At 42.5% G+C, this 941,293-nt stretch overlaps 30 protein-coding genes, 6 long non-coding RNA genes and 4 other non-coding genes across 65 annotated transcripts; 26 read left to right on the top strand and 14 right to left on the bottom strand.

Annotated features, from left to right (window-relative positions):
- Window positions 1-10,381: 10,381 nt before the first annotated feature.
- capslb (calcyphosine-like b) lies at window positions 10,382-19,937 on the top strand. 2 transcript variants are annotated; one of them, XM_040026864.1, is made up of 6 exons: window positions 10,382-10,598; window positions 15,137-15,274; window positions 16,426-16,603; window positions 16,898-17,107; window positions 17,262-17,378; window positions 19,679-19,792. In XM_040026864.1, exons 2-5 carry the CDS (start codon window positions 15,138-15,140, stop codon window positions 17,361-17,363), a joined length of 627 nt encoding a protein of 208 aa, XP_039882798.1. In that variant the 5' UTR covers window positions 10,382-10,598; window position 15,137; the 3' UTR covers window positions 17,364-17,378; window positions 19,679-19,792. The 2 variants fall into 2 exon arrangements, with proteins under 2 accessions (XP_039882798.1, XP_039882797.1); XM_040026863.1 differs by lacking the exon at window positions 17,262-17,378 and having other exon boundaries at window positions 10,386-10,598; window positions 19,679-19,937.
- A 2,308-nt stretch (window positions 19,938-22,245) lies between these two features.
- il7r (interleukin 7 receptor) lies at window positions 22,246-29,564 on the bottom strand. Its single transcript, XM_040026862.1, has 8 exons — window positions 29,389-29,564; window positions 27,105-27,246; window positions 26,862-27,019; window positions 26,506-26,657; window positions 25,778-25,934; window positions 25,573-25,693; window positions 25,422-25,494; window positions 22,246-24,697 (listed from the first exon to the last, which is right to left on the bottom strand). The coding sequence occupies exons 1-8, from the start codon at window positions 29,474-29,476 to the stop codon at window positions 24,296-24,298; spliced, it is 1,293 nt and encodes a 430-aa protein (XP_039882796.1). The 5' UTR covers window positions 29,477-29,564; the 3' UTR covers window positions 22,246-24,295.
- A 14,874-nt stretch (window positions 29,565-44,438) lies between these two features.
- Window positions 44,439-93,858, bottom strand: myo5b (myosin VB). 2 transcript variants are annotated; one of them, XM_040026858.1, is made up of 40 exons: window positions 93,718-93,858; window positions 75,029-75,139; window positions 73,960-74,131; window positions 73,343-73,487; window positions 71,811-71,967; window positions 71,210-71,353; window positions 71,046-71,127; window positions 70,632-70,739; window positions 69,239-69,348; window positions 68,897-69,162; window positions 68,726-68,807; window positions 68,500-68,640; window positions 65,945-66,067; window positions 65,197-65,280; window positions 64,788-64,922; window positions 64,617-64,714; window positions 63,520-63,606; window positions 63,125-63,236; window positions 62,263-62,474; window positions 61,832-61,988; window positions 61,060-61,299; window positions 59,859-60,095; window positions 59,407-59,500; window positions 58,185-58,315; window positions 57,285-57,404; window positions 56,809-56,943; window positions 56,635-56,700; window positions 56,261-56,518; window positions 55,159-55,253; window positions 53,689-53,766; window positions 52,842-53,040; window positions 52,652-52,745; window positions 52,421-52,564; window positions 51,854-52,005; window positions 51,679-51,768; window positions 51,443-51,593; window positions 48,792-49,086; window positions 47,724-47,898; window positions 47,555-47,635; window positions 44,439-46,313 (listed from the first exon to the last, which is right to left on the bottom strand). In XM_040026858.1, exons 1-40 carry the CDS (start codon window positions 93,745-93,747, stop codon window positions 46,161-46,163), a joined length of 5,544 nt encoding a protein of 1,847 aa, XP_039882792.1. In that variant the 5' UTR covers window positions 93,748-93,858; the 3' UTR covers window positions 44,439-46,160. The 2 variants fall into 2 exon arrangements, with proteins under 2 accessions (XP_039882792.1, XP_039882794.1); XM_040026860.1 differs by lacking the exon at window positions 53,689-53,766 and having other exon boundaries at window positions 93,718-93,857.
- An 883-nt stretch (window positions 93,859-94,741) lies between these two features.
- Window positions 94,742-101,901, bottom strand: cfap53 (cilia and flagella associated protein 53). Its single transcript, XM_040026861.1, has 8 exons — window positions 101,310-101,901; window positions 100,162-100,391; window positions 99,448-99,621; window positions 98,770-99,073; window positions 98,277-98,495; window positions 96,835-97,051; window positions 96,623-96,725; window positions 94,742-96,545 (listed from the first exon to the last, which is right to left on the bottom strand). The coding sequence occupies exons 1-8, from the start codon at window positions 101,376-101,378 to the stop codon at window positions 96,296-96,298; spliced, it is 1,566 nt and encodes a 521-aa protein (XP_039882795.1). The 5' UTR covers window positions 101,379-101,901; the 3' UTR covers window positions 94,742-96,295.
- A 10,984-nt stretch (window positions 101,902-112,885) lies between these two features.
- Window positions 112,886-114,213, top strand: LOC120730449. The gene is made up of 2 exons (XR_005695112.1): window positions 112,886-113,203; window positions 113,940-114,213. It is a non-coding gene; the product is annotated as an uncharacterized LOC120730449 (long non-coding RNA).
- Window positions 114,214-116,264: 2,051 nt separating this feature from the next.
- Window positions 116,265-124,865, top strand: LOC120730535 (scavenger receptor cysteine-rich type 1 protein M130-like). The gene is made up of 4 exons (XM_040026986.1): window positions 116,265-116,743; window positions 121,766-121,876; window positions 124,297-124,329; window positions 124,441-124,865. Exons 1-4 carry the CDS (start codon window positions 116,737-116,739, stop codon window positions 124,863-124,865), a joined length of 576 nt encoding a protein of 191 aa, XP_039882920.1. The 5' UTR covers window positions 116,265-116,736.
- Window positions 124,866-129,113: 4,248 nt separating this feature from the next.
- LOC120730446 lies at window positions 129,114-131,122 on the top strand. Its single transcript, XR_005695110.1, has 3 exons — window positions 129,114-129,151; window positions 129,405-129,539; window positions 129,826-131,122. It is a non-coding gene; the product is annotated as an uncharacterized LOC120730446 (long non-coding RNA).
- Window positions 131,123-131,501: 379 nt separating this feature from the next.
- LOC120730432 (deleted in malignant brain tumors 1 protein-like) lies at window positions 131,502-522,046 on the top strand. The gene is made up of 32 exons (XM_040026837.1): window positions 131,502-131,623; window positions 132,864-132,890; window positions 132,987-133,286; window positions 138,024-138,329; window positions 138,407-138,697; window positions 140,980-141,285; window positions 141,364-141,654; window positions 146,413-146,718; window positions 146,792-147,082; window positions 149,280-149,585; window positions 149,664-149,951; window positions 151,008-151,313; window positions 154,226-154,513; window positions 157,632-157,664; window positions 157,749-158,045; window positions 311,846-312,151; window positions 401,586-401,867; window positions 402,215-402,520; window positions 456,913-457,200; window positions 459,788-460,093; window positions 460,172-460,441; window positions 462,254-462,559; window positions 462,638-462,922; window positions 467,477-467,782; window positions 467,859-468,143; window positions 499,460-499,765; window positions 499,844-500,143; window positions 509,334-509,639; window positions 513,525-513,815; window positions 518,212-518,538; window positions 520,902-520,990; window positions 521,077-522,046. Exons 1-32 carry the CDS (start codon window positions 131,572-131,574, stop codon window positions 521,218-521,220), a joined length of 8,391 nt encoding a protein of 2,796 aa, XP_039882771.1. The 5' UTR covers window positions 131,502-131,571; the 3' UTR covers window positions 521,221-522,046.
- LOC120730436 lies at window positions 160,620-183,728 on the top strand. Its single transcript, XM_040026846.1, has 6 exons — window positions 160,620-160,966; window positions 167,535-167,582; window positions 174,247-174,278; window positions 174,707-174,774; window positions 177,304-178,776; window positions 180,794-183,728. The coding sequence occupies exons 4-6, from the start codon at window positions 174,764-174,766 to the stop codon at window positions 182,364-182,366; spliced, it is 3,057 nt and encodes a 1,018-aa protein (XP_039882780.1). The 5' UTR covers window positions 160,620-160,966; window positions 167,535-167,582; window positions 174,247-174,278; window positions 174,707-174,763; the 3' UTR covers window positions 182,367-183,728.
- On the top strand, window positions 203,062-209,186 carry ppp1r3b (protein phosphatase 1, regulatory subunit 3B). Of its 3 annotated transcripts, none has more exons than XM_040026849.1 (2): window positions 203,062-203,319; window positions 207,139-209,186. In XM_040026849.1, exons 1-2 carry the CDS (start codon window positions 203,297-203,299, stop codon window positions 208,010-208,012), a joined length of 897 nt encoding a protein of 298 aa, XP_039882783.1. In that variant the 5' UTR covers window positions 203,062-203,296; the 3' UTR covers window positions 208,013-209,186. The 3 variants fall into 3 exon arrangements, with proteins under 3 accessions (XP_039882783.1, XP_039882784.1, XP_039882785.1); XM_040026850.1 differs by lacking the exon at window positions 203,062-203,319 and adding an exon at window positions 203,326-203,984; XM_040026851.1 differs by lacking the exon at window positions 203,062-203,319 and adding an exon at window positions 206,262-206,610.
- Window positions 222,271-236,082, top strand: LOC120730434 (NACHT, LRR and PYD domains-containing protein 3-like). The gene is made up of 7 exons (XM_040026843.1): window positions 222,271-223,691; window positions 224,683-224,965; window positions 225,321-227,130; window positions 227,219-227,392; window positions 228,542-228,715; window positions 228,887-229,042; window positions 233,996-236,082. The coding sequence occupies exons 2-7, from the start codon at window positions 224,692-224,694 to the stop codon at window positions 235,245-235,247; spliced, it is 3,840 nt and encodes a 1,279-aa protein (XP_039882777.1). The 5' UTR covers window positions 222,271-223,691; window positions 224,683-224,691; the 3' UTR covers window positions 235,248-236,082.
- Window positions 240,109-272,910, bottom strand: LOC120730437 (scavenger receptor cysteine-rich type 1 protein M130-like). Of its 2 annotated transcripts, XM_040026847.1 has the most exons (11): window positions 272,113-272,910; window positions 270,882-270,914; window positions 270,472-270,768; window positions 269,189-269,515; window positions 260,190-260,516; window positions 258,638-258,922; window positions 242,899-243,204; window positions 242,536-242,823; window positions 241,993-242,319; window positions 240,409-240,500; window positions 240,109-240,329 (listed from the first exon to the last, which is right to left on the bottom strand). In XM_040026847.1, the coding sequence occupies exons 1-11, from the start codon at window positions 272,204-272,206 to the stop codon at window positions 240,183-240,185; spliced, it is 2,523 nt and encodes an 840-aa protein (XP_039882781.1). In that variant the 5' UTR covers window positions 272,207-272,910; the 3' UTR covers window positions 240,109-240,182. The 2 variants fall into 2 exon arrangements, with proteins under 2 accessions (XP_039882781.1, XP_039882782.1); XM_040026848.1 differs by lacking the exons at window positions 269,189-269,515; window positions 270,472-270,768; window positions 270,882-270,914; window positions 272,113-272,910 and adding exons at window positions 261,567-261,863; window positions 261,977-262,009; window positions 263,196-263,455.
- Window positions 285,453-379,858, bottom strand: LOC120730433 (deleted in malignant brain tumors 1 protein-like). 4 transcript variants are annotated; one of them, XM_040026840.1, is made up of 18 exons: window positions 366,333-366,483; window positions 364,022-366,150; window positions 363,412-363,444; window positions 363,006-363,290; window positions 361,074-361,379; window positions 360,712-360,996; window positions 344,024-344,329; window positions 343,664-343,945; window positions 333,188-333,493; window positions 332,830-333,111; window positions 332,397-332,702; window positions 332,029-332,319; window positions 289,664-289,969; window positions 289,305-289,586; window positions 287,745-288,050; window positions 287,380-287,667; window positions 286,673-286,705; window positions 285,453-286,572 (listed from the first exon to the last, which is right to left on the bottom strand). In XM_040026840.1, the coding sequence occupies exons 2-18, from the start codon at window positions 364,095-364,097 to the stop codon at window positions 286,256-286,258; spliced, it is 4,290 nt and encodes a 1,429-aa protein (XP_039882774.1). In that variant the 5' UTR covers window positions 364,098-366,150; window positions 366,333-366,483; the 3' UTR covers window positions 285,453-286,255. The 4 variants fall into 4 exon arrangements, with proteins under 4 accessions (XP_039882774.1, XP_039882775.1, XP_039882776.1 ...); XM_040026841.1 differs by having other exon boundaries at window positions 364,022-364,188; XM_040026842.1 differs by having other exon boundaries at window positions 364,022-364,125.
- Window positions 291,399-297,430, bottom strand: LOC120730444 (CD5 antigen-like). Its single transcript, XM_040026857.1, has 4 exons — window positions 297,276-297,430; window positions 293,065-293,168; window positions 292,734-292,766; window positions 291,399-292,615 (listed from the first exon to the last, which is right to left on the bottom strand). The coding sequence occupies exons 2-4, from the start codon at window positions 293,105-293,107 to the stop codon at window positions 292,278-292,280; spliced, it is 414 nt and encodes a 137-aa protein (XP_039882791.1). The 5' UTR covers window positions 293,108-293,168; window positions 297,276-297,430; the 3' UTR covers window positions 291,399-292,277.
- On the top strand, window positions 299,178-311,295 carry LOC120730450. Of its 2 annotated transcripts, none has more exons than XR_005695114.1 (3): window positions 299,178-300,094; window positions 311,062-311,094; window positions 311,217-311,293. It is a non-coding gene; the product is annotated as an uncharacterized LOC120730450 (long non-coding RNA). The 2 variants fall into 2 exon arrangements; XR_005695113.1 differs by lacking the exon at window positions 299,178-300,094 and adding an exon at window positions 309,595-309,837 and having other exon boundaries at window positions 311,217-311,295.
- Window positions 382,883-383,490, top strand: LOC120730445. Its single transcript, XR_005695109.1, has 2 exons — window positions 382,883-383,237; window positions 383,322-383,490. It is a non-coding gene; the product is annotated as an uncharacterized LOC120730445 (long non-coding RNA).
- LOC120730442 lies at window positions 395,981-397,094 on the bottom strand. The gene is made up of 2 exons (XM_040026855.1): window positions 396,672-397,094; window positions 395,981-396,422 (listed from the first exon to the last, which is right to left on the bottom strand). Exons 1-2 carry the CDS (start codon window positions 396,958-396,960, stop codon window positions 396,067-396,069), a joined length of 645 nt encoding a protein of 214 aa, XP_039882789.1. The 5' UTR covers window positions 396,961-397,094; the 3' UTR covers window positions 395,981-396,066.
- On the top strand, window positions 403,352-407,431 carry LOC120730441. The gene is made up of 3 exons (XM_040026854.1): window positions 403,352-404,211; window positions 404,422-404,736; window positions 406,477-407,431. The coding sequence occupies exons 1-3, from the start codon at window positions 403,971-403,973 to the stop codon at window positions 406,644-406,646; spliced, it is 726 nt and encodes a 241-aa protein (XP_039882788.1). The 5' UTR covers window positions 403,352-403,970; the 3' UTR covers window positions 406,647-407,431.
- LOC120730448 lies at window positions 418,834-420,247 on the bottom strand. Its single transcript, XR_005695111.1, has 3 exons — window positions 420,099-420,247; window positions 419,957-420,023; window positions 418,834-419,429 (listed from the first exon to the last, which is right to left on the bottom strand). It is a non-coding gene; the product is annotated as an uncharacterized LOC120730448 (long non-coding RNA).
- Window positions 522,047-522,619: 573 nt separating the features above from the next.
- Window positions 522,620-525,559, top strand: LOC120730532 (zinc finger protein RFP-like; the record flags this gene model as incomplete). The annotated part of the gene is made up of 1 exon (XM_040026985.1): window positions 522,620-525,559. A coding segment is annotated over one exon (1,413 nt), but the record flags the coding sequence as incomplete, so codon positions are not given.
- A 2,835-nt stretch (window positions 525,560-528,394) lies between these two features.
- On the top strand, window positions 528,395-555,808 carry mfhas1 (malignant fibrous histiocytoma amplified sequence 1). Of its 2 annotated transcripts, none has more exons than XM_040026845.1 (3): window positions 528,395-531,832; window positions 552,932-553,228; window positions 553,958-555,808. In XM_040026845.1, the coding sequence occupies exons 1-2, from the start codon at window positions 528,877-528,879 to the stop codon at window positions 553,060-553,062; spliced, it is 3,087 nt and encodes a 1,028-aa protein (XP_039882779.1). In that variant the 5' UTR covers window positions 528,395-528,876; the 3' UTR covers window positions 553,063-553,228; window positions 553,958-555,808. The 2 variants fall into 2 exon arrangements, with proteins under 2 accessions (XP_039882779.1, XP_039882778.1); XM_040026844.1 differs by having other exon boundaries at window positions 552,932-553,261.
- Window positions 555,809-558,245: 2,437 nt separating this feature from the next.
- rpl17 (ribosomal protein L17) lies at window positions 558,246-562,437 on the top strand. The gene is made up of 7 exons (XM_040026856.1): window positions 558,246-558,281; window positions 558,660-558,709; window positions 558,888-558,928; window positions 560,190-560,324; window positions 560,507-560,605; window positions 561,813-562,004; window positions 562,356-562,437. Exons 2-7 carry the CDS (start codon window positions 558,670-558,672, stop codon window positions 562,401-562,403), a joined length of 555 nt encoding a protein of 184 aa, XP_039882790.1. The 5' UTR covers window positions 558,246-558,281; window positions 558,660-558,669; the 3' UTR covers window positions 562,404-562,437.
- Window positions 558,752-558,821, top strand: LOC120730553. Its single transcript, XR_005695131.1, has one exon. It is a non-coding gene; the product is annotated as a small nucleolar RNA SNORD58 (small nucleolar RNA).
- LOC120730550 lies at window positions 560,360-560,427 on the top strand. The gene has a single exon (XR_005695128.1). It is a non-coding gene; the product is annotated as a small nucleolar RNA SNORD58 (small nucleolar RNA).
- Window positions 561,471-561,537, top strand: LOC120730552. The gene has a single exon (XR_005695130.1). It is a non-coding gene; the product is annotated as a small nucleolar RNA SNORD58 (small nucleolar RNA).
- On the top strand, window positions 562,219-562,286 carry LOC120730551. The gene has a single exon (XR_005695129.1). It is a non-coding gene; the product is annotated as a small nucleolar RNA SNORD58 (small nucleolar RNA).
- Window positions 562,438-562,962: 525 nt separating the features above from the next.
- Window positions 562,963-572,149, bottom strand: LOC120730440. 2 transcript variants are annotated; one of them, XR_005695108.1, is made up of 3 exons: window positions 564,653-564,959; window positions 564,160-564,464; window positions 562,963-563,877 (listed from the first exon to the last, which is right to left on the bottom strand). XR_005695108.1 is itself a non-coding variant. In XM_040026853.1 (3 exons), exons 1-3 carry the CDS (start codon window positions 571,883-571,885, stop codon window positions 563,638-563,640), a joined length of 873 nt encoding a protein of 290 aa, XP_039882787.1. In that variant the 5' UTR covers window positions 571,886-572,149; the 3' UTR covers window positions 562,963-563,637. The 2 variants fall into 2 exon arrangements, 1 of the variants encoding a protein (XP_039882787.1); XM_040026853.1 differs by lacking the exon at window positions 564,653-564,959 and adding an exon at window positions 571,319-572,149 and having other exon boundaries at window positions 564,160-564,225.
- Window positions 572,150-580,806: 8,657 nt separating this feature from the next.
- nkx6.1 (NK6 homeobox 1) lies at window positions 580,807-583,830 on the top strand. The gene is made up of 3 exons (XM_040024918.1): window positions 580,807-581,524; window positions 581,643-581,815; window positions 582,447-583,830. The coding sequence occupies exons 1-3, from the start codon at window positions 580,984-580,986 to the stop codon at window positions 582,693-582,695; spliced, it is 963 nt and encodes a 320-aa protein (XP_039880852.1). The 5' UTR covers window positions 580,807-580,983; the 3' UTR covers window positions 582,696-583,830.
- Window positions 583,831-690,157: 106,327 nt separating this feature from the next.
- Window positions 690,158-711,334, top strand: LOC120730431. The gene is made up of 3 exons (XR_005695107.1): window positions 690,158-690,464; window positions 709,281-709,352; window positions 709,748-711,334. It is a non-coding gene; the product is annotated as an uncharacterized LOC120730431 (long non-coding RNA).
- Window positions 711,335-741,424: 30,090 nt separating this feature from the next.
- On the bottom strand, window positions 741,425-749,798 carry gpat3 (glycerol-3-phosphate acyltransferase 3). Of its 2 annotated transcripts, none has more exons than XM_040026825.1 (13): window positions 749,556-749,798; window positions 748,247-748,419; window positions 748,068-748,134; window positions 745,808-746,096; window positions 745,312-745,386; window positions 745,146-745,235; window positions 744,971-745,064; window positions 744,746-744,861; window positions 744,158-744,213; window positions 743,930-744,015; window positions 743,702-743,830; window positions 742,515-742,594; window positions 741,425-741,953 (listed from the first exon to the last, which is right to left on the bottom strand). In XM_040026825.1, the coding sequence occupies exons 2-13, from the start codon at window positions 748,388-748,390 to the stop codon at window positions 741,824-741,826; spliced, it is 1,356 nt and encodes a 451-aa protein (XP_039882759.1). In that variant the 5' UTR covers window positions 748,391-748,419; window positions 749,556-749,798; the 3' UTR covers window positions 741,425-741,823. The 2 variants fall into 2 exon arrangements, with proteins under 2 accessions (XP_039882759.1, XP_039882758.1); XM_040026824.1 differs by having other exon boundaries at window positions 745,694-746,096; window positions 749,556-749,674.
- A 1-nt stretch (window position 749,799) lies between these two features.
- On the top strand, window positions 749,800-754,043 carry abraxas1 (abraxas 1, BRCA1 A complex subunit). The gene is made up of 9 exons (XM_040026835.1): window positions 749,800-749,995; window positions 750,927-751,017; window positions 751,102-751,138; window positions 751,216-751,282; window positions 751,350-751,546; window positions 752,278-752,397; window positions 752,474-752,558; window positions 752,643-752,754; window positions 753,373-754,043. Exons 1-9 carry the CDS (start codon window positions 749,915-749,917, stop codon window positions 753,618-753,620), a joined length of 1,038 nt encoding a protein of 345 aa, XP_039882769.1. The 5' UTR covers window positions 749,800-749,914; the 3' UTR covers window positions 753,621-754,043.
- Window positions 754,044-754,643: 600 nt separating this feature from the next.
- mrps18c (mitochondrial ribosomal protein S18C) lies at window positions 754,644-756,001 on the bottom strand. Its single transcript, XM_040026836.1, has 6 exons — window positions 755,859-756,001; window positions 755,711-755,763; window positions 755,550-755,633; window positions 755,234-755,291; window positions 755,095-755,154; window positions 754,644-754,766 (listed from the first exon to the last, which is right to left on the bottom strand). Exons 1-6 carry the CDS (start codon window positions 755,917-755,919, stop codon window positions 754,690-754,692), a joined length of 393 nt encoding a protein of 130 aa, XP_039882770.1. The 5' UTR covers window positions 755,920-756,001; the 3' UTR covers window positions 754,644-754,689.
- Window positions 756,002-756,100: 99 nt separating this feature from the next.
- helq (helicase, POLQ like) lies at window positions 756,101-776,396 on the top strand. Its single transcript, XM_040026817.1, has 19 exons — window positions 756,101-756,462; window positions 756,937-757,137; window positions 757,382-757,943; window positions 758,050-758,228; window positions 765,719-765,919; window positions 765,994-766,066; window positions 766,158-766,255; window positions 766,683-766,781; window positions 766,943-767,088; window positions 767,172-767,411; window positions 767,569-767,710; window positions 769,413-769,517; window positions 769,992-770,193; window positions 770,674-770,831; window positions 770,920-771,018; window positions 773,729-773,902; window positions 774,011-774,124; window positions 775,460-775,594; window positions 775,795-776,396. Exons 2-19 carry the CDS (start codon window positions 756,961-756,963, stop codon window positions 775,876-775,878), a joined length of 2,988 nt encoding a protein of 995 aa, XP_039882751.1. The 5' UTR covers window positions 756,101-756,462; window positions 756,937-756,960; the 3' UTR covers window positions 775,879-776,396.
- Window positions 776,397-777,161: 765 nt separating this feature from the next.
- Window positions 777,162-785,770, top strand: hpse (heparanase). Of its 2 annotated transcripts, XM_040026818.1 has the most exons (12): window positions 777,166-777,422; window positions 778,385-778,515; window positions 778,753-778,881; window positions 778,953-779,126; window positions 779,331-779,502; window positions 779,982-780,029; window positions 780,900-780,993; window positions 781,076-781,182; window positions 781,512-781,626; window positions 782,066-782,190; window positions 783,056-783,202; window positions 784,951-785,770. In XM_040026818.1, exons 1-12 carry the CDS (start codon window positions 777,196-777,198, stop codon window positions 785,108-785,110), a joined length of 1,629 nt encoding a protein of 542 aa, XP_039882752.1. In that variant the 5' UTR covers window positions 777,166-777,195; the 3' UTR covers window positions 785,111-785,770. The 2 variants fall into 2 exon arrangements, with proteins under 2 accessions (XP_039882753.1, XP_039882752.1); XM_040026819.1 differs by lacking the exon at window positions 783,056-783,202 and having other exon boundaries at window positions 777,162-777,422.
- Window positions 785,771-788,538: 2,768 nt separating this feature from the next.
- Window positions 788,539-807,916, top strand: ppp3ccb (protein phosphatase 3, catalytic subunit, gamma isozyme, b). 4 transcript variants are annotated; one of them, XM_040026821.1, is made up of 14 exons: window positions 788,539-789,123; window positions 793,846-794,043; window positions 794,287-794,411; window positions 796,662-796,773; window positions 796,853-796,998; window positions 798,011-798,150; window positions 799,669-799,746; window positions 799,878-799,972; window positions 800,091-800,216; window positions 800,305-800,382; window positions 802,618-802,702; window positions 804,446-804,543; window positions 805,378-805,404; window positions 806,252-807,916. In XM_040026821.1, exons 1-14 carry the CDS (start codon window positions 789,072-789,074, stop codon window positions 806,425-806,427), a joined length of 1,536 nt encoding a protein of 511 aa, XP_039882755.1. In that variant the 5' UTR covers window positions 788,539-789,071; the 3' UTR covers window positions 806,428-807,916. The 4 variants fall into 4 exon arrangements, with proteins under 4 accessions (XP_039882755.1, XP_039882754.1, XP_039882757.1 ...); XM_040026820.1 differs by having other exon boundaries at window positions 806,243-807,916; XM_040026822.1 differs by lacking the exon at window positions 788,539-789,123 and adding an exon at window positions 790,139-791,981 and having other exon boundaries at window positions 806,243-807,916.
- A 1,168-nt stretch (window positions 807,917-809,084) lies between these two features.
- Window positions 809,085-824,347, bottom strand: dmtn (dematin actin binding protein). Of its 9 annotated transcripts, XM_040026833.1 has the most exons (18): window positions 823,909-824,347; window positions 820,143-820,231; window positions 819,886-819,984; window positions 819,082-819,130; window positions 818,656-818,736; window positions 818,081-818,224; window positions 816,974-817,030; window positions 815,153-815,261; window positions 813,855-813,899; window positions 813,640-813,774; window positions 813,450-813,550; window positions 813,263-813,368; window positions 813,114-813,169; window positions 812,593-812,638; window positions 812,329-812,336; window positions 811,159-811,224; window positions 810,643-810,723; window positions 809,085-810,375 (listed from the first exon to the last, which is right to left on the bottom strand). In XM_040026833.1, the coding sequence occupies exons 4-18, from the start codon at window positions 819,088-819,090 to the stop codon at window positions 810,262-810,264; spliced, it is 1,158 nt and encodes a 385-aa protein (XP_039882767.1). In that variant the 5' UTR covers window positions 819,091-819,130; window positions 819,886-819,984; window positions 820,143-820,231; window positions 823,909-824,347; the 3' UTR covers window positions 809,085-810,261. The 9 variants fall into 9 exon arrangements, with proteins under 9 accessions (XP_039882767.1, XP_039882763.1, XP_039882764.1 ...); XM_040026829.1 differs by having other exon boundaries at window positions 819,886-820,036; window positions 820,143-824,347; XM_040026830.1 differs by having other exon boundaries at window positions 820,143-824,347.
- Window positions 824,348-825,999: 1,652 nt separating this feature from the next.
- Window positions 826,000-830,920, top strand: pbdc1 (polysaccharide biosynthesis domain containing 1). The gene is made up of 6 exons (XM_040026816.1): window positions 826,000-826,109; window positions 828,679-828,744; window positions 828,917-828,976; window positions 829,268-829,408; window positions 829,506-829,617; window positions 830,460-830,920. The coding sequence occupies exons 1-6, from the start codon at window positions 826,080-826,082 to the stop codon at window positions 830,549-830,551; spliced, it is 501 nt and encodes a 166-aa protein (XP_039882750.1). The 5' UTR covers window positions 826,000-826,079; the 3' UTR covers window positions 830,552-830,920.
- Window positions 830,921-833,679: 2,759 nt separating this feature from the next.
- On the bottom strand, window positions 833,680-858,101 carry xpo7 (exportin 7). Its single transcript, XM_040026813.1, has 28 exons — window positions 857,989-858,101; window positions 851,435-851,581; window positions 850,547-850,640; window positions 850,112-850,278; window positions 849,669-849,734; window positions 848,852-848,956; window positions 848,096-848,261; window positions 847,913-847,986; window positions 847,713-847,832; window positions 847,490-847,636; window positions 847,135-847,307; window positions 846,645-846,838; window positions 846,465-846,570; window positions 846,240-846,375; window positions 842,038-842,111; window positions 841,847-841,927; window positions 841,416-841,479; window positions 841,180-841,288; window positions 840,779-840,885; window positions 840,396-840,484; window positions 840,191-840,298; window positions 839,678-839,760; window positions 839,377-839,591; window positions 839,142-839,280; window positions 838,835-838,992; window positions 838,663-838,761; window positions 838,450-838,577; window positions 833,680-837,330 (listed from the first exon to the last, which is right to left on the bottom strand). Exons 1-28 carry the CDS (start codon window positions 858,019-858,021, stop codon window positions 837,237-837,239), a joined length of 3,276 nt encoding a protein of 1,091 aa, XP_039882747.1. The 5' UTR covers window positions 858,022-858,101; the 3' UTR covers window positions 833,680-837,236.
- Window positions 858,102-858,202: 101 nt separating this feature from the next.
- LOC120730420 (histone H3.v1-like) lies at window positions 858,203-868,065 on the bottom strand. Of its 2 annotated transcripts, XM_040026815.1 has the most exons (3): window positions 867,812-868,065; window positions 865,684-866,285; window positions 858,203-860,403 (listed from the first exon to the last, which is right to left on the bottom strand). In XM_040026815.1, the coding sequence occupies exons 2-3, from the start codon at window positions 866,248-866,250 to the stop codon at window positions 860,269-860,271; spliced, it is 702 nt and encodes a 233-aa protein (XP_039882749.1). In that variant the 5' UTR covers window positions 866,251-866,285; window positions 867,812-868,065; the 3' UTR covers window positions 858,203-860,268. The 2 variants fall into 2 exon arrangements, with proteins under 2 accessions (XP_039882749.1, XP_039882748.1); XM_040026814.1 differs by lacking the exon at window positions 858,203-860,403 and having other exon boundaries at window positions 863,349-866,285.
- Window positions 868,066-919,231: 51,166 nt separating this feature from the next.
- LOC120730418 (protein ANTAGONIST OF LIKE HETEROCHROMATIN PROTEIN 1-like) lies at window positions 919,232-923,484 on the top strand. The gene is made up of 4 exons (XM_040026812.1): window positions 919,232-919,572; window positions 919,931-920,096; window positions 922,043-922,158; window positions 922,422-923,484. Exons 1-4 carry the CDS (start codon window positions 919,414-919,416, stop codon window positions 922,752-922,754), a joined length of 774 nt encoding a protein of 257 aa, XP_039882746.1. The 5' UTR covers window positions 919,232-919,413; the 3' UTR covers window positions 922,755-923,484.
- Window positions 923,485-941,293: the final 17,809 nt, after the last annotated feature.

The following is a 941,293-nucleotide window of genomic DNA, read 5'->3' as shown; positions in this document are numbered from 1 at the left end:
TATACATTTTCACTGCTATGCACATGATACCCACTTTATGGTTAAACCGCCGGGATGTCTTAGACACATAATGAGCTTTAATTTCTGCTTCTAAGTTCAGAACTGAGGTTTTGTAACGGGGCGTAAAAATCTTAGAAACACTGTGGCTAACAAGATCCTTATGGATGGCATCGTCTTGAGCCGCCTGTTGTAGTGATTTGGTACATTATAAGTAAAATTGAAACATACAATCCCATAGCACAACATCAACATTTATTTATATACAAAAATAAAAATGCTTTTTCAGAAAAGAATTGTAACTTCACAATTCATCACCGATTACGTGGGTACATAGGGTAAGTCCTCATCATTATCCCATAGCTGTTCCGGTAATCTCTCAGGGCCTTGGAAGGGTGGCCTTGTCCAGTCTACCTCATCAATGTCGGGAGAGTCGCCAAAATACAAAAAATCTTCCTCGTTATCAGTGTCCATAGTCCACAGTTGTGGTGGTGAGGGGTGTGTGCTCCACTCTGACACTGGTGAATACTGGGCATCTTGACTCCAATCTTGAAATGTAGGGTTCGTGGCTGGATCTTCAGAGACTAAAGATTGCTCAGTATCCCTGGTACCAAGTACCAAATATGTACCAAGTTCTGTCACTCTGATGGTTGATTGAGCAGAAGGGCTGGAAGATGCCATTTTCATGGAGAATTTCAAGCCCAACAGATGGGAATTACCGTTCTTTTCCAAAGTTGCAGCTGCTAGAGACACAGTGGCCAACTCTACGGTTTTTGAAAATTGCTGCCACTCCTACCCGCACCCTTTAAGATCAACCCACTTCCAGATCACGCCCCCTTCTGTTATTTTAAAAAGAAGACCGCCGTCTCATTCCTTCAAACCTTTTTTTTTTAGCTCAAAAACAGAGAGAAGTATGGCCTCTACAGCCCTGCGCCACCCTGCGGAGGAGGAGAAAAGTTCTGCGGACGAGGGCACAATATTACCTGACACGCGCGGTTCCTATCGCCCCTTGGAAAAGCAGCAGCAGCAAGCGGACGAGCTTGACGGTTGGGCATCTTCTTTGTTCATCGATACCGTGAAAACCGCGGTGTATCATCTTGTCAACCTAGTAATCAACAAGTACCTCACTGACGAATGCAACGGTTGTATGTCCGATCAACCCCGCCAGAAACAGCACGAGTGTACCCGAGTGTTGGAGGATGACTTTTACGCTGAAAATTATTACAGCATCAGAAAAAGACTCCTCACCCCACGTTTCATTCCATCCATTCAACGGCTGCTGATTGCTCGCAACATCAAAATGGACGACGTCAAAGTCTGCATGGTGGCGGAAACTCTCTTGCACGAACTGAAATCGGAAAGGAAAGTCTTTGACGCCATCGCCGAGGCATACACCAAACTGGTAGGGTTGGACATGGTGAAAATCAGACAGCTACGGTCGGTCGCAGAGTGTTACAAAGGTGGCTGCTAATTTTTTCTCTGAAAGACTGATTTTTTCATTCTTAGAACGTGTAACCAGCATTTTACCAAACCATGTATTCTACATTTAGTGCATTTAAAAAAAAAAATGTACCCACGTAATCGGTGATGAATTGTGAAGTTACAATTCTTTTCTGAAAAAGCATTTTTATTTTTGTATATAAATAAATGTTGATGTTGTGCTATGGGATTGTATGTTTCAATTTTACTTATAATGTACCAAATCACTACAACAGGCGGCTCAAGACGATGCCATCCAGAGTAAGGATCTTGTTAGCCACAGTGTTTCTAAGATTTTTACGCCCCGTTACAATAACCTCAGTTCTATCTGAACTTAGAAGCAGAAAATTAAAGCTCATTATGTGTCTAAGACATCCCGGCGGTTTAACCAATAAAAGTGGGTATCATATGCATAGCAGTGAAAATGTATGCTATGCTATGCCTTCTAAAGCACGTATAATGTAAACAAAACTGGTCTTTGCACAGAAGCCTGTGGAGCTTCATAATTAACCTCAGTGTGTGAAGAGGACTCTCCATTTAATAATAGCTGTAATAACATGTTATGGCCAACGGTGTTAAACGCTGCACTTGGGTCTAGCAGGGAAGATTTCAACCTTTCAATATGAATGAAGGCTGAAAACTGATTAGATTAATGTCTGATGATCTTTTCTGTGCTTCTTCAAGTTTGTAACACCAAACATATTAAAGGATGATATAAGGTTCACAGGAAGAGTTTAATTAGACACTCATTTACTATTTTTCTTTATACTCTTTCTTTCTTGACATGTTTAATATGCTTACTATCAGAGGAGAAAATGACCCTTGTGTAGTTTAAAAAAGTTTTATTTAATCAAACTGTAATGTTGTTGAACTCTGACGGACGTGTCTTTTAATCTTGTCAACAGTCCTTAATCACCTAAATGTGCCATTAATCATCTTGTAAAATGTTCCCTCTGCTTCTGTTGCACATCTCCCCGGACACTCTCTGCTTCACCTGTCCTGTGCAGGTGGTCCAACCCCTGCCTGCCTCCTTAAACTGGGGTGTTTAAATCTCTTTACCTCTGTTGTGAACTTCACACAAAGTTTGTGGTAACAAAATCAAACTGACGAGGATCTCGTTTGAAAAAAAAAACACAGTCACGAGACAAAATAAAAACAGACTGCTCAAAGCAAAAGCAGAGCCCTCGCAGCTGGTAGTACAAAAACACAGTGACAACATGCGTATCAGATACCCTCAGTGCCAAAAGCATAAATATGAAAAAGGTGGGATCACCAAGAATATCCTAAAAATGGCATTGAGGTGGGTGTTACAGTGAAAAAAACAAAAAGCAGCCAAATTTTCATCTGAAAGTGTTGAATTTTAGTAAAAACAATGCTCTGTAGTTTGATACTGTCGTTACAGACAAAGCGGATGTTTAAAGCCTTTGGACGCTCATTTGAAATGCACTCATTCTCCTCATCAGCTGGAAACATTAAAGCCGTAAAATGACTTTTTCGAACGGATAAAAACTATTGAACAGCAGCAATGATGAGCCTGTTCCAGAATTTGAATGTACATGTGTTGAAGGTGCGGGTCTTGTTGAATTATTAAACATACTTTCTTTAATTTTTCGAGCCACAAAAACAACAACTTTTAATTTTCTTCTGCTTGAGTATCGGCCTCGGGTAGCTCTACTTATCATTGCTCAGTCAGTTGTCTGTTTGTGCTACTTTTTTCAAGGAGCAGTGGATTACTGGTAAGGGTGACTTTATGTGTTTAGTTACTTAAGTGGAAGTACTGTGGATAGTTTTACCTTACATACATAGAACTGTCAGTACAGCTTCTGAGGTAACTGTTTACAAAATGTTATATTCTATCCACAAGTGCTTTGCAATTTTACATTGATAAACATTATCCTTAACACATTTGGCCCACATAAAGTACTATGGCCATCACACTGTCATTTAGAATTGTTTAAATAACTCGTGTCTTAAGTCCTTCCATCAAACAGAAAATAAAAAAAAGTCACATGGTTCACTTTTATATCACAAAATGTTAGAAATATAAGTCGTTCATAACAAACTGAAAGGCTGGGAGTTTAAAATGCAAACCGATGGAAGCAGAAGTAGAAGACTATAATGTCACAGAGCACACGGTGTCTATTATTGTGTAGACATTTATAAATAAGAGCTTAATAAAGATGCTTAATTTCTTAAGAAATAAACAGGTGGAGTGATCTTTATCAAAAGTGGATGTTGCATCTGTGGCTAAACCCCTGTACCCAAAAACTTTAAAAATCTAGTGTGTGTGAGGCTGTGTAAGTAAAGCTTGCCCTTCACACCCGCGTGTAACAAACCATTTGTTGGGGGGTTGTGGATTTGTCACCTCAGCATTGTGAAAGTGGGGAAACATGTTTCTGGCTGTGCATACGATTTCTGCTTACAACTTAGAATCTCAGTTCTAAATGAAATTCAGATGTTTTTTTTAAGTATGGCTAATGTATTATTTGACTTCTAAGACACACACACACACACACACATACACATACACATACACGAACAACAACAACAGCAACACAGAGAAGAAGAAGAGGGGGTCATTTTACTACGCATCATAAAAACACAATCATTCATCTTCCAACTGTATCTTTCTGTTCTGGCTTTAGAATCATTGATTGTTTACTGAGCCGTACTTTGGGAGTCATACTGTTGTGATACTGGGGGGAAAAGGGTAAGGTCTGATAGACTAAACTCTTACACACATAACTTGAAAAACCTAAAGAGTGTGTGAGACTGCTAACTGTGTTGTTCAGCAATAAACTCATCTACAAATGTGTTAGTAAAGAGTGACTTGTACTTCTGTCCCATTAAGCAATGGTTTAACAAATTTCACTGCAAACTATAAAAGGAATCTGGATTTAAATAGAACATAGTAGTGCAGGAAACACTATAAGGTGTCTATGGAACAAATCTCCTTCAGCGTTCAAATGACCAAAGTGAGGCCTACAGGCGTTTCTCTCAGTTGGTTGTGTTCAGGGAAAAAGCAGCTAAATACACTGAGACTGCTCCACATTGTTAGTGAGTTAACTCTGGATATCTGTAGGTTTTGTCAAACTTGGAGTGAACAAAAGCAGAAAAACAGTAAAAGATGCAGACGGTGAAAGTCTGGTTTATTTCATGAACACAATGAAACATTTTACAGTCCACAGAGCAAAGTAGCATACATGATAAATAGATACACATAACACGGACAGTGAGAAGTAAAACTCGTCGTCTTACCACATGTTATATTCTGTAAACTTAAAATAACCACAGAAATTAGAGTTTAGTGTTTTAAAGTCATTATTAAAAACATGACTCAACATTACTGAAGTGACACTTTAACGATGCTTCATATCACAGTCTTTATGATGATAAAACATGTTCTCTCATTAGTAGTTGTCTGCGCTGTCACTTGTCATGAAAATGTCCTGAGTCAGGGTTCCTCTTCAATCACCATTGATCATTAATAGGACGCACAAAAGATTTGTTACATTATCCCCATAAACAACACGCTTTTATAGAAATCATTGTGACACAGATATTTAGATTCTTGCTTCACAATGTGCACGAACTCAAAATCTTTAGCTTCATATTTATAAAGTATCGCAAAGAATACATTTATACCATTGTATGAGCTACACTTCTTGTAAAAAACTGATTGGTAATGCGTTTGAGAAAAGCTCCTGCTGTGACCTTCCTTCTGTGAGGGCACACACACTCATGCACACACACACACTCACGCACACACACACACACACACACACAGAGAGAGGGGGGAGATCATTAATACAAAGGATTGGAGCCGTTTTTGGATTTTCACTTGTTGTTGGCTTTAATATGAACAGTCACATGAAATTCATTCCAGTTTTTTTTTTGCCTTTGCTTCAATTAAGATGTTTCTTTAAATCTACAACAGCTTCCTTTTCAAAAAAGTTTACTGACATAGTAAGGAAGTAGCTAGGGACCTCAGTAAGTATGAGCAACAATAGCTTAGGGACAGTTTCTACAATAAAGAGGATTTCATCATCTGCTGTTCGTCAAAAAGTGCCATTAAAACAATTCAGCAGACCCTCAGAGTGCGGATACAAACTGTTTTCAGCTGTAGAGGTAGAGGTACGCTTCATGTACTTATCAACATACAGTTTAGCGGAGTGGATTAAAAAAAAATAAATGTTTGTTCCAGTTCTATGAAGCTTTGAGTATTTTGGATTAGTAGCACTGCTGTGTTTGTTGCATCATATTGCTGTAATTGTTTATATGCTTTATATATTCTGAGCTAAGTTGATCTATAGTGTTACATCATATTCTATAAGGATGTTATGTGTTTGTATACTTTCTGCCCAGTTTGACCCATTTAGCAGAAGTCAGCCTGTTTAAGGCTCTGATATCTATTCTGTATGACTTAAAGCAGTTATGACATGGTCTGATTTTCTCACCCAATAAAGGAATATTTCATATATCAGTCTACTCTTCATTTTATCAGAAACAGTTATCACAGCTTGTACATTTTCTTTTTATAAATATATGTAAGCAATGAGCCAAATTTAGTAATGCCAACATACTGAAGGAACAACATTTGTCTCTTATATATGATACACCTATATATGCACTGTCAAAGACAAGTATCTTTGACAGTGAAGATTTAAGGTGATAGGACATATAAATAACTGCAACTTGAATCTGTACTGAAGCTCAGTATTTGACACAGAGTTCATGTTCACTGCTGTAATAGCTAATAATGATTAATATAATAACTATAATATTGGCCCTATTATATTTACATTACCAAAGTGATATGACTTTAGTCTCATGAACAACATCAGCTAATTGTTATTTACTAACTAATCTTAAATAACTGTTCAGTACAGAAATGAAGCCCAAAAATCATGTTTTACTGTCCTGTGGTCTCAGCCTCAGATACTTATCAAATCACACAAAGCTCTTGTAGAAACAAACAAACAAATGAACAAAATATGTTCTCCTTCATTTCTGTCAAATCAAGTTGTATGACACATTTCCAGCGGTTAGTATCATGGTTGCTAGGCAACCTGGGAAGCGCGACGGAGACTAGACCGTCCCATACAGACAAACTTGCCGTTTATTTTGCAAATCGAGCTCAACACTGCCCCTAGCGTCCTGGAGCACTTCCATTGTGTTTTGGAATTTGCATGTGTTTTTTAGTTTGCAAGTGTTTTGGATTTTGCAAGTGTTTTGGAGTTTGTACGTGTTTTGGAGTTTGCATGTGTTTTTTAGTTTGCAAGTGTTTTGGAGTTTGCATGTGTTTTGGAGTTTGCAAGTGTTTTGGAGTTTGCATGTGTTTTTTAGTTTGGAAGTGTTTTGGAGTTTGCAAGTGTTTTGGAGTTTGTACGTGTCTTGATTCTAGGGGCCACTGTAATAACAAGCTTTTTGATCCTGCTAAACCAATCAACGGGAGGCGGCAGGGGATGTTCTGATACGCATAAAGCACCTTTGGCAGTATACTCATTTTGTATATATTAATCCGACCAATTAAAGAAACTGGTAGAGATATGCATCTGTCCACTATCTCTGTTATTTCTTTAGAAAGTCTTTCATAGTTATTTTCCACGATCTCACTTAATTTGGGCGAAATCATTATTCCTAAGTACATAAAGTCCTTTACTGTCTTAAAATGAGATGTTACTGTGGGTGGGTTTTTCCTTTCTTCTTCATTTCATAATAAAACGGATGATTTAGATTTGTTAATGACATACCCCGATATTTGACCAAACTCCCCTATCAATCTAAGCAGAGCAGGTATAGATTGTGTTATTTTAGAGAGATATACTATTACATCGTCTGCGTACAACAAAATCCTATGTTCTACTTCATTTACCATAATTCCTGTCAATGATAAACTCGAACGTACGGCTATAGCAAAGGGTTCCATAGCTAATATAAACAACAGTGGGCTTATCGGTGAGCCTTGTGGACATCCCCGTTTCACCCTTATTGGTTTAGAGATATTTTTGTTTGTCAAGATTTCAGCAGTTGGATTTGAGTGTAATAATTGTATCCATCTTCGAAACACATCTCCATAACCAAATCTAGTCAGAACATCAAAAAGATAAGGCCACTCGACCCTATCGAATGCTTTTTCAGCATCCAGTGAGAGTAAGGCCCTCTCTGAAGAATTGTTTAGTCCGTCTATAATGTTAAAGACTCTTCTTACATTATGTAGACCTTGGCGCCCCAATATAAAACCGTTTTGATCTCTATGAATTACTGAGGGGAGAGTATCTTGCAGACATGTTGCTAATATTTTACCCAACACCTTAAAATCAGAATTAAGTAAGCTTATCGGCCTCAAATTTTCACATCCATTACTCGGTTTTCCTGGTTTAGGTAACAAAATGATTAGTGAACCTGTTACTGATTTAGGAAGACTTCCTTTGCTTAATGATTTGTTGATACATTTCCAATAGTGGTTTCATTAATTTACTTTTAAATTTTTTATAAAAATTAATTGGGAATCCATCTGGTCCAGCTTTTTTACCTGATCTCATATTGTTAATTGCCCTGCTTATTTCCTCTTCGATGATTTCTGCATCTAATTGTTGTTTTACGTCGTCAGCGATAGTAGGAATATTTATTTTATCCAGAAATGCATTTCTGGAGTTTTGATCTGATCTATCCTGGGATTCATAAAGTTTTTCATAATAGTTTCTAAATTCCTTGTTTATTTCAATCGGATCCATTATCATTTCCCCTTTGCTGTTTATAATCGATGTTATATTTTTCTGCACTTCCAATTGTTTAATTTGCCATGCCAATATTTTTCCAGGTTTCTCTCCTTGTTCATAAAAAGACTGATTTAATCTCAAAATGTTCGAAGCTGCTCTATCTGCCGATTCTTTATTATATTGTGCTTTTAGTATTAGCAAGTCTTTCTCTATTAATGGGTCTCTACTTTTGAACACTAGTTCCTCTAGTTTTTTTTAATGTTCATTGATAATTTTAATAAAAAATTAAAATATTTTTACTGAACATGCAAACATCTGCTGATGAAAATGTGTTGATTTATTGGTCTGTTATGAAGAAATTGCTATTTCTAATCTGTGTTTATCACTTTCTGATGTTTTATTAATTAAACAATACATGTATTAATTGTTGTGTTATCTATAGCTATAGTATTTACAAATATTTATTTATAGTATAGTAGAAATGTTTAATTATTAATGTTTAAATGACTAATATGTGACATGTATTTGTAGTGATGTGGTGTTGGTGGTTAAAATGCCCTTTTGTCTTTTGGTATATTACGAAATGGCAATAAACCATTAATATATGTCTATGCTGTGCTCATATTTGTTTTACTCTACTCAAATTCAATTTATGATACATTTTATTTTGAAAGATTTGAAATGGTTCTTCAAAGAACCATTTCAAAAAAGTTTCTTTAAAATGTTTTTTTAAAGAACCATTTGAAGGACCTTTTTAAAAATGGTTCTTTAAAAAAACATTTTTAAAAAGGTTCTTTGAAAAACCATTAAAGGTGCCCCAAAGAACCATTTCTTGATGGTTCTTTGGGGCACCTTTAAAGGTTCTTCAATGAACCACTGAAAGAAATGGTTCTTCAAAGAACCATTGTTTAAAAGGTTCTTTGTGGCACCAAAAAAGGTTCTTCTATGGCATCAGTCTAAAGAACCACTTTTGGTTCCAGTTGGCACCTTTATTTTTCTGAGTGAGATGCCCTTTCATAGAACCTGGTGCCTGGTGCTCTCCAAGTCAGGAAAAGAAGACAGATGATGACCTTTGTTAACATTTTATATGATTCACAAATGCAACAAGAAAAAAAAGATGAATGTTTCAGTCATCAATGATTCACATCATTCTATGAAAGAGCAGCAGTTCTTGTCAGTTTCTGTTATTTCAGCTGTGGCCATAATATTTTTTGTAACTTGTGATAAATTCAGCTTAAAGAAATATTTGCTTCAGTGATGAATATGAACAAATATGGCCCTCAGTTATATTCTTACTCTATACCAGCACTCAATGATGAATATAATGGGAATCCCTGATGTGACATTTCACATTTTGTCAAAATCAAACTGCTACCAAACAAATAACTTTAGTTTGATATTGTGTCAGAGGAGCTGGCCCCATAAAAAAAGTCAGCTCACGTAAAAAAAGAAAAGCTGATTCCGAATGCCCTGTTTTTAACAAGATATGGCCTGCTAAATATTTCTTTACAAAAGTCAAAGGTAAAGCCATGTTCTTAGTTTGTGGTATTCAAGTCACTGTGTTTAAGGATTACAATCTCAATTGTCACTACATGACCAAACAAAAGGAGATATACAAGAACTTAACTGATGCAGAGTGTGCAAAGGAGTTGGAAGCTTTGCTAGCCAGAGTTGCAGCTGTCAAGACAAGTTAGTTGTAAGTTGTAAGTAACTTTTACAGGATTAGTTTCCTCTTTGACATACACCACAATTCATAAATTTACATAAATATCTACATATTTTTCTCATTACCAGTAGCAGCTTATAAAAATATATAATTTACTGCTTTTTACAATGGGAGAATTTAATAATGAGTAGAATTAGGTAATCATGGTTCGGCCTTCCAACACAGTGCGCCCTGTAGAAATTAATTGCCCTGCCCTGGATTAGTAGATGACCTGCTAGAGTGAAAAAACAAACAAACAATAAATAAATACACCTAAGAGTTTAATAGAGGAAGAAAAAGAAATGTCAGTAAAACTCAGGTTACATTTTACAACTAATGGCCACAGCTGGATCTCCTTATTTTACCGGATATAAACGTCATGAACTTATCATACACTTCCGGTTGTAGTGCATTTACTCAGAAACACCGGAACTCCTCCCACTGAGCATGGGAGAGCCAATCACAACGCAGAACAGAGCAGTGTGTCTCCATGGTAACGGATTATCGTTTGGGGAGGGGCAGCCTCGGGGAAGCGAAAATCTAAAGGTTAAAGCGTTAAAACTCCTCGCTCGGACTCCTCTCTGGGCTCACACTGATCCCCCTCATACTCCTCTCGGGCCTCCTTCTTCCTCCTTCAGCCTAACTCTGAGCTACAGACAGCGGACAAACACCTGTGCGTCACTCCATCAGGACAGGTAACACACCTTCAGATCCTCCATTACGCTTCCATTTTCTCGCTTTTGGAAATCAGAACCTTTGAGGATGAACAAGAATCAACAGGAAGTGTGGAGGTTTCAGAATAAAAACACGGACAGGACACAGCAGTGAGAGCCTCACACTGACAGCTGGAGCCTGGACTATTGTTGGTTTGTGTGTCTGTGTGAACTTCTGAAGAGCAGCTGCCGTTTTCACGCAGTTTACATGTAGACAACATAAATACACACATTTATGTTACCATACACTGCGCACACACGTAATACCATGATGTCATCGAGTGGAAGCAAAGCAGTAATCTTAAGTTGGCTGAAGCTTCATTTAACATTCAAATGATTTAGTGTGACTACAGAGCAGGAAAACGATCCTGCTGTCTGCGTTTGTTTAACGCATGTGGTCATTTTGCTGAAGGTAGCTGCAGTTGTCAGAAAGATGAAGGAAATCTGAAATATTCCACTTCAAATCTGAAATACTTGTACTTTACAGTTTTTATTTGTATCAATAATTTCGTAAATAAATAAATATTTTACTACATTAAGTGAAACTGCTGCCGATATTGTTTAGAACAGATATAAATATTAATTATTCAGCTGTACACACCAGTGTTGGGTAAGTTACTTTAAATAGTAACTTAGTTACATTCAAGTTACTCGTTACTTTCAAAGTAACTAGTTACTAGGGAAAGTAACTTGTGTTGCTTCTGTAACTGGATACCCAGCAAGATTGACAGTCTTCTAGTTTGCTTACTTGCCACAAGTGCACTGTGTCACCTACCAAAGGAAAAAATAATGTGCATATTTCCACGAGAGAAATCCCACGCCTGGACCGTCGTTGACCACCGCCATGATTCTAGCCTACGTCACAGCGTCATGTGCGCTTTTTACATCCAACACGAAAACTGCAGTCGTGGTGCTTTGATTGTACTCAGAACTTGGAAATTCTGCCTTCTGAATAGGAAGATGTAGGTAACACCAGACTGCAGATGAGCTGCATACAGGGCTGGACTGGGACAAAAAATCAGCCCGGGCATTTTGACTAGAGGAAAAATCATGAATGAAAATAAACACTGTTGTGTCAGTGATGTATACTGTCTTGATGGTATACATGATTCAATCTATCAATCGTTTGTTGTAAGATTCAGATAATTATTTTTTAAAAGTGAGACATTTTAAATGAGAATAAGAAAGAAAAGTATTTCTTTGTGCCCCCCTCTCCCTGTTAATGTCCTACCTGCCCCCCTGGCAACACTTTGCTAGATCCGCCCCTGCACAGTTACCAGCTGTCAGCTACATTTAAAAAAAAGGATCCTGGTGTCATTTGTCTCTCAGAAACAGTTCAGAACTTCCCTTCAACTCATTCTTGTCACCTAAAAGGTAAACCTGTTTCTCCATCACCTGTTCAGCTCTGATGATCCAGTAAGGACATCTCCTGGTTTCATCTTCATGTTTCCCTCTCACCAGATAACCAAACCGACATCATGACCAGCAGCTTTTACAGCTGTGGCTCCAGCAAACATCAGCTGATACTAGAAATTAATATTAAATAAATTCTGATCAAGCTTAAAGGTGCTGCTGTTGTTTAACGCGACATCCGCTGGTTTCCTCTTTCTGGCGCAAAGTGGGCGATAAACAAGAGAGAAAAGCCGATCAGCTGATCATTGATCAGTTTCATGATTGAAGTAGAAACAGGAGAGGGAGGGTGAGAGAATGAGAGAAGAAGAGGCAGCTGTGCAGCGTAAACACAGAATAACTGCAGCTTTGTGTCTTTTTCATTGTAGCTGTAGTCCGGGACAAACTGTTCCTTTTCACCTCAATACGAAACGCGTAATATTTTCTCTGAATACGAGACGACTCCGTTTTTTACGGGACGGTTGGCAACTCTAATAATTAACCTTATGAACAAAATAAAGTTCAACATCAGTAACATCATAGCACCCACCCAGCTGTATAGAAACTCCGTCATGCTAGCTAGCACGCAGTATGGACAAAGTCAGAATAACGAAAATAAACTCCACCTAAACTTGGTTCATATCTGACCCAGAGAGACTGCAGGTCATAACTTCTTACCTGAAGTTCAGTTCACCTGACACTCAAACTGGCGGCCGCCTCGGATCTCTCTTCCTCTTGCGTCCCCTTTCCCTCATCCACCTGCTGGCCTCCACCACTTGCTAATGTTACTGAATCTGTGGAAGCTCCGCGACAGCCACCACACCAAGTAACGAGTAACGAGCCTATCTAAATCCCAGTAATGACTAACGTGTTCCTGATTTTGGCATAATAACTAGTTACTGTGCTCGTTACCACAATAATAACGTAGTTACGGAACGCGTTACTTAATAACGCATTAGTCCCAACACTGGTACACACACTGGTGGACCTGCCCTCTCGCTCCATTTTAACTTCTTTCTTGGAATGAAATTAAAACTTTTCCTTCTTTAATTTTTAATGTTCAGCCTGCAGGTGCTTCCAGCCTCCAGAATAGAATAGAATAGAATAGAATACTTTTATTTGTCAATTTCTTCAAATGTACTTGCCATACAAAGGAATTGAAATTACGTTTCACACTGTCCCATGCGTAGGCATTGACAACAATAAGGTGCAGATGCACAACAAAAACAAAAACAGCCCTAACAATAAGGTAATAAATAGTAATATAATAATATAAATAGTGCTAAAAGAATACTAAAAATATATATATAGCAGCAGGTGAAGCTGTTTGTCTTTGATCTGTGGATCAGGTTTTTTTAAGACTTCAAGCTGTTATAAATCTGCTTCTGGATCAGTTTAGACACAAACTCAGCCTCTCTTAATTCAACATCTCTCATCCAGGTGAGTGAGTTTAAAATAGCCCTAGGAGAACTGACAGCAAGACAAAGTGTAATATGAAAAAACAAAATAAATAATAAAACAGTACAAGTAACGTGAATATAACATTAACATATAAGAACAAAAGGATTGCAAAAGGCAACAAAAATGAATAAAACAAAACAAATGCTGAATAAAGCAGATAAATTAGAACAGAAAAATGAAATAGATTTAAATGTATTTACATGAAATCTAATCAGTTAATAAATGAAAGTAGGGCTGAATGAAACTTCATTTAAAAGCCAAAACAATAAAAAATAATACAGAGGGCTTTCACAGTTTATTTTAATTTCTTTGATGTTTTGGTAAAATAGCAAAATAAATAAGTTCACAGAGTCGGTGAACGTGTAAAAAGAAAGATTACAAAATTGTTTGCATTATTTAAATATTTAATATTTGTGCATTATTGATAATATTGATATTCATTTTTTAGAATATCATAATTAATGTCAGTATAACCATGTCACTCTTCTACTTATAAAGATAAATCACAGTAAATAAGACAAATGAAAGGTTCTCAGTTCAGACTGATCCAACAGCTCAGAGAGAAAGCTGCGTCCTCATAGAGTTTCATCCTGCACTTACCTGCAAATCACCAGCAGACTCTGAGGCCCTCATGTGCCACACTGGTTCATATGCTGTCAGCATGTGAGAAATTCATAATGGACAATGAAGTACTGATATTAGGGTGATCAAGTCCAAAGCAGAATTTATGCAACGTCGAAGACAGAAAATAACTAAATCCAGACAGCTCAGAGAAAATCATAGGGAAATGTAAAATACAGAAAAACGTAAACGTAATAAACTAAAAACTCTAAACGACCAAACTCACTACTAAAACCAAAACACCGAATGACTAATAATTAAAAGTAAAGAGTCCCAAAATACCGATCTGTAGTTCAATACTCAGATCTGTGACATGATCTTCAAAGAAATAAGAAAGAAATGAAGAAACAGTTATCAAAACAGACTATCTGACCACAGCCCTCATGTCCAAACACACCTGAGCCTGTAGACAGCGCTAATAGGGGGTCAGGTGTGGTTGTGGCCTCAACCTAAAGTCTGGTCCTGCACACAGTAAGAAGTGAAGATAATCACAGGGATAGAAAAACATCCATGGATGTGGTTTTCTGGAGCGTCCTGGTTGGCTGATCATGGCGGTTCAACGGATGACGCTTAATGTCTAAATATGATTTAGGAGATATCTGTCACACCTCCAGGAGGTGATGTTGTGATAAATGATACACACGGGCTGTTCTGTGCTAATGCAAACTTTTATTGTTCTCAGCAGCTCTCTCCTGTTGTTTCGGCCCAACAAGCCTGGGAAACAGTCACTCCCTAGCTGTTCAGTCTGTCTTCCTCCGTCTCCCCCGTCATATATCCAAACAGAGGGAAAAGAGTCATTAGGCTGAGCACACACACCTGCGTCCCTGCCACACCTCCGCGCCACCTCTGAGCTCACTGTGTCGCCCCTCGCCTGCAGCACGCCAGGGACCACACCCCAGCCACAAATGTTTAAAAATTGTTTATTCAAAATATAACATTTCATATTTTATCTGGCTGAGGTCAGACAGACACACGCAGCACACCGTAGGCTGAGTTAAGGTATAGATCAGCTGTCAGAGTGAAACCTGATTGGTCTGTGTTATGTCAAGGATGGCGGGCACATCGAGACACGACAGAGAGATGGCGATGAACGCCAAGCGCCAGCTGTCTGAGTGTTCAGACCCCATAGAGAGACTCCGGCTGCAGTGTCTGACTCGAGGCTCATCTGGGATCAAAGGTTTGGGCAGGTGAGCTCCACCACTTCACACACCTGCTCACACATTCAACATTCCAATCCAGGGCCTATTGTCCCTGTGTCGTTTTAAAAAAGGAAATTCTGTGTTTATAAAAATGTTTTTACCACTGTGAAAAATCTAGAAACAGAATCAAAATTATTAGAAGTTCGCAAACACGTAAAGATGCCCGAGCTTCATCATCACACTGAAAAATAGACTCCAGTCACTCGTTCCTTTTTCCATTTTATCAAACTGAACAACAAACGTCAGCTTCTACAAACACGAGAACCTGCTGCGAAGCTGCTAATTCTTCTGTTGTGTTAGCCCCCCTAATATAAAACCCCTGGACCATTAAAGAAAAAAGATACTTGTCACTTCCATCTGCAGTTGTCTGTATTTGTTTGGGGCCCTCCCTTAGTTCAATTCATGACTCAGGCAGACATTCTCAGTTATTCTTTAATGCAGTGGAGTAAATGTCGTGGAGTGTAGGTCCTCTGCCGGCTGTGATTTGTCCCTTTAATGCAGCGGCGGTGGGTTTCGGGGTCAGATGAGAGTAATGAAGCACTCACATCGATGTTTACGCTGAGGTTTTCCTGTCAGATCATCGCTGAGTCGGCACGGCTGCAGGATGTTGTTGTGTTTGTCTTTGTCGTGTTGTTGCTCTTCTTGTGGTTTTTACTCCGCTGATGTTCAGCTGTACACTCTGCAGTAACCTCAGGTCCTGTAATACGCACATTTACTCCCAGCACTGCAGTACTGGAGTACTTTCAGTTTGAGCTGCTGCATACTCTGCTGCTCTACAGCTGGATGATGATTTAAAAACACGAGTCTTTTAAAGTTCATAAGATCAGTTGGTGAGCTGCAGTCACAGTAATGACATTGTTCATACTTCACACATCAGATCTGAATCCTTCATCCAGCGCTGACTAAAGGAAACAATGTTTCTTTTTTCTAAAGCTACATGAAAGCGGTAAAGACAGAAGTGAAACTGTCTGTTCTGAAGCAGCTCAAATATCAGGGGACTCAGGACTAAAAATACAGTTTACTACTTATTTACTTTAACTGACATATAGACAGTTATAGTTTTTTTTAAAATAAAGTTTTACTTTTCAATGGTATAAAACTGAAATGCTGCTGTCTGATTCGCTGATTTTGTTTGTCAGGACCTTCAGAGTGATGGACGACAACAACAACCGCTCGCTGGACTTCAAGGAGTTCATGAAGGGGTTAAACGACTACGGGGTCTTGATGGAGAAGGACGAGGCCACAGCTCTGTTTCAGCAATTTGACCGTGACGGCAGCGGGACCATCGACTTTGACGAGTTCCTCGCCACTCTCAGGGTAAATCAGACCAACGATGAGAGCATGAGATGAGATCGCCTCCTATCAGTCAGCCAGAACTAAAAAATACCCTCAAAGTCCTCCTTCCATACGTTTTTAACAACTGTGGTTTCAGTGCTTGTGTTTCAAGGTAAACAGCTGCTTTGAATAAAAAATAGTTGTGAAGGCCCCTAAATGGCATGGATGTTTTAATCTGCAGTCAGCGATCGTCTGTTTCAAACTACTGAATGATGTGTCATAAGCTGGACTGAACTGAATCTTCACTCCTTTAACTTCCCCTTCTGTTAATTGCAGCCGCCAATGTCCAAGGCCCGGAAGGAGGTGGTCATGCAGGCGTTTCGGAAGCTGGATAAAACGGGTGACGGGGTGATCACCATCGAAGACCTGCGGGGTGTTTACAACGCCAAGTACCACCCCAAGTACCAGAACGGAGAGTGGACGGAGGACCAGGTCTTCAGGACATTCCTGGATAGCTTTGACTCTCCGTATGACAAGGATGGAAAGGTAACGAGCTTCTGACAGGAATGCCAGACAGGCGGTGTCTGTGTGGGTGGAGGTCAGTGACTGTGGCCCACAGACCAGTAGCTCCTGCACTGAAACAGACTTTAGGTGTGAAACTTTCCTCAGCGTTGATGAAACTGTATGCTCCTCTCTGAAGGTGACCCAGGAGGAGTTTATGAATTATTACGCTGGTGTGAGCGCCTCCATCGATACAGACGTCTACTTTATTGTGATGATGAGAAATGCCTGGAAACTCTGAATTAGCGGCGTTCTGGTAATCGAGCTCCGTGGTTTTTGGGTGGTGGTAGGAGGGCGGCGAGTATTTCCATTTTGAGGTGTTTTCCATTGTAGAAAAGCTGTGATTAAATTTCCTCACTGGGGAATCTGGTAATGTTCTGCAGGGTATGTTGTATGGTTTTACTTGTAAATGTGTTCCAATGAGATGGACTCAAAGAACCAGACAACATACAAACTCAGCAGTGAAATCGTTCATTTAGCGTGTTAGTCCACGCACTGCAGGCTGCTTCACTCTGGCTTCTTACTGTGGTTCAACCTAACCAATCAGCTTTTTCTCTTTCACTTTCTGGATGTAAACAAACTGCTGTGTAAACAAACACAGCCGCGCTGTTTCCATGCAGATATGAAACTCGCGCAGAGGTGATCAGTTCTCATCATTTCCTGCTCCACATTTTTATTCTTGCACTCTCCCAGAGCAGCTCTGCATGATTCACACTTCAAAATCATCCTTCTTTATCTTATACTGCGCCTTAATGCAGCCTGCAGTTCAACCTCTGTTTGAAACAAGCTGCTTTATCTCCTCCTACTTTTAAATCAGCTTTCTTCTGATTGGATGATTTGTGAAGTCTGCCTTGGTTCAGCACCCAGTGCTCATGAGCTGTAATATTTACAAAGATATTTTGGCTCATAGGGAGTATTTTTACATATCATTACCTTTATATTTTAAACTTTAGCATGAGCATCTGACACCATAATATCATGCACATGTTGGAAAATGTGGGAAAATAAGGTGATGAAAAATTAAACATCTCTTAAAAGTTAAGTAAGTATACCCCAAGTAACATGACTGTAACACACCCAAAGAAAGATTCTAGGTCTGACCAACCGTCTCAGTCGTGGGCAAAAAGATGACAGTCAATAAAATTCTAAAAGACAATTTATTGACAAAAAATCAACAGACAAAGGATAAAACAGTCCAGTGTCCCATTTATGAATCAAATAAAAACACACACTGGTGGTAGAATTAAAATCTCTCTTTTAGCCTTGCCTTCTAAGCAACAGAGTGTTAATTCTGCTCTAAAATCTACAGGAACTCCTTGCAAAGCAAATGTTGTCTGCAAATTACTTTTCCATTCACCTAGACTAATACTGAATCCTTCCCTCTAAATTTAGTTGTGACCATATTAAACATGGGGATCATACCAAAGGGCCTAAACCCTGCACTAGAAACTGATGCTTCTCTATTTGGGCCAGACTGTGATTCACTCTGATCAGTCATCTTACTTTTGCCCACTACAGATTATGGTGGCCAGACCCTGTCGACAACGCCAGTTGTAACACACCCAAAGAAAGATTCTAGGTCTGACCAACCGTCTCAGTCGTGGGCAAAAAGATGACAGTCAATAAAATTCTAAAAGACAATTTATTGACAAAAAATCAAGAGATAAAGGATAAAACAGTCCAGTGTCCCATTTATGAATCAAATAAAAACACACAGTCCCAAGGCCAGAGCCGGCTATGCCACAATGCCAGTTGCACTCCACGTGTTGCCTTTAACAGGGTTAGAAGTTGTCCTCTGAGACCCGCCACCCTGCAAGCATATAGCCAGTGGTCACTCCAGCCTCTGCAACTCTGCTGCCTTTAGGCTGTGGCATATAGTAGGCCCTGGCCTGCACAGAGAGACAAAACGACACTTTCACTATAGAATTCATAGCGCAAAGCCCATCCATCCCAAACATATCTGATTTCATCACATTACTCTCTTTATTTCATAAATGACTTCATATCTATCCATAAACCTGTCTTTAAAGATTTACAGTTAGATTCAGATGACCTCTGTCTAAAGAGCCATCTGACTGCAATTTAATGTGTTTACAGTTTTTAGGGAATTTCATAACTATTAGAAATGTTACCCCCATACTTTGCTTCATTTAATTTTTTTGTACACAGAACACCTCGAGATTATTGCCTTATTTTGATTTGAGTTTTTTGTTTTTTCAATAATTTTTTGTGCAAATCAAAATGGGCCTATATTGTTACTTTGTTTTTCCAATTTTAAACAAGAAAAAAAATTGATTATCCTGTATGGATGATTGGATGAAAGAGTGGATGGATGGATGTCAATCAGGTGAGGCACCTCATTTTTTTAAATTTTCCTTTTAAACTTTAAAGCCACACAAGAAGAAACGGGCCGCTGTTTCATTCTGATCTAACCGATGAAGTTGGCCCCTTCCTCTTCATCTCTGCTGTTTGTCTTCATAGTAACACTTTGAAGTACTGTCGTGTTTGATCTCTGTATTTAAGCTGTCATTAAAGCAGGTTTCTTGTACTTGACAGGTGACCCATGATGAGTTTATGAACTATTACAGTGGCGTCAGCGCCTCCATCGACAGCGACGTCTACTTTATACTAATGATGAAAAATGCTTGGAAGCTCTGAATCACATTAAAACTCCAGAATCTAAGCACCTCATGGATTTCCGACAAACAGAATTTGTTTTAAATGATCATAATGATGTGTCTGATCAATTCTGCAGCCTGAATTCTGTCATATTTTCAGTTAGAAGTCATATTCTAAATAAATGCAATTACACAGATTGGTCTGACTTTTATCATTTTTGTATCGTGTGCACATTTTTCATTACTAATTACATCACAGTGAAACAGCAGGATTTCATTTTCCACTTTATTACTATATACACTGATATGCATTGTGATTAAATAAAAACAATTCCACGTTACATCAACACGAGTACATTTAGACATTTCCATAAAGTATGTACGTTGTATTTAGTACAGATTACAGACTTCTTGTTTCTGAGTATAAAGCGTACATTCCTGTTTTTGTTTCAGCCATTGTGAGGTCGGTTGTGTCAGATATTGAAGCAGCAGCATTGGGTTTAGCATCTCCATGACTACAAACAGAAACAGTTGCTACAGCAACGCATCCACAACCCGCCTACAGACAGCTGAGCGTGCGTGGACATGACGTACACATGACGTACACGACTGCTCAGAAGTTGGAGATCACTTTGAAACGTCATGTTTTCAAGAAGAAAAGCTGATTGAGAGAGTCATAAATGGATGTTAAAGTAGAAATACTGATTAATTGTGTAATTTCTACCTAACTAATCATTCTTTTTATGGAATATCTATGTATGTGTAAAGAGGCCCATTTTAAGCAATCATCTGTGTTCTAATGGCACATGATGTTCTCTAAAGGAGTTTTATAATATTAAGAGGCTTATTGATTATTAGAAAAACCTTTTCCCACCACGATGGCACACCTAAAAACTGCTATACTGATTATAGATGTACTAAATCTGGCTAGTTGCATCTCTGGAGCATTTCTGTGTAGATGTGAAGCTTTAAAATGGCCAAAAGAAGAATGTGTTCAGGCTGTGTTCGTGTTCTAAGAAATGAAGGTGATGCCTTGCAGCCACAAGAAGAAAACAAACCAAATAACACTGGTGTGTATTACTCTCAAGAGAGCACTGCTAAGACCGGTTGGTGGCAGGCCCCCAGCAACCACAGGTTGCTAGGAGAAAAAGGTGTATTCCCCAGCCGGCTGGCAAGTGGTTGCTGTTGGTTGCTGGCAGTTGCTGTGAAACTAAAGCCACAGTCATACAGGCCTAGAGACCAGTGAGTTACTCACTGTCAACCAGCGGCTGCTCGGGAAAAATGTGTATTTCCTACCCGGTTGGTGAGCAGCTGCTGAAGGCTGCTGATTGTGACTGTGGCTTTGGTCACTTGCAGATTATCGCGGCCGCCTCAGTTTCCATGGAGGGTGCTGACTTCTCTGCAAACATTTACTAACTACTTGCCGAGTAGAAGTAAAACTGTAAAAAAAGTCAGACACAAACTGGAAACAGCGCAAGTTTCCCTTCAAAATAAAAGTTTTGCCTTTTGAATCATGTTGATTGAGGCACAACTTTTACTCTGAATTCAAACATTCTCCGTTTGCAGTTTGTGTCAGACTTCATTTTCATTTCCACTCAGAAAGCAGTTGGAGAGTGTTTGCAGACAAGTCTGTGTCTTCCATGCAAACTGCAGGTGACCGTAGCAGCCTGCTAGTGACCAAAGCAACCATGCAATTGATTTCACCCAGCAACAGCTAGCAACCACTTGCCAAACAAGTGAATATGCACATTTTTCCCTAGTGGCCTGAGGATGTGAGGAGATTGCCAGTGTGTAACTACTTAATTAGTACAGCACCTTTACTAACATGATTGGACGGTTTTTCCAACAATGAGTCAGCCTTTTAATGTGATAAACCTGCACTGCTTGCCTCTGATGTAGATATTCCAATAAAAAAAAATTTGTTTAATGATTCAGTTAGTTATTATTTATGTTCACTTAACTGTAAATTAAAGCAAATTAGCTTTTCCTTCAAAAACATGGTAATTTCTAAGTAACCCCAAAGCTTTGAGTGCTGTACTATGATTCAGATGAGCTTTAGGAGGCTTTACATGTGATCCTGTTTGATATGCATGGTGAACGCTGCAGCATGAGTTTCAGTTCCCAAAGAGTTTAAGTGCAGATGAGTTTAGATACAAGCAGCTTTAAATGACCTCACTGGTGTTGTTCGATTTTTTTGGTTCAGGAATGAGAAAAAAAAAAAAAAAAAATACAGATGGTGAAAAATTGAAAAATCTGATAAACAGGTCTTCTTATACCAGACTAGTTTTTGTGAGATGGAGCACTGAGAATTTATGAGTAAATCCATAAGCTGAAGTTTAATTAAATTCATTTCTACAACACCTGGAGAATAAAAAGCAGGTCCCAAGAGTTCTTCAGGTTGTGGTCATGTGACTCAAGGACTCAAGGTTTAGGTTGTAGAGATCTTACAGGCCCTTTTAACCAATAACAATGTTCCACAGATTGTTTAGGTGGTTCTTCTGTATAGGTCTCTTTGTGGTTCCTTGTTTAATTGTAGTGGCTCCTTTTGGACACTGAGAACGTACTCAGGTTCATTTACAGGGATCGTGGTTACACAGGAGGTATCAGGGATGTTTTATGTGGTTTTAATGGCCTCCAGTATGAGCTTCTAGTAATATTTTTGTTATTTCTTGTGGCCCTTTAGATGGATAAAGTAGGAGCTTTGATCTAGCAACCAGTTAGGTGCTTTGAAGGCTCATTCAGTTGGGTGTTTTGATCATTTAGGTAGTACACTGGGTCAATATAGATGTATTTTGGGGGTTTAAAGGGTTTCTTTAGATGAGCCACACTCTTAAATATCAAAGAAACTTTCATTTCTCTCTCATCTGTCAACTGAAGCTGTTCACCACCTCCCAGGCAGCCAACACGATCCATAATGCTGAGTTAAAAGATAAAGTGATCACTTAGACGCTGGGATGCCTGGAAGGTAGTTTTATCTGAAAACCACTATTCTATGCTATGTAGTAAAACAGGCAAAAACACAGGTATATATATGATTCCTCCAACGACAAATGACTACATGTGGAGGTGTGTCAGTAAAAACATGAAAACACACTTGGCCTCAAAGCAACAAAATAAATCCTGTATTTCAGAGCTGCAGGTCAACAGCCTGCTCTACTCAAAGCTACATTTTGGGTTCAAGTGAAAGATTAAAGCTAAAAAAAAAATAAAAAATCTGTTGGTACAAGCACAAGAATAACAGCCAATTTATCACTTTAAAAATAACAGCAGTGACTAAACATATTAAAATAAACCCGATTATAAAGGAGCAGAACTAAGTTCATATTGTTAGAATAACGTGTAACACATCGTTACTTTAGTTGTCTCAAATGTTTTTTGGTTTATGAGTCACAAAAATTAACCACAGGCTGTGTTTTGCTGTCTTTGAATACAAGCTGTGAGCAGCTCCGCTGCACAAAAACGTTTGTTTTTTTCCTTAGCAAGCCTGTTGATGGCTGACTGTCCAAGAAAATGACACAGGAAGAGAGAGAAACACCAAAGTGAGGACAAATTTACACGTTGGTGATTTTTTTTTTTTTTTTTTTAACGAGTCAATGATGGAGACTCCCCTCACCCCCAACCAGTCACAGCAGATGGCGGCACATGAGCCTGATTCTGCCGAGGCTTTCTCTTATGAAAAGGGAATTTTTCTTCACCCTGTCACCAAATACCAAATGTTGTCATGTTGTCTATTCTCGCTTTACAGCCTGTAAAATGTGACACTCCCACTAATCCTATCATGGCTAGCACTTCAAAACCTTTTTCTTAAGTCCCAGCTAGGAGCCAGCTTCTATACAAAGATGAGACGATTTATTTTGGGTTAAAATGCTGGTGCAAAAGATGCAAAAATATGTTCATGAATCAGAAAAAGAACCCATTCCATGTTAGTGGCAATGGGGAATAAGAGTCTCCACTCATGTTAGCAGCTTGTTGAGGCTGCTACGCTTAAAAAACTCTGCTAAACTCAGAGTGTAGCAGAGACAAAGTAATGGATGTGTAACATAATGAACTGAGGATGGTGTGAAATTACTAAATGTTATCACTGTTCATCCTGATGGGAACATCTGAACCAAACGTCATAGCAGAAACTGAGTAATTCTTGTGTATATTTGCTACAGAACTCCAAGATGGAGTTAAAATAAATGTCAAAAAATGACAAAACCTAAAAGAATTTATCCTCTTAGGTTTATGCGCAAATGAGAATCCAGATGAGATACTTCACCAGTAAAAGCTTGATTTCTGTAAAGTGAACCAAACTTCAGCACTCCATTCAGTGATTTTTCTTTTGGTAATGAATGCCAGATGTCTGGTTCTCTGGACAGAGGTCCAGCATCATTGAAATCCAGGTGAAATGTAAGTGGTAGATAGGCACATCCGGACAAAAAGGCAGCATGTTTGTCTTTCTGTTCTTTCACTTTGCTCTGAAGACCTCGTGAAGTTGGAAGCTCTTTGCTTTAGAGCATCCTGAAGTTTGATAAGTACAGTCTCTGATCCTGTTTGCTCACCACTGCATCACCTACTTGATCTTATAGAAACTGGACATGGTGACGTAAGCCTCCTCCTGTCGATTTGCTCCAAACACCTCAAAGTCATTGACTTCAAATTGTTGCTCAGGCTGCTCGGGTCTTTCCCCAAGCTGGAGGATGTCGATGGGGGAAGGACTGCAGCTCGACAGGCTGTCCTCGGCTTCAGACGAGCTCCTGCTCAACAAGGCAGAGAGCTCCAGCTCCTCGGTGCTGGCGCTGGCAGTACTCCTGCAATCTAAGCTCTGGGTGGAGCAGGGTTCGCTCGACTGAGTGCTGTAAGCAGCAGCAGATGCAGGACTGATCGCAGGCTCTGTTTCTTCACGCGCTGTCGTCTCCACGGGGTAGACTTTGAGATCACTGAGCACCTCAGGTCTGAAGGTCAGCAACAGAGGCTGCAAAACCAGAATGACATCATATTTGTCTACAGCCAATCAAAAGCTCCTTTGTCATGTTCTTTGTCTTAACAATTACAAGTAAATGCACTGGTTTTAACTGCCCTACGGTGCAACAGTTAAAAGCAGCTTGATCTAGTACCTCTAAAAAAAAAAAACTCATCACAATGTTAAACAGCAAAAACCAACGGGCTGTGCAGAGGCACGCCAGAATTTCACACAGTTAGTTAAATGCCTGCTGCAGACAGCTAATTTTTGTGTTTCTTATTAGTCAAACTGAAAGTTCCAAAGATTCATGTCAAAATGAGTTTCATGAACCTGTAGTGCCTGTTTGATATCTTTTGTACCAGAGAGGTCAAGAGTGCAATGTCAGCATTAATCAGTACAACCGATGCACCGCTCACTGTGCTGTAAAATCCTGGTGTCACATCAAAAAACAAAGCAATGCTTGAGGTTTTACAAACTGTGTTTATAAGCTGATGTGCTCAGCATAGCTCAGCAAGTTGGTGAATAAAAAAAGTATCATCAATATGAATGTTTATGTTACTATGTTGATGCCACAGTTTTGACTACAATTGCTCTTTGGTAGGGGTACCACCAGCTGAAATCTCATCTAAGTAAGATTTTGTGTTGTGATTTCTACAACTGGTCCTGTCGCTCACACGTGACCTGATGTTGCTTTGCAGTGTTTTTTATTTTTTTATCTGACAGTAGAATAACTCACATTGTTTGGCTTGCAGATCTGCACCAGAGTCTGTTTAGGATGCGGGATGCTTGGCCACATGTAGGTAAATATCCTGTGGAATAAAAAGGAAAGAAACTTAGTGAAGGGAACTCACTACTCAGATTTTTCTGACAGAAAGTAGACGTCATACTTGTTTTTCCAGAGGATGATGATGATGATGATAATAAAGGTCACCACCAGCAGAGAGACCAGAAACACTCCGACTTGGTACGGTTCCACCTGTACTCCACTGGTCTGCTTCTGGAGGTTTTCTTCAGGAAGGAGAACAACACAGATCATTACTGATATCAGTGTTTAAAAAAGGTTGTGCAGCAGGACTAGACTATTGTTCTTACCAGGGGTAAGGAAAGTGAACGTTTCACTCCACTCACTCCACGTGCCCTGAAAAATCTTTGGGAGTGTTCGCGCCCGCACTTTGACATAATACTTTGAGCCTTTTTTAAGGTATCCCATGTTGATATTTATGAAGTCCTGGGATGAGGTGTTCTGAATCTGTGGTCAGAGAGAAAAGAAAACATTTCAGTCATTGCAAAACATTGTATGATATTGTTGATGTAAAACAGTCTTTTTATGTTGAAGCACGTCCTCATACAAGATAGGACAAGTATTAAATTTCAGATGACCTGTAATGTAGCGCTGGTCCCTTTTGACTCTACTGGGACTACAGTTTTCAAAAGAAACAACATGTTTTACACAATAAGGTTTAAAACTGGTGATTGGAACCATTAAATTATCAGGAGAGTGCTTAAAATTTATCATTGTGTGAGAAACTGGAAATCAGTTTGACCTCGATTGGAACCAGGTGCATTCTACCGGAGAAAAGGTAAGACGATGCTCTCAGATTTGTCTGCATTACAGTTAATATCACAGGAACTTCAGAGACTACTACTGGGCAAACCAAACACTGAAAGATTTACTCATTAGATTGTTTAACATTAAAAACAACCCACAATACAACAGTCTCTCTAGGAGAAACTATGTCTGATGTTATAGCGAAAACCTGAAAGTCTTGAAGTAGAATGTGAGATTGCACTTCTGAGCTATACTTTTTAGATCACTGTACCATGATTTCCCCAGCTGTCTCGATCTGAAACTGGAATTCCTGGTTCTTCACTTTCAGGTAGTCCTTTTGGTACGGGATCTGAATCCAAATCTTAGCCTCGTTAGACTCTTCTTGGAAGGTGATGTTAAACACCTGAGGACTCATTGGTTTAACTGCAGGGACAGCACACAGAGAGAGGACAGTAATGATAGCAGCTTTGGGCAGGCAGAATTCAAGACTTTTACATTTCTATACTGGAAAAAAAGGAAATGAACATGAAGTCTGACAGGCAGTGCAGTGGTGACTCTTCACCAGGCAGCTACTGATGTTTAGAAGCATTTGTAAAGTCTGAAAATGTAACCAGATGACATGTTTACCTATGTTCTTCAGGTAGAGTTTTTGTGAAATCCTGCCACCACTCTTTAAGTGGATGGTCAGAGTGAGTTTCGACAAGGGCTTCAGGTCTGGGGAGCTGAATGTATCACTGTATGTCTCCATGCACTTCATCATTACGTCGCTGTCATAATTAAGGTAGCTGAACAGAAGAGCAGTGACCTGCATCAGTATCTGAATTTCCTCTGACATGCAGCACAGTACTGAACGTTATATCAAAGGTTTACCACAGGGTCATCCTCTCAATGCTGTTGCCTCCATCACCTCCACCCTCTTCATCATCCTCGTCATCATTTCTGCCTTCAAGCAGCTTGCAGGTCAAATTGCATCTTTTCATCATGATGTGAGACGTGCAGCTGATTCTGGGCTCTGAGATGAAAAACACTTTCAGACATTTCTCCACTTTTTGAGTATTACACTCTTGTCTTTTAACTTTTTTTCTGTCAGTTAGCAGTATATATATATCATATACTACCAAAGATGTCTAACCACAGCTGATTTGCAGCCCATGTGCCTTAAGCTGATTCAAGATTAAGCTTTACATACAACATGTCAACACAGACATGAAAACAATCAGGAAGGGAAACAGCAGTGAAATAAATGCAAACTACATCAAAAAACTTCCATGTCACTGATCAAATATTTGTCTTTATCATTAACACCAGTTTATGCTTTTATCTCTGAGTGTTTCAGATCTTTAAGAGTGAAAAAAGACTAAATAAATGTTGTTTTGCTTGTTCAAAGCCCCACTGACTGTTCCTGTGGTTAAGTATGTTGATTAAGTAGATTGTGGGTGATTTAATTTATGAAAATGTAAAACTTTGAATTTCATGGTGATGCCAGTTTATTATCTTCTGGTCCAATATCTTGCATCATGAACACTATTTATTGCTGACTTGTTTAACCCAAACAGTGACATAGCATGAAAGGTGTGATAGACTATATCCAAATAGCTGAACTGATTTCTTTCTAATCAGAGGTTACTGAGAAACCATCACATAACTCAACAGCACACTGGAGTCCCTCCTGATACGCAGATAACTGCATCATCAGCATAATTTTGAAACCCTGCCTCTGCAGCTGCCTGTCACTACAGTATGAAGTGCTTTGAGAACATTTTTTATTCCAATTTGTCACAGTATAAATAACTAATTCTCTTTGATTTTAGGGATGCAACACAAAAATAATTATTCTGTAGTAACTTGTTGAAGGAAAACTGACTGTGCATCATCTGCATAAAAATGAATACCGAATTTTCTTCAGTTTTTAATTATAAGACTAATTGGAAGCATTTAAGCAGAGGGGGGGGGGGGGGGGGGTGCAGAGGTTAGCACTGACTACCTGTAGCAGCCTCTCACACTATGACAGCTAGGTTAGGCTCCAGACCCCCGCCCTCACTCTGGCAACCCCAGGACGTTAAACTAGGTCGCGAGAAAGGAGAAAACGCTGAGGCTGTAGATGTCTCTGTTTACCAAACACAATATGCTGCATGACAAAATCTTACCAGTGACTTGACATGTTGACCTTACAACCATGTTCAACACCACAACACTTTGAAGCTGCCAGCATGATTAAATCGTGTTATACAAGTTGTTAAAATAACCACAACTTTTCTTCCTGACTTTGCAGTTATTTATAGTCACTGCTTTACTTCGCATTAACTGCCTGAACGCCGAACAGTGTCCTTGCTCACCTTAAATACGTGCATTTAACTTTATTCATACCATTGCTTATTATAAACTGCTTTTATGTGTTTTTACTGCTAAATGGATGGCTTACGTAGGGTGTTGCCAGTACACTAAAACTGCATGCACTAAGCAGAACCTCCAAACTGTCGGCTATGTGTGAAGATTTAACCACAGGAGGAATTTTAAGCATCTGATCCAGTCCACCGCGGTGCAGAAACTGAACCGAGTGAAGCTCTGATGGAACAAAAAGCAGAGCATCAGCGGAGCCCCACGAGCACAGAGACGAAGCTGTGTTTACTCCCAACTGTCACGCTGATAACATCACTGCTTCTGATTTTGTTTGTGCCTACGAGCCGATGTGCACGAGAAGGCTGATTATTAAATCAATCCCGGATATCGAAAGCTGATGATGGGACTTAACAGGTGTCTCATTTTTCTTCCGAATTTGTGCCCCAAAGCTGAAGTGAGTGTCTCATAAACTCCTGAAATGATGATTATTCACTTGTTTTTGTCTTAAGAGATACAAATTGTTCACGCTTCTTCGAAATTAACGGTAACCACACTTGAGCGCAAAGTCATTTAAGGATTTTAAAGAGTCTCTTCATGAAGCTTTTTAATTTTGAGCCATTATGCTCAGGTAAGTGCTCCACAGGTGCAATAATTCATCTCAGATAATATGTGCTGCAAATATAGCCCCCATCAAAGATCCAAACTTTACATTTTCTAATATTTTTTCTGTATTTGTATTTCCGTGAAAGATACTAATGTAAAAGAATCACCCCCAACATTCCTGTGCTAACCGCATGTTTTAAAATCTTCTTACCCATGTCGGGGTCTCCATCTCCGCTCTGAGCCTCACACACAGCTGGCAGCAGCAGCAGCATCACGGCGATCCTCCAGCCGAACTGCATCTCATCACCGAGTCTCCGTCCAGCTGCACACACGCTCACCTGCCGCTCTGCTCTTTCATAACCCGCCGTCACACCAGCTGAGAGCTTTTCTCGTCAGCAGGCTGGGAGAGAGGAAGGAGGAGTGGCTAGTCTGCAGAGGAAGGAGGAGGAGGAGGAGGCGGGGGCGATGCTGGGTAGTTGAGGTCTTACAGGACGCTCTGTAAATCAGAAAACATCCTTGATTTGGAGACTGCGGGGTCTGTGTGGTTAGAAGGCTGACGGACAGTTAACTCTCAGATGACAGATTATTAGGAACGTTCAGGGCTCAGTCACATGGACACAACAACATTTTTTTGACACCAAATGAAATTAAGCCCACATAGACACATTTAGAGCAAACATGTTTGAGTTCATTTATTTTTGAGCAAATGTAAAATAAAAAGCCGCAGATCAAAGAACAATTAATATTCCTTTACTTTATTGTCTCGGACAGGAGAAAATCATCTTAGATCAATCAACAAACATCACAAAAAACAACAAACAAACCAGACAACATCAAACAGCTAATAGCCTATTAAAAAGCTTAAAAAAATATTATAAAAACAACACAAGGAAAAAAAATACAATAAACAATCAGTGCTCAGTCTGGTGTAAAAGTATGCTGATGTGTAGAGACTCGGTCCCTCCACAGTTTAAGAGCAGAAACAGTGACAAGCTGATGTTTTATCCTGGACCTCACTCAGAACCATCCACCCATCAGACCTCTGACATCTGTGGGAGCGTGCAAGTTCAGAGAGCAGAGCAATGAGCGGGTGCAGAGTAATGACTGGAAAACAAGCAGAGAACTCTAAAAGTGACTGGAGGTGAAGAAGCAGTGTTTGGACCAGCTGCAGTCCTGAAAGAAACCACAGACTGACACCCGAGCAGCGACCACACCGCCTGAGATGAAGGTGTGAAGAAAGTGCTCAAAGTCGCTGATGGAGGAAAACAGCTTCTTCTTCACAAGCTCATTAAGGTGAAAGTTATTAATACATTCTTAGCATATATTTAAACCACGTTTCCCTCTGGTTACATTCACACATGCCAACTTTAGTCATCTAAAGACCCCCTGAGCAGATCCCCCCTCCCAAATCACTCCCCATCTACAAGCCTGCCCTCAGAAAGTCCCCATAAAGTCATACAACCAGAACTGTGGCCAGGTTCATGAAATCCATCCCACCTGTTCATGTGTGATCTCACTGACTGACAGACATAAAATGTTCCTCCGCAGAGGGCTGAGACTTGCCCCCAAAAAATGAAGAAATGAGCAACGCTGAAGTTAAGTCTTGAACATTCAGACTCACTGATGATTTAATGAGCGATGGAGCTGATCTGGGGTCAGACAGATGCTGCAGCAGCTCGGTGATGATTCCAGGTCACTGTTTTTGTTGTGTTGGCAAGAGAATAACAGCAGAGATGGATGCATTTTTGCTGCTTTTAGAGTTCGTGTTCACCTTTAAACCAAAACATCAGCAGCTCTATACAGGTGTGCCACGGGCAGGGGGATGGATCCACGGTATGGCACAAGTGTTTGTGTTATGTTGTATATTGATTTCAAATCAAATGTTCAGAGTGTCAAACTTGAGTGTCCTGGGAGGCGGAAAAGAGTGAAAACAGGAATTCTTTCGATAGTGATGAGGCGATGTGGAGCTTTGTGTCTAAGGTTTGTTTTGGGGGTTTGTTATTCGTCCAGAGTTAGAGCTGACAAAAGCTGCACAGACTATAAACGTATCTGCTGTATAAATAAACTCAACGCGCCGGATGTAAAGAGCCAGAAGGTAAAAATAGCAGTTATCAGTCTGTGGGAAATGTTCTCTCTGCTGTGACCAGACTGTACACTTTTTATCTTTTCTAGCCATCTTTGTGCGCAGACCTGTTGTTTTCCAGACTTTTGAGAGGGTGAAGTTTGTGCAGCTCTGAGCGAACCTTTGCCAAACAGCAACCATGGAGCTGAAAGTCTAACCAGTAACCTACAAACCACTTCCTGTCTACTCTGGTTTGTTTTCAAATGAGGCCAGCATCTGTTTTAGTTTACTACGAGCTTCAAATTCAGAGGCAAGGTCGCCGATCACCCCGAACTTGGTCATATGTTAACACGCCATTATTTACAGAAAAAGTAAAGACATCAGCTTTGACGTCAGGAGTTCAGATTTCTGTCAGTTTGCAGTTTTGCTTCATTCCCCTCACACCAACAACTTCTCTGTTTCCCTAAATGAGTATTTAGTTTCTCTGCAGCCCGCAGCCTCAGCGTGGTTTGCTCTGTTTCCTTCTCAGCTACAGGGCCAGACGCACTGCATGTTTCAGGTCGCAACACAGGGCATGCTGGGAAAACTGTGGTGCAATACCTGCTGCCTCAACCTCTAATCTGTAGAGTCGACTGTATGAAGGCAGCAGGAACTGCACAAACACCGCAGTCGGAGGAGAAAAGGGGTTAAAGTTTGAAGCAGCACTGGTTTATTTTAAGCCTCCAAAGGCTTCAGCAGCACAACTCATGAGGTTCAAAATGCACAAAACTGGAAAAATCCAACACTAATGACTATTCAGAGAGGCTCAAGGAACACCAGCGGGGTTTAACCTCCACAACAACCAGCAAATCTGCAGTTTGAAGTTACAAAGTTGCAGGCATGGTGGGAGATGACAACTGTGCAACGAAGACACAAACTGCAAAAAGAAGACGCTTCACAAACCTCTTCAACCCTGAGCCTGAGAAACACTAAATGTAATCTGTCGATTCATGTTTTCATGAAGACAAACCTTTATCCATCAACATAAAATCCCATTTTAAGAAGGGAAAATCCATATTCTAGACACTTGCACTTGTGTTCGTTGGCTGGTTAAGTTTTGGCACCTAAACGAGTCACTCAACAACAGAAACAAGGTCACGGTTTGAGTTGTGATAGAACAGTTTCCTCTTTTTTCACGACTCGAGTATCCTGGTGCCGGCATGAAACAACATTCAAACTGAAATAAGTTTAGTTTGAAAATCATGTTGATTGCAGCAAAATACAAACGGGGAAAATGTATGTATGTATGTATGATGGATCTCATCTCTGACTGAACTAACACTTCAGACTCAGTGTATTTCACAGTTTTGTGTATTTAACAACAAAATAAAAGTGTGCTAGACTGAAAATCACAGCTGTTCCATCGCTGAGCCATGAAAACTGTCATAGCTTCAAACAACCTCCCAGGGCAGCGGTGCGACCGTGGCCCCAACAGGAAAAAATACAGTTTGTTGGTAGTTTGATTTGATCAAAATCTTTGATTGTTTTTCCATCCCACAACAACAAACTTTATTTTTATCAGGGCTTGTTAAAACTGTGAGCCACGTTTCTGACATCCGCTCACATCTGCCAGTGATGGAGAAGGAGAGGATGGCTGTCAACGGGGTGACCTGCAGTTAACATGACACCTTTGTTTGGGTGCCTACTCTCCTGTCAACAAGCAAAAATTACCTCAAAGCCACAAGCTATGCAACTTTATGCAGAAGATGATAGAAACTATCACAATGAAAAGGAAACACAACTTAAATCAAGACCAGGGAACTACTGACTGGGTGAGGCTGGGTGGAAGGTGGCTCCAACAGGGGTTTTACCCTGTTTGACTTGAATTTATTAAGGGGGGAAAGTATGGTAGGAGGTGACAGAGCACACAAGAGTATGACTCAGAGAAATGTGCTGCTCAACGGACGCAACCAATGATTAGAGCAAACACTGAACATGTTAAAAACTGAACAGGAGAAGAAATCAGACTTTAACTTCCTTTAAAGATTTCTGGATTCATCTGCTTTCTAAAAATCTCCACGGGAGGGAGAACCTGCTCATTTAGCAAAGATAGTTAGCTGTTACGCTAATGTTATTTCATCTTTTTTGTCATTAAGGTAACGTGTACAGGTGCTGTATTCATGTTGTATAATAAACAGCTAGGCTAAAAATGGGCTAGCTTCAGATGAGGCTAGCTGTGGCCACTGGTGTTGGGTTCTCAGCAGATATTTGGCTCCTAGTTTGTTGCACTGACTGTGTTTATATGCTATTTGTATTTGTGTATCATGAGGCAGTGGTGGGTGGAGATAACACCCGGTGGGTACGAAGGTGAGGTGTTGGTGGGGCGTCGAGCTTTCGAATGCATCTGTGGGTGGCAGCTGTGGTTAACGTGCAGTTTTCGGCTTTTAGGAGGCAACCTGGAGAAAATCATGGAAGGAAGAAGGAGATGGTGCGATCCTTCGACTGCAGCGACACAAGGCGGGGCAGTAGCAGCTGCCTGCACCTCCACAACATTCATGGAGGTGAAGATTTAAGGAAGCTGCTGTGCTGAAAGAGCACAAGTCTTCACTCTTAGGACGGTGCTGCGCTCTCTCTGCTGCACCTTATCTGGGAGAAGAAGCTCTCCCCCGCCCCCACCAAACCACACGCCTGAGGTTCCTATCTCCGCTCAGCATCGCAAAACATCTTCAGCTGTGGTTTCATGTGTTCAGTCGCCTCCCTCTGAGTCGCTGATGGGAATCTGATGAGCCACCTGTTTACGCTGAGTGCTGTGGTTCTGAATCCTGGGGGGTTCAAGATACTGGGAGCAGCGAAGGAGGGAACTCTGCATCACCCGCACGAACACAACATAGAGAGTGTATACGAAGAAGATAAGGATGTACACAGTCAGGCTGCTGCTCTGCCACACAGCAATGACACGTGAAAGATGGCTTCAGGTCTGAAAGCTTAACTTCAGGTTAAGCTGTTCTGCTTTCCTCCAACAGAACAGCTTTGCATGATCCACAGTCCTGGTTTAATTCATACTGCTCCTTTATGCCGCCCTGTGTCCTGTGTCTTTAATCCTCACAGGGTTTACCTTTACAGGTGGCACGTGACCTCTGACCTGTAACTTTATATGTATGTATGCATGATGTGTATGTATGTATATAAACATGAGTATATAGGATAACAGCCTCCATTTAAAATGTGTACACATTGATAAGTCTAATTACTCTGTGACTGAATGTAAAACTGAACTGCCCCTGATTCAACCTGAGTTAACATGAGATTATGGTTTTGTTTTTATGACTGTTTCAACACACTAAATATAAATCTATAATATAAAGTCGTAATTTTAGTTAAAAGAAAAAACTGCAAAGTAATTAGAGAATTCGCACTGTGCTGATTAGCTGTACTTGTATTAATATATGTCACTCACATATTCAAAATTTCACCTGTAATAGAAAAATATCACTTTTAATAAATCAGCATCTGGACAACAGAGTTGATTGAAAGCTAAATGATGCAACTGTGAACGTTAAATAGTTTAAAGCTGTTTTTGTTTGTAAAATGACAGAAATGGAAAGTCACAGACACATATGTCCACCTAACAGATAAAATGAGGAAATAAACTGCCTTTATAGACATTTAAAAACATACTTACCTCAGTACAACATCGTGTTATAAACAGCAGTTCAGATTCTGATTTAAACAACTTTATTTCCTTCTTTATTACATTTATTTTGAAAATCATCTTAAATATAAACTGTACTTTGTTCTGACATATAACCCTGACATGTAACCCTGTTTTCTTCATGCTTATCTAACAGCCCAGAAGTACAAACACATGAGCTTATCAGTTTATTGTAGTTTGACTTTATCTTATTCTAATGATATAAAAACTGATTGTATGTTTCGGGAAATGTCAGCTTGCACACATGATTACTGCTGCTGATTAAAGTGTGTCTGAAACTTCAATAAAATTATAATAAAATCTTTGTGTTTTGTCATTTTGATCTAACCTTGGAGTGCAGTTTGCATCGAAGTGGAGGATAAACATGTAATAAAGAAGTTATCATGTCTAAACTGTACAGTTGTAAACATTAACAGACAAATGAAAACCTGAGCTGTCAGTGATGTGAGATATGGACCTCACTGTTTTATTTAATATGTTAAAAGATGGATTTTTTTCATCTTTAAAGTGTAAAAATTGAGGTGATGAACTTAAATAACACCTGCACAGATTATTTTCATATATTAACTTACCACAGCAAAATAACGTCACAGCAAAGACGACACTCAGGGGCCCATGTGAGGGGACCGTGGGCAGTTGACTGTGGCCCATATTGCCAAGAAACGTAGAGATATGTAGAGCACATTCGGTTCCCCTAGATATGTTTGTAATTTTTTTTTGCTGATTAGACTTTGTGTGCAATCGTAATTTAAGAAAATAATACTAATATCTTTCTGTTTTGTCACAGGTGCAGAGCCCAGATGTGCTCCACATTTCATGCTGCTGCACAGACGCTGAGCCCATCTGGGTCCCACAGCTCAGGTACATGACCAACATTTGCTTGTATGGTGCGTGGACCATAATGTTACTCAAAAAGGGGAAAAAAGCTACTTCTAGCCACTCCCTTATTCACAGGGGGTTACTACATTGTTGGTTTGGCAGATTTTTACACCAGATGTACTTTAAACTGAATTTATTTGTCCTTCCAAACTCAGACCAGGGATTCTTTGTTTGACAGTCAAATACATAAACCACTGTACTGTGGAGCATGCTCTCAAAGGAGGGATGAAAAAAAAGGTTTTTTTTAGTCTTTTTAGAAAATACAGTGCAGCCTAGAAGGGCACAATCCACACTTATTACATTTGGGCCCCAAAGTGGGCATGAGCTGTCAGCAGTTTTGCCACTATGGACGGTCCATAGAAAACTATCATGGGATTCAGGGTTTTCTTTGGGCAGTCTATAGTGGGACAGCAATAGACTTGCTTAATAGCGTTCCAAAAGGGCAAAACTGCTACGGGGCCTACAAGGGTTTTCTGTCAGCACACCAAATGGGGTCCCAAAGGGCAAAACAGCTGTTCTGTGTGGTGACACCCACTTGGAGCACACATGGGCTATGTTGTTTTGTCCTGCCCAAACAGCTCCACAGTTCACCCACTGCCAATGCTGTGGGCCAGCACAGGCCCATAGCATTGGCAGTGGGTCCCATTAGGGCCTAACTGTAACATCTAGTGTTATCAGCAGCAGTTTACAAAGACATCAAATTAATAGTGAGGAGAAATGATCTTATCTGGTTCCAGGTTCTCACGTGGCCGATCACTGTCATAAAACTGATCAGATTTTATATAAACTCCATGATCATTAAAGCTTTCTGAGATTGTTTTTACTGAAGTAACCGCAGCTTTCAGATAAATGCAGAAACATGAACTGCTGAGAGGGTGAAAGCTGTAAAGAACAAACAAGTTAAAGTTAAAGCTGGGTGCTTTCTTTTTTCTGTTTCAAGTAATAAAAAAAAACCCTCCAGCGTGGCGGTATTACCTATTCTGAAGTGAAAAACCTTGGTCGCCAATCATCTCTAATAACTGACTGATTCATAAAGTTTCATGAAAAACTGAAAAAGGCCCAGAGTGGAAACAAACAGTTTAAAGTGTAGAAAAGTTTCATTTTACCCTCAAACATTTACTGAACTACCAGTGAATCAGTCGCTCTGATGAATGAAATGATGACACGAACCTCTGAGGCCTGTTTTCTCTGCGCTTCTGTGGAAATGATGGCACCTGCATGTATAGGCGCCCCTGAGGAGGTCACTGACTGCAGGTCTGAGACACTAAACACTGCACGTTCAGGATGTCTTTCCCTTACATATACATACCTGCCTCCACATATACCTACAGAACGTACAGCTATTTATGTCTTTACACCTACACCCATACATGAAACCACAGTGTAAAATCTCATGGTGCTGAATTTGAGTGAAGCCACACCAAAATGAGTGAGTCTTTGAAGCCGGGACTACAGCAGCCACATGAATGTCTCCTCCGTACAGCCTTGGTACAAACGCTGCTTCCTGCTGCTCCTCGTGTCTTGTTTGTGCTTTTTTCAGCCCGACTGCTTTTTCTTCTTCGTCCTCATCACTTCGGTGCGTGTCAGTGTGAGTGTGAGTGCACAGCTAACAGTGAATTTCTGTAGAAAGGTGTTGCACGTTGTGCAAGCAGGGTAGGGTTAGGCTTGTTTAGAAATGACTTGTCACCACATCCTTTTCCTCCCTCATAATTTGTCTTCATCCTTTTGAAAACAACAAGCAGCTGAAGTGAAACATGAGTGCAGTGAAACTCCTCCGAGTCACTGGGAGGATTTGCTGGGCAGAGGATGCTGACCGGACGAGCTCGCGTACAGGTGCAGGTTTCATTCAGCTGCAGGGAGATGCGCTGAAGGCCGCACGAAACTTTCTGTTTCTGCACCACAAACACTGAAATAACTGATGATTCACACAGACTGACAGACAAAAGAGGTCTGTCAGGAGGCTCTTACTAAAAGTCGATCAACTTTTTCATGAGGTCTGATTTAGCTGTAAATGCCCCGAGTGCTCCTCCCAGTGCACTGATACGCTGACCGTGTGTAACTCCTTAGTAATGAACATGATTTTATTAAATAAGACGTACCATAAAGCAAACCAACACAAAACCACAAACTGAAAACAGCAGCAGTCCAACACCGCATCCTCTCAACAAGGCTTCTGGAATAGATATACAAGTATGCAGAGGCCCATTTTCAGCAGCTGTCACTCCAGTAACACATTAACTAATGCAAGCTAGCATGTTAAAAGACTCAGTGATAATTAGAAAACAGCAAGGTAATGATGATTACAAAAGCATAGATACCTGCAGAATCAGCCCCTGTGGGTTTGACTGAAGCCTAAAAAACGAGACTGTTCCGAGTTCCTGATCCGAGAAACGAAACTCTATCTGTGAAATTACTACAAAAAGAAAAAGAAAACAAAAAGCAGAAAGGGGATTTCATGCACTGGTATGTGTTCCTCCCTCCAGAGAAACTGGCAAACCAGATCCACCTGACACTGCATTCCTGCATTTGCCTCCACTACAAGCACGAACTGAGTCCACACATGAGTTTGTGGTTTCAGTGCACTCTCAGGGCATTTCACGATACAGTCTCAACTTCTTATCTATTGTTTCATCTTCTTGGATATAAACTTTGATCTATGTGTTTGGTCTCATCTCTCCCACCAGAGACCACAGTCCACCACACACATCACAGATTTTCATACTTCCTATTATTTCTCATTAAAAACTGCTTGGTTAAGTGTAGACAGAGCTCATAGTTTGGCTTAAAATACAGCCGCTGATGTTTCTTTTAAACCTCTACTTTATTGGTTGCCATGGTGATGGGTCACCGCTGAAAAAAATAGGCCTACGCGCTGCCAATGCCTCATACTGCTCTTGCTGAATAACGTTACTTACAAAGTAGAAAAAAGTTGTTTCCATGACAATAATAATTGTTAATGATTTGAGATTATTTCTAGATTCAGATCAACTCCAAGAATTACTCACATGCAAATTTCCACCTTCAGGATATTTTCATGTAAATTACTTTTAGTGTAAACTTAACCAATCATGAACAACCTCCGTTCCTTTCATGCTACTCCTGCCATTAGGACACAAGGAATGTCAACCACGTGATGTCTTAATCAACAATAACCTGAATTCTAAACACTAAACCTGTGCTATTATAATACAGATTTGTTTTCTTTAGTAATCAGTTTTCCTGAATCTTGGTCAAAGGACCAAAAATGAAAAAAATTTCATTCCTTCAAACTGAAAATAATTTCTTATTCAAAGATCACCTCCACCAAAGGTAGTGTAGAAAAGGGGAACTCAGTGGACTCAGTGGAAGTCCGTCATTTAAAACTAAAAACCTTTATATAACAAACTGCTTTCAGTGCATTTTTATACTGTTTCTTCCCATGGGTGATGTCAAGGTGCCTGTGTTCAGTTCTCCTTCACAGTATGTGGTTAAAATCCAGGGTTTGTCAACCCGCTCATCCTCCTCCACCTCATGGCAATTTAACAACTTGTGAGATTTAAAAGAAAAACAACTTTATATAAATAAAGTTCATGTCCAGAGTAAAAGCATCTGTAAGCTGCTGTTTTTATTATATGTTATGATAATAATACAGCTGATGTATTTGTATTATCCTGTTGAATGCAAGACTGTAGAGGATAGATGTTCTGATGTTTTTATTGTTAACCCTTTTGAGCCCACAGGTGCGTCCACGCTCCGATTTGCGTAACTACTTTAAAACTTATTTGTTTTTGCAAAATAAACTGGGGGAGTTGTACTTACATATCAGTCATTCCACTTATCCCAGGTCGGGGTTTCCTTCCACTGATGGCTTTGTAAAAACCACGTAAAGACCGCTTGCAAAAACAAAAAGATTAAAACCTTTTTCCAGGTAACAAGACAATCCTAATTACCAAATCTAATTTTGGGTTCTCTGCCTGCATCCCAAATTTAACTAAAGTTACCGTCAAACGTAGTAACAGAAGACTCTGGACTGTGGCCAGCTCCACGTGTCAATCCAAAAGGAGCGCAGCGATTCATAATAGAAAAACAAGTGATCCAAACTTTCAGTGTTATTTTCACAGAATGTACATGTGTTCACATCCAGGTTAAATTTCAGTCTTAGGAATTCATTGGTTGGATAAATCTCATTTTTGACTTTAAAATGAACCTCTTTTGTTTTAGGGGGAAGGGGAAGTGAAATATGCTATCTCTGTGTTGCCTTAACCTTCATGGCCTCAAATTCTTTAGAATATAATTTCTTTTAACCGGGTTAGGATAGATTTAATTTATTAACATATTTCTGATCGCCTTGTTTGTAAACCTGCTGTCAACAAAGTCAGCACCAGCTATGCAGAGCTGCGTCAGTCCAGGAGAAATTTTAGAGTGCACAATATCTTCTTTAATCATTGATCTCAAAGGGACTGGGATGGCTGTAGCTAGTGTATTATAACTCGTAGGGACACTCATGCAGAGCTAGTATCTCACATGTTTTTATATTCAGCTGTTGACCTGAAGCTTTGGAGAAGTGGTTGATCACCTGTAAGGCTAAAGGAATCTGGTCCAATCTGGTATCATCTGCCAGCTGACTTATTATTATTAGTTGACCCATACTATTTAACCCGTCAGTGTGACTGTTTTTAATCTGAATAGATAAGAGCTCAGCATGATAAACAGAAGTGGTGAGCTGCTGCAGCCCTGCCTTATTCCTCTAGTAACCTCAAACCTCTAACAGGTGCCATGTTCCAGCAAAACAGAGCTGTTGATAGAATTATAGCATCCCTTTCACACTGATAAATTCTTCTCCAAAACCAAAAGACTGCAGGGTTTTTAATATGAACTTATGTTCAATTGACTCAAATGCTTTTTTAAAAACCCCAAAACAGGATGTATCCCCTCTCTTGGATTATGTCACTGTAATCAAGGAGAAAAGCAGCCTAATATTATCAATTAGTCTTCCTTTCAAAAAACCTGACTGTCTTTCACTAATTATGTTTGAGATGCCTTTCTTCAGCCTCTCAGCTACAGCCCCTGACAGGATCTTATAATCAGTGTTTAGTAAGGTGATTGTCTTAAATTGTCTAAAATTCTTCTGTTTTTACCAGAATCAGTGTAATTAACTCTTGTTTCATACTTGGCATCAGTTCTTTCTTTTCTATAGCTCCTTTTAACGCACCAAATGGCAAGGTTCTTAAGTCCTTCCAGAAGAACTGATAAAACTTAGCAGTGAGTCCATCTGTCCCTGGAGACTTGTTTAAGGCCATTTTAATGACCACTGAATCCAATTCCTCAGTTGTAAGGTCAGAGTCACACAAATATTTAAATGGTTTGTCAATATGTCAATACACGGCACGAGACTGAATCTTATTACAGAACCCGTCAGCATCAGCTGAATATTCTGGGGAGAACAACTTGGAATAGAAAGTAAAGACTTCAATCTCTCTGAAATCTTTGCATTCAGTCCCATTTATCAGTAGGCTTGTAATTAAATTTCTCTGATGTCTACTTTTCTCCAGCTTACTAAAATATGATGATTTTTTTTCACCTGCCTCAGTCCATTTGACTCTCAATCTAAAAAGCAACCTGGGCCTTCTCAAGGCAAAAATCATCTAATTTAGTCTGTGCCTCCATCAGTTTATTTTTCTCCTGCATGTTCCGTTTTTTTTACTACAACACTGAGCTATTTCCCAAAGTAAATTACTTTCATATTCTTGTTTTTTCCCATTTAGTTCTTTGCAGAATTTTATAGTAAATTCTCTGATCCTGAATTTAACAAATATCTTCATTAGGTTTAAACCACAGATAACTCTTAACTCCAGGATTCACATGTCTCTAAATGTCTATGAAATTATTATCACAAGCAAAGTTCACAGCAATGTTATTCTGCTGCCTCCTTCCTAAGTGAGGAGGCCATCTGTCCATCCATTCATCTGGTGTCATGTTCCAGTCTCCTCATACTACAGTATAATCTGTGGGGTACATAACTTTAAACTCTCAAATCACATTTGTTAAGTTTTCCAATAGACTTTTGACCTCATTATTGTGACTATAATGATTTTTGACAATTAGAAATAAACCTTTACTCTTCAAAACTACTTTTGGGTGATGTCTATGCTTTTCTGTGTAGTTCCTGATGCTCAGAACTTAAACTGCACTGTCTGAAATGGTTTATTTTGCTGCACATGCTGATTTTTTGCAAATTGTGCACAACAATATTTATTTTCATTTTTGCTGCAGTTTACAAAAATTAGTGTATCTCGAAAATGAAACTATGAAGACACTCAAAATAAATTTCCTGTGGTTGGAAATTTTGTGCAACTCGTTTTGAGGGATAAACCTCCGAAATTTCTGTAACAAAAGTAATCTGTAAAAACAACAAAAAAAATAACAATTTTCATTTTCTTTGTAGTTTATTGCGTTTTTTTTAGAATTTTATGTAGTTACTATGGACTTAATGTATACATATTATAAAAAGTTAGGATAGAGCGGTTGTATTGATGAATAGGAACTTGAAATGCTCTAAAAAATACAGCATGTAAAAATGTAAAGGCTCTGGTGGACTTGTTCTCAGGGCGGCTGAAGTTAAACAGGACACAACTGGTGCGTTTGTTGAGGAGACTGTTGTAAGTTATGCACTCTTAGAACAGACGTGTCAGATTTGACACAACAAGCTTGGTTTTAAAATGTTAAAATAAATGCTTATTATTTTAACACGTCCATTATACATGTGTGGATTATGATGACTTGTCTTTCCACACACAGTGAATGAATGGTTAAAGCAGCAGTGGGACAGTCACAGTAAAAGCTGCAGGTAACTGATGATAAATAAAGTGCAGGCTCAGTTCTCCAGGTAGAGGAAAATGGTTTGAAACTCTTGTTGCAGTTTCAAGATGGAGTTTGTTTCAATGGGTTTTTTTTCCAGCTTTTATAATATTATATTTGGTTTTTGTCAAGCTTTAAAATAAAGAAGAAGAAACCAAAACTAAAGACACTTCCTCTAGTTTTATATTTAACTTTAAGTGCATATTATTATTTTGGGTAGTTTCCAGTTTTTTAAAATTCAGTTTAAATTCTGTTGCACAATTGTTTAGTTTTGTTTTAGGTCATTATGATAAAACCTGAACAAACTAAAGATGGTGAATATATTTTATTAAATACGACTGTTTAATTAAAAATATTCACTCTTTTGCCCGACAGTGACTCAGTGTTTTATTAAGCCTGCAGTCACAGTGTGTGGGTAAGAGTGTGAAACAGATCAGTGGGCGTCCTGTGAAGCTTTGAGCCACCTGAGCGACAGGTAAACCACGGACGACCTCGCAGGCCGACAGCTGGCACAACTGACAGCGAGCTGCTGTGGGAAGCAAACCAAACCCTCGTTCACAGAGCTGCTCTTCTTCTTCTCTGCCAACAGTCAGTGCAGACTGTGGGGACATTTTTATAGTATTTATTCACTTAGAGATCAGAAACATTAGAGAACGTTGTAGTTTTAATTCAGGGTGATAAATCTTATTTTCCTTCAACATCAGTGACGTGTCGAGCACCAAAGTGCCTCATCGTCAGACTGTGTTTGAAAACTGGGTTTGATTTTTCTCCAGTTTGAAGAAACTTTGTGATTGTTGAAGATGAATATGATGAAATTTGATTCTTAATGTTGAAGAATAACAGTTATTTGAGGATAACGTTAAGTTAAATGCACTGAACAGGTTTATTAATGAGGTTTCATTTTAGTCATGTTTATACTTTGCAGGTTCATTTTATATTCAGTGTTTTTCATTCTGACTAATTCAGAAAGTATTTTTGGAGGAACACGTCAGGTGAAGCATTTGTGATGCTCAAATCTCTGTGTTGGTTCATTTGTTTGACCAGTTTGTAGCTTTTCTGCAACACTTTAAGGTAAACATTTCTTCAGAAATCAGACACCAGGTAAGTATGTGCAGACATGTGCTGCTCTCAGATGTTTGGAATCACTTGTAAAGAATGTTTCTTACTTTAATATTTTCTCTGAAGACAGCACACTGAGAAGTTTGTTTGGCTGCTTTAGACATGAAAGATTAATGAACTGACATCAGGCTGCTTTTGTGTCTCTTGTTTGGGGAAATAAACTAGATTAAATTTGCATTTAATCACCATTTCATTGTATTTTGATTGAAAATTAAAAATAAACAGAAATGTCCCTGAAATGTTTGTAATTTGTAAAAGTTCTCTGCACATTAAAAACCTGTCAGACTTTCATTTTTAGTGATGAGCTTATTGCTGTGACTGCAGTATTGAAGTCTGAACTGAAGTTTACACCTAAGCCTACAAAGTGCATTTAGCAGTTTCATATTCTCAAACATTTTCTGTTTTTAATTTATGCTTCAGCAGTTTCAGACTGGCACTATAAGCAGTGAGACATCAACAAACACACCTGTAAACATGCCCTGGCTGGGACTTTGGGGCAGAAACAAGGGGCTCGGCTCTCTGAATGATCAGAGCAGCTACAAGTGTGTAAACTTGGTTAAACTCCCATCAGCTTCATCTAAACTGTGGAAATAATGTTTATATGTTTTTGCCAGAAATGTTTCAATAAGAAATTTCATTTCATAAACAAAGAAGACGCGAACAGAACATCAGCAAGACTTCAATTCCAAAATATATTCTTTGAGTTACAGTGACCGACTGTTTCATCCAGACTCAAACATCTGAAACTGAAGAGCTTTACTGCAGAATAAAACCAAACATTCAGCTACGTGTGAAGTCAGCACAAAAATATCCAGTTTACGGTTTTTGTATTATGAATGACCTGAATTATTAAACTTGTGCACAGCAGGTTTGCAGTGAAACTCTTCACATGTTAAACTTCATTTTATTACATTTGCACTTCATAAAAAGATGAAGATGAACGGCATCCAACAGAACACGATCAGAAACATGAACATCATCAGCGTAGAATGGCACGTGGGTTTGGAGGAAAAGGAAAAATGTGAGGGTGTGATGGTTTGCAGTGTTATCTTGTGCATATTTAGTATTTTACCTATTAGTGTTTCCACGTGTGGTGCAAAAGAGAGAAACAGAAGAACAGAAACAGTAAAAAAAAAATAACTTCCCACAGAAATAAACGACATTACAGAGAAACGAAGTGGAAGTCCTGCACAGACTCTGAGAGGAGATCAGAAAAAGTGTTGATTTGCGTTTTACAGACTGCTCTGCACCAGCTGAGTGAACAACAAGGTTTTCCAGAAGTCAGGGGGAGAACAACCTACCTGCTCTTTAGCTCATTAACTGCTATCACACTGCCAGCAGCTGTTATTAAAAACGACACCGTCTCATTTTCATCGTTTCATTTATTCGTCTACATTTGAACATCTTTCTGTCTTTAAATGCAAAAAAAAAACAAGATTCACGTCTCTGCACCAGCAAACCTGAATAACCCTGACGTGTCCCAGCAGTTAGTTTCATGTTAAACATTTGCTTTCGTTTGCAGCATTATTTTATCATTTTGTTTTTTTAATTGGCCAAACGATCACAGGAAGACAGATCTGATAACTTCTGATACTTTCTTCTGACACGTTTGGGATCCTCCACAGCTGACTGTGTATTAGGAGCAGCTGAGAGTCACATGATGACACATGACTGGAGGAGCAGGAGCGAATATGAGATTAAATAACTGTTAACAGCTTAGTTTTAATTTAGTGTAATTTTAGTGTTTAAAGGTGTCTTTATATCAGTACAGAAGCAGATAATCAGCCTTTTAATGCTACTGAATAACTAAATAAATAAATACGACCCACAACCTTCAAGGCTCAAAGGAAGTAAAGAGTCTACAGAAATCAACATGTTACTCCTGACACAGCCAACCAATCTCATGCAATTTTGACTGATTGAGCCTGAACTTTTAAATGCTGAATATTGTCAGTTATTCGGGTCGCTGATGTTTGTCTGCGTTTGAAATCTTCAGAAACCTTCACGCACATCTAAAAAAAAAATCTTGTTTTTCTTCCGAGTCTAAATGATCCCTCTGAACTTTCCTCCTGACCTTCTTCATCCTTCTGCAAACCTTTCTGCTCCTTCTGTTAGATTCTGTGTTTCTTTATCTACTCAAACAGCAGCACAGTTTACTGTCAGAGAAGAACAACTGATGTGGACTCCACAGACTGGACTTCTGCAGGTTTTTTTTCAGAAACGTGGAGGATTTAGTTCAGAGAGACGTGAGGAGATGAACTTGTTTGGCAGAAAGGCAGACGTGCTGCTCTCAGGAAGACATGGAGACAGAAACAATGATCAATAAGAGGTGTCAGGCAGCAGACGCTGCTGGGAAACAGTCAGATTAATGAGAGTTCGGATTAAAAGCAGGTCATCAGACTCTGACGAGGAAGTCGATGTTAAGCGAGGCAGGAATGTGCAGCATCTCCAGGCTGAGGGCAGACGGCGAGTAAGGGAAGAGGACCGGGAAAGTGTGTTTGGTATCCAAAAGAAGCTGAGGAGGGTCATTCCTCTCCTGAAGGCGATTCTGGACACACAGAGACAGAGAGAAGTCAAACATGAGGCTGACATCACTGACATCACTGGTCCCGTAGAGGCAAAGTATTCATACAAAACCCCCCCAAAAAGAACAGACATCAGAAACCCGTTTATATTTCATGCTTTTGCTGTGTAATGTTGCACACAGCTGAAATGACTGAATGCAGACAAACAGAAACCTTCTAGTTTCTGGAGGCCGTGGCTCCTGCTTACTTTCCTGTTCCAGGACAGTTTGTGACCTGGATTCATGAACTTTGTTCTACTACTGCCGTGTTACCGGCAGCAGGACCAAGGCAGCTGAAAGCAATTCAGCTGTTTATAGTTGTGCAACCTTTAACCCCCTAAGACCCGAACTCTTTCATGGCATGATTTTTAATTTCTCTTTGTCATTTTGGCTGATTGGGACCTGATGAAAGTAAAAACAAAGAATTACCAGATTTTTTTTTTTTTTTTTTACCAGATTTTTGTTTCTGAGAAAAATGAGATAGAACAGTGGCAGTATGATGTCCTCGTAAGTGGATATCAGGACCTTGTGGAGCAAGATTTAGTATTTTGGTCTAGACAACCCAAAATGTGATGTCCACGTATGTGGACGCCCGGTCCAAAGAGGTTAAATTTGCTCTTAACGCCAAACAGTTTCAGTTTATCCGAACACAGCAACATGGTTTTTTGCAGAATTTACATTATTGGATATGTTTACGCATGTATGTATGTTACGTATGTTTACACTTGCCTCATCAAACTGAACGTGGGCATTTTATAGGATTCGTGTAAGATATCAGATTTTCCTGAAAACTGCTGGGAGCTCCTGGTTTTGTTTAGCAATGCAGGGTTTTCTCAAATATCTACATTGGATGTGGGCAGTACAAAGTTAAAGAGACACTTTGGTAGAAAACAGAAGTAAAAGCAGAGGTGCTCATACAGAGCCTTTTTTCTTTTTTTACACCACCAAAGTGAACTATTTCCAAAGCAGAATAAGAAGCACCGAAGCAAAAATAATTCTGCAGTTCTGTTTTTAAATGACCTGATTGGTTCAGATCTTCAGATTTGGCACCAGCAGCATGAGGTGTTAAATTTTCTAACATCACATCTGCTGTAAACGGATCTGACATTCAGATTCCACCTTTTATGTTTCAAAATTTTACATTTGTTCTTTTCATGTCCCAGAGGAATCCTCCCTCTGGTGTTTGGTAGAGGTATAAGCAGCTAAACAGTCTGTGTGATTCACACCTGAATGTTTCTGATGAAGGACACAGTGACTCGTTCTTCAAACTCGTTCAGAGGCGTGTAGAGGTTCAGGATTTTCACGATCTGCAGGAGACAGCAGGTTAACATCCTGTCATTATCTGATCGGGAGTGTTATTGATCGCCTGCTCGGGCTCAGATGAGCTGAGCGTACCTGCTGCATGGTGAGCGCGGTGCACAGCGCACAGATGGCCTCGGCGTCCTGCGACGTTTTCTTCTTGACCTGCAGCAGCTGTGCAGCCTGAATGATCGGCTCCAGAGTAGCTGCAGCTTTACTCTGATACAAGTTATTTCCTCTGAGCCACTCCTCCAACTGACTGGTGTTGTACCTGTACACACACACACACACACACACACACACACACACACACACACACACACAAAATTCAAAGTGAGGGTTGGGGTTGATGGGAGACCCACAGAGTTCAGGCATACAAGGTTTTAGCGACGTGACGTTAAAGCCAACCTCCATCTCTCTGTGCGATCCTTCTCCTGAATCTGAACACTAACAACAAACCAGCACATTATGTAACAAGTTATGGTCAATGCTCTTCTTCTACCAGTGCTTCTTTGATTTCTTGTTCTTTCTTGTCGCCCCAGAAAAATCCAGATTATTATTGTAATAATTTCACTTCTTAAGTTAATTTTTTAAATTATTATTTTGGACAGAGCGCAACCTAAAATTCAATTTAAGCTTTCATGATATGAATAGAATAGAAAATCATCATAAACTTGATGTTCTATTCCAGCCTTTCTATTCAACTGACAGTCATGTTGGATTGAGGTGATGTGTTTTTGTGTACTGCATGAAAAAGCCAAAAAGGGCAGCCTGTAGTGATGGAACAGCTGGCTGAGCTCAGCGAGCTGTGAATTAACTGTAATTCGTGACCTGTTTGGGATGATTGTTAGGTTTGTTGATAAAAATGAGTCATTAACCACAGCTGAAACTATCTGCACCATTCATCTCTAGAACTTGTAACTAACGAGGGAAGAACTTCAAAGAGGAACTGAGCTCACTGACGTTTTTCTTTAGTTCATTTAACTTCCAAAGAAATTTTCACTGGATTCTAATTCAATGAAATACCTGCAATATAAAGTATAAAGACAAAATAATAAAATATATATGGTACATAGTTCACAGATTTTAGTAAATTTGTTTTGCATTGTAATGGAGTACAAACTATAAAGTTGAGCTTGTGGGTGTCGGCTGCAGGTTTAGTACCTGAGCTGCATGCCGGTGCTCCAGGAGCAGACGTCCTTGCGCAGCAACAGGTTGTTAAGGGTAACAGCGTTGATGCAGTGGAAGAGCTGCCGGACTGCCTGACCTATGATCTCAGGGTCCAGACCGTGGTCTCGCATGATGTTGTGGAACTGCCCCAGCTGCTTGATCAGGGCCTGCAGGGTGTAGCTGGTGGGGCCGTCGGCGTCCATGTCCATGCTGGACGAACGGTTCCTGTAGCCCATCGGCTTCACGCCTGCCAGGCTGGGGATGCTCTCGCTCTCCAACATGGCCGACACTGGATGGCAAAACAGAAAGGAGAAAAAGAGTTCAGACATACAAAGAAGAACGTTTATTGAACAGATGGGAAGGTACAGACCTACACCAGTTACACAGCAACAAAATGATCTAGAGAAGAAAAAAAACAACAAAAAAAACACAAAAAAAAACACAGGATGGTGCTATACAGACTTAGTTCCTCCAACGCTTGTTGTTTTGTTCTCCAGTCACTTTGTGGTTTTGGCTTTTCTCCATTTAGACTCCAGAGTTTTCAGATCTTCAATGAGGTTGCAGCTCCAGGTATGTTGAGGCAGTCTTGAGCAGCACTTTGCTGCCGACGTTGCTCGCTTTAATCTAAACCATGAATCCATGTTTTCTGTTAGCTACTTCAATTCAGTTTTACTTTGCTCACTCCAAGAACATCCAGCTGATTGTGGTTGAATTCCTGCAGCAGCTCAGAGACTCTTTTGCTTTGGTGGAGGGTATATATTCGCCAAAAAAAAAAAAAAAAACCCTCCAAAACTCATCTTTCTTCAAGCTCTGGACCGTGTCTTAGGTTTAGTCTTTGATTTGACCCGAACTCATCCGTCCACTGATAACCGTCCTGCAGCTCTGAGGGGATTTTTTTAGCTTGCCTTTACTCTGTTCGACTTAAAGACTTCTGGTAGATAAAAATACCTTTAATAACGATGAAGTTCACACTGACCACAGCTCTGTGGTTGCTGTGGTAACCACTGTGCACAGTCCAATAGCAGAAAGTCACATGATGACTCATATGGGGACGAAATGAGTCAGCTGCTACCTCAGAGTGACGTAGTTTCTGAAAAAAATTCCCCAAGTGTTCAACAGACAAACTCAACGAAAACTCAAACCAACACAAAAAAAGAGAAGAGTGGGACTAGAAGATTTCACCATGGGGTTGTTGTGATAACCTGCTTCTTCCTCATGTTATGACACTTGACCAAACACTACAAATGACCGCATTTATCATTTAGTTTAGCATCTAAATAATGCTTCGGTTCCGTTTCGTGCTGCTCTCATTACACAATGATGGTTTTGCTGGACGGTAAACCCCATTTTATTTTTCTGTATAATTGTAACAGGACTTCTTGGGCGGCCCTCAGCTCCTTTGATGATGCGGTTACAGCAGTGAGTTCAAATAAGTGGTTCAGCTCTGAATTGAGAACACAGAAATGTTTCCTTGGACAGAATTTGGTTTGGTTGCACCATCAACCTTTGCATTAATGTTTTGGCTGACAGCAGATGAAACGGCAGCTACTAGTGTGGCTCATATCTAAAATGTCACTGCAACACAGAGCAATGATCTGTGAAAGCCAAACATCTTTGACAGCCACTCACTGACACGCTGCATGTTTTATAAGACTGAAAGTGATGTCTGCAGATTCGGGTTGTGGTTAAGTCACTCAGTTTTTCATATTTAAAAACAGACATGAGGCTTAATGACACAGCTGCCCTTGTCATCATTTTATCCTGTTGGCTCCAGAAGTCTTTATTTTCACTTTCACTTCTTTTTCATTTACCACCAGACTTCTGTCCATCTGGTTTAAACACACTAACGGATGGTTTTGTCAGCTGTTTTCAGCACAAACATGTTTGTGTTTCTCATAAAGGGACTCGGGAGGAAAGTACCTCTTTCCCCACAACTGACTCTATACCCACTTCTGTCGGTATGTCAAGCAGCTGACTTTCTCAAGGAACAGAGTTACATCACCTGAACACACAGTCAGCAAAGTCCAGCATGTTTTCATTTTTTCAACGACTCACGCAGAAATTAAAATGCAATTTTCCATTTTAAACGTGCACAATTTTACAACCCTGGTGGAAAAAAAAAGTCAAACAATATATTACTACCTTCCACATCCTTAAAGAAAACAAACTCAGGGTTTTCAGATTAAAGATTAAAATTCTCACAGGTTGGGGCCTGTCTCACAGACAGGTTAAATATCCCAAATATGTAGTAGAAAAATGTGAAATAACTTTTCAAGAATTTTGTAAATGAATCTGCTGCAACAGGAGAAAGGCCATATCTCGAACAGTTTCTAATCTCTTTCTCCTGGCTGGATATTTATCCTTCTAGAAATCTGACTGATGAATGCAACTCATATTGTCCAGGACATTTGACCATCCAGCAAGAGAGGAGCTTTGCAAAGTTTTCTATAAGGTCCCGAGCTCTTTATTTTTAACTATGCTGAAATAACACACCAAGCTGAATGAGAGGCACCAATTAGAAAACCACATAAATATTTCTTTAAGCAAAATAAATAATAACCAATGCATCATGTGCATTTATGCATCTTGCAATTAAATGCATCAAACCATAAAATTCTCCTTTTTGGTGTTTCAGGCAAACTCACCGATCATGGGTTGAATGATGCCTTCTGCCACTTTGATGAGTTGCTGGTAGATCTGGATGGAGAGATCGCTCAACACCTGTCTGTACTCAGCCAGGTCAAAGTTCTTCAGACAGTGCTCGTTCTGTTTGGGCGTGTTCTGTGTCATAAATGCCTGAGGAAGAAGATGTCAGGATGTGAGAGTGGATAATCGCTGCTTCTGTCTGCTCATTCATTACAGATATCGATCAGGTCCTCACCTCCTCACCGCTGTATTGCTTCAGACAGTGAAGCAGTCGGCTGGTGTTGGCCAACCAGAAGGATGTCATCTCAAAGTCATCGTTGTTCTTCTGCAGAATGAATAAAAGGACTTTCAAAATAAAAGAACCTGTGTGTGGAATCAGACAGGTGGGCTGTGTGTGCAGTAGCACCAACCTTGAGGACCTTCTTGATTGCGTTGATGGTGGAGGTAAGCAGAGACTCCACCTTCTGGTCATCATTGATGTAGTCAGCGTGGCGGATGCACATGAAGAGGATGTAAGCTGGCAGACAGGGCACCGTACCCGACACGTTGTTGGGGCGGATGTCTGAAATCACATGTTTGTAACCATGCAATGGGTGAAAAAACTCTGGTTTTATTATCCTGAGGACATGCATCCTGCTGTTCGTCTTGTCATCACATATTTTCAACTTCACCTCCAGCTCAACTTTAGTGACAGTAAAGCCGTCACTGTGAGGGACGTTGGGGAGCTACAGAAACAGCTGGAAACCAGACAGCTTCTAGTGTTGCTTTTTCTAACTACCAAATGCCTGATTTAATAAATATTTAAGTTAGAATATTTGTTCAGAGCTTCCGTTCTAACTTCTGAAAGCTGTGGGAGAAATCTTATCCAGCATGCGGTTTGAACAAACGCAGTCTGAGGTGGATGGGAATACCTCACCCACAATATGAAACCTCATGTAAGATAGAAAAACCACATGAAGCTGGGGCGATGTTCTTACCATTGATCAGGGTCTTGACCAGCAGCGCCTCGTTCTCCTTGTTGTACTCCAGCATCCCCTCAAAGTCCTTCTCCTTCCTCTGGACGGTCACCTGACGTATCAGCTCAGGTTTGGACCTGCTGCTCTGAGCTGCTGCTTGAGCAGCTGAAAAACAGACACATGGACACACACACACTTAGCCTCTGACCATCAGGTGCAGCTCTACAGAGCAGCTTCCTGTTCTCCTGTTACCTTCCAGCTCCTGGACCTTCTTCATGTAGATCTTGAGCTGCTTCTTCAGCTTCCTCTCGTTCTTCTCCAGCTTCTCCACCAGCTCTTTGAGATCCTGCAGGAAGACACAGAGCAGCGTCAGAAAACGGAAAACAGAAAACAGGAATCAGGAAGGGAGTCCGGCAGCAGCGGCAGCTGCAGTATTGCTCACCAGGTTGTCATTGGTGAGCCGCGTGATCTCCTGCTGGACGCTGTACTCCACCTGAGCCTCTGGAGACAGAGACATCATGTAGCTGAGCTTTTCCTGCTTATCCTCGATGTCACCCTTCAGCAGCTCGATCTGAGTGTGAAGGGCCTCCAGCTCGTCTTTGTGCTGCCTGGACTGAGTCTGCAGCTGAGCCTCCAGCAGCCTGGCAGGACCGGGAGGACCAGAGTGTTACTGACAGACACCGAAAACAACAAAACACCAAAACAAACAAAAAAAAAACAAACAAAAACACAGCAAAACACCGCACAGACAGATCAGTGGTGATACAGCCAATGTGTGAAACATCCTCTGAGGGCTAAGACACATTTTCATTAACCTTCCCATGAAGTAACATCACACTGAAGGTTCATGATGAAGGTTTACTTTGTTTTATTTTAGAAGTAATAATTTTATGATTTTTGCTGAGTCAGCACTGACATGTGAACGTGTGACTCACTGAGTTAATACTGATGCTGATGTTTGGGTATTTTAAATGAATGGTGTCCTCTTCTTCAGGCTGCATGAATATTAAACTGCATATGATTCATCAGCAACTCTCAAACATACAAAGAGAATATTGAGGATAATCGTCGCCGTAAGCTGAACCATCACAGCTGCTTTCTGGGCTCATAAACAAACTTCAAATCCAGATTGAGTTCACATGGCGGATTTTACTTAGGAGCTGAGAGCATCCTCATATTTCACACACTGGGTGTAGAAGCGGCCCTTCACGAACAGACTGAGGTCCAGAACATTACAGAGATGATTTTTTTGAAATGAAAGGAAGCAGAGGAAATGAGCAAACAGAAACCTGGCCACTTGTTTGAGGCCCTGGTAAGCCAAGCCCAGCTCTCCATCTTCATTCAGGTAACACCAGTCCTGATGGTTACTGGTGTCCAGCAGCAGCAGGCAGAGGACACAGAGAAGCAGATAAAAGCAGCATGTGAGGAGCAACGCAGCGAACAGAGAGGAGGAAGAGCAGCAGAAAGGTTAGTCGCTACATAAACAAGAGAAAAACCACAACTTCAGCTGCTGCCACTAAAACACTGTTAGAGCTACACTCGTTATTTGTGATGATCACAGCCCTGTGTTTTGGTGAATCCGATGAAAAAAGGAACGGCACAAAGGTGTTTTATTTTAACCCAAATCACTTCTGTGAGACTGATTTTGGGTTTTTTTGCACTTTGAAAATGTAACACGTGCACACGAGGAGATATCAGACCAAAGACTGAAATCAAAAATGGGGAAATTCATTTCTAGAAACACAACTGAACAGATTTGATGTGACTAAGCGAAATGAAGTGCAGTGAGACGGTGCTGGTTCAGCAGGAGTGTCTATGATGTCTTCTGAAGCTACATTTCTCCTATATTGGCTTCCCCTCATTGGCTCCCTGTTTAATCCAAAACTCAATATCCTGCTGCTCACATACAAGGTTTTAAATAATCAGGCCCCATCTTATCTTAATGACCTTGTAGTACCATTAGAGCACCTCGCTCTCACACTGCAGGCTTACTTGTTGTTCCTAGAGTATTTAAACAGTATAATGGGAAGCAGAGCCTTCAGTTTTCAGGCCCCTCTTCAATGGAACCAGCTTCCATAGAAGAGCTCAGATCAGCAGTGATCATGCTCGACATGAAGTCAGGTCAGTTTTGTTTTCTCAGAGTTTGTGAAATTTCAAGTTGTCAGAACAACAGTCCCTCTAGAGACAGCAGGGGAGCTGGATGTGGCCCAGATGTGCAGAAGGAGCCGAATTTAAACCAGCTGTTGGTTATTTTGTTTGTTGTCTTTTTTTGTTCGTTTCTGTTTTGTGGTTTTGTTTCTGTGTTCAGAGGTAAGGAGCTACCCGTATCATTGAGTAGGTTTGGGAAAAGCCTCAAAGTCTTGTGAGACTCTCAAACTGGACATTAAAAATGAGTAGAGACTGAAAATGTGTGAAGGAAACAGAAATGTGATCTGTTGAAGCTTCAGCACAGCTGACAGAAGTGAATGACACGAAGTCTGCGACAGACAGTCCTCGTGTTCGGCAATCTGTCGCTCTGAAATCTGATTTAAAGTCTCAGAAAGTTTCAATTAGCAGGATCATTCATTAGAGAAGAAAAGAAGGATTTTTTTAATCAAATACTTGAGAACAGCCAGAGCAAAGTACAAAGAGTGCATTCAAAGCCTTTTGTGTCAACAACTAAAGAGGAGATCAGCTGACGTGACCTGTATGGAGGATCTCTTCTGCCCAAATACCTCACTGTGGTAAAGCTGGCTGGTTTCGGTTCTTTAGTCACTTACTTTTTGGACTCACACAGTCCATGGTAAGCTTTGAGCGCCTCCTCTTTGTCCACAGGCTCTTTGCTGTTGTTCACCACAGGAGTAGAATCAGTTTCCTGCTCAGACACAGAAAGAGCATGTCACATCACCAAAGCAACAGCTCACTGACCTCATTTTAATATCACTCTAACACACAGACAGTTGACACATGAACACGATAAATTCATATACATCCTCAGCCCTCTGACTCATCCACTGCACTGCAGACTGTGCGTTTATCTGAAAGCAGTGGCAGCAGGTGAAAGACTTCATCAAGAAAAATGTCTAAAGCAGAATCCAGCCCGTTGCTGCAGCCTCGTGGGAGGTGTTCTCTCACATTTTCAATCACTTTGAGCCAACTGTTACTGAGCCTAATGATTAGTAATATTATAACATAACCTTGCTTCATAAATAAAAGTCTTAAAATCCCCCCTTTGAGCTGAAACTCCATTTTCTGTTGGAATCGGGCTGGACAGCGCTTCCCATCGAACCTTGAGACCGCAAAGCCTGTTTATACTCATGTCTGTATGTGGAAGTAGGTCGAACAGTGGCAGTGAGTACACCACTGTGCAATACGAGTTAAATATCAAATGATTCAATATTGCATCACTTTGCAGTGACCTCATTACTTTTGAATAAGGAGGAAATAAGCAGATTTCCACCTCTGTGAAGCTGAAAATCCTCTTCTATTACTACCTAAGGGCAAACCACAAGGTTTGTCTTTGTTGTAATAGTAATAATAAAAATAATGATAGTTTCCTTTAAAAGAACCTTCTGTCACAAAAATCGTATTCTTTGACAAGAGATGAACGTGTCTCGAGAGCTAACACAGAAACACCACAGAAAGAAATTGTCTTGGCTGCCTTTTAAAATGCTTAAACTGACCTCACAGCCAAAGCTTATTTCACTTTTCTAGACATGCAGACACGCTGCCAACACAAAGCTGAGCTTCTACACTGATAATGTGTTTTACCAGAGAGAACACGTGAAGCTTTGGTCCACCTATAGTGTGTGGAGTAGCATGATGAATAACAAATACAAATCTGGCCTCCTCATAAGGATTAGAACTTTGTTAATGTGATACCGTTGTGTTCAGGCTCAGGATATTCTCGTTCTTCTCCTGCAGCTGGGCCGCGCTCACAATCTGCGTCCTGAGGATGAGGACTTCCTCCTTGCGAGCATCCAACTCCTCATTGGCTGATTTAAGCTGGCTCAGCAGCAGGTTGTAGCTGTCCTGTAGCTCATTGGATGAGCTGTTCTGTGAGGCTCGCTCAGCGACCGTCTTCCTCAGCTCATTCAGGTCGTTCTTCAGTTTCTTGTTCTCTGATTCCAGCTCTTGCCTCTGCAGAGACACAAAGTTCACCGTTTAAGTTTTAGATGTTGATTTGTTACACACTAGCTTCATCTGAAAGGACAGAGAAGAAGTCCTGATGCCATGAAATGGTTTCAGTTTTGTACCTTGAGATTATTGTAGGCCAGATCAGCCGTCTCCTGCTCAGAAGTGGAGAGCCTTGACTCAGAGCCCTAAAATGAAGGAAGCACAAAGAAAAATATCAGAACCTGATTAATTTCCTGCAGATAAAAACTCAGAGGAAACAGCTGAGCCCCTCTGATAAATCCTTGCTCAGTCACCTTTCGCTTGGCCAGCTCCTCCATCTTCTCCACTGTGAGCTGCAGTTTCTTCCTCTCCTGCTCCAGCTCTCGGACTCTCTTCTGCAGCTTCATGAATAGACTAATATCCATAGCGGCCTTGTCTATCCCCATCTCCTGCAGACCAGCATGATCAGAGCTAGCATTTAACACACATCTCTGAACACAGAATCATCCAGATGTACTCTTCATGAAGTGACTCAGATTTAAAACCAATGTTTTTCTTTCATTCACATCACATCAGCTTAAATGAACAACTGGATATCCTGCAGCAACACATTTGAACAAACTTGCATGCACTTCTGGAGAATCTATAATCACACTTCACCCACATCATTACTGATTTAAATCCTGTTAGTTGAACGTCACTGTGTTGAACGCCCTCTATTTTTCCTTCTCTGGCTCTTTACTTGTGATCTGATGCCTGCTCTGTGCAGACAAAGTACAAACTGACTCACGTCCACCAGCTGAATGGAGTCCTCGGTGTCTCCAATCTCTGAGGTGGAGACAGACGGGTAATTAGAGTCCGACTCCAGGCTGCTCTGATTGGACGGGTTCCTCGTGTGGCCAGGCTGGAACTGCAGGATGACAGGAGGAAGAAAGTCACCACAGATGTACTAAAGTCGCTGATATAAAAGGAGAAAATATAGACTGAAGGTCTCGGAAGAAAAATTAGAATAAACCATAAACTTTTAGAAAACTTCAGAAGTTCTCAGATATAAAAATTCTGAGAACATCTGAGTTCAGATGCTGTGACGATTGTGTCGTAGAGCTGTAGGTTTTTAAGTCCGTTTCAACTCTAACCTTTCCCGATGCCTTCATCCTTCTGGTACTAACAGTTTTCTTACTGATAAGATCAGACTGCAAAGGACACCTTGATTAGTTTATCCACTACATCTGTGCAGGGATCAACCTTACAGTGTTCTCATTGCAATTTAACACTTTTACTTAACAAAATATTTTTTCTTTTCATAATGGTGTTATTAGAGTGTTCTCATGAAGCCTTTAGGTCCCAGGATATTTTTCTGAATGAAACAAAAACTGAATATGATCAGTTAGATCTCCACAGATGTGAGCACCGAACTGAACAACATCCAGCTCTCTGCTTCAAACACACTCGGAGGAACTGTGAAATATCAGCTTTTTTTTTGTTTGTTTTTTTAAAACATCAGGTCAGAAAGAGGGCAAAAGATTTGCAGGAAAGAAAAAGATATTTTCACTTCTCCTAATTCAGAACTCTAAACCAGAGAATGACTAAAGGACTGCACCATGACCTGGAGTTCATTGTTGCCCTCCAAATATAAATGTCAGTGTGTGAGTGTGTTTGTGATGACATCTCTCTGAGGTCAGGAGGTCACCTTGTTGAGCGACATCTCCTCCTTCAGGTTGTCATATCTCTGCTCCAGCCTGGAGAACTCTTTGAGGAGGTTCTGGTAGCGCTCCCTCTCCTTATCCAGCTCCGACTGCAGAGACACACTGCTCACTTCCTCTGAAACACACACACGTCCATCAATGAACGGCAGCTTTCAGTGAGTAAAGCTGTAAACTCTTCACAGCCTGCTTCACTTCAAAAGAAGCTGAAAAGAAAAAAAAAAAAAAGTTCCCAAACACGAAGGTGCTAAATTCACATCGATGATAAAGCTCTGAACTTTAACTGAATGTTCTAACTGTGCTTGCTTTAAGTTCTATAAATGCTCCATAAGAAGATACACTTAAACACTTTCCATTTAAAACCAGGAAGGAAAAGTCCATCACCAGGACACAGCAGGTCCATCACGAGAACACGCTGAGCTGTAGAGCTTCCTGTGGTTTCAGCAGTAATCGCTCCACTTGGATAAAAACAAACAAAACTAAATAACTAAGTAAATAAATTTGATGCATCTCCAGTCTGGTTTGTTTTTCCTGCACTGCTCGCTGCCACCAGGCTGAAAGAACTCATTTAGTGAAAGTACGAATGGAAATAAACTGTGAAGACTGTTTGATTGAAGTGTGTGTGTGTGTGTGTGTGTGTGTGTGTGTGTGTCTCCCCGTGTGTGTAATTGTGTGAATAACCACACAATTACACACAGTCAATACATCTTTGTGAGGACCAAAAATTTGACTGTTACTATACTTGTCGTGTCGGGCATTTTTGAGGCTCAAAATGTGGTTTTAGTCTCAGGGTTACAGTTAAGTTTGGGCTAACCATAACCTGGGTTAGGCATTCATTTTTGATGGTTAGGGAAAGAATTTTTGTCAATTAGATGTCCTCACTAAGACTTACAAGGCAAGTTGTGTGTGTGTGTTATAGTCATCTTTTAGTCTCTGAAACTTTTCGATTTTATTCTGCTTCCAGTCGGACTTTCTGACTGAATTCACCTTCGTTCCTACTTCCTGTTTCCATTGGCCACTGAGAAGCAAGCCTGCAGGAAGGCATCAATAAATCATTGTTCTCAGCTTAAAGACAGTCACGGAGGAAAAGTGACTCACTCAGTCTGACTCGTGTTTCCTGTTGCAGACAGAGAGACTCTTGTGTGAGTGTGTCGCTTGCACGTATGCTCGCACACATCTTAATCCAGGTGTGTTTTCCAGGTAATTTACCTTCTGTGCTCTTTGAGTGCTGCAGGATGCGTCGGTTCATTTCCTCCTTCTCGCTCTTCAGCAGGGAGTTTTCTCTCTCCAGCTCATCCACCCTCTGAACCACACACACACACACACACACACAGAGTGATTAACACACAAATGTCGCTGTGTGCCGGTTTTACAACAGTAACACTGAATCAGTTTAAACACCTCTGATGAGTCAAAGCTGGAACAGCGAGCACATTGAAATCCCACCGAGGAAACTTTTCTGCAGTGAATACTTTTACTTTTACTTTTAATACTTGAAGTAATATTTTCTGATCATATTCATATAGTTTGACTTTCACTGCAGGACTTTTACTTGATGTGAGTATTTTTACTGTGCAGTATGAGCACTTTTACTGCAGCAAAGCCTCTGAATAGCCTGACAGGACGTGTGCTGTGTCTGTCGGTCTGTCTCCCTCGCCCACCTGTGTGAGGTCCATCTTCTCGTTGATATGCTCCTCCTCCATCTTGTTCCTCAGGGTATGCGCCTCCTCCAGCTCCTTCCTCAAGTGCTCCAGCTCCTCCTCCAGCGACCTCACCTGGCCTCCGTCCTCCTGCTCACTGCGCAGCAGCTCCAGCTGCTTCTGCAGCTTGTTCACTTCTGAGCCCAGCGAGGTGTTTACCGTCTGTAGCTGCTCGTTCTGAGTGCGGAGCTCTTTGGACTGAAGCAGGCGAAGCAGCAGTGAGGTTATCATGTACATCACAGCCTTTGTTCCAAAGTAATGTGCACTGGTCCAATACTTCATCATAACTCATATTTATTGTCGCTAATCAACGACTTAGACTTGGATCGTTATATCCTATTCATCAACATGTTTGCTGCACACAGGAGCTCACACGTGATGATTATTAAAGGATTATAGTAGAAAAATAAAAATAATTGTATTTAACAGACTTTTCTCCTGTGTGCTGATTTTAGATTAAATTATTTAATAAGCTCTTTACCCAAAATAACTTCACTGGAATCCTGGGAATCTGCTTCTGCTCATCTTTTTGCATAGTTTTAAAACATGATTCAGAGCATCTGACATCAGTCCGCATGACTGTTCACAGACAAAAAATAAATAAAGTAAAAAGCATTTTAAAGCAGTATCACTGCACAGGAGAGGACATGAGTGGAAACATTATGTTCGAGTTGTTTGGAGAAACGCTGTCTGTGTGTAGTCACGTAAACATAACGTCACAGATCGACTCTGATCTATAGGTTTAATTAAAGAGGTGCAGTTTGTGAACTTGCACTTACACTTGCTTGTCACTAGGGGGAGATGTGGTGTACTCTGATGTACTGTCCACTGAAGACACTTAACAGATCTTAGAGGAAGCTGGTGTTGGGTGGGACAGTTCAAAGTCTTATAAAAACCCACTTTTGTATCATCAATACACATTTCTGTTTATCTACCATCTCTTCACTCCGACGACCTAAACTAAAATGACCTTTATGCACCCCATGTTCACATTATTACAGAAGCAGCGTGGACACCAACTCCTGAAGCTGCTGCTCAGCTAAACCTTTAGAAGACTGAATATTATCAAATAGGACGACCTCCATTTTAATACAACTCGGCATGTTTTATTGTGTGTAATTAACAGACTAGCTTCAGAATAAAAAAACGCTTGGTGGCGTACCTGGTCGTCCATTTTCCTCTGCAGCTGAACGATCTTGTTCTCCATGCCCGTGTTGAGCTTCTTCAGGTGCTCGGCAGAGCGAGCTTCGATCTTCAGCTGCTTCAGCTGCCGTTTGGCGTGCATGCGTCTGAAGGCGCACTGGATGGTGATGGCGGCGTTGCGTGCTCGTCTAAACTGCTTCCTCTGCATCCAGCCGCGTACATTCTTCTGGATGATCATCGCCTTGTGATGCAGCAGGAACTGTAGAAGCAGATGTAGGAGATGGTTGGAGGACTAACAGCACGCACAGACACACAAATCCATTCACTCCGAGCGTCCGCCTGACCACATTCCTCCTTTAACTTTGTTTCCAGTTTAATGAGACATCAAAAACTGAGCCGCTTCTTCCCAAAGAATCGGCTTTAAGACTCGAAGTTGATACAGAGTAAAGAACGGGACAGAAAGTCCAACGATTACATAACAAACACATAAATTTATGAACACATGTCCCAGCTCCATTCAGGGGTTTCCTGTAAAGAGGAACTTTCATCCACAGCTGCTTCATGAGGCACTTAAAAGCTGCATGTTTAACACTTAACACCCATGTTTGTAAGAGCAGATATTCATATTTCTGCTCACGGCTTCATGAAAACTTCAGTAAAGTTAGATTCAGTGTTTAATGAAGCTGTTTTTATTTTATGCAGATTTCTGTCTCTGTGCTTGTTTATTTGCTTTTTTTTTTTAACACTGCAGTTTTGTCGCTGCTAACACCGAGCAGTGATGGCGGCTGTACCTCTTGGTAAATCCTGCGGGTGAACATCCCTTTGGCGTACGCCTGGATGGTGACCACTGCGCGTCTCACTCTCAGAAACTCGCGTCTCTCTCTCACCATGCGGTACTGCTTCTGACAGATGATGGCCGCTCGTGTCTGACGCAGGAACTCAGCGTACCTGCAGGACGAACATTCATTAACATCACTACATGATTCGCTGCAATGTGACCTTAAACATGGCGGCGGTGAAGTTTCAATTTCTGATTGGCTGACACAAAGAACTTGAAAAAAAAGAAGCATGGATTAATTTGATCTTTACACAGTAAATTAAAACTGTTTAATTCCTGGAGTTCTGGATGATCATTAATTATATGGGCTGATTGAAGTTTAGCTCATTTTCTAGCCTCTTCACTGAATCACTCCCAGAGTTCCTGGTGTGGGTAAAGGCTCACCTGCGGGCCATGTATCCTCGGCCGTATCTCTGCAGAGTGACGGCCATCTTGCGGATCTTGCGGTATCGGATCCTCTGCAACCAGCCTCGAACCGTCTTCTGGATCTTGATGCAGGCCGAGCGGAACCTGTCAGTCCGGAGCTTCTCCAAGTACGCAACCTGACCCGCTCGGAAGAAGATCTTTGTCTTTCCAAACTGGAACATGTCAGGCTCCTGAAAGACGGATTTAAACGAGGGTGAGGGCCGATTAAATCAGAGTAATTACCAAATAAATAAATGTGTGAGACACGTGGAAGCACACACGAAAGAATCCCTCTACATGAAATGCAGACAAGTTTAATGGCATTTTCGTTAAAGTTGACCTTCTAAAAATTTGGTGTGCAAAATGTGAATAAAAGCTTTACAAACAACAAATTATCAAGTGTTGAAACAGAAAGTTTGTTATATTTAAACATACAGGCTCATTTTTATTTAGGTAGAAGTAATGTGACTAATTTTATATCCAACTGTGTGTGTGTGTGTGTGTGTGTGTGTGTGTGTGTGTGTGTGTGTGTGTGTGTGTGTGTGTGTGTGTGTGTGTGTGTGTGCGCGCGTGTGAGAGAGAGACAGGCTGCTAGAAATAAAGTGCCTAAAGACAAAAATTAAATTTTAAATGTAAATTTGTGTGGACACAACACTGGTTCATCCCTCAAGTCAGGGGCTGGTTTATGTTGGGATCATTCATAGGTCAGAGTTAAGAGTTGAATGGTCAGGTGCGAGGTCCAGACTGAGAATGAAAAGACCTTCAGAAAGTCTGGACAAGTATTGTTTTGCACATCACTGGGCTTTAATGAAAGCGGTGTGTATGCTGCTGTGTTTCCCACCTTGATCAGCGTCTCCAGCAGGTTTTTACACACCAGCTTCTTGTCTGCTGTCGTCATGTCTGATTTCTTCATCAGGACTCGATACCTGTTGAAGAAATCTGGGTACGTCCACCTGGAGGAGCGACACACGACACATGCGGGCATCAGTTCTGTGAACTGTGATTTCACTTCACGTCGTGTTGGTTAAACTGTCAAAAACAAGAGTTCTGTTTCTCGTTCACATGACTGGTTATTAGATTTCAGATCATTATGGCGGCACAGACTTCTCCTCAGGCCTCGAGGAAATGGAGCAGACAGACAAGCAGAGAGCTGCTGGATTTTCCTACCGCTCTGACCATGAAACTTAAACCAGGTGAGGGGGTCACATGATTGAATGACAGCTGAGCTGGACTCACCTGGACGGATACCCGGCCGCGCTGATCCGGATCGTCTCCAGGACTCCACAGGCTCTGAGTTGCTGCACCGCTCGCCGCGAGTCAAACCTGCAAAACAAGAAACGCGTCAACCCCCCCAAAACAGAACGATTTAAAGTCCCGCAGCCCAAACTCTTCCTCTCACCTCATCCTCTTCATCGGGACGGCAGCAGAGTCAGCTCACAGCAGACTGAGTGAGTTGGTCAGCTGAGAGCCGAGTGGGAGTCAGACATGTGACTGAGGCGCTTTATTTAATTTACCCGCGCTGACACAGAGCGGTTTGTGCTGAGCAGCATCAGCAGACACAAACACGATGACAGCTGACAACTGAACTTAGCTGAAAATGTTCACAGAAATGTGATTGTTTTAAAAAAAAAAAATAATAACACGGCTGTTTGTAGTCGGTCTGAATCCTAAAAATGAATCCTGTCATTACTCAAATATAAACCAACATCGACACAGTGCACAGAAGAACCTATTTTAAGATTAAGTGGAGCGGATTAACAGACTGCTACTACTTCTAGTAACAATAATAATAACCTTTTGATGTAAACTATGCAGCATTAAGTTTGCGAATTAATTTGAACTGATGGACATCTTTTAAGTAAATTTGCATGTTTATTGTGAGGCACACGTGTTGTTCCTGGTGTGTTTGTGACTTGTAGGAAAACGTGCTTTAGGGGGAATCCCTTTGGTGTAAACATTCTGCGGCGCTGCTCGCTGTGACGGCCGTTAGTGAAACATTTATTTTTGAAGTGAGCTGTTGTGGAAGAATGCGGCTCGCTGCGTTTGGAGAGAGAGGAGCGGTTTGGCTACTGGTTTGGTTCAGGCTGTTTTTTGGGTTTGTTTTTTTTTTTGCTTGAATAAATAAGAATTTAGTTGGAAGTGGATCCTGTTTGAGCAGGTCGATGTTCTCACGCCCATGCAGAACCTGTTCGTCATGACCTCTGTGATATCAGACCTGCTCATCCTGTTGGGCTGCGCCACAATGAACTCGTCAGCATTTTGAACTGACTCAGCGTGTACAACCTCAGATCACTTCCTTTGATTCAAATAGAAAACGAGACGAGCTGACTCACGAGAAGGCCTCTTTGAAGTCGTTGGGTTTGATGCAGCGCACGTAGTGAGGAGTCGTAGCATTCAGGGTGTCCATGAGCAGATGCAGAGACGTCCGGAACTAAAAACACAGAAATGTGTGAGAACAGCAGCAGGAAGCACCACAATGCTCCTGAAAGTCCTGCAGAGCTCACCTGATGCCCCACCGTCTTCCTGTGCTCTTTGTTCGGAGCTTTGGGAACCGTCTTCAGTGCTCGGACATTCACTCTGGCAGACTTTGCAGGGGTCACGTCGTCTTTGTCACTAAACAGGTCGGCGACGAGCTGAAACTGAGGGGAAGAAAAAAAAAAAAGAAAAAGGAGGTCAAAGAAATGTGACATGCATAATCTTAAGATTCAGGTTCACCAGTTCATCAGAAACAAGCAAATTGAATTCCTGCTACACCAACAAACTCAGATAAAGGTCAAATAAACCAGCAGGAAGGACAAAATGATTATTTGTTATCACAAATTACAAAAATGTGCAAAATGTGCAGCTTAAACAGATGACGCGGAGCTGGAGTCTCTGATCTCACAGGAAGAAAGTCCTGGTTCTGGTTCGTACCTGGCTGGCCTTCAGGATGTTGATCTGCTCCTCGTAGACGGTGTCTCTGTTCTTTTCCAGGAAGCCATCACACTGGTACTCCACCTGCAGAGAGGGCAAGCTGAGCGTCAACCATCGGATGAAGATGAGCAGATTGACTCAAACTGTAAACTCACATACAAACAAACGCATATCTAGATATTTCATAGTGATCATGATCAAGGCTTTATTTAGTCATTCCAAGCTTGACTGTAAGTGTGAAAGGAGACCTGCCCAGGGTGTATGCTGTCATGTATTTTAAAATACACCCTATTAGCCAAAAGGACCTTAATACGATTTCTCCAATTCTAGATCTGTCCAAGTGATGTAAATATGAAACTTTTCAATGTTTTTATAATGTTATAAACAGCTGGACCACAGCCTGAGGAGACTGTTTAAGGAATCCGCGTTCCTGTGAAGTGAAACCCTGAGGACATGAGAAGGACTCTTTTTAATACCCTCTGCAGGGGGTGAACGTCCTCGGCTTTAATCTGTCAGTGGAGACAACTCTGCCTTCAGATGATCACTTTCATTCATTTCCGCCCCCAGACTCTGGAAACTTTAAAGCTGACCTATTCTGCTTATTTTCAGCTCTGTTTTTCGCTCTCGCTGACATCCTGTGAAGTTCTGTAAAACCAGTAAAAAGATCGGGTTTCCTCTGAGAGTACAGTGTTTGGATACTCAAACTCTGAACCTCATCAAACAGCTGGTGGAGGAGTCCTTGGCTCACCTTATCAGCGAAGTGTATGATAATGAAGGAGATGTTGGACATGCGAGGTTTCTGGAAGTGAGCGCTGCTGGAGTGCTTATTGTAGAGCTTCTGGGCCCAGTTCTGATCCGTCCCCTTTGGCACCTGAAACACAAACAGATTACACAACAGCTCATGGAGGAGATCTATTCAGGCTACCTGAGCGCTGAATTACACATTTACTTCCTCCTCCAGTGCTGTCCCACATTATCATCATAACTTCAAAGACAGAGAGAGGATGAATAAATCATCAGCTCTGATCTGAGAGATTTACACCAGATAAACACACAGATCAGCACCAGAGAGGGAAATACAAGAAAGTGCAGCACTCAGCAGAGTTTCCGACACTCAGTCTAAACACGGCAGCAGCTCAGGAAAACTGGAGCAGACATGAACCCCATTTCATCACAGCCCTAAGAGTTAGGGTGCCAAGGATCATCAAAATCTAAATATTACAGGAAAGTTCTCCATCTTACATTTTCCACACAACCCATTAAAAAGGACAAAGTGTTTGCAAGTGCTCAAAAAAATAAGGCAAGAATAAGATTACAAGCAGATGTCTCACATCTGTGGAAAAACTTTGTTTTTATGAGTGATGAGCTCAGACTTTCAATCTAAACAAAGCATATTTGATACATGAAACAAAGTTTACGATTCCAGGACTCGAAAATGAAGCCAGCATTGACGCCAAAAACCGCACATCCTCCAGTGTCCACCGGAGGCTCCGAAAGTGAACAGAAATCAACAGTTTTGATCGCTACAACTTATTTTTAATAATAATAATAATAATAATAATAATAATAATAATAATAAATTGCATTTATATAGCTTTTTTTCGAGACACTCAAAGCGCTTTACAATTCCACTATTCATTTACTCTCACATTCACACACTGGTGGAGGCAAACCACAGTTGTAGCCACAGCTGCCCTGGGGCAGACTGACAGAAGCGAGGCTGCCATATCGCACCATCGGCCCCTCTGGCCATCACCAGTAGGCGGTAGGTGAAGTGTCTTGTCCAAGGACACAACGACCGAGACGGTCCGAGCTGGGGCTCGAACCGCAACCTTCAGATTACAAGACGAACTGCCAACTCTTGAGTCACGATCGCCCTTTTTCTCCTTCATAACAACTTTACAGGGAAATGGATGGGTGGAAATGGTTGGTTCATTTATAACTCACCTGTTCAAAGTTTGCACTATTAAACGCTGACTGTAGTCGTTAGCTGTCTGTTATTCTTCACCTCAGCTAAGTAGTCTCTGAACTGGACCTCTGGATTGTTTTTGTGCTGTTGGAGAGTTTTTGAAGAAGTTTGAACTCTTTATCGCTCTAGCACAAATGGTAACAGAGTTACGGTGACTTAAAGAGCCTTTATAAAACAGGCCAGCTACCAGGTGATGGTTTAAAAATAATTATCGGACCATTAATATGTAAGGAAGTCTGAAATTCAGTTCATGTGAGCGTAACTCTAGGATTTTATTATTTACCTGCATTTGTGGATACAACAACCAAGCTAGCAAGCTAGCTAGCATTAGCTTATAACTTAACATTTCCTTCTGGCTCCAGAAACCCGTTAATAGTGCCTTAATCCCTACGAGGTATCGAAACGGCATGTCTCACAAAAGTGCTTAGACAGTGTAAAATGCTGGATGGATAAACATTTTCTCATCTTAATGAAGAAAATACTGAAATTCTTGTTTGTGCTCCGGAAAAGCATACAGCTCTAATACTGGACCCCTGATCTTGGTCCATTAGCCTCTTATGCCAAGTCTTCCATCAGGAATCCTCAGGGTAAATTTGGACTCTGGTTTTACTTCAGATGGTCACGTTCAGTCATTCATGTTTTTATCACTTAGGACATATTGTAGTGGTAGTAGTAGTAGTACTAAGTAGTATTATCTCACAAGCAAAACTGGAAACTGTTATTCATGCTTTTGTTTTTTCAAGGTTGGATTACTTTAACTCATTATTCACCTGCTTAAACAAAGCATCACTGGAACATCTGCAGACTGTACAGAACACTGCTGCCAGACTTCTGACCAAACCACCAAAGTTTTGTCACGTCACACTGCTACTCGTCCAGCTCCAAAGTACGCGTCAAGATCTTGGTTCTCACTTGTAGGGCTCTGAATGGTCAAGCACCAGCATACATCAAATAACTTTTATACCTGTATGTCGTAGCAGGTCCCTAAGGTCATGTGACCAAAGCCTGCAGGTCGTACCATATACAAGGCTGAAAACTGAAAGCGACAGAGCTCAAAAGCAGCACCTGGACTCTGGAAGGCTCTCCCCCTTTAGTTTGAGTCTGCTGACTCTGTTGAGCTTGTTAAAAAGCAAAGCAAAAAACTCATCTTTTTAAAATTGTTACTTTTTTTGTTCAGCATCCAAAGACAACTTTGAAGGTTTTCCTTGATTCCATCCTTTAGTAGCGTCAACACAGCAGTTTTGTGTTCTTTTTGTGTTATAGTTTTATTGGTTTTGGAGAAAAGAACTTTAATGTCAAAATCACAAAAATATGTGTGTGACGGTCAGTCTTACTTTACACTCCTCGTCCAGCAGGTCCAGGATGCCGAGCCGAGCCTCGATCAGGTCGATACACGGCTGGTTATCAGCAAAATCGATCAGAGTCCAGGGGATCTGCTCCTTCATGTACTCCTCCTGCTCCAGCTTGAACACATGCTGAGGACGTAGGAGGATAACGGTTTGAATCAGTGAAATCCTGAGAGGTGAGGCAATTTACATTAAAGTTCATCAGAAAACTCACAGAGTTGAACTGCTGCTGGAGTTTCTCGTTGGCATAGTTGATGCAGAACTGCTCAAAGCTGTTCACCTCAAACGTCTCAAACCTGATGAAAAACCACAGACACCTTCTTATCCAGGTCAACAAAACAAACAACAGCAGGTGAAGCAGGTGGTTAGACGCAGGGCTTCGTACCCGTAGATGTCAAGGACTCCGATGAAGGAGTGCTGCTTGGTGGACGTCTGCAGAGAAAGGTTAATGTGCTCTACGATCCAGTCGAACATGCGGGCATAGATGTGCTTGGCGAGGGCGTCGCGGGCGTTGGTCGCCTGCTTGGTGGACATGGTCTTCACGTACGTCTCGGAGGTGGTGGCAAGCTTCCTGTGGCAGAGCCAGTGCTCCATCTGCTGCAGCTCCACACCCAGCAGTTTGCAGAAGTGCTGCAGGTGGACGTCCTTCCTCTGAAACACGAACAGAGTCAAAGTCAGAGCGCCGATAAAAGCTGAGAACAGACTGAAAGAAAGGCCGCAGATGTACCGCAATGTGGCAGGACTCCCCGTCTCGGTCCGAGCAGATCTCGACGTTCCCAAGATGAAGGATGGACGCGATGACTTTAAAGATGCTGTTCTGACTGCTCTCCTTTATACCTGTAGATCAAAAACATGACTGAAGTGTCTGTTTATGGGAGTCACAGGAGGGCCAGCAGGTCTCTGTTAACGCTTCGCTGCATCTGAAACCAGCACATGGTGAAAGCTCGACCATCAGCGTCACACTACAACTGATCCAGAGTCTGAGTTCTTACTACGAGCAAGGAGACGAAGAGCAGTTTTAAATTTAAAATCCTTTTACTTGTTTTTAATAGCAGAAAATGATCTCATTGTCATGCATGCGTCCCACATCTTAATGTTAATTAACTTTATTTATATTTTTATTCTGTTTTATTGTTTTGACTTTCAAGTTAAGGGCAGCACAGTGCTGCACTGTTGCCTCACAGCAAGAAGGTCCTGAGTTCAATTCAGCCATCAGGTCGGGGTCTTTCTGTGTGTTTGCATGTTCTCCCTGTGTTTGCGTGAGTTCTTTCCAGGAACTCTGGCTTCCTCCCACAGTCCAAAGACATGCATTCAGTGGGGATAGGTTAATTGGAAACTCTATATTACCCATAGGTGTGAATGCGGGAGTGAATGTGAGCGCGAATGGTTGTGTATGTGTTAGCCCGTTGACAGACTGGCGACCTGTGCAGGGTGTACCCCGCCTCAGGCCCTAAGACAGCTGGGATAGGCTCCAGCGCCCCCGCAACCCTGAAAAAGGATGAGCAGAAGCGAATGGATGGATGGACTTTCAAGTTTTTCACTTTTGTGCTTTATTCACTGATGACTTTTTTTTGCCAATTGTGCTTTTTGTCCCACTTTTATTTTACTAGTTGTGAACAATTATAACTTAGCGTACACAGGATTATTTTAATTTAGAAAACACTTTATTCCTTCTCTGGCTCCTTGTAAAATCCATAATCCAAATCCTTCTCGTCACACAGACCCTGAATGACCAGATGGATGAATTAATCGAACTGAACTGAAGTCAAACAGACGTCTCAAACTGCCCTCCCAGCTGAAGCTTGAATATTCGCTGCTCCTGACTTCAATTAAAGGAACATCCACACAGTAAGAGACAAGCTGCTGTGTAGAATCAAGTAACTGTGAAAAGTCAGTGAGACTGAAACAGACAACAGGCTAACAGCAAATTAAAACGTGCTGTTTTCAAATGGTAAGGTGAGCCAATGAAGAGGCTACGAATGAGAGCGAGAGTGAAAGCACAAACACCGGAAGAGTCTGGATAGTCCACCAGCGACCAGCGCTCATCTACAAACACATGCCTGAAGAAATGAAAGCTGAACCACCAAACATGGTGTTCGGGACAGACTCGTGACTCTTACCCAGCAGCGTGAAGGCCTCTCTGGTCTTCTTAAAATCTTCGGCGTCATTCACGCCCTCGATGAAAATGTTTTCGCCTAGAGACGTGTACGTGAAATCCTCTGCACTGGCTGAGGGAGGAGAGAAAGAACCGATCATGAGACGAAAGTGAATATTTACAGGCAGAATAAATACTGACTGAACTTCCACAGCAGTGAGCTGAATCCTGGTAACATGAAGAAGCAGGAAAAGACTTCAACCTTAACTCTAAATAAATTTTTTCGTTCAGAGATGAAAAAATGATCATTTTTAGACCAATAATCCTCAAACGATTTGACCCTGAGGCCGACTTAAAGAAGCGCAACTTTAGACTAATACTTTATCCCATTTAATAATAATAGTCCAACCAAAACACAGCTCCCAAACTTTTGACTCACTGAGGGTGAGGTCTTTGAACTCCGGTAAGCTGGCAGAGGCGCAGAGCTGGTAGAAGATGTGATAATTCCTCTCGTCCTCAGCCTGAGAAAGAAACAACAAACTCTTTACACAGATGAACCAATCAGGTTCAACCAAACATCCTGAGCGAGTCTGTGAGACTGACCTGAAACACGACGCGGGACTTTTCCAGCAGGTAGGTGCGCATGTTGGCACCGATGATGTGGTAATGTTTGTTAAAACCGATCTGGATGTACTTTCCAAAGCGACTGCTGTTGTCATTGCGAGTGGTTTTTGCATTTCCAATCGCCTGATGGAAAAAGAGACAATATCATCCATGTTCTTTAAAACTGTGCAGCAGCTCCTCCTGCTGCATGGATGCAGTTTTATTTCATGTGAAACAAGTCGCTGTTCTCCCCTCCGCAGCCAACTCTGGACTGCCTACAGCACGCTCCATCGAAGTTTTTGAGGTACAAAGTAGATTTTTCTCTACTTCTATTCTCTGGTGTACACCTGCTCAGTACTAAACCTCCAGGATATCATTAAAAAAATATACATTTAAAAAAAATTCTAGCAGGGGTCCAGAGATGCACACCAAGTCAAGGGAAATGGGCCAATTCACACAATTTTTTAAATCCACGATTCTCTGACTACAAAGTGTTTGGAAGGAGGTTTATTTAACCTGCAATTTGGTGATGGATATAAAAAGAAAATTAAAGTGCTGTTGGCATCGTAATATAATATGAAACAAGGCTCCGCCCACTCACCTCCATAATGGGACTGGACGCCAGAACTTTGTCCTCCACGTTGGTGTCGCTGGCTGAGCCGCCCACCGTGGCAAAGAACCGCATGGCGTACTTTGCAGAAACTGTCTTCCCTGCTCCGGATTCTCCGCTCACGATGATCGACTGATTCTTCTCATCTCTGACAAACACCACAGATGAAGAAAATGAACCACACCGCCTCTATGGTCACAATGCAGGACTTTAATTCGTTCTACTAAAGTTAGCAGATGCTTGGCCCTGAGAGAATGATGAAGAATAACAACAACAACAACAACAACAACAACAACAATAATAACAACAACAATATTAACTGATGTAAATACCAAATTATTCACTTTTCCATTTGTTTATCAAAATATTTGGATTACAGTCTTTAACTTGTTTGCAAAATACAACGATTTTAAGGTTTTTAGGCTTTTTTTCCTTTTTTGTTAAAATATTTAAACTTCTTTTTAAAAATTTCAGACTTGTCTTTATAAATATTAAAATTATTTCAGTTATTGTAGTTAATGAATTTTAATTTCCAAACTATAAATCTAAGGATTAATTTCCTTTTTCTAAACATGCCATCAAAGCACAAATATGTCTACATACATAAATCTCACATTTAAAAATGTAAATCTAAAACTTTATGTACATAGATATGAATCCTTCAGGTGTTTTCCAAGAATCACAACAAAGAATTTTTATTGTGCAAACTGGACAAACACAGTTAACTGAGACTGTTGGGAAGAAATATTAGAGGATTCAAACAAGTGTAACCATAAACCCCAATCTGATTTTCATTTTGTACAATAAATTATATTTGTGATAATACATCCACTTACATTAGATAACATGAATATTATCCAATGTTTCTGATGAGAACCTCCCAAGCAGCTCATATGAGTGCTCCTGAAACTGCTCCAAGTCACAAAAATACTGGAAGTAAATTATAAAATGAAATTATCTTTATCCTTTACTTGTGCTCTTAGTTTGAAGGTTATGTAAAAGAGAAGAAACTGTCCCTCTCTCAGACGGTTGTTAAAGTATTGTGAGTATGCCGCTTCCTTAAAATGAATAAATAATTCATTGAGATTCAGCTGAGAGTAGAATCGGCTAAGATGTTTCACAGCAGCTCTGGAAACACTCTGCAGATGTGAGTTTCACATGGATGTGAGTTTCACATGGATGCGAGTTTCACATGGATGCGAGTTTCACATGGATGCGAGTTTCACATGGATGCGAGTTTCACATGGATGCAAGTATTTCATGCCGTTTCACCATCTCTGCGATAAACTCAGCAGATACAAGTCGTTTAAAGAGAGCGTTTCCTCCCACGTATCTCGCCACGCTAACCAGCTGCCTCGCACACGCTGCCTGAGCAGAGGCGTGACTGTAATTAGACTCCATCACAGAGAAAGTGGGAGTTTTTCCTCAGCTCTGTAATCATCGTGCTCCTCCAGCATCAAACCGCAAATGTCACAGAATAGGACGCACTCGTGCCGACGACCAATAAGAACCCACAGTCTCACCTGGCCATCTGCTTGTAGGCCTCTTCGGCCACAGCAAATATGTGAGGGTCCATGTCGCCCATGTTCTGCCCGCTGTACGCATTGATCACCTCCTCACCATAAATCTGCAGCTGCTCGTACGGGTTGATCGCCACCAGCACGATCCCTAAAGAACACACGACATAATGTTAAATGAACAAGAATAATCTCACGGTGAGTAAGAATATGAACAAAGTGTTGATCTATAAAAGGCAAATAATAAATACATGAAACTGAAAAAAACAACAACTCCTTAATTAATAAAAAAAAAATAATGAAATACTAATATATATATATATAAACTATTAAGTTAGTCAACAGATAATGACAATAATTTTTAATGACAATTTAATAAAATTTATAAATATTCAAATAAACAGACAAAATAAGCGTGAAGGTAAAAAACATTGAAGAAATGAAAAATTATGTGATATTAAATGTAGGTAAAAGGAGAAAATAGAAGATATACAAAAGTAATATAATAAAAATAGTAAAATGGAATAAATAAACATCTAATAACACAAAACAACACAAATAAATATTTCTATGATATTTCTAATAATCCTGCACTAAGTGAACCACAGGAAGTGCTGACTGACCGCAGTACGTGTAGATGGAGTTGGACTCAAGGAATCGCACTCGCAGGTTGTGCAGCACGGCGGGTTCGTGCAGGTAGCTGAGCGCCGTGAGGTCGTTCTCCCCCACCAGGATGTCAGGGTTACGCAGGAAAGGAAGAGGGTTACTCTTCGGTCCCACGGGGTACTCCAGAGGCTGAAACGGGATCAATACGCCATCAAGACACAATCAATACGTCGTCACACAGACTCAGATTATCCCACAGACACTGAAGCCTGACAGAGGAGGTATCCTTTAAGTCCTGACTCCCTCAGACCCTGCAGGCTCTCCTGTTACAGATGTGTCACCGACACACAGCAGGACAAACATCAACATCTGGACAGAAACCAGAAACTTCGCCTCTGCCTTAAACCATCAACCACTTCATGATGTGACATCAGAACATGAGGTAAAAACGACGTTGATGGAAATTTTAAAAAGTACTTCTGAAAGAAAAACACGACTCTTTTAATTGGATTTAAGAAACAAATTTAAGATTTAGTGCGATTTTTAAAACACACACCTAAAGAGGAACTCAGTGGAGAGATGCAGCAGACCTGATGAATACACCTGTGTGCTGTTCTCTCCTCATTAACACTCAGTAATGACTGATCATGTTCCTGATCAGCTGATCATTCTGGGCTGAACTCTGATAGATTTACTCATCAGCAGCTTCTTATGGATAAACCACTATGACAGCATCATCTACACAGTGAACCGTAACTGTGCTGTGATCAGTTTGACCCAACATGATTTATTTACTTTAAAATTGTATAATTTGAACAAATATTCGTTTCCTTCCCCATTTTCTCCCCTTGTGAAATGTGAAAAGTTTACAAAATTAATCATGTAAACTTATTTTATGTACAAAATGCATTAATCCATATACACTCCTCTCTGATCAGCGGAGAAGCACACAGTCTGATGTAAATGAGCTGAAGAGCAGCTGAACATTGTGAGGCTGCATGAATTTACAAGCAGGAGTGCAGATTTGTTTTCCGATTCCTGCTGAACACTCAAACTGGCGGCGGCACATCTGGATCTGTCTGTTACCGTTTCATCCTCGAGTTTCAGCCGAAGGACCGGGTCTCCTTCTTTGTAGTCTTTGACGATCTCTGCAGCCTTCCAAACGTCCTCCGGGTCCGGGATCCAGACCCGAGTGTACTGAAACACATGAAGAAGAAACACTTGAGTGCCAACGTTTCACTGCTGTCAGTCTCAGTTTAAACATCAGCTCTTCATGAGGGAGGAGACGACTGGACAGAGACACGTTCATCAGCTTTAAACATGGTGACATGTTTGGGACAGACAAATGTGAGAACAAGCAGTGTAAATGTTTGACTTAAGCAGTGTGTGTACGTGAGTGTGGAGGATATGAACCTGCTGAAGGATAAACTCACAGATCCTGAACTCAGAAAAACAGAGTTTGAGAAAAGTGAAAAGATGGCTGAAGGTTAAAGCGCGGCCACTCCGAGGGCACGCGGCGTGATAACGGGGTCGTCTTTACCGTCAGTGTGAAGGAGCTTGTCGGGATTATCAGAAGTTCCTCCTGGACTTTTATCTGTTCCTGCAGATTAACACGTTTGCACTTCTGATCAAAGGAATCATTAACCGATTATCAGCGCTGTGGAAATTACCGCAGACGAGCTTTCATCTGAAATAATCCTGCAGAGGCATCATGACAGAGAGAGTAGCTCAGTCACATGACGGCATGAGACACCTGAACATACCTGGGTCTTGTATTAGAAGTAAAATCATTACTTTAGAAGAACAGACTCTGGGGACCGTGCTTCACTTTCAGGAGGAAAATTAGTTCTTGTCCTACTTTTGGGAACTCTTGGATGTTTTCCTGTTGGTTTGAAGCTGCTGAGCTTCTCCTCCTTTTGTTCCTCACAGACTGTCAGTGAGCTCCTCCCTGTGATGAGATTCATGGTTCACACAGACTCGTAGCAGTAGAGGGATCGTAGCGCCTCCCCACCTTCAGTGTGGTGACTCCTCTGCCTCTTTGTCAGTGCAGCAGAGGTTACAGGTGTCAGCACACCTGAGGTAAAGGTGAAGCAGTGTTCTCTCTCTAGACAAAGACCACCGAGCAGAACGACCCAGGTAACCCTGTAAAACCTGAACCATGAAACCAGCACCAGCACATGTATTAGTTATGATAGGCGTTTGTGCTACGATCATAATCTGACATACACCAATCCAAATGTTTCCAGATCCAGGCTGGTACCTGGGCTTCAGGTAAACTATGATCCTGAGCGCTGATCTGATATTAGAATCAGAATCTGTCTTCATGTGTAAGATGACATCAGGTCCACTTAAAGCTGGATCAGATATAACCAGCACAGATCAGCGTCTGTGTTTATTAAGCACATTTCAGGACCGCTGACGCAGCACCGGGTCAGCGCTGCTTCCCTCTGTTTGTTTGAAATCTTTTCAAACTTGACTGCAAACAGTGTTCATGACTGAGAAACTGCTGATGCTCACCTGTTTCTCTCCGTCTCTGTTTTGTTTGCATCATTACAGAAACACTGATTTTTAAACTCCCTGCAGCTCCAGTCTGTGTGTGTGAGGAGGTGCATCACAGTGAGCCTGAGGGCAGGGAAAGAAAAGCTCAAGTTCCTGTAAGTAACACAGGACTGTTGGGTTGTTGTATCCTCAGACAGCTGATGAAAACACATCAGGGTTAAATCAGCCCACAGCTGCACAGATGTGTTAGTGCTGATCAGACTGACATCAGGTACAAACACGATCCTGAGCAGATCTTGTCCCTGTCTGCCTCTTTGACCCTCTGAACCCAGTGGACCTGCAGCGTGACCAGCCCAATATCATCGTTTATGGTTTGTGTTTGTTCCTGTTCTTCATTCATCTGCAGCAATATGGTGTCACTTCCTCCTCTCAACAGACAAACTCAGAAAAATAAAGGAAGCAACATCACAGCATCTGCCTGCATGCTGAGTCCATTCAAACAATCTGAGGTCACTGTGACAGAAACTAATGAGAGCCGAGGACAAACATTCCCGCATTACATCACTGCCTTCAATGCAAATGCACTGCTGTGCACCAGAAGCTCGTTTCCATACAGTTTGCCTGTGTGACAAACAGGAATCACACGAGGTCACATGACCCGAAGCCACTGAAACACTCATGAGAGCAGCCCGGGAGTTCAGCTCTACTGAAACACAGCATACATTAGCACAGAGAGCACGGGGAGGCAAACGGATGGAAATCTCTGACGCCAGGCAGAAGGCAAATCAGTCCTGATGACATCATGAATATGTACATTACATAATTGAAGCACGCTCTGGTTACTTTCCATAGAAACAGGGGGAGTCGACATGTTCCCAGACATCCCACACAATCCCCACACAACATGTTCAAGGTTCCTGTACAGCGAGCTCCTGCCGTCTCCTGGCAGGTAAACCTGTAACTGTGGATCAGTCCATGTTCAAAGCATGAAGCACACCACAGGTGCACATGTGGAGAATTGACCCTGTGCACGAGAAAATGCTAACTTCCTGGTTTGAGACCGGATGTGGGGTTGTACATTTCCGGTAGCTTTACTTTGCGGTCAATCGCTACTGCGAAGATATCCTCCAAAATCATGTCCAAAACTCGAAAACGGAAAGATCGCGTTAAGTTACAAAGAGCAGAAGGTGGGAACACTCACCACTGTGTGTCATAAAAAAATCTAATGATCAATTTTGACATCTAAAGAGTTTAGATCGATCAGTTGTTTACATCACTCAACACAAGCAGAACTGCATTACTGCAGCAGAAGACACATCGTCCACATTCAGAAGCACATCTCTGTATAGTGACTGGTCTTATGATTTAAACAGGCAAATGTTCAGCATTCAAACTACAGGTGAAGAATAGTCAAACCAGATGTTTCCCCCATTATGTTGATATCAGCTAGTCAAGTACACACCTACACAGCATGTTAACAAACCGTGAAAAAAGCCACACAAAAAATGAATGATTGCTGGTAACGGTTTCTATACGTTAGTATTTACGAAGGGTATGTTGTGACTTACCTTCAAAATTACAGCGGTCCCTCGCTATAACACGGTTCACCTTTCACCTCCCTGTTTCGCAGATTTTTTAGTGCAAGTTTGCATGCTTTTTTTTTACGTCACATTGTGTCCTGCGTCCTGATCGCTGCAGACGATCTCCTCCGTGACGTCTCTCCTGTACAGTACAGAATCGCTGCATCGATCGCTAGCAGTGTGACTCTGTAGTGCAGTACTGTATGTCCACGATGTCCACCAAACGTTTTGCACCGTCAAAAAATAAAATTGTCTACTTGATTTCACCTATCGCTGGTTATTTTTAGAACATAACACCCGCGATAAACGAGGGACAGCTGAGAAATATAACATTTGGATCCCTTTTCTCTTTTGCCCTGAGGCACGGGGAAAAAATATCGACAAGTCGATGAACATCATTTACAGATATATTGGGTAAATGCCCAAGACATCTATAGAAATGTAAATCGCCGCTTGATTCATTCATTTGCTTAACTTGTCTTGGACCGTAAACAGGGCGCGAATAGGACACCGGAAACAAAGCTCCCCACAGGAGTTTCCGCACCGGAAGTAGCATATGCTAACGTGCACATAGTCAATAACATGCAGGAAGTTCTGTAGCCCAACGTTTTCTGCCCACACTGGAGAGCCATCTTGGGGTTAAATAACATCAAAAAATGATTATTATGAGAAGCAGCAGATTTGTATAAGAGCTTACAGTTCTCACTGCTGTGATTTCAAAGCCAGCAGAAGCACTGTCCTCGCATCCTGGAGCTCTGATCTTCATCTGTGTGGCAACAGGCAGGTAAACTGTGCTTCAAAGAACCGAAACCAGCACAAAAATGTCGATTCAGGCTTTTTCAGCTCTCCCTAAACAAACAGTTTCTCCTGCTCTCCGTCACCACATGCTTCTCAAACCGGAATACTATTACACACCATTTAAAGCATCCCGAGACTGGGCAGGTTAACATTTCAACTGAAATCAGGACCACAAATAGAGAAAAAAAACCAGGACATTAAAATTCATTACAATGCTGCTATTTTAACGTGAAGTAGTCCCATTGTGCTTATGCTCCTGTTCTTTATTCTTGGACCCTACTAAATGAGATTTTCATGAGTCACGGCTCAAAATATCAGAATCAGAAAGGGTTTTATTGCCAAATGTTGAGCAGGTTTACAACATTAGGAAATTGCTGCGGTGCTTCAGTGCAAACATACTGTCATTATAACGCTTAAATAGACATGAAAATAAAAATAAGAATAAGAATTAAAAGTGCTAAGTAGATAGATATATACATGAGTGCAGGTGGTGAACAGTGCCAAACATGGAACGCTGCAATAAATATCTGATACTGAGTAGATGGAGCAGCCTGTCAGTTTGACTTCAGTCTGAAACAAACCGTCTCTGCTGCTTAAACATAGAGAGTGTGAACAGCAAATGGGCAGAGCTTCTACACCTTCTCCATGACAGCATCCAGATCCAAGAGCAGTGAAAAACTGACAAATGAGATGATGATTATTATTAGCATTATCATCATCATTAGAAACTTTGGTTTGTTTGATGTGAACAGGGTGTGACGTGTAACAGAATAACAGAAAGCTTCAGTCTGCAGACATGAACTGAAGGACGTCTGACACAAAGTATGCTGTGAGCTCGTGTGTGATGGCATGATCTCTATCAAACAGTGTGTGAGTGCGGTGTGAGTAGTAAACGTGTGTGTGGTGTGAATGCGTGTGTGGTATGTGTATGCTGTAAGTTTATCTAGGACACCATCAGTAATTATCCAATGACTGAGAAGCATGAAGTCCACATGCACAGCATCTCAGCAGGAAACTCAGCCAGTAATGAGGACACACACACACACACACACACACACACACACACACACACACACACACTTACACTTCTAAAGTTGATTTGTTGTTGTTGTTGTTTTTCCTTCACGTCTCTGCACAGGCGAGCATGTCTTCAGCGGGGGAGGGGCTGTACATGTATGTGGACAGTTACTCATTGTTTGTCCTTTGAACTCTGATAAGTTTCAATTCATTCAGCCGAAAGTAACACAACATGACAATGAAGTGAGGAAGAGCAGCTTAAAAGCACGTCTCCACAGACCGAATCTGAATCGTTTTACCCCCCAAAAAGTCACTGATCAGGGCAGAGCTGAGCCGATTTGTGAAAACATTTTCTTTCCACCAAGCTCTACAAGTAATCTGTAACTTGCCAGTGTCGCGTTAAAAAAAATACTATTGACCAAAAACAGCTGCTGGATTCAACTCCATGTTCAAACAATGTTACATCTACCCACAGAAATGCACAACAGAGAAACTGCACAGCGCCAGCATTATGCTAAAGCTCTCTTCCACATCTTTACAAAATTTAAAGCTGTGGCTCAGAATCAGAAAGCATCTGTGTAAAAACAAATACAGCAGGTCTGATTTCTGAACGAAGCTGGGTTTAACTCTGTATCTCAGACTTTGTTTTCCTTCTGTGAGTCAGAAACGTGGACGGACTTGACATTCCGCTGCTGTGCTTTGTTTTGGGGGAGGGTTTAGGGAAAGAAGGGGACCAGCAGTGGAGGACAAGTACAGGTTTGGAATAAAAGACGAGCCTGCAGGGGAAGTGAAGGTGTTGGATTAGCACACACAAAGAGCTGAAATGGCTCTGAGTCACGGGCAGAGTTCACAGGCTGGTATTTCACTCTGAGCCTCAGTCTGACCTGAAGAATGAGTTTGTCTGTTTCTACATGCACAGATCAGGTTTCCATTCAGAGCTGCACAGGTGAGCGAAGTCTCCGCCCAGTGACGTGTCAGCACGGTGACATCAGCCCCAGGGTGAGTGCTGGGTGTGTCCTGCAGGAAGAAACAATACGACCTGTCGAGGAACTTTGACCTGCACTGAAAGCTCAGAGAGAAGAGAGGCCGAAGGTCGTACATATCAAACATTCACCCTGACAAAGCACATTACGACACTGCGTGTCCTTCTAATGTTCTCTAATCACACACTAGTGTGGTGCTAAAGCTAAAGGGAGTCTCCCTTATTGTTGCTACAGGGAAAACGTCCTCTGAGGTTAGGCAATAAAGCACCACACATATACAAACACAGAGACAACAGCTGCTGACGTGATCCACAGTTCAAGCTCAGCAGGAGTGAGAGACTTCAGGTTCAGTACTTTGGTCCATTAACTTTTCAGTTGTGATTGGACAGTTTCAATGACATCACCCTGCATCATGCAGGTGGGAAAAACCCAATATGACTTCAGAGTTTCCATCAACTAAATGCAAAACCGTCTCACCGCGAGCACCTTTCAGTGGAGGTGAGGCAGCAGAGGTTCCCCTGACCAGCTCACCTCCTGGGTGTTTTGGCCATTTCCAACTTGGAAAAAGCCCAGCGGCAGAGCCAGGAGAATGCCTCACTGTTCAGAAGAGCTGGAGGAGATTGGTGGGCATGGTGGGAGTGGGAGTCCTGCGTATTTCTGTTCAGACTGCTGCCCCAAGACTTGTTTAGAAAATGGGCGGATGGACATCCTGAACTAGGGCCACATCCACACTAGCCCAGATAACTTTGAAAACTGCGTTTTTGTATGAAAACGCTCCGCATCCACACTTTCGTTTCCAGTCGTTTTCACAGAGTTGTGCGTCCACATTGAAACGGACGAAAACGCTCACGATCCAGTACTGCGCATGTGTGAAACGCAAGAAGATTCGGCCTGCCTCATTTCTGTCTGCCGTTTATTTACTTTCCAGCTCTTTGAAACATCGTGGCAAAATGTTGAAGAAAAGCACCATTTTTAAATGGACTAACATGAGGTGGAGTTGTTGCTGCGAGTAACACAAAAGTACAAAGTTGCAAAAGCAAGTGAGAATTAAAGAATTTGAAGAAAAACTCTCTGGAGCATGTACAGACTGATATTAATCTTTAATAGGACTGTCAAAACAGAGCAAGCAAAACAACTGCTGTATAATGCCCTCTGATAATGCTTTAGTGTAATTGGTCACATGACTGCATCACATGACTAAAATGCGTCATCGGATCGGACCCACAACTCTGTGAAAACGACTGAAAGCGCTAGTGTGGACGCGGAGTGTTTTCAGACGAAAACACCGTTTTCAAATCTATCCGGGCTAGTGTGGATGTAGTCTATGATGACAATGTTTCAGTGTCTATCACACCTCCCTGACTCCCTGGTCCTTTCTAACAGCCTGTGTGAAGGACTCGTGATGAAGTTCACACCAAAGTCAAAAGGACGTGTCACTGTCGCCACAGTGCTTGCTCATAGAGGGTCGTATGATAGGGCAGTGGTTCCCAAACTTTTTTTGCTGGGCCCCCCTTTGTTTTACAAGAAAAATCTTCGCCCCTCCCCGCACAAACACATCCTCCAACCACACACATCCATATTTTGTTTTCAAACTCCATTGCGTTCATTTCACACCTCAAACAAACAAAAGTAAACTGCAATAAATTACAGGTAGCAATATAATAAACTACTAACTCTTTTACGCTACGTCCACACCTACATGGGTATTTTTTGAAAACGCAGCTGTTTTTATGTCATTGGCACTTGTAAACGGCGTTTCGAATCACCGAAAACACAGATTTTTTAAAACTCAATTTTTGCGTGTACGTGTGGACGAGGAATACAGAGTTCATCACGCAACATCAAAGGTATGTGCCTTTTTTCACGTCACGCTGTGCGCCACGTTATTGTTTACATGAGATGAATTGCAGATAGAGACAAAATACTGTTAATCTGACTATCTGCAGGTTTTACACGCTTACATACACACAGGCAGTTACTGTCCCTCCATTTAGAAAGGCAGAGTCACGGTGTGATTATTTTACCTGTAGTTGTTTTTGTTTTTTGTTTTTCAATGTGTAATAATATTCAACATTGCTATCAATACATTTTTCAAAAAATGTCTCTCTGTACAAAATCGGTTCAAAAAACATAAACAGCTGTGGGATCCTGTTTGTCCGCGATTTGAACCGAGGGAACAAATCGTGGCAGGATCAGCCTGATATTATTTGTATCCCACTGTAACTTTACTGTATAAAGAGCTAACATCTCCAAAATGTCAGGAGTAATTAGTCATTACAACAAGTGTTTGTGAACTAAAAATCAAGAATGTGGGATACTGTTTGTCTGTGATTTGAAGAGCCCAGCGTTGCTCCCGACGCAGGGGAAACGAATTCTGTCGCAGAGACCTACCTCGGCACTTGTGCAGGTGAAGCCAAAGGGAAGATCTGCTTCACCATATTTTCTAGTCTTTGGCTTGAAAGGAAGTTGGTTTGGAAACATATTTGGTGATGCTTCATCTCTGCTTTGCGTTTGTGTGGGAGCCCCGTCAACAACCTGTCCATTATGCTAGCAGTGTTCAAGCGTTCTTTTTTTTTTCTTTTTTTCCCTTTCTTTTCATACCGCACCCCCCCCTATGGCTCTGTGATAGGGGGTCTGTATGCATTATCATAGGATCTCCCTTACAATATAAAGCATATACAATACATAAACCTTGAGGCGTCTGTCGTTGTGATTTGAGGCTCTATCAATAAAATTGAATTGAACTTCTGCTTCCAGCCTCATCAGTGAGGAACAGAAGTTAAGTTAAATTGGTTACAGGATTAGTGGACTCGGTTTTCAAACAACCAGCTTCCTCCACCTCAAACTCCATGCTCGGAGAAAAACACTTTTACACACACAGACAAAAGTTACAGAAACCATAACCATCAGTACACCGTGAAGTGTACAGTTAATCAGCAATAACAGTTCAAACATGGTCACCTCAACTGTCAGCATTCAGCAGTTCTGCCTAATGCTAATAACAACATTAAACTGAAAGCCTTTAATTATTATATCAAACAAACATTCACCGAGTTCAGGATGACTGGATTCTGTCACTACAAACTTAAAGGAAACATTTATGTTTGAGAAGCAAACATCAGAACAAAGAGATAATAAATCTCTTTGATAAATGTGACAGAAGTCAGATCTTTGTGTAGAAGTTTGCTCTGCCAGATTTGTTAGTTTACCTGCAGGAATGCACATGGTAAAAATGATTGACACGCAGGTGGAGATGCCTATGACAGGCTAAACTGGACAAACGCAAACACTTAGCAGGTTAAGGTGAATGATAGTGTTAGCTTGATTGGTTTGTGACCGGAGGTGACATCATCAGTGAGCCACCAGGGTGGAATGAGACCGTTTATTAATCATGCTCTGATCTTCGTCCAAATCATCCAAAGACAGGTGGAAACTCTTCTTATCAGGCCCCCATTGAGGTGGGCGGGGTTCTGACAAGAAGAGTTTCCACCTGTCATCTTTCTGGATGGGTTATGTGAGTGAACATGGCTCTCTGCTGGCAGAATGTAGGGATCTACAGACGCTCCATCCACCTGCAGAGAGGGTCTGTTGGCAGGCTGAGGCAGTGTCCAAAACATAAATCAATAAATATTTTAGTTTTTAAATACTTAAGTGCACTTGATTCATCTAAGAGTTCACCTGCATTTTGTTTATAATATGTGAGACAGGTGAGTGCAGAGGTTTAGTGCTAATCACAGACACATTCATGAGTCTTCAGGGTTTCTGTGAGCTGGACAGCACGCTCCATTCATCCAGCAGCTGCAGCGCTAGCCGAGCGCTGACAGCGGTGGGAACCAGAGAGCTGCAGCTCAGGAGGAGAGAGATGCAGTCTGTTTGTTTCCTGCTTCCTCACAGACCCACAGCAACATGTAAATCCACCAGCAGGACAGCTCCACCCACATTTATCAGAAATCACACAGACTTCTTTCCGGATACAAATAATTACCTGCATGTGTAACAGTCTGTTATTAACTGCTTCAAAACAGCAGACCAATAAATACATTTAACAGCTGGAATAGCTGACTGACAAAACCCCAAACAGCAGCAAACAGCAGAACTGAGTGAGACAGACGCCGGCTCTGGTAGGGTTTATGTCACATTATTAAAAAAAATAAATAAAAAATACTCGACTCCAGGGAAAAAATGAAAATAAACCCACAATGCCTAATGAACAAAACTCTGAATCACTAAATATTGAGGTGCAGACAGACTCAACATTTTGTAATGAAGACAGCAAACATAACAAAGCTGCTTCATCACCTCAGCGGAAAAAACTCCAGCCACAACCAGCACCAGAAAGATTTAATGAGAACTATTAATATTCACCAATGAACAAAAGAAAAATGATCAAAATATCAAAAATATCGATTCTGAGTCCCAAGAGTCAAAGTTAATATGAGATGTGTGGCCTACTTTAGTTTGCCAATGATAATAAATAAATTACTGACATGGCAAAATAAATGTGTGAAACCGAGTCTGTCATCTTTCCAGAATCTTTATCCCTGTGACCCCTGACCCTTCGGTACCTGATGCAGGAACTCAGTATTTTTGATTTTACAATCTGGATGTATGTAGTGTGAAGATGCAGCTTCTTCAGAGATGGAAGGATCCAAAATACCAGTAATGTAAATTCATAAAGACTTTCAGACTTCTTGTTTTAGGTCATTATGGAGCCATAATCACGTAATCAGCTGATCAATACAGCTTAGTGGGAAATGACTGAGCTGCTAGAGAGAACAACAAGCATACAAAAACAGAATAATAAAAGTCCGACATGGAGCGAACTCACTGCTGCCCTGATCATCAAAGTGCTAGAAAAAGGAGAGAACCGTCCGAGTGTAAACCGCAGCTCTCTGGATTCTGGAAGACACTCTGACCACTTGGTGATCAACAATTGTTAAGATTAATCAGATTGTCAATCAGATTAATGAGTAAAGAAACTCGTCCCACTGCAGGCCTGATCTGCTCTGACTCAGCAGCCTCAGCAGAGTCCTGGATCTGAGTCCAGCAGATTCCAACTAGACCAGCATCACTCTGAGATCACCCTGATAACACAAACCCTCTTGGAGAGCCCAGCAATCATGACTCAGCTGAGCACAGGTGGAGCTGCAGGTAGGGCTGCTCAATTAATCGAATTTTAATCACGATTACGATCTGGGCTTTCAACGATCATTAAAAATGACTGAGCCGATTATTTAGCCCCTCCCTCATTTATCCGCGACACCTTAAAGGCCGGTCCGTGAAAATATTGTCGGCATAAACCGGTCCGTGGTGCAAAAAAGGTTGGAGACCGCTGATTAAGAGGACCCGAGGGAAGCTCGGAAAGCTAAGCAGAAGTTATTTGGAGAGTGACTGCCGTTGGTTGAAAAGAGAGTTTAAAAAAAAAAAAAAAAAAAAAAACTTCAGTGGTGTTGCACACTATTTTATATTATTTTTTTAAAGTCATTGTTAACCCTTTAAAGCCGGTCAGAGCAGCACGCTCCGTTTTGCGTAACTATTTTTAAATCCCTGTAGAACCTGAACCGTGTAAGCTAGCGCAATAATTTGTTTTGCATATGAAACCGCAGGAGTTGTACTTACATCTTATGCCATCAGCTTGTCCTCGGTCACGGTTTCGTTCCACATAAAGCTTTGCAAAAATTGCATAAAAAGCGCTTGCAGGAACAAAAACAGAATATTCCAGAAACACGCTTTGCCGTTCCTATCAGCTGTTCGTAACACTTCCCACAGTGAAATGATGCACATGCTGTTTTCTTTGCAAATTTGCATCATAGGATTGTTTTTTGTTTTTCCTGCAGTATATAAAAATTGCTGTATCTCCAAAATAAAACTATGAAGACACTCAAAATAAATTTCCTGTGGTGGGAAACTATTTTTTGCAACTTTATTGTATTTAAAGTTTTGAGGGATAAACCTCTTAAATTTCTCCAAGTAGAAATATATGTAAACAAAACAAAAGCGATTTTCAATTTTTTTTGTAGTTTATTGCACTTTTTTGCAATTTATGTAATTACTATGGACTTAATGCATACATATTATTAAAATATGGGCTATAACAGTTGTATTGATGTATAGCAACTTGAAATGCTCCCACAAATGGCACTACAGCATATAAAAAAAATAAATAATATAAGCTCTGGTGGACTTGGTTCTATAGTAGGTCTTAAAGGGTTAAATAAATATCGTCAAATAATCGTGATCTCAATTTCAGTGAAAATAATCGTGATTATCATTTTTGCCATAATCGAGCAGCCCTAGCTGCAGGTGGAAACCCTCCCCCCAAATACCAGATTACTCAGTCTGATGAGGTTCAAAGTGGCCCCACTTAATGAAGCGGACCACCGAGCCCAGGAGGAGGATTACAGATCAGAGCTGACTCACACACACACACACACACACACACACACACACACACACACACACACACACACACACACACACACACACACACACACACACACACACACACACACACACACACACACACACACACAGAGGTTCAGTCAGAAATCTGCGTCTGATTCTAATCTGAAACATACGCTCACGCTGTCCTCGGAGCAGAGCTGCGACTAACGAGCTGTAATTAATCTCAGCTAATCCCGGCATGCACAGCAGAAGACGACGACTTCTTCTGAGTGAGTCTCCATCATTCAATCTAACGCTCCTCCTCTGCAGGGTGGCAGGGGGGTGGGGTTGCATGGTGCCTGTCCTCGCTGGCTTTGGGTGATCACATCTAAACAGTGGCAGTTTCTCAGACAGGGGTTAAAAAGAGAGGTTACAGCTGAATGTGGAGGATGTAGAAAAGTGCTGCTGTCAGAAATGTTCACATGACTGAACTTCACTGTTTGTAAAACAATATTAAACATGACCGACTGAAAGCTGAATGAACTTCAGGGTTACGCCTGCACGTGTGTTGTTATTTAGTTTTTACTTTTGGTTCCATTCCAGAGATGTCGTGATTGTTTTGGTTTATATTTTGATAGTTTCTGTTAATTTTTACGATGTGATTGGTATTTGTAAGACTGAAAGAAAGCCGGTGCTCCTAATCGCAGGGGCAGCGATCTAAGCAGAGAAGCCCACCCTCCTCCTCCACCCTTTCTAAGCCAGCAGGGAGACATAATCTCTGCAGCGTGTCCTGGTCCGTCCTGGGGTGTCCTCCCCGATACATGAAAAATAACACCGTGGAGGTGAACAGGAGGCGTGCTGGTCAGATGATTTAGCCACTTCAACTGCCTCCTTTCAGTGTAGAGGAGCAGCAGCTGTACTCAGCAGCACGTACACATGGACAAGCTTCACAGATCTCACTGTTACTGCTGCAGGAACACAGACTCTGTGCTCACAGGTTAAACATGTGAACAGGTGTGATGACAGGTGTGCACCTCTCTCCTGTCCTCTGAACATACCTACAGCCTGCCGTCATTATTTACAGTTAGCTTTTTAAAATCTAGCTGATCCAGCGTCCAGCCTACAGGTGCTGCTGCAGCTCATTTCCCCCTTTTTTCTCCCAGTTATGACACCTTTAAAATGAGGTTTTCATCCTGACACCAACATCTGTTACAACAACTGTCGCAGTCAGAGTTTGTGACGTCACATAAATTAAAAATGATGAAAGAAAAGTGTTTCAGTGACTCAAAACAACATAAAACATGGAAACTTCCAAATGTGCTTTTTAGTTAGAAGCTACGGCTATATAAAAATGAACTGTGGAAACGTCCCAGCAACACAATTTGAAGATGTAGGCTAACTTTAGCCTACAGTCTTACCTAACCTAAGCTGCTAACTTCTCACAGATCCTGCTGTCACTTCCTCACAGTCCACATGAAATGTTGCTTCAGTTCAAACTGAAAGGTCCAAAAGTCAAAGTGAGTTTGGTGCAGAAGAGCTCTACAAAATAACGACAGTTAAAAGTACGTCTGGTGTCAGAGTCAAGGCCATCATTATCAACAGCATGTAATAAAAGGAAGTATCATCAGATTAAAGTTGGCTTCTGAGTTACTTTCTTCTCGTAACAGCATGAGGAAGAAGACTCACTGAACTCCAGCACAGAGAATAAAGCCGAGACCAAGATCACAAAACAAAACGTCCTCACATTTTAAAAGCTTTAACTCTCATCTCTCACAGAAAGATCTCAGAAACAAAAAGAACAAAAGTAAACTCATAACTTTCCCCCTGCTGTGAACGCTGACGTAACAAGACACTTTTCTGCCTGATTACAGTGGTCCAGGAGACGGTACAGACTGAAGGACTGCAGGTGGGACTACAGTGAGTTCTGCTGCAGGAGGAAGCTCATTTAGTCTTTGCGTCTCAGATTTCAGACAGCCCGATTGAGCAGAGGTTTCACTCAAGCTGAGGCGAGGTTAACAAGTTCATGAACATTCAAACAGGTTCCTGCTGAGTTAATAAAGAGTCACAGATTAGACTGGAAGCAAAGCTCAGATTAAAGAGTAGAACACAACTAAGTCCAATCCTCGAATCAAAGAAATCCAACCATCAGAGGATGACCGGAGCCTGGCCTGACTGAACCCACAACACTGCTGAATCCTACAATCCCCACAATGCATTAGAGTCTCTCTGCTTTTATCCTTCTTTTTTTTTTTTAAATTTTGTTTTGTTTTCGTCTGGGCATTTTCTTCCTGTTGCTCATCAGCTGTTTTATGTTTTTTATTCTCTCTCCCATTTCTGCCTGTCGGTTTATGATGCTGAAGAAAATTAAGTTGGAAGACAAACAACAAATTTAATGATCTGACTGCATGTGTGTGTGCGAGTGTGTGTGTGGCTGAAGGATGAAGACATTAGATAAGACAATGACTTCATCTCTAGTGTAATAATGCTGCTTTTCCAGGCTGATAACAGGTTCAAACAACCAGCAGAAAACCAGCTTCCGGTCTCGCTCTGAAGGTTTATTCAACCAGTGATAATGCCCTGATCACAGAAACCGTCCAGCACGGCCTCACAGACAGCCTGAGTCCTGTGAACCACTCTGAAATCCAACACGGGTCCCTTTTAACTCAAATCTGCGCCTCCTGCACCTGTCCGCTCAGCCGCACGCAAGACTCCTTTCAAAAATTAGCCATTTTACACTAAAGTGTGCACTCTGTGGAATTTCTGAGGAAAAATCTCTTTAGTTTGCGTTATCCAGGCTTTACCTGTTCGTCTCTTACATTCAGGCCAAATAACCACATATAGCTCCAACGTTACTTCACTCTCCACCCGCAGCGCCATGAACTAATGTTCCAACACTAAGTCCCAACAGGTGACTCATCTCTTTAAAATCTGAATAAACACCGTGATGTCTGGTTTGTGTGTCGGCTGTAACATAAATCATCCTCAGAGTTTAGTGCAGGTGAGTCCTGAGCGTCTAAAGGCGACGTAAGTGACGGGGTTCGGGCTGGAGCTGCTCCAGCAGGTGCGCGTTTGTCTGTTCCAGGTGAAAAGTAAACTCACCTTCGTGTACAGCTCGTTCACGGACATCGTGCCTCCCCGGTGGATCAAACTACACTAATAAGCTCCTCTTGTGTCCATTAATGATCCATTAGAGTCCCTCTGCGCTCCGGTTCGGTCCTAAACCAGCAGAGACTTTCCAGTGCGCATGCCCCGCAGCAGGTGTCTGGCCGAGTTTCGGTCACTTTGTTCGGTGTAGCGTCGGTCCGAAGGAGCGCGCTCCCGCTGCTGTTTCCTCCGGTAAAAACGAACCCTCGGGTACTTCAGGGTAAACTCAGAGCCGATGAAAAGGGTTCTAACCGGAAGAAGGATCCCGAAATCCAGAAAAACGGAAACGAAAAGCCTGAAGCGACCCGCAGGTGGAGGGAGGGAGGAGGCCTGTTCTTCCTGACAGCCGTGTTTTCCCCACACTGCCCGCTGATTGGCTGATCCCTGGCTCCAAGCCAGGTTTCAACCACACACACACATACATACACACACTACGCAGGGTGCTTCAACATGAGGCGTGGAGCCCCACAGAGGGTCCTGAGAGAAATCTGGAGGGTCCATTTAAAAAAAAAAAAAAATTCCCAAGTTAACATTTTATTTGAATTTCTGTGAATACCATCCCTGTAAAAGTATCAACACTATGACAGCATCTCCAAAATTCACTGCCTCACACAGTCAGATCTGGTACAGATCTACAAGACTGATTCTGTTTGTGGATCCAGTGGAAATTGGCAGCAATTCCACTGCCTGTTTATTCCAGTATATAGAATTATTTGTATGGGTCTAGGTGAATGGAGCAAAACCGCTAAAATAATCACTCCCACCTGCTTCTCTAAACTAAAGTCCCACTTTTATTTCACTTATTGCAAATCCAGCATTAATCATCTGTATGAACTGTAATAAAACAACATATATGACTTTCAGTCTTTCTCACGGTAATTCAGAGCCATCTATGGAGCAGGAAGGAAACCTCCAAGTTATGAGAAGTTCATTGGTAACATAAATACATAAAACAAAAACATACTTTTTTCTGCCTTCTCTCCAATATTCTTCCACTATTCACCAAACTTTGTATATATTATAATCAAATGACCTCTAAAAACCTAAAACGTCTTTTCTGTGATTAGCTGACACACCTTTGTGGGTGTGGCCACTTTAATGGTCAAACTTCTGTAATTCTTTAATGTTTCATCTAGTTGCAACCAAATCTGTTTATAAAGGTCAATATTCCAAATGCAAACTACTGACCTTGTACCAGTTTTACCACTAAGGGATGCTAATTCAATAGTAAATAAAACAATATAAACAGCGATTAGTTGAATATAATAAAAAAAAGTAAAAAATATAATTAAAAAACAAACAAAACGAAATTGGTGGTCTAAGTAAGCATTGCAAAATATTGGAATTGTGGTGCTGTCACAATAGCACCATCATTTGGTCGACAAGAGAACTACCCTCAGAGGAACTTTGATTTTGTATTTTTAATCTTTCTTTTGTTTTGTTTTTTTGATTATCTTTTCATGAAGGCTTCAGAATGACAACCAGAATGTCAAACAATCAGCCACAAAGACAAGACGAACAGACATGAAAGCAAACAGGCTGCACACTGTGAGAATTAATCATTTAACGCTCGTCCACGCCTCCTCACCTGACAGCATTCATCCAAACGTGTCGTCTCATTCTTTCCACACCTTAACCTCTTAAGCCCCAAGCCTAACTGATCTCCAGCCTTTTGCCCCCGTATCAGGGGGCGTTGGGGCTTAAGAGGCTTTGTTCCACTTCAACTCTTTGTGTTTAAATTGACCACAAAAACTGAATGCAGTGGAACCAGAAAGAGGCCAGACCAATCAAAAGTGCAATAATGAGGTGGGATGTAAATAAATCCTGTGTTAACACCTGGTGTGTACTTAAGAATTTTTATGTTTCTTTCTATTTTTAAATGCAAATCATGTACTTTATTAATCCATTTATTTTACAGTAGGAGTTACACTGTAGGCTGAAACCAGCAAACATGTCACACCAGCTGTAATCCTGTAACCTGTAACCTGTGTATGTCAGTTAGCCTGCAAAAAAACAAACACAAACAAAACACCATTAAACCTTATTTTGGGATAAAGCCTTCAAACCTCTGAAGCTTGTGGACTAAAGACTGTGTAGTTTTTATGTCTTGGTGATCACTGATGTGGAATTTCTGTTATTACTGTTAATTCAGTCTTTTAAATAACTGCCAGGAGGAATTTCCTAGATTGTGGCAAGAAGAAGCATCAGCCTGCACAGCTGCAGTTCCCCTAATGGCCACTTGAGACTCCAGCATTGAGTCAGTCCCCATAGTCTCCCATGTTAAAATGGTTGGCTTTACTGCAGAAATAACATGTTTACAGGCTGATACAGGAAACTGTTTTGTTACTATAACCTTGTTGACTTTGTGAAGACTGTTGGGTTTGATCTAATTATTACAGTTTGCTTTAATATGGTGGGGAGGGGTGGCTGTAGCAGCTAGCAGTCTGCTAGATAACAGGACCTCTGTGTTTGTGCTGTTGGAGGCAATTATCTGGCCAATATCATGGCTGCTGTGAGGTTAATTATTGTCACAGATCGGCCAAATTCAAGGAATGTAACTTAGTGCTAACATGCTAACTAGCATTAGCTGGTCTGTTTGCACTCCACCACCTCATCTAAATGTGGTCACTCCAGAAACAAAAAACTAACACAGCAGGATTCAAAACCAAAGGGTGCCTAAAACCAGTCTGTGTGTGAGACTTTGTAGACATAAATCTAAAAATCTGAATCTGGAGAGAAATTATGTCCTGTTATTACAGATGAAGCATAGAAAGTAAATGAGCTCCAGTCACATTATTAAAAATATAGTACTTTTGCTTAGATGATAGTAATACTTCATCGCTGAAAGAGCACTACGCTCTAAACTGCTTCAACATTTTGGGTCTTTGTCAATGTGAATGTTTTGCTTCAGTGCAGTAAGACTATCCAGCTGCAGTATGGGAAATGTAGGATTTTTGGCTGCTTTCTTTGTGTCTCATTCAGGCCTCAAAGAATCCTTCAACTAACTAATTTATCCTTTTCTCTTCAGACTTGTTGATAAATCTCTCACAAACAAAGTCAAACTAAAAAGTCTATCGAGCCAGAGAAGGATATTTGACCTTCATGCACCACCACCCATCACATTTATATTTCCTGTAATATCTCCTCACAGACATAAAATTTGAGAGTATAAAGCTGGTTTTACATAAAATGTTCTTATGTAAGTCAGACCTTTCCTTCTGATAACACATCAGTAAAGTGTGTCTGTTATCAGAGATGTTGTGTAATGCCGACAGGCTGATAGTGAACGTTATAGAGAATATTTTGTGTGAACATTAACCACAGATATGAGCTCTTACAGTGAGTACAGAGGCAATAACAGGTCCTTTACCTTGGAGTAGGGGTAATAATCTCCGCTCATCCTCTCCAGCTGATAAATAGATCCTCATGTGCTGAAATAAGCTGCATTAGATCCTGTGACAGTGATTGTGGGAAGCAGCAGCTCGTCTCAGACCTGTCTGAGCACAGCTATTATTCTTACTCAGCTAATGAGTCCACTCCCAAACCACTCCTTCTGCTGGTATGAGGTGTTTACCTGCACATGAGTCTGACAAGACGCCGGTCCACCCACAACAGGCCTTATCACGCTGCCACAGCCGTGAAGGCTGTGAAACACAGGCGTGAAAAAGAACAACAGAGAACTTCAACAGGCTGCACACGGAAGAAGAAATCTCACCACAGGCTGACAGTCCTGTTCCTGAACCTGTGCTCCTCTGACATCAGTGAAATATAATGTGGCACTAGCATTCATGTCACTGTTTTCCAGCTTTGTTTCATTCTGGGAACAGAGGAGCTGTGCACTATTAACAGTTCAAAATAATCTTTACTGGTGCTGCACAAATCACTGTTCAGTCCTGTGGTCAGTCTGTGCAATAGAGACACGGTTAGTTACACAAGAAAATGGACAGTATAAACATGTAAGCATTTTTTACTCTTTGACTCTACAAGCGTAGCTGTGCATGATTCAGAGCTTTGGATGAGCTGATTTCTTTCACCAGTTTTCAGAGGTGTGCTGAGGAACAGCAACAAGTGTTTCAAGCTTACTTCTTAGCAATTTGGCAGCTGCCATGTTACTTTCTGTGGGACCAGAAGCAACCATATTTAGAGGAAAGGGTGGAGTTTGAAGAAAAATTCACTGAGGTCAGAGATCAGGTGAGCAGTAGACTCATTTTGTCACAGAGTTCTATTCAGTCAGACTCCTTTTTTACTCCTTTTTCCTGCATAGTAGGAGGAATGCAATGCTTCACTTTACTGACCTATATGCTGTGTCCATCTTTGATATACAGTTTATGTTTGGTTTACAAACACGATCAGGTGAAACAAAGATGAACTGAAATAAATGAAAATATTGAGTTAAATATGTTATTCAGGTGAGTTCAGGCATGCAGAGACCGTTTTTTTAAAGTCATTTTGAACTTCAGGTGATTGTTTTGCTATTTCTCAGCATTCTTAAAAAAAAAACAAAACCCAAAAAACGACTGTGGTCATGCTGAGGTGTTCATGTTATTCTGTCCATCCCACCTCCAGCTATGATGTAATGATTAAATGATGCAGAGTTTATTTGTGCTTGCACAAGTTTACCCATGAAAACCTCAGCATGTGTCAGAGTGTGTTAGTGTGACATTTCCTTAAGATGATGATTGAAAAACTTTATTAACACAAGCAGCAACAGTATGTTGTTAGTAACAGACTCTAGTGTACATTAAATACTCATTAACTTCTCCAATTAGTGATTTGTAACAATGATGTAAGCATATGCAAAGTGACAGCATTACAGTAGGGCCGGATTAAACGCTAAGCATGGCCCCGGGCAAAGAGATGGTTTTGGGCCCCGCATAAAGGGAACGTTAAAGGAAAACTAGTGTGAACGATTCTTGGACTGACTTAATGGAGTCAGGCTTAGGATCTTAGGATCGAGACATTTTCATAGTATGTAATCCAAACAACACAGCAGATTATTAATGACAAATATATGAAAAAGAGGCCGGGTACAAACTCCGCCAGAAGAGCAGGTCACATGTCTACCAAAGGTAATGCAAAAGCCATTTGGAGCGATCTTCGAAAAACAGTCAAATAGTTTTATCCATTTATTCTGCTTAAACCTCCCATCCTACCTGAATATAGTCATGTAGGATGAGGTTCGAATAAAATAAGCACTTTATAACGAAGAACCAATATGCTGCTAATAAACAGAAAAAGAAAGGTGAGTATGTGCACCTTCATGTTAAGTGTTACCTGTTCATTAAATACATTAAAGACGTGATGCTTGCTGAGCTGGAGCTTCATCCGGAGAGTCTTCTGTCAGCAGCTTGCAGTGATGTTCATAAAGAAGAGTCATTTATAATTATTAGAGATGGTTTACAGTGAGTCACCCAGTTACATCAAACTGCTGCTGTTGCTTATTTTCTTTTTACCACATGACGATTCTTTCACAATAAAAGACTGAGATGTTTTGTAATGTGGCTCTCTTCCCTCTCCTTCAGTAAATATTACCCAACAGAGAGTGTGAATCACAAACAGGCTCCTCTGACATCACCCACCCCATCAGTCACTTCACAGTGAAGCATTTAAAGGGCAAACCAAAGCAGCATAACTCTGTCACCTGCTTCAGGTGTTTATTATCATGATATAAATAAAACTGCTTCAGAGAACCGCTGTTATTAATACCAACATGAGCTTAGGTACTTAAGTGTTATTTTTCTGTATTCCAAACTTTTTTCAGCTGTGATTCAATTTCTTTAAATTGAAATAGTCTGAACAGCTTCACAGAAACATAACCAGACTAAAACTTCTCTTGAAATCACTCTTTTTAATGAATTTTGTGTGTTAAATAAAAGAGAAACATCCAAACAAAATACACGTGGAGGAAACCTGATACACACCCCGTCCCCCAATTAAACTGTGGAGGTTCAGTAGTCTGTAAGCCGGGTCTGGGGTGCAGACCTGGAGACCTCCACTCTCCTAAAAGGGTGGGTGCCAGCACTGTGGGACATAAATCTGGACAGTATGTGCTCTTTCTTGGCGCTGAGGAGCTGCTCCAGCAATAGGCCCTGCTGGTGCTCCCGCTGCTCCTGAGCCTTCAGCTCTGAGTGGAGCTGCTGCTGCTGCTGCATCTGAGCACGGAGGTCGGCTTGGTATGCCCCAGCTGCCTGCTTCTGCCTGCGGGACGGACAGACAGTAAGTCAGACACACGGATATCAGACACACGAACAGCACTCGGCCGTTTGCTGACCTACCGTCTCTTCTCCTCCTCCTCCTTCTGATTCTCCTCCTCAATAACTTGCTCCAGCTCCTCACACTCCTTTTTCACCTGGGCTTGTTTCTGCAGATTAGCATACACTGGAGTGCACAGACACACAGACGCAGACACACACACACACACATTAAGTGAGCATTTAAACAGTGAAACGATTAAAGAATTCAAACCAAAGTATAAAAACTGCCTCACATTTGTTCTGGATCTGCAGGTGCTGCGCCTCCATCACCTCCTCTATCAGCCTCTTCCTGGCCTCCCTCTCCAGCCGGCTCTTCTCCTCTCGTTTAGCCCAGACCTCCTTCAGCTGCTCCTCTATCAGCTGCTCCATCTCCTCCTCCTCTTTCCTCTGTCTCTGCAGCTCCTCGAACAGATACTCTCGGTACCTGCGCTGCTCCTCACGCAGCTCCGCCTGAATGCACACACACACACACACACACACACACACACACACACACACACACACAAGCATGCACGTGGTAAATCAGATGAGTGCGTTCTCGTGTTCATTCACAAGTGAAAACTTTTCTCTTCGCTGCTGAAAACTGCAAATACTGTTCTCCATCTTTTATCTGAATTTCTCGATTCTCATCACCTCACAAGAAATACGTTTTATTTACATTTTTTCCAATTTTGAAACATTAATTTAATCTTTACTCTGTGTTAGACCATACTGATTAACTTCAGCCTATAGGCAGCTTCAGGTCCTTAGTAAATGTCTGACCTGCTTCATCAATGTTCACTCTTGTGTCAGCTACAGCTGACTGCAGTGCTCTGAGGCCCCCTGCTGGTCTGAATGAGGAAGTGCACTCACTGTGGCTAACACTGCCTGAATATTTTCATTCTTCCACTGAAGTCGTTTGAATTTGTCTGAGAGGATCAGTGCTAAGAATCAATCTGTCACTGAACCATAGAAGGAACTGCACAGAAAACTCATCCACCAATCAAATAATGTTCATTCATCTTCTGAGTGCTGTTCCTGAAGTTCAGGTCTCAGGAGCAGTAGTCAGACCCCCCAGACCTCTGCAGTGTGTCCTGTGTCTGCACTGAGGCCTCCTCCCAGCAGGAGATCGAACACTTAAACCCGGTCGTGTCTGAGCCTCCTCATTCCACCTCAGCCTGATCCTTTTGATGCAGGTGAACAGCTCTCAGCTTCATTCTTCTGGTCTCTACCCAGAGCTCGTGGTCAGCTTTACTTTTACACTCAGTTCTCTTTTATTACCAAAGCAGTCTATCATAGCATCCACCTGCAGTCTGCTGCGCCGTCCTTCTCTCACTGAAGAACAGGAGCAGAGACACTTATAGCAGAGTGCTCTCTGACCTTTTACAGCTGAACACATGACCTCAGACATGTTAATGCTATTTCCTGCCATAGTGCTAGTTTGAGGCCATCCCTTAATCAGATCAGCAGAACTACATAATCGGCACAAAAAAAAAGAAGTGGTTCACAAACTCAGTGATAAAAAGCGCCCTGACTGAAGTCCAACAGCCACCAATCTAAGTCTGTGAGCATCCTCGAGAGGACACAGATCTCATCTTGTGTTAAACCCCAGTGTTACAAACAAGAGAACAATCATTTATAGAATTGATTTTACATTTCCTGGCTCAATCCGGCCTTGACGTTCAGGTTCTCTTACCTTCCTCTGAGCAGCTCCTTGTTTCTCATCTATTTCCTGCTTGAGCAGTGCCTGCAGGATGCTCATGTCCAGCTCCAGCTCCTCGCGCTGTTCCCGGGCCAGGCGCTTCATCTTCAGCCTTAAACCATGGTCCAGCAGCCGCCGCTGGCCCTGCTGTGCTTGGAGCTTCTGCTGCTGCTCCCGCTGCTCCTGCAGGAGGCTCGTCTGCCGCTGCTGCGCCTGCACGCCACACAGTTATCATACACTCAGTTACCACGTCTGCCAAATGTGCAAAAGGTGAATGTGTCACTGGTCTAGGTTGGAACTGTAGACAGTGTTATGTTCAGAAGGAGTGTGGAATATGAACAGGAGGCTCCTGGGCATGCTCAGAATGACCCTTTAAATCATCTTTCAGGCTTCAGAATGATCTGCAGTGGTTGTGTGTGTTTGTGAGCTGTGTCTCCCCCTTGTGGTGATTTGAGATGAGTGCGACTGTAATGACTGAGGAACAGACCAGAAGCCGGGCCTCCTCTTCTTTCAGCTCCCTCTCCCGCTGCCTCTGCTGCTCGGCCGCCTCCATCTGCCTGCACAGGATGCTGCGCTGCTCCTCGTTCCTGTGTCGCCGGCTCTGGGCTCGAGCGCTCTCCAGCTCCTCTTTGGCTCGCCCATCACCCGCCCACAGTTCAGAGAAGAGCAGGTCCTCCTCCTGCTGCCGCCGCTGTTGCGCCTGCCGGCTCCTCACCTGAGCGGTTCGCTCCTGGGACACCTGCTGCTCCGTGAGCCTGCTGCAGATGCTGCGCAGCTCCTCACACTGCTCCCTGAGCACAGCAGTAACCACACAGCTGAGACTATTCATTAAAAATTAAAATGATTTTCTGATGTTGGTTACAGGACTGCATCAGCATTTTCAAGTCTAACTTTCTGAACTTGTTTTTAAGCAGCTTCAGTTCAGGTAGGCCAAACTAGCTTCCTGCCTCGAGTTGTGCTCCCGTTTAACTTGTTCCAGTGTGAATCAGTAGTTTGAAATGAATTCCTTCAGGGGAGTTCACTGGCTCTAATATTAATGATTTATCTTGGGAATGTTTGTAATTGAGATGAATATTTGTAACTGTTTTCTGCTGTTTAATTAAAGTGAATCACCATCTCTATAAGACATGCTGCGGTGGATGTTTAGGTGGAGGGTGCAGGGTACCTAAACTGCTGCTCCAGTTTCTCAGACACCAGCTGCTGTCGCTCGCTCTCTCTCTTGTGTCTCAGCGCTTTGGCTTTCTCTCTCATCTTTGCCTGTTTCTCTAATGTTGTCTCCTTTTTCTCCTCCATCTCCTGCAGGAGCTGCTGCTCCTCCACCTCCAGCAGCTCTGCCAGCCTGAGGACACGATTAGGGTGAGAAAGATGTCACAGCAAGCACAGACTGTAAATACTGTATCCCACCATCCACTCAGCACCCTCCTCTGTCACACCAACCCTCTGCATGTCCTCCTTCACTACATCCATGAACCTCCTCTGAGGTTTTCCTCTCCTCCACTCTGCCTGCACTTTCTTCTTCACATCTTGTGCACCCTTGTACATTGGATGGTTGACCCCAGATATTTAAACTCATCCACCTTCATCTGCTGCTTGCATGTTTATCATTCCACCTGTGTGCTTATTCCTCTTCTCTCCAGTTCATCTCATCTCCAGGCTCTCCTCCGCATGCTCTCTACTCTCACTACAGCCGAGGATTAAAACTATGATGCATTATTATTCTGAGCTTTAATAATCTCTGATTTTAGGTGGGATACTGGATGATGAAAACCGGTAAAAAGTCACTTGATTAGCAGGTACTAAGGTTACATGTGTGTTGTGTAATCAGAGTATAAAGTAATCTGAGTACTAAAGGTGCTGTGGGTGGACTTTGTCATCAAACCTGCGTCTCCTCTGCTCGACGTCAGTCTCGTGCTGGCTCACGGCGGCTTGGACTCCCCTCTCCACGGCTCCTTTCAGGAATCGCTGCTCCGTGTCTTTCAGCCATGACGTCTTGATGTTGCAGCTCTGTTGGTACTTGGAGAACTCCAGCACTTTGTCTCGGGCCGCGTCCTGCCTCTGCCTCTGCAGCATCAGCTGCTCTGCAGGCCTCAGAGCAGGAGGCCGGGCTCTCTGAGACACCACACAGATCCAGAACAACAACCACACAGACAGAAACTGACATCAGTAACACTGCAGTACTGTGAGGAGTAGTATTCATATTTTCTACTCCACCATGGAGAGCCTTCTGTCCTACTGCTGCACACTCTGGTTCAAGTGCTGCACTTTGGAGGACAAGAGGAAACTGCAGCGGGTGGTGAGGGCAGCAGAGCTGGCAATTGGCACTTCACTAACCCCCTCAGAGACATTTATCCTGGCAGACTTCAGAAGAAAGCCAGCATCATCCTCAAAGACCCCTCGCAACCTGGACACTCACTCCCACTTACTTACGCTATTGTGTATTTCACACGGAGAGATGCCAAACTGCCTTTCATTGTTCTTGTAACAGTGACAATAAAGAGCTATTCTATTCTATTCTTTTTTAATCTAATCTATTCTATTCACTGTAACTCACAAACATATCTTACGCCACTACTCCTGTTTAGTTACGTTGCAGGTTAATACTGAAGCAACAGCAACTATAATACTTTATAGATTTACTCTGAAATAGGACACTTTGCATAGTAAATGGTAAATGGACTGGTGATTATGTAGCACTTTCTTCTCTAAGAGATCACTCACAGCGCTTATACCTTCACACTGCAGAAATTGTACTTTTACTTAACAGCAGTATAAGTGCTATTACTTTAAATGTTGCCTTTACACCGCTGCATTCTGTTGTACTTTTACCCTGCAGTAAATTTACCTATTTACCTTACTATTATGGACCATTTTTACTAAAGGCGTGGTGCTGCTTCTTTGTTGGTGTCCCTCTTACTTTTTTTTTTTAACTCTTAAAGTATTTAAGTAAACAAATTTAATTTAAAGTAAACAAACTTACATATAAAATGTACATACACTTACAATTGTAATTGTAAGTGTCCCTCTTACCACAGCCACAGAGTGGGGCGTGGGTCCGGTGATCTCCCTGCACCTCGTTCTCCTCTGACTGAGCAGCATCCCGCGGGATTGGGCTCTTGGTGTCCGGGGGTCTGCCTCTGCTCTCCGGTTCACGACTCTTCGTTTCAGCTCTCGGAGCTCCGTAAGTCTTAGTAAAAAGTTAAAACACAGAGGAGACCTTCGCTTTCCGTTACCATGGAAGCAACAAACAGAGAAGACGTAGGTCACAGCTCACTGTATGCGCATGCGTCACCGCAGCCGACATGCTGCTCCGGTGCGTCAGCGGGGCTGCCCCGCCCCCTAAAGCACGAGAGTGTAACGTGTGAAGTTTTGGAGTTTTTTTGTAAGTTCTTTTTATTTAAAACGTTTTTTTTAAGTGAAAAAAAAAAGGTTTTTAAATCATAGTATGGTAATTATAGCACACAGTTTGGTTTGTTTCAAAGTTTGACTTAATGCGAATCGTTCAGATCGTTCTGCCTCCTCTCTGCACACCCACGAACAACCCTCTGCAGGGCCCTATTTCAGGAAGCCGGTTTAGTGCAAACTCTGAGTAAGTATACCCTGAGTTAACGAAAACTCTGGGTTTTCGGTTTCACAAAGCGAGTTTAGATTAATTCTGAGTGAGTTACTATGACGACACACTCCGTGAAGCTAACCTGCCCCCTAGCAGGTTTACTTCAACTAACCCTGACTTTCTCCGCCTCTTTGTCAGAAACCTGACTGTAGGAAGTGTCAGACATGGCGTGCTCCTTCCTTGAAGAGCCAGTAGATGTTGAAGCCCAAATTCTCCGCAGAGCTCTCCGCCGGGAGAGAGTGATCAGAGCGCGTTCGGACATTTTATCATTTCCTGATGATTTTCTGTGTGAACGTTACCGTTTTTCAGCACAATCTATAATTTATTTGAATAACATCCTCAGGCCTAATATTGCTCATGTGACACATCGCGGACATGCTCTCAGTTCTGTACATATTATTTGTATTGCACTTCGGTTTTTTGCAAACGGGAGCTTTCTGTATAATATTGGTGACGCTGAGCACGTTTCCAAGGCTACCGTCTGTCGGGCAGTCAGGAATGTTACAGTTGCACTGAAACGTCTCCTGTACTCGTTTGTGGTGTTCCCCGGTCATAGACCCACAAGATTTATCAAAGAGGGATTCCACAAAATTGCAGGTATCAGGATGACCAAAACGTAATTTATGATGTGGTGATACTTTGAACTACTACTTAAATTTTACATTTATTTTCAGGGTTCCCAGGCGTGATTGGCTGTATAGATGGCACTCACATTCCAATCATTGCTCCTTCAGTAAATGAAGGAGACTATGTGAACAGGAAGTCTTTCCACAGCATTAATGTACAGGTACATAGCTCCCTGTAGCATTTCAAACTAACAAATTATTTCATTATAGTAATGGATGCTAATTTGTGTTCTCTGCACTGTGAAGATCATATGTGATGCTGCCAACATGATCACAAATGTGGAAGCCAACTGCTCAGCCTCTGTGAGTGGTGGTGGTGGAGGACCCCCACCTGTTTTTCGGGCCTCCGCTTTTTTTTTCTGTTGGCTATAATGGGTCACATTTGAGCATACAGAGTAAGCAAATATGTACTTGTAATGTGCTCAGATAATTTCAATAAGTGCTTACAGAGGGGAAATTAATGTAGCCTCTAACTGCAATTGATTGACATCGGACAAACAGACCAAGCACTATGGCTCATAATACAATTACACCTTACCTGTTTGGACTATATTTTTATATTTCATTTTTACTTGCTGCCAGGAACGTTTGGGGCCTGTTGGGTTGCACCTGCGCTCACATCACATCACAAAATAAAATGTATAAAATGAAATATAATAAAATAATGTGTTAAATGGGTGGAAATCCCTAGATCAATGTTTAAATTAACACTCACGCATTGACTCTGTCGGCTTTGTTTTGCCATGCATGCTCCCTTTCTTTTGCAGCTGAGGCTGTGTTACTTTTTTTCCGCGGAATTTGCGTGTTATCGGCATATGCTGCCATCAGAATTTCGGCCTCAAGCGCTGTAAAATACATTGACCGCGCCTTCTTTCCCTCCGTCTCCATGGTGACTCACTTAATCTGTGCTCCACTAATCAGGGCTTTATGTATCCTCGTGCGCGCGCTTAACTTGGGGTTAAAGCAACTCCGCGTTGACTGAACTAATTGTTATCAGCCTTTCTGAAACCGAATATTCCGAGTTGGAAAGTTCGGGGTTACTCAACCGTGGGTGTCGTTTTTCACTCTGAGTTTTCTAAACCGGCTTCCTGAAATAGGGCCCAGGGCCGGCAGCGACGCTAAACTTTATTTGTTACTGTGAGTCACCTCAGCCCCGTTTAACACTTTTGATACTAAGGTAATTTAGATGATTTAGGATGAGTCGACACAGTGAAATATGTGGTGATATATGTCACTTCCATCATCTTTCATCAGTGACTTAAATTAAAACCCTCATCTTGTTTTTCTTTGCCTGACATGATCCACAGTCAGCTTTGTTTAGTGAAAAAAATTTATGAAACATTTTCATAAACTATTATTCAATACTGGAAAGTTCAGTAAACTTTACTTGAAATTAGGTTTAATCCCCTGTAAAATGTGATGTGTAGAAAAATGTTGTCTTTAGTTTTAAGAGTAATGCACAGGAACATCTCTATGTTTCAGCAATTCTTCTAAGTCCATAGCCTGAAATCACAGCCAAATACGGTGTTCACAAGAATGAACTTTTAGAACTTACAGATAGGCCTGTGTGCCACAAAACATTACTGCAAAGATGAGAACACTTCCCTCTGAGTGACATTTAACAATACACTGACTTGTTTTTCAGCTTCACTCATAGGCAGGATGTTTTTAATTTTAGTGATACTGATCAGACAAGAGGAAGCAGTCCAGGTTGGAGGTTCACTTAAAGCACTTAAGTAAGTAAATGTACACAGTGGTCCTATCGACATGCTCATTCAAGACAGTGAACGTGGACAATATGTCCTCATTTTCTTAACAAAAAGTCATTGTTACACACAGGTGCAACATAAAAGTGATGCACGTAAACTGATTTGTACATTTATCATTTCATGTTCTCTTTAAAATCCACCAAGTCAACAGTAAACAGCTGACGGTTAGCTTTAGGGTTGGGTGTGACTTAAGTCACAAGGTAAAAAAGGGAGATTTTCAGAAACTAGAACTTTGATTTTAAACTGAGTCTAAGATATTTTGGCAACTTCTATTTGAGTTTAATAAACCCAACCACTTCCCCTAAACCTATCAAATACCTGGTGGATGTGAAAAGGTTATTTACGCAATCATATACTGATATATGACCCTGGGAAACATAGTCATGATTGCATTCACATTCAACTTAACCCAAAGAAATGGGTTAGGTGCTTCTTTTGTGGTTCGGACGCCTTCTGACATTTCTTTGGAGGTGGAGGAACACCAAAGTAATTGCTTAAAGGAGCTTCTTCGACATCTTTAAGAGTTCTAAACAAATGTCTGTCCTCCTCCAGAAAATCTTATGTACGCAAACGCACGTTGCAACTTCTTATCTTGTGGGCGTCTTTTATTTTGACAGCGCATGTGCACCTGCGGACCACTTATGTGCAGCCCTGTCTATAACTACCTAAGTTATTTAAAAATTATTATCATTTAATTTACCCCCCTTTCCCAGCATCTTCACACTAATAACCCTGCACTTTGAAAAATTACCTGCAGGTGTGTCAAACATCAGCTTTTCTGTAAGTTGGCCATATAAGCAGGTTGGCATGCCACGAATCAAAACAGCAGAAACAGAAAAAAAACTCTTCAGTCCAACTCCAGACTTGTTTTATCGACTGCCTGATTTACACTGTTTTAAGTTTTGTGTGTTTACATTTAATAGTAACTTATATTTGTATCTGTTCATCATCCTGTGTGGCACCTGAGGGTCCAGACCACCGGTCAGAAGAAACCCAACTGATCCTTCTCCTGGAACCCTGAACTGGACATTAGTGTGGTTATCAGAGTAAAACAGTGAACATCATCCTGAGCTGCACTGTGGTTTCTTAGCAAGCGTTATCACTCGTAGCTGAAATGAGCTGTAATCCGATAAGAGCATCTCAGTGAGGTTGTCATGGTAACTCAATGGCAGCAACAGTGACGTTCAGGTGGGACCCTTCTGTGTGGATTTTCGATGTTTTTCCCTGTGCTTGTCCTGGTTCCTTCCGGAGCTCCGGTTGCTCCTGCATTGAAGGTCGTGCTGGGTCACTGCTGCCGGTGTGACTCCAGGATACGCTCACATCAAACATTCTTAATCTCAAGCGTTTCAATTCCTGTTTAATGGAGAGGTTAAAAACCACAGCCCTGTAATCTGACAGCAGCTTCTTATCAAATTACAGGTTATCATCAATTTTCTTTAGAAAATCTCCAAATACAAACTTTATCTTTATGTTTTTTCCAACAGGAACAGAACTGTGAACCAGCAGAAACCAGAAACAGATGAAACTGCTCTGCCTCACTGACCCCTCATGACGAGGTCTGACTAAAGCGGGCTAATATTTCATGTGCTGCACGTGAGCATCTTTCTGTGTGAAGGAAATGAGACAAGTTTTTCTTCATTTAAATATTCTGCAGTTTCTATAAAAAGGCTGTGCGATCATTTTCAGTGGAGTGAAACTCAGGGAATAAAGTAAAATAAATAAATAAAATGATGGATTATAAGAGAACTAAAACCAAGAAAGGCAAAGATTAGAATTAGGAAAACTAAATGAGGCATAAAATAGAACCTTGAATGATGTGAATGAAGAACAAACCATGCAGAAAATATAATAATAACTAATGACTAAAAAACATGCTTATGGATAACAGGTTGTTTTGTCAGAGGTCTAGGCGTTCACTTTCAGTGGGTGGAGTTCCTGTCCTGACGTCTTGATGCATTCTCAATCATCCAGGAACCCCTTTTGGGTTCCTGTCCTGACTGTGATAACAGAGCTCTCTGCATATCAGTCATGCTCATCCTCCTCACACACACTCACACATTCACACATTCACACACACACACACACACACACACACACACACACACACACACACACACACACACACACACACACACACACACACTGTTTAAATAAAAGAAGTGCTACATTAAAAACAAATCATCAGATCCAGAAACTGTGTTCACTCCGCAGTTACAGAGGAAGAAGGAAGATTTCATCTAGTTGTTAGCACACAGTTTCAAGACCTGCATTACGGTGCACACTTGTGTATTTGTGAACTTTTACCTAGCATGCATATACCACTAAAACAATACCATCAGTAGGGTTAAACAGTTATAAAGTGCTTGTAGCTTAGGCGATAGAGCAGGTGATCTATTTATCTTAATGTTGGCGGTTTGATCCCCGGCTGCTCTGTCTGCATGCCAAATATCCTTGGGCAACATACTAATCCCGAATTGCTTTCTGATGCATGAATCAGAGTTTGAATATTAGATAGTAGGAAGTGCTGGTATGAAAGAGTCATGTTGTATAACACCAGTGATTTGAATACCACAATGTGAATGTCACTGCTGATTATACACAGCCCTTTTCTGGCTTGCTGCAGCATAATAATGCACCATATTACAAAGGAAAAATCCATCCATCCATTCCGCTTATCCTTTTCAGGGTCGTGGGGGTCGCTGGAGCCTATCCCAGCTGTCATAGGGCGAGAGGCAGGGTACACCCTGGACAGGTCGCCAGTCTGTCGCAGGGCTAACACACAGGGACAGACAACCATTCGCACTCACACTCACTCCTGCATTCACACCTATGAGCAATTTGGATTAATCAATTAACCTATCCCCACTATGGAAAAAATCCAGTTTGGCTAAAATAACAGGTATCTGGCTTCTCTAGTCACCCAGACAGTTCTCACTCCCAAGATGTATGCTGAGATTTTGTCAAAGCCACGGGCATAAAGATATGTATAACATCAGGTGTTGTAAACGCTTGTATCCATTCTTCCTACTATATGCCATTTTTCTTGGGAAACAATCCAGGTAGTAAAAATGATTAAAATGGGGAAATGAGTGCACCTGAAAGGTGGGAACAGCCAATGTTTCAGTTAAGTCTCTCTCCATTTGTTTGTACATCCGTTTGTTTTGTTTTGTCATTCTCACACCCCACTGTATTTTGGTTTAAACAGAACTGAATAATTAAACTTTTTTTCTTTTTTTTGAGTTACAGGGAGGCTGGAGCCTATCCAGGCTGTCTGTCGCTGCCTCTTAAGTTCCAAAACAGAAAAATAGTCCACGAAAAGGCCGTGGGTGGCAACAGGTGGTTTGTTTCAGAACACACTTCTGACTTCTTTGAAAATATATGGCGTTTATTTCGTGGTAAAATACAAAGAAAAAAATCAACCCAATAATGTCTTACAACTTAAACATAAACGAAAGTTAATTTGATTATATTTCAAAAAGTGGTCAACAAATCATTTTAAACCCTTGTCCCAACTGACATTTGTTAAACAAAAAAAACCAAAACATTTCCACCACACCCCCTAGTGTGCTCTTAATCCCTTAATTAATGGGAGGGTCCAAAAGTTACCAAACTAACCACTTTTCCAAAACTTTCCCAAAAGTAAAATTAATTACAGACTGACAAAGCAAACTAGGATATTCTTATTGTATTAAAGAAAAATCAAAAATAGATACAAATTGTTTCATAAAAATTCAACAAAAATAGCCACAACACTGTCCTAGGGTAAGAGACCAGGCGCATACTTACAAGTCACTAGTGGCTGGGCTAATGCAGAGTGATGGACAGCCACTTACACCCACATGTATATGTACAGCCAAATTGGACCAGAGCCATACTGATATATCAGTCATCTGTGTCAATATTTATACCAGCTGATGAATGAAACTTCAAAAAGTAAAGCGGAGGGAGCAGAAACACCCTTCACGCATGTTTTGAGTTTTGACACTGCATAGTTTGTCCACTAGAGGGCGCTCTGCTCAGATGGGCTGGTTGTTGCAGGGCGTAAAAGACTAATTCATAACTTGCTGTGGGAATTATAAACAAGATTATTTTTAAGCTTCATTGTCATCAGTTTTGTGAGGATGAGTAAATAACTATACATAACAAATGTTTGGGAAATATGTTTTGTGTGTCTGAAAGCAAATAAATATTAAAAAAAATACTCAATATTGTCTAGTATCAGTCTAAAAAGTCCCACATTGGTCGGGCTCTAATTTAGAATCCCCATAAACCTAACAAGCATGTCGTAGTACTCTAGGAGAAGGCTGGAGCGCTTGGGGAAACTTCTACAGGAAACTCTACACAGAAAGACACCCCTCCCACCCCCCGACCAGTTCGCAGATCTGAACCCAGTGCTGAGGCAAGAGTACTGATCACCGCATCACTTATATGTTTTTCTCCTTACTCAGTAAGGCAAGGAGATGAGTCCCAGGTGGACTCTTGCTTTAGATGTCAAATGCCCAGCATCCACCTGACATGACCTCCTCAGGAGAGGTTGTCAGGAGAGAAGTGACTGGAATGGTACACCTGTCAATCTACAATTCAGGTGTCCTAAGATGAACTCAGAAAGGACACGAACCTCCCCTGAAGAACAAGAAGGGCAAAAACTTGCTTGGTCTTGATTTCCAGTATGAATATGAATGAATGAATATGAATGCAGTGGATAAATCTGGAGAAATTATGCGATGCAATCATGTCTACATGGGGCAGAAGCTCAAAGGAATCTTTCTAATGACTTGTAGAGGTAAAAAAGAAAAAAAAAAAGTAGATTTTACCCAGTATCATTGTTTAGATGAACTTTTGACAACTCTGATAAGGTTTTAAGGTTTACTGACATAACAGGAGAAACCATAGAAACCTTCGTTTTTTTTTCTCACTGTAATAAAAATAATTGCGTAAAGCCATCCTCTGAGTGCTGATCTGATTTGTTTGCAGTCATTAAATTAATCTGCTAATGACTGCTTTAAAGATTTATCTACAGTGACATTGCTAAAAAGCACCTTGAAGTTTGATCTGCTGTCATTTAGGAACAGCAGTAACATCAACTAGATTTTCCATCGTCCGTAAATGTCACTGATGTGTATCACAACTGAACAGGGGGGCGAGGTGGGGGTGTTTTATGACTTTGACACCGTTAGAGTAATGTCAGATCTGTCTTTGTCTGGGCTGCGTCTTCATGTGTGTTCTAGCTGAATATGTAAAGAAAGAGACAGCAGAGGGTGAGAGGACGTCTGCTTGCTTTCTCCACAAGTGTAAATCCTATGTTTCTTTAGTCACTGGATTTTTGCATAGAAACCTTTTGATACTCTGACAATTGAATGTTCTCATTTTTTTCCCCCAAGCAGCATATTAATGGACAGAGCATCAGTCCTTACTGTTTGCAAGCATACATCACTGTAAATCACTGCATTTCACCTGCTTTGGTACTAATGACAGTGAAAACAGGTGCACTGGAGAGGCAACAAACAGGCGACTCCCAAAAAGTGATTTTTCTAAAGAACAGCACAACAGAGAGGCCTCCCAGTGGCGTCCGCTCTGTTCACAAATAAGAGCAAAAATGAGGTGTAAGAACATTTTGTCCAATTTAAATACAGCACTGTTTTGTTCTCTAACAGATCATTATGAGCCTTTGGTAGGGACAGTGGCTGATATTCAGATTATTAACAAGAAAATATTTAACTTTTATTGTTTCCTCTGGTTGAGAAGTTTATGGAATTAATTGGAGTCAGAGCTGATACAAATGTGGGGCCGGGGGGGCGCTGCTGCGCTGGGCCCCGGTCTGGATGGGCCTGGGCCCCCTTTCCCTGGCGGGTCGCGGAGTATGGGAGTGCCTACTGGGGTCAGCGGGGGAGCTGGCCCCAGGGAGGGGTCACCTGCCCCTCCCTTCCTTCCCTCCCCATCTCCAGCTGCCTCCCTCTTCCCGCTCCACCACAACCACCCACACATGTAGGGCCTTGGAGTAGGGGTATGTCACCAGGGTGCAGAGGAGGCTACCCCCCCCCGTCCCCTTCTGGCTGCCTCTGCCTCAATTTTATCCCACAACTTAGACATTCACATTACTCACACTCTCATTACGCATACATATAGGATCTTGGGGGTGGGCACGATACACGGAGTCAGAATTACCATCAGGGTGTACACCTCACCCCTGGCGTCGTTGCCCACCTCTCAATTTTGAATACACGTAGACATTGAGGGCTAGCAGGAGGGACTATGCGCTTACCTGCTGCTCTCTGGCAGGTAGCTCCATGCCCTCCTGGGTTTTAATTGCACCTTAGAACACACATGCATCAACACTACAATGAGCGGGTGGAGGGAGGTTTGGAGTCTTCTCTCACCCCCGTTCTCTGCGGCCTGCTGGAGCGGGGGGGGCTAGGAGGAGGAGTTGGCCGTCCGACTGCGGTCTGGAGTGTGGGGCCTCCCTGCTGCTGCGGAGTCGGGGCGGTCTGCCTCTCCCCACCGCAGGGAAAAGGGTAACACCACCTGGGTCTGGGTGCAGTTCCCCCCTCCAGGGGCAAGGGTACCTAGACCCGGTTCGTAGAGTACGCTTGGGGAGTGTGACCGTGTGTACAGCGTCTCTTTATGTCTGTCTCCATGTTGGTTGAGTGTGGAGTAAGTGCATATGAGAGCATGAGGGTGGGAATGGATGTTTGTGTCTGTGTGTGCCTGTATGTCTGTGTCTATATGTCAGGTTGGGTATCAGACGCCACCTCTCTGGGGACATCTCAGGCCCTCCAAGGTTTGGAGGCCTATCTCCACCCACCACCACTTCCCCTGCCAGTGGCGGACTCCCTCAGGTGTCGGTGCGTTGGTGGTTCTTTGTGTCTGGGGGTGGGCGTCCGGGTACACACTGGCTCACTCCTTGGCGGCCGCTTATCGGGGCCTGGAGCCTGGGGCTCGCTCGGGCCACTTCGGAGGTGGGGTGCCCCCGGCCTCTCGGCCTGGGGCTCGGTCACTCAGGCACAGCTGGCTGCCGGCGGAGCTCACGGGCGCGTCACTGCAACTCCCCCTGGCTTCTGCTCTGCGGCTGCTGAGTGAGCCCTCATCTGGGACTCTCCTCAGCTCTTACTGGGACAGTGGCGCGGCTGCCCCTCTGTTGGTCTTCCTTGGTCTCTTGTGTTCTGGGGGCCTCTGGATGTCTGGAGTTTTGATCTCCTCCATACCTGCTTCATGCCTTGGAGGACGGGGCTGTGGCCCCCCCACACCCTCTAGCAGATTATTACATGAAGGAACCTTTGGAATGCAAGCATGCTGATCCACACAGGTATGCACATAGGTGTACACACGGGTATTCACAGACGCGGACTACAGCTTTCTTGGCTGCTGCCTCAAAGCACATTGTGCGCTGTCTATCTTGCGTGCTGCACAATATCGTTTATTATTTAGTATCTACTGATATCTACTGCTAGCTAGTTTATTGTGATGGTGCCGTTTTTTTTTATTTATTATGTTGCTCTTTGTTGTTTGCTTTCTCTTCTGTTTTTTTTCTCCATACAGGTGACCCAGGAGTTTTGTTCTTTTTTTTTTTTTTTTTTTTTTCTTTCTTCCCCCCCTTCTCACCGTCTCTTCTCCCATTTGGTTTTCTTTCTCTCCCTCTCTTTCTTTCATTCTTTCTCCCTGTCCTATCTTCCAGTCATGTCTGTCCCATTTGTAGCAACTGAAAATAAAATAAATTCATAATTATAATAAAGGTCAATCAAATGGACCAATATGGCAAGGCCATGACGATCCACTTGGTAAAATAAATCCGCTTGGCATCTTTCTTGGCCTTAAGACAACAATTCTGATGGCTATAGATCCAAACGGGACACAAAAAAAAAAAAAAAAAAAAAAAAGAGCTGATACAAATGGCTTCTTGCAACGCTCAGTTAAATCAGCAAATCCACTGAACAATCAGCTGCTATGTAATATTTTTGTTTAGCTAAAAAAAAAATATCAAGGAGAGATAAAAAGATAATAGATTATTTTGCCTTGAAGATGGAGCGAGTGATGTTTTGCTCATATAAAGCCACAATTCTAAAGCCTGCATATGACAGTTCAAAGATGAGTTTCTTTGAATGTCAGTGGAAGATGCAAACAAAGATGACGCTGCCTTGACGGTCGGCATGTAGAACGCAAAACTGAGAAAATGAATGTCCTTGAGAACTGTGCAACAAAAAAAACAAAAACAAAATGACAATTGACTGCACTCCTAGAAAAGTTGCAAAGAAGCATTAACAGTGCGGTAAATCTCAAACAACCAGCAGTGAGCAACTGTAATATGAAGTTGAACCAGTCTTGATAACTACACCCTGTCAGCCATCAAGACAAGCTGAACTCTCTGTTTTAAGCATTCTTTAAGCTATCTCAATACAAAACATCCACCCTCCATCTGTCATTCATATTTTATGAAAACCCATAAATTTACCAATAACCTCAGAATAAAAGCGGTATGATCTTTGAAAAAGGTCAGAAGGATGTAGTGTCCTTTACATGCCTTTTATTATGTTTGCACTGTGTGTTTCTTTCTAAGATATCATTGATTTTTAAAGTTGTCCCTGTCAAACAAAGCACCTCTCTGTTCTTGTTCTCATGCCGCGTAGTGCTCATGCATTGAAAATGTCTGCAAATCCTCAGATTGTGGTAGTATGTGTGCATTGTTAAGTGAATGCAAGTCAGCTGGTTGGAGTTTGAGGGTGCAGCTGTCTCTGGAACCGGCTGGCCATTAGTGATAATGTTTTCCCCTACTACTCACCAACGTTGCTTCTGGAATGACCTAAGGGAAGCTCCTCAGGGACATTGTGAGTGGAGTTAATTACATCATCAAGTATTATATCAGATTAAACTTGCCAACCATGTGACAGACTAGAAGAAGACTCAATCTCACTGTTTAAAAAGGTTCTTACTCAATTTATTACCCTCTAAATGTTTAATGTATACATCTCTTTTACTCTGTGTAAATGACATTAAGCCAGTGCTGTGAGAAAGTTTTTGCCCCTTTCTTGGTTTTGAAAACACCTAAATTTTATGGTTCCAGCTTTTAAATATAATGTAATGTAAATGATCTCTGCCTTTCAGTAATTTTGATAAATCTAGAAATTTGCACTGTTCATTGAAAAGGTGTCATTTTGAGCTTAGAGTAGACTCAGTTAAACCATTTGTGCCATCAATCAGAGCTGTGAAATCACAATTTAGTTTAGATATAGCCTCCAGGTGTGAAAAGAGTCTCTGTAAAAGGGTCAAATGTTTAATTTTTCATTTTGTCACAGAAAAACTTTGTTCGGTTTGGTTTAATTATAGGTAGGAAGGAAGGGCCACACAACATCCATTTGGGTAGTTACCCGCGTTTATGTCTGCATAAATTAGGTACCATAAACTGTATGCTTACATCTCCAACATGTCAACACTAACTAATCCAAACAAATTCTAAGTTTTCATGTTCGTCTCTAAAGATGTAGACAACCTTAAATGAATTATGATGGATCTACAGTTATATAAAAGAGATGCTGCTTTTTCTACTGTAAGCATGTTTTAGAATAAAACTGAAGAGATGTTGAGAGAGAGTGATGTTTGTAAAAAAGTCATTAAGACAGATAAAGAGCACTAACCCACCTGTTTATTCATGAATATGTAGATAAAGGGATTGATGACAGTGGACAATTTGGCCAGCAGTGACGGCATGATGGTCGCCTCTGGTGTCAAAAGATCATGCGGGCCGAAGGTTGCAAGCAGAGCTGCCACACCATAGGGCAGCCAGCAGACCAGGTAGCATACCACCATTGTGACAACCATCACCAGCACCCGCTGTTCTCTGCGACGGGTCACCACTGAACTCACGCTGCGGACCTGACAAAGAGGAAAAGACACTTTACTGATCTACTGTCATGATGCCAAAAAAAAAAAAACAGTGGTGCTGCAATTTCAGCAGCTTGTAGACTTTTCTCCCCCAACAGTGGCTTTAAACTCTGCTTTATTATTCCCTACATGTCTGTGCCTCCCTGACCAGTTATAAAGCTGCCATACCTCCCCTCCAAAAGCACAACTCAGAGCTGACTTGTGTAAAAACACACCTTAAACCAGAATGCAAACATTAGTTTTCAAAAACCAAAACACCTGATGCACAATAACCTAAGACCATAAATGCAGGCAGCAGCGCAATGAACATCAAATAATTCAATCAATTGGCGGGACCCACAGAGGCCTAGAGCAGTAAAAGCAATATTCTTTTAGCAACAACAGAGACTAATCTGTATGGTTTAATACGCTGGAAATCATAAATAAATAATTTCTATCATACATAAAAGAAGATGAGATTTTACTCAGGTAAGGAAAGAAAAAGGAGAAAACATCATAAAAAGTTACTTTTTTCTTTTTTCCCCATTTAATTTTCATCAAACTGAATTTTCAAGGTGGGTTTACAAACTCACAAGAAAAGAAAGAAGACGTCCTCAGACTGAGAGTGCTTGGAGATCAGTAAGATTTTTATTTAATCTAATGAATAATTAAGTGTTCATATTCTTCTCAGTATCTAGATTTATACTTATTTTGTTGATGAAACCTTAAAAAAACAACAACACAAGTATGGCTTTCTTGTGTTAGTGAGTTTATGACGTTATCAGTTAGTGCCAGTGAACGCTTTAGTCACTGGGGTTAAATCAGAACTGAAGCATTGTCTGTGCTGTTAAATGTTAAATGGACAAACATTAAATACTGGTCTCTTGTGGCATGTAATTAATTTAAACATGGACGTCATCCAAGATGTCAACTATTTCCAGGTTTAAACCTGCACTTGGCACGCACTGGTTGTATTACAGACAACACAAATGCACTTGTGTTTAGGCACTTGTGCTTGTTTCCATTATGTGTCAACTGCTGAAATTTCAAGTAAAAAAATGAACATTTGGAGAACAAAATCACAGCTTCCACATTACTCTCAGCAAACTGTAGCCTCTCAATCCATGTGACAGCTGCTGTGTCAGCTGGACGTGGAGGATGTTTGAAGATTATTTCAAGCCTCTACCCCCTGAAGCACATTTTTAAGGCAGAGTGTGCTAGAAAAACTAAGATATGTTTGGACATGTGACAGCATCAGGTCAGACATAGCGCACAAAGTGTCACACGATCAAGGACATGTTCCATCACATTGCTGGGTTGACGGTTGGAGTTTGCATACAAGCAGAATGTGTGAGCATCTCTAGCTTTTCTTTGGAAATGATGAATCTGAACTAAGTTATAGATCTTAAGTAGAATGATAAGTAAAACATGGGTGTCAAAGGCTCCTAGGTAACTCATATCAAAGTACACAGCAGTGGACAGAAGCTCAAGACTTTCCCTGATGAGTTTTTGCAGGAATCAAAATCTCATCAGTACTAAGCTGAACAAACATTTGCCATATTTCATGCCTGAGAGATTTAAAGCATGTCCTACAGACCTCATCTGGTTGAAAGAAGAGTACATCTGGATCTTCTCTGTAAATAAATATTGTCTAATGTTATGAATATAAATGATTTTTAGTTAGTTAGTTAGTTTGAACTAGTCTCAAAGTAAAAAGTGTTTGTACTGTGACACAAAGGGCAAAATTGCAATTCAGTCCTTCTGGTCATTTGTCCCAGACAAAAGCAATTCAACAAGCAGTCTATGCATCCGTAATTCCTGAATGGAAGGAAAGTCCAGACCTTACTGTCCAATATACTGAAGGAGCTGAAGGATGAATGAGATTAAATGTGTACAGTTGTATGCAGAGCAGAAGGTTCAGTGTGCATCCTGAATCTTAAGTCTGCAACTCTTCACAAGGAGGAGATGAAAAGTTCTTGCCAGCCCATAAAACTGAAACTCTAGGTAGCACAATGTTCTCATCATTTCCTAATCAAATAGATCAGTTTTTATGGACATCAACTTCATTTTTATAAAATCACCTAACAGATGACAGCACGGGGATGGAAAAAAGTATTATTAAGCAAGCTTTGCGTAAACCAGAGGGACAGATGCAGAAAGGAGTGGAGTAGTCAGATTACCAGATAAGTAAAACTGTCTAGAGGCAAAATGTACAGCTCTGTGAAAAAGCATTCTTCTTAGTTTTTATATTTCAGATAATCAAACAAAATTTAATATTAGACAAAGATAACCTGGGTAAATCCAAAATAAAGTTTTAAAATGATGATTTCATTTATTAAGGGGGAAAAAAGCCATCCAAACCTACCTGGTGCTGTGTGGAAAAGTAATTGCCCCTTAACCCTAATGACTGGCTCTGCTACCCTTGGCAACAAGAACTGCAATCAAGGAATTTGAATTAACTGACAATGAGTTTGTTGACTAATGTACCCCAAAACTTTCATTTTGGTTTTTTGTCCTGCTGCCGAACCCAAGCACCATCGAGCCTCAGGACATAAACCAGACATTATCCAGCCCCGGACTATCACACTACCACCACCATGTTTGGTATGATTTTCTTTTTATGAAATGCTGTTAGTTTGATTTTTTTTGGAAGGCTTAATTTCTGTAACAGATTAGACTTTTTCTCATCAGTCCACAGGATATTTTCTGTGAGTCTTTCTGTTCGTCTTGGTTAACGGTGGCTTTCACCTTGGATCTCTTTCTTATTGTTGAATCATGAACTCTGACCTTAACCAAGGCAGCTAATGCCTGCAGTTCTGTAGATGTTATTCTGTTGCTCATTTAACTGCATTTTGCATTTACTCGGGTCACCATTGTCTAACATCAAACTTTGTTTGATGATGTGAAACATTTAAAAGTGAGAAATACTCAGTGCTATTGAATATTCTGACCTCACATTTAGTCCTATTTTGGTAATATAAATTATTACAAAAATGCCAACTTAAAGGGGTCAACTTCAAGGGGAGGTATTAGATTTAAATTATTTGCTCTAATTGCATTGATGGATGCTTAAATTAAACATAGATTAAAGATGGTTTAAACAGGTTTAAGCAGAGATGGATAAACTCGCAAAAAATAAGGTCAGCCAAAAGCTTAGGCTTTGTGTTCTGACCTAAATGCTTTAATTTAATAGTTTAATTCTTAAAACATTAACTCAATATTTTGCTAAAGAATTGGAGACAAATAAATGAATTGAATTGAAATAGCGTGCAGACTTGTTCCCCCTTTTAGAAAGATGACAAAAATATATTAAATGGTGCACCCACCATTTAAAGTGTATGACTATTAAATTTTATCAACATTAAAAAATTAATTCGCATCACATCAAACTTTGGCAACTGTTTAATACATCTCATAAGCTGAGGGTTACATTAAGAAAGCTCCTTTTAAAGTCCTAATGGTAGTTATACAGAATCTCCTCAAAAAGACAACCCACGGTGAAATTTCCTGTCTGTTTCACCAGTTCCAAAGTATTAAATTTAACCATATTAGTAAGACTGTTACACATAAAGCAAGCCAATGGTTTGAACTTCCTTTCACTTTCAGTCTAAGAGTGGTGAGGTTACTCGAGGCTGTCACTCTGTTTAAAGTCATCAAGGTTGCAAAGAAGGTCTAAAAGGTCGGGGACAAGGGCACAGAGTTCCACAGGAGGCAACAGTAATGTTGCTTTTTCCACTCACTGGGGAGAAAGCTGTCGCATCCCATGTCAATTACAGTTTTGCAGACTGAGTCTGAGTTGCTCACCTTAACAGTGAATGACTTGCAAAACAGCTCTACTTGCTTTATCTGCAAAGCTTCTGCTGAGGTGTTTTTCAATGCTGCTACCAAATATAACCTGCTATTACTGGAGGGATCTTCTCTTTTGGTCATTTGTTTACATTCAGTGCCAGTACGTACACTCTACTCTTTCATCGCTATGTTTGTCATTTTAGCTTATTTTAAAGCCTCCTTTCTACTTTCTTTTTCAGTCGTGACTGGTAATCATGGGTACCTACTACTCTTTTTCTTGTCTCTTCATTCTGAATAAGAGAAAAAACTGGAATCCAATAGCTTAATTTGCATTCAATAGCCAATTCTTGCCTTCTGCTGGAGGCCTCTCTATCTGTTGTGTTAAATGAAGAGAAACAAACATGTCTTTCATTTCGTTTTCTCCTTTCTTTCTCAGCCACTCCCATTGCTCTGACTGACACAGCCACATAGACATCTCCAGATAGTCTGTGGAGATGCATTTCATCGCCTTCCTCTCGTCAGTCATGTGTCACATTGTGCTTTTTGTTTTTGTTTGATTTGAGGTGCAATATAACTTTATTCTCATAGAATGTCAATCAAAATTTGATCCAAGATGATCGTCATGTTTTTTTTTTTTCAAGCTAAAATAATTGTGCTTGCCTTTGCATGTTTGCAGACTGAGATTCGGAGTTATTTTTAGTAGTAGCACCTGTAGTATCAGTTTATAAACCTGTGCATCAGCAATCAACCAAAAGTAACCTAATAATAGAATAAAATCTATATAGGCAGAAAACAACAAGTACATTTAAAAAAATATATTGATATATATCATTATGATAATTAATGCATAAAGATTTGATGACAAGTCTTTGTGGTACTTCACACACAAAAGCTCCGTCAGCTGAAAAGTATACACCAGGTTCTTGCAGTACACGTATTCTTAAAGAAGCTTTAAGGCTAAGAAACAGAAACATTTTAATAAATATGTTTGAAATCTCTGACGGGCCCCATGAATAAAACAGATACTTTGCTGACTTTGTTTTTCTGCCAGTGAATGGGAGTAGTGCATTTCAGTAGATTCTCATTTTTTTTTCAAGGTTTAACATATCAGCTGTCAGTGTTGTGTGCTGCAATAGAAAACAGCGAAGTGTTTACAGAACCAGGATGCTGTGTTTGTTAAACCAAGAGCGCTTTAGTTATGAGATTGTTTTAGAATGGGGAACACTTTCTGATTAATTTCACTTAATTTAGCTACTTGGGGATTAAACTATTTTTATTACATATTATCAGGCACATTAAGACTATGAAGGGAGAATGATGGTTTTTGTTCTTTAATTAGTGGCAAAATTAACCAGCTTTAAACTGCATCTTTAGCCACTTTGTTAGCAGTTTGTCTTTAAAACCCCCCCCACATTTATTCATATAATTATGTAGCTTAATCTGTGAAAAATGCCACAGATAATACAGTTTGACTGGCATTAAACGGTATTTCTGCACCAACAAGGTGATTCCCAAAGAACTATTGGTTATTGTCCACTTGACATCTCTCAACATGGTGTGGAGAGAGTTTAAAGAAGTCTGAAGAAATTGAGTGGAAGCTCTGTCATGGTTAGGGGCTGCATTTCAGCCAGTGGTACTGGCGATACTGGAAAATTGAAAGAATTATGAACATAGAAAAGGCCTGCCATGCAATATCAACTGGCAACAGAATTTGCCTCCCCAGATTTCAACATTATTAAAGCAGTGTTGGATCATCTTGACAGATAAGAGAATAAAAAGCAGGCAATATCCAAAAAAAGAGCTTTGAATGCATCACACCAGTTGCACCTTGCTGCTGTCTGTGAAGGTTGTATAACGTCACATCAGTCACACAGATTAGAAACGCGCTGCTGTCACACCCGTCACACTGCCCGTCACACCTGTCACACCGTGCTGCCTGCGCGGTTTAACTGGCAGCTTGGTTTAACGGGTATTACAGTTTCACGGGTAGTGTGTTTTCACGGGCAGCGCGGTTTAACAGGTAGCGCGGTTTAACGGGCAGCATGGTTTCACGGGTACCACACTGTCATGGGTAGCGCGGTTTGTCACACCCGTCAAACTGCGCTGTCTATGAAGGGGTATGTTGTTTGTGTGAACTGACCATGTGAGATCCTCCGCCAGATGTACAGCTAGGAAACGGAAGCTGTTCAATCTTTCCACAGCAGCGCTGTTGATGGTGATCGGGTATGTGCTTTACTACACCTCTAGAAGGTCATGGGCGACTGTGGCTCATGGGGTTGAGAAGCGCATCTGTAACCGGACGGTCGCCAGTTCGATCCCCGGGCTCTCTGTCCTGGTCGTTGTGTCCTTGGGCAAAACACTTTACCCTACTGCCTACTGGTGTTGGCCAGAGGGGCCGATGGCGCGATATGGCAGCCTCGCTTCTGTCAGTCTGCCCCAGGGCAGCTGTGGCTACAACTGTAGCTGCCTCCACCAGTGTGTGAATGCAAGAGTGGCATTGTAAAGCGCTTTGGGTGCCTTGAAAAGCGCTATATATAAATCCAATCCATTATTATCATTAGAAGTCCACTATCATCTCTTCTGTTTTTGTGACATTGAGGGTGAGATGGTTCTCTTAGCAATAAAGTTTAAAGGCACTGAGATCCTCCTTCACAATAAAATAAGAGATACTAGTGGCCGTGCAGTCGTAGGTGTAGGGTGAGGACAGGAGAGAGCTCAGTATACACCCCTCACGTAACAACGCGCTGCCATCTGCAAAGGCTGCGTAACATCACACCAGTGACATCGGATACATAGGTCACACCTCGCTGCGGTCATACCCGTCACACTGCGCTGCGTGACGTAACACTGTGCTGTCTATGAAGGTGTATGCTGTTTGTGTGAACTGACCATGTGAGATCCTCTGCCAGATGTACAGCTAGGAAACGGAAGCTGTTCCCTCTTTACACAGCAGTGCCATTGATGGTGATTGGGGCATGTGCTCTTCTACACCTCCAGAAGTCCACTATCATTTCTTCTGGTTTTGTAATATTGAGGGTGAGTGGTAGTCTTAGCACTGGAGTAAAAAGGCACTGACATCCTCCTTGTAAACTGTCACCCACCATTGTTGTGTCATCCGCAAACTTGAGAATGAAATTTTAGATTCCAGTGGCCGTGCAGGCGTAGGTGTAGAGTGAGGACAGGAGAGAGTTTAGTATACGCCCCTGACGTAACACCGCGCTGCCCTCTGCTAAAGCTGCATGACTTCGCACCCGTCACATCGTGCTGTGGGACGTATACAAGTTCAGAATACACCTTTGACGTAACACCACTCTGCCGTCTGCGAAGGCAGAATGGTGTTACACCGCAACATAGCATTCACACCGGTCACCCAGTTCACACTGCGCTGCCGTCACACCTGTCACACCAGTTGCACCTTGCTGCTGTCTGCGAAGGTTGTACGACGCCACATCAGTCACACAGATTAGAAACGCGCTGCCGTCACACCTGTCACACGGTGCTGCCTGCGCATTTTAACTGGCAGCTCGGTTTAACGGGTATCACAGTATCATGGGTAGCGCGGTATAAAGTGCTTTGGGTGCTCCAGCAGAGTAGGAAAGCGTTATAAAAGCATGAGCTTTTTCCCCCTACCATTTGAAATGACCACAGGTGTTTATACCCACAGGTAAATGAACAGTTTATTATTTGTAAAAAAAAAAATTGTTTTATGGGTTATGTGATAGTTTCCAACATTGCAGACAAAAACAAACACCCAGGAAATACTGAACATGTGTCAGTGAGGTAAGGCCACTTCCTATTCATGATAAAAAAGCAAATGTGATTGGTCTCTTCCTGCAGGCAGATACTTACTGAGGACAGCAGGTTTGATGATCAGAGCAGCGAGCAGGCAGAGAGACATCTACCTGGACATGGATCACCTGCTGCTGCTGCTGCTGTTGTGGAGCTCAGGTAGGACTGGTTTAAACATCATCTGTAAGGTTTCACTGATCTGACTGGAGGATTTCACCAAATGGCAGTGAGAAAATTATATACATTATGATTTTGCTGTATGTGTGTTTGTAAGTCCCTTATCTCATCCTAGACAAGTGGACCAATCATGATGAAACTTATAAACATTGCTGAGGCCACTGTGAGTGCCAACATTATGATGTACACAAATATTTTTCATGCAATTGTATGTATTTGTACATCTGACAGGTCAAATGGTGACATTATGATTTAGAATTGTTCTGTTACATTTACCAGTATATACTGTAAATCTTCTGTCATAAGCTCATCTGATAGTGACTGTAATGCTTTGTGGACTTAATAAACCCCAAATTACATGTAGAAATAAAATTATTAAACTTCAATATTTCTAACATGTTTAGTGTTTAAACAAGCAAAACCCACATGAATGAAACACAGAGAACATTTAAACATATACTTACTAACATGAAAACCCATGAAACATTTTATTTAATCCCAATAAAGAAAAATGCATCATTCTTTATTTACCTAACCCCAAAGCAAACACCATGCATAGCACAGAGGTTTGCTGGTACATTTAAACATTTCTTTAACCAAATAGTTTATTAAAAATAACTGTAACATAAACATCAGAAATCTCAGTGTAAAATTTGGTGAAGAACTAAGTTTAAAAAATCAACACTTCATAATACGGCTTGTCACTAAGGACATAATTAAAAGGAATTTTCATGTATTTTCTTAGAAGTTACAAAGTAATTATGTTCACATAAATTGTATTATTTAAAGGTAGGGACACTAAAATAAGGGGGTAAGTCAGATTAAAAACATAAAATGTACTGTATGAATAATGAATTATTGCATTAGTCTTTATTAATGTGTAATCTTACACAACACATGAGTAATTTTTAGCATAACACCATATATTTTACAGGAAATGATAAATCATACTGTAACTAATTTTAACTGCAGCATAATTTCATGGTAATTTTGTGCAAAGACAATATTTCAGCATCATACTTTGTAAGTATGGCGTGTGGAGCGGATTAATATTGCCTTTTTATGTCTTTATTTTAAAAACTTTTTTTACATGATTAATTTGTCTTAAAGATTCTTTAAGGTTTGTTTGACGCCAGATACATTTTGTGTGTGTGTGAAGCAACTGTTTTAGATGCTGTCAAAATAAAAGTTGACATGGATGATTCATTTTCCACATACTCTTCTTGTCACTGTCACTGGCTCAGCTCCTCAGACTGCTCAGAACTCATGGGAACAGTTTAAACTTAATAAAGATGAAAGAAATCCGTCTATCACAGTTTAAAAAGACAGTTGGTAAAAACACGATCAGTAACAATTTCAGATAAGCACGTTAATTGAAGTTTTAGTGCTCAGGTTATGAAATTAACTAGACTCAAGACTTCTTTGGTTTCCAAGTCTCTATTACATGATAAAAAACGAATTATAAATTCAGATTTGAATGGGTACTTTTGTTCATTTTTCATTATTTGCATCTTTCTCTCGTAGATTTTGGCTTTACAGCACTTTGAACAGACTCACACACCAACATCACACACATACAAGCACCCATACACTCATATCTGACGATCAAAGGAAAATAACAGAAGAAACTCTGCAAAATCGGTCAATTTGAACTTAACATCAAACTGTGATGCTCCTCTCACTGTCAGGGGGATGAATGTGATGAGCCATAGAACGCAGGGTAGACAGAGTCTCTTCTCTCACAGATTCACTGCAGAAAATTCAGTTACAGGGAAATCAAGCAGCACAGCTCTGAATGGTAAATGGACTGATTCTTAGCTCTTAGTACTCAAAGCGCTGTATACAACATGCCTCATTCACCCACTCATACAAGCACTTCTAAACACAAATGCAAACTAAAGTACATTCATACACATTGATACTCCGATGAATGCATCGGAGGGCAACATGGGGTTACAATCTTGCCCAAGGATATTTGGCATGCAGACTGGGGAAGCCAAGGATCGAACCACCAACCTTCCAATCAGTAGCTGATCTGCTCTACCACCTGAGCCACAGCCACCCCACAGCCACTGAGAGCTCAGCTTTTGGCCCAAAGAACGAGGACAGCTTGTCCAGTGCTTCACATTCTACCCCTGGATGGATGTGAATGTTTCAAAGCGTATGTTTAGAAAAGTAGTTTATTGTGCAACGCTTTTAGTCCGATGTGCTGGGTAATGTAATGGATTCATGCATTCATGAATTCACCTGCCATCTACCTCCATTACTCCTGCTGCTTTTACCCATTATTGCCTCCACTCATGATCATTAAAATGCACTATTCATTCCACACATGTAGCTTGCACTTATTGATCTGGCACATTTGGCTTCAAACGGATGGCTTTCTTTGGTTTTCTCTTCAGGAGTCCAAGCTGAAGGGAAACACAACTCAACAGGTGAACAAAAAACAAAAAAATAAAATACTGACTCAGAATCAGCAGGAAAGGTAGACTTTAACATTTTCAGGAGTAAATTTCTTTATTGATGGCTCTCTGCTTTCTGTTCAGAGTCTGATGATGTCAGATTGGTGGAAGGACCCAGTTTGTGTGCTGGTACATTGGAGGTGAAACATCTGGGAGAGTGGAGACCAGTGAATGTCATTGACTGGACCCTGAAGGAAGCAGCCGTGGTCTGTGAACATCTGGACTGTGGCTCTGCTGTTGCGTTCGGATGGAAACCGCAGATGCCTGCACCTTTGTGGAAGATCAAACTTGACTGTGTTTGGTCAGGATCTACTCTGAGGGAGTGTGCAACACCAGATAATTCTTATACAGCCCTGATTCTCACCTGTTTGGGTGAGCTTATTAGTGACATAATCTATGTCATTGTGTTTGACATTAATTCAACAGTTTTCTTAGATGATGGTTTTCAGCAGCAGCATTTTTTTCTTTCTCCAGACTCTGTCAGGCTGCTGAATGGTTCCAGTTCCTGAATTGGCCTACTTTTCCATCCTGTCTCTCTAAAATCATTAGAACATTTTTTAAATAGAAGATTTTTATATAGGTTGTATGTGTAGAGCAATAATTGTTGAGTATCAGAAGAGCACAACAAAGAACTGCAGCTGTTTTGCCATCATTTGTAAAACATCAGAAATCAGTGAGAGCCTGTCCACTGTATAAAATGTAAATGTGATACTAACATGTCTCCTGTTATAAAGATGTGTTCTGTTGTTAATGATGAAGTCATGTTGAGTTGTGCTGAGTTTGAGTCAGTGAATAGTTGTTTGCTGCCATCTTTTTCTTGTGTGTCTGCTGTCTCTGATCTCTCTGTTTGATCTTCTCTGATGTCTCCAGACTCTGTCAGGCTGCTGAATGGTTCCAGTCTGTGTTCAGGCAGACTGGAGGTGAAGTCTAACCAGAGCTGGTCCTCAGTGTGTGAAGCTGACTTTGACCAGCAGGATGCAGAGGTGGTCTGTAGGGAGCTCGGCTGTGGGCCTCCTTCGGTCCTCCAGGGGGCGCGCTATGGAGAAGTGGAGGCTCCAGTGTGGAGCAAAGAGTTCCAGTGTGGAGGCCATGAGTCTGCTCTCCTGGACTGTAGAAGCTCAGGCTCAGCTAGAAACAACTGCTCACCTGGCAAAGCTGTTGGACTCACCTGCTCAGGGTAGAAGAGGAGCTGCAGCTTTGATTTGGCTTTGATTTTTTTTTTAAACTCACTTTGTTCTTTGCTGATGACTCTCTGCTTCTGTTAGAGCCCGTCAGGCTGGTGGGAGGAGCCCATCGGTGTGCAGGCACACTCAAGGTGAAACATTTGGGAGAGTGGAGACCAGTGGATGTCTCTGACTGGACCCTGGAGGAAGCAGCTGTTGTGTGTGAACAACTGGACTGTGGCTTAGCTGTTTCTGTAGGACATAGGGTGGAGTCCTCAGACTTGCCAGTGTGGGTGATGAGACCTGACTGTGTTCAGGTTGGATCATCTCTGAGAGACTGTGCAACATCAAATGACTCTTCCTCCATTGTGAATATCACCTGCTCAGGTAAGCGCACCATAATCTGTGACATAATGAATAACACTCATGTGTCCAGCGACAGTTAACGTTTTCCATTGGAGTGAATCGAAAAGATTCAAATCCTCCATGGACTACTGAACCTCACCTGACATGACACACCTTTCATTGTTATCTACATCATCTCTGTCTACTACAGACCTGCTTGTTCAGCCAGTCATTTCTTTGTCCTCCAATGACGGGGTCTCTGAGGCCCAGCAGCAGGGGTTTCAGGTATCCAGAAGTTCCAACTTCACCATCAGTTGTTTCATCCAGCCACAGTACCCTGGAGGCTCCTTTCAGCTTACCTTCAACAAAGCATACAAATACACCCAAGCAGCTGTCAATCACTCTGCCCATTTCCTGTTTCCTGCTGCAGAACCCGCCCACCAAGGAAACTACAGCTGTGTTTATCACGTTCATGTTTTTTTTCATAACGTCTCCTCTGAGAGCCGACTGCTGTCTGTCGTTGTCTCAGGTAAGCTGAAGCTGACATCAGCCATCAATATCAACATGAGTTTGAGGACAAAAGCAAAAGAGAAAAAGGAAAAAGACAAATACTTGACAAAACATAAATTTTGAGGTGACACAGCAAAAAAAAAATCTAATTCACATGCATATTATAAGCTTCAGTTTAACAAGCAATAAAATATCTGGAGACTAAAAATGAAGATTAATTGTAAGAGTGTCCTTTGCCAAGAGGCAGCAGCGTTAATTGAGCTTGTTAATATTTGTTAGGTTTCAAAGGTAACTGACTCAAACAGGTTTATTCTGTTTTCATGTTGCTATAGCCTGAGCTGTTGGACTCATGATGGTTGTGATGTGTCTGATCAGATCACACAGGTCTTACCGTCAGAGTGATCCTCCTGCCGCTGATTCTGCTGTTGGAGAACATTGTCTTATATTTCTGCTGTAAGGTAAAGAATAAATCTTTTTAGCAGCAGGAATGAAGTCTGTTCATTGAACTGAAGTGAGGAGCGATGCAGTCAGTCTAATCTGTGTGCCACTCCAGAACAGGAGGAAGCAGAGGTCCAGCAGACAGGAGCACACTGAGATGGTGGACGGTAAAGTTGGTGTTTGTGGAGACGAAGGAGCTCATGGAGAACAGGAGGACGTCTGAGCAGCTCACCTAAAATCTTGATTAATCTGTCAGCAGAAACACAACTGACCATTATCTCAGTGAAAGATTTTACTTCCCTTTACTAATAAAACTGGAATTATTCTGTAGTTTTCGTACTGTGTTTGAAACAAATCTCTGCTCTTTTCATGTCAGCATGAATACAGTTTGAATCTCACCTGTTCACACATGGAGACAGTTTGTGGTTTTTCTTCTATTTCTGATCGTCACTAGCATCCAGAGAGTCCACAGTCTGTGGGAGGATCTTAGCTGATCAGCTTTCGAGCACAGCCTGAAGTAAATTTTTTTAGTTTGTCCTCTTAGTGAAGCGGAAGTCTTTTGTTTGGGAGGTTAGACACCTTTAGTGAGCTCCCCTCCCCACACCTAGAAGGCATTGAGACACAGTTTTGGTTTTCAGTGAGACATTTCTGAATAGTTTGTAGCATCTCTGGGTACTTCTCAGTGGAGATTTCCTTTGTTTACCTTTTTTTTTTTTTTTTGTCAAATATTATAATAAAGTACATCTGTTCTTGGTTTTGTTTGGGTTTCAGCTTTTCTTTGTAGCTCCAGATTTATTTATTTTTTCCCACTGATTTGTTAAATAAACCTCTGAAACTAAGTTAAAAATATACAATATATATACAAATATTTATAAAAACAAAACTTATTTGAATTCTCTTTTTTCTGAACACCCAGAACTCGATTCTCCAGTTTTTCTTTCTTTATCTCCCTGACTATCCCACTTTAAATGCACTTCCTTATTCTACCATGAAGTCTCCATATCATCTAGCCTCTGTCCAGAGGATAGACCAAAATCCTTCTTGGTAGTTTCCCTGAGAACTACAGTTGTATTTTTCAGGTGTAAGGTACAGCTTCCCAGTCATTCAATGACAGTTTGTGTTTTTTGTGAGTCGATACAATCATGATGACATGTTTGATAAGCTCACATGGCTCACAGATGGTTAGATGGGTCACTGCTGTGTATTTATGTGTTGACCTGCATGGAGCTTAACACATCTTTATATTACTTTTTTAGTTGACACACAAAAAAACTCCATAAAAAAAATCTTCGGTCCCTCAGGCAGCACTGCTTCAAAAACAGGAATGATCCTGTCATGTGAATCCATCTCTGTGAAAACAGTTCACTTTGCCATCCACAAATGCAGGCTGGAGCTCCATCATGCAAAGAAGGAGCTGTATGTGAAGCTCATCCAGAAATGCTGCTGATTCCTTTGCAAGAGCAAACATTGTGTTTCATCTCTTCTACACAGCACAGGTCAAAGCACCTCCAACAAGCCTCCTGGTAAGATCACACTAGGTTGGTCTGTAGGTAAACCTTTTCACATTAAATATTCACATAAACACTTACAGTGTCATATCTCCAGTGTTTCCTCGGAGCGCGCTCTCTGCACCGGGGCTGTGATCGACCGTAGCTGCTGGGGCTCTGGGGGCCCTCTCAGCCTGGATGGGGGGCTTCTTTGCCTCCCTCCTGCTGTGTGCCCGGCCCGGAGGCTGCGGTCTGTGACCAGCTCCCGGTGCAGACGGCTCCCTGTTATATATATATGTGTGTATTCACATTGTTTATGTTAATGAGAGTGTGGGGAGTGAGTTGGAGGGTGGGGTGGGCTGCTTTTAACCATGTAAAGCACTTTGTGCTAGATTTTTTTTGTATGAAAAGTGATTTATAAATAAAGATTGATTGAGATTGATTGAGTAATAATAGAAAAGTGCACAATAACATAATTAATGTGAATTTGTCATTAAATGTCAACCTGTTTGTTCTGTCTTTATTTAAACTTTATTTAGACTGATCTCTGTAAGTTTCCAAAGACTCCCCTAAAAACTGTGTATACACCTACCTGTTGTACAAGGTAAAAATGTATGACACTTCTAAGTATGTAACTTTTTCTTTGTGAGCAACTTTTCTTGTTTATTTCATAAATCGTTTAATTGTGTTGTCTTCATTTGTAAAATGATCTGTGTTTTCAGATTCTCATCTCACATGCACACTGGCATGTTGGTTCTGTCCTCGACTGATCTCCACTCAGAATTGCTCTTTATGTTCATGAGTTTTCTCTCATGTCCTCCTCAGGAGCCCAGGCTGAAGAGAAGTCAACAGGTAAGAAGAAGAAAAAAGAGATTTAAAGAATTGCTGGAGCAGAATCTAAGTTTGATTTTAATATTTTCAGACATAAATTCCTTTTCTGTTCAGAGTCTGATAATGTCAGGCTGTGGGAAGAGCCAGTCGCTGTGCAGGAATACTGGAGCTGAAACATCTGGGAGAGTGGAGACCAGTGAAGGGCGATTCATGGACACAGAATGAAGCGGCTGTTGTCTGTGAACATGTGGACTGTGACTCTCTGTTTCTGTAGGAAGAAGAGAGGATGCCCTGAGGAGATCTATGTGGTTGATCAGTCGGGACTGTCTTCTGTCTCGATCTCTTCTGGGGCAATGTGCAGCGTCTTGCGAACTGTCACCTACCAGCATCTTTTGACATACCTGTTCAGGTAAAACCATTTAACTAACTAACTGGTGCTAAGTAACAGAGTAATAAAATAGTAGATAAAAATATTAGGATTGCAGTCACTACAAATGAAGGACAAATGTCTTGGGTCACACAACATTCAGACCTGCCACATACTCGCCTGTGTGTTACAGTCCCCAGATTGTACTTGTTTGCAGTGAAGTATTAAAAACAATAAATAAATAAGAGAAAGCCAAATCAAAGAGTAAGAGTAGGAGAACACTGTTTGAATGTGAGTGATTTACTACTTTTACTGTTTTTACTTTCAGACATGAGTGATGCAGTCGGTCTGATCTGTGTGCTGTCATGTCTCTCCAGGCTAGCAACAGTCAGAACTGACAGGAGGGCGCTGAGCAGGTTTACTGGGACCTCTGTGTTTGAGCAGTTTAAGAGGACAAAACTCAGGGAGCAGAGGATCTCCAAAGAGCATCATCTCATATCCAAATGAATTTCTGCACTAATGCTCAACCAATGATTACACACTTTTCCTGTTCTGTATCAAGTTTTCTTTGATGTGCATGAAAATAATTTGCTCTGCTTTTTGTAATGAGCCAATTAAATGGAACAACTTATCATTATCATCTAATAAAGTTCATACAGACAGATCATTTGTTTGGAGGAATGTTTGTGCCTGCAAGTGATTGTATGAAAAACACGGCTGCAATTCGCCTTGAGATATTTATCAATGAATATGACTGGATGAAGTATTTACTAAAGATTTACTAACACCAGCTTTTAACAAAAATACTGTAAAATTGTTCTAAATTTTAAACTCTATTTTTTCAAATATTGTATTGATTAATTGATCATAATTTCAATAAAACAATGCTAATTTTATTTAAGATCAAAGATTTCCAACAGGATGTATCCCCTTAATGACGTCCATTTCCAAATAATAACTACAACATATCTTACTGCAGATGTTTGAGTGTAGCAGTAACAGAAAAATGACTGTGTGTTTGAGCTGGTTGTGTTTGTCAACAATGTGAACTTAAATTGTAAAAAATGACCTAAAGAGCTCTGTGGAGTTTTTGTTGATGTCTCTAATATATAATATAATATAATATAATGTAATGTGATGTAGTCAATCCTCTTTTTTATTCTCTTGCCTGGCTTGCCTTAGACATAGTGTACCAAATATAAGGTAATAATGGAAGTAGCACAAATAGAAATGAATAAATAACCAGCTATAAGAGGAGGAACCGATAGAGATTCTATGTAGCTGTTCTTGTTTGGCAGCGCCACTCATTCAGATCACAGTTCTGATTGCAAAAGCTGCCTGACAGGAAGGGATCTAGGATCTTCATACACACCACTTGCATGAAACATGAAAGCCAGTGGTTAGTGACCACCAGGTTCTGTGTTTCAAGTTTCAGGTGTTTAGTTTATTTTTACTTGTTTTTAGTTTCCTCCCTGCTTAGGTTTTGTTAGTTTAGTCATTGTATTCCTGCATCTGGGTCCACACTCTTTTCACTCCATACATCTGTCATAGATGACGTGACAATCCAATGCTTTTTGAATAATCAGGACAGAAAATGAGCTGGATGACAAGATCCATGTAAAAAAATAAAAAATAAAAATGGATTATCTCAAATTGATTATTTTTGTCTTTACATCACACTTTTTAAGCAAACGGGCCAGGGGGCAGGAGTCTGAGTGTGGATAACCATGCTGAAAGGTCAAAGGATCACTTTACACAGAAAGAAAAAAACACACTGAAGTTCAGTTCATTTATTTTAAGAACAAAGTGCAGGTTAATATTTACTGTAGGAAAACAGTCAGTATTTAACTTCGTTCTTCTTGTACTACGTTACATGACCATAAATGGGAATGTCAGAGGACTTACGGGAAGTCTGCTGAACACAGCCGGGAATATGAATGGGTTCAAATGAGGTCAACAGATTTGAAGATGAAATGACAAAATTAGACACAGTGGACTCAAGTCCTGCCTCTCCCTACAGATAAATACTGAGCACAGCACAGAAGACCATCAGAGACGTCTGTGTACATGGATCATGGATCATCATCATCATCTGCTGCTGTTGCTGCTGCTGCTGTGGAGCTCAGGTAGGACTGTACTTTAAAAATCCCCAGTTAGTATTCACTGAGTTGACTGGACCATTAAAGAACCTGATCACACACACACACACACACGCACGACATGACATGACACAACACACATAACATGCTGGGTATCAGCTGGAGTATCCAGAGGACCCTGCAGGCTCACAGAGAACGTGGCAGACAGCAGCTATGAGCACACTGCCCTCTTGCTTTGTGGTCACCGTCTAAAGCACGTTGATTAAGAAGACTGAGTTGAATTGGTGATACCAGGCGGCAGAAAAGAGAACAGTGTGGTGACCTGATGAAAGTGGTGCAGAGCTGAAGGAGCCTTTGTCTCTGCTTGTTTGAACTGAGCAGCCAAAGGACAAAAGTCCCTACTTGTCACCTTGCTGATACGTATGTGGGTCTTCTGATTCTGCACTGAATGATTAAACATAAACTCGACTACGCCGATGCTGGGAATGATGATTTTCTCAGATTAATGGTTGATTCTAACGTGTACATGAAGCTTTGCTCTGAGAGAATAACAACTGACTACAGTGACTGACATTATGTGCTGCCTGGATTTTAAATAAATCATGATGTTAACTGCTTCTGATACTACACATTGACCTTGACTATAACTCTGTCGAGATAACTCTCGTGTGCTTTGTAGTTGATGATTGATTCTGTAGGGTTACCACAAATTTTGACTTTGTACTTTCTTCATGAAGACTGATCTCTGCTTCCAAAGACTTCACTAAAAACTGTGTAACTGTTAAGCAGTCTTATACACTCACATGTTGTACAAGGTAAAAATGTATGACACTTTTAAGCATGTAACTTTTTTTATTGAAGGATTTGGACACAACTTGCTGAATAATTGGTGCATAAAATTAACGTCAGATACAATTAAAAGTAAGAATATCAGTATTATATAATAACAGAAGGAGAAGTTGTCTCTGTCGGCCTCTGTGCTGAAGGCAGACATGCTAGACACGCTTCTTGCTTTCTTTGTTTTTGTTGAACCTGCACGTTTGTGGGTGTTCAATAAATGTGGCAAAGAACATTTTTTCTTTTGTTGATTTTCAAAAATCATTAATTGTGGTGTTTTCATTTGTACAGTGAGCTGTGTTTTCAGATCCTTAATTCACATGCACACTGACAAAACATAAAGTTTACTGGCATGTTTGTTCTGTCCTCGACTGATCTCCACTCAGAATTGCTCTTTATGTTCATGAGTTTTCTCTCATGTCCTCCTCAGGAGCCCAGGCTGAAGAGAAGTCAACAGGTAAGAAGAAGAAAAAAGAGATTTAAAGAATTGCTGGAGCAGAATTTACCAAGTTTGATTTGAATATTTTCAGACATAAATTCCTTTTCTATTCAGAGTCTGATGATTTCAGGCTTGTGGGAGGAGCCAGTCGCTGTGCAGGAATACTGGAGCTGAAACATCAGGGAGAGTGGAGAGCAGTGAAGGGCGATTCATGGACCCGGAAGGAAGCAGCTGTTGTCTGTGAACATCTGGACTGTGGCTTTCCTGTTTCTGTTGGAAGAAGAGAGGATGCCTCGAGTAGACCAACAACGTGGTGGATCAGTCGGGACTGTCTTCTGTCTCGATCTCCTCTGGGGCAATGTGCAGCGTCTTGGGAACTGCCACCTACCAGCATCTTTGACATAACCTGTTCAGGTAATCCCATGTTTGCTATCATCTTTTCATAATATGTGACAACTAGTCTGTGTATTTATGGAGAAAATCAGGGACATTTCCATTGTCGCAGTAAGGCTGTCCCTCTGTAGTAGGAATCCTTTTGTTTTCTTTCTGAGATTATGAGGAGGAAAACAATATTTTTGAAAAGTGTGTTGAAGTGTAAATATGCAATATAGACTAAATGTGATGTTGAAATAAAACTTCATGCTGCATTTAAACTCACAACCTTCACCACACAAGGCTGAGGGGAGTGAGTGGTAACTCTGCCACTAATCCACAGCTGAGAGAGAGGCATTGCTCCCCATTCAAAATGATTGGGTTTCTACTATTAGAAAAAGTGGACTATTTCACCAAAGATACAAAATTATGAAATATAGGCTTGTAACACATAATGGAGCTGGTTATTAGTATGAACAGTCTGTCTACAACAAACAGTGTCAGACTAGTTAGTCGGTGAAAAGAAGTAAAACGGCCAATGACAATAACCTATTCTGGGATTGCTGCTTTCAAAAATTCTCCTATCTTCCACCATCTTGAAGTGATATTATGTGTTTATATCCATCATGAGATAAAATTAGGCTTTGGATCTAATGAATTTGAAAGACCAGTAAACACCATTAACCTTCTACAATGACATCATGAGTTCCCATAGCTGTGGTAAGGATTTCAGAGGTTTAGGAAGAGTGTATGTAGATCCCCTCTGTAAAAGATTTCTTAACTCCACAGTGACATCATTGCACCTGTTGAGTCCCAGATACCACAATGAACTTTATTCACACTTTCCAGACACGGTGATGGGAAGTTTAATAACTAGTTTAATGACATTGTAATCTACTATGGGATTGTACAGCACACGGATAGTGGATAGCAGATAGTGTCTCAACAAATCAGAGAATGTCTACCCCCCTCCCTTGACCCCCACCAGTTTGCTTATTGAGCATGGAGGATGCCATCACCATCATCCTTCACAGAGCACTGAACCATCTGAAGAACAAGAAGAGCTATGTGAGGATGGACTACAGCTAAATGTTCACCACCATAAACCCAGACATCCTCACCACCAAACTGGACCACCTTCAGGTCCCCCTGCCACCTGGTCCTTGATCAAAGCCATCTTAATCTCCCCCCAATTGTCACTCAGCACTGGATCCCCACAGGGCTGCATTCTCAGTCCCTTACTGTAAGCCATAGGTGTCAAACTCTGGCCCGCGGGCCAAATTTGGCCCGCAGCCTAATTACATTTGGCCCGCAAAGCCAATACTAAATTATTATTAGAGCTGGCCTACTGGTATTATACAGCTAATATATATATTGTTTAGTATTAAGCTTTGCTTGTTCCATATTCACTTTTTCAGCAAAACTTGTTTGAGTCCATAAGAAGAGATTCATTCATAAATCTGGAGGAAGATTTTTTTTTCAGTAAATATTAATGTTAGCCCGCGACCTTGTTCCAGTTTTGAATTTTGGCCCACTGGGTATTTGAGTTTGACACCCCTGCTGTAAGCCCTGTACACCTATGACTGTACACCAACCCACCCACCCAACGTTATAGACCAGTATGCCGATGACACCACTGTGGTCGGGCTAATTTCTGATGGAGATGGGACAGTATACAGCGTGGAGGTAGAGAACTTGTCCCACTGGTGCTCAGAAAATAATCTGAACATCCTTAAAAACAAAAGAACTCATAATGTGTCACAGACAGTGTCACGGCCGAGGCCGACAGACAGAAGGACTCAGAAGCAGGACTCACACGAGAAAGTGTGATGAACAAGATTTTATTTAGAAGACATGAAATTGCAAAATCAACTAGACAGTGAACTATGAACTAAGGTCTACAAGATCAGTGAGGCTAAAAACTAGTGAAACTATGACCAGGGAAAAACACAATGACACTGAATATGTGAGAAACTAAATCTTCATCAGGAATGCTTTAGCTCAGGGGCATGGAGAAAAGGCATGGGCTTCAGGGAATGCACCCAGGAGTCTCAGTACATCTTTGAAGGCGGAGAAATGGCAGGGGGGAGGTAGGTGGTCCGAGTAAGGCTGCTGGGTTTCAGGAGCAAGGAATCTGTGAAGAGCAATAACTGTAGCAGGAGGGCAGGCAGCTGAGTAAAGCTGACGGGAGCAGAGATGAACAGAGCTGCCAAAGAACTCTACTCAGACTGAGCTCCTGATAGGGGATCAGTATGAGAACAGAAAACAAAAACTCCTCAGCACAAAAGCACACGAATCTTCACACCGTAACACCCTGAAAACACGTGACAAGCAACAGGGGTGGGTGAGCAGGGTTAGAGTAAGCCAATGCAGACAGCAGCATCACATGGCGGCAACTCTACGCGTTCCAGTGCAGAGATGCGCGTCGGACGAGGGGCAAGCATCCGGGGTGTGTGTGTGTGTGTGTGTATCCTGTGTTCAACTTGAGAGAGAGTGTCCTTCACCCGGTTAAGCAAAAGTCAACAGTCTTCAGCCAATGCAGGTGTACTTGAAAGAGACTAAACATAGTCCCGTTATCAGGGACAAGAATTCGTTGTTCCGGAGCTGCATGAGTGAGGGAGATGATTGTTTGAGTTAGTGCAGACAAGTGCACCAATTTTGCAGTTGTTCTTAATGTCCATCACTGGTCACCGGGTCTATCTATTTCCCATTGCAAAGCCGTGAGCTTCTCTACAATCTGTTTATCCCAGGTAGGAAGGGGTTCACGGGTTTCAAAATGTACAATGCCATCAATCTGGTCAATGAAACCATGTGTTTATTTAATGCCATATGGGAAGATTGTAGAGAAGCTGAGTACTCAGTTCAGTCTGAGTACTCACGGCTTACCCATTATTAAACCCGATTCTTTGATCCCCATGATAGAACAGAGAAAACCCGACTCAGAGTGGTCAAAACATCTATAATTCTTTATTCAATCATCTTCCGGAAGAGGGAAAGCCCTGCACAGCCCAAAGCCAGTGGCAGGATCTCTAACATTAGAAGCTAAAAATGTGTCTCATATAGGTGTTATTTTGGTCCTTTACACATAACATACAGCCTCGATACAAACAACTCCTTAAATGTTACTAGTTCCTCTTTCTGTCTGGTTTCCTGTATTTATTAATATGTCTCAGACTGAACTTCCTGTTTTTCATTTTGGCTAAGCACTTAGTCTGTGAGTCAAAACTGGCCTTGCTTTACAAGCCTTTATTGTTAAAATACATAAAACAATATAATCAGAAAACAAGCACTAAGAATACATATTTATTTTGTAACACCATCATCAATTATTTCGGCCAGCCTAGTGGGGGATTTGAACAGCTGTAACCGCTTTCTTTGTTCTTCAATTAGTCAGGTCCGAGCCAGCTTCGATCAGCCAGTAGTCTGTTATCATGGTTCTGAATGGCAGATGTCGTTCAGTGTCCTCCACTGAGAGTGTCGCCAGGCACATGACACATCGACCATCGAGTATCCGGCAGCAAATGTCTCTGGAGGACAATCAGGGCTCTCCCGAGCCCAAGCTTCTCGTCAAGAGTAGAGTGTCAACTTCGTTAAGGGACCAGTTGATCAAATCCATAATTTTTTTGGTTTTAGAAAACAAGACTGAGAGACTCTCTGAGGGTTAGAGTTAGACAAGACATAGAAGCCAAGCAGGGAAGATAAGGGAGGGAGAGGGTGAGAGATGTGTCCGCCTCCACCAAGAGCCAAAGTAGTAGTATAATGTAAACAGAATCGGTCCTAGCACTGAACCCTGTGGAACTCCATAATTAACCTTAGTGTGTGAAGAGGACTCTCCATTTACATGAACAAATTGGAGTCTATTAGATAGATATGATTCAAACCACTGCTGTGAAGTACCTGTAAAATAGGATAATAGGATATTATGGTCGACAGTATCGAACGCTGCACTGAGGTCAAGCAGGACAAGCACAGAGATGAGTCCACTGTCAGAGGCCATAAGAAGATCATTTGTAACCTTCACTAAAGCTGTTTCTGTGCTGTGATGAGCTCTGAAACCTGACTGAAACTCTTCAAATAAGCCATTCCTTTCAAGAGTTTTTAAGAAGGAAGGAAGGTTGGAGATTGGCCTATAATTACCTAAATCCACTGGGTCAAGAGATGGATTTTCAAGTAATCGTTTAACTACTGCTAGCTTAGAGACCTGTGGGCCATAACTGATTATTAGAGATAGGTTGATCATATTTAAGATTGAAGCATTAATTAATGATAGGACTTCTTTGAGCAGTCTTGTAGGAATGGGGTTTAAAAGACCTGAAGTTAACTCAGAAAGATCAATTGGAGAAAAAGACTCAGTGTCAGTGGCATCAGTGGTACTGTAAGTAGCTGTACATATCTGACATGATTATGATTTTTTTTCTCTAATGTTTAAAATTGTATTTCCAAACAAATTCATGAAGACATTACTAGTTATCGTTTCCAACATCTCTGCTGATCTCACCTGGACCCCTGGTAAAGAAGGCCCAGCAGTGGCTTCATTCACATTTTCATGGGGCCTCTTTTTTTTGTCTTTCTTGATGCTGTTGTCTACTTGACTAAACCCAGCCCGGTCCAAGTCTGTGCAGAACAAACCAAACAGTTTCCAGTTTCTTGTAGGCAGGTAGTGTGTCAGACCCCCCCCCTTCTTGAATTTAAATCAGTGAATAGTTGTTTGCTGCCATTTTCTTCTTTTGTGTCTGCTTTTCTCTGATCTCTCTGTTTGATCTTCTCTGATGTCTCCAGACTCTGTCAGGCTGCTGAATGGTTCCAGTCTGTGTTCAGGCAGACTGGAGGTGAAGTCTAACCAGAGCTGGTCCTCAGTGTGTGAAGCTGACTTTGACCAGCAGGATGCAGAGGTGGTCTGTAGGGAGCTCGGCTGTGGGCCTCCTTCGGTCCTCCAGGGGGCGCTCTATGGAGAAGTGGAGGCTCCAGTGTGGAGCAAAGAGTACCAGTGTGGAGGCCATGAGTCTGCTCTCCTGGACTGTAGAAGCTCAGGCTCAGCTAGAAACAGCTGCTCACCTGGCAAAGCTGTTGGACTCACCTGCTCAGGTAGAAGAGGAGCTGCAGCTTTGATCTGGTCAAACTCACTTTACTCTTTCACTGATGACTCTCTGATTTTTTTCCAGACGGTGAGGATGTCAGGTTGGTGGGAGGAGCCACCCACTGTACAGGAACGGTGGAGCTGAAATATCTGGGAGAATGGAGACCAGTAGAAGCCATTGAGTGGACCCGGAAAACAGCTACTGTTGTGTGTGAACAGCTGGACTGTGGTTATGTTGTTTCTTTAGGAAAAAGGACGGGTGCATCAAGCAGATCTGTGTGGAGCATCAGTGATACGTGTATTCAGCTTGGATCTACTCTGCAATACTGTGCATCAGCTTCGTTTTCTACGTCCATTTTTGATGTAACCTGCTCAGGTAAAATTATTTGTGACAGTATACATGATATAATATGTGATAGCTGGAAGAGAAGCAAACTATCCACCAATCGTGACTGGCTCTGTTCCACAGCATATCTTTGTTTTCTCTTCCTCCCCTCATCCCCAACAGGTGGACTCCTGGCCTGTTGTTGTGATAGATGTAGATCTAGATACAACTGAATTGAACTGAATCATGGCAGAAGAGATGTTTAGTGTTCTCGGGAGTCAAACTAAAGAGTCCCTTCTTCAGTGCTATAACTTTCTGGGCTTCCTATTTCTTAGCTTGAGTTTCAGTTCAGTCTCTCCTCACTCATGTATTGCTACACCCTGGGACTCATTCTTAACAGTTTGCACAAAGAAATCTGGGAAACTTTTGAAACAGTTTTCTAATTTTCAATTTTCCTTTTCTAAACAGATATAATATTCAAAAACATAAAAAAAATAATTGGGCCTTAATTAAGAAACAATTGAAAGTTGGAAATATATACAAAGCAAGTTGGCAATGCTACAGTCTGTACTTCTCCTAGTTCACAAGATACTGGAGGGTCTTACCCTGATAGTCTCCTGACTGAATATACAGAGCACAGGACACCATTGTAGACTTGCTTAAGCTGGGATACATAGGATACATTCATTGAGTATCTTCAATGTTTTGGGGAGTATGAGATCACAGGCAGAATTAACTCAAGATTCTCAATTTCAAAAGGTCCAGTGATCCTGAGACAGAGCTTCTTTGAGTTATATTGTAATGGAATGTCCTAGAACATAACCAAATTTTCTGATCTAAGGTCTGAAGTTTGAAGCTGAAATCTGGTGTTAGTCTCCCAAACATTTAGTTTTCTCTACGGCCCTGAGGAGTACTGTCTCGGGGCATCTCTGGATTTCTTGACGTAGGTCGTCGTGTTGCATGGAGTGAACCGCTGTCTCACTGTCCAGCTTTGGGAACATAGAGTTCAGTAGCACAGAGAGGACTCAAATAGACATAACCCAATGGGAGATGAGGTCATGGTGTTGTGTACCTACTCGTCTGCTTCAAATGGTAGGTTTGATAGCGCAACACAGTAGAGGGCAGCTTATGTAGAACAAAAGCTCTTCACACTTGTGAGGTGAAAAGAGTCCCTCAATCAGAGATTTGTTTCAAAATCATATCATTTAATCTGAAAATACTGAACCATCACTCTACATTAGTTGTTTGAGTGGAAAATATATGTATAGAAGTTCCTAATTCATAACAGAGGACAGAAAAAAGACATTTCATACACACCAATGATCATAGATATTTACAAAAATGTTTACATGCATCATTGTCATACACTAACACTTAAAGACTAATTTTTTTTTTTACCATTTCACTCACCAATTTTCACTATTTGTAGTGAGTTTCTCTTGTTAAGCTGAATCTGTGGTACTTGGTACTGGTCTTTTACCCACTTCTTCCTTTTTCTTCAGGTTTATGTTAAAAACATTTTGTTCTACTGAGCTAATTTATTTACTTTTTAACCTCAGCTATAGTATCAGAGGAAGCAACATACACAAACTTGTTTAGTGAAGCCAGAGCCCAGTTTTAGTTTACAAACTGTCAACCTTCCAAAATGGCTTCACCCTCAGATGCTTTTCTTTACATTTCATCAGGTGGAAATTATTAAGCTTTTTTATGTAGCAGTGCATATTTGTCTCTCAGAACAACAAATTGAGCTAAACATGTTTTGTGTTTTAGATTAGTGGCGTCACTATAGTTTGCAGATTGCAGGTAGTGAGTGTTGATTTACAGTGATTCTAGTTGACTGATTTAGAGAACGTGTACATAAGAACATAACAGACTAGTGCGATCGTGGCTCAAGAGTTGGCAGTTCGTCTTGTAATCGGAAGGTTGCCGGTTTGAGCCCCGGCGCGGACAGTCTCGGTCGTTGTGTCCTTGTGCAAGACACTTCACCCGGTGCCTACTGGTGGGGGTTAGAGGGGCCGGTGGCACCAGTGTCTGGCAGCCTCAAGTTTGTCAGTGCACCCCAGGGTGGCTGTGGCTACAATGTAGCTTGCCATCACCAGTGTGTGAAGGGGTGGGTGACTGAATGTAGTGTAAAGTGCTTTGGGGTCCTTAGGGACTAAGTAAAGCGCTATACAAATACAGGCCATTTACCATTTTAACGGTATTATACTGTCCCACCAATAAATAGACAAACAGTCTCATCTTTGAACCAGTGAATAGTTGTTTGCTGCCATCTTTTTCTTGTGTGTCTGCTGTCTCTGATCTCTCTGTTTGATCTTCTCTGATGTCTCCAGACTCTGTCAGGCTGCTGAATGGTTCCAGTCTGTGTTCAGGCAGACTGGAGGTGAAGTCTAACCAGAGCTGGTCCTCAGTGTGTGAAGCTGACTTTGACCAGCAGGATGCAGAGGTGGTCTGTAGGGAGCTTGGCTGTGGGCCTCCTTCGGTCCTCCAGGGGGCGCTCTATGGAGAAGTGGAGGCTCCAGTGTGGAGCAAAGAGTTCCAGTGTGGAGGCCATGAGTCTGCTCTCCTGGACTGTAGAAGCTCAGGCTCAGCTAGAAACAGCTGCTCACCTGGCAAAGCTGTTGGACTCACCTGCTCAGGTAGAAGAGGAGCTGCAGCTTTGATGTGGTTCAAACTCACTTTATTCTTTTACTGATGACTCTCTGCTTTCTGTTCAGATAATGATGTTTTCAGGTTGGTGGGAGGATCCAATCAGTGTGCTGGTACACTGGAGCTGAAACATCTGGGAGAATGGAGACCAGTGGAAATCTATGATAGGATGCCACAGACAGCCGCAGTTGTCTGTGCACATCTGGATTGTGGCTCTATTATTTCCATAGAACAAAACCATGAGTCTTCACATAGATTAACGTGGGGAATCTCAGCTGACTGTGTTCAGGATGGATCTTCTCTGAGGCAGTGTGCAAAATCAGATGACTCATCTCTCATAGCAAAACTTCACTGTTCAGGTAAGTTGATCACAGGCAGAGGCGGCAAAAAGTAATTATTTGGTGGACATTTCTAGTAATAATAAGCTAACATTAGCAGATGTAAATACATACTTTATTTCAGTGTACATTTTAATTATAAGTAATGAACTCAACTTGAGTCATTTAAGCAGAACATGGGCAGAGAACAAGATGAAAATATAAAAAAATAGCTCTATGTTCTGTTGACTACATAGAGTGCGGCTTTGTCTCTAAACAGGGAAATGAGTTTGGAAACAGTTACAAACTGATTCAGCAGGTGGGGGAACCCTAAAATCAGTTGTAGTTGGCTCAGTGTGGGAAAAAGAATCACAGCTCACAATAATTTTTATTGAGAGCTCCAGTAGGTTTTCTTAATATACAGGCTGTGATCAGCTGATCTGAGCTACTGTTGCTCTATGGTATACTGCTGTATTCAACCAGATGTCAGCAGATGTTTCATGAGTTGTCCTTGCTGATTTTGATCTGCTACGCTGACAGTACACTGTTTATGCTGTCTTTATATTAGACTTTATAAAGTGGTATAAAGGTAGAATTCAGTGAATGAATCTCAGCATCATCAGCTTAACTTCAAATTCATCTCTGCTACACTTGATGTAACCTACCACTAGGGCTGCACGATTTTGCATAAAATGAGAATCATGATTTTTTGGCTTAGAATTGAGATCACGATTCTCTCACGATTTTCTTTTCCAATATAAATATCTATTGCACTTATTAACTGCACATCAACTTCGTAACAGTTGAGACTGAACATAAAAACAATAAATAAACATAAAAACAACAAATGTCTCACGTTTTGTCGTTGCCGCAAAATGTTGTACTGCTTGAAATTCCATCTCCACCGTTGCTCGACACTGCGTGTATAGAGCAGGTAGTGCAACAATAGAAAAATAGTTGCGGGATGGCACTGTGTAGCGTTTGTCTAGGGCATAGGTGTCAAACTCTGGCCCGCGGGCCAAATTTGGCCCGCAGCCTAATTACATTTGGCCCGCAAAGCCATACCAAATTACTATTAGAGCTGGCCTACTGGTATTATACAGCTAATATATATATTGTTTAGTATTAAGCTTTGCTTGTTCCATATTCACTTTTTCAGCAAAACATGTTTGAGTCCATAAGAAAAGATTCATTCTTATATCTGGAGGAATAATTATATTTCAATAAATATTAACTTTAGCCCGCGACTTTGTTCCAGTTTTGAATTTTGGCCCACTGTGTACTTGAGTTTGACACCCCTGGTCTAGGGTGTTGATCATTTTCCTAAATCCCTCGTTTTGCACAGTGTTGATGGGAGCCATATCTTTGGTCAGGTGATAAGTGATAGCCTCCGTAATTTCTTTGTGCCTGCGGGAGTTCGACGTGTATAGGGAAGCGCTGTATAAGGTTCCCGTTATTGATGTTTGGGTGGTTGACCGGGACGAATTTTCTCCTGTCACTTTCTCGTCATCCCTGACGTGCTCTCCGTTGTTTTTTCCCTTGCTAATTTTAGCATCACACGGCACAGCTTCTGTATCACGTGGTATAAGGCTCCGCCCTTGTCATTTGTTGAGCAGGAAGAGTGAGCGCTTGTTTTCATGCAGATTACGTCCCGGATCAAAATGCGGTACAATCGTCGTCTTTTTTTTCTTTTTTTTTTAAATCGTTGTCATTTGGAAATGAGATCGCACATAAGTATGAATCGAGATCGCGATTTTCTAACGATTAATCGTGCAGCCCTACCTACCACTGACCATGAAACCACAGCCACTGTGCACCAGTCACACACTGTTTTTTTTACTTTAAATCCATCACAGTACAGCAAAATAACCTGTTTATCCTGCACTAACCTGCAGTGGATTTTCATGCAGCCTTTAAATAACATAGTTAGTTTGTCTCAGTTTGATTTGCATATTTGACAATACAGTGGGGCAAAAAAGTATTTAGTCAGCCACCGATTGTGCAAGTTCCCCCACTTAAAATGATGACAGAGGTCAGTAATTTGCACCAGAGGTACACTTCAACTGTGAGAGACAGAATGTGAAAAAAAAATCCATGAATCCACATGGTAGGATTTGTAAAGAATTTATTCGTAAATTAGGGTGGAAAATAAGTATTTGGTCACCTCAAACAAGGAAAATCTCTGGCTCTCACAGACCTGTAACGTGTTCTGTAAGAAGCTTTTCTGTCCCCCACTCGTTACCTGTATGAATGGCACCTGTTTGAACTCATCATCTGTATAAAAGACACCTGTCCACAGCCTCAAACAGTCAGACTCCAAACTCCGCCATGGCCAAGACCAAAGAGCTTTCGAAGGACACCAGGAAAAGTATTGTAGACCTGCACCAGACTGGGAAGAGTGAATCTACAATAGGCAAGCAGCTTGGTGTGAAAAAATCAACTGTGGGAGCAATCATCAGAAAATGGAAGACATACAAGACCACTGATAATCTCCCTCGATCTGGGGCTCCACGCAAGATCTCATCCCGTGGGGTCAAAATGATCATGAGAACGGTGAGCAAAGATCCCAGAACCACACGGGGGGACCTGGTGAATGACCTGCAGAGAGCTGGGACCAAAGTAACAAAGGTCACCATCAGTAACACACTACAACGGCAGGGAATCAAATCCCGCAGTGCCAGACGTGTTCCGCTGCTGAAGCCAGTGCATGTCCAGGCCCGTCTGAAGTTTGCCAGAGAGCACATGGATGATACAGCAGAGGATTGGGAGAATGTCATGTGGTCAGATGAAACCAAAGTAGAACTTTTTGGTATAAACTCAACTCGTTATGTTTGGAGGAAGAAGAATACTGAGTTGCATCCCAAGAACACCATACCTACTGTGAAGCATGGGGGTGGAAACATCATGCTATGGGGCTGTTTTTCTGCCAAGGGGACAGGACGACTGATCCGTGTTAAGGACAGAATGAATGGGGCCATGTATTGTGAGATTTTGAGCCAAAACCTCCTTCCATCAGTGAGAACTTTGAAGATGAAACGAGGCTGGGTCTTCCAACATGACAATGATCCAAAACACACCGCCCGGGCAACAAAGGAGTGGCTCCGTAAGAAGCATTTGAAAGTCCTGGAGTGGCCTAGCCAGTCTCCAGACCTCAACCCCATAGAAAATCTGTGGCGGGAGTTGAAAGTCCGTGTTGCTCGGCGACAGCCCCAAAACATCACTGCTCTCGAGAAGATCTGCATGGAGGAATGGGCCAAAATACCAGCTACTGTGTGTGCAAACCTGGTAAAGACCTATAGTAAACGTTTGACCTCTGTTATTGCCAACAAAGGTTATGTTACAAAGTATTGAGTTGTATTTTTGTTATTGACCAAATACTTATTTTCCACCCTAATTTACGAATAAATTCTTTACAAATCCTACCATGTGAATTCATGGGTTTTTTCTTCACATTCTGTCTCTCACAGTTGAAGTGTACCTCTGGTGAAAATTACTGACCTCTGTCATCATTTTAAGTGGGGGAACTTGCACAATCGGTGGCTGACTAAATACTTTTTTGCCCCACTGTATATAAAAAAATAATGTCACATGTACAGACCCCATATCTCATTTAAAAACACGAGGACTTCATGTAAGCTTTAAATGAGTAGTCATTCCCTTTAAATCTAACCTCTCTTTTTCCTCTCCTGTCCTGTCTTTCTTATCTCTCTCCATCTCTGAGTGAAGTTAGCTCTCTTTCTGTTCTCTCCCTGTGAAATACAGCAGCTGGACCTTTAGCTAGCAACACATTGTGAGACAAACTGCACACAAACAGTTTGTGTGTTCGCTAATGTTTGTTGAGCTGATAGAAACACTGAATTTGAAATTACCTGACACACAAAAAATGTCACTCTTTTTATGCTTTATGTTGTGGTCCCTGCCACACAGCAAATCAAGACACTATCTCCTGTCTTTGTGATCTCTGTTTAGTTCAGTCATGTTAGTATATCTTAGTCCTGGTCCTGGTGTTAGTCATTTACTGTTTCATGTATGTTGTGTTGTGTTTTACTTCCCCTTCCTCTATTAGATTCAGCTCAGCTGTCTTCCAGTTTGCTCTCATCACCTTGTATATGTATTCTGTCATTTTTTCTTGGTTCTTTCTGATGTCCTAAATGATTCCTCATATTGCGTGCTCGTCCATCTGTGCGCTTTCCTCTAGTCCTACTTTTTCTGTCAGTTTGATCCTGCCTTGCCGTGGTATTATTTTTGCCATTTTGTCAGTTGCCAGCTAAGACTGTGTTTTAGTTTATTTCCTGTTTTGGGTGTCCTGCTTTGGGGTTCAGATTCTGCTTGCGATACAATGGTTCCATGACATTAATCTTCGAGCACACCCAGTGAAGCATTACTTTCATGAAAGCAGGTATGGTTGGAGAATATTGTGGTCAGTTGAGAATTTTGCAAAGAAGGCTGACTCTCTGAGTACGAATCATGTTGCTCAATATTTAATGGGGTCACTATGCTTTGCAGATTGCAGGTAGTGAGTGTTGATTTACAGTGATTCTAGTCCACTGTTATAGAGAATGTGTACATAAGACCACATGGGCTGATACTCTGTTTCGCTAATCTCTGGGTCTCTAATAACCCACTTTTCTCTGCTGTTGTTTCTACCAGCTCATCCTGATATAACAGCATAATACTGTCCCACCAATAAATGGACAAACAGTCTCATCTTTGAATCAGTGAATAGTTGTTTGCTGCCATCTTTTTCTCGTGTGTCTGCTGTCTCTGATCTCTCTGTTTGATCTTCTCTGATGTCTCCAGACTCTGTCAGGCTGCTGAATGGTTCCAGTCTGTGTTCAGGCAGACTGGAGGTGAAGTCTAACCAGAGCTGGTCCTCAGTGTGTGAAGCTGACTTTGACCAGCAGGATGCAGAGGTAGTCTGTAGGGAGCTCAGCTGTGGGCCTCCTTCGGTCCTCCAGGGGGCGCTCTATGGAGAAGTGGAGGCTCCAGTGTGGAGCAAAGAGTTCCAGTGTGGAGGCCATGAGTCTGCTCTCCTGGACTGTAGAAGCTCAAGCTCAGCTAGAAACAGCTGCTCAGCTGGCAAAGCTGTTAGACTCACCTGCTCAGGTAGAAGAGGAGCTGCAGCTTTGATGTGGTTCAAAGTCATTCTCAATGTGACTACTTTCTGATACCTGTTTAGATGTTGATCATGTCAGGTTGGTGAGAGGAACCAGTCATTGTGCAGGCACACTGGAACTGAAACATCTGGGAGAATGGAGACCAGTGGAAGCCATTGACTGGACACTGAAGACAGCAGCAGTCCTCTGTGGATATCTGGATTGTGGCTCTGCTGTTTCCATAGAACAAAACTTGAGCTCTTCAGTTCGATCTGCTTGGGAAATTACTGCTGACTGCGTTCAAAATGGATCTTCTCTGAGGCAGTGTGCAACATCAGATGACTCAATGTATTTTGTAAAGCTTAACTGTTTAGGTAAGTCCATCATTAGTGACAACATATATGCCATCATCAGAGCTTTACTCCGAACTCTACTTAAAAAAAAGAAAAAGACAAGTGCAGTTAAAATATGCAAATAGATATTTCCTTTTTTTTTTTTTTTTTTTTTTTTGCAAATAGATATTTCCTAATAACATCTAAATTTAGAATAATGTATTATACAGCAGTGGGGAATATATTTGATTACAGTAGCTGGCTTTTTGAAAGTGCTGTAACTAAGATTAGGTGTTTAATTCCTCCACTGTTGTCTTCTTTTAATATCATAAGCTAACACAGTAGAGAGCAGCTACCTAAACTCCACTGCCAAAGAGGTCGATTATCTTGTTAATTGTGTTACATCCTCATTGTGTATGACTCCTGATATTGTGGTTTCTCTGTAAAAGAAAGCCTCATATCAGATGTGCTTGACTTCTTGGTTTAACTCTCAAATATGCCCTTTAAAGGAGTGAACTCATAAGCTGGATAGAGTTTTACTGTAAGGCCTGTACCTTACAATAAAAGTGTTTTGATGTAACCTTTGCTATGATTTGGTGCTATAGAAATACGACTGAAATGAATTAAATTGAAATTCAGTTTCATGAATTTAGAAGATCTTCATTTTTAAAAAGCCCCCCATAAAGCTAGAGCATCTTATTATCTGTCACTGATTTAAGAAAATAAGAGCAACCTTGAGTTTCATTTCAGCACTGTAACCAAGTTGACATAGACTCAGGGCTGTGTTGAGCCAAACATTCATTTGACCTTACCTAGTAATGACTTGAATTTGTTGACAAATAAAATTTTAACCATTAGATAAAAATTTTTTTATAACCACCACTGAGATGTGTTATTATATACAACGACTTTAAAAAATACTGATATTCATTTACTCTTTCACTCAAGTGGATCTTTCTGACTTAACTTCAGTAATTACTTTCTCTAATCAATAGTGTGTCTTTTAGACCACATTCCTACAAGGCTGCTCAAAGAAGTCCAAACAATAGATAATATTTCAATCTTAACTCATTCACTGCCATTGACGTCTATAGACGTCAATGGCAGTGGGGAGTTACCTGATTTGAAAATGGCTGGCAGTGAATGAGTTAAATGTGATCAACCTATTTTTTTTATTAATAGGCTACATACAACAGGCTTTTAGGGTTGCAGTAATGATCTTCTTGACCTCAGTGCAGCATTCACTAATGATGACCATAATATTTTATTACAGTGATTAGAGCACAAGCTTCAAACCTCTCTGTTGCAGTATTTGAATCATATCTAACTGATAGACTTCAATTTGTTCATGTAAATGGAGAGTCGTTTTCAAACACTAGGGTTAATTATGGAGTTCCACAGGGCTCAGTGCTAATACCAATTCTGTTTACTTTATAGATGCTTCCCTTAGGCAGTAGATGACACTAAACTTTATCTATCTATGAAGCCAGATAACACACACCAATGACCTCTAACTTACTGCTTCTAGATTCAGATAAAACTGAGGTTATTGTATTTGGCCCTGAAAATTCTTAGAAATATGGTATCTAACCAGTGACTTGCTCTTGATGGCATTGCCTTGGTCTCCAGTAAACTGTGAGGAACCTTGGAGTCATTTTTACCAGTATATGTCCTTCAGTGCACATATTAAACACATATGTAGGCCTGCTTTCTGTCATTGGCACAATATCAGAAAAATCCTGAGCAGTTTTTTTCAGCAGTGCTCAAAGGAGCACTGCTGAAAAAACTAATTCATGCATTTGCATTGATGTAGCTGTTGTTCTTTATTAATACATTTGAATGGAATTGAGTTATTACTTTTAGACTGGACTACTGTAATTCATTTTTATCAAGATGTCCTATAAAAATCCTAAAAAGCCTTCAGTTGATCCAAAATGCTGATTCAAGAGTGCTGACAGGGACACACACACACACAGAGAGCACATTTCTCCTATACTGACTTCCCTGCATTGGCTCCTTGTTAAATCCAGAATCTAATTTAAAATCCTGCTCCTCACATACAAGGTCTTTTGAACCTTACTATTACCATTTTCTTAGTATTATTATTCAATCTTTACTTTACAACATAAAGCATCTTGAGATCACAGTTGTTTGCCTCTAAATACATTTATTTGAATCTAATCATTTTCTTTTTCTGCTGTCTCTGATCTCTCTGTTTGATCTTCTCTGATGTCTCCAGACTCTGTCAGGCTGCTGAATGGTTCCAGTCTGTGTTCAGGCAGACTGGAGGTGAAGTCTAACCAGAGCTGGTCCTCAGTGTGTGAAGCTGAGTTTGACCAGCAGGATGCAGAGGTGGTCTGTAGGGAGCTCGGCTGTGGGCCTCCTTCAGTCCTCCAGGGGGCGCTCTATGGAGAAGTGGAGGCTCCAGTGTGGAGCAAAGAGTTCCAGTGTGGAGGCCATGAGTCTGCTCTCCTGGACTGTAGAAGCTCAGGCTCAGCTAGAAACAGCTGCTCAGCTGGCAAAGCTGTTGGACTCACCTGCTCAGGTAGAAGAGGAGCTGCATCTTTGATGTTGTTCAAACTCGCTTTATTCTTTTACTGATGACTCTCTGCTTTCTGTTCAGAGCCTTATGATTTGAGGTTGGTGGGAGGAGAAAGTCGCTGTGATGGAACACTGGAGGTGAAAATGGGCGAATGGAGACCAGTGTATGCCTTTCAATGGACCCTGAATGAAGCAGCTGTTTTCTGTGAACGTTTGAACTGTGGTTCTGTGCTTTCGAAGCAAGAGAGAAATCAAACCAATTCCAGAGGCACCTGGTGGCTCAGAAATGATTGTATTGAGTCTAGTCCTGATTTAAGGGTGTGCGTAACATCAGGAATCACTGAACTCATCCTGCATCTTACCTGCTCAGGTAAGCACATTAGTGATATATGTATGAGGTGAGCAGAGGCTTCTCGAGTTGAATACAGCTTATCAAACATACAAAAATGAGGTACTGGTTGAAGTGAGCTGAACAGCCTTTTGTAGTCTGGACAGGCCACAAAAACCTGTCCTACTTGGAGAATCCTAGAAGGTTGAAGTGCAGGCAGGCTAAGTGTGCTCTGTCTTTTAAGTGGTTTAAATTTACCTTTACATATCGCCCAAGGTTTAGAAATCAGAAACCAGATAGTGCTTCCTTTGGTCAGTGCTGCTTTCCCGAGGTGTTGGGTACTCGATGATTCTGAGGTGCATGGCCAGATGTTTTGACATGATTGCTCCCTTGGGGTTGTGGTCTGGCTTAGCTTGGGCCTCCTCAATGTGGGTTGCAGAAGGTTCTGACAGTTCCTGGGTTTCTGTGACTTTGTCCTCAGCACGTGCTGGGATGGATGGCTCCTGAAGAGACTGGTTGACTGGGGTTCTGTCTAGGGCCTCCCTCTTCCTTCCATCAGTTTTTCTTGGTTCTTTGTCATGTCCTCCCTAATCTCTCATATTGCATGCTTGTCGATCTGTGTGCTTTCTTCTAGTCATATTTTTTTTCTGTCAGTTTCCTCCTGCCTTGCCCTGGTATTATTTTTGCTATTCTGTCAGTTGCCAGCTGAGACTGTATTTAGAGTTTTTTTTGTTTTTATTTCTTGCTTTGGGGTTCAGATTCTATGACGTCTATCTTCAGACACATCCAGTGAAGCATTACCTTCATAAAAGCAGGGATAGTCTCCGAATATTGTGGTCAGGTGAGAATTTTGCTTTTGGATGTTTTTATAAACTACAGTCAGCCTATGTTTTAAAAACCACTGATCCTTTATTTCACAGATGGTTTCATTAGTCTTTTTACACAGCTAAACAAAAATGTTAAATATTCAGTGAACAATCTCAAAATCCAAAGTGACCATCAAAACCAATCTGAAATAAACATGAAGGACTTATGATGTACTGAGTGGGGGCTGACTCTGAGTATCTCTCTCTGTTTGATCTTCTCTGATGTCTCCAGACTCTGTCAGGCTGCTGAATGGTTCCAGTCTGTGTTCAGGCAGACTGGAGGTGAAGTCTGACCAGAGCTGGTCCTCAGTGTGTGAAGCTGACTTTGACCAGCAGGATGCAGAGGTGGTCTGTAGGGAGCTCGGCTGTGGGCCTCCTTCGGTCCTCCAGGGGGCGCTCTATGGAGAAGTGGAGGCTCCAGTGTGGAGCAAAGAGTTCCAGTGTGGAGGCCATGAGTCTGCTCTCCTGGACTGTAGAAGCTCAAGCTCAGCTAGAAACAGCTGCTCAGCTGGCAAAGCTGTTGGACTCACCTGCTCAGGTAGAAGAGGAGCTGCATCTTTGATGTGGTTCAGACTCACTTTACTCTTTTATTGATGACTCTCTGCTTTCTGTTCAGAGCCTGGTGATATCAGGTTGGAGGGAGGAGCCAGTCGCTGTGACGGAAGACTGGAGATAAAACATCTGGGAGAGTGGAGACCTGTGGACGGCTCTGACTGGATCCTGAAGGAAGCAGCTGTTTTCTGCAAACACTTAAACTGCAGCTCTGTGGTTTCTGTAGAAGTGAGAGATAACTCCTTTTACAACCAGACGTGGTTTCTCAATCAAGGCTGTGTTCGGTCTCGATCTGATTTAAGGGCGTGTGCAGCATCAGGATTCACTTACAGCGTCCTGCATCTTTCCTGCTCAGGTAAGCACATTAGTGACATCTATGAGGTGATCAGAAGTTTGCTGAGTGGTAAACAGCTTATGAAACACACTTCAGTAAATGTGCTTTTACAGATGTGTTTCTACCGAGACATCAGCAGCTTTCCCGCTCTGCTGCATCTTTCATTATTTCTTTGTAAAGTGTCACTACAGAGTCCGTTTGTTGGAAAAGAAAAGTTCTTTTGGTAAAAAAAGCAAGTCCTTACCTGCACCGTTTTGTTTAGGATGACAGCATGTCAGTGCATTCTATTTTTTTGCTCTCTGCACTGTTTACTGTCAGTCTGTATAATGGCAGGATAATTGGAGCTGTCCTTTCAACACGATAACAGCTTCAGGCAGTGATGGCCAGATGAAACCTTGTGAGAATTTAACGTTTTTCATCCAATTGGTTCAGAAAAAGGTTCTTTTCTCGATGCTTCATATGCACACCACACCCCCTGCTGGTCAACACCGTAATAGTCATTGGCCTGCATGATGCAAACAGAGTTCTATTAATGTCAAAAACCTTGTCAGTGTATCAGTCAATGTTTGAATAATGATGGTGTTGGTTTTTTAAGAAATAATATTTTTCCACTGTGCTTGGACTCATTTTCTCTTTTTGGTAATAACTTCTCTGGCTTTGGAGAAATCGTGAAGGTGAACACTGACACGTACATTTTCAGGGGTCCATTGCGCTTTATTTTATTGTTCATAGATCACAACCGCACTTGAACCAATTTGAACCAATGAGTCTTCAAACCTCATAACTGATGTCAGTCACATGTAAAGAAGCAAGCCTCAATGAGCGCTTCAGTAAGCATTTCCTGGATTTCTCAGCACATGCTCTGAAGCTTCATCCCATCACAAGTTTTATGATAACCTTTGAACATTTTTAATGTGTTTTTGTACATAAATGGACACTTTTATATATCACAGTATGAAATACTACATTTTGTATATATATAAACCGTTATGTGTGTTTCTTGCTCCATACTAAAAAAGTTAGTGTGACTTAAATGTCTGTTATGGGTGTTAAAGTGGCTGTTTACGGCATATTACTGTCTGATAAAGTGCAGCAGAGCTGAAAATGTTTTTTCAGACTGTATGAGCTGTTTAGCCTTTTTTCCATGGTATCATTTGTTTATGGTCAATTGCAATATATTTAGTTAAAAGGCAATTAATGTCCCAAACTGAGGAGGATGGGACACAAGCACAGAATCCAGAGGATAAAGTGCAGTATTATCAAGAGAAGGAGAATGGATTCACATAAATAAAGAAATAATTTAAAGTAATTATGCTTCAAATTGAAGTCAAGTTTATTAAAATGGGTTTTAACAGATAAATAAGGAAAGCCTGCATTTTTACTGTACAACCAAATGAATATATAGAAAATATAACATCACTCCCAAAAAGTAAATACTACCCAGAGCGTGAGCTGCCTTGATGGAGTGCTTCCTGTCAGTGTGTTTGATCACATGACACAGGTCTTTCTGTCCTGCTACTCACACTGTTGTGTATTTATACTTGAGGGCACTGAACACATGAGTGATGATTGAGTGATGCAGTGGGTCTGATTGTCAGTCTGACAGTGTGCCGTCATGTCTCTGCAGCCAAGCAGCACACAGGAGGACCCTGAGCTGACTGTGACCTCCATGTTTGTGCTGCTGAAGATGACGAAACTCGGGAAGCAAAGGAAAACCTCTAAAGAGCTCATCTCATGTCTCAATGAATTTCTTAGCTGACAAAAACCCCATAATCTTTATGTCTGATGTAATTAGCATTTTTGGACATTAATTATTCACATGATTCTACAGTTTTCCTGTTATGTAATAAGATGCTTTTGCGGTCTAAGAAAACAAACTCTGTTGTTGCAGTGAAAAATGTATTTTAATAAGCAAAATAAAAACATAAACAAACAGTATTTCCCTTCCCTTCAAGTGAAATTTTGCAGCAAATTTGAACAAAACTACTTTAGTTTGGTTTGTTTATTTTAAAGGGAACAAAGTGCAGGTTGATATTTGCTGTTGGAAAACAAACAGTATGTAACTTTCTACCTGTGCAAGGTTATAGGACCATAAATGTAGGGGTCAGTGGGACTGTGAGAGGACTTACGAGAAGCCTGTTGATCAGGAACCAGGAAAGGCAAACAAAGTAAAAATGACAGAATCAGACACTGTGGAGTCAAACCTCGTCTCGTCCTCGCCTCGTCTTTCCTGAGCTGAGCATCATGGATCCCCGTCTGCTGCTGCTGTGGAGCTCAGGGTAGGATTAGAAATCAACTGTCAGCATTCTGTGATTTAATCATCAAACAACCTGCACACACAGCAAGATCATCATAACACACAGATATGAAAGGATCAGAGGATGAACTGCTCTCTCCAAGTAAAATCCGTCTTTATATTCATGGTTTTTTTCTTATGTCCTTCTCAGGAGTCCAAGCTTGCAATGAGCTCATATCAAAAGGTAAACTAAAAAATAAAAAATCACACAAACATAATTAACAGTTTCACTTTAATCTTTTCAGAAGTAAATTATTTTTCTGTTCAGAGTCCGTCAGGTTGGTGGGAGGCGCCAGTTGCTGTGCAGGAACACTGGAGCTAAAACATCTGGGAGAGTGGAGGCCATCGGTGTTGTTTGTGTGGACTCCGAAGGCAGTCACTGTAATTTGTGAACATCTGGCCTGTGGCTCTGCTGTTTCTGTAGGAAGGAGAGAGAAGGCTCCGCACAGGTCAATGTGGTGGATCAATGGTGCCTGTGTGGAGAAAGCATCTGCTCTGTGGAGTGTCTGTGTGTTTCCTGAACCCTTTCCCTTTGCCTCAGAGTTAACCTGCTCAGGTAAACCCATTTGTAGCATCAATGATGATGTAATATAAAAAAATATTATGTGACAACAACATGACAGGCTGATGCATTCACCACCTAGAAGAGCAGCAGTCATGAAAGAGTTTCAGGGGTCTCTGAAACCAAAGGGCTGCTGAGCTCCACAGCTCATTAATAACTTACATATTATTGTATACGTATTATTGTATTGTATGATAGAAAACACCCCAAAGGCAGCTGTTTTTGTAATTTGCTGCAATACAAGTTAAACTTAATTTAACTTAATTGAACTTTCTTGGCTTCTAGTTTCAGTTGATGAAATTGAAACTAGAAGCCAAGAAAGTTCAGAGACTCCATGCTGAACAGCTCCTCAACAGTACGCAGTTCTTGTTTTTTTTAATTTGGGTTACAGATCTTCTCAGAAAAGTCAGAAAGGATGAAATGTGTTGTTTGGGTGGAGAAGATGATCAGCAGGAACAGAAGAGAGAACTCTGCAGATGATGATGATGATGATGATGCTGTTCTGACGTTAGAAAATAATCAGGGGCCTCATTCTCAAACCTAAGTGGAACAAATTCACACAAATTATTGTTTCACCAATATTTTCTTACATAAACCATCTGCAATCTTTAAACTGAATGGTGTTATACTACTACTACTAATAATAATAAGGGGAGAAACCTGGGAGGCTACTAGCTTGGTGTCTTAAACAACCGCAAACAGAAAGGGCAATTCATTCAATTAGGAATATTCAAGGTGAATTAGTAGTACAACCACAGGAAATGAATGTAGATACTTTACAGGCTACCTTTCTAAATGATCTTGAGTTTCCTTCTATTCCAGATGACCTTTGGCCTACTCTTGACACTAATTTAACAATTAAAGAAATTCAGGAGGCAGTTGACATTCTGAAATTGGGGAAAGCTGCTGGGCGTGATGAGCTGCCTATGGATTTTTATAAAAAATTTCAATATAAACTCTTAAAACCGTTGCTAGATATGTATTCTGAGTCCTTTGAAAATGGTTTGCTTCTGCCCTCTCTAAGAGCTGCATTGTTTACAGTAATCCCTAAACCTGAAAACTCCAGAGATGGTTGTCAGTCCTGTCGGCCACTTTCTTTATTGAATGTGGACATGAAAATTCTTAGCAAGATATTGGCCCTGCGATTAGAGAAATGTCTCCCACTAGTGATTAATTAATACAGATCAGAATGGTTTTGTTAAAGGAGAACAAGGGTCTCATAATGTGAGGAGATTAATAAATGTCCTCTATGAAAACCGAGATGCTTGTGATACTGCAGTTCTGTCGCTAGATACCGAAAAGGCCTTTGACAGAGTTGAATAACTCTGTCAAAGTTTTTTGAGTTATTTACAAAGTAAATAACTCAAAATCCTCTTTAATGTTGCTGAATGAAACAGAGCGAGTTAATTATCTCAGCTCGCCTCAGACATTCAAACCATCGGAATGCCTGACTTACTTGGGAATTCGTATAGTACCAGATGTTAGCAAGATAGCCGACGTTAACTACGACCCTACTTTTCAATCTATTACGGAATCGATAAAAAGGTGGGCAAATCTACCCATATTGACTATTTAGCAGATTAATATTGTGAAGATGAGCGTACTCCTTAAACCTCTCTACTTATTTCAGAATATCCCTCTACCAGTACCTGCAGGTCTCTTAAATCAAAGAAAATTATTACCAATTTTATTTGGCAAAATCGTCGCCATCGGCTTCGGTATATCTGCCATTTGACAGGGGTGGGCTTAAGGCTCCTAACTTTCAGTCGTTGCGCAATTTTGGGCTGTACAGTTGCGCATGATGATGTACTATTTCTCATCTGATGGGTTTAAATGGAATTGTTCTTACTTAATTCAGAACTGCCCTTGAGTGCATATTTGTACTCAGCGCCAGTTAAAACTCGTAAAAGAAGCATAGCAAATCCTATTATTTTGAACATGATCAATGTATGGCACAAAGTACATGATGTTTTGGGAGTAGGGAAACCCCTATCTCATTTTAGTCCGATTCAGGGAAACAACCATTTTAAACCTGGTATGATCGATACAGGATTTCGAACTTGGACTAGGTCTGAATAAGATTGAAGACCTTTTTTGTGATGGTGTAATGATGTCATTCGAACAGCTGAGAGTTAAATTTAAGTTTCTGACTATCCTTACACCAAGCGGCAGATCTCATATTTGTACGATATGTTTATTTCCAGTTCTACTAAATCCTCTGCTGGCCGGCTAAACACGTGGAAGAGCGATATAGGAACAGATATATCTTTAGAAGAGTGGAAATCAGTGTACTTAAAAGCTCATACTCAAACTGTTAACACAAGATTGCAGCTTTTACAGGTTAACTGGTCCATGCGAACTTATCTAACTCTTGTTAAGTTACATTCATTTGATAATAATATGCCGGATACATGGGTGAACTGTGGTATAGAAAAGGGAACCCTTTTCCACTGTTTATGGGAATGTGAGGAGATACAGAAGTTTTGGAGGGAGGTAACTTTAGCAATAAATAGTATGGTTAATATAACTCTAAATCCAGACCCCAAATGATTTTTATTGGCACTTTATCCACCATCTCCTACAATTCAAAAAGAGATCAGGACCCTCATAAATATGTGCCTCTTGCATGCTAAACGTTTAACTGCATTGTATTGGAGAAAAATTGATAGACCAAAACTGGGGCATTGGTTACGGGACATGTCCTCATCTCTGGCTATAGAAAAGATAACCTATATTTTGAAAGGGAAGAAGGAACTGTTTGAAATTGTCTGGACACCTTTTATATTATACCTGGAGGGAGCGGACCTTTCACAAGTGTTGGTGGAGTCCTGGGAACCTGGAGTCACATCATTTGGAGAGACATAATGTGATATAACCATGAGGGATATGGTGGAATGACACTTTGTATAGTCCATCCGTTTGTTTTTTTGTTTTGTTCTTTTTTTTTTAACGGGTTTTTTTCCTTGATGACTATTCTTTCATATATCTGTATACGATTTGTTTGACTTGCTCTAAAAACTCAATAAACATATTGTTGCAATAATAATAATAATAATCGTTTGTGCTCCAGATAAAAGACTTCCTTGTGATTTTTCTCTTGTGCCCTCCTCAGGCGTCCGAGCTGAAGAAAAGCACAAACCAACAGGTAAACAGAGAGAAACAAAGGATCACAGAAGCAGAATCTGCTGTTGAGTTTCACTTTGATATTTTAAATGTCTTCTCTGTTCAGAGATTGTCAGGTTGATGGGAGGAGCCAGCCGCTGTGCAGGAACACTGGAGCTGAAACATCTGGGAGAGTGGAGGGCAGCAGTGGTCTTTCCATGGTCCTATAAGGCACTTACTCTTGCTTGTGAACATCTGGACTGTGGTGCAGCTGTTTCTTTAAGAACAAGAGAGGAGGCCTCACACAGGTCTGTGGTGCAGGTCAGCGGTTGCTGTGTTCAGGCTGCTTCTGCGTTTTGGGGTGTCTGTGTGGGACCTCATTACGAGTCCTTTCCCATCCAGATCCTGGATCTGACCTGCACAGGTAAAACTTTTTGTGATATGTCATACAGTGGGATGCAAAAGTTTGGGCAACCTTGTTAATAGTCATTATTTTCCTGTATAAATCGTTGTTTGTTACAATAAAAAATGTCAGTTAAATATATCATACAGGAGACACACACAGTGATATCTGAGAAGTGAAATGAAGTTTATTGGATTTACAGAAAGTGTGCAATAATTATTTAAACAAAATCAGGCAGGTGCATAAATTTGGGCACCACAAAAAAAGAAATGAAATCAATATTTAGTAGATCCGCCTTTTGCAGAAATCACAGCCTCTGAATGCTTCCTGTAGGTTCCAGTGAGAGTCTGGATTGTGGTTGAAGGTATTTTGGACCACTCGTCTTTACAAAACATCTCTAGTTTATTCAGGTTTGATGGCTTCTGAGCATGGACAGCTCTCTTTAACTCACACCACAGATTTTCAATAATATTCAGGTCTGCAGACTGAGATTCCAGAACGTTGTACTTGTTCCTCTGGATGAAAGCCTTAGTGGATTTTGAGCAGTGTTTCGGGTCGTTGTCTTGTTGAAAGGTCAAGGTAAGGTCAAGGTAACTTTATTTATACCCATAGGCAAGGTAAATTTACTTTACAGAAAAAAAAATGACAGCATTTGGCATCCCTTTAGAGAGATCCAGCCCCGGCGCAGCTTCAGCTTTGTCACCGATTCTCCAGGATCTGCTGATACTATGTGTCCCTCAACTTTGACAAGATTCCCAGTCCCTGCACTGGCCACACAGCCCCACAGCATGATAGAACCACCACCATATTTTACTGTAGGTAGCAGGTGTTTTTCTTGGAATGCTGTGCTCTTTTTCCTCCATGCATAATGTCCTTTGTTATGCCCAAATAGCTCAGTTTTAGTTTCATCAGTCCACAGCACCTTATTCCAGATTGAAGCTGGCTTGTCCAAATGTGCTTTAGCATACCTCCAAGCAGCTCTGTTTGTGCTGTGGGTGGAGAAAAGGCTTCCTCTGCATCACTCTCACATACAGCATCTCCTTGTGTAAAGTGCGCTGAATGGTTGAACGATGCACAGTGACTCCACCTGCTGCAAGATGATGTTGTAGGTCTTTGGAGCTGGTCTGTGGGTTGACTCTAACTGTTCTCACCATTCGTCGCTTCTGTCTATCCGAGATTTTTGTTGGTCAGCCACTTCGAGCCTTAACTCCATTTTCTCAATATGCTAACTGTGGAAACAGACAGCTTAAATCTCTGAGACAGCTTTCTGTATCCTTCCCCTAAACCAGAGGTTCCCAAGCCCCCCCCCAAAAAACCCCCACTTCCTCCAACCACAAACACACACCCATATTTTGTTTTCAAACTCAGTTGCAGGTAGTAATAAAATACACCACTAACTCTTTTATGCTGCGTCCAATATTTTTGAAAACGCAGCTGTTTCATCCACACGTAAACGGCGTTTTGAATCACCGAAAAGTGAGATTTTTTTAAAACTCCTTTTTTGCGTTTACGTGTGGACGAGGAATACAGAGTTCATCATGCAATGTCAAAGGTATGTGCCTTTTTTCACATCACGCTGTGCGCCACGTTATTGTTTACATGAGACGAATTGCAGAATGGCAGATAGAGACAAAATACTGTTAATCTGACTATCTTCAGGTTTTACACGCTTACATATAAACACGCAGTTACTGTCCCTCCATTTAGAAAGGCAGAGGCGTCGGGGTGTGATTACTCTTTTTTTTATGTGTAATAATATTCAATGTTGCTATCAAATCAAAAAATGCCTCTCTGTGCAAAATGGGTTTAAAAACATAAGCAGCTCTGAGATCCTGTTTGTCTGTGATTTGAACTGGGGAACAAATCGTGGCAGGATCAGCCTGATATTATTTGTATCCCACTGTAACTTTCCTGTATAAAGAGCTAACATCTCCAAAAGTTCAGGAGTAGTTAGTCATTACAACAAGTGTTTGTGAACTAACAATCAAGAATGTGGGATACTGTTTGTCCGTGATTTGGAGAGTCTAGCGCTGCTCCCGATGAAGGGAAAACCAATTCTGCAGGGGAGACCTACTTTGGCACTTGTGCAGGTGAAGCCAAAGGGAAGATGCTTCACCATATTTTCTAGTCTTTGGCTTGGAAGGAAGTTGGTTTGGAAACATATTTGGCGATGCTTCATCTCTGCTTTGCGTTTGTGTGGGAGCCCTGTCCATTACGCTAGCAGTGTCCCCCCCTAGGGGGCGGGCCCTACACTTTGGGAAGCTCTGCCCTAAACCATGATGGTTGTTTTGAGACCCCCATGTTGCTACACTTCAGAGAAAATTAAAAGAGGAGGGAAACTTACAATTGACCCCCTTAAATACTCTTTCTCATTACTGGATTCACCTGTGTATGTAGGTCAGGGGTCACTGAGCTTATCAAGCCGATTTGAGTTCCAATGATTAGTTCAAAGGTTTTGGAATCAATAAAACGACAACAGTGCCCAAATTTATGCACCTGCCTGATTTTGTTTAAACAATTATTGCACACTTTCTGTAAATCCAATAAACTTCATTTCACTTCTCAAATATCACTGTGTGTGTCTCCTGTATGATATATTTAACTGACATTTTTTATTGTAACAAACAACAATTTATACAGGGAAATAATGACTATTAACAAGGTTGCCCAAACTTTTGCATCCCACTGTATGACATAACATGTGAGAAGACTGTAACAACACACAACCACAATAATAACAATAACTTGGAAAAAAAAAACAAGCGTGCACATCTTCTGTGTACATCTGGGTTGTGGTTCTGCTGTTTCTTTCAGACAGAGAAAGATACCTCAAATAAGAGCTGTATGGTCTGTTTTTGGTCATTGCCTTCTGACCACATCTGCTCTACAAGATTGTGTATTCCAATATGACTCTGACAACTCCCTCTATCTCACCTGCTCAGGTAATTAAGAGGCCAGGAATCTCTTAGAACCATTCTCTCTAGGTCAAAGAAAGAGACTTTTTTATGACTCAAACTTTATTAGATTTTAATATACAACCCCCCCCCACCCCCCCCCCCCACCCCACCCCAAAAACCCCCCAAAAGATAGCAGAATAGCAGAATGGACATTCCCAGTAACAAAAACAGAACAAATTGAGAATCAATGCATATTTCCATCCCAAAAAAAAAGAGAAAAAAAAAATGATGCCAACATTTCACATGGACCAGATTACAGCTATCCTATTTAGTCCGACCTTAACTACTTTAGCCGGATACGTCACTGACCTGTATGTAAAAAGTAGTTAGCCCACTTATCATTATAGTCGTCCAGTCTATTTAGCAGTCTATATGATAATCTTTCGTAAGCTGCCACTTGTCCCAAAGAGGTATACCACTGAGAGAAGGTAGGAGTCGATGAGGCCTTCCACTCTTTCACCAGCAGCTTCCTCCCCAGCATAATAGCCGTTTGTACCCAATGAGCTAGAGAAGTGGATAAGTGACTCAAAGCTGAAGGATCTCCTAATACATAAAGACTGTTCATAAATGGGACCCCTTGACCTACAACCTTCTCTACTACAGTGTGAATATGAATCCAATAATCTTGGACTTTGGAGCACCCCCAAAGCAAATGTAAAAGTGTGCCACTTCCTTGCTGCCATTTCCAGCATGCATCATCAGTCGCTAGACCCACCCTATGCAACCGTGAGGGTGTCCAGTATACTCTATTTAAAATCTTAAATTGAACCAATCTTGAACGCAATTCGCGTGACATTTTTTTCAGATTCCCGAGGATGCCATTCCATTCCTCCACTGTAAAGTTGAGATTTAAGTCCATTTCCCACGTTCTTTTGAGGGACAGTGTGTTAGGATCAGAAGCTAATAAAAGCATTTTGTAATAAGCTGATGCCTCTTGTCCACGCCCAAAGGTTTTTTTTATTTCCTCCAGAAAGTCGCAGCTTAAAGGGAACTTTGCGAATGAACCACATGTATTGGCCATCAAATGTCTTAGTTGCAGATATTTCCAAAATTCCTGTCTAGGTAAATCAAATTCTTCTGCACGTTTTCCATATGATTTAAATATACTATTTTCGTAAAGATCCCCCAACACTGTTATACCTCTCTGAAACCAGAGCTTCCAAAAGAAGGGTAGTTTAGCAATAGAAAGTTTGGGGTTATACCAACTACCAGCAGACTGGTTAAGATATGGATCAAATTTGAATAATTTGGACATTCTTTTCCATACTTCTTTCAAATGAGAAAGTACCGGATGTGATTGGATACGGGGGCACAAATTAGTTGATAAGCTATATAATGGTGTAAATGGCGAGCAAGCAGTACTTTCAATGGAAAACCAAGGAGGCGCTTTCTCAGGGGGTAAGAACCAATGTGCCAAATGCAGAAGAGAAAAAGCATAATGATATAAAAGTAGATTAGGCATCCCTAACCCACCTTTGTCCACTGGTTTCTGCAGTTTTCTCAGATTCAATCTAGGCTTTTTATTATTCCATATAAATGACTTACAGAGCTGGTCAAACTGTTTGGTGTATTTCAAAGGAACATAAATTGGTAGAGCCTGCAACAAATAATTGAACTTAGGTGTACATACCATTTTGATTACGTTTACCTTTCCCCACATTGAGAGATACATCTGAGACCAACGATCAATATTAATTTTCATATCGCTGAGTAAAGGTTCAAAATTTATCTTTATCAGGTCTGACAAATGAGGCGGGAAGGTGATGCCTAAATACTTAATGCCCTTCTGAGGCCAGGAAAACATACCGGTTTGAAAAAGTGACCTAGGACAATAACTAGTTAACGGAAGGGCCTCTGATTTGGTCCAATTCACCTTATAACCAGAAATAGCTGAAAACGTATTTATTATTGCCTGCAAGGAGTTTAAAGACTTTTCTGGGTCTGATATAAAAAGCAAAATGTCATCGGCGTACAACATCAGTTTATGACAGTCTCTCCCTATACTGACACCTGGAAAATTGGGCTCCCTACGAATAGCCACTGCCAGCGGCTCAAGGGCCAGAGCAAAAAGAAGTGGAGAGAGGGGATCCCCCTGCCTGGTTCCTCTACCTAGTTCAAAAGAAGGCCCTATTATTCCATTTGTGAGTACTGATGCCTTGGGGTGTACATATATAAGCTGAATCCAATTAATAAAGCTTTTGGTAAAACCGAAACACTCTAAAGTAGCAAATAAATATCTCCACTCGACTCTGTCGAATGCCTTTTTGGCATCCAGCGAAATCGCAGCTATGGGAGAATGGCTGTCCTGAACCGCCCACATAATATCAATTAACCTCCTAATATTATCAGCTGAAGAGCGTGAGCTTATGAAACCAACTTGATCTACATGTACAAGAGAGGTTATTACCCGGTTTAATCGATTAGCCAGAATTTTAGATAATCTTACTATCATAGGAGGTCAGACTTATCGGTCTGTAGCTTTTACAGTCAGTGGGGTCCTTATCCTTCTTTAGGATAAGTGTAATGATGGCTTCAGATAGTGAAGGTGGGAGCCTACCCTCTTGAAAAGATTCCTTATAAGTGTTTAAAAGCAGTGGCGCTAGATCTTCTGGAAGGGATTTATAAAATTCAGCTGTATAGCCATCCAGGCCTGGTGCTTTATCAGAGGGCAGGTGTTTAATAACTCCCACTATCTCTTCAACGGTAATGGGAGCGTCCAAATATTTCAGTTGATCCACTGTCACCCTAGGAAGATTTAAAGATAACAAAAATTTCTTTATATCACTCTCTGAAATGCTTGATTCCGAGCTATAAAGATCTTTATAAAAGTTACTAAATATTGTATTAATTTCTTTAGGTTTAAAGAAAAGACGTCCATTATTATCTTTAACAGCTGAGATCATAGCCATAGTCTCTCTCTGTTTAATATATCTTGCTAAGAGCCTTCCGGCCTTATCCCCTTCCTCGAAGTGTTTTTGTCTAGCACGAAATAGAGAAAATTCAGCTTTTTGTGACAGTATTGCATTAAATTCATATTTTAACTTGGTCAATTCATTCAAATTCAATGAAGAACAATCATTTTTAAATTTTAAATCAGCAAGTTTAATTTGACGTTCTAGATTTTGAAGTTTAGTAATATTTTCCCTCTTTTTAAATGAGGCATACTGTATTATATAACCTCTCAGGAAAGCTGAGAAAGAGCAAAGAAAGAGACTTAATAATTTTGAAGTCACCCATTGGTATTAACACATCGCCTCCAGTTGTTTTTCATCACAACTGATGATTTTCGGGGCAATCGTGGCTCAAGAGTTGGCAGTTCGTCTTGTAATTGGAAGGTTGCCGGTTCGAGCCCCGGCTCCGACAGTCTCGGTCATTGTGTCCTTGGGCAAGACACTTCACCCGTTGCCTACTGGTGGTGGTCAGAGGGTCCGGTGGCACCAGTGTCCCACAGCCTCGCCTCTGTCAGTGCGCCCCAGGGCAGCTGTGGCTACAGTGTAGCTGCCATCACCAGTGTGTGAATGTGTGTGTGAATGGGTGGATGACTGGATGCAGTGTAAAGCGCTTTGGGGTCCGTAGGGATTTACCATTTTCAGGAGTTGAAAATAACACAGTTTACATTAAAAGATTTAGTGTTATCAGCTAATGAGTTTGGTTAATAAGTTGTATCCAGCAACTCCATTGTGCTCAGTGCCTCTTGGGAAAGTCCCCCAGCAGCTAAACTAAAAGGGGTGTTATACTTTGTGAGCATGGTCAGATTTTCTTGGATTTGAGTGATGTCATTGTTGTTATCAAACAGTGAGATTAAGGCTATGAGCATAAATTCACAGCTTGCAATTATTTTTGACCTAGACTCTAAACTACAATGTAAACCTCAAATAGAAAAAGAATTGTAACAGTGATGACTCCTTGTTCAGGGTCACCTGATCTAGGCAGGTTTATCAAAACTAGAAGTCTAAAGTGGCTCCGTGGTTCTTCACTGCAGTGCTGGAGGACAAGGTACTGTATTCACGCCAGACATCCGAAGCTTCATTTGGTACTTCACAGCTTGAGTACCTGATTCAGCGGTTTATAAGGAAGTGAATCATTGGCAGGATTTGTGTTGTGTTTTGGTAATTTTTGTGAGTGATAGTGAACCAGTGCGCAACATGAAAAGACACATAGAGCCGTATTATATATATATATACATACACACACACACACACACACATACAGTGCTCAGCATAAATGAGTACACCCCCTTTAAAAAGTACGAAATTAAACAGTAGCTCAATGAATGAAAGAACAATATCCAAAATTTTCACAAGGCTGAGTTTTACTGAACACTTGTTTAACTCCATAACATGAAATTAAGCTTAATAATGTAACTTAGATCATAAAATCTTCAGTTTTACTCAAATTGGTTGAAGCAAAAATGAATACACCAAGTCTTCTAGGCATGGAATGAACAAGTTGGTGACATATTGCAACGTCTATCTTTTTTCATTCTTCAAGAATAACCTCTTTTAGAGCCTGGATGCTGGATGGGGAGTGATGCTTAACTTGTCGCTTCAGAATTCCCCACAGGTGTTCGATTGGGTTCAGGAGACCTACTTCACCCTTCAATCACCTTCACCCTGTTTTTCTTCAGAAATGCAACAGTAGCTTTAGATGTGTGTTTTGGATCATTGTCATGTTGGAAAAGTGCGTGACGACCAAGTTTACGGAGTGATGGCAGCATCTTATAGAGCAGTACATTGTTGAGTTCATGATACCATCAATGAAATGCAGCTATAAACTATTAGTTCCAAAAAACAGTGATCTTTGTTTCATCACTCCGGTGTATAGAGTCCCAGTAGTCTTCATCTTTTTCAGCATGAGCCCTAGCAAATTCTAGGCATGCTTTTTGTCCATGGTCTTTAGGGGAGGCTTCCTTCGTGGACGATACTCATGCATGCTATTCCTATTGAGTGTGCACCGTATGGTGTCACGGGAAACAGTCCCTCCAGTTTGGCTTTCTACTGCTTTAGCTAACTGCAGTGAACTTGCATGGTGATTTTCTTCAACCCTTGTCATCAGAAGACGCTCCTGTTGAGATGTTAACTTAACTTGGACAGCCTGGACATCTCTGTACGATGGTTGCACTTCCATCTTTCTTAAAATTTTGGATCACTTTTGCTACAGTATTTTGACTGATATGTAAGGATTTGCTGATCTTCTTGTAGCCCTCACCTTTTTGTGTAAAGAAATGATTTCCTTTCTCAGATTTTCAGACATTTCTCTTCCATGTGGAGCCATTGCTGACAGCATGAAATGGGAAGGGCTTTTATTTGTTAAGTAATGCCCTTTTATAGTTACCTGTCAGCTGGACACCTCTTAGATGAATCATTAGACTCGCTTGTGGTTTAATGCCTGTTAATTCGAATTGTGTAGTCTTAAGTGTGGCTTTTCTCCTAAGACTATAATTGGGGTGTACTCATTTATGCTGAGGTGTGTGTGTGTGAACAAACATCAAGAAGTCACATGCAAAGGGAGACCACACTATGGCACATGTTTAAACAGGGAAGGTTTATTTATTAAAATGATTTATTAATTAAATAGATCTAATCAGGGGCGATTCTAGGAGTGGAGCTTTGGGGGTGCTGAGCACCCAGAGAGCTGCCCAGCCAGGCAATAAACTTTACTCGTCACGATGAGACTTCTTCCCTGGCTCTTTCAGTCCCTGCATCCTTATATGTCTCCAGTTGTCCCGAGTTCTCTCTGACTGTCTCCTTGGTGCATTTAAACCCCTGTTCCTCCCTGTGCTCGTCATCTGTTGTCTTCGTCTCTGTTATCAGTCATCAAAATTTTACCATCTCTGTGCAAGTCTGCAAATTTCTTTATTAAATCATAAAAATCATAACATTCTTAAATTCATCAAGTCTCTCTGTGCCTGGGTCCTCGTCAGAAAACATGACATCACTGTTTTGTACATTTTCACACAATTGAAGAAAACCAGAACACTTTTTTGAAAAGTCTGTAACAAAACTATCAAATCTGATAAAGGTTATTTAAATGCTGCAAAAGAAGAATGGATTGGAATTAAAAAAAAAAAATACATATACTAACCTTAATTACTGTGGGGGGGGGGGAGAGATAATGAATGACGCCAATAGTGAGTAAAAAGTAAACAGTATAATACAGATACATAAAAAAACACTCCCAAAACAGGATAAATTATTACAAAATATTAATAAAAAATTATAAAGATGGAGGCAACTTTGCCTGTGGTAGAATGTATAGAATGTATGAAAAATCTGTATTGCAGATAATTTTACTAATTTAATAATACTAATTTTGTGTTGTAAGATTTACGAGTTTCATGCTTTCATAGTGGTACTTGGGAGAGCTTGACATTTTCTCACACTGTAAAAAGTTTGAGAAACACTGATAAGTATGTGTGCTTTTGGAAAACATTTAAATCTGCTGAACCACATAAAAATATATCATTAATTTTAATCTCCCCAATCAATGATAATGTTATGTTGGAATGTTGTTAAAGAGGGTCAAAAATGTTTCAACCCAGTTTGTTTTGCAGATTCTGTACAGCAGCTTTAATATAGGGAGGACACAACTTCCAGATTGTGTAAGTAAAATCAGGTTTTTTCTCTTTGTCAGTTTAATACAGGGAGTGCAGAATTATTAGGCAAGTTGTATTTTTGAGGAATAATTTTATTATTGAACAACAACCATGTTCTCAATGAACCCAAAAAAACTCATTAATATCAAAGCTGAATGTTTTTGGAAGTAGTTTTTAGTTTGTTTTTAGTTTTAGCTATTTTAGGGGGATATCTGTGTGTGCAGGTGACTATTACTGTGCATAATTATTAGGCAACTTAACAAAAAACAAATATATACCCATTTCAATTATTTATTTTTACCAGTGAAACCAATATAACATCTCCACATTCACAAATATACATTTCTGACATTCAAAAACAAAACAAAAACAAATCAGCAACCAATATAGCCACCTTTCTTTGCAAGGACACTCAAAAGCCTGCCATCCATGGATTCTGTCAGTGTTTTGATCTGTTCACCATCAACATTGCGTGCAGCAGCAACCACAGCCTCCCAGACACTGTTCAGAGAGGTGTACTGTTTTCCCTCCTTGTAAATCTCACATTTGATGATGGACCACAGGTTCTCAATGGGGTTCAGATCAGATGAACAAGGTGGCCATGTCATTAGTTTTTCTTCTTTTATACCCTTTCTTGCCAGCCACGCTGTGGAGTACTTGGACGCGTGTGATGGAGCATTGTCCTGCATGAAAATCATGTTTTTCTTGAAGGATGCAGACTTCTTCCTGTACCACTGCTCAGGGCTGTGCAGAGAGGTTTAAAGGGGCGGGTGCTCAAAGTTAAAAAGGGGCACATTGAACCAGGCTGAATAACAACAACACACATTCATCAAGAATCTAATATGGGCAACAAGGCAAAGCAAACGTAGCCGATGCTTTACCTGATGGGTACAATGTTGCTGTTGAGAGGTTGCTGTGGATAGTGCTGGAGGGCAGGGCTGTGTTGATCTGAGACTGTAAACATTAAAAAGTCCATAGGAGAGATGGTAGCTGATTAAACAAGTGTCATGAGATAATAACAAAATGCAAAGATTGGTGACAGCGCTTGGAACCATAAGGCAACAAAAAACTGTGAGAAATAATTTAGGCTCTGCCTGTGATTCACTCTTTGCTTCTCTTCTTCCTTCCATCACATCATTTCATATATCACTCTCCACTTGCTATGTGAGAACAAGGCACAACTTGGTATTGCAATAAACTATAATCTAATTATCCACACCTAACAACTCTTGCACTTAATCTATAATAAAATGATGACAGAAAAATGTCATAGCACTGCCTTTAGTAGCCTCACACAGCTCCTACTGTTTCCTCCTCATGTCCTTACCAGCCATGTCTGGACAATGTTATATCATGAGTAATATTTTTTTTAAAAATCCATCTAAATAAAACACACACATGCACGCACAGACAGGGACATTTTAGACCTTCTTCAGAATACTGTATATACTATGGGCATCATGGTGCTGATTCAGAATCTTTTTTTTTTTATTATTTATTACTAGAGCTACAATAATAAAGCAATGAGGAGGGGGAAGTAATAAATATGAAATAATGTATTTATGATGATTCCATTTGTTTCACTATCCACTCTGTGCAGGGGCAAAGCTTATTACATTTTTAAACTGTAGAGATACAATAATTTTACTGCTGTAAAATCCAAATTTTTTCTTATTTAAAATATAAATCTAATATAATCTGCTTCTTAATGTATGTTCTTTAAAATACAGCGTGTGTTTTTAATATATTATAATTATAATAATGCATAATTATGTGGACATGCATATTAGATCGTTTTTAGTGAAATATAATCCCTCCAGAAAGGCAGGAAAAGCCCGGAAACTTACTTTAAAACTAAATATGTTCTAAATACTTTAAAACTAAATATGTTCCCTAAAACGGTGGACAGAACTACAGACCCATGACAGCCTTACACAGGTAGCCAGCAGCTATGACCAGCACTACTTGTGCAGTTAATAAAAGGACAGGTAATGTTTGTCGCGCTGTTGCACACACAGCACGCTCGTTTGTTTCAGTTCGTCAGTTGCCACAAGACAACTTACCAACGTGTACGTAATAAGCTAATACTCCTGTGTGCTATACACTACAGTGCACGCTGTACACCTACTTACTGGTTTTGTCGCATCAGTCCGTGTCTCTGAGTTAACTTGTGTTTCTCCTACAGCTCCGGACCGGAAAAAATGCGCGTGCTCTTTGTGAGCTCGTAACCAGCGCGTTCTGCCGTCAAGGGCGATCATTGGTTAAATGTGATCATGTGACTGATGCAAGCCAGATCCTTTTATTTAGCAAAACTGTGATTAATAGTTAAATATTATTGTTGAGGGGCACAGACAGGACTCCGCACGCACACACACATAAAAAAAAATAATATATTTTTTTTAAAAAGTTGCCTCAACAAAAGGGCACCTTGGACACCCATCAGGAAAGGGGCGGGTGCTCAAGCCCCTCTAGCCCCCCCGTCTGCACGTGCCTGCCACTGCTTGAAGAAGGTGTCTTCCAGAAACTGGCAGTAGGACTGGGAGTTGAGCTTGACTCCATCCTCAACCCGAAAAGGCCCCACAAGCTCATCTTTGATGATACCAGCCAAACCAGTACTCCACCTCCACCTTGCTGGCGTCTGAGTCGGACTGGAGCTCTCTGCCCTTTACCAATCCAGCCACGGGCCCATCCATCTGGCCCATCAAGACTCACTCTCATTTCATCAGTCCATAAAACCTTAGAAAAATCAGTCTTGAGATATTTCTTGGCCCAGTCTTGACGTTTCAGCTTGTGTGTCTTGTTCAGTGGTGGTCGTCTTTCAGCCTTTCTTACCCTGGCCATGTCTCTGAGTATTGCACACCTTGTGCTTTTGGGCACTCCAGTGATGTTGCAGCTCTGAAATATGGCCAAACTGGTGGCAAGTGGCATCTTGGCAGCTGCACGCTTGACTTTTCTCAGTTCATGGGCAGTTATTTTGCTCCTTGGTTTTTCCACACGCTTCTTGCGACCCTGTTGACTATTTTGAATGAAACGCTTGATTGTTCGATGATCACGCTTCAGAAGCTTTGCAATTTTGAGACCGTTGCATCCCTCTGCAAGATATCTCACTATTTTTGACTTTTCTGAGCCTGTCAAGTCCTTCTTTTGACCCATTTTGCCAAAGGAAAGGAAGTTGCCTAATAATTATGCACACCTGATATAGGGTGTTGATGTCATTAGACCACACCCCTTCTCATTACAGAGATGCACATCACCTAATATGCTTAATTGGTAGTAGGCTTTCGAGCCTATACAGCTTGGAGTAAGACAACATGCATGAAGAGGATGATGTGGACAAAATACTCATTTGCCTAATAATTCTGCACTCCCTGTAGTTTCTGTTTTGCCTGTCACTGTTCCCTGTCTGTTTTCTTACCTGGTTCTTCCTGACCTTGTACTTTCTCCTCACATTCTCCTCTTTGGACTGACAATCATACACAAATAGATTCAATTAGGTGAAAAATTACATTAATATGAAAAAAATTATATTAAGATCGCTAACAAAAAGTCCTCTCTCAGTGTATTTTCAACCAAAAGGCAAATAACCAAACCACATGAACATCTAATAAAAGATATAAATATTGAAACACTGATCCAACATTATTCTTGATTGACGGATCATTTGATTTTACACTTTTACCTGAATGTGGCTCCTTTTAAAAAAAAAAACAAAAAAAAAAAACTTCCTTATATCCATTATGAACCTGGCTGTCTCTCTGTACACAAACACACACACGCACAATGGGAGTTATATGGGCATTCAGTCAGTTAGCTAGTTAGTATCCATTTCAAACAGGACAGTGGTAACAACAATAGGCTACGGACAATTTTAAGTTTTAGATTTTAAATAGGCTGTATACATTTCAATGGGAGCAACAGGACGGTCAAATGTCGCTGATTTTACTACAGAGCAGGACGGATTGCAGGGTAGCAAACATCGACGGAAAACATGTTTTCAACACTGCAGGTTACCTGGTGTAATGTTTTTCAGCTAAAAAGAAACATGGCCTGCCTCCTACCAGCTATATAAAGAGTAACTGAAGGTAAAATGCAGCTAATATATCCTGTTTTAAGCCAGGCACTTACACCTCTGCTCCGCTGCGTCTCAGCCACCATCGCTCTGGCAGGGGGGTATCTATACTTTTGTTCTTAAAATGTTACATCTCAACCAAGTACTGTATGCTTCTTATATTTTTAGTAGTAAATGGAGGAAAAACGTTGTTCTTTAGCTCCACCTGCTGGATATCTTTAGGATTATTGTTTCCAAATTTTAACCCAGTGAAATCTAAATGGTCATGGTGAGGACCAAAACCCCAACCCTATTTTTTGCAAAGTGAAAAAGGCTTTTTTGGAAGAAATGTGAACAGTTTTTGATGCATGTGAGAATCTTTGTTTTATTTTCTTCGACTTCTTTCTCAGTTCTGGTTGAACCATGTCTGTGCAATGACTCTATTTCATTTAAACTTTAATATCACTAAGTAAAACGGTCCCAGGCATAAAGAGCAATGAAAACTAAACATTGAACACATCCACCTTTGTGCTTCCGAGCTGACTGCAGCTGTAATTGATCCAGCATATCCCGAGGCTTCTTGTCAGTATGACCATCTGGGATAATCTAGGAGATAAACTCTCAGACCAAGCATCAGAAAGAGACCGCAGGTAGGAGTGAGCTTTTAAAACAGAACACATTGAACTCAATCAGCAGATTACTCTTCAACAAGCTCCCAGAGAAGAAAAGGCAAAAAACTATGGAAGCTTGTTTCTGCCACAGAAATCTTCAGTGCTGCCTTTATTACCTCCTTCAGCAATGGATATACTGGAACCATTTATTAAATTTATGAAAGGACAGGAGAAAAAGCCATCCCATAATTTACAGCAACGGATCATCCAAGACTTCAATGAAAACAATCAGCAAAACTGACAAGGTGGTGCATGGGGTGTGATGTCATACCATAAGTTGCTAAAATGTTTATAAGTTCCAAAAACAATAATAAGAGCTGGACACAAAACTCAACTTTGAACCTCACACTGCTGGAAGAACATCTGATCAGCAGTTTATTTGCCAAGGAACCAATTTACAAAGCAGGGCTAATTATTGTAATGCCAGTCGCAGGGTGAGCGACAGGATTAGCATTGATATACAAAGACCCAGAGAGTTCATTAATAACCAGCTTTCTGCCAAGAGCGGCTCAAAAACCAGGGACAGAGTGATGCAGGCCTGATAACCAAAATAATGAGCTCAGGTTTTTACACCCATGTTTCTCTCTGAAAACAACAAAGCAGTGATCAATATATTTCTGATTTAAGGGTTTATTTCTGATAGAGGTCGCTGGTATTGTGTGAGGTCCTGAAGTATGAGGCACACCCAAATCATGTGTCCTGTGCTGCGTATCATTGGTAACCATCACCAGATCACCTTAATAATGCAGAAATCTTAAAAAAAATTAGAGGATTATTTGGCGAATTCTGTTACTTAACCATTTCTGCTTTAATAAAATTAGATTTTGTTAGTATCAAAATAATCCAGCATCATAATATAAAGGAAAATGTTAATAGATGAAATGAAATACTGAAAATGCTAATACATTTTTTTCTAAAGAAAAACAAATCATAATATTTTAAATTTGGCTGAGTGTTACTAAAACGAATGTCCAAGAAAATCCATGTCATGTGTCGCTGTGTGCAGGAAGGAGTAGTGGACCCAAAGTGCAGACTCACGGCAGGGAAAAGTGTACTTCAAACTCAGCTTTTATTGCTGGATGGCGTAACGTAATGTAACGGCACGCACGCACGCACGCACGCACGCACGCACGCACGCACGCACGCACGCACGCACGCACGCACGCACGCACGCACGCACGCACGCACGCACAGCATAAATGAGGGTAGATCACGACACAGACACAGAGAAACACAGGGCTTAAATACACAGAGGAGCAATCAGGGAATGGGTAACAGGAGGGAAACACAGCTGGGGCAAATCAGGCCTAACGAGACAAAGGAAGCAAAACCAGACGCATTTACATGAGACAGGAAACAGGAAACATAACACAGACTGAACTTACAGACACAGACACAGACTCACAGGCAGGCACTACAAAGGGAACAGAGACGTGGGACCAGGGCAGACACAGACACGGAAATATAGCCGACAGGGGAGACAGCAACTAAGGATTACACAGAGACATAAACCATAAGACAGAACTCTAACAAAGAAACCAAAGACTAGAAATTATAAATAATAATAAACTCAAAAACCCTGGGTCAACGACCCAGGCATCCTAACAGTCCACATTTCCTTATTTCTTTAGAGCTTGTGAAGCAATATGAACATACAAGGACAAGACTCAGCTATTTAAGTGTTTGATCTTTGCAGGCATTGACCTTAATGATCACATAACTGGGATTATAGTAAATAATTGAAAAGGTTGAGGTAATGTTTCTAAACATACCCCACTGCCACCTACGGGTACTTTTTCAAAGACCTGTGAAAGTCTTCATTTTGAAAAGTAGGTACAGCAACTCCTGCCGTGACTTGCCGTGAGATCATGTGATCACACAGTATCTGTCTCTTCCTGTCAGTATAAAAGCTCTGAACACTCACGCCCCTCTGATCTCTCTGCCTCCTCAGCATCAGAGAGCTTCCTGAAACCAAGACAACAGGTAAGAAGCTAAGATTCAAACTCAGACTAAATAATTTCACAAAAACTGAACCAAATTATTCAATAAATGAATCTAACAGTGTGGAAAGCAGGAGAAAAGTTATCATCAAAAACTAAAATACCTTTGAATTACAGAAAACTTAAAGCAGGAAAGCAAAATATAAATGTGATTTATATTTCTATTTATAGATCTACAGATGTATTCATGAGTGAGCACAGTTCATTTTTGTACAATAAACTGTAGAAACCTAGATGAAGGCAGAAAGAACAAACTCTCAGTCTCTCAGTATGACAGAATCTCTCTGTAATTCTGACACTGAGTGATTCTGCACTCAGATGATGTGAGAGCGTCACAGAGGGGAACAAACACAGGTTCTGTATTTAAGTGTCCTCGTCAATATCAAATAAACACTCGATTTCTTTCCCTAGAGACCAACGCCTGTTTAAGCATCACTGTGTGAAGACTCCTTCAGCCACATAATCACCATGGCAACAGAGTGAGTGCCCACAACACTTCATTAGCTGATCCCTGGTAGTTACTCGCCTGCTGTTGTTCATCTTTAATTGTGGTCAAACAGCTTGTAGATGAATTACTGCCACCTTTAGGTATCAGTAGAACATGACATCCTCTGAGGTTGTAAAACAATGACAATACAGACAAAAAAAATAGATTAAAAAAACAATCAGCACCTGACCACATGCACATCTCAGCTGCCACCACAGCTTTGAGTTTCCTGGACCAGTAACTCTGTTAAAAGACAGATATTAAGCAAAATTCAAATGTGTGGCACACCTGAAGGTGGAGGGTTTGTCCACCTTCAGCAGATCATCATCTGCTGTTTGGAAATGTATTCAGCCAACAAAAACATGCAAACTCTCGTATAATTTATGCATGAAGACCAAGAAAAACAGTGCAGAGGTTGCTAATGTGAATCATTCAACATCGGCTCAGCTGCTCATTAGAGACAGACTGTTTTTGAGCTGTGTTTATGCAGCTCAAAAACATGAACAGAATCCGCCTGTACTTGGGAAAAGATTTGTGTCCACAAAATATAGTGAGTGTTCAGGAAAAATGTTAACATCCTGGACGAAGGATTATCATATGACACACTTATTTTACACAGTCGAAAAGCCTACACTGTAAGCAACATCAGCAGGCAAACTTTTCCAGATGACCTGAAGAGCTGAGCTGGATCATAGTTTACAAGTCAAGAAACACTCTGAAGCTGATGTTGGAGACCATGCAGGGAGGTGCTCAGTGTTTGTGATTGTCACGCAAGTAAAGGTTCAGTTTACAAAAGAATAATGAAAGAATCCATCTGCAGCCTTCCTGGTGGGTAGTAGACACTCTGTACCAAGGAAAACAGTGTTATCTTTACAGACTGCATACACATTAAGATTGTGTTATTCTGAAGCTGTCCTCTCAGTGGGAGGTTTTTGTACTTTGGAAAGCGATTATGTTCACCCCCTCATACTGATAAGGGTATTCTAATACAGTAGTTTGCCCACAGCAGACCTTTCTGACCTTCACATGGCTGCAGACATTGTTCTAGACAAATGTCAGACTTTGCGGTCAGCACCAGAATTCAGTCATCATGTTACAAAGCAACGGTGTTGTTTTAATGCACACAGAAGCTTTAGTATGCACAAGTTAACCCAGCTAAGAGTGAGAAACCAAATCCTTCCTGTCACGGCTCAGAGTGGGTGAAACTCAGAGCTGACTTTGCCAGGTGATTTTTGGGTTTGTTTTTTTGTTTTTTAACTGACATATGAAGAGGCATGTTTGAGATGCATTTCAGTTTTTAAAAATATTTCATTGCAAAGGGTACCATGACTCAAAAACAAGTTTGCAAATAATAGTGCACGTGAAAAACCAGGTAAAGTGTTTCCAGCCTTTGTGAGTGCTCACCACATCGTAAACCTCATCTCTGCATCTCTGCATATTTGCTGCTGTAAAATTTTTCCAAATCATTTAAAGTGCTATTAACATTCATCCTACCAGCTGAGCTCTGTGCAGACCCCAGTGCTGTATTTTTAATCTCAGAGGTTTTGTTTTTTTATTGTTTCACTTTTTTTAACGTTAAAATCAGTTTGTTTGCAATGATTTGCCTTCTTGTGTCTGATAAGCTTTAGTTGAGTTTTTTGTTGCAAATTCTGTGCTTCTGTTGACTTTGTTTATTTATTATCTTCACCTTATAATGGAGCAGTTTGCAGGTGAAGCACATGCAATGAGAATCAGCACCTTTAAGTCTGAGGCCACAGGTCTCAGCCAGAATTGGGCAAAGTGCTCAAGTGGAGGAGTTTGAGTAATTTTACTGAAGTTAAGGGTCTTGTTCTTGAATGAGGAAATAGCAGAGCAGGAGGTTGACAGGTGCAATGAAGGGAGGCTCCGAAGTTGTCAATTTGCAGGTTGAGCGATATTTGGATCAACTATGGGCACAAGCACTGGGAAGTGGCTAAAACATTTCGATCAAGGATACTAGTGCCTGGGTTCTCCCTTAGAGATGGCGTGAGGTTCTCAGTCATTCAGGAGGGACTCAGAGTATGACCTGAGTCCGTTCTAAGGAGCCAGTTGAGGTGATATGGGTATCTGATATGGGTTCCTCCTGGGTGAAGTGTTACGGGCAAGTTCCACCAGAAGTAGAGGATAAACTCTGGGGGACGCCCAGGACATGCTGGAGAGATGACATTTCTCGGCTGGCCTGGGAACACCTGTGTTCTCCAGATAAGCCGAAGGAGGCCGATGGGGACAAGGTTGTCTGGGCTTCTCTGGTTAGGCTGCTGTTCCCATGACGCAGCTTCAGACAAGAGGTAGAAAATGTATTGATGGAAACTGTGTTTTATCATCTATTATATCACTTCTTTACCCCAAACATGCAGTGAGATCTACGCAGAACGATTAGTTTTAATAAGCATATAAGTTTGTATAAATTAAATAAATTTAATGAAAATGAAAAATTATGTACAAACACAAATGATGCAGACATATAATTTCATACTGAATAAATTGTTTGATTATTCTGCAGGATGAAGAAAAACTCATCGAACAGTGTGTGGATCAGTTCAGGACCTCCTGCTGTCTACAAGCTGAAACCGCAGAAAAAGAACTTTGGAACATTCATAACAGTCACTGTAGGTATAAAAAATCCAAACAAGACAAATAAAACCATCTTACTTGTGGGTGAAACAGGAGCAGGAAAATCTACTCTGATCAACGCTCTGTTTAACTACAGCATGGGAGTGAAGTGGGAGGATAAAGTCTGGTTTGAGATCATAGAGAAGAGCAGTCAGACACAAAGTCAGACTTCAGATGTGATCGTGTACGAGATCTTTGGTTTTGAAGATAAAACTCTGCCCTACTCTCTGACCATCATTAATACTCCTGGATATGGAAAAAATAAAGGGATTAAACATGATGAAATTGTCAGGCAAACATTGTTGGACTTGTTCCGATCAGAGGATGGGGTTCATGAAGTTCATGCAGTGGGTCTGGTGGTGAAGGCGGGGGAGAATCGTCTTGCTGACCGACTCACGTACATCTTCAACTCAGTGCTGTCTTTATTCGGAAAAGATGTGGAGAGAAACACTGTTGTTCTCATCACACACTCGGGGATTGGAACACCTACAACTACACTTAAAGCTTTTGATGATGCAAATATTAAATGTGTCAGAAATAAGGAAAATGTCCCTGTTCACTTCCTGTTTAATAACCAACAGAACCTCCTGAGAAAAAATGAAAATGAGTTTTTTCTATTGCACGCATGGAAAGTAACAAATACAGAATTACGTCGATTAAGAGAGTTCCTGGAGAAAACTTCACCTCAACAACTGGAGACATTTATGTTGAATGAACGAATCAGACTAACAGCCTGCATCCAAAACCTGCACGAACGAATTGAACTGACTGAACTGAAACAGTCAGAAATCCAACAGTTTCAACAAGCTCTGATGAATAAAAACCAGGAGAATAAGAAGTTCACTGTTGAAATTGATGAGGTCTACAAAGAGAAACGACTTATACGTGGTGGGTTTTATGAAGGAGCTGTCTGCTGTATGGTCTGTGAGGAGAACTGTCACTATCCTGGATGCACAATTGCTTGCAACCCTGAAACCTGTGAGGTTATGGAAGAGGGCCACTGCACTTCATGTACTCGTAGGTGTCCTACATCAAATCATGTGAAAGACAAGTGGAGGTATGTGACCAGTAGAAAGAGAGTTCAGGGAACCAAAGAGGAAATAAAAATGAAGTTTAAGAACAAAGGGAAACTTTTAAAACGTCTAAATGAGGTCATGAAAGTTCTAACCAGAGAGAAGTCAGAGTGGCTGGATGAGTCCTACCAACTTGTTGTCACACTGCAGCAGAACGTTAATTCAGTGTCAGCTTATGTACACGTGGAGTTCCTGATTGAGAAAATGAAGGAGAGAGGAGACACAGAGAAGGTCCAGAATCTGGAGGAGATGAGAAGCAGAGTGGATGAAAGAACCAGAGCAGCATTAAGGTATGTACATTCAACTAAAAGCACTTCAATAAGGAGAAATGATCTGAGAGATTTATTTAAGTATAGAGTTGAAGTAATAAACTGCTAATTGACAGACTGGAGTCCAACAACTGAAGGGACGTAGGGCAGGATCCCAGAGTCTAGATGGTGTTGGTAGAACTGAAGTAGCTGGACACTTAGCAGAAACTCTCTGTTGTGAGCCCTGAACACTGAGATTTAAAGCACAAACACCTACAGTTGATTGGCTGTGAGACGGTGGGCAAGAAAATAAGTAGACTAGAGTGAAAACGACTCTGGTCAAAATGAGCTGAATTTGACACTATAGGAAAGAAGAGTGAAAGACCAGACCTGCAGCCTAAAGAGCAGGAATGTATGCAGCTGAGTAACTACAAATTAGGGCTGGGTATCGTCTCTGATTTCTAACATCGTTTCAATTCACAAGGTCCTGATACGATTCGATCCCTGATTTCGATCCGACTCGATTTGAATTGGGGACATTTTGCCTCAGACAGTCAGAAATATTATAATTCTGATCACTTATCAGTACATATTCATAATTTTCATATCTATAAAAAGAAACCTGATACTTGTGAGAATTCATCAGAGGTGTAAACATCACAGCAGATGCCTTTGTGTCAAAGTAACAATAAAACACAGAAAAACATGAAGGAGATTTTCCTGACCTGGCTTTTTATAGCAGATAACCTTAAAAATATTCTGCAGTAGAACAAAAATGAAAGAAAACCATGAATCAACATATCAACAGTAACTGATGCTGCTGAAGTGAAGCAGAGTAATGTTACAAATGTTTTTTTAGACACAGCTAAGAGTTTTGCAATTAAAAAGTCTAAATTTCTTTGGTATTGAACAGCAGAAATGAGACTTTCATTTTTCATTTTTGAAAAAAAAGCTGATGCGTAATAAGCGAGGGAATAATGCAGAAAACAGAGATTTGAGATGGGAAACTGTTTTAGTACACTGACAGAGAGAGAGAGAAAGAGCTGTGCAGGAAGTGTGATTTTATCATAGAAGCAAAACAGCAAAGATAAGAAGAAATTAATGACGATATTTATCAAATATGCAGCGTAGTTTCGATCTTCTTTTGCTGCTGGTTCAGTCAATTTTGGTTGGAGAGTGATGAGACCTGCAGCATCAGAATCTGTGAGATGTCAGCTTTCAGCCCCGACGGCATGTCTGCGTACATTCTGTCAGGTGAGAAAGCCGACATCTCACAGATTCTGATGGGTCGGGTCCACGCATTGTGTTTACGTCTTTGTGTGGAATTTGTTTACCTGCTCTCTCCAAAAGTTGATTCTGTTCATTTGGACGTAGAGTTTTGTGGGAGAAACGTTTCGTCAGTCATCCAAGTGACTTCTTCAGTCTCAGCTGACTGCAGGTTTCCCCAATCTTATAAACAGTACATTTGCATAATGACTATGCAAATGTACTGTAGCCGAGCGTCTCAAGAGCCTACGTAAGGTTGAAGCTGCTCCATCTCTGGACCTGTGCCACTGTTTATTTTTTAAGCTAACTTCAGTCACACAGACTTGGAGAATGATTTCCCTAAATGAAATCTGTCGCAAAGAGTCTGCTTACCCAGAATCCTGCTTGTGATTGGTTTGGTTACTAGCAGATTACTGTGGTCATCCACAGGTTGTCTGGGAGATCCTGACTTTTCTATAATCACTCACCAACTGAGCAGCAAGACAACTTGCAAAAGTGTCATTCAAACCAGAAATAGAAAAGGTTCACCTTCAAAGTAAAAGCTAGGTCTTTCATTTCAAAAGCAACAACTTTTACTGTGAAGGCAACATTCTCCATTTCTGTTTTTTTGTAGCACTCAGCTATTATTAGTTGGGAAGTGTTTGGAGACCAGTTAGCACTTCTTGTGCTAACTGTGGATGACTGTGGCAGTCTGCTCATGGCCAAAGCAATCACAAGAAGATTTTTTTGGACTCCTGACATGTAAATAATCACTTTAAGCAAGTAATGAGTCTATTTTTTTTCTTCTATGCAGGATCAGTAACAGATTATCAGAGGATGAAAATGTTGATCTGATCTCTTCAGGATTTCCTGCTGTCTACCAGCTGAGACCAAAGAAAGAGACATTTGGAACTTTGACAAGAATGACTGTTGGTGAAAAAAATGTGATAAAAACAAATAAAACCATCTTACTTGTGGGTGAATCAGGAACAGGAAAATCTACTTTGATCAATGCTCTGGTCAATTACACCATGGGAGTGAAGTGGGAGGATGAAGTCTGGTTTCAGATCGTTGAAAACGTAAATACAAGTCAGACAGAAAGTCAGACTTCAGATGTGATCGTGTACGAGATCTTTGGTTTTGAAGATAAAACTCTGCCCTACTCTCTGACCATCATCGATACTCCTGGATACGGAGACACCAGAGGGATTGGATGTGATGAGATTGTCATTCAAAGATTATTTGACTTGTTTCGATCAGAGGATGGAGTTCATGAAGTTCATGCAGTGGGTCTGGTGATGAAGGCGAGTGAGAATCGACTGAGTGACCGACTGTCATACATCTTTGATTCAGTGATGTCTCTGTTTGGAAAAGACATGGAGAAAAGCATTGTAGCTCTCATCACACACTCAGATGGAAGACGTCCTAAAAATGCTTTTCAAGCTCTTGAAGCAGCAAAAATAAACTGTGCCAAAAATGAGAAGAACCAGCCTGTTTACTTCCTGTTTAATAGCTGCCAGCATGAAGACCGAACAGAGGAAGGAGAATACATGAAAATTGCTGGTCAAATATCAGAGAAAGGAATGAGAGATTTCACAGATTTTCTGGAAAAAACTTCACCTCAAAAACTTGGCAAAACTGTGGATGTTCTGAATGAACGGATCAGACTGACAGCCTGCATCCAAAACCTGCAAGAGAGAATCAAACTCACTGAACTAAAGCAGACAGAAATCAGACAGATTCAAGAAGCTCTGAAGAAACATAAAGAAGGGATGAAAAAACATCAGAATTTCACTGTTGAACTTGATGAAGTCTACAAAGATAAAAAACATATAAATGGTGGAATGTATTTAGTTTTTTATAGAGGAGCTGTCTGCTGTAAAGTCTGTGAGGAGAACTGTCACTATCCTGGATGCACAATGGCCTGGTATGCTAAACACTGTGAGGTCATGAAAGATGGCTGCTGCACTGTTTGCACTGGGAAGTGTCTTGCATTAGATCACGTGAAAGAAAACTGGATCTATGTGACAAAGACAAGAAAAATTCAGAGGGCTATAGAAGATGTGAAACAGAAGTATGAAAAGCACAAGGCAGAAAGTCAAAACACACTGAGCTTGTTGCAAAATCTTGAACGTGAAATGAACCAACTGACAGCAGAGAAGTCACAGTTCCTGGATCAGTCCTACCAACATCTTGTCAGACTGGAGCAGATCGCTCTGAAAGCTGATTCAGCGTCCACTATTGTCCACCTGGACTTCCTGATTGAGAAGATGGATGAGGAAGGAAACACGGAGAAGGTCCAGAAACTAGAGGAGATGAGAAGCAGAGTGGATGAAGGAACCAAAGTAGCTCTGCAGTACAGTTATAGTATGATCAAAAAAAAGTGAAAAAACAAAGATTCACTAAAGTAAAAAAAAATCTTTTAATTTTTGATTTTGAGCTGTGGAGATACTTTAAACATCAAATCATTCGCTTTTTTGATTAATTTTTGTTTGATAAATATGGAAATTTGCACAACAAACCACACTGGTTTTTTTTTTAGGTCAAGCAAGATTTGTCAACTTAATAAATAAACAAATATAAATTTCTCTCCTTTCATCCCAGACTGCACCGTTATTAAGTTCCTCAGTCCTTTGCATCCATCCTTTACATTACTCCCATCTTGTGTCAGCAACCAGCTATCGATGCTGAAAGCACTTGTTTCATGCTCATAGGAAACTGTAGTCTCTGTTTTATGGGTTTGTCGATATCCAGGACCTGGGTAAGCTGAGAGGTCCGCAGCTGTTTTCTGGTTGTTTGCACGTGCACTTTGTGGATAGAATGCTGATCTGTGCTTGTAAATCCTTGGTCTGTGTTCACTTCTCTGACATCAATTACTGTCTGCACCATGTGTGGAATAAACGAGATTCAGTGATTTTTCATCCCAACAGATGAATTTCCTCTAGTTAACCACATTTACTAACATGTGTGATGTAGAGTTTGAAAAAGTGTTTGATAACTTCTTTAATATTATTATATAATTAATTATATAATTAATAATATTATTATATATTATATAATATTTCATATTAGCCAGGAAGGTTAATGATGATGATGGAGAGGGGAGCATGTCTTGTCTAATAATACAGGCAAGTTAAGCAGGTGCAGGCTCAGCAGCACTTGTCTAATATGACACCATGTGAGTGATGTATGGATGTTGTTGTTTGAAAAAAACTCCACCTTTAATTTTTATTCATATTTTAATCTTCCAATAGCTAATGACAGTTAACCGTATCACATAATGCTCAAGCCTTTTAATTCAGCAGATTGTTTTTTCTTATGTTATTAATGCATTTTAATATTCTTAAAAATAAGCATAGTCTAGCTTTATGTAAAAGTCACTGCATGCAATATTTTAAAATTGTGTTCAACTAATAATACACGATTAATTGATGTACAGTAACAGTAGAAAGATCATTGCATGATGAGAGAGATGGGGACTAGAAATCCAACTTCAGTGTTTGTGAAGAGTCCAGTCCTGAAATCTGATCTTCTTTCATCTGATTGATACCTTGGATTCTTCATGTGTGTTCATGCTCTGAATGACTGCTTGAAATATTTCTGATGACTCAGGCTGAGTGGAAACATTTGGATCCTTTCATGTTAGATTTGATTTGTTCAAATTCTCTCTATTCTGTTGTTCCACATAAAATCATCTCCTGCTTGATGCACTTTTCTGTCAATCCTCAATAAAATCTCTGCTCCATTCAGTAAGTCTGCTCATAGTGTCTTCACTGGATCATCAGTTGTTTCTCTTTGTAGGTTCTTAAAAGTCAGGTCCACAAATACTTACACAATAGCACAGTAGCACACCTTTTGTAATTTGGCCTCTTTATAGCGACAAATTGTTCAAGTTAAACAACACTTTTTAATTCAAGAGGATGAACAATGATTTTGCATTAACTGTTTATGATGTTTACTTCTGTTAATCTTGTACAGATTTTGTTTTGTGCTATGGTTAATAAATTTAAATAAACAGTTTCTTGTTGTATTCATATATTTCTTTTAGATAAAGTTATTAGGGACCGAGAACTGAGAGTGCGAAGGCCCTATTGTATCTGCTTCATTTATTATTATTATTATTATTATTATATGGCAAACTCTCCTGCATACAACAAGTCAGCCTTCACTTTACTACAAAAATATTTACTTTAGATGTCCTGGGGCTGAAATTGCTCTGACAGCATTGTCCCACATTTATTGGTTTTGTTGAAAAGGCATAATAACGGTGTGGGAGCATGTGAGGTTGTAGGAGGGAGGAACTATCTCATGAAAGTTAATGTGCGGTGAGCTCCAGTCCTGCTTCACATACAGTGAAATAAGCAGCAGCTGTCAAACATCCTGCAATGGCCTGAATGCAAACAGTAAAAAGTGTCGGTAAGAGCTCTGAGTTTGAAAAGAGGTTAGTAGTAATTAAAACTGATCATTATATCTGGATGAAGCTTTCGAGATGAAACATTTTGTTTTCAGTGCTGTTCAAAGGATTTGAAACTGTGACTCAGCAGCTTACAGCACTGCTGTGTCAGTCTCACATTTAACAGCAAGAAAAAACTGAATCACAATTAAACTTTACACTGGGTATTTGTGCTTTGACAGGTGTAAATCCTGTACCAACCAACTGATGCAGACTGTTTACGGAGCTCTCAAACCACTTCCCTTTCTTTACTTCCTGCATGCGTGCGGTTTGATGTGAAAAAAACTCAATGAGAACAATGTTCTCTGCTTAAACTGGCTCTGTTCACAGTTTGAAAACAAAGGATCTCTTAGATTTTCAGAACCCTTACCAAACAAAAGTGTGGTAGCAGAGTGTGCTGTCTACTTTACTCATTTTTGAACAATGACTGGCACAAATTCTTCTATAGATATTCTCTGGCTACACAGACCACAGGTTAAATATTCAGATTATCTGATCAGTTCCCAGATTAGGCACAGATTAGGTGCAGGCTGATACGGTACAGGAATTTAGCAGCTGGTAGCAGCTGGTGGAGTCCTGATGTTGCATGATGCTCGCTGGAGAAGAGCCAGAACTTTTACATGTTTTATATCAATCACAGAGACTGAGTACATTATTTTAATACACACAACCTACATATAATATATAACTATAACATTATATATAACATCAGTTCAGTTCTCTATACATAATACTTACAGTATAATTCTTTTCTGTAAAATATAAACACATGGATATTGTCTGCAATTCTTATATTAGTGACACGGACCTGTGTGTTTTATGTATTTATGTGTGTTTACAGTTTGTAAGCAGTTCACAAAGATCACTCTGATACCAAGAATTCGTTTGTGCCACCACAAACAAATACACCACCTGCCTCCTTCAATCGGCTACAGCTCAAAAGAGTGGAAAAAACTGCAAGACTACAGAAACCACAAGCTCCTGGTTACTGAGTCTGCAATGAACGCTTAAGTGACAGTGTGCACAATAAACAGGAAATATATATATTGAATAGCTAATGACAGTATCACATAATATACAGACCCTTTCCAAAAAAATTGAATATCATGGAAAAGTTGATTTATTTCCATAATTCCTTTCAAAACATTAAACTTTCATAGATTATAGATTCAGGGCCCACAACTTAAATGATTTCAAGCACTTAGTTGTTTATTTGTACATAATTTGGGCTTCCAGCTCATAAAACCCATGAAAACAGGATTTCAAAGAAATAGAATACTATGAAGACATCAGCCCAAATTTTGCAGGGCATGAATGATTTAAACTGAGTGTCACACATAATTCATCTACTACACAAAGAACCTGCACAGGTTTTTCCAGGTGTCATTAAATTGCTTCACTTTGATCCAATTGTTTCAGTTAGGTGCAATATGGGGAAGACTGTAGACTTGACTGACCAGAAGAGCATCACTGATACCCTCCATAGGATGGGTAAGCCACAAAAGTTCATAGCTAAGGAGGCTGGCTGTTCACAGAGTGCTGCGTCCAAGCATATCAATGGAAAGTCTAATTGAAGGGCAAAATGTGGCAGGAGCAGATGCACCAGCAGAAGAGATGACCGTGGCCTTCAGCGGATTATCAGACAGAAGATTCAAGAATCTGGTAGAGATCCAGAAAGAGTGGAATGAGGCAGGAGTCAAAGCTTCAAAACCACTTCTGAGCCTGAGCCAACGTCGCAAAGGACTCAACTGGGCCAAGGAGAAGATGGACTGGACTGTTGGCCAGTAGTCAAAGGTCCTCTTTTCTGATGAAAGTAAAGTGTGCCTTTCATTCAGGAATCAAGGTCCAAGTGTTTGGAGAAAGACAGGTGAGAAACAGAACCCAAGCTGCTTGAGGTTCAGTGTGAAATATCCATAGTCTGTCATGATTTGGGGTGGAATGCAGGTGTCGCGGCCTTTTACGTTCCAAACACCAAAAACGTCCAAGAAAAGGCCGTGGGTGGCAACAGGAGGTTTGGTAAACTCTGCTTTCTTAAATCCAAGGTCACCGCAGCAGTCTACCAGAATGTTTTAGAGGATTTCCTGATTCCTTCTGCCGAGGATTTGTATGGAGATGCAGATTTCATCTTCCAGCAGGACCTGGGCCCTGCCCATACCGCCAGAAGCACCAAAACCTGGTTTGATTGCCATGCCATCACAGTGCTTGACTGGCCAGCCAACTCACCGGACCTAAGCCCCATTGAGAATCTATGCGGTATAATCAAGAGGAAAAAGAGGTCCACCAGACCCCAAAACAAAGAAGAGCTGACAGCAAGCATCAAGGAAATCTGGGCTTCCATAACTACCAGGCAGTGCCACAGGCTGATTGCTTCAATGCCACGGCGCATTGAGGCAGTGATTAAGGCGAAGGGATTCCCAACCAAGTATTGAAGATTGACATATCATTTTGAAAATATCACATTTTGATTAATTTGATGTGATCCTAATTTATTTCTTTTTTTCCTGCAAAAATGAGAAGTAAATGGTGATGTCTTCATAGTATCCTATTTGTTTGAAATCCTGTTTTCATGGGTTTTATGAGCTGGAAGCCCAACTTATGTACAAATAAACAACTAAGTACTTGAAATCGTTTAAGTTGTGGGCCCTGAATCTATAATCTATGAAAATTTAATGTTTTGAATGGAATTGTGGAAATAAATCAACTGGGCTAAAAACACCACAGCACTTTACAGGAAGGGCCAGTTTTTTCTCTATTTCTTGAGGCGACTGAGGTCCTTCAACATCTGCCAGAAAATGCTGAGGATTTTCTATGAGTCTGTTGTGGCCAGTGGGATCCTCTATGCTGTTGCATGCTGGGGGAGCAGGCTGAGGGTAGCAGATGCCAACAGACTTGATAAACTGATCCCTTAGGCCAGTAATGTTGTGGGGATGGAGCTGGACTCCCCCAAGGTGGTGTCGGAGAGGCGGATGTTGTCCAAGATAAAGACAATGTTGGGTAACACCTCCCACCCCACTCCATGACATGCTGGCCAGTCACAGGAGCACGTTCAGTGAAAGACTGAGATTACTGAAAAGCACCACTGAACGACACAGGAAATCTTTCCTGCCTGTGGCCATCTCCCTGTACAACGCATCCACTTAACACACTGGTTACTGCAACAGCTACACCCTTCTTGCACATGTTCTTTTTCAGCTATTTATTAATAAGTGACTTTTATGTACAGGGAGTGCAGAATTATTAGGCAAGTTGTATTTTTGAGGAATAATTTTATTATTGAACAACAACCATGTTCTCAATGAACCCAAAAAACTCATTAATATCAAAGCTGAATGTTTTTGGAAGTAGTTTTTAGTTTTAGCTATTTTAGGGGGATATCTGTGTGTGCAGGTGACTATTACTGTGCATAATTATTAGGCAACTTAACAAAAAACAAATATATACCCATTTCAATCATTTATTTTTACCAGTGAAACCAATATAACATCTCCACAGTCACAAATATACATTTCTGACATTCAAAAACAAAACAAAAACAAATCAGCGACCAATATAGCCACCTTTCTTTGCAAGGACACTCAAAAGCCTGCCATCCATGGATTCTGTCAGTGTTTTGATCTGTTCACCATCAACATTGCGTGCAGCAGCAACCACAGCCTCCCAGACACTGTTCAGAGAGGTGTACTGTTTTCCCTCCTTGTAAGTCTCACATTTGATGATGGACCACAGGTTCTCAATGGGGTTCAGATCAGGTGAACAAGGAGGCCATGTCATTAGTTTTTCTTCTTTTATACCCTTTCTTGCCAGCCACGCTGTGGAGTACTTGGGCGCGTGTGATGGAGCATTGTCCTGCATGAAAATCATGTTTTTCTTGAAGGATGCAGACTTCTTCCTGTACCACTGCTTGAAGAAGGTGTCTTCCAGAAACTGGCAGTAGGACTGGGAGTTGAGCTTGACTCCATCCTCAACCCGAAAAGGCCCCACAAGCTCATCTTTGATGATACCAGCCCAAACCAGTACTCCACCTCCACCTTGCTGGCGTCTGAGTCGGACTGGAGCTCTCTGCCCTTTACCAATCCAGCCACGGGCCCATCCATCTGGCCCATCAAGACTCACTCTCATTTCATCAGTCCATAAAACCTTAGAAAAACCAGTCTTGAGATATTTCTTGGCCCAGTCTTGACGTTTCAGCTTGTGTGTCTTGTTCAGTGGTGGTCGTCTTTCAGCCTTTCTTACCTTGGCCATGTCTCTGAGTATTGCACACCTTGTGCTTTTGGGCACTCCAGTGATGTTGCAGCTCTGAAATATGGCCAAACTGGTGGCAAGTGGCATCTTGGCAGCTGCACGCTTGACTTTTCTCAGTTCATGGGCAGTTATTTTGCGCCTTGGTTTTTCCACACGCTTCTTGCGACCCTGTTGACTATTTTGAATGAAACGCTTGATTGTTCGATGATCACGCTTCAGAAGCTTTGCAATTTTGAGACTGCTGCATCCCTCTGCAAGATATCTCACTATTTTTGACTTTTCTGAGCCTGTCAAGTCCTTCTTTTGACCCATTTTGCCAAAGGAAAGGACGTCGCCTAATAATTATGCACACCTGATGTAGGGTGTTGATGTCATTAGACCACACCCCTTCTCATTATAGAGATGCACATCACCTAATATGCTTAATTGGTAGTAGGCTTTCGAGCCTATACAGCTTGGAGTAAGACAACATGCATGAAGAGGATGATGTGGACAAAATACTCATTTGCCTAATAATTCTGCACTCCCTGTATATATATGCCTGTATATATTGTGCTATTCTTAGTTAGTGTATTGTCTGTCTTTGTTAATGTTTGTTTATAATGGAGCACTGTAACGAAAAATTATTTCCCCTAGGGATCAATAAAGTATTCTGATTCTGATAGATATGATATGAAACAAACCACTGCAGTGCAGTACCTGTAACACCTACAGCGTGCTCTAATCTCTCTAATAGGATATTATGGTTGACAGTATCGAACACTGCACTGAGGTCTAGCAGTACAAGCACAGAGATGAGTCCGCTGTCAGAGGCCATAAGAAGATCATTTGTAACCTTCACTAAAGCTGTTTCTGTGCTGTGATGAGCTCTAAAACCTGACTGAAACTCTTCCAATAAGCCATTCCTCTGCAGATGATCTGTTAGCTGTTTGACAACTACTCTTTCAAGGATTTTTGAGATGAAAAGAAGGTTGGAGATTGGCCTATAATTAGCTAAGACTGCTGGGTCTAGAGATGTTTTTTTTAAGCAAGGGGTTTAACTACAGCCAGCTTGAAGGTCTGTGGTACATAGCTGATTATTAGAGATAAGTTGACCATATTTAAGACCAAATCTATCTAAATAATGTGAGTAGAATAGGATGTGCTTAGGTTTACTTAGCTAATGGGGTGTAACTGTAGATTAGAAGAACAGGAAATATTTCATAAGTGTGTTCTGTTAGGATGACTTTGTCAGCTCCTGTTTAGAGGACAATAGTGGACTTTTGTTATGTTATATATATATATATATTTTTTTATTTTTTTAAATGTATTTATTTATTATCACTTCTATTTGTTGTATCTGCTCTTCTGGGTTTCCTTTTAACAGTGAGTGCAGCTATTTCATAAAGTTTTAAGCAGCAGATATGTTTGTAAAATAGCAAGAAATAAAAGAAGGAAACCAACAGAAGCCATGCGTCATATCTGAGACAATAACCAGGGTTAGACCATGTCTGACACCTCAATCATTTTTATTGTGTAACAACACGGCAGCAAAGGACATTTTTATTTTGTCCCGGGAATAAATCACTACTGTAAATCACAGGACTCAGATCAAGAGACGGTTTACTCCCCAGAACCAGAACAATGTGCTGCGATCATGGTGGACGATAAATATTCATCACCAGAATGATGAGACAGAAACACAGAAGAGCCATTTGTAAAGGCAGGAGGTCACTGAGAGAAGGTACAGTGTTAACAGGCTGCAAGAAATATATATACAAAGTCACATCTGTCTCTATCAGTTATTATCCCATATCATACAAAAGATATGATACATATGTACAGAGAAGTGTCCAGGTTCATCCTGACCATCCACCTTTCTGACTGAAGATCGTTTCTGCCAGCAGGATCTTCATCAACGCCACAACACTTAATGCCAACGCTATTTAAAGGGCCAGTTCTGTGTTTTTAGAGTTTCAGCTCACTTCATATTAATGTTATAAACTACTGCTTCATAAAAATGTGACTAAAGAAATCCCCCAAAGATCACTGTCATGGTTTCTTATTGTTTTTCCTACATTCCAGGCAGCCTCAGTCAATCTTTCAAAGTCAATCTCAATCTTTAGTTTCTAATAAATACATTCATAAGCAGCTTGGTTTAGGAATCAATACAAGCCCACAATGACTTCTGGGGTTCCTCAGGGATCTGCTCTCAGTTCTTTATATTTCCAGTTTATTTTAATGTAAACAAAAACAAATATAAATCTAACAGCACACAGATGAAACACTGCTCACTTTACATGAATAAGTCAGCAGGTTTAAACTTGAACTGCCTACTTAGGATGAAAGAAACTAACGTTGGTTGCCTGGAAGGTAAGAAAGACCATCTGAAGCTCTAAAACATGACAACTGTAATAATGACCAGCCCAGCGGTTACATCTCTAACCTAAAAACTGCTTTTTAAAAGGTCACTTCTCTTTTTCTTACTTCCGTAATCCATGTATGAAGCAAACACCTGTCAATATTTCCTTCAACAGGACACAGTAATGTGCAAAAGTCTTGAGCTGTCCTTAATTTGTTTATAATTTGCTTCAAAGTCAAAATTTCTTGTAATATTTGAATGTTTTCTGAACAGTATGTTAAAGTCGCGTCCTTAAGAAACAGTTCAGCAGTGACCTGAGAGATATAACACAATAACACCGTCAGTCATGGTCTGATCTTCTCAGAGCACAGAACGACATAAAAAGAGTGGCATCATCATCATCATCATCATCATTATCCACAAAAGGGAGAAACATCCAAAGAAGAGCTTTGAATGTCCTTCAAGGAGCCTGGAGAAATGTTCCTGTAGATCCTCACAGAGTTCAGACGGGCTGAAGGATGAAGGTCGGACCAAACATTCACTTTCAAGCTCGTTAGAACTGTAAAAACTGTTTGCCTCACATTCTTTATTTTTTTTTATAAATATTTGCACATATCAATGAATCGCTGCACCTATTTCCAGTTTTCCTGCAAAATGTAAAGAAATGGGGCAAATGAGGGCTCAAGACTTTTGCACAGTGCTGTGTGTGTGTGTGTATATATATATATATATATATATATATTTTTTTTTTTTTTTTTTTATTTATTAAGTAAAACTGGATTCATTCCTGTTTAAACACAGTGAAGTTGTTGATGGTCGATCAGGTAATTAATCACAGAGTTTACAGTGATCACATGGTTTCAGATACCACCACCTCCCAATTAGCTTTAAATTACAGAGAAATACAGACTCAATTAAACTGCACATTAATCCCATAAACATGAAGCCCTGACCTCCAACATGACTGAAGGATTTCAGGTTTATCAGTGACTGAATCAGCGAATCCTAACAGCTCCCATCATGACAGACAGTTAAATAAATCTACAACATTAAAGAATAAACACTAGAAATTAAATATATTAGCAGGGCCTCCATGAAACCTGCGGATAAAGTGATTCACATTCATGTGCTCTGACTGCCTCTCCTGCCTTCATGACATGCAGTAAATTGAGGGTTTGATCTGTTGAGAAGCTCAGGCCTGCAGTCTGTCACATGCTGAGTAAATTTAATATTCCTTCAAAAGTGCTTTCATGGACCTGCAGCTGCATACAGAAACGGATGCAAATTGTTTATGTAGATGTTTGCAGGTGAGAGAAGTTCACCTGAGCGACTTTTATTCAGTGTGCATGCCGAGTGCTGAGAGAAGGAGGTCATGCTGCAGGTGGACGTGTGGACAGTGATTCAGACTTCTCTTCTAGACGTCGTCAAATATTCGGCTACGAGATGACGACATGGACAGGTACCGTCCTCCAGAGTGCCTGAAAACACAAAAACACACAAGTTCACACATCTCTGGATAGGTCAGTGCAGACACATTAGAAACAGGTGTGCTTTACTCCAACACATTAAAGAGCACTGAGGTCAGCGCTGAAATGAACAAACTGACAGTTATTTATCAGAAAACTTTATAAAAAAAAAAACCCTTTAAGTTCTTTAGCAAAACTATCCACACTTCTCTGTCTCCACTTCTTCACCTTTTCTTACTGAATCCACCCAAAAAACATCCAAACATTTAAATATTATTTCTTCCTTTTGCTTTTTAACAACATTTTGGTTAGTTAACCCTTTTTTAAATATTTCTGGCTGGTGCATGCAGACATCAACCCTGCAGGTCACGGACATTTTACATCCCACCAACAGACAGGAGCTAAACATGAGCAACCAAAGTCAAGTTATCTGCGTTTGAAACTCTATCCATCCATTCGCTTCCGCTTCTCCTTTTCAGGGTCGCAGGGGTCGCTGGAGCCTATCCCCTATCCCCACTAACTACATGTCTTTGGACTGTGGGGGAAGCCGGAATACCCGGGGAGAACCCACGCAAACACAGGGAGAACATGCAAACTCCACACACGCCCTCCACTCCCTGATGGTGAACTCAGGACCTTCTTGCTGTGAGGCAATAGTGCTAATTTGAAACTCCTCTTTAAATCTATTGGGGCAATAAAAACAGCAGGTTAGGGGTCAGCAGGAGGATCTGATGAAAACCGCTTCACACGTACCACCAACACGAGTGTTTGGGTGTCACGTCTCTGCTGTGTTGGCTTGGGGCCATTAGTCATAGACCCACACCCCTTCTCATTATAGAGATGCACATCACTAAATGCTAATTGGTAGTAGGCTTTCGAGCCTATACAGCTTGGAGTAAGACAACATGCATGAAGAGGATGTGTGGACAAAATACTCATTTGCCTAATAATTCGCACTCCCTGATATATATGCCTGTATATATTGTGCTATTCTTAGTTAGTGTATTGTCTGTCTTTGTTAAGTTTTTTGTTTAAATGGAGCACGTAACGAAAAATTTCCCCAGGGATCAATAAGTATTCTGATTCTGATAGATATGATATGAAACAAACCACTGCAGTGCAGTACCTGTAACACCTACAGCGTGCTCTAATCCTCTAATAGGATATTATGGTTGACAGATCGAAACTGCACTGAGGTCTAGCAGTACAAGCACAGAGATGAGTCCGCTGTCAGAGGCCATAAGAAGATCATTTGTAACCTTCACTAAAGCTGTTTCTGTGCTGTGATGAGCTCTAAAACCTGACTGAAACCCTTCCAATAAGCCATTCCTCTGCAGATGATCTGTTAGCTGTTTGACAACTACTCTTTCAAGGATTTTTGAGATGAAAGAAGGTTGGAGATTGGCCTATAATTAGCTAAGACTGCTGGGTCTAGAGATGTTTTTTTTAAGCAAGGGGTTTAACACAGCCAGCTTGAAGGTCTGTGGTACATAGCTGATTATTAGAGATAAGTTGACCATATTAAGACCAAAATCTATCTAAATAATGTGAGTAGAATAGGATGTGCTAGGTTTACTTAGCTAATGGGGTGTAACTGTGAGTAGAAGAACAGGAAATATTTCATAAGTGTGTTCTGTGGATGACTTTGTCAGCTCCTGTTTAGAGGACAATGGTGGACTTTTGTTATGTTATATATATATATATATTTTTTTATTTTTTAAATGTATTTATTTATTCACTTTCTATGTGTATCTGCTCTTCTGGGTTTCCTTTTAACAGTGAGTGCAGCTATTTCATAAAGTTTTAAGCAGCAGATATGTTTGTAAAATAGCAAGAAATAAAAGAAGGAAACCAACAGAAGCCATGCGTCATATCTGGAGACAATAACCAGGGTTAGACCATGTCTGACACCTCAATCATTTTATTGTGTAACAACACGGCAGCAAAGGACATTTTTATTTGTCCCGGGAATAAATCACTACTGTAAATCACAGGACTCAGATCAAGAGACGGTTACTCCCCAGAACCAGAACAAGTGCTGCGATCATGGTGGACGATAAATTTCATCACCAGAATGATGAGACAGAAACACAGAAGAGCCATTTGTAAAGGAGGAGGCAGGAGAGAAGGTACAGTGTTAACAGGCTGCAAGAAATAATTATCAAAGTCACATCTTTCCTATCAGTTATTATCCCATATCAACAAAAGATATGATACAATTACAGAGAAGTGTCCAGGTTCACCTGACCATCCACCTTTCTGACTGAAGATCGTTCTGCTGCAGCAGGATCTTCATCAACGCCACAAACACTTAATGCCAACGCTATTTAAAGGGCCAGTTCTGTGTTTTTAGAGTTTCAGCTCACTCATATTAATGTTATAACTACTGCTTCATAAAAATGTGACTAAAAATCCCCCAAGATCATGTCATGGTTTCTTATTGTTTTCCACATTCCAGGCAGCCTCATCAATCTTTCAAAGTCAATCCTCAAGCGTTACCAGAAACTGGCAGTAGGACTGGGAGTTGAGCTTGACTCCATCCTCAACCCGAAAAGGCCCCACAAGCTCATCTTTGATGATACCAGCCCAAACCAGTACTCCACCTCCACCTTGCTGGCGTCTGAGTGGGACTGGAGCTCTCTGCCCTTTACCAATCCAGCCACGGGCCCATCCATCTGGCCCATCAAGACTCACTCTCATTTCATCAGTCCATAAAACCTTAGAAAAACCAGTCTTGAGATATTTCTTGGCCCAGTCTTGACGTTTCAGCTTGTGTGTCTTGTTCAGTGGTGGTCGTCTTTCAGCCTTTCTTACCTTGGCCATGTCTCTGAGTATTGCACACCTTGTGCTTTTGGGCACTCCAGTGATGTTGCAGCTCTGAAATATGGCCAAACTGGTGGCAAGTGGCATCTTGGCAGCTGCACGCTTGACTTTTCTCAGTTCATGGGCAGTTATTTTGCGCCTTGGTTTTTCCACACGCTTCTTGCGACCCTGTTGACTATTTTGAATGAAACGCTTGATTGTTCGATGATCACGCTTCAGAAGCTTTGCAATTTTGAGACTGCTGCATCCCTCTGCAAGATATCTCACTATTTTTGACTTTTCTGAGCCTGTCAAGTCCTTCTTTTGACCCATTTTGCCAAAGGAAAGGACGTCGCCTAATAATTATGCACACCTGATATAGGGTGTTGATCAGTGGCGGCTGGCCCATAGGGGGCGCTCGGGCTCCGCCCCCCCAAATGTGGAGGAGTAAAAATATATATTTTTAAAAAATTCATCAATGATAGTTTTACTATGTGTGTGCCCATATACAGCCAGGCGTATTTTAACATTTTCACCAGCTGACTCATTAAAGTTCAACCAACAAACGGTGTTTTTCTTCTTCTGGGGCGCTCGTCAAAGCGCCCTTGATATGCAGCGAAATAGCCTATCATTAAATGGTTGCCAGGGGAAAATAATAAATATTTGACCTATCAGCGTCGCTGAATTAAATGGTTTGGGGGCGCTTAAAATTGCGCCCCTGCAGAAAACGCGCGAAGATTTGCTGTTCTAGAATTTTACCTCAGTCAGTAGCCTAAGTGAGCTATAAGGTCAGAGAGAGACGATGGCAGCGGTATTGTTAACGGTTGAGGCACAGCCTCCCCCAAATTCGGTTAGATCGCTTCTAACCTACCCTTTTGCCAGAAGGACAATGGCAGAAAAACTGCAAGTTAAAGAGTTGGGACCTGACAAGCCCGAAATTCAACTAACCCAGGCAACGAAGGAGAAGTCAAAAGCATACAACAGGACTTTTTGTCGGAGTTGGTTCCAGCGCAAGTCGTGGCTGACAGGCTGTGCATATTGATTTATATGATGCAGCCGGCTTTATATTGTTGCTTGATTACACCACACAACATTGGATTGATGTAGCCTAAGTAATGAGTAAGTGGACACATTCATTTTTGCTTAAAGGCTACTGGATGCTAATTTCTTTCGCTTTCTACCTGTAACTTATGTAGCTAGAGGAAAGCTTTCTGTTGTGTGTTGCCATCTAGTGGGCATGAGGTATCACTGTATGAGTTAATCACCTAGCAACAAATTAAAATTGTGTTGTTTGATGTACTCATTAAATGGGTCATTTTAGTCGATATCATAAAAATTGCCCCCCCTGAGATTTTTTTCAGGAGCCGCCACTGGTGTTGATGTCATTAGACCACACCCCTTCTCATTATAGAGATGCACATCACCTAATATGCTTAATTGGTAGTAGGCTTTCGAGCCTATACAGCTTGGAGTAAGACAACATGCATGAAGAGGATGATGTGGACAAAATACTCATTTGCCTAATAATTCTGCACTCCCTGTACAGCCCATTTACCATTTACAATATTATAATGTTGCAAGCAATCACAACTATATTCTCTTTAACTTTGAGGAATCTATTCTCAACACCACCTTATCCCATAGTCCAGCCAATCACGCGATTCACATTTGAATATACACAGCTAATCAGCGTCGTTGACAGGCTATGACAGCGTCCTTATGTGCCAACGCCGGTGTTTTAGCTAGCAAAGCGGCTGATGTGGAGTGAAGCCACGTTAATGACAATGTGTACAACTATTGGAGATGTGAGCAGGACAGACGGAACAATTGACGGAAAAAGTGTGGACTTTATACCAGTTTTTAAATTGTGTTGATAGGCCACGTAAAACCAGAGTTATGATAAAAATATCTGCAATGTTTGGTTCTTCCTGAATACTGTCGTTGTTTATATTTACTGCGGGGAGAAACGGTAAAAACGGCGTTTTATACGGAAAACGCTCGAAAGCCTGTGAGCAAAAACAAAACCAAAAAACCCCGCCCTTTCCTATTGGTTGAAAAATGTACCATGTCGACCAATCAAAACATGGTATTTAGTTGTTTAGGGAGGGGGAAGTTTTAGGAGTGACGGCGGTGTTTTGAGATGTGAGAGATTTGCGACGTTTAGTGCTAATCTTGTGTAGTTAGTGTGTAGTGTAGTCAATAGTTTTGTTGTGTGTGTCAGAACAATGAGGCGACTGCTGAATGTTACAGGAGTGATACATCTCCTGTTGTCAGGCCTGCAGGTATCAGGCTGTTGATCTCCTTTATCTCATAGAAATTATTTTTTGCAGTGGCACAAATAATTTCTGTGGCATCAAATTTGATGCAGAACAGCTGATTGTTCTGTAAATAGTTTGAAATGTTTATTTAAAAAACGCCTTGGCTGCATTTTTAGGTAAACAGCTGCAAAAAACTTTGTTGTTTACAAAACTCAGTAACTTTTTTGAAGAAGTAACTATATAATTAATTGCCCAGCACTGGTCATTATATACTGTATTCTGCACACAGAGAGTTACAGGACTCTCTCTCAGACCACAGACTCATAATACAAGTCAGAGCTTTATAAAAATAATAATAATAAAAAGTTGTGTTTTCAAAATTGGAGTTCAAGTTATTTTTACTTCCAATAGTGTTAACATCCTACACAGGTCATGAACAAGATTTTTTTTTTTTTAATCTTCATTGTAAGTGGGCTAAAGCAGTTAATTAAAAGTAGTCTAACATAAATGTAAAGGCTGTAATTTGATTATTGTAATAAACCATGTAACTTGGATGGATTCGATGCTGGCGTGACCACAGTGCACACGTCTGCTGTTGCTCACAGTGGTCCAAGAGACCGCTCAGGGAGTTTGTCTGTTCGCTCAGACACGTGAAAAATTAGAGGGAACATTCCTCTTCATGTTCTTCTGAAAGCTGCTGATGCTGATCATCCCCGCTTCCATTCAAGTATTCATCAGAGAAAGTTCTCATCACTCTGCTATACCGAGAGTTCAAGAAATGAAATAAAGTTTAAATAAAGAACAAATAAACAAGAAAGAAGAAATTAAAAAAAAAAAAGTTAATAATACTGAGGAAAAAACAGACCATGAAAAAAATAACTTTAAATAAATAAATGATTCAAGCTTTAAAGCTTGAAGTTGATACATTTTAAATCACATTTAATTCATAATTCATAAAGAAATTTATTTTTAATTTCTACATTTTGTTGAGTTTAGGGAAATGTGTGAGCCACATGATGAAAACAGACGTTAATAAAAACATGAATAAAAGCAACAAAGTGCTGATAATTAATCAGCCGTTCAAACACATCTGGAGTCTTTTTTTTGTCTGTGTCAGCTGCTGTTATTCAACTTCTATAAAGTTAAAAAAGTGAAATTATGAATTACATAATTATTTAACATAAATTAGACATTTCGTTTTTTAATCTTAATTAATTATATCAGATTAATTAATTTTTAAACATTTAATTAGAATTATCCTTCAAATAAAAAATGCATTTTTGTCTTTTTAATTAACAGACCAACAAACACATTTAAATCCACAGAATCAGGACAGCAGAGCTACAGGAACTGTATCATAAATGTTTTAAAGCAGGGGTGTCAAACTCAAATACACACTGGGCCAAAATTCAAAACTGGAACAAAGTCGCGGGCTAACATTAATATTTATTGAAAAAAAAAATCTTCCTCTAGATATAAGAATGAATCTTTTCTTATGGACTCAAACAAGTTTTGCTGAAAAACTGAATATGGAACAAGCAAAGCTTAATACTAAACAATATATATATTAACTGTATAATACCAGTAGGCCAGCTCTAATAGTAATTTGGTATGGCTATCACTTTAAAACATAGGTGTCAAACTCTGGCCGGCGGGCCAAATTTGGCCCACAGCCTAATTACATTTGGCCCGCGGGCCAGAGTTTGACACCTATGTTTTAAAGTGATACATCATATGAACAGGATCAGCTGCCTCAGTATAACTACACAGAGCTGAACCAGCAATAAATCATATACTGTGTGTGTGTGTGTGTTTGTGTGTGTAGCTAATTAAGACATCCTTACCTCTGTGCTGATGCATTTTGCAGCTTTCATATGTAAATCAGGCCCATTGTTATTTAAATGTAATCATTTCTTCTTCGGTATTGTTCGCTGATCGTTAACGTGGAGGAAATGGAGCAATTATTCCCACAGCTGGTGGAGTTTAGGTGTAAATTACAGATGCGTGCGCTTCTTCTGGTTTCTGCGTGAATAAAACTTAAACTAACGAAAGCTTTCACAGTTCCCCCAAGCTAGACAGAGCAGGTTAAAGACATGAGCACATCCATGTACAGCGGAGGTCCCATAATGGCCTTAAACAAGCAGCACTGATTGATTTGAAAGGTTCAGGATCAAAGCCAAAGCCACTGCACCTCGTTCACACGCTTCACCTGATTTCAACTTTTAGCTGCAGAGTCCAGAACACAACTCAACACAGCACTGCACATATACACAGTATGTATACACTGTATATATATATATACTGTACATACAAGTTGCACAGGGACAATACTCATATTTTTTTTCAGGATCACTGCCAACAAAATCTCTTCTGACCAATTGAGATCACAGAAACAAACTGCTATAACTTAACATGACATCGCACATAAATGTTTAAATATTACATGCAGTAAACAAATTTGCACTATTAGTCAAAATCATGTGACCACCAATCAAATTTTTGTGTTCAGTCACTTTAATATTTATGTCTATTCACAGCAGATTTTGTCCTGTTTTGCTCTGTTTCTGACTTCATTTAAATTCTTCCACACCGAGAATAATTACTCTTATTATTCCAGCTCATATAGTGCTGATAAAAGACCCCTCCCCCCAACACACACACATGTCCAGCACAAACCGACTCTAAACTGGAAGTGATTGGGAAGCAGATGATGGATTTCTGTATGTTTTATAATTTATTCCCTGAACAGTAAACTCCATTTCATTTTCATCAGCTTCTGACTGAATCCACAGAGAGTTAGAAGCCTTAGAACACAGCGTGTTCAGCTGTGATTGACTGCCGTGATTAACATTTCACCTTTGTCACAGCACAGCTCGGTCTATTTTCAGGTCATGTGGTGCTGCGTTCAGGGTCCTTATCAGAGAGCAGAGAGCTGCTCTCTCTGCTCTTGAACCCCAGCGTTCAGTAGGTTGAGTTCTGAACAAATATTTACATGATACTGTGCCAGAACAGCAGCAGGTTGTTTCCTAACGAGGCTGGAAGGCCACCATTCGTGCTGACATCATTTCATGCTGCAGCTGCTGGAACACAAAGTATCTCTGCAGGGACGTCCTGCTGCTGTCTGAGGTGCTCTGCAAAGACTGTATTTGTGTTTTATGTGATGTTTGCAAAGATGCATAAAGAACAGAATTAATAAAGTTCCTTTTTCAGCTGCGGACCTCATTCAGAGCCACGCTGCAGACACCTCAGAAATCTATAAGAGTTTAATCTCATGCTTCAGGTGTTTTAGGTTAACGTGTACAGAGGGGAGAGTTTAAGACTGATCCTGATTTTTTGAGCACTTTACTTTCGGTGTTAAATGTAGTTTAGGCTCAGTTTCGTTTTCCTGTATTTGCTCAATTAAGTTTTTTTTAACATGAAGGGTTTAATTCAATTTTTTACTAATTTTGGTCTTTGTGATTATTAGAATATGAAGATTATTTATCAGAGTTAAGAAATAAAACAGGCATTAATTCAGTTTAATTCAGTGTTATTTATATTGCCCTAATTCAATATAGGGCAATATAATATAAATATATGCTTTATATTATAACATAAAGATATCTTCTATATCTTCTTCTGATGGAATTAATTTAATAATAATAATCTGATAACTTTATCAACAACAACAACAACGCAAAAGGTTTAGTTTGTAAAAACAAAGAAATTTACAGTCAAAGACGCCAAAAGTGACAATAGTTAATATTTAAAACCTTTAAATATGTGAAAATCATCACTAAAGCTGCAAGAGCAGAGCAAGGGAAGGTGGAGGAGTTTAAATAGATGGGGTCAACCATTCAAAACAACAGGTGGTGTCTGAGAGTGGAGGCAGGGTGGAGTGGGTGGAGACTAGGGTCACGGGTGATTTGTGCGAGAGTGAAAGGGACGGTTTTGTAAAGTCATAAACTTCACCAGGAACTGTCTTCTCAGATAATCAATCAGCTGTTTAGATTTAAAAAATTAACAATAAGTAAAGATTATAATCTCAGAGCGGATGTGGGGATGTTTTCAGTTCTCCTGTTTAATCACACCACCAGTGCAAACTCCACACACCTCACTGACAGCACTGAGGTGTAACCTGCGCCTGTGTGTGTGCCAGCTGTGCTTCATGTGCTAAGGTGAAGCACCAAAATAACACAAAATAACCTGGGATCGTGTCCCGAATCAGAGCTGCTGTTTACAAAGCTGTCAGCTGTTCAGCATCATGGGGGGGGGGGTTGTAGTTTCCTACAAAACACAAAGCACTGTTACACGGACACAAAGTGAGCTCATGTTAGAAGAAAATCAATATGAAAATGTCACGTGTGTTCATGTTTTTAGAAGAATTACAGAAAAAACATTCAGTGTGTCTGTGCTCGGGTGTAAAGGTTCAGCTGCACATGCAGCCCACAAGTGCTGCAGCAATGACCCCAAGACCCCCACTCATCCTAAACCCACAGATGCAAACAGAGGCAAAGAGACCCACAGACATTGCAGACACAGTTTGCTGTTACATGTCTCCAGCTGTCTCTTACAGATGTTATTATTTTTTTTATTCTTTATTTTTTTTATTCTTTATTTCAGATATATACCACAAGCCAATATATAAACATATGTATACTTGCATTTACATGTACAAATACAAATATATATATGTGTGTGTATGTATACATGCACTCATGTATGTAGTCAGGTTAAAACAAAACAAAAATATATAGGCAGAATCTAAATGACATGAAATGTTATACATGTTCACACATGTTTTGGCCCAGTGAAGACTTGAGTCTCTCCTCTTTTTTGTAAGCAGGTTTTGCGTCTCACTTTAGTTTCTTCTCACATAAATATACAAATTTTATTGCTCATTTTTAAATTTTACACCAAAGAAAATCTGAAAAAACAAACATGCACATATTGAAAACTTAAGAGTTTAAACTAAAGTTTTAAGTAGAACTACTTCACAGGCTTTAAGAGAAAACTGTTAAAATCACAAAAATATGAGCCTGAACTCTGTAAAACAGCTGCATCATATTTGATCCAGTTTGAGTTTTTTAGAGTTCTACGTCATAAGTTTACTTCCTCCCGAAAAATAGGTAGTAGTAATAATAATAATAATAATAATAATAATAATAATAATAATAATAATAATAATAATAAATAAGTTTCACAATAAATAAATTGGAAAACAATGTCGGATGTAGCAAATGTGATATAAATTATAAAACATACATGCAAATTAATATATTTTCAATGTATTTATTTATTCCAGGCGTTTTTTAAAGGTATTTTTGTGAAGTTTTACCTTTACAGGGTTAATATTCATGCTTCCAGGTAGTAAGCGGATGATGTTTGATTTAATCTACATTTAATTTACTAAAACAGCACGAGGCGCTAAACTGGGCCCTACGAACCACGATAAATAACTCAGATTACGGCTTTCTGTCAATCTTCACACGGAGAGACGGCTCTGACAGCAGGGCGCCACGCCGCCGACCACTCCGTCAGCGCGCTCTCTGATTGGCTGCGGACGCGTGTCCACGTGAAAGCGGCGTGGCCGTTTGAAGGCACAAGAAGAAGAAAAGCGGCTCACCGGTTTTAGTGTGAGCCGAGAGTTAGCGCCCGAGCAGAGGGCTGCTGCTGCGGAGTCCTTAGAGATCTAGGACAGAGACCCGGAACCAGGACCAGACCGAGGACCAGGGCACAGCGCGGTGACGGCACAACGGAACCGGACAGACCGCAAATGGTTCTCGGCAGCAGCTCCAGGTAAGACCGTGGTGCTGAACGCTGATGGTACTGAAGTTCTGGTGTGAACACTAGAGTCCGGAGCCTTAGAGGCCCGGTTAGGTTCTGATGACGTCATAAATGAAGCCTTTAAGAGGCTCTGGAGCCATCGTGCAGTTACACTGTGAAGTAAAAGTTCAGATACAGCGAGTTTGTGTGTCTGCAGTTCTTTTTCATGATTGAGGTTAACAGTGTACTGCTTTGAACCAAACTCTGAGTTTAAAGTATTAATATTAATGGTTTTCAGTGTTTAAAGACGTAAGACTGCAGTTTATTTATCTTCTTTAACTCTTTAGAACAAAACTCAGACTGTTCGGTTCTTTCTTCGTTCTTTTAATTTCTTCCTGTTTGCATTAACCTGCCGGTTCTCTCGTCAAACATCGATACGTACTCAGGTGTGTGTGTGACGTAGCGTGGGCCGCAGAAAGCTGTGGTTTTACAAACGTTTTCACGCTTTTGGTAAGTGAATGAATGAAACCCACGGACATGGCGGAAGGTGACCACAACGTGGTGACTTGGAGGGGGTGTGACGTGTGGCACCATTTATCGTGCAAGACACGGAAGTGTGACGAAACTTCCGCTACACCTGAAGGTGAAGCGTCAGAGTGAGTGTGCTGCTGGTGTTGACCTGAAGAGCTTGCTCGCAGGTAAATGTGTCTGTGGTGTGGAGCTCCTGCTGCTCAGGTGTTTTCACTGAAGTCCGTTTCACCTGATGAGAGGGGGCACCGCGAACGCAACTGTGTTAGTGTAGGTTTTATGTTGGCGTTTTACTAGGTACACCTGTCCAGTCTCAACGAGTTAAATACAACACGAAGAGACTGTTAAGGATTTATTTTTCGAAATTTAAAATATTTTCAAGTATTTTTGGCAATTCAGCCATGTTTATCTCAAACTCATAATTGAAGTTGATATTAGAGCAGGGTGATATGACCAAAAATATTTATCATGATAAACATTTGAAAATTTGCGATAACGATATAACTGACGATATAATTGACACTAGACAAAATACTTTACAACTCCACAACTTTAGTGCAAAAAAAACCCCCCATCAATGTATTTTCATTTAAACAAGCTGCTGTTTTTTATGTGTATTGAAGTTATATAAAAATTAACAGTGCAAATGCAAATTCCTTGCTGACAGTTTAACCAAAATGCATTTCCAGTGGAAATTGGCTGACAGATCCTCAGTATAACCATGTATAATATCCACAAAACTTAAAAAGAGGTTATACGCACAGTACGTATCACTCCACGAGGCTCCTGCCTACGATAGCAGTAATGCTCCGACAATCCATCAAGCGGTGCGGGTTTGTAGCTTAGCAAATTCGTACTCATTTTGCGGTCAGTAAACACAACCAGAATCCAAACATAAGGCACACGGGATTATAAGGGGCACTGTCGATTTTCAGAAAAATCAAAGGATTGATTTTAAGTGTGCCGTATTTTCCAAAAAACACGGTAATAACGACGGCCCCAAGCATGCTCTACCAAAATAGTGCTTTGTTGTGTGTCTGACGGACGAAAGCTAAACCAGTTCCACACCACTGAGGTTGCAGCATTTTTACAAACCAATTTTGGTTCATCCGTTTCATTCAACGATCCGCTTTCGCCCTTCTCGTTCTCCGCCGTGCTTTTTCCGCCATGTGCATATGAAAACAAAGGCACTGCGCATGCGCCTTTTACCCATATTCTATCGCAATATTTCATTTTCTTATCGTTGCCCAGCATTATACCGGTATTACCATAAACGGTATAATATTGCCCAGCCCTAGTTGATATTAAATATTGTCATTCATTGTTTCTTGTGTTGTCCTTCTGTGTACATAGACTAGGGTGTCAGAATATTAGAAACACCTCAATAGTCTGTTAATATGCATCACATTCACAGTGTGATGGTTTACTAACAGTCGGTGACAAACACTAGTGTTACATTCGTTCACATCAGCCGATTATTCTCATGGCTAACTGATGTTGCTGTTTAACCGTCATGCTTGGAGGTTTAAAGGACACTCGTAATTAAAGTGCTTCTGTGCTGCAGTCAGATTTAGAGGTAAGCAGATTGGAGGAAGCTAAAGTTTTCCTCCTGATGGATAACGTTTGTTTCACTGATGCTCAGTTTTTTTTTTCTTCTTTTACCTTAAGCTGATGCGCTGTGCTACTTGAAAATAAATTCTAATGCTGCTTTTGCATTTCTGTATTTTGAAAATATATCATGCTGTGATTCCATATCTCATCATCTGAAGTCTGCTCAGACTCTAAATGTTTTCCCATTAATGAAGGTCGCCAGCACAGACACCTGTGTACAGGTCACCACCTGGATGACTGGCTGTATCTGACCCCAGACTCTAAGTCAGTCACTTGGTCAAAGGTTGTTTCCTGTGTGTTTTAAAGACTTTAACAATGAGATGGTTTAGGTCACAGCTCCTGATTGAGGTGTCTGTCTGTGTGAGAAGGATCAGAATCCCAGTGTTGTCCTGACGTGGATTAACGAGGGTCAGATTTACTGCAGGGGCTCAGGCAGACGAGCGCCACCTTTGTCTTCACTGACCTGATTAACTGTTTGTGCAGATAAGATATGCTGGATATTTGCAGTCTTCACGGCTGTTGTCACTGTTTGCTCTGCTTCAGATGTTGTCAGACAGAAAATTTACTGGATGTGATATCAGAGACTCAAGAGAGACTCTGCTCCCCTCTTCCCAATATGGGCATAATTCATGACCGATATGAGGATTGTTGCTGTTATCTGTAGTTTACACCTGTTTCGTGTTTAGCCTGAAATTTTGACAATTTCACTTCTTTTTTTTCTTTTTTTTCTTCTTTTTTTTCTTTAAAAGATATAAAGATAGATAGATAGATATACATACATACACACACACACACATACACACATACACACACACACACACACATCAGTAAGTATGGCTTTTGAGTTTGAATCTTTACAGCATCGTCAGGTCAAATTTAGGAGCTTAGAACTGGTGTTTTTTACTGCATCTTAATTATAATTTTAAAAAAGGGCTATTATCAGTTTGCAGTAAAATGTGGTCAAGTTGGAAATTACATGCACTACAACAATACAGTGATGAAATAACACATAGGAAACTCACATTAAAGACTTGTATTCAGAGCCTCAGGTACAGAACACACTGACACAGTTGCTGCAGGACTTAAACCACTAAAGGAGCTTTTATACAGAAATCTAACCACTTACAGCAACGTGGGTCACCTGTTCCACAAAGATGCATGACATACATTACCATACAATTACAGGTAAAATGTGGTGAAATCTGTGGTGGTCTCACCATGACACACTCTGTTCAATCTGCATATAAATGATTTGTACTCATTGATTTTCTTTATGTTCACTTTTGTTACAAAAAAATGATCATAAAGTTTAAACTTAAACTTTTAAAATGTACTTTTTGAATATGATACAGACGGAAGACATTCTTGTTGTGCTGAGAACTTTGTACTGTGACTTAATCACATCATTTACTGTAAATGATGGACTTGCACTGTTTTTCAGTTTGTCCATATGACTTAATTTGGATATTTGTCACCTGTAATAAAGTGAGAGTTTGTAATGTGGAGTGAGCAGCAGAAATTAAACCACTTATATTTCCATAGAAGAATCCAGGTTTATCTGCATTGACTGATCCTGTTGCTCTGTAACTAACGTCCTGGTGTTACAAAGAGCAGACAGTTTGAGTCAGCTCTCAGTGTAATGATAAATATTAAAATGGAGTAAGATTATTTTAACGATGTATTTTAACAGAAGCGCTCTTTCCTGTGTTTCAGTGTTCTGTGCGTGCTTCCTCCAGAGCCCACCATGCCGATCGACATGACCCTGCCCCTGTACCTCTCCAAAGAGGACTTTTCCTACAGGAAGCCTCGGAAAACCTGTAAACCTGCTCTGAGGTTCCAGCACTCGCACCTCCTCGATCAGTCCGAGCTCCAGGATGACAGATCCATTAGCAAAAACGGGACCAAAACCAAAAAGCGTGTAACTTTTGCCGACCACAAAGGCCTGGCTCTGACCCGGGTGAAGATGTTCTCTCCATTCAGTGACCCCATCGACATTCCCATGAACATCCAGGAGCAGCTGAGCTCAGCTCTGTCACTCAAAGCTGAGGATGACCAGCTGGTGTTGGGCTTCGCTCAGCCTGCTTCAGACTACCTGCTGTTCCGTCAGCGCTTGGAGGAGAACCTCGTCTGCCTCGAGCACTGCCTGTTGAAAGAGAAGGCGTTCGCGGGAACCGTCAAAGTCAGGAACGTGTCTTTCGAGAAGTCAGTGAAGGTGCGTGTGACCTTTGACTCGTGGAAAAGCCACACGGATGTGGACTGTGTGTACATGAAGGACTCCTATCCCAGCCTGCACCACGACACCTTCTCCTTCGAAGTGTCTGTGTCCGGCGAGCTGAAGCCGCATGAGCGCATCGAGTTTGCCGTCTGCTACCAGGTGGATGGCTGCGAGCACTGGGACAGCAACCAAGGCAACAACTATAGCATCACGTGGTCCTCGATGAGGAGGGGCCATCAGCAGGCCTGGAGCAGGCCCTCCTGTGACTATGGGGTTCACTTCGACCGATATGGCAGCCCCACGTGTTCACACGGGATCTTCCCTGATTGGCCGGGCTATGCCGGATATGAGAACATCGGCCCGTACTACTGAGCATGCTTGCTCTGTTTTTAAAGCACGCACTGCCATGCTGCACATACATGCAGAGTCACTTTTACAAACATGCATCCGTTAATGCCAATGCTGAATCACATTAGATTCACATCAGTGCTACAGGAGGGGGAGGGGGGAGGAAGTCTTCCAAGAGTGGATCTTTTGGGGGGGGGGGCTTTGTGGTTGAAGTGATTCTTGTCTTTAAAACATGAACTTTAGAAATGCTTCAAAAATAGAAACTGTTCAGAAATTGCCAGAGAAAATTTGTGTTTGGGTGTTCTTCAGTTTTCTTACAATCTTCATCATGAAGTTATCTGCTTCACTAATCAAAAATTAAAAAAAAATAGGAAAAGGAAACAAAAAACTGAAGCAACTGAAACAAGTTTAAAGATGAAAACTAGCAGCTGCTTAACTTTAGGATGACTCAGATTTCCTGGGGGGGTAAATCTCAAGTGATGTGAGGGAGCATGTTTGAGGTCAGGTGGGTGGGGTCTCAGCTGCTCCTTCTGGCAAGTTGGATGATTTAAAAGAATGATTTGTGAAAGGATGACCTGCCTGCAGATAATCATCAGTTTTATTTCTCACTGAATTAAGTCTTAATGACAGATTTTTGTCTGGGTGACAGAAATGAGCTGCTTTTAGAAGCTGACAGTCGGTGGGTGGTCTGACTGTGGGGTGGATGGCTGCAGCTTTAATGTTTCTGCTTTCTTTCACAGTAATGCAAAGATTTGCACATTAGTTTGTAGGAAAATGCTTCTGACATCAGTCACTGATTAATTTAGCGTCTGCTCAGAGCAGCTGGTAAGGAAAACATAATTTATTTTTTTAAGAAAGGTGACCTGGAAAATGTGATTTTTACCACCTGTGCTGTGATGAGTGGTGTTCATGGATTAGTTCTCAAACTCTGTTTAAGCTACATGTTCATTTAGATGTGTGTAAGTGTGTGCATCGATTTCCTGTTTTTAAAAAAGTATTTTTGTATGCGCCGCTCAGTGTTGGAGGGAATCGTGTGTCTGAAGTGAAGAGTGTGTGTGTTAACGAGGGTTTTAAGGAAAGCCGGTGAATAAAGTTGAATGTTTAAAGTTGGTGTAATGTGACGGTGAAATGTTTTCTGTGGCAACAGCCTGCTGTCTTACCCCTGAGTGACAGAACAATAAAATGTGGATGGTTTTTAGCTGGAGTCTGGTTTATGTTTGCACACACACACCTTTCCAAAGAGCTGATGACCTGCAGCTAAAGACATTCAGTCCGATCTGAACAAAGAATCAGTGAAACGTGAACAAAGTCTCACCTGGATTTTATATTTAAAAAAACAAACAAAATGCTTGTCAGCCTGCGATATCTATAAAGCAGTGTTCAGCATCATGACCTAACAGGATGTTCAACGTCACGGGCGGGGAACCCCAGGCCTCAAGGACCGGTGTCCTGCAGGTTGTAGATATCACCCTTTCTTCAAAATTTTTTAAACATGGGACATGGAAGCTTCTCTACATAGATGTCACATTTGCATCATTTTCATGATGTACACAATGAAACCTCTGAAAGAGACACTTCTGTTTTGCGAGCTTTCAGGTTAAGCTCTCACAGGTGTAAACAGCCATTCACACATTCTTGATGAAAGGTTATAACATCTGTGCAGGCCAGTCTCACCTCCTAGCACGTCTTGAAAGACCTCCTGGCAATTATTTTAACTTTACCACAAAATACGTTTTAATAAAGCACTCAGGTGTAGGGTGGATACAGACAAGGAAAAGAAAATACAGGGTGGGCCATTTATATGGATACACTGTAATAAAATGGGAATGGCTGGTGATATTAAAGTCCTGTTTGTGGCACATTAGTATATGTGAGGGGGCAAACTCCTCAAGATGGGTGGTGACCATGGTGGCCATTTAGAAGTCGGCTATCTTGGATACAACTTTTGTTTTTTCAATAGGAAGAGGGCCATGTGACACATCGAACTTATTGATAATGTCACAAGAAAAACAATGGTGTGCTTGGTTTCAACATAACTTTATTCTTTCATGAGTTATGTACAGGTTTCTCTGTTCACAGCCATTGACATGTCGAAGAGGTTAACACGTGAGGAGCGGATCGAAATTGTGTTGATATCTGGTGAACGCGGTAACCGGGTCATTGCAGCAGATTTGAATGCAATACACCCTACGAGACCACACATCTCCCATGCTACAGTCAGCAAACTGCTTGCTAAGTTTCAGTGTTGGATTTGCCAAAATGTGGACGCATGAAAACTGTCACTAATGAAGAAACATCAGTGGCTGTCCTAGCTTCATTCAGCAAGAGCCCACAGCGTAGCACTCGCCGCATGTCACTGGAGAGTGGCATTAGTTGAACATCCCTTCTGCGGATATTAGCTACTCTCAAATGACACCCTTACAAACTCCAGCTACTGCAGCATCTCAACGAGGATGACCCAGATTGGCGCACAAAATTTGCAGAATGGGCAAAACAAAAATGGGAACAGGACCCTCAGTTCACGCAGAAGATTTTGTTCAGTGATGAGGCAAACTTTTATGTGAATGGTGAAGTTAACAAACAAGACCACCGCTATTGGTCTGACACTAACCCACATTGGATGGATCCCTCCAAGACTGTTGGAACAACAAAAGCGATGGTTTGGTGTGGTATATGGGGTACAACGATAGTGGGTCCATTCTTCATCAATGGAAACATCAAGGCCACTGGATATTTGAAATTGCTACATGATGATGTGTTTCCCTCTTTATGCACTGAAGCTGGCACGTTCCCTGAGTTTTTCCAGCAAGATGGTGCACCACCACATTATGGGTGCCAGGTCCGAGCATTCCTAGATGAACAGTTTTCTGGAAAGTGGATTGGTCATCGTGGGCCAGTTGAATGGCCCCCAAGGTCTCCCGATCTGACCCCCTTAGACTTTTCTCTTTGAGGTCATCTGAAGGCAATTGTCTATGGTGTGAAGATACGAGATGTGCAGCACCTGAAACTACGGATACTGGATGCCTGTGCTGGCATTTCTCCTGCGGTGTTGCTATCAGTGTGTGAAGTGGGAGAGGAGGGTTCCATTGACAATCCAACACAATGGGCAGCACATTGAACACATTTTATAAGTGGTCAGAAACTTGTAAATAACTCATGAAAGAATAAAGTTACGTTGAAACCAAGCACACCATTGTTTTTCTTGTGACATTACCAATAAGTTTGATGTGTCACATGGCCCTCTTCCTATTGAAAAAACAAAAGTTGTATCCAAGATGGCCGACTTCTAAATGGCCACCATGGTCACCACCCATCTTGAGGAGTTTGCCCCCTCACATATACTAATGTGCCACAAACAGGACTTTAATATCACCAACCATTCCCATGTTATTACGGTGTATCCATATAAATGGCCCACCCTGTAGTTTCTGTAATCAGCTGATTTTTGGATGTCATGTGATTGGCATGTGGACAACCTTTAACCCGTCTGCTTGTACCATCCTCTCGTTATCGTGGCCCTGCAGCGTCCTTCAACTGGCCCTGCTGTGTTTGTTCTGCAGGTTCACTTACGTAACCACACTGACCCAGGATCATAGCCAGCAGCTGCTCTTTGCATCTGCCACAAACATGCAAACTTTATCATGAGAGTCCTCTGAGGGGAACAACAAAGCTCTTAATAAGGGGTCATCCATCTTTCCCACAATCATCTTCTAGTCCTCCACTAAAACCACCTGCAGTCGTTTCCATTGCTTAAAACTAAAAATCAAGAGGCTATAGTGTAAAGCACAAGTGTAAGGTTTACACCACAGGATAAGATTCATTCGTTTCACCTGGTACTCAAAACTGTGGAGCAAACAGGTGTTATGTTACTGGTTCAGAATAACTGTTGTTGTTTTATGCATGTTTGCACTTCAGTCATTCACACATTACGAGACATGAACAAGAACAAACCTTCATTCAGTCATCAAGTCAGTAATTAAATCAGCAGATGTAAAAACGGTGACGTGCTTTCTGAGCCTCTAATGGGACCAAAATGTACAACTTCATGTTTGATCCAATAAGACTCAAAATAAGCATCTCAGAGAATAAATTCACCAGGAGAGGGTTTACTGACTTCACAGTGAGCAGCAGGATCATGTTTTCATGGGCTTTTGTACAATAAGGCTTCTTTAGAAAACCGGAGGAGTCGTCCCCTGCTGGACTTTACAATGAATAGCAGTCTAAGGCTTCAGTTTTCACTGACTAATAAAGCTACTTCCTTCTTTTATTAAATCTTTTATTAGTTAAATTAAAATATTACAATCAAGTAAAATGTTCCTGAGTGAAGACTGAAAGCATTTATCTGCTGTCTAACCAACGATGTGTTAGAATAAAAACCTTAGAAGGTTTAAAAATGAAATGAGTGTTTCAGTGTTGGGCTTTTTTCAAGTGGACTATGAACCTGCAGCTCAGATTAGACCATCTCATTTAAGGAGGAGCATGTTCAGCTGAACTTTGAGCTGTCCCACCTTCAAGAAGGCGGAGCGGACCTTGGGCCGGATTCATATCACGTCTTTACACGTAAGTGTGAATGAAGCAAACACAAACAGGTAAAACGATCGGCTTCACTTAAATATTCCAGCACAGAGCCGGGAACAAACCTTCATCCAGAACCAGCAGAGCATCCTGAAAGTGTCTTTACTCAAATACTACATGTAAGTACAAACTCGGAAGAACTGTAGCTTACTTTAGTCATTCAGTTTTATTCCATTTAATCTTCAGCAGATTTACAGAGTCACATGCTGCCAAAAGTCTGCAGACTACTGACATTTATTTTCACAATTTATTTCTTACAGCTTTTGTTGCATTTGGATCCATTAAGGCTGAGTCAGCATGGTGCCCTCTCAGCAGTCATGTGTATATTCACTGCTGTATTAAAAAAGATGTGCACACGCTGAATTAGCTGGATGGATTTGAGAATGGATTCAGTAGATTTGGTTAGGAAGGTTTCTGACTTAGTAAAGTGACTCTGAAGTGTGTGTTTGAATCCTCTAAATACTAAAAGAAGGTTGCCTGGAGAAGTCAAAGCTCAGAGTGGGAGTTCTGGGTTTTGCAGCAGGGGGCGCTGTTGCTCTGTTTGTGTGCAGCATTGAAGGCGCTGCTGTCGTTTCTTTAAGACAGCGGTCCCCAACCCCCGGACAGGTACCGGTCCGTGAGTCGTTTGGTACCGGGCCGCGAGAGTTGAGGCTCAGGTGTGAAATGTATGGTTTTCAGGGTTTTTATCGGTTTTCAGCGTTATTTTGTTGTCGTTTTTATCGTTAACTCGGTTTTCCTGGGTCTTTTCACGTGTGTTATGAATAAATCTTCTTTTTTTTCGGTACCGGTACTAGTTTTATTTTGTTGTATTTATCCGCGACACCTTAAAGGCCGGTCCATGAAAATATTGTCGGGCATAAACCGGTCCGTGGCCATATCAGACCATATCAATCAGCACATTTCCTTTGTTAGAAAATAATAACACATTATTTATTCTATTTTTTGTTTTAAATCTTCTTTAATTAAAAAAAGGAACACTAATATCATCACCTGCTGCACCATTAAAAGTGATGAATATGACTGCAACAATAATAGTTTTGACACTTGTTTCTCATAGAGCCCTGATCGATGTCAGCAGACTGCAACACAGTGGAAAACATTCACTTCAAAGGACTTTCAGAAAATGGAATCAAGAGTGAGGAAGAGTGGATGGAGCAGAGAACTTCCTCCTACGTTTTCAAACCTTTTAAAGACACTTCCTGACTCTGCATCTTCGTTCATCAAAACGTTTAAAAGGATGTTGATGATAAAAATAATAAAATAAGAAATGAATAAAATGAAAACAGACAGGGTGAATGAAAAGAAGGATGGTTTTGAATCTGTTATCGTGCAAAGATCTAAAGACTGAAAACAGGGCGCTGAGCATTAACCTGGAGTCTGTGGGCTCTGTGTCAGGATCACAGTTTCGTGCTTCACTTTGAGCTGCTGGAGCTGTTGGAGAGTTTAAACAAAGTGGATCAGTCAGACTGTCCACGTGTTCACCTGCAAAGAGATCTCAGTCTTTTTTTCTTTTTTTTTAAGCAGGGTTACTTATATCACTGTGCACATGAAAGCACACACATAAAAACCCAAAATGATTTGAAGTGCTGTGAAGAGCAGGCCAAAAAAAGCTAGCTATATAACCTTAACCACGAAGAAATGCTGGCCAATCAAAAGCCTTCAAACAATGACTTCAAAAAAAGTTTCTGATCATCTTCACGTTGGCTGAATTTCTGCTTTCAGCGATTTAAAACGCATTTACGTCAATGATGTGACGCGTGAAACTGTCCGAGTTCAGGGCTGCATCCTTTGAAGGAACTGGCCTACTCAAAGATTCTTCATTATGCTAACATCTGTTCTACTGGATATTTTTAGTGACATAAAAACCCAGTACTTATATTTAGAAGTTTATTTTTGGACCGCTTAGACTGTCTGCCATTTCCCCCCAAAACATTCTTCAGCCTTCGATTCGCAATGAATCCTGTGATAGGGTGGGCCACAAAGGATACGCCAGACCCCTCCTTCAAATCTGGGGAAAAGGAGGACGCATTTGTGGGCCGCATTTGGAGCAGCCTTCAAATTTTGGACAGCCTTTGCTGTTGTCAGGTCATGAAAATGTCATTCTTTAAAACAATGATTCAAAAAAATAAAACCTGCATAATTCTAAACAGGAGTATTTATTATATGACGGTATCAATTCAATTCAATTTTATTTATATATAGCGCCAAATCACAACAACAGTCGCCTCAAGGCGCTTTATATTGTACAGTATCAGGTATGATTGACATGTTCAGCAGAAACTAAGAAAGAAAAATGTTCAGATTATTAAAGACTAACTGTGAACAGCGAACCTCAGCAAAAATAACATGAATGAGGTTTTCAGCTGTTTGGTAACTCAGTTTATACATGAAATAATAATGTGAGAAAAAAGCTGCTGTTTTTGTGGTGATGACCTCACAGCTTTTCAGGTTTTCGAAGCGCTGAATAAACAAACTCAAATCCCGAATGTCTCACGGACTTCACGGTCATGACGTTTGTTTTACACGTTGTTAAACAAAAAAGCTGCCATTCGTTTTTTTCGTTTTTTTTTTTTTTTTTTAAATTTCAATTAACTCAATAATAAAGACTTCAATAAAAGACTCGATGTGTTTTCGTTTTAACGCCCCCATCTGGGTTAATTATGACCAATCACATCCGCCCATTTCATACTGACAGATATCTAATCAACCTGAGTAAACACATTCCTCAGCAGAGGATGAAACTTTTTTTTAGCTTTACTCTTTATAATAATAATAATAATAATATTAATTTATTACTGCTACAGTCTGAGGGTGTGCTTACACTGACGTCAGAGAGAGTAAAACTGAGAACAGTTAGAAATAAATCTCATGTATATGAGGATGTGTTTATTTTGATTCCTGTGCGTGAATGAGCAGGAATAATCCTTCAGTTTCTGCCCATATAGCAGAAAAAACCCCTCAAAACTCAAACTCAAACTTTCTGCATGTTTTTTATGTTTGAAACCACGGACATGTGACCACTGTCCATAGGCACACGGTCATGTGACCATCGTGTTTTGAACCACACTTCTGAGCTGTGTTTCGAAACGTCCGCCCTTCGGAAGTTCTGCTGAGTGTTGAAACGTCAGTGTCGACCATCTTATTCTCAGTTAACCAAAAAACAGAGAAAAAGCTGCGATTACCTAAAACACCTGTGTACCTGTGCAGGAGCCTCACTGGGTTTATCCTGATGCAGGGCGCCTGCTGCTGTGATGGACATTAACTGAACTGTAAGTGAAACGTCCTGTCTCTAGCTTGGATCTGAACACTAAATCTTTAATTCATATGTATTAAACTACATTTTCTATGATAGCCGGGCAGAGCTGTGGCAGTGTGGAAGTGAAATCATTAATATGAAACATCAAATCAAAATTCAAACTGAAACTTCGCTGCAAAGCATTTTGTTTCTTTTGAAGTGAAGCAGCATTAAGAAATCCTCACATCCTGTTGCAGAGGACAGAGTGAAAGAGCAGCTCAGGGTGAAGGTGATGAAGTAGGAACATAATGACTGAAACTTAAGTAATCTCATAAAGTGATTGTAGTCCACCGTGTGTGACAGGTATAAACCTGTGCTGGACATAAGAACTCACACAGAGAAGTGTGCAGACAAGTTTCAAGGGGACAATGCAAAGCAAATGTAGCCTATGTTTTACCCGATGGGGTACAATGTTGCTGTTGACGTGTTGCTGCTGTTCCTGCTGCTGATAGTGCTGGAAGGCAGGGCTGTGTTGATTTGAGACTGTAGACTGTAAAAAGTCCACAGGAGAAATGGTCGCTGATTAAACAAGTGTTATGAAATAATAATAAAATGCAAAAATTGGTGACAGCGCTTGGAACCATAAGGCAACAAAACTGTGAGAAATAAACTAGGCTCCTCCTGTGAATCACCCTTTGCCTCTCTTCCTCCATCTCCTCATCTCAGCTATCACTCTCCACTCGCTGTGAATCTGAGAAAAAGGCACAATTTGCTATTGCATCCATCTATTATTTAATTATCCACACTTAAAAACTCTTCCACTTAATCCACAAGAAAGTATTGATAGAAAATGTTGTAGAACCAAAACATTGCAATTGTGTTTATTATTGTTTTTTATACTGGAATAACTCTGCAATGCAAAAACTATTACATATGTTATTGCTACCTGTGCTCTTTTTATTCCAGCTGGTGAGGGATCCACTGCCTTTAGCAGCCTCACACAGCTGCTAAACATGTCCTCTAAGGACAAGTCTGGACACATTGTCCTTACAGTACATATGTGGACAATGTTATATCATGAGTAATAATAAAAACAACAAATCTATATACATAAAACAAAAGTAATACATAAAAGTATTTATGATGATTCAATTTGTTTGACTATCCACTCTGTGCAGGCAGAAAGCTTATTAAATGTTTAAATTGTAGAGATACAGTATTGTTGCTGCTGTAAAATAAGCATATTGTCCTATTTGAAATATAAATCTAATATAATCTGTTTCTTAATGTATTTTCTTTAAAATACAGTGTTTAAATAATAAATAAATCCATAATTATGTGGATATGCATTTTAAATATTTTTAATGAAATATAAGCCCTCCAGAAAAGCAAGGAAATGCCCTGTAAGTTACTTTAAAACTAAATATCTTCCCTAAAACAGTGGACAGAGCTACAGACCCATGACACCCTTACCCAGTTAGCTAGCAGCTATGACCAGCACTACTTGTGCAGTTACTTAAAGGACAGGTAATATTTGTCGCGCTGTTACACACACAGCACGCTCATTTGTTTCAGTTCATCATTTGCCACAAGCCAGCTTACCACTCTTGTGTGCTATAGACTACAGTGTATGCTGTACACCCTACTTACTGGTTTTTGTTGCATCAGTCTGCGTCTCCCAACTAACTGTTTCTCCGACAGCTCTGCACCGCCCAGACGGCAAAAAATGTGCGTACTCTTTGAGAGCTCTTTCCTGGTACGTAACCAGTGTGCTCTGGCGTCAAGGGCGATCATTAGTTAATGGCAGTCATGTGACTGATGGACGCCAGATCCTTTTATTTAGTAAAATGTGATTAATAGTTAAATATTATTGTTGAGGGGCGCAGGCAGGACTCCACACGCACACACACTTTAAAAAATAAAATAAAATAAATAAATAAACATTTACCTCAAGAAAAGGGCACTTGGGGCACCCATCAGGAAAGGGGCAGGTGATCAACCCCCTTCCACTCCCCCCTCTGCATGTGCCTGGATATACTGCATTATCATAAGCAGCCCATTAAATGTGTGAACAGCATCCATCTGTGACTGCCATCGAACACACTGCACCTACCAGTGGCCCCCAAATAGACAGAGGGGACAATATTCTCTCTCTGGGAGAGAGAAGACAAAATTCAAGGATGTTCAGTGGTGGCATGTAAACACATCAGGATGGAAAAGAAGGGAATGGAGGGGAAGTGGTGAATGCATCATGAGAAGCCTGAACCTATACAAGCATAACTACGTTTTGGTTCAGCTTTACATAATTCAGCTCTAACTATACGTTTTATCAAAAAAGAAAGTTTTAAGCCTAATCTCAAAAGTAGAGATAGTGTGGTGGACCACTGGAGGGCTCCACTCACACCCAGTTCTCAGGAAGTGTTGTTGCTGTGTTTTGGAGGGAAAGTGTTCAGTTCTGTGGTGATGAGTAATAAACGAGCAGTGTTTATCGAGAGCTCTCGTGTCGTCTGTGTTTACCTCCACATTGGTGACCCCTGACTCGAACATGCTGCAGTCCGATGGTGGCGCCGACTCCGCTCTGGATGCATCAGCAGCCGCCAGCTCTCTGCCTCCGGCTGCAGCTACGTTTGCTGTGGCGCTCGAGCTGCCGGACTTTGGCCCCGTTGTGGTTCGTGCACGTGGAGGCTCAGTTCGCCCTTCGTGGCATCTCGGCTGACGACACGAAATATCACCATGTGGTGGCTTCTCTCGACCCGCTAGCCACCTGTCGTGCGTTGACTCTCCTCCGGGACCCACCCACCCGAGGGAAGTACGCCGCCCTTAAGGAGCTGCTTCTTCGGCGCTATGCCCTCACCGACGCAGAGCGAGCCGAGAAGCTCCTCTCCCTCTCAGGCCTGGGTGGCGGTACGGCTCTCGAACTGATGGAGCACATGCTATCCTTTCTCGGACCGGACGACGGGGGATTCCTCTTCGTCCACATCTTCCTCCGACAGCTGCCGGCGGCCGTGAGAGCCGGCCTCGCCAACTCTCCGCTTCTGGGCACGAAGGATTATCGCTCCCTGGCTGAGGACGTGGATCGTATTCTCCTGGCTACCCGCACTTTCCACGATCACGACCTAGTTCCAGCCTTGCCGGCGGCGCCTTCCACTTCCCCGGTGACCTGCCACGACGTACCCGATCCTTCGCTGACGGCAAAGATCGCGGCACAGCGACACCACGGACGGGACCTCTGTTTCTACCATCAGCGTTTTGGCGCCGGAGAGCGCTGCTGCCTGCCGCCTTGCGCTTTTCCGACCCTGGGACATGGACCCCGCCAGCGCGCCGTAGCGGCCGCGACCGCTGGCGACAAAGAAAAACTGCTCTTCGTAGAAGACTCGCGCTCTGGGAGACGTTTCCTGGTCTACTCCGGCTCCCAGAAGAGCCTCCTTCCCCCGTCCGGAGCCGACAGTTTAGCAGCGGGCTGCGGACCGCAGCTTATTGCGGCTAATGGCTCTCCCATCGCAACGTTCGGGGAAAGGTTCGTGACTGTTTGTTTTCATGGCCGGGATTTCCAATGGACCTTTGTTGTTGCCGCTAGCTCTGTACCTATTTTGGGCGCTGATTTTCTTTGTGCCCACGGCCTGCTGGTCGATGTGGCTAACAGACGCTTAATCGATGCACTGTCTTTTTCTTCAATGCCCTGTTTCACTCGCGCCATCGAGCCCCTGAATCGGGCTAATTTAGTGACTTCAGGGAATGTTTTTCAGCGTTTGCTCTTGGAGTTCCCTTCACTGACTGTTCCTAATTTCTCGAACACGGCAACGAAGCACGGGGTTGAACATTATATTCCGACGGTCGGTCCCCCGGTGTTTGCACGCGCGCGCCGCCTTGACCCCGCGAAACTCTCCGTCGCTCGGGAAGAGTTTGCCGCAATGGAGCGCCTCGGCATAGTGCAGCGCTCGAATAGTGCCTGGGCTTCTCCGCTACACATGGTGCCCAAGTCAGACGGTCGGTGGCGGCCGTGTGGGGATTTTTGCCGTTTGAATAATGTCACGGAGAATGACCGTTACCCCATTCCCCACATCCAGGATTTTTCCGCCCACCTCGCTGGCACCTCGATTTTTTCTAAAATTGACTTGGTGCGGGGGTATCACCAGGTTCCCGTGCGCGCTGAAGACGTCCCCAAAACTGCCGTTATTACCCCTTTCGGCCTGTTTGAATTTTTGCGCATGCCATTCGGCCTGAAAGGCGCCGCCCAGACTTTTCAGCGGTTGATGGACTCTGTTTTGCGCGGGCTGCCTTTCGTCTTCGTGTACCTTGACGATATATTGGTGGCCAGCTGCTCTGAGAGTCAGCACGCGTCCCATCTGCATCAGGTTTTCCAGCGCTTGGCGGCACACGGCCTGATCGTCAACCCCTCCAAGTGCCAGTTCGGCTTGCCGGTTCTGGATTTCTTGGGCCACCGCATTTCCGCTGATGGTGTGGTTCCGTTGCCAGACAAGGTCCAGGCCGTTTCGGCTTTTCCGCGTCCTGCGTCCATTAAAGCGCTGCAGGAGTTCTTGGGGATGGTCAATTTCTACAACCGCTTTCTCCCCAGAGCTGCGCACCTGCTGCAGCCTCTCTATGCTGCCTTGAAGGGTAAAACAGCTAAGGACCCAATTGATTGGCTCCCTGAACGCATCCAGGCATTTTCTGGGGCCAAGACCGCGCTGGCAAACGCCGCCCTGCTGGCCCACGCCGCCCTGCTGGCCCACCCGTTTCCGTCGGCGGAGATTGCGTTGACCTCCGACGCGTCGGACGTGGCAGTGGGCGCAGTGTTAGAACAGCGGGTCTCCGGTGTCTGGCAACCGCTCGCTTTTTTTAGTCGCACGCTTAGAGACAGTGAGCGCAAATATAGCGTTTTTGACAGGGAGTTGCTGGCCCTACACCTCGCCACACGGCATTTTCGTTTTTTTCTCGAGGGTCGGAGCTTCACCGCGTACGTCGATCATAAACCTTTGACATTCGCGATGTCCAAGGTCTCTGATCCATGGAGCAGGCGCCAGCAGCGCCAGTTGGCAGCCATTTCCGAGTTCACAACGGACATTCAGCACGTGGCTGGTAAGTCCAACTGCGTGGCTGACTGTCTATCCCGCGTGCTGGTTTCTCCTGTTTATGTTGGCATAGACTTTAAGGCTATGGCCGCTGACCAACAGGCCGACCTGGACGTCCTTGCCCTTCGGTCTGCGCAAATGGGCCTTGTACTGGAGGACAGACCCGTGTGGAACGGCGGGCCTAGCCTGCTTTGCGATGTTTCCACCAGCCGTCCACGCCCTGTAGTTCCCCCTTCGTGGCGTCGTCGCGTTTTCGACTCCGTACACGCCCTCTCTCATCCAGGCGTCCGGGCCTCGGTCAAGCTGGTCAGCTCTAGGTTCGTTTGGCCGGGCCTTCGTAAATCGGTGAAAGACTGGGCAGCCGCGTGCATCCCATGCCAACGCGCTAAGATCCATAGGCACACACAGGCGCCCCTCGAATCCTTCCGCGTTCCAGGGAGGCGTTTTGATCATGTGCATGTGGATCTGGTTGGTCCTCTGCCGCAGTCACAAGGTTTCACGCACCTTTTGACTGTAGTGGACCGCACAACCCGCTGGCCTGAGGCAGTGCCTCTGGCGTCCACTACAGCAGCAGCAGTGGCCAGGGCATTTTTGTCAACGTGGGTTTCGCGTTTCGGTCCCCCCACCGACATTACCTCAGACAGGGGCCCCCAGTTAGTTTCCGAGCTTTGGTCTGCCATGGCTGACGGCCTGGGGGTCAAGGTCCACTGCACCACTGCGTACCACCCGCAGGCCAACGGGATGTGCGAACGTTTCCACCGGTCGCTTAAGGCTGCGTTCCGTGCTTCTCTCACAGATGGCAACTGGGTTGACCGCCTTCCATGGGTTTTACTGGGGTTGCGCTGCGCGGTTAAAGAAGACCTTGGGGTTTCCCCGGCTGAACTTGTCCTTGGTCAGCCCCTCCGGGTCCCCGGGGAATTCTTGCCTGAGAGCCCACCCCCGTGCTTCGCTCCCTTTGTGCTGTCTCTCCGTCCCCCAAGAGACTCGTTTTCTCTTCCTGGCCCAGTGCACCATTGTGTGCCTGACACCTTTGTTCCGAGGTTGTTGGACTCTTCGCAGTTTGTTTTTGTCAGGCATGACGCTCATAGGCCTCCGCTGCGTCCACTGTATGACGGCCCCTTTCGGGTTATTCAACCGGGCCGGAAGCATTTCCTTTTGGATTTTGGGGGTCGGCAGGAGGCTGTTTCTATTGACAGACTTAAACCAGCACATGTGCTTCTGGATGACCAGGTGGTGCCGGCTCAGGCCCCCCGCCGTGGCCGCCCGCCTTCCACTGGACTGGACAACCCTGCTTCTTCCTCTGGGAGCGCCCCCCACCTGGCGGGGCCCGAGCTATCTTCAATTCTTCCCGACCGCCCGTGCCAGCCTGGCCCTCAGGCTCGTTTCCCCTCTGCCAGCTCTCCACCTCCCCGGTTCAGCCGTTCTGGACGTTTAATTAAAGCAAGGGTTCTGGATTAGGGGATGACCCTACTGGGTGTTCGGGGGGGGCATGTGTGGTGGACCACTGGAGGGCTCCACTCACACCCAGTTCTCAGGAAGTGTTGTTGCTGTGTTTTGGAGGGAAAGTGTTCAGTTCTGTGGTGATGAGTAATAAACGAGCAGTGTTTATCGAGAGCTCTCGTGTCGTCTGTGTTTACCTCCACAATAGTGTCTTTCTCTTGAATCCAAACTGGGAGTTGGTTCCACAGAAGAGGGGCCTGAAAACTGAAGACTCTGCCTCCCATTCTACATTTAAATACTCTAGAAACAACAAGTAAGCCTGCAGTCTGAGAGTGAAGTGTTCTGTTAGGATAATAAAGTACAGTAAAATCTTTAAGATAAGATGGGGCCTGAGTATTTAAGACACACTGTGCAGGAAGAATTTTAAAAACGTCCTGGTCAAAAATGACTTCAAGATTCCTCAGTGTTACTGGAGGCCAAGTTAATGCCACCCAGAGAAAGCAACTAATTAGTCACCATATTCCTGAGAGTCCTAAGGCCAATTTAGTTTATTCAGGCCTTGATGTCTTTAAGACAGGGGTGTTGCTAGGATCTTGAAAATTTGTGTGCTTAGTCCAGTCATGAAATCTTTTGGAGTTTCATTCAAATAACATTTTTTTAAGTTACTTAATATATCTAACTTTGTTGGATTTAAACATGTAGCAAATAAACTCTCACATGATGTGAGAATATAATTAAACTGATTATCAAAGGGAAATTTTGAGTTTTAGGCTATTTGAGCTATATATGTTAGCTGGCATAATTATGGGTTATAAACAGCTGTTATTATTTAGCTGGCATGTTGTCAGCTGTCCAGAAACGAGAGGGTTGCATGTCTAATCCGCTGGCAATAAGTACCTACGACAGTATTGGGAATAAATCAGCATTTTTATGCCCAGTTCAGGAGATGAGGCTTAAGGTGAGGAGGATATCCAGATGCTAATCACATCTTTTTGAGATGGACATTGCTGTTCTGTACTCATGTTTTATGTTTGTGGCTAGAGACTGACAACATACACTATATTGCCAAAAGTATTCACTCGTCCGTCTTCAGATGTATATAACTTGAAAGGTATCCCATTCTTAATCCATAAAATCCAATATGATGCCATCTCACCCTTTGCAGCTATAACTCTTCTGGGAAGGTTTTCCAGAAGGTTTAGGTGTGTTTATGGGAATTTTTGAAGCACATTAATGAGGACAGACACTAATGTTGAATGAGAAGCCCTGGCTCACAGTCTCCTCTCTAATTCATCCCAAAGGTGTTCTGTTGGAATGAGGTCAGGACTCTGTGCAGACCAGTCAAGTTCTTCCACACCAAACTCAGTCCAGTCCAGTGGTGGTGAGCTTTACACCGATGCATTTGACAAGTTGCATATTAAACTTGGATGTGGCTGCTCGACCATGGAAAGCCTTGCCTCAAGCCTCCTGCACTGAAGTCAGGGCTCTAACACAAAAATTGCATAAAAATACTTATTTATTCCTGATATTGTCACAGTCAGTTATTGTGAGTAGCTGTCTGTGGTTATAGGCTGACATTATGTCACCTGTCACATCGTATGACAGTTTATTCACAAAGTGTCCGAGTCCAACAATAACATTTCATAGGCAGTTTCACTAACACTAGCTAACTGGAGTGCTTACCGACAGAAAAGTTCAGCCAACTCTGAACAACTCAGCATCATTGTTATAGAAATACTTATGACAAAGGATCCAGCGGATCCAGTCTGAAACATTTACCACAAAATATTTAGTAGATTGTATCAATTTTGTCCTTATTTATTCCTAAATGTTTTTGTTTATTTATTTGTTTGTGTGTTTTTGCGACAAACCGTATTAGGACCATGCTTTAATTGGTAGGGGTAAAAAAGCAGAACTCAATTTACTGTAATCTGCAATCGATAGACATCTAGTGGTAGAAATAGTGCTCACTGTAACTCACTCATTTTGTTTTTGTCACATTTATTTCTTGCACTTTCTGTTGTAAATTTCTTAATTGTTATTTTATTAGAATTTTTATAATATTTTTGTGTGTTAAAAGGTGACTGGCAACATTTCTGAATTTCACTGTACAGTGTAACCTGCTGTATATATTTTGACTTTAACTCTGTCCAAGGGGAGCGATATGCTTTTTATAGGCATCATAAATGTTCTAATTTAATAGCTTATTTACAAACACATGGTTTCTTCCAGTTTTCAAGTATTTATTGTTTTTGTTTTTTTTATAAAACAGCAGTTTAGGATACATGCAGAAAACTGCAGGTTTAAAAGTGATCCTACATATGAGTGAAACTGTTTTTTTTGTTGTTTTTTTTTAAATAATCTTTGTTCAGGAGGAAACAATGACTAGTAAAGAGCTGCTTTTGAGGACACTGGAAGAGTTGGGAGATGAAGAATTCAGTGACTTCAAGTGGTATTTGGAGCAGCCACACAACCTGGATGGCCTCCCATTTATCCCAAAGAGTCATCTGGAGAATGTAAAGAGGACAGAAACAGTAGATAAGATAGTACAGACCTACAGTCAGCAGTCTTTGGAGGTGGTGAAGAAAACTTTAACAAGGATCAGCAGAAATGATCTGACAGAGCGATTATCAACCATCAGCACAACAGCACAAGGTAAACTGCTGGAGAACCACACATGTCGTCTGGTTATCACTCAGGATCAGACATGGTCTTTACGGCTGATTTTGCAGGTGACAGGCAGATAACTTCAATCTGAAAATGCAAAGAGTGGATTTATGTGTATATGTTAACTTTTTAATTGCCTTAAGAGACTGTAGACCCTCAGTTTTTTAAAATGTTTTTTTTTTATCTTTTGGTAGGCACATTGATTTACACATAATGAAATATGCTATGTTACTGAAACTGGCACTGACAGATTTATTTAAATAAAACACAACGATTTTTACTTATTAAGTCTGCGTGGAATGGAAGTTTAAAACTTTGTTCTTTACATGTTCATGTCATACAGATGTGAAGTCTCCACGGCCCATAACACGTTACAAAGAACAGCTTCAGTCAAATCTTCAGGTCAGGTTTATGTGCAAACAAGAAGGATGGACATCAAAGAAAGATGAAAAGAACCTGGATGACATCTACACTGATCTGTACATCACAGCTGGAGGAGAAACACACACCACCAGTCACTTCAGGCAGATTGAAATGGCCTCTGGAAGGCCTGCAGGAACTGAAATTAGCAACATCTTCATACATCCTTCTGGCATTAAAAAGAATATAAGAACTGTGCTGACTGCTGGGGAAGCAGGAAGTGGTAAAACCTTCCTGGTGCACAAGTTTGTTTTGGATTGGGCTGAAAAAAGAACCAATCAGGATGTAGATCTGTTATTTCCCTTCATGTTTAATGAGTTGAATTTGCAAAAGGACAAAGAGTACAGCTTTGCCAAACTCATCCACATGTGTATCCCTGAAAGTGTGCACATCAAAGAGGAGGAGCTTAACAGCATCTTCACAACACTGCAGACATCAGGAAACTCAGACTTTGAAAAGAGTGAATACAAACTTCTGTTTGTGTTGGATGGACTGAATGAGAGTTGCCTTCAGCTGAACTTCACTGCCACAGAAAAACTACCTGTCGATGTGACCAAGTCCACCTCAGTGGATGTGCTGCTGACAAACCTCATCACAGGTTGCCTGCTTCCCTCCGCTCGTATCTGGATGACCACATGGCCTGGAGAAGCAATCTCTGCTGATTTTATTGATATGGTAACTGAGGTCCGAGGGTTTACGGAGCTACAGAGGGAGGAGTACTTCAGGAAGAGATTCAGAGATGAGGAGAAGGTCAGCAGAATCATCTCTCACATCAAGTCATCACCAAGCCTCCACTTCATGTGCCACATCCCGGTCTACTGCTGGAGCACTGCTACAGTTTTGCAGGAGGTATTGAAGAGCAAAGAGAGAGGAGATCTGCCGGAGACCCTGACTGAGGTTTACACAGAGTTCCTGAATGTTCAGATCAGAAATTTGAAGCAAAAATATGGCCCAGAAAAAAGCCTTGAGTGCATTAAAATGATTGGAAAACTGGCTTTTAACCAGCTGGAGAAAAGCTGCCTGATCTTCAGTGAAGAACTAACAGAGGATGAAAGCACTTTCACAGAACCCTTAAAGCTTTCAAATGCATTCATCTGGTTCTTTAAAGAGGATCATCAGCTGAAGAAGGGCAGGAAAAAAGTGTTCAGCTTTGTCCATCAGAGTGTAGTGGAGTTTTTGGCTGCTCTGTTTGTGGTCTTAGACATTATCACTGAAGACAATTTGGCTCAATCACAGACTTGTTTGAAGAGACCTGGAAATGTTTTCAGCCAAACACATATACCAGAAATCTACAGTAAAACTGTTGACAAAGCCATAAAGAGTCTGGATGGACATCTGGACTTGTTCCTTCGCTTCCTCCTGGGCCTTTCACAGCAGACCAACAAACCTCTATTACAAGACCTGCTGCAAACAAGAAGTAGCTCACAGACCATTAAGCTAATAGTAGAACTTGTGAAAAAGAATGTCAGAGAAAATCCATCTCCTGAGAGAAGAATCAGCCTGTTCCTCTGTCTGAATGAGCTGAAGGATGGTTCTCCAGTGGAGGAGATCCAGCAATTCCTGAGATCGGGTACAGTCTTAGATGACCTTTCTCCAGCTCAGTGGTCAGCTCTGGTCTTCATCATATTGTCATCACAAAAAGATCTGACTGTGTTTGACCTGAAGGAATACTCTGGTTCAGAAAAGGCTTTTCTAGGTCTGCTGCCAGTGGTTGAAGCATCTAACAAAGCTCTGTAAGTGGAAGGAAATGTATTGAATTGTTGTGCCCCTTTATCCAAAGAAAACAATATCACTTTTACAGTTTTTCTTTTTTCACTTCAGGTTCAGTTGCTGTAACCTCTCAGAGAGGAGCTATGAAGCTTTGTGTTCACTTCTCAGCTCCCACTTCTGCAGTGTGAGTGAGCTGGACCTTAGTAACAACAAACGGCACGATTCAGGAGTGAAGCTGATTTCTGCAGTACTCAATAATCCACACTGTAAACTGCAAACTGTCAGGTTTGTCAGACCAAGTTATATGGTACTAATGCTCTCTCAACTAAGAGAAGCAGCAAGCGTGAGATGAATAATTTTCTTAGCAGCACATTTAGTCTTGGCACACTTCAATAGAACAACTTCCAAACCAATCAGGAATCAGAAAGTCCTGGCAAATGTCAGAAAAACAACAAGGCATATTCAACACATTATTACTTGTATGCAAATACATGCAAATTCCAAAACATATAGGCACTAAATGGGAATGGAAATATATAAAAATCATCAACACAGTAGCTCCTATACAGAGGGGTTTTGAACTAACTGGTTCATTTATCTTATTACTGCCTCTTGACATATGCGTTTGCCAGGTAAACCATAAGCAGAGTAAGCACAATTACTATAATGTTACATATATAGCTATGATATCATAATATCATAACATAGCTATGATATTAGCTATTTTTGACAACTAATGAAAGAAATGTAAACACATACTTGCATAAATCATCAACAGTCTATTGTAGTCTGTTCATTTCAGTCTACTTTGCATCAGCAAAATCAACATTAGCAGCTGACCAAAGTCACTCTTTAAATTATAGGGTACTACCACCACATGGTGATACTCATGCACTGAGAGTGGTATGTAGGTTGAAAGCATGATCCTGTGAGGCTGAGCTCAGGGTTAAATAATTTTTATTGCTCTACACATCTCCAGATCACAGCACTTTCAAATCTGACTACAGTTTTTTTTTTTTTTAACATACTGACAAATCTGATTAATCATACATTCCAAATACACTTTGAAGGATTCAGGAGGAGGCCAACAGTTACTGACAGAAGGTTCAGCAAAGAAATTTTAAATGTTTAAGTACACATGCTTCATAACTGGAACACAATACCCGACTTCAAAAAATAATAACATGTCCTGGATCCAATATTTGATATGTTGTCTTACTATTTTTTAATTTAATTTAATCAGTAAATGATTTGGAAAATATTGCTTTCTGCTTTTACTCATATTACATTTACATTCCATCTGTATCGAGAGTATCATTAACATCTGTGTGAAATTTTTGTTTAGTTCCTCAGTTGGCTACATGAGTGAGTGTGTGTGTGATGAGTTGTTGTTTTTTTTTTTTTTTTTACATTCCTTCTGTTTCTGTTTTAAAGGCTGAATTGCTGTAATCTGTCAGAGAGAAGCTGTGAACCTCTATGTTCCCTTCTCAGCTCCAAGTCCTGCAATCTAAGAGAGTTGGACCTGAGTAACAATAAGCTCCAGGATTCAGGCATGAAGCTTCTCTCAGCTGGATTGAAGAGTCCACACTGTAAACTGGAAACTCTGAGGTCAGGATTCAGCTGTTTAATCAGAAGTTTAACACTGCTACATTAGATTATTAGCATTAGAACATATGGCACTATGGCAACATGTACGGCAAGTAAATGTTACTGATTGTTTACCACAAATATTTCATAAATGGATTGTAATGTGTTGTTATATCTGCTGCTCTGTTTAAGGCTGAGTAACTGTAACCTATCAGAGAGAAGCTGTAATGATCTGTTCTCAGTTCTCCGCTCCCAGTCATGTAGTCTGAAAGAGCTGGACCTGAGTAACAACAAGCTGTGGCTGTCAGGAAAAATCCTGCATGAAAGCTCTACAAAGACCATTGTCTGGTGAGATTACACATCTGTTGAATGTTTCTGCATTCTCAATTAACCCTATGGGGTCCAGGGTAGAAATTGGCCGTTTTTGACTACTTTTGATTTTACCTCTATATTTCACCTTTAAAAGATGTTTATCTTGCCTTGTTTGGTATCATTATTTTCAGCACAACCTCAAATATCTGAAATACGAGTTATTTTTTCATGTTGACATACTATATTAGCACAATTGATCTAAATTCAGACAAAAAATTAAAAATCCGAGTAGAAAAAAGGTATATTTTTTACTGTAAAACCCACAAACATGTTTAACGAATCATTTTCATAACTTGAAATGCAAATAGAAATTGTACATTTCTAAAAATTATGCACAAGTTTTGCAAACAACAAAGTTATATGGTACTATTTACCTAAAAATTCAGCCAAAGCTTCAGGCGTTTTTTATATGACCATTTAAAACTATTTACAGAACAATCAGGTGTTCTGCATCAAATAAGAAGGCACACAAATTATTTGTGCCAGTCCAAAAAAATTAGTTTGTGTTCAGTAACAGCGTTTACACTGGAATCTGCCTTTTATGGCTTTTTTTGGAGAAAATGTGAAATTCAGCAGTATAACTGACACACAATACAAAACAATAACTACACAACACACTAACTATAGCCTCCAAACACGCTAAACGTCACTAATGTCTCACATATGAAAACTCGCTCTCTCTCTTTCTTTCGCTCGCCCACTTTCAGTCGCGGGTGTCACTCCTAAAACTTCCCCTTCTCCCTAGACAACCAAGTGCCACATGTTGCCATTTCATTTTTTTGATTGGCTGACATGGTAAACTGTAACACCAATAGGGAAGGGGTGTTTTTTCTTTCTCCTTTTTCACTCGCAAGCAGAGAGTGTTTGCTAGCGCTGTCCATAGAAAACGCCGTTCTTCCCACTGTAAACACCACTGTTTTGTTCAGGAAAAAACGGTGCGTGTATTTTTTATCATAACTCTGGTGTTACGTGGCCCATCGACACAATTCAAAAACTGGTATATAGCTTTCGACCCAAGTTCAAATGGAGACTCTGAGTCACTTCATCTTGTAGCTGTGTCGTCTTAAATTGGTCATGTGATTTTGATGCGCCGGCGCATCCGTCGACCCCAGAGGGTTAATACACCTAGGGAGTTTCAGTCACAGTGCCAGCAGAGACTTCTAAACACCCTCAGGCACTGTTTCTTGCTCTGATAAAAAAAGACCTTCCACATTTCTGTGTGAAATTTGTCATGTGACCACCTTACATGAAGCAAGATTTAGTTTATCAAGTTTGCACTTATTTAGCTTTTAGAGTTTAATTTCCAGTGTTTTATAAAGTCAGTGTACACTTATCAAAAGTTAACATCGTGGCCACTGACAGGTGAAATTAATAACATTAATTATCACTTTATCATCGCACCTGTTAGTTAGTGATGTGTCGGTCACGAATGAAACAGCTCTTAGAGCCGGCTCTTTGAAATGAACGACGTGAGCCGGCTCCTTATTGGGAGCCGTGGGTTGTTTTTTTTTTTTCTTTCTCTCACCCTCTCTCTCGCACTTTTTTTTCTGCTTCACTCGCACGTGAGCCTTGTGCTTTACACTAGGAAGAGGGCGGGTGGGGGGGGGCAGTAGTTACACTGGCAGTAGCACAGAAACAGAGCGGGAGGGAAAGAGAGAGAAAGAAAGCCAGGAACAACAACGTCACATTAGAAAGGTATAGTAATCATCCACAACTATTTTCAGTTGTGGATGATAAAGGATTCAGAAAGTTTATTCATGCAGGCCCCTATGACAGAGAATGTGCATCTTCTTTTCGTTTTCATGTTTTAATTTATATTTAATTGTGTTGTGGTTTGCAGTGTTTTGTGTTGTTTCACTTTAAATTTGTTTAAAAGGAAAAAGATGAAAATGTAAATAGTTAAAAGTTGAAATGTGAATAGTTGGTTTTTGTATTATATGATTTATTTATTACATTTTATGTGGAGTGATTAAATAAAGTACATTTACAGTGGCCCCTACAGACAAAGGACGTACAAACTCCAAAACACATACGAACTCCAAAACACGTACAAACTCCAAAGCATGTACAAACCCCAAAGCACGTACAAACTCCAAAACACGTAAAAACTCCAAAACACGTAAAAACTCCAAAACACGTAAAAACTCCATAGCACGTACAAACTCCGAAGCACATACAAGCCCCGAAGGACGTACAAACTCCAAAACACGTACAAAAGATAACAGAAGTGCTCCAGGATGCTAGGGGCAGTGTTGAGCTTTTGTTACCTATGGGCTACACAAGCCAGAAAGTACCAATGACCAGATTTGGTGTGTGGTAGGAACAGGTAAATGAACATCCATCCATCCATCTTCATCCGCTTTTTCCGGGGCCGGGACGCGGGGGCAGCAGCCTAAGCAGAGAAGCCCAGACCTCCCTCTCCCCAGCCATCTCCTCCAGCTTATCCGGGGGAACACCAAGGCGTTCTCAGGCCAGCCGAGAGATATAATCTCTCCAGTGTGTCCTGGGTCTGCCCCGAGGCCTCCTCCCGGTGGAACATGCCCGGAACACCTCACCCAGGAGGCGCCCAGGAGGCATCCTTGTCAGATGCCCGAACCACCTGGCTCCTTTCGATGTGGAGGAGCAGCGGCTCTACTCTGAGCCCCTCCCGGATGGCTGAACTTCTCACCCTATCTCTAAGGGAGAGGCCAGTCACCCTTTGGAGGAAGCTCATTTCCGCCGCTTGTATCCGCGATCTTGTTCTTTCGGTCACTACCAACAGAACCACATCATCCGCGAAAAGCAGAGATGAGATTCTGAGGCCACTGAAGTGAAAGCCCTCCGCCACTTGGCTGCGCCTAGAAATCCTGTCCATAAAAATTATGAACAGAATCGGTGACAAAGGGCAGCCTTGGCGGAGCCCATCACCCACCGGGAACGAGTCCGACTTATTGCTGGCAATGCGAACCAAGCTCTTGCAATGGTTGTATAGGGATTGAATGGCCGATTGCCCGACACCCCCCCCGAGCCACCCCCGAGTGGATGGGCCTTCCCAGACACCCCCTATCACCTCCCTCAGCACCCCCCGCAGGACCGTCTGTAGGGAACATGTCGATGCTCTCTCTCCAATTCCCAAAACACTTTAGACTGGTTGGGCAAACTCCTATGCACCCCCTCAAGTAGCTCCTGGAAGGATAAATAGGCTGTCCATGTTCCGTGACCAGGAAAGAAAACCGCATTGTTCTCTCTGTATCGAGGTTCGACTAGCAGACGAACTCTCACTTTCCAGCACCCTGGCATAGACTTTCCCAGGGAGGCTGAAGAGTGTGATCCCCCTGTAGTTGGAAACATCACCCTCCGGTCCCCCTTCTTAAAGATGGAGACCACCACCCCAGTCTGCCAGTCCAGGGGTACTGCCCCTGATCTCCACGCAACATTGTAGAGGCATGTCAACCAGGACAGCCCTACAACGTCCAGAGCCTTCAGGAACTCGGGGCGGACCGCATCAACACCAGGGGCTCTGCCGCCAAGGAGTTGTTTAACTGCCTCAGTGACCTCGCCTCCGGAAATTGGCAGGTCATTCCCCTCATCCCCAGACTCTGCTTCGTCCTCGGAAGACGTGTCAGTGGGATTAAGGAGGTCCTCGAAGTATTCCTTCCACCGCATGACAATTTTCTCAGTCGAAGTCAGCAGCGCTCCGCCAGCACTATACACAGTGAAGGTAGAGCACCGCTTTCCCCTCCTGAGACGCCTGACGGTTTGCCAGAATCTCTTCGAGGCAGTCCGAAAGTCTTTTTCCATGGCCTCCCACACCCGAGTTTTTGCTTCAGCCACTGCCCGAGCCGCATTCCGCTTGGCCTGTCGATACCTTGTCAGCTGCCTCCGTAGTTCCACAGGCTAACCAAGCCCGATAGGACTCCTTCTAAATGAACATTTTTCTTTTAATTATTTGAATATATATGAGTGCTTGTGTATAAATACACAAACAATACACATATGCTTTCAATTGTGTAATTTAAGTGATCTAGGTAGCTCTGTTTTGGAAGTTCAGTTAACGCTAGAAATGTGTTTTGGAGTTTGAACGTGCTTTGTCTCTAGGGGGCACCGCCTATATTTATATATAAACATATATAAATAAAACCACTTTTTTTATTTCCATTAGTAATTCCTTTTGTGCATAATTTTATATTATTGTTAATAATAAATTAATTAAAGCAACAAAACAACCTGAAGAGCCGGTTGGGAACCAAAAGAGCCGGCTCTTTTTAGTGAGCCGAGCCGAAAGAGCCGGTTCTCTTCAAAGAGCCGGAAATCCCATCACTACTGTTAGTAGAGCAAGTGAAAATTTTCTTTTCAAATCTGATGTTAGAAGCAGGAAAAATGAGCAAGTGTTAGGGTTTGAGCGGGTTTAACAAAAAGGCAAATTGTGATGGCTAGATGACTGCATTACCGCAGTCACTAAAGGAGTCTGAAAAATATAGCGACAAAGTCGCTAAGTTGGCAACACTGTTACCATACCTTTCTAATGTGACGATTTGTCCCTTGTTGTTGTCCCTGGCTCTTTTTCTCTCTCTTTCCCTGCCGCTCTGTTCCTGTGCTACTGCGAGTTTAACTACCGCCCCTCCCCCCTCTGCTCAGCGCAAGCACAAGGCTCGCGTGCGGAGTGAAGTGAAAAAGCGCGAGAGAGAGGGTGAGAGAAAGAAAAAAAACAAAAAACCACGGCTCCCAATAAGGAGCTGGCTCGTGTCGTTCACTTCAAAGAGCCGACTCTAAGAGCTGTTTCGTTCGCGACCGACACATCACTAACAGTAGCTGTAATTTGACACAGTACTGAAATACAGGTGCCTTAAAATCCTGCAAGTAATACAGATAATAGAGGCACAGACATGACTACTCAAAAACATTGTACTTCGATTGTAACTTCTGATTGAAACTCTGCTTTTTATGCAGGACAAGTAACATCTCAAAGTACAAGGACATCATCTCCAACAGTGATCTGACCCGTTCAGGACCTCCTGCTGTTTACCAGCTGAGAACAAAAAAACAGAAGTTTGGAACTCTGACAAGAATAACTGTTGGTGAAAAAAATCCAAACAAGCCAAATAAAACCATCTTACTTGTAGGTGAAACAGAAGCAGGAAAATCTACTCTGATCAACTCTCTGTTTAACTACAGCATGGGAGTGAAGTGGGAGGATGAAGTCTGGTTTCAGATCGTAGAGGAGGAGAAGAAAAGTCAGGCAGAAAGTCAGACATTAGATGTGATCGTGTACGAGATCTTTGGTTTTGAAGATAAAACTCTTCCCTACTCTCTGACCATCATCGATACTCCTGGATATGGAGACACCAGAGGGATTAAACATGACATCATCAGTCAGCAATTATTGGACTTGTTTGGATCAGAGAATGGAGTTCATGAAGTTCATGCACTGGGATTGGTGATGAAAATGTCAGATTATCGACTGAGTGACCGAGCGATAAATGTCTTTGATTCAGTGATGTCTCTGTTTGGAGAAAACATGGAGAAAAATGTTGTAGCTCTGATCACACACTCAGATGGAAGACGTCCTAAAAATGTTTTTCAAGCTCTTGAAGCAGCAAACATTAAATGTGCCAAAAATGAGAAGAATCAGCCTGTTCACTTCCTGTTTAATAGCTGCCAGCATGAAGAGCGAACAGAGGAAAACGAAATTAGTTTGGAATTTGCATGGACAGTAACAGAGAGAGGAATGAGAGAGTTCACAGCCTTTCTGGAAAAAGCTACAGCTCAAAGACTGATGATAATTGTGGAAGTTCTGAATGAACGAATCAGACTGACGACCTGCATCCAAAATCTGAAAGATAGATGTGGCCTGACTGAACTGAAACAGTTTCCAAAAGGTCTGAAGAAAAATAAAAATTATAGGAAAAGAACAGAGAATCTTTTGGGAAACCCTGAAAAGGAAATTATCCAACAGACAGCAGATGAGTCACAGTTATTAAATGAGTCCTACAAACTTGTTGTCAAACTGGATGAGCAAGCTCTGAAAGCTGATTCAGCATCTTCCATTGTCCACTTGGACTTCCTGATTGAGAAGATGAAGGAGAAAGGAAACACAGAGAAGGTCCAGAAACTGGAGGAGATGAGAAGCAGAGTGGATGAAGGAACCAGAGCAGCTCTGCGGTTCAAACAGCAGCTGGGAAAATATTTAAAAATGGACTGAAGAAGGTTCACATTCATTTGTTTTTTAACAGTGTGATATTTTTTAATACCTTAACACAGAGGTTCCCAAAGTGTGAGGCCCGCCCCCTAGGGGTGAGTGCAGAGCCATTGCAGGGGCGGGTGGGGCGGTATGAAAAAAAAAAAAAAAAAAGAACGCTTGGACAATGCTAGCGTAATTGACAGGTTTTTGACAGGGCTCACACACAAACGCAAAGCAAGAGATGAAGCATTGCCAAGTATGTTTCCAAACCAACTTTCTTCCAAGCCAAAGACTAGAAAATACGGTGAAGCATCTTCCCTTTGGCTTCACCTGCACAAGTGCCAAGGTAGGTCTCCCCTGCAGAATTGGTTTCCCCTGCGTTGGGAGCACGATCTGAGCTGATCCTGCCACAATTTGTTCCCCCTGTCCGAATCAAAACGTCAAAAAGTATCCCAAATTTAAATGATACAGCAGCTATAATTTTACACGAATATATGAAGCCCACAGTGTGTTTCTGTGACTGTGCTTTAACTGAAGTGAGGTCGCCACCTGCTGTTTAATGATCAGTACAACAGTGTGTGAGAACAGCTCCCTCCCTGATATCACAAATTAAACACAAAGTCAGTCTGTGTTCTTCACAAATACATGTGTTTCTGTCACGTTGTTCTAATGTTGTTCTAAAGTTGTCAGTGTGAGCTTGTTTCTGCTGCTCCTCTCATGGTGACTCAGTGTTAGTAAAGTGGTTGTGGGAAAGGAACATGTCACTGACATGATCCAGAAACAGTCCAACATGTTGTTGTCTTTCTAATCAGTGAGTAAAGGGGATGTTAGAGACACTGAACTCAGACACAGTGTAGAAATGTTCAATCCAACTTTGACTCTTCAGTGTTTGTGAAGAGTCCAGTCCTGAAATCTGATCTTCTTTCATCTGATTTAAGCTTTTTATTTATTTGAAATATTGCTGTTTCTTAACATGTGTTACTGCATTATCTAAATGTAAAATTAAATAAAACAGCAAGCCATCAATATAAAAATGCTGCATAAACCAAAATAACACACGCTGCACTGCTTTAAAACAACCTGCCTCTGCAAAAACATCAGTCTGTCCACACTCTCTGTTGAGAGATAAGATGTACTTGTAGTATCAATGTCATCCTCTCACTTGGTGCAGATGTACCTAGAACAAATGGCCTTGTTCTGCTAGCGTAGCTTTAATCTTCTTATGCTTGTAGTTTTTCCACCATGCGAATGGATCTGTATCCAGAGGAAGGACTCTGTTGGACAAAGGCTTAGATGGGGTGTCAAACTCATTTTACATGGCGGGCCACATACAGTTTGCAGAAGTTCCATATTTAACTGTTCTTCTAAATGATAAAGAAAAAGCTGCTGTGACAAAGGAAAAAAAAAATCTGTCAGCACGACTCTGTGGGCTTAAAGCAGGGGTGGGCAATCTCAGTCCACAAGGGCCGGTGTCCCTGCAGGTTTTAGATCTCACCTTCGGTCAACACACCTGAATCACATGATTAGTTCGTTACCAGGCCTCTGGAGAACTTCAGGACATGTTGATTTAGCCATTTAAATCAGCTGTGTTGGTTTGAGGACACATCTAAAGCCTGCAGGGACACCGGCCCTCGTGGACTGAGATTGCCCACCCCTGGCTTAAAGTGTAAGAAATAAATGTGCTTTCAGCACCCCCAAAATGAATCAAAGCACCCCCAAAGATTTCTTACTTTTTTGGACAATATTTGCTGTTTGTGTGACACACTACTAAAAACATAAAAAGCATACAGTACTTGGTTGAGACATAACATTTTAAGAACAAAAGTATAGATACCCCCCCCCCAAAAAAAAAAAATGGTTTGTTCCAGCTCTCCCTTGCTCTGGCTCTAGCGCCCTTGCTGCCAGAGCGATGGTGGCTGAGACGCAGTGGAGCAGAGGTGTAAGTGCCTGGCTTAAAACCGGGCATATTAGCTGCATTTAACCTTCAGTTACTCTTTATATAGTTGGTAGGAGTCAGACCATGTTTCTTTTTACTGAAAAACATTACACCAGGTAACCAGCAGTGTTGAAAACTTTTCGGTTGATGTTTGCTACTCTACAATCCGTCCTGCTCTGTAGTAAAATCAGCGACATTTGACCGTCCTGTTGCTCCCATTAAAAGTTATACAACCTATTTAAAATCTAAAACTTAAAATTGTCTGTAGCCTGCTGTTGTTACCACTGTCCTGTTTGAAATGGATACAAACTAGCTAACTGACTGAATGCCCATTAACCTTATAACTGCTGTTGTGTGTGTGTGTGTGTGTGTGTGTGTGTGTGTACAGAGAGACAGCCAGGTTCATAATGGATATAAGGAGGTTTTATTTTTTTTTAAAAAGGAGCCACATTCAGGTAAAAGTGTAAAATCAAATGATCCGTCTCTCAAGAATAATGTTGGATCAGTGTTTCAATGTTTATATCTTTTACAGTTTTTCTCAAATGTTAAAACACAAAAGCCAATCCTGTAACCCAAATGACCAGTAGTCTAAACACATTTACTAAATGTAGCCACCATATTCCAGTACCATAAACACATGTCACATGAAGACACAATTCACAAAACACAACCCTCTGTACTCATAAATCTAAACACATTTTTCCTTGCTAAAACACATGTTGCAAAACAACTCTGCTCATATTCTCAAATGAAAGCCCATGTGATGCAAAATGCTTGCCACAGTCACCAATCTTTGAACACAGGGAACACACCTGGCGTCATTCACTACACACAATGACTCAAAATTGAAGACACTTGTTGCTAATGCTGTACCCACATGTAAAAGCAAGTTCAGAGTGCACAGTATGCTGAAGATTCCAAACAAACACAATGGATGAAGGCAGAGTCAGGGGAAGAGGAATTTGTTGCAGAGGAGGGAGAAGAGCTGGCCCTGGAAGAAGAGGAGCAGGCCAATGAGGAAGAGGAGCGACCAACGAGGAAGAGGAGAAGGCCAACATGGGAGAGGAAAAGGTCCAGGAGGGAGAGCAAGACAACCTCGCACCATCATTACGGACGAGATGCGAGCAACAGCTCAGCGACATGATGCCGCACAGTGATTGTGGTGTGTGTGTGGTGTGAATAACGTAAATAAAAAAACTTCACACCCTGTTCATGTTTTCAAGATTACTGTTGTGTGCAATAGATTCTGTTTTTGCATTGAGTTGTGTTACAGTAGTGTACGTACATGCAGGATTTTCTATAGATTTATACTACTCATATGAAACTCACAAATCTAAATGCCTAATCCTCTGCAGAGATCTACGACGATCCGTTACTGTATAGTTTCTAAAATATGCATTGGCAGTTATGAAACAAAGAACCTTCTCACAAATTGAGCATTGTGTTTTCAATTGTTTTGCTGTAGTGTGTAATGCTGTGTATAGTGTTTACAGTTTTGACAGCTTCGAGCTGCTCTCTTGGTGTGGGAGTTTGAGTTTTGCAGTGGGAAGGTGTGGTTGTGTTTATGTAGCTTTGGAGAAGGGCGTTGTGTTTGGACATTGGGGGACCTGGTGGTAACGTTTGTGACATGTGTTTTAGCATTTGAGAAAAACTGTAATAGATGTTCATGTGGTTTGGTTATTTACCTTTTGGTTGAAAGTACACTGAGAGAGGACTTTTTGTTAGCGATCTTAATAGTATTCTTTTCATATTAATGTAATTTTTCATCTAATTGAATACAATTAGAGCGAGGAAAGAGGGGAACGTGAGGAGAAAGTACAAGGTCAGGAAGAACCAGGTAAGAAAACAGACAGGAAAAGTGACAGGCAAAAAGAGAAAAAAACCTGATTTTACTTACACAATCTGGAAGTTGTGTCCTCCCTATATTAAAGCTGCTGTACAGAATCTGCAAAACAAACTGGGTTGAAACATTTTTGACCCTCTTTAACAACATTCCAACATAACATTATCATTGATTGGGGAGATTAAAATTAATGATATATTTTTATGTAGTTCAGCCACAACTCTACTAAAACCTCAGCCAGTAATAGGTAGGCCAACTTTTGGACCGTCCAGTTGTCTGTATGACTGCTGCAGTACGTACATCACATTTGCACACTATCAGAAAGAGCCAAACAGAGTCCTGGTGGAGTGAGGAGCTGTAAAGAGAAGTGCTCTGTTTATATTCTAAAAAATGTTTTAAGCTTGTTTCAAAGATTCTGTACAGCAGCTTTAAATGTTTTCCAAAAGCACACATACACTTATCAGTTTTTCTCAAACTTCTTACAGTGTCAAGCTCTCCTAAGTACCACTATGAAAGAATGAAACCCATAAATCTTACAACACAAAATTAGTATTATTAAATTAGTAAAATTAGTGTCTGCAGTAAAGATTTTTATTTGTAATAATTTATTCTGTTTTGGGAGTGTTTTTTTATGCATCTGTATTATATTATACATACACATTAAAAGTGAATCTCTGTCCAAAAAATGCACTCAGTTTACTTTTTACTCACTATGAGCATCACTCATTATTTTCCCCCAGTAATTAAGGTTAGGATATGTATTATTTTTTTTTAAATTATTCCAATCCATTCTTCTTTTGTAGCATTTAAATAACCTTTATCAGATTTGGTTTTGTTACAGACTTTTCAAAAAAGTGTTTTGCTTTTCTTTCACAAATGTGGGGATTAAATTGTGTTAAAATGTACAAAACAGTGATGTCATGTTTTGAGACGAGGACCCAGGGACAGAGAGACTTGATGAATTTAAGAATCTCATGATTTATCTTGCCTGGCTGGGCAGCTCTCTGGGTGCTCAGCACCCCCAAAGCTCTAATCCTAGAATCGCCCCTGGTTTGTTGGATGACGTGCTTTCCCCTCTAGTTTTAAATGAAGCGACACATCAGTGAAGTGAGTACACAAGTTTATATTCAATAGAAAACTGTTGTGTTAACTGTTATGATAGTCATTTTTCAGAAATTCAATTGGATTTGAGATGAGCTTCTTTGAGGTCCTCCTCTCCTCCCTGGCGACTTTCATCTTCAGCTGATCCTCCTTCTCCGTGATCACTGTAGTTGTAGTAAACCACGTCAGTGTCCTTTCTGCTCAGCGTCTGCTCCCTGCTGGCCTGCAGAGACATCACAGATCAGACTGACTGCATTGATCCTCTTGTCAGTTCATTCTCAGCAACAAAGATGTTTCAGTACCTTCCAGCAGAAATAAAGGGCAGTAATCACAATCAGGAGAATCGGCAGCAGGACGACTCCTGTGATGGTATGAACTGTTGGAGCTGCTGGAGCTGTTGGATGGAACAAAGTTTAATGAGTTCAGTAGTTTAAATTACACTGAACCTGAATAAAATATTTGATTGATCTCTGAGAAGAAACTGAGTCATTTTTACAGCTGTTCAGATATAAGAATAGTAATATAAGAATATGTGAAATGAAAGAAATATGTTAATCAGACTAAAAATAGTGATACATCTCTAATTATTTGTTGAAAGTGCAAATATATCTTCATTGAAATATTACAAATATAATTTGAGACACTGTACTGTAGTATAGAAAAAGTATTTGGACAGTTTTGTTTCAGTACACCATCACACGGGATGTTTAAATGAAATCATCAAGTTTAGCTAAACAGTAAACTAAAGTATTAACCAAGTATTCAATTACAAACACTTTAATCCATATTTTCAGAATGCTCACGAATTGGTCAAATATACAGATTGTTTTTTTTATACTCATAATAATCCTTTGCAGTCACTGGCTGCCTGAAGTTGAGGACCTATGAACATCACTCACTAAATCCTGGATCCCCTCCCTGAGATGCTCTGCTTGTGGGTTATTCTGAAAAGTTCCTCTGTTGTGCTGACATTAGGTGGCTGTTTTGGTTGTTAAAGAATCACCCATCTTTTTTCCTTTAGAAACTCTTGGGTTACTTTTTCAGTTTCCTTTGGCTCATTATCCATTTTCACCGTGAAGCACTTTTTGGTTTGTAGGGATTAAGTGAACCTAAACATCAGTCCTGAGACCACTGCGGTTTTGACAAATGAAAACTCTGGAACGCAACATCAGGTGTGGGTCTTCATGCACGCCAGGATGGCCCTATGTATCATAGTAACAAAGTGAGTTATTAGCAGATTAACCCTGGTTCTGGGTCCTGAATGAAGTATCTGAGTCTTAGCTAGGTGTAGGAAGTACACCTGAAAATGGCTGAGGGGTGCATGATAGATGAGATGAAGCTTGTATCTTTCTCACAGTTGACCGCACTCAGAACCAGACTTATCCAGGTGATGAAACATGATCTTTGCTCTAATTATAAGGCTCATACACAAAAATGAGATGCTATAATTTTTCCCGTATGTGAACTTGCCATATAACCTACACACACACTGAGCACGTTAAGTTTTTACAAAAAAAAAAAAAAAAAGTATCCTCAGAAAGCCCACTGTGCGGAAAAAATGGAGAGAACATCAAGCGACGATGAGCTAGTCCTGATCCTGGGTGCATGCCATTCTCAGGAGAAAGTGGCAGCAGGGAGAATTTTCTGGTCTGATCCAGCAGTTGAAGCTTTCATCCATATTTCAGGATTTCAGTGGGGTAGCAGATTTGGGACAACACATGAGAAGGAAGAGAAATAATCTCAGAGACCTGATTGTGAGCTATTCTGTGACACAACAAACAAGTGTTCCGCCATGTTGAATGCTTTGACTGTTTCACTCTCTTCAGTGCCGTGATTGGTCAAATGTGTTTATATGCATCCAAAAAAATTAGAAAAATTCAGCTTACGTGAAACAGCAACAGACAGCTGGCGGCTCTCGGAGGAGAAGTTATGAGAGAAAACGTAGATGTGATAAACACAGCTGTAGTTTCCTTGGTGGGCGGGCACTGCAGCAGGAAACAGGAAGTGGGCAGAGTGATTGACAGCTGGCTGGGTGTAGCTGTATGCCGTGTTGGAGGAGGTGAAGGTGAGCTGGAAGGAACCTCCTGGGTACTGTGGCTGGACAGAGCAGCTGATGGTAAAGTTGGAGTGGCTGGACACCTGAAGCCCCTGCTGCTGGGCCTCAAAGACACCATCCATGGAGGATGCATGGATGTTTGGCTGAACCAGCAAGTCTGTAAACACACAGATTCTACAAGGTCACCTTACATCAACCTTTCATTCAAACAATGAGCACCAAACACAGAGCATAATGCTTCCTGCAAGTGTGTCCTGGAGGGTCTGAAGCTTTCTCAGTCTTTACAATCAAGACCACTAAGCAAACATTATATTCATGACAGAAAGCATGTGACAGGTATAACTGTCATGAATGATGTCAGTGGTGAGCCTACCTGAGCAGGTGAAATTCATAATCATTAAAGAGTATTCTGATGTTACACACTCCCTCAGAGCACATCCAGATTGAACACAGTCAGGTTTGAGTCTCCAAACAGATCTGAGCAAGGACTCATTTCTAGCCTCCACATAATCAAGAGAACCACAGTGCAAATGTTCACAGATAACGGCTGCTTTGCCCAGGATCCACTCAGAAGCTTCCACTGGTCTCCAATCTCCCAGTTTCAGCTCCAGTGATCCTGCACAACGACTGGCTCCTCCCACCAACCTGAGATCATGAGGCTCTAACAGAAAGTAGAGAGTTATCAGTAAAAGAATAAACGAGTTTGACCACATCAAAGCTGCAGCTCCTCTTCTACCCGAGCAGGTGAGTCCAACAGCTTTGCCAGGTGAGCAGCTGTTTCTAGCTGAGCCTGAGCTTCTACAGTCCAGGAGAGCAGACTCATGGCCTCCACACTGGAACTCTTTGCTCCACACTGGAGCCTCCACTTCTCCATAGAGCGCCCCCTGGAGGACTGAAGGAGGCCCACAACGGAGCTCCCTACAGACCACCTCTGCATCCTGCTGGTCAAAGTCAGCTTCACACACTGAGGACCAGCTCTGGTTAGACTTCACCTCCAGTCTGCCTGAACACAGACTGGAACCATTCAGCAGCCTGACAGAGTCTGGAGACATCAGAGAAGATCAAACAGAGAGATCAGAGAAAAGCAGACACACAAGAAAAAGATGGCAGCAAACAACTATTCACTGATTCAAACTCAGCACAACTCAACATGACTTCATCATTAAAATGTTAGCATACATTTACATTCCATAATCCAACGGCTGTTATTGCTGCCCTAGCCTATTGGGATTCTCCTTTTTGGATGTGTAGTACTGTCCTTATTTCGCTTGTGGAATTCAGTAAAATGAGTGCAGCTGACTCCACTAAGCAGTCAGCTCTGGTACCTGGCTGATGGACAGGACATGGCCACAGAGAAAACAACTGACACATTACATTTAGTGCTTCTTTCTTTCTCCGTGGTGATAACATCAGCTTGGCTGTCTCTTTAAGTGTCTGTTATTTTCTTATTCCCAATTCTGCCTCCTGTCTTTTTTTTTCACTTGGACACTTTTATGTTTGTTTTTTACGTTTTAATTTTGTTGTACCAGTGACAATGACAAGAAAGATTCTGGTTCTGAGTCTGATTTTTATTTCCCCCGTCCTCAAGACCTTTGGATGATCTTCAACATATTTTGAAACTAAGAGCGAGGTCCACGGCATATTCAACTTTCTTGAGAGATCTGCACAGAGGCCACAGTGCAGGGAATCTAAATGCCAACTGTTATGAAGCAGTACAACTCAGACTAAGCACGGTGTGAGTTTGATGATGCTGAAAATCCAGGATCAACTGATCTGTTCAAATTTGTGGCCAGTAAATGGTAAATGGACTGGTTCTTATATAGCACTTTTCTGCTCTGTCTGAGCACTCAAAGACCTTTACACAACCTGTTCATTCACCCAAGCACTTTCTTCTAAGAGCTTCCTATGTAACATTCACACATGCATTCATACTCCGATGGATGCATCGGAGAGCAACATGAGGTTAGTATCTTGCCCAACTGCGATCGAACCATTAACCTTCCGTTTTCTAAGTGCTCTACTACCTGAGCTACAGCCACCACACAAGTCATTAGTTTCTGTCATGTTGACAACCAAAGAATCTTCTATTGAATCGAGGAGCTCAGAAACTTATTGAGCTGAAGAAGAATTTAGAGCAGGTTGGTGACTGGTCCCGAGGAATCCTGAAACTCTGCTCTGTCACAATTGTAGCTGGTGTGTTTCTGAATCTGCAGTTTTACAGTTTTGTGATATATAGTGAGAGGCTCACCTGAACAGGTGAGATCCATGATAGCAGAAGAGGAATCTGATGTTACGCATTTCATCAGATCAGATTCAGACTGAATACATTCAGAATCAGAATCAGAAACTTTATTGTCATTGTCACGAGAACAACGAAATGAAGAATGGTCCCCGATCATTGAATCATCCCTAGCAATCAAAATATAAATAAAACAATAAAATTCAATAAATAAAATAGATAGAATACTTAAAATACTAATAATCAGAGTTCATCATCCACATAGATCTTAATGGGGACTCATATCTCCAATCTACAGAAACAGTAGGGCCACAGTCCAGATGTTGACAGATAACAGCTGCTTCTTTCAGGGTCCAGTGATGCCCTTTCACTGGTCTCCACTCTCCCAGATGTTTCATCTCCAGAGTTCCTGCACAGCGACTGGTTACTCCCACCAACCTGACATCATCAGACTCTAAACAGAAAGCAGAGTCATCAGTAAAGAAGTGAACATCTGAAAAAAATAACTTCAAAGTTTACTGCTGGTCTGTATTTACCTTTTTCCGCTTGATTTCTTTTTACCTGGAGAACTGTGTTTTCCTTCAGTTTGAAGTCCTGAGGAGAAACAAATCAGCAAAAATGTGATTTCTAGGAGGTGGAGCATCGACTGATCAGGTCAGTTTTTTTGACCCACAGCTCCTCCAGTCCATGTGTAACTGAGTAAAATACTGAACCCCAGATTATTCTGATGCATCCATCAGTGTGTGCGTGTGTAAGATAAATCAAGCTCTGTAATAATGTGTGTGTCACTGGGCGATTCTGGCTTGCAGGGTAAAAGTGCTCATGAAAAATCTCGACATAAACACAAAACACAGTTTCTGTCCTGTGCACTTATAAATTTGTGAATGTCTTACATCATTTGCACTGTGTATGGTTTCTGTGCACTGAACCTTGCAGGGCTTCATAGTGTTCAGTTTGTGTTAATTGACTAATGCAGTAACTTTAACAGGTTAGGGGGGTTAACTTTAACAGAAATAAATGGTAAATGGTAAAATGGCCTGCGTTTGTATAGCGCTTTACTCAGTCCCTAAGGACCCCAAAGCGCTTTACACTACATTCAGTGATTCACCCATTCACACTGTAACAGGGCGGCCCTTAGCGGCTGGAAACACAGTGAGACGGACCAAGGCAAGTGTAGTGGAACAAAGTATTTATTTGCTATACAGCTCTCCTTACAACAATTAATTTGTTGAGCTTCTTCACAGCACAAAAATCCATCTCTAATGACAACTGGCAGCCTTAAATATGTTCAGCTGTCACAGACTTAACCATTATTCCACTCTCAGGTAAATTCTTAAATCCCAACCTTCCACCACAGTATACAATATATCAATAAGAATAAATAAATAAATAAATAAATACATTTTCACATTTACATATTAATAAATATTTCACACTTTAATGTTACACCAAACCCAATATTATAAAAACCCAGAAACCCAAGCACAACAAGATTCACCACACTCTCTTTACCAATGGTCTCTCCCGGAACCTTTAAATGGTGTCTGGACCCCTGGGGAAACATTTGCCCAAACACCTTGAAGAGGACACAGGCAAGAAAGGTGAGTAATCATTAACTTACAAACACTTATTTGCACCACTTTTATCCCTAGATTTCACACACACATTTGCATTAATTTTCCTTACTGGTAAACCTTGATCACAATCACCATTCTTCTCTCCTGACAGACAACCACCACATTCCTTGATGAGGAGCAGCTGTGCCGGATCTGAAATAAGGCTACCAACTGATTTTAAAATTCCCAATAAATAGTTAATAAATATTTAAACTTCTTGTGTACAACAAATCCATGCTTAAAGTGCAATGCTAAATAAAGTGCTTGATAAGGTGCCTTTAATAAAGTGAGAGGTGTGCTCTAAAGTGCTATACAGATAATATAATATAAATATAGTAAGGGAGTCCTCTTCCTTACACACACACAGGCAATGGCAAGCTACATTGTAGCCACAGCTGCCCTGGGGCGCACTGACAGAGGCGAGGCTGCCGGACACTGGCGCCACCGGGCCCTCTGACCACTACCAGTAGGCAAACACGGGGTTAGTATCTTGCCCAAGGATATTTGGCATGCAGCCAGGAGGCAGCCTGGGATCAAACCACTGACCTTCTGATTAGTGGCTGACCTGCTCTGCCACCTGAGCTACAGCCACCAAATAGATGCTCATAAACATGAGGATTCATAAATGTGGTGACCTAACTGTAGCATGGGAGATGGGTGGTCTCGTAGGGTGTCCTGCATTGAAATCTGCTGCAATGACCCGGTTACTGCGTTCACCAGATATCAACACAATTTCGATCCGCTCCTCACATATTAACCTCTTCGACATGTCAATAGCTGTGAACAAAGAGAAACTTGTAAATAACTCATGAAAGAATAAAGTTACGTTGAAACCAAGCACACCATTGTTTTTCTTGTGACATTACCAATAAGTTTGATGTGTCACATGGCCCTCTTCCTATTGAAAAAACAAAAGTTGTATACAAGATGGCCGACTTCTAAATGGCCACCATGGTCACCACCCATCTTGAGGAGTTTGCCCCCTCACATATACTAATGTGACACAAACAGGACTTTAATATCACCAACCATTCCCATGTTATTACGGTGTATCCATATAAATGGCCCACCCTGTATTTATCAAACAGAATTATTAGAAATAGAGTCTAACCAATAAAACCCTGCTAGTAATTCACTCTTCCAGTCTAGGATTGTGGATACTTGTTGTAGCTCCCGCTCGATGAGATCAGTTCCTAAACTCCACAATACAAACCCAGCACTTCCTGTTTCTCACAGAAACTCTTAATTTCACAATAAAGCTGTTATTCTTCATATCGTGACAGTAGATATTTCCCCTTTTTATTTTTACCCTATTCAAAGTCTGAATGTGCAGTGGTTACTGAGCAGGCATTAAGTGTGCTGTGTAGTAGATAACATAGTACATCAGTTTGTGCTCCTGTCTGATTGTTAGAGACTAAAATCAGCTCCAGTTGGTGGAAACAGTCTTTAGGTGTCAGAGATCAGATGAGATCAGGGCCCTGTTTCAGGAAGCCGGTTTAGAAAACTCAGAGTGAAAAACGATACTCAGGGTTGAGTAACCCCGAACTGTCCAACTCGGAATATTCGGTTTCAGAAAGGCTGATAACAAGTAGTTCAATCAACGCGGAGTTGCTTTAACCCCAAGTTAAGCTCGCGCACGAGGATACATAAAGCCCTGATCAGTGGAGCACAGATTAAGCGAGTCACCATGGAGACGGAGGGAAAGAAGGCGCGGTCAATGTATTTTACAGCGCTTGACGCCGAAATTCTGATGGCAGCATATGCCGATAACATGCAGATTTTGCAGAAAAAAAGTAACACAGCCCCAGCTGCAAAAGAAAGGGAGCATGCATGGCAAAACATAGCCGACAGAGTCAATGCGTGAGTGTTAATTTAAACATTGATCTAGGGATTTCCACCCATTTAACACGTTATTTATTATATTTTATTTTTTATCTTATACATTTTATTTTGTGACGTGATGTGAGCGCAGGTGCAACCCAACAGGCCCCAAACGTTTCTGGCAGCAAGTAAAAATGAAATATAAAAATATAGTCCAAACAGGTGAGGTGTAATTGTATTATGAGCCATAGTGCTTGGTCTGTTTGTCCCATGTAAATCAATTGCAGTTAGAGGCTACATTAATTTCCCCTCTGTAAGCACTTATTGAAATTATCTGAGCACATTACAAGTACATATTTGCTTACTCTGTATGCTCAAATGTGGCCCGTTATAGCCAACAGAAAAAAAGCGGAGGCCCGAAAAACAGGTGGGGGTCCTCCACCACCACCACTCACAGAGGCTGAGCAGTTGGCCCTCAGCCAAAACAGTGGGCGCCCTGTGGCTGAAGGCATCTCTGCGGGGACATCCTGTGAGTCAATAACCCCGCAAGACACAAGTGCCTACATAGGGGGTAAATTCAAAATAAGACATGATGTGCATACATCCTTTCTTCACAGTCACCTTTGCAGTGCTGCTCATTCATTTGATAAACTCTTTACCATAATGGATTATTTTGTAGTGACGTTATTTTCCTACTGAGTTTGCCTTCCCTCAGTCTTGGCTGTCTTTGAGAGCAATATGACAATGAAGTGTAAGCTGATTGGTATGTTTGTTAATTGCCATTTGGTCCCTTGTAAGTTATAAGTGACCTGTATAAACCTCATATTCTATCAGTTGATGGTGGTGGTGTACTGCATCTGGTGCAGCCTCCTGTTGAGCCAGACCAACATGCAGTTGTGAGTAATACTCCACAGATTACATGAGTTTACAGTAGAACAGCAATGTTGTTTATTTCTTTACTACAGGAAAATAATGAAGAAACATTGACAGCTGTTACAGAGGAGGAAGCAACAGAGACACTTTATGAGGTTTACATCTTTTAATACTGTGTGTACAGGAAATACAGGCGACCAATAAAGCCAGTTGAACAAAAAATCTGTTTATTCTTCTTTCAACATGTTGAGGTGATGGGTCAAAAGAAATGATTGTGACATATGGTGTCTCTGACTGCGCTTCCATCTTGTATGTCCGTGGGAGGGTCAGGATGTTCATGGTTTGGATCACTGCTGATGTTTGGTTCAGAAGGACAGTGTTCTCCTCTAATTGTGGCAATGTTGTGAAGAATCACACATGCCACAATAATGTCACATGCCCTTTCTGGGGTGACCCTGAGTCTTTGCAGGCACTGGAACCGGGCCTTAAGCATTCCGATAGTCATTTCAATTCTGGCTCTTGTCCTGCAATTAGCCAGATTATATCGCTGCTGTGGGCCTGGTTCAGGGTCAGGGTAAGGGGTAAGCAAATAGGGTAAACATGGATACCCCCTATCACCAAGCAAGTAGCCAGTGAACTCTCCTAAGACAGAAGGATACACTTCATTTCAAATGTCCCTGTAGCAATTGGTCTTTATATATTTTAAAGTATTCTCAACTCACCATGTCCACATTTTGTGCTCAGTGTACATTCACGGAATATTTGTGAGTCATGGACAGAGCCTGGCCACTTGGCTTCCACATTTGTGATAATGTTGGCAGCATCATATATGATCTTCACAGTGCAGAGAACACAAATTAGCATCCATGACTATAATGAAATGATTTGTTAGTTTGAAATGCTACAGGGAACTATGTACCTGTACATTAATGCTGTGGAAAGACTTCCTGTTCACATAGTCTCCTTCATTTACTGAAGGAGCAATGATTGGAATGTGAGTGCCATCTGTACAGCCAATCACGCCTGGGAACCCTGAAAATAAATGTAAAATTTAAGTAGTAGTCCAAGTATCACCACATCATAAATTAAGTTTTGGTAATCCTGATACCTGCAATTTTGTGGAATCCCTCTTTGATAAATCTTGTCGGTCTGTGACCGGGGAACACCACAAACGAGTGCAGGAGACGTTTCAGTGCAACTGTAACATTCCTGACTGCCCGACAGACGGTAGCCTTGGAAACGTGCTCAGCGTCACCAATATTATACAGAAAGCTCCCGTTTGCAAAAAACCGAAGTGCAATACAAATAATATGTAATGAACTGAGAGCATGTCCGCGATGTCACATGCGTAATATATGGCCTGAGGATGTTATCCAAATAACTTATAGATTGTGCTGAGAAACGGTAACGTTCGCACAGAAAATCATCAGGAAATGATAAAATGTCCAAACGCGCTCTAATCACTCTCTCCCGGCGGAGAGCTCTGCGGAGAATTTGGGCTTCACGATCTACTGGCTCTTCAAGGACGGGGCACGCCATGTCCGACACTTCCTACTGTCAGGTTTCCGACAAAGGGGCGGAGACAGTCAGGGTTAGTTGTAGTAAACCTGCTAGGGGGCAGGTTAGCTTCACGGAGTGTGTCGTCATAGTGACTCACTGAGGCTTCATCTGAACTCGCTTTGTGAAACCGAAAACCCAGAGTTTTCGTTAACTCAGGGTATACTTACTCAGTTTTTCCACTGAACCGGCTTCCTGAAACAGGGCCCAGAGCTTCCTGAGTTACTTTATGATCATAAGTAAAGGAACTGTGACTCCTCATCAGTGAAGGAGTCTTACAGTGAGAGCTGCTGCACAGAGATCATCACTGAATACAAACCCATCTGACATGGAGATAAAAGCAAAGAATGAATGACAAAATATTAAACATGGCTTTGATTTTACAAAGTCTGAAGGATTCTAAGTAGAAGGTGTTTTTAAAATCTGAACTCTCTCTCTCTCTGTGTGTGTGTGTCCTGCCTGAGCTCCACAGCAGCAGCACTAACAGGTGATCCATCTCCAGCTACACGTCTCTCTGCTCTGATCATCATGTGCTGTCCTACATGTATTTCTGCTAACAGGAAGGGATGGGATGGATGGTTGTGTGACCCCGGCTTTGGGTCTATGACTCTACTTGAATTTCGTGCTGAATCACAGTTTTAGAAACTGACATTTAGCTCAGATTGAGAATCAGGTTCATTAAATCATCACCATTTAATTTGTAAATTTACCAGTGTTTGAAAACATCTTTTAATCCTCACTGCCGGCCAAATGTATGAAAATGTTAAGACAGCGAATTCTGGCGTAGAGTTACAAACTGGAAATGGATGAAGAGGTGAAATGTTATCTTTTCTTTCTGACTACACAAAAACAAACAAACAACAACAACAGAAGAACAGTGTCAATGTTTGCAAGGGCAAACCGTGTGGAGCTGAGAGGTGTGGACCAAAGCGCAGACAAATAGACAAATAGACAGAGGTATAAAGTGAAAGTGAGCCTTTATTTGGTGGCTGTACAAAATACTTCAAAGCACCAAATGAAGGGAGGAACTGAAACAAAACCTAAACTGGGAGAAACTAAACAAAATAACACGGAGAACATAGAAAACAAAGCAAAAACCCTGACACTGGGAACAAGGAACCTGAGTCATGGAAACACAGAGGAGAAACACTGAGGATGACAAGCAATAGAAAATGCAGATGAACCGACAAGGAACAGGTGAAAACAGACACTATACACATACACACACAGAAGGAATGGCGGACAGGCAGGGAACACAGCTTAGACTAATCAGACAAGATGAGACAGAGAAGAAGCAAAACTCCAAAACACTGAACAAGTCACACAAGACTGTCAAAGGAAATACATGAACGTCCTGACAAGGATGACAAGAGGTAACACGGGGGACACAAGGGAGGCACAGTAAAACCTAAACACTAGAAATCATAACAAATAACCAGAAAGTAACTAAACTGAGGAACATTAATAATCACAAAACATAAAAAAGGAGGCACTAGACAAATGAGATGACATAATAAATCATGACTTATTTAAACAGCTGAAACATTAGACACAACCTGTGGTAAAATATCTTAAATAAAGCAGAATATCTCAAAAGAAATACAACAGAACAAATTTATGGTAAATGGTAAATGGCCTGTATTTATATAGCGCTTTACTAGTCCCTAAGGACCCCAAAGCGCTTTACACAACCAGTCATCCACCCATTCACACACACATTCACACACTGGTGATGGCAAGCTACATTGTAGCCACAGCCACCCTGGGGCGCACTGACAGAGGCGAGGCTGCCGGACACTGGCGCCACCGGGCCCTCTGACCACCACCAGTAGGCAACGGGTGAAGTGTCTTGCCCAAGGACACAACAACCGAGACTGTCCAAGCCGGGACTCGAACCAGCAACCTTATATAAATATATAAAATCAGAAATTCCCCACTTTCCCTCCGGGCACTCTGGGCCCTTCAAGCTCGGGTCATCTACCACAGGCGTAGGAGCTTGAGGGTCCTGTACAGTATCTTTGCTGGACAGAGATCCTGGATGTTGTTTCTGGGATCTGCTGGAGCCACTCACCTAGCTTGGGACTTCTGATTACTACTGTGACCATTTTAGCCGTTGCCCTCCACATCTTCTCTAACTCCTCTCTCATTCCTTGGTATTTCTCAAGCTTCTCATGTTACTTCTTTCCAATGATGCTATCAGTTAGTATAACTACACACTGCCTGCTAGCATCTTGCACCCTGCTGTTATGTGCTAGATTGTTTCAGGGGCATCTTTACACAGCTTGTACCTCAGGTCTTGCCTGGTGTGGCAGAGACCAGCCTCTATGAATCTTGTGGTCAGAACTTGTTCTTGTGCTGCCATGATTAGTGCCTCTATGCTGTCTTTCAGTCCAGCTTTGTCCAGGTACTGGTAGGACTTCTGGATGTCAGCCACTTCCTCTATCTGCTGGTGGTACATACCGTGCAGTGGCCTGTCCTTCCATGATGGCCGCTCCTCTTGCTCCTATTCTTTCGTGGGTTTCTGCTGCCCGAGGTATTCACTAAGTACACTAGTGTACAGTCACAGAGTTTAATCTCTCCATGTATGGTCAGCAGCTTCCTTGTTTTGACGTCAGTTGCTTCTATCTCCTCCTTTGGCCAGTTTGTTATCCCAGCAGGGTATCTGACCACTTCACTATCACACTATTTTATCCTCCACAGGTATTTGGTGGTTGCAGCTTTCCTAGCAACCTCTTAGTGGTTCCCATTTGCCTTTGGGATTCTCAGGTACTTGTAGCTGTCCTCGATGTCTGCAATGTTGTATTCTGGTAGTTCAATCCCCTCTGTTTGGACTACATTGATACTCCATAGCAGTGTGGAACAGTGAATCAATGTCTCCTTCACTCTTGGCATACAGCGTGATGCCATCCATGTAGAGGAGGTGGCTGCATGTGACTGACTGACTTTCCAATTAGTAGATGATCTGCTTCATCTCCTGAGGCACAGACACCTGCTGTTAAACCTACTGCTGTTTATTCTGCTGATCAAACAAAATGAGACTTCATTTGAAGATGATGTTAGTTAAATATGACGTGTTTATGGGTAGGACTTTGTGCCATCAGAAACTGAATTTGAATAAGTTAAATTTGAATTTAAATTGCTCAGACTGAATAAAAGCTTCTGAAACTGAATTTGAATTAGCCTAATTTGAAATCCAATGTATTGGTTTGAAAATGATCATCACTAAATTGAAACTGAATTTTATATTTTGAAAATGAATAATTTAATTTGAATTGCATTCCATCCTTCTTTAAATTTAGCTCTTAAATGCTTTCAGTTTTACTTTGCACCATTCAATTACAGCTCTGCAGTTCAGTTTTTGTTCAGGGTCATACGAGGTCATTCGAGAAAGCAAAGAGTAATCGAGCGCCAATTAAAAGAGCTGTGTTTTACCTGCGGACCCAGTGTTACTGAGCGGACTTATAGCATCTTGAGCTGGAGCGAGGATCCGATTAAGTATTCACAAGTCATTTGTCAAATTAACCCTCATCCTCCATTTTTACGCTGTTAATTTGTTTATATTTGTCTAGCCAAAATGTTGCACATCATTATATATCAGCTAGCTGAGCTTCACTAACACTCCAAATGTTCCTGCTATTTAGGTGACTTTTTTTTATAGCGTCCAACGTGAGCTGTACGATTTAGATTTTTAGGAAGACTAAAATCAGAAACTGGTATATCATCTTTAAATGGAAACTAGAAAGCTAACTTCCTGATAACTTCTAATTCCACTAAAATTTTTAGATCCTCATTTTCATTGATGTTACCTTTTTAAGTCTTAAGACATCATGTGGGAGAACAACACAATGATCATTCTAATTTAAGAATTTGGACAACTTTTAAAATGTCAGTGAAACCTTAGAATGTGTTTGCTTTGCGAGCTGAGGAGCCTTTGGACCTGGAAATGAGTAATGTAGTCAGAATCAGCAACTGGTTCCATTGCTGTTCACTCACATAGGAGATGTCAGTAACTGTTTCATCTCATCTTATTCAAACCATTTCTGTCCTTGAAGACTGTCAGACTAGACTTTTTTCCCATACCTGGAAAGTGTTAAATTGTACCTGAACTGAATCCTTAAGGCTAAGCAGTGTCCTTTAGTGATGTGCATGTCTACAGGCAGGAACCTTGAGTTTTGTATTAAATGTAATTCTCGTAAATTCATGTGTTTACAATTTTTAAACCTTCCAAAATGATTGAAAACTCTCAGTGTGAAGAAACCTTTGCTATCACTCTGCTGCAGCCGAGTCCGAGCAGGGCAGCACAGCAGCATGTGTCCACTGGTAAAATGCTGCCCCCTGGTGGTGAAAGGTTTAATTAAATTCTGCAAAAAGTACCTTTAATGAAGTAGGCATGCATAAAAAAAGAAGAAAAACACAATCTTGCTTACAATCAGCAAAGCATTAGCTTTATAGGAAACTAGTACACCTCTGAACTTATCAAAAGAAATAGTTCCTTTGTTGATCCCAGCAGGTGGTGACAACATGCAGCAGCGATATATATTTAATGGCATTTGACATCGGTAGCATAAGTCATGGCAGACAGGAAGAAGCACTGTTACATTTGGGGAAGAAAGATCATACAGTGCTAGTTTACATGTCTTCAAAATGATTATTTCAAGTAGGGATGGAAACGCCAGCAACATTTTTATCATGTTCTTCCTAAAATAAGTTAACCTAAAAAGGAGTTTTCTTGTTTGTTTTCTTATTCTGGATTATGTGATTGTTTCAATTGCTTCTATAGTTGTAAATATTCTTTCTTTATGACTTGGATGTAAATTAAAATACTATTTTGGTATCTCAGGCAGATAACCTAAGCAAGAAGTATGCTTACATGATGTACATACTGTGAATGCCTGTTTTTGAAACCTTAATAAAAAAATATAAATAAAAAAAAAAAAAAAAAAAAGGAGTTTTCTGAGGAGGGGGGGGGGCACAATGGTTTGGAAATGTATAACTGGATGTTTGCATTCCATTCTAAATATTCACATCTGTAGGGAGATCACTAAGACCCTAAACTCAAAGTATAAACCCCTGAGGAGAGAGAGTCTAATCATCCACCTAATCCCTGCTGGCGCCAGGGTGAAAAGGACAATTTAATAAAATAAGAATGTCTCAAAGGCAGCCGACAAGCCTGCCTCTAGACCACAACCTCATGTGTTCCATATTTCAGTCTTGTTCCCTTTTTAGTAAGAGTGTTGGAATTGTTCAAAGGCTACTTTCTTGTATTCACTTACTCTCAGTGTTGAAGACAGTTTAAGAAAAGGTGCATTAAAATTTAACATGATGCAATGAGCCAACAGACAGACGGAGACGTGCTCAGAGCTCTGTGTAAACTGTAATCTGCACTGAAGTCACTGACCTGTAGGAAGTACTCTGTTCACGACATCAGATAATGAAGCAGATGTGTTGACACTGAAAATCTGCAGAGATGAACTTGTTTCTTGTTACACAGCTGAGTCAAATCAATCAGCAGAATTAATAATGGATTCCCAACCCTAATCTCAGACCACCGAGGCAAAAATTCTTCTGCTTATTAGTCATCAAAGAAAAAGACTCAGAATATTTTGTGGTAAACAAAAGGTTCAGAAATTTAATTTCATTTTTTTTTAACAAAATAATTTGTGGCCACTGAGTGAAGTTCTTTACAGGTGATATTTGCTAACGAGTGTAAAGGTGATGGCTTGTTTTAAGCAAGCTTCAGTAACACTGCTGAGAGGAACATGATTCCTAATAAAGGTTTTAAATCACAGATTTGTGTGTGACGGGTTTAAATATGCAGAAACTTTTGATTATGAACAGAAATCTGTCTGAAACACATCGGAGCTGCTAATTTATTAAAATGAATTATAAATATGACATGAGCAGGAGCCATGTACAGATTTAAAGAGACCTACCTAAAGAAAAGATTCAGAGGAGGAAATCAGACTTTTTGTTTTTGTAAACCAAGATGGTGGTGTGGAACAGTGAACAGCCCAACACATTGTTCCAACTGTTTCACCCTTTAAATATTCAATAAAAACAAACAAACTTTGCGTAAAGCAGAGAAGATGTCTTGGTTTGACCTTCAGGTCTCAGTGCTAACGTCACTGTGCTGGCTTTGTTCCAGTGTTCTTCCTGATGGCTCTCGGTCTGTGTGTTCCTCATTATTTGGAAACAATCAAAATATCATCCATTAACATTGTTGTGATGTCTCTGCACAGCATTTCATAAACATTCAGTTTAACTTCCTGCTTTTACATCCTACATTATCTCTGTCCTCTTATCACCTTCTGTTTCCTTTCCTTCCACTTTTCCAAGTTAAAGGTGGAGAAAATAAAACATTTACATCCTTTTCTGTCCCTTTTTCACACAGTTCAGTGATGATTTTATTCAAACTCTACGGTTTCAGTGACTCTAAACTTGGACACATATAACCTTTATTCATGTCATGACATGAGTGATTTAAACCTGACAACACATTAATGCTTCAGAAAATATTATCTCAACAGTTATTTTTCCTGAGAGTCAGCTCTGGGGATGTTTCTGATAAGATGGTTTACATTACTTAATCCTTTGCTAAGTTCCAGGAATACTGCCCCTTTGAATTTCTCAGATTTATGTTATTATCATATTTACACTGTTTGCAAATCTTATTAATGCACCCTGCAGCAGGAACTGGAAAGGACCAAAGTAAAAAACATATATAGGTTTTTCCTTGTTTTCATATTTATTTTCTGTTTTCTTCCAAAACTCTACGAGAACAAACAACCCATCAACCAGCTCTTGAGTGAGGACGGGTACTTTCTAACCCTCCTTCTTTCCCTCACTTCCTGTATCTTTTTCTTTTGTCAAGCTCCTTCTTCTCCCAAGTTTTACGGATTTGGTTCTGCTTTGTCCTCAGACAGAGAGGAGAGACCTCCTCTCCTCCTCTACCTCATCCAAGCTTACCACTTTGCTGCCACTGGTTTTCCAGCTTTCCTTCTCTGCATCCTAATCTGTAAACTGATCTTATCAAGATATCAGAACAGATTTCTATTTTACTAAGTCTGGCCTCAAGGCTTACACTATATATTGATATGTAAATAGACAATAATCAGCCCAGTCCAATCCAATCCAGTTAGCTTCTCCCAGACTTTCCAGTGTAGTTTAAGATCAGGCGATGAGGGTTTGTGTTCAATAGAAAACAGCTGTGTTAACTGACAGGATGGACGGCTGTGTGTCAGCTAAGAAATTCATCTGGATGTGAGATGATCTCCATGGAGATCCTCCTCTGCTCCCTGAGCTCCTTCCTCTTCAGTCGGCTCTCCTTCAGCTGAACAAACGCTGAAGTTATAGTAAACCAGCTCAGTGCTGTCAGGTGCACTTGGCTTCTGCCCCCTGCTGGCCTAGAGAGACATGACAGCACAGGTCAGACTGACTGCATTGATCATGTCTTCAATGCAATAAACAGGCTTCAGATCTTTTCAGTACCTTACAGCAGAAATATAGAGCAGTGATCATAAACAGCACAATCACCAGCAGGACGACCGCAGTGACGGTAGGAGCTGCAGGATCTGTTGGAACTGACAAAAAACAGTCATCTCAGTTTCATGAGTCCAGTCTCATTAACAGATGGTTTCATTCAGTCCCAGTTATACCAGCTCATTACACTGAACCAGAAACATTTTATTGACCCCTGATAGGGTTATGCAGTTTAAATGAATGAAAAATTAAAGAAAGAAATATACCACTGTATAAATGTGCTTATGTCTACATAAAAATAATAAGTGAGAACAGATTACTGCGGGATATACATCACAGCAGAAAGAAGAAGCTTCTTCGTGTTTGGAAATTTCTGTTTTCGTCTGGAAATGATAAAGCATTTTTTTTGCTTTCTAAGGAACCGGACCCAAAAAAGACCATGAACTGTAAAACACATAATCCAACCACACCTGCCAAGGTTTAAAAACTTAAACCATGAACTAGTGGACTGAACCCAGCTGGGTCCAGATTCTCAGCTTTCTGCTTTGAACAAGTTCAGATTCATTCACAAGTTACCAAAGCCAAACTTTGTGTTCTTCTTTTTTTCTTGTAGGGTAAAACGGGATCACTAATCCACTCAGTGTCTCAGATTAAAAGTCCACTTGTTGTCATAGCTACTGATGGAAAAATGCAGTTTGTTAGAATCAGTCTTTTTACTTCCAGTAAAATTAAGAAATCTTTGACTGTTTCCTTTTTGTATTACATTTTGACACATTAGGTCACTCTTTATAAAAAAAATCCATGAACTTTGTAGTTCAGCCCACACGAGATCACCGACTGTTTCAGGGACAGAAAACATGACTGTCATAGAGGAAATCAGTGATCAGCACCTGAGCAGGTGAGATTCAGGATGAACAAAGTCTTTTCTGATGTTGAGCACTCCATCAGAGCAGATCCAGCCTGAACGGGTCTGATCTGCCACACAGATGTTTGTGAGGACTTTATGAGTCCTCCATAATCAAACGGGCCACAGTGCAGGCGTTCACAGACTTCATCTGCTGTTTCGTCCAGGATCCTGTCAAACACAGACACCCGTCTCCACTCTCCCAGATGTTTCTCCTCCAGTGTACCTGCACAGTGACTAGCTCCTCCCACCAACCTGACATCATCAGGCTCTGGACACAAAGCAGAGAGTCATCAGCAACTGAAAAACATAATTTTGAACCAAATCAAAGCTGCACGCTGTGAATGGCGCCCGACGTAGCATCTAAAACATTCTGCAATAACTGATATTAGAGCAAATAGATCCCTTGATTATAATGTGACCAGAGAGGAGGATCATTAAGTGAAATGAATGTTTTAGCAAGCTAAGCTGAGTCTAAAGTCTAAGTTTTCAGTGTTTGACACTGACAGTGTCACTGAGGTAACCTTTGCTGAACATATCACATGCTCATATTCAGAGTTTCAGTTTAAAATCTGCTGGAAGCACCAAAGTTTCACTAGTTCTTTGACTTCCTGATACATCCTGATATAGCTTCTCTGTTGAAGGAATGTCATTTATATATGCAAACAGCCACAGCAGCACAGACTGTGCATCATATTATCACTGACACTCGCATGTATTTGGTCCTAATCTACTGCTAAATCTCTTTCACATAGTTGGAGCTGCAGATACTGGAATGCACTTTAAGCCTCTGACAATGTTTAAGTGTAGTTTAAAGTCTCACAGATGTAATGTTAATGTTAATGTAATGTACTGAGAATATGCTGAAGGCTCAGATCTCTATCAGATTTATTACATCTAAAAATTTCCCATTCTCGCTGAGGGCGGTCTATCCAGCTTTGGGGTTATTACCACTGGGCCCACTGTTACTCAGTGTAAACGTATTTACCATTTATCACAAATATTTATGTTATGTATGCTGAAGGCATTAGGAAGGGTAAAAGTATTTCCTGAATGACAGTTTGTGTACTGTGTACTAGTACTCGTAGTAAAAATGAACAAATCTATGCCATGGTTATTCAAAGAAACAGGATCATATTGCAAACACAAAATAAGCACTAATAACACAAGGACATGGGAATAAGAGAAAAACTTAAATTAAAAATACACATAAAATCTCATTGTTGGAGAAACTGCGGTGAAAGAAAATTCTTTTTATTGTGGAGTGTGTGTGAAATTCTTTTTTCACATAATTTACATTTTTTTGGCAAAATGTAAACATTGTTTATGAGATGAACTCTGGAAAAGAAACAAAAATGCCCTGTTAGGGTTTTAGGGATCTTATGACAGACTAGGTGGTAACGTCTGTGTTTATTATAGCTGAGTCCCTTACTCGATGAAGTATTTGGCTGTCTGTAACAGTAGTTCACTGCAGTTTGAGATGATTGTCAATGATTGTCTTTTCTTAAGCTGTGTGTAAACAGAGTGTTTCAGCTTACCTGACACAGTGACGGTCAGCTGGTGGCTCTCAGAGGAGAAGTTATCAGAAAAAATGTAGATGTGATAAACACAGCTGTAGTTTCCTTGGTGGGCGGGCTCTGCAGCAGGAAACAAGAAGTGGGCAGAGTGATTGACAGCTGGCTGGCTGCAGCTGTATGTTGTGTTGGAGGAGGTGAAGGTGAGCTGGAAAGAGCCTCCTGGGTACTTTGGCTGGATGGAGCAGCTGATGGTGAAGCTGGAGCCCCTGGACACCTGAAGCTCCTGCTGCTGGGCCTTGAAAACCCTGTCCATGGAGGATGCATGGATGTTTGGCTGAACCAGCAGGTCTGTAAACACATATAAGATGGAAGGTGAGCTGATGAAGTGTTTACAAGCCAAAATAAATGAGGAGTTTTGCATCAGGAAGACCTCGAGCGTAAAATCAAACGTCAAAAATCAACCCATCACACTTTTATATTGCACTCAAATTAAACTTATAATTTCACATGAGGATTTGTCTAACATGTGACTGTTTTTAGTAGCAGACCTACACACACACACACACACACACACACACACACACACACACACACACACACACACACACACACACACACACACACACACACACACACACACAAACACAAACACACACACACACACACACACACACACACACACACACACACACACACACAAACAAACACATACACACTACTCCATTATGTTAATAATTGTTTTTGCTAAATAAATGGAGTAAAGCTGTGTTGACTCCTCTACCAGCAGCAGTGTCAAAGTACAGAGATCAATCATTCAGATGTTTATGATTCCTTTTATCACTCAAACTGAGTGATAAATATATATACTTTAAAATATTGTAATGTGATTTATGGTCCTGCGTCAGAGCCTGTCAGTTACTAAAGCCTGTTCCCATTGAAATGCCTCTGGTTGCCACCTCAGGCCTGCATTTACAGTTTTTTCTGATGGCTTGAGCACCTTTTTTGTAACTATTGGCTATTTTTGCAAAACTCTACACACAAATAAGAAAACTCTTCACCCAATCAGCAAAACATTGTAGTTTTCTTGTAAAAGCGAATAACCCTTGCTTACAGTTTTTTACAGACGCTAGGACACATTTCTCAATACTTAGGTCACTTTTGCAAAACTCCTCACACAGTGAGCACAACAGAAGTCTATGTGGGCTAAACTGAGGATCAGTTATCATTGTTTTGGAACCCATTAACCAGTTTCACCTCCACCAGACTTTGTGTCTGTACTTGTCTATAAACAGCTGCTGGAGCTCTGACATGTAGGCGGCTGTTCTAGCTACTATCTGTCACAGCTTTTTACATCTCTGTCATATATGAAGTCATAGATGATTACATCAGAATGATCACCTGAACAGATGAGTTTAAGGATTTGGTAAGAATAATGTTTTCTTGTTGCACAATTCCTCAGAGGAGATCTGGACAGAGCACAGTCAGGTGTGATCGACCATGCAACTGTGCGTGAGACGTCTGCCTTTTGTATAGAAACAGCTGAGCCACAGTCCAGATGTTCACAGAAAACACCTGCTTCTTTCAGCATCCAGGAATCATGATAGGCACACAGTGGACTCCATCCTCCCTGATGTTTCACCTCCAGTGTACCTGCACAGCGATTGGCTCCTCCCACCAACCGGAAATCATCAGGCTCTAACAGAAAGCAGAGAGTCGTCAGTAAATAAGTGAATTTACTTCTGAAAATTTTAAATTTTAAATGACTGCTGCTCTGTGATTCTTCATTTCACTCTGATTTCTCTTTTTACCTTTAGATCTCTGCTTTCCTTCAGCCTGGACTCCTGAGGAGAAAACAGTAACACTATTCAGTGTGAAGAAGGAATTTGATTGGAGCTCACATGAGAACAGAACAACCTCCCTGAAATTTCCACCAGCTCAAAAATACCACAGTAAGCCAATATTAGACTCATTGATTTGTTTTCAGTGAGCCTAAAATGAAATAATGTCAAATTTTAAAAGTCCAGAGAGTGCTTCACACAGGCTGAATGGAGCAGGAAGCAGGTTTGTTGATACATTTTAGAAAAATGTCAGCAACAGATTTACTTTTAAATTCATTCAGTTATATATAATCTTGGAACTAAAACAAAGTAGTTCTGAAAATAATTGTGAAAATCAAATTCAGAATTTGAAATAGCAACTTAGAATCCATGACTCACTTTAAAGGTGATTTAATCCTGAGGAACAACCACTACATGAACTGTCATGCAGACAGTCTCAGCAGGCAAGGCCAAAGATCCTTATGTCCTTTGATTTTTCAGCCACTGTGATTTTATGTAAGCATCGACGTGTGAACAGATCCTGACCGCCAACAGGCCACTGGGCCCCATCTCCATCTCAGCTGGCCCAGCAGTATCTGCCATTTTTATCACTTCAGAGAATGAGGCATTTTCAGGAACATGTTCCTGATATTATGACAGTAATTTATTTTTGATTTGTTAAAAAAAAATATGATGAGAAAATGAGATTAAAATCAGCTCCAGCTGGTGGAAACAGTCTTTAGTAGGGATGGGCCCACCTACTATCCTTGGAAACGTTAACATGATTGGCTAGAATCTGAAGTGTATCACATCTCAGGAAAAAAAGCACCGAAATAAAGCACCGAAATGTGCGCTGCGTTTCGGTCTGGTTACTACCGTTTATGTCATAATGGCACCGGATATCGGTACCCATCCCTAGTCTTTAGGTGTGTTCAGCTGGTTGTTCAGTTCCAGCTTTAGAGAAAGATGAGATTCCCTTTAAAACTGGATTACAGGCTGCACACTTCATTCTCATTTCTCAAACTACTTCTAATACTACTACCCATCTCCCCTCCCAGGGAATGGGCTGCCAAACATTTCTCATGAGTAAAATTAACATGAGTCTGAATCATCATAACTTAATATGAACTCATCTGACACTGCAGCGATATCAGGATAAGTGACTGTGAACAGAATAAACTTTTTACCTTTGTGTGTGTCAGAGTCCTACCTGTGCTCCACAGCAGCTGCAGCAGCAGCAGCAGCAGCAGTAGGTGATCCATGTCCAGGTAGATGTCTCCTTGTCTGCTCTCTGCTCTGATCATCAGCTGTGCTGTCCTCAGTGTTTACCTGCTGCAGGTCACTCCACCTGAGTGCAGAATCACAGACAGTTAGCTCTGATGGATGACCAGCTTCTGCCTCTTTTGCCTTTCTCTTTGAGCTTCATAACATTTCAATAAAGTTGAGCCGCTGTGAGGAAAACCACAGGAAAAAAGAGGTGTTACTGTTGATCCATGACGTGGTCACGAGGGAAATACCATGATGTGTTGTTTTTTGTTTTATTTTATCATATTACATGAGCCAGCCCATTGTTTCCTGCTTCTTGTTTAAAAGCTCACTAACTGTGCAGCTAAGAACGAGAAAGGTTGCTCTGTGAGTGCACAGCTGAAGATAGAGCTTCAGAACTTTCACTTACTTTCATGAGGACAAACTCTGAAACCAGCAGATACGTCAGCTCTTTACTTACATCAGACACTTTACAGATTTAGTCTACAGATTAAATAAAATTCAACCTTTGAGTTTCTTTTTGTCTTGGTGCAGATTGACTCAACATGTGCTCCATCTATCAGTGAGAAGACACACTCACACTTCTGAACACTACAATCTACCTACTTGTAGATGTGTGTCTACAACAGACACACATTATGCCCCTATCGTGGTCAAAACCTCTGATTGGCCATGGTCAAGACATTCCTGTGGTCCTTCGTGTGTACGTTTGAAAGTGCAGGTGGATAGAGAGAGGTGAGTAGCTTGAATAAAGTGACGTTGATTCATTAAATCCTGAATCAACTTTTAAATGTATTTTGCCAGAAATGCCAGAAACGCTTTGTGGTCTTTTTTTTGTACTCAATTCTGAGCTGCAGGTTTTGTTTCTCTCCAAAATTCACTGAACCAGCAGCAAAAGAAGATCCAAACTACGATTCACATTTGAGAAATCTCGTCATTAATTTCCTCTTACTCTTGTTTTTTTTGCTTCCACCACGATAAAATCTCACTTCCTGCACTGCTCTCTCTACTTCAAGAACACTTTCCCATCTTAAATCTCCATTTTCTGCATTATTCATTCGCTTACCCGCCAGTCGGTCGCTGTCTTTTTTTTTCTTTTTCTTTTTACTTAAATGTCTTCAGACAAGAAAGCCTAATTTCTGCTGTTCAATACTGAAGAAATGTAAACTTTTTTAAATTATGCAAAATTGCAGAATGTTGCAGAAAATTTTAAGGTTATCTGCTATAAAAAGCCAGACCAGGAAAATCTCCTTCATGTTTTTCTGTTTTATTCTCAGTTACTTTGACACAAAGGCATCTGCTGTGATGCTCACGATTCTGATGAAGTCTCACATGGATCAGTACTGATAAATGATCAGAATTATAATATTTATGTCTGAGGCTAAATTGAATCAAATCGAATTGTGACCTTGTGAATAGGAATCAAATGGATTATAGAAATGCGGTTGAAAAATCTGGGTGCGCCTAACTTTTGCGCTGATGCGCCTAAGAAAAAAAGTTAGGCGCACCAGTGCAGCCATGGCAAAAACTTAGTCTAGAGCCCTGCTAAAGTTAGTTTTTTTGTTTTTCTTTAATAGGCCAGTTTATTTTTTTCTTTCTTTGCTACATAAAACAGTCAAGCTTCTAACATGTAAACACAACTGTCCGCCATCTATAATCCAGTTTTGAGATCCCTTCCCAGACGCTTTAACGCCCACTCACATCATGGGCCATCTGACCTCAGGAAATCACATTGATTCAGAGATGGTCTTTCCCTTTTCACGTAAATGGCCTCCTTGACTCCGCGCTCAAACCAGCGTTCCTCCCTGTCCAGGATGTGTACATCCTCATCATTGAAAGACTGTCCACTGGCCTGTAGGTGTAAATATACTGCAGAGTCCTGGCCTGACGAGGTAGCTCTTCTGTCTTCAAACAACCTAAGTCCAGACGCTTTTCTTTCCAAGCTACTTAGACTACGATAACCTGGATGACTGAGAACTTTCAAAGACAAACAACTTGTTGTGGAAATGTCTTTTATTCATTACTTTTTTGTTGTGTGGTTCTGGCTCATTGCTATTGTCTGTAAAAACAACTTAATCTGACCATGCTGTGTGTGTGTTTGTGTGTGTGTGTGTAGTTTTTTTTTTAATGTTTTTATCTTTGATATAAGGCACTGCTACATAGAACAAACCAAAGAGCTTCCTTAGTGTCTCACAGTGAAACATTAAGAAGCAGTGTGTCCTGGCAGCTTCCACAGCCTGAAATGAGCGAGTTCAGATGATGACAGTAATGTGTAAAGGAAGTAGTACTACCTGCTGACTCAGCAGGACCCTGAACAACATGCAGTGTGTAAGAAACATGTGGAGTGGAGACCAGATGCTGTTTTTGTCAGATTATTAGAGAAAGATATTGTAAGAAAATTACATTTAAATTCAATAAATGTTTTAACCTCAGAGATAATCTGAGTTTTGTTTGAATACTATTAGCATTACAAGATGCAGTGTCTAACTACAGGTCAGAATAACATCGAATAAAATGATGATATTTGTTCCCATGAAGCTGAGGCTTTCATCACACAGGAGATTTAAAACTGATCACATGCTAATGGTTATAAGTTGTTATTTAAACAGTGGCAAGTTATTTTCCTGAGAATTTGTTCTGAGGAACTTTGAGATAACATTGTTAACTTCTGTCCTACACTCCAGGAACACCACCCACACCAACTCCCTTTGTTTTCCTATGAGTAGGGTTTTTTTTTTTTATAGTGGTCACACTGTTGAAATTCTTCTGGTGAAACTCTGTAAAATGAAATGGGAATATAAAGAAAAAGGATGAAGGTGAAAATTGATTTGATGTTTAAGTGTTGAACAGCAGTGAGTGAGTCTTTATATTTCCACAGGTTTGCAGACAGTGGCAGCTCGGTGCTGCAGGATGCAGAGTCAGACGCTGAAATATGTCTCTCATTTAGTATAGAAGTGTTTCTTTATCGTGTCAGAAAATTGAGCTGCTTATATATTTAAATATATTATTAAATGATCGACGATCCTAATCTGTAAACTGATTTTATCAAGATATCAGAACAGATTTCTATTTTACTAAATCTGGCCTCAAGGCTTACACCATATATTGATATGTAAATAGACAATAATCAGCCCAGTCCAATCCAATCCAGTTAGCTTCTCCCAGACTTTCCAGTGTAGTTTAAGATCAGGCGATGAGGGTTTGTGTTCAATAGAAAACAGCTGTGTTAACTGACAGGATGGACGGCTGTGTGTCAGCTAAGAAATTCATCTGGATGTGAGATGATCTCCATGGAGATCCTCCTCTGCTCCCTGAGCTCCTTCCTCTTCAGTCGGCTCTCCTTCAGCTGAACAAACGCTGAAGTTATAGTAAACCAGCTCAGTGCTGTCAGGTGCACTTGGCTTCTGCCCCCTGCTGGCCTGGAGAGACATGACAGCACAGGTCAGACTGACTGCATTGATCATGTCTTCAATGCAATAAACAGGCTTCAGATCTTTTCAGTACCTTACAGCAGAAATATAGAGCAGTGATCATAAACAGCACAATCACCAGCAGGACGACCGCCGTGACGGTAGGAGCTGCAGGATCTGTTGGAACTGACAAAAAACAGTCATCTCAGTTTCATGAGTCCAGTCTCATTAACAGATGGTTTCATTCAGTCCCAGTTATACCAGCTCATTACACTGAACCAGAAACATTTTATTGACCCCTGATAGGGTTATGCAGTTTAAATGAATGAAAAATTAAAGAAAGAAATATACCACTGTATAAATGTGCTTATGTCTACATAAAAATAATAAGTGAGAACAGATTACTGCGGGATATACATCACAGCAGAAAGAAGAAGCTTCTTCGTGTTTGGAAATTTCTGTTTTCGTCTGGAAATGATAAAGCATTTTTTTTGCTTTCTAAGGAACCGGACCCAAAAAAGACCATGAACTGTAAAACACATAATCCAACCACACCTGCCAAGGTTTAAAAACTTAAACCATGAACTAGTGGACTGAACCCAGCTGGGTCCAGATTCTCAGCTTTCTGCTTTGAACAAGTTCAGATTCATTCACAAGTTACCAAAGCCAAACTTTGTGTTCTTCTTTTTTTCTTGTAGGGTAAAACGGGATCACTAATCCACTCAGTGTCTCAGATTAAAAGTCCACTTGTTGTCATAGCTACTGATGGAAAAATGCAGTTTGTTAGAATCAGTCTTTTTACTTCCAGTAAAATTAAGAAATCTTTGACTGTTTCCTTTTTGTATTACATTTTGACACATTAGGTCACTCTTTATAAAAAAAATCCATGAACTTTGTAGTTCAGCCCACACGAGATCACCGACTGTTTCAGGGACAGAAAACATGACTGTCATAGAGGAAATCAGTGATCAGCACCTGAGCAGGTGAGATTCAGGATGAACAAAGTCTTTTCTGATGTTGAGCACTCCATCAGAGCAGATCCAGCCTGAACGGGTCTGATCTGCCACACAGATGTTTGTGAGGACTTTATGAGTCCTCCATAATCAAACGGGCCACAGTGCAGGCGTTCACAGACTTCATCTGCTGTTTCGTCCAGGATCCTGTCAAACACAGACACCCGTCTCCACTCTCCCAGATGTTTCTCCTCCAGTGTACCTGCACAGTGACTAGCTCCTCCCACCAACCTGACATCATCAGGCTCTGGACACAAAGCAGAGAGTCATCAGCAACTGAAAAACATAATTTTGAACCAAATCAAAGCTGCACGCTGTGAATGGCGCCCGACGTAGCATCTAAAACATTCTGCAATAACTGATATTAGAGCAAATAGATCCCTTGATTATAATGTGACCAGAGAGGAGGATCATTAAGTGAAATGAATGTTTTAGCAAGCTAAGCTGAGTCTAAAGTCTAAGTTTTCAGTGTTTGACACTGACAGTGTCACTGAGGTAACCTTTGCTGAACATATCACATGCTCATATTCAGAGTTTCAGTTTAAAATCTGCTGGAAGCACCAAAGTTTCACTAGTTCTTTGACTTCCTGATACATCCTGATATAGCTTCTCTGTTGAAGGAATGTCATTTATATATGCAAACAGCCACAGCAGCACAGACTGTGCATCATATTATCACTGACACTCGCATGTATTTGGTCCTAATCTACTGCTAAATCTCTTTCACATAGTTGGAGCTGCAGATACTGGAATGCACTTTAAGCCTCTGACAATGTTTAAGTGTAGTTTAAAGTCTCACAGATGTAATGTTAATGTTAATGTAATGTACTGAGAATATGCTGAAGGCTCAGATCTCTATCAGATTTATTACATCTAAAAATTTCCCATTCTCGCTGAGGGCGGTCTATCCAGCTTTGGGGTTATTACCACTGGGCCCACTGTTACTCAGTGTAAACGTATTTACCATTTATCACAAATATTTATGTTATGTATGCTGAAGGCATTAGGAAGGGTAAAAGTATTTCCTGAATGACAGTTTGTGTACTGTGTACTAGTACTCGTAGTAAAAATGAACAAATCTATGCCATGGTTATTCAAAGAAACAGGATCATATTGCAAACACAAAATAAGCACTAATAACACAAGGACATGGGAATAAGAGAAAAACTTAAATTAAAAATACACATAAAATCTCATTGTTGGAGAAACTGCGGTGAAAGAAAATTCTTTTTATTGTGGAGTGTGTGTGAAATTCTTTTTTCACATAATTTACATTTTTTTGGCAAAATGTAAACATTGTTTATGAGATGAACTCTGGAAAAGAAACAAAAATGCCCTGTTAGGGTTTTAGGGATCTTATGACAGACTAGGTGGTAACGTCTGTGTTTATTATAGCTGAGTCCCTTACTCGATGAAGTATTTGGCTGTCTGTAACAGTAGTTCACTGCAGTTTGAGATGATTGTCAATGATTGTCTTTTCTTAAGCTGTGTGTAAACAGAGTGTTTCAGCTTACCTGACACAGTGACGGTCAGCTGGTGGCTCTCAGAGGAGAAGTTATCAGAAAAAATGTAGATGTGATAAACACAGCTGTAGTTTCCTTGGTGGGCGGGCTCTGCAGCAGGAAACAAGAAGTGGGCAGAGTGATTGACAGCTGGCTGGCTGCAGCTGTATGTTGTGTTGGAGGAGGTGAAGGTGAGCTGGAAAGAGCCTCCTGGGTACTTTGGCTGGATGGAGCAGCTGATGGTGAAGCTGGAGCCCCTGGACACCTGAAGCTCCTGCTGCTGGGCCTTGAAAACCCTGTCCATGGAGGATGCATGGATGTTTGGCTGAACCAGCAGGTCTGTAAACACATATAAGATGGAAGGTGAGCTGATGAAGTGTTTACAAGCCAAAATAAATGAGGAGTTTTGCATCAGGAAGACCTCGAGCGTAAAATCAAACGTCAAAAATCAACCCATCACACTTTTATATTGCACTCAAATTAAACTTATAATTTCACATGAGGATTTGTCTAACATGTGACTGTTTTTAGTAGCAGACCTACACACACACACACACACACACACAAACACACACACATACACACACACAAACACAAACAATCACATACACACTACTCCATTATGTTAATAATTGTTTTTGCTAAATAAATGGAGTAAAGCTGTGTTGACTCCTCTACCAGCAGCAGTGTCAAAGTACAGAGATCAATCATTCAGATGTTTATGATTCCTTTTATCACTCAAACTGAGTGATAAATATATATACTTTAAAATATTGTAATGTGATTTATGGTCCTGCGTCAGAGCCTGTCAGTTACTAAAGCCTGTTCCCATTGAAATGCCTCTGGTTGCCACCTCAGGCCTGCATTTACAGTTTTTTCTGATGGCTTGAGCACCTTTTTTGTAACTATTGGCTATTTTTGCAAAACTCTACACACAAATAAGAAAACTCTTCACCCAATCAGCAAAACATTGTAGTTTTCTTGTAAAAGCGAATAACCCTTGCTTACAGTTTTTTACAGACGCTAGGACACATTTCTCAATACTTAGGTCACTTTTGCAAAACTCCTCACACAGTGAGCACAACAGAAGTCTATGTGGGCTAAACTGAGGATCAGTTATCATTGTTTTGGAACCCATTAACCAGTTTCACCTCCACCAGACTTTGTGTCTGTACTTGTCTATAAACAGCTGCTGGAGCTCTGACATGTAGGCGGCTGTTCTAGCTACTATCTGTCACAGCTTTTTACATCTCTGTCATATATGAAGTCATAGATGATTACATCAGAATGATCACCTGAACAGATGAGTTTAAGGATTTGGTAAGAATAATGTTTTCTTGTTGCACAATTCCTCAGAGGAGATCTGGACAGAGCACAGTCAGGTGTGATCGACCATGCAACTGTGCGTGAGACGTCTGCCTTTTGTATAGAAACAGCTGAGCCACAGTCCAGATGTTCACAGAAAACACCTGCTTCTTTCAGCATCCAGGAATCATGATAGGCACACAGTGGACTCCATCCTCCCTGATGTTTCACCTCCAGTGTACCTGCACAGCGATTGGCTCCTCCCACCAACCGGAAAGCATCAGGCTCTAACAGAAAGCAGAGAGTCGTCAGTAAATAAGTGAATTTACTTCTGAAAATTTTAAATTTTAAATGACTGCTGCTCTGTGATTCTTCATTTCACTCTGATTTCTCTTTTTACCTTTAGATCTCTGCTTTCCTTCAGCCTGGACTCCTGAGGAGAAAACAGTAACACTATTCAGTGTGAAGAAGGAATTTGATTGGAGCTCACATGAGAACAGAACAACCTCCCTGAAATTTCCACCAGCTCAAAAATACCACAGTAAGCCAATATTAGACTCATTGATTTGTTTTCAGTGAGCCTAAAATGAAATAATGTCAAATTTTAAAAGTCCAGAGAGTGCTTCACACAGGCTGAATGGAGCAGGAAGCAGGTTTGTTGATACATTTTAGAAAAATGTCAGCAACAGATTTACTTTTAAATTCATTCAGTTATATATAATCTTGGAACTAAAACAAAGTAGTTCTGAAAATAATTGTGAAAATCAAATTCAGAATTTGAAATAGCAACTTAGAATCCATGACTCACTTTAAAGGTGATTTAATCCTGAGGAACAACCACTACATGAACTGTCATGCAGACAGTCTCAGCAGGCAAGGCCAAAGATCCTTATGTCCTTTGATTTTTCAGCCACTGTGATTTTATGTAAGCATCGACGTGTGAACAGATCCTGACCGCCAACAGGCCACTGGGCCTCATCTCCATCTCAGCTGGCCCAGCAGTATCTGCCATTTTTATCACTTCAGAGAATGAGGCATTTTCAGGAACATGTTCCTGATATTATGACAGTAATTTATTTTTGATTTGTTAAAAAAAAATATGATGAGAAAATGAGATTAAAATCAGCTCCAGCTGGTGGAAACAGTCTTTAGTAGGGATGGGCCCGCCTACTATCCTTGGAAACGTTAACATGATTGGCTAGAATCTGAAGTGTATCACATCTCAGGAAAAAAAGCACCGAAATAAAGCACCGAAATGTGCGCTGCGTTTCGGTCTGGTTACTACCGTTTATGTCAGAACCGGTGCTATAATGGCACCGGATATCGGTACCCATCCCTAGTCTTTAGGTGTGTTCAGCTGGTTGTTCAGTTCCAGCTTTAGAGAAAGATGAGATTCCCTTTAAAACTGGATTACAGGCTGCACACTTCATTCTCATTCCTCAAACTACTTCTAATACTACTACCCGTCTCCCCTCCCAGGGAATGGGCTGCCAAACATTTCTCATGAGTAAAATTAACATGAGTCTGAATCATCATAACTTAATATGAACTCATCTGACACTGCAGCGATATCAGGATAAGTGACTGTGAACAGAATAAACTTTTTACCTTTGTGTGTGTCAGAGTCCTACCTGTGCTCCACAGCAGCTGCAGCTGCAGCAGCAGCAGCAGCAGGTGATCCATGTCCAGGTAGATGTCTCCTTGTCTGCTCTCTGCTCTGATCATCAGCTGTGCTGTCCTCAGTGTTTACCTGCTGCAGGTCACCCTGACCAGCTTCTGCCTCTTTTGCCTTTCTCTTTGAGCTTCATAACATTTCAATAAAGTTGAGCCGCTGTGAGGAAAACCACAGGAAAAAAGAGGTGTTACTGTTGATCCATGACGTGGTCACGAGGGAAATACCATGATGTGTTGTTTTTTGTTTTATTTTATCATATTACATGAGCCAGCCCATTGTTTCCTGCTTCCTGTTTAAAAGCTCACTAACTGTGCAGCTAAGAACGAGAAAGGTTGCTCTGTGAGTGCACAGCTGAAGATAGAGCTTCAGAACTTTCACTTACTTTCATGAGGACAAACTCTGAAACCAGCAGATACGTCAGCTCTTTACTTACATCAGACACTTTACAGATTTAGTCTACAGATTAAATAAAATTCAACCTTTGAGTTTCTTTTTGTCTTGGTGCAGATTGACTCAACATGTGCTCCATCTATCAGTGAGAAGACACACTCACACTTCTGAACACTACAATCTACCTACTTGTAGATGTGTGTCTACAACAGACACACATTATGCCCCTATCGTGGTCAAAACCTCTGATTGGCCGTGGTCAAGACATTCCTGTGGTCCTTCGTGTGTACGTTTGAAAGTGCAGGTGGATAGAGAGAGGTGAGTAGCTTGAATAAAGTGACGTTGATTCATTAAATCCTGAATCAACTTTTAAATGTATTTTGCCAGAAATGCCAGAAACGCTTTGTGGTCTTTTTTTTGTACTCAATTCTGAGCTGCAGGTTTTGTCTCTCTCCAAAATTCACTGAACCAGCAGCAAAAGAAGATCCAAACTACGATTCACATTTGAGAAATCTCGTCATTAATTTCCTCTTACTCTTGTTTTTTTGCTTCCACCACGATAAAATCTCACTTCCTGCACTGCTCTCTCTACTTCAAGAACACTTTCCCATCTTAAATCTCCATTTTCTGCATTATTCATTCGCTTACCCGCCAGTCGGTCGCTGTCTTTTTTTTTCTTTTTCTTTTTACTTAAATGTCTTCAGACAAGAAAGCCTAATTTCTGCTGTTCAATACTGAAGAAATGTAAACTTTTTTAAATTATGCAAAATTGCAGAATGTTGCAGAAAATTTTAAGGTTATCTGCTATAAAAAGCCAGACCAGGAAAATCTCCTTCATGTTTTTCTGTGTTTTATTCTCAGTTACTTTGACACAAAGGCATCTGCTGTGATGCTCACGATTCTGATGAAGTCTCACATGGATCAGTACTGATAAATGATCAGAATTATAATATTTATGTCTGAGGCTAAATTGAATCAAATCGAATTGTGACCTTGTGAATAGGAATCAAATGGATTATAGAAATGCGGTTGAAAAATCTGGGTGCGCCTAACTTTTGCGCTGATGCGCCTAAGAAAAAAAGTTAGGCGCACCAGTGCAGCCATGGCAAAAACTTAGTCTAGAGCCCTGCTAAAGTTAGTTTTTTTGTTTTTCTTTAATAGGCCAGTTTATTTTTTTCTTTCTTTGCTACATAAAACAGTCAAGCTTCTAACATGTAAACACAACTGTCCGCCATCTATAATCCAGTTTTGAGATCCCTTCCCAGACGCTTTACAGTTTTTTACAGCCGCTAGGACACATTTCACAATACTTAGGTCACTTTTGCAAAACTCTTCACACAATTCTCCTAACTGACTTTCAGCTTGGCAAAGCAGTTCATTTCACATTCAAAATGCACTACAACTACCAAAACACTTTATTCAGGCCTCAAATAAACTCATTCTTCCAGAACACTAGCAAAGGTTGACAGCCGACAAACACACTTTGTCACCCACAAAACAATGACCTAAAAAACACTAACAACATGTAGCATTACACAGTGTTTTCTTGTGTAAAACAAGGACACATCTCTGTTTATAATTTCAATATATGTTACTGGAATGAATCAGACATCATGCAGAATTCGTTACAGTTTTTTCTGAATGCTTAAACCCTAACTGTGATTCCTGTAGCACAATCTCTAAAACTATTCAGACTTATAGCAAAACCACTCACTGAGTTTGCAAAACTAAAAGCACAAAAACTGCTTTGCACTCAGTTTGCAATTTTGTAACACACACTTTGCAAAACTGTAGGCACAATTCACTGCACAACACTCAATTACCAAATTTCCAACACACTCCTAGCAAAAGTATACACATGTATGGCTATCATTAACACTAATTTGCCAACTGTCTGGCACACTTTCACATGTGAAAACTTTTTTAGATAATTAGTTCACTTTGCAATCAGCCTAAGCACTATAATACAGGTAAGCTGTGTGTGCGGAGTACAATGGAGGGAGCAGAAAGAGTGAGAAGTAGAGGAGGCCGAGGAAGAGGACGTGGAGGTGAAGAAGTAGGATGAAGAGGACGACAAGGACAAGGAGGAGCAAGAGGAAGACGAGGAGGGGGAGAGGAGATGAGGAGGGGGAGAGGAAGGGTAGGAAGAGTAAGAAATAGAATTGCTGATGACATCAGAGCTACAATAGTGGACCATGTAATCAACCGTGGAATGACCCTGAGGGTAGCTGGCCAATGGGTCCAGCCTAACTCGAGCCGCTACACTGTAGCAAGTACCATAAGGACATCTTGAAATGAGAATCGGTTAGTACAGTCACTTCACACAAAGATTTGTAGCACTGCCATATGCCAATGAGAAACACACCAATACCATTGACGTAAAAATACTGAAATTGTTACTTTACAGAATTGCTAGATGACCAGATGCTGGGGGCAGAGGAAGCATGTTCACTGCAGACCAAGTAACCCATATAGTCATTATGGTGATTGCAAATAATCCTATACTTGGAAATAAACACTTGTGTTTGTTTTGATGTGTTTGAATAAACACCAGTACTTGAAGTTTGGATCCCTCTATGCTTATGGATCTATGACAGAAGTATGAGCTCAAACTGACATAGCCTACCTTGTGCACAGAGAAAGCAAAAGCCAGATGTGTTTTGTATTCATACCATCAGTGTGCAGTTGGCGCATTGTGTGCTTAGTAGATGATGGCTTGTGTGTACTGTTTGATACGGAAACACCATTTTTACGAAGGTGTGAAGAGTTAATCCAGCTGTGTTTGCTTTTGCAAGAGAACTACAATGTTTTGATTATTGGGTGACAGGTTTTCTTATTTGTGTGAAGAGTTTTGCAAAATTAGCCAATAGTTACAAAAAATGTGCTTAAGCAATCAGAAAAAACTGTAATATTTGTTTATGTATTTTTATTTTTTTGCACTAAGTAATCCCAAAATACAAGAATTTGTATACACACCATCCACTGATACACATACAATAGTAATGCTAATCTACTCGGTCTTCTCCATTTGGCCACAGGTTCTCATCCACATCACATCTTATGTCATCTAGGGCAATACACCTAGGAAAGAATCTTCTGGCATGCCAGAATTGAAGGAGTTGAAAAATTGAAGGAGTAACACCTGTGTAGATGTTCATCTACAATGAGAATCAGCTGTGGCTGGTTAAACTGCATTTTTAGATTTACAGTTTTTTCTGAATGCTTAAACCCTAACTGTGATTCCTGCAGCACAATCTCTAAAACTATTCAGACTTATAGCAAAACCACTCACTGAGTTTGCAAAACTAAAAGCACAAAAACTGCTTTGCACTCAGTTTGCAATTTTGTAACACACACTTTGCAAAACTGTAGGCACAATTCACTGCACAACACTCAATTACCAAATTTCCAACACACTCCTAGCAAAAGTATACACATGTATGGCTATCATTAACACTAATTTGCCAACTGTCTGGCACACTTTCACATGTGAAAACTTTTTTAGATAATTAGTTCACTTTGCAATCAGCCTAAGCACTATAATACAGGTAAGCTGTGTGTGCGGAGTACAATGGAGGGAGCAGAAAGAGTGAGAAGTAGAGGAGGCCGAGGAAGAGGACGTGGAGGTGAAGAAGTAGGATGAAGAGGACGACAAGGACAAGGAGGAGCAAGAGGAAGACGAGGAGGGGGGAGAGGAAGATGAGGAGGGGGGAGAGGAAGGGTAGGAAGAGTAAGAAATAGAATTGCTGATGACATCAGAGCTACAATAGTGGACCATGTACTCAACCGTGGAATGACCCTGAGGGGAGCTGGCCACGGGTCCAGCCTAACTCGAGCCGCTACACTGTAGCAAGTACCATAAGGACATCTTGAAATGAGAATCGGTTAGTACAGTCACTTCACACAAAGATTTGTAGCACTGCCATATGCCAATGAGAAACACACCAATACCATTGACGTAAAAATACTGAAATTGTTACTTTACAGAATTGCTAGATGACCAGATGCTGGGGGCAGAGGAAGCATGTTCACTGCAGACCAAGTAACCCATATAGTCATTATGGTGATTGCAAATAATCCTATACTTGGAAATAAACACTTGTGTTTGTTTTGATGTGTTTGAATAAACACCAGTACTTGAAGTTTGGATCCCTCTATGCTTATGGATCTATGACAGAAGTATGAGCTCAAACTGACATAGCCTACCTTGTGCACAGAGAAAGCAAAAGCCAGATGTGTTTTGTATTCATACCATCAGTGTGCAGTTGGCGCATTGTGTGCTTAGTAGATGATGGCTTGTGTGTACTGTTTGATACGGAAACACCATTTTTACGAAGGTGTGAAGAGTTACAGTTTTTTACACACGCTAGGACACATTTCTTAATACTTAGGTCACGTTTGCAAAACTCCTCACACAGTGAGCACAACAGAAGTCTATGTGGGCTAAACTGAGGATCAGTTATCATAGTTTTGGCACAAAATGCATTCAATGACTACATCTCTCAAATTTCATGAATTATTGTCTCACTCAGACACAACAACTGCCAAAAATCTTTGTACGGACAGGACATTTTGCATGTGCTTACATACTGTTTTCAAAACTGTTAAACTTATGGCCAAAACAATAACACAATGCAAAACTTGAAAAGACAGCAAAATCCAACAGCAATATTTTATTGAAACATATTTTAAATCTAAAAATGCAGTTTAACCAGCCACAGCTTATTCTCATTGTAGATGAACATCTACACAGGTGTTACTCCTTCAATTTTTCAACTCCTTCAATTCTGGCATGCCAGAAGATTCTTTCCTAGGTGTATTGCCCTAGATGACATAAGATGTGATGTGGATGAGAACCTGTGGCCAAATGGAGAAGACCGAGTAGATTAGCATTACTATTGTATGTGTATCAGTGGATGGTGTGTATACAAATTCTTGTATTTTGGGATTACTTAGTGCAAAAAAATAAAAATACATAAACAAATATTAACGAATTCTGCATGATGTCTGATTCATTCCAGTAACATATATTGAAATTATAAACAGAGATGTGTCCTTGTTTTACACAAGAAAACACTGTGTAATGCTACATGTTGTTAGTGTTTTTTAGGTCATTGTTTTGTGGGTGACAAAGTGTGTTTGTCGGCTGTCAACCTTTGCTAGTGTTCTGGAAGAATGAGTTTATTTGAGACCTGAATAAAGTGTTTTGGTAGTTGTAGTGCATTTTGAATGTGAAATGAACTGCTTTGCCAAGCTGACGGTCAGTTAGGAGAATTGTGTGAAGAGTTTTGCAAAAGTGACCTAAGTATTGGGAAATGTGTCCTAGCGTCTGTAAAAAAAATGTAATCTACAATGAGAATCAGCTGTGGCTGGTTAAACTGCATTTTTAGATTTAAAATATGTTTCAATAAAATATTGCTGTTGGATTTTGCTGTCTTTTCAAGTTTTGCATTGTGTTATTGTTTTGGCCATAAGTTTAACAGTTTTGAAAACAGTATGTAAGCACATGCAAAATGTCCTGTCCGTACAAAGATTTTTGGCAGTTGTTGTGTCTGAGTGAGAAAATAATTCATGAAATTTGAGAGATGTAGTCATTGAATGCATTTTGTGCCAAAACAATGATAACTGATCCTCAGTTTAGCCCACATAGACTTCTGTTGTGCTCACTGTGTGAGGAGTTTTGCAAAAGTGACCTAAGTATTGAGAAATGTGTCCTAGCGTGTGTAAAAAACTGTAACGCCCACTCACATCATGGGCCATCTGACCTCAGGAGATCACATGATAGGGTGGGGTTGGGTTTCACAATGAGCTCACCCAAAACCTTGGCTGGTTGTGACCTACACTCGTTTTCACACGCTGGCTCATATGATTAGGTAGAGGATCATTAGGGGGTCCATGTCCGTCTTGGGTACACTCCCATAGGGCTTAAATCTGTGACTCTCCACCATTTAACCCTAGAACTGAAGAAGCTTCTCAGATGCGAGGTGAAACGTCTTCAAGCAACTCTCCAAAAGTTGATTCTGTTCATCTGGACGTAGCATTTTGAGGGAGAAACGTTTCGTCACTCATCCAAGTGACTTTTTCAGTCTCACCTGACTGCAGGTTTCCCCAATCTTATAAACAGTACATTTGCATAATGACTGAAACCAGCCCAGTGACGGAACAATGGGCTGGCAGGTCAGTTCCTTAATCTTAATTATGCAAATTCTCATGACCAATGATAAACAACCTCTGATCAATGGCCACGAGTAACATTCACAGAGAGTTGGGGAATGGCTGCAATCACAGGATTGTAAGATGGTGAAAGATGTACCCTTAGGCCCCCTCCTTGATTCAGAGATGGTCTTTCCCTTTTCACGTAAATGGCCTCCTTGACTCCGCGCTTAAACCAGCATTCCTCCCTGTCCAGGATGTGTACATCCTCATCATTGAAAGACTGTCCACTGGCCTGTAGGTGTAAATATACTGCAGAGTCCTGGCCTGACGAGGTAGCTCTTCTGTCTTCAAACAACCTAAGTCCAGACGCTTTTCTTTCCAAGCTACTTAGACTATGATGACCTGGATGACTGAGAACTTTCAAAGACAAACAACTTGTTGTGGAAATGTCTTTTATTCATTACTTTTTTGTTGTGTGGTTCTGGCTCATTGCTATTGTCTGTAAAAACAACTTAATCTGACCATGCTGTGTGTGTGTGTGTGTGTGTGTGTGGGTGTGTGTGTGTGTGTGTGTGTGTGTGTGTGTGTGTGTGTGTGTGAATTACCCTGTATGTCATTTCTGTGAACATAGTTTTTTTTTTTATGTTTTTATCTTTGATATAAGGCACTGCTACATAGAACAAACCAAAGAGCTTCCTTAGTGTCTCACAGTGAAACATTAAGAAGCAGTGTGTCCTGGCAGCTTCCACAGCCTGAAATGAGCGAGTTCAGATGATGACAGTAACGTGTAAAGGAAGTAGTACTACCTGCTGACTCAGCAGGACCCTGAACAACATGCAGTGTGTAAGAAACATGTGGAGTGGAGACCAGATGCTGTTTTTGTCAGATTATTAGAGAAAGATATTGTAAGAAAATTACATTTAAATTCAATAAATGTTTTAACCTCAGACAAATCTGAGTTTTGTTTGAATACTATTAGCATTACAAGATGCAGTGTCTAACTACAGGTCAGAATAACATCGAATAAAATGATGATATTTGTTCCCATGAAGCTGAGGCTTTCATCACACAGGAGATTTAAAACTGATCACATGCTAATGGTTATAAGTTGTTATTTAAACAGTGCCAAGTTATTTTCCTGAGAATTTGTTCTGAGGAACTTTGAGATAACATTGTTAACTTCTGTCCTACAATCCAGGAACACCACCCACACCAACTCCCTTTGTTTTCCTATGAGTAGGGTTTTTTTTTTATAGTGGTCACACTGTTAAAATTCTTCTGGTGAAACTCTGTAAAATGAAATGGGAATATAAAGAAAAAGGATGAAGGCGAAAATTGATTTGATGTTTAAGTGTTGAACAGCAGTGAGTGAGTCTTTATATTTCCACAGGTTTGCAGACAGTGGCAGCTCAGTGCTGCAGGATGCAGAGTCAGACGCTGAAATATGTCTCTCATTTAGTATAGAAGTGTTTCTTTATCGTGTCAGAAAATTGAGCTGCTTATATATTTAAATATATTATTAAATGATCGAAGTGCCCTGTATGGACCCCACGATGTGAAATGAGTTTGATATCTCTGATGTAGGTGAAATAACAAAATATTTCAAGATAAACCTCAAAATAAAATCAGTCAGTATCCTTTCTACATATAATAATTTTACTGTGTCACTTCCACGGTTAACACAAAGGTTTTATAAAGCCTTTAGTCTAGTTTTGTCTGTGGAGAGTAGATTTCATCACAGTAGCTGTCTTTCTGAAAGGACATAATTCACCCACTGGCATCTTCTTCTATGCTTTTTATCAACACACAGCAGTCAGGCTATTTTAAAATATATTGACTGAATTATGATATTCTGGACCTTTGTCCAAGGAAATTTTCTCCTTAAATTATAACTGAACACCTCTGAAGTATAAGCTTAGTGAAATGATGGTTATAAGTGATGTTCTTTAGAACCTGGGTTTTAAATGCACCTTAGAACACACATGCATCAACACTACGATGAGCGGGTGGAGGGAGGTTTGGAGTCTTCTCTCACCCCCGTTCTCTGCGACCTGCTGGAGCGGGGGGGCTAGGAGGAGGAGTTGGCCGTCCGACTGCGGTCTGGAGTGTGGGGTCTCCCTGCTGCTGCGGAGTCGGGGCGGTCTGCCTCCCCCCACCGCAGGGAAAAGGGTAACACCACCTGGGTCTGGGTGCAGTTCCCCCCTCCAGGGGCAAGGGTACCTAGACCCGGTTTGTAGAGTATGCTTGGGGAGTGTGATTGTGTGTACAGCGTCTCTTTATGTCTGTCTCCACGTTGGTTGAGTGTGGAGTAAGTGCATATGAGAGCATGAGGGTGGGAATGGATGTTTGTATATGTGTGTGCCTGTATTTCTGTGTCTATATGTCAGGTTGGGTGTCAGACGCCACCTCTCTGGGGACATATTAGGCCCTCCAAGGTTTGGAGGCCTATCTCCCCCTACCACCACTTCCCCTGCCAGTGGCGGACTCCCTCAGACATCGGTGCGTTGGTGGTTCTTTGTGTCCGGGGGTGGGCGTCCAGGTACACACCGGCTCACTCCTTGGCGGCCGCTTATCGGGGCCTGGAGCCTGGGGCTCGCTCGGGCCACTTCGGAGGTGGGGTGCCCCCAGCCTCTCGGCCTGGGGCTCGGTCACTCAGGCACGGCTGGCTGCCGGCGGAGCTCACGGGCGCGTCACTACAACTCCCCCTGGCTTCTGCTCCGCGGCTGCTGAGTGAACCCTCATCTGGGACTCTCCTCAGCTCTTACTGGGACAGTGGCGCGGCTGCCCCTCTGTTGGTCTTCCTTGGTCTCTTGTGTTCTGGGGGCCTCTGGATGTCTGGAGTTTTGATCTCCTCCATACCTGCTTCATGCCCTGGAGGACGGGGCTGTGGCCCCCCCACACCCTCTAGCAGATCATTACATGAAGGAACCTTTTGAAAAAACAAGCGCGTCCATGCTCACAGGTGTACACACGGGTGATCACACCCACAAACTACACCCTTTTTGGCTTCTACCTCAAAGCACACTGTGTTATGTTGATCTTATGTGCTGCACAATAATGTTTAATATTTAGTATTTACTGTCATATTCCCATATATCATTGTGATGTTGTTTATTCTATTACTCTTGTTCTCTTCTGCTTGTTTTCTTTTTTCTTTCTCAGCAGGTGATCCAGGTGATTGATATATGCATTTTTTTTCTTTTTTTTTTTCTGCTCATTCTGTTGGTTTTTGTCTTTTGCCCTTCTCCCCCGTCCCTCTTCTCAGCTGTTTCTCTTTCCCTCTTTCTTTCTCCCCTTCTTTCCCCCAGTCAAGTCTGTCCCGTATTCAGTAAGTGAAAATAAAATAAACAATAAAAGGTGAATCAAATTGACCATTACGGCAAGGCTGGGATGGTCAATTTGGTAAAGTAAATCCGTTGGGCATCTTTCTTTGCCTTTAGACAACAATTCTGATGGCAAAAGAGCCAAACGGGACAGGCAAAAAAAAAAAAAAAAAAAAAAAAAAAAAAAAAAAAAAAAAAAAAAAAAGAACCTGTAAGAACCTTGATGCAGATCCAGGTGAGTATTCTGTACTGCCGTGTCTTGCTGCCTTTGACACAGTTGATGACGGTATCCTGACTGAAAAATCATGTTGGCCTCTTTGGATCATCTCAGGAGTGGTTCTCTTCTCATTCACAGCAGTTTTTCCTTTTTTGCTGCTAATTTTGGATTCTCTCCTGCGGTTCCCCCGAGGTTCGGTCTTTGGACCTATCTCGTTGGTTCTGTACACACTGAGTGACATTGGCCTCATGAACAACCCAAGAGTGGATATGTGGAAAAAAATGAAGGATGGATATTTTGCCTTGTATGTTTATTTCTAATGATTTGTGAAGTCTGGTTCATGTTGTACTCAAAAAACTATGGAAAAATAAGCAGTCTTGGCCTGTGATGGCTTGGCTGAGCTTCATTCATGAAAATCACACTTAAAACTGTAAAAGTTAAATGTAAAGCTGTTATAGAAGTTAATGCTTCCTTTGTGTTTGTAAGCTACTAAAATCAGCCAAAGCACTTATAAACATGATGATAGTCATGGCTGTATAAATGATCCACGTTCCACGGTTACTTCAGCTGTGCATTATTTTTAGCTCAACTTACAAAATCAACTCATACATGAAACTTTTGGATATTTTTCAGTGACAATTCTTTGATTCACATTCACATACTAATGGTCTCATTTGTAATGGATGTGTTAGTCAGGTATGTTTACAGATTTGTGTCTTTGGTAGAAAACTGAGTTTGACTGAGCTGATCTTAAGCTGGCTATGATGGGAAATTCATGTGGATGTAAGATGAGGTCCTCTTCTGCTCCTTTAGTTCCTTTCACTTCAGCCGTCTCTCCTTCATGTACACAAACACTGAGAATGGAGTAAACCAGCTCAGTGTTTTCCCGTCTGCTCGAGCTCTGCCTCCTGCTGGCCTGAGGAGACGTGATAGTGCATAGATCAGACTGACTTCATCACATACTGAGGGCTTCATTGTCAAACGAAGACTCAAAAATACTCAGCAAAACAACTATTAGAACAGAACCCAACTTGTGTTTAAGTTAGAGTTACAGTTATATATAACACCCAAACACTTTATTCTTACTTTAATTGATTGACATCCTTATGAAATTCATATGGAAAGTAAGAAAATTATGAGTCTTTTGAAAATCTCAAACTCATCAGAACAATCTGTCCACTTCAGACAGCGTCTCCCTGCCCTCCAGCTTTGGCATCTGATTCACCACCCGTATGCCTAGTTCAACCTTCCACATCTGGAAGCCCACTCTGGTGAGTTAGGGAAGAGTCAAAGGTTTCTACTACATTGTCATCCGGTCACCAAACCCAATTACTGAATAAGGAGTGTAATTATTCTAACTTTGAGGAAGAATCGTCCCCTAGTGTTTGATCATTCCCTTATCCCCGACGACACTTCTGATAGGTTGCTAAGTTTGAGACATCATGAGGTTTGTTTTGCACAGTTTAGATGATCAAGTGAAGAATGAGGTAGCATCAAGTGATGACACAGAAACATTTGAAACATTGGTTTCTCTGCCTATCAAGACAGACAACTGCCTGCAGAAAAGAAGAGTAGGTGAGAACTCCAGATCCCAGCTTTCCTTGAAGACGGGAAGTGGCATCACCACAAAGTGTCAAATCGTGGTGTGTGGAGAGAAGGAAGAGAGGACCTTCACTCGCAAGCTGGTGAAGGATGGTGTTTATTGTGGAGACAGGATGAACAGAACAGGATAGAGACTGATTGAATGACTGAACTGAACCAGAAACACACAAATCGATGATGACAAGACAGAAAAGGAGAAAACTAAGGACTTAAATACACAGGAGTGATGATGATGATAAGAGACAGGTCAGAACACAGCTACAACCAAATCTGAATAATAACACACAAGAAGTAGAACTAAACGCAATGCATGGAGACAGATGACTAACACAATAAATCAGGAAACATGAACATAGAGAAAATAAACAGAACATGTCCATTTACTTCTCTGATACACTGTGGCATGTGACAAGATTTATATATCACCCAGGTAGGGGGGGTGACATGTTTTTCTTGGTATCATTCATGGCATCCTAATGAATATAGTCTTTGAACGTGGCCATCAATTTACATCACAGGTATGGAAAGTTTTCTTTTCAGCCTTAGGAGCACGACTGAATTTATCTTCAGGTTTTTACCCCAAATCGAAATTAGATGAAAGAATATATGGATTAACGACTTATCTGTAAATCCTTGCAAAGTAATCCTGTGTAAGGGACTGAACATAATCCCTGTAAAAATTACTCAAGTTTACCATGAAGCATTCTGGGTCGTTTTGATGCAATAAACTCATCTTTAACCTTTGTGGAGTGTCTGCTCTGAGGTGAGGTCACATCCATCCTGTATTCAAATAATGGGTTAAAAACAGTGAGTACACAGCTTTCCCAGGTGTGTCCTGCCAGGTAAGGTCTATCAAGGGTTTTACCAAAAATAACCACTAACTGAAAGTGTGACAGAGGGAACACTGGATGTTATAGATGACCTACCTGAGCAGGTGAAATCGAGGATGTTGAGAGAATAAACTGATGTTACACACTCCCTTACAGCAGAGAAAGACTGGACACACTCAGGTTTGATCCTTGTTGGAAGTCTGGCTAAGGACTTTGTTATCATTCTCAAAGAAACAGCAGAACCACAGCCCAGATGTTCACAGATAACAGCTGCCTCCTTCAGGCTCCAGTTGGGGACAAAGACTGGTTTCCAATCTCCCAGTTTCACTTCCAGTATACCTGCACAGGGACTGACTCCTCCCACCAACCTGACAGACTCTAACAGAAAGCAGAGAGTCATCAGTAAAAGAATAAAGTGAGTTTGAACCACATCAAAGCTGCAGCTCCTCTTCTACCTGAGCAGGTGAGTCCAACAGCTTTGCCAGGTGAGCAGCTGTTTCTAGCTGAGCTTGAGCTTCTACAGTCCAGGAGAGCAGACTCATGGCCTCCACACTGGAACTCTTTGCTCCACACTGGAGCCTCCACTTCTTCATAGAGTGCCCCCTGGAGGACCGAAGGAGGCCCACAGCCGAGCTCCCTACAGACCACCTCTGCATCCTGCTGGTCAAAGTCAGCTTCACACACTGAGGACCAGCTCTGGTTAGACTTCACCTCCAGTCTGCCTGAACACAGACTGGAACCATTCAGCAGCCTGACAGAGTCTGGAGACATCAGAGAAGATCAAACAGAGAGCTCAGAGACAGCAGACACACAAGAAAAAGATGGCAGCAAACAACTATTCACTGACTCAAACTCAGCACAACTCAACATGACTTCATCATTAACAACAGAACACATCTTTCTAACAGGAGACATGTTAGTATCACATTTACATTCTATACAGTGGACAGGCTCTCACTGATTTCTGATGTTTTACAAATGATGGCAAAACAGCTGCAGTTCTTTGTTGTGCTCTTCTGATACTCAACAATTATTGCTCTACACATACAACCTATATAAAAATCTTCTATTTAAAAAATGTTCTAATGATTTTAGAGAGACAGGATGGAAAAGTAGGCCAATTCACTTCCATTGCTGAGGCAGATTATCTATGGTTGTAAGGTCTTCAGTGACAGATGCACCAGTCACTCCTGAAAAGACTGTGATAATCAGATGTAAAGTGAACGGAAGAAGGAGTCCTATTGATTGGTTAGCTTTGGTGCCCAAGGAGAGCTGGGAGAATCACTGGGGCAAGCTAAGGGTAGATTTAGTGACTAAAGAATCAAAAACCTAGGTGTGGTTAAAGGAACAAAAATTTTGGTCAGGCTGAAAAAGATCCTGGAGAGTTGGGTCCATCTAAGGAGAGCATGCCACTTTTCTGTACACAATCTAAAGAGTGAGGAGTTGGCACTTAGGAATACTTTGAGGATATCGCAAATCTCACTAACACACCTTCTGTAAATGGAAGCATAGTCTGGAGACAAGGGCACAACTCACTTTAGCTGCTGTGTGCTGCAAGCTGTTACTGTGCCATACATGGTGTCATAAATATTTTTGCCTGATTGGCTTACCTGAACAGGTGAGATCTAGGACAAAAAAAGACAAACTTGAAGAGACACAATCCCTGAGAGCAGATCCAGACTGAACACAATCAGGTTTGAGCTGCCACACCAATGTCAGTGACTTCTGTCTCTGTTCTACTGAAACAGCAGAGCCACAATCCAGATGTTCACACACAACAGCTGCTGCCTTCAGTGTCCAGTCAGATTCTTCCACTGGTCTCCACTCTCCCAGGTGTTTCACCTCCACCGTACCTGCACAGAGATTAGCTCCTCCCACCAACCTGACATCATCCGGCTCTGAACAGAAAGCAGAGAGTCATCAGTAAAGAAGTGAATTTACTTCTGAACAGATTCATTGAACTTTCATTCTTTATTCTCTCTGATTTCATCCTTTTACCTGTAGCATTGTGTTTTTCTTCAGCCTGGAGTCCTGAGTAGGAAACCAAAGAAGAAAAAACCCACATATTTAAGGTAAAACATTGATTGGAGCTCAGCAGAGGACAGAACAAAATCTCAGACCGGTTTTTGAGGAATTTGCTATCAGCTCACATATTATCAAATTCACCATGAGTCATTTTATCAGTCTGCTTTCAGAGACATGAACATGTGAAAAAACAGACCAGAGAGTGCTTTACACAGGCCAACAAGTGAATTTAATATAAAAGTAGACCTGTCCCTTGACCTGATCCAGTTCTCCACAGGGCTTTTGTGAATCACTCTTTATCTGACACCTCAATCAGGACCAATCTGTCTTTGGAGACTCTATCAAAAGCCCAGGAATATATCACTGGGACACCCCTACCATTCAACAATGGTAATGTGGCAATCCATAGAGGGGTATTGTCACTATTATTACTATCATCAGTATTAGTATTAGTAGAACCAGTTGTTAATTTCCAGCTCTTTAACATTGGGAATCCTCTGTGGTTGATAAATTGTTAGTTACATTCAAAGGAGATAAATTAAACTCATGCCTTGATATTTTTACTCAAGTTTCCTATTGGCTTAAAAATTAAAGTTATGTTTGTATAATTACTCTTACTTCTAATTGAATGTTCAATACAACAATGATCAGCTCAGAGAATGTGTCACTGTTGTTCTTACCTGAGCAGGTTACTTTCAGGACATTGGATGAATAACCTGATTTTGCACATTCCCACAAAGCGGATCCAGGTTTGACACAGTCAGGTCTGATTAACCACACATTTTTTTCTGTAGAGTCTTCAGATTGGGCAGAAACAGCAGAACCACAGCCCAGATGTTCACAAACAACAGCTGCTGCCTTCAGGTTCCAATGACGGACAAAAACTGGTTTCCAGTCCCCCAAATATTTCAATTCCAGTATACCTTCACAGTGACTGTGTCCTCCCACCAACCTGATACGATCAGGCTCTAACAGAAAGCAGAGAGTCATCAGTAAAAGAATAAAGTGAGTTTGAACCACATCAAAGCTGCAGCTCCTCTTCTACCTGAGCAGGTGAGTCCAACAGCTTTGCCAGGTGAGCAGCTGTTTCTAGCTGAGCCTGAGCTTCTACAGTCCAGGAGAGCAGACTCATGGCCTCCACACTGGTACTCTTTGCTCCACACTGGAGCCTCCACTTCTTCATAGAGCGCCCCCTGGAGGACCGAAGGAGGCCCACAGCCGAGCTCCCTACAGACCACCTCTGCATCCTGCTGGTCAAAGTCAGCTTCACACACTGAGGACCAGCTCTGGTTAGACTTCACCTCCAGTCTGCCTGAACACAGACTGGAACCATTCAGCAGCCTGACAGAGTCTGGAGAAATAATATTAAATACTTTTTAAAAAAGGAGGACTTTGTGTTCTTTGAAAAGGTGAACAAAAACAGCATACTATAAGGGGAAAAAAACCTTGCCAGATTGTCTTTTACTTTTTGCTGTTAAGCCTTCCTGTAATGTCTTGTGTTTATTCTTTGTTTTTCCATTTTTACAACCTTACTGGATTATTTAGAATATTCTCTTTCACATACCTTTGCTGGACTTCGCTACCTGCCTTCATATGTAAGCACAATTAGCACTCTGACAAAGTACCAAAACAGTGACAGGACTAGTCATACAAGGTGAGGGAAAATTATGAATCAAAGAAACAGCAGAGTAAGGAAACACGTCTCAAATTAATCAAGACAATCACACAAAGGAAGTAAAACTCAAGACAGTACACAATAGACATAAACTCAGTCAAACAGGACTAGAGACCAGTTGACCACCACCTCACAAACTCTGCACCATTGGGAAAAATGTGTATTTCCTAAGTGACTGGAATGTGGTTGCTGGAGGTGGTGATTGCACTGGTTACCCACAGATTTTAGTAGTCATGCATAGTTTGTATGAAATACACCAATTTTTTGGAGCTACTGTCTGTATTGTAGTAAAAGTAATAAAAAAATCAGCACAAACATGAGATGGAGAATGTTCATCTTCAAAGTAAAAGTTGTCTTATGATTGCGAGCATGATTGTAACAAATATACACACCGATTTTGTTTATGCAAAGAATTCATCCTCAAAAAATGCAAAACAAAAAGTTAACTTACTGAAAGTTAAGTTTGGCTCAACAAAGCTCTGACTCTGAGCCTGGCAAGAGTCTAAAAAAACCAAACCTACAACAAAAACTATTTTTCAGGCCAAACGAAGGTCTTAAAATGAGTGAAATGTAATTAGGCGTCATACACAGTAAGGATGTAACAGTATTAACTATACAACCAACGTCTGCTGGAGTAGAGTTTAGGTAGCTACTCTGCATTTTATTGTCACATGACATCGTAAAAAATGACAGTTAAGGGATGACTTCTTTAAAATTTGCTACAGCAGGTAAGTTAAAATCAGAGTTGTAAATATGTCACCCAAATCCTGCCCCGACTAGAGACTGTAAATAACTCTTTGTACCAGCTCCTCACTTAGTAAGCAAATACTATTTCAGGTGTGTATCACTTATTTCTCTTTACTAAATAGTTCAACTTATTATTCAGTAAGCACTTTTGTGCTCTGAACTTATTTTTTTAACCGGGCTTACCTTGGCAGGTGAGATGCTGAATATAGAAAAAGAGATTCAGTCTTGCACACTCTCTCACAGCAGATCCAGAATGAACACAGTCAGGAGTGATTCTCCACATAGATCTGAGTGAGACCACCTTCCTCTGGCCTACAGAAACAGCAGATCCACAGTCCAAGTGTTGGCAAACAGCAGCTGCCTCCTTCAGGGACCAGTCTGAGGAACCTACTGATCTCCACCCTCCTTGTTTCACCTCCACTGTACCTTCACAGTGATTGGCTCCTCCCACCAGCCTGAAAGGCTCTAAAAGAAAGCAGAGAGTCATCAGTAAAAGAATAAAGTGAATTTGAACCACATCAAAGCTGCAGCTCCTCTTCTACCTGAGCAGGTGAGTCCAACAGCTTTGCCAGGTAAGCAGTTGTTTCTAGCTGAGCCTGAGCTTCTACAGTCCAGGAGAGCAGACTCATGGCCTCCACACTGGTACTCTTTGCTCCACACTGGAGCCTCCACTTCTTCATAGAGCGCCCCCTGGAGGACCGAAGGAGGCCCACAGCCGAGCTCCCTACAGACCACCTCTGCATCCTGCTGGTCAAAGTCAGCTTCACACACTGAGGACCAGCTCTGGTCAGACTTCACCTCCAGTCTGCCTGAACACAGACTGGAACCATTCAGCAGCCTGACAGAGTCTGGAGTCATCAGAGAAGATCAAACAGAGAGATCAGAGACAGCAGACACACAAGAAAAAGATGGCAGCAAACAACTATTCACTGACTCAAACTCAGCACAACTCAACATGACTTCATCATTAACAACAGAACACATCTTTATAACATCACACACTGGACACTTTTTAGCATAATAATAATAATAATAATAAATTTTATTTACGAGCGCCTTTCAAGTCACCCAAGGACACTTTACAATAAGAAGACACATAGTAAAACAATGGCAAGATAAGAACAATAAAACAAAAGCACATGATAAAATTAACAAACAGTGGATTCACAGTCAATATGCAGATTTGAATCAAGGACAGTGCGTAGACAATTATTATAAGATAACAACAAATCATCAGGAGTAGAATAGAAGTCCGGAATCTGAACATTGTCCAAACTGGTAGTGAGAATGTCCATATCAATGTTCTTGATGTTGCGGAACGAGATGAGATGGGTTGGCTTGGTAGAAGAGCAGCAGAGAGTGAGGTTAAATGAAAGGAGGAAGTGGTCATTTACAGTGTTGGGAAGGTTACTTTTAAAATGTATTCCATTACAGAATACAGAATACATGCCCCAAAATGTATTCTGTAATGTATTCCGTTACGTTACTCAATGACAGTAACGTATTCTGAATACTTTGGATTACTTAATATATTATCATGCTTTTTACAACAAAGTGAATGTACTATTGCTGTGTGATTTATTACTGTTACTGAAGGTCCGCGTCTCCGAACTGTAGTAAAGGGACCTCTGACTATTACGGCGGGGTCCCTGTCGGCTGGTAGCTGAAAAATAGCTTTACTTTGTTGTGTGGGTCAACTTTTCTTGCGAGAGACAGAGAGAGGCGTTGAAAGGCTGCTCCAACGGAACTTATTGTTTCGGAGGAAAACACGAACACGGCGTACAGTTGAGTCTTAATAGCTTACTTACAACTGGGCTCGTCAGGCACTCTGCTTGGCTGAAGTGGTTATTATTATATTTACATGCTTCCAGCTCCCGTTTCTGCTCGATGACAACTCGTACCTTTCCACTCCCCTTTTTCTCCCTCCTCGCGCTCACAGACCCATAACGTGTATGGCAGTCCATTCTCCCTGCAACACGGACTACACTGCCCATGATGCTACATTCTTTAGAGCTATGCTTGTAGCATTCTGCCTGTTAGCTTAGCACAACAACAACAACAACGAAAAGGCGCTCTCTCACCCAGGAAACACACAGTCGCAGAGAGAGAGAGCGTCGCCCTGTAACCATGGCAACTGTAACGCTGCCGCCTGGAACAACAGAACGTAGCTGTCAAACAAAACCCAAACAGTCCTGACCCGCGACAATATGAAACAGGAAAGTACCGCAGTGTAATCCATTTATTTCAACAAAGTAACTGTATTCTGAATACCACCTTTTTAAACGGTAACTGTAACGGAATACAGTTACTCATATTTTGTATTTTAAATACGTAACGGAGGTACATGTATTCCGTTACTCCCCAACACTGGTCATTTATGGGGATTTCAGTAGCTGAAAGATTCGAGGGAGTAAGACCAGAACAGCAGACCAAGTCCAGGGTGTGGCCTTTAGAGTGAGTGGGAAAGTCAATAAATTGTTTAAATTCAGAGCCTTCCAAACAGGAAGAAAGGTCTCTGGTGAGCAGAAGTTCATTATTGTCCATGTGAATATTGAAATCTCCCACCAAGATCACATTTGGGGAGAGAGATGAAAGATGGGTTAGTAGATTAGCAAAGTCACTGAGGAAGACAGGGTTAGGTTTGGGGGGGCGGTATACAGTAGCTATGATGGTGGGAATGGGATGACATTTACATTTAACACTGGAGCAGCTCTCACTGATTTTTGAAGATGTTCAAAATGACGCCACATCATTACGACCTGCAGATGTCTCTATTATGTTCCTTCCTTCTCAGCAATAATTTCAACAATTTCCGTCTTTTGCATTTCTATGAAAAGATTAATAATTCAAAATAAATAATTTTAGAACAAACTCCCAAAAATCTTAATCTAAATCTAAAAAAATCTAACTGGATCACTACATTAAGGAAGTGCCCAGAGTGAAGGAGGTTGTCTGTGTGTGGAGATACTGATGAACTCTGGTTGGACAGAATTTGTGTCTCAGATTTGTGTCCAGGTGTTCTTTGGTGTCTTTTTATGAAGCTAACCAACAAGTTTCATTAAGCTAAAAGAGGAGTTCTCCTGGGCTGGCTGGTAGTTAGCTCAGAGGAACTCTGAAGCTCTGTTCTTCATGGCTTCTGGGCAGTCTGCTGCTAGTCTATCTAGTGTGTGTGTGTAAACCAGGTACATTACTACCAATCATTGACTCGCCTGAGCAAGTGAAATCCACTATAGAGGAGGAGGATCCTGATATTACACACTCTCCCAGAGCAGCTCCAGACTGAGCACAGTCAGAATTGATCATCCACACAGATCTGCCTGCAGACTCTTTTCTCTCTTCTACAGAAACAGCAGAGCCACAGTCCAGATGTTCGCAGAATATAGCTGATGTCTTTAATGTCCAGTCAGACATGTCTATGGGTCTCCACTCTCCCAGATGTTTTATCTCAAGTGTTCCTGCACAGCGACTGGCTCCTCTCACCAGCCTGGCAAACTCTGAATAGATGGCAGAAAATCATCAGTACAGACGTAAATTTAATTTTCAAAAGGATGAAGTCAAACTGCCCTGCTTATTTTGCTTCTGTGGCTGTTTACTTCTTTTTAGGATGATTACCTGTTGAGTCATGTTTTTCTTCAGCCTGGACTCCTGAGGAGAAAGTTAGACAAGAAATATCAGTCACACTCAGCTGTGGACAGAGCAAACTGCATTCCAGCTGTATACAGTGTGAGCAGGAAGCCTCTTCCCTTTCCTGAATGAGGTTGACTGCTTAGCATGAGACAGCAGTGTGTGCTACAATTTTTTCATTCTGATAAACACACTTTATCTGACATATTACTGAACATGAACCCATGTGATGCTGCTGAATAAGGGGCTCTGAAGTGAATACAAATTCCTTTGATATGAACTGTGCGTTGGGTGATGCAGATGTGTAGGCCAGTCCTACCTGAGCTCCACAGCAGCACCACCAGCAGCAGCAGTGGATCCATGTCCAGGCAGGCGTCTCTCTGATGATACTCAGTGTGAGGCGGAGCTTCACTGGGATCTGATCTGATTTTTAAAAAATTGGTTTAGTGTCACATGATCAGTTTTTCCTGTGTGTCAGGACTGAATGAAAGTTCACCTCATGAAAAGTTCATGAGGTGAACTGCTGGCTGCTGTTCACCTTTGTACACTAGGTATACCACTAATAAACACAGACACTTAAAAATGATGTGTTATTAAAGCTAATAACACATCAAACTGAGGTTATTGTACTCGGCCCTGAAAATCTTAGAAATATGGTATCTAAGATTCTTACTCTGGATGGCATTACCTTGGCCTCCAGTAATGCTGTGAGGAACCTTGGAGTCATTTTTGACCAGGATATGTCCTTCAATGCACATACTAAACAAATATGTAGGACTGCTTTTTTCCATGTGCACAACATCTCTAAAGTTAGAAATATCCTGTCTCTTAGTGACGCTGAAAAACTAGTTCATGCATTTATTACTTCCAGACTGGACTACTGTAATTCATTATTATCAGGATGTCCTAAAAACTTGCTGAAAAGCCTTCAGTTAAAGCAAAATGCTGCAGCAAGAGTCCTGACAGGGACTAGAAAGAGAGAGCATATTTCTCCTGTTTTGGCTTCCCTTCATTGGCTTCCTGTTAAATCCAGAACTGAAATCAAAATCCTGCTCCTCATATACAAGGTCTTAAATAATCAGGCCTCATCTTATGTTAATGACCTTGTAGTACCGTATCACCCTATTAGAGCACTTCGCTCTCGCTCTGCAGGCCTACTTGTTGTTCCTAGAGTATTTAAAAGTAGAATGGGAGGGAGAGCCTTCAGTTTGCAGGCCCCTCTTCTGTGGAACCAACTTCTGGTTTGGATTCAGGAGACAGACACTATCTCTACTTTTAAGATTAGGCTTAAAACTTTCCTTTTTGCTAAAGCATACAGGGAGTGCAGAATTATTAGACAAGTTGTTTTTTTGAGGAATAATTTTATTATTGAACAACAACCATGTTCTCAATGAACCCAAAAAACTCATTAATATCAAAAGCTGAATGTTTTTGGAAGTAGTTTTAGTTTGTTTTTAGTTTTAGGCTATTTTAGGGGGATAATCTGTGTGTGCAGGTGCTATTACTGTGCAATATTATTAAGGCAACTTAACAAAAAACAAAATATATACCCTTTCAATTATTTATTTTTTACCAGTGACACCAATATAACATCTCCACATTCACAAATATACATTTCTGACATCATACAACGTATACCACCTTTCTTGCAGGACACTCAAAAGCCTGCCATCCATGGATTCTGTCAGGTTGACTTTCACATCACATTGCAGTGCAGCAGTCAACACAGCTCCCGACATGTAGGGTGTACTGTTTTCCCTCCTTGTAAATCTCACATTTGATGATGGACCACAGGTTCTCAATGGGGTTCAGATCAGGTGAACAAGGAGGCCATGTCATTAGTTTTTCTTCTTTTATACCCTTTCTTGCCAGCCACGCTGTGGAGTACTTGGACGCGTGTGATGGAGCATTGTCCTGCATGAAAATCATGTTTTTCTTGAAGGATGCAGACTTCTTCCTGTACCACTGCTTGAAGAAGGTGTCTTCCAGAAACTGGCAGTAGGACTGGGAGTTGAGCTTGACTCCATCCTCAACCCGAAAAGGCCCCACAAGCTCATCTTTGATGATACCAGCCCAAACCAGTACTCCACCTCCACCTTGCTGGCGTCTGAGTCGGACTGGAGCTCTCTGCCCTTTACCAATCCAGCCACGGGCCCATCCATCTGGCCCATCAAGACTCACTCTCATTTCATCAGTCCATAAAACCTTAGAAAAACCAGTCTTGAGATATTTCTTGGCCCAGTCTTGACGTTTCAGCTTGTGTGTCTTGTTCAGTGGTGGTCGTCTTTCAGCCTTTCTTACCTTGGCCATGTCTCTGAGTATTGCACACCTTGTGCTTTTGGGCACTCCAGTGATGTTGCAGCTCTGAAATATGGCCAAACCTGGTGGCAAGTGGCATCTTGGCAGCTGCACGCTTGACTTTTCTCAGTTCATGGGCAGTTATTTTGCGCCTTGGTTTTTCCACACGCTTCTTGCGACCCTGTTGACTATTTTGAACGAAATGCTTGATTGTTCGATGATCATGCTTCAGAAGCTTTGCAATTTTGAGACTGCTGCATCCCTCTGCAAGATATCTCACTATTTTTGACTTTTCTGAGCCTGTCAAGTCCTTCTTTTGACCCATTTTGCCAAAGGAAAGGACGTTGCCTAATAATTATGCACACCTGATATAGGGTGTTGATGTCATTAGACCACACCCCTTCTCATTACAGAGATTCACATCACCTAATATGCTTAATTGGTAGTAGGCTTTCGAGCCTATACAGCTTGGAGTAAGACAACATGCATGAAGAGGATGATGTGGACAAAATACTCATTTGCCTAATAATTCTGCACTCCCTGTATAGTTTGGGCTGGATCAGGTGACCCTGAATCCTCCCTTAGTTATGCTGCAATAGACGTAGGCTGCCGGGGATTCCCATGATGCATTGAGTTTTTCCTTTCCAGTCACCTTTCTCGCTCACTATGTGTTAACAGACCTCTCTGCATTGAATCATATCTGTTATTAACCTCTGTCTCTCTTCCACAGCATTTATCCTGTCTTCCTTCTCTCACCCCAACCGGTCGCAGCAGATGGCCCCGCCCCTCCCTGAGCCTGGTTCTGCCGGAGGTTTCTTCCTGTTAAAAGGGAGTTTTTCCTTCCCACTGTCGCCAAAGTTCTTGCTCATAGGGGGTCATATGATTGTTGGGTCTTTCTCTATATCTATTATTGTGCGATCTACTGTACAATATAAAGCGTCTTGAGGCAACTGTTGTTGTGATTTGGCGCTATATAAATAAAATTGAATTGAATTGAATCATTCTGATATGTGTTCTTTTTGCATCCTCTGACACAATTATAGTTACAGACTCTCTCTCTGCCCACACCTATCTTTTGATCATAAGTAATTTACCTAAAAAGTGACAAAACAAACTCAAAGTTCATTAATTTGACTGAAATGGGGACCCTAAATATGGATTTTCAATGAAGAAATATCATTGAAGTGATTTTTTTGCCACAACAGCTGTAGTAAATTCTGATGTCATGACATCTCTCAACCACACAAAGCTGAAAAAATGAGCAGCCTGATGCTTTAAGAGAATGAAGTTTAATTCTTGGCCTGAATTATTGATCATTGTGTTCTTGATCTGAGTGTTCACTGTTAAGTGGAGTCAGCTGTGTCACTCCACACAGCTGCTCCATCAGGAAGCAGGAGGGTGGAACAGGACCAGAGAGTACCAGCGCACACACCCAGCACTGCTTCACTACTGCATCAGCAGATGAAACATCAGCTCACATTTCATGGACTTATTGCCTAAAGCAATGAGTCACAGCAGCTCAGTGCAAAGTCGTCCTGAATGAGAGAGAGCTCTTCTTCCACAGGTCAGCTGACTCACTTAACAGTTTGATGAGTGTGACAGGTGACATGTTGTGGTCTTCACATTCAGCAGAGCTCACCTGTGGGCCATGCTGGAGCTTGGTGGACCCCACTGCTGGTTTTGATATCTGTATTTTTTGATATTAGGCTATTGGATTTTAACTGTGTCCTATTGGCGTGCACACTTTGGATCAGTAACATTAAATACAAAATATGACCTTTTTTTTTTAGCAATTCAATATTTGTGAGTATTAATAATAAAATTATAGTTAATTTTGTTTACTAAGTGTTTATTAAGTGTTTATAGAGATCCACTTTGCACAAAATCCAGTGAGGAAACGAGACATTGGACATGTAGATGCAATACACCATGCAAAATTCATAACTTTTTAAAAGTTATATGAGCCTGTGTTATGAATAAACATATTTTACCAAATTGCAACTGATTTGCAAACATGATCATTTCATTGTTAACAATAAAACAAAAAGTACTATAATTCCAAAAGATCTCATAAGTATTGATCAGTTCTCTGACTGGTACAATTTAAACCAGCATTGTTTAACTAACTGTAACTTTTTACTTCATTTCACAGGAGTGACGACCTGGAGTTACGGTGTCTGAGGCTGCCGGACAACTAAAAGACAGACAAAGCCAAACTCTCCAACTACTCACCTGTGGAAGCAGAGATTCAAGGAAAAGAGATCAGAGCACTTCTAAGGTTTACAGGGAGCAGATGAGTCTTTGTCCTCAATTTGTATTCTGTCTGTTCTCTCTTTGTCTGTCTCTGTGCTGGATCTGTGGACCTTTCTGTTCATGCAGCAACAGAAGAACACCAAAGCACCACCCACTAAAACTTGAGTGGCACCTTAAGTGTCATTTGAGCCTCATCTGAATTTTAGACTGGGGGGCTGTGCATTTTCTCCCCTTTGGACTGATTGGTAAATGGACTGATTCTTATATAGTGCTTTTCTACTCTCCTGGAGTACTCAAAGTGCTTTATACAACACACCGCATTCACCCATCATCTAAAATTGAATCAAATGAAAAAAGTCTCTTTTTAAAACTTGCTTTATTAGTTGTAATCTTTTAACTTAATGCACATTGCATCAAGCAAAAACTAAATTATATGCAACAGTCTTTGCCTTGAAGAAATTTGTTTAACATTTAAACCTATTTTCTGCATATTCCAGCATATAAAATTTAAATATTGTTTTGTGTTTACACTCACTTTAAAAAATAGATGCATATAAAACACAGCAGAAAATAAATAAAATCAAAGGCTCAAGGGGACTAAGTCCTGTCGCTCTTAAATCTATTTTCACCTGTTTAGCAGGAGTGGGGGTTTGCCCGGTGCCTCGGCGGTGATGTCAGTGGGGGGATCCAGGGGTTTCTCTGCGAATTTCACATTCCTGTGCGAGGTACTTGCTCAGGCGGTGTTTTTTTTCTCTGTAAAAAGAAGTTTTCTTCCCACAGCGGATGCTGTCACTTTCACTTTCACGCTTTAAACGCTGCACAGTCACTCTCGCCCACACTCGATATATTATCCATTTTTGATCTGCACACAGCTGTTACCACGAAAGTCGCACGCGCTTACGTCATTGTCATGAGACACTCTCAAAAACAAAATCACAGTTTAGTAATGCAGTAATGTAGCGTGCTTAATCTAATTACTTTTTCGCAACAGTTATCCCTTACTTTACTTGTTACTTGATAAAAGTAATCAGATTACAGTGGCGCGTTACCTGTAGCACGTTATTGCCCATCTCTGCAAAGAGTGAATGACTTATCACATTTCTCTTTTTCTACGTCCTGTTAGTAAACTTTATATTATTAATTGGTATGTATTATTGTAGCGTCTACCTTACAATATAAAGCACCTTGAGGTGACTCGTTGTGATTTGGCGCTATATAGATAAAATCAAATTGAATTGAAAAATTAATTAATAACTGATGAACATATTGATTTATTCCTCCTACAGTTACCTGGTCACAGCAGGATGAATCTGCTAGTTTAAAACGAACACATTTCTTTTCAGGTCTATAGTCAGGCTGACAAAGAATCGGAGCTCTACTGAGCCAAGGATTCCTTTAACTTGTGATGACTTCATGAATTCCTTTAGTGTTAAAACTTCATGCTGTGTGTTCTCTTTTTTCCCTACTTCCTACCTCTGCATGCCAGACTTTTGTTTTTTGGGGGGAATTCATGCAACAAAGCTTTTTGTTGGGTCCATCGTCCATCTATCTTCATTACATACCGCAGGCTTTTGAAATGGTGATAATTAAACTTTTAGATTTCTAGCCTTTTCATGTCAGAAATCCTTTAAAGAGCAGTTGTCAAACAGCTGACTGATAGTTAACAGTTTATGTGAAGTGTTTCAGTCAGGATTTGGAATACAGCAATCCGAGCATAGAGGCGGCTTTAGCGAAGGTTATTAATGACCTTCTTCTGGCCTCTAGCAGTCGACTCTGAAACTAGATGAATACCCCAATTACTTAAATGGCAGAAATGTCTTACAGACATAAAAAACAGGATGACCTCTAAAGTTCAGCTTCTAAATTCAGATAAAACTGAGTTAATTGGACTCAACCCTGAAAATCTCAGAAACATGGTGTCAGATGCTTGCTGTGAGGAACGTTGGTGTCATTTTTGACCAGGATACGTCCTTCAGCGCACATATTAATCACATATGTAGGACTGATTTCTTCCATTTGCACAATATCTTGAAAATTACAAAACCATCTGAATATTTCTTTTCCTCTTTGCCTTGGATGTCACCTGTAAAGAATCATAGAGTCTAGTTAATAATGGTGGGGAAACACAGACTATGCTGGAGACCAAAACCATTTTTTTGTTCGTTTGTTTTTTTATATCAGGTGGTAAACATGATATTAAACTTGTAGCATTGGAAATTTTAACATGGGAGTCTATGGGGACTGCACCATCTGGGACTGTCAGGGTGGTCTCCTACCCAGGGGATCATCCCACCTCTTGTGAACACACCCTGCTTACCATGAAAAATGATCCTCTCCTTCTGAGAGTGGAAAAAAGTCTGTTGGCTGAGTGTGAACAGTTTTGGTTCCCTTGGGTGGATGTTTCACAGATGAAACCTTTAGCCTCTGATTTCTCTTAGAGCTCCAAGTGGGATCATCAGTAGCTGTTCAGCATCCTGCAGTTTCTCAAGTATGTCAAAGATAAAATGAAGCCCTAAAGCTTGTCCTTCACATTGTAACAAAAGGCGGGCACAATGCACAGCTATGCCTTCAGCAGGAATCCACACCAAAGCTCAGTTGAGGCTCATATGAAACTTCTGTGGTCACACATAAGTGGGTGGTGGTTTTGCCCTTTTTCTGTTGCAGAATGAGTGAAAAGGTCCACATTAAGTGCAGAAGCCTGAACATGAGGATTTTCTCTTTAATCTAAAAAACGTTGTGCTCCATTGAGCTTGGTCTGTCTGATTTTGATGTTTTGCTGATAACTTTCTCATTCTTGGGTAAGTACTGGTTCTATTTTGTCAGCCTTCTCTGTGTGTTTTGTTCCTGATTTGTGCAGAATGCACACAGTTAATACAAGCTGTTACAGGCCAGGGTCTGAAGAGCATTGCAGTTGGTTAAACAAATAACACTGAACTTGAAGAAAGACCTCCAACTAGTTAGGTCAGGTCCTTCTTAGTAACAGCAGCTTTATAGCAGCATTATAAAACCTGTGTGTTGGCATATTCAAGTTCATGAATTGGAGCCTCAGACGTTTAATGTATCTGCAGTGAGAACTTCACTGAAGTTGTTCATAAAGTTCTGGAAACAGATCCTTAATATTTTATGTACCTTTAAATCTGCAGGTCCTGCTAACTTTACCCTCTTATTTTGAGTTCCTTAAACTTAAACTGCATAAATAACAGAGACAACAGCATCAGGCTCTCCCACACTGCCTTTATTTCATCTCAGAGCTGACAGATGAAAGCAGAGAACATATTGCAGTTATTACCGACAGTATTTCTCTGCCTTATTATTATTCCTACAATATTTGTTTGCTTGTTTTTCCAGATGTTTTGGGGGGGGTGGCACATGGGGACCATGCATTTCACTGTGGCAGAGGTGGCAAGACAATTTTATTTCTAAAGCATCTTTCGGAGCTAAATTAGATGCTTCACAGAATAAAACTGCATTAAGATTTTCTAAAATACATAAATATCAATGAGAAAGGGGTAAACTCAAACAAGTTTAACCTGCCCAAACAGCACTTTTTTTAATGTATGCCTGTTGTGTAGTGGTCCAACCTTTGTCTAACAAGTGAATATTCCCTGGTTTGAGCCTATGTGTTGACACAAATCCCTCAGGGTTTGCATCGGAGAGGGCAGGTTGTGTAAAAATCTACCAAATCGAATATGTGGGCTGTTTGCTCTGAGGAATAAGGGACTAGCTAAATACAGCCTTTGTTTAAGTGAGGTTCTGCACCGATATCGGTGCTTTTCACAAAAAACTTGAAAAATTAACCAAAGGGTTGATCCTGTACTGCTAGTATCAGTCTGTTACCAGTATCAGGGTATGGATCTAAATATTAATAGCTCCTACTCCTACTGGGGAACAGTAGGTGGGATATCTGGAAAGGTGGGGCCAGTGTTGAAATAAACATTGCTCATATCACGTTGGGTTAGGCAGGACTCAATTGCAGGACTCATACCTGTGCAATCGAAGGAGAATTTATGTACACCATGTGAGATATGTACATATAAACAGTGATCAAGGGAAGAGGGCTCCAGGGGTTCCAAAGGAAGGGTGCAGGGCAGTGATTAACACGCTCACACTCCTCTCACATGAGCCAAGGTGTGAAAACGGGTGTGAGTCACAATCAGGCAAGGTGAACCCATTGTGAAACCTAGCTGCACCCTATCATGTGATTTATTGAGGTCAAATGGCCCAGGATGTGAGTGGGCGTTAACCCTTCTGGGAAGGGATCTCAAAACTCGATTATAGATGGCAGACAGTTGGTGTCATAAACCACCACCTCTGTTCAAAGATGGTTGTTCACACTGCCGAACAGTTACACAAACTCCATGGCATTATAGCATACACTGACACAAACCTCTAAGAGCATCTTTTCAAACCGTTCCAAGATGCCTTAGTCTTAAACAATTACTTGCTGTCTCTGCTGTTCAGTGTTTCTTTCACCACCATTCTCAAAAGGTTCAGACGTGCATATTTCAGTGCATCACTATCAAACACTAGATTTCTGTTCCTGGTAAAGAAGCATTGTTAGTGTTGTATTGGAAGTGGCATTATCTTACTGTGTTTTTCATATTGGCCAACATTTTGTTTTGGTCTTCATTTTCTGGCATGACACCTGCATTCAGGACATCTCCATGCTGAATTTTTGCACTTTCCTGAGAATTTCTAAGCCCCAGCTAATGCTTTGCATGGACTCTTGTGGCTTTCTTCCTGGAAACAGGATTTCAGTTCTGGATTTTTTACCAACATGTGGGATGAATTATTGGAGCGTGACTCATTTTATCTGAATGTGCTGTCTTGTGTTGTTTTCCTCTTGCTATGTTTTATATTAGGCATGTTGGATGGTACTTTTTGATCCAGCTAAGGCTCTTGGTCCTTGATTTCAGCAACTCGTCTTATTTCAGCTCAGTTGTTTTTCTTTTAACAGTTATTGTCCTTTTCTGTTTGCTTCCAAATCATTTTCTGTGCTTTAAGATGTGCACAAACAGAGACACAGAAGACTTTCTTCCATAATCAGAGTTTTGAGACTTCCTAACCTTTGACATGAGATATGTTTTCATTTATCGCATATATCATTCTCGGTCTGATGTATCTTTTATTGACTGTTTTTTGCAAAACCAAGTTACACTTTATTAACTGTCAGCAGTGAATTTCACCAGTGTGGTCTTCCTCCTGTTTAAAAATTTTCAACTGGACTGGGGGATAATCAGAAATGCTGACCTATTACGGGGTGGGTGGAGTTTATTCAGCCCACACAAATCACCATTTTTACAAGAATATGACTGCTGCTTTGAAAGAACTCAGTGCTGTTTCCTCTGTCTACATTTTTCCATTACTCAGTTCTGCATTACACATGGCTCTGATTGGTCAATCTGCTCATACTTGAGCAGTCCAAGTGACTTTTACTAAAAGCCTCCTTCACTTAACCACACACAGACACACATATATTTTATTTATTCTGCATCTATGTGCCTTGTCTAACATTCACATTTACACTAACACCCAATGACTGCATGAGGAAAAACTTTCTTTGGTGACTGTTCTTGTCACGGTCTGGCTAGGGCAGACCATATGTTGCAGGGAAGGACTCAAGCGCAGACCGAAATGAGATATGAATAACAAAACAAGCCGTTTATTAAGGCAAGAAACGAGGGTACAAAATAATAGGGAATCGATGAAAACTAAACAATGACCTAAACTGGGTGAACTAAAACGAAACATACAAAACTCTAAACATAACGAACTGACAGGGATACCTGGAGCGGAGACATAGGAACAACGGAGCAGTACAACGGACGAATACAACAGACGACCTGACAAAGAATGACTGAGAGCACACAGACTAAATGGACACAGGAGGATAATGAGGGAAATGGCAACACATGGGGACCCAGCTGACACATGAACATAATTACGTCACAGGGGGAGAGTAACTGAACATGATGAACACAGACACGCCAGACCTCTTCACAATAAAACAGGAAACACAGTGAGATATAGACATGACAACCTGAACTTGACAACATAAGCCACAGACATGAAATACATGAAAAGCAGGGGAGACTTAACATAGTGGAAACACGAGGGGTAAAAATTAACTGGAAACAACTAGGCATGATAACGATGAACTTAGGAAACCTGAAGGCTACATAAACTAAACACAAAACGCTGGGTCAGCAGACCCAGGATCATGACAGAGCCCCCCCTTCAAGGGCGGATACCAGACGCCCAAAACCTCGAAAAGACAAAACCAAAAGGCAACCCACCAAGGGTGGGCGGCGGGGGCCCAGGACGGAGGGCCAGAAACAAGGCCACAAAACAAAACGTCCATCAAGAGCACAGGAAACAGTTCGCAACACCTCAGGGGGCCGACCCGGAGGGTGACGGTCCAGAAGTCCACAGTTGACTTGAGCAGGGGGCCGGCCCGGCGGCGGGCGGCAATGGCGACGAAGGAGACCACGGAGCAGTTCAGGGGTCTGGTCCTGTGCCCGGTGGGCACAGGACCAGACGAAGCCGGACCAGGCGGGGCTGCAGAGGCTGAGGCCGGACCAGGCGTAGGCGATGAGGCTGAGGCCGGACCAGGCATAGGCGATGAAGCAGAGGCCGAGACTGAAGCCGGACCAGGCGTAGGCGATGAAGCAGAGGCCGAGGCTGAAGCCGGACCAGGCGTAGGCGGCGAAGCAGAAACCGATGACGAGGCGGCCACAGGTGGCGGCTGAACGGGCTCCTCGGGCCCTCCAGCGGAGACGGGTGGCTGAACGGGCTCCTCGGGCCCTCCAGCGGAGACGGGTGGCTGAACGGGCCCCTCGGACCCTCCAGCTGACGTGGCATGAGGCTGGACGGGCTCCTCGGGCCCTCCAGCTGACGAGGCATGAGGCTGAGCAGGTGATGGAGCAAATGACTGAGCTGCACAGTGGGTTAAGGGCTGGGCTAACGGAAGCACAGGAATGTAAGCTACGGACCGGGCTGCTAACAGAGCTAACGACTGAGCTAATGACTGAAAGGCATGCAGTAGCAATGGCGGTGTGGATTGCAGACCGAATTCTCCTGAGCCCTCAGTAGAGACAGGGACGGGTGCAGGAGCATGCCGGACACTAGCCACTCCCACCCGAGGAGTAGGTACGGGTGCGGAGACGGGCTGTATCCTGGCTGCCCTCACCCTGGGGACCGGAACAGGTACTGGCAACGGCTGGGCAACTGCCCTTCCCACCCGAGGAGCAGGTACGGGTGCAGAAAGGGTCAGAGCCTCAGCCGGCCTGGAAACCAGAGCGGGAGCCAACTGGGCCTCAGTCTCCCCCACCCGAGGAACAGACACGGGTGCAGAGGTACGCTGGGCCCGAGCTGCCCCGGGGGGAGAAACACGAGCAGGAACGGGAGTAGGCTCAGAAAAAACAGTCGTAGAAACGGCAGGCTCAGGGTCAATACATACGGGGTCGACAAAAACGGATCTATCAAAAATGAACCCGCCGTCCACTTCATGCTTAGCAGTCTTAGCATTTGCAGTCCTAGGTTTAACAGCTTTCGAAATCCGTGGGTTAGTGGTAGCAAAGCGGGTTGACTCGGGGATAACTGAAACGGACCTGACAGAACCCGAACAGACGGAAGCGGAACCGAGTGTGTTTGTCCTGGTAGCGTAATTAACAGTCTTTCCTTTAACCGTATGTGTAGGCTTAGGCGAGCGGGAATTGTCTTTCATCCCTCCCTGTGTAGAGGGAGTAAAACAAAACGGATCCTCCCAGTCCACGTCGTCATCCATAAGGGAAATTTCCCATGGATCGGAAGTGAGCTGATTGTTGTTAGCATCAGACGGGACATGAGGGTAATAGTCAGAAACATACAAAACTCTAAACATAACGAACTGACAGGGATACCTGGAGCGGAGACATAGGAACAACGGAGCAGTACAACGGACGAATACAACAGACGACCTGACAAAGAATGACTGAGAGCACACAGACTAAATGGACACAGGAGGATAATGAGGGAAGTGGCAACACATGGGGACCCAGCTGACACATGAACATAATTACATCACAGGGGGAGAGTAACTGAACATGATGAACACAGACACGCCAGACCTCTTCACAATAAAACAGGAAACACAGTGAGATATAGACATGACAACCTGAACTTGACAACATAAGCCACAGACATGAAATACATGAAAAGCAGGGGAGACTTAACATAGTGGAAACACGAGGGGTAAAAATTAACTGGAAACAACTAGGCATGATAACGATGAACTTAGGAAACCTGAAGGCTACATAAACTAAACACAAAACGCTGGGTCAGCAGACCCAGGATCATGACAGTTCTTTACCCACTGTCACCCTTGTGTTAATGAATTCAGCAATAGTAACTGAACAGATGTGTATTCACTAGTAAAAGTTGGAGATTTACACCTTAAACCAGCTGCACTGAGAGACAGTTTCCTCCTGGATAAGATTGGCCTTCAAAAGATGGCGCCGGTGAGGTCGGCTGCCGTCACGACTGCTCCGACCACTTTTTCTTTGTCTTTGTTTTTTAAGTTAGTTTTCAGCGTTTCTAAATCGGCAAAATCACCACCATTCGGTACATTAGGTATGACAGTGACACTCTTGTTTCTATTGGTATACAATGTACTCACAATTCGAAGTTTTTAACTCCGGATCCGAGCTGGCCGAGTGTGATCTTGAGGGAGAACAAAGGGAAGCGGCGGCAGCCTAGAGGGAAGCGAGCCGGCGTCAGGAACAGGCTGAGAGCTCGTGCACACCGCACACCTCTGCCTAGCATCCTGCTCGCCAACGTCCAGTCACTGGAGAACAAGCTTGACGACCTCAGGGCCAGGGTAAAGTTCCAGAGAGACATTCGGGACTGCAATCTCCTCTGCTTCACCGAGACATGGCTGAACCCAGCGGTGCCGGACCACGCCATCCAGCCGGCCGAGTTCTTCTCGGTTCACCGCATGGACAGGACACGGGACTTGGGGAAGTCAAGGGGAGGCGGCGTGTGTTTAATGGTGAACAACAACTGGTGCAACAGTGCGAACGTTGTTCCTCTCACACGCTCCTGCACACCATCATGTGTCGTCCTTTTTATCTACCTCGGGAATTTACATCGGTCATTGTAAGTGCCGTTTATATTCCACCACAAGCGGACACGGTCACCGCCTTATGCGAGCTGCATGAGGCACTCACACAGCACCAGACACAACACCGGGACGCTGCGCTTATTGTGACGGGGGACTTTAATAGTGCCAACCTCAAACGTGCAGCGCTGAACTTTTATCAACACATCACCTGCCCCACCAGAGGTGAAAGGACACTGGACCACTGCTACACTACGGTCAAGGACGGCTACAAGGCACAATCCCGCCCTCCTTTTGGCAAATCTGATCACGCCGCCATCTTCCTCATCCCAAAATACAAACAAAGGCTGAAACAGGAAGTTCCGGTTCAGAGGAAGGTCGCGCGCTGGACGGATCAATCGGTGGCCGCGTTACAGGACGCACTCGATGACGCAGACTGGGGCATGTTCAGAAACAGCTCCGATGATGATGTCAACGTGTTTACGGAAGCGGTTGTGGGATTCATCGGGAAACTAGCGGATGATACCGTGGAGACAAAGACTATCACAACGTTTCCCAACCAGAAGCCGTGGGTGGATAAAACCATCCGCGACGCTCTGAGATCCCGCACCGCTGCCTACAACACGGGACTCACGACGGGGGACATGGACCCGTACAAAGCCACGTCATATAACGTGCGGAGGGCGGTGAAAGAGGCGAAGCAGCGCTACGGGAGGAAACTAGAGTCACAACTCCAACAGAGTGACTCTAGGAGCCTGTGGCGGGGACTAAGGACAATAACGGACTATAAAGCACCAACAACCGGTATGACGAACGCGGCCGTGACTCTGGCAGACGAGCTGAACACTTTCTATGCTCGCTTTGAGGCTGCAGCTAAGGACTCCAACGATGCTAGTGTTAGCGGCGCTAACGGCTGCAGACAGGAAGATACTGCCAGCACCGGAAACGTGCTCGTCATCTCCGAGCATGAAGTAAGGAGAGCCTTCAAGAAAGTGAACACCAGGAAAGCAGCAGGCCCAGACGGCATCCCAGGTCGTATCCTAAGAGACTGCGCATACCAGCTAGCTCCTGTGTTCACTGAGATATTCAACATCTCTTTATCTCAGTCGGTGATCCCCACATGCTTCAAAGAGTCCATCATTGTTCCTGTCCCGAAGAAACCCCACCCTGCTTCTCTCAATGACTATCGCCCTGTAGCCCTCACCTCAGTAGTGATGAAGTGCTTTGAACGCCTGGTCAGAGACTTCATCATTTCTTCACTACCAGACACACTGGACCCACTACAGTTCGCTTACCGTCCAAATCGTTCCACAGACGATGCCATCTCTCATCTCCTCCACACATCACTCACTCACTTGGACACTAGAAGGGGGAATTATGTTAAAATGCTCTTCATAGACTACAGCTCTGCATTTAACACCATAATTCCCTCCACACTCACCACCAAGCTGGAGCATCTGAGACTCAGCTCATCTATGTGTCAGTGGATCTCCAACTTCCTAACTGGCAGACCACAGGCAGTAAGGATGGGCGGACATGTCTCAGCCTCCACCACTCTCAGCACTGGAGCCCCCCAGGGGTGTGTTCTGAGCCCCCTGCTGTACTCTTTGTACACATATGACTGTGTGGCCACTACCAGCTCCACCACCATCATCAAGTTTGCTGACGACACCGTCGTGGTGGGCCTGATCTCTGATAACAACGAGACGGCCTACCTGAAGGAGATTAGGAATCTGGAGAACTGGTGCCAGAGGAACAACCTCCTTCTAAACGTCAGTAAGACAAAGGAGCTGATAGTGGACTTCAGCACTAAGCAGGAGAGGAACTACCAGACCCCTGTCATCAACGAGTGCCCAGTGGAGAGAGTGGACAGCTTCAAATACCTCGGAGTTCACATCACGCAGGACCTGTCATGGTCCTGTCACATCAACACCGTGGTGAAAAAGGCCCGTCAGCGTCTCTACCACCTCAGACGCTTGAGAGACTTCCAACTGCCCTCCAAGGTGCTCAGGAACTTTTACTCCTGCACCATAGAGAGCATCCTGACGGGAAACATCTTAACCTGGTTCGGGAACAGCACCATGCAGGACAGACGAGCTCTACAGAGGGTTGTGCGATCAGCTGAGCGCACCATCCGCTCCGAGCTCCCTGACCTGCACTCAATCTACAGCAGGCGGTGCTGGACCAAGGCCAGGAAGATCGTGAAGGACCTCAGCCATCCCAACAACAGACTGTTCTCTCTGCTGAGGTCAGGAAAGCGATTCCGCTCCCTGAAGACCAACACAGAGAGACTGAGGAGGAGCTTCTTCCCGCAGGCAATACGGTCTCTCAATCACACCACCACACAGTACTGACCCACACATACAGTTCTTACACACACACTGGACATTCTGGACATTGTTTTCACTTCATTACTTAAATCACGCTGCTGTTATTGTGTATATGCTGCTGTTATTGTGTATATATTTATTTATATTTCTTCATACATTCTTATATAGTTCTATATTGTGTATTTTGTTGTACAGTTATTTTATTTTCAACTTTAATTTATATATTTTATCTTATTCTCCCAGTTAAATTTACCCTTCATTCTAATTTGTGTTGTACAGTTATTTCATTTTTAACCTTAATTTATATTTTATTCCTTCCTAGTTAAATTTACCCTTTTTAATTTTTCATATTTATTTCCTATCTTATTCATAGCCTTTTCCTTTTTTGTTTTCTTTAGGTCACGAGCAGTTGTCCAAGCATTTCACTACATATCGTACTGTGTATGACTGTGTACGTGACAAATAAAATTTGAATTTGAATTTGAATTTGAACTTTGAAGATTGGTTTGGTGGTTTACTCGTGGACTCTGGCTGCTGGATTCTTAATAATTTCAGCATTAGTAATAACTGAGTTTATGTTTTTACTCTTGTGACAGACTCATACAGAACAGAGAAAAGTAAACATAAACGATGGGAATTCTGATCAGTGTGATGAGAAAGATGAGATTCTCTTGGCAGATACACACAACTCGCCTCCCTGTGCTTTTGTTTTTTTCTTTTAGCAAATTCTTCTATTATAACGAAACTAGTGTAACCTAAATTTATAAACCGGACAGCATGTGATGAACATAGCAGAGCACAGACAGAGACACGTTTATCCGGACATGGATCAGCTGTTTGTGCTGCTGCTGCTGTGGGGCTCAGGTAGGACTGCTTTGATTTGTTTTTATTGCACTAATGAAAAAAAGTTTGAAAGTCAATATTTGGTGTCAGCAGCTTCATACTTCAGCTCAATCTGAGCTCTCTGAGCAGTTCTCTGTCATCTCTTCTTGAAGGACATTCAAAGCACTTCTCTTGGTGTTTCTGCCTTTTGTTTTGCTCTCTGTCAGGAATATTCAGGCTCTGGGGAGTCCAATCTATGACTGACAGTGTTCCACTGTGTTTGTCTGTCTAGGTATGCTGTTACTGCAGTGTTTCTGATCATTGTCATGCTGAAAAACATGTGCTTTTGTCAATCAGATGCTTTACAGATGATATTACATTTTTTATAATTTATCATTCTCTTAATTTTGACTGCATCCCCAATATTGTGCTGCTCTCGTTTGAATCATAACTATCTATGCTCCATTTTTTAAATGTAAATGAGGAGTTTTCTTCACATACTATGTTTAATAATTCAGTTAAGTTTGATTCAATTTTATTTGTATAGCACCAAACTACAAGTAATAATAACCAGTAGTAAATAATAATGGTGTCATTTCCAGTTGGAAACTGTTCATGCTCTTCAGGGATTTGATTCAAGATCAACATGTGTTTAAAAAAAGTTTACAAGACTGCATCTGTGAAAAACAAAAGCAATACAGCACCTTGAGGTGACTTTTATTGGTATTTAGCTATATAAATAAAACTGAATTGAACTAAATTTTATTTGATCACGTTGTTCATGCTTTTAAATCAGTCTTTGACTTCTGTACTCTGCACTCTGGTTATTTAGATATTATATAAAATACTGACAGAAGATACTAATCAGACAAAACCTGAGTTTTGGGTCTGCGCTTGCAGGCCCTGCTGGTTCAGAGACTTATCACCCGTGAACAAAGCAAGACAAACATCGATCCGTTTTAACTTGCAAGGGAAGCCTGGTCGGATCAGGCTGCAGCTCTTCACCCGACCTCAAATGACCGACCCTTCCCTGCAGCCTTTTATTCTGTGAATACACAAGCACCACCCATTGTCAACCCCTGTGTGTGCGTGCGTGAGCGTGTGCGTGTGCATGTGCGTGCGTGTTTGCAGGTTAAAACCCAAATAAGTGACTTCCTGTTGATCACAAAGGGTCATCTCCCCTCACCCTGTAAATGGCTTAACCCCTTTAATGGTACACCATACACAAGCATAGGTGAGGCCATAAAGGGCAGCAAGTTTACTAAATAAGAAAACAGAACGTTTACATAGAATGTGCCTGCAGTTAAACACTGTAGCTTCCCCCACCATTCTACATGTAGGGGAGGACAATAGAAACAGAACAATGTCTTTAATCATACAGTTTGAAACAAGGCTACAAATTTAAGTGCAAGAATGACAACTATAATCAAAATGACCCTAACACTAAGAGTTATTTCCACAGCTGAGCTCCACAGAATCCTGCTTTATGCTGATGGTTCTCTGATTTTCTCCTCAGGAATTCAGGCTTATGGAAAACAAGATTCAACAGGTACACAGAAAAATTAAAGTGAAATGAACAATCACTGAGGGAAAATCGTGACTCGCATTTGTCTCTCATCGTTTCAGAAGTAAAATTGCTTCTTTACTGATGACGCTCTGCTTTCTGTTCAGAGTCTGATGATGTCAGGTTGGTGGGAGGAGCCAATCACTGTGGAGGTACACTGCAGGTGAAACATCTGGGAGAGTGGAAACCATTGCAATTCATTGACTGTACCCTGAATGAAGCAGCTGTAGTCTGTAAACATCTGGACTGTGGCTCCGCTGTTTCTATAGAACAGTCCCCACAAAGCTCAGTGTGGGGGGTCAATTCTACCTGTGTTCAGTCAGGATCTGCTCTGAGGAACTGTGTAACAACAGAAGGCTTCTCCTCTGCCGTGGAGCTCACCTGCTCAGGTCAGCCCATCAGTGACACTGATGCACCAGACACAAAGACCAGGTAGAATAGTAGCACATCATCTGCAGCAGCAGAAAAGCCTGAAAAGACTTCTTCTATCAGTCCATCTGTGGCTCATCAGTATCCTGACACCCACACAGCCACCTGTAGTCAAGGCACTTCTTAAAGTAACCCTTTTGAATCTTTGGAGTATTCTCTAAAATAGTATCATTTTATTTTTCATACAAAGTAGAAAATTTAGCAAATATTTGCTGATATTGACGCACCACAAAAACAAATCACTGACAGCTGAAACATGTCTCTGCTGTCTCTGATCTCTCTGTTTAATCTTCTCTGATGTCTCCAGACTCTGTCAGGCTGCTGAATGGTTCCAGTCTGTGTTCAGGCAGACTGGAGGTGAAGTCTAACCAGAGCTGGTCCTCAGTGTGTGAAGCTGACTTTGACCAGCAGGATGCAGAGGTGGTCTGTAGGGAGCTCGGCTGTGGGCCTCCTTCGGTCCTCCAGGGGGCGCTCTATGAAGAAGTGGAGGCTCCAGTGTGGAGCAAAGAGTACCAGTGTGGAGGCCATGAGTCTGCTCTCCTGGACTGTAGAAGCTCAGGCTCAGCTAGAAACAGCTGCTCACCTGGCAAAGCTGTTGGACTCACCTGCTCAGGTAGAAGAGGAGCTGCAGCTTTGATGTGGTTCAAACTCACTTTATTCTTTTACTGATGACTCTCTGCATACTCCCAACACATTTTATGTACATATTGGCAGTATACCTCTGCTGTCAGGTCCCTGCATCCACATGCTCATGTAATAAACCAGGGGATAGGTATGTTTAAATGTAATATTGTAATGTATATGTATATTTTTATACATTATACACATAAATGATCCTACCAATCATTTAATTCTTTGTAATCCACTGGATCAGGCACCATTAAAGGGACGAATGAATCTTTGGACATCATTGATCACCTCACTCTGGCCAGACTAATGAAGCCTCGACACTGTGCTTCTGAAGCACTGTGTAGTTGTTTTTGCACATATGCCAGAGCTTCAGCACGGATTCCTTTAAGCCTGTTTGAATTGAAGAACTCTGTCATTTTAACTCGCCTACGCTCTCAAGCTGGTTACCTCATTTGTCACTCACCTGCCTGCCCAGAGACAAAGGCAGAAGGACAGAGACAGAGAGACAAGTCTGTAGACAGATACAGTCAGTTTCTTGGACCTGCAGCTATTAAAGCTATTTATATAGGGTTAAAATGTCCAGTGGAGACGAGGCTACAGTGTCTAAATAAGCGTTTCCCAGTTTACCTTAATTGTTGCAGACTGGAGGAGGAGAAGGAGGAGAAAAGCAGAAGAAGGGAGAAGAAGTGAGGAAGAACGTCCTCCTCACACAAGAGGTGGATGAAATTGGACTCAGAGAGCAGGCTGACGGTTCTTTGCTCTCTCAGAGTGTTAAATAAGTAAACATAAAAGAGGTTAAATACAGTTTTACTTTGGTCCTTTTCTTTAAATTTCCAGGTCGTGCTGCAGTGTTTCATCAATAAGGTTTAAAAACTTTTGTGTGGGGAAGAATTTAACAACATTTATCTCAAACTTCTACTGAACAGATTCTCAGGGAAAACAACTCGGCACTGTCAAAATAATGACTTATGTAAAAACTCTGCTTTCTGTTCAGAGCCTGTCAGGTTGGTGGGCCAAGCCAGTCGCTGTGCAGGCATGCTGGAGGTGAAAGTGGGAAAGTGGAGAACAATCGATTATTTTGACTGGGATCTGAAGGAGGCACATGTCGTCTGTGAACATTTGGGCTGCGGCTCTGCATTTTCTATACAATGGAAAAATGAGCCCTCTGAGATTTCTGTGTTGAAAATTGAGCCTGATTGTGTTCACTCCGGATCTGCTCTGAGAGAATGTGCAAAATCATCTTCCTCTTTCCTAACCCTGAATGTCACCTGCAAAGGTAAGCAGAATCATCTATCCACATATCCTTATCTTATCGACTTTGCAGGGTTTAGTTCTTGTTTGTCACAATCACTGCTCTTCTGAAATATGTTCATACTTTCTGGGAAATTTTATCAAATGCTTCATTCCATTTTTATGTCAGTTATTTATTATCTGCTTGACCAGTAAAGACACCTGAATTCCTGTATTTCCTTTTGCCTGTCTCATTTAACTTAACCATCTCAGACTTTTCTTAAATGGCAAAAAGAGTTACCGTCTGAACCCCGAAAGACAAAATCTGCTCAGTTAGCTGATACTGAAGTAGCAACACCAAAAAAGTATCTGGACATAATTAGTGGAATTATTTGTATAATTGTGACATGAAAACTTTGCAAACTAAAACTTAACACATATTAATACCCAATGTCAAAAGAAAGCCATTTTACCTTGACTGTTGCATCTGTTGTAGACAATCAGTGTTCACCAGCAAATCAGTTACTAACTTAAAATGTAAGTTCATCTCCAAACTGGTTGGAAATAAAACAGACAAGTCGGGATGAGAAAGGAGATAAAGAGCTGCTGTGACTAAAACAACCTGAAAACTGAAACAAATTGAATAAAGAACACAAACTGTCCACCAGACGGGAAAACTGGAGGTTAATGGTTCGAGAGAGGGCTCGAGGAGCAGACATATGCTCTGCTGTTTACAGTAAATGATTTTGGAGAGAGTGCACCCAGCTGAGATCCTGCTTCATTTTTTTTACAGAAGGTAGATGTGACCTCACCTTGCATCATCTCAATGTTTACAGACCTGCTGGTTCAGCCAATCATCTCTGTGTCCTTCATGAATGGGGTCTCCATGGCCCAGCAGCAGGGGCTTCAGGTGTCCAGGGGCTCAAACTTCACCATCAGCTGCTCCATCCAGCCACAGTACCCGGGGGGCTCCTTCCAGCTCACCTTCACCTCATCCAACATGGCGTACAACTACACCCAGCCAGCTGTCAATCACCCCGCCCACTTCCTGTTTCCTGCTGCAGAGCCCACCCACCAAGGAAACTACAGTTGCATTTATCACGTCTATGTTTTTTACCATGACTTGTCCTCTGAGAGCCCCCTGCTATCTGTCACTATGTCAGGTAAGTTGAAGCAGAGGCTGCTGGGTTTGTGTTCAGGTCAGCGTTAAATAACAGAGAGGTTCAGGTTATGAGTTATGGTACTACTACTTTGATGCATACAATGCAGTAGCCTGAGATACATAGAAATATTAACCATAAATATGCAGTAAGTATTTTTGTACTTTATCACATGACAACATGTGGTCTTGAGCCATAGGTCTCCAGCTTTTTGAAGGTCTTTCACTGTTTTTCTTTGGACATTAGCTGCTTTATCACTCATTTTCAGTCCAGTCCTTGTACCTGACTGATCAACCAGTGTTGTGTCTACACATAACAGATAACTTGGCTCAATTTTTAATGTTTCTTTAATCAATATTGTAATAAAAACCTGCCACCAAAGTGCAGCAATTTTGACATGTCTTAAGTTAAATCTATGAAAAATGCCAAATATGATACAGTTTGAGAAGCACAAAACCAAAAAGGTTTTATGCCTTTTTTTTCTTGCCTTTCAGTCTCATCCAAAAATCTGATGAGACTGGAAAAGCAGAGGAAAAAATAAAAAGTGTGGCTGGCCTAACAAATTATCTACAGTAGATTAACAGTATCTGAATGCCATGTTATAAACATAAAGAAGGAGTGGCTGAAAATGTTTTCAGTGTACTGTACATGTAATAGATAAGTCCCCTGGACTGAGTCATCTCTTTAATGATGCTTGATGACTGTGAATGTGTCTTTATCAGATCCCAAACAGTCAGACGTTGTTAAAGTTGTTGTCATAACACTGGTCGCCCTGCTGGTCATTGTACTCATGATCCTTGGTCTTCATCTCTACCGTCAGGTACTGAACATGTTTGTTGCTGAGAATGAAGCCTTAGCCTGTTTTTTTTTTTTTCAACTGAAAAGAGGAATGATGTAGAAAGCCTGATTGCTGTGTTGTTATGTTTCTCCAGCTCAGCAGACAGTAGAACAGTGAGCTGACTGACCCTACATGCTCTGTTTGAGCCATTCGAGGAAGGCCAGGAACAAGTTCAGCCAGCAGAGCAGGACCTCCAAGGATCTCGAAAGCATGTTTGGACGGAGCATGGTCTCATTTCTACACCATCTCTTTTGTCCTCCATCCTCCTGATTTTGAACCAGAGGTCCGGTCAAAGCTCCATCCTGAAGAACTGTCAGTTTTCTTTGGCAGCTGTAATCAGCTGGGCTGTGCAGAAATTTCTGAGGGGACGGGTGCTCAAAGTCAGGGGCGGATGTAGAAGGGTGTCACTGGGGGGCAAGTGCCACCCTAAAATGATCTCTTGCACCCCAAGTGCCACCCTAGTTTTGCATATGACAGTGTTGTTTATTAAAATAAGATAGCATTAACAGTTTGAGTGTAGTTACAGTTAACAGTGAATATAAATACTAAAACTGAATATGTTGCATAGTTTTCCCCGCCTCAGCCATTAACAAATAGTTCAGCCCATAGCAGGACCGGCTTTTTTCTTGTTTTCAGTAGCTAGCAATGCTTATGATTGTGCCAGAGCACAGTTTGAACAACATCATGGGAATTTCAGATTTCACACAGGTGGTTGGTTGTTGCACTCTTGAAATGGAATGAAGATGAGTGTTATTAACCCTCTGTGGTCCACGGACACGCTGCACCTCCAAATCACATGATGGATTTAAGCCGATATAGCAACAAGTTGCAGCCACGCGGAGTCTTTCAGCTCGTGTTGAAAGTTCGCACTTTAAAGTATCACTGGTTTTTACATTTTAATTACAGGCCAGTAAAATAAATAAATATGTATATATATATATATATATATATATATATATATATAATATATATATATATATATATATATATATATATATATATATATATATATATATATATATATAAGCCATGCTTTTTTCTAAATACTGTTGTCACATTTTTCTTTTTTTTTTGAAGTGTTTTCTAAGGACAGTGCAAACACAGTAAAGAAAGGAAAAAAAGTCACCTCTTTCCTATCGATGGAAAAATTTACCATGTCGACCAATTTTTTTTTTTTTTAAAGTCAACACGTGGAATTTGGTTGTTTAGGAAGAGGGGCAAGTTTTGGGAGTGACGGTAACGGGAGCGAGACAGAACGAGCGAGTGAGAGAGAGAGAGAGTTTTTAGATGTGGGAGATTTCTGACGTTTAGCGTGGAGTGTATAGTTGGTCTGCTGTGTAGTCGTTGATTTGTGTGGTGTGTCAGTGAGGGCATTAATCAATGTCACAAAGGCAGATTGCAATGAAAACACTATCACCAAGTAGCAAACCAGCGGAGTGATACACCTCCTGTTGTCAGGCCTGCAGGTTTATCCCTGTGCTGTTCTCCTCTGTCTTGTGGTGGACAAACATTTATTTTTTACTGGCACACATCATTTGTGGGGCATCTTATTGCAACACCTTATTGTTTTCTCATTTTAGTTATAGTAATATTTTTAATAGGTTGTACATAATTTAAAAAATGGCGGGCGTATTGACTGCATTTATAGATAAATAGTTGTATATGTTTACAAAATGTGTGCATACATTTTCAAAATGTGCAATTTATAAAAAATAATTTACTCAACATGTCTGTGGTTTTTACAATAAAAAAATACTACTAGGATTTTATGTTTTTTGTGTGATTTCAGATCAGTAATATTAATACAGTATGTCAATGAAAAAACAATTAATTCAGACACGTGAGGTTGAGCTGAAAAGAATGATACCAAGCAAGGCAAGGGGAAAAAATAAAATAAAACAATTTGAAAGTGAAATACAAATGTAAAATCAAAAGGTGTCAAAAATGGTTATATTTTGGACCTCACAGGGTTAATCCAACAAATCATGAAAAATTAGGTTTAAATTTTTGTTCACGACAGTGCAGATTTCTGACAATTTGTTTATTTTAAGCATGTAACAATTAGATTTTTTTCTAACAAAAAACAGTGTGAAACTTAAGTTAGACTTGTGTTGGTAAATGAACCAATGTTGGTGTTGAGGGGTTGCTGCTGCTCCTGCTGGACAGCAGGGCTGTGTTGATCTGAGACTGTAGACATTAAAAAGTCCATAGGTGAGATGGTATCTGATTAAACAAGTGTTATTAGATGATAATAAAATGCAAAGATTGGTGACAGCGCTTGGAATCATAAGACAACAGACTAAAAAAAACTGCAGGAAATAAACTAGGCTCTGCCTGTGACTCACTCTCTCACTCTCTTCCTCCTTCCATCTATCACTCTCTACTTGCTAATCTGAGAAAAAGGCACAATTTGCTATTACATCAATCTATTATTTAATTATCCACACTTAAAAACTCTTGCACCTAATCCATAATAAAGAAATGATCTTCAGATCACATATTGCTGGCAGCAGACATGTCTGCACTCTGAGGGTGAAAGAAAAGAAACCATTATAGTTCAAATTCACTTTATTTTTATTTATTTTTTTAAAGTATCAGTATTGAACTCTTAACATGTGTCTATCAAACGTTTAGAGTTATTGCTTGGGATATTTTCTTTCTGCACTCAATTTTCTATTGGTTCTTAAACAATGTGTGATGGACATTTTGGTCCCAAAAAACTACCAAATCTGAGCCTAAAAATAAATAATTTTTAAATAATTTTTATTTAAAATGCATGCACTCACTGACAAACACGTTGTGTTTTTTCTCACTGCTTCACAATAAAAGCTTCCCTCTGCTTATCTGTTATTCTGAAAGAGCTACGGGACATAAATAGTGTGAGAGCAGGAAGTGATGAATAAACAGTAATGATAACAGGAAGTGATGAATGAACAACATTAAGGGCAGAAAGCATATATGTTAATGAGAGCAGAAAGATATGAATAAACAGTAATAAGAGCAGGAAGTTTGGAGTTAGTCTGAAATCCAAAGCACAGATTGAGTCCACAGTCCTGAGCAGTGCCACAATGAGACTGTTTCAAACAGCAGTTCAGTATAGAAGATCTGTGGCAACATGAGCAGATTTCCATGGAACCAATGTGACTGTAATGAGTCATCATGAAGTGAACAGAGTGAACTGAAGATTTGTGTAGAAACAGGAAATGTGATCAGCTGCACTTCTGACTGTTGCTGAGAGAAACCTGATGGACTCTGGTGAGTCTTCTTTTAGAGACAAACAGGACTTGACTGCAGCTCTCCTGCTACTCTAATCACTTTAACTTTTACTTCTTAGAAATGATGTTGAACTTTTTGTTTTTCAGTTATTGTTCATCCTCTACCTGCAGCTGTGTGTCTGGTTTTGGTGCCTCTTCCTTTGGAGGAGGAGGAATCAGCTGGTTTATACTAAGTAACAGGGAGCGAGCACATCTACCATGAATTCATTCCTTTAGTCATGATATTGTCAGTGCTACACTGAAACCTTCTGCCTCATGTAATGCATTCCACCCGCATTCCACATTTCTGATTCGTTGAGACTCATGTGACTCTCTCAGGTGACTCCTCTTCTCCTACTGCACCTGAAGCAGCTGTTCTGGTTCTCCAGACTGCTCAACCTGAGCTGTTCCTCTTATGTCCTCATTTCTAATCCTGTCCTTCTGCTCACTCCCAATGAACACCTGAAATCATTTGACTTAATTGTCTTCAACTACCTCAGAGGAACCAAACACAGGACTTGGAGACAGACTGAAGCAAAAAAAACAAAACTAAACAAAAACCTTTCACTGAGGTTGGCGTCAGTTGAAAATAGCAAATCCATGAGGTGGAAAAACAGGCAGGGAACACACCGGGCAGGTTAACAGCCGCTCAGGCTGCGTCCACGGGTATTTTTGAAAACACAGCTTTTTCCGTGCGTTTGGGCTTTTCATCTGCACGTACACAGCGTTTTAACTCACTAAATAGAGATAGATATAGAGATTATTAAATAGAAATAGATATTATTAAAAACTCCTACAGGGTGGAGATTTTTGAAAACTCCCTTTTTGCGTGTGGATGAGGAAAACGGAGCTCTTGTCACGCAACATCAAAGGTGTGCATATGTTTTGAAGTCATGCTGTGCGAGAGTGAGAGCCAGTGAGACAAAATCCAAAATACTGTCTTTAGTTATTAACATTTGAAATGATGAAGGAACTTGAAAAGTGACACGAAATTAGCTGCCTTTCCAGAAAAACAAAAAAAACTTTTCAGAAGTACTTCAGGTTTTGTTCCACACAAAACCCTGTTTACTCTTTCCCTCCCAGGCTTCTAGACTTCTGATTGGCCAACATTTCTACAGGGTTAGGATTTGGCATGTTGTTGACAGTGTTTGACTTAGTTTTTTGCATTTACGTGGCGATATCATCTGAATTTCAGGAGCGGGACCACTCCTCCTTCACGTCCCCTCTGGCCTCAGGCTATAAAAGCCCCCCTTCTCCAATAGCTGCTGTTCTCATTTTCATGCCCCACCCTGCCCCCCCTTTTTTCTTTCCTCTCTTCTCCTGTCCTCTCCTCTCTTCCTTTCCTCCCTTATTCCTCGTTAGTACAGGGGGTTCTGCCCGGCCTGAGAGCCGTCGCCAGTCCCCTTCAAGGCCTTCCCCAAACCGCAGCACTAATCACACTCCCTCATCCCTCATTGCTCATCGTTACCAAGGGAGTGGTCCCTGCTAGTGAAATGTGGACGGAGATATTTTTCCAAAACTGCACGTGTGGACAAGATTTTTTTCTTTTTTAACAAAAACAGAAAATGTCAGTTTTCAAAAATACCCATTTACGTGTGGACATTGCGAAAGACAAAGAGAAAGCTCTAAACACAACAAGTTACAAGGCGACACTAATAACCTAAAATACAAGACTAACAAACATACTAATGGTACTACATTCATAAAGCACTAATATCACTAATCAGTAACGCGAGTATCCTGAACATAGAAAAACAAAATCAGAGCAGAACACAAAGATTTCTTCCTTGGCTCCAGCTTCTGTCTCTTTGTATTCTTCAGCTTATTTTGTAACACACAAAGGAGTGATACATACAGCGTTCTGATCTTTATTTTTGTTCTGCGTTGCTTTTCTACTGCCTTCTGCTGCTCAACACACAACACAGAACTCCCGGTCAGAGCCCAGCATCCTACAAGTGAGGCATGATTAGATGATGGAGATCAGCTGGTCAGCCTCCCCTGGCACCACACCCTGAGCCCACTGCTCTACTCTCCAATGTCTTCAACTTCTACTTCAGCCTCTTTCTCCTTTTTGTTTTTCTCCACCTCTCAATCCTTTTTTAGAATTCTTTTGTTGGATTTTGGGGCTCTTATTGGTTTTAGACCTGACTGTTTAATAATTTTACTTCTGCTCACTCCTTTTAACTCACTGTAACTATGTTTTTTTTTATACATTGTGCTGTGTTGGCTTATTTATCGACTGGAAATCCAGTTTTTTATTTGTGTAGTACTGAGAAACACAGATGAGTAGTTAATGGAGTATGTTTTATTTATTGCCTCACTACTTTTAAAATGTTTAGAATTAATAGTTCAAGTAGGATTATTAAAAGCAGAGCAGTGTACAAAATATATTTATCACTGACTGAAGTCAGCTTAAAGTACAAGTATTTGTAAGTGTGCAAAAGCATTAACATTTAATTATAAGTGGGGCTCACAGACATATCAGAAATGGAACTCACAGAATCACATCAAAATATACTTTAATGACATGATTTAATGTAAACTGCATGTTTTACTATCCTGTTATAAAATCCACTGACCTCTCTAGGGCCTCATAATTAAAACAGAAACTATGTCAGTTGCTGAAAAGCTTATTTGTATCTCTAAAACTGTTGCACTGCCCGTTACTGCAAACCTGCATGGCCAAACGTATAGTTAGCATGCACTCATCTACAATACACACTCTACAATATCTTCAATTCCCACGTCCATTAGAACTCTGATGGTATTCCTAGGGAGGCTAGGGACATTTACTGTGAATAAACCATATTCTGCACCTGCATTGTTGAGGCGGCTGCACAGAGCTGTGGCAGCACAGTGGTTGGTGCTTGTCATGGTGGTAATCCCCAAATCAGATAGTGGACACTGGAGGTGAAGGGAACCATTAAACTGAAGATGGAGTCTTATTAGGCCTGTGGGAATCCAGAGTCAGTTGATGGGTACCCCCAGACCAAGCAGAACTCAGATGTGGGAGGAGTTTGGTGAGTTCATGGAACCAGACTTTCAGTCGGTCTCTAAGCAATTCCAGCAAACCGTCAGCTGACTCAGAAGGGGAAAGTGGTGCACTACACAATGTATAGAGTAGGTGGGGTGCGGTTGAATTTAACTGAGGATATAGTTGGGTGGGGTGGAGATCTGGGGTGGGGCCTCTGTATTGGTATTATGGAAAGGTGGTTCTAATCTTTAAGGGGACTGGAGGATGCCATAAAAGGGTGGAGAACTCACTCTGGGTCAGGGATGAGTTGCTGCCACAGGTGTAGGAGTTTAAGGACATCAGGTTTATGAGTGAGGGGAGATGACAAAACGCTTGGGGCAAATTGCAGTTAGGATGCTGTATTGGCATGTTGTGGTAAAAATAGAGCTGAGTGCAAAAGCGAAACTGTTGATTTACTGGTTGATCTCTGTTACAAGCCTCAGCTATGATTACAAAATGTGAGTAGAGTGAAAGAATGGGGACTGGCCTATCCTTTACAGATAAGATGAGGAGTTCTGTTATTTAGGAGGATGTTTGTGAAAGTACAGCTGCTACTCCTCAATATCGAAAGCAGGCAGTTGAGGTAGTTCAGCATCTGACCGGGTTGCCTGAACCACCAGATGTTCTGGGCATGTGTATACCTTCGAGTTCCCGAGGTACACAAAGCACATGCTGGAGAGATTATCTCAGCTGTCTCTCAGCTGACCTAGGAACGCTTTGGTGTTCCCCTGGATAAACTGGAGGATTCGGCTGGAGAGAGGGAAGTCTGGGCTTCTCTGCTTAAGTTGCTGCCACTGTAACCCAGCCTTCAGACAAGCAGCAGAGAAGGAATTGAAACACTTATATGGAGTGTGTGTCTTTAGTAGAAAACTGAGCTGATGGTCAGTCACATCAGCCGATAAATTTATGTGGATGTAGGATGAGCTCCTTTATTTGCAGCTGGCGTTCCTTCAGCCTCACAAACACCCCGATTACACTCAAGGAGCTCAGTGTTCTCCCGTCTGCTGGATTTCTGCCCCCTGCTGGCCTGGAGACACATGACAACAGAGAGATCAGAGTGACAGCATCACAGGCTGAGGGCTTCATTCTCAGATACAAACACGTGTTCAGTACCTGACAGTAGAAATAAAAGGCAGTGATCACCAGCAGCAGAGTCAGCGGTAGGACGAGCATAGTGATAAGAACTGTGAAATCTGTTGGAGCTGATAAAAACACATTCAGAGTCATCACACAGCATCTGTTATTAGAGTTGGTTTAATGCAGTCACAGTTATTTCTTCAACGTAGCTTATTATGATAAACCTCAATCAGAATTTTTTTTTTTATCTCTGAACTTAAACTGGGCCATGTTACATGAGGGAATATATGAAATACTGATTTAAAATGAACAAATTAGGTGTAAATTGTTACAAACTGCAGCTCAATCCACTACTTAAGAATATTTTATTTAAAGGATGACACTGCCCTGACTTATGTTTTTGTTTCAGAACCAGTTAACATATACACCAACTAATACTTTATTTGTTCTTTTAAAACACGAGTGATTTCTATGCATCCATTTTCTTCAATCTTTCAGTCTCCCGCTCCCTTCTCCTCACACTCATGAACAAGACTCTGAGAGACTTAACTCATTAAAACCTACAGTACCAAACTACCATAACTCTTAAACCATTGGTGTGATTTTAGAACTTTCCAAGGGTTCCTGAAAGCATCATCTCTGTGCTTTTTCAGTGATATTGGGGTCATTATGATCATCCCAGGCAGGGCACCACATCCAAATCTTGGTAAAAAACACAGAAAACAACACCAGCAAAAGGAGTTGATTCTTATTCCTGCCACTTCGCATTCAGCTGCAAACCACTCCAATGCAAGCTAGAGGCCACCGTTCTGTATATAAAAGCTATGAACAGTAACAAAGGGCAGCCCTGACGCAGTTCATCATGTCCTACTTATTGTCATACAAGGATGTGCCTTGAATGCCTTGAAACAAATAGGAGATGGTTAGGAGGCATCCTCCACCTAAGACCAAACCAACTCATTTGGGTACTTTAATAGAAAAGGGTAATGGTTCTATGGTGAGCTTCTTCTAAATGAGTGAGCTCCTCATTTAGGTGGAATCCAGTTTCTGTAACATCTGTGATATGGTTCTTTGGGTCACTCTCTTACTAATTCAATTTGGACTTACTCCTTTTCAGAACTGTAAACAGTCTTCAGAGTCTCTGCTTCAGCTCACCTGACACAGTGACAGGCAGTAGGCGGCTCTCAGAGAAGAAGTCATGAGAAAAAACATAGACGTGATAAACACAGCTGTAGTTTCCTTGATGCGCGGGCTCTGCAGCAGGGACCAGGAAATGGGCAGAGTGATTGACAGCTGGCTGGCTGTAGCTGTATGCTGTGCTGAAGGAGGTAAAGGTAAGCTGGAAGGAGCCCCCTGGGTACTGTGGCTGAATAGAGCAGCTGATGGTGAAGTTAGAGCCCCTGGATACCTGAAGCCCCTGCTGTGGGGCCATGGAGACCCCATCAGTGGAGGACACCGAGATCATTGGCTGAGCCAGCAGGTCTGTAAACCCAAAGTTGAAAGATGAGGATGGGATAACCAAAGTGTGTGGAAAACACTTTACTACAGGCGTGTTCCGTCAGCAGAACAGAAATGTGTTCTGTCAACAGAAATGAATGTCACAGTGACAGAGGAAACATTATCTGGCATCGATGACTTGTACATGGTATCACCTACCTGAGCAGGTGAGATCCAGGTTGTAAATCGTATAAGCTGATGTCACACAGTCCCTCATAGCAGATCCAGGCTGAAAACAGTCAGGTTTCACATACAACACACTTCTGTCTAAGATTTTGTGGGTTTGCTTCCCTACAAAAATTGGAAGGCCACAGTTCAGATGTTCACAGGCAACAGCAGCTTCCTTCAAGGACCAGCCAAAGAAACCCACACGTCTCCACTCTCCAAGATATTTCACTTCCACTGTTCCTGCACAGCGACTGGCTCCTCCCTCCAACCTAAAAGGCTCTAACAGAAAGCAGAGAGTCATCAGTAAAGAATAAAGTGAGTTTGAACCATATCAAAGATGCAGCTCCTCTTCTACCTGAGCAGGTGAGTCCAACAGCTTTGCCAGGTGAGCAGCTGTTTCTAGCTGAGCCTGAGCTTCTACAGTCCAGGAGAGCAGACTCATGGCCTCCACACTGGAACTCTTTGCTCCACACTGGAGCCTCCACTTCGCCATAGAGCGCCCCCTGGAGGACCGAAGGAGGCCCACAGCCGAGCTCCCTACAGACCACCTCTGCATCCTGCTGGTCAAAGTCAGCTTCACACACTGAGGACCAGCTCTGGTTAGACTTCACCTCCAGTCTGCCTGAACACAGACTGGAACCATTCAGCAGCCTGACAGACTCTGGAGATATCACAGAAGATCAAACAGAGAGAGATCAGATATTTCCATTCAGAGGGGAAATATTAAAAAATCGAGGGGGCCAGAGGCAAGGTAAGCGACTCATGTTGTAACTGACGTCAGACGCCGGAGATTTTGGCGGAAAATTAATGCCAATGGTAGCTTAGAATTGAACAAATTCCTTTTAAACGTCAATTTTACCAAATACACTTATCAATTCTCTTATAACTAACAACATTTGTCTAAATGATCTCCAACACCCTGGAGAACGACGGGGAGAGTTTAGAGGCTCTCCAAGATTACATTGATCAGTGCTTCCAGGATCTTGTAATGAAGAAGGCTCAGAGTCCATCTTCCCCGGCCAAATCTGAGACGCCATCATCGAAAAGACTTTAAGGCAGTCACCTGGCAGATTCCCCCGGCACAACATTGCCAGCCGGCAAAGATATTGCAGACATCCTAGAGTCAATCGACAAACGATTGTCCAGTTTCGATGCAAGGCTGTCCTTGGTGGAGGTTCTACACCGGGAATTTAAATCTTAAATCTTTGTGAGAATCCCTGGAGTTCAGCCAGCAGCAGGTGGAAATGCTCGCTGCTGAAAATGCCATGCTAAGGGAGTCCATCAAATGTCTTACTGAAAATGTTACCCAGCTAAATAGAGAAAATAAAAAAATAAAAGAGACAGTTATTGATCTACAAGCTCGTGGCATGCGAGATAATCTTGTATTTTCTGGTATTCCAGAATCCGCTGGAGAAGACGCGGAGACTACGGTGAAAAGCTTCATCAAAACCCACCTGAAGCTGCCGGAGGAGCTTCAGGTGAAGTCATATTGTGGCCAAATTCGGCCACTTCAAACAAAAGGAACAGGTGAAAAGTCGCGGAAGGGAATTAAAAGGAACAGACTTCAGCGTAAACAATCAGTTCCCCAAAGAGATCCTGAAACGACGTAGGGTCCTCTTTCCAATCCGAAGTGGCTTCATCCAGAAGGGCTCCTGCGCTGTCATCGCTGTGGACCGGTGTTGTGCCAAAAAGTGATTGTCTGCCAAAAACTGATTTCCGGTATTTGCCAAAAACTGATTGCTCGTATTTAAACTTCTTTAAGTAACTTGTTGGGCTATAATATGTGAAACATATGTCAAATGCATCCCTCATGGATGTCATAAAGTCATCTTGAGCCACAAACAACATTCGTGTAACAAGGTAGAAGCCGTAATCAGTTTTTGTCAGTGACTTTTATATAACCTCTATTTATGCAGTTAAAAAAAAAATCTCATCAACATTAAAAATCTCTTTTGTAAGAGTAAGTTGGCCAAGAGCACAGCAGAAATGGGAGCAAATATTACAATAGTTCTGTAAAAATATTTTAAGTGGCGATAAAGGAGTCATCTTATCTGTAAAGGACTGATAAAGTGACATTTCAGACACTGAGATTCACCCTATAGCTGTCAGCGATCATGCTCCTGTATCTTTAACACTAATACATAAGAAGAACGCTATACCAAGTAAAAACTGGAGATTTAATACATCACTGCTCAAAGATAAAGACTTTATTAAATATGTTAAAAAAGAATGGACTCTATATTTAGACTATAATGACACTCCCGGAACATCAGCTTCTGTTCTATGAGAAGCAGGGAAAGCTGTGATGAGAGGTAAAATAATTTATTTCTCATCACATAAAAAGACAGAAGAAAACAAAAATATTCAGGAATTAGAAAAAAACACCAAATCCCTAGAAGAAGCCTACATGTCACACCAAGATCAGGAAACATTGAACAAAATACGCAAAACAAAACTAGAATTAAGTGAGATAATTGATAAAACAACAACATTCTTAGTACAAAGACCACGCTTACAAAATTATGAACATGGTAATAAATCCGGTCAATTTCTAGCAAACCAGCTAAAAATAAATAAATAAAAAACAACTATATGTGCTGTTCAAGATTCATCTAGGAACACAATATATGACCCGAAACAAATAAACAACATTTTCAGGGATTTCTATAAAACGTTGTATTCATCACAAATGAGCCCGTCTAAAAATGAAATTGATCAGTTTTTGGACAACATAACTCTTCCAAAATTATTAGATACTCAAGCAATGGCACTGGTGTTGGCCAGAGGGGCCGATGGCGCGATATGGCAGCCTCGCTTCTGTCAGTCTGCCCCAGGGCAGCTGTGGCTACAACTGTAGCTGCCTCCACCAGTGTATGAATGTGAGAGTGAATGAATAGTGGTATTGTGAAGCGCTTTGGGTGCCTTGAAAAGCGCTATATAAATCCAATCCATTATTACTTTTTCTCCAAAACTCACACACCAATCTCTCTGGGGTAATTGCGAACTCTTTTGCAAGAATATCAGATTACTCAATTAACTGGTCAAAATCTACAGTCCTTCCTTAATTGCTCCTTCCATAATTCTTCTTCTACACCACGGACCACACACTGTCTCACCACTTTTAAATCACTACTCAAAACCCATCTGTTTAGAATTGCATACACCTGATCTGTCTTAGGCCATTTTTACCTTGCTCAGTTTTTATATTTGCTTTTATACTTTTATGACTGTTTATGTCTAAATTTTATCTACCATGTTTGCTATGTACACATTTTTCTTATGTTTTTTATGGTATTGTTTACGTGTTACTGTAAGGTGACCTTGAGGGTCTGAAAGGCGCCTATAAATAAAATGTATTATTATTATTACCACTGCAATTGGGAAATATACAATTTTTAGGTATTAACATTTCTCCCAAGCTTGCAGATCTAACTAAATTAAACCATATCCCACTTTTAAAGAAGGTAGAAGATGATCTGGCTAGATGGAAATGTCTACCCATATCACTCATGCGAAGGGTTGCCGCTATAAAAATGATGGTCTTAAAAAAAATAAATTATTTATTCTCAATGATTCCAACTAAACTGCCACAAGATTGGTTCAGATATCTAGATTCATGTATGTCCAAATTCCTTTGGAAAGTAATACACGTATAAGCATAAAAACACTACAAAAGATCAAGGATAAAGGAGGATTAGAACTACCTAACTTTTCAGCACTACTTCTTAGCGAACAGGCTTCAATTTATCTCAGGATGGCTAAAACATACCTTCTTAGACGAACCTTGGCTAGATGAGGAACAAGCACTTTGCAATAATCTAGAGATTTCAGACCTACCATTTATCAGCTCAAACATCCAACGACATGAATGCTTCAAAAGTGCCAACATCAGCTCTTCTCTGACAGCATGGTGCGAGTTTCTAAAAATGACAGAGTCTTCATTAATCCCATGCAAACGTACACCTATCTGGAACATCCCTGACATATTACAAAACAATAATATGATAAACTTTCCAGATTCCATGGTTCGGTTGCACCTTCGCTGTTGTGATTGGTGTGGGGGTAGGGACAGGCTTGTTGCGTCGGGGGATTCCCCAAGAGCGTCTTCCTTGGAGGGCTAAACCCGGGGTTCCGGTCATGGCCTGTTAAGGGCTCTGTTGGCTCTTAGGTGATGGTTTCCTCATGGCTGCGTGCAGCGGGGCTAGGGGAGGGTCTGTGCTGATGCATATGGGTTACTGACCTGGTAGCCTGTCTGCCCCTGGGTGTGTCCAGGGCGGGCGTGAAATTCTGGGGGTGCTCAGTCTCCGGGCTGGTGCCCTGGCTGGGCCTTGTGGGCTTGGGTCGGGGTTGGTGTGTCACCGGGGTTGTGGGTGGGTGGGTGCATGAGGGCTCAGCCCTGGCAGAGGGTGCCGCCAGTGCATCGAGCCACCTGGTGGGATCTTCAACTGGTTGACGAGTATGGGGGTGCCTACTGGGGTCAGCGGGGGACTTGCCCCTCCCTTCCTTCCCTCCCCATCTCCAGCAGCCTCCCTCTTCCCGCTCCACCACAACCACCCACACATGCAGGGCCTTGGGGTAAAGGTGTGTCACCAGGGTGCAGGGGAGGCATTCCCCCCTCTGTCCCCTTCTGGCTGCCTGTGCCTCAATTTTATCCCACAACTTAGACATTCACATTACTCACCCTCTCATAACAAATACATATAGGACCTTGGGGGTGGGCACGCTACACGGCATACAAATGACCATCAGGGTGCACAACTTCACCCCTGGCGTCGTTGCCCACCTCTCAATTTTAAATACACGCAGACATTGAGGGCTACCAGGAGGGGCTATGCGCTTACCTGCTGCTCTCTGGCAGGTAACACTGTGCCCTCCTGGGTTTTAAATGCACCTTAGAACACACATGCATAAACACTACATATGAGTGGGCGGAGGGAGGTTTGGAGTCTTCACACACCCCCGTTCTCTGTTGCCTGTTGGGGCGGGGGGGCTGGGAGGAGTTGGCAGTCTGATTGGGGTCTGGAATGTGGGGTCTCCCTCCTGCTGCAGAGTCGGGGCGGTCTGCTCCTCTCCACCCCAGGGAAGAGGGTAACACTACCTGGGTGTGGATGCAGTTTCCCCCTCCAGGGGCAAGGGTACTTAGACCTGGGGTACAGAGTACACTTGGGGAGTGTGATTGTGTGTACAGTGTCTATTTATGTCTTTCTCCACGTTGGGTGAGTGCTGAGTAATTACATATGAGAGCATGAGGGTGGGAATGGATGTTTGTATCTGTGTGTGCCTGTATGTCTGTGTCTATATGTCAGGTCGGGTATCAGATGCCACCTATAGGGACATCTCAGGCCCTCCAAGGTATGGAGGCCTATCTCCCGCCATCACTCCCCCTGCCAGTGGCAGACGCCCTCAGACATTGGTGCATTGGTGGTTCTTTGTGTCCGGGAATGGGCTTACAGGTACGCACCGGCTCACTTCTGGTGGCTGCTTGTCGGGGCCTGGCCTCTCGGCCTGGGGCTCGGTCACTCTGGCACAGCTGGCTGCCAGCGGAGCTCACGGGCACGTCACTACAACCCCCCCCCCCCAGCTTCTGCTCCGCGGCTGCTGAGTGACCCCTCATCTGGGGCTCTCCTCAGCTCTTTCCGGGATAGTGGCATGGTTGCCCCTCCATTGGTCTTCCTTGGTCTCTTGTGCTCTGAGGGCCTCTGGATAGCTGAAGCCTGGATTTCTTCCATGCCTGCTTCACGGGTTTATGGCTCCCCACACCCTCTAGCACAGCGGTCTCCAACCTTTTTTGCGCCACGGACCGGTTTATGCCCGACAATATTTTCACGGACCGGCCTTTAAGGTGTCGCGGATAAATACAACAAAATAAAACTAGTACTGGTAACGATAAAAACGATAACAAAATAACGCTGAAAATAACGCTGAAAACCGATAAAAACCCTGAAAACTATACATATCACACCTGAGCCTCAACTCTCGCGGCCTGGTACCAAACGACTCACGGGCCGGTACCGGTCCGAGGCCCGGGGGTTGGGGACCGCTGCTCTAGCAGATCATTACATGAAGGAACCTTTTAAATACAAGCACGCTCATGCTCACAGGTGTACACATGGGTGCTCACAGACACAAACTGCACCCTTTTTGGCTCCTACCTCAAAGCACACTGTGCGCTGTCGATCTTACACGCAATAATATTCAACAGTATTTACTGTTATATTCACATAGATCATCGCGATGAGTTTGTTTATTATATTGCTCTCTTTTTTTTTGCTTGTTTTCTCTTATTACGTTCTCAACAGGTGATCCAGGTGATTGATATATGTATTATTTGTCTGTTTTGTTGGTATTTGTTTTGTTTATTTTACCCTTGATCACTGTTCCTCTTCCCCGCTGTATTTCTTTCCCTCTTTCTTTCTTCCTTTTCTTTTCCCCAGTCAAGTCTGTCCTGTGTTTAGCAAGTGAAAATAAAATAAGATGACCAATAAAAGCAAAGGTGAATCAAATAGACCAATACGGCAAGGCTTGAATGGTCCATTTGCAGTGCAAGCTAAAAAAGCATGATGGGAACTTCAGTCCCATCATGTTTTTTTATAGGTGGAACCAGTTTTGCCAAAGTTCAAATAAACATATGTCTGTATGGATTTGTATAAAGCTTTTCCATTTCAGTGTTGTAGAGAGATGTCTCATATGTGTTTCAGATGTTCTGCTCTTTGGAGAGAAAAGTATGAGTAGCCATTGTGTACTCAGAAACTAGATCACTTTCAACTATATATATAATCACAGTAATTAATAGACACACACAAGAAAGAAACTTCACCCGTGCCTCCTCCAGCTTGAGTTGCTCAACTCATTTCAAGATATAGTAATTTTGGAAAATCTCCTGTAAGGTACCAACATGAGAATGAAAAAAAGACACTTTTAATTTTCCAGAAGTGAAGGAGAGAAGTGACTTGGGGTCTTATTCACCAGTTTGTGAAAGGGGAGCGCATTGGTGTAGCGTCACAATAATCCCAGAATTATACTGTGTTGCTTAATTACATTTTACCATCTCAGTTTGTCTGACTGTCATTTCACTCACAATAGTGATAATCATGTTTCAGTCCAGCTCATTATGGCCAATTTTGAACATTTTTCATATGATTGATATGTTTTATACCCCTCAGCTCCAGGTTTCCAGGTTTCCTAGGACCTGAATTCCTTATGTAAGCCCAGCTCCTTTCCAGCCAAACGTCCCCAGTCTACCTTATGTCCTGCTCTCTACTTCTGGTTGATTTTACCTCCAGTTAACCAGTTTTGCTCCAGCCTCTAAGAAAGAGGCTGGTTGGAGGTTGGCTCTGAGGACTGAAGCTCCGACATGTCATGATTGGTGGAAAGATTCAGCTGATGTTCCATCTGCTGTGTACCTCAACCTGTTAGAGTACTGTGATACTTCTTTTTTTGTCTCCAATTATTTTATTTATTCATACTATTTGTATTTATCTATTTGTACATATTAACCAGCATCTGTGTGTGGACAGAAGAGAAATAATTTCATTTTACAGAAAAATGTTTTTCTTTGTACACATGACAATAATTGCTTTGAAATCTTTAAATGATGTCGTGAATGATGTGACTCTGACTTACGTGAGCAGGCAAGATTCAGGATGGAGATATCATAATCTGATGTTGCACACTCTCTCAGAGGAGATCCAGAATGAACACAGTCAGGTTTGATCTTCCACACAGATTTCATTGAGGACTCTTGACTCCGCTGTAGTAAAACAGGAAAGCCACAATCCAGATGTTCACAGAGAACAACGGCATCTCTCAGGGTCCAATGAAAATCATGCACTGGTCTCCACTCGCCAAGATTTTTCACTTCTAAAGTTCCTTCACAGCGACTGGCTCCTCCCACCAATCTGACATCATTTGGCTCTAACAGAAAGCAGAGAGTCATCGGTAAAAGTATAAAGTGAGTTTGAACCACATCAAAACTGCAGCTCCTCTTCTACCTGGGCAGGTGAGTCCAACAGCTTTGCCAGGTGAGCAGCTGTTTCTAGCTGAGCCTGAGCTTCTACAGTCCAGGAGAGCAGACTCATGGCCTCCACACTGTAACTCTTTGCTCCACACTGGAGCCTCCACTTCTCCATAGAGCGCCCCCTGGAGGACTGAAGGAGGCCCACAGCCAAGCTCCCTACAGACCACCTCTGCATCCTCCTGGTCAAAGTCTGCTTCACACACTGAGGACCAGCTCTGGTTAGACTTCACCTCCAGTCTGCCTGAACACAGACTGGAACCATTCAGCAGCCTGACAGAGTCTGGAGACATCAGAGAATATCAAACTATTATTAGTTATAGTAGTAGGAGAAGAGGAGGAGCAGCAGTGGGAATGGTAGGGCTTTGATTCAGAAATGACTTCTATGAAAATGTTACTCATGGCCTTACCTGAACAGGTAAGGTTCAGGATGTGCCATGAATAATCTGATGTTGCACATTCCCACAGAGCAGATCCAGATGTAAAACAGTCAGGTTTGATCCTCCAGACAGAATTCACTGATGACTTATGGAGCTTCACAGAAACAGCAGAGCCACAATCCAGATGTTCACACAAAATAGCTGCTGCCTTCAGGTTCCAGTCATTGTAAGAAACTGGTCTCCAATGCCCAAGAATTTTCACCTTCAGTGTACCTGCACAGCGACTGGCTCCTCCCTCCAACCTAAAAGGCTCTAACAGAAAGCAGAGAGTCATCAGTAAAGAATAAAGTGAGTTTGAATCATATCAAAGCTGCAGCTCCTCTTCTACCTGAGCAGGTGAGTCCAACAGCTTTGCCAGATGAGCAGCTGTTTCTAGCTGAGCTTGAGCTTCTACAGTCCAGGAGAGCAGACTCATGGCCTCCACACTGGAACTCTTTGCTCCACACTGGAGCCTCCACTTCTCCGTAGAGCGCCCCCTGGAGGACTGAAGGAGGCCCACAGCCAAGCTCCCTACAGACCACCTCTGCATTCTGCTGGTCAAAGTCAGCTTCACACACTGAGGACCAGCTCTGGTTAGACTTCACCTCCAGTCTGCCTGAACACAGACTGGAACCATTCAGCAGCCTGACAGAGTCTGGAGACATCAGAGAAGATGAAATTGTAGCAAGCTGTTGGCTTTGTCATCTTTTATTGCTTTGTGCTTTTAAGCAAACTAGAGAGGAATGCTACAAAAACTGAACAACTAATCACACAAATAAAACAGTAACAACGAAGAATAAGGTTAAAATAGCACTAACACATTTACCCTTGTGAGAAAATTGCAAAAGCACATTCTCACTTGAGATACTTCCTGCTTTGATTTACTTACCAGAACACCTTGCACTATTTTCAGTATAGCTTTCCAGCAATTCCTAGTGTTGTTTGTATTTCCTGTGGGGTTTTTTTGTGTTTTGTCTTGTTTTCTCTCTCGTGTTCAGCCTTTGATTTTACTCATGTGTTATTCAATATCTGGTTTTGAATGAAATATTTGAATTTTGAACTTTTACTCTTGTCACCCTGTACCCTGCATCTTGAGCCACCTCCTGTAGAAATCACAGTAGGAGGTGCTCTGTGATGAATGAAGAATTGTTAGAACGGTCACCCAGGTCAGACTGTAAAACAAAAAAAAGGCTTATACCATTTCTACTGTTTTGCCTATTTTGAAATTTCAAAATCACAAGAACAAACTTATTTACCTAACTCTGACAGTGGAAGATGTTTTAAGGCTCAGAGACAGTTACTCAATATAGTAAATGGTTACCACAACAACCATTAGGAGCTCTGGAACAAATATCCTGGAGTAGAGCTGAACTCTATTCCACTCTGGAGTTACCCTAGCCGAGAGGTTTTGAGCCGGTATGCATACACCTGTGTCACCCTGGCTCCTTGGCCTGGATGTTGCATGATTTCTCTTGCTTTTCTGCTCATTTGTTCTTTCACAATAACCATCTGGGATTTGATGTTGGGGAACTTCAAGTTTCAAATGGGCAATGACAGCCAACCTGAAGGACTGCGTTTAGAAGGAAATGCCTACGTGTTCTGAACTAAAGTGCAGTTCTGTAGCTGGACTGTGCTGAAAACAGTTTCCAACACTGTTTCAAAATAAGACTGCTCATAGGTGCACTTAGTACCAGGGCACCCTTTGCCATGATGCTGGGTCTTTGACCCAGCATTTGGAGTTTATTTTTTTAGATTCATGAATCTTTCCATTGCATTTTAGATAAGATAAGATACCTTTATTAGTCCCACAAGGGGAAATTTCATGTTAAGCCTGCCGACCTATTGCACGCAATGGCGGCACCATCTTACATACATTACACAAAAACAACACATGGGGAAGACCAGTCAGAGAGGTATAACAATGGAAAATGTACCACATGAGGAAAGATAAGGGAAAAACAGGGAGATCAGTTTGAGAACAGAAAAAAACACCTCTGCACATAGCACATGAAAAAAAACCTCTTAATACACCAAAGAAACACATAACAAGCAACGGTTGATCTGATATCCTCGTGTCGGTGTTGTTCCCAGATCATCATACTAAATGTTGTTCCAGGATCAACATTGCAAGTGACCAATCAGAATGTTGTGACGTCATACTTTTGCGACTTCGGGAAAAACCGGCGTAAAACAAAAAACTGTACTTAAGCTGCGTGAAACCGCCTCTGTCCGCCGATCAACGGACCCTGACCCTAACCCTAACCGTAACCCTTTAATAAACAGTAAGCAGAATTGATATTGTCCTTGCAACATTGGAATTTCATAAATGCACGAATGGCTTGGCGCGCAAAAGAATAACGTCACAACAATGTGATTGGTCACTTGCAATGTTGAACCTGGAACAACATTTAGTATGATGATCTGGGAACAACACCAACACGAGGATATCAGATCATCCGACAAGCAACAGGGATGGGTAAATGGTGAAAGATAGCCAATGTAGACAGTACATCCGGGCCTACAGCCTATGCGCTGGTCTCCTTGATCCACCGTCAGCATCAAAGGCGTTTGGAGGGGGAGGGGGGATGAGTGTACGTCAGCATGTGTATATATGTCTGTTTGTGTGTATAAGTCCAGAGTTCAGCTGAGACAGTGTCCTTCGCCCTGCCAGGCTAAGTAAACAGTCTTCCAGCCAACCCAGGTGGCCTTGCATGGAATGGGAAGAACAGTCTAACACAGCCCGTATCAGGGTGTTGTTGTTCAGCTCCAGCCTTGAGACCGCAGCTGGCGCCGAAGTGGTATCCGCATGAAGTGATGGTGGTTTTTACTTTAGTGCGAACAGCTCATATGAATTTCAAAGCTGTTCAACAGTCCGACACTGGTCTCTCAATCTCCCGTTGGAGAGCCGTGAGCTTTTCCATGATGTTATTAAACTTACGCTCTGTAATGTTGTCATTCTTGTGCTCAAAGAGCCGATTCTGAGAACTCATGACCGCAGTGAGCTTCTCCAAGATGTAATCCAATTTGCGCTCAGAGGTGTTATTCTGAGTATTCACGGCAGCCGTAAGCTTCTCCAAGATCTTATCCGTGTTGCACTCAATGAGCCCATTTTGAGAAACTCACGCCTCGTCCCATCATTTCAATCCCAGCGGGCAGCCTTGTGGGGGTTTGAACAGCCGGTTCCGCTTTCTTAATTCTTCAATAAGCGAGGGCCAAGCCAGCTCCAATCAGCAAGAACCCTGTTATCATGGTTCCGAATAGGTAGATATCTTCAGCACTCAGGCTCACCCAAGCCCAGACTTCTCGTTGAGAAAAGGGTGTCAATTGCATTCAGGAACCAGTTGATCAAATCCATAATTCTCTTTTAGGTTTTAGAAACAGACTGTGAGAAAGTGTTCCAGGGAAAAGTAATACAAAAAACACGAGACTAGACAAGGACACAAGAGGCTAAGCAGGGAAGCTAAGGGAGAGGAGGAGAGGAGAAAAGTGTGACCGTCTTCGTCAAGAGCAAGAGAGAAAAAGATCAAGATCAAGATGATTTAAGTTCAAGTTTTATGTGGTTTAGTCTTCAGTTTAGTTCTTTTACCATCTCTGAGTTTATTTGCATTCCTGGTTCATGTTTTCTTGTCTGTCGTGTTCTTTTTGTGCCTTTGTCTCTGTGAACTGATGGGGACCCACACAGTATTCAGGTTGCTTGTTTCATTGACATGCACACTGTTTTGGTTCAGCACACCATTTTCTGTGCCTCCTCGGCTTTCCAGTTCATTCCCCACTCTCTCCTATCCTGGTGTCACTAAAAAGGGAAGACACTAATTATGAAGATCAGGAACAGCTGCCGCATTAGCCTCCCTAGCACTGCCCCTCAAGCCCACTGCTCCACCCCCCTCCCCTGCAGTGGACCCCAAATACCACTTGCCTGCCACACACCCCATTCGTCCAACTGAGGCTGGGGAGCCATCTGGACGAAACTACTACCCCCCCCCCCCCCCCCCCCCCACACACACACACACCCCCGTTCTGTCTCCTGTGAGTCTGTCTTATTGTCTGTGTTTACGTACGTTTCCCAAATCATGTCTCTGTTTGCCATCTCTCTCTCTGTGTCTTACTGCCCCTCTCTGGATCTTACTCATGTCTTTAAGTTTGTCTTCCTTACCTGTTCCTAACCCGTCTCCCCAGTCTGTCGTTTGTTCCCATCTAGGTGTCAAGCTCGTGCGTACTTGTCTGAATCTCCATGTTTGTGCTACTTCTTGTGTTGTTTTCATTTTTGCTTCCCCTGTCTCATTATGTCTAATTTGTTCCTCCTGTGTTCCCCAGCTAGTTCCACTTCCCTGATTGTCCTGTTGTGTATTGATGTTGTGAGTTTTACAATTTTTCAGTTCTTCTACTTCTGTGTTCTATGTGCAAGGTCTCGGGTTTCATGTTCTTGTTCCATTTTCTAGTGTTTAGCTCTACCCAGTTTAGTTTATTGTTAGTATTAGTCTAAGTGACCTTGTGCATTTTCCTTTGTATTTGTGTTTGGTTTTCTCCAAGCCTAACGGCGTGCTTTTTGTTAAGTTCAGTCATGTGCCCATTGTCTGCATTTGGGTCCTCTCTCACTCCACTCCTAAGCAGCATGTCTGCATTTAATTAGTTCAGTAGAAAAAAGGAGCTGAGCTGCCATCTGATCAGCATTCAGAGGTAAAGTGGTCTGGGTGGCGGGGGACAATACAAATACAAGTGTCTTGCACAGTAGTATGGAGTGCCAGGACTGCCATAATGCATTAATTAAATACACCATTAAATAATTAATTAAATGTGGCAATAATTAATTAAAATTGGAATTAATTAAATAAATAAATAGTTATGACACATGTAATTAATTAATTATTGACACATTTAATTAATTATTTATGTATTTCACATTTTAATTAATTATTGACACATTTAATTAATTAATTATTGACACATTTAATTAATTAATTATTGACACATTTAATTAATTATTTATGTATTTCACATTTTAATTAATTATTGACACATTTAATTAATTATTTAATTATATATTTATTTATTTCATTTTGGCAGTCATGGCGCCTGGCTCTCATCATGAAATAATTTTATCTGTCAGCCTCACCCATCAAACTCAGGGGGCGGGGTTAACGCTGATCGAGTCAAAACCATTGCTTTGGCCTGGTGGCCATTGTTTCTAGCACACAACAACCGGCATGTGGAAGCTAACAGAACTGAACTTTGAAAAACCCTGTTTGTGTGTCACCAAATACCGTTTTAATATTTTTTTAGCCGAGAATGTAGTGGTTTAATCTTCATGTGTCTGGTCGGTTTGTCAAGATACAGCCTCTTTGCAAAAGTGCTTCGATGATTTCGGAGATGTCTGCCCAGTCTCACGGCAAAGCGTGGGATAGACCCGCTCGCCTCGCAAGCAATCCCACCGACAAAGCGCAGGCCCCGGTACACAGCTGTAGTAAACCCCGCTGACTTCTTTTACTGAGGTTATATTTATCGGTGTTTTATTTCCTGATGTTCTTATGTGTCCTACGTGTTTCAGTCGCCAATTCTGAATTATAACTAACATTAAAAACATGTTTAAGGAGGAGAGAGAGCAAATAAATCTGTTTAACATCTGATCTTTGGGTTTTTGTTCAGTAATCAGCGTGACCTGTGTATAAACGCATAAAAGAGATAACGTTGGTGTTTCTGTCATGTAGTAACTGCTGGCTTTAACTGTACAAAGGTTGTTCGACACTATGAAACACATACAGACTTCATGATGTTCGGCTAATATTTTTATTGTGAATATTAATCATGCTGACCTCGCTCTGTACACCACGGAGCGAGGTCAGCATATCCACGATATCCTCAACTCCATGAGTTAACACAAAGTTTCCCAGCTGACTATCTAACTTCCAACTATTCCAGAGACGTGAAAATATACAGCATAAAGAAAAGTGTAAGAGACTCAGCAGCAGATTAGAATAACAGTTATACATTTAATAAATCACCAAATGAATCCAAGAAACGAGCAAACCTGTTCCGACAATTTGAGTTTGTATTCCCTCAGCTGCAGACTCGCTGCTGTTTAAATGTTTGAAAAGGAAGATTAGATATAAAAAACGTCAAACATAGACTCAGTCTGCCTTCACATTTGATATGAGGCCAGCACGTATAGTGGCTGTGTCCTGTTCTAAGATCATACATGTAAAATTGTTGTCTGACCTCTGTCGATCCAGCCGCTTAGAGTCCGTGGTTACCATGGTTACTGCATAAGCAGCTATAATGTTAACAGCTGGCACTGAGGAAACCTACACCAGCATGGGTGTTTATGTTTTTCATTGCAAAAGAACCGTCTGAATGGTTAACTGAAGTTAACTTGGATAAATTATAGTTAAGGAGTTTCACAGATAACGCCTACGTGAGCGACTGTTCACCTGAAATCAGCAGGCTATTACTGAAATACATGTGCTATATCATAAACTATGATATAAATAGGGAGGTCCTATTAACATGTTTAGTTTTAAAGGACACCTTCCTGCCTTTAGTCTCCTTCATGAGCAGTATTAGTTTTCTTCTAACATCCAGAAGTCTGCACCATGTGTTTCATAGTTTGTAACAAGCCTTTGACAGGTAAACATAACATGACCGAAAAAGAAAAAAAAAGAAAAAAAAAGAGAGAGAGTGTTGACATAAGAAGAGAAAATGCTCTCAATTATGGAGACAGGCACATGGTTCATTTATGTTTGATGTGTGTTTATTCCTCCCTAAATATCGTCGGTGAAGTTTGCCATGCACGTCAGATTTTCCTGCGCATTTTTATACGTCTGCCAACAGAGAGAGAAAAAAAATCACATTCTAACAGACAGCTGGTGCTTAGAATACAGTTGAATGACTATTAAAAAACAGATGATATTTAGATGATAGTTCAGTCTAACACATGTGCCAGTGAACCATTAAACGTCTGTGAAACTATGCAGTTATGAAACGTAACTTTAACCTCAGCCAAACCGATTTGCTCAGTTGTAAATAAAACAGCGAAGTAAACGTGACCCGACAGACAGAACCTGAGTGAATGAAGTCCAGCGTTTAACCACTGAGAGCTAAAACTCAGCTGAGGTTTCAAAGCTGTGTGCCGGTGATTGGACATCAGCCGCTGATGAAGCTGCTTCGCCTATAAAGTGCTCTGTAAGGAAACAAGCTCCAGCAGCTCTGCGCTCGGGGAAAACACTATATTTACTTATCTTGTGCAGAAAAATGCGCTGACATTGCTTTATATCGAGCACCGGCAATCGATTATCTAGGATCGACCTGTTTTGACTTACTTTGCACGGCAACCAATCAAATGTTAGAGAAGCTGCATGGGCAGCGTTAACCCCGCCCCCTGAGTTTGATGGGTGAGGCTGACAGATAAAATTATTTCATGATGAGAGCCAGGCGCCATGACTGCCAAAATGAAATAAATAAATAAATCATTAAATAATTAATTGTGTCAATAATTAATTAAATGTGTCAATAATTAATTAAAATGTGAAATACATAAATAATTAATTAAATGTGTCAATAATTAATTAATTACATGTGTCAATAATTAATTAAAATGTGAAATACATAAATAATTAATTAAATGTGTCAATAATTAATTAATTACATGTGTCATAACTATTTATTTAATTAATTAATTCCAATTTTTTTTTTTTTTTTTTTTTTCTGGGCAGGTGTGGTTCATAAAATATAGAGCTTTTTGGCATTGAAGATTTGCACTGATCACACCCTGCTGTGACTTTGAATTGACACACTCAGTACCTGCTGACAGCGATTATTTCATTATCTACTCAAAGTTACACACCCTGAAGTGCTGCGTTAAAAAAAATCATACATGATCGGACAAGCCAAAATCTTCTGAGAGTCATCCAGTAAAATCAATTTTATACTTTCATTATTCACATTGAAAAAACTGTTTCAAACGTGAGGCTATCTGCCTGACAGCTAAAGCTTGGAAGAAATTGTCACGCAACAGGACAATGATTCCAAGCACAGCAAAGTTACTGAAAAAGGAAACAAAAGATCAAGGTGCTGAAATGGCTTAATCAAAGCCAGACTTAAGCCTGATTGAAATGCTGTAGTCGGCACTTAAGAGAATACCCACAAACCTCCATCAACTGAAGCAATGTTGTCATGAAGAGTGATAAAGTCATACATAAAAATTAAAGCTATTGCTGTAGTTGGTTCTACCTGTTACTGAATAATGGGTTGTACTGATTAGACCAGGGGTAGGGAACCCCAGGCCTCGAGTGCTGGTGTCCTGCAGGTTTTAGATGTGCCCTTGATCCAACACAGCTGATTCAAATGGCTAAATTACCTCCGCAACATGTCTTGAAGTTCTCCAGAGGCCTGGGAATGAACTAATCATTTGATTCAGGTGTGTTGATGCAGGGTGATATCTTTTTTTTTTTTTTTTTTTTTTTTTTTTTTTGCCTGTCCCGTTTGGCTCTTTTGCCATCAGAATTGTTGTCTAAAGGCAAAGAAAGATGCCCAACGGATTTACTTTACCAAATTGACCATCCCAGCCTTGCCGTAATGGTCCATTTGATTCACCTTTTATTGTTTATTTTATTTTCACTTACTGAATACAGGACAGACTTGACTGGGGGAAAGAAGGGGAGAAAGAAAGAGGGAAAGAGAAACAGCTGAGAAGAGGGACGGGGGAGAAGGGCAAAAGACAAAAACCAACAGAATGAGCAGAAAAAAAAAAAAGAAAAAAAAATGCATATATCAATCACCTGGATCACCTGCTGAGAAAGAAAAAAGAAAACAAGCAGAAGAGAACAAGAGTAATAGAATAAACAACATCACAATGATATATGGGAATATGACAGTAAATACTAAATATTAAACATTATTGTGCAGCACATAAGATCAACATAACACAGTGTGCTTTGAGGTAGAAGCCAAAAAGGGTGTAGTTTGTGGGTGTGATCACCCGTGTGTACACCTGTGAGCGTGGACGCGCTTGTTTTTTCAAAAGGTTCCTTCATGTAATGATCTGCTAGAGGGTGTGGGGGGGCCGCAGCCCCGTCCTCCAGGGCATGAAGCAGGTATGGAGGAGATCAAAACTCCAGACATCCAGAGGCCCCCAGGACACAAGAGACCAAGGAAGACCAACAGAGGGGCAGCCGCGCCACTGTCCCATTAATTCCAATTTTAATTAATTATTGCCACATTTAATTAATTATTTAATGGTGTATTTAATTAATGCATTATGGCAGTCCTGGCACTCCATACAGCAGCGATGTGTCGGTCGCGAAAGAAACGGCTCTTAGAGCCGACTCTTTGAAATGAACGTCGTCAGCTGGCTCCTTATTGGGAGCCGTGGGTTTTTTTTTCTTTCTCTCACCCTCTCTCTCTCTCGCACTTTTTTTCCACTTCACACGCGAGCCTTGTGCTTTGTGCTGGGCAGACGGGGGGAGGGGCAGTAGTTACACTCACAGTAGCACAGGAACAGAGCGGGAGGGAGAGAGAGAGAAAGAGAGCCAGGGACAACAACGTCACATTAGAAAGGTATAGTAATCATCCACAACTATTTTCAGTTGCGGATGATAAAGGATTCAGAAAGTTTAATCATGCAGGTCCATATGACAGAGAATATGCATGTTCTTTTTGTTTTCATATTTATATTTAATTGTGTTGTGGTTTGCAGTGTTTTTGTTGTTTCGAATTAAATTTGTTTAAAAGGAAAAAGCTGAAAATTTAAATAGTTAAAAGTTATAATGTGAATAGTTGGTTTTTGTATTATATGATTTATTTATTACATTTCATGTGGAGTGAATAAATAAAAGTATATTTACGGTGGCCCCTACAGACAAAGCGCATACATACTCCAAAACACATAAAAACTCCATAGCACCTACAAACCCCGAAACACGTAAAAACTTCAAAACACGTAAAAACTCCAAAACACGTACAAAACACACAGAAGTGCTCCAGGATGCTAGGCGCAGTGTTGCACTTTTGTTACCTAGTAGCTACACAAGCCAGGAAGTACCAACGACCGGATTTGGTGTGTGGTAATAACAGGTAAATTAACATTTTTTTAAAATTATTTGAATATATATGAGTGCCTGTATATAAATACACAAACAATACACACATGCTTTCAATTGTGTAATTTAAGCGATCTAGGTAGCTCTGTTTTGGAAGTTCAGTTAACGCTAGAAATGTGTTTTGGAGTTTGAACGTGCTTTGTCCCTAGGGGCCACCATATATATTTATATATAAACATATATAAAGAAAACCACAGGTTGTTTTTTTTTACATTAGTAATTCCTTTTATGAATAATTTTATATTGTTGTTAATAATAAATTAATTAAAGCAACAAAACAACCTGAAGAGCCGGTTGGGAGCCAAAAGAGCCGGTTCTTTTTAGTGAGCCGAGCTGAAAGAGCTGGTTCTCTAAAAAGAGCCGGAAATCCCATCACTAATGCACAGACCTCTAGCTCCAACAGAAATGACCATGCCCTGCATAGGTGACACTGCTCAGTGGAAAAAAAGATTAGGTTGAAAATATTCTGGGAGACTGTCCAAAAACACACCTTCACTCTATCCACACTGTATACAGAGACAACCCCCCCCCCCCCCCCCCCTCTCAGTAATTGTGTTGGTGAACCTTCTAGTGTTGCCGCTAATTCCCCTATAACTAAACATGTAATACTTGTATACGTTAATTGAAGGAAATACTTTTACTTTAGGAAATTACTGAAGGAAATTACTTTTACTTTCATATTTCTCTCAGTAAACATGTTGACCAGCATCTAAATATTTCATTAATGTGCTTACCCATGCAGGTGAGATACAGGACGGATGATAAAATGTAACTCTGCGTTGCACATTCCCGCAGAGCAGATCCAGAATGAACACAGTCAGATTTGATCCTCCACAGAAACGTCCCTGAATTACTTTTCGCTCGTACTGAAACAGCAGAGCCACAGTCCAGATGTTCACATACAACAACTGCTTCCTTCAGTGTCCAGTAAGAGTGACTGACTGCTCTCCACTCTCCCTGTTTCAGCTCCATTGCACCTGCACACCGACTGGCTCCTCCTACCAGCCTGACAGGCTCTGAACAGAAAGCAGAAAGTCATCAGTAAAAGAATAAAGTGATTTTGAACCACATCAAAGCTGCAGCTCCTCTTCTACCTGAGCAGGTGAGTCCAACAGCTTTGCCAGGTGAGCAGCTGTTTCTAGCTGAGCCTGAGCTTCTACAGTCCAAGAGAGCAGACTCATGGCCTCCACACTGGTACTCTTTGCTCCACACTGGAGCCTCCACTTCTCCGTAGAGCGCCCCCTGGAGGACCGAAGGAGGCCCACAGCTGAGCTCCCTACAGACCACCTCTGCATCCTGCTGGTCAAAGTCAGCTTCACACACTGAGGACCAGCTCTGGTTAGACTTCACCTCCAGTCTGCCTGAACACAGACTGGAACCATTCAGCAGCCTGACAGAGTCTGGAGACATCAGAGAAGATCAAACAGAGAGATCAGAGACAGCAGAGACACAAGAAAAAGATGGCAGCAAACAACTATTCACTGATTCAAACTCAGCACACAACTCCAACGTGACTTCATCAGTAACACATCTTTATAATAGCACACCCTGGCGACATGCTAGCATGACATTTACATTTTATGCAGTTCAACAGGTGGCGAGACTGGAGACTTAAAAAAAATCCATTAACAACAACAACAACATTATTATTGTTAGCAATAGTAGTATTGGAAGTAATTATATTATTAGTGAAAGTTACACTGACATATTTACTGAAAATAATTGTATTTAGATGCTTAAGAACCAGTGTTGGGCAACTTACTTTAAAAAAGTAATTTGTTATAGTTGCTAGTTACTTCTACTTACTAGTAACTAGTAAGTAGTTACTACTAGTGGTGCAATGGATCAAAAGTCTCACGGTTCGGATCGGATCACGTTTTTTTTGACTATTAAGTTGAATGTTTTTTAATAAACATTCAACTCAAGACTCATTCCACGCAATTATATAAAAACAAATTAAGGTGCAATATAGGGCAGTACAGCGCTTTCTGTCTACCACTCTGCTGTGATATAATGAGCGGTCACGGTCACGTAGCTTTCCGTTGCCCTGGAGGTCCACCCATTTGTAGTTAGGCAAATGGGTGGACAAATGGGTAGCCCATTTGCCCCGTGCGTGGGGCTGCACGGCTTGTTTTGCACAACGGAATACAGCCTCCCATCTGCAGCTAAACACCCCAATAGCCTTTGTAATAGCTTTAGCCCGGTCGCATTGGGCAGCAAAGGGCTGCTTAAATACCGCAAACTCCTCTACTCCTCCACTTGGACCGCTAGCGCTGAACATAGCTATCGCTTGACAGACTGACCACGCACATCATACACATACTTTTTTCTTCTTTTTCGAATCTTCAGATCATGTGCGTGACAAACCGTGGAGTGGGATTGGTTCGGCTTACGGATCAACCGTAATCCATTGCACCACTAGTTACTACTAGTAACTATTGCATTACTTGCAAAAATGTTTAACCCTCTGGGGTTCAGTGTATAACTGGCCGTTTTTGACTACTTTTGATTTGACCTCTACATTTAACCTTTAAAAACTATTTATTTTGCCTTGTTTTGGTATCATTCTTTTGATGTAAATTCAGACATGTGAGGTTGTGCAAAAAAACAAAACAAAACTGCAGTTTTGTTTTGTTTTTTTCATTTTGACATACTGTGTTAACACAATTGATCTAAAATCAGACAAAAGAATGGGTTTTTTTACTGTAACAGCCACAAAATTGTGTAACAAATCATATTCATAAGTTGAAATGCAAATATAGCTTGTAAATTAAAAAAAAAATATGCACAAGTTTTGCAAACATTAAAGCTATATGCAGCTATTTACCTAAAAATGCAGCCAAGGCATTTTTTTTAACCATTTCAAACTATTTACAGAACAATTAGGTGTTCAGTTTATTTCAATTCAATTTTATTTATATAGCGCCAAATCACAACAACAGTTAAATGGCCTGCATTTGTATAGCGCTTTTCTAGTCCTTAAGGACCCCAAAGCACTTTACACTACATTCAGTCATCCACCCATTCACACACACATTCACACACTGGCGATGGCAAGCTACATTGTAGCCACAGCTGCCCTGGGGCGCACTGACAGAGGCGAGGCTGCCGGACACTGGCGCCACTGGGCCCTCTGACCACCACCAGTAGGTAAACATGGGGTTAGTATCTTGCCCAAGGATATTTGGCATGCAGCCAGGAGGCAGCCTGGGATCGAACGACTGACCTTCTGATTAGTGGCTGACCTGCTCTCAAGGCGTTTTATGTTGTAAGGTAGACCCTACAATAATACATGGAGGAAAAGCGCAACAATCGTATGACCCCCTATAAGCAAGGGGGGATGAAGAAGGAGGGCAGGATGAAAGACATGTTGTGGAAGAGAGCCAGAGATTAATAACAAGTAATCATTCAGTGCAGAGAGGTCTATTAACACATAGTGAGTGAGAAAGGTGACTGAAGAAGAAACACTCATTGCATCATGGGAGTCCCCCAGCAGCTTATGCCTATTGCAGCATAACTAAGGGAGGATTCAGGGTCACCTGGTCCAGCCCTAACTATATGCTTTAGCAAAAAGGAAAGTTTTAAGCCTAATCTTAAAAGCAGAGATAGTGTCTGTCTTCCAAATCCAAACTGGAAGCTGGTTCCATAAAAGAGGGGCCTGAAAACTGAAGGCTCTGCCTCCCATTCTACTTTTAAATACTCAATCAATCAATTTATTTATAAGCACATTTAAAAACAACACAGGTTGACCAAAGTGCTGTACATAGTAAAAAAAAGTAGATCAAACACCACTTATCAGTTGACCTGAGAGTTCTATTAGGAGTAGTTTTAGTTAACAGATCAGAGAGGTATGATGGAGCTAATCCATTTAGAGATCTAAAAACAAGCAATAAAATCTTTAAAAAAATTCTACAACGTACTGCATGCCAGTGTAAATGAGCCAAGACTGGGGAAATATGGTCATGTTTACGAGTGCCTGTCAAGAGTCGAGCTGCAGCATTTTGAACTAGCTGAAGACAAGAGAGCAGAGCCTGGCTGATACCAACATAAAGACTGTTACAGTTAGTCAAGCCTGGATGAAATAAATGCATGTATCACTTTCTCAAAGTCAGCAAATGACAAAATGTTCTTGGTTTTTGCATGTGCCTTGAGCTGGAAGAAGCTGGTTTTTACAACAGAATTTATTTGTTTATCAAATGAAAAGCTACTGTCATGGTCTGACCAGCCCTGCTGGGCGACCTGATCGTTTATGTTTGTGTTTATTTTGATGGAGCCGCGCTTCCCCGGAGGCGGGTCCACCAACCCGGAAGTAGCTCCGTTCAGAGTTTCTGCACACCACCGATTAATTAACACTTACCCGCTGCCCTGAATTATCCGCCATCAGACCCCAATGTATTTAACGCTGTGACCAGACTTCAGTCAGCACTGGATCATTAGACTAAGCCTGTTAGTAGTATTTAGATCGTGTGCTCTTTCATACTCCCTTTCGGATTGCTTCTCACTCTTTTTTTGTCTTTCCGCACTAGAAGGTGGAGAGGAGAACATGGAAGCTGAATCACGAGTGGGAAATTAACGCACGGAGTGTTGCCTGTTTTGCCATCACCATACTGCACTTTCGGGAGCTGGGTGAATTGACCACGGGGAGCCTCGGCCGAAGGATTTCACACTGGACTGTTATTATTTCACACTGTAAATAAATTCACTGTCTCATTGCAAAAGGAGATCTGCGTTCGAGTCCGCTCCTTCCACACACCACGACAGCTGCTATCAGAGAACACTCCCAGATTCTTTGCAAAGGGATTTCTGGACTTTTCCAGAGGACCAAGGTCAACCTTAAAGGAAGGTTGGAGAGATTGGCCTATAATTAGCTAGGACAGCTAGTTCTAGAGATGACTTTTAAGGTAATGGTTAAACTACTGCCAGCAGACGGCTTGGACGGAATGAGAGAAAGAACCCAAGTGCTGGCACTGACAAAGGACATATGAGATATCTTTATTCACAGTGGGACAAAAACAAATACAAAAAAAATCTGAACATGGCAGCAACTACACTAAACAAACCTAAACTGGGTGAAACTAAATAGTGATTCAAAGGAACAAAAGCCAGGGACTAGAAAACCCGAGACATAAAACATAAAAAACCTGAGACAGGGTACACAGATCCTGGGGCATTGGAGCACAGAGAAATACAACAGGAGAAACGCAGGGGATGACAAGCAGATGGACCAACAAGTGACAGAGGACAGCACACACTGTAGCTGTGTCTCAGTTCAGGGAGTGCATCCTTTGGAGGACCTGGCCTTTATAATCTATGTGGGCCCTTCAAATTAGGGGAAATGAAGGACGCATATGTGGTCTGCATTTGGAGCAGCCTTCAAATGGGGACAGCCTTGGTCGCGTTGCTGTGATGTAATCGGCCTTCAAATGCGGCCTCCAAAGGATGCGGCCCCTGAACACAGCCTATATATGCCTATATATACACACCAGGTAACAAGGGGGCAATGCACAACAGGAGGGAGATACGGCTGGAATCAATCTGACATAACAAGACAGGGGGAGCAAAGCAGGATATACTAACATAGAACAGGTACTACCAAAGTAAAACAGGAAGTACGAGACAATTCACAAAGATGCAGACTAGACACTGAGACATGGAAACATGACAGACTCTGGAACAGAGGGAAGTTGAAGCACAGAGACAAAAGTAACTAATGATTAATAATCCACATTTTACTGTCTTTCTCTTTGGTTCAGATGCGGATGCTGTATTGTTCTTTCTTTGTCATTTTATTTTTTTATGTTTAAGTCGTTTTTTGCTGGTTGTTTTTTGTCTGTTTGGGAGCTGACACAGTCTCTAAGGGATGGGTTTTTAGAGGGGTAACAGGAGGAGAGGCCTGTAAGACTGCAACTCTTCCTGGCCCTAACTCGGAATAGTCACATTTTGGGGGGGGGGGGGGGGTTAAGAAATTTGGCCAGATTTCTAGAAATGAGAGCTGCTCCTTCCAAAGTTGTATGAATGGCATCTCTCCTAACAAAACCAGGTTTCCTCCAGAAAGTCTCCCCATTATCTATAAAGCCAAGCTTTTATTAAGCTTTGAGTAGTGGCATTTGATGAGAACATTTATTCAAGTTATTAAACATATAGTTTTAATCATGTTATTACACACACTGCAATTGTGCTTATAGGAGTTAGTATTCAGTTTTGTGAAGGTTACAAGCTTCATTCAGCGTGACTGTCTGAACTGATATATTGTAGGAATGGCTTAGAGTATGGAGGGGTAAATGAATGCATAACACGCTTACACACACAGACATCAAGTAAGATTTTTAGGGTAAAGGTGAAACATATTTTGCTTTGTCCTTGCATAGCAACTAGTGATGCAGAAGTTGTTAAAGATAACCATGCCATGAATAAGTCGACAGGAAACATCTGGAGGGTGAGACAGTCATATAGGGCAAAGTGTTGTTGAACACGGAAACTTGTTTAACTGTCATTAATAATAACAACTTATGCATGTTATATTCTTTGTTGACGCGAGAAGGGGCGTGAACCCTGACTTATTAAAACTATTTTGAAAGTATGCTTTGAGCGGAGATCTGTCTTGACAATATAGTGATGTGTATCTTCCCACGCGCGTGTTTAATAAAATCATTCTTTTGATGCACTTGGACCAGTGGTCGTTTGTCTCACACCTCAATCACGAATCGGGACAGACACCATTCAGACAGCTAGCAATTTAAGGTGAGCAGCTAAACATGTCACTCCTGGTTTGAATGGGGAGATTTAACATGGCAGTTATTGTATTCTGATTTACCAGCACCTTAGACTCAACATTGTTCTGCTGTGGCTGTGTCTGCAGAGAATATACAGTGGCTTGCAAAAGTATTCAGCCCCTTTTAACTTTTCCACATTTTGTCACATTACAGCCACAAACATGAATCAATTTTATTGGAATTCCACGTGAAAGACCAATACAAAGTGGTGTACACGTGAGAAGTGAAGATTCCAAACATTTTTTACAAATAAATAACTGAAAAGTGGGGTGTGCGTAATTATTCAGCCCCCTGAGTCAATACTTTGTAGAACCAACTTTTGCTGCAATTACCAGCTTTGCACATCTAGAGACTGAAATCCTTGCCCATTCTTCTTTGCAAAACAGCTCCAGCTCAGTCAGATTAGATGGACAGCGTTTGTGAACAGCAGTTTCCAGATCTTGCCACAGAAGTTGTGCCTGTCTGCCTGCAGCACTAAAGGACTCCGTGAGACACGTCTGTCTCGCCCTAGCAGCACCTGTCCCTGTCCTCCTCTTCAGTTCAGTTCGCCTCAACATACGCTCATCATATTCTGTGATATGATTTACTCTGAGGTGTTTGACAAGGTTAGTGATGTTGCCACAACCATACATGCCAACCCTCCTGATTTTTCCGGGAGAATCACGAATTTCAGTGCCACCCCCCAAAAAAAAAATCTCCCAGAGCCACAATTCTCCCGAATTTCTCCCGATTTTCCACCCGGACAACAAAATTGAAAAACCATATTGCAGAATTCATAGTGCGGCCCAGCCAATTCCAGTCTCCAACAATGACAGCAGCTACTTAGTTTTAATATCACTCTTATTTCTCTTTCTGGGTTGCAAAAAAACTTTTAATATATTTTCAGGTGAGAATGTAGCTGTGTAAACTTCAAATATCTGAGCCAACCAACACATCGTTTTCAAACCCCCGCGGTCTTTCACTACTTGGGTTAAACATGATATACAGTGGGGCAAAAAAGTATTTAGTCAGCCACCGATTGTGCAAGTTCCCCCACCTAAAATGATGACAGAGGTCAGTAATTTGCACCAGAGGTACACTTCAACTGTGAGAGACAGAATGTGAAAAAAAAATCCATGAATCCACATGGTAGGATTTGTAAAGAATTTATTCGTAAATCAGGGTGGAAAATAAGTATTTGGTCAATAACAAAAATACAACTCAATACTTTGTAACATAACCTTTGTTGGCAATAACAGAATCAGAATCAGAATCAGAAATCAGAAAGGGGTTTATTGCCAAATGTTGAGCAGGTTTACAACATTAGGAAATTGCTGCGGTGCTTCAGTGCAAACATAGTGTCATAAGATATAAAAATAAGAATAAGAATTAAGAGTGCTACGTAGAAAGATATATACATTAGTGCAGGTGGTGATCAGTGCCAAACATGGAATGATGCAGTGACACAGCGTAGGGTCATGTGATAGTGGCGGGGACAGTCATATGGTTATTGTTCATGTGTCCAACAGCAGAGGGGAAGAAACTGTTTTTATGGCGAGAGGTTCTGGTGCGAATGGACCGGAGCCTCCTGCCTGAGGGGAGCAGGTCAAACAGACTGTGTCCAGGGTGAGAAGGGTCAGCTGAGATCCGAGCTGCACGCCGCAATGTCCTGGAGGTGTACAGGTCCTGCAAAGATGGGAGTCTGCAGCCAATCACCTTCTCAGCAGAGCGCACAACACGCTGCAGTCTCTGTTTGTCCCTGATAGTGGCTCCAGCGTACCACACGGTGATGGAGGAGGTGAGGATGGACTCGATGATAGCAGTGTAGAACTGCATCATCGTCCGTGTTGGCAGGTTGAATTTCTTCAGCTGCCTCAGGAAGTACATCCTCTGCTGGGCTTTCTTGATGACGGAGGTGATGGTGGGCTCCCACTTCAGGTCCTGGGTGATGGTGGTACCCAGGAAGCGGAATGAGTCCACAGAGGTGATGGGGGTGTCAGTCAGGATGATGGGGGGGAGTGGGGCTGTGTGCTTCCTGAAGTCCACAATAATCTCCACTGTCTTCTGGGCATTCAGCACCAGGTTAACATGGTCAAACATGGTCAAACATAACAGAGGTCAAACATTTACTATAGGTCTTTACCAAGTTTGCACACACAGTAGCTGGTATTTTGGCCCATTCCTCCATGCAGATCTTCTTGAGAGCAGTGATGTTTTGGGGCTGTCGCTGAGCAACACGGACTTTCAACTCCCGCCACAGATTTTCTATGGGGTTGAGGTCTGGAGACTGGCTAGGCCACTCCAGGACTTTCAAATGCTTCTTACGGAGCCACTCCTTTGTTGCCCGGGCGGTGTGTTTTGGATCATTGTCATGTTGGAAGACCCAGCCTCGTTTCATCTTCAAAGTTCTCACTGATGGAAGGAGGTTTTGGCTCAAAATCTCATGATACATGGCCCCATTCATTCTGTCCTTAACACGGATCAGTCGTCCTGTCCCCTTGGCAGAAAAACAGCCCCATAGCATGATGTTTCCACCCCCATGCTTCACAGTAGGTATGGTGTTCTTGGGATGCAACTCAGTATTCTTCTTCCTCCAAACACGACAAGTTGAGTTTATACCAAAAAGTTCTACTTTGGTTTCATCTGACCACATGACATTCTCCCAATCCTCTGCTGTATCATCCATGTGCTCTCTGGCAAACTTCAGACGGGCCTGGACATGCACTTGCTTCAGCAGCGGAACACGTCTGGCACTGCGGGATTTGATTGCCGTTGTAGTGTGTTACTGATGGTGACCTTTGTTACTTTGGTCCCAGCTCTCTGCAGGTCATTCACCAGGTCCCCCCGTGTGGTTCTGGGATCTTTGCTCACCGTTCTCATGATCATTTTGACCCCACGGGATGAGATCTTGCGTGGAGCCCCAGATCGAGGGAGATTATCAGTGGTCTTGTATGTCTTCCATTTTCTGATGATTGCTCCCACAGTTGATTTTTTCACACCAAGCTGCTTGCCTATTGTAGATTCACTCTTCCCAGTATGGTGCAGGTCTACAATACTTTTCCTGGTGTCCTTCGAAAGCTCTTTGGTCTTGGCCATGGCGGAGTTTGGAGTCTGACTGTTTGAGGCTGTGGACAGGTGTCTTTTATACAGATGATGAGTTCAAACAGGTGCCATTCATACAGGTAACGAGTGGGGGACAGAAAAGCTTCTTACAGAAGACGTTACAGGTCTGTGAGAGCCAGAGATTTTCCTTGTTTGAGGTGACCAAATACTTATTTTCCACTTATTTTCCAACTTGCACAATCGGTGGCTGACTAAATACTTTTTTGCCCCACTGTATAAGTCACTTTGATAACTTAAAAATGTTATTGTTTGGCTTTTTCAGTGTTTTATTTGTTTGTGAGTAAATCAGTTTGGCTGAGATTAAAGTTATTAGATTTGATTAAATTAAATGTAACTTTATTAATCATCAGGTGGGTTCCTCCGGGGTTTTCACACAGCCGAATAGACGTCAAACAGAAAACTGATTAAACAGAAGTGTGAGACAGTCAAGAGTTTACGTCAGCGCCCGGTTATATTTTAGATAGCAAGGAGCAGACGGCAGCATTTCACTCACCGAGGGAGCTCGTGACGTACTACCCGGCTTTCTTTAGACCGCGAAGGCCGGGTCCTCAGGTGGAAGCAGCCTCTGAATTTGGACACCCCCGCTGTTTCCAGGCCGGCCAATAATAATGGTGACATTCAACGTATTTTATCCAATAAATAAACACTGTAAAATGTATTTATCACCCCCCAACAGCCCTTTTGAATATCTCCCTAATTCTGAGGTCTCAAGGTTGACAAGTATGGCTACAACACCTCACTTTTTTGCTTTTTTGTTTGTGGTGGCAAAATACGTCCGCACATGACTCCAATTACGCTCAGCCATTGTTGTGAGTGCGCACTAATGATGTTCGATTCGTGAACAAATTGTTCAGTACTCGAGAATCACTTTACTGACTCGTGAATCATGATTCACAAGCGCAACTGACTCAATGACTGATCCCTGTTGCTGTTAGCAAACTAATTCCATTAGTAGAAATATATCTAGCTTATAATTAAAACTGTGGGGAAAAAAACAACAGCCAGTTTCTTAATAAAAACATTTCTGCTCTGAACTGGAAGAAAAAACCCTGAGTAGAAGCTCACATCAAGACAATAGCTCCTCGATTCACAGTAGCATCGCTCAACTAACGTGCTAACAGCACATTTGAGTTACTCCCCCCCTCCCTTGCTGTGCTGAATCATAGCATGTACGAATCACTCACTCACTCACCCCCTCCCTCCTGGGTCACAGTTTCTTCTTCTTCTTGGTTGGCAACCAATGTTCAGGTGCATTACCGCCCCCTGGCTCACAGCTCAGTGGACATTTAGATGAGAAAACATATAATTGACACATTTAAGGAAAATACTAATAAAATAAAAATAAATAAATGTTCCCTTTAGATTTTTTTTGCTCTTTTTTGCTCTATAAAATAGTTGTTTTCTTTTAGAATCATTCATCTTAGCAGTAGGATTTACATTAAAAGAGAAACAAATTAAGTTTGAGTGAAAATGTACATTTTTGCACTCTCTGGTCAACTGACTCAGTGACTCAAATGACTCAAGAACTCGATTCACTTTGGTGAGTGACTCATTAAAACTCGATTCAGTAAAAAGAATCGAATTTACCATCACTAGTGCACACGCCAGCGGCTGCGAGACATTTATACAGCCGTATTTCGCACATAACTATGAAAGGCGAAAGATGAAGTAGTTCCTTTGAATGTAGACAATCCGAATGTTATAGTTTCTTTCCACTGTTTTCCTGTTAATGATAAACTACAAATTTCCTCTAAATTACTAAAATATCGATATTTTAATGGGAGAATCGATTCTGGAACATAAATGATTGGTATCGGAGGAATCAATATTTCAGGATCGATCCGCAGATCACTAATATTTAATAATCAACTCTGCACAGGAGGTGAGGCCTGTTGTTTTTACAGCATAATACTCTTAAAAGTACAGTAACTGTAATTAGTTAGTGACTGAGCAGCCTGGGGCATTTCTCTTGAATTCTTTAGTCAGGGTAAATTTATTCACCTGCAAGGATTAGCTAAATGAACTTTACAAAACAAGTTTCCCCGACAGCCGAGTGCTCATCTTGATACTATGTCTCAGGACCTAGCTAAGGACGTTAGTTACGGATTAGCTTACAAACATGTTTAACTCACCAAAAAAGTCCAGCGGGCCTCGAGTCCTTCTGTCAGGTAGTCCAGTTTACTGATGAACACCTCAGTCTGTTAGGTAAAAACAGTCCGTCGTTGTTTTGTAACCTAAATGTTGACCCTCCTCTCAGAGCCTACGCTCTATCTGCTATACCTGAACAGAGATACGCAAGTCTCCCCATGGCTGCAGCTGCCAGTCAAAGCTGTTATGATGACGTTGCACCCCAATATAAAGGCATTATAGTAGTAATTAGAATCAAAATTATGGGAAAGGAGACCCCTTGGACATAAATCAGCATGATGAGAACTATTGATAATAAAAGAAAGAATCTTTGGGAAAAAAATTAACTGAGGAGAATTTATTTATTTTAGTCTGACCCCAGTCCCGTCCACTAACATGGAGGAGGCGAGGTTTATGACCTATACTGCAGCCAGACACCAGAGGGCGATAAAGACGTTTTGGCTTCATTTTCGGGAGCTGTCGTGTTGTCAGTGTTTTCTACATTCATTGGCTGTGTCCCAATTCAGGGTCTGCACGCTTGAAGTACGCATTTTAAATGCGATTACGTCACCGCCACGCGATGACAGCTGTCCCAATTCGAAGTGTACTTCAAATGCATACTTCAAATGCATACTCCAAATGCGCTGTCGATCTCCCCAAATATCAAGCGTGGTCCGGTGCACGCTTCGTGGTCCCATATATCCCACAATTCATAGCGCGGCAATGGGTGTGGATAATTTTGCCGCACAATACGGCAGCGGGTGAAGAGTGAACTGTCAAAAGTAAGGACTGAATATAATGTCACTTATTTATATGCGAATGTTTAATAACGAAGAACATTAAAACATTACTGTTGGCCACATGTCGGCAAAGTTGTGTGACATTAGTGACGTTAGTACTTTCAGCGTTAACTTGGTTTTGAAGCCTCTACACACACACAAACACACACACACACACACACACACACACACACACACATATATATATATATATATACACTAGGGGTGCAACGATACACAAAATTCACGGTTCGGTTCGGTTCGATACTTTGGTGTCACGGTTCGATATTTTTTCGATACAAAAAAAAATGTTCATGCCTTTTTAATTTGTCATTTATTAAATTTTCACGGCACATTCTGCACCACATCTCTGTGCATTCATCATTTGTTTGAAGCCAGCTCACCTCCTGCAACTACTTTTCCGAGAATACGCGCTTCTTTTGTGGTTCGGACTCCTTCTGACATTTCTTTGGAGGTGGAGGAACACCAAAGTAATTGCTTAAAGGAGCTTCTTCGACATCTTTAAGAGTTCTAAACAAATGTCTGTCCTCCTGAAAATCTTATGTACGCAAACACGCGTTGCAACTTCTTATCTTGTGTGCATTTTTTATTTTGACAGCGAATGCGCACCTGCGGACCACTTATGTGCAGCCCTGGTTATTTAGCTCGTCATATTGCAGCCACAGAAATTCTTTTGTCCATGAAACCATAAAGCTGCACTTTCTTTTTGCCTTATAGTCTGATTTGTCATAACTTTTCCGTTTTGTGGTAAGCTTTTCTTTGGCTGTCACTTCTTCACCCTGACCTGTCTTATTTGGCTCAGCAGAACTAAAATATATATCCTGCTGCTTTTACACACGCACTCACATAATGCTCAGCGATCCTCTGCGTGATCAACCTCTCACATGTTTAAGCTGCCGGAGATTTCACTTGTCATGTTTGCATAGTAAGCTGACGATTGATAAGACGATGTCAGAGGAATTGGTGCGCAAATGATCGTCACTCACCAATCAGTGCTGTCGCTCTCCATACACAGTTCGCGCGATTGCAAAGTGAAAGCAAAAAACAAGCGCAAATTCAAACGCGATTTCAATATGTCACATATTGACAGTGGCTCACCGATGCCAATGACATAATTACCCAGCTACATTTCCGAAAGAATGCAAAAGCATTGACATATATTTTTCCTTCCTGCGATAGCCTGACGGGCAGGGCAGAGAGAGATTTTGGTAGCCCAACTGGAAAAATTTTGCGAGCCCTGTATCTGATTGAGGAATCACTCATCTTTGGAAAAGAGAGTTTATTACAGAGAAATGTCTCTTTCCAAAATAAAAGCTATACTATACGCTTCTTCTGAGCTATATTCTCAGCAGCATATTAAACATATCAGGTCCCCATAAGGAGAATCAGGTGCTAACGGCTGTCTAAATGACTCGGGTAAAGTTTGTAGCATGCGTGCTTGTTGTTTTTGTCGGCTTCCACTTGTCTTTGCACTAGGATGATGTCGGAGTAAATGTGCAGTCATATTCGTTGTGTTCCCACTAGTGCTGTCAGCGTAAATCTCGTTGAAATGACGTTAACGCCACAACACGGCAAATCTCCGTTAACGAGCTACCGCGGATCGCCCTGAGCGTGGGGCTGGACGGCCAACACGTTAACGAGCTAACTGCGCTAACACACTAGCTCCCACCCATGTAATTGAGCATTGCGTGGCACATCCAACATACTGTTTTACTTTAGTCCATGACGCGCTTACCTGCAGGGTCATACGTCACATGAAAACCAAAATAGTTCCAAACGCCAGATCTGAATGAGGATGGGGGAGGTTCAATTTGCCATGTTGCAAGGAGAGCTTAACTTCTGTCTCGCTAGCTTGCCCTGCGCTCAGTGAATCTGCACTCGACTGCTCCGCCTAGGCTGCACTGTCGAGTGCAGATCCACTGAGCGCTCAACACAGACAGCATCGTCAGAAAGAAAGTTGATAAAATAAATTAAAAATTTTGTATTGTTTGATACATATGCGTACCGAACCGAAAGCACTGTATCGAACGGTTCAATATCGATACGAATATCGTTGCACCCCTAATATACACATATCATAATAATCTGACAATACTATAATATTGTCCATATTATATTTACATTACCACAGTGAGATGATTTTAGTCTCATGAACAACATTAGCTAATTGGTATTTACTAACTAATCTTGAAATGACTGTTCAGTACAGAAATTAAGCCCAACAATCATGTTTTGCAGTCCCGTGGTCTCAGCCTCAGATACTCAACTAATCAAAGTGATGTCATGACAACAATGAATGACCAACAAAACATTTTTTCTCCTTCATTTCTGTCAAACAGTGCTGTATGAAACGTTTCTCGTGGTTAGTATCATGGTTGCTAGGCAACCTGAACAGCGCGACGTAGGCTAGACTGTCCCATTTCACAAGCCTCTCACTTCCGCCCTTCTCGTACTTGACTTCGTGGCCCAACATATCCCACAATTCATAGCGCGGCAGTCGGTGTGGATAATTTTGCCACAGACGGCAGAAGCGGAGCGGCTGAAGAGTAAACTGTTAAAAGTAAGTACTGAATATTATGTCACTCATTTATGTGAAAATGTTTAATAATGAGGAACATTAAAAAATTGCTGTTGGCCACATGTCGGCAAAGTTATGTGACATTAGTGATGTTTGTACTTTCAGCCTTAACTTGGTTTTAAAGCCTTTAAAATATAATAATACAATAGTCGACCTTAATCTTACAGAGAATGTGATGATTTTATGGATATTTAAAGTCAGTCATATATCCACAAACACAACAAGCTGAAAGTCAGTGATGCTGCTCGGTTTGCAGTCCTGAATATCACGGCACAAGCAGGATTCACTGCACTGTTAATGTTAGCTATGTTATATTGCTGCCTCTGTTCGGTGGTGTCGAGCCAAACAGACTTTAACGTGTGTTTGAACGAGCTGACGGTTCACTCGTTAAGCTGAAAGAAAGATGCTTTAATCACAGGAGTCACACATGTGTCCACTGTACCATCTGGGAACTCTTCTTGTTTAGCACTCGTAATAACACAAACACTAAATCCTCCTGTTTGTAGCAGTGTGTACACCTGAGACACCTGTCTGTCTGTCCTGCACTCTCTCTGTTTCTTTCTTTCTGATTGTGTAATAAAAGTATGAACATGTATTTATAAGTTACACTTGTGTTTGAATCCTGCAGCTTATCACACATTTGATTTCCATGCGTGACAACTGCAAGTGTCCAGAGTGAGGACAGACTGAGGGACCCACGGCTGCACATCATCTGTGAGGCTTTGCAGCCCTGATGATCCACCAGGACAAACTCAGCAGTGTGTGAGGAAGAGGAGGAGGAAGAGCCAGCAGCAGCTGACAGATGGAGAGAATAGACAGACTGTTCCCTGTTTTTGAAGGACTGCTAGGAAAGTGTAACATAACTAATTGTCTGTCCTGAATCAGTCTTATTAGGTAATATTCAAATAATTTGATCATTCCAGTGTTTTCAGTGTGGGAGAAAGTACTCAGGGCCTTCAAGTTACACACTATGAAAGGCAGCAACAAGTGTAATATTCAGAAACCTAAAGTATGTATCAGCAGCAGAATGGAGCTAAAAATAAATGTTTGTTCCAGTTCTATGAAGCTTTGAGTATTTTGGATTAGTAGCACTGCTGTGTTTGTTGCATCATATTGCTGTAATTGTTTATATGCTTTATATATTCTGAGGTAAGTTGATCTATAGTGTTACATCATATTCTATAAGGATGTTATGTGTTTGTATACTTTCTGCCCAGTTTGACCCATTTAGCAGAAGTCAGCCTGTATAAGGCTCTGATATCTATTCTGTATGACTTAAAGCAGTTATGACATGGTCTGATTTTCTCACCCAATAAAGGAATATTTCATATATCAGTCTACTCTTCATTTTATCAGAAACAGTTATCACAGCTCGTACATTTGCTTTTTACACATATATGTAAGCATTGAGCCAAATGTAATGTAATGCCAACATATTAAACAAACAATAGTTGTCTCTTATATATAATACATCTATATATACACTGTCAAAGATACTTGTCTTTGAGTGAAGATTTAAGGTGATAGGAACGATAAATAAATGCAACTTGCAATTTTGAGTATGCGGCCCTTGAGGACCGTTGAGGCTGCATACCCTGAATTGGGATACAGCCATTGCGTCAGACACACATGCACATGGAGAGAGAAATAACTCTGTAATTGAATAAATAAAAACATTTGCAATACTTTTTCGTCTGTCATAATTTATCTTCCCTTTGGATTTTAAATGAACATTCAAATAAAACATCTCCTTTGCTCCATTAGGATACATTTTTAAATGCCGCCATACCTTTTTTTCAACAGTTTATTCATAGCTTTTAAAATACAGTAAGTAAGATTTGTGTTTTAGGACTGAGAGGTGTTTTAGTAAAATCGTTTCAACAAACTAGTTATTATATTCCTATTTCTTGTACTTATGAATTTTGTCCTTTAGTTCCATAATTAAGAACTACTGTGGCTAAAAAATGGTTTAAGGACATTTCTCAAATGAAAGGTGGGCTACATAAAAATACACTATTTGATAAGGTACAGCATATCTAGTTACTCTGTTGAAAAGCATTCTTTGCTTATATATCTGTAATGCTGAAACACTGAGCAGACTATAACCTATTTCCACTGTCATAACACAATTATTGTTTGGAGTCTGTCATTATAACACTGTTTTGGACTTTGTGAATATTTTTTTGTTTCATTAAAATGTGATAGACCACAATCTGTTTTTTGTGAACAAGTATTATATGTTTTGTGGTGTTGACCTTTGCAGGATGGAAACTGAAGCCTAAAAACAGTAATATTGAAACATAAAACTCACCTTATGAAGATGCATAATATTTAACATTCATGAGTGTCTATATGAGATCTTTTTCTGATTATGTCAGACGATTTTTGACTGACGGGTTTACCTGAACAGGTGAGCTTCAGGATGTGAGATGAAAAACCTGATGTTGCACATTCCCACAGAGCAGATCCAGATTTGATACAATTTTGTTTGATCTTCCACAAAGATTTTCCTGATAATTCAGGTTCCAAAGAAACAGCTGAGCCACAATCCAGATGTTCACACACAACAGCTGCTGCCTTTAGAGTCCAGTAAGAGTGACTGACTGGTCTCCACTTCCTCAGATGGCTCACTTCCAGTATACCTGCACAGTGACTGGCTCCTCCCACCAACTTGACACGTCTAAGCTCTAACAGAAAGCAGAGAGTCATCAGTAAAAGGATAAAGTAAGTTTGAACTACATCAAAGCAGCAGCTCCTCTTCTACCTGAGCAGGTGAGTCCAACAGCTTTGCCAGGTGAGCAGCTGTTTCTAGGTGAGCCTGAGCTTCTACAGTCCAGGAGAGCAGACTCATGGCCTCCACACTGGAACTCTTTGCTCCACACTGGAGCCTCCACTTCTCCATAGAGCGCCCCCTGGAGGACTGAAGGAGGCCCACAGCCGAGCTCCCTACAGACCACCTCTGCATTCTGCTGGTCAAAGTCAGCTTCACACACTGAGGACCAGCTCTGGTTAGACTTCACCTCCAGTCTGCCTGAACACAGACTGGAACCATTCAGCAGCCTGACAGAGTCTGGAGACATCAGAGAAGATCAAACAGAGAGATCAGAGACAGCAGACACACAAGAAAAAGATGGCAACAAACAACTATTCACTGATTCAAACCCAACACAACTCCAACATAACTTCATCATTTATACATCTTTATAACATCACACACTGGAGACATGTTAGCATCACATTTACAGTGTATACACTTGAAGAGCTCTCAGTAATCTTTTATTTTCAATTGAGGGCACATCATCATGATTTGTAAAGGCCTCTGTTTTATTTCTTCTGCTGAGCAATTCCACGGTCTTTGCATGAAAAAGTCAACATTTTTCTAAAATGATACTTGGCTGAATTGTTTTCTTTAAAAAAAACTGCCAAGTCTAAAGAGGTTTGTCAATATGTCAATCTTTGTGAGACTGAGATCTTCAAATTTGTGACCGATAGCTCACTTGTTCTTTTGCTTGTGAAGGCAACTAAGGAAGCTCAAAGATTTGCAGGAGCCTATTGTTGGTTCTGGTGTCTCCTGATGCTCAGCTCTGTCCCTGCTTTGGAACAGTCATCTACTGTGTGTGTCACAACCAGAGATGGGCAGTAACACGTTAGGAGTAACGTTAATCTAATCCGATTACTTTTTTCAAGTAACCAGTAAGGTAAGGGATTACTATTGCAAAAAAGTAATTAGATTACTTTTACTTTCCCATAAGCACGCTGCATTACTACATTACTAAACTGTGATTTTATTTGTGAGTGTCTCATGACAATGACGTACGAGCGCGTGGTGTCCGTGGCAGCAACAGACGTGTGTAGATCCACAATGAATTATATGGAGTGCTGGAGCAAGTACGACCATGCTTGGGAGAACTGACATTACTTTGAGTTTGATTCTGTAAAAAGTGACAAAAAACATCCACTGTACACTCTGCGTGGGAAGAAAACTTCTTTCTACAGCAAAAAATTTAACTTCAAATCTGAGCAAGCAGCTAGCAAGCTGCCACGAGAATGTGAAATTCACGGAGAAACCCCCGGATCCCCCCCACTGACATGACCTCTGCGGCACCGGGCAAACCTCCACTCCACTCCTGCTAAAAAATGGAAATGGATTTAAGAGCGACAGGAATTAGTGTTGCTGAATCTTTGATTTGATTTATTTTTTTACTGTGTTTTACTTGTATCTATTTGAAAGAGTGAGTGAAAAAATTGTTAAATTTTATGTGCTGGAATATGCAGAATAAAGGTTTAAATGTTAAACAAATTTCAAGTCAAAGACTGTTGCATATAATTTAATTTTTGCTTGATGCAATGTGCATAAAGTTAAAAGATTAAAACTATTAAAACAAGTTTTAAAAAGAGACCTTTTTATTTAATACATTTTTTAAATTTTATATGATGGATTATGTAGAAAACATAGAATTGGGCTGAAAGGTCTATTGCTTTATTACATATTCAGGTTGTGTATCATGTTTTTTTTTTTAAAGTAAAAAAAAGTAACTACTTATTTTCAAAAGTAATTAATCAGTAAAGTAACGGGATTAGTTTCTTGGAGAGGTAATCAGTAATTAGTAACTAATTACTTTTTTTTCAAGTAACTTGACCGACACTGGTCACAATCTAATACATCAATAACACAGGTGATGTATGATGGGCTCACCTGAACAGGTGAGATTCACAGTACTGTAAGTGGGTCTTGATACTACACACTGTCTCAGTGCAGCGCCATGTCTAACACAGTCAGGCTTGATCCTCCACACAGATCTGGCTGAGGACTCATTTCTTGCTTCTGCAGAAACAGCAGAGCCACAGTCCAGATGTTCACAGACAACAGCTGCTGTTTTTAGGCTGAAGTCAGAGAAATCCACTGGTCTCCATTCTCCTAGATTTTTCAACTCCAGTGTTCCTGTACAGCGACTGACTCCTCCCATCAACCTGACAAACTCTGAACTCAGAAAGCAGAGAGTCATCAGTAAAGAAATGAATTTACTTCTTGAAAAATTAATGTCAAACTTCACTGCTGATTTTGCCTCTCTGTATATATTTCTTTTGATTTTAATATTTACCTGTTGAATTGTAGTTTTCTTTAGCTTGAAGTCCTGAGGAAAAACAATCAGAGCACAACCATCAGCAGTTAGCTGTGGTCAGAGCAAACACTCTGAAACATGTCAGTGAATTCACCGACTTATTTTACCTGCTTGCAATTATATGTTTGGTGTATAAATGTAAAGTCACAGATGGAATTACTTGAGTTGAAAATGAATATTTTGTTTAAGATTAAATGTTTCATTGGCATATTAATACTTGAAAAAATATCCTTTGATTTTATTCCTTTGTACTGCCTGCACCATGTTTGACAGATGATGTGGCAGCCTTCAGATTATGAGCTGTTACTTTCCTTCGCTATACTTTTCTCTTCCCATAATTCTGCTACAAGCTCATCTTGGATTTCTTGAGCTGTCCAAAGATTTTTTTTTGCTAGATCTGTTAAAACTCTTTTAAATGTGTTGTCAAAATCTAATCTGAAAGATTCTAACTTCCATTCCTTTCACTCTTAAAGTTCTCAAACTTTCCATTTTTATTCTCTTCCTCTGAACCTTTGATGTGATGTGGTTGATTCTGGGTGATGCTGGTGTGTAGGCCAGCTGTTTGCTGGTCTTCAAAGCAGAATCATACCTGAGCTCCACAGCAGCAGAACCACCACCACCAGCTGATCCATATCTCTCTGATGCTGTCCTCTGGGTTTATCCATAAGCAAAAAGAGGCGGAGCTTCGCTTCACTGTATCAGTTTTTAAAACATGGTTTAGTGTCACACGTTCAGTTTTTTTTCTGTCTGAGAAGACTGAAAGAAAGAATTATCAAAAGATAAAAGCTGATGAGGTGAACAACAGCCAGTAGTTCATGTCTTTAAGTAATCTGATACTGATTACATTGGTACTAGGGGAGTCACTAATACAGACAGCTATTTAAAAGAGAATGACCGGGAAGCACCCCGATGGCACTGTTGTTGTGATTTGGCACTTTGTAAATAGAATTTATTTGAATTAATTTGAATTCACTGAAGTTAACATAATGCATAATACAGGTAATTTTGTCAGGTGGTTTGCTGAAAAAGTGCCAAAAGCAGGGTTAAAGTTAAAGATTAATTCAATAGATATTGCAGGTAGATCATTAAAGTTATATTTTTGCCTACAGCTGTGTAAATTCTGCTATGATTACATGATTACAACTCTCAAAAACTCAATAGTTTAGCTGAGGAAACGAGCAGCCTGATGATCTATGAGAATTTTCAATTCTTGGCCTGAGTTATTATCCAGTCAGTTCCTGATCTGAGTGCTAACTGATAAGTGAAGCCAGCTGTTCAAAGTTCTACTTTGTGGGTGACTCCACACTGCTACTCCACCAGGGAGTAGTGTGTGTGTGTGGGCAGAGAGAGAGACCAACCCAATAAATGCACATGTATATAAAAAAATGCAGGTCATTGCTTTCTAGCAGAAATCTGACCTGCACATGTTTGTGACACGTTTTTAGAAAACAAAAGTGAAGATATACAAAAAACTTTAGACATGGCTACACATGAGCAGTATTTTAAGCATCCTGAAGTTAATTCAGCACATGTAATCTCCCCTCAGGGACTTCTCTTTGGCTTCACTGACTCTGTTCAACATACTTTACAGTCTTATGTCATGCTGAACTTGTGGCTTCCAGCTATGGTGCACATTGGTTTTGTTACTGTTGTTGTCATTATGATTGTTTTAGCCACATTTGCTGTTGTAGTTTTACAATCAGCCTTCAGCCACAAAAGATACAATACATTTTTATAACACATCACATTTAAACTCTGAATTTTCACCACTAAAAACAGAGCACTTTTCACTCATTGAGGCTGAGAGCCCTCGTTGTTGATTTTGGCCTCACAGTTGAGTGTGTGTTACTGAAATAAGAAGGAATAGCTGAGGCATTATTGGCTTATTGGTTAACTGTAGGGTGACCATATTTTGATTTCCAAAAAAGAGGACACTTGGCCCAGTCATGAAGAACTTTTATAATACTGTTTGCTTAAAGAAAACTTCTCTGTACAGTTAATGAATGGTGAAATAAAAAAAAAAATGTCATATAGGCTTTTACAAGTCAACAAGTGCAAAAAAGAGGACAGTTGGTCACCCTAGCTAACTGGCTTATTTGGAAAAGCTGAACCTCCTTTAATGAGGAGATCTGTTTCCTGTCTTAAGCTGTGGCGCTATTCTTGTCATGAAATGGTATGCAGAGGCAGGCTGCAACCAAACTAAACCTGCTGAACTAATAACGAGACCAAAGAAGGCCAACATTTCAGATCATAGCACATAAATCCAAAATGGTAAATACACAGCATGAAAACCAGAGAAAAGCAGAAGTCGAAAAGTCCAAATGAATCAGAAATCTAAAGACAGTCATAAAGGAGAGAGGAAAAAGTCATTGTAATGCAAGGCACCAGATAAGACTAATTTTAAACTCAATCAGAAAATAACCAAATGATAACTCACATGGAGACATGAAGACTAACATTAAACAAACTGTTGGAGAAAAGAAAAGACAGGACAGCAAAAACAAACGCAGAGGAGGAAATATGAGGTCACGGCCAACACAAGAAGAGATAACAATAAAATCAACTCATAAACTCAAAGTCATACCTATCACAGGGACTCAAACCTGAACTGAAAAATACCAGAAGAACTAAAGCACAGGATTACTAGAATAGTCCTGGAATTGGCCCAAAACCCCAGCCACGACAGATCTGTTGCCGCGGTTTGGCTCCACGTGTCCACTAGAAGTGAAGAGTCACAGCAGGTCAGGGTGATGTAGTTCTAAATGATCGCCTTTATGCAAGAAACCTCTCTGTCCTGATGACAGAGATCTTCTTCCACAGCACACAAGGGCTCTCCGAACAATTTGAAGAGAATGACACAGATCACGCACTTTGCATTTACATTTTGTCACACTACTCACCCATAGAAGCAGCAGTTCAAGGAAAAGTGATCAGCAAATCATGAAAATCAGACAGAGCTCTTCCTGAAACAGAAAGTTTTGCTTTAATCTGTCTCTCTGTTTCAAGACCACTGCTCCCTTCCTTTGTCAGACTGCTATGCTGCATCTGTGGACCTTTCTGTGACAAAGCACCACCCACTTTTTACTACAAGTCTCGTTCAACCATTCACACACACATTCATACAGGCACTTTTTCTATACCAAGCACCTTATATAACATTCACACAAACGCGCGCACAGTCTGATTGATGCTCTGGGGGAAACTCGAGGCTCAGTATCTTGCCCATTTTCTTCAGTATGAATCTAATTAATTATTCATGTACAACAGACGAAGATGGTTTGGAAGCAGAGAAGGCCAAAAAGGGAGGATTTGTGCTGGCTGCCATTATGACACATAGCGTGTGTTATATCTTTACCTTGGATTCTTTCAGGCAAATCTCATGTGGTTGGGCGAAAGGCATTTCATGAACTGATGCTGTAATCACATGGAAACATTTCTCATTCCACTGTTACATGAGCCGTGACAGTCAGCCTGTTTCAGCTCAATGTATACTATCTTATCAGCCTAAAACTGACATTTGAATATTTTTCATATGAGAGACAAGCTCTTTGCTGAGCATTGAGACGAACCAGGGCCCACTGTTTTCCTCCTGGTGCCTGGTAAGCTTGCCTCTGTTAGCCTCAGTTATTTGATTGCAACTTATAAAAACCAAATTCTGAGTTCTTTAGCTTGCTGGTGTCATGAGATGCAGAAAAGGAGCTAAATGCAGACTTCTGAGGTACAACCTGAAAAACTCATCCTTTTTTTATTCCCACTGACACTTCTGTTGTAATATCTCAAAAACAGCCATCACTCAGAGTCAGACTGAGTCAAACATTGTGTCATTTTAATGAGACAAAGATGTCCCTCAACTGTCTGTCACTGAAGAGCTGAAGCACCTACAGAGTTGATTTAGCTGAGATTTGGACCTTTTCCCATTGTCGACTACAGATATTCTAAAAGTGCTCTTATGTGTAATTATGGCTTTCAATCATTTTTATAAAACAAGATTTCCCTCATTATTTTTTCAGAATAATCTGAAAAAGTAATCAACACTTGGAATTGTGTTTGTTACCTTTAAAGTCTTTGATAAATCTTTGTACAATTATTTCATAAAAATGATTTTTTTTCTGCTATTGTAGTTGTACTTGCTGTTATATCACTTAATTTTTACAATTAAGTATTTTATACTTTGTTACGAGTTCAAAATTGGGGATGGAGACAAGAGGAAAAACCACAATAACAACACTGGTCCGGCCGGGTTAAGTCAAACAATGATTTTAATAGTCACACGCGTGGGAGATGGACACTGATGCAGACAGCCTCAGATCTCAAAATGGTGGAGCATTAATCAAACTCTTATAGCCTCTGGTGCCCCCACCTTATCATAAAAAGCCTAAACACTCACATGCTTTCTCTCACACGGCGCCTAAGCTACGACCTTGGCTCCCTGTTTATCTGCTCCTGCTGAGATGGGGCAGAAAACTCCAGCATGCTCTGTTCTCTTCTAATCAGACAAATAAGGCGATGACTTTCTGCAAACAGTATTTCTTATAACATCATAAAACAATATCATTCATCCACAATAAATCAGCAGTCTAATGTAATGCAAATCAGTTTAACTAATGCAATAGTTATCACCTTCTTCTAATTCAGGAGAATAATGCAAACTAAGACTACATAATAATTCACAACCTTTAATTAGGGGTCTAACATGGCATAAAATAATATTATAATCTCACAACTTACTTTTGGTAAAATTATTTAATTATTTTGTGTCGAAGAATAGTGTGGAAAGTTATTTGAAGAAGTAATCTGAATACAATATGAATACACTTGTAACAGACTTAAATAGAAAATGCAACACACAACGAAATAAAAACTACATGAGGTGATTGTAATGCTCTTTAAAAATGGAAAACTTTACATTTAGAATATTAAAGGTCATTTTGAAATCAAGTATTTGCTGTTTGCTATGATTTAACATTAAACTCAAACCAAACCTCCATCATTACAAATTCAAATTCAAATTCAAATCAAATTCAAATTTTATTTGTCACGTACACAGTCATACACAGTACGATATGTAGTGAAATGCTTGGACAACTGCTCGTGACCTAAAGAAAACAAAAAAAAGGAAAGGCTATGAATAAGATAGGAAATAAATATGAAAAATTAAAAAGGGTAAATTTAACTAGGAAGGAATAAAATATAAATTAAAGTTAAAAATGAAATAACTGTACAACACAAATTAGAATGAAGGGTAAATTTAACTGGGAAGAATAAGATAAAATATATAAATTAAAGTTGAAAATAAAATAACTGTACAACAAAATACACAATATAGAACTATATAAGAATGTATGAAGAAATCTAAATATAAATAATATATACACAATAACAGCAGCTGTACAAGTATTAACCGGAAATGAAGAATATAGTGACCAGTGTTGTGCAAAAACAAAGTCCAGAAAGTCCAGTGTGTGTAAGAACTGTATGTGTGGGTCAGTACTGTGTGGTGGTGTGATTGAGAGACCGTATCGCCTGCGGGAAGAAGCTCCTCCTCAGTCTCTCTGTGTTGGTCTTCAGGGAGCGGAATCGCTTTCCTGACCTCAACAGAGAGAACAGTCCGTTGTTGGGATGGCTGAGGTCCTTCACGATCTTCCTGGCCTTGGTCCAGCACCGCCTGCTGTAGATTGAGTGCAGGTCAGGGAGCTCGGAGCGGATGGTGCGCTCAGCTGACCGCACAACCCTCTGTAGAGCTCGTCTGTCCTGCATGGTGCTGTTCCCGAACCAGGTTAAGATGTTTCCCGCCAGGATGCTCTCTATGGTGCACGAGTAAAAGTTCCTGAGCACCTTGGAGGGCAGTTGGAAGTCTCTCAAGCGTCTGAGGTGGTAGAGACGCTGTCGGGCCTTTTTCACCACGGTGTTGATGTGACAGGACCATGACAGGTCCTGCGTGATGTGAACTCCGAGGTATTTGAAGCTGTCCACTCTCTCCACTGGGCACTCGTTGATGACGGGGGTCTGGTAGTTCCTCTCCTGCTTTGTGCTGAAGTCCACTATCAGCTCCTTTGTCTTACTGACGTTTAGAAGGAGGTTGTTCCTCTGGCACCAGTTCTCCAGATTCCTAATCTCCTTCAGGTAGGCCGTCTCGTTGTTATCAGAGATCAGGCCCACCACGACGGTGTCGTCAGCAAACTTGATGATGGTGGTGGAGCTGGTAGTGGCCACACAGTCATATGTGTACAAAGAGTACAGCAGGGGGCTCAGAACACACCCCTGGGGGGCTCCAGTGCTGAGAGTGGTGGAGGAGGCTGAGACATGTCCGCCCATCCTTACTGCCTGTGGTCTGCCAGTTAGGAAGTTGGAGATCCACTGACACATAGATGAGCTGAGTCCCAGATGCTCCAGCTTGGTGGTGAGTGTGGAGGGAATTATGGTGTTAAATGCAGAGCTGTAGTCTATGAAGAGCATTTTAACATAATTCCCCCTTCTAGTGTCCAAGTGAGTGAGTGATGTGTGGAGGAGATGAGAGATGGCATCGTCTGTGGAACGATTTGGACGGTAAGCGAACTGTAGTGGGTCCAGTGTGTCTGGTAGTGAAGAAATGATGAAGTCTCTGACCAGGCGTTCAAAGCACTTCATCACTACTGAGGTGAGGGCTACAGGGCGATAGTCATTGAGAGAAGCAGGGTGGGGTTTCTTCGGGACAGGAACAATGATGGACTCTTTGAAGCATGTGGGGATCACCGACTGAGATAGAGAGATGTTGAATATCTCAGTGAACACAGGAGCTAGCTGGTATGCGCAGTCTCTTAGGATACGACCTGGGATGCCGTCTGGTCCTGCTGCTTTCCTGGTGTTCACTCTCTTGAAGGCTCTCCTTACTTCATGCTCGGAGATGACGAGCACGTTTCCGGTGCTGGCAGCATCTTCCTGTCTGCAGCCGTTAGCGCCGCTAACACTAGCATTGTTGGAGACCTTAGCTGCAGCCTCGAAGCGAGCATAGAAAGTGTTCAGCTCGTCTGCCAGAGTCACGGCCGCGTTCGTCATACCGGTTGTTGGTGCTTTATAGTCCGTTATTGTCCTTAGTCCCCGCCACAGGCTCCTAGAGTCACTCTGTTGGAGTTGTGACTCTAGTTTCCTCCCGTAGTGCTGCTTCGCCTCTTTCACCGCCCTCCGCACGTTATATGACGCGGCTTTGTACGGGTCCATGTCCGCCGTCATGGGTCCCGTGTTGTAGGCAGCGGTGCGGGATCTCAGAGCGTCGCGGATGGTTTTATCCACCCACGGCTTCTGGTTGGGAAACGTTGTGATAGTCTTTGTCTCCACGGTATCATCCGCTAGTTTCCCGATGAATCCCACAACCGCTTCCGTAAACATGTTGACGTCATCGTCGGAGCTGTTCCTGAACATGCCCCAGTCTGCGTCATCGAGTGCGTCCTGTAACGCGGCCACCGATTGGTCCGTCCAGCGCGCGACCTTCCTCTGAACCGGAACTTCCTGTTTCAGCCTTTGTTTGTATTTTGGCATGAGGAAAATGGCGGCGTGATCAGATTTGCCAAACGGGGGGCGGGATTGTGCCTTGTAGCCGTCCTTGACCGTAGTGTAGCAGTGGTCCAGTGTCCTTTCACCTCTGGTGGGGCAGGTGATGTGTTGATAAAAGTTCGGCGCTGCGCGTTTGAGGTTGGCGCTATTAAAGTCCCCCGTCACAATAAGCGCAGCGTCCCGGTGTTGTGTCTGGTGCTGTGTGAGTGCCTCATGCAGCTCGCATAAGGCGGTGACCGTGTCCGCTTGTGGTGGAATATAAACGGCACTTACAATGACCGATGTAAATTCCCGAGGTAGATAAAAAGGACGACACATGATGGACAGTAGTTCCAGATTTGGTGTGCAGGAGCGTGTGAGAGGAACAACGTTCGCACTGTTGCACCAGTTGTTGTTCACCATTAAACACACGCCGCCTCCCCTTGACTTCCCCGAGTCCCGTGTCCTGTCCATGCGGTGAACCGAGAAGAACTCGGCCGGCTGGATGGCGTGGTCCGGCACCGCTGGGTTCAGCCATGTCTCGGTGAAGCAGAGGAGATTGCAGTCCCGAATGTCTCTCTGGAACTTTATCCTGGCCCTGAGGTCGTCAAGCTTGTTCTCCAGTGACTGGACGTTGGCGAGCAGGATGCTAGGCAGAGGTGTGCGGTGTGCACGAGCTCTCAGCCTGTTCCTGACGCCGGCTCGCTTCCCTCTAGGCCGCCGCCGCTTCCCTTTGTTCTCCCTCGAGATCTCACTCGGCCAGCTCGGGTCCGGAGTTAAAAACTTCGAATTGTGAGTACATTGTATACCAATAGAAACAAGAGTGTCACTGTCATACCTAATGTACCCAATGGTGATGGTTTTGCCGATTTAGAAACGCTGAAAACTAACTTAAAAAACAAAGACAAAGAAAAAGTGGTCGGAGCAGTCGTGACGGCAGCCGACCTCACCGGCGCCATCTTACACGCCTCTCTGCAGTTTCTCTCCTCACATTATTCCCCCAAAACCCCATCTCCTTAGAGGCTGTGTCAGCTCCCAAACAGACAAAAAACAAACCAAAAAACATATGACAAAAAACATATGACAAAAAACATATGACCGCCTCAAAATGGCATTTAATCTATTATTAGACTCAATTGGCTTCTCTCAAAATGTAAAAGAACCCACCCACCACTTTAATCACACTCTAGATCTTGTTTTAACATATGGCATAGAAACTGAACATTTAACAGTGTTTCCTGAAAACCCTCTCCTGTCTGATCATTTCCTGATAACATTTACATTTACAATAATTGATTACACAGCAGTGGAGAGTAGACTTTATCAAAGTAGATGTCTTTCTGAAAGCGCTGTAACTAAGTTTAAGAATATAATCCACCCACTGTTATCATCTTCAATGCCCTGTACCAACACAGAGCAGCTACCTGAGCACCACTACAACAGAGGTCAATTATCTTGTTAATAATTTTACCTCTTTACTAGGTATGATACTGGATACTATAGCTCCTCTGAAAAACAGAACCTTAATTCAGATACTTGACTGCCTGGTATAACTTTCAATCACGTAGCCTAAAACAGATAACTTGTAAGCTGGAGAGAAAATGGCATATAACAAATTTAGAGGATCATCATTTAGCCTAGAAAAATTGTGTTTTGCTCTATAAGAAAGCCCTCCATGAAGCCAGAACATGTTACTATTTGTCACTGATTGAAGAAAATAAGAACAACCCCAGGTTTCTCTTCAACACTGTAGCCAGGCTGACAAAAAGTCAGAGCTCTGTTGAGCCAACCATCCCTTTAACGTTAACTAGTAATGACTTCATGAACTTCTTCACAAATACAATTTTAACCATTAGAGAAAAAAATCCCGCAAAATCATCTTACAGATGTAACATTATGCAGGTACTTTCAGCACCATTGATATTTATGTAGATCCTTTTTTCCAATTGATCTATCTGAGTTAACTTCAGTAATTACTTCCTCCACACCATCAGCAAGTCTTTTAGACCCCCTTCCTACAAGTCAGGTCAAAGAAGTCTTGTCATTAATTAATGCTTTAATCTTAAATATGATCAACCTGTCTATAATAGTCGGCTATGTACCACAGGCTTTTAAGCTGGCAGTACTTAAAACACTACTTAAAAATCCATCTCTAAGCCCAGCAAAATACTGTCTACATCGGCTGTCTCTCACCCTTTACCCATCCAGGTGGCTTTTCATGCGTTTCTTTGGTGTATTAAGAGTTTTTTTCATGTGCTATGTGCAGAGGTGTTTTTTTCTGTTCTCAAACTGATCTCCCTGTTGGAGCTCAGTCTGGGGGGAGTTTTTTTTTTTTTCCTTATCTTTTCTCATGTGGTGCATTTTTCATTGTTATACCTCTCTGACCTGTCTTCCCCATGTGATCTTTTTGTGTAATGTATGTGTAATGTGAGGGTTCACTAGATGGTTGGGAATCTCTCTGAATAATTAGGAACAGCAAGACGGAGACGGATAACTTTTTAGCAGCCTCTTTACTTTTTAGCACACGGCAACAACAACCCACACTTCCTGTGTGCCGCCCTCATGAATACTTCACTGGCCTCTCAGAAGCCAGGAAATCTTATACTCAGATCAAAACAGGGAAAACAACCAGGTAGATATAACACATACTTATTACTGGTTTGAACATGCATGTCTAAACATTCAAACATGTAAACATGTAAATATCAAAACACGTAACCACCAAATAGCTACATAACTAGCTTTATAACCTTTGTAAACACCTCTTTGTATATCAAATTAGATTTAAATTTACTTCTACACTTTACATTTTCCTCCCCCCCTCACATAAGAAACGTCCCCGTTTCCCTACAGAAAAGGAAAAAAAAAAACCCCAACATGCTGCGAGCAAAGGGGACAACAATAAAACAACAGCAAAACCAAAAACAAGTTCAGTTCAAAACATAGTCCTTGAGGTATCTGGGAGGCACAACTTGACGTCTCCCACATCGCTGTGAAACACCAGATACTCGATGAGGAGTTGAAGGGACAATGTCTGATTGGTGTATCACCACATGGCCAGAGGGGGAAGTCGTTACAGTCTCAGACCGAGGAGAAGGGGACAAAGGAGAGTGGGAATGGGGTCGTGACTGGTTTAGAGGTGGTGGCTGACAAACCTGAGGGTCTGATGAGGTTGCAGGGCTGCGGCCCTGAACATTCCAGCTCCCTTCAGCTGCAGATTTTGAAGCTGTGAAGGGCAACGCACCTGATAATGCAGTCAACTGTGAAATCTCGGGCTGTACAGGTATGTGGCCAGCAGGTGAGTTGGTTCCACCTTTAGGGACAGGTGCTTTGTACGGCCTGAGACGATTGTAGTGAACAATTTGAGTCTTGTCTGATTGGTCCAGGAGGTAGCGAATCCTGTACGTGACACCAGGGTTTTCTCCATCTGTTCCAAGGCACTCCAATATCTCAAAGGGGCCCTTCCAATGTGGAGCAAGTTTCTGCTTTGCTGTAGTGGGGTCATTTAACCACACCAAGTCACCCGGAACATAAGGAGTGTGTTTGATGCCCCTATCGTACAGTTGTTTCTGCTGGTTGTGGGCACAATCTCTGTTCCATGCAGCAGTGCTGAAGGCAGACTGAAGTCTCTGAGTCAACTGGGTGACGTAGTCAGCAGGAGAAACAGAAGTAGATGATGCTGACATGTTGGTAGGCAACAGCATATTAGCAGGCATCCGTGCCTCATGTCCATGTGTGAGAAAAAATGGCGTAAACCCCGTGGTAGAGTGAGGACTGGTGTTGTAAGCCAAAGCAACTTGATTGAGGCAGTCATCCCATTCGCCAGGCTGCTGAAGGAGTAACTTAGCTAACTGGTCAATAAGTGTTCGATTGAACCTCTCGACCATCCCATCGCATTGAGGGTGATATGGGCTGGTCCGTGTCTTCTGGATGCCTAGCAGCTGACACAGATGTTTCACCAGGTCAGATTCAAACTGACGTCCTTGGTCCGTGTGTAGCATTTCAGGGACGCCGTGCTGACAGATGAAGTTGTCAAACAGGCATTTTGCAACTGTTGTGGCACGTTGGTCTGCGATAGCATAGAGATTGACATATTTCGAGAAATAGTCTTGAACAACGAGTACGTACCTGTTGCCACGACTCGTAATGGGGAGTTCAAGTATGTCAGCTGCCACCTTTTGAAATGGCTCCGCAGCAACAATTGTTTTCATTGGAGCTCTGTGATGAGGTGTGGGATTCCGTCTGGCATCACATGGAGTGCATTGTGTGCACCATATTCTGATGTCACGTGACATGAATGGCCAGTAATATAGCTGCTGAGCACATTTCAGGACCTTATCTGCTGATAGGTGACCGGACACTGGGTTGCCATGCAGCAGCTGTAGGACAGTGTCTTTTAAAGATTCAGGAACAACCAACTGATGCAATACTGACTTTTGGGACGGGTTGAAAGCTTTACGACAGAGTAAGCCATTGTGAAAGGTAAGTCTAGAGTACTCATGCCATAGCACTTTTTCCTGAGGTGGGCATTTTTTCATACGCCAGTAGGGTGGTTTCTGACCCTTAGCTTTCCAGCCAATGACTTCTGACAGTACAGGATCTTTTTGTTGTTCACTTTTGAGATCATCTTCAGGCAGCTCAAGCACAAATGTGGATGAAACAGATAGTGCTGCACACTGCAGTCATGGATCAGGAAAGTCATTGCATGGAATGTGTTTTTGGTCAGTACTGCAGGGACTATGGTTGGGTGGGCCTGCAGGACCTACGCACCTCTCTTCAGGTTTCAAGGTAGCAGAAGCAGTGCAGACTGTGTCCTGCTCTACGGTTTCACCAGTGACAGGGCGACGTGACAGTGCGTCCGCATTGAGGTGGCGGTGGCCATCTTTATGAATCACAGTCCACTCAAAAGGATCAAGTTCAAGAGCCCAGCGAGCACGGCGACCAGTTCTATCACTGTCAATGGGTATTTTCCGAAGACCCAGGAGGGGCTTGTGATCCGTGACAATAACAAATGGCTGCTTGTAGAGGTAGTGCCGAAAATGTCTAACTGCCCAAACAATGGCCCAGAGTTCTCGATCATAAGTCGACCACTTTCTTTCTGCCTTTGTAAGCGCATGGCTAGCATAGGCAATGACTTTCTCTTGCTGTCCCTGTTTTTGAGCTAGTACACTGCCAATAGCTGTGCTAGAAGCATCAGTATACAGAGAAAATGGCAATGTGAAGTCAGGGAATGAAACCACTGGAGGGTTTGAGAGGGCATGTTTCAGATACATGAATGCATCCTGGCACTGAGAAGTCCATTGAAAAGTTGCATGCTTCTCAGTGAGAGCATGTAGGGGGACACTGTGGTGCGCAAAGTTTTGAATGAACTTGCGATAATATGAACAAAGCCCAAGGAATGACCTTACTTCTGTCGCTGTTTGTGGAATAGGCCAGGCTTGCACACTGTTCACATTTCTGGGGTCAGGCTGGATGCCATGTTTTGATACAATGTGGCCCAGAAATTGTACCTGATCTTTGGCAAAACAGCATTTTGAGGGGTTTAGCTTCAAGCCACTTGCCTGGAATCTGCCGAAAATTTCTTCCAGATGCTGGAGATGTTCTGCGAAAGAGCGGCTGTAAATGAGGACATCATCCAAATACACTAAGCAGGTTTTCCAGGGAAGGCCACGAAGTACCATCTCCATTAACCGTTGACATGTGGCTGGAGCGTTTGTGAGTCCCATGGGCATAACAGTGAAGTGGTAAAGTCCACTGCCGGTTGTGAAAGCAGTTTTCTCACGATCCTTCTCTTCCAGTTCAACCTGCCAATAGCCATGTTGAAGGTCCATTGTGGAGAACCAGGCAGAACCTGACAGCGCATCCAGTGCATCATCAACCCTTGGAAGAGGATGAGAGTCTTTGATTGTCACTGCATTGAGTTTCCTATAGTCGAGACAGAAACGCCACGTACCATTTTTCTTTCGCACCAGAACAACTGGGGCGGCCCATGGACTGTAGCTTTCTTCGATGACACCTGCCTTTAAAAGGTTGTCAACTTGAGTCTGTATTTCAGCTCTCTGTTCAGGTGTCACTCTATAGGCTCTTTGTTTAATCGGTGTAGCGTCACCTGTGTGAATATGATGCTTAATTATGCCTGTGTGACCTCTGTCCTCTGAGTGCTTACTGAAGATTCCTGAATACTTCTGGAGAAGTGATTTCAGGGACTGAACCTGGGAGTGTGACAAGTTTGTTTCATCTATTTCCACCGGCAGAGTCGAATCATACACAGGTGAAGTAGCACAACATGTCTGCTCCAGTGGAATGATATCAACAGATGAGCCTGAATGAAACTCACCAAGATGCTGTCCAGGGTACAGTTCGATTTCATCACTGGAGGGATTAAGCATTCGAACCACTGTAGTACCATTCTGAACTTCACTGAGAGTGTGAGCCACAACAATGTCACATGTTGGATTAGGGATCAAGACACCATAGTAGTCTGTTGGAACAGGAGAAGCCGGTGTGGCTGCTGACACACAGGCTGTGATCAGAGTTTCGCTCATAGCTGGAATTTTGGTTGGCGCTAACACAGAAACATTACAGCAGGCAGCCACCTCATGTCCTTTGGGCAACAGGGGAATTTTCATGTCCCACAGTTGCAGCACTTTGTTTTTGAGGTCGAGAAGAGCATGGTGCCTCTGCAGAAAATCCCAACCTAGAATGACTGGCTGGTAAGCACCTCTGAGGACTTCAAAGTCCTGCTGCCATACCTGAGTCCCAAGCCTAATACCAACGGTTAACTTGCCTAAGATTTCCAGACGTTCTCCATTGACCGAACGAGCTGGCACAGAGGATGCTACCATAGGCCGTTTTTTCAAAGCTGGATGAGAGTTTCGAAAATCTTCACTCACAAGGGAGACAAAGGAACCAGAGTCAATTAGAGCACACACTTCAATGCCCTCGACAATAGCCAAGACGTTAGAGGAGACTGATCCATCAGATTCTGAGGGGAACTGGGGGATGTGGTTTTGGGGCCCTGATACTGTAGCTGATGTTTGCCCCTCAACAGCAGCTAATGAAAGTTTCCCTGTGGGCCGGAGGTGAAATGTGCAGGCCTTTCCGGGGACTGGAAACGAACACTGGTCCTACTGTAGGACCCAGCATCTCTAACTCTACGTGGAGCAGGACTGGGACTGCGTCGGTATCTGTTATTGTCAGGGTAATTGTACCTGGAATACTGGGGGGGCTGTTGGGAATGGTATGTGCGTTGATCGTGTTTCTCACATTTGTCCCACTCATTGAACCTCTGGGGAACAGGGGAAGAAGGACGTTCACGGTGAGACTCTGGATCACGATGATAACGCCTCTCAGGCGAGCAATAGTCTCTGGAATGTTGTCTGGCATGATAAGGCGACGGGGACGCACTGCGGGTGCTATACTGAACATTGGAAGAGGAGGATCTATCACAACTGGAGTCCAAACGTTGGGCAAGGTAACTCTGTTTCTCCCGTAACTGCTGTACTTCATGTTTCAGGCTGGTTACAGTAAGCGTGAGCTCCTCAACCGCTTGAAGAAGTTTAGCATCAGTAGGCTGAGGACGTATCATAGCAACCTGTTCTGAAGACGGAATATGAGAGGATCCTGCAGCTGTAAGTTGCAATGCTGCCCGTGCTCTCTCACAACGGCTGGCAATGCGCAGGGCTCCGTCGATATCCTCTGCACCCATCTCATGAATCTTAGATTGCAAGGTGGGGTCCAACCCAGCAACAAAACGGCGAAATTTTTCACCTTCCAAGGCATTGTAGTCATAGTTAGGGAAAGCTTCAAGCACAAGACGGGTAATATCCGCGCTGTACACATCTAAACTTTCACCTGGTTTCCGGGGGCGAGCATTCACATGTGTCTGGAAGAATGGCAGAGAATATTTTGGACCGAAAACCTCTTTCAGCTTATCCTTCACTAGATCATAGTCTTTCTGGGCTGATGAAGGCAAACTGTCCCAGTACAAAAATGCAGCATCTGCTAGACGAGTAGGCAGAACAGAGGACATCACAGTTGGCAAATCTACCTCAGGTGGAGTCATAGCTTGCACTGCCACTTCAAAGCGACGAGACCAACTAGTAAAAGATTCAGTCCCATCTCCTTTAAAAACAGGTGGAAGATCTATTGTCAGGGCACTGGAAACGGTATGGTGGGCGGGAGCAGCAACAGTCCGTATTGCATCCACTGACCTCGAATGTGGCACAGGAGAAGAGCGCAGCTCATGCACAGATTCACTCTCGTCAGCCGACATGTTCCCAACAAATATCCAGCTCAAAAAAAAAATCACAAAAAAAATCACAAAAATCACAAAAACAGAGAGAAAAGCTGCAACAATCCTTACTATCTCCAAAAATTATTACTGTTATTATTTTCAGTTCATCAGCTGTTCACAGAGAGGGATAAATCCCAGCGGGGAAAAAAAACCGATCTTATCCGCAGCTTGGGAGTAAAACTCACCAAATACACAGATCCATCAAGAAAATAAATCCCACCGCTGCCACCAGATGTAACGTGAGGGTTCACTAGATGGTTGGGAATCTCTCTGAATAATTAGGAACAGCAAGACGGAGACGGATAACTTTTTAGCAGCCTCTTTACTTTTTAGCACACGGCAACAACAACCCACACTTCCTGTGTGCCGCCCTCATGAATACTTCACTGGCCTCTCAGAAGCCAGGAAATCTTATACTCAGATCAAAACAGGGAAAACAACCAGGTAGATATAACACATACTTATTACTGGTTTGAACATGCATGTCTAAACATTCAAACATGTAAACATGTAAATATCAAAACACGTAACCACCAAATAGCTACATAACTAGCTTTATAACCTTTGTAAACACCTCTTTGTATATCAAATTAGATTTAAATTTACTTCTACACTTTACATATGTATGGTCGGAGGGTAAGATGGTGCCACCATTGCGTGCAATAGGTCGGCAGCCTTAACATGAAATTTCCCCTTGTGGGACTAATAAAGGTATCTTATCTTATCTTATCTTCCTCCTTTCATTTAACCTCACTCTCTGCTGCTCTTCTACTAAGCCAACCCGTCTCATCTCCTTCCGCGACATCAAGAACATTGATATGGACATTCTCACTAGATTGGATAATGTTCAGATTCCGGACTTCTATTCTACTCCTGATGATTTGTTGTTATATTATAATAATTGTTTACGCACTGTCCTTGATTCTCTGGCTCCTGTAAAAATGCTCGCTCTGCTCCCTGGTTTACCTTTGACCTCCGAGCTTTGAAGGCCAAAGCTCGCCAGCTAGAGCGTAAATATAAGAAATCTGGTTTAACTGTTGATTCAGAAATCTATAAATACCATGTACTTCAGTTTAAAGACTCCATCAGCGAGGCCAAACAAAGCTTCTACTCTGGTATTATCAGTTCTTATGAGGGTAATGCAAGGACTCTGTTTTCAGTTTTTAACAAACTAATTCAACCCCCCAACACTTTACCACCACACTTCTATTCCCCTGAAACCTGCAACTCCTTGATGCTGTTCTGGACTATGAAAATAACATCCACCAGCAACTCAGCTCATATGTAAATCAAAGCCTGCCACATGTCATCTTGACCCCATGCCCACAGGGCTTGTGAAATCCTGCCTCTCTACTTTACTCCCACTCATCTCTGCTATCATTCACTCTTCTCTCACCACCAGTATCGTTCCCTCCTTATTCAAGACTGCTCTAGTCACTCCTATACTGAAAAAACCTTCTTTAGACCCTAACAACTTTAACAACCTCCGTCCGATTTCCAATCTACCCTTCATTTCTAAAATACTCGAAAAAGTGGTTGCAGCTCAACTTCATTTACACCTGGTTAATAATAATATTTACGAGAGATTTCAATCTGGTTTTCGCTCATGTCACAGTACAGAAACTGCTTTACTTAAAGACACTAACGATCTTCTAATCGGAGCAGACTCTGGTCTTCTCACCGTTCTTATCCTTTAAGATCTGAGCTCAGCCTTCGACACCATCTCTCACTCTGTACTTCTAAGCAGACTTTCCTCTCTCTGCATCTCTGACACACCCCTCGCCTGGTTTCAACCATATCTCCTCGACCGCTCCCAGTTTATTCAACTGAAATCATTCCGCTCTCGTCTATTCCATTGGGTGAGAAAATCAGACCATGTCATAACTGCTTTAAGTCATACAGAATAGATATCAGAGCCTTAAACAGGCTGACTTCTGCTAAATGGGTCAAACTGGGCAGAAAGTATACAAACACATAACATCCTTATAGAATATGATGTAACACTATAGATCAACTTAGCTCAGAATATATGAAGCATATAAACAATTACAGCAATACGATGCAACAAACACAGCAGTGCTACTAATCCAAAATACTCAAAGCTTCATAGAACTGAAACAAACATTTATTTTTAGCTCCATTCTGCTGCTGATACATACTTTAGGTTTCTGGACATTAAACTTGTTGCTGCCTTTCATAGTGTGTAACTTGAATAAGACTGATTCAGGACAGACGATTACTTATTCTAAAGTTTTCTAGCAGTCCTTCACAAACAGGGAACAGTCTGTCTATTCTCTCCATCTGTCAGCTGCTGCTGGCTCTTCCCCCTCCTCTTCCTCACACACTGCTGAGTTTGTCCTGGTGGATCATCAGGGGTGCAAAGCCTCACAGATGATGTGCAGCAGTGGGTCTCTCAGTCTGTCCTCACTCTGGACACTTGCAGTTGTCACGCATGGAAATCAAATGTGTGATAAGCTGCAGGATTCAAACACAAGTGTAACTTATAAATACACGTTCATACTTTTATTACACAATCAGAGAGAAAGAAAAAGAGAGAGAGTGCAGGACAGACAGACAGGTGACAGTCTCAGGTGTATACACTACTGCAAAACAGCACAAAAGAAGGAAGATTGTGTTATTACGAGTGCTAAACAAGAAGAGTTCCCAGATGGTGCGGTGGACACATGTGTGACTCCTGTGATTGAAGCATCTTTCTTTCAGCTTAACGAGTGAACCGTCAGCTCGTTCAAACACACGTTAAAGTCCGTTTGGCTCGACACCACCGAAAAGAGGCAGCAATATAACATAGCTAACATTAACAGTGCAGTGAATCCTGCTTGTGCCGTGATATTCAGGACTGCAAACCGAGCAGCATCACTGACTTTCAGCTTGTTGTGTTTGTGGATATATGACTGACTTTAATTATCCATAAAATCATCAGATTCTCTGTAAGATTAAGGTCGACTATTGTATTATTATATTTTAAAGGCTTTAAAACCAAGTTAAGGCTGAAAGTACAAACATCACTAATGTCACATAACTTTGCCGACATGTGGCCAACAGTAATGTGTTAATGTTCTTCATTATTAAACATTCGCACATAAATAAGTGACATAATATTCAGTACTTACTTTTGAAGATTTACTCTTCAGCCGCTCCACTCGGCTCCTGTTTGACCGTCTGATGCTTTTTTCAGCAAAATTATCCACACTCACCGCTGCGCTATGAATTTTGGAATATATGGGACCACGAAGTCTACACCAGACCACACTTCAAATTTGGGGAAATCGAAGGCGCATTTGGCGACCGCATTGAGAAAGCAGTCGTCCCGTCGCTGTGGCGTAATGGGTCTCACAATGCATACTCCGAAGCATGCGGCCGATGGATTGGGACACAGCCAGAGTCGTTGTGATTTAAAAGCCAGAGAATAAAAGTGTGTCTTTAGACGGGTTTTGAAAGTCTCCAGTGTTGGAGTCGTCCTGATATGCAAGGGCAATGAGTTCCATAATTTAGGAGCAGTCACGGAAAATGCCTGGTCTCCTCTATGTTTAATCTAGACCTTGGGACAAACAAAAGCATTTGGTCCGCAGACCTCATGGATCTTGGGGGAGAATATCAGAATATTAGGAGATCAGCAAGATATATAGGGGCTATTCCATGTAAATTCTAAAAAACAAGTGTTAAAATCTTAAAACCAATTCGAAAGCTGACTGGCTGTCAGGATCTGACGGCGCCCTGACCGGTTGACCTGCCAGTGTGTGTATATCTGTGTGCGTGTGTATGTGTCTCTCCTATCGCCCTGTCTTCCCCTCCGGCTCCGCTGTGATGTGTTAGGAGGTAACCTAGCAACAGGCTACCTCCGACCCGGAAGTGCTGTCGCCCGGAGCTGCCGCACCTGCAGTCAATCCACCAGCTGCTGCCAATCAACTACCATCTTCAGCAGGGCTACTTAATGGTGTGGCTGAGCGACAGACAGCGCTGGAGTATTGCACTAAGCCTGGTAGTGTTTTCGAGTTGCTAATGTTATTGAAGTGCTGTCTGATCTTCGTACTCATTCTGCTGTCGTGTGTGTGTGTTCACCCAGGGATTGACGGAGGATTTACGGACACTAAGGAAGCACTTGGAGGAGAGACGGGCACTCACTACCACGCACGGGCTTACACGGAAGGAGGGACGCACTATCACCATTGTTGCACATTTGAACTGTTGTCACCTTGCTGCACTGTAAATAAATGCACTGTCATTATTTCTGAGCTCCGCGCCTGAGGCCACTCTTTAACAACCGTGACAGAATACTCCAGTCAGCCATGGACTCAGCGGACTCAAACCCAGTTCAGCGAGAGCTCTCTGTTCAGGGCGAAGTTTTGGACCGCCATGAGAGCATGATGAAACACATCATGACGGAACAAACAGCGATGCGACAGGTGCTCGCAAACATTCAAGGTATGTTACTCACCGCGCCCGGCACCTCAGCTAAGAATCCACAACCCACTCCATCAGTAAGTGTGGCTGCAGCTTGCCCACTACCCCCTTCGCCTCCACCACCTCCACCTAGGCGAGAACATACATTACCGGTTCTGGAGAAGTTTGATGGAGATATAACAAAGAGTCGAGGCTTTCTGATGCAGTGTTCATTGATTTTCAGACAACAGACACAGGCTTACGGCTCAGATTGTGCGAAGATCACGCTTATGGTGGAATTGATGACTGGCCGGGCGCTGCAATGGGCACAAGCCGTTTTAAATGTTTTTAAAACGGCTGACCAAGTTTTTCTGACCAAGTTCCGCTGTGTGTTTGATAAAGGAACAGATGCAGATGCCGCTGCTAATCGTTTGTTTACCCTAAAGCAGGGACGTAAGAGTGTCACCGATTTCTCCATTGACTTTTGGATCCTGGCCGAGGAGACGGGCTGGGCAGAAAACGCACCCCGGGGAGCCTTCCTGAACTGCCTAAACGAAGAACTCAAACGTGAGTTAGCTGCGAAAGAGCTACCCAAACCCCTTAGCGCTTTGATTAATATGTGCATTCAACTGGATAATCATATGAGAGAGTTTGGGAGACGGGCAGGTGAAGGACGACGGCTGGCAGGGGGCGCCGATGCGCCTACCGGGTTGCTTCCTTCTCACTGGCGAGAGGAAGAAGAAGACCCAGCGGAGGATGAGGAACAGCCGATGCAGCTGGGCCGGGCTCGGTTCGGTGCTTCCCATCGGAGGAGAAGACAGCACACGGGTGAGTGCTTCGTGTGTGGGAAAAGGGGACACTGGGCTGATACCTGTCCGAAGCGAGTAAAAGACTCCGCCCGCCAGTAGCTGTGGGGATACTGGCGGGTGCTACAGCTAACTCTGTTCCCCATCTCAGTTGTCCGGCCAAGCTGATTTTTCATTCCCTTACTCACCCGTGTAGCACGCTGATTGACTCTGGAGCTGAGCAGAGTTTTTTGGATGAATCACTAGCTCATAAATTAGCCGTACCCATTGTTCCTCTCCCTGAACCTCTCCAGGTTTCGGCTCTTGACGGCAGCCCTCTGACTACGGTCACTCACCGCACTCGAACCATCACACTCACCCTCTCTGGCAATCACTCGGAGCAGCTCAGTTTGTTTCTTTTTAAATCTCCTGATGCTCCCCTTGTGTTGGGCTATCCCTGGCTGCAACAACATAATCCGCAGATCGACTGGGCCACGGGCCGTATTTCGGGGAGGAGCGGTCAGTGTCACGCTTTGTGCTTGCGCTCTGCGACTTTTGGTGCGACGGTCGCTGGCTCCGCGGAGCCTGTTGCGCCTCCTGATTTGTCTGGTGTTCCGCCTGGCCCAGGTTTTTAGCAAAGACAAAGCCTCCTCGCTTCCGCCCCATCGCCCGTACGACTGTGGCATTGATTTGATTCCCGGCGCTCCCTTGCCCACCGGTCGGCTTTATAACATCTCCAAGCCCGAGCGGGAGTCGATGGAACGGTACATTAATGACTCCTTGGCGGCCGGCATCATTCGACCCTCCACTTCCCCTTTGGGCGCGGGATTTTTCTTTGTGGCGAAGAAGGACAGGTCGCTCCGGCCGTGTATTGATTTCCGGGGTTTGAATAGGATCACGATCAAGAACAAGTACCCCTTGCCCTTGCTGGCGTCCGCCTTTGAGCTCCTCCAGGGCACCACGGTTTTTTCCAAATTGGACCTCCGCAATGCTTACCACCTGCTGCGGATTCGTGAAGGGGATGAATGGAAAACAGCGTTCAACACTCACCTTGGACATTTCGAGTACCTGGTGATGCCTTTTGGGCTCACCAATGCCCCTGCTGTTTTCCAGGCTATGATTAATGATGTGCTGCGTGATCTCATTAACCACTGTGTTTTTGTCTACCTAGACGACATCCTTGTGTTTTCCCGGAGCCCAGCAGAACATGTGGAGCATGTGAGGCTCGTACTGCAGCGCTTATTGGAGAATCGCCTGTTTGTGAAGGCTGAGAAATGTGAGTTCCATGTTCCAACTGTGTCTTTCCTGGGCTTTGTGGTGGAACAGGGGCGGCTGCGTGCGGACCCAGCTAAGGTCAAGGCGGTGGTTGAGTGGCCAGTGCCCAAGAATCGCAGGGAGTTGCAAAAATTTCTGGGATTTGCCAACTTCTACAGGCGCTTCATTCGCAACTTTAGCAGGATTGCCTTGCCTCTGACTGCCCTTACCTCTCCCAAGTTGTTGTTTCAGTGGTCTCTGGACGCTCAGCGGGCTTTCGCTCAACTGAAGGCTCTGTTTTCATCCGCGCCTGTGCTGGTACAGGCTGACTTCATGTTTGTGGCTGTAATGTGACAAAATGTGGAAAAGTTAAAGGGGGCCGAATACTTTTGCAAGCCACTGTACAAAGGTGTACATGCTGTGCATGTGCGCAATATTTAATTATTGGGGACTTTAGCACAACATTTAAAACCATCCTTGCTTGCAAACTGATGAGCAAACTGACAGACCTGGGACTGCCTCACTCCATCTGTTTCTGGATAAAAACCTTCCTTTCTGATCACTCACAGAGGGTGAGAGATGGCCACTACATCTCCTCACCTCTCAGTTTCAGCTCTGAAAAGCTGTAAAATGCTTTAAATACATTTAAAGGTCAACATTTACTCCCGCCTTCACATTTTCCAAAGCCCTGGTGTCACTACTGAGAGCAGCTGCATCCTGCAGGCACCGAACTGCCATTGTCTGCAAACCTGTGGAAATATAAAGACTCACTCACTGCTGTTAACACTTAAACATCAAATCAATTTTCACCTTCATCCTTTTTCTTTATATTCCCAGTTCATGCTACAGAGTTTCACCAGAAGAATTTTAACAGTGTGACCACTATAAAAAAAAAAACAAAAAAAAACACCAACAACAAAAAACCTACTCATAGGAAAACAAAGGAAGTTGGTGTGGGTGGTGTTCCTGGATTGTAGGACAGAAGTTAACAATGTTATCTCAAAGTTCCCCAGAGCAAATTCTCAGGAAAATAACTTGGCACTGTTTAAATAACAACTTATAACCATTAGCATGTGATCAGTTTTAAATCTCCTGTGTGATGAAAGTCTCAGCTTCATGGGAACAAATCATTTTGATAATCTCCTGAGCAGGAGAGATGATGGTGATAATGTTCTGTCATTTGAAAACCTTAGAATCAGACTGAGAACTGTTTCATTGTATATTCTGGTGTAGCATGTACCAACCCTGGGGTGGTGTGGCTCGTTCTGCTGCCCTTCATGTGGGCTGTAAGGTGCTGAACACATGTTTGTAACTGAGGACAAGGCTCTCACCAGTGGATCAATCCAGTCAGTCTGATATGTCCTGTCATGTTTCTCCAGGCCTGCTGGAGGCAGAAGCCGAGCACACCTGAGAACACTGAGCTGATTTTCTGTAACTTCAGTCTTCGTGCAGCTGAAGGAGCGGAGAACGACCTCTGAGAAGGTTGTCTCAAACCCAGATGAACTTCTCAGTTGTAAAAACACAGACTGGTTTCTACTGAACAAACATCTGCAAACAACAACAAATAGTTCTCGTCATCTTTAGTTTTCCAAACATTTACATTAAAGTCTTGCTGATTCAGTGATGAAAAATCGAATTTCCTTTTCCTTTCCAGTCATCTGTGTGTTTGATCCACTTGGTACTTTCCACATGACTTTCATTTCTTCATTTTCCACAGATACCAATCATCAACATTTCTTTAAATGTGCTATCAGCAAAACCTTATGTGTTGATTCTTCATCATAAGTTTACTTTTGAACTTAATCTTGAGATCATGGAAACAATACATTTACAGTCACTTCATTAGAAGTTTAAACTTTTATGCATACAGACTTTCAGCTTCATATATTTCTTATTCAGCTGTTAATATTCCTGTTTTTTTTTTTCTAACCTCCACCTCCTCTCGCTGGTTTCCTTGGTGACGTCTGAAGGATGGGTGACAATCAGCTCTGGATCTGCTGATGCTATTTCAAGGGAGATACAGCGAGAGATGGGCCTGTTGTGTGTCTTTCTCTTCTTCTCTTTTTGTTTGTTTGTTTAGAGCAGGGGTGTCGAACTCCAGGCCTCGGGGGCCGGTGTCCTGCAGGTTTTAGATGTTTCCTTGATCCAACACAGCTGATTCAAATCGCTAAATTACCTCCTCAACATGTCTTGAAGTTCTCTTTTTATCTTTAATGTGTGTGTCAGAGTCCTACCTGTGCTCCACAGCAGCAGCAGCAGCAGGTGATCCATGTCCAGGTAGATGTCTCCCTGCCTGGTAATGAACAAATCATTTGATTCAGGTGTGTTGACCCAAGGTGATATCTAAAACCTGCAGGACACCGGCCCTCGAGGCCTGGAGTTTGACACCCCGGTTTAGAGCTTTCTTTCCCAGGTTTCTCAATTTAGTTGGAGTCCTGTGAGTCTTCTTGTTGGGTCTGTAACTTTGCTGTAGCTGTTTTCTCAGCTGCTGTGATTTCCATGATCTGCTGTTGTATTAACTCCTCTTTTATTACACACTGTTTTGTCTGAATTCAGGCAAATCCTGATGTCCTCCTTTAATCTCAGTTTTCTCGTCCTTTAGCTCTTTCCTCCTCTGTGCCTCCTGCTCATCAGTCTGCTGTGATTTACTGACTCACACCAGTTTCGTTAAACACAGAAGGAGGTGCAGAATAAACAGCAGTGAGTTTTCGGGTTTCTGTGGCTCAGGAGGTGGAGTGGTTGATCTACTAATGGGAAAGTTAGTTATTTGATCCTTGCCTCTTCAAGTATGCATGTTGAAGCTTTGGTGGGAGAGTACTGAACTGCCAGAGTGTGAGAGTGTGTGAATGCAGACAAAGTGCTCTAACAGTGTGTGTGAAGAGGCTAATAGCAGAACATTTTTTTACAGCATCATAAATTTTCAGAGGAAGCAAAATCTGCAGGATGAAGCAGGATAAATTCAGGCAGCGCCTTTTACTTCCATCAGCGATTAGAGGTCAAGAGAGAAGGATGAGGAACCAGTGAATACTGACTAACCTTCTCTATGAGCTTCAATATTTTTGAAAAGTCATTTAATATTTTATCTGTGCTGTTTATATGAAGCAAAACTCCTTCCTTTAGCAGGTTTTTACAGTTTTTGTTTCAGTTCTGCTGTCATAAGCACAGATAATCATGCCTGCTTAATACCACAAAACCTGGATGTAATTTGGTTCCTTTTTACTAATTACTTAAACATTGTGATCTTATTTATTAGTATTAATTTCACATTTTTTCTATTTTCTGTTTAATTATCTTCTCTTGTGTATTTTTTTTCTATCCAAATTGACTCCATGTAAAGCAGTGACAGGTGTACATGGTGGAACAGTAATTATGTAGTTATTTTGCTAAAGGTTTTGTTTAATGTTACGGCTGTTTAAATAATAAATCATATCTTTTCTCCTGTTTCTAAAATTGTGATTCAGCACTGACTTCAAGCAGAGTTACAGACCTGGAGCAGGGCTCGACAACCAACCAATCAACTATCCCTGCCCCACCCCACCATCCCGCCCCTTCCTGTTAGCAGAAATATACTGAGGACAGCGCATGATGGTCAGAACAGAGAGACGTGTAGCTGGACATGGATCACCTGTTAGTGCTGCTGCTGCTGTGGAGCTCAGGTAGGACACACACACACACACACACACACACACACACACACACACACACACACACACACACACACACACTTTCAGTTTGGTTTTTTGGTTGTTTTTTTTTTTTAAAAACCCTCTAGCTGATTTTAGACTCTGACAATCAGAGAGGAGCACAAACTGATGTGCTGTGTTATCCACTGTAATGACTGCACATTCTGACTTTGAATGGAGTAAAAATAAATAAGAGGAAACATCTGCTGTCAAAATATGAAGAATCTGTGCCTGAAAATGTTTCAAAATAACAGCTTTATAGAGAAAGTGCTGAGTTTGTGTGAGGAGTGAGGTTTAGAGCCTGAAGAGTGAAACATGACCCCATCAAGTGGAGGCTTTTTACAGTTAGGAAATTAAGGGAATTGGAAAAAAGACTGATTGATATACACTGTAAAAAAAGAAAAGCTGAGTAAACTTAAAATAAAGCAACCAGCTGCAAAGCATTTTTGAGTCTACTCAACTGAATGCTAATATGTATATAAGAATATGAGTCAAATTAAGAAATTCCATCATGGCGTTAACTTAAGTTTGGTTTTTTTTATTTTAAGATTTCTTTTTTATGACTCAAACTTTATTAGATTTTAATATACAAAAAACAAAACAAAAAACAACCCCCCCCCCCCCAAAAAAAAAAAAAAAACACCCAAAAAATAGCAGAATGGACATTCCCAGTAACAACAACAGAGCAAATTGAGAATCAATGCATATTTCCATCCCCAAAAAAAAGAGAAAAAAAAATGATGCCAACATTTCACATAGACCAGATTACAGCTATCTTATTTAGTCCGACCTTAACTACTTTAGCCGGATACGTCACTGACCTGTATGTAAAAAGTAGTTAGCCCACTTATCATTATAGTCGTCCAGTCTATTTAGCAGTCTATATGATAATCTTTCGTAAGCTGCCACTTGTCCCAAAGAGGTATACCACTGAGAGAAGGTAGGAGTCGATGAGGCCTTCCACTCTTTCACCAGCAGCTTCCTCCCCAGCATAATAGCCGTTTGTACCCAATGAGCTAGAGAAGTGGATAAGTGACTCAAAGCTGAAGGGTCTCCTAATACATAAAGACTGTTCATAAATGGGACCCCTTGACCTACAACCTTCTCTACTACAGTGTGAATATGAATCCAATAATCTTGGACTTTGGAGCACCCCCAAAGCAAATGTAAAAGTGTGCCACTTCCTTGCTGCCATTTCCAGCATGCATCATCAGTCGCTAGACCCACCCTATGCAACCGTGAGGGTGTCCAGTATACTCTATTTAAAATCTTAAATTGAACCAATCTTGAACTCAATTCGCGTGACATTTTATTCAGATTCCTGAGGATGCCATTCCATTCCTCCACTGTAAAGTTGAGATTTAAGTCCATTTCCCATGTTCTTTTGAGGGACAGTGTGTTAGGATCAGAAGCTAATAAAAGCATTTTGTAATAAGCTGATGCCTCTTGTCCACGCCCAAAGGTTTTTTTTTATTCCCTCCAGAAAATCGCAGCTTAAAAGGAACTTTGCGAATGAACCACATGTATTGGCCATCAAATGTCTTAGTTGCAGATATTTCCAAAATTCCTGTCTAGGTAAATCAAATTCTTCTGCACGTTTTCCATATGATTTAAATATACTATTTTCGTAAAGATCCCCCAACACTGTTATACCTCTCTGAAACCAGAGCTTCCAAAAGAAGGGTAGTTTAGCAATAGAAAGTTTGGGGTTATACCAAATACCAGCAGACTGGTTAAGATATGGATCAAATTTGAATAATTTGGACATTCTTTTCCATACTTCTTTCAAATGAGAAAGTACCGGATGTGATTGGATATGGGGGGACAAATTAGTTGATAAGCTATATAATGGTGTAAATGGCGAGCAAGCAGTACTTTCAATGGAAAACCAAGGAGGCGCTTTCTCAGGGGGTAAGAACCAATGTGCCAAATGCAGAAGAGAAAAAGCATAATGATATAAAAGTAGATTAGGCATCCCTAACCCACCTTTGTCCACTGGTTTCTGCAGTTTTCTCAGATTCAATCTAGGCTTTTTATTATTCCATATAAATGACTTACAGAGCTGGTCAAACTGTTTGGTGTATTTCAAAGGAACATGAATTGGTAGAGCCTGCAACAAATAATTGAACTTAGGTGTACATACCATTTTGATTACGTTTACCTTTCCCCACATTGAGAGATACATCTGAGACCAACGATCAATATTAATTTTCATATCGCTGAGTAAAGGTTCAAAATTTATCTTTATCAGGTCTGACAAATAAGGCGGGAAGGTGATGCCTAAATACTTAATGCCCTTCTGAGGCCAGGAAAACATACCGGTTTGAAAAAGTGACCTAGGACAATAACTAGTTAACGGAAGGGCCTCTGATTTGGTCCAATTCACCTTATAACCAGAAATAGCTGAAAACGTATTTATTATTGCCTGCAAGGAGTTTAAAGACTTTTCTGGGTCTGATATAAAAAGCAAAATGTCATCGGCGTACAACATCAGTTTATGACAGTCTCTCCCTATACTGACACCTGGAAAATTGAGCTCCCTACGAATAGCCACTGCCAGCGGCTCAAGGGCCAGAGCAAAAAGAAGTGGAGAGAGGGGATCCCCCTGCCTGGTTCCTCTACCTAGTTCAAAAGAAGGCCCTATTATTCCATTTGTGAGTACTGATGCCTTGGGGTGTACATATATAAGCTGAATCCAATTAATAAAGCTTTTGGTAAAACCGAAACACTCTAAAGTAGCGAATAAATATCTCCACTCGACTCTGTCGAATGCCTTTTCGGCATCCAGCGAAATCGCAGCTATGGGAGAATGGCTGTCCTGAACCGCCCACATAATATCAATTAACCTCCTAATATTATCAGCTGAAGAGCGTGAGCTTATGAAACCAACTTGATCTACATGTACAAGAGAGGTTATTACCCGGTTTAATCGATTAGCCAGAATTTTAGATAATCTTACTATCATAGGAGGTCAGACTTATCGGTCTGTAGCTTTTACAGTCAGTGGGGTCCTTATCCTTCTTTAGGATAAGTGTAATGATGGCTTCAGATAGTGAAGGTGGGAGCCTACCCTCTTGAAAAGATTCCTTATAAGTGTTTAAAAGCAGTGGCGCTAGATCTTCTGGAAGGGATTTATAAAATTCAGCCGTATAGCAATCCTGGTGCTTTATCAGAGGGCAGGTGTTTAATAACTCCCACTATCTCTTCAACGGTAATGGGAGCGTCCAAATATTTCAGTTGATCCACTGTCACCCTAGGAAGATTTAAAGATAACAAAAATTTCTTTATATCACTCTCTGAAATGCTTGATTCCGAGCTATAAAGATCTTTATAAAAGTTACTAAATATTGTATTAATTTCTTTAGGTTTAAAGTAGAGATGGACCGATCCGATATTACGTATCGGTCCGATACTGACCTAAATTACTGGATCGGATATCGGAGAAAAATAAAAAATGTAATCCGATCCATTAAATATCACGAAAGCACCTCACAAAACTTGCAACACGCCGTAACTCACCTCAGAACGTTAGCACGTCGGAGCAGTATGCATCACGTGATAGAGCGGCTGTGGCATGCAGGACCTGTCGGTGGTCTGGATAGCATTTGGAGCTTCGCTAGCAACCCGGCATTTCATCTCCGACAAAGTTATCCCGAGAGAAGTAAAGCAAGTGTGTAAGTCCATCTCTGAATGTTTGTAAAGCATTCCTGCGTTAAGCTTAACAAACGATATATGGAGCGACTGCCTCTTCTTGCTGCTACTTCAATCATGAAACTGCTTAACGATCAGCTGATCGGCTTTTCTGTCTCAAGTCCGTCTCTCTTGTTTGCTTTTGGCCCACTTTGCACCAGAAAGAGGAAACCAGCGGCTGAACAACAGCAGCACGTTTAAGCTTGATAAGCTGTTGTTAGAATTTATTTAATATTACTTTCTACACCAGGATCTTTTTCTAGCTGACGGCTGGTAACTGTGCAGGGGCGGATCTAGCAAAGTTTAGCCAGGGGGGCCGATAGGGCATGAACAGGGAAAAGGGGGCACAAAGACATACTTTTCTTTCTTATTCTCATTTAAAATGTCTAGCTTTTAATAAATAATTATCCGAATCTTACACCCAAAGTTTTAATCTGATGTAAAATGAATAGAAGTCCATTACTGTATATAGTAACTATTAAGTCTAATATACCCTAGTAAGCTATAGTACTTTTTCCTTTGGGAAGGTACCATCTGTGCAGTCTGCAATTTTGTTGAAGAAAGATGTTGAATCTATTTAATATTTCTTGAAAAATAATTGATTTCTGTGCATTTTTTTCACACTGCATCAAATTAAGGTTGATTACGTCGATTAAGCATCATGAGGTGGAGCGTGAGGGGTGGTTCCCTATTTTTTATTTATTTATTTTTGTTGTTGCTGGGAGTTGGAACCCTATTAGTTAGGTTGCTTAATATTTATGCTAAGTACTCTTCAAAATACCAGAATAGGGAGGATGGTGTAGGTTTAAGTTTATTAGATTGATCAGTATTGCTGAACTATGAAATTTATTTTATTTTTTTTTGCATACAGGTATAACAGAATAGCTTTAGTGTAGTTGTTGTTTTAAACTTGAGTATGAACTTATACAAAATGCAGCAAGATATTTAAAAAACAGTTTTGTTGATTAAAAAACACTATATCGGATTCATATCGGTATCGGCAGATATCCAAATTTATGATATCGTATCGGACATTAAAAAGTGGTATCGTGCCATCTCTAGTTTAAAGAAAAGACGTCCATTATTATCTTTAACAGCTGAGATCATAGCCATAGTCTCTCTCTGTTTAATATATCTCGCTAAGAGCCTTCCGGCCTTATCCCCTTCCTCGAAGTGTTTTTGTCTAGCACGAAATAGAGAAAATTCAGCTTTTTGTGACAGTATTGCATTAAATTCATATTTTAACTTGGTCAATTCATTCAAATTCAATGAAGAACAATCATTTTTAAATTTTAAATCAGCAAGTTTAATTTGACGTTCTAGATTTTGAAGTTTAGTAATATTTTCCCTCTTTTTAAATGAGGCATACTGTATTATATAGCCTCTCAGGAAAGCTTTTAGTGCTTCCCATGCTACTCCTGCTGAAGGGGCAGTAGGGACATTCATCTCTATATACAGATTGATTTGTAATCGAAGAGATTCTCTGAATGTTGCATCTAATAGAAGGGTCGAATTAAGTCTCCATCTAGGCGTCCTAGCTGTATCATTAGATAGTAGCATGAGGAGATAAACAGGGCTATGATCTGAGAGGATTATGGTACCAATATTACTCGATACAACAGCAGGCATTAGTGATTGGGATACCAAAAAAAAAATCTATCCTTGAGAAGGAGTGGTGAGGGGGGGAGAAAAAAGTATAGTCCCTTCCAGAGGGGTTTTGTAACCTCCACACATCTATGAGGCCACACGCCTCAGTCAGCCCTTTTAGGGCCCTATGAGCCCTAGAAGCATAGACTGATCTGGAACTCCGATCCAGTACCGGGTCCATAACCTCATTAAAATCCCCCCCCCCCCATAATAATAGGGTAATACCCCATGTCAGATATTTTTTTCTCTAATTGTCCAAAAAAGGATGGATCATCTACGTTAGGAGCATATACATTAGCTAAGATGACCGCCTTCCCTTGAACTTCACACAACATTAACATCATTCTCCCAGCATCATCCTTACTCGTTTGGATACATTTAAACTGTAAACGTTTACCAATCAAAGTGGCCACTCCTCTGCTTTTACTAGTACCACTGGCTGCCCTTACATATCCCACCCAACCCATGCATAGCTTCTGAGAATCTTGAGGCAACAGGTGGGTCTCTTGAACAAATGCAATGTCACACTTCTTAGATTTTATAAAGGACAATATTTTGTTTTTCTTAATAGAATTATTGAGGCCCTTGACGTTCCAGCTCATGATACTCAGATTATTTCTACTTATAGATAATTTTAAGGTACATATAAAGCGGGATGTTCAGAAACCTGTAGTAATGACTAGCAAATTTGGCATCAAAAATTAATAAAAGAAAAAAAAAACCCACATAAAACAAAACTATTAAAACAATACCTCAACCATGCCGGGGATCCCCAGACAATGATTCCCCCCTTACCAAAGTCTGTAATCATACACTTAACTACCACTGCCTTGAGCCCCGCCCTCCCATACCCCGATAGTCCAGGCTGAACCCATAATTTAATCTAAGGAGGAGAGAGAGAAAAAAAAAAACCTCAATCGAATATACTGGATCTACAGTCTTATCTATAAAAAATACATTCCAAACCAAACTTTTTTCTAGTTTAATGCTTATAATACAATTTAACAAACAGAACACTAAGAGTGGACAAAGTACAATAAATCCCCTAAGGGTATGAACTCACCGCTCCACCTTGTGTCCATTTCAGTTTAGAGAAGAGGTCCGAGTAAACCTCCAGAATAGTCCTTAATACGAAAACGAGCACGTAATAATCATCATTTGTATCTCTCTCTAAACATAATCAAAACTCAATTAATAAAACCAGGAGCCAAGAGCTGTTCCAGTACTTCGGGATCCAGGGAAAAAACAAACAAACAAAAAAAAAAAAACAGGAGAATATTACTACCCAGAAAATAAACAGAAACGACAGGTAAAAGAAAAAACAAAGCAACAAAAAAAGGACAAAAACGAACAAGCAAAGAAACCGGTTTTACACCATGGAGCGAATGAAAGTCATTGCTTTTTTATGGTCCTCGAAGCGACGGGATCCCTGAGGAGCTTTCACAACAAGCACTGCTGGATAGATTAAGGAGAAACCAATACGTTTGTTGTGCAGAAGCTTCTTGCACTCATTGAACTTATTCCGCTTCTCACTCAGCAACCTTGAGTAGTCCGGGAAGATCATTATACGGTGACCTTCCCATACGATATCCCCCAGGCAACGGGCAGCCTCGGCGACCCGATTACGATCTTGGAATCTCAGGAATCTGGCTATGAGTGGTCTAGCTCGCGGAGGTTGATCGCCTTCATACCTCTTTGGTGGAGCCCCAATTCGGTGTGCTCTTTCTATTTCCAGGCCCCGCGAAAGGACCAGGTTCAAAATCTTCGGTAAGATTCCCTCCAGAAACTTCCAGGCGTCCATCTCCTCGCAGCCTTCAGGGAACCCCACAAAACGCAGATTATTCCTCCGTTCCCTATTTTCCATGTCATCTAACTTCTGCTGAAGTACTGCAACTTCGTCCACCGTAGCCACGGGGTTAGCTTTTTGTCTCTCATGTTCGTCTTCTAAGAAACAAAGCAGATTTTCCACCTGACCGATCCTGTTGACTATGTCTGCCAGCTTACTCTCTGTGGCGCTTGTGCTGATTCGTATTTCTTCCAGTTTCTTATCATGGACGTCGGATTTTTCCACTATGAGGGCTGAAAGTCGGGCCAATTCCTTCGCCAGCTCCCCGGGGATACCCCACGCTGGCTCCGACTCTTCCGTGTCTTCGTATGGAGGTGAAGCCTTCTGGCTAGCACAGCTAGCACTAACTGGTTCAGACGTTTTGCTCGCCCCAGCTCCAGCGCTGGATTTAACGGAGTTCCTAGTAACATTTGGCATATTAGCACTAGGCAAACCTTATCAATGTATTATGGTGCAATTTTAAATCTCTGGATTGCGATTTAAGCAGAAGTATATACGGGGTTTTGGGCGCAGTGTGCTCTCAGGCAGCCATCTTAGCCAAGCGCGTCACGTGACCTTATTTTAAGATTTCTATTCAGATCTACTACTTAAGTTAAAGACTAAAGTTAATTAACTACTAGAACTGACCTGCCGGAAGGCAGCAGCACTGCATGTTTTAGTTGAGAGTTTAGTTTAATTTTAACTTAAAATATTTTGTTTAGCTTCACTAATAGTAAGCGCTTTAAGTGGTCAGATAGAGAAGAGATATACAGTGGCTTGCAAAAGTATTCCCCTTGAACTTTTCCACATTTTGTCACATTACAGCCACAAACATGAATCAATTTTATTGGAATTCCACGTGAAAGACCAACATAAAGTGGTGTACACGTGAGAAGTGGAACGAAAATCATACATGATTCCAAATATTTTTTACAAATAAATAACTGCAAAGTGGGGTGTGCGTAATTATTCAGCCCCCTGAGTCAATACTTTGTAGAACCACCTTTTGCTGCAGTTACAGCTGCCAGTCTTTTAGGGCAGCGGTCCCCAACCCCCGGGCCTCGGACCGGTACTGGTCCGTGAGTCGTTTGGTACCGGGCCGCGAGAGTTGAGGCTCAGGTGTGAAATGTGTGGTTTTCAGGGTTTTTATCGGTTTTCAGCGTTATTTTGTTATCGTTTTGATTGTTAACACGGTTTTCCTGGGTCTTTTCACGTGTGTTATGAATAAATCTTATTTTTTCGGTACCGGTACTAGTTTTATTTTGTTGTATTTATCCGCGACACCTTAAAGGCCGGTCCGTGAAAATATTGTCGGGCATAAACCGGTCCATGGCTCAAAAAAGGTTGGAGACCGCTGTTTTAGGGTATGTCTCGACCAGCTTTGCACATCTAGAGACTGAAATTCTTGCCCATTCTTCTTTGCAAAACAGCTCCAGCTCAGTCAGATTAGATGGACAGCGTTTGTGAACAGCAGTTTTCAGATCTCTCTCTCTTGACCTCTTTGATGTTTACTTTTTTGAAGAAGCAACTTGTAAGCATACACGGCAGACCCAGTCGCATTTTGATGCTTTTTATTAAAGCTTTGACGGTTGCTGTCCACAATACTCACAGAGCTGCAGCTCTCCCGCTGCCTGCTCAACATAACACCAACAACGCAACCACAGGACCCAGTACAATATTTAATTCGGCGGCTGTGATTACGGATGCCGTGCAGGTGCGTCCGCCTCCTCTGCACGGCACCGCAGGCCACGCCCCGCCACACAACTATATAATTAATTGCCCAACATTGGTCATTATATACTGTATTTTGCAGACAGAGTTACAGGACTCTCTCCCAGACCACAGACTCATACTCAATGTTCCCTCTAATTTTTCATGTGTCTGAGCGAACACACAAACCTCCTGAGCGATCCCTTGGACCACTGTGAGCAACAGCAGACGTGTGCACTGTGGTCACGCCAGCGTCGAATCCATCCAAGTCACATGGTTTATTACAATAATCAAATTACAGCATTTACATGTATGTTAGACTACTTTTAATTAACTGCTTTAGCCCACTTACAATGAAAATTTAAAAACATCTTGTTCATGACCTGTGTAGTATGTTAACACTGTTGGAAGTAAAAATAACTTGAACTCCAATTTTGAAAACACAACTTTCTTTTTTTCATCTTTTTTCCTTTTCTTTTTTTTTTTTTTTTTTATAAAGCTCTGACTTGTATTATGAGTCTGTGGTCTGACAGAGAGTCCTGTAACTCTCTGTCTGCAAAATACAGTATATAATGAGCAATGCTGGGCAATTAATTATATAGTTACTTCTTCAAAAAAGTTACTGAGTTTTGCAATACAATACATATGATGCATTTACATTTGGAGATGCTGTCCTGTAACTTCACACAAAGTTTTCTGTCTTTGACAAAAGAAAAAACAGATAAGTCATAAACTTGTTACCATACTGACATAATGTAAGGAATGCACACAGATATCATGTTCAAAATGTGAGCTTAACAGTTAAAGTATGGTCCCCCATACAGTCCATACACACTTTTTCATAGATGTAAGAGCAATAAAAAGGTGCAATAATAATAAATAAACCATAAATGTTAATTGAGTTATTTTATTTTTCAAACTTCAAAAACTAGTTTCTGTCCACCGTTTGTGTGACTAGCAGTCTCACTACCAGGTGACTGTTGTAATTTGGTGATGTATAGAAAAAGTGAATTCTCGAGGTCCTGTGATGGGCTATGTGCAATCACACAAAAGAAGAACTTAAAATTCACCATAACCCTCACTGGAGAAAGGGGCTGTTTGGAATTCTAACTGACATTACAATTGTTGCACATTACTCTAAAATCTGTGCTGTGAGAGTGACTATAAGATCACAACCTGATTTAAAACAGAATCTAACATCAACATTCTTGCCCCTGGAAATAGCTCTGAGATATTAAGAGAATATGGCAAATGAGATCACAGGACAGTCAAAGAATGTACTTTAAAATGAGATCTTGTTGTTTCATTGGAGCAGTAAAGTACGATAACAAGTGCAACTATGTAGGAACAAGTAGCACTGCTACAGAGTTTCTATGTTTTGCATACAGACTCAGGGCTGCTAGTTTCCTCTTGGCATTTTTTTTTTTTTAATTTAAACGTTGGTGACTTAGAACCTCAAAGTTATCAGCACAACACTTGTTTCCTTTTTACCATCAAACATTTCTTTTAGCCATCTGTGTTTATCGGTGCAATGTATCACCAATTTTTATCCAATAACCATAAAGTATTTCTTATAACTAAAGTAGAAACAGTACAGGTATATTACTACTGATGATCACAGCAGAGCACAGACAGAAACACGTTTATCCGGACATGGATCAGCTGTTTGTGCTGCTGCTGTGGAGCTCAGGTAGGACTGCTTTGATTTGTTTTTATTGTACAAATGAAAACAAGTTTGAAAGTGAATGTTTGATGTGAGCAGCTTCATGCTTCAGCTCAATCTGAGCTCTCTGAGCAACTCTCTGTCATCTCTGTGAGGATCTTCAGGAATAGTTCTCCAGGCTTCTTGAAGGACATTCAAGGCTCTTCTTTGGGTGTTTCTGCCTTTTGTTTTGCTCTCTGTCAGGATTATTCAGACTCAGGGGAGTCCAATCTATGACTGATAGTGTTCCACTGTTTGTCTGTCAAGGTATGCTTTTACTGCAGTGTTTCCGATCATTGTCATGCTGAAAATAATATATGCTTTTGTCATTTAGATGTTTTACCGATGGTATTACATGATAGATCAAATTTTGCATTTAGAATTCTTTTAATTTTGACTTCATCTCCAATATTGTGCTGCTCTCGTTTGAATCATAACTATCTATGCTCCATTTTTTAAATGTAAATGAGGAGTCTTCTTCACATACTATGTTTAATAATTCAGTTAAGTTTGATTCAATTTTATTTGTATAGCACCAAACTACAAGTAATAATAACCAGTAGTAAATAATAATGGTGTCATTTCCAGTTGGAAACTGTTCATGCTCTTCAGGGATTTGATTCAAGATCAACATGTGTTTAAAAAAAGTTTACAAGACTGCATCTGTGAAAAACAAAAGCAATACAGCACCTTGAGGTGACTTTTATTGGTATTTAGCTATATAAATAAAACTGAATTGAACTAAATTTTATTTGATCACGTTGTTCATGCTTTTAAATCAGTCTTTGACTTCTGTACTCTGCACTCTGGTTATTTAGATATTATATAAGATACTGACAGAAGATACTAATCAGACAAAACCTGAGTTTTGGGTCTGCGCTTGCAGGCCCTGCTGGTTCAGAGACTTATCACCCGTGAACAAAGCAAGACAAACAGCGATCCGTTTTAACTTGCAAGGGAAGCCTGGTCGGATCAGGCTGCAGCTCTTCACCCGACCTCAAATGACCGACCCTTCCCTGCAGCCTTTTATTCTGTGAATACACAAGCACCACCCATTGTCAACCCCTGTGTGTGCGTGCGTGTGCGTGTGCGTGTGCGTGCGTGTTTGCAGGTTAAAACCCAAATAAGTGACTTCCTGTTGATCACAAAGGGTCATCTCCCCTCACCCTGTATATGGCTTAACCCCTTTAATGGTACACCATACACAAGCATAGGTGAGGCCATAAAGGGCAGCAAGTTTACTAAATAAGAAAACAGAACGTTTACATAGAATGTGCCTGCAGTTAAACACTGTAGCTTCCCCCACCATTCTACATGTAGGGGAGGACAATAGAAACAGAAGAATGTCTTTAATCATACAGTTTGAAACAAGGCTACAAATTTAAGTGCAAGAATGACAACTATTATCAAAATGACCCTAACACTAAGAGTTATGTCCACAGCTGAGCTCCACAGAATCCTGCTTTATGCTGATGGTTCTCTGATTTTCTCCTCAGGAATTCAGGCTTATGGAAAACAAGATTCAACAGGTACACAGAAAAATTAAAGTGAAATGAACAATCACTGAGGGAAAATCGTGACTCGCATTTGTCTCTCATCGTTTCAGAAGTAAAATTGCTTCTTTACTGATGACGCTCTGCTTTCTGTTCAGAGTCTGATGATGTCAGGTTGGTGGGAGGAGCCAATCACTGTGGAGGTACACTGCAGGTGAAACATCTGGGAGAGTGGAAACCATTGCAATTCATTGACTGTACCCTGAAGGAAGCAGCTGTAGTCTGTAAACATCTGGACTGTGGCTCCGCTGTTTCTATAGAACAGTCCCCACAAAGCTCAGTGTGGGGGGTCAATTCTACCTGTGTTCAGTCAGGATCTGCTCTGAGGAACTGTGTAACAACAGAAGGCTTCTCCTCTGCCGTGGAGCTCACCTGCTCAGGTCAGCCCATCAGTGACACTGATGCACCAGACACAAAGACCAGGTAGAATAGTAGCACATCATCTGCAGCAGCAGAAAAGCCTGAAAAGACTTCTTCTATCAGTCCATCTGTGGCTCATCAGTATCCTGACACCCACACAGCCACCTGTAGTCAAGGCACTTCTTAAAGTAACCCTTTTGAATCTTTGGAGTATTCTCTAAAATAGTATCATTTTATTTTTCATACAAAGTAGAAAATTTAGCAAATATTTGCTGATATTGACGCACCACAAAAACAAATCACTGACAGCTGAAACATGTCTCTGCTGTCTCTGATCTCTCTGTTTGATCTTCTCTGATGTCTCCAGACTCTGTCAGGCTGCTGAATGGTTCCAGTCTGTGTTCAGGCAGACTGGAGGTGAAGTCTAACCAGAGCTGGTCCTCAGTGTGTGAAGCTGACTTTGACCAGCAGGATGCAGAGGTGGTCTGTAGGGAGCTCGGCTGTGGGCCTCCTTCGGTCCTCCAGGGGGCGCTCTATGGAGAAGTGGAGGCTCCAGTGTGGAGCAAAGAGTTCCAGTGTGGAGGCCATGAGTCTGCTCTCCTGCACTGTAGAAGCTCAAGCTCAGCTAGAAACAGCTGCTCACCTGGCAAAGCTGTTGGACTCACCTGCTCAGGTAGAAGAGGAGCTGCAGCTTTGATGTGGTTCAAACTCACTTTATTCTTTTACTGAATAAAGTAAAACAATGATCCTACCAATCATTTAATTCTTTGTAATCCAGTGGATCAAGTACCGTACAAGTGACGAATGAATCTTTGGACATTGTTGATCACATGACTCTGGCCAGATGAATGAAGCCTCTACACCGTGCTTCTGAAGCACTGTGTAGTTGGTTCGTTTAGCACATATGCCAGAGCTTCAGCACTAATTCCTTTAAACCTGTTTGAATTGAATAACTTAGTCATTTTTACTCACCTGAGCTCCCAAACTGTTTGCCTCATTTCTCACTCACCTGCCTTCACAGAGACAAAGGCAGAAAGACAGAGACAGAGAGACAAGCCTGTAGACAGTGTTAAATCTTCAGTTCTTTTGATCTTTGGGCTGAAGGAAGGACAACACTTGGTGTATAAATGCTCAATCAACAATCACTTTATTCCATACAACACTTTTGAGCATAAACCATCCTGAGGGGAGATGAGCGCGGGAGGGTGTCAGTCTGATCTCGAAGTGTCTGAGCGTTTCTCACATTCTTATAGCTTCAGCCCCCCTCCAAAGTCATAAAACCTAAACATCCACATTCTTTCTCTCACTCAGTGAGCCTAAGTTATGACCTTGGCTTCCTGTGCAGTATGTTCTGTTCTTTTCTAATCAGACAAATAAGGCCATGCTTCTCTGAAAACAACATTTCTTATAACTCAGCAGTATAATGCATCATAAAACAATATCATACATTCACAATAAATCAGCAGTCTAATGTAATACAAATCAGTTTAATAAATGTAATTGGTATCACCTTCTTCTAAGTCAGGAGAATAATGCAAACTAAAACTACATAATGATTTCACAATCTTTAATTAGGGGTATAACATAATATAATAATCTCACAACAGATACAGTCAGTTTCTTGGACCTGCAGCTATTAAAGACCCATTTATATAGGCTTAAAATGTCCAGTGGAGACGAGGCTACAGTGTCTAAATAAGCGTTTCCCAGTTTACCTCAATTGTTGCAGACTGGAGGAGGAGAAGGAGGAGAAAAGCAGAAGAAGGGAGAAGAAGTGAGGAAGAACATCCTCCTCACACAAGAGGTGGATAAAAGTGGACTCAGAGAGCAGGCTGACGGTTCTTTGCTCTCTCAGAGTGTTAAATAAGTAAACATAAAAGAGGTTAAATACAGTTTTACTTTGGTCCTTTTCTTTAAATTTCCAGGTCGTGCTGCAGTGTTTCATCAATAAGGTTTAAAAACTTTTGTGTGGGGAAGAATTTAACAACATTTATCTCAAACTTCTACTGAACAGATTCTCAGGGAAAAAAACTCGGCACTGTCAAAATAATGACTTATGTAACAACTCTGCTTTCTGTTCAGAGCCTGTCAAGTTGGTGGGCCAAGCCAGTCGCTGTGCAGGCATGCTGGAGGTGAAAGTGGGAAAGTGGAGAACAATCGATTATTTTGACTGGGATCTGAAGGAGGCACATGTCGTCTGTGAACATTTGGGCTGCGGCTCTGCATTTTCTATACAATGGAAAAATGAGCCCTCTGAGATTTCTGTGTTGAAAATTGAGCCTGATTGTGTTCACTCCGGATCTGCTCTGAGAGAATGTGCAAAATCATCTTCCTCTTTCCTAACCCTGAATGTCACCTGCAAAGGTAAGCAGAATCATCTATCCACATATCCTTATCTTATCGACTTTGCAGGGTTTAGTTAACTGGAGGTTAATGGTTTGAGAGAGGAGCAGACATATGCTCTGCTGTTTACAGTAAATGATTTTGGAGAGAGTGCACCCAGCTGAGATCCTGCTTCATTTTTTTAACAGAAGGTGGATGTGACCTCATCTTGCATCATCTGTATGTTTACAGACCTGCTGGTTCAGCCAATCATCTCTGTGTCCTTCATGAATTGGGTCTCCATGGCCCAGCAGCAGGGGCTTCAGGTGTCCAGGGACTCTAACTTCACCATCAGCTGCTCCATCCAGCCACAGTACCTGGGAGGCTCCTTCCAGCTCACCTTCACCTCATCCAACACGGCGTACAACTACACCCAGCCAGCTGTCAATCACTCTGCCCACTTCCTGTTTCCTGCTGCAAAACCCGCCCACCAAGGAAACTACAGCTGTATTTATCATGTCTACGACTTGTCCTCTGAGAGCCCCCTGCTATCTGTCACTGTGTCAGGTAAGTTGAAGCAGAGGCTGCTGGGTTTGTGTTCAGGTCAGCGTTAAATAACAGAGAGGTTCAGGTTATGAGTTATGGTACTACTACTTTGATGCATACAATGCAGTAACCTGAGATACATAGAAATATTAACCATAAATATGCAGTAAGTATTTTTGTACTTTATCACATGACCACATGTGGTCTTGAGCCATAGGTCTTCAGCTTTTTGAAGGTCTTTCACTGTTTTTCTTTGGACATTAGCTGCTTTATCACTCATTTTCAGTCCAGTCCTTGTACCTGACTGATCAACCAGTGTTGTGTCTACACATAACAGATAACTTGGCAAGAACTCAATTTTACATTATTTTTTTAAATCACTATTGTGCTAGAAACTTGCCACCAAAGTGCAGCAATTTTGACATGTCTTAAGTTAAATCTATGAAAAATGCCAATTTCTTATTTTTGCCTGTCTCGTTTGGTTCTTTAGCCATCAGAATTGATGTCTGAAGGCCAACAAAGATACCCAACGGATTTATTTTATTTTATTTTCAGTTGTTACAGATGGGACAGACATGGCTGGGGAATAGGACAGGGAGAAAGAAAGATGAAGGAAAAACAGAGGAGAACAGGGAAAGTGAGAAAGGACACTTAAAAAGAAAAAAAACCTCCTGGATCACCTGTTGAGAGAAAAAAAAAGAAAACAAGAGAAAACAAGCAAAAAAAGAGAGCAACATAATAAACACAGCACCATCGCAATAATCATGCTAAGTGTAAATAACAGTAAATGCTAGTGATGTGTCGATCACGAAACAGCTCTTAGAGCCGGATCTTTGAAGTGAACGACGTGGTTTTTTTTGTTTTGTTTTTTTCTTTCTCTCACCCTCTCTCTCGCACTTTTTTTCGCTTCACAGGGGGGAGGGGCGGTAGTTACACTTGCAGTAGCACAGGAACAGAGCGGGAGGAAAAGAGAGAGAAAGAGAGCCAGGGACAACAACATCACATTAGAAAGGCATTGTAATCATCCACAACTGAAAATAGTTGTGGATGATTACTATAAAGGATTCAGAAAGTTTATTCATGCAGGTCCATATGACAGAGAATATACATCTTCTTTTTGTTTTGAATATTTTAATTGATGTTTAATTGTATTGTGGTTTGCAGTGTTCTGTGTTGTTTCACTTTAAATTTGTTTAAAAGGAAAAAGCTGGAAATTTAAATAGTTAAAAGTTGAAATGTAAATAGTTGGTTTTTGTATTTTATAATTTATTTATTACATTTTATGTTGAGTGAATAAATAAAAGTATATTTACGCTGGCCCCTAGAGACAAAGCACGTACAAACTCCAAATTGTGTAAAAACTCCAAAGCATGTACAAACAGGCCGGTTGGAAGCCAAAAGAGCCGGTTCACTAAAAATAGCCGGAATTCCCATCACTAGTCAATATTAAATATTGAATGTTGTTGTGCAGCACGCAGGTCCGACTGCGCACAATGTGCTTTGAGGTAGCAGCCAAGAAAGATGTTGTTTGTGTCTGTGAACAGTGAACACCCGTGTGCACACCTGTGTGGATCAGTGTGCTTGTATTAAAAAGGTTTTTCCATTTAACGATCTGTTAAATGGAGTGTGGGGAGCCAGAAACCCATCCACCAGGGCATGAAGCAGGCATGGAGGAGATCCAGGCCCCAGACATCCAGAGGCCTTGACTGAATGAATTATTTCTTTAATGATGCTTGTTGACTGTGAATGTGTCTTTATTAGATCCCACACACTCAGATGTTGTTAAAGGTGTTGTCATCACACTGGTAGTCCTGCTGGTCATTGTACTCATGATCCTTGGTCTTCATCTCTATCGTCAGGTATTGAACACGTTTGTAGCTGAGAGTGAAGCTGCTCCTTTTTCATTTGAGGATAGGATAGGATTGCCGTAGAAAGCCTGATTGCTGTGCTGTGATGTGTCTCCAGGTCAACAAACAGTAGAACAGCCAGCTGACTGACTGTAAACTCTGTGTTTGAGCCCCTGGAGGAAGGCCAGGAACAAGTTCAGCCAGCAGAGGAGGACCTCCAAGGAGCTCGAAAGCATGTTTAGACAGAGCATGGTCTCATTTCTACACCATCTGTTTTGTCCTCCATCCTCCTATCTGTGAGCCCGAAGTCCGGTCAAAACACAAGTTCAGCAGGGCTGTGCAGAGATGTTTGAAAGGGCAGGTGCTCAAAGTTAAAAAAGGGGGCACATAGAACCAGGCTGAATAACAACAACCCACATTCATCAAGAATCTAATATGGAATTGCATCATACTATATCACTGTCATCAGGTGGGGACTACGCAAAGCAAACATAGCTTATATTTTACCTATATATTACAATGATGCTGTTGAGGGGTTACTGCTGCTCCTGCTGCTGATTGTGCTGGAGGGCAGGTTTGTGTTGATCTGAAACTGTAGACATCAAAAAGTCCATAGGAGAAATGGTAGCTGATTAAACAAATGTTATTAGATGATAATAAAATGCAAAGATTGGTGACAGCGCTTGGAATCATAAAGCAAGTGATTGAAACAACTGTGGGAAATAAACTAGGCTCTGTCTGTGACTCATTCTATGCCTCTCTTCCTCCTTCCATCTCCTCATCTCATTTATCACTCTCCACCAGTGTTGGTCAAGTTACTTGAAAAAAGTAATCAGTAACTAATTACTGATTACTTCCCCAAAAAAGTAATCCCGTTACTTTACTGATTACTTATTTTCAAAAGTAATTAATTACTTAGTTACTTAGTTACTTTTTAAAAACACGATTTACAACCTGAATAGGTGATAAAGCGATAGATCTTTCAGCCCAATTCTACTTTTTCTGCATAATCCATCATACAAAATGTAATCAAATGGAAAAGTCCCTTTTTTTAACTTGTTTTATCAGTTTTAATCTTTTAACTTTATGCATCAAGCAAAAATGTAATTATATGCAACATTCTCTGACTTGAAGAAATTAGTTTAACATTTAAACCTATTTTCTGCACATTCCAGCACGTAAAATAAAATATTTTTTGTGTTTACACTCACTCTTTCAAATAGATGCAAGTAAAACACAGCAGAAAATAAAGTCAAAGACTCAGCGGTCCTGTTGCTCTATTTTCACCTGTAAAGCAGGAGTGGCGTAGGCGGAGGTTTACCCTGGTGCAGGTGTGCCGCGGTCAGTTGAAGAATCCGCGAGTTTCTCTGTGAATTTCCCATTACGTCGTTGCGCACTCGGTGCTTGTTTAGGGGTTTTTTTCGCTGTAAAAAGAAGTTTTCTTCCCACGCACAACGGACACTAATATTTTTGTCACTTTTTATGGAATCAAACTCAAAATAAGGTCAGTACTTCCACGCTTTAAACGCTGCACGCTCATACTCTCTCCCACACTTGATATATGATCCATTGTTGATCTGCACACAGCTGTTGTCATGTCATTCTCGTATAAAAAAATCACGGTTTTAGTAAGCAGCGTTCCTACGGGAAAGTAACGGTAATCTAATTACCGATTTTGAAATAGTAATCCCTTACTTTACTCGTTACTTGAAAAAAGTAATCAGATTACAGTAACAGCGTTCCTACGGGAAAGTAACGGTAATCTAATTACCGATTTTGAAATAGTAATCCCTTACTTTACTCGTTACTTGAAAAAAGTAATCAGATTACAGTACAAGTAACGCGTTACTGTCCATCTCTGCTCTCCACTTGCTGTCCATCTGAGAGCAAGGTGAAATTTGCTATTGCATTAATGTATTATTTAATTATCCACACTTAAAAACTCTCACCAATGTTATATCATTAGTAATAAATTTAAAAAATCGATACTGTATATACTATGGCCACAAGTTTGCATCATGGTGCTGATCCAGAATCCTTCCTTTATTATATATTATAGTGCTATAATTATAAAATAATGAGAATACAAAAATAAAGTAATAAATATAAAATGGGGCTAGGGATACGTATTTATGATTATTTAATTTGTTTGACTATCCATTCTGTGCAGGCAGAACGCTAATTAAATGTTTAACCCTTTAAAACCGGTCAGAGCGGCATGCTCCGTTTTGCGCAACTACTTTTAAATCCCTGTAGCACTGCAACCACGTAAGCTAGTGCAATTAATTTTTTTGCATATGAAACCGGAGGAGCTGTACTTACATCTTATGCCATCAGCTTGTCCTAGGTCACGGTTTCCTTCCACATATAGCTTTGCAAAAACTGCATAAAAAGCACTTGCAGCAACAAAAACATAATATTCCAGAAACACGCTTTGCCGAGCCGATCAGTTGTTCGTAACACTTCTTAGGTTGGAATAGACATCACCACGAACTATCGCATGTCCGCCATTACCTGCCGGAAACCGGAAGTGACGTCATTTTCGCGAAAATGTAGTCTTTTACCATCAGGGCCTCATGAGCCTATACTGGTGTTTTTAAAAGTTCTCTTTGACTTTATGACTTTCTGTGTCGTTTCTGGGATGCTTAGGACTAATATTGCACTGCTGGAAATAGTTTATTGTGATGCACATGCTGGTCTTTTGCAAATTTGCACTGTAATATTTATTTTCGTTTTTCCTGCAGTATATAAAAATTGGTGTATTTCAAAAATAAAACTATGAAGACACTTAAAATAAATTTCCTGTGGTAGGAAACTATTTTGTGCAACTTTTTTTGTATTTGCAGTTTTGAGGGATAAGCATCTTAAATTTCTCTAACTAGAAATATATATTAAAAAAAACAAAAACGATTTTAAATTTTTTTGTAGTTTATTGCACTTTTTGCAATTTATGTAATTACTATGCCCTTAATGCATGCATATTATGGAAATTTGGGCTATAACAGTTGTATTGATGTATAGCAACTTGAAATGTTCCCAAAAATGGCACTACAGCATGTAAAAATATAATATAAGCTCTGGCGGACTTGGGGTAGGTCTTAAAGGGTTAAACTAGAGATAATTTTACTTCTGTAAAATCTGCATTTTGTCATATTTGATACATAAATATAATACAATCTGTCTTTTGATGTATTTTCTTTATAATGTGTGTGTTTTTTATAATCATCCATAATTATGTTGATATGCATATCAGATATTTTTCAGTGAAATATTAGTCCTCCAGAAGGGGGTGCTGCTCTTGTGGCGACCTGCAGCAGGTGTTTACTGGCGTTTTCTTTTTGTTTTTAACTTTGTTTTAATTCTGTTCCTAACTGTGGTTTTAACTTTTTATGAGGTTTTTGCCGAGATGGAGATCTTCTACACCTTATTTTTATTGTTGTTGGCGATATTCACCTGGAGTCAGTCACTCTTTTTTTTTTCTTTTTTTTCCAAACTTTATTTGAAATTATAAAGCAAACAGTCAGTCATTCCAGTTCAGTTTGTACAGTAGACATACAAGGCAAATAAGAGTAACAATATACAGTACAATGAAATAAGAAGGATAAATAAATAAAGGGGAAAAAAGGGGGGATTGTGACAGACTTCATAACAACTTTGTACTTGAAAGTGGTGACAGCTCATATGTGTCTATTTTGTGTGCGTGTGCGGGCCAGACGTGGTCTGCGTGAGTGAGTCTGATTGTCATTTTGTATGCAGTCGCTTTTAAGCTGATGAGCAAGCTACACATGTTCAGAGCAGGAGCTGGTTGACCTTATCAGAGGAGAGGGAAACAGAGCTATGATATCTCAAGCATGCAGCTATCCATGAGTTTAGTTTCTTCCTGGCACCCCATATGGGCAACAGCTTTTCTGCATCCTGATTCATGTGTGTGAGACTTTTGTAACATCAGCATCATGTTTTTGTTTTGTCGAAAAGCAGGTGATTGTGTCTGACGTCATGGTGTGTGTGAGTTACAGAGAGGTGTGAAAGTATGTGAGTGAAGTGGTCTCGAACTGGGGAAGACATGATTCTGCAGGTCACCTGCCCAGTGGACACAAAAAAGAAAAAAATAGTTGTGTGGACGAAATATGAATGATAACATGACGAGTGTTTGATGTTTCTCAGCCTGAAACAACTGTAATGCCACTTTCTGTTTTTAAGAAAGGAGAGTTCCAAAAAAAACAGAGAGAGAGAGATGTGTGTTGTGTAAGCAGTGAGGAGAACAATGAAAATGTCTTAGTTTGTCACTTTCAGGTGAAAAGCAGACCTGGATCAATTTTCCACATGCAGCAGTTGGAAGAAAGTTATAGGTTTAACATCATTAGGAAACACTGAGGCCGAGCTTTTGGCTGAGTGGTGTTTACAGCTTAACTCCCATGTGTTCCTCACCCTGAAAAAACAAGCTCCATGGAAGCTAACCTCTGCCTGAAGACAAGGAGTGCAGTTCCAGAAGCACAGCACATCTACAGTTCATAGCAGCCCAAGAGACAACAACAGAGTCCTGAGAGAGGTCCAGCAGCAGTGTGTACAAACGGCATCAGAGAGAAAGAAAACCCCATCATCATGGATGGATGGAGATGCGTTTCCAGCAAGCTGCAACTTCACTGTGTGTGAAGATGACTTTTGAGGAGACTGTCTGAGTGACATTTGCCACTTTTGGAGTGGAATGGCAAGATGAGACAGTGAGGATGACACAGGACAAAGCTGAAGAGAACTGTTTGCCATTGGACTGCAAAGAGTGAGAGGAGCAGGTGAGAACACAGAGGAAGGCTGTCGTTTAGTGTGGGAAATCAAAATTTGGGTTAGCAATCCTGGGGAAAAAGGAAACTGATTTAAGTGGGAAAATTGTGAAGGAGTCTGGACCACAAAATGAGAAAGGTATATAAAACACACACAAGCAGAAAATGCATTAACCATACTAACCCTACATGCATATACACATACAATGACACTCATGAAGACCAGACAGCATCTTAAGCATGAGATTCTGTTTGTCATCTTGTCCAAGTCACTCAGTAAGATGGAAGTGATACTTAGACTAGTGGATTAAATATTATAGGAGGACAGATGATTGCATCATAGGGAGAAAAAAGAATGCTGATGAGGAGTTTTGCATGATTGTTGAGTTTCTGGTGGGTAAATAAGTTTTAACATGGCACACATTTGGTTACATGAGAACAGAGATGGGCAGTAACACGTTACTTGTTACAAGTAATGCGTTACTTGTAACGCGTTACTGTAATCTGATTACTTTTTTCAGGTAATGAGTAAAGTAAGGGATTACTATTGCAAAAACGGTAATTAGATTACAGTTACTTTCCCGTAGGAACGCTGCGTTACTGCGTTACTAAAACCGTGATTTTTTTTTTGCGAGAATGTCTCATGACGTAAGCGAGTGACGTAAGCGAGTGCGACGTTTGTGGCAACAGCTGTGTGCAGATCAACAGTGGATCATATATCGAGTGCAAGAGAGAGTATGAGCGTGCAGCGTTTAAAGCTTGGAAGTACTGACCTTACTTTGAGTTTGATTCCATAAAAAGTGACAAAAATATTAGTGTCCGTTGTGCGTGGGAAGAAAACTTCTTTTTACAGCGAAAAAACCCCTAAACTTCCAAGCAAGCACCGAGTGCGCAACGACGTAATGGGAAACTCACAGAGAAACTCGCGGATTCTTCAACTGACTGCTGCGGCACACCTGCACCAGGGTAAACCTCCGCCTACGCCACTCCTACTTTACAGGTGAAAATAGAGCAACAGGACCGCTAGTCTTTGATTTTATTTATTTTCTGCTGTGTTTTACTTGCATCTATTTGAAAGAGTGAGTGTAAACACAAAAAAATATTTTATTTTATGTGTTGGAATGTGCAGAAAATAGGTTTAAATGTTAAACTAATTTCTTCCAGTCAGAGAATGTTGCATATAATTAAACTTTTGCTTGATGCATAAAGTTAAAAGATTAAAACTGATAAAACAAGTTTAAAAAAGAGACTTTTCCATTTGATTACATTTTGTATGATGGATTATGCAGAAAAAGTAGAATTGGGCTGAAAGATCTATCGCTTTATCACCTATTCAGGTGTAATTAATTACTTTTGAAAATAAGTAATCAGTAAAGTAACGGGATTACTTTTTTGGGGAAGTAATCGGTAATTAGTTACTGATTACTTTTTTCAAGTAACTTGACCAACACTGCATGAGAAGAAACTTATTATGTGATGAGACAACAGGGTTATGCTGTATGTTGTGTGTGGTGTGGCTGATTGGATGAATGTTTGAGATTAAACTGGCTGATGATTTGTCTCATGTTACAAAGTTGAGCCTGCCAATTAGGTTTGGTATGATTTACCCCCCTGAAATGAAGAACACGTGTCATGATTTAACAAGGCCTTTCCTTTCCTTTCTTTTCTTTTATTCTTTTATTTTGTTACTTTCACAGTGCACTGAAAGTTTTGTTCAATATTCTTTGTCATCTAAGCAGATCTAAACATTTCAATAGGAAGAACTACACAACATGTTGTTGCGAACGGTTGCAAAGTGAGTTTCTCCAAAATTAGAATGGGCTCAGGAGAAAATCACTTATTTGGGACAATTAGGAAGCGAGTCCCTTTTTCTATAAGGATACAGCGAGGTAATCCAGTCTAAAATTCTTCTTTTTCTTTTCAAAATGTTGTCGTTTTGCTGAGGGTGGAAACGAAATGTGACAATAATTTCCACTATCAGCAAAAGAAAGAATCACTGAGTAAATGAATGAGTGAAAATTAAAAAATGGGGAACTGACTGACTGATTGGTAAAAGCTGACTGGACAGACAAAAGCTTGACTGACTTGACTCCAGTATGCAAGATTGCACCTCCACCCAGTGACAAAAGGGTGGATGTATGTATGTATGTTTCTTTTTACAGGAGCAGAAAGATGACAGCAACAGGATGCATGAGCTTTTGGGCCGTGCTGACTTAACCTTTTAATTGCCACTTTCTGTGTCTTTGTGAATTTACCAGCAGTGTGTTATTCATTACCTTGTGTTGCTCACAGAAGTCACTTTGAGAAAGAGTGTATACACCTGCGCAGCGCTAACATTTACATTTCTTTTCTACAACAGAGGGTTAATCATGTGTTTGATCATGTGATTTACAGTATGACACACAATTTAATGTTTTTCTACCACAGGATTACTGAGTTTTTGTGTGAAGAAATGGTATCACTCTTGGCTGGAAGCAGTGCTTAAACAATGGAAAAAACACAAACTTTGTCCAAAAACCTCTCATGTTCAGCTGTTTCCCACTTTTTCTTTGGTCATTTTAGCCTGGGCCCACCTACTATCCTTGGAAACATAAAATGATTGGCTAGAATCTCAAGTATATCACATCTCAGGGGAAAAAAAAGCACCGAAATAAAGCTGAGAAATCATAAATCAGTCTGGTTACTACCGTTTATGCCATAATGGCACCGGATACCGGTACCCATCCCTACTCTCCGGATGCTCCTAATTTTATTCTTCGTGATTTTAACAATTGTAATCTTAAGAAATCACTGAACAATTTATTTCAATATGTCACTTTTCCTACAAGGCATAACAAAACGCTGGATTTGTGTTATGGACCAATTAAGGGGGCATATAAGTCTGTGGCCAGACCTGCACCAGGTTCTTCGGATCACAATGTTATTCACCTCCTCCCTGCTTACAGATCTGTGATTAGGAGGGAGAAGGCCTGTGTCAAGTGGACTAATGTCTGGACAAAAGACAGTTGTGTTGCCCTTCAGGGGTGTATTGATCGCACTGACTGGTCCTTGTTTCAAGACAGCACTTCTGATTTGAATGAACTCACTGATGTGGTGTGTAGCTACATCTCTTTTTGCAAAGACTCTGTGATTCCAGTCAGAGAACTTAAGACTTTCTCCAATAACAAACCGTGGCTCTCTAAAGATATTAAGGATCTGATTCTTAAAAGGAAAATTGCTTTTAAGGAGGGAGACGTTCCCACTGTGAGAATATTGAAGAAGGAGGTGAGGCCTGGAATAAAGATTGCCAAGATGAGGTATAGAAATAAGATTGAGGCAGAACTCAGTAGTAACAACCTCAAAAGAGCTTGGCTTGGTATGAAAACAATGGCAGGGCTACAGACAAAAGGTAAAAATAATATTACCTTAGAGGGGTTTACCTCTGACAAACATCTGGCAGACAGTCTTAACAGTTTTTACCTTCGTTTTGAGAACTTTGACTGTTCTAGGCAGACCAGCACACTGAGGGAAAAGACTATCACTCCCCCATCTATTTGTATTGATGAGAGGGGGGTAGCTAATCTTTTTAGACACACTAAAAGTAAGAGTCCTGGACCTGACAACATCTGTGGACAGGTACTGAGAACTTGTGCTGATCCGCTGAGTGGGATTTTCACCATATTTTCTCACTTTCTTTAGAGCTATAGACAGTACCTAAGATTTAGAAACATGCTATCATTGTTCCTTTTGCTAAGGGCAGTTCTCCTAAGGTACTGAATGATTTTAGGCCTGTGGCTCTGATTTCTTTCGTGATGAAGTCATTTGAGAAGATAATTAAGAAGGAGATTTTAATGCATGTTGAACACCATGAGTGAGGGTGAATCATGTATTTTCTGATGTGCTCTCCTCCTCTACTGGTTCACCCCAGGGTTGCTGCCTCTCTCCCCTTCTGTTCATTCTGTACACAAATGAGTGTTGCAGCAATTTCACGAACAGACACATCCTGAAGTTTGATGATGACACAGTGATCGTCAGTCTTCTAGTGGGGGACGAGTCAGGCCATGGACAGGTTGTAGATGATTTTGTGAATTGGTGTGATGAGTCCTTCCTTTCACTTAATGTGTCAAAAACTAAAGACATGATTATTGATTTTAGGAAGTCCTCTTATAACTCATCACCTTCTATCATTAAAAGTGCTGATATTGGATAGTTGAGAGTTATAAATATCTAGGTGTGGTACTTGACCATAAACTGTGTTTTGAATCTCATGCTGATGACAAACACTGTTCTTTTTTAATTCAAATTCAAATTTTATTTGTCACATACACAGTCATACACAGTACGATATGCAGTGAAATGCTTAGACAACTGCTCGTGACCTAAAACAAAAGACTATGAATAGGATAGGAAATAAATAGGGTAAATTTAACTAAGAAAGAATAAAATAAAATATTAAATTTTAAAATAAAATAACTGTACAACAAAATACACAATACACAAAATATAAATTATAGAAAATGTATAAGAATATATGAAGAAATATAGAACAGTAAGAGCAGCTGTGCAAGTAATAAATGGTAATGGTAAGAAATGTAATGTCCAGGGTTGTGCAATCCACATATTTAAGTGTCTTGTGCAGTGCAAATATGCTTAAAAGTGATTTATTTAAGTGACTTGTGACTAAGTGAGTGATTTTATTAGATGACCATGCAGTGTAGTTGTGCAGTGGCAACTAGTCTAAAGAAATGTCCAGAATGTCCAGTGTGTGTGTGTAAAAACCATATGTGTGGGTCAGTACTGTGAGGTGGTGTGATTAAGAGACCGTATCGCCTGCGGAAAGAAGCTCCTCCTCAGTCTCTCTGTGTTGGTCTTCAGGCAGCGGAATCGTTTTCCTGACCTCAGCAGAGAGAACAGTCTGTTGTTGGGATGGCTGAGGTCCTTCATGATCTTCCTGGCCTTGGTCCAGCACCGCCTGCTGTAGATTGAGTGCAGGTTAGGGAGCTCGGAGCGGATGGTGCGCTCGGCTGACCGCACAACCCTCTGTAGAGCTCGTCTGTCCTGCATGGTGCTGTTCCCGAACCAGGTTAAGATGTTTCCCGTCAGGATGCTCTCTATGGTGCAGGAGTAAAAGTTCCTGAGCACCTTGGAGGGCAGTCGGAAGTCTCTCAAGCGTCTGAGGTGGTAGAGACGCTGTCGGGCCTTTTTCACCACGGTGTTGATGTGACAGGACCATGACAGGTCCTGCGTGATGTAAGCCCCGAGGTATTGGAAGCTTTCCACTTTCTCCACTGGGCACTCGTTGATGACAGGGGTCTGGAAAATTAGATCTTTTAATGTCTCATCTGAGATGCTGTCTTTGTTTTATAGAAGTTTTATCGAATCTGTGATGTCTGTATCGCTGCCTGGTTTGGTAACCTGACGGTGAAGAATAAGAAACGGTTGGGACTTCTGGTAAAAACTGCTAGCAAACTTTTAGGGCGCTGGCAAGATAGACTTTTGGCCATCTACAATAGAAATGTGCTTAGAAAAGCTCATTCTATTATTAATTGTTTGAACCATCTACTTCACAGTGAGTTTGAGTTGTTGCCTTCCGGCCGCCGTTTTAGAGTACCGAGGGGGACTAAAAGACTCCAGGTCTCTTTTATCCCTACTGCATCTTGTCTCCTTAATGGCAAATAACTGTCCTTGGACTTTCTATCACTATTATTGTCATTATTATTTTATAGTATTGTTCTGTTTATTTTTATCCTGCTGCTAAACTAATTTCCCCTTGTGGGACAAAAAAAGAAATTGAATTGAATTGAGAAAGGCAGAGAAAGGCCCTGTAACTTACTTGGTGGATAGAGCTACAGACCCGTGACACCCTTACCCAGTTAGCTACCAGCTATGACCAGTACACGTGTTCAGCTAATAAAATGGTTGTAACTGGCTTCTGTCCAGCTTCTTTTCAGTTATACAGCGATGATGCCCTCTAGTGGTCACTGCAGAGTTAATCGGTACATAATGAGACGTTTGAGTTTTGCCCAGTGTTAAATTTTTTTATCAGGTTTGATTTTTGAGATTTTGGAGACTTGAAGGAAAATACTTTAGGTGAACTTGTGTTTTTAATAAGTGCTCTATAAATAGTGATACATTTGATCCAGTTTCATTTCTTCCTGCTTTGCTCCGTAAGCCACTGTGCATTTGCACCTCTGACACTTATCTTTGTAAGTTTCAATGATTTTTATCTCACTGTCCTTTTTTCATGATCAAATGTAAAGTACAGTGTTCAGCCCTGTTGACCAGGTGGGAAAACAACTGTTTAATGTTTTATATGTTTGCAAGTCCAGCTCCAGATGGGCAAAGTGTGGATTTTGCCGTTTGCTTTCAGACCCAGAAAATATCCTGAAGCAGGGTTAGCTACAAGCTGCTTACAGTCTATTCGTTCTGCCAGTTGGCTACTCTCTTTATTACTGAGCAGCAAACTTCAGGCCGACATTCACTGCTTTACAATGCCTGACAGTTTCCATGGTATCTAACCAACAACCCAAAACGTTTGCAGTCATAAACTTTTACTTCGTATCAATGCAGGAAGCCACTACTCTGCCTTAGCTCATCTCGTCTCCCTCAGCCTGCAGCAAAAAACCACACCGTGTACCTGTGTCTGGTTCAATTTAACTGGGGGGGAAACAAAAACAAACCAGCTCTATCAAAGTAAAATGTTTTGTAACAAATTAAATTAAAATAAAAACATTACCTAATAAATACTAATGTAATTATAAATAAATACATCCTTTAACATTTTTAACAGTTTAACCATGAAGTTAATTTGTTATCATGCAACAGAGAATATATTTGAACTTTTTTTAAGCATGTGTTATTTAGCTGTGATTATTGTGAACTGCATATTTATACACATTTTATTCTTTTTTTTTTTTTTTAACCGGGTTACACTCATGTCTCCAAGGTGGTAGACTTTGCTGAAGTGTTGGAGGCACCCAGGTTCAAAGCACCAACCATGTGATTATCAAACATCTGAAACCAGCCTGAAGCAATGTAAACACAGAAAGAGACGAGAACTGATGTTGCAGCACAAATTTGACTTGAAGTATGCAAGTCCCAAATTCAATTTGTCTTAAATTTAGGTGTATGATTACCATGCCCAAAAGTCCAATCCACCAGCTGTCTGCTGCAAAGTGACACACGATGGCAGAATCTGTCCAAGGCTTCAGCCATGAGGAAAACTGACTAACAACGCAGTGACATGGGATCAATCCTGGTTTTAGGACCGACGCTAGGGAGGAAATACATGAACATACAACACAAGCACACACAGTTATTAAGTGTCAAACATGCAACACAAATGGTTTAAAAAACAAAACAAAACTGTAAATATAAAATAAAACCAATAAAAAGTGAATGTAAAATCCAAATCTCCAAAAGGGTAAAAAATACAAACTGGTGAACTTGAATCATCAAACTTGCAAAAAGAAACCAAAAAGCACTTCATGAGGACACACAGAAACAGACGGCGATAAAGGCAAATCGACATTGTCTTTATTGACAGAAGGAAAATGAAAGTCTCCCTGGTACTTATTAGGCTGTCAGTGTGAAATGTTCCTTTCTTGAGCAGTGCTGTTGAAATCATGTTTTAGTTATGTAACACCTGCTTAGTATAGTAGGGTTAAAATTATAAACTGGATTCGAGAGGAGTAAAATAAATTTGAGAGAATTGAGTGTTGAACAGCCGGCAGATTTATTACAATGTTACAATGGTGCAATAACCCAATGTATACAGCACAGAAAATTAACAGAAGATCAACAGAGAAGAGCACTCTTTCGAAAATAACAACAAAATAAAATAAAATGAGTAGTCTCTTTAGACCTGACTCCTGATGAGCAGGATATTGGGAGTTCAACAGTTTACCAGAGAAACAATCTGTATCAAGTAAGCAGTTTTTGCTCTTGCTTATCTGAAATCCTGCGATTCGAAGTAATTCAGACTGTAGCTCTACTCCTGCATCCAGAACAGCTGGCCACACTGCTTTTGGATTCGCCAAGAGTTTTCACAGGGTCTGGCTCGCCATCCATATCCAGAACCACTTCAGATCCAGGATCACAAAAAACCAGTCTGCACATACAGTACAGAGCAATAAACAAAACAGTTCTTAAGTTTTTCTAAATAAAACGAGATCTCATAAAGTTTTCAAAATCAAGTACACTGTTGTTTTAACATTGTTCTGTCTCTATGAATTCCATTTGTATTGCTTTACAGCATTACAATCAATTGTATTTATATACCCCTTTTTAAGGCATATGTAATCACATCATGAAATGTTTGTAAGGTAAGTAGTTTTACATAACGTATTTACATGAATCAACCCATAACTGAAATGACAAAGTGCAGAAAAAAACACTGGACAACATTTATGGCTAAAAGAAAAGTGCATCCTGCATTACTTTTGCGCATTTGTGAAGATGCCCAATCAAATAGACAATAAAATAAAATACAACTCCATTTCACACACAATTCAAGTACTCCGACTGGCTTTAGCTTTTTTTTTTTTTAGACAATACAGAATTTTCACTGTTGCAGTTGTTACCACATGTAAAATTAGCATAGATATTTCTGCTAACTTATCATTTTTAGTAACTCACCGGAGTTCCCAAGAAACAAACACACGCTCTGCCTGGTTTTGGTCGAGAGTAAAACACATAAAGGCCTCTGAAAAGTACATAACTTTAAGTTAGAGACTGTAAAAAATACTTTATAACACTTATTTTATACCGAAAGACTCACTGTGTAGCTTGTTAATTGCTCTCGGGTGTCTTGCTCCATTTTGCCTAGCTTAATGCAGCAACGTGCTTTTGTTGCATTCACTGAACTACGGAAAATCAAAGTGTGTTCAAGGGGTGTCGGAAATAATAATGCAAGGTAAAAAACAAGAAAATACTAGTAACCATGTCTATAGGGATTACAGTTACATTAATCTTTTTTTCTTTACCATCTTTGGGAGAGACTCAGCTGATGTTACTCTGCATTTTAAAAGTTTTTGCATTATCAGACAAAATAGAATAGAATAGAATAGTATTCAACTTTATTGTCATTGCACATGCACAGGTACAGGGCAACGAAATGCAGTTTGCATCCATCCAGAAGTGCTTTAGTGATATAGATATATTACAATATATATTAGCAATAATATAGATATGTGAGTATATTACAGAAATGGGTCTATTATGGTATGTTATAATGTACACGGTATGAAGTATGTTGTGAATATTCTATAACTATAAGTATGTACAGGCTGTAGTGAGTACAAGCTATGTACAGGCTATGAACAGGATATAAATATGAAAAACTATACAGAATATGAAATAAATAACTTTACAGAATCTGAGATATACAGCTATACAGAAATGGGAACTATGCAAGTTGTAAACAGTTGTAGGATTAAAGATTATCGAATGTACAGAATGATTATTTACACAGAGCTATACAGTAGTGCAGTTAAGATAAGTGAGGGTGTAAATAGTTTCTACAGAGGCTATATAAAGTGCTAGTGGTTGTGAGTGGTGGTTCAGTCCATGTTATTATTGTGTGTTTGAGGGTACAGTTGTCCATTGGTGTGTGTATGTTCAGTCCATGAGTTTAACGTGGGTCAGATGTCAGGAGGCAGAGTTCAGGAGTCTGACAGCTGTGGGGAAGAAGCTGTTCCGGTACCTGGTGGTCTTAGTCCGGAGGCTCCTGTGGCGCCTCCCAGAGGGCAGGAGGGTGAAGAGTCCATGTGATGGGTGACTAGGGTCTTTGATGATTTTCCCAGCCCTTTTCAGACACCGCTTCCTGTAGATGTCCTTTATGGCAGGAAGTGGTGCTCCGGCGATGCGCTGGGCAGTTTTCACGACCCTCTGCAACGCCTTCCGGTCCGAGGCAGAGCAGTTCCCGTACCAGACTGTTATACAGTTGGTCAGGATGCTCTCGATGGTGCAACGATAGAAGTTCACCAGGATGTCTGAGGACAGGTGGTTCTTCCTCAGAGTCCTCAAGAAGAAGAGGCGCTGGTGAGCCTTCTTGACCAGCTTGGAGCAGTTGGTCATCCAGGTGAGATCCTCGGAGATGTGGACTCCCAGGAACTTGAAGCTGCTCACACGCTCCACAGCCGTCCCCTTAATGTGGATGGGTGGATGTGGGTCAGCATTCCTCCTGTAGTCCACGATGAGCTCCTTGGTCTTCTCAGTGTTAAGCAGCAGGTTGTTTCTGTCGCACCACTCAGCCAGACGATCCACCTCCTCCCTGTAGGCGGCCTCATCGTTGTCACTGATGAGGCCAATCACCGTGGTGTCATCTGCAAACTTAATGATGGTGTTGGAACCATCAGCAGGTCTGCAGTCGTGGGTGAAGAGGGAGTAGAGGAAAGGGCTCATCACACAGCCTTGTGGTACACCGGTGTTCATCGTGATTGTAGATGAGCAGCGGTGAGAAAACAAGAGCTGCTTTGAAATAATCAGATCACTTTTACACACTTCCTGTCATTCACAAATTCTCTCTTCACTTTAAACTCTGAACTTTTCACCACTAATAACAGAGCACTTCTCCTTCTGCCCTTCTCATTAATCTGATGACCTTTGCCCGGCTTTATCATAGAGAATGCATACATGGCTGCAAGGCTCTCACAAGAAAGAAAATGATCTTTTCTACATAATTTACTCAATACCAGTGGCTCATTGTTACAGGGCTGTTATTAACTGACTGATTCAAGCTAAAATAAGCACATTTGCTGGATTCAGTGCAAAGTATTTCTGAGTGATTACCTTTCATAAACATTTCTGCCCTGATGACTGAGATCTCTTCTTCCACAGGACACGAGTGTTTGATGAGGAAGAAAAAAAGATCATACGCTCTACATTTCTTAGGGGGCCCGGAGGCCAGTACATAGATGTAGACCCAAATGCAGGTACAGGTACAGGGAGCAATGGTAAGGTTTTTTCAAGACTCTTTGTTTAGTTAACACAAGAGAAAGAAAACATAGGAAGGAGCTTGCTAGAACAACTCTCAGGTGCACTGTGAACAAAGGGAGAGGTTGATTAGTAATGGGCTGGGAAGGTGGAGAGTAAATGGAGAGACAGATGGTATAATGGCTTACATAGCAGGTGGAACGCTAAGGTTTGAGGGGAGGTGCAGAGGACCGGGTGAGTGTCCAGTAACAGGTGTAAGCGGAGAGTGTCCAACCTGGTAAATCCAGTGATCCAGAACAGTGGTAGGCAGGAGGGTAGGAATTTGAGGAATTGTTAGCCTGTGGACTTGAAGAAGTTCCAGAGTGGTGACCAGCATCCAGGTAGGTATGTGTAGCACTTGGTAAAGTGTAAAGCTAAAATATGTCCAAAACATTGCATAAATCTGTTGGTATTTGTGTTATTCAACTATATGTTTGGATTTTTGGCTGCTACATGTTTTTCCACCAGTAGGGGGCAGTCACGAAAAAAGAAAAACTATGTTCGAAAAAGGAAAAGAAGAAGAGTGTATTCTTGGGCTCTGTATGTGAAAGCCATGGTTCTGAAGTACCCAAATAAACTCGGTTCTACTGTTTACACCAAGTTGTCCTGGAGTGGTGTAACATTTTGGAGGTTCCACCGAGATAGTTTTTGGGACTACTTCACACAGAGGAACACGGTAAAGGAGCGTGACAGAGCAAAGGAGCTAATGCTAACGGATTGCGACAGTCTAGCTAATGCCACGCAAACTGTGTTTTCTCCGGTCGGATACACTGAGAGAGTTTTACTCGTCTTAGTTATCTTTCAAGCATGTCTGTGAACCGTGAAGATTTTTTGTTGGAATTGGAGCAGAAGTTATGTGGACTTCCTTTGGAAGAACTGCTCAGAGTATGTGAACTATGTAATATTACAGAAAAGGGCAGCAAAGAAATACAAAGCAAATCTCGCAGAGCTCTCGTTAAGCTTATTAGCCAGTTTTGTGAACGAGAAGAGTTTTTACAGCGAGAGGATGAAGGCATGTCGGTGCTTCTGGAGCTAAATGATGTGCTGGTTTTGCTGGTGGAGGCGCGGTCAGCGGCTGTCGGCGCAGGAGCGGTGGTCCGGTCTTCATCTTCAGACAGAGCGGAGATGACGGTGGAGGCTGTGCACGAGGAGCAACTGGCAGCGGCGCGGGCACCTCCGGAGCGGCGGACAGGGCCGATGACATCGCTAGAGCATCAGGCGGCTCAAGGGACATCAGCGGAGCAGCAGGTGGCCATGAGGACGTCGCTGGATGGCGAAACACAGCGCAGGGGGAGAGACTGTATTGGCAACAGCTGCTGTAATGTTTCATCAGGTGGATTCAGAAAAGACTTCAGGATAAGTGGACATGTGGGTGAGTCGACAGCTAAAGACACGCTGAGTTTCAGTAGCTTAGAACACCAGATGGAAAGCGGCTTAAAAACGGGCTACTCTGAAGCTGAGATTGTGGAGGCTGTCATACGTGCCATCAGTCCTGGGTTAAAACTAAGGAGCTATTTGGAAGGGAAAGAAGATCTCACATTGACCAGCCTGAGACAAGTTCTAAAAGCCCATTATGCAGAAACGGATGCAACAGTACTGTACCAGCAATTAACCAAAGCTACACAGGGGGCAAATGAAACACCACTTGAGTTCCTGATTAGAGTGCTGGATTTGCGTCAAAAAATCCTTTTCGCATCTGAGCGCACCCAGTCTAGCCTAAAGTATAACAAAGAACTTGTTCAAAGTCAATGTTTTCAGTCCATTAGAACGGGTCTTCTAAATGACAATGTCAGAGCAGAAATGAGAGCATATTTGCAGGATGAAAACTGTAGCGATGAACTCTTATTAATGAAAATGCAAACAGCCCAGTACAATGAAAGCGAGAGAGCGTTAAAGGCAAAAGCCCACAGGTCATTTAGAACAGGACTAAATGTAGTTGAGCAGAATGTAGCGCTTACTGATCCCCGCACAAGCCAGCCTGACACAAAACCGGCTAAAACCCTCAAAGATAACTCCTTATTTGCAAAAATTGAGGAAAGTAACTCAGCAATTAGGGAACTCACAGGACAGGTAGCTTCACTAGTGCAAACTGTCCAACGAGATAGAAGTGGTGATGGTGGTAGACAAGTCAGGGCGTACAGAAAGGCAGCTCAGAGACAAAAAAGGCGATGCTCTGCATGTCAACAAGAAAACAGGGACTGTGACCATTGTTTCAAATGTGGCAGTGACTCTCACCAGGCAAAGGGATGTAAAGTAAGGGGAGCTCAGAAGCAGGAAAACTGGGCGGGGCTGTGACTGCGGGACAAGCCACAGCTTTACCACCAATGTCCCAATGTGATAACATTCCCAAGGCCCAAAGCTTATCCCTCGCATCACCAACTGACTCAGGAAATCCTAAAATTAGGAACCAACCCCCAAACGTGTTCAATTTAAGTACCAAAAAAAGAAAAGTAGCACAGCTCGTGGGCAGAAAGTGTCTAGTATGGTGTAGAATGAATAACTGCAAAACGCAGGCACTGTGGGACACGGGAGCCCAAGTTTCAATAATGAGTGCATACTGGAAATCAGACAATTTACCTCACTTAGAAGTTCACCCCATCAGCGATTTACTAAGTAAGGATGAACTTTTAGACTTGAGAGCTGTAAATGGATCTGAAGTCCCTTTCCAGGGTTGGGTAGAAGTTAGCCTTAGCCTTTGTGATTCGAGAGGAAAAGCTGTAGCTCAGAATGAGGTTCGGGTTCCAATCCTAGTAAGTCAGGATGTGATGCAAAAACCAATAATAGGGTTTAATGCTATTGAGGAACTGATAAAAAAAGACACTACTCAGTCCAGTGAAAGCTTGTCTTTACTCAGAAACTCTCTAAGAGTAGGATCAAGCAAAGCAGAAGCACTGTTGAACCTTATCCACACCACCAGTAGCGAGATAGTTACTTATCCTATCAGATCAGGACGCAAAGCTATTGTCGTACCGAGTGGACAAATGTACGGCATTAGTTGTTCCATCAAAACAGACCTAAAGGTAAAAAGTGAAATGCTTTTTGAGCCAGATGAAAACTTGTCTTTAGATGAGGGTCTGAAATCTAACTGCCAGTTGCTGTCTATATCAGGCAGTACCCGCAAAGTCAATATCTATGTTACTAATGCTACCAAACATGACATTGTGCTGCCACCTAAAACCCTTCTAGGTAACATAGAGAGGGTAACACATAGTTATCCTGTAAATCTCAAAGAAGCTCAGATAGGCTCGATTGTAGAAAAAGACAATCAGAACCCACCTAGCTCAGCAGAAGAGCCTTGGGAACCACCTGTCAATTTGGGCCACCTTAACACAGAACAACAGGCAGTTGTCTTGGAAATGTTAAGGGAGGAGTCAGGCGCATTTGCTAAACACAAAGAGGAAGTTGGTTACATAAAAAATTTAAAAATGGATATCAAACTCACTGATCAGATTCCTGTAGCCAAATCCTATAATGCGGTCCCACGTGCTCTCTATGATGAAGTAAAAAGTCACATTCAGGACTTGTTAAAAAAAAGACTTTATTCACAAATCAACCTCACCATATGCCTCTCCAATAGTGTGTGTGAGGAGGCGGGATGGAGGCCTGAGACTGTGTGTTGATTATAGGGGCCTCAATAAAAAGACCATTCCAGACAGACACCCTATTCCACGAATACAGGAAATCCTTGATGGACTTGGCGGCAATAGGTGGTTTAGTGTGCTTGACCAAGGCAAAGCGTACTATCAAGGTGAAATCAGCGAAGACTCAAAAAAATATACCGCCTTCACAACACCCTGGGGGCTGTATGAATGGAATAGAATCCCATTTGGACTCACCAATGCACCTGCAGCTGTCCAGCGGAGCATGGAGGAAAGTTTGGAAGGCTTGAGGGACAAAATATGCACTCCATATTTAGATGATGTTTTGGTGTACAGTCAAACATTTGAACAGCATATTGAAGATTTGAGATCAGTTCTCAAACGCCAGCGGGCTTGGGGAGTAAAACTAAGACCTGATAAATGTGACTTGTTTAAAAATGAGGTCCGCTATGTGGGCAAAATCATTTCAGCAGACGGCTACAAAATGGATGAAAAAGAGGTACAAGCAGTACGAGCTTTGAAGGACAACCCACCAACAAACATTAAAGAGCTGAGAAAGCTTTTAGAATTTTTAGAATACTACCGAAGCTATGTACAAGATTTTTCAAGACATGCAAAGTGCCTATATGATTTACTCTCAGTTGACCACACGCAAACACCAGCGCGGTCAGCCAAGGCGGGGCATGCTGCACCCACCCAAAAAATCATATGGAGTGACAGCCACCAAAAAGCACTAGACTATTTGGTGGATGTTTTGACTAATCCACCTGTGATGGCTTATCCTAAGTTTGAGGAACCCTTCATTCTGCACATTGATGCTTCAGAAGAAGGCCTTGGTGCAGTTTTGTATCAGAGGCAGGACAGTAAATTAAGAGTCATTGGATATGGGTCAAGAACATTAACACAAGCTGAGAGGAACTACAGGTGGCACTCAGGGAAACTTGAGTTTTTGGCACTAAAATGGGCTGTGACTGAGCGCTTTAGAGACTATTTGTTCTATGCTCCCTCAGTGACAGTGTACAGTGATAACAACCCTTTAACCTATGTTTTAGGCACAGCTAAACTGAATGCAACAGGGCACAGATGGGTTTCCGAGCTGGCTGATTTCAACATAACACTGAAATACCGACCCGGAAAAAGTAACGTTGATGCAGACTTTTTGTCCAGAACACCTTCTAGTATGGACTCATACATGTCAGAATGTACTGAGCTGTGTTCGCCTGAAGTGTTAAGCGCAGTACTGAACGCCATTGAAACACAGGAAGAAAAACAACTGGATTGGATATCAGCCATAACGTGCAATCCAGAAGTAAACAAAATACTTACAGAAAATCTGCCAGATGTGAGGATCACAACACAGGAGCTATTGCAAGCTCAAAAGCAGGACCCTGCCATAGCTTATGTTCTCAACTTAAAGAGTACTGGTGCGAGTCTTGACAAGACATCAGCGCTCAAAACCCCTAAAGGAAAACAGCTACTACACGAGTGGAAAAAGCTGTTTATCTCAGATGACGGGTTGCTGATACGAAAGACTGTGACTTACACTCAGATTGTGATTCCGGAATCGCACAAAGAACTGGTGTACAAACACCTTCACTGCGAAATGGGTCACTTGGGGGTGGACCGTGTGATAAATTTGGCAAGGAGTAGGTTTTATTGGCCGAATATGTACAAAGATATTGAGTTTTTCATCACACAGGTGTGCAAATGTAATATTCAGAAAAAACCTACAGTTCAGTGTAGGGCCCCCATGTGTCACGTGCCGGCTACTGCACCCTTTGAAATGGTTTCAATAGACTATGTCCATCTCGAAAAGAGCAGGGGAGGGTATGAGTATATTTTAGTGTTACAGGACAACTTCACCAAGTTTGCTCAAGCCTACCCTACATGCAACAAATCTGGCAAAACAGCAGCAGATAAAATTTTTAATGACTTTTCCTTGAAATTTGGTTTTCCTGGTAAATTACATCACGATCAAGGCAGAGAATTTGAAAACCATTTATTCAAACAGCTGCAGAAGTACACAGGAATAGCCAATTCAAAGACCACACCCTACCATCCACAGGGGAACCCAGTGGAAAGGTTTAATCGCACCTTGCTGTCAATGCTGCGGACCCTGGATGAGGAAAAGAAAGGAAACTGGAGTGACTACGTAAACAAAGTTGTGCATGCCTATAATTGCACAACTAGTGACTCGACAGGATATTCGCCCTTTTATTTACTCTTTGGTAGACATCCACGTCTCCCTATTGATGTAATTTTTGGACTGAGTGAGACGAACAAATTCAAATCATATGAGGATTATGCTCACAAATGGCAACAACAAATGAAAGAAGCATATGACATTGCATCCAGAAACATTAAAAAGACTCTGGCAAGAGGGAAATCACATTATGACCTGAAGAGACAAAGTGCTGTACTCTCACCTGGGGACAGGGTACTTGTCAGGAACATGTCAGAGAGGGGAGGCCCGGGAAAGTTACGCTCCTATTGGGAGGATCAAGTTCACATAGTGATCTCTCAAAAGGGGGAAAACAGCCCTGTTTATGAGGTTAAGCCGGAGCGTGGTGCTGGGCGAGGCCGTATCCTCCACCGCAACATGTTAATGCCCTGTAATGCATTACCGCTTCCCACAATAACAAGAACTGAACGAAGCCGCACTACACAGACACAAAAACAAAGAGACCTACAAGACGCATTGAACCATATAGAGAGCTCAGATGATGAGGAGCAGTATTGGTCTCAGAGAGTGAGGCACCACCACTGTCAGCCTCAAGGGGATTTGATGGTGTCTGCACCTGCTACTGAACTGGACCAGGACCTTCAGCAAAAGAGCACGGAGCTTAGAGTGGATGCTGAAGAGTTTCAAGTAGAAATGGTGAATGGACAAGGTAACGCTGAACATGACACCTCAGCATCATCAGACACTGTTGCTTCGCCAGGTCAGCCCAGTGAAATGAACCCAGAACTGTCGGAACCGCAGCCGAGAAGATCTCAGAGGGAGAGATGTCCACGGAAAATATTGACTTACGATGCGTTTGGCCAACCAGTTCAAAGAGCAATTGGTCACAGTGTTAACCCATTGTATGCCAGTGCAGCAGCACCGCCATTCTATGACCAGTTTGGAGTACCTTGGGCAGCTCTACAAATGCCTTACTATGCAGCTTATGTACCAGTTAGTTATTATTGAACTGTGAAAGAGTTTTTTTGAATTTAAATGATGTTATTTTTCAAAAATGTATGGGGACTTACAAGGCCTTACCAATATGGTGACACAAGTATTTGATACTTTTGGGGATGGTAGCGTAAGACATTGGATCGTTATGTTTGATGAGGTTAATTGTGATTAAATGGTTACTATCTAAGTTGACAAGCTCCGGAGCACGTGATAAAGTGATAGTAATGTCTTAGAGGGTAATAATTGTATGTGGACTGTTGGAAACAACTCAGCACTGTTATAAGCCGATGCTTATCTGGTAAGAGAGTAACATGTGATTCTGTCACCTGAGGTCCAATAGTGCATCGTGAAAGTGATCTTAAAGCTCTGCTAAACCCTATTCCGACTTACGCCATCTCTACGTTGTCACAAGGAAAAGAGAAGTATAGTTGTTTATTTTTGTTTCTTATTGTCATGTTTCCTCAATGTTGGGACAACATTTATTTAGCAGGGGAGGAATGTAGCACTTGGTAAAGTGTAAAGCTAAAATATGTCCAAAACATTGCATAAATCTGTTGGTATTTGTGTTATTCAACTATATGTTTGGATTTTTGGCTGCTACATGTTTTTCCACCAGTAGGGGGCAGTCACGAAAAAAGAAAAACTATGTTCGAAAAAGGAAAAGAAGAAGAGTGTATTCTTGGGCTCTGTATGTGAAAGCCACGGTTCTGAAGTACCCAAATAAACTCGGTTCTGCTGTTTACACCAAGTTGTCCTGGAGTGGTGTAACATATGCAACTTTAGTTAGTGCGTAGGGAGAATATGTGAGCACAAGAAAAACAAGGTAAGTCAAGCAATGACTTCTCACAAAAAAAAATCATGGTTTTAGTAACGCAGTAACGCAGCGTGCTTACGGGAAAGTAAAGTGATCTAATTACCTTTTTTGCAATAGTAATCCCTTACTTTACTCGTTACTCGAAAAAGATAATCGGATTACAGTAACGTGTTACTGCCCATCTCTGCACCCAGGAGAGGAAACAGGAACGTCATGGAAAAATAATGACTCACTCAGAACATTACCACCTTCATATTTTGTCATTAGTCTGTATATCCATATACAAAATACAATAAAGTTAAGTGTTGGATTCATTTTGTTTTTGTTTTTGTATTTGGAACTAAAAAGACAAACTGGAGCTGTACCTTTAACCCCGACCTGCTGTCACAGTTTTATATTCTTTTCTTTCATTTTATTGAATTCTTATTTTCTTCTCTTTGACTTGTTCAATCAATCAGTCACAGAGAGATTTTTGAGATTTCTGGTGTAAATATCTCATAAAAGCCATGCAGGCTCACTCTAATCAAAACCTCAGACTCAAACATCTCTACATCCTCTACAGTGAAACATCACGTTCACTCCACAAGACACGACATCCACAGCTGCAGGTTAGACCAAGTACAGTTGTAACACCTCAAATAACTCATGTGCAGATCCAGATCTCTCATTTTTGTTTTGCACATGTATACTAGCATCCTCTTTGACTGTGGAAAAGTCTATGGCACAGGTGTCAAACTCCAGGCCTCGAGGGCCGGTGTCCTGCAGGTTTTAGATGTGTCCTTGATCCAACACAGCTGATTTAAATGGCTAAATCACCTCCTCAACATATCTTGATGTTCTCCAGAGGCCTGGTAATAAACTAATCATTTGATTCAGGTGTGTTGACCCAGAGTGATATCTAAAACCTGCAGGACACTGGCCCTCGAGTTTGACACCCATGGTCTATGGGTTTGTCCGATCTGAACGAATAAAGTTACGTTGAAACCAAGCACACCATTGTTTTTCTTGTGACATTACCAATAAGTTTGATGTGTCACATGGCCCTCTTCCTATTGAAAAAACAAAAGTTGGCCGACTTCTAAATGGCCACCATGGTCACCACCAATCTTGAGGAGTTTGCCCCCTCACATATACTAATGTGCCACAAACAGGACTTTAATATCACCAACCATTCCCATGTTATTACGGTGTATCCATATAAATGGCCCACCCTGTAGAAGACCTCAAAATCTATTGAGGAGGGAAGGTCCGAGTAGTTGAGCATTCCTGTTGATATCTGTGCCCAATACATGAAAAAGAAAAGAGAGCTTATTGAGCAGTGTTCTGCTTTCTGCTGTTTTGGGTTAAGCTGAAACTGAAACTCTTCACATAAGCCATTTCTCTGCAGATGATCTGTTAGCTGTTTGACAACTACTCTTTGAAGAATTTTTTAGACAAAAGGAATTTAAAAATGTGTTTATGCATTATCAAAAAAAGTTTTTCATGCATTTGTGGAAAAAGTCAGAGGTCAGCATTCCTGGTTTAAAATTATTCATATTAATTAATTAAATTAATAAAACTGAAAATAACAATGTATAGAAATCTATCTGACTTGAGCCCTTTTTTATTTAATACTATAATTTTAAATGACAAAAAAGATAACTGCATTTAATATTTAATAATTTGTTTGATTTTTTGTACGTCACACCATAGAACACATTTGGGTTGTAACCAGTGTTGGTCAAGTTACTTGAAAAAAGTAATCAGTAACTAATTACTGATTACTTCCCCAAAAAAGTAATCCCGTTACTTTACTGATTACTTATTTTCAAAAGTAATTAATTACTTAGTTACTTAGTTACTTTTTAAAAACACGATTTACAACCTGAATAGATGATAAAGCAATAGATCTTTCAGCCCAATTCTACTTTTTCTGCATAATCCATCATACAAAATGTAATCAAATGGAAAAGTCTCTTTTTAAAACTTGTTTTATTAGTTTTAATCTTTTAACTACGGAAGCGTAGAGCTGCCACCCAGGCAAAAGAAAAATACAAGTGTATCACGTTATAACGTGAAAAGTTTATTGTTCTAACAAGATACTATCATGTTTGTCCAATATACTTTTCACGTTTGAACAACATAATATCACGTTATTACAATATACATAATTATCACGTTCGTACAATATAAATATTATATTGTACGAACGTGATAATTATATTGTACAAACGTAAAAAAAATACCATTACAATAACATTTTTTATTGTAAGAACGTAAAACGTGTTGCGTTCGGAAACCCAAATCCATGGTAGTTGTGGAGAGCTCACGCTCTTCAGAACTGGCACTTAACTTTGAATGCCCTGCTTTCAACATGGACACAAACACTGATAGCCCACTTCTGAGATTTCTTCGGAATCGTGGTTTACCTGAGGACTGTCTCTTACGAATGCTACAAGAACACGTAAGTGCTCTCTTGAGGGGGAAACTTGTAAAACTCGCTTTTTACGAAGTCACAGCGTCTAAAAATGTGACATATTGCTAAGTTAGCAACCACAGCGGTTTTCGCTTCTCTCGCTTTGACTGCGTAAGGACGTAACGGTAGGCTGCATTGGTGTGGATCTATATGGAATGGAGAATGTAAAACAAATAAAACTGGGTCGTTGTATGACCACATGTTACTACTTAACCCATATGCAGATTCCAGGTTTCTTAAATATATCGCTATATTATGTGATGCACAATGTTTCCTTGTTTATCTAAAAACAAATGAATTAAACTGTGTTTATATTGATATTTGGCTTCAATTAAAAAAAACAGTGAGTTCAACCCTTTGTGCTCTGTGCAACTGAAAGATACGTGAATACTAATTTACTTTTTCAAAGGTGGGCGTTGTATATACTGTAATATTTCTATTAATAACATGTTAGAGAATCTCATTAATGTTGCTGGGGTTAACTTGTTATTTTCTGTTTTATCGCGAGAGTACTGTTGCCCGCGAGGTGTTGTTGTTGTGGTCCGTATGTAAAATGGCGGAACGAATAAAGCGCTGTGAATGAGAGTACGACGTCGTGTCTTTTGAGTTAACATTGGTAGCAGAGGATGGTTTCCAATTACAAAGTACCACCAAAGCTTGATGAAGCCAGGCCATACGAATGCTGGAAGAATGAAGTCAATATCTGGAGACGAGTTACGGAGCTGGATAAAAAGAAACAGGCACTCGCAGTGGCGCTGGGGCTCGAGGGAAGAGCCAGAGAAACGGCCATGGAGATACCCGCGGAAGATTTAGACAAAGATGACGGTATGGAAATACTACTTGCAAAACTTGACGCGGTGTTTCAGAGAGAAGAGAAAGACCGCGCTTATGAAGCCTACTCGTGTTTTGACTCCATTGCAAAGAACCACAGCGTGTCCATGGCAGACTACATTATAGACTTTGAACAGCGTTATAACCGGATGAAAAAGTACAACATGACGCTGCCTGACGCTGTGCTAGCATTTAAGCTTCTAGATACAGCTTGTCTTGATGAGAAAAGTCGACAGCTTGCACTGACAGCGTGCACGGACTTAACGTTTGCGTCTATGAAGTCTGCACTGAAACGGATTTTCGGAGGGAAAGTAACCGGAGTTTTCAGCGGAATTCAACTGAACCAAGAAGCAGTTTTCCTTACGGAACAAAAAGGTCCCAAATACAAACGAAACAACGGTACTTCGTCGCGGAGTGGACAGCGACAACCACTACAAGGTACCAACCCACTTGACAAGTTTGGCAAGCGAACAAGATGTGCTATTTGTCAGAGCACTTATCACTGGGCGAAAGACTGTCCTCATCGTAATGGTGACCAAGTAAAGCTAACTGAAGATGGGAAAGTGGAGGAGTGTAACATTACTTTGTACACTAAAGCCTCAATGACAGACTCTGAAATCTTCCTGACAGAGGCACTGGGGTCAGCCATTATTGATACTGCATGTACACGTACAGTTTGTGGTCAGAAGTGGCTAGATAGTTACATGCGTGACCTCAGCCAAGGCCAAGTAAACAAGCTGTTGCAATCAGAAACCCCCAGCTCCAGACCATTTCGCTTTGGGGATGGTATTGTAGTGTATTCCAGCAGAAAAGTGAAACTTCCAGCCAAAATTGGACAAACAAAATGTGACATTGAAAGTGAAGTAGTTCCTGTTGACATTCCACTACTACTGAGCAAAACGTCTCTCAAGAAAGCAGGGACTGTTCTAGACATGGAGAATGACAGTGTTGTCATGTTCAAGCAGCCTGTTCCCCTAGAGCTCACTAGTTCGGGACACTATTGTGTGGACATTAGAGATGAAAATACTACAGAAAGCTGCAATGAAAATGAAGTTCTCATGGTAACTGCTGAAATGTCTACAAAAGAGAAACAGAAAGTCCTTGTGAAACTTCATAAGCAGTTTGGTCATGCATCTGCAGAGAGGTTATTGAGGCTCATCCAAAGCTCTGGCAATACAGATAAACAATGTGCAGTTATTCTACAAGAGATAGTTCGTGACTGTGACATTTGTCAGAAATATTGCAAAACCAAGCCGAGACCTGCTGTTGGTCTACCCCTGGCTTCTGAGTATAATGAGACAGTAGCGATGGATCTACATGAGCTGGAGCCCAATGTGTGGTACCTTCACATCATCGACCACTTCACACGCTTCAGTGCTGGCAGCATCGTAAAGACAAAGAAAGCTGCAGAGATCGTCAACTCCTTCATTCACACCTGGATAAGCATTCACGGTGCCCCCAGACGGCTCTACACAGACAACGGCGGAGAGTTGAACAACACAGACATTCGGGACATGGCTGAAAACTTCAACCTTGAGGTAAAAACAACGGCGGGGTATAGTCCCTGGAGCAACGGACTACTGGAGAGACATAACATGACACTTACAGAAATCCTCCTGAAGGTAAAAAAGGAACGAGGATGTGACTGGCACACTGCGCTAGACTGGGCCCTTATGGCCAAAAACAGTATGCTTAATGTACATGGTTATAGTCCACATCAACTTGTGTTTGGCCAAAACCCCAACCTTCCTTCTGTGTTGATGGATAAGCCACCTGCCTTAGAGGGCACAACTGTAAGTGCAAGAGTAGCTGAACATATCTCAGCATTACATGCTTCCAGAAAAGCATTTACTGAGGCAGAGTGTTCAGAAAGGATCAGGAGAGCACTACGCAAACAACTTAGGCCTACAGATGACAAATATGAGGCAGGAGATAAAGTATACTACAAACGAGTCGACTGTACAGAGTGGAAGGGTCCAGGTGTAGTTATTGGGCAGGATGGAACTGTTGTATTTGTAAGACATGGGGGGACTCTTGTAAGAGTACACCAGTCAAGATTGACTAAAGTGGATTCACAGACTGGAGATAAACAAATATCACACAGTACTACTGATGATGACAACAAAGACGCAGTTGAAAATGATGACACTGACACACCCGATGGGGAACAGAGTATTAGTGAGGAAGAAGACATCACTATTGACAGAGAAACTAACACTACAGAAAACATGTCTGTCACACAAACTGCAAATGAGCCCTCTACACCCACTGATCACGTCTCTGCAAATGTAAAGTTAAGATCAGGACAGCTGATTGCTTTTACCAACAGAGACAACGGTGTTCAACACACAGCCAGAGTGCTAGGCAGAGCGGGAAAAGCAAAAGGGCAATACAAAAACTGGTACAATGTGCAATATCTTGAGCATGATTGGTAGTGAAGGTGAAAAGAAAGCTGTAGACATGTCACTTGTTGATGGTCTTTGCACTGAAGCTGAAAACAGAGATGCAGATGTACTCATAACAAAAGATATTTCCTTTGATTCTGCTAAGCAGCAGGAGATTGAGAGCTGGCAAAGTAATGGTGTGTTTGATGAAGTGAAAGACCTGGGTCAAAAATGTGTGTCTACTAGATGGGTCTGTACACTCAAAGAAACTACTAATGGTGTTGTCCCAAAGGCTCGACTTGTGGCACGGGGGTTTGAAGAGGTAAATACTAAAGAACTACAGAAAGACTCTCCAACATGTGCGTCTGAGTCCCTCAGACTGGTGCTAGCTGTGATATGTCAAAACAAGTGGAGAGTAAATTCAATGGACATTAAATCTGCCTTCTTGCAGGGAATGGAACTGTCAAGAGACATCTATCTTCGTCCCCCACCTGAAGCTGGCAAGGACAATGTTCTATGGAAACTGAAAAAGTGTGTTTATGGACTTGCAGATGCTTCACTTTATTGGTACAATAAGGTCAAAGACATTATGCTCAAAACTGGTGGTAAAATATCACAGGTTGATCCTGCAGTGTTCTATTGGCAGAATGAACAATCTGAGCTTACAGGAGTGCTTGCATGTCACGTTGATGATTTCCTTTGGGCTGGTTCAAGTCACTTTGCAACTCATATCATTCCTGTACTGAAATCTACCTTCCTTGTGGGCCGTGAAGAACATGACAGCTTTTCTTATGTTGGTATGGACATTTGTACAGTTAATGATGTAATAGAGGTGCATCAACAACTTTACATTGACAACCTACAACCGGTTCAGCTACAAGCAGCACGGGCTGTACAGAGGGAGGCTCCCTTAAGTGAAACAGAACGTGAGCAACTCAGGTCAAAAATAGGACAGATTTTGTGGGTTGCCAAACAAACAAGGCCTGATGTTATGTTTGACACAGGTAGCCTTGGATCTAATATCAAAGATGCAACTGTACAGTCTATTCATGAAGTGAACAAAGTTATCCGTAAACTTAAGGCAGAGAAAGTGACTCTTAAGTTTCAGCACTTGGGTAACAGTGAGGATCTGGCATTGGTTGTTTTCAGTGATGCTTCATTTGGCAACCTTCCTGATGGCGGTACTCAAGGAGGGGCATTAATCGTCCTTATGGGTAAAGGAGGAAAGTTTTGTCCTCTCTTCTGGCAGTCTAAAAAAATCAGGCGCGTGGTCAGAAGTACACTGGCAGGAGAAACTCTTGCCATGTCAGATGGAATAGACAGTGCTGTCTTCCTGGCAACACTTTTTTCTGAGCTTACAACTGGTAACACTGGTCTAAACGCTCTTCCTTTGATCTGTGTAACTGATAATCATTCCTTGTTTGATGCACTCAAGTCTACTAAGCAGGTTACAGAGAAGAGACTGAGGCTAGAAATGAGCAGCATTAAAGAGCTCATATAAGCCAAGAAAATCAGACAGGTTTGTTGGTCAGATTCAAAATCTCAACTTGCTGATTGTCTGACAAAAAAGGGAGTTTCACCTTTAACCCTTCTAAAGGCGCTAGATGAAGGACTCTGGATACTGTAATCCTTTGTCTACAAAGTTGTCTTTGCATTCAAATGTACCATTGTTTATTGTGTGCAATGATAGTATGCTTTAAGTAAAGCAAAGCACTTTTGAAATGTTTTTTTTTGTTTATATAAATATATACATATATGTATACAAATGTTTACAGGGGTGTGTTTATACTCTTATTTTATTTTTTTTTAAGAAAGAGGGAGATTGTTAACTTGTTATTTTCTGTTTTATCGCGAGAGTACTGTTGCCCGCGAGGTGTTGTTGTTGTGGTCCGTATGTAAAATGGTGGAACGAATAAAGCGCTGTGAATGAGAGTACGACGTCGTGTCTTTTGAGTTAACAGCTGGCATAGAGAGAGGAAAAGAATAAATGCTAAATATTGATGGCTGCCACTAAAATAATAACAGACAATTATCAAAACACATGTGAAATGTACATACATTTTTTTAGTGAGGTACCTCATGTGGTGTGGCAGCAGGTATACCTTGTACTTCTGTATAGTAATAAATATCTCTGTTATTACAGATTGATGCCACAGTGATTGATTTCATGGATGACAAGACCCTGTCTGGTTACATCCCAACATATGGTGACCGGATAGCTGCCAGACGGTTCTGCTTGGAAAACAGTGGTGCAAGTACTAAGGAATCAAGAAAAAACTCATTGCTTGAAAAATTGAAGGAAAAGATGGGAATCAATGAAAATGAGAAGAAACCTGATCATGAGGAGGCATTTGTTTCTAAGAGAAAAAGAACATATACAAAAAACAACAAATGGGCTGAGAAAAAGACTTGAAAAATTGAGTTAGGGTGGATCCATGAAGTCAAGCAAGTGAGAAAGCGCAGAGGAGGAGGAACAAGGACCTTTGATGTGCCCAAAGACTCCAAAAAAGCTGACATATTACAGTATGCTAAAGATCTTTTCTTTCCAAGTGGAAAAAGCAAATTTGGAAGATGGGAGGTGTTCAGTCATGACATATTAGACTATCAGGAAGAGGCCGTATTTGATGAAGATGTCACAGTTGGAGAACTCTATTCAGCACTTAAAATGGGAATGTTGAGATTTTACTTGTGCACAAGAAGATTTTCCAATGATGAAGATGATGAAGAAGTTTATGATAGAGGGAAAACACATGTAAACAATGTTACACAACTGACTGACTCACATCAAGGAGATGAAGAAGCTTCTCACACTGTTGTGATCTCATCATCAGAATCTAGGAATGCTGATGAAGATGTATTATTAGACACATCTGAGGTAATGATTGGACCCTACCTTGGAGAGCCTCTGCCTTGTCAACTTGATGACACTGTAATAGATGAACCATTCCTGCAGTTTGAGGAAGATGATCTGGTCATCACATCCATTACACTTCCTCCAACAAACACAGCAGTCAGTAGTCCAGATACATCTATAAGCAATGAAGCAATAAGCTCTGCAGGATCATATGATGTTGTCTGTGTTACCATCAAACTTCACAGGGTTACTATTCTGGAGGAGATGATCAGCCAGTTCAAAGATCCAACACTCCTCATACACCCTCTAAAATACACCTACATTGATGAAAAAGGAGCTGATGCAGATGGTGTATCAAGAGATGTGTATGCTGCATTTTGGTCAGAGTTTGTGGACAACACAGCTGAAGGAGAGGAGTTCAGAGTGCCATCACTGTCTCCTAAATGGCAGGAAGAAGAGTGGAAATCCATGGGTAGAATTTTACTGAAGGGATTTCAAGACCATGGATATTTCCCTTGTCGCCTTGCTCCTGTTTTCACAGTGGCACTCATCTTCAGTGAGAATCAAGTATCAGATGATCTGCTGTTTGAAAGTCTTCTCTTTTACCTAAGTCAATCAGATAGGGATCTGATAACAAGGGCACTAAAAGAAGATCTTTCAGATGAAGACAGGGATGAAGTGCTGGATCTCATGGATCGCCTGGATGTATCAGTGCTTCCAACCAAAGAGAACTTAAAAGGCCTTCTTCTGAAAGTCGCACACAAACAATTAATCCAAAAACCAGCATATGCCGCAGAGAAAATGTCCTTAGTTGCAAGCTACTTCCTAAAAGAAGCTTTTCAAAGCCCACAAGATGTCCTACAAATGTATGAGGATAAAAAGCCAACAACGAGAAAGCTTCTGAAGTTGCTTACTGCCTCTCCCACCACTCAAGCAGAGAAGCAGAGCTTCAGATTTCTGCACCAGTACATCAGAGGACTTGACGATACAGGGCTCAGAAGGATGTTCAGGTATCTTACTGGGTCAGATGTCATCTGTGTTGACAAGGTTGAGGTACTGTTCACGCCTGTGGATGGACTGGCACGACAACCTGTGGCACACACATGCGGCCCTCTTCTGGAACTACCATGGACATACACATCCTACCCAGAACTACGAAATGAACTGGACAATGTTTTGGCTGCTAAAAGCTCTTATGAGTTCAGCATAGCTTGATTAAAGTCCATCATGTTTAAACCAAAGAATGAAAGGTTTGCACTAACAATGACTGGCTATGAAGCTCTAAAGTTTGTTAAACCCACAAACAGGGAACACATCATTGTATAAAAAAAGAAAGAGCTTAAATTTCAGGGAAGTGTTTTATTTCATATTTGAATTTATTTTCAAAAATTGTGGATAACATCAATTTGTTTCCACCATGAAAAATGTAAATTTCAGTTTAAATTTTCATACTTAAAAGTTTTACTAGTTGAAATGTTAACTAATTATGTTTAATAAGTTCATATGGTTAGCAGCAAGAGGTGAACTATGCTTATTATTAGTTCTTATCATGTGTCAAGGTCCTTTTCCACAGGTCTGTGGTGCAGTTTTGTAGGATACAAGATGTCTGCTAGAGGGGATGTTTTGTTTAGTAATAATTCAAAAGACTTAATATTAATTATTTTCAAGTATATTTTTTTTACCTTTCCACCAGTCATTTGTTTAGAACATATTTTAAGGGAATAACTTTGGAAGGCAATGTGTTTGATGCAATAGTTGACTGGAATAAAAGACAGAAAATTGGCACATAAGTTAAGTTTTGTAGTGTTTATCAAGAGTCCGTGTTTTCTTCTCCTTGAACACAAATAAAAGGGAGGTTAACATCTAACACTGTTTGTTAATTATTAAATAATGCAGAATTTGTACATTTACCAGTTTACAAGAAACTGTTCGTGGATGAATAGCAAAATAGCACAATGTGTTCAGTAAAATTGAAAACAATATTTCATGAATGATAATGTATAGGATCAGCAGTTTAAAAAATGTTTTTTTGACAGTCTTAAAACAGAAATCAGATATAATAGAAATTCCGTTAAAAAAATAATTGGAAATGCCAAAAGGTTAGAGTACGCAGATTTGGTTAAATATATTTAGACATGCTTGCTTGCTACTATCTTGAACCGAAAATCCAAACAAAATAATAATGAATGTCTTTTCTATTGTTTATTGCACAAATAAAACATTGTACCCAAAAATATATGCGTAAAAATTCCCAAAGCCCAATTATATTTAGGTTTATAAGTCCTTCAGTATATAGGCTCTCAGGAAGAGATACAGTTCAATGGATTCATCTGCTGTGCTTGGTGGAAGTAAGAAGTTCTCTGACATTATACGGCAACACAAGCTGAAAACGGTTTCATCACAGGTATAAGGTCCTCTCTTTTGACATTCTTGCTTACAAGCATCCACTGCCTCCCGAGAAACCTCTTTCAGATAATCCTGTCCTCCAAAGAGATGAGGGATGGTGTACATGAGAATCGGACGTCCACTTGGAGCAACTGCATTTCTGCTTCTGCGTATTATGTGGGTGTTCCACATATGTGCAACTTGCTGCAGCTCTTTCTATTAAATATTAAAAATTAAAAAATCTCATATCAGTAAAAGAACACATTTCTCTTGGCTCAACATGTTACCCAAAACGGCGCTGGCACGGCTGGCAGCCTTAACCCAATTTCCCCCGGGATGAATAAAGTACGATCAATCAATCAATCAATCAATCAATCAATCAATCAATCAAAAGCACCACACAGTGACAGTCGGAAAAACAGAGTTCATCAAAAATACTCAACAACAAGAATAACAGTGGTAGACACGTGATACTTTGGAAAATTTTAAGTAATTATTAAACGTGAATTGTTTTAGACAGTGTGATTTTATGTTTCTGGCCAGTGAAATATGCATTTTTTTCATATCCTGAACGGAGTGATAATAGGGATGGTGCACGGTGGGTGTTAAAGCAAACTTTTTATTCTCTCTCCGTGTCTCTCTTTCTCTCTAACGCACGCACGCGCACACACACACACACACACACACACACACACACACACACACACACACACAATGACTCATTAAAAGAATATAAACATGGTTACATACCTCGATGACGTTCAGGCACGTAAACAATATGAGCTGCTTGTCCAAAAAACATCCAGAAAAGCAGTCATGGTCTTTTAGTTCCTGGAGACGATTTATCCAGTGCTGAGCATGATGTCGTCTCAGAAAGGCCCACCAGCCTTCAATACGCTGATTGTGATTGCTGGATCCAGTAATAAAACAGTTTCTGGCGTTCGGATCCATAGTCCAGCGCAAGAATCGTTGCATCTCGGCCATTATGACATTTTCTGTTCCCAAATCAGAGCGAATCCTAGCAGGTGTTCCCATCCTCTTTTCAACTTCTGCTATGAAATATCCAGCAATGACTTTGGGATCATTGTTTGTTGAATAGGCATGAAGCCAAATCATAACTCTCGAAAAGCCATCAATAGCTCCATTTATACAGATTCCAAAAGGCTTCAGTTTGTCATAGGAGTCAACATGCCACATGAAATTTGGTCCAGGATTTACATACGTGCGTCGCATTAGGCGATTTCTGCGTCGTTGCTCAACACCGTAAGAGTCAAGATATTTCAGTAAATGTCTCACAGTACTCTGCGTGACAACATAACCTGCCTGAATGCAGTTCAGGTGGTGTAGTTTGTATCCATGGAGCCTCCCATGTCCCTCCAGTTGATCAATAAGAAATCGTGCCACCTCAATCGGATCGGACTCATTCTTTCTCCTGTACAGTCCCATGCGTTTTAGGTTTCTTCTAAGTGTCCGCATGCTTATCACAATACTGTCCAAACTGCTCAATAACAGCAAAATCTCACCATGCCTCAATCCAAGCATGAAATAGAACTTAATTAATTCCAATAAACGAGCCATTTTCTCGCACTCTGATCTGCACTGTCACCCACTTCACTATGTTTTACACTTCCGTATCTTTACGGCAATATATCATGCTCGAACAATAAAATATATGTTATAACGTGAAAACTTTATTGTTCAAACAATATAATTATCACGTTCGTACAATATAATATTTATATTGTACGAACGTGATAATTATGTATATTGTAATAACGTGATATTATGTTGTTCAAACGTGAAAAGTATATTGTACAAACATGATAGTATATTGTACAAACAGGAAAAGTATCTTGTTAGAACAATAAACTTTTCACGTTATAACGTGATACACTTGTATTTTTCTTTTGCCTGGGTGGCAGCTCTACGCTTCCGTATTTAACTTTATGCATCAAGCAAAAAGTTAATTATATGCACCATTCTCTGACTGGAAGAAATTTGTTTAACATTTAAACTTATTTTCTGCACATTCCAGCACATAAATTTTTTTTTTTTTCGTGTTTACACTCAGTCTTTCAAATAGATGCAAGTAAAACACAGCAGAAAATAAATAAAGTCAAAGACTCAGCGGTCCTTTTGCTCAATTTTCACCTGTAAAGCAGGCTGCACGCTCATACTCTCTCCCGCACTCGATATATGATCCACTGTTGATCTGCACACAGCTGTTGTCACGAACGTCGCACTCGCTTACATCACTGTCATGAGACATTCTTGCAAAAAAAAAATCATGGTTTTAGTAACGCAGTAACGCAGCGTTCCTATGGGAATGTAACGGTAATCTAATTACCGTTTTTGCAATAGTAATCCCTTACTTTACTCGTTAGAAACTGTAAATAAATTGGCAAAAAACAGTAATTTTCACAAATATTAGAAAATGTTTTTTATCAGTTCTAAAATTATCTTTTCTAAAAATGATGATTTTACATGTACCAATATAATTAATATAAAGGGCTACTCTGTTACAGCTCATTTGTCAACTACTATAATAACTGAGCAACATTTGAACTATTTCAGGGTTTTCTGTTGAATTGTGAAATTCACTACATCCGCAGAGATGTCAATTACTGCTGAAGGTAGATGAGTTTAAATATCTGGGGGCAACCATCCAAACATAAGAGGGGAAGAAGAGAGGTGGAGGCAGGGTGGAGTGTCAGGGGGGATTTATGACAGAAGGAGAGCAGCAAAAGAAAAAAGGAAGTTACAAAAAGTGAGTTTGAAAAAAGAAGCAAGAGAGCAAAGCTGGGTGCGTTTTCTTTTAAATTATTAAATACTTCAACTAATGCAGATGGTTAATCAAATAACATCATCAAAATAAAACTCTACCTAGAAGCTGGTCTAAACAAAAGAAGTCAGAACAGTTAAATGATCAGCAGCCTCCTCGACACCGAGCACAAGGAAGCAGCTGTACAGTGCCGTACGTGCAGTACAGAGACTGACTGTGTCCCAAAACCTCAGCCGCATCCTTCAGAGAACCCAGCCTTTGCGGTCGAAGTGGGCTGGGTCCTTTGCAGACCAAGAAGTCAAGAAGTGAGAGGCTGTGAAACTGGACGGTCTAGCCCTCAGATTTGCATCACCAGCTGTCTCAGTTTAGTTTAACAAACTCAGCCGTCTGCTCCTTGCTATCTAAAATATAACAGGATACTGGAGTAAATTCTCGACCATCTCACACTTCTGTTTAATCAGTTTTCTGTTTGACATTTATTCAGCTGTGTGAATTAATAAAGTTTTATTTAATCTAAACTAACTTTAATCTCAGCCAAACAGATTTACTCAGGGACAAATAAAACACTGAGAAAAAGCCAAACGATAACCTTTTTAAGTTATCTAGATGACTTGTATATCATGTTTAACCTAATTAGCAAAAGACTGGGGGGGGGGGGGGGGGGGGGGGGGTGGACAACGATGTGCCTGTTCTCACCGGCTCTAGTGAGCCTTGAAATCCCGGCTAGCTATCAAGCTGGTGGGTAACAGATGTCTCCGAAAACAATGGAACACTTTAGCAAATATGTGATGTCTTGATAAATTGAGCAGATATTTGAAGTTTACACACCTACATCATCGCCTAAAAATATTTTTAAAGTTTATTTTGTGAACCACAAAGAGTAATAAGAGTAATATTAAAAGTAAGTCGCTGCCACCATTGTTGGAAACTGGAATTGGCTGGGCCGTGCTATGAATTCTGGGATAGGTTGGGCCATGAAGGATACACCCGACTCTTCCTTCAAATTCAGGGAAATGAAGGACGCATTTGTCGGCCACATTTGGAGCAGCCTTCACATTGGGACAACCTTCGTTGCGTTACTGCAACGTAATTGGTCTACAAACGCAGGCTCCGAAGGATACAGCCTAATTCAGGGTCTGCATCCCTCAAAGTCGCATTTGAAGCTTATCAAACTTTTGATTTCCATGTGTGACAACTGCAAGTGTCCAGAGTGAGGACAGACTGAGGGACCCACTGCTGCACATCATCTGTGAGGCTTTGCACCCCTGATGATCAACCAGGACAAACTCAGCAGTATGTGAGGAAGAGGAGGAGGAAGAGCCAGCAGCAGCTGACAGATGGAGAGAATAGACAGACTGTTCCCTGTTTGTGAAGGACTGCTAGGAAAGTTTAAATAACTAATTGTCTGTCCTGAATCAGTCTTATTAGGTAATTTTCAAATAATTTTATCATTCCAGTGTTTTCAGTGTGGGAGAAAGTACTCAGAGCCTTCAAGTTACACACTATGAAAGGCAGCAACAAGTTTAATATTCAGAAACCTAAAGTATGTATCAGCAGCAGAATGGAGCTAAAAATAAATGTTTGTTTCAGTTCTATGAAGCTTTGAGTATTTTGGATTAGTAGCACTGCTGTGTTTGTTGCATCATATTGCTGTAATTGTTTATATGCTTTATATATTCTGAGGTAAGTTGATCTATAGTGTTACATCATATTCTATAAGGATGTTATGTGTTTGTATACTTTCTGCCCAGTTTGACCCATTTAGCAGAAGTCAGCCTGTTTAAGGCTCTGATATCTATTCTGTATGACTTAAAGCAGTTATGACAGGGTCTGATTTTCTCACCCAATAAAGGAATATTTAATATATCAGTCTACTCTTCATTTTATCAGGAATAGTTTTCACAGCTCGTACATTTTCATATATATAAGCACTGAGCCAAATTTAGTAATGCAAAGATATTAAAAGAACAATATTTGTGTCCTGTATATTATACATCTATATATACACTGTAAAAGATACTTGTCTTTGAGTGAAGATTTAAGTTGATAGGAAATAAATAACTGCAACTTAAATCTTTACTTAAGCTCATTATTTGAAACCGAGTTCAAATTCACTGCTGTAATAACTAATCATGGTTAATATGTGACAAAGTGGGTGAGAACCCCATTTGTCCATAGTCTTAGTTAACATTCTTGTTTTGATTTAGCCATATTTCAGATGTATTCTGTAATAGACAAACATCTACTATCCCGGATTTGTTTATGTTTTGCACTTTTACAGATTATATAACCTAACATCTTTGTTTAAATCAATTCTGACAAGTGTGTTAAGTTAACATGTTATTTATTTTAACTGTTAATCTGTGTAGTCTGAACTCACTTACCTGTGTTCCAGGAACAAACGGAGAAAATATAATTTTACTTCCTGTATTTATAGCTTCCTGGTTAATCTGAGGTCACAGGAAGAGACCAGGTGAAGAAGGGGGACAATCTTTGTAATTTAATAAAGTTGATTTTAGAATGTGTTTATGCAGAAATGGATTTATTGGTGCAATATGTATCGACTATACACTGCAGAATTTTATTTCTAGGAAGGAGTAGCAGTAGCAGTATAGGTTTGAGTATTGAAATGTTTGTCTCACCTACATATTGGAATAGTCCAGAAGTGAATGGACTATTTCAGCAGATGAATGCAGGTGTTCAGGGAAAGGACCAGGTCAGTGTAGCTGTGTGCATTTTGACCATAATTTCTGTTGATTTAAGTTCAGTAATGTTTATTTGAACATACATAGGATTCACTGCATGAATAAACTTTCTGAATCCTTTATCATCTGCAACTGAAAATAATTGTGAATGATTACTATACCTTTCTAATGTGACGTTGTCTCTTGTTGTTGTCCCTCCAGCTCTGTTCCTGTGCTACTGCGAGTGTAAATACTGCTCCTCCCCCCTCTGCTCAGCACAAGCACAAGGCTCACGTGCAGAGTGAAGCGACAAAAAGTGCAAGAGAGAGGGTGAGAGGGAAAAGAAACAAAAACAAAAAAACACAGCTCCCAATAAGGAGGTTTCACTTCAATGCGTCGGCTCTAAGACGCATTGGTTCGCTACCGACACATAACTAATACAAACTCTGAAGCACGTAAAACTCCAAAACACGTGAAACCTCCAAAACAGATACAAATTCCAAAACACAATGGAGGTGTTCCAGGATGCTAGGGGTAGTGTTGAGCTTTGGTTACCTAGTGGCTACACAAGCCAGGACGTATAGGAATATATATGAGTGTTTGTGTATAAATACACACACAATAGACATATGCTTCCAATTGTGTAATTTAAGTGATCTAGGTAGCTCTGTTTTGGAAGTTCAGTTAACGCTAGCAACGTGTTTTGGAGTTTATACGTGCTTTGTCTCTAGGGGCCACCATATATATTTATATAAACATATATAAATAAAACCACATTTGTTTACATTAGTAATTCCTTTGGTGCACAGTTTTATATTGTTGTCGATAATAAATTAATTAAAGCAACAAAACAACCTGAAGAGCCAGTTGGGAGCTGAAAGAACCGGCTCTTTTTAGTGAGCCGACCCGAAAGAGCCGGTTCTCTAGAAAGAGCCGGAATTCCCATCACTATCTGACACTGGAGCTCTTCTCTCTCTGGCATGTTTGCTAAGTAGAAACAGCTGCTCAGAGAGGTGGTACCAAAGGCTGGACAGAGGGCAGGACCCACCCACACAGCCAAACACCACAGCAGGCTCTGCTAGAGCCATAACAGACAGTAGTGAGAGCTGCTGTGATGTGTGGCTTGGAGACAGTTGCACTGACAAAAAGACGGAAGGGCGAGCTGAAGATTTAGATATGAGTTCATCAGAGGGACAGCTCAGAGTCAGAGAGGCTGAAAGGGTCTGGACATTTGCAGAGCAGGGAGGGAGGAAATACTGGAAAAAGGATGATGAAGATGGACGTGCCAGGCAGCAGGAAGAAAGACAGCTGAGAGTCTGAAACAAGAGAAAGTTGCTACTGGCTGAGGCTGAATGTGTTCTTTCTTCTCAGCTTGGATGCTCTGTTTCATTCCTGCTGCTGAAACCTTCATAGGATCAGCCTTTGTTTTCTCTCAGAGCTCCAACCAGCACCATCAGCAGCTGTTTGACATCAGAGGCAAAATAAAACCATGAAGCTATTCCTCCAGAGAACCTCAATACTTTAAGAAAGGGGTGCAAAATGCACAGCCATCCATTCAAACGTTCTGCTGAGGCTCAGATGACACACTATATACGTCTCACATAGTTTCAGTGGGTGGTGCTTTTATATTTCTGCTGCAGTGTGAACAGACAGGTCCACAGCACAGCGGTCTGAGGAAGGAAGCGAGCAGTGCAGACAGAGACAGAACAGACAAAATACAAGACTGATCTTTGAAGCAGCTCTGTCCTCTACAAAGCTCTGCTCTGAATATCTGAGTCTGTTTGCTGATCTCTTTTCCTTGAATCCTTCCACGGGTGAGTCCTTAAACTGTTTGGTTGTTTTTCAGGTTTAATTGTGTTTCTGTGTTCCCATATGGTTCCCACAGTTAATCCGTCACTCCTCTGGGACTGAAGCAACAGATTACAGTTACTGAAACAGTGTTGATGTTTTTGTAGACTATTTTTTACAAACTGGCATTTAATTACTTTACTTTGTAATATTTAAACTGATGCTTATTAAACTTCTGTGCAGCTTAAATTGCAGCAGTCAGAGAAAAAAAAGGCAAAGGAACGCCAAAGAAAACATTAAGTAAGAAATTCATGGCAGTAGGTCAGATTCTTATAAATGTTAAACTATAAAAGGTCTAAATCCATCACTTATAACCATCAATTCTCTAAGTTTGTACTTGATTAAACTTTAGTACATTTTTTACTGTTAACTCCACCAAAATCAAACATGTGGATCTGCTTGTCAACCCTGCAGCTGAAAGAAGCTGAATTCCAAAACAAAATCTTTGCAGAGAACAAACCTTCTCAAGAGACCTCAGAGTATTTTCATGTGTAGGTCATTAATTTCCTTTCATGTCAGTAACAACTGCACAGCTGTGAGGCCAGAACACACAAGCGTGGGCTCAGGGACACTCAGGAAATCTTTAAAACACAATAAATACCTTTATCCTGAAAAATTCCGGTAAGTATTCTCACGTTCATTAAAAACAGTCAGTTAATAACAATCTTAATAAGAGTGATGTTACTCAGTAATGAAAAATATGTTTCTGTTTTTTGCTTTTGGATTCTTGTATTTCTGGTGTTTGGAGTTCTGAGTTTTGTATGACAGCAGTTGTTTCCTGTTGTTTAGTCTCTGTCTCTGCATCATGTTGCTTATCCTGACATTTGCTGTTCTTCCCTGTTTTCTGGACTTTGGATCTTCATTAACCACAATGAAAGTGGATTTTTTTTATCAATTCAGTCTGTCACAGACTCTGAATTTGTGACCTCATGAAAGTTTTTGATAAAAAATGTGTGAGTAGAGGCAGAAAGTAAAGTGATGTCATATGTTTTTAAAGTCTATTTTAAATTCCATAATACACTGGAGGGGTTTTTTAGAGCAATTTATCACACCCTGCCATTGTGAAACATTGCAGTAAAACATGGTTGTGAAAGTAAAGTACAATTGTTGTCCTTTAAAGCTTCTCTGGTTTTTAAAACAGTTTGCACATGCATAGCCATATTTTCTTCATCCATTTCATATTTTTGCATTATGCGGCCTTTGTTACACCCCTCTGTAGCCACTAACTTGCTAAATGTGTTCGGCTGGTGCCAATTGACCATACCTAGTCAGGTTTGGATAAAAGCATACTTGTTTAACACACAGAAGAAACCCCAGTGATAAGCTTGGAGCTTCCTGTTCAGGCTGTAATCACAAGAACATTACGTTACAGCTGTTGACCAATTGCTTTGACAAACCTGTGAGGCAGTAAAAAAATAGGGAAGGAGAGCTGCCTGACTGTTGAATGTGGTGTAGCTTGTTGCTCACAAGGGGCTAACTGATTACTGGGCTTCTCTCTCTAATGCTGTAGGGTCTTTATCTTACGATATAAAACACCTTGAGCTCACTGTTGTTGTGATCTCATGCTGAAGGCACTCCAATCATGTAGTCAGGAAAACAACATCATCAACAAAGGTATAGAGTATAGATCCACAGTTTTGCTAAACCAGACAGACTATCATGAAAACATCTTGTCACTGCTTAGCGACAAAATACTTATAAGCACCTGAAACAACATCCAAGTTGTAGATACAGGAAGACGGCGATAGATTGAAGCAGTTAGAACAGGACAACACTATTGACTAGAGATGGACCGATCCGATATTACGTATCGGTATCGGTCCGATACTGACGTAAATTACTGGATCGGATATCGGAGAGAAATAAAAAATGTAATCCGATCCATTAAATATCAAAAAAGCACCTCACAAAACTTGCGACATGGCGTAACTCTGCTCATAACCATAGCATGTGGTCACGTGATAGAGGGCTGTGTGTATTTGTAGCCTCCTACCAAACCAGCATTTCATCTCCGAGGAAGTTATCCCAGAGAGAAGTAAAGCAAGTGTGTAAGTTCATCTCTGAGTGTTTGTAAAGCATTCCCACGTTAAGCTTAACAGCGATATATGGAGCGACTGCCTCCCCCTCCGTCTCCTGCTGCTACTTCTATCATGAAACTGATCAATGATCAGCTGATCGGCTTTTCTGTCGCAAGTCCGTTTTTCTTGTTTGTTTATTGCCCACTTTGCGCCAGAAAGAGGAAACCAGCGGCTGAACAACAGCAGCACGTTTAAGCTTGATAAGCTGTTGTTAGAATTTATTTAATATTACTTTCTACACCAGGATCTTTTTCTACGTAGCTGACGGCTGGTAACTGTGCAGGGGCGGATCTAGCAAAGTTTAGCCGGGGGGGGCGCGATAGGGCATTAACAGGGAAAAGGGGGCACAAAGACATACTTTTCTTTCTTATTCTCATTTAAAATGTCTAGCTTTTAATAAATAATTATCTGAATCTTACACCCAAAGTTTTAATCTGATGTAAAATGAATAGAAGTCCATTACTGTATATAGTGACTATTAAGTCTAATATACCCTAGTAAGCTATAGTACTTTTTCCTTTGGGAAGATACCATCTGTGCAGTCTGCAATTCTCTTGAAGAAAGATGTTGAATCTATTTAATTATTCTTGAAAAATAATTTATTTCTGGGCATTTTTTTCACACTGCATCAAATTAAAGTTGATTACGTCGATTAAGCATCATGAGGTGGAGGGTGGTTCCCTATTTTTTATTTTTTTATTTTTTGCTGGGAGTTTGCAACTCTATTAGTTAGGTTGCTTACTCTTTAAAATACCAGAATAGGGAGGATGGAGTGAGCTCTCTCCACTGAGAGATCACATCACAGCTCTCCTTCATCCTGGGGCAGAACTAGTTTCCTATACCTGAGAGACTCTCCTGGTGTGAATGCTTTCCCCACTTCCTGAGTTACAATCTGTTTAACTGCTTGAATAGGGTGGTGTGAAGCAGTCACCCATGTGGGCTTTATATGGTAAAATAATGTGACCAGTATCAGAATAAGAAACAAGTTCACACTGTGCATCCTCACTTGGCTATTCCCTCACCCTCTTTTGTTCGTGTCCAATCATCTTTGCTTACTGAGAAGAATGAGGATCTAATGCACAGTAAAGAAATTGCCTAAATGTTATAAAAAATGTGCACAAGTAATTTGTCAGTCAGTTTTAATCAGGGTCCGGGCTCCTTGTGTCTGTGGTGTTTAAAGAGTCATAATTCCATCGCCGATCTCTCCTCCGTTCCAACACTGCTGTAGGTTGAAAGGGGCAGACCACGTCATACACCCCTGTTGTCTTCATCGCAGAATCTCTTCCACCTTTTTTGGATTTTACTGTTTTTCAAAAATCTCCTCATGAGTGAGATTTACCAAAGATCTACCAAAGAGATTCTCTGTTCTGCATAGGCCTGAACCCCCTCAGTGAGATCATTAACAAGACTGGCTACAGATACCAACTACGGAATGGAGCAGTTCTCAGCCACCTCCTGTACATGTATGACATCAAGCTGTATGCCAAGAGTGAACGAGATATTGATTCACTGATCCACACCATGCACCAGGATATACAGCAATAACATTTGAATGCCGTTCAGACTGCAGAAATTAAGTCGGATGATAACAAAAAGAGGGAAGGTAGTCAGAACTGAGGGGATCGAACTACCAGAAGGCAACAATACAGACATAGAGGACAGCTACAAGTACCTCTGGATCCCACAGGCAAATGGGAACCATGAAGAGGTCGCTAGAAAAGCTGCAACCACCAAGTACCTGCAGAGGGGCAGGCAAGTCCTGAGAAGTTAGCTGAACGGTAACACCTACCCGTGATCAGATACCCTGCCGGGATAATACGCTGGCCAAAGGAGGAGATAGAAGCCACCGACATCAAGACAAGGAAACTCCTGACCATGCTTGGGGGGTTTCACCCCAAGTCCAGCACCCTGAGGCTGTACGCTAAGCGGAAGGAAGAAGGCCGGGGACTGGTGAGTGTCAGCACCACGGTCCAGGAGAGACAACAAACATCCACAAATACATCAGTAAGATGGCCCCAACTGACCCCGTGCTCAGTGAACACCTCAGGCAGCAGAAACCCAAGAAAGAGGAGAAAGATGAGGAACCATTGTGGAAGGACAGGCCCCTACATGGTATGTACCACCGGCAGACAGCAGAAGTGACTGATATCCAAAAGTCCTACCAGTGGCTGGACAAAGCTGGACTGAAAGACAGCACAGAGGCACTAATCATGGCAGCACAGGAACAAGCTTTGTGCACAAGATCCATAGAGGCTGGGGTCTATCACACAGAGTAAGACCCCAGGTGCAGGTTGTGGAAAGGGTGCAGGGTGTAAGATGCTAGCAGGCAGGGCATACATGGAACGCCATAATCAAGTGGCCAGCATAGTGTACAGAAACATCTGTGCCGAATACAGCCTGGAAGTCCCGAGGTCAAAATGGGAGACGCCCCTTAGGGTGGTGGAGAATGACCGAGCTAAGATCCTGTGGGACTTCCAGATACAGACGGACAAAATGGTGGTGGCTAATCAACCAGACATAGTGGTGGTAGACGAAAAGAACCAGACGGCCGTAGTGATCCATGTAGCGGTCCTGAATGACAGCAACATCAGGAAGAAGGAACACGAGAAGCTTGAGAAATACCAAGGGCTCAGAGAAGATCTCGAGAAAATACTACTAAAACGGTTTGAGTCCGAGGGAGTAGATTGGTTAAATATTCCTCTCTAAATTCTACTTTGTTGTGAGTTTGTGTTTTAAGAAAAATTAATTGGAGTATTAGCTGCAGTGACTCCCAAACTAGGCGGGTGGCTCCAGCAGATCCCAGGAACAACTTTGGAGCTCTCTGTCTTTGGAGCTCTGTTTATGTAAAATCCTAACAGAGTTAGGATTTTACATAAACATTGATCTTCAGATGTGAACTTACAAAGCAACATTTCTCTTTTTTGATGCATAGTACTGTTTTCAATAGTTAGGCAGGCTCATTTAACAATAATCAACACATCATTGTATTCCCTCGTGACCATGTCATGGATCAACAGTAACACCTCTTTTTTCCTGTGGTTTTCCTCACAGATTGATGATGTGTCTCAGAGTTCAGCAGCTCAGCTTTACTGAAATGTTATGAAACTTAAAGAGAAAGTAAATCGAGGCAGAAGCTGATCATCGATCAGAGCTAACTGTCTGTGATTCTGCACTCAGTTCAAGTGGAGACAACAAGCTGAGTAAAAGTGCAACAGGTAAACACTGAGGATGGCACAGGTGACGATCAGAACAAAGAGCAGACAGGGAGACTTCTACCTGGACATGGATCACCTGCTGATGCTGATGCTGCAGCTGCTGCTGCTGCTGCTGCTGCGGAGCTCAGGTAGGACTCTGACACACACATTAAAAGTAAAAAGGTTCAGATCCTTCAGAAAATTTAGGACAGATTTTATTCTTTTCACAGTTATGTATCCTGATACATAACTGTGATTCCTGCAGTGTCACATGGGTTCAAATTCAGTGATGATAATTCAGACTCACTTTGCTTTTACTCATGACAAATGTAGGAGTGACGCAGGCTGTAATCCAGTTTTAAAGGAAACTGTTAAATACCCCCAATTCTTTCATCTTTGGGCTGAAGGAAGAACAACACTCTGTGTTTAACGCTCAATCAACAATCACTTTAATCAATAAAATTCTCTTTATTCCATACAACACTTTGAGCATTACAAACGTCCGGACGGGAGATGTGCACAGGCAAATCTCAAAATGTCTGAGTTACCCACACTCTTATAGCTTCTCCCCCCTTCATACTAAGCATTCACATTTTTTCTCTCTCTCAGTGAGCCTAAGTTATGACCTTGGCTTCCTGTGCAGTATGTTTCAGACAAATAAGACCATGATTCTCTGAAAACAACATTTCTTATAAATCAGCAGTATAATGCATCATAAAACAGTGTAATATCCCATTCCTGTTTTTTGTCAGAATAAACAATCAATTACAATCAAACAATCAATCAATTTGCTGGTCCCTCTCTAGTCTAAACAACGTTTCAGTAACTTTCCACTAGAAGATGGTCCCCTGTTATCTACTTTCTCCCAGGCAAGCATGAGCAAGAGTCTACAGCTCTCTACCCACCAAGGACACATAGTCTAACGCCTTTATTTTCAGGGCTGTGTCCACTTAATACTACATTATATGGTTATATGGCATTTTAGTTAATATAAAGCATAGAATTGAGGCACTTCAAATAATTCCATTCTGACAAAACTAATCTCATCTCTCTCTAAAGCCCACACTGAACAACCAGCTGAACACACCTAAAGGCTGTTTCCACCAGCTGGAATGAACTTTAGTCCACTGCAAAAAAAACTTATAGACTGCTCTGTAATGACTGCATCAGCTGCTTGTGAACAGAACAAAATCAAACAGAACAAACATTTGCTGTTATACTATTAGGAACATGTTCCTGAAAATGCTTGTCTTCTGAACTCTTTCATTTCACAGACTTTTAGTTTTTCTGACCAATCAAATTATTTTTGGACAATCTTGTCCTGGTTTGGTATCAAATATGTTCCTTCACAAAAATGAAGAGAATAAAAGTTGGTTTTGAAACAGGTTTTAGAAATGTCTAATTTTGGGGAGGTCATGACAGTTTAGGAGCAGCAACAGTAAAGGCCTGATTTCCTTTGTGGATCCTGGGACAGCTAGGAGCATTTGGTCCACAGACCTCGATGATCTTGAAAGAGTGTACAAAATCAACTGGTCAGAAAGGTACAACACACAAACTTCAAAGGAGGAGCAGTTTACAATGTTTTGTCTTGAAGCCACAAAAGAGACTGGTTTAACCCTCCTGCATACTGTGATTGTGACATGGATGGAACATTTCTAGTCTAACTTTATTCCTCACCATCTGCCTTACTCCCAGACGTGACAGAAACCACTGGCCTGCTAAGATCTGTCCATATGTGTGGATGGTTATATAAAATCTCAGGATATGAAAATCAAAGAACAGAAACATCTTTGACCTCATGTACTGAGACTGTCTGCATTACAGTGCATATATTAGTTGTAGCAAATCATCATTAAAACGAACCATGAATTCTAAGTTGTCATTTCAAATTTTGAGTTAGATTTATATATAGACATATATATAGATTTATATCGGTTAGATATAACTGAATGAATTTTAGTATATCTATTGACTTTTTTCAACATCTGTAGTCCCAGAAATTTACTAAAATGTAACTGTCTCTACTGTCCTCATCTCACCTCCAATCAAATTCCATCTTCACACTTACAGTTTTTACTCTTTTTTTCTCTTCAGGAGTCCAGGTTGGGGGAAAACACAGTTCTACAGGTAAAAGGAGAAATCAGAGAGAAATTAAGGATCACACAACCAGAATCAGCACTAACATTAAATATTTCCAGAAGTAAATTCATTTTTTACTGATGACTCTCTCCTTTCTGTTAGAGCCTGGTGATGTCAGGCTGGTGGGAGGAGCCAGTCACTGTGCAGGAACACTGGAGGCAAAACATCTGGGAGAGTGGAGACCATTGTGTGCCTCTCATGATTCCTGGACCCTGAAAGAAGCAGCTGTTTTCTGTGAATATCTGGACTGTGGCTCTGCTGTTCATGTAGAAGAAAGACATTCCTCATATAAATCTGCATGGTCTATCAGTTCTGATTGTGTTCTGTCCAGATCTCCTCTGAGGGAATGTACAACATCAGATTACACTGACCAAATCCTGAAACTCACCTGTGCAGGTACACTGGAGGCAAAGAGCCCCCCACTCTTGGGTGGTTGTGGCCGGCCAGGGCCTCTGGGGTCTTTTCCTGTCAGCCTCTGGCTCTTGGGTTCATTGTTGCAATGTCTTACCCTAATTTTGTAGTATGCTTCATGACAGAAACTCATATACAGCCACATTTCTCTTTCTCACTTTCTCTCTCTGTCACTCACTTGTACAGACAAACAAATAGCAACATTTTATCTTTATTTAGGTACTTTCCTTTGTCTTGTCTTTCAGCTGTTGTATATGGTTTTCCAGTGTTTTGTTACAGATGAAGACCCAACGTGTTTTTTTTCCTGACTACTTAATGGAGTCAGCAGCATTCAGTTTACAGATTCCACAAGACAGGGGCAATACTACATATCAACAAAAGAGAATCCCAGTAGGCTACGGCTTTAATAACCGCTGAGGAGATGAAATATAAACATGATGCTAACATATCTCCTGTTATAAAGATGTGTTCTGTTGTTAATGATGAAGTCATGTTGAGTTGTGTTGAGGTTGAATCAGTGAATAGTTGTTTGCTGCCATCTTTTTCTTGTGTGTCTGCTGTCTCTGATCTCTCTGTTTGATCTTCTCTGATGTCTCCAGACTCTGTCAGGCTGCTGAATGGTTCCAGTCTGTGTTCAGGCAGACTGGAGGTGAAGTCTAACCAGAGCTGGTCCTCAGTGTGTGAAGCTGACTTTGACCAGCAGGATGCAGAGGTGGTCTGTAGGGAGCTCGGCTGTGGGCCTCCTTCGGTCCTCCAGGGGGCGCTGTATGGAGAAGTGGAGGCTCCAGTGTGGAGCAAAGAGTTCCAGTGTGGAGGCCATGAGTCTGCTCTCCTGGACTGTAGAAGCTCAGGCTCACCTAGAAACAGCTGCTCACCTGGCAAAGCTGTTGGACTCACCTGCTCAGGTAGAAGAGGAGCTGCAGCTTTGATGTGGTTCAAACTTACTTTGTTCTTTTACTGATGACTCTCTGCTTTCTGTTCAGAGAGTGATTTCAGGTTGGTGGGAGGAGCCAGTCGCTGTACAGGTATACTGGAAGCGCCAAATCTGAGAGAGTGGAGACCTGTGTATAGCTCTGACTGGAGCTTGAAAGAAACAGCTGTTGTGTGCATACATCTGGACTGTGGCTCAGCTTTTTCTGTTAAAAAGAGCCACAATTTCTCATGGAGATCTAGATGGAAGATTAGTTCTGATTGTCTTCAGCCAGGATCTCCTCTGAGGGATTGTGCAACATCGGCATACACTGATCAAATCCTGAATCTCACCTGCTCAGGTAATCATACTGATTAAGTTATCCATGACTTCATATATGACAGAGATGTACCAAACTGTGACAGATGGCAGGAACAATAGCAGCAGACCATCTCCATCAGTCACAACATGGCTGAGATGCGGAAACCCTCTAAACCAACCTCCAACCAGCCTGAAAGGACTCATTCAGCCTAACAGCTTTCCAAGTTGCTGCTTTCAGCAGGTGTTTATAGAGAAGTACAAACACAAAGGCTGGAGGAAGTGAAATTAGTTAACAGGGCGCCAGGGGGAGTGTTTGCCCAGGGTGCCAAACAGGCTAGGACCGCCACTGCTTGCATATGCTGATATCATTTGTGTCGTGTCTCATTTCTGAGGCTATGTCACTAGAGTGGCATGTTTACATTTGCTAGCATATATCCTGATAGGTTTGTAGCTTGAACCTATTCGCTGGAACGTTGAAGACAATATAATTACACCGCAAGCAAGACACGAAGTAGGCAAAGTTCTTCATGTTCCTCATGCACGGGAGAGAACTGGACAAACGCCGTTCCTTCGCTTGACCCCAGTTGCTCTCGTCCGTTCTCCCGTAACACTGCTCTTTTATTGAGGTTACATGAATATGCATAGGTTCATTAACATATGACTCTACATACACACAAAGAGTAGTAGTACCTTGCCTGTGTGTGTGTGTGTGTGTGTGTGTGTGTGTGTGTGTGTGTGTGTGTGATTTGTGATTTGTGTGAGGTCAAGATGTGACCCTGTGAAGACTCCCCAAAGCTGGTGCCAGGAGTCTAGCGGGTCCATCTGAACAAAAGGCTCTTATACTTAAAGAGATATACGTGTGTTTGCTATACCATATATCAACAAAGAGAAGATAGGACCTCTCTTATGCTCCTAGGATGTGGGTGTGCATTCCACTCTAGAATGCACACCAAGCCTTTGCAGCCTGCTAAAGATCACAGTCCTATCACTACACAATTGATTATACACCTCTAAGCATATATGGTTAAATATTTCTAAGCATAAATGACAATCAACAATACAAAACCTAACATATCCAAATCCCACACTAATTTCATTACCAGATCATCTGTCGGTCTGAATATCTTCATCATGCCACTACATGTCTCTGTCCTCTCTTTTCCATCCTTTACCTTCAGAAAGGTTTACAGCAGTCTTCTGAACAAACCACCAACCTTTCTAAAAGGGCTCGTTATTCAGTATCCTTCTGCTGTGTTCCAAAAGCAGCTTCTTTACTTGGCATCATGATAGAAACTAGCAAACTTGTTACACACAAAAAGATTCTAGGTCTGACCAACCATCTCAGCCGTGGGCAAAAAGATGACAGTCAATGAAATTCTAAAATAAATTTTTAACACAATGATCAAAAAGAAGATACAGCCCAGTGTACCATTTGCATATAAAGTAAAAACACAGTCCAAGGCAAGAGCCAGCTATGCCACAAAGCTCTCCACACCTTGTTAACTTCAACAGGTTTAGCATTTGTCTTCTGAGACCCACCACCCTGTAAGTAGATAGCCAGTGATCACTCCGGCCTCTGCAACACAGCTGCCTTAAGGCTGCGGCATATAGTAGGGCCTGGCCTGCACAGAGAGAGAAAATAACACGGTTCACTATATAATTCACAGCACACAACCCATCCATCCCAAACATATCGTGTCATCAGAGGTGTTTGTAGTTTGGGCTATAAGTAGACTACCGTATCAGTGCAATCAATTATACCTGCCTCCAATTAGTCCAACCCCATTACAGCCATTGGCTCACCGCAAATGTGACGCACACAACCACTCCCAACCCAGTGCAACTTAACGCAATAATATGGAGATGAATTAAAACAGGAACATTAGTCTACCCAGTTATAAACTACTGTCCACATATTTGAATAGATCACTTAAACCAGGGCTTATCAGTATGATCAAAGTCACAAAGTAAAATCTCAATCTTTGGTTGTTAGATTCCCTGCCCTGTGGCCTTTCTGCAGCTCTCCCAGGAAAGCAAATACACCTAAACTCGGTCCTCTCTTTGGCCACTGAAAAAACACTGAAGACCATTAAAAGGTCCTGTGGATGTGGGATATAACAATAAAACTGTCTAAGAGAACAAGAAAACAGGAGAGACATTTGGAAATAAAAACCATCAAAAGAACACACTGATAGACTACACACTATTTCACACTACATAAACACTATATCATCACCAAGAGCAAATTAAAAAGAATAAAAAGTAATATGTTGACTAATTTTTCTTCCTGGCCATGTCCAGTCCCTGTGCCAGGTACCAAAGCTGACTTTTGAGTTGAATCAGCTGCACTCATTTTACTGGTTTCACTAAAGAAAGGGACAATAATACACACCCACAAAGAAGTTATTGCAGCTAGGGCTGCAATAACAGCTGTTAGATTATGAAATGTAAATGTGATGGTAACAAGTCTCCAGTGTGTACCAATGTAAAGATGAGTTCTGTTGTTAATGATGAAGTCATGTTGAGTTGTGTTGAGGTTGAGTCAGTGAATAGTTGTTTGCTGCCATCTTTTTCTTGTGTGTCTGCTGTCTCTGAGCTCTCTGTTTGATCTTCTCTGATGTCTCCAGACTCTGTCAGGCTGCTGAATGGTTCCAGTCTGTGTTCAGGCAGACTGGAGGTGAAGTCTAACCAGAGCTGGTCCTCAGTGTGTGAAGCTGACTTTGACCAGCAGGATGCAGAGGTGGTCTGTAGGGAGCTCGGCTGTGGGCCTCCTTTGGCCCTCCAGGGGGCGCTGTATGGAGAAGTGGAGGCTCCAGTGTGGAGCAAAGAGTTCCAGTGTGGAGGCCATGAGTCTGCTCTCCTGGACTGTAGAAGCTCAGGCTCACCTAGAAACAGCTGCTCACCTGGCAAAGCTGTTGGACTCACCTGCTCAGGTAGAAGAGGAGCTGCTGCTTTGATGTGGCTCAAACTCACTTTATTTGTTTATTGATGACTCTCTGCTTTCTGTTCAGAGTCTGATGATGTCAGGCTGGTAGGAGGACCCAGTCGCTGTGCAGGAACTCTTGAGGCAAAAAATCTGGGAGAGTGGAGACCAGGCTTTCTCTCGACCCTGAAAGAAGCAGCTCTTGTTTGCCAATATCTGGACTGTGGCTCAGCTGTTTCTATACAAACAGCACGCTCCTCATTTAAATTTGTGTGGTCGATTCTTTCTGACTGTTTTCCGCTGAGGGATTGTACAACATCAGATTACATGAATAAAATCCTGAATCTCACCTGCTCAGGTAATCATATTGATGAAGTTATCAATGACTTCATATATGACAGAGATGTACCAAGCTGTGACAGATAGCAGCAAGAATAGCAGCAGACTCTCCATCAGTCACAACATGGGTTTCAGGAATCCTCTAAACCATCCTCCAACCAGCCTGAAAGGACTCCTTCAGCCTAACAGCCTTCCAAGGTGTTTATAAAGAAGTACAAAAATAAAGGCTGGAGGAATAAAAATAATCCTAGGTTTCTCTTCAACACTGTAGCCACACTAACAAAAAGTCAGAGCTCTGTTGAACCAACCATTTTTTAAACCTTAACTAGTAATGAATTCGCTCTCGCATTTGTTTGTTATCCTGCACTGTAAATAAACGCTCACTGATATCATCAGCCTTTGCTCGCATGGGGCAATCGTGGCTCAAGAGTTGGCAGTCTCGGTTGTTGTGTCCTTGGGCAAGACACTTCACAAGTTGCCTACTGGTGGTGGTCAAAGGGCCAGGTGGCGCCAGTGTCCGGCATCCTCGCCTCTGTCAGTGCACCCCAGGGCAGCTGTGGCTACAATGTAGCTTGCCATCACCTGTGTGTGAATGTGTGTGTGAATGGGTGGATGACTGTATGTAGTGTAAAGTGCTTTGGGGTCCATAGGAACTAAGTAAAGCGCTATACAAATACAGGCCATTTACCATTTTGGCTCCTCCTTCACTAACATCTCACGACCTGCTCCGTAAACCATGACAAATCATTTATGTACCACAGGCCTTCAAGCTGGCAGTTGTTAAACCATTACTTTAAAAGTATGGCATTATTTTTGTGCCACTATTCTGAGCGCACATAAAATAAATTTGCAGGTGCAAGTGTTACATTTTGAGGAGAAATTTATTTTGAGTGAAGAAAAGCTAAATTTGAGTGAAAAAAAAATCATTGCTGCATGCAAAACATGTATTTTAGTGTTTGCTATTATCCATACACACTAGAGTTGGATGTCTTGAGACCAGTCTTGGTCTCGAGAACACTTTTACGTGGTCTTGGTCTCGTCTTGGTCTCGTCTTGGTCTCGACGGACGTTGGTCTTGGTCTTGTCTTGGTCTCGCTCTCTCGGTCTTGCGTTCTCAAATCGACGTAGTGTTCAGGGAGATTTGGAGTCAACAACCATGGTTGTTTCTTATGTTTCTTGCATTTGCACATTTTGCTTATACCAAGGATAAAATAGAATGAGTCAGCTTTCTGTGGTTGATAAAAGTTGGAAGTTAGATTCCCTGCCCCGAGGCCTTTCTGCAGCTCTCCCAGGAACGCAAATACACCTCCACTCGGTCCTCTCTTTGGCCACTGAAAAAACACTGAAGACCATTAAAAGGTCCTGTGGATGTGGAATATAACAATAAAAAGGTCAAAGTGAACAAGAAGACAGAAGGGACATTTGAAAATAAAACCATCAAAAGAACACATAAAAGTCAATACACTATGATCACCAAGGACAAATGAAAAAGCTTAAATATAAAAAGCTTAAAATATAAAATATTTTCTCTCTGGCCATGTCCTGTCCCTCAGACAGGTACCGGAGCTGACTGTTTAGTGAAGTCAGTTGCACTCATTTTACTGGTTCCACAAGAAAAGGGAAAAATAATCATCAATAATCACCCACAAAGGAAAATCCCAGTAGGCTAGGGCTGCAATAACAGATGTTGGATTACAAAGTGTAAATGTGATGCTAAAAGTCATATTGGAGTTGAGCTGAGTTTGAGTCAGTGGATAGTTGTTTGCTGCCATCTTTTTCTTGTGTGTCTGCTGTCTCTGATCTCTCTGTTTGATCTTCTCTGATGTCTCCAGACTCTGTCAGGCTGCTGAATGGTTCCAGTCTGTGTTCAGGCAGACTGGAGGTGAAGTCTAACCAGAGCTGGTCCTCAGTGTGTGAAGCTGACTTTGACCAGCAGGATGCAGAGGTGGTCTGTAGGGAGCTCGGCTGTGGGCCTCCTTCGGTCCTCCAGGGGGCGCTGTATGGAGAAGTGGAGGCTCCAGCGTGGAGCAAAGAGTTCCAGTGTGGAGGCCATGAGTCTGCTCTCCTGGACTGTAGAAGCTCAGGCTCACCTAGAAACAGCTGCTCACCTGGCAAAACTGTTGGACTCACCTGCTCAGGTAGAAGAGGAGCTGCAGCTTTGATCTGGTTCAAACTCACTTTATTTGTTTATTGATGACTCTCTGCTTTCTGTTCAGAGCCTGATTTCAGGTTGGTGGGAGGAGCCAGTCGCTGTACAGGTACACTGGAGTTTAAACATATGGGGGAGTGGAGACCAGTGTATGGCTTTTTCTGGACACTGAAAGAAGCAGCTGTTTCCTGTGAACAACTGGACTGTGGCTCAGCTGTTTATATAGAAATGGTAGACTCCTCACGCACAACTGGGTGGTTGATCAGTTCTGATTGTGTTCTGTCCAGATCTCCTCTGAGAGACTGTGCAACATCGCATTACACTGACCAAATCCTGAAACTCACCTGCTCAGGTAATCATACTGAGTCATCCGTGACTTCATATTTGACAAAGATGTACCAAGCTGTGACAGATAGCAGCAAGAATAGCAGCCAACCAACCAGCCAGAAAGGACTCCTTCAGCCTAACAGCTTAATAATAATAATAATCATAAATTTTATTTATGAGCACCTTTCAAGTCACCCAAGGACACTTTACAATAGGATAAAACACTTAGTAAAACAATGGCAGAATAAGAACAATAAAACAAAAGCAGTGGATTCACAGTGAATATGCAGATTTGAACAGATGAGTTTTGAGTTGGGATTTAAACTTTCCAAGTTGCTGCTTTCAACAGGTGTTTATGGAGAAGTACAAACAAAAAGGCTGGAGGAAGTGAAACTGGTTATTGTTATTGTAAAACAGAGAGCAAGACGGGAAGTGGGAAATGTTCCAGGAGAGGAGCTGGGCTGAGAGCAGGAACTAGAACAGAAGTCAGCACGGATGTAGATCTATATGTTAATGAAGCACAATGAGCACACCTGTGCAGGTACATATCAGATATACATGCTCATTTAAGTTGTGTCTAGTTTCTTAGGGTATATTCACTATAGTGGCATGTTTACATATGATAGCACCATCACGTTCTCATCCCAAAATGTAACATATGTGACAAATTGTTGGTATGTTACGCTTTTGGCCACCCAACCCATCTGTATGTGAGTTGTGTTTAGTTTCTGAAGTTATATCACTATAGTGGCATGTTTATGATTGCACATAATCAAATCTATACTAGTTTCATTGACAGATCATCTGTCTTTGCATTATAAATAGCATTTTGCTTCAAAAGTGTTGCATATGCGTATGATATGATCCACAAATGTAAACAAAGATTTACAAATGTGTACAATTATTTGTGTTGAACTTTTGAGGACTCACAAGTGCATGCTTTAATCCAGACACAAATACAAAGCAAGCAGAGGTAGATTGGTCTTAAATAGAAGCCCCCGGTGCACCGTGTGACTAACTAACTAACTTTTCCCCACTCTGCGACACACCCACTGCGTCAAACCATGGGAACTGGTGATTCTTTCTGAGACATGTGAAGCTAAAGACACCAGAAACCATAGTCAATTGTCTCCCAGGGGCCAGAGCAGGCAACATTGAGCGAAATTAAAACTGCTGGCTATGGGCAAATGTAAATTCAGTAAAGTTCTTATTCACGTCGGCAGTAATGACACCCAGTTACGTCAATCAAACATCACTAAAATTGCCTTAAATTGCTGGCTGTCTGAGTGTCCAAAAACCAATGTGGGCTTTGTAAATAATTGGAAAACTTGCTGGAGAAAACCTGGTCTTCTTAGGAGAGCTGTCATCCATCCCACCTTGGGTGGAGCGGCTCTCATTTCTAGAAATCTGGCCAAATTTATTAAACCCCCAAAAACGTGACTATCCAGAGTTGGGACCAGGAAGCAGAGTTGCAGTCTTATACGCCTCTCTGCAGCTTCTCTCCTCCTGTTATCTCCAATCCCCTTAGAGACTGTGTCAGCTCCTAAACAAACAAAAAAAAACCAAGCTAAAAATCAGCAAAAAAAAAAAAAATCCCAAAGACAGAAAAAAACAAAACAAAAGTCTCTGTTAGTACATGAAGTAACAATTGATCAACAAAATAGGTTTACTCTTCCTTACAGAAACCTGGTTGCAGCAGGATGAAAATGTTAGTTTAAATGAATTAACACCCCCGAGTCATACTAACTATCAGAATACTCGAAGCACAGGCCGAGGGGGCGGTGTGGCAGCAATCTTCCACACCAGCTTATTAATCAACCAAAGACCAAGACAGAGGTTTAATTCATTTGAAAGCCTGATGCTTACGTAAACCGGGGACATGTGTCCCTCTCTTATATAAAGAGATCTATACTGCTGACCCCAAGTATAACATCTACAATATCTGAATCTAGGGCTTGTATCACAAATCTTAGACCTAGGCTCTTCCAGTTTAGAATTATCTCAGGCTTTCTCAGATTCACGCTCACCGATCTGCTAGGTTTGGGAAGGAGACTGGCAGTAGCAGTCTCTGTAAGAGTAAATAAGACCTCCAACCCACACAACACACAAGACCACAGATTTACGAAACAGAAAATTAGCTTTATGTAAATATTTTGTTAAGTTCCATTTGCTTTTTTATTAAAGCATGAATACCTTCAAGTGTAATAAATAACTCAAATATTCCACAAAAATCATTTAAACCAGCGGTCCCCAACCTTCTTTGCGCCAAAGACCGGTTTAATGTCCGACAATATTTTCACGGAAAGGCCATTAAGGTGTCGCAGATAAATACAACAAAATTAAATAATACAACCAAGACAAAAACTATATTTTGTAAATATAATAATAAGTGTGAATTCACTGCGTAATTGTGTAACTTTATTAGCAGCGTCCTCCTGAAATGCACCAACATCATTGAGAGTAACATCCAACTCTCTGCCCCTTAATGCTCTCTGGTCGCTATGGCAACGCGTAAATATTTATTTCAAAACAAAACAACTACAACACGGGAAAAGACAGAATTAACGATAAAACCCCTGAAAACCATAAATTTCACGTCCAAGCCTCAACTCTCGCGGCCCGGTACCAAACGACTCACGGACCAGTATCAGTCCGTGGCCCGGAGGTTGGGGACCGCTGATTTAAACAACCAGAATGCATGTAAAATAAGAAAAAAATGAAATATTTCAAAACCCCCAACAAAAACCTTTCTTTGGATACAAATGTCTAAAACTACACATAATGTCTCTTTCACTTACAAAATCTTACCTTTGTGTTGACAAATCGTGCAATACACACAGATCAGGTTGTATTCCCAAGTGGGGTTTTGAGACTAATTTAACTATCGCACAGATCCACAAATGTGAGGTGAATTCAAGTTGCAGTATAAACATCTAACCTTCCACATTAAACATGAGAATGTTTATTTTTTCAAGTAAACTGGAAATTAAACTAGGAAACATGATTTACTATCATGGTCCTATCTTTGTGTGTAGCTTAATTAATATTATTTGATTTATTGTTATATGTGGTTCAGTTTCCTTGTTTTTCCTAGTGTTGTCATTTGTATTTCTACTTCTCTTAGTTATTTTGTGGTTTATTTATAATTTCTAGTCTTTAGCTTTTGTTACTGTGCCTCCCCTGTGTTCCACCTGTCATGTCTAGTCACCCAGTAAGTTGTGTTCTCATGTCTGTTCTTTCCCAGTCTGTGTCTGCGGCCCTTTCTCGTACTCGCGTTCTTGGTGAGTCCAGACTTGCCGAGAACGCGAGCACGGACTCGCGATTTGTACAGTTGGAACACCAGCGTACCCGAGGATGTCACAGGTCTGGAGTTTTTACTACTGTCCCCTCTTAAAATAACTTTGATTAATATGTTATGAAGCTTAACTTTAATCTCAGCCAAACTGATTTACTTAGGAACAAATAAAACACAGAAATAAACCAAATTTGGAAATATATGATATCTTGATAAATCGAGCAGATATTTGAAGTTTACACATCTACATTCTCGCTTGAAAATAACTTAAAAGTTTATTTTGTGACCCAGAAAGAGTAATATTTAAAAGTCTTTAGCCGCGCTCCTCCATCATTGCCGCGTTTGGGTTTTGGACGAAATGCATTCTGGGATATTTAGCTGTACCAAGGACACACAAGTCACCACCAATGAATGCTCGATAAAACAGGCGGAAGGGGGAACACATCCGGGAATTTTTCACGTTCTCGGCTTGATGCGTACTTTGAATTGGAACAGTACTTGGTCTCCGACTGATGACGTATCACGAGTGCACGAGAACGCAAGTACGCATATTGAGTACCTGTGTCTTGGCTACAACTATAGCTTGCCTTCACCAGTGTATGAATGTGAGAGTGAATGAATAGTGGTATTGTAAAGCGCTTTGAGGGGTCCCGAAAAGCGCTATATAAATGCAATCCATTAGATCAGTTCCCGACCTCCCAGCCCATTGTTCCTTCAGTGGGCTGGTTTCAGTCATTATGCAAATGTACTGTTTATAAGATTGGGGAAACCTGCTGTCAGCTGAGACTGAAGAAGTCACTTGGATGAGTGACAAAACGTTTCTCCCACTGAAAATGCTACGTCCAGATGAATTGAATCAACTTTTGGAGATTCCTAGTCTGTTCCTAGTTCTAGTTTCCAGGTTTCAGTTTCGGGTTATTTTCTTGCATCTAATGTTTTTAATTTTTTTTGGTCACAACAAGTAAAAGCTGCCTCTTTGAGTTAAACTTTTCCTGAACTGAACCACACAGCGATACATGAGAGAACAAAACAACCATAACTAAGAACTATAAATGGAAATGACTACAGTATGAAAAAACAGGGAAACTGAACCATGAATAACACTAAACGAAAGAACATTAATTAACCAGTAGCACAAACACTGGGTCAGATGCTGTAGCTGTACAATGATTCTATTATATTCTAAATAATAGTCTACATACATGACTTTGTATTAATGTGTTGAATAAACACAGAAGAACACAGGAGTGTGTGGAATGAACTGATCTTCTCTGATGTCTCCAGACTCTGTCAGGCTGCTGAATGGTTCCAGTCTGTGTTCAGGCAGACTGGAGGTGAAGTCTAACCAGAGCTGGTCCTCAGTGTGTGAAGCTGACTTTGACCAGCAGGATGCAGAGGTGGTCTGTAGGGAGCTCGGCTGTGGGCCTCTTTCAGTCCTCCAGGGGGCGCTCTATGGAGAAGTGGAGGCTCCAGTGTGGAGCAAAGAGTTCCAGTGTGGAGGCCATGAGTCTGCTCTCCTGGACTGTAGAAGCTCAGGCTCAGCTAGAAACAGCTGCTCACCTGGCAAAACTGTTGGACTCACCTGCTCAGGTAAAAGAGAGGAGCTGCAGCTTTGTAGTTCAAACTTACTTTATTCTTTGACTGATGGCTCTTTGCTTTCCATTAGAGCCTGTCAGGTTGGTGGGAGGAGCCAGTCACTGTGCAGGAACACTGGAGCTGAAATATCTGGGAGAGTGGAGACCAGTATATGACCTTCTCTGGTCCCTTAAGAAGGCAGTTTTACTCTGTTACCATCTAGACTGTGGCTCAGCTGTTTCTGTCACACAGAAGAAGGAGTCCACATGGAGATCTAAATGGAGTATCAGTCCTTACTGTGTTCAGCCAGGATGTCTTCTGAGAGAATGTGCAATATCGGATTACAATCACTTCATCCTGAATATCACTTGCTCAGGTAATCTTATTGATGAAATCATCCATAACTTCATATTTGACAGAAATGTACCAAGCTGCAAAAGATAGCAGCAGACTGTTTCCATCAGTCACACTCTGGCAGTGCTTCAGAAATCCTCTGCTTTTTTATGTCTGTCCATCTTCATCAGCCACTACATCTCTCTCACATCTCTTTCAGGATCCTTCTACTACATTTCAACAGCAGCTTCTTTAATTGTCATTATGAAGGGAACTAACAAACTAATGTCTACGTATTTGAACAGATCACCTGGGCTTTTTTTTTTTTTTTTTTTAGTATCATCAAAGTCACACAGCAGAGTCTAAGGCTACGTTCACACTGCAGGTCTTGATGCTCAATTCTGATTTTTTGATCAAATCCGATTTGTCTGCTTGTTCACACTACAAATAAAATGCGACAGCAAACGCGCTCTAGTGTGAACACTCAAAGCGGCCCGCATGCGCAAAAGAAGAAGTCACACACAACGCGCTCTGTTTAGACCCAGACCCAACAGTACTGTTTGACTGATGGCCCTTAATATAAAGACTTCGGACTTTACGTTTCCCAATTTTTGCTTGAAGTTATTTTGTTATTTACATAATGTACATAACCTAATAATTATCTTTATTGCTGTTTTAGAGGAGCGGTGCTTCAAAGGATAGTTGCAGATTTCTGTCAGAATCTGCAGATTATACAGTACAAATAAAATGTTCACGTTGTCTTCCCAACAGTTTGACTAACATCTACACTGGATGGCCAGGAAGCGTTCGCGATGTCTTCTCCGGAGCTGATAATTGGCGTCTGTTTTGTGTCAGTGACGTAAAAGACGATTTAATGCGACATGACTGTTCAAACAGCAGTCGTTTTCTAAAACATCGGATATGTATCGGATTCAGTAGGGGAGACCGGGGATAGTTGTAACGTGGGTCAGTTGTAACACTTCTAATTTCTCCAATCAGGGCTAAGTTTAAAATCATGTGATTTCCTCTGTACATGCACAATTCAGTTCTTCTATCACTGGTGAAAAATCAGCACCCTTCGACAAACAGACAATTTTAGAAGAAAGAAACTAATTTGTGTGCCAAAAAGTAAGTTTTTTGACTTTATTTCATTTTCTAATAGCACTAACTGCTTTGCAGTTAAACTCATCAAACTTAAATTATGTTATTTGTATGTCTATGGGGATATATTCTGTGCATGTCTTTAGTGCTAATGTTTTAGGTGTTAGCTGTAATGCAAGCTAGATCGTGGCTATAGGAGTCTGGGTCAGTTGTAACAGCAACAGCCTGGGTTAGTTGTAACAACCATGCAAATGTTACAACTTACCCCACTATTACTTTAACTCATATTTTTGTGTTTTCTTTGAATTACAGTATGCCTAGGTCATGGAAAAGACAGACTGACCGAGGGGTGCCTCTCAGTATTTTGGAGAGAGCATCAAATGATGTTAGAAATCAGGGAAAGTCCACCAGATCTGTGGCAAAATTGTATAGCATTTGCCATGTCACTTTGCACCGATTTTGTAAAGAGAGGAAGAAGCTGGAAGAGCAGGGATCAATGGAACTCCCACGTGTAGGATACCATAGTGGAAAGAAGGTCTTCACTGATAAACAAGAGAAGGAATTAACAGAATACCTGATGAGAGCTGCAGATGCATTTTATGGACTATGTCCACGTGAGGTAAGCAGATAGGAAGCAATAAAGGATAAGACAAGGGAAAGTTAGAAATTTGTAATGGTAGCAATTTAAAATATAGTATATCAGAAATACTAACATATTTCGTGATTAAAATTACAGGTAAAAGAACTGGCATATCAGCTTGCAGTGAAACATGGATGTAAATATCCAAAGTCATGGGACAAATTCTCAAGGGCTGGACCAGACTGGTTCTCAGCCTACATGAAACGAAACCCAACTTTGTCCATTAGAAGTGCTGAGGCTACAAGTCTGGCACGGGCCACCAGTTTTAATCAACACAATGTAGCAATGGTTTTCAAAAAATTTGATGAAGTGCTAAAGAGACACACCTTAACAGCAAATGACATATGGAATATTGATGAGACTGGCATAACAACTGTGCAAACCCCGGACAGAGTGATTGCAAAACGTGGCACTAAACAAGTTGGTGCAATGACATCAGCAGAGAGAGGTTCACTGGTCACCCTTGCATGTGCAGTTAATGCCATTGGCAACACAATTCCTCCAATGTTTGTGTTCCCACGCATACGTTATGCAGACCACTTTGTCAGAGATGGGCCAGTAGGAAGTATTGGCAGTGGAAATAAGTCAAGATGGACGCAAGAAACAGAGTTCCTCATCTTTCTAAAGCACTTTGCAAACCACACCAAGGTCAGCAATGGAAAAAAAAAAAAAAAAAAAAAAAAAAAAAAGTGATTCTTCTCATGGATAACCACAGTTCACACCTGTCAATTGCAGCCATTGACTTCTGCAAGAGCAATGGAATTGTGATGCTCACATTTCCCCCTCACTGCAGTCACAAACTCCAACCACTTGACAGGAGTGTTTATGGCCCACTGAAAAAGATGGTGAACAGTGCAAGTGATTCCTGGATGAGAATGAATCCAGGAAAGACCATGACAATATATGAAATACCAGGTCTTGTCAGGACGGCACTTCCAGCAGCAGCTACACCAAAGAATATACAGGCTGGATTCCAGTGCTGTGGAATTTGGCCATACAATCCAAACATATTTGAGGACAGTGACTTTGCTCCATCACAGGTCAGATAGTCCTTCTCCAGCAGTCCATATGGACATTTCTCCAGCTGACCAACAGTCCGCTCCTCTTGCTGCTCATCTCACCAGTCCTACAGCTGACGACATGACCACGCCTCCAGATGCTCACATCTCCAGTCTCCCAACTGACCTCCAAGCTGCTCCCTCATCAGGCTGTGATGAAAACCCACAGACCTCCTTGATCTTTAACCCAGAACATGTGCGACCCTTACCAAAAGCTGGACCTAGAAAAACCCCTTCAACGGGAAGAAAAAGGAAACAAACAGCAATACTCACTGATACACCAGTTAAGATGGCCCTTGAAGCAGACCAGAGAAGCAGGAAAATAAGTTTTCCAATGAAGAGGCTGTGCCAGAAACAAGGCAAATCCACTCCCACAAACCTAAAACAATCCAAACTTTCCACATCACGAAAGAAAAATCAGAAAATGAATAACACTGAACAGGACAACACAGATTCCTCAGATGCTGATGAGAATTTCTGTATTGTGTGCATGGAAAACTTCAATAACTCAAAGCCAAAAGAAGCTTGGGTTAAGTGCCTGACCTGTGCACTGTGGGCTCATGAGGCCTGCACTCCAGGACAGCCATACATCTGTCACCACTGTGATTCTGATGGTGATTAAAAACTTGACAAAAACACATATAGTTCATTTGATGAAGCTGGTGCACAGCTACATTTTTTCAGGTTAATTATTATGTTCAAATGTGGCAAGAGTTGTCGGTTATAATCCCCACCGAGCCAATGAAGACTCAATGAAGGCCAACCAAAATTATTGAAAAATTCAGTTGGTGAAAAGTTTTTTTGTTACAGTATGTTCAAAATCTATATTTCTGCACTCTGTCACACACTCCTACACACACTCACAAACACACAAATAGCTACATAAATGTTTATAAGTGCATTCAGGTGTTGAATAAAATAGATTACATTTTAAGATTTTGTCAGTACCCTTATTTCATTGTGTTACATCTCACCCCGGGGTATGTTACAACTAACCCAGACTATGGGGTTAATTGTAACATTTCACTCTTTGTGTTTGAGAGCATACCATGCAATGGGTAATTGTGCTGCAGAGAAAATAGCTGCACTATTTAATAGCAGAGACATGTAAATACTTTGCATTACATTTTGAATCCACTACCTTAAAAGAGCTCCAAGCTACAGACAGAAATGTCAAAAATGTTACAACTATCCCCGGTCTCCCCTACCACATACGAAAGTGACCCAGATCGGATTTGAAAATATCAGATTTGTGCCGTTCACGCTGTCATAACATGATCGGATATGGGTCACATAGGGTCCAAAAAAAAAAAAAAAAAAAAAAAAAAAAACCTGATTTGATGCACTTTCGCCTGCAGTGTGAACGTAGCCTTAGTGTAAGTTCTGTGGCTTCATAACATTTGGCAGTTGGAATCCCTGTCGCTTTCACTGTGGCTTTTGTGCAGATCTCCCATTTACGTTACTATGCTGCCACTATGTAACGGAGCGAAGGTGATTTTATTTCCACAGTGTTTTTTTAAAGGAGGGAAATCTTCCTCCAAACGGACAGAGCAGTGGAGCCGCCAAGGGAAAGCACACAAATAAAAACTGTATAGTTAAAATATAATTTATCATATTTAAATAGTTAAAAATATAATATAATATAATAAAATATAATATAATATATATTTTCAAGCATTCTTTTTCTTTTCCTTTTTGCCTCTCTGTCAGTGACTTTTGCTCGGTTTCACGAGACCAAGTTTTCTTTTTTGATGGATCGTAGGATCGTTTTTGTGGGGGGAGGGAAGGGGGATTTTAGGGGTTGTTTTTTTCCTTTTTTTTTTTATCATTGATATGCGTGGTTATTGTTTCTGTTGTTTATTTATTTTTATTTATTTATTCTTTTCATGTTTTTGTTTATATAATGTATCTAAAATTACCCGCATTTCCTCCTATGGAAACATTTGTTTGCTTAATTGCAGTAGCGCACTCCGAGAAATGGTTTCCCACACATCATGTTATAATAGAGGGGGAAAAGAAACTATAACAAAAGAGATTGAGCTGATATGACAGACCTTAAAATAATTTCTTTAAATGTTAAAGGGTTGAATAATGCTGTTAAAAGACAAAAACTTCTTTCATTCTTGAAAAAGGAAAAAACACAAATTGCCTTACTCTCAGAAACTCATTTAAATGATCTGGAAAACTCAAAACTAAAAAGAAATTGGGTTGGCCAAGTTTTTTACTCATCATATAACACAAAAAGCAGAGGAGTAGCCATCCTTATCCATAGCAAGTTGCCACTAACCATAGAAAAAGTCATAAAAGATAAGGAAGGACGCTACATTCTTATATCCGGTTTCTTATTTAGAGAATCTGTTTCTATAGGATGTGTTTATGGTCCAAATTCAGAAGATGTCTCTTTTTTTCCCCCCCCCAATCTCTTAACCCATGTTTCAGCCATAGCTTCCCCATATTTGGTGTTCAGAATCAGAATCAGAATGGGGTTTATTGCCAAATGTTGAGCAGGTTTACAACATTAGGAAATTGCTGCGGTGCTTCAGTGCAAACATGGTGTCATAAATAACACTTAAATAGACATGGAAAAAATAAAAGTAGGGATAAGAATTAAAAGTGCTACGTGGAAAGATATGTGCATGAGATATACATGAGATATACATGAGAGTAAGAATTAAGAGTGCTATGTTGGATATATACATGAGTGCAGGTGGTGATCAGTGCCAAACATGGAATGATACAGTGAACACAGCGTAGGGTCATGTGTTAGTGGCGGGGACAGTCATATGGTTATTGTTCATGTGTCCAACAGCAGAGGGGAAGAAACTGTTTTTATGGCGGGAGGTTCTGGTGCGAATGGACCGGAGCCTCCTGCCTGAGGGGAGCAGGTCAAACAGACTGTGTCCAGGGTGAGAAGGGTCAGCTGAGATCCGAGCTGCACGCCGCAATGTCCTGGAGGTGTACAGGTCCTGCAAAGATGGGAGTCTGCAGCCAATCACCTTCTCAGCAGAGCGCACAACACGCTGCAGTCTCTGTTTGTCCCTGATAGTGGCTCCAGCGTACCACACGGTGATGGAGGAGGTGAGGATGGACTCGATGATTGCAGTGTAGAACTGCATCATCGTCCGTGTTGGCAGGTTGAATTTCTTCAGTGTTGGGAGGTGATTTTAATTGTGTTCCTGATCCTAGGGTTGATAAATCTCCACCAGGGAGTGAATTGTCGCCAAGAAGCATTAGATTGAAAGAGTTCTGTTCTGATCTAGAAATTTTTGATTCCTGGCGAGTAGCTCACCCCACAGATAGGGACTTTACTTTCTTTTCTTGCCCCCATCAGAGCTTCTCAAGAATAGATTTGTTCCTGTCATCCAGGACGGTGTTGGATAGGATGGAAGAGTGCTCAATAAGGTCTTGTCCATTATCTGATCATTCAGTAGTAAGTATAAATATTCACCCACCTTATTTTGAGCCAAATTCCCGCCGATGGAGGATGAATCCTCATTTATTGAGTAACCCCTTATTTATTGAATATATCACTAAAGAGTGGAATGTTTTTATGACCACTAATAAAACGGAAGATGTAAGCCCATCTTTATTGTGGGAAACTGCTAAAGCCTATCTTAGGGGTAGTATTATCTCATACACTATAGCACAGAAAAAGACGTCAATGAAAGAACAACTCGATTTAGAGCACATAATACAAAAACTAGAAGTGCAGTTTAAAATCTCCAGGTCCAAAACTATACTTAAGAAGTTAGAAGCAGCCCGCTCAGCTTTAAATCAATTACTGACTAAAAGAGCAAAGGCAGCAATTTTCTTTGCTAAGCATAAATTATATGAATCTGGGAATAAACCTGGCCGTCTCTTAGCAAAAATAGCAAAAGGCAGGACAGATACAAACGTTATACAATCACTGTTTGATAATAAACATGTTAAGCATTATAAAACAACGGATATTAATCGAATTATGAAGCAGTTTTATATACACTTATACTCATCAGAGTGTAGTAATACAGATGGGAAGATGCGGGAATTTCTAGAGAAGGTGCCTGTTGTATCGTTATCAGAAAGTCACAGAAAAGAGTTAAATAACCCTGTGACAGAGGAGGAAGTGCGCCTTGCTATTAACTCCCTTAAAGGAGGAAAAGCACCAGGGCCTGATGGTTTCTGCCCAGAGCTTTATAAAAAACTAAGTCACCTTCTTGTAGGACCATTGACTGATATGTTTTTAGATTCTTTTAAGAATAAACAATTGCCCCCAACACTCAGACAGGCTAATATTTTGTTAATTCTAAAGAAAAATAAATCTCCAGATAGGTGTGAATCATACAGACCGATCAGTCTCATCAATGTCGATGCTAAATTACTCTCCAAGCTATTAGTAAGGAGGCTTGAGGGCATTCTCCCACTGCTCATAAACCCTGATCAAACAGGCTTTATCCAAAATCGTTTCTCATCTACAAATATTAGACGACTATTAAATATTATACAATACTCGAATCAGACAAATCATAAAGCCTATGTTATATCTTTAGATGCCGAAAAGGCATTTGACAGAATCGAGTGGACATATCTATTTAATGTATTAGAGAGATTTGGCTTAGGCGAGGGTTTTATTGCATGGATTAAAACTATCTACAAACTTCCAGAAGCTTGTGTCATAACTAATGGTGTACAATCTTCAGCGTTTCCATTGCAAAGAGGTACGAGGCAAGGCTGTCCTCTGTCCCCTCTCCTCTTTGCATTAGCACTTGAACCTCTAGCTGAGGCTATTCGCCAGCACCAAGATGTACATGGTATAACAGTGGGTGGAACAAATCATAAGATAGCATTGTATGCTGACGATATTTTGCTGTTCTTATCAAAACCAGAACAATCAATACCAGCTATTATGTCTGCCATACATGAGTTCAGCTCATTCTCTGGTTACAGAATTAATTTTGGGAAATCAGAAGTTATGCCGCTGGGTGATCAGATTAACTCTTTGCCAGATATCTCTAATCCCTTTCAATGGTCCCCCAGCGGCTTTTCATACCTTGGGCTAAGCATTCCACCAGTTCTTAAAGATTTATGGAAACTGAACTTATCACCCGTTATAATAAAAATTAAAAAAAGATTTAGATAGATGGCAAAAACTGCCGCTTTCTCTTATGGGGCGTGTGAATTTAATCAAAATGAGTATTCTCCCGCGTTTATTATATCCCCTACAAATGCTACCTTTATTGATCACTCAGAAAGTTTCTTGTGATATAGAAAAAGCCTTTTCAAAATTTATCTGGTGTGGCAAGAAACCTAGATTAAGGATTGGAACTCTACAACTGCCTATAGATAGGGGAGGCTTAGGCTTACCAAATTTAATTTTTTATAATTGGGCATGTCATAGCCGTGTCTTATGGGAGTGGCTACATGCTTATCGAAATTCTCACTCTCACCTAGACTCTTGGTCCACTTTACGTTATTCCCTTTGGAGCTTAGCTGTCTGTGACAAAAAAAACAATATTAAAAATGGGGATTAAGAATAACCCAATCATTTATAATACAATAAGGGTCTGGGGGGAAATGCGTAAAAGGTTCGGGTAGAGAAGATTGCACTTCATTCTTGACTCCTTTACTGAGAAACAAAGATTTTGTTCCAGGAATGTCTTGTAGCATGTTCGATAAGTGGCACAAAAAGGGATTAAGGGTAATTGGCGATTTGTATCAAAACAACACACTGATGAACTTTGAGCAATTGCAGTCAAATTTTAATATTCCTAGAGACCACTTTTTTGGCTTTCTCCAGGTTCGTAATTTCGTTCATTCTAGAATTTCACAGTCTTCAGAAATAGTTATATATGATGATATTGAGACATTTCTTATTAAGCGAAAAGACAGAACTCATTTTATCTCAGCTTTTTACTCTCTCCTATATAGTCTTAGTAGCAACACACTGAGCGCTATTTATAAATGGGAGAGAGATATCTTAATAATCAATATGCCAAAGAGGAGTGGAAAGGAGCCATTAACATGAGTAGTTCCACTTTTACTTGTAACCGCTTGCGAGAAACCCAATACAAAATCATACATCGCCTTTATATAGCTCCTAATGTCTTGCATAAGATTGCACCTCATATTTCCCATCTTTGTAGTAAATGTCAAAAAGAAACTGGCACTTTTTTTCATTACTTTTGGGAATGTAAATTAATCAAAAGATTTTGGAGCTTCATATCTCAAGAACTAAGTAATATTTTTAACAACCTGATTCAAAGGGACCCCGGGTACTTTCTTCTTGGCCTACCCTCAAAACAATTAACATTGAATCACTTGCAGCGCAAATTATGTCACAAACTATTGCTGGTAGCTAGGAAATGTATTCTCATTAATTGGGTCAAGGATAAACCTCCCTCTGTGACGTTGTGGTACAGAGAATTATTTAAAGTTATTCCTCACGAAAGAACTGTTGCTATTTTAGGAGGAAATGAGGGTCTCTTTCTCAATGTTTGGTCCCCTTTGCTTTCTTATTTGCCAAATGATTTGTCCCAACTGTTGAAGGGGGGTGGTTGCGATTAAGATGCTCTCAGTCAAATAGGAAGTAAGTGTAAAGGACAATTCATTCTTGGAGTTTATCTTTTTCTCTTTCTATATCTGTGGGTAATTGAGTGAAAATATGTTTTTTTTGTGTGTCTGTGGGGATGTGGGGTTTTTTTGGGGGGGTGGTTTTTTTTTTTCTCCCCTTCTTCTTTCTTCTCTGTTTGGTTGTGTTGTTTTATGCTATTCTTGATAAACGAATAAAAATTGTATAAACAGAGAAAAATCTAAAATGAATTAAAACAACCCTGGCCAGGGGACAACACAGTAAAAATCAATAAAACACAACATTAGAAGTCCAGTGGCGTCCGCCACGGTATAAGAGTCACTAAGAATTAAAAATCCAGTGAAGCGGTGCAGGAGGGAAACCCGGCGGCGTCCTCGCCTTCCTCTCCGCGTTCTGCGCCCCGGTGCGCTAAAGAAAGGAAGGCAGCGGCAGTCACTATTCTTTTAGGCAGCTATAATTCATTAAAGGGGACAAGTCAAAAGACTTACCCCGGGTGGGCAGAGCTCTTAACTCTGCCCGCCACTTCTTTGTAACCGCCAATCGGCACCGGCCCGCCTCGCCGTCTCTAATTCCCTGCAGACGCGTAATCTGGCCTCCTGTTGCTGCAGCAGTCGGACCGCTCGCTCCGCGTTGCTGGCGCTGTATCCTCCTCTCTCGAACGCCAAGCTCCACACAGTCTTATGTGTCACTGAGCACTCTCTGTAAATTACCACTCCCCTTCCTCTCAGGTGTGTCAAATTAGTAAAACGGGGGGAAAGGGCGGAGTCTCTCCAGGACAAATTGACAGATGCAAACAAAACATGCAGTATAAATAAAACTCTCCACAAGATATAACCAAAACATGCAATATAAAAAATAAATAAGCACACTTCACATTAAAATACAGCAAAGCAAAACAACATCCGTCCTTCCCTGGATGACACTTAATCCTCCCTCTGTCTGAAAACATATTGAAGACCAAGAAAAGGTCGTGTGGAAGCAGGGACATGTCTTTCGAGTTGGGACTGAAAGGAATTGAAGTTCCACCAGCTAGACTTTCTTTAAATCTAAGAGAGGGTTAAATGACTTAACAGCCATCCTTTTATGTAAGACCCAGTCTATGACTAAACTGTTTGCGTAACATGTACTCTGATTTTAAAAAAAGGGCCGTAAACTAGAAATAGATTTATAGATAAAATGATACCAATGAACCATCCTGTGTAAGCCCAATAAGGACCAGTTAATGAGAGAATATGGAGTACAGTGGTGTGTTCATGTTTACAGCCAGTTATAAATCTTAATGCCCCATGACAGGCAGAATCCAACAAATGAAGAGACTGAGCAGAGGCATTCATGTAAACTATGTCACCGTAATCTAGGAGGAGTAAAAAAAAAGTGGCAGCAACAAGACTTTTCCTTACGGTGAAAGAAAACACAATATGTTTCTAAAAAAGAACCCCAACTGTAGCCTAGGTTTCTTTAATAGGTGGTCAATGTGTGGCTCATCAATTATAATACCTAGGTATTTGTATGAGGCCATAGTTTCAATAGAAATGCCTTGAGCAGATACAAAAAAAAGGAAATACTGTTTGAGAACAATTTGACTTTTTTTTTTCTGCATTTAGTCTGAGCTGACTCAGATGTGACTGAAAACTATCAAAAGCTAGCTGTAGTTGTCTGAAAATCATGTTGATGGTACAAGCACAACAATAAATAATTGTATCATCTCCATAAAAATGAACCAATGCATCTAGATTTTGTCAAATACTGTTGATATAAATGGTAAATAACGTAGCGTAAAGATACTATTTTCTTCCAGATAACGTTTAATTCAATTATTTGCCCTGTAATTATTATTTTGAAGAATCGCCACCTTTCAGTAGAGGGAGTACAAAGGCACACTTCCATATTTCTGATGAAGTGCTCTGTTGTATAGAAAAATAAATATATAAGACCCTGGCTCAGCTTTGATATTTGCAGCCAGGCGCAAGAAGAAAGGAGAACAATTGTCAGGACTGGACGACTTTTTGGTGTCGAGGCTCTTCAAAGTCTTACATACCTCTTCTACCAAAAGGGTGTAAAGGAAAAAGTATTAAAGTTGTATGCAAGAATTTTACCATCGGACACTGTGCTAAAAAAAAGAACAAGAAGCAACAAAGTGTTTGTTAAAACAACTGAGCATTTCAGTTTTGTCTGACACAGGAGTGGAGTCAATAATTAAATAAGGAGGTAGATCGGAGGAATAAGAGCTAGCAGAGAGAGACTGGTTTGCCAAAACTACCTAGGGTCTTTTAGACTGTCAGTGGTCAAAGTCAGAAAGTAGTCACATTTAGCCTTCCTGATGGAGAAAGTAAACAGATTACACAGCTGACAAAAACATAGCCAATCAGCATCAGATCCAGACTTTCTAGCAGCTGCTCAGGCCTGGTTTCCTTTATGTAGGAGACCGGCCAATTCAGAATTGAACCAGGGGCTGTCCCAACCTTTCACACTGACCTGACAAAAATTTGTCCGCAAAGGAGATAAAATTCTCCTGAAAATATTTCCAAGCTAAACTGATATTGTCGATATAACATGAAAAACTGAAAAAACCCTGAAATTTCTCACTGAAAAGCTTTAAATTTCTTTTTGTGATAATGTGATGCTTGGGGAGTGAGATTTTAGTGTTTCTCACAGCACCAACTACGCAGTAATCACTCAGGTCATTGACAAAAACTGCTGATATGGAAAAGTAAAAAAAAAAAAAAGGTCAATAAGAGAAGATTTATCTGGTGATTTGAGATCAAGGCATGTGGGAATAATTTGCGTTAGATTTAAAAGCAAGCAGTGTGCCTTCATCAGACACAGAAGAAAGCCAGTTCCAATTAAAATCACCTACCAGAATGATTTCTGGTAGGTGACAGACTGAACGGTAAATGTTAAATCCATCAATTGCCATGTCTTAATGCAGTATAGATTTGGATAGCCAGAAACAACAATTATATCAGCACCAGTTAAACAGGCCCAGATTCTAATCATATCCATCTTAGAAACCACACTACGAGTGTTTATATGAAGGATGTGTAACCCAGGCATCATTATTAGACACTTATGTATAGTTTTCTGGTTAACAAACAACTGTAGAGCTAGTATTATAGCTGACACCACACGTAGAATTTAAGTTATCACAGAAAGGATGAAATTTTTCTAAAACCAGTAAACAATAAAATCTGAAGAAAAAAAAATCAGATTCAGTCACGCTAATGTTCCAAGGCCTACGAAGAGATCCAATCTCCAGTGCTGATGTCACATAGCCTATAACTACTACCATGAGTATAAACCAGGGGTCAGCAACCCTGGGCACACGAAGGGTTAACTGATGGCACGACCATAGCTGGACTGGCCATCAGGCATACCAGGCATTTGCTCGGTGGGCCGATGGTGATTTTTCGTTTTTATAGGCGGATGGTTTTTTTTTTTCCTTTTTTTTGTAACGGTATAAACAATGAAAGGTGGTGGATTGGCCAGATGCTGGCAGATGTGTAAAAATAACTCAGTTGTTTGGTGGTGACTATGGTGGAGCTTCCACAGAGGCCAGCAGGTGGATGAGGAAAAGGGGAGGCAGGAGGGGGAGAGACCCGAGGCGGCCGCCGGTCCGAGTGTCAGGTGAACTGAACTTCAGGTAAGAAGTTATGACCTGCAGTCTATCTGGGTCAGATATAAACCAAGTTTAGGTGGAGTTTATTTTCGTTGTGCTAACTTTTTACAATCAGTTACAATAACTTGTACTGCGTACTGGCTAGCATGATGGAGTTTCTATACAGCTTGGTGAGTGCTATGATGTTACTGATAGTGAACTTTATTTTATTCATAAGATTAGTAGAGTTGCCAACCGTCCCGTAAAAACTGAATCGTCCCGCATTCAGAGAAAATATTACGCGTTTCGTATTGAGCTGAGAAGGAACACAGCATGTCCCGTACTTTAGCTAGAATGGAAAAAGACACAACGCTGGATTTATTCTGCGTCCTTACGCTGTCAGCTGCCTCTTCTTCTCTCATTCAATCATGAAACTGATCAATGATCAGCTGATCGGCTTTTCTCTCTTGTTTGTTTATCGCCCACTTTGCTCCAGAAAGAGGAAACCAGCGGATGTTGCGGTAAACAACAACAACGCGTTTAAGCTTGATCAGCTGTTGTTAGAATTTATTTAATATTAATTTCTAGTATCAGCTGATGTTTGCTGGAGCCACAGCTGTAAACCTGCTGGTCATGATGTCGGTTTGTATATCTGGTGAGAGGGAAACATGAAGATGGAACCAGGAGATGTCCTTACTGAATCATCAGAGCTGAACAGGTGATGGAGAAACAGGTTTACCTTTTAGGTGACATGAATGAGTTGAAGGGAAGTTATGAACTGTTTCTGAGAGACAAATAACACCAGGATCCTTTTTTATGTAGCTGACAGCTGGTAACTGTGCAGGGGCGGGTCTAGCAAAGTTTTGCCAGGGGGCCAGGTAGGGCATTTATAAATGGTAAAATGATAAATGGCCTGTATTTGTATAGCGCTTTAACTCAGTCCCTAAGGACCCCAAAGCGCTTTACATTACATTCAGTCATCCACCCACACACACATTCACACACTGGTGATGGCAAGCTACATTGTAGCCACAGCTGCCCTGGGGTGCACTGACAGAGGCGAGGCTGCTGGACACTGGCGCCACCGGGCCCTCTGACCCCTACCAGTAGGCAATGGGTGAAGCGTCTTGCCCAAGGACACAACTACTGAGACTGTCCGAGCCGGGGCTCAAACTGGCAACCTTCCGATTACAAGACGAACTGTGAACTCTTGAGCCACGATCGCCCCAATAGGGAGAGGTGGGGCACAAAAAAATACTTTTCTTTCTTACTCTCATTTAAAATCTCTCACTTTTATTAAATAATTATCTGAATCTTACAACCAACGTTTTTATCTGGCGTACAACGTATAGAAATCATACATATACCAACAAGACAGTGTACATCACTGTCACCACAGCATTTGTTTTCTATAGCTGGTGGGCCGGTCTCTAGTCAAAATGCCCGGTCCGATTTTTTTGTCCCAGTTCAGCCCTGGGCACGACATGCAGTGAATTAATCTGAGAAGGTGCATTAAAAAATAAATGGCCGGGCCAGCGGTGCACATCGCAAATTAGCTCACATAGACACATTAGTCGTGCTGCTTCTTAATGACGGCATCACAGCATCAGCACAGCATCAGCACCGCGGAAATACACGGATACATCCGTAGACTCGAGACAGTATTCACAATGCATTTTTGGGACTTTCAGGTGTATGGACTAATGTTTTCTTTTGTGATCAAACCAGAAAGCTTTAATGAGCAGCTGGATTTGTCTTGCATTAACTGCCTGGACAAGGAGGACATCGAAATGCAGCTGATTGAACTGAAAAGCTTGACTCTGTGGGTCCTGGTTTGCAGAACTACAGACACAGCTGGAATCCACAGCTGTGCGTGTTCATGGAGCTTGCATTTTCACCTGCTGGACATCACTACCCGTCAAGTTTAACTGTCTTCAGAACATTGCAGAGGCCTTATTGACAGTATTTGGTTCTACATATCTGTGTGAGCAGATTTTCTCTCACATGAAGAGTGTCCTCAGGTAGCCGTCTGAATGCTGGACACTCGGAGACCTGTGTCTCTGAGTGGGAGACCAGAGATCACATTAACAACATGTGTATTTCTGTATTAACAAACATGCCATATTGGCCCAGTTTATTTTTCTTATCATTGTTGTGAGGAGACCATAAATAGCATTTGCGTTTTCTGTTGTACAGTTTATTTGTTGTTATGGAGTTCTTGTTATGGATAAAAAGTGTCTTTTTTGTTTGTTTGTTTCAAAATAGCTGATAACTATTCGCTGATAGCTGCCAACATCTGCAAACAAATATAATTCTATAAAGTGGTTCTATATAGTGTGTAACTGTTAATATAGAGCGTTATTAAATTTATTGCTAATGCAATAATATGGCACATTGACTTCTGAGGAAATTTTAGATGGCACTCATCATCAAAAAGGTTGCCGACCCCTGGTATAAACTGTCCAATTAGCTGGTAACATGTCCTCCAGGACTCCATCCTGGGGCAAAACAGAGGGCCAGGAGCAAAGGCCCCACAATGGCCAGGAAGGGTGACAGTCGCCCGAAGATCATAGCAAAAGATCTGATTCGACAGGGGAAAGAACTGAACAGATGTTTAAGACCCCAGCGGCAAACACAGCCCAGCATCCATTGAGGAACCATGGTCTAGTGAGACAAACTCCAGGAACCCTTGGCAGCAATATCTGACCCAGGTAGCTGCTATCAGCTGTTATTCTGGTGCTGAAAAATTATTTTCAGCATCTGGGTTTTTGTGTCTTAGCATGATTTCACTTCGACCCAACCAGTCACGTAGCCAGTCGACTCGGGCCTGCAAGGATGCGGGTCGAATCTTGCCTTAATACAAAGACTTATTAGTTGCATCTCCCATGCCCTGGATATTATGACAAAATTAATCAGACTAAATGCGATTGCTGTCGTAATCAATAAGAACTTTTTGCTCCTCCAACGTACCCTGTGTTCAGTGTTGGTTAGTGTTGGGTCTGTGTTTCCACAGTTTAGAGACTTATTCCTCATGAAGAACGGAAAACAAGACAGAACATCTTCAACCGGCTTTTTACTCGCTAACAAGGGAAGTTTTGGTCAGAACCAGCTCTTGGAGCTCACGCTCCTCACCTGTCTCAAGCCCAAATCCTTCAAAGAGCAGCTTCCCTCGCAGCTATTTATTCCCATGATAGTTACAGTACACAATACAACACAACACAAGCACCTCCCACCGTAGAACCCCCCAGTGGTTACAAAGACAAGGCACTATGTGTGTGTGTGTGTGTGTGTGCACGTGTATGCATGTGCAAGAATGTGTTTGTGTGTGTCATGGGGGTGCGTTTGTGTGACCTCCTGCTCACCAAAAGGGTCATAAAAGCAGGAAGCAACATCAAACAATCTTCACAAGGGATGTGCTTGTGATAAAACGCTATAGCCTCCCCCCAGAACCTCGAGAGGCTGGGGAGGGGGACAAAGGAATGTCTTGATCCTATAGTTTGAACTAAGACTTTACAAATTTAAGAACCACAATGACACATTCAACAATATGACTTAACAGTTAGTACCCTAACCGAGGTTAGACAGGAACTCAATTACTGGCTCAGTTCATCATTTCCTCCTCTACAGTTAGGTCCATACAGTGGCTTGCAAAAGTATTCGGCCCCCTTGAACTTTTCCACATTTTGTCACATTACAGCCACAAACATGAATCAATTTTATTGGAATTCCACGTGAAAGACCAATACAAAGTGGTGCACACGTGAGAAGTGGAATGAAAATCATACATGATTCCAAACATTTTTTTACAAATAAATAACTGAAAAGTGGGGTGTGCGTAATTATTCAGCCCCCTGAGTCAATACTTTGTAGAACCACCTTTTGCTGCAATTACAGCTGCCAGTCTTTTAGGGTTTGTCTCTACCAGCTTTGCACATCTAGAGACTGAAATTCTTGCCCATTCTTCTTTGCAAAACAGCTCCAGCTCAGTCAGATTACATGGACAGCGTTTGTGAACAGCAGTTTTCAGATCTTGCCACAGATTCTCGATTGGATTTAGATCTGGACTTTGACTGGGCCATTCTAACACATGGATGTGTTTTGTTTTAAATCCTTCCATTGTTGCCCTGGCTTTATGTTTAGGGTCGTTGTCCTGCTGGAAGGTGAACCTCCGCCCCAGTCTCAAGTCTTTTGCAGACTCCAAGAGGTTTTCTTCCAAGATTGCCCTGTATTTGCCTCCCTCCACCTTCCCATCAACTCTGACCAGCTTCCCTGTCCCTGCTGAAGAGAAGCACCTCCAGAGCATGATGCAGCCACCACCATATTTGACAGTGGGGATGTTGTGTTCAGAGTGATGTGCAGTGTTAGTTTTCTGCCACACATAGTGTTTTGCATTTTGGCCAAAAAGTTCCATTTTGGTCTCATCTGACCAGAGCACCTTCTTCCACATGTTTGCTGTGTCCCCCACATGGCTTGTGGCAAACTGCAAACGGGACTTCTTATGGTTTTCTGTTAACAATGGCTTTCTTCTTGCCACTCTTCCATAAAGGCCAACTTTGTGCAGTGCACGACTAATAGTTGTCCTATGGACAGATTCCCCCACCTGAGCTGTAGATCTCTGCAGCTCGTCCAGAGTCACCATGGGCCTCTTGGCTGCATTTCTGATCAGCGCTCTCCTTGTTCGGCCTGTGAGTTTAGGTGGACGGCCTTGTCTTGGTAGGTTTACAGTTGTGCCAGACTCCTTTCATTTCTGAATGATCGCCTGAGCAGTGCTCTGTGGGATGTTCAAGCCTTGGGAAATCTTTTTGTAGTCTAAGCCTGCTTTAAATTTCTCAATAACTTTATCCCTGACCTGTCTGGTGTGTTCTTTGGACTTCATGGTGTTGTTGCTCCCAATATTCTCTTAGACAACCTCTGAGGCTGTCACAGAGCAGCTGTATTTGTACTGACATTAGATCACACACAGGTGCACTCTATTTAGTCATTAGCACTCATCAGGCAATGTCTATGGACAACTGACTGCACTCAGACCAAAGGGGGCTGAATAATTACGCACACCCCACTTTTCAGTTATTTATTTGTAAGAAATGTTTGGAATCATGTATGATTTTCATTCCACTTCTCACGTGTACACCACTTTGTGTTGGTCTTTCACGTGGAATTCCAATAAAATTGATTCATGTTTGTGGCTATAATGTGACAAAATGTGGAAAGGTTTAAGGGGGCCGAATACTTTTGCAAGCCACTGTATATATTTCAACACTGACAGCAAAAGTTTTTTTTTAACCTGTTTACTGAAACATATGCCAATTGTAGTTATATAATGGACATAATTTTTAGACTCTCAGCTTTCAATTGAGGGTATCCACATTCAAATTGGATGAAGGGTTTAGGACAATTAATTTAAAAGATATCACATGTGAAAGTGTCGAGAAATTCCTTTGTTATGTTATTAACCCTTTAAGACCTACCATAGCACCAAGTCCGCCAGAGCTTATATTATATTTTTACATGCTGTGGAGCCATTTTTGGGAGCATTTCAAGTTGCTATACATTAATACAACCATTATAGTCCAGATTGTAATAATATGTATTTATTAAGTGCATAGTAATTACATAAATTGCAAAAAAGTGCAATAAACTACAAAAAAATTTAAAATCGTTTTTGCTTTTTTAACATATATTTCTAGTTAGAAAAATTTAAGAGGCTTATCCCTCAAAACTGTAAATACAAAAAAGTTGCACAAAATAGTTTCCTACCACCGGAAATTTAGTTTTGAGATCCCTGTTTCATAGTTTTTAATTTTTTTGGAAATAACAACCAAATTTGTTTTTTTTATATAAACTGCAGGAAAAAAAACGAAAAGATGAATATTATAATAAATGCAAATTTGCAAAAACAAAACAAAGCAGCATGGTTGCATCAAAATTAAACTATTTCCGCAAGTGCAATTATGAGTTCCTAAAAGCATCCCAGAACACACGACCCAAACAACCAGAAAGTCCCATAAAAGTCCAAAGAGAACTTTTAAAAAACACCAGTATAAGCACTCATGAGACTATATGGTAAAAAAAAAAAACTAACCTTTCCCCGCGAAAAATGACGTCAATATGTCCCCCGTTTCGCCGAGCAAGGTAATGGCGGACAATGCAAAGTTTCGCACTGGAAATCTATCCAATGTTAGAAGTTTTTAGGACAGCCTTGAATTTCGGATCGGCCCAAAAAAAAAAAAGCGTGTTTTCTGGAATATTATGTTTGTTTTTGTTGCTTGCAAGTGCTTCCTTTGTATTGCAGTTTTTTTGCAAAGCTATATGTGATTCTGAAACTGCAGCTTTTCTCTCTCTCCAACCAAAATTCACTGAACCAGCAGCAAAAGAAGATCAAAACTACGCTTCACATTTGCTAAACATCGTCATAAGTTCCCTCTTACTTTTCCCGTTTTGCTTTCACCACGATAAAATCCCACTTCATGCACAGCTCTCCCTCTCTCTCTCTCTCTCTCTCTCTCTCTCTCAGTGTACTTCAAGACCAGTTTCCCATCTCAAATCTCTGTTTTCTGCATTATTCGTTTGTTTATTACACACATTGACTGTAGAAAAGATGGACAGAGCCAGAGTCTGCGCAGTAGTGACTTGAGATGGAGCGACTGTGTAACGCTTTCGTCCACACACCCGCTGGACGTGACCAGTGTTGCCAACTTAGTGACTTTGTCACTATATTTAGCGAGTTTTCAGACCCCTTAAATGCTTAAAAAGACGTGAAAGCGCGTATCGCTTTTACTCTCAACAAGCAGCGGGTGCTGTAACGCAGTCAGTTCTTCTTTTACTCTTATGCTGTTTTGTGGATGGTTTAAAACTACTTATAAACACACACACACAAAGTAACTCCACCGGAGTGCCTATTTCGGGTCACTTTTGCCGGTCCAAGCCCGGGTAAAGGAGCAGGGTTAGAATTGTGACATTAAAAAAACAATTGCTAAAAGAAATTTAATTTGTAGTTCTAAATAAACTCTAAATGCATTTAGGACGTTTTTTACTCACTTTATGTCTCTTCCACGATGTTATTTCTCTCTCCAACAACATAGGTTACAATTAGATTAGCATGACCAATTATGCAAATTAGGCGATGATGTCATTTAGAGACTTCTAGCGACTTTTAGGACAGCCAATAGCGATTTTCCTTACTGAGGAGTTGGCAACACTGGACGTGACCACAAACACGCCCCCCTACACTTTTTACGTAGCCCGGCTGCTCGAGTTTTTTTGCTGGTTTACTGCGACTGACGAGTCGTCAGTGACGACTCGTTTAATTAAGGTCAATACAACCATGTCACTGTTATAAAAAAAAGACACACAGCTTATCATCTTATAGTTCTAAAATCACTCTGTTGTTAATTTGTTTGCTAGCTTAGCCGTTAGCATACACTAGCTAGCTAGCTGTTACTAGCTAGTTAGCGATGCTACACACCTAATACTCTAATAGTCTGTGTTATTGAAGGATTCAGCACTTCTTATGTTTTTTTTTATCCATTTTTAGACAGCGGTGAGATCAGCTGTACACTCCACAGAGTCCCAGAGTTACTGTTAATATCAAAAATATAATGCTGTCCTTTGAGATTTTAACATAAGACTGTGAGTGTAATGGATCCAAAACTGTTTAAATCTTCAGAGCCGTCTACAGCCTGGTAACATGGAAACTTTAAAAAAATCAGCAGAACGTTTCAGTAGTGTAGTCTAATTTGTTCTTTTCATTTAATAATAGTCCATATTATATCAACAGCTACATTCACCCTGGAGAGAAACTAGTGAGGGAGACCATTAGGATCAAGCTGGGTTTCCTGGGTCCAGAGGTTTGGAGAAACTTCTTCCCTTTCTTTCATCACAGCTGTCCTGTGCCTGTGCTACAGTACTTTAATCCATAGTTCCTGATTAATGAGGAGTTACTGAAGTACAAGCTTTTAAAAAAGATGTTACTGTCTTTACAGATGTGGCAAGAGACTGAAAACATGCTGTTGTTTGCACATATTTAATATTCAGCTCTGCACAGGAGCTGCAGCAGGGTGCAGCCTGTTGTTTTTAAAGTATAATACTTGTAATAAAAGTAAATCAAATCAAATCACTTTTATTGTCACATCACATGTGCAGGTACACTGGTACAGTACATTTGAGTGAAATTCTTGTGTGCGAGCTTCACAAGCAACAGAGGTGTGCAAAAAAATACAATAACATAAAACAAGCAAAATATAAGAATGGCTAAATCTGAGAGTAATAGATATATGTACAATATAAGAGTGTATGCATTACTGGATGTGTCATGGTTCTGGGTCGGTGACCCAGTGTTTTTGATTTTTGTACTCTTATTTTTGATATTATGAAATATGACAGTTTGTGTTTTGGTTTCCCAGTCTTTATTCTGTGCTCCCTCTGTTTTCCGTCATCCCTGCCTGTGTATCCCCTGTAGTGTAGTCAGGTCTCTGTGTTAAGCCCGCGTCTCTGAGTCTGTATTTGTGTTTGTGTTTCCTGTTTTATTTTGAAAGTCCGTGTCTGATCTCAGTGTGTTCACTTTACACTTCCTTGTCTCGTCAGTTCTGATTTCCCCCAGCTGTGCTCTCCTTCTGTGTCTCATTCCCCTCGTTACTTCCCAGTGTATTTAAACCCTGTGTTTCTCTGAGTCAGTGTCGCATTGTCCCTCATGCTGTGTGGAGCTCCCTGTGAGTTTAGTTTGCATTTGTATAACGGTCCCCTGCTAGCAAATAAAACTGAGTTCTTTGTGTTTAAACCTCGTGCCTGAGTGCCTGCATTTTGGGTCCAACTCCTGCCTGCCGCACAGCGATTCATAACAGAACGACGCGACCACAACATGGACCCAGCAGACTTACCTGGGGAGAGCGATCTGATACGAGTCCAACGCCTAGTCGAGTGGATAACCCACACTTCTAATACAAGGGCAAAGATTGTGGGGATAAATGCTATTGAAGCAATCCTCGAAGGAAATTCCTATCTCCGACAGGTCAGAGGATGTTTGGCCAGTTTGAAAGAAGCCCGGGAGGCGGCGCGAGCTCTGGAAATATCGGACTTGGCCCAGCAGCAACAAACAACAGCCACCCTGGAGCAGCCGCGCCAGCCTCACCAGCTGGATGTGGTTTTGCCCGGCCCGTTGGAGCCGTCTGCGGGGAAGAAACGACAATCGTGCCGCCGGCGCGCCACCCCACAGCCGGACATTCGGACTTCTAAATCAGCTCCTGCTGGAAGCTTGGATGAGCCCATCCAGCACTCCGCGGTTCCCACGCCGCCACCTGCCTTGTCCCCTGGGGGTTCTGGAGAGCCCGGCCAGCCCTTTCTCGTGTCTGCTGGGGGTTGTGGAGAGCCCGGCCAGTACTTTTTCATCTCCGCTGGGGGGTCCAAGGGGCCCGTTCAGCCACCCGTCTCCGCTGGAGGGTCTGAGGGGCCCGTTCAGCCATCACTGTCATCCACGCCTGCAGCGGCCTCGTCAGCTGGAGGGCCCGAGGGGCCCGTTCAGCCATCGCTGTCATCCACGCCTGCAGCGGCCTTGTCAGCTGGAGGGCCCGAGGGGCCTGTTCAGCCATCGCCGTCATCCACGCCTGCAGCGGCCTTGTCAGCTGGAGGGCCCGAGGGGCCTGTTCAGCCATCGCCGTCATCCACGCCTGCAGCGGCCTCATCAGCTGGAGGGCCCGAGGGGCCCGTTCAGCCATCACCGTCATCAGCTGGGGGTCCAGGAGGACCCAGCCAGCACGTCTTTATGTCTGCTGACAGTTCTGGCGAGACCGTTCAGCCACCACCGGCTCCACCACCGCCTGCAGCAGCTTCATCCACGCCGCCTGCAGCAGCTTCATCCACGCCGCCTGCAGCAGCATTTCCTGATGAATCTGCAGACTGAGTCTGTGTACTCATCAATGTCATTAGCAGCCACGTGAAACATTCCCCGCGTGATCAAAACAGTCCCGCAGCGTAGACTCCGACCAACTGTGCACCGCCCTCAGGGTTGGAGCTTCCTGTTTCAGCTTCTGCCTGTAGGCGGGCAGGAGCAGGATGGAGGATGGATCTGATTGGCCGAATGGAGCACGGGGGAGGGCTTTGTACGCATCCCGGAAAGAGGTGTAGCAGTGGTCAAGTAGCCTGTCTCCACGAGTGTTGAAATGGATGTGTTGGTGGAGTTTTGGTGAAACTTTCTTCAGGTTTCCCTTATTAAAGTCCCCGGTCGTGATAAACGTCGCCTCTGGGTGTGCGGTTTCCTCACTGCTGATCGCGCTGTACAGTTCCCTGAGTGTTCGGTCAGTGTCGGCTTGTGGGGGAATGTAAACAGTCATAATAATCACTGTTGTAAATTTACCTGAGGTGGCGTCTCGGGTGAGATGCAAACGGAGGGTCCGTGTTGCAAAACTTGAACTCCGGAAAGTGATGAGAAAGTCCGTCTTTTATGTCCAGTAAGGTTTGTCGGTCGTACACAAGGAGACATGTGCTACTTGTGAAAAAATAAAGGAAAAGTAAAATTAAACACAAAAAACAGCTGTTGCTTGGGGGAGCTCGCGACGAGGCTGCCATACTAGGCGCCATCTTACAACAGTAACAGTAATTAGTGACTGAGTAGCCCGGGGCGTTTCTCTTGATTTCTTTAGTAAATTTCTTTAGTAAATTCATTCACCTGCACAGATTAGCTAAACGAACCCTGACAGCCGAGTGCTCATTTTAGCTAGCTAGGTCTCAGGACCTAGCTAAGGATGATAATTACAGATTAGCTTACAAACACGTTTAACTTACCGAAAAAGTTTGGCGGGGCCTCGGGTCCTTCTGTCAGCTAGTCCAGTTTACTGAAGAACACCTCAGGCTGTCAGGTTAAAACACTCGGTCGTGTTTTCGTAGCGTAAACGCTGGCCCTCCTCTCAGAGCCTACGCTCTATCTGCTATTCCCGAACAGATATACGCAAGTTTCTCCGTGACTGCAGCTGCCAGTCAAAGCTGTTATGATGATGTTTCACCCCAATTTAACATCACCGCGGTAGGAATTAGAATCAAACTTATGGGAACGGAGATGCCTTGGACATGATGACCCTTGGACATCAATCAGCATGAGGAGAACTATTGATAACAAAAGAAAGAATCTTTGGAAAAAAAATTATCTAAGGAGAATTTATTTATTTTAGTCTGACCCCAGTTCCATCCGCTAACATGGAGGAGGCAGGGTTTATGACCTATACTGCAGCCAGACACCAGGGGTCGATAGAAATGTTTTGGCTTCATTTTTGGGGCGCTGTCGCATCATCCATGTTTTCTACAGTCAATGATTACGCACAAGTCATGGACAGTGCTGTCGGCCTCTTTTTTTTTTTTTTTTTTGCCAAAATTGCAAAACACTTAGCAAAACCTCTAACTTTCCTCTGCTTCACTTCAGTAGCATTAGGTAATGGTCATATGTTGATTCAATGTGTTCTTCAGTTTTTGATTCACTGCAGAATATTTTTAAGGCAGTTATATGCTATAAAAAGCCAAAAAATGATAGACTCCAAGCTACAGCCCAGGGGGGAATTAATTTAAAAGTGTATACATATTGAAGAAAGTGGCTTGACCAGTTTCCCTGGCTAAGATACAGTAAATCTGACAACATGCCTGAACATACACACAGGCATGTAATATACTCACATATCTATATTATTGCTAATATATATTGTAATATATCTATATCACTAAAGTACTTCTGGATGGATGCAAACTGCATTTCGTTGCCCTGTACCTGTGCATGTGAAATGATAATAAAGTTGAATTCTATTCTATTCTATTCTATGATGCACTGCATTTACTGTTGTGAGTGTGGAAAGATCATGGCAGGCAATACTGCATTTGTGACTGCCGCTAATATGTTTCGAACTGAAACACACAATTAAAACACACATTATATGCCGCGATAAATGCACTGCCCAAAGGTCCCCTGTGCTGTGGCAAAAAGTTAGTCTAGAGCCCTGCCTTCACGATAGCCAACTAAGGGAACAACACTCTCCAGGAGTTAGGCGTATTGTGGGCGGGTGGGTGCATGGGGGCCCATCCCTGGCGCAGGGTGCCGCTGGTGCGTCGAGCCGCCTGGGGGGCTCTTCAACTGGTGGGGGAGATTGTCACACCTTGCAGGAGCTTTCCTCTCCTCAGGAACTCTCTGCAGGAGGGGGAGATAAAGGAGAGGTGGAGGAAGATCTCAGCCTGGGAGTCTATTGTCTCATGTAGTCTGGAAGATGAATGGATGGTGGGGTGGGTGCAGTTTTCTCTGTGGTGGGGTTGGGTGGACTGTCCCAGGGCTCTGTGGGGCCGGGGGGCGCTGCTGCGCTGGGCCCCGGTCTGGATGGGCCTGGGCCCCCTTTCCCTGGCGGGTCGCGGAGTATGGGAGTGCCTACTGGGGTCAGCGGGGGAGCTGGCCCCAGGGAGGGGTCACCTGCCCCTCCCTTCCTTCCCTCCCCATCTCCAGCTGCCTCCCTCTTCCCGCTCCACCACAACCACCCACACACATGCAGGGCCTTGGAGTAGAGATATGTCACCAGGGTGCAGAGGAGGCTACACCCCCCCCCCCCCCCCCCCCTGTCCCCTTCTGGCTGCCTCCGCCTCAATTTTATCCCACAACTTAGACATTCACATTACTCACACTCTCATTGCACATACATATAGGATCTTGGGGGTGGGCACGCTACACGGAGTCCAAATTACCATCAGGGTGTACACCTCACCCCTGGCGTCGTTGCCCACCTCTCAATTTTGAATACACGTAGACATTGAGGGCTAGCAGGAGGGACTATGCGCTTACCTGCTGCTCTCTGGCAGGTAGCTCCATGCCCTCCTGGGTTTTAATTGCACCTTAGAACACACATGCATCAACACTACAATGAGCGGGTGGAGGGAGGTTTGGAGTCTTCTCTCACCCCCGTTCTCTGCGGCCTGCTGGAGCAGGGGGGCTAGGAGGAGTTGGCCGTCCGACTGCGGTCTGGAGTGTCGGGCCTCCCTGCTGCTGCAGAGTCGGGGCGGTCTGCCTCTCCCCACCACAGGGAAAAGGGTAACACCACCTGGGTCTGGGTGCAGTTCCCCCCTCCAGGGGCAAGGGTACCTAGACCCGGTTCGTAGAGTACGCTTGGGGAGTGTGATCGTGTGTACAGCGTCTCTTTATGTCTGTCTCCACGTTGGTTGAGTGTGGAGTAAGTGCATATGAGAGCATGAGGGTGGGAATGGATGTTTGTATCTGTGTGTGCCTGTATGTCTGTGTCTATATGTCAGGTTGGGTATCAGATGCCACCTCTCTGGGGACATCTCAGGCCCTCCAAGGTTTGGAGGCCTATCTCCACCCACCACCACTTCCCCTGCCAGTGGCGGACTCCCTCAGGTGTCGGTGCGTTGGTGGTTCTTTGTGTCTGGGGATGGGCGTCCAGGTACACACCGGCTCACTCCTTGGCGGGCGCTTATCGGGGCCTGGAGCCTGGGGCTCGCTCGGGCCACTTCGGAGGTGGGGTGCCCCCGGCCTCTCGGCCTGGGGCTCGGTCACTCAGGCACAGCTGGCTGCCGGCGGAGCTCACGGGCGCGTCACTGCAACTCCCCCTGGCTTCTGCTCCGCGGCTGCTGAGTGAGCCCTCATCTGGGACTCTCCTCAGCTCTTACTGGGACAGTGGCGCGGCTGCCCCTCTGTTGGTCTTCCTTGGTCTCTTGTGTTCTGGGGGCCTTTGGATGTCTGGAGTTTTGATCTCCTCCATACCTGCTTCATACCCTGGAGGACGGGGCTGTGGCTCCCCACACTCCCTAGCAGATCGTTACATGGAGAAACCTTTGGAATGCAAGCATGCTGATCCACACAGGTATGCACACAGGTGTACACACGGGTATTCACAGACGCGGACTACAGCTTTCTTGGCTGCTGCCTCAAAGCACATTGTGCGCTGTCTATCTTGCGTGCTGCACAATATTGTTTATTATTTAGTATCTATTGATATCTACTGCTAGCTAGTTTATTGTGATGGTGCTGTTTTTTTTTATTATGTTGCTCTTTGTTGTTTGCTTTCTCTTCTGTTGTTTTTTTCTCCATACAGGTGACCCAGGTGTTTTTTGTTTTTTTTGTTTGTTTGTTTGTTTTTCTTTCTTCCCCCCTTCTCACCGTCTCTTCTCCCCTTTGGTTTTCTTTCTCTCCCTCTCTTTCTTTCATTCTTTCTCCCTGTCCTATCCCCCAGTCATGTCTGTCCCGTTTGTAGCAACTGAAAATAAAATAAATTCATAATTATAATAAAGGTCAATCAAATGGACCAATATGGCAAGGCCATGATGATCCACTTGGTAAAATAAATCCGCTTGGCATCTTTCTTGGCCTTAAGACAACAATTCTGATGGCTAAAGATCCAAACGGGACACAAAAAAAAAAAAAAAAAAAAAAAAAAAAAAGGAGTTAGGCGTATGGATATATAAGTCTTCCATAAAGGGAAGATTGCATGAAATTAAATCCAGAGGGTTAACTGCAATGTGCAAGCCACTAATATGCCTCAAGAATAGAAAAACATGGAAAAACATACTTTTAACAGATAAAACCAAGATCAACCTCTATCAGAATGACAGCGAGAAAAAAGAAGGGAGAAGGCATGGAACATGATCCAAAGCATACTACATCATCTGTAAAACACAGCAAAGGCAGTGTGATGGCTCGGGCATCCATAGCTGCCAGTGGCAGTGGAACACTAGTGTTTATTGATGATGTGGCACAGGACACAAGCTTCATAATGTGACACACATTTTAAATGGGAGACAGGTCTGGACTGCAGTCAGGCCACTCTAGTACCTGCACTCTTTTGCTACAAAGCCACACTGTTGTAACACATGCAGAACGTGGCTTCACATTGTCCTGCTGAAATAAGAAGGCAGGTCCGTGAAAAATATATTGCTTGGATGGCAGCATATGTTGCTCCAAACCTGTATGTACCTTACAGCAGCGGTCCCCAACCCCCGGGCCTCAGACCGGTACCGGTCCGTGAGTCGTTTGGTACCGGGCCGCGAGAGTGAGGCTCAGGTGTGAAATGTATAGTTTTCAGGGTTTTTATCGGTTTTGAGCGTTATTTTGTTATCGTTTTTATGGTTTACTCGGTTTTCCTTGATCTTTTCACGTGTGTTATGAATAAATTTTCTTTTTTTCGGTACCGGTACTAGTTTTATTTTGTTGTATTTATCCGCGACACCTTAAAGGCCGGTCCATGAAAATATTGTCGGGCATATACCGGTCCGTGGCGCAAAAAAGGTTGGGGACCGCTGCCTTACAGCATTAATGGTGCCTTCACAGATGTGCAAGTTACCCATGCCATGGGCACTAACACACCCCCATTACCATCTCAGATGCTGGCTTTTAAACTTGCGTTGATAACAATCCGGGTGACCCATTTACTCTTTGGTTCAGAGGCCACGACATCTATCAGTTCCAAAAACAATTGGAAATGTGGACTTGTCAGACCACAGCACACATTTACATTGCATCAGTCCATCTCGGATGGGTTCAGGCCCAGAGAAGCTGGCAGTGTTTCTGGATGTTGTTGATATATGGCTTTTGCTTTGCATGGTAGAGTTTTAACTTGCACTTGCACTGTAGATGTAGCGATGAACTAGGTTAACTGACAATGGTTTTCTAAAGTATTCCTTAGCCCATGTGGTAATATCCTTTACAGAGTGATGTCGGTTTTTAATGCACCTAAGGGATCAAAGGTCACGGGCATCCAGTGTTGGTATTCGGCTTTGCATCTTGCGTGCAGAGATTTCTTCACATTCTCTGGATCTTTTGATTATATTATGGACAGTTGATCATGAAATCCCTAGATTCTTTGCAATTGTTCGTTGAGAAACATTGTTCTTAAACTGCTGAATTTGTCCAATCAGTTGTTCACAAAATGGTGAACCTCACCCCATACTTGCTTGTGAACACCTGAGACTATTGGGGATGCTCCTTTTATACCATGACAATGTTCAATGTTCACCTGTGGAATGTTCAAAACAGGTGTTTTTTGAACATTCCTCAACTTTCCCAGTCTTTTGCTGCCCCTGTCCCAGCTTTTTTGGAACAGGTTGCAGGCATCAAATTCAAAATAACACAAAACAATAATAAAGTTTGAGTTTGAAGACAGATATCTTGTCTTTCTAGTGTATTCAGTTGAATATACGTTGGAAAGGACCACTGTATTCTGTTTTTATTTACATTTTTTTTTTTTTTTTTTTTGCCTGTCCCGTTTGGTTCTTTTGCCATCAGAATTATTGTCTAAAGGCGAGGAAAGATGCCCAACAGATTTACTTTACCAAATTGACCATCCCAGCCTTGCCGTAATGGTCTATTTGATTCACCTTTTATTGTTTATTTTATTTATTTATTTTATTTTCACTTGCTAGATACGGGACAGACTTGAATGAGGAAAAGAAAAGGGAGAAAGGAAGAGGGGGGGGGGGAAACAGCGGAGAAGAGGGACAGGGATAAAGGGCAAAAAAACAAAAACCAACTAAATAAGCAGACACAAAAAAATGCATATATCAATCACCTGGATCACCTGTTGAGAAAGAAAAAAGAAAACAAGCAGAAGGAAACGAGAGCAATACAATAAACAACATCACGATGATATATGGGAATATAACAGTAAATACTAAATATTAAACATTATTGTGCAGCATGTAAGATCGACAGCGCACAGTGTGCTTTGAGGTAGGAGCCAAAAAGGGTGTCGTTTGTGTGTGTGAGCACCCGTGTGTACACCTGTGAGCATGGACGCGTTTGTTTTTAAAAGGTTCCTTCATGTAATGATCTGCTAGAGGGTGTGGGGAGCCACAGACCCGTCCTCCAGGTCATGAAGCAGGTATGGAGGAGATCAAAACTCCAGACATCCAGAGGCCCCCAGAACACAAGAGACCAAGGAAGACCAACAGAGGGGCAGCCGCGCCACTGTCCCAGAAGGAGCTGAGGAGAGTCCCAGATGAGGGGTCACCCAGCAGCCGCGGAGCAGAAGCCAGGGGGGGTTGCAGTGACGCGCCCGTGAGCTCCGCCGGCAGCCAGCTGCGCCAGAGTGACCGAGCCCCAGGCCGAGAGGCCAAGGGCACCCCACCCCCAAAGTGGCCCGAGCGAGCCCCAGGCTCCAGGCCCCGATAAGCAGCCACCAAGGAGTGAGCCGGTGTGTACCTGGACGCCCACCCCCGGACACAAAGAACCACCAACGCACCGATGTCTGAGGGCGTCTGCCACTGGCAGGGGAAGTGGTGGTGGGGGGAGATAGGCCTCCATCCCTTAGAGGGCCTGAGATGTCCCCAGAGAGGTGGCGTCTGATACCCAACCTGACATATAGACACAGACATACAGGCACACACAGATACAAACATCCATTCCCACCCTCATGCTCTCATATGCAATTACTCAACACTCACCCAACATGGAGACAGACATAGAGAGACACTGTACACACAATCACACTCCCCAAGCGTACTCTAAGAACCGGGTCTAGGTACCTTTGCCCCTGGAGGGGGAAACTGCACCCAGACCCAGGTGGTGTTACCCTTTTTCCCTGCGGTGGGGAGAAGCAGACCGCCCCGACTCCGCAGCAGCAGGGAGGCCCCACACTCCAGACCCCAATCAACAGCGAACTCCTCCTCCCGGCCCCCCCCCTCCAGCAGGTCGCAGAGAACGGGGGTGTGAGAAGACTCCAAAACCTCCCTCCGCCCGCTCATATGTAGTGTTGATGCATTTATTTACATTTTACACAATGTCCCAACTTCATTGGGAATTGGGGTTGCACTTGACTTCCAGGTATAAACTCTCAAATGCAGACCTTAAAGCAGATAACTCATAAGCTGGAGAGGAAATTGTGTATTACAAATTTAGAAGACCATCAATTAGCCTGGAGAAATAGTTTGCTGCTTTATTTAAAAAAAAAAAAAGCCCTGTGTATCTTGCTGCTTTCTATCTGACCGTGTCTTTTGGGGTACTGGTTTCACAGAACAAATGTTGAGGGAAGACGAAAACAGGAAGGAGATTTGTGAATAAAACCATCAAATGAGCGCTTAAATAGATGGATAATACACTATCATCATCAAAAGGAAAATAAAGAAACGTAAAATATAATATGTCAACAAATTTGTCTCTCTGGCCATGTCATGTCTGCTCCATCAGCTGCACCGATTTTACTGGTTCCACAAGAAAAAGGGACAATACTACACATCCACAAAGGGAACCAGTAGGCTGGGGCTGCAACTACAGCTTTTTTTATTATTAAATCTAACTGTGATACTAACATGTTTCCAGTGTCATCTTGGAGTTGTGCTGAGTTTGAATCAGTGAATAGTTGTTTGCTGCCATCTTTTTCTTGTGTGTCTGCTGTCTCTGATCTCTCTGTTTAATCTTCTCTGATGTCTCCAGACTCTGTCAGGCTGCTGAATGGTTCCAGTCTGTGTTCAGGCAGACTGGAGGTGAAGTCTAACCAGAGCTGGTCCTCAGTGTGTGAAGCTGACTTTGACCAGCAGGATGCAGAGGTGGTCTGTAGGGAGCTTGGCTGTGGGCCTCTTTCAGTCCTCCAGGGGGCGCTCTATGGAGAAGTGGAGGCTCCAGTGTGGAGCAAAGAGTTCCAGTGTGGAGGCCATGAGTCTGCTCTCCTGGACTGTAGAAGCTCAGGCTCAGCTAGAAACAGCTGCTCACCTGGCAAAGCTGTTGGACTCACCTGCTCAGGTAGAAGAGGAGCTGCAGCTTTGATCTGGCTCAAACTCACTTTATTCTTTTACTGATGACTCTCTGCTTTCTGTTCAGAGTCTGATGATGTCAGGCTGGTAGGAGGACCCAGTCGCTGTGCAGGTACACTGGAGTTAAAACATCTTAGAGAATGGAGACCAATGGGGTACTCTGATGATTCCTGGACCTTGAAAGAAGCAGCTGTTGTGTGTGAACAACTGGACTGTGGCTCAGCTGTTTCTATGGAAGCGGCACAGTCCTCATACAAATTTGTGTGGTTGATCAGGTCTTCCTGTATTGTGTCCAAAACTCCTCTGTCCAATAGGGATTGTGCAATATCAGATCAGCTTGACTACATCCTGAAACTCACCTGCTCAGGTAATTATGTTGAAGATATTATCCATGACTGTGTGCTCTCTTTGTTGTAGACTTTCACTTTCTGTTCCTTTAAAAACGCACATTGGTGTTCTGGTATATCTTATCTGACTATCCAGAGTTGAGAGTTTTTAGGACATCTTGAAGTAATAAATCATCTGCATAGCAGTGAAAATGTACGCTACGCCTTCTGATGATACTGCCTAAGGAAAGCATGTATAATGTAAACAGAATTGGTCCTAGCACTGAACTCCACTGGAACTCCATAATTAAACTTAGTGTATGAAGAGAACTCTCCATCTAATTCAATTCAATTCAATTCAATTTTATTTATATAGCGCCAAATCACAACAAAAGTCCCCTCAAAGCGCTTCATAGGTACAGAGAAAAACCCAACAATCATATGACCCCCTATGAGCAAGCACTTTGGCGACAGTGGGAAGGAAAAACTCCCTTTTAACAGAAAGAAACCTCCGGCAGAACCAGGCTCAGGGAGGGGTGGGGCCATCTGCTGCGACCGGTTGGGGTGAGAGAAGAAAGACAGGATAAAGACATGCTGTGGAAGAGAGACAGAGGTTAATAACAGATATGATTCAATGCAGAGAGGTCTGTTAATACATAGTGAGCGAGAAAGGTGACTGGAAAGGAAAAACTCAATGCATCATGGGAATCCCCGGCAGCCTACGTCTATTGCAGCATAACTAAGGGAGGATTCAGGGTCACCTGGTCCAGCCCTAACTATATGCTTTAGCAAAAAGGAAAGTTTTAAGCCTAATCTTAAAAGCAGAGATAGTGTCTGTCTTCCAAATCCAAACTGGAAGCTGGTTCCATAAAAGAGGGGCCTGAAAACTGAAGGCTCTCCCTCCCATTCTACTTTTAAATACTCTAGGAACAACAAGTAAGCCTGCAATGTGAGAGCAAAGTGCTCTAATAGGGTGGTATGGTACTACAAGGTAATTAAGATAAGATGGGGCCTGATTATTTAAGACCTTGTATGTGAGGAGCAGGATTTTGAATTCAATTCTGGATTTAACAGGAAGCCAATGAAGGGAAGCCAATACAGGAGAAATCTGCTCTCTCTTTCTAGTCTCTGTCAGGACTCTTGCTGCAGCATTTTGGATTAGCTGAAGGCTTTTCAGCGAGTTTTTAGGACATCCTGATAATAAAGAATTACAGTAGTCCAGCCTGGAAGTAATAAATGCGTGAACTAGTTTTTCAGCGTCACTCTGAGACAGGATATTTCTAACTTTAGAGATGTTGCGGAAATGGAAGAAAGCAGTCTTACATATTTGTTTAATATGTGCGTTGAAGGACATATCCTGGTCAAAAATGACTCCTAGGTTCCTCACAGCGTTACTGGAGGCCAAGGTAATGCCATCCAGAGTAAGAATCTGGTTAGATACCATATTTCTATGGCCGAGTACAATAACCTCAGTTTTATCTGAATTAAGAAGCAGAAAGTTAGCGGTCATCCAGGTCTTTATGTCTTTAAGACATTCCTGCAGTTTAACTAATTGGTGTGTGTTATCTGGCTTCATGAATAGATAGAGTTGTGTGTCATCTGCATAGCAGTGAAAAATTATGCTATGTCTTCTAATGATGCTGCCTAAGGGAAGCATGTATAATGTAAACAGAATTGGTCCTAGCACCGAACCCTGTGGAACACCATAACTGACCTTAGTGTGTGAAGAGGACTCTGCATTTACATGTACAACTTGGAGTCTATTAGATAGATATGATACAAACCACTGCAGTACAGTACCTGTAATACCTACAGCATGTTCTAATCACTCTAATAGGATATTATGATCGACAGTATCGAACACTGCACTGAGGTCTAGCAGGACAAGCACATAGATGAGTCCACTGTCTGAGGCCATAAGAAGATCATTTTTAACCTTCACTAAAGCCGTTTCTGTGCTGTGATGAGCTCTGAAACCTGACTGAAACTCTTCAAATAAGCCATTTCTCTGCAGATGATCTGTTAGCTGTTTGACAACTACTCTTTCAAGGATTTTTGATATGAAAGGAAGGTTGGAGATTGGCCTATAATTAGCTAAGACTGCTGGGTCTAGAGATGGATTTTTGAGTAGAGGTTTAACTACAGCCAACTTGAAGGCCTGTGGTACATAGCCAATTATTAGAGATGAGTTGATCATATTTAAGATTGAAGCATTAATTAATGGCAGGACTTCTTTGAGCCGTTTTGTAGGAATGGGGTCTAAAAGACACGTTGATGGTTTGGAGGAAGTAATTATTGAAGTTAACTTAGAAAGATCAATTGGAGAAAAAGAGTCTAACTTAACATCAATGGTACTAAGAGTAGCTGTAGATAATATTACATCTGTGGGATGATTATTGGTAATTTTTTTCTCTAATGATAAAAATTTTATTTGTGAAGAAGTTCATGAAGTCATTACTAGTTAACGTTAAAGGGATGGTTGGCTCAACAGAGCTCTGACTTTTTGTCAGCCTGGCTACAGTGCTGAAGACAAACCTGGGGTTGTTCTTATTTTCTTCAATCAGTGACAAATAGTAAGATGTTCTGGCTTTGCGGAGGGCTTTCTTATAAAGCAGCAAACTATTTCTCCAGGCTAAATGATGATCCTCTAAATTTGTGACACGCCATTTCCTCTCCAGCTTACGAGTCATCTGCTTTAGGCTACGTGTTTGAGAATTATACCACGGAGTCAGGTACTTCTGATTTGAGACCTTAGTAGGGATGGGTACCGATATCCGGTGCCATTATGGCACCGGTTCTGACATAAACGGTAGTAACCAGACCGAAAAGCAGCGCACATTTCGGTGCTTTATTTCGGTGCTTTTTTTTCCTGAGATGTCATACACTTTGAATTCTAGCCAATCATTTTACCTTTGCGAGCGTAGTAGGCGGGTCCAGGTACGTACGTTCTTTTAGAGCAGAGCTACAGATTAAAAACGCCCAAGGCGAAGCGGTCAAAGTCTGGCTGTACTTCACAGCAAAAGATGCAAACTCAGCAGCCTGCAACAAGTGCTTTAAGGTGATACTGTGCAAAGGAGGTAACTCCTCGAATCTGATGAAACACCTGGCGACGCATAGCGTTTTTTAAAAGCCGAGAAATGCGCCGTATTTGATAGCTTGCTCCAAGACCTCACACCGAGCACATCTACTGCGGGTGTGGCGCCTGTTATCAGACCCGGAGTTAGCAACATCCCCCAAGAAACCAAAGAGGAGAGTCCTGGCCCCTAGCCCTGCCAGTGTAGCAGAAATGATGACGGATGATGATGATGATGGCAGCAGCAGCCGTTCTTCTCTGCGTGAGTAGCTTAATGTTGTTCGTGTGTAATTTACGTTGAGTAGGCTAACCACGTTATTACATTAATGCACGTAAGGTGAACTAGCAAACACCGTTGTCGTTAACATGCGGCTGTCTTCTTGTTTGAGGGCAGATACTCCTTCACCCTGGCCAAAAAGGCAAAATGACCAAAGAAAAGTGGAAAACATTAACATGAGAGGTTTTGGCAAGTTTTTGTTCTCTGATTCTTTTAAGCACTGTTCAAGCAGAGTATTATAAGGCAGACCGGCAACGCGGTTTCAAAGTTTGATTCCGGTTCGAGCTTTAAGACGGCAGCAAAAGTACCGTTGGTACTGGTATCGGATAAAACCTAAACGATACCCATCCCTAGACCTTAGTTTTCACAGGAGCTACAGTATCCAGAGTCGTACGTAGTGAGGAGGTAAAATTATTAACAAGATAATCGACCTTTGTTGGGGTAGCGTTCAGATAGCTGCTGTGCTCTGTGTTGGTACAAGTCATTGAAGATGATAACAGTGGGTGGATTATATTCTTAAACTTAGTTACAGCGCTTTCAGAAAGACATCTACTGTGATGAAGTCTACTCTCCACTGCTGTGTAATCAATTACTGTAAATGTAAATGTTATCAGGAAATGATCAGACAGGAGAGGGTTTTCAGGAAACACTGTTAAATGTTCAGCTTCTATGCCATATGTTAACACAAGATCTAGAGTGTGATTAAAGTGGTGGGTGGGTTCTTTTACACTTTGAGAGAAGCCAATTGAGTCTAATAACAGATTAAATGCCATGGTGAGGCTGTCATTTTTAGCGTCTACATGGATGTTAAAATCACCCACAATAATTATTTTATCTGAGCTGAGCACTAAATCAGATAAAAAGTCTGAGAAATCAGACAGAAACTCTGTGTAAGGCCAAGGTGGACGATATATGATAACAAGTAAGACTGGTTTCTGAGTTTTACAGCTGGGGTGGACAAGGCTAAGCATCAGGCTTTTGTTAATTAATAGGCTGGTGTGAAAAATTGCTGCCACACCGCCCCCTCGGCCTGTGCTTTGAGATTTCTGATAGTTAGAATGACTCGGGGGTGTTGATTCATTTAAACTACCATAATCATCCGGCTGCAACCAGGTTTCTGTAAGGCAGAGTAAATCAATTTGATGATCAATTATTAAGTCATGTACTATCTACATTAACAAACTGGAGTCTATTAGATAGACATGATACAAATCACTGGAGTGCAGTGCCTGTAATACCAACAGCATGCTCTAATCACTCTAATAGAATATTATGGTTGAGTGGCGACGGCATTGCACCTCCGGCGGCATGCCCCGGATCCGGCGGCAGTGTCACAGGTCCGGTGGCCTACCACGGTTCCAGGGGTAGCGGGGTAGCAGCACGGGCAGCCTGCCCCTGGTCCGGTGGCAGCCTTGCAGCTCTGGCGGCCGCCCACGATGGCAAAACTTCCTTGCTGACACCAGGAACTTGCGCGCCCTGCGCAGGTCCCGCTGGCATGCTCACCTCGTGCTCGAGCAGAGCGGGTCCCTCCGGCACGCTGACCTACTGCTTGAGCAGAGTGGGTTCCCAGGCATGCTGATCTCCTGCTCGGGCACCGCAGCTGCAGGTGGTAGAGCCGATGGTGATGGTGGTGTGGTGGCTGCAGGTGCTAGATTGGGTGGATTTGCAGCACCAACAGGTAGGTGAAGTGATGTAGGTGAAGTAGGCTCATGAAGCAGCGGCTGGGGCTGTGCAGAGCAGTCAGTCCATTCCAGCCCTGGTGGCGTTCCACAATCCTCTGCTGGCAGACTAAACTCCCCCGAGTGTTCAGCAGAGGATAGAGACGGCAGAGTTGCCGGCTGAGCTACAGCGAACTGAGCTACAGGCCGGGGCAGCAGCATTAGCTGTCTCACAGTTCAGTGACAAAACCGATGGCGTGGGTAATGCCAAATTGTCCTTTTTACTCACCACAGCTGGCTGTTGGAAAGACTGGGAATCCGGCTGCGTTGAGGAGCCTGTTCTGAGAAACCATCCTACTCTAAACTTTAAACCATAACCTTAAGAAGTATTACGGATGGGTGAGAGAAAAAGAAGTCAATTTGGCGTTGGTTTTGTGCGAATGCGCCACGTCTGCGCAGAAACATTGGCTAGGATGTTTTTTCAGGTAGGATGGATTCCCAGAACGCCGGCAGTGCAAGCGTTGCTCCCCCGACTAGCCTGATGAGCTGTAGGGCTGTATCCCAATTCAGGGTCTGCAGCCTTTAAGTACGCAGCCTTAACAGTCCACAAGGGCCGCGTACTCAAACACCGCTAAGGCCAGAAATGGGACGGTCTAGCCTCCGTCGTGCTGCCCAGGTTGCCTAGCAACCATGATACTAACAGCTGGAAATGTTTCATACAGCTTTGTTTGACAGAAATGAAGGAGAAAATCTTTTGTTCATTTGTTTGTTTGTTTTTACATGAGCTCTGATAGATTTTTTTGAGTACCTGAGGCTGAGACCACAGGACTGTAAAAACATAATTGTTGGGCTTCATTTCTGTACTGAACAGTCATTTAAGATTAGCTAGTTAATAACAATTAGCTAATGTTGTTCATGAGACTACAGTCATCTCACTTTGGTGATGTAAATATAATATGGCCAATTTTAAAGTTATTATATACATATACAGTGGGGCAAAAAAGTATTTAGTCAGCCACCGATTGTGCAAGTTCCCCCACTTAAAATGATGACAGAGGTCAGTAATTTGCACCAGAGGTACACTTCAACTGTGAGAGACAGAATGTGAAAAAAAAAAAAAAAATCCATGAATCCACATGGTAGGATTTGTAAAGAATTTATTCGTAAATCAGGGTGGAAAATAAGTATTTGGTCAATAACAAAAATACAACTCAATACTTTGTAACATAACCTTTGTTCGCAATAACAGAGGTCAAACGTTTACTATAGGTCTTTACCAGGTTTGCACACACAGTAGCTGGTATTTTGGCCCATTCCTCCATGCAGATCTTCTCGAGAGCAGTGGTGTTTTGGGGCTGTCGCCGAGCAACACGGACTTTCAACTCCCGCCACAGATTTTCTATGGGGTTGAGGTCTGGAGACTGGCTAGGCCACTCCAGGACTTTCAAATGCTTCTTACGGAGCCACTCCTTTGTTGCCCGGGCGGTGTGTTTTGGATCATTGTCATGTTGGAAGACCCAGCCTCGTTTCATCTTCAAAGTTCTCATTGATGGAAGGAGGTTTTGGCTCAAAATCTCACGATACATGGCCCCATTCATTCTGTCCTTAACACGGATCAGTCGTCCTGTCCCCTTGGCAGAAAAACAGCCCCATAGCATGATGTTTCCACCCCCATGCTTCACAGTAGGTATGGTGTTCTTGGGATGCAACTCAGTATTCTTCTTCCTCCAAACACGACGAGTTGTGTTTATACCAAAAAGTTCTACTTTGGTTTCATCTGACCACATGACATTCTCCCAATCCTCTGCTGTATCATCCATGTGCTCTCTGGCAAACTTCAGACGGGCCTGGACATGCACTGGCTTCAGCAGCGGAACACGTCTGGCACTGCGGGATTTGATTCCCTGCCGTTGTAGTGTGTTACTGATGGTGACCTTTGTTACTTTGGTCCCAGCTCTCTGCAGGTCATTCACCAGGTCCCCCCGTGTGGTTCTGGGATCTTTGCTCACCGTTCTCATGACCATTTTGACCCCACGGGATGAGATCTTGCGTGGAGCCCCAGATCGAGGGAGATTATCAGTGGTCTTGTATGTCTTCCATTTTCTGATGATTGCTCCCACAGTTGATTTTTTCACACCAAGCTGCTTGCCTATTGTAGATTCACTCTTCCCAGTCTGGTGCAGGTCTACAATACTTTTCCTGGTGTCCTTCGAAAGCTCTTTGGTCTTGGCCATGGCGGAGTTTGGAGTCTGACTGTTTGAGGCTGTGGACAGGTGTCTTTTATACAGATGATGAGTTCAAACAGGTGCCATTCATACAGGTAACGAGTGGGGGACAGAAAAGCTTCTTACAGAAGACGTTACAGGTCTGTGAGAGCCAGAGATTTTCCTTGTTTGAGGTGACCAAATACTTATTTTCCACCCTAATTTACGTATAAATTCTTTACAAATCCTACCATGTGAATTCATGGATTTTTTTTTCACATTCTGTCTCTCACAGTTGTAGTGTACCTCTGGTGCAAATTACTGACCTCTGTCATCATTTTAAGTGGGGGAACTTGCACAATCGGTGGCTGACTAAATACTTTTTTGCCCCACTGTAAGTGACATAATATTCGGTAATTAATTTTAAAAGTTTACTCTTCGGCCGCTCCGCTTCAGCTGTCTGCCGTTTTTTCCGGAAAATTATCCACACCCACTGCCGCGCTATGAAGTCCAGGATATGTTGGGCCATGAAGTGGCCTAAATATATCAACAAATACTTTTGAAAAATATATTAAAAGCTTTCAGGCGACATTGGATGGCTGGTGTTTATCCTTTGATACACAAGATGCAAGGCGTGCCATCATTAACTATTAAAAAGGTTTGGTGATGAAATATCTGGTTTGAAATACAGAATGGGAGGAAAGGAAAGCATTCGTCTCTATAAGCTTGGTCTAGTAATCAAGAATTAATTTTTCAGAGTTGGGGAAAGGCTTAATTAATTAGCTGTGCATGATGATATGAAACATCCAGTGATTCCTCATGTCTCTACTTTCATTCTACGTCACATTCATAAGTAATTAGGATACTGTGGGAGCACAAAGAGTGGATGATAAATGATTACAAACCCTTTTGTGTGAGGTAGAAGGTAGAAAACTATGTAGCATTGTTGCAGGAATGACAGTGGTGGTCAAAGAACAAGAAAAGTTTTGATGTTCGAGATATTGTCATCGTGGCAGACTCCACTACTCCTTGTGGATCCTGGTTGGTAGTGTGGGTGGGAGTGGCACTTTTTTTGGCACTTAAAAAAATAGAATTGAATAAAAATGGAAGATAGAAGGAGTTGGAACAGTACGAGTCCCATCACCCCCTGGCTCTATTCTAGCTGTGCACTGCCTAGTGGGAACTACTCAGAAGATGAGAGATTCAGACCATCTCTTTTTGGGTACTGGGTTCATAGAACAATATTCAAGGTAAGACAAAGATAGGAAGGAGAATTGGGAATAAAACCATCAAATGAGCATTTGCACAGACAATACACCATCACCACCAAAAGGAAAATAAAGAAACATAAAATATAATATGTCAACAAATTTGTCTCTCTGGCCATGTTATGTCCCTGCATCAGCTGCACCAATTTTACTGGTTCCACAAGAAAAAGGGACAATACTACACATCCACAAAGGGAACCAGTAGGCTGGGCCTGCAACTACAGCTGTTTTATTATGAAATCTAACTGTTATGCTAACATGTCTCCAGTGTGTGCTGTTATAAAGATGTATTCTGTTGTTAATGGGGGTGACCGTGGTTCAGGGGGTTGGGAAGCTTCTCTTGTAACCGGAAGGTTGTCGGTTTGATCCCCAGCTCTGTCTGTACTGGTTGTTGTGTCCTTGGGCAAGACACTTCACCCTACTGCCTACTGGTTTTGGCCGATGGCGCGATATGGCAGCCTCGCTTCTGTCAGTCTGCTCCAGAGCACCTGTGGCTACAACTGTAGCTTGCCTCCACCAGTGTGTGAATGTGAGAGTGAATGAATAGTGGAATTGTAAAGCGCTTTGAGTGTCTAGAAAAGTGCTATATAAATGCAATCCATTATTATTATTATTATTATTATTATCATTAATGATGAAGTCATGTTGAGTCGTGTTGAGGTTGAGTCAGTGAATAGTTGTTTGCTGCCATCTTTTTCTTGTGTGTCTGCTGTCTCTGATCTCTCTGTTTGATCTTCTCTGATGTCTCCAGACTCTGTCAGGCTGCTGAATGGTTCCAGTCTGTGTTCAGGCAGACTGGAGGTGAAGTCTAACCAGAGCTGGTCCTCAGTGTGTGAAGCTGACTTTGACCAGCAGGATGCAGAGGTGGTCTGTAGGCAGCTCGGCTGTGGGCCTCCTTCGGTCCTCCAGGGGGCGCTCTATGGAGAAGTGGAGGCTCCAGTGTGGAGCAAAGAGTTCCAGTGTGGAGGCCATGAGTCTGCTCTCCTGGACTGTAGAAGCTCAGGCTCAGCTAGAAACAGCTGCTCACCTGGCAAAGCTGTTGGACTCACCTGCTCAGGTAGAAGAGGAGCTGCAGCTTTGATGTGGTTCAAACTCACTTTATTCTTTTACTGATGACTCTCTGCCAAGGTTTTAATAGTTTTGCAATTTTCATTAGTTTTTATTTTTATTTAGTTTTGACTTCAGATTTTCAATTCTATATCAGTTTTAATTAGTTTTTACCATTTGTTTGGTAGTTTAGTTTAGTTTTTATTTTTTGAAAATCCTTCGTTTCAGTTTAGGTTTTATTAGTTATAGTTATAGTTTTAGTCTTGTTTGCAATATGAGCTACATACCAGGGGCAAGACTGTTAAAAAAAATGGAAATAATTAAGTGTAACAAAATCCCAGTTTCATCATATCCATCCATCTTCCTCCACTTATCCTTGGATAGGTTGCTATTCCAGCTAACATACCCTGGTGCACCCTGGACAGGTCACCAGTCTGTCGCAGGGCTAACACATAGAGACAGACAACCCACATTCCCACCTTGGGAACCTATGGGTTCTTTTTTAAAAAATATTAATTTAGGGCAGATGAACAAACATTGATACCAGGCAACTATAAAAGATATATGGCTTTAATATTTAGTAGACACATTTACAACAGCATCTGAAAAGCAGGTAGTGTAGATAAACAGAGCTTAGCCAACTCTAAAGTAATTGGATGAAATTTAATTTAAACATTAGGAAGCCCAACATTCAATGCTGGTATTACAGCTGTGATAAAACACTGCAACTGACTAGCAATACAATAACACAACACAAAAGCCAAGCCATCATGAGTAACTTTTAAGTGTTTAGTTATACATTAGTAAAACATAAAAAAAAGCACTGAACTGAACTGCAAGTGTGCATGTGGGTGAAAAAGGAGAGGTACATGAGGGTACATCAGTCAAGTAACAATTTTTTGTTGATCTTAAGGAAAACTCGCTGCTCCAGAGATGTGGTTGTTCTGTTTCTCAGCCCAGATGACAGGAGTCCACACACAGAAAAGATACGTTCCACAAATGCTTGTGAAGCAGGGGCACTAACAAGATCTAAAGCTACTGGGGCAAGTTTTGGATAGACAGCCTGTCTTGCTTTCCAGAAATGCAGCGGTGTCTCATTAAACACACCCTGTTTGACCTCAGTGATGTACTTCTCCATCTCAGTAAACAGACCATCTTGATTTACACATGACAAGTTGAGCTCTATACGAGATGCAAGGAAGCTGTATTTCTGAAGGACACTAGGAGGGACCCCTGTTACAGTTTCAGTGGGCTCTGCAGTGTTAACATCATCCTGAGAAGTAGTGCGTGGGTTATACTGAGCTGCCAGGTTCTGCACAAAGGACTTTGCTGCTTTCATCAGCGATGCTGTATCTGGTGACTGAAGAATCAGTGAAACATTTGGATCCAGGGGGCAGGCTCCTGCTGGTGTAGCATCAAACTGTGTGGAATCAGGATTAAGAATACCAGCAAACCGTTCCCTTAAAGACTTCAGAAGCACTTGAGCTAAAGGATTCCTAAAAGGACTCGTCAGCAGATGTGCCTCAAGGTTGAGCAGACATGGCACTACTTGTGAGAGTGACTGGCTGTCACTCTGAAGCTGGTCTGTATGAATGGCAAAGGGTTCAAACAGCTTGACAAGGTTCTCCAGCTTGGCCCAATCACTTGTGAGAAGTGTATCCATCTCCAGCTGCTCAAGCAGTTGGTTTAGTTCAGCTCTGGTTTCTAGCAGTTGTCTCAACATGTCAAAAGTACTGTTCCAACGAGTGGTACAATCCCGGATCAGAGTTTTGCCACACCTTTTGATCATTTCTTCATTTGCCACTGATGATTTTCTTACAGCATGTACCAGTTTTCTTGCCTTTAGTTATGACTGAATCAGCAGTCGGGTGTTTCATGGCATCTTTGATTGTGAGCTGGAGAGTGTGTGCTAGGCACGGCATTCTGTGGAACTTGCTGCTCTCCCCATATTCTTGCAGCTCAAGGTCTTAAAAAAACAAAACAGACAATTATAAAACATGTAAACATTATAAACATAGAAGCAATAGTCTAAAAATGTTGTTATATTTCCACTTGAGGTATGTATTTGATTTAATAAAAACTATTTCGTAAACTATGGACATTAGCTCTGTGCTGCAGGTCTCTTAAGTAAGCAGACCTGTTTCAATACATTTTACTTCTTAATAGTGTTATCCCCATAGCCATGAGTAGGATCACAGCAGAAGCACCGATTAAAGCTTTTACTGGGGATTGTGAGTAAAATGATGTGGGCAGCCTTTTATGTGAATAAAGCATAAACAGCATTGCAATTATTTAGTTTAAATTAAAAAAAAGTTGGGGAACTTTCGTTTAAAAAAAAAACATAGTGAACCTTTACCAGCTACAGCTAGTTTCCATTCCCAGCCTTTCTGCAACATATATGCTGTCTGCAATATAGCTACAGTAAATGAGAGGAAGTAGATTGCATCCATATATTCACATGCATCAGAAAATTTACTAGGAAACTAACATTATAGCTGCAAATGCTGTTGATTAATGCAACGGTTTACATGAGTAAAAAGAAAAAAAAATTGACAATGTGTTTGCTCCTATAAAAACACTCACCAAAATCTCCACGTTCCTCACACTCCGTGTCTGACTCCTCCGACTCAGACTCCATCCACATTTCATCTTGGCCCTCTCCCAGCAGCTCTTTGCTCATCCTGAGAACCGTTGGTATCATCAGTTCGCCTACGATTCTGAAGAAGCCGTACAGCCTTGACGATGTTGGCCCCGTTATCGGTTACAACGAGCAGCACCTTCTCGTTCCCTACAGCCCACTCTTCTAATGTCTGATCAATGCAGCGGGCGATGGCCTCCCCGGTATGTGGGTGCTCCAGTCGGTGCAGGTTAAGCAAAGCATGGTGGACCTGGCCTCCAGGTGGGTGGTAAAAACAAGCTGACACACCCATGAAAGATGCTGTTAATCCCCTTTTGCTCCAGCCATCTACACACAGTGTTAGCTTCCTCGCTTCTTTTATTAGTTCTTTCAGTTTCTGCTTTGCTATATCCATCTTGGCCCCAATGAGACAATTAACTCTTGCAGCGCCTGGTGTTCGGAATTTTGGTTCAAGTGAATTGCTAAACTTTTTGAAGGCAATTGACTCACACAGTTGTGTAGATATCCCAGTCTCAATAAACATATTCACCAACGCTTCCTCTCGCTTGCGATGTTCCTGTGAATTGACCAACCAGCAGCCATCGGGTCGCCGTTGGAAGCACTGCATTAATGTTTTTTGTGGGGTTGTCTCAGTATGCATCACGCTGCCTTGCCTGGGGTTAGCTTCTGTTTCTGGGGATGAGGCTTGGGCGTGCTCCCTTACCTTCTCAAGGTAAGCTAGGTTAGCCTTCTTGTGCGAACTTTTCAAGTGCACTTTAAGGTTTGTGGGATTTTTCCCCTTTAAAAATGTCCCACATATTTTATCTCTTTCCACTACAAGACACTTGCTTTTATCTAAAACACAGTCATATTCGAAGTAATCCCAAATTGGACTCTGGCGGTTTCTCCCGACTTTTGCTGACATGATGCTACGCGTGGAAGGAGCGGCAACACAGACGACCCGACTGAGGTACTTGCCACCTGCTGGCATAATGAGGCACAGCAAGAACATAACCTGGAAACTACACTTCATTCTCACCCTAAACTAACGTATGGCACACACACATCAACGAAAACTAAACACGTTTTCTCTATAAATTCAGTTAATTTTAGTTAGTTTTGTGAACGGTCATTTCAGTTTTAGTTAGTTTTCCTTTTTTTGCAAAGTCTTGTTTTTATTTTTATTTCCGTTAACGAAAATGTTTTTTATTCGTTATTTGGTTAGTTTTCGTTAACGATAATAACCTTGCTCTCTGCTCCTCTCTGCTTTCTCTTCAGATAATGATGTCAGGCTGGTAGGAGGACCCAGTCGCTGTGCAGGTACACTGGAGTTAAAACATCTGGCAGGATGGAGACCATTGTGTGGCTCTCATGATTCCTGGACCCTGAAAGAAGCAGCTGTTTTCTGTGAACATCTGGACTGTGGCTCAGCTGTTTCTATAGAAAAGCGACGCTCCTCACGCACATCTGCATGGTTGATTACACCTGAGTGTGTTCTATCCACATCTCCTTTGAGGGGTTGTGCAACAACAGATTCTTCTTACCAAATCCTGAAACTAACCTGTTCAGGTAATCATACTGATGATATCATCATGACTTCATATATGACAGAGATTTATGAAGCTGTGAAAGATAGCAGCAAGATTAGCAACAGACTGTCTCCAGCAGTCACAACATGGCAGAACTTAAGAAATCCTCTAAACCAATGTCCAACCAGCCTGAAGGACTCCTTCAGCCTAACAGCTTTCAAAGTTCATAGACAAGTACAGACACAAAGGCTGTAGGATAATTAAACTAGTTAACAGGTTGTTTGGGAACAGGGAACAGGACAGGAGGGAGGAGAACCTGAGCTGACAGCAGGAACTAAAACATACCTTGGTCCTGTTGTAGCTCTATGTGATACTGGACCACACTGATCACACCTGTTCTGGTTCGCACCAATTGCACATGCTCACTTGAGTTGTATCTTTTTTGTGTGGGTGCATCACGAGAGTGCCATGCTTTCATATGTTAGCTCAATCAGTTAGCACAGGCGGGGGGTGTGGTAGCAATCCTCAACTCCAGCTTAGTATTCAATCAAAGACCCAGACAGAGTTTTAATTCATTTGAATGCCTTGTGGGTACCAAGTAATGACTTAATACATTTCTTTTCAAGTAAAAATGTAACCATTAGAGAAAATGACCCAGCTGTCTTAGCTAATTATCAATCAATCAATCAATCAATCAATCAATCAATCAATCAATCAATCCATTTATTTATAAGCAAAGTTAGACCTGGTAGTAGCAACCTTATCAACAAAAAACTGTAAAAAGCTTCCACAGGTGGCTGGAGTAACCTTCACACTGGACACAGGGCCTGTAACAGTTATTAGAGATGATGTCTGATACTTAATACTTCATTTTTGTAGTTTTGATCTTTTTGCCATTTTCCTTCCACTTTTCTGGAGGTCCTTCTGAGAGTGATATTGCTTAACCAGGGATTTGTTTTAGGTCTAATGTACTTAGATTTAAAAGGAGGAACAGCATCAAGAACATGCTGAACAAAGTGAGCAGATGATCAGCGCTGAGCTTAAGGGAGTAATTGTCCAAGGGAAGTGCACCAATATTCTGATAAACAGCAGAAAAACATCCAGCAGTAGCAGGAGGGATGATGCAGAATTTGCACGCAGGTAAAAGAGGTTTAACTCGGGGACATGGTGCAGAAATTTGGATTATAACAGGCATCTGACCAGAAAAGTTGAGCTTGCAAATGTCAATATCGCGGAGCTGCAGACCACAAGATAAAACTAAATCCAAAGTATGTCTATGGTCATGGGTGGGATCCCTGACTGATTGAACAACATTACAAGAGTCAATAAGATAAGGGAAATCTTTCACAAGACATTTTTGGTAGCAGCAAACGTGAATATAAAAACCCCCAGGAATTAGAATGCTGTCAAATCTTGGTAAGATCCCAGATAAAAAGACAGAAAGGTCTTGAAATGAAATCCTTATTAAACTTGGAATGGTGATAAACAAGTGCACCCAGCACAGGAGAATAGAGTTCCATCAGAAATAATTGGAGTTCAAAGCTGCCCCAAATGTCAGAGGTGAGAGACCGGCAATCAAAACAGTTTTTAGAAACAGATGCAAGATCTCTGCAGAAATCTCAGTTAGCTATTAAAAGAAATGCATTCCATTCTCTTATCCTTGTCAGGGCTGCAAGGGGGCTTTAGTCTATCTCAGCTGTCTTTTTGCAATAGGCAGGGTACACCCTGGACAGGTCGCCAGTCTATTGCAGGGCTAACACAAAGAGACAAGCAACCATTCACACTCACACCTATGGGCAATTTAGAGTTACCAATCAAGCTAACCCCACTGACTCCATGTCTTTGGACTGTGAGAGGTAGCCAGAGTACCTGAAGGGAACCCACGCACAAATGGGCAGAGCAGACAGACAGACAAAAAGACCGAGGTCCGATGGCAGAATTTAACTCAGGGACTTCTTGCTGTGAGGCAACAGTGCTAACTACTGTGCCACCATGTTGCTGTCATTTTACCATTCCTTTAAATTTAAGTTTTATTTATACAACAACAAATCACAACAGCAGCCACTTCAAGGTGCGTCGTTTTGGAAGGTAGACCCTACAGTAACACATACAGAAAGAAACCCAACAATCATATGACCCCCTATGAGCAAGCGCTTTGATTACAGTGGGAAGGAAAAACTCCCTTTTAACAGGAAGAAACCTCCAGCAGAGCCAGGCTCAGGGAGGGGCGGCCATCTGTCGCCACTGGTTAGGGTGAGAGAAGAAAGACAGGACAAAAGACATGCTGTGAAAGAGAGCAATAGATTAATAATAAGTAGTATTTTATCAGAAATACAAACAAGCAGAGGTGTGGACTCGAGTCACATATACTTGGACTCGAGTCAGACTCGAGTCATTAATTTTATGACTTTAGACTTGACTTGAAAAAATGTTCTAAGACTTGTGACTTGACTTGGACTTTTACACTAATGACTTGGGACTTGAATTGGACTTGAACCGGTTTACTTGAAAAGACTTGATATTTTACCCCAAATATAAAATTTAACATGCATATTATATAGAGATTGAAAATGTGACGTCATTCACGGGTAGAACCGCAAAGGATTCTGGGAACTCGTGGCAAGCGGTACCAGCGCACGCAGGCTTTCAATTGAAATCAGTTATACAGCGATAAAAAGAAACACAAAAATGTCAAGAAGCTGTTGTATTATTAACTGCAATAGCCGGTCGCATGACAGCCACGGGAAGCCGACGGGTAAAGAGATCGGTTGTTATCGGATTACGTCGTTGAAGAGAAATTGTTCGAGCCATGTTTCCGAAGTAACAAAGAGGCGACGGGTGGCCTGGATTGCAGCCATTCAAAGACCAAATATAACGTCCCAGAACACTCCAGCTCACAGGTTAGTCTGCTCCAAGCATTCCCACAAAGGTCAGTCTGCTGTTGTAGTTAATGTGTCATTTTCATAACATAATTGGTGATATAGGTTACAAGCAAGTCTGACGCTGAACAGAAATTGTCGCGCTATGCTCCTTTGTTTATTGTGCATAAATAGTGAATTGTCCTGACACAATATTGCGTTTCGCTTCTGTTATTACCATGGTACATTGACAAAAACATATACTTTTATTCACAGGATAAAACAGTTGTTTTGTATCACTAATTGCCCAGTGCGATTACAACATACAATATTATTGTCACTGCTACATTTCTGTGATGCTACCAGAAATTATTTCCACTGCTAATTAATTACCGTTGAGCTCAAAGGTCCTATTAATAAACGGTTAACGAATGTGTATTTATGACGACGATTTGTGAGACTGGTAAACTTATGATACGTACGATGGTCTTTACTTTCTACACGGTGCATTTCAAGGTCCTGCACCCATCCGTCGGTAAACTGTACCTGGGCTTGTTGCAGTGACCGGAAGTTACTAAACTTCACGAGTGTATGCACTCACAAGAACCGTATAATTATAAATATGCATATAAATATGCTACGATGAGATAGCTGACTTCATCTAACTAGCAAATGTTGTCCAGGCTACGTTGGTGATGCAGTTTTTTTTAATGTGTATGATATTTTTGTCATGCGATTTTAAAGCTGGTCCTACAACCGCATCCAAGAATAACATGCAGCTTATCTCAGAACTGTCGGTGAAAATTATTCTTGGAGCTAGGTTTAATTGAGCTGCAATTTCACAATTTGTGTATATTTTCTAAGTTCACTATTTTGTCATGTGTTGAGAAAAACACAGATTTAAAAATTACATGGTCTAATATTTACATTTAGCATATAACTGCAACATGCTTTTTTTCGTTTTTTTTTAAAGACTCGAAAGGACTTGAAATTCAAAATTTCAGACTTGTGACTTGACTCGGACTTTTACACCAGTGACTTGAGACTCGACTCTGACTTGCCTGACATTACTTGAGACTTGACTTGAGACTTGCAAAACAATGACTTGGTCCCACCTCTGCAAACAAGGAAACCCAGCCTGTAACAGTTCAAAGACGATTCTCTAAACCATTACTGTGAATTCCTTCTGTCTGTACAAGAACATAAAACTTGTTTATATCAGCCTAACAGTGTAAATTAATTACACTGGTGTACAATTCAACCATCAGAAACTACAGTTGTGTTCAAAATCCACTCATCATGGTGTGAGTGTCAGGATCATTTGGAGCTTTCAATCAGTTATTCGAGCTGTTCTGTTTCCAGGGTGGAGTGTTTGCACAGCATATATCTTTAATGACTTTAAAAATAAGAAGTGGACACACAAATTTGGATTTATTTTGGATTGTAGCATTAACAAGCTTGTGGTATTTCACCATTTTAAATATTGCTAACACCAAAATGCTCCACCGTTCCACCTCTCATGAATGAATCAAGCCTCTCTCTTTCACCTCAGATTCAGAAGATTTTCTGTGTTTACAGACTTCCTGGTTCAGCCAGTCATCTCTGTGTCCTCCATGAATGGGGTCTCCAAAGCCCAGCAGCAGGAGCTTCGGGTATCAAGGGGCTCTAACTTCACCATCAGCTGCTCCATCCAGCCACAGTACCCAGGAGGCTTCTTCCAGCTCACCTTCACCTCCTCCAACACAGCATACAACTACACCCAACCAGCTGTCAATCACTCTGCTTATTTCCTGTTTCCTGCTACAAAGCTCGCCCACCAAGGAAACTACAGCTGTGTTTATCACGTCTATGCTATCGCTCATAACTTCTCCTCTGAGAGCCGCCTGCTGTCTGTCACTGTGTCAGGTAAGCTGAAGCAGAGACTCTCAGATGTTTACAGCTTTGAAAGCTGAATGAGTTGATGACCCAAAGAACCAGGTCACCTGGCTTCCTGAAGGATATGTTACATTCCAGTTGAAGTCGGAAGCTGGAATTTCTGAGTTTGCTGTCAGAATTTTTGATGATACCGTTTATGACCTGAATCCACATTAGCCAGATAAAATCGATGTTTCAGTGACATCTGTCAGTTTGAATTCTTTTTAAGCCCGTAGAAGCTGTGGTTTGTTATATGCTAATTATTTTTCCAACTAAATGTTTTTATTTCAGCAGAATATAATTAAATCCAAGAATGTAATGTGGTAATTTATTACCACATAATAAAGTTATTACCACTCAAGTTATTACCAAGTTATTACTACTCAATTACTAGTGGTAGCTTCTGTGTAATAATGAGGAACCAGAGCTGCAAAATCTAAGGAGCTTGGAAATAAAAGCGTCTGGACTTTTTTAAGTTTCCTGAAGATGTTTTACATCTCGTCTGAGAAGCTTATTGAGTTCTAAGTTTAAATGGTGGAGAGTCACAGATTTAAGCCCTATGGGAGTGTACCGAAGAGGGACATGGACCCCCTAATGATCCTCTACCTAATTACAGGTTGTGAAAATGGGTGTGGGTCACAATCAGCCAAGGTTTTCGGGTGAGCACTCTGCCACCTACTGGCAGTTGGCTCTTTGCAGGGTTTTTTCCATTTATGTTTATTACACAGAAACTAACACGTGTTTTTAGCTAATAATCACATATATGTTATTAATAAAAAAAACAGGCAGTTCAGCATTTTGCAGCTCTGTAATAAGCTCTGCTTATTACACAGAAATTACCAGCCTCTCCAAAAAGTTGATTCTGTTCATCTGGACGTAGTGTTTTGTGGGAGAAACGTTTCGTCAAGTGACTTCTTCAGTCTCAGCTGACTGCAGGTTTCCCCAATCTTATAAACAGTACATTTGCATAATGACTGAAACCAGCCCACTGAAGGAACAATGGGCTGGGAGGTCAGTTCCTTAATCTTAATTATGCAAATTCTCATGACCATTGATCAACAACCACTGACCAAAGACCACTGATCAATGGCCATGAGTACCATTCACAGAGAGTTGGGGAATGGCTGCAATCACAGGATTGTAAGATGGCGAAAGATGTACCCTTGGGCCCCCTCCTTGATTCAGAGATGGTCTTTCCCATTTCACGTGAATGGCCTCCTCGACTCTGCGCTCAAACCAGCGTTCCTCCCTGTCCAGGATGTGTACATCCTCATAATTGAAAGAGTGTCCACTGGCCTGTAGGTGTGAATAGACTGCAGAGTCCTGGCCTGATGAGGTGGCTCTTCTGTGTTGTGCCATCCGCTTCGCCAGAGGTTGTTTGGTTTCCCCGATGTATAAATCCTGGCAATCCTCCTGGCACTTAACAGCGTACACTATGTTACTCTGTTTGGGGGACCCGATCCTTGGGGTGGACCAGTTTTTGGTGCAGCGTGTTTTGGGGTTTAAAAGCCACAGAGACCCGGTGTTTAGAAAACATGTGTCTCAACTGTTCCGATACTCCTGACACATATGGGATCACTACAGGTTTTCACTTGGGCAGCGGTTGTCCTTCTCTCCTGGATCGGCTGGAGCTTTCTTTAGGTGCCTTTCCAGCTTTGACAAAAGTCCAGCTGGGATAACCACATTTACTCAGGGCCTTCTTGATGTGCCGTTCTTCTGCCTCCCTGGTCGCTGTGTCAGTGGGGATGGTGTTCGCTCTGTGTTGTAGCATCCTGATGACACCCAGTTTGTGCTCCAGTGGATGATGAGAGTCAAACCTTAGATACTGATCCGTATGTGTAGGTTTACGGTACACGTCAGCTTTTAGATGTCCCCCATTACTGATGGAAATCTCACAGTCTAAGAAGGCTAACCTGCCACTTTCATATCCTCTATGGTGAATTTGATTTGTCGGTCCACCGAGTTAATGTGATCCGTGAATCGTGGTATGTCCTGAGATTTGATTTACACCCAGGTGTCATCCACATATCTGAACCAATGGCTTGGTGGTGTTCCAGGGTAGGATAGCAAAGCCCTCTTTTCCACTTCTTCCATGTACAAACTGAACTGAAGTAACTAAAGAAGTCACTTGGATGAGTGACGAAACGTTTCTCCCATAAAACGCTACGTCCAGATGAACAGAATCAACTTTTTGGAGATTTACTTTCCTGGATGATTGAGAATGCATCAAGAAGAAACTACCAGCATTAATTGAATGGTAATAACTTAGAAATTACCACAGTATTACGTTCTTGTTTCTCCCTTTTTATCCTACTATTTTCACTTTAATACAAAGATGAATGTGTTTTTATCAGCTCCAACAGATTTCACAGTTCTCATCACAATGCTCATCCTACCGCTGACTCTGCTGCTGGTGATCACTGCCCTTTATTTCTACTGTCAGGTACTGAACACGTGTTTGTATCTGAGAATGAAGCCCTCAGCCTGTGATGCTGTCACTCTGATCTCTCTGTTGTCATCTGTCTCCAGGCCAGCAGGGGGCAGAAATCCAGCAGACAGAAGAACACTGAGCTGCTTGACTCTAATCAGGGTGTTTGTGCAGGTGAAGGAGGGGCGGCTGCAAATAAAGGAGTTCAGCAGGACCTCCAAAGAGCTCATCCTACAGCCACATGAATTAATCAGCTGATGTGAGCGACCATCAGCTCAGTTTTCTGCTGAAGACTTAAATCTGTAAACACACCTCACTAACAAATATCTTCATTAATTATTCTGAAATGTGTAGAGATAGATCACCCACCAGGGAAGGCGGTGAGGCAACATTTTAAAAATGCACAGTGTAACACTGGAATGTGGATCATTTACACTGCAGTCAAACAGGCCTAGACATCAGCTTATGACTTCTTGGTAACCACTGGTCACTATGGAAGAATGTGGATTCCTTCACTGGCAGTCTTCTGGTGAAATTGGTGCTGCACTGAAAAGCTCCCTCGCTTTGGTGTCTGCAGGCTGATGAGCTCGCTGCAGTTTGCATAGAAAACACAGACTTGTCTGCAAAAGTTTGCCAACTGCTCACAGACTACGTTCAATATCCTTTTACTTCCATTTATGTAAGAAAGACATTTTTAGTATGTAGAAGAAGTATTTGCTGTGATGTTTCATGCTGTGTTTTCTTTTTAATTACTCCTTTCTTGACTCTTCTGGCTTTTATTATCCACTCTTCCTGTTTGCATCAGCCAGTAAAGGCTCACATTCACTTCATTCTGTAGTGTCATGTGTTTGCATTTGATCCTTGGCCAACAGGATACTGCTCCCTTCATCCAACACTAACATCACAGAAGAACACAAGGTTATTGTCTGCTTCCTTTATCCTTAATAAAATGTTCTGAGTCATTTTCAAAATAAATATGTGCTTTAATTGGAAAAACATTTATTTTTTGTAAAGTGGTATGTTATAAAAGTATGTCACGCATCAAATAAACTAATGGATGTATACTCTGAATATAACACAGAGAAGGAAAAGTTTATAGTTTGTAACACTCTAAACAAATATTTAATTAAGAAGGATAAGTTAAACTTTTGTAGATTTTGCTATTAAATTGTTGGAATCAGAAAGTACATTACACATTATTCAAGAACCATCAGAGGTTGATAATATGCCAGTCACCTCAGGTGACTACATGGAGTCATTTTGGAGATTTACACACTTTTTATATTCACCTGCAGTTTTGGTCATTGCTCATCACTCTGCTTTTTACAGGAATATAAATCCTATCACAGTAGATATATAGTAACTCTAACTGCTGACAGACACATGTAAAGAGTACAAACCTGACACTTTTTTCTTTTTTTTTTTTGTGAATTAAAAAAAAAAGTGTTTCTTTTTTTTTCTCTGTCAGAGTGCAGACATGTCTGCTGCCAGCAGTCTGCGATCTGAAGATCAGTTTCTGTGCTCCGTCTGTCTGGATGTGTTCACTGATCCAGTCAGTATACCATGTGGACACAACTTCTGCAAAAACTGCATCACTGAGTACTGGGACATAAATAAGAGGTGTCAGTGTCCCATGTGTAATGAAACTTTCAACACGAGACCTCATCTAAGGTCAACACCTTCATCTCTGAGGTGGTCGCTCAGTTCAAATGTGAAGTTCAACAGAAGGCCAGCAGCAGTAGCTCAGAGCAACAAGCTGCCAAACCAGGAGAAGTTCCCTGTGACATCTGCACTGGAACCGGACTGAAGGCCCTGAAGTCCTGCCTGGTGTGTCAGGAGTCCTACTGTCAGACTCACCTGGAGCCTCATCTGACAAAGAAAGGTCTGAAAAGACATCAGCTGATTGATGCTGTGGAGAACCTGGAGGGCAGAATGTGTAAGAAGCACGATAAACCTCTGGAGCTGTTCTGTAAGACTGACCAGACATGTGTCTGTGCACGCTGCTCTATTTCAGACCACAAGAACCACAAGTTTGTTCCTCTGAAGGACGAATATGAAGGAAAGAAGGCAGAGCTGGAGAAGACAGAGGCTGAAATTCAGCAGATGATCCAGAAGAGACGACAGAAGATTCAGCAGATCAAAGAGTCAGTGAAGATGAGTAAAGGTGCTGCAGACAGACAGAAAGCAGAAGGTGTTCAGGTCTTCGCTGCTCTAAAGAAGTCTGTCGATAGAGGCCAGAAGGAGCTCATAAAGGAGATTGAAGACAAACAGGAAACAAAAGAGAAACACGCTGAAGGTCTGATCAAAGATCTGGAACAGGAAATCTCTGAGCTGAAGAAGAGAAGATCTGAGGTGGAGCAGCTCTCACACTCTGAAGACCACCTCCACCTACTCCAAAGCTTCTCGTCCCTGAAAGCTGCTCCACCCACCAAGGACTGGAGAGGAGTCAGCGTCCGTCCACCATCATATGAGGGGACTGTGGTGAGAGCTGCGGCTCAGCTGGAGGAGACGCTCAGGAAACTCATGAAGAAGAAGCTGTTTGAGGCTGAGCTGAAGAGGGTCCAGCAGTATGCAGTGGATGTGACTCTGGATCCGGATACAGCGAATTCTAAACTCATCCTGTCTGATGATGAAAAACAAGTGCACTGTGGTGATGTGAGGAAGAAACTTCCTGACAACCCAGAGAGATTTTCTTACTGTGTTAATGTTTTAGGAAAGCAGAGTTTCTCTTCAGGCAGATTTTACTTTGAGGTTCAGGTTAAAGGAAAGACTGCCTGGACTTTAGGAGTGGCCAGAGAGTCGATCAACAGGAAGGGAAAAATCCCACTGTGTCCTCAGGATGGTTTCTGGACTGTGTGGCTGAGAAATGGAAATGAATACAAAGCTCTTGCTGGTCCTCCAGTCCCCCTCTGTCTTCAGTCTGGTCCTAAGATGATGGGGGTGTTTGTGGATTATGAGGAGGGTCTGGTCTCCTTTTATGATGTAGGTGCTGCAGGTCTTATCCACTTACTGGCTACTCCTTCATTCACAAACTCCACCCATTCTCTGCACCTCTGATCATCTGTTCTGTCAATCAAACTGAGTCGATCAACGACTGATTTTATTTGATGAACTGATTGATTTTTATTGAAGGGAACAAATGAACATATTCAGAGTAAATACTCTACAGTCTCCATGTTTTCTATAGAATCTGATTATCGGGAACTCTCATTCACACTTTGATTTTATTCTCATGGTTTTAAAGGTATAATTGAGACTCGAGCTGCCAGACAGGAGGAAAAGAGGACCCGAAAGGAGGTTCATGGATGTAATGACGCCGAGCGTTGGTGTGTCAGTTTAAAGTCTGTCAATCTGATTGTAACTGGCTTCTGTTGCGCTTCACTTGCTTTCTCTCCATGTAACACCACTTAAACGTAGCTGACCACAGTCGCAGCGTCCACTCAGTTATACGGACATGGCGCCCTCTAGTGGTCACGGCAGAGTTCATCGGCACAAAATGAGACGTTTGAGTTTTGCTCAGTGTTCATTTTTATCAGGTTTTGAGTTTTTGGAGACTTGAAAGAAAATACTTTAGGCGAACTTGTGTTTTTTATTTGTGCTCTGATGAATAAAAACATTAACATTAATAGACTTTCTTCTATGTGATCTTTTTGTTAATGCTGCCATTTAAATTTTCTACGTGCACACCTTTATAAGAGGGAAAAGTAGCAGGCCGCATGAGAAACCACCTGCATGTTCTCTTAACCTAGCGTAAGTTCAGCAAATTAGCATATTACAATAAAGTGCTGCACTCAACAGAAAAACAGTTTAGACTAAAAACATCCAACAATATTATAAAAATATAACCAACTGGGTTTGAACCTTTTTTTAGCACCGTTACTGCATGCAACTGTTCTGTAAACTGGAGCAGAAACAGAAACTCACCTCTGCCCAGCGAGGCCTCGGCTGACTGAGGAGAGTAGGAAGTGACACACATGGGAAGTCAAAGGTCACACAAACAAAATAAAAGTTCACAAAAATACAAATACACAAAATAAACATATAAATATTCATGAAAAATAATGATAAAATCTTTCTAATGCACCCATTACACGAGCAAAGAAATCAAGGAAATGAGATGAGGAGAGATGATCCAAAAGCAGAAGGGGACTCTCATCTACATGAATGTAAAAATTACCAACAATAATTATTTTATCTGAGCTGAGCACTAACTCAAATAAAAGTCTGAGATATCTGACAGAATACATGTTTGCACTAAATAATCATGCAAACAAACATCTTCCTTCTATATGTGGAAGTGAAGTGAGAGTGACATCTGGCGACAGATGGCCACCCCTCCCTGAGCACTAGTTCTGCTGAAGGTTCTTCCTGTTAAAACTGAGTTTTTCCTTTCCACTGTGACCAAGTGTTTGTTAACAGGCATCATCTGATTCTTTGGGTTTCTTTGTATTACTGTAGAGTCCTCATCTTACAGTATAAATCAGAATCAGAAAGAGTTTTATTGCCAAATGTTGAGCAGATTTACAACATTAGGAAATTGCTGCTGTACTTTGTGCAAGGCATACGATAAGACAAACACTTAAAGATAAAAAGAGCTAAGCAGATTGATATATACATGAGTGCAGGTGATGATCAGTGCAAGAATGGAACAGGTGCATAGACCACAATACAGGGTCATGTGTTTGAATCAGAGTAAGTGGTGGGAGTTTATCCACCGCAGATGTGACAAATAATGGAAATAAGTCCACCGGTGTTGTAGTCCTGTAGTTAAGAAGCGCTTCTCTGGTGTAAGAATATCCAGAAGAGTGTCCAGAAACACAAATTATGCAAAAAAACAAGACGGAAAATACGCCTGCCAGGGCATCCATTCGCTGCGCCATCTTGGAAAAAGAAGCACATTGAGGAGACTGTTGTGATTTGGCACAATAAAAATTACAGGGCATTGAAACACTTCTTTCACTCCCTGACATGCAAATCAGTTTATACATTTTATGTAATGTGATTTTTCCTTTTTTTTATTAAATTTTGGTTGATATTCTGTTGCTCTCCATTAAAATGAAAACTACCATAACAATTAGAGACTGTTTATTTTTTTGTGAAGGAGAACACTAACGATTCAACAGAGAATAAATAATTATTAGGGGTAGAGGTTGAACTAATTCCATTCAGAGGGGAAATATGAAAAAAACAGAGCAAACCAGGTCAGTTAATTGGCCTTAAGGTCTCTGATGATGACAGATGCAACTGCACTGTAAAATCAAATTAGTTCACAGAACTAAAAAAAACAAAAAAACAATGCAAACTCGTTGCCTGAAAAAATCTAAGTAAAGCTTACTTAAAAGAACTACGTTAGGACAGCTTATTCATTGCAAGTATACAATACTAAGAATAACTTGATGTTTCTGACTGTGAAATATTAAATGTTTACCCACAGATAAACATTTCAAGTTCTACTAAATTAAAAAACAATTTGTAGCAACTTGCCCAATAATGTTTACCACTCAGTTGATGTCTTTCTGTCCAACAGCTCCATTTCTAGACTTGTACAAGTTTGATGTAATGTGAGGCGTGCTGGTCCCGAGCCTCAAAGACAGTAAGAAACAAGTACAGGGACCAAAAAATTATTTAGAAGCTGTTTTGATCCCTAATGGTTGTGCAGTCATTATAACTTACAAGACAGAAGGTCAATGTAGACCTCATACAACCAAATTAGACTAACACATATAGTATTAAAAACACCGTCTATTACTGTGTCTGAATGTGTGGTACTGCCACTGTTAGTTTAGGCCTAAATACATACGTGTTTAAAAAAGAACACCTAATTTAAATGTAATCATTACATGCTTGTTAAAAGCTAACATCCAATATATAAAGTTTCTAATAAGCACAATGACCTGATAAAACATGTGGCAGTGCTTACCCAAAATGTTTCATATGATTCAAACATGGGATTTAATTTAATTCTTTAGAAGGACAAGCTGAATTACTTTATTTTCAACTATAAAGCCAACCTAGACTTTAACTATTTAACAAGCCGGTAATCTGGTTATGGCTTTGGACTTTCACAACAAAACCTGTCTAAACACGTTTTGTTACAAAAAAACCCACTTGAGATCTGTGACATTAATTGATGTCACAGATGTTGAAAAGCAATCACAAAGCATTGAAATAAATACAGGGGTTAAAATATACAGTTCATATGATATAAAGGTTTATATGGATTAAAAACAAGCCCCGCCCCCTAACGGCTGCATCTTCTGAATAAGTTTCATCTGGGCTCTTATAGCTGCTCACTTTTCTATTTCAAACAATCAACAAAAAATGTATACGATTTTTATACAAGGTTTTTAAAGCTGCAGGATTAATTTTTAAGTAACATGAGCTGAGACGCAGCAGCATGCACACTGAGCATCGGTGATATGAAAAGCTAGGCTAAAACTGGCTAGTTAGCAAGTTCATAAACCTGGTGCTAAACTGAGAGAATGCACAAAAACAGTTTGAATACATTTCCAGTTTACTTAGTTTTTCTAATTTATATCAACTCAAATAAACTGAGTTGATCAGCTTTTTGAAAAGTACCGGTAACTTACTTAAACTGAGCTCTAATAACAAGTTGATAAAAATGGAGTTTGGTCTACTTAATTAAACACAATATTAGATTTTATGCCATTAGTGGAAACATCAAAGCCAATGAGATATCCTATTGTTTTGTCAGCTTGCAGTAGTCTGGAAACAGCTTCAGTCCCAACGTGCTTTTATAGGTAGAAAGATTTTAGGCAGAGAACAAATAAAGATCTGTGTGTGTGGATTTCAGTGTTGTAGACAGATGTGGTCTTACATGTGTTGCAGATGTAAGCATGACAGGAGGAGAGAAGCTCCTGAGTGGTGTGTGTAAGACTGCAGGTTATCAAGGTTACTCAGTTTAACAGTATGATTGCAGTATCAAAAACATCTAAACTGCTGTGAATAATAAAAAAGAGAGAAACTAATGAAATTCCAACCAGAATACTGAAATGAGTGAACACACTCTAACACTAAGCTAGAACAGCTCTGTAGGAGACGCCTGGGAATTAAACGTGCTGTTTGGTGTACTTCCACATCATGACCAGCACGTGGAGGCAGAGTCCTTCTTCTGCCGTCGAAGAACTCACATTTACAGTCTTTTCGGGCTCATGTTCAGACTTTATCACTAATATTTTCACCTTTATTCTTTTATTTTTTTTACTCGCATTTATCCTCTTTGGACTCTGAACCTCTGCATATGTAAACATGAATATTCAGACTATATTTATAAATTCTGCATTCATCAGCTGATCGTCTCTCTCTGTCTCGGCAGAAATGTTTCTGTCGAACTGTTCACTGTTTTTGTGTTTGGTCTGAATTTCTTTGCACAGTTTAGGGAGCTTTCACCCTCCGATTACTTTCCCTTCTCCTCCACCTCCTCCTGCTGCTCCCCACAGTGCAGGGAGGAGGAGAAAGGGAGGAGGAGGGTTCAGAGATCTGACGCAGTGAGCGGCTGCTCCTTTACTTCCACTCCCAGGAAGCGACACGGAGGCTCGGAGAGCGCTCACAAACGCGCACATCCACCAGGACGGAAAGAGGCGGAGGACGGCTAATGGAGGCGATGAGGGCGGCGGTGATGACTGGAGGAGAAGCGAGGCTCCGGAGCTTCGGTTTAAAGCCGGAGCTGTGAGCGCTGAGGTCTGCCTTTATTGTGTGCTGAGTGGCGCAGGAGAAAAGGATGCCTCCGCGGCCGCGCACACGCCTCCCGCTCCTCTCGACAAACTCGATCATTTCCCGACTCGAAGCGGATCGTCTGCCCTCTCAGGAGGAGGGTTTGTGGGTGAGGAGCGCGCTGATTTCTGAGGGTCTCCGTCCACCATGCTGCCTGCTCAGGATCCATGAAAACTCTCAATGAAAACAAGGAGAAGGAGGAGGAGGAGGAGGAGGGGTCCGGCTGCAGCGCCATGGAGGACAAGGAGAACAATCTGAAAACGGCCAGGCTGTGGAGGGATGCCGCCCTCCGCTCCAGGAAGCTGCGGAGCAACCTGAGGCAGCTCACCCTCTGCTCCAAAAACAACCAGATCATCCTGCCAGAGGACATAGCCGACATCGAGGCGCTCAACCTGGGGAACAACTCCCTGCAGGAGCTGCCGGACGGCCTGGGCTCCTCCCTGAACAACCTGCGCGTCTTGGTCCTCCGCAGGAACAAGTTCAGCTCTGTCCCTAGGGTAGTGTTTGAGCTGGGGCGGCTGGTGGAGCTCGACATGAGCCACAACTGTTTGAGGAGCCTTCCTGAGGGCGTGGGGCAGCTGAGAGGGCTGAAGAAGTTGTGCATCAGCCACAACAAAATCCGGCACCTGCCAGCTCAGATCGGAGCTCTGCAGTCTTTGGAGGAGCTCGACATGAGCTTTAACGACCTGCACGATTTCCCCAGGTCGTTCTCCGGCCTCGCCCACCTGCGAACTCTGGATGCAGATCACAACAAGCTGAACCAGTTCCCCCCCGAGATCATGGCCCTCAGTGAGCTGGAGGAGCTCGACTGCTCTGGGAATAAGTTTGAGGTGTTACCGGCGGACGTTCGGAAGCTGCAGTCCATCAAAATCCTGTGGCTCAGCAGCCTCCACATGTCCTCCTTACCCCACACTTTCTGTCACCTGCAGCACGTGGAGAGCCTGATGTTGGACGGGAACCACCTCAGAGAGCTGCCCCCCGCCTTCGGCAGCCTGCAAAGACTCAAAATGATCAATCTGTCCTCAAATGACTTTGAAAATTTTCCCCAGGTTATTTTGAGCATAACGGGATTAGAGGAGCTTTACCTGAGCAGAAATAGACTGATTCATATTCCAGAGGAAATCGGCCAGCTGGGGAAGCTGGTGAACCTGTGGCTGGACAATAACAGCATCACATATCTGCCTGACTCCATCGTGGAGCTGGAGAATCTGGAGGAGCTCGTTTTACAGGGTAACCAAATAGCCATTCTTCCAGATAATTTTGGAAAGCTTTCCAAAGTGAACATTTGGAAAGTGAAGGATAACCCTCTGATCCAGCCACCGTACGAGGTGTGCATGAAGGGAATCCCATACATCGCAGTGTATCAGAAGGAGCTTGCACACTCTCAGTTTGCCGTGAAGCCGCGGCTCAAACTGGTCCTGATGGGGACCCAAAACGCAGGGAAAACCCGGCTGAGGCAGAGCCTGGTGAGCACGCAGCAGGACGCCAGCAGTAACCAGGGAAACAAAGGAATTGAAGTCACCAACTGGGTGGCAGACGCTGATCGCCACCTCACGTTCCTCGTGTATGACCTGTCAGGGAAGCAAAACTACGACCTGATCAAACCCTTCTTTCTCTCCCCCGGTGCTCTCTACATTCTCGTCATCAACCTCAAAACGTACTCGCCCAAGAACTTTTACACCCATGTTGGGTATTTCCTCCACCTGCTCTGCGCCAAAGTGCCCCATGCTGTAGTCTGCTTGGTGGGCACGCACACAGACCTGTGTGCAGAGGTGGAGGTGGAGGAGAAGACTCTGGACATCCACAGGCAGATTGGCCTGCAGGAGAAGAGTGACATCCAGAGTTTAAGGGGGCTGGCACTGCAGGTGGACCAGGCTCTGGAGCAGGGCTACAACGTCCGCACCTCCAGCCCTCACATCCTCTTTTACGGTGTCACTGACAAAAACCTGAGGCGCCGAAAAGCCCAGCTGCAGTACATGCTGAACCACCGGCTGCAGATCCTCTCTCCTGTCCTGAGAGTTAGCTGCACAGGTGCTCAGAGGAACATCCCAAGGCTGAGGGAGAAGCTCATGTCTGTTGCAGAACACAGGGAGATCTTCCCCAACCTCCATCGTGTGCTGCCAAAGTCCTGGCAGATGCTGGAGGAGCTGCACTTTAAGCCCAAAGACCTGTGGCTCTCGTGGTGGGACTCAGCCCGGCTGGGCCTGCAGGCAGGGCTCACTGAGGACCGGCTGCAGAGCGCTTTATCCTACCTGCACGAGAGTGGGAAGCTGCTCTACTTTGAGGACAGCCTCACGCTAAGGGAATACGTTTTTCACAATCTTCCACGATTCATCGCAATTCTCAATGTGTTCTTCCAGAGGGATGAGTCCACCCTGCTGGACCGGCTCCTCTCTGAAGGGGAGAGGGGGGACAAGGGGCGAGTGAGTCTGGTCATAGAGGACGAGAAGGGAGAGAACCTCAGGGTCACCCATCTGCAGCACCACGTTGAGGGCTTCCTCCAGCATGGACTCCTGCCCTCTAATGTCATCCGCTTGCTCCTCAGACCGCTCATCCAGACCCAGCAGGACCTCCATCTCATCATGGAGCTACTGGAGAAAATGGGGATCTGCTATTGCATCAACAAACCCCGCAGCAAGCCTCTGAATGGCGCGACTGTGTGGTACAAGTTCCCCAGCTACGTCAGCAGCGAGGAGGTCCAGGTGGATGCTTCAGCCGGCGGGAGCTCTCTGCCTCTGTGTAACTTCTTCTCTGTGGAGCAGCTGCACATCCAGTACAGTTTCCCTTTCCTGTTTCCTCCTGGATTGTTCGCACGCTTCAGCGTGCAGATCAACAGCCACGTGGTGCAGCGTTCAGACAGCAAGCACCAGATCTTCGCTTATCGGGGTAAAGTTCCCGTGGTGATCAGCCACCGGCCTGCCAAAGGAAAGCTGCAGGTGGAGACTCTTTCCATCGCCAGCCACGCCTCACTGCCCAACATCTGGACTGCCTGGCAGGCCATCACTCCACTGGTGGAGGAGCTGAACATGCTGCTGCAGGAGTGGCCCGGTCTGCACTACTCTGTACATGTTCTCTGTTCCAAGTGCCTCAAGAGAGGGTCGTCCAACCCACACGCCTTCCCAGGTAAGACCTCATTAATCTCCGTTTCACTCACCAACAGTCAGGATGGGGCTTTGTCCCATATACATGCAGATCAGTCACAGACTCACTTATAGCTGTTTATATTAACACTGTTATATGAGTAAAAGTAAAAGTACTTCTGAGTCACTGTGTGACCCTTTTAACTGCTAATGGAAACCTGAATGCTGGATGCACAGGGCCGGACAAAAACTCCTGCAGGGCCACTGGGCAGGGATAGGCCCTCCAGACCCCCCCACAAATGTGTGTGTTATTATTATTTCTCAAAAGAAAACAGACAGATGGCAAGGACTGAGAAAAACTTTCTTTATGTCAAAAATTAGGAAATTTCTGTACTGAAACAGCTCAGTAGAGTAGAATAAACTAAAACAGCTCATAGAAGTAAAATAACTTAAACTTTCATACTTAAGAGCTACTTTAGTTATATTTTTGTCACATTCTGTTTTATCGAACCATTATTTTGTTTTGTCATTGATTATATTCACTATATTTCTGAGTGAGAGTAAATCTCACCGTTGATCTTATACAAAAACACAAAAGCATATGTTGTTTGTAATAAAAAATGAAAACTATTAAAGCTCATTAAAGTCAGTTAAAATGAAGTGAAAACATAATGTATTATAATATGTATAGTGTGCTTTAATGTATTATCATTATTATTATTATTATTCCATTTTCTAAATGTAATAGTTTAAAGAAGATCGAGGTGATTTAAATGTTTTTCATTTAAAATTCCTTTATGTAGGAAACTAGTTGAGCTCGTTTCTTCAGAGGTTTTCAGGGTGGCTCTGTGAGTCTGGAGTCTGAGATGATGGATGTCTGATCTCTAATTTCACCTCAGCAGCAGTGCCTGCTTTTTATTCCTTTTTATGACTTTTGGGGCGACTTTTATAGGAGTAAAACTGGCTAACAGCAGCAATGGGTTAATGACCCAGTGGAAGGTTGGGTGACGCCCTGCGGGCCGCTGACTTTGTGCTTCACTGATTGCCTTTTTTAGCACTTTGGGCCGTTTATTCCATTATACTGAAGAGGAAGCAGACGTTTCTCCAAACGACGCTGTAGACCGAAGGGTTTTGAGTTTTCTTTGAGTGTAATGGACTTCACGGTGTTTCTGCTTCCTGTTTGACTTCACTGTAACATGAGCGTGACATTTACCTCCACAGATTCGCTTTAGTGCTTCTGCGGCTCCTGTTAATCAGATTCAGTCACGCCCTGAATCTCAACGAGGCTCCATGAAACATGCAGAGGATGCCTCAGAGAGCCGAACAAAAGCCTCTGACATCAGGTTAGACAGAGAGGAGGAGGAGGTGCACAGAGGTGCAGAATGCCCCCCTCCCTCCCCCTCTCCCAGCCTCAGGGACATAGTTAATCCTGCTGCTTGTGTTTGCAGCTGCAGAGTGACCTGCTTTCAATGCTGCACCCGTAAAGCGGTCAGCAGAGTCACGTGATGCGATGTAAGGTGTCGCTTACATCATGCTGCTTTTATTGGATTTATTCACATTAGATCATCAGCAGCCCAGCGCAGGCTCACTCAGCTCAGAGCACTTTTTAAATGAAGAAAATTGGTTTTCTGACACACACACTCCCACAGGAGGAGATGCGCCACGGTCCTTATCCTGTGGGGAAACACCCAGAAGTTTCTCTTTAGTCCTCATGAAGCTCCAGGAGGTGGAGTTGATATTTACTGTCATTTAAACAAGCCAAATAACCAGCTGACTAATCAGTAATCAAAGTAATCGTTTGCGTGAACGTCGATCAATGATAATCAGACTGATGCAGACAAAAGTCTCTGTCTGCTCTGGGAGATCTTCAGGCTCTGATCAGAAGCAGCAAGTTGGCGGACAAAATAAAAGGGTGGAAGCACAAAGGGTGTTTCTCAAACACGTGAGGTCAGTACCGATAAAGAAGTCGTCTGATATTCTCAGTTTTAGTGCTGTGAATCTGCTGTGATATTCATTTTTATTATCTAAAGTAGATGTTCTTGATGAAGCTGATCTGCATTGTTTCATTCATGCTTTAGTTTGTGTCACTGAGTTTTTGGGGTTTCTTCTCCCGACTGTCACCAGGTTCTGCACAGAGCAGTCTGCATTTTCTCTCTGACCTTTCAGTTTAAAGTTCTTCTGACGTGACGCGTCATGATTTAGTTTTTCCACCTTCTGTTGTCCAGTTTTGTTTAGTGTGTGAACTGCAGCCTCACTTTCCTGTTCTTACTGACAGGAATGACACAGTGTGCTCTTCAATTGCTGCAGCTCATTTGCTGCTAGGTTCAAAGATACTGTTCTGCATACTTTCGATGTAACAGGTGCTTATTTGAGTTCCTGTTACCTTCTATCAGCTTGCTTTCCATAGAGCGGCAGTATTATATTTTTTCTGTAAACTCAGAGATGTTTGTGGGAAATGGCAGCACATCGGCAGTTTCTGAAACACTCAGACCGACACCATGCCACACTCGGTGACTTACTGTAGATCAGCTTTCTTCATCAGTCCGATCCCCAGTTTGAACTTCAGCAGCGCCGAGCTGCTGCCACGTGATTGACTGATTAGATACTGATGAGCAGTTGAACAGATATCTCTAATAAAGTGGCTGAGCGTCGACCCCATTTTGGAGTCGGTGCAATCAAATTCAAAACATTCTCATCCTGAGGTGTCACATGGACGCTGCAGATCTTCACCTGCTGCTCAGTTTTAATCAGCATGTTGGTTCATTAACCCTCTGCAATGAGAAATGTCGAGTCAGTTTGAGTAAGTTTTCTTGCAGGGTCAACAAAGAACTGTATTTAAAGTTAAGTAAACACACCCTGCTTGAAATGAAAAGGTGAAATGAAAACCGCCCATCATATCTGACTGTAAAAACTGAAACACATTTTTTAAAATGAGCAAAAAAAGATCAATAATTGTGTAATTTCAAGGTGGTCTCTGCCTGGTCTGAAATATTTGATGCAAATATGATTCATGATGACAGCGGTGATGTTCAACGAGTCGTTTTATAGCTTATAAGAGAGAGAAAGTCCTCCGTGAGAGCTCCATGAGCTCGAACACGTCAGGCAATTCTCTTTTTCCTTTCATTCGTGGAAAAAGAAAGCAGATCTTCTTCTTTTTCTTTTTTTTTTTTTTAAAGAGAACAACTTTGTTAGTGGGCAGCCGTGGAGTCACTTCCTCCCAGACATCAAACTCAGAAAAAAGGGTTTGTTTTGCAGGGAAAGTCCAGCAGCGGCTGTCAGAGGAAACAGGCTTCAGGTTCAGTGAGCGGACGCAGGTGCTGCCCCGCTTCACGATTAGATAACAGAATGTGGACAGTTTAGAGTTCTTATGATTATTTTGGTGTAAAGGTTTGATTCATGTCACAGGAAAAAAAAAAAGAAGACAAAAAGATCTAGAATCCTTTAAAAAATAAACACAAGTAAACTTTGAACAGAACGTGCAGACGTCACGGTTAGCTGGTCAAAGCTCGGCTGCTGCCAGAAGCAGCCAAACTGCAGTTCCTCTGACGTCCAGCAGAAACTCCAGCAGTGACTCAGTTTTCTTACTGTGGGTAACAAAAACCAGAATAGGAGATTGTGGGGATCCACTCTATTATCAATCTTCTGCTTTTTATTCATATTTAAAGATATACTTGTTTGTTAAAGCACAAAATGTTTCCTCCTTCATGACACCTGTATGGAGGAGAATGTTTTCATAACTCACCTGTTTTAAGGCTTAAACTTTGCATGATTATGGGTGTGGCTGACAGGTAGATGGTTGTAGTTGTTACTTGTCTTCGAGGCTTCACCTGAACTGGATCTGTGGAGCGTGTTTGTGCTGTTGGAGACTTTTGAAGCATTTTTAATGACCTGATGTAATTAATAACGTGGCTGCAGTGAGGTAATTGTACTAACAAAGCATCCATGAAGCTTCAGTTGTGCTGAGTGAAATTTGAGGTTTTTGATTGGATGTTGCTGACAACAGTTAGCAGGTATCTGAGTCTGTGGATGCAGACTAACCTGGTTGTTTAAAACTGTACTCTGTGGTTTGATTATCATCACTTAATGAAAGAGAAAATCTTCAACATGTGTGAAAACTGATATTCTACTATTTTATTATCCCACTAAAAGTAACAGTTATTCCTCAGGTTTTGATATTTTGTGTATTTTTGTCTGTTTCGATAGAGGTCAGGTGTTTGGTTTTTTTTTTTTTTTTTTTTTAAACGGTTAAACAGTATGAGAGGAGCAGCTGTTATTGGATAATCGACATCAGCAGGCAGCGAGGAAAAAAAGGGACTTGTTTTGGTCCTCTAACAGTGTCCACACACACACACACTCTCATACCTTTGCAAGCAGATCTGCCCGTTAACGCTGGTCAGCAGAATGTTTCTTCGGGCCTTTTATGGTCATGATATTTTTGGCTGCCGAGTGTTGATCAGTTCGGCTCCAGGGAGTCGAACAGACTAAACATAGTTTGTTCTCGCTGTGGAAGGAAGTGAAAAATGTTTGCGTTTTCTCACACTGTGTTGTGTTTCCTCCGCTTGTCTCGCTTCACTGTGACCTCAATGTAAACTCTGCAGCAGGTTCGACCCATCCTTTGGGGCCCCGGGGTGCACACTGTACACGGCACTGTCATTATTCCCTGACTCACCTGTGAGCTACGCGGATGATTTCTTCATCAATTTATCAGTGATATCAGTATAACTGACCACAGTTCTGATATTTGATGATCCATTTTTTTAAAATTCATTTTTATGTGAAAACTTGTTGTTTTCAAGCTCTGAGATCTGAGGCTTGTGGAAATGATGGAGGCGTCCACCTGAAACGCCTATTTGCGATTGCTTTGTCAGTTTTCAGTCTATATATCTTTTTGAAGCACAGATCATCTGTTACAGTTTTTTTTTAAAAAAACATTTAGACTGTAAAATAAAATGGTAATAATTAGTCAGAGGAGCTCTGTGTGCACATATCGAGCAAAAATACTGTTTGTTCTTCACTGTGAAACACACCACGCTGATGGCTCAACTGTTTGCTTTTGACTGAGTGCACACAGGTGTGGTAAACCTATGACGCGTTACCTTCACCTCACAGAGTTCACATTGACTGTGCAGAAACTTCTAAAACGGTCTTTATCAGCCCGACTCTGGGTCCTTAATAACAGTTTTGTCGTTTAAAGGTTGCTTCTGATAGCATTTCACCTCTGACCAGCTGTTAAAAAAGAGGGAAAAGTTGTAAAACTGTTGAGTTATTTTAAAATCTAAGAATTATTGTAAGATCATGCACTTTGTGATTCGTAGTGATGCATGCGCTCATCATTCTGTTGCTTTCTTCTACATTCTGCATGTGGTGTATGTTGTCCATCATCTGAGAGCAGTATATGTATAACACCCAGCACGCCTCTGCGGGCGGTTTATCCTTCAAGCTCGGGTCCTCTACCAGAGGCCTGGGAGCTTGAGGGTCCTGCGCAGTATCTTAGCTGTTCCCAGGACTGCGCTCTTCTGGACAGAGATCTCCGATGTTATTCCCGGGATCTGCTGGAGCCACTCGCCTAGCTTGGGAGTCACCGCACCTAGTGCTCCGATTACCACGGGGACCACCGTTACCTTCACCCTCCACATCCTCTCGAGCTCTTCTCTGAGCCCTTGGTATTTCTCCAGCTTCTCGTGTTCCTTCTTCCTGATATTGCTGTCATTCGGAACCGCTACATCGATCACTACGGCCGTCTTCTTCTGTTTGTCTACCACCACTATGGTTAGCCAACACCATTTTGTCCGTCTGTATCTGGAAGTCCCACAGGATCTTAGCTCGGTCATTCTCCATCACCCTTGGGGGCATCTCCCATTTTGACCTCGGGACTTCCAGGTTATACTCGGCACAGATGTTCCTGTACACTATGCCGGCCACTTGGTTATGGCGTTCCATGTATGCCTTGCCTGCTAGCATCTTGCACCCTGCTGTTATGTGCTGGATTGTCTCTGGGCATCTTTACACAGCCTGCACCTGGGGTCTTGCCTGGTGTGATAGACCCCAGCCTCTATGGATCTTGTACTCAGAGCTTGTTCTTGTGCTGTCATGATTAGTGCCTCTGTGCTGTCTTTCAGTCCAGCTTTGTCCAGCCACTGGTAGGATTTCTGGATATCAGCCACCTCCTCTATCTGCCGGTGGTACATACCGTGCAGGGGCCTGTCCTTCCATGATGGTTCCTCGTCTCCCTCCTCTTTCTTGGGTTTCTGCTGCCTGAGGTATTCACTGAGCACTCGGTCAGTTGGGGCCATCTTCCCAATGTATTCTTGGATGTTCATTGTCTCATCCTGGACTGTGGTGCTGACACTCACCAGTCCCTGGCCCCCTTCCTTCCGCTTAGCGTACAGCCTCAGGGTGCTGGACTTGGGGTGAAACCCTCGATGCATGGTAAGGAGCTTTATACATATATATATATATATATATATATATATATATATATATTACACACAGTGGGGCAAAAAAGTATTTAGTCAGCCACCGATTGTGCAAGTTCCCCCACTTAAAATGATGACAGAGGTCAGTAATTTGCACCAGAGGTACACTTCAACTGTGAGAGACAGAATGTGAAAAAAAAAAATCCATGAATTCACATGGTAGGATTTGTAAAGAATTTATTCGTAAATTAGGGTGGAAAATAAGTATTTGGTCACCTCAAACAAGGAAAATCTCTGGCTCTCACAGACCTGTAACGTCTTCTGTAAGAAGCTTTTCTGTCCCCCACTCGTTACCTGTATGAATGGCACCTGTTTGAACTCATCATCTGTATAAAAGACACCTGTCCACAGCCTCAAACAGTCAGACTCCAAACTCCGCCATGGCCAAGACCAAAGACCGAAGGACACAAGGAAAAGTATTGTAGACCTGCACCAGACTGGGAAGAGTGAATCTACAATAGGCAAGCAGCTTGGTGTGAAAAAATCAACTGTGGGAGCAATCATCAGAAAATGGAAGACATACAAGACCACTGATAATCTCCCTCGATCTGGGGCTCCACGCAAGATCTCATCCCGTGGGGTCAAAATGATCATGAGAACGGTGAGCAAAGATCCCAGAACCACACGGGGGGACCTGGTGAATGACCTGCAGAGAGCTGGGACCAAAGTAACAAAGGTCACCATCAGTAACACACTACAACGGCAGGGAATCAAATCCCGCAGTGCCAGACGTGTTCCGCTGCTGAAGCCAGTGCATGTCCAGGCCCGTCTGAAGTTTGCCAGAGAGCACATGGATGATGCAGCAGAGGATTGGTTTCATCTGACCACATGACATTCTCCCAAAGTAGAACTTTTTGGTATAAACTCAACTCGTCGTGTTTGGAGGAAGAAGAATACTGAGTTGCATCCCAAGAACACCATACCTACTGTGAAGCATGGGGGTGGAAACATCATGCTATGGGGCTGTTTTTCTGCCAAGGGGACAGGACGACTGATCCGTGTTAAGGACAGAATGAATGGGGCCATGTATCGTGAGATTTTGAGCCAAAACCTCCTTCCATCAGTGAGAACTTTGAAGATGAAACGAGGCTGGGTCTTCCAACATGACAATGATCCAAAACACACCGCCCGGGCAACAAAGGAGTGGCTCCGTAAGAAGCATTTGAAAGTCCTGGAGTGGCCTAGCCAGTCTCCAGACCTCAACCCCATAGAAAATCTGTGGCGGGAGTTGAAAGTCCGTGTTGCTCGGCGACAGCCCCAAAACACCACTGCTCTCGAGAAGATCTGCATGGAGGAATGGGCCAAAATACCAGCTACTGTGTGTGCAAACCTGGTAATGACCTATAGTAAACGTTTGACCTCTGTTATTGCGAACAAAGGTTATGTTACAAAGTATTGAGTTGTATTTTTGTTATTGACCAAATACTTATTTTCCACCCTGATTTACGAATAAATTCTTTACAAATCCTACCATGTGAATTCATGGATTTTTTTTTTTCACATTCTGTCTCTCACAGTTGTAGTGTACCTCTGGTGCAAATTACTGACCTCTGTCATCATTTTAAGTGGGGGAACTTGCACAATCGGTGGCTGACTAAATACTTTTTTGCCCCACTGTGTATATATATACATATATACACTGCACACCTGACTGTCAGTATGACAGTCCTGACCTGGATCCAGTGTATAACTAACATTAAAATGATTTGGGGAAATAATTTAAGATGACTATAGTTTGATCATTTGGAGCGTTGACCGGCGTTGGCTGATCGGCTCAGCTGTAAAATAACTTGTATATTTCACGTTGTTTTGGCTCCTCGGGGAGTCTGGACCTTCACTGTGACTGGTGGGTATTTCTGTCAGCCTGAAGCAGTCGATGTTAAATACCTCTCTGAGCTTCATTGGAAGTCGTGTTGGTGCCAAATTAGACAGCAGTCAAAATAGCTTCTGCTCGAACATCCTGACTTCACAGCTCCGACTCATCGGAGCTTCAGGACCTGACAGGAAAGACTTAGTCTGAGCACATGCCCACAACGTGTCCCCCACAACAATCCTCAGACTGGAAACCCAAAACCCAAACAGACCCAAAGAGACTGTACTCACACTGACAGTAACTAAGAGTTTATATTCTGTATTTTGAGTTTATTTATTTATTTAATCTTTAACAGAAGTGTGCGTGCATGCGTGTGTGAGAAGGACGTGTTGCGGCTGTGGTCTGAGCACTTTCACTCTTGTTGTGCATCTCCAGTTAATCCAGTTAGAGGATGTGCTGGGATTAGCCCGGGTCAAATGCAGAGCCTCTTTAACTGTCGTGCTGCAGTCAGTGCAGTCTGTATGCGACCTACCTGCCCGTCAGGTGTTCACGCCCTGCAAATGCCGACCTCCCGCGCTTTGTGTTTTCACCGCACAGAGGTGGTTTAGCCTCAGGCTGCCGTGGCGTCGCATGTTTGCCCATTCTGAACCTGAGCCAGGTATCAGTCTGAGCGTGTTCAGACTGGAGGCTCCGACTTTGGATTAACTCACTGAGCTGTTTGTCTGAGCAGGATTTCATTGGACGGGACATAAATCAAATTTAAATCATTTGATATGGAAATATGAAAACAGGGAGCCTCCTGGGAACACATTTTAAAGACATTTCCATATGTTTTTTTTTTTTAAATCACCGTGACGATGTCACAAGTTTTTACTGACTTTACAAGTTCGGCATTGAGCAGATGTAGTGTGTAAGCAAGCATCATCTGATTCTCACTCTGAAAGCAGAGTCACAGATTGTCTGGCAGATAATAAATCTTGTGTATGCCAGCTAAAGGCTTTTGTGTGACTGCTGTCAGCAGCCTTTCACCAAGCATCGGCTGAGCACTCACGGAGCACTGATTTTTATAAATCACTTGTTTAAATTCTATCATGAGTCCACATGTGTAATGAGCCTCTAAAGATCTGGTCTGAAAAGTTTTACACTCAAACCAGAGTTTTAATGGAAGCAGTAACCTTCAGAGATCACTGTAACAAAAACCAGAATGGGGCATTGTGGCATTCCACAGGGCTCGATTATCGGTCCTCTACTTTTTATTCATGTTTAAATTATAACACAAAATGTTTCTTCCTTTATAACAAATGTACAGAGGTAAACTCGGGTAAAGTTCATATCCTATTATCAGACTGTGACGAAAACTTTTCACATTTAATTTTTCAACCAAACTTAAAACATTTCTTTTTAACTCTTTACCCCTTAAACACCTACTAAATGTAACCCTTGTTTCTCTTTTGTGACTCAGCAGTTTTTTGTCATATTTCAGATATGTCATCTATGACATATTTTATTTTTCAAATATCTTTCAAGAAGGAAAATGCAATAAAAGACAATATGCAGTTTAAGATTTTTTTTTTAATTAAGACCTCAGAGAATGAAGGGTCATTATTTTTCTTTGCCTTGTGATGTTTGCTTGAACAAAGAATCCGTCATTGAGGCGTCCACAGCTGTCACACGGCTCATAAACATCTCAGTGTGTGAAGAATCCGCTGTGAGGCCCTCAGAGCATCTGTGATGGTCTCAGGTGAGCAGTTACCTGTGTGTGAGGATGAGGAGCGACATGTCTGAACTCGTCAATGTTTTCACTGAGTGACTAAAAGAGGAACTCATGCTGGATCTGACGTCATAAACAATGAAAGCAGTTTTTTTTTTTTTTTTTTTTTTTAGACGCTCCATTTATGGTTGTTTGGGAGCTTTCGGTGAGATCATGTGACCTTCACCGGACAAACACTGATGTTATCACTTTGGGGAACTTTGGTCTGTGCTGTAATAAAGAAGCAGAAGGTTTGTGGTTTGTTCTCAGAGGATGAGCGATGGTTGGCTTTCAGGCCACCTGTTCAGACACGTCCAGTTTCTGTGAAGTTTCAGCATCAGACTCGAGCTTCGCCTTGATCGGACAACCTGACAGGTATTTGTGTTCTTTCTGTTCATGTGAGTGACACGTAATGAGATGGTGAGGAAGGCAATCCCGTTACATCACCACACTGTAATCCCGCTCTGTTTGCTCAGACATGTGACTGGCAGGGTGGAGGATTTCCTCATCATCTGACCGCAGATGAGTCGACCTGAAGAGAGTCATCAGGAGAAGGGACGGGAAATAAAAGGAGTTGAAGACCACTCCTGATGTGTAATCTAGCTCAGAGTTAGAGAGTTACTCATGCTCAGAATGGATGAGTCGTTTAACTTCTGCTTTTAGACCAGAAACGCTGAGCACAGACGTGCTGTTTGCAGCATGGCCTTTGACTCTGAAAAAAACAAGTGTAACTGAACATTCATCAGTTTTCAGAGCTCTGACGGCTAAATCGCAGCCTGGCCGCAGCAAGGTGTTTGGCTGCTGAAAGCACGTCTGCTCCCCGCGAGCAGCTGTTTGTCAGCTCAGTAAATTAGGAATCCCGACGCCCTTAACATCAGCCCTGCAGCTACTCAGAAAGCAGCCGCCACTCACAATAAGAACACATCCGTTTGTCTCTACAGTTTCCTTCCAGGTTTATTGCTGGCACCGTTAGCTTTATTTAGACAGCACTGGGCCTGCCGGAGGTGGAAACTCAGCCTCAATCTTTCAGTCAGCAGCTTAGATAGTAAACGCACCGCGGGAGGCTCGTTCATTGATCGCTGCTCACAGTTTCAGTGGAATTTAAGAAGGTAATGTGGAAAGTGAAAAGTGGGAGCAGCTCAGTGAGGGCTGCAGGAACGCATTTGTTCCCTGGATGCAAACACAAACCACGTCTGGAACACAATGTGTGTATTTAAGATGATTTTTATGGGGATGTTAAACCGCCAGGAGCCTGATTTATGGTTTCTGTGCACAGACTGATGTGGACTTTGAGCCCAGCAGACAGTTAGAGCTGACACTGGTCTGCAGTGTTGGTGTCCTGTGCAGCACACACTACACTGCAGTATCAATGACCTGTCACTGAACCTACCTGTCCCCGGGTTTTTTGCACCTTTTGGCTTGCTTTCCAACAACTACTGAACACAAAAGTTTGCAATTTTTGGAGCAGCATATTCCTGCTCTGATTTCACCACTGGCTGAACCTCTGACGTTTACATTGTTTGTATTGTACATACATCCAACTGTACATCCTGCAGTTACTATGTACAGAAAACAAACTTTGTTCATGCTGCAGCTCTTAAACCTTTAACCTTATATTCCGGCTCTCTCTGTATGTAAAACTGTTCTTTTGCACGTCTGCTTAGAAGCAAACTCCATTTCCTGTTTCAGCACTTTGCACAGCGACAAAGTTAAATCTAATCTCCATTCTGCAGATAAGAAACTCTTCATGTCTCATTAAATTCCATATTTAAAATGTTTTGGCTGACACACTCCCATAAGGCCTCTAACCCAGTGAAGACCAGCTGCTTTTATTTCACGTTTTCAGCTTTGTGATCAAAAAGCAGATTTAAAAAAGGTCACAGCTGAAACGGGCGGAATATTTGCCTTTGCTTCATATTTACTTTGTAGTTATCCTCCTGTGATGGCACAGAGATCTCGCCTGCTCATAGAGTTCTTCTACAGGAGCGCTGCTTTATTAACTTTTACACATTCAGTGATTACGAGCTCTGGACAGATGGATCCAATCGCCACAGCTGCTGTCGTCATGCTGACCCACTGTTTGCTGAACTGAACACAGTCTTCAGCCATAAAAACCACTGAGATACAAACACAGGACTGCAGTGAGGAGAACCGCTGCGCTCACTAAACCAGAGCATTTACAGTCCATGAGTCTGACCTCCAACACGTTACCGCAGCCTTTTTCTTTTCCCGTCATCAGAGAGGGAGCAGGCACAACGTGCTGCTTAAGGTTAAAGTGTCACACTTGAAGCTTTTTGCCTTCTACTTCCTGTTGTTTCCAGCTTGTTAAACATCCTCTGAGTTCAGTCAGATTTGGTGCTTTAAGCTGTAATTCATGTTTTTGAACCACGAGGTCAGGCCTTCAGATTCTTGTCTGGTTAAAATGAGCTTTCGGTTTTTTGACCCCCAGTTCTTGTCGGTTCTCGTCGGAGCAGCTGGAGCGTTTCTCATCGCCTTCTCCTCTGAACACGCCTGCAGTGTTTCTGGAGTGTGAGGATGAGGAGATCTGCTGTCTGTTGGTCTGTCGGCCTGAGACTGAGTAACACAGGAAGTGTGTGTGTGTCTGATATTTAGCGCTCTGCTTATTATCAGGATTATGTAACAGCGCTGTGGGGTCATGTGATCAGACTGCAGGATAATGACCTCGCAGAGCAGAGGACGTCGAAGAAGCTCCGACTGGTTTCACTAAAACACTGAAAACAGTCCAGATACATGATGTGATGAGAAGAGCCTGATCTTGAAGGACAGCGTCGGTTCATTTGAGGCTGGTTGATCCTCGGCATCTGTTGACATGTTCAGAGTGAAGGTGCGTGGCAGAAACAGAGAAGATAACGCGGCATTCACAGGGAGGTGATGAACATGAAAATAAAAAAGATGTGGGTTTTATATTCAAACAGTTTTTAAAACAAATAGATGTTGAGAGTGATCGTATGCATGAAGATGTTTGAGTTAAGGAGGATAAATGCAGACATATTTCATGTTTCTCTCCCGCCTGTGTATTGTCCTGAGTTCACCTGCACCATTATAACATTTTACTTCCTGTTTCCCTGTTTGTAGCTCGCTGTGTTACTGCCCTTTTCTTCTCGTGAGTGAGTTTACCTGAACCGTTCTGTCCAATCTTTACTTTATTTTCTGCCTTATTATTATTCATTTGACTTCACCTCTGCGTTACTGTCCCTCTTTCATTCTTTCACCTTTTCTCCTTTCTTCCTGTTCTCACCCTTGTTGTTGTCTTCACTGTCCCGGGTTCACCTGTGTTGTATTTTCCTCTGCTCGGTGCGCAGCTTTGTTTAGTATGCTGTGTATCCTGGTTCTGTTCCAGAGCCTCACTTGCTTTCTGTTGTGTAACAGAAACGTTACCTGCTCACTGTTTTTGTGCAAGCGCATCGCTGTGACGCAAACTCTGTCGTATTGAAACCAGAAGTTGGGTCACAGCACATCAGGGTGGAAAAATTGTGACCTTTCCAAAAAAGATCCCTTTTGTAAAATGTTTGCTTTCTGTCTGACTGAAAGGAAACACTGAAATACGCTTCCTGGAACTGAGATTTCCATCGGGGGCATTCAGCGGCTTACATAATCAGCTCGTTTATTCAGTTTTATGTTGGAGGAGGTGGGAAATACACCACGCTGAAATAACCCCAAATTATCTGCTCAGCTGTAAACCATTTAATGTCATTACACAGCAGATGTCAACAGCTGGACACACACACACAGAGGGCGAGTGGAGGATTATTAGCAGCAGATTTCTGGGGAATCCCGGAGCTTTGGAGAGAAAGCCGAGGCCGGGATGTGAGAGGAGCTTCAGGCTGTTTTGCAAAGGGAAGTGAAAGTTTCTGACGTTTGTTCTATTTAACAATCAGAGGAAATAGAAATGCTTCATCATGAATCCTCCTTACATTCAGAAGAAGTGAGATATGTCAGTGGTAGTAGTGTTGGTGAGTTTCACAGCAGCTGTGCCGATCCTGAGCGGTTTTAATAGTTGCCTGTGAAGCTCAGATTCTCTGGCAGGTGAATCACCAGAACAGAAACACAGACGGTCCATCGTTCACCGTTTGGATCCTCAGCAGCGTGATCACATTCCTCTCATACCTCCACAGCAGAGATGGTTGTTAATCCTGCTGCTCGAGTAGCGTCGCTGCGCTCAGACCTGCCGGCTGACCGGCTGCAGTTATTTCTGGTGGTTTTCCTGCGCTCTGGAAGTAGGCCACGCATTCCTGAGGATCGGCCTCACTGCCAGTACAGCTGCTGATCACAGGAGATTAGCGGTGCGGTCACGGTATCTGGGTCTGCCAGAGTCTGAGGCAGCTCTCTGAGACTCATCCCGCCACCTCATTCTGCTTCATTTCACATATCCTGGATTTTATGGAGTGCAGATCCTGCTCGCACACTTCTTTGGCTCAGGGCGGCAGAGCTCACTGCTCAGCGGCGTTCAAACTGATGCTGCTGTTAGGTTACAGAGCAGAAATGTAGTCAGCAGATTTAGTTTTTCCATTCCTATCAGCTGCTGTGGAGAAACTTAATTTCAGCCAGTTAATAATGATGTGGTAATATAATCTACTAGATTCTCCTGAAACGTCCTTTTCGTGAGTGTTTCAGTGTTAGAGATGGAGCAGAGCCTTTTCTTTGTGCCTGAGATCCTGGTGTGGTGTCTGGGGTCTGCACTTCTCTGTGTATTTATAGTTGGCTGTATTTCACAGTGTCAACTGTGGGCTGTGGAGGTTTTCTGGTGCTTTGCTGCTGGTCTTTGGTTGAAATGCACATCGCGAGCTGCTGTTTTTCACCTTTAACCTTTGAGTCCTGAGCTGCTAACAGTGGTGACAGCAGCAGCAGATGTGAAGGCACATTCAGTGACCTTTAAAGCAGAAACCAGAGCTCGGCCGCCTCGCGGATCCTCTTCAAATAGTCCTCGACGAGAAAAGCTGCGCAGCGACGAGAATGAATGAATGAAGAGCAGCTGCTGCCAGGCTGACAGAGGCCATCGGCTCAGTCTGAGGATTAACACTTCAGTGTGTTAAAACAGAGGAACACACACACACACACACACACACACACACACACACACACACACACAGTGAGGCCTGGAAAAAGACAAATGGCTCCTGTTAACACATGCGTGGGTCTGCACGTGCTCAGTAACCCCCAGATCATCTGAGCTGTGTGCTCTAATAAACTATGAAGCCTTTATCAATCAGATCCTTTGATACTGATCGTCGCTGATATGGAGACTAAATGTTTCTCAACCACAAAGTTCAAACTTCAGTCCTGATCAGAGAAAAATGATAAAGTGTACCGGGAGAGTGCACTTCGGTGAGTCACCTCTTTAAACTGTATTTGGTTTAAAGTTTGCTCGGCTGTTGGAGCCTTTTGAAGCATTTTTAATGGCATCACCTAATTTGGCTGCTGTGCGGGTAGTTTGTGTCACAGTGGCCATTTTTGTCTGTTATATACAGTATATGGGTGCTGGCTCTGCAGCTGCTTCATGAGATAGTTATGGAAATAAAAAATAACTTATGTGCTGAAGCATCTCCACCCTGTAAACAACGAGTCTCAGTGAGGACAGCAGCAGCTTCACGGCTCTCAGCGGGACAGCGAGGGGTCGGCTGAGGTCGATGATGTCCCCTGAAATCTCTTGGCAGCGATTTAAGCAGATTTCTGCTCCCGTGTGATGTTTTGTTCTGAGCCGGGTCGTCGCCGTGGCCCAGTTATCGCCTCGCTCTGTGTGCAGTGGTGAAAGCAGAGACGGGATCGTCCCTCATCAATATGGAGCGAGGGTGACTCTGCAGACTTCTCTGTGTGGCCTCTCCGGCTTTGTGAACAAATTTCTATTTCAGGTCGAAGGCTGTAAATATTTAAACAGCAAATATTCCAGCAGGATGAGTGACGCCAGGAGGAGCGAGGCGAGACTGTGAACAGTCAGCAGACCTGTTTGTGTTCAGTGATGAACTGATTCAAACATGAGATGAGCCTTAAATACGGTTCTTTACTGTCACGTCACATTACTGAGGGGCAGCAGGAGCTCGTCTGTGTGAACACAGTTTCCTGTTTAGGGTGAGGAAACGTGAAACTGTCAGAGTAACAGACTGCTGTGTTTACAGGGTAATTGGAACCGGGGAGTTTGGTGTTATGAATTTATGTAGAGAGCTAAATCGTGGCCAAAAAAGTCACTGAAATAAAAGAAAATCTCTCTTTAATAAGTGAATAAAACAGGGCAGCAGAGCGCGAGCACTGGAAATTCCTCATAATGACTCCAACATTCAGCTTCAGCAGAGAAAAATTAAAAATGAGACTGTTTTAAAAAGTGGAACCATCAGATTTTTGTCAGCGTTGCTTGAAAAACTTCCAGAGGGTCGGACTGGCTGCAGACTAACTTCCTGTTTCAGCTCTGGAATAACCTCCGCGCTGCAGACGTTCTCTCACAAATCCTCAAAGTCGTCCTCACAACAGAGGAGGAAATGAAATCGGAGGTCTGGGCAGTTTTTGAATGGAGTGAAACTACTTCTCTCATTTTCCAAACATCCCAGTGGGAGTTTCCTGGATACGGGTACACTTTCCCCTCCTCCTCCTCTCTGCGAGTGGAGGCTGTTCCCTTTTATGGCTGACAGCAAAGGAGCAGGAGGGAGGACATGACTCCTCTACCTGCTGATGGTGTTTGAGGGGGGAGGAACATTCCTGTTCCTTGAAATCAGGTCTTTGTGGGTTTCCGCGTGACTCTTCTCAGTCAGAGGGAGGAGGAGGAGGAGGAGTTATTAGGCTGTGGCCTAATTCAGGACACACAGCCGGATGTGTGAGCCGTCAGATGCGTCCACTGATGAAATAAACATCTGATCTCCGGCCGTGGCAGCAAAGCTCAGCAGCAGGTTAGAAACAAACTGTAGCTGAAGTGACTTTGAGGAGCAGGAGCTCCTGCAGCCACACAGCCGGTGGCAAAGACCTGAAGAAATACTCAAATGTAAAATATCCCAGTACTTCCGGTTTCTCTGCAGTACTCGGGTTTAATGAAATGGTTATGATAGAGCTGTTTTTCCTTACAAATAATCGTCACTGACCGTAACTCTGACTGTGTCTGTGACGCTGGCTTCAGGCCAGCAGAGCCAGCAGCTGCAGACACTTTGAGAGAACGCACACGATCAATAAGCCTAATGGTTTAAGTGCTGCTGAGACGGACGGACAGACGGACTGTGAGTGATGTCTGAGGCAGCTGATGTAAAAACATCCGTCGGAAACAAATCTGCTTCATTTCTTTGAGTCGTAGCCCCCATGACACCACCCGTAGATTTATAATCACCTGTACTGGAGCCTGTAGGTAAGTTAGCGGCGTGCTTAGTTCGATGATGGCATTAAAAATGCTCCAAAAGGCTCCATGTTGTTATGAAGGAGGAAACTTTTTGTGCTTTGACAAACAAAAGTAAAATTTACACATCAATAAAAAGCAGAGGATCGATAATAGATGCCTGTGGAACTCCTTTGGGTTTTTGTTACCCACTCTGATGGTTTCTGCTTCCAGAAAAACTCTGGTTTGGGTGTAAAATACTTACGGCTGGATTTTTAGAGGATCATTAAAGATGTGAACTCATGTTTCTTAACACAAACTCTCAATCTGTCATGGTCCTGGGTCGTTGACCCAGCGTTTTGTGTTTTGTGATTATTTTCCTCTGTTCTAGTTATTCTGTGCCCTCCCCCCTTGTGTCCGGGTTCTAGATTTCCTGTTTTGTTCTGAAAGGCTGTGTCTGTTGTAATTGTGTTCAGCTTGTCTCCTCCGGTCCTCATGTGTATTAGGTTCAGCTGTTCTTCCCTCCTGTGTGTGATTACCTGATTACCTTGTGTGTGTATATTTAGTGGGTGTCGGTCTGTGTTCGTTGTCGGCTCGTCTGCATTCATCCGTGTATCTCTGCGTTCTATGGTGTTCCTGTTCCTTAGTCTGCGTCTCTCTGCTCTGCTCTCCGTTTCATTAAGATTTCAGGTTTGCTCTTTAGTTTCTCCCAGTTTAGGTTTCCGTTTGTAATTACTCACGCTTCGTTGCCTGTTTTTGCCACTGCCACCTTTGTAAATAAACATCACTCATATCATCAGTCGGCTGCCTGCATTTTGGGTCCTCCACACCACACGGCTCACTCCGCCAGCCGTGACACAATCACTCCTCAGGAGTGAAAGAAGCCATCTATGTCCACTGTGAGCGACCATCTTTGAACAGAGGCGGTGGTTTACGACACCAACTCTCTGCCATCTATAATCCAGTTTTGAGTTCCCTCCCCAGACGCCTTAACGCCCACTCACATCCTGGACCATCTGACCTCAGGAATTCACATGATAAGGTGGGGCCAGGTTTCACAATGAGCTCACCCGAAACCCTGGCTGATTGGGACCCACACCCAGTTTCACACCTTGGCTCAGGCGATTAGAGGATCATCAGGGGGTCCTTTTGTCCCTCTGTGGGGGGAAACTCCCACTAGGTTTAAATCTGGGACTCCCCACCATTTGACCTTAGAACTGAGGAAGCTTCTCGGATGAGAGGTGAAACGTCTTCAAGCAACTTAAAGAAGTCCAGACGCTTTTCTTTCCAAGCTCCTTAGACTACGATGACCTGGATGACTGAGAACCTTCACAGACACAAACTCTCAATCTTCACAATAACTTGGGCGTGTTTATTTCTTCTGTAAAACGCGCTGGATATTAGAGGAACTGCAGGTTTTGGCTCCTCAGCCATCACTTTGCTTTTCAGCTCTGGAGCTAGATGATTGGTTCTCACTGCAGCTGAACGTTTGAGATACAGTTTTGTGTAATATCAGTGACTCACAATGATGACAGGAAGCTGCTAGAAGGTCACAGCTCGAAACCTTGGCCTTCCTGCTCCGGAGAGCAAAATGATCTGCCATACCTGCTGGTCTGCTGCTCTGAAGGCACACTGGGACGAAAAGCCAGATTAACAGATTGATCTGACCAGGAAGAATTATTCTGAAAATCCTGGAGATTCAACATCAGTCAGCTCAAAATGTGGCAGGTCACCACTGTGCACATCTGCCACAAATCATCCAACATCACGAGCACATCTGGCATTTAATTTGTGTAAATGTTCACGGTGACAGAAAAAAAGTAGGGCTTCAGTGCCGAGCTGCAGGAGGCTTGCATTATCTCTCTGCAGGTTAGGATATTAGGTGTGTGTGTGTGTGTGTGTGTGTGTGTGTGTGTGTGTGTGTGTGTGTGTGTGTGTGTGTGTGTCAGATAAAGCCAGATCACAGTATTATTCTGCTGATGCCCTGAAAATGAAGTGAGTGTAATCCAGGCACTGGCTATGGAGCGTGCTCAGTGTTGTTCGTGCAGCAGAGTGATGCATTGGGCGTGTCTCTGTTAGCGGCTGAATGATCAGCGCTCTGCAACAACAAACACCCAGGTGGAGCTGAGAGTTGGAGAGTACATTATGAAAAACATAAACAGAATTAGCATTCCTTATGTTCTCATAAGGAATGCTAATTCAAAATGTGGAAACTGATGAGATTTTCAAAATAAAACGTGAAATAACAGCAACTCAAACGTGTTTTAGAACGGCAAGTGGTAACAGTACGGGAGGGCGTGTCACACGCTTCCTGAGGTCATCCACCCTCATCAGTACATCCATCCAAAGATGGAGAGCGCTAATCATTTCATAAAGTGCAGCTTAGAGTTATAAAGAGAACACGTGGCTACAAGCTCAAACTAACCCAGTCCAGTTTTCACAAACTGAGATGCTGAAGAGCAAGAAACAAACATGGATGGAAAAAGATATTAAAATGATTTATAAACATGGTTTGAGTGAGAAACTGAATCCCGGCGGAGCTCGCGTGAACCTCCTCAAGCAGTCGCCGGCTGGGCTCTGAGCTGTTCGATGAGGAGGGAGCCATAATGATGATGAAGGAAAAAGGATGGCTGTGTCGATCTGCAGATGGCAGCTTTTCTTTGTTTGCCAGAAAAACACACGAGGGATCACACAGGAAGTGTGTGCGTGATTTTAATCGTATTTTTATCCACAGCGGAAACACAAACGATGAGGACGCCTTATAAATGGAGACGTGCACAGGAACGGCGTTCAGCCCTGCAGGAAACTGAAGTCAGAGAGCCGCCTGTGTGCAGCTCTGAGCTCAGACCTGTTACTGCTTTACAGAAATCTCGCCTTGTTATGAGTTCTAATAACAGTGGAGAGAGTAGAAGAAAAACGCCCTGCAGAGCACCAGAGCTGAGACACTGAACTAAACATCTCTGCCTCGACCTTTAACCTTTCACCTCCTATAACCATTTCCCCTTTTAAGTATCTTTATCAGCAGGTCATGCTTGAAGAAAATTCAGAGCTCTCGTCATGAAATTCACCCCAGTAACACAAACACATCTATTCCTCCGCACTTTTAAATTACATAAAAATGAGGGGGGAAAATTATCCTGAATCTGAATCCAGGCTGAACTTTGACCTCAGAGACCCTCAGCTGTGTGCACTAGCTAAACCTGCAGCTAAACCCAGGACTGACCTTAAACTGTGGTTTACAGAGGAGGACCAGGCGCCCCCTGCTGGTGGGACTCTGCTCTGCAGCATGAAGTCACAGCTGGACGTTGCTGCCACCTTGTGGCCGAATTCATAAAAGCTTCTGCTGCTGCAGGTTCTTACTAAAGACAAGTAAATGGAGTTTAGTGTGAAGGATTATTGCTGCCTGTAGATGTCTGTGAGTCTTCAGTTATTTAAATTTGTGCCAGCAGTTTATTATTAAAAAAAACAACTACAAATCTAGAGGCGAGAACAGGAGAAACTTCCAGAAGCTGGAGGCGGATTTGCCTCGAGATCTGTCTGACTGGCAGATCAGTGTCCACCCAGCATCCTGGTCCAACATCAGATAATTTATTATTTTATATCTGAAATGCTGGAGGAGAACTTTTCCTCCCTGATAACAGCAGAGCAGCTGCCTCTTCTGTTCCTAAAACCAGAGCATCCTGCTTTCTGTACGTGTGATGGTTTCTCTGTGATGTTTCGGGAATGTCCTACTTCCTCTGCAGAGAAAATCTGTTTCCTGTATTAAATCGTCTTTGATGTTCTCGCTGTTTCAGGTGAGCTGCTGAGCCAGCCGCGGCCCGAAGGCCTCACCGAGATCGTCTGTCCAAAGAATGGCTCGGAGCGGGTCAACGTGGCCCTCGTTTACCCCCCGACCCCCACCGTGCTCAGCCCCTGTCTCAAATGAAGCCCCGCCCACCCATCTACCCCGACCTGGCTCGTCTTCACTGCGTCACCAGAGCCTCCATCTCCGACCTCCGGCTTCCATCGTCTGTCACCTTTCTGAGCCACCAACCACCACTTCGCCTCCTCCACAGTCAGAGCGAGCGGCTCGACGGGCCTCTGCTTCACGTGTACGTCAGTAATTACAGAACACAGCAGCGAAGGTCAGAGATCACCAGATGCACTTTTTTTGTTTTGTTGTGTTTGTATTTTTGTTTACAAACATTCAGGTGATACAAATAAAAAATAATGATTTCGTTTATCAGCTCCATAAAAACAACGGACACTGCGATGGATAGAAAACCTCCACATTTTATAATCTGTAACACCAAACATTCGGTTTAATCAGGTTATTTATTTTTTATATTTCAAAAAAATAATAATAAAAATAAATTAATAATACTGTATGAACAAATATTACTTGTATTGTGATATTACACTGAGGAGAGTGTGACCTGAGTTTTTCCTTCCCACTGTCACCAAAGCGCTTGGTCACAGGGGGCCGTCTGATTGTTGGGGCTTCACTGTATTGTTGTAGAGTCTTTATCTTATCTTAACTGTTGTTGTGATTTGTAGCTTTATGATTCAAATTAAATTGAAATTAATTTTTTTTACTATTATCTTTATATTTTTATATTTCAAAGTATAAAAAAGTATATGTTTTATACAATGACCATACTCTGTCGTATTCCTGGAGTTTATTTTTCCTTTTGAAGTTTTGTTTGCTTTTCTTATTTTTCTTACTTTGATTTTATGTAAACGTTGCTACAGTTACATTTTTTACGTGACCGTCAGACTGAGTGAATTAAATACTCTTTGATTTCACCTGGCGGCTATTTAACTTCCTGTTTGTGTTGCAGGTCTCTGACGCCTCTTCACGTCGCACTGAGCGGTATCTGAAGAGCTTCAGTGAGCCCGACGCGATCCACACAGTCTGTAGCATCTAATGAGGGTTCCTCGTCCTCGGTCCCGTTACCGAGTCGCACTGCTTCACACGTTTCTCTCTGAACAGTAACGCCCACTTCCTCCTGTGTGAATCTATGGCTGTAAAGACTGAAGGACATTTGGATTTTCACTTATTTCGTACAGTTTGTCGGGAGGAGTCTGTGAAACTGAGGTTCGGGTCGCCGCTGGAGACACAGAGCGACTCTGATCACGACGCGCTCTGCAGGAGATCTCAGGTGATGATGGGACAGACGCAGTTACAGCATCAACGCTGTATCAAGCATCAGGAAGTGTTCATTTCACACAGACAATGGAAAATATCAGCAACTCACACATGACTGTGAGAAAATAATGGGAAATAATGCTTACCAATGGGAAACAGTGGGATTTAATGGTTAGCAATACAAAAATACAAAAGCAATGGGAAAACAATGCAAAGCAGTGGAAACAACGGCTAACAATGGGGATAAATGGATAATAATGTTTCACAATTAGAAAATTGATGGAAATTAAAGGTAACAATTACAAAACTATTATGGGTTAAAAATGCAGAAATCGTGAAAATTAATGATTCACAATTTAAAAATGAGGTTACTAGCTAACAGTGTAGAAACTGTTAGCTGTGCAGAAATAATGAGAATTACTGTTTCACAATTAGAAAACATTGTAAATGATTGGTGATGGGCTCTGTTAGCTCTGGGAGAATGGGGATGAGCTAACGGGGAAACGCATAAAAGTCTTAAAACCACAGGTGACAAAAACAGCAGGAAGTTCAACCATTTTTCCTCTAGCGTGTTTTACCCCATTAGTGACCTTAATTAATAAATGAACTTAAGTTCATGAAATAAGTAAATGAACAAAGTTGTAGAAGCTCTGAGAGCATCAGGGCTTTGAGGGGGACATTTTTTCTTTTACTGTCTCTCCTTCTCTGACGTTCATCAAATTAGGTTCAGTTCATCTCCCATGAAACCCATGAAAAAAGCAGCACTAGCAGGACCATGTAGCCGTTCACTGAACATTTCTTTTTTTGTTATTATCTCGTGAATATATTTCTCCTAAAACATTTCGGGCTGGGACAACAACAGTCACATGATCACATATTATCATGTGTGCAACTATAAACACAATCACAGTGTTTAACCGTGTGACACAAACATTATTCACGACACACTGTAACGGAACTGAACAGGTTACGAGGTTTCAGAGTGAATTTATTTAAAAAAAATAAAACTTTTTTTTTTTAACTTGAAGATGATGAAACTGATTTTTTTTCAGCCGTGAGAAACAGAAATGCTGAGTGTGGAGATCCTCTGACTGAGCTGTTCAAACATTTCCACAGTGTGGGGTGTGCAATGGTGTGGGGCTGCTGAGGTTTCGGAGCCTGTGGTCTGCACTCGCTCTCAGACACACTGTGATGAACACACTGATTTGAAGGTAGCAGACGAGCCTTCGGGCCGAGGATGTGGCACGTGTACAGATATTTATGCGTCTTCTAATGAAACCACAGTGATTTCTACATGTTGAACTTCTTTTCACTGTCTGATGAAAACACTGACACGTGCTGATGGGAAAATGTTGTTGTTTGTATATAATATCTTTATTTTTGTATGTTGGCCTGAGGTGTCGCCACTCGAGCTTTGACTTTCTTTACAGTGCAATGATGTGCATGACTCACTGTGAGGCTGCACACGGGGTTTTCTATGTAGCTCCTTCCAGCGTCTCACAGTTCATCATGAAATACCAAATAAACAATGACTGCTTTAATACCTGCAGGCCATGTCACTCATTCACGCTCTAAACACAGTTTCACCTTTTCACTGGGAAAATGTACAGTTTGTAGGTCACAACTGCACAAACATAGTCCAGAGGCCCAGTTCAGTTTAGAATTCAATCAGAAGAAGACTAGCAGTCAACTAGCAGCTACAACCAGCTGTGTCGCCATCCACCTGTCAGTCAAAAGGCCACACCCCCAATAATGCAAACTTTAAGCCTTGATACAGTTTAAACAGGTGAGTTCTAGTTATTTCTGCTGTAAAGTTTCAACATGGGTCTCATTGCTGCCTCTTCTGGATGTCAGAGGAACTGCAGTTTTTTGTGCCACAGCTTCATTTATGAACTCTTGGGTGGAGCATTTTTGTGCAGCAGATAACTGGAGGAGTCCTTGAAGTGAATACAAGCACTTATATTTTTAAAATGAAAAATCATCAGACACTTGAAATTCCTCATAAAGCATTTTGTTTCCAGCTTGTGAAAAAAAAAAAAAAAAAGACCACCACTGAATCAATTTTAATTATAATTTCTCTTCCCCACTAGAGGGAAGACAAGTAAAGTAAAATCAGGAAAACGCATTATAACACATTATTTTAATAAAGTCATGCTAAGATTTACCTTCATACTACGAATATTTTTTGATTTCAGGCCCTCCGAATACACATGAGTGGTTCCAGAATCAGTTCTTTAGCATTAGCAGCATTTTTCATTTCATAAGTCGAGTAGATATCCACACAAAAACCTTTAAAATGTCAAAAACTGTTTCACTCCTCCTGTCACAGCCTCAGTGTGGGGGATTTGTCACAGTGGGAATAACCTGCAGCCGTTTCATGTCTGTGACATTGAAGAGCAGAAGCTAACGCTGGTAGTTTGATCTGTTTATCATTCACAAAGTGCATTCTGGGCACAATTACATTTTAAGGCTGTAAAACCCCTCACTACACATTTTATACACTGTTCTCAGACAGGCATCAACATTTTCACACTTTTCTCTCTTATTTAACCACTCTCAAAGTTCAAACCTACGCAGAAAATAAGTCCAGTATTACAGAATGAAACCAAAGATCAAACCCTGTTTTCACGTCCAGAATATGGGAACAGAGCAGCTGTGAGAGAATTCCACAGTAATGAATCTATGGTACGGAAGTAGAGGAAGCAAGAAGAATGAGTTAAATAAAGTTTGACTTATCTGACTGTTTTGTTTTGCTTAATGCGCCTTATAATCTGAAAAATACAGTAACTCCTACATTCCGTTAGCATGTCCAGAAGTCCAGCTTTTTGTGCAATGCTTAGCATCTTCCTCTGCATTCGACGGTGCAACACATTTCGTCAACATTGTTGTTTGTTGGAGAGAAAACTTACAACATACAGTACAGCACTTTATGTAAATTTGACAAGTTAAACACATTCTGTACTGTACAGGCGACACAGCACGGAGATTGATTGACAATGCTCTACAGCCAATCAGGACGTAGAACACAATGAGCTGTAAAAAACAAAAAAAAAAAAAAAAAAAAAAAACATGAATGAGAGGCAGAAGGCGACTGTAGTTCTTATTAACAGGGTATTGCCGACTTTTGTCTGTATGTCATATTTATGATTAAAAACCAATTTAATCAAATTAGATATTATAATTTTTCATATGGGAATTGATCCTGCAACATGAAATGCTGGTATTGGAAGTATCGATATTCCTCAGTCAGTGAGTGAGACAGTAGACTGCGGTGAGAATGAGAGTCCAAGTGCATCGTAAAAACATGTAAATATGACTGACAACTGTAAACGAAGCAGCATCTCGCTCCAGCTTAAAGAAGAAGCAGATACTAACTAAGACGAGAAACTGCATCAGTTCATCAAGCTGAGGCATTTGATTATTCTGAATGTCAACCTGAGGACATACTGTTTGGCTGCTGAGTTTGGTTCTGTTTCTGTTCTGTGGATTTGTTTGCAGTGCTTTGTTTTTGTGTTGAATTAAAATCAAAAGTTTGATTAAAATATTATACAAAAGTAAGAATGCCTGCTTTTCTAACAGAACAAATACACAATATTAGGCAATTATAAGGCATCTCATAAAAACACTAAATGCAAAAGGGTTTATCAACACACAAAGCATTCATATTTGTCAAATATGAGGCTACAGATGATAATAAATTAAGAGCCATTTGGGAGCCAAAACTGCCAGCTCTTCTTTGGGATTCGAGCCACAAGAGCTGGCTCTCTGAAAAGAGACAAACTTCCCATCACTATTATCGTGTTTACGTCATAATCATGGCGTAACCACGGGAAAACAATTTTTCTCGCGTATTTTGTGTGTGTGTGAAATACCACCCCCTGCTGTCCATTCCGCTTCACTGCGCCCCGAGCACCGTCCTCCTCCTCCTCACCGCCAGGGGGCGGTAACCCTCACAGGAAGGCAGAAGTAGAGGAGCGCCGTCCGGGACACTTCCTCTTCCTTCCGCGGCCTCAGAGGTAGGAGTTCTGTCCCGCTCACGAAGCGGAGAATCCATGTTAAATCCGAGTAAATATACTGCATCCTGCGCTGTAAGCCGCTGGATTGTGTCAGTTGTGTGTAAATGTGTGCGCTGATGGTTGAATTGTGTGTCTGGAGCCATTAAATGAAGTTTTATGAAGATATTTGCGGAGACGCCGGGTTGGTGGCTCCGGCGGCTGTCCGCCATGTTGGCTCCGTGTGGCGTGGATAGGAGTTGTAAAGCGGCCCTAGCAGCTCCTTTTCTCCGTGTTTGTGGGGTTTAAATCTGTTTAACGTCACCTGAGACGGTGCTGTCTAAGATGGTCTTACCTGCTGTGTGCTAGCCTGAGGAGACTAACGTGTGCCTCTTCTTACAGATATCTGACAATGGTCCGCTACTCTCTCGACCCCGAGAACCCGACTAAATGTGAGTAAAGGTGAACTTCAGCTATGTGTGGGGGTTAGCTGGTGGCCGTGATGACCTCTTAGGACACCTTTGGATTCCACATGAAAACAAACTAATGACACAACTGAGCTGCCGCACTCACTGGTGGAGTGATCCCGGTCTTTGCTGGGGGTGCTAACGGCTTCTCTCTGTGTTTCAGCATGCAAGTCGAGGGGATCCAACCTCCGGGTGCACTTCAAGGTAAGAGTCCACATGTGGGCACAGACCAAGGGGATCACAGGGTTCATCTGTAGTCTCCCGCGTGTCCATGATAAAGTATATTCTCTCAGGTGTAAAGGTGTGTAGAGGCTCAGAGTGGGTTACATGAGCAGCAGCAGGCTTCTGAATCTGGGCTCTAATAACTCATTAAACACACGTGGATGTGGGTTCAGAGTTAATATGGTGCTCTGACTCAGTAGAGAAAAATGATCCCATTTTACTTCAGAGTCATGAAACTGAATGGCTCGTTGTCGCGGGGAGTGATGGGAGATGCACTGAAATGTTTTATACTCTTGCATTATGTCTATCTGTGATCCCAGCCAATAGAAACAGTGTACTGTGGTCAGTTTATTTCACGCAGACACGTTTGTCCCCCCAGTTTTTCCACTTCCTCACACCCAGTTTGAGTGATCCTTACATTGATGCTGTGGTTAATCGTCCTGATAGAAGTGATTATGGTTCTCTCACTGATGCATGTAAAAACCACACAGGAGGAGTCAGTGGTGTTTATGAGCCATCTGTGATGTGTAGTTAAATATCCTTCGAGGTTGTTGTCTCGCTGAAGCATAAACCTCAGTGAGGTCTGTTCATTAGAGCTTCAGGTAACAGCATGAGCCTGGTTTCTGTGAACAGCCCAGTTTGTTTGGAGCTCTGCTTCAGCTGCAGAATGTGTGAGATGTCTGAAAATAACTGGTGACACTTTTAATCTCTCTTTTGAATACAGGTGTAATCCTCCTGTAATTAAATAGAATTTCTGTGTATATAATTTGAAGTTAATATTTAAGCTCAGATACTTAAAGCTCTGCTCCCGAGGATAAGGAGTGAATAAGTCAGGATTTTACAGGAAAAATAAATTACTGTGAATGGCTTGAGTAACTTTTGTGTGTTTAAAAATGTTGAATAGACAATCTGCTGTGATTGAATGAGCTGCTGGTCTAATGTTTATGTCAGTGGGAGGAGCTCTAGTTTTAAAGATGGCTGCAGTGATCCTAGGTTTGTTTGGCTGTGGATTAAAGAGACTTGGTTTTCTGTCGAATCTATCAGATCGCAGAGATTCTCTGATGGTTTGTTTGCCTCCCCTAAAATCTATAAACACGTTCAACTTTCATTAAATCTAATGTGACGGCTGAGGCCCTCAGAACTGACCCAACATCTGGACGTCATGCTGATGTCATGAAGGTTACGACATAAAGGTGCCACTTTGTTGATCCGGTCTCTGACCCGTCTGTGTCCCCACTTTCAGAACACCCGTGAGACGGCCCAGGCCATCAAAGGCATGCACATTCGCAAAGCCAACAAGTACCTGAGGGACGTCATCGTCAAGCACCAGTGCGTCCCCTTCCGCCGCTACAACGGCGGCGTTGGCCGCTGTGCTCAGGTGAGGTCCCAGCGAGCGTGGCATCACTCTGACAGCTGCAGTGATGACCTTCTTAGGACACCTTTGGATTAAAGATGAAACTAAATCTAGTAACCTGAGCAGCAGCGAAGGCGGCCAGAGTTACCCCGCCTCTGAGCTTGGAGGCATGGTCTAAAAGCACCTTTGATGTTTTCTGTTTTCAGGCCAAACAGCACGGCTGGACCCAGGGACGCTGGCCCAAGAAGAGTGCCGAGTTCCTCCTGCACATGCTCAAGAATGCCGAGAGCAACGCTGAGCTGAAGGTGAGGTCATGAGGAGGTGAGGGGCCAACGGGTGTAGCAAGCAGACAGAGAGATGGACTCCCTGGAACACACTTTTATATTGAAAGGATCGATACCAATTTAGTCTGAAGGTCACACCCGTCTGTCTGCAGCTTTAAACACCTGAAACTGTGCTAGTGATGTGCAAAGTAGTTTGTGTGATCGAATCGTTGTTAGTTTTCTAAATGTGGCGTCTCTTAAGTAGTGTGCATGTCAGCGTCGCATTAATGAAAAATACTTGTTTATTTTAAGACTAAAGTCCAAATGTTGGACTGTTCTGCAAATGAGTTAGCTGTCTTATGTCTGTGATGAGTCGTAGCTCCTCTGTATGGCATGAGCTGTAACATCCATCCTGCTGTTTCCCAGACGCAGTTTTCTGTACTGCCTCTGTGACGTCCTTGAACTCATCACGCTGTTTTTATGAACTAAAGGAGCCGTGGCAGCTTTGACTTATCGACAGCTTTAATCTCACATTTTAACTTGGTTCTCAAACTGAACACTAATATTTTTCTCTCAATGATACTCCGTCGTGCGTTTCAACTTCTTAAACGTGACAGAGTATGCACATTTGATCTAAATCTATTGAGCATATCTGGATTTTGTTGGTCCAACAGAAAGCAGGTCCCTGAGGACACTGGCTTTGATTTCATGAAGTTATGACACAAGAGCGTTCTTTAAGTTTAAAATGATTATCTGCATCGTGACATCAGCCTACAGGTGGCGATCACAGGCAGGCTTTAGGGAGGCGAGCTTCCACATGAGGGCAGGCGGAGACGTTGAGATGACCCTGAGCTCGGTTTCAGCTGTGTGGAGCTGGTTGTTGTTGAGCTGATCGGTGAGCAGCAGATTGCAGTGATGACCATTTAGGACACCTTTGTATTAACCATGAAAAGAACAATTACAGTCTGAGCAATCTGAGAATCACAGACAGCTGGAACGAGAGGACAACACCACTTTAATGATCACATGCTTCAGGCCTCAGTTTGATTATTGATGTCTGAGCATCTATTGATCTGCAGTCGGTTTCTCGGGTGACGTTTAGTCTTCATCTCCAAATGTTTGGAAGCAATAGGTGAACCAATCAGAGCCTTTGATTAATAAATGATTAATATCTGATGATTTGAGCTCTGAAAGGATCGATGGAGTCTTATTTTCTCGTGGTGGTTCTGACCCGTGTTTGTGCTTTCAGGGTCTGGACGTGGACTCTCTGGTCATTGAGCACATCCAGGTCAACAAGGCGCCAAAGATGAGGAGGCGTACGTACCGCGCCCACGGCCGCATCAACCCCTACATGAGCTCGCCGTGCCACATTGAGATGATCCTGACAGAAAAGGAGCAGATCGTCCCCAAGCCCGAGGAGGAGGTCGCCCAGAAGAAAAAGGTGAGAACGTGGAGAGGGAAGAGCGAGGGGTGGGGCTTCAAACATGCAGCACGGAGCGAGGTTAGGGGAATTAAAGTTGGCTTAGTCTCTAGGGACCTGGAGAGCTGTGATTTCCCTTTTACTGAAGGTCCCATGAATGCCACAGCAAACACAGTGAATCCTGCTCCTCTGGCTGCACATCTGAACCCGTCACCTTCCTCCTCTTCATCATCTGTCGCAGTGATGACTCCTTAGGACACCTTTGGATTCTCCATGAAAACAACCCTGTTAAAACTGAGCGACTGTTGGCCAAGGCAGCGGTGCAAACTCTCTGATCGATGATGTCATAACTCTGCCTCTTTCTCTCTGCAGGTTTCACAGAAGAAGCTGAAGAAGCAGAAGCTGATGGCACGCGAGTAAAATCCTAATAAACCTGAAACTTGTTATGAGAGAAGACTCGGACTCGTTTCTTTCACCAAATATACCTGAAAGCAATGTTCTTCCTTCAAAATAAAGCTCAGCTGCTGCTTTAGCAGCCCAGCTGATGGGTTAGTCCTCTTTGTGCCTTTCAAAATAAAAGCCCTTAAGCCTACTGTGACCTGTTTACAACCCTGAACGATTAAAATCAAGTTATCTTTTGTTTTACTGGACATGTACTTCACAGAGCTGAAAATGATATTCCAGCAGCAGATGCAGAATAAAAGTTTACAATAAACATATAAATATTAATGCCACAGTGAGGGTCTGAACTGTGAGTGCAGCTGTTTATAACTAACAATGAGCGTAAAGAAGAGTTGAGGTATTGAAGCAGCATTTGGGTTCATCCACCTGTGGCAGGTGTTGAGCAAATGTGATTCTCCAACGATTTAGTGATTTAACTTTATAATTTTGATAAACAATTTTGTTGACTCTGAATAGTAATATAGTAGTATAATTAAACAGTATTATTAACATTCAACATTTGCAATGAGTTAGAATTATCAATAACTGGAACTCAACTATCAGCACTCAAGTACCAGTTCTGTAATCAAGTATTGTCAAGGAAGAAATGCAACTGTAGTGGCCTCAGCTGCAGGTCATTTTCCATAAGTTCCTGGTACTGGCACTGGCGTCTTGGGAAAAATCCATCTTGTCTCACTTAACCCATTTTTTTTTTTTTTAACTAATGTTGTGTTCTGGTAATTTGACGGCATACATGCTACTGCAAACAGTTGGTTGATATTGTAAACATGTGACATGGTAATGATGCTATCAAAAAGTTTGTTCTGTTTTATCCTCCTAATGACTCGCTCCACATGTACCCTGAGTCTGGCTATGGCCTGCGTCTCCTTAACCTGGTATGCTGGCATCTGCTTCTGCTTAGATAGAAAAGGTGGGCTGTACACTTTGCATTTACAACAATCAGTGATTAGGAAACCCTTATCTACCATCACTGTCATGTCTTCAGTCAACTTCTCAGCAATGCCTGATTGTTTGAATAGTTCCTTGTCACTAACCGAACCAGCATACAGATTAGAGATGAATGTCACTGGATCATGTGGAGCTATGCCAACCAGGGCTTTCATCGTACAGTGGGATTTGTACGAAGAGTACATTTCACTTTGGAGAAGTGGTGAGGATGGTGTCTGACACCTCAGCTCTGTACAGTCAAGGATCATCTGGGTGTCTGAGAAATCTTTGAATTCCTCAGAGAGGTAAGCTTGCACGTCTGCACATGTAAGCCAGATGCATTGAGACCCCAGTGCAGTGGCAAGAAATTTGTCCATGTTGCAATAATGCGGCTCACTGTGGACTGGTGTATGTTAAATCGATGTGCCAGGTCCCTCTCCTTCAAACCAACTGACAGGAAAACCAGGAAAAGAAAGAACTCGTCAATTGGCTGTAGCAGCTGCCTCTGAAAGGTGAAAACAAAAGGGAAAATGTTACTCCTTAAGCTATGAACTAGTAAAATTACGCTTTTCTTGGCTAAATGTTTTGTAATGGTTATGCATACCATACTGTACCATGGGGTAAACAATGAGGTGCTGTAGTACACAGGTGTATGTATGTAAAGGATGCTGAGTCCTTTAGCATACATACACCTGTCCTATGCTATTGTACATAATGTAATGTTATTGTACATAAATACATTAACATTACACCTCTAGTTCTAACTACCAACAAACCCATAACCTACCATTGATGTGCGTGCAGGTGTCAACACTTCTTCGTTCCTATTGGCAGCTGACTTGGCTCTTGAAACCTGGATCATTTTATAGATGCAAGGCTCAATCAAAAACCAAAATGCCATCAAATGAGCATAGTTTGGAAATCTATTCACGAGAGAGACATCGTGTCAATCATTAATTAACATTACACACTGACATAAAAATAATTGTAACTACAGGGGTCCAACAAAGAATGGCCACGCATCATACTGATGTCTTCGGAAATTTATTTCTCTCTCTCTCTCACTCTTATTGTCTTCAGACACCGTGAAAACTGAAGAAACACAAAGTTTACAACATAAATGTTTTGAGCTTATCAGTCTCTCATATCAGTGTCCATAAACAGTCTTGTGCAAGCAGAACAGAGAAAATGCACAATAATGGATATCACAAAAATGTCCTCTCATTACCACTGTAGAACACGTATGCAACATTATACAAACAATATACATGAAACCATACCGTGTGCGCCTCTTGGACCACATGCAGAATAACATTAACGCTGAGGCTGTAGATGCATCTGTAGCCACGTATCCATGCTAGCTCCACAATGCCGTGATTGTGCTCTCAACCAAACTCTGGTCATGTGACAATTACGAACTTTACCTCATACAAACATTACAGCACTTTACATATTTAACAAACCCATATTTTGTAATCACATATTTTAGACATGTTTTTTAATTAATGTTACACTTTTATCATCTTACTCTTATAAATAAATGAACTAAATTAAGCATGAATCTATCACAGAAACACAAAATAACCAACTTTATTTTAACTGTCTCAGGGACAGTTACACTCTCACCAAATTACTATGATTTATGAAATCTGTAAATAATTTGAATAAATCTAGGAATTTACAGAACCAAACAGTACTTAATTGTGACAAACTTGCAAGTCAATCCTAATACTTTAACCACCCCATACACAGTTTTAAAGAAGTTCCACTGGAACATTCTAGTTACTTTCTATTAGGACCACTAATTTATGTATAGGGCGTTCAAGAGTGGATGGTTTATTGAGCCTTTCACCCTCTTTCGATAGTTTTCTATTTCCTAGTCTTTTGGCTAGTTGCTGCCAGCAACTACATTTACTGCTGTATGCCATTTTGAGAACCTTTTGAGTCTCTCCAAGAAGTTCCTGTCTCTACTACCTTTGTTTGTAGTATTTGTGTCGTTTTGACCTCTGGATCACCTACCAGAAGGTCTGGAGTTGAGTCTGGTGTGACAAACTCTCTTTCCCACAGGAAATGAGGTCCAATGAGCCAATTTGAACTGATCAGTTCCGCTACTGTGAGGCCTCTGGAAGCGTGATCCGCTGGATTTTGATTGGTGTCAACATAGTGCCACTGTGCAGGATCAGTTGCTTCTCTGATTCTTTGCACTCTATTAGCAACAAAAACGTGAAATCTGCGGGCTTCGTTGTTAATGTAGCCCAAAACCACCTGTGAATCAGTCCAGAAATACTCTTGGTCAATTTTGAGCTCCAGTTCCTCTTTTAGCATTCTGCTGACTGCTGAGGACACCACTGCTGCTGTTAATTCCAGCCTTGGTATGGTTACAACTTTTGTGGGTGCAACTCTTGCTTTGCCCATGACTAGGGAGCAATGCACTTGGTCTTCACTCATCACCCGAACATATGAGCACTGACCATACCCACGATTGCTTGCATCTGAAAAGTGGTGGAGTTCTATTCTCTGGACTTTCCCAAGGCTTTCAGGTACAAAGCATCTTGGGATTTGGAGTCTCTGCAGGTTCTTCAGATCAGTGACCCAACTCTCCCATTGTGGCTTCAATTCACCAGGCAGTGGCTCATCCCATCCAATGCTCTTTAGACACATTTCCTGTAGAATTTTCTTTCCTATTAGAAGGAAAGGAGCCAAGAAGCCTAATGGGTCAAACACAGAGGCTATAATGGACAGAATTCCCCGTCGTGTTACTGGTTTCTCCTCCAGGGCAACTTTAAAGGAGAAGGTGTCACTGCTTACACTCCACCTTACTCCCAACACAGTCTGAACTGGGAGTTCATGATGGCTGATGTCCACATCCTGGGCTCCACTAGCTCATTCACTATGTGGAATTGACTCCAGGACTTCTCTGTTGTTGGATATGAACTTGTGGAGCCTTAGTCTTGCCTTTGCACACACCTTCCGCACATCTCTCACTAGTTCAATGGCTGCATTCACAGTTTTTACACTGATTAGCCCATTATCAACATAGAAACTACTTCTGATGAAGTTGGCTGCTGTGGGATGTTCCCTTTCATTTTGGCTCGCAAGATACTTCATTGCATAATTTGCGCAGCCTGGTGAGGATGCGGCCCCGAAAAGATGGACTTTCATGCGATATTCTTTTGGCTCTGTGTTTGTTTCACCATTTTCCCACCACAGGAATCGCAAGTAATTTCTGTCCTCTCTGTTTACATGAAATCTGTGAAACATCTTCTCTACATCACAGATGATTGCAATTGGGTGTTGGCGAAATCGGCAGAGTACTCCAGTCAAACTGTTGATGAGATCAGGTCCAGTCAAGAGGTGATCATTCAGAGCTGTGCCACTGTACTTTGCAGAGCAGTCAAACACAACCCTGATTTTTTCCGGTTTTCTCGGGTGATAGACGCCTTGATGTGGAATATACCACATATTTCCTTCTCTGGGATCATCTTCAGCTCTTTCAGCATCACCTTCCTTGAAGACATTGTCCATGAACCTTACATAATCGTCCTTAAATTTGGGATTTTTCTCAAACTTCCCTTTCAGGTGCTTAAGTCGCACCAGAGCCAGACGCTTATTTTCTGGCAGCTGAGGACGTGCCTTAAAGGGAAGTGGCATCTCTAGGTGCCCATCAGCATTCTGGTGTATTTTCTCATTTAGCAGTTGCATGAACTGTATGTCATCTTGTGATATGCTCTTTTCTCCAGGAGCTGTGTCTTTGAAGTCTGACTCAAGCACTCTGATGGTGGTGGCTGGTGTCAAGGGTGGAAGTTCCTTAACAGATAAGCGATGGCACAGGCCTGTCACTTCTGCTGATGTTGCCATTTTTTGTGAACTGCCAACAATGCTCCAGCCCAAGTCTGTCTTGATTGCATATGGCTCTTCGTCACCTCCCGCGATTACTTGCCGTGGTGCCAGTGCTCTAGGACAGTCGTAGCCTATTAACAGCCCGACCTTGCAATCCATTAACTCAGGCATCTCCTGTGCTATTCTGATTAGATGTTCCCATCTTTTGGCAGTTTCAGAGGTGGGAATGTGTGAACGTTCAAGTGGGATGAAGTCTCTGGTATAGGCAAGTGGCAAGTTGACAAAGCTTTTGGAGGAAAACCCTCTAACTCTGAGCCCACTAACTCTTTCGCTCTGAACAATGGAATCTCTTCCCATCATAGTGGTTAGCTTTAACTTCACTGGCTCTAAACTCATCCCCATCTCCTCACATACCCCTTGATCTACAAAAGTGTTGCTACTCTGTGTATCTAATAGAGCATACACTAAGGTCTCTCTCTCTGGAGTGGTGGTTGAAGAAACCCACACAGGCACGATCATGGATGTGCTCCCACCATCTCCTCTGTCCATGCAACAAGAAAGTGCAGATATGTTTTCTTCTGCCTGCATTCTATGTGATGATGTGTTCACTGGAGTCTTTGGACGGTCTTCGTGAAGAGCTGTTGGATGATGTTTTTTACAAACCCCACAAGTCGACTTGCGCTTACAGTCTTTTGAATTGTGTCCTCTTCTGAGACAACCAAAGCACAGGTTATTGTCAAGTATGAACTTTCTCTTGTTCTCCACGGACATTTTAGCAAAGGTCTGGCATTTGTGGATAGAATGGTTTTCTCCACAGCAAATACATGTGACTGAGTTTGATGGCAAAGCATTTGCTTTTCTTTCTATATCAGGCTCATTTGAATTGTTCTCCACTCCGCTGTATCCTGTGGTTGTTCTCTCTGATGCTTTCACATTTGTGATGTATGCATTAGCCTTTGGACGCTTTATGTCTCTAGCTGACCTTTCTTCAGTGTGTTTCAAGGCATGAAATGATGTTACAGGATTGCATGCAACTTCCGCTTCTTGTGCAACAAAATCAGCAAGTTGTTTGAAGCTTGGATATTCTTCTTTTTGCCGTAACTGCACTGTGACACGACGATTCCAACGAGAAGTCACCCAGTCAGGAAGTTTTTGGAGCAATTTTTGATTCTCTTCACAGTCATTTAACACCTGCAGTTCTTTGATGTATGGCATAGCATTGCTGCAGGCTGTCAGAAAATCACTGAATTGTCTCAGTTTAAGCGACTCTCTTGAACCAATCTTTGGCCAGTTGTTCAGTTTTTCCCTAAATGCACGCTGAATTATAAAGGGGTGGCCATACCGAGCATTCAAAGCTTCCCAAGCTTGGTCATATGCTTCGTCATCCTTTCTGTAAAAGCTTCCCTCCAATACAGACCGTGCTTCTCCACTGATGTATTTGCGTAGGTAGAACAACCTGTCAGCTGGATTTGTGCATCGCCGCTCTATCAAAGCTTTGAAACTCGTGCTCCACTCTAAGAACTTAAGTGGGTCCCCTGAGAAGACTGGGGGCTCAGGTGCAGGAAGTCTGGTGAGGACCATTGTGTCATGCAAGGCTTGCATTAACAATGACTCATTGTTATTATTGTTTGGTTGTTCATTGTTATTATTCTTGTAGGTTTGCTCTGGTATGATTTCTTCAGGAGCTAATGGAGGACAACTGACTACCGCACTGTGTGCGCTTTTGTCTTCTCCACAGGCTTCACTTGAATCTGCTTGAGAATAAGCCTTTAGCTTTGCAGTTATTACCTGAAGATCTCGCTGATTTTCTAGTCTTTTAAGCTCTTGCCTTTGTGTAGCAATAGCCTCCTCCATCTCTATCTCGGCCTGCTTCGCGGCAAGCTGTGCAGCACACTCTGCCTTTTTTACATTGATGCTTTGCTGCTCCGATAAACAGCTCGAGCGGCAGCTACGTACAGAAGGTCGGGAGATTGTAGTCCCAAATATTGACTGAGCATATTCTCTGTCTAGCACCATGTGAAGTCTCGCATTTTCTGCCTTAGCATCAAACTCTTCTTGCCCCACTTCACTCATACGTACTTTAAGTATTCTCATCAAGTCCGCTGTTACTGCTGTGCAGGAATCAATTTTTCTTCTAGTCTCAGTAGAAGGGGCTAACCGCGATCTCATATCTTCGTATGTATTTTTCACTTGTGACTCTAGCCCTTCGACAGTATCCATCATGTCAGCTAATTCCTGGTCAGAGCACTCATCTTTAAGTTTGGAACGTGTAGCTTTAACTTGTTCTTTCCAGCTTTCATATAGTTTGATAAATTTACTCTCCTTCTGAGAAAACTCTTGTTGCTTAAGTTCTAGCATTTTGGGCGTTAACTTTCGCTCCCTTGAGGATTTCCTGGGCTCTAGTCTTGAAGTATTAGAGGCAGGCTTCTTCAACATTATCTGCTTGATTTCTATTTTAGCATGAATATCACCTATGAGTAAATCAAATTTCTCTCTTTCGACATCATCAGTCTGTAATTTCAATTGTTCATTCAATCTACTTAGCTCTTCCTTAAGGGAATCAATTTGTTCTCTGCATTCTTCAATATGTGATTTTTCTGTGTTTACTGACATTGTACATGTTTCAGCAAACCTGCTGCATAAACAAGTTGTTGCTATATGTACATGCGATCCTGGCAAATATACAATTCTCAGTACAATCTGATTCTTGCAACAATTTGCTTAACTACACCCCTTGTTATTCTTCTTTTAAGTTGAACTCTTAAACATTATTAGAACATTTTAAACAACACCACTTGTAAAAATAAAAGGGAACACTTTGGCTATAATGACAGGTTGGTTACCTTTAACTCAGTACCTTTCTTATACAAAATAAATTATTATTTTAATAGACCTCTCCAAACTCCAAACCTCTCCATGAAGTTGTGGATATATCACAGCCCAACCTGGCGCTGACTGAAGAGCCGTTATCTTTTCCTTGAAGACCGCCAGGGATTTCACAGTTCTTGCTGTGTGCAGCGGCAGAGATTTTCAGAGCTGTAGTTTATGATGGTCAATGTCGCCCTCTATTGGTGAAGTCGTGGTCGTTGCCGTCCAAGGCGCCAATAATGGTGTTTCCTCTTTTTAAGTTTGCAAGCCTCTTTTCCGCTCTTTTCTCGAACCACACACACTGCGCTGTCAAGAACGTTTCTTCTTTTCTTATTCTGGAACATGCATTGCTTCTAACGTCGAACTTCCAGCCACGTTGGCGGTACGTTTTCACTGTAACTACAGGGGTCCAACAAAGAATGGCCACGCATCATACTGATGTCTTCGGAAATTTATTTCTCTCTCTCTCTCACTCTTATTGTCTTCAGACACCGTGAAAACTGAAGAAACACAAAGTTTACAACATAAATGTTTTGAGCTTATCAGTCTCTCATATCAGTGTCCATAAACAGTCTTGTGCAAGCAGAACAGAGAAAATGCACAATAATGGATATCACAAAAATGTCCTCTCATTACCACTGTAGAACACGTATGCAACATTATACAAACAATATACATGAAACCATACCGTGTGCGCCTCTTGGACCACATGCAGAATAACATTAACGCTGAGGCTGTAGATGCATCTGTAGCCACGTATCCATGCTAGCTCCACAATGCCGTGATTGTGCTCTCAACCAAACTCTGGTCATGTGACAATTACAAACTTTACCTTATACAAACATTACAGCACTTTACATATTTAACAAACCCATATTTTGTAATCACATATTTTAGACATGTTTTTTTAATTAATGTTACACTTTTATCATCTTACTCTTATAAATAAATGAACTAAATTAAGCATGAATCTATCACAGAAACACAAAATAACCAACTTTATTTTAACTGTCTCAGGGACAGTTACAATAATATAAACTGTGACAAATATGCTAATGGTATGCTGTATAACATAGTCTGATTAAGAGTCTATTTGGTGTTGTATTTTACCTGTAGCATTAGGATATCGTTTAAATACTAAAGCATCTACATGAAACATACAATCAGCAGAGAAAAAGTACATTTCTATTGTGTTTCATTAAGACTGGAAACACTTTCGAAATTCAACTGATGGTGACCTTGGCAAAACGCTGTAACCCAAATTCTCGCTGGACACATAACTCCTGTATTTCCTTCCTCAGAGTCTCCACGTCTTCGGACAGGTCTTCTGCAGCTGATGCAGATATGTCCAATGCAGACGGCTCAGGGACTGAGCAGTAGTCATGATCTCTTGTAAGACTGTGCTCTTTTTGATCGTCAGGAGGAACTAGTTCAAGGCGTCGCTCCGTTCTCTCCCAAACACTACGCCGCGGTGGTTCAACTTTATAGCCATTCCACTCAAAAAGTGTTGGTACAGCACCTTTAATAAGCTGCCTTCGACCATCAAGGGTTGTTGGCTCTATGAGTTGATCACTGGCGAAATGTCTGCTGCAGACCCTGGTGTGAGAGGTAATCGTGAAATGATCCCAGCGTATGTTTACCAGCCATTGTCTTCTCAAGTCAGAATGGGTCGGAACGCCATGAAAACTTAGTATGCCGTTAAATTTGGCTGAAGCCGAACAAAGTGGGACACAGCAATGCTCGGAGTATTTCTTCTCCTGCTTTTGAAAATGTTCTGTTTTAAATACTTTCCTTTTTATACTCATTCTGAAGTGACATTAGCATAGCTACCGATAGATAAACAAACATACCAGAAACGCCCAAGCGGTAGTATTTGGAAACGGAAATACGTCACATGCCCTAGTGCAAGTAGTCCATTACCAAGAATAGAGAGGGGACAGCCTAACATATGAAACAGGGACAAAAAACCCCGCAGTGTAAAGTAACTGTATTCTGAATACCACCTTTTCCAAATGGTAACGTAACGGAATACAGTTACTCAAATGTTGTATTTTAAATACGTAATGCTGGTACATGTATTTCGTTACTCCCCAACACTGATTTTAGACCCCATTCCTACAACAGTGCTAAAAGAAGTCCTGCCATTAATTAATGCTTCAATCTTTAATTGAAGCCTCCAGCTTTCTGGCCTCTAGCTCACCTTGGAATGGTTCGCAGCTGACTGTGAAGCGGTGGGAATGAGAATCAGCACCTCCAAATCTGAGACCAATGTCCTCAGCCGGAAAAGGGTGGAGTGCCCACTCCAGGTCAGGACGAGTTTCTGCCGCAAGTGGAGGAGTTTAAGTATCCCAGGGTCTTGTTCACGAGGGATGGGAGAAGGGAGCGGGAGATCGACAGACGGATTGGTGCTGCAGCTGCAGTGATGCGCACGCTGCACCGGTCTGTTGTGGTGCAGAGAGAGCTGAGCGTAAAAGCAAAGCTCTCAATTTACCGGTCGATCTACGTCCCTACCCTCACCTATGGTCACGAGCTGTGGGTAGTGACCGAAAGAATGAGATTGCGGATACAAGTGTTGGAAATGGGCTTGCTCCAAAGGGTGGCTGGCCTCTCCCTCAGAGATGGGGTGAGAGGTTCAGCCATTCGAGAGGGGCTCAGAGTAGAGCCGCTGCTCCTCCACATCGAAAGAAGCCAGTTGAGGTGGTTCAGGCATCTGACAAGGATGCCCCCTGGGTGCCTCCTGGGTGAGGTGTTCCGGGCATTTCCCACCGGGAGGACCCGGGGCAGACCCAGGATATGCTGGAAAGATTTTATCTCTCGGCTGGCCTGTGAACGCCTCGGTGTTCCCCCGGACAAGCTGGAGGAAGTGGCTGGGGAGAGGGAGGTCTGGGCTTTTCTGCTTGGGCTGCTGCCCCCGCGTCCCGGCCCCGGATAAGTGGAATAAAATGGATAGATGGATGGATCTTTAATATGATCAACACATCTCTTATAATCGGCTGTGTACCACAGGCCTTAAACCGTTACTTAAAAAGCCATCTCTTGACCCAGCAACTTAGGTAATTATAGGCCAATCTCCAACCTTCCTTTCATCTCAAAAATTCTTGAAAGAGTAGTTGTCAAACAGCTAACAGATCAACTGCAGAGGAATGATTTATTTGAAGAGTTTCAGTCAGGTTTTAGAGCCCATCACAGACAGAAACAGCTTTAGTGAAGGTTACAAATGATCTTCTTATGGCCTCTGACAGTGGACTCATCTCTGTGCTTGTCCTGCTAGACCTCAGTGTAGCGTTTGATACTGTCGACCATAATATCCTATTAGAGCGATTAGAACATGCTGTAGGTATTACAGGTACTGCGCTGCAGTGGTTTGTATCATATCTACAGTGGCTTGCAAAAGTATTCGGCCCCTTGAACTTTTCCACATTTTGTCACATTACAGCCACAAACATGAATCAATTTTATTGGAATTCCATTGCAATGTCTCTACCAGCTTTGCACATCTAGAGACTGAAATTCTTGCCCATTCTTCTTTGGAAAGCAGCTCAAGCTCAGTCAGATTAGATGGACAGCGTTTGTGAACAGCAGTTTTCAGATCTTGCCACAGGTTCTCTATTGGATTTAGATCTGGACTTTGACTGGGCCATTCTAACACATGGATGTGTTTTGTTTTAAATCCTTCCATTGTTGCCCTGGCTTTATGTTTAGGGTCGTTGTCCTGCTGGAAGGTGAACCTCCGCCTCAGTCTCAAGTCTTTTGCAGACTCCAAGAGGTTTTCTTCCAAGATTGCCCTGTATTTGGCTCCATCCATCTTCCCATCAACTCTGACCAGCTTCCCTGTCCCTGCTGAAGAGAAGCACCTCCAGAGCATGATGCAGCCACCACCATGTTTGACAGTGGGGATGGTGTGTTCAGAGTGATGTGCAGTGTTAGTTTTCTGCCACACATAGCGTTTTGCATTTTGGCCAAAAAGTTCCATTTTGGTCTCATCTGACCAGAGCACCTTCTTCCACATGTTTGCTGTGTCCCCCACATGGCTTGTGGCAAACTGCAAACGGGACTTCTTATGGTTTTCTGTTAACAATGGCTTTCTTCTTGCCACTCTTCCATAAAGGCCAACTTTGTGCAGTGCAGGACTAATAGTTGTCCTATGGACAGATTCCCCCACCTGAGCTGTAGATCTCTGCAGCTTGTCCAGAGTCACCATGGGCCTCTTGGCTGCATTTCTGATCAGCGCTCTCCTTGTTCGTCCTGTGAGTTTAGGTGGACGTGTCATGAATAGGCTGTGTGCAGGCAGGATGAGGACCCAAACGCAAGCTCACGGAGGCAGGAATGAACTCAAAACACAGTTTTATTGCTGACGGAAGTTAAGGCGATACAAAATAATATGAAACTAAACTGGGAAGTCATAAAAGAACTGACTCACGAGGAAACACACGGAAGGGCACACAGTCATGAGGGAGAATACGACACTGAACTGAGGGAGACGCGGACATAAATACACAGAGGGTTAACGAGGGAAGTGGGAGCACACGGGGAACACAGCTGACACAGATAATCATAATGAGACAGGGCAGGAGTGAACACAACATGACGCATACTGACGAGAGACTGTAAAACAGGAAGTACACAGAGGTTCAGACAGGAGGAGAGAGAGCACGGGGAGAGCACAGACATAACGGGCTGGGGAAAACATGGAATAAAACACAAGGAGGGGAAACGAGGGCTCACAGATACATAGAGGGGCACACAGGGGGTAATCAAATAAGGAACATCTTAACAGAACAACCTAGGAACCAAGGCATAAATAAGGAACAAAATACAAAACACACGAAAACTAAGAATACTGGGCCAACATGGCCCAGGACCATGACAGGACGGCCTTGTCTTGATAGGTTTACAGTTGTGCCATACTCCTTTCATTTCTGAATGATCGCTTGAGCAGTGCTCTGTGGGATGTTCAAGCCTTGGGAAATCTTTTTGTAACCTAAGCCTGCTTTAAATTTCTCAATAACTTTATCCCTGACCTGTCTGGTGTGTTCTTTGGACTTCATGGTGTTGTTGCTCCCAATATTCTCTTAGACAACCTCTGAGGCCGTCACAGAGCAGCTGTATTTGTACTGACATTAGATCACACACAGGTGCACTCTATTTAGTCATTAGCACTCATCAGGCAATGTCTATGGACAACTGACTGCACTCAGACCAAAGGGAGCTGAATAATTACGCACACCCCACTTTTCAGTTATTTATTTGTAAGAAATGTTTGGAATCATGTATGATTTTTGTTCCACTTCTCACGTGTACACCACTTTGTGTTGGTCTTTCACGTGGAATTCCAATAAAATTGATTCATGTTTGTGGCTGTAATGTGACAAAATGTGGGAAAGTTCAAGGGGGCCGAATACTTTTGCAAGCCACTGTATCTAATAGACTCCAATTTGTTCATGTATATAGAGAATGTTCTTCACACACTGCGGTTAATTATGGAGTTCCACAGGGTTCAGTACTAGAACCAGTTCTGTTTACATTATACATGCTTCCCTTAGGCAATATCGTTGTATACTATCCCTTAGGCATAGCATACATTTTCACTGCTATACAGATTCTTACTCTGGATGACATTGCTTTGGCCTCCAGTAACACTGTGAGGAACCTTGGAGTGATTTTTGACCAGGATATGTCCTTCAATGCACATATTTAACAAATATGTTGGACTTCTTTCTTCCATTTGCGCAACATCTTTAAAATTAGAAATATCCTGTCTCAGAGTGACGCTGAAAAACTAGTTCATGCATTTATTACTTCTAGGCTGAAATCAAATCAATTTATTTATATAGCACTTTTCACAGGATAAAAACCACAAAGTGCTTCACAGTAATATAAAAAAGAAATACATAAAATACATTAATAATAAAACACACAGCACAAATCTAATTAAAAGCCAATCTAAATAAATGAGTCTTAAGCTGCTTTTTTAAAAGAATAAATACAATCAAGGCAACGTAATGATGGAGGGAGAGCATTCCACAACCTGGGGGCCACCGCTCTAAAAGATCTATCACCTCTAGTCTTAAAAAGAGTTTGTGGGACTACCAACAGCCTTTGATTAGAAGATCTCAGGCTGCGAGAGGGAGCGTGGGGTTCTAAAAGATCAGAAATGTAAGCAGGGGCATCACAATTCAAAGCTTTAAAAGTCAGTACCAAGATTTTAAAATGAATTCTAAAATGTACTGGAAGCCAGTGTAATGAACGTAACACTGGTGTAATGTGCTCTCTTTTTCGTGTCTTAGTTAAAAGCCTTGCAGCAGCATTCTGGACTAACTGGAGACGGTCAAGATTCCTTTTGCTCAAACAAAGAAAAAGGCTGTTACAATAATCTAAGCGAGATGAATTAAAAGTATGAATAACCATTTCTAACTCAGATTTAGACAGCAAAGTTCGCAGTTTGGAGATGTTTCTTAGCTGAAAAAGGCAGTTCCTAATTAACTGGCGAGAGTGTTGTTCTAGGGACATGAACTACTGTAATTCATTATTATCAGGATGTCCTAAAAACTCCCTGAAAAACCTTCAGTTAATCCAAAATGCTGCAGCAAGAGTACTGACAGGGACTAGAAAGAGAGAGCATATTTCTCCTGTTTTGGCTTCCCTTCATTGGCTTCCTGTTAAATCCAGAATTGAATTCAAAATCCTGGTCCTCACATACAAGGTCTTAAATAATCAGGCCCCATCTTATCTTAATGACCTTGTAGTACCATATCACCCTATTAGAGCGCTTCGCTCTCACACTGCAGGCTTACTTGTTGTTCCTAGAGTATTTAAAAGTAGACTGGGAGGGAGAGCCTTCAGTTTTCAGGCCCCTCTACTATGGAACCAGCTTCCAGACTGGATTCAGGAGACAGACACTATCTCTACTTTTAAGATTAGGCTTCAAATGTTCTGTTTGGTAGAGCATATAGTTATAGGCTGGACCACGTGACCCTGAATCCTTCCTTAGTTATGTTGCTGTGTTGTGAGTTATGTTGCTGTGATTTGATGATATATAAATAAAACTGAATTGAAATCTTGTAGGTCCCACAGTCTGAGAAACAGTGACACAGCTGATCACTGTGATTTATTATAAAATAATGCAAACAACTCTTCAAAGGTGTTTATTTAGTTTCACTGCGGGATTAAATCTTTGTGCGAGTGTAAAGTTGAGCTCAGTGAAGTCAAAGAGAAGGCTCCGTCCAGTCTCTATCAGTGTTTCTGTGACACGTTCATAAACTCATAAACACTAAACTGCAGCTGCTGGTCGTGAACTCGGCTGACTTCATGTTTCCAGGATTTACACATATGTCTTCAACACTGTAGGATTTTCATACAGGTAGTCTCATTAAGCTGATTACAAGGCACGTGTATAAAATGAACCCCGTGTGCTGACACAGTCTGACCAGAGGGGGGCGCCTGCGCACTGCTGATTTTGTGTTTCAGTCTCTTTCAGCAGGTTGAAGCATCTTCCTGATCATCATCATAACACAACACCATAATTTAATCTGTCCAGCTGCTCCAGATTACTTTATTATTTCTCTCCAACAATTCTCTTATCAAAAATACAAAATCAATAAACTTATAAACAGAATCAATCTGAGGTCTGTCGAGTTAAATTTTTTATTTGCATAAATGCATCGAGCCTGAAATATTATTATTAATTATTAGTAGTTTATTGTAATCAATAACACATTTTCTCAAAGATTCAAAGATTTAAAAACAAAATCGTTTGTTGATTTAAAGGATTTTCAAAACATTATTTAATTACTGTTATTAGCAGCAGTATTATGTCTCTGTACTGTGGTAACACTGGGTGAACTTAAAATGACTCAAAGTAATCTATTACATCTAAACTAAAGTAACCTGAATCAAGCAGTGCTTCATATTTTCCATGTTTTGTGTTAATGATCAGCTGTGATGTCATCACTCCATCTGGTTCTATACAGGAGCAGAGGTTTGAAGTTTAGGAAAATGGAAGCAATAAAACAGATTTTTTTTTTACTTTATTCGTTTTTTATTCTTATTTATCACCGAAGACCTGCTAGATTTAATTAATTTATTAATTAAAAACTAATGAAGCCTAATTTTTCCTTAGTTGCAGGCTGCAGTGTAGCCTGAGAGATCAAATCTAGGGCTGGGTGTGACATCACTTCCTGTTACTGTTTTCTGTGACTCATTTGTTTCTGGCTCTGTCACATTTACATGTTAGAGGAACAAACAGGAAAATCTGCCCCACATCTGCCAGAGGGAGGGGTTTATTTTGTTTCAACGACAACAACAGGTATTCCAAAAAAAAAGAGAAAGATAATATATTAATAATATATTATAAATGATCATATTTTCACCTCAGTAATTATATTAGAGGTGAACATCATTATCATTGATTATTAATTGTTTGTGGATGATGAAGCGAATAAATAGAAAATCAGCAGTAAATGAGTGTTAAAAAAACGTCTCTTCATGATCCCCCAGAAGGACCTGCTGCACTTCTTTATGCTGCAGCTTTTCACATTTCCAATATTTCCTTCAAAATAAAAGCCTGAAATGAGTTCCAAACCCAGGGCTCGAGTCCCCGTAAAGGGTCACAAGGAAATTTTGAGCGGTCATGAGAAAGTTTGAAGAGATTAAATTAAAGCGGAGAACTTAAGACAGGAAATGACTCAGATCTTTGTGACTAACCGTCCAGATGTTTACAGAGGCTGAGCTCATGTTTGACCTGCAGGGTTTTTATCTCAGATTTTTTTTAGTTTAGAGCTGAAACACAAACACGTTCCTCTTAGGTCTGATCCACAGCCCGACGGTCGAGGCTGCCACTCTCAGAATTTATTTGTTCGTTCATTTCATGCATGAATTACACTGTAAAAACAAAAAGAAAAAAAGGGGGCGGGGGGGGGGGGGGGTGGAGGTTTCTGTAAAATTGAAAAATTTAACGTGTAGTTAAAAAAAAAAACAGAAAATATGGAAAATAATTTTTTAAATAATAATAACATGAAAAAAATTTTCATTTTAAAACTGTTTACACTGTATTTTACAGTTGTTGTTGTTTTGGTTTTTTCTGCGTGTGCGCTGTTAATAATCTTTATTGTTTAAAATGATAATGTTCAAATGTTCCTCTGGAAAAAACTAACTAACTTCATTTTGCAGTTTTAAAAATACACTTTAGCTTCCATTTACGTTTATAAGAAGTTTTTAAAAATAGAAATTAAATAAAATCCAGCCTTTCCTTTAAACCTTTAGTTTGAATAATCTTCTGGTCTGTGTGTGTTGTTATGGATAAACTCTCCCAGCTACTAAGATTTGCCCCACAAAATTGGATTTGGTCCTCAGTGACCTGCTGGATGTTAAACTGTTTATAAAACCAGCGGTCATTTATCCGTGCGGTGTACAGGGCACATGAACGCAACACAATCTGAGCCCTCTGAATTTTAAAAGAAATCTTGACCCTTAAACATTTACTGACTTTATCTTTAATAAAATTTGCTAAACTTTTATTTCTAAATGTAAAGCTGTGTGACCGATCATCTTTAACTCACCATTCTTACGTTAACTGAAAGTAACAGCAGCTTATTCAATTACAGACAAACTAAAGCTAATACATAATAAATAAACAAAGGTCAGCTTTACTTCTTGCAAAAAAGCAGTGTCAGCATAACAATGAAAGTTATATTAGACTGTTTGTTTTAAGAATTCAGGAGAAGTCAGACACATTTAATATTTTATATCAAAGTAAGAGCGCTCTAATTAATTTTAAGTTAAGCAGTTTGTACAGATTTAATTTAGTAAATGTTATTATAAATAAACTCAAAGATTATACAATAATTAACCTAAAAATGTATGAATTAAGTTTAACGCATTAATTTGAATCAACCAAAAACAGTTCTGGAAACACTGTTGTTTGTTTGTTTGTTTGTTTGTTTGTTTGTTTGTTTGTATATGCATTTCTTTTCTTCTTCTTTTTTTTGTTGCTGTTATAACCAAATTTCCCCTTGTGGGACAATTAAAGGATTCTTCTGTTCTTCTATTCTATTCTACAAAGTGGCATCAAACCATCAAGCAGCACTTTCCTTTTTCCTTTCCATGAAATCAGAGTCATGTGGATAATTATTATAAAATGAATTTAATGTTCTTGGTGATTCTTCCGAAATATAAGCGTTGCTATTGCAGCGCCCCCTGCTGGCTAGTGTTTGTCTGTTTAGATTTAAAATAATTAAAAAATATTTTCATTTATTAAGACAAATTTTAGTATATTTTATTAAACAGTAAAGTGTGACTGAAATCATGTTTATTATTTCAATCATAAAAGCAGAGTGTGTTTAAATTTTTTTTCATGCATTTTAATTTCCACTATTTTACTTTATTTTATTTTACTTTATTTCATTTCTTTCTATCTCATTTTATTTTGTTTTAATAACCGGCCTGGTTTTGCTCCTCTGATTATTTAAATCATACTTTTGTCTCTGACCTTTAAATTCTCGTTTTTCTCTTTCTTCACATTTTTTTTATTTCCCATCACTCATCTCATTTCTGCTCAGCCAATCACGAGGCCCTCCTGAACCGGGAACGTCTACGTCACCCCCAGGTTAACCAATCCGGAGACACCACCCCTGCCCGTCCCCAGCCCCCCTCCCCGTCCTCCTGTTCTCCCTCCTCTCTAATTTGGGGCTGATAGTCTCGCGCGGATGATCAGCTGTTATTATCTCACGCAACTCGCGGGCGGAAGCAGCGCGTGCGCCTGGTGCCTATCCGGGACTCGGAGCTGGACTCAGGCTGTCTGCATAGAGGACCGTGGTGGGATTAGAGCGCAGAGCGGCCCGGGATGGGCTCAGAGCGGCGTTAGTGCGCGCCCCTGCCCGCAGAGCCCGGCCCGCCCCCCGGGGGGATGTTAGCGGCGGGTCCGATGGACGGGTCCCGTCAGAGCGCCTTCCTCCTCAGCACGCCCCCCCTGGCTGCTCTGCATAGCATGACCGAGATGAAGACCCCGCTGTACCCGGCCTACCCGCTCTCCTCCGGTGGCCCCGCCTCCTCTACCTCACCGGCTACCACCTCCCCGAACCCGGGCGGCATGGCCGCAGCCTCCCCGGGCATCAAGAGCTCCACCGGCCCGTCCTCCGGGCTCGGCTCCCCGCAACAGTGCTCCTCTGCCACCCCGCACGGAATTAACGACATCCTGAACCGGCCCTGCGCCACCTCCGCCGGGGCCTCCGCCTCCTCCTCCGCGGGGATCCTGACGGGTCTGCCCAGGTTCAGCAGCCTCAGCCCGCCACCTCCCCCCGGGCTCTACTTCAGCCCCTCCGCGGCCGCCGTGGCCGTGGCCCGGTACCCGAAGCCCCTGGCGGACCTGCCAGGCAGGACGCCCATCTTCTGGCCGGGGGTGATGCAGAGCCCCCACTGGAGGGACGCTAGGTTCGCGTGCTCGCCCCGTGAGTGGAAAACAAGTGTTAGATCCCAGAAACATGACGTACAATAAAATAATAGAACAGAATAGAAGCAGGCTATGGGCTGTGTGTACTGAATGTCTGTGTCGGCCTCTCGTTTCAGATCAGAGCTCTGTCTTATTGGACAAAGACGGCAAACGGAAGCACACGCGGCCCACGTTCTCCGGGCAGCAGATCTTCGCCCTGGAAAAAACTTTCGAACAAACGAAATATCTGGCGGGCCCCGAGAGAGCCCGGCTGGCCTACTCCCTGGGCATGACCGAGAGCCAGGTCAAGGTAACCGACACCCCTATTTCAATATGTGCTGCTGCTTACCCGTCTGCTTCCACAAACGGGACTTTCACTGTGTTTGTGGGTAAATCGCAGAGAATTCATCAATCATTATATCAGGGGTTTTTCCTTTCCCACTTTTTGTAAAGCGGGCTTGAATCCAAGTTTTTCAGCTAAAATTCAGGTTTTAATTTTCCTGTCTCACAATAAAATTATTTAATTAATTTGAAGCAAAAACATTTTTTTACAATCATGTGTACGTTGTTTTAAGTTATTTATCTTGTAACTTATATCTTATTTTTAGGTTTAGGTAAGTTATTATTTTTGAGCTTTAGCTCACAATTTTAACCTTTTACATGCATCGGGTCAGAATTCGTGTTTTTAATTAAATCTGAGTTCAAAAGAGGAAAATTAATTATAGAAAGAATGATGACTTAACCTGTCACAGTTTAAATCTGCCTTTATAAATAAAGTTTCTCATATTTAATAAGCTGCCGTTTAGTCGCCTGTATTGGTTTCTGTAGTTTCTGTAGGAATTTAAATGTGAAAACTGGGACTGTTTCCTGTCTTAGCTTTAAATAATAAAAGCTAAATCATCAGAAATGTGAGTGGGCTTCTGTGTGTGCCGCCGCCGCAGGTGTGGTTCCAGAACCGGAGGACGAAGTGGCGGAAGAAGCACGCGGCAGAGATGGCCTCCGCCAAGAAGAAGCAGGACTCTGAGACTGAGCGGCTCAAGGGCACTTCGGACAACGAAGACGAGGACGACGAGTACAACAAGCCGCTGGACCCGAACTCCGACGACGAGAAAATCACACAGCTGCTCAAGAAACACAAGCCCGCGAGCTCCGCGCTGCTGCTGCACGCGCCCGACACGGACAGCTCCTAACCGGACCGGAAGTCCGAACTCAGCTGAAGTCACGTGAGCTTACCTGAACGACAGACTGGTTTTTACCTGCGGGCCGGAGCGGACTGTAAATATGAGTGAGTGGACAGAAATGTGAATATTTAAATTTAATGTTTTTCTACTTTTCATTTGGGTTTAACCCCCACCCCTTTCCCACCACCAACACCACCCCGCTGCGGCTCCTTGAAGGCCTCTCAGGAGGAGACCATGAACGCAGCACGTGTACAGACACAAACGGCGCAAACATTTAAATTTTTTTATTATTGTTTTTTTTCTGCTCGCGCACATTTTATTTATATGTTCTGGGTTGTGAGTTGCGTCTGCGCAGTTGTGTACCCCGCAGGCTCATGTAATGCACTTTTATTGAATAAAAAAAGAACTGCAGGTGTTTGCTTTGTGTCGCTGATGCTCGGCTTCATCTGAGGCGGATTCTGGATTTCCTTTTTAAACCCGGCTGAAATCACGCAGAAAACATGGACGATTTTGTAGTTTTGGGGGGCTTTTTCTCTCCTTCGGCTGTCGGTGTTTGTGCGCAGTCACACCCGGCTGCACGCTGCTCTGTCCCGGCTTCAGTCCCGACCAGTCCGCGCTCCCGGGTAACACCACCCTCAGCGGTAACACCACCCTCGCCACCGCTCAATTAAATCCGAGTTCTGTTTCCTGATCAGCGCTCAGCTGATGAATTTTAATTCTGTGATTCTAACGCAGGGTCGAGTTTTTTGTTTTTCTGGAAATATTTTATACATTTAGGATAATAATTAAAGAGCGGATATGAACGTTAATGACTTTAAATCCTGTTTTTCAGTTTTGTTTTGTTTTTTTCGTCTCCGGCATGTTTTAATGCGCAGCTCTGTGCTCTCTTCTTCTCAGTCTAAATTATATTTTCGCACATTTTTACACGTAAAACGCAGAACATGGGGATACATTTCAGTCAACGGGAACTCCGTTTTAAACTGCCGCTGAAAATATGAAAATAATATTTAAAAGTAGTTAAAAATAAAGTCCGAGCTGTAGCTCGGAGGATTCTTCCTGACATTTGATCGCTGATTTCTTTTCCCCATATTCAGTTGGTTTTTCATTTTTAATGCTAAACATTAATTTAATCGTTTTAATGACTATTTATCACGTGACTAAATTTATAAAACCTATTATTTATTGTATAATTTATAATTATTTTTATTTTTCTCTCCTCAAGGTAAAGAAACAAATGTCATTTTTCCTTTTTTGTGCTTCTGAATTTTTATTTTTGAATTAAATGTGAAACGTGAAACACACAGCAGATCTGAGGACAGACTCAGAGATCAGCTGATCGAGACGAATTATGATGAATAATAAATTCCTGTGTCAAACAGAAACAGAGAAAAACTGACGAGACACGAAAAACTGCGGCAAAAATGAGGCAAAAATAATAAAGCATAAGAACCGGGTTTTTTAATCCCCGTCAGCTTATCACAGAGCAGCATTCATTTATTATTAAAATTATAATTTGTGAAAGCCAAAGAGAGCGAGATCTGAACTTCCGTGTTTATAAATGTAGCGGTCTTGAAGCTGAAATCTTTAATAATAATAATTTTATCTATTATTATTATTATTATTATTATTATTATGCTTTCTGCTGTCATTGTGTCCACGGCGCTGTTGTTTCGGTGCTCCTGGCCGGCTGAACATACAGATGACTTTTTTATGCACTTTTATTCTATTTACATTTTTTAAAATCGTTTTAAAGGATCGTTTTAAAATGTGTGACTTTCAGTAATTAATGAGGTGAATTAATCCATTAATTGACTGGTTGATGGAAATGGTTTAAACATTTTTCTGAGGTAGCCTATAAATTTAGAGTCCAGCTCAAGCCGTGACCTCGTGCAGCTCCAGCTGTTTGTGCTCAGCTGAGTATAAATGAATAAGCCAGACAAACGAAGAAGAAGTCCCGAAGTGATGTTTGTCTCGTTTTTCTTTGTTTTGATGAATCGGTGACCATAAGCATCTCTCAGAGCTCCACTTCCTCTCTCCCTTTAAAACGAGCTAGAGGCCGGGGAGGACTTCATCCCGGGCTCCTCCCGCGGACTCCTCCTCACAGCTGGGCTCATCCTGGTTGAAGGATCCAGATGTTCTCTGAACATCAGCTCACTTATGTGGAGCTTCTGATTTTATTATTTGATAGTATTATTAAAGTAATGCTTGGTTACATGAACCCTTCACAGCACCAAGCATTACTTTAATAACTGATATGAATAATTACAAAAATGAAACTGATGAATAACAGAAAAAAGGACTACATTTTTAATCTATAATTTTCCAGCAGAGAAAAATTATTAATTATTATTTTTAATGAACAATTCCAAATGTTATTTTTTCCGTGTATTTTATGAAACTGACAGAGCATAAAATATTTAGTCTTCATCTGCTTTTTATTTTTAAAACAAAAAACAAAAACATCTTCATCTTTTATTTATTAAATCTGCTGCCGATTGATTTCCTGTCAGCTGAACGGCTCTCATCCTTCCATTTGTGGGGTTCTGCTCGGGCTACTGCGAGGCTCAGAGGGGCCCAGAGTCACATTTCAGGCCCCAGAGGAGCTTCATTCGGCCCTGACTCGGACCTGTGGCACTTCAGGCCTTCACTGAGCATCTGAGGCCCCACAGGGGTCCAGCCCCTCGTGTTTGGCACCTCTGTGGAGCTTCTCAACAGGAAGAAAAATGTTTAATTTTTAATGGACCAAATGAGACGAAACAGAAGAGAAAATAAAAGATTGAAATGTAAAAAAAGTATTGAGTATTTGTAATAAAGCTGGAAGAACCAACCAATCGATTGATTTATTGATTAGTTTGCAGCTGTTTAGTGATGAATGATTTTATGTTTCATGCAGTTTTTTCCCCTGTTAGAAGATCATCTTTTAACTTTTTGTTGTACAAACACGACACATGAGGAGAAATCAGTCAGCAGCCTGATGGACGGGGAAGCTGCTGGCCTTCTAACACCTTCACATCGACCCCAGCTGCTGTCAGGGGCTCATCCTCCTTCATCCTCCATCATCACAGCCAGAGACACTTTTAATGGTTTTAATGGTTTTTCTGGTTGGCGTCATAGAGGACGAGGCTTCGAGACATTTCCATGGATGAAGAAGCTGCCGGAGGCTCAAACGTATTTTCCTCAGCAGATGTTTGGATTTCCCAAACACAGTTCCTCATCTTCATCCTTCATCATCGAGCTTTCCTCCTGAAGCTCGCTGCAAGCCAACCTTTCCTCAAAAAATTCCAGAAATTTTATATTAAAAGTGATAACAAATAAAATAAAATAATTTTGTTTGTTTTTGCATCTGGACAGAGATGGAAGAGACTCGTCAGGAATCATGAAATAAATGTAAACAAAAAACTCCTCTGTGCTGAAACTTGTTCTGTATTCAAAGACAGCTTGTCTGTGTACATAGTCAGATTACTGCTGTAACATGTAACTGAGCCGCTCTGGATTTTTCTCTGATCTGTGATCGTTTCATTCATTAACTCCTTACATGGTTTCCTGCAGGATGTGAAGTATTTTCTCCTTTTTTATTGGCTGTTTCAGATCTCTGCTGGCCGCATCAACATCAGCTTCTGAAACATGACTTTTACAGGCAGATCTAAAATCTACACTCTCACATGTTACTGCACTTTAAACTTAATCTAACAGGAACGAAGAGAAACAAGGCACTCACTTCCAGCAGCTGCTACATCAGCAATTTAAAACAATTAACATAATTTTTTTAAACAATTAAAATCAAGATGTATTTTAAAGTTAAATTAAAATCAAATGTAATTAAAATTTAAAAATAAACATTTAAAAGTAAATTTTATTTTAAAAGTAATTACTATGTAATTTAATCAAAATAAAGCCACAGAAAAAAATGGAGGCACAGAAATAAACTTTTTGGAGCGTATCACATCCAAGAAATTTAATCTTTGAGTTTATGAAAATAGAGTTTAAGCAAAAACATTTTTAGTTTGAGTTCCAGATTTTTAAATTTTTCACTTTTCTTTGATAATTGTCTGGATTTATGGTCCAGGTTTCACTGTTTTAATTTATGTTTTGGCTGGCTAGAGAAGATTTAACAGATGAATAAATCTAGCTGATGATATTTAAAACCTGGAGAATTAAACATATCAGACGTTTCTGCACAGCAGTGTCTGCAGGGCAAGGTCTGAGGGCTGCTGATTGGTTGGTTAATGAGGAAGACCATCATTGGAGGCTCCGACGTGTGTTACAGAGGAGATGATGAGCATTGCTGAGGTTCCCAACACGAGGGGCAGGACCCCGAACAGGCACATGAGAGCTGCAACAATGAGCCGATTAATCAGCAGTCAATGGGCAGACATGTGACCTGTGCATGCGATCAGGTGAAGCATCCGGCTTCAGTGTGCTAATCTAACAGAGATGATAAATGCAGTGATTTATTGATGCATTAAATATGAACAAAATCAAATCTTTGTTCATATTTCTGCTCCATCTTTGTTTTTTCTTAGAGCCTTCCAGAGCAGCTTTGTATGATTCACAGTTCAAAATAATCCTTCTTTACCTCTAACTGAGCCTGTCTACAGGGCCTCAAACAAGCTCTTTCAGCTTTCTTCTGGTTGGTGGCCCCTCATAAACAACAGGCGGGTCAGGTTTGCTTTTTTTGTGGGTTTTGTTACGTAGGGCACAGCTCTGAAGTTCAGGACCATGAAGCCGCCTCTAAGCGTGCTTTGCTTTAGCATTGGGGTGTATTTAGTTTTATTGAATAACAATCAAGGCCAGCAGTCGTCTGCTTCAAACAGTAAAGGTTGAGCGTCTCAAACTGACGTGAGACGGCTCTTTGGTTTGTGCATTTCTCATTAAATTATGCACATGAAACTCAGTTGGACAAATCTGCCTCAAAACCGAACAGGAAAATAAATATTTAATCTAATTTCTGTCTGTATTTATGAAAACACAGCCTTCCTTCTGAAATTAATCTTTGAATCTAGTGGAATCCATGCAAATATGAACCTTTTCCAACTCTGAGACAGTAAAAGATTACCCTGAGGTCCCCTAATAAAAGCTTGGAGGACATTTCTGAGATATTCTCACCTCACTGAGTGTTCTGACTCATTAGCAGCAGTGAGATAACAGTGATGTTTGAAGGTGTCTGTGGACTCCAGCTGTGGAACAATATCCAATTAAAATCCTTGAATTCACTCAGCAACCCTGGAGCTCCATCTTCTTGGACAGTCTGTTAGTACAGTAACCTCACAGCAGCCATATTATTGGCCACATTATGTAATTAAAAATGCTCCAAAAGGCTCCAAATGAAGCTAGTAAACAGTTAGCAGCTAGAGTCCCCTGTCAATCAGAGGCCACACCTCTAATTATGCAAACTTTAAGCCTTAAAACAATTTTAAAAGCTGAGCTTCATGAAGGAGGAAATATTTTGTGCTTTGAAAAACAAGAATATAATTTAAAAGTAAATGAAAAGTAGAGGATCTATGATAGCGCCCTGTGGAACATGCCCCATTCTGTTTTTTTACCCACAGTAATCTCTTATAGTTGCATCAGGTTTCACTTAAACACCTTTAACATATCTGTAATACAACATATAACAATTGAAAGAAGCCCCTTATTAGTAAAATAATAAATGGAATAATTGGCTCCAGTGCCAATGGGCTGATTTGTTTTATTTATTAATTTCTTATGTGTCCAGTGTTTTTAAAATACCGCAATATTGGAATTTTGAAATTGCAGTGTGACATAAAAGTGTTTGAATGACATCAAAGTGATGCGGGTTAAAGGGCAAATGTCAGAGTGGGGTCAAAATCACTGTGCTGAGAGTTTGTGTTCTCATGAAGGAAACATGCAGCATGTGGTTAGTTTAAGGACAGGCAGAAAGTTGAAAATCTGAAGATTATGCCGGATTCTGCAACGCCTGGCTGTGATAAACTTTCCAACCAGATGCTGGTTATAGCCTTTAGAGTCACGCCTGTTAGAAGTTCATAAAAAACAGAAACATTTTCCGTCAGAATTAAATTACCATGTGACTCTTACAGCCAATCACCTGCCATACTGCTGTGTGTGCATCACATGACCTCCAGTTTGTTCTCACGTTGAGTTGAAGGCCAGAGAAACACTTAGAACAGACTGTTCATGTTGTTCCTCGTGTTTCCAGCTTTGGATCTCCAGGACTGTGGAACATTTGCTTCAGGGTTTCTCCTGCACGCCTGGATTTTCATCCCCTCCCTGCTTCAAAGAATCATTTTTGTACCCGTTTTTTCTTCTTCTTTTTTTTTAAAATTCCTTATTTAGCTACTCAAACAAAAACAGATGTTCGGTGACAGAAGGCGACACTGATCATATTTTCTCTGTAAAACAAGAAGCAGCGAGCAGAAACCAACTCAAACCTGTTGCAACTCACCTGTTGACTTCCACCTGATCTTTCCGTGTCTGTATGCGTGACTAATGCGTATGCCGACCTTTATAAAGAGCCCATTGACGGGCTCTCAGTTGACTGTGTACTACAAGAGATTACACACAAGGACATGTGTCCCGGGGGCCGCAGCTCCCACACATGGCAGCCTTATCTCCCTGAATGCTGCCTGGAGCCGTGTGATAAGGAGCGCCCTGGGATCCTCCATTATGAGCTGTGGTGGCGATGGTGGCGCTCTGAGCAGTCCCCCTTTAAGCACATTCATGGTTGAGTGGAAACATTGTGCAGCTGTGATTCCTGCAGCGTTCCTCTGCTCTCTGAGAGCTGTCAGAGAGGAAATACTCTCACTGCTAACTGGTGTGTGTGCTACAGCAGCTTAATGACAGCCTCTGAAATCATTAACCAATCCTGTGTGAAGAGGAGGAGGAGGAGGTGTTAAAGCAGGTGCTCCTCCAGCAGGAGCACCTGTGATGGAGGAGATGATCTGTTATCAGCCTGGGCCGCTGACCTCGCTCACTGATAACCTCTTTATTGGAGCTTCAGCTCCTGTAGAAGCTCCTCTGCATGAACAGGTGTCCTCACCTGCAAACAAACTGGAAATGAGTTCAAAACTAAAGAAGGTTATCATGGAGACAGAATTCAACTGTTATTGTTTTCAATGACATAAAATGTTTTCTAAAATGACAGTTTTTACACTGCTTTTACTGTGAAAGTCAAATTATTTGTTGTAATATGAAAGTTTCTCTCTTAATGCAAAAGAAGCCATCAGATTTTAAAATAAAGATTTAAATAAATATTTAAAAATATTTAAAGATTAAAACATGTGTTTGTCCATCCCATCACATTAATGTATTTCTGCCAGCCATGTGGTGTTATAATCCAGGGAATAGTATCCATCTTCTTCACCTCATAACTGCTTTTGTGTTACCTGCTGATAGAGTGGAACTACGCTGCTCTCACAGCTGAATATGACATTTAAACGTATAACAATATTAAAATAAAATAAGTGTCGAATTTGCAAATTATGTTTTATTATAGGTCTTTTATGCTATTAAATAAAAATTATGTTTTGGGCTTTGATCAGAAATCAAACATTTCCAGGGCCAATGCGTACAGTCTGGATTACCTCAGCTGAAAAGTAGCAGACCTCGTCTCAGACTGTGTGAATGCTTCTATTTACAGATGATACATAGTTTTATACTCACTTTTTTTTTATTATTCTTGTTATTTCAGTGGGTTTTTTTCTTCTCATACTCCTACCTTGCCACATTTCACAGGTAAATATTTTCTGATTTTACTTCATTATGTTTGCTTCCCAGCTGTTAGCCTGATCTGTTAGCCTGCTGACCTTTTCAGGTTTCTGAGCTTTCAGTTTCTGTCTGCTGGTTCTTATTTATCAGTGCAGAAAACTTTGAAAATAAATACAATAGGCATGGGTAAGGGCTCAGTGATTATGATTTTGGCTTCTAAAGATTGTGAAGATATGTCATAAAATATTTATGTTCTTTTTGCACTAATTTTTACTGTGAAGCTTGTATTTAATTTCCTTTACAGAACTGCATTGTTACTGCTCCCCCCAAATCCAGTGTCAGTCATAGTTTATTTTACTTCCTGCCAAGATGACCAAAAACAAAGCCTGAATTCAACATGATCTATGAGGCGAAGGAAAGCCCCTGGAGAGCCAAGAATCTAGCAATGGAAGTGATAGCAGGCAGTCACCTGTGCAGATCTTCTGTGATTCACAGTCCTCAGCCTTCTTTGGGTTAGGCCTAACCCTGACCTTGAACCCTCATCCTGCAGTGGAGCCATGTCAGCAGGAAGTGGTGTTTGAATCAGACACAAACAGGCACTACTCTGCGCCTAGACTCACCTCAAGATTATAGTTTTTATTTATTTATTTGAATGATATTTAAAATTCTCCCTCATAAAGATGCTGTTACTTTTTAGGTTGAATGCATGTTGTTTTGGCTAATCAGTAATCATGTTAAATAATCAAGATTCCAACTACAGAATAAAATCAACTTAATGATAGTTTTCATCTTAACTGAGAATATAAACAGTTAATAAGCGGTGAATATTTTAAATATGACAGAGTTTGTTGCACTCTGATCAGGTGTGTTGGCTGTTAAGCCTTCACCAGTCTCGTCTGTGACCTTCACTGTTTACATTTACATTCATTCGTCCAATCAGAGAAACCTCATCTTATGGGGGGGGGGGGAGCGGCTGTGGAGGATCTGATACTGACCTGAAGCAGACTGAACCTTTCACTGTTTCTGAATAAAATGGAGACAAACTATTGTGATTAATTATGAGGCTGTGGTCGGTCATGGCCTTCCTGAAGGATGGACGGCGATGAAACGCCGCCTGTTATTTCCCCTCTGTGGGACCGGGGGGGTTGACTGGGCTAAGTAATGACAAAATGAGCACCTTCAGTAGACTCTGGCAATGAAAAAGCCTGCCCTCATCACCCGAGTCTTTTGTTGGGAATTTTATTAGCACTAGCCACGCTAAAATAACCTGTTAACACGTATCATAGTGCAGCAATAATAACCTCCTCAATCATATTTTAAAAGTCACGTCAAGGCGGCCCGCCGTAATTCATCTCTATGCAAATACCCCTGTGTCAGCCCATTAGTGTGCTGCTACAGGGCTTTTTATTAAAATGCATTCTCGCCGCTCTCTTCCTGCTCAGGACTAATAAAACACGAGCCCTGTTGCACAAGAATTATTGCAACTATTAGGGTAACATATGGACAGCATGCACTCTGAAAATAAAACCAACAGATAAAGTGGCAGGGTCGGGCTGGGGAGCAAACACTTAGGAAATGGCACCGCGGTAATAGATGGTGCCCAAGCTGCCTGACGCAGGCCTGGGAATCAAAGCCTGATTATACATTCATTTGGGAGGGGGCTCCCTGGTATAACCCCCCACCGCCACCTCCAGCCGCTCCTCAGCTGGCATTAGTGCCATCACAGAGTGTTTCTCACTCATAAATACTGCAGACACTAAAAAGGTAATAAAGTGCATCGGGCCTTTAATGAAATTAAAACAATGGAGATGGATTCATGCGGTGATAAACAGACGTGTGACGAGCTGTGGGCCCGTTAATGCAGACACGCTATTTGTGCAGCAGAAACATGCCGTCTGAGTCACGCTTTAATGATGTCTCAGAGGAAGGGAGATTTTTTTTATCAAAGCCGCAGGTGAGTACGGGATAAGGTGTAGCAGACCCCAACAAACTTAGTGATCAGTTCAGCATCTAAAACTAACCAAGTCATTTTAAGAGCCTTAAACCTGATGACCGAGTTAGAGGACAGACAAGTATACAGAAACAGAAAGATCCCAGCAGTCATCTCCACGTTGTTACTTTCTGCCAGGTCAAATAAAGGTCATCTTCATGTGACTTAAAAACCCGGCGCTGTCCTTCTTTTAATTTCACACCTCCAAAAATGAGCTGTTTTCTCTTTAATGCAAACAGATGTGGGCAGTAATACTGAACCTTCTTCCTGTTTTTTCTCTCTCAGACACATCTGACCAATCAGCAGGCTGATTTTTTTTTTTCTGCGTGACAAGAAAATAAAAAGCTCAAAATTTACAAACTCACTTGATTCAGAGCAGAGTGGACAAACTCTGGGGGGGAAACGCCCAAATATGTGCACGAGTTAATGCCGTGGATACATGAGCGCAGTTTAAATATGATACTGGCAGCTTTGGAAACACTTTTGTGACGTCTGAACGTTAACCACGTTATCTTAAATGTGATTGGTCTGTTTCCTCACTGCATCAAAAAAAAAGTGGCGATGTGTTTTTCCGGCGCATTCCACTAGCACTAAAGCTAAAGCTGATTCTTATATAGCCCTTTTCTACTTAAGCACTCACAGTGCTTTGTACAACATGCCTCATTCACCCATACAAGCACTTTTTCTACCTGACATTCACACAGATTCACACTTGCTGTCAGTCCGTTAGCTACAGCGCTGCTGTTATTGTTTACAGTTATTTATTTTAACATGAAGCCGCACACGCTCAACACTAAACCACAACGCTGTCAGAAAAGTAGAAAAATTAAAGGAAAAACTTTGAAAATTAAAACTAGACTGTCACTTTATATAAGCCACATTCACTTGTTCAAAGACTGACCTGCAGAACCACAGCTGCAATATATTTACCAAAGATCAATAAACAATAATCACATTCAGCTCCTACAGGATACATTTATTAAATATTCATTGGCATGGCAGGGACCACTACAGGCCTGGGGTAACCCTGCAGGACAGAAGTGTTGAACTCATTTGACATGGTGCAACTTTTACATAAAGTTCTTTGAAGGTCATGAATACGTGAGATGCGTGGATGGTCATGCTATCTGTTGGTTTGTTTTATTGTGAAGAGCTCCGTGCTTTAATTTGGCGGGTTAAATTCTCACAACAGAGGCGTGTCGCTGCAGACTCACCTTGCAGCGATGAAGAGGTGATTCAGGCTCTGATGACTGTCTGTCATTTAACGGTTTATCAAAGTCAGAGGATCCGCCATGCTTGTGTGGACGCCGGATTTTTCTGTTTTATGGACTCATTAATTTCTCTGGGACCATTAGCCTCCACGCACATCTCTGTTTTGACAAATGCAGCGAGTGAACTGTGCACACAATGTGCTTCCTCCTCCTGCACTGAAAGCATCACATGATAAACAGGAGCGCCCATCAAATTACCCAAATGTGTTTGTGGGGGTGTCCGTCACTCCATTACAGAGAGGAGCTCTCAGTCACCGCGGCGAGCGTTTGACACATGTGACCATCAACGAGGTTTTCACTGAGCGCGTCTCAGGGGAACCGCATTAACATGACGCGTGGCGAAGAAAAATGAAGTCACAGGAAGCGTTATCTCATCTCGGCAGCACGTTACGTTCCATAGATAAAGAAGTGATGTCGGAGAGGAGAATCTTTTCTTTGCAGACTCAAGCGCCGCGACCATCGTCATGTCTTCAGGATCCACATCTCTAAAAGCATCCAGCTCTCGCTTCATTCAAGGGCCACTCCTGTCTCTGATTTGTCCTCAAAGTGATTTCACATCCCTACAAACACGTGTGTTACGAAATAAAAAACTTTTTTGTTGATTCTTGGATTTTGGTTTAGAGCTGCAAAAGTAATCTCTCCAGCATGTTCTGGATCTTCGTCATAGGCCAGAGGCACCCAGGAAGCATCCTGGTCAGATAACTGAACCACTCAACTGTTTCCTTTCAGTGTTGAGGAGAAAGAACTTAAGAGTAAGTTTATATAAACTCATGACCAACCTTCTCCAAGTCCCCTACATGAACTGTTGGGTCCTGTCCAGCTGACTCTCACATACCTCAGAATGATTAAGAGTGGCTCCATTCTTCCCTGACCAGGACAGAAACCACACCGAACTAAATTTAAATAAGCTTTAAACTCTGGGTGTGTGAAGGTTAGAAATTCCAAACAAATATCTTCAAATTCTTCCTTTCCATAATAAAATCATGATGCTGGAGATATCATCTGTTTCTCTGTTGGCCGTGTCGCTGTCGCTGTCTTCCAGTGACTGGTTTGATGTATCGTGATGAGCTTTATGACTTCTTCCTAACTTCTGTTGTCAGGAAGAAGAAAAATCTGACATGGAATATAAGCAGACGCATGCTGGATGTATTTCTCTAAGATGAAGTGAAGTCATGTTCAGAAAAGCTTAAAGGTGTATTCTGTTGATAATGAGTTGGTTTAAAGTGTTAAAAGTGCTGAAAATCATGGTGTAAAGAATAACAGATTCCCTCAAAATTTTCAGTCGATGACCTTAAAAGTCAGTTTTAGATTAGAATGTTTTGTGTTCTCTTAAGTTTTCATAAAGTTTTTCTTCCTTTTAATGATTCAGATACAAACCATTTTTTCTCAATGGAAGTCCTAACTGATATTAAATATCAGTTAGGACTTGGTTTTAGGCTTAGGTTTAGACTTGGGTTTGTGATGGTTAAACTTAGAGGTGAGAGGTGTGCGTGTTAGTGCCTCCTCTTGCACACAGAGTGGAGCAACAGCAGTCTCTCAGAAAGCAACTTTCAGCCAAAATCAACCGAACAATCTCAAACTCATGGCGCTAACTGTTGTTCCCACCAAAACACCTGCTATGCTTGAACATGGTTTTAAGTTGTGTATTTTTGTGGGCGTGGCCTGTAGGTATTTGCTACAGGACCATAGAGACCCACCTCAGAGAAACAAGCTGTCCCCAAAAAGTTCACAGAGTGAGACGGTCCTTAGAAGGAAAATGTTTAAATGAGCTTTTCGAAACTCTCAAACTTCACTTTCTGCATTTCTCGATCACATGTATACACTGCTTATCACGACTGCTTCTTTTATACACGTCACCTGTCGGTAAGGTGTATTCTCCAGTGTCATTAACATCCTACATGGAGAGCTGTGCAGCTGCACTGATGATTATCATGTTTCTGTAAGCAGACTGTCTCAGCTCTCAGAGATTCTTCTTCTTCATTTGTGTGAATTTACAGAGACTCTGCTGCTTTGAGTCGATTCTGAGGTCACAGCTGTCACCTGGGCAGGTAACTGTGAGTATGCAGGGTCGTATTGATATTTAGATTTGTTGTTATTTGTGTGTCGAAGCTTTTGTCCGGTTCCTTCGGTGACCTTGTCTTCTCCCTCGGACGCTTGCTCAGGCGGATCCGACCCACCCAGCCCGTTGTTTGGTTTATTGACTGACCGCCGGCACGCTGCTGCACCTCCATTGGCTTAAATGGGTTTTCATTTTTTATTGGCAGGCCGGTGACAGCCTGTTTTTCTGGAGGCTCTTTACACTTTAACAGCTCGGGGTATCAAAATGTCTTTTACAAGCTCTCGTAAAAATCAAACAAAATGAAATAAAATCCAAAGCGGGCACATGGCGAGCTGTGCTCAGCACAAAACAGGTCAAGTATGGAAAGAAAGTGAAGAAGTCGAGCTTGTGGGGACGCTCCTGTGTGAGCAAGGCCTCCAGAACAAATTTTGTTGAGTTTCTGTCATTAACAGTCCAGCGGCTTATTATATTCATCTTTCAAGAACGGACCAAGAATCAAGATTTAATTGAGATTTAAATCCAGTTGTGACTGCAGGATCTGTGATTTATAAGTCTGTGAGGTAGCTTCAATGAGTTTGATGAACTTTTGCTTCTTCCAGTATCTCAGGTGTGAAGATTTGCTGGTTTTCTTCAACTAAAATGTAAAGAAACTGTAATGAAATGTAATGAAATTTATTTGGCACATGGTCAGAAGAAGAAACCATGTTTGGGCCAGTCACTTTGGCTTTTGTGGTGATTTAATTTTAGTGAAGATTCTGGTTTGTACCCATGTTACTTGATACAAACCGTTCCACTATTTTCACTGCTCTATTATTTTACTCATTATATTAATATTATATACAGTAAGTCTGATGATGATTGCACCACAACACATTTTCTTTGTGTGAAACTTTAGTGTTTTCACACTATGTCAGTTTTATTTACTTCAATTTCACTTTACTTGTAAAGCACAAAATCACAGCAACAGGTAAAAACCGTACTATATCCTGATGCTTTACTAAAACTGAAGTATACCACAATTCAATGTAAACTAAGGAGGGTATCAAAAAGACTGTTATGAATTTCATAAGATGGGAGGAATTATCCATAGAGAACAGAGCAGTTTGTGTATCAGACTGTAAACATGTTTGTTTCTGCTGTAAGTCTTAACATGGAAGTCTATGACTCACTGCTGGAGCCCCTGCTGGGCATTAGAGGAACTGACGTTTTTTTAGGCCCATGATGGAAGCTAGTTTCATCTTTTCATATAAGAGTCACACGGGGAGTTAAATTATTTGGTTTTTATGTTTAATTTATCTTTAATTTAACAAAACAGCAACGGTGGGAATGTTGCACCTCTAAAGCCTCAGATGTGTGATTATTACCAACTAAAAGTTGTCATTAACAGTCTAGCGGCTTATCTGGATGTCTGGGTGTCCTCACACGGTGGGTCCACAATGGCTTCACCTTGAGCTTCGGTCGGGAAACGACAGCAAGCTGCGGCACTATTTCTCGGCTCTGACAGACACCCTGACAATAAATAACTCTATGAAAAATGAGGAAGGAGGGAGAGCACAATAACCTGCTGAACTTGAGAACCTCTTCTCATCGATTATGGAAATCCCTCCGCCGCTGACCAGGGCTATTATGAGTCTTAAGTATTGATTAAATACGCAGAGGAAAATACTTTGGCAGTTAAATCAGACTCTCATTTGATTAGCTTCCTCCCTTGCCGCCGCTCAAAATCAGCCTCAGTTTAAAAGGATTTCCTGTTTTTGGGGAAGAAGCTGCGTTATCTAGAAATTGAATTAACCCTGTGGGGTGACCTTGGCCGGGTTAAGGACCTCTGATCTTTGATCCAGGGGAGCGTCTGGGCATAAGGAAAGTAAGAGAAGGTTCAGACCCCCATGCACTTAAGCTGCTCCTCATCTCTTGGCCCTGGAGTTCGGCGCAGACACATCCGATGATTTGGCGTTCGGATCAATAGTCTCTCTGCGGCTGACTTCATAAGTAGGTCATAAGAAGCATTTTGGATATTAGCGCCGGGCAGACGAGGCTGGCTGGAGTTCACGCTCCCGCCTTGGCCTGGAAGAGTGAGTCTGGGCTGACGCCGAGCTCACAGCGTCGTGGACACTTCCATCAATACACAAGGACATCGATGGCTTCCTCCAAACCTGCTGCATTAATGGCAGGGCTTCTGTGCAGCAAAGCGTCAGCTTTTAATGGATGAACGTAATCATTGCAGCCCTCACAGAGCGACGAATGAGACGCCTTACAAATCATTTAACTGCTTTGAGCACTCTCTCATCAGCGGGCTCTCACAGACCTGGAGACTGAGGCACGGGACTGACCCAAACCATTACAGTAGATCTCACTGGAGTCACACTTTAAAGCCCCTCAGTCCCTCCTCTGTCTGACTATCTCCCCTTATGAACAGAAGGGGTGGGGCTTCTGTGCCTGAGATAACTATATAAGGGATATCCCCTCCTATGACATCATACAGAGCCAAGAGTAGAAAAAACTGTGATAAACTGAGCACACTGAGTCTGGGCTCACAGGGGTTACTGTTCACACTGAGCTCATTATTAGAAACTCTGCTCATGTTTAACATGAACGTCGAGCACTGGAGCAGATTAATGGGAACACCTTACAGAAACGCAGTTAATACAGAGTAACTCTCCCAATACTGAACGTGGCACCTGCTCAATAACAATAACAAACATATAAAATGATTCGGTGAGTGAAATAATTAAATTCAATAAAGCAAAAGCCTCTGGAAACATCTGGACTGTTGCTCTCCGATCTCAGTTGGTCATGATTGGACTGTATGTGAAGCAGCGCATTTACAGTTAGTTATTTTTAAGGATGGGAGGCTCACTGGGGAGGCAGCACACGTTCGTTACTGCAATATTTATTGTCACAAAGTACTTTGCAAATCAAATATTTGCAGAGGAGAAACAGCACGAGGCTCCTTTCCCCTGCGTGTAAATCTGCAGGAACAGTCATATGAATCCTCATTTGGTTCTCGTGGACGTTTTTCCCAAACTGAAATCTGCTCTGTTAGATTATAAATGAGTCACGGTTCTTTTTTAAGTGCTTTCCCCATGAAACAGTCGAGCAGCTTGAGCTGTGTCATCGTTTTTGATGAACACTTATTGTGATTCTCTCCTCGGGCTCCGGTTCGGACCGTCTGGAGGATCTTTGGGCTGATCGATGGTGTGCTGGTTTCCTCACGCTGCAGAAAGCTGGACGTCCGGCTGAGAGCACACAGGAGCAGAGTCAACACGACCCCGGCACTCTGATTTATGAGATCAGCCCATTCACACCGCAGGTACCGCCTGGGAAAGTCGGTCGACATGACAGAAAGTTGTCAGCTCGGTGCAGATGGAGGCCGGGACGGGCCGCTCAGCACAAGGCTCGGATTGTGCTCCTTGTTTTCTCACTTCAATTCACTGCAGCACCACAATGCTGTTTTCCCATGCTCGCCAAGGCCCCGCGTTTGTTTAGTGATGTCACAACTGGGCGTTAATGCCTCTTTAGTTATGTCACCCCGAGCTCCTCGGTTAACCCCGTCGCCTCCAGAGTCGGAGAAAGCAGCAGCTCAGCTCTCACAAGCATGCGGATCACAACCTGCTAACTGCAACAAGGCCTCCCAACATCCCGATTCCGCTCACACACGATGAGGTAAACGTTCCAAGCGCCGTTACTGACAAGTCCTCCCATGGAGCGATTAGGAGCAGCGCCAGGAGGACCCTGTGCTCCTCCGTCTGTGTGAGGGAGCACTTCCTGCTCCGCTTCATTAAGGTGAAACCGGACTTTATTTAGGAAATATGCAACTAAACAACCTCCTCACACACACACAGTTATGAATCATTATTTTTGGGATGTCCATGTACCAGAATTCTGTTATTCAGTACTAGAACCACTGAAAAGCCACAATTTAAGTAGCAAATACAATAGAAAAATGCTAAAAAGATGAAATGGTTTTGAATCAGAATAAAGTTTCTGCACTCACAGCTGAACGTATTACACATCAGATCGGTTTGAGGAGTTTGAATTCTGGCTCTTTTCTAATGTTTCCTGATAATTGACTCAAAGACTCACTGATCTTTGGTTTCTAAAAGAGCACTGAGAGTCGAATAAAACCAAACGCTGTCCCTGGACGTCTAACTTTGACTGAAAACATCTCCCCCTCGCCTCCTCTTCAGAGGAGACTCAGCAGATTTAACCCCAGACCCTTCTTACTGTCACAGATTTCTAACCACTGCACCACTGTGCCACCCAACTCTCTTCTCTCTTCAGCCGCTTGCTTACACTAAAAAATATTCTTCAGGGTCAATAAACACAGAGACAGAAACACGTACATGTGTGGAAACTCACTCAATAAGTCTGCCCGGTAACAGCAGCTCAGAGAAGAGTCTGTCCGTGTCCGGTCGGCGGTTCCTCACAGAACAGCGAGTTACACTCTTTACATTAAACATAAACTTCTGTCCATGTTAATGTGAATGCCTGTTTACATGTAGATATAAATATTTAGCTCAAACATTGCCCTATATTTTGCAGTGTTTCTTTACATTTTCCATAAAGGTTCATTCACATTATGCAAAACGTTAACAGCAGCTAACAGTGGCTAACAGCAGCTAACAGTAATACTTCCCAACAGAAAAGTTCAGCCTGTAACAGCTCTCCTCAGTATGGCTGAGAAGTGAGCTTCACTGAGTCTTTGACTCATATCTGACTCCTTTCACAAACTTTTACAGCCTCCTCCAGAGTAAACAGACGTGGCTGCTTTTCACTCAGCATTGACAGCTGAGGTAAACAGTGGACTGAGAGCCTTCCACAGACAGCAAAAAAACTCAGAGTGAGCAGGGAGGCTGTCTGTAAAAGTCACGGCACTGATGTAGAGTGTTTTTGGATCTAAAAGGAGCTTTAACATTTCACGCATTTACTGCCTTCAAACCTGCTTTTCCAAACTTAAACTAATTAAAATGTCTGATCATGTATGTCATTAAAATAAATACAGGAAACAGTAAATTTGTTGGACCAATTTTTGTCAGCGAATCAATCCACATTTTGTTTCTGTAGTGAGTCTTTGGGGCAAAAAGTCCAGATAATCACCCTCTAATATGTAAACAGTTAGTGTATGTATTCATAATTGGGTCACCTGGTTTAAAAATATCAAATATGTATGATAATAAAGTGAAACCACAGCCTGTGAGTGCAGTCATACCGACGTGCTCAGCGCAGGTTTTAAAAAGAAACTCAGGATTTCTAAACAGGAGAGAGATGTGATTGTAATTCAGCTGCAGCCCTGCTTCACAGACCTGTTACTGTGTGTTTGTGTGTGTGCGTGTGTGTGGAGGATAACCCCGTTTGATGGCGGCTCCTCTGAAAGGAAAATGGATCGATCTTTAAGTATTTAATTCTATGATGGTTTCCTTTAAGAATCTCCATCTGGGCCATTATCATTAGAATTTGTTTATCATTAAATTATAAATTCCTCATCTGTCCTTAAGATGATGCCCTAATCCAATTTCTAATCCTCCAAATGCAGTCCTGCCCCGTGCACTTGATATATCCGTCTTTATTCTTTGTGACTTTTAACCTTTTTTTTCTGCTCTGAGTTCAGAGCAGCAGAGCAGCACCGACAGGCTCGTCTGTGCTGCAGCAATCTGAAGCTCAAATCATCTTTATGTCTCGCTGCCTTCAAGCTCACCCTGTCACAGCAGGAGAAATGCTTCATAAATAAAATTATTATTATTGTTATTATTAATAGTAGTAGTATTATTTCTTTGGTGTTAGCTCAATAAACAATAACATTTACTTTTTCTTAATTGTGATTACATAATATAATACATTTTTAGATGTGTCCTTCAAAGAGTACAAATGTCCAGAATATAAAATATAATATTTTTAGCCTTCATCACTGAAATGGTGAGCAGAGACAGATTCTCTGTAAGGTGGTTTCCTGCAAAGATTTCAACGTGTACGAAAGGTAAACTTCATAAAACGTCTATTTTAATTCTATAAAGAGGTAAGAATCAGAATCAGAATACTTTATTAATCCCTAGGGGAAATTATTTAAGTAACAGCAGTGGATGGGTGGGGTGGGGGCCTTCACCCGTCTCTTTGTGTTTCAGGAGCCCAAAGAGCTGCAGCTGTAGTGGTAGGAGTGGTGCATGATGGGTAACTACTGGTTAAAGGCACGCTTTAACACCACACCCTGCTGGGAGACAAATTGTTACAAATGAGGATTTTTTCCACTTTATGGGATTACAAAGGGGCCCCTGTGGGGGGTGTCAGAGGGCGGAGGGAGGAGCTAAGGGGGGTCAAAAGAACAAAGAGACAATAGGAGTCAGTGTCGGGGTGTCGGGGTCAGCCCACGAGTCCAAACACACCTCAGACCCAAAACACAGCAAAGAGTGAAACTGTTAATACAAACCATTTTATGATTTATTAAAGTGAAGCAGAAAAAAAATCCTGCTCGTTTTATTTATTTATGTTATCAGCTGGTTATCTCCCCGTGACCACAAGAGGTAGTTTAGCTTCTGCCAGAACTGCAGGATGGGTTTTTACCATTACTACTTCGATATTTTTATCAGACGTCATCGAACACTCACAGGGAGTCCAAAATAAACTTCGTCTTTTATTCAGTTGGGCCTGAAAACAGCGACATAAATGCAGTTTATTGAGCTCAGATCAGCCGAACAGGACTTTTCTCACAGACTTTTATCTAATCAGGCTTCAGAGGAGTCGCTCCCTGATGGACAGGAACAGTGAAACTGATAAACTAGAACTTCTGAAACCTGGAAATAATGTCATTGTTAATTTTATTTTTATGGCAATTTTTAATAAGAGCAAAGCTGGTTTAAAAAAACAAAAGAAGATAAACAGTAAATCAATAAAATAAATACAGTAAAGTTGACTAAAAACAAGCTAATTTCTTTTTACATTTACTAAAAAATATGGAGCAGCAGGTTATTCCAGGCCAGGAGCTGCAATAGCAAAAATCCAGTCCCCTCTATGCTTAAATGAAGACTTCTGCTGTTTTGAGGTCGCATGGTTTGACTAGCAGCTTTTTAAATAGCTACACGTCAAACCATACAAAACTTTAAAAGTCAGTAAAAGAATCTTAAACCCAGCATGAAAGAGGAGGCACTGTAAACCTGCTAAAACCGTAGTGTTGAGTTCATGTTTCTAATACAGCAGCGTTTTAAGCTGTGAGCGACAAAGAGATGAGTGTTCAAGACTCAAGAACCCTTAAAGCCAAGCGTATCATATTTGATACATGTGTTTTTGTGAGTTTGTGAGACTTCTACATCATCAGCGTGACTTTTTTACCCTCAAAAGATGATGTAAATTGCGTGAAACATTTTTAATGACTAAATTGCCAAAATATTGCTTATGTAGCAAATGTGGTTCAAATTAAAACCTCAATATGCAGATTAAAATTTTATATATTTTTTTGTATATTTTGCCTCAAGGTTCAACAAACACTCCATTATCCAAAAATTAAAGATTTGTGGCAGTTATTTCATGGTTCAGGTTTTAAAGGGCTAAAGTCATTTTTCAGTACAGTATTAGACGCATGGGTCCAGTGACATTGTTTCTTTGTTTTTGTTCATGTGAGTCTCATAAAAACAGCACAGAAGTGGAAAATATTCCACTTGAAAGCTTCTTTAGGAAATGATCAATGGTTCGAAGCCCTCTGTGCTCACAAATGAAGACACTGATGTAAGGAGATGTTTCCGGTGCACACCGGCGTGCTGATGTTCACTCTTCTTCCAGTGATTCCTGAGCCGTCGTCCAGCCTGAATAATTAAGTATGGTGGAAATGCTGAAGCTGAGAGCCGCTCTTCACGTGTTCCCCACCGATTATAGTGACTCTATAAAGTCTGGTGACCTCACAGAGTCTCTCATTTACAGCCAATGACTCTAAGTGTGTCCAATCCAATCCGCAGGTATTTATTGAGAGAGAAGCGCCCAGACGCTTTTTGAGTAAATTGAAATCGCCGCCCTCCCGTGGGACTTCATTTCATTGCGGATCCAGCTTCAAGAGGGGGGCCTGCAGGACCCTGAGTGGACTAGATCCATTTATTGAAGAATATGAGCATATTTATACATCGCTGATGAGCTTCTTACCAATCATTCCTTCTATAAAGAGGCCTGACTCTGTCTCCTGTCCATGACTTTTATGGACTGCTCATTTGTTTTTCCACAGATGCTGTGAAGGAAATGGACTCCTCTTGTTTTATATCAGTCAAAACCCAAAAACTAAACTTATTCAGGCCATCTCAGTGAGATTAAAATCCCTTTTATGAGTAACTTGAAAATAAGAAACATTCATAAGAACGAAAACATTGATTCATGAAGCTTTAAGAGCTCAACGAAGGAGTGAAGAGCTTTAGTTTGAGGACAGTTTGGATTTCATTCTGCTTCATGCTGCAGTGGTGAGTCAGTCCCAGGAAGAGACGCTAATCCCTTTAAGGTTGCTTCAGGAAGAACATCCAGAATAAAAACTCCACCTGCTGTGGTGACCTCGTGTCAAAGAGAGCAGCTGAAAGTTGGAAAAACTGGCATCAATTCTGTTTGAAGTGTGTGTAGTGCCTGATTTATTCCGTGGAATTTCACATTTTAAATATTTCCTGCATTTAAATGAGAGGACAGATGTGGAGGAGCTGAAGCCTCAGCAGTGCAGCATGATAGATGAATGATATGAACCATGATATGTATTAAACCTGTCACAGCTGATGGAGCAGAGTGTACAGTGACATAGAGTGTTTCACTGCTGTAGTGCTGTTTGGCTGTACAATAACCTAATAAATCCTGTGATAGTCAGAGCCAGAATCTTTGTATCTGTAAAAGATACAGGTGCTGTTTGGTACGAGTAACTTATAGATACCGATTCTTTATGTATTTAAAATCACGTGCTAGTTGAAAAAAAAATCGAAGGCACAGTTTAGGAGAATTAAGAACTCAAGGCCTGGACTACATGCAGCATGTCTTTGTGCATAAATAGGAAGCATTTCAAATCAAGGCTTCAGAGGAAGGGAGCATCGGACTAAGGATAGAGATCACTGGGGACTCTGAGAGATTTAAACTGCTCTTAGTATCTGCCCTGGATGACAGGAACATCCAATCAAAATCCTAGAATTTCATTGTGCACCAAAACTGTACAGTCTCTCAGTACAGTAACCTCACAGCAGCCATATTATTGGTCAGATGCTGTCATTAATAAGGCTCCAACGGCACAAACAGAGTCCAGAGGGCCAATTCAGGTGAAGGTAGCAGACAGCTAGCAGCTACAGCCACCTGTGTGACCACAAAAATAATTTGAACATGGATAAAAAGTAGAGGATCGATAATAGAGCCCTGTGGAACACCAAGGCATGTGAGGAAACACTCATAGTGATCTCGGATGGTTACGGCATCCAGACAAACTCTGTTTTGGATGTAAAATGCTTCAGGTCAGACCTTTAGAGACTCATTATACATGTGGACTCATGTTCTTTAACATAAAAATCTACCATTTAAGTTTATTATTAATATATACAGTATGTCTGGTGCTGATTAAACTACAACACTTCATTTTCTCTGTGTGTAACTGAAGGTTATCTTTAGTATTTTTATGATGCTGACACCATGTCACATATTCAGATACTTTAGAAAAGTACAGTTCACCTGCACAAGAATCTGCAGCCTTTTAATGTTTAACTCTAAATAAATCTTCTGTTTCTGCAATATGTACTGATATTGTGATAAATGAAAGGAGTGACAGAGAATGAGAGCAAGGATTACGAGACTGCAGGGCATTTCCCACTGCTTTCCCTGAAACAGCATTAGGAGCGCCAAAGAAGCTGATTCAGTTTTAATTTAGTGGCATATGAACTGTATTTCCACACAGCTGCTGAAGCTGAGGCCGACTGGCCTGAGCTACACTTGTCACGTGACTTTGAGCCAGTTTCAGCTTATGTGAAGCGTGAGCAGGTCACATGAGCCGGCGGGAGTCCTGCTGGGCAAATAAATACAGTGATGTAATACCCGCCCCTCCATCAGCTCAGGATTAAAGACATAGTTCATTACCAGAGAGGCACTTTAACCCCACAGCCACGTCTGACAGGCCGCGGCTCGATTATGACCATAAATCAGATAATGATAAATGCGCCTGATTGGTCTTTGTTCTGAACGAGCACCGTGCTGTGTTCTAATGCAGAAAGATGGATTCTTATGTAAAAATCAATGGAGGATATTCTGCAGAAAGGTGTCAGCATTTAGTGTTATGGATCCTTTCTGACGGAGAAGCAGCTGCTGTTTTAAGCTCAATAGTTTTGTCAATCGATAAACGGGCCACTTCTTTCACCATCTTCCCTTTTCTCGCTGTATCCGTCTTCTCGAGCACACTTAGATGGCTAACGTCCAGCTCTGAGATATTCTAATGATGACTCTAAATCACGTTTATCCATTTATTGCTGATCGAGGGGTTCCGAGCAGTTTCACATGCTTAAAGGGAGCAGTTTCTATTCTGCCGCTCAATCATGTCGTCCAATAAACGTCAGGAAAGGGAAAAACTAAAATCTCAGAGTCATGCTGACATCTTTTTTATGTCCGAGTTCAAAACCAAGAGCTTCGTTCAGGGATATAAATCCTCACTGGCTGGAAGATGAGAAAATTAATTATGGAGCCAGTTTCAGGTGGAGTGTTTTCTGCTTCTTGCTGCAAATTATTTGTATGCAAAGTTAGAGCATGTATGAAGGCACTTTTCATCATTCAGTTCATTTAATTCACTTATTCCTCCACCTGGAAGACAAACAAGCACGAGGAAGTTGATTAAAAGAAAATTAACCGATGTCTTTTTTTGTGTGTCTTTTTTTTTTGTTTTTTTTTTTGGCAAAATTAAAAAATATTTCCCGCAGCTCCTGAATGTTGGAGTTTGGGGTTTGCCTTTTTCATGGGCCCAGTCTGGTTTCTTGTTAGGGACTTCAGAATGGAAAGTGAAGTTTGGCATTTATCTGCTTCGAGTCCAACACAAACACACAAATTCAAGGTTGGTGTATTCCTGCCTCCCTCTTACAATGACCAGCCTCTCCAGCTGAGCCTGAGGACTGGGACCCGGGTCGGCTTAGCGATGTTCAGCTTGGTTATCCACAGATTGTAGATACAGTCGCTCTGATGTCCTTGGGACATAGAAATGAAAGGATCACTGAGAAGAATAAACCGGGATCCCATCCAGAGAGAGGGATGCTGCACAGAAGAATTTTTACTGTTTTACAGAACCTAATGTCATCTTTTACACTATATACAGAAAGGCTGGTCATGTAATTTGTTGTGTGTGACTGTGGGTTGTCTGTAGACATTAAACACCACTTAATCAATAAGACTGTGTTTCAGGAGGATGCTCCACCCTGTCAGCCATTTTTCCTGGGTCTGTGTTTACTACCTTTGAAGCCATGTGAGTGTTTGGCTGTTCATTAGCTGGAATACTTTAAAAGTTCAGGCAGATTTGCATGAAAATTAGCCGGTGTATGATCTGAATCCAGGAATCTGTGGAAAAAATCTGTGAAAACTGAACATTTGCTGTCACATTTTTATAAACACACTTCAATGACACACTGAAATGAGGAAAACTGTGAAAAATCATCTTGATGTGATCGTGAAAAAATCCCAAACTATTCCAGGTCCAGATATTGTTCTTAGTCCAGAGGCTCTGGTCCTGCATGCCGCAGACAATACTAAATATTAAATATTTAATAGTCGTTGGCTTTTCTGTGTTTACTGTAAATGTACGACAGGTGTATTTTTATTTTATTCAGTCTCAGTTTTATGCAGGTGAACTCTGCACAAACCCTGATTTTCTGCTGTTTTATGGACAGAGTGATTCATCGGTTAATGAGGAAAACGGTCATCCGCAGCAGGTTTCCTCAGGCGGGGGGACAGCAGAGTCCAGGCTGAGCTGATGTCCCCCCGTTATTGATCCGAGAGCCTTTTAAACCTGCTTCCTGTTCAGATTCCTGCCCCTTCCTGTCATACGCTGTGAGGGCTGCAGACAGTCGGATGAAGACCTTAATGGTGCAGAAACCTCCTCCTCCTCTCTCCTTATTGTTTCATACAGACAAACAGTCCGATCTCAGATTGATTACGCTGCTCCTCTCCATTGATTGTGCTGCTCTCCCTTCAAGTGTGCCGAGGAGAGAGAAATGACACAAACACGTTGATTCCTGTTTGTATTTATTCTCCTCTCCATGAAGAGCTGAAGAATAGTTTTTTATTAATTTCATGGATTATTTGCTCATTATGCATTAATCATGGCTCCCCATCTGGAAGGTGCAGGCGCAGCTCTGTGAGAAACAGCCATTCTGATCTCAATTAGATTCTGCCGCCGCTCGCCATCTACCCATAAATCACTTCTCCAAAGTGAAATTAACAGTTACTGGAGCGCATTAATATCCACAGTCAGGCATGAGGGGGGAGCAGTGACTGGAACCAGCCATCTCTCACAATGTGAAAACATCATTTTGTTTGTGAAATATCAACATTACACGCCGAGGTCTCCCTCCCCCTTCTGTAGTGCTGACGCTGACAGCCAGAAATGATGGCGTGGAAGACAGGAGGTCTCCACTGAGCACAGACGGGCTCACGTGACCTTTACTTCTTTACATCGTGGTGATTACTGTTGAGGTCATGATAAAGATATCACAAAGGGAAATTACGTGTGATGATCCCGACTGTCCTGTAACTACAACCTACTGTAGCAAATATAACAACAATAACTATAAACAGTTCTGATCATTGCTTAATCAACTTAATCATTTTCAAGCAATATTAACAAACATCTCCAAATATGGATGTAGTGACTGTAACATCACCCGTCAGTTATTGAACCTCTGAGCTGAGCGTGTTGGTCGGCATAGTTGGCGGCGGATCCCTCATGTAACCCACGCTTTATTTCGATTGGTTCAGTAATTATTACTGATGTTGTCACTGATGAAGACACCACACGTGGAAATAAAAAACATGTTAAAGTTAAAAATGTTGAGTTAGTTTCTTGTATAAATGATTGTATAAAGTATTTTGATAATTTACTTGTTTTCAAGGGATAATATGAATATTCCTCAGGGACACACCTTCAAATATGAGAGTTTGATCTACTGTAACTGGCTGTGGCTGCCTGATGTGACCTCTTGTGTTATTTTTGTGTTTCAGTACTTCTGATGAGCCCTAAAAAGCACAGATGTAAACACTGCAGCGCCACCTGTTGGTTACTGAATAAGCGAAGGGTGGAGCCAAGCGAGGAAAAAGAGGGACATCTGATTGGTTGACATAAGTTGTCCTGAAGTGGAAAGAAGAAAAGTTCATAGTCAGATTAATGTGATTAATTTACAGAAAATTTGGAGGTTTGATGACGTAAAACAAACTGTGGAAATTAATTTAATTATAATAACAAATATCAGCAGGTTATCAGATAACAATAAAAAGAATGAAGCCTGAATTCCAGGTTCCTTAAACGTAAGCCACAGCCACATCGCAGGCTCTAATTAAATTTTACGGTCTCTAATACATTTTTAGCCATGTACCAAAATAAACACGTCTTTAATGGTGGTGGTGTTTGGGGGGACGTGGCTAAGCGCAGTATTTATGAGCCTTAATGGGACCCTTCAAATAAAAAAGGCTCAGGCTGCAGCATGCGGTGCTCTGGGCCCTGATTTAAGACTACAGGCAGGTATGAAGCAGAGAAGTGTCATTAAAATCACACCCGTCACTCTTCAGCGCCTCTCCATCCATCCTGTCAGTCCGGCTCTCTGAGGGATTTCACTCTGTGGTCTTAGCCAAAGGTCAAAGGTCGCCCCCCCATTCCCCTGTCAGGTCTCCCCTGAGTAATTTCCATTTTAATGTCACACTTCCAATCTATCAGCGCTGTGATGGACATCACACAGAGGGTTTAAGTCTCCTTCCCCCGGGCCCTCGCTGAGCAATGCAGCCGTACAGTCAGAGGCGCCACTTCCTGTTTCTGTGTGTTAACGTGGACATTACACTTTAAAGAGCAATCATGATAAATCCTTGAAATAACCGCTGCACAACACTTAAAGGACGTGTGGATACGAACACAGAGGAGCTGATTTTAGTTTCATTTTAAAGACACAACACGAGTCTGAATAATCATCCTGGTTTATGTTGATATAAGAGATCGTGCTGTGAGCACATGTCAGAAACTTTGGACTCAACATAAATATTTAATGAATATTTGTGAGGACCAGCATTTTCCCCAAAACACCAAGTGCAAAACAAGAGGGTGACGTCTATCTTTCACAGCATTTATGACTATCTGATGGACATTTTACCTTCTTAATAAACCTTTACCAGCATGTTTGGTACGTTTCTGTTCACGCTGACAATGAAGCAGACTGAAAACCTGCAGCTAAGAAGGGGGGGGGGGGGGTGGGAGGCAGGAGGGAGACTATAAAAAGGAGATAAAGAGTGTAGAGATGGAGCTGGAGATGGATTGTGGGACTGTGCAATTCCCCAAACTCTGATGATTCCTGTTCTTACATCTGTCAGGATGTGAGCAGCACAGGAGGAGGAGGAGGAGGCCCCTGGACTCCCCATACATAATTAATGACATCATTTCAACTACACTATTGACTAAACAAATGCATAAATCACAGAGGCCCAAGTCAATAGACACGGAAACCTTTAATCATGTTCTAAATAATGACTACTGTTCCCATAATTATTTCCAGCTGCTGATTCAGATTAACGGGCTGTCAGGGTGTGATCGGAGCGCGAGGAGACGCGAAGCAGCCGCCGTCACGCCGGGCCTCCTGTGATTGACAGTGGCGGTGGCGGCGGCATCTTTATGTGGAGTGGCAGCTGAAAAGTGGCTGTCAAAAAATGCAGTGGATATTTGCTGTTTTGTTTATCAGCCGGCCGGCGCTGAATAAAAGTGGGGGAACATGTAGAGGCTGTCCTCCTGCCTTTTCATCTGCTCCCTAAATGGGTCTGGGGATTGGAGAGTGCAGTTTATCCCCTCCATTCTGCCTGACAGAGAAACCATTTAAAGCTCACCGCCGAGGAGACAGCAGTCTGTCACCGGAGACAGCGCTCAAATCAACTCTTCACATCGCTGCCTGCTGCCTGCACATCACCTCGTTTATCCCCCTCTCCGCCCGCTTTATCTAAAGCCCCTCTCAGACCTGCAGCCTGCTGTGCAAACGTGACGGAGATTTAACACGGCGGCCCGAATAAACACTCACTTGTTTTTTTATTAGACACAATAAGTGTGTTTTTTATTCCCACTTTAGACGCTGGTCAGCTCTGAAAGGTGCTCTGGGTCAGTAATGAAGCCTTCAGGCTCCAGATGAGCTTCTGAATTCTGTCTGTAGGAAGCGACAGGACAGTTTCACCATAGCCTGAACACCACAGATGGACACAGCCACATCACCAACTGGTTTCTGCATGGCTTCATTTTTCAGACTTTCTGTTTGGTCAAAGCACCAGACCAGAGGGAACAGAGTCTGCCTACATGTGCAGTTGTAGAGATTTTCATTGTTCTTCTAAGCCCATTCAAGAAAATGACCGGAAAACACCTGCAGGGACGTTCCTGAAGTCAGGGGAGACACTGGTCTCCAGGCAGCTCTAAAACATCCTTATACTATTTATTCGTATCTAAAGACAATCTTAGCAAGCAGGTATTAAACTGCCAGGAGCTCCGCCCCTGACTGCGGCCCAGTCCATCTTTAATGTGGGCTCCATCACCCAGAGGGGGCCACAGAAGGCTGAACCTACGTTGCACAGCAGAAGCTCTGCTCTCTTATTTTCTGCACCACACCTCATCCTTCCAGCTCTGTCTGAGCCGTGTGGGAATCTCTCAGATGGCTGAATTCGTGTCTGGGTGAGCTGTATCTTCACAGGTTTTCTTTTCCGGTCATTTCATGTTTGTGTTCACGTCTTTTCTATGTGACTAACCCATCATGAAAGCAGGGAGCCGCTCCTGTGAGGAGCTCTGAAGAGTTTTCTGTTGAGGCAACATGAGAGCGTGACAGGAAGGAGGAGTGAGCAGGACAGGTTCATCTGCTGGGAGACAGACAGTGCTCCCACACTGGGGCAAACAGTCTATAAGAGAATGTAAATGAAGTAGCTTGTGCCAACAAACCCGGACTTTCTCTCCATCATGAATAAATATTAGTGCTTCTCAGTCCGTTCTCTCCCACAAAGCCCCGGGCGCCACGTCACATTCCTCACTTCCTGTTGCTACACCGCGTCTTCTGAGCGTGGAAACATGGCAGGAGGGAGGAGGGAGGGTGAGCCGGGCCTGTTATCAGAGAGCCTGTTGGATGACAAACACAAAGTCATTAACCTGCGACCCGGTCAGTGGAGAGGGGAGGGAGGAGCGAGTGTTTGGAGAGGAGATTCCCTGAGCTTCAGGGAGGCCTCACAAGGAGACCGACTCGTCAAACCGAAGGAATCTGAGGAGACCAAACCTCACAAACATTTAAATCAGAGTTTTCAGTCAGTGGAGGGAAGAACTCGAGTGTCTTTACGGCTGTGAAGTGCACTAAAAATAACTGCAACTGTGACATGTCGCCTGCTTTGCTTTGAGACAGTCGAGTCTGCTCGGATCACTTTCAGTAAACAACACAAACTTGTGTCTTTATGGCAAATGTGGACATCAGATATTAAAGGGAATACAGTTTTTACTTCAAACACTTTACGATTTATGCTAACTCACATCTTCACATCAGTTCACCAAATACAGTACTGTACCCTCAGGTGACCTCACCAAGAGAAAGTGATGTCATTCATCGTCCATCCCTGCAAAAGCTCTCATCTCAATTTTGTTATGAAAAATATACATTTCTCCTCTATGAGAAGTTTGATAATTGAAAGAACATCCTCACAGACGTTAATCAAATATAAAACAGACGACGATGTGTGACAGCAGATGTTCAGTTTGAAAGAGGTTAAATGCACTTTTGTTTGTACAGCAACAAATCACTGCAGCAGTCGCCTGAAGGTGATTTACACTGTAAAGTAAAGACGCTACAATAGCACAGAGAAACTGTAAGTATGAAACTAGGTGCATTGTTAGTAGGAATAACAAAACTTCAGATGTCAGCGTGTTTGTGAAGTAGATTCAAATATCACTTTGTTCTGTTTCACCGTATACAGTGAAACACTGCACACCTGCAAGGTGCTGTCTCATTAACTTGCTGATGTCACAGCTTCTATCTTCTTCTTTGCGAATTTATCAAGTTTATCATGTGTTAGTGTTATGTTTTATATTCACTCGACTTTGGTGAATATGAGCTCATTGATTGGTCGGATAGTCAGCAGGTGGCTGAGAAAGCGGAAGCAGAAGCCATGAAAGCCACATGGTGTTTGTTGGTGATGAATCAGGATCCAGGAGGAGGAAACTGGTCTGCTGGTTCCAGCGTGGCAGGGGTGAAAGGAAAGCTTTGAGCAGGGTCTCCGTGGGAACAGCCGGTTGGTGATAAGAGTGCAATGACTGGCCTCCGAGTTTAAAGATCACACACTTAATCACTGGTGGCTAAAAGAGCACTCTGGTTCTCTATCAGCAGCTGCAACTGCACAGTTTCTCACCACCGTTTATCTCAGAGCACTGCTTCCTGACAAATAACCTCTCATTGATAATATATGATTGATTATTCCTAAATATCTGTGATATTTCTTAATGTGGCCCTCTCTGTGAAAACTGCAGAGACAATGATGGGAATGAATCCAGGGTTCAGCACCTGAACTGGAACGAACCGAAACTTGGGTCGTGCGCTCTGCGGGCTCCTTTAAGGCGTCGGTGTTAAAGACGCGGACAACAGGACTTTCTGTCTGCACTGCATGATGAATTTTATAAACATGTTATCGTGTTGTCAAAGAATGAAACCCAGTTATTGCGGTCACAGCCGGAAAGATGGATGATGAGAAAATGCCGGTGATGTCGGTGTAACTCAAAGCTGGCGACGCTCCAGCCAGATATAATAATGGCTTTTAATGGCTGCAGATTAATGCACATAATGAAAGCCAATCAATAGCAATAACCCGCAGGGAGCTGAGAGGCAGACACGTCCTCCCACCTGCAGCTCGTCAGCACAAAGTGAACCCGTGACACGTTTTTATTTACACCTCAAACACATCATTCGCCTCCTCGGCTTCATGTCGCTAAATCTGCCCCCTCCGGCTAAAATGTATTGCCATTTAAACATGACAAAGAGGCCATCGGGGTGGCCATTACAATAATCCATCATGTCTACCAGTGGTTGGATCCAGCCTTGCGGTAAATCCAATCTAAGCAGGGTCAACAGTGTTTTTCCTCCAACATGGCTGATGCTGCTTCGCTGTCATCAGTTAGCTTTTGTCAACACGAGGACACCAGAGATGCATTAATGCTGCTGCCTGACAGCCGGCAGACACACGGACATCATCTTACTGTTAAATACCGTTACCCAGCATGCAGCAGTGCTCACCATGTGTGTCACTGTGACCTTTGACTTTTTTTTTAAACTATGGCCTCATTTAGATTCAGTTCATCCCCAAAACACTCATAAAAACTAAAATGATCTCATCAGAAAGTCTTTGAATGTCATCATCACTTCCTTCTCCATAAATCTGAAGCAGTTTCCTTTCTTTTTACTCAAATCCATACAAACACAACGACCTAAACGTGTTCACTTTTACCACCTTAAAAGTGAACACGAGTCCTTACAGATCCTGATTTGGATGAGAGGGTGGAGTGCTAAATTATCTACATTTGATCATAAAAATGATCAAATGAAGGAGAGATTTACTGGGGGAAGACACACGTAAACTGAAGCTGACAAAATTAGGAGAGAGTTTTCAGCTGGGATTAAAGGCTGTTAGTGAGGAAGATGAGCTGATGTGAGGAGAGAGATGAGAACACCCGTGCACCAATGACAGACAGAAACATCAATTTAAGAATAGGTTTCACTGAGTCAAACATAGAACAAACTGGATGTAATTAAAAACATGACTTTCTGAAAAGACACAAATAAAAAAACGGTTTAACTTTAGTTCAAATCTTGTTTTTGGAAAGTGGCTTTAAAAGAGATAAAGAGTTAAAGAGATGATGTTGAAGTTTGTTCCCTGAAATTTAAGATATGATGCAGGGGCTCAGATCTAAAGTGGTAATGAAAAGTGTAACAGCATGTGAGCCACAGACTGTCTGGATCATTACAGATACCATCCCATACGGAAAAGAAATAGTAAAAACTTATATGTGATTACTCATGAAAGTGGCCACTTTCGCATTACTTTCATACATTGTTTTAGTAAGTATCCAAAACATACAAGTTTCATTATATAATTTTTCAAGGGATCTTATATCTGTTTTCACACTTATATGCTTTTCATACAAGTTTCACACAAGACAGATACAAACTTTATAAGATTTATATATATCTTTTCCATATGGGATATTAGTAACAATCAAATAAATTCTTCGAATTACACTCAACTAAACCGGAGCTCAGCCTTCTTGAACGCTGTTAGTACAGCAACCTCACAGCAGCCATGTTGTTGGTCACGTGACAAAATGCTCTAGATGGTAGGGCGCTGCTACAGCCACCTGTGTCACCATTTACCTGTCAGTCAAAGAGGCCACGCCCCTAATAATGCAAACATTAAACCTTAATACAATTTAAACAGGTGAGTAGGGATGGGAATCGAGATACCTTAGAATCGTCTGCCTATCAATCCAGCTTATTGGTTCGCGCACGCTCTCTCAAATCAGCTGATTTCAGTTCGTGTGTCGGAGGAAAACAGTGGCACAGTCTCCAACGTGGACATTACTTTTATTTTTATTGCATTAAAGGATGAGAGAGCGATGGTGAAGTGGAGACTGCTCCAGGACAGAAAGAACTACATCATACTGTTAACACAACTTCGGCTCTTCACAAGCACCTGCACAGACAGCATGCTAACGCTAAGCTAGCCAAGAACCCAAAGCTATGTTAAAGCAGAGTGAATGCTGACCCCAGACCAGCACCGCCATAAAGTGAGCTGCTGCTGAACTTCAACAGGTAACAAAGTGAAGGCTGCAGCCTCCGTTTCTACATGTTCATGTTTCTACAGTAGAATCACCATAGCATTATGAAAAGATGTGTTTCAGATCATTTTACAGAGTAGCATAAAGTAACTGGTAGTATAAGAGTGTCTTTCTCCTGGGTGTGATTAAGTAATGTACTGCATTACTTTTAAGAAAAGTGTTCAGTGTAATTTATGTAATAACTGTTTTACTTTACTTTTTTTGAGTAGTGACCCCTACACTGATCACACCAAAAAAGGGAGCTACATCTAACATGCACAAACCTTTGACCATGCAGTTGTGTAATTAATTTGCATGAATGTTTGTGTTTGATATGCTGCTTAAAGATGGTGGTTACATTGATCCAATGAGAATTGGTAGGGAATCATAATCGCTAAATTCTTATCAATTCCCATCCCTACAAGTGAGCCTTAAAAACATTCTCACCCCAAACAGTTGGTATGAAGGAGGAAACATTTTGTGGTGCGGCAACCAAGAATAAAATGTAAACATGACTTAATAGAGGATCGATGACAGGGCCTTGTGGAACACCACGACCTGTAAGAAGACACTCTGTGATGCCCTGCTCTGGTTTTTGTTGCTCCCAGCGATCGCTGATGTCTACTGCTTCCAAACAAACTCTGGTTTGGATGTAAAATACTTCAAGCTCGGCTCTTAGTGAGTTATAAAACCGTTCGTCCCTCTGTGCAGGTGTTATGAAGGGGATTCTCCTAAAGAGTTTGGAGTTGCTTAAAGGGCAAATATTCCAGAGCTACCCCAGAACCAAACAAACCCATTAAGGCATGTGATTTATGATTGGACTAAAAGCGGGTTTATCCTGATGTGACTGAAGCCAAACTGTACCATATAGTAATGTGTTTAATGTGCAGGTATGAATCTTTTGTCCTCACTACCCTCTGCATGTCTCCTGTCATCCTGCAGGCAGACTAAGGAACCCCCATATAGAGTTAATCATTACATCCCAACCTCTACCCTCATTGATTACCCACATACTAAAGCCGGTGGAGCAGTCAATCCGGCATTGGATGTAGATTGCTGTGGCAGAACAGTCGCCTCAGCCTTTAAAAGTGCTTTCATTTTCTGTGTTTGTGCTAAAGAAATATCGACCGACTCCACTCAACAAGTTTGTGCCCAGTCGATCTGCAGCACAACTCTGCTGTATCAAGATACTGTTCAAGCAGCTGCACTGACAGCACACACACACACACAGTGGATAACAATAGTTTTTTTCTTTCTCTGAGCTTTCATCAAACTTGAATTGACTTTGTGTTTTCTGACAGTTGAGCTGTGATATGAGAAAAGGGGCAGAACTCCTGTTAATCAAAGCCATGATAAGACATGATAATACAGTATGTGCAGCGGAGAATACCAGAATCCAGACTGGCCTATCTGACTTTCTGTTTTACTCTAAATCATGTTTTACATTTAAATCAAAGCCAAAAAGCTATGTGGAGTCAGCTGAACATCCAACATCTGCCCTGTTGGAGTCTCTTTGTGACCAAACCTGCAGCAGGAGGCCAGATGTGAACCTCCTCTATCACAGTCGTGATTTTTTTCCCACCTGCAGACGGTGTAAAAGGTGGGTGTATCTCCTGTGACGTCATCTGACATCCTGTTTAGAAGCATGGAGATGAGCGTTTCTGCCGTCACCATCTTGGTGTCAAGAAAATAGATGTGAAAAAAAGGGGCGTGTCTAACTGTGAAACCACTGAACTGAGCGTATCAGTAGGAAAGTGTTTCCAGAGGTCACAAAGCAGTTTTTAGACATTTTTTCCTGTTAAAGGGGAGTTTTGCCTTCCCACTGTTGCCAAGGGCTATCTCACCTGATTGTTGGTGTATTTTCTGTTTTATTGTAGGGTGTTTATGTTACAATAGCAAACGCTTTGACAGGGCTGTGGCTGTGATTTGGTGCTACATAAATCAAATTTTATTCTATAGATCCAGAACTGTTTCTGCAACCACAGCTATCGCCATCTGCTGGCCTATAGATGGAACGCAGGTGTAAGGCACTTCTGCTTCTTTTTTGCAACCAGGATTCTCCAATTATGTCGCCACAGGACGGTGCGCTACATTCAAGGGCATGCAGCAGGTGCTAGTGATACCTGCTGGAGGCCAGGACAGGTTTAATGCAGTTTTGCTTTCTACATATTTAAAAGTATATGTGGAAATTATTTAAAAGTTCACATCACCCAATCATGTGTGGCAGATTTTGTGTCTTTGCAGCTACACAGCTTCATGGCTAAATGAAGACTTTATAAAACGACGTGATTGCTGTGCTTTTCCTGAGAAGATGTGCAGGAAGTGTTAAAGAAGACAAATGAGAGCGGAGTGTGTGCTGACTCGCAGCTGTTTAAACAGGAGCAGGAGTTACAATGACTCTTTGCTTAGCTGAAGAAAGGATTCTGCCTCTGAATGAAAGTGCTATCCACGGCCGTCAGGCTCACAGCTCAATATGCTGTACAGTGACTCCTGAATGCCGTTTCTGGGAATCTTCAGAGTGCACTGCCGCATTCAGAAGCTGTTTAATCTCTCCAAATCCTCCAAGTGTCGTGCATCTCTTCCTCCGCTGCGTCGCCTCGCTCATTATTTCTGCTCGAGGATTTCAGCTAAGCATTCAGACGTCGGAGGCCTCTGGGTTTCAGCTGAGATGTAAAAGCTTTGTTAGACATGTGTAATTTAAAATATTCTCTCCCGCCATCTCCTCGGAGATGTTAAGCAAATGAGCCAAGCGCTTAATCTGCTCTGATTAATATTTTCTGCTGGGAATAACTTTCAAGGCTTTAAAGTCTCATAAGAAACAAGATGTGAGACTCATTTAAATCTTTGTAATTTATACTTTCAGATCTCTGATCTCCCTTCATGCTGATGCCTTTGAATAGAAACAGATATTTTCTATGAATCTATATTTTATGAGACATTTGGCTGCTTTAGATGAATTAAACAGATTACAGCATTATGCTTTGTCAAGAATATCTTTAGTGGTTTGGTGGAAAATCTTTGCAAGTCATTAAACTATTTACAGCCTTATATTTCTCTTTCTTCTTCTTTTCTTCAAGCCAGAAGTGACCAAGTTATCATTTAACATTAGCACTAATTACCTGCTAATTAGTACTGAGTAACAAACAAATAAAATCCTAGAATTTCACTCACCAAAACTGGAGCTCAGACTTCTTGGACGGTCTGTTACTACAGTAACTTTACAGCAGCTATATAGTCACATTATTTCATTAAAAATGCCCAAAAGCACAAACCTCATCCAGAGGTCCAGTTCAGGGACTCTGATTAAGCTGAGGTGAAAGTTAGAAGGCAGCTGCAGCCACCTGCAGACCCCTAATAATGCAAACTTTAAGCCTTCATGTTTCTATAACTCACCTGCAATTTAAACAGGTGAGTTATAGAAACATTCTCACCTGCACAGTTGTTGAGAAGGATGAAATATTGAGTGCTTTGGTAAACAAGAATATCATTAAGTATGAATAAAAAGTAGAAGACCGATAATAGAGCCCTGTGGAATGTTGCAACCTGTGAGGGTGTTTTCACACCGATAGTTCATTTACTCTTTCAAGTCAGCTGATGAGTGTGTAAACTCATAGCCTTTTCCTGTGGTTCCAGTTTGTTTTCATACAGAAACATTCAAGTGAAAAACAAATGAGCCAAAATCCATCACTACAAATCAGGTGAGAATGTCTAGTCCACTCATTGGCCAGATGTGTCGGGGTGGGAACAACAAGAGTAAGAAGATTACGTGTGAGAAAAAAGAGAATTTACATTAATTTCACAGATAGTTGCTAGTCTGTGCTCAGCTTTGTTGAGAATACGAAGCACATGTGGCTACGATACCATTTTTAGCTCTAACAAACACCTGGTTGTTGGTTCAGGTCGGGGTCACGTTCACACCATAAACAAGCCGCTCTGGAGTTCATTTGGAACCGTACCAAGATCAACTTCTCCGAAAAGTCTCAGTGTGGTTGTTTTGGTATCACTCACGTGATTACTGTGTTCACATCCGCACAAATGCAGCGCACCAAGGGGGAAATCAAACCAGAGTGCGATTTAAATGGACTAAACACTGGAGGTGTGAAAACACGCTGTGACGCCTCATTATGGTTTTGTGTTTGACTGTGATCTTTGATGGTTACTGCTTCCAGAAAAACTTTGATTTGAATGTAAAATCCTCCAGACTGGACCTTTACAGGCTGTAAAGTTGCATATTTGAGTCTGTGGGGACTGACTCACTGCTGGAATTAGACTGCTTCAGAAAAGTCCACCATGGGGATAACGTAACGTTGACTATACCTAACAGGACTCATCATTTAGAAATTCTGTGGTCTTAATTTTCATGTATGGAGGTCTTAAAAAGTCGCTGGTTCATGTTGTAAATGGAACCCCGTGACGTCAGAACCTCAGGATGGGTGGTTTGCCTCGCCCCCAGTGTAGCTGCTGTTTACTGGCCAAATGTGAAAGCGCTTGAGTAAACTCCATTTAATGTGGCCCGCTGTAACTGAAATACATAAATATGTCAAGTGAAGGAGCCTTAATAGACCTGCTTAGGCTGGTAATTGCAGCAGTATTGTTTCCCTCTGATTAGGACAAAAGCACTCCCAGAGGACCCCGCCACCCCCTCAGCTGCTTCATCTGCATTAGCCGCCTCTTCCCCTGCTTTAATCTGCTCCCTCCTGAGGTATTTAGAATAAATCAATGAGAATACATGATTGTTTAATGATTTTTGGAGGAGCTCTCTTCGACCACAGCTGCATGATTTAGAATGACCAATCCCACTTTTTACCATTGATCCGCGGCTGGGGGAGCCGAGCATCCTTGCTGAAGAATCGCAGTATTTAGAGCGCGCTCAGTGGAGCTTCAAGGTTACAGAGCACCCAAGCAGGTGAGAGGGAGGGGGCTGAGCAAAGGGGACCCAGCTTAGGAAAACTAAAGGTGGATAATCAGGAAATCATATGATACAAAAGGCTAATGATGAAGTTTTACCACCGATTATTTCCTTTCAACTGATAATATTTAGTATCCTTAACTTTTAGTGGCACATTTAAAATAAATAAATAAATAAATAAATAAATAAATGTCACCTTTGTATTTAAAAAGTTATGGACATCATTCTAATATTAACACTTGTGCAGCAGGCTAGAAGTCCCCAGCTACCTCCCTCCTAACCATCCCCATAGTTACTCTGGTCGCCCGGCCATGACCTGTAAGGGCATTTTCACACCTATAGGTCATTTACTCTGTTAAATCAGTTTTCCTGTGGTTTGGTTTGTTTCCACACAGAGAAACATCCAAATGAACAACAAATGAGCCTCCATTCCTGCTGATCCCTCCCACCACAGGAACAAGCTAACCCAGAACCCAGAGGTTCTTAGACCTAGCTGAAGACTTTGGCTTTCACTTCACCATCTCCACTTCTTTATAACTGCAGCGCTGCTGGTTCAAATGGTTTCCAGGCCACATGCGCCGACTCAGTCCTTGCCTTTCACTCTGAACCTTAAACAAGCGTCCTGTTGGTCACCCTCATGCCCCTCCTGGTACCTACCGTGTGTCTGGTTAAACCCATTTCCCAGTCTGTTGTTTAATTGTGAGTCTGTTGGCGGGCCTCTCGCTTTTCCAAACGTCTCTGCAGACCAATGATCCATCAGCTGATCCGTGCCTTCAGCCTGTAACGTGGTGTTTATCTGTTACCGAGCCAGTAAAGGTGAAATCGTTATTCCCGCGGGTTGATTTCCTGAGGCTGAGGATGGAGGAGGAGGAGGGAGTGATCACTGTTGCCTGGCTTGTTGATGGACACCTTAATTACAGTGGAAGCTGATTAATTATAGGGCTGCCAGTTGCCACTTTGCAGTGACCTACTTCCTGCCACTGCCCCCTCAGCTGGTTAAAAAATGAGAGCGTGGCGGGAATGTCAGCGCTCAGTAACTCTGGTTTGAACCTGGATCATCTGAGGCGGGCTCCTTAGCACGTTTACTGGAGGTCAGCATCAATCCAAGGACATATGAAAGTAATTAATTAAAATCAATTAGTTCAACCCCACTTACACGTGTGTTTAAGACATCTTTGAGTTCATTCCAAATTGCTTCCCTGTTTTGTCCGGGGTGGGTTGGTTTGTAATGGAAATCACATATTTCCAGTACCGTTAAAAATGCAGTGTTACTGATCAAATCTCACATCTGCAGACACAAAGTCCTCCTTCTGCTTTAACGTGCTTCCACGTGTGGAGAAACATGTTTGTGTCCTTCACTTTAGCATTTATTGTGTTTTAATGTTTTAGCTGCTAATAATCATGAACATGAACCGATGGACTAGAGTCTGAAGTTTGCTGTCAGATTTTAAATAAGCGCGTTCTTATTCACATTGACTGGTCAGTGTGAGATGTGGCATAAATGAGCTGAGCAGCATTGGAAATTATAAACTTCAGTCACAGTGATTTATACCTGAGTCAGTGTTAGACCTCCTCCTCTTCCTGTGACTGTAGTGATCCACTTTTAATATGAAAGGACTCGTCTTTCCAACATGCTGATGTCATGACATCAAATCTTCTGAACATGAATATTTTATTTATATGTACTGTGGATATATATGTGTATGTTGTGCATATGTCCATAAGGGTTTAATAACTATCAGCTTTGACCTTCTAAGTTATTTATTTCTCATTCATTCATTTTTGGCTGTCTTTTATATTCGGGAGATCTTCGGTCTCTTCGTCAGACGTGATTTTTGGAGTTAATTATAAACCTTCCGGGTGTTGTTCGTATCCGTTTCTCTGATTTCCTTTTGGGATTAAAACACCGGAAACGTTTAACCCTCGCAGTGTGATCGCTCTCCTTTGTCTGCTCTATTTGTGCTGCTCGGCTTTAACCTTCAGCTCCTCTGGAGTCACTTCCTCGCTCTTTTCTTTCCAAATATCCCCACCCTCTTTTTTTAGAAGTGGACCGGGTTCATCTGTTTACCCACAAAGCCTTTGGGTCAATGATGTCAGCCTGCCGGAGGCTGAATGAAAGGCCACGGTGTGTTTTAGCTGCTTCATCATCATCCTCTCCCTCACTCGGCTGTTATTTTAAGCACGCAATGGTGACATTTACATATTTTAGCTGCTGAACTTGTCAGACATGATAATTTTGCCCAAAGCTGACAGCCACAGAGCGCACAGGTCTTATCAGGAAGGAGAATGTTCTTATCCTCGTTAGAGTTATTGGACTTTAATCAAAATTACCCCATAATTGGTGTCTGTGATTAGATTAGCTGTAATAAAATCAAGCCGTCCCCTCCCCTTTAAAAGGATTAGCGCGGGTTAAAAAACAGTGTTCATTCTGAGCAGCAGCACAGGAGCCAATGCAAATGCAATCTAATAGAGGAGAAAAAGCATCAGATGGAGGGAAAAAAATTGACTTGTTGGGAATGCAAATTGGCCCGGCCCCGTTTTATGCTAATAAAAGAAGAGCAAAACATTTCAATGTATTCTTGTCTTGTTACAGTCGAGCTAAAAGCTTCTAAATCCCTACCATTTACCAAATTAAACTAATTTCAAGTGCTTCCAAAAGGCACATCTGTAGGCTGACGTTTGTCCCCCGGCCTTTGAGAAGTGGGCTCCGCCAGAGCATTCAACATCCCATTGATCCCTGAATAGCCATGCCTGTCAGGCAGCCATATCAACCATTATCATTCTAATTTTACTGCCTTTCTTGGTCCCTAATCTCATTTGCAATGATGCCGGAGCATTTCGCGAGGCCACTGCACTTTCTTCAGAATTTCAACAAGGGCATTAAACCCCCCCAATTTACATTAATGAAGTGCACATTTAATTAAGGCGGGCACAGCGGAACTGTGGAGGGACACATGCCGGGACGCCAGGTGGACGAGACGGGTGGATACGAGGCAAGAAGGGAACTCCGGGAAGGACGGACAAAATATCAAACTAATTATCCTTCATAATGCTGGAAAGACAAACATGCAGGCGGTGGTCTTCATACTCTCAGAAACCCCCACCCTGTCCAACAAAGCCCCCCACCCCCACCCAACTACAGGAATCTTACAAAAAGAAAATCTATATTAGACAGATTCTTCCAAGTACTGCATGATGCAGAGTAAAAGTAGTATAAATAAAAATATAATGAAAGCATTGTTAAGTGTGGCAGGCCCAGAGTGAACGCACCACTGTTAGAGTTGTTTGCAGTGGCATCCTGTCAGCTAAAATCTGCGTCTTAATTTTACTGAGCAAAGCCTCCACCTGCATTATGGCCTCCACCTCGGAGCCGGGCTCTCGGGCCCCAGATTGGATGCTTCTCATGATTCTGCCTTCAGCTCCAAAACCGTAGAGCAGCTGACCACCGTGTCTTTGGCTCTGTGACTTCCTTTAAAACTTACCTGTTCAGACCTGCGTGTGGGCGGGGTTTGTGCGTGTTCACTTGGCCTTTTCCTTCGGCTGGTGACTGTCTCTCTATAAAGATAAACTTTACTTACATTTCTTCTTCTTTTGACTTTATTCCTGTCGTTTGAATGAATAAATGTTTTTCTGTGTAGCACAACAGACTGCCTCTGACGGAGTTTCAGGAACAGGAAGTTCACCCTTCTGATAACGTAACCACAGATTTGAGTTTAAGGGGCTCAGGTTGGGGTAAGAAGATCTCTGGCTGTATTTTTCTCTCTGTGGTTGGACTCAGAGGCGTGATCTGAGGTCAGCCAGCGGTGGCTGAACGAGACTTCCTGCTCATTGTGGGCCGTCGCTGTGGCTGAATGTGTGGAAGCAGAGAGGAATTAGAAAACATGGCGCCTTTATCAGGGTGGCCTGCCAACCCGGGTGGTGTTGGTTGGGGGGTCGCACTCTTTCTCCCCTGCTTTGTACAGACTGAAGGAGGGGGTGTTAGTCTCAGTATGGGTGTCCTCAGAATAAGTGGTGGTCTCTGGGGTGGAACAGCAGAGGGAGGAGGGGCAGACAATGATCCTGCTCCTCCGGCGTGAAAAGCCAAAGTTATAAATTCATCTATTTGCTCTCTGCTGACCTCAGCTCTGAGGCGGCTGAGCGCCAGGAGCCTGGACTCGCCCACAATACATCAGCCTGTCACAATATTGAGGAAAACGTGAAGGGGAAAGAAAGACGAGCAGATGCTTTATTGTCTTTGTAATTTCCACATAATTAGCCGGGAAGAAAAGTCCCCGCTCCGGTTTAATCACGCTGAATGAACTTGAAGATTGCTGCCATTCTGCTCAACGCCACCAGCACCAGCACCCCCCCCCCCCAAAAAAAAAATAAAAAACTGCTGCAGAGTTTAACTGTGTGTGACTGTGGACTGTGAAATTGGTTAACACACACACATACACACATGGCGGCTGTGGCCGACCCCATGCTGACTGTTGATGTAGTTGAACAGATTAAGCGAATCAATCTGTTAACACCTCCGAACATTAAGTTGGGCAGGCTGATTTAATGGGGCCACTCAGGCTGAGAGCAGCGCACCGTCATTAGTTAAGACTCGGCACGCGGCCCCATCAAAGCCACATTAGGCTGTTGATGATGTTTAATTTGCTTTTGATAAGCCACCTGAAAGTTGTCCTCCACTGATGAGCCTAATAGTTACTAATTACAAAGATATTACTAATGAATTAAAAAGACATTTACCTCCACCAGTAAAAGTTCTAATTAAGGAAATGAAGAGCGTCCTCGCTGACTGACTGCACTTTAAAAGTTGCTGCAACGAGCGCAGCAATCACTACAACTGTATGTGTGCGTTCACCAACTGATTTGTAGAGCTTTAACTTTACATGAACAGGTGTTGCCACACCCACAGGCTGCTGTTATTGGCTGAGTTTACATTTCACATTTACTTCCAGACTTCAGAGTGTAACTGAGAGGGTGTACAGAGTTAGTTATTGCACATGTGTCGGTAAGAGTTTACCTTTCAGAGTACCAGATACTAGGAAGAGAATATTTAAATGAAGCATACAGATGTGATTTACATGCTGAACACGGTGCCAGAAATGTGTCTCGGCGTTGTAACTTCAGACCAAGTTTAGCACGTACTCCCACATATTTCTGGTCTTCAGCGATACTGCAATGAGCAGAACTTAACATGGAGCATCAGAGTGATGGAAGAATAGTTTCCCAAAACATGATCCAGAAAAACCATGGATGTACTACAGCCAGCAAAATGATTTTTACAGTGATGGGAGCAGGTTTCAGTGCTTCCTGTTTTTTAATGAACATTTTATTGGTTTGGTTGAACACAGAGCTGTGCAACATCACAAATGGACTTTCATCTTTTCATATTTTGTTTTCTTTTTTTCTTTTTCTCTAAGTGTAACACAGAACATAGTAAAGTGTCTGTTTGTGAGCCTTTCAGGTGTGCAGAGGTGGCTCTGATTTTGATTATTTTATTTGACTTTAATAAATACCTGCAGCCTCACACAGCAATATGTGCATTTACACCTGTTTGTAATTCAGCAGACCTTCCTGCACTCCACTTGTGAGCTGCCCAAACCTCCAAGAGTCCAAACAGTCTCTGTCTGATAGGATAATTTAGTCCTGTTATCAGAACGTATTGATCCTCTCGTTGATCTGAACTGCCATGCTTCAGTGTTCTGTTATTAATGTTAGTAAATGATTTGCTTCTTCATCAGGCAACAAACTTTTAGTTAATGGGGATCCAGGAATTTTAGGCGGGATTCTTTAACAATGGGTCAAATTTAGTGTCTTTTACTGCTATTGAGTAACAACTAATCTGTAATCATGTGGAAGGAAACACAGCAACAAGACTGCATCCCCCCACCAAGCTGGAAATTCCTGGGATTCATGTGAATATGTGAAACTAAATATACAGTTTGCCTGAAATGATTAAAATTAGTCAGTTTCATTATGACCTTTGGTCATCTATAATTATTCAGTGATGACGGACACATTAAATGTGTCAGCACATGGCTCTGTCGGTGTCCACTGGTCTCAGTAAACCTGCTCCTGTCCAGGATTATCCACCCTGTATTAGAAAAAACCAAGGGCCTGCAGCCGGAACATGTGCGTTACCAACCTTTTAAATGAGCAGTTATTTAGTGAGGAAAACGATCTGCAGCTCAGATTTAAAGTTTTACCTGCAGGAGCACCAAGTTTAGAGGATCAGTAGGAAGCTGAGCAGCAGACGGAGAGCAAAGATGAAACAAAACTCAGAGCTCACTCAGGAGAGCGGGCAGTGGCTGATCTCTAAAACTCTTCAGTGAGTGACATTTGTGTATTTTTTGTGTGCTTTGCCGCTGATCCGTCCTTGTGGCCTGAGTGTCTTTGAGTGCTCCGACTCTCCACTCAAACAGCAGAAGAAGAGTGGCCACTCATCCGCCTCATCATCTCATCCCACCGCCGCAGCCGCCACAAAGGATATGGCAGGAAACGTTGGCCGAAAAGCTCAAATCTGAAAATGAATTAAAGTGAAAGCAGCTGGACAAGGCCGGTGCTCCATACACGCGCAGTGTAGCCGAAACGCTCCCCCCTCCTCGGCAAGCCGAGAATGAATGGCCCACTTTATTACAGCGTGCTGTGTGCAGTCAGACAGCAGCTCCGGGCCTCTTTGCCACCGTCAGCCTTTATTCACGGGCTGCAGGGGGGCTTGTAAAACTGCTCTGCCCGGCAGGGTGAAGGCTGGTGGCGCTGGTGGGGGAGCTGCATAACAAAAATCAGCCTCGAATTAAAGTCCAGCTAAAGACTGGGTGGGCTTTTTGTCCCCCGCCCACTCTGACGGCTGATTCCCACCATGGTTTCGGGTCTGACCTCGACCGACCGCCACTCTTCAGCTGACAGCTTCATGGGCGATGACGCTCACTCATCACTTAAATCCTCCTTCATAAAAGAGGCCATATTTCCCTCAGTCGGCTGCGTTAAGTGGCGGTATCTGTCTAGTATACTGACCACGAGAGACTGTCAGCCTCACGCTCACTGAGGGCTTAACATAGAAGTGAATATGCCGTGAAATCAGCCACAAAGAGGCTGGCTGCAGGGAGCAGATCACCCACAGGGGGACAAGATGCCTGTCCTGCCTTCCAGAGTAAAGATCTAATCAGGAGGTTAACCTGCCCCATCCTCAGATGGACACGAAGTCCACAGAAGGTCAAAGGGCAGATTTATTAAACATGTAAAATAAAAGAAACAAAACAGAAAAAATAACTGAAAAATACTGAGAATAGTACAACAAACAGGAGTTTCAACAAGGAGACTGGGGTTCATGTCCATGTGGGACCTGTATTTTTAGACTTTATGTTGATATTATTATTTATTTATTTTAGGGACCAGATCTACTTTATTAGGCTTCGATACACCAATCTGACATTCGGTTTCTATCTGGCATCACGTACCTGAGCCATAAAAGCTAGCTCAAGTATCTGAGTTACAGCCTGGAGGAAGCTCACAGCGACAGCAGTCTGCAGGTTTTCTTTGTAATTTTGTAGAAACATCCATGTTTCATGTTTGGTGCAGACTGGTCAGCATGAGTGTACGTGACGCTTCAGCGATGGTGTTTCTTTCCCTTTTCTCTCTTCGTGTTCTGTGTGCGTAAACGTTTATGGCTCTCACACAAACTTAATGTCTGATTGATATTATTTCTCTCCTCCTGTCCGTCCTGTCTGCTCCTCCCTGTGTGTGAGATGGTGCACTCAAAGCGAGACGAACAGCAGGGCAAGGACTAGCGTGAGCATGATTAACAACTGTCAGTGAAAATAAATTAAGTAAATATTTCATTCTGGTATTTTTATTGGATTTATTTTTGGTCCCTGGATTGGATTCTGAATCTGCTTCCTCTCTGCGTGGGTCCTCTCTGGGTTCTCCTCCTCCCACAGTCCAAAGACGGGCACTGGGCAGGTTAACGGTGATTCTGGATTAACGTGAGTGTCATGTTAGTCCTGCAGTAGAACAGTGGGCTCTCTCCAACATAGCCCTGAGTTATAATGAGTTAAATAAGTTGACAGATAGAATAAAAGTGTGGGTGCATCAATGCTGCAGTTGGTGAAATGTGGGTTGGCATTTGCTAATAAGCGGCTAAATTAGCACAGCTTAGTGGGGACGTGTTTCGGACACTGATTTAATTTTTAAAAAGCTTTAAATCATGAATTTTTTCTTGCTGAAGAAAACATGTAGGTACCATAAAGTTTTCAGATTTATTTTATGTTATGAAACCAGTTCATCTTCTAAGGTTAAAAATGTATTTTAAAAATATTTAATCGTTACTTGAATGTAATTTTTTTTGCTCCACTGAGGATCTCAGGGGTTATCTTTTGCTCTTAAAGCTGATTCCTTGCTGAATCAAATGAATTATTGATAGGAGATTATGACACGCTGCTGTGGCCGGAGTCTGAGGGTGTGGGTTTTGCAGTGAAGAGCGAGGAAGGCGAGTCTGGAGTGACAGCTGGGTGCTGGGAGGTCTGAGTGGACAGGAATAAAGGGCAGGATGAGACGTGTCGGGCAGTAAAAGGACGACTGTGGAGTGTTTGGGGGGGTTGTGTCTGTGTGTGAGGGGGTGGGATAGTGGACTGTGTAAAGCCAATGAATAAATCAGTGGTTAGTAACAGTATTTGAATAAGAGCAGGAGGAGGAGCCCTGCAGCTGCATTACTGAACAGACAATGGCCGCTCAACAGATGGGAGAGTTTAGTTAAAGAAAGTCGGCGCTTTAGTTAAGAACCACGCCGCCCATGAACCCCGTCAGGCCAGCTCTGACAGGTGGTCTGATCTCCGCGACACCGCAGCCTCTCACCGCCTTTCTTCCACGGAGCACGCCCAGACCGCCCGGGTGTGTCTGAGTCAAACGCCTTGATGTCCAGCAGCTTTCAAAACACCTGATGTTGGTCTAATCCGGCTGATGTGAGGAGGAGGAAGTCCCATCTGTTGCTTCATGAAGCTCTCAGCATGTGTGACAGCAGAGCCGCTCTCAGAGAGGTCACATGATACACCGCAGCCTGAGCCTCATCCACCTCCACCAATCATCTCTGAGCTTCTCAGCTCAGGTGACCATGTTAACTAGTCAAATGCACAACTGACAGAAAGATGACTGGCAGAGATGCAAACATCTGATTGAGATGAATCCTTCATTCTGTGGACTGAGCTGAACTCAAATGCAAATCAACCAGATTACTGGAAAAATTTGCATTTCCTGCAAAAATGCTGTGTGAATGCCTTGTAGTGGAACCTGCTGAAAACAGCAGAAGTAAAACTATGTGCTGAAAGGAGGTGAATTAACTGAATATTCTACAGAAAAGAGGTAAAGAAGCAGAATTTTTTTGCTGAAAAGAGGTGAAAAGCCAAAAATTCTGCTGAAAAGGGATAAAGAAGCTGAAATTTGTACTGAAAAGAGGTTACAAAGTTGAACAGTGTGCTTAAAGGAAATGTTGCCATGAGCTAGATTCAAACCCAGTCCCCCTGGTCTTAAGGTGGATATTCATCTCACTGAGCCAAACTGGTTCTCAGGTAACTAAAAAGAGGTGGAAAAACTGAAAATTCCACTGAAAACGGGCAAAGAAGCTGAAAATTCTGCTGAAAACAGGTGAAAGAAGCTGAAAATTCTGCTGAAAAGAGGTCAATCAGCAGAATTTCTGCAGAAAAGAGGTTTCTGCTTAAAACGGCTAAAAAGGGTGGGATTTGTGCTGAAAAGGGGTGCAAAAGCTGAAAATTCTGCTGAAAAGGGGTAAAGCAGCTGAAATTTGTGTTTAAAAGAGTTAAAAAAGTTTAACTGTTAACTGAAAAAAATGTTGCCATAGGCAACGGTCTGAGAACGGCTGCTCACCTCACTGAGCTAAAACACAGCTCAGGCTGGCAAGCACAAATAAGTGACCACATTGATAATGTGTTCCATTCATTTAAATGGGCAGAAAAATTGCATAAAAAATTCAACATCTCAAAAAGTATAGAAGTTATGAGCACCAAAAGTCATAGCCGGAAAGAGCAGAATTTTTTAAAATTTGAACAGTGAAAATAGCACAAAAACTGAGGAAGTAGTTTAAGTAATTGCCTGTGAGGCATTCACACAATCACTAGTTTCCTGTTTTTTAGTTTCTACCTTAATAACATTAATAAGTTACCTTCACTTTAAAACTCACTGCTTTAAAACATGTTATGAGATGCTAGTTGAGCTGTTTTTTATTCTGAGTTCACACAAACTTATAACTGAAGTAAAAAGCTCTTACTTAATTAAAACGTATAATAATAAACACGTCACTGTAATCTGGATTCCCTCACAGAGCTCAGAGACTTCAGTCTGCTCACATTCCTGAGTCCCACACAGTAACAGGAACATCAGCAGCCCGAATATGACCTCTGAGCTCGTTGGCGCTGACTCGACTCTGTTAATGTTTCACATCAGAGCTTTACTTCGGTTTGATTCCTGCGGGCTCTGATGTGCTATCCGGTGGAAAGGTTTAATATTAAGTCTAGCCACATGACTGAGGCTAGACTGATGACTCGAGGTCAGAGGCAGGCAGCAAGCTCGAAAACTCCTATATAAAGATAAAGATGCTGCTTCTATTTACAGTCTATTCAATTTATATACACTAACAGGACATTTTATTAGGTACACCTTGTTCCTTCTGGGTTGCGCTCCTTTTGTGCAGCGCTGCTGGAAACATTCCTCAGAAATCAGTGATGTCACAACATCAATATGACATCATCATAAGCTGCTGCAGGTGTGTCAGGTGCATCCTAAAGGTGACCTAGTGGACTGAGACTGTGACTGTGGAGTGAACTCAATCTCTGTGATGGTGAAGATGGTGCACTGAGGTCATAAGTGCCTGGTCAGCAACAACACTCAGGCAGGCTGATTCAGCAATGCTCAGCCACACAGAGCTTCTGCCATGTGATTGGCTGATTACATATTTACAGTTAAACAGGTGTACCTAAGAAAGTGGCTGAGAGTGTAAGCAGATTGCAAAGAGCGAGTCTTGGTTGGGTTTGTGTAAATGTGCCATGATTTAAACGCTGCCACCTTTAAGAAAAGACTCGTGTGAGCCAATAATAAAGAAATCCTGAGAACGATCAACGAATCTGGAACAAACTGGATTTATTAAACATGTTCGGCATGTTGGTACTTCACTTCAATAAATGGCGGGAACATTAGAGAGAAAACACTTCTGGAAAATGTGAAATATCCAGCAAACAGACTGAATCTTTATGAATGTTTGCGGGACTTCATCTTAGATAAGTGAAATAATTTGTAGTGAAAGCAGCGACGCTTCACTTTGATGGATCTGCCTCTGCTCGCTCTGTCTGCACTCCAACTTCCAATTTGTAATTTCCCAATCATAACGGATGGCTCGAGAAAGACGTGAGCTACAATATGTTCATCCTTCTTGGTGGCACACTCACCTGAGGGAGATGTATCGACTGGCTCTGACAGCCGGTCGCTCCGAGGTAATTTAAGGCATGTGGATGTGCGTGTGAACACCTCGGGCGGCGTGCGTCGGCTGACAGCGCGCTGCGTTACGACGCTCCGTGTGACTGATGCCATTTTATATTCTCATTTCTCTGTTTAGCTCAGAAAAGGCGCCCGATCGACCCTCATAGAAGAGATGGATAGAAATTGAATTCTGTGTGTGTGTATAAACTCGTAATTGAATATCATATTTATTTTCCTATTCATAAAGGCTGCTAGCATTAGCCGTGCATTATTTGATTTTATTAGCTTTGCGTGGGATGAGTTATCCTCCGGAGCCCCTCCTGCTGCCAGATCTGCATTTAGGGACACTGAGGACATTAGAGTTAATCAACCCCCCCCCCCCCCACACACACACACACACACACACACACACACACAAAGATAATGATATTCCTGCTCGAGGACGGGGGCCTCCTGCCTGTGAAGGTTGAAGCTGAAGTTGTGGGGAGGACAAATGCTCTCCTTGCTCCTTGCTCTTTGGGAATGAATGATTTTTAAGCGAATTAGTGAGGGGGGGGTGGGCGGTCCTGATTTGGAGCTTTGTGGAATCTCATTAAAAGCAGCTTTGTTAGGCACAGCCCCCCAATAATGACATGCAGGGAGGCCCGGCGCAGCCATAGGTCCACTCATAATGGGCCTGATTCATGCATCTTTGATTGCCGTGTGGAATTGGATTAAAGGATCATCTCGGCTCTTAAAGACGTGTGTTTGTTGTGGACAGTTGCACAGTTGCCTCCTGCTTTGCATACATCAGCTCAGTGGACAAGGAGAGGTGAAAGTCAATTAAACATTAATGCTTCTTTAGCACCGAAGCTCCAGCTCAAAGAGAGGAGATCACATCGGCCTGTTCAGACCCAACACTGAGAGAGAATCACTTTCATTACTGTCATTGATGGTTTCATCCAGCAGCAGACGTCAGAGGAAAGATCAGAGACACTCTTTGATTAAATTAGAACATTTTTGTCTTAAAATAGAGGCATTTTTCACACAGAAACCTCCAACACCATGAATTTCCCTTAAAGTAGTAAATAGATATAGGCTACTATATAGAGAAAACCTGGATTATTTGAGGGATTAGAAAGTCATAAAGGTTAAAAAAAAATCTCATATTAAATGGTCTGTATTTGTATAGCGCTTTACTAGTCCCTAGGAACCCAAAGTGCTTCACACCACCAGTCATCCACCCATTCACACACACAGGTGATGGCAAGCTACATTGTAGCCACAGCTGCCCTGGGGCGCACTGACAGAGGCGTGGCTGCCAGACACTGGCGCCACCGGGCCCTCTGACACCACCAGTAGGCAACGGGTGAAGTGTCTTGCCCAAGGACACAACGACCGAGACTGTCCGAGCCGGGGCTCGAACCGGCAACCTTCCGATTACAAGGCGAACTCCCAACTCTTGAGCCACGATCGCCCCTTTTGTCAGCATGTACATTCATGTTAAAAAAAAGCAAAACCTCTGAGTATCTTTTTAAATTATAGTCATAAATTCACAAGCAGGAACCTGAAATTTCCCACAAGGTCTCACAGATTATAAAATCATAAATCTTTCAGAAAAAAAACTCAATTTATGAAAAAAATTTAAATGTGTGTTTAAAAAATATAATTATTCTCCCACCACTGGAGCACTCATCTAAGACCAGACAGTCTTAGAGATTTTAAAAATCAAAATATTCTGCTTACAATTACAAGTACAATTATCATAAAAATGAATATTGTCCTCTTAAATACATTTACATAAATATATGTAGAAAAATATAATAATTCAGGGATTATAACATCAGAAAAATTGAATGGAAAAAAAAATTCTCATATTAAATACTTTAATAACAGGTACAGGTGTAAATCTCATAATTTAGAAGAAAAACTCAAATATTGAAATAACAAATTCTGAATTATCTGGAATAAATGTGTTTCCTTAAAAAAAAAAAAAAAAAAAAATCAGCAGAGGGGAAATACAGTATATTTTTTGAAAATTCTGTTCAGAGGAACCGCAGGCTGGTAGGGACCATTTGAAGTAAAAGCAGAGTTTAGATTTCATAGAGAAAGGAAGAGAATGACACCATACTGGGACTGTTGCTTGATTCTGCTGGAGGCTTCTTCCTCTTAAAAGGGAGGTTTTGCTTCCCACTGTCACCAAAGCTATTGCTCATAGGGGGTCGTCTGATTTCAGGGTTTTCTTGGTTGTATTATTATAGGGTTTTTACCTTAAAGTATAAAACACCTTGAGGCGACTGTTGTGATTTTGTGTTATATAAATAAAACTGAATTGAACAGCAATATGTCACTGCATGTAGCTACATCCATCTTTTATATACAGTCTGGTGTTCTGAGTTTAAACGTGTGACTGTTAACCCTTTAAAGCCGGTCGGAGCGGGCATGCTCCGTTTTTAAAATCCCGGTAGCACTGCAACCACGTAAGCTAGCGCAATATTTTTTTTTGCATATGAAACTGGAGGAGTTGTACTTACATCTAGGTCACAGTTTCTTCCACATATAGGCTTGCAAAAACTGCATAAAAAGCACTTGCAGCAACAAAAACATAATATTCCAGAAACATGCTTTGCCGATCCGATCAGCTGTTCGTAACACTTCCTATGTCCATCAGCGCGAACTATCGCATGTCCGCCATGACCTGCCCGAAACCGGAAGTGACGTCATTTTGCAGAAATGTAGTTTTTTTACCATCAGGGCCTTGTGAGCCTATACTGGTGTTTCTAAAAGTTATGTTTGACTTTATGACTTTCTGTGTCGTTTCTGGGATGCTGAGGACTCATATTGCACTGCTGGAAATAGTTTATTTTGATGCATATGTTGCTTTTTTGCAAATTTGCACTATAATATTTATTTTCTTTTTCCTGCAGTATATAAAAATTGGTGTATTTCAAAAATAAAACTATGAAGACACTTAAAATAAATTTCCTGTGGTGGGAAACTATTTTGTGCAAATTTTTTGTATTTACAGTTTTGAGGGATAAGCCTCTTAAATTTCTCTAACTAGAAATATATGTTAAAAAAACAAAAACGGTTTTCAATTTTTTTGTAGTTTATTGCACTTTTTTGCAATTTATGTAATTACTATGCCCTTAATGCATGCATATTATTACAATTTGGGCTATAATGGTTGTATTGATGTATAGCAACTTGAAATGCTCCCAAAAATGGCACTACAGCATGTAAAAATATAATATAAGCTCTGGCGGACTTGGTTCTATGGTAGGTCTTAAAGGGTTAAAGAGGTTCTTGCCACACAGACATGATTATTATTATATACAGATTATTATTGCACCATGATAAGAAATGTTCAAAGTCATTCTGCTACTCTGTGCCCACAAATCCTGCCTAATTCAGTGGGAACACTTTTTCATGCCGATTGCTGCACAGAGGTGACTGTTTTATTTATTCAGCAACTTTTCAGGGAAAGTTTGGGACATTTTTCCCCGAGGTGAAACCCGCTCTTGCAGGTTCCTCCAAGTCCTTCACGGTGACCACGCTCAGAAACTTTATGAAACCCAAGGAAACAAATGAGAAGTGTATGAATGTGATATCCAGCCTCAGCCTGTCACATGACCGCTCCTGTAGTGCTCACATTAACCCCTGAGGCTCCTACTCAGATTCCCGTTGAATTCATCATCACAGCTCCTGTGCAGTGCACGCGCCCGAGCTCACGCCCCGCTTGCACCTCGCTCCTCCATCCTTGCCGCGCATCCATGGACCATTCATCACCGGCCGCTCGCTGACAGTGACGGATGGGTCAACGCGCCGCTGGCACTCTCCCAGCCAGAGACTCATACGGCGGCGGCAGCAGACTGACAGCTGGAGCAACATGTCAAGTGGTTGAGAGAGCGCGGCCATTAATATCCTCCGTCACATGACCGTGGCAGCGTGGGGCCTTGGTGGGGGGGAAGGGTTGGGGCCACAGAGGGAGATGTCACGGGGACAGTCATGGACGCCAGATCTTTAATCAAGAGCCGATGGGTAATGAATATATCGCTCACAAACTGGATGGCGTGTGGCGGGAGGCGGCGAGCGGTCTGATGACCCACCTGTGGCTCGCTGTGACCCCAGGGACGGATCCTCTTGAAGACCTGAGCATATGTAGTGTGTTGCTCAGTCAGTGAGAGAGATTGTAATCATCTGAGGAGGACCGCTCAATGAGCCACAAGGGGGCGGAGCCTGAAGGTGGTGGAAATCATGACGTGACGTTCATTGGTCTATAAATCTGCTCAGAGTTCATCACTGTGGTGTTTTTGGTGCTTGTTGGTTGATGATGTCACTTCTGCAGCTCTACCTGAGGTCACATGGTCCTTCTGCAGCTCACACTGGAGAAGCTCTTTCTTCCTGTTTTTCAGCACAAACAGAGCACGTGCGTCATTCCTGATGTCACCGACCTTCAGAGCGTCAGTCATTACTGAGCAGCGAGATTTTATGAATCATGTGCTTTAAGTTCCTGTTTCAGACAGTCTTCAGGTGTTTCTTAAACTTTCACCACAAAACAACAGCAAAAGAAAAGAGATGCTAAGGCTGGCGTAGCACCTGTGACATCAGCTGTTGGTTGTGTAGTGTGAAGCAGATGTTTTTGTTGCCACCAGAGATGACCATATTTAAACTGGAGGGAGGGAGCACTTAGTCATCAGTCTGCATCCATACAGACACAGATACATGGTAATTAGTGCTCAGTAACACTAATTTCTCTTGCACGTTCTGTTAGGACATTAACCTCACAGCAGCCATAGTATTGGTCACATGATGTCATTAAAAATGGCTCCAACAGCACAAACACGGTCAGAGGTCCAGTTCAGGTGAAGCTAGCAGCTTCAGCCACCGATGTCACCATCCATCTGTCAGTAAAAGAGGCCACATTCATAATGCAAACTTTTTAAGCCTTACAATTTAAACAGATGAGTTATAAAAAGATTCTCTGCCTGTACAGGTGTTATTAGGGAGGAAACATTTTGGACTTTGACAAACAAGAATATAATTTCAGTAAAAGTAGAGGATCGATGAAAGAGCCCTGTGGAACACCTCGACCTGTAAGAAAACACTCTGCGATGCCCTGCTCTGGTTTTTGTGGCTCACAGTGATCTTTGATGGTTACTGCTTCAAGAAAAACTCTTTTGACATCATGTCAAATGTCCAGATGTTTCAGATGTGATATAAAGGTTTTACTTATACCACTTATCCCACCTTTATATCCAGTTTAGTTTTTACATTGAGTTTGTGTATCAGGCTGTTAACGTGTTTATTTCTGCTTTAAAGTTTTAACACTGTGGTCTATGGGGAGTGGCTCACTGCTGCCTCTGCTGGACATTAGAGGAACTGCAGGTTCTGATGCTGACCCCGTGACCCCATCAGTCATCACCATCTGTCTTGTTTGAGCCTGGATGTTTGAATTTGGAGCAGTTACCATAGATTTTTTTTGCTCTGTTGAATCCTGTGGGCCGTTACAGTGAATATGAGGCGCCTGTCAGCATGCACCATGTGGTCTCCTCACAGTTCACCTGTTGGCAGCTTCCTGAGCTGCACATTCTCCCTCATGGATCACATGTCAGCTCTTCTCCCCACCCTCCACCTCCATCTCCTTCACTCACACAAATACAAAAGCCCCTGTGCTAATGTAATTGTATCACTAATTATGCATTTAATTCAGTTATAAGGAGCTAACAGCTCCCTGAGTGGCAGCGCTCGCCGCTAAAAGGCAATTCATCCCTGAGATTGAGAAATCTAATTAAGAGGAAATGCTTAGCAGAGAAATCCTTTCTGAGGATAATCCTGTTTGCTGGCATTAACATCCCAGCTGTGGCTGCTGTTTGCCTATTACACAGCCCGTGTGTGTGTGTGTCTCTGTGTGTTACACACTTCCCGTGACCTCCTCAGATCACAGACTGTGTATCTGTATTTCCACCCAGAGGCCAGATTTTTCAGGGTTACGATGGTGGGGTACGTCACTATGGTAACCTGAGAAGATTGCAGATGGATTTGTATTTCTCTGATTTTTGAGATGAACATCCGAGTGCTGGAGCCTTAAAGGTGAGTTCAGGTGTTTATGTGTGCCTGGCTCAAAGTCCGGCTTCCCGTCCCTGCAGTTTTTATTTTTATCAAATAAACTGAGCTCAGTGTAACATCAAAGCTCAGATCCAACCCACACACCTCAAAGATCTGCAGGTCACATGATGAAGAAAAGCATTGAATCCTGAAATCTGATAGGCTGAAAGCAGCAAACAGAAAGTTTCTCCTCTGTACACGCAGGAACGCCGCAGGAACGCCGCAGGAACGCCGCAGGAACGCCGCAGGAACGCCGCAGGAACGCCGCTCACATCAAATCTTTCTTCAGAACTGGAGGTCGTTCTGCTCTGGGCCTCCAACCCCAAAAGAGCCAAAGAGCAAATCCTCAAGCATGAGATTTAGCAGTTTTAAAAAAAGTGAATTAAATCTGTACTAAACTGGAACGACTTCTTTAAGTTCACCTTTCGTGGTTTTGGTGTACTCCTCCTTTGAAACCATTCCACCTTCGATTCATCGTCCTGCACGTCCTCCTTCAGACGGAGATCTTCACGTTCCCGTCACGTGATGCAGGAAACCGTCTAGCGTCTGACTGTCCTCCTCAGAAAATGACCAAAACGACGACTCAATCATCAAAACAGTCGGCGATTAATTTTCTGTGACTAATGGCGGCGGCTGTAATTGATACGTGCGTTCTCCTCGTGCTCCTCCTGCAGCTGAGTTTCAGGGACCTCCTGCTCCACGCTCTCCATCTCTGTCAGGAGGAGCGTGCCGAGGAGCCTTCCCTTCTTTTAATTTACTACGTGAATGATTACATAGCTCATTGGCTGGCTATTGTCTGGCTGATGGATTTAATTAAGTTGGGATTAATCACGGCAGGTGATATTTAATGTTTGGGATGAGGGAGCAGGGGAGTGGCCGCCGACGGAGGACTCGCACCCCGTTCTTAGATTAATGCACCTTCCTGACAGAGGTTGAAAAATAAATTTCACCCGCTTTGCCTCCTGGCCTCTCTTCATTTTTTCCACATCACGGGCCAATGCTCACCCCGCCCCCTCTGACGCAGCCGCATGCTCGAGATGAATTATTTTACAGTTGGAAGACGTCCTCCTCTGGTCCTCACTTCTGCATTCGACTAATGGAAATGTCCTCAAAGCAGTGAAAAGGCTCCAGTCTAGGCCCAGATTACAGAGGGAGGAGGGCTGAATCCTCCCTCATCTGTGACAGATCCGGACCTTCAGCAGCAGAAACCCTCCACGAATCGACAGTGGAGCACAGCTCCTGTGTCCTGAAAGCTGTGAGGCTGGAGGTAGCGCTCAAAGCACCTGTGGCTGAAGCTCCGAGCGCTGCTCGAGCTTTAATTCAAACAGTGTGACTTGAAGGAACACAGAGGCCGAGAGGTGGATTCATATTAATTAACACAGAGAAAAAAGCAGGAAGAAATGTTGTCGGCAAACGAGAGGCTCTGATTGGTCAGGAGTTGCTGAAACAAAGCAGCAGATAACAGATGTATTCATTCGCTCATTATATTTACGATGTCTTTACACTTACTTTAATTATCATCTCTTAAATTCTCACTGCTGCTAATATTTTTGTTCTTAATCTTTTATTTCCGCTTGGTATTTTTTTCTTATTTGTATTTAATGTGAACTGGAATCATAATTTCCCTGAGGGGACTTCCCCAAGGGATTAATAAGGTTCTATTCTATTCTACTCTAGTCTATTCTTCTTCTTTCTTTAAATATTTAAAATACAATAAATAAATAATTTAAAATAAATACATAATTAAAACTTTAAGGATGCAACAAACATGAAATCAGTGGATAACACACAATTAAATACAAATAAAAAATAAATAAATTCAATTAAATATTTTGTATGCACTGTTATAAAACATGGGGCCAGTTCAAATTTTCAATCAAGCAAATAAAAAAACTGTAAAATTAATGTTATAGTAAATGTATATTGTATATAATAATGACTGAAACAACAAATTAACACAAATACGGAATAATCCTCAAATTTAAATAATACATGAAATTCAGATTACAATAAATGAATTTATAATCCCAAGAAGCACCAACATAAAATATATAAAAATGAGAAAATAACAAATAAAAGCTCCACACACTCTGCAAGCCTTCTCTGAATAAATAAATGAATACAAAAACAAAAATATAAGTTATGAAACTTTTATGCCCATAATTATTTGAATAAATAAACAATTTTATCTATTTCACTGCTTAGTGTTTATTGAGGGTGGAGAAGTTTTTACCTGAAAGTGTTTTTAATCCTGCAGGTATTGATGCTTCAGTCTCAGCTCTAACATGTTGAATAGTGTCGCTGTGAGCTGTGGGTGGAGGTGTTGCGGGTGTTGGGGACCTGCAGAGCTGCTGATGGATCCCCGCTGAGAGTGCGAAGCGCATGCCGCCAGCAGATCTTATCGGGCCCTGATCGCATTGATCGGTCCTCCGGGACCTCAGCCATTCAGCCAGCAATGGTGGAGGTGGGAGAGAGCGGGTGGGGCTGGGCAGGGTTGGCCACATATGCTCTGAAGCAGTTCCTCATCAGCGAGGCCATCAGCGGCGTGTGCGCTCCTGATTGTTATCTGTAGAAAAGCTTTGAATATGATTACGTGACCCGCGCCCTGCGATCATTAACATTGTAATGGGGCATCTGTCGGTGCTGCGACCCTCCGCCCGGGGCGCCAGGAAGCCCCCGCCACTTCATTAATTAACCTGCACCTCAGGTCTGCTGCGCCTCTTGCAGCAGCTTCACCTGCACAACTCATTAGCCCGGCGCTGCATCACCTGCGCGTTGTTGTGTGTTTACATGGGAACACATTCGGAGCAGGACTTTACACGGAGGCGGGGTGGAGGTGGGTGGTTGGGGGGGGGGGACCTGCTTTATATCAGCCTCTCCACCAAATTAGTCTGCCATGTAAATCAGAGCGGCGACAACAAAAACACCTGTCAGGGGACGCATTCATTACGAGGCCTTTAATTGAAAGAGGTGCGTCATAAAAACAGCTTCTAATCAGCATCATCGTTCACGGCGGGAAGGAGGCGACGCTCCTGCGAGCTCCTTCTGCCCGTGCACGAGCCTCGCAACAAATGAAAGATTGTGTGTCAGTTGATTATCTGCCCATAGAAATAATGGCTGAATGAGAAATGATCATTAAATCATTGGTGGCTCTTTGTTGGGGTCCAAATGAGCTGTTTTGCTTGGGCCATCTGTTCCTGTTTCACAGGAAGCTCTTCTGTGGTGGCGGCGGCGTTTCATCGACGCTCAGCCCAGCGTTCAAGAGCTTTCACGTATGTCCAGGTGAGGCTCTGCTGTCCATAGATCAGCATCAAATCTGATCCCCAGAGGAAATGCCACCTCTGGCCCACGCCATCATCAGCACACAGAATCTCTTCTTCTGACTACTCAGCCATCAACAAACATGGCAGGACTTTCTTTAACCTCCTAGGATCTCATGTCCACATATGTGGACATCACATTTTGGGTTGTCTAGACCAAAAAACTAAATTTTGTTCTACAAGGGTCTGATATTCACTTACAAGGACATTATACTGCCACTGTTCTATCGGAATTTAAAACAAACGTCCTCATATGTGGCTCTCATTTTTCTCAGAAACAAAAGTCAGGTAAAAAAACAAAATCACATAATTCTTTGTTTTTACATTCATCAGGTCCCAATCAGCCCAATAGCAAGGAGAAATTAAAAATGCATGCCATGAAAAAGCTTGGGTCTTAGGAGGTTAATGTCTAAACAAGCCTAACGCCAATCTCGCCTTCACAAGTGACACTGTGTGAGACAAAGAAAGACTCACTTTGGTGCCGTTTCAGCCTGTTGTATACCCCTCAATATATGTAACCACCTTGCATGGGTGCCGCTCTGCTGGAGCCACCTCCACCGACATTCAACACATGAGTTTATGATCGCATCAGCCCAGAAGCTACAGAGGTTCACAGATGATACAGAAGGAGGTCGTGCAATGCATGGAAAAGATGAAGCTTCTCCTCCTGTACCAGCACTGATGTGGAGGTTTTGTGTGAGTGGTGATGCCTATCTTTCTGCAGAATACAGCAACAGGCACAAGCGCCTACAATGCAAATGGTACAGAACTGTGGTCACTTTAGCAAAAATGCTAAATTAGCAGCTAGAGGATCGATAATAGAGCCCTGTGGAACACCACAGCCTATAAGAAAACACTCTGTGATGCACTGCTTCCAGAAAAACTCTGGTTTGGGTGTAAAACACATCATGTTAAAGTTTTAACATTGGAGCCTACGGTACTGACTCACTGCTGGAGTCTCTGCTGGACATTAGAGGAACTGCAGCTTTAGTCTTCATTTTTCAGCTTGACCTTTGACTTAAATACACCCCTTCACATCCTTAACTTCGTGCATTTAAATGTGCATTAAAGTATTAAATCAGTTGAAAAAGGCCTCCACGAACAACATAAACCCAAATTATCTTCGGCTGCACGTTTCCGGCTCCACTACGCAGTGTAAATCCTGCTCTGACTCCTGACATCATCATGTTTAGTCCACATAATTGAAATCTCTTATCCACTCAACAGCACATCAGCCTGTGCTTCTGCGAAACAATGACAAACTGTGCAGAGGAACATGTTAATGTGAGCACAGGAGCTCTGTATTAGAATGACCTGCAGCAGGAAACTCGCTGGGACTGAATAGAATCTTGGATGACATGAATAATTTAGCTGACAGTAAAGGAGGTAATATAAATGCACACATATATTCTAATCTTTTTGGCCGCTGGTGCGTGGATGCTGTGTTTCCTGCCGCCTCTGTCTCTCTCTCATGTGGAAAGGCAGCAGATGCCCTCAGTGCTGCTGAATTAATCGAGAAATGTATCTGCTCCTCGGATTTATTCACATACAGATGCATGATAATGATTCCCAGATTAATCCGGGACAACCACTGCCGCCTCTGCGTGCACTCAAGGTAACTTTTTTCCCTCCTGACCTTTAGCTCGCTGGCAGTCTCATTTCACAGCTGATACCTTGATCGGCGACAACACCTGAGCTGTGCTCCTCCTCCTGCAGCACGGTGCTCCTGTAAGACAGCACCCTGGGTGCACAAGCCCTCATCCTCACGTTCTGTATAATTTCTACTTTAGGCAGTACAAAAATATTTGGACATGGACAAAAAACCCAACCACTTACAAAGTGTCCATGTACGTGAACACACAGATGTTTTCTGCAACTATTTCACATTTTTTCCATGAAACCGAAAACAAAGTACAAAACTTAAAGCTTCAAAGATCGGAAGCAGGACACAAACAGTCAAGCAAACTCCTCACCCATGAAATCCCGCTATGAAGGCTCAAGCTGAAAGGTGAGGGCTAGATCCAGCAGTAACACTGAAGAACACTGTCGCTCGTTGGCCAATGAGTTTCCTGGATGAGCCTCCTCTCTGTGTTTTATGGGGTTGTTTCAGGTACTTTCATTATTGCTGTCATTCTTCCTGCTTCCAGCAGGTGGGCAGGTTTAAGGTCAAGGTTAAGGGTTAAAAAGCACACCTGAGGACACCTTGTGCAGGAATGAGTGACGCCAGCAGCATTGACACCTCACCTCATCACAAACATCTGATGCACAAAAAGCACATTAGCACCGGTTTGGGATTTTTCTCTAAATAAACTAAAAATAAACCAATTTCTAGAAATGAAAGCAATGATTGAGTGTTTGGTCTGAAAACTTGGAGCTGATGTATTTTTCTTCATGTTGTACCTGAGTGGATCTCTCGCTCTTCATTATTCCTGACCTCTCTGTCTGCTCGTCACCTTCTTACTCAGCGTGTCTCAGGATTGGACCTGAGCCGCTGGCCCTCACGTCCAATCACGAGGCACGCTTCTCCTGAGTGACACCTGAGAGGAAATGCTCAGACACATCAGCGTCACCTGTCGCTGTAACGCTCAGCGGTCTGAGCGTACCTGTCAGTGACTCGTTTCACCTTCAGGTGACTCAGAAAACAGGAAGTCTGGCTCACTCCCCAACAATTAAAACTACAACCTTTTAATATATTTAAAGAAACCCTCTGAAATGCTTTTGCCATCACACCCTGAAAGATGATCCTGGTCACTAAGCGTAGCCATAAATCAGACCTTTGATATTTCCAGCTTTCCCAGAATGCATCTTGTGAATCAGCAGAAATATCCTCTACGTCACACTCTGAAGTTCACAGGAACCAGGTTCAGTCTTCAGACTGTGGCTGTAAAATGTGAATTTGTAATGAACTTATGGCATCTTCTCAATGACAGTGTACGGGGGCTTAAATGCAAAAAACCTTCAAACCTCCAACCACAGAGCGGCGTTTTCCACAGATGTTCGATATCAAACTAATTCCGGTGTAAACTAACCTTCATGTAGTCCCAATAAATAAAAAAGAATGTTTGAAGATTGTTAAATACACAATTCCAGTCCAGATTTCTTTATGTCAACATTAAGGAGGTCCAAAAGTGGCAAAATAATAGGGCTTTAAAAAATGACACAATAAATTACTAAAACATTATATTAATTACCATTTAATGCATCCAAATGAGTTGGGAGGGTTTTTTGTTGTTGTTGTTGTTGTTGTTGTTGTTTTAATATTTCAGCAGGCATGGGTTCTTAATTACCTTGAAATCTGACATTTCACTTGATGATTACACCAACTTTTTAATTTTGCATTTGAAGTGAGTCCTTCAAAATATTTTATGACCAAACAAAAAACAATGAGCAAAAGAAACACAAGACATCAACTAAAAATTTGATGAATTAAAAAGTAAAAATGGAATTATTAAATTATTAGGGGAATAAATGTATACATAATGATAACATACAAGATAAAGCAGAAAATAAACTTTTTTTTTTTATTTATTTATTTATTATTTGTATATGGTGCGATTAGTTTTATTAGTACATCATATATTTTCCTTTTTACAATTGTCAGAATTGGCAGCTTCGGCCCTCCAAATAAAATCAGTCATAATTAAAATCAGCATCTTTGGTGTAACAGTGTTTTCAGCATGCTGGTCTGTCTCACAGCTGCTGCTGATGTGATGTCACAACGAGCTGTATATAGAAGGTTAACGAATCCAAATCTCAGACGTTTGGTGTTTTAAGCCGAGCGGCGGGTGCTCCGAGTCTGTAAATCTCCTTCACGTTTGTTCTGTCGGCTGCTTTAGGGCGCTCAGTCATCCTGAAGCGTTTGCCCTTTTTCAGGAAATCTGCTGCAGATGTTCAGCCCGCCCCTGATGAATCTGCAGTTATTGATGGCTTCATATACGCAGTGAACTTCTCCAATCGGCCCGCGCAGTAATTGTAAAGGAAGTCATATGCATAAAATTAATTATACGGCGCAATAAGGCCCATAAATCAGGTCACCATCAATTCAAGTGGAAATGTTTCAACCGCAGGCTCCTCTGCAGAGTTCAAGGTAAAAAAGGAAAGGAATCCCCACATTTTTTTTTTTTTTAGGCAAATCAAGAAAGTAATCAGCGAGAGAGGACAAAGATGTGCCGGCACAATGGCGGCCTCAGCGCCGCGGCCTCAGCACGTGCAACCAGAGATGAGATTCGTCCTCTGCAGCGGAGCAGCAAGAAGCAGCAGGTCCTCCATGAGGAGCCATAGCGCCGCCTGTGGTGCCACCATTCAGTAGGTGTGAAAGCATGAGAAGATCCTGCCTCTGTCTCAGCGCGGGAACTAATCTGAAAGAACAATTACACACGTTCAGTCCATTTATTTTCCGTCTCACAATTATTTGATGTATTTATTTTAATGACATCGTGTAATTCACTTCATCTCAGCCTCTCGCTGCCTGCTAGCTTCAATTACCGGCCACTCATTTATAACTCCCCGCGGCTAAAAAGAAGCTAATTGCCCAGATGGAATGCCTAATGAAGGTTGCACAATTATTTCGTGAGTTATTGAGATTTGTATTTTGTTAGCTACTTAATGAAATGGCTTCTTTTTCAACAGGTCCCTTTTTTTCTCTCAATCACAGGCCTCTGAGGAGCAGATCATCATCGTCCTCCGAGTATTTACACACTTCTTCTGGAAAAATGAATTCCTGCTCTCGAGTCGCAGGCTGATTAGAAATTCATGGCCCGAGCGTGTAATTAGTGCAGCGGGACACGCTCTCCATTAGCTTCAGTGTTTTCCTGTAAATCGGACTCGGACACGTGTAGATTCCTCTGATTTTATCACATCTGAGATCATCTGCATATTTTTGCTGTTTGTGTGCAAAATGAAACTTCATTGAACCTGATCATCGTATCCCACAGCTTTAACGCCTCCATGTAAACCACATGTTTAATTTGTGTCCTTCACCTCCTGTATGTGCTGCTCACTAAAGCTTTTCATTATGAAAGCTGCAGATGCGCTGACTCTCAGTGATGACACGGTTCAACTGAAACCTGGGTCAAACTACAGGAAGTTTTTATTACCGATCACATCAACAACCTGACACAGCGGAAGGAAGTAAAGACAAAACTAAAAGAGAAGCTGACCCTTCAAAATAAAACAGGAAATAAGCTATAAGAGGGACAGAGACCCAACTCACAGAAGAAAGAAAAGAAGAGACAATAAAAATTAACATTTAAACACGCACAAAAAAAAAGGTTCTTTGACATACATTGGTGTGAAACATAAGGCCGGGGCCCAGAATCGGCCCAACAAACACTGTAATCTGGATGGATTGGGAGGGCATAAAGGTTTTTAAAGCTTTTCTTGCTGATGAAGAGTTCTCCTCACATATACCACACCGCAGTAATGAAGTAATATATAAGCAATAACACAAAAGTTCCTGTTTTTTTTTTCATATTTACCATAAAAATGGGGGGGTTAAAAACACATTTTGAGATGAGAAAATGAAGCACAACTGTGTTACCTTTATTTCCTCACTGTAAGGTTGAGCTCGTTATGATGGGGCGGAAAATTTGAGCTGCGTTTTTAAATTTATGCATTCTGCTGTTGATGATGTCATTCTCCCGCCCGCCTAGCAGAGAGTCTCCAGCTGACATGAGCCGTCTGTCACATCACAGTGTGTAACAATAATATTAGTGTGACGGGTAACTGCAGCCATTAAAGCCCATTCAGGCTTATCAGCTAACACAAACTGTGCTCTACGGCCCCGGCTGGTATTTTAACGAGGTGCTACGGCGCTCAGCCTTCTAGCCTGGCACGAATACTGAGGCGCGCCGCAGGGAGCACTCGGAGGTGTTCCTGATGGGGATGCAGGCCAGCTTCTTCCCGTGTTTAAAGTCGGAGAGTTGGTTGGATCGACTCAGGAGTCGTGATGTTTTAAAGCCTCCACCTGCATCGGGCCTTCCGGGCGGGGCAGTGAGAGCTGATTGGACGACGTAATGACAGCCTTCACCATGCCTGCTCTTTGTAAAATGTTTATGTCATCTTTTGTTTGGTACCGGCAGCGTTCCAGTTTCTGTAGAACTGGGGCTGTGATCATGTTCTGAAGCCTGTGATGCAGGTGAACATCCTGTGGGGGAAAAAACAGAGCTGCATTTAATGAGATAACATTTTGTCCACATTTTTAAATACTGAAGGGAGCAGGAACAGGAAGTACTGGTCCTGAATGCTTCCTCAGAGGCAGCAGACTGACACAATGACTGGTCAGGTTCAGTTTGCATGAGGAGGATGGATCTGAGCTCTGAGCCAGGGTCACAGCTTGAAGCACCGATGGACGATTTCTGCAGCAATGTTTGCTTCTATAACACTCGAGATGTTGGACGGATCACTACAGGAACAGGAAGTGATGTTCTTCCTTGTGTCACTCGCACTGATACAGGCGTTGGAGTGATTTTGGAAACCTGCAAACATCCACAGCTGCCAGCGGGAGGAGAAGCAGGAATCTCACATCTTTGAGTTTAATCACGTCACATTTGACGTGGTTTAAGCAGTTTAGCAGCCAATCACTGCAAGTCTGCTGCTGGAAATGGCCTCGAGCGGCGTAGGGGTCAAATTGGTCCACATCTGGAGTTTATGAGAAGGGCGGCTTGAGCGGTGAATGATGCGCTCTCTTATCATGACCTCTGAAACATGTATGTTAAAGCAGGTTATTCATCAAACATGGCAGCCACGTCGATACGGGCGAGCGGCGGCGCCCGAAAAGGCACAAACACATCAGCACTTTAATTAATGCAATTAAATAAAGCAGCAATTTCTCAGGGCACTGTCACTCACTTTAAGTGACCCAGTAACTGAAGGGCCCTTAATAACCGTGGCTCCTATTTATCACGCTGATGACGCTGGAATTGAATCTAGCTCGCGCTCACATGAATAGAATTTATCCATCAAACCTGCGGCAACCTCGGACAGCTTTTAATTTGGTTAGCGACACAGTCAGAGGTGAGCAGCCAGTGGGCGGGGCCAAACGAGTACCTGCTCTGTGGTCATAATTTCAGCATCACTGACCTGGAGCTGTGACACTCTCTCTCTGACCTCTTTAACCTGCAGGATGCTGTCTGATTGGCTCTTGTTCTGTCACATGGTTGTGTGCGATTAGCAGCAAGAGGTGCCACAGGAAGCTCATCTGGTTTGTGGATGTTTGCTGAACTGAGACGTGTCGTGTGTAATCAAAGCTGAGCTACTTTCTTCATAAAGCGGCGATGGCGAGCACACAGTCGCACAATTAACCGCCGCTGTTTGTGATAATAAAGCGGGTGGGGCGCAGGCGGTCTGCACATCATCGTGGCCATTTTTCACAGGCGGCGGCACCGTAATATTGTCCACAACATAATGGTAACACTTGTTCCAATAAAACAGGCAGTTTTACACCATGTTTTCATAGTAAGCTTTTATTTGACTGCTGCAACAGCGCCGTGAATTCATCACATCCTTTACAGCGCACACTAACCCGGGAACGTCTCCTCTAACAGCTGCACCGGCTCTCGTTAAAGCACGCCGAGCATCACAGGAAACGTCTCTGAGTGCGTGCAGGAACGACTCAACACAGAACAGCACGAGCGGCGCTTTCCCGCTCTGACGGTCAGGACTGAGGTCTGTGTCAGCACTGCTGCAAGATGATCGGTTCATTTGATGGCTTCAGTTTTCCCAGGCCTATCTGTCAGACGGCCAGAGATGATTAAACACCCAGATTTGTTAAATAAATCTCTTACTCTATACATTTGATCCCACAAAGAAAAGACAAGAATTATGTAAAATACAGATCTGTGATTATGCAGAAATCATGTTCTTGCCTCTGTCTGTTTCCTGGTGAGAAGCATGTTTCTAAAAAAAAAAAGGATGAGAGGTCTGCGGACCCAAATAAGAGTTTATAGGAGTATATTTTACTCCTATAAACATGAAAGCAACGTTTGGATCGTCTTCCTTTGGCAGTTTGTCAAAGAGGTGAGCAGAATCAGCAAAAAACTCCTTAACTCATTTTTTTGATCTAGCAGCTAGAAATGTTAGCCTGGATGTGTTTCAAGCAAACACAGAGATCCTTCTCACAGATCCTCCTGAAGATGATGGAGGTTTCCAGCCTTATTTCCTGCTGTCAGCTGAGCTTCACCATCAGAAAGGCTCTCCGACCATCTGCTGAGCGCTCTGTGCGGACACTGCAGAGAGGCTATGTGTTGGTGATGGACATAAAGCTGCCTTGTTGAGCTAATTTCCTTAATGAATGCCTTCAGCCCCCCTCTGTGTCCATAATAATGGCCGCTGCTCCTCCTCCTGTGGCTGTGAAAGCAGGGACCACCCACCCAGAGGACGGTGCAGGAGGAGGATTCATCAGCAGGTACGCCGTCACTGTCAGGAGTTCACAGGAAGTTCACACAGGGACAGCTGGGATGTGTGACATCACAGTGCTGTGAGGTCAGAGGCTCTGGGCGTCTACATACCGCCATCATGTAAATACGGCGCCGCTCCTCTGGTCTGTTTACAGCCACAGTAGTGCTACAACCTGCAGGCCGTTCAGCTGCAGCTGATGGTGTAAACACTCATGTCCAGCCTGATGCGTTGAAACAGGACGGACGGTTTAAACCTCTATCACAGCGTCTCAGACGGCTCGCTTGGAGAACTCTGTAGATTCAGTCATGGGGAAGAAAAAAGAATGTTTTTCATTGTTTGTTCAGAACTTTGTTAATGCTGAGCTCCTTGTTTGCTTCAAAGAAGTCTCAAGAGGTCACATTTTTTCATCTGTAGATATTCTCAGAAATAGCAGCTTTTATAGTGGGTCAGAGTTTTTAAACAAAACCTTTATGACGAGTGAAGACATGTTCAGTCTCTCCAAATGAAGTGTGAGGAAGAAAGAAGCACAAAAAGAAGTATTAATGATGTCATAACCAGTGCCAGGCAAGTTACTTTTTAAAAGTAATTAGTTAATGTTAGTAGTTACTTATTCAAAAAAGTAACTGAGTTAGTAGCTGAGTTACAATATTCTAAAAGTAACTAATTACTAGGAAAAGTAACTATTGCGTTAAAAAAAAAGTTTAACACTCTGGGGTCCAGGGTGTAATTGGCCATTTTTGACTACTTTTTATTTGACCTCTACATTTCACCTTCTTGCCTTGTTTGGTATCATTCTTTTCGGCACAACCTCACATGTCTGAATTTACAGTTATGTTTTCATTTTGACATACTGTATTAACACAATTGATCTAAAATCAGACGAAAACCTAAAATCCAAGTAGAAAAAGTTTTATTTTTTAATTTTTTACTGTAACAACAGCCACAACAAACCATTTACATAACTTGAAATGCCAATTTAAATTGTATATTTTAAAACCTATGCACAAGTTTTGCAAACAACAAAGTTATATGCAGCTATTTATCTAAAAATGTAGCCAAGGCGTTTTTTATAACCATTTCAAGCTACAGTGGGGCAAAAAAGTATTTAGTCAGCCACCGATTGTGCAAGTTCCCCCACTTAAAATGATGACAGAGGTCAGTAATTTGCACCAGAGGTACACTTCAACTGTGAGAGACAGAATGTGAAAAAAAAAATCCATGAATCCACATGGTAGGATTTGTAAAGAATTTACTCGTAAATCAGGGTGGAAAATAAGTATTTGGTCAATAACAAAAATACAACTCAATACTTTGTAACATAACCTTTGTTGGCAACAACAGAGGTCAAACGTTTACTATAGGTCTTTACCAGGTTTGCATACACAGTAGCTGGTATTTTGGCCCATTCCTCCATGCAGATCTTCTCGAGAGCAGTGATGTTTTGGGGCTGTCGCCGAGCAACACGGACTTTCAACTCCCGCCACGGATTTTCTATGGGGTTGAGGTCTGGAGACTGGCTAGGCCACTCCAGGACTTTCAAATGCTTCTTACGGAGCCACTCCTTTGTTGCCCGGGCGGTGTGTTTTGGATCATTGTCATGTTGGAAGACCCAGCCTCGTTTCATCTTCAAAGTTCTCACTGATGGAAGGAGGTTTTGGCTCAAAATCTCACGATACATGGCCCCATTCATTCTGTCCTTAACACGGATCAGTCGTCCTGTCCCCTTGGCAGAAAAACAGCCCCATAGCATGATGTTTCCACCCCCATGCTTCACAGTAGGTATGGTGTTCTTGGGATGCAACTCAGTATTCTTCTTCCTCCAAACACGACGAGTTGAGTTTATACCAAAAAGTTCTACTTTGGTTTCATCTGACCACATGACATTCTCCCAATCCTCTGCTGTATCATCCATGTGCTCTCTGGCAAACTTCAGACGGGCCTGGACATGCACTGGCTTCAGCAGCGGAACACGTCTGGCACTGCGGGATTTGATTCCCTGCCATTGTAGTGTGTTACTGATGGTGACTTTTGTTACTTTGGTCCCAGCTCTCTGCAGGTCATTCACCAGGTCCCCCCGTGTGGTTCTGGGATCTTTGCTCACCGTTCTCATGATCATTTTGACCCCACGGGATGAGATCTTGCGTGGAGCCCCAGATCGAGGGAGATTATCAGTGGTCTTGTATGTCTTCCATTTTCTGATGATTGCTCCCACAGTTGATTTTTTCACACCAAGCTGCTTGCCTATTGTAGATTCACTCTTCCCAGTCTGGTGCAGGTCTACAATACTTTTCCTGGTGTCCTTCGAAAGCTCTTTGGTCTTGGCCATGGCGGCGTTTGGAGTCTGACTGTTTGAGGCTGTGGACAGGTGTCTTTTATACAGATGATGAGTTCAAACAGGTGCCATTCATACAGGTAACGAGTGGGGGACAGAAAAGCTTCTTACAGAAGACATTACAGGTCTGTGAGAGCCAGAGATTTTCCTTGTTTGAGGTGACCAAATACTTATTTTCCACCCTAATTTACGAATAAATTCTTTACAAATCCTACCATGTGAATTCATGGATTTTTTTTTCACATTCTGTCTCTCACAGTTGAAGTGTACCTCTGGTGCAAATTACTGACCTCTGTCATCATTTTAAGTGGGGGAACTTGCACAATCGGTGGCTGACTAAATACTTTTTTGCCCCACTGTATTTAGAGAACAATCAGGTGTCCTGCATCAAAAAGGAGGCCACACAAATTATTTGCGCCACTCTAAAAAATAAATTCTCTCCACTATAAGACAAAGGAGAACATCAGAAGCCTGATACCTGCAAGCCTGACAACAGGTGTATCACTCCTTCTGTTTTTCCACCTGGAGACACTGTTTACAGTCTGCCCTCGGTGGCTTTTTGGCAGCACCTGTGACATTCACCAGTCGCCTCGTTGTTCTGACACGCAAAACAAAATTATCGACTACACTACACACTATCTACACAACACACTAACTACACAACACACTAACTACACACTCCAAACACAATAAAAGTCACAAATCTTTCACATCTGAAAACTCTCTCTCTCTCTCTCAAACCACACCTTCACACCTCACTCCTAAAACGTCCCCCTCTTCCTAAAGCAACCAAATGCCATGTTGGCATATCATTTCTTGATTGGTCGACATGGTATGTTTTTTTTTAATGTTTTTCCACCAATAAGAAAGGGGTGTTTTTCATTTTCTGGTCGTAAACAGAGAGTGCTTAAATGGTAAATGGCCTGCATTTGTATAGCGCTTTAACTCAGTCCCTAAGGACCCCAAAGCACTTTACACTACATTCAGTCATCCACCCATTCACACACTGGTGATGGCAAGCTACATTGTAGCCACAGCTGCCCTGGGGCGCATTGACAGAGGCGAGGCTGCCGGACACTGGCGCCACCGGGCCCTCTGACCACCACCAGTAGGCAAACATGGGGTTAGTATCTTGCCCAAGGATATTTGGCATGCAGCCAGGAGGCAGCCTGGGATCGAACCACCAGCCTTCTGATTAGTGGCTGACTTGCTCTGCCACCTGAGCTACAGCCACCCACTAGCACTGTCCTTAGACAGTAAACGTGACAATACTATTCAGGAAAAAACAGAGCATATATTTTTTTTGTATCATGACTCAGGTTTTCCATGGACTATCAACACAATTTAAAAACTGGTATGTAGCATCTTGTTGCTTTGTCATCTTAAATTGGTCACGTGATTGGTTTACCACGCCTACTTTATTCTTCCTCAGCCAATCAGCAGCACTCGTGCGATTGTTTTACCCCCCCTAGCTTCCAGGAAAAAGAAAACAGCTTCAACTGTCTGTGTGGTGAAAAATACTAGCGTGTCCACACTGCATTTTCTTGTAAATAACGGTAACGGCATTGTAACGATAGAAATGGTAATTAGTTAGATTATCCATTACTGAAAAAAAGTAGTGCCATCAGTAACGCAGTTACTTATAACGGCATTATTCCCATCACTGGTCATAACCCAGTCGTATTTCACTAATTTGTATTAGGTCTCAGACCTCAGTTCAAACCAAGCCTCCAGCAAAACCTGCAGTTCCTCTAGTGTCCACTAGAGGCTCCAGCAGTGAGTCAGTCCCCACACACTCCCATGTTGAAGCTTTACAGCAGAAATAAACATTTACAGCGCGATACAAACAGTTTGGTATCTGTAGATCATTTTTCTCTTCATAACACCTGTATGTATATAATGAGGGGTTTATGTTAAGAAACACGAGTCGACATGCACAAATACCCTCTAAAGGTCTGACCTGAAGGATTTTATACCTGAACCATCAGAGATCACTGTGAGTAACAAAAACCAGAAAGCACACAGAGTGTTTTCTTACAGGTCACAGTGTTCCACAGGTCTCCGTTGTCGATCCTCTACTATTATTCTTGTTATTATTCATGTTTAAATTATATTCTTGTTCGTTAAAGCACAAAATGTTTGCTCCTTCATGACAACTGTATGGGTGTATATATGTATGTGTGGGTAGCGTCTAATAGCATCTAATAAGTTGTATACTTACTTCTACTGACTGTCCAGTCAAGCTAGCATTTTATTTGAAAGTCACTGAGCACTAATCAGCAGTTATCTGAGTGATTTTATAGGAACAGATACAGTCTGTGTGATATAGCTTGCTAACCTTGCTAGCATTAGCTAATAACTCCAAATATCACCAGTTTTGTTGCCAAAAAAGGGAGTGATGTCAATAAAACTAAAGTTAAAACTTCAAAATCCAATAGTGAGTGTCACATTTGGTCACATCTTTTATATACAGTTTATGGTTAAAATTGTAACTCAGACAGACACCAATGAATACTTGGATTAGCAGATTTAAAGAGTGACAGGTCTGCCTGTAGAAACATTATTATCAGAGGCAGCACTCTAAACAGAAAACTGTGGTTTGCGTCCTCTGTATGATCATTGTTTTCATAATTAGCTGAAAATTTTCATTAATATGATAAAAAAAATCATTTTCCATTAATGATGGGTTCAGTTTATGTACTGAAAACTACCTTTTTAGTTCTAAACTGGAAGCCTTTCTAAGGTCAAACATGTGCAACAAGCTTCTCCATTTTCTTGCTTTTGAATGTCAGCCAACCTAATGAACATGACAACAGCACAGATTTTATATGCACTGTTCACATGACCGCATGAGGTCACCTGCACGAACTTTCTAACCACGCTGAACAATCGACCAGTGTTGCTGTTGTTCCAGCCTCACTGAGAAAAATGTGACAATCAACCCAAATCCAGCTTTGCTGTTTTCTGGTGCAAATAAGGCAATAACTTCTAGTGGACGGGTTTATTGGATGGAGAACAAGGTGAAAGAGAGGCAAGACATGATTAAAGTCTGGAGCCTGTGGAGAAACACGGCTCCCAAATAAAGAAATTACTCTCTCACTTCTGGATGAAAACACGAGCACATCTTGCTTTTGTTTGCAGCTCTAACAACGGATGAATAATGGGCGAATGAACACAGTTTGATTAGGAGATGCTGAGCCATAATCTGACCCGTTCATTTTAATAGAGACTCAATGATAAATCAAGAGGGTTCATGCTCGCCCCGACTGCCCAAAGCAGTGGAAATGATTGCTTTGGCTTGGTGGCGTGGCACACAATGGTCTCCCTCTCAAAAGAAAGGAAACAGGGACAAATAGTGGCCAGAGCCAAGCTATTTATGGAGCAACTCCAGAGGGCTATTAAAAACTTCTCAGTCAAATGCTGATCTGCCTGAGTGGATCACAACAACACTGCAGCCTTTGGCTTGCTCTCATTCTCCGACTAGTTAGCATTCATTGCAGGGAGGGAGGGAGGAGGCAGGCAGGCAGGCAATAGTGAGGCCAAAGGGGAAATGGATTGTGATGTGAATCTGATTAAAAAGTCTTAATTCTGATTTTTTTTTTTTAAATTGCCACTGTTTTCATACTTTTTAGGAGCGTGAATATAGACTGTATATAAAAGATGAACTTTGCCACCCATTGTTTTCTGGATTCAACATTTTGAAGCCTCAACTTCTGTAAAGCTAGTGTTTTGCATACTGCCATGTTGCACTTAAAGACACAGAAGTAACCATATTTGGACGAGAGATTGGAAGACTGAGTTATCAGCTAATGTTAGTTAGCCTGGTTAGCATAGACTGTGAAAGCAACACACAGACACAAATGCTAACTAGCCATCAGCAATTAAAGTAAAATCCTAATTTCTCTCATCAAAATAGGAGCTCAGAGTAATTGGGTTAAAAATTCCTTAAAAAGGGCTTCAACTCCAATGAGCTTACTCTTCAAGGCAACCTCTAGTGGAGGCTAGAGGAACTGCAGTGCTTGACTCTTTTGTTTTGTTTTTTAATGTCTAAAGGTTCATGATTAATAGCAACAAGTGCTTTTGGAGTGTAAATTCCACAGAAAATGCTGGAAAGCTTTTGCTTCACTTCAAATTTCATCCCGTTTTTTTTTTTTTCACTCTAATGTGACCATAATATCCAAATCATGTTTTATTTAAACATGATTACCAAGCTCAGAGATCAGCTGACAAAGAAGCTCATTTTCTCATAGACCTGCTTTTCGCCCCCTACTGGTGAATAAAAAGAAAGGTTTAAGATCTCACTTGTTAGACCTAGAAGGTATGTCCATCTTTTATAGACAGTCTGTGATCCCAGCCTCCAGGGGGCAATATAAGCAGACCACCAGCTTCATACTTTTATCTCACACACAAATGCTGAGGTGGAAAATCACTGGAGGTCCCTAATAAAATGAACTATTCATTACTGAGCAGCATCGCTGTGCCGCCCACTTATTCACTACATCACTCGTTTAACCAGCTGATGCCGGTGTGTGCGTCATTAGGTTAACTCAACCTGTGTGTGTATGTGTGTATGTGTGTGTGTGTGTGTGTGTGTGTGTTTGGGAGGTGGGGGGTGAATTCAGGGACATCTGCCCCTGTTTTTTGGGCAAGTGTAAAACACAAAGGCCATCAAAGTGACAAAGGTTAAGTCAATCCATGGCCGAGCAGCTGCTGCCCCCACACACCACACACACACACACACACCACAAACACACGCCCTCCCACCTGCTTAATGGATCGACTTTAATATCATTAGCCTAAATGTTGAACAAATTGCAGCAAACAGCGCGCACACTTAAAACCAAATAACTCTGCCTGACTTTAATGGCTTTATACAATTAGCTGCGATGGGATTTCCATGCAGCTTCTAATCTGGCTGAGGAGAATAAATAAAATCACTGAGGCCTGTTGGTTAGGCGGGACGATGAATGGGGCCAGAGAGATGTGTTAAATGAGCTTTATGAACAAGGAAGAGGAGGAGAGGCAGAACACCAAATAATTTTCCATTTTCAGATCCTGCGGGAGGACAACGCCCTAAAAAAGTCATTTTTCAGCTTATTCATCCCTAAAAGCCTGGGAGTGAAAGTTCCCCCGCAGTAATCAACCAACTCTTAATTAAACTAAAAAATTTTAAAACTACTAAAGGTTTCATTAAACTGTGAAAAGAATCTGATAACAGCATAAACTTGCAATTTAACATATGCCTGAAATGACTCTGTATTTTCATTAAAGTTGACCAATGCTGTTTGTCCTGATTTCCTGTCACATCTCTCCTGTTCGTGACCGAAGTTTCTAATAATGAGCTCAGTGTTTGTACAGTAATCACTATGAGCCAAATTTACCTTCTTTTTTTACTGTAGGATGTGTGTAATGACTGTGCGATTTCACAGAGGGGCAACTCCCACACACTTCTGTTTGCCAATCAGAAGAAAACTTGCTTAGGATGACAAGGCTCAGCTCGTTTTAGCAGAGCATGAACTGAGGCCCGGGACAAGATAAAGATGCCTTATTTTGAAACAGAGAAAGCTGATAAATGAATAACTGTCATCAGCATAGAAATGAATAAAGCTGTTATTACTCATTAATCATGGAATCCAAGATTTACACAATGAGCCACAACGAAAGATGAGGTCATCTTCAAACAAGGTACAATTAAATAAAATCTCTAATTTTATTCAGTTTATCATCACATGAAACAAAAATGCAGAAAGTGGAGTGATGTTACATTAATGTTATTTTTTATTGTTTGCAATTGCAATAGCACATCTCCTTTATCTCAGATTTGCACTAGTGATGGGATTTCCGGCCTCTTGGTTAGAGAACCGTCCTCTTTTTGGCTCCACACCAGCGCTCAGGGTTGTGTGTTGCTTTCATTACTTATATTATTAACAATACTAGAAAATTATGCACACAGGAACTCCGAATGTAAAAACAAAAAGTGGTTTTATTTATATATGTTTTATAATCCTCCATATCTGTGGTGGCCCCTGAGATGACAAAAAGCAAATGCAAACTCGCCAAAAAAACAGCTTATGCTTGATACTAGATGTTAAATGGATGTTCCAAACAAAGCAGAGCAACCTAAGAATCCACTTAAAAATTGACAAAACACAATTGAAAGCATATGTCTATGTGTTTGTGTATTTATACACAAGCACTCATATATATCCATCCATCCATCCATTCGCTTCCGCTTATCCTTTTCAGGGTCGCGGGGGCGCTGGAGCCTATCCCAGCTGTCATAGGGCGAGAGGCAGGGTACACCCTGGACAGGTCGCCAGTCTGTCGCAGGGCTAACACACAAGGACAGACAACCATTCGCACTCACATTCACTCGCACATTCACACCTAGTGGCAATTTGGATTATCCAATTAACCTATTCCCACAAGCTGCATGTCTTTGGACGGTGGGAGGAAGCCGGAGTACCCGGAGAGAACCCATGCAAACACGGAGAGAACATGCAAACTCCACACAGAAAGACCCCGGCCTGATGGTGGAATTGAACTCAGGACCTTCTTGCTGTGAGGCAACAGTGCTAACCACTGTGCCTGCCACTCATATATATTCAAATAATTTTTAAAAAATGTTCATTTACCTGTTACTACCACACACCAAATCCGGTCGTTGGTACTTGCTGGCTTGTGTAGCCACTTGGTAACAAAAGCTCAACACTGCGCCTAGCATTCTGGAGCACTTCTGTTGTGTTTTGTACGTGTTTTGAGTTTTTACGTGTTTTTAAGTTTGTATGTGCTTTGTCTGTAGGGGCCACCGTAAATATACTTTTATTTATTCACTCCACATAAAATGTAATAAATAAATCATATAATACAAAAAACAACTATTCACATTTCAACTTTTAAATATTAAAATTTTCAGCTTTTTCCTTTTAAACAAATTTAAAGTGAAACAACACAACAGCCGGAGATCGACAGACGGATTGGGGCTGCGGCTGCAGTAATGCGGACGCTGCACCGGTCAGTCGTGGTGAAGAGGGAGCTGAATGTAAAAGCGAAGCTCTCAATTTACCGGTCGATCTACGTCCCTACCCTCACCTATGGCCACGAGCTGTGGGTAGTGACCGAAAGAACGAGATCGCGGATACAAGCGGCGGAAATGAGCTTCCTCCGAAGGGTGGCTGGCCTCTCCCTTAGAGATAGGGTGAGAAGTTCGGCCATCCGGGAGGGGCTCAGAGTAGAGCAGCTGCTGCTCCACATCGAAAGGAGCCAGCTGAGGTGGTTCGGGCATCTGGCAAGGATGCCCCCTGGGCGCCTCCTGGGCGAGGTGTTCCAGGCATGTCCCACCGGGAGGAGGCCCCGGGGCAGACCCAGGACACGCTGGAGAGATTATATCTCTCGGCTGGCCTGGGAACGCCTTGGTATTCCCCCGGACAAGCTGGAGGAGGTGGCTGGGGAGAGGGAGGTCTGGACCTCTTTGCTTAGGCTGCTACCCCCGCGACCCGACCTCGGATAAGCGGATGAAGATGGATGGATGGATGGATGGAACAACACAAAACCCAGCAAACCACAACACAATTAAATATAAATTATAATATGAAAACAAAAAGAAGATGCATATTCTCTGTCATATGGGCCTGCATGAATAAACTTTCTGAATCCTTTATCATCTGCAACTGAAAATAGTTGTGGATGATTACTATACCTTTCTAATGTGACGTTGTTGTCCCTGGCTCTCTTTTAGTGATGGGTCGGTCGCGAACGAAATGGCTCTTAGGGCCGGATCTTTGACGTGAACGACGTGAGCCGGCTCCTTATTTTTTTCTTTCTCTCACCCTCTCTCTCGCACTTATTTCGCTTTACTCAGCATGCCAGCCTTGTGCTTTATGCTGGGAAGAGGGGTAGGGGCGGTAGTTACACTCAGTAGCACAGGAACAGAGCGGGAGGGAGAGACAGAGAAAGAGAGCCAGGGACAACAACGTCACATTAGAAAGGTATAGTAATCATCCACAACTATTTTCAGTTGCAGATGATAAAGGATTCAGAAAGTTTATTCATGCAGGCCCATATTACAGAGAATATGCATCTTCTTTTTGTTTTCATATTATAATTTATATTTAATTGTGTGGTGGTTTGCAGTGTTTTGTGTTGTTTCACTTTAACCCTGATGCACCCGCCAGGGGGAGAACGGCGGGGTCGGGGGATGCGGGTCCCCCGCGGAGGGAGGAGGTTGGGGTCGCAAGATCCCCCGAGGGGATGGGATGGGAGAGAGAGAGAGAGAGAGAGAGAGAGAGGGAGAGAGAGAGAGACATGAGAGAGAGGGAGAGAGAGAGAGGGAGAGAGAGAGAGACATGAGAGAGAGGAGAGAGAGAGAGGGAGGGGGGAGAGAGAGAGAGAGACACGTGAGTTTGACAGAGAACACACGTCCAAGCGTGGAAGATAAAGTCGTGTAAAAGGTGGTCGAGAAACACCCCGGCGAAAGCACAGCGCGTCGCACGGCGAGATGATAAGAGTGTGGATGGCGGGTACTAAGCGTGTCGGGGTTACAGGTTACAGAGGCGGTGTCCGGGCGCGTGCTGTACAACAACAACAACAACGGCAACAAGGTGCCAACGACAAAGAAGAAGACGAAGAAGACAATGTCACGCACTAGACCGTGGGAGCCAAAGATCACTAAGGTCGGTACAGCTGGATCGCAATCGCCGGCGGTGTCATCGTCGTCGTCCTCCTCCCGCTCACCATCACCATCGCCGTCGCAATCACCATCACCATCACCAGCGCGTTTGGCGTACGCAGGGTGGGCTACGGTCGCTCCATTGTTGCGACCGGCCACGTTTCGCTATCGAGGGCTAGGGGTCGAGGAAGACCAAGAGCAGCAGCAGCGGCGGCAGCAGCAGCAGCAACAACAACAAGAGGAGAACTCGGAGGAGGAGGAGGAAGAAGAAGAAGAAGAAGAAGAGGAAGAGGCCGAGGAGGGTAACGACTCGACAGTTACCCGAACACTCGCAGAGGAGGAGCGCTGCTCGGAGGAGCAGGAGGGCGAAGACGACAAGGTAGCGGACCATGGTTTACCGGGCGGTGCACACGGACTACGCGATCACGGCCAAGAAATTCGGCTGCAATTATGCCAGGCTGATGGCTCACAAGGCGAGCCGAAAGGCAGAGAAGGAGACGAAGACACAGAAGAAGAAGAAGAAGAAGCAGAAGACGAAGAAGACGTCGACTGCGGGTGGGGGGTTTCGGAGCTTTGGCGGGAGGACGCCGGCTGTGCTTCAGGTGGCGTTGATGATCTTGGGCGCGATCGCGGGCATTGCGATGTCGGTGAAACTCACAACGCAGATGTAGCCGACGATTATGACGATGATGACGATAAAGAAGACGAAGACTATGAAGAGAAAGACTACGACGAAGACGAAGAAGAAGACGACGACGAAGAAGAAGAAGACGATGAAGACGACGAAGAAGAAGAAGACGACGACGAGGAAGAAGACGACGAGGAAGAAGACGAGGAAGAAGAAGAAGACGAAGAAGAAGACGACGACGAAGAAGAAGACGACGACGAAGAAGAGGAGGAAGAAGAAGAAGAAGAGGAAGAAGAAGAAGAAGACGAAGATGATGAAGAAGACGACGACAACAACGACGACCTCGACCCGCGAGGACTATGCCCCACTGAAGAGGCCGTGGCGGCGGCGCGAGACGAGGCCTCCTCGTTCATGGCCTACTTCCCGCCGGAGATAGAGGACTCGGTGATCGCCATGACCAACCTGGAAGCGGACAGGCGCAGGCCCACCATCGACGGATGGAAGCCCATGGGCCGCGTCGAGTTCCGAGCCTACGTGGGGCTGCTCGTGCTCGCCGGCGTGTACAGGTCCCGGGGAGAGGCCTGCGAGAGCCTGTGGGACGCCGAGAGCGGCAGGTCCGTGTTCAGAGCTACGATGCCGCTCGAGACCTTTCGAGCCTACTGGAGCGCGCTGCGCTTCGACGACAGAGAGACCAGACGAGACAGGCGAGGCGAGGGCGGCGGTGTCAGCGATAGCTACGACAAACTGGCCCCCATCAGAGCCGTGTGGGACGAGTGGTACGCGAGGTTGCCCGCCATGTACCGCCCGGGACCGGAGGTCACCGTCAACGAGAGACTGGTGCCATTCAGAGGTACGTGGTGTGTGTGTGTGTGTGTGTGTGTGTGTGTGGCTGTGGCATGCGGATGAGAGGAGGAAGAGGAGCGGAAACAACGACAACACTAGCTTTCTGCTATTGTCGTCGTCGGGTTCTGCGGTTGTGCTTTTACATGACTTTATCGTCCACGCTTGCACGTGTGTTCTCTGTCAAACTCACGTCTCTCCCTCTCTCTCTCTCTCCTCTCCTCTCTCTCTCTCTCTCTCTCTCTCTCCCTCTCTCACCATCAGGACGGTGTCCGTTCAGACAGTACATGCCCAGCAAACCAGCCAGGTACGGGATCAAGATATGGGTTCCAGCTACACGTGGAAGATGCAAGTCTACACCGGCAAGCCCGACAAGCGCGGCCCTCCCAAAAAGCACCTGGCCACTCGAGTGGTCGTGGACCTCACCGAGGGATTGACGCCGGGACGCAACGTCACATGCGACAACTTTTTCACCTCGCGCGAGCTCGCAGACAGGCTCTATCGCGAAAGAGGCCACACCGTGCTGGGCACTCTGCGATCGAACAGACCCGAGATCCCCAGAGAGCTGTGCTGCGTCAAGGGCAGGGCCGTGGGCTCCGTCGAATCCGTAGTACTCAGCGGCTCCGCGGGACGAGGGGAAGGAGGATGAGGACGAGGAGGAGGAGGAGGACGAGGGCCCGACACGATCATCCTGTCCTACGTGGGCAAGAAGAACAAGAACGTGCTGCTCCTCACCACCGCTCCTCGCTACCACCACCACCACCACCATTGCTCCGGCCCCGAGCCCCGGCCTAGCCGCCGCATCAGCAACAGCATCATCAGCAGCAGCAGCAGCAACAGAAGCAGCAACAGAAGCAGCAACAGAAGCAGCGCAAAACCGCCCTTGGTGCTGCATTACAACTGCACCAAGGGAGGCGTCGACAACCTGGACAAGGTCGTGAGCACGTACAGCTGCAGGAGAAAGACCTGCAGGTGGCCAGTGGCCCTTTTCCACAACATGGTCGACGTGGCGGCCTACAACGCGTTCGTGCTGTGGAGGGAAATTCACCCCGACTGGATGGCGGGCAAGCTCAACAAGTGAAGGCTCTTCCTCGAGCGACTGGGCAAAGCGCTCGTGCGCCCCATGCTCGAAGCCAGGGCATTAGCGCGAGGAGGAGGAGGAGGCAGAGTCGCGGCCTGAGGTACTACCACCGAGGCCGACGGTGCCGACGCCGATGATCGTAATACTCGTGCCGCCGCCTCTAACGCTACGCCACGCGACTCCTCTCCGGTTAAGAGGCGAAGGTGCCGCGTGTGTCCCAGGAGCAAAGACGTCAAGACCAAGATCCTGTGCCACGAGTGCCGAGTGCACGTGTGCACAAACTGCGCCGTCACGTACTGTCCCAACTGCGCCGCTTCTTCCCGCACCGCCGCTCCCCAGACGCCACCGACGTCGTAATAACACAAGCGCCCCACGGGGGTCCTAGCGACCCCCCACCCTATCATCGTCGTCATCGTCGTCGTCATCATCCTCATCATCATCATCATCATCATAACACACATATGCCCGAGGGGGGTCCTAGCAACCCCCACCCTGATCATCATAACACACATATGCCCCGAGGGGGTTACCAAGACCCCCCCCCCCATCACCACCATCATCATCATCACCACCATCATCATCATCATAACACACATATGCCCCGAGGGGGTCCTAGCGACCCCCACCCTAATCATCATAACACACATATGCCCCGAGGGGGTTACCAAGACCCCCCCATCACCACCATCATCATCATAACACACATATGCCCGAGGGGGGTCCTAGCAACCCCCACCCTAATCATCATAACACACATATGCCCCGGGGGGGGGGGGGTTACCAAGACCCCCCCATCACCACCATCATCATCATCAATACCATCCTAATAACAACACACATGCCCCTCGGGGGGTCACCACGACCCACGCCCCTAGAACAGGCGGGCGCACAAGGGTTAAATTTGTAAAAGGAAAAAGCTGAAAATTTAAATAGTTAAAAGTTGAAATGTGAATAGTTGATTTTTTGTATTATATGATTTACATTATTATTACATTTTATGTGGAGTGAATAAATAAAAGTATATTCACGGTGGCCCCTACAGACAAAGCACATACAAACTTCAAATCACGTACGAACTCTGAAGCACGTACAAACTCAAAAACACGTAAAAACACGTACAAACTACAAAACATGTAAAAACTCCAAAACACGTAAAAACACATACAAACTCCAAAACACGTAAAAACTCAGAAGCACATAAAAACTCAAAACACGTACAAAAGACAACAGAAGTGCTAGCCAGCAAGTACCAACGACCGGATTTGGTGTGTGGTAATAACAGGTAAATGAACTTTTTTTTTTTTAATTATTTGACTAGATATGAATGCTTGTGTATAAATACACAAACAATACACATATGCTTTCATGCTTTCAATTGTGTAATTTAAGGGATCTAGGTAGCTCTGTTTTGGAAGTTCAGTTCATGCTAGAAATGTGTTTTGGAGTTTGTATGTGCTTTTTGGAATTTGTATGTGTTTTGTCTCTAGGGGCCACCGCATATATTTATTTATATATAAACATATATAAATAAAACCACTAATTTTTTTTACATTAGTAATTCCTTTTGTGCATAATTTTATATTATTGTTAATAATAAATTAATGAAAGCAACAAAACAACCTGAAGAGCCGGTTCGGAGCCAAAAGTTTTAGTGAGCCGAAACGAAAGAGCCGGTTCTCTAAAAAGAGCGGAAATCCCATCACTACTCTCTTTCTCTCTCTCTCCCTCCCGCTCTGTTCCTGTGTTACTGCGAGTGTAACTACCGCCCCTCCCCCCTCTGCCCCGCGCAAAGCACAAGGCTGGCATGCGGAGTGAAGGGGCAAAAAGTGCGAGAGAGAGAGAGAGAGAGAAGGGAAAAAAACACCCATGGCTCGCGATAAGGAGCCGGCTGGCGTAGTTCACATCAAAGATCCAGCTCTAAGAGCCATTTCGTTCGCGACCGACACATCACTAATTTGCACAACATTAATGTTACTATTTTACAAAACAATCAGGAAAAATGATAAAGCATGTTATTATTTTGATTAAGATGCTAAATTACAGTTGTTTACTTACATTCCTGAACAGAAAAATTAGTTTAGGTGGTTAAATGTTATGCCTGATTAATTTCTCAAAAGTATATTACAATAAATAACAATAACAATATTATTTTTAGTTTTAAGTGTTTGACAGATTTCCAAAATAATTGTTTTCTTGTTTTTATGACAGGTGGCATAATAAGTTTGTTAAGCACTGTATTTATAGATATATAGATTTTCTGGTAGCGTTTGCCTGTAAACAAGTCACTCAGGTTCAGAGTTACTATAGTTTAGTATTTCTATTTTAGCTGAGTTATTCAATTGCTGTGTTCCATTTGTATAATGGGGAATAAGATTTAATAAATTCATTCTCACAGTATAAATACTTGACCTATAATCACATACACACTGCCTTACGGATTTATGGATGGTGGTCTAGTTAAGCACTGTCTATCCTAATCTCTGTCATGAACATATGAAATCATCTTTCCTTGGCTGGTCGCACTGAAAGCTGTAACTACATTATTAAAAACTAAACCTGAGAATGCTTCCTGTTCATTTCAGTTAAGATTTAGTTTTCTCTTTTACTTTTTTCAGAAGTCTGGTTCCTGAAATGTACTCTCGTTCAGGTTTCAGTCAGTTTGTGCTCACGTAAACATATTTCTAGTACAAAATAAAAAGTGTTGACATAAGCATGTGTAATAAAATAACCTGTCCTCAGGGTTTTATTTTCCATTAACACAAACGGGTTTGACAGTTTGCGTTTTTTGTTTCTTCACAGTTTCTGACTGTAACATGTCAGTTTGGGAAATTGAGAGCAAATCCTTTGGACCTCCTCCGCTGTGGTGGGATAATATAATGTATTTCCAGCGCTGCTTGTAAAGATACGAGGGGGTCAGTTTGGTGACTCTGGCTTTGTTTAGTCCTGGTGGGAGCTTGAATTATCCTCCCCATAATAAACCTGTGGGTGGTGAGGCACTTCACCTTAAAACCTGACATCTGGAGATGGCATTACTTTGTGGATATCCTTAAAAACCTCCTAGATTCACATCAAACACGAAGACCGTCTTCTCTGGTATTTGGTGAGAAACTCTTCCTCCTCCTCTTTCGTCTCGACCTCGTCTTCCAGCTGATGGCGGGAGAGTGAAGTCACACTGAGTTTTAAAATATACTTCCCAAGCATTTCCTTCAGCACACACACTTTGATGTTAATTTGTGGAGGGATGTCCAGCACTGGAGCGTGCTCGAAAGTAAATACCACAGGGATTTTTGCTCTTTGAGAAAACACGCTGGGCTCCTCCGTGTCCTCAAATAGACACTTGAGGGTTGAGAAAAAGTTCTTTAAGTTTGAAGTTTGTTTGATGCAAAAACCAAGAGGAGGTTCAGGTGTGTGCGTAACCTCTCCGTCATTATCACGTGTTCGTACTTTTGTGTTTAAACACGATGTGAGGGTGAGGTCAGAGAGCGAGGGGGGGTCAGGCTTTGATGAGGCTGATGAGGTCAGGACTACAGGACTCCCAGAAAACACTCACATTTAGAGCACTTTCAAACAGAGGTCAGCGCTGCAATAATATTTTCCCCCGTGACTTTAGCCCGTTCCCCTCGTGAAGCAGCCATCTGTAACATGTAATTCCCAAGCTGAGTAAACTTGTGAGAGCGCGGCTCGCACACAGAGCCTCCCATCCACACATGTGAACCACTGTGTTTGTACTTGTGCAGTAACGTGGAGCGCTCAGTTTATTTGACTCGTATGCACATCCATCATTACATCTGACACACTGCTAATTTGGATCATGGCTCAGAACTTCATAATGTGAGAGCTGCAGGAAGCTCACAAACTTGTTATCTGCATTAAAAATTCTGAAATATAGTATATGTGAAGTTTTAACTTGGAAAACAATGTGCCATATATGGGTAGAGAGGCACGAAAAAAGTAATTAGTGTAATTCTTTGGTTCATTGAGGGTTGATGTGGTTCACTGTGTAACAGTTTTGCTATTAACAGGACACATTTGGCTCCTGTAGCCTAACATTGTATAATATAGTAATGTATATTAAAGACTCAAGGTCAGAAGTCATGTTCATGTACCTGTTATAAATATTTGATAGTTTTAGAAAGTGCATTTAACTTAACTAACCTAATCATTTAACTAACCTTAAATTGGAGCTGTTGTGGAGGGCTGCACCAATAACCTCAACTGAGTTCTGATCAATATTAATTTGTGTCTTTATGAGGTGACTGCTGCAGCCCTCCACAACAGTGACAAATTGGGACTTGCAGGAAATTCAAATGGAATAAAATGGCTTTAGTGTTACTTTAAAAACGTTTTATCAATACTGTTTTCTTTATCTGTAACAGATAAATTCTGAAATGTTCTGAAGTCATTAATTATGGTTTTCAGTCACTTTTATGAAAAAGCTGTTGGACAAGCAGATTGACAACCTCATTACAAGAAACATTTTTTATGATGTTGATGATTAAACATTAAAATAATAATTATAACAACATGAATAAATGAACAATATAAAGTTGAACAATATCAATCCAAAGATTTTGTGCTCACTGTTTCAGAAGAAAAATAAAATAACAGGTCACATAAGTATTAATTGAAATAAGTGTGAGTGCATAAAGTGCAGATAACTCAGTATAAGTACGTGAGCTTGCATTTACATTGTATTTTAAGTATTCATGGAGTAAAAAAATGTGTTTTTTACTGTGAAAACAAATAACTTGTATTTCCAATAATGAGAATTTTTAGTTTAGGATCTCATAATCAAATTAAGTTAATTTTCATAATATCACAGACATCTCAAATAATTTTATCTTATTATTGTGAGGAGCATTATTATATGAAAGGCGGGATATAGTTTTTGCCATGCTTTCACTCAGTATTTTTATTATAATGGAAAATCTTGAAACAATTTTAAATAATACACTTTACTGTAATTATGAATGTCATTATTTGTTATTAGTCATGTAGCCCAGTATCAGTAGTATAATAATTCTGATCTGCTCTTGGTAAATTTCACATCCTCAACTCAAAATACTCCAGCTCCAAAACTCGTTTTCCCCTTTTATAGCAAATAAGCAATATTTATCCATATCTCTGTCTCTTCACAGACAGAAAAATAATGAGAGATAATTAAAAATGTAATTTAGTTTTACTGCTAAACCTAAATTCACTGTGTGCAAAACAAAAGATGTAAATATTTCAGAGCTGTTTGTAAAGGCTAACGTGTGAAACGTACAGATGGTAGAGAAATGTACCAGAATAAAGCAGAATCATAAAAGCTGGACTCCAGCGAGAGCGCAGTGTTTGTATTCATGTGCTGACATGGACGCTCGCTGCCTCTCTGTGAGGGTCTGCAGGGAGGGGGAGGAGTCGGAGGGGGACGGGGTCTCCGTTTGATGTGGGAGGTCTCCCCCCTCGCCCCGCTGAGCTGCTCCCTCAGACCTCTCATTACGCGTGTCATCAAAGGCCCCCTGCCCAACCAATCACAACATTCACGTTAACATTACCACACAGACCCCCGTTTCTCCTGTGCGCTGAACCAAACCGCTCGTCCATCCAGGACATGAAGTCCTACAAACACAGAGGAGCTCCACGAAGCCAAACAGCTGCTGCACCCGTGACACTCTCCCACAGTCAGGCGTGGACATCAAGAGCTGTGTGACGCCCAAACAAACGGGTTTATTGCTTAACTAGATACGCCACAAATTCAGCACGATGATCAGAACATCGTCAAACTTCTGGCATTTAAACCTGTGGATAGCATTCTGCGGCTAAGACCTGAAAAAGTGTATCCACAGTTTGTCTGGTTTAAATGTTAAATTTTTTAACTGTCATGATTGTTGATCCATCCATAGTTTTCACCTGACATCAAAGCTGCTGGGACACGCCCACCTGGCAGGCAAAAACAGTACTGTGGTCTTTTGAACATCTTTGAGTTTAACTTAGTAAATATGACAGATAGTAGAGTGTGGCACCAACAGGTGAGCACACCTCTCCTGACCCCACCTTCCAGGCCAAATTCAGTGACCCTGGCTGTCAGCGTGGCTCATTTAAACTGTAGGATTCATTTACTTAATGTGACAAATTAATCCTACCAGAACTTTTCTGGCCCTACACTGTTTATGTCCAAGTCAACAAAACCTAAGATTTCCACATGGTAGTTTGTTTAAGCTAGCTGTGTAGCCATTACCTTTGCTTTAATGATGAACGCTTTATTGTTGTTCACCCACACAGCGGCTTTGTTTACCCATCCAGAAGAAAATATATGTAGCTGTCTGTACTTCGAAAGCTTTCGTCCTGATAGCCGTGTGAGCGATTCTCTACAACATATATGATATATGTAGCTGTGACTGAACTGGAGGTCCGGGGGCAGCGTCACCACTTTCAGGGATTCAAATAAAGCTGCCGGGGTACAGTGTGGATCACAAGTCCCCCAAATTCACAGGCTGGGTCCAAATTCAGGGTCTTATTACGTCACAGCGAAGCGATGAAGGCTGTCCAAGTTCAAAGGCTCCTCTAAATGCGGCCCACAAATGCATCCTCCGCTTCCCCGGATTTGAAGGACAGGTCACTTGTATCCTTCATGGCCCACCATATCCCAGGATTCATTGTGGGCAAAACGAGATTTCTGTTCCTGTATAAATGGCAGACGAAGCAGGCGAGGAGTACAGTTTTAAATGTAAGTATATGAAAATCTGAAGGAGCAAAAGTTCAAAGCTTAAAGTGGCTGTGTTGTTAGGCTTTTGGCATTTGGTTAGAGATGTTTTTTTAATATAATTTTAGTAAGAAATCATCGCCTGTGAACTAGTTCATTTGGCGGGTCCCATGTTCTTTTTGTATATTGCCTCCTACGTACAGCTAATTTAAATTTTTGCAAATTAATCTTTTTCTGATATGTTTTAGGGACCAAAGAGGAGACAGCTCTCGTCATTCAAATGAGAGGTGAAAACGATCACCTGTTCACCAGGGTCAAGAATTTGGCCACTGTGGAGTGGAGGTACAAGAATAAACCCATTTATACATCTTATGGTTACGAGTTCTATTAACCCAGTATGTGAGAGCAGGGCTCCATGGGGTAAATTAGCCTTTATACATGTAGTGTATCATTTACATTTTAAAGCATGCGATTAACCCTCTGGGGTCCAGGGTATAATTGGCCGTTTTTGACTACTTTTGATTTTCCCTCATTATTTCACCTTTAAAAACTGTTTATCTTGCCTTGTTTGGTATCATTGGTATCATTTATATAACCATTTAAATGTATTTACAGAACAAGCAGGTGTTCTGCATCAAATAAGAAGGCACACAAATGATTTGTGCCAGTCCAAAAAAAATAGTTTGTGTTGAGTATAATACCAGGTGTATCACTCCTGTTTTCCATGTGGAAACAGAATTTTTTTTGGAGCAACTGTGACATTCAGCAGTATAACTGACACACAATACAAAACAATAACTACACAACACACTAACTACAGCCTCCAAACACACTAAACGTCACTAATGTCTCACATATGAAAACTCACTCGCTCTCTTTCTTTCGCTCGCCCGCTTTCCTTAGCGGGTGTCCCTCCTAAAACTTCCCCTTCTCCCTAAACAAACAAGTGCCACATGTTGCCTTATCATTTTTTGATTGGCTGACATGGTAAACTTTAACACCAATAGGGAAAGGGTGTTTCTCTTTTCACTCGCAAGCGGAGACTGTTTGCTAGCTATGTCTGTAGAAAACGCCTTTTTTGCCATTCTTCCCGCTGTAAACACCACTGTTTTATTCAGAAAAAAACGTTGCGTGTATTTTTTCTCATAACTCTGGTTTTACGTGGCCCATCGACACAATTCAAAAACTGGTATGGTAAATAGTTACATTTTCAGTTAGTATTCCAGGTTGATTCTCTACACAGTAGAAACATTATGGCAGTCACTCTTGCTACCTAAATGTAATGATGCTACGAATGTTTGGTTATTGTCTTATGGCTAGTTCCACATTAGACTAAATCTGCTAATGCTTTAGTCTAGAGTCTCTATGTAAAATTTACCTATATAAATGATTACAATAATAATGAGTTTTTGTTCTTTCATTGTCCTGATGTACAGACTGAAGCTAGTGGTCACCCAGCCCATATCAGCCAGCATCCATCCTTCTTTAAGCTTGTCTAAAATGATAAATGCACTCTGCCAAATTTGTCAAATCAAATGAAATCAGCTTTTATCAGCCCACAATGTTGTTGTACATGTTTAATAACAGTAAAGGGGTATTTTATTCTTTTTTAACTTTAACAAAATATTTTCAATGCAATGAAATAAATATTGAATACTTCAATCAATCAAATCACATTTAACCATGTCCAGTTACGCTCCAGCCGTGTGCTCCTCCTTCAGTAGTGTTTCCACTTTATTGAACCAGGTGAACATTTGTAGCTCCCAACAAGCTAAACATGGGTCACTGAGTGCCCGTGTCAGCGCCAGACTTCACCCTCATTTTTGCAGGTTCTTTGAGATCTTCTGGTTCTTGATGAAAAAACCGTAAACGATGAGCTAGGATGACAGTTTCCTTCAGCGGGCCTCCTCCTCTGCAGAGCAGGATCTCGGGTGGTTCTGTAGCTCTGTGTCCTTGATTAAAGCAGCACTGACAGCCTTCACAGAGCTGCTCTGACAGCAGCGCTCAGATAGCTGTCCTCCCCCGTCCTCTACCCCTCTCCTCCCGCTCCTCCCTCCATCTCCTGTCCTCAGGTCAATGGGTCTCCCGTGGCTACCTTGCTTTTAAGCCATCACACTCCCCCCATGGGGCACATGAGGGAGATCTATCTGTGTCACCCTCCTCAGGTGATCTCAGGGTAATGTACTGAAGGACAGCGAGTGCGCCCATCAGCCCGGACCTACACGGCGGCACGCTCCATGGCGGCTTTTGGTGGGTAATTACAGGGAGGGCTGCTCTCCCCGTGAAAGAGGCAAACCAATTAGAGAGTGTCTACGTCGTTAAAGGACATCTCTGTGACAAACCCAGCCACGGGGTCGCATGTTTATTATGTCATCCCTCCGCTCGGGGGCCGTTATTACTAAGTATGGCGGCGTGGAGGTCGTGGATGGAAGTGCGGCTCTGTTTTGGACTTTGGTTTTACATGCCCTGATTAGTCTGATGGCTGCCTAAGTGCGTAATTATGATCATCCGTCTCCGATTGGACTATGATTCCCGTCCGTAAGTTATCAGTTTAAAAGGTATTAACAGACGTCTTGCAAGGATCATTCAAAGACATGGGGGGGGGGGGGGGGCAGCGCTGGTTTACTCCCACTCAGGCTATGATAGATGAGAGCTGGAGGACATTTTTACATTTCTGATGTGTTCACTGAAGGTGTGGAGCAGCCAGAGGTCTGACTCAATCACGGCAGGAACATCAGCGTACCTTTAAGGACCTGCTACGAGCTGGAAATACAAATGAAGAGCGTTCAAAGGAGAGCTGATAACTCAAACAACAGCAGAACAGGACTTTTTCACCCCAGACATGAAGACGTATAGCATCATGTTCTTGGATGTTTCTGTCTGTACAGAAAAGAAGGACTTCAGGTGTTTGTGGTCACCTCAGAAACAGGAAGATTTTTGGCATTAGTGACATCAGGAATGAGCCGCTGTGGCTTCTGCACCGAGTGACGTGGCTTTGTTTAACCGCTGGATGTAAAATCATTGAGCTCCTTCGGGGCCCATTAGCCGAGACTTTGAGTGCCAACAGTCTGTCAGGCTGTGTGTTAAACTTGTGGCAAGGCCGCTCTCCAACGTGATGCTCCATTTGCTTTATTCTCCTGAGCGGCGCATCCTGCAGGTGTAAAGCGAGGCCACACTTCATTTAGCACCATTCACTTAATGAGGCATCGGCGGAGGAGCGGCGATTGCCGCAGAGCTGCCAGCAGCTTTTACAAGGTGGCAAACACGCTGTGACCCGATTCACCGCATCATGAAGCACGAGTGATTGTTTTTATTAGTTTTTACTCATAAATGAAGGAAAAAGTCTTCAATGTCTGTCTGTGTCTGACTAGCCATCCAAAACTCAAAGATTCAGTTTACTGAGAAAAATAAGAGACTCTGATGATTATTGAAGATTGTATTGTTTCAGCTTTGAGACATTTTTATAGCTCAGTGTGTATATAAGGATTATTTTCATTGATTATTATTTTTATGGGTCTGCAGTACAGTGCACTGCACATAACATGTTCAGAAGATTTATGTGATTCACAGACACAGAAAAGGGAGTAAATAAAAACCAATGAAAACAGTTTTTGATTATGTGTGAATATTTTATTTAATTATCCATTTTGTTAATGAATTAAGATCAAATCTATAAGTTAGAGCACGAGTATTCCACCTGGAATATTTTAGCAGTTTGTTGTTTATCAGCCAGCGACCTACTCTGAAATCTGAATCTCGCCAAGGTCACACAAATCTTTAAGGTGCAGTCTGTAATCTTTTAGGTTGTTTAATAGGAAAAGGATTTTGTACTCAGGAGGTGTCGTAGATGTTCGTGTGCCACAAGGAAAATTTAGATTTATGTTTACACCTTCACACTCAAGATACGAAGGATCATAGCGATCTTTATGGTCAGAGAAAGAGTTCGTTTATCAGCTGACAATAATAATAAGTATAAGTTATAAAACAAACATCATATTGTTATTCAGTATGATCCATGAAGTTGTCAGGAAAGTATTTACAGATATACTCAGACGCGCAGCTGGAAATCTGCTTTAGACTTAGAGCTTTTTATTGTCATTGTGCAGTTTCTTGCACAGCGAAATTGGGTAGCTGAACCACAAAGGTGCTAAAGTAAGAAGAAGAGAAACCAATATACAACAAAGGCGAAAAATAAATAAATAATTAAATAAATAGAATAAAATAAAAAAAACAGTGTATATGTATACATATGTGAGTGGAATTATATACATGGTGTGGACCAAAATAATTGCACATGAGCCAAAAATATTGCACAGAACATGGAAAGACTGAGATATTGCACATAGATGATCAACAGCAGTGTCAGGGTGGATGTGTTGAGGAAGTCTTTACACACTCTTAGTTTGTATTAAGAGTTCTGACAGCCCACGGGAAGAAGCTGTTCTTTAGTCTGTTGGTTTTGCACCTGATGGATCTGAGCCTTTTTCCAGAGGACAGGATGTTGAAGAGGTGGTGGTTAGGATGGAGGTGGTCCTTTATAATTGCCCTGGCTCTGGAGAGACATCTCGAGCTGGCAATTAAGTCCAGGGAGGGGAGTGGACAGCCGATCACCTTCTCTGCAGTTCTGATGACCCTCTGTAGTCTCTTCTTGTCAGCTGTTGTGCAACCAACGTACCACACAGGGATGGCGTGCACCAGCACACTCTCGACAGTGGCACGGTAGAAGGACACTAGGAGTTCAGTCTGCAGCCTGTTCCATCTCAGAACCCTCAAGAAATGGAGGCGCTGCTGGGCTTTCTTTACTAGGGCTGATGTGTTTGTGGACCAGCATAGGTCCTCGGATATGTGGGTGCCGAGGAACTTAAAGGAGGACACCCTCTCCACATAGTCACCTTTTATGGATAGGGGAGGGGGATCAGTTCTTGTTTTTCGGACGTCCATGACCACTTCCTTGGTTTTCTTGGTGTTTAGGGTGAGGTTATTGTAGTTACACCATTCTGACAGTCGCTGGACCTCATCCCTGTAGGCGGTGTCATCATCGTTGGTGATGAGCCCCTTTAGCTCCTGTTTCGTTAAGGCACCGCCTCCCTTAAAGTTCCCTTTGTTCTGATTGGTCAACTCCGTGCTTGCTAGCAAAATATAAATTTACTACAGGAAGTATTTTTTGTGTTTGGGCTGCCATAGTAAACTTTTAGGACAATAACAGGCTTTAATATTTCTATTTATTGAATTTAAATGATAAAAATGAATTTTTGATCGTCTGCACCGTGAACACATTCAGATTACAGGAACAATGTTTCTGTGACATTTCGCCTCCACTCATATAAAGAATGACTTATCGACGTGTTACAGCGGCCTGCTGATCTGTATCAGTGGGAGTTTTTGCAGTTTCATACAGTAGCTCTGTGTGTGTGTGTGTGTGTGTGTGTGTGTGTGTGTGTGTGTGTGTGTGTGTGTGTGTGTGTGTGTGTGTACATTAGTATGTGAGTGCAGTAGTTCAGAGTGCGGCGAGCGGCCTGACCTCGGGCTGATCTGCATACAGCGGGGACGATGTGCAGCTCTTTCCATCAGCATGCACTGACACCTGCACTGTTTAATGCACTCCTGCAGTTTATTAATGCCGCTGTGCGATAAACATTTCTGTGCAGGAAGCTCACAGGTCACACTCACTGTGGCGCGCAGCAGCTCACGGGAAGCCCCAACCTGTCCGCTCGCCACACAGGTGGAGGCGGGAGGAAAGCTGATGTAATGAAACCCGCTCTGTCCCCAACAGCTGAGAGGAGTGTACTGATACTGCATACCTGAGGTCAGTTCGATGACCAAAGACCACCAGTGTTCGAAGTGTGTGTCACGCTGGGACACGCTTGTTTGGTGATGTCACTGATTGGCGCCATATTGTATCTGTATCTGTAATCCTCTAAGTCACGAAGGTTGAAAAAAGCAAAAGTATCTCCATAACAGACCGTGAGGACAACAGGACACAAAGTGTGCAGTCATTTATTTATTTACAGTCTTTTTACTGCTGGTTAACATGTGACTGTGGATTACAAACACAAAGGAACGATCGCAGAGCGTCACACCAGCCTAGAGTCAGTGCTGTAGCTGGATAAAGTCCACATTTGTTCACTGTTTGATTTCTTTCATTATTTGTTAGTTTATTATAATATTTGATTTTCATGCAACTTGAGACTTTCTTTCTAAGTTTCCTTTTGTCTGATATAGTTACTTATTATTCAGTGACTTCCTGTTTTATTTTGGTAGTGCTTTGTATTATTAATTTTATCTTCTCCTTGTCCCATTACCTAGATTGTGTTCACCGGTGGCCTCAGCTGTTTTTTGCTCCTAATCACTTCCCTGCCTTCCTGTTTGGAACCTGGTATTTGTGTTTTGGACTTTTTCCACGAATATCAATAATTATGTGTTTTCACTTTATTCTCTATCCAGAGTCTGTGTTTGTGTCTTCGTCCTCCTGTAAACCGAGGACGTTGGAAACAGGAAACATTATACAGGAAAAGGACAAGAACAACACCCTCCCCTTCTGGACGACCAATGTTGAACATGAGCAGATTGCACAGGCTGCCTGGTGGTAGGCAACCTGTCTCAAAGCTATTGAGATCTGACTCAGATGACTGCAGTGAGCTGTATTCTGGTTGTAGTCCTGAATCCCAACTGGTCACCGCAGATGACCCCCCTTCCCTGGGCCTGGTTCTGCTGCAGGTTTCTTCCTGTTGAAAGAGAGTTTTTTCTTCCCACTGTCGCCAAAGCATTTGCTCATAAGGGCTCATGTGATTGTCCAGGTTTGTCTGTGTAGGTCTATACCTTACAATACAAAGTGCCTTGAGCCAACTTTTATTGTTTGGGGCTATATAAATAAACCTCATCATGTCTGAATCAGCATTGGTGTTTCCAACAATCAGAAAGAAATCAGCAAAAATCATCTGCCAAATCGTCCCTCTCACCTTTTCTGTGAGGGTTGGGATGGTGGTACGATGTATCTGAGGGTCTGCAGGGATATTAACCCGCCGTTCCCACAGGTGATTAAATGTCCCCAAAAATCCCCGCTGAAATATGGACATTTTAAACATCCTCTCTGTTTGCCTGCTTTCACTGAAGTGTCTGTCTGCAGCAGGCGGAGGTGCAAGAAGATTAATTGAGTCCTGGATGCTTCGAGGGGCCGCAGAGGCCGCGAGGAGGCCTGGACGGGCCAAAGTAAAGAGACCATCCCATTAATATATGATTAATAGCGGCTGCTGCGGTGATTAATTAGTGTTTGTGACAGTAAACTTTTAGCAGGCCTCTGTGCTGTCCTCAGGAATGCCCATTTGTCTTTGCAGACCTCCACCTCCCCCTCCACCTCTCCCTGCCGTCCAGAAAGAGCGAGTAAGTTTGCATATTCTAGTCTTGTCCGATTTCATTCTGCCGCTGCCTGGAAGGAGCGGCCAGGAATGAGGGCTCTCCGACATGATTGATTGCTTTGCTTTTTTATTTGCAAGTTGGAATCCAGAGAAGTTTTTTTTCCTCCCTCTCTCTTTCTCATTTCCTCCCCCACCTCCTCGTTTTACTTCTGTGAACTTGTTCTTCTCCAAACGAGGAACCTCGGGCTCGTTGGTACAGAAATTTCTTCCGGCTCTGCTTTGAAATTGATTTGAATCGCTGGTGTATGAGCTTGTGTGTTTTTCTCACAGCCCTCCTCCCCCACCACCACCTCCTCCTCCTCCTCCTGTCTCTGCAGAGCTCAGCCTCACGCACAACAAAAACTCAACAATGACCTTCATGCTAAAAGCAGAATTTAGTTAAAAGCTGTTTAATTTGATCACAAGATGCAATAGGTTTTATTTTACTTATAATCATCTACAGACTATCAGCTGCTTTTCTTAGATAAAGTGAATATTTGGGGATTTTTATGGAGTCCTTCGGAAATGCTCTCCGAAGTCTTCAGATATGAGTCTCTGGAAGCCTTTTGTAAGCCGGTACCTGGAGGCTGGTAACAAAGGTCGCAAAGTTATCCGAAATAAATCCTTCTATAAATCATCCATAAGTAAGGTAGATTTTAAACGACTGTGCAGAACTGACCCGCACCAATGAAGCCCAAAAGTCCAAGATTTGATGCAAAAAAAAAAAAAACCTCAAAGTTAATTCAAGGACTCAAGCCACAGCTGGATTATTGTTATTGTTCTGTAACCATATCTGACAGCAGTTGAGACAGGAGCATAAATCGAGTTTTTCCTGTCACATTACTGCTATCACCTAAAGTGTGAGTTACACCTGAGTGGCTCACACTTTAGTAATCATTTTCCCAGAGGCTGCCATCATCCTCCAGCAACACTTGGAACAAATTAAATTAAAATTTGTAACCCACGACGGTTGTTGCCAGATGGTTGCAGAGCGGTCTCTAGGTCTGCATGTCTGGGTCTTATTCACTAGACCCTGCATCGTCATCATTAACGTCACGTGTCCTAAATGTTATATAAATATATATATAAGTTGATGAAAGGACAACCCTCTGCTCCCTCTTCCTGTGACCTCAGTGAATAGTCTCCTGATCCTATTATGGCCTCACTCACCAGTTTCAGCTCATAATGAATAAAAATGATGATAAGTTTGTTATTTCTGATTATTTTCATAGTCAGGAGGATGAAATGGGTTATGGTCAGTGGTGAATGACTCGTCAACCAGCATGTGTGGTTTCCAATCACCAAGGTGGCAACGTTGAAAAAGCTCACCGTGGGGCTTCATAAACCAGCGTGTGACATCACGATGGCCATGAGGATCTTTTACACTGTCTGTGATTCGCTAAAGTCTCCACTCTCTCTGCACAGCAGCCTCCCCTCTGTGTGCAGACATATGGACGTTAACAGTTATTTTCTGCAGCGTGGGGAATATCACAGATGGTTCGCTCTTTTCATGATGCTCAAAAGTTGCTGCCTTCACAGCATCCCTCATAATCGGGAAACATGGCGCTGCTCTGAAACATAAACGGTCCAAATTAAGCAGCGAGACCACCGAAATGATCCATTAATCGTGTGAAGCTGGAGGTGAGAGAAGCAGCTGCAGACTTTATGTGGACACAAAAACCCTGAGAGTGTTTCTGATTTTTCACATCAGCTCATAATGAAATACATCCTGAGCTGAGCCCTGAATATTAATCCCTCTCATTATATATCACACGCAAACCCAGAGAGTTCAGACTGTCCTCGCAGCTTCTGCGCTGTCGAGCAATACAGCCGTTTCAGTTTGTCTGTGATCCACTAACAGCAGACAGCCCAATGCTGATCTTTCACATGCCAAAGATTCATGTTGCTCATGCAGTTTATTTGGTAGCAGGTAGTTGCAGAAGTCATATAGTTACTATAGAGGTAATGGGTGGTGTACTTAAGTTGCGGTACCTGGTTCAATAGGAGAAATTGTTGCTGTAAGTGTGGTAATGAGTGATTGTTGGAGCTGCAGTAGCTGTTCTAGTTTTACTTGTCATGGCGCACAGCTCATATTTCGTTGCAGTGGATGCAGTGGGTGGCGTACTTGAGTTAGCTGGACCTGTTGGTCGTAGTTGCAGGTGTGACTTTCAGGAGTTGCCACACTTCATTGCAGTCGTGGTTTTTTACAGGCATGTATTTAGTTGCAGCAGCTAGTGTTGCTAGTTGTTGGTCTTGCATCAGTATTAGTGGTTATTGGTGGATTTCTTTGGTTGCATTAGCTGGGTTTGGCAATCATTGCCACTAGTTTAATTGCCGAAGCTGGATGTAATGGAGGGTAGCTTTAGTTGCTGTGTTGCTTTATCTGTCAGTGTTTGAGTTGATTTGGATGATTTGGTTTTCTGACTTTGTAACGTGACCTTCGGTCAGTGACCTTCGGTCAGTGACCTTTAATGAAAGACTGTCTTTATCAGGTTTCATATGCTGTGGTCGCCGTGGCGACTGTAAACCAACAGGAAGTCCTCATCATGTGTAGTTTGCAGAGTGGTTGGTTTGATGAAAAACATCCGAGTTTTTGATGAGATGAAGCAGCAGTGAAGCCTTTGCTGCGCTCCTCTCTGCTCCTTGTTCTCAAAGCGTGGCGTTCACAAAGAGAGGAATTAATCAGAATATATGGCTTTTAATATAAAAGCCTGTCATCCCTCCTGCGTGTGTTATTAGGTTTGTGGAGGCGAGTGGAGCTGCCGGGATCACAGGGCGAGCACGCGGCCACCTGTACAGCCCGACTGCCGCGCCACACTTATACAATAAAAAGCCTTTTCTGGGAATTTGTTGGAGGAGCGTCCGAGTATTCACGGCGTGTGTGGAGTGCAGGAACTTTTCTTTAGATTATCTTCATTGTTTATAATCTCTTTAACTACAGGGGTGAGCACTACACCTGAACCTCTCCATCCAGGGCCGCCGCAATCGCTCTATAGCCCCCCGCCACTAATCCCATCATGCCTCGGGAGGACTTGGCTTCTCCCCACGCTTCTCGTCTTCCTCAGCTCCTCTTCCTCGGCGCTCTTAGAGCAGCAGGGGTAGAAAAGCAGATTTAGAGCAGATCCATTTCATTTCAATAACCTGCATCTGCCCCGGAATCCTCTGCGAGGAGCAGAGTTCAGGATTCACGACTGGAGGTGGGGCTTCGTTTGCAGAGCCATGACTACAGGTTCAAATCACAGAGAACGATGTAAACCTGCAGATCAGATCAACGTTTCTCCTTTTCTGCAGATAACAGCTTCTACAGCCCACAGAGCAGAATGCATTGGAATGTACAGAGACGTGTTCTTGGAGGGGCTCCCACAGATGTGTATGGCACACCTGGTTACAGCATTACTGAGCTGGAATTTTGACTGGTATCTGTAGTCATTTATAGTGGCTAATTCTAACTAGCTTCATAGTTTTATGGTGTCTAAATCCTGCTGATTAGTTTTTGGTCACTAAAACTAACCAAGCTACTTAGGCTTAGGTACTCTAAGTAGTTTTAGTGACTAGACGTAACCTAGTGGATATTAGCAGCTAATTTTAATTGACTATTTTGTGGCAGTGAAACCAAACCAAGTAGTTTTCTTTTTTTTTGCCCCTCCGTTGGTCTTCCTTGGTCTCTTGTGCTCTGGGGGCCTCTGGATGTCTGGAGCCTGGATCTCCTCCATACCTGCTTCATGCCTTGGAGGACGGGGCTGTGGCCCCCCCACACCCTCTAGCAGATCATTACACGAAGGAACCTTTTAAATACAAGCGCGTTCATGCTCACAGGTGTACACACGGGTGCTCACACACACAAACTACACCCTTTTTGGCTCCTACCTCAAAGCACACTGTGCGCTTTCGATCCTACGTGCTGCACAATAATATTCAATATTTAGTATTTACTGTTATATTCACATAGATTATCGCGATGATCAATGTTCCCTCTAATTTTTCATGTGTCTGAGCGAACACGCAAACTCCCTGAGCGACCCCTTGGACCACTGTGAGCAACAGCAGACGTGTGCACTGTGGTCACGCCAGCATCGAATCCATCCAAGTTACATGGTTTATTACAATAATCAAATTACAGCATTTACATTTATGTTAGACTACTTTTAATTAACTGCTTTAGCCCACTTACAATGAAAATTTTATAAAAATCTTGTTCATGACCTGTGTAGTATGTTAACACTATTGGAAGTAAAAATAACTTGAACTCCAATTTTGAAAACACAAATAAAGCTCTGACTTATATTATGAGTCTGTGGTCTGGGAGAGAGTCCTGTAAATCTGTCTGCAAAATACAGTATATAATGACCAGTGCTGGGCAATTAATTATATAGTTACTTCTTCAAAAAAGTTACTGAGTTTTGTAAACAACAAAGTTTTTTGCAGCTGTTTACCTAAAAATGCAGCCAAGGCGTTTTTTAAATAAACATTTCAAACTATTTACAGAACAATCAGCTGTTCTGCATCAAATTTGATGCCACACAAATTATTTGTGCCACTCCAAAAAATAATTTCTATGAGATAAAGGAGATCAACAGCCTGATACCTGCAGGCCTGACAACAGGAGATGTATCACTCCTGTAACATTCAGCAGTCGCCTCATTGTTCTGACACACACAACAAAACTATTGACTACACTACACACTAACTACACAATATTAGCACTAAACGTCGCAAATCTCTCACATCTCAAAACACCGCCGTCACTCCTAAAACTTCCCCCTCCCTAAACAACTAAATACCATGTTTTGATTGGTCGACATGGTACATTTTTCAACCAATAGGAAAGGGCGGGGTTTTTCGGTTTTGTTTTTGCTCACAGGCTTTCGAGCGTTTTCCGTATAAAACGCCGTTTTTACCGTTTCTCCCCGCAGTAAATATAAACAACGACAGTATTCAGGAAGAACCAAACATTGCAGATATTTTTTATCATAACTCTGGTTTTACGTGGCCTATCAACACAATTTAAAAACTGGTATAAAGTCCACACTTTTTCCGTCAATTGTTCCGTCTGTCCTGCTCACATCTCCAATAGTTGTACACGTTGTCATTAACGTGGCTTCACTCCACATCAGCTGCTTTGCTAGCTAAAACACCGGCGTCGGCACATAAGGACGCTGTCATAGCCTGTCAACGACGCTGATTAGCTGCGTATATACGAATGTGAATCGCGTGATTGGCTGGACTATGGGATAAGGTGGCATCGTTCCCATACTGGAGCAGCCAGTCACTTACTGACTAACACTGCCAGAATTGCCAGAATTGTTAACGTATTTACTTTAATTTCAGTTCAGGTTAGATTTTTTTTTTGTGCGCAACGCAGATTTTTTCTGCGCAGAGACCGTGCCAGCAGTGCGCAATTGCGCACGTGTGCAGCTTAGAGGGAACATTGGCGATGATGTTGTTTAGTATATTGCTCTCTTTTTTTTTTTGCTTGTTTTCTCTTTTTTCTTTCTCAACAGGTGATCCAGGTGATTGATATATGTATTTTTTGTCTGTTTGTCTTATTGGTTTTTGTTTTTTGCCCTTTATCACCATTCCTCTTCCCCGCTGTTTTTCTTTCCCTCTTTCTTTCTCCCTTTTTCTTTTCCCCAGTCATGTCTGTCCCGTGTGTAGCAAGTGAAAATAAATTAAAATAAACAATAAAAGCAAAGGTGAATCAAATAGACCATTTGGTAAAGTAAATTCGTTGGGCATCTTTCTTTGCCTTTAGATAACAATTCTGATGGCAAAAGAACCAAACGGCGACGGGCAAGAAAAAGAAAGAAAGAAAAAAAAAAAAAAAGTAGTTTTCAGTCACTAGGTCTAATCTAGTGGGGTTTTGGCTTATACTTAGCAGCTAATCTAGAGTCATTTTTATAATGAGTGGTTTTCAAAGACTAACTCTAAATACTAGTGATGTGTCGGCCGCGAACAAAACGGCTCTTAGAGCCGGCTCTTTGAAGTGAACGACGCGATCCGGCTCCTTATCACAAGCCGTGTTTTTTTTCTTTCTCTCACCCTCTCTCTCGCACTTTTTTCTCTTCACTCTGCACGTGAGCCTCGTGCTTTGCGCTGGGAAGAGGGGGGAGGGGCGGTAGTTACGCTCAGTGTTGCCAACTCCTCAGTAAGGAAAATCGCTATTGGTTGTCCTAAAAGTCGCTAGAAGTCGTCATCGCCTAATTTGCATAATTGGTCATGCTAATCTAATTGTAACCTATGCTGTTGGAGAGAGAAATAACATCGTGGAAGAGACATAAAGTGAGTAAAAAACGTCCTAAATGCATTTAGAGTTTATTTAGAACTACAAATTAAATTTCTTTTAGCAATTATTGTTTTTTTTAATGTCACAATTCCAACCTTGCTCCTTTACCCGGGCTTAGACCGGCAAAAGTGACCCGAAATAGGCACTCTGGTGGAGTTACTTTGTGTGTGTGTGTGTGTGTGTGTGTGTGTGTGTGTGTGTGTTTATAAGCAGTTTTAAACCTTGTGATCCACAAAACAGCATAAGAGTAAAAGAAGAACTGACTGCGTTACAGCACCCGCTGTTTGTTGAGAGTAAAAGCGATACGCGCTTTCACGTCTTTTTTTAGCGACTTTTTTTAGAAATAAAGTCGCTAAGGGATCTGAAAACTCGCTAAATATAGCGACAAAGTCGCTAGGTTGGCAACACTGGTTACGCTAGCAGTAGCACAGGAACAGAGTGGGAGGGAGAGAGAAAGAAAGAGAGCCAGGGACAACAACGTCACATTAGAAAGGTATAGTAATCATCCACAACTATTTTCAGTTGCAGATGATAAAGGATTCAGAAAGTTTATTCATGCAGGTCCATATGACAGAGAATATGCATGTTCTTTTTGTTTTCATATTTTAATTTATATTTAATTGTGTTGTGGTTTGCAGTGTTTTGCGTTGTTTCACTTTAAATTTGTTTAAAAGGAAAAAGCTGAAAATTTAAATATTTAAAAGTTGAAATGTGAATAGTTGGTTTTTGTATTATATGATTTATTTATTACATTTTATGTGGAGTGAATAAATAAAAGTATATTTACGGTGGCCCCTACAGACAAAGCACATACAAACTCCAAAACATGTAAAAACTCCAAAGCACGTAAAAACTCCAAAGCACGTAAAAACTCAAAAGCACGTAAAAACTCCAAAACATGCACAAAAGACAACAGAAGTGCTCCAGAATGCTAAGCGCAGTGTTGAGCTTTTGTTACCTAGTGGCTACACAAGCCAGCAAGTACCAAGTTTGTACGTGCTTTGTCTCAAGGGGCCACCGCATATATTTATATATAAACATATATAAATAAAACCACTTTTTTTTACATTAGTAATTCCTTTTGTGCATAATTTTATATTATTGTTAATAATAAATTAATTAAAGCAACAAAACAACCTGAAGAGCCAGTTTGGGCTCTTTTTAGTGAGCCGAGCCGAAAGAGCCGGTTCTCTAAAAAGAGCCGGAAATCCCATCACTACTAAATACGAAGTCTTTGGTGACCAAACCAGTAAGAGGAAGTGAAATTTTAAAATGACTCCAGGTCTTTAAAACAGGACTGCAGTCTGCTGTTGGCCAACAGCTTATGTGTGACAGTGAGACAGTTTTGGTCACCTTGTTCCATGTTGCATATCCAGTCAGTCATGTCTCAGTAAATGGGAAATGGCCTGTATTTGTATAGCGCTTTACTTAGTCCCTAAGGACCCCAAAGCGCTTTACACTACATTCAGTCATTCACCCATTCACACACATATTCACACACTGGTGATGGCAAGCTACATTGTAGCCACAGCTGCCCTGGGGCGCACTGACAGTGTCAAATCCGTGTCTCTGATCCTGCGTCTTTGCGAATGTCTCGTGCTTCCTGTTTTACTTTGATAGTCCTTGTCTTATGTCAGTGTATTCTGCTTTGCTTTCTTTTTCTTGTGATGTCTGATTTGTCCCAGGTGTGTTCCCACCCATTCCTCATCCTCTCCTTCCCATATGGAAAAGAAATAGTAAAAACTTATATGTGATTACTCATGAAAGTGACCACTTTCATGAGTAAATCATATAAGGCTTACATGATTTACTCATGAAAGTGGCCACTTTCTCATTACTTTCATACATTGTTTTAGTAAGTATCCAAAACATACAAGTTTCATTATATAATTTTTCAAGGGATCTTATATCTGTTTTCACTCTTATATGCTTTTCATACAAGTTTCACACAAGACAGATACAAACTTTATAAGATTTATATATATCTTTTCCATATGGGTTGTCCTGCCTGTGTATTTAGGCCCTGTGTTTTCCTCTGCTTGTCGCTGGTTCACCTACTTGTAATCTCCCGTGTTTCATCTGCATTCCCCTTGTTGTTCTTCCCGCTGCGTTTCAGGTTTTTCCTAATTCTTAGTCTCTGGTTACATGTTTCTTGTTAGCGTTCCCAGTTCAGTTTAGTTTAAGTTACTGCCATTCTCTGCTTTTGTTCGTATGTCGCCTCCCACTGTAAATTAAGCTCTCACTCAGTAAGTCAGTCGTCAGTGCCTGCTCTTGGGTCCACACTCCTCTCATCTCCACGCGATGCAGATCGCGTGGAGATGAGAGGCATTATTTGACACTCCAGGAAGGGAAAGTGTTTGACAATCGAGTAAATTTATCATTTTTAACGCAAACTGTAATCTTATCTTAAGTCTAACCTACAATCTAAGTGTCTAACTCTAATAAGATAAAGAAAGTCTATAAATAGTGGCATCACACAGGATGCTAACACACAAAGTCCTGTAACCCACTCTGTCACTTACAGTATAGTAAGTAAGCTAGTAAAGTCATTTTAGGTCCACTCAAAATCCCAAATCTAAAAGAACTTCCTGTGTTTCATGGAGTATTGCACTGTTAAGTGTTCCCACTTGTTTTATAGTCTAATGTTCTTCCATTGAGTGCTACAGAAAATTTATTTCACAAATGGACAGAAGAACCAAAATTTGCAAACATACTTTTTTTGTGATTGCTCTTTTGATAAAGCTCATTAGTCATCTGAAAAATCAAAGTCAGTTTGAAGATGAACATGTCCTTTTCGAAAGATTTTGCTACGTCTAACCTATTTAACTCTCAACTGTGGCTCTAAGAAACCTGTGTGATAAATAGTACTAACTTCAGAGGGCTTTGAGTATCCATACACTGTCATAATACATGTTAAACTACAAATTTTCTGTTGCTTTTTGTTCAGAAAATACTTATTTTTCATTCAAATTAGACAAAGAAGCTCTGAAGTTTTTAAATTGTGAGTTTGGCCTCTTCATATTCAAAAAGACTGTAATCAAGAACAAGTGTCTGAAACAGTTGGGTAAAATAGATGTTTCCTAATACTCTGATCTCAGAAAGCAATAATTCTTATTATTAGTCATCTTGCACATTCCTTTGGCAAAACAAATCCACCGCGTGGCATTTCACTGCATTGCTGCAAGTCAGACATCTGCATCCTTAATTAGAGTCTGAGAATCAGCCATCAGCCGCTCTTCATCCATCCACATCGGAGCGTTCGTACACGCTGTTAGAGGAAACTTGTAAAACCCTTAAAGGAGGAACACATCGTCTTGAACCCTCGTTTCGCCTTGCCATCAGGGAAGATGAATCGGACATAAAGTGAGCGTGGGCCACAAAGTGTGTTTCATTTAAAGAAAAAGAAAGTGGGATATTTCCTCATCATGCATCCTGAATACGCCTGCTAGAAAATAATGGGGAGTTAATCAGATCAGTAGCACTCTAATTCACTGGGTATTGATCAGGGCTGATTCCTAATGGGCCTTCGGACGTGTGTGTGTGTGTGTGTGTGTGTGTGTGTAATTTGGTGAGGGCATGCAGAGCCATTCGGCATTAGTTTACAGGAATGGAAACATCAAAGATCAGCCTGATAATCGCTGGATTCATCCGTCTGTGCGTACTTACAGAGACGTGGTAAAAATATCATCTGATTATATCTGTTAGAAAATGACAGTCGTAATCCCACGATGAGTGTAATTTCAATACATGAAGATCAAAGCTTGTTATAGCTCAGTTATGTTTGAGTATGAATTAAAGTTTTCTCTGCATTTTATTCCATGATTGTCCACTTAAACTGAATCCATACCAAGAAAACACAAAGGGCCAAACAGGAGGTGAACCACCGTCTTCTGGCTGGTTCTGACATTATTTCATGGTCTGTGATGAGAATAAGTTTGGCAGGACAGCAAACTGGAAAAGAAAGATTTTTAGATTTAGTCATAACATTTTTTTTGTTAGCTCCGTTGAGCGGTCTATTTCAGTGCTAATCAGGAACTGTTCCTAAATAGTTTTCAGTCCTTAAATCTAACAACCAAGTAAAACCTAAGAGAGTGAACAAAAACAAACCCGAGTCTCCAGGGTGCAACTCCTCTACCTGACTCCATGCTGCTCCTAATGCAGATTTTTAGATAAATATAATTGGATATCATCCACAAGGTGGTATAGATGTATGTGTAGTTTTTCCATTACATGCTTCCCGTTAGTAATGCTATGAGAGAAATATGTGTCATAGCACAGAATGAGGGACTGAGGAAACTTTACTTTGTTGAGGTCTGAATCACTTTGTACCATCTGCCAGCTGTGTTTTTCTGTTTGGTTAAATGTTTGTTTGTTCATAATTTTGGGTAATCAGTATTATTTTGTAGCTTGCTGTCCAGCAATTAATAATTTGCCACTTTTGGCATATGTTTTATTGGTATATTCAACTTTTAGCAAAGAGTTAATCTGGTATTCCACAATTTTAATTCATATCTAACACTTACATATAATTATCTGAGAATTTCAACTATTATTTAATTATTCCAACACTATTTAATAGTTATAGCTGGCTGTTTAATTATGATAACTGTGAATATTAACCAATAATGAAAATAATCAGTAGAAGATAATTCGACTGTAGGCTTTTATTTTGAAATGCTCTTATTGAACCATCTCCTTTCTGTTATTTTGATGATTGAAAGGTTGAAACTTTCATTTTTCTTTCTTCAGGGCAGCAAAATTAAACTTTTCAAGCAGCTGCCGTTTTCCTCCTTTAAATGAAAGCAGAGGGCAGGCGGGAGCCATGTTTTTAATAATAAACTTGACATGAGAGCAGCGGTCTGAATTAAACGGCCCCGCCTGTTGCTTGTTTTTATTAGTGGCTCTGAGATTACATTGTTTTTGCCGTGACATCATATTCTGTCCTGGTTTATTTTTGCATGGGATGAGGTGGCTCGCCACAGTCCATGCAAATCAAAAGCTTTGATTTATGCACCTTTCCCGCGGCGAATGGAACATTAAATTTAATTTTGCTGCTGTGGAGCTGTGCCCGCGGCGTGCTCAGGATTGACACGGTGAACCGGGCCCGCCGCCGCCGCACAGGAATTCATTACTTCCTCCACAATATGCGAAAGCAACATTTGAATGAAACATTTGTCTCGTGTCAGATCCAAGTAGCGTCTACTCTCTCTATACAGATTCATAAAAACAGGGAGGAGGCAGGGAGGCGCTCATACTCGACTGTAACAAAGCAGTGAGTCGCGTAATGGTGGCACATTAAAATGAGGCCTGTTGGATGCGAGTAGCGGAGCAATCTGTTTCTCCCTGTGATCGCCCATTACTGCTTTGTAATGACGTGGAAAAAATGCCACAAAGCAAAGTAATGAAATGTATTTTTCCCCTCCGCCTGCTCCGACTGTTCGCTTCAGCTCTGCACCTCAGAGGGCTCAGCAGGAAAACAGATGGGACCATTTAAATACATTCATAACTGCAGATTTATTTGGATTTTTTTTATCAGCATTAAGGTTCTGCAGTTAATTCACCTGTAACTTAAAAAGCATTTATGCTGATCGCGTCTGTCACATCCAGAGGTGAAATAAAAGCAGGCTCCACCCTCCTGTAGCTCGCACACCGCCTCCGTTTTTATGGATAGAAATGAGCCGTCAGAGCGTTTTACAGACGTGACCTTACCGTATGTCACTGAAGTCAAAACCATCATTTCAAAGGTCCCTCAGCTGTTTTACAGCAGCTTCCACGCCTCCGTATGGAGCTTGTTCTCTCACCCGTGGATCTCTGCTGTGTTTGGGGTCATTGTCCTGCTGCCTGAGTGCTCTTGAGCTTCAGGACATGACCTGATGGGTGGACATCCTCCTAAAGCAGCAGAGCAACCCAGACCATCACACTACAACCATGTCTGGGTGCTGCTCTGATATTCTCTTTATGAAACGCTGTTAGTCTGATGCAGATGTAACGGGGCTCAAACCTTCCAGAAAGTTCAGTTTCTGTCTCGTCAGTCCACAGAATATTTCCCTGAAGTCTCTGTCCCTGACTCTGTTTCTCAGCTGGTTCTTTAGATCGTGGCGTGATGTCCTCCTGTTTCAGATCTTTTAGCTTCTGTTGAAGTAATTTATGGTTCAGCAGGTCTGGCAGTGATCAGTTCTGGGTGCGAGACTGAACTTAGCTTTACAAAAACGTTATTAATCACAGTGATTAACAATTTAACAAGACGAGCAGTTACTGTGGAAAACTTTCCCGTTCAAGCTCAACGGGTTACCTTTTAGCTTTTAGTTCTAATGTGTATATTTCAGCTTTTTATGCATGAAGTCTGGTGTAGTGGTTAACACACTGACCTTATTTGTGAAACAACCCTGGTTTTAGACCAGGAGGAAACACAAACCCAGCCTCAGGGGTGAAAAGCCAGAGGCCATCACCGTCCTCCTGTTGCTCACAGTGATATAGATAGATGGCCTCTTTACTCCTCACACAAACCATCTCCTTTAATTTCAGGTGCACAGCTCAGTCCTTTCCTGTCCTTCTGGCTCTCCAGTGTGGAGGTACCAAGGTGACGGCCACACTAAAGGTTAAACACCTGAGACTGGTCAGCTCTTAGACCCAAAGAAAGTTTTCAGGTGAGAGGTGAAGCTCAAGTTGATTCAAACACTTTTAGCAGATCATCACTCAGTCTCCCATCCTGATTCGTTCATGGGGCTGTAAGTATTGTCCTCACACAGAGGTCTGAGCAGCATCTCACATAGTTTTTACTTGTTTATATTTCTGTTGTTTGAACAATCCCTCAGAGTCTGTTTACAGCACGTTAACAAGCTGAACTTAATGGTTTTATCAACAGTGAATAAATCACTGGTAATGCTTTATAGATCGCTTATCATTAATGGATAAAAACATTTGGGTTGCCAGATTGTGAGGAAATCCTGCTTCATCAGGACTTTAATTCATCACCGAACTGTTTTATGTTGTGTGAGAGAGCTTCAGGACATCTGGACCAAGAGACGTTTTTCCTGCTTATTAACATTTACAGCTGAACACATAACCGTTTATGGACTTGTACATAAAGTTTGGCATGCGGGTGATATACCTGCAACACTTCACAGGGCACAAATCCATTTTCCTAACTGCTCATCCAACTTATGGAAAACAAACGAGTGGATGTGAAACTTCAGATCAAGGATGTTCTGCTTCAGTGTTTCAATCAGATTTTCTGGGGTGGCTGTGTGTATTTATTCCATAATAATCTGTTATCATATGTTGATAATATAATGTTAATATAAAACAAACATTCAGGCAGCCATGTTTTTTTGAATGTTTTTGCTGATTAATTATGAAGTCAAGTAAATTTCTAGATTTCAGGACAACAAATGTGTCAAAGCCAAAGAAAACAGTGGGCAAATATAAAAGGATTATAAGTCAGGGTGAAGCAACGAGCTAAAAAGTGTCCTGATTGCACAGGATTTTCATTAATCCCGCAAGCGTCTTTCATACAGAGTGTGATGTGTTAGCGTTAATAAAGGTGTTAATTACAGCTTTTAAATCCAGCATAAACGAAGCGATGGCGTGGCGAGTGGTGGGTGAAATGATGCTGAGCAGCAGATGAGGTGGACCATCTTCTGTATCCACATCAAAGAGTGAGCACGTCACCACCTTGAATGAATCGCTTCCATATGGAGCCGCTTCACTCTCGTTGGGTCCCTCGGCAACTGGGCACTGTGGCGGTCTGGAAGCTGGCGGGGCCCTTGGGGGAGGGGGAACGAGGCCCAGGGCTGGCTACCAAGGTGATGACGTGGCTACTGCCACGTGGCCGGGAGCAAATCCAGACTTTTGCATCGCTTGGTTACCGGCAGTAAAAATTTTAATTTCCGAAGCTGTCTTGAAGTTTTACCTCTTCCTGTTTCTCCTCTTCCTCCTCCTCCTGGCTCTATTAGTTACTGACTGTACCTGTCAGTGTTTTCCAGCCTCCTGCAGTCTTTATACAGCTTTGTAAAAATGACCCTCTATGTTTCGTAGCGCCACCTTCAGTCATGGTGGTGCTGAAGTCTGATTGTTATGAGTGCGGTGGTGCCTTTCACACCTCCCACATGTCCCTGGGGAACCTTTCCCAGCCAAAGTGAGGAGCTCATGCCCAGATGCAAATGACTTTCCAAGGTCCTTGTGATCGCTCATTAACTTTCCGCAGGCATAAGTCCTAACTTTATTATTGACTGCACAGAATACACAATCCACCGACCTCTGCCACCTGCAACTAAATCTCTCCCGTCCGATCCATCGCACTGATTTCTGCTTTGGGCCAGAAAACTCGAGCCAGCAGTTTAGTCACCTTAAGTGTTTACACACCGCCCGACCCCCACCTCCCTGCACGCCGCTCACACATCAGTGCAGAGCCTGCAAACACCATGTCAGCCTATTCCCTCTGTTAAACGCTGGCGTGTGGGCCATCACGGTGTAAAGCGTGTTTGTGGCAGATCTGAAATCTCTGTCTCCCTTTAAAAGCAGCTTCATCGATTCGGCCCATAGAGTCCCTCCTGTGTCGCTTTATTCAGGCAGTGTCACCTCTGCATGAAATATTTATGGCAAGAATTTCCCGCGGCCCAGCTCAACGTAGTGCCTATGCAGATCAGGCCTGCACAATCAACATATTACAAGTAGCTGACATTTGTCCGGATATATCGAATGGTCAGCGCCGCACAATCACTTAAGCATCAAGTTTCTTCTTGTTATTGACCCGCTTGGGCCAAGCCTGACAGGTGGAGCTGCAGCAAAGTTCATTAATGATGGGAAATAAATCAATGCACCTGGAAATGGAGGAGGCCTAATTCTGATCTCCACACACAGGCATCCATCCAACCATCCATTCATCCATCCATCCAACCAACCGTCAAATCATCCATCCATTGATTCATTTTGACACCATCTCTGGTTCATCTTCACTTTTAGAAAAATCAGTACCCTTTGTAGAATTTTACCTTCATTCTTTGAATATTTTTAGAGTTACAGGCACTCCAAGTTCACTCATCCCTCACCTTACATTAGTACACCAAATTAAAAGAATTACATGAATATGAAACCACAAAACAATAAAACTGATCAAGGTAGTAGTAGACTAAGACTGTGTTATGATGAAGGATAGCAATTCTAAACGGATGGATTTAGAGATATGATTTAAAAAAAGAAAGAGAGTTTATGGTCCGGAGATCGGGTGGAAGGATAGATGTTCAAACAGCTTGGCGTGGACAGCATGTTGTCCACAGGATGGATGCACTGAGGCTTTGATTAATCTCACAGTTTTTAAAAGAAAGACGAAAATAATCTCTGCTCAGTTTGATACTCTTCATTTAAGTTTCTCATTGATGTTCCTGTTTTTATTTTTAAAAAAAGCTTGGGCCTGAATTCACATCCCCTCATCGAAACTTACTCATTCATACCTGAAAGCACTTATTTTAACTTCCAAACAATTGCAATCAGAGTAGGTGGAGGGTTGAGAACAGAGACATCAGGTTTCATAGATTTGTGTTTAGAGAGCTTCGTGCTTCAGTTTCAGCGTAAACTCGTTTAACCTGTCGGTCATTCGGGGTGACGTATGCTCCCGCGTTATTCCCAAATTCAGACAAATGATGGGTAAGATGAGCAGGAGTTCATATTTGTATTCGCTCTGGTGGGCCGAGTCATTTCTCAGGACATGTGGTTTCTCCAGAGAGCGAACATAAACACAGACTCGGCCCGATATGAAGACAAATAAACCCAGAGCGGCTGGCAGCCAACCAGAGAGCCGTTTAGGATTCCACCCGATCATCCATCATCTCCCGTCGGCTTGTTTTTGTTCGGCCTCTCTTTGAGGCCCTCGGCGCTCAGGTGGAGCTTCCTCGCAAACAGGCGAATTAGAGGGACACGAGGCTCGCCCTGGAATAACTTCATTAATTAAACCTCCTCATTAAATCTCGCAATTTACTCCAAACTTCAGAATAATGAAGCCAGCTGTGATGTGATGCACGAAGCTACAGATGCAGCTTCATCTAAGTTATCAATGACCTCCCTCCCCCTCCTCTCTGTGCATTTTGAACCTCCCCCCACCCCGCTCCACCTCTGCTCACGAATGTGACACGCTCGTTTTTGCGGTCTGTCTGTCTCCGCCTCTCATTTCTTCATCATTCCTCACTCCATCGATTCCTTTGCTTCATCAAACGCTCCACGTGACGGCCCGGACCTCTCACACCTTGGCAGCAACGGGCGCACTGACGGCAGGCAGGAAGTGCAGCATCAGCCAATCAGGACGTCCTTCAGCAGCCTCTGTCAGGGTGAGGGAGAGAGGGTCAGCGCTGCTGACAGAGGAGGGAGGAGGAGAAACGGATCACTTCATTTCCCATTCCCACCCGTGGAGGAGATCAAACATCCACCAGAGGAGCTTCGATCAGATGCTCGTCACTGATTATTGATTATTTCTACCTGAAACTGAAACCAGACAGGAAGTCTGCACAATCAGTCCTTGCAGTCGGTCTCAGCAGAAATATCATCTATACTCCATCCACCCACCAATTCATTCATCCATCCATTCATCCATCCATCTACCAATTCATCTATTCATCCAATTCCCCATCCACGACAAGCCAACACTGCCTAAACCAATAACAAAGCCCGCGTCAGAACAAAAACACGTGACTCTGGTTTCCAAAAAGTTCAGTCTCTGTTTTCTGCTTCAGTTATGGAGTAATTTGTTTCTGTCTCTGTTAAAATCGTCTGATTGTTAGATTTTTATAAGAAAGGTTCTATCTAAATAAGCAGCTGCTGAGTAGACTGAACAGTTCTGCTACTACTGCACATTCACCCAGTGTATATACTATATGTCTGTATATATATATATTTATATAATGTTCTTCCTCTACACCCCCCCCCAATTTTTGCACATGTCGAGGAGCGTGTCAGGCTACATTTCACTGTGTGTTATACTTGTATAACTATGCATGTGACAAATAAAGAACCTTGAACCTTGAACCTTAAGAGTTCAGGTTTTCGTTCAGGTGGTGTAGTTTGAGTGGTGAACAGGTGAAAACGGTGACTTCCTTTTAGCTGATTTACTTCCATCTTTAAACAAGGTTTAGTCATCGGGAAACCATTTGGCAGTTCATCTTTAACATCCACCTCTCACCTGGACTTGTATGAAGTTATAGTTTAAAGCTGCTCTGCTCTCTCGTTCCGCCTCTCTGAGCTGCTTCATCGTTCTTTAGTTCTCCTCTCAATCAGGATGGAGTCACTTATCGGCCGTCTGGAGGCCCCGCTTCGCAACTTGAACCGTTTGATGGATCTCTAATGGTGATTTGGTTATATTCAGTTAATTTCATTGCTGTTTGTGAAGAAGTGGATGTTCCCGCTGGCTCAGCTCTTCCTGGCTGTGACCGGGAGCTACCTTTGTGGTGCTGGAGCTCATTTGCTAATTGAAAAGTGATTGACAAATCAGGAGCTCCATGACTAGGAATGCCCTCTGCTAATTTCCAGCCCCTGCAGATGTGACACACCAAGGAGAATGGAGGATGATGCTTTGAATGATGAGGTGAGCGGGTGGATGCAGTGGCTTCCCACACTCCAGCCAGACGGGAAGGATTCGGGAAGAGAGCGGCAGAAGCCAAATCCTTCATTGTAATTCCCGGCGGAGGAGCCGTCGGCCGGCTCGAATGCCTTCTGTCAGTGCCTCTAAAAGTGAGCAATAACAAATCTGCTGGCTAATGGTCAGTGAATTAAACCGCCAGCCTGCATAGACAGCGCCAGGAGATTGGAGGCTGCAGCAGAGCAGGGCCCAATCTCCCCCCTCCTCGCCCCCCACAGCCCCATTACCTGTCAGGCCGAGCAGGCCTCGATTAGCAGAGACAAGTCCTTTCTGTGCTGCAGCAGAGGAGAGCTCACAGCTCCCCGGGGAGTCCCACGGCCTGTCGCATCGCTGTCAGCGCTCCACCACCAGCTCCGCCCGCTCAGAGAAACCAGCAGAGCCAGCGGGGATCACGCCGCACTGCATTGCTGACAGCAAGGAACATGATGGCGAAACGCCACACTCCCCGATCACACTGAGGCAAGACTCCTGAGCAGGAGCATCATGTTTATGGAAAGGAGATGAAGTAAGAGAAGATCAACTTCTCACGTTCTGACTTTCAAAGTTCCTGAAATAATCTCGACTTACCGACCTCGTGACACTCGCTGTTTATTCATAATTTATACTCTTTTGCATGTTAAACTTTTCATCTCTGTATACCTTTAACTGTATTGTGCAAAAGTCATGGAGAACTGTGGGTGGCCCAAATTTATTACTGCTTTTTCTCTTATTTTCAGTCCAGTCCTTGTACCTGAACATTTTCACAGGAACATTTTTGTTTGTTAACCTCTGAACTCTGACCTACAAACCATTTAAACATAAAAAGGCACAAAAAATAACAGACAACTGAGGAAAGAGCAAGTTTTAAATGAGATTTTTTAGCTCTTTGTTCCCAGCAACCTGTCACACAAACACTTCATCTGTTCACATTTTAGCTGAATCTATGACACATGGAAAACAGTTTGACAGAAAATAGTATTTTTGCCTCAACAAGGTGATTCCCAAAGGCCAGTTAGCTTAAAACTCTGCATATCTCAGCAGATGTACAGTGTGTGCTTAAAAATCTGAGGAAACTGGATGGAAGAAGTGTGAGGCCTAAAAACTCTACAGCAGAGGAACAATATCTGAAAGACCTGGCACAGGCCTTGAAAGATGATCTGGACATTCAGCTGATCTTCTGCTGTTTACTGAAGAATCATCAGAAAGGTCTCAGTGAAGGGCAGCTGCCAGGAAGCCATTTTTAAAGATGGGGAACAGGAGGAAAGGCTGAGGTCTGAAGATCAGAGGAACAGGTCTGATGGAGAGATGGATCGACATCATAGTCAGTATGTACAGGGAGGAGGTCCAACAGTGACAGTCTGCAGCCATTTGTGAGACATGGTGGAGTCTCTGTCATGGTTTCAGCTGCATGTCAGTCAGTGTTGGAGATTTTTGACAAATAATGAATCATAAAATCAGTAAAATACCATCAGTTTGATCCTCTTTACAGAAACATCTGCAAACATCTAATTATCAGCACCTTAATGTTTCAGCATGACAATGATCACAAACACACTGCCAGTGAAGTGAAAGCATACCTGGATAGAAACACACAGTGGAACACCATCAGTCATGGATGGGCCTCCCCAGAGCTGGACCTCAGCATCACTGAAGCAGTTTGGGATCATCCTGACAGAGAACATAACAAAAGGCAGAAACACCCAAAGAAGAGCTTTGAATGTCCTTCAAGAAGCCTGGAAAACTGTTCCTGAAGATCCTCACAGAGATGACAGAGAGCTGCTCAGACAGTTCACACTGAGCTGAAGGATGAAGCTGCTCACACTGCAGATTCACTTTAAAGCTCATTTTAGACTCATATTCTGTATTTACATGTATGTTTCTCATTCTCCTTCACAACATAAAGAAGTGAGGGCTGGCCCGAGGCTTTTGCACACTGCTTTAAGTTTGTTTATAATTTTAGCTTAATATTCCTAGGGCTGCCACGATTTGTCGACTAGTCACGATTACGTCGACTATCAAAATCGTCGACGACTGATTTAATAGTCGACGCGTCGTTTGAAGCTGGAATAAGTAGTAGGATTTAAGAGTGTAATAACGGACTGAAACAGAAGATGGCAGCATTGCATGTACAAGGATGTCAGCTGCCGTTAAACCCCGAAGAAGAAGAAGAAGAAGCAGCAGCTGTGTCCCAGAATTCATAGCGCGGCCCAGCGCAGTTTCCAACAATGGCGGCAGCTAGTTAGTTTTAATGTTACTCTTATTATTCTTTCTGGGTCACAAAATAAACGTTTAACATATTTTCAGGCGAGAATGTAGCTGTGTAAACCTCAAATATCTGCTCAGTTTATCAGGACACCACATATTTTCAAAAGCGCTCCGACGTTTTCGGAGATGTCTGTTACCCACTAGCTCATTAGCGAGCCGGGGGCTAGGCTCACTAGCGCAGTGAGAACACCGGACTCCCCGCAAATCGTTTTCAAACCCACCGCCGTCTTTCGCTACTCAGGTTAAATATATATAAGTCACTTAGATAACTTAAAATGTTATTGTTTGGCTTTTTTTTTTAGTATTTTATTTGTTCCTGAGTAAATCGGTTTGGCTGAGGTTAAAGTTATAGTTTTTACACAGCTGAATAAACGTCAAGCAGACAACTGATTAACAGAAGTGTGAGATCCTCGAGAATTTACTCCGGTGTCCTGTTATATTTTAGATAGCAAGGAGTTTATTAAACTTCACCGAAACAATCTGCAAATTTCATTAAAATTTAATAAACTATCATCTTGACTTTATTTTTAGTTAGCAGAGACCTGAAACACTTAAAGCTGTAAGCTAATGATAGTTATATAAGAGCAGATGCTGCTGGTGCAATAAGCTGTAGTTTTACGTCCAATGGATGCACGATCTGATTAGTCGACTAATCGCAAAAATAATCGGTGACTAGTCGACTATCAAAATAATCGTTTGTGGCAGCCCTAAATATTCCAACACTTTATTAATGATTTTAACTGTTTATTCAACATTATTATTCCATATTTTCAGATTATTGATTGTTACCAAGTGTCAGGGTTTCCGCAGCACTGATGATGGAAACACCTGAGCAGGTGTGTCTCATACCTGACACACTTAGTTCACCTGCACCATATGATGCAGTTCTTAGATGAAAGGTGGATGCGATGTGGGACACTTGCAGGGGAGGTGCAGTGGAGCGTTCCCACGTTCGGTATTTCGGTGCTTTATCGGCCTCTTTATGGGGCAGCGGGGCTTTAAATGTCAGGGGCGTGTCTTGTCTTTGTGTTGTGGTCTGAGTCGCAGTGATATCTGCCTGCAGAGGTTTTATAGGCCTGAGTGAAGATGCTGTCACCACATGCTGGCTTCAAAGCTCACCCTCCCCCATTAAACACACAGTGGGGGGCTTTTTCAGCACTTTCAGCTCCTCACCCTTCATGAGAAAGACGACGTTATTCCTCCACTTGCAGAAGAAACATGCTGGGTACCATTACTGTGCTCAGAGCTTGTGTGATGAACTCTGATGGTTCTTGGTCAATCTTCCTGAATATTCAGCTTCAGGCCCTGGGCGGTGTGCGGGTGTTTAAACTGAGCAGTCCAGGCTTTTCTAATGACCTTTTGTTAAAATGCAGCCCCTTCTTTTCAGACCCACATCGCCTCCCATCCCTGCTAGTTAACCCCAGCACATTCACAGGAACTGGCCAATCACAGCGCCCTTTAAGGGAGAAACCCTGCTATCTACCCAGCATGCACGCCGCCCCGCCATCACTCTCCCCTAACAGTCTCTAATTAATCCCGATTATCGCTACAGGGGGTCATTGTCCCCGAATGAATGGCAGCATTTCACGGTCAATTTACCGCTGTGTTCTTATCAATGGCTGCTTTACATAGGCGCTCGTTTTAAAGGGCTAATTAGCTGGAAAATACATGACAAGTCAATTGTGGCCGCGGCTGAGACGGAATGAAACGACTTCGACAAATCTCTGCTGGTCACAGATACTCTTGTTCTGCTCTCTGAGGGGCGGGCTTCCAGATAACGCTTCAGACCCCTGGGTCAAATGAAGCTCGCTGATTGGTCCACCAGGAAACACCAAGGTTATCATAGCAAACTAGGCACAAGGATTAAAATAATAATGTTAGACTTTACTATATGCTTACTGACCCGAAATAAACTGAAAACATGAAGAAAAATAGATAGACATTAAACATCTTTGAGTCTGTTAAGTCAAATTTATCGCAGATATAAATATAGGGTCAAAAATATTGTCAGTGATGATTTAAACCTGATAAACGTGCCGCTGAGGCCCACCATGTTCCAGCTGCTCATTTAAGCTCCAGTTATATATTTGTCCATGTTAAAGACTCTTAACACCGTAAACACTCACAGTATGTTTACGGACTGTCTCACAGTCATACTGAACTGTCTGTAAAAGTCTAACTAGTCTAGGCTCAGGTTGAAATCAGCGCTTCTTAAAGACATTTCACCTGTTTGAACACCTGAGAGGCCAAGCAGTTTTATGTCTCTCAGTTAGAATATGAGACTGGTTGTATCCTGGATGTTTGGATGGGAGAAAAACACTGTTTACATCATTACTGGCCACTAATTAATTTCTGTTTCAATGATCATCTGAAGCAAGGATCATTTAAAGAGTGCTGAATGATGGGCGGATCAGTTTTATGCTAATTATGAAGCACATGGGCCGGTCAGGTGACTCATCCCAGGTTTGGGTTTGGTAAATCTTTATCAAACAGAGAAGGTGCTTTTCCAAAGTGAATGTATGCACTTGATTTCAAAGGTAACATCTTTTGGTTTCAGACAAAGCTCCTGTGGTTTGGAGCGTTCCCGGGTCGACGGTGACCTGGAGCTGAGGCGTCCTTCTGGTTCTCTGCAGTCTGACCTCGACAGACTCAACGTGTGTGTGAATCTGCTGCAGAGGGTTTCACTGTGAACTGAAACAAATATTTTGGGCGTGAAATCCGTGTGACGCCTCTGACTGAGAGGGCGTACGGCCGATTCATTAGGGCCATTAAAGCTTTGCGGCTGTCCCGATGAGGACAAAGGAGAAGCGCTCGGCACATCTGCAGCGTGATTATCCTTTTCTGCCTGACAGTAAGTGCTCTCTGTTTGTTTCTGCTGTCCGGTAATACTAATGAGAGGTAACATCTGAGTCCATCGCTCAAATGTCTGAACAGGGAAAAAGCATGAACTGCTGCTTTTGGCAGCGGCTCCGGACCCGCCATAACACGCTGTTAGTGCTGTTTCTCGGTTGGCTTGTGATGGCGGTGGGGGATTTATGTGGCAGTGGATCTATCTTACAGGCCGGCCCATCTGCCCGGAGCTGCCTCCACTGGCAGCGACTCCGCAACGCTGCAGATTGCTAATGTGGCATTAAACGATAAATGGACGAAGCGCTCTTCCTTCACTTATTTCTTAAAGCCGTCCGAGTCAGCAGCTGCAGCGTCCTCGTCCTGATTTTTTTTTTTTTTTTACATCTATAAACCACAAACTGCATGCTGGTTCCACCGACGGCACCGTTACACAAGCCCGCCGCTTTTTATTTACACCATTCATTACAGCTCACCTTCACTTTAAAGCTTTAAAGTGCAACTCTGAGAAAATCCTGAAAATGTTCGTCTTTGGAAAAAAACACAAACTCAAACTTATGACAGACAACATCAGCAAGTACGGAAGATACCGTAAAACATGGAAGACCCGAGCACAACAACAAACACGACCACATATGACAAACATGAACAAAAATAACCAAACACTTAAAATGTGCAAAGCTACAAAGGTGTAAAAAAAAAAAAAAAAAAAAAAGCAAAATATTGCAAACGATATTAGCATCACAACCACGAGACTCGTGACCATCTGCTTTAAACAAAGACATGAAAAAAATGTAGAAGACACAACGGTGTTTAAAAACAACCTCCTAAATTCAGAAGCCAAATATGACATTTCAATACAATAATAAAATGATTGGAGTCACTGGAAGTGTAAATGCACCCGTGGATCTTAACTCATTTTAAATCATCTGGGAACGTGTTAGCATAATTTTAATACACATTCCCAGGCCTGCGGTGCTTTTTCAAATTCTTCATTCCACATTTAGAGCTGAATCAACCAAAATTTCATTGCAGATATAAACTTTTGTGACTATTAAGTTACATACAGACAACATGCATGACACATGAAACAAACGCAAAGGGAGAACGTGACATCGACTGGCAGGGGAACCATAATGACACGAACGGAATAAAAGAAAAATCCAAAGAAGTCTGATTTATAATAAGCCTGTCTTAAAGACATAGATATTAATAATCACAGTATATGTGATGATGTTTGTGCCCGTTAGGGAGGATATACTTACATACACTGCGGTAATTACGGGAAGACACAGGGTGGTGATTCTGAAAGTCCACAACAGGAGGCAAACGTCCACCCAGCATTTTACAGTGAAAACAGCAGGACAGCTGTTACAGCTTTGGTTTTCCAGGGGTTTTGATGAGTTTCCAGAATATTTCTGGTCCTATAGTTTCCTGTTATTTCCAGCAGCTCCTCCAATCAGCACACATGCTGTCTGCCATTCAGAGTTTCCTATTTGTGAACTATAGAACAATTTATCCACAAAAACATCAACATAAACTTCAGATTTCTAATTCTTTTTTTAATCTAAAACATTAAAACCATGTTGGGTAACAAGGCTGTGACTCCACGCCTGAAGGCTCTGTGTGCGAATACGGGTTTGTCTGAATTCCCTCAGCTTGTCTTTTCAGCATTATTTGTTTTGGGGGGGTTTTCATCTTTTTGGCTTCTGTTAACTTTCTGTGATTTCCACAGATGATTAAACCTTGTTATGAGTAAATCTGTGAAGATCGCTGAGGCATACCTGCCAACCTTGAGACCTCAGAATTAGGGAGACATTCAAAAGGGCTGTTGGGGGGGGTGATATACGTATATGTACAAAAAACGTTTTCTCGGATAAAACTTGGATAACATAAATTACATTTCACCGTTATTATTGTCCGGCTGGAAACTTGGGGGTGTCCAAATTCAGAGGCTGCATCCACCTGAGGACCCGGCCCTCGCAGTCTAAGTGGGCCGGGTCCTCCGAAAGCTGGGTAGGCCGGAAGTGAGCGACTGTGAAATTGGACGGTCTAGCCTTCAGAATTACGTCACCAGCTCTCTCGGTGGAGTGAAACTCTGCCGTCTGCTCCTTGCTATCTAAAATATAACAGGACACTGGCGTAAATTCTTGACCATCTCACACTTCTGTTTAATCAGTTTTCTCTTTGACGTTTATTCAGCTGTGTGAAAACCAAGGAGGAACCCTCCCGAGGGATTAATAAAGTTTTATTTAATCTAATGACTGGACTAAATGACTACAGACCCGTGGCTCTGACATCTGTGGTCATGAAGTCATTTGAGCGCCTAGTTCTCTCCCATCTCAAGACCCTCACGGCCCCCCTCCTGGACCCCCTGCAGTTTGCATACAGAGCCAACAGGTCTGTAGATGACGCCATCAACATGGCCCTACACTTCATCCTGCAGCATCTGGACTCCCCAGGAACCTACGCCAGGATCCTGTTTGTGGACTTCAGCTCTGCCTTCAACACCATCCTTCCAGACCATCTCCGAGGCAAGCTTTCCCAGATGAATGTGCCTGATCCCATCTGCCGGTGGATCACTGACTTCCTGACGGACAGGAAGCAGCATGTGAGGCTGGGAAAGAATGTCTCGGACTCTCGGACCATCAGCACCAGCTCCCCTCAGGGCTGTGTTCTTTCTCCTCTGCTCTTCTCCCTGTACACCAACTGCTGCACCTCCATCCACCAGTCTGTCAAGCTAATCAAGTTTGCAGATGACACCACCGTTATTGGGCTCATCTCGGACGGGGAAGAGTCTGCCTACAGGAGGGAGGTTGAACGTTTGGTGTCCTGGTGCAGCCACAACAACCCCGTGCTGAATGCCCAGAAGACAGTGGAGATTATTGTGGACTTCAGGAAGCACACAGCCCCACTCCCCCCATCATCCTGACTGACACCCCCATCACCTCTGTGGACTCATTCCGCTTCCTGGGTACCACCATCACTCAGGACCTGAAGTGGGAGCCCACCATCACCTCCATCATCAAGAAAGCCCAGCAGAGGATGTACTTCCTGAGGCAGCTGAAGAAATTCAACCTGCCAACACGGACGATGATGCAATTCTACACTGCAATCATCGAGTCCATCCTCACCTCCTCCATCACCGTGTGGTACGCTGGAGCCACTATCAGGGACAAACAGAGACTGCAGCGTGTTGTGCGCTCTGCTGAGAAGGTGATTGGCTGTAGACTCCCATCTCTGCAGGACCTGTACACCTCCAGGACACTGCGGCGTGCAGCTCGGATCTCAGCTGACCCTTCTCACCCTGGACACAGTCTGTTTGACCTGCTCCCCTCAGGCAGGAGGCTCCGGTCCATTCGCACCAGAACCTCTCGCCATAAGAACAGTTTCTTCCCCTCTGCTGTTGGACACATGAACAATAAACGTACGACTGTCCCCACCACTAACACATGACCCTACGCTGTGTTCACTGCATGATTCCATGTGTTGGCACTGATCACCACCTGCACTCATGTATATATCTTTCTACGTAGCACTTTTAATTCTTATTCTTACTTTTATTTTTTTCATGTCTATTTAAGCGCAATTTATGACAGCATGTTTGCACTGAAGCACCGCAGCAATTTCCTAATGTTGTAAACCTGCTCAACATTTGGCAATAAAACCCTTTCTGATTCTGATTCTGATTCTAATCTAATCTAATAACTTTAGTCTCAGCCAAACTGATTTACTCATGAACAAATAAAACACAAAAGCCAAACAATAACATTTCTAAGTTATCTGAGCGACTTAGATATCATGTTTAACCTGAGTAGTGAAAGAACGCGGGGGTTTGCTGTTCTCGCCGGCTCAGATATTTCAAGTTTACACAGCTACATTCTCGCCTGAAAATATGTTAAAAGTTTATTTTGTGACCCAGAAAGAGAAATAAGAGTAATATTAAAACTAAGTAGCTCCGGCCATTGTTGGAAACTGGAATTGGCTGGGCCGCGCTATGAATTCTGGGATATGGTTTTTCAATTTTGTTGTTCAGATAGAAAATCAGGAGAAATTCGGGAGAATGGTGACTCCGGGAGATTTTCGGGAGGGGCACTGAAATTTGGGATTCTCCCGGAAAAATCGGGAGGATTGGCATGTATGCGCTGAGGTCCGACTGAACCAGGAGAAAACCTGGGAGAAAGCGGCCTTTTAATCAGGATAGACTGGAGTAATGTGACGGCTCCTTCATGTGTCTCCTAACCACATGCATGAAGCTCTGATAACTGTTTGAATCTGACTTATATTTCTAGGATGAGACATCATGAAAGAATCATAAGCTGACTTTGGATGCTGCCGCCACTCGCTGTCATCAAACGATCTGCAGAGCAAACATGAGGAAGGCTCTGGATGCTCGAAGGGAAAGAGAAACAGAGGTTTGGGGTTGAGCATGTGGGCGGCGGGGGCGTCCTGCAGGGGAAACTGTTTTCTCTCCACACACTGGGCACCGAGCACACCTCTGCTCCTCGCCAACGTGACGTCAGCTCGCTGCGAGACGTTTATTTTTGCGGCGTCGTGTGCGGCAGCCAGAATGTCTCTTTCATCCCGAAGATTGTGTGTCCTGATCTGATGGACCAATCCTCACTGGACTGTTCGGAGTGAACGCACGTGTGCAGAAGCATGAGCACATGACAGGAAGTCGCTTGAAGTGATGAGAGAAACGAAACATTTGGATCTTGAAGGATTCGTGTATGAGTCACAGAAGCTTCTAGACTCCACTTTCTGCCAGGAGTTTAACGCCACAGAGTCAGATCATCTAAGAAGTCTTCCAACTAAAAAGTCATTTTGGATTCAAGTATTCCTGAAATAATAAGCAGGTTGCCGTGCCCTGATCCTGGTTCTATTGGAGGTCACTTCCTGGTAAAAGGGAGTTCGTCCTTCCCACTGTTGTCAGGTGCTTTGCCTTTGATATAAAGCAGCCTGACATTACTGTTGCTGTAAATTGGAGCTATTGTAGACACCAAGTCTTCTCTTAGTGTGACTGCTGAGCTCTGCATGATCAGTGTTAGAGCCAACCTAGGTGAGAAGAACCAGGCTTCGATATGTATGACCTCGAGCTAGAGGTGCTAAGGTATACGCCACTTTCCACTCAATGCAGCTTCAGTCATGTTTTCAAGAAGGCAAAGGTCATCCGCATGCTGGAGCCTGGTCTTCTCCTCAGGGTGTGACCATCAGTGCCAGGTTCTGGTTCTGGTGGTTTCATGTTTTCAGCCTGGAAACTTCTGGAAAAATATCTAACACAAGTTTTAAAAGATCAGCCTCAGAAAAGCACCGTGACATGATTGCTGCTGTGATTTGGCACTAAATTAATACAATTCAATTGATTGAATTGTACTGAATGTTCTGATGGAATGAGAATGACAGCATGTAAGGTTTATGCCATAGCTGGCCTGAATTACCAGCATTTTATATACCAAAATCACTGGCATCATCCTCCAGTATGTGCAAAATAAAATAAATTGACTAATAAACATAGTTATTAATGCTAAAATATAATGTATCTATGAATTTTCAAATGTACTGTTTTACAAAAAAGCTGAAAAAATAGTAAAAAAAAAAAAAAGTAAATTATTATTATTATTATTTTTCATTAACCCTTTAAGACCTACCATAGAACCAAGTCCGCCAGAGCTTATATTATATTTTTACCTGCTGTGGAGCCATTTTTGGGAGCATTTCAAGTTGCTATACATCAATACAACCATTATAGCCCAGATTTTAATCATATGTATTCATTAAGTGCATAGTAATTACATAAATTGCAAAAAAGTGCAATAAACTACAAAAAAAATTGTTTTTTAACATATATTTCTAGTTAGAGAAATTTAAGAGGCTTATCCCTCAAAACTGTAAATACAAAAAAGTTGCACAAAATAGTTTCCCACCACAGGAAATTTATTTTGAGTGTCTTCCTAGTTTTATTTTTGAAATACACCAATTTTTATACACTGCAGGAAAAACGAAAATAAATATTATACTGCAAATTTGCAAAAAAGCAGCATATGCATCAAAATAAACTATTTCCAGCAGTGCAATATGAGTCCTAAGCATCCCAGAAACGACACAGAAAGTCATAAAGTCAGAGATAACTTTTAAAAAGACGAGTATAGGCTCTGAGGGCCTGATAGTAAAAAAGACTACATTTCCGCGAAAATGACGTCACTTCCGGTTTCGGGCAGGTAATGGCGGAAATGCAAAAGTTCGTGCTGACGTCTATTCCAACGTAGGAAGTGTTATGAACAGCTGATCGGACCGGCACAGCGTGTTTCTGGAATATTATGTTTTTGTTCCTGCAAGCGCTTTTTATGCAGTTTTTGCAAAGCTATATGTGGAAGGAAACCGTGACCTAGGACAAGCTGATGGCATAAGATGTGAGTACAACTCCTCCGGTTTCATATGCAAAAAAAAATTTTGCGCTAGCTTACGTGGTTGCAGTGCTACCGGGATTTAAAAATAGTTACGCAAAACAGAGCGTGCCCGCTCCGATCGGCTGTAAAGGGTTAAGACACCAAATTGCAGTTATTTACGTTAGTTTTAGCGCTTCTCTAATTTCTCGGGGAAGTCCAGTGTGCAGCTCGGATTAGGATATGAAAACATGAATTCAGGTTGTTATTAGCTGAAAAAATATTAGCAAAGTCTTTAGTTTAAAACAAGTTTTTGACATTTTTCGAAAAAAAAGTGTTTTCTTGTGTTTATGAATAATCATGAGTACATTAAACAGGTTTTATTTAAATTTCCTGTGAATCTGATCCTCCGTGTTATTATTCCATTAATAAAACAGAAATATGTGAGGCCTTAAAATTCATCAGGTCAGCCTTTAACACTCTGAAACCTGCAGTTAAATCTTCCTCTCTTCTGTCTGACCTGTTGAAACGAGTCTTTGAGTTCTCCTTGTTTCAGCAGCACTGTGCGGTATCATGGAGAGGAGGGGGGGGGGGGTTAAAGGTCACAGGGTCGCCATCATCCTCTACTTTACCTAATTACCGGGAAGATGAGCGTTTAGCTGGCTGCAGTGGTTGGAGTGGTCCTGATGGGAGAAGCGTGGCAGCAGTTCAAAGTCTGGAAATCTTTAATATTTAATACATCGATTAACATTAACAACTGAGGCAGAACTGTTTCAACAGTTCCATTATTATTTGATATCTCTCCATAGAGCCATGATGGGTGGTATAATGAAAGGTGGATCTCTATTTCAACCTTGAAGGGGTTGGGCAGAGTGCCAGTAATGAAGACGTATTAAAGCTTAATGTAGCTTAATGTAGCAGGTGTCATATATATAATGTACAGAAGCTCTTTCTAAAGCATTATATTCATCGCTACTACCTTAAAAGCCACTAAATCTTCTGGGCTAAGTTAGTCTGGCTATGATTCTCTTCCAATTAATCAATAGAAAAATTGTTAACACACCTTAACTGGGATCCATTAGAGTGTCCCTGGGTAATAAATGTTCTTGCGGTGCTCAGGGAGGGGGGCAAACTGCCTGCTGCACTCAGGTTAATGGGCAAAGTTGAGAGAAGTGACCACTAAATCTGCAAGGACACCACATTCACACTGGCTGAGCCTCGATCGCTGGCAAATGAGCACGGCTAAGAGCTAATCAATGGTTTCTGTGGGAGAGGAGGGAGAGCAGCGAGGCTCCGGAGAGACCTGAGACGACATAGAGTATGATTCATTTCACCTCCGTTTGAGTCCTCGCAGGCTTCATATTCCTTCGGTTTACACTGAACGGCACAGGAAGTCTACCGCTGACGGAGCGGATCTCCCTGACCTCCTACAGGAGGACATCACAACATGATGCTCAATATGTGTACTGAAGCTGAATCTTATCTGTCACTCCATCATGTTATGACAGCAAAAGGAGGAGGAGGATGTCTGCTTCTAATAATAGTGGGAAAACATGAGTCCACATATGTAATGATATCTAAAGGTCTGACCTGACGTATTTTACACCAAAATCAGAGTTTTTCTGGAAGCAGTAACCACCAGAGATTACCATGAGTAACAAAAACCAGACCAGACCATCACAGACTGTTTTCATACAGGCTGTGGTGTTCCACAGGGCTCTGTTATTGATCCTCTACTTTTTATTCACATTTAAATTATATTCTTGTTTGTCAAAGCACAAAATGTTTCCTACTTCATAACCAACTGTACAGGAGGGGATTGTTTTTATAACTCACCTGCTATAATTTCATTAACATTTAACATTGCAACATTGTAACATTGAATTATTAGGGGCGTGGCCTCTTCGACTGACAGGTCGATAGTGACATGTGCGGCTGTAACTGCTAGCTGTATGCTAGGCTTCACCTGAACTGGACCTCTGATTTGTATTTGTGCTGTTGGAGCCTTTTAGAGCATTTTAATGACATCATGTGACCAAAAATATGGCTGCTGTGAGGTCAATGTACTAACAGAGGGTCCAAGAAGGTGGAGCTCCAGCTTTGCTAAATGAAATTTGAGGATTTAATTTGATGTCAGGGTAACATCAAAGTAGTTTCATCACGTTTTTTATATTCTATATATTTTGACCAGGGCAGTTTTCAAAGATGGACACTGAGGCATATTCCTCAAGCCAAAAAGTTTTTAAAAATTGCTTCACCTTACATATTTAACACAGTATCTTAAAAGTTGATTAGCTGAGATTCTTTCCCACGATGCCACTAACAGTCAGAATAGAGAAGCAGCTGATTGTTTCCATCCGCAGCTGAAAGAAGATGCTGAAAAGGACCCAACTTTAGCCGAGAGAACATCTGAGATGATCCATCCACAGCATGAGGTTAGTCATTATTATTATGTTTCTGCAGGGTTTGGACTACTAGCTGTGGAAAAAGTGCTGTTCCCGAGCTGTTAAAATAAAACTGGAGAGGTTGAGATTTTTAGTAAGAGGCAAAAAAGTGCAGCCTGTTAAGAAGATGAGAGTTTGATCCAACACATTAGACGCTCGGACAAGAAACAGTCGATCTGATCCATTTCTGGGCAGACAAACAGGAATACCCAATATGTGAATAATACAGCAGGCTTTTGCAGAAATTGGACAGGATGAACTACAATTAAAACATAAGTTGGAGTGTATCTAAGTGCAGAGAACTAATGGAAATTTGGCTCTAAAACAGATAAAAAGACTAAAAATGTTCCTCTGTTTCATAAAGTCTTTATAAAATCTCCTTCCAGCATCCTGAAAGTATTAAAGCAGCCTGCTGGTCGTGTGCAGAGATGATCCAGGAAGCTGCCTCTCCTTTGGACTCTGTGCAGCCATTATTATTATTATTGGGATGAGTCAGCTCCAATGCATCATGGAGGAAAATGGCCCCTGAGAACATCAATGTGAAGGCGGACAGAGAGGGCCGGCACTGCCTCCGATCCACTTTGGGCTGCCAGGGAATTAGATCAGGAGGAAAGTGTATGTGACAAGAGCTAATTAAGTCCTATCATGCTGCTGAACCTGACGGGGGGGGGGACTGAGGTAATTGCATTTACTTCATCTTGTAATGCCGGCCATCATAACTGCTAATTCAATTGTACAATCATTCTGCCAACTCCTGGCCATTAAGCACACATTTAATTGCTTCCATAAAGCTTTTAATATGCAGCACACAGAGCGCAGGACGTGACACGGACCCTCACCACCAGCCAACATGCAGATGTCCTGCCGTCACCACGGAGACACAGTCCGGCCTGGCCGGCGTGTTATTGGACAGTCCTGCTTCTAATGCATCACCGCGAGATGAGCGTTTGGGGTGAGTTTGGCGGGGTTGGATGGACGGATATCAGCTGTAACCTCAGTCTCACAAGAAGTTTATCTGCAGTGGTGGCGGCGGTGTTTACGGCACGACATTCAAAGTGCTTTATTTAGGACACAAAGAGACACAAAGAGACACACAGCGTGACGTGAGGAAGGACGGGGAAACAGAACAGGCTAAACGGTCATTCCATATAAACCAAATCTAAGAAAAGCTCCCAGAATCAGCTGATTGATAACTTTATTTAATGAAGCTGTGAAATATTTTACAGCACAAAAACTGAGTAACTGTTTCAGGCCCTCCAGAGACACAGAGGCCGGGTCCAAATTTGACATTTTTCAATTATTTTCCAGCATTTTTGAGCCCTCACAGCTTCATTTGTACAGCAGATCTCCACGTGAAACTTTCAGGGCTGAAAATATGTTTAGAGAAACAGTTTAAAGATGAAATGGCTTTGCTCTGACCTGCTGTGAGCATCAGTGATGGATCCATCACAGTGAGAACAAACTGGCGCCTCAGAACTGAGGACATCACATAAAATATGACTACAGGATGATCCTGGGATCAAGATGCAGCGAAAAGAAAGCTTTAAATCTGCTCTGACTTGTTTTGTTTCTGTGTGGAGTGTAACTCAAAATGCAGGAGTAACTAATAAACAAGCAAAAAGTCTAGTGAGCTTAAAATGACGATGAATAAATCCAAAAATATAACGTTTACAACAAGGAAACTGTCAAAGTAAAACCAGAAATGGAGAAAGCACCCAACACTTAACATGGAGCTGGAATCAAAGAAGGAAGGAAAAATACACCAAACACTGGAAATAAAATCCACAGAAACTCAGATTCAGTCCTCAGGCTGTGAGTCCTGCTTTAAAACTGATCAGAGCTGTTCATCTACTCTGGAATGTCACTGGTTCGATCCCTGACTGCACCAATCTGGATGCATAAGTATCTTTGGGCAAGATATTGAACCTCAAGTTATTCCTGATGCGTTCATCGGACAGTGATTGAAGCGCTTAGATATAGTAAAAAACTACTACTCGTGCTTTATAAGAACCTTTTACCACTCCTGCAGGGATGAACATGATTCTTCTTTCCAACCTGCTTCACATCACTGGATGGAGGTGTTGATTGTGTCTACAAAACTGAACTGATCCTTCTCTTTAAGTGGATGAAACCATACTTACAGAGTCAGCTGGTAGTATTTTCCTTTAATTTGTCAGCTATCCGCAGCGCGAGCTGTGTGGGGAGCTGAGGGCTTCATCGAAGGGTTAAATGCTGCTGTTGACCACACTGAGGCCTGCTGTGATAAGCAGACACGCTCTGAATGAGAAGGGAGGAGAAGCGTCTGATAACATCCCGGTCGGGGAGTCGTATATAACAGCAAACAAAGCTCTGAGAAGACAGCGCATCAATACCCTCGCATGTACACCACCATTATCGTGCTCGAACAAAGCCCCGGAGCCGTCTCTCAAATTAAAATCTTGTATCAAACCGATGGCAACAACTATTTAGTGGCCATATTTTACAGGCGAGCCAATGAAAAGTAATAACAGTTGTATTTAATGTATCTGCTCCTGCCAGCTGCCGGGTACGCGGGGTCTTAATAGGAGCTGTCCATCACTGTCAGCGCGGCGGCGCCCAACAAGAGGCCGGCTCTAATAAACATGAGGGGAGATAACGGCGGCCGCCTGCTGCCGACCGCCGCGCTCCTGTTAACTTCCTGCTCAACCGCCCGTTTGTCATCCCACTTTGTAACTCTCATAATTTGTCACGCTGGATGAGCTGAGCCCCGTCTCTTTATCTCGCCTGTCTCGTGCCTTTTCTGTTTTCTTTTTTCAGCCATTAATTCATCTGCAGACGCTCTGAGGGATTTCCTGTCTCGCACGGCGTTGTAGGGTTATTTCATCAGGCTAGTACACGTGGATCCTGGACTTACTGTTTCCTGGAGCCTCAAGCCTGCATTCTTTTAACAGCCTCCAGTGGGCGATATGCGTGGTCGCTAGGGATGGGAATTGATAAGATTTTCACAATTCCGATTCCATTTTCCATTCTGTTTAACGATTCGATTCTTGTTTTTAAAAAAGGAGAACACACAGGTCGATTAGCTTAGAACTTTGTTTTATATCGTCTCTTTGAACAAGATAGAAATTTAGGAGTAACATGGCCTTACAAACCCAACAGTGAGATCTTAAGAGATCCAGCCTACGGCTCTTCAATGGGGTGTCACAGGGTCCCCAGGAAAAAACATTGTAAATGTAAAATATGAATAAAATAAATATTCTTCTGTAGCAATTACACACGCTCGCACAGAGACCGCTCCTGTAGAAGGAGGATGTCCCCCTGCCCCGACCTCCATGAACGCTCTTCTCGTGACTTTATGGGCTCATTTTGAGTCTTGCTAAATAAAAATGTAAGGAGGGAGGATTATCTGGGCTAATCTCAAACACTGTAGTATTTCTAACAAAAGCTCCCTGTCCTTCTGCCACTAATCCTCACCAGATCACCAAACATGGATTAATGCACCACTGAAAGTAGTCCCCAAGATATTTTAAGATTATTTCCTCTCTTTTGTTTGATGCAGCCTCCTGCAGCTCTTCTGGAGAACACAGAAGCATTTCCAATGTCCTGGTCTCCCTTCAAACACCTCACCCATGAGGCGTCCTGGTCACTTCACCAGTTTCCTTTCAAGCTCTACGCTGAGCTCTTTCCTTCAGAGGAAGCTCATTTCCACTGCTTGTATGCTCCTCCATCTCAGTCTTTGGGTCAAAGGTGAGGGTGGGAACGCAACCAATAAATCAACACTTCGCTTTCACAGGGTGCTCCGCTCTCTCCACCATAAAATATGAGACATCATTTTGCTTTCCCATTTGTATAATTACTTTAAATAGAATAGAATAGAATAGAATAGAATAGCCTTTATTGTCATTGTACAGAGTACAACGAAATTGGAGTGCCACTCCCTTGGTGCAAGTTTCAATAATAAATATAAATGTAAAATATAAAAAGTACAGAAAAAAAAACAATCGTAAGTACTCAAACAATAGTATGTACAATATATACAGGGTAGCAGCATTAATATAATGACAGTATGAATAGCAGCATAATATAATGACAGTGACGGTATGGAATAGGTTCAATTGTTTTTGTGCTTATTTACTACGGTGATAGCTCTGGGAAAGAAGCTATCCCTGAATCTGTTTGTCCTGGTTTTATGTGACCTGTACCGTCGGCCTGACGGTAATAGTTCAAACAGTTGGTTGCTGGGGTGAGAGTGGTCCTTGATGATATTGCCAGCTCTGCTGAGGTACCGGGAGTTTGCAATGACCTCCAGCCTGGGCAGAGAGCAGCCAGTGATCTTCTGGGCTGTGTTGATGACCCTCTGCAGTACTTTCCTGTCTGCAGCTGAGCACCCTGCATACCATGTTGTTATGCCGTACGTTAGGATGCTCTCTATGGTGGCTCTGTAAAATGTCACCAGCAGCCTCTCCTCCAGGTTGTTCCTCCTGAGCACTCTCAGAAAGTGGAGACGCTGCTGGGCCTTTTTAACCACCGCTGTAGTATTTGCAGTCCAGGAGAGGTCATCAGATATCTGCACGCCCAGAAACCTCATGGAGTGTACCCTCTCCACACAGCTCCCGTGAATGTAAAGTGGGGCCGGGTCTGCTCTGCCCTTCCTGAAGTCCAAGATAAGTTCTTTAGTTTTCGTGGTGTTCAGTTGGAGGTTGTTAACTGAACACCACTCACTCAGTCTGTTGACCTCATCTCTGTAGTCCGACTCATCCCCCCTTGAGATGAGTCCAACCACTGTGGTGTCATCCGCGAACTTTATGATGGTGTTTGAGAGATGGGTAGGGGAGCAGTCGGATGTGTAGAGCGTAAACAGGAGGGGACTCAAAACACATCCTTGTGGAGACCCGGTGCTGAGTGTGATGGTGCTGGACCGGTGGGGGCCGAGTCTGACAGACTGTGGTCTATTTGTCAGGAAGTCCTTGATCCAGAGGCAGATGGGGGTGGAGAGTCCCAGGTGAGACAGTTTCTGGACCAGGATCTCCGGGATGATATGATTGAATGCTGAGCTGAAGTCCAGAAAGAGCATTCTCACATAGCTTCCTCGGTGCTCCAGGTGACTCAGCGCAGTGTGGAGCGCTATGGTGATAGCGTCCTCGGTGGAACGATTTGTCCTGTAGGCAAATTGGTGGGGGTCCAGAGTGGGAGGCAGACCGGCCCTGATGTGCTGACAGACCAGTCTCTCAAAGCACTTCATCACTACAGGCGTAAGTGCAACAGGCCTGTAGTCATTTGGGCTGGCCACAGCTGTCTTCTTGGCGATGGGGATGATGGTGGAGGTTTTGAGGCAGGGCGGGACGGTGTTTGATGACAAGGAAAGGTTGAAGATTTTAGTGAAGACTCCGGTCAGTTCGTCAGCACATGCTCTGAGAACCTTTCCATGTATTCCATCAGGACCTGCCGCCTTCCTGGGATTCACTGACCTTAGAACACACCTCACTTGGTGCTCCCTAAGTGTTAGTGTGCCAGTGCTGGGGGCGGGTGGAAGTGGTGTGGCAGCTGAGGGCTTGGTCGTCTCAAAGCGGGCGAAGAAACGGTTTAGATCCTCAGCCAGTGAGGCATCAGTCCTAGATGTTGCCTGGTTATTGCTTCTGTAGTTGGTAATGTGATTGATCCCCTGCCACATTTTTCTGGGGTCGTTGTCAGCAAAGTGATCTTCAATCCTCCTCCTATAGGCAGCCTTAGCTTTCCTGATGCCTCTACTCAGGTCTGCCCTGGCCGCCCTATACGCAGCCCTGTCCCCTGACTTGAAGGCAGTGTTGCGGCTTTTTAGGAGGGATTGCACTTCGCTATTCATCCAGGGTTTTTGATTTGGAAACACCCTGACCCTTTTGTTGACGGTGACATTGTCAACACAGTTCCTGATGTACGAGAGTACAGTGTCCGTGTACTCCTGGAGGTTGTGGCTGGAGAATAAATCCCATACAGTTGTTGAGAAGCAGTCCTGCAGTTGAGAAAGGGCTCCTTCAGGCCAGGTTTTTATTGTCTTTGTCTGGGGCTTTGTTTTTCTCAGCAGGGGGGTGTAGGTGGGGGTGAGGGACATGCAGAGGTGGTCAGATCCAGCCAGGTGGGGGAGGGGTGTCGCTCTGAAAGCATGCCTGATGTTTGAATAGACATGGTCCAAAGTGTGTTCTCCTCTCGTAGCAAAGTCCACGAACTGGACAAATTTAGGAAGCACAGTCTTTAGGCACGCTTTGTTAAAGTCGCCGGCGACAATAAAAACCCCATCGGGGTGGGCAAGCTGTTGTTTGTTTATGGTGTTGAGCAAGAGGCTGAGAGTCGTGCCAACGTTAGCATCCGGTGGTATATAAACAGCTATCACAATAACTACTGTAAACTCCCTCGGGATGTAAAAAGGTCTGCACGAGACTGCCAGAACCTCCAAATCAGGAGAACAGTGTGTGTGAATGATCCTGCTGTTACAACACCACTCGTTATGCACGTAAACACATAGCCCCCCTCCTCTGCTTTTACCTGAGTTGCTGTTTCTGTCATGCCGGTGTAGCGTGCGGCCTGCTAACTCGACTGCAGCGTCGGGAATCAGCGGGTGAAGCCACGTCTCCGTAATAAGAATAATGCTGCAGTTACGTGCAAAGCTTGTGTTGGCTATCTGTAGCTCCAATTCGTCAAGTTTGTGGGTGATGGATCTGGCGTTCGATAGGAAAAGGCTCGGAAGTGCTGGCCGGTGTGGATGTTTGCGTAGCCTAGCGTCTGAGCCCGACCGGCATCCCCTCTTCTGCTTTCTTTCCCTCCGTCGCCTACTACGCTTGCTGGGCGGGCAGACCATCCACGGTGACCCTGGCGGTCTCGCTATCTCCACCAGGATGTTGTGTGTTCGCTGATAGTCGCCAGAAACAGACAAACTATATTTAAAACCTAGGTCAATTAGGTTCTGGCGACTGTAAGAGATGGCGGCGTTGCAAACATTCAAAAATATCCACATTAAAAGTAAAAACGAGCACCAAACTGGAGAGCTAAGAGCCGCTGCACCCGTGCGCGCCGCCATCTTGGTTAGTAAAAAGTCAAGGTTCATGGCAGCTGTGGCCGAGTTGTTTCTTTACCAAAAAACTTCAAACCCGTGCTGCTGGAAGTCTGTTAGAAAGCCCATCTGACCTCAAATCAAACCAAAGTATGAACACACGCTAATCAAGAATCATAAAAACTGCAATATTTGCAGTATTCACTGATCCCTGGACCAAAAAAAGAAATCAAAAACCTGGTTAATGACCAAACATCGACGCACTCGCTGCCATCTTTTAATTCTTTATTGCTGCCCGTTACTCACAAGTAACTGGCATTAGTATTTATGTGCTGTGTTCGGTAACTTTTGTCTGATGTGATTTAATTATAATTTAAAGTTGTATTTTTATAAACTGCTCAGAGACAGCTGCTGAAAATTCATATTTTTTGGCTCATTTGCATTTTAAAGTGAATAAATAAACTTTAATGTTTCCTTTGAACGGAGTCCAAACTTCTGGAGGCCCGGAGACGTTTTTTTTTTCCTCCAGTCAAAATCAGTCTAAATTAAATCCCGCCTGCTGTTTGTGTGTTTTCTCTGCATGCCTGTGTGTGCGTGTTATTGAGTGAAGTTTCCCAGAATGCTGTGCAGAGCCTCCCTCTCCTTGATTAGAGGACAGCGGTGTGGGTAATGAGAGCGTGGCGTTCTGGGTGCAGTTTTAATCTTTATAAAAACCTTCACCCGGGCCCCCGTCCCACCGGAGGGAGATTAAATGCTTCTTCACATTAGTAATGTCAGCACAAAATGATTATCTTTTCTGAATAATTTATTCCTCGGCCCGCCGTAATTTTCTTATCTCTCCCTTTTTGCCTCTTTTGCTCTGCCGGAGACGGTAAATGGCTGTTAGTCTCCAGAAAACCTATGGATCGCCGTTTCCATCAATCAATTAAAAAACACTTACCTCACACTCAACATGATTTATATCTTGTTAATAGAATTGTCTCACTATATCCCTATATTATTATAGCCTTAATTCCATTAGCTGTTGGCTTAATGCTTTTTTTAAGGCTGACCTCCAGGAGCACGCAGATAGAGGGAGGATTAGTCCAATATTGGCCAGAATACAGAGCCTCTTTCTGGGAATGTTGGAGGTCAGGGCAGCCGGAGGAGTCTGGACGCTGACTCCTGATTGGCTGTCGTAATCCCAAAGACCTCATCCTTTCATTAGTGCCTATTTACTACTGTGGCATTCAATTAAAGGACCTTTGTGCAAGCCACTGAACACGGCAGCTTCACAACCCCCCAAAAAGAAGAAATGCCCTCAGAAGTGATCGTCTTCAAGACAAAGGGATCCTTCTAGCATATAACTTACCTTTTAATTGTTAAAGGAAAAACTTTCCATGCTGTTTTCATCACTTATTTAAATTCATAACTTTTTATTAAATAGTAGTACTAACCAAATCACCAAATGGATTCATTCACCACTAAAAATAGTCCCAAACAGCTCCAAAACTTGTTTCCTTACACTAGTTTAATAAAACCCTTCTACAAAAACGTTGTTGTACTGTGTGAACAGTCAGCACCATCTTCCCCGGGTTCGATCTCATTTCAGAGGCACTGAAAACGGTCCTGTGAGCCGACACAGCAGCGCCTTTAATTACCAGACATCCAAATATACACCAGACAAGTCATTAATTTACAGGGGGGTCAATTCTGCAACTTGACAAAGATGACGGAAATTGTTATTATATTTCAGGAAAAGAAACAAGGGCAGAGCATCAGAGCCCATGGCGGGTAGCGTGGACATCTGTAAACAACACCTCCTGGTTTAGGAGCTGTTTTAGGCTCTTCCTTATTTCAGCAGACAATAAGCAGACCACACTGAGCTCGGACTCCGGCAGTGTTGCTCCACGGCTGACCGGAATACCAGGCCATCACCCACATCTGGAAGTTCACGGAGCCAGGAACGCCACAGAGGAACAGCTGAGATTTACATCAGGCAAAAATCCCAAACACTTCAAGAGCATCGTTCTCACTGAAAAATATGTGTCACTTTACTGATACATGTTTCTGATTTCAAATAAAAGAAACGTACTGATGCAGAAATATATCATCTCTAAAAAGGCCTCTCACCCCACCACCAATGACTGGATTCCAAGCAAAATACATCTGCTCCTGGGGTAATTACAACCACCATTAAAATGATCCATCCTTACAGAAGGCAAAGGGCTCGGCTTCATATAAACACTGCAAGGAGTCCAAGAAGAAAATGATTTCAATAGGACTTCATGACCTCATTTACTAACAACTAAAAATAATGTCATATTACAGCAAAAAGCCTTGAAATCAGAACAGGAAGCAGGTGAATTCAGGTGTCCAGGGGGATTGGGAACCACGGCATGCGTTCTCTGTTTGAAACCAGCTGCATGATGATGTTTAATTCATGATATTCTCTGAGTGATTTACACTCAGAAATCCAAACAATCATTTTAAATCCAGCCGCAGAGACAGAAACGGTTTTGTTTATGGACTCGTCTTCACATTTCCTCACTGATGCCACACTCATAATTCAGTCGTGCCCTTGACACAGTTTCATGTAAGTTTCTTTTTAAATATTCATCACATACGGCCTCATGAACCCATTACTGTTCAACATAGCCCGGAAAAGATGAGTTAAAAACTACGGCAAAGTGTCATCAAATAATCAATCACTCGCCGTGGCTCCCACGGCACGTGGCTCTTACTTAAAGCTGTTGCATAGTATTTCAATATATTAGGAGGGAATGAATAGGGACGATGCATCAGGCTGGTGTTACAGGAAGAAGATGAATTCAGCTGCAAGAGCTAATGAGGATCATATCTGGCAACCTTTTGATCCTGAACCTCCTCCCGGTCCATATCAAACAGCTGCTCTACACTGGCCTGTAGGGTCAGGATGTTCTGGAAGTTTGGTTTTCTAACGTCGAGGTTGAGGTGTTTACATGTTCACATCGTCACCCTGTGACATTTAAAGCCCACACATAAACACATGCACTCGTGCAGTAGTATGTTCCTGGTGTTTGGTTGTGGACTAAAACAAGCCAAAAACTATAGTTCCTTGAATGTCCACCTGAGGCTGGCTCCAAAAGTGAGTCAGCTTTTCAACAGGCAAGTTATCATTCTAACAATAAATTAATTTAACACCTGTTATTTACATGCAATAACTCACACTGTAAATATATAAAACTATTTCTTTTCTTTTTTTTCTTTATTGGTATATTTGACATTTTTTGAATTGGGACTCTTCGTATGTACCTAGTAGAACCGCAGAACTGTGCACCTCACCCCCCTTTCTTCTCCCACATGTCTGCACTGGGTAGGAGAAGCTCTGAATCTCATTGTACATGTGTATAGTGACAATAAAAGGCATTCTATTCTATTCTATTTTATATAGAGCCAAAACACAACAACTGTCACCTCAAGGCACTTTATATTGTAAGTAAAAGTAAAAGAAAACCCCAACATGAGCAAGCACTTGGCAACAGTGGTGAGGAAAAACTCCTTTTTAACAGAAAGAAACTTTCAAGAGAATCAGGCTCAGAGGGGAGCAGCAGTCCACATGACTGACAGCTATAGAGACTAGAACAGATTTTGCATCACTCTGTAAATGTTTGCTTCTGCTCTAGTTTTAAGATGGGAATCTATGGGGGCTGACTTACTGCTAGACCCTCTGCTGGACGTTAGAGGAACTGCAGGTTTTAGTTTGAACTCTGTGGCTACACTGGGACTGTTGAGATGTTTCGGTGTGGTCCGGAGCGAAGGACTGGCTGAGGCGCACTGCAGACATACTGTTAATGTGTTTGTGTTCAGGATGATTTCTCTGAAACAACGGGGGGCCGAGCACAGGCTCCACACAGACGCTCTATATTTAGCGTCCTGTGAAAAACATCTGCCTTCCTGCTGCTCTGAGGGGGCGAGTCTGTGAGGCCTCAACTCACATCTCACACTTTAAGCCTCTGTGACTTTCTAACGAATAACTCGACAGTGCAGAATACACAAACATGACTGTCACATAAAGCTTTACAGTAATGCGATAGGTGGCCTCTGGCTTCAGTGAAAATCGAAACTACCACCTCCTCAGTTTTTGTGGTTCCCCCACAGCTGCTACAAAGCCAATATCTATGTGGGAATAACAGGCCCAGAGTGGAAATATTCCAGACTAAACACATCCACAGGATGGGATCTCCTGCAGGAGCTGTTGATGTAAAGCTCATGCAGTTATGAAGTAGGAAACACTTTGTGCTTTGACAAACGAGAGTATAATTTAAATTTAAATAAAAAGTAGAAGACCGATAATAGAGCCCTGAGGATCGCCACATTTACTCACAGTGATATCTGGTGATCACTGTTTTCAGAAAACTCCTCATTGTTTTCATCATTCTGTCGTATACATACAGTTATTATGAGGAGAGAAATTAGACCAATAAAGACTTTGGAGCCTCAGGTGGACTATTGGTCGATTGTTTGTCCCAGTTCCATACTGTAGGACAGATGAGCTGCTTCCACAGTTACAGATGTGAAAAGTTTCCAAAAAAATCATCTAAAAATGATGATGTAAAGAAATTTCAGTAATATTTTGCATTGCAACGTCTCTGGGGAACTCTGCAGCTGTGCGGTTATGTGAAACAAAGCCACGCTGCCATTATCACATTACTGATTGAGCATTATGTGGCATACAGTAGACGGAGCCTCCGATAATTCAGCCTAATTGAATGAAAGCTCTCAGGCCTGATCTCACAGAAGATATGGAACATTAATTGACATTTGCTGAAGCTGAACAAAGGACAGTAGAGCCGTAACGCTCATTTAAACATATTAATCCCCAGAATAAATCGTCCTCTTCAATCTGTTATTGATCTGAAAACGAGCTGAATCAATCCAGAAAATATAAAACAGCCTTTCTGCAGATTTATGTGAATTTCTTTAAACCGGTAGCTTTGGATTAGGGGAGCACATTCATGCCAGAGCTGAATAAAGAGAGCTGCTTTTCTGACACACACACACACTTGTAGAAGTGGAGAGGCTCTTATTGTGGTGGTCCCTCTCCTCGATCCCCCTCTCCAAGTCTCCATCACGAGGCGATAGATAATAAGAAATCCCTGCGTGATGGTGGGGGTTTGGGATGACGGGTTAAACTGGTGAGAGCATGTTTGCTAAGCTGTTTGAGGAGCATTCTCATATAGCCGCTGGCAGTGATGAAGGCGAGGAGGAGGAGCAGGAGGTTTTTTTCCTGCCGCCTTTCCATCTCAGTGCACCAGAGAGCAATGATGGAATGACCTGGACTTGATCTTCGAGGGCAACATGGCTGATGGCTCCTGCAGATTGATAAATTGATTCAAAACTATTACCATGGTAAAAAAGCAATAAGGTCATAAAAATTGCATCGGTCCGGCCCGGCTAAGTAAAGCCGAGGCATTTTCGGGAGCGGGCACGGCGGGGCAGGAGGCGCCGGGCATGAGGTGGAATGAGAGAGCGAGAAATGACTTTGAAGAGCTCATCATCTTCAATCTATTTTTCCTGCCGGGGCTCCATGCCCCTGCATAGAGGCACTTCATTACAGGGGAATAACTGTACACAGGCAGAGCCCCGGCCAGCCTCGGGCCCCCTGGGGGGCTCCAGCTGGTTAATACCTCATCACAGGCTTCATTGAACGCTTTAATCTGCACTCCTGTGATCAATAGGAGCCCGCTGTAAATTAAAAGGGCCATTTCGTGTAATCAACCCTGTTAATGCTCATTCTGAAAACCATTATTTGTGGAAGGTATTTAGGAGAAAATTGCCACCGTGACAAGCCCTCAAAATCCCCCCACATAACCCCACTTCCCCCAACCAAACACCCCCTCCTCCACCCCACAGCGCAGCAGAGGTGGTCAAGTATTCAGGAGCTTTTTTTTCTTCAGCATCACAGTAAAAAAAAAAAAAAAACAGTAACAAGTAAAACTGCTGCATTAAGCTAACCTCTGGATCTCAGTGGCGCCCCCTGCTGTTCAGGTCCTGGTGGCTGCAGTTTGTTTTATTCATCAAAGCAAAAGATCTGAACATTTATAACAAATAAGACACCAGTATGGTCAATTAAAAGTGCTGCTGTTACTGTTGTTTTTATTGCAGCTGAGGGCATTAGGTGTACAGAGGACTGAGAGGGTCATTATTAATAAACAACATTTAAATATACATAAATGGCGCCCAAATAAATAAATGTAGGCATTAAATAACTTAAAAATGTCTCTCAAATTGTTTTTTTTAACTTCCACTCTTATTTTTCTTTTTATTTCTTTTTCAGTTTTGCTCTTTATTTACATATTTTGTATTTATTTCTTCTCCTTTTTTCCATTATGCAAGAAAGGGGAAAGACAGTGGGACTTTTACATGACCTCCTGTCTGGAGGCAGACAAAAATATATGAATTTAAACTATGAAATTATATACATAAAATAATATGCTCGTATATTTATAATATCTGTTAATTATTATATTCCTGCACTTGCATTATGTTTAATGCTATGAATAGAATGCGCAATATGTCATATAGTTTTTATAATCATATTTTATTATCCTTGTTTATTTGTGATTTTGACAGCTTTGGACTTACATGCATGTGGAGGCCATTTTTTAAATCCTAAAAATCGGTTTACACATTCCTAGTTTGTTTCAGTCATTTTTTAAATGATGGGAACAATTTTGATCTTTCGTAGTGTAATCGATGTTTAAGCTACATTTTTTGTTTTGCTAAAATCTGTTTCACTTATCCACGAAATTAAATGTCACAGTTTAAAATAAATGTTGAAAGGAAAATATGTCTATTTCAGTTCTGCCTTAAATGATATGACAAATCAAAGTACTTTTTTCATCTGTTTTAGGAAAAGTAATTTGTTAACTGCTTCTAATTTAATCAACATTGCAATTTAGAAAATTATTATGTTTTTTATCTGTAATTTGCTGCTCTCCTTTCAGAACCAGCTCTCTCAGTCTCCATGCTGAAGTACCCTTGAGCAAGATACTGAACCCAATATTATCCTATCTTCTATTACTCAAGTGCACTTCCTGTGATGTATTGTTATATAAATAAAATTGAATTGAATTGAGTTGAACAATAAACCCTTTCTGCTCGAGTGTGAGGTGATAAATGCTGAACAGAGAACTGAGACGGAGTCAGAAATATCGATTGTGTTTGGCTGTGTTCAGGTGGCACATCAGTGGTTTGTGTTAGGGTGTACCTGCAGCATTAGCATTAAACTTTAGAGCTCACAGGATTCCCATTGTCGGCTTTGCTTTGATTGTAACTCTAATCAGTACACTGTGACGTTTGGCAGCGATGTCTAACGTCCTGATGTAGACACTAAATGTCATCATCCTGGGTTTTGTTTTGAGTTTTAGATTGTTTGATCATTTTGACCAAAACCTGTGAACCTGGGTTTGATGTTGCTGTGCTTCTGGTGACTTGAGTTTTTGACTCCAGTTTCGATTTATTTATTTTTTTGGATTTCGTTACTGTTTGCATTCAGGTTTTAGTTGTTTTTCGTCTGTCTAAATCCTGGATTTTAGGTCTTTCCACACCTCTCATGGCGCAAATTTTTCACGTCTCTGAACACAACTTTTAATCTGGCTATTCTCATATATACTGCGTGTTCATTTCATTTCATTTCGTGGTGGAGCAAATGATTTTTCCATCATACATATGACCGATGTTCACACATAACCTTTGATAAATGTGCTATTAATTATGAAACATGTGGTTTGGTCAAGTACAGGTATAAAAACAGAGTTAGTTAGGGTTAGTAATTAAAATCTTGGCTGCTAATGATGATGCCTTCCTGCTGTTTCTGAGGCTGCGTTCATACGTACACGGCTATTTTGGAAAATAGTTTTTTTTTTCTGTACTTCTGAAACTGTTCATGTGTGGATGAGGAAAATGAAGATGTTTTCTTGCAACATCAAAGGTATGCGCCATTGCCTCCTGTCTGGCATGATCTTTACTTGTTTTTTCATTTTCATGAGGACAGTGATATTTCTTAAGAAAACCAAACCTAAAAACACCTGTGTACGTGAAGATACAGTCCAACACAAAATAAACTCCCTATTTAAATACAGTATTGGTATGATGAACATAATTACAGAATTTCTGTGTAAAACCCAACTTTATTATTTTAGATACTATTGAATATTTACCTTCCTAGCTCTAGTGCCTCAATTTTCTTTAATTTTTTTTTCTAGCACACAGATTATTATTTTCTGATTATTAGGTAAAGCTAACAGTCCTGTGAGACTGGAGAGCATGGAGGGGCTGAAAGCAGCAGTGGTGGAAGGACAGCAGTCCAGAATGGAGTGGGACGGCCGTCTGTGGGAGACTTCAGAGACTGGGAAATGGAAGACAGAGCAGATCAGTTAGGAAGGAGGGGATGAGCCTCGGGCGCCACTGCATTTAACACACACACACACACACACACACACACACACACACACACACACACCCGCTGGGAGCGAAAATGAAATTTTCCAGGCCGCTATTTCTGCAGCAAATTCAATTACTGAAGGCACTTGTACAAAGAGCTGTGACTTCCCTGATGGTGAGATTGGAAAAGGCTGATGGCTGCAGACAGTGAATAACACGACATGGCTGCAGCGGCGGAGCAGGTATACGAGCTCAGAAACAATATCTGGACAGGTGAGAGAGAGCGAGGAGGGCGGCCACGATAAAAGGTTACGAGTTTAGAAAAGTTCCATCGCATTATCTTCCTCTTATATAAAGTGAGAGAAGGATTATGTTGTGACCCGGCGCTGTGCTGTGATTTACAAATGGCTGTTGTCAATACATGTGAGCCATCCTCCATCACATATTGTAGCACTTAAACACACCTGAGATGATAAATAGGAGCAGAGACAGGGCAGGATATTAACCTGCAGCCGAAACACACCTGGAGACAAAGGGTCCATTTACTGCCGGCACTCCAAATACATTCAAATAAAAACATTTTAAAAATCAGGAGAAGAATATCTATACGTTACCTTCATGAAGTCCAAACACATTATAAAACATAAATCTTTACTGATTGTTTTCTCTGTATTATTGTAGAGTCTGAGGAAACTGTTGTTGTGATTAATCCTTTGTAGATAAAATTGAACTCTTTTTAGCCGGACCCTGACTCAGTAGCTTTTTAGCATTTCAACCTGACTCATTTTTAACAGCTAAAGCAAAGGACTAGCTGTTAATGCTTTAAAATAACTGACTAGCTTTGGGGAGCTAACCCTGACCCTAGTACTTTTTACAGCCTAAAAGAGGAGCTCTTCAACGTAACAGTTTATAGTGGCAAAACCGAACCAAATACTTTTTAGAATTTACACTTAACCAAAAAGCTTTTAGCACTTAATGCAAATCAAACTGTTTGCAATTGTTTTTAGCACTTTAACCTGACCAACTACCTTTTATGGCATAAAGGTAACCAAGTAGCTTTCAGTTCTAAATCTTAACCAAACAATTTTTAGTAGCTTTACCCCAACTAACTCGTTTTTACTGGCTGAAGTAAAAAGTTAAATGAACCGAGTACCTTTTAGCTCTTTAATTTGACCGACTAATTTTAGCGCCTAACTCAAATCGAATGTTTTCATCAGTTTTATCTAAGTTTAATCTTTTGCCACCTAAAGCTAACTGAGCGCTGGTTAGCACTTTAACCTAACTGATTAGATTTTAACCGCTAATGCTGACCAAATAAATTGTAGCACTTTTCACTACTTTTGAGCTTTTGGCAAATAACCTTAATCAAAAAGTTTGAGTAGCTTTTAGTGTTTTAACCCAACTGACTAGTTGTTGAGTATCCAAATTACACAGATGCTACATTATTAGCTACATCTAGGTTTTTATTGTGCTGTCTGAAAAAACACCATTATACTACGGCTAGGAATTCAGTTATTTTGAAAAGTTAATGGTTTGGGTTTTATTGACACAGTAACAGTCGATGTATTTAATAAATGCATTCAAATATTACCGGCATTTTTAAAGCCTTCGCTCTGTTTCTTGATTTGATTGTTTGTTGATGATCTGTTTTTATTCATCGCAGGGGACCCTTGCTGTGGGAGTCTAAAATCACGGCCTCGGTCCAACACTCAGGCTTTGTCTAGCTTGGCTGGCCACTGGAAAATGAGTGTCCTTTCTAGTAATCCTGATCGCCTGCTCCTCATTCTCATTGTGTGCTTTTCCTTTAATTTCTCCTTTCTCTGCCACAAAGCCGGTGGCATTACCTACGAGGAAGAGGGGATCTAAAGTATTTGATTCCAATTCCAGGCAAACCCTGAGGGGGACTTCATCAGCACGGCAGCCTGTGTCGTTTCACACCGTGACAGACAGAGAGGGGAGAGAAAAGCTATTAAAGTTGTATCTTAAAAGGTCAATAACATTCGCTGTAATGACTCTGACTGTTTAATCCAAATATATGGGTGTGTGGCTGAGCCCTGCTGCTGACATTGATAGACTTGAGTGGCAAGCGAAGGATCCCTCCCTGTCAAAACATCCCCAGCTGAGAGGTAATGAGAAACGCCACTTGAGTGTAAACTCTCCAACAAAAAGCCTCATCTTGGCCTCTCCCTCTAATCATTGGGATTGTCTGACTGTGAAGAAGTGGTTGTTTTGTATGTGAGACAATCAATACCGGACCATCCAGGAAAAACCTCCAAACATGTCCACCGCCAGCTTTTTTCTAAACACCTGCACAAGATGTATGCACCGGGCAATGAATCACAACATGCAGGGTGATAAGGCAGTAAATATGAATATGTGACATTTTCTATGAAAATAAACATTCATATTTGGTAGAAAGAATATTGTGTCTAGTAGAGATACAGATCTTAAAAACATAACAGCTTTCACAAATATGATAACATCTGGATTGTTCGTGTTAGGCTGCTTTTCTTACATTTATGTGAGCAGATAAAATGGTGATTGCAGGTGAACAGGTGTTACTATGCACCAGTCAATCCAGAGTAACCTGCAAACAGGATGCTGTCCCGTTTGCACTGGATGTAGCTCCTGAAGGTGAACTTCTGAAGCAGCTTTGCATGATCCACAGTTCAAAATAATTTGTCTTTATTTTAAACTGGATCTCAGTTCAGCCACATCCTGAAACAAGCTCCTCCTCCTTTAAAACCTTCTTCTGATTGGATGCCCCTCACAAACAGGGTTGTGGGTGTGACCCACAGAAGCCTTTACACACTGGATGTGTAAAATTCAAGCAAATATTTCATACTTTAAAATATATTTTCGGAATTGTGTATTCTAAATGTAGCTGTTCACATGTAGCCATTTCATTTTTGCATTTGCCACAAATTCACATTTTGGGTTTTTTTTTAATCAAGTTTGATTTGTGGGATTTTCCGCATGTGAATAAACAGATCTGACCAATCAGATCACTGCATTTGGTAACAAGTGTGGTCATAGTTTAAAACACACAAGCGAGGCCTCGAGTTGTTGAACATGGTTTAATACAGCTGCATGGAGCAGATTTAAATGATGGGAATAAACCAGGTTTCACAGAAAGGAGAATTTTTCTCTCGGGTTTGCCGTGCACCACCCCGACATCTTCCCTCGCCACACTGTGTTGCGGTGGGAGGATTGTTTGGCTTGGACACGAGCGCTCGGGCTCCTCCAGTGGGAGGCGGATGAGGTTGTTTGGGAGATGAGATGATATGTGGTTGTGTTTGTCCAGAGCTGAAACACAGTCTGATATCATCTCTCCGGCTCCCGGGCAGCTAATGTGATATTTGCTGTCGCCTTGGCCCCCAAATCCGGTGTCAAGCAGCAGATCTCATCTGCGATGTAAGACAATTTCCGCATATCTGAAAAGACAGTTTCTCCAGTCAATAGACTATAAATTGCACTTGGAAAATGGGATCATCTTAACTAGAGGTTATTCACTTTCCTCCCTGGGTGCAGAGGCTAACCCCTCCTTTTTTAATAATTTGTATGTTTAGATGTTTGGTCAATCTACCTTGCACTTGTAATGTCTCATCGGAGAGCCCATCAATCAACTCCATCCTGGCAGAAATCTCCTGCCACAATATTACACGTTATTAAAAGGATGATCAGAAGGCAGCTGGGTGTGCGCTGGCTGAGGCCCTCTTCTCATTTTCCGAGTGCACGGCCCCAGAATAATCTAGTGATTTATCCCCCACCTCCCTCCATCAACAAGTGCTGCAGCTCCGTGTCCTCAGCCATGAAACGCTGTTTACTCCAACCTCCAAGAGCCACAGGTATCATCATCTGTCCTACCTGGAACAAAGACTCGTTTCATCTTCATTCAGCTTCACAGCAGCTGCTGTCAGGTGCTTATCTTACTGTTTAACACCCTCAAAGCCATCATTAATTCTGACACTTGTGACTAGAAAGTGACCCACTGTCATCATTTCAGCATTTAGCATACCTGCTGTATACCTGAGCATCAGCACGACAACAAGGCTGACTGAAACACGACAGCGGTGTGCCAGGAAGGCATTGACACAGTCTGCTATCAGTCTGTGACTGAATGTGCTCAGGTTGGCAATTAAATGCAATCTGTTTGTGGTAATACGGCGATTAACTGAGTAATCTGCAAAAAGCACAGCTCTGCTGCTGTCTGAATGCACAGAAATTCACACCCTTACAACCAAAGTCCAGCCGGGACCTCACTGATGTGACTCATAAATTTCTAAATAAATAATGACATAGCGGCTGCAGGACAGCAATTTAACTGCAAAATGACGACCTGGCTGTTATACAGGAATACAGCAAGACTACTATATAAGATAAGATAAGATAAGATAAGCTTTATTAGTCCCACAAGTGGGAAATTTTTTTGTCACAGCAGAAAGTGGACAGTGCAAAGTTACATAGCAAAAATGAGAGAACACTGGAATAGTGTGAAGTGAATATGCTGAGTGCAACCCCCCATTGTAGAGACGCATCGCAGATGAGTTGCGCTCATTAGCGCAGTCTTCAGCCCTTTAGACAGCAGACGTGTAAAATCTGTGTGAATATTTTGTGCATTAAAAACATTTTTATTTTGCACCGACTGTGCAATTTCAATTCAATTTTATTTATAAAGCGCCAAATCACAACAACAGTCACCGCAAGATGCTTTATATTGTAAGGTAGACCCTACAATAATACATACAGAGAAAAACCCATTTCACTGGACACATTTGTTGCATTTATTTTTTCAAACCAAGCTCAAGTTTACAGAGCTGACTACTGGGAACAAGTGCTATCACAGCTCAAAGTGTCCACTGGTACTGAATAACCAACGATATGGAATCGGTAAATGATCCAGTGTGACCTCAAGGCTAGCTGCTGCTACGGGTCAGAGGGCGCTCTGAAGGGATTCTTCTGCCTCTTCAGGTGTGTTCCACCTCTGCCAACAGGAGCTCAAACTGCCCCACTGATTCCCGAAACAAGGACAAAGCTTCGACTAGTAAAGGCAAAGGCCAGCGGTGTAACGGCCTTTACACAGACCGACTGCAATGTGTTTATAAATTAAATGTCATATATTCTCTGCAATCATCATTGATGTGCAGCTTAAAATCTCAGCATCTAAATACGTAAGCCAAATATTACTGAACATGCTGTTGGTAAATATTGCGATTTCCTCTAAAGCTTTGTGAGCTGATAGACGAGTTTAAGCTAAGCCTGACCCCATGTTTCAAAGACACTTGAGGGAATTGTCTTTACAGGTCTTTACTCACAGCGGCGCTCGGCTCCATTTTTGTGCTCTGACAACACAAGTTAAGAAACGCAATATGACCGTAATCATGGGTGATCCATAACCGGTAATTTCTAGAAAGATTTACGACCGATCTAACAAGGTTTTCAGTTAAACCGCAAAATATTGCTTTGATTAGTCAGCGTTAAAGAAATTAATGTCTTTATTTAAATGAAAATAAAGCCTTATCACGGTGGTATTTAAATAAGACAAACGATGACAGGACTTAAATAATGACCCTGTCTTTATGTTGGCCTTACATTAATATTGCTTTTTATCTCCATCCAGGATATTAATAATGGAATACTGTGGGAATTAATACTTTTGATATTAAGAGCTCAGAGCTGTGTGAGAGGGAGAAGTAAGCTCTGGGGTCGTCATTAATAACCATCATAAAACACTGAACCTGTGGCTCTTTGGTGCCTCATTGCTGATGATTGATCATGAATATTAATAACACCAAATGGCAAATAAATGGCATCGTTTAAATGCTTCATATATTACTTATCGAGGAGGTGCTTTGCACAAAGAGGCGCCGTATTTCATCCAACAAAACCGTCAAATATGCAAAAGAATATTTTACAATGAAGATAAAGGGGCAGGAAACACCTCCTCCCGAACGCTTTGTTAATACTTAAGGAATTTAAAATATTCGTTTGTTTTTGTGGACATGGATTTGAATAATAGGAAAGGAAGAGTAGAAACTGTTGGCTTCTTTTTAATATTTTAGGTGTTGGAGCCTTAATTTCAGTGTTTTGGCTGCTGCCATCTAGGCCTCTGAGAGAGTGACAATATTTAAATACCTGTCAAATGACATCTAAATAATCCTATAATTTCACTTGCCAAAACCATGGTTAACCTCACAGCAGCCATATTGTTGGTCCGATGATGTCAATAAAAATACAAACGGCTCCAATAGGTCCAGTTCAGGTGAAGCTAGCAGACAGCTAGAAGCTACAGCCACCTGTCAGTCAAAGAGGCCACTTAATAATGCAAACTTTAAACATAATGAACACACTGGTGACTTATAAAACAAAAACAACACATTTGTTATGATGGAGGAAACATTTTTGCTTTCAAAAACAAATTTATGTTTAAAGTTAATAAAAAGTAGGAGATTGATGATGCGCTGATGGAGTAAAAATGGATTTAAAAAGTGAAATCAAAGATGATAAACCTTTTTTATCAACTGATTTTCATGGAAAGTAGAAATGAATAAAAGCATTTGAAACAGAAACAGAACGATGTCCAGCAAACAAGTAAGTTTTCCTTTAAATTAAGCTGAAGTGATTCAGTCTGATTTAGATTAATATCAATCAACTCAAAGCTATAAATTCGTATTATTTTCCAGATCGATTCATCTTTATTTGGGTTATGATAAACCCTTTAAAATTCCAGGAAATGTTTTGACTATAAGAAAATGAAAATGCTCTTTCCTTGTAAAACAACAGAACATGTGACTTGCTGATGTTTCTAATGGAGCTGATGAGGGAGACAAATACAGTTTGTAACCCGACGTGATCGAAGCGTCGCGGTGAGAGTGGACATGAAGAGACTGTGTCATCAATATCCTGATCACACACACACTCACAGCTGTGCGCAGGCTGACAGGAAGTGGTCATAAATAATCTAGACTAAGCACCATGAGCGCGGCCTTTACCTCCCTCCTGCGACACCTCAGATATCGAACATGACATAATTCGCTGTAATAAAACCAAACGTTCACTTCATAAATTTGCATGATTTATATGAAAGCTGCAGAATGAATTCAGCATCATAAATATGCAAAAACATGAAAGCATTTTAATTTATTCTCATGTGATGGCGGGACTTAATTACTGATTGGTTTCCCTGAGCTCGCGCTCATTAGGAAATGTGCGTTAATGAAGTGAACGCCGAGCGTCTACCTTTTTATCCTGTGTGCACACAGCGGCAGTGAATCTAACTTCTCATACGCTTCCGTTCTTTGCAGCTTTATTTAAACGCCGGGGTCACGCAGCGGGCGTACATCTGACTTTAGCAGCTATAGCGAGGTAATCAGAGTCCTCTCACGCCATCGCTCCTCCTCCTCCTCCTCACTCTCCTCGCACACCTTCCTGGCTCTGTACAAACAGATACCTGTCACGTATGAGGAATTGGACCGCTCCTTAACGGATTATTTACTTTTAATGGGCGGGGGGGATGATGAGAAAAGCACTTAATATGTGCTCACACGAGGCGTGATGTATGGGGTCATCGTAACGCCGGCGGCACCGCCCCGGGCTGCTCGGCTGAAATAAATCTGGGAGGCTGCAGGGCTCCGCGCAGCTCTCAGACCTCAGGTCTGCGCTTCTCTCACTGAAGCACAGACAGGCTTGGACGTCAGGAGGGCAAGACGGAGATACTGGCTTCGCACGTGGTCATGGACGTCAGTTTGCATCAGGCTATGACGGAGGCAAAAAATAAAAAAATTACAAATAATACACATCTGCAGGCTAAAATATGTCAGAGAAAACGCAGAAATATACATGTTTACGGCCTGATTTGAAAACTGGTTGATAATTTCACCCTGCATGACACCTTATTATCTACTTGTTTAAATTCACTTTGGTAAATCATGTGAAGATTTTACATGGTGTCGGATACAAAAGCAATTCTCAAAGCACAAAATGTTTTAATCTTTCATAATTCTGGGGACGGTGGGTTCATAGCTCACCTGTTTAAATTGGCTGGAAGTTTGTATTGTTAGGGGCGTGGCCTCTTTCACACAGGGCTGTAGCTGCTAACTGTCTGCTGGGCTAGCAAAATACTAACAACCCGTCCAAGAAATCTGAGCTCCAGTTGGTGAGTGAAACTCTGAAAAAGCATTGCGGCACCCAAAACTGAAGCTTTAAAGTTTATATACATGTATATGTGAGTGTGTATAATTCAACAAATTCTTGTTTTTCATGAAGAAATGCTTTTTTGTTAGTTGTGGTGCTGTCCCTCTATACTGATCAAAAACATGTAACATGTAGTTTATGAAGCATACTTGTAAGGAGAGCAGTGTTGACATGTTAGCTAGCAGCTGAACGTCCTCCTGTGGATCATGTATTTAAATGTAATAATAAAGTAAAAACCAGCCGGGATATTAAATATGTATATGAAAGATCTTAGATGTGATTACAGCAACATTAGCGTGTGTTATAAAGCATTTATTTTGTGTGCATATTGATTTTACAGTTAGTTCCTGAGCTCCTCTGCTTCTTTCAATCGCTGAGCTGCTTCACGTCATAAATAATGGACGATCCGTTGCCGCTGTGCCGCACAGAGAAAGCAGCTCCACGGAGTTAAATGATCTGAGGCAGGATGAAAAGCACACAATGAGCAAGAGGGAGGGTTAAATGGCCTCCCGAGCGTCTGCCGGTGGGTCGGGAACTTTGAAGCGTCTCCTCACAAACTCACCTTAAACTAGTGTCCTGCGGCAGCGGCCCCTGACCCGGCCCCACGCTCCCGACATGATTGCCTTTGTTCTGCGCAGAATATTTAAATGGCGCTCTAAAGCGGCGAGGAGCATGCGGGTCGTAACGAGCTGCCGCTGCTAAAGCTGCAAGCGGTGCGGGGTCACAGCTCGCCGCTTAACAAAGAACAGCGGTACCACAATGAGCCGCACCGCACATTCACTGCAATTTAGCTTGAGTAATAGATGGGGGTCACGCCGGGTCACTTTCAATTTCCACTTCAGGCAGGGAAAAATGAAAACAACTCATTTGCACATATCTGAATAATTCAGTCACTGAGAAGCGGGAGAGATGAAAATAGGAGGAAGAAGAAAGAGACAGTGTTGCACGTGGCGCGGTAATGATGGCCGGTCTCGTTGCCGCCGCCGTCGCTGAGCATAAAGGCTAATGATGAATCCGACGGAGGATATGAATCCAGATGTAAGAATAAAGCGGCCTCGCTCGGGAGGCTGCGCTGCCTCTGCTCAGCTTTTAAACTTATCATAAATGTATTAAGATTGCAGCGGGCCATGAAACAGCTGTAGACAATTAATCTTGTGCAAATCTTATCCGAGGAATTGGTTTCTGCAGAGTAACATCTGCTGCGAGGGGCGATTATTCATGGGCGCTGCCGCCGCCGTGCTTCTTTATGCATGGGGCACAATCATTGCCAATGAAGTAAAAATTTATAGTTTTCCCTGTTCAGTAAAAATAACATTCAGCAGCATTAAAACATCATCCATCAACATTGTCCGGGGGCCCGGGGCCATCCCAGGCAGCCAAATTAAAAAGTATTCATTTTGCAGAGAAGTTGCAGAGCGTGCCGGCTGATTTTTTCCCCCGCTCTGCATCGCTGCTGCTGCTCGGAGGGAGATTGGAGACTTGGTGAGGTTGCCTTTTTTTCTGGTTGGTGGAAGAGGGAGAGATGAACCTCGTTCCCCCGGAGACGTGATCAGGAAGTGCGAGCCGTGATGGATGACAGTCGGTGTGGACGTGCCAAATATGAAGTTGGGATAAAAATGGAGCAGCGTGATTTTCTTTGAAGGTTGTTTCTGTGAGAAGTCACCACGTTCAGTGTCATCATCACATTTTCTGTGTATGAAATCAGTCAAACCTGAAAAACACTCCCTCACAGCCAGCCCACTCATTCTAGAAAGCAACTTTATTTAATGAAACAAGGGGAAACTATTATAAATATGTAAGGTACAGATGCTCAGAGTATCAGAGAAGGAACAAATTTGGCTCTTTTTCTTTTAGTCCTCACATCGCAGAAATTCGTGGGTAAACTTTAAGGGCTCGTGTCAGCATGTGGGACGGGCAGCTGCTCGGAAATGAAAGTCTCCTCCTACCAACATTCAGAGACTAGTCCCCGTTTCTGTGCACCTCTATTAAATATCCTAAAATTATTGCATTATAAAAAAAAAATGTTTAAACACGTGGGGGGCAATGACTGATGTTTCATGTTTGCTTTCCTCTGTTTCTGTCCATGCTGGACTTTTTTAAGCTCACCTAACATAATTTGACCTCAGATGGCCTGAACCAGTAAAATCATGGGATATGGTTTAAATAACAGAAATACATGAAAAAATTTAAATGTCTAAAAAAGGTTACAGGTGAGACACTAAAACGAACAGGGAGAAGATGGAGGTGGAACTGTAACTTCTAGAGGGAAGAAGCTTTTTATGACTTTATTTGGGGCAAAATCAAAATTGTTTAACTGTTTTAATCACATGTGATTAGTAATCCTGTGCACTCTGTTTTTATGACCACTGAAACTGAATAATGCTCCAGATGATTCCCTGGAGGTGCTGAGTGCAGAGACAGCTTCTAGAAGAGTTTTAAACTCTTAAAAACAAGCGAGATGTTCAGGCATTCAGTGTCTGAACGCCAACATATTCAGAGACCAATGGATATTTGACTGCCACAGGAAGGGGCAGGTCTGACTGTTAAACTGCTTACTCATTGGTTAATTACTAATAAGTGGCATGAATGAGATTTAAAACGTAGATTTTCATATGTATGACCTAAAATGAGTGATGACCTCAGCAGCAACATGTTTACAGAGGTCAGAAAGACCTTACCTGACTGACAGGTACAGACATTCTTCACAGGTTCTGTCCTTCTGCTTTTTTAACTTTTGAGTTATTTTAAATTTTGTTTCCTTTCTTCTTTCCCCGTTTGGTTTCTGATCATTTTTTGGTGATTTCTGTTTGCCTTTTTGTTGCACTGGCACATGTTTCAGTTTGTTGGGTTTGTTTTTTGAGTGTTTGGTTTACTTTAGGGGGTTTGTGTAATTTTTTTGGTCAGTGCATTTTGTGTCTAACTTCCCTTTTTTTTGCACATTTTGGGAAGTCAGCAAATACACTGCCACGGAGTCTTCACGAGTCAGGTTCATTCAGAAACACGTGAAGTTGTATTTTACCTGCTTATTGCTTAACCCCATGAAGCTTTTTACAGCTGACTGTAAATGCTGAATAAGGCAACTAAAATGGATTTTCATGTGTCAGTTGAAGGAACATCAAAAGTTGAATGATTTGCTTTGTGCTGCCTGTGGAGTAGATCTGAAGTGAGACAGTAAACCTGATGTAACACAGCGTTTTAATGCCTAAAACTTTACAGAAAATGTCGATAATGACTGAGTGCTGCAGCAGTCATAGGACTGCTACTGTAATACGAATGGGCCGAATGCAGACTGATAGAGATCCTCTTCTTCATTCCCCAACTGTTGTAATCTCACAGATGGCAATATCATTTACAACAGAGGCTGCGAGCTGGAGCGGCGCCAGACGCTGTCTTAATTCGACTTTGATCATCTGTAACTCTGGCTGCCTGTCACTCGTTTGGGTTTTTAAACAAGGCAAAGCAAAAAATATTCAGGCAATCAATCCTTATAGATGTTTCCGGTAGTTATTTGGAAAAATAATTAAAGTTATTGATCAGTGGAGAGTAAAATGGGGGCGATTAAGGTCGAGTTACATGCAGAATTACCAGAGGACAAAAGATCCAGAAATGTTTGTCAGACTTGCTCATACAGGTGAAACAAAGCCACCTGAGGGGGGCGCTGCAGAGCTGATCATATAACAATACTTTAAAAGCGAAAACTAGAAAGAAATTAAATACATGACAGTTTTGACACACTTCACTAGTTTTTTTCTACTTTTGTATTTGTATGATGTCATACAGAGCGGATAGCCCTAATTTGGTCACCCAAGGCACAGAAGCCCCACCCATTTACAGTTACCAGGGGCAGCCAGTCAGGAGAAAGTCAGTTTAAGAGGGAGGAGCTAAAACAGCTCGTTTCAGGTTAGGATGAACTGAAAGTTTGCACTGAGATGCAGTATAAGATAAAGATCGATTATTTTGAACTGTGAATCCTTTAAAACTAGCCAGGAATTAAAATGCAGAGCTGAAGTCGACCCACGGTAAAGTAACCTATTTGAATCGACTTCCACAGAGAGGTATGAACCATGTGAACTCTTTCACTATCAGATAGTACCTGTAACTTTAGTGATTCACATGGTTAGTCAAGCAAAAAAAAGAGCTTTCTGTTAAATTAGAGAAGCAGTAATGTCATCAGTTCAAATAAAATATCCACAAGCAAACACACACACACACACAAAACATGTTAAACAATCACAAAAATACCAAACACTCAAGGCCCAAAGAGGCCTAAAATGATCCAAATTCTAGGAAAAAATCCCACAAAGAGACAAAATAAGAAAAAAACTAAAAAGTTCCAAACACAGAAAACAACTACAGACACAAAGGGTCTTCAAAGGGACCGATGAGTAAAGGTAGACACCCCCCCCCCCCCCCCCCAAAGTGTAAAATGAGGGCAAAAGGATGCAAAAAAGCATCTTAAAGGTTCTACATCGCTACAAAAACATGCACAGACCCAAAAGGTCTTAAAAATTAGCCAAAGCATACAAATCAACTACAAAAATATGAAAAACATTAATTAAAAGGCTCAAAATCGTTAAAGACAATTCCATTTTTAACATTTAAAAGGCCTACGAAAAGACACTAAATCACTCAAACAGAATCGAAAAGCCCTAATAATGACCGAAAGCAGAGAAATGGGGATGCAGAGAAACTAAATGATCATAAAGACATGCAAAATCTCTGAAATGTCCTCAGAGACTTAAAAATAAGCCAGAAACAAACCCAGTGACCTGAAATGAAAAAAAAAAGGACAGCATGATGGAGAACAGTTTTTTTAAAAAGACATACAACGGCATACATGGTGTAGGAGTGTGGTGTCTTCATCAGTGGAAATAAAGATGGCGGTTTGTAAGCAGGCAGTCAAAGTGGAAAAGGACTGAAACTGATCTGAAGCTGGACGTCCCCCTCCGTCTACCTGCCGTGGAGCCTGGCCTGCGTGGAACCATGTTTAAACCTCGACATGTATTGTTGGACGTGACACGCTCAATTTATCATTAGTTGTGAGGGAAGAACGGATGAGTACACTTTCAATTTAGTTCCGCTGCTTTCTCCATTCATCACGCCGCTCTCATCATCCATCATCTCCACCGCCGCCATCCACGGCAAACACACGTTCATAAGTTTAATGCAATTAATCTTCATGCTAAGATAATTTCATATTAATGAACCACGGCATTTATTTGATTATTGCTTTGATGAAGTCGACGGGCCCAGCGTCGCCGCTGAGCGTGAAAGTGGGAAGATTTGAAGTGTTTCCTTTGTGTCGGCGCTCTGCGGAGGTTTATGTGCGTTTCCCAGCGAGCGCCTTCTGTCTTCATACAACAAGCCCTGAGAAATTGGAAAAGTTGCAGGAATAGATAGGAGGTGACCTGGAAACAAAAGCAATCAAGGATAGAGGGGGATGTGGGCTCCGCGGCGGCCGCCATCAGCCCGCGGTTCAGCCACACTGTCAATAAAAGAAGAAATACCTTTTGAGGCATGAGGCCGAGGGCAAAGAGGAGTCTGCAATTTCACACCTTCATGTACCCTGCCGGAGGACATTTTTCATGCGACTCCACCTCCTCACTCAGCGAGCGCCGTCAAAGCCTCACAGCAGATTGTACACATAACAAACACGGAGAAGGGGATTGGACGAGGAGGACGGCCGCCGTATCAACGCATGACGACATCATTATTTCCCAAACTAAATAAGCTGGAATTTAACCACAAATCAATCCACTTGAAGAACTTCAGACTCAATTGTAGCTCAATCACAGCAGCAAGAAAAAAATCAATTCTGACCAATTAATGCCTGTTTCATTAGAGTATGCAAATGAGAGGTGCCGTCAGAGGCTCGGTCTTACATTTCCCCCTAATGGACAACGCCGACACTCACAGGAAGCTGTCACGGTCTGCTCTCGGCCCACTTTCATTTTAATAATGACCACTCAGACACAACAACAACACAACAGCCACACAGAGGTACAGAAACGACCCGAAATGGCACTAAACCTGAGAAATTACTTCAAATGATGCAAAAGAACATTTTACAGAAACAACATGCAGTAAGGCCAAACATCTTTAAAGGGACTCTGTGTCCAAAAGAAGACACGAAATATAACCACGGACATAAAATATTTTCAACAGTGACACATCAGTAATGAGTGAACCCACAAAAACAACCACACAAACTGAGCACAGACAAAAAATCTTCAGGAGTCCAATAAGACCCCATCGTACTGAAAAATACAATTAACCCAGTCACACTCCTCCAGGTGTCCCTGTCACTGAGTGAAGGTGGAGGGGACCAGCATCACTGTGGACAACTCCAGAGGAGACATGTTCCTTCCCCACTAAATAGGCCACTCCACCTTCCCTGCAGGGCGATCCTTACAGCTGGTTCAGGGTGAGCCAACCCTGGCCTTGCAGGGGAAGTCCTAGTCTCACCAGATGATGTCCCTGATCCAGGTGAGGGTTCTGGGTTTTCTCACAGGACCAGTTTGGGAGACTCATCCAAGTTCAAACTGCCCCCATTAAAACATCATGGAGGGACTACGCGACTGATTTTTCTACGTTGTATTTTTTTTTTATAATTTGGTTTATTGACATGGTTTTTAATAGTTAAGCAACACATTTTTCATGTTTTGTCATGCTGTGAAATGTAGAAATACTACTGTGTGCAGTAATTTGAGTGTGTCCATATAAAATAAGCATAAATAACCCCAAAATGAAAATACTCATTACTGATGTGAGTAGCAGTAACTTTACCTCTGCTTATAATGATCTGTGCAGCAACTGTTTTTTCATACCTAATGATACTATGACGTACCAATAATATGTAAATAACTGTGTCATGAGTAGACTCTCCGTCTATGTACACTTTTACTTTTCTCATAGTTAACCTCAGAAAATGAAGTTGTCGTTTTATTTTCCACAGAAATCATGAGAATATTGTTCCCATGATTTCTTTTATACCATGTGAGGCTCTGATATCCCGACGTCCTTTCCCGGCTCCGTGTCGTACCGTACGTGTTAAAGTAGGGTCGGAGCGAGTCCGGCTTCAGGAATCGATCGGCCCCGGGAGCTGGACCGGACCTCGTCTGCATCACATCCATCAGAGCGGCGGCACAGAACAGATGGCAGAACGATGTATTTAAAGGCATTACACTCGAGCTAATGGCGAGCCTTAGAGGGAACAGTCATTTACCCCTGTGAGTGGTCACTTCCCAGCACAGCGTCATTTAAAATGATGTCCGCCGCCCGATACACTCTCTTGGATTCAATTTGGAAATGTATTCATATTTACTCAGCGTACCTGCATTGCATTTGTATGGATCAGTCGGGGTAAACGTAAAACTGAGCAAATTGAATCAACATATTGGGACGGGGCGTACGTGGGGGCGTTAGCGAGCAGCCAGGGGTCAGCGCGATGCCTTTTATGATGTCCCTCTGAAATCTATCTGAATCACATTAAATTGGATCTAAAGATGTGCAGACACATACATCACAGTAAATGGTGGTGGAGCAGCGCTCGCCAACAATCCCACCTCAACAATCGGGTTATGGGATCGGCTTTAGATCCTATTAATAATTCACAATCTTGTTAGGGGAGAACAAACATTTCTGTTCAGGCTATTCCAGCTGTGGGATTGTTATTCCAGGCGGTGGCGGCGGCCTCGGCGCGAGCACAGAGGCTGTGAAATGTAAGCCGTCCGTGTGTGGAAGAATAACTCCATGTTATTTCACAGTCTCTGCTTTCTTTATTAAAGCGCCGTCACAGTAAACACACCGCCCGCCGGCTCCCTCTCAAGGCGAGGACCTCAGAGTCGGTTCTGAAGTACAGACGCGGCCTCACGTGACTCATTTAACCTCCGCTAACAGGTGACAAAATATTAACACATGTGGAAATACTGGAGTAAAGTAACCCGAATACTTCGAACTCGAGTCCATTTCGCAGTAACCTTTAAATCTTTTTTCTCCCAAAACATCTTGTCATTTATGTTTGTAATTAAAAACATTTTTGTATTATTCCAAATAATAAAATAATTACATGGATCCTAAATATTCTGATTATTTTAATAAAGAAAGAAAAGGTAGACTGACCTCTCACCTCAGTGAGGACCTCATCCCAAAGGTTGGGAACCCTGCATTACATCATCTCTGATGTGGGCAAATATAAAAATAATCATAAAAAAGTTTGATGTTTGTTTAGTTTTCCCTCTGCCTTTTTCTTTCTTTTCATTTTACAGACTATTAAATATATATAGGTTGTAATATTGTAATAATGTTTACTTTCTTTACTATGTCGATCTCTGTTTCAGACGTTTCTCAGATTCTTTTATTATTTTTCTTGTTACTGCAGAAGGGATTTGTTGAAAAATGTGGATTATTTATCTGTGTGTGTGTGTGTGTGTGTGTGTGTGTGTGTGTGTGTGTGTGTGGTTTATGGTGTGTTGTGTGTGTGTGGTTTATGGTGTGTTGTGTGTGTGTGGTTTATGGTGTGTTGTGTGTAGACACACAGATGAAATATTTCTTCGTCCATGTGAGAAATAAACAGTGAGCAAAAGTGTCAGTTTGGTTCAGATGTTTGTACAAAAGTTAAAATCAGACACAGCGATGATGACGTGATAAATCATCCTCATCTGTCTGATGAAGAGTTCAGTCCTGGCAGCTGATGATGATGATGAAGAGGAGGAGATGAGCAGCTGGATGGGTGATTGTGTTGTCTCATGCTGCCTCCTGCTGGTGGAGATGCTGTCCTGCACCCACAGTCTGATGTGGCATTCAGGTCTGTCCTGTAAAGTCCAAAATCAGACGACCGAGTTTTGCTGTGACTGATTGTTTATGATTGATCGTCTCTGCGGGTGTGTGTGGCACTGATGCTGTTCTGCCTGACGATGACCCTGCTGTACATCTTCTGCTGCTCTTCCTTATACGCGTCCTTCACCTTCCCTCGCTTTAGGCTTCCGTCCCTGAAATGGAGAAAAAAAAAATCAGGAAGGAAGTTTTCACTGAGAATCTCAATCCTGCAGTTTAAGTTTTTTTCCCACACGATTAACAGGAACTTCAAAATAGATTGAAAAACAGTAAAAGATGGTTTTCGACACAGAATTGATGCTGTCATGGATTATAAATATCATATAGTCATAACTTCGGGACTCAAACACAAAAAACTACTCATTAATTTATTATTTACAGTGCGTAATCATTTGCTTGTTAGTTTTATTGAGTCGTGCTGACACGTCACTTTAAATGAGCCCTTTTCTCTGTGAGCTCGCTCGGCTGAGAGAAAATGGTCCCTGCTGCTGAGGTGAAATCCTTCAGCTCTCTGTATGTGAAAGCAGACGTCGCCACGACTGACACCTACAAACCGGGACGAACAAACTAAATCTAACGTTCAGTGTTTGAATCAGAACAAAGTTGTTATTTCATCATTTAAAAAAGTGTTTTCTATCTTTAAACTGTTGTAATGTAGATACAAACTTCAAGTGAGATGTAGTTGAGTAACTGTACTGAGTAATCTGAGTACTCACCATGCCAGGTCAAGCAGTCCTCCCCGACAAGCAACGGCAGATTTCACTCTGTTGGCAAACTGGACTGCATCCTCTCCATCCTGAAAACACACCGCGGTCATGTTAGCTGTGATCACATGACTCTCACAATCTGTGTGTGTGTGTGTGTGTGTGTGTGTGTGTGTGTGTGTGTGTGTGTGTGTGTGTGTGTGTGTGTGTGAGAGTGTGTTTATGCTTCGGTAACACTGCTTTTAAAAGCCCAAATGGCGAGCAGCACAGTATTTAACTCCTCGTCTTCATCTGCAGAGCTGTCATCACCATCATCACCCTCCATCAAAAGAGACGCTGGAGGGCGATGATGATGATGCTCAGGTGTTACAGTGTCACCTTCCTGACACAGTGAAGCAGATGCTGCCCCAATCAGGTCAGAGTGGGAATTACAGCATGGGCAGATCACTGAAAATCAAAGGAAAGCGCTCAAACCTTCAGACGTCAGGCCTTCAGGAAGTCCAGACTAACTCTGGATGAAACACAAAATAATTCACTGGGTTAACCCTCTGGGGTCAACAGACACTTTCTAAGGATAGTGCTCGTTATAACTTGCTGCTGAAAAACAAACAAAACAAGAAAAAAAAACTTTTCCTATTGGTGGAAAAATGTGATGTGCTCCTCGTCTTATAGTGGACAGAAACTATTTTTTGGAGTGGCACAAGTCATTTGTGTGGCATCTTATTGTGAGGGTTATAGAAAAAACGCCCGAGGCACTGGCTGCATTTTTAGGTAAATGGTTGTATATAACTTTGTTGTTTGCAACTCTTGTGCATAGGTTTCTAAACAGTACAATTTCTATGCGCTTTGCACTTTGTGTCTTTATTGGGTTTCTATTTGAGGCCTTTCAGTATTATTGTGTGTGTGTGCGTTTCTCATCAGTTAACAGGTAATGTTTCCTATATTAGTGTCAAATGATTTATGCTCAGACATTTGGTGATGTAAACGTTGGTGGGAAGTTTGTTGGTCACAGGCAGAACGTCTATCAGCTGATCTTTTCTACCTGTTGTTTCCTGTGAGGTCATGTGACGGGTGACCCCTGATGGATTAATCAGTATGTGTGTGAAAGGTTAAAGGCCAAAAATATAGTTTAATTTCCCCGCTCGTACTTCAGATCCCTCCCTGGGGTGTTTCTAGAGACGTTGACCTCCGAGGCGTACCTGTATGGTCATGGGTGGGAGGTACCACACATTGACGACGATGGCCCAACTGGTCATGGTGCGCAGCAGATAGCTGACCATGTTGTACTTGCTGCTGTTCCAGAAAGCATCACCCAAGCGAGGGTCGTACTGAGACACAAAGGGAGTGAAGGTGAGTCAGGTTCTCAAAGCCGATTGGCTCAGGTAAAACATTCTCTGGACTAATCGATCATCGTGCAGCTTTGCTACCTTGATGGCGACGGGATGGATCGTTCCTCCGATCTCAAAGCTGCCCTTCTTAAACATCATGACCGACGTGTTGTTGATACAAGTTCCTGTTACAGAGACACAGACAGACATTATCCCGCCATCAAATCATGATTATCATTACCACCACCACCACCATCATCATCCACACCACCATCATCATCAACACCACCACCATCATCATCACCACCACCATCATGTGACGCTGACCTTCAGGAAATATAAGGATGGGAAGTTTGGTCTTTGCTGCTACGTGAGCTCTGAGCCTGCAGAGAGGAAGCACACGTCAGTGAGTCATCAAACACATCTGCATCAACACTTTCACTAAACAGCTGTAATTACAGATGTTCCCATTCTCTCGCTGTTTGACTGTAATGTGGTCAAAAACCCTGAGTGTGACCCTCGAGCTCGAGGCTGTGGTGAGCATTTAGTTCACAGGAAGTGACCCTGGACCAATTCAGCTGACTCATCAAAGCGTTACGCCACACGGCCGCAGCTCGCCGAGGAGACAGCAAGGTAAACATCAACAGTTGATCATCAGCAGCTCGGCAGAGGATGAAACACACGCACAAACATACACACAGGCTCCTGATCCACCGGCTCTGACAGGCAGAGCCACGCTGAACTACCTCCTGAGCCAACGGAACAAATTAAAGGTCATGGTGCTAAAAATGTGTGATCATACGGGCCGCACCCAGCTGTCACTGATGTCAGAGCATCTCCACCATCATGGTTTGGAGCAGAAATAAAAACGTCTGACTCTGTCTGGCAGGTGAAATCGTTTACAGTCAGCCTCACCTGCTGGTCACCGCGTGGCGGTCTTTCATCTCCGACCTCTCAAACCAAACATGAGGGCACGACCTCACCATCGACCTCTGGATGACCCCCATCAGACCTCCATGAATCTGCCCCACCTGAGGACAACACAGCATCAAGACAACAGAACACACACACATGTACAAACACACAAAGGCACACCGACAAACACACATAAACACACACCCACGCACGCACGACACTTACCATGGCATAGCAGCCGTCATTGGCCAGGATCACCACATCGATGGGCGTGGTGTGATTAGCCACGCAGATCCCTCCTTTCTGAGGTCGGTTCTCTCTGCAGAAAGAAACACGTGTTCAGATCGACAGGAAGTGCTCGACAGGAAGCACTTGACAGGAAACGATGAAGTGGACTGACTTGTTGTGGTAGCGGATGGTGGCCGACAGCGCCCGGGCACAGATCCTGTAGCAGGTCAGGTGGACAACTTCGCTCAGCCAGTACTTCACACTGAAACAGATGCACATGCTCAGTCTGTGCCTCGCCGAGGCAGTCACCAAAGCTGTGAACCATGGAAGCGCCATACCTGTTCTCAGGCAGAAATCCAACTAGAGTCGTTCCGATCACAAGCCACGAGAGGCCGATGATGGCCAGAGTAATCCTGCAGAGACATGAGGAGAAGAAGGTGAAAATCCCCCTGATCAGAGCTGTCTCACTTTTATTCACTGAGAAGGCCTCAGAGAGATAGTAGCTCTGTCACCTGGTTTCTGAATGATGGGTGTAACCATACAAACTGCACATGTACAGACTGCACTGCGGTGATGATGGTTTGGAGATAATTACAGCTAACTGCTCATCTATTATCTGTTTTCTCACCAGTGATGTGTTACAGTGAGCAGCACTTCCTGTTTATTAGTTAAAAGCAGAAGATGTAAGCACTGGAGTGACCTGAGAGCAGTGAAACGTGCCTCTGGCTGAATTGCTTCACCGCTGTGAGAGCTGCTGTTCCTGTTGCAAAGGCCAATAATGCTGAAATCAGTGCCTCCCCGGGTAGGTGAGAGGTCGAGCTGTGACACACTGACCTGAGAGGGAAGAGGACACAATAGCGCACGAACACGCCGATGCCCCAGAAGATGGTGAGGCGGAGGCTGATGTAGCGGAAGTTCTGGTTGGTGCGGGTCAGGAGGTTCCAGGAGGCCAGCTCCTCAGAGGAGAAGCGCTGGGTCACCTGGTCGTCCACGATGCTCTCCAGGCCCTTCTTGCAGAAATACAAGGCGTCACTCAGAGCAAACTCACCGCCTTCCAGAGACCGAGAACGCCGCAACTGCTCCATCTCCTCCTCCATCGAGCCCTCCGCTCGCTCGATGATCCCTGAGTCATCAGAGAGTTTCAGAAAGAGTTCAGCAGGACCAGAGTTTAACAAAGACACAGTGGAGACGAGAGAGGAAGGAACAAAGAACAGCACCGCGTTTAGTCTCACTGTCTTTATTTGAGCATATATCATGTATTTTCATATGTTTTATCACACTCCTCCTGTCTCTGTGATTTTCTTTTAAAAGCCTGTGTGACTTTCTTGATGCATGATCAATCATCCAGGTAAGCAAATCTCAATCGTTGATTCTGTTCATCTGGATTCTTCAGTGGGAGAAACATTTCATCATCATCCAAGTGATTTCTTCAGTCTCAGCTGACTCCAGGTTTCCAACCTTTAAACAGAACCTGACTGCAGGTTTCCCCAATCTTATAAACAGTACATGTGCATACTAACTGAAACTAGCACCACTGGTGAAAAATGGGCTGTGAGGTCAGTTCCTTAATTTTAACCATTGCAGCCATTCCCCAACTCTCTGTAAATGCTACTCATGGTCATAACAATGATCATGAAACTGACCTCACATTGTTCGTCAATGGGCTGGTTTCAGGCAAATTTACTGTTTATAAGATTGGGGAAACCTGCAGTCAGCTGAGACTGAAGAAGTCACTTGGATGATGATGAAACATTTCTCCTACTGAAAACATCAACTCTTTGAGAACCAGTGTGATTGTTTCTGTGTCGCTATGTGTTTTCATCTGTTTTGGGGGTCATTTTGTTCTCTGTGTGGTGGTTTTGTGTCTCTCTGTAGTTGTTTAGAGTCTCATATTTTTGTTGTTGTCATGTTTGTGTGTCTTCCTGTTTCCATGTCTTTGTCCTTGAATTAACCCAGAGGGACCTGAATGACCTTTTTTTAAAACTTTGGTCACTTTCCTGTCCTTAAGGACGTTTGACTCTGTGTGAAAGGTTCTTGTATTTATTTCTATTTTTTTTCTGATCTTGTGCCTCAGAAAAAGTTTGCAGTAAATCTGTGAGGCCTACAGGCTGTTAAGGGTTAAACCTCTGACACAGCAGCAAAGCAGCAGTACCTGTGTTTGTTATTAATGTGTGTGTTAGTGTGTGTTACTGTGTTAGTGTGTGTGTCTGAGTTTCTCAGGCTTCTGTTTGACCAGCGTTATGTAAGCAGCTGTTGCATCATCATCCTGAGACGAGCCATGTGCTTCTCTCCCTGACCTACAGCCCAACATCAGATGCTGCAGCTGACCAATAGGAAGCCCCCACCCTCGGGGAACAGCGTCACGTGATCTGTGCTCGCAGCCCAAACATCCAAACAGGAACAGGAGCTGAAACTCCAAGCAGCAGCACAGAGGAATCTCTTTCTGCTTTTAAAGTCTTGTGCGCCACATCAGAACGGAACAAAACTTTGATCAGTCATGAGATCAACGGGATTATTGGTTTATTTAATAAATACAGTTTCAATTTGACCAAATGTGATCATTTAACATAGCGATTCACTGTTTAAAGCCTTAAAAATCTAATTTTAGTTTTTTCAAATATTATTCTAATGTTATTAGAAATTATTTATTGTAAAAACATTATTATTTCTGATTTTTATTATGACACGGATTATGACAATATCCAACGGCTTTGTACCTCATTTATTATAAATATATGTATATATATTATGTATATATACATATATATTAAAGTTTCTTTATTTAAAGTGTCTTTTTAAAATTAGATTTATATAATTATATAAAAATGTTATTATAAAACATATATACATGACATATACATAATTTTATTTTGATGTTTTTTATTCCCTGTTTAAAATATTTTTCCTGTTTTTATTATATTTGTTATTGAGGACGATGAGTTTTTATCTGTCAGCTTTTGCTGTCCGGTAGTTTTTACATAAATGTGAATAATCAAACTTCTCTGATGATGTATTTCTACGTCTGATCATTAGTCATTATTTATTGATTAACTGACAGACTGAATGTTTTCTGCTGTGATGCGAGCAGACTCACCATTGGGCAGCGGTGCGGGTACGCTGGGCTGCTCCTGGCGTCCTCTCTGGATTCGTATCGTGGCCCACTGCAATGTTATTAGGACAGATGACCTCTGACCCCACTCTGCCGCTGCTGCTCATTGCACAACTTTACACACATGTTGACCATAGACATGAATTCCTCTGAGGACAGCTTACCTCAAGGAGTTTAACCAGGATCTGGATGTAGACGCTGGTGACACCCAGAGAGAGGCCGAACATGGCGGGCAGCGTGATGAAGAACACGACTACGAATATCCACAGCTGGAAAACAGCCACGGCCACGGTCCACAGGTCCTCCATTGCTGACAGCTTGCAGGTCACCTCATCATCTGCAAACAGGAGGTTAAAGGAGGCGTTACCGTCATGTTCCCCTGAGGACGAACCAAAAACACTCTGACCTGCTCCCCATCACCTCCACCACAGTCAGCATGCCATCCTTCTCCCCAATATACTTTCATTCTTTGACTTTCCAGAACAGAAGTAAATGATCATTGAATAGGAACAGCTTTATTCATTTCTATGCTGATGACAGTTGTTTACTAATCAGCTCCTTCTGCCAACAAAATTCTGTCTAACCTACCTACAGGATCTTCTTCTAAACATTTTAAGCTCCAGATTCTAAAAAGTTTTTAAAACTATTATTTCAAGCAAAAACGTCAAAGAAAAATAACATAACATATAATACATAACAACTTTAAGGTACTTATGCTCAAGTATTTCTGCTTTTTTATTATTCTATAATACTCCAAACCTTTTCAATTATGACTGTAGATTTATTTTGGGAGTTTTTATGATTATCATCTTTCTTTCTGACCTGCTTTTAACTAAATGTGCTAAATGTGCTCATATGTATAAAACAAAGTCTTATACAAATGAAAGAACATTTTAATTCATATTACAGCTGTTGCTGAATTGAAGTTATAATAATAGAAATATTTTAGGTTTGTGTTTGTGTTTTATTTTACCAACAAAACATCAAATATTTGATTGAATATAGGTTAAAAATGTGAATTTCATATTTGTCTGCTTTTAAATGAGAGGAAGGTGAAGAGTTTTGACTAATGCGTGAGAAAGACAAATAAGGCATTTCATTATATCACAGGCTGTTTAAAAACCAAGTGCACATATTTAACTAATGCATAATTAATACATATATGTTTACAGCCCTTTTAAAACACATATAACCCTTTAAACTTGTAATTTAATGTAATATAAAAACAACAAATTTTAATTGAGATAAAAATTTATAATGAGAAAATGACCATTTTGAACTCCGAATGAAATCAGTTGTTAACTACAGGTTCATATACTGACTATAAAACAGTCACTCACAGCAGTAAATGAAGTAGTTTTAAAACTTTAGCGGAACAATCAGTTTAGCTGTTAAAACAACAATAACAACAACAAACATTCAAAACTATGATTATTAAACAGCCTGCGGTGACTCTGGAAGTTTAACTCTTACCTGTAATCGAGTATTTGTACGTTTCAAATCCAAAGTACCGTTACAGGAGTGAATTACTAGAGCTATTGTTCGGATAAAGGAAGTTAGACCCGTTAGTCCGACTATCTAAACTGAACTAACCCGGGTTACCGGGACAGGACCCCCACAGAAGGCACTGTTTCAGTGGAAGTGTGCCTAGGAGCGAGGACAGCCGAGCGGGTGCTGCTGTCCGGAGAAACTGAACCTTCAGCCCGCTGGTTTTATGGTTAGCTCGCTAACCAGCCCGCTCCTCCTCCAGCGGAGCCTGCTGCGCACGAAAAAAATTCGCAGCGTATGACTGCGCGTATGTGACGCGTCTGTGTTTGTGATGAAACGGCATCATGGCGGAGCCCACTGTCCGCTTGCCCGGGATCGTTTTAGCTTCCCTCATGTTTCAGCACGTTAACAGTGACTCCGATGTGGTGAGGAGCTCTTTTACTCGTCATTAAAACTGATGAATTCTTATTGAGCCTTTGTGGGTGATTATGTAGTATTATTGTTAAGGAGGAAAGCTAGCAAATAGAACAGACGCGCCAGGTGTTAGTATCAGGCTTTAAAGTTGATAAATTCGTATTTATTAGTTTAATTATTCGGATTTCAGCGTGTCGTTTGATGCAGCGAAGAACAGCTTGTCGTCTAAGTGAAGTCAGAACTCCCCCTGTGGTGTTTCTTCAACTTTTAAACTAGCTAACCGCTCTCAGGTTCCAAACAAACCAGACTCCATTCAAAAATCTACTAATTTAACCAGGTCCCGGTAAGAAGTCAAACAGTGTAAAACATATTAAAATACATTTTAATATTCAGACAGGTCTGTAGGAAAATTCGGTACATCCATGATCCAACACGGAACGATTACGCGAGTCGAGTTTTGCATGAAACCCGAGATGTTACTGCTCCTTTTCAACCATTCCCGTCGGTGCAAACCACACTCCATTCACAGATTTGAGGTTTTAATGTAACACTGATTATTCTCGTGTATTCGTGCACTTTTAAACAGATCCCCAAATTAACGATGATCTGTTGGTAAATTCGGCATATGTTTAATCCAACTACTGAATCTTACTGAAGACATAATTTAATTGAAAAATTGGTGCTCAGTTCTCGTCCACCACCGTGTTTCAGAATACACCAGACTATATTTAAAAAATGTAAAGTTTAATGAAAATGGCTCCTGACAAGAAAACGTTTGCGTGAAACATAATCAAATACATTCAAGTATTCAGGTAGGTCTGTTGGTAAATTTGGCATATATTTTAATATTTATGTAAAAATGCTGTAGCTGAAATGATTATATTCAGTAAACAAATGCTTATAGATGTAGGGTTTTTATATCTGGTTTTATTCATCCATCAGGAGGGGTTGATCCTCGGAGAGAGCAGGTTTGACGAGCAGGTCACCATCAGCGACTCTCAGGCCGATCACATCCACATCGAGGAAACATACAGTAAGTGCACCTCAATGAACTGTGCAGTTACACGAGTACTACAGTTACTGGTACACTTTTAGGAATGTCTGTTTTCTCTGACAGACGTCCAGAAGCACATCGCCTGCCACAGACTGAACACGTGAGTGATGCATCGTGACGTAATCATGCCATCGTGTGTGTGCTGTGTTCTTATGTAAAGGTGTGTCTGTGTGTCAGTCTGTACAGCAGTGATGGACAGGTGAATGCGGAGGAGCTACACAAGCTGCTGGCAGAGAACAAGCAGGTGAGTGGGATGGGGAGAAGGTTTCGGCATGATGCGATCATGTGATTGACGTGTTCGGCTTGTGCAGGAGAGCGTGATAGGCTGGTACCGGCAGCGCAGGAACTCGGAGCAGCAGATGACCTTCAGAGAGAAGCTGGTGCACGAGAACCTGAAGAGTGCTCTCTCCAACCCTCACATGATCTTTGTGCTGCTGACTCCCACCAAGACGACACCTCCAGGCTCCACGCACAGGATGGAGTACTCGGCCTTCATCTCTCGCAGCAGGTGGCGCTCTGAGTATACCTGAATATCTTTATATCAGCTTGCTCTCTAGCGTTGTCTCTTAATCCTCTACAAAGACACATCATCTCATAGATTTTACCCAAATGTGGAGTTTGTGTTGTGGGAGGTTGCTCCTTTGGTGACATTTGAAATCAGTCCACAGAGTTAGCAAAGGTGGGCTTTTTTTTTTTTTAAGTTATTAAATTAAAATAATCTACCCCGGGGCTCCAGAACGATGCCCCGAGGAACACCATCAGAATCTGAGACTGCCAAACCTCTGTCTGCCTGAAGTTCCCGTATGAAACCTCTTAAAGATGATTTTTACTGTTAAAGCTGATCAACCAGGTCACTGCCACCTGTTTGTGTTGGATGAATGTTTCTTAGTTTTATATAAAAAGAAAAGAAAAAACTCATTTTACTCAGCAGGTGCTGGCAACTTAAATATCAGAAGAAACTGAGTGTGAATGAAGTGAAATGTTGTATAATTATTAAAATGCTCCAGTTGGCTTTTAAAGTGAATAAAAACAACTGGGAGGCATTCAGGGACACTGGTGAGGCTTTAAGGTCAGTCACAGAGGTCTAAAACATCTCAGCTTTGGGTGAAGCAATCAGGTCAGTTAGAGGAACCTTGAATGAAAACAGGTAGGTGGAGGCGGGTGGACAGCTCGGTGTTTCCACGTTTAACTGACTCGTGTCTTTTCCTTATGGTTTGTGTTTCTTCTTCTCCTGTGGAGGCACTTCATGAACGTCCCCGTGCTCATCACCAACCTCGGCCTCCTCGAGCAGCTTTCTTACTGGAAGGTGTCGGCGCCGTGCTCTGCAACCGGTTACAGCCTCACAATGAAGAAACACGGGTATGCCCCGCCCACGCTGGCACGTTTACACCGTGTCCGTGTTTCTGCTGGCATAACTGAGATCTCTTTGTTTCAGGTCAAAGTTCTTCTGCTCCAGCGGGCTGCTGAAGGAGGTGAACGAAGTGAATAAGATGAACGACTCGCTGCAGGTGGAGCTGCAGGTGAGCAAAATTGTCAGAGCACCTGAACTTCCTGCCACCTCACTTCCTGTTTGATTCACTCTGCATCCTTCTGTTTGTGAACAGAAAACGTGCAGAGACGTGGAGGAGAGCGAACGCCTGGTCGAAATGCTGCAGATGGAGGTGTCAGCCCTGAGGACGAAGCTCAGAGAGAGGCAGCAGAGCGAATCAGGAAAAGGTTTCAGATTATTTTATCTAATCTCACACAGCAGCGGGATTAGATGAATTTCCAGTATCTGCCTCTTCCCGACACCAGAGACACATCTCAGGATCAGCCCAACATTTTAAAAACACAACGCAGAAACTCTTTCTGTGCTAACATGTGGACAAGGAAAACTGAGAGTTAGTCTCATAATGTCAAAGTCAACTTTATTTGTCAATTCTGCCACATGTACAGGACATACAGAGAATAGAAATTTCGTTACTCTCAAACCCTAGATGAAGGTGTTGTGTGATTTGTGGGCTTTTGATTGGCCAGTATTTTGTCGTGGTTAGGTCTATATCACTGCGTGTTGCTTTGGCGTGCTCTCCACAGACTGTGAAGTCGCTCTTTGCATTTTCATGGAGAGAATTTTTCGATTTTTTCATATTTTAAAAATTCGACCAGTTAGAAATTAAAATAATAATAATGATGAATATTTGGTTCGCAGTGATAATTAAAGTGGTAGGTGAAGGTGAAAACCCTGACAGGAGAGGAAAAAGGAAGTGCCAGTTTAATGTCTTTATTTAAAATCACGGTTGGCTGATGACCTGCAGTAAAAAAGTTTCTGAACTTTTGCATTTTCTCCATGAACAGAAAGCGCCGCCGACCCCGGCGAGCCAAGGAAAAACCGGCTGCTTCAGGAGGCCGTCAGGGCGCTGCTTGCCTCCTCGCCGCTCTTCCACACTCAGACACTCACGCTGCAGGGACTTCCTGTTCCTGACCACACAGATGACATTTCCACAACAGCAAGGGAGGCGCCGCCGAGCGCAACAAACTGCCGTAAAAGGTTGAGGGAAATGCTGCCAGAGAAGGAGAGGAAACGCAGGAGGAGCAAGAGCTGAGTCCAGGACGTATCCAAGTTCTGTCGGATGTTTTTGGAACCGGTCTGTTTAAAAGAACTGTTATTGATAAAGTTTGTTTCAAAAAAGGACAGCAGCAGTTCTTTTTACCTGAGCAGGTGTAAAGTTCAGACTCTTCACGCTCAGATGGAGGACTGGTTTGATTTAGGGTTCCAGCTGTGACACTTTGGTGTTTGTTCCAGATGTTCGGTTTTAGAGTCATCGGGTTTTTACCTTTTCTTTGGTTTCAAAGTTTTTGCCTGACCTTCAGTTGATCTCGTGCTCACAAAGAAACGGTTTCACACTGCGTTTTATTTTTCACTGTAAAGGATGAAGCGTGCGTTCCATTAAAGGTCTGACCGTGTGCGGTCATTCGAGTTTATCTTCAGACTGCAGCAGAAACCATAAAGCTCTGAATTACACAAACCTGCCTGTTTTTATTTTCTGTTTCATATAAATCAGAGGAGTCAAACATGTGGCTTGGGGACCAGAATCAGCCCACGACAGAGTCCGGTCCAGTCCAGATGGTGGTGAGAACTCTAAAAACTGATGAAATGCGAGAAGAGTTTTCTCCCACAGCCGGTCTCACCGGCTCAATGAGGCCAGCTGATCGGCTGATTTTTCTCCAAAAACACGAACCTTCTGGGTTTTACCGGCTCTGTACGAGGCGACGCGACTTCAGAGAGCCCGGGTTACGTTAGTTCACGCCTTTTCTTTGTTTTAAACTCCAGTGACACAAACTTTGAAAGAGAATCCAGGAAAACAATATTTCAGTCATTATTTTATAGATAGAATATTTTATAGATTCTCTGTTTAGTGTGACGTTTGAAGGTCTTCAGATGATGTCACAACCTTTCAGTTTTCAGAAGGTCCAAATTAAAAAAATAAAAAAAAAAAAAAAATTAGCAAGTGTTTTTAAAAGTGTTTAAACTCCTTCACATTAAGAAACCGTGCAGAGGTGTTTACTCTGATGAGGACACGCTTCATGTTTGACGCTTTGGCCCAAGAAATTCACCGACAGCAAACTGACAGCAGAGAAACTTTATTTACACAGACACACAGATGTTTCACACTAATCCAGATGTTTGATTCCACAGATGTTAGGGTCCTTCATGAACTGTGGATGTTTGTGCGTCACTGACATGAAACCTGCAAACAAAAGTTTATATTAACAGCTGTAGCTCAGCTCAGAGGGAAACGCTTCTTATATAATTATGTTAGAAATGTGGCGAAAATGGGAATGTTTGGATTAGATTTGTTAAAAGGCAAAAATATGAAAAAGAGGAAAAATGCAAAAAAAGCTTTTCATTAATTGGGTCATCAAATATTAATTTACTAAAATTAAAAAAAATTAAATAATTTAGTCTAAAAAAAAAAAAAAAATCAGACAAAAATTGGGATTAAAGTTGAGATTATGACAGCAAACAAATCAAATGATGAAACAGAAGAATTGAAAGTTAAGATGCTGTGAACGTACCCATGGACTGAGCCTTCTTTATCGCCTTCGACACTTCTTTCTGTTTCCTTCCGCATAAACCTGAAAAAACAGAAGGAGGTGTGACCCAACCTGATGATGATGATTTAATCCAGATGACCTGTTTCGGGCAAAGACTCACCTGTGATGTGGCGGCCATAGATCCTGCCCGTGTGCGGCGAGATGAACTGAGAGAGCAGCTGCAGGGCGACAAACTCAGATTAATCCACGACTGAGACTCAGTCTGACTTGGGATCAGGAGATCCTGTCACACACCTGGAGGAGCAGAGCTGCTGCTTCAGGTGTGCACCCAAGCGCAAAGGTCAGAGGTGAAGGCCTGATTTCTGATAAACTGATTATAATCTTCCCGGTCACAGATATTCTGACAATAATTTCACTCAGCGTGTTTCTCATTATTTAATCTGTGGTGAAGAGCTGTTTCTTCCCGTTTGACTCACCTGGATGTTTTTAAAGTCCACCGTGACGTCACAGAGGACGCAGCCCTTCTGGGGCTCTCTGTACGGGTTCTCCATGTTCACCAGCTGAAAAACACAAACAAATCTTCATAACCAAACTGAAATCAACGGCGAGCATCCATCAGCCTGCACTCAGCACCCACCCCGCCCTCCGTCCGTCCGGCTTCATCTGCTGCGACCGCGAAGCTCCGCACACCTGCACGGAAGCAGTACGGCTAGAGTTAGCATTTGCACCAGAAGGATTGGAGTTAAACTTTTATTTTTGTAATTAACGTGTTACGCACGACTCACCTGTGTTTCCATAACGACATAAGACAGGTTTCCACCTCTGCAACTCCCTCAGACACAACATGTTGACCTAACACGGGACATGAACCGCTTCCGCTGCAACTGAGAAATACTTCCAACCACTTCCGCAAAGGCTGTTTGTGACTTGGATATATACTGTGACTGGACGATGTCACTAAATTTAAAATATAAACCTAAAAGAAGTATTCTGTCTGTTTTTAATATTTCACGGATTTACACAATCTAAATGTTTAATATTAATGAGATATAACGCTTCGCTTTGAGTTTTTTACGGAAAGGTTTAATCGTTACTCATTTCAAAGATAAACCAAATCAAGATAGAAATCACCCGGAACACAAAGTCTTAGGAAAAGCAGCCCTAAGCCTCAGATTAGCTTTAGTTTGTGCCACTTGTCAGCTTGCTATTAATGTATGTTAAAGCGGTGTTGCAGTTTGTCATTGAAACGTGACTGAAACCACGTACAGCTGTCCTAAAACTCCTAAACTATCCGAGCGGCAAACATCACATCTAATTACCGTTTCAAAACAGACTTAACCCGTTTTCAGTCGAAACTCAATTTTTCATCCAAGGCGTCTAATTATTAAGGTTTGATAAGACTTAATTTTTTAGCATTTAAAAGCTAATCGAGATGTTTAATTGCACGTTTTGACACTTTTTGAACGACTGTAACTCAGAGTTAGCGCCTCAGTAAACCGAAAGCGGAAGTGATGGTGGCATTTCTCTCTCACTCCAGGATTAATGATAGTTATTTTGAATGAAGGATTCGCTGAGCTGCTGTAGATGCGCGTTTAGTGAACGTTAATTATTACTGGTGGTGTTAAAAGTTATTCCATGGACACACTTTTATTTATTTGAGCTTGTTTGTGATTAATTTGTAGTTTTTGTAACTGAATGCCGGCGCTTGCTAGCTAGCTGCTCACTGAGCCTGTGTGGGCTCTTTGGTGTTTTTAGGTCTCATCATTTAACGTCAACTTGTTTAAGGTGGCGTTTAAATGGCTGCAGCAGCAGGTTAGTGAAGTATGCGAGGACTATAAGATGTTTATTGTGTTTCACATGTAGCCGCAGGGGTCTGCGCTCACAGGGATGAACTACGGAAGGCTGGAAGTCAAAATAAAACGAGTCTGTCAGAGGAAGAGGGCGAGAGACCACCTGAAAGCTCACCTGACACCTGCCAGGAAGAGGGGAGGGGCTGTCTGTTCACCGCTATGCAACTCCAACAGGAGGATCAGCAGCATCATGGCTGAAAGCAGAGCTGTGGAGGTACATCTTGCATATTGACCAGCAGGGTTCGACTCTCCTCAAGTCTGATTGCATTGAAGTCTGTGAGAAAATGAGCCTCCTCCTCACCTAATCTCTGAGCTCAGTGAACACCTCCCCGATGTGTTTAATGACTCAGTTGGTCATAGAGTAATCAGCCTTTCACTGGCAGAAAGAAAAATGATGCCCTGATCGATTAATAACCTGTTTGAAGTCCACGCTGGTGGTATTCTTTTTTTCTTGGCAGTACTGCAGCGACAGCGAGGATTTATTCGGCGACTATGACAGCATCTTAGGGGATTCGTCTGTCCTGGCAAAACTGGATGATGCCGAGCAAAATGAAAGGCTTCGAGGGGTGGAGCAACAACCAGAAGACGAGGATGTCCTCTCAGACTCCATCCTGGACGGCCTTGGAGATGAACCCTTTGAGGACCTACCGGCCAGCCAGCTGCAGTTTCAGGAGGAAGTTCAGGAGAAGGCGAAGAGAAGCCGACTCCAGGACAGAGACAAAACCTCAACGCCTTTCAGAGGACTAGCAAACGGAGAGGGTCCACCCAGGAGACCAGCCGGAGCGAGGAGGAGCGTTGCCGACCAGCTGAAGAGGACGATGCTTGGCAACGCAGCGGCTCCTTCCGCCGTTTCACGGACAGCGATGCTGAAGGAGGCGGTGGTTTCTGAGGAGATAAACGTCGCCATGCAGGCCATGGAGACTGTCTCTGCTGACATGCCTGACCTTGGGCCATTCTTTGGGCTTCCAAGCAAAGTGAAGGAGCTGATGTTTAAACTGAGAGGAATCCAGAGTTTGTATGGTGAGATTTTTGTATATCACAATAAAATTGAAATATTGTAGTTTCTGCACAGAATAAGTCAAGTGAAGACATTTACAACCGGTTTTGTTTTTTTGGGTTTCTTCAGACTGGCAGCAGACGTGTCTGAACTTGGACTGTGTTCAGCAGAGGAAGAATCTGATCTACTCCCTTCCCACCAGTGGTGGGAAAACTCTAGTGGCAGAGATCCTTATCCTCAGAGAACTGCTGTGCAGGAGGAAGGACTGTCTGTTCATCTTGCCCTACATATCGCTGGTGCAGGAGAAGGTACAGAAACCACAGAACATCAAAACATATCAGAAAAGTCTGTTTTGTCAACAGAATGCATAAATGCTAGTAGATGCTACTGAGCTGCTAATGGGTAATAGGCAAATGAGTAAAATTAATCGATGTTGTTTAATGTTCTGTAGGGAAACTTTCAGACTGGGATTATTGTTGATGTTACTCTCGCTCCTGAACACGAGCAAATGGTTAGTTAGCTTTTGGTCTCAGATAAAAAAGTATATCATCTGCATAGAACTTGACATCAGAGGATAATAATATTTGTGTTTGTGGAATAAAAGAGGAGTAGAAGTAATGACTTTCTGGTTGTGTGGGATAACAAGCTTTGACTTAAAATATAAAATGATAAAACTTCTAAGTATAAATTTTAATTTACGCTTAGAAGAAATACAAATAAAAATCAGAAATATAGCACTGTGGGGTGATACAAACTGCCATGGTAGTGTGGATTATCGATTTCCTTATCAATTCTCATTGGCTCCACTTTGAGAGTCACCACCATCTTTAAGCACCATATCAAAGACATTACATTCATGCAAATTAATTACATGCAGTGTGGTCAAAGGTTTGTGAATGTTGGAGGTATTTTCTCTCTTTGTTGTGATCAGTGTTGGGGTCATTACTCAAAAAAGTAAAGTAAAAAAGTTATTACACTGAGCACTTTTCTTAAAAGTAATGCAGAACGTTACATTGCAGATATTTTTATCATAACTCTGGTTTTACGTGGCCTATCAACACAATTTAAAAACTGGTATAAAGTCCACACCTTTTCCGTCAATTGTTCCGTCTGTCCTGCTCACATCTCCAATGGTTGTACACATTGTCATTAACGATTAGTTATGTCTATAACTTCTGTTCCCTGAAGGAGAGGAACGAGGTACAACACATAAGTATGGGATATCACGCCCTCGCGTGTCCTGGCTGAAGAAACCTTTATTCACGCCTTTACGGCAGATGACGTGTGATGACACGCGCACGGCCCCGCCCGCACATATAGCCGCTGTCATCACAGTCATCCCTCAGTTCGATAGCCGCTCTTCACCGAGCCAACTGCTCAGTGGGGCCACCCTGTGTTGTACCTCGTTCCTCTCCTTCAGGGAACAGAAGTTATAGACATAACTAATCGTTCCCCTTCAGTCGATTCACTCGGTACAACACATAAGTATGGGACATATATACACGCCCCGCCGAGCAGCCACCGAACCGGAACGGGACCACCACATCCTTAGTGAGTGGTAGACCCAGCAGAAAGGACAGCCTGAGCCACCGAAGGGGCCGTAACGTCCAGCCGATAAAACCGCACAAAAGTGTGCGGCGACGCCCAACTAGCCGCTGCACAAATATCAGCCACAGGCACCCCTCTAAAAAGAGCCCACGAGGTCGCCATCCCCCTGGTGGAATGAGCTCCCACCCCGTGGGGCAACGCAAAACCTCTGGTGCCGTATGCCAGCGAGATAGCTTCTACAATCCAGTGGGACAGCCTCTGTTTGGACAGAGCTCTACCTCTATTCGGATTAGCGAAGCAGACAAACAGCTGGTCACATAAACGCACATCCCGAGTGCGCTCAATGTAGGTGCGTAGCGCACGCACCGGACAAAGAGAATGAGGCCAAAGCCTCATTCTGAGGCCAAAGCGAGAAGTAATGCGGTCTTATACGAAAGAAATTTCATATCCACAGACTCAACGGGTTCAAACGGTGGGCCACAAAGGGCCTCCAACACCAAAGACAAGTCCCAAGCAGGGACACTGGACTTAAGCACGGGCCTCAGCCGGCGAACCCCTTTCAGAAAACGCACGGCGAGGGGATGTGCACCTGGTGTCACCCCGTCAAAACCGATATGACAAGCAGATATAGCCGCTAAATAAACCTTGATTGTCGAAAACGAAAGGCCTTTATCCAGCAGCTCCTGCAGGAATGTCAAAACATCCACAATAGAGCACTGAAATGGGAGAGTGTGGCGGTCCTGGCACCATCGCTCGAAGGCTCGCCATTTGTAAGCGTACAAGCCTCTAGTAGACGAGGCTCTGGCGCTCTGAATTGTCGCTATCACACTAAGTGGCAAACCCTTAGCAACCAAGTTTAACCTCTCAGCAGGTAAGCATGAAGGCGCCACAGATCCGGGCGCGGATGAAACACTTCCCCTCCCGCCTGAGAGAGGAGATCCCTGCGGAGAGGAAGCTGCCAAGGACTTGCTGCAAGCAGGCTGATTATTTCCGCATACCACGACCTCGCGGGCCACCAAGGGGCCACCAGGATCAGAGAGAGGGAATGCCGACGCACCCTCTCCAGAACCGGAGATATCATTTCCACTGGGGGAAATGCATACAAGAGCACGTCTGGCCATTGGTGCGCTAGCGCGTCCAAGCCCAAGGGTGCATCGTGGTCGATTATGGAGAAGTACAGGGGGCAGTGAGTATTTACCCTGGAAGCAAAAAGATCTATTTGCGCCTCGCCAAATAGATCCCAAATCCGAGCCACTATCGAAGGGTGTAACCTCCATTCTCTCACCAGAGGACCCCCCCTGGAGAGAAGGTCCGGCCCCAGGTTCAGGTGGCCCGGGACATGGGTGGCTCTTAGAGTCAGAAAATGAACACTGCACCATAACAGCAGAGAGCGAGACAGCTGCAACAGGGGAAGAGAGCGTGTTCCTCCCTGCCTGTTTATGTAAGACACCACTGTTGAATTGTCCGTCCTGACTAAGACATGCTGGCCCTGCAGGACTGGACGGAAATGCTTTAGAGCTAAGAACACTGCTAACAGCTCTAAGTGGTTGATGTGCAGCTGGCGCTGAGCCGCGGACCAGATCCCTCTCACTGACGCACCCTCGCACAGCGCTCCCCACCCACTTAGGGAAGCATCCGTGGACACCACCTTGCGAAACAACACCCTTCCAATCCGAGAGCCCTGATGCAGTAGCCCGGGCTCCCTCCAAGGACGGAGAGCTAGCATGCAAGACGCGGTTACCGGCAGCCTCCTCTGGAGGTGACGCGAAGCACACAAGCGGTGAGAGAGAGTCCAGCGTTGAAACGCCCTCATTTTCAACAGCCCAAGTGGCACTACGGCGATCATAGATGCCATCATGCCCAACAAGCGCAATATCGTCTGGAAACGCAGTCTGCGTCCCAGCTGAAATTGAGCGAGGCAGCGATGAAACGCGGCCACTCTGTGCTCCGACAAACGTGCGCGGCTGGAAAGAGAGCATATTTCCAGACCGAGAAAAGTGATCTGTTGACCCGGGATTAGCGAGCTCTTTTGAAAGTTCACAGAGAACCCCAGTGTCTGAATGTGTGACAGAACCAGCGACAGCTGTGTCTCCGCCTGTTCTCCGGAGCGAGCTACGAGAGCCCAGTCGTCTAGGTAGGCCAAGATGCGGATGCCCCTCTCCCTGAGGGGCGCTAGCGCTGCCTCGGCACATTTCGTAAAGGTGCGGGGAGCGAGCGACAGCCCGAACGGCAGCACTAGGTATTCGTAGGCTACGCCCTCGAATGCAAACCTCAGAAACTGCCTGTGTTTCGGGTGTATAGCGACATGGAAATAAGCATCTGTCAGATCGATTGTCGCAAACCAATCTCCCGGGCCGACTGCACTCAAGAGCTGTCTGAGTGTTAGCATCTTGAACCTGTACGTTCGCAGATACGTGTTCAAGACTCGCAGGTCGAGGATGGGACGAAGCCCTCCCCCTTTTTTCGGAACGACAAAATAACGGCTGTACCAACCTTTGTCCGTCTCCGAAGCGGGGACCACTCGTATTGCTCTTTTCTGCAATAGCGCCCGTATTTCCTCTCTGAGTATCATGGCTGCCTCGGAGTTGACAATCGTGTTTACAACTCTTTGGAAACGAGGCGGCTTGACCCGGAACTGCAACCGGTAACCCATGGCAACGGTTTGCAGCACCCACGGAGAGGGGGCGCAAGCGCGCCACTGAGGGAAGTGAGCAGCCAGCCGGCTGACCTGCAGCACCGACGGCGGGGCGCCGTCGCCCCCCAGTGTGTCTGCAGGGGACTGCATCCCCTGCCTGACCTGGCTCATTTCGCCTGCAGGTTGAGCATTTGTGATTGTTTGAGAATAAACAACACTCTTTATTGATTGTAACATGGAAACATGTACATTCATACATTTTGTTGGATGCACCTTTTCTGGGGCACAACAACGAAAAACAGCGGGAACACTCGATGTGGTCGCTTGAACATTTAACACACCTGAACCGGGAGTTACCTGAGGCAATGTGTGTGCAGGGGTTTTGTGCTTGGGAGACAGCGATAGGAAAGTGCAGCGCCTTCTGGGGCTGACAACCTGAACAGAACTTAAGCGGCACCTCTTGTGCGGCAACAGAGGGGTAAAAACAGCGTCTCCCTGCTGCTGGACCCCTTCTCCACTCGAAGCCACGGCTAGGAGGGCTGAGGCTTCTTCCTCCTGGGCGTCGGGTCCCGTCGGGGGCCCGAGGGTGGGCCTTTGCCCCAGGCCGACTGGCGTGGAGCTCGGGCCGGAGGACGTGCTCTCGCCGGCGGCACACCCACTCCAGCAGTGGGCGCCGGTCTCTTGCCAGCCGTCAGAGGAGCGGCGGGCCTGTGAGAGCTAGCTGTGGGCTTGGGCTGGGGCTGGCGTCTGGGGATGATGTCGCGCAGAGCTTCCGTCTGCTTCTTCCTCAGATCGAATCTAGCCTGAATGGCTTCAAGTGAATGTCCGAATAACCCAGCCGCAGACACTGGTGCGTCCAGATACACAGCTCTGTCCCTATCCGGGACGTCGGAGAGGGTCAGCCACAGGTGCCTCTGAGCCACTACTGTCGAAGCCATCCCTCTGCCCAGGGAGAGCGCTGCACAGCGAGACGCACGGAGGATGTAATCCGTGGTGACTCTGACCTCGTTAAGAAGAGGTGACAGCGGGCTGTCATCAGGAACCAGCGATCCAAGCTCCGCCAGGCACATTGCCTGGTACGTCTGGAGCATGGTGACGGAGCTCATGGCGCGAGCAGTGCCGGCCTGAGCCCGATAAATCTTCTCCAGCTGCGAGGCCGAGAATCTGCAGTGCTTGGACGGCAGAGTTGCGGGGCCACCGACACCATGGTTATGGGACGGGGCCAGATAAGCAGCCAGAGACGGCTCCATAGGGGGTGGGTTAGCTAAGCCAGCTCCCTCGGCGCCGTCCAATTCCATGTACTGTCCATAGCCGGGCACAGTGACGCGGGTAGACAGAGGTTTGTCCCATGACGCTGTTAGCTCGCAGAGAAAGTCTGGGAACATGGGAAGGCAGTTTTTGGCCGTTGCGGGCTCCGGTGGGAGGAAAAACCCCGCGAACCGCGACGGCTTCCGAGCTGGTGGAGGAGAGGGCCAGTCCACCTGCAGCTTCTCAGCAGCACGGCGAAACAGGGAGAAAAGAGAGGTGTCATCGTGGCCGACCGGCGCAGCAGCGGCGGCACATTGGGCCGACAATGAGCTCTCCTGCTCATCCTCCGACAAACCATGGATGTCCAGGCCGATGTCCAGCACGTCATCGTCTTCCTGGGGAGCGCTGGCGGGCTTCAACCCAGGCTGAAGCCCGTCAGCGCCCCTGCATGGTTCCGGCCCGTCATCGGCTAACCCGTCAACGTATTCCATGTGGTCAGCCCAGCTAATCGCGGGGACATCGACCGGAAAATCCTCGTCTTCGGACTCGGACGAAGCCGGGGCTCCAGACTCGGAAAGAAGAGGGTCATGCCGTGCGACAGCCGAGCGTCCCAGCACTCTTTCCACAAACGTCACCCGTCTTTCCAGGGTCGAGCGCCGGAGCTGGCGACAAAACGCACAAGCTTCGGGCTCCGTCAACGCTCTCCTAGCGTGGACGATCCCCAGGCAGACAGGGCAGGCATCGTGCTGGTCGCTGTCGTGCAAAGAGAAACCGCATCCCTGAGGACAGGGGCGAACAGAAGATTTCTGCTTTGCTCGCTTCGGTTTGGAGTCCATTCCAAAACGCAAAGCGAAACGCTGCACAAGAAAAACTTGAAAATAGCGCTCCGCGGGCAGCCTACGCACCAGCTGGGCGGTGGAGGCTAACACCAACAGGGGCAGTTAAGCTAAGTTCAAGTTGGCAGACAACGGAGCTAACTAGCAGCAGCTAGCTAGCCCAACTCAGCAGAGGTGTTCTCAGCGAGGTGAAGAGCGTAAGAACTGAGGGATGACTGTGATGACAGCGGCTATATGTGCGGGCGGGGCCGTGCGCGTGTCATCACACGTCATCTGCCGTAAAGGCGTGAATAAAGGTTTCTTCAGCCAGGACACGCGAGGGCGTGATATCCCATACTTATGTGTTGTACCGAGTGAATCGACTGAAGGGGAACGTGCTTCACTCCACATCAGCCGCTTTGCTAGCTAAAACACCGGCGTCGGCACATAAGGACGCTGTCATAGCCTGTCAACGACGCTGATTAGCTGCGTATATACGAATGTGAATCGCGTGATTGGCTGAACTATGGAATAAGGTGGCATCGTTCTAATCCCATACAGGAGCAGCCAGTCACTTACTGACTAACACTGCAAAACAGAATTGTTAGCGTATTTACTTTAATTTCAATTCAGGTTAGATTTTTTTTTTTTGTGCGCAATCTCCGCAGAGACGTGCCAGCAGTGCGCAATTGCGCACGCGCGCAGTTTAGAGGGAACATTGCTTACGAGGACATTATACTACTACTGTTCTATCGAAATTTTAAACAAATATCCTCATATGTGGCTCTCATTTTTCTTAGAAACAAAAATCAGAAAAAAAAAATCTGGTAATTCTTTGTTTTTACATTCATCAGGTCCCAATATGCCCAAATATTAAAGATAAATTAAAAATGCATGCCATGGAAGAGTTCGAGTCTTAGGAGGTTAAAGCAGTTGTCATGGTGATTCTATGCCACTTTAGAAACATGAACAGGTAGAAACGGGCCTGACTGCTTATCAGTTTGTTACCTGTTGAAGTTCAGCAATGGTTGTCTTCAACACACATGACGATTCATTTTATCACGGTGCTGGTCTGGGGTCAGCATTCACTCAGCTTTAAAATCGCTCTGGGCTCTTGGCTAGCTTAGTGTTAGCATGCTGTCTGTGCAGGTGCTTGTAAAGAGCTGAAGTTGTGTTAACAGTGATGCCGTTTTTCTGTCCTGGAGCAGTCTCCACTTTACCATCACGCTCTCATCCTTTTGTGCAATAAAAATAAAAGTCATGTCCATGTCCACACTGAAGACTGCACCACTATTTTCCTCTGGCACACAAACTGAAATCAGCTGATCGTAGTGAGAGTGCAAGAACTGATAAGCAGGATCCATAGGCAGGCAGATTAACGATTCCAAGGAATTGCACTACTACTCTCGATTTCCATCTCTAATCATATCATTATCATATTTATGTTCATAAGAAATAAAAGAGGATCAAAACTAGAGCCTTGTGGGACACCTTTCAGAGACATTAACAGCCTTCGTTTTGAACTCTTAGGAAGTACTTTTCACTTTTCCAGGTGCGTGGTTTAGCAAGCTTTGGTCTGGAGCTGGACTTCATGGTGGAGGAGTACGCTGGCAGCAAGGGCAGGTTTCCTCCCGTGAAGAGAAGAAACAAGACGTCCCTTTACATCGCAACCATAGAGAAGGCTCACAGCCTCGTCAACTCTCTGATAGAGAGCAGCAGGCTGAATAACCTTGGACTGGTGGTGGTTGATGAGGTACCTCCCACTTTGGATAAAAGGTGTTTTATACGGCTGGAGGACATTTACCTGAGATTTTGTTTCTTCTGCAGCTTCACATGCTGGGTGACGGCAGCAGAGGGGCCATTATAGAAATGACTCTGGCCAAAGTTCAATATGTGAGCAGTAAGTGTCTTCTTATAGTCTCCATAACTCAATCCAGCCTTAAGTTAAAAACAAACTTCTTGCTTTTGGGTTCTTTTTCTTTTTTTTCCAGAAACAACTCAGATAATAGGAATGAGTGCCACTCTGGGGAATATCAAAGACCTGCAGACGTTTCTGAGGGCTGAAAATTACACGAACAACTTCAGGCCTGTAAGTGATTGAATCAAAGCTGCACCCGAACCTTAAAAAACCCTCGAGTGAACACTGACCCTAACTTCCTGCTTCCACAAGGACTTGCTCGAGCATAACACACAGATTAGTCCACCGCTGAAAACAGTTCCTGACACTGAGCAGTTGTTTGAGGGGCTCACTGAGCGTTGTTAAAGTTGCTCATTAACTAAAATCAGGTCTGTGTGTCATGCAAATGCAACTCTCAGAATTAGTCACGACTTATCAGCTGCACATATGAAAATGGATGTGGATGAGCAGGTGATAGTCAGAGGAGAACTTGTGTTTCAAGATCGTTGCATGGAGCTGCTGGTTTCTATCAGCGGGGCTTCTTCCTGTCTTTTAAACTCACTTTGAGAGTTTGGGTAAATTGGCGCTCTGTGATTTATTTTATTTTTATTTTTTCCAGGTTCAGCTGAAGGAATTCGTCAAACTGCACGACACCATCTACGAGGTGGACCCAAAAGAAGAGAACTGCTTCAGGTTCTCACGTCTTCTCAACTTTAAAGTAAGTAAAAAACATAATTAACTCTAACAATACAGGGGAGGATCACACCAACACGCCGTGGCCACATTAATAGGTACAGGAGACATTTTTCCTGCAGTAAATTAAAGCTTAATGTCCTCCTCTTTCGTTTCCGTGGTGCTTGGTCTTTCTCTTTCCTGCAGTACTCGAGCACGATGCAGAAGATCGACCCGGATCACATCATCGCTCTGGTGACCGAGGTCATCCCAGCACACTCCTGTCTGCTCTTCTGTCCCACCAAGAAGAACTGCGAGAATGTGGCGGCGATGATCTGCAAATATCTGAAAGAGTGAGCAGCAGCCACTGGGTGACTCCTCCCACTCTGCCGCCCATGCCAATCACTGACTCAGAAACCTTTCTCGACTCTTTCAGGGACTTCTTGCGGCACCGCGAGGAGGAGAAGGGCGTCCTCCTCAGGGAGCTGCGGGACAGCGGGAATGGCTCGTTGTGCCCGGTGTTAAAGGTCACTGTGCCGTATGGCATGGCGTACCACCACAGCGGGCTGACATCCGAGGAGAGGAAACTGGTGGAGGAGGCCTACTCCAGCGGGGTCCTCTGCCTCCTCACCTGCACCTCCACCCTAGCTGCAGGGATCAACCTACCTGCTCGCAGGTGAGCCGCTCATTAAACAGCTTTTTCCCCTTCCTGTCACAGCAGTCAGGAGCTCACCTGCGTGTTCATGTGTACATATCAAAGCTTATGCACATTTGCTGCTGTTGAAATGATCTGACCTCTGTTTGACCCCGGTTTGACCTCTGTTTGCACACAGAGTGATCCTGCGCTCGCCGTACATAGCCACGGACTTCCTGAAGAGGAGCCAGTACAAGCAGATGGTCGGACGAGCCGGCCGAGCGGGGATCGATTCGGTGGGCGAGAGCATCCTGATCCTGCAGGAGAAGGACAGGAACATGGTAACTAGAGCCATGAGGGACTCAAACTGATGTCTGATTAAAAACAGTGAGCCTAAAAACTGAAGCTTTCCAACAATATTATGTCAAAATACTTTTCTTAATCCTCAGATATCTGAAATACAGACCTGCAGGCATAAAATCTGTTTTAGTTTATTAAAAAAACAAAGAAACGTTAAATTAAAAGAGTTAAAAGGTTTAAAAGCTTTATTAAATCTTTGTGTGTGTTTATTTGAGGTCAGCAGCTGCACAGAAACCTCTGTAATGTGCAGGGTTGGACTGGGACAAGCCCGGGCATTTTGACTAGTGACCAGCCCACCATGGTGTTATAGGAAAAGCCATAAAGCCTTTATAATAAACTTAAACCTACGCCATCCTCCCTATTCTGGTATTCTAAACAGTACTTAGCAAAAATATAAAACAACCTAATTTATAATTACATATACCTAACTAATAGGGTTGCCAAAGGAAAAAAATAGGGAACCACTCCCCCACCCTCTGCCTCAAGATGCTTAACTAACAAAACTGATTTAAATTTAATGCACGTATCAAACAAATGCACATAAATCTATTATTTTTCTCCAGTAATTAAATAGATTCAACATCTTTCTTCAACAGAATTGCAGACTGCACAGATGGTACCTTCCCAAAGGAAAGAATACGATAACTTACTAGGGCATAAACTAGGCTTAATATTTACTAAATACAATCATGGATTTCTATACATTTTACATCAGATGTAAAATTTGGTTGTAAGATTCAGATAATTATTTATTAAAAGCGAGACATTTTAAATAAGAATAAGAAAGAAAAGTATTTCTTTGTGCCCCCCTCTCCCTGTTAATGCCCTACCTGCCCCCCTGGCAAAACTTTGCTAGACCCGCCCCTGCACAGTCACCAGCTGTCAGCTACATAGAAAAGGATCCTGGTGTTATTTGTCTCTCAGAAACAGTTCAGAACTTCCCTTCAATTCATTCATGTCACCTAAAAGGTAAACCTGTTTCTCCATCACAGCTCTGATGATTCAGTAAGGACATCTCCTGGTTTCATCTTCATGTTTCCCTCTCACCACATATACAAACCGACATCTTGACCAGCAGCTTTACAGCTGTGGCTCCAGCAAACATCAGCTGATACTAGAAAGTAATATTAAATAAATTCTAACAACAGCTCATCAAGCTTAAACATGCTGCTGTTGTTTAGTGCTACAGCCACAGGTTTCTGTTTCTGGCGCAGAGAGAAAAGCTGATCATTGATCAGTTTCATGATTGAATTAGCAACTTTCTAGCTGAAGTACGGCACAAATCGCGTACCTTTTCACCTCAACTTTAAAGTTCGACCTCCTCGGCTGTAATTGGTCCAGCCCAGAGTTGATCATGACCAACTGGCCAATCCACCACCATTCATTTATACCATTAAAAAAATAAAAGAAATAAAACCCCATCGGCCCATAAATACGTAAAAAAAACAAGCAGCCCACCGGGCAAATACCTGGTATGCCCGATGGCCAGTCCAGCCCTGGTAATGTGTTAAAAACAATAAAATTAAGGTGGATATAATAACATAACAATAACTCTTTATGACTTCTCCACCATCTCTGACTCCTGCTAAAACAATCTGATCAGTTTCCTGTGAGTTATGACAAAATAAAAGCATTCAGTTAAACTAACAGATGTCAGATAATTCTGCTTTTGTGTGATTTCAGGCTAAAACACTGGTGTGCGCGCCGATGGAGAGCTGTTACAGCAACCTGATGCACGATGATGGAAAAGGCCTCCTGAGCCTCGTCCTGTCCCTCATTGGATTAAACGTAAATCCTTCTAATTCACTCCAAATCAGAGCAGATTAGCCAGCAGGCGCTAATCTCTTTTATCTCTGCATCATTATTTAATATCAAATGGTACCTCTGTGGGGTCTGACTTTCTTTTCGCTTTTATTTTGAAAAACTAAACTGAATTAGTGGTTTATAAAGAAGCAGCTGATTTTTCTGTATCAGTGAATCTGTCGGAAATTCTGGTTCATTCTAGCTAATTCTAGCTAATTCTAGGTAATTCTAGGTTTTTGTTTTGTTTTGTTTGTGTCACTGATGGCAACATTGTCTAACGAACACAAGCTTCGAAATATTCAGTTCACGGAATATAATGGATCCAGATATTTCCATATATCCTTGTTTTTGTTGCTGAACTGGCCAATCAGGATGCCTGATCAATATGTTTTTAAAAATAATCAGATCACAGCCTGATTCAACTGGTGCTATTGTCCTTATGTCTCGTGGTTTCTGCAGATCACATCATCCGTGGAGCAGCTGCAGGACTTCCTGCAGGGAACGCTGCTGTTTGTGCAGTGGCAGCAGCTGTGTGTGGGGAGGAGCCTGCTGGAGGCAGTGCAGCAGTGTGTGGATGTCCTGAAGGAGAAAGAGCTCATCACAGTAGACTCGCACAGTCAGAGTCTGCGGGTCACCAAGCTGGGAAAGGCTACGTACAAAGGTACCCTCGGCATACCTGTAGGACTCCTTACTTCCTCTCACATGACTTAGGACGTCATGTTTAATCATGATTCTGAAAATCAACAATGAACACAGAGTTGCAGAGTTTTGCTCCTGTTGGCTCTGCATGATGTTATAGCGAGGGAAATCCCTAATATGGTCATCTCAGACACACAAGACTCACCCACTTATGTTCATGAGGAGCAGCCAATAAGAAGACAGTTGATTTAAAGGAGGAGGAGTTAAAACAGATTCAAACATGGAGGGTCATTTTAGCCTGGGCTGGCCACCAAAGATCCTGAACAGGGTAAACTCGTGTCCCAGTCTGGTCCCACTGTTGTCAGATGTTTCGATTCATTGGGCTTAAATAAAGTTTCAAAGATCCTTTTGTAAGGTCAGAAAACTGCGATGGTGTACTTTTGTGTGTCTGTAGCTGTTATGATTCGTGACGATGAATTAAAGCATTCATGGTGTTCTTCAGCCTCGGTGGATCTGACCTATGCTGAGGTCCTCTACAAAGACCTCTCCAAAGGCCTGGAGTCTCTGCTGCTCAACAGCTACCTGCACCTGGTCTACCTGGTGACCCCGTACGACCTGATTGATCAGTGCAAACCTGACTGGATGATCTTCTTCAGGCAGGTAAGCAGAGCCTGCCTCAGAGCCTCTTGGCCTCCTCCTCCTCACATCTCTCACAAGCTGCTCTCTGCTTCGTCTTCCTCATCTGCAGTTCACACTGTTGTCTGTGGCTGAGCAGAAGATGTCAGCTGCTGTTGGCGTGCCTGAGAGTTTCGTGGCAAGAAAAGCTGCAGGACAGACAGTAAAGAAGGTAAGAAAGTTCAGACCACAGATTTAATGCTTGAGATGTTCAGGTTTTATTTCATTGTTTTTGACACGTGACCTGTGAAATGTACTCGAACCTGACTGTAAAGAGAGAATCACGAACACGCATCCATGAAATCAAAGATGAAGACCAGAAGCTGCGCAGGTGAACGCAGAGTGATGGAGGAAGCATCTGGATATGTGATGTGTGGCCGCGGTTTTGAAGGTCTGTTAGAAGCTCAGATTAAAACACGCTGAACGCTTCCAGACAGATTAAAGCTTCAGTACAGGATAAAAACATCCAGCTTCACTGTGAAATCTCACAGAGTGCTGCTGTTTCTCCTAATCCAGTTAAAAAAAAAGAAACAAAAAAAAATTGGATGACTTTACCAAATCTGGATCAGCAATACTTTACCTGGGCAGCAGGCACCAAATTCACCAACATAAAAGAGCCTTAACTATTTTAATTTTACTAAGAGCTATTTCATCAGCACTCATTCATTATTTTATCCACAACCTTTAAAATTCTTTCATACAAGTGCTGCATGAAATAAACAACTGGGGTGGCTGTAGCTCAGGTGGCAGAGCAGGTCAGCCACTAATCAGAAGGTCGGTGGTTCGATCCCAGGCTGCCTCCTGGCTGCATGCCAAATATCCTTGGGCAAGATACTAACCCCATGTTTGCCTACTGGTGGTGGTCAGAGGGCCCGGTGGCGCCAGTGTCCAGCAGCCTCGCCTCTGTCAGTGCGCCCCAGGGCAGCTGTGGCTACAATGTAGCTTGCCGTCACCAGTGTGTGAATGTGTGTGTGAATGGGTGGATGACTGATTGTGTAAAGCGCTTTGGAGTCTTTAGGGACTAAGTAAAGCGCTATACAAATGAAGGCCATTTACCATAAACAACTGCACGACCACAAAAGTAAGAGCTGCTGCTGTTAGCAAGCAAAGCAGGTTGGAAACAGGAAGCAACTTTGTGCACTGTCGTCATGCTTTTACTCCCCTGAAGTAAAAGCATGTAAAAATGCAAAACATGACCAGCAGAGGGCAGCAAACATCAGGAGCATTGATTAAACTGTTCTCTACTGTGACGGTATTCTTCATTCATAACACACAGCTCAGTTTAATGTAGATCTTATAGCTTTAAATTTAATGAATAAAAATGCAAATCCTGAATATTTATACATGTATATCACATGTATGAAATACAGTGCTCCATAAATAATCATCACTGTATGAAAATATATTATTATGTTAATATAGTATTTAATACACAGTGTAATGCAGTTTGTAGCACCGTCTATCAGTTCTAGTTTTCTTGTTTGATTAACTCTGGAGTTTTTATTTCATGTTTCCAGCCTGAATCCAGCCCTCTGCTGGAATCACAGTAATCCTGATCCTGTTCCAATAAGCAACAAAAACTGGAGTTTTTGATCTGAATTTGTTTTTTGTTTTTTAAAAAAAAGCTGTATTGGCTCCTCTGATTTAATCTGATCATGTAATCCTGTTTTCCCTTTGAACTGCTGGATTTCAGGGTCTGATCTGATCTGACGGGCTTAATCCTGCCAGATTAGTTTTGAACTGCCGAGCTCTGGTTTGATGTGTAGGGGTGGGTTTAAAAAAAATCGATTTTCCGATTCAAATCGATTTTAACTTGACTAAAGACGTAACCACAAAGCACTGACAAGCCGTCGGTGCTGAAAGCAGACATCTCACAGATTCTGAAGCTGGAGGTTTTGTCACTCTGACCAAAATTCACTGAACCAGCAGCAAAGGAAGATTCAAAGTACACTTCACATTGTCATGAATTCTCTCTTACTTTTGCTGTTTTGCTTCCACCACGATAAAATCACCCCCCCCCCCCCACCTGTATTTCAAGAGCAGTTTACCATCAAAAATCTGTTTTCTGCATTATTTATTACATTATTACATTATTATTACATTATTATTATTGCTTATTACGCACCAGTCTACTGTCGTTTACAGCGCTGTCAGCCTCTGTTTTTTTTTGTTTGTTTGTTTTTCCAAAAATGATAACATCCACAAGTGTCAGTACTGACAAATGATCAGAATTATAATATTTCTGACTGTCTGAGTCCAAATTGAATCGAATCGATTATAGAAATCGGTGATGATACCCAACCCTTGTGATGTGACGGACTCAGGCCGTTCCCTTACTCCAGCTCCACCCTCCAGAGGTGGATGTTTGCACCTTCAAAATAGGAAATGTTAATGTTGTTTGCATGGCACAAATCAAAAGGTTAAAGGTCGTGACTTTTTTCCACAAGCTCCTTTAAATGGTGAGGAAGTAAAAATGAGACGTGAAGCACGAGCAGGCAACTGTGAATAATAATGACACGGTAAAGACACGTCGGAGGGGGAAGTAGAAACAGAGTCACTTCCTGTTGAGGGTCACAGACGCGCCTTTCTCAAAGGAGGCGAGTGGCGACCTGACACCATCGTTTCTGCTGCAGGTTGTTGTGACGTCAGTTTAATTGTTTCACTGAAACTTACTAACATCGAAAATCATGACTGGAGTTCAGCCTGGTCCGCCTGCTCCATGAACGCTGGATATGACACGTGTGATCTTTGAATTTGACCTGACAAGTGGTGCAGGTGATGAAGGCAGATTATGATGTCGTCATAATCTTTTTGCTCTCTGAACTTTGTGATCGAGCCCCCCCTCCGCTTCCCCGCTCAGCAGCATGCTCTGTTTGTTTCAGGGCGTGAACTTGGCGGCGGTGAGGAGGATGTACCTCGCTCTTGTTCTCTTCTCGCTGCTGAAGGAAACGGACGTCTGGAGCGTCTCCGAGCGTTTCCAGCTGAGCCGTGGCTTCGTGCAGACACTGCTCGGCTCCGCCTCTGCCTTCTGCTCCTGTGTGCTGCACTTTGCTGAGGTACCACTGGAGTTTACCTGGAGGTCATACCAAAATGGGCAGGCTGAAGGTGAGCCAGCAGGTGTGTCTCAGGTGAGATGGTGATGCTCTGATGTTTCTGTGTCTCAGGAGCTCGAGGAGTTCTGGCCGTTCAGAGCGCTGCTCGCCGAGCTGACGCGGCGCCTCAGTTACTGTGTGAAGGCGGAGCTTATCCCTCTGATGGAGGTGGCCGGAGTCCTGGAGGTGAGACACCTTCTTCACCTGCTTTCTTCTTCTTCTTTTTCTCCTCCTGCATCTTTTTCTTACTGTGTGCTCGTGTGACATCATTGAAACACGTTAAGAGTAATGAGTTTCCGCACCGTCACAGTTCGGGGTGATGACATCATCAGCCTGTTGTCAGCTTGGAGGGTTTACAAAAAAACCATGTTCTGTTATTTTGTGACATTTTCCCTCTCTCTGCTCAGCGCACGTCAACGCATCAGCGCTCGCATCCTCTGCTGTCACTCGATTCTACTTCCTGCCCAAGTGCACATTAGAGCTCCAGTACACTCCCATGTCTATGTAATAAACACGTGAGTTTGTGGACCACAGGAAGTGGACCATTTCAGCAGTTACTGATCACATGAACACCATCTTCATCCACCTCAGCTCAGGTTTTATTTTGTAAAAGGGTTATTATAGCTTTAAGTTCCTTCCTGTCAGCTTTCATTGATCCTGTTAGCATCCATTCTTTCTTCTTCTTCTCTTTATTGATGTTTCTGAAAGCAGCCCTGGAGGTGTACCTGATGAAGGTAGTGAAGGTCAGGGAGAATGTTCAGGTTCTGTGTCTTCGCTCCGTCATGTTAACGTGTTAAATGTCCCATCATGGCTGTAAAGTTTTACTTTATCTCACTGTGACGTGAAAGCTCAGAAGGATTTAGGCCACAGCTTTCTTCTCTGAAGATCGCTGATGCATCCGGCTCCCTCACACTTCACTTTATTAAACTCCTCTTAGATCACTTTTTATATTTTGGTTTAAAAATGCTGCAGAGGGGAGCCAGATGTTTCTCATGTCGGCTTATTCCACTCAGCCTGATTAATCAGATTCACTCTGGAGACATTCAAACTAAAAGGTCACGTTTCAGGATTATTTGAACTTTATTTTGTAGACATATTTAAACTCTCTACAGGAAGTGCATCCTGTGCTGAATGTGGCGTGTTAATGGTTCTGAGAGAGCGTAAGTGCTGCTGACACCTCCGTGAGCAGGAGGTGGTTCGGGGCGGTTGTTATTCGGCTCACGGCCCGTCCCACCTCTCCTCTGCCAGATGTTTCGCTTTTGTCCCAGTCACCGCTGACTCATCGGTGAACGTGCTGAGCTGCTGATGTTCGTGTCAGCAGGTTAAAGAGAAATGGGCGGCGCTCGCAACCCTGAGGTGTCCCATGCTCGACGTTTCTGTATCAAGGGAACAGTTTTATTCAACGTGAAAAGTTTTTTTTGCTTCAGGTGATTTTAAGTGAGAACCATCTGAGCCTCCATAGCTTCTCCATGTCCTCTGCCTCAGCTGAAGCTCTGACATCACCTCTTTTTTTCCGTGCAGTCGAGAGCAAAGCAGCTGTACGCTGCCGGCTACAAGACGCTGACTCACATGGCGAACGCCGACCCAGCCGCTCTCTGCACAGCCATCCAGAACCTGTACAGGAAACAGGCCAATCAGATCGTGGCCTCAGCCAAGGTGAGACTGTCCTCAGAGATCACGCCCACACGAGCTGATCACCGTACCTGAAATCAGCACGAGTACTGATGGTGTTAAATGACTGATGTGATGCTCTGTGGAGCTGACAACACTCACAGTCGGTCTCCGTGTTTGATGACATTACAGTGTGAAGAAACACTGAAACAGGAAGTTTAGCTGTGACAGTTTCTTTGTTTCAGATGCTCGTGAGTGAGAAAGCCGCAGCTCTGCAGGAGGAAGTGGATGAACTGCTGGCGCCGCCCTCTGACCTGCCACAGCTCTGACCTGCCACAGCTCTGACATCTTCTCAGGAGTTCTACCCTCTTTGAACACTTCTGATCTCACTGTGACATCATTTCTTATTAAAGTAACTGGGATGTCCTCGCCGTGTCTGTGCCAAAAGCTTCACTTCCTGTTCTCCTCACCTTCTTTCAGCCATTCATTGCGCTCTTATTTTGTCGTCTGTACTTCTTGTTATCACACTGAGAACGCGAAGGTCGTTTTTTCACGCGAGGAAACGTTAAAGGTCGTTTTCTGCTCGTTAAAGGTTTCAGCTTCACCTGAGCAGTGTGAGTGTGTCAGGTGAGCTCAAGTGAGTCTGTTTCAACCTCAGGTGCCATCAGCAGGAAGCTGTCAGCTGTTTTTGCCATGACATCATCATGTCTTCTCCTCCGCTGCACACAGAATATGTCAGTTGATGGAGAGCGACCTGCACCTGATGGTTCACTGCTTTGAGAAAACGACTCATTACTGTGACTTTTCTCATTTTAGTAAATTTTAAACATTAAATATTTAAACTTTATTTTCTGTCTGTGTTTTTTGGCATTTATTTATTCTGGAAACTGAAAATAATTTGTCTGCTACATCAGACAGCTGACCTACCAAAATAAAAGCACGTGTGTCATCAAATAAAAAATGTGTAATCTGTTTTTATTTGCAGTGGATTCATTTGATTTTTAATTTTAGTTTGTTGTTTGGTTAAGTCGAACTGTTTCCATTTTTGATTATATATTTTTGACATTTTTCTCTTATTTGGAAGATTTTGGTGTTCTTTAGATGTGTTCATATTTTTTGACATTTTAATCTACATTTTAGGTCATCTGATTTTTTTTTTTTTGTCTTTAAATATAAAAATATTTAAAAAGGTTTTTTGTTTTTGTTGTTTTTTTTGTTGTTTTTTAAATCATGAACTCTGAGGACATAAATTTGAGTCTTTTGATAATTTAATTTAGTGTTGGTTTGTGGGCTGTGGTCTCATATGTGTTTGTGGGACATTTTATTAATATTTAATTTAATTTTTGACTTTTTGTCATAGTTTCGTTTTTTTAAGCATTAAATATTTATGTGTATTTTTATTGAGTTTTGTATTCGTGGGACAGTTCATGCGTGTTTCTGTCACGGTAACATGTTCGCAGGTTTCTTCGTTTCTGGCTCGTTATTAGATGAATATTAATTTCAGGTCATTGATCACTGATCGATTGATGGAGTGTCGTCTCTCGTGATTCCTGCTGAAATGTTGGACCTGCATATAAGCTCGTGGTTTGAGGTCCCGGTCGTTCTGTGTGCGCGCACGAGGACGCGAAACAGGAAGTGTGACAGACATGAGGCTCGCGCTGCTGCTGTGCGCGCTCTGCTGCACCGGGACTCTGGTATCCGGAACCGGAGGATCCCGGCTCCCTGATGGACCCCCCGGGGAGCCGGACCGGGACCCCGGTCTGGGTTTGGGCGTGGACGTGTCGGCCCCTCTGCGACGCGTGGATCCGCGCTTTCTGTCCGTGACCATCGACGCGAGTCTGGCTTCACAGGAGAGCTTCGTGTGGCTACTGAGGTGAGCACTGACTCTAATCCACCGACGATTGTCCCGTTAAACAGGAAACACCGGGTTAAAACAGACAGGAGGTCAGAGGTCACAAAATCAAAAACTCTAAGGATCAAAACTTTCAAACTTTTGTTTCACTTTCAAATCTGATCCTGAGTCAGTTCACCTGAAACCTGTTAGCTCCGCCTCCCGCAGTCTCAGACCAGGTAAGCATCACCTGCAGTTCAAGTTTGGACTTCAAAAAAAAAAAAAAAAAATCTGAACCTGATTTAAAAGGTTTAAAGGATTGAGAAGTAAGGTGATCCTGAGTCATTCCAGGTTTCACTTCTGTTTCCAGAGTCCGCATGGGAATTCCCAGAGTTCCTGTTTCAGCAGGAGCACACCCGAGAACCACAAACACTCTTAGATCTGAGAATAACCCGAGTAACCCGCTGACCCTCGTAACCTGATTAATTTTAAATAAAACTGCTGTAAATTTGAACTTTGAATCTCGACAGCCAAACTTAGATTCATGTTTCTCTGTGAATCCGACACGTTTGTGCTCCGGGAATAAACTCGAGCTCCAAAATCCCTTCTGTTTCAGTAACATGATGGATGTGAGATAATCAGCACAGATCTCTGCATGTGGAAACTAGAGGTCAGAGGTCACGAGTAAAATCCTTTCCAAAGTCTCAAAACCAGGAAAGGAAATCAAGTTAAAGTCACATGTTTGTAGTCAAAACGGTTGACCAACTTAAAAACTATGACATCAGAGTTATTCTTCGTAACCCTTCAGGAGTTGTGACAACAAAATAATTTCAAAACTTAGATTTCAGATCAAAGATCAAAGTGAAACAGAGCTGGGGTCGTTTAAAACCAGCAGGTTTCGGTGCTTTGACCCGCGAATATTTCCGAGCATTCTTTAATGTGAACTGCATGCTGCTGTCAGTGCAGCAGTGCATCATGGGACTGACTCTGAGGTTTCTCTGCAGCTCTCGGAGGATGAGGACGCTTGCAGCAGCTCTGAGTCCGGCCTTCCTGCGATTTGGGGGGACGCGGCAGGACTTCATGGTGTTTGAGCCTCACAGGAGGCAACAGTGGGAGGAGCCTCAGGACGCTGCAGGTAAACACGATCACCTTGTGACCTCTCTGACATCACACTGATCTGGAACATGTTGATTTCTTTGTTTTATTTACAGGAAATGATTTTTTTAATGTGTCATGTGATTCTTTTGTTTTTAGTCTAAGTTCAGGTTGGAGACTTTTTCTTCTTATTCAGTTTTTAAGTGTTGAAACTTTTAAATAGTTGAAATGTGAGTCTCTGACTTCCTGACCTCTCTGTGACCGTTGAAACTCCCAGGTGAGTCATGTGACCAGACTTTCCTACCCCCGTGGATGGAGGAGCGTCTGAAGTGCGACTGGGCGAAGCAGAAGCTGGTCCTGATGAAGGAGGACCTGCTGGGTACATACAGGAGCTTCTTCTTCACAGGTGAGTCCTGATGTCTGTCAGGCGTTGCCATGGAGATGCCACCCGTCCTCTGACTGTCGTGTCCCTCTCAGAGCTCACCGTGGACCAGCTGCATGCCTTCGCCAACTGCTCTGGCTTCCAGCTCATCTTTGGCCTGAATGCTCTGCTGAGGACGGCCGACAACAGCTGGAACAACAGCAACGCTGCCCTGCTGCTGAAGTATTGCCAGTCCAGACATTATGGGATGTCCTGGGAGCTCGGAAACGGTACGACTCCTTCTCTGATCAGCTGATAATCAATAATCACAGAGCCTCAATCAGCGTTTTTTCTTGAGTCTGTGACCTGCTTATTTAGGCGGTTTCTTATCCAATGTTTCAGTTTCACTTCCTCGCCTTCATGTGGCGTGATGCTCAGACAGGAAGTCACCTTTCTTCTTTACATGATCTCTAATCAAAGTGATCTCTGATCAGAGCCAAACAGCTTCGAGAAGAAGGCCGGGATCCGGGTGGATGGGCATCAGCTCGGGCTGGACTTCATTCGTCTCAGGAAGATGATGTCAGAGTCCAAACTGTACCAAGATGCTGGGCTGTACGGGCCGGACGCTGGCCAGCCGAGAAACCACCACATAGACTTACTGGACGGGTGAGAGGTCAAAGGTCACCGTACAGAGACAGCTCATGAAAAGTTTCTGCTGTCAACAGAAAAGAACATAAAATGTTTGGGGGAAAAAATTACATTTTTTTTTCAATAAATTTTTTTCCTCACATGAAATTTTGCGTTACGAATTTTTGAAAACAAGACACATAATAAAAAAATGAACGTTTTTTACTTTATTTCTCTCTGTTTTCAGGAATTTTATTCACTCTGCTCCTCGTCTGTCATGAGCTGACAGATTCTGAAGTTTTCAGCTTTTTGATCTGATCTGATGTTTTAACGTCTCTCAGATACCAACGATGCAGACAAACCTAAAACTTTTTATTAAAGGGAAGCAGCTGATTTTTGTGCTCTAACTGAGTTACAGAGTCACATGTGAGCTTCAGTCTGCAGGAATAAGACAGAAAACAACTTAATTACTGAGCTGACGCTGCCGATTTATCCATGAATTCTTGTGACTGTTGCAGATTCCTGCAGACCGGAGCCGAGGCCATCGACGCCTGTACCTGGCACCAGTGAGTTCACCATCACTTTATTTACTCTGAAATGTAATTTCTGAGTTAAGTCTACTCTCACAACATAATGCATGCAGTCACAAGCGACGTGCATAAAAACTTTGCATTTTAACTGTAAATGTGAAAAATGTCACATTTACAGCCTGAAAGCTTCTCCGTCCATCGGAGGTAATTAAAAGTTTATGCACTCCTACTGACAGTGAGATACTTTTCCCATGCTTTTATTGTGAAACTGCAAATGTACATATCAGTCAGAGACTGTTCAGAACAAATTATTTAGCATTTGTAACACAAATCTTGTTGCAAGGAAACAGAATGTCAAAGTTATTAAAACTTAACAAAATTCTAATATTTTTAGTCCAACCGACATTCAGTGGCTATAAAGTGTCTGTATGCTCCCATAAAGACAACAAAACCAACATAAATCTGTCTCCAAATGTTTGTTTGAAGTCTCCTAATTTTGAATTTATTAAACCATAAATTCAGAAAATAGTTTTGGACTTATTAAGTTGAAAGTTGGTCATAAAGCATCAATACTTTCTTCAGAAAGTCCAAAATTCTGAATCATAATCAGACAAGAAGAGATTTAAGTCAAGATAAGATTATTATTCATCATCCACACTGACAGTTAGTTTGGGTGATAAATTAGGCTTAACAATGATCACATCATCCACAAACAGCTGAGCACTGGTTGAGACCAGCAGTGGTCCTAAACTCGAGCCCTGAGGCACACCTGATTTAATTTTAAAGGATATCAGTGACACCTCGGCCTGAAACACTGTTCTTTTATTCCCAAGCCTTCGTGCTGGTTTACTGCTGTGAATGCTTCATTCATAACTCATAAAATAAACTTGCTCTGCTGTTTGTCAGTTATTACGTGAACGGCAGAGACACGTCTGTGAAGGACTTCCTGGATCCTGAAGTCCTGGACTCACTGGCCTTAAAGACCAATGAAGTCATGAAGGTAACGCTGTGCTGTGTGCCAGCAGCTCTGTGCTGGGTGTGTTTGGAGTTTCACCGGGTTTGTTTCTTCTCATCCGGCTCAGAAAGTGAAGCTGGCGTCTCCGGGGAAGTCGGTTTGGCTTGGAGAGACAAGCTCGGCGTACGGAGGAGGAGCTGCAGGACTGTCGGACACGTTCGTCGCAGGATTCATGTGAGTCCCTCATGTCTGCCCTGCTTTAGTCTTCTCTCTGAACATCATGAACATCGTGTTGTATTCAGCCAGACCTTCAGTCAGACCTGAAACATAAAGCCATCATGAAGGCATTCAGGCATGAGCTCAGAGACCATTTCCTCATAGTCTTCTAGACTTCTGGACCTCGTTGGTGTTTTTCAGACTGATTTCTTTCTTTCAGTAAACGATTTTTATTCTGCTGAATGTGTTTTTCTGTGGATGAACATTTCTGCTCTCAGCATCTCTGAAACACTCTCAAATATCTCTGAGTTGCTGCTGAGATGTCTCCATGCTGGGAATCTGTGCAGGTGGCTGGATAAATTAGGCCTGGGAGCAGCACTCGGCCTGGATATCGTGATGAGGCAGGTGCTCATCGGCTCTGGGAGTTACCACCTGGTGGACGACAACCTGGATCCTCTTCCTGTAAGACAGAGTCAGGTTGATTCTCTCAAGTATTCCAGCTACGCTTTCATGTTTTTTACATGTGCAAAATCATTTTAAGAGTTCCTCCTTCCTACACTCAGATTGGATGTTATTGCTTAACCTCTTAAGCCCCAAGCCTAACTGATCTCCTGCCTTTTGCCCCCGTATCAGGGGGCGTTGGGGCTTAAGAGGTTAAGTTTGTCCACTTTGGGACATCAAATTAATTAAAAACCTAAACGGACATGTTTAGCACAGACTCAGTGAGTTCATTAACTGATCATTTGTCAGAAAATGTATGTTAATCTGATCAAATCAGGACCTTCACACTCATACTGAGCGTTAACGTGGCTGAAATAAGCTGCTGTTAGTTTATGTGCTCGATACATTTCCAGATCTTCACAGTTTGTCGTTGTCCAGTAAAGGTTGTGTCCTCTTTCAGGATTATTGGCTGTCTGTTCTCTACAAGAGGCTGGTTGGACCGGAGGTTTTAAAGATTCAAGTGCTTTCTGAGTTTGGCCGAAGTAAACGAGTGAGGATGTATCTGCACTGCACCAACAGGAAGAGGTACGCTTCACATCCTGCCCTCATACAAACATCGAGACCTCCCACCACCAGTAACCCTGCCACATCAGGTGGACGGGATTTTCTTCCGGCCCGTCCAGCTGTTTATACAGCTGTCTAAACAGCTGTCTCTGCAGTGGTCTGAAATAGCTAGAAATAGCTAGCTCAAGGTAATGATGTAGTAAGGTATTAGCAGTTAACAGCTGGTTAACAGCTGCTACAGCTCCCTTCAAGCAATGTCCTGTACAACAAAATAGTTTCTACATGGAGCTGCTCAGAAAAAGGATTTCTGATTTCATATATTTATTTAAATTTGTACTGTGAACATCAACACCTCTGAAACTGGACTCACTACAAGCCAGAGGAAAGAAAAACTCAGATTTGAAAGTGAACTGTCCTTTTAATGAATCAGCTGAGCTGTGGATCTTTAAGGTTTATTTTTCCTATAAACCAGCAAAAACGTCTGGAAACAGAAACAGAAAAAAAAGTTCTTAAATCTTAAAATAAGAAAAGATTGAAATTCTTAAAGCGTTATTCAAAACTCATCTCAAACCTGAATTCTGAATTATGCAGAAATGGGCAAAGATTAATATCTCAGTTTCTGAAAACCTGAATGTCTTTTACTTCAGCTCAGGAACAAACGTCTTCAAACTAAAAGTGTTTATAGGAGGAAAAAAGCTTTTTATTTCTTGCTGTGTACACTGACACCAGTAGTAATTTCCTAGAGATTTCCTTGATAACAAAACATAATTTCTGCGCATGTTTTGCTTTGTGTGAGTAGAAACGAAGCTCATGCTTCGTTCTGTGTTGTTTGAGGTGAAGTGGAAGTCAAGCTGAGTAATAATGCTGCTGTTTTGCGTGTCTGCAGCTACAGACGTGGAGCGGTCACGCTGATGTCAATGAACCTTGGGAAGACGCCAGCAAGGATCTCGGTGCCCGCCGTCTTCTCCAACAGCACAGTGGAGGCTTTTGTCCTGGAGTCTGAGCAGCCCGGGGAGGAGGGACTCTACTCCAGGTGCCTGAACGTACTCAATGAAGCCATTTTCCTCCTAGTTAGAAATCTGCTTCGACCCCAAAGAAGACAGTTGTTTTTCACTAAATATTCCCGGCTCTGCGGAAGTAGAGTGAACCTTAGATAATAAGCCCCGCCCCCATTTTTAGTGAAATACACATGGTGAAGAAGCAACATGTCAAAATCTGTAAATGAACACCTGATTCTACCTGAACATCAGGATTGGCCTATTGCAGATGTTTTATGTGCTGATGATACACCGCTCTGTGTGTCAGACGGCCCAAACTCTGCAAGCCTAAGAAGACACGTTCAGGTCATTATAGTCGACCTGTTCTGCCTCTCCTCACTTCCTGTCTGTCTCTGCTCTTCCTGTGGTGGAGGTTCTCGATAAAGTTACGAATAATAAGCTCCGTGTGTGTAGTGATACCCGCAGGCCGAACACTCATTATTACAGTATTTTCTACTCTTTGATCTGAATGATGTCATCTCAGGGACTGAAGCCCCGTCGACTACTGTGTGAGAGAGGGAGAGCCAAACAGAAGAAAAGTGGCGTAAAGCCAGCCTTGTTTCAGACAAGGGCTGAGCTCTGAATCATGCAGAGCTGCTGTGCTGGAGTCAGAAAATAAAAGCATGGAGCTGATGTCTTTTCTCTTTTTAAATTTACATTTTCTGTTTTTGTTCTTATGAATCTGAGTCTCTGAAACATCTGGATCTCCTGAACTCAGTGATGGTGAAACGGTCTAAGCTTAAAAATGAAGAAGAATCCAGCAAATGTTTTGATGCTGAGGAAGCATCAGCGGATCATCTCGCCTCAGCATCCAGTGAAACCTGCAGTTTTTACCATCTGCAGGGACGCCGTCTGTGTTTCAGCTGTGATGGCTGGTTGGTGTAGAAACCTGAAGACCAGCTCACATTTCTCTACAGAAGTGAGCCTCAACACTTCCTGAAAGCTACTTTTTAAATCCTTTAAAATTTTATTTTACTCATGAAAGCAAAAACAGGGGCGACAGTGAATCAGACGCTGGCTTCGGTCTTGTGACGCTCAGATTCAGGTGTTTATCGAGTCCTATGAGAGCTGCTGAGGTTGACCTTTTGATGCTTTTGATCTGTGGCTTTGCTCTGGTTCAGCGTGCCAGACAGAAAGCTGTTGTCATGGTGATTTAATGCCACCTGAGAGCGAATCAGCTGATGCAGACAGCAGCAGGTCGAGGACCGATGCCGTTGATGTGTAACTCTCTCTCAGGCTTTTATCTCAGCTGTGCTGACGGGGGACGAACAATGGCCTCATAGTTTGGGCTCAGCGGCGTGCTTCAAAAGAGTTCAAAGGTCACCGCCGTGAGTCAAAACTGGTCAACATGAATCGACAGTCTGACTCCCGTCCACCGCTCCACAGCACCTCAGCTGCTGGAGGCTTTCTGAGAACAACTACATAAAAATCAAAAGCTTTACCTGATTTAACCAACCAATCTCAAACTAGCCCCATCCTAAATCCTCCTCTTATGGTGTCATGATCTGACTCATAAGCTGTGGTGGAAAATGATACAGGCATATACCCGGAGAAGGGTAACTCTGCCGATAACACCCCGCACTGCTGCGGTCCGACCACAAGGGGGTGCACACAACCCTAACACCCGAGGATCATAAACAGGATGAGTTATGCAGAAATGGGCAAAGATTAATATCTCAGTAATCTTTGTGTTTGACTCGTTGTGTGGCGGTTAGCTTGATGAGCTCATTTCCTGTTTCTGCAGGTCAGTGAAGCTGAACAGCGAGGTGTTGATGATGGTGGACGATAAAACGCTGCCTGAACTCAAAGGAAAACTTCTCCTGCCGGCTCGCCACCTGCAGCTTCCTGCCTACTCGCTTGCCTTCTTCGTCCTCCCAGATGCCCATGCTCCGGCGTGCAGCTGATGACATCACACGGAGAGGTGCTGTTTCCTCACACCGTGGACGCCTCAGTGTCAGATTTTTAGACAATACTGCCACTTTCTGATAATGAGTTTATTGTGATTCTCACTCATGACCAAACATCTCCATCTATGTCTCCACCCACTCGTCAGTCACAGAGGCCACGCCCCTAATAATGGGAACTTTAAGGTCGATGAGGATGATGGATATGGAACAATATGGAATAAGATACTTAAATGTTTTTTTTATAACAATTTTCAGAAACCAAAAATATTTTTGATACGACCGTGTTTCAGGGTGTCATCAGTGAGGACGTCTAATGATCTAATTAATCAAAAAGCACAATGCTGACGCCGCCTCTTCGCCATCATCGTCGTCAGCAGGCTGGAGCACGTCCTCCTGATGCTGCAGCTTCACGTTATCATGACGGCAAATGTGTCAGAGTTTAAGCAGCGGAGACAGTGCTGTCACCATCAGGTCAGACTGGGAACTGCAGTAGCGTCCTCCATCATCTTTATCCAGTCTGTTCATAAAAACTTCAGTAAAACTAGAAAAAGGTTTTGAAACTTTAACCAGATGTATACATCTTTATAACAGATATTTTACACTGAAAATATAAATGTGTAATATATATATATATATATATATATATATATATATATATATATATATATATATATATATATATATATATATATATATATATATACATATATATATATATACACATATATATATATATATACATATACACATATATATATATATATATATATATATATACACACATATATATATATATATATATATATATATACATATATATACATATATATATATATATATATATATATATATATATATATATATATATAATATATCTATAAACTTTAGTGTGAACTCTGCTAATTAAATATTTATTTCATGAAATCTTTCTGTTCTCTGCTGATTTTAAATTGGACTCTAATAAAACTAATGAACCAGTGCCCGACGCTCTCAGTGTGAGTGTGAAGCTCAGGACGCCTGAGAGGCCCTGCTCTGAGACCTTCAGCTTATTAAAGGACACTAGATTCAGAGTTTAATGTTTGAACTTTTATTTGATGCAAGATAAAGACAAACATCACATTTCCTTTTTCATTTGTCCTGCTCCTCGCCGTGAGTGACGACGTAACACAAGGATTTGTAGTCCATGTTTCCGGTTGCGTTGATGTTTGATGACTGAAACATCTGCTTCATCTACAGACACACAGGTATCGATGTCACGCCTGTCACTAAACATTTCCAAAGCGAGCCCTTTTCATTTTTACACTTTCATTCGCTCAGTGTTTTCACTTTCTATCACGGCCTGAATAAGGAGACGTTGGAGTGAGAACTCTTTGTGGATGAAGCCTTTGTCGTCGGGGTCGAACATTTTGATGCACACTGCAGGCACCGACCTGTTTCAGTGACTGCTGAAATAAAAATAAGAGTGTATTTGCAGGGTGAAACACCTCAGAGCGATGGCCACCAGCAGGACTCTGTACTGTATTCTAGACGGTGTACAGAAGTTTATAACTGTATTAGTAAATCATATTTAAATATAACTATATTATAGTAGATACACAGTATAATTCTGTGCTGTATTGTAGATGGTGTAGAGTAGTGTAACTTTATTGTACTACTGTTTACCATCTAGAATACAGTGTATTAACTGTATTACACAGAGTAATCCGGTTCGCTCTGTTAGGTCTCTGAGCGTTTGGTTTCATTGGTAACATTTCAAATTGTGATTTGTATAAAAAGCATAACCATGGGCTGTGAGAGAACACCTACCATCTCTGCTCATCAACTCTGATGCTGCTCTCAGTGAGTCTGATGATTTGGGATCAGAGGCTTTATATACAGCAGCTGTCCGGGATGCAGATACCACACAGTGATAATCTGAACTGACCAGCCCTGTGGGGGTTGAGGTGGGAGCCTTACATGCAAAGTTCCCCTTACATGGAAAGCGCTTGGTGAAAGCTCGGTTCTCAGGAGGCCCAACAAGTGTTTCTATTTTGAGTCAAACATCAGACGCAGGAAGGCCGAGGCCACACCCATCTCTCTTTTTATGATAAATGGCCTGTATTTGTATAGCGCTTTACTTAGTCTCTATGTGAATATTTTATATGATTTTATTTTGAGTTTCAGGTGAAAAATCTCATCAAACTCTGTGATGAAACTGAGTGACTTCCGGCCCTGGACAGACTGAGAGCTATTCACAGCTCTGTGTAATAATTCAATAATACATGTTTTATTTATCACAGCATTCAGAACTCAGTTTTTTAAAACCAGTGAACCGGTGCCGGACGCTCTCAGTGTGAGTGTGAAGCTCAGGATCACCTGAGACGTCCTGCCCTGAGACCTTCAGCTCATTAAGGGACGCCGTGTGGTCACTGCTGGCATTACCTGCAGTGACCACACGGAGGCGCTGTGGTGTTTGGCTTCAGCTCTGTGCTGCGCAAAATCCATCCAACAAATACAGCACGTGACGTCAGAAACCAGGTGGCCTCTTCATCGTCATCTTGAGGAAAATAAGACCGTGCTGCAGAGCAGGTGCCGAACTTAATTTAAAAAAAAAAAAATCCAACAATTTTAAATGTTTTTATCCAACAACAGGTGACAGTGAAGCACACGTGGCTCTTTGTGACGTATTTCAGATCTGCTGAGTGTGCTATCATATTCAGCGTGTAACAGCATGTAATGCGCAGCACTTTTAAGTATTACTGTGAGTGCGTTTAAATCAGACACTTCCTTGTTTTTCGCTTTATTTTATTGAAATGAGAATGAAAACTTTAAACTTTGAGAACGAAGTTTAGAATAAACACCAAGAAACCATTCTTTAGAGTTCACTGTTTGTTAAAGACTAATATTACTTTTGTCACAATGAAACTGTGCTTTTTAAGGATAATATTTTTCTTCGTAAACAGTGTATGTAATTAAACATTTTTCTAAGACAGTGTCAGAGAAACTTTTCGGCTCGGGCTCCTTATTTTATATTACGCTTATTTTAATGAATTTTCCCCCTTTTTTCATTTGTTTATTTTTAATTTTATCCCAAAGACATTGCATTTTAATTTGTTTTGCCCCACAGACAGTGTTTATTTAATATTATTTTTGACTCAAACTTTTTTATTTTCCATAGTGTGTTTATTATTTATTTATATTTCTTAAATTTTTCTGTAGGGTGTATTTTTTTTATTAATGTATCTAATTTTTTATTCGTACTTTTATTAGAGATTATTATTATTTTCCGTACATTGTGTATTTTTATTTTATTTATCTATTCACACCGTAGACAGCAGAGTTTTTATTTATGCAGTTATTTTCCATTGACAGTGCGGTGCACGCGCTGAGTGGGCTCTGAAGGAGGCGCATTCATACCGCTTTAATACTACATTACCCACAACCCCCCGCCCGCGCTGAGCCATGTTGTAGGAAATCCGCTTGCGGCGGATTATTGTAATCCGACAGAGGGTCTGGGCGACACATCGGATCACGACAGGAAAAAACTGAAGCGCAGCGGCCTGGAACAGATGCACCTTGTCCGAGAATAACGGGATAAAGCCGAGACATGATCCGCCGCGCCGCTCGGTGCTGCTGAAGCCAGAGATCGGCGCTGCTGCCCGGGCCGCTTCCTGCCTGGACCGCGGGTCGGCATCACCGCACCGCAGAGAGGAGTAGGGCAGAGCGGAGAGGCTCCGGTTTGTCGGTGAAACGGACGCCCTCGCTCCCTCTTCCCTACCCTGGTCAGGTCTGACTCCAGCTCGACTCGGTTCGCTTGCCCTGTACGCGGAGGGACGCGCTGCCGCCGCCGCTCCCAGCCCCACCACCAGCTAGCGCGGTTAGCTCGCTCCAGCTAGCCTGCTAGCTCGTCAGGAAGAATCGGTCCAGTTTAGTTCGGAATTTCTCCTGTTTTCCGGCCCGCAGCCCGCAGGGAGGGAGCATGTCGGCCAAAGACCAGAGCAAACTCTCCACCACGGAGCGGCCCGTAAAAGGTACGTGATTGTCCGGCTTTAGAGCGCGTTCCTGGGGCAGGAAGTTGACGGGTGTCGGGGCTAATGGCTTCGCTAAATGTGAGCAGCTGGATGTCAGAGCTGCAGTTAGCGGTGACTTCTCCCCGAGCTGCCCGCTTTAACGCCTCTTCCATCAGGCAGGGGGAAACAGGCAGTCCGGCCAATCAATCAGCCCGCTAATCGATGCCGCGGCAGCTAACAACTTAGCCTTTTAGCTTAGCAGCCCTGAGCTCCAGATGTAGGTGTGCGGTGTGACAGCCCGCCGTCAAGCCACGCTCGATGCTTAGGTTCACGCGGAAAGTCCGCACGACGCCGCGGATACCTGGATCCTGTCCGCGGGTATACACCGCCCCGTCTGCGGCAGGCAGCTGGCCTCGTAATGGTTCAGGGGTGAATAAACTGGCCTCGTCAACCCCCCGCCCCCGAATCTGCCCCGCTGTGTGTGTTTATGGAAAATGAGTTTGAAATTGAGGTTTGTGTGGAGGACTGAGCCACGTTCTGCTGCTGCGGTTTTTCTCTGCGGTGTTCAGAGCTCTCAGAGAGGCAGCAGCTGGTGCTTCACCGCTCTGCAGAACAAACACCCCCGAGACGAGCCCATCCGAGCCCGGAGGCAACCTCCTGCTCAGCATCACAGGCTCTCCGAACCCCTGCACACACACCCCACATTTAAAGACCTATCAATTGAATTTAATTTATTATAATTTAATGAAAATATTTTTATTTTATTTTTTACGTTTTATAATTCAGTTCATCTTTATTTTGGATTTTTTTTTTTCATTTATATTTTAGTTTTTTATTGTATCATTAGTGTTTTAGTTTATGTTTGAAATGTTCTGCCATTTAATTTCACAAATTATTTAGTTATGTTATGCTATGATTGTGGCGATTTCACAGTGTATAACCACATGGTTATTATTGTTATCAATCAGGAAACAATATTAATAATATTAAAATGGTGGTGGATAGTGTCTTTCTTTACTTCTGCTTTTGTTCTATTTTTGGAGTTTTTGATGGCACCTTAAAAAGTTGTTATTGCCCACTTTAGCCATCAATGAAATTATCCGGTTAGATTTAAACAGAACTTTTCATCTGCAGAAGGCTCATGAGTCTGAGAGACACTGCTCCTCACCAACATCTACTGTTTTATAAGACCTGCTTATTACACAGTAGATGAATAAAATTATTAAGTTCAATGTCGTTATCATTTCTTCATGATGAAACAGGAAGTAATGAAGCTATTAGGAGTTGTGTCTCCAAACGGGCGGCGTTGGGTTGTGAACTCTGGTTCCTGTTGAATCACTGAATCCTAAAATAACTTCCTGCTGCTCCAAGCATCAATGAATTTGAGCGTTTTTAGCGTGTTTTAGACTCGACTGTTAGGCCGGCTAATGTATGCTGATTGATCAGGAGCACTGCACAGATGGGCCATCGCTGGAGCCCAGTTTGGTGGTTGCTGGAGAATAAAACGGCTTTCTCTCTGAGTCGTTGTGGTGTTGGGTGAAGCAGCAGGTGGGGTCATGTTTGATATGCTCACCGGGTTTGAGAAGCTTAGGAGGGCCACTGGTCATTACACAGACCTCCTTAATGCCGGTGCCGCCGCTCAGGAAGCCGATACGGCCGACTCTGATTGGATTTACCTGCTCAGAATCACCTTTGATTGTTTATCTGTGAGCACCAACACAACAACTCTTCCAGGAATATCTGGATGGATTTCCAGATCCACTCTAAGAGTTTATCAGTTCGTTTTTGAAAGTCCAGAACCTTATCCTTCTGATAAGCTGCCCTGAGCATTCAGTCTCACTGTTGGTTTTCTCTGATGACAACCTGGTTGCTGTTTGGGTTGGGAATGGTCACAGAGAACAGCTCCTACTTGGATTCTGGGAATTTTCTTTGGGATGTTTCCACGTGTTGTTTGCAGCCCTGAATCAGCTCAATTGAATTATGTAATTACTTCAGGCTGAGCAGCTTGCTGCTGATGGCTGTAGTTCATCACAGCAGCCCAATCTGCAGCTTCCTGTTGAACCCTGTGTGTGTGCGCGTGCATGTGTGTTCTGGCCTTTTGGTTTAGTTACCGATGGTAATCGAATCAGTCGGGCCGTCTGCCTCGCTCGGCATGTGTAATGATTCTGTCCTCATTCATGATTGATGGAGCCGGGCTGGAGGATGCAGCAGGATTGCTCTGCTGTCCTGGCCTCTGTGATAGAGCTCCACCCTGGACCCCGTCCACTCCACCCACAGAGAATCGGGTCAGCACGGTCTCCAAAGCCTATAATCTTATGGTTATTCCATCCAACATCAAAAGGAAGGAAAATGCTGATCTGTTAAGGTGGTTAAGGTGTTAAGACTTTTTGGGGTGGGCCCGAGCACGGAGTGCCGTCTGGGGCCTGTCCCGCTCAGGGGTACACGCCAACCCTCACCCTGTACGTTCGGGCGTTGTGCAGCCAAAAAGGTGCACATCTGCAGCACTTTAAGGGTCACATGAAGTTAGACAGGTATTTAGGTATTTATGGTGTGATTGGAGCTCAGGTGATGACAGAGCTGCTCCTCAGGTGTGACGCTGAAGCGAACAGGCGCTAGCGTTTGACCTCGGTTTGTGGTAGATGCGTGAAGTCGTGCAGAGGTGTTCAAGTATGAACTCGAGGCAAGACTGAAAGTAACACACACACAACTGCAGGTTATTAACAGTAATGTGAAGCTGGCAGCCCGACCTGCTCTAACTTGTGTGGATGAGTCAATTTGGGTTATTCGGCTGTGTGGGGTTTGTTCCTGAGCAGTTCCTTTTCTCTGTCGGTCACGTTAACGTTGCTCGTTATCGATGGCTGCGTCGGCTGCAGGAAGCTGTGAGTTCATATATATTCAAACAAGATGAAAATGAGCTTCTTATCTAACGAGTTCTCATTCTCGTCTGTGCAGATGTTTGCATGGCGGCGTTAATGTGAGGCTCAGACTGAAGCCTTAGCTGTGATGGTTTGGCCTCAGACCAGTCCATAGACAGCACTGACCCCCCCCCCCCCAAAATAAATAAATAAATAAGGGAAGGGGGGTCTTCCATGTTTGGCATGTGGGCTTCAGTCCGTGGGTTCTGTCGTTGCTGTTGCTTGTTTAAGTAAAGTTTCTTTGCACTCAGGTCTGATTCTGTGTATCCTGCTGGTGTTTGCTCGCTGGCTGCACAGACAGAAACAAGCGGCCATCTGTGCCGGGCCGGCTCGCTGCTTTGCTTATGTTTGACTGGCAGGCAGCCGCGTGGCTTCAACAGCAAACAAAGTGCGGGGCGGCGGCGGCTGAGTTTACTAAGCATCTGAGCAGTTTCACTCTTCCTGTGTCCCTCCTGCTGATGGTTATTTGAATACAGCTTCCTGCAGCGGTCGGCAACACCTCCTTTTCACAATCGTGGTTTTGTTTTTCTCTCTCTCTCTTCACACACTCCACTCTCACTTCCGAGTTGTCGGGCAGATAAATTTGTCTGGTGGGGACTCGCAGCTGCTTTTACTTCGATGAACCAGTTCACGAGGAGCTGCGACGTGATTGGCTGAACACGTGCGGCCTGGTTTGGTTTCAGAGCTGCGTGCTGAACTAGAGCGCCGTGCCAGGAGCGAGTGTTCAGGAATATTCAGTGTCTGCGTGATTGCTCCAGTCTTCTTAGAACTTCCTCTCGGTGCAAAGCTCGCATCACCGTGTTTATGTCACCGCAGCAGTCAGGTGACCAAACAGCCTCTGACCTCACAGCAGGTGAACTGGGCGGTCGGAGCCGGTGTGGCGGGGAAAGGTGATTAAAAACACAAAATACATGTTTGTGACCAATCACAGCGCACACTGACCTGCCTCTCTGACCGCACCGTCACTGAGTTCATGTAGACAGACACAGGTGATTCCAGGTTATAAGTGTATCACATGACCTGGACCGTGCAGGTGAGAGCAGACAGTCATGTCATGTGTCCTTCTCCTCCTGCTTTTATATATTTTATATATTCTGTAACTGTGATTCTGATTCCTGCTGCAGTGCATCTGCTCGGGCTCAGCTGCTCAGTAACAGTTGTTACAGCAGCGGTTTTACAGCGTTGGTCCAAACACCTTTAAGGAACGTTAGTAACCGTGGGTGTAGAAGCTCGTCCCTGCCTGCTGGACTCTGTGAGCAGCGACGGGTTTTCTTGAAATAAGCTGCTTGGTATTTCCTGCAGGGCTGGGCCGTGCCTCCACACTCTGCTGCTTTGTGTTCAGGACGAGCCCCGACATGCCGCGGACACCTCACCGACGCTGATCTGCCTGTGGGCCTGCGTGGTTGGCTCTGAGGTGTGACCTGGATAAGCTTGGATTTGAAGTCAGTGGGCCTGCTCTTTGCAAACAAAGCCGCGGGTACCCGGGTGATCTCAGGTGTGCTGCAAAGGCACGTCGTGACCTCGCTGATGATAAGAGCATTCCTAACGAGGCGTTATCTGAGCGTGGGAATGTTACAGCACAAAAACAGCCAGAAAACACCCGAACAGCGGACCAACCTTTATTAAAGATTACAGCAAGCGATCACCTGTCAGCAGGACAGGAATACGAGTTCCTGTTCAATATCATTAAATATCATCATTAAAAAGTATCAATTCTGTCCCTGAACAACAGCATGGAGCCCCTTTTAAACTAAAGGGTGAATGTTTTGTGTGTTCTGTATGAGGTCACAGTGTAACCGTGTCCCTTCTCTCTTTCATCTCTCTGCAGCCGTGCCGTATCCTCCTGGAGACCGCCTGACGGTCAAAGAGCTGTACGTGGACGGGAGGCCCAGTTTGGAGGTGCTCAAGGCCCATCTGGTAAAGGAGGGTCGGCTGGAGGAGGAGACAGCCCTGCGGATCATCAACGAGGGTGCCGCCATCCTCCGGCAGGAGAAATGCATGCTTGAGGTGGAAGCCCCCATCACAGGTAAAGCCTCGCCTTGACCCCACCCACTCGGTATGTCAGCGACGTGCAGAGACATTTAAAGATGTCAGCTGAGAATTTATCACCAGCATGTTTTCCTCTTTGTTAATGATGAAAGAACACGGTCTGCTAACGCTAATGTTACAGCTTTGCATGAGCGACAGCTCATAATCATCCTCCTCTCAGCTCAGCCTGTGTCTGAAAGCGGCTGTAGTAACGCTGAGCTTGTTGTGTTTGTATGTGCAGTGTGCGGAGATGTCCACGGTCAGTTCTTCGACCTGATGAAGCTCTTCGAGGTGGGTGGGTCCCCCAGCACCACCCGTTACCTGTTCCTCGGGGACTACGTAGACCGAGGCTACTTCAGCATCGAGGTGCGTGTCTGTAGCTTCCTCGGCACAGGAAAGAAATGTCATTTGTTGCCTTTTTATACTTTTTGTGCTCTTGTTTTGTGTCTCTTTTTCATTATTTTTTTGTTTTTTGGGTCACTTTGTATGTCTTCGGGTTGTTTTTTCTTCTTTTTTTTGCTCTTGTTTTCGGTCTTTCTTTTGTGCTTGTCTTGAATCTTTTTTGGGTTGTTTTGTGGGTATTAGTTGGCAGTTGGGGCTTTCTCTCATTTATTCACTAGCTCCTGCGTACTTATACCCGTCCAGGTTTGCTGTGCGACTTCAGCCTTCCTGGGTGTTGTCAGAATCAGAATCAGAATGTGGGAGTGTGTGCAGAGCTCGGAGTCGTCTTGTTTATTGTGTTGGAGTTGTCAGGATGTGTTGGTACAGAAATCCTGGCGTGACATTTGGAGACTCGGCCCGCACGGCTCTGCAGGGCATCTTTAAATAGTCATGGGTAATAAAAGGCACACTGTTTGCCCCCCTTGCCGCCCTGACTGCCACACCCACTCTTCCACACAAACACACCCTGCTAGACACACACACTTACACAAACACACAAACTCAAACTCCAGCTGCGCCCCATCAGAGGGAGCACCGGGCGTCTTCTGGCATGGAGCTGCTGACATTTGTATGGCTGCCGTCGTGCTTCCTTGTTTGGGATTAGTGGACATCCTGGAGCTGCTCCTCCTCCTCCTCAGCTGTCTGGACCTCAGAGACGCCATGTGTCATCGTCCTGTTTCAAAGTCACACTCAGTTTGCAGCAGCAGATGCTTGACTGAACTCTGTTAGTTTAGAGGTCATTTGTCTTCATAAAGACTCGTTTTCCAGACGACTCAACAGCCGCAGACCGAACGGCGTGCTGCGTGTCCCGACTCTGAGTCACGGCTGAATCAGCTGATTGCTCTAATGTCTTTTGTGTTTTTTGACCTTTTCAGACATTTAATTGGGCAGAAAAAGTCTCTCAGAAGTTTTAACTGCAGCTCAAATCTGAGTGTTTAGTCATACCACGTGATCATGGCAGCACCACATGCTTCAGTCCCTGTGACGTCCAGCACAGGCAGCAGTGAGTCGGCCCCCGTGTTAAAACATTGTGGCACAAATAAACATGTTTGCAGACTGATGCACAAACTGTTTGCTCTCTGGAGAAAAGACAGTTTTGCAGATTATCCATAAACTAAGAGGAATCTCATTTACTGCTAAAAATCTTCACTTTTTAGCCACAAACCAGAAATTCTTGAGGATAATTCCTCAATTTTTAAAATTAATTTAACCAGTTTGAGGTCGTCTCCTCTCTTTGAGGTTGTGTAGTTTTATTTTGTCTTGCTGTTTTCCTGCTGTTCTCTCCAGTCTCATCTTTCAAAGGCTGAATGGTGAAGCGTGCCGCTGCTCTTTTACTAACAAAGGGAACACGAGCGTAAAGTCACCCATGTCTGACACAAGCCGTGGCTTTACCAGCGCCATGAAGTTACATAATTGCATGTAGGAATGACAGCGTGCACGCAGCCCGACTCCAACACTGGTTATTCTTCTCGTCTTCCTCTGCGCTCGGCTCAGTTGAACAGCTCGACGCCTTCAGAGCAGAAAAAACATTAAATTGAAACAGGTGGTGCACAAAAACACAGGAGGAGTGAGTGGCAGCTGAAAGGATCCGTGGGTTTGTTTGGAGGTTGAGGATGACGTCCGTCAGCTGCCGGTTTACTGCATGTCAGTGCTTCAGCAGCTCTTTCCCTGATGGAGATGAAGGTTTCTCCATGATACTCGTATTCCCTCTGCACCGAGAGTTTCTGCTCGAGGACTGTCGGCCCCGGCCTGTAGCGATCAATAATGGCATCGACTAATCCCCCATAATTAATGAATCTGTCAGAGTCAGTAAACAGCGGCGGATCATCTCACAGCGTCGGGCTGCTGTTAGTCATCTCACAGCCTGCAGACCTCCTCCTCCGCCGGCCTCCGCCTTCAGTCATGGCGGTGAACCGGGAATGATAATCCAACGTTATCATCCTGATTATTATGTCACATTCAGCGTAAACCTTTTGTTTGCGCTTTATTTTCACCATGACGGTGTTGCCTCTCCCCACCTTAAAAGCTCACATCACTCACAACAACAGCTGGACTGTTTAACTGAAGGAGAATTTGGACCCAGGAGCGGTTAACTCCATCAGTCTTAGAGAACTGTTCACGTGCAGTCAGGTGATGGTGTTTCTCACGATTATCCCTGTGTGTGTGTTACTGCAGTGTGTACTGTACCTGTGGGCCCTGAAGGTCAACCATCCCAACACCCTCTTCCTCCTCAGAGGCAACCACGAGTGCCGACATCTCACAGAGTACTTCACCTTCAAGCAGGAGTGTAAGTGTTTGTCCTCACACACCAGCATCAGAGACCGCTTATCTGACTGCAGCTGACCTTGGTGTGTGTGCGTTTCCAGGTAAGATAAAGTACTCTGAGCGTGTATACGATGCCTGCATGGAGGCGTTTGACTGCCTGCCTCTGGCCGCCCTCCTCAACCAGCAGTTCCTGTGTGTGCACGGAGGTCTGAGCCCTGAGATCACCTGCCTGGATGACATACGAAAGGTGAGACGTGTTACATCACGAAGGGCTGACAGCCTGAGTCTTCAGTAGGCACGTCACTGATAGTTTGAAGTTTTGCATTTTTCATCGGTTTCTAATAATAACGTAAATGTTTGTAAATGTTTATAAACCACAAGCCTGAATCTAACTTCACTGACTTCTCTGTTTACGACATGTGCTGGCCCATGGCTGGCTTACTGGGGTCAGCCAATCAGAAGAAAGTGTGCTTTTAGGGAGGAGGGCCTTAGGAAGAGTGAGAGAGTTATTGAGAGAGAGTTTGGCTCTTGTCCCAAAAGGCTGATTCTGTTCATCTGGACGTGGCGTTTTTAGTGGGAGAAGCTTTCGTCACTCATCCAAGTGACTTCTTCAGTCTCAGCTGACTGCAGGTTTCCACAATCTTATAAACAGTACATTTGCATAATGACTGAAACCAGCCCACTGAAGGAACAAAGGGGCTGTGAGGTCAGTTCCTTGATCCTTAATGAGTGATGAGTGACAAAACATTTCTCCCACTGAAAACGCTACGTCCAGATAAACAGAATCAGCCTCTTGGGATTTACTTACCTGGATGATTGAGAATGCATCCAAGATATTAGAAGAGCCGGCAGGCGAAGAATCAGAGCTGGAAACGATTTACTCTTCTTGGCGGTGGTTTATAAACACATTCTCTTTTAGAGAGGTTTCACAATGAGCTCACCCGAAACCCTGGCTGATTGGGACCCACACCCAGTTTCACACCTTGGCTCAGGCGATTAGAGGATCATCAGGGGGTCCTTTTGTCCCTCTGTGGGGGGAAACTCCCACTAGGTTTCAATCTCGGACTCCCCACCATTTGACCTTAGAACTGAAGAAGCTTCTCGGATGAGAGGTGAAACGTCTTCAAGCAACTTAAAGAAGTCCAGACGCTTTTTCTTTGCAAGCTCCTTTGACTACGATGACCTGGATGACTGAGAACCTTCACAGACACAAACTCTTTTAGAGTTTGAATTATCTGAAATTTTCCTGTTTTTTCCAGCTGGACCGGTTTAAGGAGCCTCCGGCATTCGGGCCAATGTGCGACCTGCTGTGGTCAGACCCAGGCGAGGACTACGGCTCAGAGAAGACCCAGGAACACTTCTGCCACAACAGTGTCAGAGGATGCTCTTATTTCTACAGGTACAAGCCACGCCGCTGCCGCCCGAGCACCAAAAAGCAGAGCGCTCTGTTAATCCGAGCTGATTAAAGCTTTTACAAACAATGGCTTATCTGTGGATAAGTGAGTGCCGTTAAATCCGCTGTCACACAGATACTGAAAATAAATATTAGCATTCCCTGCTCTGTCTTAATAGTTAAGCTGAATCTGCAGCGTTGACACTGCTCGGAAGTCACAGGGCGACAAAAGCTGCTCCTAAGCCTCTTTTATCCACCATTAGTTTGTTTCAGTAGCTCGACATTTACAGATCTCATTACAGCGAGCATGTTTGTGGCCGTCTGGCCTTTATTACCGAGTCAGCACACACAAACCTGAGCGAGCATCTGGGTCGCTTCAGACGGCGTCTCAGACCCATCACTGGACACGACTGACTGGGAGGATCCACACAGACCCACACCACTACAGGAAGTAAAGACGGCCTTACTTAGGGTGGAGGCCACATATACAGTGAGAGAAAAATGTGACACTGCATCGATTTTAACGTGAAATAATTCAAGAACAGAGGCAGCAGCATCAGATGTTTACTTCCCGTCTCTATTTTTAGGGTCAGAAAAAAGGTCTGGGGTTTTTTTTGTTTTGTTTTTTTTGAAACGTTGCTCAATAAAAGTCTGCTCCTATCAATCACTGATACAGGAAGTGTATCCTTTATTAAAGTAAACCGATAGCTCCCTGCAGTTTTTAAGACGGAATGTTTTCTTGCACTTCCTGACGCGAAGCATCGGTGACCTCTGCTGGAGGTTTCATCCTGTTAAATGGGAGTTTTTTTTCTCTCCAATGTCGCCAAGCGTTTACTCAAAGGGTGTCATGTGATAACTGTGGGGTCTTTATTAAGCTCCCTGAGGTAGCTGCTGTTGTGATTTGGTGTTATACAAAAATAAATTGAAATGTTCCTCAACTGTAAGCCTCGGGCTGCATGATGCTGGTGGCCTCAGGCTCAGGCTTAAACTCAGGTTTAAGTGATGATTGTGTGACATCACCTGAACACCTGACCCATGCAGACTGAGCTTCATGAAGGCGCCTCCATCTTCTTTAATGTGTGGTTTGCTGAATGAATCATCTTCTTGAACTTCAGTCAAGTGATGAAGGGGATTCATTTCTGGGCTTTGCTTTTAGTTGAGTGATTGTGGATTAAAGAAAAAAAACTCAGGAACAGGAAGAGTGTGTGTGTGTGTGTGTGTGTGTGTGTGTGTGTGTGTGTTGGGTATGATTTTCTGAAGTGAGCTGGCATTTCTGTGAGGATCTGATTCCCCCCCCCCCCCCGTGTAAAGCCCCGACCTTAATTAATCCTAATTTTAGTGCTTTCAGCATCGCTTGTCATACTCGAGTTTGAGCAGCCCTCTTAGCTGTCATGGTAACTGCGGTGGGTTGGAGGAGGCGGTATTGATGCTCATCACGTTCAGTGAGATCACCTCCATCTGTGTGTGTGTGTCTTGTAAAAGCCGTTCTTTAAAACTCTTCTTCTTGTTGTGTTTGTGTTTCAGTTACCCGGCAGTCTGTGACTTTCTGATGAACAATAACCTGCTGTCTGTAATACGAGCACATGAAGCTCAGGACGCTGGGTGAGTTCATTACGGCTGTTTATAAACAAAAGTGTGTTTTCATGACCGTGTGTGTGTGTGTGCGGCCTGCCCCTCGTGGACGTTAGAGGAAGTGCAGTGTTTTCAAAGCACCGTCCATTTTTCTCCTGCAGGTATCGAATGTACAGGAAAAGTCAGACGACGGGGTTTCCTTCTTTAATCACAATCTTCTCGGCTCCCAACTACCTGGATGTGTACAACAACAAAGGTAAGAGGACCAGAGGAGGAGGGAAACCATGGCAGCAGGAGGCAGGCTGATGGAGTCAAGATAATGAGTGTGTGTGTGTGTGTGTGTGTGTGTGTGTGTGTGTGTGTGTGGTCCTCAGCGGCGGTGCTGAAATACGAGAACAACGTGATGAACATCCGGCAGTTTAACTGCTCCCCTCACCCTTACTGGCTGCCCAACTTCATGGATGTCTTCACCTGGTCTCTGCCCTTCGTTGGAGAGAAAGGTGAGGGTCAAAGAGGAGCGAGGATCTTTCTAAAGTTTGCATTCTGTGATAACCAATCAGACATGCCGCTGTGTGTCCTCTGAAACAGTGACGGAGATGCTGGTGAACGTGCTGAACATTTGCTCCGATGACGAGCTCCTATCCGAAGCCGACGACACGGGCGAGGGTAAGAACGCCTTTAGCCACCCCCATTTAGTTTCCACACGTGCTCAGTAAGGCTCGACCTGCACGGACGGCAGTTTGGCACCTTTGCATTTCTTGCCATGTTAGGTTCACATGGTCACGAGGGTGTCGCACATACCTCCCGCAGCAGGTTCACACGTTTTATTTTCACTGTCTTCACAGTGAATTCTGTGCGGTTTTCTTAGATAAAGTGCAGCTCGCAGCAGTGAGACAGGATATCAGACTATCCTTGAACACACGACACTGACCTCTGATGGCGGTGATAAAAACACGACTCTGTGCTGAAAGCTTTAGTTTTCTTACAGTCGAGCTGATGTAAAGTGGATCTGATCCATGTCTCTGCTGTTCCAGTGGGACTTTCATGGTAAAATATCTAATCATGAGCTCAGTCTGTGTTCAGTAATCTCTGCGAGCCCAAAGCTCAGCATGCACACTGCTCTGAACACCCAGTTTACCCCTTTTTTTCCCTACTTTTGGATCTCTGTGATGTCATAGAGAGCAGGGCTGAGATGTTCTGGTTTAGATCAGCTTCACTGGAAGTGCTGTGTGCCAGCCAGATGGTGCTCTGGGGTGTTTTATTAGCTGCTGACAGGCTGACTGTGGAGGCTGGCGAGTCAGAGACGCCTTAAAAAAAAAAATTGTCAGTAGTATCTGGCGTGTTGCCATGGCGACCTGCAGCGGGTGCTTAACACTGAATGTAAATGAATCAGATGCGTTGGGGCCCAGGGAGGAAGTGAAACCCTGAGGGAAGTCGATGTGTGGCGGCAGCTGTTAGAACGAGTTTGGCTCATAACTGCGAGAGCGCAGTCGCTATTAGCCCCGCCTCCTCTGTGGTTCGCTGATTATTACTGTGATAATCTCTGCTAACAATGAGACGGTTATGAGGAAGATGAAGGAGATACCTGCTGTGGGGTTTACAGTCTTACTGATTCAGGAAGAAATAAATGTTTTATTCCGTCAGAGTTACAGGTCAGCTCAGATTATCATTCATCCTCTGAATTAATCATTCGTGCTCAGAACACTTCAGCAGGTCTCTGAAAGGAAGACGACATCGAGCTATGTGCGTGTGCATTAAACACTCAGGTTATCATAGCTTCCTCTAGTCTTGGATCTTTGTGATGTCACAGAGAGTCAAAGTTTTGTTTACCAGGGCAGACAATCAGAACATGGTTTCCTTACAGGAAGATGAGCTAAAAAAGCTTGTTTCAGAGTGAGCTGAGGCTCAGGATCAGATACAGAAGCATTATTCTGAATTGTGCATCATACAAAGCTGCTCTACGAGTGTTCAGAAATAAAAACGTGGAGCAGGAAATGGGCAGAACTGTGAATCCACTCCGACAGCTCGATCAGTGTCGGCCTGAAGCTCAAGAAACTGAGGAAACTATTTTTAAATAGTCTTTACTTGTGTGGACGGGGAATGATGAAAAAAAGAGGAGCCTGTTGGGTATTTTTGAATGATGAGCTCTGGAATTAAATAAAAAAACTCAGGAAAATAAACTGGATCAAATTTACTGCAGCAAACTGAGATTGAAAGAAAATGTTTTTAACTGTTAAAAGTCCAAAATGTATTCCCTCAATCACATTTACCAAAGACAGCTACTTTTCTAGGGCGCTTCCGGCCCCTGGGCCTTATGTTTGACACCACTGGGAGAAACAACTTGAACTATAAATGTGTCATAATGCTTTAAACTTACTGAAAACTCGCTGCATGGGTGACGTGCTCGGGTTCATTGGGTTTAAATATGTCTGTGCATCATCTGTTTTCTCGTGTGACGGTTCACTGAATTTGTGAAATTTTAGACAAATTTGTTTGCTTAAAAATATACTTTTCCTCTGCTCAAATTATTATGTGGTAGTTAGAAGTTCCCATCAGGTCATAACTAGTCTGCGCATTCGGTGTATTTTTCTATGCATGTGACTTTTTTAAAGTCTGTGTATTTGTTATTTCTGTGCACAAGTTACTTATTTCTGATTTAAGGCTGGTTCACACGGTTGAATTCTCCGACCCAGCTGCTTGGCTCTGAGGTTTTTCTCACTGTGTTCTGCAGATGTCTTGGTTAAATCCAGTTCTGCCTCAATTTCTAAAAACAATCAGACTCGCATCTTGATATCCTTACGAACGTTTCGTCGACCCTGACAAGCTTCCGCAGTATAGATCTGAGTTCTTCATTTCAAATGCCACCAAACTATTCAAGACTTTTTCCATTCTGCTCCTCAGGTGGCGCTCCGGCTGTCAGGAAGGAGGTGATCAGGAACAAGATCCGGGCGATTGGAAAGATGGCTCGCGTCTTCTCCGTGCTCAGGTGTGTTTGATATTCCTGAAGGTTTGGGTGAAGTTTATACTAAAATGCGACTCTTTAACATCAGGGCCATGTTTAGAAGCAGGAGACGGTTTAAGTCCTTTTTCTGTACGATTTCTTTCTTTCTTTCTTTTTAATCGTCACTCTAAAATGTGGAATAATGAGGTTGTTGGAGCACGGTACTGAGAGTTTTGCTCCACTTTGATTTAAGGCTAATGAGTTTCTCAGTCGTTTACATTTGTCCTCCTTTGATTCTGTGGAAGTGTGTCAGAATAATTTGTCCTTAAAGTGTGACTGCTCCTCTTCAGAAAATGTCTTGCTGTTATTTTAAGGCTCAGGAAAGCATCGCAGGCTCCTTATCTTGAGTCCGTCTTTATGACTGAGTTGATCTCTATCAGCAGTTTAGTTCTACTTCTGTTTGCACTCATTTCTTCAACCGAGAACTTTGTTTCATTACAGCTTGGTGTCTTTTTACTGAAGTGCAAATCATAAAATAAAAATTAGGACTATAATAAAATCAAATGAAACGGTCCCACACCCAGGATATCAGATATGATATAAAACCACAGATACAGACATGAGCAAAGAACAAAAGCCTGAAAAAACAGGTCAAGTTTAAACCAGTTAACCAGATGTATATTGGCCTGTGTACGGGAATCTGAACAGCTCAGCAGCGTTTCATTGGACCTGCTGCTAACAGAAGCTCACTAATGCTTTCTAAACTAACAGGTTTAACAGATATCTGCACATGAATATTTAGACATCTTAGGAAATGGACAGTCTTTGGTACCAGAAGCGTTCTGAATTCTGATTGGCTTTGGCTATAATCAGGCGAAAAGTCAGTGTGGTTTGGACAAAGTCTGACTGATAAGGTGGGATTTTTTTCACACCTAACCAACACAAACGAGGGTGTGTTTGCCTGATATTTAGACTTGGCTTCAGTTACTCGGGTTTGACCTAAACAAATATGTTTGAACAAATCAGTTTGTTGTACAGTTTGAGTAATTTAGTAGAACTAAACATTTAGTTCAGCCACAGATGAATTCAACCCTGACTTCTTTAGAGAACTGACATCAGCCGAGTAGGAACAAATAGCCGTGTGTTGTCTGGATAGAGCAGCACCTTTATTATGAAGTTTAGAAGGGTGAATAAAAAAAATCGCAGCAGGCCACGTCTTTCAGCTTTTATGTCTTTATGAAAATCACTTCATGTTTCAGTTATTTTTGCAAATCCCGTCATCTGCAGTAAAAGACTAAACAGGTGACTTGTCTCCTGGTGGAGAGGAACAAGCTTTCCTCAGAAAACTGAGAAAGAGGTTTGCATGTGTTTGCATCGCAGTGTGGATGCTAATAAAGAGTACCTCCACCTAAGCAGAGCTTAAAAAGGCTCCCAAGCTGGGGCTCTACAAACGTGCTTTGTTCCTAGTTTCTGCTGTGTTGGCACACAGGAAACACACAGGAGGCTATGAAAGGTTGTGTGGAGCTTTGAGCTCTGGTTATATCATAAACAATAATCTGGAGAGCTAATCTGGTAAAATGTTGGTGAACCTGGTCAGTCCTTGTTTCTTCTTTCAGGTTTGTTGCGCAGCAGTGACCTCCTCCCATCTGTGCTGTCTCTGAAAACATCACGCCGTCATATTTAGACTTCCTGTCTGGAGGCTTTTGAAGTTAACTTTTAACAACTGTGCCTCATCGGTGACACGATCAGCTGACACTCTCTAATGATGTTGTGTTTGTGTGTCGACAGAGAGGAGAACGAGAGCGTACTGCAGCTGAAGGGGCTGACCCCGACGGGGACGCTGCCCCTCGGTGTTTTGTCCGGCGGTCGGCGGACTCTGCAGAGCGGTGAGTGCGAGCGCAGCGGAGCATCCCACCAAACACTAACCCAGAGTCCAGCTAACACTAACCGCCCCATGCCTGCACTCACATCGAGAGACTAACCGCCTCGATTCTCCTGTGACGGACCAACCTGTGCACATCTCTGCAGCACACTGGCCTTCAAAGACGAACGGCTGCAGGGAGAGCAAGCACATATCAAACTGCATTTACTGATTTTCATGGATTAATGGCTAATTATACTTATTATTACAAAGCCTGAAAACTTCACCCACACTCCTGGTCCTGATCTGGTCATGTAGATCACTTCATCAGCTGCAGCTTGTGGCAATATTCCAGGTTATATGTACTTGTATAACATCTGTATTTATGGAGGTGAATTCATATTAAATGTAAAAGTAGTTGCCTGAACCTCGACCTTTTGACCCCCTGGTAAAAACCATCATCACCAGGGTCAGACTAACCAGCGCGTCTTACTTCAGAGCAGGGTAGGTCGGAGTTGGCGGCATGAACTTTGCACCACTGAATCAGGACCGATTGGGAGCTGCGTCACGTTTAGACGCCAAAATCGTCACTTTGATATGATGGTAGAGTCAGGCGCGGGTGGTTTGTCTTTGCGGTTTCCGACAGACCCCCGTAAACCCAATGAAGATGTTAGCTGTGCTCTAATCTCGGACTCTGTGGTCAGGATGGTGGGGTGGTGGGGGGTGGGTGGGGTTGTATGATGATTGACTCCATGTTAACAGGACTGATAACGTGACTGACTGAATGCATTGATATATAACGTTCCCACTCTCTCTCCATTGGTTTTTTGGCATGGCACTTCTACTCACGCTTACACAGCCACCGTAGAGGCAGAAGAGGCACGAGGTATGCAACCGACCCTCCGACTCTCTGTGTGACTGTCTGTGTTCACCCACTCTGAAATATGTCTGTGCTGTTCGTGTCTAATGTTCAACCTGAACCTTTTATGAGCTAATGTGAGAGCTGATTATTGATCACCTGTTTCTTTGTCTTCATGCTGTCTTTGTCCTGTTTCAAGTAAGTTTCCTCACCTTCTCTTCGTGTGTTTTAAAAGTGACTGTTTGTGCAGCGGGTCAGAAACAAGCCAGCAGGACAGGAAAAGTTCAAACACAAGTTCGAAAATAAAAAGTGAAATATTTTTAATGATGTTACACGCTAATAGAATACTGTAGTAAAATACTAATTTGTTACTAAAATTTGCTGAAATAAAAATGACAAAATGTTAAATAGTAAATACTAAAATATCTAAATAATATTAACATAATTGCCATAATTATATATTACTAATTAGAAATATCCTTAAAGTACAAAAATATTGCTGAAAATAATTTTGATTAAATGTTTTCTTTACATTTTTGACAATTTATTTTATAAATTAAATGTAATTTGTTAAAAGTAACAGAAGTATTTTACTGAAATTTTAAAGAAAAATCTCAGAATTATTTTAAAATATTTCTTAAAACTGGAAAGTTTTTTTTTACACAATAACATGAATTTTTTTCACCTGATATTTATTTTTAGGAGAAATCATTGAAATGTGTCATAAAATATTAGCGTTACGTGCAGACATTGAAAATACATTTTAAAGTAAAGCTGGACGGCGGCATCCAGCGCTGGCGGTGACCTTCTGACCCGGCTGTGCTTGACGTCTCCTCGTGTCTAACCTCTTCCTGTTTCCTCGCAGCCATTCAAGGCTTCAACCCGCAGCACAAGATCCAGAGCTTCGAGGAGGCGCGAGGGCTGGACCGCATCAACGAGAGGATGCCGCCGCGTCGCGACAGCAAGCAGCACGAGGCCCCGCCCTCCCTCAACAACCTGCCGGCGAGCACCGGACCCCCGGACAAGAACGGCACCAACGCTCAGGCCTAGACCCTCCCCCTCCTCTCCCTCCTTCTCTCCTTCCCTGCCTCCTTTCCTTTCCTCCCCTCCCTCCTCCCTCTGTCACGAGCGGCAGACGAGGCCGTTCAGTCCGAGCGACTTGCCGCGCTTTATTTATTACATCATCGGTTAAATATCGTAGATCCAGACTGAACAGGAAAAGTCTCAGCGCCGCTCGATGCCTCCAATCAGGAGGCAGCTGGTACTCGATGCCACACCTTCGTATCAGCCACACCTCTTTTTCTTCTTTTTTCTTCTTTGGTCCGGGGAGGAAGTGACGCTCATTCAAACGCTGTGTTCGTGCCCACACACACACACACACACACACACACACACACACACACACACACACACACACACACACACACACACACACACCCCCATCCTTTCTTATGCCAATGATAGTGTGACTGAGCTCCGCCGAGCGAGTATTTACATTTATAATATATGTATATTTTAATTGTTCCCTCTTTTCAATGTGATGGTTTTTTTTTTTTTTTTTTATAACATAGACTTAGGCTTTAACTATCCAGGTGGGAGGGGGCGGAGCGAGAGTGGAGGTGTGGAGGCAGTGGAGGGAAAGAGTTGAAGGTTCTGCTTTATTAAAACTGAGTTTCTGAGCTGAAGCTCCTAATTCTGGAAAAATGACTCGAGCCTCCTCGGCCGGTTGAACTTCAGACAGATCTGTTATGTTCCGATATTTTGGAAAAGCCGGGAACGCGTCATGCTCCTGTTTTACAGGAGTGAGTTTAACATGGCCTCCACTGGCGCTCCAGCACGTTTCAGTGAAATGCACCTTTACAAATCCATCGCAGCTCTTTGGGAAAATTGTTATAAAAGAATTCTATTAAAATCATTGGTCAAAAATATCTGAGAAAAATGGAAATGACAGCCTGAGAAAATATTTTAATGAATTAAAAACTCAAAAGAGAATTCTGCCAAAAACAAATCAGAGAAAATCTGAAAATTATAATTTGTGAAACTTATCAGAGGAAAAAAAGTTTAAAAAAAGTGTACATAAATAAAGTCATCTGTTAATAAATGGCTTGAGTGCTGACGCAGAATAAAGCTGAATCATTTAACATGACGGCAGTCAGAAACCACCGATCCTCCTCGTCTCTGAGCTGGATGTAAATAATAATCATAATCATCAATATTAATAATTTACGTCATTTTTGATTGAAATTGATTGAGACCGGCAGTTTTAGTAGAACAGAAGAGCCCTTCACACAAAGAGGAGGAGGGAGTTTCAGGTGTGCTTCAGGTGTGATGAGGACCTGCGTGGGTTTGATTTGACTCTTGATTTATTTTTGGTGGGGGGGGGGGGGGTTTGCCGGGCCTCATTTCTCAGAACATATCTCACCGAATGTACAGAGAGGAAAAAACATCTGGATGTTTGTCTGTAAGCAGCTGGATTTGTTCCTGCGAGGCCTCATCTCTGTAGACGTTTCACTCATTCAATAAAAACTCAACAACAGCTGCTCAGTGTGTGTCTGTGTGTGCTTTGGTCTCAAGGACGCCGTCTGTGTGCGAACGGGTCGCCGAGCAGCTGCCAATCAGAGTGCGGCGTGGGAGGTGGTCCTTTGTGCAGCTTTTATCTGTTACCAAGCAACGCAGACTCTCCACATCATCACCTGCTGCTCACTCCACGTGAAGTAGCTCGCAGCCAGGCGGGAAAGGCTGACGATGATTCAATTTAATTAAAAAAATAAAATATGGTGGCGGGGGCGTTTGGACTGCTCACAGCAGAAACCGTCAACAGTGAGCTGGGAGGTGTGACGCTGTAGTAACAGGAAGAGGCATTTCCAATCTCCTGTGACTCGGTCACACCTGACACAGCAGGAGATCTGCTGCTCGGACTTCTGGAGAACCAAAGGAGATGAGCACACAGAGGTGTTCAGATGAACTCTGACCTTTCAGGCTGTGTTTTCCTGCCAACATTAGTGCTGTGAGCTCAGTGTAAATGATTTGACTCCCGTCTTTGTTTTCAATGAGTAAAAGCAAGGGTGTCAAACATAAGGTGCAAGGGCCAGATCTGGCTCGGGAAAGTCTTTGATCCGGCCCGCTGGATGTCTTTGGAAAATGAAAAATTATAAATGAATAAAGAATATAAAAACTTTCACTGTGAATGAACATGAACTTTCTGTGTTAAAATTACAGAGCTTTGCTGTAATTTTACTCATTTATTTCTCAGTTTAAGCTCAAACAGTCGCGCTGACAGATTTCTTTCACTTCCTGCGACGGCATTTTTTTTTCATCGTGTGGAAAAACTTTCTCATGTTCAGTTAAACTTCTCACACTGACAGAAAGCAGCTATGAGTTCGACATCCCTGCTGGGGAGAGATGTAGACTGGACATTGGATAATGATGGTGGTGGTGATCATCATCATGATGATGAAGGCAGAAAAACCCAAAGATCCAGAGAGAGGGTGGGGTCGAGCCAGAGGTGGAGATCAAAACTGTGATAGGATGATAAAAGTGGAAGCTAAGTAAGAACCCAGTTCTGAATGTGTGAATGCCTCGACACTGACAACCAGTCCTGTCCCTGAGCTGTGTGGTTGGAACTGGTTCCAGTCTGAGCTCTGGTATGCAGGTACGGAGGACTTTTATGGTGAAAATGTGTGAAAAAAAGACTCGAGAGACAGACGTTACTCTGCAAGTTTATTGGTCTCCGTTATATCAGAGGACAGAAACAGGACTGCGAGGGACTGATGAGACGGCACAGGTGACACCAGGTGAGCTAGCAGGAACTGCAGGTGTGTGTGGTCTGAACTCCACGTGGAGTAATATTTAAAAACAGAAACTATACAGCCAAAAATATTTTCAACAAGATTTCCAAAATAAAACGCTTCACAGTAGCAGACAAATGCAGAAAAAATGCAATCATCCAATAAATAAAAGCTGCATGTGGTTAATCATTACAATCAGCTGTTAGACCCGGACCGCTACCATGAAGCTGCAGGACCACAATCATCACCACGAGCAGCCTGCTTCTCTGCAGCTGACAGAACAGGCTGATGGCAAGCTTAGAGCGCCCTCAGCTGGGCCTCCAGGGGAATTACAGCCAGCCTGAAGCAGCCCGGAGGGTTTCAGACTTCCTGAAGCCTCTGCAACTCCCAGAGCTGCTCTGAAGATCTGTGAAGGATTGTGGAAGAGCTGCAGGCTTCCGTGATAACGGGCCGTCACTAAAAAGAAAGCTCTCTAAATAAAGATCATGATCCTCCTGAATCTGAGGTTTGACTAACAGACCCAGGATATGCTGGAGATTGAGGTCTGCTCTTTCCACAAATCCTTATGAGGTGTCCATAATGACTTTCCTAGACCTAGAAATGATTGGGAAAGCTGTAAGAGGTCATTTTCATTTTTATTATCCCACTAATAATCCCATCTAACTGTCTAACTACAAGGATGAAAGTGAAGCAGCTTCATGTTAGCGTAACACCTGAAGATGGCGTGAAATCTGAGGGACCCGCAGCAGGTCCCTGACATGGATCAGACCCGGAGCTGGGAATAATCCATGTGAGGAGACAGAGCTACAGAGATTACATGTAATGAAGATGATGAAGATAATGTGGTGACCTGTAAGCAGTGGTGATTATATGCGCGGCACAGGTAATCAGTGTATCGATTAAGGTTAGTCGCAGTAAAAGGTTAACCAGGACCGGTCTGCTCCTCGGCGAGCTTCCAGGAGCACGGTTAGTAAGATGGAGGACGTGTCGGAGTGAGGTGATTGGCTCTGTGTGTGTCTGCTGATTGGATATTTTATTTGAACTCCTCCTACTTAAAACCTTCATCAAGTATTTGTTGGGATGAGGTCACTTCCTGTTAGAAAAGCGAGGCTTTCTTCTTCAGTTCATTTCGTTTCCACAGCGAGAGGCGCTCAAACTCGGCCATCGGCATCCCGAACACCTGCTCAAACTCCTCCTGGGACAGGTGCCGCTGACAGGGAGGAGAAGAAGAAGAAGTTAAAACCTCCAGTGAAGCAGTCGTGCTGCAGCAACGCTCAGACTGGGAGGACTGGAACCAGTCCCACCTCTAAGAAAGTTTATGTAAACCAGTTCTAAAGTTAAACTGGGACGCGCAAACAAGTGTGACTTCAAACAGTCAAATTGGGAAACCAGAGAAACCAGTGCTACCACAGAGAAGCTTCAACTGGGACACTGAGAAGGAAGACAGAAAATGACTACCCAGCACAGCGTCCCTCACCTCAAGCCGAGTGCGGTCCACGCCTGGAGGCAGCTTACAGCGCCCTCTGTGGGTCACAACCAGTGTCTCATAGGGGTAGATCTGAAATACACAGCATGCCATCAGCTGGAGGGAGTACTCGGATACTACACTGCAAAGTACACATCAGTGTAACGAGCCAGTAGTACCTGAGTTAGGAGTATTACAATGACAGTACCAGTCAGATCTGATCAGTTGATTGTTTGCGTCAACTGATTTTTAAAATTTAGACAAAATTCAGAGGTAAAATCAGTAATCGAAGTGATTAAAAAGGGTCTAATTTTGTTCCTGGACTTCACAGAGCAGCTTTGCATGATTCACAGTTCAACATAATCCTCCTTTATCTGATCGGAAATGCCTTGTTTTAACTCCTCCCTTTTTAAGTCAGCTATCTTCTGATTGGCTCCCAATCACAAAGAGCAGCTTAAAGATAAATATGTTTTATTTTGAACTGTGAATCATGCAGAGCTACTCTACCAGAGACTGGGAGCGCCTCACCTTCTGCTCCAGGATGCTCGGCAGAGAGTTTCCTCGGTCCATGCGCTCCCTGCGAGCGTCACCGTTCTGCCACACACACATTTAAAATGCTCAGACTGATTTAACACGACACATGAAACCAACACGTTAATCTGACGCTTCTGTCAGCACAAGTCAGGAAGACTGTTTCTAAATTCTGGATTTCTCCATCTCTGGCCTGGAGCGTTCCAGACAGCCGGTGACAGGAAATGAAGCCAGTGGTATCTTTACTGAAGCGTTCCTTCATGGAAAACACGGAAGTTTTCTACAGTCCAACACGTTAAAGCTCGAGCCCAACAGTGTCTCTGTGAACATCAGCTGGATCGTGACATGTGGGCCATCAAAGCCCTCCTGCTCCTGATGGTCTGCGCCACATCTGCCTCATAGTGCTGTTTGGATTTATCCTCAGCAGCTGCAGCAGCTGCAGCGTCTGCATCACAGAACAGCGTCTGTGGCCCTGAGAGCTCAAATGCAATGCGACTTCAGAAAACATAGCAAATAATAAAATATCGCAAAATCTCACAATATGAAGCAGATCGTGATGAAAAGCTGCAACGGTGACAGTAAAACAAGCCAAGGATTGGTTGGAGCTGATTGAGGGAGAGATGCTATTCTAATCACATGATTCATGTACTGTACATGTATGTTTGCTATTACTGGTTCACCTGAATCACCTCTGTTGTGTTTTTGCTTTTTTCAATTTGCTGGTGTTTTGACCTCTCTGTGCCTCCTTACAAACTGTCTATCAAAGAGACAAAGACTTAATGAGAGTGTTCTATAAGAAATAATCCAACAATAACAGACCAGTGAGGCTTTAGAGAGGCGTGAGACTGCAGGAAATACGAGGGTGGGGTTAGTCGCCCTGCTGTGAAGTTTCTGATTGGTCCACAATTCACAGTCACAAAGTGACCAGTGGTGTGCTAAAGTGGTAAAGAGGAGCTGATTCTTTATGTCGAGGTATGGAAAGCTGCAGGAACCTAAATTCAACCGTTGACTTCCGGGTGCCAAACCTGCAGTTCCTCTGACGACCACCAGAGGCTCCAACAGCGAGTCAGTGCTCCTTTATAACAGCTGTGGGGGCGGGGCCAGTAATGTGCTCAGGTGTGTCAGGGCTGTGCGGGTTAAACAGGTCATGCACACAGACATGCTTACCTGAGCAGCTGAAAGATAGAAGACACAACAGGAAGAGCAGAGGTTAGTACCGAGTGATGTCACTCAGGTGTGTCAGGCACAGTTCATCAGCACACTCACAGGTGACTCGTTTCTACAAACTCTGGTTGTTTTTGTTTCATGTGATGTGCGTTAGGCTCATGTGACCAATCGTCTGTGAGAGCTGCACGCTCAGAAGGAACTCATTAAACCAGCAGCGCCGCTGTTTTTTCTGATGTCATGTAAAAGGTGAGCGAGGACTCATACCTGGCCGTCCTTTATCGCCATCTGTGGAAAACTCTGCTGACTGCATCTGCAACACACAACCAGTTCTTTTGAGCGTTAAATTTACACCATGGGTGGTTAAAGATGGGCGGAGCCACTGTGGCATCACCTCCATCGGTGCAACGACTCATCAGCCAATTAATGTGCGGCTTCACACCAAAGCTAATCCTCCATTTTGAAACATCGTGGGACTGAGATTTAATTTTATATAAGTTTGACCCAACAAACACAAACAGCTGTTTCATACACGTCTATAGGAAAGAAGTGTTTCTGCAGCCACAGCTGTCGCCCCCTGCTGGCTGCTCAGGAAGAAAAAATGCTTCATTTGTCCAGAAGCTCCGCCCATGTTTGTTCGTGTTGTAAACACTTCAAACCAGATTCCAGTTTTAACTATTCATTTACTACAGTGAGATTAAAAAAAAAGTCACTTAAAGTGAGCCTAAGTCTGGTTTAACTCCACTTTCGGGGTGTCACTCTGCACCATGTCAGGTGTGAGCACTTACTCGTGTCAGGCCTGATCCTGAGCGTGATGGAGACTTGGAGGCACCTGCTGACAAACCTGCAGGTAGAAGTGGACAGAGAGACGTCAGAGGAGTGCTCTGTGGTGAAAGTGGGGAATGTGAAGGCGGTGGCTGTGTGCGAGCGCTCTTACTGCCGTGCATGTGCGTTCTGTCGGGCAATGACTGCGTCTTCCTCCTGAAGTGGACAGCTTTCTCCTTCTCCTCCTTCAGGATCAGACGGCCCAGGTTGGACTTGATCTGAGTGGCCACAAAACCGCGGGTCAGATGACGCTTTTAGTCAAAATGTGAATCTGGAAAGAGGGGGCGACGGTCACATACCTTCTCCAGCTCCTGTTCCTGTAGCGTCTTCGCTTCTTCTGTGAGGTCCTCAAACTCGTCTTCCTCCTGCAGCTCCTTCTTCTTCTTCCGCCACTCAATCTCTGCGGGGTTCAGCCTCAGAGTTACCAATGACCTCACAGCACAGGTGTGTGTGTGTGTGCGCACATGTGTGTGTGTCGGTGTGTGCTACCCATGGCGGCCAGTGAGGGTGGGCAGGGCCAGTACTCGGTCTCAATCTTGGAAGGCTGGTTGGGATCTGGTGGCTGGGCTGCGGGAAACTTTGCTGACTGGATGACGCCGCTGCCCTCGCCGTGTTTGTGAGCGTCTGTGGAGACAGCATGAAGTTGCTGAGTGATGAAGCAGTGACAGACACACACACAGTGAGGAAGAGGAGGAAGAGCTCACCCTGTTTGTAGATAGGAGGCTTCCTGTAAATGTTGGTCCCGTTATCTGAAAAAAATGCATAAAAACATTTTTGTACGGTTTCTCCAATATTTCCTGTCTTTTTTTTTTTTGCTGAAGACAGTGCAGAACTCTAAATATCTCGAATAAAAGACTAAAAGATAATTAAAGAATGTTTTTGAGCTGTTTATCTGGCCAAACACATGAAATAAGCCAAAGTGGTGATGAAGGGTCAGAAATATGACGTTCACACCGAGTCTTTAAATGAGTCTGCAGCTTGAGGATCTTACGTGGTCAGGACACTTAAACAAAACAGTGAAGAAGGCGCAGCAGCGCCTCTTCTTTCTCAGGAGACTGAAAAGATTCGGCATGAGCCCCCGCATCCTCAGGACCTTCTATCACTGTGCCATTGAGAGCATCCTCACTGGATGCATCACCACCTGGTATGGCAACAGCACCGCTTACAACCGCAAAGCTCTCCAGAGAGTAGTGCGGTGCTCTGAACGGATAATTGGAGGTGAGCTTCCCTCCCTCCAAGACATCTACAGGAAGCGCTGCCTGAGGAAAGCGGGGAGGATCATCAAGGACTCCAGTCACCCCAGCCATAAACTGTTCAGACTACTTCCATCAGGAAGGAGGTTCTGCAGCATCCGGTCCCGAACCAGCAGACTGAGAGACAGCTTCTTCCACCAGGCCATCAGACTGCTGAACACTTCATAGACACCTCACCTTCATTTACCAGAACTTCAACATTATGCACTCCGTACTGTATATAGATGCCACTTGTTTTGCACATGTCCAACTGCCAACCTCTGTAGATTTTATTTTATTGTTTATTCTATTTTTAAAATACACACACACACACACACACACACACACACACACACACACACACACACACACACACACACACACACACACACAGAGACACACACACAGAGACACACGTAGATTTACATATTTAGTATACACATTCAGTAATGCGCATACACTCTTATATTGTACATATATTTATTCATATAACTCTGGTTTACCCATTCTTATATTTTGCTTGTTCTTATGTTATTGTATTTTTGCACACCTCTGTTGCTTGTGAAGCTCGCACACAAGAATTAGTACCTGCACATGTGATGTGACATAAAAGTGATTTGATTTGAGCGCACAAACTCAGACACATGGCCGCTTTGCCTTCAGGGTTGAGAAAGGTTTTAGGGTTAATGAGTCCTGACAGCCCTCAGGTGTGTGTGTGTGTGTGTGTGTGTGTGTGTGTGTGTGTGTGTGTGTGTGTGTGTGTGTGTTACCTGGTCGGTGGAAATGCTGCAAGCTCGTACTGATCTTGCGTCCAGCCTGCAGCTGCAGCGTGGATCCTCCAGGAGAACCGCTCTCACTTTCTGCCCTGCGCCCCTTCACCTGGAAGCAAACAGAGTCTTTAAAACCTTTAACAGCCTGACAGGTGAGCTCAGACCAATCAGTGAGTCAGAACGTCAGCGTGGGTCACACGATTGACCGTGAGAACTTTGTCTAAATCAAAGAGGCCCATAAAACAAAGCTGCTGCGTGGCCTCTTTGGCTGACAGGTGGCTGTAGTGTAGCTTTTTAAAGGTGTTTTCCTTTGGTGGATGATGTAATCCAGCTCGTCCAGCTGGATTGTTCACACAAAAACTGGACAGGTTCACTCTGATCCCGTATAAACTTTTAAGGATTACCAGTAATTTAATTGGGGTGCAGGGGGCACTGAAATTCACTCAAAATAAAGGAACTTTAAATAATTATATTAAATTTGTTAATTTTCATTGTTTTTGCTTTTTCACTGACCTGACAACAAATCACCATCATTTACAGAAACACTGTGGACAATGTCCTTAAGTCATAACATTTAAATAATTTCAAAGAAGGTAAAAAGAAAGACTATTTAAAAATTTTCCAATGTGATTTAATGAGCTGGATTTGCTTTAAGTTTTAATAATTTAATTGTCATCTACTATGATTGTATTTATCATTCTTAACTCAAAACCTTTTTTTAAACCAATGTCTTGACTTTACTTCCCAGCTCACACTTTTTTATATAATTGTTTATATAAATGAATAAAAATTAAAGTCCTAAATATAAGCATATTGCATGTATGACATGCAATGCATCATAAATAAATAAATAATAAATAAAATAAGTATTTTAATGCAAGTATAGGACAAAGTTTGAAAACTGTAGTCCAGGTGCAAGTTTGTTATTGTCTTAAGTTTATCAGTTCTAGTTTTCTTCTTGGAATAACTTTTCTTTATTACATTTTTTTTTCTTTGTAAATTTTGAATCCGGCCTGGGATCAGGGTAATCCTGATATTTTGGAAGTCATCCTGATCCTGTTCCAGTGTTTTGAACAACACAAACTGAAGGTTTAATCCAGATAAAAAAGATGGACTGGATTACTTGATCTTATCCGAACATGTAATCCTGTTTTTCCTTTAAACAACACGATTTCACTTTTGACCAACTGGACCTGTGGAACATGTTTGTGCTGTAAATCTTAATTAAAGTTAAAAAAGGACCCAAACTGAGTGATTTCTGCACAGATGTCCCGTCCTTTAAATCTGGACAGAAACGGAGCTCCTATTTTGTTTTGCCCTTCGCGCTCTGACTGAGGGGAGTTTCCAGCCGTCTGAACAGAGGTCCTTCTGTTCCCCGGCTAGCGAGTGTCACGGTTTCAACACTGCGGTGAAGACAAAGCTGCGATTAAAAGCTGGACGAGAACAAGTACAAACCACTGTTTTCCTAAAAAGCCGAGGTCGCGAACCACTTGAGGTTTCAGAAAGGTCAACAAATGCTGTGGCACCAAGAAATGAACCCACCAATCAAAGTTTGTGTTTGAGTCTTATCGACCACAGATGCAGGTCTACTCAGTGCCACAGGGTCAGGTTAACTCGTGGGCGGGGCTTTGTTCCAGACTCCAGGTCACCGGACCAGAGCATTAAAGAAAAGCCTGGCCTGAATGAAGTGGAAAATGTAAGCACTGCCACTTCATTAAAAACAGTTTATATCCCCGTGGCCTGAAGGTGTAGAAGAAACCGGGATGGAAATGAATAATGAAGGTGGGTTATTACCACCAGCATGGACTGATGAGGGCTTACCTCAGGAGACATGGTTGGAGACAAGGCTGGAGACGTGGATGGAGGAGACAGAGATCTCTGCAGAGAACACAGATATGAACAGTAATCATAGATGCTGCAGGAATTTAATAAAGTCCAACAGCTGCAGGCATCAAACAGGCCTCAGGATTACATTAGTGTCAGTAATGACCTGTAAACACACACCTCTGTGTGCTCACACACACACACACACACACACACACACACACACACACACACACACACACACACAGATTTTTTTCAGCTGATATTCTTTTAATAAATGTGCACTCAATAACATAGAAAAAAAAAAACCTGTATATTGTGAAGAAAATTAAAGTTAAAATCAAAAAACTTAAAGCATATCTATGAAATATGATCATTAAAAAGTAAAAGTTTCAGTAAAAGTAGAAGTTTCTGATCTTCCTTTAAGGATTATTCCAGATTATTCCTTTCCTCTGACTTTAAATATGATGTCAGGATTTTAATGACAGCATATCAGCGCCATCGAGGGGAAACAGGAAGTGATGTGACTCCAGTTTTTTTAATAATATTTATGAGAAAAGTGTTAAATTGGCAGGAGAAGCTGAAATGGAAACTGTCTGTTCTGATTTTGTCGACTGTCCCTGAACGCTGCTGTATCAGTGCTGTCAGTCGGGGTCAGAGGTCGGCTCACTTGACAAAGTGGGGTGGCTGTAGCTCAGGTGGCAGAGCAGGTCAGCCACTAATCAGAAGGTCGGTGGGTCGATCCCAGGCTGCCTCCTGGCTGCATGCCAAATATCCTTGGGCAAGATACTAACCCCATGTTTGCCTACTGGTGGTGGTCAGAGGGCCCGGTGGCGCCAGTGTCCGGCAGCCTCGCCTCTGTCAGTGCGCCCCAGGGCAGCTGTGGCTACAATGTAGCTTGCCATCGCCAGTGTGTGAATGTGTGTGTGAATGACTGAATGTAGTGTGAAGCGCTTTGGGGTCCTTAGGGACTAGAAAAGCGCTATACAAATGCAGGCCATTTACAAATGGACTAGCAGCAGTGTTTAAGTCAAATATTTCAGTTTCAGGGTTGAAAAGTGAAGCAATAATGTTCCTTAACTACTAAAGAATCCAAACCCGCACCTCTCTGCGTGGGGGGTCGAGCGGGGAGAAGCTCAGGTGGGGTTGGTAGGTCATCAGGTCCGGTCTCTCCACCTGCAGGATGGCTTTATCTCTGGGCAGCGCCGCCAGGTCTCTGTAGCCCACCACCTGGTCATTGACACGGGCCTGAGAGAGGAAGTTCTTTATTTACCACGAGCACTCCAAGTATCATCACAAAGATTACCTAAAGATACAAATACAAGTACTCAATGTATAAAAGTGTTTAATTTCACTGGGTAGGATTACAACTGGTTAACAGCCCGTTACTCAACATAAAAATTCAACATTCAACATAAAAATAAAAGAAGAACTAAAAGAACTAAAATTATCTGATCAGAGCTCAAATTTCAACAAACAAAAAAATCGTATATGCAGAACTTTGACAGTGAACGCTGCCACCTTGTGGTGAAAGTCTGCATTTTGCAGAGGTTTTTACAAAAAGTACGTTTACTGAAAGTAGAAAATGTCAGTAAAATAAAGTAAATGTGTTAAAATAATGTTTCCATGGATGAAACAAGTAAATAAACATCTGAACGTCTGAGCAGGTGTGACGTTACCACGATGCCCATCGCCGGAGACCCCGGGGTGCTCGGGCCCCTCGAGGACGGCAGGTTGACCGGAGTTACCCGTCCCTCCACCTGCCAAACAGCCAATCAGAAGAGACAATCAGGAAGTGAAAACAGTCCAGTTTATTGGCACCAGCTCAAAGAGCAGGTGAAAACCACAAAAAAACCAGAAGGAGAAGAAGATCTGACTCGACAGCAACAACCGCTTGTTTCAGACAGATGATGGTCATGAAGGATTATTTTGAGCTGTGAATCATGCAAAGCTGCTGCAGTGAGAATACATCCACTTTAAGGTGTAAATGAACTTTCAGAGTGACAGACTGCTCACTGAGCTGAAGTCTCAGTGTGAACCTCATTGTGCAGCAATATTTTAGGTGTAAGTGTGGTGATGATTAAGCTCCAGCAGTGACTCATTACCTTCTGCATAGCTGTGGACACGGAAGTCGCTCCGACCTGATTTAAGCAGCTGCAGAGGAAAAACAGAGAGAGGGTTAGTGAACGCATCAGCTGCTTCAACAAACGAGCTCGACTCATCTGATCCAGAATCAGAGGAAGAGCAATTTCTCTCACAGCACAGCCTCAGACATGATGTCAACTCGTTTCCTTCCTGAAACCACTAGAAACATCCAGGAAGAAACAGAACAGGAGGAAACAGAGAGAAGGAAACAGAACAGGAGGAAGGATGCAGGAAGAAGCATCGAGGCATTCTGGGGACTTTGTTTCATATCCTTTGTTTCCTTTACCATTGACATCCGATCAGCAGAGTTTTGAGACGATTTTTTATTTTATTTTATTTTATTTTATTTGTTTTTCAGAGTTTTGGCTACATTTTTTAATTTTTTGTAGTTTTTAGTTCTTTATTTAATTTCTTTATTTCTTAATTTCTTAATTTTATTTCTTTCTTTCTTTATTTGTTGTTGTTTTTTTAAAATCAAAAGTCTTTTAACCTTTAAGAGGCTTTTGTTGAAGTTTTTGGAAAAAATTTTCAAAACTAATTTAAAATGCAGTTTCTGTTTGTTTTTCCTTTGATTTTATTTTGGTAGATTAGCTTTGTTTTTATTCTGTTTTATGTTTACTCTTTCTCTTAGTGTTATAAGATAAGATAAGATGACCTTTATTAGTCCCACAGGTGGGAAGTTTGTTTTGTTACAGCAAAAGTGCAAAGTTATGTAGCAGAAATTATTGTTTCATGCTTTTGTGGTGTTTATTTTTTTGACTTACATTTCTCAGTTTGCTGTCTCCAGTAAGATCTCTGATTGGCTGCGAAGAGTTTCAGGAAGAAGACGCAGACTTGTGGTGATGTTCGGGTTGCCGCGGTGACTTCAAGATACAGTAAAGTGAATATCTGAATCTTTGTGTTGATGCTGAAAGTCTGACAGTGATAAACGAGCTCGAGTGTATATGAAGGTGCTGCAGCTTTGTGAGGATGTGTGACAGCGTCCTGATGAAGAGCGTTCAGCGTTAAAGGTGTTACTCACGGCTCAGACGGTGTTTGGAGCTGCTGAGGACGGACGACTGCTGGAGAGTCACAGCGTGGCTGTCAGAGGGGAGGGGGCACACCTTCTACCTAAACAACATGAGAGTTGGGGGAGGATATCCTCCATCCTTCCTCTGACCGTCCCCCACCACCTCCTTTCATCTCGTCGTCCTCCTCCCTTCCTCCCCCTCCCCTCTGCTGTTTATCAGCTTGCCCAGCCGGGCGACGCCCAGCCGCTGCTAACGGCTGCTGTGGTTACGCTTGTCCTCAGAGTCAGCAGAGCAGCTTCACCCTCCCCCCCCTCCATCGCTGTCCAACCATAAAATCTGACACCAGATCAGTGAGAGGAGAGCGCCCTCAGCTGAACCTGATCTGTTAACATGTGTGAGAGTCACAGTGACGGTTCTCCTCCAAACGTTACCCAGGAGCACGCTCAGATCCTCCCGCAGGAGGTCAAACAGTATAAACTCATCCAGCAGCTTTAATTTATCTTAAAGGCCGAGAAGAAACCTGCTGTAAACACCTGCTTCTGTTAACGAGCTCCTTAATTCAATTTATACAGCGCCAAATCAAAGCAATGGTTGCCTCAAAGAGCTACTGTGAGGTAAAAACACCAACAATCAGATGAACACCTATGATATACTTGCCGATGGTGGAAAGGAAAAACTCCCCTTTAACTGGATGAAACCAGGATCAGGGAGGAGGGCCCATCTACCATAACCCAGGGGAGGGGGGGGGTCACTGAAGTTTAATGGTGGCCATGGCTTTGTTTTGATGAGCTCACAGAATTTGTTTCTGTTTCTGCTCGTTTTTTGGTAATGATGGAGTCAGACCATGGGGTGAAGTCATCTCCGGTTGGACTTGATAAATCCCAGCTTGATCTTTTTGGAGTACGTCTGTACCATTAGGAAGAAGGAATCTCTAAAGGAGAAACCAGCCTCCTTCAACTCAGTCAGCTGACCTCCGACTTGACCACCTGAAGCAACCTCAGACCTGCCCACACAGGCTGGTACAACAGGCCCGAGGCATAATGGGAGCATCACTTCTTACCCTGCTGCCCCCCCTCGCTCTGGAGCAGGGTAAATCTGGACCAGCCCATGTGACCTTCTCCCTGTAAACTCCTTGTTTCTGATTGGCTACACTGATGCTAATGATTTCCTGATTTTAAAAAAAAAATCCAGTTTCAAATGTTTCCGGTGACCTCAGAGATGATGGTTCACCTCTGCCCTTCCAGGGTTTTTAACACGTCTGATTTCAGCTTCAGTTTCTTCATCACTGTTTTCTTTGAACAATGCACGTAAGATCTCCTGGGGCCTCCTCTGTACCCAGGACATGCTGGAGAGATTGTGTCTCCAGATAAGCTGGAGGAGGTGGCCGGAGAGAGGGATGGTCTGGGCTTCTCTGCTTAGGCTGCTGCCTCAGCCACCCGGCCCCGAACAACACAGCATTAATAACATGAAGAATGATTTATCCTAAACTTTTAAGGTGGACTCAGTTTCCTGTTATCACTGTTTTTGGTGCTTTTATACATTTTTAGTTGTTTTATTGTAATTTTATAACATTTGCTCTAATACCCACGTGAGGCTGCCTTGACTGTATCTTGAGTGTGTTTGCACAATAATGATGAAGGCCGTGTCTGAAGGATGGAGGACAGTGAGCAGCTGGAAGTGAAATGTTTAAACATAAAACATCTAAAAGCAGGCTGACTTCGATGAATTATTCTTTATTAATGTTTCCTGCTTTAGTTTCACTTCATTATGTTTTATGACATTTTATTCTTGCACCGAGCAGGTTCGGGGATTAGGTCGGTTTTTCCAGCAGGACTTGGATAGAAATCACTCGGTTTGGTAATGAGGAACTGTTGGGAGGATTTTTCACCACTGTGAAATCCAACAAAAACAATCAAATACAAATGAAATAAGGACAATTAGGAGATACCACACACTGATGCAGACCCGATCAGGCTCCAGGAGGGACGCCCTCTGGAGCGCTCTTTTTTATTTTTCAATAACAGGGATCATTTTTGGACATTTTATTGTTTTATTTCTGTAGCTCGTGGTTTAAATCACTCTTCACTGCTTTTCTCTGCAGGAAGCTGAGGCTGCAGTTACAGCGACTTGCTGAGTAAAAGTACTCGGTTACTTGACTGTGCTGAGTGTCTCTGAGGACTGACAGCAGGCCGAGTGCTCTGTGTGGCTGATAGTCTTATCACTAAGAGCTTTTATCTGCCATTAGCCCAAGCACACACACACTTAAACACACTTTACAGGCGCTGGGTGGATCCAGGCAGCGGCCTGCTTCACATTCACATCCCAGCAGCACACAGGCCGGAAACTCATAGACGGTCTGCAGCATGTCAGCCATGCTTTCACTGGTTTTCTGTTTGTTTTCTGTTACAAAAAGTCCAAATGTGTCATCTGAACAGAAAACAAACAGAAAAATGACTCAAATAATGAATCAGATCATGAAAACAGCTGCAGACCAAATACAAGTCAAACGAGAAACACTGGAAGGTTTCTAACTGTGAAGCTACAGAAACACCACGGTGACTCTGTCAGAGGAGTCATCACTCCGCCTCAGAGAACATCAGGACTGACCCTGAACTCCAACCCGATTGGCAGATTCCAGGCACTGACTGAAAGCTTCTCCATCTAAAATCTGAGATCAGATTTTATTGGGAGCTCTTGGACTCATGATCGTAAACAACCAGAACCAATAAACCAATCAATGATGAATCAACAGCTCAAATCTAAGGAGCTAAGGAGAAATCGACTGGAATTCTGTAAGTTTCCTGAAAATGTTTCAGCTCCCATCCCAGAAGCCTCTTCACTCCAACAGTTCAGTGATGATCAGTAAATGACTTCCAGAGACTGATCCAGCTTCCTGTTAGAGAGCATTTCACCGATTCTGACGTTTTGTGGATTGAACTGATCGAGTTTCTCTGATTAATCACCGATAATAGAACTGATCAGTGCCAGAGCGTCGCAGCTGCTCTCAGAAGGTGTCCAGGATCTCTGAGAGCATGAGGAATGTTAGCAATGATGACGATTGGTCCTCAGCTGCAGGTGTTTGGGCTACGATTGGCGTTCTGGCTGCTTCAGCGCAGCCTTAAATGTCCCAGATGTTAGCTCTGCTTCGACATCATCACCACGTCTGGCCCAAAGAGCAGCTGTTCTATTATCTCTTCAGGCAGCCTCATGAATCCCTGACTGACTCAGCTCCGCCTCTAATGGGCCAGGTGTAACTTTCTGACCAACAGCTGAGCCATAAATACCAAACACACCTGCAGCTCCTCTTAATCTGTTTGGAGGTAAACGCTGAGCTCCTCCTGCCTCCTCCAGGAGCAGCAGTAGCATTTTCATCATTCCCTCATGTTTTAGAGACTGAATCAACTGCTGCTCCCCTCCTGGAGGAGGCTTTAAACCTCCTCCTCATCATCATAATCATTTGTCTTTATTTTCTACATCTCACAGAAACCCGACCCCCCCCCCTCCATCAAAACATCATACCGACAGATCTCCTTCCTCCTCTAAGAGGAACAGAGCCGGTTGAGGCCCGAAAACACCCGAACGCACACGCACACACACACTGAACCTGAGACGCTGTTTTTTATTCCGAGCTGAGGTGCAGCGGAGGGATGAAGGAGCTCTGCGGTCATGTGGCCGATCTGAGGCTTCATTACGCGGAGGAAGAGGAGGGTGAGGAGGAGACGAGTGCGTCTGCAGCGACGCGAGAAAAACAGAAAAGCGCACAGAGGGAGATCTTACCTCCGAGCAGGAGAATCAGGCTGACCGGAGATGAGAGGAGAGGAGGCGCTCCGTCCTCACAGCCCCGACAGGAGGAGGAGGAAGGGTGGAGGGAGGAGAAAAAGGAGGAGGTGGCGGCTGGCTGGTTTTAAAGCCCGGGCTGGGGGCTGCTGTGACCCCAGCAGGAGGAGGAGGAGAAGGAGAAGGAGGAGGATGTTTTCCTGTTGCTCGGGTCGGTCCACTGTGGAGCTCCGCGGGGGGAGGAAACGTTTGTGACGTTCGCATTAAATAAAATCATAAATACGTAAAAACAGGAGCTCAGCACCGAGAAACCGAAGCGTCATGCTCCAACCAATCAGAAAGAGCCAGAAAAAAACACCAACCTCACCTAATTTACCAAAAAAGACACCAAACAAGAAACATTTACAGTGATCAGAGGGAACTCTGTTTATCTGATTAACACGGGAAAATATTACGTCTGATTACAAAAATGACAGCACAATGTACCACCCACTGTGGAAGCCCAAGTCTGCCAAAAAAGCAAAGCCACTCCCAAGTTTTTATTTATTTTATTATTTTTTATTTACAGAGGATATGGATTTGATTTATTTAGTTACATCAGGTACATTTTTCAGATCAAATGTCCAAATGTTGGCCTGATGGTGTGAGATACTACCAGCACTGACAATAACAATAACATGTTAAATATCAGTGTTCATACTCACATTACGTAATTATAGATTCATTTGAAAAACAATTAGACAAATTATTATAATTTTCTATAATTTGTAATATTTACACATACATAGACACATATCATAATACTTTATCATGTGATATAGTGACAGCCCTATTTTATAAAATTCTTATAACCACTTATACCCCACATCTTCAGAGTTGAGGAGTCAAATAACAGCATAATAATATTTTTAATCATTACAAAAAACTTAATTACATTTTAAAATAATTACAACATTTACACATTTTGAGATTAAATTGCGGTTTTAGGGGAAAAAAAAATAACATTTGGTTCAATTATATTACTTTTTTAATTTAAACAATTTTCATAAACTGTAAGGATATCCAAATTCTTAATTTTATAGCATAAAATGAAAATAACACAATAATAATAATTCAAAATTATGAGATCATGTGATCTGAGACTGAAACATTGAACGCTTTAAACCATGATTAAATGTCTTTGTCAATGTCTTTGTATTTTACTACTGTAATCATATTTTCAGTTCATTGGTCCTGTTTATGTCTGCTTACCATGATAATATTGTGATTTAACATAAATCCGTTTAAACGTTACTCTGAATTTTAAAAAAACAAAAAAACAAACTGCTTTGGACCTAGAAATGAAATTCATTCAGTTACCACTGGGGGGCAGCACAGGCTGCAGACTGTATTAGTGAGTAATTGCTTCAGATTGATCACTGTTATTATTTTATTTTTTTTAAAAATGAAATAAATTAGATAAATAAAACATTTAATTAAATATTTTCACGTGTTCATTACATTTAGGAGCACACGATAACACAAGATTACATATGAAGTAAATTCATAAAATATTATCAAAAATAAAAATTGGATCCATATAAAAATGAAAGCAAGCAGTAACAAACATAGTTATAAATAGAATTAATTTAGATATAAAGAAACAAAGATAGATTATAATTATAATTATTTATTTATTTTAACAAAAACATATATAAGCAATCATATAATTTCTAATCTCATTGGTGGTTATTTTAAACAAAGACAGAAATGTTTAATATAACATTTACACAATGAATTTAATAAAGTAATTATCTTATAATGTTATATACTTTTCATTCAGTTTTATTTGTTTAATTGTTATTGATTAAATTTAATAATTAAGTAAAAAATAATAATTCACTGTTTTTGGTTTTGAGGGCAGTAAATATTCTTTTTTTCCTTTTGTCACTCATTTTTGTTCATTTTACCTCTTTGGACTTCTTTAAATTTAATTTATTTAAAAGTAAATAAAGATAATATGGCCCTTTAAATGTTGTGACGTGACACGGTGTTAAAGTTGAGATCGGAGATCGTAAAAAAAGAAGATGAATCACTGTTGACCCACTGGGACCCACGCAAGACACTGCGCATGCGTGAAGTCTCTGACAGTGGTCCATCTTTGCTTCGTAGACGATCTTCGGTTGGGAGACATGGCGTCAGACAACGGACTTGCCGCTCTGGTACGACTTTAACTGTGAAAACCCGCGCGTGTGTGTGTTCGTGTATTGGTGCTGTTTGTGAACTGATATAACGGAGACGCTGAAATGAGGCAGAGATACGCGCGGTTTATCGACGCAGCTCGAGATGGTTAGCTAACAGCTAAAGGTAGCCAGCTGAGAGAATCACACGTGCAGGGAGCGATGAGCTCTGACCTTTGACCTCTGTGTTCAGCTCTCTCACTGATAATATGTTTTGTGTGATAAAAACTGTAGAGAGTGTTAGGGCTGCTCGCCACGTGCAACACTGCTCTGTGCGTAACGCCGTCACGTGGTCAGTGTTGGTTTGTTTATTCCGGAAGTAAGAGACTGATCACCTGATTTCTGTTTGTGTTTATGAACGAACAGCTGAATGTTTCAAAAAAATATCTAAACTTAATGCACTTATTTTATTTTTATTAGCAGGAAGTTGATCAGAGGGTCGTGGTCACACAGGAAGTTTATCAATGTCAGGCTTTGTTTGAGTTGGCTCGTCTTATAAAACTACTGTGGTTATCAACTTTCTCTGTTAATATGGGCCCTCTGCATTCATTTGTGGCACAGAGAAGTAACATACGATTTGAACTGCAGTGAATGATTTTGTGTCTATACACACACACACACACACACACACGCATATATATATATATATATATATATATATATATATATATATATATATATATATGCTGTGCTGAAAGACAGCACAGAGGCACTAATCATGGCAGCACAAGAACAAGCTCTGAGTACAAGATCCATAGTGGCTGGGGTCTATCACACCAGGCAAGACCCCAGGTGCAGGCTGTGTAAAGATGCCCCAGAGACAATCCAGCACATAACAGCAGGGTGCAAGATGCTAGCAGGCAAGGCATACATGGAACGCCATAACCAAGTGGCCGGCATAGTGTACAGGAACATCTGTGCCGAGTATAACCTGGAAGTCCCGAGGTCAAAATGGGAGATGCCCCCAAGGGTGGTGGAGAATGACCGAGCTAAGATCCTGTGGGACTTCCAGATACAGACGGACAAAATGGTGGTGGCTAACCAACCGGACATAGTGGTGGTAGTCAAACAGAAGAAGACGGCCGTAGTGATCGATGTAGCGGTTCCGGATGACAGCAATATCAGGAAGAAGGAACACGAGAAGCTGGAGAAATATCAAGGGCTCAGAGAAGAGCTCGAGAGGATGTGGAGGGTGAAGGTAACGGTGGTCCCCGTGGTAATCGGAGCACTAGGTGCGGTGACTCCCAAGCTAGGCGAGTGGCTCCAGCAGATCCCGGGAATAACATCGGAGATCTCTGTCCAGAAGAGCGCAGTCCTGGGAACAGCTAAGATACTGCGCAGGACCCTCAAGCTCCCAGGCCTCTGGTAGAGGACCCGAGCTTGAAGGATAAACCGCCTGCAGGGGCGTGCTGGGTGTTAAAAGTTTATATATATGTATGTGTGTACAGGGGTGCACATAAGTGGTCCGCAGGTGCGCATGCGCTTTGAAGATAAAAGACGCGCACCAGAATAAGAAGTTGCACGCGTTTGCATACATAAGATTTTCTGGAGGAGGACAGACATTTGTTTAGAACTCTTAAAGAAGTCGAAGAAGCTCCTTTAAGCAATTATTAATTGGAGGTGGTTTTCTTCCACCTCCAAAGAAATGTCAAAAGGAGTCCAAACCGCAAAAGAAGCGTGTATTCTCGGAAAAGTGGTTGCAGGAGGTGAGCTGGCTTTAAACAAATAATGAACGCACAGAGATGTGGTGCAGAATATGCTGTGAAAATCCCACTCTAGCGGACAAAAACAGTGCCTTTTAAAGGCAACACATCTTTAAGAGTTCTAAACAAATGTCTGTCCCCCTCCAGAAAATCTTGTGTACGCAAATGCGCCTTGCAACTTATCTGGTGCGCGTCTTTTATTTTGAAAGCGCATGCGCGCCTGCGGACCACTTATGTGCACCCCTGTATACACACACACACACACACACACACACACACACACACACACACACACACACATACATATATATACATACGTGTGTGTGTGTGTATATGTGTATATATCTATCTATATATATATATTAAAAATGTAGACTTTTAAGTAAGATTTAAATAATGAGTTATAACTTAACAAAAATAAAAATAATAGATAAAATATTTAATAGTCAATTTTAATAACATAAAAATTATAAAAAATTAACATGATAAAATAGTTTTTTATGTGTAAATATCAACTTTATTTCTTTAAACTCAGTTCTGATTTGTAAAGTCACATATTAATTTCGTTTTTTTTTTATTTCCTTTATTAAATCTTTACCATTTTATTCTGGCAGAATTGGACCTCCATACACACAGAACAGCATCAGAGTGTGAAAATGGGATTTTTATTTTTAAATTAATTTAAGTTTCCAACACAAACCTGTGCTCCACCTGTTGGTGGAAAACTTGAAGCTCAGGTGTTCCTGCTGACGATTCAAACGATCTTTATTGCTCAGTGTGTCTGACGACGCCATGACAGACCTTGACGATACTGGAGTGTGTGACGGTGTGTGTTTGTGTGTTTTCAGGGTGCGGAGGGAGCTGCAGCAGCTGCACATGCTCTGTCTCTGCCTGCAGAGGCTTATGGGAATGATGTAAGTTTACGTCATCTTCTTCATCAGTCACTGTGTCCTTAGAAGACCTTGCGTTAAACATGAAATGTGAAACAATTCTGCAGTGCTGTGAACACCTCGTAATTATTCCTGAATATTCCCAAAGAGACATTCCTGACAGTGTGATGAATCCAAACTTTTTTTCTCCTTTCAGCCGCGGCTCGAGGTCATGTGGGCAATGAAGGCCTACAACCATGCGGAGGTTTACTTCAATGTAAGTCCACCTGCTGCTCCACCCTTCACCACGTTAATGGAGCTGGTTATGGCTCGTTATAGTTATTATTAGTTACTGGTTTGAAACCAGCACACGCCGTGTCTGCTCGAAGGTCAAAGGCTTGGTTATCTGCAGGAATGCTTCGCTTTATTAAAGACGACGGCGTGATATTCCTTCACAAAACCGACTGCCTTTATCGGACCTCAGCAGGCTGAAGATCACATGATCTGTATTACCAGCTGAGTGCTGTGGGTTTTCACTATGAGGTGTTTGATTCCGTTCTGCCTTCAGCTCATCTCGTCGGTGGATCCAAAGTTCCTGAAGCTGACGAAGATGGATGACAAAATCTACTCGAGCTTCAGGGAAACCTTCAAACACCTCGATGTAAAGCTGCTCAACGCAGACGACCTCAAGTCTGAAAAGGCCAAAGAGGTCAGTCAGCACCTGCCGTTAGCTCAGCCTGCTCCTCCATCAGTGCTTAGAGTCACAGATGCTGGGTGGATCAGAAAGCTTTGGTTTGTGTTTTCAGACGTGGCGTCCGTTCTGTAACCAGTTCGAAGGACTCGTAGAAGACTTCAACTATGGAACGCTGCTGCGACTGGACTGTGAGAAGGACTACACGGAGGAAAACACCATCTTTGGTAAACATTTAATTCACGGCGTTTGTACTCAAGTACAAGTATCAACAACAAGAACAAGTCTCCAAACTGAATCATAGAGACTGCTTTGCTTCATTTCATCTCTCCAAACCAAAAGTTCATACATCCTCTTGTCAGGGTCACTGTAGCCTATACCATTGGCTGAGAGGAGGGGTACACCCTGGACACCCTAGTCTAACACAGAGACAGACAACCATTTGCACTCACACCTATGGGCATGTCTTTGGACCGTGGTACCCAGTAGCAGAGTACCTGGAGAGAACCCACGCAAACACGAATATGCAAACTCTAGATAGAATGGTGGTAAAGGCAACAGTGCTAATCACCGCACTAGAATAGAATTAAACCTTCGTGTGCTCTCCCGAGTTTGGCGTCTTCAGTCAGGCATGGGCCTTCTCCGCTTTGGTCTTCAATTTTAATAGAAACTTAAAAAAATGTAAACATATATACTGTGTACAACACATAGTACACCGTACTGTACTTCCCTCACATTTTAGCTAGAGATACTGAGACATTTTTTAATGTATCAGTCCTAAAGTATAGATGCTGATTGATGTAGATGATGAGAAAGAACAGTGAAAATTTCTTACAGCTTAGAGATTTATGTTTCAGATTTCAATATGCTAAAAAATATCCAGAATTTTACAAAATGAATAGTTTCAAATATGAAGCTAAAACTCCACAGCACTTTTTATAAATGATTTTTTTGCAGATCTGAGACGTTTGAGCAGAAAATAAGATTTGTTGATTTGAGACAAAATGACCCATTTCTTAAGAAACCCATAAAGGTGAGTTCTGACTGGCTCCTGTTTCTCTGGTTTCAGCCACCAGGGTTCAGTTCTTCGCGATTGAGATCGCCAGGAACAGAGAGGGTTACAACAATGTTGTGTTCAAGTCCAAAAGTTCAAAGAGCTAACCTGCAGTCAGGATCCCAGCACTGCCGACCGTCAGTGGAGCAGACGCCTCCGAGGCTTCGCTCGTTATTCCAGAAAAGTTTCCATCTGTGTTTATTTTGATGTCCGGCATTAAAATTTTTGATCGGATCCGAACCATTTCTACAAACCAGAACAGGACCGAACTCTTTGTCACCAACGCTATCTGACCTGTTTGAAAGTCTTCTTCACAGTTCCTGAACATTTAAAATTGATGTAATGAACACAATGAATTTTGTATTTACTGTAAAGTTTCAAGGTTTTTGTGCCAATCATAAGTGGTTATTTTATTTTGTAAAAACCGAAATGTATCTGTCTGACCCAATAAAACCTGAGCTTCATTTCACCGCCAATCCCTGTGTTTAAACTCTGTTTTACCCCCCAAAACAAACAAGTGCCTGCTGGTGGGACGTCTTCATGAACGCTCTTTGAGGCCTCGCAGAGGATTTCCCGAAGCTTCAAACACAAAAACTTATTTCCAGCAGTCGTAACAGAAACCTGAAGCTTCTGTAAACCTGATCTACTCTACACATGCAGGAGAAGGGATTCTTCCTGTTCCTTCCTTTCACAATAAAAGACATTAAGCTACTTACACACTGTGAAAGTTGTGGTGTAGTTGCAGATAGGGCTGGGCCATATCACACCGTTCACGGTAATACCGGTGTAATGTTAGACAATGTTAAGAAAATGAAATATCGCGATAGAATATGGGTAAAACGCGCATGCGCAGTGCCTTTGTTTTCATACGCACATGGCGGAAAAAGTGTGGCGGCGACGGAGAATGATAAGAGCGATAGCAGATCGTTGAATGAAACAGATGAACCAGAATTGGTTTGTAAAAATGGTGCAACTTCAGTGGTGTGGAACTGGTTTGGCTTTCGTCTGTCAGATACACACCACAAAGCATAATTTTTGGTAGAGCATGCAAGCGGGCCATCATTCATACTCCGAACCTTGAGACCTCAGAATTAGGGAGACATTCAAAAGGGCTTTTGGGGGTGGTGGGGGGTATACATATACATATATATACAAAAAAAACGTGAATTTTACAATGTTTATTTATCGGATAAAATAAGTTAAATATCACCATTATTATTGTCCGGCCAGAAACTTGGGGGTGTCCAAATTCAGAGGCTGTGTCCACCTGAGAATCTGGCCTTCGTGATGTAAGTGGGCCGGTTCCTCCGGAAATGAGCAACTGAAACTGGACGGTCTAGCCTTCACAATTACGTCATGAGCTCTCTCGGTGGAGTTGAATAAACTCTGCCGTCTGCTCCTTGCTATCTAAAATATAACTGGACGCTGGCGTAAATTTTAGACCATCTCACACTTCTGTTTAATCAGTTTTCTGTTTGACGTTTATTCAGCTGTGTGAAAACCCCGGAGGAACTCTCCCGAGGGATTAATAAAGTTTTATTTAATCTAATCTAATAATAAAACACTGAAAAAGGTCAAGCAATAACATAACATGTTTAAGTTATTTAAGTGACTTGTATATCATGTTTAACCTGAGTAGCAAAAGACCGCGGGGGTTTGAAAACGATGTGCCGGGAGTTTGCTGTTCTCCCCGGCTCAGATATTTCAAGTTTACACAGCTACATTCTCGCCTGAAAATATGTTAAAAGTTTATTTTGCAACGCGGAAACAGAAATAAGAGTAATATTAAAACTAAGTTGGAAACTGGAATTGATTGGGCCAATCTGGGATATGGTTTTTCAATTATGTCTGTGTGGAAATTCGGGATTGTCCTGGAAAAAGCGGGAGGATTGGCATGTATGCCATAATTAGTAGTGTTTTTCGGAAAATAAGTCACTCTTCAAATTAATCCTTTGATTTCTGAAAAATCTACAGTGCGCCTTATGTATGAATTCTGGTTGTGCTTACTGGACTTAACCGATTTTATGTGGTACATGGTGCTCAAAAAACTTAAAAAAAAAAAAAAAAAAAAAATGGCGTTCCTGTTCCGACTCTCAAACTCAGCAAGTCCAACTTTAGGGGCTATCTAGTCGAAGGCTCCAACTCAGAGATTGCCTCCCACTTCAAATGGAACACATTATAAAATATGTTTACCTGGCTAATGGTAGCTAGTTAGCCTCTTTATACTGTTACACAATTTAATGGTGGAAAAAAAAATATCAACATTTAACATTACATCACTTGTTTTTAGGTTAGCTTGCTAGCATTACTATAATAATTTACCTTCAACTGAAAGTTAACTTGCTGTTTATTCAAATAGACATCAGATTAAACCGGATTTTCTCTGGTTGATGTTAGTTGCTAACATGGGCACGCTAGTTGATTTAGAATTTATCAGCTAGCTGGCTGACCTTCGCTTGCTCTCAGATGTTTACCCTCATTTACTGATGTACCATATGAAAACATCCATGTGCCCTGTGTATGTTAGCCAATCAGAATCAGTGTGAAGCAGCTGGACTGTGCAATCTGCATACAGTCACGCCCCCATTTTTCTACATAAGGAAACACCTTTACCTGGATGTGAAGCAGAGACATTGGTGATGATGTAAGAGCAGCTCTGAGGCTTTACTGCTACTTTTGTTCTTTTGTCCAGTATCCCTCTCCTCCCCCTTAGCAGGTGGCAGCAGATGGCCGCCCCTCCCTGAGCCTTTTTATGGCCAGAGGTTTCTTCCTGTTAAAAGGGAATTTTAACAGGAAGAAACTCACTCTCACCAACTGCTTGTTCACTGTTGGGATTTCTCTGCATGATTGTGAGATTTTTATCTTACAATATAAAGCACCTTAATGTGACTGATGCTGTGGCTTGGCGTTATAAGTAAAACTGATTCTGAGCATCTTATAGTCCTAAACGTCGTAGGTAACAATGATGTATGGTTTGGAGATGGTGGCACTAAGGCTGTCTTAAGATGATAAGATCTTCAATGGCAGTGAGCAGGATGACATCAGAAGAGAGTGGACATATTTGACAAAGGCTGATGAAGATGGAGGAAAAGAGGAAGAGCTTGAGGGAGGTTCGTAGTCTTGCGGACTGTTGATGTTGTGACCATAAGCTCACAAAAAGAACAGCACTGCTGCTGAGCACCTGTGGCAAGCTGTAGATCAGCTGAGATCAAGAAAAGGATGCGAGGCAGCGAGGTAAAAATCAATGAGGTTTATTTGCAGTCACAATGCTTACACTATATGTAGCAGACATCCAAACAACTCAAACAGCTATTCACTCTATGGACCCAACACATTCACATCAGGGACACAAGCCAAAAAATTAGGAACTCAATAAACATCCGTGAGTGCTGACATGGTTAGAGATGAGCTAGTTGTCACAAACAGTTAGCAGCAACATCGTAGAGAGTAACACAAGTTGCTAATAGACTCCACTTCCTGCTTCTCTTTGTACACCTTCTGCCAAGGTTTGACGACCGATCCGGACGCCTTCGCCGCACTCCCGCCTCGATGGTTTCCCCTTGTTGCTTCCCGCTTGGCAGCTCAGACCTTGGCTGTTTGAGCTCCATCGCGGGTTCAAGCCGTCGCAGCACCGTGAGACACCACATACACGCACGCCAGGCAACAGAGAGCCACTCCACGCACACGCAAACACACACAACATCAACGCACACGCCAAAAAGGACTCCCTAAAAAAAGGGGGGCAGGCCGAGACCTGGTCCGAGGAATCCAGAGTGTAAACAAAATGGTGGAAACTGCACCCAGCCTACCAGAGGGGAAAATGTAGCTGTGACCATGTTGCTTACACGTTCATCAAGCAGCAGGCGTGCGACACCTGCAGGACGTCACCACTGGCGCAGCCGCCATGCTCAGAGGAAGGCAGAGCCGCGGCGATGCAGACGGGTGCCTTAAAGGGAAGTTCTGCTGCCTTTTTTTTTTTTTCTTCAATCAAAACAAAACAAAACAAAAAACCTCCATCAGTTTCTGTGAATTCAGTCAGCTGACGCTGGAGAGGATTTCACGTTTTTAACTGCATGAAAACGACAAATAACGTGGTGAAACCTGAAATTTCAGAAATTATGACCTTATGTACTCCAAAAACCGTCAAAGAAACAATTCACGTGGCGATGAACAAACGGTGACCCTCCTCCCTGACTTCCTGTGTGGTTTTTCTTGGTCACGAGTCTTTAAACGCAGTCATGTTGCCGTATTCAACTTGAGACTTGGTAGAAATTGGTGCTGCCTGAAGATCTGTGGAGGTTTCAGCTCAGCTTTAAACGTTTTCCTCGATCAGTGGATTCAGTGTTTTTGACTTTGTTCTGTCGGTCAGACACTCAAGAACGTCAACACAGAAAATCTCTGAGACATGAACTCTTAACCCGACATCATCCTGTAAAAGTCGCAATATTAAACCAGTCGTCGAGGCGAATCGGGGTAATACTGTAATGTTACCATGTGATCACTTTAACAGTGTTTTTCCTGAGTTTGAAGACTCGTTTAAAGGCTCGTGTGGTTCTGTTTTAGTCGAGCTGAAGCCGATAACAGCAGCTGGTGATCATGATGAACACTCGGGTCACGAGGCAACGAGAAGCTGAAGTTAAAACATGCAGATTATTAGAGGACGTCTGCACTCCGACACTCCTCTGATGTCAAAGCAGATTTACGGAGGTTTAAACATGCCGCTTTTACGATCTGTTTGAAGTCTGTCTGAAAAAGAATCCTCACATCTAGTTTTATATGATTCATTGTGTTAATTCAACTGAAAATATGATAACTGAGTGTGATTATATCCTCATTTTCTGCTGGTTTCATTGGGAAAGTTTATTTTCATTACAAAGGGAAAAAAAAAATCTACAGAAAGCACGAGAATTTTTAAGGTGAAGATATCGGAGAGCTGAAAACTCACTCGGGGACTGTTAAGTGGGGCGAAAGCAGGAAGTGCCCCAGCTTCAGGAGCTCGAGTCTGAAATGTTTGTTTGAAATGCTGCAGATCATTTTGTCTGATAAATGAAGAACATCTGAATAACAGGGAAAAAAATGAAAAATAATTTTTAAGGAGACGTCTTCAGATGTTTGACAAATGTTTAAAAATCAAAAGATGAGTCGTTTAAAATAACGCAGCTTTAATTAATCATCAGAACGAGCAGGTTAATAATCTGCTTTAGTATTGCGGGAAAAAGAAAAGCTGGAACTCAAGAACAAAATATCTAAAAGTTCTACATTTGAAACATTTTGAGGCTGAAAACTTTTATGACCCTTCGTCACAACAGAAGCTCTAATCAAGGAATAATCAGCAGATTATTAAATCAAAAATCTGACTGAAGATTGATAATTATGTCCGGCTTTGTGTCGCCACTAAAATCGTCACTGCAGCTCCAGTAATAATAATATAATTATTATCATCATCATCATACTAATACGGCTTTGATGAAGCCTCTCTGAGGATTTCCTCTATATTTGCAAACCTGGGTCGTGACCTCCTGTCAGCCTGATGACACCCTGAACTTCCCTGAACGTTGAAATGTCAGTCTGTGTGTTGTGTGATCGCTTGTTTTACTGTAACCTTAAAGAGGAAAATTTTTCTTTTGATCACGCTTTAGTCAAACTGAAGTTGATGACGTGCCAGCTTATTGTTCTGCAGCTTACAGTTAATAATAATAATAATAATAATAATAATAATAACGACAACCACGGGGGTTTTGATGAATCTTTTTAAATGATGGCTGGAGAAAAAGTGTCACGTGACCAAGAAAAACAGGAGCTAATCACTATTTCTGTCTTTAAATCATTTTTATGACGCTCTGACAAACATGCTGACATTAGACCAACTTTAAGCTGAAGGTTTAGCGAGCCTTCACAATAAAAGTGGCTCTAATGAAAGATGTTTGGTCTGCTGAAGGTGTTTAATTTTGTCCGAGCACCACGGAAAAGCCCAAAGACCTCCAGGTTAGTGTTTATGGGCAAAGAAAAACAGGAAACGAGGATGGAGGTGGCGTTTTTCTACCTCGCCGTGACCAAAATGTGACGGTTTTGTGACGCCGAGGAGGAAAAGCAGCAGGACGGTCCCTCTGAGGCCGTCATTCGGGAATATTTACATCACTTCAAGCAGCAGAGACAGAGAAAAATGTACAACATGGATGCTCTGAGCCTCCCTTTCCGTTAGTGTGTGTACCTGCTTCCTGTGCTTGCCCCGCCCACCCTCCGGCCTCATGCCCACGCAGACAGACATGTGCACTAACTCACTACTCTGTAAAAAGCTCAATCACACGTTGGTTTGTCGTCTCGTCTTTGTGGGTTTTTAAAGTCGATCATTATAAACATTGTTCAAAATGTTACGAAAGAAAATGTACACTTGGTTTCTCGGGTGGTTTCTATACAAGGCAGGCAGAAGCGGATTACTACGTTTACCGGCGTTCGTCCTTTCGTCCCCTCGCCGCCTCTTCTGGCTGCGGCGCACTCCACTTCCTGTCAGTGATTCAGAGTGCTCAGACATGCTCCCTCCCCCCCCCTCTGTTCGAGCAGCCAGGCGAGCCGGGCGCGGCGGGCTGGCTTTAAAATAGATCTGTATATATTTATATATGCTTATATCAAAAAGGAGGAGGGGGAGGGCTGAATTGGTGTCGTGGCGGGGTGATGATCCCTGGGCATCCGGGCCCGGGGGGGGAGAGGGGGATGCAGAGAGGTGAGGGGTAGGAGGCCGTGGAGAGGCGGGTCGAGGGGCCGGGCGAATTCGGTGGGCGGCCGCGTGGAATGTCAGCTCATCATGTCGTTGCTGTTGACACCGTATGTCGAGTTCTTCATGCTGTCGTTCACCTCCCTCCTGAACACCGACAAGTTCTGTGTGAACCTGCAGAACACACACAGAGCATTTTTACCTCGTCAGGCACACGAACAACTCCCCTCAATGTTCCCCTGCAGGAGGTCAGAACCAGCTAATCCTGACTGTTAAGATCCGCCCACGTTAAAACGCGTTTATTTGTGGAAAACCTGAGAAAGGCAGCGCTCCTTTCAGGGCCTGAATTTCTGACCAGCGTGCAACGACGTGTTTTTACAGAATAAATTTGTGGTTTTGTGAATGAAGTCTGGTGGAGAGGAGCAGATCTGCGGCATCAGCACAGAAACACTCGTTAGTTACCGAGGGCAAGGGTTACCGTGGGAATCATTAGGATTTTTCGGTTGTTACAGCGCAGACTGATGTATAACTGCTCGACTGGAGTAATGTGACCATGCACTGCACAAACAGCAGCATTATCTGCACGTCAGCCATGTTTAAAACTCAGTTTGAGGTTAGATACAGATCGCGAACAAACACAATATTTGTACAGAAATTATTTCGAGCTCATTTTTCACAGTTTTCACCCTTTTAGGTCACCCAGACCTTCAGCTGCTGCTGCATCACGCCTTCTGAAAGTTCTCCATCAGCAGCTTTACTTTCCTAATTCAGTTCCTTCCAGCTGATGAGGAAATGTGTGTTCGGGATCACAACGTAATCTAACGTAACTGGATGACTTCCTCCATACACCGATCGTCCTGACATCCCCCTGACAGCAGGTTATATTATAATGCACAATGTGTGTCTCCAAAAATAAGGTGTGTCGCTGTTCCACATCACTAAACACTGGTCTTCATATATCTTTCAGGCTGTTTAGGATTACACAAGAAAAAATGTTTTCCTCCAGTTTAAGTGAGTAATAAATCAGTGACAGTAGTAATCGAGTCCACAGCAGTACCTTTAGTTTGTACCTACTTCTGGGTGTGGCTTTCTGCAGGTAACCCTGTCTGTGGATCAGAACCTCATACAATCCCTGCTGCAGAGTCTGAATGATCACAGACTGAGTGACAGTCTGTGAGTGGCTTTTATCTCTAACGCTAAGCTACGATCCTGACCGAGTCTAGCGTGTCTCACGTCTCCACCCGTTTTTCACGTTCCTGACCACCTGAGAGGATGAATGCTGCCTGCTCTCACCTGTCCCGGTTCTTTGTTAGTAGATTTCTCTCAATTCCCTCCATCAAGTTCTCGAAACATAAGTGCATGGCTTGCTGCTTCTCAGGCGGCTGGCTGTTGACGATGCTGTTCCTCAAGTCAGCGAAATACTGCAGTTAGAAAAAAAACACACGTGTTATAGCGCACATAGACCCACGCGGTGCCACCTCTGAGGCGAGTGCGAGCGGCAGTTACCTTCTCGTTGAGCAGGATGAGGCCTAAGAGAGGCCGCGACATGGACCACTGGTTCCTGCAGTCCTCGAAGATGATGATGTTCAGAACGGTGGACAGCATCTGATCAACGACAGCAGCAAGGTGTCAACACGTGTGTGTGTGTGGTCAGGTGACTCAGGTGTGATCAGCTCACCTGCTGGATCATCTCCGGGTGCTGCTGCATGATGTGCAGGAAGCGGTCATCTGTCGCCATGGGAGCGGGCCGCTTCTTGGTGGAGCGCGACAGCTGCTTGAACAGGTAGGTGACGATGTGGTCGAGGCTGGAGCAGCAGCCGGTGCACACCATCGTATCTGAAACACACACAAAGACACAATGATGTAACTTCAACACACACGCACGCACACACACACAAAGACACAATGATGTAACTTCAACACACACACACACACACACACACACACACACACACAAACAAACCTGACCAACGCCGCTGCCTTACCGAGCGCTGTGAGGCCTTCTGATATGGAGGACAGGATGTACATGACCACGTGAGGCTCCAGGCTCGCGATGAAGTTCATGTGGTCCTGCGTCAGCACTTCCAGCAGAGAGTAGAAGGACTGGCTGAGCTTCGGGTAGTCCTGCAGAGACAGGACCAGAGGTCAAGGGTTAAAAACTCACTCAAACGGAGTCCACGTCTCCAAAGTCACAAAAACCTGTGAGGAGGTGGAGCATACCAGCAGGTCACTGTGAGGGATGGACAGCAGTAGTTTGATGAAGGTCTGTAAGGCGTTGTCCAGAGCGTCATCGCCATACAGACGGAAGACTCCGAAGTTGACGTAGTTCCCGCTGAGCACCGCCTTCAGCATGGCAAAGCACACGCTGACGCCCTTCAGCTTCACCCCGTACACCTGGTCCTTAGGGACCTCGCCCAGCGTCAGGATCCGATTCCCTGAAGGAGAAAACAGGAACTCGATGAGCGGCCCAGAACAAAGACACGTATGTTTGAGGCAGTTGAGTGGGGGTCAAAGGTTGTACCATAGGTCGTGATCATCTTGCTTGTTTCTCTGAACAGCAGGATGCCGTTTGGCGACGACACGTCAAACTGAAGCCGCTGTGATCTGAAAACAAAACAAAAACCAAACACAGTTAGTGACCTTTCACCTCTACATTTGATCTGAAAGGAGACGCGCTTTGGTTTCTGAGCCGAGTAAAATATCACTGAAAACCATCTACATTAGTCACGCCTCACCAGAACTCTGAAAACATTAGGTGTCAGACCTCTGAGGCGGCTTCCTCATTTAAAACTTGACTATTCTGCTGACGTTCACTGTGTGTACTCTTAGAATGAACCAATGAAAACACTCCCACAGCTCCTGCTGGGAGGGAAAATGCTACAATCATAGCTGATCCCAGGCCGCCAGTGGGCTGCCTTTACTTTCTTTGAGTCGTCTCTGGATCCTCACAGGCTGAACCGTTGTAAGGATGTGACAGCACAGAGGTCAGAGGTCATACTCTTAAACCTGCCCCTCCATCACTGGGCAGGTTTACCTGTTGTGGACGAGCTCTGCCATGAGCTTGAGGACTGGTGTGGTGCATGCTGGGTCGTGGTACCACAGTTCGATGGCCCGCTGCAGGATGGGCATGTAGGTCGGGTATCTGCGGAGCGGGTTAAGGACACACTTTCATCGTTTACACAATAAACAGAAAAACCAGGATCTGACCGCGTGCTGATCTGAAGTCAGTGTAAGGATACATCCAGTCAAACAGCATCATGAAGCTCGTCTTGGCGTTGAAGGCGAATGCAATTCCTCGCAGGTCCCGGACCAAACCCACCAGAGTCCTCTGCAGGAGGAAGAGGAGGAAGGTCAATGTTTCGAAACATGTGCTCAGCTGCTTCTGCTGGAGCTTCCTCGTGTTTAAGCAGGGTCACAGTTTTATTAGCACAACTCTGAGTTACACCCGCTTTATTCTTTATCCCTGCTACACTGCCATCGCTGTGTCACACATGCGTTTACGCACACACAGAAACACAAACACGAGCAACACAATGTGTGTCTGTCTGCAAAAACAGAAATAAATGTTTGACAAAACTGATGCTGTTTATGTATCTGTGTATGTTTGTGAGGGTGTTCTGACCTTGGCTTCCTGCTCGTTAAAGGTGTTTGTACTCAGCATCTGAGCCACTGCTTCAAACGCCGCAGTCAGAGGCAGCATGAACTGTTCGAACTGGTCCTCATCTTCACCTGCAGACACAGACACACACGAGGCCCAGTGTAAACTGTGTGTGTGTGTGGCTCCTGCAGACCACATCACACTTCATTTCCTGTCTCCTGAGTTTCAGGCACCAGTGTCTCTCCTGTTTCAGCTTTTGTGTTGTTACAAGATAAAAACTTTCTGCTGCTTCTTCATCACAAGGGGCGCCGCAGTGGGTCGTTCTGGATCTGTGTCTCAGCGACCTTTTGCCAAGTGAAGTCTACAAAAAGTCTGAAACTGAAGAACTTGAAGCCACACCAGCGTGTGTGTTTGTGTCTGCGTACCTAAATCGACCATCAGCAGGCGTCCTAGTGCAGTGTAGAAGGTGGTCCGACACCTCATGTCGCTCAGGTTGGACTGGTTGTTCACTCCCAGGAAGGAGAAGTGCTCGCTCTGACAAAGAGAGCAGCAGGAAGTTTATCACAGCTCGCTTTCTTCTTCGTCTGTGATGCTTGTGTGTCAGCTCAACTCATTTTAATCAGACGTGAAACTTGGGCTCAGATAAATGTAAAGTACTCACCGTGTGGTTGTTCAGCATGAACTGGACAGCGCTGAGCTTCACCAGCTTCCTTACGCTGCTGTACGTGCAGACAGTGAAGTCAAGGAGAAAACGCTGACCCAGAGCCCCACCCCTTCTTTTAACTCAGTGCCAGGTTTAACCTTTAAGTCCTTAAGATGGATTCATTATCCTGCTCAGTAGCTTTTCATGACTCACAGTTCATAATTATCCTTATTTATTAGGCACCAGGCCCTCAGCTCATCTGAAACAAGCTGCTCAACATTTAAAGACAACTTTCTTCTGATTGGCTGCCCCTCATTAACGATAAGATCAGGTGGGCAAGGCTTCTTTTGCTTTACTTTCACTACACAAAAACAACAACAACAGCAAAGATAAAAACTAGACTAAATCAACATGAAAACATTTGTGTGGGTCACAGACATGAAGGATATCCTAAGGAGAGGTCGTTCAGGAGCTGGAGTGTCTTGGAGGTGATTGGTTCACACTGGCCCCAGTACTTCAAGTTTGTGATACTGAAAGAGAGGAAAGTTTACTTCTACATATTTACAGCGGCAGAGAGTTCGTTTAACTTTGAACATCGGCTCTCAGGTGTGCTGGAGTTACCTGGACTTCAGTTACTCACATTTTCCCTATAAAGACGCTGAGTACCATCGTCTCGTCATTCAAGCCCAAAACTTCTGATAGTCGTCGATAAAGCTACGAACAAACACAAACAGGAAGTCACATGATCACCACACGGCTGCCACTTCAGAGGACGCTGTAAGTCATTTCTCTGTTTTCAGTTTGGAACAGTCTGCACCGAATTCTGCTTCTTATTATTTTACTTTAGTTCCAATGAAAACAGAAACAATAATAATAAATATTTTAATAAAATAATATCAAACCTGTCCACATTCCAGATGTGTGAACCAAGATGGCGCCGCGGATGGTCGCCCTGGTGCTTCAGTGCGTTACTTTTGTTTTGTTTTTGTGCATTTCTTCTGTGTCTGGGCACTCCTCTGGATATTCGTACACCAGAGAAGAGCTCCTTAACTACAGGACTACAACGCCTGTGGATTTATTTCCAATATTTGTCGCATCTGCGGCAGATTTACTGCTGACCCTGACCAGGAAAGCGAGACGCCGAAAGAGAGGGAAGCGAGCCGGCGCACTCGTGCGTTTGAGGAGACGCGGACTGCGAACCGCTCTTCCTGGGATCTTCCTTTCTAATGTACGATCACTCAGGAATAAGACAGACGAACTGGCCCTGATGAGAAGCATGAACAGAGACTTTGCCTCCTCCTGTGTGTTATGTTTTACGGAGACGTGGCTCTGTGAGGACATCCCGGACAGCGCGCTCAAGCTGGAGGGCTTTCATCTGCTGCGCGCTGACCGGCAGGCCTCTCTCTCTGGTAAGACCAAAGGTGGAGGTGTCTGCTTCTACATTAATAGTGGCTGGTGCACAGATGTGACAGTGATTGCTCAGCACTGCTCTTCCTCTCTGGAATACCTTTTCATTCACTGCAAACCGTTTTATTCTCCGCGGGAGTTTGCTTCATTCATCCTGGCCGCTGTTTACATCCCGCCAGACGCAGATGCGCAGGCAGCTCAGTGCGCACTCGCGGAGCAGATACTGCACATGGAGCGGACATTCCCGGACTCTCTCATCATTGCTCTTGGGGACTTTAACAAAGCCAATCTGAGCCATGAGCTTCCCAAATACAAGCAGTATATCAAATGCCCGACCAGAGAGGAGAGGACATTAGACCACTGTTACAGCACGATCAGCGGGGCCTATCGTGCGGTGCCGCGTGCTTCACTCGGACTCTCTGATCACGTCATGATCCACCTAATCCCCGCGTACAGACAGAGGCTGAAGCTCTCCAAACCTGTCGTGAGGACTAAAAAACTGTGGAGCAACGAGGCTGTGGAGGAGCTTCGCATGTGTTTGGAGTCTACAGACTGGGACACAATGAAGGCTGCTTCTAACAGCTTGGACGAGTTTACGGACACTGTCACCTCCTATATCCACTTCTGTGAGGACAGCATTGTGCCATCACGCACCAGGGTGAGTTATAACAATGACAAACCCTGGTTTACTCCTAAACTCAAAAAGCTGTGGCTGGAAAAGAGTAAGGCGTTCAGAAGCGGAGACAGGGACTGCTACAGAGAGGCCAAGTACAGGTTCACTAAAGAAGTGGACATTGCTAAACATCAGCACTCTGAGAAGATGCAGCAGCAGATCTCAGAGAATGATTCGGCCTCTGTGTGGAAAGGTTTTAGGAATATCACAAACTACAAGCCTAAAACCCCCCACTCCACTGACGACTTGCTCTTGGCCAACACCCTCAACGACTTCTACTGCCGTTTTGACGAGCCATCAGGCAGCCTTCACACCTCCAACGGCCCCAACAATAGAGACACTTTGGACACTCATTCCCCCACCTCTCCCCCCTCCATAGAGCCATCACCACCTTCAATCACTTCACCTGCAACACCCCCCTCCTCACCCCACACAAAAGAGGATTTCACACCACCTCCTCCCACCACAACTCTTCATATTCATGAAGCAGATGTGAGGAAGCAGTTTAAGAATCTGAATGCTCGAAAAGCTCCCGGCCCAGACGGTGTGTCTCCTGCCACCCTCAGACACTGTGCAAACGAGCTGGCCCCAGTGTTTTCTGGCATTTTCAACTCCTCACTGCAGGCATGTCATGTGCCTGCCTGCTTCAAGTCCTCCACCATAATCCCTGTCCCCAAGAAACCTAGGATCACTGGACTAAATGACTACAGACCCGTGGCTCTGACATCTGTGGTCATGAAGTCATTTGAGCGCCTAGTTCTCTCCCATCTCAAGACCCTCACGGCCCCCCTCCTGGACCCCCTGCAGTTTGCATATAGAGCCAACAGGTCTGTAGACGACGCCATCAACATGGCCCTACACTTCATCCTGCAGCATCTGGACTCCCCAGGAACCTACGCCAGGATCCTGTTTGTGGACTTCAGCTCTGCCTTCAACACCATCCTTCCAGACCATCTCCAAGGCAAGCTTTCCCAGATGAATGTGCCTGATCCCATCTGCCGGTGGATCACTGACTTCCTGACGGACAGGAAGCAGCATGTGAGGCTGGGAAAGAATGTCTCGGATTCCCGGACCATCAGCACCAGCTCCCCTCAGGGCTGTGTTCTTTCTCCTCTGCTCTTCTCCCTGTACACCAACTGCTGCACCTCCACCCACCAGTCTGTCAAGCTAATCAAGTTTGCAGATGACACCACCGTTATCGGACTCATCTCGGACGGGGATGAGTCTGCCTACAGGAGGGAGGTTGAACGTCTGGTGTCCTGGTGCAGCCACAACAACCTGGTGCTGAATGCCCAGAAGACAGTGGAGATTACTGTGGACTTCAGGAAGCACACAGCTCCACTCCCCCCCATCATCCTGACTGACACCCCCATCACCTCTGTGGACTCGTTCCGCTTCCTGGGTACCACCATCACCCAGGACCTGAAGTGGGAGCCCACCATCACTTCCGTCATTAAAAAAGCCCAGCAGAGGATGTACTTCCTGAGGCAGCTGAAGAAATTCAACCTGCCAACACGGACGATGACGCAGTTCTACACTGCAATCATCGAGTCCATCCTCACCTCCTCCATCACTGTGTGGTACGCTGGAGCCACTATAAGGGACAAACAGAGACTGCAGCGTGTTGTGCGCTCTGCTGAGAAGGTGATTGGCTGCAGACTCCCATCTCTGCAGGACCTGTACACCTCCAGGACACTGCGGCGTGCAGCTCGGATCTCAGCTGACCCTTCTCACCCTGGACACAGTCTGTTTGACCTGCTCCCCTCAGGCAGGAGGCTCCGGTCCATTCGCACCAGAACCTCTCGCCATAAGAACAGTTTCTTCCCCTCTGCTGTCGGACACATGAACAATAACCATATGACTGTTCCCACCACTAACACATGACCCTACGCTGTGTTCACTGCATCATTCCATGTTTGGCACTGATCACCACCTGCACTCATGTATATATCATGTATATATCTATCCACTTAGCACTTTTAATTCTTATTCTTATTTTTATATTTTTATGACAGTATGTTGCACTGAAGCACCGCAGCAATTTCCTAATGTTGTAAACCTCCTCAACATCTGGCAATAAACCCTTTCTGATTCTGATTCTGATTCAGTAAAATACTGAACATTTTACTGAATGCTTGATCACCCTCAGCGTTTAAAAAGGGTTTCAGGACTTTACTACTCCCCTAAATTTAGTTTTAGCCCCAAAACGCTAAATCGATTGAATCCAGCCAGCCAGAAATCAGTAATTTGGCCCGAGCACTGTGTGAACAACGCTCCAGATTCAGCCAGACTTCCCAGCCCGAGAACAGGTACTGGAACTGAATCCAAAAGTAAGGCCTCAGGTTTGACCGATGTTTTGACAAAACCGACTGAGATTCTCCGAGCTCTGGAGGTTGCAGACTTTTCCGAGTTCCTCGTGGGCATCCTGAGGCATTCCTGGGCCAGCAGAGATATATAATCATATACTCTGTGCAGTGAGTTACTGCTGCGCCCCGGGGAACCACTGGAGGAGCAGGAGGAGGAGGCTGACCATGTGACTCACAGCTGACTCTATGCCTACCTAACACCACATCCTGAATTTTAAACACCACCATGATGCTCTGCGAGCCAGCAGGGGGCGCTAACACCAACCACAATTTACTTTCAAGCACTTATCTGGATGTTCACACTTTGCAGTTTCTGAGCAGAGAGATCACACAGAGTCAGACCTGCTCATTCCTGTCAGCTGAAAGGGGTGGAGCTTACAGAGAGGCGCGCCTTACCTTTGATGATTTCTGCACCTGGTCACCGATGTAGATCTTTCTGAACTGCTCGAAGAAGCTGAGCATGGCCAGCTCCAGCCTCTCATTCCCAGCTTGAGCGAGCCGCGAGTCTGTCAGGTTCATGAGCTGGAGCACCCTGAGGCAAACGCAGGAAACGCAAGGTCAGGCTTTCAGCGACAGGAAGTCACGCCCCCAGACACCGGCTCGCCACATTCGCACTCTTACCGACAGACTAACTCTCCATCCATGGCATCCTGCTCGTCTGTGCTCGCGAACGACACGCGTCCTCCGATCACTGCCCCGATTATGTAAACCAACCACGTGAGCCGACCTGCAGAGAAGCAGAGGAGGCGTCAGACTCCCGAAGTCCCCAAAATAGCACAGGGGTGGGGCTCGCGCTCTTACCCTCCTGCACGGTGATGTCCATGGCGCTCGAGTTGGTGGACTGCAGCAGCTCCTGGTAGGTTTGAGCCGCCTGGTCGAACAGCTGGACGAGCAGCGCGCATGTCTTCTCGTACTCGCAGCGGCCGATGGTGGAGAGCTGGTCCAGCTGCTGCTGAACGAGGCCGGCGTCGTCCAGAGGGTCCTCCAGCCCGTCCCTACGGACAGAGACATGCTCAGCTCGTCCCTAAAAACCCTCAGGTGAAGCTTGCCTGAGCCATCACCGACCCAACCCTTCAGACTCAAACCAGCGTCACTGCACCGATTCACAGCCACAAACACCGAACACATCATGGGAGTAACATCCAGAATCTGTTCCCAACACATCTAAGTTTTTATGTACATCTTATGAATGCATTAATTAAATTAATGGAATAAATGGAAATGCAATCTTTTGCTGTAAAATCAAACGAGATGAAATCCTGTCTAACTTTAAGGTTGGTTTAAGTCTCACCTGAGGATGACGTGGACCGACTCGAGTCGGGACGTGATGTAGGCCTTGGTGACCTCTGGAGTGTACGTCTCCAGCAGATGGGGCTCCGTGGCTTTAACATAAGGGACCGACGCTGCCAGGCGCTGCCACAGGCTCAGCAGGTAGTGAACACTGTTGGGGGCGAACTCCCAGTGCTGAGGAGGAAGAGTAGGAGTAAAGAGTCAGGTACACAACACTGCTGCTTGACCACGATGTAATTGTGTGTGTGTGTGTGTGTTTGAGTGTGTATATATACACACATACACTTTTTTTTTTTTAAATAACATGGATGACACACACATACACTATTACAGACGGAAAAAGTTAAAAAACCCACCTGCAGACTGGTGACGGTGAAGTTGGCGATGAGGCGGATGACCTCTGGGTAGTTTTCCACTTTGACCAGCTCACCCAGCTGGTAGTTACTCTTCAGCCTCGCCAGAAGGCGGCAGAACTCGTGGTAGTTGTTTGGATCGGGCAAACACTGAAGCACAAACACACATTGTTCAACACACACAAAGCTACAGAGGTGTGTGTGTTTTCAGACAGGTGTGTGTTACCTGTGGGTTTGCCAGTATCCTCTTCACTCCGTCCACCAGGTGTGACAGAAACTTTGCTCGCTCTGCATTGTTGAAGAGAGACCTCCGAACTGAGGCGATCTGAACTAGACACGACAACACCTGCACCCAGACACACACATGAACAGTAAAGCTTCACGCCTCAGTCTGCAGGCTGTAGTCACATGACTGTGCTCACTTACCAGTGGGGAGAGGGATGGAGGGATGGAATGATATAAATTGAAAAACAGCTGCAGGGTGGAGGAATCGAGGAACGCTGCAGAAGACAAAACACAGATTTAACCGTTTTCACGTTGTCGTGAGGCAGTAAATATCAGTAACAACACCACATTAATCTGTAAGCGGCAGGCGCCTTGCTCCTCTACCTGATCTCCATGATGTGGGGATCTGCACGGTGCACAGGTCGTCCGACGACTCGTCCGTGGAGGTTCCTATGAAGTCGTAGTTGAGGCAATTGTAGCTGAGCTTCAGGAGCTGCATCAGCAGGCCGTGCTGGGACTCATCGTTCAGGTTCAGGTTCTTCCCTGAAGCCTGAAAAGCAAACGCATCATCATCATCATCATCATCAGCTACACTCAGGCATTTAATATGATCTGTTAGTGTCCACAGCGAGCTGCCTCACTCAAAATACATCTTTATATGAGTTTTTAGAGCAGCTTTGCGTGATCCACAGATCAAAATAATCCTTCTTTGTCCTACAATGGGCCTTAGTTCAGCCTCTGTCTCTTTAAGACCCCTATTTTCTTTTGATTGGCCAACTTGTGGAAGCCTGCTTAAGGGCAGCACTTATGTTTTCCTTGCAGAGATCACATTTTCATACTTTCTGCTCCTTGTTTGAAGCATCAACTCATGTTTAATATGAACATTAAATATCTGACACAAAGAAGACAAAAGTTTTATTCTGACAGCGTCAGACTAACAAGGACATGCAAAGAAAAAGAATAAATCTAAAGTTAAGGTAGATAAATTGAGGAATTGATACAAAATTAAATACAGAACAAAAATAAAATAACACAGGTCTGAAATAATTAAAAAACTAAAAGTGGGAAATCAGTACAAAAATGAAATGCAGTGTATATGTAAGCCTGTATGGGAGAAACTGCCGACAGGACGAAACAAACCTGCTTGAGGAGGTTGCAGGAAAGCGTGAAAATGTCAAAGAGCGAGGAGTCTCTGAACGAGGAGGCGATCTTCCTGTGTTTGGTCAGAGGATGCGTCGTGTCGGCCTGAGGAGAAAAAAACAAAAAACAAAAAACGATCAGAGTCGGCAGAAAATCTGAGGACCAACTGTAATGCTGGTGATTTCATCATCAACAAAAAATATAAATAAAAATGACACTTCCAGAGTTTAGCTTCAATATCCTGCACTGTACGCTCACTGTATATTACACAGATATATTTTATTTTGGAATCAAGTCACTTGATTTCTTTTAATCCACCTTACTGAACTTTTTATTTTTAAGACACTTTATTATTTCCTTGCATGTTTTTAAAGCTGCTGTACTTTTTTGAACATTATAACTAGGTTGATTTATTTTTGCTCTACTGAGCCAGTATTTGGTAACATCCCTGGAGCAGGTGACACTCATAGGGATTATTTTCATGTTCTGTAGAGCCTGTAAAGGTCAAATGACCCTTTGCGGTTGGTCAGATGCTGCCAACATCATCACTTTCGTTGAACGTGCAGCGAAATCTGGGTTAGCAAGTTACAAGTTAACGGTCATGTGACTGTTTATCCTGACTGCTGATGTTAGTGTAAGTGAATCTGGATACAGGAAAGGTATGCTGGCTATGCTGAACTCGTTTTGTAGTATCGAGCCCAGTTTGGTCTGGACACGTCACCAAACATGCAAACTCTTCGGCCTGCTGTGGTCGTCGATCACCGCGAGGATCTGTTTAAATCTGCCACACCTCCATAAACTGCACGCTGTGACTTACCTGATTGATCTCATTGGTCAGCTGGGACAGGATGGTGACTCCTATGATGCAGTGTTCAACGCTGTCCTGTAAAAACAACCACACAAAAGGTTAGAAACGCACACAGATCGGGTTAAACTAATCCAGGCTTAAATGATCCTGTTTGTTTCTTTCTTCTCACACACTGAATAAAACAGGTCCAGAAACAGAGTAAGCAGGTTTGAGCCATGCGGAGAAGTAAATGATTACAGGTCATTATGACATCAAAGTACGCTGCACATTTACACCAGATCAAATGAGCCTACTTAACAGTTATAAAAGCACCGAAATCACCATGGTAGTGATCCAACCAATAAGCTGAATCTTCTTACTTTTAAAAACTTGCTTAAAACTTTTTATTCTGACAAATTAAACAAATAAATATACACAAGATTCACAGGACAGAAGGGTTTCAGCGCTCTGACCTGCAGGAAGCGTGTCACGTCTGCGATCACGTTCCTGAACACGTAGTCGTCTTTCTGACAGTCGAACCAGCCCAGCTTGGTGATCCTGGCGTAGAGCTGGATCAGAGCCTGCGTCACAAACGCCGCCAACTTCGGCCGCGTCGCCAGGTAGTTCAGCACATAGTTCCCTGAAAAAACAAACAAACAAAACATTTAGCAGCGGCTTTTCAAAATAAAACACTAAAACACCCTGCTTTGATTTACTGAAAACCCCACAACCTGTTCAACTAGTAATATCGATTTTGTTATATTTTGAAAGAAACATCTTCATTGTCATTATTGAGGTTTGATGAGTGCATCTCTGTTGTGACTGTTAATGCATCACTCCAGCTTCTCTTTAATCCTCAGACTGACCTGACCTGCAGGGTTTATCTGTTTTTTTCAGGAGATACTCACGGATATCGATGCGTTGCTCGAGGGGTAGAGGGTTGCTGGTCCGAGAAACCAGTTTTGACAAACAGGTGGCTGCGAGCAGCTGAGAATATGAAGACTGACAGGAGACAAAACAGTGAGGTCAGGTTATCTCCTCTGACAGCCATCTACATGCTTTTATTCTGACAACAGAAGAGGAAATGGCCTTTCAGATATGCTGGTTAGTGAAGGGGTTGCTCCATCATTATCTCAGGCAGATGAAAAAAATTGAAGTCTTAAAATATACCCTCACACCTACAGAAACCTGCTCATAAATATGAAGTACGAGTTGACTCCACTTCATTTTAGAGTTACCTCCTCATTAGTGTGGGGGGTCAGCGATCTTCACCTGGATGACACGATACTTCATCCATCCCAATTAAAACAAACCCCTTGAAATATTTCAGTTTGTGTTTATCAAGCACAGAATATGATACAAATATTAAGTACAAATATTTAAAAATTTGTTGTGTTGGGATTCTTGGATTTTATCGTGTGTCTGCACGTTGTGGTCATGTATCTGTGTGATACCATTTCTCTCTATGAGAGGAAACGCTGCCCACCCTTGAGGTAAAGCTTTTGCAGGTGAACCTGTGGATGGATTAGTCGGTGCTCAGCTAACCCTCATCAGGGTGTGACTCCTCCCCCTCATTTTTCACTGACTTGACTTTTGTCCGAGTGAAAGATGGAGCACAAAACTGAAAGTCTTCATGCTTTCAGCTTCTCCAAAAATCCCCCATCATGTCTGCTGAGTCTGATCTGAGTCTGCAGGGTCAGGCACAGGACTGTCTGACCCTGCAGAGCATCATCTCTGCTAACGTGGGAAAGTTAAACTGAAGCTGCTCGGACAGTCCGGCTGTAGTCTGTACTCACGCTGCCTCTCTCCAGCAGCAGCTGACATTTGCTGAGACAGTCGGGGCTGTTGGTGAATTCCACCAGAGCTTTCTCAGCCTGGTGTCGGACGGCGGTGTCGGTGGTCTCGTACAGCTGCTTACACAGGATCTCCAGCTGGGCGAGGCCCTGGATAAGACAGAGGGACACAGCGCAGGCTTATCAGCGAGCCGCAGCCGGCTCGAGTCTTTCATCGTTTCAGACAAACAGAGATCACAGCAGATAAGACGGGCGGCCACGCCGAGCTTTACACACTCATAATCACAGACAAACATGCCGAGCGCCGTCTGCTCCAACCGTCTCGGGTTACTTTCTAGGAAAACCACACCGACAGGGCCAAAGATGGGGGACAGCGGCATGAGTGCAGGTGGAAGCTGATGGTCTGATGGTGTTTACAGCCTCCACCTAGGTGCGCTAGCCACCTCCACTCGTGTGATGCGTTGAGGGTACATGGAGTGAGGTATGACAGAGCACTGCATCATGTGTGTCGAACTTCTGCAGGCGTCAGATAAGCGGCGAGCACCAAACCCGCCCACGGTGATGCCCGCAGACCCTCAGCTTACACTCAGCTTCACGTGAAACTCATCAAGTTCAACAGTAACACACACACACACACACCTAACATCTAATAACATCTAAGAAACAGAAAACTAAACCGAAAAGATATTCTGCAAAAAAGCTATAAAAAATAGAACGAGAGCATTTTCCAGTTTTCCTCATAAATTTGTTTTCCTCGTGTAAATTTTCCACGTTTTCCCGAGGTGTCGGCATCAGCCTGATTCCGGCTCTTCCCGGTGCAGCAGCCGACAGATGCTTCCAGTTTCTAATTTTAAATCAAACTGTTTCTATTTTTAAATTTGTGCTGTGCGTCTGGCCTGCAGACGGATGTTTTCTGGATTTTAACTGCTGCTTTTATTTTGCAGATACATACTCTGGGTGCTTTAATCTCACAGGTGACATCCACTCTCTCTAACGACCAGCAGGGGGTGACTCTTCTGAGGTCTGATTGGATGCAAGCCACCTGACCTCTGAGCTCATCAAACGCTTTCTAATGAGTTTGTAGGTTAGTTTTATGAGTGAATAAAAGTGAAGTTTATTTTGGTCCCATTAGAGTGAGGGAGGACGATAGTGAGTCCTGACTGCTGAGTCCGTTTTAGATATGAAAATCAACCAGATCTAAGAAACGCTCCCAAACTTCCTGTAACTCTGAAAGCATTCACAGTATTAAGGTTAATTTTTCATGGCTTCATTAAATTAAATTAAAAAGAAAATCAGCTGATTCTGAAGTTTCCTTTGATTTGGTTGATTTAATATGAAATGAACTGTTTTCAGTCTATTTTACAAAATAAAAGCTTCTGTAATTAAGTGAAAATGACAAAGAAATCTGGGCTAGACAATGACCACAGAGGTTCATAGAGAGCTGCATGCTTTACTTTCACTATTCAGGACTAACCTGAACTTCTGCCATTTGAACTGGTTCCCATAACACAGGAGCTGGTTTTACAACTTCCTCACAAAGTTTCCTCACCGTGCTGCCACTGAGCAACACTTCTGGGCTGGCGTTAAACTCTCAGATTTCAGTTTTCACAACCATCAAACTGAGCGACAGCAGCGTCACAGATTAACTCACGACCTTCAGATCCCACTGAGAGCGACGGCTTTTGATGGCCTGTTATTCTGTTTGATCACATGTTTGTGACTGAATATCAGCTCTGTGTGCGTCTTTATCCTGACACTGTTGTTGCATACGTCTCCTTTGAAACAGACTTTTAATGAGACTTTTACCTGATAAATAAAGGATCACTATAAATGTGATGTGACTCGAGCCGGCAGCCTCCAACCATCAGACCGGTTACATGAAATGAAGTTCTCACCAGCTCAACTAAAACTGCTTTCAGCAGGACAGGAAAGACTTCGAGGAAGTAATCTGAATTTCCTGATTTCCAGCAGAACAATTACAGATAAGAAACCAAACAACAACACCAACTTCACCCTGATATACGACTCAAAGTCCTCAAACCACTCATATCGGAAACATTTTAAAATCTGGCTCATAAAGCAACCATTAACCCGAGCATCACGGTGTAAATGTACTGGCTTCCTGCCTCTGGGCTGTATGCAGACCTCCCCTTCATCTCCACCTTCACACCATCACAAGGACTGGAGAGGAACTTTCTCTCACTCGATCAATAAATCAATCGGCTTTAACGCTGATCCATGTGGAAATAAGGATGCAGTTTCTTTACAGTGGCAGCTAACATGTCCTCACTGGTCTAACTTTGTGTTTTCAATCCATAAACAATGTTTTGGTCCATAAACAGTGAAAACTTCACCTGTGCTGAGTCTGACATCTAATCTTAATTAAATAAACCCAGAGACTCACATTTACTGTCACAAACGACTCAGAAACACAAACAAACGTGAAAGAAGTAGCAAACCTTTGATTCCTTTTAAATTCTGTCTATTTGTCTGCATAATTATCATATTCAGTCAATAACTCTTAACACAATTGGTCTCTTTTTATTCGACCGTCTGCTCAAAGAGTTTCTAATAACCTTAGTCCTAAAATGACGATAACCAGAGGAAAGCACATCTTTAACTTCCTGCTCGTAACCCTGCAAGCTCCTTCAACAATATTCTTCTTTATTATATTCAGGACATCTAAAACTGCAGAACAGAAGGATGCATTTGTTTTTTAGTTTTATAATAAAGATATAAAGCCCAAATTTGTAAATGCTGTAGGTAAGTGTGAAGGTAAATCTGACTTAGAGGGTTGGTACTGGGAGCTTGAGTCCAGCTGCAGGCCTGCGAGCAGCAGCGTGAACGTCACAGATCTGAATTTATCTGCGTCGGAGCTTTTTCTGGCGTCAAACCGCAACTCTGTAAAACTGTAACTGTGGCGGTTTGAAAGGTCGGTTGGCCACGCTTTAGCTCATCATTTAGAAACATGCTGCGGCCGTGCTGGAGACACGAGCACACAGGTTTGATGATTTCATCACCGGTTCAGTGACCATGAGATGCTTCAACAGCTGAAAGAAACCAAACTTTGTGTCAGTGCAGGTGTGGGAGAAGGACAGGGGTGTTTTCTTTATGGCTTCAGGAGAGTCCAGCCCACCTCAGAAACCCCAACAGCCAGTGAGCCAAGCTTCAGGCTGAAGCTTTACAGGTAAGCTAGTAGAGAAACATCTCAGCCTCCTCTGGTGATGCTGCAGGAGCATCGACCTCCCTGCTGACGGCACACAGACCAGTCAGAATGAAACCACTGAATAAAACACTCAGCTGCACGCGAGACTCGGGAAACTGTTTATTCCTCATCTAAACTCATGAAGAGTCACTTCAATGAAAGTGAGTTACAAAAACAACCGAAGCGTCCAAACAGCAGCTGTGTTCACCAAAGACTTTAAATAACCTGTATTTAAACTGAACATTGTCGTGTTTTTTTTTTTTTTTTCCACAAATATGCAGCTACTTCTATCATTTAATCCACCTGGAAACACACAGTGTCCCATGGAGGCGCCATAGAGGTCAGGTGTGATCCTGACAGGATCACAGGTGTAAGGATGGAGGTGATCTGACCCCTGGAGCTCCCTCAGAGACCAGAGACAGGCTGGCAGATTTGGTCATTTGGGAGGAGCTCGTAGCACAGACGCACAGCACCTGACTAGGATGCGTCCCATAGAGAGAGCTGGGGAGTCTCTGCTTAGACCGAGGTAAGCATCAGAAAACAGAGATAATAAATAATAACCTCACCTCACAGGAATAGGTTCAGTCGAAACCTGAGAGCAGATTTTTTATTTATTAACGTATTTTATATTCTATAAACTCCTGACAGCTCTGCAGGCTCGAGCTACGATGGCCCATGTGTGCAGAAACATAATAAACATAATGGAGGGATATCCTTTGAAACCTCCCGAATCATTAAATATTCAGGAGGTGATTTTTGGTCTGCAGCTTATCTCCATAAACAGAGAACCTGTGGGAGGCGTCAGGGAGCAGACGGCTGATCAGCTATTATCTAAAGATTACCAGATGGACATTTAATCATCATTAGCAGGAGTCCTGAACATCACAGGAGCACGGCTGTCAATAAAGACCACCCCTTTTTATTCAAATAAACACACAGGTGTATGAAAAACAGACGATTCAGTGCCTGAAATGTCTGAAGAAAAATCCTCTCCATCATCATCTGCTGTCACTACACAAACATTAGAAACTGTTTTATGGAGCTAAAGAGCCCAAATCTCTTTTCCTGCTGTGGACTGACTCCAGCCTGACTGCGTGAGGAACACCAGGGTAAACGTTGGACTTTAACGTGAACTTTTTAGACTCGGGCGGGTGACTCTGACCTCATGACCGCATGGTGTTGGCCTTTGACTCGCCACATCACATCATCATTGGATGACAGCTCATAACAGCTGAACTGACTAAAGTTAGTGTTTGATCACAGGAATGAAGGTGTGTGGGCTCATGCTCTAACGTGAGACGATCTTTTAAAAATTACACGTGAATGTTATTTTATTACAGTGAGGAAAGTGAACAACCCCCCCATCAGAACAAGGCAGCCACATGATCATCAGTCTGGAGACAAACGGCTGAGTGAAAGCAAACAGCACACAGTGGATACGAACAGTAAATATCAGCCTGATCTTTATTCCACCAAAAACTGTCTCAGTAACACCAGAATGAACTTAAGTGGTTCGTTTTCAGTCATTTAATATCATTAAAAATACTTAAGTCTGCTTTCTGTTAGATTTCAGCTAAAAATACTTAAAAACAAGGATCTGGGCTTATTGTGTGTCAGAATCACAGAAATTCAACTTAATCCAGCTACGAGAACTGCCCGACGTGAGGCCCTTCTCTTACTTTACTGGCACATTATTAATTATGAATTTATGAGCTACATCCAGCTCAGTGGTACCAGTATAACCATTACATAAGTGAAGACTTTCACCTGGATTATTAGACAGTTTATGGCACTCACAGGATCATAAACCTGGGAATAGGTGATGGAGTAAGTGTCATTTCTAGGTTAAAAAAAAAAAAAAAAAGCTTTAAAAACTTTATTTTAGGTTAAATCTGGTAACTTGAAGCTGTTTTTATAAAATTTGCTGTTTTCATGTCTTTGAATTTATAGTTAATCTGTATAACCATGAAAATAGCTGCCAGAATAATTTATATTATCATTTTTATCACTAATAAATATTTTCTCCCCAGTATTCTGACCAGAGCTGAGACTGAAAAACCTGAAATCATCGTCATACGTTTACCCAGAATCCCTCAGAAACTCACCTGAACGTTTGATTACCTGGTAAATTATTGAAATATTAATGAAATCAGGCTGAGATGTTCCACTTTGACCACATTCAGTGAATCTGTGCCCCACCTGAGTTCGTACAACCCTTCCTGGGATTAAAGCTGATCACAGATAAACTGATTAAAGTTACTCTAAAGCAGAAACAATAATAACGAGCTGTTACAGCCGCTAACATGAGAGGATCGGATGAGTTTCTCCTCATAGTTCATGCATGCTGTGCGCAATTAACAATATATTATGTCATGTCACACACAGCTCATGTGACCAGCAGAGAAAACGAAAGCTGGCTTCACCTGTCGGGGTTTCACCTGTCCGGGTTTCACCTGTCCCTCAGCACAAAGTCTCCTCACAGAGTTCCCTGCAGGGGCATCATGGAGGAAGTCCAGAGCAGCTGAACTTCATCCCTCTCCTCCTTCGGCTTCCCAAACATGTGCCGGAGCACAGCGCCTTGGCTAGTTGCCGCTCCATTCTGCCCACACCAGGGTAAAAAAACCCGCTGTTCTCACCCTGGAGCCCCTCGCGGGTCCGGCCCGGTACCGTCGCCCTGTTTCACCGACTAACGCTCACACAGACCAGGTCATGTTTTCAAACACGCTCGGGCGGGAGAAGTTGACGTGTAGATATGCTAACGTTAGCCTAGCCTGCTGCATGGCTGGGTGTCGTTACCGGAGCGAGCCGTGAATAAAAACACAAAAACCTGGAACTCCGGGACAGAAGCTCCGGGTACCGCGCCCGGTCCGTTGGTCCGTCTGGGATAAGCGTGTTTACGGCGGTTCCCGGTGGCGCCAGGTGACCGTGCGTGCTAGCCTGGCAGCTATCCGTCTGCAGCTAACCGCCTGTTTCATTGTTTACTTCACTGAAATACATCGATTTTTCCCGCCGCTCGCCCTCCGGTTACTCGCCTCTGACGGCCACGGACGCAGGAACTCACCAGGCTGGACACTCGGAGCCCGCAGACTCCCTTGTTCGCCCCGGAGCCCGAGCCCTCCCCTGGCTGCTAGCAGCGGCTAGCCTCCAGCCCGTGCTGTGACAGCAGGCCACAAGTCAACACAGGCGGCCGCATCCTTTCTTTCTCCCCGCTAGCTCCACCGCGGCCGCCGCCCGCACGCACCGGCTGCACGCCGACTCCGTGCCGGGAGCGGCGCACTCGGATCCGGCCTCAGCTTCAGCTGCGCCCGCCTACAGAAATTATCCGCGACAAAAACATGAAACCTCCGCTTACCTGCACATGATCCGCCATTTTTCTCCATTTCATGCACCTCTCACTCCCCCGCTTATGGGTAACCAAAGTGACAACAGCGCCCCCGCTGGTGGCCGCTGGCAGGACTCCAGCAGCACGATGCAACACAATGTAACACAATGGAACGCAATTTAATATAACACAATACAATTTAATACAATTAAATACAACATAAAACAATTTAATACAACACAATGTAATTTAACAATACAAATAGATTAATAAACTATACATCTCATTAATACAACGCTGTAAGACACTATGTTACAATACAACACAATGTAATGCACTACAACACACTGGAATCAAATACATAGAGACATGAATGCATAATAACATGTAACAAAGAGAAGTTATGCATACAATCAGAGTTTGTTTAGTGACAGACATTTTAAAAACTCATTAGAAAACCTTTTTTTAATCAATTTCTGACTTTTTAAATTAATTTTACTGTCATATTATTATTATTAGTAGTAGTAGTAGTAGTATTTTAACTGACATTTTTAAAGGTGCTTATAGATAGATGGACTAAATGGACAAATGTAATGTAACATCTTATCATATAGTAAAACATCAAAAAACAAGAACAGTATTATAATGTATGATTTATTAAATTGAATATTTTATTTGAATTTCTAAAGTTATTTCGTGTTTATTTATTGCACTTGCGATTTTTATATTATTACTAATTATTTATATTTACATTTATAATTATATTTTTGCTTGATTGTATTTGGGATTGTTTAATTTCAGATGAGTTTAGACCTCATTAGCATATTTGTTTGGTCATATTATATCTAAGCACTTGTTGTATTTTTGTTGCTGTTTGAATGAATGTCCTAAACGCTGGATTATTAAAATATTTCTGTTGTTGAGTCATAATCTTAAACAACAGTGAAGTAGTCCAGTGAAGCACAATGTCATCTAATACGATAACATGTTTTAGTATAAAACTGGAAGGTGTGTTGTGGGTACTGCAGCCCCCCCTGGTGGATGTTAGTGGATCTACACAGGTAAGCTCAAAAGTAATCAGAAAGGAATAGATTCATATTTTTTCATTTATTTAAATTTGTAATTTTTGCGTGTTAGCACCATCACCTCACAGGAAGAAGGTTGTGAGTTTGAATCCATCAGCTGCCTGGGTTCTTTCTGTTTGTATGTTCTCCCCGTGCACAGTCCAAAGACGTGCTCGTTAGGTGAACTACTGATCTGGAATCTGCAGTAGGCGTGAATGACTGTCTGTGTTATTCCTGCCATATACTGGTGACCTGTCCAGGATGCACCCACCTCTTGCCCAGTGAGAGCTGGGATAGGCTTCAGCACCCGAGCACCCCTGAACTGGGTAAATGGATGGGTGACTATCATTTTTATGATATTTCTATTTAAATAAATAGATATGTGTATAAACAACAGGTTTTATGAGCCTCTGTGATCACAATGTGATCTCCACATTTGCAGACAGATGTGCAGCTCCTCAAAGAATGAGCTTTGAATGAACCTGACTTTCATGTTATTCTGTAATCATCATCATGCACTCACAGCCAGTCTGTGTTTAACATGCAGACTAACAAAGACTGCAGCTGTCAGGTGCCACACACACTTTTTTCTTAGAATAAAAGTCACATTTAAACATATTTTATGTTTCAAATGTTGGATCTTTTTCCCTTAAATTCTGAATTTTGTGTTTTCTCTTCAGGCAAAAATAAATAAATAAAGTTTTGATTTGGGCTGGTTTTCTAATTTTTTTCCCCTCTCTCTGTTATTTCCGGTTTTTATTTGGTCACAGTCATGTTGTTATTGTAAATTGTTATGTTGCTGTTGTAAATAAAGATTTGAAGGTAAAAAAAATGGCAGGTTTGATAACGATGATAAACGTCTTCTGCAGTAGCTTAGACAATACTGTAGTTTCAGGTCTGACCGCCAGAGGGCAGAAAACTGCCAGGACTCTGACAGAGGGTCAAAACTTCCTATGCGGACTTTCAAAATAAAACCAGTAGCGTAAACAGATGCCACGAGAGAAGATTTACTGAAAGTAGAAATATGGCAGGAGCAAATGACTGTTTTTCCTGTAACCTGAACCTCAAAGTAAAATCTGCCTGAAAAGAAACTCTGATTTCCTAAAACATTAAAATAACGCGTAAATCTCTCTGGGTTGTCTGGAAGTTTCTTCTTCACATCACTATGATACACTTGTTTTCCATCATCAGACAGGGTGATATAAGGATATGCTGTATCAGGATCCAGAGTCACATCCACTGCATACTACTGGACCTTCTTCAGCTCTGTAGCCTCAGACAGCTTCTTCTTCCCGAGTTTCCTGAGTGTCTCCTCCAGCTGAGCCACAGCTCTCACCACAGTCCCCTCATATGATGGTGGGATGGACGCTGATGACGCACTCTGACGGAGAAAGATTTTTATTTAAAATTCACTTTAAATTTCGTTTTTAAAAAGAAAGAAACAAGTGTCAGTGTTGTACTCTTTACAAAAATCGGTGTGATTGGCAGATTTTCAACTTTCTGATGGTTCTTGAACAATGGTCCCAGAAAAACAAATCTGAACCTAAAAATATGACATTTTTAAAATCAGGTTATTCAGAATGTCTCATTTCAGAATTGTCCAAAATTAAACCTTTTACATCAAGAAACTCTGCTTTGCTTTTATTTTGAAAGAGCTACAGAAACAGTGTAAGAGTAGGAAGTGATGCACAAACAGTAATTATTTAGAATGATCAATATTGACATAAAATACAAATTGAGTACTCATGTAATTGATAACATTTACAATGTAAAGCAATAAAATCAAATAAAGAGAAAAAGAAACAATGATACATTCAGGAGATATCTATCTATCTATCTATCTATCTATCTATCTATCTATCTATCTATCTATCTATCTATCTATCTATCTATCTATCTATCTATCTACATCTGTTGGAGTAGTGTTCAGGTAGCTGCTCTGCTCTGTGTTGGTACAAGGCATTGAAGATGATAACAGTGGGTGTAATATATTCCTAAATTTAGTTACAGCACTTTCAGAAAGACATCTACTGTGATGAAATCTACTCCCCACTGCTGTGGAATCCATTATTGTAAATTTAAATGTTATTAGGAAATGATTAGACAAGAGAGGGTTTTCAGGAAACACTGTTAAATATTCAGTTTCTATACCATATGTTAAGATGAGATCTCGAGTGTGATTAAAGTGGTGGGTGGGTTCTTTTACATTTTGAGAGAAGCCAATTGAGTCTAATAACCAGTGTTGGGACTAACGCGTTATTAAGTAACGCGTTACAGTAACTACGTTATTATTGTGGTAACGAGCACGGTAACTAGTTATTATGCCAAAATCAGGAACGCGTTAATCATTACTGGGATTTAGATAGGCTCGTTATTTGTTACTTCGTGTGGTGGCTATTGCGGAGCTTCCACAGATTCAGTAACATTAGCAAGTGGTGGAGGCCAGCAGGTGGATGAGGGAGAAGGAGAGACCCGAAGCTGCTGCCGGTCCGAGTGTCAGGTGAACTGAACTTCAGGTAAGAAGTTATGACCTGCAGTCTATCTGGGTCAGATATAAAACAAGTTTAGGTGGAGTTTATTTTTGTTGTGCTGACTTTTTACGTCAGTTACATTAACGCTTACTGCGTACTAGCTAGTATGACGGAGTTTCTATACAGCTGGGTGGGTGCTATGATATTACTGATGTTAAACTTTATTTTGTTCATAAGGTTAATTATTAGAGTTGCCAACCATCCTGTAAAAAACGGAATCGTTCCGTATTCAGAGAAAATATTACGCTTTTCGTAATATTTTCATTTCGTATTGAGGTGAAAAGGAACACAGTTTGTCCCGGACTTCAGCTAGCATGAAAAAGACACAAAGCTGGATTTATTCTGTGTCTTTACGCTGCACAGCTGCCTCTTCTTCTCTCATTCTCTCCCCTCCCTCTCCTGTTTCTACTTCAGTCATGAAACGGATCAATGATCAGCTGATCGGCTTTTCTCTCTTGTTTGTTTATCGCCCACTTCTGTGCAGGGGCGGGTCTAGCACAGTGTTGCCAGGGGGCCAGTTAGGGCATTAACAGGGAAAGGGGGGCACAAAGAAGTACTTTTATTTCTTATTCTCATTTAAAATGTCTTGCTTTTAAAAAGTAATTATCTGAATCTTACAACAAACGATTGATAGATTGATACATATATACCATCAAGACAGTGTACATCACTGTCACAACAGCGTTTGCTTTCATTCAAAGGCTTTATGATTTTTCCTATAATGGTGGGCCGGTCAGTCAAAACGCCCGGGCCGATTTTTTTGTCCCAGTTCAGCCCTGTATGCAGCTCATCTGCAGTCTGGTGTTACCTACATCTTCCTATTCAGAAGGCAGAATTTCTGAGCTCTGAGTACAATCGAAAGCACCACGACTGCAGTTTTCGTGTTGGATGTAAAAAGCGCACATGACGCTGTGACGTAGGCTAGAATCATGGTGGTGGTCAACGACGGTCCAGGTGTGGGATTTCTCTTGTGGAAATATGCACATTATCTTTTCCTTTCTATTGGTAGGTGGCACAGTGCACTTGTGGCAAGTAAGCAAGCTAGAAGACTGGCAATCTTGCTGGGTATCCAGTTACGGAAGCAACACATTACCAAGAGAATTCTGAGTAAAAGCAAAGTTACTTTCCCTAGTAACTAGTTACTTTGAAAGTAACGAGTAACTTGAAGTAACTGAGTTACTTTTGATAGCAGTAACTAGTAATGTAACTAAGTTACTATTTTAAAATAACTTACCCAACACTGCTAATAACAGATTAAATGCCATGTTGAGGCTGTCATTTTTAGCATCTACATGGATGTTAAAATCACCCACAATAATTGTTTTATCTGATCTGAGCACTAAATCAGATAAAAGGTCTGAGAAATCAGACAGAAAGTCTGTGTAAGGCCCAGATGGACAATAGAATTATCACAAATATGGCTGGTTTTTGAGTTGTCCAGCTAGCTTGGACAAGGCTAAGCATCAGGTTTTCAAATGAATAAAAACTCTGTCTTGGTCTTTAGTTGAGTAAAAAGGTGGTGTGGAAAATTGCTGCCTCACCACCCCCTTGGCCTGTGCTTCAAGGATTCTAATAGGTAGTATGACTCGGGTGTGTTAATTAATTTAAACTCCGCTGTGTCCATGTCAAGGTTGCGTCATTCTGTCATGTACTTAACATAATCATCCTGCTGCAACCAGGTTTCTGTAAGGCAGAGTAAATCGATTTGTTGATCAATTATTGATTCATGTATTAACAGAGACTTGGAAGAGAGAGACCTAATATTTAGTAATCCACATTTCACTGTTTTACTCTTTGGTGCAGATGATGATACTATATTGTTCTTTCTTTGTAATTTTTTATGTTTATGTAATTTTTTGTTGTTTTTTTAGTTAGTTTTTTGTCTGTTTAGGAGCTGACACCGTCACTAAGGGGATGGGGTTTTGGGGGTATAACAGGAGGAGGAAGCTGCAGAGAGATGTGTTAAACTGCAACTTTGCTTCCTGGTTCCAACTCTGGATAGTCACGTTTTGGGGGGTTTATTAAATTTGGCCAGATTTCTGGAAATGAGAGCTGTTCCATACAAAGTGGGATGGATTCTCTCTCTCCTAAGAAGACCAGTTTTACTCCAGAACAAAAGAAAACAGAGTCCAAAACAAAGAACCAGAAGTACAGGGGGTCGACTGTGTGGAAGGTGGCAACGCCAAAATTGTTCTGGAGGCTGTCTGCATGGAGAGCGAGAGCACTGAATCAGTTTTGGAGGCCGTCCGCGTGAAAAGCGGCAGTGCAGGGGGCCGACTGTGTGGAAGTCAGGAGCACTGAAACATTTCTGGAAGCAGACCACGTGGGACACGTTGTGACAACGAGACAGTTCTGGAGGCCGTCAGCGTGGGAAGCAGTGGCGATGAATGAGTTTAGGAGGCTGCCCTGGTGGCCTGGAAGGTAGCTGGTGATGGCATGCCTTGGTAGATGATTGGTGCTGGGTTGCTTTGGCACATGCAGAATGTGCAGATGATGCAGGATGTGGATGTACTGGCCGTGCAGGACGTGGATGTGTAGGATGTGGACTGAGCAGGACGTGCAGGTCGAGATGGCTCGCTAACCTCTGGCTTGGGCTGAACAGGACCAGGTCAAGCAGATCCAGATTGCTCAGGCTGAGCAGGACCAAATGAGGCAGGACCAGACAAGGCAGGACCAGACGGTGCGGCGACCTCTGGCGGAGACATTGCTGGATCAGACGGCCCAATGACCTCTGGTGGAGATGGAGCTGGACCAGACAGCGTGATGACCTATGGTGGAGATGTGTTTGGGCCAGACGACGGCATGAAAGATGCAGGTGGCCGAGCTGGTGGTTGAGCTGGTGGCTGTGTGGAAGCAGCAGTCACCTGGACAGACTCTTCTGAGCCCCCAACAGGGAAAGACAAAGCCTGGACGGACTCTCCTGAACCCCCAGCGGAGACAGGCAAAGGCTGGATGGACTCTAAAGAGCCCCCAGTGGAGACAGGTGAAGGCTGGATGGACTCTCCTGAGCCCCCAGTTGACACAAGGAACTGCTGGATGGGCTCTCCTGAGCCTCCAGCGGAAACTGGAGCAGAGCCAGCTGGTGTGGAAACCTCTGGTGGAGCAGAACCAGATGATGCGGAGACCTCTGGTAGTGACAAAGCTAGCTGGAGCTGCTCAGGGCACACAGCCAGCTCAGGATGCAGCGGCTGGGGCTGTGCAGTGCACAGAGTGTGCTTAGGACACTTTTCAGGCACAGACAGCAAAATGGAGTCTGTAGCTGGCTCGATAAGCTCGTCTGAGGTTCCAACTAAGACAGGAGACTGAAATGGCTCAGCTAAGCACCCAGCAGAGGCTGCTGCATATGGCTGAGATGGCTCAGCTGAGTTCCCAGCAGAGACAGGTGGCTGGGATGACTCTCCTAAGCTCCCAGCGGAGACAGATGATGGGTGAACAGGCTGCATTGGTTCCAAAACCTCAGGTGGTCCAGAGGCAGCTGAGGTCACAGGCCCAGCCGCTGGGTAGGCCTCGGGAAGAGTTTTAGTCTCCGAGCGGAAATGTTTAGCATTGTCAAAAACAGTCTTGGCACACACAGATGCTAGAGTATTTGAAGTTATCGCACAAAACTCAGAGTCTGCCCTGGAATTACTAGCTGGGTGGGACATAACACAATCCAGGGCTGAAACAGAACTCCCATAATCCAAGGTAAACTCAGCAACAAAACAATTATCCCTACCAGACTCAGGAACGGAGAAGACAGTTTGCGTATTGTCCATAATAACAGTCCTTTCAGAAAGTGTATCCGTCTCCAAATGAACAGATCGAGTTGCACAAACAGAAACAACATCATTCAAAGTCTTAGAATGAGTCAGCTGAGGAACACAAAACGTAGCTTCAGAGACCTGGGAAACACACAGTTTAATTTTGTTGGGGGTCAGTCTGGATTCACAAACTGAGAGCTTAGAGTCCTTAAGTTTTGTCTCAATGTCCGTAACAGAACAAGGTAGAGCAGTTATTGTTAATCCGTGCTTGGAAGGAGCACAAGACAAACAGTCTTTAAAGTCCACGGAACTGGAATAGATGGCCTCAGAATGAATAGACTTTTTCTTTCCCAGCTCGGACGGAGCACAAAAATGGTATTTTTTACTCACCACGACTGGTTGCTCAAAGGAAGTACTGGGTTCCAGCCGTGGTGATGTGCGCCGGTGGCGTGGACGCCGCTTTCTCCTGGAAGAAGGAGCAGAGATAACAGAGGAGGTCGGTGATGATGGGGTACTGGTGACCTGCTCTTTATCCTCTGACCACATTGCAGCCGGGAAGGAGGCAGGCGAATGTGGGTCAGATCGGGATGTGGAGGGGAAGAAATTCCGCGGCAAGGAAACAACCGCCCCCTGCTGCAGTGACATGGAAGAATTCATCTGCTGCGACAGTGTGGAGACATCCTTTTGCTGGGACGTGGTTGAGGGTGGTTGGGCCAGCTCCGTGCCTTGGAGTGCCTTTTTTGCTTGGGCCAGATTATGGGCAAACTCTGAAGCTATGGGTAGCTGGCGCAGGTGAGGGTTATCCAGAAAAATTGCCTCAATGGCATTAATTCCAATAGATAAAGTCCGTTTATCCGAGGTGTGGGAAATGCGCTGCCACAGCCGTAGGAGGCGAAAGACATCTCTCGCTCTTTCAGAGTCTGCTGTGTCCATGTCGTGGTCGTGTTGTTCTGTCATGTACGTAACATAATCATCCTGCTGCAACCAGGTTTCTGTAAGGCAGAGTAAAGTGATTTGTTGATCAATTATTAATTCATATACTAACAGAGACTTGGAATAGAGAGACCTAATGTTTTATCATCCACATTTCACTGTTTTAGTCTTTGATGCTGTTGAGGATACTGTATTGTTCTTTCGTTGTTATTTTTTATGTTTATGTCATTTTTTGCTGTTTTTTTAGTTTGTTTTTTGTCTGTTTGGGAGCTAACACAGTCACTAAGGGGATGGGGTTTTGGGAGGCAATGGGAGGAGAGAAGCTGCAGAGATTTGTGTAAGACTCTGTCAATAGCAGGCAATTGACTATGGTTACTGTTGTCGCTAGCTTCATATGTCTCTGAACAGAATCACCAATAACCAGAGTTTGATTGTCGGCAGTGTCACAGACTGGGGAAAGATGGTTAGACACATAAACAGGTTGGTGGTGTACCAGGGGCTTCAGTTTAAGACTATGCTTCCTCCTCACTGTCACCCAGCTATCCTGTTTCCCAGGCTGCTCTGGACAGTCTGCCGTGGGACAACTAGCAGTCTATGCTACCTTCTGCTGCACTGGCTACAGGGCCCCGGCTAGCTCCAGGTTTTTCAAGGGTCCAAAGACGAGTCTCCATTTTAGTGATCCTGGCCTCCAGAGCTGCAAATAGGCTACATGTATTACAAGTATCATTATTTCTAAAGGAAGAGGTCATGCTGCTAGCTGCTGCTATGAGCTAAGCTAAGTTAGCGAATCCCTAAAGCCGCAGTGAATGAATACTGTGAATATAACTAGTAGATGAATCAACGTGCTTCGTATGAAGCTCGTGAAGATTACACTATGAAATTAGAAGTTATCTATATGTTTTTAATTAACCAACTAGGAATACACTAGGCAGCCAAGAAGCACACAGGAAAACACACAGCTACTGGGACAAAGTGACAAATGGCAGAGGAAAACAGAGGGCTCAAATACACAGAGGGATAACGAGGGAATGAGACACAGGAGAGGAACACAGCTGAAAGCAATCACATAAGTAAAGTAAGTAAAAGTTTATTTATATAGCACTTTTCACAGACAGATGTCACAAAGTGCTTCACAAGAGAGAAAACAAAAACAAAATATAGTCATAAATACGTCATAAAAACCTTGGTCTACATACACGGGACAGGGAGGAAGCAAAACTGAACGCACTAAACACTAGACAAGGGACTATCAAAGTAAAACAGGAAACATGAGACACAGACTAAGACACAGACTTAACATTGAGACCAGGAGACATGACTGACTAGGGAGACAAGGGAACATAGTCTGGACACAGGAGATACATGAACATAGAGACAAGGGTGACTAGACTTGAAACATGGAATATGACAGGGAAGGCATAGAAACAAACCTAAATCCTAGAAACTACAGAAAATAACTAAGAAACAAGAAATACAAAGACTATGACACGAATCAAACGAAATCAAAGAATATTCAAAAAGCAGAAAACACAAGCCCTGGGTCCCAAGACCCAGTACTGTGACAGGAACAGGAAGTGATACTCACCAAGTGACCACAGTGAGACTGTTTCACACAGCAGCTCAATGTTTCTACAGTGGATCTGTGGCTACATGAGCAGATTTCTATGGAACCAATGCGACTGTGATGAGTCAGCATGAAGTGAGCAGAGTAAACTGAAGATTTGTGTAGAAACAGAAAATGCACTCAACACTGTTGCTGAGAGAAACCTGATGGACTCCAGTGAGTCTTCTTTTAGAGACTAACAGGTCTTGACTGCAGGTCTGCTACTGCTCTCACACACTTTCACTTCTGGAAAATGACCTTGAACTTCTCGTCTTTCAGGTGTTGCTCCGCCTCTTCCTGAAGCTGTTTTTCTGGTTTTACTGCCTCTCCCTTTACATGAATCAGCAGGTTTATACTCTGCGACTGTCCAGCAGGTGGGAGCAGTGAAGAGTGGTGTGTGGGTAAAGTTCACACAGCAGACTGAGAGCTTCTGGTGGACTATGAAGGAGGTCATAGAGAGAAGTGGTAAAAGTACAGACATTCAGTACTTAAGTGGAAGTACACATGCTACTGTTAGAAAATACTCCAGTAAAAGTGCTAATTCAACTTCCTTACTCAAGTAAAAGTGAAAAAGTACCAGCTCTGAAATGTAAGAAAGTATATATTTTTATATAACGCTAACTGAACCATATGCTATATCAATGTATATTATAAATTACATTATAATATTCCCTGCTTGAATCAGGCAAGTAGAACATGAGCAGAGAAAGAAAACAAAAGTAAAAAAAAAGTACCTCTATTTTCTGTTGCCTCCATTGTAGAGGGTGACTTTGCCTCTAAAGAAGAAATTGGTATAGAAGAGGTTAAAGTGGATTCAACAGGTGGATGAACATTAAATTTGGTTGTAATGGACCAGTATGGGGAAAAGAATCATAACATAATCATTTCTATTGAGTGCTCCAGTAGATTTCTTCGTGTACAGGCTGTGATCAGTAATTTATTTTACTGGAGAACATTTTAAGAACATGTCAACAATCACCTAGCAATATTTTTACCTTCATATGGTGTGAAATCATTGGAGTCTTTTTTACACGATTAAAAGGCTTATCTAGACATAGATGTTCTACCTGTAGTGTTGTAATACCTGTACATGGATTGTTAGTTACACAAATCATAGAAAAATTGCCAAATGTTTTAGCGTAAATCTGGAATCCTTTTTCTTGTTTAAGCTGTATTTGTTGTACCATCCCTCCTTGTGACAGATGGTCCTAATAAGGCATCCAGCAATGGAGTCACAATTTTGTGATGCGTGATGGATTTCCATGATCAGTTAAAAACTATTGTTTCCATAATGTTTCAAAATCATGTATCACCCCATTTGTTTGCCTATGTTCTGTGATCACTACATATCCTACTTTATTTTCACTGGTGTCTGGGATGCATGATACCAAATCATCCACAAAGACCTTCAGATTAAAGTTAGCCAGCGGTGTGTCCTGTTGTTCAGGTCTGGATGAACAGATTCCAGAAATGGCTGCTATAAAATCATGTGGTTCACCATCTGCTGCTGTGGGAGAAGTGATGCTGGCTTTAACACAGGACAACTTTACTGTGACATTTGACATTTTCAATAGTACGTTGTAAAACCTGCCAATCTCTGGGGGCTAGGTCACTGAGACAGTAAAACAACTCCTTTGTGGCAGAGTCTCTGGGGTGGATGAGGTCCGCTGTGAGTTCCTGAAGGCTCTGGATGTTGTAGGGCTGTCCTGGTTGACGCGTCTCTACAATGTTACATGGAGATCAGGGGCAGTATCTCTGGATTGGCAGACCGGGATGATGGTTCCCATCATTAAGAAAGGGGACTGGAGGGTGTGTTTCAACTATAGGGGGATCAGACTCCTCAGCCTACCTAGGAAAGTGCCAGGGTGCTGGAAAGGAGAGTCTGTCCGTTAGTCGGACTTCGGAATCAGGAGGAACAATGCAGTTTTTGTTCTCTTTGGGGAGCACTGGACCAGCTCTTTATCATCTCAAGGATACTTGAGGGTGCATGGGAGTTTGCCCAGCCAATACATGTGTTTTGTGGACTTGGAGAAGGCATTCAACTGTGTCCCTCCAAGTGACCTGTGGGAGGTGCTCCAGGAATATGGGGTGTTAGGGGTGTATTCCCATTGCTACGGGCCATTTGATCCTTATACATATATTTTTGAGAAGTATAATATTGCCTTTCATTGGTATGCTGATGACATACAGATTTACTTTGAGATTACTGACGATCTTGCTATGTCTTTTCATTATTTTCGTGAATGCATGCGTGAGGTTAAAGATTGGTTCAAGAGTAATTCTCTTGTCCTGAACAAAAAGAAAACGGAGATCGTGGTGTTCGATAGTAAAATCCCCTGCGACCAATTGTGTGCTACTCTGATGCCCTTTGCTAGCTCCCCTTCTGATTATGCCAGTAACTTGGGCATATAACTGGATAGCTCGTTTAAATTTGACAAGCAAGTATCTGCCGTAGTGAGGTCTAGTTTTCATCAGCTGCGCCTCATTTCTAAGACTAAGCCCTTAAGCCCTTATTCACGCATTCGTGACTTCCAGGTTGGACTACTGCAACTCTCTTTACATTGGCCTTTCCTCCTCCCTTCTCCTTAGATTGCAGACTGTCCAGAATGTGGCGGCACGCCTTTTGACGGGTAGCAGGAAATTTTCCTACATCACTCCTGTTCTTGCTGGCTTGCACTGGCTGCCAGTTAAGTACTGCATTCAATTTAAAATACTACTCTTCACGTACAAAATTATCAATAATCTGGCGCCAAGCTACCTCAATGAGCTTCTTAGGTTACACACTCCTGTCAGAGCACTTAGATCTGCTACCCAACTTCTTCTGGAGCAACCTCGTTCTCGGCTGAAGTCTCGGGGCGACTGTGTGTTTGCTGTAGCTGCCCCAGTCTTATGGAACAATCGTCCTGTTGCTATCCAGGTGTCTGACTCTATGTCATTGTTTAAATCCCGGTTAAAGTCTTATTTATTTAATCTTGCTATGTATGTATTATGATTGTCATGGTTTTATAATTGATACTCCTTTTCCCTATCTTATTTTGTCAAGCACCTTGGTATACCCTTGGTTTTTCAGTGGGCTTTATAAATAAAGTTTATTATTATTATTGTCATACAGCCGTTTCAAGATCTTGATCTGCATAGCCGGCAGTAAGTCGACTCATTCCTTGTGGTTGATGGGCTCTGCCAGGGCTGACGATTCTGTTTATAATTTTTATGGACAGAGTTTCTAGGCGTAGTCAAGTGGCAGAAGGCTTTCACCTGGGTGGTTTCAGAATTTCATCACCGCTTTTTGCAGATTATGTGGTTCTGTTGGCTCATCAGGTGATGGCTTCCAGCTCACCTTGGAATGGTTCGCAGCCGAGAGTGAAGCAGTGGGAATGAGAATCAGCACCTCCAAATCTGAGGCCATGGTCCTCAGCCGAAAAAGGGTGGAGTGCCCCCTCTGGGTTAGGGACGAGTTCCTGCCCAAGTGGAGGAGTTTAAGTATCTCACGGTCTTGTTCACGAGTGACAGGAGAAGGGAGCGGGAAATCGACAGATGAATTGGTGTTTTTGTAAATCATGAGATGAACTACAACTAACTTATAACTCTGTATCAGTAAATCGTATCCAATCTACTGGGTTTATCATTGCATAGAATTTACTGCAAAGTTTTACATAGTAAACCACCAAAATATACATTTGACTTCAAAACAAATGTTACATTTCATCAGAAATAGTGCATAAGGAACAAAAGTGTTTCATTACATCATTGTGAATAAAAATCTAAGTTTGGTAAAACCACATTCTAAACAAAATAGCGTTTTCACAGCTTTTACACTGAAAAAAACACTCACAAGAATTTAGCGTTAGCAAAACTACGGAGGTGTTTGAGCTCCATTGGAGGTCTGTGTCAATGTGCACACCCAGGAACTTGAAACTGTAAATCCTTTCTACACACTCCCAGTTGATGCTGACAGGCTGCAGCTCAGACTTCCTCCTTCTAAAGTTGACTACCAAGATCTTCACATATCAGCACCCCACATAGCAAAATTGGTATGGCCCAGATCTGGCCCACACAATGTGCTTACACATGGCCAACATACCGCAAAGAATGACGGCCCTTTGGTGGACCAGATCTGGTTTGTGCTGGCCCACACATGAGCCAGCACAAGGCCAGTTGCAGACATACTGCTGGTCCTGTGTTGGCCCATGTGTGGATTACATTCTTGGCGGTATGTGGGCCATGTGTAAGTTGTGTGCAGCCACGGGCCAGTTGCAGACACACTGCTGGCCCAGAACAGTTTCAGCTCTGGCCCCAGATGTCAGCCTAATGTGTACCTTAATCAAACCATGTAATAAAAACATGTGCTGTCACATGATGAAACTCTGTTCACACAGTCAATGGACTGATTCTTATATAGCACTTTTCTACTCTCCTGGATTACTCAAAGTGCCACATTCACCCATTCACACACTTTCTCTAAACTGAGTGCTTCCTAACTACATTCATACACATTCACACTCTTGACATGCAGACTGGAGGAGCCAGGGATAACACCACTAACCTTCCAATCAGTAAGTGTCCTGCTCTACCTCCTGAGCTACAGCCACACAGTGGAAAACACGAGTAAACCCTAACTAGGTTTTGGATAAAGTGTACACTCACAAACCTGTCAAACCTGCATTTGAAACGTTGCAACATGGCATTTGGGTCTTCTAACTATCCATCCATCCATCCATCCATCCATCCATCCATCCATCCTCATCCGCTTTATCCGAGGCCGGGTCGCGGGGGCAGCAGCCTAAGCAAAGAGGCCCAGACCTCCCTCTCCCCAGCCACCTCCTCCAGCTTATCCGGGGGAACACCAAGGCGTTCCCAGGCCAGCCGAGAGATATAATCTCTCCAGCATGTCCTGGGTCTGCCCCGGGGCCTCCTCCCGGTGGGACATGCCTGGAACACCCCACCCAGGAGGCGCCCAGGAGGCCTCCTTGTCAGATGCCCGAACCACCTCAGCTGACTCCTTTTGATGTGGAGCAGCAGCGGCTTTACTCTGAGCCCCTCCCGGATGGCCGAACTTCTCACCCTATCTCTAAGGGAGAGGCCAGCCACCCTTCAGAGGACGCTCATTTCTGCCGCTTGTATCCGCGATCTCGTTCTTTCGGTCACTAATCTTCTAACTAAAACTAATCTAACCAGTCTTCTAACTAAATAGGAAAATAGGAACATAAATAGTGCCATCATTGCCAGACGGGGCCCACATCTGGTTGACATACGCCCTGCCATGACACCAGTCAGTCAGACGTGCCGGCTTGACACCAGATCCAGGCCAGACTGGATGCTATGCTGTCTGCAATGTGGGATGCTGTTTCTGCTCCTGGCGAAAATGTTTTCTCTTGGATTAAAATATTATTAAAGTTAGATTTAATGCAGAATCATCTGTTAAAATAAGAACAGAATATACTGACAGCTCTCCAAGTAAGACTTAGTAAGAGCTGAAACTAAACTCAAATCTCAGTTTTATTGCCGGACTGAGATGAATACAAAAAACAGACTGGAAATGACTAAAAAAAGCAGGTAGAACACACAGTGGGGATTGAGGGAGGTCGCGGCACTAGACAGAGGCAGAGAGGGAACACCTGAGGAACATGGCTGAACACAATAAACTGACAAGACAAGGGAAGCACAGCTGAACATAGTACACACAGGACAAGAGACCGTCAAACTAAAACAAGAAGTATGAAACACATGCATGGCGATGCATACAGATGAAACCCAGGCAATAGAGGGATCTCCATCAGTTGCATAAGTAACTGATGGAGATTGAGTTTGAGTTGTTCTGTGTCTCTTTCCTGCCATGGGACAGAGGTGGAGCTCCACTGTTGGATGATTTCTGTTGTCCAGCTGGATGACTCATCACATGCACCACAAGAAGAGAGTCTTTTTCATGTGCTGAAGCTCTCACAGAGGGAAACCTTTCAGCCTCTAGCTGACCGCAAGCCATCTCCTGCTGCGCCTCATTTAGCATTTCATCATCTCTCCGGCTTGTCTTTCAAACCTGCTCTTTAATGTTTCTCAGTGAGTTTCTTCGGGCTGTACAGGTGGATGAAACACACACACACACACACTCTCTCTTCTATAGCAGTCTCCTCTTCATCAAAGCACAAACATGTACAGAAAACCTATGGAAGCTCATTTTGACCAAAGATGCTAATCAGTAATCAGATGTTTTCCTCTCCAGACTTTTTCTCATCATTTTACTTTTTCTGCTCATATTTATTAGTTATAGTCACTGTTTGACATTTTCATTGCATTTTTTCTGTCATAATATTTCTATCTTACAGTTTTTTTTGTTTTTTTTTTTTTTTTTTTTTAAACAGCCGCTAGGACACATTTCTCAATACTTAGGTCACTTTTGCAAAACTCTTCACACAATTCTCCTAACTGACCTTCAGCTTGGCAAAGCAGTTCATTTCACATTCAAAATGCACTACAACTACCAAAACACTTTATTCAGGTCTCAAATAAACTCATTCTTCCAGAACACTAGCAAAGGTTGACAGCCGACAAACACACTTTGTCACCCACAAAACAATGACCTAAAAAACACTAACAACATGTAGCATTACACAGTGTTTTCTTGTGTAAAACAAGGACACATCTCTGTTTATAATTTCAATATATGTTACTGGAATGAATCAGACATCATGCAGAATTCGTTAATATTTGTTTATGTATTTTTATTTTTTTTGCACTAAGTAATCCCAAAATACAAGAATTTGTATACACACCATCCACTGATACACATACAATAGTAATGCTAATCTACTCGGTCTCCTCCATTTGGCCACAGGTTCTCATCCACATCACATCTTATGTCATCTAGGGCAATACACCTAGGAAAGAATCTTCTGGCATGCCTGATCCATCCCTGGCAATCTTCTGCTGATATCTCCAGGCATCCAGCATTCATTGCATCCAGGAGGGACATTTGATCATGTGGATGATGGTCGTAAACCTTCCACCGCCATGAGGAAAAGAATTCCTCTATGGGGTTGAGGAATGGAGAGTAAGGTGGGAGGAAAAGAGACTCCATTCTGGGATGGGCTGCAAACCACTCTGTGACTGCACGGGAGTGATGAAATGCCACATTGTCCCATACAATTATAAATGTTGGCTGATTCCTTCTCTCCGCATTCCTTTCCTCACCTAGCACAACCCTTCCATAGAGATCATGCAGGAACGCAAGGAGCCGTTCAGTGTTGTATGGCCCAATTAGTGGTCTGTAACAGCAGTCCATCAGTGGATATTGCTGCGCACATTGTGATGTTGGCACCCCTCTGGCACGGGACATTCACTGTGGCTCTCTTCCCAATCACATTCCTCCCTCGTCGTCGTGCTTTGGCCAAGTTGAAACCTGCCTCATCTACAAAGATGAAAATGTGGTGTGTTTGCCTGCCTTCAATCTCCATGACTCTCTAACATAAATCCACAAGGCAACATAAGCTGTTACAGTAGTAAATTTGTAAAAATTGTCTTTGTGCGTGTTTGGTTTTGTTCAAAAACAGATCTGTATTTTATTGTCATCTTACCTGGACATACTGGTTCCTGAGTTGCTTGACATGTTCAGAGTTCCTCTCAAAAGGCACAGTGTACAACTGTTTCATCCTGACCTGATGTTTTTTCAGGACTCTAGAAATTGTTGTTATGCTTACACTGTGAATATTTGCGAAAGTAACGTTGTCTGCCAAGACTCTGTGTCTAATTTCAGTGAGTTTTATCCCATTGTTTCTGATGACCATATCAACAATGGCAGTTGGATGTTGGATGTTCACTGATGTGCAGGAGCACATCAGTGAACATCCGTCCTCTCCCTCCTGTGTGAGGTAACCATTGAGTCCTAAGCAGAAATGCAACAACAATTACACAAAAGCTTATTTACTTCTGAAATGTGCAAATGCCCTTGCAGAATACAAGTTACCTGTTGGTTTGCCGGAAAACTAACAATAGATGCCACTGTAGAGCGTTGCAGATTTGGCTGCACTCTCTGACCAGCCTCTCTCATTGAGTGACCAGGATTTACTACATGATCAATTACAGTAGCTCTGATCTCATCTGAGACTACAGCTCTTGATCTTCCTCTTATTCTTCTTCCACCACGCATACGTATTCCTCGCCCCCTCCCAGCCACTCTTCTTCCTCTTTCAGCCACTTCTCCATTTCTGGCTGGGTCCATGTTTACATCACAAAACAAACCTATTCAGCAGTTGTCTCCTTTTGTAATGAAATTGAAGGAGTAACACCTGTGTAGATATTCATCTACAATGAGAATCAGCTGTGGCTGGTTAAACTGCATTTTTAGATTTAAAATATGTTTCAATAAAATATTGCTGTTGAATTTTGCTGTCTTATTCAGTTTTGCATTATGTTATTGTTTTGACCATAAGTTTAACAGTTTTGAAAACAGTATGTAAGTACATGCAAAATGTCCTGTACGTACAAAGATTTTTGGCAGTTGTTGTGTCTGAGTGAGACAATAATTCATGAAATTTGAGAGATGTAGTCATTGAATGCATTTTGTGCCAAAACAATGATAACTGATCCTCAGTTTAGCCCACATAGACTTCTGTTGTGCTCACTGTGTGAGGAATATGTATTAAGAAATGTGTCCTAGCGTCTGTAAAAAACTGTAATGACCTTGTTTTGAGTTTTTGCCCACAATTCTGCCAATTGATTCTGTAATTCTTACTTTCATTTCTTAAATTTGATCTCTTATCATTTTATTATTTCAGACTTTTCACCCAATAATTTTGTAATTCCATTTTGAAATTTTAGCTTTTCTCTCAAAGTTGCTATTTTATTCCTGTTCTCACTTTTATCTCATAAATTTATTTTTAACCTAAATTTTGCACCAAATTATTTCATCCTTTATTTTGAAATTTTCGTTTTGTATCATAATTTTGACCTTTCATTTGATCATTTGCTCATCTTATTTTACGAACTGGTCTTTTGGTGTCATGACATTGGAGGAAAACTACTACAGAAAAAAATAAAAATGAGAGATTTGGGGAAGTGTAAACATTGGTATATGGCACAGAGTGAATAAACATACTGATTCTATTAACACAACAAAAATGTAACAATTATAGTTTCAGTTATCTCTTATCTGCTATAGAAACATCAGATTTATATAAATTATAAATAATAAAAGAATGAAAAAAAGTAAGTGTGAAAGAAACCCGCACTTACAAAAGTGATCCTGCAGGGGGCAGCACAGCATCAGACATCACACTGAAGCAAACATGTTTATGCTCCTGCCTCATGTTCCAAACACCGTGTGTGTGTGTCCTTGTGGGTGTATCTGTGAGTTTGTGTGTCTGTGTGTACTTCTGTGTCTGTGTGTGTGTCTGTGTCTATCTGTCTGTCTGTGTCTGAGTGTGTGTGTGTGTGTGTGTGTGTGTGTATATGTGTGTGTGTGTGTGTGTGTGTGTGAGAGAGAGAGAGTCAGCTGTTTCCTGTGAGAAACTGTTGGTTGTGATGAAAATGAAAAGGGTGAGGAGATGAAAGCGGAGGTAAATGAGTGCTGGGAGGACAGCAAGGAATGAGAAAGAGGACGGATGTTAATAAAACCATTGCTGTGGGTGTATGAGAGGAGATGGAGAGTAAATAGAGGAGGAAATGGAAGCGGATGAGGTTAAGAGAAGGAGGGCAGCACATCAGACAAACTCATAAACGGATGGAGGAAGGAGGAGGAGGAGGCCACAGGTGGCTCCTCTTCACTCCATCAGGTAGAGGAGATTGTGGAGCGCGGGGAGAGAACGATCGATGGATGGAGGATAGATCATCTATGAAGAAATAATCTGCTTCAAATGTCCCTGAATGCCGACGTCCTCCTGCGTCTCCTGCTCATCCATCAGTTTCAGAGGAGGATGCTGAACCGAGTCCTCCTTTCCTTTTAGCTCCATCCACCTGTACTCATTTACACATTTACAAGTTCAGATCAACATGCAAGTATAACTAAAACAAGAAGAGAAAGTAACTGTAAACAGAAAAAATATCATTTAAATTAATTTAAATTATAATTTTGCTAAAATAATCAGAATATGAAGAATAATAATGCTATTTTAAAGCCTGACAGTCACGCTGAAGATGAATGGAACAGAAGAGCTGATGAAGATGAAGCAGCTGTGATGTTTGAGGCTCTAAACATTTAAACTTGACTCTAACATCAGATTTGTCAGTTTTTCTGTTTCTTTGATGTTTCTATGTGTTCTAAATGCCTTCACTTCATGTAGATGATCATTATGATTGTTTTCTCTTCCTTCTTTCCTGCAGCTGAAACTGAAGCACACAGTGTATGGTCCATGTATGTGAGTGAGGATGTAAGCTCAGAGCCTCCCTGATGGTCGCTCAGAGCCTCCCTGATGGTCTCTCAGAGCGTGTGCAGACCTCGAACAGACTCCGTGATGTCCTCCTGTGTCATCACGCAGCACGCTAATAGGAACAGCATTAGCTCCCTGAGGCTGTGATGATGCCGCGGGAGGCCGGTGTGCAGCGACCGTTCTGTTAGCGCTCACTGTAGCACAGTGTGCTCATAAAATTGGCACACGGTGGGAATACACACTGTATTTATGTGTGTGAGTGTGTGAGGCCATGCTTTTCCACTCAGCAGCACGCTCACAAATATCATATCGAAAAATCTACCACCTTAGCTCACCTCGTTTTTCTCAGGGGAAAGAAATTGAGCAAACATCAGTCAAGGTCTCTGTGTGTGTGTGGCTCATCAGCCTGCAGGGATAACTGCTGCTTCAGGCAGAGGCATGCAGAACCACCTCCACCACCACCAAAACACCAAAACCACCACTATGAAACAAAATTCATCACCAGCACTCCGGGTCATGAGGTAATAAAACTCTGTCAGAGCTGACGCTCAAGCTCATTTATGCACACAATGCTGTTGATGTTGGGTTTTTTTTCACAAGTGTCACTGCAATAAAACTGTTCACCAAAACCTATTTACAAACTTATATATACATGTGCAACGTTGACATAATCTCACTTTTTGTTTCGAGATGATCTTCCACGCAAATTATATATAATTTGTAAGAATTAAAGTTTTATAAAAATAATTCCCAAAAGCTATAAAGATGTTGACAATAATGGTACCATGGGCAGTTCATACAGTAAATTTTATCCAGGTTAATTAACAATAGTAGAAGGAATTAGGGAACAGATATACAAACATCTTCATATGATGTTATAATATTTTTTAAATCAATAAATGCACTCATGCACTTTTATGCTTCATCTCCCAAATCCTGGTCAGAAAATCGAGGATTACAATTCTTCCCAATCTCTAGAACAAACTACATTTTCATATTTGATGAACACTTTTAAAACCCTTTACTTCTAGCCCAGCCTGGCTTTTTAAATTTTATATCTTAATTGTAAATAAGCAATGACTTTTAATTATTATGTACATAAACACACACACACACACACACACACACACACACACACACACACACACACACACACACACACACACACACACACACACACACACACACACAGTTAACTTTTGACTTTTCTTCCACTGTTTCCTTTCATTTCCATTAGGAGTTAGTCGGGAAAGAAACCTGACTCTCGTGTACATGAACAAACAATTTTTCTGCTTCACATTTTTCCATGAGCTGGTTCAGCACAGCCAAAAGGAGCCAGGATGAAAGCTTGGGTCTGGAAGCTGACAGCAGCTCCATTATGAGCTGGAACAGCAGTCAGCAGAATATCCTTCCCAGAATCCACCTGGCCAATGCTCAGTGTTGGTGGAGGAAGTCGTCCCCCAACCATTTACGCCTCTGGTAATCACTAAATGTCTCAGGTAAGTGAATTTTGTAGAAGACCTTTGTCTCTTATGTCCTGGAGCTGAACTCTCTCATTAAAGTTGTTTTCTTCATATATGGAGGATGTTCATTTTAAACATGACCACAGCTTCATGTGATGATGTCACAGTAGCTGTAAATAAGTTCAGGCTACAGACTGCTCTAAACACCGAGAAGTGGGTGTGGTTTCAGTGTTTGGGATGACTATATTTCGGTTGTATACATTCTCTGTGAAATCATACAGATCCAAGAGCAGAAAATCTGTGAAAAACTCTTAATGAAGGTTTAAAAGCGAGCTGGCTTAAAGTGGCAGGACTAAAACAGTTTGTTTCAGACTGAGGATGAAATGAAAAGCTTCACCAAGACCCAGTGTAAGATACAGAAGGATTATTTCAAAGTGTGAATCATGCAAAGCTACTCTAGAAGAGTCCAAAAATAAATAGTGCAGAACAGGTGCTGTGAATAGAAAGAGCTGATTGGTAAATAGGTGTCATCAGCATATTAATGAATAAATGAATGAAAAAAGTGACACTAATAAATGATCCTTTGCTTCTTCTTCAGTACAGTCCAGGAAAAAAAAATGAAACTGAGGATGAAAAAATAGGTCCATTTAAACATGACCTAATTTCATGACGTAAGATGTGCTCTGTTCCATTGTGAACAGTAAATAAGCGACACAGTAAGATGTGTTAGAACTTTGTCTTTCACATTCAGGAGAAAACAGATTCCTGTAACATCGACAGATCAAATAAACAGAGTCCTCCATGGCAGTACCACAGGACTCCTGCCCCCCAAACAAGCTGACTGCCGGCGTCCTTTGGGTCAAATCCAGACTGTAATGGTTCCTGCTGTGTGAGTGGACCTGGCTGCTGTCAGGTATTGTTGTGGAGCTGTCACAGCTCATCAAAACGTGACAGCGGTGGAGAAACAGCAGAAAACATTTCACTGCCAGCAGCTCCAAGTAATTTGTTTTTAGCAAAGTGGGGCTGTTGTGGCCATTTACCACTTTCTCTGTGCACGGCCCCAAGCCCATCACGCTGTTGTGACAAGTTTCCTGCGCCGCTTTGCTTCCAGCATAGCATCTAACCTAAAAACGGCCTGGCTCTGTCCCCTGGCTGAGTGTGGAGGGGTAGATTGTGGTCAGAGGAAAGACATCATCATCATCATCACGGCACACAGGACAAACAGCAGTAAAAGCTCCAGTTCTCCAACATTTTCAGGAGGCAAAATGCTCAGACTGAAAAAAACCTGCCCTCATTCCTTCAAGAAAAACTGTTTTCACCTGAAGTTCATACTGTGTTCAGTTCATTTATATAAAACAGTTTTATATATTTACACCAGATGCAGTTAGTGTTAAACCTATAGCTACTTCTTATACGTCACATTTTTGATAATATTCCTGGCTTAAAGGGATTAAAGTAGCTTTTCACAATTTACAGGTCAGACGCCAGCAAGAGGAGGAATAACAGTAGGAAACTGAGAACTGAGGTAACAGTAATGATGGCAGGGAAAGCCCCCCCCCCCCATCACAATAATAAGAATAGTGGGAAAAGGAACAAAGAAGACAAGTAAAATCAGGTTAAATAATAAGGTTCAAGTAAAGTTAATCAAAACAAAAAAAAGGAACATTTGAGCAGAAAAAAGTAAAAACAAAGAAAAAAGTGAGGACTGGCAGCTGAACACACAGATCAATGCAAGAACCAGCAGGCGTGTCGGAGGAGAGGCCTGGGATTGGACCGTGAGATTACTGAACATCCACGTTACCTGACAGGCCGCCTTTTATATTGTTCTAGTAAAGTTAAGCAGTGTTTGAGGGAATAAGGGAGCTCCTGAGAAGCAATAACCGAACTGAAATACAGATTTTAAAAAGTGTAAAATCCTGGATAATTATCTGTTTTATTTTTGTTTTTTACGCCCACTATCAGTGCCATCTGTGTTTGGAGCGAGCAGTAGGGCTGAGGCAGCGCTGCCGGGGAGCTGAACCTCACTCTCTCCAGTTTTACCTTCACGCCACCCACTCATGCTCCTTCACTCTTACATTATACAGGCAGCAGGTCTGCCGATGAGTCGTGTTCGCGCAGCATTTTGCTCCCTTTACACTCTCTGCCTTTTCCCTCCTACACCTACGCATCTGGATGATAGCGTGCACACCTGCTGTCCCTTTGTCACCTGTACATAACCTGTTTAACATTGTTGTTATTATTATTATTATTGTTGTTGTTATTTAAACTGCTGTAACAAATGAAAATCCTAAATTTGGAATGAATAAAATCTTTATCCATCTTTATTTATTATGTTTTAACGAATTCTTTTTCAGATATAAAAATGAAAATGATTGTTTTGTCTTTGGTTGTTTAAGGTTTTGTAACATTTTTTTCATGAATGTGTCAAATTCACAAGGATGAATTTGGCTGTTTTAGACACCTGTGAGGTGGCAGGCAGGGTTCCTGTAAGTAAACTCCCAGAGCAGAGAGAGCAGGTCAAAGGGTGATGATGAACTGTGCTCAGAGGATTTTGGTTCAGTTCTTACTTGAATCTATTTCCTGAGCAACAGGTAGGAGGAGGCAGGTGAGTATTGCAGTACTGATGTATTGATTATTGATAAGGAATTGGCTGTGCTTGGTTTGGAGGTAAGTCCAGCTTGATGCAGGGAGACAATAAGGGATTACTTCAAGTTGTAAGAAAACATGATCGAGCCAAGGTGCACACCGGGAAGAAGAGGAGAGAACAAGGTCAGGATATTAGGAAGCAGGAGTTTTGTGGTTCATGAAGCACTAAAATGTTTGACCTGCAGGAGTCTGACAAAATAAATTCTTGATGATATCAGGCAAAAAAAAACTAGGCTCTCTCTTTCTTTCCAGTGTTTTGACTTTTTATGCAAATCTACATGTAGGAACCATTTATGTAAGTTCTTTGTGTGTTGAGGGGTTTAGTTTGTGTGTGCGCTTCATTGTGTTTTGGTTGTGTGTGTCTTTCAGGGTTAAATGTAATTGCCTGATGTGGACAAGCCTCAACTTTGTGTTGACTGAGATTTGTTTGGTTTCACGCGGTCTGTGTGTTTGACGCTGGGTTTGTCTGTACTGAGATAAGGTCAGGACAGTTTGATGGTGAAATAAAATCGAACAAAGAGCTCCGACCTGCACTTCAGTTAGTCACATCACCATGTCACACTGTCCTGTCAGACATGCAAAACGTGTGGAGATTTGGTTAAAAAGTGAAATTTGAATAACGTTTCTGGTGCTCCAGCGGTCAGCTGAGGAAGGAGACGGTAAAAATCTCTGACAGGGGAGGCTGTGTGTTGGGACGTGGTGAGCCATCAGAGAGGCCTTAGTGATGGTTGATGCCTGAGAGTGGAGGGAGGTTTTCTGGCTTTTCCTCACTCAGTGTCTCAGTTAAACTGATTTTTTTTTCCTTTTTACCGATGCACCATCTTCTCCTGGCCCCGTGGTATCAGAGTGTGCCTGAAACACAGAGATACACTCAGGATTGCTGATCATCAATGTCATTCAGGGGTGTTGAAACTGATGGACTAGGTGAACAACAAAAAAACTAATTCATGATAAATGATGAAACTGAAAGAGTCTCGGAGAATATCGGATTATACATTTTGCTGGAAGTTATGTATCATATCCGTCCCACTGTTCTCACGTGGACACACAGATGAATTATGGTTTTTACTATGAATCATAGAGTTAAAAATGATTACCTGAAAACATCCAAAGGTTCATGCTTTATAAAACAACAGCATATAGCTTCATCAAACCACAAATCATTATTTTGGTTTTTATTATTCTGAATCTCAGCGCCTTTGTTGTCTCTTTAATCGATCCCAGGCTGCAATAAATGGCAGCCTTTCAGAATAAAAGGTGCCAAGCTGCTATAGGCAGCACCTTGGAATGAGTGAATACGACAACATGCACCATGTGGCAGCCCAGACACAAATGTTCAGGCTTTGTGGATATAGCTCCAGGCGAGCTGCCAGCGCTGTAACACCACAGTCAGAGCGAAGGCGGAGCGCTGCTGATGGCTCCACTGGGCCCATGCCTGTGTTCCCACTAATGTCCTCTAATTGGCTGCAAATGATTCAATTAAGACACAGTCTCATTCCTAAAGCACAGAGGTAATATTTATTCACAGTGAATTATTGTCTGAGTAACTAATCTAACTTCAGATTTTTATCCTGGTAGTGACTCTGAGAGGCATCATGGCCTTCCACATACATATGTATTACTCTGTTATTTGCTGCTGGTTTTATTTTCATGTCTCATCTGGTATTTTATTTTTGTGATCCCACCAGTGTGACAGCACTGTTTGTGCGAATAGAAATCCCCCAGGGGGGTTGAAAAAGTTCTTATCTAAGTCCTGATGGACTTTCTGGTTCTTTAAGACTTTCTGGAAGTCTTACTTTAGCTTTTATGTTTTTTCAGGCTACTGAGGAGGTCGATCTTTTTGTGATTTTAATGGTCACTGATAAAGTTCTAGATGGGCCGACTTGAGATGTTTTTCCACTCTGAACCTTTACAAGATTGGTCAATGGAAAGGTTCTGTATCATTTGCAGGGATGTAGAGGTCATTGATGTTGTTCATTGATAATTTCTAGAAGTTACAGATGTTCTAAAGGTTTTGGTCATTGGAGGGTGTTATGCAATTTATGATGTTATAGAGCTCACTAAGGTCTTTCTACATAAAGTTTTTAGAGGTTGTAGCCACGTACAAAGAGATTTTATTTGACCTTTAGGGAGTCATTAATCAATTTTATTTCATAAAGGTTATTTAGAAGTTCTTGGGGACACTCTTAAAACCTTAAAGTATATTTTGAAATTGTACATATTTAATGATCAGGAAGTTTCTATCATTTATGATGTTTGAGAGGCCACTGAGGACATTCTACATACTTATGAGGGCTTTAACCCTTTAAGACCTACCATAGAACCAAGTCCACCAGAGCTTATATTATATTTTTACATGCTGTGGAGCCATTTTTGGGAGCATTTCAAGTTGCTATACATCAATACAACCATAATAGCCCAAATTGTAATAATATGTATGCATTAAGTGCATAGTAATTACATAAATTGCAAAAAGTGCAATAAACTACAAAAAAATTGAAAATCGTTTTTGTTTTTTTTAACATATATTTCTAGTTAGAGAAATTTAAGAAGCTTATCCCTCAAAACTGTAAATACAAAAAAGTTGCACAAAATAGTTTCCCACCAAGGGAAATTTATTTTGAGTGTCTTCATAGTTTTATTTTTGAAATACACCAATTTTTATATACTGCAGGAAAAACGAAAATAAATATTATAATGCAAATTTGCAAAAAAGCAGCATGTGCATCAAAATAAACTATTTCCAACAGTGCAATATGAGTCCTAAGCATCCCAGAAACGACACAGAAAGTCATAAAGTCAAAGATAACTTTTAAAAACACCAGTATAAGCTCATGAGGCCCTCATGGTAAAAAACTACATTTCCGCGAAAATGACGTCACTTCTGGTTTCGGGCAGGTAATGGCGGGCATGCGAAAGCTCGCGCTGACGTCTATTCCAACGTAGGAAATGTTACAAACAGCTGATTGGATCGGTAAAGCGTGTTTCTGGAATATTATGTTTTTGTTCCTGGAAGCGCTTTTTATGCTGTTTTTGCAAAGCTATATGTGGAAGGAAACCGTGATTTAGGACAAGCTGATGGCATAAGATGTAAGTACAACTCCTCCGGTTTCATATGCAAAAAAAAATTATTGCGCTAGCTTACGTGGTTGCAGTGCTACCGGGATTTAAAAATAGTTATGCAAAACAGAGCATGCCCGCTCCCACCGGTTTTAAAGGGTTAAACCTACAAGTGTTTGTAGTTATTAATAATGTTGGTCAAAAGGTTTTTTTAAGACTTCATAAAGGTTTTGTTTTTGGTCATTGGCATGAATCTGAATGGGCTTTTTCAGAAATTATTGAGCTAATTGTCTGCTTTCCTTTATGAGGCTGTTGATCCTTTGGGAGGTTCTAATCGTCAGAACCAAACATCCTTCAGTAGTTTGTAAAGGTCTTTTATGTCACAGAGGTTGGTGAGGTACCATCTGGGCTGTTTCTGTGGCCCGTGATGGGGTTCCTGAGGGCTTGTCAAATTTTATTGGGTCCAGTCAGGAAATCTCACCGAGACTTTAGGTCTTTCAACATATTGTAATGGCCATTTGGATATTTGTGAGAACTGGGCGGGTTCCTGGGATTTTGGGGGTTGCAATCATTAGTAAAGAGGTCCCATACATCCTTTAAGAATTTGGAAAGATCCTAAAAGATGTACAGATGTACTTTTTGTGAATATCTGGAAAAGCCTCGCATTTAATGAAACTAATGATGATGAAGATGAAGTCTGTTGACTGTCAGCATGTTGACACTGTAAACCTGGCAGAGCTGCAGCATGGCTGCAGTCTGCTGGAATACAGGTGTTATTTATATAAAACAACACCTGTATTGAATGCAGCTTATTAGTTGTTTTATATTTAGTTTTTGATTCTGACATTAATGTGTGAAGCCTGAAGGCCTCTGATTATGTGGCTCAGCCAGGACAGACAAGCCTAACATCTGACTAATGAGACACTGCTGTCCAAAGCCTCATTAATTAAAATTGCAGATTGGAACAAGTGAAAATATGACTTATTTATTTATTTAATTTTTCTGTTTCAACATGCTAAAATAAAACATGCAGCCAATTATGTGTTCCAGTCTCCTTCACGGTTATTTTAAGCTGCAGTTTTAAAAATCATTTGCTACATGTGAGGCAGCACAGGGTCTGGCTCCTAGCTATATCACAAACCTTTTACTTTGTTGTCAGCTGAAGTGAAGCCTGAAGTCTGCAGGCATGGCCTCTTGGTATGGTGTTTTCATTAGTACGAATAAAAAAAGAGGAAACGAGTTTGGCTCCCTTGTGGCGAGAACATCCACACACTTGATTTGACCTATTTAGACTTGCAAATATTTACCTTAAGGTTGAAAGAAAAAGGTTAAAGAACACACACACGGAGTCCTAGAACAGTGAACTTCACATGGTTCTAGGGGTGAATAAAGAGGTTCTCCATCAGGCTGTGAGGTTCTAGTGGTCATTGCTGAGATCCTGTGTTTTCTTTCTTCTTTTGAAACATTTTAGAGCTTTATAAGAAAATAAATGATCACACGTACACATTTATTGTTCTTGCTAATTTAAAATCTCAGTGAACTTTCAGAAATTACAGCTTCTGATTTGTGTCAAACTTTAGAAGTTGATATTTCAGAAAAAGTGACTTCGGGATGGTTGACATGGTGAGACATAAATGTAGGAGATAAACATATTCTCCAGCTGGTTTGCTCATCTTTTCAGCTGATTTAATTTGAAGTGTACACGCACACATTTGCAGTCATGTCTCCAAAGTGTAGGCAGTATTTCGGCAAGCTTCCGGAAAACGTCCAATCAGAAGACAGTGGACTTTAAGGGAGGGTAGCCTTAATGAACCTGGAACTAAAATAACTTGATTAAGACCCACTTGGTTGGTGACCACCGAGCAACCACTGGAAAAACGTGAATATTAGCTGATAGGTGGCCAAAGGTTTCTGAAGATCGCTTGCTGTCATTAAGTGAAAGTGGCTGCAAAGAGATCTAGGATGCACCAAGAAAAACCCCCATGGGATTCCTTTCATTAGCACTTGGTGGCTAGTTAGCGACTGATTGCCGATAAGGCGGCGTCTTGCATTCTAGCGAGGGCCAACTGAAGCATTCAGAATGATTTCAGAGCAGCACCCTCTTTGTGATTTATTTCTCCTAATGACATCATCAGAAGATAAACATTTTCCTGATGACCACAGACTGACAGGGGTTCTGTGGACGGTCTCAGGACAGTGTAAAGTTTATCAATCTTCAGATGTCACCTGTGACATCACTGTGACATCATTATCACTGACTGAAATTTGTCATCTGAAGCTGTCAGTCTGGTTCTGAACTTTGACCTCTTTTCTTCTTTAGGGTGTTTTCAGAGTGAGTTGAAGGGCAAACCGATTGATGGATTTCACGTTTGAAATCCATCCCAGTCGACCTGACTGGATTTCTGCCTGCTCGTAATTAGACTGCTATGAAAACAGCCTCCAGCAGCAGCACATTAATGATTTATTGGAAAAAAATGATGGACATTTTGCAGGACACACACAAACAGTCATAGAGGTCAGTGTGTATAAACTGCCACAGTCTGCGTGCATTTATCTCATCGTCCATCAAAATGAAAATTTGTCATGACCTCCAGCATCGACTTTTTCAGCAGCGTTCCTTTATCAGGCTGATTCCTTTAAACTCGAACCTGAAGTCTGCCCGAAACCTTTTTCAATCAACAATTATTGTAGGAGCCAACTTGGGTTCCAGGTCTCTGGGTCCAGGCCCCTTGTATAAAGAAGCAACAATTCCCCACAGCCCACTCAGAGGCTCAAAGGAACGACCAAATGAACCTGAAAAATCCTAGAAAGATGCAATTTATTGGAAACACACAAACTGACTGCAGAGGAAGATGTAAACACATATACAGGAATATTTCAAAGCCACATTGTGAAAACTTGTTCAGTGACACAGAATCCTCCTCTCCTCTAGAGTCTTTCAAAAAGCCTTAAAACCAACAGATTTATGAGTCAGAGGTGATGTTCTTAAGTTCAGTACTGTTTGCTATGATTCTCACTAATCTTAAGGTAAGATAGATACAGTAAAGTGAACAGCTGGGTTGAAGATGACGAGTTAAATAATCCAGTGTATGTGATTTTTTAAAAAAAAACATGAGCAGAAAAAATCTGGTTCAAAATCATGAGCTTTTAAAGTCAGCAAAGGCACAAATTAATGCTTAAAAATTCACCTGAATGCAGGAAATGATGCGATGTAAGCCCTGCACACTGATGAAACAGATGCAAAATGAGTACAAACAGCCGGGAAAATGTCTCTGCCATTATTATCAGGATGTAAACTGAGGTGTTTAAATTGGATGAATTTTCAGGTCGAGCTGATATTTTTCATGCTGGTGACAAAACAGTTAATTAAAGCTCAAATAAAAGCAGAAATCACTCTCGCATCCACTGATTTCTCTTATTTCACATTCCCCCATCTGCTGATAACCCTGTGATATAATTTCTGTGCGGCAGTAACTCAGAGGCAGTACCTCGAATTTTGAAATCTGCCTGCGTGCACTTAAATGCACGTGCTGCTGTTTATTTCTAGAAAATGAGACTCCTATTGCTCCACTGATTCTCATTCAGAGGAAATGGAAACCAATGGGAGCACTGCACAGCTGCCGTTCTTTCATACAGTTTGTGTCCCAGCATGTCTCCACACACAGTGAACACACTGAAAACACACTTGCCAGTGACAACGCTGGTTAATGGCCGCGTGCCGCCTGTCCCCCCTGCTGACCTCCACCTGCAGGTACTGATTATGAGGTGGACTCAACCAAAGACAAGACAAGGAACTAATGCCACCTGAGAGCAGCAGTGTTTTGTATTACTGCACACTGCAAGGAGCGCACATCAGTTTCAATTCCTGTTTTATTTACCTCTAAAATACAGGTAAACAGGAAGTGGCAAGATTAACTGTCTGAAGGTCATTGTCAGTCATACTGTTCTTGTGGTTCTTGATGTAATGAAACCAGTGGTAGTCACTGAATGTACCCAGTGCGAAAAACTGAATGTTACACCAACCAATACCTCACCTGATCTACAGAGACTTGATAATACTGTTGGTATTAAAGGAAGTGCGCTGCAGTGGTTTGAATCTTATCTATTTGAGAGATTCCAGTTTGTTCATTGTGGCAAAGGTGGTCCCTGGCTCAGCTGCAGAGGAGGGGTGGTGCAGTGATCTCAAAGGGGCGGTGCCAGAGAGGTTGGAGGAACAGGTGAGGGTGATACATTGAACAAGGTCTTTTCCTTTTTGTAGTGAGGTCAGAGACCAGAAGAGGAGGTGTGTGTGAGACCAGCTGGAAAGCTGACCACGCTGGAATAATGGTGCCGAACTGAAGTGCATTGTGTGTGTCACAAAAAGCTATCAGAACACTGTGTGTGGTCAGAATTATTTACATTCATGTAAACGAGGATCCCTCATACATAAAAGTTAGTGATGGAGTTCCACAGGGTTCTGTTTTGGGACCAATACTTTTTACATTACACGTTTCCCATTTAAGTCCCTTTAAATAAGACTGTAGATTTTCTTTTCTGCAGCTTTATCTATCAATGAAGCCACAAAACAGTTAACTCCCAGTTTGGTTCAGGTGACAGACCACCTACTTTTAAGATTTTTCATTTGATAAAGTGTATTGAGGTTTTGCAGACACGTGACCACTAATCACTTGATGTTAACTTTTCTGCAATTTTGGACATGTGACAGTCATGATGAGGATGTGGAATTAACTGAACAAGACTCCAGGCATACAGACCTACAGACCCGCCCATCTTATCTGGCAACCATCGGTCAGGGAAATTTTGTATTTCCCCATTGGTTGTGAGAAGTTGTGAGAAAGCAAAACAAAACCGGAGCACCAGAAGGCCATAAAACAGAACACGAGTCCAAAACCAAAAGAAGACAAAAAAGAAACACACCAGAGCCCGAGAAAACAAAGTCCAAAACAGAATGCTTCAGGGGGCCGGCCCGGGGGCCGACAACACAGGAGCCCGGACAGTTCAGGGGACCGGCCGTGCGGAAGGCAACGGCAGCAACTCAGGCGAAGGGGGTCCGGGGGCCGGCCGCGAGGAAAGCCACAGCGGCGACGTGGAAACAGTTCAGGGGGCCGGCCGTGCGGACGGCAACGGCAGCGACTCAGGCGATGGCGGTCCGGGGGCCGGCCGTGCGGATGGCAACGGCGGCCACTCAGGTGAAGAGGGTCTGGGGGCCGCCCACGACGGCGATGGCGCCTGGCCAGTGGCCTAGAAAGTGGCCGGTTAGCTGCAGACCCAAACGAGGCAGGACCAGGCGACGCTGAAGACACGGAGGCAGGACCAGGCGACGCTGAAGACACGGAGGCAGGACCAGGCGATGCAGAAGCAGAAGCTGCAGCCGCAGCTGCAGCTGGCGAGGATGACGAAGCCGGGCCAGGCGAGGACGACGAGTCTGAAGCCGGGCCAGGCGAGGACGTCGACACGGATGCTGCTGCAGACGAGACTGAAGACTCTGAAGCTGGACCAGACGAGGCTGAAGGCGGCGACGTGGAAGCCGGAGACGGAGGCGCTGCAGGCGGCGGCGTGGAAGCCGGAGACGGAGGCACTGCAGGCGGCGGCGTGGAAGCAGACTGGATGGATCCCTTTGACCCTCCAGCGGAGACTGGAGACGAAGGCCGGAGCGGTCCTACGGACCCTCCAGCAGAAGTCATCACTAAGCCAGCAGTCATGGAGGCCACTAGCTGACATAAAGGCGACTGGCAATGCACTGAGCACTGGCTCTGCCCAGGCAACGCTGACATGGTGCAGTTCTCAGGTGGCTGCTTAAACTTCAGGGGTCCAGAATCAGCTGGGGACTGAGACCTAGCCTCTGGGGAAGCCCTGGAGCGGCAAACTGTGCCAATGGCGGCTAAACTATGAAAAGCACCTCGAGTTGAAATTAGACTTTCTCCCTGCATGGAGTGAATGAGTAAAACTGGTAATACTGAAGCCTGAGCTACAGGTGACACTGGAGGCGCAGGGGCCTGAGCTACAGGTGACACTGGAGGCGCAGGGGCCTGAGCTACAGGTGACACTGGAGGCGCAGGAGCCTGAACTACAGGTGACACTGGAGGCGCAGGAGCCTGAACTACAGGTGACACTGGAGGCGCAGGAGCCTGAACTACAGGTGACACTGGAGGCGCAGGAGCCTGAACTACAGGTGACACTGGAGGCGCAGAGCTGAACTACAGTGACACTGGAGGCGCAGGAGCCTGACTAAGGTGACACTGGAGGCGCAGGGGCCTGAGCTACAGGTGACACTGGAGGCGCTGGAGACTGAACTACAGGTGACACTGGAGGCGCTGGAGACTGAACTGAAAGTGACACTGGAGGCGCTGGAGACTGAAAAGAGGGAGACACTGGTGACTGAGCAGAGAGTGTCTGCGGGGCAGCTAACTGGGCTAAGCGTGGCTGCTGAGCAGGTGATACGCTGTTCACAGAATCATCTGCCGCACAGAACACAGCCCCTGAATGAACAGTCACACAGTCCGAAAACGGAAAAGAGTCCTCACTCACCACAGCCGGCGAATTAGAAACCCGAACGTCCGGCTGTGGGGTAGCGCGCCAGCGGCGCGATCGGCGCGATCGGCGTTTCCTCCCCACAGACGGCTCCGATGGGCCGGGCAAGATCACATCCGGCGAGTCGGGCAGTGAGGCAGGAGTGGCTGAGAGAAGGTGAGGTGTGTGCCGGAGAAAAACCTGCATGGTCGGAGGAAGCGACTTCAGAAGCCATGGCAGGCCAGAAAAGAGCCGTTGTAGCCGACTTTCCACAGTGCGGCGAAGCTCCTCTGGAGGGTTCTCTAGCCACAGCCCGAGGAGAATCTCCACATTATACGTAATGTCGTCCTGGAGCTCCTCGGACGGATTTACTGCCGCTGGGTCCATGGTGGCTGGTTCGTACTGTCACGGTTTGCCGGGGCAAGCCGTGTGGAATTATTTAGGACCAGGACGCGGCAGCTCTGGTGCAGGTGAGTATTTATTAACGAAGGAAATACAAACAACAAAGGCACTGGGAACATGAAACTGGAACCTAAACTGGGTAAAACTAACAAAACAAACCAGAAACGAAGATGCAGGGAGGTCCGGGGAAATACACATGGAGAGATGCAGGGAGACCGAGGGAAAACAACACAGACGAACCAGCAACTACTAGGACAGAAGACACAACTTAAATACACTCAGAGAACACAGGGAGATTACACACAGGTGGGGAACACAGCTGGGAGTGATTAACGTGACGAGACTAGGGAGGCAAACTGAAAACACTCACATAAGACGCAGACCTTCACAATAAAACAGGAACTTACACATGAAAGGACACAAACTAAGAAACGCGGACTAGATACAGGAACACACGGGCAGAGCAGAGTAAACACTAAACAGAGGAAGAACAGAACCAAAATCGCAATAAGAGAAAACACGAAACGCTGAGTCAAAAGGACCCAGGATCATGACAATAGGAGATGGTTTGATTCTTAGGGTTTTCCCTCTAATGTTGTAGACCCTACAACATTATGGCAGACCCTGTTGTAGTGCTCTGAGTCAAATGTTGCTGTGATTTGGTGCTTTATAAATAAAACTGAATATAGGTGAGGGTTTGTATTTTATTATTTTGTTACAGTTACAGTTGTCTGCGGTTCATTCACTGCCACATCTGCCATCACATCCAAAATAAACCGCATACTCTGAAGCTTTAATAATGCGTCCAATTACTCTCTCCTCCAGCTCTACTTCCTGCACACACATCGATACGCTGCCATTGTTTCTCTGTGGGCTTGCCTGTTGAGTTCATCCTCTGCATTCAATAGCTCATTTATGAAGCAGCTGGGTTCTGCTGTTCAGGTAGTTACATTGTGCTCCCTGCTGAATGTTTCACACAGCTCCGTCTCATGCAGGGAGCTCCCTGCAGAGGAGAAGCTGCACCTCCAAATACAAACAACACAGCTTCAGAACGGAAGCATGAAGACCTGATCCTGAGTCCGACCCAGTCAGGAATATACAGGCATCGAATCACCATCCGCTCTCACATTGTGAAGGAATCTGCTGTTTGTGTATGTGTGCATGAGAAGGATGTTTGTGTGAGAAAATGTCTGTCTAATTCTGCTGAAGGATGTGAGTCTGTGGGTTTCCACATGCTTTTCATGCATATTTTCTATTACACACACAGTTTGCACTTGGCTGAGACAAAATGACAACAGAAACGCTCTGTACAAGAAAAAGACACAAAATAAAGAGAAACAGATACATGTCTGTGAAGCTGGATTTAAGAATTGAGTGCTTAAAGTTTTTAAAACATCTTCTGTCAGAGCAGAACATGACATCGTATGGTTGGTTGGTTGGCTGCGGTCAGTAGACTTACATTAGTTTATGTTACTAATGAAACAGATGCAGTAGTAACAGATCCAATAACTCAGGGAAAAATAAGGACATCAAAACTAAAAAGTAGTTTAAGGGGTCACATTATGCTGTCCCTGGCTGCAACAATGAGTTTATGTTAAAATCAAGGATATATATTCTTAATTGTCCTTAAGTTATCCTTTTATGCCCAAACTTTCACTGTCTGTCTCTTTAGCAGTATTTTCCCTGCAGACGTGCTGATGGGATTCCTGATTGTGCTACTTTTAAGTTTAGGCTTGAAACTTTGTTTTTGATAAAGTATATAGTTAGGGCTGGATCAGGTGACCCTGAATCCTCCCTTAATTATGCCGCAATAGATATAGGCAACAGGGGGATTCCCATGATGCACTGAGTTTCTCCTTCACTCACTATGTGTTAATACGCCTTTCTGCATTGAATCATCTCTGGCTCTCTTCCACAGCATGTTTTTGTCCTGTCTACCTTCTCTCACTCCAACTGGTCGTGGCAGCTGGCCGTCCCTCCCTGAACCTGTTCTGCTGGAGATTTCTTCTAGTTAAAAGGCAGTTTTTCCTTTCCACTGTCGCCAAAGTGCTTGCTCATAGGGGGTCATAGTTAATTAGATTCAATTCAATTAAATGCAATCATATGACCCCCCCCCCCCCCCCCAATATGATTTTCTGTCTTTTCTGTGAATTATTCCAGGGTTGGTTGTCCTGTCTACCTTCTCTCACTCCAACTGGTCGTGGCAGCTGGCCATCTAAAGCATCTAAAGGCGACTGTTGTTGGCACTGTATAAATTGAATTGAACTGAATTGAATTGAATTGAATTGGGGCTGTCAGCGTTAACACGTTAACGTGTCATCATGATCAACGTGATTAAAACTTTTTTAACACATTTAACCCATCTGGAGCGCAGAATAACTCAAAATTCCTTAAATGTCTCTGTCAGTGTATTTTGGGCAGTTTGTCCAAAGCTTGTCCATTTTGCTCTCCAGAAGGGTTAAATGCATTAAAACTTTTAATTGCATTAATCAGGATGACGCGTTAATGTGTTAACGCTGACAGCCCTAAATTGAATTGAATAAACACGGTTATATCTGAAACTGGCACCAGTGGAGTCTGTGTGTGTTTGTATGTGTGTGTGTGTGTGTGAGTGTGTGTGTGTGTTTATTTTTTTTGTGTGTGTGTGTGCCACAGCCAGTTTATCAGCAGCTAGGTCCGGCTGGAATTGACCCAAAGACAGGAGAGTAATACAGAGTTGAATGGAGACCGTGGGACTCGGTGTGTGTTTGAGCCACTGATAGGTCTCTGTGACTGAAGTTTACAGAGTTTACTTCCTAAAGTTTGATATTTTCCTAACTAAAGGCAGAACTTTAAAATGATTATGTTAAGTCTTTCTGCAAAGCTCAGTTAGTTTTATTAAAGCTCAGTATTTTGGGAGGGAGGGTTGCAGGTTCCATGTGTTCTAAGTGAAACATTTAAAGCCTTTTTTAATCTTAATTATGGTGAATGTGGCTTATATCTCATGAAAATCAGAAAGCAAACATCTCAGATTTTTAGAACATTTGCAGCTTGACTAAATTATTATTGAGACTGCATTAAAACTGTGTTTCCTGGTGTAGTTCAGTACACCACCACGGTGATCTTCTCAGCCACAGCAGGTCGCTGCTGCAGCCGCTGGCTGCTCCCATATGGAAAAGATATATATAAATCTTATAAAGTTTTTATCTGTCTTGTATGAAACTTGTATGAAAAGCATACAAGAGTGAAAACACATATAAGATCCCTTGAAAAATTATATAATGAAACTTGTATGTTTTGTATACTTACTAAAAAAATATATGAAAGTAATGAGAAAGTGGCCACTTTCATGAGTAAATCATATATGTTTTTACTATTTCTTTTCCATATGGGCTCTCTGCGGGCTGTATAGAAGCATGTTAAACAAATAAAGAAGCACAGGTAACTGCAATCACTGCAGACCTGAGTGGGAAAATCAGTACTTTGGAGATCTTCACAGTGAGCTGATTGAGGCTGGTGTTACTGCATCAAAGAGCCTCCACCCGCAGACGTCTTCAGGAAAGCAGCTTCAGCTGTCACAGTCCTGATATCAAACCCCTCGTTAGGAGAAGCAGACTGGACTATTGCTCAGTGGTCAGATAAAAGTAAATACTGCTTCTCATATGGAAATCGAGCTCCTGCAGTCTGGGAGAAGACACACTGAATGTCTGAAAATCAGAGAGGAGTTCCTGCAGTCTGCGATGGTCTGGGGTCCAGGTCATCTGCTGCTGTTGGTGGTCGTTGGTCTGCAGTATTTGATCCAAACTGAACACAGCATCCACCAGGACATGTTGGAGCTTCCATCTGCTGACCAGCTTTGATGCTGACCTTCTCTTCCAGCAGCACCATCAGCTCTCCTGGTCATATTTCTATTGTGCTCTCCTGAACCTGTCCCTGTTTTTCTGCTTTGTAAAATCAGAGTGGTCGCATTCACTTTATGAACCCTGAACCCGGGATTATCCTGACATCACAAACCGAATCTCCTCGTGAACAATCTGAAACATAAAGCATGACATTTCAGAGCCCTGATGTCCTCACTTTACTTCTGCTCAGAAGAAAATGCAAAAAATAAAGAAAGCCCTTTGTGACTGGTTTGTGTGCTTGCGTGTGTGACCGATTTAAAAAACAAACCGTGTTGTGTCATCTGCTCTGCGCTCATTTATTTCTTTAAGCACCCAAACAAAGCATCCTCTGCAGATTAATACACTGTGTACTTTCTCCTGTTTGTATGTGACACACACACACACACACACACAGAAGTTGTGTGTTTGTTGTAGGGCTTCATTACTCAGCCTCCTCTCAGGCTGCTGCTGCACAACAAATTTGCTAGAACATTTCCCTGATTACAGCCACAAGGTTGAAGAGTGCATGTTACAGAGTGTGTGTGTGTGTGTGTGTGTGTGTGTGTGTGTGTGTGTGTGTGTGTGTGTGTGTGTGTGTGTGTGTGTGTGTGTGTGTGTGTGTTCATGCAGGGATTTAGAGGAAGCAAAGGAGTTCTGACATGTCTTTTAGCAAAAGCACCAACAATAAAACTCTGTGCCCCCGTGTGACACCAGACTCCACTGGGCATGCTCCTGTGCAAGTGTGTGCTGGTGTGTGTGTGTGTGTGTGTTGTCAGACCTGTTTTCCTGCTGGAGCTCAGGCTGTCCTTCATCTCTCTAGTTGTGGTTAACTTGTATGGAGACTAAAGCTGCAGCGAGTAGTTGAGTTAAGTTCACAACCTCCTTTGTCATAGTTTTAACAACATAATGATCAGAATGTTTATAAAGGACGACACGTCGGACAGGTGTGACGTCATGCTGTTAGAAAACATGAACAATGACGTTTCACTTTCTGTGGCTAAAATAAGGAAGACCCTGAAACAGCAGCAGGTGTTGCTCCTGTAAACCTGTAGAAAACATTCATCATCACTGAGGCTGTCACACATGTGCAAGTTACCCTGCTACGTACACTGATGAGTTATATTGCAGTATTAGACAAGTAAAACGAGTCGGTATAAAACACCGTGGCTGATGCAGGTCACTTACTAATTGGAAGGTTAATGGATCGATTCCCGTCTGCTCCAGTCTCCATGCCAAACATCCTTGGGCAATATACTAACTTCAAGCTTTGGATGATGGATCCATCTGAGTATGAATGTGTGATTGTTAGATAGCAAGCACGTCAGTTGTACAAGCAGAGAAAAAGTGCTTGTGTGAATGTGTGGACTTGTATAAAGAACTTCGAGTGCTCAGTGTAGAAAATTGTGATACAAGAACCAGTTTATTTACCATAAATATAACTTTGTATCTCTTCATGGTCATTTCACACATCTTTGTGATCATGTCATTTTAATCACTGTGTCTTAGTTGCAGCTGTTTTTTTTTTTTTTTTAATTTTGTGTCCTCATCTGTGCAGAGACACACAGACACACTCCTGATAGTGTGTGTCTGTGTGCTCTGAATGAAGGCCTGCAGTTCCATTAGTGTGAGGACACAGGAGGGCGCAGGAGAACATGTGACTCAAGCTGATCAGGAGGACACTCGGGGGCTTTGGGTTAAGTTGCGAGGACCCCCCCCCCCCCACTGATGTCCCTCTGTGTGAGTTACTGCTTGTGATGGTGGGCTAATGAGGCCCTTAAACCTCTAGGACAGCTGCAGGGGAGGTCTGCCTCCTGCTCCCCTTCCTCTCCTGCTTTATTGATGCCATAAGACTCAATGTGCATCTACATTCAATTATCTCTGAGAGTCTCACACACTGATACACAGCTGTGCAGAGAAACCAGCACACCAGCTCCTCTTCTTTCCCTTACAGAAATGTAGAAACACACACACACACACACACACACACACACACACACACACACACACACACACACTGGACCTTCGTTATCACGTGGTTTTCATATAGTTTTCATAAATAATGTGGTATTGAAGAGGTTTGGTGATTATGAACACACAAACTAAGAGCTAATTCGGATGATGGCATGGATGCATACCTACAGAATATACGTGTCATCTGCCCCAGGAACATGACCGCAGGTCTCTGTGTGGTCATTGTGCAACTCACTGAACTTCGTTTGTTGATGTGTTGTCTCTATGAAGTTATTTGTGAGTAAATGAGGTGAGAGTTTGCCAGTGTAGACAGCAGCATCCAGCAGCAGCATGATTCTGCGCTGGCCCAGTCGATCTGCATCAGGAAGGGGCAAGCATCAGAAGCATTTGGAGGGGGGAGGGGGGTGAGTGTACATCTGTGTCAGTGTACAGGCGTATGTGTGCGTGTGAACTGAATTAGGGCAGTGTGTGTATCCTTTGTTCAACTTGAGAGAGAATGTCCTTTCACCCGGTTAAGCAAAAGTCACCAGTCCTCAGCTGGTGCAGGTGTCCTTGAAGGATAGGGCCAGAGTCCCGTTATCAAGAAAGAATTTGTTGTTCTGGAGCCACATGAGTGAGGGGAGATGGTTGTTTGGGTTAATGCGAACAACTGCATCCAACTCCGCAGCTGATCTAATGTCCATCACTGGTAATCAGGTCTATCAATTTCCTGTTGCAGAGCTGTAAGCTTCTCCAAGACCTGATCCGAGCCAGCTCCGATCAATCAGAAGTCTCTAATCATGGTTCCAAATGGGTAGATGGGTCAATGTCCTCTGGGGGTCAAATAAATTTTGCACCATATTTAGCTGTTGGTGTGTTGCTGGTGGACATTGCACTAGCATAGATGAACCTTTAAGCCCTTTTCTCCTGGACATATGACAGTCAGAGAGTTTCAGAGGTCTTCTTCACTCTCACTGGTAGTTACTTGAGTTGCTTACTTCAAAGCTGGGATAGAAGATATCGTGCTACTGTTGCCATCTCCCCTCTGTATCGCTGTTATTACCCTGTTCTTTTTTTTGCTGACCATTAACAGCTGCTGGGCTCCAAACTGCTTTTCCTTTGTTTTCAGCTGCTTTACTCTTGCATCCACTCTCTGGACTTTTTAGGGACCAAGAATATTTTTTTTAGATTTAGGAAATGCCTGTAATTCTAGATTTTGCTCACCACTGTGTGATTTTTGGGAACCAGAAGTGACCACGTTTGATGGTCACTTCTGGTTGTGATGTCATTAGGTAATGCTAACAACCATAACATCCATCAGTGCTCAGTAAAGCTCAGACTTCTTGTGTGTTAAGTATCTTTGGAGACCAAGCAGTGTGTGTATTAACCCTTTAGAGCCGATCGGAGCGGACACGCTCTGTTTTGCGTAACTATTTTTAAATCCCGGTAGCACTGCAACCACGTAAGCTAGCGCAAAAATTTTTTTTGCATATGAAACAGAAGGAGTTGTACTTACATCTTATGCCATCAGCTTGTCCTAGGTCACGGTTTCCTTCCACATAAAGCTTTGCAAAAACTGCATAAAAAGCGCTTGCAGGAACAAAAACATAATATTCCAGAAACACGCTTTGCCGATCCGATCAGCTGTTCATAACACTTCCTATGTTGGAATAGACGTCAGTGCGAACTTTTGCATTTCCGCCATTACCTGCCGGAAACCGGAAGTGACGTCATTTTCGTGGAAATGTAGTCTTTTTTACCATCAGGGCCTCAGGGCCTATACTGGTCTTTTTAAAAGTTATCTTTGACTTTATGACTTTCTGTGTCGTTTCTGGGATGCTTAGGACTCATATTGCACTGCTGGAAATAGTTTATTTTGATGCATATGCTGCTTTTTTGCAAATTTGCAGTATAATATTTATTTTCGTTTTTCCTGCAGTGTATAAAAATTGGTGTATTTCAAAAATAAAACTATGAAGACACTCAAAATAAATTTCCTGTGGTGGGAAACTATTTTGTGCAACTTTTTTGTATTTACAGTTTTGAGGGATAAGCCTCTTAAATTTCTCTAACTACAAATATATGTTAAAAAAACAAAAACGATTTTCAATTTTTTTGTAGTTTATTGCACTTTTTGGCAATTTATGTAATTACTATGCACTTAATGAATACATATTATTAAAATCTGGGCTATAATGGTTGTATTGATGTATAGCAACTTGAAATGCTCCCAAAAATGGCTCCACAGCATGTAAAAATATAATATAAGCTCTGGCGGACTTGGTTCTATGGTAGGTCTTAAAGGGTTAAGCTGTAAACATGTTGATTTCTGCTGGAAAGCTTTGACATGGGAGTCTATGGGGACTGACTCACTGCTGCCTCTGCTGTGCAGTAGAGGAACTGAAGGTTTGGCACTTCTGGATTAGCTTCAGTTTTTCAGCCTTTGAAGTTTATACTTGAGTATAAACTTGGAGTGGAAACTATTAACATAAACGTGGTGTGGCTTTGAATAAAGGGAGTATCTGATGTCCTGGGACTGAGAGGGGGCTTGGATGAATGCATGGAGGGAGCAGAAACTCTGAGGTCAAGCTGGATGGGAAGAAGACAAAAGTATGTTGAGACAAACTGAAGCACTGAAGTGACAGACAGTTATAAAAGAGAAATCAGGGAGGGAGTTTACCGTGTTGATTCACAGAGGCAGATTAAGGGTGTCAGGTGGAGGGAGGCTGCGAGCACTGTTACCTTGGGAACAACTGTCTCCTTTCTCACCGCTGCCAGGGCTCCATGACTTTTAATCCTCTTAATCTCAACACAACCCATTGGAGTCATTTCAAACTGGGTTTTGATCTTGTGGGCACGTGTGTGCTTCCTGCCTGTGTGCCTACAAATGTGTGCAAAGTCAGAGATTATGATTTCAAAAAGGAGGAAACGGTGTGGGAACAGTATTGCTGCAGAAAGGTTGTTTACCTAAACTAACTCCACTTACTTCTTCTTCTTCTCTTTTAACTGCCTTGTGCTGCTCTGTGGGGACTGCAGCTAAAGAGAACATGAAGGATGCTCTCAAAAAACTTCCCACAGGTGAGACACACACACACACACGCATGCACGCACGCACACAGGTGTTATGGAGGAAAGCTTTCATCCTTACTCTTTGCTATCGGCTACCCCAGCGGGCCATTTCAGCCACTTGTTAAAATGAAACGGCTCTTCATCAAACTTGTTTTCTCTGATATCCCATCAGTGGAGCTTCGAGCAGTCACAGCGATCAGCTTTGTTTCTTGTGATGAATCAAACATTTGTGGTGGGAGGAGACGCTCTCAGGAGCTGACACAAAGTCCAGCTGCCTCGTCTGCAGCACACACAACCGGGGCATCATGAGGTCTCCATCTTAATAGCAATTCACCCATCCATCCGTTCGTCCATCCATCCTCTTATAAATTAGACCAGTGAATCTGAGTCAGACAGGTGTTCTCTTGCCAGGCGACCTGTGCAGTTGCCTTGTGATCAAAGATGGTGGCTGAGAGGTGGAGGGTGCCAGACGCTCCTCTGGGCAAACAGTTAGTCGCCAGATGTGAAAAAAATTAAATGTGGGAACTTTCACAAGGAGGTTTAGTCAGCTGCACGAGTGGGCAGTGAATATTCCCCACACTAACAAGCTGAGAGTGTTTAAGAATAGTGGGATACGCCTACTGGAAGTTACTCCTGCTAAAGGTGGTTATACTTTCCTCCGATATCAGGAGTGTTCTTTTCCTGTTGAACAATAACTGTTCTTATGTCTGCTCATATTTCTGATGATGTTAAAATATAAACCTTTATATGTGGGCCGTGTCTCAGCTTCCAGAAAAATCAGTTGGATTCCACTTAAGTTTGTGAGGCTTCATTATCGCCGGCACTCTTGGACTGACGATGGCTCTGGAGTGACTCTCAGGCCAAGGGACAAACTCCTTCATCTTCACACTTTACAGTAAACTATAATTTCACTGATTAATCAGGACAGAGTGCACTGATTGTGGAGAAAAACATGTGACCCGACATTAAAAGTTGAGGACGGTTCATCTTGAAGAGCTCCGTCTAAATGAATAATGAATGAATGACAGCAGCTATCATTATGTCATGAATGTGTCTGAATGAGTGAAAGGAAACGTTGCAGGTGTAATGACACTCCATCAGTGATTCCCATGAACAGGCCTGAGATGAGCCAGCCTTCATGCCCACAGTGATAACTCATAACACCTGCTTACCCCTCCCAGAAGCAGGTGTGGCTGCCCCAGCTTGCACACCTGATCCCCACCTACCATCCCCAGCAGTGTTTAATCCTGGTGCTTCTCTCTATCCCTCGCTGGATTGCTAAACTACAGTGTGTGGAGAGATTCAGACCTCCTAGTTTGATGCTTTGTTTGTTTGCTATCTGTTACCTGTGTACTTACCTGACCTGCTCAACTAACCTCTGGAGAAACCTGCCTGACCTACTCTCAGTCACAAAGAAATCCTGACTCGAGTTCACACCTGTGGATTTAAAGAGTACTTACCTGCATCCAAGCCTGATGACAAGACTTATCTGCAAACAGTGTTGAGAAGACTACTTTTAAAATGTATTCCACTACAGATTACAGAAAACATGGCCCAAGATGTATTTTGTAACGTATTCCGTTATGTTACTCAGTGTGAGTAATGTATTCTGAATACTTTGGATTATTTGATATAGTACCGTGCTTTTTACAACTACATGAATGTACTATTGCTGTGTAATTTATTACTAATACTGAAGGCTACTCACTGCTGAGCTAACATTGTTAGCTGGCGTTAGCTAAGGTTAGTTCATAGACCGCAGACCGTTAGACTTGATGGATACTATTAACAACCTGTTCGCTGCAAATATTCATGTGCAGTTCTGAAAGCAATACCAACTAGACTTTTAAATCGTAATATAAAATGAGTAACTGTAGGGTGGATATTTGGTAAGGCTGCACTTTTTGCAGTGACCTCATAGAGAAAACTATTTCTGTATCACTAATATGTTTTCTTTCTGTGTGCTTTCAGAACTGCTCATAGCAGCTAGCATTGTGGCTAGCAGGTTGTAATGCAGCCTGCATTAATAGTAATAACACACACAGCTATAGCACATCAAAGATATTGAAGTGGTGCATAACCCAGGTAGCTGCCACAACTAAAACAAGGTAGTTGCAGTAGGCCAGTGGTTCCCAAACTTTTGTGCTAGCCCCCCTTTTGTTTTACAAGAAAATCTTGGTAAAATCTTGATGGGCCAGACACCCCATACTCCTGGAGCACCCCCCACAGGACCCCCCGAGGGACATGGTCGAATGCCTTCTCCAAGTCTACAAAACACATGTAGACTGGTTGGGCAAACTCCCATGTGCCCTCGAGTATCCTCAAGGGTCCAGTGTTCCACAACCAGGACGAAATCCGCATTGTTCCTCCTGTATCCGAGGTTCGACTAACGGACGAACTCTCCTCTCCATCACGCCCCCATAGACTTTCCCAGGGAGGCTGAGCACTGTGATTCCCCTGTAGTTCAAATTCAAATTCAAATTCAAATTTTATTTGTCACGTACACAGTCATACACAGTACGATATGTAGTGAAATGCTTGGACAACTGCTCGTGACCTAAAGAAAAAAAAGGAAAAGGCTATGAATAAGATAGGAAATAAATATGAAAAATTAAAAAGGGTAAATTTAACTAGGAAGGAATAAAATATAAATTAAGGTTAAAAATGAAATAACTGTACAACACAAATTAGAATGAAGGGTAAATTTAACTGGGAAAGAATAAGATAAAATATATAAATTAAAGTTGAAAATGAAATAACTGTACAACACAAATTAGAATGAAGGGTAAATTTAACTGGGAAAGAATAAGATAAAATATATAAATTAAAGTTGAAAATGAAATAACTGTACAACACAAATTAGAATGAAGGGTAAATTTAACTGGGAAAGAATAAGATAAAATATATAAATTAAAGTTGAAAATAAAATAACTGTACAACAAAATACACAATATAGAACTATATAAGAATGTATGAAGAAATATAAATAAATATATACACAATAACAGCAGCTGTACAAGTATTAACTGGAAATGAAGAATATAATGTCCAGTGTTGTGCAATCCACATTATGTCTTGTGCAGTGCAAATATGCTTAAAGTGATTTAAGTGATGAAGTGAAAACAATGTCCAGAATGTCCAGTGTGTGTGTAAGAACCATATGTGTGGGTCAGTACTGTGTGGTGGTGTGATTGAGAGACCGTATCGCCTGCGGGAAGAAGCTCCTCCTCAGTCTCTCTGTGTTGGTCTTCAGGGAGTGGAATCGCTTTCCTGACCTCAACAGAGAGAACAGTCTGTTGTTGGGATGGCTGAGGTCCTTCACGATCTTCCTGGCCTTGGTCCAGCATCGCCTGCTGTAGATTGAGTTCAGGTCAGGGAGCTCGGAGCGGATGGTGCGCTCAGCTGATCGCACAACCCTCTGTAGAGCTCGTCTGTCCTGCATGGTGCTGTTCCCAAACCAGGTTAAGATGTTTCCCATCAGGATGCTCTCTATGGTGCAGGAGTAAAAGTTCCTGAGCACCTTGGAGGGCAGTTGGAAGTCTCTCAAGCGTCTGAGGTGGTAGAGACGCTGACAGGCCTTTTTCACCATGGTGTTGATGTGACAGGACCATGACAGATCCTGCGTGATGTGAACTCCGAGGTATTTGAAGCTGTCCACTCTCTCCACTGGGCACTCGTTGATGACGGGGGTCTGGTAGTTCCTCTCCTGCTTAGTGCTGAAGTCCACTATCAGCTCCTTTGTCTTACTGACGTTTAGAAGGAGGTTGTTCCTCTGGCACCAGTTCTCCAGATTCCTAATCTCCTTCAGGTAGGCAGTCTCGTTGTTATCAGAGATCAGGCCCACCACGACGGTGTCGTCAGCAAACTTGATGATGGTGGTGGAGTTGAACACACCCTTCGGTGGTGGTCCCCTTTCTTAAAGATGGGGACCACCACCCCGGTCTGCCAGTCCAGGGGTACTGCCCCTGATCTCCACGCAACATTGCGTGTCAATCAAGACAGCCCTACAACATCCAGAGCCTTCAGGAACTCAGGGCGGACCTCATCCACCCCAGGAGCTCTGCCACCAAGGAATTGTTTAACTGCCTCAGTGACCTTGCCCCCAGAGATTGGCGGGTCATCGTCTTCGTCCATAGACTCTGCTTCCTCCACGGACGATGTGCCAGTGGGATTGAGGAGGTCCTCGAAGTATTCACCACCGCCTGACGATTTTCTCAGTCGAAGTCAGCAGCACTCCACCTGTACTATACACAGTGCAGGTAGAACACCGCTATCCCCTCCTGATTCACCTGACGGTTTGCCAGAATCTCTTCGAGGCAGTCTGGAAGTCTTTTTCCATGGCCTCTCCGAACTCCTCCCACACCTGAGTTTTTGCTTCCGCCACCGCCTGAGCCGCATTCCACTTGGCCTGTTGGCACCTATCAGCTGCCTCCGGAGTCCAACAGGCTAACCATTCCTGGTAGGACTCCTTCTTCAGCTTGGTGGCTCCCCTCACCTCAGGTGTCCACCATTTGGTTCGGGGGTTACCACCACGACAGGCACCAACTACCTTGCAGCCGCAGCTCTGTGCAGTCTGCCCCCAGTCTCCCTCGGAATGCTGTTGAAGCTCTGCTGGAGGTGTGCGTTGAAGATCTCATGGACCGGGGCCTCTGCTAGACATTCCCAGCACACCCCCACTGTATGTTTGGGTGTGCCAGGTCTGTCCAGCGTCCTCCCTCGCCACCTGATCCAACTCACCACCAGGTGGTGATCAGTTGACAGCTCAGCCCCTCTCTTTACACAAGTGTCCAAAACATATGGCCTCAGGTCGGATGATACGATTACATCGACCTGTGGCCTAGAGTTTCCTGGTGCCACGTGCACTTATGGACACTTGTATGTTCAAACATAGTGTTTGTTATGGCCAAACTGTGGTTTGCACAAAAGTCCAATAACAAAACACCGCTCGGGTTCAGATCCGGGAGGTCGTTCCTCCCAATCACGCTCTTCCAGGTCTCACTGTAATTGCCCACGTGAGCATTGAAGTCTCCCAGTATAACAACAGAGTCCCCAGGAGGAACACCCTCCAGTGCCCCACTCAGGGACTCCAAGAAGGCTGGGTACTCTGAACTGCCGCTCGGTGCATAAGCACAGACAACAATTAGGACCCGTTCCCTGAGGGAACAAACCCTCTCGTCCACTGGGAGAAACCCCAACATACCAACAGCAAGCTGAGGGGATACCAAGATACCCACTCCAACCTGACGCTAGGGGCAACTCCAGACTGAAACAGAGTCCAGCCCCTCTCCAGGAGACTGGTTCCAGAGCCCAGGCCATGCGTTGAGGTGAGCCCGACTATATTAAGCCGGTACCTCTCAACCTCACGCACTAGATCAGGCTCCTTCCCCACCACAGAGGTGACATTCTATGTCCCAATTGCCAGTCTTGGTAGCCAGGGATCGGTCCACCAGGACCTCCACTCCTGGCCGCTGCCCAACTCACATTGCACCCGACCCCTACGGTGCCTCCTGCGGGTGGTGGACCTGCAGGAAGATGGGCCCATATCCTTTTATCGGGCTGTGCCCGGCCGGGCCCCATGGACTAAGGCCCGGTCACCAGATGCTCGCCCTTGGGCACCCTCCCCAGGCCTGGCTCCAGGGCAGGGCCCCGGTAACCCTATCCTGGGCAGGGGGAACTGTTCCCTCGATGATCTTTTCATAGGGGTCTTCTGAATCGCTTTTTGTCTGGTCCCTCACACAGGACCAATTTGCCATGGGAAACCCTACCAGGGGTCAAAAGCCCCCAGACAACATAGCCCCTGGGATCCCTGGGACACCCAAACCCCTCGACCATGATAAGGTAGCAATTCATGGTAGCGATTCACCTCAAACCTTTTGTAAAAAATTAAACAAATAAAAGTAAATTTTACATATAGTTATTTTGTTTTTCTGTTTTTCTTTTTTTTTTTTTTTTTTTTTTTTTTTTTTTACTGTGTAAGAATATTCAACACTGCTGTCAATACATTTTTCCAAAAATGTCTTTCTGTGCTAAATGGGTTTAAAAACATAAACAGCTGTGGGATACTATTTGTCTGTGATTTGAACCGGGGAACAAATTGCGGCAGGATCAGCCTGATATTATTTGTATCCCACTGTAGTTTTACATGTATAAAAAGCTAACATCACCAAAATGTCATTATAAGTAGTGTTTGTGAACTAAAAATCAATAATGTGGGATACCGTTTGTTCGTGATTTGGAAAGCCCAGCATGTGCTGCTGACGCTGGGGAAACAAATTCTGTCAGGGATACCTACCTTGGCACCACCGGTGTGCAGGTGAAGCAAAAGGCAAGATGTGCTTCATCATATTTTCTAGTTTTTGGCTTGGAAGGAAGTTGGCTTGGAAGCATATTTGGTGATGCTTCATCCTCTGCTTTGTGTTTGTGTGGGAGCCCCGTCAAAAATCCTGTTCGAGTGGACAAGCATTCTTTTTTTCAAAGTCATACTGTATTTTTATTCATACTGTATTTTAAATATGTCACTGCCCAACACTGTCTGCAAATACACCTGTGAAAGGACCTGTGAGAATGTACCTGCCCCACCACCCTGTAGCGCCCTAAAGATCTGCAGTCTTACCTGCTTTCACTCTGAAGTGTTTATTAAAATCTTTGAACCTTTGCCAGCATGTTCAGGCATCCTGCAGCCTGTTGTACAAACTGGGACAAGGTCTGGTGACACGTGTCCCGAGCAGAGAGCACGATGGACCTCAGCATCACTCAGTGGCTCAGAGATCATTGAGTTGTGTTTGTGTGTCTTTATTCTGAACATGTTAAAATAATACAGCAACAACAACAAGGAAAAGAAAAAAAGCATAAAGAAAACCGAATGATCAGAATCTTTTATTAATAACTTAACAATGTTAACATGGGAAACTGTTTCCTTCCACTGATGGGTTTGCAGAAATCACGTAACTAAAACATTAGAATCCAGTCGCATGTTATTCATTGACCTGATCAGCTGTGACAACAGGGAGTGATGTCACTGTGTGTCCTTTGCAACTTGTTCTCTAATTTGTGCCTTTTATTTTTGTCTATATTTCTCCTGATTGTTATTTATTCCTGCACACAATGACAATAAAAGGCTATTCTATTCTATTCTATTCTATTCTATTCTATTCATTTTCCTGGACTTTTTCAGAGCCTGTCACATTTGTCCACAGGTGGTTTGTAGCATTTTTATCAATTCATCCCTATACTGTGGACTTAAATATGATTGAAATTTGGGGTATACAGTTTGTATTTATGTATAGCAAGTAAAAAAAAAAACAGCATGTAAAAATGTAAACATTTATTTATATTAACAGCTGCTTTGTCTCTGGATCGCTTGCACAGTCCATCGTTCATATTTTACATTAAATGATGCCACCTCTCTGATGACCTCATGTCCTCTGGAAAAGTGGAAAATGAGACTTAACATATCATAGGCCACCTTTCCATCCAGTCTGCATGTTTTTGTTTCCATGGTAACTACCAGGAGACACAATATGACATCTTAATTTTTCAGGCCTGGAAACTATGTGTGACACTGCAGAAGGTGTCAGGGGTCATGTGACTAAAGTGTCACCTGGATTCATTGGTTTGATTCATAGTTTGAATCACTTCAAACATCTGCATGCATTGAATGCTTTCACCTCCACGGTTGGTGTGCCTGCTGCCCTTTGAACCTCCACCTCCACCTGAAACAGCAGCGGGCAGGTCTGTGAAACGAGGCACTAATAGAGACCACTTCCGGATTTCCAACCGGCGCAGTGAAAAGAACAAGCTGAAGCAGAAGGAAGTGTTTGCTAACGAGTGTGAGTGTGTGACAAGGCCGGACAAAGCAGATTGTGGCGCTCGTTCATCGGTAAACTGTTGCTCGCTGAGCTGGGTGTGAACAAACAGCGAGAGGAAGTGAGACTGACAGCAGAAGAAAACAGCCAGCGTCTGGCTTCAGGCTCATCTGATCGTGTCTGATGCTTTTGATGGATAATTTCCTCCCTGACACACACACACACACACACACACACACACACACACACACACACACACACACACACACACACACACACACACACACACACACAGGTGTGTGAGGCAGCATACAGGGTGTGTGATAAGGGAGCAGCAGGTTGGTGCTGATTCAATAACAAAGCTATTTTCTCTCCTTCTGCATCCGGGCTGGAAACAATCAGTCTTCAGGGTGATGTTCCTCTCGCCCTCATTGATCTTATATGTGTGTATGTGTGTGTGTGTGTGCGCACTGCGCTGTGTTTCTGTGTTTTTAGCGTATGTGGATCCGACAAATAATCCTCATCCATCCCGTCACCCCCTCTCTGGGCCAACTGAGTTAGCCTGCAGACGGGAAATCAATGACTGTCCACACCCACGCACACAGACCGGGTTTTGTATTGGTTTGCAGACTCGAGGATGCTCACTGCTTGTGTTTTCGCTGCCTGTCGGCGGTTAAAGATTTATGGCTACTGCACTTCAGGTTTTCGGGCGCGCTCGCTGAGCGGTCTTAGCGTTCAAGCAGCGTCTGAATACGATCGAGATCACAGACACACGGAGAGAGCATTATTTACACACTGTTAACAAGCTCAGATGGATCCTTTGAGGAACTTTGTGGGGTCAGGTATAGAAACTGGTCTGTTTGCAGCACAGTGAGGGATGAGTAGGCGGCCTGGTGTTACCAGCAGGAGCAGTGAAAGGGTCCACATGTGTAGAAGATGGAGTTGGCAGGTCTCCAGCACAAAGAAGGCTACTCTGGGTGCAGTCAGGACCTGTTCCCTGACCTGAGTGTGCAGTGAAGCAACCCTCTCATCCACCAGGAAACACCAAGCATAAAGGCAGGAAGCCAGGAGGATACAAGGTTACCCACCATGCCCGCTGACTCTCACCAACTCCAGACTGGAACAGAGTCTCGGGGTCTGTGCTGGAACAGAGTCCAGGACCTCTCCAGGAGACCCCAATTATATCTAACTGATGATCAAGTTCAGTCTCCTTCCCCACCAGAGAGGTGACTTCCATTTCCCCATAGTCAGTCTCAGTAACCTTAGTAACCTGACGCACACTGCACCCAACCGCCACCTGCACTTCCTGCAGGTAGGCAGGTCTGTATCTCATTTTTGTGCCCAGCTACCAGGTGCTCTCCCTGGAGCTCCCTATCACAGGCAGGTGATCTGTCTCTATTCTCTCATAGGTGTCGTCTGAATGGCTCTAACCAGGATCAGCTGTACTTGGGAGTCCCTGCAAGGGCCAAAAGCCTGCACAGCACAGGCCCCGAGATCACTGGGACACACAAATGTAGTTCGGTGGCTTTAAAATGAGGTGAAGCCATTGTGCTAAACAAGCTTGGCTGTAACTGAATGCTGCACAAGCTCGTATGAGTCTGACTGACAGGTAGCCCAGATGTTGAATCACATTTGGTGAGTTGACAGGCTCGCTCTCTCCACACAGTCACTCAAAACTTCCTGAGCTCTACAGGCTGGATTTGTCCTTCAGCAGCACCAACACACCACAAAGAACCAGACCCAGAGCAGGTAAACCCAGGTGTTTCCTGTCCCTCACACTGAAGGGAAACTCTCTAAACTTTTTACAATGAGATACAGCTGAGCCCCGGGATTCACAGGAGTTTGGGACCATAATATTTGAGACCCCCTCTAAAAACACTTATAACTGCCTACTTTAATAACAAATTGTTTAAACAAATTGTGTGTGTGTGTGTACGTCAGTGTGTGTGTGTGTGTGTGTGTACGTCTGTGTGTGTACGTCAGTGTGTGTGTGTGTACATCAGTGTGTGTGTGTGTGTGTACGTCAGTGTGTGTCTGTGTTATGTGTGTGAATCAGTCCAATCAATCTTCACCCTTGTCCCTGCTATCCATATTAAACACATACTTCTTCTCCTCCGCCTCCTCGCCTTGCCGCCGTGTGTTCAAGCATTTATTTGCGGGCACTTGATTCCCCCCTCCAGAGGAGCTGGTCTACAAGCGGGCTAATAAAGCGGCTAATTGTGTGGTTGTCAGGGCGGGATTGATTTGTCTGTTTTAACACTGATAACACAAGCAATCATCTCTCTCTGTGAAGCCTCCACACACCGTGTCGCTGCGCTGTAACTGCTGACATTTGACAGCCACAAGTGTGTGTGTGTGTGTGTGTGTGTGTGGAGGAAAAGGACACACACTGGCGGAACAAACTTATGTCGACTACAAGGACAAACGAAGGTTTGGGGATTTTGTTTGCAGGAGCTGAATGAGCGGCAGACACAGCAGCTTTATAACGTCTCACGTGAACGTCAGTGCACATGCACGAGCACATCAAAGCACTAATGCAGTTTTTGGGGGGGAATTAGGATTGTTATGATAGAAAATGATTTGTGGCCTTTAAGGAGCTCAGAATAATACCAGAGCAGCAGTTTCCTGTGGGACACCTCATCAGGTAGGTCAGGTTGATGCTTCACAGACGTACAGCATATGTCAAAGCAGCTTAAATAACATACCTGCCTGCCTGTAATGTTTCAGTGTTTTCATTCTTTGTCCTCTGACAGAAGTGTGACCTTACCTGTCCCCATTTGTAAGAGCTCAGCCACATTCATGAAGGGTTAATTGTGTCATACTGGTTTGACTGTATTAGACTGTTCACATGTGAAGCTGGTATAAGAGGAAAAATTAGGGCCTGCATTGGCAAACATAAGCAATGACTCCCAGCTTCTGATTTTGAAGAAGGGATGTTGATGTTATCGGGCAGAGTGGTGATTGAAAGTGATCATAGTATTTACTGTGTTTAGACATGGTGGTGTTTCATAAATTCTTAAATGGATGAGTAATTAAAAGTACTTTTCAGCTCTAAATGAGCACTCATTTTTTTTCAACCATTCACACAGAGCTTTAGACAACACACACACACACTCTGAGGCATGCAGTAGGACCCTGGTGCATGGACACTTTGGCATGTGGGCAGGCAGCCAGGGATCGACTTTAGCTCCTCATATGATCTTTTGTCTTATGATGTGTGCATTAACTGAAGATCATATCTGTCATATTGTGGCTTACATTAATAAGCTGCCTACTGGTATATTTACTTCACCTATTTCAGATGACCAGAAGGAACTACTCCCCTTTTATCAGTTCCATCCACGGCAGCTGGCTGGTCTCTGTCTGCGGTGCCTTCGGAGAACTGGAGGGAAATGTGCCGCCTTGTGGAACTGAATGAGCTGTAATCGTTCCTGTGATCACTGTGCTGATTAAGGTTACACAGACCCAGCTCATCACTGCTTCATTTTTCTATTTTATCCACATTTCAGTTCTGTGATGATCACTTTCATCTCTGCTGTTGCTGTCGTTGGGTAGAAGATGTGACTGCATCTTTAATGAGGCTGAAAACAAACATCCTCCTTCCTCTGACCTGCAGCATTTCATTAACTTACTGCCATCCATCATCGGCAGGACAGGGTCTGTTCTCTATGTGGCACTCTTTCTTTAAATAAAGTTTTAAAAAAGTACAATGTTAGAATAAAAAACCCAATCACATGATCCCTTGTGAGCAGGGTCACCTGATCCAGTCCTAACTTACACTTTAATACCTGCAGCTTCCTCTTGTTGCTGTAAGAATTTATTATGGTGAGAGGTATTGAGTGCTGGGACCAGGGGTATGCATGATTCGTATTGGTTTGGTTGTTTATGCTAAGTTAAGCTACACATGGGGATCGATATTCTCAGTTTCATCCAGAAGTGATGTTTATTTGTAAAAATGTCAGACTGGTTTGATGCTTGTTCTTCAGACCACAAATATTAGCCTCCATTAAAACACCCATTTCCATGCATTTGCTTTCACTGATCATTAAATGATGCTGTTGCTGTTAATGGAGGACTTGTTCGTCTCCAGTTGTCTTTATTATTTCTCCCTCTCTCCACCTCTTTCTCTCCCCAGGTATTTTCCTCACTCTTCTGCCTCGCTTCTTTTTTTTAATGCTTATCTGAGTCTGACAGGTACTTTCACAGTGGAGCTGCAAATTGTGACGCTACTCTATCGAATATAATCAAACGCACTGCAGTATAAATAGCTTATGCACACAGTCTGTGTGCACAGGCACAGAAACACACAAACTCTGATTTGTTGTAGGATGTGTCAAAAGGTGGAGAACGATGTTCTTAAAAATATGGGCTTAGCAGGTGAGGTGAGATAAGACAAACAGTATGGGCCAGTGTGGGTTTAAAACTCCAAAAGGTTCCTCTTCATTCAACGTTTCCTCCGTCCTGCTTTGGATGTAATTCATGCACAGCTGGCCTCTAAGAGCAACATTTGCTTTGGGAAAGTCGTGCTAATTAAAATTGCCAGAAAACCAAGAATCAAAACAAAAGGCTTAAAATGGCCCATTTTCCCAGTGAAGCCTTGAATGCAGATTAACTCTGTGAATCCCTTTGTTACGCTGTGTTCAAACATCACAATGATGGACGTCTTCTTTACGGTTTTTGACATCAAGGCTTGCATATTTAACTCAGATGTTAACCTTGGGAGCAGTGTGGGAGTCGGAGGCTGAAGACAGATGGATCAGGTAACCAAGCACCTTCATTACGCTGACAGTTTGAAGAAGAGGATCGGTGCTAATGATTCTGGGCAGCGTTTAAACCGTTTGGCTGGTTTTGTGTTAATCTGTTGTTACCTTGAAAGATGCCAGAGCCAGGGGCTGAAATCATAAAGCATCTTATCTACCCATCACGAGTTCTTTTAAACGGCAGTAAAGGTTTTCATTAAGTTTCCCTTTTACAGTTTTTCTCTGAAATTCTCAAAGAAACTTTAAATAAAAACCAAAGACAGTTCCTGAGATGAGAGAAAGAGATTTTAGCTATGGATGCCATCATGTTTCATGAGAAAATTTCTCACTATATTCTGGAAAAAAACAGAAAATCTTCAATGACTCAGTTAAAAAGTTGGGATCTCTTCCGATTCATTCACTGGATTAAAACATATTTAGTGTCAATGACAAAAATGGAGTAAAACATCAGAAAGGAAACCCAGGCTAACAGATCACTGAGGGAAAACTTAACGTGCTGGTCAGGAAGAAACGTGGGCAAAAATTCAATGACTCAATCTGGACTACAATGTCTGCAAGGAAAACTACAATAAAATGTTAATGAGAAAGAAAACGATGAAACTGGAGTACAATGTGTCTGAAAAAACCTGGACTCAAATATAAGCCCTCAAAATTGGAATAAAATATAACCGAAAAAATTAACTGTAACAAAAAGGGGACTGAAATGTGACCAAGGCCAAAGCAGGACTAAAATATATTTTGCCAAGGAATACAACAGAAAAATATCACTGCAAGGAAAACTGGACTGAACAGAGCGGAAAAGAAGCTGAACTAAAATTTGAATCAGGAAGAAAAAAAACTACTGAAATGCCTTTATGCCAAAAAAACTCTAAAAGTGAAACCGAATGCAGGACAATGACCACTGATAGGGAACAAAAGTGGCCCTGGTATTGAACCATGGGGCACATCGTTCAATACTGTGAGAAAAGTAAAGGATTACCTGCAATCCCTGACAAGTAATTTTCAAAGCAATTTACAGCATGACCCGATAAGCCAATAATGTGAAGTCTATTGAGCGAGGTTACAAAGTCCACTGTGTCAAAATCCTTCAAAACGTCAATAGAACCATCTGACATCTCAGTGATGTCATTTACCACCTAACTGACACCTGACTGAAGCTGAGATTAAAAAAATCATTCAGTGGTAGCGACAGAGTGATCCTCTGCTTTAGGCAAAGGTGAAAATCTACAGCTCGCTGTAGGCAAAACTCTGCAGTGGTCATTTATAGAACCCCAAGTCACACAACCATCAACCATCAGCACAGCCTCCCTTGCACTCTGAGTGCAACGCCTCTGGTACTAGTGTTTGTGAGTTATTGGTACAACAACCGTTATTTATTTATGTGGTCTTCTAAGCCTGTTTACGCATTCTGTTCTATGCATGACATAATATTAACAGCTATCAGTCCATCATATAAAGACCCCACAAATTCTTGACATTATGCAGCATTTTCGGGCCTTAACTGGGAATTAAAGTAACTTGGGATGTTCTCTTTTTCCACATAACTGCAGTTATAAGTTTTTTTTAAATTTTATTTTCTTCTGTAAAATAATTCATTCATTCATTAAAAATGAGACCTGAAACCAAATAAACTGACTTACATGACTAATTATAAGTAGGGATAAGGAAGTGTGGGACAATAGCCAATTTAAAGAAAGGCCTGAAGAGATAAGATTGCAGCTGATAAGAAAAGTGTTAAAAGTCAGGTTTGTTTATAAAAAAATATCTGTTACAAGTTTAAATAATAAAAAATGGAGGACTCGAATAGCAGCAACACTTTCCAGCTTTAAAGCAAATTATCAAAAAGGAAGACTAAACGAGGAGAGAAAAAGACAAAACCTTATTCAGGTAAACAAGACTAAAATAAGGTCAAGGAGAGCTGCAGGAGGAAATATAAAAGGTGCCAAAAAAAATCAAAAATGAACATTAGTGAGGAAACATTTTATTCCAGTTTTAAAGTACAATGTCACAAAGAAAAATGACAATAAAATGTTACTGATGGAAAAGTACTGAGTGAGTAAAACACCCCTAAACCATGAAAGCAGAAAGTGGACTGAAATATGAAATAACAGAAAATATTGGAATAAAAATCTGGGAAGAAGTAAAATTAGACTAAAACATCACAGAGGAAAACTGGAGTTGGCAAAATGGACTCAAACAATTCAATTCAATTCAATTCAATTCAATTCAATTCAATTCAATTCAATTGCTTTATTGTCCCACAAGGGGAAATTAGTTTAGCAGCAGGAGGATAAAAATAAACAGAACAATACTATAAAATAATAATAACAATAATAATGATAGAAAGTTCAAGGACAATTATTTGCCATTAAGGAGACAAGACGCGGTAGGGATAAAAGAGACCTGGAGTCTTTTAGTCCTCCTCCTCGGTACTCTAAAACGGCGGCCGGAAGGCAACAACTCAAACTCACTGTGAAGTGGATGGTTCACACAATTAATAATAGAATGAGCCTTTCTAAGCACATTTCTATTGTAAATGGCCAAAAGTCCATCTTGCCAGCGCCCTGAAATTTTGCTAGCAGTTTTTACCAGAAGTCCCAACCGATTCTTGAAGGAAACATGAAGGAAAAGTGACTCTAAAGGCTTCAAAGAGCGGCTGACGTCCCTGAAGAAAGGAGGACTGGAGCTTTGTTTGCTAGCTGTTATATTAGCATGAGCTACAGTTCCTTTAATAGTCTGTACTCTTTTTTTTATGTGTTGGGCTCAGGAGAGCTGCAATGAATTGCAGATAGAGTAGCAGACGCTTAATTTGAATATGAATTTATTATTCCAATAAAGTCTGCTGTGAGCAATGTGTCTGACAACAACAAATGCCTCTCTCTTCATCATCTTTCCTGTCCAGTTAATTCATACATTTCGTGTAAACAACCAAATTTCATCACAGTCTACTGTGTCATCACTGAGACAATTCCTGTTCTGGAGCCCAGCTGGTTAAAGCATGGTGACATGGTCCTTTAACAGCTGAAGCTCTCTCTGCCCGAGCTGATTCTCACTCAGCCTCTTGGCAAAGCTTCCTGAAGCTGCAATGGACGAGTGGAGTCGCTGCTGTGTGCCGAAGAGCACGGATCGATGTCAGGCATCAGGTGAACCACAGGAGGCTGCGGTCAGACATCAGCACTGACAGCAGAGGTCACTTTGGATCTCACACCACACACATGCATAGAGTACAGAAAGAAACCCAAATGTTTTATGTTTTAGCTACAAACAAAAGCTATAGCTTCTACTGTCAGCAGCGTGGGGCACAGCCAGTGAGCTGATTTCTGTGTGAAAGACTCAGAAAGAGTCACAAAAATACAAAGAATGTGTCATTGATGCTTCAAAGCTTCTGTTTACACCTGCAGTAGTTAGCGACGCTGGATACGTTAGCTTAGACACTGTTTCTCTGATCAACTCAAGAGAAAAAGAGAGAAGGCCAGTTTTATCAGGTCAAACTCTTCTGATTCTGGTCATGCTTAATCCAGGTAGTATGAAAGATGGGCGTGGCTACCGTCACACCACCCATTGGTTCATGTCTCGTTATAAAGCTTCGAGCCAAGTGCTATCGTTGTTGCCACGCTTATCTTCTTTAATCTGAAGTGACAAGCAAAGCGTGCATCTGACTGTAAAACTGCATGCTCATTGGCTCATGATGTGTGACTCAGAGGGCTTCAGGTTTTTTTTCATCAACATCTGTAAAACCACAGGAGTCGCCCCCTGTTGGCCATCAGAAAGAAAGCAGGTTTGAACCGCTTCGGCACGTCACTTTTACATTAACTCATGACAGTAGCAAGGAAATTAAGATTGCACCTGTTTCATCCTCCTTTTTGACTCTTAACAGGACCTTCACTTCCAAAATGAACTTAAATATTTGATTCAGTCAATTCGAAAAGCAGCGATTGAGACCATAAACTCATCAGGAAATAGTTCACTGAGCTCAGTGATCAGCTGAGCATGAAGCTCAGTACCGCCAGAGGAGTCGCCCTCTGCTGGTCATTAGACAGAAAACAGGTATTTGATTTTTCGAACCAAAATACTGTGACACTCTTTCATAAACATTTTGAGGTTTCTCTGGTCTTGCAAAAGGTTGTGTTGTGCTTCATTTCTGCTGAAGCAAATTCAAACTTCAGTGTGGTCGACTCACTGATTTACACTTTTAATTAGATGGAGAAGAGCAGTTTTAAACCGGAGTTTTCAGATTGTAGTCCAGCCTAGTAACGCAGACTTCCTGTCATGTCCTGGGTATTGTACCTGGGGTTTTGACTTTAAGAACTGTGATTTTTTTTTTTAAAATTTCTTACATATTCTTGATTTGTTTTTGTGTCAATGACCATTTTCATCCTCATGTATTTCTTAGTCTCCTCTCTGTGCTTTCCTCCTGAGTCAGCCATGTTAAATGTGTTTGAGTTTTCTGTTATCAGTTATGGTTATCCACTTCCTGTTTTAATTTGGTAATTAACCGGCCCTTTGTGTTCTTCCGTTTTTATTTGATTGTCTTGTCCTCCTCCTGTGTTTTATCACTCGACTGTCCTCTGTGTGTTTCCTGTGTTTCTCTCAGATTTTTTCATCCTGTTCATTTTTTGCTTTCTTCATGTTGTCCTGACACTTGTTATATTTCAGTTTCTGATCGATCGGGCCGGCGGTTCCTTGTGTGGCCTTCAGGTGTGAGCTGCTGCTGACTGACTGCAGGGATGTTGACCCAGATAAAAGTGTGTGAAGTTCTGGACCCGATGTTAATTAAAGTACTCGTCAGGCTTCAGGAGTTTGTGCCTTGCAAAGATGCTGGTGTTTGGTCTGCAGAGTGTGATGGGAATGTCACCGCTCTGTTTTCAGTGTGTATTTAAGAGAAAGTCTGAGTTAATTGGTTGTTCAGCTTCTTAGTCTTTTTGTCCTCCTGCTGGCCCGTCTTCCTCCCCCTCCTCGGCTGTAGTTACCCACTCTGCTGGATGTGAGCTCCCCGTGGAGCCGCGCTGCTCACAGTTATCACACAGGTAGAGTAAATGTTTACTGAGCAGCATCGTCTTCAGACCTCCGAGGGATCACGCTCCACTGACAGACTGCAGATTTGTTTTTATGTTTCTTCAACAACCTTAAAGTGATGTCTTCAAAAGCTTTGCTCACTAAACACCATACGCCAGTTTCACAGCTATTAAAGCAGTTGCTAGGAGACGGATTCATCTTCTTTCTGTATGGTATACACAAAATATATTCACAAACAGCCAGATGGAACAACGCTGATACCGGCTGCATGCAGTGTGGGGTAATCTCAGGAACTTACGTCCCACAGGAGAAGATGAGAAATTACTGGAAAATACTGTTTCCTTTTTTTCTTACACCGAGCTGCTGAAAGCATGCACTCTGAGCGCTTTATTAGGAACACCTCTACCATCTAATGCTGGGCAGACACTGTGCGATTTTTTCAGTCGTGCGATTCAGCTGCTGCTCAAACTGTACGATTGACTCGCAGGGGTTAGAAGTTCATAGGTCACGATGCAGGGTCTCACACTATACGGCCCGATGCTCTGATGCGACCTGAGTGCTCACACTGTGCGTACATCCACAACACGTTGTGTTGTTGTTTCCGGAAGAAGAAGTCAACCGCCAATAAACAATAAGAAGAAGAAGAATCCGGAACTGGGGAGACTGTAATCCGGGAAATTTGAAAATGCTCACCAAAGAGAAACGCGCTGCCTTAGCAATGTGTGCCATTCTGTGTGCAGAAAGATCTAAAAAGAAAAAGCGACTGCGTGTATGGACAAGGAAATGGCTAGGAAAACATGGGCAGTACGAGTACGGTCTGTCAATTCTACAACGAGAACTGGAGGTAAGCAGCAACAGCTAAATTGCACTTACCTACAGGACTTTATCTGCATGATGATGGGTAAATGTTTGAAGACATCTGACGCTTCTACTTTCAGTAGGCAACATTTAATTTTAGCCTATTAGTATTTTATTTAATTGGATTACTGGCCATTAACTACAGTACTTTTACATTTTACTTGAGTAGCATTCTAGTGAATGACTTGAACATCTACCAAAGTGATTTTTGGGACATCTTTCTGCTTTATACAACATTGGTTAAATATCAGTCCGACTCTTTAATTATCAATAACATTCAACCACTATTATGTCGCTTTGTTATTGTGTGTGTTCTTGACTTTGACTTTGTTCTGTGTAAACAGGTAGATGATATGAGGGGTTTTCGGGACCTTCTCAGAATGTCTGTGGAGGACTTTAACTATCTACTGGAGAGGGTTAGTCCTGCTATCATCAAGAAGGATACACACCTCAGGAAGGCCATCAGCCCCAGGGAAAGGCTTTCAGTTACCCTACGATTTTTGGCAACAGGCAAGTGTGTGGACATGAAAATTCTGTAATGCTCCCTATAAACTCCCTTAAACTATAGAATGCTGGGCATGAGGCAAGGTCATCTACAGTGGGGCAAAAAAGTATTTAGTCAGCCACCGATTGTGCAAGTTCCCCCACTTAAAATGATGACAGAGGTCAGTAATTTTCACCAGAGGTACACTTCAACTGTGAGAGACAGAATGTGAAAAAAAAATCCATGAATTCACATGGTAGGATTTGTAAAGAATTTATTCGTAAATTAGGGTGGAAAATAAGTATTTGGTCACCTCAAACAAGGAAAATCTCTGGCTCTCACAGACCTGTAACGTCTTCTGTAAGAAGCTTTTCTGTCCCCCACTCGTTACCTGTATGAATGGCACCTGTTTGAACTCATCATCTGTATAAAAGACACCTGTCCACAGCCTCAAACAGTCAGACTCCAAACTCCGCCATGGCCAAGACCAAAGAGCTTTCGAAGGACACCAGGAAAAGTATTGTAGACCTGCACCAGACTGGGAAGAGTGAATCTACAATAGGCAAGCAGCTTGGTGTGAAAAAATCAACTGTGGGAGCAATCATCAGAAAATGGAAGACATACAAGACCACTGATAATCTCCCTCGATCTGGGGCTCCACGCAAGATCTCATCCCGTGGGGTCAAAATGATCATGAGAACGGTGAGCAAAGATCCCAGAACCACACAGGGGGGACCTGGTGAATGACCTGCAGAGAGCTGGGACCAAAGTAACAAAGGTCACCATCAGTAACACACTACAACGGCAGGGAATCAAATCCCGCAGTGCTAGACGTGTTCCGCTGCTGAAGCCAGTGCATGTCCAGGCCCGTCTGAAGTTTGCCAGAGAGCACATGGATGATACAGCAGAGGATTGGGAGAATGTCATGTGGTCAGATGAAACCAAAGTAGAACGTTTTGGTATAAACTCAACTCGTTGTGTTTGGAGGAAGAAGAATACTGAGTTGCATCCCAAGAACACCATACCTACTGTGAAGCATGGGGGTGGAAACATCATGCTATGGGGCTGTTTTTCTGCCAAGGGGACAGGACGACTGATCCGTGTTAAGGACAGAATGAATGGGGCCATGTATCGTGAGATTTTGAGCCAAAACCTCCTTCCATCAGTGAGAACTTTGAAGATGAAACGAGGCTGGGTCTTCCAACATGACAATGATCCAAAACACACCGCCCGGGCAACAAAGGAGTGGCTCCGTAAGAAGCATTTGAAAGTCCTGGAGTGGCCTAGCCAGTCTCCAGACCTCAACCCCATAGAAAATCTGTGGCGGGAGTTGAAAGTCCGTGTTGCTCGGCGACAGCCCCAGAACATCACTGCTCTCGAGAAGATCTGCATGGAGGAATGGGCCAAAATACCAGCTACTGTGTGTGCAAACCTGGTAAAGACCTATAGTAAACGTTTGACCTCTGTTATTGCCAACAAAGGTTATGTTACAAAGTATTGAGTTGTATTTTTGTTACTGACCAAATACTTATTTTCCACCCTGATTTACGGATAAATTCTTTACAAATCCTACCATGTGGATTCATGGATTTTTTTTTCACATTCTGTCTCTCACAGTTGAAGTGTACCTCTGGTGCAAATTACTGACCTCTGTCATCATTTTAAGTGGGGGAACTTGCACAATCGGTGGCTGACTAAATACTTTTTTGCCCCACTGTATCTATATCACATGAAGAAATCAGTTCACCCATGCAAGTACATACATATTTTTGCTCTTCTACACCAGTTACACTGGCCCTGTAACTGCAAGTCTATCTATCCACCTATACACTAGGAATATGTTCATACTACATAAGCTGCTACTACTGCATTATATTCTACATCTGTCACCTAAAATCTGTCACTCTACGAAGCTCCATCCATGTCCACTATCCACCTGACACTATTTAAGACACTTTGTTCTATTTGACAGGTGAAACCTTCAACTCATTAAGTTTCCAGTATAGGATTGGAAGCACCACACTGAGTAGGATTGTCATGGAAACATGCACAGCTCTTACCTGTGCACTACATGAAGATTACTTGAAGGTAATTTTGACAGAAAATAAATTACCCATGCTCACACTATTGAAAGATTGACTTGCACATTGTCAAAAACGTCCCATCAGTTACTACAGCAAGTTTTCACCAAAAACAATTCTGAGTCACAAATGTATTTGTTCAGTCTTTGTTACATGTGTATATAAAAAAGTAAAGTGAAGTCCTAGTGTGACAGTGATTTGAATGTATGGTTAAGAAAGGAATTCACCAGAGATTCTTTTGCTGTATCACTTTCTACTTGTCTTTCACAGACACCATCAACCGAGTCTGAGTGGAAGGCCATTGCCAGAGACTTTGCAAACAAGTGGCAATTTCCACACTGCCTGGGAGCTATAGATGGTAAACACATCTTCATCCAACCCTCTCCCAAGAGTGGCAGCATGTATTTTAACTACAAGTCCAGGTTTTCCATCATTCTTATGGCTGTTGTTGATGCCAATTACAAGTTTGTGTATGCAAGCGCAGGGACACAAGGTAGGGTCTCTGATGCAGGAGTGTTTGCCCATTCAGACCTGAAAGAAGCAATGGACACAGGCACACTGACTTTCCCCCTGCTGATACCCTGCCAGGCACTGATGCTATGATGCCACACATGCTAATTGGAGATGATGCTTATCCCCTCCGACCAGATCTCATGAAACCATATCCATTTCGAAACCTTAACACCGATCAGAGAATATACAACTACCGTCTGTCCAGAGCACGTCGCGTTGTGGAGAACGCTTTTGGAATTTTGGCAAATCGCTTCAGAGTGTTCAGAACAACAATTTGCCTGGACACAGACAAGGTTGTCACCATTATCGTTGCGTGTCTTTGTCTGCACAACTATCTCCGGGACCACAGCTCTGACACCTATGTACCACCTGGCTATGTGGATTCTGAGGATGCCAACCACCAGCTGGTCGAAGGTGCATGGAGAAGGGAGGGAGAGCTTCAGTCAGTTTCAATGGGCCTTGCACGGAACCCCTCAGTGGAAGCAAAGAAACAACGAGATGTCCTTTGCGAGTACTTTGTCTCACCTGCAGGGAGTGTTTCATGGCAAGAAGACATGGTGTAGGAAGACAGAAGGTTTTTTTTTGTTTAAATTGCCTTGTTTACTTTCCAAAATTTACTAAATAAAAAAAAATCCCTTTGTAAATACTGAGAACAATAAATCTACCTCTGGGAAATTGCAAAAATGGTTTGCTTTATTACATAAATACAAAAATATCTTCCATCAAATTGTGCAAATAGTTCTGCAAGACTCAACAAAATTGAGGTAGGAAAGACACATAGTAATAGTGTCACAAAGAAAATTCTAATGTACAATTTGAATTAACTGTTGGAACATTTAAAACAAGGAACATTTAAAACATTTGAATGAAGCTGTAATTTCAATGGACTGTGTTTACAGCAGGAACTAGTAAAGTTGAACTAGTAAACTCGAAAATATTCTTAGGTATAACTGTTTGAAATTTATTATTTAAGTTACTCAGAGTTGAGCATTTTCAGAAAGGACATTGGCTGGGTTGATGGGGCCTGGTCTGGGGGGGGCTGGACCTGATCAGGTTGGGTGGGATACCAAGGTGGCCTAACCTGCGAACCTGCAAATTGAGAATGGTGGCCTCCCTGCTCAGCCTCCTGCGTGTCATAAATCATGTTCATGATGTTTCTCTTGAGCAGCAGCTGTAGAGCTCTGTCCTTTATGTTTCTCAACTCTGAGGCTACTTGTTGGCCAAACAGCTCCTCAGAATCTGCATTAGATGCCGATAGCGTTTGCTGGACCTGCTGAAGCAGGGAAAGTTTGGTCATCTCAATGCTGTGCTCTGCTGATTTTGGTGCATGTTTTTGCACTCTAGGTCTTTTAACAAGCCGACCTGTAGACTCTGAGATTGGTGGACTGTTTGAGGTGTTTTCCTCTTCCTGGCTCACTGAAACTGGGCTAGTGGTGTTTGAAGACATAAGGACATCTGCTTCAATTCCCATAGTGGACTGATCCTCATCTCCCTCCTCTGTTGCGCCTATGTCCTCTGACTCTGTTCCAAGCTGTAGGAAACCATACCAAAAGCAGACAAAGGAAAAGTGATAAAGATCTAAACAGTATTAGTTACATCAGACACTAATTTTACACTGTATACTTTGTGGCATTTATTTTACTAAAAACATTTCAACTGAGAATTACCTTCATAAGGTGTGTGTATCTGTGTATGCTTTTAAACTACTTGGTTATGAACTTACTCTCAGAGTGGACTCAGTCTATCTATGGACAACATGTGCCTTCAAGAAATCCAAATGTTTTAAGATCCAGGTCTGTTTGGGAGTTGGTGGTTTCTGGCCACTGCCACTAGGTTTCGGTTTGAGCAGTTTGCCATACTGCGTCCGAAGTGATGCAACCCGGGTTTTCACCTCATTCACTGAAAAATTTACATTAACATGTACTTTTTATTTAAATAGTTCAGATTCAAAACTCTCCTCATACTAAAGTTAAAACTGCAGTTTGAGGGAGTGTTTACTTGGAAATTAATTATAAAATAAATATTTCTGAAAGTCGATTTATAGGGTTTTACATCTGTCTCTTTCTCTCCCTCTCTTTCACTCAGTCACAAACACCACTACCACCATCAACTTTGCTAAATTGCTAATGACAAAAAATTACCAGGAAGCTGCAATTGGGCAGTTGTGCCTCTATCGCTTGTGTCCAGACAGTACGCTGCGCTGCCATGCTACTCCGTCTTTTTCGCTGACGTTTATGTGTTTGCGCGTGCGCAGTGTGTGAAGCTGTGGTGACGACCAAGCGATTGATGATCGGGAGCTGGTCGCGAGGTGTCAATCGCTTCTCGTTACCCCACGTATACTACACGATGCACGACACACGATGAAGGCCAAAATTGGGCCGATCGCCAAAATGGTTGCACGACTGAAAAATCGGCTCAAAATGGGCCAAAATCGCAGTGTATGCCCAGCTTAATGCAGTGAAATTCAGCAAAAGGCAGCCAGAGTTCTACAGCTTCAAACACAAAGCAGGAAAATGTTCATGACAAAATCAGCACAAAGACCAAAAAAGATGATATAGAGTTCAAGGAACTCAGTGAAGCTTCCAGACACTGATTAAGAATAAAACCTGCACAAGCTAGAAGTGAAGTTGGCCTGTGAGGGATCAGTCACTGGTCCCCTGGCAACCACCAGTCCAACATGTGAGAACGGGCTGACCAGTCACTAGGGAGAACTGTGTATTCCCCAACAAGTTGCTTGAAAACCTTCTTATGATTGCTTTCAGCGCCTGCAGTTTGCATGGAAGATTTTTTTTGTCACGGTCCTGGATCGATGACCCAGTGTTTTCTTTATTATTATTGTTCTATAATTTCTTTGCTGTAAGTGACTTGTGTTCTGATCTGATATTTGGTTTTCATCATTGTTATCACTACTAGTGTTTAAGCTTCTTTCTCTGTATTTCTACTCCTCTAGCTCTCATGTGTTTTCTAGTTCTTAGGTTTTCCATGTGTCTCTTTTAGTCCATTGTCAAGTCTGTGTCTTGTGAATTGTCTCTTGTTTCCTCGCCTCTGTCAGTGCACCCCAGGGCAGCTGTGGCTACAATGTAGCTTGCCACCACCAGTGTGTGAATGTGTGGGTGAATGACTGAATGTAGTGTAAAGCGCTTTGGGGTCCTTAGGGACTAAGTAAAGCGCTATACAAATGCAGGCCATTTACCATTCCTGTTTTATTTTGAAGGGCTATGTCTCATGTCAGTGTTTCTAATTTCGCTTCCTCTGTCTCGTTAGGTCTCATTCCTCCCAGCTGTGTTCCCCTTCTGTCTCTAATTCCTCGATGACTTCCCCAGTGTATTTACGCCCCATGTTTCTTTGTGTCAGTGTTGCGTCGTACCCTCAGATTGTGCCTGTGTGTTCCAGTTTGTGTTTTCCCCGGTTTGGTTTATGTTTTTGTTTTCTGCCAGCAAGAATGCTGTGGTTTTTGAGTTGCATTCAGTCTCCAAGTCCTCACTTCCGCCTGCTCGCACACAGACCCCTGACATTTTTATATAATACAGACATGAGTTATATTACCTGTATAACCAGGAGCAGTACTTTATACAGATAACTGGAACTACTATGTGCATAAAATGAGGATTTTTAGCTGGGCTGGGTCATAAGTCAATTCTGGGTCATGCTTGGCATGGAGTCTGGAGTCTCGCAGGTCGAGAGGCAGAGAGCACCCTGAACAGGTGTCCAATCTGTCACAGAGCTAACATGGGAAGATAGACTCACCTCCAGTCCAGATCGCCTGGAGGAGACCCACTCAGAGACGAGGAGGCGCATCACCAAGTGTTTGCAGACAAGTCGACATGCAAACTGCAGGTAACCATGGCAACCTGCTAATAAACTGCTGCTAACAACTAAAGCCATCACATTAAGGTGTTTGGGTGTCTATGAATGAGTTCGCTTGACAAAGCCAGCAGCCAAAAAGGTGAATAAGACGCATTTGTCCCTCGTACCGGGGGTCGCATCACACCTGATATGGTGGACGACTCTCGAGCAGAGTGTGGATGACATCATCTGAGGATCCTGTGAATGCTGCCCTGACAGAGCACTGACTGACGTTTCAGTTTGAGCACTCTCTTTAAATAACACTGACTCCTACAGAAGGAGTGAAGCAGCTCTAATTAAAATTTTCAACTGATGACTTTCTAATCAGCTCACTGCTATGTCTTTAAACAGAGAGATCATTTTAGTCAGCACAAACTCAAACAGTGTGATGATTTCTGGGCGATTTCAGGACAAATATATTTGTTATGTTGTGGCTTTAAAGTCTGTATTTGCTCCATGATGGCAGCTGTCAGAAACTCGGACCCCTGCTGCTCTGCGACATCCATCTGCAATCATCCCGACGGTCAACCTCTGGGGCTGCCATGCTATTTCCCAAAGACTGCCTGAGCAGAAGCTGATATTTTACAGATCACCTCCTGGGAATCGTGACATTCCGATCACATCATTATTCCTGGATCAGCTGTGAGAGCTGAGCTTCACCTCCTGTCATCTGTCTGCTGCACAATCGATTCCCCGGCTGAATGTTTTCGCTCCTGCTGGAAAAAACGCCGCCGCTCGCCTCAGTGCAGACCGCTCACTTATTTTTAGAAACAACAACCAAGGACACAAAGTGCCCGAGAGGTTTGTACCGGAGCCGTTCTGCTGGGGAAAGAGGGCCGTGATTACTGGGATCCTGTGTGAAAGTGAGGATTTGTTTCAGCTGCACAGTGACAGCAGCTCACACCAGCCCCTCTCAGCCTGCCTCCACCTGCAGCGCTCACTTATAAAAACTCGAAAGGCACGGGTGCCGTCAGAGGACTAAACTACTTTGACTACTATAAAGTATTTTTACTTGAATATTTATTTAATGCAAGGTTATGTTTCCACTAATCGTGTTGGCTGCGGGGATGCTCGGCTGAATAAAGAGCCCGCTGCAAATAATGACACTTTTCAAGTTTCACAGTGAGACTTTCACACCACCTTCTTCTCTCAGAGGTGAAGCCTTTCATTCCTGGAAATATTCAAGTAAATAAAGAATTCATTGAAATACAGCAGCATGAGATGGCTCTCCACATGAGACATGAGATTCTCCTTTGCAGGATGGAGCCGAGCGAGAGTCCCGCTGCTCCACCCCAACCACCCAGGAGGCACTGGAAGGACACCATTGTTTGCTGGCCTACACTGATGCTTGGCAGAAAATAGAAAACTATTCATATTTTTATGTTTCCGTGAGTGTCGAGCACTGCATGGAGTTGCTTTACATGTGATGACAGATGTCATGTTTTTTGGTTACACTCCGTGATATTTGTGTTTTCTGTTATTCATTGTCCCATGGCTTCCTGTTTATCTGAGCCATTTTCTCATCCTTCTTTGGGTTAGATCCTGTTTTACTTTGCCTGTTTCTGTGTTTTCACTTCTCTCCATCTCTGCATCTCACCAGCTTCATCCTCAGCTTCTCATTGTGAGGTCGTCCAGAGGCCTCCGGCCTAAAGGCAGTTCAGCACAGCCGGGATGTCTTTCCCTTTTCTGCCTGAACGTGATGATAGTCTAAGGATGGTCATGTGACACATGAGTCAGCCACATCTGACCAATCACAAACAGGAGACATCACAACATCATACAGGCTGAGCGCACAGACAGTACAAAATGTGGACGTAGCCACCCTGACGTCCTGTCAATCATTAGCTGGTACCTAATCAGCTGGTAGCCAATCAGAATATCCTAGAAAATTCTCCTTTGCAAAACTCAGAATGACCAAAATCTACAAAATTAACTTTTAAATGTTTTTTTTATTCAGAACAAAAACAAGCGCCTGACCCAAAACCCCCCAGGAATGTGCTATTGAGGTCATGGCCGATTTTCCACAGACTTGAGGTTTTGCAGACACAACGTTAGCTTGTTTGCCATATTGGGCTGACAGTCATGTAAATAAGACCCCAGACACACAGACCTGCAGACCCAACTGAAACCACGGGTAGCAGGGAAACGTGTTGCCGTGTTCGCCAGCAGTCAGAAAAACATGTTTCTGTTACATCTAATATGACAGACAACTCTAAGGTTATATGAGAAACCTCAATAAGACCACAACAGGTGTCTCCCCTTGATGGTCATTAGAAAGGGTGCAGGTTTAATATTTAAAAAGAGTTTTAAAAATGAAAACTGTTAACAGACTACCACAGTTCTGTCATTAAAACGGGGAGGGTGTGACTGGAGTTACAGCTGCATGGTCATTAAAACACTTTCTATTGTTCGGCTGCAGATCCGCTGATGTTCATCGGTCAAGAGGAGGAGACACTTTGATGCAGGCCATCAAGCACAAAGCTCAGGTGCTCTGCGTTGGGATCAGATCGCTGCAGTAAGACATGAGGAACAATAATATTGTTTATGTGATTCTGAGCCAGAAGAATTTTGTATGACTGTCACCTGCAGACCACCCGGCCTTCCCGGCCTGCGAGCAGGACCTCCTCTGCATGATTGTGCAGTTCTGGGTGCTTCTGTGTCTCTGTAATTCCCAGAAACATTAGAACGAGCCTCCAGCACCACCCGCCACGCTTCGAGGATATGACTCTGTGATTGAGTGTGCAGGCGAACCACGCAGATTATTATTGTGCATGTGGATAGAATGAGAACTGAGTGTGAGTTTTCCCTTTGCTCAAATTTAATTAGTCTTTGCATGATGATATTCGCTTCACAAAATAATATTTGTGCGCCTGCAGGAATCTTCCTGTTCTCAAAAAGGTCACGCTATGAAATAAATGTGATGATACATGATAACAGCATGCTTTTATGTTATTTAGCTGATGAGCATGCAAGCATTTCTGTGGCTTTTCAGATATATTTAGCTGCAGGATCATTGTTTTCTCCTTAAATGAGCTTCGTTTCATGCCATCTGAAACTCAGACCCAGACTCTCATAAATACTGTTCAGAATAGAACTTCAGCAAAAACTCAAAGTATGCTGGATCATATAATTCGAGAGGCTGGTATAGATTTGACAGATAGAGGCATAGATCTCATAATAACTTCTGGACATTTCCCAGAAACATATGTTGTTAAAAGAGACTCATTATATGTTTGTAAATGTTCAAATCTGCACCTTGTTTTAATGGACAGATGGGTGGAAATGATACTCCAAATCCTGCAGTCCTGCAGGGACCATGAACGCCTCAGAAATGGCTTTACTGTGGTCAGAGATCAGGTGGGCTCATTTCCTGACAGATAACCATCCAATCATATTTTAGAGGAGTTCTCCTGGTTTGAGGAAAGAAGGCAGTTTAAAGCTCTTCAGCATCGGGTTCACCTTGTTTCTTATAAACATCTATGAAGTAAATCCCACCCACATGTAGAGGAGTGGCTAAAAATCCTCCAAATTATTATTATCATGCAGTTATTTCTGCACACGGGGGTCACACAGGACACCAGAAGCAAAGGTCCACCCTTCACTGATGCTAATTTAGATAATTTTCCTCAATAAATGAAGGCTTTGTCTCATTTTTATCCTGAGATCTCATTAAGTACTTGTAGTACATGTGAAGATGTGTTTTAGGATATTCACGCAGAAATACTTAAAAAATAAATCGAGGGATCTTAAACTTCCCACTTCAGCTGAGTGCACCTTCACAGCAGAGTCACCTGTGACTAATAATTTTATCTGAGGTGCCATAAAATCTGTGAGGACACTCGTGAAAAGTTCACGTACTTTAAGCCTGAACTTCTTGAGTGAAGGTGCTGCACTGCACGCCTCCTTTCACACACTGTCCTATTTTCAGCGTGTTTCTGGGAGGATTTCGCCTCCTTGGCAGATGTTTGTTTCTGTCTGAGTTTCCATTTGTTTTGCCCTTCAGTGCAGATTAACTTTAAGCTGTTTCCATGACTGTGTGAACCCATTTAAATAATCTTTACATGTATAGATCTGCACTTTAAACGCCTGTGAGTAATTACAGTGGATAGCAATGTCAGCCGTGATGCCATCCCATTAATTACAGTTATTATCCGGAAGTGCAGGTATGCTGCATCTACATAGATACAAACGGTTCTTAGTGGATCGCCGATCAGCTGTGATTAATAAGAGACCTGAAATAAAACAGCGTAAAGAGTGAAAAAAAAAAAAAAATTACAGGAGGAAACAGAACAACAGCCTTGTCTCATGGAGACAACACCCACACCTGCTCTCACCGCTGACTTTTCCACAGAGCAGAACAAGAACTGAGACTAGAAGTGAACTCTGCTCTGTACGTTAGCCTCTGATAACGAGTGTCATCGCTGCTTTCAGTCCTCAGCCAGAAATATCAGCCTCACACATCATCACAACCTTTTTTGGTTTGTTTTCTAGTTTGAGTTTCTTGTTTCCAGTTTAGTTTTGTATTTGATGTTAGAGTTTTTCCAGCAATAAAGGCGCCGTTTTGAGTTTATTCTCTGCATATGAGTCCTGCGTTTGGGTCCTACATCCTTCCTGCCACACAGCAAACATGACACCAAGATTCCTCACAGTGTTACTGGAGGTCAGGGTAAAGCCATCCAGGGTAAAGAAGTAATGGTTGGACTGCAGCCTCTGGGATCAGGTGTCCCACAGTGACTATTTGAAGAGAAAATCCCTCTCAGTGTGGACATGAAGCTGCGGATCAGGAGTTTTTGCAGAGTAAACCAAAACACGCAGCAGTGGATTAATGACTAAGATCGTACTGTGGACGGATCATCTCATGGTCTGTTTATGGCATCAACGTGAACCCTTATCCTCCATCATCATGTGTTTCCATCAACCAGGCAGACTTCACCAACCCTCCAAATTTCTGGTTGTAGTTCTCTTGGCTGTAAACTCATTTTTCTGTTTAGCAGAAATAAACAGCTGAACAGGCTTCAAACATGATCCGTGCTCTTGTTGTCTGTTACCTGCTCTCAGTGTTGTTCTGTAGTAATTATATGGTATAGTTTGTAGTTTTTATGAAGATTTGAATAAACAGCACCCAAACATGAATCTGTACATTAGTGCTCTGCTCTGTATGAAAATCTGAGCTGAAGCTTTCACATTTCCGGTTGTAAAAGCTGTAACTGAAATAATTCATGCTAGTCATTCTCATTTTGTCCCTAAGCTTTCCACAGCACTGAAACGGGAGAGAATAAATCCATTATTCATAATCCTCCTCTTTTTAAGTTTCAAAGTCAATAATATATTTAACAACACACTCCCAGTTTGCTCCTCTCATGTCGGCATCACAAGGAGCTAACCGTTGGTCTTCTCAAAGTTAATTAGCCAGCGGTGTTCGGAAAAACCTAGAAGGTCATTTTTTTGAAAGCTCTCACCGAGACTTCTCTAACCATGAAAACATTCTGTTTAATAAACTCATTTGCAGCACAGCAACAGGACGTTTCCTTTTAATCATTAAGTGGATGGATTTTATTCATTTAGAAGGTTAGAAGAGAAAAGTAACTGCAGATCCTCGTTTTCCCCGCATACAGGTGCCGTTATAATAAAGTAATCAATGTTCTCACCTGTCAGTCATTTAAATTTTCTGGCTGATTAATGCGCTATCATTGTTTTGTTTTTCTGTGAAGTCTTACTGAGAGGCCTGAATACTAACTTCAGCTGTCAGATAAGGTAACGCAGTAATCTTTCCCTCTTAAGCTGAAAATGGTTAAATTTACTCCATGCAGGTGCTTCCATGCAGGTTAACGCAGGACGACCTCCCCCCTTTGCCTCATCTGCGTCAATGACATTGAGAAAGAAAAGAATTTGCGTAAAGCTGCTGACTCAAATCCTATTAAAATTCACCAGGTTGTCAGCTCCTTTGTTTTCTGCTTTGATTTGTGCTGAGTGTGGCTCTCACACAGGGGAGGTATTCTTCATTGTTTGGTCTGTGTCGCCTCAAGTTATGCTTTCATGAGCTGAGGAGACGCCCGCCTCCAAATCCCCCTGCCTCGTCCTTTAACAGGCGGCTGAGGCAGGAAGGCTTTGAACAGAAACACACATTCAGTATAAACACGAACACATCCCTTAACAAGCGTGAATTCTTTCATTTTTCTCCACGCAAACACCAATAATCACACTCTGATTTGCATGTTTGGTGTGATTGATGGCGTTTAAAGCCACACAGCACAGTGTGTGAATCCAGACCTGTACGTTGAAATAACTTGAATAGGAAAACAAGTAGGCCTGCAGAGCGAGAGCGAAGTGCTCTAATAGGGTGATATGGTACTATAAGGTCATTAAGATAAGATGGGGCCTGATTATTTAAGACCTTGTATGTGAGGAGCAGGATTTTGAATTCAATTCTGGATTTAACAGGAAGCCAATGAAGGGAAGCCAAAACAGGAGAAATCTGCTCTCTCTTTCTAGTCTCTGTCAGGACTCTTGCTGCAGCATTTTGGATTAGCTGAAGGCTTTTCAGCGAGTTTTTAGGACATCCTGATAATAGTTTTTTGGAGATTTTAGTTGGAGGCGCAGCAGCTCTCTGTGGCTCCTGGAGAAGACGTAGACGGGGGAGTCGCGCCGGTGCGCTGGTGAAACTACGTCGGCGAGGATTCCGCACGGCACTCCCCTCCATTCACCTCGCGAATCTCCGCTCTCTTCCAAACAAAGTCGACGAATTACTGCTCTTAAACTGGACTAACAAGGACTTTGCACGCTCTGCTGCCCTCTGCTTCACTGAAACCTGGCTCAGTGAGCGAGTCCCAGACGCTGTCTTAAATCTGCCGGGCTTCCAAGTTCACCGGGCGGACCGCGAAACAGAGCTCTCAGGGAAAACAAAGGGTGGTGGAGTCTGCTTCTACATTAATGAAGGTTGGTGTACTGATGTCACAGTGTTACAGAAACACTGCAGCCCACACTTGGAAAGTTTCTTCATCAACTGTAAACCTTTTTATTCACCGCGGGAGTTTTCTTCCTTCATGCTGGTCGGAGTTTACATCCCTCCACAGGCCAACGCGAACAACGCACTGTGCGAGCTGGCTGACCAGATTACTACCCTGGAGAGGAAATTCCCGGATTCCTTTACAATTATTCTTGGGGATTTTAACAGAGCAAACCTAAACTACGAACTCCCTAAATACAGACAGCATATAGACTGCCCCACCAGGGACAACATCATACTGGATCACTGCTACACCACTCTAAAAGATGCCTATCGCTCTGTGCCCCGGGCAGCTTTGGGACATTCTGATCACTGCATGGTCCATCTTATCCCAGTTTATAGGCAAAAACTCAAACGTGCCAAGCCTGTAGTCAAAACTGTGAAGAAGTGGACTAACGCAGCAAAGCAGGAACTGCAGGACTGTTTTGACTCCACTGATTGGACTGTTTTTGAAGCTGCATCTGAGAACCTAGATGAGCTCACGGACACTGTGACATCATACATCAGTTTCTGTGAAGACGTGTGTGTGCCAACAAAGACCTTTTGCACATACAACAACAATAAACCATGGTTCACTCCTAAACTCCAACATCTTCGTAAGGCCAAGGAGGACGCCTACAGAAGTGGTGACAGGGTCCTGTACAAGCAAGCCAGGAACACACTGACCAAGGAGATCAAAGCAGCTAAAAGGATCTACTCCCAGAAGCTGGAAGAACGGCTCTCAGCCAACGACCCTGCGTCAGTGTGGAGGGGCCTGCAGGAAATCACCAGCTACAGACGCCCCCCACCCACTATTGAAGCAAACAAAGACCTGGCCAACGAGTTAAACACTTTCTATTGCAGGTTTGAGACAGACAGACTCCCACGCCCCACCCTCCCCTCCCCAGGGACATTGCTTCAGACATTGACCCCCAACACACCTTCCACCTCTCCCCCCTTCACCCTGCCCCTCCCCAATCAAGACTCAACGACCACCCCCACCCTCCCCGATCCAGACTCAACGACCACCACCACCCTCTCCAATCCAGACTCAACGACCTCCACCACACCTCTCACCCCCCTTTCCTCCTCCCTGAAACTAAGAATACACACTCAGGATGTGAGCCGACTATTCCAGAAACAGAAGCCCAGGAAAGCCCCTGGACCAGATGGCGTCTCACCCTCCTGCCTCAAAACCTGTGCTGAACAGCTGGCTCCCATCTTTACTCGCATCTTCAACAGATCCCTGGAGCTGTGTGAAGTTCCCTCCTGCTTCAAACGCTCCACCATCATCCCCGTTCCCAAGAAACCCACCATCACAGGACTGAATGACTACAGACCTGTCGCCTTGACGTCTGTGGTCATGAAATCCTTCGAACGACTGGTGTTAGCCCATCTGAAAGACATTACAGGCCACCAGCTGGACCCTCTGCAGTTTGCCTACCGGGCAAACAGGTCGGTGGATGATGCAGTGAACATGGGGCTGCATTACATCCTGCAACACCTTGACCGCCCGGGAACTTATGCCAGGGTCCTGTTTGTGGACTTTAGTTCGGCTTTTAACACCATTGTGCCTGAACTTCTTTCCTCCAAACTCTCCCAGCTCAGCGTGTCACCAGCTACCTGTCAGTGGATCACCAGCTTCCTGACAGACAGAAAGCAACAAGTGAGGCTGGGGGAGATCACCTCTGAAACCCGGTCCCTCAGTATTGGTGCCCCTCAAGGATGTGTCCTCTCACCACTACTGTTCTCCCTCTACACTAACGACTGCACCTCCAATAACTCGACTGTTAAACTCCTAAAGTTTGCAGATGACACCACTGTCATTGGCCTCATTCAAGATGGTGATGAGTCTGCATACCGGCAGGAAGTTGAGCGGCTGGTACTCTGGTGCAGTCAGCACAATCTGGAGCTGAACACTCTTAAGACTGTAGAGATGACAGTGGACTTCAGGAGACATCCCTCAACTCTGCTCCCCCTCACCATATCAGACAGCCCTGTGTCAACTGTGAAGACCTTCAAGTTCCTGGGTACAACCATCTCCCAGGACCTGAAGTGGGAGACCAACATCAACTCCATCCTCAAAAAGACCCAGCAGAGGATGTACTTCCTGAGACAACTGGGGAAGTACAGTCTTCCACAGGAGCTGCTGATCCAGTTCTACACTGCGGTCATTGAGTCTGTCCTGTGCTCCTCCATCACAGTCTGGTATGGAGCAGCCACTAAACAGGACAGGAGCAGACTGCAGCGGACTGTACGGGCAGCAGAAAGGATCATCAGCGCCCCCCCTGCCCTCCATCCAGGATCTGTACCTCTCAAGAACCAGGAAACGGGCAGGGAAAATCATCGCAGACCCCTCACACCCTGCACACAGACTTTTTGATCTGCTGCCCTCTGGCAGACGGTACAGAAGCCTGCAGACCAGAACCACCCGACACAGGAACAGTTTCTTTCCCCTCGCCATCTCCCTTCTTAACAGTTGACCTGTCACACTGCTCCCACTGCCAGACTGCAACTGCACCTTATGTACATTTTGTAGTATTCATTCCACCTCATTCATTTCTGTATTTTATGTATATAAGTTTAGATTCGTTATTTATAGTTGGTTTACATAGCTTTGTGTATGTATGTGTAATGTGTATATATAGACACTTGTGTGTGTGTGTGTGTGTGTGTGTGTGTGTGTGTGAGATTTACATTGCTGTGCTTGAGAGCCACCATCTACCGGAACCAAATTCCCTGTATGTGTCTGCACATATACTTGGCCAATAAACACGATTCTGATTCTGATTCTGATTCTGATAATGAATTACAGTAGTCCAGCCTGGAAGTAATAAATGCATGATCTAGTTTTTCAGCGTCACTCTGAGACAGGATATTTCTAACTTTAGAGATGTTGCGCAAATGGAAGAACGCAGTCTTACATATTTGTTTAATATGTGCGTTGAAGGACATATCCTGGTCAAAAATGACTCCAAGGTTCCTCACAGCGTTACTGGAGGCCAAGGTAATGCCATCCAGAGTAAGAATCTGGTTAGATACCATATTTCTAAGCTTTTCAGGGCCGAGTACAATAATCTCAGTTTTATCTGAAGTAAGAAGCAGAAAGTTAGCGGCCATCCATCCGGGTCTTTATGTCTTTAAGACATTCCGGCAGTTTAACAAATTGGCCTGTGTTATCTGGCTTCATGGACAGATAGAGCTGGGTGTCATCTGCATAGCAGTGAAAATGTATACTATGTCTTCTAATGATGCTGCCTAAGGGAAGCATGTATAATGTAAACAGAATTGGTCCTAGCACTGAACCCTGTGGAACTCCATAATTAACCTCAGTGTGTGAAGAGGACTCTCCATTTACATGCACAAATTGGAGTCTGTTAGATAGATATGATACAAACCACTGCAGTGCAGTACCTGTAATACCTACAGCATGTTCTAATCGCTCTAATAGGATATTATGGTCGACAGTATCGAACGCTGCACTGAGGTCTAGCAGGACAAGCACAGAGATGAGTCCACTGTCAGAGGCCATAAGAAGATCATTTGTAACCTTCACTAAAGCTGTTTCTGTGCTGTGATGAGCTCTGAAACCTGACTGAAACTCTTCAAATAAGCCATTCCTCTGCAGATGATCTGTTAGCTGTTTGACAACTACTCTTTCAAGGATTTTTGATATGAAAGGAAGGTTGGAGATTGGCCTATAATTAGCTAAGACTGCTGGGTCTAGAGATGGCTTTTTGAGTAAAGGTTTAACTACAGCCAACTTGAAGACCTGTGGTACATAGCCGATTATTAGAGATAGGTTGATCATATTTAAGATCGAAGAATTAATTAATGGCAGGACTTCTTTGAGCAGTTTTGTAGGAATGGGGTCTAAAAGACACATTGATGGTTTGGAGGAAGTAATTATTGAAGTTAACTCAGAAAGATCAATTGGAGAAAAAGAGTCTAACTTAACATCAATGGTACTAAGAGTAGCTGTAGATAATATTGCATCTGTGGGATGATTATTGGTAATTTTTTCTCTAATGATAAAAATTTTATTTGTGAAGAAGTTCATGAAGTCATTACTAGTTAACGTTAAAGGGATGGTTGGCTCAACAGAGCTCTGACTTTTTGTCAGCCTGGCTACAGTCCTGAAGACAAACCTGGGGTTCTTATTTTCTTCAATCAGTGATGAATAGCAAGATGTTCTGGCTTTGCGGAGGGCTTTCTTATAAAGCAGCAAACTATTTCTCCAGGCTAAATGATGATCCTCTAAATTTGTGACACGCCATTTCCTCTCCAGATTACGAGTCATCTGCTTTAGGGTACGTGTTTGAGAATTATACCACGGAGTCAGGTACTTCTGATTAGAGACCTTGGTTTTCACTGGAGCTACAGTATCCAGAGTCGTACGTAGTGAGGAGGTGAAATTATTAACAAGATAATTGACCTCTGTTGGGGTAGCGTTCAGATAGCTGCTCTGCTCTGTGTTGGTACAGGGCATTGAAGATGATAACAGTGGGTGGATTATATTCTTAAACTTAGTTACAGCGCTTTCAGAAAGACATCTACTGTGATGAAGTCTACTCTCCACTGCTGTGTAATCAATTACTGTAAATGTAAATGTTATCAGGAAATGATCAGACAGGAGAGGGTTTTCAGGAAACACTGTTAAATGTTCAGTTTCTATGCCATATGTTAAAACAAGATCTAGAGTGTGATTAAAGTGGTGGGTGGGTTCTTTTACATTTTGAGAGAAGCCAATTGAGTCTAATAACAGATTAAATGCCATGTTGAGGCTGTCATTTTTAGCATCTACATGGATGTTAAAATCACCCACAATAATTATTTTATCTGAGCTCAGAACTAAATCAGATAAAAATTCTGAGAAATCAGACAGAAACTCTGTGTAAGGCCCAGGTGGACGATAGATGATAACAAGTAAGACTGGTTTCTGAGTTTCACAGCTGGGGTGGACAATGTTAAGCATCAGGCTTTCAAATGAATTAAAAGTCTGTCTTGGTCTTTCATTAATTAATAGGCTGGTGTGAAAAATTGCTGCCACACCGCCCCCTCGGCCTGTGCTAGTTAGAATGACTCGGGGGTGTTGATTCATTTAAACTAACATAATCATCCTGCTGCAACCAGGTTCCTGTAAGGCAGAGTAAATCAATTTGTTGATCAATTATTAAGTCATGTACTAACAGAGAATTGGAGGAGAGAGACCTAATATTTAATAATCCACATTTCACTGTTTTACTCTTTGGTTCAGATGTGGATACTGTATTGTTCTTTCTTTGTAATTGTTTATGTTTAAGTTGTTTGTTGCTGGTTTTTAGTTTGTTCTTTGTCCTTTTGGAAGCTGACACAGTCTCTATGGAGATGGTTTTTTGGGGGGGTAGCAGGAGGAGAGAAGCTGCAGAGAGGCGTGTAAGACTGCAACTCTGCTTCCTGGTCCCAACTCTGGATAGTCATATTTTGGACTCGACCCTGTCCTACTTGCTTGCCTAGGTAGGTTACAACAGCCTTTCCAAACTGACATTTAGCCAAGTTTAGTGTCAGAGAGGGATCACACAGGTGGTCAAATATTTCGCTAAGGGTTTTGAGGTGTTCAGTCCAGGTGGATGAATAGGCCACTATATCATCCGAATACACTTCAAAATTTCGGACTCCACGTAACACAGTGTTCATCAGTCGCTGGAATGTGGCTGGGGCATTTCTTAACCCGAACGGCATGACAGTGTAGTGCAAAAAATGGTCAGGTGTAACAAAGGCACTGATTTCAGCGCACGTTTAGTTAACAGAACTTGCCAGTATCCCTGTGGATGTGAGCGCATCTTGATGTGTTATTGGCTGCTTTGGAACATTGGAGCGTTACACTGCTACACGTTACACAGCGTTTTACACCCTAAACATGTGTTTAGGGTGTAAAACCTTATGATAGATTCTCAGGCATTGCTTCTTTATAAAAACAGCTTTTCTTGGAGGAGGTTATCAGTCAAACAAATCTATACCTTCATATGTGAAAACTAAGTGATGCAGGAGCTCTGTGGTGGAGCTGCTGCGCCTGAGGTGTAAAGGCCGACGAAGGCCTCTGCCACCTGCTGGCCAAAAAAACTTGAAGGAACCCGACCTGCAGGCAGCTAGAAACCACAGTAAGAGGAGGTGAGAGGAGAGGAGTTGACTGCCTCCACCTTCCACAGCAGACTCAGGCGAGTCGACTCTGCATGACGGGCTGACTCCGCCTCCAAGGCCAGCATCCTGTGGTGAGGCTGTTAGAGCGCTTCACCCTGCTCCTCCTGCCTCCATATTGTCTCCTTTCCTGCCGTCGGCCTGTGATTATCTTCCCTCCACTGACGTTCAGCGTCTGATGCCGGAGGTGCTCAGGAGCAGCAGCGTTGCCGTCATCTGTCACGGCCCTGCTGCGCCCTGTGTTTACGCTCAGTGGGAGCTGCTCTTTGGTATTCAGTGGCGGCGATGGCGACAGTGGCAGGAGTTCGGTCAGCAGGCTGTCGCTTTAGCTCGCTCACACCGCCTGAACGCACAAACACGCTGACAGAGAGTGTTTATGCACATTTACACATGATGCAATACATGAAGTGTGTGTCTGTGTGCGTGCATATGTGTGTGTATGTGTGTGTGTGTATGTGAGAGAGAGAGTGTTTGATGTGTTGCAGTCACAGCAGGAGGCAGAAAGGCCTGCAGTGTTTGTCAGGATGCGTGCGCACCTGTATGTGTCATGACATTGAAACAGGTGGAGGAGAACCAAGTGATGCAAGTCGGAATTTCACCACATTGATACCACATGATTGCTGATTGATGAGGTAATATTTAATAGATCACAGAAACTCAAAAACACCTTAAGCCAGTTTTAAAGAAAGCGCTGTGAATCTGCACCAACCGCTAAAAGCGTCCCCCTTCACCTGTGTTCCACCTCTGAGCTGAGCTTCATCAAATTTGTGCTGGTGTTCCGCATTCCTCCGCCTTGGCTCTCGCTTCAGGGGAAACAGTAGCTATTACTTCAAGTAAAATAATAATAAGAAATGCAATTCCATTATAAAAGAATATTTTCATTTCACTTCATTTATATGCATTAAAGCCCAAATTTAAAAAACAAACAAACAGACTCTCCTGTTATTAGTGCTCCCTGTAACTAAACACTGAAAACAGCCAGACACAGTCATTTAATATCGGAGCCAATACTTAGCTCAAGCCTGTATCATTAGTGAAGCAGCTAATGTCAGCTAACATTAGCCAGAAGAAGTCTAGTTTTATCTAATAAAGCCCATCTGACCGAACAGGGCGTTGATAATTGGGTTAAAAATATGGGTGATATCAGCAGGACATTTGAATCTGATCCACTTTCTTCTGGCTAATGTTGACTGACCTGCTAGCATGAACTGGAAACTAACATCCTTTAAATTACTGCCATCTTGTGACGGCAGTTGGAAATTGTCTCTGGAAGCAGGGCTCCATGTTAAGCATCTGTCGTTTTGATAGCACGTGTGTGTCCAGTTAACAGTGGCTAGTTTACATGTATGTTTTATGAATAAATGTCTGTTCTTTGATGAGAAACCGATGCTAACCACTGACCGCAGAGTAGTTAGAAGCTTAAACACCTGCAGAAGTAATATTATTCCATTTAACACTTTCATTTTTGATACTTTAAGTAAAATAGTGAGGTGTTTTTTTGGCTAATTTTATGAAAGGAACGCATAATTACTCACAGAAAGGTGAGGATGTCCACGCAAAGCGCAGCAAGACATACAAGTCTGTCAGCATACAAGAATAGCATGAAAGAATAAAAGATCGG

Source organism: Simochromis diagramma, unplaced genomic scaffold, assembly GCF_900408965.1.
Source record: "Simochromis diagramma unplaced genomic scaffold, fSimDia1.1 OVJJ01000293.1, whole genome shotgun sequence".
Taxonomy (NCBI): domain Eukaryota; kingdom Metazoa; phylum Chordata; class Actinopteri; order Cichliformes; family Cichlidae; genus Simochromis; species Simochromis diagramma.
Note: the sequence above shows the minus strand (reverse complement) of the source record. Positions and strands in the feature narration are given on the sequence as shown.

What these genes read in the sequence shown, in the direction of transcription:
- abraxas1 (XM_040026835.1), top strand. Translation starts at nt 749,915, where the DNA reads ATGGCGGAGCCCACTGTCCGCTTGCCCGGGATCGTTTTAGCTTCCCTC. An exon ending in TTAACAGTGACTCCGATGTG is followed by an intron (nt 749,996 to 750,926) that starts GTGAGGAGCTCT and finishes TTCATCCATCAG; the next exon opens with GAGGGGTTGATCCTCGGAGA. An exon ending in GCAGAGCGAATCAGGAAAAG is followed by an intron (nt 752,755 to 753,372) that starts GTTTCAGATTAT and finishes CTCCATGAACAG; the next exon opens with AAAGCGCCGCCGACCCCGGC.
- LOC120730442 (XM_040026855.1), bottom strand. Translation starts at nt 396,960, where the DNA reads ATGCCAAATGTTACTAGGAACTCCGTTAAATCCAGCGCTGGAGCTGGG. An exon ending in AGACATAGTCAACAGGATCG is followed by an intron (nt 396,423 to 396,671) that starts GTCAGGTGGAAA and finishes GCCTGGAAATAG; the next exon opens with AAAGAGCACACCGAATTGGG.
- rpl17 (XM_040026856.1), top strand. Translation starts at nt 558,670, where the DNA reads ATGGTCCGCTACTCTCTCGACCCCGAGAACCCGACTAAAT. An exon ending in GCGTTGGCCGCTGTGCTCAG is followed by an intron (nt 560,325 to 560,506) that starts GTGAGGTCCCAG and finishes TTCTGTTTTCAG; the next exon opens with GCCAAACAGCACGGCTGGAC. An exon ending in AGAGCAACGCTGAGCTGAAG is followed by an intron (nt 560,606 to 561,812) that starts GTGAGGTCATGA and finishes TTGTGCTTTCAG; the next exon opens with GGTCTGGACGTGGACTCTCT.
- capslb (XM_040026863.1), top strand. Translation starts at nt 15,138, where the DNA reads ATGGCGGGCACATCGAGACACGACAGAGAGATGGCGATGAACGCCAAG. An exon ending in GGGATCAAAGGTTTGGGCAG is followed by an intron (nt 15,275 to 16,425) that starts GTGAGCTCCACC and finishes TTTGTTTGTCAG; the next exon opens with GACCTTCAGAGTGATGGACG. An exon ending in AGTTCCTCGCCACTCTCAGG is followed by an intron (nt 16,604 to 16,897) that starts GTAAATCAGACC and finishes TGTTAATTGCAG; the next exon opens with CCGCCAATGTCCAAGGCCCG.
- gpat3 (XM_040026824.1), bottom strand. Translation starts at nt 748,390, where the DNA reads ATGGAGGACCTGTGGACCGTGGCCGTGGCTGTTTTCCAGCTGTGGATA. An exon ending in CGCCACGCGGTGACCAGCAG is followed by an intron (nt 744,214 to 744,745) that starts GTGAGGCTGACT and finishes TCCTCTCTGCAG; the next exon opens with GCTCAGAGCTCACGTAGCAG. An exon ending in TCCATCCCGTCGCCATCAAG is followed by an intron (nt 743,831 to 743,929) that starts GTAGCAAAGCTG and finishes TTTGTGTCTCAG; the next exon opens with TACGACCCTCGCTTGGGTGA.
- LOC120730436 (XM_040026846.1), top strand. An exon ending in AGAACCAGAGCAGCATTAAG is followed by an intron (nt 178,777 to 180,793) that starts GTATGTACATTC and finishes TCTTCTATGCAG; the next exon opens with GATCAGTAACAGATTATCAG.
- hpse (XM_040026818.1), top strand. Translation starts at nt 777,196, where the DNA reads ATGAGGCTCGCGCTGCTGCTGTGCGCGCTCTGCTGCACCGGGACTCTG. An exon ending in CACATAGACTTACTGGACGG is followed by an intron (nt 779,503 to 779,981) that starts GTGAGAGGTCAA and finishes TGACTGTTGCAG; the next exon opens with ATTCCTGCAGACCGGAGCCG. An exon ending in ACAACCTGGATCCTCTTCCT is followed by an intron (nt 781,627 to 782,065) that starts GTAAGACAGAGT and finishes GTCCTCTTTCAG; the next exon opens with GATTATTGGCTGTCTGTTCT.
- cfap53 (XM_040026861.1), bottom strand. Translation starts at nt 101,378, where the DNA reads ATGCTGCTCAGTCAGAGGAGAACGAGGTGCAGGGAGATCACCGGACCC. An exon ending in CCTGCAGATCCAGAACAAAT is followed by an intron (nt 96,726 to 96,834) that starts GTGAGGCAGTTT and finishes TGTGCACTCCAG; the next exon opens with TGTATGCTAATCTGCAGAAA. An exon ending in GAGGAGGAGGAGAAGAGACG is followed by an intron (nt 96,546 to 96,622) that starts GTAGGTCAGCAA and finishes TCCGTCCCGCAG; the next exon opens with GCAGAAGCAGGCAGCTGGGG.
- myo5b (XM_040026858.1), bottom strand. Translation starts at nt 93,747, where the DNA reads ATGAGCGGAGATTATTACCCCTACTCCAAG. An exon ending in TGCTGGAGACGCTGATCAAG is followed by an intron (nt 62,475 to 63,124) that starts GTGGGAAACACA and finishes TCCGTCTTTCAG; the next exon opens with GAGCCTGACATGTTCCAGTT. An exon ending in CCCGCAGGATTTACCAAGAG is followed by an intron (nt 61,300 to 61,831) that starts GTACAGCCGCCA and finishes CTGCTTCTACAG; the next exon opens with TTCCTGCTGCATCACAAGGC.
- LOC120730418 (XM_040026812.1), top strand. Translation starts at nt 919,414, where the DNA reads ATGCTCACCAAAGAGAAACGCGCTGCCTTAGCAATGTGTGCCATTCTG. An exon ending in CCTACGATTTTTGGCAACAG is followed by an intron (nt 920,097 to 922,042) that starts GCAAGTGTGTGG and finishes TCTATTTGACAG; the next exon opens with GTGAAACCTTCAACTCATTA. An exon ending in TACATGAAGATTACTTGAAG is followed by an intron (nt 922,159 to 922,421) that starts GTAATTTTGACA and finishes TGTCTTTCACAG; the next exon opens with ACACCATCAACCGAGTCTGA.
- xpo7 (XM_040026813.1), bottom strand. Translation starts at nt 858,021, where the DNA reads ATGAAATGGAGAAAAATGGCGGATCATGTGCAG. An exon ending in AAATGGCGGATCATGTGCAG is followed by an intron (nt 851,582 to 857,988) that starts GTAAGCGGAGGT and finishes TGTCTTATCCAG; the next exon opens with GGCCTCGCCCAGCTGGAGAT. An exon ending in TGCTGCTGGAGAGAGGCAGC is followed by an intron (nt 850,641 to 851,434) that starts GTGAGTACAGAC and finishes GTCTCCTGTCAG; the next exon opens with TCTTCATATTCTCAGCTGCT.
- LOC120730535 (XM_040026986.1), top strand. An exon ending in GCTGCTGTTGTGGAGCTCAG is followed by an intron (nt 121,877 to 124,296) that starts GTAGGACTGGTT and finishes TTTTCTCTTCAG; the next exon opens with GAGTCCAAGCTGAAGGGAAA. An exon ending in AGGGAAACACAACTCAACAG is followed by an intron (nt 124,330 to 124,440) that starts GTGAACAAAAAA and finishes CTTTCTGTTCAG; the next exon opens with AGTCTGATGATGTCAGATTG.
- LOC120730432 (XM_040026837.1), top strand. Translation starts at nt 131,572, where the DNA reads ATGGATCATCATCATCATCTGCTGCTGTTGCTGCTGCTGCTGTGGAGC. An exon ending in TTTTGATGTAACCTGCTCAG is followed by an intron (nt 138,698 to 140,979) that starts GTAAAATTATTT and finishes TGATGTCTCCAG; the next exon opens with ACTCTGTCAGGCTGCTGAAT. An exon ending in CCTGAAACTCACCTGCTCAG is followed by an intron (nt 500,144 to 509,333) that starts GTAATTATGTTG and finishes TGATGTCTCCAG; the next exon opens with ACTCTGTCAGGCTGCTGAAT.
- helq (XM_040026817.1), top strand. Translation starts at nt 756,961, where the DNA reads ATGAACTACGGAAGGCTGGAAGTCAAAATAAAACGAGTCTGTCAGAGG. An exon ending in ACACGAACAACTTCAGGCCT is followed by an intron (nt 766,256 to 766,682) that starts GTAAGTGATTGA and finishes TATTTTTTCCAG; the next exon opens with GTTCAGCTGAAGGAATTCGT. An exon ending in AGATCGTGGCCTCAGCCAAG is followed by an intron (nt 775,595 to 775,794) that starts GTGAGACTGTCC and finishes TCTTTGTTTCAG; the next exon opens with ATGCTCGTGAGTGAGAAAGC.
- il7r (XM_040026862.1), bottom strand. Translation starts at nt 29,476, where the DNA reads ATGCAGTTCGGCTGGAGGATCGCCGTGATGCTGCTGCTGCTGCCAGCT. An exon ending in ATTGAGAGGATGACCCTGTG is followed by an intron (nt 27,020 to 27,104) that starts GTAAACCTTTGA and finishes TCTTCTGTTCAG; the next exon opens with CTACCTTAATTATGACAGCG. An exon ending in AGATCTGCAAGCCAAACAAT is followed by an intron (nt 24,698 to 25,421) that starts GTGAGTTATTCT and finishes CTGGTTTTGCAG; the next exon opens with CCTCTGTTGCTGACCTTCAG.
- LOC120730440 (XM_040026853.1), bottom strand. Translation starts at nt 571,885, where the DNA reads ATGAGTATAAAAAGGAAAGTATTTAAAACAGAACATTTTCAAAAGCAG. An exon ending in GGTTACAGCGTTTTGCCAAG is followed by an intron (nt 564,226 to 571,318) that starts GTCACCATCAGT and finishes AAAATGATCCAG; the next exon opens with GTTTCAAGAGCCAAGTCAGC. An exon ending in CACCTGCACGCACATCAATG is followed by an intron (nt 563,878 to 564,159) that starts GTAGGTTATGGG and finishes TTCACCTTTCAG; the next exon opens with AGGCAGCTGCTACAGCCAAT.
- LOC120730441 (XM_040026854.1), top strand. Translation starts at nt 403,971, where the DNA reads ATGCTGGAGGTGAAAGTGGGAAAGTGGAGAACAATCGATTATTTTGAC. An exon ending in CCTGAATGTCACCTGCAAAG is followed by an intron (nt 404,212 to 404,421) that starts GTAAGCAGAATC and finishes GTATGTTTACAG; the next exon opens with ACCTGCTGGTTCAGCCAATC. An exon ending in GCTATCTGTCACTGTGTCAG is followed by an intron (nt 404,737 to 406,476) that starts GTAAGTTGAAGC and finishes TGTCTTTATTAG; the next exon opens with ATCCCACACACTCAGATGTT.
- dmtn (XM_040026826.1), bottom strand. Translation starts at nt 819,198, where the DNA reads ATGAGTCGAGCTCGTTTGTTGAAGCAGCTGATGCGTTCACTAACCCTC. An exon ending in GCAGCATTTCCACCGACCAG is followed by an intron (nt 813,900 to 815,152) that starts GTAACACACACA and finishes CATTTTTTTCAG; the next exon opens with ATAACGGGACCAACATTTAC. An exon ending in CAGAACGCACATGCACGGCA is followed by an intron (nt 813,170 to 813,262) that starts GTAAGAGCGCTC and finishes TTCTACCTGCAG; the next exon opens with GTTTGTCAGCAGGTGCCTCC.
- mrps18c (XM_040026836.1), bottom strand. Translation starts at nt 755,919, where the DNA reads ATGTTGTGTCTGAGGGAGTTGCAGAGGTGGAAACCTGTCTTATGTCGT. An exon ending in CCGGACGGACGGAGGGCGGG is followed by an intron (nt 755,634 to 755,710) that starts GTGGGTGCTGAG and finishes TGTGTTTTTCAG; the next exon opens with CTGGTGAACATGGAGAACCC. An exon ending in CTATGGCCGCCACATCACAG is followed by an intron (nt 755,155 to 755,233) that starts GTGAGTCTTTGC and finishes CTGTTTTTTCAG; the next exon opens with GTTTATGCGGAAGGAAACAG.
- LOC120730444 (XM_040026857.1), bottom strand. Translation starts at nt 293,107, where the DNA reads ATGGATCCACTGCTGCTGCTGGTGGTGCTGCTGTGGAGCTCAG. An exon ending in GGTGCTGCTGTGGAGCTCAG is followed by an intron (nt 292,767 to 293,064) that starts GTAGGACTGGCC and finishes CTTTCTCCTCAG; the next exon opens with GAGTCCAGGCTGAAGAAAAA. An exon ending in AGAAAAACATGACTCAACAG is followed by an intron (nt 292,616 to 292,733) that starts GTAATCATCCTA and finishes CCATCTATTCAG; the next exon opens with AGTTTGCCAGGCTGGTGAGA.
- LOC120730437 (XM_040026847.1), bottom strand. Translation starts at nt 272,206, where the DNA reads ATGATCAGAGCAGAGAGCAGACAAGGAGACATCTACCTGGACATGGAT. An exon ending in CCTGAATCTCACCTGCTCAG is followed by an intron (nt 243,205 to 258,637) that starts GTGCTGATCACT and finishes TGATGTCTCCAG; the next exon opens with ACTCTGTCAGGCTGCTGAAT. An exon ending in GCTGTCTGTTGCTGTTTCAC is followed by an intron (nt 240,501 to 241,992) that starts GTAAGCTGAATT and finishes TCCATCCAACAG; the next exon opens with CTCCAGCAGCTCCAACAGTT.
- ppp3ccb (XM_040026820.1), top strand. Translation starts at nt 789,072, where the DNA reads ATGTCGGCCAAAGACCAGAGCAAACTCTCCACCACGGAGCGGCCCGTA. An exon ending in GGATGCTCTTATTTCTACAG is followed by an intron (nt 798,151 to 799,668) that starts GTACAAGCCACG and finishes TTTGTGTTTCAG; the next exon opens with TTACCCGGCAGTCTGTGACT. An exon ending in TCGGCGGACTCTGCAGAGCG is followed by an intron (nt 804,544 to 805,377) that starts GTGAGTGCGAGC and finishes ACGCTTACACAG; the next exon opens with CCACCGTAGAGGCAGAAGAG.
- ppp1r3b (XM_040026849.1), top strand. Translation starts at nt 203,297, where the DNA reads ATGGTTCTCGGCAGCAGCTCCAG. An exon ending in GTTCTCGGCAGCAGCTCCAG is followed by an intron (nt 203,320 to 207,138) that starts GTAAGACCGTGG and finishes CCTGTGTTTCAG; the next exon opens with TGTTCTGTGCGTGCTTCCTC.
- mfhas1 (XM_040026845.1), top strand. Translation starts at nt 528,877, where the DNA reads ATGAAAACTCTCAATGAAAACAAGGAGAAGGAGGAGGAGGAGGAGGAG. An exon ending in CAACCCACACGCCTTCCCAG is followed by an intron (nt 531,833 to 552,931) that starts GTAAGACCTCAT and finishes TCGCTGTTTCAG; the next exon opens with GTGAGCTGCTGAGCCAGCCG.
- LOC120730420 (XM_040026814.1), bottom strand. Translation starts at nt 866,250, where the DNA reads ATGACAGAACAACACGACCACGACATGGACACAGCAGACTCTGAAAGA.
- nkx6.1 (XM_040024918.1), top strand. Translation starts at nt 580,984, where the DNA reads ATGTTAGCGGCGGGTCCGATGGACGGGTCCCGTCAGAGCGCCTTCCTC. An exon ending in TAGGTTCGCGTGCTCGCCCC is followed by an intron (nt 581,525 to 581,642) that starts GTGAGTGGAAAA and finishes CTCTCGTTTCAG; the next exon opens with ATCAGAGCTCTGTCTTATTG. An exon ending in TGACCGAGAGCCAGGTCAAG is followed by an intron (nt 581,816 to 582,446) that starts GTAACCGACACC and finishes CCGCCGCCGCAG; the next exon opens with GTGTGGTTCCAGAACCGGAG.
- pbdc1 (XM_040026816.1), top strand. Translation starts at nt 826,080, where the DNA reads ATGGCGTCAGACAACGGACTTGCCGCTCTG. An exon ending in CAGAGGCTTATGGGAATGAT is followed by an intron (nt 828,745 to 828,916) that starts GTAAGTTTACGT and finishes TTCTCCTTTCAG; the next exon opens with CCGCGGCTCGAGGTCATGTG. An exon ending in AGTCTGAAAAGGCCAAAGAG is followed by an intron (nt 829,409 to 829,505) that starts GTCAGTCAGCAC and finishes TTGTGTTTTCAG; the next exon opens with ACGTGGCGTCCGTTCTGTAA.
- LOC120730434 (XM_040026843.1), top strand. Translation starts at nt 224,692, where the DNA reads ATGACTAGTAAAGAGCTGCTTTTGAGGACACTGGAAGAGTTGGGAGAT. An exon ending in CATCAGCACAACAGCACAAG is followed by an intron (nt 224,966 to 225,320) that starts GTAAACTGCTGG and finishes CATGTCATACAG; the next exon opens with ATGTGAAGTCTCCACGGCCC. An exon ending in TCTACAAAGACCATTGTCTG is followed by an intron (nt 229,043 to 233,995) that starts GTGAGATTACAC and finishes CTTTTTATGCAG; the next exon opens with GACAAGTAACATCTCAAAGT.
- LOC120730433 (XM_040026838.1), bottom strand. Translation starts at nt 379,216, where the DNA reads ATGTCGGCTGACGAGAGTGAATCTGTGCATGAGCTGCGCTCTTCTCCT. An exon ending in TGTTGGACTCACCTGCTCAG is followed by an intron (nt 333,112 to 333,187) that starts GTAGAAGAGGAG and finishes GCTTTCTGTTAG; the next exon opens with AGCCTTTTAGGTTGGAGGGA. An exon ending in CCTTTTATTTCTACTGTCAG is followed by an intron (nt 322,691 to 322,776) that starts GTACTGAACACG and finishes ATGTGTCTCCAG; the next exon opens with GCCAGCAGGGGGCAGAAATC.